The sequence below is a fragment of the Cetorhinus maximus genome, chromosome 1 (genome assembly GCF_964194155.1).
Source record: "Cetorhinus maximus chromosome 1, sCetMax3.hap1.1, whole genome shotgun sequence".
In the NCBI taxonomy this organism is placed as follows: domain Eukaryota; kingdom Metazoa; phylum Chordata; class Chondrichthyes; order Lamniformes; family Cetorhinidae; genus Cetorhinus; species Cetorhinus maximus.
Genome location: NC_135879.1, coordinates 130759215 through 131590038, shown reverse-complemented (window position 1 = coordinate 131590038; position 830824 = coordinate 130759215). Strand labels below are relative to the sequence as shown.

At 42.6% G+C, this 830824-nt stretch overlaps 5 protein-coding genes and 2 long non-coding RNA genes across 17 annotated transcripts in view; 2 read left to right on the top strand and 5 right to left on the bottom strand.

Annotated features, from left to right (window-relative positions):
* Positions 1 to 99951: 99951 nt before the first annotated feature.
* On the bottom strand, positions 99952 to 120172 carry rhoh (ras homolog family member H). 3 transcript variants are annotated; one of them, XM_078546788.1, is made up of 3 exons: positions 119896 to 120172; positions 115503 to 115741; positions 99952 to 101284 (listed from the first exon to the last, which is right to left on the bottom strand). In XM_078546788.1, the coding sequence occupies exon 3, from the start codon at positions 101108 to 101110 to the stop codon at positions 100544 to 100546; it is 567 nt and encodes a 188-aa protein (XP_078402914.1). In that variant the 5' UTR covers positions 101111 to 101284; positions 115503 to 115741; positions 119896 to 120172; the 3' UTR covers positions 99952 to 100543. The 3 variants fall into 3 exon arrangements, with proteins under 3 accessions (XP_078402914.1, XP_078402897.1, XP_078402906.1); XM_078546771.1 differs by lacking the exon at positions 115503 to 115741; XM_078546780.1 differs by lacking the exons at positions 115503 to 115741; positions 119896 to 120172 and adding an exon at positions 101793 to 101933.
* Positions 120173 to 171510: 51338 nt separating this feature from the next.
* n4bp2 (NEDD4 binding protein 2) lies at positions 171511 to 269221 on the bottom strand. The gene is made up of 16 exons (XM_078546540.1): positions 268843 to 269221; positions 251911 to 253417; positions 247114 to 247238; positions 233751 to 233839; positions 216682 to 216758; positions 210346 to 210501; positions 206919 to 209218; positions 204563 to 204648; positions 201021 to 201066; positions 199417 to 199682; positions 195935 to 196056; positions 187727 to 187856; positions 186637 to 186825; positions 182559 to 182727; positions 178020 to 178143; positions 171511 to 176383 (listed from the first exon to the last, which is right to left on the bottom strand). The coding sequence occupies exons 1-16, from the start codon at positions 269126 to 269128 to the stop codon at positions 176338 to 176340; spliced, it is 5718 nt and encodes a 1905-aa protein (XP_078402666.1). The 5' UTR covers positions 269129 to 269221; the 3' UTR covers positions 171511 to 176337.
* On the bottom strand, positions 171511 to 730522 carry LOC144683608 (uncharacterized). The gene is made up of 2 exons (XR_013577301.1): positions 730350 to 730522; positions 171511 to 173278 (listed from the first exon to the last, which is right to left on the bottom strand). It is a non-coding gene; the product is annotated as an uncharacterized LOC144683608 (long non-coding RNA).
* On the top strand, positions 305146 to 550131 carry pds5a (PDS5 cohesin associated factor A). Of its 6 annotated transcripts, none has more exons than XM_078546568.1 (34): positions 305146 to 305298; positions 306183 to 306331; positions 347918 to 348121; positions 366748 to 366834; positions 372226 to 372323; positions 373768 to 373894; positions 382972 to 383052; positions 391610 to 391750; positions 403864 to 403979; positions 423344 to 423438; positions 437253 to 437398; positions 441938 to 442089; positions 452918 to 453031; positions 463454 to 463535; positions 464458 to 464506; positions 471795 to 471934; positions 474474 to 474589; positions 476122 to 476227; positions 476602 to 476762; positions 486951 to 487074; positions 488895 to 489053; positions 496184 to 496252; positions 496544 to 496680; positions 510080 to 510203; positions 512613 to 512817; positions 521554 to 521668; positions 521830 to 521962; positions 532422 to 532541; positions 533596 to 533658; positions 535139 to 535284; positions 541016 to 541133; positions 544260 to 544594; positions 544797 to 544947; positions 548275 to 550131. In XM_078546568.1, the coding sequence occupies exons 2-34, from the start codon at positions 306221 to 306223 to the stop codon at positions 548317 to 548319; spliced, it is 4170 nt and encodes a 1389-aa protein (XP_078402694.1). In that variant the 5' UTR covers positions 305146 to 305298; positions 306183 to 306220; the 3' UTR covers positions 548320 to 550131. The 6 variants fall into 6 exon arrangements, with proteins under 6 accessions (XP_078402694.1, XP_078402678.1, XP_078402685.1 ...); XM_078546552.1 differs by having other exon boundaries at positions 544242 to 544594; XM_078546559.1 differs by having other exon boundaries at positions 306180 to 306331; positions 544242 to 544594.
* On the bottom strand, positions 585434 to 690915 carry ube2kb (ubiquitin-conjugating enzyme E2Kb (UBC1 homolog, yeast)). 4 transcript variants are annotated; one of them, XM_078546739.1, is made up of 7 exons: positions 690874 to 690915; positions 673358 to 673451; positions 625023 to 625081; positions 619572 to 619654; positions 605771 to 605870; positions 603447 to 603575; positions 585434 to 586484 (listed from the first exon to the last, which is right to left on the bottom strand). In XM_078546739.1, exons 1-7 carry the CDS (start codon positions 690892 to 690894, stop codon positions 586410 to 586412), a joined length of 561 nt encoding a protein of 186 aa, XP_078402865.1. In that variant the 5' UTR covers positions 690895 to 690915; the 3' UTR covers positions 585434 to 586409. The 4 variants fall into 4 exon arrangements, with proteins under 4 accessions (XP_078402865.1, XP_078402856.1, XP_078402884.1 ...); XM_078546730.1 differs by lacking the exon at positions 690874 to 690915 and adding an exon at positions 690609 to 690837; XM_078546758.1 differs by lacking the exon at positions 690874 to 690915 and adding an exon at positions 690312 to 690328.
* A 54875-nt stretch (positions 730523 to 785397) lies between the features above and the next one.
* LOC144683477 (uncharacterized) lies at positions 785398 to 789020 on the bottom strand. Its single transcript, XR_013577268.1, has 3 exons — positions 788429 to 789020; positions 785894 to 786209; positions 785398 to 785662 (listed from the first exon to the last, which is right to left on the bottom strand). It is a non-coding gene; the product is annotated as an uncharacterized LOC144683477 (long non-coding RNA).
* Positions 789021 to 789283: 263 nt separating this feature from the next.
* The window catches only part of smim14 (small integral membrane protein 14), a 56027-nt gene continuing 14486 nt past the window's right edge, over positions 789284 to 830824 (top strand). Inside the window, exons 1-3 of the mRNA XM_078546522.1 lie at positions 789284 to 789418; positions 800374 to 800476; positions 818312 to 818360. Of these exons, the coding sequence (XP_078402648.1) occupies positions 800402 to 800476; positions 818312 to 818360 (124 nt within the window). The 5' untranslated portion in view covers positions 789284 to 789418; positions 800374 to 800401. The remainder of the gene's footprint in view (positions 789419 to 800373; positions 800477 to 818311; positions 818361 to 830824) is intronic.

The following is an 830824-nucleotide window of genomic DNA, read 5'->3' as shown; positions in this document are numbered from 1 at the left end:
AAGTTAGAGAGCCATATAGTCAAATATAGCATTAAGAATAGCATCTTGCTAATATGAATTATCCATATGTAGCTGTTCAGAGCTTGAGTTTAAAAATAATATGGCAGTACTGGTCACAAAGGCTGTTTTTTATTCATTCATGGGATGTGGGTGTCGCTGGTTGGGCCAGCATTTATTGCCCATCCCTAATTGCCCTTGAGAAGGTGGTGGTGAGCTGACTTCTTGAACTGCTGCAGTCCATGTGGTGTAGGTATGCACACAGTGTTGTTTGGGAGGGAGTTTCAAGAACTTGACCCAGCGACAATGAAGGAACGGCAATATATTTCCAAGTCAGGATGGGGAGGGGCTTGGAGGGGAACTTCCAGGTGGTGGTGTTTCCATGTGTCTGCTGCCCTTGTCCTTCTAAATGGTAGCAGTCATGGGTTTGGAAGGTGCTGTCTGAGGAGTGTTGGTGAGTTCCTGCAATGCATCTTGTACTAGCACCATGCTTTGGTGATAGAGGGAGTGAATGTTTGTGGATGTGGTGCCAATCAAGTGGGCTGCTTTGTCCTGGATGGTGTCAGGCTTCTTAAGTGTTGTTGGAGCTGCACTCATCCAGGCAAGTGGAAAGTATTCCATCACACTCCTGACTTGTAGATGGTGGACAGGCTTTGACAGATCACTAGCCTCCGACACCAGTAGCCACTGCATTTATATGGCTAGTGTAGTTCAGTTTCATGTTGGGGATTCAACAATGATAATGCCATTCTCTCTTGTTGGGGATGGTCATTGCCTGCCACTTGTGTGGCACAAATGTTACTTGCCAGCCTAAGCCTGGATATAGCAGGTCTTGCTGCAGTTGGAAATGACTGCTTCAGTATCTGGGGAGTCATGAATGATGCTCAGCAATCATCATTTGTGATGGAAGGAAGGTCTTTGAGGACACAGCTGAAGGTGGTTGTGCCGAGGACACTACCCTAAGGAGCTCCTACAGTGATGTCCTGGAACTCAGGTGATTGACCTCCAATAAGCACAACCATCTTCCTTTGTGCTAGGTATGACTTTTTTTAAAATTTATTCATGGATTTGGCATCACTGGCTAGGTCAGCTTTTATTGTCCATCCCTAATTGCCCAGAGGGCATTTAAGAATCAACCACATTGCTATGTGGTCTGGAGTCACATGTAAGCCAGGCAGCAGATTTCCTTCTCTAAAGGGCATTCATGAACCAGATGGGTTTTTACAAGAGTTGATAACAGTTTCACGGTCAACATAGCTTTAATCCTGGTTTTTTCATTGAATTCAAATTCCACCATCTGCTGTCGTGGGATGCGAACCCAGTCCCCAGAGCATTACCCTGGCTTTCAGGATTACCAGTCCTGTGACAGGACCACTACACCACCACCTCCCTGATCACCATTGACTCCAGTTTTGCTAGGGCTCCTTAATGCCGCTTTCGGTCAAATGCTGCCTTGGTAGCAAGGACAGTCACTCTCACCTCACCTCTGGAGTTCTGCTCTTTTGTCCATGTTTGAAGCAAGGCTGTAATGAGGTTAGGAGCTGAGTGGCCCAGGCGGAACCAAAACTGAGCATCAGTGAGCAGGTTATTGCTAAGCAAGTGCCACTTGATATCACTGTTGATGATCTCTTCCATCACTGTACTGATGATGGAGAGTAGACTGATGGGGCGGTAATTGGTTGGGTTGGATTTGTCCTGCTTTTTGTGTACAGGACATACCTGGGCAATTTTCCACATAGCCAGGCAGATGCTAGCGTTGTAGCTGTACTGGAACAACATGGCTAGGGGCACGGCAAGTTCTGGAGCACAAGTAATTAGTACTATTGCCAGAATATTGTCCAGGCCCTTAGACTTTGCAGTATCCAGTGCCTTCAGCCACTTCTTGATATCAAGTGGACTGAATCAAATTGGCTGAAGACTGGCAACTGTGATGCTGGGGACTTCTGGAGGAGGCTGAAATGGATCATCCACTCAACACTTCAGGCTGAAGATTGTAGCAAGTGCTTCAGCCTTATCTTTTGCACTGATGTGCTGGGCTCCTCCATCATTGAAGATGGGGACATTTGTGGAGACTCCTCCTCCAGTGAGTTGTTTAATTGTCCACCACCATTCATGACTGAATGTAGCAGGACAGCAGAGCTTAGTCAGTTGGTTGTGGAATCGCTTAACTCTGTCTATCACTTGGTGCTTATGCAGTTTGACACGCAAGTAGTCCTGTGTTGTAGCTTCACCAGGTTGACGCTTCATTTTCAGGTATGCCTGATGCTGCTCTTGGCATGCTCTCCTGCATTTTTCATTGAACCAGCGTTGATCTGCTGGCTTGGTGGGAGATTTTTTTTTTTGATCATGGGTGTCACTCTTATTGCCCATCCCTATGTGACCTTGTTCAGAGGGCAATTTATGAGTCACATGTAGGCCAGACCAGCAGATTTCCTTCCCAAAACGGCATTAGTGCACCATATGGGTTTTTAAGACAATCGACAATGGTTTCATTTTTAATTTTTGAATTCAAATTCCACTATCTGCCATGGTGGGATTTGAATCCAGGTCCCAAAAGCGTTACCCTGGATTGCTGATCTAGTGACAATACTCCTATGCCACTACCTACAGGAGGGTACAGATTGTGGTTGAGTAGAATTCTTCTGCTGCTGATGGCCCACAGTGCCTCATGATTGCCCAGTCTTGAGTTGCTAGATCTGTTTGAAATCTATCCCACTTAGCACAATGTTAGTGCCACACAACACAACGGACCATATCCTCAATGTGAAGATGGAGTGTGGTGGCCACTCCTACCGATACTGTCATGGATAGATGCATCTGCGGCAGACAGGTTGGTGAGGGTGAGGGTGAGGTTGAGTATGTTTTTCCCCCTTGTTGGTTCCCTCACTACCTGCTGCAGACCCAGCCTAGCAGGTATGTCCTTTAGGACTCGGCCAGCAATGGTGCTACCAAGCCATTCTTTGTGATGGACATTGAAGTCCCACACCCAGAGTACATTCTACTCCCGTGCCACTCTCAGTGCTTCCTCCAAGTGGTGTTCAACATGGAGGGGCACTGATTCATCAGCTAAAGGGGGTGGTGGGGACAGTACATGGTAATCAGCAGAAGGTTTCCTTGCTCATGTTTGATCTGATGCCATGAAACTTCATGGGTTCTGGAATCAATGTTGAGGACTCCCAGGGCAACTCCCTCCTGACTGTGTACCACTGTGCCACCACCTCTGCTGGGTCTGTCCTGCCGGTGGAACAGGAGATACCAAGGGTTGGTGATGATGGTGTCTGGGACATTATCTATCAGGTATGATTCTGTGACTATGACTATTGTCCATAAGACCATAAGACATAGGAGCAGAAATTAGGCCATTCGGCCCATCGAGTCTGCTCTGCCATTCAATCATGGCTGATAAGTTTCTCAACCCCATTCTCCCGCCTTCTCCCCGTAACCTTTGATCCCCTTACCAATCGAGAACCTATCTATCTCGGTCTTAAATACATTCAGTGACCTAGCCTCCACAGCCTTCTGTGGCAATGAATTCCATAGATTCACCACTCTCTGGCTAAAGAAGTTTCTTCTCATCTCTGTTCTAAAAGGTCTCCCCTTTACTCTGAGGCTGTGCCCTTGGGACCTAGTCTCTCCTACTAATGGAAACATCTTCCCCACGTCCACTCTATCCAGGCCTTTCAGTATTCTGTAAGTTTCAATCAGATCCCCCCTCATCCTTCTAAACTCCATCGAGTATAGACCCAGAGTCCTCAAATGTTCCTCATATGTTAAGCCTTTCATTCCTGGGATCATTCTCGTGAACCTCCTCTGGACCCTCTCCACGGCCAGCACATCCTTCCTGAGATACGGGGCCCAAAATTGCTCACAATATTCTAAATGTGGTCTGACCAGAGCCTTATAAAGCCTCAGCAGCACATCCCTGCTTTTATATTCTAGTCCTCTCGAAATAAATGCCAACATTGCATTTGCCTTCCTAACTACAGCGTCAACCTGCAAGTTAACCTTAAGAGAATCCTGGACTAGGACTCCCAAGTCCCTTTGCACTCCAGATTTCTGAATTCTCTCCCCATTTAGAAAATAGTCTATGCCTCTATTCTTCCTACCAAAGTGCATGACCTCACACTTCCCCACGTTGTATTCCATCTGCCATTTCTTTGCCCATTCTCCTAACCTGTTCAAATCCTTCTGCAGCCTCCCCGCCTCCTCAATACTACCTGTCCCTCCACCTATCTTTGTATCATCTGCAAACTTAGCCAGGATGCCCTCAGTTCCTTCATCTAGATCATTAATGTATAAAGTGAAAAATTATGGTCCCAACACTGACCCCTGCAGAACTCCACTAGTCACCAGCCGCCATCCTGAGAAGGATCCCCTTATCCCCACTCTCTGCCTCCTGCCAGATTGCCAATCTTCTATCCATGCTAGTACCTTGCCTCTAACACCATGGGCTCTTATCTTACTGAGCAGCCTCCTGTGCAGCACCTTGTCAAAGGCCTTCTGGAGTCCAAGTAGATAACATCCATTCGCTCTCCTTTGTCTAACCTACTCGTTACCTCCTCAAAGAATTCTAACAGATTTGTCAGGCATGACCTCCCTTTGATGAAACCATGCTGACTTTGCGCGATTTTACCATGCACTTCCAAGTATTCTGAAATCTCATCCTTAATAATGGATTCTAAAATCTTACCAACAACCGAGGTTAGGCTAATCGGCCTGTAATTTCCCGTCTTTTGCCTCACTCCCTTCTTAAGCAGGGGGGTTACATTAGCGATTTTCCAGTCCTCTGGCACCCTCCCTGACTCCAGTGATTCCTGAAAGATCACCACTAACGCCTCCACTATCTCTTCAGCTATCTCTTTCAGAACTCTGGGGTGTAATCCATCTGGTCCAGGTGATTTATCCACCTTCAGACCTTTCAGTTTTCCTAGCACCTTCTCCTTGGTAATGGCCACCATACTCACCTCTGCCCCCCGACTCTCTTGCACTTTGGGGATGTCACTCGTGTCTTCGTGAAGACTGACGCAAAGTACCTATTCAGTTCCTCCACCATTTCTTTGTTCCCCACTACTACTTCTCCAGCGTCATTTTCCAGCGGCCCAATGTCCACTTTTGCCTCTCTCTTACCTTTTATATATCTAAAAAAACTCTTGCAATCTTCTTTTATATTACTGACTAGTTTACCCTCATATTTAATCTTCTTCCTCCTTATTTCTTTTTTAGTTGTCCTCTGTTGGTCTTTGTATGCTTCCCAATCCCCTGGTTTCCCACTGCTCTTCGCCACAGGCTGTTGTCAGGCTGTTTCTTGTCTAGTCTGTGAGACACTCACCCAATTTTGGCACAAACCCCTAGATGTTAGTAAGGAGGATTTTGCAGGGTCGATGCGGCTGACTTTGCTGTTGTCATTTCCAATGCCTCAGTCGATGCCCAGTGGTCCATCTGGTTTCATTCCTATTAGACTTTTTAGTGGTTTGACACAACTGAGTGGCTTGGCTAGGCCATTTCAGAGGGCATTTAAGAATCAACCACATTGCTCTGGATCTGGAGTCACATGTAGGTCAGACCCAGGTAAGGACTGCAATTTTCCTTCCCTAAAGGGCATGAGGGTTTTTACGACAGTCAACAATGATTTCATGGCCACTATTAGACTTTTAATTCCAGATTTTCATTGAATTTAAATTTCACCATTTGCCATGGTGAGATTTGACCCAGGTCGCCAGAACATTACCCTGCGTCTCTGGATTATTAGTCCAGTAACAATTAACATTGTCACTGATATAGCCATCTTCCAGGAGCTATACTCCTCTGTGAGAATATATGTTAAATAAGCATTGCTTTCATGGGAACAGGAGAAGGCCATTCAGCCCGTCAAGCCTGCTCCACCATTCAATACGATCATGGCTGATCGAACACTTCAATGCCTTTTACCCACACAATCCCCATAAACCTTTACATTATTGTTAATCAGAAATCTACCAATCTCTACCTTGAACATACTCAATGACTGAGCTTCCAGGGTCCTCTGAGGTAGAGAATTCCAAAGATTCACAACCATGTGAGTGAAGAAATTTCTCCTCATCTCGGTCCTAACTGGCTTCCCCCTTATTTTGAAATTGTGTCCCCTGGTTCTAGACTCCAAGTTATCTGGCACTGTTAGCATCTGAACACCAAACAATCTTGTGGGAAGAATTAGAGGAGATAACCAAAGATGGGGTATACGAGAGAGATTTCAAAGGGGCTTTTGAATGTGGGGAGAGAGGTAGCAAGCTGGCAGGAAAGGTTCCTAAAGGTACAGCCCAAAAGGCACCATGTTTCTAGTAGTAGAACAGGAGATACAATGAATGCCAGAGTCAGAAGAGCTGAGGATGCCCACTGCCATATTAGGCTAGAGCAGCTTTCAGATGTAGGAGTGGGTATGGAGGGGTTTTAATGCATGCAATGATTCTGAATTCAACAGGGTTGATTTTAACTAGATCTGCCAGGTGGGAATGGGGCAGTAAAATTAAAGCGCTGCATTTACTGGCCCATTCCCACTATGATTCCGCCTGCCACCATTTTGTCCAGTATCTTTCCAAGGGCATCCCAGGCATTTGCCTGATTCAGGTGGGAGCACTCTGTACCATACATGGTATCCTGATTGCCATATCAAGATATAAATGGGCAGATTGTTCACAAGCTCTGTCCAAAATCCTCCCACTTGTTACCAGGTGGTGAGCTGGTTAACCAGTGCTCCTTAAAGGTTCCAAACAATGCAGACAAATCACAAAATGGTAAATTTCTTTTTTTTTTTGCGAGGCTAGGAGTAGCAGAAGTGCTCGTCCTGGTCCCACAAAAAATGTGGACCACTGCTGGCCCATCTGAGGTGCTTCTAGGATCGCCCTCCTATCCCCCAAGCTCTGATTCCCATCCAGCTTGGCCAAAACAGACAAGCTATAGAGTCATAGAGGTATACAGCACAGAAAAAGGCCCTTCAGCCCATTGAGTCTGCGCCAGTCAAACAAGTACCTAACTATTCTAATCCCATTTTCCAGCACTAGGCCCATAGTCTTGTATGCCATGGCATCGCAAGTGCACATCCAAATATTTCTTAAATGTTATGAGGGTTTCTGCCTTTACCACACTTTCAGGCAGTGCATTCCCCATTCCCACCACCCTCTGGGTGAAAAAATTCTTCCTCACATCCCCTCTAAACCTCCTGCCCCTTACCTTAAATCTATGCCCCCTGGTTATTGATTCCTCCACCAAGGGGAAAAGTTCCTTCCAGTCTACCCTTCCCTATCTATGCCCCTCATAATTCTATACACCTCAATCATGTCCCCCCTCAATCTCCTCTGCTCCAAGGAAAATAACCCCAGTCTATCCAGCCTCTCCTCATAACTAAAACTCTCCAGCCCAGGCAACATCCTGGTAAATCTCCTCTGCACTCTGTCTAGTGCAATTACATCCTCCCTATTAATGCAGTTTCCAAAACTGCATGCAATACTCTAGCTGTGGCCTAACCAGCAATTTATACAGTTCCATCATAACCTCCCCGTTCTTATATTCTATGCCTCGGCTAATAAAGGCAAGTATCCCATATGCCTTCTTAACCACCTTATCTACCTGTCCCGCTACCTTAAGGGACTGGTGGACATGCACACCAAGATCCCTCTGATCCTCAGTACTTCCAGGGTCCTACCATTCATCATGTATTCCGGTGCCTTGTTTGTCCTGCCCAAGAGCATCACCTCACACTTATCTGGATTAAATTCCATTTGCCACTGATCAGCCCATCTGACCAGCCCGTCTATATCCTCCTGTAATCTAAAGCTATCCTCCTCACTATTTACCACCCCACCAATTTTCATGTCATCCGCAAACCTCCTGATCAACCCACCTACATTCAAGTCTAAATCGTTTATATATACCACAAACAGCAAGGGACCCAACACCAAACCCTGTGGAATCCCCTGGACACAGGCATCCAATCACAAAAACACTCCTCAACCATCACCCTCTGCTTCCTGCCACTCAGCCAATTCTGGACCCAATTTGCCATATTGGCTTGGATGCCATGGGCTCTTACCTTCGTTATCAGTCTCCCATGCGGGACCTTACCAAAAGCCTTGCTGAAGTACAAGTAGACTACGTCAAATGTATTGCCCTTATCTACACATCTGCAGCAGGCCGACTATTTGGCACCTCCAGCTTATCCACAAAATTAAATAGAGGCCAAGGTTGCTAAATTACTCATGGCTCCAAGCCAGCAAGAATAGGCAGATGGAGACTGTGTTTCGCCCACCGTCCACCAATCCTTCACTGATAGTTGAAATTGGCCATAATGTTGTCTAGGGTGGACTGTGAAGAGCTGACATGCAGTGTTGGAGAAGTAAAACCTGGCTGTGATGATGGCATGGGTGAGATTTTCAGCTGTGGTGGGGGTGAGATATTGACAGAGCTGGCAATAGGTGAGATTACTTTTATTTATTCATTCAGGGGATGTGGGCATTGCTGGCTGGGCCAACATTTATTGCCCATCAATAATTGCCCTTGAGAAGGTAGTGGTAAGCTGCCTTCTGTAATCACTGCAGTCCATGTGGTGTAGACATATCCACAGTGCTGTTAGGGAGGGAGTTCCAGGATTTTGACCAGCAACAGCGAAGGAATGGTGATATATCTCCAAGTCAGGATGTTGTGTGGCTCGATGGGGAACTTGCAGGCAGTGGTTTTCCCATGCATCTGCTGCCTTGTCCATCTAGGTGGTAGAGGTCTGGGAAGAGTGTCCTCTGCAATCACCGTCGTTGGGAAGCAGCCCGGGAAGAGTGTCCTCTGCAGTCACTGTCGCCATGAAGCAGTTTGGGAAGAGTGTCCTCTGCAGTCACCGTCGCCGTGAAGCAGTCTGGGAAGAGATTCCTCTGCAGTCACTGTCGCTGAGTGAAAAAAAACAAAGAGTGACATCACAGGAAAGGCGTACGTTCATTGGTTTGTAAGTAACTACTAGTTTGAACTACCTATTCCAAGTTGATTTCAGATTAAAGGTGACTACTGGGGCCCAGGATTGGAGGCCGAATACTTCAGCTTCAACTCAGCAGAGAGAGCGAGTTCCAGTTGATTTTAAAAAGTGTATTTTGAATCTCTATTCTAACTTGCTTTCAGATTAAAGGTAAGTAGGAGAAATATTCTCCTCCGTCTGGCTGAACTTGTTCTCACACTGAACAATTTCTCCTTTAACTCCTCTCACTTCCTCCAAATAAAAGGTGTGGCTATGGGTACCCGCATGGGCCCCAGCTATGCCTGTCTCTTTATGGGGTATGTGGAACATTCCTTGTTCCAGTCCTACTCTGGCCCCCTCCCACAACTCTTTCTCCGGTACATCGATGATTACTTCGGTGCTGCTTCATGCTCTCGTCGGGACCTGGAAAAATTTATTAATTTTGCTTCCAATCTCCACCTCTCCATCATTTTCACATGGTCCATCTCTGACACTTCCCTTCCCTTCCTTGACCTCGCTGTCTCAATTTCTGGTGATAGACTGTCCACCAATATCCATTACAAGCCTACCGACTCCCACAGCTACCTCGACTACAGCTCCTCACACCCCGCTTCCTGTAAGGACTCCATCCCATTCTCTCAGTTCCTTCGCCTCCGTCGCATCTGTTCTGATGATGCTACCTTCAAAAACAGTTCCTCTGACATGTCCTCTTTCTTCCTTAACCGAGGTTTTCTACCCACGGTCGTTGACAGGGCCCTCAACCGTGTCCGGCCCATCTCCCACGCATCTGCCCTCACGCCTTCTCCTCCTTCCCAGAAACATGATAGGGTCCCCCTTGTCCTCACTTATCACCCCACCAGCCTCCGCATTCAAAGGATCATCCTCCGCCATTTCCGCCAACTCCAGCATGATGCCACCACCAAACACATCTTCCCTTCACCCCCCCGGCGGCATTCCGTAGGGATCGTTCCCTCCGTGACACCCTGGTCCACTCCTCCATCACCCCCTACTCCTCAACCTCCACCTGTGGCACCTCCCCATGCCCACGCAGGAGATGCAACACCTGCCCCTTCACTTCCTCTCTCCTCACCATCCAAGGGCCCAAACACTCCTTTCAAGTGAAGCAGCATTTCACTTGCATTTCCCCTAACTTAGTCTACTGCATTCGTTGCTCCCAATGCGGTCTCCTCTACATTGGAGAGACCAAACGCAAACTGGGCGACCGCTTTGCAGAATACCTTCGGTCTGTCCACAAGAAAGACCCAAACCTCCCTGTCGCTTGCCATTTTAACACTCCACCCTGCTCTCTTGCCCACATGTCAGTCCTTGGCTTGCTGCATTGTTCCAGTGAAGCCCAACGCAAACTGGAGGAACAGCACCTCATCTTCCGACTAGGCACTTTACAATCTTCCGGACTGAATATTGAATTCAACAACTTTAGATCTTAAACTCCCTCCCCCATCCCCACCCCCTTTCCGTTTCTTCCCCCTCCCTTTTGTTTTTTCCAATAATTTATATAGATTTTTCTTTTCCCACCTATTTCCATTATTTTTAAATCTCTAACTGTAATCCCCTGTCAGTCTTTCCACCCCACCCCTACTAGAGCTGTACCTTGAGTGTCCTGCCATCCATTCTTAATTAGCACATTTTCTTCGATAATATCACCACTTTCAACACCTTTGTCCCTTTGTCTGTGACATCTTTTGATTATCTGCTCCTATCACTGCCTGTTTGTCCCTACAACCACGTCCCCACCCCCAACTTCTTCCCCCCCCCACCCCCCCCCCCCCCATACAACCTTAAACCAGTTTATATTTCACCCCTCTCCTAACTTTACTCAGTTCTGCTGAAGGGTCATGAGGACTTGAAACGTCAACTCTTTTCTTCTCCGCCAATGCTGCCAGACCTGCTGAGTTTTTCCAGGTAATTCTGTTTTTGTTGTGAAATATTTACAGATTGATAAACTAAAGACCAGTAGGAAATTTAAAAACAAATTGAAAAAGTAAGTAAATAAAATAGAGATGCAGGGCCAGGCGATGTGTTGTAGCTGTATGATATGGGAGCTGGTGGACCCCATTGTGGTTCCTAGTGACCACATCTGTAGCAAATGTTGGTTGCTCGAGGAACTCCGGATCAGAGTTGATGAGCTGGAGTCTGAGCTTCAGAAACTGCGACACATCAGGGAGGGGGAGAGTTACCTGGATGCTGTGTTTCAGGAGACAGTCACACCCCTTAGTTTAACTACCTTAAATTTGGCCAGTGGTCAAGGACAGGAGAGTGTGACTATGAGTGAGGCCGGTAGAGGGATCCAGGAAGTAGCACTGCAGGAGGCTCAGCCCTTGCCCTTATCCAACAGGTTCAAGATTTTTGCTCCCTGTTTGGATGAGAGCGGGGACTGGAGGGAGGATGAGCAAACTGACCATGGTACAGGGAGCCATCCAAGTGGGGGGAGAAAAGAGAAATGTGGTTGTAATCGGGGATATTTTAGTTAGGGGAATAGATACTGTTCCCTGTAGCCAGGATCGAGAGTCCCGAAGACTGTGTTGCCTACCTGGTGCCAGGGTTAAGGATATCTCATCTGGGCTGCAGAAGAACTTGGAGTGAGAGGGGAAAGATCCAGGTGTCGTGGTCCAAGTAGGTACCCACAATATAGGTAGAACGAGGAAAGAGGTTCTGCTGAGGGAATATGAGCAGCTAGGGGCTAAATTAAAACGTAGAACCAAAAAGGTAATAATCTCCGGATTACTACCTGAGCCACGAGCTAATTGGCACAGGGTCAATAAGATTAAAGAGGTAAATGCGTGGTTCAAAGATTGGTGTGGGAGAAATGGGTTTGAATTCATGGGACATTGGCACCAGTGCTGGGGAAAGAGGGAGCTATTCTGTTCGGACGGGCTCCACTTGAATCATGCTGGGACCAGTGTCCTGGCGAATCGCATAACATCACATAAGGTTGTAGATAGGGCTTCAAACTAAATAGTAGGGGGAGGGTTCAGTTGCATGGAAGTATAAAAAAATCAAAGTTTAAGAGGAGGGTAAGAGTGCAGGTTAGTGACGAGGCTGATAGTTCCCAAAAAGTGAAAGGAAGGGACAGAGTGTGTGAACGCCATATTGCACCAAAGAATCATATAAGAGTAGGGAAAATTGACAATAGGGCAAACTTAAAGGCTTTGTATCTGAATGCGCGTAGCATTCGGAATAAAACTAGTGAGTTAACAGCGCAAATAGAGATAAATAAGTATGATTTGGTGGTGATTACTGAGATGTGGTTACAGGGAGAACAGGTTTGGGAGTTGAATATCCAAGGGTATTCAGTGTTTCGGAAGGATAGGCAGGAAGGAAAAGGAGGTGGTGTAGCTTTGTTGGTAAAGGAAGAGATCAGTGCTATAGCGAGGAATGATATAGGCACTGGAGAGCAAGACGTAGAGTCAGCCTGGGTAGAAATAAGAAATAGCAAGGGAAAGAAATCCCTGGTGGGAGTAATCTATAGGTCCCCAAACAGTAGTTCAGCAGTAGGGCACAGTATAAACCAAGAAATACTGGGGGCATGTAAGAAAGGCACGGCAATAATCATGGGTGATTTTAATATGCATATAGACTGGACTAATCAAATTGGCAAGGGTAGCCTCAAGGGACAGCTCATAGAGTGTATTAGAGATTGTTTCTTGGAGCAGTATGTTGTGGAACCAACCAGGGAGCAGGCTATTATGGATTTGGTTTTGTGTTATGAGATGTGATTAATTAATGATCTCATAGTAAATGATCCTCTAGGGAAGAGTGATCATAGCATGCTAGAATTTCAACTTCAGTTTGAGAGCGAGAAACTTGAGTCCCACACTAGTGTTCTGGAGTTAAACAAAGGTAACTACATAGGCATGAGGGCAGATTTGGCGCTAGTGGACTGGGCATGAAGACGACAAGATAGGACAGTTGATGAACAGTGGCAGATATTTAAGAAGATATTCAATTCCTCCCAAGTAAAATATATTCCAAAGAGGAAGAAAGATGATAAGAGGGGGAAAAAGCATCCATGGCTAAGCAAGGAAGTTAAAGATAACATAAAGACAAAATCTAAGGCATATCAAATTGCAAAGGTTAGTGGCAGGCTGGAAGATTGGGAAACTTTTAAAGATCAACAAAAGGTTACCAAAAAAATACTAAAAAGAGCAAAGGTAAATTATGAAGGAAAACTAGGGCAAAATGTAAAAACTGATAGCAGAAGCTTCTACAAGTATATAAAAGGAAAGAGAGTAGCTAAAGTGAATGTTTGTCCCTTGGAGGATGAGAGTTAATAGTGGGGAATGCAGAAAGGGCAGAGACGCTTAATCAATATTTTGCCTCAACTTTCACGGTTAAGGCCACTAGTGCCACCCCAATAGTAACAGATGGTGCAGAGGGTATTGAGAAGGAGGAACTTAGAACAATCACCATCACTAGAGAAAAATTATTGAGCAAATTATTGGGATTAAAGGGTGACAAGTCTCCAGGACCTGATGGCCTACATCCCAGGTCTTGAAGGAAGTGGCAGCAGAGATAGTGGATGCATTGACTATAACATCCCAAAGTTCCCTGGATTTTGGAAAGGTTCCAGTGGATTGTAAAAATGCTAATATAATGCCTTTATTCAAAAAGGTTGAGTGGTGGGGGGGGGCAGAATGTAGGAAACTAGAGACCAGTTAGTTTAACGTCTGTCGTTGGGAAATTGTTGGAATCCATTATTAAGGAAGTAGTAATGGGGCATCTGGAAAGTCAAAATGCAATCCATCAGAGTCAGCATGGTTTTGTGAAGATTAAATCATGTTTGACTAATTTGCTAGAGCTCTTTGAAGATGTGACAAGCAAAGTGGATAATGGGGATCCTGTAATATATTTAGACTTTCAGAAGGCCTTTGATAAGGTGCAGCACAAAAGATTAATACACAAGATAAGATCACACGGAGTTAGAATTAATATGTTAGCTTGGATAGAGGATTGGCTAACCAACAGAAAGCAGAGAGTCAGGATAAATGTTTTTTTTTCTGGATGGCAAGCTGTAACTAGTGGGGTGCCACAGGATTCAGTCCTTGGGCCCCAACTATTTGTAATCTATATTAATGACTTGGATTCAGGGATAGAAGGTACTATAGCTAAATTTGCAGATGACACCAAAATAGGTGGGAAAGTAAGTTGCAATGAAGAAATAAGAAATTTACAAATGGATATGGACAGGTTAGGTGAATGGGCCAAAATTTGGCAGATGGAGTTTAACGTGGATAAGTGTGAGGTTATCCATTTTGGTTGGAAGAATAAAAAGGCAACTTATTACTTAAATGGAGAGAAACTTTGGAATGCTTCAGTGCAGAGGGATCTGGGTGTCCTCGTGCATGAATCGCTGAAAGCTAATATGCAGATACAGCAGGTAATAAGGAAGGCAAGTGGAATTTTGGCATTTATTGCTAAAGGAATAGAGTATAAAAATAGGGAAGTGTTGTTGCAACTGAACAAGGCATTGGTGAGACCGCACCTGGAGTACGGTGCACAGTTTTGGTCCTCTTACTTGAGGAAGGATGTAATTGCATTGGAGACAGTTCAGAGGAGGTTCACTAGATTGATTCCAGAGATGCAGGGCTTGTCTTATGAGGAGAGATTGAGCAGTTTAGGCTTCTACTCCCTAGTGTTTAGAAGGATGAGAGGAAATCTCATTGAGGTATATAAGATGCTAAAGGGGATAGACAAAGTAGACATGGAGCGGATGTTTCTCCTTGTGGGGCATTCTAGAACGAGAGGTCATAGTTTTAGGCTAAGGGGTGGTAGATTTAAATCAGAGATGAGGAGGAATTACTTTTGTCAAAGGTCTGTGGAATTCACTACCTCAGAGTGCAGTAGATGCCGGGACGCTGAATAAATTTAAGGAGGAGATAGACAGATTTTTAATTAGTAATGGGTTGAAAGGTTATGGGGAGAGGGCGGGAAATTGGATTTGAGGCCAAAATAAGATCAGCCATGATTGTATTGAATGGCGGGGCGGGCTCGAAGGGCTGAATTGCCTACTCCTGCTCCTAGTTCTTATGTTCTTATGTTTGGAAGGATTGTTTGAAGGAAGGGTTTGCAGCCTTGGTGAGTTCCTGCAGTGCATCTTGTAGATGATACACACTGCTGCCATTGTGCGTCGATGGTGAATGTTTAAGGTGGTGGATGGAGTGCCAATCAAGTGGGTTGCTTTGTTCTGGATGGTGTCAAGCTTCTTAAGTATTGCTGGAGCTGCATTCATCCAGGCAAGTGGAGAGTATTCCATCACACTCCTGACTTTTGCCTTGTAGATGGTGGGCAGGCTTTGTGGAGTCACGGGGCGAGTTGCTGTCTGCAGGATTCCCAGCCTCTCACCTGCTCTTGTAGCCACAGTATTTATATGGCTGGTCCAGTTCAGTTTTTGGTCAATGGTGACCACCAGGATGTTGATAATTGGGGATTCAGCGATGGTAATGCTATTGAATGTTAAGGGGAGATGGTTAGTTTCTCTTTAGTTGGAGCTGGTCATTGCCTGGCACTTGTGCGGCATGAATGTTATTTGCCATTTATCAGCCCAAACCTGAAGATTGCTGCACATGGACATGGACTGCTTCCCTGAGGAGTCAGGATTGGTGCTAAATATTGTGCAATCATCTGTGAATATCCCCACATCTGACCTTGTGATAGACGGAACTTGCTAAAGACTTGCTATTAATTTGCTCAAGAGTACGAAGCCTACTTCATGGTGTCCAAAGCAAGATCCTTCAGGAATCATACCTAACACAAAGGAAGATGGTTGTGGTTGTTGGAAGTCAATCATCTCAATTCCAGGGCATCCCTGCAGGAGTTCCTCAGGGTGGTGTTCTCGGCCCAACCACCTTCAGCTGCTTCATCAATGACCTTCCTTCCATCATTAAGCTAGAACTGGGGATCTTCACGGATGATTGCACAATGTTCAGCACCATTCTTGACTCCTCAGATACCGAAGCAGTCCATGTCCAAATGCAGCAAGACCTGGACAATATCCAGGTTTGGGCTGTCAAGCAGCATGTATCATTCGCGCCACACAATTGCCAGGCAATGACCATCTCCAACAAGAAAGAATCTAACCATCGCCCATTGACATTCAATGGCATCACCATCGCTGAATCCCCCACTATCAAATTCCTGGTGGTTACCATTGACTGGAAAATGAACTGGACTAGCCAAATAAATACTGTGGCTTCAAGAGCAGGTTAGAGGCTAGGAATCCTGTGGCGAGTAACTCACATCCTGACTCTCCAAAGTCTGTCCACTATCTAGAAGGCACAAGCCAGGAGTGTGATGGAAACTCTCCACTTGCCTGAATGAGTGCAGCTCTAACAGCACTGAAGAAGCTTGACATCATCCAGGACAAAGCAGCCCGCTTGATTGGCACCACATCCACAAACATTCACTCTGAGCACCATTAACGCACAGTGGCAGCGGTGTGTATCATCTACAAAATGCACTGCAGAAACACACCAAGCTTCCTTAGACAGCACCTTCCAAAGCTACAACTGCTACCATCTAGAAGGACAAAGGCAGCAGAAGCATTGGGAACACCACCACCTGCAAGTTCCCCTCCAAGCCACTCAGCATCCTCACTTGGAAAAATATCGCCATTCCTTCACTGTCGCTGGGTCAAAACCCTTCCTAACAGCACTGCGGGTATACCTACACAACATGTACTGCAGCGGTTCAAGAAGGCAGCTCACCACTACCTGCTCGAGGGCAATTAGGGTTGGGCAATAAAAGCTGACTTTGCCAGCAACGCCACATCTCATGAATGAATGCAAAAAACATGACCCAGAGCCAGGGTCAGTCTAGAGATGGATAGAGATGTGTAAAGACCTAGGATGGAGTCAGCTCCATACTTGTACCCTCTACTGTAAATCAGTTGCTGTTAAAGACTTTTTGTTAATATACTCAAGACTCCAAAGCCTACTGCATGGTGTTCGAAACAGGATTCTTCAAGGTGGCAGCATCTGGATCAAAGTCCTTCATCCTCACAAGAGTGCAGAAAAACTAAGAAAAGGACACCTTCAACAGATCCTGAACTGAAACAAACTCCCAACTGAAGCTACAGACATGGAGATAATTCACCAGAAAGAAAAAGCTCCAGACAGAGAAGAGCCTCAAAACAAATTGGTAAAAGTTTTACTCCAGCATAAGACTCCATTGAATTTCCCTTGGAAGTCCACCTTCAGCAAACAGAAATCACAGCCTGGAAGGTTGAGATAAATTTTTTTTTAAATTCCAGGTCAGTCGCTCCTGAGAAATTCCTTTTCATTTGTTCAGTCATCTTTTGAAAGAAATCCATCACAAATCCCAATCGTCAACTATGAATCTCAGCACATGGCTCCCGAGTTTGACAAGGAAAAAAAAAGTTAATAATTAATTTTGTCTATTTTGGGTGCCTCATGACCACCCGACTTCCTAAACAGCAAGCCTGTGGTTCTTCTTACGCGTTCCAACTCGCAACGCTATGCCGTTGATTAAATTGTCGTCAGCTGACCGACCCATACAGCCATTGTGGACTCTTCTTCAGACAGAAGTACACCACTGTCATTTTGGAAAGCCCGTGAAAACCGGCAAGCACGGGAGGAGCTATTATTTGGCATATATGGCGCCGCCATCTTGAAAGCCTGTAATCTCTTTAAAGCTGTACCCACACTCTTAAAATCTTCAAACTGGATCACAATTCCACAGTTCCAGCTCCACTGGGATTCACCCATGGCCCAGACCAGTCACAGAATTGGACTCTTTGGAGGAAAAGATTTTTAAGATACAGCATTGCTACAGGTCTAAATAAAAAATCAGAAGTAGAACAAGTCAATACATTTCTTTACTCGACTGGGGCAATTGCAGATGACATCATTGCATGACAAGCTATCAATGAGTTACCTGCCAAATTTTATGATGCTTTAAAATCCTTCGACATTTATTTCAAGCTGAGATCCAATAAAATATTGGAGAGTCCAACTGTCCGGGGAACCTGACAATTCCTACATACACCTACAGGCTGGCAGAGTGATGTGAATATAGGAATTTAAAGTCTGAGCTCATCCGAGACAGAATCGTTGTGGTTGTTGCAGACTTTTTGACCTCCTACAAGCTAAAGATGATCTTACCCTAAACAAGGCCACCCGGCTAGTTAGACCACCTGAGCTATGTGAACAACACAGGACCATTCTAAGGAGAGAAAACACTACTTGGGACAGAAACCAACCCTTGGAGTGGAATTTTTGTGCCCATTGGCATCAGGTGTCATGGTGGGCGTGAGCAGACAATATGGTGGGAAGACCAAAAATGGGTTTCACGATGTCCTCTCCTCTCATCAATGGTGGACCATGATTCCCGCTGCTGCACATCGGGAACTCCATTTTAATACATCTGCATATCATTATAAACCCAGCTCGCATGAATCATCCCCCCATGCTGGATCATCCAAGCACATCGGCGTCATTGCCCACCAATATATTTCACAACAACATTTGTCAGGCGTGCACCTGGCCAGCTGCACTTCGAGGGGAACTCGGAGATGAATACACAGTAATGCTGCACAGCGCTCGTGAGGGTTGCCTGTTGGACCTCAAGATTGAGGCGCCACGCATTCAGGTGAGGCCACAGGCAAGTTGCTTTTTCCTGGCTTGCTGACAGTGCGGTGCCAGGGCAAGGACTGCACTGTGGTTGAGGTGAGTTGAGGTGGGGGGGAGGGCAAGCATTACACTGCGATTGAGGCAAGTTGGGGGGTCAAGGGCTGCACTACGGTTGATGGTAGTGCACAAGCATGTGCGGGAGTGGAGGTGGGGAGGGAAGCAGCCATGCATTAGGGAAACCTTGTATAAAGTGACCATTCCACCACAGCTGAGACAGTTCAGGCACAGCCACGTTGACATGCTTGGAGTGGGGCCTCCAGCTTATCTGCCCACTCAAACAACACAGAGGCCTTAAAATGCCACCAAATGCTCATGAGCTTTTCAACCCATGGGCACAGGCTGAAAGTTAATGAGTGTTTTAGTTGGACTGCAGAACAACTGGACAACTGGGCACATTGCACAATCTCCTTGCGGAAGCTGGCCCTGGAGCAGACACTGGTGGACACGCTCACAGCCCCTTGCAATGTCATCATCTCAGTTTGAACCATTCTCCCCCATATTTCAAGTTAACAGTGCAGCCTTGCATTGTGGGTTAGGAGAATGCCTGCGCCTGAGCTGAGAGCACAGCATGCATCCAGTGGGCAAAGCTGCCACCAATCTCTCCGCCAACCCCTCCAGCCCCACACTCCCCCATACCCACCCACACCCCCTCACCACCCCCACACACCCACAGCTCCCCCACATCCCCACACCACCTTCATGCTCACAACCACCCCACCCCCCCCACGCTCATACCCCATATCTAAGGAGGACATGTGACGAAAAATAGAGAGGCATTGGTGCACCCCAAAGATGACCATGTGAGTGTGGAAGGGGAAGCCACTATAGCAAATGTGCTAACCACACTGGGACTAGGAGAACCAAGTGAAGATGATGCCGTGTTGATGGAGGAGGATACAATGGTCAAGCACGTGAAATGGTGAACAGGTTGAGGTAGAAATGGCAGGGATGACATGTGATGTTCGCAGGCACAAGAGATTTCACTGATGACTTTAGCCAGGGAATTATTGGTGCTGTGAGCAGATTAGAAACTGGGCTGAAAGGATTCAGACAGAGATTGTTGGGAGAGGTAAACATGGAACATATCTGACCACGACGGCTAAAGTACCTCATGCTTTGATGTTAAAGGAAGGCTAGGATTAGTATTTGGAAAGCATGGAAGGCTGAAGGATGGGCTGTTTCTAGCAGGGAGCAGTAAAAGTAGTTTTCAGTATTCAACGCTTGCTGAAAGGGAACTGTTGGTCAACTGACTTCTGTGGCTGGATTTTCAGGCCTTTCCAGAGTGTGAACAAAGGCAGAAGGGGCCTGAAAATGCTGGTGCGGACATTTTACAGTCAACCTCCAGATTCCTATAGGCGGTGGGAGACACTTTAAGCACCTGGAGGCAGGCACCTGGTCACAGACCAAGGAGCCAGCATTACAGACAGGCCTAGAGCCCCTCCCTACCTGCCAGGGTGCTGGTGCAGCTATGCTGTCCTGTAGAGAGACTCATCCCCATCCCCACTCTACAGCGGTGGCCTGGTTGCAAGAACCAGATCTTAAATAAAGCTTTTAAAAGGTTGGTGAGAGAGCATCTCGAAGTTGAAACACCTTCTCGATGACTTACTTGCCTTCACAGCCTGCTCCTCCTCTCAGCTGAAGGACCTCCAGGTTTGTGAGCCCCTCCACTGCCCTTAATGAGCAAGGACCTATCTCCGTGGCAAATAAGGGAAAGCCTCTGTTTAAATCTCATTGGGTGACTGTTTTCCCCTGGGGGTGGGCTCAAGACCCAGAAACAGCTCCAATTTCCATTTCCTACCCTGGAGGGAAAATTCAGGTCCAGGGGCAGAATTTTTCACTGAGTGGGCGGGTGTGCGCCCAACCCGCTCAAGCAAAAAATAGCACGTGATGACATCGGGCAAGCATCCCAACGTCATCGCGCACTTGCGCGATATTTCAGTCGGTGGGTACACATGGAAGTCTGAGCCGCACCTGCCATCAAATACAAGGCCAGTTAAGGCTATTAAAAAGACAAATAAGCTAGATTTTACTAAGATAAAAGCAAAAAACTGCAGATGCTAGAAATCCTAAACAAAAACAAAAATACCTGGAAAAACTCAGCAGGTCTGGCAGCATCTGTGGAGAGGAGCACAGTTAATGTTTTGAGTCCGTATGACTCTTCAACAGAACTAAGGAAAAATAGAAAAGGGGTGAAATATAAGCTGGTTTAAGGGGGGTGGGCCAAGAAGAGCTGGATAAAAGGCCAGTGATAGATGGAGATAACCAAAAGATGTCATAGCCAAAGGACAAAGAGGTGTTGAAGGTGGTGATATTATCTAAAGGAATGTGCTAATTAAGGGTAGAAAGCAGGACGAGCAAGGTACAGATAGCCCTAGTGGGGGTGGGGTGGGGTGAAGGAATCGAAAAAGGCTAAAAGGTAGAGATAAAACAATGGATGGAAATGCATTTAAAAATAATGGAAATAGGTGGGAAAAGAAAAATATATATAAATTATTGGAAAAAACAAAAAGGAGGGGGAAAATCAGAAAGGGGGTGGGGATGGAGGAGAGAGTTCATGACCTAAAATTGTTGAACTCAATATTCAGTCCGGAAGGCAGTAAAGTGCCTAGTCGGAAGATGAGGTGCTGTTCCTCAAGTTTGCGCTGAGCTTCACTGGAACAATGCAGCAAGCCAAGGACGGACATGTGGGCATGAAAGCAGGTTGGAGTGTTGAAATGGCAAGTGACAGGGAGGTCTGGGTAATGCTTGCGGACAGACCGAAGGTGTTCTGCAAAGCGGTCACCCAGTCTGCGTTTTGTCTCTCCAATGTAGAGGAAACCGTATTATTTTAGGTTGCACGTGCGATTTGCACTCATTGCACAGGCAAAACAGGCAGGCGGGCAGCCAACAGTTTGCTAAACCTCATCCAAGGGTGGGATAAAAAATGCCCACAGCATAGCCAATGTGAGTAATGAGGAGTTTTGGAGATAGTTTGTTGCTGGTTGCTTGTTGGTACTTGGCAGCTTCACCTCTGTTCTGGGCTTTATTATTAACATTCCCAAGCTTCATTTCAGGACTTATTGGTGTCTCCAAGGTCCCCAGAGGATTCAGACCGTGTGGACCATTCCAGGTATCAGACAGCCTTCCGTTACCCTGGTAATAGGGATTGTGGTCTCCGCTGGTGGCGTCTCCTACTCTGAGGAAGAAAGGGGCAGAAGGGAGTGGAGGCCAGGTGTCTCAATGCAGCTTCCAGGGTAGGGACCTGTGGGAGGAAAGGCACAGGCACAAGGGACGCAGGGCCAGTAGGAAGTCCAAGGTGGAAGGACCCGCAGAAGATGCCACTATCCTGCTGCCAGGGTTTGCAGGCGGTGATGCAGCTACCTCAAAATGTCCAAGGTGCAATGCCAAAGGAGGGTCTATCTCTCAAGGGAGACAGCGACATCTATTTGTCATATGATTGGGCCTGAGATCACCTCCGCCTATGTGGGTGGACACCCATGCCAGTGGCTCTGAAGGTCACAGTGGCCCTTAACTTCTATGCATCTGGCTCTTTCCAGGGGTTAGTGGGTGATCTGTGTGGAGTGTCCCAATCAGCTGTCCACAGTTGTGTCAAGCTGGTGACAGAAGTTCTGTTCAGGCGGGTACTGACCTTTATTCTTTACTGTACCGACGAGGCCAGCCAGGGTGAGCGAGCCAGAGGCTTTGCAGCAATTGAAGGGTTCCCCCGTGTCCAGGGTGCCATCGACTGCACACATGTGGCCATCAAGGCGCCAGCAGATCAGCCGGGTGCCTTCGTCAACAGGAAGAGATTCCACTCCATGAATGTGCAGATAGTGTGTGACCACAGAATGCATATTCTGCAAGTTTGTGCAAGGTACCCTGGCAGCTCCCATGACATTTACATCCTGAGACACTCCCAGGTGTTGAGGCTTCAGTGCTCCAGCCCAAATGGATGGATGGCTGCTGGGTGACAAGAGCTATCCATTGAAAAGGTGGCTTATGACGCCTCTCCGCCACCCAAGAACAGAGGCAGAGCAGCGTTACAACAGGAGCCATGCCTCCACAAGGGCGGGTGGTAGGGAGGACCCCAGGTCTTCTGATCATGTGCTTCCGGTGCCTGGACCGTTCAAGGGAGCACTACAACACCTGCCAGAGCGGGTGCCACCGATAGTGGTTGCATGCTGTGCTCTCTACAATCTGGCACTGACAAGGGGGGACCCACTGGAGGAAGAGGATCTTGACGCAGCTGCACAGGCCACAGCGGATGAATCCAGTCAGAAGAGGAGCACAGTGAGGAAAACACTGGTGGCGTGAAGGCAGACCTCGGTATCCTCCAGGGAGGTAGGGACACCTTGATCCAACACTCCTTCAGCTAGGCTGCCAAAGATCTGCTTCCACCTCATGCCAGGGCTGCCGCCTCCATCCCAGATGTCTGAGATGATTCTTACATTTGAATCCAAAGTCCACTCAATGCCAGTGCAATAAAGTATCGAGCCACTCATGCCCAACATTACATACTGACATACATTGCACCAGAAAAAAAAAATGTGAAGCATACTCAGGCCATCAGAACAAAAGCAAATTTAATGCTATTGTCACATTGAAAGCATAATGACATTGTTGATGTCCACACCAGCAGACATATAAACATAAATGAACAGAAAATCACTCGTGAACTGTCCCTCTTGTGCTCATGGTGCCTTTAACTTTCCGAGTGCTACATCTTTGTGCGCCCCCCCACCCCCGGCCACTCGCTGGCACTGGCATTGGAGACAACCTGCTGATTCTGCTGTCTTGTTGGCCTTGATGACCTTGGCGGTTGTCCTCTGATCAGTGTCGCCTGTGCTGATCCGCCCTTGGAGGGAGCAGCTAGTGCCACGGCTGCCATCTCCCCAGTCATCGCAGCCTCACCAGAAACCACAGTCACTGGCAGAGGAGCAGAGGAGTTGCTGCCATCATCCAGAGCGCCCTGAGAGAAGCCCGCAGAGACAACAAGCAGCTCATGCACCAACATAAGGTCGCTCTGGACCTCCCTGCTCACCATTGATAGACGAGCACCTAGCTGAGATACTGGGTGCCTTATCCATCTCCCACACTGGCACTGAACAATTCATATCATTGCCTGTGTGAGGGCTTGCAGGTCCGAGCGCAACCCCAGGAACCCCTCATTCTGTTCCTGGAGCTAACTTTCCATGAGAGTCGCCCACTCTCTCAATGGAGGAGGCAGTGTACTCAGCCATGAGGGTCAACTCAATGCTCATGCTCCGCATGGACACCTCCACAACTGAGACCACGGCATGCAAACCCTCATGGGTCTCCACCAGATACTCCCGCACATCCCACTGGACATTCAACATCTGCTGCCTAATGTACAACTCCGGACGCTCAGCATCTGCCTTCGACTCAGCATCATCCTGGTCTCCACCAGCCCTCTGACTGCCAGTGCCCTGGGCACTCTCTGCCTCCGCCTGCTGCTCAAGCAAGTGTGAAGTGCCCTCACCAATGTGCACCGACACTCTAGCCACCAATCTAACGCCCACCAAGGTGCTGGTATCTGCGCTGGTGCCTGTTTCTGAGAGTGGGTGTGATGCAGGTGCAAATGAAGCCCGGTGGTCCCCCGGCATCAGGTGTGGCCCTTCGGGGTCCAGAGAGTGACTGTGTGCTGGCAAATCTAAGTGGGAACAAGGTCATGTCATTAGTTAAGGTCATCACACTGTCACTGTCCGTGCCAGGCACCCTGGTGAGACAATGGAGATCTGTATCACGGTGCCATCGTCTTTCAATGATCAATGGGGACTCCAGGTTTGAGGCTCCCATCAACGAAGAGACTACACTAGAATGGTTGCACAATCTGAAACTCTCACCTCTGTGCACTGCACTCTTACCTACGTCCGGCACTCCCACCTCTCCACGCCCGGTTTCATGTGGAGCATGCTGGCTCTCTAGCTCTAGGGCGTCCTGCTCGAACCCGGTCAGCAGCAGCAGTTTGGCCAGGCCTCCGCCTGTATGTGACCTCCCTGATTGGTTATGGCTCGTCTTCTCCTGAAAGGACAGAGGAGCATTGATTATTGATTAGTCCATTCTCTATCTGCAGCGCCATTGTAGCCTGGCCAACCCCAGCTGAGAACACCCCGCAGGTGAGTCGTGCCCCTTGAGCTGCAAAGCACTCAGTCTAAGCGGCCAAGGCTCATCCCCTTGGCCAGCTCTAGCATTACTGACAGTTGGAATTCAGACTCTAACACCGCTGATGTCCATAAGGGGACGGCCACACCTTAACACTTCTACACACTGATCCATGCCAACATGGTACTCACCCTTCCTGAGTGCAGCAGGTCATTGAACCTCTTCTTGCACTGCGCCCATTAGCTCCATGCCACAACATGGCTGCTGACCTGCGCTGCAGCCTCTTCCTATGACGTCTTTGTGAGGTGCGATGGCCTCCTCCTCCCATTTCTGGGGGCAAGGGTGTCCCTCCTGGCAACCATCTCCTCCAGGAGGACTGCAAGGCACTCATCTGAAAAGCGGGTGGGGTACGCCGAGTGCCCACCTCACCTGCCCTCCAGCCGCACTTGACTCCATAACTTGAGTGTTGAAGATGCAGAAGAGATGTTCTTCCATGGCAGCCTTCAAGGGGCTGCCTGTGCTGCTTCTAAACCAGCCACCCCTGCCCAGCCCTTCCCAAACAGTGGGAGCCGTGTTTCATGATGGGCAGGCCTTAATTGGCCTGCCAGGGTGAAATTGCGGTCAGGGCCGATTGTAGGCATTGGCCCGTTACCTGGCCGATCCTAGGGCCTCCAACCACGCCCTCCTGCCGAACTGAAAAATGTGCCCTAGGATCTGTTCCACATATTCACTATTCTGTGGGGGCAGGTTTTTCCTAAATTCTCAAATTACTCCAGGCTTGTAATGCTTGCATTCGTGTCTCCTAGCCCCATGTTCAGTACTTCCAGTGTTTTTCCTTTTCGCATCTCTGCTAATGGATTGCAGGTTCCCTGGACTCCTTTCTTACCTAGTGGACACCATGGCTTGTTTCCCATTATTTCTGCTCATCTTACCATATTAATTTAAATATCTGGGCTGGATTTTACATACTTTGGCAGTTGGCAGGAGCCATTGAAAAATGCCACATAACATGCAAATCAACCAATTAGCGGGTGGGTTTTCGGCCAACAGCATTTGAGGATGGTGGCCTCCATGCCCAATGAACTGATGAGAGCAGGGCATCTGGGCATAGAGATCACAGGCAGTGACCCAGAAAGAGATCACGGCCACTCATTTAAGGCATGGCACTGTGGCAAGAGGTGAGTGATTTTTTTTTTCAATAATTATGACCGTTTCAACTGTTGGGAAGCTTTCAGGACTATTGGTAGGGAACAAATAGTTTAGGAATGCAGCTAAACCATAACCCTGATGAATATGATCTGTGTATGGAGACATAGAGCATCAATCTACTAACTCTGTCTACAGATCACCGAAAGTAGAGAGCCAAGGGAAGGAAAAAGGTCCAGAACAGCCCCAAGGTTAGATGATGACTCCCTGCGAGCCCTTCTCTAGGCTGTACCTGACAGGTCAGAGGCCCAGAAAATGTGACCTCCCAGTCTGACTAAAGCAGCTTTATAGAGGTTGCAGTGGAGGTCAGCAGCTTTTGAGTCATCCAAAGAACCTGGATTCAATGCTGAATGACCTTCTAAGATCTGCAAGGGTGAGTGTGTCCCCATTACGGATACGTGCATGCATGGAAGGTTTTGTGAAGGCTCCATTAGGAGATTGTCTTATGTGCTCCCCAAAGGTGTGAGGCAATATGATACACAAATGCCACTCTACATTGCAATGAGAACTTTGTGGGTATGGGGGGGGTGGTGAAAGTGTAAAAGGCTCATTGGTTGGTGTGCGAAAGTAATTGCGCCAATTTTTCGTCCTTCAGAGTTCTCATAGGCCAAATGTGAAAAGGATTGATTGAATCATTAAAATGTTGCACTTTAATTGCAGGGGAAGAGGGTGTATAATGCCAGGAAGAGAAGCAAGACCGGAGGCGGTGTGTCAAAACTGGCAATCCTCACACCCATAGAAGGGGTGGTGCTGGAGCTTGCTGCAAATGAGTGGAGCTGGTCCATTGGAAGAGGCGAGACAAGAGGAAGACCCCAGGGTGGTGAGATTGCAAGAGGAATTATTTACAATTGGAAAACAGATGTGTTAAGAGGGCTGGGGATGGGACGCTGCACGATGTCTGGTTTGCTTTTAGGAAAGAGGTTTTGATGGTTTGTAATTTTGGAGGCTCTAATGCTTTGGGGAGTAAAGTGTGACAGCATGTTGAAAGTTGTAAAACGCAAGCAATGAATAACATCTCACAATGCTTGCAGTGATGCCAATGAGGAAGTTTGTCTCTGCATACACACCTCAAACGTAGAGCATGACCTTAACCATTCCTATTTTTGTCTCCTGCTTAGAAGCAAAATTGACTTCTGCTGAAGCAAGCCCCAAGGGTCTCACATTGATCTCTGAGGAGGAAGAGGAAAGCCTCAGAGAATGCACTGTCACATGCCTACTCTGCACCTTGCACCAGCGCAGATATTAGCACCTCGGTGGGCACATGCGCCTTGGAACTAAGAGAACCACAAACTGGTGAAGGCACACCACAGTCACATGTGCAGCTGCCAGAGACTGAGATGGTGCAAGCTTCTGGGAGTCAGGGATATATCAGAGGCAAGCAAGATGGAGCCCCAGTCCAATGATGAGCCTCAGGAATCATCCATTAGGCTGCAACTGACAGCGAGGAGGGAGCACCACACCAGAGCACCCAGAAAAGATTCAAGAAAATGCCACAGTAGTCACACTTGGGTGCACATGCGTGAATTTATGATCTGTATAATTTGCACATATTAGACAGTTTCTGTGTAAATATATGAATCAACATCTTCCAAAAGATCACTGGTTTATTCACTGTGTGAGAGTGCTTGGAGATGGATTCTAATGTTGGCGCTAATTGAATATGTAATAACATGCATTCAACTGAGTGACATGAGTATTTGAAAGTGTCCAGGATGACGATTTGGTTTCCTTCTGAAGAAGGAAGGCAAGGAGGAAACACTAGGGCAGATGATGACATATTTGTGTAGACTCAACTATTAGAATCTTCTCAGGATTAGAACCTCCCTTGTCTCACACCCTTCAAGACACTCCCTGGGAGGGCCATGAACATCTAGATTCTAATGTTCCCCCTCCTCCTCCTCTAACCCCTCATCAGAGGAACAGTTGGACTCCCATGACTCATCCTCCGAAAGGTGATCCCTGTTTTGTAGCGCCAGGTTGTGGAGTGCACAGCAAACAACAACCATGATGGACACTCTCGATGGTGCAGAATGGAGAGATCCGACAGATGAGTCGAGATATCTAGATCTCATTTGGAGCATAGCAATAGCCTACTCAATGATGGACCTGGTTGTGCTGTGGCTCTTGTTATATCTGTGCTCAGCTTCAGTTCTAGGACCTCTAACAGGTGTCATAAACCACTTATTCAAAGATACCCTTTGTTACCCAGCAGCCATCCTTCCAATGCATTCAGTCCAAAAAACATTCCTGGCACCTGGGAATGCCCGAGTATATAAGAGTCATAGCTGCTTCCAGGTACCGTGCACATACCTGCATGATACACTGCTGGTCATCACAATCTATCTGGACATTGATTGAGTGTAACCCTTTCTGTTAATAAAGGCCCCTGGCTGCCCTGCTGGTGCCTTGGTGGTGACATGGGTGCAATCATTGATGCCTTGCACCCTTGGAAAACTTGCCATGACTCCAAAGCGTCTGGCTCTTTCCACCTGGCTAATGTTGTCTAGAGTGAAGGAAATTAAATACATGGCATCTGTAAAGACTTTAACACAGTGGTGTGCTGCAGACTGTGTTATGCCAGCAGGCAGACCTTTCCAGTATCAATGAAAAAAATAGGTTTCCACCTGGCTTGTTTCAAATGCGGGCAATGTATTATGTCTTTGGGGATGTATTATTGCAGTCAATTGGACTGCTATTAAGCTTAAATGAGCATTAATTAGAAAAATCAAAATGGTTGGCTGGCTGCTGATTTCAGAGCCACCTGCCTGCTGTTTTATCGTCAGCTGGCGTGATGACATTGGGAACGCGATCCAATGTCATCACGCTGAATATGACGCTTCCACGGGACTTACAACTGTCCCATTTTAGGAGCATAAATTCAGCCCTATAGGTGTGGAAATGTGGAACAATGAGAAAGGACAAAATCAGGAACCAACACATCAAGGGGATTGTGGGAACATCAGAGAAATTAGCCAAGAAGAGATTGAAATGGTATAATCATCCGCTGTGGAGAGAGAGGAAACATGGTAAGGCTAGTGATGGAGATGGAAATGCCAGGAAGAAGGAAGGCCTAAGACCAGATGGAAAGATACAGTGGCAAAAGACTTAAACATGGCAGCAATGGATGAGAAATGGGTGACTGACAGGAGGAGGCAGAGAAGGGTGATCAGCCAGTGGTGTGGAGACCTCAAGTAAAATGGGAGAAGCTGAAAGGAGGAAAAGAAGATACATGTGTAAAAAAACATTTATTTAGTTTCCTGTGCTCAGGATGAGGGGTGACACTGAAAAGGCCACATTAATTATCCACCTGCGATTGCCCTGGGAAGGTGGTGATGGGCCCTCTCCTTGACATGCAGCAGTCCTTATGGTATTGTAGTCTTAGTGATGTCCTCCCTGTCTTTAATGATATATCTCCATGGCAGCAGGCTTCATCCAATTCCACATTCAAAGGAACATAGAAGCAGGAGTAGGCCATTCGGCCCATTGGGCCTGCTTTGCCATTTAACTAGATCATGGCTGATTTTCTGTCTCAACACCATCTTCCCACACAATTTCTGTATCCCTTGATGTCATTGGTATCTAGAAATCTATCAACATCTGCTTTGAACATACTCAATGACTGAGCTTCCATAACCCTCTGGGGTAGAGCATTCCAAAGTTTCATAAACCACTTTCTGAAGAAATTCCTCCTCATCTCAGTCCTAACTGGTCTACCTCTTATTCTGAGACTGTGTCCCCAAGTTCTAGACTCCCCCAACCCAGGGAAACATCCTTCCTGTATCTATCCTGTTGAGCCCTGTAAGAATTTTGTACACTTCAATGAGATCACCTCTCATTCTTCTCAACTCTAGAGAATATAGGCCCAGTCTCCTCAATCTCACCTCATAGGACAATCCCACCATCCCAGGGATTAGTCTGGTGAACCTTTGTTGCACTTCCTCTATGGCCAGTATATCTTTCCTTAGGTAAGAAGACCAAAACTGAACACAACACACCAGGCGTGGTTTCACCAAGGCTCTATACAACTGCAGCAAGACTTCCTTATTCTTGTAGCCAAATCTCATTGCAATAAAAGTTAATGTATAATTTGCCTTCCTAATTGCTTGTTGCACCTCCATGTTAGCTTTCAATGACCTATGAATAAGAATACCCAGGTCCTTTTGGACATCAACACTTCTCAATCTCTCCCCATTTAAGAAATACTCTGCATTTCTGTTTTTCCTGCCAAAGTGATAACTTCACATTTTTCCACATTATAATCCATTTGCCATGTTCTTGACCACTCACTTAGCCTTTCTAAATCTTCTTGAAGCCTCTTTTCATCCTCCTCACAACTCATATTCTCATATATCATATATCAATCATTGACGTAGATTGGGAATTCCTGGGGCCCAAGCACTGATCCTTGCGGTGCCCCACTCGTCACAGTCTGCTAACCCGAGAATGATTCATTTATCATTCCAGAGGAACAGAATCTCGGGAGACAGGTTGAAACTGTACCATTGGATCCTCCCCCTCCCACTGCAAGTTCCTCTCCAGCCCAGGGCAGATGTCCCGAACCCTGGCAACGGGCAGGCAACATAGCCGTCTGGACTCTTGCTCTCGGCTGCAGAAGACGGTATCTATAACCATCACTATACTGTCCCCTCCTTGTACTACATTCCTGATAGCTCCCCATGCTTGAATGGCTTACTGTACACTGGTGACATGGTCAATTTGCTCATCTACCCTTCAGTCCCCCGGTCTCGTCAGTACAGGTCGCAAGCACCTTGAACCTGTTGGACAATTGCAAGGGCTGAGGCTCCTCCACTTTTACCTTCTCGGACTTCTTAACTGCCTCACTTGCAATCAGACCCTCCTGTCTTTGACCATTGACCAAAATAGACAACCCTATCCAAAGAGGTGTGACTGCCTCCTGGAACAAATGTGTCCAGGTAACATTCCCCCTTCCTGATGTGTCGCAGTGTCTGCAGCTCAGCCTCCAGCTCAGTGACTCTGAGCCAAAGCATCTTAAGCCACAGATACTTACTGCAGACATGTTTGCGCTGGATCACACTGTCATCCAGGAGCTTCCACGTCCTGCAGTCGCTGCATATCACCTGCCCTGCCATCCTTATTGCATCTTAATTAAATAACTAATTAATTATTTTCTTAATTTTGAATTAAATTAATTCTTCCTCTCACCAGTACTCACTGTACTAACTTAAACCATAGTAATCCAATAATCCATCAGTTAAAAATAAAAAGTAATGGACTCATTAGTTTCTTACTTCCCTTCTGCTAGTGTCTCCAAATTAATTATAACACTGGTATTTAAGGCTTATAAAAAGTTTACTTTTTTCGAAATTCCAACTCTTTACAGACACACCCTAACAGCAGTTAACCACCAACCAATCAACTTATGGTTTTCCTATGAGGTCACTATTTGATTTATTTTCTCTCTTTTCAAACTCATACGCACTGGAGCTGAAGTGCCATCTTTGCACTGCTCTCAAGTAGGTCCGCCTCTCTGCCACAGCTTCTCCCAGCTCTCGCTGAATAAGTATATTCCATCAACCATTGCAAAGAAGAAGCTTGTCCAGTTATACAAATGGTTGTATAAAAGTGCCAAATTTTTCTGAAACCTCTAAGTTCTCCAAATTTGAAAACCATGGGGATAATTTTAATCTAATCCTCCCAACATTAACCAGGCTGGTTCAGGTCGAAGCCCAGTTTTACAATGGAACATAAAATTGGACAGAACATAAAATGGGGATTTCCGGGTTGAGCCCACTCCATACTCACTGGGCAGGTTAGGTTAAAATTACCCCTCATAGCTTAGATAATTCATAACTATTCTAAATAGCAAGGGATCAGAACAAATCCCAATGGAACATCAATGGCTGCTATTTATCAGGCCGAGAATTCTCCATTTAGTACAATTGTCTGTTGATCCCATCTAGACAATAGCAAGATTTTGTAATGTGGTACGACAGGTAGAGAGAGAGAACTGGTCATTCAAGGGGAGAGTCAAGACAGGAGAGCAAAATAGTGATATGAGAATGAAGGTCAGAGAATGGCAGGGCGGGACAAAGAGAAAAAACCTAAGAATACATCAGTAGTCAAGACTAGATGTTACAAAGGTGACAAAACTGAAGGCTCTGCAGCTGAATGCGCGTAGCATTCATAACAAAGTAAATTAATTGATGGCCCACATTGAAGTAAATAAATATGATCTGATAGCAATTACAGAGTTGTGGCTGCATGGCGACAAGGATTGGGTCCTGAATATTGAGGGGTACATGACGTTCAAGAAGATTAGGAAGCTAGGTAAAGGTGTAGGGGTAGCATTGTTAATCAAAGAGGGCAATGGTGCAATAGTTAGAGATGACCATGGTTCAGATCAGGATACAGAAATGGTTTGGGTGGAGTTGAGGAATAGTATGGAAAAAAGTCACTAGTGAGAGTGGCCTACAGACCCCCTAACAGTCACAGTGTAGGACAAAGCACTCAAAAGGAAATACTGTGTGCTTGTGATAAAGAGACTGCAATAATCATGGGTGATATTATTCTACATATAAACTGCAAAAATCAGATTGGCAGTAGTATCCTGTGTCATGACTCTCTGGAGATAGTGCGCTGTAATATCAAGCCCCACTGTTCCCCGAGCCGTGACAAATGTGAAGAAGTTTGATCTAACCACCAGATTACCCCAATTCTACCTAAATGTTTAATTTAGGTTAACAGAATACAAGCACCAGGATTGTAAGCTTAATAAGTGAATAACTGTTCATTGAAGAAACTGTTGTTAACCAGTGGCAAAAGAAAGAAATATGAACTGCTCATTTCTAACTCTATAACCTAACTTCTACCCCTTCTTAAATCCCTATACATACACATACAAGGCACATAAAAATATGGATTATAAGGGTAGGATAAAATAGTTCAATAGCACCAATTCTGGAGTACAGGATTTGATGGGTTGATTTTGATTGATGTCTCCCAAATTCCTTTCAGTTCTTATTGATGACACAAGGTCGTCTTCCAGCACTTTCAGTGTTTAGTTCACTGGATGAGGACTTGCCTTTCAATGTCTCTAACAGTGATTTTCCCCTTTTGCCTCTTGACAGGCGTTTTCAGAGAGACAACAGGTTAAAGAGATATGGGGAAAAAATGCCAGCTAGCTATTATGGTGGAATTACTGGAATCTTCCACACACAGGAGAAAGAGGTTTTAGGTCTTGTTCCTTTCAGGTTAGGAGTTAATTTGCTGCCCTGCTGTCACACAAAACCTGGTCACTTGGTCAGGAGCCAATTAAAATGTTGTTTCTAGGCAGCTCCCTCGGTCCAGGACTCCTTTCTGGCACCATTCTGTCTTTCATGGCACACATTGTTCCAGGACTGGAACATCGTATATATATCTCATCCTGTTCCAGTGGACTTGATTGTCAGACTGCAGCCATTGTGATTTTACTCCACAGTCCAACAGAAATAAAAAGACTTGTTCCTTACACCTCTACGAGGAGTTCTCAGAATGCTATCGAGATAGTTTCTTAGAGCAGCATGTTCTGGAACCAACTAGAGAGCAGGTTGCATTGGTCTTGGTATTGTGTAATGTGACAGGATTAATTAATGACCTCAGAGTAATGGCACCCCTAGGTAACTGCGACCACAATATGATTGAATTTTGCATCCAGTCTAAAAGGGGGAAGAGTGCGTCTAAGACTAGTATCTTAAACTTAAATAAGGGCACTTATGTGAGCATGAAAGCTGAGTTAGCTGAAATGAACTGGGATACTAGGCTAGAGGATAGATCAATAGAGAAGCAGTGGCAGACATTTAAGAGGATATTTCAGAATATGTACATTCCTACTGTAAAGAAAAATTCTAAGGGGAGGACCCATTATCCGTGGTTAACTAAAGAAGTTAAGGAAAGCATCAAACTTAAGGAAAAAGCATATAACTGCACAAAGATGAGTGGCAGGACAGACGATTGGACAGAATATAAATAGCAGCTAAAAATTACTAGAAGGTTAATCGGGAAATAAATTATCATATGAGAGGAAGCTAGCTAGAAGTGTAAAAGCAAATAACAAGAGTATCTAAAGGTATTTAAAAAGGAAAAGAGTAAGTAAAGTGAGTGTTGATCCTCTAGAGAGTGACAGTGGGGAGTTAACAGTAGATGATAAGGAAATGACAGAAGAAATGAATAAATATTTTGCTTCTGTGTTCACTATAGAAGATACAAAAACATTCCAGTATTAGCTGCAAATCAGGAGATGAAAGGGAGAGAGGAACCTGGTGAAATTGAAATCACTAGGGAAATGTTACTGAGTAAACATAATGGAGCTGTGGGCTGACAAGTCTCCGGGTCCAGATGGATTACATCCTAGGGTCTTAAAAGAGGTGGCTAATGAGGTAGTAGATGCACTGGTGTTAATTTTCTAAAATTCGCTAGATTCTGGAAAGGTTCCAGCAGACTGGAAAGTAGCAAATATAACCCCTCTATTCAAGGGCGGAGGGAGGCAGAAAACAGGAAACCATAGGCCAGTTAGCTTGACGTCTGTCTTGGGGAAGTTGTTAGAATCGATCATTAAGGAGGTTATAGCTGGGCACTTAGAAAAGCTCAAGGTAATCGGGAAGAGCCAACATGGCTTTTGAAAAGAAGATCATGTTTAACCAATTTATTGGAGCTTTTTGAAGGAGTAACATGCTCTATGGATAAAGGGGAGGCTGTAGACATAGGGAAGAATTTTTCGCTCGACATGAAGGCACGTGCCTGACATCGTTCAAGCGTGAAATAACACTGGATGATGTTGGGCAAGTGTGCTGACATCATCGTGCACTCACGCAATATTTTAGTTGGAGAACGCACATGAGAGTCGGCAACTATTGAGGGTTATTAAGCCTATTAACGGCACAATTAACTGGGATTTTGCGCTGCCCATCTAACATTACGGTTGGCAGGCAGTTGAATCGGCCAGGTAGCCTTTGTATTTTTCAGGAAACCTCATCCAAGGGAGGGGTGAGGTTTCCATTATTAAATAATAAAAAACAAGAAATCTATGCATAGAATTTTTATAATGTCTATGCTTAGGTGACTGCTTGTATAGTGTGGACATTTCTTTCTGAATTTAAAAATCTTTATTTGATACTTTTGAAGTCTTCAGCTCCCTGGGGCAGCTCTCTGCCTTCAGGGAGCTTTCTGTGAGCGCTCCCCTGTGCCTGCGCTGACTTCAGTGCTTGCCCTCCTTAATTGGCCAATCAGCGTGAAATCGCAGCCAGGGGCTGATCGCAGGCAACGACCCGTTTCCCGGCTGTTCCCGGGCCCGCTGACCATGCCCGCATGCCAAACTCAAAATCCTGCCCCTACTGTACTTGTGTTCCAGAAGGCATTTGATAAGCTTCCACATCAAAGGTTATTGCATAAAATAAAAGTTCATGGTGTAGGGGGTAACATATTAGCCTGGACAGAAGATTAGCTGGTTGGCAGAAGACAGAGAGTATGCATAAATGGGTCTTTTTTGGATTGGCAGGATGTGATGAGTGGAGTCCCACAGGGGTCCGTGCTGGGGCCTCAACTTTTTACAATTTACATCAAGGAATTAGATGAAGGGAGCAAAGGCATGGTAGCTAAATTTGCAGATGACACAAAGATAGGTAGGAAAGTATGTTGTGAAGAGGACATGAGGAGGTTGCAGACAGATATAGATAGGTTGAGTGAGTGGGCAAAGATCCTGCAAATGGAGTTTAATATCAGAAAATTTGAAGTTGTTCACTTTGGCAGGAAGAATAAAAAAGCAGAGTATTACTTAAATGGAGAACAGCTGAGGTGTAGAAGGATCTAGGTGTTCTAGCACATGAGTCACATAAGTTAGTATGCAGGTACAACAAGTAATTAAGAAGGCTAATGGAATGCTATCCTGTATTACAAGAGGAATTGAACATAAAAATAATGATGTTATACTTCAGATATACAGAGCATTGGTGAGACTGCATCTCAAATATTGTGTGCAGTTTTAGTCTCCTTGTTTAAGGAAGGATGTAAATGTTTTGGAGGCAGTTCAGAGGAGGTTTAGTAGATTGATACCTGGAATGAATGGGTTCTCTTATAAGGAAAGGTTGGACAGACTGGGCTTGTTTCCATTAGAGTCTACAAGTGTGAGAGGTGATTTGATTGAAGTATACAAGTTCCCAAATGGCCTTGACAAGGGGACATGAAAAGGGTGTTTCCTCTTATGGGTGAGTCTGGAACTAGGGCGCACTGTTCTAAAATTAGGACAGCGACGAGAATTTTTTTCTGTCATAGTTGTGTGATTTTGGAGCTCCCTGCCTCAGAAGGCGGTGGAGGTGGGACATTGAATATTTTTAAGGTAGAGGTAGGTAGATACTTGTTAGACAAGGGAATCAAAGGATATTGGAGGTAGATGGGAATGTGGAATTCGAAAAACAAGCAGATCAATCATGATCTTATTGAATGGCAGAGCAGGCTTGAGGGGCCAAATGGTCTACTGCTGTCCCTATTTCTTACGACTGAAGCCTCATCCACACACAGAACACGTGTACAGTTTCTCTCCACTATAAACGGTGCTTTTTCCTTCCATGTTCAAAGTCCAATGGTAATCAGGTTATGATAAATTAGGCAACTTCATCAGAAGTCTTATCTTAAGTCTTATATGTTGCACTCATGCAACATGGACTCTCATATTTATTCAAAATAAACATTTTATCTTAAAACAAAATGGAAAATGGACAGTATGGCCCAGATTTTCATCCTGGGGTCAGGTGCACAGAGTTGGGGGATTTACATGAACCGATGTAATTATCTGGAAATTCTGTGTAAGGATAGGTTGCCACTGTGCATGCTGTGAAATATAAAATAATACTCAATGCCCTTATTTTTCATTATAATAAGAATAACTTTCAGTATATTATAGCACAGTGTAAGCAATTGTAACTTGTAGAAAATGTTGGGACTGAAAAGACCATTTAAAAGCCTGCCAATTATTGGGTACATACATGAATACATCACATGCTCTATTGCAGATTTGCAGGAGTCTCAAGATACTGTAAAGGAAATTTTATTTTTTTTCCTAATATTACTGTGGGAAACTTTAAAGCAGGCTTGTGGGGGCTGTGTGTGTAGGTTTGTGTGTGTGTGTGTGTGTGTGTGTGTGTGTGTATGTGACTAATTTAATTAAACTGAAGACAGTCAGACTGCAAGGTTTAAATCATCAAGGGGATTAAGTATAAAAGCAGGCATTTTGAAATATAAACGGATGAGCGAAGTAAGACAAGTAAACAGATTAGAACTAACATTTGCATTTGTAGATAAGTTGAGAGCTGTTTGAATTTCAAAGAGGCATGGTAGGATGTTTTACAACTGATCAAATTGTAGGTAAATAAGACAAAGTTATTTGGTTTATTTTTCCTGAAAGTGCTGGCCATAAGGACAACATGAAAGATTTTTATGTTTTGGGAAAAGTAACTTCCAGGGAGAAAATATATTTAATGGAGGATTGAAAGCTGTCTGAGGTGAGTGGCCATGTGAGATCTTGAAGAGTGTACTGTGAAGTAGCAGCTTCTAGCCACCCAAGATAAGTGTTTGCTTGTTCTAGAAAACAAGGTTTTGTTAAAAGCCTTAGATTCCAGTGTTGAGTGAGAGGGAGAGAGATGCTGTGAAATACCTCCTGTATAGCAACAGTGAGTGCCTTGCGGTAATATTACTGAATGTTTTATAGATTAAGAATGTATTGAGACTGTTGCCTTGAAAAGGGTGTTTATTTGGAGTCTACTTAAGTAGAAATCCTTTGGGAAATGTTGTAAGACTAAATTTAACTGTGTAACTGTAATCTTGTGTGTTTAAGTTTTCTTTTCTTTTGTTAATAAATGTATTAATTAATTCTTTAAAATCTCCAAAAGTGGTAGTGGACTTTTTCTTCTGACCTCAGTGCACATACTTTCTCATAATAAAAATTACAAATTGCAAATCGTTGTGGTAGCTTGGCCAAGTTTCCCTATGGGAGTTGGTCAGCCCCGCAATTACCACCTGCCATATCATAACAGTACAAAGTTCAGAAGTAATACATTGCAAATAAACCATGGGTATTCAGTGCACACATGTGATCTGATGGTACTTATTTTTATTCAGGAAGTTTTTATTTATCTCTGCAGAGACCACAGTCGATTGTTTTAAAATCTTTCTCACATCAAGTTTTTTTTATCCATCGTTCACTTTATGTCAAAGCGGCAGTTTGCGCTCGGACCAGCAAGCCCTGACATCGGCATTGACCTCAGCTGGTCAGTGCCAGTGTGGGAATTGATCTGGGCATCAGGTTTCCCAGCTCGGTGCCCATCCATCTACGGTGAGCAGGGAGGTCCGAAGTGACCTCACATCGGCGCAGCAGCTGCCTGTCGTCTCTGCAGGCTCCTCTCAGGACACTCCGGATGAGAGCGGCAGCTCCTCTGCCCCTCTCCCAGTGACTGTTGCATCCGGTGAGGTGCCTGCTGTGGAACTGGCCGCTCCCTCCCAGGCGGGGCTAGAACAGGCTTCACGGGCCAGTGGACGGCCGCCAATGTCATTGAGGCCAACAGGACAGCACAGTGAGCAGGCTGTCTCAGATGCCATTGCCAGCGAGGACACAGCAGCACCTAGACGTAGCACCCAAAAGTGTAAATTTAAGGCACCTTCGGCACACCACGGGTTTCTCACTGGTACTTTTTGCATTGCCCCACAATGAGGTCATGATTAGTTGGTGTGCTGTTTAACATCTTTGTCATTTTGTTTTTTTAAGTTCATTTTGTTGTATCATTAAATTTAGACATGTGACCATGGCTGAGGGTGACTCTTTTCCTCTGCAGGTGGATGGTTACCCATGATGTTATGAGTGAGTTGTATCACATTGAGCTTTATTAACAAGGCCCTTAGTTAATGTTCCTATCCAGGAAGATTCAGCACTCAGGTATCGAGTATTGAGCCTGCAGCACAGGCTTTTGTTGGAGGTCCATCTGTGGTGTTCTAGCTGAAGGTCCGTTGGATTAAAGCCTCCTGGGTGTCCCTGCCTCCCTGGAGATGCCCGGGTCAGCGGCTACCCCCTCAGCATTTCCCTGTGCGTATTCATCCTCGGACTCACTGCTGGACTCATCGTGTGCAGCCACAGACACTGTCCCTACGTTTTCTTTGTCCACAGCGTCGCCCCTTTCCAGCGCAAGATTGTGGAGAGTGCAGCATGCAACTACTATCAGTGACACATGATCTGGGGGGTACTGGAGTGCACCCCCTGAACGGTCCAGGCATTGGAAGCGCATCTTGAGAAGACCGATGGTTCTCTCCACCACAGCCCTTGTGGAGGCGTGGCTCCTATTGTACCGCTGCTCAGCTTCTGTTCTTGGATGGCAGAGAGGTGTCATGAGCCACCTGCTGAGGGAATAGCCCTTGTCACCCAGCGGCCATCCATCAAGCCGGGCTGGAGCACTGAAGAGCCCCGGCATCTGGGAGTGTCTGAGGATGTAGGCGCTGTGGGAGCTGCCTGGGTACCTTACACAGACTTGCAGGATCTGCAGCTTGTGATCACACACTATCTGCAGATTAAAGGAGTAGAATCCCTTATTGTTGACCAAGGCAATGGGCTCACCTGTTGGTGCCTTGATGGCCACATGTGTCTAGTCTATTGCACCCTGGATGCGGGGGAAGCCAGCAATTGCCAGTCAATGCACACCTGAACAGAGTGCCTGTCACCTGCTTGACACAAGTGTGGATAGCTGATTGGGAGACACCACAAAGATCACCCACTGCAACCCTGGAAAGAGCCAGAAGCATAGAAGTTGAGGGCAGCTGTGACCTTTAGAGCCACTGGCATGGAGTGTCCACCCACACAGTTAGCGGAGATCTCAGGGCCTATCATCTGACAGATAGAGTTGACTGTCTCCCTTGAGAGATGGAGCCTGCTTTGGCACTGCACCTCTGACATATTGAGGTAGCTGCTTCACCGCCTGTATACCATGGCAGCAGGATAATGGCGTCTTCTGTGGCCCCTTCTGCCTTGGACTTCCTGTTGGCCCTGCATGCCTTGAGCCTGCACCTCTCCTCCCAAAGGTGGCTCCCCTGGAGGCTGAATGTGCACTCCTGGCCTCCTCGCTCTTCTGGCCCTCCCTTCCTCCTCAGAGGAGGTGCCTCTAGTGGAGAGCACAACTCCCATTCCCGGGCTAAGGGAAGGCTTCCTGAAACCTGCAGGCTCCAAAAAGGATCTTCATTGCAGAGTGCTGACCTGAAGGTTTTGAATCCAGTCCAAGCAGCTGGTATGAGTTTTGAAGTATTTCTGCTCAACCAGGCAAGTATCAGTAACTTTCCAAATTAAATATCTGACTGAGCACATTCGCAACCCCACTGACCCTCTTATCCCACCCGTGGATGAGATTTGTCCTACCCACCTGCCCATTGTGCCCGTGCGATGACCCGAAGATCGCACGAGCCCTGAAAAATCGCCATCAATTGGTGCCTCAAGGGCCTTAAGTGGCCCATTAATTAATGGCGGGCACGCATCAGAGATCATCGCCCGCCCACCAAATTATCACAATGGCGCGCGGTGACATCAGGACACTCGCCCGACGTCACCATGTGTCATTTTACGCGTCGGTGTGCAGGCCCCGCCCCCGCACGCCAACGGGGAAATTCTGCCCTAGGGAATACAGACTCAGTCTCCCCAACCTCCCCTCATAATACAATCCCACCATACTAGGGATTAATCTGGTGAACCTCTGTTGCACTCCCTCCAAGGCAAGTAAATCCCTCCTTACATAAGGGGACCAAAACTGTGAACAATACACCAAATGAGATCTTGCCAAGGCTCTACATAACTGCAGCAAGACATCGTTACTGCTGTACTAAAATCCCCTCGTGATGAAGGCCAATATGCCATTTGCCTTCCTAATTGCTTGCTGCACCTGCATGCTAGCTTTAAGTGACTCATCCAGGTCCCTTTGGACACCCGCACTTCCCAACCTCCCCCATTTAAGAAATACTCTGCCACCTTGTTTTTTTCTACCAAAGTGAATAACTTCACACTTATTCACAAAAGAGCGCACTCTCGATTTTAGGGATTTCCCCCCTCCACCACCCGCGGCCGCATAGGGATCCCTGCAGATGTCACGCTGGGCAGGCTTTAATTGGCCCACCCACGTAAAATGGCGGTGCGGCCCGTGATTGGGTCAGACCCGCCCGCCCGCTGAGCGGAAGATTCAGACCATGAAATTCTTTCATGTTATGGTCACCCTGAGGAGTTTCCATTCTCCTCTTGGATCACCTCCTGGAGGATGGCTGAAGGACCTGTGAGAGATGAAAGACAAGAATTAGAACTGACAAGGCACTACTGTGGCCGTCAACGTGACTCCAGGATGGTGTGTTGCCTCCCTGGTGCCAGGGTCCGGGATGTCACTAAACGGCTGCAGGGCATCCTGAAGGGGGAGGATGATAAGGCAGAGGTCAGGGTACATGTTGGTACCAATGACATAGGTAGAAAGAGGGATGAGGTCTTCTATCAAGAATTCAGGGAGTTAGGCAGTAGACTAAAAAGCAAGACCTCTTGGGTTGTAATCTCTGGATTACTCCCAGTGCCACATGCTAACGAGCTCAGAAATAGGAGAATAGCACAGATAAATGCGTGGCTTAAGGGTTGGTGCAGGAGGGAGGGTTTTAGATTCCTGGATCACTGGGAACGTTTCTGGGGAAAGTGGGACCTGTACAATCGGGACGGTCTACATCTGAATCAGAGTGGGACTAACATCCTTGCAGGCGGGTTTGCTAGTGCTGTTGGGAGGAGTTTAAACTAATTCGGCAAGGGGAGGGGACACAGAATGTTAGCAGAATAGGGACACATCAAAATACAGTATACAATCAAGTCAGAGGGAGTACAGCTGCATTAAGTTTCAAGGGAGTAAGGCAAGCCTGGATGGCCTCTACTTCAACGCCAAGAGTATTACAGGTAAAACGGATGAGTTAAGGGTGAGGATTGAGACATGGAATTGCGATATAGTAGCCATCACTGAGACGTGATTGAGGGAGGGGCAGGATTGGCAGCTCAACATTCCGGGCTACAGAATCTTCAGGCGAGACAGGGGAGGGGGTAAAAGAGGAGGAGGCTTTGCATTATTAGTTAAGGAGTCAGTTGCTGCAGTAAGGAGAGATGATATCTTGGAGGGGGCATCGAATGAAGCTTTGTGGGTAGAGTTTAGGAATAAAAAAGGGGCAGCCACATTGTTAGGTGTTTATTATAGACTCACAGATAGTCAGTGGGAAATTGAGGACCAAATATATGCACAATTTGCGGAGGTGTGTAAAAACAATAATAGGGTAATTATATTAGGTGATTTCAACTTTCCCAACATTAATTGGGATAAACATAGTGTTAAGGGCTTGGATGGAGTGGAGTTCTTGAAATGTGTACAGGAGAACTTTTTAGGTCAATATGTAGAGGGCCCAACAAGGGACGGCACAGTGCTGGACCTAATTCTGGGGAATGAAGCCAGACAGTTGGCTGAGGAGGTGGTGGGGGAGCAGTTTAGTGATAGCGACCACAACATGGTATAATTTATCTTGTTATGGACAAAGAAATAGACAAGTTGCTAAAAAATGTTTTGGATTGGGGGAGAGCAGATTTTAGTAAAATAAGGCAGGATCTGGCCAAGGTAGACTGTGAACAGCTACTTGTGGGGAAATCTACAGAGGACCAGTGGGGGGAGTTCAAAAAGAAAATGGGGAGGGTACAGGCTCAACATGTTCCCTCTAGGGTGATAGGAAGGAGTAACAAGCCCAGAGAATCATGGATGACCAGAGATATTCAGGATACGATGAAAAGGAAAAGAGAGGCTTTTAGCAGGTACAAGGGAAGCAAATTAGCAGAGGCATTAGTGGAGTACAGAAAGTGCAGGGTGGAGCTTCAGAAAGCAATTAGGAGAGCAAAGAGGGGAAAATGAGAAAGCTCTGGCTGGTAAGAGTAGGGAAAATCCCAAGGTATGCTATAGGTATATCAATGGGAAGAGGATAACCAGGGAAAGAGTAGGGCCTAATTGGGACCAAGAGGGCAAAGTTTGGGTGGAGCCAGAGGACATTGGTAGAGTGTTGAACGAATACTTCACATCCGTCTTCAACCAAGAGAATGAGGATGAAGATATCGAACTCGGGGAGAGAGACTGCGAGGTTCTTCAGCAAATTGATATAGGGAGTGACAAGGTTTTGGAGGTGTTGGCAGGCTTAAAAGTGGACAAATCTCCAGGTCCAGTTGATTTGTGTTCCAGACTGCTGAGGGAGGCAAGGGAGGAGATCACAGGGGCTTTGACCCAAATTTTTAATTCCTTTCTGGCCACGGGGGAGGTGCCAGAGGACTGGAGAACAGCTAATGTGGTTCCGCTATTTAAGAAGGGTTGTAGAGATAAGCCAGGGAACTACAGACCAGTGAGTCTCACGTCAATGGTAGTGAAACTATTGCAGAAAATTCTGAAGGAGAGAACCTGTCTCCACTTGGAGAGGCAAGATTTGATCAGGGATAGTTAGCATGGCTTTGTCAGAGGGAGGTCATGCCTAACAAATTTGATTGAATTTTTTGAGGAGGTGTCCAGGTATGTAGATGAGGGTAGTGCAGTTGATGTAGTTTATATGGATTTCAGCAAAGCCTTTGACAAGGTCCCACATGGGAGACTTATAAAGAAGGCAAAGTCACAAGGGATACAGGGTATTTTGATAAGGTGGATTCAAAATTGGCTTAGTTGTAGGAGACAGAGGGTGATGACAGAAGGATGCTTTAGTGACTGGCAGCCAGTGTCCAGTGGCGTACCACAGGGATCTGTGCTGGGTCCCCTATTATTTGTCATTTATATAAACGACATGGATGACTATGTGGGGGGTAGGATTAGTAAGTTTGCAGATGACACAAAGATTGGCCGGGTGGTTAACAGTGAGGTTGAGTGTCTTGGGCTACAGGAAGATATAGACGGGATGGTCAAATGGGCAGATAAGTGGCAGATGGAATTTAACCCTGAAAAGTATTCAGTGATACACTTTGGAAGGAGAGATTTGACAAGGAAGAATTCAATGAACGGCATAACACTATGAAGCTCTGAGGAACAAAGGGACCTTCGCATGTGTGTCCATGGATCTCTGAAGGCGGAGGGGCATGTTAGTGAGGTGGTGAAAAAGGTATATGGGACACTAGCCTTTATCAATCGAGGCATAGATTACAAAAGTAGGGAGGTCATGTTGGAGTTGTATAGAACCTTGGTGAGGCCACAGCTGAAATACCGTGTGCAGTTCTGATCGCTACATTACAGGAAGGATGTGATTGCACTGGAGGGGGTGCAGAGGAGATTCACTAGGATGTTGCCTGGGATGAAACATTTAAGTTATGAAGAGAGGTTGGATAAACTTGGGTTGTTCTCGTTGGAGCAGAGAAGACTCGGGGCGACCTGATCGAGGTGTACAAGATTATGAGGGGCATGGACAGGATGAATAGGGAGCAGCTGTTCTCCTTAGTTGAAGGGTCAGTCACGAGGGGGCATAAGTTCAAGGTGAGGGGCAAGAGATTTAGGGGGGATGTGAGGAAAAACATTTTTAACCAGAGGTCTGGAATGCGCTGCCCGGGAAGGTGGTGGGGGCGGGTTGTCTCACATCCTTTAAAAAGTACCTGGTTGAGCACTTGGCACGTCATAGCATTCAAGGCTATGGGCCAAGTGCTGGTAAATGGGATTAGGTAGGTAGGCCAGGTGTTTCTCACCAAAGAGCCAAAGGGCCTCTTCTGCACTGTGTGATTCTGTGATTCTGTGAGAGGATTCTAAGTCATCATTGTCCGGATTATCATATTTTGCTGGCTGCTGACATCAAGTCAACATGAGTGGATATTGTACGTCATGTAGCTGTGTTATATTCAATCCTGTAACCAGGTAGCTGGGAGACCTCTGACTCTCTGACTCTCAATGGCCAGGCATGCCAAGTCACTGCTAATGTCCATCGCCACCTCCTCTGCATCTGCTATCATGGCAATGACAGAGGGACCACATCTGGTTTACTGCCTCTCCCTGGTTTTCTGCACTCCCTTCTCCTGCAAAGAAAGAAAGAAAGATGAAACCTGTAAGTAAAAATTGGAAAATTGGTTTTGAGAGGATGGAAAGACAAAATTTGTGGAGGGTCATTGTGAGGGTTGGGTGTGACGTTGCTATAAGATGAGGCTGTTGTCAGTGTGGTTGTTCAGATGGGGATGTGAAGAGATGCCTCGATAGAGAGGGATGAGTACACCTATTGTTGGTGTGAGGAATAATGTGCAGGACCCTGCTGGACTGACCTAAAGAAAAGGACTGTAATTCTTTTACTAAATATTTGGTTATAGCTCCTTTAGAAAGGTGCAACAAAATTCTAACCAAGCTGGGAAGAAATGCAACTCCAAACAGGGGTAGGAATAGGGTCCAGGCTAGATCAAGATTTGTACCCATGCAGACAAACTGCCTTTTAAAGATATTTTCCAAAGTGGCCCCCTTAAGTGGACCACTGGAGGCAGACTTTGAAGGAGGTGGACCCAGCATCCCTCAGTCCTCCAGCACCATCACCGCCTCCCCATCGTTACCCCAGCACGGACATTCTTTGGGCAGGCATTCCAGGCTCTTCAGCTGGTTGGTGTCCTAGGTATGTTCTTAGTGGTGAGGTGCCCACCATTGACAGGTTAATTAGCTCCAGACTTACAAAATCCCCCAGGGTCAACATTAGATCTTTCCAATGCAAATGGGATATTTTATCCAGAAATGGAAAGAGATGATTCTAAATTTGAAAAGCTGTTGCTAAACGCTCAGATTGTTATATAAGTGATAACGGATGCAAGTCAGAAAAATGGAAAGTCAATGTGAATTTTACTGGAATGCGTGTGCAGCTCAGAGGAAAACATATACCCAAAACAATATAAAGTATTTTACCATCGGAGAGCGGGGTCGGGGGCGGGGCCTGCTCGCCGACACGTAAAATGACACGGGATGACATCGGGCAGAACCCCGGAACTCACCCAGCCTCATTTAAATTTTCAGGAAGGCGGGGGTGCAGCAAAATCAGCTGCGGGCCCGCCGACCTGTCAATGGCCACTTGAGGCCATTGACAGGATCAATTAAGCAATTAAACGACCTGCCCGTCCAACATTAAGGTTGACGGGCAGGTCAGGAGCCCCGGCGACAACTAGAAAAAACATGAAACCTCATCCAGCGGCGGGATGAGGTTTCATGTTGGGTTTTAAAAATTGTAATAAAGTTGTTATGGAAATTATGAACATGTCCTAACTCATGTGACATTGTCACATGAGGGGACATGTAAGGGATTTTTCTTTTCCCTATTTTTAATATTTTTAAAAGTCGAGGTGATCTCCCTGAGGCTGCACTTAGCCTCAGGGAGATGAGTGTGCTCTTTCGTGCGCGTGCACGAAAGTGCTCACTCTCAATTTTAGGGCATCCCCCCCGCCTGCACAGGGAGCGCATAGCGCTTCCCTGCGGACGTCACGCTGGGCGGGCCTTAATTGGCCCGCCCACTTAAAATGGCAGTGCAGCCCCGCCTACAATTGGGTCAGCTCCACCCGTCCGACGAATGGAAAATTCAGCCCATAGTTTCTATCTTCGATTACTGTCCCAGATATACGAATGTACAAACATACAAATTAGGAGCAGGAGTCGGCCACTTGAGCCTGCTCCACCATTCAATAAGATCATGGCTGATCTGATTGTAACCTCAACTCCATATTCCCAACTACCCCCGATAACCTTTTACCACCTTGCTTATGAAGAATCTACCTAGCTCTGCCTTAAAAATGTTCAAAGACACTGCTTCCACTGCCTTTTGAGGGTCAGAGTTCCAAAGACTCATGACACTGAGAGAAAAAAATTCTCCTCGTGTCTGTCTTAAATTATTTTCAAGCATTGACCCCTAGATTCTCCCACAAGAGGAAACATCCTTTCTACATCTACCCTGTCAAGACCCCTCAGGATCTTATATGTTTCAATCAAGTTGCCTCTCACACTTCTAAACTCCAGCGGATAAAAGCCTAGCCTGCCCAGCCTTTCCTCATGAGATAACAAATAAGTGAAAATGGGGACTACCTGTACAGCTGCACAAACATGGAAAGTAATTGAACAGTTTTATCTACATCTGACAAATGATAAGCTTGCACACATAGTCAAGGACGTGCTTTTCATTATAATGATGCTGAGTGCTGGTGATGTATGCTCACTCTAATGAAGTGTTCACATTTTGTACCAAAAACAGAGATCAGATTTTCTGGCCATGTCATGGCGGACACCCCTGTGGGGGATGCAGCGGCCCAGCCAGACTTTTGGCAGGACCGGATGATCCCAGCAGTGGGCAGGACCAGAAAATTCCGCCCAGAGTCTATTTAGGTCTGAAAAGTCTAAGATGGTGGGTAGGTCTAGGTTCTCTGCTCCCATTGAATTATTTATAAAGCAAACTCAGTAGGTAGGAAAGTCAGTGGTGAAGAAGCTGCAAAAATACTCCTTTCAGTTTTCTCTCACGCCATCCAATTAAATTAGATGAAATTAAAAATGAAATAGTTTGAATTAAATCAATGGATCATCTATATCAAATTCCATTTCATATCAGCTGACAAGAACAAATTTAGAAATTAGAATTTAGAACTATTTCTTAACTCTGGAGGGTTTCTGAAATCCCATTGTTATATTAATGGGTTATATTGATTAGAAATGTAGTGGAAGTTGTGTAAATGGGTTTTTAAAAAGCATTTTGATAAGGTTACTTATAGGATGACTGCTGATAATATGTAGGTGTGCAGTATTAAAGTGAATGTAGCAACATGGTTAGGAAATTGCCAAAATGATAAAACAGAGCTATGGTCAATGGATTTTTTTTTCTGAACTCAATGTGGGACTATTGTTCTTATTGATTATGTATAAAAATAATCAGGAATTGGGTGTAGGAACATAATATTGTTAGGAACTAAAGATGGTTTAAGTAAGTTATATTTGTATTTGTGGGAATGAGTTTTCGCTTTAAGTTTAAGTTTCATTTTTTTTCTGTATTTGTGTGTTAAAATGGGAATGTGGAAATCGAAACACAAGAAGATCAGTCATGATCTTATTGAATGGCGGAGCAGGCTTGAGGGGCCAAATGGTCTACTCCTGTTCCTATTTCTTATGTTCTTATGAAAGGGGGGAACTTGAATTTTGGTTTCACTTTAAAAGATTCCTGCATTTTAATGAGGTTTTAAATGACGTTAAAGCAGAGTGGAGTTAAAACAAACACAAGGTAGAAAAACTGTGCTGTTGCCTAGCAACAAGAGGCCCACAGAGACAGACAGAAACAGAAAAGTAGTTTCAGTTCAGTTGGAAGCAGCTTCCAGGAGAAGCTGGACACAGGAGAGGGAACTGCAGGAAGTAGGTTCCAAAAACTAAAGAAGTCCCCAAAGCCAGGGAGTGGAACAGGAAAGGTCCCAAGAGGACAATTAAAGGATAAGGACTGGAATCTAGAAAAGGTCCTGTTGATGCAGTTAAGAGTGAGGAGCAGAGGAAAGCTCCAAGCTTAAAGGGAAAAAGCTGCAGGATGCAGATTTAAAGCAAAATAGACTTGCAAGAAGCCAGAAGATCAGAGGAGGCAATCAAGGTTGGTGACTTTTTACTATGGGTATGTGAAGCAGTAGTGTTCAGTTGGCACAGCTGAGTATCTGAGAGAGTGTGCATGGAAGGCAAAGCTTGAATGCATCTAGCGATCCAGGGGAGAAGAACATCAGAAGGAGAGTTTGAAACCCTAGAGATGGACACTTGTGAAAGGCGTCCAAGAGAAAGCAGCATTGAGGAGAAGATCCCAAAGCAGGTTCTTCGAGAGTAGAGATTAAAAACCCTCATGTCAAAGACGGAGTGCAGTGAGACTGGTTGGTTCACAGTATGATAAGCGTCTGGGGGGATTTGATGAGAGATCCATAGCATCGGTTTGGGGTGGCATCTGTCACTTGGTTTCACAGTGTGGTGTGCCTGACCACAGGTCACCTATTGGTTCACATGGACTGTGTACTTACTGTGAACATGATAGTATAAGGTAGCTTTTCTAACTTGTGTTATCCTTACGAATCTGTATATATCTGTAAAGGTATAGTTGTGGGTGAAGGAATATTGTAATATAGTTCATCTTTTCTTGTTTAAGAAATGATTTATTCTTTTATTAAAAGTTCATCTGCTGACTCCTGTGATTCTGTTCAGTAGCCACTCTCCACGTATCTAAACAAAAAATAAAAGTTAAGATCTATCAAGCCGGGTTCCACCCTGTGATATGGCTTGTCCCGTAGCAACATCAGCTGGGATCATAACAATGTCAAATTTGCAGATAATACCAGTAAAGGAAACGTGGTTAACTGTGAAGAGGTCTGTAAGTGATTTCAGCATGACACATTTGAGTTGGTAAATTCAACACAAGGGAGAAAAGAGACTTGAGGCGAAGAATTTAATGTTCCTGACGCAGATCCTGCAGACTGGTTGGAGAACGCATGTTGCTTCTGTGGGGGAGGCCTGACAAAGTTAAATGCCTCTCAGGCACTTTACTGGCCAGAGTTGACCTTTCCCGTGATTTAGGAACACAGTAGCAAAAATCCCGTCCACCGAGAGCTGGCCACCAATTAGGGGCCGGCAGCTCTCCATTGCCAGCAGCTTCACCAGGAGCAGTGGCATTTGCCAGTAATGCTACAGGGACTTCATCATCGCTGGGTCCTTGGACTCAGGCGAATAAGGGCGGGATGGGGGTCGAGTCACAGGAGAGGGGTGACAGGAGGGTCAGAGGCAAGGGCAGAGGGGTGACTTTCAACTGCCTCCTGCTTCCCAATGCCAGGTCCCTCAATTGGACACAGAGTGCCTGACAACAAGGGACCCACCCAGGTAGGCCACTGGCAAACCTGACAGGGTTTACTGGGTAACTTTCAGGAGGCAGAGGAGACACGAAGGAGCTGAAGATACTCTCCTCCCATGAGGAGCAGGCTGCAGATCTGGCTAGTGAGGACGGAGATCATTTCTGCACTGAAGGTGAGATCAGCCTCACCTAACAAGCTTGTGAGGGTCCATCCAGTATATATAGGCCATATGCAGACAATGACTGTGAGTGACTTATAGTGTAGGAGCCTGCCTAGTCAATCACTAATTATCTCTTTTGTCTATTGCAATAAAAGGTGGAGAAATAGTTCAAACAAGTGCTTCAGCCCCAGCCCCAGACCACCTCAAGTGAGGATACCAAAGAGCCATTCGATGAAGACCAGTCACCTGCATTCACCTGCACCCTCCACCAGCGCAGATACATGCACCCCGGCAGGACCTAGTTTTAGAGTAGGCTAGGGGTCAAAATCTGGTGATCACCTCATGGACACGTGTCCACAGCAGGCAGAGGCAGTGACAGCCAAGGTCTCTGACACTCAGAGAACTGTTGGAGACCAGGCCCCTGCAGAGTCCAAGTCTGATGATAAGCCTCTGGAATCGTCCCCGAGAGAAATGTTGGAGATGGAAAAAAATGCAGAGAAACATCAGGAGAGTTGCCAGAGGTTTTCACCTGGCTGGAACAAAGGATGGAGGAGTCCGTCCATATTTTGTCTGATGTTGTGACTCCGGCATGTGAGTGCATCGAAGTCTCTATGGGAAGGGTGGCAGCCGCCCTGTAGACCCAGATCCAGCAATTTCTGCGGGATTTATGCTTGGACCTGCACACTATCACTCTAGCCATGAGTGCGTTCCAGCAGTGGCTAGGCGAGAGGGAGATGGGGCACCTCAACCTCCCTCTAGATGCTCCTTCTGCTCAAGGAGTCACATAAGGGCCCTCAGGCACCCAAAGGGAGGAGGAGCATCAGCCAAACACCAGGACAATCCAAGGGTATTCTGTCACTCCAAATTCCCTCTGCCTGTGATCACATCAACTCCAACAGGTCAGGCTGAGGAGGGTGCACCTGCTCCAGAGCAGGATACCCTTAGCAGGCCTGGGCCATCCAGAGGATGCCCACCAAAGTGAGCTCGGAGAACAGGGCATGGCAGTCAGCAGGCTGCCTCCACCTCTGTAGATCACAGAATCACAGAATCTTAACGGCACAGAAGGAGGCCATTCGGCCCATCATGTCTGCATTATATTTCACCCCTCTCCTAACTACACTCAGTTCTGTTGAAGGGTCATTGGACTCAAAACGTCAACTCTTTTCTTCTCCACCGATGCTGCAGACCTGCTGAGTTTTTCCAGGTAATTCTGTTTTTGTTTTTGTTTTGGATTTCCAGCATCCGCAGTAGTTTTTTGTTTGTATGTCTGCATTGGTTCTCCAAATGAGCATTATTGCCTCGTGCTATTTTCCCTGTATCCTTGCACATTGTTTCTATTCAAGTAATCATCTAATGTCCAATTGAATGCCTCGACTGAACCTGCCTCCACTACACTTCCAGGCAATGCATTCCAGACCAGAACCTGCTGTTGTGTGAAAAAAGTTCTTTCTCACATCACATTTACTTCACTTGCAAATCACTTTAAATCTGTGCCCTCTCGTTCTTGATCCTTTTACGAGTGGGAACAGCTTCTCTCTATCTATTCTGTCCAGCCCCCTCATGATTTTGAACATCTGTATCAAATCTCCTCTCAGCTGTCCCCTCTTCAAGGAGAAGAGTCCCAACCTCTCCAATCGATCCTCATCGCTGAAGTTTCTCATCCCTGGAAGAATTCTTGTAACCCTCTTCTGCACGCTCTCCAATGTGTTCACATTCTTCCCATAATATGGTGCCCAGAACTGTACACAATATTCCAGCTGAGGTCTAACAAGTGTCTTATATATATTCAGCATATCCTCCCTGCTCTTGTACTCTATGCCCCTATTAATAAAACCCAGGATACTATTTGCTTTAATAACTGCTCTCTCCACCTGCCCTGCCACCTTCAATGATCTATGCACATATACACCCAGATCTTTCTGCTCCTGCAACCCCTTCAAAATTTCACCCCTTATTTTATATTGTCTGTCCATTTTCTTCCTACCAAAATGCATCACCTCACACTTCTCTGAACTTCATCTGCCAACTATCTGCCCACTCCACCAACTTGTCTATGTTCTTTTGAAGTTCCACACCATCCTCTTCGCAGTTCACAACACTCCCAAGCTTTGTATCATCCGCAAACTTTGAAATTGCCCCCTGCACACCAAGGTCTAGATCAGTAATATATATCAGGAAAAGCAAGGGTCCCAATACCAACCCCTGGGGAACTGCACTACAAACCTTCCTCCAGCTTGAAAAATATCCATTGACCATTACTCTCTGCTTCCTATTTTTCGGCCAATTTTGTATCTATGTTGCTACTGTCCCTTTTATTCCATGAGCAATAGCTTTACTCACAAGTCAGTTGTGTGGCGCTGTGTCAAATGCCTTTTCAAAGTCCATGTACACCACATCAACAGCATTACCCTCATCGACCTTTTCCGTTACCTCTTAAAAAAACTCCAGCAAGTTAGTTAAACACGATTTCCCCATTAGAAATCCATGCTGGCTCTTCCTTATCAACCCATATTTTTCCATGTGACTACTAATTCTATCCCAAATAATTGTTTCTAGAATCTTGCCCACCACTGAAGTTAACCTGACTACTCTGTAGTCACTGAGCTTATCCTTACAACCTTTCTTGAACAAGAGTGTAATGTTTTCAATTCTTCAGTACTCTGGCACCAGCCCTGAGTCTAGGGAAGACTGAAATATTATAGCCAGTGCCCCTGCAATTTCTACTTTCACTTCCTTCAATACCCTTGGATGCATCTCATCCAGTCCTGGTGCCTTGTCAACTTTAAATACCAACAGTCTATTCAACACGTCCTCCTTATTAATTTTGAACCCTCTAGTGACAGAGTTTCCTCATCTGTAACCATGGCATCTACCTCCTTGGTAAAGGCGGATGCAAAGTATTCATTTAATACCTCAGCCATGGCCCCTTCGTCCATGTGTAAATTCTCTTTTAGGTCCCTAATCGGCCCTACTCCTCCTTTCACCACCTTTTTACTATTTATATGCCTATAGAAAACTTTAGGATTCCCCTTTGTTGGCTTCCAGTCTTTTCTCATAATCCCTCTTCGCTTCTCTAATATGCTTTTCCACCTCCCCTCTGAACCTTCTGTATTCCTTTTGGTTCTCAATTGTATTTTCTGCCTGACACCTGTCATAAGTGCAATTTTTCTTCTTTATCTTAATTTCAATCTCTTTTTTCATCCAGGGAGCTCTGGATTTGTTTGTCCTACCTTACCCTTTTGATGGAATCTACCACGACTGTGCCCGAACCAATTCTTTTTTGAAGGTAGTCCATAGACAGTTTTTCCTGCCAATCTTTCGTTCCAGTCTATCTGGCCCAGCTCCGTTCTTGCCCCATCGAAGTCGGCTCTTGTCCAGTTAATCATTTTTACTCTGGATTACCTATCATCCTTTTCTATCATCATCCTAAAACATATAATACTTGGTTCCCACGCCCCTGCTGAGTTAGTTTAAAGCTGTCTAATAACACTAGCAAAACGCCCCTCAAGGAACTCATTCCTAGCTCTGTTCAGGTGCAACCCGTCCGGCTTGTACAGGCCATCTCCCCTACAGCCTGTCCCAGGAATCTAAAGCCCTTCCTCCTGCACCATCTTTCCAGCCACACATTCATCTCCGTTATCCTCCTATTTCTGTACTCACTGGCACATGGCACTGGGAGCAATCTGGAGATTACTACGTTATTGGTGCTGCTTGCTAATTTTCTACCTAGATCCCTAAATTCCGATTGCAGGACCACATCCCCCTTCCTACCTAAGTCATTGGTACCGATGAGGGCCACAACCTTTGGCTGATCACCCTCCCCCAGAAGAATTCCTGCAGTTGCTCTGTGACAACCTTGACCCTGGCACCAGGGGGGGCAACATACCATCCTGGAGTCACATCTACAGCCACAGAAACACCTCTCTGTTCCACTAACCAATGAATCCCCTATCGCTATAGCTTTTCCTTTCTTTTTCCTCCCTCCTGTACAGCCAAGCTGCTTGTAGTGCCATAAACTTGGCTGTGACTGCACTCCTCTGAGGAACCAGCACCTACCACCAGCTTCCAAAATAGAAAACCAATTTGTGAGTGGGACCCCGGGGGCCTCCTGCACTACCTGCCTACTCTAACTCTATCTCTGCATCTAGGTGCAGCCCCGAAATCTGGTCTGCACTGGAGTGCTGTTTTTGGCTGCAGTAGAGAGCTTCAGTTGGAGTTTGGTGACTGAGGGGGTTTAAGCATTAAAATAAGGGTTAAATTCTATCTAAAGTCTAGTCTTTCTTTAATTTAACAATTAACTAAAAGTTGCTGTTAGGGTTGGAAGAAGGTGAGTTTTAGTCCAGCCTTAAAACAGGGCTCATATAGGCTCAGCTTACAGCTGCAACTAGTTAATTAGATAATTGGCTTAATCAGGTTTTCAGAGGGTAGGTTCAGAGAGTATAAAAGTAGGCTATCTTATAGTGCTGACTTGGCTGCACCAGAGTGCTATGTTTGGCTGCAGTAGAGTGCTTCAGTTGAAGTTTGGTGACTGAGGGAGTTGAGGGAGGAGGTGCGCCTTTCCTTTTCTACCTTTGCTCAGAAAGAAGAACAGCCATCTTGGTAAGTAGGAGCTGGTGAGTAAATTTAAAAAGTGTAATATTTTTAAAGTTCCTATACTTGGATTTAACTGCAAATTGCCAGGAATAAGGGAAATTTAAAACCAATATAATAAAGTAATATAAATAATCTAAAATGGAATAAAGTTAATATAAGGGAAGTAGAGCTAAGACATGGCAGGGCAGCTCAGTTAAGTGGAATGCGTGACCTGTAATATGTGCAAAATCATGGATGCTGCAAGTGTCCTAGCTGACCACATATGCAGGAAGTGCTGTCAGCTGCAGGAACTTGAGCTCTGGTTTTCAGAGCTTGAGCAGTGGTTAGACTCACTGTGGTGCATCCGAGAGGCTGAGAGCTATGTGGATAGCTCATTCAGAGAGGTGGTCACCCCGCAGCTTAACAGTCTGGAGGCAGAGAGGGAATGGGTGACCACCAGGCAGGTATCCCTCTCAAAGTCACAGGCATTGAATGGTTATTCACTGTGAAGCAAGGTCCCACATTCATTCTTTGGCAATTTCTTCTTGGCCTCCACCTATCACTGGCCCCCTATCTATCTCTACCTGTCCCATCCCCCTCTACCAGCTTATATTTCATCTCATTTCTCTATTTCCTTAGTTCTGATGAAAAGTCATACGGACTTGAAATGTTAACTGTGTTCCTCTCCGCAGATGCTGTCAGACCTGCTGAGTTTTTCCAGGTATTTTTGTTTTTGTTTCAGATTTCCAGCATCCGCAGTATTTTGCTTTTACCCACATTCATTCAAGTGGGCAAAATGAAACCCCCCCCTCCCCACCCCCTCTGCCCCACCAAATTATCTCCCATCTTGTTCCTTCATTTGATTCAGTCTCACTTAGTCTCATGACAGTTGTTCACCTTCAGTTCTACATCAGTGACATGAACAAAGGCACTTCCTATATGAAAATGATGGCTGGACATGACACTTGTAACTCTTGCATTTTAGGAAGATATTATGTGACCTGAGAGTTGGTCATCAAGGTGACTGATTATCTTGATGCTGTCGCACTGAATGCGGATGTAATAAGTATTTGTTGTGACCAACGTTGGAGTCTTTTCACCCAAATCCAATTTGTAATGGCATTTATTTTATTATTGTAAAATTTTGTTAAAATTGTATTCTTCGTCAAGCACCATAGCCTTTCATGCTTCTGTGCAGCGTAATTTATTCTCAGTGTTTAAGACTGAACGTTATTCCTTTATTCGTCCCCACTCTCCCCATGCTTGACACTGAGCAATGGAAGCAGGTTCCACTCGGTGACATTTGAAATGTCTGCTAGAGGAGAATGAGTGTGTGTCCATCTGAATCACAGAATGCAAATCAATATGTAAATTATGACATGACTGTGCACTCATTGACTTGGGGTTTGTAGAAATGATTGGCCTTTATGAGATGGACAATATCGAGGACTGTAATGGTATGAAAGTGATGTTCCGGCACATCTCCTGATGAGTGCTCAGCAGCATCTGTGAAGGGTATAAGTTATCATTAACTGCCGTGTCAATGCTGACTGAGCCATGTCTCTCCCAAATGTCAAGGCAATGCAGAATGTAAACTTGGTGTGCTTCCAGCGAATGCAGGGTTATGAGTACTTATCAATTATCACATGATGATCCAGCTGAGACAGTCTCTGTGAGGACAATGCAAACTTAACTCCCAGCTTTGGGGGCATGCTGTCATATTACAGATCAATGTGTTCTAATGTCCAATGGCATTTTGGGGCTGTGTAGCATTTTGGAGTTGAGATGCGGCCTCTGCATTAATCATGCTTGAGAGCTGGCAGTTGGAGAGACGGTGCTATCCAGATGTAGCTCCCTCTTCAAACGGTTCAGCACTAACCATTGACAAATGTTTTTCCTCTTAGAGCCGCTTTAGTACATTGCTGGAATGCATGCATGAGTGCATCTACATGTGCAACAGCATTTCAGCCTCTTGAAGGCTGCCATGGTCACTGACTTGCTATGGTTGAAAGGACTGCACTGTGTGCTGTTGCTTGAGGATGTGTGCTTGTGGAGTACTAAGCACATTCCACAGTGGCCACTTGGTCCCTAGGTTTCCGCAACTTCCAAGGATGACCCGATCATTAGGTTTGAAGGTGACTTATGCTTTCTCAGTGTTAATTGTGAGATTGCTGACATTTCATGACATGGTGAGGATGACAACAAAGGTATTGTAGTGTCCCCTATTTCAAAGTATGAAGACAACTGCGCTCATAACTTGTCTTCACCTTATTCCTCCTGGGATCTTGTCACTATCTGGTTGTTACGGGCATGTCTTCCGCATCATGCCCATACAATAGCATCCTCATGTGGCTCGACTGAATCCTCGACCTCTTCAGATTCATCCCCTTCAACTTCTTCCAAGGAGACGTCTAGCTCATCCATGTCTCCCTGTGGCAAAACACCCTTTGCAGTGCGATGTTGTGCAGGGCACAGCAAACAACGATGATGTGGGACACTTTGTGTTGAGTATTGGAGAGCCCCACCTGATCAGCCCAAATACCTGAAACACATTTTTAAGAGGCCAATAATCTGTTATATTCAGGACTTTGTAGCTGAATGTGCAGCATTATATCTCTCCTCAAATGCACTCTGTGAACAATGGATGGGCATCATTTGCCATGTCTTTAGGGAGTACCCCTTATCACTGAAGAGCCAACCCTCTAAGCGCCAAGATCCCTCAAATATCTTTGGCACCTGGGAATGACTCAAAATGTATGAGTCTTGTGATCTCCCTGGGTACCTAGGACAAATATGCTGGATCTGCTTTCTGTGACCACAAATTAGCTGGACGTTCAGAGAGTGAAGCCGATTTCTATTAATAATTGTCGCAGGCTGCTGCCAGGGAGTTCTCAAGGCTGCATATGTGCAGTCGATACCGCCCTGCACTTGTGGAAAGCCTGAGATCATAGTGAATCCCACAGCTCTGGCAGCCTGGCTTGCTTCATCCATGCAGAACTGTACGTAATGGTGAGCTCTATTGAAAAGAGCATTGGTCGCCTCTCTTATGCACTTGTGCGTCGCCCATTGAGAGATTCCAAAAGTTCCCCAGTGGAGCCTGGAAGGAACTGCAGGTAAAAGAAGTTGAGATGGCGGTGACCTTCAGAGCAACTGGCATTGGATGCTCTCGAAGTCCGTGCAGTGTCGGTTGCTCATGGAGAATGTGGCAAATATGAGCTATTACATCCCTTGACAAATGAAGGCATCTGTGGCACTGTCTCGCTCATTTCCATGTATGAGCTGTATCTTCTGTAGACCCTCGGTCATGCCAAACGTCTTCATGTATTTAGCCCCTCCTCGTCGGCATCTGGTTCTTACTGGTGCCCCGCTGGCTCTTGTTCCTCAGGGCGATGCCCTTCCCTGAGCTGGGCCAATCGGCAATGGGCCCTTCCCCTCCTCACTCTGATCAAAGCTTTCATGAAGGCAGTGTTGCCTGCAGCCTGCATTCTCCACTCCTCCTTGTTTCCGTGAACGGATACAATTGAGTAATCTATGGTAGTTCCCATTGAATGGTCTCCCTCCATATAAAAGGCAGCTATGCATTCTCCAGCCCTTGACTTTCCCTTAATCTGCACATCGCATACCAAGGCCACCCCTTGCAGGATGATATCATCCTGGAGGATGATGGGTGGCTGAGCTTTCCCCTCACATGTGACTGTACATTCACAACGGGGGTCTTCATTAGGGTCAAAAGATGCAAGTTCTTTAAATCACAGTCAGCCTTGTGTTGGTTGTCCTCCAGAATAGATACCCATTCCTTGCACTTATGTCCTACTGCAAGCATGATGTCTTGAATGCCTGACAAATGCTCTGGGAACATGGAGGCTTGTAGGGCTCATGCTGCCTCTGCGCAGCAGATATGGCCATTGATTCTTGGACTCAGCATCTATTCTCACATGCCTCTGTAAGAATCAGATGTCAATTAAGACTATATATGCCACAGATCCCAGTAATGGATTGTTGCCTGAATGCACACCATTAGTGACAAAGCCAGCTCATTCATTGTGCATTAGACCCAAGAGTGCAGCACTTGGCTGAACCATGCTCTCCATGGTTTGAACAGGACAGTTATAGGGTGCCCCTTCAATTGGCCAAGATTTGCTGTTCTGAACTCTTCTCACACGCCCTAAGTCCCCTACTGGAGTGATTTTTTCTAGATTGTTTTTTGAATTACATCATTGTAAATTGAGCTCAAAAATGGTTCTGCTGACCTTCATCTGGGAAACCAGCTTCCAACCTTCCCGTAACACCCATCGAGTCCCTCCCATTCTCCTCCATCCTCACCGCCTCCTAATTCCCCTTCCTGCTATCACTATCCATCCTCCCTCATTACCCTTGACCCCATCTTTATCCATGTTGATATTCCTGTCCTCACCCCAAACCTTTTAATGTTGATGTCCCATGTCCTTTGTCGACCTGACCCCTACCCTCCTTGAGGCCACATGCACCCTGATTTTTGAGGCCCCCCGCCATAAGACCATCCAATACCAGTCCCCTCCATGACTTTTCAGTTACTAATTTAAACAATGCAGACGCCTTCCCTGACTATAACTGTGCCATCTGCCTCTGACCACGCCCGGCACACCATGCTCTGCACAACTGTCACTGCCCAGAGAAGTCTACCCCTGCCCAAGACCAGAACCAAGCCATGTGTGCCATGTAGATCCCTCTAAAATGGTCCACACGAACCCAGGACAGCCTCTTCAACATGCCCTTGACAACATGGTGTCAGCCCCAGGACAGCCTCTTCAATATTCCCCCAATGGAGGGTCCTCAGCTCCAGGACAGCCTCTTCAATATTCCCCTAACAGCGTGGCTTGAGCCCCAAAACAGTCTCTTCAATGTGCCTCTAACAGCGTGGTCTCAGCCCCAAGGCAGTCTCTTACTCTAACTCAGACGGTCTTATAACTCTTGCCCCAGGACAGTTTATCGTTACTCAACTACTCAACTCTGTTCATTGACGACCCCCTGGTTCTGCCTCAGTCTTCCCCCCTTGCCTCCCTTGTTTACCCCCCCTATCCTGCTTTCTCCCTCCCCTCCTGTGTTCCATAGATTGCCCTCCCCAGTCCTGCCTCTGTCTCCCCAACCCCCAGCTGCTATTGCCTGCCGTGTCCAGCCTTGGAGCAGTTTGTGATACAGCCACCCGAAATCTCGCACCAACCATCTTGAGGATAGGTGAAAGCAGCATCTACATATCTCCAAAGTCATTGATGAACTGAAGCTCACCAGGTGTACGCCACTTATATACAGTTGGGAAGCAGACCGTTCTAATTATCCGCTGGTGGGGTGCTTAATTTGGAGAGGGAACATGATTCTGGTGAGTTGGCCTTTTAATAGCATTCATGAGATGCAAATGAATGCAGATGTGATTCCCGACATAGATCAGTGGGAAATTGGACCTGCCTTTAACCCAACATCAAAGTCGGGAGAACAAAATTCTAAGCCAATTTCCCACCGGCAAGAAACTGACTTTTTCCATCACGCCAAATTTAGTGCTCTCACCTGCCACGATTCCACCCATCATCTTAGTAAATCTCTTCTACACCAAGTCCTCTAAATGGCTTCAACATCTTCCTTTTCTTTTATATTAGTTCATGGGATGTGGATATTGAAGGCATGGCCAGCATTTGTTGGCGTAAATACGGTGGGGCTAACACCATTTTAAAGTGGCCTGCAGCTCTTAAAGGGAATGATCACTTTTCAAGGGTGATCAGGGAAACCACATTACTGAGACTGAAGTAAATAAACTTGGAATAAAAAGCTAGTAATAGTAATGCTGACCATGAAACTACTGGATTGTCAAAAAACCTAATCAGTTCACTATTGTTCTTTAGGGAAGGAACCTGCTGTCCTTACCCAGTCTGGCCTGTATATGACTCCAGACCCACTGAAATGTGGTTATCTCTTATCTGCCTTCCAAAATGGCTGAACAAGCCACTCATTTGTATCCAAACTGCTATGAAAAACTAGAAACCTACACAGACAACAACAGTTCAAAAAGGTAGTTTACCACCATTGTCTCAAGGGCAATTAGGGATGAGTAATAAATGCTGGCTTTGATACAGACACCCATATCCTGTGCATAAATAAAAAAAAAATCACCACCAGTGGTAGGATGTGGCAGGGGAAGTGAAAGCCAGAAGGGGGCCGTTCCACTCATCGTGTCTATGCCTGCCGAAAAAGTGCTAGTCTCACTTTCCAGCTCTTGGTTTGTAGCCCTGTAAGTTATAATATTTCAGCCTGAATTTTCAGGCCCTCCCGAGGATGGGAATGGAGGCAGACAGGGCCCAAAAGTACCAGCGCTGGCTGGTGTGTCAGTTTCCCCACGGCATTCTCAATATTGACCATTTTAATGAAGGCAGGTTCAAGGCAAGCAGCATTACTTGCCCCCACCAGGTGAGTAGCTAGTTAGGCTTATTAAGAGCCTTGTTATGCCCACTTAAAGGGAGCTAATTAGAATTTTCCAGTCAAGCTCCAGTTTCCTGTACTGATGGGGGGTGCAGTTTAATTGTCTGGTGGGAGGGGCACCCAGTGGCAGGCCAGGGGTTGGAAGGGGGTGGGGGGGGGCAACACTCCAGGCAGGTTTAGAGGCCCTCTCTGCCTGCCTGTGAATAGATGCAGCCAAAGAGCATCCTGTAGAGGGATTCTACCACATGTCACAGTGGTGTCCTGGCTGCTATATCTGTTTTTTTTATTTAAACTTGTAAAAATGATGGCGAGAGGGCACCTCCATTTTGAAGTGCTCTCTCAGTTACTTCCCCTCCATTGCAGGCTGCTGCCCTCTCAAACTGGAGGACCTCAGATTGACCCTCCACCTCTGAAAGCCTGGCCCCCACTCTTAATTGGATAGAAAATGTGTCACCATGCCAATTAAGGGGGCGCCTCCTTGAAGATCCGGAAGGGCCAACTGTTCCACAACTTGCAGGGGCAGGTTCCGAACCCAGAAACAGTCCCAAATCCTGTTTCCCACTGACAACATGAAAATCCCTCCATATCCAAGTTTACTATAAATGCTATGAGGGTTTCTGCCTCTGCCATCCTTATGAAGAGTGAGGTCCAGACTCCTGCCATCCTCTGGGTGAAAGAACTTCTGCTCAATTCCCCTCCAATCCTTCTGTCAATTATTTGAAATTCATGCTCTCTAATTATTAACTTCCCTGCTGAGGGAAATAGGTCTTTCCTGTCTACTCTAAGCCCCTCATAATTTTGCACACCTCAATAAAATCTCCTCTCAGCTTCCACTATTCTAATCAAAACAATCCCAGCCTATCCAATCTTTCTTTATAGCTAAAATTCTCCATTCCTGGTGATATCCTCATAAATCTCCTCTGTGCCATCTCTGGTGAACATATAAACATACGAATTTGGAGCAGGAGTAGGCTACTCGGCCCCTCTAGCCTGCTCCGCTATTCAATAAGGTCAAGGCCGATCTAATTTTAACCTCAACTCCACATTCCTCTCTACCCTGATAACATTTCACCCCCTTGCTTATCAACAATCTATCTACCTCTGCCTTCAATCACCTTTTGTGGAAGAGAATTTCAAAGTCTCTCAACACTCTGAGAAAAATCTTTTCCTCATCTATGTCTTAAATGGGCGACCCCTTATTTTTAAACAGTGACCCCTAGTTCTAAATTCTCCCACAAGATGAAACACTCTTTTTACATCCACCCTGTCAAGACCCCTCAGGATCTTATATGTTTCAATCAAGTCACCTCTTACTCTTCTAAACTCCAACGGATACAAGTCTAGTCTTTCCTCATAAGACAACCTGCCCTGTGGTGTTATCACATCCTTCCTGTAATGCGGTGACCAGAGCTGTACACAGCACTCTAGCTATGGTTTAGCTGGTGTTTTACACAGATCTAGCTTAACCTAACTGCTCTATACCTCATGCCTCAGCTAATGAAGAAAAATATCACGTATGTCTTCTTATTCACCTTTTCTATCAACATTTTTTAAGGTAATTGACAACAGAAGCAATGGCGACATGAGGAAATATTTTTTCACGCAGTGTGGATTTAGGATCCAGAATGCACTGCCTGAGAGTGTGGTGGAGGCATATTCAATCAAGGCATTCAAGAGGGAATTGGATTGTTATCTGAAAAGGAGGAATGTGCAGGACTGCAGAGAGAAGGTGGGGGAGTGGCACTAGGTAAATTGCTCCTACGGAGAGCCAATGCAGACATGACAGACCGAATGGCCTCCTTCTGTGCTGTAATAATTTTGTGATTCTCTCCTGTTACCTTCAGGGATCTGTGGACATGCACTCCAAGAACCCCCTGCACCTTTCCACTTCACAGTATCCTACCAAGCCTCTCCTCTAATTCACCATACCATCTTCTGCTTGCACCCACAGATTCGTTCCGTCTTCACAACTGCTTGACACACTTGACTCTTGCCCTCAGCACGCAAAATATGCTAAGCTACCCCATAAATCTTTATACCCTTTCAACAGGGAACATTCCTATTGTCTTTGTGCGAGAAGCTGGCAAACCATCTTCAAAAGAAGAAGATTTTGTAATATTGTAAACTATGACACCAATAGGGAACACAGGTGTCATCATCGGTGGCACTGATAAGGGACACAGCATTTGAGATTGCCAGACTGGAGGGGAGAAACCGCAAGATTTAGGGCATCTTCTTTTTCTTATCTCTTTCTACTTAATTGTCTCTGTCTCTGTCTCTGTCTCTGTCTCTGTCTCTGTCTCTGTCTCTGTCTCTGTCTCTGTCTCTGTCTCTGTCTCTGTCTCTGTCTCTGTCTCTCAATCTGGAACCTTTCATCCATTGCTCTGTGGGACTAATGTCGATTGATGTAATTTTTACCTATCTGAGCATAGCCAGGGTATTGCCTGAGGTGGTTTAGCATTCCACTTTGCAATCTTTTCAGTTGTCAATTCTGGTGACCTTGAAGGATATTTCTGTGCACTCTTGCTCCCCTCACTCTTCTACATGTAACACTTCAGTAAACTTGATCACAGCCATGGGATCAGCTTCCAAAAGCATGTTGACAAAATCCAGTTCAACATCTTCATCGCCACTAATGACCCCCTCACCATCTCTATAAAATCCAACATCCAGTCTAGGTTGAGCTGCAATTTCCTCCAACTGTTCGCAACTTCAGTATACTATTCAAACCCAAGTGGAACTTTCAAACCCAAATCCACTCCATCACAAAGACAACTTCCATCTCCATGGTTTCCTTCACTTTTCCTCTACCTCAGCTTCATCCAAGCTTTACCTCCACACTTGACTATTTCAATGCTCTCCTGGCCCACCTCCCATTTCCCACCCTCTATAAACCTGAGCTCATCCATCTCAATCCACACCAAGTCCTGTTCATCCATTGCTGTTGTGCTCACAGACCTTGGCTCCCATCCTGGTCTTGTTTGTAAAATTCTCATCCTCCTGTTCAAGTAACCCCAGGGCCATGTCCCTCCATATCTCTGTAACTTCTTCCAGCCTTACAACCCACCAAGCTCTGTGTTTTTACAATTCTGGCCTTTTGTCCAACCCTTATTCACTTTGTCCACCATTAATGGCTATGCCCTAAACTCTGCAATCCCCTTGCTAAACGTCTCTGGTTCTTCATGCACTCCCTTTTCTTTCAAGGCCCTTATTAAAGCCGACATCTTTGGCCAAATCTTATTCCCCCTCCTAATATTTCATTCTGGTTCTGCACTCATTTCTGTCTGATTACATCCCTGAAAATCACCTTGGGATTCTTGCAAATCACCTTGGGATTCCTGTCTACATTATATGTGCTATATAAATGTCAAATGTTGTTGAAAGCTTAACATTGCCTTACATAACCAATAACTCCAACACAAGCTAGCTAACGGTTTATGTTCCATTAGTAACACAAAACACAGGAAGCAGAAGACAGCAGGATAACACAGCTGCCCCAGAACATTTTCTTTTTCATTTATTCTTTCGCGGGGTGTGAGCCTTGCTGGCTAGGCCAGCATTTATAACCCATCCCTAAATGCCCTTGAAGGTATTGGTGAGCCTTCTTGAATCGTTGCAGTCCACCAACGGTGGTGTTAGTAAGGGAGGTCAGGGTGACTGGCCTTGACATCGTGGCAGCACTTGACCAAGTGCGGCATCAAAGAGCCCTGACAAAATTGAAATCAATGGGAGTCGGGGGGAAACTCTCCACTGGTTGGACTCATACATAGCACAAAGGAAGATGGTTGAGTTTGTTGGAGGCCAATCACTTCAGTTCCAGGACATCATCACTGGAATTCCTCAAGGTCGTGTCCTAGGCCCAAACATCATCGGCAATGACCTTCCCTCTACCATAAGGTCAGAAATGGGGATGTTCACTGATGATTGCACAATGCTCAGTACTATTTGCAACTTCTCAGATACTGAAGCAGTCCATTTCCATATGCAGGAAGACCTGGACAACGTTCAGACTTGGGCTTTTTTTTTCTAACTGTTTGTTCATAAGATGTGGGTGTCACTGGCTAGACCGGCATTTATTGCCGACCCCTAATTTCTCTTGAAGTTGGTGGTGAGCTGCAGTCCCTGTGGTGTAGGTACACCCACAGTGCTGGTAGGGAGAGAGTTCCAGGATTTCGACCCAGCGATAGTGAATAAGCGGCGACATATTTCCAAGTCAGGATGGTGAGTGCCTTGGCGGGGAACTTCCAGGTGGTGGTGTTCCCATATATCTGCTGCCTTTGTCCTTCTAGATGGTAGCAGTTGTGGGATTGGAAGGTGCTGCCTAAGGAGCCTTGGTGAGTTTCTGCAGCACATCTTGTAGATGGTACACACTGCTGCCACTTGACGTTGGTGGTGGAAGGAGTGAATGTTTGTGGATGTGGTGCCAATCAAGTGGGCTGCTTTGTCCTGGATGGTGTCAAGCTTCTTGTTGTGTTGTGTTGTTGGAGCTGCACCCATCCAGGCAAATGGAGAGTATTCCATCATACCCCTGACTTCCACCTTGAGATAGTGGACAGGCTTTGGGGAGTCAGGAGATGAGTTACTCACCACAGGATTCCTAGCTTCTAACCTGCTCTTGAAATCATAGTATTTATATGGCTAGTCCAGTTCAGTTTCTGGTCAATGGTAAACCCCAGGATGTTGATAATGGGGGATTCAGTGATGGTAATGCCATTGAATGTCAAGGGGCGATGGTCAGATGCTCTCTTGTTGGAGATGGTCATTGCCTGACACTTGAGTGGCCCGAATGTTACTTGCCACTTGTCAGCCCAAGCCTGGATATTGTCCAGGTCTTGTTGCATTTGGACATGGACTGCTTCAGTACCTGAGGAGTCGCAAACAGGGCTGAACATTGTGCAATCATCAGCGAACGTTCCCACTTCTGACCCTATGATGGAAGGAGGGTCATTGATGAAGCAGCTGAAGATGGTTGGGCCTAGGACACCACCCTGAGGAACTCCTGCCATGATGTCGTGGAACTGAGATGATTGACCTCCAACAACCATAACCATCTTCCTTTGAGCTAGGTATTACTCCAACCAGCGGAGAGTTTTCCCCCTGATCCCACTGATGTCAGCTTTGCTAGGGCTCCTTGATGCCACCCTCAGTCAATTGCTGCCTTGATATCAAGGGCAGTCATTCTCACCTCACCTCTGGAGCTCAGCTCTTTTGTCCATGTTTGAACCAAGGCTGTAACGAGGTCAGGAGCTGAGTGACCCTGGCAGAACCCAAACTGAACAGCAGTGAGCAGGTTATTGCTAAGCAAGTGTCACTTGATAGCATTGTTGATGACCCCTTCCATGATCGAGAGTAGGCTGATGGAGCGGTAATTGGCCAGCTTGGATTTGTCCGGCTTTTTCTGTACAGGATATACCTAGGCAATTTTCCACATTGCTGTGTAGATGCCAGTGTTGTAGCTGTACTGGATAAGCCTAGCTAGGGGCGCAGCAAGTAATATTCGTGCCACACAAATTACTATCTCTAACAAGAGAACCTAACCAACTCTCCTTGACATTCACTGACATTACTATCACTGAATCCCCCACCAGTAACATTCTGAGGGTTACCATTGACCAGAAATTGAACTGGACTAGCCATATAAATCAGAAATTGAACTGGTTTAGCCATATAAATACTGTGGCCACAAAAACAGATCAGAGGCTGGGAATTCTGTGGCAAATAGTTCACCTCCTGACTTCCCCCAACACCTGTGCACCATCTACAAAGCACAAGTCAGGTTTGTGATGGAATACTCTCCAGTTGCCTGGATGAGTGTGGCTCCAACAACACTCAAGCATTCAAGGCAAAGCAGCCAATCCACCAACTTAAATATGCAATTCCTCCACCACCCAATGCACAGTTGCAGCAATGTGTACCATGCACAAGATGCACTGCAGCAACTCACTATCGCTCCCTCAACAGCACCTCCCAACCCACCTACCAGCTAGAAGGACAAGGACAGTAGATGCATAGGAACACCATACTTGCAAGAACCCCCGCCCTGCCAAAACCACACACACTTTGACTTGGAACTATATTGCGATTCCTTCACTATTGTTGGATCAAAATTGTGGAAATCCTTTCCTAATGGCACTGTGCTTATACCTGCATCACATGGACTACAGCAGTTCAAGAAGGCAGCTCACCACCCCCTTCTCAAATGCAATTAGAGATGGGCAACACCAGCTAGCCTAGCCAGTGATGCCCACATCGCATGAAACAATAAAAAAAATTCATTTTGTCTTTAACATCTACTTTCAATAAGTGAAATCAACACTGAGTAAAGCTTTTACTCAAATCCTGTAAGGTGCGCAGAGCTCAATGTCAATGTATTCTTTTATATACAGTTAGCAGGCATAATCAAGCACGTCCTGCAACAGCATTATAAAAGTGATTCTCTGACTGGCGCATCAGTCAAATATATTGGAAATTCAGGTGTGCAATCATGTTTCTGATGAGAAGAGCTCCCTGCCAGAATTGCAAGGTAGGGAAGTGAATCCTTATACGCCAGTATAAAAGGCCGGCCAGAGAATTGTGTGGTGTATCTTCATAGTGGGTCCAGGCGAGGTCTTGCAGACAACACTTATAGTCTTCAGTCTTGCCAGCAGGGGTATACTATACTGTAACATCATTTCTAACTTCACATTATTTGAAAGCCGTTGACCTAGATTACTTATGTCATTATAGACAACCCAACAAACATGGTGCACAAAGTGAGCTGACTTAAAGGATTAACAAAGAAGAGCACATTCACTAAATAGTTGCAGAAAATAGCAGCTGCCCTGAACATTTTGGAAGTCATGTGACTTTGCAAACGGTATAACAATACATGAACCACTTGAATACTTATTCAATCTGTGTGGTTATCTCTATACAAGAGGATATTGATGGTATCTTTTATATTCATGATGCAGGTGTATAAGTCTGGGGAGACAGAAGAGGACATGTTTGGAGTGCACAGCTGAAATTATGACAATAGTGAAGCGAGATCTGTTTCAGATTCTACAACTATTTTCGTATTCCACATAATGAAATAAATATAACAACAGTTGGGAGAATTTTAACAAGAGACCCATGGACCAGATTTTTTCCGTCGACGAGTTGGGGACGGGACCCACTTGCCGACACGAAAACGACACGGGATGACGTGAAATCAGCTGTCTGCCTGCCGACCTGTCAATGGCCAATTGAGGCCATTGACAGGGTAGTTAACCCAATTAAAGGATCTGCCCGTCCAACCTTAAGGCTGGCAGGCAGGCCAGGAGCCCCAGCGGGCTTCTGAAAAAAACATGAAACCTCATCCACTGGCGGGATGAGGTTTCATGTCTGTTTTTAAAAAGTTTAATAAAAATCTAGTCATATTTATTAACATGTCCCATCTCATGTGACATGAGGGGGACATTTTAATCATGTTTAAATTTTTCTATTTTTGATGTTTATAAAGCTTTCACCGATCTCCCTGAGACAGCGCTTCGTCTCGGGGAGATGTGCGCTCTTTTGCATGCATGCGCAAAGGAGCGCACTTTGACAGTTGGGGAATCCCTCCCCCCCCCGCACAGGAAGCGCATAGCGCTTCCTGTCGGACAGCCTACTGGGCGGGCCTTAATTGGCCCGCCCACTCAAAATGGCGGCGGGGCCCGTTTCGGCGGTGGCGATTGGCTGCCTGCCTGCCGCCGAGCCGGTCGGGCCCACCCGCCCATCAAGGGAAAAATTCTGCCCATAGGGTCTGGGTAGAAGTGAAATGTAAGTTCACGCAACTCCAACAAATGCAACTCCAACCTGCTGACTTCCACATTTCACTCCTACGTATTAGGCTGCATGCACACAACCCCTTCAGGAGAAGAAAGTTATCAATTTCAATATGGTAATTGCTCAATTATAGCAATATTAAAGCTGGTTTTACAGTTTAACTTCAACTCCATGGGTTTCCCAGGCTTCCTAGAACTCACCAGTGAAGCAAACAGGCAGCAACAATTGACAGGGCTGAAGCCATTATAGGCAAATATTCAAATAAGTTGTCAGCACCCACAGCTGTTTTATTATGGCTTGTGTGAAAGTACTTGAAGTTACTTTATGCACTTTGGAGGTGTCATCTGCACTTTGGAGGTTTGGAGGTCTGATCTGCACTTTGGAGTTCTGATCAAACAGATCAGCATGGGTATCACTTATGCTGTTACTTTGGACCTCAGGTGAGGACAAGTCCCCAGCGGCACCAATAGCAGTGGGACATGCACCTATAATATCCTGCTATCAGACACGTCTAGCATTACAGGTGAGAGGGGATCAGCAAAGAGGTACAGCTCACAAGAGGCCATACTGAGAACACGTGTACAGGCAGAGGATGACTTGCCTTGACATATCTGAACACTAGTGCCTGGGGAGGCTCAGGGTGTCACCTCTGGTGGTTGCAGACATTTGCTGTCTGCTGGAGTGAAGCTGGACCAGGTGGCCAGGCCTTAGCAGTGACTGTCAAAGTCACCACTGCCCTCAATCAATTTTCCTCGAGATTCTTCCAGGGCTCTGACAGAGACATTTACAGGTTCTTGCAGTCAGCAGCATGCGAATGCATAAGACAGGTTATTGATTGCTTCTTAACTGCTTCCTGTATCTATGGGTGTGGCACCACCCTTTTGCTGCTGACCTGTTCACCTCCAACCATGCCTTAATGGTGACCCCAGCTTGCTTCTTCCTCTTCACATGAAGGAACAATATCTCCCTCTGAATCTTTACGCTCTAACAGCAGCACGTTCAGGGAGGCATCACTAAAACAAAGCAGAGCTTTTGACCATCTGGATTCCATTCTGACACTTCTTTCTCTTTGGCTCCCAACTGATGTTAATTGGCCTGGGCACTCAGAAATAATACAGTAATGCAGTAGCTGGGTGAACAAGCCACTGTCAGGTGAGCTGTGCTTACTTTGATGTTTCTCACACACTACTGAACCCCCTACTCCTACTACAGCACAAATTTAAAATCCTGCCTACTGAGTCTGTGACGTAACTATATGATTAAGCTTTTATTTTTATAAATGGAAACTAAATTCATAATTTTGGAATGTTTTTATGGGCTTATTATTAACATTAATTGAACATTTGGAACCATGTCAATAGTTGGAGTTCTAAAATATATAGTGAGCCAGATTTTTTTTATTCTTTCACAGGATGTGGGTATGACTGGCTAGGCCAGCATTTCTATTGCTCATCTCTAATTGCCCTTGAAGGTGAGGGTGAGCAACCTCTTGACCACTGCAGTCCATGTGCTCTAGGTACATATACAATGTACAACAAAAGAATCAGACAAAGTGCACTGGACATTATGATACCGAGCCCTATACATCAGGAAAGCTTGAGGTTAAATCCCTTGCCTGTTTCAAAGGACTGATCTTAGAGATGTGCAAGTGTCCTAATTAGTGTGTGAGGATGATGAATAGGAAAGAAAATCACATCCAGCAAATGCCTGAATCCCCAGTATGCTCTACTGATGTGGGTAGCCCTATGCTGGCTGATCTGAAGAGGAAAATTACTCAATGCATCTTTCAACATGTATAGCACATGTATACACATACACCTGCAAACATAGTGGATAGATGCCCATGTTTAATGATTAAGAAAGTTTTCTTCTTTCCATCAGTTATCAATGTTCTAATCTGGGTCCTGAATTTTTTAAGATGTAGTGAAGAGAGTATTAGCTTTGAACAAAAGTTAAAGGACTTTTATAGATGCAGTAAACTAAACAATAGTATGTAATTAGTTAAAATGCCTGAAATGTGTTTTTTCAGATTAAATGAAATGGCCCAAGCTTAGGAAGATGAAGAATCAGCAATGGATCTTGTTCCTTATTGCTAACCAGTGATCCTGATGGAAGTGCCAAGTGAAGAGAACTCAGCTCTGTTAATTCCAATAATTGTATGTTGAGGAAGAATAAGTCTGAAGCTAGCCTGCACCTTAAAACGGGTTTATTTCCAAGATGGCTAAACAAAGTCACAGACTTAAAAGCAGAAAATGTTGGAAAAACTCAGCAGGTCTGGCAGCATCTGTGGAGAGAGAAACAGAGTTCACATTTTGAGTCCATATGACTCTTCTTCAGAGCTAAAGAGAAGTAGAAAGTGATGGAATTTATAGTGTTTAAGAGGGGTGGAGCAGGTAATGCAATTAGAAGGTCAGAGATTGGTGGGGGCTAAGGAGAGATTGACAAAGATGTCATGGACAGAAGGCAAGGGGAGTGTTAATGGTAGTGGTGAAGACTAAAGAAGGTGCTGATAATGGCATAAAGGTAAGAGAGCAGAATGTGTTAATGGCAGAACAAGGGTCAGCACTCTGTGAAAGAACAACATAGGAACAAGTGAAAGATGGCCCAGTGGCAGGGGAGAGGTGGTTGGGGGAAAATGATAAAAATAAATTGGAAAAAGGATTTAAAAAGGGGTGAAGATAGAGGAGACAATTCATGGTCTGAAGTTGTTGAACTCAATGTTAAGTCCAGAAGGCTGTAGGCACAGACTCTCCCAGTTTCTCACAGACACTCAAACTCTTCCGAGTTATCAACAGTCACAGATTGCAACTCTTTCGAGTACAATCACAGTTCTTGGTTTCCGGGAGTGGGACATGAACCCACAACCCTCTGATTCAAAGGCGAGGGTTCACAGACACTCAGAGTGAACTGGTTTATATACTCTTATAATGATTCCCTAATCCTTCCCCAATTCGGGACAGCGGTGCTTAATTGCCAATGTAAAGCATGCATTTCATTGCAACACAAATTCAACATTAACAAGCTTTGTTGACCATCCTCCTTCTAGGTCAATTAACCAGTTGGTGTTCACTGGCCAAATAAATGAAGAAAGTTCATTTAGGTGGGCTACAGGAGGCTACCAGCACCTATAGAACTACCCCAACATGAGTCCCACCTTTAAGGAAAAAGAGATAAAGGGAAAAAAATGGAAAATAAAAATTAGGCAACAAAATTCAGGGAAAACAATTAAGAACAATGATTTTTTTTCCCTCTGTTCATGAAGTTTCTAAGGCAGAACGAAAACATAAACACGACTCTTACTGAAAAACTGGCAGAGATGGGTTAAATTGATTGTTAAGCAAAATGTGCTTCTTGCGGTTTCTCGAAGCTGCTCAGCAGAAGCGCTAGCACCATAGTAATTGGTACAATCGGAGCATACGTCAGAGGCGACTTATTAACCAATTTCCTGCCCAGAACAGCACAACAAGATTGAAACCTATGCTGAAAGCAGGTGGAGATGTGGTGAAGACTATACCACTTCACAACAGGTGAAAACATAGTAACAAAGGAACAAAAGATTTAATGCAATTTAATGATTGTGACTGTTTCAACATCCAAGATGAAAACTGAAGATAGATAACAAGACCAACTCAGTGGGAGTTTACACATGCTTTAAGAAACACAGTTGAAACCAAACTCTAATTTAAATGATATGGAAAGAAAATAAAGAGGAAAAAAAGAAAGGCTTGCATTTAAAAGTGCTTTTCACGACTTCAGGGTGCTCCAAAGAACCCAATGAAGTACTTTTGCAGTGTAGTCACTGTTGTAATGTTGGAAACAAGGCAGCCAATTTACACACAGCAAGCTCTGACATGTAACATGTAATAATGGCCAGAAAATCTGTTTTTTGTTAAACAAAAATACCCTGAAAAACTCATCAGGTCTGGCAGCATCTGCGGAGAGGAGCACAGTTAACGCTTCAAGTCCGAACGACCCTTCAACAGACTGTTTTTTGTTATGTTGATTTAAGCCAGGACAACAAGCATAACTGCCTTGCTTTTTTGAAATAGTGCCACAGGATCTTTTATCCCTATCTGAGAGAGTATATAGGGCCATTAATTTAATGTCAACATCTCACCAGAAAGAAAGCACCTCTGACCGTGCAGCATTCCCTCACTACTGCACTAAAATGTCAGCCTTGATTTTTGTGCTCAAGATTTTAGATGGAGACTTGAACATTCAACTTTACAACTGAGGGGAAAATTGCCAGCAACTGAGCCATAACAGTCACATGATAAGGCATCAAAGGTTATTACCTCCTGGGTTCTTTTATCAGCAGTGTGACATGTAATGGTAATGGAAGAAATTTGCACTGATATCTGATACATTTCAGAGCAAAAACAACAGACTAAAATAAAAACACAAATTGCTGGGGGATACATAACATAAGCATTTGAAAAGAAAAAAAGTTAATATACAGGTAGAGTGTCTCAAAGCTGGCAACCTCTGGATGGAGTCCGTGCCAGATTTTGGATCTTGCCAGTTTTCAGGAAAAGGTCCTGAGGCATTTCACAGTGCCTGCAGTGTTATTAGATAATGATTGACAATGATCAAGTCTAAGTCTAAGGCAGCCACATTGAAGCTGGATAGTGCTTTGTTAAGATCACAATTTAAAAGTTGTGTTCACTTCGTGTCATTGGAAAAACACTCAAGATGAGAGTTGTACAGAGAAGTGGAACTCCCCAAACTTTTTCGAGCTGGATCAGGTGGGGTCAACAGTCACTCGGACCACTCAGAGTGTAGGAAATGGCAGGCGTGCGATGTGGATAATTAATTGGCATGCCACTGCGCTGATGAGCAACTCTCTGAATAAGTTTTTTCACTCATTTAATTGCATTTAAAATTCTTGCATGGCCCGCTTAAAAAAAAATGTCCTGCTTACAGACACCGCTGGTTTTCAGATAGCTGAATTTGAGGTACTGTACCTGAATTGGATGTAAACCTTTGTCAAAACCAAAGACCTAGGGTGGAATTTTACGGCCCTGTTGCAGTGGGGGCGGGGGTGTAAAATGCAGCAGGCCGTTCAAAAGTCCATTGACTTCAGCAGGACCGTAAAATCCTGCCGACATATAATTCCACTCCTTAATGCAGTGAAGATTGCACTAACTTCATTGAAAAGGCATTGCACTCTTAAGTTCTGATAGGCCTGTTGTGTATTTACAGTTTTTTCTGTTTGCATTGCATTTCAGATTTCCAATGTGTCTATTTTTTTTTGTCTCAACAAATAAAATTGTCAATTTGACAAACAGCTATGAAGAGTAAAATTTTATCATTTAGCATGCCCAACACCAAACTTTGCACAATAGGGATAAAAGCAAAAAACTGCAGATGCTGGAAATCCAAAACAAAAACAGAAACAGAAATACCTGGAAAAACTCAGCAGGTCTGGCAGCATCGGCGGAGAAGAGCAGAGTTGACGTTTTGAGTCCTCATGACCCTTCAACAGAAGTTCTGTTGAAGGGCCATGAGGACTTGAAACATCAACTGTGCTCTTCTCCGCCGATGCTGCCAGACCTGCTGGGTTTTTCCAGGTATTTCTGTTTCTGTTTTTGTTTTGCACAATAGGGGATATACTAGGAATTCAACCACTAGAACTTATATTTCACTGCAGGTAATGAAATAAAATATCCCAAGTAGCGATATAGGACAAAATATGACAGCAAGGAACAAGAGGACATGTTAGGTCAGATGGCCAAAAGCTTGGTCAAAGATGTAGGTTTAAGGATTGTCTGAATGGAGGAAAGAGAGGTGGAGAGCAGAGGGAGCATATTCCAGAGCTTAGGGCCCAGGCAGCTTGCCACATGACCAACAATGGTGGAGCAATTAAACTAGGAGTTATTCAAGAGGCTAGAATTAGAGAATTGCAGATATCTCAGTGGACTGTGGGGCTGGAGGAGATGACAGAGATAAGGAAGGGTGAGGCCATGGAGGGATTTGAAAACAAGGAGGAGAATTTTAAAATGAAGATGTTGCTTGACCAAAAGCCAATGTAAGTCAGCATGCACAGGGGTGATAGGAGAAAGGGACTTGGTACACGTCAGGAAATGGGCCTCAGAACTTATGTTTATGGAGGGTAGAATGTTTTTTTTATTCATTCATGGGGTGTGGGTGTCATTGGCTAGGCCAGCATTTATTGCCCATCCCTATTTGTCCTTGTTCAGAAGGCATTTAAGAGTCAACTACATTACTGTGGGTCTGGAGACAGCAGATTTCCTTCCCTAAAGGACATTAGCAAACCAGCAATCAATAATGGTTTCATAAAAGCAAAAAACTGCAGATGCTGGAAATCCAAAACCAAAACAAAAATACCTGGAAAAACTCAGCAGCTCTGACAGCATCTGCAGAGAGGAACACAGTTAACGTTTCGAGTCCGTATGCCTCTTCAACAGAACTAAGGAAAAATAGAAACGAGGTGAAATATAAGCTGGTTTAAGGGGGGCTGGGACAGGTAGAGCTGGATAGAGGGCCAGTGATAGGTGGATTTAGCCAAAAGATGTCATAGACAAAAGAACAAAGAGGTGTTGAAGGTGGTGATATTATCTAAGGAATGTGATAATAGGTGACATTAAGGGTAGAAAGCAGGACGAGCAAGGTACAGATAGCCCTAGTGGGGGTGGGGTGGGGGGAAGGGATCAAAATAGGCTAAAAGGTAGAGATAAAATAATGAATGGAAATACATTTAAAAATAATGGAAATAGGTGGGAAAAGAAAAATATATATAAATTATTGGAAAAAAGGGAGTGGGGATGGAGGAGAGAGTTCATGATCTAAAATTGTTGAACTCAATATTCAGTCCAGAAGGCTGTAAAGTGCCTAATCAGAAGATGAGGTGCTGTTCCTCCAGTTTGCGTTGAGCTTCACTGAAACATTGCAGCAGGCCAAGGATGGACATGTGGGCATGAGAGCAGGGTGGAGTGTTGAAATGGCAAGCGACAGGGAGGTCTGGGTCATGCTTGCGGACAGACCGAAAGTGTTCCGCAAAGCAGTCACCCAGCCTGCGTTTGGTCTCTCCAATGTAGAGGAAACTGCATTGGGAGCAGCGAATGCAGTAGACTAAATTGAGGGAAGTGCAAGTGAAATGCTGCTTCACTTGAAAAGGGGTGTTTGGGCCCTTGGATGGTGAGGAAAGGGGAAGTAAAGGGGCAGGTGTTCCGCGGTTGCATGGGATGGTGCCGTGGGAGGGGGTTGAGGTGTAGCGGGTGATGGAGGAGTGGACCAGGGTGTCCCGGAGGGAACAATCCCTGTGGAATGCCACCAGTGGGGGTGAAGGGAAGATGTGTTTGGTGGTGGTATCATGCTGGAGTTGGCGGAAATGGCAGAGGATGATCCTTTGAATGCGGAGGCTGGTGGGGTGATAAGTGAGGACAAGGGGGACCCTATCACGGTTCTGGGAGGGAGAGGAAGGTGTGAGGGCGAATGTGCAGGAGATGGGCTGGACACGGTTGAGGGCCCTGTCAACCACCGCGGATGGAAAACCTCGGTTAAGGAAGAAGGAAGACGTGTCAGAGGAACTGTTTTTGAAAGTGGCATCATCAGAACAGATGCAACGGCGGCGAAGGAACTGAGAGAATGGGATGGAGACCTTACAGGAAGCAGGGTGTGAGGAGCTGTAGTCGAGGTAGCTGTGGGAGTCGGTAGGCTTGTAATGAATATTGGTGGACAGTCTATCACCAGAAATTGAGACAGAGAGGTCAAGGAAGGGAAGGGAAGTGTCAGAGATGGACCATGTGAAAATGATGGAGGGGTGGAAGTTGGAAGCAAAATTAATAAATTTTTCCTGGTCCAGACGAGAGCATGAAGCAGCACCGAAGCAATCATTGACGTACGGAGAAAGAGTTGTGGGAGGGGGTCGGAGTAGGACTGGAACAAGGAATGTTCTACATACCCCATAAAGAGACAAGCATAACTGGGACCCATAACAATGGTTTCATGATCATTAATAGACCATTGAATTTAAATTCCACCACCTGCTGTGGTGGGATTTGAACCCAGGTACTCAGCGCATTACCCTAGATTACTAGCCTAGTGACAATACTACTACACCATCACCAACTGAGAGTATTGGAATACTCAAGTCTAGAACTAGCAACGCATGAATGAGAGTTTTAGCAGCAGATGAGCTGAGGCAGGGGTGTTGTCGGGCGTTGTTATGGAGGTGGAAATAGTCATTCTTCATGATGGCGTAAATATGTGGTCAGAAACTCACCTTGGGATCAGATATGACATCAAGGCTGTGAATAAACTGGTTTAGTCACATACAGTTGCCAGGGAGGGGTTGAAGTCAGTAGCTAGGAAACTGAGATAAAAGCAAAAAACTGCGGATGCTGGAACTCCAAAACAAAAACAAAAATACCTGGAAAAACTCAGCAGATCTGGCAGCATCTGCGGAGAGGAACACAGTTAACGTTTCAAGTCCGTATGACTCTTCAACAGAACTAAGGAAAAATAGAAAAGAGGTGAAATATAAGCTGGTTTAAGGGGGTTGGGACAGGTAGAGCTGGATAGAGGGCCAGTGATAGGTGGAGATCGCCAAAAGATGGCATGGACAAAAGGACAAAGAGGTGTTGAAGGTGGTGATATTATCTAAGGAATGTGCTAATAAGTGACATCAAGAGTAGAAAGCAGGACAAGCAGATAGCCCTAGTGGGGTGGGGTTGGGGGAAGGGATCGAAATAGGCTAAAAGGTAGAGATAAAATGATGAATGGAAATACATTTAAAAATAATGGAAATAGGTGGGAAAAGAAAAATATATATAAATTATTGGAAAAAAGGGGGATCGAAAAAGGGGTGGGGATGGAGGAGAGAGTTCATGATCTAAAATTATTGAACTCAATATTCAGTCCGGAAGGCTGTAAAGTGCCTAGTCAGAAGATGAGGTGCTGTTGCTCCAGTTTGCGTTGAGCTTCACTGGAACAATGCAGCAGGCCAAGGACGGACATGTGGGCATGAGAGCAGGGTGGAGTGTTGAAATGGCAAGTGACAGGGAGGTCTGGGTCATGCTTGCGGACAGACCGAAGGTGTTCCGCAAAGCGGTCACCAAGTCTGCGTTTGGTCTCTCCAATGTAGAGGAAACCGCATTGGGAGCAGCGAATGCAGTAGACTAAATTGAGGGAAGTGCAAGTGAAATGCTGCTTCACTTATTAGGAAAGTGAGTTTGGAGTGAGGATTGAAAACAATGGTTTCAGTCTTCCCAATAATTAATTGGAGGAAATTTCTGCTCACATAGTACTGGATGTCATATAGATAGTCTGATAATTTAGCAACAATGCAGGAGTCGAGACAGCTGGTGTTGAGGTAGAGCTGGGTGTCTTCAGTGTACATGTGAAAACTAATGCTGTGCTTTCAGGTGATGTCACCTGGGGTAGCATGTAGATGAGAATTACGAGGGATCCAAGGATAGATCCTTGGGAGACACCAGGGGAAACAGTACAGGAGCAGGAAGAGGAGCAATGAATTCTCTAGCTACAATTAAATAGGTAAGAATGGAATCAGGAGAGTGCAGTGCCACCCAGTTGGATGACAGTGGAGAAACATTGGAGGAGGATGGTGTGGTCAACCATATCAAAGGCTGCAGACAGGTCAAGTAGAACGAGTTGGGATAGTTTCCCTTTGTCATAGTCAGGGGCAAAAATCAGCACTTCCAATATAAGGCTTACATAATTAATAACCAGAAAATCGTAAAATTGACAAATTGGACATGCTGACTGTCACAGCCAAATTCATAGCATTCATACCCACCATCTGAAACTCTGTACCAGGAGTGCTAACTCCTGGCATTTACCCTAATATGTTTAATAAATTATAACTTTATTATGTCCTAAATTTTCGTTTTAACTTTTAGACTGATAGAGACTGGAAAATACAAAAATATATAATAATTGACACAGCAAATATCAAAGTGATTCTGCAATTCACAACTTCCTGCTTGGAATTCCAGATAGTGGAATTTCCCTTTCTTGAAGACTTTTTAGGAGAAGGCTAAAAGAACTTTTACCAAATTTTGGCAGGCTTAAAAATTTCCTGGTATTATATTGTGGTAGTCATGTTTTTGTGGTTGTTAGCAAATATTAATGAGAAAAAGAACATTTGCCAAGCTCTAAACTTTCTTGGACTTGGAAAGCACCCCAACATCTCAGACTGTTTGAGGTATTAAAGTAGTTTGTAAGTTAGATCAGTTAGACTGAGGATAATGTCATAACCCGTTGTAGCTAGGCTATGTTCTGTGATACCTCCCTCGTTATCCCCAGCATTTATGAGTGACTTCCTTATAAATGACCTTTACTGGGTCATTTCCATATACACTCTATATGGTTTACATTACAGAATCTGTGGGTGTTATTGAGTTGTTCTAAAAGTAACATTAAGAACATTAATTTCAGGCTGAACATCTGTAACTCTTATATTTATCCTGTTCCACATTTGTAAAATTGTAAAAAGAAAAAAACTTGTATTTTGTAGCTCCTTATCATGTCTTCAGGGCTCAAAGAACTTCACAGCTAATGGATTACTTTTGAATTCACTGATACTGTAATGTTATAGAATTTTACAGTACAGTAGGTGGCCATTTAGTCATCATGCCTGTTTCAGCTCTTTGAAAGATCAATCCAATTAGTTCCTCTCCCTTACTTCCCAAATGCCCTGCAATTTTTTTTTCTTTTTGTATACCTATCCACTTCCATTTTGAAAGTTACTATTGAATCTGCTTCCATCACCCTTTCAGGCAGTACATTCCAGATTATAGCAATTCACTGCATTAAAAAATCTTCTTTCTGATTCTTTTGCCAATTATCCTAAATTAGTGTCTTCTGGTTACAGACCCGCCTGCCAGTGGAAGCAGATGCTACTTACTTTTATTACATCAAAACCCCTCATAACTCTATTAAATCTCCCCTCTAAAGATATTACCAGTTTATCTCGTCACTCTACGTAACTGGGGTCATTTATCCCTGGCACATCTCCTCTGCACCCTGTCTAAGCCCTTGACATCTTTATAAAGTGTGTGCCCAGATTAGACACAATACTCCAGCTAAGGCCTAGCCAGTGATTTATAAAGGTTTAGATTAATGAGATCCCATAAACAACTAATGGTAGTAGTGGTAGGGAAATCAATGCCTCAACCCTGCTCTTCTTCAAACAGTGCCATGATCTCTAGCACATCTACCTGAACTGGTCAGCAGGGTCTCAATTTAATGCCTCACTCAAAAGATGGCACCTCTAAAGATATAGCATTCCCTCATACTGCACTTAAGTGTCAGGCTTAATTATGTGGGTGAATTTATGTCACCCACCATGTGTTCAAACCTATAATGTGACTTGAATCCAGAAACTTTTGACTCAAAGACGTGTGCCATCTACAAAACCAAGCAAACACCTATAGCATAATGTTATCCTTAGAACTGCATACATACAGGGATGGATCTGCTTTTGATGATTCTCATGTGAATCTAGGTGAAGTTCACAGGCACGTTTAGGCTGACTGATTATTGATACATGAACTAAATGTCACAGAAATAGCACAGTGACCTTAAGGAGAGCAACTTTTTTAACTTCAATATGCATTGATGACTAATTAAAATATAAATAATTATTAGTTGGTATGGCATTTGCAACCAAGGAGGAATTGTAAACTGTAAGTCTAGGTTTTATCAGGAAGTGTAAATACTTCAAGATTTATACAGCAGGTGTTTATACTTTTTTCCCTATGTGTCATTATTAATTGCTTGTTCTACAGCATTGTCAAATGCTTGATTACAAAAAATTGACTTTTCATCTGTTACACTTTCATCTTATCCCAAACATTAAAAAAGGATGGATATTCTTTACTTTCCATTCTTTCTGTACTAATTGAAACCTTTCCCCACCCCATTAATTAACAACCAAACTGGCAAAATTACACATATTTTTTCCAGTCAAACAATCCTGAATTGATAAGTCTCCCCTCAACTCCCCTATCCCTTGCTTATTATGTTTTGCCCAAACTCCAAACAAGCCACTGAAATTATTTGTTATTATAAAAGCTTTAACAGCATTTACTGGTCCAAGTTGCCTGATTGAAAGGTGCTCCATTCCATTCATTGATGTACATTTTCCTGTGAGTTTCAACTGCAGTTACTACTTGATGTAATGTTTTATTCTGAGACCAAAATCTGCACAAGTGGATCTTCTGGTCTTACGGTCAGCTAAGAATTCCCGCCTGCAAACATAAAGTTCGGTCCTGGAACAGAGCTAGGACAATTGATAGGAGCTCTACCTGGGACTATCAAAGAGAAGAACATTGAGGAGGGAAAGTGTCTGCATGAACTGGAGAACATTAGAACATAGGAAAGAGGAGCAGGAGTAGTCCGCTTGGCTTTTCGAGCCTGCTCCACCATTCAATAAAATCATGGCTGATCTGTTTGTGTTTCAAGTTCCACATTCCCATCTAACCCCGATAACCTTTGATTCCCTTGCCTAACAAGAATCTATCTACCTCCACCTTAAAAATATTCAATGACCCCAACTCCTCTGCCTTCTGAGGCAAAGAGTTCCAAAGTCACATGACCCTCTGAGAGTAAAGAATTTCTCCTCATCTCTGTCCTAAAAGGGCGACCCCTAACTTTAAAACAGTGTCTCTGTGTTCTGGACTCACCCACAAGAGGAAACATCCTTTCCACCTTGTCAAGACCTTTGGAGGAAGAACTTACAAGAAGATAAAGGATGAAAAATTTATATAGTGTTGTGCAGAAAGAACTATGGTAACATAGTGCCCTCCTGGGACATGCGCTCCATCACCAGCTGTTTCTAACACAGCACCATGTAGAGAAGGGTGCCCACACATGTGTCCCTGCATGCGCTGGACACAACTGAACTGACCCTACCATGCTGTCGTAAGGCCCAACTAGCTGATGTGATGCGTAACTGTTAAATTTGGACCACGCAGATTCATTAAATAAATCTTCTTGTCACTTACCAAAGACTAAGCATTCAGCTGGAAAAGGGGTCCTGTACCAGCGCAATGGGCCACTCTGCAAGTTGTAGATGAGGTGCTTTTGACTTACTTATGCTGTGGCTGAGTTTGTGGACATGCTGTGTTGTGTTTTTGGAGTTGGTCTTTGAGAGCTGGTGCTTACAGTCACAGAGGACTGAGGAATACCTGACCCAGGTATGGGGGTTGTTATTGTAGTGCTTCTTGGTCTGCAACATGACCAGGAACTGGAGCTTAAGATGCAAAGAGGGGAAGCCTTGCAGGAGGGAAGGAAGAGGAGGGCTCTCCAGTGAAGCCCCTACCCATCATAGGCTTTCAGAGACTACTTCTCATACCGACATCTAACCCAGGAACAGTACATGAGGCAGCTCAGGTTCAACAAAGGAGTGGTCACTGAACTGAACCACAACCTGAAACCTGACCTGGAACCTTACATGACAGTGAGGACAGCCCTGCCAGTGACAGCAAAGGTCACCATCACCCTCAAATTTTATGCCTCTGCATCCTTCCACATGGGAATATGAGACATCATAAACATTTCCCAATACACTGTCTATTGCAGTATCCAGGAGGTGACAGAGGCCATCGACTCCAAACAATGGTGGTTCATTGCCTTTTCACTGAGGAGGGACAAACCAGTTAAGAGGGCATGTGGCTTCACCAGAATAGTAGGACTCCCAATGGTGTAGGGAGCCATCCGCTGCATGAGCGTGGTTCTGCTGACCCCCCCAATGGGGGAGAAAAGGAACTGCCAAACTTCTATTCCATAAATGTTCGGTTAGTGTGTGACCATACCAAGACCATCATTTTTTTGAATGCCCACTATCCTGGCGAGAACCATGAAGCATTTATCTTTTGCCAGTCAGCCCTACCCACCATTTTTGACTTCCTACCTAGAGGAACCAGATGTTGGCTGCTTGGGGACAGGGTTACCCACTTTGTACATTGGTGATGACCCCACCCCTCCTCCCCTACCACCATCTCACCATGAGAGTCGAGCGAGCCTACAATGAGAGCCACAGTGCCAAACAGAACACCACTGAGCAGGCACATTGCCTCCTAAGGCACAGTTCCGCTGCCTTGATTCATACATGAAAACACCGCAGTACATGCCAGAGTAAGTCTGGAAGTTCATGATGGTTTGCTGCATCCTCCAGAATCCCACCATCATGAGAACACAACCTTTATCTCCAGGGATCCAAAAGCCAACTCAGGAGGAAGAGGAGGAGGCATCCTGCCCCCTGTGTAACTGAGCAAGCTGAGAGACAACGGGTTATTGGGCTCTGATTTCAGTTAAACAGCTTTCCATATGAACATGGACCCAACATTCTCCCCCATTACATCCTTCTGAGACCCCCATCACAGCATCCCCTTGGCCACCAACAAAAATATTTCAATAACATTTTATTCAATAACACATCCAGTTATACAAACAAAATGAAATATTGACCCTTGTGCGTTCTCTTATTGCTCATCTTGCCCATCCTTATGCTCCTACACAGTGCTATCCCTGTGGTTGCTGCATGGCAGAGTGACAGTGATGAGAGCATGAACACTGTACATCCTGAGATAGAATAGCAGATTTTTGCACCATGAAGCCACTGCCTCCCCCAAGGCAACACCTCAACAATCCCAGAAATCCACTGAAGCACAGATTTCCGGACTGCCGTGACATCCTGCAAACCCCTTTGGGCACTGGTATCCAGAGCCATGATGGCAGCAGTCTGAGTCTGTATAGTAGCAAGCATGGATCTCATAGCCTCTGTCTGAGCTTCCACTGCAGCAATAAGACATTGTGTAACTTCTAACTGTGCTGTCATGAAGTTTGCTGCCAGTTCCATCATAGAAAGGATGGGCTCCAAGTTCTGTGCAATGCTTAATGCCACATTGGAGCTAGATTCTGCCATGCTCCTTGACAGTGACAGGAGACTTTGTAGCAGCCTGCCAATGCACCAGGCCTCCCTGTGTGCATATTCATCAGGCTTCTCCTGTACGCTAACCATTGAGGTCCTCATCTGAATCCTCAGCAGCAGAGCTCATCTGCAAGCTCATCCTGCCATGAACTGACACATGAGCCACCCTTTCCCCTTGCCTGGCTGCAACCCACTGATGTCCAGTGACTGACCACATGCAGATCCCAACTCTATACTAGCCTCTAAACAACGCGGGCTACAAGTGTCAGATCAGATGATGGTGTTTCCTCAGTGAGGTTGCTCTTTCTCTTCCTCACGTCGCTGGCAAGGTGACTGTTCTTGGATATCTGAGAGCATAAAAGCAGAAGGGAAGGGATGGGTTGAGGGAGAGGTGGGGGGGAGGTGGTAGGAAGTAAATCAAGAAGTCACATGCAGCTTTCATTTCATACCTCAGGATGCAGGTGAGGTGGGAGTTAGGAAAGGGTATAAGGCAAGAACACTAGCCCTCGATGGTGTTGGTGACACCAAACGTCATGAACTTTGCTGTAACCAGACCCATGATTTGGAGTGTCATCTGCTCCTTAGACTGAGTGGATGGAGTTGTGGCAACCCTTGATTCTCTGTCCTATTATAGGTGGCTTTGCCCTACAAGAGAGGGCAGAATGTCAGTGATTGTGTAGCACTATGTTTGGGTGATATGCCTACTATAGCTGAATAACTCGAGGTATGTCAAGGCAGCAAGAGGTAGGTGTGTGGCTGTTATTAATGGAGGATGTGTGTGGATAATCTGGAATATGTGGATGTTAGGTGTGAGTCCTGAGTGCTACTGAGTGAGTGATGAGGTTGTGATGCATTGAGCGGTGTGAGAAGTTGGTGGTTTGACGGATGTGAGAGGTGATGTGAAGATTCACTGGCCTTGACCATGCATGTGAGGTCACCAAACTTCTTCTGGTACCGCTGCCAGATCCTTGGGGCCAGACTTCAGGCATTTCCCTCCCTTGCCAAGAGCTCCCGCTCCTTTCGGAGGGACTGGCGTGAGGGCCTCCTGGACCCACTCTGTGGCAACATTGCCGCATTCCTTGATTTCACCATAGGGACTAGTGCCTCTAGCATAGCTTCTAAGAATCTTGGGCTCCTCTCCTTGGCCTGGAGTTCCATGTTCCTTTACTTTCACCCAATCAGTATGAGTTCTTTGCCTTCTATTGTCCAATGCAAGTACCCTTTAAGAGGGACCAAATGTCTTTAGACTTACTGGAATGTGTGCTAGCTCCACACATTCTTAAATCCAGCCAGCCAGTGGTGTGGATCATGCTGGGCTGTGTGGCATAATCATTTAAATGTGGGAGCAGCTCAAGACTTAAGTACTGCCTACTTTCACCAGAACCGATGCAGGTAGGTCACAAATCAAAACCTCCATACCCCAAAACAATGCAAACCAATTTTTAGTCCACTGTCTCTGTGAATGGTGGGGGGCTGGGAGAATGAATGGCCCAGGAGCATCCATTCCTGGATATACAGCGGTGGTGCTGGGAAGGAATGGGAGTGGTGGGGGCCACACACAGGATACATTCCCTGCACCAGAATGGTGAGATCCAAGGTTCTCCAGAAATTGTGCTCAGGCTTCAATAATGGGTACGGCACATCAGCTCTGCTTAAGAGTAGTGAAAATTCACACCACTGCTATGGTCATGGTGGCTCTCAGGTAGGCAGGTCTGGGGGTCAGATGGGGGTGTGGCACGGATGAGACAAATCCCGTGGGCCAGGATTCTTTTCAGTAACAAATGTAATAAAAAAGAAAACCATTGTAAGACAAGTCTGGTAAGGGCCTTGGAGAAATTAAAGCTAAATAGCAAAGTCTTCTTATATCTGTAGAGTATCACAAAAATTGGACCAAATACTGTTTAAAAATAGTTATTTCTTTCTGTTTAAATGGTTTTCTATTAATGTTACCAAAAACAAAATGTTTCCATAACACTGCATAGGGGAGTCACAATTAAATGAGGTCTTCAGGTGAAGCAATGTTAGCAGACAGTAATAAATGCACCAGGGTGTGCTGGTCTCATTCAGCCTCCATTTTGGAGTCATGCATTATGTGCTTGTTTTATATTTGCATTTTAAATTTCAATAGCTACTTTGTTATGAAAGTGGGACTTCACAAGACGGTTATGTCTTAAGATGTCTCCTTTAACTTAAGTGAAACAGAATGTTCTGGATAGGTGGAATGGTGGCCATATTGAAGCTCTGTCTGGACACAGGCCTATGTGATCTGGTTGTCATGGAAAAGAAACCCAAACCCAAACCGATTTAAAATCAAGTGACAGTTTTCACACCTTGACATAGAAAAAGAATGGCAGCTTTTTGGATACAGAGAATCAGGGATACTGAGAGAAAGAGAGAGAGAGAGAGACAATGCAGCAATTGTGAAAGGCTGCTTTTTTAGTTGGCAATCAAACAGGATACTGGTGAGAGCTGGTATTCTGTTCAAAACGCAAAAGATGGAAGGAGTCGCTGAGATGGGCCTTGCTGCTGGAAGTCGGGTCTGAGAGACTCAGGCAGAGCGGACCATCTTTCAAAGGACACTGGAAGATTCAACCTGGTGCAGCAGGGAGCAGTGAGCCTGCTACAAGGCTGGGAATAACTTGGGAATGATCTTGAAATACTATACATCTGCCAGAAGTGCGATGCACAGTGAAAGGGGCTGTAAGATGTATCTCGGTTGAGTTCATTAGTTAATGCAGAAGTATTTTTTTAGTTCAATGTATTAGTTGCCTGGTAAGTAGTGTTTAATCTATGTTGATTTTAGCTTGTTACAGTAAAAGCTTTAAAAGGTGAAAACTTGTCCTTTGGATTTTTTTCTATCGGTTGCTGGGAATTCATTGATTTTTAAATGTTTCGGGCTCTACGGGGATTTTAACAAAATTTATTATGAAAATCTAAGAATAAGTACAGAACATATGACTAGTAAAAACTCTTGCCCAAGTTATTTACAACCACACTTTTAAACTCCCAACTACCGAAGCTTTGATCTTCCATTCACCACAATACTTCTGCTGTTATTGATTTGCTCAATTACACTCTCACCTTCACTCCATTGCCTTTGTCCCATTACTCTCAGAACCATTACACTCTCTCATTCCAATTGCTACCCTTAATATGGCCTGCTTCCTCACTCCTACAAGTCCAAGCATAGAGACTTGAGTGTATCTGGCACAGAACTGGCTAAGGCATCTGTCACCAGATCTGGCTAGACCACATCAAGTACCATCTTGATGGCAAAACCATTCACTACTCCAGAATCATCCTGGAGAGCAAAGATAACGCCCCCCAGTGTCCCTTTTAAAACTTTAATTGTCCACCCAAATTCCACCCCAAACTTCTCACTGCCCTCCTTTTATTTTTCAGCAAGATATCTGTCCTCGTTTTCTCTTTCAGCCTCTAGGCTCAGCAAATTCTTATCCTGTGTGATTTGAAATTCCATCTCAGCTCCCCTTGCTGAATTCATTGCCCTCCCTAACTCACTCTTTCCATATTTCAGACCTCCATATTTCAAGCCTTTCCTTGATCACCTGGACTTTGCTGCTTCCTGTGACATCACTACTGCTATAGTCATGAATTGCAGACAAGATCATATCCTATCACTTCCTTATATCACTCATCGCCCACATCCCCCTTCTAACCCCGCTTCCGTCTGCACCTGCCTCTAGAAAATAAACTTTTCCCCAATTCACTTGCAATTAACTTTCAAAATCCCAACTATCTGGTCAAGGACTTTCCATTCACCACATTACTTCTGCAACCCTCAATTTGCTCAATCATTCCCTCACCTTCATCTTTGATTCCTGTGTTGCTAGTAAATTTAACATGGTTGTTCCCCTTATCTTTACTCCCTAAAGTCCAAGATATGCAGACATGAATGTATCGGACATACAACTGGTAATCCCTCACTGAGAACTGCGCAGATTCATCAGAATGATACTGGAGCTTAAAGGGTGTTGGCCAGGGGCTGCAGCCGAACTGCTGACACAGACAAAAGCAACTTTTGACCTGAAGTAACCTGATTCCAGTCCATAAGACCATAAGACCATAAGACATAGGAGCAGAAATTAGGCCATTCGGCCCATCGAGTCTGCTCTGCCATTCAATCATGGCTGATAAGTTTCTCAACCCCATTCTCCCGCCTTCTTCCCGTAACCTTTGATCCCCTTACCAATCAAGAACCTATCTATCTCGGTCTTAAGTACGCTCAATGACCTGGCCTCCACAGCCTTCTGTGGCAATGAATTCCATAGAATCACCACTCTCTGGCTAAAGAAGTTTCTCCTCATCTCTGTTCTAAAAGGTCTTCCCTTTACTCTGAGGCTGTGCTCTCGGGTCCTAGTCTCTCCTACTAATGGAAACATCTTCCCCACGTCCACTCTATCTAGGCCTTTCAGTATTCTGTAAGATTCAATCAGATCCCCCCTCATCCTTCTAAACTCCATCAAGTATAGACACAGAGTCCTCAAACGTTTCTCATATGTTAAGCCTTTCATTCCTGGGATCGTCTTCGTGAATCTCCTCTGGACCCACTGGCTTTAGCTGGCTGGAACCGGTTTGAAGTAGCTGAGTTTCTTGAAGAACAAAGGGAATGAGATAAGACACAAGTCCTTATTTAGGAAAGGAGTAACGAGGTAATGCTACCTAAGTTCTTGGGACAAAACCAATGAGAAGATGCCACAGACAAGGCAAGCGGGCCTAAACCAACAGGAGAGAGACAGCATAGCTTGGAGAGATAAGATTTCGGAATAAGAATGAAGAATTTCAGGCATGGAGCCTCCGAGAACTCCGGAGACCAACCATTGCAGAAGCAAAAGAACCTAAGCAACGTAGAGACGACATCAAAAGCGAGAGAGAACGGAATGCCTGGCCAGGGTCAGCTCTCCTTTTCGGGTATTAGCTTTTATATTCTGTGACCGCTCAGGGAGTGTCAGAGAAACCTAGTGGGTGTGCGTTTAGATCCTAGTTTTGGGTATAAAACTGTATAACCTGCTGTAAACTGCATGTCTATATTTAACCAGACGTATAAGCTATATATAGATGATCTAACGACGTGAATAAAGCGAATTTAGAGTTAAGAGAGAATTGACTCTTTTCCTCTTTGTACTAAGCCAACAACCGTTACCGGTGACCTCCAGCAACAAGGGTAAAATTATGAGGACAGGTTGCATAAGCTAGGTTTGTACTCCATTGAATTTAGAAAGTAAAGGGATGATCTAATTTAGGTCTTTAAAGTCATAAAAAGAGTCAATCAGGTAGATAGCGAGAAACAATTTTCTCTGGTGAGTGGATCCAGAACAAGGGGCCACAATCTTAAAATTAAAGCTAGGAGTGAAATCAGGAAGCATAGGGAAATCTGAAACTCTTAATTGTGTATGTTGGGTCAACTGAAATTTTTGAGACTTAATTTTTAACTAGGATGTCAAGCGAAATTAATCAAAAGCAAGTAACTGGAGTTGAGGTGCAGATCAGCCATGATCTGATTGAATGGTGGAATAGGCTCGAGAGCCTGGATAGCTTACCGTTGTTTTTATGTAGATCTTGTTGTACCACATCAAGCACTATTAAGTCTCACTCTCCTCTGCCAAAACCATCCAATATTCCATGGAGAAAAAAAAAACCCAGCTTTTTTGTTCACAACCAATCATCTCCCTAAACTCCTCTCCTATCTCCTTGACCTTTATCTCCAGCAAGTTCAATTTGTTACCGACTCATGGAACTCATCAGTAAAATTGAGGTAGTTGAATCAGATGCCGTTTCTACTCACCACCCCGCTTCCTCATCTTCCCTGATTTCTCTGTGCAGCCTTTGACAAGTTCAACCAACCTCCTCCAGTGTCTCCCCTTAATGTTCAGCTCAGTTGGACTGCCCTTGCTTGACTCCACTCTTACCTGTCTGATTGTTGCCAGAAACAGCTTCTCTTTTCACCTCCGCTCCATTAACTCCAAAGTCCACCAAGTCCAGCCTTGCACCACCCCACCTCCCCTTTCTCATCTGCATGCTCTCTCTAGGTGACATTATTCACAGACATGGGATCAGCTTCCACATGTACAATGAAAAAACACAACTTCATCTCTCCACCACTTTGCTCAACCATCCAATCTCTCTGTTGCTAGAGTGCTTGTCCAACACCCTGAATGAGACAGTTTGGTGCAACCAAATAATGGTAAGACCGAAGTCAACATCTTCAGCCACCTCCACAAATACTATACTTTCAGCATTAATTCCAACGCTCCCCTGACCACTGTCCCAGGCTGAACCAAGCTATTTGAAACCTCAGGATCCTATCTGACTCTGAGCTGAGTTTCCGGTGTCATATCCTCATCATAAAAAAACTGCCACCTTTCACTTCTATTGTATGGTTTGCTTACACCCTTAATTTAGCCCATCTGCTGTTGAAAACTCTATTCATGTCTCTGTTGCCTCCAGCTTTGACCATTCCAATCCTTTCCTTGCTGGCCATCACCATAAACTTCAGTTCAACCAAACTCATTTCTGTGATCAATTGGCTTTTGCTATCCCAACAGCTCAAATTTAAAATTATGATCCTTGTGGTTAAGCCCCTTCAAGGTCTCACCTCACCTTATCTCCCTACAACCTCCATATTGACTTCTCCGTTCTGCAGATTCTGATCTCTCATGCATCCAACACTTCATTTGCCCCCACTTATCAACACAAGTCCTTCAGCCACTTAGTGCCCATGCTGTGAAATTGCCTTGCTCAATTCATCTCTCTCTCCATCTTCTTTTTCTCCTTTAAGATCGTCTTTAAATCCCACTCCTCTGCCAAAGCTTTTGGTCACCACATCTCCTTCATTGATTCGATGTCCATTTTGTCTGATTAAGCCTCTGTGGAGTTCCTTGGGATGATTTTCTACATTAAAGGTGCTAAACAAATACAAGTTGTTGTTGCAAGTAACGGTTTGGAAAAAGAACCAAGCGTTTGGTGGCAAGAGTTTAAATGTTATTTTGAGAACAATGAAACTTAAGCTTCCCTTTTCTGCACTTGTGGCTTGATTGCCTTGTCATTTCTGAAATCCCTTTTCATAAGGAAAGCACAATCCATTGTAATTCATTGCCCTCCCATCGGTATGAAATTGTTGTGTACATGCTGACCTTTCTCTCATTTTACACCCGATTTCCTCGGGTATCTGGTTTATTTCTGTTTTAATAGTGGGGATTAGTTTAATGTTCTCAATTACTGCTTCGATACAATAAGTTGATCCTCCGCATTTGATTTACATTGCTCCAAAGCCAAAACATATTGCTTTATCTAGGCTAGAATCAATTTTGTTTAGATGTGCATCGTTAGTCCAACTTTTAGAAATTATTTTCCGCTTTAGCCATTATCTGCAGCTAAATAGCGGATTAAGATACAGACATGACATCACAGGAAAACCATAAGTTCATTGGTTGGTAAGTAACTACTAGTTTGAACTACCTATTCTAAGTTGATTTCAGATTAAAGGTGACTACTGGGGCCCAGGATCGGAGACCGAATACTTCAGCTTCAACTCAGCAGAGAGAGCGAGTTCCAGTTGATTTTAAAAAGTATATTTTGAATCTCCATTCTAACGTACATTCATATTAAAGGTAAGTAGGAGAAATATTTTACAGATTGATAAACTAAAGACCAGTAGGAAATTTAAAAACAAATTGAAAAACTAAGTAAATAAAATAGAGATGCAGGGCCAGGCGATGTGTTGTAGCTGTATGATATGGGAGCTGGTGGACCCCATTGTGGTTCCTAGTGACCACATCTGTAGCAAATGTTGGTTGCTCGAGGAATTCCGGATCAGAGTTGATGAGCTGGAGTCTGAGCTTCGGACACTGCTACACATCAGGGAGGGGGAGAGTTACCTGGACGCTGTGTTTCAGGAGACAGTCACACCCCTTAGATTAACTACCTTAAATTCGGTCAGTGGTCAGGGACAGGAGAGTGTGACTATGAGTGAGGCAGGCAGAGGGACCCAGGAAGTAGCACTGCAGGAGCCTCAACCTTTGCCCTTATCCAACAAGTTTGAGATTTTTGCTCCCTGTGTGGACGAGAGCGGGGACTGGAGGGAGGATGAGCAAACTGACCATAGCACCATGGAACGGGGAGCCATTCAAGTGGGGGAGAAAAGAGAAATGTAGTTGTAATCAGGGATAGTATAGTTAGGGGAATAGATACTGTTCCCTGTAGCCAGGATCGAGAGTCCTGAAGGCTGTGTTGCCTACCTGGTGCCAGTGTTAAGGATATCTCATCTGGGCTGCAGAAGAACTTGGAGTGGGAGGGGAAAGATCCGGTTGTCGTGGTCCACATCAGTACCAACGATATAGGTAGAATGAGGAAAGAGGTTCTGCTGAGGGAATACGAGCAGCAAGGGGCTAAATTAAAAAGCAGAACCAAAAAGGTAATAATCTCCAGATTACTACCTGAGCCACGAGTTAATTGGCACAGGGTCAATAAGATTAAAGAGGTAAATGCGTGGCTCAAAGATTGGTGTGGGAGAAATGGGTTTGAATTCATGGGACATTGGCACCAGTGCTGGGGAAAGAGGGAGATATTCCATTCGGATGGGCTCCACTTGAATCATGCTGGGACCAGTGTCCTGGCGAATCACATAACTAAAGTTATAGATAGGGCTTTAAACTAAAATGTAGGGGGAGGGTTCAGTTGCATGGAAATATAAAAAATCAAAGCTTAAGGAGAGAGTAAGAGTGCAGGTTAGTGACGAGGCTGATAGTTACCAAAAAGTGAAAGGAAGGGACAGCGTGTGTGGGCGCCATATTGCACCAAAGAATCATATAAGAGTAGGGAAAATTGACAATAGGGCAAACTTAAAGGCTTTGTATCTGAATGCGCGTAGCATTTGGAATAAAACTAGTGAGTTAACAGCGCAAATAGAGATAAATAAGTATGATTTGGTGGCGATTACTGAGATGTGGTTACAGGGAGAACAGGTTTGGGAGTTGAATATCCAAGGATACTCAGTGTTTCTGAAGGATAGGCAGGAAGGAAAAGGAGGTGGTGTAGCTTTGTTACTAAAGGAAGAGATCAATGCTATAGTGAGGAATGATGTACGCACTGGAGAGCAAGATGTAGATCAGTCTGGGTAGAAATAAGAAATAGCAAGGGAAAGAAGTCTCTGGTGGGAGTAATCTATAGGTCCCCAAACAGTAGTTCAGCAGTAGGGCACAGTATAAACCAAGAAATACTGGGGGCATGTAAGAAAGGCACGGCAATAATCATGGGTGATTTTAATATGCATATAGACTGGACTAATCAAATTGGCAAGGGTAGCCTCGAGGGACAGCTCATAGAGTGTATTAGAGATTGTTTCTTGGAGCAATATGTTGTGGAACCAACCAGGGAGCAAGCTATTCTGGATTTGGTTTTGTGTAATGAGATGGGATTAATTAATGATCTCATAGTAAATGATCCTCTAGGGAAGAGTGATCATAGCATGCTAGAATTTCAACTTCAGTTTGATAGCGAGAAACTTGAGTCCCACACTAATGTTCTGGAGTTAAACAAAGGTAACTACATAGGCATGAGGGCAGATTTGGCCCTAGTGGACTGGGCAGGAAGACTACAAGGTAGGACAGTTGATGAGCAGTGGCAGATATTTAAAGAGATATTCAATTCCTCCCAAGTAAAATATATTCCAAAGAGGAAGAAATATGGTCTTCTTCTTATCGTGTCCACGACAGTCTATACATGGCCCAGCCAGAACTGGACACATTTTTACGCCTTGTTGTTGAATTCGGCAAGATCTGCAACAGTGCAGGGTTGCTCTAGTGATAGGCATTGCAGGAGATGTTGCATAGTCTGTGGCTCAGTTCCACATTCACAAGTTGTCGGGCTGGTTGTATATCCCCATTTGCTTAGTGACACCTTTGAACGACCTACACCAGTCCTAAGTCTGATAAGGTACTTCCAGGTTGCCCAGTTGCAATTAGCTTCTGGGGGAAGGCTTTCATCCAGTAGAATTTCCATCGCTGGGGGTTGTTCGAGACTGGCGAGCCGGTCTTTCCACAAGGCAATGCAGGCTTCAGATGGGGTTGATTGTAATGGAACAACACTGTTCATGAAGCTCTTCCTTGACTTTAGGCAGCTGGGTGTAGGCGTATGACCATGTAGAAGGTGCCTCTCATCTGATGTTTGACGGAGTCACTCTTTCTTGCTGGCTACCGTTCTTCTTATATCAGGGGAAGCGATACCCGCCAGGATATATAGGCTGTTGGTGTTTGCTGGTTTTAAACAACCTGTGATAAGTCGGCAGCTTGCATTCAGAACGGTATCCATCTTCTTAGTATGAGTAGATCTTTCCCATGCAGAGCAGGCATTTAGCAGTGGAATAGCAAAGAGCAAGTGCACTGGTTAGCAATGGTAAGAGGGGGAAAAAGCATCCATGGCTAAGCAAGGAAGTTAAAGATAACATAAAGGCAAAAACTAAGGCACACCAAATTGCAAAGGTCAGTGGCAGGCTGGAGGATTGGGAAACTTTTAAAGATCAACAAAGGGTTATTAAAAAAATAATAAAAAGAGCAAAGGTAAATTATGAAAGAAAACTAGCGCAAAATGTAAAAACTGATAGCAAAAGCTTCTACAAATATCTAAAAGGAAAGAGAGTAGCTAAAGTGAATGTTGGTCCCTTGGAGGATGAGGCTGGGGAGTTAATAGTGGGGAACGCAGAAATGGCAGAGACGCTTAATCAATATTTTGCCTCAGTTTTCACAGTGGAGGACACTAATAGCACCCCAATAATAACGGGTAGTGCAGAGGGTATAGAGAAGGAGGAGCTTAGAACAATCACCATCACTAAAGAAAAAGTACTGAGCAAACTGTTGGGATTAAAGGGTGACAAATCCCCAGGACCTGATGGTCTACATCCCAGGGTCTTAAAGGAAGTGGCAGCGGAGATAGTGGATGCATTGGCAATAATATTCCAAAATTCCCTGGATTCCGAAAAGGTTCCAATGGATTGGAAAAATGCTAATATAACACCCTTATTCAAAAAGGGGGGAGGCAGAAAGTAGGAATCAATAGACCAGTTAGTTTAACGTCTGTCGTTGGGAAATTGTTGGAATCCATTATTAAGAAAGTAGTAATGGGGCATTTGTAAAGTCAAAATGCAATCCATCAGAGTCAACATGGTTTTATGAAGAGTAAATCATGTTTGACTAATTTGCTAGAGCTCTTTGAAGATGTGACAAGCTAAGTGGATAATGGGGATGTAGTATATCTGGACTTCCAGAAGGCCTTTGATAAGGTGCCACACAAAAGATTAATACACAAGATAAGATCACACAGAGTTAGGGGTAATATACTAGCTTGGATAGAGGATTGGCTAACCAACAGAAAGCAGAGAGTCGGGATAAATGGGTCTTTTATTGGATGGCAAGCTGTAACTAGTGGGGTGCCACAGGGTTCTGTCCTCGGGCCACAATTACTTACAATCTACATTAATGACTTGGATTCAGGGATAGAAGGTACAAGAGCTAAATTTGCAGATGACACCAAAATAGGTGGGAAAGTAAGTTGCAATAAAGAAATAAGAAATTTATAAATGGATATGGACAGGTTAGGTGAATGGGCCAAAATTTGGCAGATGGAGTTTAACGTGAATCAGTGTGAGGTTATCCATTTTGGGCAGAAGAATAAAAAGGCGACTTATTATTTAAACAGAGAGAAACTTCAGAATGTTTCAGTGCAGAGGGATCTGGGTGTCCTCGTGCATGAATCACTGAAAGCTAGCATGCAGGTACAGCAGGTAATAAGAAAGGCAGATGGAATTCTGGCATTTATTGCTAAAGCAATAGAGTATAAAAATAGGGAAGTGTTGTTGCAACTGTACAAGGCATTGGTGAGACCGCACCTGGAGTACTGTGCACAGTTTTGGTCCCCTTACTTGAGGAAGGATGTAGGTTCACGAGATTGATTCCAGAGATGCAGGGCTTGTCTTATGAGGAGAGATTGAGCAGTTTAGGCCTATACTCGCTAGAGTTTAGAAGGATGAGTGGAGATCTAATTGAGGTATATAAGATGCTAAAGGGAATAGACAAAGTAGACGTGGAGCAGATGTTTCCCCTTGTGGGGCATTCTAGAACGAGAAGCCAAAGTTTTAGGCTAAGGGGTGGTAGATTTAAATCAGAGATGAGGAGGAATTACTTTTCGCAAAGGATCGTGAATCTGTGGAATTCACTACCTCAGGATGCCGGGACGCTGAATAAATTTAAGGAGGAGATAGACAGATTTTTAATTAGTAACGGGTTGAAAGGTTATGGGGTGAGGGTGGGAAATTGGAGTTGAGGCCGAAATGAGCTCAGCCATGATTGTATTGAATGGCGGGGCAGGCTCGAGGGGCTGAATTGCCTACTCCTGCTCCTAGTTCTTACGTTCTTATATTATTATGACAGCTCTCCATGCGGGTGTGTATATTGGTGTTTTAAAAAATGAAGCTAACTCATTTTGCTATTTTGACAATCTCCACCCTTACCATGTCTCCAATCATGAAAACCTTTATCGTGCCTTCGCAAACTCTGGGCTCAAACTCTCCTGTCCTGCACCTTTCATAAGCTCCAAGTCTTATCAAATACTGCCACCCGCTTCCCAGCCAGCATTAAATCTTGCTCACCAAGCTACTCACTTTCACTGACTTACACAGGTTCCCTGCTCCCAGCCACATTGAATTCATAATACTAACCTCCAGCTCCTTCCACAATTTGCCCACCTCACTTCTGAAAATTTGCCAGCTCTACATACCTTTGCTTTCTCAGGCTCGTGTATATTCTATTCAGCGTTCCCCTTTGAGTGGCGGTGTACAGATTTGTTAGCCCTACTTTCTGAACTCTTTCCCTAAAACTCTCAGTTTTTCTACCTCTCATCTTCAAATGCTCCCTCAAAACCTACCTCTTTAAGCATAGCTGAATCTCAACTAAATGTTCGAGTATAGCTCAGCGCCAATTTTGTCTCTGTGAAGTAGTTCGGGACATTTCACTATATTAAAGGTTTTATTTTAATTTGCTTGTGATATGACAATACAATCCAGCATCCAATTTTCTTTGTTATTTTCATACTATTCAAACATATTGAGCAAAAGTCAACTAACACCCTAGATCCCTTTCAGCTTCCTACATGGATGACAAGTTACTCCTAGTTCTACTTCCAATATATGCAATATCTTATATTTCTTTATATAAAAGTTACTTTAATGCCAACCAGATAAAAAGCCAATTCCAACTTCCACCCCTCCATCATTTTCACATGGTCCATCTCTGACACTTCCCTTCCCTTCCTTGACCTCTCTGTTGCAATTTCTAATTATAAACTGTCCAACAATATTCATTACAAGCCTACCGACTCCCACAGCTACCTCGACTACAGCTCCTCACACCCCGCTTCCTGTAAGGATTCCATCCCATTCTGTCAGTTCCTTCGCCTCCGTCGCATCTGTTCCGATGATCCCACTCTCCGAAACAGTTCCGCTGACATGTCTTCCTTCTTCCTTAACCGAAGTTTTCCACCCACGGTGGTTGACAGGGCCCTCAACCGTGTCCACCCCATCTCTCGCGCATCCGCCGTCACACATTCCTCTCCCGCCCAGAACCACGATAGGTTCCCCCTTGTCCTCACTTATCACCCCACCAGCCTCCGCATACAAAGGATCATCCTCCGCCATTTCCGCCAACTCCACCATGATGCCACCACCAAACACATCTTCCCTTCACCCCCACTGGCGGCATTCCACAGGGATCATTCCCTCTGGGACACCCTGGTCCACTCCTCCATCACCCCCTACACCTCAACCCCCTCCCACAGCACCTTCCCATGCAACTGCAGAATGTGCAACACCTGCCCCTTTACTTCCCCCCTCCTCACCGTCCAAAGGCCCAAACACTCCGTTCAAGTGAAGCAGCACTTCACTCGCACTTCCCTCAATTTAGTCTACTGCATTCACTGCTCCTAATGCGGTCTCCTCTACATTGGAGAGACCAAATGCAGACTGGGTGACCACTTTGCAAAACACCTTCGGTCTGTCCGCAAGCATGACCCAGACCTTCCCGTTGCTTGCCATTTCAACACTCCACCCTGCTCTCATGCCCACATGTCCGTCCTTGGCCTGCTGCAATGTTCCAGCGAAGCTCAACGTAAACTGGAGGAACAGCACCTCATCTTCCGACTAGGCACTTTACAGCCTTCCGGACTTAACATTGAGTTCAACAACTTCAGATCATGAACTCTCCCCTCCATCCCCACCCCCTTTCCAATCCCCATTTTTCCAATAATTTATAATTTTTTTAATATATTTTTCTTTTCCCAACTATTTTTTAAAAAAATTTCAATCTATCATTTTATCTCCACCTTTCAGCCCATTTCGATCCATTCCCCCCACACCACCCCCACTAGGGCCATCTGTCACTTGCTTGTCCTGCTTTCTACCCTTAATGTCACCATTAGCACATTCCTTAGCTACTATCACCACCATCAACACCCCTTTGTCCTTTTGTCTATGACATCTTTGGCAATCTCCTCTTTGCCTCCACCTATCACTGGCCCTCTATCCAGCTCTACCTATCCCACCCCCCTCAACCAGCTTATATTTCACCTCATTTCTACATTTCCTTAGTTCTGATAAAGAGTCATACAGACTCGAAACGTTAACTGTATTCCTCCCCGCAGATGCTGTCAGACCTGCTGAGTTTTTCCAGCTATTTTTGTTTTTGTTTCCGATAAAAAGCCTGTTCTGCTCTGATTGTAAAATCATGGCTGCCAGCTGAATCTTGAATATCCTCCAACTTGGTGTCATAGATATCTGTGAATCTAGCTACTATATACACAATTTATTTACATATACCTGGAACAGAATGGATCTCAGCATAGACCTCTGGGCCACCATTCAGTAACTCCTACCATTGCAACCTGGCCCTTATTATGACTATTCTCTGCTTCCTCTCATATAGCCATTTACTAGTTCATATCCATGTTTTATCTCTGATATCCACTGACAGTTTGTAGATGAATCTCTCAAGGAGTCCCCTATAAGAAACCTTTTTGAGGTTTTATTTGAATAGTTATAACTTACTGTTAGGAAAACCGAAGGCATCATCTTTGGTCCCAGCCACAAACTCCATTCCCTAAACATCATCTCCGATCCTCTCCCTGACAAATGTCTAAGGCTGAACTAGCCTACTCGCAAATTTGGTGTCATATATGAACTTGAGATGAGCTGCAATAAACTTCACTAATACTACATATTTCTACCCCTGTAACATCGCCTGACTCCACCTTTGCCTCAGCTCATTTGCTGCTGAAACCCTCATTCTTGCCTTTAATATCTTTAGACAATTCCAATGCACTCTTGGCCAGTCTCCCACTTTAAACGTTCTGTAAACTTGAGGTTATCCAAAACTCTGTTGCCTGTGTCTTAACTTGCAACAAGTCCCATTTACCCATCACCCCCATGCTTGCTGACCAACATTGGTTCCCACTTAAATAATGCCTTGATTTTAAAATGTCCATCCTTATTTTCAAACCTCTCTATGACCTTGGGTCCCAGTGCTCCCCAACCCCCATCTCTGTAATCTCCTCCAGCCCTCAAAGATATTGCACTTCTCTAATTCTGGCCTCTTGAGCACCCCTGATTTTAATTGCTCCACCATTGGTGGTTGTGCCTTCAACCACCAAGGCCCTAAGCTCTGGAACTTCCTCCCTAACCCTCTCTGCCTCTCTATCTCTCCTTCATCCTTTAATGAACTCTTTAAAACCCATCCCTTTGGCCAAGCTTTTGGTCCTCTATCCTCACACGGTTCAGTGTCAAACTTCTATAGTCTAAGACTGTATATAAGTACAAATCATTGTTATTTCTCCAAGTTCAGTAAGGATGCTAGCTACCCTTCAAAACCTTATTCATTGGACATTCTTACATTGTGAGGGAAACAGAAAGTGCTGACAAGCTACATGATCATGTGGGGCATCACAAACAAGCCAGATCCTATCCTGATCTGACATCAACACACATGCACTTTCCAGCATGGGCCATTTGAATGTAAGCAGAAGTGGATTCCTATCTAATTTTCCAACTTTCTAATCTAGCAATTTTTCTGTCCTATGATATCCCTGATTGAGATCAACTAAATTTATTACAGGCCAGGAGTTCAATTTTCATCCTTGGTCTGTGTGGCTCAGTATCACGCCACACTAAATCCCACTTTCTAACATGGAAAACAGCAGAGCAAACTCTGATTGTTAAAACAATTAATTTATTGATGAGTACTCTGTAAACTGATAGAAAATTACTACAAAAACTACACTTTAAACCTTCTTATGATAGTATTTGTACATGATTCTCATCACAGGTCAGTGAAAACAAGATGAAAATAAGTATAAAATTATTAAATATTACAGCCATTAAAAGTGAGTTCTTGATGCACTTTACCAATGAGTACAAAAATACAGTTTTGTTTCATCTTTAAAGTATCTTGCATGGTGGTGTCATGCAGTTCAAATTAAATACACAAAATAAGATTGTCAGCCATCTTTCCATAATGTCAAAATATTTTGAACTCCTAAAAGTCTATGACAGTCAATGCTGAAATTAATTCCTCCTCCTCGGTCATATTTTCTGTTAGCGTTCCTGACCAGAATCCACTACTTCAGTAGAAATGAATCAAAGTCACACTGATATAGATACAGGAGCACGTGTGGACAAGGCCAAGAAACACCCATATGCTACGATCAACACGGCCAGGTTGAAAGCCATTTGGGCGACAACATCTTTAGTATTTGTTGAAGAATTGGAGATTTAAATTACCATACCAGGGTCGAATGGAGGTCAGACAATTACACATTTATTGAGGTCTATGATCTTCCTCCTGCTTTGTTTTTTTAAGTGTCTGACAGCAGTCCTCACTCCACATTCAAACACTTCTTGCACCCCTCTGTTAGTAATTGCTGAGCACTCCAGGTAAGCTTGTGCGCCAATATCTCTTGCCAGCCTCTTCCCATCAACAGATGTGATGGTGCGAAAAGTGCCTACATCACGCTGGTCTGTTTGTGTGGCAATGACCAAAACTGGAACCTTTGGTAAAATATTTCTGACTTCTGGCATCCATTTATTCCTAACGTTCAAGTAAGACATGGGGTTTGCTACAGAGTAGCAAATTAAAACCACATCAGCCTGTTGGTAAGAAAGAGGACGAATTCCTTGAAATGAGTCATTTCCTGATGTATCCCAGAGTCCCAGGCTGATCTGAGTTCCATCCATAAACACATCTACCCCAGTGTTGTCATACACTGTGGGCTTGTACATATCTGGGAAAGTCTCTGATGTAAACCTCACCAGTAATGATGTTTTCCCCACCTTTACATCACCCACGAGAACACATTTTATGGAGCTCATGATGCCTTCAAGTTTCTATGCAAAACAGAGCACTGATAGCTTCAACAAGTCTTTTCAATCACTCACAGCAGGAGTACAGATTCTTCAAAGAAATGCTTTTTCTTTTTCTTTTTGATACAGCAGTTCACTTTAAAAGGATGTCATGCAGGAAGTTCCACCAAAGCCTTCTTTCACCTGTGAAACAAGAAAGAAACATTTAATGATTAAAAAGTTCTAATAAAGTGGTAGACTCAGATGCTGATTCATCACTGTTTATTTACAATGCTTTACTTCAGAATTAACAATTGGTTGACACAAAGGTTTGGTTTTAATAGTCTGGGAATTGTAAGAGGAAAGGAAGACTTAGGATTCCCACTGTCCTGGGAAAGCATAATCAGAACAGAAGGCAAAGAAATGAATTTTGACTTCAAATACAGATGGAATGAAGGCAATAACATAATTAACACAAATCTGGAATGAAATATTCCTCTGTGGGCTAGATGTCACAAAGTTCTAACCCTATTTTTAAGAGAATGACCTTACAATTTCACACCACTAGTACACAGAGGAAATCTTCCCTGATGGAAGATTTCGTTATCTGGTCACTCTTTCAAGAAGCTCTACAGAAATTTGTTAAAGTTAAAAGAGAAGTCATAAGTTAGTATTTTAACATGTTTAAACTAGCTGTTGCTGCAGACTTTACCTCGAATAATTCATTCAGCATTGACACTAATTTCCACCACAGGCTTTGCGAATAGACTTGCATGTATTTAGTATTCTTCCGTTAATGATTTTTGCTTCTCACACTGCAGTTCTATCACTTCTCACTTCTATATATATTGCTCTTCCTTCCTGGTGGCCTTGGAAACAGACATGACAACAGAGCTCCCAGCAATTCTTGACACATTCTAGTGACGTACCCAATTCTAGGGAAATAAGAGTACTAACATACTTCCTTCTAAATTCAAAAAATATTTCTCCATTCCAATACATTTCACAGAAAAGATACATGACAAGCAGGATTTACTGCTGCCTTTTCCTGACAATGTACTGGAAATGGAAAATCAGGTGAAGTCCCATTGCAATGAAAAGGGGTCGTACCAGTTGTACCAAAAGGAATCCCCCTATTAGAGACATGGAAGAGGAGGAAGAGCTACAGAGGGTCACTGGCATGTCAAAGTCCACAAGAGATGCTTTGTGCCCACCCTCCGGTACCCCAACATCCATATCAACTGACAGAGGTGAAACGTCCTTACTTCTGCAGAGGTGCGGCTGGTGATTGCTTCTCTTTGAAAAGATATACCAGCAGATAAGATTCTGAGAGGGCTTTACAGGATAGATGTCAAGAGGCTGCTTCCCTGGCTGGAGAGTCTAGAACTAACTAGGGACATAGGGCTGAATTTCACGGGGAGAGGCACTCTGCTTGCCACCGCTCCCCCCTACCCCAAGCCCCCTGGGAACAAATGTCAGACACCAGCCAACCCATGTTAAACAAGGCTACCCAGCAGCAATAACATGCTGCAGGCAGCCTTATGTAGGTGTGAGTGGGAATTCCACCCCTCAGTGGGAGGAAGGCCCACCTGCTAGAGCTTCTGGCCAATCTGATTGGCTGGCAGCTCCAGCATTCGGAGCAGCACCAGAACTCAGTCGTGGGTGCTGCTGGGACTGCAAGTAGGCATCAGGATGAAGACAGCCATGGTGTCCAGACCCAGATAAGTCCTGGGTTTTGGATGGGGAGCCTAGGGAAGGAGGGGCGGGGGGCGAGGGGGGTGGGGTGGGGACGAAGGGGGTGGGGTGGGGGGGGTTTTGTTGGCCAGACAGGAAGTGACAAAGTGGGGGTAACTTCTTGGACAGGGTGCTCCTGTTGCACACAGGGCAACTCCCAAAGGACATAACCCCCCACTTCCTTCCTGTCTTTCAACCAGTCTGATAAAAAACGGCCTACCCACTTTGGCCCGCCTGTATTATAGTGTGGGCAGTGTAATATTTGAGTCAATTATCTTGTTAGCAATCTCAACTGCCCATTAGTTATCTTTTTTAAAATGGTGGCTGGGCTGCCGATGAGACTGGGTCTGTATTCCCTAAAGTTTTGAAGAATGAGGGATGACCTTGTTGAAACTTACAAAATTCTTACAGGGTGTGACAGGGTGGATCTCGATAAGATGGCTGGTGAGTCTAAACCCAGGGGACATATCTCAGGGAGTTGCCCTGTATGCAAATGGAGCGCCCTGTCCAAGATGTTACCCCCACTTTGTCACTTCCTGCCTGGACAACAAAACCCGCCTCCCTCCCTAGGCTCCCCATCCAAAGCCCCGGACTTAACTGGGTCCGGACGCCATGACTGTCTTCAACCTGGTGCCTACTTGCAGTCTCAGCAGCACCCACTACTGAGTTCTGGTACTGCTAAGAATGCTGGAGCTGCCAGTCAATCAGATTGGCCAGAAGCTCTCGAGGGCGGGACTTCCTTAATCCTGAAATTTTAAGCCTGAGATGAGGAGTAATTTCTTCACTCAGAGGGTGGTGAATCTTTGGAATTCTATACCCCAAAGGGCTACAGAAACTCAATCATGGAGTGTGTTCAAGAGAGGAATCGACAGACTTCTGGAGACTAATGACAGCAAGGGAGATAGTGCGGAAAAGTGGCATTGAGGTAGATGATCTAACTGAATGACAGAGCAGGCTCGACAGGCTGAATGGCCTACTCCTGTTCCTATGTTCCTCTGCAGTCCCTTCTCCAGTACAATCAATCAACATGACCATAAGTTTTTTTTTTAATTCATTCATGGGATGAGGGCCCTTGTTCAGGGTCAACTACACTGCTGTGGGTCTAGGTCTGGAGTCACATGTAGGCCAGACTGACAGATTTCCTTCCCCAAAGGGAATTTGTGAACCAGGTGAGTTTTTATGACAATCGGCAATGGTTTCATGGTAGTCACCAGACTTTTAATTCCAGGTTTTTATTGGATTCAAATTTCACTATCTGCCATAGTGGGATTCAAATCCAGGTCCCCAGAGCATTACCCTGAGTCTCTGGGGTACTAGTCCAGTGACAATACCACTATGCCACCACCTGGCTCAGAAAGCCCCCAGAAACTGAGATTAAACAAGTTATCTGAACCACTTGATTCACATTTCTCCCAGCACAAGCCCAGTCGAGGCAGGGAATCTGAATGCATGGATGCACTCTTCCTGCAATCACAACATACAATGATTTCATAAAATATTTAAGTGAATAGACACTTTTGAGAAAAAAAGTTTCTCGAGTCTATCACCAGGCTGTTGGAAGTGGTTGGGTTTTACTGTGGTTTTGTAGCTTGCATTGTGGCTCAGGGAGGGGCTCAGGAGAAGCATTCAAGATTTGCCTGAGAGCCTCAATTTTTTTAAGAAGAAAAATTAATTCAGTGCCTTTCCAACTTTCATGTATACAAGCATATTCCTTTTTCTCAGTCAGGAAATTAAGGCAGAAAGGTTGTGTGATCCTTAGATAGGGAGAACCAACTCAACACTCTTCCATTAAATGCTCCTAAGACAAGCCTGTTATATTCTGCAAGCACACTTTCTGCATTAAGACAATGTACATACAAGACTGAAAGTGCTAGCTCCTCCTACAAATTGTGAGATAAAGCAGCATTGCATATCTATTCCACAGCTGTCTTTTTTGATGAAAACATTACCAGTAAACAAAAGGAAGTTACAGTTAGTCAAATTCAGTTGATGCAAATTCTCCGAGTTTTTATGAACAGTTGTAACTCCAGCCACTAGAGGTAACCTGTGCAACTTTAAAGTATGACTAGAATAATAACAATCATTATATTTCCAATCAATGCATTTCAAGTGCAGCACTTTGAGACATTATTTAGATGTTATACATCAAATTAAGTCCTCCTTTTTTTCTTTTAAAGCAATTTGTAACTCTCATTTATTATATTTGTAATATTTTTACATAATTTATATTGTACCATTAACATAGTAAAGAGTTTGCTGATTTTGTACTTTTGACAGAAGATTGTTTAGCATCTGCCATGGTTTTATGGGTAAATGTAACACTCAGGTTGATTATTGAGCTATACAGAACAACAAAGTCCCAGGTTTGATCTTCAATTAATGCCGATGTTTGTGATAATGGTCAGGACAGCAATATACATGCTACAGTTGGGCTCAGCTCTTCTAGATTAAGGAAAAGAAAATCAGTAAGACTTTCTGTTCCTGATTGCTATCCAGTGACTCCTGCTAGATAGTGTGCAGGTGTATGGCCATCGAGTGAGGTTAAGATTGTAAGTTGCTGAGAAGAAGAGTCATACGGACTCGAAACATTAACTCTGTTTCTTTCTCCACAGATGCTGTCAGACCTCCTGAGGTTTTACAGCATTTTCTGTTTTTGTTTAGGATTGTATGTGTTTCTCATGTTCTCATTGATCAAACAGCCTGCTCACACTCAAGCCTATATGTTCAGATCCCTTAACACACACTAACTTTCCCCTGGTCTGCATTCTTGAGATTTTCTTTAGGTCATCCCTAATTGATTACTCAAGGGAAACTACTGTGTCTTGTTGGGCTTGGCATAAGGCCTTGGGAAAGATGATTGTCTTTAAATAGTTTCTGCAAAAATTCAAAGGCTATTGCAACAATGCACACTTATCAGATAAAATTGAACAATGGGACTCCTCCAAAGAAGAGGTGACTGAGTAGACAGATTCCAATGAGGATGAAAGGAAGGGCATCCAAAGCTAAAGCTCCTTGGCTTACGAAAGATACACAGGTTAAAAATGAGACAGAAAATGGAGGCTTCTGACAATTGTAAGATTCACAATACAGTAGAAAACTGAGCTGAATATAGAAAATACAGAGGATACTGAAAAAAAGGAATAAGAGGGGCAAATATGGAGCATGAAAATAGATTAGTTGCTAAAATAAAAAAGGAACTCTTAGACACATAAACAGTAGAAGGGCAGTTAAAGGAAGGGTTGGGTTGATTAGGGACCAAAAACAAGATCTTGAGTACATTGCATGTGTTCACTAAAAAAGAGAGAATGCTGCCAATGTAGCAGGAAAGGAGGGGGCAGTAGTAATATTGAATAGGATAAAAATAAAGATGTACTTAAAAGATTGGCAGGCTTCAAAGTAGAAATGTCACTCAACCCAGTTGGAATGCATCCTAGGTCACTGAGGGCAGAAGAGTGGAAGTTGCAGACGTTTTGGTCACAATCTTCCAATTTCCTTTAGAGGAGGTGCAACTGAGAATAGCAGAATCTAGACCCAACTTTTGATTCTTTACTAGTCCTATTATCATCCCCCTTTGCCTTACACCATCATCCCTTTTGTAGTTTACTCTCTCCTGCCTTCCACCCCATCACTGGTTGGCCCGTTGTTCTCCCACCCCTTTCCCTGCCTCATAGTCACTTAAAACCTGTTGCATCTCTAATTTCTTGCAAATCTGATTTCGACCTGAAATCTTAAAGTTGCTTTTCTCTCTCCACAGTTGGAGAAGAAACACACATGACCTACATGAGTATTTCCAGTATTTTCTGTTCTTATTTCCTACAGAGGTACCAGTGTTGAGGGACTTCAATTACATGGAGAGATTGGAGAAGCTTGGGTTGTTCTTCTTAAAGCAGAGAACGTTAAGAGGAGATTTGATAGAAATGCTCAAATTCATAAAAGCTTTTAATAAGAGTAACTAAGGAGAAACTATTTCCAGAGGTAGAAGGGTCAGTAACCAAAGGTCACAGATTTTGGTGATTATCAAAAGAACCAGGGGCAATATGTGGAAACATTATTTTTAACACAGTGAGTTGTTGTGATCTGGAATATGGCACCAGAAAGGATGGTGGAAGTAGATTCAATGATAACATTCTAAACAGAACTGGATAAATTCTTGAAGAAAAAACAACTACAGGGCTGTGGGGAAATTGGATAGCTCTACCAAAGAGCCAAGAGAGGCATGATGGGTTGAATGGCCTCCTTCCGTACTGTATCATTCCATGATTCTATAAATCAAAGAAGGCCCAAGTATGCATGTCACAAAATGTTGCCCCATTTACTGCTGGCCCATATTAAGCCTCCTTATGATCGTGAACTCATTCATCATGCCAATCCACATATTCAAGCTGCAACTCACATCTTCAAAAAAGGCTTCATACATAAAATCATTGTAACCCAACTAAGCTGTATGATGTATGGTCACTTATTAACACCCAAAATAGGTTTCAGTTTGGGCATGTCTGTCACTCTGTGTGTATGCTCCTAAACTTGCAGCATTTGAAGATTACCTCTGTCTGCTGCAAAGCAAAATAACACAAAAAAACTAATTTAACAAGTGCAAGCTGTGCGTAAATAGCCCCAACCACCAGCAACACACGTCAGAAATTTGAACAGCATACACCCAAATTTTCCAACTACCATCCCTACAGGCATGGTTTTGTAAAGCAACACCAGAATGACAAAGGAACAGACGCAAAGTGGAGGACAGCTCAGAAATGGGAATCTGGAGGAAACTACTCTGGTCTTTCTTGCATATAGAGTGTACACATAAGCAGTGGTTGAGGAGACGACTGGGCTTTTCCCCTCATTTTGGGTACAGCTGAGGAATGAATTTTATAAATTTAGAAATAACTATATGTGATTTTATAGGGTTCTTGTTTTTTGAAGAATACTAGTCCTTTTTTCAAAAAGTATAGATATACTTTTATAGGTAGTGTGCAATCATTGAAACAGGATAGTCCAAAAAAATCTTTATTCCTCCATAAAGAATGAAGCATGTATTACAAATTCAAAATAATTACTGTAGATTGCGGCATATAAATCAGCCCAGCATATACGACCTCTGTTTTTGGAAGTCAAAATGTATCTTTAGGCCCATATTCAGCATATGAGTTAACTATTATGTTTCAACTATTAAATGCATGTTTAGGGCTATACTCGCATTAGGAGTTGGGCTCAATTTTTCAGCTCAGAAATATATGTTTACAGTTACATTTGCCTTATAAGTCGGTACATGGGATCAAGCAAGTGATACAGACAGTGTTGCACAAAGGTGCACAGGAGTTTAAAATGCATCCACAAAGAGCAGACTGCGTGTGATGATCGATGAACAGAATATTTCCCACATTTCAAAATGGCGATTACCAACACTGACGGCTCACATTTTAAACATGGCGTATAAGTTGACCCCTGTTTTTGGAAGGATTTGTCAAAGCTTCAAAGGTTGATTTATACTCTGCAATCTAAGGTAAATCGCAAAGTTGAGCAATTTGTTTTTTGCTTCCAGATGCAATCACACATTACTTTCACCAGAACACTCCAACACAAGAATTTTATGCTGCAGTTATACTGGGCTATTAGTCTGAGCCTGATAGATGCAGAGTACAGTTCATTGTCTGTGCTTCACCTGTACATGCTTATATACAGCTCTACACCCAGCCACAAAAGCTCAGGTAGGACCATGAGCTTTTTAAAAATATTTAAAAAGCACTACTTTAGGTTTGAAAATACACAAGGTAATTCCTAAGCAGTATAAAATGTGCAGAATAAAACAGAAAATTCTAGAAATATTCAGCAGATCTGGCAGCATTTGGGGAAAGAGAAACAGAATTAAAGTTTCAGGTCGATGTCCTTTCATTGGAATCCAGGTTATCGACCTGAAACCTCATTTCATTTAAAAAGTACTTGAAGTGTCGTAACCTACAATGTTATGGACCACGAGCTGGAAATTGGGATTAGGCTGGATAGCTGTTTTACGGCTTGGTTTCCTTCTGTGCAGTAAATGCCTATGATTGTCTACAGTGAAGATAAAGTCCTGCCAGTATAACATTTGATTACACAATCACTGGCCAGCACATAATCGAAACATAACTATAATGTTTAGTAATGACATTAAGTAATGAAACTATAATCAATACCCTAAGCTTCATGTGACATCATACAAAAGGTGACTGTAAAATAAATGGAAACATGAATACCATTATGTAGCACCATGAAATGGAATAGAAAGGGAAATTCCCAGGCTATTCTCATGCATTCCTGCACATTTCCTCAAAACATCTTTGGTAGCAGCTCATTCAAATGCTCAAACCTCTCTGTTGCAAGATCCTAAATGAGGAATGAAAGGAAATGAAAGGGCTTTTTCCCTCACAAATGATAAGTAAAATATGAACACTGAAAAGGAAAAACTATTTTTGTTCACACCTTAAGATGCAATCAACACAATTAATTCTCTACAATAATGCTCACATAAAGCTGTATTTGTTAAATCTTCCCTACATTAAAGTATATTCTTCAAAAATATGCTAGAACCTAGTTGCCTAAAACTGGAAAATTTGGGTACAACAAAGTATCCTGATCAAATTGAAATGAACCATATCGTGACATCTTTACACAACTCTTGTCAAGTCCTTGCAGTTACATCAACTGCTTCCAATGATCACCACAATCTGCATTGGTCTTGCATATGAATAAAATCATTTCCAACAGAGTTGCCCATATTTAAGATGTCTTAAGATGATAGCCACATTTGAATTTGTACTCAAATAGTTTTAACATAAAAATCTGTCGTCGGGAATTAATTCATCTGTCTAAATCCTTCACTGCTTTGCATTGAAAATTTTACTGGGGGCTCATGCCTCCAGTCAGCACAGTTTCTGAGTTCCTGATAATCTGTGAATTTGAAATTACAACGTTGGAGAGGCAGAATACTGTTTTAATGAGAGGAAGCAAATTGCACTATTTTGGATAGTAAGGTATGTGTAAATAATTGTATCACAATCAATTATTTTCTAATATCATTAAAATACAGTAAGTGAGCATTTAGAAATGCATGGATTAATCCAGGAGAGCCAGCATGGATTTACTAAATGCAAAACAAAAATAAAAATACCTGGAAAAACTCAGCAGGTCTGACAGCATCTGCGGAGAGGAACACAGTTAACGTTTTGAGTCCGTATGACTCTTCAACAGAACTAAGGAAAAATAGAAAAGAGGTGAAATACAAGCTGGTTTAAGGGGGGGTGGGGCAAGTAGAGCTGGATAGAGGGCCAGTGATAGGTGGAGATTGCCAAAAGATGTGATAGACAAAAGGAAAAAGAGGTGTGCAAGTTGTTTTTAACGAGATACCTATTTAGATATATAATAGAAATGCAGTAGCGTTTGTACACACACATATATATATATATATATATATATAAAAATAGATTTTCAGAAGACATTCTTAAGATATCTCAGGATAGGCTTATTAGAAAAATTCAGCGTATTGTATAAAAAGAAACGCAGCTGCATGGACAGAAACATGATCATTGGGCCAGAAACATAGAGATAGGGTAAACAAGGGTTGCTCAGATTAGAGGACTAGTCTAATATTCAGTCTATTTTTATCCTCAGTATATTTGGATCATTAGGATTTGCACATAGCAAACACAATTGCAAAATTTGCTGAATACACAAAAGTGGCAAACAATAAGCAGAACTGTATAGACAGGTTAGCAGAATGTGGATTAATGTGAAGTAATACATTTTGGAAGGAGAAGCTAGGAATGGGACAATACAATCAATGAGATGACACTGAATGGTGCAGATGAACAGGGAAACAGAGCTTCAAATATACATATTCCAGGTATTTTTATTTTTGTTTTGGATTTCCAGCATCCACAGTTTTTTGCTTTTATCTTAGTGTTCAAATATACAAATCCTTGCATATGCAAGTATCAATAGATAAAGCCATTAAAAAAGATAATAAAATTGTGGGTTAATAGGGGTGTAGAGTACAAAAGTAAAGAAGTAATAATATATTTGTACGAAATATTGGTTAGGCTGAAGTTGTTGCACCTTGTGCAGTTTTGGGTGTTTCATTAATCAAAGGACATTAAAGCCACAGAAAACTTTGATTTGCCATAATGATGCCATGGATGGTAAATTACTATTATGGGGAGAGACTTAAGATATAGGAGCAGAGGCTGTTTAGTAGAAGTTCCTAAAATTACAACAATGTTTTGATAAAAGTCCAAAAAGAAAAACTGTTTCCCTCTGGTTGCTTAGACAGTGTCACTGAGAGTGAGGACAGAGGTTAGGAGAATAGTCTTTACACAGGGTTGTTGAAGCATGGAAAACAGTACCAGACTAATCTCTATCCCACTGTGTTATTAATAATACAATCATATGACACATTATACATCAACACAAAATTTCAGCTTTACATTTATCTAAATCATTTATTAGAGTCCATTCCCAAGGAATTCTGTGGTGTTTCTTTTTCTTTATATGTACAGGATTGATTACCTTGCTGCTGATACTTTGCTATGTTGCTTGTGATCACAGCTGTAAATGCAGGGAGATTAAATAGAAGTTACCCAGGCAAAACATAAACTACAAATTTTCAGTTGCTAGCCAGGATGTCCAATGGGAGGATATTGGGTCATTATGTATAAGATATCAAAGCAGCTGGGTTAATATAATTTTCATTCGGAGGAACACAGAGGTCTTGTTTGGTTGTAGTGATGGAGAAGTTTGTAGATAGGGAGGGGTGAGCTCCTGGACGGATTTGAACACAAGGGTGAGAATTTTAAAATGGAGGGACTGGGGGGCCAGAGGCCAATATAGGTCAATGAGCTCAGGGGTGATGATAAACAGATCTCGGTGCAGGTTAGACTACATGCAGTAAGGTTTTGGATGAAGTTTATAGAGGGTAGAAAATGAGATGCTGAATAGAAAAGCATTGGAATGGTTGAGTCTAGAGGTAACGAAAGCATAGATCAAGCTATGAAGTCAAATTTGGCTCTCCAATTTAGCCTGAGTGGATCTAAGAGGGGTCTGCACTTTCCGCTGTCAACTAAGTAATTTCATTCAGCCAATTGTTGCTCAGAAAGTACTATTACTGTTACAAAAACTATATTATGCCGGCACATCAAATGAACATAGTTTGTAAAAAAAACACATTATACTTATAAAATTTGGGGTAGAAATTCCGATTGTGTGCTCACCAGTCTATGGTTTTCCAACCATCACTGTTATTTGGAACCACATCACAGGTTAGACGGTGCAAAATGAGATTAATATCCTTTTGAATCATGAATAATTCAGCCACATTACAATCCAAATGTGCAATTAACTATGTTACTTTAAATAATAAGCTATGATTATGATCTTAAAACTGAAATAATGAACATGGTATTGTACAACTTTATATTTAAATTATTTTATATTATAACGTAGCCAATTTATGATCTGTGAACAACACATTTACAAAAAATATATTGTTAGCAACTCCACAGTGTGGAAATTATTGAGTGGAGAGCTCTTTGCCTCATCAAATAATGCTTTGTTCAAGGATGAGATCAGAACTTTAGGTTTCCAATCCTATGTGATAGTGTTGCTGAACTCTTCTTCCGCCGCCTTTGTCTCTATGCTCACTTCTTTGGGCAGGAGTCCTACCCCCGTTCAATGGATCCTTTTACCCGCCTCCAATATTCTCCCTCCACTGGACCCCTTCCTCTGGCCTCTTACCTGCTCTCGTCTTTTCATTGAGAACTGTCGACATGACATCAGCCGTCTCAATTTCTCTGCTCCTCTCACCCACTCTATCCTGTCTCCTTCTGAAATTGCCACATTCCGTTCTCTTAGGTCCAACCCTGACTTTGTTATCAAACCCGCTGACAAGGGTGGTGCTGTTGTTGTCTGGCGCACTGACCTCTACTTCGCAGTGGCTGAGCACCAACCCTCAGACACTTCCTCCTACCTCCCCCTGGACCATGACCCCCCCCACCGAACATCAAGCCATTGTTTCCAGGACTGCCACTGACCTCATCTCCTCTGGTGATCTGCCCTCCACAGCTTCCAACCTCATAGCCTCCCAACCCCGGGCAGCCCGCTTCTACCTCCTCCCCAAAATCCACAAACAGGACTGTCCTGGTAGACCGATCGTGTCAGCCTGTTCCTGCCGCATGGAATTCATTTCTTCCTATCTTGACTCCGTTCTCTCTCCCCTTGTCCAGACTCTTCCCACCTACAACCACGATTCCTCTAATGCCCGATGTCATATCAACAATTTCCAGTTCCCTAGCCATAATCACTTCCTCTTCACCATGGACGTCCAATCCCTCTACATCTCCATCCCCCACCAGGATGGTCTGAGGACTCTCCGCTACTTGCTTGAACAGAGGCCCAAACAGTCCCCATCTGCCACCACTCTCCTCCGTCTGACTGAAGTTGTTCTCTCACTGAAAAATTTCTCCTTAAATTTGTCTCACTTCCTCCAAATAAAAGGTGTGGCAATGGGTACCTGCATGAGTCCCAGTTATGCCTGTCTTTTTGTGGGGTATGTGGAACATTCCTTGTCTCAGGCCCCCTCCCACAACTCTTTTCTCGTTACATCGATGACTGTTTCGGTGCCACTTCATGCTCTCAACTGGACCTTCAAAAATTTATCAATTTTGCTTCCAATTTCTACCTCTCCATCACCTTCACATGGTCCATCTCCAACACTTACCTTCCCTTCCTTGAACTCTCTGTCGCAATTTCTAGTGATAGACTGTCCAACAATATTCATTACCTGCCCACCGACTCCCACAGCTACCTCGACTACAGCTCCTCACACCCTGCTTTCTGTAAGGACTCTATCCCATTCTCTCAGTTCCTTCACCTCCATGTCATCTGTTCCGATAATGCCACTTTCCAAAACAGCACTTCTGAGATGTCTTCCTTCTTTCTTCACCAAAGTTTCCCACCCACTGTAGTTGACAAGGCCCTCAACTATGTCTGACTCATTTCCCGCACCTCTGCCCTCACACCTTCCTCTCCCTCCCATGATATGGTCCCCCTTGTCCTCACTTTTCACCCCACCAGCCTCCACATTCAAAGGATCATCCTCCGCCATCTCCAGCATGATTCCACCACCAAACACATCTTCCCCTCACCCCCCCGTCAGCATTCCGTAGGAACCATTCCCTCCGGGACCCCCTGGTCCACTCCTCCATCACCCCCAACACCTCATCACCCTCCCATTCTGCTTTCTTTCCTTAATGCCACTATCAGCACCTCCTTTTGTCCTTACCACTACTATTAACACCCCCTTTGTCCTTTTGTTCATGACATCTTTGTCAATCTCTCCTTTGTCCCCATCTATCACTGGCCTTCTATTCAGCTTCACCTGCTCCACCCCCCTTAAACAGTATAAATTTCATCACATTTTTACTTCTCTTTAACTCTGAAGAAGTCATACGGAGTTGAAACGTTAACTCTGTTTTTCTCTCCACAGATGCCGTTAAACCTGCTGAGTTTTTCCAGCATTTTCTGTTTTTGTTGTCTATGCAAAAGTGCATTTTTATTAGGCCATTATATGACACCAACATGCATCAACACAAAGTAATTTTGGTTTTACATTTATGCAAACAGTTTACTGTTCTTCTGATGTGAAACGACTCAAATTTCATTGATGTGGGACATTAACACAATGAGGTAGTATACTGCTTAAGTTTCACTGTAGCTGGAGGGTAACTATAGCCAAAATCCTACAGCTGCAGTCTGAAGAAAGCTGATGAAGCATGCACTAGGATTTTTGATAGGAGCCTGAATGGATTAGGTAGAGTCACTACCAGGTTGGTCTGTACATGGTCTATGGGAAAGTCAGACTTAATGTAGCAAATAGCATTTTCTTGCTTCGTGTTATCATGTATTGCAACATGTTTAGTAAAAAAATCAAAGTCAAACTAAAATGATCTTAAGAGAGGCAAGAGATAATAACAACAACTTGCACTTATATAGTATCTTTAATGTAGTAAAACATCCCAAGGTGCTTCACAGGACCATAATCAAACAAAAGTTGACGCCAAGCCCTCGGAGGAGACATTAGGATAGGTTACCAGAAACTTGGTCAAAAAGGTGGGCTTTGAGGAGATTCCTAAAACAGCAGAGAGAGATGGAGAAGTGGAGAGACTTAAGGAGGAATTCCAGAACTTAGAGGCTAGACAGCTAAAGGCACAGCCACCAATGGTGAGACCAGGAAATCTCTATCACTGAGCTCTTTATAAGCAATAATTATTGTAAAATCACAATGGACTAAGATGTGAAACAAAAGTTATTTACATACAGCATCAGTTATCAATGGAAGTTTCTTCCTTCAGTCATGAAATTCAAGATGACATGACCTCTAACGTGTTATCCTTGCACCACGCAGTATGACTGTTGATTCACATCATAATTCTGACAGGCACTCATATCTAACTGCCACAAGTTCCTCCTAGCTAAGCCAATAAATGAGATACCTTTATGCCTTGTATGCTGGGATATTGCTGCACAGGGTGTCAAAGATGGAACTATTTATATAACAGTTATTTTTTGAAAGGATACCTTTATGTAATTCCGCCGAAAGGATACCGATAAAAAAATTCCAAAGACCAAAGTAAGAAAACTTTCACAAAATTATACCCACCTGTGATGGACAGTGAACTATAGCAGTGGTCTGAAGCTATGTAGGTCGGGAAATTTCAACTTCTGATGACTATTCGTCACTCCTACTGGAAGTGTTCATGTGTAGAATTTGGGTGAGGTCTGCATCAAGATGTGCCACGGTACCATAATAGCTAATTGACCCTTATCCTCCTCACTCATACAGAGAACATGAGTTCAAATCCCACCATGACAATTTAAGAATTTGAATTCAGTTTAAACCTGAAAATAAAAAGCTGTTAATAGTAAAAACGACCATGAATTTATCGAATTGTCATAAAAACCCAACTGTTTCCTAATGTTTTTTAAGGAACCATGGCAATTCTGATATTTACTGCTCATCTCCAGTTGCCTGAGAAGGTGTTGATAGGCCTTCTTCATGATCTACCGCAATTGGTGTTTGTAAAAGTTTGAAACAACTGAATGGTTTAGGCCACTTCAAAAGGCAGTCAGCCACATTGGTGCGTGCCTGGAGACCAGGTTAGATAAGAATGGCAGGCTTCTTTCCCTAAAGGGCATTAAAAACCAGTTTTTAACAGCAATCTGAGAGCTTCATGGTCACTTTTGCTGGTACCAGCCTTTTATTTCCAGGTTTATAAAACCTAATTCAAATTTTCAAACTACCATAGTGAGATTAAATTTACACTCTCTAGATTGTTAGTCCAGTGCCTCTGTATTACTAGTCCAGGAATATAACGACTACAGTACCATACTCACTGCCATTATGATATTAATTCAGTACGGTTGATTATTGGCATTAAATTAATTTGCACTTAACAAACTTACTTGTGGTATTAATGAGAATTTACTAAACTGCAATAATTAAAGAAAAGATAATGATTCTTCCAGTTTATTTTTTTCATTCGTTCACGGAATGTGGGCTTTGCTGGCTGGGCCAGCATTTATTGCCCATCCCTAGTTGCCCTTGAGAAGGTGGTGATGAGCTGCCTTCTTGAACCACTGCAGTCTATGTGGTGTAGGTACATCAGACAGTGCTGTTAGGAAGGGAGTTCCAGGATTCTGACCCAGTGACAGTGAAGGAACAGTGATATATTTCCAAGTCAGGACAATGAGTGACTTGGAGGGGAACTTCCAGGTGGGGGTGTTCCCATCTATCTGCTGCCCTTGTCCTTCTAGATGGGAGTGGGCGGGGGTTTGGAAAGTACTGTCTAAGGAGCCTTACTAAAGCAAAATTAAAGTTTATTGCTTCTGATCATGTTAGTTTACTACATTGATCTACTGGGCAGTTTTCTGTTATTTGGATGTTGAGCTGGGGTTGTTTCCAACTGTGAATCCTGATATGGCAAAGACATGAATTATTCCGAAGCTAAATATTCCAAAAGTTACATGACAACGTCCTAAAAGACTCCGCCTGCAACAATTCAGTTTTGCAATTTGACCCCTACTCTGCGTGTTAACTGATCTCAACCAGAGAAGCAGATGAGGGACACTTGGCTTAAACACCACTGGGCTAGAATGTTGGTGGGGGTGATGGGGGTGGTGGGGGAATAGGAAATTAGCCAGGGTTTCCCTGTGTTTCCTGCAGTGAAGTGCCACATTTGATTTGGGCAAGGGCAACATCATGCTCAGATGGTCATGTAGCCTACTAACGCTCGCTGTGTAGGCTCACATGCAAAGAATGATTACTGATCAGAGGCGGCTAATGTTCATGGAACTATACTTTAGCACGAGTCAAGCTTTCCACTGAGGAATGCAGAAAAAAGGGAGAAAATTAGAAGAAAAATCAGAATTGCTGAAGAAAATTAACATCATATTTTGTTTCCTAGCCTACAAGTAAATGTTAGCTAATAAGACAGTAAAACAAAAGGAGCAAGATAAATGATATTGACCCAATATATGTGGGGGAGATAGACTATTGAAAAAAATGAAAGAAATCAAATAAACAGAAAACAGGAACTGTTTGAAGAATTTGTCCGCCCCACCCCCACCACCCATCTCCCCACCCCCACTCCAAAATGGTGACATTTTGATGTCACCATACATTCAAAAAGTAATCCATGAACAAAATGGAAGTTCTACCCTAACCAACAGTCATGAGCTTCCATTCATTTACTCTGGACATTGAAGCATTCTTAGAATGGATCTCACAATAAACATTGAAAGAAAATGGAGGTCCAAAATGATGTCCCTATCACTAGTTATCTTCAACAAAACCAATTTCCTGACAATATCAATTTGCCTGAAACAGGCAAATTGATATTTTTGTTTTGTTTTGTTACCCTGAATATCGATCAGTTGATACATTTTAACCCAATCTTTCTTTCAGCTGTATGGAAAAAAATATTTATTTGAGACAATAGAACTGAGTGCCACCCACATGCCTTTGTATGTGTGCGGCCCATGGAATATTATACATAACAAACCACCTCCACTGTACAATCAAGTTCCTAACAAATAAGGTAAACATATCAAACTTCCTTGCAGTACCAAACACATTCTCCTCAAAGAGTTACCTGAAAATTATTTCCAGATTAATGTCTTCCTATCGTACTTGTCACTCTAAATATCATGGATTTTGGTGAATCAAAAAGCTTTAAAGTAATTTAAACCCTCCAGTAAAATAATAAACATGTATTGTTGAAGTCTTAAAACTAAACACCAAAAATTGTAATTCCTCTTTTCAATTACTAATTTGTTTGTGTTACCTTTGCTTGGCCTCAAATTTACACATAAAAGTAACCTGGTCTAGAATTAATTTGAGGTATCACTACACTCTTTAAAAATGTTACCAACTTAATTAAATATTGAAAAAAATCTAATTGCTGAAAGTTAAATCTGTTGCATTGTTAAATTTATATTTTTTTATTACTGCACAATCCATACTTCACATCTAAAAGATTTTTTGTCCAATTGTCTAATAAAGTGTATCTTGCTGCAGAACATCAAACCTTATCGTGCAAGGCCTTTTGGCGGAATGCTGCTGTGTACAACTCACTTCCAGTAACTGGCTGAATATTTTAATGCTTTCGTCTAAATCATGATTCGGTAGAAATTGAAAATGATACATTATTTGTATTCCTATCCGAATTGCCGCACGGCATCGTATATGTTGAGATCAATTCTGGCATTTTATCGACCTTAGTACTCAAATTTCATATAAAATTATCAAGGCAAAGATGCCGACTTCTCTCCGCCGAGAAAGACTGGCACTTTTTGTTGTGCCTCTATTGTACTGAGTTAACTAATGTTCATTTTTTTTCTGACCAAATTAGACTACTTCAACAAAATTACCAACACAGCGATAAATATAATCACTTTTGAAACCCAAACTTTCTGGGATGTTGACAAAGCTTATTCAGTGCTTTCAGTTAAAATGTCAGTCCGTTCAGACATTTTGAAGATATTCTAATAAGTGTTGCTTTGAACTGAGGTTCTCGGTGTTACTCAGGCGTCTTTTTGTCATACTTGTGTACACTAGAAACAAATTGTGTGGTTGATGTACAAATGTACCTGGAGAGTGCTGCAAAATATAGGGATACATTACTCCCTACTGCTCATTATTGCTGGTTAGCACATTTGGGCATTATTCTCATGGCATTTATTCCCCCACTTCTCCAACATCACGGTACAGCTCATGACCACGTTCATTTTCTTACCAAGGTTTATTTGCTGCTCATTTCCGCCAAATTTACTCCTTTTTAAACACGATGAATCCCCTCTGCAGTTGATATTTTAAATTTTAGTTTGTTTCTTGTTCTCATTTCGCCTGGAATGCGAGAGAAAACCTGCCACCCCTCTTGCGATTAAATTCAATAAAAATAATCGCTGGCTGCCTTTAAATAACGAGGAAAATAAGGTCCAGATCCAGAAACCAGGATTTGGATTAAGATAAAAGCAAAAAAAACTGCGGATGCTGGAAATCCAAAACAAAAACAGAAACAGAAATATCTGGAAAAACTCAGCAGGTCTGGCAGCATCGGTGGAGAAGAGCACAGTTAACGCCTCGAGTCCTCATGGTCCTAAGATCTTGGTTTTGGATTAAAATCTTTCTATTTACACAGCGAGTATTCAGCAGCAGCTCGAAGTGAGGAGAGCGACAAGATCCTCTTCAAACTCACCAAAAGCCTCCAGAATCTGGGCAATTGTTCATCATTTGCCAAACACTTCGACAAATCGGAACGTGAAATCAAATGGATATTTTCCATTTTTGGGTGTTAAATAATTCAGGAAAGCTTTTCACTGAGATTTTCTCTAATTTTTTTTTATTTTCATGTTTTATTAAATTAGGTCTGTGTTTCGGATGAAATCAGCCCATATTTAGAACCCGCGGATACAATGAGTTAAGATGTCTCGGTTATTTTTTTTCTTGAATAACCCCCCACCCCGGTTTTTAGCTGCTTTATGCGCCGACCTACCTCAGGGTCCGTTCCCCTCCCTCGGCTCTTTCTGACTGGCGCAGGACAGCGCTGGCTCTGCGCTGTCGAATCGCTATCAAACCGGCGGTGACTGCTCACAAATTCAATTAGTCTTTTCTTTTATATATGAAGCTGTCCATTCCTCACGCCGAAAAACATCTTTTTCAGTTTAAGCATTAGTTCTCACGGTTCCCTGACATATCCACACCAACAATGGGCATCAAAAGGAGCACCAGGAGCCAGGTTGTGTGAGTGACTCAGCCGATGGTTGACTGACTGACTGCAAGCCTCCACAAAGGACATCCTGTGCGACAAGCAACAAATCGAAAAAGCTGTCGGTTGCAGTTTCACCTACCCTCTTGTGGTTTGTGCATCACAGCAACGTTAAAGGACAGCAGAAGTACAGGGGTGGGTGGCATCCTGATTCAAAAGAAGGCGAGAAACCCCCTAAAGAATAATGGCTCGCCGTTTTGATTTGGCTCCTCATGGAATATAACTCTGATATGGTATCAAACCTGGTTTGGAAGCGCACAGCAGCTTCTGCCCATGCATATTCAGGACATTTAAAATTTAATAGTGGCGAGCACACCTGCTCAAAGTTCTCTCTTGGTCTTGAGAAAGTAGACCTTTTCCTGGCCAGCATTTTCAGCACATTTGTATGACTTACTGTACATAGAAATTACAACTCACAGAATGATGCCATTTGCCCACACATCCATGTCAGTGTTTATGTTCCACACAAGCCTCCTCTCACTTTACTTCATCTAACCTGATCAGCAGAACCTTCTGTTCCTTTCTCCCTAGTGTTTAATTGGCTTTCCCTTTTATGCTTCTATGCTATTTGTTTCAACTGCTCCTTCTGGTAGCGACTTTCACACTTTTGCCTCTCTCCAGGAATTTATTAGTGACTATTTTACATTTATGATCCTTTGCTTTGGATTTCCCCACAAGTGGAAATTGCAAGAGGGCTTAACAAGATCAATAGGGGAGGCTGTGGCGCTAGTGGTATTGTCACTGACTAGTATTCCAGAGACCCAGGGTAATGCTCTGTGGATGCAGGTTTGAATCACGCCATGATAGATGGTGAAATTTGAATTCAATAAAAATCTGGAATTAAAAGTCTGATGATGACCATGAAACCATTGTCGATTGTTGTAAAAACGCATCCAGTTCACTAATGCCCTTTAGGGAAGGAAATCTGCTATCCTTACCTGGCCTGGCCTACATGTGACTCCAGACCCACAGCAATGTGGTTGACTCTGAACAAGGGCAATTAGGGCTGGGCAATAAATGCTAGCCAGTGATGCCTGCATCCCATGAATGAATAAAAAAATTGAGAGATTGTTTCTACTGGAGAGTCTGGAACTTTAAAAAAATTCTTTCACAGGATGTGGGCATTGCTGGCTAGGCCAGTATTTGTTGACCATTGCTAATTATCCTTAAGAAGGTGGTGGTGAACCTTCTTGAACCACTGCAGTCCATGTGGTGTAGGTACATGCAAGGTGCAAGGGGGTATAGTCTCAGGATAAGGGGTTGATCATTTAGAACTGAGATGAGGAGAAATTTCTTCACTCAGAGGATTCTGAATGTTTGGAATTCTGTACCCCAGCGGGATTTGGTGCTCAATCATTAAATATATTCAAGGCTGAGATAGATATATTTTGGGACTCTAGGGGAATCAAGGGGTAGGGGATCAGATGAGAAAATAGATTTGAGGTTCAAGATCAGCCATGATCATATTGAATGGCAGAGCAGGCTTGAAGAGCAGGGAAACAAGCCCCAGCCTGTCCAGCCCTCAAGGCAGAATTCAACTGAATGTGACACTGAGCAATAGTCATACTGAAGTCAATGTGGGTCCTCAAGAGAAACTGTCCAAAGGCTGGAATCAAATCTGGCACAAAGGGAGATGATTGTGGTTGTTGGAGGTCAATAATCACAGCCCCAGGATATCAGTTCTTCAAGGGAGCATCCTCATCTCATCCCTCTTCAGCTGCCTCATATGGCCTTCTCTCCTTCATAATGTCAGGAATGGGTTCATCCACAACCATTTCACAGTGTCAAAGTCCACTTACAACTCCTCTGATAATGAAGGAGCCCATGCCAGCCTACGGGAGGACTGGAATAACATTCAGACTTGGGCTGACAAGTGGCACATAGCATTCATACCACATAGGTGCCAAGTAATGACCACCTTGAACAAGAGAAAGTAAAACTATCTCCCTTGACTTTCAGCTGTGCCACCATTGCTGAGTGCCCTGCCATGCCTACCTTGGGAGTCACCACAAACTTAACCCAACTAGCCCTTATCAAAATCATGGCAACAAGACATTAGGTAAGGGGCAAACTTCCTAACACCTCAAAGCTTCTCCGCAAACTGCAACAGCAACTTGCATTTATATAGCACCTCTAAAGTAGTAAAACATCCCAAAGTGCTTCACAGGGACATTATCAAAAATCTACTAGGCTGAAGTTAGGAATGTGATAGAATACTCTGCGCTCACTTGAATGGTTGAAGCTGCACAAGCACACAGGCAGCTCAGAACGGTCCAGGACAGACCAGCTCATTTGATCGGTAATCCTGTCACCAGACTTAATATCTACCTGATCACCATCAATGACCATCAAAATTTTATTGGATTTTTGCACAGTTTCATATCACAATCAAAAGAATGGGAGACTTCCTGATTTATTGACATGATTTATGGCCTACACAGGGCTCCCAGTCTGAGACCATTAGAGCTGTGGAGCCTCATCCCTGCAGTCTGGAAATGATTCTGTTTTGCCATCCAGCAAAGTGCCTGAAGTGTAATGTATAGCCTGTATGTGCTTATTAAAGATATTTTCCAGTTTGGAAAAGCTAAGTCTACCTGCACACATTTTCAACAGGCCAAGAAGCCCTTGATGAGATGTAATAGCTATTGCTGTCCCACAATAGCCAGGCAAACAAGCAAAGAGTGACAAGCTCAAGGGAAAGTCCTTAATTCGAGCCAGCAAGCTATCAATCTCCCACAATAGCTAAGCTAAAACTAAAATGGACCAGATAAGGCAAGAAATAAAACAGTACAAGAAGTTCCACATGAGAAAGTAGAGAGGAAGGGTCCTTACATCAGCATTCCTATTAGCAGAACTAGTAGTAGTGTTTCTAGTAGTGTTAGTATTAATAATAATTTGTGTTTTGCGAGTGAGTCAGCTTGCTAATTCTGTGACTGCAATATGGTCTTTTAAATCTAATAAAATATACCTGCCATATGTCGATATTGGTTTAGTCTCCTTTGAAACCTATTTCACAAGGCAATTACTTTCAGGTTTCCATCTCCTGCAATACATTAAGGAGGTGAAAACATAAAGGCAAGTAACTGTCCACTGTCCAACCGACCTCCCTAACCAAGCCCCTTCCCATTGACCACCCGACCCCCACCCCCTAACTGATCAACCGAACCTGCCTGACTGATCCCCCTGTCCAACCAACCCCACACAACCTACCACCCACCACTGACCACCCGAACCCCACCCCTTAACTGATCAACTGAACCCCTTCGACCAAAAACCCCATGTCCTTGCGACTGACCCCTCCCACCAGCCAACCAACCCCCCGACTAACCAACCGACACCCCCCCGACAAAACCACCCTCCCACTGACCACACAAACCCCACGTCCACCTGACACCATCCCCCCCAACCAACAGGCCCACCCCTGCCCCCCCCCACCACAAATCCACACCCCCCAATCCTACCCACTTACTTTCTCCCTGGCTTCTGAAAGTAGCTGGACCTTTAAGCTTACCTGCTTTACTACAGCTAGTACCGTGAAAAAGGGCGCGTGGCATCCTTCCTTCTGACACTCCGGCCCTCGACTGTAGGCCTCAGGAATGCACACCTATACAGTTCTTGCCCAGCCTGAGTCAGAAGGTTGGGAGAAAAAGGAACGGCTGGATTTCCAGATAAGAAACTAGGAGCGGAGTGCTAATCAGACTCTGATTGCCACTCCACAGAAGTTCAGGCTCAATAGTCCCTGGGCTCATAGATGGTGGCCTCCAGGTGACAGCAGGCAGGGTGGTCAGAGAGTGTGGTGGCCTAGACAACTATAGGGAACCCATTTAGTGCTAAAAGGGTTAATGGAGAAGTTGAATTATATGCCTAGGCCTAAGAGAAAAATACTGCAACCTTGAGAACAATACCATCTTGTCTGACCACAGTTGTAGGACGAGCCCTGATACATTCTATTTTGTTCTTTCTCAGGCCAATGTAATCAGGATTGTGATAAGCATTTGTGTAAGTGCAACATCTGTTGTGCTGGGAACGAGAAGTTACTACTATGTGGATTGGTCAGTTAACTTATGCAAATAAGCGAATAGGTTTGTGCAAAATTTACTGATTGGCTGTAAAAATGCCATATGTGTTTGTTTGTGTGCAGGTCTGTGTGTATTCTGCTATGAGACTGTACAGTAGCTCTTTTGTGTGCTGTCTCCCTTGTGCACAAGTAATAAATGGGGTTTCTACGTATTAATGATGCCTTGGTGTGATTAATCTCCAGCAGTTTCCTGGAGGTTCCACCGAGATTACTAACCTCAAGGGTTGGGTCACGGAGCGCCAGTGTTAGGACCTCGCGGTTCAAGGACTCCTTAGTCCGCAGCAGCCCGATTTGGGCTTCTGGGATTCGTTGACCCGCGATCTGCCTTCACCTGCCTGTGGCTGACCACTCGGGGTCGCAGCCCCTGGAGTTGGTACAAGTGTGTGGGTGCGTGTTTGCGGCTCGGGGTCCGGGACCCCTTGAGCATGTGAGTGGACTGATAGGTGAAAGTACCTTAGTAGTAGATTGGGGGTCGAAGACCCTCCAAGGACTGGCTTTTTTTAGTTATTAGATAAAGAATGGGTAATATGGCATCAAAGAAACCCCATTTATTTGGTTCCCCCTCCAAAGGGAACCCCAAATGCTTATATGTATGTCCATTATGGACCTGAAAGGTCCGCTACTGAATTTTCTGTAACTTAAAAAAAAACGAATTGATCTAAGTTACAAGAGCTGTTTATGCTGAAGAGAGAGAGAGGGTACCCCTAGGGGGTTAATGAGCAATTGACAAGCAGCAGCAGAGAAAATGTGAGCTTTCGTCAGTTTGAAGGTCCCTACAGGTGGAGCCTTCAAGATCCCTTTATTCCCCCCACTGCTACTTGAAGCTTTGTTTAGAGTTAAGTTCAATATTATAGGAATATAAATACATACCTTTATATATGTGTTTGTTTGTGTGCAAGGAAGCATTTGTATGTGAGCCTTAATGTGTTTTCTTCCCTGAATTGTCTTTTGTGTGTGTAGTTGAGCATGTTAGAGTCAAAAGCCCCATATTAGATTAAAGGAAAAGTTTATTCAAACATTCCAAAGTTTTGAGTATAAGGTCTGAGTTGAGATTTCTTCAAAAATCGTAATTTGAGGGTAGTGTGAAGATAAAACCAGGCTTGCCTTTGTTTGAGATGAACCAACCCTTGTACCACCCCTTTGCAGACTAGTAAGAAATAACCCTCATCATCAGCTTCCAAGCTGATTGGGATTAATCCATGCGAGTTAGTATTCTAAAATTCTGAGGGAAAAAATTACTTGAAATTCAGAAGGATTCTAGGAAAACCAAAAGACATAAACACACGGTCTAGGTGGTTCCAATGGTTAAAAAGGTGTTTCTTTTGATGAGATGAATTAAATATTAATTAATGGAAATCTGCATCCCAACAGCACTGTAATTTGAATTTGGGACAATCTTGAGATGTAAAGTGCAGTGCAATTTAACAGGTTATTTTGAATAACGAGGATGCTATCTAAGATAAAGAATGTGTTGATAAACATACGGAAAGTATAACTTGGATACAAATCATTACACATGAAAAAGAGGTTGTTTTAATTTTGATAGTGTAAATTACATTTCTTACAAAGTTTAAAAATTTGAGGTTTGGTTTTTGATAAAGTTCTCAAAAGGGAATTTTCATTTTAAAAGGTTTGACAACAATTGGCACTAATTCAAATGCTGCAAGCTTTTGTATTTGTAAAGTCTGTTCTCAAAATATGAAGCTAAGCTCAAGACCTTGACGAAGTTTGGCAGAAATCCAATTTTTGGCGAAGTTAATTCTAAATTCTAAATTTAATTCTAAAAGAAACGGGTCAGACACAATTTAGTGGGTTACTTTTGAGACAATAAAATGTTTGAGAAGAAGATAAGGAAGCAAAACATGTCAATACCTGATTTCTGTTTTTAAAACTGTTATGAGAATATTTTATTTATTTTAAAGTCTCTCCAGGCAACCTGAACAAGATAAGATGGTAGCTGTTACATGTATAAAATAGTATGAGGCAAGTAGGAGAATGAGTTAGGGAAAGAGGACATAATGTACAAACTGTTTCAAGGGAAATGAATTTGATAATCTGGCTATCAACTGAGGCATTGGAACTGCCTAAACAGTAAGGAAACATTTTAAACAATCAAGACAATAGAGAAACTGACTTCAAGAGAATCAAGATAATCGTGGTCAGGAAAAAAAAAACTTAAGAGGTAAAACTATGTGGAATCTGTAGTTCAGGAATTGAAATGTAAGGAGAAATAATACTTAACATCACAAGGTGGATACAGGTAAAGGGAAAGCTGGAAAAAGGCTAAATAGATGTATTACTGATTATATTAATGTGCCTGCGAGCTACAAAAAGTAAAACCACAGGATTAACACCTTGATGACAGGCAGAGTTAAGTGGTTCCCAGAGAGAACCATCACTGGAAGTAAAGATACTGAGCCATTGAAAGATAGGATAAGAAGGTGCATTGTAGAGTTGTTTAAGGAATTGAGGTCTGACATGAGACAGCAGCAGGAGAGAGTAAACTGGAAGGGGTGGGGGTGCCTACCCAGATGGATTCAGATCAGGGAACTCATTTCACAGGGAGAGTATTTAAAGAAGTGTGTAATCTTATGGAGATTAAACAGAAATTCCATATTCTTTACCACCCCCAGAGTCCAGGGATGGTGGAAAGGATGAACTGAACTTTAAAAACATCTATAGCCTAAGCAATTCAGGAGACAGGCAACAGCTGGGCCATGGTATTGTCCAGCATTCTGATATGCCTTAGGGCTACACCAAATAGGACTACCAGGTTCACCGCATTGAATTGATAATGGGAAGGGCCATGCAATTACCTGAAGGCATTTTAGTGGGAGGAGGAGATGTAGGGCCACTGAAAGGAAAAAAACGGACTATGTAAGGGAATTAAGTAAGCAATTGCATGAGTTAAGGAAGGAAGTCAGAGACCGACAGGTGATTAGGGTATGGAAACAGACAAATCCAAAGAGCAACAATGGACCAAGTGGGGAATAAGGTGATGGTCAAGGTGAGCTCGGAGAGAACAGGCATGGACCATACGAGGTAATTATGACAGGTGATACATGCGCACTTGTAGATATGAGAACGGGAGCCGATGTTAATGTCTCCACAGATCTACTATCCTGGTCGTGGGCGTATCAGTACTGGCAACAAGGTCGGGGATCATCACTGCTCATCCCACACCGCAGGAGGAACTTTGGTACAGCACGGACAATGCCAAATGCGACACGCAATGGGGAATGATAAATGTAACAGTAGGAGAACAGGTGCTTTCGAATTGTAGTAAGGGTTTGCTTCACATCGGGCGTGGGAGGTCCGCCACTACCCAGCCACCTTCCACATCTACTTCCACAGTCCGAGTAGAGATAATTGAAGCCTCTCAAACAATAACGACTGACACATCTTGTCCAACTATGCATCCAGGACCAACGAATGGTTTGGTACTGGTTAATCAGAAGTTTTGTATGATAATGTACACCATGAGCTGGTACCCGTAGTCTTAAATGTATCCGGTGTCGTCCTGCCCCAGTGGTGCTCAACCCACACCCAAGCACTCTATACGGCTCTGACGCGCCAATTGATGACTGAAGCAGTTCAGTTCAATGGCGAGATGCAATCAGGCTTGGGAGGGAACCGCGTTAAGCGCAGCCTGATAAATGATGCCGCTACGATATTCAATATAGGGACATCAGTGGTTAATTCAGAACCTGGCAACTGTTGACCAGAAGGTCTGTACCCTGAGCTTTAAGCTTAAGAGATTCTAGAGCGGGGACAGGGGATCCAGGATACCCAATTAGATATGGACCAGGACGTCACACGGTTAATCCAAAGCCTGGCTTCCGTGCTCGAAAGTCACGCGGGGACTATCAATAAATTAATTGAAATAGGGAAAGATATTTCAGATGAAGCAAGCAGAAATGCAGCACCTATGGATCTTGGGCGCTGGAACAAGCCTGAGAAAATTTAAGACAGGTTATGGGTAACTAATGAGCATTTATTGAATCTCTCATGACATAAGAATCATGACTCGACCAGTTGCCAGCTCAGAGGTTTGACACACATATATAGAATGAATGTTGAATGTATAGTGAATAGTAATATGCTAATAGGCATTGTATTAGTAATACCTGTCATACCTATGTCAACACCCAGAAGGACATTATATAGAGTAGAAAATTGGGGCAAAGGGGGGATGAACAGAATGGCACAACAGATGTGGTTACGTCTGGGTTTTTTGCCATGGCAGCTAAAATAGCTTCACAATGTCTGCTTTGTCAACGACATAACCCAGGCAAGACGCCCAAAGTGACTGCTGGTACGGGACCCCAGCCATGGGGCCCGTTTGTACACCTACAAATGGACTTTATACAAATGCCTAAATGTATGGGATATAATTATGTTTTAGTTGTAGTGTATTTGTTCGCGCAATGGGTGGAGGCGTATCCCACCCGACGAAATTATGCTGTTATTGTTGCAAAATTGTTGTTACGTGAATACATACCCAGGTTTGGGATACCAGAGATTTTATCAAGCGATAATGGATCTCATTTTATTGCTTAAGTGATAAAGGAACTGTTGAAGGCCTTACAATGCAACCATCACCTTTCCTGCCCATACCACCCCCAGTCCACTGGGGCGGTGGAAAGACAAAACAGTATTCTGAAAAACAAATTAGCTAAATTATGAGGAAACCGGTTTGAAATGGCCTGAAGCTCTACCCCTGGCGCTCATGACCATGTGCTCTCACCCTAACCGTACCACCTCCCTTTCCCCTTATGAAGTTGTAGTGGGACATCCTATGCCCCTCCCAGTGGCACCACCTTTGTCTGCTAGGGAAATGGACATCCACGCTATGGATGAGGGAATGATTACATACTATATAAGCACTTACTAATTCTCTCAAAAGCTTGCATACGCAGGTAGTAGAAGCTCAGAAAAAAGCCCACCATTGAAGACTGCCATCAATTACAGCCTGGGGATCTAGTCCTGGTAAAGACCTTCAGAAGAAAGAACTGTTTGGAACCTCGATGGGAGGGGCCTTTCCAAGTCCTGCTTACTACCCATACGGCCGTGAAGGTTGAAGGACGTCCCTTGTGGATCCACGTATCACACGTCAAGCGGACACTGACCTCGGACAGAAGTGATTGTGCAGGAACTTTAACTGAGCCGTCAGAATGCTGACTCTGGTTTGGATCCTGTCCTATGTGGTCCTTGAGGGGGCACGGACTGCCAATTCTGCGGTTCAATGAATGCAGGCCGTAGCCTTGCAAGTTAATCAGACTAAATGTTGGATTTGTACTCATTTTCCTGCTAACCCCTCCTCCTCAGAGATGCATTTTTTGGTGTTCCCTTCAGGTTCTACATGGTCCACAGGTAATACAGGGGCCCTCATTCATCGAGAGCCCATTTGGAGATGGGAGCCCACCTTTGTAGTCGTTACGGGGCCGGCCTGACTATGCGTCAGGAGAAATTATACCAAGGGTAGTACTCGGGTGGGTGAGTTGCCATTGGGTTCCTGTGCCTACCTTGCTGATTCAAGCTAGCTACCCATTCCTTCCCTCTCCTCAGGAATCAGGACCCCACTGAGGATGAAGCCCAGTGACTAGGATACATAGATCTTGCCTAAGGGTGGTGGATTGCCCTTTTAGGACAAAAGGGGGGGAAGTGTGGTGGCCTAGACAACTATAGGGAACCCATTTAGTGCTAAAAGGGTTAATGGAGAAGTTGAATTATATACCTAGGCCTAAGAGAAAAATACTGCAACCTTGAGAACAATACCATCATGTCTGACCACAGTTGTATGATGAGCCCGGAGACATTCTATTTTGTTCTTTCTCAGGCCAATATAATCAGGATTGTGATAAGCATTTGTGTAAGTGCAACATCTGTTGTGCTGGGAACGAAAATTTACTACTATTTGGGTTGGTCAGTTAACTTATGCAAATAAGCGGATAGGTTTGTGCAAAATTTACTGATTGGCTGTAAAAATGCTTTTAACAGGACTGTGTGTATTCTGCTGTGAGACTGTACAGTAGCTCTTTTGTGTGCTGTCTCCCTTGTGCGCAAGTAATAAATGGGGTTTCTATGTATTAATGATGCCTTGGTGTGATTAATCTCCGACAAGTGCAGCAAGTAGTTTAGCTGTTTGGACAATGATAACACCACCCAGCCACACCCATACCCCCCCACCCTCCACACCCACCACTCACCCCCCACCACCCCTGCCCACCAACTCACACTAATGAATGGAGTGACTTCAGAAAGTCAGGAAAAACCTTGACTTGAATAATGCCCAACCATCTTCAGGTGCTTCATCAATGACCTTTCTTCCATCAAAAGGTCATAAGTGGGGATTTTCACTGATGATGGCACAATGTTCAGCACCATTTGTGACTCCTCAAATACTGAAGCTGTCCATGTCTAAATGCAGCAAGACCTGAAGAACATTCAGGCTTGGGCTGACGAGTGGTAAGTGTTCTGAGATGGGTCCTTTTTCCTTATACTTTAGGTGTGGGAATTGGTTCTTAGACAGACCGTAGACATACTCTGGTATCTATTTCTTACTTGTTTATTAGTACTACATCTAAACTGGTTTCAGAGTAGGCATGTTGCACCCAGACAAGATTTTAACTTCTTTCTTGAGAGTCTAACACATGACTGATTAATGTCAGTAGCACATCATCATCTACATCATACATTAGCATATTCCATCTGTTAACCCTTTATATTACACCTCCCCACAAATATATTCTCTTATTTTTTAACAATATGAAACTATGTCTTTAACTATCTACATTACATTTCTGTAACTCCCCTTTTACAACTACAGAATCTAGTCAACTCCAACTACTACTCTTCCCCTCCCTAAGTCACAATGCTGGGGGTTTCAATCTCCTTCATTATTTTCAGCCATGAGGAAGACATCTTGGAGGCATGAGAGCTTTCCTCTGCAATTGGTAGGACATCATCATCTGCAGAATAGGACAACACTTTAGTATCACTGCTGTTGGCATTGCTGGGAAGCAGATTTGAGGTTGCAAGATGACTGAACTGCAAGGGTAATGAAGATTTTTCAATGAAAGACTAATTCAAAAGAGAAGACTGAAAGAATCGATCTTTGGACATTCTGGGACTAGAAGGGAAGAACTCAGGATGCTCTGAGGAACTTGTTACTCTCTGAGGACTCTGGAAAGAAGCTTCAGTAGAGGAATGATCTTCAATCCAGTGAAAACTATCACGGCTGTATCTTCCACTGCTGTATCAAAGACTGAAAGGCATTGAAGATCTGAGATTTAAATTAACTTAAATGATGAAGGAAAAAACTAACTTCCTGTCAGGAGAAGAAAAAATGATTTCCCAGTGATATTTCAGGAGGACCATCTACTTTCTGTAGACAGTGGAAACAGAGCCACACCTCCCTGTACAATGGGCAATGGGAAGAATTGCTACAAATATGGAGACAAGACAGCCTCACTTCTGTAATGAGACTAATTTCTTATAGACAATCAACTCGGGGACAAGATTGCTGTACAGGATTCTGCAGTTTCAGAAGCACTAAAGCTTCTGTACTGATTTCCAGTTCTAGGGGGAAGAAGCCTCACAGTTGAGACTGAAGTATGGGTGTCAATTGACTTTCACCCTGGGAAGGTACCAGCTCTTTAGCAGTGTGATCCCCTATGGACTCTAATCTGGACTCAGGCAAAGCATTCCCTCTGGAAGACTCTTCATGGACAACAGGAGATAAAGTAGGCAATACTTTGGTAGATTCAGTGGAACTAAGATCTGAATGTAACTTAGCCACTGAAAGCACAGCTGATTCTTCTAAAAGGGCAACAGAGATGTCAAAAGGTGCATCCATCAATGGGAAAGGCGAATTATTCTCTAAGACCTCAGTCTCTAAGAGATCACTCAGTACTGCAAGGGATTCTTCCTCATCAATCTTTAGGAAGAGCCAGTTCAGGTCCAGCAGGTCTCCATAGTCATGGTCACCATCTGCTGCAGCGCCTTCTGTATCCACCACCTCTGGCCTTACATTGTGAAGAACTGAGAGATTCACAACTTCAATCTCCACCTGTACAATGGAAGGTGTCTCTATGAAAGAAAGGAACTTACTGCTGAGTGTATGAACTTCCCCAGCTTCACAAGGCTGAATTTCCTCAGCTTCGAAATAAAAGGTTGAAGATTGTTGCATGAAAGACAGTGAATCGTTCAAATGATGAGCATCATCTGTTTTTTGTAGAAGTATGTCAACATCACTACTCAATAAGAATGTACATTGATTGTGAAGAACATGGAGAGAATCAACAAAGCGATCATGGATTAGCTCATTCCACAGCACCCCATTTATTCAAGAACTAGCTAGGCAATAGAAATCGGTTAAAAATAATTCAATTGATTCCCCAGGTCTTTGCAAGCACTGGTTAAAATGTACTCATTCAATTAATAGATTTTGCTTCAGGCTAAAAAACGTCTCAATGGCTTTTAAGAATGGACTCATTCGATAAGGTGCCACATAAAAGGTAATTGCACAAGATAGAGGCTCACGGTATTGGGGTAATGTATTAGTATGGATTGAGGATTGGTTACCACACAGGAGACAGAGAGTCAGGATTAATGGGTCTTTTTCAGGTTGGAAAGACGTAACTAATGGAGTGTCACAAGGATCAGTCCTAGGGCCTCAATTATTTACTATCTATATTAATGACTTGGAGGAGAGAGCAGAGTGTAATGTATCCAAATTTGCAGACAATACAAAAATAGGTGGGAAGGCATGTTGTGATGAGGACAGAAGGAATCTGCAAGGAGATTTAGACAGGTTGAGTGAGTGGGCAAAAACCTGGCAGATGGAGTTTAATGTAGGAAAGTGTGAGGTCAAGTGCTTTGGTAGGAAGATTCAAAAGGCAGGCTATTATTTAAATGGAGGGACACGCCAAAAAAGTGCAGCACAGATGGATCTGGGTGTTCATGTGCATGAAACACAAAAACACATGCAAATGTGGCAAGTAATTGAGAAGGTGAATGGAATTTTGGCCTGTATTGCTAGGGGGTTGAGTTTAAAAATAGGAAAGTCTTGTTACAGCTGTACAGGGTGTTTATGAGGCCGCATCTTGAGTACTGTGTACAGTTTTGGTCCCCGCATTTTTGGTCCCCGCCAGGATATACTGGCAATGGAGGCAGTTCAAAAGAGATTCACTAGGCAGATTCCTGGGATGAAGGGGTTGATTTATCAAGAACGGCTGAACAGGTTAGGCCTTTATTCATTGGAGTTTAGAAGAATGAGGGTGATCTTATTGAAACACACAAGATTCTGAGGGGGCTTGACAGGGTAGATGTTGAGAAGATGTTTCCACCAGTGAGGAAATCGCGAACTAGGGGACATAGTTACAGAATAAGGGGACACTCATTTGAAACTGAGATGCGAAGGAATTTCTTCTCTCTACCCCAGAGAGTTGCGGAGGCTAGATCACTGAAAGTATTTAAAGAGGAGGTAGATAGATTTTTGAAATATTGGGGAGTTGAGAGGCTATGAGGAGCTGATACGAAAGAGGAGTTGAGGCCTGGGGCAGATCAGCCATGATCGTATTGAGGGGCCAAATGGCCTACTCCTGCTCCTATTTCTTATATTCTTATGTTCAAAGTCTATGATGGTTCCTGCACACCCTGCCTTATGAGAATGCTGTCTGCTACATAGTACTGGACCTACCAGTACTGGACATGCTGCATAAAGAAAGGAACTGACTTGGAGCTTTGGCACCTTCTCGTGAAGACCTGAACACTGATTAGTACCTGAGAAAATGGCTTTTCCATAACTCCTACTGCTGGCCTCGCTGCAAGCCCTTGAGGCATACAAATGGGCAGGGCAAGGGCAGGGACTGCTCACCAGGTACAGTCATCATTACCTCTCTGCAATGTACCTCCTTCGTCCACTGAATCTTTTAGGGGCTGCTTTTAAAGGTTTCTTCACTCTGTGGTTCCTTCGATAACAATGATGTCTCTTTTACATTAATGTCTCCAGGATTGCCACCGTGTTCAGTAGTCCTTCTAGCTTAAGGTTTGGGACTTAGTTCTTAGACAGATTGTAGACATACCCTGGTATCTGTTTAACAATTGTTTATTAAAGCTACATCAAAACAGGTAACAGAGGTGCACCTAGGCATAATTCCAATCTCTCTCTCTCTCTCGAGACAGACAGAGAGAGAGAGCGAGAGTCTAACACGTGACTGATTGATGTCAGTAGTACATCATGACCTATGTCATACATTAGCATATCCCATCTGTTAACCTTTTATAATACAGTAAGTAACATTTGTGCCACAAAAACACTGGTCAGTGACCATCTCCAACAATAGAGAATCTAACTATCTCCCCTTAACATTCAATGGCATTACCCTTGCTGAATACCCCACTATCACCACTCTGGAGGTTACCATTGATCAAAAACTAAACTGGACTAGCCATATAAATATTGTGGCTGCAAGGACAGGACAGAAGCTAGGAATTCTGAATACCTCATCTCCTGATTCCCCAGAGCTTGTCGACCACCTGTTTCTATTAAGTAATAGAGAGAAATAATCAGAAGCAGTCTGTCTTAGTAACAGTTTTTTTATATAAACAAAAGGCTTGAACTGTTAAGAAGTTGTCCTTTTTAATTCAGTGCTTAATGGGAGTGGAGCAGAATAAGTTGCTTTCAGGCAGAAATGTGTTTGTTTCCTCAGGGCTGAATCCAAAAACAATGTAAAGTCATAATTTTTCAATCTGCATTGCTAATGGATTTGACAGCTTCAAATTTCTGCTGAAATAAACACTGCAAAGCCCTCGCTTTGGCACAAATCAGCAGTATGATTAAATATTCTCCACTTGCCTGGATGAGTGCAGCTCATTTTCCAGGATGGTGTTGAGTTTCTTGAGTATTGATGGAGCCACAGTCATCCAGGCAAGTGGAGTGTATTTCATCACACTCCTTGGGACAGGCTCTGGTGAATCAGAAGTTGAGTTACGCACTGCACTTGTAGTCACAATATTTATATGGCTAGTCCAGTTCAGCTTCTGGTTAATGATAAGCCCCCAGGATGTTGATAGTGGGGGATTCAGCAATGGTAATGCCGTTGAATGTTCAGGGGGAGATGGTTAGATTCTCTCTTTTGGAGATGGTCATTGCCTGGCATTTGTGTGGCATGAATGTTACTTGCCATTTATCAGCCCAAGCCTGAATGTTGACCAGGTGTTGCTGCATGCAGGAATTAACTGTTTCAGTATCTGAGGAGCTGCAAATTGTACTGGATATCTGCAATATACTGCAATCATCAGCAAACTTCCCCACATCTGACATTACGATATAGGGAAGGCCATTGATGAAGGAGCTGAATTACTGCAGTCCATATGGTGTCGGTACTCCCACAGTTTGGTACAACTAAGTGGCTGGTTAGGCCATTTCAGAAGGCAGCTAAGAGTCAACTATACTGCTGTGGGTCTGGAGTCACATGTAGGCCAGCATGAAGGACAGCAGATTTCCTTCCCTGGAGGATTCATGGTGAACCAGATGGGTTTTTTTATGACAGTCAATGATAGTTTCACAGCACCATTACTGAGAAGAGCTTACAATTCCAGATTTTTATGAAATTCAAATTCCACCAGCTGCCCAGGGTATTAGCCAGGGCTGCTGGAGTACTGGCATATGAACTCAAAATGTTAGCTCTGTCTTCCTCTCCACAGATGCTGTCAGACCTGCTGAGTTTTTCCAGCAATTTTTGTTTTTGTTTCTGCTGGAGTCCTGATCCAGTGACAATATCACTATGCCACTGTCTCCTGAAAAATCTGCCCAAATCTCTTGGTGAGTGAAAGATGAGGTGTCAAAGTGAGGGAGGGCTTTGCAGTGTTTATTTCAGCAGAAATTTAAAGCTGTCAAATCCATTAGCAATGCAGATTGAAGAAACTGCTTAATCGGGTAATAGACTTTTATGACTTTATATTGTTTTTGGATTCAGCCCTGAAGAAACAAACACATTTCTGCCTGAAAGCATCTTATCCTGCTCCACTCCCATTAAGCACTGAATTAAAATGGACAACTTCTTTACAGTTAAAACGTTTTCTTTATATAAAAAAACTGTTACTAAGACAGACTGCTTCTGATTATTTTTCTCCATTGCTGAATAGAATATTGAGCTCCGAATTATCCAGTAATGCCGGCCCCACCATCTTAAATCAGACGATAAACTCTTCAATATCAAGAGATTTGTTATAAAACTCATGGATTGCTATTTTTTTACAAACAAAAACTAACCTAGATTGAAAGTTGGTTTATAAAGGTCATTAAAGGCTTATTAATCTCTAATAGATCAGAGAGCTTTACAAAATTATATTACTACGTCTGAAAATGTTTTTCTGAATAAATTGCAAAAATGCTACCGGCTATCCCCACATGTGTTAAAAAAGGATCCACCTTCTCACCACAGAACAATGATACAGCACAGAAGGCTATTCAACTCATTTTGCCTGAGCTGGCTCTTTGCCAGAACTATCTAATTAGTCACAGTCCCCTGCTTTATCCCCATAGTCTTATATATTTGTCCCTTCAAGTATATATCCAATTCCCTTTTGAAGGCTACCATTGAATCTGCTTCCACAACCCTTTCAGCACATTCCAGATCATAATGATAATTCATGGTGGAGAATTGAATAAAAGGATTTGCTGAAAGGGTTAGATGAAATAAGGCTTGTGTGGTGCAAGTAGAATTACAAGTCAGAGCAGTGGAATCCAATTTATGCTTTTCAATTATAACTTCCTAAGATCATTTGAGGGATTATTTTCCATAACATACTCTTCTTATATTTAACACATCTTTTTGAACAGCGCATAAGGCAACCTTTAAAAAACTGTTTCCGTACCACAATGCTCTGATTCTACAGATAAAAATCTCTCTGGCAGTTGCAAAAACCTTTTGTTCGCAATTATTATCTTCAGTTCACAAACATAAAACTCAAGAAGCTAATAGTAAAATACTGCAACAAAACAGTTTAAACTTGTAATACAGCAAAATAGCCTGAAACACAAAAATAGACTCAGCCAAAGGGATTTTTTTTATGGTCTGGTATCTAACTACATTACTAAACATCGGTTAAATCCAGATAAAATACAAATCACCAAAAAAGAATAGAGTAATGCAAATGACCAAAACTAGGCGGCAGAACTAGAAGATTAATTCCTCTCCCTGTATGGTTCACATTGTGCGGCTCAATAAGAAGTCCAAAATAAAATGAGAAAATAGGTGCTTAAATGCTTTGTTGCTCCTTTTCCTCGAGGTGGGCATGAAAATTATGTGACATATTATTTGGTATTGGTTTAATTTCTAAACATGTGATCGATAATATAGTGCCATTAATCATGCAAAGTGTGCAAAAGATTGCCTGCATTCTTCCCTCACTTTTCTCCCCATGTTGACCTTGTGCTGAAAAAGGATAGGTCGGAGTACAACTACACACTGTATCACAGCAACCAGCCACCACTCTCCCTTCCAGCCATTCACCCAACTATGCATGCTAACAGAGTCCAAGTGCCTTTCTCAAAATGTATCCTTTTCCATTGCATTCTTGACAAGTGCTTCCTACTACCTCTAAAAGCCGAACAAATCATTTCTGTCTCATTCTGATTTAACACCGCATTAACATGTTCCCCGGGCCAATTATGCCTTGGATAGCACTCACCGAGAGAGAGAGCCACCAGCCATGCTTGGGCCTCTACAGTCAGCATATTCATCCAACCGCTGGTCACATTATGTTTCAGTGGCTGGTGGTTCTGATCCCGATACCTTTGGGGATAGTCTGTGAAAATATTGACCATCATAGCAAAAATAAATTCCATAAGCCACTTCTGCATGCTAAAAAATAATACAATTTGCATCATTCACAAAGACACCCTTTAAATATAGGATAATGGGGCTGAATTTCCCCCCCATTGGGGGGGGGTTGTGTGGTGGCAAGCAGGCGGGAGCAAGTGCAAACTCAATCAACGCCCGGTCTGCGCCGCCATTTTACGTGGGCGGGCCAATTAAGGGCCACCCAGCGTGATGCACACCCTGAAGCGCTAAGTGCTCCCTGTGCGGGTGGCGGGATTCCCTGAGTCAGGGCCTGCGCTCTTTCGCGTATGCGCGCAAAAAAGCGCAGAAATTTCCCTGAAGCACCTCCGTGTCTCAGGGAGATCAGTTTAAGTTCTGGAATATTTAATAAAGGTGAAAAAAAAATTTAAGGACATGTCCCCTCATGTGAAATTGTCACATGAGCTGGGACATGTCCGTTAATTTTTTCGAAAATTTTTATTTAAATAATAAACCCTTCATGAAACCTCATCCTGCCCATGGATGAGGTTTCATGAAAAATGCGAAGGTCGTCTGGGCTCTTCGCCTGCCCGCCAACCATAAGATTGGACGGGCAGCATTCTTAGCAACTTTAATTACTTTGTTAATGACCTTAATAGGCCCTTGATAGTTCGGCAGGCGCCCAGACAACGCGGCTGCGCGCCTGCCAAACTGACAGTCTAAATGACACGCGGTGATGTCGGGATGCCCGCCTGACGTCACCGCACGTCATTTTATGCGTCGGCGAGCAGGCCCCACCCCCGCTCGCCGATGAGAAAATTCTTCCCATGGTCTACTTTTACCACAAGACCATAAGACGTAGGAGCAGAAGTAGGCCATTTGGCCCATTGAGTCTGCTCCACCATTCAATGAGGTCAAGGTTGATCTGATAATCCTCAACTCCACTTTCCTGCCTTTTTCTCATAACCCTTGATTCCCTTACTGATTAAAAATCTGTCTATCTCGGCCTTGAATATACTTAACGACCCAGCCTCTACAGCCCTCTGCAGTACAGAATTCCACAGATTCACTACCCTCTGAGAGAAGAAATTCCTCCTCATCTCTGTTTTAATTGTGCGCCCCCTTACACTGAAATTATGCCCTCTGGTCCTGGACTCTCCCACAAGGGGAAACAACCTCTCAGCATCTACCCTGTCAAGACCCCTAAGAATCTTATATGTTTCAATAAGGTCATCTCTCATTCTTCTAAACTCCGATGAGTACAGGCCCAACTTACTCAACCTCTCCTCATAAGAAAATCCCTCCATCCCCAGGATCAACCTAGTGAACCTTCTCTGGACTGCCCCTATTGCCAGATAAGGGGCCAAAATTGTTCACAGTTTTCTAGGTCTGGTCTAAATAGTGCCTTGCATAGTTTTAGCAAGACTTCCCTATTTTTGTACTCCATTCCCTTTGAAATAAAGGCCAACATTTCATTTGCCTTTCCTATTACCTGCTGAACTTGTACGCTCGCCTTTTGGGATTCATGCATGAGGAACCCCAAATCCCTCTGTGCTGCAGCTTTCTTCAGTCTTTCTCCATTTAAATAATATTCAGCTCCTCTATTCTTCCTGCATAACCTCACACTTTCCCACATTATATTCCATCTACCACGTTTTTTCCCATTCACTTACTTAGGTCATCCTTACCACTTGCCTTCCCACCTATTTTTGTGTCATCCGCAAACTTGCCGATAGTATATCCATTTCCCTCATCCGAATCATTAATATATATTGTAAATAATTGGTGCCCCAGCGCTGATCACTGTGGCACTCCATTAGTTACAGGTTGCCATCCTGAAAATGCCCCCCGTATCCCAACTCTTTATCTTCTATTAATTAATTTTGCTTCCAATTTCCACCCCTCCATCATTTTCACATGGTCCTTCTCTGACCCTTCCCTTCCTTGATCTCTCTGTCTCAATTTCTGGTGATAGACTGTCCACCAATATTCATTACAAGCCTACCGACTCCCACAGCTACCTCGACTACAGCTCCTCACACCCCGCTTCCTGTAAGGACTCCATCCCATTCTCTCAGTTCCTTTGCCTCCGTCGCATCTGTTCTGATGATGCCACTTTCAAAAACAGTTCCTTTGACATGTCTTCCTTCTTCCTTAACTGAGGTTTTCCACCCATGGTGGTTGACAGGGCCCTCAACTGTGTCCGGCCCATCTCCTGCGCATCCGTCCTCACACCTTCCTCTCCCTCCCAGAACCATGTCCTCACTTATCACCCCACTAGCCTCCGCACTCAAAGGATCATCCTCCTCCATTTCCGCCAACTCCAGCATGATGCCATCACTAAACACATCTTCCCTTCACCCCCCTCTGGCGGCATTCCACAGGGATCGTTCCCTCCAGGACACCCTGGTCCACTCCTCCATCACCTGCTACACCTCAACCCCCTCCCACGGCACCTTCCCATGCAACCGCAGAAGGTGCAACACCTGCCCCTTTACTTCCTCCCTCCTCACCATCCAAGGGCCCAAACACTCCTTTCAAGTGAAGCAGCACTTCACTTGCATTTCCCTCAATTTAGTCTACTGCATTCGCTGCTCCTAATGCGGTTTCCTCTACATTAGAGAGACCAAACGCAGACTGGGTGACCGCCTTGCGGAACACCTTCGGTCTGTCCGCAAGCATGACCCAGACCTCCCTGTGGCTTGCCATTTCAACACTCCACCCTGCTCTCATGCCCACATGTCCGTCCTTGGCCTGCTGCAATGTTCCAGTGAAGCTCAACGCAAACTGGAGGAACAGCACCTCATCTTCCGACTAGGCACTTTACAGCCTTCCAGACTGAATATTGAGTTCAACAATTTTAGATCATGAACTCTCTCCTCCATCCCCACCCCCTTTCCGATCCCACTTTTTTCCAATAATTTATATAGATTTTTCTTTTCCCACCTATTTCCATTATTTTTAAATGTGTTTCCATCCATTGTTTTATCTCTACCTTTTAGCCTAGTTCGATCCTTTCCGCCCACCCCACCCCCACTAGGGCCATCTGTACCTTGCTCGTCCTGCTTTCTACCCTTAATGTCACCTATTAGCACATTCCTTAGATAATATCACCACCTTCAACACCTCTTTGTTGTCTATGACATCTTTTGGCTATCTCCACCTATCACTGGCCATCTATCCAGCTCTACTTGTCCCACCCCGCCCCCCCTTAAACCAGCTTATATTTCACCTCTCTTCTATTTTTCCTTAGTTCTGTTGAAGAGTCATACGGACTTGAAACATTAACTGTGTTCCTCTCCGCAGATGCTGTCAGGCCTGTTGAGTTTTTCCAGGTATTTTTATTTTTGTTTTTGCTCTGTCTTCTATTAGTTAGCCAGTCCTCTATCCATGCTAATATACTACCCCCCAATACCATGGGCTTATCTTATTAAGTAGACTTATGTGTGGTACCTTATTGAATGCCTTTTGGAAATCCAAATATATTATATCTACTAGTTCCCCTTTATCTATCCTGCTTGTTACCTCCTCAAACAATTCTAATAAATTTGTCAGTCATGATTTCCCCTTCAAGAAGCCATGCTAACTTTGCTTGATTAGATTATGCTTTTCTAAATGCTCTGCTATTACATCCTTTATACATCCTTCAACATTTTCCCAATGACAGATGTTAAGATAACTGGCCTACAGTTACCTGTTTTTTTGTCTCCCCCCCTCTTTTTGAATACGGGTGTTACATTGGCAGTTGTCCTCTGGGACTTTTCCAGAATCTAAGGACTCTTGGAAGATTACTACCAGTGCATCCACTATCTCTGCAGCTATTTCCTTTAATATCCTAGGATGCAACCCATCAGGTCCAGGTGACTTATCAGCCTTCAGCCCCATTAGTTTCCCTAGTGCTTTTTCTCTAGTGACAGTTATTGTATTTATTTCCTCCTCCCCTTTTGCCCCATGATTATTTAGTATTTTTGGAATGCTATTAGTATCTTCTACTGTGAAGAATGATGCAAAGTTTTTATTCAACTCCTCTGCCATTTCCTGGTTCCCCATTATTATTTCCCCAGCCTCATTCTCTAAGGGGCCTATATTGACTTTGGCCTCTTTCTTCCTTTTTATATATTTAAAAAAGCTCTTACTGTCCGTTTTTATATTACTTGCTAGTTTGCACTCAAAGTTTATTTTCTCCCTCTTTATTATTTTTCTGGTCATCTTCTGTTGGTTTTTAAAACTTTCCCAATCCTCTGGCTTACCACGAATCTTTGCCACATTGTATTATTGCTACTTATTACATTGCCACTTTCGTTTATCAAAAGCACATAGCACCTTTCAAAAATCCCAAGACTTTAGAGCTCTTTTACTAGATCGCTGAAGGGGCTTCATTTTTACCATGAAATCACACTTTTTGTGGTAAAGTCCTGGAAGTTGGCATGTCTGCTGACGTGGCATGGTCATGTCATTGTACTCCTCTCAGCACTGGTTACCCAAGAGTGATACTATCGACACGGTGCTCTGGGCCATCTCTCTTCAAATCACCTGACTCTCTTTGCCAGGGAGTTCTCACTCTTAATGTCCCCAGTAGCCAGTTTCGCCAAAACTCCTCATCCTCTAAGTTTTGGGTTTGTTTCTTTTCATTTTCTAGCAACATCCCTGTAGAAAAGGGGATGTGTAGAGGCTCAAAAGTAATTTCTATAGGGCTTTACAATTTATTTTAAACAGAAATCAACTTTTTAAAATTAAGTAATGATGATTTCAAATCATGCAACTCACCTATTTCCTAGCGCCTGGTCTCTGAGTCTTTTTATAGTGCCATGTGATTTGTCTGTGAAGTAAGATATTGGCTGAGCCATGAATGATGTCCCTAATTCATAATAAAGCTTGCTGCACTTTAGTAGCATCAATTTCCCAGCAAAGTTTGGCATAAATATATTGCAACATGAACAGAGAGTAAAATAATAGCATAGGTCACTAATCACATCATTCATCAAATTTTGGCCCAGTTATGTTTGCTTTGAATTATATAAATTCCATTTTCATAATCAAATTACATTTATCTGTCTTCAGATGAGATGTTAAATGAACTTTTCAGAATCCTATGAAAAGGCAGCCATAGCTAGAATACCTTTTTCATGAGATATGTGGAACATTTTTTGTTCCAGTCTTATTCAGGGCCCTTCACTCACTTCTTTTTCCAGTTAATTGATGACTGCATCAGTGCTATTTTCTGCTCTCGCCCTGAACCGGAAAATTTCATCAACTTTGATTTAAATTTCCATCCTTAATTTGTCTTCACGTGGTCTATCTCTGACCCTTCCTTTCCTTTCGTCAACTTTTCTGTCTCCATTTCTGGAGGTGGGCTATGGATCAATATTCCCGATAAGCCCACTGACTACCATGGCTACCTTGGCTACACTTTCTCACACCATTCCATTTTCCCAGTTTCTCCATTGCATCTGTTCTGATGATGCAACCTCCCATACCAGTGCTTCTGATATGTCTTCCTTTTTCCTCACCCAGGGACTCCACCTGGATGGTTGAAAGGACCTTCTGCCATGTCTGATCCATTTCCCACACATCTGCTCTCACATTCCTGTCCTCCCAGAGCCATGATAGGGTTCCACTTGCCCTTACCTTCCATCCCACCAGCCTCCTCATTCAATGCATTATCCTCCGTTATTTTCCACAAGCTCCAGCATGACATCACCACCAAGCATATTTGTCCTCACTCACTTTAGCCTTCCGAAGGGACCATTCCCTTTGCAACACCCTGGTCCACTACTCAGTTGTCCCCTCCCTTCCGATTGCACTTTCCCATACAAGTGTAGGAGATGAAATACCTGCCCTTTTACCTCCACCTGTCACTATCAAAGGCCCCAAACACTCCTAACAAGTGAAACTTGCACTTCTTTCAGTTTAATATACTGTGCTTACAACCCGGTTTCCTCTACACTAGGGGGACCAAATGCAGATTGGGTGATTGCTTTGTGGAACACCTCCACCTGGTCTGCAAGCATGATTCGAATTTCTGGCTGCCTATTATTTTAATTCTCCACCCCTCTCCCATTTTTCTGTCCTCGTTCTAATGAAGCTCAATCTAAACTCCACGAACAGTACCTCATCTGTCCAGGCACTTTCTAGCCTTCTGAACCAACATTGAGTTCAACAATTTTAGATCACAATCCCTGTCCTTTTTTTTGGGACGGCTGCTGGTGGTGATTCCTTTTCTCATTTACAACTTCTCTGGACATATCTTTTGTTTCTTCACTTATCCCTTTACCATCACTTCTTGCTGTACATTATCATTCCTTTTTTAATTTAATCTCTCAGCCTTCTTCCCCATCACAGACCTTCTCACTTGTTCTTTCCCCCTCCCCCCTTTTCCCTATCTTCTTTAAAAACTGTTGCTTCTCTAATTTTTCTAGTTCTGACAAAAGCTCATCAACCTGAAACCTGACTGTTTCTCTATGGATGCTGCCAGATCTACTGAGTATTTCCAGCATTTTCTGTATTTTGTTTAAATAGCTGTCGTGTATTGATTCAATATAGCAGCCTGTGACCTTAAGAGTTAATCAACATGGGAGACACTCATCAAGGAATAAATCTAGCAAAAAAAATCCCTGGTCCTAGGACCCATTCCTGTGGATAGTTGATATCTACTGACCCTTGCTGAAAAGAGCACATCCAACAACATAAGGTGAGAACAAGACCAGACTCACCTGCAGTGTCTTCCACGGGAGCATAGTCTGACAGCATTCACTGGCCATGCTCATCCATGAAGTAATTTGTGATAAATTACTGAAGAGCTAATAATACACCGTGGAATATCAGCAATATATACAATTGAACTTTGCTATGGGGAGTCACATTGGTTCAGGGTGTTTTGATTCTCTTAAGTGACCAGTTATGTTAAGTGGACAAACCTTATTGCTAACTATACAGAGAGTTAATAACCCACTTACTCATTTATTCATTCTCTCCCCATTGAAAATCAGTAGGCAGGTGTAGCAATAATATGATGCATGAGAAAGGAGCTTCAGCAGTCAATTAGGAAGGCAAATGGTACGTTGGCCATTATTGCAAGGGGAAATATGTACAAGGAAAGGGAGTCTTGCTACAATTGTACAGGGCTTTACTGAGACCACACTTCGAGTAGTGTGCACAGTTTTCCATATCTAAGGAAAGATATAGTTGCCTTGGAGGTAACATTCTGCCACAGTTTTGCCCCACTTATTGAATCTATTGATGTCCCTTTGTAACTTTCTACACTACACTATTTACTGCACCACCCCACTTAGTGTCGCAGCTCTATTCCTTCATCCAAGTCATTTATAAATACAGTGAAAAACTGAGGCCCCAGTGTAGATCCCTGGGGGGCATCACAAGTCACATCCTGCCAATTAAAGTAAATACCCATTATCTCTGCTCTCTGTCTCCTACCTCCTAACCAATTGCTTAACTAAGCCAATAGGTTGCTTCGAATTCCATGTGCTCCCACGGATTGGGTTTTGTGTTTTCATTTTGATAAATAGAATAATTCCTTCATTATCAGTGCATCCAAACTACAGCTCATTTCCATATCAGGCCTTGAGCCTAGAAATCCTGCCTTTAAGCTTCAACGATTCAATCTATTTATACTTAGATGTTGTTCTTGCTTTTCTGACTTTTTTGAATATTTTGCTTGTTGAAGATTCAGAAGCCTTCTCAGTGTTGTTGCCTCATTCATGGATTAAACCTAAATCATAACACCTAGATGGGTTTACAATTGCAGTTTAAGATGCAAATGGGAAAATGAATTTAGATTTTGTGTTAAGTCTGTGAGGCACCACAGTAGGCATCTAAGCATCCCGGCATGGACATTCCAACTTAACCTTGCCTTATAATCAGATTGTGTTGTCCGTTCATAGAATGTTAGTCAGCATACAATTCCGAATACCTAAACAGCTCTTTTTCCAGTTTGAATCGGTGGAAATCTCATCTGAACCAGCCTATTATTTAAATGTTTACATTGTCTCATCAGCTAGATCATGGAAATTACCCAAGCAGGAAACCACTTTAAAGTGTTGAAACAACTGACGTAAATAGGCGTTTTGCGAAGATAAAGTTTAGCTCTCTGAAAATTGACTGCCACTCTTCCAACATTTCAACAGTGTCTAAACTTCAAACTTGGCTGTAAAGTTTATGAAATGTGCTATATAAAAGCATATAATTTTGTATTAGGGTACATTAGTAATGTGGTTATGTTACTGAACTAATAATCCAGGAAACTGAACTAATGATCTGGAGACATGGGGTTTGATTTTACCTCTGAAAATTGGGTGAGCTAGCCCCCACCCTACCCCCATCCCCCTCCAGCATGAACTTAAAATAGGGCCTGATGATATTGTGTTGACCAGCACATGATGAATTTAAACAAATTACACTGGTCGCAAAGAGTTTTAGTCCTGCAATGAATGTGTTCGACATGGATGCCTTTAACTGGGTAATACTGGATAGGGTGAGGTACCCCACCCTGGGGCTCACAGGCAACACCGCATGGGTTTGCTTGGCATGCTTCCTGCAAGGCAATCCCTGCCCGCTGCTGGGTTAATACTAGCAGTGGGGGGATGAGACTCTTAAGTATGTAGATTGGCCATTTAAGGCCCTCAATTGGTCATGGGGCAGGAAGGCAGGCAACAGGTCTTCCCACCGCGGACTTAATCTGAGTGGAGGTGGGAAGGGGGCAGGGTCCCCACCTGCCAGCCTAATTAAATGCCCCCACCGCCAAACCCGCCTCAGGGAGGACATTAAATTCTGCCCTTGGTGTGGGATAGGATAAAGGCAGCAGAGTTTGTATGGGCTGATGTTTATGGAGGGTTGTGGATATGACTGCTGCATTAGACTAGTCAAGACTGCAGATGAAGTTGTGGAAGAGGGACTTGCCAGCAGCTAGACTGAGGTAATGTCAGAAAAAGCCTTTACTGGAAAGGCGCAAATAAGAATGACTTGGGAAAGTACTAGTTACTATTGAGCAACTACACCAACAATGAGTCACTGCTTTCAAGAGGAGGTGGTAAACCTGAGGAGAAATAGATTAAATTATAAAAAGGAAAAAGGGGTTGAAATTTTAATTCTTTGTGTGTTTCCCTTATATTTTATCATTCCTGGTTGAAATGTTCTTCCTAACCAATGCCAATGGCACTTGATTTTTCTTCACATAAAGCAAAAAAACCCAGATAAGGGGCTGGATTTTACTTGCTTAAATCGGACGTGCTGCCACTGCCCACCACCCCTTCCACCACCACCCCCACCATCCTGGCAGTGACGAAAAATTTGGGATGGTGATGTCGAGTCGCCAACCTGACGTCATCACACTAGTTTCCAATAATACAGATGGTGGCACCAAATTGGCAGCCCACCCCCACCCCCAATTTTGAAATCATTAATTAACAAGCTATTAAGCTTGTTAACAACACAGTCGTCTGCAACTTTTCGTTGCTCGCTTTAAAATAATGGAAATAGGTGGGAAAAGAAAAATCTATATAAATTATTGAAAAAAACAAAAGGGAGGGGGAAGAAATGGGGTGGGGATGGTGGGAGAGAGTTTAAGATCTAAAGTTGTTAAATTCAATATTCAGCCCGGAAGGCTGTAAAGTGCCTAGTCGGAAGATGAGGTGCTGTTCCTCCAGTTTGCGTTGGGCTTCACTGGAACAATGCAGCAAGCCAAGGACAGACATGTGGGCAAGAGAGCAGGGTGGAGTGTTAAAATGGCAAACGACAGGGAGGTTTGGGTCTTTCTTGCGGACAGACCGCACCTATTTCCATTATTTTAAAATCTACAACTAATACCTTGTCAGTCTTTCCACCCCACCCCCACTAGAGCTGTACCTTGAGTGTCCTGCCATCCATTCTTAATTAGCACATTTTCTTAGATAATATCACCACCTTCAACACCTCTTTGATCCTTTTGTCTGTGACATCTTTTGATTATCTGCTCCTATCACTGCTTGCTTGTCTCTACAACCACCCCCCCTCAACTTCTCTCTCCCCCACCCCCCACCTTAAACCAGCTTATATTTCACCCCTCTCCTAACTATACTCAGTTCTGTTGAAGGGTCATGAGGACTCAAAACATCGACTCTTTTCTTCTCCACTGATGCTGCCAGACCTGCTGAGTTTTTCCAGGTAATTCTGTTGTGTTTCTTCCTCTGTTGTTTAAGCAAGTAAACATTCGGATTTTAGATTCAGGAACCTTAAATTACATGTATATCGGGACATAGTTTGGCAAGAGCAGTAGCAAAACTGCATATTTTACCCACCAATAGGGAAAATGTACAAACGCCATGGGCGGGAAATTCGTCAAATGCAGCACTACACACAAAGATCTTCCACAATAGTGCTTCTGACATGTCTTCCTTCAGCCAAGATTCCCCACCACCCACCCACCCCCACTATAGTTGACAGGGCCCTCAACAGTGTCCAGCCCATTTCCCGTACTTCTGCCCTCAACCTTTCCCCTCCCTTCCAGAACCATGATAGGTTTCCTCTTGTCCTCACTTTCCACCCCACCAGCCTCCGTATTCAAAGGATCATCCTCTGCCATTTCTGCCAACTTCAGCATAATGCCACCACCAAACACTTCCCCTCGCCTCCTTTGTCAGCATTCCAACAACACCCTATACTTCATCCACTGCCCATGGCACCTTCACATGCAGTTGCAAGAGGTGTAACACCTGTCTCTTTACCTCTTCCCTCCTCATGGTCCAAGACCCCAAACACTCCTTCCAGGTGAAGCAGCGATTTACTTGCACTTCTTTCAGTTTAGTCGACTGTATTCGCTGCTCACAATACGGCCTCCTCTGCTTTGGGGAAATCAAACGCAGACTGGGTGACCACTTGGTGGAACACCTTCGCTCAGTCCGCAAGCATGACTCTGACCTTTTGGTCGCTTGCGATTTTAATTCACCATCTTGCTCGTGTCCTCAGCCTGCTGCAATGTTCCAGTAAAGCCCAACGCAAGCTGCAGGAACAGCACCTCATCTTCCGATGAGGCACTTCACAGCCTCCTGTACTCAACATTGAGTTCAATAACTTCAGACCATGAAATCTGTATTCCATTTTGATTTTTCCCCCCCAGGTACCTGTATGTATCTTGTTCTCATGATTTTGCTTTCAGACAGAGCTGACCTTTATTCTATTATTAACATCTGCTCTGGACCAATGCTTTGTTTCTTTACTATTTCCATTACCACTCCCTTTGCCTTTTGTTCTATGACATCTAAATCATTTAATCTCCCCTCACCCAACCAACCCCTGACCTTCCCTTTTATTCCACCTGACCGTCCCTCCTTTCTCAACAGCATTAACCCCATCAAATTTCTACCTCTCTTCAATTCCGAAACAAAGTCATTTGGATTCAAAACATTAACCCTGTTTCTCTCTCCATGGATGCTGCCAGAGTTTTTCCAGCACTTTCTGTTTTTATTGCACACAAGGACTTCATTGATTCCTCGGGGATAGACAACACTGTGGGCGAATACTTATGCTGCCCGCACGGTTTTTCCCATTCATATCACTGAAGCGATACCACGTGAACAACCTCACCGCCTTTTAGGTAGTTAAAAAAAATACTTGCTATGACTAGTAGTTGAGTTTATTGTATAATCATTTATGGTTTCAAAATAGCTTTCTATGAAACCAGCATGTGAAGCAAGTCACGTTAGCCGATGTTTTAAATTTCCTAAATTTCATAAATTTGCAATGTTGAAAGAATTATCAGCATCAAGTCTTGTCACTGTCATTGCTAAACAATGTGCGCTGGTGCATGGCTTCAGAATTTGATTTAGTCGAAAATGAAACATCACACTATTTATGAGAAATGAAAATATGTTGACCATGTCTATTTTAGCCAATTAAAGCTCCATTCAGTTTAGGAATTTTTTTTATATTCGTTCATGGGATGTGTGCGTCTCTGGCTGGGCCAGCATATATTGCCCATCCCGAGTTGCCCTTGAGAAGGTGGTGGTGAGCTGCCTTCTTGAACCGCTGCAGTCCATCTGGTGTAAGTACACCCACAGTGCTGTTAGGAAGGGAGTTCCAGGATTTTGATGCAGCAGCAGTGAAGGAACGGTGATATCATTCCAAGTCAGGATAGTGTGTGGCTTGGAGGGGATCTAGCAGGTGGTGGTATTCCCACGCATCTGCTGGCTTTGTCTCATTTCCACTGATCGTTAAGCTTTGAAAAGATCAAATGATTATTTGTTTTTTCAGTGTGGAGACCATTATTGTAAGATTCATTTTTCCACAGAACTCCCCAAAAAGCTCAGCTTTCATAAATCACTTTGCACATAGGCAGATTTTCATGTTTTAATTATATATAATATTTAAACATTTTCAATATGTTTGGGAATACTCACATATTCTTTGTCTCAGCTTTTCTGGAAGGGAAAGACCATGAGGGCAATCTTCCTCAAACACAGCTAGGAAGAATAGGATTAATTTGAACATTATTTGTTCTTTTATGTTTCTATAGGTTTATTTAATATTGTGTTAAAATAGTGAGCACTGATGCATAATATGAGGAACTTACTGGCTGGATGTTTTTATTGCAAAAAGGGAAAGGAGCTCAATTAGCAGACATAGTTGAAAAGACACAATCACTAAAGGAATCAGTGTCATAATTATCTCTCTGTGCATATCAATTCAGGCTCTGCAATTATTGCTAGTCAGATCACCCAATTATGTCATCAGCATTTGTTTAAAAATAATGAAAACAACTGTTAGAAATAGAAACCAAAAGATAACCAACTTTCTGATAATTCATTTAAGCATTTTGGGGCATAATTTCTGTGAGCATTATGTCACTTCACTGGCGTTCCAATCAGCTGCCAAAGTTGCAGGAGATTAGGAGAATCCTCATTTTCCCTAATTTAGCACTCAACACCAACTATTCATTTGCATATTATATGTCCTTATTCATTTAAGGTGCTGCTTGCAATGTATTATAAACCAGAACCCCACAATTCCTCTGCTCTGCCACATTATTTGGCCTTACCCATTCAAGGTATAATTACTTTTATTTTTACCAAAATATACCACTGATCTCCATCCATCCCTGTATTGCCCATTTCATTACCTTACTGATACTCTCCCTTGCAGTTTCCTTTGGGCCTTAGTTATTTACCATGCTCCTATTTTAATATTGTCTACAAACTCCAGCACTATTTCCTCTAGGCCGATATCCAAATGATTAATGTACATAGTGAACTGAAGCGGTTCTAGCCAGAACTCTGTGGAACATCACTACCCATCCACTCTGCAAAACTGTCCTTAACTTTTAGTCTCTTCTACTCCAGTTAAGAGATACGAGTCAGAGCCAGAATGGAGGGGGTATTGGGAGTGTGTTTGGCAATGGGTGTAGCATAAAGAATGGATAACAGAATGGATAACCTAATCTATGGGGCACATGACAATGTGGCACTGATGTCAGGCAGTCTGATACTAGGTACTTTTGGGAGCACAAGGGCATTTCTGAGGGGCGTTGTGCCTTCCAGATAACACATTATGTACATACTGTAAGTAGTATAATTAACTAGTGTTCATATAGATATCCTTATTTCCCTGTGGCTCATTCTTGATAGAATCCTGGCCTAGTACCTTCTACAACAATGGGAAGTGGCAAAGCCATAGAATGGATGGTCTATATGTCATTGATTCAGAGTGTTATACAGCACAGTAACAGGTTCTTTGGCCCATCGTGTCCATGCTGGCCATCAAACACCTATCCATTCTAATCCCATTTTCCAGCACATGGCCTGTAGCCCTGTACGCTATGGCATTTCAAGGGCTCATCTAAATATTTCTTAAACATTGTGAGGATCTTCCCATTCCACCCCCTCAGGGTGGTGTGTTCCAGATTCCAAACACCCTCTGGGTGAAAAACATTTTCCTCAAATCCCCTCTAAACCTCTTGCCCCTTACCTTAAATCTATGCCCCTAGTTATTGACACCTCCGCTAAGGGGAAAAGTTTCTTACTATCTACCCACCTATGCCCCTCATAATTTTGTACACTTCTATCAATCCTCCCTCAGCCTTCTCTGATCTAAGGATAACAACCCTAGCCTATCCAGTCTCTCTTCATAGCTGAAACTCTCCAGCCCAGGCAACAACCTGGTGAAACTCCTCTGCACCGTCTCCAGTGTAATCGCATCCTTCCTATAATCTATCGACCAGAATTGCACACAGTATTCCAGCTGTGGCCTAACTAGCATTTTATACAGCGCCAACATCACCTCCCTGCTCTCATATTTTATGCCTCAGCTAATAATGGCAAGTATCCCATATGCCTTCTTAACTATCTTATCTACCTATGCTGCTGCCTTCAGGGATCTATGGACATGTACACCAAGGTCCCTCTGATCCTCTGCACTTTCTAGGGTCCTACCATTCATTGTGTATTCCCTTGCCATGTTAATCCTCCACAATATGCACCACCTTACACTTCTCAGGATTAAGTTCCATTTGCCACTGCTCTGCCCATTTTACCAGCCCATCTATATCGTCCTGTAATCCAAGGCTTTCCTCCTCACTATTTACGACACCACCAATTTTCATGTCATCTGCGAACTTACTGATCATGCCTCCTATATGCACGTCTAAATCATTTATGCACACTACAAACAGCAAGGATCTCAGCACTGATCCCTGTGGTGCACCACTCGTCACAGGCTTCCAATTGCAAAAACAACCTTCGACCATCAACCTTTGCCTCCTGCCACTAAGCCAATTTTGGATCCAATTTATCAAATTGCCCTGGATCCCATGGGCTCTTACCTTCTTGACCATTCCCCCATGCGGGGCCTTGTCAAAAGCCTTACTGAAGTCCATGTAGATTACATCAACTGCACTACGCTCATCTACAAAACTAGTCACTTCCTCGAAAAATTCAATCAAATTTGTTAGACATGATCTCCCCCTGATAAGGCCATGCTGACTATTCCTGATTAATCCCTGCCTCTCCAAGTGGAATTTAATCTTGACCCTCAGAATTTTTTCCAATAGTTTCCTTACCACTGATGTTAGACTCACTGGCCTGTAATTACCTGGTTTATCCCTACTACCCTTCTTGAATAATGGTACCACATTTGCTGTCCTCCAGTCCTCTGGAACCTCTCCTGTGGCCAGCGAGGATTTGAAAATTAATGTCAGAGCCCCTGCAATCTCCTCCCTTGCCTCACATAGCAGCCTGGGATACATCTCATCTGGGCCTGGGGATCTATCCACTTATAAGCCCCCTAATACTGCTAATACCTCCTCCCTTTCAATGCTAATTTTTTCAAGTATGTCACAGTCCCCCTCCCTGATTTCTACACCTACATCGTCCTTCTCCGTTTTGAACATGGATGAAAAGTAATCATTCACCTACGTCCTCCGTCTCCATGCACAGATTGCCACTTTGCTCCCTAATGGGCCCTACTCTTTATCTGGTTATTCTTTTGCCCTTGATATATTTATAAAATGCTTTGGGATTTTCCTTTATCTTGCCCGCCAGTGTTTTTTCATGCCCCCTCTTCGCTCTCCCAATTGCTTTTTTAAGTACCCCCCTACAATTTCTGTACTCCTCTAGGGCTTCCGCTGTTTTCAGCCCTCTGTATCTGCCATAAGCCTCTTTTTTTTTTGCCTTAGCCAACCCTCTATATCCCTTGACATCCAGGGTTCCTTGGACTTGTTGGTCCTGCCCTTCACCTTTACAGGAATATATTAGCACTGAACTCTCACTATTTCCTTTTTGAATAACTCCCGCTGGTCTGATTTAGACTTTCCTACAAGTAGCTGCTCCCAGTCCACTTTGGCCTGATCTTGTCTTATCATATTGAAATTGGCCTTCCCCCAATTAAGGACCTTTATTTCCGGTCCATCTTTGTCCTTTTCCATAACTACCTTAAATCTTACAGAGTTATGGTCACTATCCCCGAAATGCTCCCCCACTGACTACCACTTGCCCGGCTTCATTCCCTAAGCTTAGGTCCAGCACCTAAGATTAGGTCCAGTACTTAGTAGGACTTTCTATGTGCTAGCTCAAAAAGCTCTCCTGGATGCACATTAAGAATTCTGCCCCCTCTAAGCCTTTCACACTAAGACTACCCCAGTTAATATTGGGGAAGTTGAAATCCCCTACTATCATTACCCTATTATTTTTACACTTCTTGGAGATTTGTCTACATATCTGCTTGTCTATCTCCCCCTGACTGTGTGGAGGTCTATAGTACACTCCCAGCAAAGTGATTGCCCCATTTTTGATTTTAAGTTCTACCCATATGGCCTCATTTGAGGAACCTTCTAAGAAACCATCCCTCCTTACTGCAGTAAGTGACTCCTTGATCAATAGTGCAATGCCACCTCCTCATTTGCACCCCCCACCCCCTGTCATGCCTGAAGATTCTATACCCTGGAATATTGAGCTGTCAGTCCTGCCCTTCCCTCAACCATGTCTCTGTGATAGCAACAATATTATATTCCCACGTGTTAATCAATGCCCTCAATTCATTTGCCCTACTTGCAAGACTCCTTGCGTTAAAACAGATGCAATCCAGCCTTGCATTATTCCCTTGTGCCTTAAAAGGTCTATATTTGCTCTGCCTTCCAGGCTGGCTTAGTTTCTCTTCTATATTTGGCTGTGCATCACCCCCTACTGTACCTCCACTCTGTATCCCATCCCCTACCAAATTAGTTTAAACCACCCCCAACAGCTCTAGCAAACCTCCCCACAAGGATGTTGGTCCCATTCCGGTTCAGGTGCAACCCGCCCGACTTGTAAATGCCCCACCTTCGCCAGAAACAGATCCAGTGATCCAGGAAACTAAAACCCTCCCTCTTGCACCATCTCTTCAACCACACATTCATCCTCTCCATCCATCCCCCTATTCCTATACTCACTAGCTTGTGGCACAGGGAGTAATCCAGAGATTACAACCTTTGAGGCCCTGCTTTTTAATCTGCTATCTAGCTCCCTAAATTCTTGTTGCAGGACATCATCCCTCTTTCTACCTATGTCGTTGGTACCAATGTGAACCACAACCTCTGACTGTTCGCCCTCCCCCTTTAGAATGCCCTGCAGCCATTCTGACATTTTTGACCTTGGCACCAGGGAGGCAACACACCATCCTGGAGTCACGTCTACGGCTGCAAAAGTGCTTGTCTGCATCCTTCACTATTGAGTCTCCTACCACTATTGCTCTTGCACTCTAACTCCTCCCCCTTGCGCAGCTGAGGCACCCAAGTGCCGTGAACTCAGCTCTGGCTGCACTCTCCAGAGGAACCTTCACCCTCACTGTTTTCCAACACAGAGAAATGGTTCTTGAGTGGGATGCATTCTGGGGCTTTCCTGACTACCTACCTGCCTCCCTTCTTCTGACTGGTGGTCACCCATTCCCTCTCTGACTGCACTTCCTTAAGCTGCAGAGTGACCACATCTAAAAACGTGCTATCCACATACATAACCCTCAGACTCACGGAAACTCCGAAGCTGGTCAAGCCAGTGGTACTTCCTGCACATGTGGTCATCCAGACTGCATGGAGTGTCTAAGAATTCCCGCATGCAGCAGGCTGTACAACACATGGGACTGAGCTAGTCCTTGCCATACTTTTTGTTTGTTTTTAATTAAAAGACTATTTCCTTAAATTTAAGCCAAGCAGTAAACTATTTAGATTTTCTTAAAAAACACAAATGCTGAACATCTTACCTTCTGTAATGTCACTTTAAAGTGGAAAAAACAACTTACCCACTACCTACCAATCAGCTCTCTCCCTTGTCCTGACGTCACTCCTTTCAAATTCCAGCGCTGCCGAGTGTCTGGGTGAGAATGGTTCCCTCACAGGTAAACTCTGCTTCGCTCTTTATACAGCCACTCCGCTCCCACTCTTTTTTGTTGTTTTACCGTTATTATTTATTTAATTTCCCCCTATCCTTAAGTTACTAATTTAATAATAATCAACAAGTGATAGTTACTCAGCTGCTAAATTAAATCTAAAACAAAGCTAAAAGCCGGAATACTCAACAGCCTGCTCTCCTGTGATGTTATTCTTTGTTTCTTCAGTGTTAGTTTGAATCGCTGTTTAGGGGCCTCTGTCTCTCTCCCCCGCTCTTTATTCACTCTCTCTCCTCACTGTTTTCACCGAGGGCCATTCTCGCTCCTGCCACCGATAATGGCGGGTAATAGTTGACAAAAAAAATCAATGAGCTCCTTGCATTTTGCTGTTAGAAGTGTACATAGAGAGGGGTTTAAGAAAATAGTCGGCAATAGAGAAAAGGTGCCTCTGGTTGCCAGTATCCTCCAGAATGATCATATAGCACTGAATTGTTTGGCAGAGAGAAGTGAAGCCTGTTAGTGATTGAGGTGGTCAAACCACTTATGACTGTGGATAAGCAAAGCTGTGTGTTAAATGTGCTCATGCTCCTGCCCTTAGGCTTGAGTTAAAGGATATGGGGTGCTATACCAAAGGAAACAGCAGGGGTGGGAGACACCAAAAGGTTTTGCTGGGGATAAGGCTATCAAAATGAGAGGTAAGGGAATGGTTGAGTAAATCAACAGCTGCAGAGGCATTGTGGTGACTAGAGGGTCAAAGGCATAAGGAATGTGAAACTGCTTTGTAAGTGATTTGGGAAAGATGCTGAAGAAATGGTGTTGAACAGATGTAGGCAGATCTTGCAGTGAACTGGCACAGGCATGACGAGCTGAATGGCCTCCTTCTGTGTTGTAACCATTCTATGATTCTATGTGGGTGATGAAGTTGTGATCCTTGCTTATATACACTGGTTCCTGTCTCCCAGTGCATTATATCTAAAATCTACATCTTGTTTACAAATCCCTCCATGACATTGCTTCATCCTATATGTCCCATTCTTATTCTCATCTTCTGTTCATCCCTCTCTTCTTCTTGGGTAATGCACCTACCAGAACCTTCCACTCTTCTCACTGTTAAAAAAGCTTTTGACCAAGCTTTTGATTTCCCTTATTATTACCCCATTGGTTCAATATCTGTCTTCCTTACACCTATTTGTGATGTGCCTGGAAACTTTATATTAGAAGTGTTGCATAAATAAAAGTTCTTATAGTCACACTCATATGTTTATATTAATGCTTACGTTATCATTCCATTGATATTCTCTCATTAAATGTTAATTAGAAATGGAGCTGATTTTCTATATAGTTTACTTATAACATTTCCTGCAGATCAGTAAAGAAAATCTTGGGTTATTTTGTGTCATTACCTTCTCTTTTTTATATTCATGATTATTTTTTGCTCCTCATATTTTATAAACTGATTCCACAATAGCAGTGATTAGGCTTGTAAAATGAGAAATTGTTATTGTTATTTCCTTTATTTTGGTGTATGCTGAGCAACAGTGGAAAGGAATGGTAAAATCAATTAGATTTACCAGCCAATTACCCAGCTATAGCGGAAAAGCTTTTATGCACTTTCTGACAACCAACCACTTGGCCTCATAATAGTGTTGGACCTCTACTGTTAATGAGGCAATAATGTTCTATTGTCTGGTGTGGAAAGGAAATGAAATATTAATTATAATCTGGCATTCAGTGCAGCACCATCTGGTATACAAGCAAACATAAGATTAGTGGAAAAGCAAATATTGCAGTTTCTGGAAATCTGAAATAAAAACAGGAAATGCTGGAAATACTTAGCAGAAATAGAATTAATGGGGTGAATTTTATGAGGAGGGGGTGGGATGGGGGCTGATTGCTCACTACTCCTTGGTAGAAAAGTCAGTCGGCAGCTCTCCAACATTAAAAAGGGCTGCCCCGCCCTTATAATATGCTGGGGGCGGCCTTCACAAGCTGAGAGTGGGACTTCCACCCTTCAAGGACAGGAAGTCCCGTGCTTGTCAGCTGCTGGCCAATCTAATTCGGCTGGCAGCCAAGTAGTCCCAGCAGTGCCAGAACGCAGTAGTGGCCGCTGCTGGGGCTACAATGGAGTCCCCAGGAAGATAATCATGAATACTATACTTTAAGGTAAATCTGAGGGTCAAGAAGAGATCAGGGACCCTAGCGTGGCGGAGTATGTGGGTGGGTTCAAGAAGCCAGAGGAGGGGGGGGGGGTGAGGAGACACAAAGGTGGGGGGAGGCGCAAAGTGGGGGATACCATCTTGAGGACGGGAGGTGCCAATGGCACAGGGACCTCCAAAGGAGGTACCCTCCCTCTTCCTTCCTACCTTTTATCCCAAGTTGGGATAAAGTATTGGGCTGGCCACTTTTCTTCTGCCTTCTCCTGCCCACTGTATTATGGCAGTTAAGATATATAAAATAGTTATGAAGAAACTTTTCCTCTTAGCGGAGGTGTCAATAATCAAAGGGCATAGATTTAAGGTAAGGGCAGGAGGTTTAGAGGGGATTTAAGGAAAATATTTTTCACCCAGAGGGTGGTTGGAATCTGGGACACACTGCCTGAGGGGGTGGTAGAGGCAGGAGCCCTCACACATTTAAGAAGTATTTAGATGAGCACTTGAAACGCCATAGCATACAGGGCTACAGGCCAAGTGCTGGAAAATGGGATTAGAATAGATAGGTGTTTGATGGCTGGCATGGGCACAATGAGCCAAAGGGCCTGTTTCTGTGCTGTATAACTCTATAACTCTATGACTATGACTCTTAACTATCCTCTGAAATGGCCCAGCAAGCTACTCAGTTCAAGGACAGTCAGGGATGGGCAACAAATGCTGGCCTTGCCAGCAATATTCACATCTCATGAAAAAATATTTTTAAAAATTACGTGTTATGTTTTTTGAATTAAAGCATCATAGAATGGTAAGGAATAGGAAGACACTTTTGATCCATTATGTCAAGGTAGAGGGGCAGCTCTGTTAGTTAATGATGGCATTAGTATATTAGAGAGGGATGGCCTTAATTCTAAAGATCAAGTCATAGAATCAGTTCGAGTACAAATAAGAAATAGTAAAGGTAGGAAGTTACTTGTGGGAGTAGTTCACACAGTAGGCCCCCTAAAAGCAACCACACTGTAGGAATATACAAGAAGAAACAATGGGAGCTTGTGAGAAAGGTATGGCAATAATTATGGGTAATTTTAATCTACATATGGGCCAGAATCTTCCATTCGGCATGTGGGGGCAGGCCCTGCATGCCAACTGGCATCCCGATGATAGTTTGAAAACTATATTAGCTATGACACCAGTGTTGACAGTACCCAATTATAACAAGCAATTCAAGTTGGCCGTTGATGCAAGCAAAAAAGGCATTGGGGTGTACTGTTACAAGGAGCTGACACTGGAATTGAAAAACCGATAGGGTATTTTTCACGGAAGCTGAATGTGTGACAAATAAAATATTCAATGATCGAAAAAGAGACTGAGTTTGGTGTTAGCATTGCAGCATTTTGAAATTTATGTTGCAAACAATTAATCAGAAACAACTGTTTATACAGACCATAATCCTTTGAAGTTTTTGGACAAATTTCGAGACAAAAGTGCAAGGCTTTTCATATGGAGTCTATTATTACAATCATTTAATCTGCTTTTCATATGGAGTCTATTATTACAATCATTAAATCTAAGTATTATACATATTGCTGGAAGAGAAAATCTGTTCGCAGGTGTGTTATCAAGAGTTTGAAGCTTAAAGGAAATTGGGACATTTAAAAAAAAACCTGGACACTGACCTGGAGTGATTTCTGTTGATACCAAGGATTTGTATAAATATATATTGTTATGTAAATGTATGCATTTGGTAATATAATAGTGCAATGAGTATAGGAGATAGTGTAAGATGGGTTATTAAAATGAAGCCGTCTTTTAGGATTATGACGGTTCATTTTCTGATAAGGAGGGGGATGTCATGAAGCTATTAATGTATGTGATATTTTGGAAAATGTTTTTCTTTCAAAATAGAGGTTTAGTCTGCGGGTGTGTCTTAATTGGATTAAAGCCAGTTAGTCTGGGTGCTTCGATGTGTACTAGTTTTGATAAGTAAGAGAGATAAGTTGCATTTGCGTTTTTTGAATAGAGCATTTAAGAAGCGGGGTGAAAGCTAATGCCTTTCTAGCAGCTACCAAGCAATATGTTTATATTAATAAAGTTGGTACTATGAAAGGGGTTTTATTGTTAGAGAGGTTTAGTTCAGAGGTTGTTGATACAATGAGAATTAACATTTAATGGGACTGGTAGGTATAACTTCGGTAATTTTCGGGTGTGCAGGGCAGAGGCAACGTGAGATCAAAAGGCAACTGCAAGCATCCAATTAGCTCCACAGTGAAAAGAACCTAATTTTGAATACATAAGGTGAAAATGCTTTGCCTGGTGTTTGGTTAAGTCTATGGGTTGCTGTTGCCTTAATGGAGATTAGTTTGGGAATTTGTTAAAAGTTATGATAGTAAATTGTAGCCATGTGTATATATATATATATATATTTTAACCTGTGCAAATCAATAAAATGTTTCATTTAGTTTAATGTAAAACCTCAAGAATTGGTAGTCTGATTCCTGAATTTAGAGTTGCATCTCAAACATAACACTTAAAATTATAGGTTATGACAATTGTTTAAAGATTCCCTCTGGAATTTTTAAATAACTCCGCTTTACCAACTGCATCAGCCATAACAATGTCATTGTAAAGGAGCTGCTAGGTAGCAGTGATCAGTGATTGAATTTTGTATTCAGTTTCAGGGAGAGAAGAGTAGGTCTAAGACTAGTATTTTAAATTTAAATAATGGCAATTATTTGGATATGAAGACAGAACTGGCTAAAGAGAGTTTGGAAATTAGGTTAATTAATAGGTCAGTAGAGATGCAGTGGCAGACATTTAAGGAGATATTTCATAACACTCATCAAAGTTATTTCCCAGAGAGAAAGAAAGACTCTAGAGAAGGATGCACCAGCCGTGGCTAACCAAGCAAGTTAAATACAGTATCAAATTGAAAGAAAAAAATATACAATTCTGTGAAGATTAGTGGCAGATCAGAGATTGGACAGAATATAAAAAACAGCAAAGAATGGCTAAAAGAGTAATGAGGCAGAAATTAAAGTATGAGAGATAGCTAGCTAGAAATACAAAGAGAGATAGTAAGACTTTCTACAGGGATTTAAAAAGGAAATTAATTAAAGAGCATTGATCCTCTAGAGAGAGAGTCAGGGAAATTAATAATGGAAGATAAGGAACGGGTGGATGAATTGAACAGATATTTGCATCTGTCTTCACTGCAGACGATACAAATAACATCCCAGAAATATTTGTCAATCAAGGGGTGAAAGGAAAAGAATTCAAATTACCAGGGAAAGGGTAGTGAGAAAATTATTGGAACTAAAAGCTGACATGTTCCCAGATCCTGATGGACTTCATCCTAGGGTCTTAAAAGAAGTGGCTGCTGAGATAGTAAATGCATTAGTTTTAATTTTCCAAAATTACCTAGATTCTTGAAAGGTCCAAATAGATTGGAGAATAGTGAATCTAGCTCCTCTATTCAAGAAAGGAGGGAGGCAGAAAACAAGAAACTACAGGCCAGTTAGTTTAACATTTGCCATAAGGAAAATACTGGAATCTATGGCCAGAATTTTGACCTTGATGGGCGGGCGAGCACCACCTGCTCAGCAGTGAGTGGGCAGCTGAACTCCGCCGCCAAAACGGCGTCATTTTGAGTGGGTAGGCCAATTAAGGCCCGCCCAACGGGCCACCCATCAGGAAGTGCTATGCGCTTCCTGTGCGGGGGGTGGAGGGATTCCCCAACTGTCAAAGTGCGCTCGTTTGCGCATGCGCGTGAAAGAGCACACTGCTCCCTGATACTAAGTGCTGTCTCAGGGAGAGCGCTGAGTGTTTAAAAAACTTTAAAAATAGAGAAAGAAAAACATTATTAACATGTCCCCCTCAGGTGACACTGTCACACGAGATGGGACATGTTAATAAATATGAGTGAAACTTTAATAAACTTTTTAAAAACTGAGATGAAACCTCATCCCGCCAGTGGATGAGTTTTTATCTTTTTTCAGAAGCCCGCTTGGGCTCCTGGCCTGCCCGCCAGCTTTAAGGGGTCTTTCAATGAGCTTAATGATCCTGTCAATGGCTTCAATTGGCCATTGACAGGTCGGCAGGCGAACAGCTGATTTCGCTATCCGCCCGCCTTCTTAAAAATTTAAATGGACCGGGATGACATCGGGGGTTCCTCCCGACGTCATCCCGCGTCATTTTCCCGTCGGCGAGTGGGCCCCACCCCCAAATCGCCGACGGGAAAATTCTGGCCTATAGTTGGGCACTTAGAAAATCTCAATGTAATCAAGCAGAGCCAACGTGGTTTTGTGAAAGGGAAATCATGTTTGACTGAATTATTAGAGTTTGTTGAGGAAATAACTGGCAATGTGGATAAAGGGGAATCTGTGGGTGTGGTGTACTTAGATTTCCGGAAGGCATTTGACAACGTGCCACATCTCAGGTTACTACACAAAATAAGAGCTCATGGTGTAGGGGAAAACCTATTAGCATGGATAGAGGATTGGTTAGCTAACAGGGAACAGAAAATAGGCTTAAATTGGTCATTTTTGGGTTGGCAAGCTGTAACTATTGGAGTGCCACAGAAATCAGCGCTGGGGCTTCAACTATTTACAATCCACATCATTTGAGTGAAGGGACCAAATGTATATTTGCTAAACTTGCGGATTACACAAGATTGGTAGGAAAATAAGTTGTAAAGAGGACATAAGGGGTCTGCAAAGGGATATAGATAAGTTAATTAAGTGGGATAAAAATTTGGTCAATGAAGTATAATGTAAGAAAATGTGAACTTGTCTGCTTTGACAGGAAGATTAGAAAAGCAACATATTATCTAAATGGAGAGAGATTGCAGAACTCTGAGGTACAGTGGGTTCTGAGTGTTCTGGTACATGAATCACAAAAAGTTAACATACGGGTACAGCAAGTGATTAGGAAGGCAATTGGAATGTTATCATTTATTGCAAGGAGAATGCAATATAAAAGTAGGCATGTTTTGCTACAGTTGTACAGGGCTTTGATGAGATCACATCTAGAGTACTGTGTACAGTTTGGTCTCCTTTTTTAAGAAAGGATATAATTGCAGTAGAGGCAGTTCAGAGAAGGTTTACTCAGCTGATTCCTGGGAAGAGGGGGTTATCTTATGAGGAACAGTAGGACAGGTTGGATCTGTATTTATCGGGGTTTAGAAGAATGAGAGGTGATCTTATTAATACATGTAAGATCCTGAGGTGACTTGACGAGTGGATGCTGAAAGGATGTTCCCCTTGTGGGAGAGACCAGAACTAGGGAGCACAGTTTTAAAATGAGTCTCCCATTTAAGACGGAGATGAGAAGAAAGTTTTTCTCTCAGAGGGTCGTGAGTCTGTTAAACTCCCTTCCCCAAAGAGCAGTGGAGGCTGGGTCATTAAATATTTTTAAGGTGGAGGTAGATAGATTCTTGACAAACAAGGGAATCAAAGGGTATTGGGGGTAAGCAGGATAGTGGTGTTGAGATCACAAGCAGATTAACCATCACCTTATTGAATGGCGAAGCAGACTCGAAGGGCCGAATGGCCTATTCCTGCTCTTAATTCGTATGTTCGTATGTCTGTGCCAGCCAAGAAAGAGCCACCCAGCCTAATTCCACTTTCAAGCTCTTGGTCCATAGTCTTGAAGGTTACACCACTTTAAGTGCCTATCCGATTACTTTTTAAATGGGATGCGAAGTTCTGCCTCTACCAGCCTTTCAGGCAGAGTTCCAGACCCCAGTACCATCTCAGTGAAAAGATTTCTGCTCAACACCCCTCTATTCCTTCTACACAATAACTTCCTTGCCTCTATTTATAAAGCCCAGGATTCCCATCTGTCTTATCAATCGCTCTCTTAACCTGTCCTACCACCTTCAATGATTTATGCACATATACCTGCAGGAACCCTTGCTCCTGCCCCCTCATTAGAATTGTATCCTTTATTTTATATTGCCTCTCCTAGCTCTTCCTACCAAAATGTATTATTTCATACTTCTCTGTTAAATGTAATCTGCCACATATCTGCCCATTCCACTATCACTATCCTCCTCACAGTACACAATGCTTCCAAGTTTTGTAGTATCTGCAAATTTTGAAATTGTGCCCTGTTCACGCAAATTTAGATCATTAACATAGATCAAGAAAAGCAGTTGTACTAATACTAATCCCTGGGAACCCCAGTCCAGCAAACAATTGATCAGAACTACTATCTGTTTCCTGCCACTCAGCAAACTTCGTTTCCATGCTGCAATGTCCCTGTATTCCTCATCAAGCCTCTTGGTTACCTTATCAAAATGCTCAAGGAAATTAGTTAGACAATTTGCCCATGATAAATCTATGCTGGCTTTCCTTAATTAAGCCACATTTTTCTAAGTCACTGTTAATTTTGTCCCTGATTAGCATTTCTAAACATTTTCTCACAACGAGACTAAACTGACTGGCCTGTAGTCGCTGGGCTTATCCTTACACCCTTTTCTGAACAAGGATGTAACATTTGCAACAAAAACAAAAATAGCTGGAAAAACTCAGCAGGTCTGACAGCATCTGCAGGGAGGAATACAGTTAACGTTTCGAGTCCGTATGACTCTTCATCAGAACTAAGGAAAAATAGAAAAGAGGTGAAATATAAGCTGGTTGAGGGGGGTGGGACAGGTAGAGCTGGATAGAGGGCCAGTGATATGTGGAAGCAAAGAAGAGATTGCCAAAGATGTCATAGACAAAAGGACAAAGGGGTGTTGACGGTGGTGATATTAGCTAAGGAATGTGCTAATGGTGACATTAAGGGTAGAAAGCAGGACGAGCAAGTGACAGATAGCCCTAGTGGGGGTGGGGTGGGGGAAGGGATCGAAATAGGCTAAAAGGTAGAGATAAAACAATGGATGGGAATAAATTTTAAAATAATAGAAATAGGTGGGAAAAGAAAAATATATTAAAAATATATATATATTAAAAAAATATTTTTAATTATTGGAAAAAGGGGGGATCGGAAAGGGGGTGGGGATGGAGGAGAGTGTTCATGATCTGAAGTTGTTGAACTCAGTGTTAAGTCCGGAAGGTTGTAAAGTGCCGAATTGGAAGATGAGGTGCTGTTCCTCCAGTTTGCATTGAGCTTCACCGGAACATTGCAGCAGGCCAAGGACGGACATGTGGGCATGAGAGCAGGGTGGTGTGTTGAAATGACAAGTGACAGGGAGGTCTGGGTCATGCTTGCGGACAGACCGAAGGTCTGCAATTTTTGCAATTTTCCAGTCCTCTGAATCCACCTTATCCAAGGAGATTTGGAATATTATAGCCAATGCCTCTGCAATTCCCACCTTACTTCCCTCAGTATCCTCGGATGCATCTAATCGGGTCCTGATGTCTTATCAACTTTATGTACAGCCAGTTTTTCTAATACTCATTTCTGATGTATATAAATGACTTGCATATTAGAATACGGAGTAAAATTTCAAAACTTGCCAATGAAACTTGAAGGTATGGGAGGCAATGAGGGTGATATCAATTGACTGCAACAAGACATAGATAGGCTGGCAGAATGGGCAGACAAGTGGCAGGTGACATTTGCAGACAGAAGGAACATGTGCACACTTTGCACCTTTTTCATCTAAATAAAAGCTGTGGGTAGAGTCATTCTCTAGTTCGTTCCCCAGGGCAATGCTTTGACCAGAGTTGGCCTGCCCAGTTTGAATTTGACCAAAGCTGGACAGCTAACTTCTCTATGGCAACGCCTCTACTAATCAAAGTCCACTTGCTAACCAATCAGCACTCTCTTCTTATGCAGTGTAAATTGTTGCTCCCCCATTACAGTTTGGTCATTTCTTTTGAACTATCCTAATGAGTGCAAGATGAAAAGTTTAAATAACATTTCCCCTTTTTCAGCAATACTCAAGTTCTGTACAGCTAAATAACTAATTGGTAACTAGAATATTCAAATTTCCAGCATAAAAATAAGCTGGCAGATAAACCTCTGATCAATGATATCAATTAAGATTCCCTGTTCAGCTCAGATTGATATACATCCACTAGCTGAGAGGATAATGAAGTATGTGTTTTAACTTTGGATGAAGCTTAAGTGTTTCTCACGTGTCGGTGCAGACTCGATGGGCCGAAGGGCCTCTTCTGCACTGTGTGATTCTGTGATTCTGTGAAGTTGTAGCCATGTCCAAGGCTTTAGAATGTGAATGAGATGACAATTGATTTGAATTGTTAATCATTTAAAGCAGAATCTTGCATAGCCATTAGGCAGAATAAAGTGTGCAAATGTAGAATATCATTGGCTTCCTTCTATCAGAAATACACATGCATTGAGAAGATTCTAATAATAGTGGCAAAGGTGATTTCAGAAAGCAAAACTTTAACTTATGAAGACTCACAGCAACAATGTTTTGATTGAAGAAATTGAGTGCAGTAGATTCCATGTCTTTAAAATGTTGGGAGGTACATACAATGCAGGTGCAAACGTTGGGTGGAATTTAATGTCCCCCCATCCCCAGAAGTGATTTGAGAGGGGAGGCCGGGAGTCTGTTTCATCGGGTGTAAGAGTATGGCGTAGAGACCCTGCCACCTTCCAGACTCCCTACGATTAATTTCCAGACAGGAAAGGTGGAGGACGGTGTACCTGCCAGAGGCCAGACGAATTGGTATTCAATCAGCAACAGGTGGGGAACTCATCATCCTGGGAGACCGCCCAGCAAAATCCTTTGCTTTTGTCTGTGGCCTTGTAGTACAGGATCCCTAATTCTCAGGCACTGCGCCCCGTTGAGGGACCTAGCCTTGGAAGAGAGAGTCTGCAGAAACTCACCTCCTGCCCTTGTTTTTTCACCCCCTCACCTGTGCCCCTCATCCCGCCCACACTTGTCTCTCTCCAGGGATCCAGCATTGATCCCTATTGAAGGTCTGAATGTGATACTGGCAGTGGCCACCATGCCCGGTTGCATTGCCAGAACTAGAGAGGTGCCGGCTTCTGATTGGCCAGTAGCTCTTGGGGTGTGATTTCTGCCCTCATGACTTAATTCAACAGGAGGCCTGATGGTGTCCAGGTAAGTGGCTGAGGGTTCTCCCAGGGACAAATGAAGTAGGGTTCCACAAGTTTAAGATCTGCGAGTTATAGATTACTCAAAATAGGCAGTTGAGAACTCATGTGATCTTAAGGCGATGCGGGGTGGCCACCTCTCTAAACGTGCTATCCACGATGCTCTCAGACTCGCGGATGCTCCACAGTGTCCCCAGCCGCCATTCCAGCTCTGAAACCCGAGCTTCCAGGAGCTGCAGCTGGACAAACTTCCTGCACACATGCTGGTCCCGGGCACTGGAAATGTTCCTGGCTTCCCACATGGAGCACATCACAGCTTTGAGCAATCCTACCGTGACTTATCCCTTTAAATTAAACCTTTTAAATCAATTACCCTAGGGCCTTTCTTTCCTGATCCTCATTACTACAGAATATACAAACTATAAACCACAAAAAACCTTAAACTATAAGCGATAAAAGTAGTAAATACTTAACCGATCTTTCCCACTACTTACCAGTCATTTCTCTCCCTTGTAGCCTCTCCTGCTGAAGCAAGGCAAGACCACTCTCTGAAGATTTTAGAAGTTGGGTAGCAAAGAAAAAATGCAAAGAGCACCTCTTCCCCTCTGCACCAATTTCCACTGTGCACCAAATTGCCAATACCCACACTGACTCTGGCTGTCTCATATTCAGGATGAGGTCTCTCCCTGCAAGCTCACTGATTCGGCAGGGGGAGGGGACACAGAATGTTAGCAGAATAGGGACACATCATAATACAGTAAAACAATCAAGTCAGAGGGAATACAGCTGCATTAAGTTTCAAGAGAGTAAGGCAGGCTGGATGGCCTCTACTTTAATGCCAGGAGTATTACAGGTAAAACGTATGAGTTAAGGGTGAGGATTGACACGTGGAATTGTGATATAGTAGCCATCACTGAGATGTGGTTGAGCGAGGGGCAGGATTGGCAGCTCAACATTCCAGGGTATAGAATCTTCAGGCGAGACAGGGGAGGGGATAAAAGAGGCGGCGGCATTGCATTATTAGTTAAGGAGTCAGTTACTGTAGTAAGGAGAGATGATATCTTGGAGGGGGCATCGAATGAAGCTTTGTGGGTAGAGCTTAGGAATAAAAAAGGGGCAGCCACATTGTTAGGTGTTTATTATGGACCCCCAGATAGCAAGCAGGAAATTGAGGAGCAAATATGTGCACAATTTGTGGAGGTGTGTAAAAACAATAATAGGGTAATTATATTAAGTGATTTCAACTTTCCCAACATTAATTGGGACAGACATAGTGTTAAGGGCTTGGATGAAGTGGAGTTCTTGAAATGTGTACAGGAGAACATATTAGGTCTATATGTAGAGGGTTCAACAAGGGACGGTGCATTGCTGGACCGAATTCTGGGGAATGAAGCCAGACAGGTGGCTGAGGTGGTGGTGGAGAGCATTTTAGTGATAGCGACTACAACATGGTACAATTTAAGCTGGTTACAGACAAAGAAATAGACAAATTGCTAAAAAATGTTTTGGATTGGGGGAGAGCGGATTGTAGTAAAATAAGGCAGGATCTGGCCAAGGTAAACTGGGAACAGCTACTTGTGGGGAAATCTACAGAGGAGCAGTGGGGGGAGTTCAAAAAGGAAATGGGGAGGGTACAGGCTCAACATGTTCCCTCTAGGGTGATAGGAAGGAGTAACAAGCCCAGAGAACCATGGATGACCAGAGACATTCAGGATAAGATGAGGAAGAAAAGAGAGGCTTTTAGCAGGTACAAGGGGAGCAAATCAGCAGAGGCATTAATGGAGTACAGAAAGTGTAAGGTGGAGCTTAAGAAAGCAATTAGGAGAGCAAAGAGAGTATAAGAGAAAGCTCTGGCTGGTAAAAGTAGGGAAAATCCCACAATATTCTATAAGTATATCAATGGGAAGAGGATAACCAGGGAAAGAGTAGGGCCCATTAGGGACCAAGGGGGCAATCTATGGGTGGAGCCAGAGGACATGGGTAGAGTGTTGAACGAATACTTCACATTCGTCTTCACCCAAGAGAATGAGGATGAAGGTATGGAACTCAGGGAGAGAGACTGTGAGGTTCTTGAGCAAATTGATTAGGGAGTGACAAGGTATTGGAGGTGTTGGCAGGCTTAAAAGCGGACAAATCTCCAGGTCTGGATGATGAGTCCCAGACTGCTGAGGGAGGCAAGGGAGGAGATCTCAGGGGCTCTGACCCAAATTTTTAATTCCTCTCTGGCCACAGGGGAGGTGCCAGAGGACTGGAGAACAGCTAATGTTGTTCCACTATTTAAGAAGGGTTGTAGAGATAAGCCAGGGGACTACAGACCAGTGAGTCTCACATCAGTGGTAGGGAAACTATTGGAGAAAATTCTGAAGGAGAGAATTTATCTCCACTTGGAGAGGCAAGGTTTAATCAGGGATAGTCAGCATGGCTTTGTCAGAGGGAGGTCATGCCTAACAAATTTGATTGAATTTTTTGTGGAGGTGACCAGGTATGTAGATGAGGGTAGTGCAGTTGATGTAGTTTATATGGATTTCAGTAAAGCCTTTGACAAGGTCCCACATGGGAGACTTATAAAGAAGGCAAAGTCACATGGGATACAGGGTAATTTGATAAGGTGGATTCAAAATTGGCTTAGTTGTAGGAGACAGAGGTTGATGACAGAAGGCTGCTTTAGTGACTGGAAGCCAGTGTCCAGTGGCATACCACAGAGATCTGTACTGGATCCCCTATTATTCGTCATTTATATAAACGACATAGATGACTATATGGGCGGGAGGATTAGTAAATTTGCGGATGTCACAAAGGTTGGCCGGGTGGTTAACAGTGAGGTTGAGTGTTTTGGGCTACAGGAAGATATAGACAGGATGGTCAAATGGGCAGATAAGTGAAAAGTATTCGGTGATACACTTTGGAAGGAGAGATTTGACAAGAAGAGTTCAATGAACGGCATGACACTAGGAAGTTCTGAGGAACAAAGGGACCTTGGCGTGTATGTCCACACATCTCTGAAGGCGGAGGGGCATGTTAGTGGGGTGGTGAAAAAGGCATATGGGACACTTGCCTTTATCAATCGAGGCATAGATTACAAAAGTAGGGCGGTCATGTTGTGGAGTTGTATAGAACCTTGGTGAGGCCACAACTGGAGCACTGTGTGCAGTTCTGATCACCACATTATAGGAAGGATGTGATTGCACCGGAGGGGGTGCAAAGGAGATTCACCAGGACGTTGCCTGGAATGAAACACTTAAGTTACCAAGAGAGGTTGGATAGACTTGGGTTGTTTTCATTGGAGCAGAGAAGACTGAGGGGCGACCTGATCGAGGTGTACAAGATTATGAGGGGCATGGACAGGGTGGATAGGGAGCAGCCGTTCCCCTTAGTTGAAGGGTCAGTCAGGAGGTTTAGAGGGGGTTGTGAGGAAAAACTTTTTTACCCAGAGGGTGCTGACAGTCTGGAATGGCTGCCTGGGAGGGTGGTGAGGGCGGGTTGCCTCACATTCTTCAAAAAGTACCTGGATGAGCACTTGGCACATCATAACATTCAAGGCTATGGGCCAAGTGCTGGTAAATGGGATTAGGTAGGTAGGCCAGGTGTTTCTCACAATTCGGTGCAGACTCGATGGACCGAAGGGCCTCTTCTGCACTGTGTGATTCGCTGAAGGCAGTTTAAGTTTATTAAGCAGTAGCTTAGATATGATGCATAAGCTAAATAGATAGGAAAAGCATATGACCCACGACAGGTGAGAGCAGTTTACTGATCTCAGAGGGCAAATGGATAGCGCAAGGTGAATGCTAATCTCTGTAGGTTGTGGCAGCACATCTGCTCTCTAGCCGAAGTGTTAGGAAACTCTTCCCCCGTCTTCCTCCATCTGAAGAAAGCAGCTGCCTGACGAGGACTATCCCCTCAACCCTCGGTTAATATACTTTACTTTTAGGGGCTAAGTGTTTATCTACTGTTTGTCATTTGTTCGAATAGCTCTGGCTAATGGCCGCAGGATGGGTCCAAAGATGTCATTTCCCTATATCCATCACTTTGGCTGAGGTCATCTTTGAGCTTATTTCATGCTGTGTGCCATTTGGTAATCCTTACTAGGCATTTGTATAGATAAAAGGGTACAAGACAGCATTCTATCGATTTAGCAATGCCAACATGGAAGCCTGAACCAAGAGACCTCGACATTTCTAGGGACTGTTTGTGTTTTTCCAGAGAAGAGAAACAGCTTTTCTGCCAGGTGGCCTTATGCTATGCCTACTAATGCCATCATAGAATTCTATAATATTCTGAAAAATATCATTTCTTAATGTCGGACTTCCCGGAGAAAAGTAACATGGGGTTCCCATCAATTTTCCAGCAGGTGGTCAGGACCCCGTCGCCAACATTAAATTCCACCTGTTGACTGTTCTCAAAACTAAAAAGGATACAAGTACAAACTGTCAGGTAGTAAATAAACAAACATAAATATCTTTATTGAAAAGATCTTGTAAAATACATTACATCATATTCTGAAAAAATAAAATCCAACATAATTAGTTCAATTTAAACCACAAAATGTCAAATTTCAAACCATAAGGTAAATATTAAAAACATTTTAGAATTTATAAGCGTCCAGTATTTACTTTATTTATTGCTCAAAAAATACATTAATGTGTAAGTACTGAAATATTTGGTCCTTATGGCTCATGTGAAAAGTAAATGTGGCATGAACATTACATCCTCTGCTTCCAGTAACAAAATCACAAATTTGATTTTTATAAATTCAAATGAAATGAAAATAAGTCTTTCATCAGCAAATATCAGTAATCTTGTAAAAGAAAATTACACAGTAAAATTACCCAAAAAAATGAACATTAATTTCAAAGCACCTGCCATCAATTTTCAACATATAATTGATTAATAATTGGTAAAATTTTGCACATTATCTTTTAAAGTCAGCAATCATATTGGTTTGATCCCACCTCACAAACATATTCAAAATATTGCATTGGTATAGTATCTTGTCACATCTCAAATGTCCCAAAGCCTTATACCTTACAACACCCTTTAAGTTCACTATTAGCTAAGTTCAGTTACGCAAAATGTAACACGTTTTAATATTATCGCTTTTTTAACAACACAAATTTGTTTGCTGGCAAATCAAAAGTGATAGCAGAACCTAGGGTGCATATCCTGATCTGCTGCCTGAGCACATTAAAGCCAAGTTGTCCTAAGATCCCTTGTATTGAGTTTGCACAGGGTGCGGTATTACTCCATCACAGAGTAAGCGTGTATTTTAAAAGGACCCTCGTAATCTAGTGAACCACTTAAGCATGTCATAAATATATATTTTAATGTTTCTAATGCTAGGAGAAAGCTGATGCTCTTTTCCAACATTAAGAACTAACACTCCGAGGAGCGAAGCTCTCTTCATGAATCCAAGTTCCTTGGTGCTAATCTCAAATCCACAAATACCAATTTGAGGCTAGTAGCTGCACTATGGCTGTAGCTTTACTGGTTATATGGAGATCATCTTTTTAACTTCCTCTGGTTAACTCATGAAAAATGAGTTGATATTAAATTGTGCAACTGGATGGGAAGCACACACAAACTTTAGTTTGGAGTTGTACTGCCCTCAAGATATAAAACATACAGATTGAAAAACCAACAAAATAAAAATCACAATGGTTGTTTTTTCTTAATTATCTTTTAAAGAAGTGCCATTGAGAAAAAAACACTTACAATATTGCTTTGGATTAGGTGAAATATTTAAAAGGAGATTCATCTGCAATCATTCTTAATGAACATGCTAAGACTTTCAAAAGCATTATCCCATCACGGTGCATATTAGGCACAAAAAAAGAACATTTAAAACAAAAAAACTACAGATGCAGGAAATCAGAAATACAAAAGGTGTGCATTATGAATGATAACCCTCCCTCAATCCACAGATGCTGCCTCACCTGAGTATTTTCAGCATTTTCTGTATTAGTAAAACATCTATTTTATGAAAATACAACTTGTAATTAAAGGAAAAAGCAATTTGACAAGGAGGTATAATGCCTGATGGCTAATAATCAGCCAATACACATTCTTCCCAAAGGCTTCACAATAAATATGCTAAAAGGGATATACCCTGTTGTGGAAAATGAATATTTAGAATCACAGAATCACAGTGCAGAAGTGGCCCTTCGGCCCATCGAGTCTGCACCAACACGTGAGAAACACCTGACCTAATCCCATTTACCAGCACTTGGCCTATAGCCTTGAATGTTATGACATGCCAAGTGCTCATCCAGGTACTTTTTAAAGGATGTGAGGCAACCCGCCTCCACCACCCTCCCAGGCAGTGCATTCCAGACCGTCACCACCCTCTGGGTAAAAAAGTTTTTCTTCACATCCCCCCTAAACCTCCTGCCCCTCACCTTGAACTTATGCCCCCTTGTGACTGACCCTTCGACTAAGGGGAACAGATGTTCCCTATCCACCCTGTCCATGCCCCTCAATCTTGTACACCTCGATCAGGTCACCCCTCAGTTTTCTCTGCTCCAACGAAAACAACCCAAGTCCATCCAACTATTTAGTTTAAAACTTCTTTAATAACTCAAAGATTTACATTTTTTCTTTATATTCATTCATGGGATGTGGGCGTCGCTGGCTAGGTCAGCATTTATTGTCCATCCCTAATTGCCCTTGAGAAGATGGTGTGAGCTGCCTTCTTGCACTGCTCAGTCCACACGGTGGGCTAGGCCATTTCAACGGGCATTGAAGAGTCAACCATATTACTGTGGATCTGTAGTCACATGTAGGCCAAACCAGGTAAGAACAGCAATTTCCTTCCTTAAGGGGCATTAGGGAACCAGATGGGTTTTTATGACAATTGACAAATGGTTTCATGGTCATCATCAGACTTGAATTCAAATTCCATCATCTGCTCTGGTGGGATTCGAACATAGGTCCCAGAGCATTACCCTGGGTCTCTGGATTACTAGTCCAATGACTATACCACTATGCCACTACTACCTCCCCCAGTGGATAAAGAGTTGAGTAACTGAACTTGTCCATGGTGCCTTTCCCCTTTAAAAAAAACTACATTCTAGTATCTGCATCTAACTCTACAGAAATCCATTAAATAAACCTTCGTAATGGGTGCCTTTTAAAACCTTGTAAACATGACTGCTTCCCATGACTATTAAAATCACAAGTAGAGATCAATGGCGAATTTCTTCCTTCACATAATTAACCACTTGGTTGTGAGAGCACTTCCTATATATTTATTTGCTGTCTTGTTTATTATATCTGTGTATACAATGGAAATTTAGCACATTATGTAGGTACCAACTAACTGCTGCACAAATACAGTTTGTACCATACTTCAAATAATCTTTTGCCTAACAACCACTTTTGAAAGCTTAGTTATGACATGCAGAAGGACATTGGAGTGTCGAGGTTTTGGCCTCCACTTAATTCCTCACACCAATCTTAGCCATGCACTATGGGGATCTATGGGGGAGGAATGAGGGAGAGAATCTCTTAGATCACTTCAATGTGTGGCATAAAACTGCAGAACAGACTGAAGAGCAAAAGACAATGTGTATCTTGGGAAGAAGCCTAAAAAATATTAAAATTTTTAATTAACTGACGTGGCCATACATACACAGGATGCATGCATGTACCGTTTCCAGCATGTACTGTTCCAGTGAACAGTAAAGCAAACTGGTATTCTGAGGAACAGGTTGCTATACAACTGCAAACTCAGAGATAACTTCATGCTTAACTTTTAGATTGTCATCAAAACATTCTCCGTCCCAGTTCATTCCCAGCAATGCTCAGGATTTCACAACAAATTGTGGCCTCATTGCTTAGAGTGTGACTCTCACTGGAAAAGCCTTTCTTTCATATTTGAAAATATTTAAATTACACATTAAATGATCAATCTGAACTACTAAATATTTGACTATAATTGTATCATGGTGCACTATGTCAGCAATAATTAATATTCAAATCCATAATCACTTATTAATCACAATAAAATGTGCAGGTTTATATATTACATAAATACAAAAGAGCAAGTTTGAAAACAAAATAAACTGTTTTAAAGTGTTTGTAAGTTAAATAAAACTGCAAAAAAAAGAATAAACTTGATTTCTTTCTTGCATTATACGAACCTGGTTACTGAGCAGCATTAAAATTTTAAGCATGGTGTCTGTTACATGTTCTATGGTGGAAATGTACATAATTTCTATTCCAACAAAACGCAACCCTATACAATCACTACAGCATAAGATTTCTGCAAACTTGAATAATTAAAAATTTAATTGATCATAAGTTTTAAATAGTCTTTAGGGGTGATGGCGTTTTAAAAAGTGATAAATTTGCATGAAAAATGATGTACAAATCTCTTGGAAAGGTTTAGAATAGTAATTCATGGTAAAGTAGTGCTGAGCAATCAATATCTAACACTTGCTGCTCTTTCTCTCTGTCCCAACAGGGGTATTTTCAATCGGAAAATATTTTCTGCACTGGAACCTCACACTCCATAACAAAATAGTGCTAGGCACTAACAGCAGAGCAGCATTATATCCAATACAAATTCTTCTTCGAGTCAAAACTTTCCCCATCATTATTGCATCGAACTTAAAAATCTTGTATTTTTATTGCTTTAAAACAATAGCAAATATCAAGCAGAATGAAGAACTTTATTAGTTAAAACTTGGGTGTCATATTTGCAAACTCAATTTTGTGCAAAAAGGCTACAAAAGTTAAAATTTAGTTTTAATTTCTTTTAAAAAACCTTAATTTACCCACAATCTCACTTAAAGGTCTAGATCCTCTCAAGTCAAGTCACAAGATAAACATTTTGCAGTTGGAAAAAATAATCTTTTTCAACTGAAATGCATGTTAGAACAATAATGAAACAGCAAATTGCTCAAATTTCAGCAACTTCAAGACGTTTCAGAATGGACAATTCCTAACCTCTGTTCTGATATTTCAAAACACTACAAATATAAATTAAAGACTCAGGACAATTATACAAAACAAATTTTAAAAAGGTTGAATCTAATACGAAGAGTACATTTATCAGAACAACAGTGACAGGAGTCAAATAGGCACTCTTAATTATACCAGGATAAAAGTGTCACTGCATTCAATCTGCTCGATATCCCTGAGTGTTGCCATTTAAAAAAGCACTGCACACTTAAATGTTTGATATTGTGCAGTAACTTTGTAAACCCACATGAGATAGTTGCATACTCAGAATTAGGAAGGAATTTTCTCGTCAAATCATCCTTCAATTCAGTTTAATTTTCACAACACCTTGCTGTGGCTCCGTGAACCTATAACAAAGCAAATATGCATTAAGTCAATTCAATCATCAATTGTAGCACTGTTGCTTCAGAGTCAGAAGATTGCAGGTTCAAATCCTACTCCAAAGACTTGAGTATAAAGATCTCAGCTGACACTCCAGTGCAGTATAAAGGGAATATATTCACTGTCAAAAGTGCTATCTTACAGAGACGGCAAAACCAAGGCCCTGGCTGTTCTCTCAGGTGAATGTAAAGGATCATGTGACACTATTTTGAAGAAGAGTGGAAGAGCTTTCCTGTGTCATGATCAATGTCATAAAGAAACAGATTATCTAGTCATTGCTGCAATGCTGTTTGTGGAAGTTTGTTGTGCACACAGTGGCTGCCTGGTTTCTTACATTACTATGGTTTAACAAAAGGTGCTTTGGAATGTCCTGAGGGCATGAAATGTGTTATATAAATACAAGACTTTTATAGCACACCCATGCATCCAGTTGCATTTGTCTGAAAATGTTACACTTTATGCAGTTACTAATTAAATCAATTAAATACTAATTGATGCATTTGACAATATTAAGCACTTGGTAACAGTAGACATTATACCAACGACGCAAGCTGACTTATCTGAACATTTTAGATTAACCAGCTTTGCTGAAAGCTAAAGTGGTTTCTTTTTATTATCTGTATGGTAATCTATAGATTCCACTGCCCAAGATACATTTTCTCATCAGGAATGGTCAGTGCAAGATCAAGATCTGTCAACAGCCAAGAGTCAGAAGATCAGACTGTGGGAGTGGCTACAAGGTTGAGAATGTTACAAAGCTTTGGGGCAATTCCAAGAGGAGAATGAAAACTTAAAATGTTATGTGTTTGGGACAGGCAGCTAATGTAGTTAGTAAGGACAGGGTTAACAGGCAATTGGACTTAACATGGTACAGTATATGTACAGCTGCATTTTGGGCAAGTTGTAATTTTCGGAGGATGGAACATGGGAGGCCAGTGAGGAAAACATCGGAGAAATCAAACCTTGAGGTGCCAAAGCATGGTTAAGGATTTCAGTAACAGAGAGGCTGAGATAGAAGCAATGTTGCAGAGGTGAAAATAAGCTGTACTGATGAATCATAGGATGTGGGGTTTGAAGCATTGAGTATCAAGCTATCACATGGTCTTGTTCTGCCAGTAAGAGTGACTGGGAATGAGGAAGGGAAGAAGGTTCCTGGTAGAAGTCGAAAACAATGTCTTCCCATGATCAGTTCAAGGACACAGTGATTCCTGTATCCGACAATCCTTGTTCCAACTAACCAAAATGCAAGGACTTAGCATTGTATAATTCTCTTCAGTGCTTCATAAACAACCTATATGGATGTTTAAGAAATCAAGGCCATACCATTTTAAAAACTAAATTTTAAATATAATTACTTTAAAATCAGTATGATAGTTTCTGCACTTCATTTAGAAATGGGAATCTAATCCCAATAAATTTATGAGGAATGGTGAAAGCATGTTAAAATACAGATAAATTGCTACTCCATCCTACAGTAAAAAGAATCCTCTGGCATGGCAGAAGGCAGAAAACAAGATTTAAAACAATCAACAGTGTATCAACTAGAACATTACTCTTAGTTTCTTACACAACCAAAGTTATTGATGCACAGCCTAAGTGTACCTGAAGTTGTGGCTTTTGAGGTAGTCAATGACAGCTGGTTTGATACGTGCTACTCCCCCTTGGCTGTGGCTTCCCCTCCCAGTTATGACAGACAGGTAAGGTTTACCACCTTTTCGCTGGTATTCTGAAACAAAATTGTAAAAATTGAAGCGCATTTTGTCATTTTAAGAAATAAGAATGTATAAACTCAATTAAACAATAGTCTACAAGAGTTTTAATGGTCTATTAATTGTTTGCACAAGCTAGTTCATTTAGGCTCTCAATTAGATGGGTTCAGCTAAAATCTTAGTTATTATTCAGCTATTACTCAGCTCATTTGATAAAAGGTATTTTCAGAAACAACAATAAGACAACCATGAAGATATTCAGCTTAATCTACTTACTTTCATGATAATGCTTACTATTTCAATTTCCTTCATCAGCCTTAGTTCAACATTAGCACTCTCACCACTGGGTCAGGTCATGAGTTCAAACCCTATTCCAGAGATTTGAACACATAACAGGGTGACACTTCAGTGTAGCACTGAGGGAGTACTGTTTTGTAGGTGCCACCGTCTCTTGCAGGGGGTGTAAAACTGCTATCTTCAGTGGACGTAAAAGATCCCATGGCAGAAATCCAAGAAGTTCTCGCAAGGTCCTGGCAATCATTAATCCTCAATAAAATCACTAAAGCAAATTATCTGATCACTTATTTCTTTGCTGTATGTGAGACTTTGCTATGCACACATTAGCTGCATTACAACAGCAATAACAATTCAAAAGTAACTCACTGGCTGTGAAGTGCTTTGGAACAAAGTCAAATCATGAAAGATACTACAGAAATGCAAGTTATTTTCTTTCCTTTAATTCATCAGTAACTGTATCACCATTCTATCATCACAATGGCCTAGCTAATACTAATGAAAAATCAATATTTCTGCTCTAGTTGTTGTAGGACATTGGTAAAGTGAGGGTTGTGTTTTATTTTTGCAACCTTCTTTCGTATTATTTTGACTCCTGTTTCTTAGATGCATTAACCCTACATCCCCAAATCTTTGACAGATTACATTCATGTCCTGTACACAAAAAGCAGGACAAATCCAACCCGGCCAGTTACCACCCCATCAGTCTACTCTCCATCATCAGTAAAGCAATGGAAGGGGTCACAACAGTGCTATCAAGTGGCACTTGCTTAGCAATAACCTGCTCACTGATGCCCAGTTTGGGTTTCGCCAGGGCCACTCAGCCCTGACCTCATTACAGCCTTGGTTCAAACATGGACAGAAGAGCTGAACTCCTGAGGTGAGGTGAGAGTGACTGCCCTTGACATCAAGGTAGCATTTGACCAAGTGTGGCATCAAGGAGCCCTAGCAAAACTGGAGTTAATGGGAATCACAGGGAAAGCTGTCCGCTGGTTGGAGTCATAGCTAGCATAAAGAAAGATGGTTGCGGTTGTTGGAGGTCAGTCATCTCAGCTCCAGGACATCACTGCAGGAGCTCCTCAGGGAGGTGTCCTAGGCCCAAGCATCTTCAGCTGCTTCATCAATAACCTTCCTTCCATCATAAGGTCAGAAGTGGGGATGTTCGCTGATGATTGCACAATGTTCAGCACCATTCACGACTCCTCAGATACTGAAGCAGTCTGTGTCCAAATGCAGCAAGACCTGGATAATGTCCAGGCTTGGGCTGACAAGTGGCAAGTAATATTCGAGCCACACAAGTGTCAGGCAATGACCATATCCAACAAGAGAACCCAACCATCGCAATAAATGCTGGCCCAGCCAGTGAAGCCCACATCCTGGGAATGAATCAAAGAAAAGGAGCAGTAGGCTAATCAGCCCTTCAAGCATGCTTCACCATTCAATAATATTGTGGCTGATCTTTGCTTCAGTTCCATCATCCTGCACTACCCAGATAGCCCTTGATTCTCATATTATTTATTTATTTTTTTTATTCATTCACGGGTTGTGGGCTTCACTGGCTGGGCCAGCGTTTATTGCCCATCCCCAGTTGCCCTTGAGAAGGTGGTGGTGAGCTGCCTCCTTGCACCACTGCAGTCCATGTGACGTAGGTACATCCACAGTGCTGTTAGGGAGTTCCAGGATTTTGACCCAGCGACAGTGAAGGAGCGGAGATATATTTCCAAGTCAGGATGGTGAGTGACTTGGAGGAGGGCCTCCAGGTGGTGGTGTTCCCATCTATCTGCTGCCCTTGTCCTTCTAGGTGGTGGTGGTCATGGGTTCGGAAGGTGCTGTCTAAGGAACCTTGGTGAATTCCTGCATCTTGTAGATAGTACACACTGCTGCTACTGTGCGTTGGTGGTGGAGGGAGTGAATGTTTGTGGACGTGGTGCCAATCAAGCGGACTGTTTTGTCCTGGACAGTGTCCAACTTCTTCAGTGTTGTAGGAGCTGCACTCATCCAGGCAAGTGGGGAGCATTCCATCACATTCCTGGCTTGTGTCTTATAGATGGTGGACAGGCTTTGGGGAGTCAGGAGGTGAGTTACTCGTCGCACGATTCCTAGTCTCTGACCTGCTCTTGTAGCCACAGTATTTATATGGCTAGTCCAGTTCAGTTTCTGGTCAATAGTAACCCCCAGGACGTTGATAGTCAGGGATTCAGTGATGGTAATGCCATTGAACATCAAGGGGCGATGGTTGGATTCTCTCTTGTTGGAGATGGTCATTGCCTGACATTTGTGTGGTGTGAATGTTACTTGCCACTTGTCAGCCCAAGCCTGGATATCGTCCAGGTCTTGCTGCATTCGGACATGGGCTGCTTCAGTATCTGAGGAGTCGTGAATGGTGCTGAACATTGTGCAATCATCAGCGAACATCCCCACTTCTGACTTTATGATGAAAGGAAGGTTATTGATGAAGCAGCTGAAGATGCCTGGAGCTAGGACACTACTCTGAGGAACTCCTGGAGTGATGTCCTGGAGCTGAGATGACTGACCTCCAACAACCGCAACCATCTTTCTTTATGCTAGCTATGACTCCAACCAGCGGACAGCTTTCCCTGTGATTCCCATTAACTCCAGTTTTGCTAGGGCTCCTTGATGCCACACTTGGTCAAATGCTACCTTGATGTCAAGGGCAGTCACTCTCACTTCACCTCAGGAGTTCAGCTCTTCTGTCCATGTTTGAACCAAGGCTTTAATGAGGTCAGGAGCTGAGTGGCCCTGGCGGAACCCAAACTGGGCATCAGTGAGCAGGTTATTGCTAAGCAAGTGCAACTTGATAGTACTGTTGTGACCCCTTCCATTGCTTTACTGATGATGGAGAGTAGACTGATGGGGTGGTAAATGGCCGGGTTGGATTTGTCCTGCTTTTTGTGTACAGGACGTACCAGGGCAATTTTCCACATAGCCGGGTAGATACCAGTGTTGCAGCTGTACTGGAGCAGCTTGGCTAGGGGCGCAGCAAGTTCTGGAGCACAAGCCTTCAGTACTATTGCCGGAATATTGTCAGGGCCCATAGCCTTTGCAGTGTCCAGTGCCTTCAGCCGTTTCTTGATATCATGTGGAGTGAATTGAATTGGTTGAAGACTGGCATCAGTGATGCTGGGGACCTCTGGAGGAGGCCGAGATGGATCATCCACTCGGCACTTCCTGCTGAAGATTGTTGCAAATGCTTCAGCCTTATCTGTTGCACTTCTGTGCTGGGCACTTCCATCATTGAGGATGGGGATATTTGTGGAGTCACCTCCTCCAGTGAGTTGTTTAATTGTCCACCACCATTCACAATTGGATGTGGCAAGACTGCAGAGCTTAGATCTGATCCGTTGGTTGTGGGATCGCCTAGCTCTGTCTATCACTTGCTGCTTATGCTGTTTGGCACACAAATAGTCCTGTCTTATAGCTTCACCAGGTTGACACCTCATTTTTAGGTATGCCTGGTGCTGCTCCTGGCATGCCCTCCTGCACTTTTCATTGAACCAGGGTTGATCCCCTGGCTTGATTTTTTTAAAAACATCAACCTAGCAGCTGCTGCCTCTGGAAGAAAAGATACATCAACTGCCAACATCTTCAAACCCCTCAGGATTCGGCATCAAGGTGACCGCCAAACCAGCCTGGAACCAACCAAGTCATCAACTTACAAGTCCTGTATATCCGTAACTTTTATCGTACTCTAAAAAGCTGGTTTAATCTATTCTTCCACTCTGCAACTCAATGCGTATGTGAACATAGAATGTATGTGAGCGTGGAAGTTGGAGCTTTTTTTTTTAAATTACTTTACATAGACAGGGTTAAGTACCATAAATACTATCCTCTTTTCTTCTGAATAGACTTAAGAAAACCTGTGTCTTTTACAGTTACAGTACTTAAACAGTTAAACACTTACCAAATTGGTAAGCATGTCCTTTTAAAAAGAAATTATTGTGGTCAAATGAGGAATGGGAAAAGATAAAGGAGCCATCCTGCCTCTCCTCACCTGATCATAACAGAAGTCTGGAAAGAGCAGTGATAAATAAGCAGAGACAAGGGGTACAACAAATCTTCTTTCTCTTTCAGAAGTTGATTCTCTAATTTTTGACCATATGTATTACTAGTGACCTACCATTGATCTTCTCAAGCAGCACTTTTTCCAGATGGTATTGGGCTTCTTCCACATGAAGGCCATGCAGGTCTAAAACATTTTGCGGAAGCAAGGACACATTCACTCGCTTCAAAATTTTTGCAGCAGCTCTGTAGTTGGCTTCCTTCATCTTTTCTCCATGAAGGTGACCCTTGAAAAGTACTTGATTATATTAAAACTCAAAACACAACATTGCAGTCACAGTTAAATTCATAAATTTCTAACCAAGTAGAATAGTACTTTTAGTATCAAAGGATTTGTACAATTCCAGTAAATTGGAATTGGAAAACACAGCTTTCATAGACAGACTCTCACTACTCTGAACTTTCTGGATGCTCTTCAGAATTATGTAGGTAGGACAAGAGGTACATCAGTATGAACTTTATTTCTAGTTGCAGGCAACTTGCATATTATAATAATTTAACTTCAAACACACTGGGCTGAATTTTCATCTCGGGGGCAGGAAACAGGAGTCAGGACTGTTTCTGGGTCCCACAAACTGTCAACAAGCAGGCCTCTTCCAAGCAATCACCTGAGCTATATGGCACTTGAGATGGAGTTGCTTGTTTTGAACTGCAAAGAATATTAATTAATGAAAAGTCGGATGACAAAAAGGCAATCACATAGCAGAGGAAAAAACCTTAAGTTTGAACCCGTGGTTTTGCTTTCAAACTTGTTGAGGAAAGGCTGAGAACAGAAGGCCACCCTGAAGAGCTCATACTCCCTCCCTCTCTGCTTTGTGAAACCGTGTGTGGTTCTCAGCCTGTAGCTAGATAATCCTCATCTGAGTGTAGTTTGCATAATTTTGGACTTGCTAGCTGAGACAGGAAGAATTAGTCCAGCTATACTCTCCTCCACGCTGAAGCATTGTTGGTGAACTACCCAACATCTACTGGGTCCAGAGGCACGTTTTCACCCGAGGGGACTTTAGAACGCCAGCATCAAACCTCTGTGAACTTTAATTATTTTTCTTTCTAAGAAAGGTTTCTTCCCATCCGCCCAACTCTGCAGAGACTTTTGTTTGTCTGTGTATGTGTATCTGTGCGTGTGTGCTGGGGAAGTTTAAAAGGTTAGTTACACTTCCAGATTACAATTGCGTGTCAACTAGCTCTTGAAAGTCGTTTAAAAAGTTTTTTTTTGAAAATAAATTAATCATTCTGATTTTTTTGGAAGAAGCCTGGTCAGTCTCTTTTCTTCTGGGTACTAGAAGCATAGGTACTTAATTGGCCATTTTGGTGAGAAAATTTAAATTTAAATTAATGGTACGACATGCAGAATAGTGGGGCTTGATAATTTGTGCACTCCTTCCATCCTGGTCGAAACAGTACCCCCTCAACAACTTCTTTAAAAATTCAAATAAAAAATTGAGAAAGCAGCCACGCCAGCATTGTGCGGTTCAAGGGGGAAGTCCACTACAGGGTGGCCTTTGGCTACACCTGCACCAAGGCAGGGTTGACCTCCTTTAACTGTCCTTATGAAGGCTCTGAATGAGTTTAGCTGATTGCCCACCTCAAGGCAGCGGGCAGCCCTGCCAAGGCCTGAACCTACCTCTGCCAAAATGGCTGGTGCCAGGAATGGGATTGGGAAAGTATCATGTCAGCTGGCACTGGTATTTTCTGACCCCATCTGTGTCACTTTCCAACCTTGGCAAGGTCCGAAAATTTTGCCCATTTTGTTCAACAAGATGTTTGAATCCTTTCCTGATGCTTCTTTGGCAAATGGACTTTGTGATGATAAAACACTTAGACCAGGAAAGGCCCATGCTTCAATCCTTGGTCTGTGCTGTGGCAGCTGATACCAGCCATGATGGTGGTGGGCACTACAATTCAGCTCACATGGACACCATGAATGGTTTTGGAAACACCAAGGATGAAATTGAAAGTGATCCAAGAAACTTTGTCAGTTTGATGGTTAATATATCCAAGCAGTCCATCCAACCAATGCAGAGAAGCAATTAACACTCAACAGGTATAGTAACTGAACTACAAAAGAATGCAAATCAGCGGATGTCAAGATCAAGCTGTACAATGTATCCTGTGTCCTGAGTACCTTGTACTGTCCTAGTCACCAGGAAACAAAGAGACATTCAACTGTTGGAGGTAGTGCAGAGAGAAGCCACAAGCTGATCCATAGTTTAAAAGGTATGAGAAACGAAAGAAGACAGTAGAAACTGACTTCTGAGTCTGAACAGGGTGCCTGCAGAGTCATCTCATAGAAGCATACAAAATATATGAGTATGGAAAAGGTAAATCTAGAATATTACAAATTAAATTACAAATGTTGGATAAGGGAATGCAAGTTTAAAAATAGCAAAAGGTAAATCTGGGACAGTTGTCAGGAAATTTTCACAGAACAATCAAATAAACGTTAGATAAAAACAAAAAGCTAAAAGCTACTGCGGATGCTGGAAATCCAAAACAAAAACAGAATTACCTGGAAAAACTCAGCAGGTCTGGCAGCATCGGCGGAGAAGAAATCAGTTAACGTTTCGAGCCTTCATGGCCCTTCGGCAGAACGGACCATCTGCCGAAGGGCCATGAAGGCTCGAAACGTTAACTGATTTCTTCTCCGCCGATGCTGCCAGACCTGCTGAGTTTTTCCAGGTAAATAAACGTTAGAGTTGGCTCAGTGCAACATTTTTGTCTGAGTCAGTAGGTTCAAGCCACACTCCTGAGCACATTATCTAGGCTGACATTTCAGTGCAGTACTTTTGGACTGCTGCATTGGCACTGGTGCTTTCTTTCAGATCAGCTATTAAATCAAGGTCATCCCTCAACCAATATCACCAAAAAAAATCTGGTCACTTATCTCACTGCTGTTTGTGGGACTTTGTTATGTAGATTTCTGAATATTTCCAGAGTGATAACAATTCAAATGTATGTTATTGCCTATCAAGTGTTTTGGGATATCCTGAGGTCATGGATGGTGCTATGTAAGTGCAAGAATAATTTTCTTTTTCCTTTCAATACATGGAATGGACTTACCAATACAGTACTGGAGGCAAAAACCCTGGAATCAATTATGAAATAATCAGCTGCTGCAAGAAAGAAAATGTAGAGTCTTCCTAGCTGGATAAAGATGGACATAATTGGCCTTGCATGTTTTTAATTATCTTGTGGCCCTGTGGTCTTAACTGCTGCCAATGAATACCTACTGTAGTTTACATAGATGTAAACATCAAATGAGGACTGGATCAAGTTCAGCTGTGAAACCCAAATCAGGACTGGTAAGCTAATTGACTAATCCCAGGATATGAAAACCTGTACCAAACGTTTTATTCTACAGAATAGGAAAAAGAAACAAGTCTTCTTCATGCCTAACCTTTATACATTCTTTTCAGAAAATCGGATTATTTTTTAAGTCAATAAATTTGAGTGAGTTTTTAAATATTTTGACTACTACTCTTCCATCATTTCAAAGAAAATGAACCTAATGGGTTACTGTGAAAATAATTATTTACAAATGCAAATTTGTGTAGTAGCCCCTAAAAACAGTCAGTAATGCCAGGGGTCAAAATGATTATATTGATTATATATGTTAAACAATTTAATTAGTGACTAACATCAATAATGGTATCTGGCACATTAATTTCACAGCTTGAAGTGGCTCAGCCAGTGATGTAGTTTTCAAATCACCCACAGTGCAACAAGGTGAGAGTACATATTCAGCAGATGGCATAACCACAATGAACATTTATCATTTTTTTTGCTTGCAAGTACATAATTGGCAATACAGCATAAACAAAAAAAACCTGGAGGATTACTTTCAGAACAAATAGTCCAACACCTGTAAAATTTTTCTTGTTATCACAGTGCAACTCCAGCAAGATAAATCTTTTTTGTGGTTTTCCGTTTTCCCTCCAAGGATATCTGCCATTTGAGGTTAACACTCACCCAGAACCTCTCCAACAAGACAACATTTATGTGCTGAGACCGTTCAATTCGCTTGCACTAGAAGTTGGTGCTACTGTTTGGTTAAATTGCAGGTGCCCAAACTAGTAAAAGTCAGTATCAGCTACTTACTCGGCTCCTAGATCACTGTGGCTTTTTAGTATACTTACTTGCTGTGCATAAAATGTGGCCACTGGTTTCATGCCCCTTCGATGAGCTTCTGCTGCCTTACTGAAGCACTCCTGCTGCTTGCGACGATGCAGAACTGCTTCGGCCCGAAAGTCTTCATAATCTGGGAACTCTGCATCCTGGAACACATGCTCACTGCCCAACTCCTTAAAGTCCTTGTTCATCATGACCTAAAACAGAAACAATGGCTAAGAAAATTGCACTAGCCATATTGATAAATTTGAAAGCAGCATCAATTCCCCCAACTTTAAAGTAATACTGCCAAACATTCTTAGCAAAATTTACAGACGGAAGCTCCAGGATTCCGAATACTGCAAATAGAAATTTGCATGTTTATAGTTCCTCCAACAGCCCTTCGGAGTTGTTCCCACCACCAGTCTCTACAGGCCAGTAAAGAACACAAACCACAAACATCTGTTTTAATGAACATGACTACCAAAAAGGAACACCAACAGCTTTGGCCTATATGGCACTCATGCCAAATATCTACCCGTGTAATCCAGAATATTCGTAATCGTCTGCTGAAGGCAATCCAGACTGCAAAAGCTCCAGTATTGCCCTTGTTTTTGTAATCTACACTTATGGGATTGAATTCCAAGCATCGCAAGTGATATTGGTAATCCTGTGCAACTGAAATGGCCCTACATATCTTTGGTCTGTCCTTCACTGTTGCCTCCCAACTTAAAATAAGTTGTCCTGTTAAAAAGGTGAAAGGAATTTGGTGTTCAACAAGTGCTGCAGCAAAATAATGTAAAAACAGTGGTGAAGATAAAAGAAAACATTTTAAAAAAGAGCTAGAGAAATTGTATAAGTACGAAAGCTAAATGATGGAACTAAATATCAAGGCAGTATTCAGTCTTCATGTTCACCTTTATTTCATGTTCATTATATTTCTCTCCTATGGAAGCAATAGATGACACAAGGAACTTTGCAATAACTCCTACAGCTTTAAAGTTACAATACTCCGATTATTTCAAGACTTTTTTTGCTGAAACCAAAAAGTGAATAATGCACAGAAATAATAGTCTCCAGACACTACGCATTTTCAAGAAGTTTCATTTCAGGGTTTACCTTCTCCTTATTTCTGCCCACAACTGGTTCATTTTGGCAGACGCTTTCATGAACTTTAATGGTTTTTGTTGACTCTAGATCACAATCAAACACAGACTTCAAAAACTGTTCTGTCTGCTCAAAGGAATAGCTAAAATAAAAAAAAATTAAAATTAAAGAAAACCAACTGTATGAGAGCCACAGAAACAGCAATTTGCATTTATTCAGCACTCTTAATGTAGAAATATCTCGCAAAGCTTTTCACAAATGTGTCAACAAAAATGAAAATGGACACAAGGTCATCTAGGACAAGTGTGATGGGTGGGCGGGGTATGGTGTTGGATAGGATGCACGCAGTACAGATTTAGAAGAGTTGAAGTTTAGAGGGTTGAGAGAATGCCAGCCAGGAAAGCATTCAAATAATCAACTGTGAAGATAAAAAAGGCAGTAGCAGATGGGCTGACGTGGGTGGAGGCAGGTGGTAATAGTGGTACAATTAGGCAGCCTTTACGATGGAGAGGATATGAGGTCTGAAGCTCAACTCAGGATCAAATACAATGCCAATGTCTTCCAAATATTGATTTGGAGGAAATTGTGATTCACCTATGCCAGGATGTTGAACAAGCTGTCCTAAACACAGAGGCAGATGGGGGTATAGTATTAGAGCTGGATGTCATCAGTCTGCATTTAGAAACTGACCTCCTACCTGCAGATTATGTTACCAAAAAGCAGCATACAAATGAGGAAGAGGAGATCCCTGGGATCTAACAAGATATTGATGCAGAGGCAGAAAGAAAAGCTATTTCTGGAGCTGCTCTGGCTATGACCAGATACGCAAACATAGAACCAAGCAAGCTGGACAAGGGCTGGAAGGGGTTGGTATAATCAATCAATCATATCAAAGGCAACAGAGAGGTCAAAGATGAGGCGGAAGAACACAGGAGCAGGAGTAGGCCATTCGACCCATTGAGCCTCCTCCGCCATTTAATGTGATCATGGCTGATCATCCACTTCAATGCCTTTTTCCCACATTATCCTCATATCCCTTTAGGTCATTGGTATTTAGAAATCTGTCAATCTCTGCTTTAAACATTGTTATGGCACAGCCGATGGTAAATGCTGAGGGAAACTTGAAACAACTGCCACAACTCATTTTGTAGCTTGTATAAATTTCGAGATGCATGCCTTGAATTCAGTCGTAACAAGACCACCACGTCTTATAGGCTTTTACAAAACTAGATTAAAGATTTATTAGCAAGAGAAATAATTTTAAACACAGACATAGATCTACAAATTACTATGATAACTTCTAAATCCCTTTCTTAATCTGACTCCCAGTCACGCTTTTAAACACAGATTTTAAAAGGCCCAGCAAAGAAACATGATACCCTGAACAAGTGGAATTCAAAGTGAGTTTTCTTAACTTCAGTTCTTTGAAAACAGCAGCTTGAGGCATAGATGTTGTTGGCTTTACAAACTTGAAAAGATCTTAAACTGCCTACCCTTACACACAACTTTCGCTCCTTTATGCACATTTTCCCCTTTGAATGCAAATTCCCATTGCTTCATTAAGTCTTTGGACTTTATTTTCCTGATAATGAAAACCTCTCATAGCGCTAAGTTTTACCAGTAATCTTTGGGAAAAATAAACACTCTGGGAAGAATTTTTGGATAGGCAAGTGGGGGCGGGGGTGGGCGTCCCGACGTTGCAGTATATGATTTAGATTTTCAGTTCGGCAGGCGTGCAGCCGACTCGGCTGCGCATCTGCCAAACTGTCAAAGGCCTATTAAGGCCATTTAAATAGTCATTAAACCAATTAACTGGGCTGCCCGTCCAACTTTAAGGTTGGCGGGCAGGCGAAGAGCCCAGGCGGCCTTCGTATTTTCCATGAAACCTCATCCACGGGCGGGATGAGGTTGCATGAAGGGTTTATTAATTAAATAAAAAATCTTGAAAAAATTCACTGACATGTCCCAGCTCAGACATGAGGGGACATGTCTTAAAATATTTTCTTTCCTTTATTTAAATGTTTAAACCTTAAACTAATCTGCCTGAGGCACCTCTGTGCCACGGAGACTTCTGCACTCTTTCTCGCGCATGCACAAAAGAACGCAGGCCCCGATTCAGGGAATTCCCCCCACCCCACCACAGGGAGTGCTCAGCGCTTCCAGGCGCACGTCATGCTGGGTGGGCCTTAATTGGTTCGCCCACGTAAAATAGCAACGCGGTCCCGATCGGGGGCGCCGTTCGGGTTCGCACCCACCCCCGCAATTCCCCCGACAGGGGCAAATTTCTGCCCACTGTTTCTAAACTCCATCTGGCTAGGTGACATATTTCACCCCTCCTTTGAAAACAATCTGGTCTGGTTTATTTAAAAATGCAAATATCCTATCACCTTACATTTTAAACTTCCCCCGTGGAGAGAATTTTTCGCTGAGTGGGCAGGCGTAAAATGACGCGCTACTGGACGAGCACCCTGGCGTCATCGCACATTTGCTCAATATTTCACTTGGCAGGCACGCACAGGAGCCAGAGCTGCGCCCACTATTAATTAACAGGCCACTTAAGGCCCTTAACAACCCAATTGATGGCAATTTAACGTTGCCCGTGTGAATTTTTGCTCATCCTATGGGCAAAACGGACAGGCCACAATTTTCAAAACCTCATCCACAGACAGGATAAGAGTCAGCAGCATTGTCAATGTGCGTAGGGAGGAATTTTGGAGAGTTTGTTGCTGGTGGCGTATTGCGAATTGGCAGCTTATTCTCTGATCAGGGCTTCATTCTTAGCATTTCCAGGCTTCATTTCTGGACCCTTTGGTGTCTTCCAGGACCCCTGAGGATTCGGATCGAGCAGACCCTTCCAGGTATCAGGCAGCATTCCCTTACTCTAGTAATGGGGATTGTGGTCTCTGCTGCAGGCACCTCCTCTGGCCAGGAACAGAGGGCAGAAGGGAGAGGAGGCCAGGGGTCCTAATGCAGCTTCCAGGGGAGTGACCTCCAGGAGGAGAGGCGCAGGCACAAGGGGCGCAGGGCGCAAGGAAGTCCAAGGCAGAAGGGGCCGCAGAAGATGCCACTATCCTGCTGCCAGGGTTTATAGGCGGCGATGCAGCTCCCTCAATATGTCCGAGGTACAATGCAGGAGTAGGCTCCGCCTCTCATAGGAGACCATGACCTCCATTTGTCAGATGATCGGGCCTGAGATCAGCTCTGACTGTGTAGGTGGACGCCCGATGCCAGTGGCTCTGAAGGTCACAGTGGCCCTCAACTTCTATGCCTCTGGCTCTTTCCAAGAGTGAGTGGGGGATCTATATGGAGTCTCCCAATCAGCTGTCCATAGTTGCGTCAAGCTGGCGACAGAAGCTCTGTTCAGGCGGGCACTGACCTTTATCCATTAACGTACGGACAAGGCCAGCCAGGCTGAGCGAGCCAGAGGCTTTGCAGCGATTGCTGGCTTCCCCCACATCTAGGGTGCAATCAACTGCATACATGTGGCTATCAAGGTACCAGAGGGTCAGCCGCGTGCCTTCATCAACAGGAAAGGATTCCACTCCATGAACGTGCAGATAGCGTGTGACCACAGGATGCATATTCTGCAAGTCTGTGCAAGGTACCCTGGCAGCTCCCATGACACGTACATCCTCAGAAACTCCTAGGTGCCAAGGTTCTTCAGTGCTCTAACCCGACTGCTCTAACTTCTGGGGTGACTAGGGCTATCCCTTGAAAAGGTGGCTCACGACGCCTCTCCGCCGCCCAAGAACAGAGGCGAAACAGTGGTACAAAGGAGCCATGGCTCCACAAGGGCGGCGGTAGAGAAAACCAAAGGTCTTCTCAAGATGCGCTTCAGATGCGTGGACCGTTCAAGGGGGCGCACTGCAGTACCCCCCAGAGCAGGCGTCACTGATCGCTGTTGCCTTATGTGCTCTCCACAATCTGGCACAGGCAAGGGGGGAGACATACTGGAGGAAGAGGATCTTGACGCAGCTGCACAGGCCACAGAGGATGAATCCAGTAGTGAGTCAGAAGAGGAGCATGGTGAGAAGAACGCTGAGGGGCAGGGACACCAGGGTTGCCTTGATCCAACAGTCCTTCAGCTTGGCTGCCAAATAAGAACTACCACCTCATGCCAGGACTGCCGCATCCATCATGGATCGCACAAATGACCCTTTACTTGGCCCCCAAGATACACTCAGTGCCTGTGCAATAAAGGATTGAGCCACACATGTCCAGCATTACTTACTGGCCTACCCAGCACCTACAAAATAAATTAAGCATACTCAAGCCAATAACACAAAAGCAAATGTAATTGTATGTTTGAACTCTCACAGTCTTGAACAGAAAGAAACCGGTGTTAGTAGTAACACCATTAAAAAAGAAAAAAGGGAGAACAAAAGATCACCCGTGAGCAGTCCCTCTTGTGCTTAAGGTGCTTTAAATTTACATTTACAGGTGCTACATCTAGGTGTTCCCCCCTTGCTGGCATCAGCATTAGGGACAACCTGATGACTCTGCTGTCCTGTTCCTTTGATGACCTTGGCGGTCGTCCTCTGGCCAGTAGAGCTTGTGCTGGCCCCGTCAGGGAGGGACCGGCCAGTGTAACGGCTGGTATCTCCCCAGTCACTGCAGCCTCATCAGATGTGAGTCACTGGCAGAAGGGCAGAGGAACTGCTGCCGTCATCCGGAGCGTCCTGAGAAAAGCCGGCAGAGATGACAGGCAGCTCATGCGCCTACGAGAGGTTGCTCTGGACCTCCCTGCTCACCACTGATGAACGGGCACCTCGCTGGGATACTGGGTGCCCCATCCATCTCACACACTGACACTGACCAGCTGAGGTCAGTGCCTGTGTCAGGGCTTGTAGGTCCAAGCGCAACCCCAAGAACCCCCAATTCTGTTCCTGAAGCAGTTTCTCCATGAGAGTCACCACTCTCTCCATGGAGGAGGCATTGCGCTCGGCTGTGAAGGTTAACGCAGTGCTCATGCTCTGCAGGGACTCCTCCACAACAGAGAACATGGCACGCATACCCCCAAGGATCTCCACCAGATCCTCCCGCACACCCCACTGGATGTCCAGCAATCTGCTGCCTAATGGACGACTCCAGAGGCCCACCATCAGCCTTCGAACGAGCATCATCCTGGTCCCCAGCAGTCCTCCGACTTCCAGCACCCTGGGCACACTCTTGCCTCCACTTGCACCTCAAGTGAGTGTGAAGTGCCCTCACCAATGTGCCCCGAGATACTATCCGCCGAACTAATGCCCACCGAGGTGCTGGTATCTGCACTGGGTCCTGCTTCAGAGAGTGATTGTGACGCAGGTGCTTGGGGAGCATGGTGGTCCTCCAGTATAAGTGTGGCCCTTCAGGGTCCAGAGAGCGAACGCCTGCTGGTGAACCTAAAAGGGAGGAGGAGGACATGACATTAGTTAAAGTCATCACACTGTCACTGTGCATGCCAGGCAACCTGGTGAGGCAATGGAGATCTGCATCATGGTGTCTTTCAATGATCAATGGGGCCTCCAGGTTCAAGGCTCACATCATTGAAGAGACTGCACTAGTATGGTTGCACAAGCTGAAATTCTCACCTCAGTGCACTGCACTCTTACCTTTGTCTGGCAACCCAGCCTCACCGTGGCCACTTGACCAAGGTGCATGGCGCCTCTCGAGCTCCAAGACCTCCTGCTCATAGCAGGAGAGGATGAGGAGGTGTGGGGGTCCTCCGCCAGTCCGCGACCTCTCAATACTGTTATGGATGTCTTCTACTGAAAGGACGGAGGAGCATTGATTAGTCCACTCTGTACCAGCAGCGCCACTGCAGCCTGGCCAACCTCAGCTGAGGAGCATCTTGCAGGACAGATCAGAGTCCTGGCCCTCGAGGCACAAGGCACTCAGTAAAGCAGTCAGGGCTCACCCCTTGGCCAACTTGGCACTCACACTCTAACATCCTTGAGCTTCATGGGGGGATAGCCAGCCCAAAACAATTGAACACATTGGTCCTTGCTGACATGGTACTCACCCTTCCTGAGCGCAGCAGGTCATTGAAGCGCTTCTGGCTTCTTCTGGCTGCTCACCCAGGCTGCCACCTCCTCCCATGCCCTCTTGGTGAGATGCTGTGGCCTCCTCCTCCCATCGCTGGGGACAAGGGTGAGCCTTCTGGCAGCTACCTCCTCCAGGAGGGCAGAGCGGCGCTCGTTGGAAAAACCATGTTTGTATCAAAGCCTTCAGACCAGCTGCTTTTACTCCAATTAAGACACACAAACACAATCACATTCCACTATTACTCTATTTTACAATAAATTCCAATAACATTATGAGAATTATTATACTTAATGACTGAGTTTATATAGCCCTCTGGGGTAGAGAATTCCAAAGATTCACAGCCCTCAAAGCAAAAAATATTTCTCATTTCGGTCCAAGGTGGCTTCCCACTTACTTTGAAATTGTGTCCCCTGATTCTAGGCTCTCCAACCAGGGGAAAAACATCTTACCTGCATAAACCCGGTCTATTCCTTTAAGTATTTTATAGGTTTCAATGAGATCGCCTCTTATTCTTTAAAACTCTAGAGAATACAGGCCCAGTTTCCTCAAACTCTCTCCATAGGACAGTCCCGCCATCCCGGGAACAAGACTGGTGAACCTTCGCTGCACTCCCTCTATGGCAATAATATCCTTCCTAAGCTAAGGGGACCAAAACAGCAACAGTACTCCAGGCGCAGTCTAAGCAAGGTTCTATATAATTGAAGCAAGGCTTCACTACTCCTGTACCCCTTTGTCCTTTTGTTCCTAACATCATTGTCAATCTCTCCTTTGCCCCTACCCATCACTGGCCTTCTATCCAGCTTCGCCTGCTCCATCCCCCTTAAACAGCATAAATTTCATCACATTTTTACTTCTCTTTAGCTCTGAAGAAGAATCATACGGACTTGAAACGTTAACTCTGTTTTTCTCTCCACAGATGCTATTAGACCTACTGAGCTTTTCTAGCATTTTCTGTTTTTGTTTCAGATTTCCAGCATCCACGGTATTTTCCTTTTACCCTAACATTTACTATGTTAGCTAGCATGAAGGCTGGGCAGTGAATGAGTTTTGTCAGCAATGAAATGGCAACGGCTTCAAGGGAATTATAAGTGGGCTCAGTAAGCTGAAATAGTCCATTAAGGGAGCTAAGAGAGAAACGAGAAAATGAAGCAGGTTTGGTTTGTTAGGCAAGGGAAAGGGAAAGACAGTGGGGGAGCAGCCAAGGATGAATAAATAATCAAAATGGGGGAGCGGTTAAGCAAATCGAAAGCTACAGAATATTGTAGCGAACGGAGAACCAAAAATTAGGCAATTGGGATTTTGAAAGTACAGTTGTACGTGACCTGGGGAAGTTTTAATCTTCAGGATCTGATGTAGAAGGGGACTGTGAATCTTGAGGGATACAAGGAAGCAGTTGAGATAGACTGGTCGGTGATCAATACCATACAGTGGCAGGATATGGCAAAGCCAAGAGCACTGAGGAAAGTTTATATGAAAGGAGAGGTTTAGAGAGGACAGGGAATTAGGTCATTCAGAGGGGGTAGAGCAAAGGGAGTAGAGATAGAGCTTGAAATCACACTTGCCACACACTATTAAATCAAGTTCACTTTTTTAAAAAATAGCACTGGATGAAACTCTGAAGACGAATCCTCCACTCTTTAGATCACAAGCTCAAAAGTGAAGTTCCATTCAGAAAATCCACAACCAGTCAAACATTAATGGAAATTCTGAATTCAGTAGAAAGCTTTTCACATTTCACTTGAAATCTAAATTAAAAAGAGCCGAGTCAATTTAAGAGTAAAAGTCTGTTAATTATAGATTACAAGTAAATTGCAAGATAAACATAACAATTCACAAGGAATTTGTTCACATTGCAAGGCTAAAAAAAACTCTGAATTTGTGTGTTCCAATTTATTGTGGACCATGAGATTGGTACTAAGTATTTATATTAGGTTTGGGATTTCAGCACCATACAAATAGTTACAGATCCAACATTAGACTTTAAAACTTTGGTAACCTGTGTTTTGGACTAGACAAGGGAAATGGATTTGAAGTAACAGAAAGTGGAAACTAAAGAATGCTGAATAAATCACTGAAGTTTTGAATATTTAAGATCAAGATATCAAGATTCAAAATATCCTGAAGGCATGACCTAATAACACCTAAAACGAAATTAACAATTACAATAACCACTATGAAATTTTGAATGAAACTCACTTGTTGTCTTTATACATATCCATGATAAAGTGCTTATCAATACCCGGAAACATCTCCAGGAGGCATTTTTCCTTCAACTTAGTTGCACAGTCTTTTTTGGATAAGAGAGATCTCATAATGGACTACATGAGATAAAGCAAATCAAAAGGTTTAACAATTATTCATTTAGTACTCATTTGATACACATTGCCAATAATGTAAACTTTAATGAAAAGTGGAATCCCATAATATGTAGTACATTGAATGTCAAAAGGGTTGGTACAACTTGCCCTTCTTCCTTCGCAACATAATCAAATCTCTTTTCAACTATCGTGAATGCATGATCAATTACTGAGAGCAAATCACTCAGGACCTTACATCATGTTTTATGTTTCTACTCAGTACACAAAAATATTAATTGCTCATATACAGTTCTGGTAGGTCTGCACACCATCACTCAAACTTGGAGGGAGATTATTAAACAACAGATTTCTCCTGCTGTTTTTCATGATGAATCAAAGATTCTGCTACTGCAAGGGAACAATGTTGCTGAGATATGGGAGGGGTGGGGGCACTTGGCTATGGAAAGCATTTGGGGAAGAAATTTTTAAGAGATCCCAACAGAAACAGGAATGTTTTTTGTATATATGTTTAATCAAAAAGATTATGGTCATGGAGATATTTGGGAAAGAAGGAAATATCTAAATAAAAGGTTAAATTGAATAGTTTTTGCCCTTTATTATAAAAAGTGACATCATAAAAAGATATTAAAAAGAAAAACATTGCTCTCCCTCCCATATACACGGGGAGATTTAAATGTAATATGTGTAATAGGAAGCACAACCAATTTGGACTTCATTTAAATACAGGAGGTGAGCTGCCAATGCTAATCATACTGCTTATAGGTAACTGGTTGTTTCGGAGTGGGGAGTGACAGACTAAAGTGGGTCTGTAGCAGCACCTAAAAGGGGAGGACTGGAAAGATCAAGGAAAGAGATCACTTCACTCAATATTAAGAAGTGACTGAGTATACCAAAGACAGCAAAAGCTATGGGTGCTGGCAATGCCCTAGCTTCAGTTTTGAAGACCTGCATATCAAGTGCTAGGAAAATGAGTACTGCTGAAAAAAGATACACTTTTTGTCTTGCACTCATCAGGACAATTCACAAGGAAATACCAATGTCAGGAAAAACAACATATTTATACTGTATGAGAAGAAAGTGCTGGTTGGTTGGCAGGTGGGCTTTGATTGGTCGGGGCGTTGCCATGACGATTGCACCAGTTGCTGGTGACTGGCAGTTAATTGTCAAGCACTGTTTGAAATTTAAACCAGGCAGCTTGGCTCTGGTTGGTCAAGACATTGCCATGGCGAATGCACCTGCGAATATTTTGTTTAGCTGAAACATGTGCAATGTGTGTACATGCTCTGTCTGCAACACACGTAAATGCACCACACTGCGAGACCAACTGACAATCTTAAATTAGTTGTCAGCGTAATTCTTGGCACACTGAGAACTATTTAGCAAATGTTGTCCAATTGTGGAATCACATTTAATTTTGGTCACTGTGATTTGAGTTTTGCAAGCACAGGTTGGTTGGGTATGGCCCTTACCTTGCCCGTTCCAAAAAGCAGAAGGGACATGCTATTTTATAAAATCCGCCAGTCTTTAGGACGTAAGGCTTACATACCCAGCATCACACTGGCACTGAAAGTCATATACCACATTACTAATTTGAGCGATTGAACATCTTTTTGGCATGATGGCAGCATCCTGTTAGTAGCAAATACCGCTCGTGTTGCTACTGCATAGTAGCAGCGTGAAACAGTTAGCTTCCCCTGTTGCTCAAATATCTGAGATACCTTGCCCTTCTCTGTCTCAGAGATAGACTGGGCACTTTTTAACGGTTGAAAGTGACGGCCTTCGGCCTGTTCAGGAGTTTGTATGATGTACCGTGTGAAATGATTTGATCAGGACAGCCATTATCTCACAGGATGCTTCTAATGCACCCTATTTCAGCATCAAGCTTGCCCAGTGAGCAAATGGCTTGGACCCTATTTACAAGGTTGCCGATAAGGCCAATCTTATAACGCATGGAACTGAGAGAATTGCCAGAAAGGGCGTGCAGGGAAGGTTCACCAGACTGATACCTGGGAAGGCAGGGTGTCGTATGAGGAGAGATTGAGTTGACTAGGCCTGTATTCACTAGAGTTTAGAAGAATGAGAGGGGATCTCATTGAAATGTATAAAATTCTGACAGGGCTGGGCAGACTTGGTGGAGGATGATGTTTCCCTTGGCTGGGGTGGGGTTTTAGGGGTCACAGTCTCAGGATACGGTTAGACCTTTAAGGGCTGAGATGAGGAGAAATTTCTTCATTCAGACGGTGTTGAACATGTGGAATTTTCAACCACAGAAGGTTGTGCAGGCCAAGTCGCTGAATATATTTAAGGAGGAAATAGATTTCTAGACACTAAAGGAGCCAAGGGGTATGGGGAAAGAGCGGGAGTATGGTGTTGAGGTACCATGATCATACTGAATGGCGGAGCAGGATAAAAGTGCCAAATGGCCTACTCCTGCTCCTATTTTCTATGTTTCTATGTAATAATCCCAACGCGTACACTTACCAGTGAAGGTAGGCTTGCGGTAGACTGTGATGGTGAACCCCTTGGCAGATTTCTCAACTAGTATGTCAAGGAAAGGGAGTTCATATGACTGCTACATTTCAAAGGTGAATTTGAGCACAGGGTGGAGCACATTAAGATATGCAAGGAAAAGATTACATGTAGCTGCAGCTTTAAATATAACATACGTATCATCCACATATTGGAAATATGCAAGGGGTAGGAGGTTGGGTGTCATTCCATCAAAGACATGTTTCTCATGGAGGTTGGGTGTAGAATAAAATAGAAATGGTATAGAAACATCCCCCTCTTTCATACTCATGTCACTCCACAAATAAGTCTTCGAAAAGCTTCGACAAAAAGTCTGTTTTTCAGCAATACTCAAGTTCTGTATTACCAAAAGGCCACTTGCCAGAAAAATGTAAAGAGCATTACAAGCAGCCAGGAATTTAAATTAAAGGAGCTTTTAGAGCTTAAAAAGCTGAAAAATGAGTAGAGAAAGTAATTGCTGGACCTGGCCAATCTCCCATCTTTTGGGGTGGTTGCTATTGTCATAGTTATACCAGAACAACTTAGATTAGGTAGTGGCAAGCTTTAGTGTGCATTATACTTAACACCTTGTACCTCTGCAGTTTAGTAGTGCAGCTTTTACACATAATATCAACTGCTTATTTCTGAAGGCCAAAAAGGTGCTCTGACATGACAGAATCTGAAACTAAATTCAGACAACTTTAAAACAAGTCTCATATTCCTAAATCAATGTATAATATTAATCGAAGTTATAAACGCAGCTCTTCTCTGCTGCTCAATATCCCCAACTGTAAGTAGCAAAAAGAATAAACCTAATAAACTAACTAAATAAGAATGCAGACGTACACATACCTGGTTTTGTTTTGTCTGAAACTCCACCTCCTCAGACATGATATCCCTTAATGACACGCTAGTAACCCGAGCGTTCCAATGGTCCATAAACGGAAAGCCTTCCACCACATGTGTCTTGGCAGTCAACGCAGCAGATAAAGGGACAGGTTTCATACCATCCTTTTTCTTTGGCTTTTTCTCATCACATTTCAAACTAGAAACAACCTCCTCTTCCTCCTCCACGTCATGCTCAAGCTCCCACCTTAAATTCTCAGATAAATTGCCACCTAAAAGGGAAACGTCACAATTTTTGTAGCTTCTAATTCACATTAAACATACAATATAATATAGAATTCTGAAACTTATCACAAGGAATGTGACCTGGAACTGTCTCTCATGAAGTTTTGATGTGGGACAGAAGGTTCACACCCATGTCACTCCACAAATAAGTACCTAATCCTTGCTCTGCTGCTGTAAGGACAGCAAATTTGAAATCAGGCACCATCTCACAAGTGGAGGACATAGTCAGTCAGATGACACTTCCATCCAGTGTCATGCTTACTTTTCCTTCTAACCAATTTCACTGCAGGAGCCAAGTATCTACTCAAGTATGTGCCACAGGACAACCCAAAAATGAGGGAGTGAGTCACCAAGAACTTAAAAACATTGGGCAGGATTTCTTGGATGGCAGGGGCTTCCCACCCTGCCACCCAAAGAGTTGATGGGGACTGTTTCCCTGCCGATACCGGCTGACCACAACCATTTAATGTTCAGCATTAATTGGTTAAGGTCAAGACTTCCACCTACATCTGCATAGTTTCCCTTTGACTCTCACCATACTCAATTTTGCAAAGGCTGCTCGGTGCCAAACACAGTAGAATGCTGCCTTAATGTCAATAGCAGCTACTTTCTTCTATCCTCTCGCAATTAGGTCCTATATTCACATTTAGAATCAACTAGTCCAACCAGAACACGAAAAACCTTCCAAGTCTATTGGCACTCATCAAGCAGAGGCGATTTCACTGGCTTGGGCACGTTCGCAGGATAGAAGACAGATGGACACAAGGATTTTCTGTATGGCAAGGTAGCTGGAGCCAGACAACCAGTAGGACACCCAAAGCTGGTTACAGGAGCTTGGCAACAGCTGTCAAAACAAAAAAAAAACCCCAAACAACACTTGATAGCCAATGCATATACAGCACCTGAGGTAGAACCTGCCTCTCATGCTCGATCTCTTCAACCATCAATAAGTGCACCATATGAAACTACCCCATTCCCAATGGATTTGACTTGCTGCATGTCCATCACCTTATGCAGATGGAAGGATGACAACCAGGAGGAACAGCATATACATGCAATGCTAAGCGAGAGGAGTGGTGGGCTCCTGAAGGCATGAGTGAATTAGCTCCTACATCAATTCATGGTCATGTTTCTGGTGCTAATCCACAAATTACCAGATCTATTGAATAGAATTTCAATTTGCAATAATTAGATTTGAAGTACAATCCAAGTCGCTAGCCCAAGTATCAGAACCACTACAATATTCTTCCTCCTCTTCCTTACTTATGGTGTGTGACCTTCACTTTCACTGGGTTTTCAGTCAAGGCATTAACAATATTTATTACCTTCCAAAAGGAGCTGGTATGACAGAGATTCTTGTTTTTTTCGTTCCTGGAGAAGAAAATAGGATACATCCAAGAAAGATAAACTGATCAAATAATTATTTACAAGGTAACATAATACCTTTAAAATTACACATAACTGTACAACATTATATAAGCCTGAAATAAGAAAATAAAAACATAAGAAATAAGAGGAGTAGGCCATACAGCCTCTCTATATTTGTTTTGTTATTTAATAAGATCATGGTTGATCCTCAGCCACAGCTCCACTTCCCTGTGAAGCTGGGGCCACTGTGAAGTTACCTGTGGGAGTGGTGTACAGGCCCCTAATTGCAACTACATGGTAGGACAGAGTATAAAAAGAGATAATGGGAGTTTGTCAGAAAGGTACAGCAATAATCATGGGGGATTTCAATCTACATACAGACTAGAAAAATCAGATGGGCAAAAGTAGCGCAGATGAGGAATTCACAAAACGTTTTCGGGATAGTTTCTAAGAACAGCACGTTCTGGAGCCAACCAGAGAGCAGGCTATCCTAGACCTGGTATTGAGCAATGAGATAGGATTAATTGATAACCACATGTTGAAGGCACCCCTAGGTAGCTGCGATCATAATATGATTGAATTTTACATTCATTGAGGAAGAAACAAGTGCATCCAAGATTAGCATTTTAAACTTTAAAAAGCGCAATTATGAGTGCATGAAAGCAGAGTTAGCTGAAGTGAACTGGCAAATGAGGTTAAAATGATAGGTCAATAGAGGCTCAGTGGCAGACATTTAAAGGGGTATTTCAGAATACACAGAATATATACATTCCAATGAGAAAGAAAAATTCCAAGGGGAGGGCCCACCATCCGTGGTTAACTAAAAAAGTTAAAGACAGTATCAAGCTTAAAGAAAAAGCATATAACTATGCAGATCAGAAGTTTGGAAAGCATATGAAGAACAGCAAAGAATAACAAAAAGGCTAATAAGGAGGAAAAAATTAAAGTACGAGAGAAAGCTAGCTAGCAACATAAAGACGGATACTAAGAGTTTCTACACATATTTAAAAAAGGAGAGAGTTAACAAAGTGAGCGTTGGTCCTGTAGAAAGTGCATCTGGGGAATTGATAATGGAAAGTAGAGAAATGGTGGATGAATTAAACAGGTATTTTTGCCTTGTTCTTCACAATAGAAGGCAGAAGTGACGTCCCAGGAATAGCTGTAAATCATGAAATGGAAGTGAAGGAGGAATTTACAATCACCAGGAAAGTGATATTGAACAAATTGTTGGGGCTGTGGGCTGACAAATCCCCAGGTCCAGATGGACTTCACCCCAAGGTCTTGAAAGAAATGGCTAGGGAGATAGTTGATGCATTGATTTTAATTTTTCAAAATTCCCCAGATTCAGGGAAGGTTTCATTAGATTGGAAAATAGCAAAGGTTTATTCAAAAAGGGAGGGAGACAGAAAGCAGGAAATTACAGGCCAGTTAGCATATCATCTGTCATAGGGAAAATGTCAGAAGCTATTATTAAAGATATTATAGCAGGGCACTTAGAAAAATTCAAAGGCGATCAGGCAGAGTCAGCATGGTTTTGTGAAAGGGAAATCATGTTTAACCAATTTACTGGAGCTCTTTGAAGGAGTCACTTGTGCTGTGGGTAAAGGGATGTTCTGTATCAAATGCCTTCTGGAAATCTAAGTAAAGTGCCACATCAAAGGTTATTGCAGAAAATAAAAGCTCATGGTGTAGGGGGTAACATCGTGGTATAGATAGAAGGTTGGCTAGCTAACAGGCAGCAGGGAGTTGGCATAAATGGATCTTTTTCTGGTTGGCAGGATGTGATGAGTGGAGTGCCACAGGGATCTGTGCTGGGGCCTCAACTTTTTACAATTTATATAAATGACTTGGATGAAGGGACCAAATGGATGGTTGCTAAATTTGCTGACGACACAAAGATAGGTAGGAAAGTAAATTGTGAAGAGGACATAAGGAGGCTACATGGGGGCATAGATTGGTTAAGTGAGTGGGAAAAGATCTGGCAAATGGAGCATAATGTGGGCGAATGTGAAATTGCTCATTTTGGCAGGAAGAATAAAAAAGATTTTCTAAATGGTGAGAGATTGCAGAGCTCTGAGAATCAGACAAATCTGGGAGGCCTAGTGCATGAATCACAAAAGGCTAGTATGCAGATACAGCAAGTTATTAGGAAAGCTAATAGGATGTTATTACTTATTGTGAGGGGAATTGATTACAAAGATAGGGAAGTTATGCTTCAGTTGTACAGGGTACTGGTGAGACCACATCTGAAGTAGTGTGTACAGTACTGGTCTCCTTATTTAAGGAAAGATGTAAATACATTGAAAGCAGTTCAGAGAAGGTTTACTAGGCTAATACCAGGGATGGGAGGGTTGGCTTATGAGGAAAGATTGGATAGGTTAGCCATGCATCCATTGGAATTTAGAAGAGTAAGAGGCAACTTGATTGAAACCTTTAAAATCCTGAGGGCTCTTGACGGGGTGCATGTGGAGAGGATGTTTCTTCTTGTGGGAGAATCTAGAGCTAGGGGCCACTGTTTAAAAATAAGGGGGCGCTCAATTAAGAGAGAAATGAGGAGAAATTTTTTCTCTCATAGGGTTGAATATCTTTGGAACACTTCCTCAATAGGCGGCAGAAGCAGAGTCTTTGAATATTTTTAAGGAAGAGTTAGATAGATTCTTGATTAACAAGGAGGTGAAAGGTTATTAGGGGTAGGCCGGAATGTTTGTTCAGGTTACAATCAGATCAGCCATGGTCTTATTGAATGGCAGAGCAGGCTCGAGGGGCCAAGTGGCCTACTCTTGCTCCTAATTCGTATATTCGTATCCCCATATACCTTGATGTCGAATTATGCTTTCATTGTACAGCACTTAGTTTTATCAATTTTCTCACTGGCTTTCACAAATTATTTTAATTTTATGTTTAAAAGGAGGCTCTTTTTTTAAATAATTTTAGTTGCAGAATATTTTAAGAACTTCATGTTGAAAGCTGCATCTTTAAAGAAAGATCACAGAATGAGAAAGCAAAAAGATTTCCTAATTTACTGCCACTTCTCAACACCACTCTAAGTTACTTGAAGTGACAAAACATTGCAGCAAAATAGAATCCGTTCCGCTTACTGCATCCATCAGCAAAATAGTAACCCCTACAGCAGCTTAATGACTGTTAATATCTTATTCTTTAATTTATATTGCACATTATCTTTTGAAGATTGTTGGCAGTACAATCTTAATATTAATGAAAATAGTTTTGGAATGTGTAAATCAAATGGTTAAAAATTATATTGCTAAGATGCAAGGCTACTTAACAGAGGGTTCCCGATTACCATAATAAGAATAAAAAGTCGTTCATACTCTCAAACACAGATCCACTCTTCCTGTTAGCCTGCACCACCTGTTCACGCAAAATACACCACACTGAAATACCAATCACAATGAATAATCAACACATGCCTGAAGGGCTTCCAAACTCTGGAGTATAGACTCCAGGTAAGACTATGGTGAAGAAAAGTTGTACGAACCAATATGGTTTCCTTCCACTTCTGATGAATACTTTTTGCCAAATGTGGATCCATCTGGACAACACATTCCTCTGGAGTCAAATAATCTGAGGAAGCAGTCATGGTCATAGTTGGGTAAATGATAAAGAGCAACAAAATAACCAATGCCCATGACTACACATTTTGGGAAGAATAAAGAGCATTTGGAAAACAGGATATTTATTGTAGATAATTTTTAAAAGATGTTTTTAAAATTTCTACCCATTTCTTAAGTGAGTTCATGAAATTCAGGAAAACACTCAAGGAAATATTGCACAGATTACAACTCTGTTCAGGGGATTGCAACTAACCAGGTTGTTCTGCAATCTGCCACAACCTTCAAATATTTCTGATGATTTTCTTTAAATGCTGGATTGAAACTATTTACATAAAAATATCTGAGCAGTTTGTACAAATATATAATTTCCTTTATAAGGTAAAGTAGCTTTGAAAGACAATCGTGCTTAGAGTCCCCTTGAAAAGTTTCTACCTTCTGTTGTGAAAATTTAGTTCGTAATTCATATGCTTTAGAATAAAGCTTTAATTCCTAAAACTAAAAGTTATAACTGTAGAAAATGGGAGCATCTGGTTGAGTAACAGATAAGCATCTCTGAAGTAAATGCAATTCAAACAAGCTTGGATCTATTCACAGTTAAAAGCTAACTTGCATTGTCTTACAAGGTCAGAGTTGATAGTTGGAAAAAACTTGAACAATGAATGGTCCATCTCTAAGCTTATAATGGAGCCAGGGAATCTGGAGAGAGGGCAATTACATCAATTAAAAATATAAATTATTCATATGGGTTACATAATCAAAGAGCTATATTGAAGGTAAAATAATTTGTTTGCATTTCTGGTTGAATCATCCCACAGAGATGGTAATTCCAGGTGGAACCTTGGTTAGAAGGTTCTTTTAATTTATCTTTGTGCTTGTTGACAGAAGCAGGCAGTTCAGTTTGGATTTCGTGAAGGAAAGGCAACTGGTAGAGTTGCTCTAGCTTGCAGCTAATGGAAGAAATCTACAGTGGTCCTCACAGAACCTTGTGGCAGACAGTCAGCTTGAATAGTTAGCTTGAAAAGAGTTAGACAGAAGCTGTGGGAGCAGACTGGGGGGAAAATAGTCCATGTATGTCCAAAGCGAGGATAAGGAGTTGAAGAGTCCACAGTCGTAATGTCTTTAAAGAAAATTGGAGGATCGTTTAGCCAAAAGCTAACAGAAAGATCCCAATATAACTTGTACCTTGAGGAATAGCTGGAATACTAAAGAGATGTAAAGTAAATTCCGGAGGGCTGTGGGATACCTTTTAGGTTGGTCCTAGGAAAAATGAATGAGCCATCGGTATTTTGTAAAATAAGAGAACTCTTGGGCGGGGGAAGTAAACAGTAGAACTGAGTTTAGCTATCATATTAAGTTAATGGTGCTTACTTCGTTTAATTCTTTTTGATATACAATAAGTTTATTTTTGTTTAAAAACGTGAAATTTTGTGGTGTAGTCTTGTGGCGTAGTTCTGTCGGTTAATTGCTGGATGTTCAGATTTCTTCTTCAAACCTCAATAATCCCTAACAGGATTGTAACACTTATTAGAATTCTTTGGCCTGCCCATTATTGTCAATGGAGGGAACATAAAGATATAGGCGATGTACTAGAGAACAGTGAGAAGGATAAAAATAAGTGCTATAGAACAGAGTTATGTACAAAATGCAAATACATTTTTCTCGAGTTAGGATAAGTAGTAGCATTCGGTGAAGTTAGGTATCAAGAGGAAGGGGAGGGGCGGAAAAGGAACACAAGAGGAATCCAAGACCACACATGGACTCTGAATGATAGGCCAAGGGACTTCTTTAGTTCCAGCTATTATGCTCTTGTATTTAAGGCATGAAATTATTTGAAAACACGAACGGTCCCATTACTTATTTTATAAATAAGATTTTCAGTGAGACTAGTGGCAAAAACAGCTTGCACTTTGAAAACATTAGCATTTATATTTGCGAGTATCAAGAGAAAATAGATTAGAAACATGTTTGAATGTTACACAGCTTGTAAATCAGGACATATACTGCCAAAGAAAGTTAATTTAAGCACCAAGTTAGACAGAAAGTTGAAAATGTAATGTTTCATTAACTTTGGCAGAATATTTTCCAATAAGGTTCTGCTGTACTGTAAGATTTTTTTTTGGATGTTTGTTTAAAGATCATGCACAGCAGAACTGTCTTTGAACTCTACAGACACACATATGGATGTAGTCTTCAGAGTATTTGACTTCTTCCTTGAAGTCTAAATATAAACTAAAGTAAGTAAATTAATCAGCAGAAGAGTTAACTTAGACCCTCGCTTACCTGGATCAAGGCCGACTGATCCAAACAGGTCAATAAGTTGAATTGCCAGTTCTGGTGGCAAGTACAATTCCAAAGTTTGAATCTGCATTGGGTCAGAGTAAAATCCTAAACCGTCTTGATCTGTACTTTCACCTTGCCTGGTCTTCACTTCATTTTCATTTTCCTTCTGTGCTGAAATTTTTACTGTGTTGCAGCTGGACTGATTCTCATTTACATTTTCTGTAAAGGAATTAAGTTCTGGCTTCGATATTAAGGTGGTCTCATTTATGTCCGTATATTCAGACAAACCCACGTTTGTTTTTTTTAATATCTTGACATTTGAAGCATCAGATATGTCACCTTCTATGCACGTCGCATTATTATTTAACAAATTGTTTATAGGCATTGAATCATTGCATTCTCTTCCTACATCAAAATCCTTACTTGAATTAGTAAACTGTTCACAATCAATGTCACATGCTGGACTTGCATCACTTGTTTCTGTCATCTCTTCAGCCATAATTACAGGCTCTATAGCAATGTCAGGTGATGGCTTTATGTCTCCACGTTCAAGGTAAGACACCAGATGTTCCATTTCATCCTCTATTTTCCTCGCTGATGATTGACTATTTATCTCTGTTGTAGCTTTAATGGCACTAGACAACTGGTTTTCTACAGATGTAAATCTGTCATTTTGTGACTGTTCGCCTAAGTCTACTTTCTCCATTTGTGGTGTTTGGCTCACTTGTGCAGTACTGCTAGTTACAGGTTTATTGCATGCAACTGATGGTTGGTGCACTGGATCTTCATCTGAAAACTTCACGCCAGAGTCAAGCAGTAAATTGGTTGCCCATTCTACATCTTTGTTACATTTTTCATATAAATCGCTCAGATCTTCAAAAGGAACAGATTTAAAACAATCACTGAGTCTCTGCAAATTCTCCTCTTTATTAACAAAGGCATTTTCATTTACAAATGTGCTTTTATCATGCACAAGTCTATCGGGCACTGATTCCTTAGGAATTACAGATTTTGGTAATGCATCCGTTAGTTTAAATCCATCTATAGTTCCTGTCAATATTTTAAACTCAGTAAAACTAGCTTTTTGATTCTCGATTTTCCATAATAGAGCAAAATCTTCAGGTGCTGTTTGCGTTGAGTTATCCTGTCCTGAATTGTCTGGAACTATAATAGAGTTTTCTATCTGATCAGTGATCAAGGGGACAGGTTCCAGAAGTTCTGCAGAGATTGGGCTGCTACCATTGAATGTTAGTGCCAGTTTGCAGGATTTTCCTACTCTCCTGTTCTGCCAAGATTTTTTATTTATGGGCTTTTCAGATAATGCTTCTGAACTTTGCTCTTCAAAAGTTTCTAGACTTTTAAGTTGATCACAGTTTTCAGAATTTCTTTCTGAAATAGAGTTTTTAGCAGTTGAAGATGGTACATAAAGATCAGCAAAACTATCTTTAGAAGCTTCAGAGCTGTTTGTTTCTGGAGACATTTCTACATTATTCTGTTCAACAGAATAGCCAGCAGCTTCTATTAATGAATCACTTGGAATGGCAGGTTCCAAGATATTGGATTGATTTAGATTATCCTTATTTTTGATGCTTTGTTCTAATGTTTTTCTGGTTCTCCTTTTCCTCTGATCTTGAGGTTTCAATGTTTCTGCTACTGGCCAATCTCCAACAAAATTCAAGAATTCTGGTTCAACGTTCTGATTAGATTGTTCTACAGCTTGCAGGTCTTTTGTGATCAAAATGTTTTCTCCAGATTGGTCATCTTCAACTGTTAGTTTTGGAGTTTCTTCTTTTTCTAAAGCATTATTTGTAATATTGGCACCTTGCCGTTTTCCTCTCCTAATTCTCTGACCAATAGATGTACTAAATGCAGTTGGTAAATCATCACATAGCATTAAATCATTTTCTGTTGCTTCAACCTCAGATTCAATAGTTCTCATACTGATTACTTTCCTTGTCTCATCTTCAATTTCGGAGTGAGATGCTGAATTATAATTACTGGCATTTGACTCACAGTCAACAGTCTGATCTATTTTTTGTACATTTTCTCCATTTAGCAATTTTGAAAGTATAGCATTATTGCCAGTGTCATGTCCAGTTCCACATTTTCTGCTTTCACTGGAGAAATCTGAAGGTGGTCTGAAGCATTGCTCCAAGTTATCAGGGAATACTATGTTTGTTTTGATAATTGAAGGGTCTTCTGTACTTGGAGGCATCAGGGAGTAAGGTAAACCTTGGCCATCTGAAGAAGCGGATGGTCCTGCTGCCACAGTCACATGATGCATGTCTGCATTCATTGCTCTACACAAATCCAAAAACAAATATATGTTTGATCTTAAAGTAAGTTCAAAATGAGATATTCCAGGGTTTAAGTAAATGCTGTAAGCTGGTTAACAAATTTGGAACATGACTCATCATTAATGGTAATAAATTTATGAAGCCTATACTGTACATTTAACCTTTGGTGCTTAAAAACAATTTTCTAAAAGACAGATTACGTCCTTACTGACCAGTCTTTGCCATAACAGTCAGATTATGTCCCAGCAGCACAGAATTGTTTCCCAAAACCTACATGTATGCTATCTTTTAAAATCTTTTTACAGCTCATGGAATTTCCCCTTTTGCACAATAAGACCATGAAGCTGAAGGAAGGAAACAAAAGAATGCCGTCACCTCCCATTCAGCATCCTATCCCCCATCCAATCTACCTCTATCTCTTCTGAATTGGCAAGCAAAGATTTTGATGATTAAAAACAAGCACACAAAAATAGGTGAATTCTCATCTGAAGTGTACAAGTGAATAAGTGAGAACACAAACTAATACAGGTCTAACTCCTTGACACAGAACTGAATCCAACTGCCATTTGCAGCAAACCAGGAATGTCCAAAGCCAGATACCATGGCTGCAATAAACGTAGTCTCCTGCAATCTCACCATATTCCAAGGTATGGTGCTCATTACACCTACCTTGAAATAATCATAGGATTAAGGGCACCCTGCAGGGGTTGAATTTTGAAGCATGACACTAAATCAACTGACCTATTCAACAATATGCTGCCATAATTTCTTAGAAGGCAGCTTGCATTGGTAAGATTCTGCACTTATTCGAATAGAAGTCATTGTTCTGGATGCTTACCCAGATGCAATGTGCCCAGATCACCAATGGTAGCAAAAATAGCCTAAAGTTTTGACATATTAAAATTCCTCCTGCTCCATATAACTCAGATACTGAGGGATGTTTAAACCAAATTATCACCATCTACAAGAAAAAATTCCATTTTCCATTTTCTCATTTTTTTGCAGAATAGCTCAGTACACAAGATAGGAAGGAAAAAAACCCATCTCACTTGCTAATTCAGCATTCTCTAGAACATAAAAACTCAAATCATACTGATATATTTTAGTACATGTTACCTGAGAGCACTTACCCAATTTCTGCACGCTCAGCGGGATACAGTTCTACAGCTTTTGTTTCAGGGAATTTAGGTTCCGACGACCGCATTATAGTGCTGACTGTAACATGACGCTCATAATGCTCTAAAATTACTTTAATTTTCTCCTTTGACACGCCATGAATATTAAGTCTAAGGACAAATAAACAAAATTTCAAAAGTGTACTTTGGATAATAAAAGAAAAAACTGGTTAAAATTTCAGGTGAAATTCAACTTGGGCAGTAGTACAAAATGAGCAATAGCGAATTGGCAGTCCATTTTACATTCTGCCCGAATTTATTTTCCATTGTTGCCAAGGCAGCCTACTTAGGCTACAAACAACTTCCCAAATGAGACAGGAGCAGCACATCATAATTTTGGCAACAATTGAAAATGAAAATGAATAGCAAATGTCACCAATAACAATGGTGTAAATACAGAACAATGAATACTTAAATTATAAGACAAGGACCATATCAAGTTCAAATATTGTCATCAACTGTCTGCATGTTCCATGGATTCTATAATGTAATAAAAAACTAGTTACTCTCTCAACAAAATGCTTACAAACATAAAAAATAGTCCTGTAAGAGAGCGTTGGCTTCTTTCCCACTCACTAACTCTTCTGAAAACCTCTCGCAATACTTCTATTTGTTTTCCACTCAGTGTATGGTTCTCACACACTTATTGTGGGATCTCATTATTTGTCTCATGATTTGTACATTGCTGATTCCTCTCAGTGTGGCGAACTGAAGGAGGAGCAGACAGTATTTAAAAAGGAGTGGCAGTGAGGGAGAATCCCCAGACAGCGCGAAGAGCCAAGGAAGGAGGAAACACCATAGGATTCTTGGAAATCTGATAGAATGACATCAACATTAATATTGACAGTACCTGAGATCGAGGGAAGAAGCAGTTAGTGAATTGTAAACAGGTCACAAACTCTCGTTGTGGGGTCCCTTTGTAAAAGTAAGGCTGCAAGGTAAAGGGCTTTGGAAAAGTGGAATTGGCCTGTCAATATTTGAATGCTGTCTTGTTGGGGATAACTGACCAAAAAAGTGTGAACCTTTCTGATGCATGGATCATTCAGAAGCAGAGATTTTCTTTGTTTTAGATAAAAATAGCAATCTAAGTCTCTTTGTTGATCAGAATATTTTAGTTCTATTATTCTTCTACTATAAGAAGTTTAAACAAGTAGGTGCAAATGATATCCTCACTAGCGTAAGGAAGCTTTAAGGACAGAATATCAGAGATTACACTAATTGTGACACATGATCCCATGACAGAGAGAGCTAAGAATTGTAAATGTACATCCTCGGGTCTCTCTAGGGTTTCCTAGTGCAGTGGTTATAACAGGGGACTTGTAACTGACAAGTTGAATGTTCAAATCCCATCATTTAACCAACTTTAAGTTGTGTTTTGTAACCAATAAATAGGGTTTAGTGCTTGAATTGTGGTCCTAATTGTGGTCTGGCTTCTTCCTTGATGATTTAACAGAAACAGTTAATTCATTCAACAGCTTAAAGGTAACCTAATCAAGGGTTAGCAAATTAGACCCAAACTACTTAGTGTAAGACAGCTTGACAGGCTGTCATTTATTCTTAAACCTACATTAGGATGTTAAAATCCCAGATATTTCCTTCGCAAGGAGGGAATTAAGGATTTATCCGTTTCCTCAGCATATATCTGGAGACCAAAAGCCAACTTTCTCTTATATTCTTACAATATAGCACCTTTAATGTAGAAAAACCTCCCACGGATAATCAAAAACACAATGATGCTGAGCCAAACAAGACATTAAGGCGGGCGACTCAAGATTTGGTCAAAGAGGTGAAGTAGAGTCCTAATGGCGACGCACTGTGAGTGTACCTACACCACATGGACTGCAGCGGTTCAAGAAGGCAGTTCACCACCACCTTCTCAAGGGCAATCAGGGATGGGCAATAAACGCTGGCCCAGCCAACGAAGCCCCCATCCCGTGAATGAATTAAAAAAAGATACAGTGGGATTTGGGAATTCCAGAGTAAACAGCCTGGACAGCTGGAGATGCAACCATCAATTGTGGGGTTAAAGCAAGGGAATGCATAAAAGGCCAGAGTCAGAGGAACAGAATTTCAGGCCTGGGGGTTGTTTCAGAAATAGGGAGTAGTGAGGCCATGAAGACATTTAAAAATGAGAATGAGAGTTTTCAATCTGAGGGGTTTGCGGACCAAGAATCAAGGTAGGTCATTGAAAATAGGGATGATGGGCGAGTGGGACAGAATATGGGTGGGAGATTGCTGGATGTGTTGATATATGAAGAGTGGAAGATGAGAAGTCAGCCAGGTGGATTGGAAATGTCAGTTCTGAAATTGACAAAAGCGAGGAGGAGGGTTTCAGTGGTAGGTGCATTGGGATAGCTGCAGAAGCAGAGAATGTTAAAGGCGGAAGGAGGCAGTTTTGTAAATTGGAGCTCGGTTCAAGAAGGACCATGTAAATCCATGGTATGAGTGCAGACGAAGATGCTGGTTAACAGTAATAGAGATTCTAGGCACCAGTGAAGCAGACAAGCCCACCTGATCTTATCAGATGTCCGAAATATGACAAATGTATATTACAGGTCAACTCCTGTAGCATTTCTCATGGGCAGTCTGAAGCATAATTGTGAAAATTAGCTGTTAACTTGTTTTCCCTTCTAAGGCTTTTTGTTGGGAATGGGCACATCCCGAGGTCTTGTGGTAACATTCTTCTTGCTGGATGTTTATTTAAATAGGCAGCTCAGACTCCCCTTTTTGGGGAGGCCAGGTAATCACAAGGTCAGGAGAGAGACAGGAAATGATTAGCTGCTTTCCCTTTACTGTATTTTAAGATTATTCAGTTATAATTTGGTGTAACATACAAAGTAGCACCTGGAAAGTGTTGGACACGGACTTTCATGCATTTATTATCGATAGATGTTTGCAATATTACAAGATTATTGTCCTTTGTGAATTTTTGGCAACGCAGAAAGCTAGCAAAGCCGACACAGAAAAGTTAGCAGGTCGTAGAATCCAAAGTCATCTCTGTCACCAAAGTACCCCCTTTTCCTCATCTACCTGCTATCCATTGGCTACATTTTCAGCAGACACGGGGCCACAATCCACATGTGGGCCAGATGTGACACCCAGATTTGCCTCTCACCTCCGTGCTGTGAGATTGCTTGTCCAACCATCCAGTTTCAGACAAACCTCAACTTCTTACTGCTCATATTAAGAAAACTGTGGCAACCATCATTAGTTTTCACCAAAAGCATAGGAACTTAGAACTCAGGGGCAGGAGTAGGCCATTCAGCCCTTCAGGCCTGCTCTGCCATTCAATAAGATCATGGCTGATCTGGTTGTGGTTTCAACTGCTCTTTCCTGTCTGCTGCCCATCACCCTCGACTCCCTTGTCGATCAAAAATCTGTCTAACTCAACCTTGAATAAATTCAAAGACCCAGCCTCCAATGCTTTCTGGGGAAGAGAATTCCACATAATAACCACTCTATGCGAGAAAAAAATTCTCATCTCCGTCTTAAACGGTAGACCTCTTATCCTTAAACTGTGTCCTCAGGTTCTAGTCTCTCCCACAAGCGGAAACATTCTCCTGGTATCTACCCTATCAAATCCTCTCAGGCTCTTATATGTTTCAATGAGATCACCTCTCATTCTTCTAAACTCCAATGGGTATAGGCACAACCTGTTCAACCTTTCTTAATAAGGTAAGTCCTTCTTCCCAGGAATAAGTTCAGTGAACCTTCTCTGAGCTGCTTCTCATGCAATTATATCTTTTTTTCCCAAATAAGGAGACCAAAACTGTACACAATACTCTAGATGTGGTCTCATCAAGGTGCTATGCAACTGCAGTAAAACTTCCTTTCTTTGATATTCCATTCCCCTTGCAATTAATGTCAACATTCTATTTGAGTTCTAAATCACTTGCCGTACCTGCATACCAACTTCTTGTGATTTATGTACCAGGACACCCAGATCCCACTGAGCACCGAGTTCTGCAAAATAGTATAAACAATATACTGCTTTTCTATTCTTCCTGCCAAACTTGACAAGTTCACATTTTCCCACATTATACACCATTTGCCAAATTTTCTGCCCGCTCACTTAGCCTGTCTATACCTCTTTGCAGACTCTCTACCTCCTCTTGACAACTTACTTTCCTACCAATCTTGGTGCCGTCAGCAAATTTAGCTACCATAAATTTGGTCCTTTCATCCAAATCATTGATGTTGATTGTAAATAGTTGAGGCTGCAGCACTGATCCCTATGGCACTCCACTTGTTACAGCTTGCCAACCCGAAAAAGACCCATTTATCCCTACTCTCTGTTTCCTGTTAGCTAACCAATCCTTTATCCATGCCAACATGAAAACTACACTCCCTTGCTACGGATTCTGTTCCCTTTGCTCAGATCGAACCTTACTGTTAGCAAGCTCAGGATTCTGTTCAACCCAATGCAGAGCTTCAGGCTTCAGCTACTCTCCATTACTAAGATAATTTACTCCCAGCTGCAATATTAAATCTCTCTCTCTCTACTGCTGAAATCCTCTTTCATAGTCAAACTATACACTTGACAGTCCAAAACTCTCCTTGCTGGTGCACAAGTTCTTCAAATAGTGCAATTCTGCCATGCTTTGTCACAGAATTGATTTTTGCAAGACTTTAGACTTCTAAGCATTCCAAGCACATGATAACGTTTTTTGGATCAGCAAAAAAAAACAAATAACTTTGTGATTATTAGTGTTTGATACAAGCATACATACTAGGAGCAGGCCACTCGGCCCTTCGAGCCTGCTCCACCATTCAATAAGATCATGGCTGATCTGACTGCAACCTCCCGCCTACTTCCGGTAACCCTTCACCCCCTTGTTTATCAAGAATCTACCTCTGCCTTGAAAACATTCTGCTTTCACTGCCATTTGAGGATGGGATTTCAAAAGGCTCATGACCTTCAGAAAAAAAAATTCTTCTCATCTTTGTCTTAAATGGGCGACCTCTTATTTTTAAACAGTGATCCCTAGTTCTAGATTTTCCCACAAGAGGAAACATCCTCTCCCACATCGACCCTGTCAGGATCTTATGCTTCAATCAAGTTTCCTCTTACTCTTCTAAACTCCAGTGGATACATCAGACTGTTGGTAAAGAAGCATTAAGGATTACACTGAATTGAATATTATTGTTCAGGCACCAAAAATTACATTTGAAAAGATGCCTACGACTTCTGCTTGGCTCGGCTGATACCACTTTCACCTCAGTCAGAGGGCTATTGTGATTCAACTCCAGGATTTAGCTACACGCTATTAGGGGTGCCATCTTTCACAGGAGATTTTAAATCAAGGCACTCTCTCACTGGCGCAGATAAATGCAAAAACACCATTGCATCATTAAAATAGAACCGGGGAGTTCTCCCAGCATTCACCCCTCGGCCAACACCACCGTAAACAAATTGTCTAGTCATTTATTGATTTATTATTGGTGGAACGTCAGTGTGTGCATATTGGCTGCCGAATTTCCCAACATAGCAGCGACTGCTCTTTACAAATAGTTATTGGATGCTAAGCGTTAGAGGTCATCATGTGACAAGCTATTTATTTTCCTTAAGTCTTTATCAACCGTTCTAACATCTCCAGACTTCACCCCTGCCTCAGCTCATCTGCTGCTGAAACCCTCATTCGTGTCTTTGTTACCTCTCAATTTGACTATTCCAACATGTTCCTGCCTGGTATCCCACATTGTACCCCTTGTAAATTTGGTCTTCCAAAACTCTGCTGTCTATGTTTTAACTTGCATCAAGTCCAATTCACCTATCAACATTGTACCTACTGACCTACACCAACTTCCTGTCAAGTAGCGCATTGATTTTAAAATTCTCATCCTTGTTTTCAAATCCTTCCACGTTCTTGCTCCTATCTTTGTAATCTTCTCCAGCACAACAACTCTTCGAGATATCTGCGCTCAACTAATTTTGGCCTCTTGAGCATCCCATATTTTAATCACTCCTCTGTTGGTGGCCATGCTTCAGTTTCCTAGGCCTCAAGCTCTGGAATTCTCTCAGACAGCCTCTCTACCTCGCTTTCCTCTTTTAAGAGGCTCCTTAACATCTACCGATTTGACCAAGTTTTGGTCACCTCACCTAACATGTCCTTATGTACCTCAGTGTCATATTTTGTTTTATAATGTTCCTGTGAAATGCCTTGGGATGTTTTGTTACATTAAAGGTGCTATATAAATATATGTTCTTGCTGTGGTAGTAATGTATCTTGAGAAACTAACTAGATTTGCCATGATTTCACATCACCAAAACAGGAAAAAATGTAACCTCACCTTTCAAGCTCCCATGGCTTAAACTTCCACCAGGTATCTGGTTCACGAAATACAACATTATAGCTGTGTTTCAAAGCCTGTACAAAACAAGTAAAAGGCGTCAAAATCTGGGATAATATAAATTAACCTGGGACAAACAACTGTAGTTTTAACAGACACCTCACAGTCTTAAAATGTCTCAAGAACTCTTCCAGTTTTCAATAATGGTAGATATTGGTACATTCATGTAATATTTCTACATTATACACATCATAATGAATACATATTATTGTATTCTGAAAATCTTTCATACCATATGCTAAAAAAAAACCTCCCGTGTCACTGTTCATGGTAAATTGTATGTTATAGGGTATATAGGAACTCCAATGTGTTATCAGGATCTTAAATTTACAGGGAATAAATTTTATCCAGTTCTGTTTCTTATACATATTGGCCTTGGAGGGAGTGTAGCCTAGATTTCCAGAATGATACCTGGACTCCAAGGGTTAAGTTATGAGGAGAGATTACACAAATAAGGATTGCATTCCCTGGAATTTTGAAGGTGGTGGTGGGGGCGAGGAGTTATTCAATCAAAGTGTATTAAGGAGAACATATAATAGTCGACTGGTAGTACAGAACTTGAGTGTTGCTGAAAAAAAGATACTTCTTTGTCAAAGCTTGTCGTCTTGCACTCATCGAACAACTTGCAAGAAATTACCAATGTCAAGGGAAGCAACATATTTATACTTTGTGAGAAGAGAATGCTGATTGGTTAGCAAGTAGATTCTCCATGGCAACGCCTCTACCAATGCACCTGTTGATGGTGTCTGACCAAACACTGCATGGCAGTGAACTAACCTTAAACCAGGCAGCTTGACTCTGATTGGTCAAGACATTGCCCTGGGGAATGAACAAGCAAATGGCTGTCACTTATTTTGTTTAACTGAAACTGGCGCAATGTATGTTCATGTCCTTTCTGTCTGTAGAGTACAGGGCCAAGTGTATTAATATATGTAACTTCCAATACACATAAATACTCCACACTGCAAGCCTGACTGACAATCTTAAATTGGTTGCCTGTGTAATTCTTAGCACACTGAAGGTTATTTACCAAATGCTGTCCAATTGAGGAATCACATCCAATGTTGGATACTGTGTTTTGAGTTTTGCAAGCAGGGGCTGGTTGGGCACAGTCTGTACCATGCCCATTGCGAACAGCAGAAGGGACATGCTGTTTGATACGATCTGCCAGTCTTTGGGAGATACAGTCTACATACCTAGCATTACACCGGCACCAAAATTCACATACCACATTTCTCATTTGTGTGATAAGACAGATCGTTTTTTTGGCTTGACGGTAGCATCCTGTTAGTGGCAAATACCACTTGTGTTGCTACTGCATAGTAGCAGTGTGAAACTGCCAGCTTCACCTGTTGTTAACATTTTTGAGATACCTTGCCCTTCAAGGGTAATCTGAGGTAGACTGGGCACTTCTCAGGGTCAAAAAGTGACGGCCTTGGGTCCATTCATGAGTTTGCATGATATACAGCACAAAATGATCTGACCAGGGTAGCCATTATCGGCAGGATGTCTTTGATGCGCCCTATTTCAGCATCAAGTTTGCATGGTGAGCAAATGGCTCTGACCCTATTTACAAGGTTGCAGATAAGGGCAATCTTATAGCAAGTGGAACTGTAAGAATCCCGACGCATATACTGACCACTGAAGGTAGGCTTGCAGTAGACCATGGTAGAGAACTCCCGGCAGATTTCTCAACTATTACATGAAGGAAAGGGAGTTCATATGACTGTTCCATTTCAAAGGTGAATTTGAGCTCAGGATGGAGCCCATTAATACATGCAAGGAAATCATTACATGCAGCTGTGGCTTTAAACATAGCAAACATATCATCCACATATCGGAAATATGCAAGAGGTTAGGGGTTAGGTGTCATTCCATCGAAGACACAATTCTCATGGAACCCAACAAAGATGTTTGCAAGAGCTGGGCCCAGAGGGGATCCCACGGCAACGCCATCTATTTGGGCATACATGGTGTCATGAAAGCTGAACTCAACTGCGCAAGTTGCCCAGCTCATAAGCTCAATGAAAACTGATTCATGCAATGGTGGCGGGTCTTGATCACCATGAAATAGTGCTGAAGCACAAATATCTAAGGCTTCCGTAAGCCATAGTAAATAGGCCAGCAATGTCAAATGAGCAAATGGACACAGCATTGCTGTCAATTTGCAAATCCTGCATGGTATTTGCAAATGTGAAGGAATCCTTCACTTTGTATCTGGAAAATTTGCTCAAACTGGCTGTAATAATTTGCCCAACCATTTGGCCAATTCATGCTGTGCAGAATTGGTCATAGATAAGATAGGGCATACGATGATATGCCATTTGCTCACCATGCAAGCTTGATGTGGAAATAGGGTGAATCAAAGACAACCTGCAGGATAATGGCTACCCTGGTGAGATAATTTTGCGCTGTATACCGCACAAACTCATGAACGGGCCAAAGGCCGTCATATTCGGCTCTGAAAAGTGCCCAGCCTACCTCCGAGGGCCATGGAAGGACAAGGTATCCCAAAAATTTGAGCAACAGATGAAGCTACCGGTTTCACTCTGCTGCTATGCAGCACCAAGTGGTATTCGCCATTTAACAGAATGCCATTGCACGTCATTTTACGATCCGACATGTCGGGCGCGCACCCGCATGCCAAATGTAAAATTCTGCCCAGAGTCACACATCATCCTGGTTTGGATGTTTATTATTGATCTTTTAAAGTTGCCTGGTCAAAATCCTGATATTTTGGATTTAAAACCATGAGGAAGAATCGTCACCACAAAGACTGAGGTAGTTCAAGGAGAAAGTCCATCAGCACCTGTGCAGAACAACTAGAAATAGGCATAAACTGCAGCTTTGCCAGCAATGTCTACATCTCTCACAAGATGATATTTTAAAAAATGACTTTAGAAATAATTGATGCAAATAGAGAATGTATATTTTCCTAACAAACCTAACATGCATCTTGACGCTGTACATAATTGTTTTACCGAACAGTTTTAAAATTCCAGCGATACCCCTTCACTTCACACTGTGCTATCAAACCCTAGGGGACTTATCTCCCTCCTGCCAAACTTGATAACTTCCTGTCTGACTACTTCTAAATCCTGCAGAGCAAGTAAAACTTCACATTTCGCTCCCTAGGGTTATCAAACAATACAGCCATACATTCATGAACAGACTCTCCCAAATTCTACCTGTGTCCAGCAGTGCCCTAACTGCTGTTAATCTCCGCATAGCTACCTCCACTTTGCTATAAATTGTTGACCATTTTCCTTTTCAGGCCATAGAAAAGATTAGATAAGAAATTAGCTGAAGAATCAAGGCCATTTCACAGAAGAATAAAACATAGGACATGTTATGAAGGCCTGTAAGTTATAGTCCCCTGCCCACGTATCCTATAAAACAGAAGAATAAAGAATAAAACGAGCAGGATCTGAAATCAGATGATACATTAAAAATTCCAGAATACCAAGCAATAAAAACTGAACTGAACTTCACTGTAAATCATTGGTCCTGTGGCTGTGATAACATCTTGTGCATCACATGGCACATAATTCCAGTTTTAAAAGAGTATCCTGCAACTCACTGTGACCACGTTATCATACACACACACAGTTAACAAGTATGGGTTCTAAATCCAAGTGGGTTGACCTTGTAAAAGATCTGCTCCACAAGTGAAATATAAATGACATTATGTGGCTCCTATTGCTGTTTATACCACACATGGGTCATTTATTAACGTTACTAAAGTTAAAACATAAATTATTATAAATGGAAGCTAATTGATGTGATTGTATAATGTGCTCTCATCTCTTCAATCCACAGTACCATCTTCTCTAGTTATTTCCATAGCTGGGATACACCAAGACCAGAGTTAGAAAGGGCAATGGAACTTGGTCCAAAGACCAAATATGATTATGCTGACATGGATGTCCCCTGCCCACACTATACCAACTATCAATCCCATTTATGAAGGAGCATTTTCCCCCCTACTTCCCTGTAAAAAATTTAACAGCATTAATATCGCTGTAACTTACAGGCCTTCATAACATATCCAATTAAAGAATTTAATAAAGAGGTTAAACCATTTTTTAAAAATTCATTCACAGATCGTGGGCTTCTCTGGTTGGGCCAGCATTTATTGTGCATCCCTAGTTGCCTTTGAGACGGTGGCGGTGAGCTGCCTCCTTGAACCGCTGCAGTCCATGTGGTGTAGGCACACCCACATAGCTGTTAGGAATGTGTGGTACAAATTTTACTTGCCACTTAAGTGCCAGGCAATGACCATCTCCAACAAGAGAGAATCTAACCGTCGCCCCATAATGTTCAATGGCATTACCATCACTGAATCTCCCACTTTCAACATCCATTGACCAGAAACTGAACTGCACTAGCCATATAAATACTGTGGCTACAAAAGCAGGTCAGAGGCTAGGAATCGTGCGATGAGTAACTCGCCTCCTGACTCCCCAAAGCCTGTCCACCATCTACAAGGCACAGGTCAGGAGTGTGATGGAATACTCCCCAATTGCCTGGATGAATGCAGCTCCCACAACACTCAAGAAGCTTGACACTGTCCAGGACAAATCAGCCCACTTGATTGGCACCACATCCACATACATTCACTCCCTCCACCACTGTCGCACCGTAACGCAGTGTGTACCATCTACAAGGTGCACTGCAGGAATTCACCAAGGCTCCTTCGGCAACACCTCCAAACCCACGGCCACGACCGTCTACAAGGATGAAGGAAGCAGACTGATGGGAACACCACCACCTGGAAGTTTCCCCCCGCCCCAAGCCACTCACCACCCTGACTTGGAAATATATCGCCGTTCCTTCACTGTCGCTGGGTCAAAATCCTGGAACTCCTAACTACTCTAATATGAACTGGATACAAACAGTGTATTAGGCATAGAGGGCACACAAGTCTTGAACTGCATTCAAGGCGACTTTTTTTAGCCAGTACATAACAAGCCCAACGAGAGAGAGTGAAATTCTAGATTTAGTATTAGGAAATGAAGCTGGGCAAATGGATGGAGTAGCAGTGGGTGACCATTTTGGAGACAGTGACCATAACACAGTTAGATTTAATATAATTATTGAAAAGGATAAAGCTAGAACAGGAGTAAAAGTTCTAAATTGGGGAAAGACAAATTTTATGAAACCGAGGAGTGATCTGGCCAAAGTGGGTTGCAGGGAAATTGATGTTTAATAATTAGTTTTAATTTAGATCACACAATTGAACTATATTGATCAATTAACTTTATGGTATGTTATCCTTTTAACTGTAACCAATAGAGGACTTCAGCATTTAATATCATGTGACTCTGCTTAGCTTCATTTGACAGAAAAAGGCTTCACGGGATTTTAGACACGATAGAGGTAACATACTAGTGAGTTAATTACAGAACAAATGCTGAAGAGGCCCCTGATGTACTTAACTCCACATCACAGAGCCACATTGCGAGAACTTGCCTTTTTCAAGGTTGAGTGGGCAAGTTTACATCCCCCCACATCGTAAAACCTTATCAAAATCTGGTGTTATCAGCCAAGGAGAGTTAGAAGGTTTTCACCTCTTTTCTATTTTTCCTTAGTTCTGTTGAAGAGTCATACAGACTCGAAACGTTAACTGTGTTCCTCTCCGCAGATGCTGTCAGACCTGCTGAGTTTTTCCAGGTATTTTTGTTTTTGTTTTGGATTTCCAGCATCCACAATTTTTTGCTTTTATCTTAGAGTTAGAAGGAGCTTACCACAGAGAGGGGGGAAAGAATAATAATAGCTGTGTTCTACATCAAGTTAGTTTTAATTCATAGAGTTTTAGAAGAAAGCAGTTACATTTGGTTCAATGTATTTTTTGTATTGGAGTTGACTTCTGTAATAGTGGGTGACTAGTTTTGTAACTGTATAATCCTTTTAGACTTTTATCACTCAAGGCCAAGTATTAATCGAATGTATAAGGAGGCTTTACTACCTTACATTTTAAACACTGATTATTGCTAAGCACTTATATTTTATACACACTCTGTACAACTTTTAAGTATTACCTATTTTGTAATCTTCTGTATTAGTACTTTGTAATCTGTATCAGGCCTACATAGTTTTAAGTTATAAGCAACTTATCCATTCTATCCTTGGTTTTAAAAGTAAAGTAACTCATTCCAATTACCAACAGCCACAGAGAGAAAGACATCACCAAGCCAATGGCCTCTAAAAACAGTCACTGATAAAGGCTCTGATTTAGTGAGGAACCTGCACCAAGTAGGCAAAGTTTGAGACGATGAGTTCAAGGTGTCATTCATGAGGGCATGACAGAATACTTCCCCTATTCTAAACAAATGGGCAAAGATGATATCATAAAACACCCTCTTACCTTAGCAAAAAGTCATTAAAATAACAGAAACAAACTATAATGAGGATGATCCTACAAGGAATTGGCATTTTAAGAAACCAGTCAGAGGACAGTGGAAAGTGACATCAGTCAATGACCATCACCCTTGGGGGTCAATCACAAATTGATCATGCACCCCTTAAACCAATTAGAAAATAGCCTTGCCTCATTTAGGCCAATCAGAATGCAATACATTGATCACGCTGTGGGTTGTGGCTTAGAAAGAGTTAATAAGCAGCAGCTTTCACTGACCAAAGCACACAGCAAGTTTGAAACTGAAGTTTGGAGAGCCTGCTGTCCACGGGGAAGCAGAAGACCACAGAAGTGACAGAGAGGGAACAGAGGCCGAGTGTCGACTTGTGCCCACAGCTGAACTGGGATGCACGAACTGCGTTGAGCCAGTAAAATCACTGCCCTGGTGTACTAAGTATAAACTTATAACTTTCCTGAGTTACATGACTAAATTGTCTCATCCTGAATTTCTCAAACAAACAAAATTGGAATTTAAGTTCAAATAGTACCTAGAACTTACAGCTACTTGAAGTAACAGTGACAGACCAGTGGGAGGCATTCAAAAGTGAGATTCTACAGGCAGTGTATACATGTCCCCACAATGAAAAAGGGTGATGCTGCCAAATCTAGAGCTCCCTGGTTATCTAGAAGTAAAGGTAAGAGAAAGCAGAAAAAGAAAGCTTATGACAGTCACAAAAAACTTAATACTGTGGAAAGCCTAGAGGAGTATAGAAAGTACAGGTGTGAAGCGAGAGCTGTTAAAAGGAAGCCGGGGAGGAAATAGTGGGTGCTCTGAGGATTATTTTCCAACCTTCACGAGATACAGATGAGGTACCAGAGAATTGGAGGTCTGCGAACACTGTACCATTATTTAAAAAGGGTGCATATAGACCAAATAATTATAGGCCTGGCTTCGGTGGTGGGAAAATTATTAGCATCAATTCTGAGACACAGAATAAACTGTCACTTAGAAAGGAACAGATTAATCAGGGGTAATCAGCATGGTTTTGTTAGGGGAAGGTCATGTTTTATTAATTTAATAGAATTTTTTGAGGGAGTCACAAGGAGGATTAATGGGGTTAGTGCAGTGGATGTTGTCTACATGGATTTTAGTAAGGTATCTAACAAGGTCCCACATGGCGGACTGGTCAGAAAAGTAAATGCCCATGGGATACAGGGGAATGTGGCGAGTTGGATTCAAAATTGGCTCAGCGACAGGAAACAAAGGTTGATGGATGTTTTTGCGAATGGAAAACGATTTCCAGTGGCGTTCCACAGGGCTCAATGCTGGATCCCTTGCTGTTTGTTATTTGTTTAATGATCTGGACTTAAATGTGGATGGCATAATTGGGAAATTCGCAGATGACACAAAAACTGGCCATGTAGTTGATAGTGGAGAGGATAGCTGTTGTTTCCACAATGATATCAATGGTTTGATTGAGTGGGCAGAAAAGTGGCAGATGGAATTCAATCCAGACAAGAGTGAGGTAAGGAATTTGGGAAGGGCAAAAAAAGTAAGGGAATACATAATAAATGGGAGGGTATTGGAAAGGGTAGAGGAAGTGAGATACTTTGGTGCACAGGTCCACAGGTCCCTGAAGGTGGCAGGACAAGTGGATAAAGGTAGTAAAGAAAGCATATGGAATGCTTTCCTTTACTGGACGAGATACAGAATTCAGAAGCAGGGATGTAATGATGGAACTGTATAAAACGCTGGTTAGGCCACAGCTGGAATTGTGTACACAGTTCTGGTCGCCACATTACAGAAAGGACATAATTGCTCTGGAGAGAGTACAGAGGAGATTTGCAAGAATGTTGCCAGGATTGAAAATTGCAGCTACGAGGAAAGATTGAATAGGCTGGGGTTTTTTTCCTTGCAACTGAGGAGGCTGAGGGTTGACCTGATTGAGATGTACAAGATTATGAGGAGCCTAGCTAGACTAGACAGGGATGCCCTGTTTCCCCAAGCAGAGAGGTCAATTACCAGGGGACACAGATTTAAGGTGATTGGTAGGAGGATTTGAGGGGACATGAGGAAAAACTTCTTCACCCAGAGGGTGCTGGGTGTTTGGAATTCACTGCCTGGTTTGGTGGTGGAGGCAGAAGCCCTCAACTCATTTAAAAGGTACTTGGATCTGCACCTAAAGTGCTGTAACCCGCAAGGCTACAGACCAGGTGCTGGAAAGTGGGATTAAAACGGGCAGCTTGCTTTTTTTAATCTTTTATTTTTTGGCCAGCACAGACACGATGGGCTGAATGGCCTCTTTCTGTGCTGTAACTTTTCTATACTTCTAACATTCAATAGATATACTATCTTCAATACGTCCATGGTAAAATATTTTAAGTGAGTTTCTGTACAAATAGAATCCCATAATCTAATGCCTCCCCAAGAGTGAGTATTTTGGCGGCCAGAGTACTTTTGACAATTCTTTTTATTAGCTTCCCAAGTTAAAGGATACTTCCCATTCTCATAAGAAAAATTATGAAACCAGCTTCACTAGAAAAAAGTTAGCACGTGAAGCATCACTAAAAATAACTAGCTTCATGTTCTTTAGGTCACCCAAGGATGAGAACTTGAGTACACATTTATTAGATTTAATTTTTAAAAATATTTTATTTGCCCTTAAAATATTCTCCACTTTCGGGTCTTTCATTGTAATATTTAACTCCAGCATGTCAAAACCAGCATCAGGTATAGCCTGACTGCACAGCCGGTTCAACTGACTGATCAGGTTTCACAAATGCTCTGTTGCTTCATTAGCAATAATCACCTTTCTGTGATGCCCAAGTACTATTAAATGGGATGGGAGTAACATTCTCAAAATAGCATTGCTGAATTAAAATTATTCCAGACCTACATCCTCAGAAAAAAATTTCACTTCATTTCTGTCCTTAATGGGCAAGCCGTTATTTTTAAACGGTGACGCTTAGTTGCAGATTCGCCCACAAGAGGAAACATCCTTTCTACATCCACCCTATCAACAGCCTTTGGGGTCTTATATGTTTCAGTTAAGTTCCCTCTTACTCTTCTAAACTCCAGCAGATACAAGCCTAGCCTGCCCAACCTTTCCTCATAAGACAACCCACCAATTCCAGCTATTAGTCTAGTTAAGCTGCTCTGAACTGCTAACAAGGCATTTACATCCTTCCTTAAATAAGGAGACCAAATCAATACAATACAGTACCAACACAGGAACTCACCAAACCTTCCAAACCCACAACCACTACCGTCTAGAAGGACACGGGCAGCAGACACATGGGAACACCACCAGCTGGAAGTTCCCCTCCAAGCCACTCACCATCCTGGCTTGGAAATATATCACTGTTCCTTCACCATCACTGGGTCAAAATTCTGGAACTCCCTCCCTAACAGCACTGTGGGTGTACCTACAGCACATGGACTGCAGCAGTTCAAGGAGGCAGCTCACCACCACATTCTCAAGGACAATTAGAGATGGGCGATAAATGCTGGCCTAGCCAGCGATGTCCACATCCCATGAATGGATCAATAAAAAAAACGTACACAGTACTCCAGATGTGGTCTCAATGTCCTGCATAACTGAAGCATAACCTCCCTACTTTTGTATTCAATTCCCCTCGCAATGAAAGATAACATTCTATTAGCTTTCCTAATTACTTGCTGTATCTGTGTACAAACGTTTTGAAATTCATGCACTAGAACACCCAGATCCCTCTGCATCGCAGTGAACTGCAATCTCTCACCATTTAGATAATATACTTGTTCTTTATTTTTCCTACCAAAATGGACAATTTCACATTTTCCCACATTATACTCCATTTGCCAGGTCTTTGTAGCCACCTTATGTCCTCTTCACAGCTAACCTTGCAACCTATTTTTGTATCAACAAATTTAGCAACCATATCTTCTGTTCCTTCAACTAAATAGTTTATATAAAACTGTAGAAAGTTGAGACCACAGCACTGATCCCTGTGGCACGCCACTTGTTACATCTTGCCAACCAGAAAATGACCCATTTATGCCTACTGTTTCCTATTAGCTAGCCAATCTTCTATCCATACCAATATGTTACCCCCAACACCATGAACTTTTATTTTCAGCAATAACCTTTTATGTGGCACCTTATCAAATGCCTTCTTGAAATTCAAGTGCAGCAACATCCGCCGGTTCCCCCTTATCCACAGCACATGTTACTTTCTCAAAGAATTCCAACAAAGTGCTTAAATAAAACTTTCCCTTTCACAAAACCATGTTGACTCTGCCTGATTATCTTGAATTTATTTGAGTGCCCTGCTCTAACGTCTTTAATAATAGCTTCTATCATCTTACCTATGACAACGTTAAGCTAACTTACAATAGGATGTGGCCACACCCTCCATTTTTTTTTTTATATACAGATTTCACAATTTTCACTGATCTCTTCTAGTAATTAGTCTGATATACTCTTCATCAGCTAAACCTACATCTTTCAGCAAAATTTTTAAACTTTGACAAGAAGCGTGAGCAAAATATCTTGGTAACTTTAAGGCAATTTGCTTTATTTCTCTCTGATTCTCATCAACTAATGCCATTAAAACTTGTCCAATGTGATGAGAAACAGAAGGTTTTGTTAAGGGGGTACAATAGTAATCCAACTGGGTAAACTGGAGATCAACTGGCCTCCCAAAAAATAATTGCCTCACCATGCTCCCAATCAAGTTTAATTTGTGCCTTTTTCATAGGTTTGCTTGAGTGCATAGGTATCTTACTAGAGGCTACATGAGTACTTATACAATGGCTTACTTCAGTTATCTTGCATGGAATTACAACTCTCTTTAGTGATCTCAATGTGATGTTATCCCCAAGCCTAAAGCAAGTCGTGCTTTTCTATCCCTTAACTTCGCATCAATCGTGCCTACTCAGTGAATCAAGATAATATTTTAACACACTGTTGAAGTCCAAGCGTTATATCGTACAGTACTACACAGTTAAAGGAGTCATGACTGATGCATGCACCTCAGGACTAAAACTCCTTGTGGCCAGTATAATTTTTGCAGATTCATCATCACCTTGCCCCTCTTCCACAGAATTCTATGTTTCATTTCATGAACACTGCCTCTTGTCTTTGGACAGTTTAACGCACAATGATACTTCAAATCACACCTAAAGCACCTATTAACTTTTCCTTGGGCATTCCTGGGATTCATTTGCCCATCATTTTTGTTCCAATGTTGTCTTCTGTTGCAACAGCTAGATCTGCGAAAGGTGTTTTTATCATTCTGCCTGTCCTTAACCCTTCCATTGGAAGGTGCTGTCTAAGGAACCTTGGTGATTTCCTGCAGTGCATCTTGTAGATGGTACACTGTTGCTGTTGTGCATCGGTGGTGGAGGGAATGAATGTTTATGGATGTGGTGCCAATCAAGTGAACTACTTTGTCCTGGATGGTGTCCAGCTTCTTCAGTGTTGTAGGAGCTGCACTCATCCAGCCAAGTGGGGAGTATTCCATCACATTCCTGACTTGTGCCTTGCAGATGGTGGACAGGCTTTGGGGAGTCAGGTGGTAAGTTATTCGTCACACGATTCCTAGCCTCTGACCTGCTCTTGTAGCCACAGTATTTATGTGGCTAGTCCAGTTCTGTTTCTAGTCAATGGTAATCCCCAGCATGTTGATAGCAGGGGATCCAGTGATGGTAATGCCATTGAACATCAAGGGGCAATAGCTAGATTCTCTCTTTTTGGAGATGGTCATTGCCTCATACTTCTGTGGCGCGAATGTTACTTGCCACTTGTCAGCCCAAGCCTGGATATTGTCCAGGTCTTGCTGCATTTGGACATGGACTGCTTCAGTTTCTGAGAAGTCGTGAAAGGTGCTGAACATTGTGCAATTATCAGTGAACATCCCCACTTCTGACCTTATGATGGAATCAAGGTCATTGATGAAGCAGCTGAAGATGCTTGGGCCTAGGACACTACCCTGAGGAACTCCTGCAGTGATGTCCTGGAGCTGAGATGACTGACCTCCAACAACCACAACCATCTTCCTTTGTGCTAGCTATGACTCCAACCAGTGGAGAGTTTTTCCCCTGATTCCCATTGACTCCAGTTTTGCTAGAGCTCCTTGATGCCACACTCAGTCAAATGCTGCCTTGATGTCAAGGGCAGTCACTCTCACCTCACCTCAGGAGTTCAGCTCTTCTGTCCATGTTTGAACCAAGGCTGTAATGAGGTCAGGAGCTGAGTGGCTCTGGCAGAACCCAAACTGGGCAGGTTATTGCTAAGCAAGTGCCACTTGATAGCACTGTTGATAACACCTTCCATTACTTTACTGATGGAGAGTAGTCTGACAGGGTGATAATTGGCCTGGTTGGATTTGTCCTGCTTTTTGTGTACAGGACATAACTGAGCAATTTTCCACATAGTTGGGTAGATGCCAGTGTTGTAGCTGTACTGGAACAGCTTGGCTAGGAGCGTGGCAAGTTCTGGAGCACAATTCTTCAGAACTATTGTCAGAATGTTGTCAGGGTCTATAGCCTTTGCAGTGTCCAGTGCCTTCAGCCGTTTCTTGATATCACGTGGAATTAATCGAATTGGCTGAAGACTGGCATCTGTGATGCTGGGGACCTCTGGAGGAGGCTGAGATGGATCATCCACTCGGCACTTCTGGCTGAAGACTGTTGCGAATGCTTCAGCCTTATCTTTTGCACTGTTGTGCTGGACTTCTCCATCATTGAGGATGGGGATATTTGTGGAGCCTCCTCCTCCAGTGAGCTGTTTAATTGTCCACCACCGTTCAAGACTGGATGTGGCAGGACTGCAGAGCTTAGATCTGATCCATTGGTTGTGGGATCGCTTAGCCCTATCACTTGCTGCTTATGCTCTTTGGCACGTAAGTAGTCCTGTTTTATAGCTTCACCAGGTTGACACCTCATTTTTAGGTATGCCTGGTGCTGCACCTGACATGCCCTCCTGCACTCTTCATTGAACCATGGTTGATCCCCTGGCTTGATGGCAATGGTAGAGTGGGGGATATGCCGGGCCATGAAGTTACAGGTTGTGCTCGAGTACAATTCTGCTGCTGCTGCTGATGGCCCACAGCGCCTCATAGATGTCCAGTCTTGAGTTGCTAGATCTGTTCAAAATCCAGCCCATTTAGCACGGTGGTAGTGCCACACAACGCGATGGAGGGCAACCTCAATGTGAAGGCTGTGCAGTCACTCCTACCGACACTGTCACAGACAGATGCATCTGCAACAGGCAGGTTAGTGAGGATAAGGTCAAGTATGTTTTTCCCGATTGTTGGTTCCCTCACCACCTGCCGCAGACCCAGTCTAGCAGCTATGTCATTTAGGTCAATTCAGCTTGGTAAAGTAGTGGTGCTACCGAGCCACTCTTGGTGATGGACATTGAAATCCCCCACCCAAAGAACATTGTGCGCCCTTGCCACCCTCAGTGCTTCCTCCAAGTGATGTTCAACATGGAGGAGCACTGATTCATCAGCTGAGGGAGGCGGTACCTGGTAATCAGCAGAAGGTTTCCTTGCCCATGTTTGACCAGAGTCGATGTTGAGTACCCCCAGGGCAACTCCCTTCTGACTGTATACCACTATGCCGCCATCTCTGCTGGGCCTGTCCTGCCGGTGGGACAGGGCATACCCAGGGACGGTGATGGTGGTGTCTGGGACATTATCTGTAAGGTATGATTCCGTGAGGCTGGTTGTTGCTTGACTAGTCTGTGAGACAGCTCTCCCAATTTTGGCACGAGCCCCCAGGTGTTAGTAAGGAGGACTTTGCAGGGTCAACAGGGCTGCGATTGCCGTTGTCGTTTCCTAGGTCGATGCCGGGTGGTCCATCCGGTTTCATTCCTTTTTTGTGTCTTTGTAGCGGTTTGTTACAACTGAGTGGCTTGCTAAACCATTTCAGAGGGCATGTTTAAGAGTCAGCCACACTGCTTTGGGTCTGGAGTCACATGTAGGATGACATTAGTGAACCAGATGGGTTTTTTTTCACAATTGACAATGTTTTCATTGTCATCATTCAACTTTTAATTCCAGATTTTTATTGAATTCAAATTCCACCATTGCCATGGCAGGATTCAAACCCCAGTCCCCAAAGCATTACCGTGGGTCTCTGGATTACTAGTCCAGCAACAATACCACTACGCCATCACCTCCCCCCTCATTACATATTCCCCCCTAAATTACATTCTAAACGGCAGTTATTACTAAGACAGACTGGGTTCCGAAGAGTCATATTGGACTTCAAACATTAGCTCTGTTTCTCTCTCCACAGATGCTGCCAGACCTGCTGGGTTTTTCCAGCATTTTCTGTTTTTACCACTAAGACAGATCTGGCTTGGCAGTTCATTCAGCATATATGTCATCAATCTCAGTCGCAAAGTCCTTCTAAGCGCTGTCTTCCTCTCAAAACAATTTTAGCTCCTCTCCTTTTAGGATTTAGCCTGACCCCCAGCCAACAGCAGAGTACAACCAACCTGAGCTCCAAAGGTACAGTCTTCATCAAAAATGGCACAGGTCTGCAGAACCTCCTCAACTCAGGCTGGTGTAGATCCACTAGTGTTTTCTTCAAGTAATAGAAACAGCTGCAGCAAATGTATATTAGCCTATTCTTAGCTTCCAGATCTCACCTCCGTCTTTCTCAGCCTGCCTATACTGCACCACTGGAATCATCACCTTCATCTGGGCTCTGATAGTACTGTGTCCTTATTACAAAGTTTCAACCAGTTTGTCCTCCCAGAAGTTTTGGTTTCCAACCTCAGTTTCAATCTTAGAAACTGGGACAGTCAGTTTTCTTTCTGTTTCCCTTTTCAGTTTTCCTTTTTAATTAGCACCTGTCTCAAAAAATACAAGGTCCGCAACTTCCACAGAGTGGCAGAGCCGGATTGCCATTCCATTCCTACGTAATTAGCTGCTAACAAAGCCTCCCCTTTCTTGCCTGACCTTCCTGGCCTTTCAGGCCGGGTGAGAACACTGCAGCGCAGCAGGTTTCAGGAAGCCAGGCTCCCTTTTCACAGAAAGCCAGGTAGTGAAAGATAGAGCTGGAACCAATCTTTTCACGTTTTTATAATCTTTTATTTTCGAGATACCTATTTCAAATATGCACTTCCTAACGTAGCCAACAGAGTTTTAGCCAGCTCCTTAATTTTTTTTTTACATAAGAGCACATGTGAATAGCCAGTTAATGTCTACCACCTGCAAACAACTGAACACAATTAATATACAATTAACACACGAGGGCCTGTTAAAGTGCTGGATAACATTCATGGCCATCAGTTCCTCTGACTAAGGGTTGTTATGACCTAGGATTTAAACACTACGGAAAAACTCCTGGCTCATTGATTTTAATATTGATCAGGCTTCATACCCCACGATGCGAGTATTGCCATCACCCTTGCTCCCATCACCCCCATCAAGAGTCTCAACAGGTCAAATCAAAAATTATTTCAAGCTCCTTAAAGCTTTTTTGCACAGTATTGTTTTTGAAGTAATTTTTTTTCTCGATTTTTCTTCCACATATAGCTTTTACGTGACACAATTTTCTGTTGTAAATGTTGCTAGCAAATGGACATACAATTTCATACAAAGTATTGCAAAAGAACCAGCAGTGGGATATATGATTCTGCTCAGCCAAAACAGAAAACGCTAGAAACACTCAGCAGTTCCGGCAACATTTATGGAGAGAGGAAGGTAGGGGTAACATTGAGTTCCTTTGCAGGAGCCTTCAATGAAAATGAAGTGTTCACACTTCATTGGCTTTTAGGTGGCAAAAAAGCTATTAATCAAATCTACAGCAGAATGTTTAAACTTTGTCTAACAAAACATACAGAAGTAACTTGCATTTAAAGAATTAAAATTGAAAGAACTGCCATTTCTCATCACTTTTTCTTGTTTATGATGTGGTGTGTTGGATTTTAAAATTTTGCACTAATTTAACTTGGTTCTTGCATACATGTTTCCAGCTTTGTCAAACCTACTGTCCATGTTGAAATGTTGAGTTTTCTGCTTCATTCGCTGCGTTTCATTTTAATATGGGAGCACACCAAATTTTATACGAACAGTTAGATACTCACCTTTAATGTTGAGTGATATGTTGCATAAATAAGATGAGTAACACAAGCGTAAAAATAATTCAGAATAATTTTGCTTAAAAGCTTCAGTATTTGGTTTCAACACAATGTAGTGAGCTTTGCGACACCAGACAGGCTGCTTGCTCACCTTCTTGGCCAAGACTCCAATGAAAATGAGGTATATAACAAGTTTCTCCACCTCTGGTGGCAGATATGATGAGAAAAGTAACAATGAAATTTAGCCATGCATTTATTAAATTGCAGCACTTTTGTCACAAATGCATCTAACACTTGGGGTATTTTTTGTGCCAGAAAACACCAATTCCCTCTTCAAAGCACTATGCATTAAACAGCATCAGACAATCAAAAACTCAAGTGCTCCAAAGACGACTCAAGTTCCAAGGCATTGTTGAATTATTTCCAGGCCACCTTGTACTTACAAAAATTAAAAGTGACAAAAGATGAAGTTGCATTTCATATTTCAAAGAAACTGACATTCTTTACAAGATATTGAATGTTTAGGGAAAAATCCAGACTAGAGAAGGCATTTCCAAATAGCTTTCACTCACCATAACAATGTAAGGCTTCATCTCCCAGGCCTGTGTATTTGTGTTATCTATTATAACTGGGGAGTAGCCTTCCTCTATGGCCTCTTTGGCTGAAATAAAATATGATCAGAATTAAATTTTACTCAGAAAGGTTGACAATTAATGATGACAACAGCATGCAGATGACTTGAGACTCAAGTTTTAAGTTGTAAAGTTAAATAAACCTGGTTTATCTGCTCATATTTACTTTGAATCTATAAATGCTTAATGTAAACGTGATACAAGTATTTCAAAGATCAAACTTAGGAATATGTATAATATGCAAATCTTAGTGTAAACCAAGAGTCTGGTGCTGCTCCTGACATGCCCTCCTGCACTCTTCATTGAACCATGGTTGATCCCCTGGCTTGATGGTAATGGTAGAGTGGGGGTTATGCTGGGCCATGAAGTTACAGATTGTGTTCGAGTACAATTCTGCTGCTGCTGATGGCCCACAGCGCTTCATGGATGCACAGTCTTGAGTTGCTAGATCTGTTCGAAATCTATCCAATTTAGCACATTAGATTCTGCACTTTGCTGCAATTTTTCAGAGTTTCTTTAGCAAACAGCATTCATAAACAAGAGATATTTTCATCCAGTGGTCCAGCCAGGATTCAAAACTAGATCTTAAGGCGTGCAAGAATAATTGATAAACCAAATTTTGCTGCCAAGTTTACCCTTTCAATGAATAACATGTTTTGAACAAGCTGGGGTTATGGCAAGAGTGGCAATTAACTGTAATCAACTGTAAACTGTCTATGCTAATTATTGTGAACAGGAAACTGAATTAGCAGTTGCAACTTGGGTGTGACTCAGCCTATAAGTAAACGGTATCTACAATGTACAGAGTGGTTGTGAAAAGAGTGCAGCCTTAGAGTGCGAAAGTTGGGAATTCTGTGGTACAAGTGAGAATTTTGTGCAGAAGGGGCAAGAGGTGCTGCCTTTTTACTTAATCATGACCAATACTTGTAATGCAAACTTGAAGAAGCATTTAAAATTTTTGTCCTCTGCTTAGTGAAAATTAGCATGCTGCTAAAGAAAAATAACTTGCAACAGGCAATAAACTAGATATAAATAATGTAGATCGGAATATGACAAAGCAAGTTGCATGCCTGGACTGCAGTACATGGGAGTTCGTGGACAGTGAGGCTGTCACAAGCAATTTTCATAATTGTGTTGCGTTGAAATCTGTAGTTGGCAAGCCATTGTCTATACTGACCAGGGTTTCAAAGCTTGTGTTTCTTTGAGACAATCCCTGACTGCAACAGAAACCCAAATCTCCAGGTGTCTTTGGGGGTAACTGTAAATTCAAATTCCTAGCTGTGACATCAGACTTTTGAGAAATCAGTCTGTGGCTTCGGTTACTTGGGAAATGGAAGTGAATTGGGAAGAATAAGCAAAACTGAGAGGTCAAATTTCAGCCGGTGGTCAGAACAGACACAGAGCTCTTAGCTTAAGATTTTCAGCAGAAGGAACAGTTCTGTGGCAGTGGAAAATCAGAGTCTAAGACAGCTAAGGTGGAAAGTCATGGCACAGCTGAAGGAGACCAAAAAGGAGATTCATAAGATAATAAGAAATAACAGCAGAAGCAAGCCATTTGGCCAATCAAGCCCACTCCGCCATTTGAAAAAATCATGGTAGATCTGACTGTGACCTTAACTCCATTTTCCTGCCTGAACTCCCTTGTTAATCAAAATTCTGCCTAACTCAGTCTTGAATATATTCAACGATTCAGCCTCCACTGCTCGCTGGGGAAAAAATTGCCCAAGATTAACGACCCCCTCAGAGAAGAAATTCTTCCTCACCTTCAGCTTAATTGGATGACCACTTATTTTCAAACTGTGTCCCCAAGTTCTAGATTTACCCTCGAGAGGAAACATTCTCCAAGCATCTACCCTGTCAAGCCTCTTCAGAATCATTGATGTTTTAATATTATCTCTCATTCTTCCAAACCCCAGTGAGTACAGGATCAAACCTTTCCTCCTAGCCAACGCTTTCATCCCAGAAATCAGCCTAGTCAACTCTTTCTGAGCTGCTTCCAACGCAAGTATATCCCTCCTTTAGTAAGGAAACCAAAACTGTACATAGTACTCCAAGTGCAGTCTCACCAATGCCCCATGCAGCTGCAACAAGACTTCCCTACTTTTATTCTTCACCCTCTCACAATAAAGGTTAATTATTCCATTTGCCTTCCTAATTACTTGCTGTACCTGTATGCTATCTTTTTGTGATTCATGTACAAGGATACCGAGATCCCTCTGTACTACAACATTCTGCAGTCTCTCCCCATTATCTATTATTCTGCTTTTCTATTTTTCCTCCAAAGTGGACAACCTCTCATTTTTCCAACATCATACTCCATTTGCCAAAATTTTGCCCACTCCCTTAATCTATCTATATACCATTGCAGACTTTGTATCCTCCTCACAACCTGCTTTTCATCCTAACTTTTTATCAGCAGCAAATCTTGCTCCAGTAAAGTCAGCTCCTTCTTTCAAGTCATTTTGTAAATTGTTGAGGACCCAGGACTGAGCCTGTGGCACTCCATTAGTTAGTTTACCAACCTGAAAATGACCCATTCATCCAAATCCCTGTTTCCAGTTAGCCAATTCTCTATAAATATGTCACCCCCAACACCATGAGCCCTTATCTTGTGCAGTAACTTTTATGTGGCATCTTATCGAATGCTTTTTGGAACTCCAAATACACTACAACTACGAGTTCCCCTTTATCCACTCTTTGTTACATCCTCATTTGTCAAACACTATTTTCCTTTCACCATGTTGACTCTGCCTGATTGTATTATGATCTTCTAAATGCTACTACCTCCTCAATGAAGCATTCTAGCATTTTCCCAATGACTGATGTTAGGCGAACTGGACTATAGTTTCCTGCTTTCTGTCCCCCTCCATTCTTGAATAGCATTGTTACATTTGCGGCTTTCCAAACTGCTGGGACCTTTCCAGAATCTAAGGAACTTTGGAAGATTACAACCCAATGCATCCACTATCTCTGGAGGCACTTCCTTTAAGATGCTAGGATGCAGGCCATCAGGTCCAAGGGACTAGTCAGCCTTTTGGCCCATTAGCTTTCCTATGAGGAGGACCTGTTTCTACCTCTCAGAAAGGAAAACAGGTAGGTGATTGGTGTGTATCTCTTCCGTGTATCTCTTGATTGACCAAGTGGTTTAAATCATGAGACGGTATTACACCTGAAGGGTATATTAAGAAATTCACTTTTAAAATATTTAACATTCAAATTAATTAATTAAATAGAAGAGAGGTGGCTGGGCAGGCGATGCGTTGCAGTTGTAGTATGTGGGATCTGGTGGATGTCGGTGCAATCCATGGTGACCACATCTGCAGCAAGTATTGGCTGCTCGAGGAACTTCGGCTCAGAGTTGATGAGCTGGAGTCCGAGCTGCAGACACTGCAACACATCAGGGAGGCAGAGTGTTACCTGGACACTGTTTCAGGAGGCAGTCACACCCCTTAGATTAATTGCATCAAATTTAGACCATGGTAAGGGACAGCAGGTATGTGACTGCGAGTGAGGCAGGTATGTGACTGCGAGTGAGGCAGGTATGTGACTGCGAGTGAGGCAGGTATGTGACTGCGAGTGAGGCAGGTATGTGACTGCGAGTGAGGCAGGTATGTGACTGCGAGTGAGGCAGGTATGTGACTGCGAGTGAGGCAGGTATGTGACTGCGAGTGAGGCAGGTATGGTGGTGAGTAGTGATATAGGTGCAATAGATCGTGATGTGGAATCAGTTTGTGTGGAAATAAAGAACAGCAAGGGGAAGTCGTCACAGGTGGGAGTTGTTTATAGGATCTCCAAAGAGTTGCCTCATTGTAGGACAAAGCATAAATCAGGAAATAATGGCGGCATGTAAGAAGGGCACTATAATTGTCATGGTTGATTTTAATCTGCATGTTGACTAGACATATCAGATTGGCAGGGGTAACGTGGAAGACGAATTTGTAGAGTGAATCAGGGATTGTTTCCTAGAGCTATACGTTGCAGAATCTATCCGGAAATGGGCTATTTTAGATCTAGTGATGTGTAACGAGGTGGGATTAATAAGAGATATCGTTGTTAAGGATCTTCTAGGGGGTAGCGATCACAATTTGGGAGAATTTCAATCCAGTTTGAGGGTGAGCAACTCGGGCCAGTGTCCTCAACTTAAAAAAGGGCAATTACAGAGGTATGAAGAAAGAGTTGTCTAAAGCAGGCTGGGAAAGCATACTCAGGGGAAGGTCAGTGGTTGAGCAGTGGCAGACATTTAAGCAGGTATTTCATAACGCTCAGCAAATATTTACCCCAGTCAAAAAAGACTCGATGAGAAGGATGAACCACCTGTGGTTAACTAAGGTCGTCAAGGAGAGTATCCAATCAAGAGCTAAGGCATACAAGGCAGCAAAAACTAGTGGTAGGCCAGAGGATTGTTTTTTTTTTAGGAACCAGCAGCGGATGACTAAAAAGCTAATAAAGAGAGAGAAAACGGATTATGAAAGTAAATTGGCAGCAAATATAACAACAAGCAGCAAGAGCTTTTAAGGGTATATAAAAAGAGAGTGGCTAAAATGAATGTGGGACCCTTGGAGGATGTGACTGGAAAATTGATAACGGGGAACAGAGAAATGGCAGATAACTTAAACCAATATTTTGCATTGGTATTCACGGTGGAGGGCACCCCAAAGATAGCAGATAAGGAAGGAGCTAATGGGAGGAAAGATCTTGTAGCAGACTCTATCACGAGGGACAAAGTATTTGACAAACTAATGGAACTAAAGGCAGACAAGTCACCAAGACCTGATGGCCTGCATCCACAGGTTTTAAAGGAACTGGCTGCAGAGATAGTGGATGCATTGGTTGAAATATTCCAGGACTCACTGGATTCCAGGAGGGTCCCAGCAGATTGGAAAACCGCTAATGTGATGCCAGTGTACAGGAAGGGAGGGAGACAAAATGCAGGAAACCATAGGCCAGTCAGCCTAACATCTGTTGTTGGGAAAAAGAGTCCATTATTGAGGAAGAAATAGCAGGATATGTAGAAAAGCTTAACGCAATAAAAGAGAGTCAACATGGTTTTGTGAAAGGGAAATCATGTTTGACAAATTTGCTAGAGTTCTTTGAGGATATAATAAGCAGAGTTGATAAAGGGGTACAAGTAGATGTAGTGTATTTGGATTTCCAGAAGGCATTTGACAAGGTGCCACATAAAAGGTTATTGCACAAGATAGGAGCTCACGGTATTGGGGGTAATGTACTAGCATGGATTGAGGATCGGTTAACACACAAAAGATAGAGTCGGGATTAATGGGTCTTATTCAGATTGGAAAGACGTAACTAGTGGGGTGCCACAAGGATCAGTCCTAGGGCCTCAATTATTTACTATCTATCTTAATGATTTGGAGGAGGGGGTAGAGTGTAATGTATCCAAATTTGCTGACGATACAAAAAATAGATGGGAGGGCATGTTGTGATTTTAAAAAGTACCTGGCTCCGCATCTTAAGTGCTGTAAGCTGCAGGGCTATGGGCCGGATGCATGAAGGTGGGATTAGAAAGGGCACCTGGGTGTCCTTGGGCTGGCATGGACAAGATAGGCCGAATGGCCTCCTTCTGTGCTGTAACTTTTCTATGGTTCTATAAGGAATCTGCAAGGGGATATAGATAAGGTGAGTGAGTGGGCAAAAACTTGACAATGGAGTTTAATTAGGGCAAGTGTAAGGTATTGCACTTTTGTAGGAAGAATCAAAAGGCAGACTATTATTTAAATGGAGGGAGGCTACAAGAAAGTGCAGCACAGAGGGACCTGGGCGTTCTTGTGCATGAAACACAAAAAGTTAGCATGCAGGTGCAGCAAGTAATTAAGAAGGCAAATGGAATTTTGGCCTGTATTGCTAGGGGACTGGAGTTTAAAAATAGTAAAGTCTTGATACAACTATACAGGGTTTTGGTGAGGCCACACCAGTAGTTCTGTGTACAGTTTTGATCCCCGTATTTATGAAAGGATGGAGGCTGTTCAAAAGAGATTCACTAGGCGGATTCCTGGGATGAAATGGTTGACTTATCAAGAACGGCTAAACAGGTCAGGCCTTTATTCATTAGAGTTTAGAAGAATGAAGGGCAATCTTATTGAAATGTACAAGATTCTGAGGGGGCTTGACAGGGTAGATGTTGAGACGTTTCCACTAGTGGAGAAATCTTGAATTAGGGGACATAGTTACAGAATAAGGAGGCACTCATTTAAAACTGAGGCGTGAAGGAATTTCTTCTCTCAGAGGGTAGTGTATGTCTGGAATTCTCTACCCCAGAGAGTTGTGGAGGCTAGATCATTGAAAGTATTTAAAGATGATGTAGATAGATTTTTGAAATATCATGGAGTTGAGGGCTATGAGAAGCTGGCACAAAAGAGGAGTTGAGGCCTGGGGCAGATCAGACATGATCTTACTGAATGGCGGGGCAGGCTTGAGATGGCTGAATGGCCTACTCCTGCTCCTATTTCTCATGTTCTTATGTACATTTTCTCCAGCGATTGGGATTGTTTTATGTCTCACTCTCCCTTTTGCCCTCTTGATTGTCTACTATTCTTGGGATATTTCGTGTCTTCTTCTGTGAAGACAGATAGAAAATGCTTGTTCAAAGTCACAGCCATTTGCTTGTTTCGAATTATTAATTCCACAGCCTCATCCATTAAGGGATCAATGCTCATTCTTCCTTTTTATTTATTTGTAGAAGCTTTTGCTGTCTGGTTTTGTATTTCTTTCTAGTTTTCTCTAATACTCCAATTTCTCCCTCTATTTTTTTGAGTTATCCTTTGCTGGTTTCTAAAATTTTTTCCAATTTTCTGGTCTAGCACCAATCTTTGCAGACTTGTACATCTTTTCTTTAAATCTGACACCACCCTCAACTTCCTTAGTTAGCCACGTGATGGTGCATCCTTCTCGTAGTATCTATCTATCTCACTGGAAGATATCCTTGCTGAGAGTTATGAAACATAGTCCTAAATGTCTGCCATTGCATCTCTGCCACCTTCCCTTTTAAACTATTTCCTATTCCACTTTAGCTAAATGTCTTCATGTCTTTGTTGAATTTTAAAACACTAATTTCAGACCCAAATTTCTCACCCTCAATGTGAAATTCTATCTTATGATTACTCTTGGGGGCCAGTTAGCTCAGTTGGTTAAATGGCTAGCACGTGGTTCAGAATAATGCCAATAACCTGCCGCAGATGCATCTGTCCATGACACTATCAGTACACTGTACATTTCGTTGTGGAGACAATGTCCCGTCTTCACATTGAGGATACTCTCCATCGTGTTGTGTGGCATTACACCTGCTATAAATGGGATAGCTTTCAAACAGATCGAGCAACTCAAGACTGGGCATCCGTGAGGCACTGTGGGCCATCAGCAGCACAGGAATTGTACTCGAACACAATCTGTAACTTCATGGTCCGGCATATCCCCCACTCTACCATTACCATCAAGCCAGGGGATCAACCCTGGTTCAATGAAGAGTGCAGGAGGGCATGCCAGGAGTAGCACCAGGCATATCTTAAAATGAGGTGTCAACCTGGTGAAGCTATAAAACAGGACTACTTGTGTGCCAAACAGCATATGCAGCAAGTGATAGACAGGGCAAAGTGATCCCACAGCCAACGGATCAGATCTAAGCTCTGCAGTCCTGCCACATCCAGTCATGAATGGTGGTGGACGATTAAACAACTCACTGGAGGAGGAGCCTCCAACTCTGCCAATTAGCACCCCATCCCTACTCTAAATTATCAGTAGAGTGATGGAAAGGGTCATCAACAGTACTTTCAAGCAACACTTCATAGAAATAACTTGCACACGGACTCTCAGTTTGGGTTCTACCAGGATCACTCAGCTCCTGACCTCATTACAGCCTTGGTTCAAACATGGACAAAAGAGCTGAACTCCAGAGGTGAGATGAGAGTGACTGCCCTTGGTAGCATTTGACCGAGTGTGGCATCAAGGAGCTCTAGCAAAGCTGGAGTCAATGGGAATCACAAGGAAAACTCTCCGTTGGTTGCCTCACACAAAGGAAGATGGTCGTGGTTGTTGGAGGTCAATCATCTCAGTTCCAGGACATCACTGCAGGAGTTCCTCGGGGTAGTGTCCTAGGTGCAACAATCTTCAGCTGCTTCAATGACCTTCCTTCCATCCTAAGGTCAGAAGTGGGGATGTTCGCTGATGATTGCACAATGTTCAGTGCCATTTGCAACTCCTCATATATTGAAGCAGTCCATGTCCAAATGCAGCAGGACCTGGACAATATCCAGGCTTGGGCTGACAAGTGGCAAGTAACATTCGCGCCACACAAGTGCCAGGCAATGAACATCTCCAACAAGAGAGAATCTAACCATCGCCCCTTGACATTCAATGGCATTACCATCGCTGAATCCCCCACTATCAACATGCTGGGGGTTACCATTGATCAGAAACTGATCTGGACTAGCCATACAAATACTGTGGCTATAAGAGGTCAGGGGCTAGGAATCCTGCAATGAGTAACTCGCCCTCTGACTCTCCAAAGCCTGTCCACCATCTACAAGGCACAAGTCAGGAGTGTGATGGAATACTTCCACTTGCCTGGGTGAGTACAGCTCCAACAACACTCAAGCTCTGCACTATCCAGAACAGAGCAACCTGCTTGATTGGCACCCCTTCCACAAATATTCACTCCCTCCACCACCATCACATAGTGGCAGTAGTGTGTGCCATCTATAAGATGCACTGCAGGAACTCACCAAGGTTCCTTTGACAGCACCTTCCAAACCCACAACCGCTACCATCTAGAAAGGCAAGAGCAGTAGATGCATGGGAACATCTGGAAGTTCCCCTCCAAGCCACACAGCATCCTGACTTGGAAATATATCCCTCTTCCTTCACTGTCACTGGGTCAAAATCCTGGAACTCCCTCCCTAACAGCATTGTGGGTGTACCTATGCCACATGGACTGCAGCAGTTCATGAAGCCAGCTCATCACCACCTTCACAAGGGCAATTAGGGATGGGCAATAAATGCTGGCTTAGCCAGCGATGCCCACATCCCATGAATGAATAAAAAACAAGGTGATCTAAAGCATGCATACTTTAATAAGGAACATAAGGAGTCTAAGACATAGGGGTGGGAGTAGGCCATACGGCTCTTCGAGCCTGTTCTGTCATCTTCTCATCTTATATCTCAACTCCTACAGTAGCTCCATATCCGTTAATTCCTCTGGTATCCAAAAAAGTATCAACCTCTGTCTTAAATATGCTCAATGACTGAGTACCCATAGCTCTTTGGAGTCAGTTTCAAAGATTTATAAGCCTTCGAGTAAAGAAACTTTACCTTATCTCCAACCTATGGGTGACCTCTTATTCTGAGATAAGACCTGTCATTCTACACGACTTAACTGGGGGGAAACATTCACCGCTATCATAAAGGGGTGTAGCTGTTGGACCAAATGATATTTCTTATTTCTAAAAATCCTTGTGTTGCTTAAAAATATTACTAAGAAAGAAAAACATGTATATGCTTTTTCCCATCATGATAGAATACAGGCTACACAGTATTAGCAGGGTTAAAGCATAACAGAAGACAGACCATATCAGATTTAGCAAATTCTCTTCTAACCTCAAATTATTGATGTACTAGCCAAAATCATTTCAAACTCAAATTCTGAAGAAATTACATTCTCCGTAATTCATTTGTTACCATGTTAATGGAAGCATTACTAAGCTGCTTTATTGCCATTTTGTTTTTGTTGGCATCTGGGATCACATCAATTTTAAAGTGTTAAAATGGGGTCACATTGGAAAATAGTTTGGGAAGCAGTGCTACAGTAGGAGTTGTGTACAGGCCACCTTGCTAGTGGCTGTGAAGTGAAAGGTTTTATAAATGCTGAGATTAGAGAAGCATGAAGCAGAGGCAAAGTGCTTTTAATAGGGGATTTTAACTGTCAAATTAATTGGAATAAGCAGGCGGGCACAAGTCAGAGAGGTAGTGAATTTCTGCACTATGTCCCAGATAGTTTTTTGAAACAATTTACCCTGCAAGGGGCCATGTCACATTAGATTTAGTAATAAGCAATGAGCCAAATTTTGTTAACAGCCTAATGGTGCATAAACATCTAACCAACAGCAATTATGGTATGGTTGAGTTCAAGGTAGTGTTTTAAAGGGAGAAACATGAAACAACTGCAAAGATCCTAGCTTTAGGTAAGGCAGGCTTCAATGGGATCAGACAGAGACTGTCCACAGTAAACTGGACAAATCTGACGATCAGTAGGTGTTCAAAGAGAATTTAATGTGATTCATAACCAGTTTATACCGCTGAAAGGCAAGAATTCTACTTGCCAAAAAAAAGACAATCATGAAATCCATTAATCTGTCTCTCCCTGGGTGCTAAATTTACATACAGTCTGTGGAGATTGTAACATTTAAGGTACAGGATGTTCCAATGTTTGATATATTGGTTCCTGCCTAGTAACAAAGGTGAGACCCTCTGGGAGTGTTTTGATAGGTCGCAGATCAGTTCAAGGGTCAATGAATAACTCTTCTTGAGGCGGTCAGTTTCAGGGAGTCTGCCAGCCCACAAGTGTGGCAAAGGCAAAAGGGACAGAAACAGGTCCCAGTTAAGTTAGCCAAAGAGCTGTGGGGAGCAGACTTTAAGTATAAAGAGAGGCAAAGGTTGCGGCAAAGGTACCTGTTTGGAGCAGTGGTGTTCTGCTTGGCACAGCCATAGGTCTGAAAGTTTGCTACTGAGCTAATGTTTAAGTGTACTCGGGTATCCAGGGAGAAGGAATCTTGGAAGGTGAGATTGAAATCCTGAGAGGTGGGCCATTGTTAAAGCCATCCAAGTGGAACGGACTTTTGGAGAGAATTCCAAGGGGAGATCTTCGAAGGTGAAGCTGGGAACCCCTCGTGAGACAGAGTTTCAACGAGATTGTTCGGCTTGGTGTTTACCGACGTCTGTCTTGAATCTCAACATTTATCTACGTAATTGGTCCCTAACTGGATCTCTCCCCAACGTCCTGTGGTCTGGCCAAGGATCGTACTAAGAAAGCCGTGAGCAACTAAAGTAATGAGAAACAACATAAAGCTAAAAGAATAAGCATCCAAAAATGTAAAAAATAGCACAGAACCTGACGAATAGGAAAAATACAAAAGGTAACAAAACAGCATGAGCGACGAGAAGAGAATATGAAAAGAAACTTGTGAGGAATATCAAAAATCAACACAAAAAACTTTCACAATTACATTAGAAAAAAGAGGGTGGTCTTAAGTAATGTGGGTCCCTTGAAAACTGGTAACAGTGATGTTGTCAATGAAAACAAGGAAATAGCTGACATGCTAAATAATTACTGTGTCAGTGTTTATAGTCAAGGAAGAAGTGAACATGCCAGACAACCCTAGACAACTATTACTGAATTGGGGACAGGAGCTCAACAAAATTAACCAAAGAAAGATAACAGTAATGGGGAAATTAATGGCACTGAAGAGTGACAAATCCCCAGGATCAGATGGTTTTAAAAGAAATAGGCAAAACATTGGGAAGATAATAGGACATTTACAAATTTCTCATGATTTGCTAACTGTTCCATAGGTTGAAAAATCGCATATTTACTCTGTCATTTAAGAAAAGTGGCAGAGGGAATTATAGATCATTTAGCCGAACATCTGCTATCAGGAAACTGCTGAAGTCTATAAATAAGTGACTGAACAACTTGAATTTTTTCAGCTGATAAAGGAAGCCAGCATAGACTTGTAAAGGGTAGGTGAAAAAAGTGATTATATTGTTTGAAGAGATGAATGAAGTGTGGACAGGGAATGTCCATGGATGTTATTTAAATGGGCTTCCAGAAGATATCTGATAAAGTCCCTCATAAGAGATTGTTTGCTCAAGCTGAAAGTCATGTAATTGAAGACAAATCATTCACCTAGTGAGTAAACTGGCCAAGCAGAAGGAAACAGAGTGGGGATAATGGGTAGATACTCAAATTGTCAGAATATGACTAGTGGTGTCCTGCAAGGATCTGTATTGGTCATCAACTATTCATTGTATTCATTAATGACTTTGATGAAGGTTCAGAAAGGCGTGTATCCAAATTTTCCACTGACTTGTAAGGCAAGCTGCATTGTAAGCAGTGTTTGGACAGACAAAATTGCAAAAACATGCATAGGTTTAGCGAATAGGAGAAACCATGACAATTGGATTTCAATATAGGCAATTGTGAAGCCATCCACTTTGGACTTAAAAAGGATAGAATAGGGTACTTTCTAAATGGTGAAAATCTAGGAACTGTGGATGTCCAGAGGTGGGATCAAGGTAAACAGATCATTAAAATGTCATGAATGTGTTTAGAAAATTATCAACAAAGCTAATGGAATGCTGGCTTTTATATCTAGAGGGATAGAATACAAGTAGAAGTCACAGTTCAACTGTGCTAAGCCTTGGTTAGATCACACCAGGAGTACTGTGAGCAGTACTGCACATCACACCCATAGGAAATGATAAATGCAGTGTGGATATACTAGAATTATATCTGGATTTCAAGGGTAATCTTGAAGAGAGATCAAACAAATAAGATCGTAATCCCTGGAATTTAAAAGGTAAAAGGTTGATTAGATTGAATTATTCGAGATATTCAGGGGAACAGATAGGGTTGACTGGGAGAAACTTCTACTGATTGGGGAGTGTAAGACTGGGAGAATAGTCTTAAAACGAGAGCCAGACCTTTCAGGAGTGAAATTAGGAAGCAACGGGTGGTAGAAGTTTGGAACTCTCTAGCATCAATTGCCATTTGCAGAAGATCAAGTGTTAATTTTAAAACTGAGAATGATGGAATTTTAAGAATCAAAGGTATTAAGGTATATAGGACAAAGGCTGGTATATGGAGTTACTTTGCAAGTCATCCACGATCTCACTGAATGGCAGACCAGGGTCAAGGGATGAAATGGTCTACTTCTGTTTCTGTGCGAGAAAATAATTTGTCAAGCTGGCACTGCATACAATCATAAAACCATTACCACCCCACAACCTCAGTTTTGTTTTACTGGCTAAAAGAGAATCATAAGCCATCCCAGCTAACTCTTGTATGCCTTAAAAATTCAAAGATGACACTCAGCTTCTTAAAGACATTGTTAAACTTGTCCATTTTGAATAAGAATTGTACATTGAAAGCATAATGTTCAAGTAGTTTTTGAAATTACTCAGATGACAAGTTAAAGATGGTTCACCTAATTGTGCAGAAAGCACTGAAATAAACTCTTCCTCCAACACACTGCAATAATGTCTATAGTAACCAAGAACAGGTTGCAAAATTTCTCACCTCTTTTTTGGTTCCACTCATGAGCCTCTCCAATCAAACTAGGATCAAACTGGTAGTGCCCACTTCGACAAAAATATTCATCTGTGCTGAAAATCATTCCATTAGGCCCCTGTTGAACAAGCATTCTGTCCAAGTGCAATAGAAACTTATTAGTTATGAGTGAAATTTCAAGTTCTCAAGCTATGCAATAAGCTTGCATTAGAAGAATTGTTGTCTCGCAATTTGCAAATAGGTTTTGCTTGTTTCCACGATAACACAAATTTTGGCACAGGTGAGTGCCATTGGGTTCTTATTATCTTAACTAACAAAACTCACCTCATTTAGTGGAACTTGATCAATCTCTTCCACATCCATCTTTTCAGTTTGAAAGAATACAGTCCTAGCTGTTTAGTCTTCTTACCTTGTATCACAGACCCCTCAATTTTTGGTATCATCACAGATTGGCTTTGCATTGGCTCCAGAATTAGTGAGGAGCCCAAAGGTGCACAACCATCATTTTTCAGAGTTATCAAGGCTTCTTCCTTTTTGAATTCAATTCCTCAACCATAATAGGTGTAAAAAGAGAAGTGGATAAATATGTGGAAAGGAAAAGTTGCAAAGGATATAGAGGGAAAGGAGTTTTCAGAGAGCACAATGAGCCAAATTGCCACCTTCTATGTTGTGAAATAGTTTTATGTGATTAGCTCCATTATCCAAAAGCAAGTCAGTATTGCATCTTATTGCGTTTGCAGTACCGAGTCAAAAACAGACCCAAATGCATTCTACAAATTTCACCTCATTTAAAACTTCCAATCGAACAGAAAGATTACAGCACAGAAGGAAACCACTCAACTCATCATATCTGTGCCAGCTCACTAAAAGAGCAACTCAGTTAGTCCCACACCCTTATCCCATAACCCTGCAATTTTTCTCTCTACAGGTGTTTATCCAATCCCCTTTTGAAAGTCACAATTGAATCTGCTTCCACCACACTTTCAGGCAATGCATTCTACATGCTAACCACTCACTGCATAAAAAACTTTTGCCTCATGCCACTTTTGGTGCTTTTGACAATCACTTGAAATTGATGCCCTCTGATTCTCAACCCTTCTGCCAACAGGAACAATTTTTCTCTATCTACTCTGCCTAGGCCCCTCATGATCTTGAACACTATCAAATCTTGTCTCTCTCTAAGGAAAACAAACCAGCTTTTCTAATTTATTCATGTAACTGAAGCCCCTTATCCTGGGAACCATTCTCGTAAATCTTTTCTACACCATCTATAAAGCCTTCACATCCTTCCTAAGTGCAGTGCCCAGGATTGGAGTTGAGGCTGAATGAGTGCTTTATAAAGGTTTACCTTAGCTTCTTTGCTTTTATACTTTACACCTCTATTTATAAAGCACAGGATCCTGTATGCCTATTTAACCACCTTCAACCTGCCCAGCCACCTTCAACAATTTGTGAACAATATTAACAGGTTTCTCTGTTCCTGCACCCACTTTAGAATTGTGCCCTTCTTGTTATATTGCCTCTCCTGGTTCTTCTTACAAACATGTACCACTTCACACTTCTCTACATTAAATTTCATGTGCCATGTCCGCCCATTTCACCAGCCTGTCCATTTCCTTTTGAAGTCTATCACTATGCTTCTCACAGTGCACAATACTTCCATACTTTGTGTAATCTGCATAATTTGAATTTGTGCCCTATACACCCAAGTCCAGGTAATTGACATGTATGAAGAAAAGCAGTGGTCCTAATACAGACCACTGGTCATAGTACTGGCAACTGGTCCTACTATCGATCAATACATACCTTCCTCCAGTCCAAAAAACAACTGTTCACCAATACTTTGTTTCCTACCATTCAGCCAACTTTGTATCCATGCTATCACTGTCCTTTTTACTCCTTGGGCTTCAACTTTGCTTACAAGCCTATTATGTGGCATGTTATCAAACGCCCTTTGGAAGTGTGTGTAGACCAAATCAATCACATTACCCTCATCAATCCTCTGTTACCTCATCGAAAAACTCAAACAAATTAGACAAGCACAATTTACCATTAACAAAAAAACCTGAAGTCTTTCATCCCTGATAAATTCTAGCAAATTTCCTCTGCGCCCTCCTTATACAAATTATCTGCAGAACTCTCATCAGCCTTCTCTAATACCTCTTGTTGACAGCTTATTACTATCAACATTGTTGATATTACAACGATGGCCACTGACTAAAATAATCAAGATTCCATTTAACAATTGTTCTTATGCTTCTATTGTATGGAAAGGGCAATTTTTGTCAATGGGAGTTGGCCTGGGTTAAAAAGGCTGAATTACTATTCAGTAGGAAAGGTGGGGAATGGATAAGTGAAAGACAGAAGAAGTGCAGGAAGGGACAGAGGAGGGGTAAAATGGCTATCCTTCTCTCCCTTCTGGTAGGGAGAGGGAAAGTGGGTGGTTTAGTACACCTTCCTTTCACTGTCAGTACCAATTCTGCTTTCAGTGGGATGGTTGGGGCACCATAGATTAAAAGTATTAATTTTGCTCCAAATCTTGGGGAGGGAGGGTGATGTATTGAGTACAGGTCCTGTAGTTCACAAGTCATATTCCCAGTTCTCCTGGTTTAATGATGAGGGAGGGTCAGTTTGAATGTAAGGGACGATTTGATTTGATTACCAGCCTCACTTTTGTTTCCGTGGGTTGCAGAACTCTATCCTTCCTAGCCTTGCTTTTGTTCTCAAAAATTGAGAGGCCAATACAACTGTCCCACCTTAAAAAATCAAGCCAAGTTGTTTGGGACAGTGGGTGGCAGGGGATAGCGGCCAGAGGGCGCTGTCTTTGCTGATCCAGCCAGGCAGAATTACATTCCAGGAGCTGTCCATTTTCTTTAAGGTTGCTTTACAGGTTTCCAGAGGCTGCATTTCCTGATGCCTTGAGAGGAATCTTCTCTGTATTAACATTTATTATGTATTTGCATACCACATTTTGTTTTCAAAAAGAGCTGCACATTAAACAAAATATGACCAAGGACAAAAAACAGCTTCAGCATTTCTTGACAGGTATTTTAACTTTATAAATGCCATTCTATGACAAGTATAGACATAACATGTACTGCAGATAGATGTCATATAAAATGGATGTCTCCATTCACAAAGCCTACCTTGGGAGTATTCAATGCATTCTGAGTTGATTGTAACTTGTTGTATTATATAAAAAAATTACACTGGGGTGTTTACGGCAGGGAATTTACCTCGTTCCTCCCCTAACCCGATTGTAGCTCAGAAATGTAACACACCTGTGCTCCTTTCTTCCCTGGAAAATGATGGTCTTTGAGTGGAATTATATCAACAAAATGTTGATATAACTGGGATACTCAGTTAAAGTTTCAGGTTGATGACCCATCAGACTTGGAACATTAAGTCGCGTTTCTCTCCACAGATGCTGTCTGACCGGCTGAGTATTTTCAGCATTTTCATTTTTTTTCCAGATTTCCAACATCTACAACATTTTGCTTTTGTACTAGGATATTCTTCTGGTTTCTGTAACCTTCATTTCAAATTCAACTTTATACCCACACAACGTGTATTGTTAATTGTATACCCAAGATTTATAAACCAATTGCAGGGGAAACTAGTCTACATCTGTGTACCTGTATTATCCTATCAACATAACTCCAACAAACATTATTTTCAAATTTCTCCTAGCTGCTTCAAAACAATTGGCAGTAATATAACTTATTTAATGTAATAAATGCCCAAATTTTATCACATGGTAAACAATGGACAGCAAACAGTAATAGAAGGGCAGATAGATGAGCAAAGGCACAATTAATAAAGGCAGAAAGGACGAGGAGGGAAAAATAGCAAAGCAATGGGGCTTTGGAAAATAACATGAGAATACGACAACGATGGATGAAAGGCAGAGGCAGAAGACATCAGAATTGAAAGATCAAAAGACACTAACTGAGATATGTTGTTCAAGGAGGTTGCAAAGATAGTATGAGTTGAAGCCCTGTCGGGCTTGAAAATGCACTCAAAGACTTAGGATTCAGTGCAATATCAGACAGAGGTTGCTAAAGACCAAGATGAATGGCTGGGTGCAGCCAATGCGAATTTGGACAGCTTGCAGCTATGTAGAGTGAAGCTCAGGAGGTCAATAAAGAGAAACCATCCAAAGATGATCTGACACAATCAACAAAGTCAGTACAAACTTAACAGGTTAAAATGCGAATCAGTTAAAAAAATTCAACCAGCTGAAAGTTAGCATATACTGTAACACTTGTTAAAATATTATTCTCTTTTGTCAACGGAAGAAGAGTGATTGCTCTTCTAAAACAGAAGTTGCATTTACACAAGTGCCCTTCAAAGTGATTCCCAGCCAATCAAATGTTTCAAGTATAATCACTATTGTAATGTAAGGAAACTTAGGAGCCAATTTGCCAACAGCAGGATCCCACAAACAGCAATGCGATAAATGGTCTATTGATCTGTTTTAGGGATGTCAGTTGAGCCAGGGCACTTCAGTGAATAGTGCCATGGAATCCAACCGACCTCAGTATAGGATCTCATCTGAAAGCTGGCACCTGACAGTGTAGCATTTCCTTGATGCTACACTGAAGTGTCACCCTAGATGATGTGCGAGCCTGAAATGGGATTTGAAGCAGAAATCTTCTGGCTCAGAAGTTACATGATTGGAATCCACTGCTTGTAAAGTGCTCTGAGAACATGATACAGTACTGGATTAACACAAATTATTTTCTTCCCCCGCCCCGACCCATGTGCCTCCTAATTATGTAAAAAAAAATTATTGTTATGTCATACCTGGCTAGGGTACTTTTCCCAGATCCAGGTAGTCCCCTCATTAAAATAAGCGCTTTGGCTGTTCCCAGTGTCTTCCTATTCATATGCTGTGGAAATGAATACTCGCAAGTCTGTGACTGCTGAATGCCATGTTGATTTAACCATGGTTTTGGATGCAAGTTGTTGACACCCAGCCTCCTTGTCTGATGATGTGGATCAGGACTAGACACAGCTCCTACAGGTCTGCATGGTGAAACAACATGAGGCTTTGGTTTTACAGGACTCACTGCTATAGGGGTGACAAAAGTCTTTGGCACGCTCATAGGCTGGAATTCAGGAGCCCATAGATTCCACGAGATTGGAGGTATATTTGTGAAGAGCACACTGTTGGAATATTGAGGATAGTTTACTTCCCCACTGTTCATTAATTTAGGGAGTTTTTCACCACTAGTATCTTGCCCTACATCAAACCAGTAAGGAAAACAGGTTGTGTTTTGTTGCATATTGTTTGAATTACTCCCTTCATTTGCTAATGGTTTCGTTGGGAGAGTGCTGCTTTTTGGCTTTAATTCATCTGTTCCTTTATATTCTTGACACTCTTCAAATAATTCACAGTTTTCTACAGATGGATTTCTATTTGGTCTAAACCATGATATTTCTTTTCCACCTCTTCCAGAACATTTTCCTACTACTTCAGCAGAAATGTCACTACTTTGCAATAATCCAGTTTGCTGGTCCACTGTATCTGAATGTAGGTCATACTTCCGACTAGAATGCTCTGAACCACCATACTTGTTTGAGCCAATGTTCATAGAAATGGCTGCTGACAGACTGTTACTTGCACTTTGATTTGTCCAAATATCTGCATTACTTGTGCTTATACTGCTTGGAAAAGCAACTCCAGGCTCAATGGAGGACTTGTTGCTGCTGGGCCTTTCAACAGTTTCTGAAGCAAACATGCTATAATCTAACTGAACTTCTGATTTGTTCTCAAAGATGTTGTTTTCAGAATCAAAACATTGGCTCAAATTTTCTTCACAGTCTTTTGAATCCAAGGCAAACTGTGAGTATCTGAGACACATCCCATCATCTGCTACTGTTTGCTGTTGATTTGACATACAACTGAAGGAGTTCAAATTTGACTGAAGTAGCTGAGGCAACTTGTCACTAACACAGAGTCTAGAAAACTGATTGACGGGATAATTATATTGGTTCATAAATGGCTGGTACTGCTGATAAGTTATGCATTGTTCTGGGCCAGTTTCATAATTTGCATTTGTGCTATACTTCTCCAATTCATTTACAGCGAAAGTGTCCAATTGTTGAGTTAAGTGAAATCCAGATGCTCTAATGCTTTCAGAAACAACAATTGAATTATTTCCGTGGTCTTTCATTACTACTTTGGTCTCATTATTAACTTGACCATCACTCAGAGCAGCTGCCACATGATCAAATCCAGTGAAGCTGGAAGAGGCGACACCTTCAGCTGCATCAGACAGTACCAACAAAGAGTCCATTGCATCATCAGCTGGAAAAAAACAAAAAAGGAATCATCACATAAGTATGATAATCAAACAGGAAAGTTTTCTTACATTCTGAGCTATCATGCATGTAAAAATGTCTTTTGACATTAATTATGCACCAGGTAACCAGGTCATAAAAGTAGCAATTTTCAAACATTCCCTCTCCCATCCAGTCTGGGGAAGGTAGACAGGAAACAACAAATCAGGATTGTTACAAGAGACCAATTATGCAATTCAATAGTAGCTTGTATGTATCGGAAACATGCATATTGTTCATCTTTCACATAGTGCTGTATGGTGTATTAAAATTGGTACGTGGTCTCATAAAGGTAACAGAAATGTATCTGTGGATGGCGCCAAGAACACAACTTATTGATTGCTTAGGCCCCTAATCACATTGGAAACTTCTGAAATCAGACCCCAACAAGTCCAAAATGCAGACTTAACATCTACCTACAAATCCACAATTAGCGATGCAGAAGATATAAACCCAGATGCAAAAAGTTACACATTGTTTGTTCAGACAAGTCACCAGGTGAACATTTTCTGACTGATTGGAAATTAGCACATTCCTATCAAGTGGCCAAAGAATCATTTATCTTGTGTTTTGCTGCAACTCTGAACCAGTCCGGTAGCGTCCACAATTTTGCACAAAGCCAATGTTAAACCGGCCAAATTTTTGGAAGTCTAAGGTTAGCTTTGTAAAATATCCACTGCACACACAACAGCAGAAATTGAGTACAGGTACAGTGTCTCAAAACCAATAACCTCAGAGCTGAGTCTGTGCCAGATTTCGAATCATGCCGGTTTTCGGGTTGGGCACGTGGAGTGTTGAGGGTGTGTTTTTAAAGTAAGGATTGCAAAGAGCAGTTTTGAAAGAAACAGAGACAATGCTGCAAGATACGCCGGGAAATTCTTTGGAGCTGCCTCAGATCAGTCTGTGTTATTTTGCTGGATTTGAGGCACTGTACCTGTACCCGAGCACTAATCAGCAGGCCTTTAGATAAAGCACAACATTCACCCAACAAGCAAAGATTATGCAATATTCCCTGTTCTCAGTGGAAACTCCTCTCCCCACTAAGATCAGGCAACTGTACAAGACTGTGATGAAAATATAATAACTTTCATAATATTTTTCTGGTTTATTGTGAAGTAGGTTTATGGGGATAAGTACAGATGGCTCCGTCTGTGTGATTTACCGCCTTCCCATGTCACGCAATGACATTGCCATTACCAAATCCCCCACCATCCTAGGTGTCATCTTTAACTATTAACTTAACTGGGGTAGTCATATAAATGCTGTGGCTACTAGAGATGATTTGGTTATTCTCCAGCAATCAGTTCACCTTTTGATTCTGCAAAATGTTTCCACCTCCTACAAGACACATCAAAAGTGAGATGCAATACACTCCATTTGCTTCTATGGATGCAGCTGCCAAAACACAAAGAAACTCTACACCATCCACTCAATCAGCATCTAATCCATTACTTTAATCACTGTGATGGCAGTGTGTACTACTTGCTCACTCTGAAGGCTGTTGACATATTCATCAAAGCCTACAAGAGCATGGGACTTGTCCTGAACACCAGGAAGATCAAGTGCTCCACCAACCCATACCAAATGAATCAAATCCAACACCTTCACTTTCCATATCTTGGAAGCTATTTATCCCAAAAATCTGACAATGAAGAAGAGGTACACCACCTAATCCAATGTGCTAGCTCAGCCTATGGTAAATTACATCCAATAATTATTTGTAAAGAGCAGTCACGGCTATGTTGGGAAGTTCGGCAGCCAATATGCACACACCGAGGTTCCACCAATACGAAATCAATAATGATGAAACAATTTGTTTACAGTGGAGTTGGCGGAGGGATGAATGCTGGGAGAACTTCCCGGTTCTGTTTTAATGATGCAAAGACTGTTTTGCATTTATCTGAGCCTGTAAGATAGTGCCTTGGCTTAATGCCTCTTATGAAAGATGGCACCTCTAATAATTGTGGTTAAATCCTGAAATTGAATTCCCATAGCCTTCTGACTGAGGTGAAAGTGGTATCAGCTGAACATGCAGAAGACAAACATCTTTTAAAATGCCATTTTTGGTGCATGAACAACAATATTCAATTCAGTGGAATACTTAATGTTTCTTTACCAACAGTCAGATTAAACACTGTAATAATCTCAATGTTACTAATTTGTTTTTGCTAATCCAGCAAACGTTATCATGTGCTTGGAGTGCTTAGAAGTCTTCCAAGTTCTTCCAAAGATCAATGCTGTCACAAAGCATGACAGCATTGCACTATTTGAAGAGCAGGATGTGCTGCCAACAAGGAGAGTTTTGGATTGTCAAATATATAGTTGAAAGAGGATTTCAGCAGCAGAGAGAAACATATATTTAGTATTGCAACTGGATGTAAATGGTCTTAGTAATGGAGAGTACCTGAAGTCTGAAGCTCTGCATTGGGTTGAACAGAATGCTGAGCTTGCTAACAATAAGGTTCGATCAGAGAAAGGGGAATCAATAGCAAGGGAGTGCAGTTTTCATATTGGCATGGATAAAGGATTGGTTAGCTAACAGGAAGCAGAGAGTAGGAATAAATGGGTCTTTTTCAGGTTGGCTAGCTGTAACAAGTGGAGTGCCACAGGGATCAGTGCTGCAACCTCAACTATTTACAATCAACATCAGTGATTCAGACAAAGGGACCAAACGTATGGTAGCTAAATTTGCTGATGACATCATGATACATAGGAAAGTAAGTTGTCAAGAAGAGGTCTGCAAAGGGATATAGACAGATTCTGCAAAGTCTGCAACGGGATATAGACAGATTAAACGAGTGGGCAAAAATTTGGCAGATGGTGCATAATGTGAGAAAATGTGAACTTGTCCACTTTGGCAGGACGAATAGGAAAGTAGTATAGTATTTAAATGGAGAGAGATTGCAGAACTTGGTGGTAGAGGGGGTCTGGGTGTCCTGGTACATGAGTCACAAAAAGCTGGCATGCAGGTGTGGCAAGTGATTAGGAAGGCAAATAGAATAATGGTGTTTATTGCAAAGGGGGATGGAATATAAAAGTAGGGAAGTTTTACTGCAGCTGTACAGGGTCTTGGTGAGAACACATCTGGAATACAGTATATAGTTTTGGTCTCCTTATTTGAAAAAAGATACAACTGCGTTAGAAGCAGTTCAGAGAAAGTTCACTTGATTCATTCCTGGATGAAGAACTTATCTTATGATGAAAGGTCGAACAGGTTGGGCCTTAACCCACTGAAGTTTAGAAGAATGAGAGGTGATCTGATTGAAACATATAAGATCCTGAGAGGGTCTGATAGGGTAGATACCAGGAAGGTGTTTCCACTTTTGGGAGAGGCTAGAGCCAGAGGACACAATTTAAGGATAAGAGGTCTGCTGTTTAAGATGGAGATGAGGAGAATTTTTTTCTCTCAAAGGGTCATTAGTATGTGGAATTCTCTTTCCAAGAAAGCAGTGGAGGCTCGTTATTGAATTTATTCAAGGCCGAGTTAGACAGATTTTTGACCAACAAGGGAGCTGAGAACGATGGGGAGCAGGCAGAAAGTGGAGTTGAGACCACAACTAGATCAGCTATGAACTTATTGAATGGTGGAGCAGGCTCAAAGGGCTAAATGGCCTACTCCTGCCGCTAAGTCTTATGTTCCTACACACTTGAATTTGAGAATCATGATATCAGACCTGACACTAAACACAAAGTCTGTTGGGCAGAGATTCTCCCCAAAGTGCTCAATGGTGCTGAAGCTTGGACAACTTATAGATGACGTACCAAGGCCTGAGAACATCAATGCTGTCTTAGAAGGTCCTTGTGAATCAAGTGAGAAGACAAAAAAACAAACATGAGCTTCATCCAAAACACAGATATGCCCACTGTAGAGGCCACAATAATCCCACATCAGCTGGAGATGGGCAGGACAGGTCATCAGAATGCTCGACTTAAGACTGCCCAAACAGCTGCTCTACTCAGAGCTAAGCTAGGGAACCTATTCACACGGGAGTCAAAAGAAGTGTTTCAAAGATAATCACAAAGCTCTATTAACATCAACACATGGGAAGCAGATGACCGATTGCGGCCAAAATGACGATTCATCATCAAAAATGGTGTCAAGACCATCCAGGAAACAATAGCAGCCACTGAGAGAGAACAGCGAGAGGCAAGGAAAAAAAGAGGGCAGCTGCTGAAACTAACAATCCACCACCACCTCTACCAGCTGACAGCCGATGTCCTCACTGCGGGAGAGCCTGCAAGGCCAAGATAGGACTCAAAAGCCATCTGCAAACTCCCAATACTGACATCTCACTTCCACTCAGTCATCCACAAGAAAGAAGCATTCTTGACCTGAGGGATTGCTGATAGACTATTTACAAGATATACTGCAACAACACGTGAAGCCTTCTTTGGTACAAGATAGCAAGTGCATGGAAATACCATCACATCCAAGTTCCCCTCCAAGACACACACCAACCTGACTTGGTCGTATATTTCAATGTTCCATCATCATTCTTAGGGCAAATTCCAGGAACACTTTACCTAAGTGCATCTGGGTGCACCTTCACCACATCGATGACAGCAGTTCAGTGCAGCTCATTGCCACCTGAATGGGCAACAGATATTGGAGGTGCCAGGAACATACATACCCAAAGAATAAAAAAAATGATGCGCTCACTTCAAAACCAAATTTTAGCAAGACAAAAACTTTTTTGGGATTTTCCCTCAATGTATCAGTAGAACCTTGTTAAAAAACCATTTTATTCGTCCCTTAAACCGAATAACTACTATAAATAAAGGATCATTAAAGGAGGGAAGGGTGGCGGCTGCCACCGCACCGGAAGGGAATGGGGATGCTGGCCAGTCGGGGGGGGGGGCAGAGGCCATCTGTCCGGGGGATGGGGCGCAGGGGGGGTAGGGGTAGTGGCTGGCCATCGCGGTGGGGGGGTGGAGAGAGAGAGAGATGGACTGCAGCTGCAAGCCAGGGAGAAAGAGGTTGCATCAGCCAGCCAAGGAGCAAGGGACTGTGGCAGTCAACTTTAAGTTTAATGGAGGGGTAAGGTAAGATATTGGTGAATTTTTAAAATTCTGCTTCTGTGCGTATCCAAACACTCCATATGTCATCCAAGTATTTGTAGTAACACATAGGGAACCTGGGACCCATTTTAAATATAGTACCCTCTTTTCCTGCTCGGCCATGTAAACGTTTGCATATGCTGGGATAGATTTCTTATCCAAGCAGTGCCTTTGATTTGGAGATAAAATTTATCTGTGTATTCCACTGTGGTAGTGATTCTTCCTGCCAAAGTGAACAACTCATTTTCCCACATTATACTCTATCTGCCAGGTTTTTGCCCCATCATTCAACCTATCTATATCCGTCTGCAAATTTTACAACCATGCCTTCGCTCCCCTCATCGAAGTAATTGATGTAAATGTAAAATGTTGAGGCCCCAGCACAGACCCCTGCGGGACTCCACTTGTTACATCCTGCCAATCAGTTGAAGACTCAATTATGCATGCTCTGTTTTCTTCCAGCCAACCAATCTTCCACCCATGCTAATATATTACCACCTGCACCATGAGCTTTTATTTTCCGCAACATCCTTTGATGTAGCACCTGATCAAATGCCTTCTGGGAAATCATGTACAGCACGTCTACAGACTCCCCTTTATCCACGGTGTATGTTACTCCTTCAAAGAACTCTAATAAATTGGTTAAACACAATTTCCCTTTCACAAAATCATGCTGACTCTTCCCAATTACTTTGACTTTTTCTAAGTGTCCAGCTATAACTTCCTTAATGATCGATTCTGACACCTTCCCCATGACAGACGTCAAGCTAACTGGCCAAAACTTTCCTGTTTTCTACCTCCTTCCCTTCCTGAATAGAGGTTATATTTGCTACTTTCCAGTCCGATGGAACCTTCCCAGAATCTAGTGAATTTTGGAAAATTAACACCAACACATCTACTACCTCATTAGCCACCTCTTTTAAGACCCTAGGGTGTAGTCCATCAGGTCAGAGACTTGTCAGCTCACAGCTCCATCAGTTTATTCAATCCCAGTTCCCCAGTGATTATAATTTCACCAAGTTCCTCTCTCCCTTCCACCTCCTGATTTACAGCTATTATTGGAACGATTTTTGTATCTTCCATAGTGAAGACAGAAGCAAAACATTTGTTCATTTCATCCGCCAATTCCTTATTATCTACAATTAACTCCCCACTGTTACTCTCCAGCCGACCAACACTCGCTTTACTTACTCTTTTCCTTTTTAAATACCCGTAGAAACTCTTGCAATACATTTTTACATTTCTAGCTAGCTTCCTCTCATACTCTAATTTCTCCTGATTAACCTTATAGTCATTCCCTGCCATTCTTTACATTCTGACCAATCATCTAAACTGCCACTAATCTTTGCGGAGTTATATGTTTTTTTCCTTAAGTCGGTGCTTTCCTTAACTTCTTTAGTTAACCACGGATGGTGGGTCCACCTTTTAGAATTTTTCTTTATAGTAGGAATATACTCATTCTGAAATATCCCCTTAAATGTCTGCCACTGCTTCTCTATTGATCTATCCTCTAGCCTAGTATCACAATTCACTTTAGCTAGCTCAGCTTACATGCCCACATAGTTGCCCTTATTTAAGTTTAAAATACTAGTCTTAGACCTACTTTTCTCCCTTTCAAACTGGATGTAAAGTTCAATCATATTGTGGCCGCTGCTACCTAGGGGTACCTTTATTCTGAGGTCATTAATTAATCCCGTCACATTACACAGTACCTAGTCTAATATAACCTGTTCCCTAGTTCGTTCCAGAATGTGCTGCTCTAAGAATCTATCTCGAAAGCATTCTATCAACTCCTCATCCAGGATACCACTGCCAATCCAATTTATATGTAGATTAAAAACACCCATAATTATTGTCATCTCTTTATCACAAGCACCCAATGTTTCTTCTTATATACGTTGTCCTATATTGTGGTTACTGTTTGAGGGCCTATAGACCACTCACACTAGTGACTTCTTTCCCCTACTATTCCTCATCTCCACCCAAACCGATTCTACATCCTGATCTCCTGAACCAAGGTCATCTCTAACTATTGCGCCAATGCCATCCTTGATTAACAGTGCTACCCCTCCAGCTTTACCTAGCTTCCTATTCTTCTTGAATGTCATATACTTCTCAATATTCAGCACCCAAGCCTTGTCATCCTGCAACCACGTCTCTGTGATGGCTATCAGATCATATTTATTTACTTCAATGTGTGCTATCAATTAATTTACTTTGTTATGAATGCTATGTGCAGATACAGAGCCTTCAGTTTTTTTTTGTTATCTTTGTAACATCTAGTCTTGACTGCTAGTGTATTCATAGGTTCTTTTTTCTCTCTGTCCCTTCCTGCCACTCTCTGGCCCTCATTGCTATTTTTCTCTCCTGCCTTGACTGTACCCTTTGATTTGCTACATCTACACAAGCTTGATCCCTCACCCCCTTTGTTTACTTTGAAGCACTCTACTTCCTTATTTACGCAGCTCACTAAAACACTGGTCCCAGCATGGCTGACCGTCCCAACAATACAGCCCCCAACTTTCTCCAGTACTGGTGCCAGTGCCCCACGAACCAGAACCCATTTCTCCCGCACTAGTCTTTGAGCCACATATTCATTTCTCTAGTCTTATTTGCCCCATGCCAATTTGCATATGGCTCAAGCAATAATCTAGAGATTATTACCTTTGAGGTTCAGTTTCTTAATTTGGCGCCTAGCTCCTCATACTGACTATGCAGAACGTCATTCCTCGTCCTGCCCATGTCATTGGTACCTACATGGGCCATGACAACTGGATCCTTCCCGTTCCACTGTAAGTTCCTCTCCAGCCATGAGCAAATGTCCTGAACCCTGGCACCAGGCAGGCAACACTGACATTTGGACTCTTGCTCTTTGCTGCAGAGAACAGTGTCAATGCTCTGCACTATACTAACTCCCAGTACCACTACATTCCTGTTTGCTCTTCCTACTTGAATGGCTTCCTGTACCACAGTGTCATAGTCAATCAGCTCAACCACCCTGCAGTCCCCACTCTCATCCGAACAAGCTGAAAGAACCCCAAACCTGTTGGACAATTGCAGAGGCTGACACTCCTGCCCTCTGGGTCCCCTTACCTGCCTCAGCTGCAGTCACACCCTCCTGTCCCTGACCACCTGCTAAATCAGAAGTCCCTACCCTAATGCCGCCCGGTAACTTTCCACCTTCCCTGATGTGTCGCAGTATCTGCAGCTTGGCTTCAGCTCAATGACTCTGAGGCGAAGCTCCTCAAACCACAGTCAGCACTTTCCAAACCCACAACAACTACCATCTAGGAGGACAAGGGCAGCAAACACATGGGAACACTACCAACTGGGAGTTTCCCTCCAAGCCACTCACCACCCTGACTTGGTAATATATCGCCGTTTGTTAACTGTCGCTGGGTCAAAATCCTGGAACTCCCTCCCTAACAGCATGCTGGGCGTTCTACAACACATGGACTGCAGCGGTCCAAGAAGGCAGCTCACCATCACCTTCTCAAAAACAATTAGGCATGGGCAATAAATGCTGGTCTAGCTATTCTCTGCATCCCATTAATGAATTTTAAAAAGACACTTACTGCAGACACGTTTGCCTTGGATCACACTGGTATCCAGGAGCTCCCACATACTACAACCTTGACACATCACCTGTACCATAGAACACTACAGCACAGAAAACAGGCCATTCGGCCCTTCTAGTCTGTGTCGAAATATTATTCTGCTAGTCCCATTGACCTGCACCTAGTCCGTAACCCTCCAGACCTCTCCCATCCATGTATCTATCTAATTTATTCTTAAAACTTAAGAGTGAGCCCGCATTTACCATGTCAGATGGTAGCTCGTTCCACACTCTCACCACTCTCTGAGTGAAGAAGTTCCCCCTAATGTTCCCCCTAAACCTTTCCCCTTTCACCCTAAAGCCATGTCCTCTCGTGTTTATTTCTCCTAATCTAAGTGGAAAGAGCCTACTCGCATCTACTCTGTCTATACCCCTCACAATTTTGTAAACTTCTATCAAATCTCCCCTCATTCTTCTATGCTCCAAGGAATAAAGTCCTAATCTGTTTAATCTTTCCCTGTAACTCAACTCCTTAAGACCGGCAACATCCTAGTAAATCTTCTCTGCACTCTCTCAATCTTACTGATATTCTTCCTGTAGTCAGGCGACCAGAACTGCACACAATACTCCAAAGTTGGCCTCACCAATGTCTTATACAACCTCATCATAACATCCCAACTCCTATACTCAATGCTTTGATTTATGAAGGCCAGTATGCCAAAAGCTTTCTTTACAACCTTGTCTACCTGTGACGCCACTTTCAGGGAATTATGTATCTGAACTCCCAGATCCCTTTGGTCCTCCGCACTCCTCAGTGCCCTACCATTTACTGTGTATGTCCTACCTTGGTTTGACCTTCCAAAATGTAACACCTCACACTTTTCCGCATTAAATTCCATCTGCCATTTTCTGGCCCATTTTTCCAGTTGGTCCAGATCTCTCTGCAAGCTTTGAAAGCCTTCCTCGCTGTCCACAACGCCTCCAATCTTAGTGTCACCAGCAAACTTGCTGATCCAATTCACCACATTATCATCCAAATCATTGATATAAACAACAAACAACAATGGTCCCAGTACAGATCCCTGAGGCACACCACTAGTCACAGACCTCCAGTCTGAGAAGCAATCATCCACTACCACTCTCGGTCTTCTCCCACACAGCCAATTTCGAATCCAGTTTACAACCTCTCCATGGATACCAAGTGTCTGAACCTTCTGAACTAACCTCCCATGTGGGACCTTGTCAAAGGCCTTACTAAAGTCCATGTAGACAACATCCACAGCCTTTCCTTCATCTACTTTCTTGGTAAGCTCCTCGAAAAACTCTACAAGGTTCGTTAAACACGACCTACCACGCACAAAACCATGCTGACTATCCTTAATCAGCCCTTGGCTGTCCAAATAATTATATATCCGATCTCTCAGAACACCTTCCAATAATTTACCTACTACTGACGTCAGGCTCACTGGCCTGTAATTACCTGGTTTACTTTTGGAGCCTTTTTTAAACAACGGAACAACATGAGCTACCCTCCAATCCTCCGGCACCTCACCCGTGGCTAAGGAAATTTTAAATATTTCTGCCAGGGCCCCTGCAATTTCTACACTAGTCTCCCTCAAGGTCCGAGGGAATATCATGTCAGGCCCGGGGGATTTATCTACCTTTATTCGCTGTAAGGCAGCAAGCACCTCCTCCTCTTTAATCTCTATATGTTCCATGAAACGACTGCTTGTTTCCCTTCCTTCCTTATACACTATGCCAGTTTCCTGAGTAAATACTGATGTAAAAAAACTGTTTAAGATCTCCCCCATCTCGTGAGGCTCCACACATAGACGACCACTCTGATCTTCAAGGGGACCAATTGTGTCCCTTACTATCCTTTTACTCTTAATATACTTGTAGAAATCCTTCGAGTTTACCTTCACATTATCTGCCAAAGCAACCTCATGTCTTCTTTTTGCCTTCCTGATTTCCTTTTTTAGTATTTTCTTACATTTTCTATACTCTACAAGTACCTCATTTGCTTCTTGTTGCCTATACCTGCTATACACCTCTCTCTTCTTCTTAACCAGATCACCAATATCCCTTGAAAACCAAGGTTCCCTATGCCTGTTAACTTTGCCTTTAATCCTGACAGGAACATGCAAACTCTGTACCTCAAAATTTCGCCTTTGAATGCCTTCCACTTACTGAACACATCCTTGCCAGAAAACAACTTATGCCAATCCACTCTTCCTAGATCTTTTCTCATTTCCACAAAATTGGCCTTTCTCCAATTTAGAATCTCAACTCGAGGACCAGACCTACCCTTATCCATAATTAGCTTAAAACTAATGACATTGTGGTCACTGGACCCAAAATGTTCGCCTACACATACTTCTGTCACCTGACCTGTCTGGTTCCCTAATAGGAGATCAAGTATTGCATCCTCTCTCGTTGGTACCTCTATATATTGATTTAGAAAACTTTCCTGAACACATTTGACAAACTCCAAGCCATCCAGCCCTTTTACAGTATGGGAGTCCCAGTCAATATGTAGAAAGTTAAAATCTCCTACTATCACAACTTTCTGTTTCTTACATTGGTCTGCTATCTCTCTACAGATTTGCTCCTCCAATTCTCTCTGACTATTGGGCGATCTATAATACAACCCTATTAATGTGGTCACACCTTTCCCATTCCTCAGCTCCACCCATATGGCCTCTGTAGACGAGCCCTCCAGGCTGTCCTGCTTATGCACAGCTGTGATATTTTCCCTGACTAGTAATGCCACTCCTCCCCCTTTCATTCCTCCCCCTCTATCACGTCTGAAACAATGGAACCCCGGAACATTGAGCTGCCAGTCCTGCCCCACCTGCAACCAAGTCTCACTAATAGCAATAACCTGACCTGCCATCTTTGTGTGTTTTAATTAACTACTTAATTATTTTATTTAATTACTTGTCCATTTTTACAGGTTAGTGATGTAACCACCTCTATCAAGTGTTATGTATCTTGAATCTAACTAGGCGGTTTCTGTGCTAAGTGATTCCAGTCTATGACTCATTAAAACATGGATTAAAGCTTGGGGAAAAAAATCATTGAAATGTGAGTATATGTGAATTAAACCACTCGTTATCTGTTGGTTAGCACAGTGCTGCAGATTTAACTTGTGCGTATTCCCCTTGTGCACAGTTGAACCTTTGGAAGTCAGTATCCTAACACATTTGTCAGTACTTACTTTAAACAAAGTATTATGGGGAAATAAACTTGAAATTGGCAGAACAAAACCAAAGAATTCTGGAGAGTGCTGATTGCTTGCAATTACTTTTTAAAAAGGTGCTATAGATGTGAAATTCATTCCCAATAAGTTACCTTGTCCCAAGTAGTTAGAATTTTCATTTTGGCAACAGAATATAATGAATTAACAAAAACATTTATAGATTCACACACAGTCTTTGGTATTTGTGCTACCATATCTATCCAAAGAAAGAAACACTCAAAAAATTCAACACAACTACAGAAGGTAATGTTATTACATGACTGCATCACCTAATAAAGGAGTTGATGAGAATAAATTAGGAGCTCCTGAAAACAAAAAAAGTAGCCCTCAAGAAAATTTCAAGAAAAGCCTTCGGAAAAAAATATTTTGATCCCTGATTACAGCTAACTCCATTTTTAACCTTTTATTCACTTTTCATGCATAATAATCACAGATAGGACAGGGGGGCGGGGAAATCAGACTCTGCAGAATAACACGAGGTTCAAGGAAATCCTCCTTCAACCAAAATAAGCCCAGTTCTGCTTGAATATTACACATATTTGGAGCAATGGAAAAATGGTATCTGGAACAAAACAATACAATCCTAAATTAGTGTTAGGTTTCTATTAAATCATTTGATAATATTAATGCTGTTAAACCATTGCATTATATTCAATTTTTTTTTAATTCATTCACGGGATGTGGTCATTGTTGGCTGGGCCAGCATTTATTGCCCATCCCTAGTTGCCCTTGAGAAGGTGGTGGTGAGCTGCCTTCTTGAACCAGTGCAGTCCATGTGGTGTAGCTACACCCACAGTGCTGTTAGGAAGGGAGTTCCAGAATTTTGACCCAGCCACAGTGAAGGAAATGTGATATATTTTCAAGTCAAAGGGGCCTTGGTGAATTCCTGCAGTGCATCTTATAGATGGTGCACACTGCTGCTACTGTGCATTGGTGGTGGAGTGAATGAATGTTTGTGAATGTGGTGCCGACCAAGCGGGCTGCTTTGTCCTGGATGGTGTCAAGCTTCTTGAGTGTTGTGGGAGTTGCACTCATCCAGGCAAATGGGGAGTATTCCATCACACTCCTGACTTGTGCCTTGTAGATGGTGGACAGGCTTTGGGAGGGTCTGGAGGTGAGTTACTCATCGCAGGATTCCTAGCCTCTGACCTGCTCTTATATATATATGGCTAGTCCAGTTCAGCTTCTGGTCAACGGTAACCCCCAGGGTGTTGATAGTGGGAAATTCAGTGATGATAATTCCATTGAACATCAAGGGGCGATGGTTGGATTCTCTCCAGTTGGAGATGGTCATTACCTACACTTGTGTGGCATGAATGTTACTTGCCACTTGTCAGCCCAAGCCTGGATATTGTCCAGGTCTTGCTGCATTGGGACATGGAATGCTTCAGTATCTTAGGGGTCGCGAATGGTGCTGAGCATTGTGCAATCATCAGTGAACATCCCCACTTCTGACCTTATGATGGAAGGAAGATCATTGATGAAGCAGCTGAAGATGGTTGGGCCGAGGGCACTACCCTGAGGAACTCCTGCAGCAATGTCCTGGAGCTAAAATGACTGACCTCCAACAACCACAACCATCTTCCTTTGTACTAGGTATGACTCCAACTAGCGGAGAATTTTCCCTGATTCCCATTGACTCCAGTTTTGCTAGGGCTCCTTGATACCACACTTGGTCAAATGCTCCCTTCATGTCAAGGGCAGTTACTCTCACCTCAACTCAGAAGTTCAGCTCTTTTGTCCATGTTTGACAGAAGGCTTAATGAGGTCAGGAGTTATGGGGCTTTGGCGGAATCCAAACTGGGCGGCAGTGAGCAGGTTATTGCTAAGCAAGTGCCGCTTGATGGCACTGTTGATGTCCCCTTCCATTGCTTTACTGATGATCAAGAAGGCACTGATGGGGTGGTAATTGGCCAGGTTGGATTTTTAAAATTTATTCACAGGATGTGGGCATCGCTGGCTAAGCCAGCATTTATTGCCCATCCCTAATTGCCCTTGTTCAGAGGGCATTTTAAGAGTCAACCACATTTTTGTAGGTCTGGAGTCACATGTAGGCCAGACCAGGTAAGCATGGCAGATTTCCTTCCCTAAAGGACGTTTGTGAACCAGACGGGCTTTTACAACAATTGACAATGGTTTCATGGTGATCTTAGACTTTTAATTCCAGATTTTTATTGAATTCAAATCCCAACATCTGCCGTGGCGGGTCCCCAGAGCATTATCCTGGGTCTCTGGATTGGATACACACAACTGCAAATTCTAAACTGCCTCAAGTCTTCAAGAATTCTTACACCCTTGGAACAAACAATCTGGCACTGAAAGTCAGTCCAGAGATGGTTGTCTACTGCTCTGGTGACATCATCTCACATGTCACATACATCACAATGTGCACAATGAGTAGGACATGCATCTCAGGATTCAACTTTAATCACAAAAACAGAGAACTCAGGGTTTCTAATCTCAAAAATCAAGAAAAAAATTATTAATCCACAACCGTGGAACTTATATGAATTGGTAAATTGCAACACTAATGGCCCCTAGGAAGAGACATATAAGGGTGCCAAGATTTTCAAAAATTAAGTACTCAACCAGGCTTGTAAAACACCAACCATTTTTAACTCAAAAACAGAATTACCTGGAAAAACTCAGCAGGTCTGGCAGCATCGGTGGAGAAGAAAAGAGTCGATGTTTCAGGTCCACACGACCCTTCAACAGTTCTGTTATTTATAGTCTGATTCAAAGACAGGTTTGAACATTTTGGACCATTTAAACATTTAAAAACTTAAATATGAGCACTTATTAATATTTGGACAGAGCCAAATCTCTGCTGCTTCTCGCCTAACATTAATCAGCTGGCAATCAGTACACATCTCCTTTGTCCCTGGACAAAAAGAAATGCACACTCAGCACTAACTCAGTTCTGCAGAATACAAATTACGCTATCCCAGTAGGACAACATCCCTACACAAGGCTCACTGACAATTATCTCAATAAAGTGCTGGTCATTTGCTATTTAAGAAAGATAATAAGCTTCAAAATAAGGACTATAGCTTCTCTGCCAATGGAGCAGAAACAATCACCTCAACAACTGACACTTGGGTCTTCCCGTGATCATGCAAACACTCAAGTCACTGTAATAATTTAAAATTTTGTCCAGTTCAAAATACTTGTTAAAAGTTCTGAATCTATGTGCACGGGGTTTACATCATGAGATGGCAGAGTGCAAATTTTAAAAGATGCTTTCAAAATGACCACCTTTAACCTCGTGTCAACAGTTTTCTCAAAAAGGAAACGATCTGTTTTCAGGGTCAACTTGCAAAAACAACAGAACATGGAGGTTGGGGGGCGGTGGCGGGGTAAAGAGAGGGATAACGACAATTGAAATTCAAGAGGGAAACAAAGCAGAAATATTTGACAGTCCATCAGCCGAGTGCAGATGATCCAGGTGCAACCGAACAGTGAAAGACTGATGGGAAAGGGCGCTGATCCAAATGCAGCCCTGTAAGTTCTGGATTACCTTTAAAGTCACATTCGGACAGCACAACATATACCACGGTAGGGTCCAGGTGAGAGAACATCTCAGTCATCCTGTCCAGCAACTCCTCCTTGTTCACCCCGGCAGAGTCCACGGAAGCAGAAGACGCAACGACCGAACTGGAGCCCGAGGCCCGACTAGGAACTGGAGCCTGGACGCGATTGACTGTGGCCGGAGCCGGCACCGAAGTGCTGATCCTGGGCGGAGGCCCCATTCCAGACGGTCGAGCCGGACTAGATGCGGCGGGATTCCTCCTCTTTCTCGGCATTTTGCTGCTGCCTGTCTGTCAGCCGGAGCCAGGCCCGGGGAACGGCCGCAAGGCGAGCGGGAGGGGCGGGGTCAGAATCGACGTCACTCAGGGTCAGTGCGCGGGGGCGGGGCTGCGCGCCAAGTCACGTGGTTGAAGGGCCCGTCTAATGCTATCAATTGGCCCAATCAGATAGCTGCTTGACTCTGGTAACATTAACTCGAAAGAGATCAAAGGATAGCAGGAATCGGCCATTCGGCCCTTCGAACCTGCCCCGCCAATCGATAAGATAATGGCTGATCTGATTGTGGCCTCAACTTCACTTTCTTGTCGGCCCCCCCATAACTCCTGACTCCCTTGCCTATCAAAATTCTATCTAATTCAGCCTTGAATAAATTTAATGATCCAGCCTCCACTGCTTTCTGGGGCAGAGAATTCGCAAGAAAAATATTCTCCTATTCTTCCTGACCAAGGCTGGGAACTGATAATCCAACGGTACTCAATATTTAGGAAGGACGTGTGTAGTAATTATAGTTCTGGTAAATATAGGACTGTAGGTTTAAAAATAATCCTGTGCTTGTAAGATCATATGATCTGTGTAAACCGATGAGTTAGCAGCGTGGGGAACCTCTGGAGCAAGTTTTTCTTTGGTTATAGAGTTAGATGCACATGTGTAGCTGCTGCTGTCTTCTAAATAAAGTTCAATGTTTCCACCAAGAAAAGTTGCCTGGAAAATCAACTCTCTAACAAACTGGTGACGAGGATAAATCAGATTCGATGTTGTCCCTCGTCCAGTGATTCTGAGTATCTCAGATAATTAAAAAGAAAGGAAGGTTTACTCATCCAAGGTGCCATAGTTTGGCAGAGTCGATCCCTTTGAGTCAGCCACAGACGACTGGTCTCAATATATAGAATGTCTTGCATCCTACTTTCAAGTCAACAAAATCACAGGGGAGGAAAAGAGGAGAGCCATTCTCCTGAGTATTTGTAGAAGCAAAACCGACAGTTTAATTCAAAGCCTGACGGCCTCCAGTGCCCCTGATTCGAAGACCTTCAGCGAATTACTAGACCTCGTTAAGTGACATTTTCAACCCAAGCCCTCAGTCACAATGCAGAGGTTCAGGTTCAATTCACGGAACACAGCACTGGGGAAAACCATTGCTACCTACGTGGCAAAATTAAAACAACTAACAGAATATTGTGATTTTTGGTGAAACCCTGACTTATATGCACAGGGATCGTTTGGTCTGTGGCGTGCAAGAGGATGCTATTCAGCAAAGATTGCTGGCTGAAGCGGATCTTGATTTTAAGAAAGCGTTAGAAATAGCGCTTGCAATAGAAAGTGCTGAAAGGGATTCACAAGCAATTCAAGGTGCGCAAAATGGTGCCGTTTTCCTAGTTGGGCAGGAACGGTCAGCTGAAAGTGCTGTGAAAAGCCAGGACTCCGCCATGAAGTGGGAAACAGCCCCCGCTAACCAAACATTTTCTTAGCAGAAAATTCGAAAACTAATTTTTATTGACATGGAAATAATCATACTCCTAACGATTGCCAATTTAAAAAGGTGGAGTGTCATTTTTGTCACAAAAGAGGACATATATTGAAACATCGCAAAACAAGATTAAAACAGGCTTCCAGGCAACAAACAAAGTCCAATGAAGTATATAGTGTGGAAGATCCAGAAACAACCAGTTCTGACATTTATCCCTTATTCAACATGAAAGTTGGGAAGACAGAACCAATTACTGTCACATTGCAAGTGAATGGTAAACCCTTAAAAACAGGGAACATTTTGTAATCGGAAAACACACTTTCAGATATTTAAATAAAGATGCTCAAAAATTAAATTTTGAACAAACCTCTGCCAAGTTGAAAATGTTTACAGGCAAAGAAATCCAGGTAAAAGGTATCACCAGAGTACCTGTTTATTATAGACACCAAACAGCACCAGTGATGGCGGTGGAAGGTGAAGGACCAAGCCTTCTAGGTCGTGATTGGCTGAAGGAGATTAAACTGGTCCAAAATTTTCCAGTTATGAGCAGTAGGACTGCCAGAGCTGCCAAAAAAAATTGACACCGTCTTCAAGGATGAACTACAAAAAAATCAAAGGCCTACAGGCCAAGATTTATGTGGACCCACAAGCAGCTCTTGAAAGCAAGACTGGTGTCATATGTCCTGAGAGAGAACGTTGATGCTGACTTGAATCGGCTCGAGAGGCTGGGTGTCATAAAAGCGGTTCAGTTCTCAGAGCGGGCCGCACCCATAGTCCCCATCCTAAAACCGGATCAAACCATCTGGATCTGTGGGGACTATAAACTAACTGTCAACCAAGCAGCCAAACTGGACAGATACCCTATTCCCAAGATTGAAGACCTCTATACCAAACTATCAGGAAGGACAATTTATACAAAGCTTGATATGAGTCACTCATATCAGCAACGTTTTTAAAGATTCATTCATGGGATGTGGGTGTCGCTGGCTAGGCTAGCATTTATTGCCATCCCTAATTGCCCTTGTTCAGAGGGCATTTTTAAGAGTCAACTACATTGCTGTGGGTCTGGAGTCATGTGTAAGCCAGACCGGGTAAGGACAGCAGATTTCCTTCCCTAAAGGACATTAAACTGGAGCTGGATGATGCCTCCTGAGAATTTGTGACCACAAACACCCACAAAGCGTTATATAAATACACACGCCTGCCCTTCGGTGTTTCTTCGGCCTGTGCCATTTGTCAGAGGATGATGGAGAGCTTGCTACAGGGACTACCTCAAGTTGTGGTCTACCTGGACGATGTATTAATAACTGGATTCACAGAACAGGAACACTTGACTAATATAGAGGAAGTCCTAAAACGATTTTTAGAAGCAGGAGTGCGCCTAAAGAAGGAGAAATGCACTTTTCAGGCAAATGAAATCATTTATTTGGGCCACTGGGTAGAGGCCCAAGGGTTACACACTGTTGAAGAGAAGGTTAAAGCAATCAGAGCGGCGCCTGCACCTAAGAATGTCTCTGAACTTAAATCATTTTTAGGAATGGTAAATTATTATGGCCAATTTCTACCAAATTTATCAACGGTCCTGGCCCCTCTACATTCACTGCCAAAGAAAAACCAGCGTTGGGGTTGGAAGTCACCCCAAGAAAAATTCTTCATGAAAGTAAACCAGCTCTTGCATTCTTCAAATTTGTTAGTGCACTACAACCCGACAAAGGAATTGGTGCTAACCTGCAAGGCATCCCCCGGTGGAGTGGGAGCGGTACTATCTCACAAGATGGACGACAGTACGGAGAGGCCGATAGGCTATGTATCTAGGACACTTACCACAGCTAATAAAGGATAATCTCAGATCGAAAAGGAAGGGCTGTCAATTAGTTTTGGTGTAAAAAAATTCCACCAAATCGTGCATGGGCGACACTTCACGATAGTATCAGACCGCAAACCACTTTTGGGTCTGTTTAGCGAGGATAAGGCTATCCCTCTCAAAGCTTCTGCACAAATTCAAAGATGGGCCCTAATTTTAGCGGCATATGAATACGCCTTTGTGCATAGACCCAGGGATTCGTATAGCCAATGCCGATACCCTAAGTCGCTTTCCTTTGCAAGAGAACAATGACCATGTCCCAATTCCCCAAGATCTTATATTAGTGATGAATTTCCTGGATTCCTCACCAGTCTGTGTCAGACAGATAAGAAACTGGACGAATCGTGATCCAGTCCTGTCTCGAGTGACATACCAAGTATTACATGGATGGTCCCAGGAACCAGTCTCTGATGAATTGAAGCCATTTTTCAACCAAAGACACGAAATGACCAGTCAAGATGGCACGAGTAGTAGTTCCTTCACAAAGAAGGGTACCAGTCTTAGTAGAGTTGCACAGTGCCCATCCAGGAATCTCAAGAATGAAGACAATAACGTGAAGTTATCTTTGGCTGCCGGGAATGGACGGCGATATTGAGAAAGTGGTTAAACACTGTGTGCAATGCCAACAGCTGCAAAAGTTGCCGGTGGCAGCCCCATTACACCCAAGGTACCTGGTAGACCTTGGGTGAGATTTCACATAGATTACTTCAATCCTTTTCCTGGAACCATGTTTCTACTGATTAATTGATTATAGATGCTCATTCCAAGTGGTTAGACATTTATGAGGTTAATTCGCCAACGTCAGGTGTTACTATAGAAAAACTATGCCAAAGCTTTTCTATCCATGGACTGTCAGAAGTAATCATCTCAGTTAATGGTACTGCATTTATGAATGCTGAATTTCAAAGATTTGATTCAAAGCCTTAATTGTATCAACCACGTGAAGACTGCACCATACCATCTGTCATCTAACAGATTGGCAGAAAGAGCAGTACAACCTTTCAAGGAGGGAATGAAAAAGTTAACAGGTGAATCATTGGAAACTAAACTCACTCATTTCCTATTTCACTACAGAACAACCACCCACACTACAACAGGTGCAACACTGGCAGTGTTACTGACTGAGCCTGTTACTTCCCAATTTGGAGGGGAAGGTGGAGAAAAGTCAAGGAAACCAAAAAGTGACTCATGATTTGCATAATCATCAGCGCCAATTTACTGTTGGAGAAGCAATTTATGTAAGGAATTTCAGTGGAGGACCGAAGTGGTTACCTGGTAAAGTAAACCCTGTGACTGGACCATTGTCGTACCACGTGGAAGTGGAGGGCCGGATCACCCATAAGTATGTGGATCATTTAGGAAGAAGAGAGTTACCCCAACTAAATGATGTTACGCCTGTAACCATTGCTGAACCTGTGGTTCCTGTTGAAGTTGCTCAACCAAGGATAGACATGCCCGATGTCTTTGTCGGAGTGGACGACACTAAACTGCCTGTGCCTAATGAGGTACCTGATGTTAATGCAGTTCCAGAAAATGTGTTTCCTGCCAAAGATTCGGAAGTCATGGAACTACAATGTTCCACACAGATCAGGAAACCACCTGAAAGAATGAATTTGTAATTTCATGACCTGTGTAAATATTGTAATGTCATGAGATAAATATCCTTGTAAATACAAAATGTACAGAAACCTTAATGGGGGAGGAATGTAATAATTATAGTCCTGATAAACGTAGGACTGTAGCTTTAAGAATAATCCTATGTTGTAAGATCACATGATCTGTGTAAACCAGTGAGTTAGCAGCACGGGGAACCTCTAGGAGAGAGTTCTTCTTTAGATATAGAGTTAGATGCACACATATAGCTGTTGCTATCTTCTAAATAAAGTTCAATGTTTCCACCAAGAAATGTTCCCTAGAAAATCAATTCTATAACAATAGGCAAAAAAGGAAAAGGAGGTCGGGTGGCGTTGTTAGTTAAGGATGAAATCAGTGCAAGAATGGGAGGGTAAAAGCAAAATACTGCGGATGCTGGAAATCTGAAATAAAAACAGAAAATGCTGGAAAAGCTCGTCAGGTCCGATAGCATCTGCGGGGAGAGAAACAGAGTTAACGTTTCAAGTCTGTATGACTCTTCTTCAGCTCTGAAGGACTTGAAACGTTAACTCTGTTTCTCTCCCCGCAGATGCTGCCAGACCTGCTGAGATTTTCCAGCATTTTCTGTTTTTATTTTACAATAGTGAGAGGATATTGGCTCAGAGAATCTAAATGTAGAATCAGTCTGGGTGGAGCGAAGAAGCAATAGCGGGTGGAAAACATTAATGGGAGTTGTCTACAGGCCTCCAAACAGTAGTGGTAAAGGTAGGGGACGGCATTAAACAGGAAATTAGAGATGCATGTAACAAGGGCATGGCAGTAATCATGGGTGACTTTAGGCTGGGCAAACCAAATTAGCAATAATACTGTGGCGGATGAATTCCTGGAGGTTGTATGCAATGGTTTTTTAAACCAGTACATCGAGGAACCAACTAGGGAGCAGGCTATCCTAGATTTGGTTTTGTGCAATGAGAAGGAATTAATTAATAATCATGTTGTGCGGGGTCCTTTAGGGAACAGTGACCATAAAAGATAGAATTCTTCATTAGGATGGAAAGTGAAGTAGTCCAATCCGAAACTAGGATCCCAAATCTAAACAAAGGAAACTACGAAGGTATGAGGCGTGAGTTGGCTATGATCGATCAGGGAACTTCATTAAAAGGCATAATGGTGGATTGGCAATGGTTAATATTTAAGGAATGATTGTATGCATTGCAACAGTTATACATTCCTTTCTGGCACAAAAACATGACAGGAAAAGCGACCCAACCATGGCTAACAAAATAAATTAAGGATAGTATTAGATCCAAAGAGGAGTCATATAAAGTCGCTAGAAAAAGTAGCAAGCCTGAAGATTGGGAGCAGTTTAGAATTCAACAAAGAGAACCAACAAATTGATTAAGAGGGGAAAAATAGAGTCTGAAAATAAACTTGCAAGGAACATAAAAGCGGAATGTAAGAGCTTCTATAAGTATGTAAAAAGAGAAAGATTGGTGAACACAAATGTAGGTCCCTTACAGTCCAAAACAGGAGAACTTATCATAGAGAACAAGGAAATGACACAGCAGTCAAACAACTACTTTAGTTCTGTCTTCACAGAGGAAGGCGTAAATAACTTCCCAGAAATGCTAGGAAACCAAGGGTCTCGTGAAAAGGAGGAATTGAAGGAAATTAGTATTACTACAAATATAGTGCTAGAGAAATTAATGGAGCTGTAAAGGCCAATAAGTCCCCAGGGCCTGATAATCTACATCCCAGGATACTAAAGGAGGTGGCCATGGAAATAGTGGATGCCATTGGTCTAATATAAAGGATGTGATAACAGGGCACTTAGAAAATATCAACAGGATTAGACAAAGTCAATATGGATTTATGAAAGGGAAATCATGTTTGACAAACCTGCTGGAATTTTTTGAGATGTAACTAGCAGAATAGATAAGTGGGAACCAGTGGATGCGGTGTATTTGGATTTTCAGAAAACTTTTGATAAAGTCCCACATAAGAGGTTAGTGTGCAAAATTAAAGCTCATGGGGTTGGGATTAATATATTGGCTTGGATTGAGAATTGGTTAGCAGACAGGAAACAGGGAGTCAGAATAAGTGGGTCTTTTTCAGCTGTGACTAATGAGATACCACAGGGATCAGTGCTTGGGCCCCAGCTATTCACAATATACATCAGTGATTTGGATGAGGGAACCAATTGTAATATTTCCAAGTTTGCTGATGACACGAAACTCGGTGGGAATGTGACTGGTGAGGAGGATGTTAAGAGGCTTCAAGGTAATTTAGACAGGTTAAGTGAGTGGGAAAATACATGGTAGATGCAGTATAATGTAGATAATTGTGAAGTTACTCACTTTAGTATGAAAAACAGAATAGCAGAGTATTATTTAAATGGTGATAGATTGGGAAATGTTGCTATACACAGAGTGTGTACAAGGGTCCTTGTATACCAATCACTGAAAGCAAGCATACAGGTGCAGCATGGGGGAGGTAGTAGCATGGTTGTATTGTCACTGGACTAGTATTCCAGAAGATCCAGGGTAATTCTCTGGGGACATGGATTCAAATCCCACCATGGCAGATTCAATAAAAATCTGGAATTAATTGCTGATTGTTGTTAAAATCCATCTCCTATAGGAAAGGAAATCTGCTGCCTTACCCGGTCTGGCCTACATGTGACTCCAGACCCACAGCAATGTCGTTGACCCTGAACAGGACAATTAGGGATGGGTAATAAATGCTGGCCTAGCCAGTGACGCCCACATCCCATGAACAAATAAAAAAAATAGCAAATAAGAAGGTATGTTGGCCTTCATTGCAAGGACTTGAGTACAGGAGCAAGGATGTCATTGTGCAGGGCCTTGGTGAGACCACACCTGGCGTATTTACCTAACATACCTTATATACTTACCATAGAGGGAATGCTGTGAATGTTCACCAGACTGATTCCAGGGATGGTAGGATTGTCGTATGAGGGGAGATTGTTTTGACTAGGTCTGTACTCACTGGAGTTTAGAAGAATGAGAGGGGATCTCATTGAAACGTATAAAATTCTGACAGGTCTAGACAGACTGGGTGCAGGGATGGTGTTTTCTCTGACTGGGGGTCTAGAACAAGGAGTCACAGCCTCAGGATATGGCGGTAGACCATTTAGGACTGGGATGAGGAGAAACTTCTTCACTCAGAGGGTGGTGAACCTGTGGAATTCTCTACCACAGAAGGCTGTGGAGGCCAAGTCACTGAATATATTTAAGAAGGAAATAGATAGATTTCTGGACTCTAAGGGCATCAAAGGGTATAGGGAGAGAGCGGATGTATGGCGTTGAGATAGAATATCAGCCATGATCATATTGAATATCGGACCAGCCTTGAAGGGCCAAATGACCTACTCCTGTTCCTGTTTTCTGTGTTTCTAGTTCCCTTTTAAAAGGGAGACTTCTTATTCTTAAACTGTGTTGCTTAGTTCTAGTCTCCCCCACAAGGGGAAACATCCTCCAAGCACCTACCATGTCAAGTTCTCTCAGGATCCAATATATTTCAATAAGATCACTTCTCATTCTTCTAAACTCCAACGTCTATAGGCCCACCCTGTTCAACTATTCATCATAAGATAAGCTCTTCAACCTAGGAACGTGTCGAGTAAACCTTCTCTGAACTGCTTCTAACACAATTATATTCTTTTTCAAATAAGGAGACTAAAATTGTATCAGCTCTGTTCTTAGCTTAGCTTCAACAAATTTACTGAGACGTTTATGGATGTACAAATTGAAGTTTGGTTTGAACATGTTTTTCTCTGACACATAAATGAATAATTTTATAGGTTCTAAGTGAATAGTTGGGAACCCTCAGAATCAGAAATTTATGCTACAGAACAAAAACAGCTTATATTTATTTGGCATCTTTAATGTAATGAAATGTCCCACAGCGCTTCATGGGAGCATTATGAAATAAAGTATGACACCGAGCCACATAAGGAGATATTAGGTCAGATGACCAAAAGCTTGGTCAAAGGGGTAGGTTTTAAGAAGTGTCTTAAAGGAGGCAAGCGGAGTAGAGAGGCTTCGATGTAGGGAAAGTACTCCAGAGCTTGGGGCTCAGAACTGAAGGCACAACCACCAATGCAAATAAGATTGGCAAGAGGACAAAATTAGAGGAGTACAGATATCTTGGAGGTTGTGGGGATGGAAGTGATTACAGAGATAGGGAAGGATAGATAGGAAGTCTTCTGTTGAAGGGTCATGAGGACTCGAAACGTCAACTTTTTTCTTCTCCGCCGATGCTGCCAGACCTGCTGAGTTTTTCCAAGTAATTCTGTTTTTGTTATAGTCTAACTAGTGTTCTTTACAGTACTAAAAAATCTGCCCTGCTCTTATATTTTATGTTCAGCTAATAAAGGAAATCCTTTAACAAACTTATTTAAGCTATCTTGCTACTTTCATGGGTCCATAGATATTGTCACAAAAATGTTTCTTTCTTTTTGAAAAATTATGTTTAAAAAAACTTTCAACTGACTGGAAATTTAAGAAATGAGATAGCAAACTGCTTTAAAATGCAAGCCCATCTTCCAAGATGAAAGTGAGAAAAGCAAACTAGAACCCCCTCTGAAAGGAAGTGTGAAGAGGGAGACATTTCAAATGAAAAATCAAAAGCCAATACCTTAAGGAAGAGATTAAAAATGCGAAGTGCTGAATTTAATCGATAGTAAAGACAACGGGAACTGCAAACCAACCTGTTACACCCAACAACATTCAACCCCCCCCTGCCGTGGAGGATGAACTCACCCCATCTCAAAAACAGAATTACCTGGAAAAACTCAGCAGGTCTGGTAGCATTGGCGGAGAAGAAAAGAGTTGACGTTTCGAGTCCTCATGACCCTTCAACAGAACTGAGTAATATTAGGAGAGGGGTGAAATATAAGCTGGTTTAAGGTGGGGGGGTGGGGGGAGAGAAGTTGTGGGGGGTGGGGGGGGGGTGGTTGTAGGGACAAGCAAGCAGTGATAGGAGCAGATAATCAAAAGATGTCACAGACAAAGGAACAAAGAGGTGTTGAAGGTGGTGATATTATCTAAACAAATTTGCTAATTAAGAATGGATGGCAGGACACTCAAGGTACAGCTCTAGTGGGGGTGGGGTGGAAAGACTAACAGGGCATTAAAGGTATAGATTTAAAAATAATGGAAATAGGTGGGAAAAGAAAAATCTATATAAATTATTGGAAAAAACAAAAGGGAGGGGGAAGAAACAGAAAAGGGGTGGGGATGGAGGAGGGAGTTCAAGATCTAAAGTTGTTGAATTCAACGGAAGGCTGTAAAATACCTAGTCGGATGATGAGGTGCTGTTCCTCCAGTTTGCGTTGGGCTTCACTGGAACAATGCAGCAAGCCAAGGACAGACATGTGGGCAAGAGATCAGGGTGGAGTGTTAAAATGGCAAGCGACAGGGAGGTTTGGGTCTTTCTTGCGGACAGACCGCAGGTGTTCTGCAAAGCGGTCGCCCAGTTTACGTTTGGTCTCTCCAATGTAGAGGAGACCGCATTGGGAGCAACGAATGCAGTAGACTAAGTTAGGGGAAATGCAAGTGAAATGCTGCTTCACTTGAAAGGAGTGTTTGGGCCCTTGGACGGTGAGGAGAGAGGAAGTGAAGGGGCAGGTGTTGCATCTTCTGCGTGGGCATGGGGAGGTGCCATAGGTGGGGGTTGAGGAGTAGGGGGTGATGGAGGAGTGGACCAGGGTGTCCCGGAGGGAACGATCCCTACGGAATGCCACCAGTGGGGGTGAAGGGAAGATGTGTTTGGTGGTGGCATCATGCTGGAGTTGGCGGAAATGGCGGAGGATGATCCTTTGAATGCAGAGGCTGGTGGGGTGATAAGTGAGGACAAGGGGGACCCTATCATGTTTCTGGGAGGGAGGAGAAGGCGTGAGGGCGGATGCGCGGGAGATGGGCCGGACACTGTTGAGGGCCCTGTCAACCACCATGGGTGGAAAACCTCGGTTAAGGAAGAAGGAGGACATGTCAGAGGAACTGTTTTTGAAGGTAGCATCATCAGAACAGATGCGACGGAGGCAAAGGAACTGAGAGAATGGGATGGAGTTCTTACAGGAAGCGGGGTGTGAGGAGCTGAAGTCGAGGTAGCTGTGGGAGTCGGTAGGCTTGTAATGGATATTGGTGGACAGTCTATCACCAGAAATTGAGACAGAGAGGTCAAGGAAGGGAAGTGAAGTGTCAGAGTTGGTTTCTATTATCTTGAAATGTGTCAAAAGTTTCTGAGGTGAAAGATCAAAAAGTGATTACTTGTTCTACAACAATGACTGTAAGACATGGGCCAGGATTTTCCCCTCGGCGATTTGGGGGCGGGGCCCCGATGTCATCCCGGGCCATTTAAATCTTAAGGAAGGCGGGCGGACAGCGAAATCAGCACATGTGACATTGTCACGAGGGGGACATGTTAATAATTTTAAAATGTCTCTATTTTTTGACTTTACTTACCTTTCATTAAACTCCTCGAGACAGGACTTTGCCTCAGGGAGCAGTGTGCTCTTTCGTGTGCAAGAGCACACTTTGACAGTTGGGGATTCCCTCCCCACCCCGAAACAGGAAGCGCATAGCGCTTCCTGTCGGGCAGGCCGCTGGGTGGGCCTTAATTGGCCCGCCTACTCAAAATGGCGGCGGGCCCCATTTCGGCGGCGGGGTTCTGCTGCCCGCCCGCTACTGAGCCGGTGGGGACCGCCCGCCAGCCAAGGGCTAAATTCTGCCCATGGTAATCGAATTCCTTTTTGGGAATATACAGGCAGGAGGTTTTTAAGAACTTTTTTTTTTGCCAAGCCAGACCAGAGAGAAGTCATGGAAGTCATCTGGAAAAACTGCTGGAGGGAACAGTAAGGAATCTCTCTCTCTCTCTTAAGTTAAGAAATGCCCTATCTCTACAGTATAAAAATCCAGCCCAAGATATAGTGACTGTCCAATGGAAAGAACCTCAGGAGAAACCCATTGATTTCCAGGTGACGGATCACAGAATTAAAAGGGAGGAAATTGCTTCCAGCAAAGTGCAGTTACCTGGACTTAAATTGAACTCCAGGACCAGGATTTCCCAGTCGGCAAGCGGGGGGTGGGGCCCGCTTGCCGACACGTAAAATGCGGAACTCCCGACGTCACCCCAACCCATTTCAATTTTCAGGTAGGCAGGGGCTCAGCAGAATCAGCTGTGTGCCCGCTGACTTGTCAATGGCTAATTGAGGCCATTGTCAGAGTCATTAAAGCAATTAATGGACCTGCCCGTCCAACCTTAAGGTTGGCGGGCAGGCCAGGAGCCATGGCAGGCATTAGAAAAAGTATGAAACCTCATCCATGGGCGGGATGAGGTTTCATGTAGGTTTTGAAAAATGTAGTTAAACTGTATTTAAAAGTGATGGACATGTCCCAATTCATGTGACAGTGTCACATGAGGGGACATGTCAGGGAAATTTTTTTTCTCTATTTTTCAGATTTTTTACTGTACAGCTGATCTCCCTGAGGCAGCACTTAACATCAGGGAGATGAGTGCGCTCTTCTGTGCGCATGCGTAAAAGAGTGCACTCCCGGCTCAGGGAATCCCTCCTCCTGCACAAGGAACGCATAGTGCTTCGGTGCAGACGTCACGCTGGGCGGGCCTTAAAACGGGCCATGTAAAATGGCGGCACGCCCCAGATCGGGGGCGCCGATCAGAGGTGCACCTCCGTGTGCCCGATCTTAAACTTCCCCCCTGATGGGGGGTAAATTCTGCCCCAGGATTTTAAAGGGAACCAGCTAACTTCAAACAGCTGCAACATTCAAGAATCTATGCCTCAAGGACAAGCAAAGGACTTAATCGTATATTCTTTTAACTTTTCTTACTTCTGAGATCCGTGTATGTGTGTGTGTGAGATTGCATCTTTTATTATTTTCCTCGGGTTTAGTAGCAAATAAGCTTGCTCTTACTTTGACTCATGATTAGCTCCTTATTAAAAAATAAATATATTTAGATTGGAAAAGGCGTCTAAGAGGAAAAGAAATTTTAAAATTATTGCAACCTACTGAGGAGGCTGAATAAAGGGGTGCCAGTTCATCCCGCCTCACCTAGTCGTAATGATATGCACTCCAAGGACCCTTTGTTGCTCTACTCTTTTCAGTCTCTTACTATTTATTGTGTATTCCCTTGCCTTGTTTACCCTCCTCAAATGCATTACCTCACACTTCTCCAGACTGAGCAGCAAAATCAAGGCTGAAATGCCACAGATGTGCTGAAGGAGTGCTGCATTGTTGGAGGTGCTGTCTTTCAGATGAAATGTTATACCAAGACCCTGTCTGCCCTCTCAGGTGGACACAAAAATCCTATGGCGCTGTTTCAATTAAGAGTAGTTGAGTACTCCTGGTGTTCTAGGCAATAGTAATCCCTCAATGAACACCACAAAAACAGATTACCTACTCGTTATCACATTGGAGCTTGCTGTGTGCATATTGCCAGCTGTATTTCCTACATTACAAAATTGATTACACTTCAAAAGTACTTCATTGGCTATAAAGTACTTTGAGGCATCAACTGGTTGTGAAAAGCACCATATAAATGAAAGTCTTTCTTTCTTTTTGAATTCCATCTGCTACTTTTCTGCCCATCTAATCAATCCATTGATATCTTCCTGCAATCTTCAGCTTTCTTCTTCTCTAACAAACAAATTTCCAACTTTTGTTCCATCTGCAAACTTATTAATTGTGTACCCTATGTTTAAGTCTAAATGTTGCTATATACTAAGATAATTAGGGAAGCTAGTACTGATCCCTGAGGAACCTCTCTGGAATAAACCTTCCAGTACCAAAAGCATCTGTGACCAATCAGCCTTTGCTCCCTGTCATTCAGCCAATTTTGAATCCAACGTGCCACTTTCCCTTGGATTCCATGGGCTTTTACTTTTTTGACCCATTTATCAAGTGAGGACCTTGTCAAAAGCCTTGCTAAAATCCATGTAGACTACATCAAACATACAACCTCTTCACCAAGCCAATGCCTACAGCTAACTTAATGCCACAGGAACAGGAAAGCTTCACTGAAATGCCCAAATGATAAAGTTCGCAGAAGTTCATTCATTCCACTAATGACAATGAAAACTGTGCACAATTAATCAGATCTGTATTTGCGTTTTATGCCATTCAAATCCAGCATAGCAATTACTGTTTATATTTTTATTTTACCATTTTCTTTCTGTGATTTGCAGTTTAGCAAAAAAATTCATGTTTTTATACATTGCTTTTTCTGCTATGGTTGGTTTTACTTTTTTTGCTTTGGTGATTAACAGCTTGGAAGATTTCATGATTTTTCTCAGCTGGTTGAGTAGCCTCATCTTCTGAACTTGTGACTTATCAGGTATTGCCTGGAAGAGGTGCAATAAATGCTGCCTTGTCAGTAATGCCCATATCCCGCAAATGGAAAGAAAGAAAATGCTGCTATTCTGCACCAGCACAGTGTGGTAGTTTGCTGTGAGTCCTTGTCCTCTTCCATTAGGAGGTGATGTTTCCTTAAAAATGCATTGTATCTGCTTTGTCTTTGCCCTTCCTGCACATGGTTTTGCCACTTTCAAGCTTCCCTTGTTCTCTGCACCATTATTCCTGGAGGTGAAGCCATTTGATGAGATGGTGGGACAGTGGTAATGTTACTAAGATAATAATCTAGAGACCCAAGCTAATGCTTGGGGGATATGGCTTCAAATCCCAGCATGGCTGCTGGTAGAATTTAAATTAATTAATAAAAATCTGGAATTAGAAGCTAGTCACAATAATGGTGACCATGAAACTATTATTGATTGTTGTTATAAACCAATCTGGTTCACTGATGTCTTTTAGGGAAGGAAATCTGCCTTCCTTGTCTGGCCTACATGTGACTCCAGACCCACAGTAATGTGGTTGACTCTTAACTGCCCTCTGAAATAGCAAGCCACTCGGTTCAAGGGCCAATTAGTGATGGGCAACAAATGCAAAGGGCAAGAATAAAAGAAATCACTTTTATGGCATGTTGACCAGTCTCATCTTTTGGAGAAGCAACACATTCTTAAAAGAACTGTCACACTGTGCCACTACAGAATAGTATCATGATGTACAAGAGGAAGAAAGGCATGGCAGCAAGCCTCAGTGCACTGTTTCTCCACAAACCCCAACCCCAAACTCTCCTTTGATGTTACTATCCATGTGCACAAGTCTTTGCTCCTTTTCTGAAGGATTCCCTTGAAGCTAGTGATGCTCTGCCATCTCATACAAAGCCAATTTTCATTTCTTATAAGGCTTTCAAACAATGCTTCGCACTAAGAAGTTGGAACACATTGGGAGTATATGGTCAATTCTTGAATCTTATCTGGGATATGCACAGCAATTCCAAAAGCCATGTAAAGATAGCTTATTTTTCTCAAAACAGAAGTGAAGAAAAGTTGTACAATGTCACCTATCCTATTTGATGTCTTCATCAATTAATGGCATCATATACGACAACTTTGGAGTGTCTGTCTGGGCATTTTGGAAAGAGTTTCAGTGCTCCTCTTTACATATCTTTTGCAAACCATACTGGTTTCTGGAAATTCACTTGAAAATCTTTTGTGCTCTACTCACCATTAAGAAAAATGAGGTAATTAACGGTTTATTGTGTTGGCTTCAAAAGTGCCAGAGAAGATCTCTTGACTGGATGATAGAAGGGTATCAGTTGCAATTGTGACTCATTTGGTACTGTAAGTTCTGATGGATGTCAAACTTATTCTCATGACACTAAAATGTGGGTAAAAGGAATGTTGGACTTTCTCCAAAAACAGCAAAGTTCCAATGAAGGTCAAACTTCTATTTTATCCAAACAATTATCCTTCATGGTTCAAAATTCCTAGGCATGTAAAGGAGCAACTTCCTATGTTGGTCCATGTGTGAAGTTCAGTACCAGGTTGTGGCAAAAAGGGGAAATGATTGCAGAAGTGAGGAAGGGCTTTGACGAATGCTGATCAGTCACTGAATACTCATGGCAGGTACATCGGTTTGTCCAAGGCAGTTGGGTAAGGTATATTGAAAGCTCGGCACACAGTATTATATTTGGATTACATTTGGCACATTGCAAATTTTCCTATATAAGTCCTTCCGCCACACTGAAGCCTGCTACGTTGTAATTATACAGCTGGGCGCTTTCAATATTCAACCTGCAGGCTGCAGCTGCCCTTGATGTTCATGGTAACCAGATTTCACCTTGTTATGAACCCAGCTGATTTTACTACTGGACAAGTCAGATTGCAGGCTGGAAAACCGGCTTGATAGATCCTAACTTTTATTTTTTGTTTGGATACATGGAGAGTGGCTACTGAACAGAATCGCAGGAGTCAGCTAATGAACTTGTAACAAAAGAATAAATCATTTATTAAACAAGAAAAGATGAACTATATAACAATACTCCCTCACCCACACCTATACCTTTACAGATATGTACAGATTCTTAAGGATAACACATGTTGCTAAAGCTATCTTACACTCTCATGATCACATTAAGTATCCAGTCTATCTAAACCAATAGGTGACCTGTGGGCAGACACACCACATTCTGAAACTAAGTGACAGATGCCACCCCACACAGATGCTATGGATCTCTCACCAACTACCCCCAGACGCTTGTCACTGTGAGCCAACTTTTCCCACTGAACTCCATTGAGGGTTTCTAATCTCCACACCCGAAGAACTCGCTTTGGAATCTTCTCCCAAACTGAAGCTTTCTTACGGACGCCTTCTTCAAGGGTCCACCTCCAGGTTTCAAATTCTCTTTCCAATGTTCCTTTCCCCTGGATCGTCACACCCATTCAAGCTTCATTCTATGCACTCTCTCTCCGATACACAGCCATACCAATAGAACACCACTGCTTCACATGACCATAATAAAGAGTTACAGATCTTCGGCTGTCTCCTTGGATCTTCTGGCTTCTCACAAGCCTTTTTGCTTTAAGTCTGTTTCCTGCAGCTTTCTCCCTTTAAGCTGGAAGCCTTTCACTTAACTTCACTTAACAGGACCTTTTCCAGATTCCTGTTCTTTCCCTTTGACTAGGTCTTCTTGAGGCTTTCCTTCTTCTGTTCTTTGGGAAAACTTGCTTCCTCTGCAGTTCCCTCTGCTGTGTCCAGCCTCTCCTGGCACCTGCTTCCAACTGAACTCAAACTGCTTTTGGTTTGTGTGTGTGTGTGTGTGTGTGTGTATGCACGCGCACGCGGTGGGGGTCACTCTCTCTGGACCCCTGTTGCTAGGCAACAGCACAGTTTTTTTCTACTTTGTTTTAACTACCCTAAACCACCACCCCACTTGATAACACAGCTCTCCACTTCAAGGGCTATAAAACTCATTAAAAATGCGGCATATTTTAAAGTGAAACTGAAACTCAGGTTTCATCCTTTTAACCCACAAAATACAGAAATACAAATTAAACTTCATTCCTAACACCAACAAATACAAATATAACATTTAAATATCCCTAGTTCCTAACAACTCACCTAAAAATGTTAGGGGGGGCCCACACAGTGGGATCTGCCTCAGGCCCGGCACCCACCCAGGGAAGACTCTGGCCTGCTGTAAAACTAATGGGAAAATTCTGAAAATTAGTGCGGTAGCTGTTGAACTGAGAGGTATGAGGACACATTCTTACACATACTGGGCTTGATCCTTACCATGATTCAGTTGTAAAGAAGCAAGAAGGTACTACTGAAGCTTCACACCCCCACCAGTTAGAATCACTGTTTGATAAGGTATAATGTTCATCCAGACTGAATTATGGTTAGGGTGGTGGTTCACATATTTTATTGTGAATTATACTGGTCACTCTTTGGAGCGTATCTGCTAATGTGCTGTTTACTTAGTGTGAACTGTAACGTTTGGTTATCAGTTATCGAATGACCTCCTTCTTAGAACAAATAAACCTACAAACAAGGAGCAGGAGTAGGCCAGTTGGCCCCTCGAGCCTGCTCCGTCATTTAATAAGATCATGGCTGATCTGACAGTAACCTCAAATCTGCATCCTGTCTACCCTGAATAACCTATCATCCCCTTGCTTACCAAGAATATATCCACCTCTGCCTTAAGCATATTCAAAGGTTTGGCTTCCACCACCTTTTCAGGAAGAGAGTTCCAAAGACTCACAACCCTCTGAGAGAAAAAATTTCGTCTCACCTCAGGTTTAAATGGGCGACCCCTTATTTTTAAATAGTAACCCCTAATTCTAGATTCTCCCACAGAGGAAACATCTTATCCACATCCACCCTGTCAAATCCCCTCAGGATCTTATATGTTTCAATCAAATTGCCTCTTACTCTTCTAAACTCCAGCGGATATAAGCCGAGCCGGTCCAACCTTTCCTCATAAGACAACCCACCCATTCCGGATATTAGTCTGATAAACATTCTCTGAACTGCTTCCAACGAATTCACATCCTTCCTTAAATAAGGTGACCAATGCTGTACACAGTACTCTAGGGGGAGAATTTTCTCTTCGGCGTACAGAGACGGGCCCCAAATGCCAACATGTAAAATGACGCGTGGTGACGTTGGGCAAGCGTCCCGACGTCACCACGCGTCATTCCAATCTTCTGTTCTGTGGGCACGCACCAGAGTCGGCTGCACGCCCACCGACCTGTCAAAGGCCTGTTAAGACCATTAATAAACCAATTAAACAAATTGACAGGGCTGCCCATCTAACTTTAAGGTTGGCAGGCAGGCGAAGAGCCTGAGCTGCCTTTGTGTTTTGCACGAAACCTCACCCATGGGTGGGATGAGGTTTCATGAAAGTTTTATTAATAAAATAAAAATTTTAATGAAAATTCATAAACATGTCCCAGCTCATGTGACAGTGTCACATGAGGGAACATATCTGAATAATTTTTTTTTTCCAACTTTAAAACTGCACTTAATCTCCCTGAGGCAGCTCCGTGCCTCAGGGAGATTTCTGCGCTCTTTTGCGCGCATGCGCTAAAGAGCGCAGACCCCAATTCTCCCTCTGCCCGTACAGGTAGTGCTGAGCACTACTGGGCATGTGTCACGCTGGGTGGGCCTTAATTGGCCAGCCCATGTAAAATGGTGGTGCGCAGCCGATCACGGGCGGCGATTGGCTCCGCACCCACCTGTGCCTGCTCCTGACCGGCCCGCCTGACAGGTAGAAGATTCTGCTCCAGATATGGCCTCACTAGTGCCCTGCATAACTGAAGCATAACCTCCTTACTTTTGTATTCAATTACCCCCGCAATAAATGATAGCATTCTATTAAATTTCCTAACTACTTGCTGTACCTGCATACTAGCCTTTTGCGATTCATGCACTAAGACACCCAGGTCCCTCTGCATCTCAGAGCTCTGCAACCTCTCACCATTTAGATAATATGCCTCTCTTTTATTCTTGCTGCCAAAATGGACAATTTCACATTTTCCTACCTTATATTCCATTTGCCCACTCACTTAACCTATCTATATCTTTTTGTAGCCTCCTTATGTTTTCTTCACAAATTACTTTCCTACCTATATTTGTGTCATCAGCAAATTTAGCAACCATCACATCCGTCCCTTCGCTCAAGTCATTTATATGAATTGTAAACTATTGAGGTCCCAACACTGATCCCTGTGGCACACCATTCATTATATCTTGCCAACCTGAAAAAGACCCATTTATGCCTACTGTTTGCTCCCTGTTAGCCAGCCAATCTTCTATACCATGAGCTTTTATTTTCTACAATAATCTTTGATGTGGCACTTTATCAAATGCCTTCTGCCTTAGGATCAAAGTTGCAATGAAATGCCAAGGTGCAAGATTGGAACTAAGGTTTGGCTGACTCAGTAATCTAATACCTGAACCAAAAAGGTCTGCAGTACTCTGGTTCACTATTCATGCTTAACAAAAAATAAAGACTGGCATTTATATAGCACCTTTCATGACCTCAAGATGTCCCAACGTACTTCACAGTCAATGAGGTTCTTTTAAAATGCAGCCCCTGTATAACGTAAGAAACGTGATACCGAATTTGCACAAAGAAAGGCCCAGCAAACTAGTGTGATAAAGGCTAGATAATTTGTTTTTGTAATGTTGATTGAGAGACACTGAAGATAACTTCCCTGCATAATGTCATGGGATTTTTTATGTCCATCTAGGAGAACAGTTAGGATCTGAGTTTAACATCTCATTCAAAGGACAAAGGACACTCCAACAGTGCAGCACTAGAGTTTCAGCCTACATTGCTATGCCCAGGTCTCTGGAGCAGTACTTATATCCACAACCTACTGACTCAGAAGCAAGCGTGCTCCCAACTGAGCCACAACAACAAACCAGCCAGTTTATTAGTAAACCTGCACTGGGAATTGGGATTCAACTCACAGACCTCTATGTAACTCTGCCAGATATTGTCCTATCAGGCAGTCCTGGTTGTTTCGGCAATAAAACATTTACCAGTTATCTATGTTGGTATGTTGCATAGTTTCAGCTGGTTAAACTTCCAGCAGGATTCTGTGCACACTTGGGGTCCCTAAACCTTGACTGTTGTCAACCAGTCCAAAGCTCACTGAACTTAAACAGAGGTGTCTTTCAAGTAGATATGTCCAATTCCCTGTTGAGTTGCTTCTAACACCTCTTGCAGGAAGTGCTTTCCAGATTAGAACAATTCAAAGCATAAAAACATGCTCGTCATCTCCCCTCTGGTTCTTCTGCCAATTATTTTAACTCTGTGCCCTCTGGTTATTGACCCTCCTGCCAGAGGAAGCCCCTTCATCTTAATTAATCTATAAAAACCTTTCATAATTTTGAACACTTCCATTAAATCTTCCTTTAACCTTTCCTGTCTAAGAAGATCAATCCCAGATTCTCAAGTTTCTTCACATAACTCAAGTCCCTCATGCCTGGTATAATTCTAATAAATCTCCCCCGTACCTTTTTGAAGGCCATTGAATCCTTCCAAAAGTATGTTGTCCAGAATTGGAAACAGTGCTCCAGCTGAGCCCTAGCCAGTGATTTATAAGGGTTTAGATTTACTTCCTTGATTTATACTTTCTGTCTCTACTGATGATGCCAAGAATCCTGTATGTTAATGGGATTGGAAGGGATTCAGACCTGACAGCAATTGGTTGTGATAAATCTCTTGTTATCACATAGCAGGGATTATGTATTGCAGTGTTTACAGCATAGTTTACAGTTTGGAGTGTTTTAAAACTCCATCACCATCAAGAGACCATGATCGGGTCACCGATTTTTTTTTTGAAAGGTTCTAGTTCACATGCTAGGATCTCTGTTTCATTTGAGTGAGTGGCTGTGAGTGACTGGTCCTTTCCACTATACCACCTTGGCGATTGTACATTGACTGTGTAGTGAGGATGCAAACTGGCAGGTTGCTTGGCGAATCAAGGTAACCAGGGATTGTGATAGAATGCAGCCTCTCATCCTCAGTTGTCACAAGTTATCTTGTCATCAACCTCGTAAGTAAAAATTCCCTGGTAAACTCTGGTGGTGATGATCAACATCAGAGCTGCTTGTCTTCTCAATTTTCCTTTCAATTAATAGCTTGTTGGGTATCAGTTGTGGCTCAGTTGATAGCATCCTTGCCTCTAATTCAGAAGATTGTGGGTTCAAGTGCCCCGCCAAGACTTGAGCAGAATATCAATGCTGACAGTCCAGTGTAGTACTTGTACTGAGAGTGATGCACTGTTGGAGGTGCTGTCTTTTGGATGAGATGTTAAACCAAAGCCCCAGCTGCCTGGTCTATTTTGCACTATTTTAAAGAGAAGGAGAGTAATCCCCAGTGTCCTAGCCAATATCTATCCCTCAATCAGCATCACAAAAACAGGTTCTCCAGCATCAATCACTGTGGTTCCTGCGCTCACATTTGAGATGTGTTGCTGGTGAAGTGTGAAATTCAAATATTCATTACACTTTTCCTTATCCTTTAAGGATTTCTTCAGTTCCACAATTTATTTTTCCAAATTGCTGGCTGCACCATCACTTCGGGCACAAAATTGGGTGGCACAAACCAATAACTTATTCACATTATCTTCTTTAATTTCTTTATCATATACTTATCCTTGAATATAACTAGCTGTCTCCTTGTAGGATGACTCTTTATTAGTCAGGCAATTTGTCACCAACCCTTGAATATCAACACTATTTAATTAATTTACTTATTCTGCAATGTTTCTTTTACATTTCCCACCTTGGAAATTTCACAGTAACTTGTACGACTGGCAAGTGATTAGATCTCTTACACTCCCATCAGGTTGCCCTCTTACACATGAAGCTGACCAAGACTTAACAGATGCTCAGATCTACTGTGTAATCCAACAAAAGATCACTGTTTATCAAGTCCCTTTGTGGTTGCCATTCTGTCAGAATTGCAAAGGATTCAGATTTGACAACAACTCATTCCAATAAATTTCCTTTATTATCACACAGCAGAGATGAACACATTACAGTGTTTAGGCAATAATTTAAAGTTCCAAATAGATCATATTTCACTTGTTGGAATCTAGACACAGTGGTGAGTGTTCTTTAGCTAGATGAATGTTAGGCTCCTTCAGTCAGCATTCAGATGCACCTGCACAAGCCATGTATCTTTTCCATGTCTTCTACTGTATTTCTAACTGTTCATAAACCCTCTTCTTTATTCCACAAATTACTGGTCATCTGACTCAATGGCTGGAATTTTCCAGCCCCTCATGCTGTCGGGGTCTTCTGGTCCCGCCAGTACGAACAGAGATTTCAATGGCTCACTGACCCTGTCATGAAGGGGGGCTGGAAAATTCCGGCCAATAAGTCCAATCATTTTTTTCCACACTGGCTTAAACTCTGGTATTCTGCTTACTTGGCAAATTTATGTATTTTGAATTCAATTATACACAGGCACTTCCTGCTTCTATCCAACATCTTGCAGAGGGATCCTGTTTTTCTGCCTCTCTTTGGCTGTGGACCGCTCTTTGCATTGGAAAACTAGCAAGTGTCAGGCAGACCAAAGGGTTTCTTTCACTGAGTTGATAGTCATCCAGCAGTAGTTGATGTTTGTCTCGATTTGTGTCATTGGGAACAGCTCATAGAGCACAGAGCTCTGCAGTACAGAACTACTTGGAAGGAACATTGAAAAAAACCACTGCATCACTTTAGAGACCTTTTTTAGCAAAGATATATTCCAGTAGGAGGTGGGCAACGATTTCTACCCATCACAGCTGTCTTAAGGGGATGATGATGGTGAGAAGGGTACGGTGATGGTGAGACTCTGCTGTGCAAGAAGGGTCTGACAGGAAAGGCACTCACCAACAGCCAAACTGCATTTTGGTGCTTGTTTCAAATTCTGATGATGAGGCATTCTGTAAAATGATTTTGACAGTCTGCTCAGGGAACTATTCAATAGGATCCTTTTCCTGCAGAGCCTCAAGGACGTTGGATGCGGATCACTGCCTGATGGACTTGTGGTTAAAGCTGTTTTTCTGCACAAACTTTTCCACAAGGAGCAGGAGATAAGGCAATGTGGCCAGACCCATCCCTTGCAACACTGGGACAGATTGAACCTTGCAATAAGATAGTGACACATGGTGCTTTCACACTGAGTGTCTGCACGTAGCTTGATATAGTTGCACAAATAGGTGGCCATCAGGATGAGGGATGAGGGTGGTAGTGGGTATGTTTTGTCCCCTTTATCTAGAGATTTTTACATAGTGTCCCTGTAAATATGATGCCTTATTGATCTCTAGATAAATATAAGATGGCTCAGGTTCCCATTGTAATACAGGAGCAAGGTCTGGGCCAAAGTTGCATCACATACTGCAAAACCAGTTGCACCTTGCATCTGATGACCAGGCTCTTACCCGCACTGGAAATGAAGGATTGCTCCCACATGCCCAGTTTCTGTTTGACCTTAGATATACAACTCTCCCTGCTTTTGACATATGCCCTCCAAATGATATCCCCAGCACCTTCAGGTAGTGTGATCTAATGGTGATGGGGACAAAGGATTGGTTGGTCCAGTTCTCAAAGAACATGACCTTGCTGTTGCTGCAAATTAATCCAAAACTGTTGTTAGGGATGGTCTTCAAGTACCATCTCCAACAAGAGAGAATCTAACCGTCGCCCCTTGATGTTCAATGGCATTACCATCACTGAATCCCCCATTATCAACATCCTGGGGGTTACCATTGATCAGAAAGTGAACTGGACTAGCCATATAAAAATACTGTGGCTATAAGAGCAGGTCAGAGGCTAGGAGTCCTGTGACAAGTAACTCACCTCCTGATTCCCCAAAGCCTGTCCACCATCTACAAGGCACAATTAGGAGTGTAATGGAATACTCCCCACTTAGCTGGATGAGTGCAGCTCCCACAACACTCAAAAAGCTTGACACCATCCAGGACCAAGCAGCCCGTTTGATTGGCACCACATCCACAAACAGTCACTCCCTCCACCACCATCGCACAGTAGCAGCAGTGTGTACCATCTATAAGATGCACTGCAGGAATTCACCAAGGCTCCTCAGACAGCACTTTCCAAACCCACAACCACTACCATCTAGAAGGACAAGGTCAGCAGATAGATGGGAACACCACCTCCTGGAAGATCCCCTTCAAGTTACTAACCATCCTGACTTGGAAATATATCACCGTTCTTTCACTGTCGCAGGGTCAAAATCCTGGAACTCCCTCCCTAACAGCACTGTGGGTGTGCCTACACCATATGGACTGCAGCGGTTCAAGAAGGCTACTCACCCACCACCTTCTCAAGGGTAAAAACTGATGGGCAATAAATGCTGACCTAGCCAGCGAAGGCCACATCCCATGAATGAGTAAAAGAAAATGCTGAAAATTAGAAAATTCATCCTTTTAAAAAGGAGTTACTTAGATTTCAGTAAGAAACACAAGCAACAGGAAAGTAAAGTTAAGTCAAGGCCAAGTAAAATAGAGCAGTATAAATTAAGCAAAATAAAATAAAGTTAACATAAGGGAAGTAAATTGAAGCCATGGCAGGACAGCTTGGTCATGTGGAATGTGTGTCCTGTAATATATGGGAAGTCCTGGTGTCTGCAACTGCTGTCCTAGACAATCACCATGTGCAGGAAGTCTCAGCAGCTGCAGAACCTTGACCCCCAGGTTTTGGAACTTGAGCAGAGGCTGGAGTCACTGTGGTGCATTCACGAGACTGAGGGCTACATGGATAGCAGGTTCAGAGAGGTGGTCACACCGCAGCTTAGGAGCCTGGAGGCAGAAAGGGAATGGGTGACTGCCAGGCAGTCTAAGAGAATTAAGCAGGTATTGCAGGAGTCCCCTGGGGTCCCGCTCACCAATTGGTTTTTGTTTTGGATAATGGTGAGGGCATTGATTCCTTGGAGGAGTGCAGGCAGAGCCATGTTTGTGGCACCACAGGCAGCTCTGCTGTACAGGGGAGGAAGAAGACTAAGTCGAAGACTAATACTTTAAACATAAATAAGGGCAACTATGTGGCTATGAAAGCTAAGCTAGCTGAAGTTTACTGGTATACTAGGCTAGAGGATAGATCAATAGAGAAGCAGTAGCATATAATTAAAGGGATATTTCAGAATACACAGAATAAGTATATTATTACTATAAGGAAAAATTCTAAATGGAGGACCCACCATCCGTGGTTAACTAAAGAAGTTAGGGAAAGAATCAAGGCATCAAGTAAGGAAAAAGCATTTAACTGCGCAAAGATGAGCGGCAGGTCAGATGATTGGTCAGAGTATAAACAATGGCAGAGAATGACTGAAAAGTTAATCAGGAGAAAGAAATTAGAGTATGAGAAGAAGCTAGCTAGAAATGTAAAAACGGATAGCGAGAGTTTCTACAAGTATTTAAACAGGAAAAGTGTAGGCAAAGTCAGTGTTGGTCCTCTAGAGAGTGAGAAAGGAGAGTTGATAGTGGATTATAAGGAAATGGTCGATGAAATGAAATATTTTGCTTCTGTCTTCACTATAGAGGAAATTAAAAATGTTCCAGTAATAGCTGTAAATCAGGAGATGGAGGGGAGAGAGGAACTTGGTGAAATTACAATCAATAGGGAAGTGGTACTAAGCAAACTGATGGAGCTGCGGGCTGACAAGTCTTCGGGTCCAGATGGACTTCATCTTAGGGTCTTAAAAGAGGTGGTGAATGAGGTAATAGATGTGTTGGTGCTAATTTTCCAAAATTTGTTAGATTCTGGAAAGGTTCCATCAGACTGGAAAGTGGCAAATATAACTTCTCTGTTCAAGAAGGGGGGGAAGCAGAAAACAGGGATCGATAGACCAGTTTGCCTGATGTCTGTCATGGGTAAGGTGTTAGAATCGATCATTAAAGAGGTTATAGCTGGACACTTAGAAAAACACAAGGTAATTGGAAAGAGTCAGCATGGTTTTGTGAAAAGGAAATCATGTTTAACCAATTTATTAGAATTCTCTGAAGGAGTAACATGTGCTGTGGATAAAGGGGAGCCTGTAGACCTACTTAGATTTCCAGAAGGCATTTGATAAGGTCCCACATCAAAGTTTATTGCAGAAAATAAAAGTTCATGGTGTTGGGGGTAACATATTAGCTGGGATAGAAATTGGATGGCTGGCAGAAAACAGAGAGTATGCATAAATGGATCATTGTCTGATTGTGACTAGTGGAGTCCTGCAAGGGTCTGTGAGGGGGCCTCAACATTTTACAATTTACATCAATGATTTAGATGAGGGGAACAAAGGCATGGTAGCTAAATTTGCGGAACGACACAAAGATAGGTAGGGAAGTTTGTTGTGAAGAAGACATAAGGAGGTTGCAGACAGACATAGACAGACTGAATGAGTAGGCAAAAATCTGGCAGATGGGGTATAATGTGGGAAAATGTGAAGTTGTTCACTTTGGCAGGAAGAATAAAAAAGCAGAGTATCACTTAAACAGAGAACGACTGCAGAATTCCAAGCTGCAGAGGGATTTTGGTGTTCTTGTGCATGAGTCAGCACAGCAAGTAATTAAGAAGGCTATTAGATTGAAATCCATTATTACAAGAGGAATTGAACATAAAAGTAAGGATGTTATGCTTTGGTTATATAGGGCATTGGTGAGACCGCATCTCAAATATTGTGTGCAGTTTTGGTCTCCCTATTTAAGGAAAGATGTAGATGTGTTGGAGGTGGTTCAGGGGAGGTTTACTAGATTAATACCTGGAATGAATAGGTTGTCTTATGAAGAAAGGTTGAATAGGCTGGGCTTGTTTCCACTGGTGTTTAGAAGAGTGAGGGGTGATTAATTATATAAGATCCTGAATGGTCTTGACAAGGTGGACGTGGAAAGGATGTTTCCCCTTGTGGGTGAGTCCGGGGGTACTGTTTTAAAATTAGAGGTCGCCCTTTTAGGACAGAGATGAGGAGAATTTTTTTCTCTCAGAGGGTTGTGTGACTTCGCACTCCCTGCCTCAGAAGGCGGTAGAAGTGGAGTCACTGAATATTTTTAAGGCAGAAGTAGATAGATTCTTGCTAGGCAAGAGAATCAAATGTAACCAGGGGTAGATGGGAATGTAGATCTTGAAACGAAAACAGAACAACCATGATCTTATTGAATGGCAGAGCAGGCTCGAGCGGCGAATGGCCTACTTCTGCTCCTATTTCGTATGTCCGTATGCAACAGGGGGAGAGCTGTGATGATAGGGGGTTCGCTAGTTAGGGGAACAGACAGGTTGAGGTCATAGACATGATTCCAGGGTGATATGTTGCCTCCCTGGTGCCAGGGTCAAGGACATTCTTCTGGGGTAGGGTGATCAGCCAGAGGTCGTGGTCCACGTTGGTACCACTGACTTAGGTAGGAAAGGGGGTTAGGTCCTGAAAGCAGATTTCAGGAAGCTAGGAAGGAGATTGAAAAGCAGGACCTCTAAAGCAGTAATCTCGGGATTACTACCAGTCCCACGTGTAAGTGAGTATAGAAATGGGCGAATTGAGCGATTGAACATGTGGCTGGAAAGCTGGTGTAGGAGGGAGGGCATCAGATTTCTGAGGCATTGGTTTGGTTCTATAAGACCATAAGACATAGGAGCAGAAATTAGGCCTTTGGCCCATCGAGTCTGCTCCGCCATTCAATCATGGCTGATAAGTTTCTCAACCCAATTCTCCCGCCTTCTCCCCGTAACCTTTGATCCCCTTACCAATCAAGAACCTATCTATCTCGGTCTTAAATACACTCAATGACCTGGCCTCCACAGCCTTCTGTGGCAATGAATTCCATAGATTCACCACTCTCTGGCTAAAGAAGTTTCTCCTCATCTCTGTTCTAAAAGGTCTTCCCTTTACTCTGAGGCTGTGCCCTCGGGTCCTAGTCTCTCCTACTAATGGAAACATCTTCCCCATGTCCACTCTACCCAGGCCTTTCAGTATTCTGTAAGTTTCAATCAGATCCCCCCATATCCTTCTAAACTCCATCGAGTATAGACCCAGAGTCCTCAAATGTTCCTCATATGTTAAGCCTTTCATTCCTGGGATCATTCTCGTGAACCTCCTCTGGACCCTCTCCAGGGCCAGCACATCCTTCCTGAGATACGGGGCCCAAAATTGCTCACAATATTCTAAATGTGGTCTGACCAGAGCCTTATAAAGCCACAGCAGCACATTCCTGCTTTTATATTCTAGTCCTCTCGAAATAAATGCCAACATTGCATTTGCCTTCCTAACTACAGCGTCAACTTGCAATTTAACCTTAAGAGAATCCTGGACTAGGACTCCCAAGTCCCTTTGCACTCCAGATTTCTGAATTCTCTCCCCATTTAGAAAATAGTCTATGCCTCTATTCTTCCTACCAAAGTGCATGACCTCACACTTCCCCACGTTGTATTCCATCTGCCATTTCTTTGCCCATTCTCCTAACCTGTCCAAATCCTTCTGCAGCCTCCCCGCCTCCTCAATACTACCTGTCCCTCCACCTATCTTTGTATCATCTGCAAACTTAGCCAGAATGCACTTAGTTCCTTCATCTAGATCATTAATGTATAAAGTGAAAAGTTGTGGTCCCAACACTGATCCCTGCAGAACTCCACTAGTCACCGGCCGCCATCCTGAGAAGGACCCGCTTATCCCCACTTTCTGCCTCCTGCCAGACAGCCAATCTTCTGTCCATGCTAGTACCTTGCCTCTAACACCATGGGCTCTTATCTTACTGAGCAGCCTCCTTTGTGGCACCTTGTCAAAGGCCTTCTGGAAGTCCAAGTAGATAACATCCATTGGCTCTCCTTTGTTAACCTACTCATTACCTCCTCAAAGAATTCTAACAGATTTGTCAGGCATGACCTCCCTTTGATGAAACCATGCTGACTTTGCGCGATTTTACCATGCACTTCCAAGTATTCTGAAATCTCATCCTTAATAATGGACTCTAAAATCTTTCCAACGACCGAGGTCAGGCTAATCGGCCTGTAATTTCCCGTCTTTTGCCTCACTCCCTTCTTAAACAGGGGGGTTACATTAGCAATTTTCCAGTCCTCTGGGACCCTCCCTGACTCCAGTGATTTCTGAAAGATCACCACTAACGCCTCCACTATCTCTTCAGCTATCTCCTGGGGAAGGTGGAGAAGGTGGGGAAGAAGAGCAAATATGTAGGTAAATTTCTGAGTGCAAAACAATAGGGCAGTAATAGTTGGGGAAGGTGGGACCGTTATAAGCTGGATGGTACACACCTGAACAGGACTGGGACGAATATCCTTGCAGGTAGATTTGCTAGTGCTGTTGGTGGGGGTTTAAGCTAGATTGGCAGGGGCTGGGGGCAAATTCAGAACAGGGACCGGGAGATGGAGAATTCATGAGTTACTCAGAAAGACAGAAGAAGCACAGGTTGAAAAGTGTACAGCACAGGAATTTGGCAATGTTAAAAGGGGTATATGTAAATGTAAATAGCAAATAAAGTCAATGAGCTGAGGGCACAGACAGATACATGGCAGCATGATATCATTTCTATAACGGAAACTTGGCTTAAGATGGGCAAAAATGGCAGCTCAACATCCCTCGATATAGAGTTTTCAGGCAGGATAGAGGGGGATTAAAAAGGTGGGGGGGTGTAGCATTATTGGTTAAAGAAACAATTACAGCTGTGAGGAGAGATGATATACTAAATGAAGCATCAAATGAGGCCGTATATGGATTGAGCTGAGAAATAAAAAAGGGGCAGCCACATTGCTAAGAGAGTACTATAGACCCCCAAATAATGGAAGGGACTTAGAAGAGCAAATATGTAGGCAAATTTCTGAGTGCAAAACAATAGGGCAGTAATAGTTGGAGACTTTAACTACCCTAATATCAGTTGGGACATGAACAGTGTGAAGGGCACAGAGGGCACAACAATCTTGATCTGCATTGAATAGACCTTTTTCAGCCAGCACGTAACAAGCCCAATGGGGGGGGTGCAATTCTAGATTTGTCATAGGAAATGAAGCAAGTGGATGAAGTAGTAGTGGGTGACCATTTTGGAGATAGTGACCATTATACAGTTAGATTTAGCATCATTATGGAAAAGGACAAATATAGAACAGGAGTAAAAGTTTTAAATTGGGGGAAAACACATTTTACAAAGCTGAGAGGTGAACTGGTGTAAGTGGGCTGGATACAGCTACTAGAAGGGAAAATAGTGTCAAATCACTGGGAGGTATTCAAAAGCGAGATCCTGCAGACACAGTATAGACACGTCCCCACAAAGAAAAAGGGTGGTACTGCCAAAGAAGCATGCAGCGTACGATAAAGCAGTAAAAGATCGCTTAAGACAGTCACAAAAAGCTTAATATTGTGGAAAGCCTCGAGGAGTATTGAAAGTACAGGGGTGAAGTAAAAATGGAAATTAGGAAAGCAAAGGGAGGATACGAAAAAATATTGACAGGTAAGATCAAAGAAAACCCAAAGATGTTTTACCAGTACATTAAGAGCAAGAGAATAGCTAAGGAAAAGGCAGGGCCTATCAGAGATGTACATGGTAACTTGTGCGTTGATGTTGAAGATGTGGGCAGGTTTCTCAATAAGTACTTTGTCTCCGTCTTCACTAAGGAGAGGGATGATGCAGACATTCTAGTTAAGGAGGAGGAATGTAAAATTTAGATACAATAAACATCATGAGAGAGGGAATACTGGAGGAACTGGCATCCTCGAAAGGGGAAATCTCAAGGGCTGGATGGATTGTATCCCAGGATGTTAAAGGAAGCCAGGAAGGAAATAGCGGATGCTCTGAGGATCATTTTCCAATCTCCACTAAATACAGGCGAGGGAAGGGTGTGAGGGATAGACCAGAAAATCATAGGCTGCTCAGCCTGACTTCAGCGGTAGGCAAATTATTGGAATCAATTCTGAGAGAAAGGATAAACCGTCACTTAGAAAGGCACGGATTGATCAGGGATAATCAGCATGGTTTTATGAGGGGAAGATCATGCCTTACTAACTTAATAGAATTTTTTGAGGAAGTAACAAGGAAGATTGATGAGGGTAGTGCAGTGGATGCTGTCTACATGGATTTTAGTAAGGCACTTGACAAGCTCCCACATGGCAGACTGGTCAGAAAAGTGAGATCCCATGGGATACAGGTATAGGTGGCGAGTTGGATCCAAAATTGGCCCAGTGACAGGAAACAAAGCATAATGGTTGATGGATGTTTTTGTGAATGGAAAGCAGTTTCCAGTGGCGTTTCACAGGGCTCAGTGTTGGGCCCCTTGCTGTTTCTTGTATAGATTAACGATTTGGACTTAAATGTTGGAGTCACGATTGGGAAATTAGCAGATGACACAAAAATTGGCCGTATAGTTGATACTGAAGAGGATAGCTGTTGTCTCCAGAATGATATCAATGGTTTGGTCGAGTGAGCAGAAAAGTGCCAAATGGAACTCAGCCCAGGAAAGCGTGAGGTAATGTATTTGGGGAGGGCACACAAAGCAAGGGAATACTCAATAAACAGGAGGATATTGAGAGGGGCTGAGGAAGTGATGAGCCTTTGGAGTGCATGTCCACAGGTCCTTGAAGATGGCAGGGCAGGTGAATAAAGTGGTAAAAAAGCATATGGAATGCTTTCCTTTATTCAATGAGGTATTGAATACAAAAACAGGGATGTAATGCTGGAACTGTATAAAATGCTGGTTCGGCCCCAGCTGGAATTTTGTGTAGCATTCTGGTCAGACAGTAGATATGAGGTTTACAAGAATGTTGTTGGGCTTGAAAATTGCAGCTATGAGGAAACATTTTCCTCAGAACAGAGCAGGCTGAGGGGTGACCTAATTGAGGTGTACAAAATTATGAGGGGCCTAGATAGGGTAGACAGGAAAGACCTGTCAATTATCAGGGGGCATAGATTTAAGGCGATTGGTAGAAGGATTAGGGAGGACATTAGTAAAAACATTTTCACCCAGAGGGTGGTGGGTACCTGGAATTCATTGCTGAAGTTGTTGGCTGAGGCTGAAATGCTCAACTCATTTAAAAGGTACCTGGGTCTGAACCTGACGTGCTGTAACCTGCAAGGACCAGGTACTGGAAAGTGGGATTAAAAATGAATTAAAAATTTATTTTTCTTTTTTTGGCTGGTGCAGATAAAATGGGCTGAATGGCTCCTTTCTGTGCTGTAACTTTTCAATGGTTCTAACTCTTGTACTGAACTCAACTTATCAGCTGAAACACAAAAAGTGTTGGAAATACTCAGCAGGTCTGGTAGCATTTGTACCAGATAGACAGAGTCAAAGTTTCAACTCAAATATTGCTCTTCTTCCGAACTACCTGATATCCTTTGTAGGGGCTGGGGCGTATAGCAAAAACTGGGAGCAATGTATAGTCAAGGTCAAACAGAAACTGGGCATTTGGGAGCCACTCTATAAATACTTAGCAGGACTGGCAGTATTTGTGAAGATAGAGAAGCATTCACGTTGGTGACTTTTGGTCAGAGTTCTGAGAAAAGTCATTGACATGAGGCGTGAACTCTTTCTTTCTCCAGATGCCACCAGACCTGCCAAGCATTTTCTGTTTTCATTTTCAGTTTCATTTTATTCTTCGTCTCATCCGACGCCTCAACAAGAAAGTTTGTCTCTTTTCAGGTGCAAAGGAACACAAGCTCCAGCAACTCATCGACACCAACACCCATCCAGGATCCTCCACCCCTGCCTGTCCCTCTGTCCCCATCCCGTCTTCCAATCCCAGCCCCGGCCGTGTATTCACCATACCCCCTGACCTTCCCCTCTCCGACATTGAATGTTCAGTACTCAGCAAGGGACTTAGTTTCATACCCTTACGCCCTCATCTCAATGAATTTCGGGCTCGGCACGATGCTGAACTCTTCTACCGCCGCCTTCGTCTCCGTGCTCACTTCTTTGGGCAGGAGTCCTCTCCCCGTTCAACGGATCCTTTTACCCACCTCCAATATTCTCCCTCCACCTGGACCCCTCCCTCTGGATTCTTATCTTCTCTTGATCTTTTAATTGAGAACTGTCGGCGTGACATTAGTCGTCTCAATTTCTCTGCTCCTCTCACCCATTCTAACCTGTCTCTCTCTGAACTTGCTGCACTCCGTTCTCTCAGGTCCAACGCAGACATTGTCATCAAACCCTCTGACAAGGGTGGTGCTGTTGTTGTCTGGTGCACTGACCTCTACCTCGCAGAGGCTGAGCGTCAACTCGCAGACACCTCCTCCTACCTCTCCCTGAACCATGACCCCACCACTGAACATCAAGCCATTGTTTCCAGGACTGTTACTGACCTCATCTCCTCTGGAGATCTTCCTTCCACAGCTTACAACCTCATAGTCTCCCAACCTCGGACGGCCCACTTCTACCTCCTAGCCAAAATCCACAAACAGGACTGACCCGGCAGACCGATCGTGTCAGCCTGTTCCTGCCCCACGGAACTCATTTCTTGCTATCTTGACTCCATTCTCTCTCCCATTGTCCAGTCCCTTCCCACCTACATCCGTGATTCCTCTGACACCCTACATCATATCAACAATTTCCAGTTCCCTGGCCCCAACCGCCTCCTCTTCACCATGGACGTCCAATCCCTCTACAACTCCATCCCCCACCGGGATGATCTGATGGCTCTCCGCTTCTTCCTCGAACAGAGGCCCGAACAATCCCCATCCACCACTACTCTCCTCCGTCTGGCTGAACTTGTTCTCACACTGAACAATTTCTCCTTAAACTCCTCTCACTTCCTCCAAATAAAAGGTGTGGCTATGGGTACCCGCCTGGGCCCCAGCTATGCCTGTCTCTTTATGGGGTATGTGGAACGTTCCTTGTTCCACTCCTACTCTGGCCCCCTCCCACAACTCTTTCTCCGGTACATCGATGATTACTTCGGTGCTGCTTCATGCTCTCGTCTGGACCTGGAAAAATGTATTAATTTTGCTTCCAATTTCCACCCCTCCATCATTTTCACATGGTCCATCTCTGACACTTCCCTTCCCTTCCTTGACCTCTCTGTCTCAATTTCTGGTGATAGACTGTCCACCAATATCCATTACAAGCCTACCGACTCCCACAGCTACCTCGACTACAGCTCCTCACACCCCGCTTCCTGTAAGGACTCCAACCCACTCTCCCAGTTCCTTCGCCTCTGTCGCATCTGTTCTGATGATGCCACTTTCAAAAACTGTTCCTCTGACATGTCCTCCTTTTTCCTTAACCGAGGTTTTCCACCCACGGTGGTTAACAGGGCCCTCAACCGTGTCCGGCCCATCTCCCGCGCATCCGCCCTCACACCTTCTTCTCCCTCCCAGAACCATGATAGGGTCCCCCTTGTCCTCACTTATCACCCCACCAGCCTCCGCATTCAAAGAATCATCCTCCGCCATTTCTGCCAACTCCAGCATGATGCCACCACCAAACACATCTTCCCTTCACTCCCCCCCCGGTGGCATTCCATAGGGATCATTCCCTCCGTGACACCCTGGTCCACTCCTCCATCACCCCCTACACCTCAACCCCCTCCCACGGCACCTTCCCATACAACAGAAGGTGCAACACCTTCCCCTTTACTTCCCCCCTCCTCACCGTCCAAGGGCCCAAACACTCCTTTCAAGTGAAGCAGCATTTCACTTGCACTTTCCTCAACTTAGTCTACTGCATTCGTTGCTCCCAATGCGGTTTCCTCTACATTGGAGAGACCAAACGCAGACTGGATGACTGCTTTGCAGAACACCTTCAGTCTGTCTGCAAGCATTACCCAGACCTCCCTGTTGCTTGCCATTTCAACACTCCACCCTGCTCTCATGCCCACATGTCCGTCCTTGGCTTGCTGCAATGTTCCAGTGAAGCTCAACGCAAACTGGAGGAACAGTACCTCATCTTCCGACTAGGCACTTTACAGCCTTCCGGACTGAATATTGAATTCAACAATTTTAGATCACGAACTCTCTCCTCCATCCCCACCCCCTTTCCGATTTCCCCCCTCCTTTTTGTTTTTTCCAATAATTAATATAGATTTTTCTTTTCCCACCTATTTCCATTATTTTTAAATGTATTTCCATCCATTGTTTTATCTCTACCTTTTAGCCTTTTTCGATTCCTCCACCCCACCCCCACTCGGGCTATCTGTACCTTGCTCGTCCTGCTTTCTACCCTTAATTAGCACATTCCTTAGATAATATCACCACCTTCAACACCTCTTTGTTCTTTTGTCTGTGACATCTTTTGGTTATCTCCACCTATCACTGGCCTTCTATCCAGCTCTACTTGTCCCACCCCCCCTTAAACCAGTTTATAATTCACCTCTCATGCGGACTCGAAACGTTAACTGTGTTCCTCTCCGCAGATGCTGCCAGACCTGCTGAGTTTTTCCAGGTATTTTTGTTTTGGATTTCCAGCATTCGCAGTTTCTTGCTTTTATTTTCTGTTTTCATTTCAGATTTCCAGATTCCGCAATATTTTGCTCTTGAAACAATAACTCTACCTGTGCTGACTTTTAGTGGGTTGGTAAATCTTGTTCTCAAGACCCTTAAGCACCATTGGGGATTTTAAACCAGTGACACATCGAAGTGACGAAGAAATCCTCCTCCTGGGTAGGTGGCGCTGTGGTTGTCGCTGGCGCGCGTGCCTCTGCTCCTCCTGGTTAGGTGGCGCTGCCGCAAGCGCCCGCCGACCTAGGGGTCGCGCTGTCTCTCCGGTTCTCCTCCTCTCTAGGCGGCGCTGTCCCTCTCGGGTCCCTGTGGCGTGTTGTGGCCGCTCTGTCCGTTGTTCCTCGGCTCCGTCCTGCTGCCGCCGCTCGGTGCGACTCTGTGAAACTCCTGGTCCCTGGACACCTGAGCGAGAACCGGCGGGATTCATGAGGTGAGTGCCGCTGCCAGCGCCGGGAATGTAGCTGCCGCGGCCCGGCCGGTTGGCCGGCCCGCTTTCAGCCTCCCGCCCGTTGGCCGGGATATTTCAGAGCTCGAGCGGGACAGTGCGCGGAGCGGTGGGATGGCCGGACTGGGCCGAGCAGAACCCGCCATTCCTTTTTATTTTATTTAGAGAAGGAAAATTCCGTGGCGGTGATGCGAAGTTGTGGAAACAAAATAAGTCGATGAAGCGACAGCCGCGGTCTGAACTCGGCCGCGGCCTGTTCTCCGATTTGTTGTAATTTATGGCGGGATATTACAGAGTGTTTCCCGGATTCGCGCTCCCGCTCCTCCCGCGCCACCGCCAAGTTGTAAATAAACGGGCTGGGAATCTGCGGCTGCTGTAGATGTTGTTGCTGGTGCCGAGGCCTGAGTTTGTAGGCCCGAGGAGCCCGTGCGCCAGAACTTTTTGTGGCGGCGGCGCGAGGTTGGCGGGCGGGCGGCTCGAGCGGCTCCTGCCCGTTTGGGGAGGTGAGGGTGAGAGTGAGATGGGGGGGCGGCGGGTGAAGGAAAGTCACTCTCTTTAGATTCTCGCCCGGGTTCAGGTAAAACGCAGGCCGATTGAGAGGAGTTTTGGGACGTTTCTTCTCTTCCCCCACCCCCCACCTCTTCCCCAAGTCCAGAAAGTGACGGGGGAACATGTTGCGGCTGCAAGGCCGTGAGGCACCTTTTACTGAGTCTCCTGCCCAGTCCGGCCGCCAACATTCATTATCTTTATGAACGAAATCGGTCCACGCAGGTCTGTCGTGTTATTTATTCTGATTATTTAATTGAGGAAAGAATGGAGATGACGGAAAAAGCTTTGAGTAACATTTTAAACTTGTGTTTGACCAGCAGAGGCCGGTAGTGATCTACAGAAAGGGAAAACTGGAAGGATGGCTTTCCCACAACCCAAATCTGCAGATGGAAAGATCATCATCTACCCTCCTGGTGTTAAGGAAATTACTGACAAAATCTCCAACGATGAATTAGTCAAAAGGCTAAAGGTATGGTTAGACGTTTCTTGTTAAAGTCATTTTTCAAGATTCTTTGGGGGGGTGGGGTATATGCTTTGTTTTCTGAGATCCCCATCAGTTTGAGACAAAATGAAAACACGGTGCTGAACAACTCTCTCAGTGGGTCAAGGAGCATTTGTGGCGAAAGAGTTAACGTTTCAGGCCGATGACCTTTCAAGAGAACTCGACTCGTGCTTGGGTTTCCTTTCATTTTATGCTGAAGATTACCAATAAAGTATTTCTAATTTGTACAGCTCAGTTCATTGCAGTGTTTTGACCATATTGGTTATGACACAGCTTTTGGCAGTTTCTGATCTTATTTTGTGTTTCAGCTGACAATGTAAATATAATTGGTTTCAAGTTGGTGGAACAATTAAACAGTTTATTAATACTGCAATATGACCATTGTCTTTGTGCAATCCTTTACAATAGTCTACCTTGAAAGGCCATAAGGCTTTATTTGCTACATTTGAGAGTTTACTTCTTGGTGGATAGCCATGGTGTACGAGGGATCTACTCTGTCTCTTCCTTTCATCCTCTAACCCCATTACCCCAAATAAAGTTTAATGGTATTACTTTGGATAACTTTGTCTCAAACTGAGTGTAATGTTCTAATGCTACTTCAATGCAAAGTTGTATTATTTCTCTAAATTGGTGCAGTAATAGAATACTGACTTATTTTTCTAATATATGCAGGAGAGTGGAGTTTTTGCTTAGAATGCTAGGAAATCTTTGGAATTGCTGTAACTTGCTGATTTTTGATAATGGACGTTTTGCAGTGTTGGACTTCTGCCGGGCCATTTATTCATTCTGCCAGAGTTGAGATTGCGATATTTTATTTTCCTATTAACTTGAATTCTTATTTCTACGAATAATAGCTCAAAGCCATTAACTTCCACTGTTTTTGGTGTGTACACTGGGTTATATCCAGTGCTATACTTCACTACAAATCACTATATGATGCGCAGTGTGAAAATATATAAAATATTTATTTATTGCATTGTTGAAAGTTGTTCAAATTATGCACTTCTGCACTTGATATGATTTGTTGGATTGGAAAAAGGTGGAGAATTTTGTGATATGGTCTTTGCCTTGGTATGGCTGAAGGAGGTATCGTAAAGTTAAGAATCCTTTGCAATATAGATAGTTCTGTGAATGGAATATGGGGCATCTGGTTGGAAAGCTTTTGGCTTTTTTTTGGAGTCAGTGAGCAAATTCGTCAGTCAAAGGTTATTTCCTGTTTGGACACTGAAAACCATATCAGAAATTTACCATATTGGTCTTGAGATCTTTATAATATGGTGAGCAGAAATCAGTTTTTACCAATTAATTAAAAATGTATTCGATATTACTAGACCTTCAAATAGACAGTGGGAGCGAGAGGGCAAATAAGTTATTGCAAAATTCAAAAGGAAGAAAATGGTAGGATAAACTGCTCAATCTTAAAGGTAAAATAAATACAGGAAAGTGGCAATAACTGAATACAAGTAGTGTTTACCTTTAACCATTTCTTTTTGGAAAATAAAGATATTTTGGTATTTGTGCAGTCGGGGTCAAAATGTATTTTTTGAGGGCTCTTGAGATTTTTGCGAGGGCAATTTTTTTGTTGTCAGGGGCTCCTTTTTCATTCTCAGTTACTCCTTTTATTAGTGAATGTATCTCCTGTATTTGTTGAATTTTTTTAGGGTTTCCTTCTTTAGATATGATACGGTAGTACATATAGCAAAGACTATTAATATATATTTTAAATCTTTTTAACTTGGAACCTGCTCAAACCCTTCATTACCTATAGACTCGAATATTCCAAAACACCCCTGGTTTGTCTCCCACATTCTACCCTCCATGTTTGGACCAATGTTGTAATGAGGTGAGGAGCTGAATGGCCCTGGCGGAACAAAACTGAGCGTCAGTAAGCAGGTTATTGCTGAGTGAGTGCCTCTTGATAGCACTGACAACAACACCTTCCATCACTGCCAATGATAGTGTAGACTGATGTGGTGGTAATTAGCTGGGCTGGATTTGCCCTGCTTTCTGTGGACAGGACATAGCTGGGAAAATTTCCACATTGTTGGGTAGATGCTAGTATTGTAGCATCTAGCTTGGCTAGGGGCATGGCAAGTTCTGCAGTACAGGTCTTCAATACCGTTGCCGGAATGTTGTCAGCGCCCACAGCCTTTGTAGTATCCAGTGCCTTTAGCCATTTCTTGATACCGCGTGGAGTGAATCAAATTGGCTCAAGACTGGCATCTGTAATGCTGTGGACCTCCGGATGAGGCCAACATAAATCATCAACAATCTATCACCAATAAACTATTTCATATCTTTGTGATTCTGCCTTATAAATGCAAGTTCGTTCTATTTGTGCCTTTTGCAATAATACAAATTTGAAGCATAACATGCATTTGAGCGCAACTTGAAATGGTTCTAAATAGTGTAATTAAGAATCACATCAAAACATAGCATATTTCATAGTTGTTCTGCAGTTTTCTGTAGGAAACTGGAATTGTTTTATTCCATATCTGTTTTTTTTGCTAAGAACCTAGCTCAAAAGAATACATTGCAATCAGTGCATTATATATGAACAAATGCTATCCCAGTTGTTGAAAATGCTTTGATTTTTTAAGATCACTTATATTCGTCAGATTCTGTTGCACATTATGGAAAATGGGCCACCGGCAGAGTTGTTTAGCATATCAGTAAGATTGGAGTAAGAATAGGGCCCTGTGTATTAATATATGTAGTTTCCAGTACACGCAAATGTGCCACACAGACGAGCCCGACCGACAATCTTAAATTGGTTTTCAGCGTAATTCTTAGCACACTGAGGATTATTTAGCACATGTTGTCCAATTGTGGAATCACATCTAATGTTGGACACTGTTTTGAGTTTTGCATGCACGGTCTGGCTGGGTATGGTCTGTATCTCGATATGATCTGCCAGTCTTTGGGACGTATGGCCAACATACCTAGCATCACACTGGCACTGAAATTCATACACCACATTACTCATTTGTGTGATAGGCAGAACGTGTTTTGGTTTGATGGCAGCATCCAGTTAGTGGCGTGTTGCTGCTGCATAGTAGCAGCGTTAAACAGCTAGCTTCACCTGTTGCTCAAATTTTTGAGATACCTTGCTTTTCTAGGATAATTTGAGGTAGGTTGGGCACCTTTCAGGGCTGTAAGTGATTGCCTTAGGCCCATAATATACAGCGTAATATACAGCTTGTGTAATATACAGCACGAAATGATCTGATCAGGGTAACCATTCTCCTGCCGGATGCTTTTGATGTGCCCTCCTGGTGGGGGATGGGGTTGGAGCTGGACGGTCAGTGGCGCGGGGTCGGTGCTGGAAGCCTCGTGGAAGTCGGGGGCCAGTCGGGGGAGCCCTGTGGGGGTTGTCCCTTGAGGGGTGGGGGTCAGTACTCTTGTTACCCAGGAATTAGAAGTGGTTTTAATTCTTCTAACTTTCCCTGGGTAATTAAAACTGTAAGTTAGTTGGAACTATCCGAAGTTTGGATGGTTCCAGTTGCAGGGCAATTGCCCAACAGAAATTTGAACTTCCCAGGCAATTGCTGGGAAATCGTCTGAGTGAAGAGCACACAAGGAGGCTACAAAGGAGGATAGATAGGTTAAGTGATTGGGCAAAGATCTGGCAAATGGAGTATAATGTGGTAAAGTGTGAAATTGTCCATTTTGGCAGCAAAAATAAAAAGCATACTATTTAAACGGAGAGAGATTGCAGAATTGAGGTATGCAAGTACAGCAACTAATTAGGAAAGCTGTCATTTATTGCGAGGGGAATTGAATACAAAAGTAGGGAGGTTATGCTTCAGTAATGTAGGGCATTGGTGAGACCACATCTGCACTGTATTCATTTAAGGAAGGATATAAATGAGTTGGAAGCAGTTCAGACAAGGTTCACTCAACTAATACCTGGAATGGGTGGGTTGTCTTGGGAGAAAAGGTTGGACAGGCTAGGCTTGTATCAGCTGGAGTTTAGAAGAGTAAGAGGTGACTTGATTGAAACATATAAGATCCTGCGGGGACTTGACAGGGTGGATTTAGAGAGGATGTTTCCTCTTGTGGGAGAATCTAGTGCAAGGGGCCACTGGAAAATCCAAAAACACTACATCCACTGGTGGTTCCTCACTCACACTACTCGTTACAACCTCAGAATGGTAAAAAAAATCAAAAGGCAAAAGGGAGAGAGGAACTTTAAAACAATCATGATCATGAGAAAAAAAGTATTTGGCAAATAATGGAACCAAAGGCTGACAGGTCCACTGGACCTGATGGCCTGCATTCTAGGGTCAGAAAGGAAATGGATGCATTGGTTGTAATCTTCCAAAATTCCCTGGATTCTGAAGAAGCCCCAGCAGATGGAAAAACAAATGTAACACCACTGTTCAAGGAAAGAGGGAGACAGAAAGCAGCAAACAATAGGCCATTTAGCCTAACATCTATCATCGGCAAATGCTAGAATCTGTTATTAAGTAAGTAGTGGCAGGACATTTAGAAAATCATAAAACAATTAAGCAGAGTCAACATGATTTTATGAATGAGAAATTGTGTTTGACAAATGTGTTAGAGTTCTTTGAGGATGCAACTAGCAGGGTGGATAAAGGGAAACCAGATATAGTGCATTTGGATTTATGAAAGGCATAAGGTGCCATATAAAGATTTTTGCACAAGATAAGAGCTCATGGTTCTGTGGGTAGTATAATAGCATGGATAAAGGATTAGCTAACTAACAGGAAACAGAGTCAGGATAAATGGATTATTTTCAAGATGGCAAACTGTAGCTAGTAGGTGTGCCACAGGCATCAGTGCCGGGGCCTCAACTATTTACTATCTATGTTAATGACTTGGATGGAGGGACCAAGTGTAGTGTAACAAATTTGCCGATGATACAAAGATAGGTGGTAAAGAGGAGACAGTCTGCAAAGGAATATAGAAAGCGAATAGGCAAAAATTTGGCAGAAGGAATATGTAGGAAAATGAAGTTGTCCACTTTGGGAAGAATAGAAAAACACTATTATTCAAATGGAGAGATCTGCAGAATGCTGCGGTACAGAGGGATCTGGACGTCCTTGTATACAGAGTTATACAGCAGAGAAACAGGCCCTTTGGCCCATCATGTCCGTGCCGGCCATCAAGTACCTATCTAATTCTAATCCCATTTTCGAATGCTTCGCCCGTAGCCCTGTATGCTGCAGCGTTTCAAATGCTCATCTAAATACTTCTTAAATGTTGTGAGGGTTCCTGCCTCTACCACCCCCTCAGGCAGTGTGTTCCAGTTCCAACCATCCTCTGGGTGAAAAATTTTTTCCTCAACCCCCTCTAAACCTCCTGTCCCTTACCTGAAATCTATGCCTCCTGGTTATTGACACCTCCACTAAGGGGAAAAGTTTCTTCCTATCTACCCTATCCATGCCCCGTCATAATTTTATTTACCTCTATCAGGTTCCCCCTCAGCCTTCTCTGCCCTAAGGAAAACAACTCTAGCCTATCCAGTCTCACCATGGCTGAAACGCTCCAGCCCAGGCAACATCCTGGTGAATCTCCTCTGCACCCTCTCCAGTGCAATCACATCCTTCCTAGAGTGTGGGGACCAGAACTGTACACAGTACTCCAGCTGTGGCCTAATTAGCATTTTATACAGCTCCAACATAACCTCCCTGCTCTTATACTCTCTGCCTCAGCTAATAAAGGCAAGTATCCCATATGCCTTCTTAACCACCATATCTACCTGAGCTGCTGCTTTCAGGGATCTATGGACGTATACACCAAGGTCCCTCTGATCCTCTGTGCTTCCTAGGGTCCTACCATTCATTGTGTTTTTCCTTGCCGTGTTAGTCCTCCCAAAATGCATCACAAGCCAGCATGCAGGTACAAGTAATTAGGAAGGCAAATAGAATGGAATGTTTGCCTTGATTGAAAGGGCTGGAGTATAAAAGTAGGGAAATTTTGCAACAGTTGTACAGGGCATTGGTGAGGCCATATCTGTACACAGTTTTGGTCAGCTGACTTAAGGAGGAATCTGCTTGCATTGGAAAAAGTTCAGAGAAGCATTTGGAGCTTAGAAGAATGAGAGGTGATCTTTTTGAAACATATAAGATTCTGAGGGGGCTTGACTGACGCTTGGAGGATGTTTCACCTTGTGGGGGAATCTAGAACCGGGGGCACAGTTTAAAAATCAGTGGTCATTCATTTAAGATGGGGGTGAGGAAGACTTTCTTCTGACTGTTATTAGTCTTGGGAATTCTCTTCCCCAGCAAACATTGGAGGCTGGGTCATTGAATATATTCAAGGCTAAGTTGGACTGATTTTTGATTGAGGGAGTCGAGGTTTATGGGGGTGCAGACAGCCATGATCTTATTGAATGGCGGAGCAAGCTCAATGGGCCAAATGGTCTACTCATGCCCCTATTTCTTATGTTTTTATGCCCTTTATTTGAATAGAGGCATTAGATTTGTAGTTTTCCAATCTTCTGGGACCTTACCAGAATTCGGGGAAGTATGGAAGATCACAACCAGTGCATCTACTGTCTTTGCAGTTGCTTCTTTTAACACCATGGGATGCAGACAATCGGGTCCAGGGACTGTTAGCATTTGGTCGCCCAAATTTGCCTTGTGCTTTTTCTCTAGTGATTATAGTTTTAGTTTCTTCCTCCCTTTTGCCCCTGATTTTCTATTATTGGAATGCATTTACAAGTTGGCAGGCTGTGATGATACAAAGCTAGGTAGGACTTTAAACTGTGAGGAGGGCACAAAGAGGCTCCAGAGAGACACAGGTTAAGTGAGTGGGCAACAAGATGGTAGATGGAGTATAATGTGGGAAATGTGAAGTTATTCACTTTGGGCGTCAAAATAGGAAAGTAAAATATTTTGTACAAGCAGTGAACCTTGTAAATATTGATGTTCAGAGAGAGTTGGTTGTGCTCATACAAGGAATGTACAAAGATAGCATGCAGGTGCAGCAAGCAATTAGGAAAGCAAATGGCATGCTGGCTTTTATTGCAAGAGGAATGGAGTACAAGGATCAAAAAGTCTTGCTACAATTGTACAGGGCTTTGGTAAAACCATACCAGGAATACTATACGCTGTTTTGGCCTTCGTATTTAAGGAAGGATATACTTGCATTGGAGGCAGTACAGTATGAAGGGGCTTGACAGGGTAGATACTGAGATGTTGTTTCCCCTGACTTGGGGAATGTAGAACAGGGGGGCACAGTTTCAGGATAAGGGTTGTGAATCTTTAGCCTTGAATATACTTAAGAAAATAAGAAATAGGAGTAGGAGAAGGCCATTTGGCCCCTCAAGCCTTTCCCGCCATTCAAGAAGATCATGGCTGATGTGCCGCAGACCTTGACTCCTCTTTTGTGCCAGCTCCTCATGGCCCTCAACTCCCTGATATTTCAAAAATCTATCTATCTACCTCTTTAAATACTTTGTGATCTAGCCTCCACAACTCTTTCTGGTAGAGAATTCCAACATTCACTACCCTTTGAGAGAAGAAATTCCTTCGCATCTCAATTTTGAATGAGTGTCCCCTTATTCTGTAACTATGTCCCCAAGTTTGAGATTCCCCCACAAGTGGAAACATCTTCTCAACATCTACCCTGTCAAGCCCCCTCAGAATCTGTATGTTTCAATAAGATCACCCCTCATTCTTCTAAACTCTAATGAATAAAGGCCTAACCTGTTTAGCCATTCTTGATAAGTCAACCCCTTCATTCCAGGAATCAGCCTAGTGAATCTCCTTGTGAATCCCTTACTGTCAATATATCCTTTCTTAAAAATGGGGACCAAAACTGTACACAGTACTTCAGGTGTGGCCTCATAAACACCCTGTACAGTTGTAACAAGACTTCGCTATTTTTAAACTCCAACCCCTTAGCAATACAGGCCAAAATTCCATTTGCCTTCTTAATTACTTGCTGCACCTACATGCTAACTTGTTGTGTTTCATGCGCAAGAACACCCAGATTCCTCTGTGCTGTACTTTTTTGGAGTCTCCCTCCATTTAAATAATAGTCTGCCTTTTGATTCTTCTTACCAAAGTGCATGACCTCACACATTCCTACATTAAACTCCATCTGCCAAGTTTTTGCCCACTCACTCAGCAAATGTTGAAACATTACAGTCTACCCCCTCCTCCAAGTCATTAATATAGATAGTAAATAATTGAGGCCCTAGGACTGATCCTTGTGGCACTCGACTGGTTACGTCTTTCCAACCTGAAAAAGACGATTAATCTCAACTCTGTCTTCTGTGTGTTAGCCAATCATCAATCCATGCTAATACATTACCCCCAATACCATGAGTTCCTATCTTGAGCAACAACCTTTTATGTGGCACCTTATCGAATGCCGTCTAGAAATATAAATGTACTACATCTAGCGATTTCCCCTTTAATCAACTTTACTTGTTATATCCTCAAAGAACTCTAGCAAATTTGTCAAACATGATTTCCCGTTCACAAAACCATGTTGACTCTGTTTGATTGCATTAAGCTTTTCTAAATGTCCTGCTATTTTTTCCTTAATAATGGTCTCCAGCATTCCCAACGAGAGATGTTAGGCTGACTGGCCTATAGTTTCCTGCTTTTTGTCTCCCTCCCTTCTTGAACAGGGGCGTCATTTTAGCAGTTTTCCAATCTGCTGGGACCCTTCTGGAATCCAGAGAGTTCTAGAATATTTCGACCAATACCTCCACTATCTCTGCAGCCACTTCCTTTAAAACCCTTGGATGCAGGCCATCAGGTCCTGGCAACTTGTATGCCTTTAGACCCATGGGTTTGTCAAATACTTTGTCCCTTGTGATAGAGACTGTTCCAGGATCTCTCCTCCCATGAGCTCCTTGCTTATCTGATATCTTTGGGATGTTTATAGTGTCCTCCACCATGAAGACTGATGCAAAATATTGGTTTAAATTATCTGCCATTTTCCTGTTCCCCGTTATCAAATCTCCAGCTGCATCCTCCAAGGGTCCCACGCTCACTTTAGCCACTCTTTTTTTATGTACCTGTAGAAGACCTTGCTGTTTGTTTTTATATTTCTTGCCAATTTACTTTCATAATCAATTTTCTCCCTGTTTATTAGCTTTTTAGTCATCCGCTGCTGGTTCTGAAAAAATTCCCAATCCTCCGGCCTACCACTAGTTTTTACCGCCTTGTATGCCTTAGTTTTTGATTGGAAACTCTCCTTGACGACCTTAGTTGATCACGGGTGGTTCATCTTTCTCATTGAGTCCTTCCTTTTGACCGGGATATATTTTTGCTTAGCATTATGAAATATCTGCTTAAATGTCTTCCACTGCTCATTCACTGACTTTTCCCTTATTTTCCCATCCTGCTTTAGACAACTTGTTCTTCATACCTCTGTAATTGTCCCTTTTTAAGTTGAGGACATTGGCTTGAGACCCGAGTTGTTCCCCTCAAACTGAATTTGAAATTCTACCACATTGTGATCGCTACCCCCTGGAGGATCCTTAATTACGATATCTCTTATTAACCCACTTCATTACACATTACTAGATCTAAAGTAGCCTGTTCCCGGGTGGGTTCTGCAACGTGTTGCTCTAAGAAACAAAACCTGATTCATTCTACACGTTCATCATCCATGTTACCGCTGTTAATCTGATTTCTCCACTCAATATGCAGATTAAAATCACCTATGACAATTGTAGTGCCCTTTTTACGTGCCTCAGTTATTTCCTGATTTATACTTTGTCTTACAATGAGGCGACTCTTTGGGGGGGCCTATAGACGACTCCCACCTGTGACTTCTTCTCCTTGCTGTCCTTTATTTCCATCCAAACTGAATCCACATCACGATCTATTGAACCTATATCTCTACTCACCACCGCACTGATACCTTCCTTTATTAACAAAGCTACCCCACCACCTTTTTGCCTATTTTTCTGGAATGTCGAATACCCTTGAATATTGAATTCCCAGTCTTGGGCACTTTGCCACTACATCTCTGTAATAGCTATCAAGTCATATTCATTTATTTCTATTTGTGCTATTTGTTACAAATGCTGCGTGCATTCAGATAGAGATTTAAGCTTTGACTTCTTACCATTATTGCTCACTCTGGCTCTAATTTCTGCTGCACTCCTCTGCTTATATTATCTGCCCCTTCTTGTCACACTGATTATCGTTCGCCTCTTCACCATCCTGCACCTCTGCTCTCTCGTTTCTTTTTGATTTTTTAAACTTCCCTTCAATTGAACCTTCCCTTCCACTAAATAATTTAAAGTCGTGTCTGCAACCGGAGGTATACTATTTGCCAGGACACTGGTCCTAGTATGGCTCAAATGAAGCCCGCTCCAATGGAGCAGCTTTCTCCTTCCCCAGCACTGGTGCCAGTGCCGCATGCATCGGAACTCATTTCTCCCACACCAATCTTTGAGCCACGCATTTACCCCTCTGATCTTATTTACCCTACTCCATTTTGCACGTGGCTTAGGTAGTAATCTGGAGATTATTACCTTTGTGGTCCTTTTTAATTTAGCCCCGAGCTGCTTGTAGTCCCTCAGCAGAAGCTCTTTCTTAGTCCTGCCTATGTCGTTGCTACCTAGGTGGACCACGACAACTGGATCCTTCCCCTCCCACTCCAAGTTCCTCTCCAAGACCAGAAGAGGTGTCCTTAACCTTGGCACCAGGTAGGCAACACAGCCTTTGGTACTCTCTGCCTTTACTGCAGAGAACAGTACCTAGTCCCCTAACTGTGCTATCCCCTATTACTGCTACATTTCTCTTTTCTCCCCCCACTTGAATGGCGCTCTGTACCAGAGTGTTGTGGTCAATTCGCTCATCCTCCCTACAGTCTGTGCCCTCGTCCACATCGGGAGCAAGAACCTCATACCTATTGGTCAAGGGCCCTGGCTGAGGCTCCTCCAAAGCTAAATTTTGAACCTCCAGACCTGCCTCACTTGCAGTCAAACTCTTTCTCCCTCCCTGATGCGTCGCTGTGTACTCAGTTCAGACTCCAGCTCATCAACTTTGAGCCGAAGTTCCTCGAGCAGCCAACACTTGCTGCAGATGTGGTCAGCGTGGATCACACCAGCATCCACCAGCTCCCACATACTACAGCTGCAGCACGTCGCCTGCACAGCCATCGCTATTTTATTTAATTAGTAAATTTGGATGTTAAATATTTTAGAAGTGAATTTCTTAACTCTGCTCTTCAGCTGTAATAGCGTCTCCTGATTTAAACCACTTGGCCAATCAAAAAAGACAGGGAAGAGATATCCCGGCTCTCCTCGCTGTTTTAAACCGAACTGCTGGCTCCATTGCTGTTTTATACCAAACTCTCAGCTTTCTCCTTGCTGTTTTAAATTTAACTCCCGGCTCTCTCTTCGCTGTTTTAAGGCTGAGTTAAACAGATTTTTGGTGTCTCAGGAAATCGGGGATATGGTGACTCGGTGAGAAAGTTGAGTCGAATCCCATGATTAACCATGATTGGATTGAATGGCGGAGCAGGCCCGGCCAGCTATATGGGCTTTGGTTTTTAGTTCTTGCGTTCTTTTAATGTCTTCTACTGCGAAAGCATATGAAATATTTGGTCAAAGTCTGTACCATTTGCTTGTTTCCATTTATTAATTCTCTAGTTTCATCTTCTAAGGGACCAGCATTTGCTTTTGCTGCTCTTTTCCTTTTTATATACTCGTAGAAGGCCTTGCTGACTCTCTTTGTATTTCTTGCTAGTTTACTCTTCTTTTCTTCCTCTTTATTTTTTAGTCACCCTTGGTTTTATCTAAACTTCTCCCACTTTTCTCGCCTCCCACTAACCGTCATAATATTATATGCCTTTTCTTTCAATTTGATACCGTCCTTAACTTCCTTAGTCATGGATGGTTCATCCTTCTCTAATCTTTTTTTTCTAAATGGAATATGTCTTTGAGAATCATATATGGCCTTAAATGTCTACTGTCCTGCATTTTAATTTATTTTCTCAGTCCACTTAAGCCACCTCTGCCTTCATACAGTTGTAACTGCCTTTGTTTTTTTATATATTAATTCACGGGATGTGGGTTTCACTGGCTGAACCAGCATTTATTGCCCATCCCTGGTTGCCCTTGAGAAGGTGGTGGTGAGCTGCCTTGAATTGTTGCAGTCCATGTGGTGTAGCTACACCTGCAGTACTGTTAGGAAGGGAGTTCCAAGATTTTGACCCAGTGCCAGTGAAGGAACGGGGGTATATTTCCAAGTTAGGATGTTGAGTGACTTGGAGAGGAACTTCCAGGTGGTGGTGCCCCATCTATCTGCTGACCTTGTCCTTCCAGATGGTACTGGTCGTGTGATCGGAAGGTGCTGTCGAAGGAGCCTTGGAGAATTCCTGCAGTGCATCTTGTAGATGGTACACACTGCCGCTACTGTGTGTCGGTGGTGGAGAAGGTGAATGAATGTGGATGTGCCAATCAAGCGGGCTGCTTTGCCCTGGATGGTGTCCAGTTTCTTGAGTGATGTGGGAGCTGCACTCATCCAGGCAAGTGGAGAGTATTCCATCACACCCCTGACCTGTGCCTTGTAGATGGACAGGCTCTGGGGAGTTAGGAGATGAGTTAATCATCGCAGGATTCCTAGCCACCTTTGCTGTCCAACCGGCAGGGCAGACCCAGGGATGGTGATGGTGGTGTCTGGGACATCACTTGTAAGGTATGATTGTTTGATACAACTGAGTAGCTTGCTAGTCAATATTAGAATAGATAGGTGCTTGATGGCAGGCATGGACATGATGGGCTAAAGGGCCTGTTTCTGTGTTGTATAACTCTGACTCTATTTCAGAGGGCATTTAAGAGTCAACCACATTGCTGTGGGTCTGGAGTCACATGTAGGCCAGACCAGGTAAGCACGACAGATTTCTTTCCCTAAAGGGCATTAGTGAACCAGATGGGTTTTTACAACAGTCGACAATGGTTTCATGGTCATCATTCAACTTTTAATTCCAGATTTTTATTGAATTCAAATTCCACCATCTGTCATGGCGAGATTCGGACCCTGGTCCCCAGAGCATTACCCTGGGTCTCTAGATTACTAGCTCAGCTACAATACCACTCCGCTATCGCTCCCCTGTCCCCCCTCATTAACGATAACTGGTTTCAGATCCAAGTTTCTCACCCTCAATCTGTTTCTTTTTACACTGCTTTTCCTGTGGCCCAGGTGACAATCCAGAGATTATTATCTGTTGAGGTTCTACATTTTAATTTATACCTTAACTCTTTGAACTACTTTCCTAGCTCTTCTTACATGGGTCAGAACAACTGGATCCTTCCCCCTCCCACTCCAGGTTCTTCTCTAGCCGTGATGCCCTTAACCTTGGCACTGCACAGGCAACGCAATCTTTGGAACTCCTGGTCACAGTTGCAGAGAAACAGTATCTGTCTGCCTGGCTATCACCACCACATTTCTTTCCTCTCGCTCCACTTGAATGGCCTCCTGGACTATGGTGCCATGATCAGTTTGCTCATCCACACTGCAAATTTTGCCCTTATCTGCACAGGCATTAAGAAACTTGTACCTCTTGGTTTAGGACAAAGGCTGAGGGTTCTCCAGCACTGTGCCTGGAGCCCTCTTTCCTGATTTCCAGTCACACGCTCTTTCTGAATCCTAACCAGACTACCCAATCTAAGGGATGTGTCTGATCAAAGTGTCCAAGTAGCTCTCCCTTCCAGTTCTGTTGAAGGGTCATGAGGACTTGAAACGTCAACTCATTTCTTCTCCGCCGACGCTGCCAGACCTGCTGAGTTTTTCCAGGTAATTCTGTTATTGTTTTAGCTCTCCCTTTGTGCTTTATAAAGTCAACACTTCAGACTTGAGTTCAAAAACCCTGAGCTGAAGTTCCTTTAATATGCAAATGTCAGGGATCACTGTACTCTCCATATGCTGCAGTTGTGACACACCACCTGCTCTGTTGAATTGAAGTTTATATGCTTAATAAATTTGGCTTATTTTTTGGTTTTTAAACAAATTGCTCAATCTAATTTGAGTGATAGAGAATAAACACTGGTATAGACAGGTTGGACCAAATGGCCTGTTTCTGTTCTGCATAAGAACATATGAATTGAGGAGTAGGCCATTTGGCCCCTTGAGTCTGCTTCACCATTCGATAAGATCATGGTGATCTGATTGTAGCCTCAAATCCACATTCCACTTACTGCCGATAACCTTTGACTCCCTTGTTGGCCAAGAATCTATCTACGTCTGCCTTAAAAATATTCATTCACCCTGCCTCCACTGCTCCTTGGGGTAGAGAGACTTCCAAACATTCATGACCCTTTTGAGAGTCAAGAATTCTTCTCATCTCCACCTTAAATGGGAGACCTCTTATTTTTAAACTCTGTCCCCTAGTTCTAGTCTCTTCCACAAGGGGAAATATCCTTTCAGCATCCACCCTGTCAAGTTCCCTCAGGGCCTGATATGTATCAGCAAGATCATCCCTCAATCTTCTCAACTTCATTGGATACAGGCCCTGCCTGTCCAACTTTTCCTCATAAGATAACCCAACCCCACCCCACCCCCACAATCCCAGGCATCAGTGGAGTAAACCTTCTCTGAACTGCTTCTAATGCATTTATATCCTTTCTTAAATAAGGAGACCAAAACTGTCCACTGTACTCTAGATGTGTCTCGCCAAAATCTTGTACAGCTGTAGCAAAACATGCCTACTTCTATATTCCATTCCCCTTGCAATAAATGACAATGTTCCATTTGACTTCCTAATCACTTGTTTAACCTGCATACTAACTTTTCCTGATTCATGTACCAGGACACCCAGATCCTTCTGTACCCCACAGATCTGCATTCTCTCTCCATTTAAATAATATATTGCTTTTTCTATTCTTTCTGCCAAAGTAGGCAAGTCCACATCTTCCCACGTTTTCCTCCATCTGCCAAATTTTTCCCCACTCACTTAACCTATCTATATCCCCTTATACCCTCTTCACAACTTATTTTCCTATCAATCTGTGTGTCATCAGCAAATTTAGCAACCGTACATTGGGTCCCTTCATCTAAGTCATTGATCTAAATCAGGCTTGTCCAGCATTGGGCCCGCGGGCCGGATATGGCCTTTGAAGCTCCCCACTGGGTTCACTGAAGGATAGTTTTTTAAAATGCTGGTAAGTGCAGTGGATGATTCTTCAAGAAACTGTCCCTCTAATCACAGGCTGTTCCTCTCCCACATTAGCTGCTGATGGCTCATTTGTGAATGAGGGAGAGAAATGTGGGAGAGAAGCAGCTTGTGATTGGAGGAACAGCAACACTGATGGCAGCAAGTGGGCTCCAGAAACAGAGACTGGGGACAGAGAAAGATTCGCAGCCAGGCTGGGTGGGGGAAGGAGAAACTCACGGCTGGGCTGGGCTGGATCGGGTGGGGGAAGGAGAGAGACCCTCCGGGCTTGATGGGAGAAGGAGAGACTTGCTCTGGGCCATGACAGCCCAGGTGGCGGACGGAGAGACATGCTCCATGCTGGGTGAGGGAGCGTGAGACTCATTCCATGCCAGGCTGGGCCAGGTGGGGAAGACTCACCATTGGCCCAAGCGGGTAGTGGGGGGAGACACCCACTGCCAGGCCAAGCCGGGTGGGACGGGGGGTGTTGTGACTTGCTGCTGGATGGTAAGAAGCTGGATCTTATGGTGTGAGCCGGAGATGTGGATGCTTGGTGAGGATGAAAAGACTCATACCCAGGAGTTTGAGAGAGAGTGAGTGTGATTGAGCGAGCGTGTGCGTGAGAGCAGTCCTACAATGTGATTGCTGTTATGGGTTTGCACAAGTGACTTCTTACTTTTACTAGTTCTTATCTCTACCCAAACTGATTCTGCATCTCGATTTCCATAAGTAAGGTCATCCTTTCTATTGTACCAATGTCATCCTTAACTAACTGAGCTATCCCCCAGCTTTTCCTACCTTCCTAAATGTCATGTACCCTTGAATGTTCAGGTCCCAGTCTTTTGTCATCTTGCAGCCATGCCTCTAATTGCTATCAGATCATACACATTTATTTCTAATTGTGCTATTAGTTCATCTGTTTGTTACGAGCCTTTAGTTCTGTGTTTTCACTTTTTTTGTAACCTCTAACCTTATCTGCTGGTGCATTCTTGGATTTGTACACTCTGTCCCTGCCTGCCATGCTCTGATCATCATTTCCCTTACTCTTTTGCCTTGTATTCTCTATTTAGTTCATCACATCTTCCCAAACTTGATCCCTTGCCCCAACTATTTATTTTAAAGTCATATGAACTTGAAACATTACCTTTGTTTCTCTCTCCACAGGTGCTACCAGAGCTTCTGAGTTTTTCTAGCACTTTCTGTTTTTATTTCAGATTTCCAGCATCCGCAGTATTTTGCTTTTATTTTTAAAGCCCTTTCTACCACTCTAGTTATACAGCTTGCTAGAACACTCATTGCAGCATGATTCAGGTGAAGACCATCCCAACAGTACAGCTGCTACTGTCTCTAAATGACACAACTTGGAATCACTTTTGATCTGCAGGTGTGAGGACAGCATTAACATGTTGTCAGGCCTACACTATGGAACCACTGGTGTTCAGTGGCTGCCTATTCTTTCTGTGGATTCAAATGATCAGTTATCCAAACGAGAACTAGGAGCTGGAACATTGCAGTATTCAGTGATTAAAAATATAATTATGCATCAATATACAATATGTATGCATGGATTATTATAATGCTACAAAATCAGAAAATATTGTTTCAGATCTGTCGTTTTTAGGTATTGCTCTTGAGCACTTCAGTGAACCAATTGTCATTGTTTTGGGTGCCTATGAAGTATTTGATCGGGCCTGCCTTTGTGCACTTTTGCACAAGTGATATAAATTTCCACCAAAGCTGTTGTAATGGCTGTGAGATTTCCTCAAGTTGTAGTATCATCGCTGTAGTTAACAGTTTATTCTTTGATTTCAATAATTGGGGAGCAAATTGTTCAGGGAATTTTTGCCATAAATAGAAGCTTTTGTTTATTTTGGCTATTATGCTCCAGGTGTATAGTTCTTCCAAAAGTTTCTGACTGGTTTCATTTCCATGTTGGTCGAAAGGAACTGACAAATGAACATTTAACTTTTAATTGCCTACATTTTGCTGTTGCAAGACATCTTAGGGTGTTTGTTATTCGTTAGACCTGCCCTTGTATGCTTGGATTTACCATTTTTGTTTGGCAAATTGGTAAAAAGACAAGCTGGTAATGTTACATCAAGGGGAAGCAGTCATTTGGGACTTGAGTAAACATGCCAAGCTGTGTATCTCCTTAACCAATCCGACTGAAGTTTAGAGAAGGAAATGTATGTTTGTAATCTGTAAATTTTCATTGCCAGTGAGATCGATTGGTAGTAATTAATGCTATTGTGTCATTGAAAAGTACTCAGTTGCGTGACACATTTCAAGTCTAATAAATTTCATAATATTATTGTGGTTTATTGTAAAGTAGGTTTATGGGTATGAGTGTAGATGGTTCTGCCTGTGAGATTTAATTAAATTAGAGCCAGATAGGCTGTAAGCTTGAAATTATCAAAAGATGTTTGGGGTAAGAGGCATTTGAAATGACAATGAGTTAACATGGATGAGGTCTTCACATATAGGGTGTGAAGCAAATTTACATTTTTAGATAAGTGAAGGAGTTGTTTGGGTTTCAAAGGGATGGTAGGATGTTTACAAGTAACAAGATAAATAGGGAAAGGTTGTTATGTTTATTTTTCCCGAAAGGTACTGACCATATTGGCAACATGAAAAATTTTTATATTATGAGATAAGTATATTTCCAAAGACCGAGAACCTTGGAACTGACAGATTAAAGAGCGAGAAAATATATAAAGAAGGAAGGAAGGTGATGTTGTCGGGTCATATAAGAACTAAAAGAAATGTGTAAAGCAGCCTTGGGGAAGCCTCCAGCTAGGTTTGCAAAAGTCTGCTGTTGTCCAGTAACTAAAGTTGGAGAAAAGCCTTTGGAATTCCACTGCTGAGTGGGTGCTGTGGTAAATTTGCTGGCTTGCAATTTAAATTTAAAATCTATTTTGGACTGTTGCCTTAAAGGGGGTGTGTAGTTGGGAGTCAGTCTAATTAAGAATTTTAAGATTTGTTACAATAAGTAACTGTGATCTTATGTGTGTGCTTTAAATCTTTTATTTTGTTAATGTTTTCATTTCGTTTTTAAAATCGTTGAAGGTGTTAGTGGACTCATTACTTCTGAATTCAGTGCCCACATCTTCTCGTAATAAATACAAATTGCAAAACCGTTGTGATAGCTTAGCCAAGTTCTCCTTATGGATTTGGTCTGCCTGGCACACATCACCTGCCACGTCTTAACAAAAGACAAGACTTAACTTTCTTTGGCTAGTTAAATTACTACTTACCACACCATTCAATACATTTTAATGGTGAAGTATACAATGAGATGCTGTTTTTGCAGAGCTGACAGTAGAGCAGAGCAGCTAAGACAGCAACGTTGGACATTGGCATATTTAAATGAGATTTGTTCCTTGTGGATTTACTGCTTCATTTATGTATAAATAACAGCAGCCTTTATTAGCCTCACTGTTGGCTTGAGAGCAAAATATGGACGACGGTAATGTAACAGAAACTTGACGCCATTTTTTTGAAGTGTAGTCACTCTCTTTTCATTTGGAAATGTGACAGCCAATATGCAAACAGCAATGTGAAAATGACCAGATCTGTTTTCTTTGTGATGTTGATTGAGGGATAAATATAATTGAAGAGCCAGTGAGTTATCCCCAGTGTTTTTGAAATAGTGCCATGGGATCTATAGCCACCCGAGTGAAGGGTAATTCGGACTCGAAACGTTAACTGTGTTCCTCTCAGCAGATGCTGCCAGACTTGCTGAGTTTTTCCAGGTATTTTTGTTTTTGTAAGGCTTCAGTTTAATGTCCAATTCAAAATACAGTACTTTCTGATGATGCAAAGCTTCCTCAGTACTGCAATGAAGCATGAGCTTTGATTTTTGTACCCAAGCCCTGCAGTTGGCCTTGAACCCAGAACCTTATGATTCAGAGGCAACAGTGTTACTAACTGAGCCATGGTTGACACTCTAGTCAAATTGAAGTGGACAGCAGAGGTACAGCCATCGTGAGGAGAACAAAGACAGCACCATGAAATCCCAGTATGCTGAACTATATTTGACCTCTCACCGACTTGGGAATAATATATTATGTTAGAGATGCTGTTTCCTTTTACAATGTGTTCATGCACCGACAGTCAATGGAGAGCATTGGAGTATGTCCACATTCTATGGCATGGGCTGCCTTAATATCAATACCAAGTCCCATTAGAACCAAAAATACTGTTCCTTCTGTGCTTAAATCGTTCATTTAAAGTTGCGTTTCTACGGTGTAAATACCAAATGATTGACATGACAGTATAACTTGCACAGTAAACTTTACAGTATGAGTGTATCTATATAATTGTATAGCACATTTTTAACGAAGATATTAGTTAAAAAGTGTTCGCTCAGCATTGTCACCTCTGAGCCAGGAGGTTGTGGGCTCAAGCTGCACTCCAGGATGAGAAAGCATAATCAAAACTGACGTTTCATTGTACTTTAGGGAGAATGCTGCTTTTTGGAACATCTATCTTTTGGATGAAATGTTGAACTAAGGCCCAATCTGCTTGTTCAGGTGTACGTAAAAGATTGCATGGGATTTGTTTGAGGGAGAAAAGGAGTTCTCCTGTTTTGATCAATATTCATCCCTCAGTCAGTGCTACTAAAACAAATTAACTGATCATTTATCTGATTGCTCTTTCTGGAATGTTGCTGTACACAAATGGGTGTGAAACACTTTGCAGATCCTCAGGACATGAAAGGTGCTATACAAATGCAACTTACTTACAATTGGCTATTGTCCTGAATGTGATGGAATGCACACTGGGACACTCATGTAATTGGAAAGGCAAGTATTTATTTGACAGCTGGAAAAATCTTTGTTTATATATTTACTTGAGCTGACATTTTAACAGTTGTGTAGACTATAGTTTCCATTAATACAAAAATACCACAGTGGAATATGAAACATTATATTCTGTACACACGGTTTATCAGCCCCTCCCAGATTTTGAGTTTTAGTTGTGTAAGGAAAAGAATCAAGCTAGATTACTGTTGCTCGTGTCCTAATGATAAAATTCCATAATCAGCATTGTGTTGGGAATTAAGCTGGCCTCAAGCAGGGTTGAGGGTTGATTTCTACTCTTCCAGTGGTTATAAGGGGTTTTTTTCTACCTGAAATGATTAGGCATCACCCATCCAGTTCTTAATGGTCACAAACTACATTAATTTGTCAGTATTGTTAGAGAACCTGTAAAGATGGCTAGTGTGGGATATGGAAAAAGAAGTACTGGTGCTGTGTTCATTTTTGAGGTTGGGTTAAGAAATAATGATCTTGCTTTTACGTGGACCCTTTCACAGTCTCAGACTGTTGCAAGGTGCTTCATAATCGATGAAGCAATTTCAGTGTGCAGGCCTGCATATGAAGAGTGGCCCATGAGGATGGTGGAAGCAGAAATAATCAATGATTTAAAAAGGAAATTGGTTGGGCACTTAAAAAATGAACTTGCAGGCTTCGGGGAGCAAGCGGGGGAAGTGGGACTGACTGACTGGATTGCTCCAGGGGAGTTTGCATGGACTCAAAGTGCCGAATGGCCGCCTCCTGTTAAATGATGCTTTGTCTCAATATTGGCATTTTTGTTCTCAAACAAGTAATGTTGAGAGTTTTATATTTTACCATATTCTTAATGCCAGTTTGTTCTGTTGTACCAAAAACTTAATATATTGCTTTAAATAAGGCTTGAATTAACCTTTTTTTAATGGGAGTTTTAAAACCAAAATTTGATGAAAAATAATAAGAAAACCTGTTTGTAATCCATGTAAATGTAAAATGCAGTGAATATTCCACATTTACATTTTTTGTTTCTTTTAACGTTGGAAGTTGCAATATTCTGTGGAGCAAAGGGGGAGACGTTGGCATAGTGGTAATCCAGAGACCCAGGCTAATGATCTGGGGACAGTGGTTCAAATCCCACCAGGCAGCTGGTGGAATTTAAGTTCAGTTAATAAATCTAGAATTAAAGGCTAGTCTTAGTAGCGGTGACCATGAAACCACGGTTGATTGTCGTAAAAACCCATATGGTTCACTAATGTCCTTCAGGGAGGGAAATTTGCCATTTTTACCTGGCCTGGCCTACATGTGACTCCAGACCCACAGCAATGTTGTTGATTATTAGCTGAAATGGCCTAATAAGCCACTCAGTCGAAGGGCAGTTAGGGATGGACAACAGATGCTGGCTTTGCCAGCAAAGACCACATCCTATGAAGGAATAAAGAAATAAAAACGCAATATCCAGTTTTATCAAACAAGTAGTTCTTCAGTTCTCCAAAGTATAGCACAAATGGTGTCAATGGGAAAATTATGCATAGCCTGTTGCTGTCAGTTAGCCAAGTAATTATTGTTTTGACAATCATTCGAAAGGATGGGTGTATCTATATACAAGAGGGTGGTTCCTGTTAAGCTCAACGTTTATCCAATGCAGTAATTGCATTATAAAGGAATTATTTCATCTATTTTACATTAATACAAAATTTTGTAATAAACTGATGTGTGCATCATACTTCTAAAATCTGTAGATCTAGTTTCTATATAAAATGTATATTTCTATTATCCTCCTCATCCTAGGCAGTCCCTTGGGAACAACGATGACTTGTTTCCCCTCTTGTTCCAAGGGTTCTGAGATGGCTGATAAGCCCAAAGCATGATTTGCAGACTTTGCCATGTGCAGGGCAGGTGGTGTTTGGAGGTTTGTGCGCTCTATCTGACGCCCAGACTTTGCCTCCACGTGTTCCAAACAGTGTCTTGATGCATTTGGTGCCTTCCTGAATGAACCCCCTCCATTTGGCCGGTCACAAGACAGAGACTGCCATGAGTCGGTGGGGATATTTGCAGTATTTGTAGTGTTTCCACTGTCTTCCTGGCAGTCTTATGCTGTGATCAAGTTCCGAGTGGAGCAGTGCTTTGGGAGTCTGGTGTCAGGCATACGAACAGTACTTCTCGGCTTTGAGGTGCATATTGTGGGTTGTCCAAGTCTCTAAAGCATATAATAGTACAGGGGTCACCGCTGCCCAGTAAATCATGAGCTCAGTCTCGGGTTTGAAATCCTGATCCTCAAATATTCTTTCCCTCAGTCGGCTGAAGGCTGAGCTGGCATATGGAGGCAATGCAGAAGTTTGTCGCCCTTGTCTGCATATGTGGAGAGGAGGCTCCCAAGATGTGGAAAGTGATCCACATTTTCCAGGATTTCTTTGTTGATCTTAATTGTGAGGAGGTGGTGTTTTGCTGTGAGAGCTGGTTGGAAGAGGACCTCAAGTTTTCTTGGTTTTTAGTGAAAGGCTCAATTTCTCATATGCTTTGGAGAAGGAGTAGACAGTGACCTGGAGCTCAGTTTCTGAGTGAGCGTGCATGCAAACGTCACCTTTATATTAGAGCTCAATGACTGACGTTGGAGTGATTTTGGTTTTGGATTGAAGGCAGTGTAGGTTGAACAATTTCCCTTCTGTTCTGAAAATTATTTCCTCGCCTGTGGGTAGTTTTTTGGAGGTGAGGTGCAGTATTGCAACGTGGAAGATGGCGATGGCAACCTGTTTGACCTAGGCTTCACTGAGAGAGGGTCTGAGGTGCTTTTGTTAGTGAGAATTTGCATTAAACATTAAAAATGAATGTTAATATTCTAATATAAGTCTGCGTCACCTACTTGCACACGAGTAGGGGAGAGACCTCATCCTGAATGAGACACAGCCAGAGTGAGTGTGGGTATTGGCAATTTGGTGCACAGCGGGAATTCGGTGCATAGGGGAAGAGGTGCTCTTTGCATTTCTCTTTGCTATCCAACTTGTTAAATCTTCAGAGAGTAGTCTTGCCCTGCTACAGCAGTAGAGGCTAAAAGGGAAAGGAATCACTGCTAAGTATTGGGTAAGGTCGGGTAAGTATTTACTACATTTATCGCTTATAGTTTCAGGTGTTTTTGAGGTTTCTAGTTTGTATATTCTGTAGTAACGAGGACCAGGAAAGAAGGGCCCTAGAGTAATTGATTTAAAAGGTTTAATTTAAAGGGATAAATCATGGCAGGAGAGCTTTAAGCTGTGATGTGCTCCTCGTGCTCCATGTGGGAAGCTGGGAACATTTCCAGTGCCCGGGACCAGCATGTGTGCAGGAAGAGTGTCCAGCTGCAGCTCCTGGAAGCTCAGGTTTCAGAGCTGGAATGGCGACTGGGGATACTGTGGAACATCTGTGAGTCTGAGAGCATTGTGAATAGTACGTTTAGAAAAGTGGTCACACCGCAGCTGAAGGGACTTGAAGGAAGGGAATGGGTGACCACCAGGCAGTCCATGAGAAATAGGCAGGTAGTTCAGGAGTCCCCTGGGGACCCGCTCGCAAATCGGTATCCCATTTTGGAGGCTGATGAAGGCGCTGGTTCCTCCAGGGAGTGCAGACAGAGCCGAGCTTCTAACACCGTAAGCAGCCTGTCTGGACAGGAGGGGAGGAAGACCAATAGTAATAGGGGATTCTATAATCAGGGGAGCAGATAGGCACTACTGTGGCCGTCATCATGACTCCAGGATGGTGTGTTGCCTCCCTGGTGCCAGGGTCGGGGATGTCACTGAACGGCTGCAGGGCTTCCTGAAGGGGGAGGGTGATAAGGCAGAGGTCATGGTACATGTTGGTACCAATGACATAGGTAGAAAGAGGGATGAGGTCTTGCATCAAGAATTCAGGGAGTTAGGCAGTAGACTAAAAAGCAAGACCTCTCGGGTTATAATCTCTGGATTACTCCCAGTGCCACGTGCTAGCGAGCTCAGAAATTGGAGAATAGCGCAGATAAATACGTGGCTTGAGAGTTGGTGCAGGAGGGAGGGTTTTAGAATCCTGGATCACTGGGACCATTTCTGGGGAAGGTGGGACCTGTACAAGTGGGACGGTCTACATCTGAACCAGAGCGGGACTAACACCCTTGCGGGCGGGTTTGCTAGTGCTGTTGGGAGGAGTTTAAACTAATTCGGCAGGGGGTGGGGGAGACACAGAATGTAAGCAGAATAGGGACACATCATAATACAGTAAAGCCATCAAGTCAGAGGGAGTACAGCTGTATTAAGTTTCAAGGGAGTAAGGCAAGCCTGGATGACCTCTAATGCCAGGAGTATTACAGGTAAAACGTATGAGTTAAGGGTGAGGATTGACACGTGGAATTGTGATATAGTAGCCATCACTGAGATGTGGTTGGGGGAGGGGCAGGATTGGCAGCTCAACATTCCGAGATATAGAATCTTCAGGCGGGTCAGGGGAGGGGGTAAAAGAGGAGGAGGCTTTGCATTATTAGTTAAGGAGTCAGTTACTGTAGTAAGGAGAGATGATATCTTGGAGGGGGCATCGAATGAAGCTTTGTGGGTAGAGCTTAGAAATAAAAAAGGGGCAGTCACATTGTTAGGTGTTTATTATAGACCCCCAGATAGTCAGCGGGAAATTGAAGAGCAAATATGTGCACAATTTGCAGAGGTGTGTAAAAACAATAACAATAGGGTAATTATATTACGTGATTTCAACTTTCCCAACATTAATTGGGATAGACATAGTGTTAAGGGCTTGGATGGAGTGGAGTTCTTGAAATATGTACAGGAGAACCTTTTAATTCAATATGTGGAAGGCCCAACAAGGGACGGCGCAGTGCTGGACCTAATTCTGGGGAATGAAGCCAGACAGGTGGCTGAGGTGGTGATGGGGGAGCATTTTAGTGATAGCGACCACAACATGGTACAATTTAAGCTTGTTACAGACAAACAAATAGACAAGTTGCAAAAAAATGTTTTGGATTGGGGGAGAGTGGATTTTAGTAAAATAAGGCAGCATCTGGCCAAGGTAAACTGGGAACAGCTACTTGTAGGGAAATCTACAGAGGAGCAGTGGGGGGTGTTCAAAAAGAAAATGGGGAGGGTACAGGCTCAACATTTTCCCTCCTAGGGTGATAGGAAGGAGTAACAAGCCCAGAGAACCATGGATGACCAGGGATATTCAGAATAAGATGAGAAGGAAAAGAGAGGCTTTTAGCAGGTACAATGGGAGCAAATCAGCGGAGGCATTAGTGGCGTACAGAAAGTGCAGGGTGGAGCTTAAGAAAGCAATTAGGAGAGCAAAGAAAGGATATGAGAAAGCTCTGGCTGGTAAAAGGGAAAATCCCAAGATATTCTATAAGTATATCAATGGGAAGAGGATAACCAGGGAAAAGAGTAGGGCCCATTAGGGACCAAGGGGGCAATCTATGGGTGGAGCCAGAGGACATGGGTAGAGTGTTGAACGAATACTTCACATCCGTCCTCACCCAAGAGAATGAGGATGAAGGCTTGGAACTTGGGGAGAGAGACTGTGAGGTTCTTGAGCAAAATGATGTAGGGAGTGACAAGATATTGGAGGTGTTGGCAGGCTTAAAAGTGGACAAATCTCCAGGTCCGGAAGATTTGTGTCCCAGACTGCTGAGGGAGGCAAGGGAGGGGATCGCAGGGGCTCTGACCCAAATTTTTAATTCCTCTCTGGCCACGGGGGAGGTGCCAGAGGACTGGAGAACAGCTAATGTGGTTCTGCTATTTAAGAAGGGTTGTAGAGATAAGCCAGGGAACTACAGGCCAGTGAATCTCACGTCAGTGGTAGGGAAACTATTGGAGAAAATTCTGAAGGAGAGAATCTATCTACACTTGGAGAGGCAAGGTTTGATCAGGGATAGTCAGCATGGCTTTGTCAGAGGGAGGTCATGCCTAACAAATTTGATTGAATTTTTTGTGGAGGTGACCAGGTGTATAGATGAGGGTAGTGCAGTTGATGTAGTTTATATGGATTTCAGTAAAGCCTTTGACAAGGTCCCACATGGGAGACTTAGAAAGAAGGCAAATGCCCATGGGATACAGGGTAATTTGATAAGGTGGATTCAAAATTGGCTTAGTTGTAGGAGACAGAGGGTGATGACAGAAGGATGTTTTAGTGACTGGAAGCCAGTGTCCAGTGGCGAACCACAGGGATCTGTGCTGGGTCCCCTATTATTCGTCATTTATATATACAACATAGATGACTGTGGGCGAGAGGATTAGTAAATTTGCGGATGACGGAAAGATTGGCCGGGTGGTTAACAGTGAGGTTGAGTGTCTTGGGCTACAGGAAGATAAAGACGGGATGGTCAAATGGGCAGATAAGTGGCAGATGGAATTTAACCCTGAAAAGTGTGAGGTGATACATTTTGGAAAGGGCACTTTGACAAGGAAGTATTTAGTGAATGGCATGACACTAGGAAGTTCTGATGAAGAAAGGGACCTTGGCGTGTGTGTCCATAGATCTCTGAAGGTGGAGGGGCATGTTAGTGGGGTGGTGAAAAAAGCATATGGGAAACTTGCCTTTGTTAATCGAGGCATAGATTACAGAAGTAGGGAGGTCTCGTTGGAGCTGCATAGAACCTTGGTGAGGCCACAGCTGGAGGACTGTGTGCAGTTCTGGTCGCCACATTATAGGAAGGATGTGATTGCACTGGAGGGGGTGCAGAGGAGATTCACCAGGATGTTGCCTGGAATGAAACATTTAAGTTACCAAGAGAGGTTGGACAGACTTGGGTTGTTTTCGTTGGAGCAGAGAAAACTGAGGGGCGACCTGATCGAGGTGTACAAGATTGAGGGGCATGGACAGGGTAGATTTGGAGCAGCTGTTCCCCTTAGTTGAAGGGTCAGTCACGAGGGGCAGGAGGTTTAGGGGGGGAAGTGAGGAAATACTTTATTACCCAGAGGGTGGTGACGGCCTGGAACGTGTTGCCTAGGAGAGTAGTGGAGGCGGGTTGCCTCACATCCTTTAAAAAGTACCTGGGTGAGCATTTGGCATGTCAGAACATTCAAGGCTATGGGCCATGTGCTGGTAAATGGGATTAGGTAAGTCGGCCAGGTGTTTCTCATGTGTCGGTGCAGACTCGATGGGCCGAAGGGCCTCTTCTGCACTGAGATTCTGTGACCTAACGTTTCATGATTCAACTGATAGTTTTTTTACCAAACTATGGTGCTATATTTAACATTTGTCAAATGGTGGCACCGTAACAGTGCATTTTCTGGAGAATGGTGGATATAGTAAAGGAAAGAAAAGGTTAATGGTTTGCACACTCCTTGCATGTGTTCCTCAGCTTCTGTTTTTGCCAAGTAGCACGGGTACCACCCTGTGGGCTCTCCGTTTACTAGGATTATTGCTGCTGCTATATCCCCGCCACTGAGCAGTTCTGCCTGCTGTTGAGCTCCCTTTGCTGGATACTCAGTGGTCTGTTTGTCTTGAAGTACCCTGCTTCTGTCATTGCAGCTGCTGCTGATAGCCATGTAGTAACCAGATGGTTGTTACCCTTTAATTGCACTCCTGCTAGTTTTGTATTCAGTTAATTTTCTGTAGTAAAGCCTTAATCTTTAATTTTGTTGACTGAAGCCAGGCTAATTAATGCTGCTCGACCGAACAATTTATTGTATTTATTAGTATTTCCACTATTTATTTCTCAACTTATTAATTTATTCCCCATCCTCTGAAAGGCCACTTGATATTCACAAAGCACAAAATTGAAGTCAGTGGGCATCACTGGAAAAAATTCCCTCTTTTTTGGGTTACATCTAGCACAAAGGAAGATAGCTGTAGTTGTAGCTGGAAGTCAATTATGTCAGTCCCAGGACATCACTGCAGGAGTACCTCAGGGTCGTGTCTCAGGCCCAACCATCTTCAGCTGTTTAACCATTGACCTTCCCTCCATTTTACCGCATTGTAAGCTCAGATTTGGGGATGATCATCTATAACTGCACATTATTCAGTACCATGCACAAGTCCTCAGATCCTGAAGCAGCCCATGTCCAAATGCAGCAAGACCGCAACAATATTCAAGCCTGGGCTGTTAAGTACAAGTGCCAAGCAAAGACCATTTACAACAAAGAATCTAACTATCTCCCCATGACATTGAATGGCATTACGGTCTCTGAATTTCCCCCCACCATCAACGTTTGGGGGTTACCATTGACCAGATACTTAACTGGACCAGCCATTTAAATAAAAGCAAAATACTGTGGATGCTGGAAATCTGAAATAAAAATGAAGTGCTGGAAATATTCAGGTTTAGCGGCATCTGTGGCGAGAGAAAGTCATATTTGACTCAAAACGTTAACTGTTTCTCTCGCCATAGATGTTGCCTGACCTGCTGAGTAACACTATGGTTTTATTTCAGATGTAGAAGTACGATGGCGACAAGAGCAGGTCAGAGGCTGGGTATTCTGTAATGAATAACTCACTTTGTCTCTCCTGAAAGCCTGTCCATCATCTACAAGGCACAAGTCAGGAGTGTGATGGAGTACTCTTGCCTGTGTGAGTGCAGCTTCACCAACACTCAGGAAGCTCAACACCATCTAGGACACAAGTAGCCTACTTGATTTGCACCCCATTAACTGCTTTAAACATTCACTCCCTCCACCACAGGCACAAAGTGGCAGCAGTATGTAGCATCTACAAGATACAGCAACACTCCAAGGCTTATTTGATAGCACATTCCAAACCTGTGACCTCCATCACCCAGAAGTGGGATTGGCAACGTTCAAGGAGAGCTAATTTTTAAATTTAGTCAATAACACAATTAAGAACCGTGATGCTGTTACTCAAATGCCAATAATAATGAAAACAAGACAGAAGCACATTTATGGATTTCTATGCTGCAATTCTTCACTGACACTCAAGCATACATGTATGTTACATATCCATATTAATAAATATACATATTAATAAAGAGCATTTGATTATCAGCAACTTTTTCAAAGTTTTACAAATAATTTCTCACAAGTACAATGGTAATAAAAGTTTTTTTTTAAAAATAGGCCATCTAATGACCATCAACTCCTTCAAGTTTACTGAGATCACTAGCCAATATTTAATTTGGGCTCAGTAAATGGCTAGTCAGGTCCGGTCGGCCCACCCCTTCGCCCTCTTTCCTGGTATCGCCCCTACCAACTCCTGCGCATTACCCCCCACACCCAACTTTCCTCTCCTTCCCAGTTCTGCCTGCTCTCCACCCACTGCCCCCAGCCCCTTCTCACTTTTTGTTGAACCAGTCTGCATATCAAAAATTCTTGACTAATATCGCCAATTTGAGCAATTTCAGATTGGTGGGCAAGTTAATTTCTTAAATTTTACATAGTCTTTTTTTTAACAGGAGTTTTGGTTTAACTTCACAGGTCATGCACAGACTTTAAACATCATAATGGTACATTATAGGGTCAGTTTAAGATTTGTTCTGCCTTTCCTTTCTTTGGTCATTCCTTGAATAGGAAGATGTGGCTGGTTGGCCAGTTAGCAGGGCAACTGATTCACATGACTAGTGATTTTAAAAAATCCATTTCATGGTGAATCTGCATAGCATCACCAGGTCTTGATGTGTAGTCCATGTGATGTGCACGGGATACTGTTGTATTGGTACACCATTGATGAATGTCATATCCTTAAAGGAACTTCTGACTGTATTAATGCAAACAAAAGTTGGTTACTAGACAGCAAGTAATTAAGAAGGCTAATGGAGTGCTTTCTTTTATTATGGGAAGGATTGAACATAAAAGTAAGGATGTTATGCTTCAGTTATACAGGGTATTGGTGAGACTGCACCGCAAATACGGTGTGCAGTTTTGGTCTCCTTTATTTAAGGAAGGATGTAAATGCAATGGAGGTGGTTCAAATGAGGTTTACTGGATTGATACCTGGAGTGAGTGGGTTGTCATATGAGAAAAGATTGGACAGACTGGGCTTGTTTCCACTGGAGTTTCGAAGAGCGAGGGGTGATTTGATTGAAGTACACAAGATCCTGAATGGCCTTGACAAAGTGGAAGTCGAAAGGACGTTTCCTCTTGTGGGTGAGTCCAGAACTAGGGGGCACTGTTTAATTAGGGGTCGCCCTTTTAGGACAGAGATGAGGAGAAATTCTTTCTCTGAGGGTTGAGAGACTTTAGGATTCCCTGCCTCAGAAGTTGGTGGAGGCGGGGTCATTGAATATTTTTAAGGCAGAGCTAGATAAATTCCTGTTAGGCAAGGGAATCAAAGGTTATTGGAGTTAGTTGGGAATGTGGAAATCAAAACACAAAACGGCCAGCCATGATCTTATTGAATGGCAGAGCAGGCTCGAGGAGCCGATTGGTCTCCTAGTTTCTATTTCTTAGGTTCTTATATGTTCTTAGTGTATGAAATAATTCTAGGGCTTGAAAATATAACACTAGTATGTTAACAAAATACACAGGTCAGTCAATATCGATAAAAAGAGAAGGTGGGTTTTGATGTTTTAATTGTGCAACATTTTATTCAAACTGAAGACTCAAAGACCTGCAGTAGTAAGTTTGGAAGAATCAGAAGGTCGGAGTATGGAATCAATAGATGCACCAATCGCAGTTGAGGTAAAACAGAAAAACCCGTCAGGGGAAAGTGATTAAATTTGGGATGATGTGGCCATTCAAGATCAGAAAATGTACTTTGATAACACGAATTGGGATATTTTTATGGAGGATGAAGATGTAAATAAGAGCATAGATATCATAAATGTTTGTTATCTTCTGTGAGCAGCTTCATGACCAAACTCAAATGATTTAAGATGTATCCAAATGAGAAACCCTGGATTTCAAAGGACTTGAAAATAATAACGAAGGCAAGATGAATTGCATTCAGTGTAGGGGATCAAGACAAACTTGACGCAATAAAAAATCAAGGTGAGAAAGGAAAGTCAATGTGAAAGAAGCGTGTAGAGACACGCTGTCTAATTGTTAGACAAATAATTCCAGAGATGCATGAAAGTGTGTGCTTAAAATGTCAGGCTTAACAGAAAAGGAGAAATGACCCCCTTTGTCTTCAGATAATACTTGTGATGTTGTGAATGAATTGAACAGATTTTTTAGTTGGGTTTAAAATGATGAATTTAAGGAACATCAGATTCTGCAGCAGGCTTCACTGCATGAATTAGAAGGATCTCATGTTTCTGTCAACAAATGGGTGGTAGAGAAGCAATTCAAGTGAGTAAATCCACAGAAAGCATGTGGCCCAGACTCAAACTGAATGAAAACAAGATGTAAGAACTAGTTATAGATTTTAGGAAAAAACAGTTAACAACATTGTTCCTGTGAAGATTCATGATGTGGAATAGTTACTAACTACAAGCATCTTGGTATCAAAGTAGATAAGTTGTTGAATTGGAGGGAACAGTGTCGTAACGTGGCAGCCAAGGGACATAGACATATTGCCTCAGAAAAGTAAAATACTTTCGATTAGATCCTCTAATCATCAAACCTTCACATATGGCTGTAGTTGAGTGCTATCATTGAGTCATAGAGTTATACAGTACAGATTCCCTACGGACCGTCGTGTCCATGCTGGCCATCAAGCACCTATCTAATTCTAATCCCATTTCCCAGCACTTGGCCCGTAGCCCTGCATGCTATGGCGTTTCTAGTGCTCATCTAAATACTTCTTAAATGTTGAGGGTTCCTGTCTCTACCACCCCCTCAGGCATTGTATTCCAGATTCCAACCACCCTCTGGGTGAAAAAGTTTTTCCTCAAATCCCCTCTGAACCTCCTGCCCCATACCTTAAATCCATGCCCCCCTGGTTATTGACACCTCTGCTAAGGGGAAAAATTTCTTCCTATCTATGCCCCTCATAATTTTATATACCTCCTATCAGGTCCCCCCTCAACCTTCTCTGCTCTAAGGAAAACAACCCTGGTCTACCCAGTCTCTCTTCATAGCTGAAATGCTCCAGCCCAGGCAACATCCTGGTGAATCTCCTCTGCACCTCTCCAGCACAATCACATTCTTCCTATGGTGTGGTGACCAGAACTACACAGTACTCCAGCTGTGGCCTAAATAGCATTTTATACAACTCCAGCATAACCTCCCTGCTCTTATATTCTGTGCCTTGGCTAATAAAGGCAATATTACCTTCTTAACCACCTTATCTACCTGTGTTGCTGCCTTCAGGGACCTATGAATATGTCCACCAAGGTCTCTCTGATCCTCTTTACTTCCTAGGGTCCTACCATTCATTGTGTATTCCCATGCTATGTTAGTCCTCCCAAAATGCATCACCTCACACTTCTCAGGATTAAATTCCATTTACCACTGCTCTGCTCATCTTACCAGCCCATCTATATTGTCCTGTAATCTAAGGCTTTCCTCTTCTCTGTTTACAATACCACCAATTTTCATGTTACCTGCAAACTTATTGATCATACCTCTTATATTCCCATCTAAATCATTTATGTACACTACAAACAGCAAGGGTCCCTGCACCGATCCTTACGGTATACCACTCATCACAGGCTTCAAATCGCAAAAACAACCTTCGACCATCACTCTCTGCCTCCTGCCACTAAGCCAATTTTGGATCCAATTTGCCAAATTGCCCAGGATCCCATGGGCTCTTAGCTTCTTGACTATTTTCCCATGCAGGACCTTGTCAAAAGCCTTACTGAAATCTATGTAGACTACATCAACTATACTACTCTCATCTACACAACTGGTCACTTGGGCAAAAAATTCAGTCAAATTTGTTAGACACGATCTGCCCCTCACGAAGCCATGCTGACTGTCCCTGATTAATCCCTGCATCTCCAATTTAATTTAATCCTGTTCCTCAGAATTTTTTTCCAGTAGTTTCCCTACTACTAATTTTGGACTCACTGGCCTGTAATTACCTGGTTTATCCCTACTACCCTTGTTGAATAATGTTACCAGTCCTTCCAGGCTGTCTTCCAGTCCTCTGGCACCCCTCCTGTAGCCAGAGAGGATTTGAAGATTAGTGTCAGAGCCCCTGCAATCTCCTCCCTTGCCTCACATAGCAGCCTGGGATACATTTCATCTGGGCCTGGAGATTTATCCACTTTTAAGCCTGCTAAAACCGCAAATACCACCTCCCTTTCAATACTAATTTGTTCAAGTATATCACAATCCCCCTCCCTGATTTCTACATCCACATTGTCCTTCTCCATAGTGAACGCAAATGAAAAGTAACCATTAGAACCTCACCTACAACCTCCAGCCCCACTTTGGCTAGATCCTGTCTTATCATATTGAAATTGGTCTTCCCCCAAGTTCAAGATCTTTATTTCTGGTCCATCTTTGTTCTTTTCCATAACTACCTTAAATCTTAGAGTTATGATCACTATCCCCAAAATGCTCCCCCACTGACACTTCTACCACTTGTCCGGCTTCCAGTCCCTAAGATTAGGTCCAGTACCGCCCCTTCTCTTGTCGGATTTTCTACGTGCTGGCTCAGAAAGCTCTCCTGAATGCACATTCAGAGAATTCAGCCCCCTCCAAGCCTTTCACACTAAGACTATCCCAGTTAATATTGGGGAAGTTGAAATCCCCTACTATTATTACCCTATTATAGTTCTCTGAAATTTGGTTACATATCTGCTTCTCTATCTCTCCCTGACTTTGAAGGCCAATAGTACACTCCCAGCAAAGCGATTGCCTCTTTTTTGTTTTTAAGTTCTACCCATATGGCCTTATTTGAGGAACCTTCTAAGACACCATCCCTCTTTACTGTGGTAATTGACTCCTTGTTCAACAGTGCAATGCAACCTCCTCTTTTACACACCGTCCCCCCCAGTCATGCCTGAGGATTCGATACCCTGGAGCATTGAGCTGCCAGTCCTGCCCTTCCCTCAACCATGTCTCTGTGATAACAACAATATCATATTCCCTTGTGTTAATCAACACCCTCAATTCATCTGCCCTACTCGCAAGACTCCTTGCGTTAAAATAGATGCAACCCAGCCTTGCATTATTCCCTTGTGTCTTAACAGGTCTATATTGGCTCTGCCTTCCAGACTGACTTAGTTTCTCTTCTATATTTGGCTGTGCATCACCCCCTACTATACCTCCACTCTGTATCCTATCGCCCTGCCAAATTAGTTTAAACTCCAACCAACAGCTCTAGCAAACCTCCCCACAAGGATGTTGGTCCCATTCTGGTTCAAGTGCAACCCGCCCGAATTGTACAGGTCCCACCTTCGCCTGAAATGGACCCAGTGATCCAGGAAACTAAAGCCCTCCCGCCTGCACCATCTCTTCAGCCACGCATTCATCCTCTCTATCCATACCCCTATTCCTATACTCACTAGCTTGTGGCACAGGGAGTAACCCAGAGATTACAACCTTTGAGGTCCTGCTTTTTAATTTATTACCTAGCTCCCTAAATTCTTGTTACAGGACCTCATCCCTCTTTCTGCCTTTGTCATTGGTACCAATGTGCACCACGACCTCTGACTGTTCGCCCCCCTCCTTTAGAATGCCCTGCAGCCATTTTGACATTTTTGACCCTGGCACCAGGGAGGCAACACACCATCCTGGAGTCACGTCTACGGCTGCAAAAGTGCCTGTCTGCATCCTTCACTATTGAGTCTCCTACCACTGTTGCTCTTGCACTCTAACTCCTCCCCCTTGCGCAGCTGAGGCACCCACAGTGCCATGAACTCGGCTCTGGCTGCACTCTCCAGAGGAGCCTTCACCCTCACTGTTTTCCAACACAGAGAAACGGTTCTTGAGTGGGATGCATTCTGGGGCTTTCCTGACTACCTACCTGCCTCCCTTCTTCTGACTGGTGGTCACCCATTCCCTCTCTGACTGCACTTCCTTAAGCTGCAGAGTGACCACATCTAAAAACGTGCTATCCACATACATAACCCTCAGCCTCACGAGTGCACCGCTGTGTCTCCAGCTGACGCTCAAGCTCCGAAACCCGTTGCTCGATCTGGTCAAGCCGATGGTACTTCCTGCACATGTGGTCATCCAGACTGCATGGAGTGTCTAAGAATTCCCGCATGCAGCAGGCTGTACAACACATGGGACTGAGCTCCCTTGCCATTCTTCTTGTTTGCTTTTAATTAAAAAGTCTATTTCCTTAAATTTAAGTCCCGCTCTGCTCAATGAAGTCTTGCTCTTTACAGCCCCGCTCTGCCCACTGAAGCCTTGCTCTTTACAGCCCCATCTGTAATTTCTAGCTCTAATTCCCAAACAGAAAATGTCTTTTTAGATGTCTTGCCTGGTACTATTGTCTGAAGCTGATTCTTTAAGAGTGCAGAGATTATTGAATGAAGCAGGAAGGGTATTTGATGAGCAGATCTTTACGAAATTCGCTTTTGAAGAATTTTGATGAAAGTAAAGAGTGTCATGAACAATGAGAATCACCCCCTTGTCTCTGTATCACTGTTGGATGCATTCAGGGAAAACAATCTCTCAGGTGCAGGACAAATCAGTTCCTGAACTTCGCTTGTGCCCTTCTCTGCAAGAACTTTTGACAGGAGTTTGATGAGGATATGCATTTGCAGCGGGACTCACTGACTGATTATGTATTAAAACTTTCAAATTCATTAAAATTTTTAGAATTATGGTTAGATTTCTGTGATCGGATAATTTTCTTTTATTGGTGGTATTCATTTATATGTAACCTTTTAATGTACCAGCAATATGCCCAAAATGGATTTCCATATGAAATTGTATTATTTAAAACTGCCTGCTGCTGTATAAAGACTAATAGGTGATATTAAAAATCATTAGTGCAATGTTGCAGGGATATAAAAAGGATAAGGGAATGTGCAAATTTTGGTGGCGTAGGTGCAGGAGAATTTCATAGAAACAGAGGAAATTGAAAAAAGAAACGACAAAGGAAAGGGAGAAAAGATATACTCTTGGTGCAGCCAAACTGAAATTTTTAAAAATGCAATTATATATGGTGAACTATCCATTGTAAGAAGAGGATACAAAACAGGGTCACACCTTGGGTTCACATGCAGTCACCATGTGCTCTGGCAGAATCTCCATTCTGAATGGCAATAGTGGATTCATCTGATGCAGCATACCAACATAATGCTTGGACACTGCTCTATGCTGCTGAATGCAATGTATTTGTGTTAACCTGTAAGGACTGCTTGCATTGGTATAAGTAAAATGTACAATGAGTAAATTGTTACAATTCTTATATGTTGGTGGACATGAAATATATGGTCCTCACTCCTCATTCAACTGCCATTCATTGGTTCTGAAGGGTTAAGCTTGATTCCTTTGATAATATTTCCATGTTACTGCAAATCAATTTTTGAAAGTACAGAATGATCCAGGCTAGCAGTATGGACAAATAGCTTTAATTCAGAGCTAAACCATATTTATTCAGGAAGGCTGATTACTGGGGATGGAAAAGAGAGACATTAAACAAATGATTGTGAGCCAAATTGCCAACTCCCAAGTGGGAGGGAAGTTTCACAGAATTTGCAGGACGGAACTGCCATATTTGTTTGCTAATTAGTCAAGACTTGATTTAATACTTCTTGAAACTTTGCTGAATTTTGGACCTCAAAATTAAACTGAAGTTGGCCAGTAATTATACATTTATTGATCAGCAACTGCATGTAAGTTGGACTCCAAAGAAAAATTGCTATTAAAGCATTTAAATATGGGCAGGTTTGTACACGACTATCCCAATATACTGCTTGAGCTTTTAGGAAACCCCAACTTTGCATATTTCTGACCCTAACCAAAAATCTAAAAAAATGATTGGTTAGGTGATAATGCATCATTGTTTGAAAAAATATATACACATTACCATCCAGTTTATGAAACACTGAGGTAGGTCAAGGAATAAGACATGAAAAGCATAGGAGAGTAGCATTCAAAAAGGTGAATTAACCTTGCCTGAGCATGCAGCACAGAACAACCATAAAGTAAAAATTATTGGTTCTGAAAGTAAACATAGAGAATGCCTCAACAAGGATGCTGTCAAGCTTCATACTTGTCAGAATGTAATCCATAACAAAGATAGTTATCACTTCAGTGTAATTTGTGACCTGTGTTGAATAAAATTGTGCCCTTAAGATCAACATAAGTGGCATTGTTTTAAATAAAATGTTGGATTTTAATGTGCATTTAGATTGATTTTATTTTAGCTTAATTCAATGCTTTTTTTTATTCATTTACGGGATGTGGGTGTCACTGGCTAGGCCAGCATTTATTGTCCATCCTTAATTGCCCTTGAGAAAGTGGTGGTGAGCTGCAGTCCATATGGTGCAGGTACACCCACAGTGCTGTTGGCGGGGGGGTTCCAGGATTTTGACCCAGCGAGATTGTAACGCTGAGTGCAAATGTCCCAGGATTCCCCATTCATACAACGATCGAGAACGAGGGCGCACAGATTTAAAGTGGTTTGCAAAAGAAGCAAATGTGATGTGAGAAAAAGCGTTTTCGCACAGCGAGTGGTTCAGGTTTGGAATGCACTACCTGGAAGTGTGGTGGAGGCAGGTTCAATCAAGGCATTCAAGAGGGCATTAGATAATTACTTAAATAGAAACAATATGCAGGGTTACAGGGAAAAGGCAGGAGAATGGCACTGAGTCATAATGCACATTTGGAGAGCCGGTGCAGACATGATGGGCTGAATGGCTTCCTTCTGCAATTGAATGATTCTGTGATTGGTCAGCAACCAAGATTTTCAATGCCATCAAGAATTTGTGTTATGGACAAACCAGTGAGGGATGAAAGTTCTTGTTAATTGGTTCCTGTCTTTGAGAGATAATAGATTTTCTGTGTCAATGCATCTGTCTCAATGCTGAAAGCATATGTTGGGAAATCCTGCAACTCATCCCACTCTCAAAAATTTGAATTCTTCGCCAGAACAAGACTGGCTGGGTGTGTGGAATTCCAGTGTGTAGCAGGATTAGTGAAGCAGAATATCCTCCCTACATACATTGTTGGAATTTAATGCAATGAGTATTCCACTTAATCCATTCCTCTCAACCCCCATTTGTTTTTTTATTAACTGTGGGAAATTGTCAATTCTTTTCAAGGTGTGACACTATTTTGTAACATAGCTGGGAATTCTAGGTTATTTCAATGGTTATTTCTACTTCCTTTGCAAAAGAAGAGTTAATATCTAATTGTTGTGACTTGTGGACCTCACCATTTGAAGTGAAATATAGTTTAAATGTGAGTTAATTTTATCATTTAAAAAAAATAGAGGTAGAAGAATCTCATAACAATGCCTATGCTATTACAGCAACTAAACCTAGTCAAAAGGAGATCAAGGATGGACCCCTGGTGTTCTTGCCAATATTTACCCCTTGATAACCATCAAAAAATAATCTGATTATCATATTGCTGTGGGAGCTTGCTGTGTGCAAATTGGCTGCCAAGCTTCCTGCATTACAAGAGTGATTACATTTTAAAGTAGTACTTCATTGGCTCTGAAGTGCCTTAGGGCATCTGGTGGTCATGAAAGTTACTCTATAAATGCAAGCTTTCTTTCCTATTCTTCTGTTCCTAGTTTACAATTTAGCTCTCACCTCAGATTCTGTTCCCCGCCCCTTCAAAACTGCCATCATCAACTCCGCTCCTCAAAATGTCTACCCTTGACTCCTCCATTTTTGTGAACTACCACTCTACCTCCAACCTACATTTCCTCTCCAAAGTTGATGAGGGTGCCGTTGCCTCCAAAATTCATGCCCATTTTTCCTAGAACTCCAAGTTTGAATCCCTCTAATTAAGTTTCTACCCCTGCCACAGTCCTGAAGTGGCTCTCATCAAAGTTGCCAATAGCATCCCTTATGACTGTGACAAAGGGAAACCGCCCCTCTTCAGGAGGATGGTTAATAGACCAGGACTGTGATCCATATCAATGCCAATGACATAGGTAGAAAGAAGGATGTGCTTGTGCAGTCTGAATTTAGCGAACTAGAAAGAAAACTAGCAACCAGATCCTGAAGCACATCTTGGGTTGTAAGTCCGGCCTCCGACGATTGGAGACTGGAAGATCTCAGCCAAGGATTGGCAAGCAACTGCAATTGAACAAGAGGCTGCCTTTAAAGAGGGGGTTGTTAGATATAGCCAAGGTACGCTGCCATGAGGGGGAAAGGTAGAGCAAATAAACCCAGAGCTCCCTGGATGTCAAGAGGTATAAGTAAGATGAAGCAGATAAATGGTGCATATGACAGAAAGGAAGATGATACAATTGAGAACTGGGTTCAGTATAGATCAGAGAAGCCAGGAGGGAGTATGAGAAGATACTGGCGGTTAACATAAAAGGGGATCCAAGTCTCTTATATGCCTATAAATAGAAAAAAGGGTGGTAAAAGGAGTAGGGCTGATTATGTACCCAAAATGGGACTTTTCCATGGAGGCAGGGGGGCATGGCTGGGGCACTAAATGAGTCCTTTGCATCTGTCTCTACCAAGAAGATGCTGCCCAAGTCATGATGGAATAGATAGTTGAGTGACTGGATGGGTTTGAAATTGATAAGGAGGTAGCATTAGAGAGACTGGCTGTAAAGTTGATAAGATGAATACTGAGAGAGGTAAAGATGGAAATTGTGGAAACACTGCCCATAATTTTCGAATCCTCCTGAGATAGAGGGGTGGTGTCAGAGAACTGGAGAATTGCAGATGTTTGCGCCCTTGTTCAAAATAAGGATAAGCCCAAGACCCATCGGTTCAACTCGGTGGTGAAAAGTTTTTAAACATGATAATTTGGAACAACATTAATAGTCACTTGGCCAATATGGGTTAATTAAGGAAAGCCAGCGTGGATTTGTTAAGAACAAATCATGTTTCACTAACTTGAGTTTTTTGATGAGGTAGCAAAAAGAGTTGATGAGGGTAATGCAGTTGGCGTGATGTCCTTGGACTTCTAAAAGGCAGTTGATGAAGTGCCGCACAATAACTTTGTGAACACAGTTGGAGCTCATGGAATAAAACCCTGGTTCTACTGGAATATTGAGTCCAGTTCTGGGTACCACACTTTAGCAAGGATGCGAAGGCATTAGAGAATGTGCAGAAAAGATTAATGAGAATTGGTCCAAGGATGAGGAACTTTATTGGTTGGAGAAGTTGGGGCTGTTCTCCTTAGAGAATAAAAGATTGAGAGATTTGTTAGAGGTATTCAAAATCATGAGAGGTTTGGACAGAGTAGATGAGAACCTGTTACTGTTAGAAGGATAGAGAACAAGAGGACACTGATATAAGGTGCTTGGCAAAAGCAGTGGTGTCACAACGAACAACTTTTATGCAGAGAGTGGTTAGGATTTTGACTTCATTGCCCAAGAGTGTGGTGGAGGCAGATTAATCATAGCTTTCAGAAGATAATTGGATCATTATCTGAAGAGGAAAAAAATGCAGGGCTACAGGGAAAAGGTGGGGGAGTGGCACAAGATGAATTGCTTTAGCAGAGCTCAGGCACAGACAAGATGGGACAAATGGCTGCCTCCTGTGCTGTAATGAATCTATGATTCCAAGGTTGTTACTTGTGACATCAACCCAATATCTGTCATCTACAGCTCTTTCTGCTTCATCTCTATCTCAGTTGCCATCCAGAGAGCTTTTGCTTTGTTTAACCTACCTTTTTCCCTCATGGCAATGTACCTTGGCTGTACCTTAACTATTGCCTCTTTAAAGGCAGCAGCCCATTGTTTAATTACAGTTTTGCCTGCCAGTCTGAGCCAGATTTTTTTTTCACCCCATTGAAGTTGGCCCTACCCCAATTAGTTTTTACTCTGGATTGCTCCTTGTACTTTTTCATAACTAACCTAAATTTTATGATACAATGATAGTTTCCTTGCCGACACGATCTATTTGACCGCCCCCCCCGCCCCCCCCCCGGCCATTCCCAAGAACCAGATCTGGTACTACCTCCTTCCTCGTTGGACTGGAAACCTATTGATGTAAAAAAAAATCTATGATCTCACTTCAGAAACTCTCCTCCCTCTCTGCCTTTCACACTACTGCTATTCCAATCTATATTGGGATAATTAATATCCCCATTATAACTATGCAACAGGTTTCTCTCTCTAACCTCATTGCAGCCTTACACCTCTCTAAGATAACTGTGTTCCTCGAATTTGACCTCTTGACCACCTCCAAATTTAATTGCTCCATCATTGGTGGTCATGTCTTCAGCTGCTTGGGTCCTGTGCTTTGGAATTTCTTTCCTTAACCTCTCCACCTCTCTACCTTTGCTTTCTCCCTGCATCACACTCATTAAAACCTACCTTTTTGACTAAGCTTTTGGTCATCTGCCTTAGCATCTCTTAATGCGGCTTTGTGCCATATTTTGTTATATAATGACTCTGTGAAGCAACTTGGGGCATTTTATTTTGTTAATGATGCTGTATAAATGCAAGCTGTTGTTGATACAGGTAAGGCATGTAATGGATTATTATGTATTTAAAGTACAAAGTGTCCTAAAAGTCCAATTGAGATTGGGTCTTCACACATGTAGAAATTCTATTAGACATTCCATCAGAATGATTTTTCTGAGTAATCTCATTTGTTCTTTACTTGTATACATTCCTATATAAAGATTTAAAATTATATTCTGAAGATTAAGTTGTGTGCATTTAATCTTTCAGCATTCAGTCTGTTTTCCGTTTCTTTTTATGATTCCTTGTAGAAAAGAATTTAAAATTAATTTGGGAATGTGAGCTTGACAGTGTATTCAATGTTACTGTACAGATGGTGGTTAAAACATTCATGGATATGGACCAGGACTCTGAAGATGAAAAACAACAATACCTTCCATTGGCTTTGCATTTGGCTTCGGAATTCTTTCTCAGGAACCCCAATAAAGATGTTCGTCTGCTTGTGGCGTGCTGCCTGGCTGATATCTTCAGAATCTATGCCCCAGAAGCTCCATATACATCTCATGACAAACTTAAGGTAAATAGTGATTGTTGAAACAGGAAACAGCTCCACCTTCACTGTGAGCATAGAATTAAGTGTTCAACCATAGCTTGCATTATTTGTTTCACAGTTGTGTTTATTTCAATAAGCGGATTTCTGCATTCCCCATCACAGATGGTGACAGGGGACTTGGTGGTGTGGCGGTAATGTCACTGGACTAGTAATCCAGAAACCCAAACTAATGCTCTGGGAACATGGGTTCAAATCCCACAGCAGCTGGTGGAGTTTAAATTCAATCAGTAAATCTGGAATTGAAAGCTGTTCTCAGTAATGGTGACCATGGCAACTATCATCAATTGTCGTAAAAAACCCATCTGCTTCACTAATGCCATTTAAGGAGGGAAACCTTCTATCCTTTTCCGGCCTGGCCTACATGTGATTCCAGACCTTGAGCAATGTGGTTGACTCCTAACAGCCCTCTGAAGTAGCCTAGCAAGCTACTCGGTTCAAGGGCAACTAGGGATGGACAACAAATGCTGGCCTTGCCAGCGACGTCCATCCCATGAAAGAATTTTTTAAAAAGTGACCCACCCTGGCCTTTGCCCTTCTCCACCCAAGCAGTAAGAACCTCATTATGAGGACAAGGTTTGCAGGGTTAATGAGCAAATTAACCATGGTGCTGTGGTACAAAAGGCCATTTAAGTGGCCTCCTAAAGACCGAATAAGAATGTGGTCGTGGTAGGGTACATTCTTGCCTGGGGGTGGTCGGGGTTGGTGTGTGGATACTGTTGTCCCCAGCGTGACCAGGAATTCTGAAGACCATGTTACCTGCTGGGGTTAAGAACAAATTTGGAGTGGAGGTGAAAGATCAAGTTGTTGTGGTCCACGTAGGACCCATCACATAGGTTGGACTAGGAATAATCATCTGAGAGAGTTTGAGAAACTAGGGTTGCAATTAAATACAGAACTTCATGAGTAATAATCTCTGGATTGTTAGCTGAGCTATGTGCAAATTGGCATAGGGATGAATAGATGAGAAGGTTAACTGTGTGGCTGATAAAGTGGTGTGCGAGTCATGGATTTCATTTCATGGGGCACTGGCACCAGTACTGGGTAAAGAGAAAACTGGTTGGTGTGGTCTTCTCTTAAACTGGAATGGGACCATTGTTCTGTTGAATTGAATAACTAGGACAGTAGATAGGGCTTTAAACTCACGAGGTGGGGTTGTGGTGAGAGGATTCAGAAAAGGGTCAATTCAAAAACAGCGAGAAATGTCAAGGCAATAGAGCAGAGCAGAGATGCAAGTAGAAATAAGCAGAGTGTGCCAGGAAGGGACATAGAGCTTACCTAAAGTAATGGGACATAGGTAACTCAGGTGATGTCAGGGGAAAAATAGAAATAAATTAAAGCTAAAGGCACAAAAGCTGAATGCAATATATGCTTTGCACAAAGTAGATGAATTAATAACAAAGGTAGAAATCAATTAGTTCAATGTAACAGCTATTATGGAGACGTGGTTGCAGAGCGACCAAGGTTAGGAATTGCATATTCCAGAATATTTGACTTTGAGAAGAGGTAGGCAAATAGGAAAGGAGAAGTGATAATCCTGGTTAGAAAGGATGGGATAAAGACGATAGAGAGAAAGGAGCTTAGCTCAAGCGATGAACATGTAGAATCAATTTGGATGGAATGAAGAAATAGCAAGGGGCAGAAAACACTGCTGGGAATAGTCTATTGGCCTCTAACAATAGCTGTGGTGGTGTTCTTTATATGGCTAGTCCAGTTCAGTTTCTGGCCAATGGTAACCCCCAGGATGTTGGTGTGAAATTCAGTGTTAGTAATGCTGTTGAGCATCAAGGCGAGATGGTTACATTCTATCTTGTTGGGGATTGATCATTGCATGTTACTTGTGCAGTGCGAATGGCACTTGCCACTTATCAGCTCAAGACTGAATGTTGATCAGGTCTTTCAGCATATGGACACGGGCTGCTTCAGTATCTGAGGAGTCATGAATGGTGCAGAATATTGTGCAATCATCAGCAAACATCCCCACTTCTGACCTTATAATGGAGGGAAGATCATTGATGAAGCAGTGGTAAATAGTTGTGCCTAGAACACCGTCCTGAAGAACTCCTACAGCAATGTCCTAAGGTTGAGCTGATTGGCCTCCAACAACCGCAACCATCTTTCTCTGTTGGGCATGACTCCAACCAATGGAAAGCTTTCCCTCTGATTACCATTTACTTCAATTTTCCTGGGCTCCTTGATGCCACACGCAGTCATATGCTGTTTTGATGTCAAGGGCAGTCACTGTCACCTCTCTTCTTGATTCCAGCTCTTTTGCCCATGTTTGGATCAAGACTGCAATGAGGCCTGGACCTGAGTGGCACTGGCAGAACCCAAACTGAACATCAATGAGCAGAGTATTGCTGTTTAAGTGCTGTTTGATAGTGCTGTTGATGACATCTTCCATCACTTTGCTGATGATTGAAAGTGGACTGATGGGCTGTTAATTGGCTGGATTGGACTTGTCCTGCTTTTTGTTAACAGGACATAGTTGGGCAATTTTTCACTTTGCCGGGTAGGTGCTGGTATTGTAGCTTTACTGGAACCGCTTGACTTCAGAGTGTAGCTAGTTCTGAAGCACAAGTCTTCAGTGCTTCTGGAATGTTGTCAGGACCCATATCCTATTCTGGATCCAGTGCTATCTTGATATCACATGGAAAAAATTGAATTAGCTGAAGAATGTTATCTGTGGTAGTGAGGACCTCAGGAGGAGGCCAAGATGCATCATCCACTCAGCACTTCTGTCGACCCTTCCATCACTTTGCTAATGATCGAGAATAGACTGATGGGGCTGGTATGGATTTGCCCTGCTTTTTGTGGACCTGACGTGGCGATTTTCTACATTTCCAGGTAGATGCCAGTGTTGTGGCTGCACTGGAACAGCTTGGCTAGGGGTATGGCTAGTTCTGGAGCACATGTCTCCAGTACTACTGCTGGAATGTTGTCAGGGCCCATAGTCTTTGAGTATCTGGTGTCTTTAGCCTTTTCTTGATATCACGTAGAGCAAAATGAATTGGCTGAAGACTGGCATCTGTGATGCTGGGAACCTAGGGAGGAGGCGAAGATGGATCATTGGCTCGACACTTCTGGCTGAAGATGGTTGCAAATGCTTCAGGCTTGTATTTTGCACTGATGTGCTGGGCCCCTCCATTGAGGATGAGGATATTTGTGGAGCTGCCTCTGCCGATTACTTGTTTAATTGTCATGACTAGTTGAGGAAGGACTGCAGAATTTTTGTCTGATCCGTTGGTTGCTTAGCTCTATTTGTTGCAAGCCACCTCCCTTGTTTGGCATGCATGTAGTCCTGTGTTGTAGCTTCACCAGTTGGCACTTCATTTTTAGGTATGCTTGCTACTGCTCTTGACATGCTTTCCTCCACTGCTTATTGAACCAGAGTTGATCCCCTGGTTTGATGGTACCCCTGGTTTGATGGTAATGTTAGGGTGAGAGATGTGCCGGGTAATGAAGTTGTAGATTGTGGTTGAATGCAATTCTACTGCTGCCAGTGGGCCATCTTCAACACTAAAACCATCACTAGAATTGGCACTTGGAATGTCCAAACACTCCAAATGTGGGAAGGTGTCCCTGATGTTGCGAGAAATGAGAACTTATTGATTCGACATCTTAGGCATCAGTGTGATTTAGTGGATGGGTCAAGGATGAATCAGCAGTGAGGACATGACGGTTCTGTACTCTGGGCAAGAAGAACACCATGTCCATTGAGTTGGCTCACACTGAAGAGATGCTCAGCACAATCATTAGTTGGGTGGAAGCCAGCAAATTATTGCATCATCACCGCCAGATTCAACACAAGGCATGCCAAAGTCAGTGTCATGAAAGTTTGATGCACCAACAGAGGCAGACACAGAGGAGAAAGATGGCATCTACCGTCAATTGCTGGACATACGGAACGAGGCACACAGCTATGTTATCAAGGTACTGATCAGTGATTTCAATGCTAAGCTCGACGGCAATCGGCAAGGACTAAACAGTATAATCTATTATGATCCTTGCCCAAACTCCCAAGTTGTTGGTAGGGTCTTGTTCGGGACCAAATGTTTTATTTAATGTAGTCCAAGTTTGAGATTCAAGACGCTTGCTAATAGAATAAAGCCACAAGATTTCCTGGGTCTTGAACAAACAAAACCAAACTTTACTGTACAAGGTCAGAAACATAAACAATTTACAGTATCTATCTTATTAACCTTGAATGTTAGAGTATATGAGGTACAGGCAAACTATGGTCGCGCACACCACACTGCACAATAAATTATAGATACAGCCAAAGCGGATTCCATGGATTTCTCAACAACCCACCCAGACGCCAATAACACTGAGTCAACCAATCTTGCTGAAAAATGGTCACACGAGTGATTTCAATCTTCACCTTTGAAGATTGAGCCAAGTCATTCCAACTCTGATGGATTCAATGATGACCCACCTTGTGGAGTTTCAGCCTTGTTCCCCTGGATTCCTGAATATATACACAAGTACCAGCTTATAAGCACAATTTCAGACCTTCGACTGTGCTGAGCAGAACACCACTGTTCCAAAGGGATACTTTTGCCCCAGCGGCGCGCAGCACGGAGTCACCAACCTTCGACTGCGTTTGGATCTTCAGGGCGTCTCTTGAACCCTCTTCAATATCGAGGCTCACATGGCATCAACAATGGCCCACCTCACAGGGTTTCAGTCTTGTCTTCCGAGATTCCATTGCCTGAGATTCCAGAGTATACACCCAATCACCAGTTCACAAGCACAATTTCAGATCTTTGGCCATGCCGAGCAGAACACTACTGCTCCTGCAGCATGGTGGCAACAACCTTTGGCTGCCTTCTTCACCAAGCCCATTTTCTGTTTAGAACCTTTTTCTCTGCTCATCTCTTTTTCCTTAATTTTAACTGGGATCTGTTCCTGTCCTATGTCTTTGTCCCCTACCTGTGACTTGCTTTTGGGACCACTCCCTGCCCCATTTGCTTTGTGGGAATTCTCTCTGTTCCCTAACTGGGACGCTTGTCTTTCATGGCACTTCACCCCCAGTCACGTGACTTTGGTTTTCGCACCTTTTTTTGCTTTTTATGTGCAGGTGTGCTGGGCCTTAAGGACTTCAAAATTGCAGAGCTACTGAATTGCACCCGTGCAGCCCCCCCCCGCCTTAAGTCCGGAGTTTGTTGGGACTTGGATTTCCCTACCTCCGCTTTCAGCATTGAGTTAAGTTGACACCATGAGTCAGCAAGCAAACGATGAGTGTCTGTTGGCCATCTGCAACAGTAATGGGCTCAGCATTAGGCATACCTTCTTCAGGCACAAGGACATCCATAAAAAGACATGGAGATCTCCAGGTAGCACCATGAACGACATTGACTATGTATGCATCAGTGGCAGATAGAGGACTTCCCTAGAAAATGTCTGGACTTGTCATGATCAAATCTGTGGAACTCGACTAGACCTCCCATTGCTTAAATTTGGGCTGCGGTATTCAACCAATTTGGGGGACTGGGCTAGATTTGACCATATATTATGTTGAGTATTACTGATAAAAGGCATTTTGTCAAAGCTTTTCACCTTGAAGTCATCAGGACAATCACAAGAATACAAATGTTAGGGGAAACACCACTGTATGAGAAGAGAGTGCCGATTGGTTGGCAAGTGGACTCTGGCAGAGGCGTGTCATGGAGAATGCACCACTGATGGTGACTGACAATTAACTGCCAAACATTGTTTGAAATTTTAAAACAGGCAGCTTGACTCTGATTGGTCAAGGCATTGCCCCGAGGAATGAGCCAGCGAATGGCTATCGCTTATTTAGTTCAGCTGAAACAAGTGCAATGTGTGTACATGTTCTTTCTGTGCAAAGAACAGGGTTCTGTGTATTAATATATGTAGCTTCCAGGACAGGCACGTGCACCACACTGCGAGTCCAACTGACAATCTTAAATTGGTTGTCAGCGTAATTTTTAGCACATAGGATTGTTTAGCAAATATTATCCAATCGTGGAATCACATCTAATGTCGGACACGATGTTCTGAGCTTTGCAAGCAAGGGTCGGTTAGGTACGATCTGTACCTTGCATGTTGTGAACAGCAGAAATGTCATGCTGTTTGATACTATCCTTTGTATGTCTTTGGGGCATAGAAAATAAGAGCAGGAGTAGGCCTTTCGGCCCTTCGAGCCTGCTCCGCCATTCATTATGATCATGGCTGATCCATCCCCTCAATAGCCTGCTTTCTCCCCATATCCTTTGATTCCTTTCGCCCCAAGAGCTATATCTAAATCCTTCTTGAAAACATAGAATGTTTTGGCCTCATTTACTTCCTGTGGTAGTGAATTTCACAAGCTCACCACTCTCTGGGTGAAGAAATTTCTCCTCATCTCAGTCCTGAATGGTCTACCCCGTATCCTCAGACTGTGACCCCTGGTTCTGGACGCCCCCACCATCAGGAACATCTTTCCTGCCATCTACCCTGTCTTATCCTGTTAGAATTTTATAGGTTTCTATGAGATCCCCCCTCATTCTTCTGAACTCCAGTGAATATAATCCTAACTGACTCAATCTCTCCTCATATGTCAGTCCCGCCATCCCAGGAATCAGTCTGGTAAACCTTCGCTGGACTCCCTCGATAGCAAGAACACCCTTCCTCAGATAAGGAGACCAAAACTGCACACAATATTCCAAGTGTGATCTCACCAAGGCCTTGCATAATTGCAGCAAGACATCCCTGCTCCTGTACTCTAATCCTCTTGCTATGAAGGCCAACACACCATTTGCCTTCTTTACCGCCTGCTGCACCTGCATGCTTACCTTCAGCGACTGGTGTACGAGGACACCCTGGTCTCGTTGCACATTCCCCTCTCTCTCAATTTATAGCCATTCAGATAATCTGCCTTCCTGTTTTTGCTACCAAAGTTTTTGCTACCTCACATTTCTCCACATTATACTGCATTTGCCCACTCACTCAGCTTGTCCAAATCACACTGAAGCATCTCTGCATCCTCCTCATAGCTCACTCTCCCACCCAGCTTTGTGTCATCTGCAAATTTGGAGATATTAGATTTAGTTCCCTCATCTAAATCATTAATATATATTGTGAATAGCTGGCGTCCCAGCACCGATCCCTGCGGTACCCACTAGTCACTGCCTGCCATTCGGAAAAAGACCCATTTATTCCTATGCATTGTTCCCTGTCTGCCAACCAGTTTTCTATCCATCTCAATACACTTCCCCCAATCCCATGCACTTTAATTTTACACGCTAATTTCTTCTGTGGGACTTTGTCAAAAGCCTTCTGAAAGTCCAAATAAACCACATCCACTGGCTCCTCCTCATCAATTCTACTAGTTACATTTTCAAAAAATTCCAGTAGACTTATCAATCATGATTTCCCTTTCGTAAATCCATGCTGACTCTGTCCGATTCTGCCACTGTTTTCCAAGTGCTCAGCTATTAAATGTTTTACAATGGACTATAAAATTTTCCCCGCTACCGGCATCAGGCTGACTGGTCTATAATTCCCTGCATTCCCTCTAACTCCCTTTTTAAATAGTGGGGTTACATTAGCTACCCTCCAATCTGTAGGAACTGTTCCAGAGTCTATAGAATCTCGGAAGATGATCACCAATGCATCCACTATTTCTAGGGCCACTTCGTTAAGTACTCTGGGATGTAGATTATCAGGCCCTGGGGATTTATCGGCCTTCAATGCCATCAATTTCTCCAGCACCTTTTCCCTAATAATACTGATTTCTTTCAGTTCCTCCCTCTCACCAAACCCTGTGTTCCCCAACATTTCTGGTATGTTATTTGTGCCCTCCTTTGTGAAGACAGAACCAAAGTATGTATTTAGTTGGTCAGCCATTTCTTTGTTCCCCATTATAAATTCCCCTGTTTCTGACTGTAAGGGACCTACATTTGTCTTCAATCTTTTTCTCCTCACATACCTATAGAAACTTTTAGAAAGTTTTTATGTTCCCCGCAAGCTTACTCTCATACTCTATTTTCCCCTTCTTAATCAATCCCTTGGTCCTCTTTTACTGAATTCTAAATTGCTCCCAATCCTCAGGTCTGTTGCTTTTTCTGGCCAATTTGTATGTCTCTTCCTTGGATCTAATACTATGTCTAATTTCCCTTGTAAGCCATGGTTTGGCCACCTTTCCTATTTTACTTTTGTGCCAGACAGGAAGAAACAATTGTTGCAGTTCACCCATGCGCTCTTTGAACGTTTGCCATTGCCTATCCACTGTCATCCCTTTAAGTAACGTTTCCCAATCCATCATAGCCAACTTGTGCCTTATACCATCGTAGTTTCCTCCATTAAGATTCAGGACCTTAGTCTCAGAATCAACTACGTCACTCTCCATCTTGATGAAGAATTCTATCATATTATGGTCGCTCATCCCCAAGGGGCCTTGCACACCTAGATTGCCAATTATTCCTTTCTCATTACACAATACCCGGTCTAGGATGACCTGTTCTCTAGTTGGTTCCTCAACGTATTTGTCCAGAAAACCATCCCGTATACATTCCAGGAATTCCTCCTTTACGGTATTGTTACTAATTTGATTTGCCCAATCTATATGCAGATTAGTCACCCGTAATTACAGATGTTCCTTTATTGCATGCATCTCTAATTTCCTGTTTAATGCTGTTCCCAACATCACCACTACAGTTTGTGGGTCTATTTACAACCCCCACTGACGTTTTTTGCCCCTTAGTGTTTCTCAGCTCTACCCATACAGATTCCATATCGTTGGAGCTAATATCTTTCCTCACTCTTGTGTTAATTTCCTCTTTAACCAGCAATGCAACTACACCGCCTTTTCCTTTTTGTCTGCCCTTCCTAAATACTGAACACCCCTGGATGTTCAGTTCCCATCCCTGGTCACCCTGCAGCCATGTCTCCGTAATCCCGACTATATCATAACTGTTTACATCTATTTGCGCGGTTAATCCATCCACTTAATTGCGAATGCACCTTGCACAAAGCCTTCAGGCTTGTCTTTTTAACATTACTTGCCCTATTCCCACTATTTTTCACTGAGGCCCTGTTTGATTCTTGCCCTTGATTTCTCTGCCTATCACTTTTCTTACTCCCCTTTCTGTCTTTTGTTCTTGTCCTTGATTCCCCCTCCGCTGGCTCCTTGCATAGGTTCCCATCCCCCTGCCATTTTAGTTTAAACCCTCCCTAACCACTCTAGCAAATATTCCCCCTAGGACATCAGTCCTGTCCAGTTTGTACTGGTCCCAATGTCCCAGGAGTCTGAAACCCTCCACCTCACACCATCTCTTCAGCCACGTATTCATCCGATATATCCTGCGATTTCTACTCTGAGTAGCATGTGGCACTGGCAGTAATCCTGAGATCACTACCTTTGAGGTCCTACTTTTCAACTTACTTCCTAACTCCCTATGTTCTGCTTTTAAGACCATATCCCTTTTTTTTAACCTATATTGTTTGTACCACCAATATGTACCACGACCACTGGTTGTTCACCCTCCCCCTTCAGGATGTCCTGTAGCCGTTCTGAGACATCCTTCACCCTAGCGCCAGGGAGGCAACATACCATCCTGGAGCCTTATTTGCGGCCACAGAAATGCCTATCTATTCCCCTTACAATTGAATCCCCTATAACTATTGCATTCCCACACTTTTTACTCCTCCCCTGTGCAGCAGAGCCAATTGTGGTGCGATGAATTTGGCTGTTGCTGCTTCTCTCTCTCTCTCTCTCTCTCTCTCTCTCTCTCTCTCTCTCTCTCTCTCTCTCTCTCTCTCTTTCTCTCTCTTTCTCTCTCTTTCCCCCCCCCCCCCCCCCCCCCCACCCCCAACAGTATCCAAAGCGGTATATCTGTTTTGCGTTTTGCAGAGGAATAGCCACAGGAGATGCCTGCACTGCCTGCCTAGCCCTCTTGCTCTGCCTGGTGGTCACCCATTCCCTTCCTGCCTGTGGACTCTTAGCCGGCGGTGTGACCAGCTCTCTATACATGCTATCCACGATGCTCTCCGCCTCGTGGATGCTCCACAGTGTCCCTAGCCACCGCTCTAGCTCCGAAACCTGGGCTTCCAGGAGCGGCAGCTAGAGACACTTCCCGCACATATGCTGGCCCCGGGCACTGGAAATGTTCCCGGCTTCCCACATAAAGCAGGAGGAGCACACCACGGATTTGAGCTCTCCTGCCATGACTTACCCCTTTAAATTAAATTATACCTTTTGGAAGATACTTAATATTAAATAATATCAATTACTCTAGGGCCCTTCTTCCCTGTTCCTCGTTGTTACAGAATATAGCCCTTACAAACGATGAACCACAATATAAGAACTTAAGAACTATAAGTGATAAAAGAAGTAACTACTTACCCGACTGTACTCACAGCACTCAAAAGGATCACCTCATTCCCTCCTCATCGAAGTCCCTCAGCCACCTCTCCTCTCCCAGCTCCTTTTCAACTCCCGACTCTTCTCGCTCTCCTTTTCAACTCCCGACTCCTCTCACGCTCCGCTTCCTGCAGCCTGCATTCCTAACAACACTGGCACTGAAATTCATATAACACGTTACTTGTTTATGTGATAGCCAGAAAGCCTTTTAGGCTTGACGGCAGCATCCTGTTCATGGCAAAAACCACTTGTGCTACCATGCAGTAGCAAGACATGAAATAGCTAGCTTTACCTGTTGTTCAAATTTTTGAGTTACCTTGCCCTTCCAGGGTAATCTGAGGTAGACTGGGTACTTTTCAGAGCGGAAAGTTACAGCCTTAGGCCTGTTCATGAGTTTGCAAGATATACAGCGCAAAATAATCTGATTAGGGTAGTCATCCCATAGGATGTTTTTGATGCGCCCTATTTCAGCATCAAGCTTGCATGATGAGCAAATAGCTTGGAGCTTATTTATGAGGTTGCTGTTGAGACCAATCTTATAGCATGTGGAACTGTAAGAATCCCAGCACGGGTATTGACCAGTGAAAGTAGGCCTGTGGTAGACAGTGATAGAGAACCCCCTGGCAGATTGCTCAACTAGTGCATCAAAGAAGGGGAGTTCATTTGATTGCTCCATTTCAAAGGTGAATTTTAAGTGCAAAGTGGAACCCATGAAGGCATGCAAGGAAATTATTACATGCTGCTACAGATTTAAATGTAACAAACGTATCATCCACACATCGGAAATGCGCAAATGGCAGGAGGTTAGGTGTCATTTCATCAAAGACACGATTCTCATGGAACCCAACAAGGATGTTTATGAGAGCTGGGCCTCGAGGGGTCCCATGGCAACACCATCTATTTGGGCATACATGGTGTCATTAAAGCTGAACTCAACTGCGCGAGTTGCTAAGTTCATAAGCTCGATGAATACTGATTCCCGCAACGGTGGCTGAAATAGGGCACATCAAAGACATCCTGTGGGATAATGGCTGCCCTGATCAGATCATTTTGTACTGTATATTGTACAAACTCATGAACAGGCCTTAGGCTGTCACTTTTGGCCCTGAAAAGTGCCCAGTGTACCTCAGATCACCCTGGAAGGGCAAGGTATCTTGAAAATTTGAGCAACAGGTGAAGCTAGCTGTTTTACGCTGCTACTACACAATAGCAACACAAATACTTTTTGCCACTAACAGGATGCTGCCATCAAGCCAAAAAACGACCTGCCTATCACACAAATGAGCAATGTGGTCTATGAATTCAGTGCCAATGTGATGCTAGGAATGTAGGTCATATGTCCCAAAGACTGGCGGATTGTATCAAACAGCATGTTCCTTCCGCTGTTTGCAATGGGCAAGGTACAGACTGTACCCAACCAGCCCGTGCTTGCAAAACTCAAAACAGTGTCCAACATTAGATGTGCTTCTGTGATTGGACAAAATTTGCTAAATAATCCTCACTGTTATAAATATTTCACTGAGCCAATTTAAGATTGTCAGCCAGGCTTGCAGTGTGGTGCATTTGCATTTGCATGGAATGGAAGCTGCACATATTAATACACAGGGCCCTGTTCTTTGCAGACAGAAAGAACATGTACACCCATGCGCCTGATTCAGATAAACCAAATAAATGATAGCCATTTGCTGGTTCATTCTTTGGGCAATGACGTGACCAATCGGAGTCAAGCTGCCAGGTTTAAAATTGCGAACAATGCTTGGCACTTAATTGTCAGTCATCATGAATTTGTGTATTCTCCATGGCAACACCTCTACCAATCAGACTCCACTTACTAACCAATCAGTCTCTTCTCATTCAGCATATGGTTGTTGCTTCCCCTGACATTGGTACTTTTGTGATTGTCCTGATGAGTGCAAGATGAAAAGCTTTGACAAAATGTATTTTTTCAGCAATAGTCAAGCTCTATACTACCAAATGACTATTTATATATTATGTTACATTTAATCCAGTTGTGTATTTGTTTTCTGTTATGGTTTCCCTAGAGCCTTGGATGTAGGCTCTGGCTAATGCACTTTGAGAAAAATGTTATCAGGTAAAATATTTCAGGGTTTATTCTGTAACTGTTAACCGGATTGCAATTCTGAAAAATAAAAGCAAAATACTGCAAATGCTGGAAATTTGAAGGAAAAACAAAATGTTGGAAATACTTAGCAGGTCTGGCAACACCTGTGAAGAGAGAAACATTTAACGGTTCAGGTTCATTAGAACTGGGAAAAATTAGAAATGTAATAGGATTTGAGCAAGTGAAAGGGGGGGTGGGGTAGGGTGGCAAGCAGAACAAAGGTCTGTGATAGGGTGGAGGGCAGGAATGTGGCTGATGATATCTCTCCACTTAGACTGCCAGACCGGGTTCAAAATACACCCAGCTGGAGGGTGAATTCACCTTCCTTGTCAGTTAGCCCATGAGAAAGCAAACTGGGGTCTCCTCCTCGATCCAAATGGGGCTGAATAATTGCAGGTATAGACTTCCCGGGAGCAGGAAAACAGTGCAGAGTTTGATTGGAAGAACAGCAAGCGTGGGAGAGACAGAATCTTTAAGTCGCTGCTTCACTAATCACAGACTCTGTCTCTCCCATGCTCGCTGCTCCAGCTCCTCCAATCATAGGTTCCCTCTCTCCCACTCATGCTGTTCCTCCAGAGATAGAATCTGTGATTGGCATGAAATGGTGACTAGACCAGATGTAAGTATCACATAGAATTCTGCAGCACAGTGGAGGCCATTTGACCCATTTTGTCTATGCAAAGTCGTTATCCAAACAGTTCTTGTCCCTGGCTCTGTTCCATAGCTTTACAATTTTTTTTACCCATCAGATATTTATCTCATATCCTTCTGAAAGTTTCTTGTTGAAGCTGCTTCCAAGTGCAGGAGGAATAAACACACATACAGAAGATAAAGTTACTATGTGACAGCATCACCAATTAAAGATGTTAGTGAGAATGAAATAGGAGTCACTGAAAACCAGAAAGTAACCCTCGAGAAAAGGCCAAAAAGAGCCCTTGGAGAAAAATATATTTTGACCACTGCTGTCAGACCAGCTGAGCATTTCCAGCATTTTCTGTTTTTATTCCGAATTATAATATGTCGTAGTCTCTTACATGGAAAAATTCTCTCAGAATTCCTAAATAGCAGTGTCCATGTTTAACTGCAGTACATGATACCTGATGTCTTGATAGCACATGTTTTGACTTTTATGCAGTGGCAACTCTTGCCCTAATTTTGTACTGTTTGTTATATCACGCAGTGTGTGTGTAATGCAAAATGAGGAAGGCTGTTTGAGTTATCTGCAACTTTCATGCTATGCTTCCATACATTCATTTGCACAGGCCATTTGTGGGTACATTTTGGGGAAGAGGATAGTTCATTTAAGTGCTGGGCTTTTGAGTAACAGCATAAAGGATTTGGAGACTATATTCTATTAAATACTTGAATGGAAAAACTTGTAGGACTACGGGAAAAGAGCAGGGGAGTGGGACTAGGTGGATAGCTCTTTCAAAGAGCCAGTATAAGCCCGATGGGCTGAATGGCATCTTTTGTGCTGTATTATGTTGTGTTTCTTTTAATTATGTGCCCTAACCTATCTGCAACATGATATTTTCATGTAACTTTGTTATTTTGTTACCCCAAAACTTATCAAGATGAGTCATTCTGTGGTTTGTAGAGGGTGAATTTTACTCAGAAGACTTACGTTTCATAAGTACCTATTTCCCCCAGATTCTGAACATTAGGTTTTTATCTCTAATGCAACGGTAAATCAGCCACATGATAACTGTATTGACTTTTGACTTTCTACAAACAATTGTGGTAATTGAAATGAGTTTAAATCTGGCTCTGTTGATGACTGATTCAGGAGGTTGGAATCCAAACCTTATAATGCGCTTCCATAGATACTACATTACATGGAAACAATGATTCAAATTTTCCAACCCAATTTGATACTCAACACAAACCTCCCTCTGCTCCATACTTCATCCCACCCTGCTATTCTATTCATCCCACCCTGCTATTCTATTCATCCCACCCTGCTATTCTATTCATCCCACCCTGCTATTCTATTCATCCCACCCTGCTATTCTATTCATCCCACCCTGCTATTCTATTCATCCCACCCTGCTATTCTATTCATCCCACCCTGCTATTCTATTCATCCCACCCTGCTATTCTATTCATCCCACCCTGCTATTCTATTCATCCCACCCTGCTATTCTATTCATCCCACCCTGCTATTCTATTCATCCCACCCTGCTATTCTATTCATCCCACCCTGCTATTCTATTCATCCCACCCTGCTATTCTATTCATCTCACCCTGCTATTCTATTCATCCCACCCTGCTATTCTATTCATCCCACCCTGCTATTCTATTCATCCCACCCTGCTATTCTATTCATCCCACCCTGCTATTCTATTCATCCCACCCTGCTATTCTATTCATCCCACCCTGCTATTCTATTCATCCCACCCTGCTATTCTATTCATCCCACCCTGCTATTCTATTCCCCCCTTCTTGATACGTGTTCAGACAGAGTCACAGGCACTCGTTAAATGCATCAATGATGTATGTGTCAGCACTCCATGTGGCACCATGTTCCACATTGCTCTTATGTTCTTGATTTCATCTTCTGGTTATCATACATTTATGCCTCTTTTTCCTTGCCTCAGTCTGCCTGCACATTTACCATATTGAGCCCTTACATAACTTGAGAGATTGCTTGCAGGTTTACTATTAGCCTTTTCTTTTGTAGAGAAAAGAACTCCAGATGGTTCAATCTATTATTGATAGTCACATCCTCAATTCTGATAAAATTCATAATACATTTGTGTGGACAAATCTCCAGAGCTTCAGTATGGAGGCAAAACCTGCACACAATACTCCAGATATGACTTAACCTAGATCTGCTTTTTATTCCTGCTTGAGATGTGGGCGATGCTGTTGAGACTGATTGTCCATCCTTAGTTGCCCTACTACAGTCCATGTTGTTTTCCTTATGCTTTGATACACTTCACTGGCAGGGGGCAGCTAAGCATCAACTATATTGGTGTGAGACTGGAGCCACCTATAGGTTAGACTCGGTAAGGATGGCATGTTGCCTTCCTTGAAGGACATTTGTTGGGTTTTTACAAAAATCTGACAATTGCAGATTTCTCAAAACTATATTCAGATACTCAAATTGCCAAGATGGGATTAGAATTCAAATTATCCGGAGTAGTAGACTTGTAATATAACCACTGCATAACCGTATTCATAAAAGTAAGGGCAGTATGATGGGTGATTGGGACTTGATTTGGGTCAGCAGATGAGCAGTAGAGTTTTTATTTGTTCATGGGCTGTGGGTGTTGCTGGCAATGCCAGCATTTATTGCATAACCCTAATTGTCCTTGAGAAGGTAGTGGTGAAGCGCTGCCGTGAACCTATGTAGCCATGATGGTGTAGGCACATGCAGAATGCTATGAAGTAGGAAGTTCCAGGTCTACGACCCAGCAACAATGAAGAAATGGCAATATATTTCTAAGTCAGGATGTTGTGTGACTTGGAGGGGAAGTAGCAGGTGATGGTATTCCCATGTGTCTGGTGCCCTTATCCTTCTAGGTGGTAGAGGTCACAGGTTTGGGAGGTGTTGTTGAAAAAGCCTTGATGAGTTGCTGCAGTGCATCTTGTAGATGGGTATGCGCAGCATCCATGGTGTGCCAGTTCGGGAGGGAGAGAATGTTTAGCATGGCAGATTTTTTTATTCACAGCATGTGGGAAGGACTGTCTAAGCCAGCATTTATTGTTCATCCCTAACTGCCCTCGAGACAACTGCTCGACCATTTTACAAGGAGTTCTCAGAGTCAACCACATTGCTGTGGGTTTGGAGTCACGTTTAGGTTAGTCTGGATAAGGACAGCAGACTTCTTTGCCAAAAGATCACTACTGAATCATATGAATTTTTACAACAATTCTGTTGTTTCATAGTCAGCATTTCTGATATTGGCTTTTTAGCTCAGATTGATTTAAATAATTAGATTTAAATTCCTCAGCCATTGTCGTGGGATATGAACTCTGCTGATGGAGCAGAGATGGATTCTCAGTCTCTGCTGCTGGAATGGGAAGGATTCCTGAGCTGTCCTGATGGGATGGCCTCTCCCAGTGGGACAAATCTTTCTGTCCCTGTCCCCTTGCCTGGGCTGTTTGCCCGTGGCCACTCTGGGCTCTCCCAGTAGTAACTCTGGCCAAGCCAGGCTTGCTGTCTTCCCGGAACCCTGCCCACTAAGGACCAGTAAAGTTATTGGGACTCCAGACCTGATCCCGGACAGCGAACCTGGCATTCTCTCCTCATCCTCTCTGCGTCCGTGCTGCTGCCAGCCAGCAGCATGTTGCTGGGGTGAGGTAGAGGCCGAGACCTGGTAGCTTTTCTGCCATTTCCCATTTTGCACTACAGCAAATCAGTGTTGCTGACAGAAGGAGCAGCCAGAGTCAGCCAGCTCACACCCGGAGTCAGTTACCTCGCAGCTTAATTTAAAAATTATAGATCAGGAATGTAATCCATCCATATTTCCAATGTTCTTATGGGAAAAATATTTTCTTTTAGTGTGTTTTCATTTTGCACACAATTTTTAGGGAATATATTAGGCCTGCTAAATGAGGGATAGCTGTATGGTACTCTGTTTCGTTCTTCATATTGTGGCCACTTTTATGTACTCGAAATGTAGATTAGGTAACTGCTTTGCTGAACATCTCTGTCCATAAGTGCAATCCTGATCTCTATAATTTGCCACTTGAAATTTCCCTCCCATTGTCCAATCTTTGTCTTCAGCCTCCTGCCCTGTTCTCATCAACAACAGTCAGGAACAGTATCTAATAATAACCCTGGGTATTTCCCCCTTTATTTTTTAACAGCAGGATATTTATTGCTTTTGTGGTGTATGTGACTTGCGCCGGGAGGTGAGGGTTTTATGTTTTGAATGTGGATAGTTAGCAAGAGCATAGTTTGGAGTGCCTACTTTATTATTTTCTGTTTAGGATTTGGAAGTCTGTGTGCATTCAGCATATCTCTTTTTTCATTTCAGATCTGCATTTGGGTGGATTATTTCCTACTCTCATTTTCTTTCTTTTTCCTTGTGTGAATCATTGCCAAGCCATTTTTTGTTTACTGTCTTAGCTGTTTGACTTTTTAAATTCTTCTCTGTCTTTCTGTTGCCTCGCTGAAATAATTTTTTGTCATGCAAAAGTGTTCTGCTTTTTTATTAAGCAGTTTGCAAGTTGTTCAATCTGTTAATTTCTCCAATTAGGAGTATCTTGCTTATGGGATTTGTTTTTTGTTTTTGATTTGGGTGAGCACCTCTAACCAAAAAAGTAACTTGCCTTTTTTGGGAGACTGATTGGGCTGCTGTATATTTCCATTGTTTGCAGTTTTCTGTCTCCATATTTAATTATATTTTTATGATGTCTACTTTCAGCTCTCTTAATGCCAGTTATCATGCTTGGCTGAAGGTGTGGATAGGAGACTTGTTGCCACGATGTCAATTCAACTAGTAGGGGATCTGTGGGGGGGAAATTAGGGTGGATTCTCTTATTTCCCTGTGGCAAAGTCATTTATGTCTGTTTAATTTTCTTCATTGCGTGACTGATATCAGAAAATGTGGACAAGAAGCTATGTTGCATCGCACTGTAGATAAGCATGCGATGTTTCACTCTGCTGCACTGAGAAGCCATAGCTTTAAAGTATGAGATGTAATTTTTTGTTATTGTTTACTTTGTTCTCACGGTTACACATTGACATTATTTTGGGATCTCTTTAGCCCATAATAAAATGGAACCATCTTTGTACAGTTGTAATATGAAACTGCATGACCCAACAAATTTTAATAAGTTCCTGGAAGAAGCAGAGCCTTGCCATTAGTGGCCTTTTTATTTCTAAGTGTCTCACATTTGCACTTATTTTTAACAACATGATTTTGCATTGCAGTATTTATTACAAAAGTCTGTGCAATTTATAGCTCACTATTTTGACATTTTAGTTTGGATTTCTAAAAGTCTATATTTTATGCAGATATTACACCACAAATGCAACTTTCAGAGTGCTGCAAATTGGAATGTAACATTGTTTTACCATGGATCTTTCAGGAGTATTTTAAACTGCTTTTGCATAATTTGTTAAATTATGCTTTTTTTCTGTGTGGACAGGACATTTTCATGTTCATTACACGGCAGCTGAAAGGATTGGAAGATACCAAAAGTCCGCAGTTTAATAGATACTTTTATTTATTAGAGGTAAGCTACTTCAACCTGTGTTAACATTAATCAAGCATATATATCACACTTGAAAACAATTCACTGTTCACACAGTAAGAATTCTATTCTGAATGTAAATTCTAATTTTTTTAAATTGTAGCTGTAACTAAGTTGAAAGTGAGCTCTCTGAAAGAAATCAGTGAAAATTCAAAAAGCCCCTCATATTTAGTCATAGCTAATGGAATTCATGTGACTGTCTTCTGGAACCCCTTCATAGCATTGGAGAAGTTCAAGTCTACAGTCTAGAACGAGTGTTTGAGAGAGGACATCATTAACGAAAATCCTGAATATCACTTCAAAGTAAGTCTGGGAAGTATGACCAGAGGACACACATTTAGATATAGTGAAAGATGTACTTAAAGTTGACATCAGGAAGAAGCGTTCTAAGGACATTATAAACCTTTCAAATAAGCTACCAGGTGATTGTGAGGAAAAAACATTAAGACATCCAAAATGTAGCTGGTTACTGAGATGGGGGTGGTGGGGATCTTTAGGAATAAATTTTCATGGATCAAAATGCCTCTCTTTATACCCAATAAGTAGAAAAGACTTCTATAGAGTTTTGATCCAGATAAATTAGTCTTGATGAAAACAGGTGATTGAACTGTTTGTGTATCCGATCTTGAAAACTACAAGCAATACATGTGACCCAACATAATTCCTGAATTAAAACTGAGTTTTACCTTCACTACATAGAAGACCAAAGCAAATATTGTTGGCTGGTGGAAATCTGAAATAAAAGAGAATTCTGGAAATATTAGGACAGGTCAGGCAGCAATTGAGAGAGAAGCAGAGTTAATGTTTCAGATTGATTTTTCATCAGTATGTCAGATTTTAATTTAATAGAACTTAATACCATTGCATCGTGTATATGGAATAATAACATGAATTATGAGGTTTTATGGAAGCATTTATAAAGTCGTTGGGGGCTCTATTGCATTCAAACAAGAACAAATCCAGGAAAAATGCTCAAAGTAATTTCCAAATCTCTTTCTGACCATCTGAAGAAATAGAGGTACTTTTTTTTCCCTCGTAATCAATAAAGATTGTCAAAACAGACTCTCAGGCATATCTACTCATGTTAATTATATGTTAAATCTCATCTTAAAACTCATTGGTTACATTTTCTTCATAGATACATTCCTACATTGAGCTGTATATGCAAGTGACACACTACTAAATTCTACATATGAACATGGAGCAGGAGTAGGCTACTCAGCTCCTCAAACCTGCTCCGCCATTCAATAAGATTATGGCTGATCTGATAGCCTACCCCTGATAACCTTTCACCCCCTTGTTAATCAAGAATCTATCTTGCTCAGCCTTAAAAATATTCAAAGACCCTGCTACACTGCCATTTGAGGAAGGGAGTTCCAAAGGCACTCAACCCCCTGAGGGAAAAGAATTTCTCTTCATCTCTGTCTTAAATGAGCAACCCCTTATTTTTAAACTGTGACCCCTAGTTCTAGATTCTCCCACAAGAGGAAACATCCTCTCCACATCCACCCTGTCAAGACCCCTCAGGATCTTATATGTTTCAATCAGGCCGCCTCTTACTTTTCCAAACTCAAGCGGATACAAGTCTAGCCTGTCCAACCTTTCCTCCTAAGACAACCCGCCTGAGTTTTTTTATTCATCTTTCTGTTCTGTGAAAATATACAAACCACTCATTTTAACAGGATTCCAATTTTCTTCTTAATTGTCAGCTGTGGCTCAGTTGGTTGCACTTTTGCCTCTTCAGTCACAAGGTTCCACATTCAAGACCCACTTCGGGGATTGAGCATAAAAATCAAGATTGACACTCCGGTGCATTCTAAGAGAATGCTGCACTGTAAGAGGTGCCGTTTTTCAAATGAAACGTTAAGCCAAGGCCCCATCTGCCCGCTCAGGTGGATATAAAAGATACGATGGCACGATTTTGAAGAAGAGTAGGAAAGTTATTCCTGGTGTTCTGGCCAATATTTATCCCTCAATCAATATCACAAAAACAGATTGTCTGGTTATTATCACATTGCTGTTTTGTGGGAGTTTGCTGCCAGCAAATTGGCTGTCGGATTTCCTACATTGCACCACATTACGGTGGTGAGCAATTCAAAAGTACTTCATTGGCAGCAAAGTGATCGCTGCCACCTGGAAGGACAAAGACAGCAGATGCATGGGAACATCACCTGCAAATTCCATCCCCCAAGCCCCACACCATCCTGATTGGAACTAAATTGCCATTCCTACAGTGTCACTGGGTCAAAAACCTGGAACACCCGACCTAACTGCAGTGTGGGTGTACTTACACCAGATGAACTGCAGTTGTTAAAGAAAGTGGCTCATCAACACCTTTACCACCTTGAGGGCAATTGGGGTTGAGCAACAAATGCTGTCCTCGCCAGTGATTCTCTCACTCCATGAGAAAAAGTGCTTTGAGACTTGAAAAGTGAAAAATGAGTGCAAGTCTTTTTCATTATAGCCTCTCCTCCATCTGTCTTTAATGAGCACGCAATCTAATTTACTGCTCTCTTTTAATTATAAAACTTTTGCGATCAGCTTGATATCTCTTGGAGTGTTTTTCTATGTTTTCTATGCACCTTATTGTACTTTGCTTTTTATAGCTGTCCCAGTCTGCTGGATTTTCACTCTTACATTTGTGTAAGCGTTTCCTTTTAGCGCGACTTATTTGTTAATCATGGTTTCATCTCTGCATAAATGTAGCTATTGCATTGTACGGGTACTTCCCAGATTTGGATTGCACCAAATACTTCCCACTTATTGCCACTTTAACTAGCAACAGTGCAGCCTAGTTTACTTTTGTCAGTTTATTTCTCAACTCTTTGAAGTTTGCTATACTTATCATGAACTCATAGAAACCTGAAAATTTATGGCACAGAAGGCCAGTGTGTCCATGTCGGTTGGCAAGTAGCCATGCAGCCTAATCACACTTTGCAGTTCTTGATCTGCAGCTTTATAGGTGACAGCACTTCAAATGCACATCCAAGTACTTTTTAAATGTTATGAGTTTCTGCCTCTACCATAAGAACATAAGAAATAGGAATAGGCGTAGACCATTCAGCCCTTCGAGCCTGCTCCGCCATTCAATATGATCATGGCTGACCCGCTAACTCAGTGCCATATTCCCGCTTTCTCTCGATACCCCTCAATGCTCCTTATATCCAAAAATTTATCAATTCCTTTCTTGAATATGCTCAGTGCCCTGGCCTCCACAGCCTGCTGTGGTAGAGAATTCCACAGGTTGACCACCCTCTGAGTGAAGAAATTTTTCCTCATCTCAGTCCTCAATGGCCTGCCCTCAGTATCCTGAGACTGTGGCAACCTGGTTCTTGACTCCCCAACCAGGGGAAACATCCTCCCTGCATCTAGCCTGTCTAGCTCTGTTAGAATTTTATACGTTTCAATCAGATCCCCTCTCATTCTCCTAAACTCTAGTGAATACAGACCCAGTCGAACCAACCTCTCCTCATATGACAGTCCTGCCATTCCCAGTATCAGCCTAGTGAACCTTTGCTGCACGCTCTCTATGGCAAGTATATCCTTTCTTAGGTAGGGAGACCAAACCTGCACACAGTACTCCAGGTGCGGTCTCACCAAGGCCCTGTATAACTGCAGTAAGACATCTCTACTTCTGAACTCAAATCCTTTTGCAATGAATGCTAACATACCATTTGCCTTCCTAATTGCTTGCTGCACCTGCCTATTTACTTTCATTAACTGGTGTACAAGGACACCCCGATCCTTTTGTACGTCCACATTTCCCAATATACCATCATTTAAATAATACCCTGCCTTTGTTTTTCACGCCAAAGCATATAATTTCACATTTATCCACATTATACTGCATCTTGTTTGCCCACACACACAACTTGTCTAAATTGCCCTGAAGCCTCCTTGCTGCATCCTCACAACGCCGCCCAGTTTTGTGTCGTCAGCAAACTTGAAAATATTGCATTTGGTTCCCTCATCCAAGTCATTCATATATATCGTGCTGGGGCCCAAGCACTGATCCCTGCAGTATACCACTAATCACCGCCTGCCACCCGGAGAAAGAACTATTTATTCCCACACTCTGTTTCTGATCTGTCAACCAATTCTCAATCCATGCCAGTATATTACCCCCAGTGCTATGTGCTTTAACTTTGCCCACGAGCCTCTTACGTGGGACCTTATCAAAAGCCGTCTTGAAATCCAAATACATCACATCCACTAGTTCTCCCTTATCTATTCTACTAGTTACACCCTCAAAAAACTCCAGTAGATTAGTTAAGCATGATTTTCCTTTCATAAACCCATGCTGACTTTGTCTAATCCCGTTAATGCTTTCCAAGTGTTCTATCACCATGTCTTTTATAATAAACTCTAGCATTTTCCCCACTGTCCCTCAGAATTTTTTGCCAATAATTTTCCCTCTACCAAAGTTTGGCTGGTGAGCCTCTAATTACTCACTCTATCCCATTTTAAACAATGGTACAACGTTGGCAGTCCTCCAGTTGTCCACTGCCATATTCAGTAACTGGAGAGAATTGAAAAATGACTATCAGAGCCTTCGTGTATCTTCTTTTGCTTCCCTTAACAGCCAAGGTATGTTTTATCTGGGTCTGGACATCCATCCACTCTGCAAGGTTTTGGAACCCTTAATGCACCTCTCTCATTATGATAATTTAATTTAATATTCCATACTCCTCGCTGATTGCAGTATCTATATAGTCCCTCTGTTATGTGAAAGAACCATACCAACATCCTCCCCCTCCACACACAGGTTACCCTTATGGTTCTTAAGAGGCCCCACTCTTTCTTTAGTTATCCTCTGCTCTTTACGTATTTATAAAAAATCTTTTTTTTTATTGCCAATAGTTTTATTAAATTTCAGATTTTGGTTCAAGGATCAGCCAATGCTTTAGTTCACTTCAGTTCCGGTGAAGTTTGATGGATTGGAATCATACAATTCCCAATAACTATAGTTTTTGGGCACTTTGCTCTAGAATTATTCCCATCTCTAAACCGCTTCCATGTGACATTTCTTGGTTCACATGGTTTTATATACTAGTGTGCATTTAATCCATGAAAAAAAATTGAACACAATGGTATAGATTTGCTCACTGCTGCCCTGAGTTTCAAATCTCAGCCATACTGAGTAACATTCTGGGAGACTCATTTTTAAAATAGTGGATGATGTTGGTACCATGTTTGCATTACATACCCACTTAGAACTCTGAGGAGCACTAATATTTGTAGTTTATGCTGTTCAATTTGCAAATAATATTTTGACAATCTATTTTGGAGCTATGTATACTCCAGACACTGAATAATCTCTTTTAATTCTATACTTGATAATAGTAAACTTGCTAATGTTATTTTATTCCACAGAACCTGGCGTGGGTGAAGTCGTATAACATTTGTTTTGAGCTTGAAGATTGTAATGAGATTTTTATACAGCTGTTCAGGACCCTCTTCTCAGTCATTAAGTAAGAGTTTTAAGTGTATTAAGTGTTTCTTCATATTTCCTTTTGAAAATCAAATAAAAGCAGGAGCAAATTATTAGCTTTCTTTTGCTTGTAGCTGTATTAAGGGTGAACTCTGGATATGTGTTGGGCACACAACTTTTGTATAATTTGATAAATATCAGCCCAGCCAGATAAAAATTGGATTCGGGTTTTTTTGACCCATAATCGATGCTTGGATTTCTGTTGTCCTCAAGCTCAGTCCAGGCTCTCTCAGGGCAGACTGAGAATCAAAGTTGGCACCTTCTGACTTGTCTGGCTTTGCAGTACATTGGACAAATTTATTGGTTTATTGGGGCTGAGCCATATTTTTGTTATTCATTTGTGGGATGTGGGCTTCGCTGGCTGGGCCAGCGTTTATTGCCCATCCCCAGTTTCCCTTGAGAAGGCGGTGGTGAGCTGCCTTCTTGAACCGCTGCAATCCATGTGGTGTAGGTACACTCGCAGTGCTGATATTTTAGCAAGTGTATTTGTACGGTGAATGCTGAAATTCCAATACCATTTTTAAATTGCTTTTCATCTCAATGATTTTTCAGTTTCCCTCCATGTAACCATGATAGTTTCAGGAAATCGGTATTTCAAGTTAACAGAAGTATTTAAATAGTTCTTCCCCTTGAATACTGCGACATGATGTGTGTTGTTGTGATCATTGAATTGCTCACCTTTCTGATATGCCTTAAAACAGTCATGCCATTTATTCAGTTATTTTTCAAATATTCAGTCCAAATGAAGCTTAGTGACTGAAGAATTATTTTCCCCTCCAGTTTAATGGCTTCCATTAAATATTTCATGTGTGTTCAAAGGCAAAATAAAACTGAAAATTACTGAATAATGTTCTTTTTGGCAGTTTTGTCATCTAGAGCTGACGTCAAAGAGCAAGTTGGAGTTGTTAAATTATCCATGCCTGGCACAATTGATGGTGCAGGTTTTAGTTTAGGTTACTATTTTCTCTAAAAGATAATTTCTCAACTTCTAAATAAGTTTTTCTGCTAATTGTAAGTCAGTGTTAAATCATTTAATCCATTGAATAGATGTGCATATATACTTTTGATTTTATTTGTGCTAAAAGCATCAGGAATGCTGATCAAATATTTATCTCCAGTGATAATATAATAGGAACCCGACCTGTTCCAATCAATTAACAAGGTTTACTCGCAAGGTAAAATGCCACTCAATGAAAACAAAAATGATGAATTTGTGCAGCTTCTGAAATTTGTATTAAAAAATGTTCATATGTTCACCCTGAGGTTTTTTCAGATAATACTATTCCCAAATCTGACTGACTACAGGAGACAGTGTCTGCTATCATGCAATGCACTATTACCCCTATTTGCAGAATGAGGAATTCCACTTGAACTGTAGAGGTAGTTCTGCAGTCAGTAACCATTTGAACATATTTTTATCTCAGCAACAGCCACAATCAGAAGGTTCAGATGCACATGTTGGATTTGATGAGTTCTATCATCATGGAAGGAGATGGAGTAACTCAGGACCTACTGGACTCCATTCTTATCAACCTTATTCCTGCACATAAGGTATTTGTTCTTGAAGAGAATATTTTGATCATAAACCAAGTTATTTCAAAAAACTAGAAATAAACATCTAAGCAGTGTTTAAAGTAGCAGTTGCTTGATGTTTCCCAGCAATTTTACCTGTACATCATCTTTGTGTCTCCTGACACTCACCAGATTCTTCTGCTCTCTGTCTCCTAATGATTATGATGATTCTCAGAATCCCATATACTCTCTTGTGCCCTTTCATTAACAGCACTTTTGGAAGACATTGAGAAGCTTTCAGGGTGTTTAAAGCACATTTTAAGAATAAACAAAGAATTTTTTAAAACAAAGTTGGATATTTGTGAAACCATTTTTAGAATCATAGAAATGACAATGTAGATGAAGACCACTTGACCATGTACTGTTAATTTAATTTTGTCTTTTGCTTTTATTGTTTATAATCCTAATGCCTCATATCTGTATGCGAGGTTTCATGCTGAACTACACCTTCAGCTTAATTATTATTGTGGTTTTAGTACTTATTTTTAAAAAACTTATTTTTTGTGATTACCAATGCCATCATGTTGGAATGCTTCGGGGTTTTTTGTATCTCACTACTGTTCCACTGTGTTGCCCTAGAAACAGACCAAGTCACATTAGATCGTCTTTTATGTTTAATCAGAGCCACTTTTAGTTCGAAGATTTTTCATGAGAAACTAAGGTGATGCCCAGTGCTTATTTTGGAGGATGCCACCAAATTTAAAAACAGTAGATAATGGGTATATCAGAAAATAAAATTTAGATGATGCAAAGCTTGGGTTATAAAAGAGATGATTACAAGAGAAAGGGTAGGCTGAGGAAGGTAATGCATTCTACAGTTTTGAGGTTCTGAGAATTAAAAAGGCACAATAAACTTTGACCTCACATTGTGGATGCAGAGAGGAGGAACAATGTGTAAAAAGTGTCTTTGGAGCTTAGAAAAGGAGTAAGAGAAGAAATTCACAGAAGCACTGAGCATTGGAGGAACAATGAAAGGCAAAAAAAATGTTTTGACAAAGAGGGAGGTTGGAGGTGCAAGAGTGATCAGGAATTATAAAACAGATTCTATATCCCAGCATACCCATGGAGGAAGACAGTGGCATAGTGGTAATGTCACTGGATGAGTAATCCAGAGGCCTAGGCTAATGCTCTGGGGACATGGGTTCAAATCCCACGATGGCAGCTGGTGGAATTTAAATTCAATTAATAAATCTGGAATCGAAAGGTGACCATTGTCGATTGTTGTAAAAACCCATCTGGAAATCTACCATCCTTATCTGGTCTGGCCTACATGTGACTCCAGACCCACAGCAATGCATAAACAGTGGCTTGTGGTCAACCACATCAGTAATATGGTTGACTCTTAACTGCCCTCTGAAATGTCCATTCAGTTCAAGGGCAGTTAGGGATGGGTCCATTCAGTTCAAGGGCAGTTAGGGATGGGCAACAAGCACTGGCCTTACCAGCGACACCCACACACTATGAAATAATTAAAAATGTTACCCCTCTTGAAACTTGTTTATCCAATTATTTGATTCTGTTTTGATTCTATTCGATTCCCAACTAATAGTTTACCAACAACTGAAACAAGACCACCTGACCAATTATTCTAGTTCTCTAGCACAGTTTCCTTGGCACTAAATTTTGGAAATTTATAGTTCGATCTTCTGTAAACAATCAAATCCCTATAATTTGCCAGCCTGATGTTTGAGTAGTTTCTTCAGTACCATTTCTCTTTGAATAGTAACACCCTTTTTCTGCCTACCTTCATGTGGTTCCACAATCCCAATAAACACCTCTTGGCCATCTCTCACTCTGCTTCAAGTTTGCCTACTTCATTTCTTACTGGCCTCCCCACCATAACTACCTCTCACCACTAATGTGTCTCTAGAAAGCTTTTTTATTGATGTTTGTATTTGAGTATTTTTTGGGTACTCAGCCTTTGTAATTTTCCGTTTTGTACCTTTCCTATAGTCATTTTTGTCATGGCTTTCATTTTTCTAATGTGCCTGTTAAGTGCCAAATGCTTTTAAAATTTAAAAAAAGGACCTTGCTCTGTTCACCCATGAAATCCCAGCCTACATTGCACTATTTTTTCTTTACTAGAGTATACCTGATTTGTTTCCTTTGTATCTGCTGTTTAAATAATGCAATTTTTTGAATGCTGGTTCTTTTTGGTATTTTTATTTCCACAGAAAAGGGGAGGCTTATGGCAGTTACTGAGGGCTCAAAACAGCGGATGCCCTAGAGGAGTATAGAATGTGTAAGGGTGAACTTTAAAAGGAAATTAGGAGAGCAAAAAGGGGGCATGTAAAAACATTGGCAGGTCAAATAAAGGAAAATCCCAAGTTATTTTTACAAGTACATTAAGAGTAAGAGGATAACTAGGGAAAGAGTAGGGCCCACTGTAGTGGTAATTTGTGTGTGGAGCTGGAAGACGTAGGTAGGGTTCTAAATGAATACTTTGTGTCGGTGTTCACAAGTGAGAGGGATGATGTGGGTTTGGAAATCAGGCAGAAGGACTGTGATATAATTAAAAGAAATTAGCATAGAAAGGGAGGAGGTTCTAAGTGGTCTGGCAGGGTTAAAAGTAGATAAATCTCCAGGCCCAGATGAAATGTATCCCAGGCTGTTGAATGAGGCAATGGAGGAGATAGCAGGGGCACTGGCAATAATTTTTAATATTTCAATTTTCAAGAATTAATCTACACTTTGAGAGGCAGAGATTAATCAAGGGCAGTCAGCATGGTTTTGTTAAGGGGAGGTCATATCTGACCAATTTGATTGAATTTTTTGAAGAGGTGACCAGGTGTGTTGATGAGGGCAATGCATTTGATGTAGTCTACTTGGACATCAGCAAGGCTTTTGATAAGGTCCCGCATGGGAGACTGATAATGAAGGTAAGAGCCCATGGGATCCAAGGCAATTTGGCAAATTGGATCCAGAATTGGCTGAGTGGCAGGAAGCAGAGGGTGATGGTCGAGGGGTGTTTTTGTGACTGGATGCCTGTGTCCATTGGGGTTCCGCAGGGATCGGTGTTGGGTCCCTTGCTGTTTGTGGTATATATAAATGATTTTAGGCTTGAATGTAGGAGGGCTGATCAATAAGATCGCGGATGACACGAAAATTGGTGGGGTGGTAAATAGTGAGGAGGATGGCCTTAGCTGACGGCAGGATTTTGACGGACTGGTCAGATGGGCTGATCAGTGGCAAATGGAATTTAATCCGGTAAGTGTGAGGTGCTGCACTTGGACAGGACAAACAAGGCATGGGAATACACTATGAATGGTAGGACCCTGGGAAGCACCGAGGATCAGAGGGACCTTGATGTGCATGTCCACCCGTCCCTTAAGGTAGCAGGACAGGTAGATAATGTGGTTAAGAAGGCATATGGGATACTTGCCTTTATTAGCCGAGGCATAAGAATATAAGAACCGGGAGGTTATGCTGGAACTGTATAAAACGCTGGTTAGGCCACAGCTAGAGGATTGCGTGCAGTTCTGGAATCCGCATTATAGGAAGGATGTGATTGCACTAGAGAGAGTACTGAGGAGATTTACCAGGATGTTGCCTGGGCTGGAGAGTTTTAGTTATGAGGAGAGATTGGATTGACTGGGGTTATTTTCCTTGGAACAGAGGAGATTGAGGGGGAACATGATTGAGGTGTATAAAATTATGAGGGGCATAGATAGGGTAGACAGGAAGGACTTTTCCCCTTCGTGGAGGGATCAATAACCAGGGGATTTAAGGTAAGGGGCAGGAGGTTTAGGGGGGACGTGAGGAAGAATTTTTTTGCCCAGAGGGTGATGGGAATATGGAACTCACTGCCTGAAAGGGTGGTGAGGCAGAAACCCTCATAACATTTAACAAGTATTTGGATGTGCACTTGCGATGCCATGGCATACAAAGCTACGGGCCCAGTGCTGGAAAATGGGATTAGAATAGTTAGGTGCTCGTTTGACCGGTGCAGACCTGACAGGCCGAAGGGCCTTTTTCTGTGCTGTAGACCTCTATGACACTTAATGTAGACAAGTTCCTTTTCATCTTAGTTCAATCTCATTTTTTCCTTTTAGTATCCATAGTCTTGATGCTTTTCCTATTCCTACATTGAACTGCATTGAATATAACGTTTCCAGGTTTTTTTTACTTCTAGAATGCTAGTTCGTGTTGCTTCAGTGCCCAGAACCTGATCAAGTAGTGCTTCCTCCCTCTGTTGGAGTAGTTGCATGTTGATTGAGAATACAGTTCCAAACATCTTTCCACCTTTTCCATCATAAACATTTTCCATATCTGAGTCTGTTTTTGGTTAATTAATATCTAGAAGTATAATTATTAAATTACTTTCCTTTAATTTGTCTATAAATTTCCTCCATTTCCACCCCATTATTTGGTGGCACATGTATTCTGGAGAATGTGACTGACACCTTCATATTCTTCAATTCAGATGGATTCTGTTTACAAGATATTTCTCCTCTTTCTTATTCATTATGGGATGTGAGCAACACTGGCAACGCCAAATCACCCCCCATTGTCCTGGAAAAAGTGGTGGTGAACTGCTGCCTTGAACTGCTGCAGTCCTTGAGTGTTATTGGCACTGCACTCATCCAGGCAATTGTAGAGTATTCCATCACGTCCCTGGCCTTGTGCCTTGAAGGTGGTGGGCAGACGTTGGACTCCCCACCAAATTCCCAGCTGCTGACCTGGTCTTATAGCCATCGTATTTATATGGCTGGTCCAATTCAGTTTCTGGTCAACGGTGGCCCTCAGGGAGTTGATGGGGGTGGATTCAACGATTGTAAGGCGATTGAATGTCTTTGGAAGATGGTTGGATTCTCTCTTGTTGGAGATTGTGATTTCCTCGCAGTTTTGTGGTGTGAGTATTACTTGCCATTTATCAGCCCAAGCCAGAATGTTGTCCAGACCTTGCTGTATGTGGGAATGGACTGCTTCAGTATCTGAGTAGTTGCAAGTGATACTGAGCACTGTGCAATCATTAGCTAACACACCCCCAATTCTGACATGATGGAGAGAAGATCATTGATGAAAAACTGAAGATGGTTGGGTCAAGGACACTACCCTGAGGAACTCCTGCAGTGATGTCCCAGGACTGAGATGATTGAGCTCGATTGACCACAACCATCTTCCATTGTGCTAGATATGACTCCAACCAGCGAAGAGTTTTCCCCCTAATTCCCACTGAATTCAATTTTGGTAGGGCTGCTTGATACCACACTCAGCCGAGGGCAGCAAATCTCACCTCACCTTGAGTTCAGCTCTTTTGTCCATAGTTGAACCAAGGTTGTATCGAGGTCAGTAGCCAAGTGGGTGTTGCAGAGGCCAAACTGAGCTTCAGTGAGCAGCTTATTGCTGTTGTGAACCATGTATAATTTTTTAAGTCGACTTCTTGTGTTAAGAAAGGTAAAAGTGGCTTCAGTTTCATTTAGGTTTTTATGAACGTTGGCACCTCGGAGTCTGGATTGTCACTGAAAGGTTTCAGGTGTTTTAGGTTTAGAATTAAAAGAAGAGAAACCTGAAACTGGTATATCAGTTGGTGAGAAACTCACCAAGACTCCTCAGCTTCCAAACCGTGACCGCTGCAATCTAGAAGGACAAGGGTAGCAGATGCGTGGGAACACTATCACCTGCATGTTCCTCTCCAAGCCACACACCATCCTGACTTGGAAATATATCACCGTTCCTTCACTGTTGCTGGGTCAAAATCCTGGAACTCCGTCCCTAAAAGCACTGTGGGTGTACCTTTTGCAGTGGTTCAACAAGACAGCTCACCACCACCTTCTCAAGGGCAATTGGGGATGGGCAATAGATGCTGGCCAGTCAGCAATGTCCATATTCCATGGTTGAATATAAAAAAAGCTTAGCTGAAATTCACTTAAGAATGAAAGAGTTGGGAAAAGATAAAGCAATGAAAAAGCTTGAACTTGATAAAGGGAAAACGAAATGATGCAGCTTGAAATAGAGAAATGAAAAGACTTGAAATAGAAAAGGAAAGAGCAAAAGAAACGGAAATGCGAAAGCTTGAACTTGACCCCTAGAGAGATAAGTTAGCAAAGGAGGAAAGAGATAAGATAAGAGACAGGGAATTTCCAACAAACAACTTGGCATGAACTGCCTAGAGAAAAGCTTAGATTAAAGAAAGGAAGGAGAGATAGTGGTTTAGAGGATGACCCTGATTCCACTGAGGAATTTGATTTACCTAATGATCTTTGTTTAATGCCCAAGTTTACAGAGGATTGAGTTGAAAGATATTTCAGCTCATTTGAAAAGATAGCTGTGAAGTTGAAGTGGCTAAAAGATGCTTGGACCTTAATGTTACAAAGTAACAGGTAGAGCTATGAATGTGTACACTAGTCTGTCAGAAGAGAAATCTGCAGATTATGAAGTAGTTCAGAGGGCAATATTAAATGCTTGCAAGCTTGTCCCTTAAGTATATCATTTGAAATCTTGGACTTCTAAGGAAAGACTGAATGAAACGTTTATAGAATTTGCTGGGGGAAAGAAATGCTGTGGGACTGGTGGTTTTGATCACTGAAGTTAGAGAAAAATTTTGAGAATGTGAGGGTGGTGGTGCTGCTCCTGACATGCTCTTCTGCCCTCTTCATTGAATCAAGGGTAGTCCCCTGGCTTGATGATAATGGTAGAGTGAGGGATATGACAGCCATGAGATTATAGATTGTGGTTGAATACAATTCTGCTGCTGTTGATGGCTAAAATTACCTCTTGGATGCCCAGTTTTGAACTGCTAGGTCTGATCTGAGCCTATCCCGTTTAGAAGGTGATTATGTCACACAACACGATGACAGAGGATGGGATGGGACGATCTTGGATCTGCAGGCGGCAGAGATTGAACATGTTCCTGCTTGTTCTTTAGTTTAGCTCCACTCCAGCGGGAAGCTTGCTGAGGGTGAGATGTAGCATTGCGGCAAGGAAGATTGAGAAGAGCGTCTTTCTCTCGACACAGCTTTGTTTCACTCCGGTCTGAACGTGGATTGAGTCTGTGGTGGATCCGTTGGTCAGGATCACGGCTTGCATGTCATTGTGGAACATGCAGAGGATGGTGACAAACTTTTGGGGGCAGCCAAAACAGAGGAGGATGCTCCATAACCCTTCGTGGCTGGGAGTGTCGAAGGCATTTGTGAGGTCTGAGTGTCATGTACAAGGATTGGTGCTATTCCCTGCATTTCTCTTGCAGTTGTCACGTGGTGAAGATCACATCCGTGGTGCCCCTTATTGGGCGGAATCCGCATTGCAACTCTGGGAGGAGCTCTTCAGTCACAAGGAGAGGGCAATTGAGGATTCTTGTGATGACCTTCCCTGTGGCCAACGGGCAGGGAGATTTATCTATAATTACCGCAGCCAGACTTGTCACCATTTTTGAAATCGGTCATGATTACGGCATCTGAGATCTCCTGGCATGCTCTCCTGCTCCCAGATAAGGGAGATGAGGCCATGTATTCATGCCAATAGTGCTTCTCTGCTGTGCTTTAGTGCTTTGACAGGGATTCCCTCTACTCTTGATGCTTTGTTGTTCTTAAATGTTGAATGGCCTTTTCTGCCTCATGCCAGGTTGGGGTTGTACTGAGATGGCGGTGGGTCATATGCTGTGGGATGGAGTTGAGGACACTCGCACTGAAGACAGTCTTTGTTCAGAAGATCTTTCAAGTGCTCCTTCCAGCAGGCGCTGACCGCCTCTCTGTCCTTGATGAGCACCTCTCCATTCTTGGCCAGCAGTGGAGTGGGGCCTTGGGTGCTTGGATCATAGGTGGTCTTGACTGTGCTAAAGAAACCTCTCATGTCATGGCTGTCGGCTAACTGTTGGACCCCTTGCCCTTTCTCCACCCACTGTAAATGCATACGTTTCAATTTGGAGCATGTTGGTTTGATAACATTTCCTTTTCTATTACCTGTACACACTGATTTTTTAAATATATTAGTGGGTTCTGTTGACACCTTTCAACCTTTTTTCCTCCTTATTCCCTAAACAGCAAAAGCTCTGTTTCCTTTCAAATTCTGTTCTGGTCTGGCTATTCCCTCCCTCTATTAATTGATGCAATTATCGGGCATAATATTTATTTTTGTTCCCTGTTTTAAGAGTATAGAAATGAGAAAAGTTGTAATGTAAGCAGCTTGGGGGAAATAAAAACTGCATGTTGCATATTTGAAGGATCCTGAACTTGAGGTGATGGCCTGTTCTGAAGTGTTTTTGTATTAGGTGGCCTTGCATCGGTCCCCAGAGGACGCAACTGGACTAAGTTCAATTCCCTGTGGATATTAAAGAATTGCTTTGAATTCAAGAACCATTATTTTTGCATCAACTTACAAACCGAAGCAAATGCAGACAGTTGATTCCTAATGGGATCTAATTTTGTGTGATGATTCTGTCCAAGCAAGGATCGCTATGACGCCTCATATAACATTTTAAATAGGACCTTGACAGCATTGTTGAGGGAAAGGTCCAAGATCTACATTCTTCATTCCCCATTTTTCTTGCGTAGTATGCAGCTGCCCTTTAATGGTCCATTGGAAAGCTTTAATTAACATCGCCTCCTCTTGCAGCTCTCAGAACACATGAAATCCAGATTTTTGTCACCAACTGTGATCTGGAGTTCACCGTTGTAATATGCCATTGGGCCCACTTCTGTTTTGACTCAATTTTTCAGCAGGAATGAAAAAGCAATCAGCAGTGGGAACTCTTACCAACATACCCACAGGTCAGTACGACCCTGCCACAGCTCAGCTTGAGATCAGCTATCTCTACATACACCTGTCATCAACCAGGTATGTGTGACATAACTGCTTACTGGATACTGCACTGAGCAGTAGGGATAACTCTGCTTTGGACAGAACCCTTGCCCCAAAAGCATGGAGTGGAAAACTGCATATTTGAAGGGTCTTGTGAAAAGGAAAATACTGACACAACTTTTGCACTGCAGTCATTATCTTCAAAACCATTAATAGATTTATAATAATTGATATTAAGACGTACTGATTTTTCAGAGTATTGTGTATTCGCTATGATAAACCAGCACATATAGATGTTTGCTAATTTTCTGTTTCAGAACATGAACAAGCAAGCTTATGATTTAGCTAAAGTACTCCTGAAGAGGACAGCTCAAACAATTGAACCATGTATTGCCAGTGTAAGTATCTTGATAATCATTTTCTAATAAAAACAATTCTTCATCTTCCCACCAAGTCAAGTCTATGGCGTAAATCAGAAAATGCAGGAAAAATTCAGGTCTGGCAGCATCTGTGGAGAGAGAAACAGAGTTAATGTTTGGAGTGCATATGACTCTTTTCAGAGCTAAAGAGAAGTAGAAGTGTGATGCGATGGATTTTATACTGTTTAAGAGAGGATGGAGCAAGATAGGAGGTCAGTGATAGGTGACAGCTAAGGAGAGATTGACAAAGATGTCATCGACTCAAGACAAGTATTAATGGTAGTGGTAAAGAGTGAAGAAGTTGCTGATAGTGGTATAAAAGTAAGATAGCAGAAGGTGTTAATAGCAGAACAAGGGCCAGTGCTTTGTGAAAGCACAATATTGAAACAAGTGATAAATGGTGGGGGGTGGTGGCTGGGGAAAAAGGATTTTAAAAATGAACAAATAAGAGAATAAAATTTGAAAATAAATAAATAGATAAAAATTGAATTAAAAATGGGGCAAGATGGACAAGAGAGTTCATGGTCTGAAGTTGTTGAACTCGATGTTAAGTCCAGAAGGCTGTAAAGTGCTTAATCGGAAGATGAGGTGCTGTCCCTCCAGTTTGCATTGGGCTTCAGTGGAACATTGCAGCAGGCCAAGGACGGACATGTGAGCATTAGAGCAAGATGGTGTGTAGAAATGGCAAGCAACAGGAAAGTCTGGGTCATGCTTGCGGACTGAGCGAAGGTGTTCCACAAAGCCTTTCATGGGATGTGGGTGTTGCTAGCTCGGTCTGCATTTGTTGCCCATCCTGAGTTGCCCTTGAGAAGGTGGTGGTGAGCTGTCGTCTTGAACTGCTGCGGTACATGTGGTGTAGGTACACTAACAATGCTGTTAGGAAGTGAGTTCCAGGATTTTGACCCAGTGAAAGTGAAGGAACAGTGATATAGTTCCAAATCAGGATGGTGTGTGATTTTGAGGGGAACTTGCAGGTCATGGTGTTTCCATGTGTTGCCCTTCTGGGCGGTAGAGGTCACTGGTTTAGTAGGAGCTGTTGAAGAAGGCTTGACGAGTTGCTGCAATACATCTTGTACATGGTATACACTGCTGCCAGTATGCACCAGTGATGGAGCGAGTGAATGTTTAAGGTGGTAGATAGGGTACCAATCAGTAGGCTGCTTTTTCTTGTGTTGTTAGAGGTGCACTCATCCAGTCAAGTGGCGAGCATTCCATCACGCTCCTGACTTGTGCCTTGTAGATGATTGACAGTCTTGGGGAGTCAGGAGGTGAGGTAATTGCCGCAGAATTACCAGCCTCCAACCTGCTCTTCTAGTCACAGTATTTATATGGTTGGCCCAGTTCAGTTTCTGGTCAGTGGTAACCTCCAAGATGTTGATAGTGGGGGGATTCAGTGATGGTAATGCCATTGAATGTCATGGGGAGATGATTAGATTCTCTTGTTGGAGTTGTCATTTTCTGGCACTTTTGTGGCATGACTGTTACTTGCCACTTACCAGCCCAAGCCTAAATGTTATCCAGGTCTTGCTGCATATTGCCACAGACTGCTTCAGTATCTGAGGAGTCGCAAATGGTATTGAACTTTGTGCAATCATCAGCGAATATCCCCACTTTTGATCTTATGATGAAGGGAAGGTCATTGATGAAGCAACTGAAGATGGTGGTGCCAAGGACCTGCAGCGATGTCCCTGGGCTGAGATGATTGACCTCTAGCTGCCACAACCATCTTCCTTTGTGCTGGGTATGACTCCAACCAGTGGAGAGTTTTCTCCCTGAATCACATTGACACCTGTTATGTTAGGGCTCCTCGATGCCATGCTAGGACAAATGCTGCCTTGATGTCTTGGGCAGGCACTCTCACCTCTTGAGTTCAGCTTTTTTGCCCACATTTGCTGTGTAAGTTTTTCCAGCATTTGATGCATCAATGACACCTTCCTAGTCGGCCCAATCTCTCCTCATAAGACAGTCCTGCCATCCCAGAGTACACTCAGCTGAGTTGTTGTGAAGGGCTATTGCCTAAGCATATCCACTGCTCTCAGTCACTTAATGTTACATGGATTGAATCAGATTGGCTGAGCACTGACATCTATGATCGCGGGGACCTCAGGAGAATGAATGGGAAGATTTACACTTTTGGCTGAAAATGCTGCAAATGTTTTATTCTTGTCTAATGTTGAGGAAAGTAATGCTAAAGAAACCTTTTCCTGTTGGCTACCTGACTGCCCATCTTCATTCTCAAATGGGCAAGTAGGACTGACAGCTTTGCCCTGGTCTCTTGTAAAGCTTAATTCCATGGTCTCTGTTCCTTAGTGTTTAACATGCAGGTAGTCCTGTTTTATAACTATGTAGTATGATTCTCAATCTAAGGTATACCTGATGCTGCTCCTGCCATACACTTTCAAAGTCTATTGGATCAGGGTTGGGTTCTCCGCTTGATGGTATTAGACAAATAAGGGATGTGCCCAACCATGAATTGCATGGTTGGGTTGGTATACAACCCTGCTATTGATATTGGTCACCAGCACATGACAGATGACCCGTTTCAGAGATCGAGAGCTGCCTTTAATCTGTCCCACTCAGCACAGTGGTCATGGCAATTTACACGATGGAGAGTGACCATTCTTGAGATGAGACTTCATCTTGACAATGACGATGCGGTGGTCACTCCTAACACAGAGACACGCGCGCGCGCGCAGACTGAGAGGGGGGTGGGTGGTGGGGGGGCCTGTTGCAACAAGTTAAATTTGTATGACACCTCTAAAGTAATGATACATCCACAACAGGAATCTATTGCGTGAGGTCAATCATGTTACTTCCTTCTGTTGATTGCCTTGTCTTTTGATACACATTCCTAATGGCAACTATGTTCTTGGCCAACTTGATCAGCAGTGATACTACCAAGCCACTCTTTCTTGAGAATGTTCCCCTCAGAATGCAGCCTGTTTGTCCAATACCTTTACAACTACTTGAATAGGGTTATCCTTGGCAAGTATGAGTTCAGTCGTGTATGCTTATGTTACTGAACTAGAGGTTGAGACGAATAGCTGAGAAAAAAATTCAGTTTGAATCCCTTCATGGTGGCTTGAGAATTTAAAATTCTGATTAAAAGAAAATCTGGTGATAATAAACTGGTATCAGTAAAAGAGACAATAAACTCTGGCCCTTACCCAGTCTACGATATGTGACTGCTATTCTTCCTACCGTCAGGGGAGACTCTGAGCTGTCGGATCAAGTGGCCTAGCAAACTATTCAGTTAGATCAACCTGCTACAGACTATAGCTCTAGCAGGTAATCCACCATTACCTTTCAGGGCAACTAGGGATGAGCAAAAAATGCCAATCTTGACAGCAATGCCCACACCGCAAAAGTGTATAATAAAAATATCTGAGACACAGATTTCTCAACAGGGGCTCCAGTTCCCAGATGTTAACAAAGAGGACTTTGTAGGCTTGATTGTGCTGAGCTTGCCTGGGTCTTGTCCTGGACCATTGCTAAACCCATCTAACATTTTTCTTATTATTGTATTTCATTGGAATCTTTTACAGTTGAGTTGATTGACTTGGGAGGCAAGGCCAGGTAGAAGTGTTGCAGGTTGCATTTCATGGATAATTTTCATGAACCAGTTGTGTTTTTAACAATAATCTAGTAATTTCATCTGGTCCATAAATTACTAGATTAATTAAATTTGCTTTCACAATTTGCCATGGTGGTTTGAACTTTTGGATTCTAGGTTGCTGGTCCAGTAAGATAAATGAATGCATGACTGTCTCCTTCTTAAGCTAAATCTATCTTTGAAAAGTTGAACTTTCTCTTTTATGACAGATTTCTTTGTAAAGCTCTATAGCTGGGAAGGCTTTTCTCTCACCTCATGGGCACAATAAATAAAAACGTCTGATGGGCAGTTCTGTCTAAGCTCTGGAATTTTTTATGTCTACTTTAGAACTATGTTCACTGCATCCATTAGATCATCTTTTGACCATCTTAAATTATAAATGAGCCATCTTACACCCTTTTGCCTCTTTGCAATCTAATTGTATTATAATGACACAAAATTGAGCTCATGGGATTAGGTCTACCTGGCAGATTAGCATGGATTGAAGATTGGTTAATGAACAGAAAACACAGCTGGAATAAATGGGCCAATTTTGGTTTGGAAAGGCAAAATCACCTGTATTCACTACTTGGGTCTCAGCTTTTTACATTCTACAACAGTGACTAAGATGAGGATCCAAGCATAATGTATCCAAGCTTGTTACCAATACAAAGCTAGTTGGGGAAAGTAAGCTGTGAAGAAGATGCAAAGAGCTTCAAAAGGATTCGTGCCGATTGAGTCACCAGGCAAGAACGTGGCAAATGGAATGTAATGTTGGGAAATGTTAAATATTAACTTTGGGAAAAATAGAAAAGCAGAATATATTTTAAATGGTGAGAGACTGGGAACTGTTGATATTCAGTGGGGCCCAGGTTTCATTGTGAATGAATCACAAAGTTAATATACAGGTACAGCGAGCAGTTAGGAAAGCAAATTGTATGTTAGCTTTTGTTACAAGGGTCTTGGAATGTAAGAGTAAAAAGTCTTGTTGTAATTGCATGGCACATTGGTGAGCCTACTCCCTGGAGTACTGTGTGCAGCTTTGACTCCCCACCTAAGGAAGGATATAATTGCCTTAGAGTGGGTGCAGTAAAGGTTCACTAGATTGATCCTTGCATGAGTAGATTGTCCTATAATAAGAGTTTGAGCAGACTCGGCCGATATTACTGTAGATTGCGGCATATAAGTCTACCTGGTATATAAAATGGCCCCATTTTCTCGGTGCCAAAAACCATGTTTAAGCCAATGCTCGGCATATAAATTGACTCCCCTTTTCTATACTCGCATTAGGAGTCAGCCTCAATTTTTAACCTGAGAATTGCATGTTTTTGGCTCACTTTATAAGCTAGTGCATGGGATCACACAGGCAATACGGGTGGCAAAGAAGCAGCGCAGGTGCTTAAGATACGCCCACACAAAATAGACTGCACATGGGTAAACGATGTTCAGAAATGGACCTTGTGGCAAAAAGAATGGAGCACAAAGCTGGTTTCAAGCTATAAGTCGTAACATATGCTAACTCATTAAATAACTACAGCAAGAGAATTTGGTGTTGGTGAAAAAATGATGCAAGAATGGAAGGAGGAGGAATCCATGTTGAAGATACCCAAGACCAAATGAACCATGAGAACAGGGACCAGCCACTGACCTGATCTTGAAAAATGTGTATTGGAATAGGCCCTCAAATCATCAGAATGGTTACGTCGTTACCAGAAATGCAGTGTTTATACACTTAAGTGGGCCAAATCAAACCCCAAGTCCAGTAAAAATTTCAGAGCTGCAGCTAGTTGGTATAACTGCTTTATGTCTATGTCTATGAATATGTCTAGTGTTGTGGCAGAAGATAAGATTGCCCAGAGACAAACAATAGGCCTTGATGCCAAACAACCAGTTCCCAGTGATTCTTCATCAGACAGTGGCAAAACACGTGGACTCATTATGTCGCATCAGCAATATGGATGAAGCATGCATGAATTTCAATATGCCGAGCAGCCAAACTGTGGAGTGGGAAGGTTCAAAAACAGTTCCAATGAAAACCACAAGATCAGAAGACAAGATTCACGGTGATACTAGCCTGCAAGGCTGATGGAACAAAATTAAAGCCTGTGGTAATTTTCAAATGTAAAAGTTGAAAATGAAGTTCCCTGCAGGAATTTTTGTGCATGCCCTTGACAACAGTTGGATGGATAAGGCTGTAGTGAAGTTGTGGATTGATGGTACATGGCATAGGCCTAGGTTAAAAAAAAAACTAGTTTTTTAGTGTGGGACATGTTCAGATCCCACCTAATCGATGAGCTCAAGAAGTGCATGTGAAGAAATAACACCCAAATTACAGTTATACCTAGGGGTCTAATGTCGGTAGTTCAGCCTTTTGGATGTGTGCACCAACAAACCATCCACGACCTTGATCACGCCAAATGGAATAGGTGGACAGTTGATGAAGAAAAAACTTTGATGAAGAGTGAAAATATGTATGCTGCCCGATTTGATGTTTTGTGTGGTTTTGTCATTGTGTCATTAATGCAGAAACTTATCAGGTTATTCATAAGTGCAGAATAAATAGTTCAGTGGATGGGGAGGAAGATGATTTGGTGTGGGGATGATTCTGAAACTCAAAGTGCCAAATTTGATCCAGAGTGAGATGTGTATGATGAAGCCATAGCCAGATTGACTCGATGAATTTGATGAACTCGTTGCATTGGATGCTGAAGACAATGAATTTGATGATTTGTAAAATGTTTTGACATTGAAGGTATGCTTGTAGAATTAATTCATCCAATAAAACATGCTACGTTGATTTAATTTGAATCACTTTTTTTTCCACACTCCAAAATGGTGACCATCTGTAACAGTACTAGCAGTTTACATTTTATGCTTGACATATCAGTTGACCTCCATTTTTTGGACAGATTTTTTGAGGCTTCAAAGGTCAACTTCGACTCTGCAATTTATGGTACCTAGAATTTAGAAGAATGAGAAGTGATCCCATTGAAACATATAAATTCTTAAGGGGCTTGATTGGTGGATGCTGGGAGTCCAGAACTGGCCATCACAGTCTCAGAATAAGGCCATTTAATACTGTGATGAGTAATTTCTTCACTCAACAGTGTGAGAGTCTGAGATTCTTTACCTCAAAGGGCAAGCCCAGTCATTGAGTAGTTTCAAGTCAGAGATCAATAGATGCTTGAATCCCTTAGAGTTAAAACATATAGGGATAGTTTGGGTAGGTGTGGCTCAGGTAGGTCTGCCATGATCTTGTTGAATGGCAGACCAAACTTTGGGGTGGGGGTGGGGTTGGCAAACAGCAGACTTGCTCCTATTTCTTATGTTCTTATGTAAGTCAGATTGAGACGGGGAAAATCTGCATCCTTTCTCAGGATCTCCAAATTTGAACTGCTTATCCCCCAGGATCCTCCTTCAATATTCTGGCTTTTTAAACACAAGTTTGGTGTTCTTAAGTTACTTCATCCTAATTTTTCCTTTACCCTTTTTCAGCCTTCAAAGTGTTCTGAACAAAGGGCATTAGCCTTTAATCTTTGTTTCAGAATGTATTTTTTTGAAGAAACTTATTAACATTTGTTGATATACATGGTTTGAGATTTTGTATTTTTAAACCATATGCTGGATTATTGAAAAAGATCATTCTTAACCACTGAACTATGCCAACAGTGCCTACTAATGACATCTTGTAAATGAATACCAACTTATCATCATAATCATGTTACCTTTCTTGAAAATTTACCATTATCCTCTGGTGTCTTTCACCACTTGTCAAACTGGAAACCGCCCTTGTAGAAGTACATAGTTGCCACTCACTAGAATAGTTCATCTTAAATATATATTTGCAACCTTGCTCTTATCTGACATTCTGTTCATGAAATATTCGTTCAATCAAAGTTTTCTGTTCATGTTCATAAATTTCTTCCTAAATACATTTGACTTTTTGGGAGCAGACCATTGAAATATGGAAACAATTATGAGAGAAACCACACCACCCCAGTTCCAGATTACAGTTTGGTCAAGATGCTATTGTCATTACAACTGAAAAACTAGCCAAAAAATGCTTACTTTTAAACAATTTCTAATTTGTCAGAATACTTGGTACAAAACACACATTTAAAATTGCCCAGCATTTGTGCTAGAATAGCTTGGAAACCTAGCAATTTTTTTTGGCTGTTGCATGTTATTTTAGCAACTTTCAACACACTTTGGGCAGGATGTTGAGCTCCAATATGCTGTATCAAGAAAATAGCAGCACACTCACGGATCAGAATTTCCCAGCTAATGTGTTATTACTGTGGTAGTGAATGTTGTGAAACAGAAGTGTTTTTTTTTCAATGCTCCTTCTTGTACTGGTTGGCTTCAAACTTCAAAATTTGATGATTGCAATCTGGCCTAAGCAAACCAGTTCTAAACTAAAACTGGGTTTGAGCTGAATTTCAATCAGATGCCAGCAAATCCCATTACACCTTTGTTTTAGCCTAACTGCCCAAGTTCACAAAATAATTTCAGTTATGCTCATTATCTTTGGTTTCAGGTTTCCCAAAGTCCTGTATAAGTGGAGGAGAAAAATTCTAAAGGTTAAGAGTTTTGAACTAGGTGGCTATCTTAATTAGAAGTATTGTAGCAAATAGTACACAGGTTGGAAAAGTAATTGCATTTCTAGTTCAGAAACCTAAATTCACATTTTCTGTCAGCGAAAGCGTACCAGGAGAGGTAGAGCAGCACCCATTCAAAAGATGCAATTTTGTTATTTTTCTCTAGGTCGTTACTCTTGAAATAATACTCAGATTTTGAAGTCATCAATATGTTTAATGCCCCATGTATTGAATTAAGTGTTACTTGATTTTACTTTATGGTGATATTTATAAACATTATCATTTTGTTTCTAAGGTGCTCTGACTGATTTCAACACTTTATATTTACTAAAATTTGTTTCATCAGTTCTTTAATCAGGTCCTAGTTCTGGGAAAGTCTTCAGTCAGTGATTTGTCTGAGCACGTATTTGATCTTATTATGGAGCTTTTCGCTATTGATCCTCACCTGCTGCTTTCAGTTATGCCACAGCTCGAGTTTAAACTTAAGGTAAGTTTCAGTTATGTTGATCGATTGTTGACTGATAAGACATAACTCTCTCCATAATTGATGATTATCTTTTGGATTCTAATGTTGAAGTGATTTTGTTTTGATGTAAAGACTGGAAATGGGAATAAAAAGGGCTTTCAAAATGTGCAAGGAATTCAGTGGGCAGGAATATTTGATAAAGTCTGAGATTAGCAAAAGCAGGTGGGAAAAGTGAGAAGGTAAATACTGAATTTAAGATGGCTTATAAAAACTGAAATGACAACTAAGCAGTTTTCAAATTGGCTGCAGTAAGCAAAAATTAAAATATAAATCCAAATAAAATTGGCTGCAAGAGGCTGGAATCGAAGGACAGAGAGAAAGTTATTAAAAAGTTACAGTCTACTCCTGTTAATTTGAAGTTGCTTAATTCAAATTACTGGATAATTCAAATTGCATTTGTAAGGGCCAGTGTGCCAGTTACTTAATTCGAATTTCTGGATAATTTGAATATTGGGCAAAAACGACTTTGAATTATTACGAGTAAATTATATTGTCTTTACCTAGGAATAAGAGATTTGCTGAAGTGAAATATCCGATTTCCAGGAACCGCAGAGGAGGACCTAAACTAGGCAAATAGCAAAGGATATTCTGGCTATACCGAGGTTAGATACTCTTAAAAGAAACAGAATCCCAAGTCTGGACCATTTGCACCCAAGTTTCTTAAAGCAAATGAGGGTTGAAATTAGTGAAACTGACATTTTGTAAGTTTGATAAACTTTGGATGATGTTCCTGAGCTTTGCAAAGTGGCTAACATATCGCCATTGCTTTAAATAACTGTGGAGACATACCTGGAAATTGTAGATTAGTGATCGGAATATTTCGTGGGAAAATATTACAAACAATTTTCAAATTTCTAGTGTATGAGCACCAGAAAAAACATAACTTAACAAGTTATGTTAAGGACAGTGAATATGGACTCCGGGAAGGGAGCTTGTATATAACAAAGTACACTTGTTTTTTTTTCAAGATATTATTGAAGTAAAACGATGAAAATTAATTTCATATTATGTATTTGCTACTCCAAGAGCTTTTGTTACTGTTCCACTTAAATGATAATAGCTAACGCGCAGCGTCATAAAATAATGGGTCAGAAGTGGCACTGGCAAGAAAATTGATTTAAAACAGGATATGTTATAAATAGATATTGTCAAGCTAAAAATAGATCGAGTGGGGTAGCCCAGGGACCATGCTGGTGCCCCAGTTCTACACTTGTACATTTTTCTATAGGTCCTTATTTTAACTGATAAAAGACACTATTTCCCCATATGTCAGTTCTTGAAAGCGCACAGCCCACATAAGCTCTAAAATAACTCCTCATGAATTATTGGAACACTGGAAGGTGAATTTAGATATTTCAGGTTATTTTCTGCTTTTCTTATATTTAGGCTTCTGTATTTAAAATTGCATTCATTGGTGAGTCTTGGTTCCTTGTGGCCTCTAGCTTCCCCGGCTGTAATATCTAGCTAATATACTATCCAGCTTTATAAACAGAAACAAATTGTGACAATCAAATTCTAAGCTGCTATTTGGTAGCTAGCCTTTGTATATGCAGTACTTGTCTTGCTAACTGCAGAAACAAATTAACCTAACTTATCTTTTGGAAGGTTTAAACCAACTTAATGATTTAAACTTTTTAATCTGTTTCTGCTGGGGTTTGCTGAACTGGCATGGTTGTTAGCTCAAATGAGAAGAACGTGCCAGCTATATTCTTAGACAATTTGTACATATTTTTGTTTGATTGAGGCTTGGTTGCTCCCTTCCAGCTTTCTGTAGTTTTGGAGATGACTGATTAAATCAATGACATTTATATTAAGTTAAGCTGGGGACATATTTGTGTGAATAACTGTTTTTCAACCTTTTGTCTTGCGACTGAATTAAAGAAACTGCTTCGTAGCTATGAACAGACAAAAACTGCTTTTTTTTTTGGGCATGGTGCCCCATAAGAACATAAGAAACAGGAGGAGTGGGCTATTTGGTCTTTGGAACCTCCTCAGCCATTCAATAAGATCATGGCTGATCTGATTGCGGCCTCAAAGAAGCCTAATAAATTTGTCAAACACAATTTCCCTTTCAGAAAATCATGTTGATTCTTAATTGCATTTTGACTTTCTAAATGTCCTGTTACGACTTCCTGAACAATGGATTCCAGCATTTTCACAATCTCAGATGTAAGGCTAACTGCCGTTCTCTCTCTCCCCTTTGTTGAATTATATTTGTGTATTTCCAATCCGCTGGGAGCTTTTCAGAATCTACGGAATTTTGGTAGATTATAACCAATGTATCCACTAACACTGCAGCCACTTCTTTTAAGACCTTTAGATTCAGGCCATTAGGTCCAAGAGACTCGTCAACCTTTAGTTCCATTAGTTTTCCTCAACTTTTCTCCCTTGACTATGATTGTTTTAAGTTCCTCCTTCCCTATGTCCCTCGATTTTCTACTATTCATAGGATGCTTTTTGTATCTTGCACTGTGAGGACAGGTATAAAATATTTGTTCAAAGCCTCTATTTCCTTATTCCCATTATTAATTTTCCATTTTCATCTTTTAAAGGATCAATATTTACTTTAGCTACTTCCTTTTCATATACTTGTGGAAGCTTGCGCTGTGCCCTTTATTTTTTTTGAAAATATGATTTTTCAACTTTCAACTAACTGGAAATTTTGCAATTTGTACTGAGGGCAAACTGCTTAAAAATGCAAGGACACTCCCAAGATGAATGTGAGAAACAAACCAGTCACCCTCAGGGGAATGTGAAGAGAGGGACATTTCCAATAATCCAAACACACATCGAAATTCTTAACCTTCTAATGAAGAGGCATTAAAAATGCAAAGTACTGGATGTTGAAACAATGGCTGCCGCAGACAGACGCACCCAAAACCTCTTGGTAATACAGTGGGTTAAGTATTCCAAGGCAAGGCTGCCCAGCCGCTAGAGAGATTTCCAGCCGCTTGAGAGAGATTTCAAGTGACATAGGCGGTGTCAAGAAAGCCTTAAGCAGAGGAAATGGGCTGAAGGCTGCTCTCTCTCCCTCTCTCACTTTTGGAATAAGTGTGTTGTCCGGTTTGAGAAGCCAACTCTATCAGAACCCGACCAGTGAACTGAGATCTCGTAATAATTGCAATATCTTCTACATTTGACCACATCCAAGAAACCAACTATACTCACCCAAATTGGCCACAGCAATTAAGATCCACACCTCGAGAACAATCAAAGGACATTTAACTGTATATTCTTTTAGTTTTCTTTTATTGAGCTCTAACTTCCCTCATTTCTGATACCCGTGTGCCCTCGCCTGAATGACTGCATGAGGGCCAAATGCTTGATGTCACATTTTTATTACTTTTCTTGAGTTAAGTGGTTAATAAATTTTGCTCTTTCTTTGACTCAAGAAAACCTTTGTTTAGTTAGTTCCTTATTTTTTTCATTCATTCATGGGATTTGGGCGTCACTGGCTAGGCCAGCGTTTATTGCTCATCCCTAATTGCCCTTGTTCTGAGGGCATTTAAAAGTTAACCACATTGCTGTGGGTCTGGAGTCACATGTAGGTAAGGAATGCAGATTTCCTTCCCTAAAGGACATTAGTGAACCAGATTTTTTTTGTTTTACAACAATTGGCAATGGTTTAATGGCCATCATCAGACTTTTAAAATTCCAGATTTTTGATTAATTCAAATTACACAATCTGGTGGGATTTGAACCTGGGTCCCCAGAGCATTACCCTGGGTCTCTGTAATACTAGTTCCAGTGCCAATTCCACTATGCCACCACCTCCCCATGAGCTTATTGCTCAGAGCTTAAATAGTTAAATACATTCTGATTTGGAAAAGGCATACCCTCATAAAAAAAAACTTCAAACTTTGTTGTGACCAACTGAGGAGGTTGAATAGAGCGGAACCAGCTCGCCCCTTCTCACCTGGCCTTAAAGCCACTTCTTTGTTTCGTGCTAATTTATTCTTATATTTTACTTTCTCTTTCTTTTTCTCCCTCTTAGTTTTTTTAGCCATCCTTTGCTCATTTCTAATTTCTTAATTTTCTAGCTTACCACTAATCTTTGCAGCATTGTAAACCTTTTCTTTCAAGTTGATGCCATCCTTAACTTCCACAGTTAGCCACGAATGGTGCATCCTTTTCATACATCAAGTATTTCTTTTTGAATAAAGTATATCTTTGAGAGTTATGAAATATCTCCTTAAATGTCTGCCAGTGTTTATCTACTGTCTTAAGTTCTAATCTATTTCCCAGAAGACTCGAGCTTTAGATTCCAGTTTTGCACCCTGAAAATGAAATCATAATTTTATGATCACTCTTGCCTACTTATCCTGCCTCATTACACATTATTTCTTGATTTATACTCTGCCCTACACTGTAGCTACTGTTAGGGGGGAGCTATAAACTATTCCCACCAATGACTTTTTTCCCTCGCTATTTCTTATCCCCACCCAAACTGATTCTACATCTTGATTTTGCAAGCCAAGATCATTTTTCACTACTGTAATGATCTCATCCTTTATTAATGGAGCTAACCCTCCTTCGTGTCCTATCTTCCTATCCTTCCAAAATGTCAAATACCTTGAGTATTCAGTTCCCAGCCGTGGTCTCTTTGTAACCATGTCTCTGTATTGGCTATCATATCAGACCCAATTATTTCTATTTGTGCTATGAATTCATCCACCTTTTTTAATACCACTTTCATCCACCTTTTTTTATACAATTTTCCCAACTCTGTCCCTTTTTGCTGGTGCATTGTTATGTTTGCACGCTCTGTCCCTTCCTGTCACACTTTGGTTATCATTCCCCGTATTGCTACCCTGAACTATTGCCTTTTCCTTTCTCATTTACTTTCTAAATCTCCCCTCACGTGAACCCTTCCCCCTCCTCCTCTACCCCCTGAGCCACCCCCAACTCTATTTAAGTCAAAGCCCTCTCTACGCCCTAGTTGTGAATCGCCAGGGTACTGGTCTCAATACGGTTCAAATGAAGGTCATCTCAAAGATACAGTTCCCTCTTTTGCCCAGTACTGGTGAATCAAAACCCATTTCTCCCATACTATCTTTGAGACATGGCTCCAGCTCTCTGATCTCACATTCAGGACACTCATTCTCTGCTAAAGAGAATAGCATCTGTATCCCTAACTATATTGACCCCTACTACTAGTACATTCCTTTTTACCGCGCCCCTGCCCCCCACTTGAATGGCCCCGTACCATGGTGCTGTGGTCAGTTCACTAATCCTCCATGTAGGCTGCAAGAACCTCAAACTTGTTGGGCAAATGCAAGGACTGAGGATTAAAAGCTTAAAACTCACCAACCAATCATCTACCCGTTTACCCAATTAAAGCATCTTGATGACGCTCTCATGTCTCACTGTGACCTACTCCCTCTCTCAGACCACTCGATGTTCTGTAAAAGACCAGAACAGCACCTCTTCCAAAACTGCGCTGAATTCCCTCACACAAATTCCCATGTTTAGCACTCTTGCCGCATGTGTACTCCATTGAGCTTCATGCTAGTTAACTGCTAAATTGCTCATAATTCTTTGAATTGGTATTTGAGGGGTGATGGTGGTGTAGTGGTAATGTCATTAGACTAGTAATCCAGAGGCCCAGTCTAATGTTCTGGGGACATGGGTTCAAACCCCATCATAGCAGCAGGTGGAATTGAAATTCAATTAACCTGAAAATTAAATGCTGGTCTCAGTAATTGTCTTATAAACACCATATTCAATTGTTGTGAAAACCCATGTGGATAACTAATGTCCTTTTGAGGAAGGAAATCTGCTGCCCTTACCTGGTCACTTCTAGATGTGATTCCAGACCGACAGCAGTGTGGCTTGACTGTTAACTGCCCTCTGAAATGGACTAGCAAACCAGTTGGTTCTTGGGCAGTTATGAATGGGCAACAAATGCTGGCCTTGCCAGCAATTCCCGCATCCCATGAAAGAATAAATTAAGTTCAATGATGTTTCAGATGACTTTACTAACTTCCCCACTATTGATGTGAATGCCATTCCATTTGCATTCAAATTAATGAAAGCTGGCTAGTTCGCACAGTTGGCCCCCACATACTTTTCACCTGTCTCACCCACTTAATGAGACGAAGTTTACTTGTGGTTGACTGTAAAAGTCCCATTATAATTTGACTGTGTACTTTTGGCAAAATTAGTAGTAGCAAGGAATCTGCAGTACAAAATTGTTTCAGTTTAAGAATTGCAATAGTTTGCTGATCTTAATCAATAGCCATGGAGTTCCAAGATGAGGGAAGTGGAACATATGCCTGTCTGCTTGAAGCTGTGGTGCACGGTAAAGGGAGATTTATTTACCTTAACCATGATCCTGAGATTCCATATCAGAAATGGAAAAGTGTGCAATTTCCCAGTGATAATATCCTTTATCTTGATTGCGAAAAGTCTTCTTTTTGGACTTGAAAATTGTTTAGTCACTTATGCCTACTTAAGCTTTAAAGTTTATTCTTTCCGGATTTGTGTCTTGATTCAATTAAATTCATAGTGTGTGAGTAGATTTCTTAGTTGATGTGATCATGTTTTTCTGTTGATATTCAGAGCTAGTGAAATTATTTTTTGTTGCTTTGGATCTCAGTAAGACAAATCTAATTGCTAAAACTTATTAACTGCCGCAAACAGTGAATCACTTTGTTCTTTGTAAAATTTTTACGTTCAATGTAGATAAAATAATTGTTTTTCAGCAATGAGAATTTTTGATAACAAAATCCTGAATACACAATATGTCATCTCAACTTATCCATCTCTTTGGAGATCCCTGGAGCTGCCAGTTCTATTTAAGCTGGGGAACTCATTAATTGTTACGCCACAAGGTGAATTCTGTATGATGCCTCATATTATAATTTCGTGTCTTCCTTCTCTGCTAAGAATAGGAAATTGCTGTAATGGCATGGATTTTGCAGTTGGTGGCATAGCAACCTGCTTGCTGCTGACCTCTAAGAAAGCTACCCACAAAGATCTAGCATGGCATGCAGAACACTTCCCAAGAACCTCTGCCATCCAGCATCTGGCATTTTTTTATTCGTTCATGGGATGTGTCACTAGAAAGGCTAGCATTCATTGTCCATTGCTAATTGCCCTTGAGAAGGCAGTGGTGAGCTGCCTTTTTGAAACACCGCAGTTCTCGTGATGTCGCCACAATGCTGTTAGGAAGGGATTTTGGCACAGCAACAGTGAAGTACCAGCGATATAATTCCGAGTCACGATGCTGTGTGTCATCAAGCAGGTTACAGTTGGTCACATTGAAGAATTTTTACAGAAGGCAAATCAGGATGTAAAAAGCGCTGATTATCCTTCACTTTTTAATCACTTTACAGAGAATGAAATAAAGGTTGGGACATATTTATGGGATTAATGTAGAAGCTAAAGCATTGTCAACTTTACAAACAAGCATTTTTAAAATCTATGCATTTTTTACCATAATGGAGAAATTTAAAATTTTATAGACATAGAATTATTTTTTCAAGGCTGGAGAAGTTGTCCAGTAATTATGAACTTAGTATGACATTTAAAAACTCACTGACACTTCATTCAACAAGGTAGAAGCTGTTGCCACCAATTCCCTGTTCTTCCACATGCTGTGTTGTCTAACGTTAGAAATTACTTGAAATGACATGAACACAGTTTAAGAATATGAGGGCTCCGTTTAAGATGAAGATGTGGATAAATTTTTTCTCTCAAGAGGGTCGCAAGTATGGGGAATTATCTTCCCCGGAAAGCAGTGGAGGCTGGGTCATTGAATATTTTCATGTCAGACCTGCTGAGTTTTTCCAGGTATTTTTGTTTTTGTTTTAGAACTTTTGGGGTTTTTACAGTGAGCTAAACATGGGACTAAGGAGCAGGAGTAGACCATTTAGTCCTTCAAATTGTTGTCATTGAGTGAGATCATGGCTGAACTGGTTGTTGTCTCAACTCCATTTCGCCCCTCACCCCCATCACCCTTCACTCCCTTGTCTGTCAAAAATCTATCTAACTGCCTTGAAAATATTGAATGACCCAGCCTCCACTGCTTTCCGGGGAAGATAATTCCCCATACTTGCGATCCTCTTGAGAGAAAAAATTTCTCCACATCTGTTGTTCCATTGTTTAAGAAGGGTAGCAGGGATAATCCAGGAAATTACAGGCCAGTGAGCCTTACGTCAGTGGTAGGGATATTATTGGAGAAGATTCTTTGTGACAGGATTTACTACCATTTGGAAGCAAATGGGTGTATTAGTGAGAGGCAGCATGGTTTTGTGAAGGGGAGGTCGTGTCTCACTAACTTGATTGAGTTTTTTGAGGAAGTGACAAAGATGATCGACAATGGAAGGGCAATGGATGTTATATACATGGATTTCAGTAAGGCCTTTGACAAGGTCCCTCATGGCAGACTGGTACAGAAGGTAAAGTCGCACGGGATCAGTGGTGAGCTGGCAAGATGGATACAGAATTGGTTTGGTCATAGAAGACAGAGGGTAGCAGTGGAAGGGTGCTTTTCTGAATGGAGAGCTGTGACTAGTGGAGTTCCGCAGGGATCAGTGCTGGGACCTTTGCTGTTTGTAGTATACATAAATGATTTGGAGGAAAATGTAACTGGGCTAATTAGTAAGTTTGCAGACGACACTAAGGTTGGAGGAGTTGCAGATAGTGAAGAGGATTGTCAAAGGATACAACGGGATATAGATCGGTTGGAGACTTGGGCGCAGAAATGGCAAATGGAGTTTAATCCGGACAAATGCGAGGTAATGCATTTTGGAAGGTCTAATACAGGCAGGAATTATACAGTAAATGGCAGAACCCTTAAGTGCATCGACGGGCAGAGGGATCTGGGTGTACAGATCCACAGGTCAGTGAAAGTGGCAACGCAGGTGGATAAGGTAGTCAGGAAGGCATATGGCATGCTTGCCTTCATTGGCAGGGCTATTGAGTATAAAAGCTGGGAAGTCATGCTGCAGCTGTATAGAACCTTGGTTAGGCCACACTTGGAATATTGCGTGCAATTCTGGTCACCACATTACTAGAAGGATATGGAGGCGTTGGAGAGGGTGCAGAGGAGGTTTACCTGGTCAGGAGGTTATTAGCTATGAGGAGAGGTTGGAGAAACTCGGATTGTTCTCACTAGAGCTACGGAGATTGAGGGGCGACTTGATAGAAGTTTACAAAATTGAGTGGCATGGACAGAGTAGATAGTCAGAAGCTTTTTCCCAGGGTGGAAGAGTCAATTACTAGGGGACATAGATTTAAGGTGAGAGGAGAAAATTATAGAGGAGATGTGCGGGGCAAGTTTTTTACACAGAGGGTAGTGAGTATCTGGAATTTGCTGCCAGAGGAGGTGGTGGAAGCAGGTACGATAGTGGTGTTTAAGAGGCAGCTTGACAAATACATGAATAGGATGGGAATAGAGGGATACGGACTCTGGAAGTGCAAAATGTTTTAGTTGATGGGCAATATGATTGGCGCAGGCTTGGAGGGCCGAAGGACCTGTTCCTGTGCTGTACTTTTCTTTGTTCTCCATCTTAAACAGAGACCTTATATTCTTAAACTGTGTTCATGTCATTTCAAGTAATTTCTAAAGTTTGTATCTACAACAACACAGCATGTGGAAGAAGGGAATTGGTGGCAACAGTTTCTGGATTTCGGCTTTTAAATGCATATGTGTGGACGTCAAAAGTTGCTGTCAGTTTCATAGGGTAAAGATAGTGAATGCTGGCAGTTTGGCTGTCATTACAACTGCCAAATCTCAGCCATTACGTGGGCATGAGAATTTTCCATTTTGCTATCTCTTCACTCAGAGGTGTCTTTCTCACCCAGATGGTTTTGTCGCAAGATTAATCTGTTGAACTGCTCTGGCTTAGTGTCTTATTTTCCCAGTTGTATTAGCTAACATTTGTGCACTTAGAATTCATGTTTTCAGTGCATTGGACTGGGGCAGCAATTGTATTTCATGCCATTTACTGTAAATTCTGTTGGGATTGTGCTTAGCTCTTATTGCATATAAAACAATATTTGAGACCAACATTTAGCTGGAAGAGTAGCGGAGTGCATGTCATGAATTTGTCGATACAGAGTTAGCAATTGAGCATTGTTTTGCTCATAATGTGTCAATATGCAACTGAGCAGGTTCTAAGATTTGGCAGGGAGCTGGAGACTGAGACCCAAACTTATCTTGATATCTTTCATGCCATCTACCTCCGCCCAACCCACCTTCTGCATCCTGACTCATCAGCCATTTCTCATACTTTATGTGCACTTTAAGCCCCTTTTATGCTTGTAGGTGTCATCACACGTTGCTTCACCCATCAGTAGACAATTTCTGCCTTGGCAATTTTGTAAAAGGCATTTGATGCACAATTGGTGAATTTTGTACAGATTTTCATAGGCAGTCATAAATCTTGAGTTGCCAATGCAGTTTTTTCAGGTCTCTTTTTTAAAAGCCCCAAAAAGGTTCAGAAAACAAAGATTTTATAACTGAAAAATCAAACACTTCAAAATGAACATAAATTACCTCAAAAAACAAACTGAAAACCTCTTCAGCTAAAAAATATGTTCTTATTTTGGTAACTGTAGGTGCTTAAGCACAAGTGCTATTTAAGTCGGTGTTCATAACAGGAAAGGAGTTGTTAATATTTTAACTAGACTGGTCTAAGAGAAAGCTCAGATTTCATGAGCCCACATTTTCAGAAAGAACATGCCTTCAAAAAGAAATTCTCCAATCCACACAATATGAAAACCACACTAATTAGAAATCTTTTCTGGATAATGGAAATTTCCGCAAGCTGCACACGCACAGATATGATTGAAAACTTTCCAACTGTTTGAGGGCAAAATGTACAATTTAAGCCCAGTCTTCGAGGGCTGAGACCATGAAGTGAAACAGTTTAAGAAAGGCACTTCAAAACAAAATGCAATTCAATGGGCAAATTTAATCATGTTATTGTGAAATATGTAATATTTCAGAATTTTATAAATTTGCTTGAAACCTTATTTGCACATAAGAAATTTTAGCTCCTGAGGGAGAAAAAGCTGATGTTTCCTAAATGCGTGTAAGTGATTATGTTGGTTCATGTTTTAATACATTGGTAGATATTCAACTGCCTATTTGTAATCTGCTGTTTTCATGAGTCATTAGTAGCTTCTCATTGGCAGTTTCCTAGCTGCTTACTTTTAGATTCAGGCATTGCTCGTCCCTGGTTCTGATTTGTTGCTATTTAGCACTTTTTGATCTAATCAACAAAGTGTTGATGAAATGTTGACATTTCAATGATTGAGACACAGAAAATGAAAACAATGTGTAGCTGAAGTGCATGCTACATGCAAGAGTTATAATACATTTTGATAGTTTATTGGCAAATCTCCAGAGGCTCATGGTAAATCAGAATGTTTATACAGACATAGATGTTATATAGTATCAATCTTGAAGTAAATGTAGGTGTGTGTGTCCGCTAAAGCTATTAAAGCCTGTATGATGTGAAGTAAATACATGGATGAGTTTATAAAGAAGTCATTTTAAAATGCTGTAGATATACTGGTTGAAATATTGTGTGTTCTTGGACAATTCCCTCGTTCTGTGAAATGTGATGTAGATTTGACAAAGAGAAAATGCATTCTATGTTAACAGTTTTTAATTATAAAGATGAAAATATGATGCTGTATTATGAGATGGTCACTGACATGAGAATACTTTACTCTGGAGGTCAGTGTGGTAACGATGGTATTTAGTATTTTATTTAATACAACTCATGGTTGAGTGCTTCATAGTCAGTGAATTGTGCACTCTAGAGATTAAAAATCAGCATATCCTGGCCATGAGAATAATATCTTATCTCACTGACCTTCTGTTACCTCCCTTACATCTGCTTGTAAAAGCATCAATTGGTTCAGAAGGTAGCTTAGTGTATGGTCAAATTGAATTACTGTACATTTTTATCTTTGCCACATTTTAGGTTTTTTCCTAACTTTAACCATGCATTGTGAATGGAGTTTTAAAGGTTTGACACTTTGAGCAAGTTACTTGTTTGGTCCTCAGAAAACTGGTCATTCTTGTCTATTATACTCATGCCAGTTTGTTTTCCCAGAGTAATGATGGAGAAGAGCGACTGGCTGTTGTTCGACTCTTGGCTAAGCTATTTGGTGCAAAGGATTCAGAGCTCGCAACACAAAATCGTCCTCTGTGGCAGTGTTTCCTAGGACGGTAAGGGACTTTTTGTTAGTTAATGACTCGATGTGGAATTTTTCCTGTGCATAATTTGCTTTCATTAGAAGCATGAGATGTTTGTGGGAGCTTGCTGTGCACAAATTGGCTGCTGCATTTCCTGCATTACAGCAGTGATCACACTTGAAAAGAATTTCACTCACTGTAAAGCGCGACAGTAGTCATGATAAGTGTTGTATAACTATGTTTTTCTTTTTGTTAGTTTCAGATAAGCTCTTATTAAACTGCACAAGTACTCTTGAAACCTCATTTCTTAAAAGTGGTTAAAAATGCTTAGGTTTGGTTCTACAGAGAGAACAGCACCATCATACCTTGTCCAAATGATGATTCTGTGGTGATAATAAATGTTAGCCTGATATTCGCCATGATCTGAATGGCAGAGCAGCCTCGAGGAGCCTATTCCTGCTCCAAATTCGTATTTTGCAGCTCTTTCACCTCTACACCCATGGTTGCACCCTAGGATATTAAAGGAAGTAGCTACAGAGATATTGGATGCACTGGTAGTAATCTCTCAAGAATCCTTAGATTCTGAAAAAGTCCCAGAGAATTGGAAAACTGCCAATGTAACACCCTTATTCAAAAAGGGAGGGAGACAAAAAACAGCTAACTATATGCCAGTTAGTTTAACACCTGCCATTGGGAAAATGTTGGAGTCTATTTATAAAGGATGTTATAACAGAGCATTTAGAATTACATAATCTAATCAGGCAGAGACAGCATGTCTTCATGAAGGGGAAATCATGCCTGAAAAATTTATTAGAATTGTTTGAGGAAGTAACAAGCAGGATAGGGGAACCAGGAGATGTAATATATTTGGATTTGCAAAAGGCATTCGATAAGGTACCAAATGTAAGGCTACTTAATAAGAAAAGAGCCCATGATGTTGGGGGTAGTAGATTAGCATGGATAGAGTTGGGATAAGGGAGGCATTTTCAGGATGGCAACCTGTAACTAGTGGAGTGCCACAGTGATCAGTGCTGGGGCCACAATTATTTACAATATATATATTAATGACGGATGAGGGAAGTGAAAGAACTATCGCCAAATTTGCTGTTGATACAAAAATAGGTGAGAAGGTGAGTGGTGAAGATGACACAAGGAGTCTACAGGGGGATATAGACAGGTTAAAGGAGTGGGCAAAAAAGTGGCAGATGAAATATAATGTAGGAAAATGTGAAGTTATGCACTTTGGCAGGAAGAATGGAGGAGCCGAATATTATTTAAATGGAGAAAAACTGCACAAGGCTGCAGCACAGAAGGATTTGGGAGTCCTTGTGTATGAATCCCAAAAAGCTAACATAAAAGTTCAATAAATAGGGAAGGCAAATAGGATGTTGGCCTTGATTTCAAAGGGAATGGAGTATACAAGTAGGGAAGTCTTGCTAAAACTACACAAGGTGCTAGTTAGACCACACCTGGAATTCTGTGAACGGTTTTGGTTCCCCCATTGAAGGAAAGATATACTGGCATTGGAGGCAGTCCAGAGAAGGTTCACGAGGTTAATACTGAGTATGGAGAGATTTTCTTATGAGGAGAGATTGAGTAGGTTGGGCCTGTACTCATTGGAGTTTAGAAGAATGAGAGGCGACCTTATTGAAACATTTAAGATTCTTCAGGGGCTTGCCAGAGTAGTTGTTGAGAGGTTGTTTCCACTTGTGGGAGAGTCTAGGGCCAGAGGGCATAATCTCAGAGTAAGGGGTCACCCATTTCAAACAGATGAGGAATTTCTTCTCTGAGGGTAGTTAATCTGTAGAATTCTTTACCACAGAGGACTGTAGAAGCTGGATCGTTAAGTATATTCAAGGCGAAGATAGACAAATTTTTAATCAGTAAAGGAATCAAGAGTTATGGGGAGAAGGCAGGAAAGTGGGGGATTATCTGATCAGCCATGATCTCATTGAATGGTGGAGCAGACTCGATGGGCTGAATGGCCTACTTTTGCTGCTACATCTTATGGTCTAATTGGATTTTTTCCTTGCCAAATATCCATGTACGTACTTTGACACTAGTCAACACAAATTAGTAGATAGCAATTAATGAATGAGCAGTCTTCCCAGGTTTTCTTTTTGGTTCGCTCCAAAAAAGGGATGCTGAGGTCATTATATTGCCTTTTTTTAAATTCATTCACAGGATGAGGGCTCCATTGGCTGGGCCAGCACTTATTGCCTATCCCTAGTGGCCCTTGAGAAGGTGATGGTGAGCAGCCTTCTTGAAACGCTGCAGTCCATGTGGTGTAGGTACACCCACAGTGCTGTTAGAGAGGGAGTTGCAGGATTTTGACCTAGCGACAGTGAAGGAACGGCGATATATTTCCAAGTCAGGGTGGTGAGTGACTTCGAGGGGAACTTCCAGGTGGCTGTATTTCCATGTATCTGCTGCCCTTGTCCTTCTAGGTGGTCATAATTGTGGGTTTGGAAGGTGCTGTCTAAGGAGCCTTGGTGAATTCCTGCAGTGCACCTTGTAGATGGTACACCCTGCTGCTACTGTGCGTTGGCGGTGGAGGGAGTGAATGTTTGTGAATGTGGTGCCAATCAAGTGGACTGCTTTGTCCTTGGACGGTATCTAGCTTTTTGAGTGTTGTGGGAGCTGCACTCATCCAGGCAAGTGGGGAGCATTCCTTTACACTCCTGACTTGTGCCTTGTAGATGGTGGACAGGCTTTGGGGAGTCAGGTGGTGAATTACTTGTCGAAGGATTCCTAGCCTCTGACCTGCTCTTGTAGCCACAGTATTTATATGGTGAGTCCAGTTTGGTTTCTGGTCAGTGGTAACCCCCAGGATGTTGATAGTGGGAGATTCAGTGATGGTAATGCCATTGAACATCAAGGGGCGATGTTGGATTAGTGCTGGACATTAACTGAACAATCTACAATTTTCACATTACTGATATTAATATAGTTTTAATTTTGTGTTATTTCAATTCTTTCCTCTTGAAAGCACGCATATATGCAGCTTTTCACCAAAAGCTTATCCGCTGGTTGATTTATTTACTGAAACATCCGTTTTACAGAATTTGGGGATGGTCATTGCCTGACACTTGTGTGGCACGAATGTTACTTGCCACTTGTCAGCCCAAGCCTGGATATTGTCCAGATCTTGCTGTATTTAGACATGGACTGCTTCAGTATCTGAGGAGTTGCGAATGGTGCTGAACAATCATCCGTGAACATCCCCACTTCTGACCTTATGATGGAAAGAAGCCCATTGATGAAGCAGCTGAAGATGGTTGGGCCTAGGACACTACCCTGAGGAACTCCTGCAGTGATGCCCTGGAGCTGAGATGACTGACCTCCAACAACTACAACCATCTTCCTTTGTGCTAGGTATGACTTCAATCAGCAGAGAGTTTTCCCCCTGATTCCCAGGGATTCCAGTTTTGTTGGGGCTCCTTGATGCCACACTCGGTCAGATGCTGACTTGATGTCAAGGGCAGTCATTCTCACCTCACCTCGGGAGTTCAGCTCTTTTGTCCATGTTTGAACCACGGCTGTAAATGAGGTCAGGAGCTGAGTTGCCCTAGCAGAACCCAAACTGGGCATCAGTGAGCAGCTTATTGCTAAGCAAGTGCCGCTTGATAGCACTTTTGAAGACTCCTTCCATTACTTTACTGATGACTGAGAGTCATCAGATGGGACAGTAATTGGCCGGGTTGGATTTGACCTCGTTTTGTGTACAGGACATAGATGGACAATTTTCCACATAGCTGGACAGATGCCAGTGTTGTATCTGTACTGGAACAGCTTGGCTGGGGCTTGGCAAGTTCTGGAGTACAAGTCCTCAGTACTATTGCCGGAATATTGTCAAGGCCCATAGCCTTTGCAGTAAATAGTGCCCTCAACCATTTCTTGATATCACGTGGAGTGAATCGAATTGGCTGAAGACTGGCATCTGTGATGCTGGAGGCCTCTGGAGGAGGCCGAGATGGATCATCCACTTGGCACTTCTGGCTGAAGATTGTTGCGAATCCTTCAGCCTTACCTTTTGCACTGCTGTGCTGGGCTCCTCCATCATTTAAGGTTGAGGATATTTGTGGAGCCGCCTCCTCCAGTGAGCTGTTTAATTGTCCACCACCATTCGCGACTGGATGTAGTAGGACTGCAGAGCTTAGATCTGATCCGTTTGTTGTGGGATCTCTTAGCTCTGTCTATCACTTGCTGCTTATGCCGTTTGGCACGCAAGTAGTCCTGTGTTATAGCTTCACCAGGTTGACACCTCATTTTTGGGTATGCCTGGTGCTGCTCCTGGCATGGCCTCCTGCACACTCCTTTGAACCAGACTTGAGCCCCTGGCTTAATGGTAATGGTAGAGTGGGGGATATGCTGGGCCATGAGCTTACAGATTGTGTTCGAGTACAATTCTGCTGCTGCTGATGGCCCAAAGCACCTCATGGATGCCAAGTCTTGAGTTGCTAGATGTATTCGAAATCTATCCCATTTAGCACAAAGGTAGCACCACACAAAGGAGGGTATCCACAATGTGAAAGCGGGTCTTCGTCTCCACAATGACTGACTGTGTGGTGGTTATTCCTACTGATACTGTCATGGATGTCAGATGCATCTGCGGCAGGCAGGTTGGTGAGGGTGAGGTCAAGTATGTTTTTCCCTCTTGTTTCCTCACCACCTGCCGCAGACCCAGTCTAGCAGCTGTGTCATTTAGGACTCGGCCAGTAGTGGTGTTACCGAGCCACTCTTGATGATGGACTTTGATGTCCAAGTGATGAGGGCGGTACATGGTAATCAGCAGGAGGTTTCCTTGCCCATGTTTGAACTGATGCCATGAGGCTTCATGAGGTCCAGAGGCAATGCTGAGGACTCCCAAGGCAACACCCTCCCAGGTGTATATCACCTCTGCTGGGCCTGTCCTGCTGGTGGGACAGGACATACCCAGGGATGGTGATGGTGGGGTCTGGGACATTATCTGTAAGGTATTATTCTATGAGGATGACTAAGTCAGGCTGTTGCTTGACTAGTCTGTGAGACAGCTCTCCCAACTAGCCCCCCAGATGTTAGTTAGGAGGACTTTGCAGGATTGACAGGGATGCGATTGCCGTTGTTGTTTCCGGTGCCTAGGTCGATGCTGGGTGGTCCGTCTGGTTTCATTCCTTTTTTTTTGTGACTTTGTAGCTGTTTGTTACAACGGAGTGGCTTGCTAGGCCACTACAGAGGGCATTAAAGAGCCTGGAGTCACAAGGACAACAGATTTCCTTCCCTAAAGGACATTAATGAACCAGATGGGTTTTTACAACAATCAACAATGGTCATCATTAGACCTTTAATCCAGATTTTTATTGAATTCAAATTCCACCATCTGCTGTGACAGGATTTGAACCTGGGCATTACCCTGGGTCTCTAGATTACTAGTCCAGTGACAATACCACTACGCCATCGTCTCCCCATTGCTTGCATTGTCTTAAAGTGGGACTGGTTAGCTTAGCAGGGTGTTGATTACACAAGACTTGCTACATGAGACCTGAAAAATGCATGGAAGATTGTTCAAATGAAACGGCACAAAAACGGCAGTTGCTGGAAATCTGAAACAGATAATGCTGGAAGCATTCCACAGACCGGTTACCATTTCAAATAAGAAATAGCTTAGCATTTCAGGTGTGGACCTTCTCAAAATTGGAACATGTTCCAGATGAGTAACATTCAAAAATGGAACAGAACAATGGGAAGGGGAATTTTTTTTAAAAAAGTGCCATAGACCTGTAAAATGTTTAATTAGAAAACAGGTGATAGCTAAATGACAGAATTGATATTGATATGATAAGAGAACAATGAGAGAACATTAAAAAATGTGCAAGTCACTGACAGGATGAGGATAGCTGGTGATGGAAGGTTGTGGGAGGCAAGGAGAAATAAAAAACAGGTAAAATTGGCAAAGCAGAGTAGGCTCCAAGTGCCCAGAAGGGAATAATAATACAGGTTGACACCAAGGGCAGTAGCTGCCTGTCAGCGCAGAGTTCTGATGGAGCTCCCAACACCAAGCATGAGAGATTCCTCCTTTCTCCCCAACCAAGATGCTAACACATTGGACCCACATTGTTGGCACTTCCTGCCAAGGAGGAAATGGCAACTGTTACAGCTTGAAGTAATCCAAGTCAATATATTAAGGCCACTGAGCTACAGGAAGTACCTGGTAGAGATGTGGGGTGCTCTTTTTCGAAATTATGTTGAACTTCTTTGGAATAGTGTTGAAGGCCATAGAGAGTAGGTTGCACTTGTGGACAGATCAGAAGCATTTGTAGCATCAATCTTCTAACCTTCGTATAGTTTCCCCAATGTGGAGAGTGCAGAGGAGATTTACCAGAATAGTTTTAGGGATTAGGGATTTTAGGTACAAGGTTAGGTTGGAGAAGCTGGGGTTGTTTTCCTTGCAGCAAAGAAGACTGAGGGGAGTTTTGATAGATGTGTACAAGATTATGACATGTTTAGATAAGGTAGGCAAAGAAAAGCTGTACCTGTTAGCTGATGGTTCAAGAACTAGGGAAACACATTTAGGCTTTGAGCAAGAAACACAGAGGGTGTGTCAGGAAAACTTTTATATGCAATGTGTGATAATAGCATAGAACTCGATGCCAAGGAGGGCGGTCTAAGTGGAGAAGATTAATGATTTCAAAAAGAAGGAAGGTTAGATGGGGGAAATGGGACTGGCTGGATTTGGCTGATGGACTGAATGTCCCCCTGTGCCGGTATAATTCTGTGACATGGAGCATCACATACTGAAGATAGTCACTTTTGTATTGTGTCTGCAAATGTGACTCAAAGCTCCCTGTTAATACATTTGAAACTATTTGGTTCACTCTTACTCTGACCTCCATCTTTGCTCTTTTGTGTTGTTCTAGTTAAACTCAATGTGAACTGGAGAATCAGCGCCTTATCATTGTATTCCATTGATTTATTATTGGCTTGAATAATTTTAGAACTGCTCTGTAGGTCATGGTTGATGAACCAGATTGAAAGTTTAAGTGCTGACTAAAGTAGTGGACAGGGAATGCCAATGCATGTTACTTATCTGACTTCCAGAGGCATTTGGTAAATTCCCTGGTACAAGATTGTTAGCTAAAATTGAAGCTTATGGAATAGAAGGCAAATTATTGATCTAGTTAAGAAATTGGTTGAATGTTAGACCATAAGACATAGGAGTAGAAGTAGGCCATTTGGCCCATCGAGTCTGCTCCATCATTCAATGAGATTATCGCTGATCTGATAATCCTCAATCCCAGTTTCCTGCCTTTCCTCCATAACCCTTGATTCGCTTACTGATTAAAAATATGTCTATCTCAGCCTTGAATATACTTAATGACCCAGCCTCTACAGCCCTCTGCGGTAAAGAATTCCACAGATTGACTACCCTCTGAGTGAAGAAATTCCTCCTCATCTCTGTCTTAAATGGGTGACCCCTTACTCTGAGATTATGTCCTCTGACCCTAGACTCTCCCACAAAGGGAAGCTGCCTCTCAACATCTACCCTGTCAAGCCCCTGAAGAATCTTATGTTTCAATAAGGTTGCTTCTCATTCTTCTAAACTCCAATGAGTACAGGCCCAATCGACTCAACCTCTCCTCATAAGAAAATCCCTCCATACTAGGGATCAACTGAGTGAGCCTTCTCTGGACTGCCTCCAATGCCACTATATCTTTCCTTCAATAGGGGGACCAAAACTACTCAGCGTATTCTAGCTGTGGTCTAACTGGTGCCGTGTACAGTTTTAGCAGGACTTCCCTATTTTTATACTCCATTCCCTTTGAAATAAAGGCCAACATTCCATTTGCCTTCCCAATTACCTGCTGAACTTGTATGCTAGCTTTTTGTGATTCATACATGAGGACTCCCAAAGCCCTCTCTACAGCCCTAGTTATTCGATTCGCCAGGACATTGGCCCCAGCACGTGAAGCCTGTCCCACCGGAACAGCTCCCTTCTACCCCAGTACTGGTGCCTTTGCCCCATGAACTGAAACCCATTCTTCCCATGCCAATCTTTGAGCCACGCGTTTAACTCCTTGACTTTATTTATCCTATGCCAGTTTGCCCGTGGCTCAGGTAGTAATCGGGAGATTATTACCTTGAAGGTTCTGCTTTTTGATTTATCTCCTAACTGTTCAAATTCTTTCAGCAGAACGTCCTTCCTACCCCTATCAATGTGGACGACAAGTAGACCCCTCTCCTCCCACACCAAGCTCCTCTCCAGCCCTTAGGAGATGTCCTTAACCCTGGCACCAGGCAGGCAACACAGCCTTTGGGACTCACGCTCACGGCTGCAGAGAACAGGATCTATCCCCCTAATTATTCTCTCCCCTACCACTACGACGTTCCTATTTCCTCTCCCTGACTTGAATGGCTCCCTGTACCGCGGTGCCGTCGCTCATTTTCCCTGCAGTCCCTGCTCTCGTCCACACAGCTTGCAAGAACCTCGTAACTGTTGGGCAATTGTAAGGGCCGCGGCCCCTCGAACACTGTCCATTGGGTACCTGCATCACCTGCACTCACACCCTCCAGTCCCTGATGACAGACTAAATTTGAATGATCGAATCTGAGGGGTATGACCGCCTCCTGGAGCAAAGAGTCCAGGTAACTTTTCCCCCTCCCTGATGTGACGCAATGTCTACAGCTCGGAATCCAGCTTTTCAACTCAGATCTGAAGTTCTTTGAGTTGCAAACACTTCCGATAGATGTGTTCTCTCTGGATCACCTTGGTGTCCAGCAGGCTCCACATACTGCAGCAGCAACACATCACCTATCCTGCCATCACTATTGTATTGTATTTTATTTAATTTATCAATTAATTACTCTGGCATCCCCGCTCTTTACACTTTTATTGTAATTTTTTCTTTAACACCAGCATTGATCTTATACTTAACAAGCTATTTTTAAGAAAAAGAGAGAAAAAATAGACTGGAGACCGATACACAAACTAAAGACCTTACTTTTACTTCAAAGACTTGAAATACTCACCAATTCTACTTGCCAATCTGCTTTCCTTTCACTTGCGTCACATTGTGGTTCGTGATGTCACTCCACCACTGGCCTCAGTGCAGGCAGGCCTCACGATCCGTGCCTTTTATCCTCTCCTGCTCACACCTCGCTCAAAAACTTATTTTGAGCCTTAGGAATAGAATTTATTTTAATCACTTACCAGATACTCAACAATTAACCAGCTTCTCCTGTAACAGAACAAGAATCAATCCCTGCTGGCTGAAAAGTTTAGACAAAAGCAACCGAAAACCTTGTTCCCTTCCTCTGCTTAACTCTCTGAAGTACTCAATTTTATTGTAAAGTGCTAAGTCTCGCTAAATTGGTTACTTATATATGCTCCAAACACAAAATGCCTATCTTGAGTCACTTTAATGAGGATCAAGCTTTAACTGGTTCTTAATTAAGCTGTTAGGAGAAATGGGAGTTGGGATCGTGTGAAGGTACACTCATTGGCAGGATGTTTCTCATGGTGTCCCGCAAGGATCTATGCTGTGATCTCAACAATTCACCTTATTTATTTGTGACTTGATGATGGAGCAAAGGGCCACATGTCCACGTTTTGCATTAACACAAAGGTAGGCTGTATTGTAAGCAATGTAGATAGGAGCATAAAATTACAAAAAGATTTTTTAAATACATAAAATTTTTAATGTTTTTTGTGGTTTGGGTGCCACTGGCCAGGCCAGCATTTGTTGCCTCTCCTTCATTGCCCTTGAACTGAGTGGCTTGCTACTGAGGCCTTTTCAGAAGGCAGTTAAAAGTCAGCCGCATTGCTGTGGGCCTGGTGTCGCCTGTTGGCCAGATTTCCTTCCCTAAAGGACATTAGTGAACCAGATGGGTTTTACAACAATTAATTACGACACCATTACTAGCTTTCAGTTCCAGACTGTTTATTAATTGAATTTATATTTCACCAGCTGCTACGGTGGGATTTGAACCCATGCCCCCAGAGGATTAGGCTAGGTCTGTTGATTGCTAGTCCAGTGACATTACTACTATGCCACTGCCTCCCCATTAAGCAAATGGGCAAAACAGTAGCAAATGGATTTCATTGTAGGCAAATGTCAGACCATCCACTTGGAAGCTAAAAATGGTTGAACAGAATACTTCATAAATGGTGAAAAGATAGCAACACTGGAGGCCCAAAGATACTTGGATCCATGTACATAGATCATTAAACTGTTATAAACAGATATGGAAAAAAGCCAATGGAATGCTGGTCTTCAGTCCTGGAGGGTTAGGATACAACAGGATGAAAGTCATGCTTCAGCTGTACAAAGCCTTGGCCTCACCACACCTGGAGTACTGTGAGCAGTTCTGGGCACCATATCTTGGGTGAATGTATTGGCTGTGGAGGGAGTACAGTGTAGATGCACCAGAATGATATCTGGACCCCAAGGAAGTTTTCACGGTTTTAAGGGGGCAGAAAGTTGATAGAAACTACCTGGGGAGCTCTGCTGGGCAGATTTAATAATTTTGGGGACTTGAATCTTCATGTAGTCTGGACCAATCAAATTGGCAAGGCGGGGTGATGGCGTAATGGTATTGTCACTGGATTAGTAATCCAGAGACCCAGGGTAATGCTCTGGGGACCCAGGTTCGAATTTATTGAATTTGAATTCAATAAAAATCTAATTATGACCATGAAACTATTGTCGATTGTTGTAAAAACCCATCTGGTTCACTAAAGTCCTTTAGGGAAGGAAATATGTTGTCCTTACCATTGCCGTCCAAACCCACAGCACTGTGGTTGACTCTTAAATGCCCTCTGAACATGAAATGCTGCCCACGAATGAATAAAAAAAGTCGAGTAGATGGAGTTTGTAGGATGTTTTTGTGGCAGTTTCCTGGGACAATACGTTAGATCCATTACAGTGTAAGGAGGTAGGATTAATTAGTAATCTCATAGTAAAAGATCTGCTGGGAACGAGTGGTCATAATACGATGAATTCCATGTAAAGCTTGAAAGCAGCACTGTCCAATCACATACAAGCATTTTCAGCTATATTAAACATTGGTATGAGGGGAGAACTGGCTCCGGTTGATTGAGTACATAGACTAAAAGGTATGGCCGTAAATAAACAGTGGGCTAAACAGGATTGGGAGTATTTTAGAAACCAAAGGGCCATCAAAAAGTTGATAAAAAGGGAGAAAAAATGAGAATAGACTAGCTACGAATATAAAAAAAAACAAAATTGTAAGAGCTTTTGCAAGCATATAAAAAGGAAGAGAATAGCTAAAGTAAACATTGGTCCCTTAGAAGCAGAGACAGGAGAAATTATCGTGGGGAATGAGGAAGTGGTAGACATGGAACAAATGTTTTGTATTTCTCTTCACAATAGAAAACATAGTCGCAGAATCTCTATAGTGTAGAGGAGGCCATTTTGCCTCTAAGATTTTTGGATTCAGGCCCACAGATAGCTGAATAGGTAGTCCACTAGTCATAATTAATTTTAAGATGGTTTATTAAATTGATTAATAAGCAAAAGTTTAAATATAATGCATTAACTAAATAGACAGAAAAAGTATGCGCAACCAGTAGCTGTTGAGAGCAGCTTGTCGATCCTGGAGAACAAATGGATAGTTCACACAATGTGTTGATCTCAGTAGCTTGTGATAACAGCATTCTGCTGTATCATTGAAGTGTTAGTAGGAGCCCCTTCATCTTCCTCCTCCTCCTCCTCCGGTCCACCTTCCATCTGAAGAAGGCAGGTGCCCAAGGAGCACTGCTACCTCACCAGCACCTCAGGCCCCTACTACCAGTATGATGCCAATATACACACACACACCCTTTTTGGTGGGTGTGGGGGCTCGTAGCTTAACCAGTGTCAATTATCTATCTAACTATTCTGACAAATGGATACAGGACAGATACATAGAAGCATAGAAACTAGGGGCAGGAGTAGGCCATTTGGCCCTTCGAGCCTGCCAAGCCATTCAATATGATCATGGCTGAATCTCTATCTCAACGCCATATTCCCGCTTTCTTTCCATACTCCTTGATGTCCCTAATATCCAAAAAATTATTCGTTTCTTTCTGGAACATACTTAGTGACCCGGCCTCCACAGCCTTCTGTGGTAGAGAATTCCGCAGGTTGATCACCCACTGAGTGAAGAAATGTTTCCTCATCTCAGAGGTCAACATATTCAAAACATCAGATTGGTTACCACCCCCCCTTGTTCATCACCCTGCTCAAGGTCAGCTTTTCAGTTTACATCATGCTGAGGGTCATATCCTGGCCCTTTCTAAACACTTGCATAAATAAGGGGGTGCACAAGGCACCATCATTCCAGCTGAGGAATGTCAACATGGCAGTCTGAACTAAGTGACCTTGCAGTTTCTGAAGACTGTCTAGAGGTCAAGGTGTTTAGAAATTCTCTTTTTCAATAAAGAGAATCAATGCTGTTTAGCTAATCTCATAAAATGCAGAAAATACGTGTTTTTAAAGACCCCAATTTCTGACATGCTGATTGAGTCTGCACTGGCTCTCACTAGCCTGCCTTATCCCCATAACCTTGCATGTTCTTTCTTTTCAGATAGCAATTCAATTCCCTTTTGAATACCTCGATCGAACCTGCCTCTACTGCCCTCTCAGGAAGGTCATTCCAGACTCCAACCACCCTCTGGGTGAAAAATTTTTGCCTCACATCACTTTTACTCCTTTTGTCAATTATTTTGAATCTGCGCCCTCTGGTTCTTGATGCTCTCTTGAGTGGGAACAGTTTCTCACTATTTACCCTATCCATACCCCTCGGGATTTTGAATACCTCTACCAAGTCTCCTCTCAGCCTCCTTTTCTCCAAGGAAAACAGTCCCAATCTCTCCAATCGATCCTCATACCTACAATTCTTTATCCCTGGAATCATTCCTGTGAATCTTAACTGTACTCTCTCCAATGCGTTCACATCCTTCCTCAAGTATGGCACCCAGACTAGATGCAGTACTGCAGATGAGGCCTAACTAGTATCTTATACAAATTCAACATGGACCTCCTTACTCTTGTACTCAATGCCCCTAAGATACAATATGCTTTATTAACTGCCCTCTCAACATGCCCTGCCGTCTTCAATGACTTATGTACATATACACCGAGGTCCCTCTGTTTCTGCAGCTCCTTTGGAGTTTCTCCCTTTGTTATACTGACTTTCCATATTCTTCCTGCCAAAATGAATCACCTCACACTTCTCTTCATTGAACTTCATCTGCCGCTTGTCTGCCCAATCCACCAACATGTCTATGTTCTTTTGAAGTTCACGACTATCCTCATCACAGTTGATAGCGTTTCCAATCTTCGTATCATCTGCAAATTTTGAAATCATGCCCTGCACACCAAAGTCTAGGTCATTAATATATATCAAAAAGAGCCAGGGTCCCAACAATGATCCTTGGGGAACTCCCAGAGAGTTGCCACCCAACATTTGTTGTTGTAAAATATCCCTTGAAGAGTCCGACAGAGAGAAAAAAAGTAACTTTTCTTCTACTCCAGCCACCAGTGGGAGCCATCAGAAACTTTGGGCTGCACAGCAACCTGCAAGGAGACTTCTTTTGGCAGTTTCCCCTGAACAGGCTCCACTGAAGTTTGTTCTTGTTGGCCCTCCGTTGCTCGCACCCCTCTGACTGGCATGGTTACAGCTTGTCTATGGCGCTGACCCGTTCAGGATGCAGAGCGCCATAGCAGCCCTCTGCTTTGCGGAGTGCTCGGGCCGATATTTCCAGGGTACAAACCTTCCCTACAATCTGCAAAATAACCATTAACCATTACTCTCCGTTTCCTGTCACTCAGTCAATTTCTTATACCAGTGCCTACTTTCCTTTTTATTCCATGGACTAGAATTTTGCTCACAAGTCTGTTGTGTGGCACAGTATCAAATGCCTTTTGAAAATCCATGTACACCACATCAACAGCGTTGCCTTTATCAACCTTCTCTGTTACCTCCTCAAAAAAACTCTACAAGTTAGTTAAACATGATTTTCCTTTAATAATCCACGCTGGCTTTCCTTAATTATCCTGCACTTGTCTCAGTGACTATTGATTTTGTCCTGAACTATAGTTTCCAGAAGTTTTCCTACCACTGAAATCAGACTGACTGGCCTGTAGTTGCCAGCTTTATCCTTGCAACCCGTTTTGAACAAGGTTGTTACATTCCAATTCTCCAATTCACAAGTTGCATACCAGTAATAAAGGGCAACCTAGGTGCTAAAAAAAGTGAGGAAATATCAGCAGCGAAGTCATACTGGAGAAACTTGAGGGACTAAAACCTGACAAATCCCCCAGGACCTGATGGCTTACGGCCTAGGGTAAAAGAGAGAGCTGCAGAAAGTGTGGATACACTGGCTATGATATTCCAAAATTCCCTAGATCCTGGAAAGGTCCCAGCAGATTGGAAGTCAGCAAATGCTGTTTAAGAAAGGAGAGAGAGAGGAGAGAAAACGAGGAGCTACCAGCCAGTTAGCCTGACATCAATCATCAGGAAAGTACTGGAATCTATTATTAAGGAAGCCTTAACAATGCACTTAGAAAATCCAAGTATAATTAGACAGAGTGAACATGGTTTACGAAAGAGAAATCACATTTGACAAATTTATTAAGAGTTTTCTGAGGATGTAACTAGTAGGGTAGATAAAGGGGAATCAGAAGATGTAGTATATCTGGATTTCCAAAAGACATTTGGTAAGGTGCCACAAAGGTTAATAGGCAAGATAAGGGCTCGTGGAGTTGGGGGTAATATATTAACATGCATAGAGAATTGCTTATAGACAGGAAGCAAAGAACAGGCATAAATGGGGCATTTTCAAGTTGGCAGCCTGTGACTATTGGAGTGCTCCAAGGATCACTGCCCATGCCTCAGCTATTTACATCTATATTAATGACTCAAACAAAGAGTCAGTAATGTACCTATGTTTGCTGATGATACGTAGTTAAGTAGAAATATAAATTGTACGGAAGGTATAGAGGGACTGCAAAGAGGCATAGGCAGGTTAAGTGAGTGGGCAACAAGATGGCAGATAGCGTATAATGTGGGTAAGTGTGAGGTTATTCATTTTGGTTGTAAGAATAGAAAAGAATATTTTTGAAAAGCTAAACTTGCAAATGTTGATGTTCAGAAAGAATCGAGTATGCACATACAAGGAACAAAGTTAGTGTGCAGGTACATCAAGCAATTAATAATGCAAATGGCATCTTGGCCTTAATTGCAAGGGGATTGGAGTGCAAGACTAAGGAAATCTTGCTACTTTTGTGCAGGGCCTTGGTGAGACCACACCTGGAATGCTGTGTGCAGTTTTGGCCTCCTTATTTAAGAAGGGATATACTTGCGTTGGAGGCAGCACAGTGAAGGTTCACTGGATTGGTCCCTGGGATGGGAGGGTTGTCCTGTGATGAGAGGCTGAATACATCTGCGTTCTGTGGAGTTTAGAAGAATGAGAGGTGATCTCATTGCTGAGTGGTTGTTTCACCTGGCTGGAGAATTTAGAGCACAGGGACACAATCTCGGGGTAAAGGGGCAGTCATTCAGGGCTGTGATGAGAAGAAATTTCTTAAAGGGTGTGAATCTTGAATTTTCTATCCTAAAAGGCTCCATTGTTGACTATATTTAAGGCTGGAATAGACAGATTTTGGGTGTCTCAGAATCAAGGAATATGGGGAGTACGTGGAAAGTAGAGTTGAAGCCCAAGCTCTGCCGTGATTGTATTGAATGGCGGAGCAGGCTCGACGGGTAGTATGGTTTACTCCTCCTATTTTGTGTGTTCTTGTGAGACTAAGGCCAGGGGAGATGATCTAAAAATTAGAGCCACATCTTTTAGGAGTGAAATTAGGAAAATCATTTGCGTACAAAGGTTGACCAGAGTCCGGATGCTTTCTACAAATGGCAATTGTTGCCAGGTCTATTATTTTTAAATCTGAGGTTGATAGATTTTTGTTAACCAAAGATATTAAGAGATATGAAGTAAGCTTGCTTTATGGAGTTAGATTGTTGGTGACCCATGGTCTCGTTGAATGGCAGAACAGGCTTGAGGGGCTAAATGGCCGACTTCTTTTCCTATGTTCTGTTTCCTTTATCAGTATGTGCTGCTGATATGAGATACAATGGGAAAGATGGACTGAGGCTTGACAGGTGGGGATCCTGAGTTGAAATGTTTTTCTGGCAATGCCACCTGTAGAGCTTAAAGTCGTGCTTTTGCTTTCTCCCAAGTGCCTGGTTTGCTGGGTCAGCTTTTCCAGTTTTTTTGCACTCATTTCTATCACCCACCTTCTCAGCTGTTCACATTCTATTTGTCTTATAAATGTCTTTATTTCTTGATTTTTTTTAATCATATGCTTGTTGTTGCCTCATGCCAGAGAATTATCTCCTGTTTACCACATTGCAAGGGGATTGGAGTGCAAGACTCATACAAACATAAGATGCTTTGTGCTTATGTTTCCCTTGCTGTCCCCCCCATTCCTTTTCAAATGCTGCTCATCTGTACCACTTTACAGTTATGATTTAGAGTCCATAGCCAAATAATCACAACTGTTTAGCCCACAGATACTGCCTGACTGTATTTCCAGAATTTTTGCTTTTAAGTCTTGCTGCAGTAACGCAGAAGTTGTAGTGTTAAGTTGTTGCACTATTTAACAGTAAATGCTGGAAATACTCAGATCCGACAGCATTTGTTGAGGGAGAAACAGTTAACATTCCAGGCCTGTGACCTTTGATTATGGATTATCATGTGGGGATATTCATAGCGATCGGGCGGAAAAAAAATGGAATATTTTGAAATGGTGGTAAACAAGTTCACAGATGGTGGATTAACCATGTGATTAAAAAGGTTTATTTTTTGTGAAAAATCCATATTGTTGCTTGTTAGGAATTTTAGTGCAATGAAAATTTAGTTTGTATAGTTTTGATGTCATGCCCAATTGCACAGGTGAATGACAGATTTTGTAATCAGCAATATGCAAATAAGTTTGGGGAGAAATTATTCAACTATCAAGCCTTTGACCCTTTCTTCGCCACAACATGATTTACTTAACCTCACCTCCACCTTTGATGTCCTAGTCCCCAATAAAACTATTGCTCTCTCTCACCTTGGCCATTCCTCCTGACATGGCCCCCATCTTGGCTCCCTTAATTCCAACGGATGCAGACTTGATAGGATATAGCAGATAACTGGTTTAGCCACCTGCTGTCAGATCTGGATGCACCACCTAAACACTCTCGGACACCGCTCTCGCCTGCTAAAACTGCTTACTATTCCAGGATGACCCTGGAATGCAAAGATAATTCCCCCCCCTCCCCAGTTCAACAGCAAGTGCTGGCTGTTCATAGATTTTTATGTTACTAAGATCGAGACAGTCGATTAGCTGCCTGTGCTGTGTTCCTCTCTTCCATAAGCCCACCTGGCCAAGCTTCCTTTAATACTCCCCCTGACCCTACCCCTGAATTCACAACTTTCTCTCCTATTCCCCTTGACCCTGACCCCACCATCCTTACAAACTGCCATCCCATCTCCAACCTTCCTTTCCTTTCCAGAAGCCTTGAACATGCTGTTGCCTCCCAAATTTGTTCCTAACTTTCCCAGACTCCCAGGTTTGAATCCCTTGAATCAGGCTTCTACCTCTGCAGAGTAGTGCAGAGAACCGAAACAGTTCTTAGCAAAGTTACAAATGTGATTCTATGTGACTGATATATGTAAACTTTCCCTTCTTGTCCTTCTCAATCTGTCTGCAGTCTTTGACACGGTTAGCCACATCATCCTCCTCTTAAAGCCTCTGCACTGGCATTCAGCTGGGTGGAACGGTTCTCACCAGGTTCCATTTTTATCTACCTAATCATAGCCAAAGAATCACTTGCAACAGCTTCTCTTTCCCCTGCACCATATTTCTGGTGTCCCCCCAGGATCTATTGTTGACCCAGTTCTATTTCTCATGTACATGCTGCCCCTTGGCAACATCATCCAAAGCCACAGAATTAGTTCTCCCACATACGCTGATGGCACCCAGCTCTACCTCACCACCTCTTGACTCCTCCCCTGTTGCTAACTTGTCAAAACTGCTTATCTGGCATTCAGTACTGGATGAGCAGAAATTTCCTCCAGCTGAATATTGGGAAAACTGAAGCTATTGTTTTCGATCCCCATTCCAAACTCTGTTCCCTAGCAACCAACTCCATTCCTTTTCTTGGCAACAGTCTGATATTCAGCCAGTCTGTTTGGAGCCTTGTTGTCATGTTTGAACATGACATGAGCTTCTGACCTCATATTTGTGCCATTACTAAGACTGCCTATTTCCACCTCCCTAACATCATCCGATTTTGCCCTTTTCAGCTAATCTGATGCAAAAAACCCTGTATTCATGGCTTTGTTACCAATATACTCGACTGTTCCAGTGCACTGCTGCCTGGCCTCCCACATTTTACCCTCTACAAACTTGAGGTCATCCAAAATTTCCCATGTCTTAACTTGCAGCAAGTCCCATTCCCTGATATCCCTGTCCTCACTGATCTACGTTGGCTCCCGGTCAAGCAACCGCTTGAATTTAAAACTCTTATCCTAGTTTTCAAATCCATCCATGGCCGAACCCCTCCCTATTTTTATAATCTCTTCCAGCCCACAACTCTCAGTTATCTGCACTCCTTCAGTTCTGGCCTGTGTGCTTCCCCAGTTTTAATAGCTGCACCATTGGTGGCCATGCCTTCAGTCGCCTCAGACACAAGCTCTGGAGTTCCATCCAAACACCTCTCCGCATCTCTACCTCACTTTCCCCCTTTAAGATGCTCCTTCAAACTGATCTCCTCCTCCAACCGTTTGGTCATCTGACCTAATATCGACTAATGTGATTCGGTAAAATAATTTCCTTCACAAGGCCCCCATGAAGTGCCTTGGGACATTGCATTGTACTGAAGGCGCTGTGTAAATATAAGTTGTTGAAAAATCACTTCTGATAGCACAATTTTGGCTGCAATTAGCCCCTGATTCCAAATACCACCCAAAGCAGATATTATTTCCCCCAGTGCCTTTTAATGAATCTAGACACATTGAGCAAAAATGGCTGTTATATGGTGTCATGATTATATGGTGTTATATAGTTAAAGGTTACTGCCCTTGCTATGTCCTCCTTGCAGTCATTTGATAGCAGTGCATTTCAGCATTCCATTGTATGTGGAGTGTGAGCTGCAGTCAAAGAACAGGAAAACAGAACCTGCAGTCAATAGTCAACATACATCTTAGTTTTTAATCGCCTGTATTATTGTATAGCTTATTCAATGAACAAGTCATATTTTGGCTCTTTATTCATCAGTTTTGAATAAATTATTTTGTGCAAATGAGGAAATAAGTTGTATGTATTTGCAGAATGAAATATCAAAAATATGATTTTTTTTTTATATAGATTTAACGACATACATGTTCCTGTGAGACTAGAATGTGTGAAGTTTGCAAGTCATTGTCTGATGAATCATCCTGATTTAGCCAAAGATCTTACAGGTGAGATGTTAACCTACAGAGTTGTGTAAATTTGCTTTCAGGGCTAGCAGTTGAGGCTTAAACTACGTCAATGTTCAAGGCTAGATGGGTAAGCACTCAAAGGGATATTAGAACCTGATGGCTCAAGGAGTTTAGCACTAAATGTAGATACAGACTGGTTGGCCAAATTCCACACTATAACTTTTATGAATTTCTATATCATGATCTGATTTTGTCACAGTTGCAATTTTGCTAATTCTTCTAGCGACATTTTTTGCCAAAAAATCTGGTGATAATAAGCACATTGTATCATGGTCCTTTTATCACTAATAGCTGTATGTGATCTCAACTTCAGTGGTTTTATTAGTTGTTTTCACAAAATCCAGTATTTTGATTGGGCCATCAATTTTTAAATCATCTTACTGCAATATGCAGGCTATTGGAAATTAGGGGATGTAAATAGTCAAGTTACAGAAAACTAACTAGAAGTGCCACTACTGCATTTAATGTTACTGTGTTTTTTTTGTTCCTCAACTGTTTATTCCTCAACTGGCACAATCAATACCCATGTTCAACGTTTGTTTCACCGTGTGTGTTTTATACCTAATGTCACTATGAACTTGTTTCCTTGCATACTCTGCTCCATGGCATTACTTAATTGCATGCTTAACTCCAACTGAAAGGAAATGCACTGTTAAAGGGAAAACTAAGTGAATAACATAATGATAAGAGCTGGATTAGTAACAAATGAGAGTCATGTTGATAGTGAAACCTTCATTTTTTGCTGAGTTTAAATGGAGATACTGTTGGCAGCCAGTGGCAGGAATGTATATTTACTGGTTCAACAAGGCATTTTTTTGTTAATCGTTTATCACCATTTCTCCCTTCCTTTTATGGAGGTGCTCATCCAAAATTCTGCTACCCATATCCTATCCTGCACCCTCCCTGTTTGCCCATCACCTTGTTATTGCAAGTTTACATTAGACCATGGCCCAACAATGCTTCAGATTTTAAATTTTTATGTTTAATCCTAAAGTGACTTTGCCCTTTCTTCCTCTTTTAAATTCCCCCAGTTCTATAACCAAGTTCACAAAGCTCTACATTCCCCTGGTCTAATTGTCTCATTTAATCACTGGTGATTCTTGAGACTTGGAAGTTTAACAGCCTACTGAGTTATTAAATGCCTCGGTCAAAATTGATTTTACTTTTAACCTGCTACATGTCAATTTGTGCAATCAGCTTAAATTCATTACTGATATTTGACTTCTGAATTGTCATTTGCTGTGTTGGATTTTGCAGTACGCATGAGATGCTTCTTTGTGATGGTTGACAGAAATGCAGACCTGTTAAGAAAATTGGTGAAAAGTTTTTGAGTTTATAGTTTTTAAGGCATTTCTGCAAATATCAAGTAACAGGATTAGAGTTTTTTATTCTTTTACAGGATGTGCCATTGCTGGCTAGGCCACCATTTATTGCCCATCCTTAATTGCCCTTGAGAAGGTGGTGGTGAGCCACATTCTTGAGCTGCTGCAATTCATGCAGATACACCCACAGTGCTGTTAGGAAGGGAGTTCCAGGATTTTGAACTAGCAACAATGAAGGAACGGCGATATATTTCTAAGTCAGGATGGTGTGTGGCTTGAAGGGGAATTTGCAGGTGGTGGTGTTCCCATTCATCTGTTGTCCTTGTCCTCCTTGATGCTGGAGGTCACATGTTTGGAAAGTGCTATTGTTGGAGTATTGGTGAGTTTAAATTGAGATACTGTTGGCAGCCAGTAGCAGGAATGTATATTTACTGGTTCAACAAGGCATTTTTTTGTTAATCGTTTATCACCATTTCTCCCTTTTATGGAGGTGCTCATCCAAAATTCTGCCACCCATATCTTATCCTGCACCCTCCCTGTGCAGTGCGTATTGTAGATGGTACAAACTGCTGCTACTGTGTGTCGGTGGTGGAGGGAGTAAATGTTGAAAGTGATGGATGAGCTGCCAATCAAGTGGGCTGCCTTGTGCTGGATGATGTCAAGCTTCTTGAGTGTTGTTGGAGCCGCAATCATCCAGGGAAGTGGATAGTATTCCATCGCACTCCTGACTTGTGCCTTGCAGATGGTGGGCAGGCTTTGGGTAATCGGGAGGTGGGTTACTTGCTACAGAATTCCCAGCCTCTGCTCTGCTCTTGTAGTCACAGTATTTATGTGGCTGGTCCAGTTCATTTTCTTGTCAATGGTAACCTGCAGGATGTTGTCAGTGAGAGATTCAGCGATGGCAATGCCCCATTGAATGTCACGGGAATATGGTTGGATTCTCTCTTGTTGGAGATGATCATTGTCTGGCACTTGTGTGGTGCAATTGTGACTTGCCACTCATCAACCCAAGCCTGAATGTTGTCCAGGCCTTGCTGCATATGGACATGGACTGCTTTGGTATCGAGAAGTTGAGAAGTCCCTTTGACTTAAATTTTGCTAGGGCTCCTTGATGCCATACTCGATCAAATGCTGCCTTGATGTTGAAGCCAAACGCTCTCACCTCACCTCTTGAGTTAAGCCCTTTTGTCACATTTGGACCAAGATTGTAATGAGGTCAGGGGCAGAGGTGGCCCTGGCAGAACCCAAACTGAATGTCACTGAACAGTTCGCTTCTGAATAAGTGCCACTTGATAGTACTGTCAACGACCCCCTCTATCACTTTACTCATGATCGAGAGTAGACTGATGGGATGGTAATTGGCCAAGTTGGATTTATCCTGCTTTTTGTGTACAGGACATACTCGGGCAATTTTCCACATTGCCGGGTGGTTGCCAATGTTGTAGCTGTACTGGAACAGCTTGACTAGGGGCACAGCTAGTTCTGGAGCACAAGCCTTCAGTACTGTTGCTGGAATGTTGTCAGGGCCCATAACCGTTGCAGTGTCCAATGGGTTTGTTGATATCACGTGGAATAAATTGAATTGGCTGAAGACTGGCATCTGTGATTTGGAGACCTCAGGAGGAGGTGGAGTTGGATCATCAACTTGGCACTTCTGGCTGAAGTTGGATGCAAATGCTTTAGCCTTCTCTTTTGTACTGGTGTGCTGGGCTCCCCATCTTTGAGGATAGGGATATTTGTGGAGCCTGCTCCACCAGTTAGCTGTTTAATTGTCCACCACCATTCATGCCTGCATGTGGTAGGACTGCAGAGCTTAGATCTAATCCATTGATTGTGGGGTCACTTAGCTATGTCTTTAGCATGCTGCTTTTGCTGTTTGGCATGCAAGTAGTCCTGTGTTGTAGCTTCATCTCATTTTCAGTTATGCCTGGTTCTGCTCCTGGCATGCCAACCTGCCACTCTTCATTAAACCAAGGTTGACCCCCTGACTTGGTGATAATGGTAGAATGGGGATATGTCTGGCTATGAGATTACAGATTGTAGTTGTATACAATTTTGTTGCTGCTGATGGCCTACTGTGCCTCATGGCTGCCCAGTATTGAGTTGCTAGATTTGTTCGAAATCTATCCCATTTCCTATGGTGGTAGTGCCACACAACAATGGAGTAAATGTTGAAAGTGATGGATGAGCTGCCAATCAAGTGGGCTGCTTTGTGCTGGATGATGTCGAGCTTCTTGAGTGTTGTTGGAGCCCCCATCTTTGAGGATAGGGATATTTGTGGAGCCTGCTCCACCAGTTAGCTGTTTAATTGTCCACCACCATTCATGCCTGCATGTGGTAGGACTGCAGAGCTTAGATCTAATCCATTGATTGTGGGGTCACTTAGCTATGTCTTTAGCATGCTGCTTTTGCTGTTTGGCATGCAAGTAGTCCTGTGTTGTAGCTTCATCTCATTTTCAGTTATGCCTGGTTCTGCTCCTGGCATGCCAACCTGCCACTCTTCATTAAACCAAGGTTGACCCCCTGACTTGGTGATAATGGTAGAATGGGGATATGTCTGGCTATGAGATTACAGATTGTAGTTGTATACAATTTTGTTGCTGCTGATGGCCTACTGTGCCTCATGGCTGCCCAGTATTGAGTTGCTAGATCTGTTCGAAATCTATCCCATTTCCTATGGTGGTAGTGCCACACAACAATGGAGGGGTATCCTCAATGAGAAGACAGGACTTTGTGTCTGCAAATACTGAGTGGTGGCCACTCCTACCAATAATGTCATGGGCAGACGCATCTGCAACATGTGGATTGGTGAGGAAGAGGTCAATTAGGTTTTCCCTCTTGTTGGCTCCCTCACCACCTGCCACAGACCCAGTCTACCATCTATGTCCTATAGGACTCGTCAGCTCAGTCAGTAGTGGTGCTCGGAGCCATTATTGGTGATGGGCATTGAAGTCCCCACCCAGAGTATATTCTGCGCCCTTGCCACACTCAGTGCTTCTTCCAAGTGGCGTTCAACTTGGAGGAGTACTGATTCATCAGCTGAGGGGGTCAATAGGTGGTAACTAGCAGGAGGTTTTCTTACCCACGTTTGACCTGATGCCATGAGACATCATGGGTCTAATGCTGAGGTCTCTGACAGCTACTCCTTCCCGACTATATACCACTGTGCCACCATCGGTTGTAGATCTGTCCTGTTGGTGGGACAGGACATAACCAGGGAACATTAGAACATAAGAAATAGGAGCAGGAATAGGCCATTCAGCCTTTCGAGCCCTCTCCACCATTCAGTGATATCATGGCTGATCTACCTCAACACCATTTTCCCACACTATTCCTGCACCCCTTGATGTTTGAAGTATGTAGAAATCTATCGGTCTCGATCTTGAACTTTCTCAACGATTGAGCATCCACAGCCCTCCGAGGCAGAGAATTTCAAAGACTGACCACCCTTTGAGTTTAGAAATTCCTCATCACAGTCCTAAATGGCCTGCCCCTTACTCTGAGACTGTCTCCCCCCACCCCTTGTTCTAGACAACTATCGACCCCCCCCCCGCCACACAAAGGGAAACATTCTTCCTGCATCTACCCTGTTGTGCCCTGTAAACATTTTATATGTTTGAATGAGATCACTTCTCATTCTTCTAAATTCCAGAGAATAAAGGCCCAGTCTAATTAACCCTTCCTCATTGGACAATCCCTCCATTGCTGGAATTAATTTAGTGAACCTTCGTTGCACTCCCTCTATGGCAGGTATATCTTTCCTTAGGTAGGGAGACGAGAACTGCACTCACTACTCCAGATGCTGTCTCACCAAGGCTCTCTATAATTGCAGTAAGACATCTTTACTCCTATACTCAGATCCTGTTATGACAAAGGCCAACATACCCTTTGCTGCCTTAATTGCTTGCTGGAAATTCATGTTAGCTTTCAGTGACTCATGAACAAGGGCACCCAAGTCCCTTTTAAGTTCAACACTTCCCAGCCCCTCTCCATTTAAGAAATACCTCATTTCTCCACATTATATTCCATCTGCCAAATTTTTGCCCACTCATTTAGCCTCTCCAAAACCCTTGACGTGTCTTTGCATCCTCCACACAACTCACACTTCCACTTGGTTTTGTCATCTGCAAATTTGGAATATTACCATTAATCCCCACATCCAAATCATTAATATAGATTCTAAATAGCTGGGGCCCAAGCACTGATCCTTTTGGTACCCAACTAGTCAAAGACTGTCAACCTGAAAATGACCCATTTATTCCTACTCTCTTTCCTGCCTGCTAACCAATTCTCAATCTGTGCCAATATATTACCCCCAATCCCATGTGCTCTAATTTTGTTTACTAACCTTCTGTGTGGGACCTTATCAAAAGCTTTCTGAAAATCTAAATATACCACATTCACCAGTTCTCCCTTATCTATTCTGCTAGTTACATGCTCAAAAAACTTCAACAGGTTTGTCAAGTATGACTTCCCTTTCATAAATCCATGTTGGTTCTACCAATCCTACCATTATTTTTTTAAATGTCCTATTATCACATCCTTTATTACAGTTGCTAGCATTTTCCCTACTACTGATGTCAGGCTAACAGGTCTGTAGTTCTGCATTTTCTCCCTCCTTCCCTTCTTAAATACTGGGGTTACGTTTCCAACTTTCCAATCTGCAGGAACTGTTTTAGAACCTATAGAATTTTGAAAGATGACCACCAATGCATCTACTATTTCTGCAGCCACCTCTTTCAGTGCTCTGGGATGTGTAGATCATCAGGTGCAGGGGATTTATCTACTTTAAGTCCCATTAATTTCTTTGGTACTATTTTTTTATTAATATTAATACCTTGCTGTTCCTCGTATACACGAGTCCCTTGATTTCCTCATTATTTAGTGGAGGTTTTTAGTATTTTCCTCTGTGAAGACAGACACAAAGTATTTAATTTCTCTACCATTTCCTTACTCCCCATTATAAATTCTCCTGACTCCACTTGTAATGGCCCCACATTTGTTTTTGCTTTATCTTTTCCTTTTTACATACATATGGAAGTTTTTATAAACCGTTTTTATGTTTCTCACTTGTTTACACTCATGTTCTATTTTCCCTTCCTTAATCTTTTTCTTGGTTCTCCCTTGCAGAATTCTAAATGCTCCCAATTCTTAGGCTCACCTTTTTTATGGCAACTTTATATGCTTCTTCCTTTGATCTTGATTTCTTTCGTTCGCCATGGTTGGAACTTTCCTTGCTGGGCTTTTGTGCATTAAAGGAATGTAGTTTTGTTGTAAGCTATGTATTAGTTCTTTAAAAGTTAGCCATTGCTTGTCTACCGGCATACCTTTTAACATTGTTCCCTAATCCACCGTAGCCACTTTCTTACCCCAGACCTTCATAGTTTCCTTTCTTTTAGATTTAAGACCCTGGTCTCTGAATTTCAAACTTAATGTAAAATTCTGTCATATTTTAGCCACACAACAAGATTATCAATTAACCCTTCTTCATTGCACAATACTAGATCTAAAAAAGCCCATTCCCTAGTTGGTTCCTCAACGTATTGCACTAGAAAATGATCTTGCATACATTCCAAGAATTCGTCCTCCACATTAGTACTGATTAGGCTTACTCAGTCTTTATGTAGATTGAAATCCCCACGATTACTGTATTACCATTTTTACACGCACACTCCATATTTTCTGTAAGGTATGATTCGCTGAGAATGACTATGTTGCTTGGGTGGTCTGTGGGACAGCCCTCCCAATTTTGGCACAAGCCCCCAGATGTTAGTAAGGAGGACTTCGCAGGGTCAACAGGGCTAGGAGTGCCGTTTTCGTTTCTGGTGCTGAGATTGATGCTTTCTTCCCAGTTTTATTCCTTTTTTTAGACTTTGTAGCGGTTTGATACAACTGACTGACTTGCTAGGCCATTTCAGAGGGCATCTAAGATTCAGCCGTATTGCTGTAGGTATGGAGTTGCGTGTGGGCCTGGCAGACCAGGCGAGGACAGCGCATTTCCTTCCCAAAGGACAACTGTGAACCAGATCGGTTTTAAACAACAATGGATAATGGCTTCATAGTCACTATAACTGTGACTAGCTGCTTTTAAAATTCCAGATTTATCAGTTGAATTCACGTTCCACCAGCTGCCATGTTGGAATTTGAACCTCTGTCCCAAAGCATTCGCCTGGCCTCTGCATTACTAGACCAGCGTCTTTACCAGAACACTGCTGCACCCCAACAATTGTTCATAAAATTCTCGATGAGGAAGGGCTTAGATTGTAACAAAAGGCTTGAAATGTGTGATGCTACAGTTACATTGGAAAAAAAAAAAATTTAGGAATATGTTCATAGTTGCAAAAGCCAGAATTTATTGCCTATCCCTAATTGTCCATGAGAATGTGTTGGTGAGCCGCCCCCCTTAAGCCGCTGGAAGCACATCTGGTGCTGTTACACCCACAGTGCCATTCGGTTTGGAGTTCCAGGATTTTGACACAGCGACAATGAAGGAACAGTGATATATTTACCTATCAGGATGGTGCATTGGATGGTTTGTCATGGCTTGGAGAGAAACTTGTAGGTAGTGGTGTTCCCATGCATCTGCTCTTTTAGGTGATAGAGGTCACGGGTTTTGGAGATGCTACTGAAGAAGCCTTGGTGAGTTGCTGTAGTACACCTTGTAGGTGGTACAAACCATATTGGTGGCAGATGGGGTGCCAATTACCGGGCTTCTTTGCCCAGGATGATTTTGAGCTTCTTGAGTGTTATTGGAGCTGCACTCATTCAGACAAGTGGAGAGTATTCCATCATGTTGCTATTTATGCCTTTTAGATGATGGAAATACTTTGCGGAGTCAAGAGGTCAGTGACTTAGCACAGAACATACAGCCTCAGAGTCACGGAATTTTAACGGCACAGAAGGAGGCCATTCGGCCCATTGTGTCTGCACCGGCCTTCCAAATGAGCTTTACGATCTAGTGCCATTGCCCTGCCTTTTCCCCATACCCCTGCACATTGTTTATATTCAGATAGTCATCTAATGCCCTCTTGAATACTTTGATTGAACCTGCTTCCACCACACTTCCAAGCAGTGCATTCCAGACCTGAACCACTTGTTGTGTGAAAAAGTTTTTTCTCACGTCATATTTGCTTCTTTTGCAAATCACTTTAAATCTGTGCCCTCTCATTCTTGATCCTTTTACGAGCGGAACAGTTTCTCCCTATCTATTCTGTCTAGCCCCCTCATGATTTTGAACACCTCTATCAAATCTCCTCTTAGCTGCTGCCTTTCCAAGGAGAACGGTCCCAACCTCTCCAATCTGTCCTCGTAGCTGAAGTTTTTCATCCCTGGAACCATTCTTGTAAACCTCTTCTGCACTCTCCAATGTGTTCACATTCTTCCTGTAGTGTGGCGCCTAGAACTGTACACACTACTCCAGCTGAGGTGTAACGAGTGTCTTATGTAAATTAAGCATAACCTCCCTGCTCTTGTACACTGCCCCTATTGATAAAGCCGAGGATACTATATGCTTTATTAACAGCTCTCTCCACCTGACCTGCCGCCTTCAATGATCTATGCACATATACACCCAGGTCTTTCTGCTCCTGCACCCCCTTCAAGATTTCACCTCTTATTTTATATGTAAATGTTCTTCCTACCAAAATGCATCACCTCACACTTTGCATTGAACTTCACCTGCTACCTATCTGCACATTCCATCAACTTGTCTATGTCCTCTTGAAGTTCCACACTGCCCTCCTCGCCATTCACAACACTCCCAAGCTTCATATCTTCCACAAAATTTGAAATTGTCTCCTGCACACCAAGATCTAGATCATTAATATATATCAGGAAAAGCAAGTTTCCCAACACTAACCCCTAGGGAACTCCACTACAAACCTTCCTCCATTGCCCATTACTCTCTGCTTCCTATTTTTCGGCCAATTTTGTATCCACGTTGCGACTGTCCCTTTTATTCCATGAGCAATAACTTTTCTCTCAAGTCTGTTGAGGCACTGTATCAAATGCCTTTTGAAAGTCCATGTACACCACATCAACAGCATTACCCTCATCGACCTTTTCTGTTACCTCTTCAAAACAAGTTAATTAAACACGATTTCCCCTCTAGAAATCCATGCTGGGTCTTCCTTATCAACCCATATTTTTCCATGTGACTACTAATTCTATCCTGAATAATTGTTTCTAGAATCTTGCCCACCACTGAAGTTAGCCTGACTAGTCTGTAGTCGCTGAGCTTATCCTTACAACCTTTCTTGAACAAGGGTGTAATGTTTTCAATTCTCCAGTACTCTGGCTCCAGCCCTGAGTCTAGGGAAGACTGAAAGATTATGGCCAGTGCCCCTGCAATTTCTACTCTCACTTCCTTCAGTATCCTTGGATGCATCTCATCCGGCCCTGGTGCCTTGTCAACTTTAAGTACCAACAGCCTATTCAACACTTCCTCCTTTTCAATTTTGAACCCTTCCAGTAACAGAGTTTCCTCATCTGTCACCATGGCCTGGGTAGCATCTACCTCCTTGGTAAAGACAGATGCAAAGTATTCATTTAACACCTCAGCCCTGGCCCCTTTGTCCATGTGTAAATTCCCTTTGAGGTCCCTAATTGGCCCTACTCCTTCTCCTTACCACCTTTTTACCATTTATATGCCTGTGGAAGACTTTGGGATTCCCCTTTATGTTGACTGCCAGTCTTTTCTCATAATCCCTCTTTGCTTCTCTAACATGTTTTTTCACTTCCCCTCTGAACCTTCTGTATTCCTCTTGGTTCTCAGTTGTATTTTCTACCTGGCATCTGTCATAAGCGCACTTTTTCTTCTTTATCTTAATTTTATCTTTTTTATCCAGGGAACTCTACCTTCCACTTTTCATGGAATATATCTTGACTGTGCCCGAACCAATTCTTTTTTGAAGGTAGCCTATTGTTCAGCTACGGTTTTTCCTGCGAAACTTTCATTCCAGTCTATCTGGCCCAGTTCCGTTCTTGCCCCATTGATGTCGGTTCTTATCCAGTTAATTATTCTTACTCTGAATTGCCTATCGTCCTTTTCTATCATCATCCTAAAACATACAGTACAATGATCACTGTCTCCTAAATGTTCCCCCACTGACACTTGATCTACTTGGCCCATCTCATTTCCAAGAACCAAGTCCAACAGTGCGTCTTGTTGGATTGGACACATATTGCTGTAGAAAATTCTTCTGAACACAATCTAGGACCTTTTGCCCCTCTCTGCCCTTTACGCCACCGCTGTCCCAGTCTACATTCGGGTAATTAAAGTCACCCATTATAACTATTCTATAATGCTTGCATTTCTCTGTAACTTCCCTGCAGATTTGTTCTTCTACGTCCTTCTCACTATTGGCCGTCTATAGACTATACTGAGCAATGTGATTGCACCTTTTTTGTTGCTTAGCTCGAGCCAAATTGATTCTGTCCTTGAATTTTCTGGGACATCCTCTTTTCTCCAGCATTGTCCTTTCCTACCTTTTCTGAACACCTTGTACCTGGAAATATTTAATACGCAGTTCTGCCCTTCCTTGAGCCAGGTCTCTGTTATCGCCACAGCATCACATTTCCACATGCCTCTGACCTGATCTTGGAGTCATGGCATCAAAGTGGCTCATTCAGTTAAGTTTCTAGTCATTAGTAAACTGCCCCCTCCCAGGATGTTGTTAATGAGACATTCAAAGATTGCTATTCCGTTGAATTTCAGGGAGACTCACTTGTTGACTTCAGACAGCACCTAACACTTGTGCACCTTTTACTTGCCACTTATCAGCCCAAGCTTGAGTGTTGTCCTGGTTGTGCCACATATGAATACAGACTGTTTCGTTATCTTCGGAGTTGCAAATGGCACTGAACACTAAACGTGTCAGCAAACATCCCTGCTCCTGACCTAATGGCAGAGGGAAGGTCATTGATGAAGCAACTAGTCAAATGCTGCCTTAATGTCAAGAATAGTCACTCTCAATCAAGCCTGGAATTCAGCTCTCTTGCGTGCTTGGATTGAGGCTTTAATGAAGTCTGAAGCTGACTGGACCTGGCGAAATCCAAACTCGGCACCAGTGAACAGGTTATTGGTGAGTAGGTGCTGCTTGATAGCACTGTTAGTGACACCTTCTATCACTTTGCAGGTGATTGAGAGTAGACTGATGGGGCAGTAATTGGCTACATCGGATTTCTCTTTTTTGTGAAATGGGACATAACTGGACAAATCCCAACATTGTTCGGTAGGTGCCAGTGTTGTAGCTGTACTGGAACAACTTGGCCCAAGGTGCAGCTAGTTCAGGAGCACAGGTCTTTAACATTATAGCTGGGATGCTGTTGGGCCCACAAGTTTTCTGTATCAAAGGGCCTTCAGCTGACTCTTCATCTCATGGAGTGAATTGAATTTGCTGACGTCTGGCATCTGTGATATGTTGGACCTCAGGTGGAAATGGATCATCCAGGTGGAACTTATTGCTGAAAATGGTTGCAAATGCTTCAGTCTTATCTTTTGCACTGACATGCTGGGCTCCCCCATCATTGAGGATAGGAATATTTGTGGAGCCTCGTCCTCCCGTTGGTTCTTTCATGTGCGCCATCATTCACACCTGCATGTGGCAGGGCATGCAAAGCTTTGTTCTGGTGGCTCGTTTGTGTGATCGCAAGCCTATCGCATAGTGCTTCTGCTGTTTAGCACGCATATAGCCCTGTGTTCTTGCTTCACCGGGTTGGTACTTCATTTTTAGGTATGCCTGGTGCTGCTCCTGGCATACTCTCCTAGACCCCTGATTGAACCAAGGTTGATCCCCTTGCTTGATGGTAATGGTACAGGGAGGGATATGCTGGGCGATGAGGTTACAGATTGTGGTGGAATACAATTGTGTTGCTGCTGATGGCCCATAGTGCCTGATGGATTCTCAGTTTTGAGCTGCTAAGTCTGTTCTAAACCTATCCCATTTTGCACAGTGGCAGTGCCACACAACATGATGGAGGGTACCTTCAATGTGAAGATGGGACTTCATCTCCACACAGACTGTATGGTGGTCATTCTCACAAATATTGGATAGAATCACCTGCCACAGGTAGGTTAGTGTTGACAATGCAAAGTCGGTTTGTTGATTCTCTCGCCACTTACTTCAGGCTCAGAATGACAGATACTGTCCTTCAGGACTCTTGTCAGCTTGGTCAGTATAGGATCTGCTGGGCCATGCTTGGTGATGGACATTAAATTCACCCACCCAGAATAAATTCTGTGCCCTTGCTGTTCTCAGTGCTTCTTCCAAATAGTGTTCAGCCATGAGGAGGTACTGATTTATCAACTGAAGGATGATGGTAGGTGGTAATCAGCAGGAGATTTCCTTGCCCATGTGTGAGCTGATGCAATGATAGTTTGTGGTCTGGTCTCAATGGGCCACTCCCTCCTGTCTGTATACCACTGCCCTACCACCTCGATGAGTGTCTCTTACTGGTGGGGCAGGACTAATCAGGGTTGGTGTTGGAGGAGTCTGGGGCATTGGATGAAAGGTATGATCCTGAGAGTATGACTGTGATGCCTTGGCTTGAATAGCCTGTGGGACAATTGGCACAAATCCGCAGGTGTTTGTGAGGTCGACTTCACAGGGTCGACTGGTCTGGGTGTGACGTTGTGTCTGGTGCCAGGTGGTACATCATGTGAGTTTAACATACTAGCTAATCGTGTGGTTCATTGACATCCATGTTCTTTACCCTTCTTAGACAGTAAATTCCAGCACCGATTGTACTACTGCAGTGCGCTCCTCTGTTAAAAGCGGGCAGGTAATGGTCAGTGTTTTGCAATGATGACTATGGCAAAACAATCAGCATTCACCATCATTACTCCAAAAAAACTGACAGCAACTTCTGGGGATGTGCAAAATACCATGGAATTCCAGAAGTGGCTGTCAGTGAATCTACACTTCTCTGGAGAGTATGTTATTGAGGTACTCCCAGATTACCATCAATGAGATATATCAATTGGATTGACAAGAATGTCTACTATTGCTGAAAAAAGAGACATGTCTAAGCTTTTCATCTTGCACTCATCAGGACACTTGCAAGAATATCAATATGAGGGGGAAAGCAACAATTTATATTGCATATGGAGAGAGTGCTGATTGGCTGGCATGCGGCGTTGCTGTGGAGAATGCACCGCTGATGGTGACTGACAGTTAACTGCCAGTCATTATTTGAAATTTGAACCAGGCAGCTTGACCCTGATTGGTCAAGACATTACCCTAAGAAATTACGCTGACAACCAATTTAAGATTGTCAGTCGGGCTCATGGTGTGGTGCATTTGGGGTTGAAAGAATAGCACTAACTAGTTCTGTTGACTTGTTAGCTATTTTGAAAAAGGTTATGATCTTCAGGTACAGGCAGCAGAATTGTTCACTATAGTGCATGTCTCTCTCCCAAAGAGTTTGTAGTAATCCTGAATTTTGTAGTTTAAATAAGTCCTTTTTTAATAGACTACTTGAAGGTCCGATCACATGATCCAGAAGAGGCGATCCGGCATGATGTCATTGTTACGATAATAACAGCGGGAAAGAAAGATCTATCACTAGTGAATGACCAACTGCTTGGGTTTGTGAGGGAGAGAACACTGGACAAAAGGGTAAGATTTTGAATTTGCAAACATGTTACACATAACTTATCTGTGCAGAAGTGCTGTGTTCCATTTCTTTGCTTTACAAGAATAAACTGTTCACTTCAAAATGAAGTCTTAAGTGCTAAAACTAAATTCATGAAAAACTGCTACACTGCCACCCTGTGGTCGCCAAGTCTGAAGTGTTAGTTTTATTTTGCAGTATTTCTGTGATTGACAATTCACGGCAGCGGCAACCACACTGGAAAATAACCGTGTAGTTAAAATATGTTGCTCTCCTGAAATAACTATTCCCGTAACCAATTCATATCGGTCACAGATTTCTCAAAATCATTACATTAAGCTTGGGATTGTAGAATGTTTAGAAGTTTCTCTTCATTTGCAAAACTTTGAATCGATATCTTTAGAAGTATCTTAACTCTTTGATCTCTGAGGAGTTAAAGTGAAACACCTGTTCCTATGGCCAGCATGCTTGTTACTTGTTCATTAACTGTAAAACTGAAATAAAAATCATTACAACAAATTTAGCCAAACATCAGGAATAACTATTATGGTGATAAGAAGTAAAAACTATTAAACACCTAAATATCAGGATAAAAATCTTCACCTGTACTTAGCTGGTTGCTGAAGTTTTCCCTTCACTGTTATCTACTTTCCTATTCTCTTGTCCTGTTCATTGACTTTCACAATAATGTGCTGTTTTCTAACTACTCAAACTGTTTTTATTAACAATTTAACATAACTTATCCTTTTCGCAATGTTCACTTTGGAACTGGTGAACTTAAAACCAGACCTACTTGACCAGATTAATCTCGGACATGAAAACTGCATTAGCCTTTGATGTACAAACCTCGAACTAAACTGCCAACTCAGATAAGTAAATTCATTTGAAGGTGTGGGGATGATGGACTGTTAATTTGTAACAGATCAAAAATCACCATGTTTTAAAATTCCGTTTCTATGTTTCATACAAACTTTGTGTGTTTGTGGTACATTTTAAAAAAAAGTTCAATCCCTCTGCCGCCATATACATTTTATCTCTTCAGAAAAAGCAGACAGAGGAAGGTGTAACGAATGGTATGCCACAGGGATCAGTGCTGTGGCCTCAACTTTTTACAATTTATATATATGACTTGGATGAAGGGACCAAAGGTATGGTTGCTAAATTTGCTTAAGACACAAAGATAGGTAGGAAAGTAAGATATGAAGAGGACGTAGAGGCTACAAAGGGATATAGAAAGGTTAAGTGAGCGTGCAAAGATCTGGCAAATGGAGTATAATGTGGGAAATGTGAAATTACCCATTTGGGCAGGAAAAATAAAAAGCGTATTATCTAAATGGTGAGAGATTGCAGAGCTCTGAGATGCAGAGGAATCTGGGTGGCCTAGCGCATCAATCACAAAAAGTTAGTGTGCATCTACAGCAAGTAATTAGGAAAGCTAATGGAATGTTATGTTTGTTGTGAGGGGAGTTGAATACAAAAGTAGGGAGGTTACGCTTCAGTTATATAGGGCATTGGTGAGACCACATCTGGAGTATTGTGTACAGTATTGGTCTATTTATTTAAGGAAGGATATAAACACATTGGAAGCAATTCAGAGAAGGTTTACTGGACTAATACCTGGAATAGGCGGGTTGCCTTATGAGGAAAGGTTGGACAGACTGGACTTGTATCCATTTGGAGTTTAGAAGAGCAAGAAACAACTTGGTTGAAACATAAGAGGGGCCTTGACAAAGTGGATGTGAAGAGGATGTTTCCCCAGTGGGAGAATCTAGAACTCGGGGTCAGTGTTTAAAAATAAGGGATTGCCCATTTAAGACAGAGATGAGGAAAAAGTTTTTTCTCAGTGTTGAGAGTCTTTGGAACTCTCTTCCTCAAAAGGGAGTGGAAGCAGAGTCTTTGAAATATTTTCAAGGCAGAGGTAGGTAGATTCTTGATAAGCAAGGGGGTGGAAGATTACCGGGGGTGGGGGGGGTAGGTGAGAATGTGGAGTTGAGTTTACAGCCAGATCAGCCATGATCTTATTAAATGATGGAGCAGGCTTGAGGGGCCGAATGGCCTACTCCTCTTAATTCTTTAGTTCGTATGAAGCATCACAGCGGTTTCATTCTGTTCAATGACTGAAATGCAGTTCCAATTTGTCACAACTTTAATTCCTTCTCACTAATTCAATCATTGAGTAAAAATGAATGGATAGTTATTTATGAAGAACAGATAGTGGTAAATTAATGGTTAATTTTTTTGTCGTGTAATTTTGCATAGCTGAAATAACCCAGTAAGCCATTCAGCTCAAGGGCAACTAGGGATGGGCAACAAATGCTGACCTTGCCAGTGATGCCCACATCCCATGAAAGTAGAAGTTTTGCTATGCCACAGTCATTGGCTTTGACTCTCGGTTTTTGAATGTGGGTACTCTAGATAAGTTGTTAGCTTCAGCAGACTGATGGCCGTATCAAGGACGACTTTCCATTTTCTTTTTCCGGTGACCAGTTCCCAGCTTCAAATAAGATCCTTAAGTTGGGACTCTGACTGCCCTCTCAGGTTGATAAAGAAAATCCATCTTGGCTGGGCCTATTATCACAAGTGTGTGTCTAGCTATGTGGGCAAGGTATCGTGTTGTTTTCCCAATTGAGTATCCTTGACTTAGTTTTCATTTTTCGATTTTTATATTGAAGCTAATTATTTTGTAGTCATTGCTTCCCGATTGTCACCTGTTTCACCCATGTTATTACTTGAACCAGGTCAAGTAATTCATCCTCCCTTGTTGCAGTAAAAAGAAAAAGTGTTGTATTAATATTGCCTTTCGTGATCTCAGGACATCGTAAAATGTTCTTTGGCCAATGAAGTGTAGTCGCTGTTGTAATTTAGGAAAAGCAATATATTGATTGAGAAAACAGCTCTGAATGCATGACAAAAGCACCCCTTTCTCAAAACAAACATTGCGTTCCTTTTTGTTTTGGATAATTAAAATCTCAAATTAATTGTCAATATCCTCATTTTCAATTTGTCTAATATTTCATGCAGTCTCCTTTTTGATCATTGGGCAACTTGTAATATAATGTAATATAACTGACTTCTTGCTATGGTTCAGTCTTTCCAAATGGGTCCTCTTTGCACTACTTCCATTTTAAATCCTTATCCTCCAGTGTTTTATATTCTCTATGCTATTATAGTGTTAAGTGCTGAAACCAATTGTTGGTTGTAGGATTTGGGATTTAACCTTTCTGGTGGCATAATCCAGTGCCTTTTTATTTGATATTTTTGCTCTTGGGGACTGATAAGTTTAGCAAAAATTCTTGTTGCAACTATTACCACCTATGGTGAAGCTTCTGTAGAGAACAATCAGTAGGCATCAAGTAGGTACGACACCAGGACGTCTGAATATGTGGATTGAGTCAATTACTTTTCAGTAGGTTGAAGCCATTTTAACTTGAGTTTGTGTAATCTTAAACTGGTTCAATATATGCTTTCTGGTGAGATTTCTATTTTGAAGAATATGTTATGATCTGCAGTTTCATTTAATATTTAGTTTAACCAAACATTTAATGAAATATCTCAGCTGGTTGAAAAGCCTTATTCTGTTCATGCAGTGACTAGCTCCTCGATTAAGGTACAAAGGATCTTTGTTGTTGTGATTTTTGAGACGTTACATAAAACCCAGAAAGCATCTCCAGTCTGTCTCAAAGCAACCACAGGGCAGCACTGCTCACATATATTAAAGCATTATAATAGCTTAAGACAAGTATTTTGTTGCTAGTACTAGAGGTGAGTTCTACAGCTTACCATCTTTTCTGTATAAATTTGCCTTCAGTTTGCACGCATAGGCTCAACAAATGAGGATGTTGGTGCTAGGGAATGGAAATTATTAAGCAATCTCACTTTGCCCCAGTACAACCACAGTAAAGTATTACCTTGTTACACTAGTCAAAAAATGAGGAAAATGCTCTGTTGTCTAACCTGCAGAATGGTCTTCCCATTTCATTAAGTGTAATTGAACTGCCGTTTATTCTCTCCTCCTCTCTGATATGGTACTTAACATTTAATTGAATGTAATTCTGATTGTGCTGCTACCTTTCTCAAAGGAACTGAGTTATATTGATGCCAAGCCTGCGTGCAGGAAGAAGAGAGCACAAGTCTACTAAATGATGTTGCAATGCCAGTGTCAAAAACAAACAATAGTCCTTTCTTTTGGGCAACTAGTTAATCTCTGTAGCGGTTAGGTTACAACAGTAGAACTTGGTCAGACTGTGTGTATGTACCACAGATTTACCTCCATAGAGAAGTTAGATAGGCTTATTTGTTCTGTTCCTACCAACTTCAGCCATTCTGCATAGGTATGAAAGGGTAGCAGGAGAGCCTTCACCAGGCTGCTATCATACATTTTCTCGCTGTCAATAGAATGGCACCAGAGACTTGGCAGAGTCACATTTCCAGCGGAGTCAACAGTGAGGATAAAGTTGGCATAAATTAGAGGAGAAAAAGTCATAACAGAAATATTTAATATTTTATCCGACTGATGGCTTTCATTTATCTTTTGTATTTTTAAGTGGCGAGTACGGAAAGAAGCAATGATGGGCTTGGCCCAGCTATACAAAAAGTACTGTCTTCATGCTGAGGCTGGGAAAGAGGCTGCTCAAAAAGTGAACTGGATCAAGGACAAACTCCTGCATATCTATTATCAGAACAGCATTGATGACAAGTAGGTTGAGTTGCACATTTTGAATTGCAAAATAAAAACTGTGCAACAGATCTGAGATCATGGTTGATTTCAAAATGTATAAAATTTAGAAAAAGGGTTGTTATATAAAAATATTGTAATTGATGATATGACTGAAACAAGACCTGGATTGTTGTACAGTGTTATTTGGTCAATGTTTCTTAGCTCAGCACTTTATCCTAAGGGCCATCTAAGCCTTGGGGCTTAGTCTTCTTCATGTTCACTTTTTTTTTTCCATCCAACTCCTCAAATTGCTTGCATAGATTAAAAATAATTACTTATGTCTGGATTAGCAGACCTTTCCTCCTTTCATGGGATGAGGGCATTGCTGGCTAGGCCAGCATTTTTATTGACTATCCCTGAATGCCCTTGAGAAGGTGGTGGTGAGCTGCCTCTTTGAACTGCTGCAGTACATGTGGTGTAGGCACGCCCACATTGCTGTTAGAGGCAATTCCAGGAATTTAACCCAGTGACAGTGAAGGAACTGCAATATAGCCCCAAGTCAGGATAATGTGAGACTTGGAGGCGAACTTGCAGGTGGTGAGGTTCCCATGTATTTGTTGCCCTTGTCCTTCTTGGTGGTAGAGGTCGTGGGTTGAAATGTGCTGTTGAAGGAGCCTTGGTGAGTTGCTGCAGTGCATCTTATAGATGGTTTACACTGCTGCCACAGCATTGGTGGTGGAAGGAATGGATGTTGAATGTGGTGGGTGGGGTGCCAATCAGACAGGCTGGTTTGCCCTGGTTAGTGTCGAGCTTCTTGAGTGTTGTTGGAGCTGCACTCAGCCAGGCAAGTGAAGTTCCATCATACTCCTGACTTGTGCTTTGTAGATGGTGGGGACAGGCTTTGGGTAGTCAGGAGATGAGTTACTCTCTGCAAAATTTCCAGCCTTTGACCTGGTCTTGTAGCCACAGTATTTATATGGCTGGTCCAGTTCCTTTTCTGGTCAATGGTAACCCCCAGAGTGGTGTTAGTGGGGGATCCAGCAATGGTAATGACATTGAGTGTCATGGGGAGATGTTTGGATTCTCTCTTGTTGGAGATGATCATTGCCTGACACTTGTGTGGCGTGAATGTTACTTGCCACTTCAGCCCAAGCCTGAATATTGTCCAGATCTTGCTGCATACAGGCGTGGGCTGCTTCAGTACTGAGGAGCTGTGAATAGTGCTGAACATTGTGCAATCATCAGCGAACATCCCCACTTCTGACCTTAGGATGGAGAGAAGGTCACTGATGAAGCAGCTGAAGATGGTTGGGCCTAGGACACTACCCTGAGGAACTCGTGCAATGATGTCCTGGGACTGAAATGACAGACTTACAACAACCACAACCATCTTTCTTTGTGCCAAATCTGACTCCAACCAGTGGAGAGTTTACCCCCTGATTCCCATTGATTCCAGTTTTGCTAGGGGTCCTTGATGGCACACCCGGTCAAATGCTCCCTTGGTGTCGAGGGCAGCCAATCTCACCTCACCCCTTGAGTTCAACTCTTTTGTCCATGTTTGGACTCAGGCTATAATGAGGCCAGGAGCTGAGTGGCCCTGGCACAGTCCAAACTGAGCATCAGTGAGCAGGTTATTGCTGAGTCAGTGCTGCTTGATAGCACTGTCAACAACCCCTTCCATGTAGCTGATGGGTTTATTGAAACCTTTTCTTTCACGAGTACTTTTTTTCTGTATTTTATTTAATTATTTCCCCAGATTGACTCTTCATTGTTCAGATTTTTTTAGCAATTGCTAACACTACATTGAATCACTTACCCTCTCTGCTTGAGCAGCAACAAGTTACATTTAGATAGTGCCATGATGTGGCACACACCCCCAAGGTATTTCATGGGGCTGAATTTTATATGGTGCTGCGGTCTCCACACCCCCATCTTTAAAATCAGCATGCAGAGGCAAGTGTGGGAGCCTGCCCCCAATCCTGAGTGCTGCCATGCAAAAATTTAACATTGGCAGCAGCATTAGTTGCTTTAAGGTGAAACTTCCACCCGGCGTAGAGAACTGCAGGTCAATTGCCTGGCTGGCACCACTGTAGCTCCAGCGGCTCCAACTTGGAGTGGTGGCTGCTGCTGGGGCTACGGGAAGTCCCACCATGTCAAAGAGCCCAAGTAAGCCCTGGCTCAGGGTTCTTGGCAAAGAGTTTGTGGGGCTGGGTTCAAGAGGTCGGGGAAGGGAGGGTTAAGGGGGTTGACATGAGTGGATGGGGATTACCTCCGATGTGCCCAGGAGGCTGGCAAAGGATGACCCCTCACCATTTCCCAATACCAGCTAAAGTTGCCGGGCCTCCCTCTCTCCCGCCCTGTAAAATAGTGGCAGGGGTGGAATGAAGCCATTAATTGGCCACTTAAGGGTCCCAATAGGCCCAAGTGGCAGGCTCCCTGACAACTCCCCCAGCCCCTGTAAAATTTCACAGGTCAGGTGTGAATGGGTAGGTGGCAGGAAGGCCAGGTGCGGGATTTTAGGTACTTCCCCCGCCGCCTTCAAACCCACCAGTGGAGCAATGTAAAATCCAGCTCATGGGAACAGAATCAGATATTGAGAAGGATTGAAATGAGTGCGAAGACATAGCAAAATGGACTTTAAAGAGGCTATTTAAGGCGAAAGAGAGGTAGTTAAGTAGCGGAGTTTATTGAGAGGCCAATGGAGGGGTTTCTAAATCAATTTTGTATTTGATGCATTGGATTCAGGCATATCAGCAAAGGCAGAGGTCAGGGCAATGGAACATAGGAACAATGGAAATAGGAGCATGAGTAGGTCCCTCAAGCCTGCTCTGCCATTCAATTGGATCATGGCTGATCTTATACCTCAATGCCATTTTCCCACACTATCCCCACATCCCTAGATGGCTTTACTATCTAGAAATCTATCGAGCTCTGTCTTGAGCATAATCAATGACTGAGCCTTCTGGGGTAAGAATTCCAAAGATTTACCACCCTTCCACATCTTAGCCCTAAATGGCCTACTTCTTATTCTGAGACTGAGTCCCCTGGTCTAGGCACCCCAGCCAGCGGAAGCATCCCCCCTGCATCTACCTTATCGAACCCTGTACTGAATTTTGTATGTTTCAATGAGAATCACCTCTCATTGTTCTAAACTCTAGAGAAAGTCGGCCCAGCCTGCTCAATCTCTCCTCATAGGTCAATTCTGTCATCCCAAAAATCAGCCTAATGAACCTTTGTTGCATTCCCACCGTAGCAAGTAGATCTTTTCTTGGGTAAGACCAAGATTGTACACAATACTCCGGGTGTGGTCTCACCAAAGGCTCCATATGATTGCAGCAAAACATCTTTACTCCTTTACTCCAATTCCCTTGCAAAAAAGGACAACATAATATTTGCCTTCCAAATTGCTTGCTGCACCTGCATCATAGCTTTCAATGACTCATGAACAAGAACACCCAGGTTCCTTTGGACATCAACACTTTCAATCTCACCATTTAAAAACACTCTGCATTTCTGTTTTTCCTACCAAAGTGGATAACTTCGCATTTTTCCAGATAATATTCTATCTGCCATGTTCTTGCCCACTCACTTAGCCTGTCGAAATCCTCTTGAAACCTCTTTGCATCCTCATCGCAACTCTCGTTCCCACCTAGTTTTGTGTCATCCGCAAACTTGGAAATATTACAGTAAAATCAAAACCAAATATTACATTTGGTCCCCACATCCAGTGGCTCACGTTCTTGATTGCAGAAAACTCACTGTCAACCCCCCTGACTATGCTGTCACATACTACCACTGCTTTCCTATTAACTCCCCTCACCCCCCCCCCCCCCCCCCCACACATATGAATGGTTTCCTGTACCATGGAACAGTGGTCAGTTCGCTCATTCATCCTGCAACCCCTGCTAGAACCTCAAACCTGTTGGACAATAACCAGGACCGAGGTTCCTCCACTTGTACCTTCTCGATCCCCTTACCTGCCTCACTCGCATTCGCACCCTCCTGTCCCTGACGACAGACCAAATCAGAAGACCCTAACCTAAGGGGTGTGACCGCCTCCTGGAGCAAAGTGTCCAGTTAACTTTCCCCCTCCCTCATACATTGCAGTATCTGCAACTTGGCCTCCAGCTTGAGTGGAAACTCCTCAAGCTACTTAGGACAGCCATATTTGCTATGGATCACAATGAAGTCCAAGAACACTCACATTTTGCAGTCACAACACATCACTTGTCCTGCCACCTTTATTTAACTTTTTATTTCAATTTATAATTAAACCCTGCTACTCCCAATGAGCTTTACTATTACTAGGAAATCTTACTACTACTATTAATAAAACTTTACAATTACTGCTAAATGATGTGAGTTTTACAAGATAAATTAGTCAAATATTCACTAACCAATCAATTACCTGCTTTGCTCAGTGCACCAAATTCCCTTACTCACCAAATTACCATACTTACCCAAATTCCCAAGTCCACTCTTTGTGATAAGCTGCACTCAGTGATGAGCTGCTGTCTTTATGATGACTTATTTTCTCTTTCTTTATCAGTTTCTTGGTCCTCCTTTGCTGAATTTTAAAAAGCTCCCAATCCTCAGGCTTGCTACTTTTTTTGGCAATTTCATAAGCCTCTTGCTTTGATCCAATACAATCCTTAACTTCTCTTGTTAGCCATGCTTGGATCACTTTTCCTGTAGGGCTTTGTTATAAACCATGTATTCATTAAATGCTAGCTATTACCTGTCTACTGTGATACCTTTTAATGTAGTTTCCCAATCTACCACAGGTAACTTGCCCTTCATACCTTTGTAGTTTCCTTTGTTTAGATTTAAGACACGTTTTTCGGATTGAACTACATCACTTTGAAACTGAATGCAAAATTCTACATGATCTCTCTTTCCTAAAGGCTCCTTTACAACCAGATTATTAATTTGCTGTTTTTCATTGCACAATATTAGATCTAAGATAGCCCATTCCCTAGTTGGTTCCTCAACAAGCTGTTCTAGAAAATCATATTGTAGACATTCCAAGAATTTGTCTTCAACAGCATGAGTGCTAATTTGGTTTACCAGTCTATATGTCGATTGAAGTCTCCCATGATTGCTGTATTACCCTTGTTACATATATCTCTAATTTCCTGATTTATACTATGCCCTGTATTACCGCTACTGTTTGGTGGCCTATAAATAACTCCCACCAATGGTTGCTCCCCCTTGCTATTTCTTAGCTCCACCCAAACTGATTCTACACTTGATTTTCCAATCTAAGATCCCCACTCATTGATGTACTGATCTCACCCTTTATTAACAGTGTAACCCCACTTCCTTTTCCTTTTTACCTATCCTTCCTAAATGTTAAATACCCTTCAGTTCCCATTCAGTTCCCAGCCTTGGTCACCCTGCAGCCATGTCTCTGTAATGGCAATTAGATCATATCTGTTTATTTCTATCTGTGCCATCAATTCATCTACCTTGTGAATGCTGTTTGCATTCAGATAGTGCTTTTAATTGCCTTTTTAATATTTTTCTGTATTTTGACCATATTTGATGCTGGCTTTTGTTTCCACTGCCTTCCAATTTTGCACACTACTTTTCTTCCTACCATTACCACCATTGTTCTCCTATCTGAATTCCCTCTCTGGTTCCCATCCCCCTGACAAGCTGGTTTAAATCCTCCCCAATAGCACTAGCAAATCTACCAACGAGAATATTGGTTGGGGTCTTGCTAAGGTGTGACCTTAGTGAACAAGAAAATGCAGGCAGCAAAATTTGAATTTTTTATTTGTTCATGGCATGTGGGCATCACTGGCTAGGCCAGCATTTATTGCCCATCCCTAATTGCCCTTGTTCAGAGGGCACTTAAGAGTCAACCACATTGCTGTGGGTCTGGAGTCACATGTAGGCCCAGACCAGGTAAGGACAGTAGATTTCCTTCCCTAAAGGACAGTAGTGAACCAGATGGGTTATTATGACAATCGGCAATGGTTTCATGGTCATCATCAGAAGATTGAGCACGGGGGGACAGCAAGACACAGTTGTTTAAGTCAAGCCCGCAGGTGATAGATTTTTGATGAGTTGTAGCAATCTCACCTCATTGTTAGAGGTGTTGCTACTTGGATCAAAACTGTGGTCCAGCCTACCTTTTTAAGTGGCTATTCGGCACAGATAGGTAGGACTAAAGCCATGTTAATTGAGTCTCGGTTTTGGTCATCCCAGAAGTCCTGGTGCCTGAATTCGGACCAGTTGTTGTTAGTATTTACAGTTTTTTTTCCCTCTCTCATTTGAATTCCCTGATATAATCTAAGATGTCCTTGGTTCTACCGATCCCGAGTCGCATTGCCGTCCCATCAGCTGATTCCTCTCTGTTCAGCAACGAATTCTGCTCTAGCTTATGTAAAACTTAAGAGACTGGCACAAACTCAGTGAAATATTAACTGATTTCCAGTGCCAGTTTGAGCAAAGAAGTTTTCCAAAATCCTCCTATCTCAGCCTTCAAATCCCCCTCCCCTTGGTCATTCCATATGATTGCTGGGGAAGTATGTGCCAAAATGCCCTCCATTTTTAATGCAGAACAAAGGCATGGCACCAAAGCTGCTGAGAAGGCAGCAGACGAAAATATCACAGACAATGAAACTGCGCATGGCTGGAAAGTTCGCCTCCTACAGTTAACGGTGTCAATGAACACATCCTTGTGTTTATAGGACCTTGGTGTGATCAAAATGGCTTCCTGATTTGCCAAATAACAACATTGACTACACTTCAAAAGCAGTTCATTGGTTGTGAAGTGTTTTGGGATGCCCTAAGATATGAAAGGTGCTTTAAAGTGTTTATGTGCTTTTGATTTCTTCATAAAAGCACAATGTTTGCTGCAATGAATTGTTTAAAATCAATTCTCACCAATAAATTAATGTGATATTTTTGGATGGTAATCAGCAGAGAAAACGTGAATATTTTCAATTTTTCTCTTACCAAAAACAAGTCCTATTATGGAGAGAGGCCGTTTTTTAAAATCAATTTCTGTCCATTACATTCCCAAATTCATTGTGGTTGAGGAATCAGTAGAAAGCTATTTCTTCTCAACTGTGCCCTGCAAAAGGAGGAATTTTCCCTGCTTTTAACAGATTCTGAGATTTGTCTAATTGCAATGCATATATCTCTAATTTCCTGATTTATACTATGCCACTTCATTGCAAGAAATAGAAGCAGGAGTCAGCCCTTCAGCCCATTGAAGTTGGTCCGTCATTCAATGAGATAATAGCTGACCTGATTATGGCCTCAACTCCACTTTCCTGTTGGCCCCCCCATAACTATTAACTGCTTTGTCGATCAAAAATCTATCTAGTTCAGCCCTTGAATATGTTTGATGACCCAGTCTTCGCTGCTCTCTGTGAAAGAGAATTCCTAAGACTGATGAACCTCTGAGAGAATCACAGAATTGTTGCAGTGCAGAAGAAGGCCATTCGGCCCATCATGTCTACACCGGCTCTTGAATGAGCATTATGATTTGGTAGCATTCTCCTGCCTTTTCCCCATTACTCTGCACATTGTTTCTATTCAAATAATCACCCAATGCCCTTCTGAATGCCTCGAATGAACCTGCTTCCACCGCACGTCCAGGCAGTGCATTCCAGACCCTAACCACTCGCTGTGTGAAAAAGTGTTTTCTCACATCGCATTTGCTGCTTTTGAAAATCGCTTTAAATCTGTGCCCTCACATTCTCGATCCTTTTACGAGCAGGAACAGTTTCTCCCTATCTACTCTGTCCAGCCCCCTCATGATTTTGAACATCTCTATCAAATCTCCTCTTAGTTTTCTCCTTTCCAAGGAGAACTTTTCCATCTTCTCCAATCTATCCTTGTAACTAAAGTTTCTCATCCCTGGAACCATTCTTGTAAACCTCTTCTGCACTCTCTCCAATGTGTTCATATCCTTCCTAAAGTGTGGTGCCCAGAACTGTACACACTACTCCATGTGGGGTCTAACTAGTGTCTTGTACAGGTTCAACATAATTTTGCTCTTGTACTCAATGCCACTATTAATAAAGCCGAGGATATTGTATGCTTTATTAACTCCTCTCTCCATCTGTCCTGCCACCTTTAATGATTTATGTACAGATATACCCAAGTCCCTCTGCTCCTGCACACGCTTCAGAGTTGTACCCCTTATATATTGTCTCTCCATGTTCTTCTTACCAAAATTAACCGCCTCACACTTCTTGTGTTGAACTTCATCTGCCACCTACCTGTCCATTCCATCAACTTGCCTATGTCCTTTTGAAGTTCTATACCATCCTCCTCACAGTTTACAATGCTTCCAAGTTTTGTATCATCTGCAAACTTTGGATTTGTCCCCGATGCACCAAGATCTAGATCATTAATATATTCAGGAAAAGCAGGGCTCCAATACCTACTTCTGAGGAGCTCCACTGCAAACCTTCCTCCAGCCTGAAAAATATCCATTAACTATACTTGCTTAGCCAATTCTGTATCCACACTCCTATTGTCCCTTTCATCTCTTCTATCCTATGAGCAAATGGGAGACCCCTTATCTTTAAACTCTGCCCCTCAGTTCTAGATTCCCTCATGAGAGGAAACATCCCCTCAGCCTCTACCTTGTCAAGCCCCCCCCTCAGAATTTTATGTTTCAATAAGATCACCCCTCATTCTTTGAGACTCCAATGAATATAAGCCCAAACTGTCCAACCTTTCCTCATGAGACAGTCCCTTCATGCCTGGAATCAGTCCAGCGAACCTTCTCTTTCTTACTTCCAATGCATGTATATCTATCCCTCCTTAAGTAAGGAGACCAAACCTGTATGCAGTCCTCCAGTTTTGACCTCACCAATGCCTTGTTGCAGCTGCAGCAAGACTTCCCTATTTTTATACTCTGTCCCCCTTGCAATAAAGGCCAACATTCTATTTGCCTTCCTAATTGCTTGCTGTACCTGCATGTCAACTTTTTATGATTCATGTACAAGGACACCCAGATCCCTCCGCACTGCAGCATTCTGCAGCCTCTCTCCAGTTAAAAATGTGATTTTCTGTTCTTCCTGCCAAAGTGGACAAACTCACATTTTTCCACATTATACTCCATCTGCCAAATTTTGTCCACTCACTTGAACCATCTACGTTCTTTTACAGACTTTGTATGTGCCTCACGACTTGCTTTCCTCCCTGTGTTTATATCATTGGCTAATTTGGCTACAATGCAGTTAGTCCCTTCATTCAAGTCATTAATATAGATTGTAAATAGCTCAGGCCCTGACACCGATCCCTGTGGCGCTCCACAATTTACAGTTGCCGACCTGAAAATGACCCATTAATCCCGACTCTGTTTCCTGTTAGTTAGCTAATCCCCTATCCATACTAATATATCACCACCAGAACCATCACCTCTTAACTTGTACAGTAACCTTTTTGTGCTGCACCTTATCAAATGCCATTTGGAAATCCAAATACACTACATCTACTGGTTCCCCTTTATCCACCCTGCTTGTTACGTCCTCAAAGAACTTGAATAAATTTGTCAAACATGCTTTTCCTTTCACAAAACCATGCTGACTCTGACAGTTGTATTATAATTTTCTAAATGTCTTGCTCATACCTCCTTAATAATGGTAACTAGAATTTTCTGTAGTTGCTCCCTTAGTAACTTGTGTATTGACTTCACCAATGCACATTCCAAGACTTGACTTTCAGTTTAAATTCTGGAAGGAAGGCAGCTTGAGGCAAGTTATTTCAAGCTGTGAAAGCAGCTTGTGGAAGATTGCAGCCTCTAGAGTCAAATATGCTGCATGCACATAGGCATGCCACGTTAATTACCTATCATTGCCACTCACCACTTCTGGATTCTTACATTTCAAGTGGAAACTCTCCATTAATTATCCAAAAACAATCCTCGACAGGTAAATAGCATCCAAAAAAATCTTTCAGACATTTGCTGTTGCCTTTGGATATGAGCATATTCCAACAAAAGCACAGATTTTAATGAAGATAGACAGTGATGATAAGACTGAAACAAACTTTAAAAAGATTAGATATTGAAATTGGCAATTAAAACTTAGTTTGAAGGTCCTTACGGGAATATATTTATGGATCTTGGGTGACATTGTTTAGTGAGTCAGAAGTTAAATAAGAACTGAGGTCTAGCATTATATTGTGGAGGTTTGCAGATACGTAGAGCAGTGGAAATAGTTTCTAGGAATACCGTCTTCCTAGAACTGCTCTCTCTCTCTCTCTCCAGTCCTCCTTGAAAATACTGCTAGACCCTCAAGATCCGACCACAGGAAAGGCCACCTTCCAGGTGCTTCCAAATTCTAGAACCACCTCAGTGATGGTAAGTGATGTCCCTTGTAATGCTGCCTGGCATTACACTTTTGTCCTTATTAAATGTCTGACACTGTAGACAGCATGGGTGATATATCTGATTTGATCATATATTTCCCTGAGAAGCTTCTAAGCCAGGTTCTCAGATTACTGAAATAAAAACAGAAATTGCCAGAAAAGTTCACCAGATCTGGCAGCATCTGTGGAGAGAGAAACAGAGTTAATGTTTCAAGTCCGTATGGCTCCTTCAGAGCTGAAATTACTGAGATGTCTAAGGATTTGGTAGGATTACGAGTGATTCTACAATGAGGGTGCAATCTGGGAGCCTGGGGAAGGGGGTTCAGATTTCAGATTTGGCGGCTAGGGCGCAGTGCGGCAGTGGTAGATTGGGAGTTGCACGTGTACGGCAATGTTGGGAGATGAACAAGAACAGAGGCCTTGTTTAGGTCATGCGCAGCATTTTAATGTTCTATAAACTATCCATATGTATATCTAACATGAAGCAACTTTGTGCCTGATAATGCAACTGTTCCTTCTCGGATAGGTTGTTGGTGGAAAAAATCTTCGCTCAGTATCTTGTTCCACACAATCTGGAGACAGAAGAAAGAATGAAGTGTCTCTATTACCTTTATGCTTCCTTGGACCCAAATGCAGTAAAGTGAGTACTATTTAAAATTAAGTTTTATGCTGTACAGAATGATGAAAATTGCAGGATAAGAGAATCCCTGGTCTTCCATCTTCTTAATAGGCCTCTTGTGTGGCACTTTATTAAATGCCTTCCTGAAGTCCATAATATATTTACCTCTCTACTTTGATCAATCTTTTCTGTTGTCTCATCAAAGAATTCAATCAAGATAACCTCATAATTTTCCTTTAAATCCATACTGATTCTCCTTGATTAACCCAGCCTTCCCAAATGCAAGTTTATTTTGCCCCTGATGATGGTTTCTAATAACTTCCTCATCACCAATGTTAGGTTGACTGACCTGTAGTTTGCTATTTATCTTCTCTTCCCTTTCTTGAATAATGATCAAACATTTAGCAGCCTTCCTGTTCTCTGGTACTGCTGCTGTATCCAATGAGGATTGAAAGATTGTGACCAATGCCTTTGATATTTCTAATGTTGCTTTTCTCACCAACCTGGGATGCATTCTGTTTGGACCATGTGACTTACTGACTTTCAGTAATGGTAATCTTTTTAGTACATCTTCTCTATCTATTACTATCCTGTCCATAAGCTACTTCCCTCTCCTCTTCTCAAGTAACTTTCACATCATTTTCTTTTTGTGAAGATAGCTATAAAGTGCATATTTCACATTTTAGCCATGGCTTTGACCCTCACATGAAGATTTCCCTTTGTCATTAATAGGCTCAAGTTATTTCCTAGCTAACTGTCTACAGTTTATATGTTTGTTAAAATATTTTAATGTTCAATTTACTGTTTCCTGCTATTTTCTTCTCAGAACCACCCTGCCTGCTGTATTACCCTTTTCAATTCCCTCCTATACTTAGTATCTTTGTAGTTATTAACTGGATCTTGCTCCTGACATTAACTGAATCTAGATCTTTTTTCCTTTTTCTCTTTTTGATTTTTATTTTCTTTGTCAAATAGCTTTTGATGCTCTACCTTTTCCCTTCAAAGGAGTATGCCCAGTTTGTACATAAACAATCTCTTCCTTTAATGTCCTCCATTGTTCCACTTTGCTGCTTTACCCTGCAACCACCTTTTCCACTCTACCTGTGCTAGGTCCCTCTACATGACCCTCAGTTCATCTGATGCTGAAACCATCAGCCATTCCTTTGTTGCTATTAGACTTGAATATTCCATGCACCTCCTGGTTGTTCTCCCATGTCCTGCCCTCCCTAAACTTAGCGTGATCCAAAACTGCTGCTTGTGCCCTAACTTGATTAGCATCACCCCTGTGCTCACTGACCTACATTGGCTAAACAGCACTTCAGTTTTAAAAGTCTCATTCTTTTGTTCAAATCCCTCCATAGTCTTGCGACCCCCCGCCCATTTCTGTCATGTCCTCCAGCCCCACAACCCGATGAGGTCTGCACTTTGCTAATTGTGGCTTCTGGAGCATTCCTTATTTTAATTGCTCCACTATTGATGGCTGTGCCTTCAGCTGCCTGGGCTTAAGCTCTGCAGTATTTTGTAATGCTCTTGAAAGCGCCTTGGGATATTCAATATGTTGAAGGCACTACATAAATGCAAGCTATTGTTAAATTACTGAAATTAGTTCTTCTCCATTTGAGCATTTTTATCTTGGATATTTCCTGATCTCTTTGCAGAAATACTTCAAACTGAATTATGTTGTGATTTTAGTTGGCTAAATGATCTTCTGTTGTAATACACTCCCCTTACCCTACTTCATTACCTAGAACTCGATCCAGCACTGCTTGCTTCTTTGTTGGACTGGAGACGTATAGATTAAAGAAATTCTCCTGTACACCTCTCAAACATTCCTTTTCTTCTTTAAACCATGTTTTTTCCAATCTATATTAGGGTCATTACTCATGTTTACACACCTTTTAAATTTTCTGTCATGTTTGCTCATCTTCCTACCTTGCTGTTTGGAGCTGTTAGTTTCTTGACTCGAGCCAAATAAATTCAGTCCTAGAACCATAAATATATCCTTTTGATTTTAGAGCTGTAATATCATCCTGAATTAATACTGCCACAATATCCTCTCTTTCCCCCCCCCCCCCCACCACCATCACCCTCTTTTTACTCTGTCACTCCTGGATGCAGTACTTGGTAACCAACCACTGCCAAATTAGTTTAATTTTCCCCCAACAATACTAGTTTACTTCTCTGCAGGAATATTGGTACTGGCTTTGTTCAGGTGCAACATGTCCTTGTTGCGCAAGTGCCCATTCTGCTAGAATTGGTCCCAATGCACCCAAGAGTCTGAAAACCCTCTTGCACCACTACTCCAATTATGCATCAACCTGCGCTGTATTCCTTTTCTGGACTCAATAGTACATGGCACTGCAAGCAATCCTGGGATTGTTATCTTTGTGGTTCTGTTTTATTATCTTTTTCCTAGTTCCTGAAACTCTGTCTGAAGGAGCTCAACACTTTTTCAACATATGTTATTGGCCCCAACATGGGCCACAACTTCTAGCTGATCCTCTTCCCATTGCAGACCATCCACTTGGTGATATCCCTTACCTTGGCACCAGGGAGGTAACATACCATTCAGGAATCATGCGGTTACAATAACGTCTGTCTCTGCCACTAGCCAACAAATCCCTTATGTCTACTGCATGTGCAGTCAAATCTCTCGTAATGGTTGAAGTTTGGTTCTTACTGCATTCCTTCAAGGAGCCATCACACTCCCCTCCCTGTATTCAAAACTGAAAACTGGTTAACAAATGCCATTGGCTTGCAAGATTGCTGCAGTACTTGTGTTTTCCTCCTGCCCTGTCTGGTGGTCATGATTCACTCACCACCTACACACTGCTAGTTTCCCAGATGCACTGCAGTGACTTCAGCCACTCCTCAAGCTTTGAACCTCTGAGTTACCTGAAACAATGGGAGGTACTTCCTGCACACTTAACTATCCAGAACTCATGAAGTGTCTTGGAATTCTGACACAAAACAGGAAGTTTATGAAAAGGTTGCCCTGGCGGTCAATCTATTGACCCTGACCACAAAACACTTGACATTAAATTCAGAGTTTAAGGCACTGATGTCGTAAGATGATGAAACTCTTAAGAAACTAATCTCTGAAAGACTTATGTAGTAGTAAGTTAACTAAAAATACTGGAAGTTATATCTATAAATATTAAACACAATGGAAACTACCATCAAGTGAATTTCAACAATGCTAAAGCAATTTAATAGAACAATTTAACACTAAGCTATTATCCACCAATCTGCCCCCTACACAGCAGTTCTTTCTCAGTTTTCCACATTAAGCTTGCATACAAACTGACTTTGACTTTATCTTCTCGCACTCTCTCCTCTTAGGATTGCTCTCTCTGCTTTCACTCAATAAATTCCATTTAAAATTGTTTTGTGGTCTCTGCTTTAAAAGCCACTTGTGGTAGAGCATTTCTGTGTTGTAAAGTAACTCTGAAAAGTGTTTCTAGTTTTCCTTCTCGTATTTGCAGTGAATATGTGCACATGGCAGTAAAGTGATCTTGAGTTCAAATTTCTGTCCCCCTGTGGCATGTTTTGAAATTGAGCTCAGTATATATTTGTTAGATTGTCGTCGAGCTTAACCATGCAAGTTGCTATTGTAAAAACCGAATCCAGCGAAGGGGCCTGTCATATGTGACAGGTTGACTCCATGTAGCTGACTTATAATGGCCTCTGAAATGGGCCAGCAAGCCATTCACTTGTGCAAAAAAATCACTGATGCACGATCACCTTCTGAGGGAAACTAGGGATGGCCAATAATGCTACCTTAGAGGTCTTGCCGACAGTGGAAAACAATTATTATATTTTTTTAAAATGCGAAGGTCCCTTGCTACTTATTTTCCAACGAGTAAAAATCATATTTTTCTACTCACTTGGTTACCCATAGCTGTTTTCATATTTAGGGTGCAAAGATTGAAATTTATTGAAACTCTCTGCTGGCTGGAGTCATACCTAGCACAAAGGAAGATGGTTGTGGTTGTTGGAGATCTGTCACCTCGGCTCCAGGACATCACTGCAGGAGTTCCTCAAGATAGTGTCCTAGGCCCAAGCTGCTTCATCAATGACCTTCCCTTCCATCATAAGGTCAGAAGTGGGGATGTTCACTGATCATTGCACAATGTTCAGCACCATTTACAACTCCTCAGATACTGAAGCAGTCCATGTCTAAATGCAACAAGACCTGGACAACGTCCAGGCTTGGGCTGATAAGTGGCAAGTAACATTCGCCCCACACAAGTGTCAGGCAGTGACCATCTCCAACAAGAGAGAATCCAACCATCGCCCCTTGACGTTCAATGGCATTACCATCACTGAATCCCCGACTATCAACATCCTGGGGGTTACCATTGATCAGAAACAGAACTGGACTAGCCATATAAGTACTGTGGCTACAAGAGCAGGTCAGAGTCTAGAAATCGTGCGACGAGTAACTCACCTCCTGATTCCCCATAGCCTGTCCACCATCCACAAGGCACAAGTTAGGAGTGTGACGGAATACTCCCCACTTGCCTGGGTGAGTACAGCTCTCACAACACTCAAGAAGCTGGACACTGTCCAGGACAGAGCAGTCCACTTGATTGGCACCACACCCACAAACGTTCACTCTCTCCACCACTGACACGCAGTAACAGCAATATGTACCATTTATAAGATGCACTGCAGGAATTCACCAAGGCTCCCTCAACAGCACCTTCCAAGCCCACAACCACTGCCATCTAGAAGGACAAGAGCAGCGAATAGATGGGAACACTACCACCTGGAAGTTCCCCTCCAAGTCACTCGCCACCCTGACTTGAAAATATATCGCAGTTCCTTCACTGTCATTGGGTCAAAATCCTGGAACGCCCTTCCTAATGGCACTGTGAGTGTACCTACATCACATGGACTGCAGTGGTTCAAGAAGGCAGTTCACCACCACCTTCTGAAGGATAAGCATGGCAAGTTTCAGGAACCTTGGAACGAAGGATAAGCATGGCAAGTTTCAGGAACCTTGGATAACGAAGGATATTGTGAGGTTAGTCAAAAAGAAAAGGGAAGCATTCGTAAGGGCTAGAAGGCTGGGAACAGCTGGGAAACAGTCCGTAGAGAATACAAAGAAAGTAGGAAGAAACTTAAGCAAGGAGTCAGGAGGGCTAAAAGGGGTCATGAAAAGTCACTGGCAACCAGGATTAAGGAAAATCCCAAGGCCTTTTATACATATGTAAAGGGCAAGAGGGTAGCCAGGAAAAGGGTAGGCCCACTCAGGGACCGAGGTGGGAATCTGTGTGTGGAGCCAGAAGAAATGGGAGAGATACTGAATGAATACTTCTCATCAGTATTCACCAAAGAGAAGGACTTAGCAGTCGATTTGTCCAGGGAAGAGTATGTAGATGGCCTGGATCATGTTGAGATCAAAAAAGAGGTGTTAGGCGCCTTGAAGAATATTAAGGTGAATAAGTCCCCAGGGCCAGCTGGGATCTACCCCAGAGTACTGAGGGAGGCAAGGGAGGAGATTGCCGGGGTCTTGACAGAAATCTTTGCATCCTCGATGGCTAAGGGTAAGGTCCCAGAGGACTGGAGAATGGCCAATGTTGTTCCATTGTTTAAGAAGGGTAGCAGGGATAATCCAGGAAATTACAGGCCGGTGAGCCTTACGTCAGTGGTAGGGAAATTATTGGAGAAGATTCTTCGTGACAGGATTTACTACCATTTGGAAGCAAATGGGTGTATTAGTGAGAGGCAGCATGGTTTTGTGAAGGGGAGGTCGTGTCTCACTAACTTGATCGAGTTTTTCGAGGAAATGACAAAGATGATCGACGATGGAAGGGCAGTGGATGTTATCTACATGGATTTCAGTAAGGCCTTTGACAAGGTCCCTCATGGCAGACTGGTAAAGTCGCATGGGATCAGATGTGAGCTGGCAGGATGGATACAGAATTGGCTTGGTCATAGAAGACAGAGGGTAGCAGTGGAAGGGTGCTTTTCTGAATGGAGAGCTGTGACTAATGGAGCTCCGCAGGGATCAGTGCTGGGACCTTTGCTGTTTGTGGTATACGTAAATGATTTGGAGGAAAATGTAACTGGGCTAATTAGTAAGTTTGCAGACGACACTAAGGTTGGAGGAGTTGCAGATAGTGAAGAGGATTGTCAAAGGATACAATGGGATATAGATCGGTTGGAGACTTGGGTGGAGAAATGGCAGATGGAGTTTAATCCGGACAAATGCGAGGTAATGCATTTTGGAAGGTCTAATACAGGCAGGAATTATACAGTAAATGGCAGAACCCTTAAGTGCATCGACAGAGGGATCTAGGAGTACAGGTCCACAGGTCAGTGAAAGTGGCAACGCAGGTGGATAAAGTAGTCAGGAAGGCATATGGCATGCTTGCCTTCATTGGCAGGGCTATTGAGTATAAAAGCTGGGAAGTCATGCTGCAGCTGTATAGAACCTTGGTTAGGCACACTTGGAATATTGCGTGCAATTCTGGTCACCACATTACCAGAAGGATATGGAGGTGTTGGAGAGGGTGCAGAGGAAGTTTACCAGGATGTTGCCTGGTCTGGAGGTTATTAGCTATGAAGAGAGGTTGGAGAAACTCGGATTGTTCTCACTAGAGCGACAGAGATTGAGGGGCGACTTGATAGAAGTTTACAAAATTGAGTGGCACGGACAGAGTAGATAGTCAGAAGCTTTTTCCCAGGGTGGAAGAGTCAATTACTAGGGGACATAGATTTAAGGTGAGAGGAGAAAACTATAGAGGAGATGTGCGGGGCAAGTTTTTTACGCAGAGGGTAGTGAGTGTCTGGAATTTGCTGCCAGAGGAGGTGGTGGAAGCAGGTACAATAGTGGTGTTTAAGAGGCAGCTTGACAAATACATGAATAGGATGGGAATAGAGGGATACGGACCCTGGAAGTGCAAAATGTTTTAGTTGATGGGCAATATGATTGGCGCAGGCTTGGAGGGCCGAAGGGCCTGTTCCTGTGCTGTACTTTTCTTTGTTCTTTGTTCTCAAGGGCAACTAGGGATGGGCAATAAATGCTGGCCTAGCCAGCGAAGCCCACATCCTGTGAATGAATAAAAAAAAATCTTTCAATGAGATCATCTCTCATTTTTCTAAACTTTAGAATATGGACCGTTCTGCTCAATCTCTCCTCATGGGTCAACCACTCACCCCAGAAATCAATCTAGGGAACCTTTGTTGTGCCCCTCTATGGCAATTATATCCTCCCTTGGGCGCGGAGACCAAAAGCTGTACATACACAGTATACCATGTATGGTCTCACCAAAGCTCTATAAAAATACAGAAAAACTTGCTTATTGTACTCCAACCCCCTTGCAATAAAGGGCGACATGGTCAGTTAGCTCAGTTGGCTAGATGGTTGCAGAATGGTGCCAACGCCACGGATCAATCCCCATACTGGCTGTTGTAGCTCACGGAGGCCTGTCTTCTTGCCTTGCCCTATGTTTGCAGAGTGGTGCCCTTCAGGCTACACACAACCAATTGTGTCTCTGCAGCAGATGTTAGAGACCATGCATGTTAACTTTGTTTCATGTTCAAGGATACCAAATCGCTCTGAACAGCAACATTTAATAGTTTCTCGCTATTTAAAAAATATTCACTTTTTTACTCTTCCTACCAAATAACCTTACATTTTCTCACACTATATTCCATTTACATAAGAATATACAAATTAGGAGCAGTAGGAGTCCATTTGGTCCCTTTAGCTTGCTCCAACATTCGATAAGATCAAGGCTGATCTGATTGTAGCCCTTGTGGCCTCAACTCCACTTTCCTGCTTACTTCTGATACCCTTGTTAGTCAAGAATCTATCTACCTCTGCCTTAAAACTATCCAATGACCCTGCCTCCACAGCTCCCTGGGGAAGAGAGTTCCAGAGACTTAGCCCTCTGAGGGAAAAAAAATTCTCCCCATCTCTTGTCTTAAATGGGAGACCCCTTATTTTTAAACGGTGTCCCTTAGTTCTCATCTCTCCCACAAGAGGAAGCATCTTTCAGCATCCACCTTGTGAAGTCCCCTTAGGATCTTATGCTTCAGTAAGATCGCCTCTCATTCTTGTAAACTCCAATGGATACAGGCTCAACGAGCCCAAACTTTCCCCATAAGATAACCTGCTCATCCCAGGAATTAGTCGAAGGCCTCTGAACTACTTCTAGTGCAATTATGTCTTAAATAAGGAGACCAAAACTGCACGTAATATTATGGTCTCACCAATGCCCTGTACAACTGTAGCAAAACATCCTTGCTTTCATTAAAGGCAAAATACTGTGGATGCTGGAAATCTGAAACAAAAACAAAAAATGTTGGAAAAACTCAGCAGGCCTGACAGCATCTGAGGAGAGAAAGACAGAGTTAACGTTTCGAGTCCGCATGACTCTGAAGAAGAGTCATACGGACTCAAAATGCTAACTCTGCCTTTCTCTCCACAGATGCTGTCAGACCTGCTGAGTTTTTCCAGCATTTTTTGTTTTTATCCCTGTTTTCATATTCTACTCCCCTTGCAATAGGCAACAACTTTCCATTTGCCTTCCTAATCACTTGTTGTACCTGCGTACTAACTTGGTGTAATTCATGTACCAGGACACCCAGATCATCCTGTACCTCAAGAGTGCTGCAATCTCTCTCCATTTAAATAATCTGTTGCTTTTCTATTCTTCCCGCCAAAGTGGACAAGTTCACAGTTTCCCAAATAATACTCCATCTGCCAAATTTTTGCCCACTCTCTTAACCTACGCCCCTTTGCAGAATCCTTACGTCCTCTTCACAACTTACTCTCCTGCCTATCTGTGTGTCATCAGCAAATTTAACAACCATACATTTGGTCCCTTCATCCAAGTCATTGATATAGACTGTAAATAGTTGAGGCCCCAGAACTGATCCCTGTGGTACTCCACTCGCGACATCTTGCCAACCTGAAAGTGACCCATAGTTGCCTACTGTTTCCTGTTAGCTAACCAATCTTCTATCCATGCTAATATGTTACTCCCTACACCATGAACTCTTATTTTAAGTAGTAACCTTTCATTTGGCACCTTGTCAAATGTCTTCTGGAAATTAAGTACAGCACATCCACAGGTTCCTGTTTATCCATGTTGTCTGTTACTTCCTGAATGAACTCCAATAAATTAGTCAAACATGGTTTCCCTTCCATGAAACTATGTTGACTCTGCTTAATTGTATTGAGATTTTCTAAGTGACCTAATTTAACCTCCTTATTAAATTTCAGCATTTTTCAGAAGTAATACTGTTGAAGTTCTAGTGTCTTTATTTTTGTCTCCACTATTGGAAAAAGAAGCATCCTGCAGTTAAAAGATCATTAGCTTAGTTTTTTTTCTGGCATAAAAATTGTCATGTCTGTTCTCGTATCACATGTTTTCAGATATGTATATGTCTAACATTATCTGTTCTAATTTTAGCTTTTTTTAGCATTGTTGAGATCAAAAGCTCACTGTCAGCCTAAATAACTATTTATTCCCTCTATGGAAAATTCCTGGTTAAACACATCTCAAAACAAATTGGCTTGCTATATGCCTCATCAGTGATCCCTTAGTTGCTGCAACTTCCAAAAACTTGAGTATGCATAGTTGTTACGTTACTGGACAGGGAATCCAGGGGTTTGGGTTAATGATCAAACTGCATAAATAAATATGAAATAAAAAGCTGGTATCAGTCATGGTGATGATGAAACCACCAGCTTGTTACAAAAAGCCATCTAGTTCAGTAAGGTCCTTCAGGGAAGAAAATCTGCCATCCTTACTAGCTCTGTGCTGTATGCGACTCTAGACCCACAGCAATTCCCTCTTAAGTGCCCTCTGAAATGGCGTAGCAAGCTACTCAATTGCATCGGGATAAGCAATAACTGCCCACACCTCGTGAGGTGATGATCCCTCAAAGCTGGTAACTTTTACTTTCACTATAAAAGTATTGCCTTCATCTGAGAGTGTAGAATAATCATGTTCAGCACTGCAGTGACATGAATATGGAGACAGTCAGTGCAAATTGAAAGCTTATGTCTGGCGTGGAGTAATGTTACAGTGGGAGAGAGGGAGATAAATTGCATGACTGAACTTGCATAATGGCATGTATTTCTGCAAGGGATATTATGTGCCAGTGCATCGTATCACCCACCACCCTCCCTCTCCAGAATCCAATTAGGAGCATTCGAACAGGAGTAGGTCATTTAGCCCTTCGAGCCTGGTCTGCCATTCAATGAGATCATGACTGATCTGCGACCTAACTCCATGTTCTCCAATTATGTATGAAGATTAAACCACTATTGAAGAATATAGGAATCAGCTAGGATAGCTATTCTCTAATGCAGCAATCAGCACAAGTAGGGGAAGTGGTTGCTTGTTGTGTATATGTGTGCCTGTGTGAGACAATAGAATTAAACTATGATACAGCTCCAAATCTTGATTTTGCCCACAGAGCATTGAATGAAATGTGGAAGTGCCAAAACATGTTACGGAGTCATGTCCGGGAGTTATTAGACCTGCACAAACAGCCTGCTGTAAGTTTTACTAACATTATAATAACATTCGATGAGAATGTCATCTTGATTGATCAAAATGGGGAATGTTCCCCATTGTTCTATAATTTATTTTAGTTTAAAGTACAGTATGGATAACAAAACTTGAAAGAGAACTTTTCAACCCCCTCCAACTTGTCCCCAAAATTTGGAAAGTTGTGGGTTCAAATCCCACTCATGATTTGATCATATAATTTAGACTGATGCTGCATCACAGAACTGAGGGAATGCTGCACTGTCAGAGGTGACGTTTTTCCAATGAGACGCTAAGCAGGAATCCTGTTTGCCACGTGAGTTGACGTAAAGGTCATGTGGCAGTATTCAGAAAGAACAGGGGAATTCTTCTGGTATTCTATTCAATATTTAAGTGACAACCAAATTACTGGAACAGCCTATTATCTCATGGTTTGTTGGGCCTGCTATGTGTAAATTGGCTGCTGCACACTTGCTAACATCATAATGGTGACTACACTTCAAAAGTACATAATGGTGACTACACTTCATAAGACATCTGTGGCATCCTGAGGTGGAAAGCATATGATAAACGCAAGTTATTTTACTCTTATGATTTGTAATTGATTATATCTGTAATATTGAATAATTGATTATAATTTATTCCTCTAATTTCAAGGTACCTTTCTGATTTTGATTCTGTGATTATTGATTTTTTTGATTCTTGGTTATTGGAATGATGGCAAAGTTGGAGGAACTCCTGTCTCCTAAGTGACTAGTTTTTACATTTTCATCACTAACATTAATATTGAAAATGCTAATATTGCAGTAATAAAGCTAACCAAGCAACATAAATAGCTGCACCTGGAATGGTCTGCACACTATGCCTGCTATTCTTTTAAACAGAAGGAAAATTTTGTTTCTCTAATTTTAAACATTTATTTTCTTGCAGTCAGAGGCGAACAATACTGCAATGTTTGCCAAGCTAATGGCTATAGCAAGTAAGTACTTGGTTTTTCTCATTATAGTTTTTTGGGATCAAAGTATAGCATTTGATATTGATTCTAAAAGGATTTCCAAAAGTTGCTTATTTGTCATTTGACTCCAATGCAAATAAGCAGGTCACACAACTAAATAGTATAAGGTCACTAGGCTATCTTGTTCTCATTTCATAGATGTGATGATCTTGATAGAATAGGTGAATAATCCTGTACCATAATTTTTGTAGTCCGATGTGTTCAAGCCTGTCAAAATATCGTCATAGGTGGCTTTACCTTTTCACTTGAGCTTTTCCCAATTTAAGCAATGCAAATAAGAAGTAAGGTTTTAAGGATTTCACAGCATTCTTCTGTTTTTGACCATTTACTTCTGAAACAGACAGATGCCATCATGATCATCATACTGTCCCCTGCTACTACAACATTCCTTTTTGCTCCCCTCACTTGAATGGCCTCCTGCAGTCTCTGCTCTCGTCCGCCCAAGCTGCAAGAATGTTGAACCTGTTGGACAATTGCAAGGGATGAGGCTCCTCCTTCTGGGGTCCCATACTTGCCTCTTAAGTTACATGCTCCTGTTCCTGACCACAGACCAAATTTGAAATACATAGCCTAAGGGGTGTGACTGCCTTCTGCAACCAAGTATCCAGGCAACATTCCCCCTCCCGATGCAACACAATGTCTGAAGCTCGGACTCCAGTTCACCAACTTGGAACCGAAGTTCGTCAAGTTGCAGACACTGAATGAAGATATGGTTGCCATGGATCTCACGGGTATCCAGCAGCACCCACATGCAACAACTGCAATACATCATCTGCCCTGCCATCTTTATTTTGTTGTATGTAACTAATTAGGTTTCAAGTTAGATTATCACTCAATGATTATCCAGTTATATTGTGGAGTTTAACTAATTATGCTATAAATTTAATATAAATCTTATATCTCCCCAGTACTAGTTTAAATTACAGTACTGCCCCAGTTTAGAGGGGGGGAAAAACACTTATAACTCACCAATTACCTACTTGTACACCTAATCAATGCTTCCAGGCTTCACCTCTCAGGTCTCACTGTCTCCTGCTCCCTCTGTTGGATCCTTTTGTAAAAGGCTAGAACAGCACCTCCCTCGCTGCGCCAAATGCCCTCACTGAACAGTCTCGCTGCAATTGGACTTGAGTTGCTACCTTAGTGCGACTTTATGCGTGTGCTGCGATTTCATGCATCTGCTAAACCTCTTGTGTTTATAGTATCTCATTCCAATGAAATGAGTCAGCGACTGCTGGCTAGAGAACCAGTTCTAAGCAGTTACTAATTAACTATCCTTTAGGTGCCTCAAGGCAGGGACCTTGTTTATCACTGAGTAAGACTGACAAAAACTACAATTTTCAATTACAGTTAAGTTAAATGCTAAATGCAAACTTGACTAGATTTTAGAACGAGATCAACCCTTAAAACCCCCTTACCAAATTCCTGGATTAAAGCACTCAATCTCGCTGAATTCAGTTTCCAGTTGCCACTAAGATAACTGGAGTAAAAAGAGAAAATCATTTTGACCTTGTATTATTTGGCCTCGTATTTCTTCAGATTGTGGCAATAAAATTGAACTTCTATAAATTCAAAACCTACAGAACTAGAAATTAGATTTGAGCAAAATTACATCACCATTAAGGAAGCTTTTTGATCCTGTGCATGATTATTGACAATTTCTTATCCTTTAAATGTAGCCAGTGAAGTTTTTATTCCATTTCTTTCCTTTCCACTCCTCTCTTCCATCTTTTCTATATTCCTTTCCCACTCCCTACCCCAAAAAGTGCCATGTTTTTTGCAGAGCATGATCCAACAGTACAGATTTTATGACCTCAACAGATATTGCCTTGCAATCTAACAATAGGCACATTTTGGGAAGGTGGCGAAGTTAGATAATATCCTTGCCAAGATAAAATACTTCTCTCCTGTGAGGTGCTCCGCTAGGCTGACAACAGCACACATGAATGAATATAAATAGGATTGGTTCTTCATTATTCATTATTAATTCTTCTATTATGTTTCACATACCATGGATAACATAAGTTTAGTTATCTTTTCAGGAAAACCTGAGGAATGTTTTTATGTAACCTTCCATGGCTGTACATTATTGTTAGCATTAGTTGTCATTGCAAAAATAATGCATCATAAATTTACTTTATTGTGATCTGCGAGAAATGGTAAGAACTCTGGGGGCTTAACAATATAAAGCAGAGTGATAAATTCAATATCAGAAGAATAAAGAACCCGATTTAGCATTATGGCCAATACATTAAACTATGTAACAGCCGGATATGCCCACAACTATGCATGCAATCCTGTTCTCTTTTTGGTGGTTTGATTAGGTTTTTCCTCAAAGAGAAGCAATGGAAGATTTGATAGAGTTAGATCTGCTTGCTTTTCCTTCTCTTAAATGCTTGCTGTCGAATGGCAAAGACAAGAGCAAGTGCCTGTTGTCTTGGTGGGGGAGCAGTACCTCTGTGAGAATACCTAAAGAATTGTTCAAAGTTCTCTGGTTTTCACACGGAAGTAAATGAACAAGCAGGAGTAGGGCGGATGGTCGTCACCTTAATGCCTTGGCATAATATGCATCTGTCTCATTTCATTGTCTGAATACGCAACTGACAGAATAGTTTTTTTAAAAAGCTGGTCTGTCCCATCGTTCCTGGAGATTATTTTCAACATCATCACTGGTAATCCCCTCCCCACATCTTGGTATTGGGAAAGCAGAAATATGGGCTTACTCTCTGAGCAGCTTGCTATATTTACCAGAAATAATAAGTTGAAGGGTAAATTTTTACAAGCCCACTGATGTCCAGCTATGGATCATTAAATTTCCACGTTCTTAACCTAAGTTACTGAAGAAGAAAATTTGCAAGCTGTTTGTTGTAAAACAGCTTGAAGTTCTGATGCCACAGCATTGTTGACTGTAGATTGGAAATTGGTAAACTTTATTATCCAATAATCTGGACAATATTATCACATTATGAAGCATTCAAAGTTCCACGCTGTTCATTAACCACCTATGAAGTCTTACAGGCACAAGACCAGTGATTTTGCCTTGACTGTCAGTATGGATACCAAATCATACTTGTTTGGATTTGTTAATTTACTGTTTGGGTAACAAAAACAACCAAGTAGACAAGTCAATGAGTTTCTCAGCAGAGAATATAATCTGTATCTGCAATCATTGTTCTGAATAGAATACAAAAGGCTAGCATGAATATAATTTTATGTAGCAAGAAGATCCTAGGAATTGCCATTCTGAGTAAGTTTAAAAGAAAATGTTCAAGTTCCAGGCTTTCATGACAATCTCAATCTGTCCGCCTCTGCTTCTCAATGTAACCAATCATGCCCGTGCTTCAAACATAAGCTTTGCTAACCCTGTGTAAGACTGTCGTGTTGAATTTTCAATTTGGTGGCATGAAATCCCTCCATTTTAGCAAGCTGCATCGCCTTACAAAGTTTTTACAATGTTGAGTACAACAGGGCTGTTCTTTCCCAATTTTTAAACTTGAGTGATTGCTCTAATCACTTCTTGCCTGTTACGAAAACATATCTGGTCTGGGCATCTTGAGAACTGTTTTCTGGCTCCTGTATACCTTTTGGAAGCTAGCTGCTCACCATAGGACTAAAGATCCGCTTCACATCAGAATTATCGGTCAGCTTGAAAATACGAATATTTCCCTTCAGATTGCCTTTGGCAGCAGCAAAAATATAGCTGATAACCATCTATCAACACCACAAGAAGGTGTAGGCCCATCTTTAAATGGCTGCCTGGCAGAATGAGATCTTCTTTGAGATGCTGTCCTTAGTAACCTGGAAAAACATACTTTCCAAGATTTTGCTTTGGTAGGATTTGGATTGCAAGTCTCACTGTTCTGCCTTATACCTGTTGGAGAGATTTTTAAGCATTAGGTGATCTGCTGGTTAGCCCAGTGAAAATTGTCACGCCACAGTTACGCTTTGTGTCTGAAACCACACAACAGTCAGCTTTTATTTTCCCACGATAACACTTCATAAGGTCCTGGAGTGCAACTTGGCTGTCTTTAAATGTTCTTCTTGAATGATGCGAGTACTCTGAACCCATGAAGGCGGCATTGAGACTATGTCATTTGTCCACTGTCAGCTCTGATCCTATGATTTGATTGTCTGTCTTGCTCCAAAACAAATGCAGAAGGCCTGTAGATTTTGTATTTTAGAAAGTATTTCTCTTTCTGAGAGAGAACACTGGCTGCTCTGCCTCATTACTTCTTAGATGTGGTCGAGAGCCTCTTTTGAGGAATTGTTCTTTGGGACGTAGTTCTGGCATTGAGATTTCAGAATACTTGGAAGTGCATGGTAAAATAGGGCAAAATCAGCATGGTTTCATCAAGGGGAGGTCAAGCCTGACAAATCTATTAGAATTCTTTGAGGAGGTAACGAGTAGGTTAGACAAAGGAGAGCCAATGGATGTTATCTACTTGGACTTCCAAAAGGCCTTTGACAAGGTGCCGCACAGGAGACTGCTCAGCAAGATAAGAGCCCATGGTGTTAGAGGCAAGGTGCTAGCATGGATAGAAGATTGGCTGTCTGGCAGGAGGCAGAGAGTGGGGATAACGGGGCCCTTCTCAGGATGGCGGCAGGTGACTAGTGGAGTTCTGCAGGGGTCAGTGTTGGGACCACAACTTTTCACTTTATACATTAATGATCTAGATGAAGGAACTGAGGGCATCCTGGCTAAGTTTGCAGATGATACAAAGATAGGTGGAGGGACAGGTAGTATTGAGGAGGCGGGGAGGCTGCAGAAGGATTTGGACAGGTTAGGAGAATGGGCAAAGAAGTGGCAAATGGAATACAATGTGGGGAAGTGTGAGGTCATGCACTTTGGTAGGAAGAATAGAGGCATAGACTATTTTCTAAATGGGGAGAGAATTCAGAAATCTGTAGTGCAAAGGGACTTGGGAGTCCTAGTCCAGGATTCTCTTAAGGTTAACTTGCAGGTTGAGTCGGTAGTCAGGAAGGCAAATGCAATGTTGGCATTTATTTCGAGAAGACTAGAATATAAAAGCAGGGATGTGCTGCTGAGGCTTTATAAGGCTCTGGTCAGACCACATTTAGAATATTGTGAGCAATTTTGGGCCCCGTATCTCAGGAAGGATGTGCTGGCCCTGGAGAGGGTCCAGAGGAGGTTCACGAGAATGATCCCAGGAGTGAAAGGCTTAACATATGAAGAACGTTTGAGGACTCTGGGTCTATACTCGATGGAGTTTAGAAGGATGAGGGGGATCTGATTGAAACTTACAGAATACTGAAAGGCCTGGATAGAGTGGACGTGGGGAAGATGTTTCCATTAGTAGGAGAGACTAGTACCCGAGGGCACAGCCTCAGAGTAAGGGGAAGACCTTTTAGAACAGAGATGAGGAGACACTTCTTTAGCCAGAGAGTGGTGAATCTATGGAATTCATTGCCACAGAAGGCTGTGGAGGCCAGGTCATTGAGTGTATTTAAGAGCGAGATAGATAGGTTTTTGACTGGTAAGGGGATCAAATGTTATGGGGAGAAGGCGGGAGAATGGGGTTGAGAAACTTATCAGCCATGATTGAATGGCAGAGCAGACTCGATGGGCCGAAGGCCTAATTTCTGCTCCTATGTCTTATGGTCTTATGGCATACCTGTTACCAACTGACTGTCTACTCCATCTATATTGTACATTGAGAGCCCACTGGTGTGAATCGTTCCAGTAGACAATTTGCTTCCATTTGTGAAGCTTTAAAAGAGTGCCTTGGCTGATAGTTTGGTGGAGTAGCAAGAACATAAGAAAAAGGAACAGAGGTAGACCATTCAGCCCCTCGAACCTGCTCCACCATTCAATATAATCATGGCTGATCTGTTTGTGTTTCTATTTCCACATTCCCATCTATCCCCGATAATCTTAGATTCTTGTTCGGCAAGGGAATCAATCTACCTCTGCCTTAAAAATATTCAATGAACCCACCTCCACCGCCTTCTGAGGCAGAGTGTTCCAAAGTTGCACAACCCTCATAGAAAATATTTCTCCTCATCTCTGTCATAAAAGAGTGACCCCTAATTTTAAAATATTGTCTCCTAGTTCTGGACTTGCCCACAAGAGGAAACATCCTTTCGTCATCCACCTTGTCGAAGCTGTTCAGGACCTTGTATACTTAAATCAAATCACCCCTCACTCTTCTAACTCCAGTGGAAATAAGCCCAGTCTAACCAACTTTTCCTCATAAAACAATCCGCTTAATTCAGGTATCAATCTACTAAACCTCTGAACTGCCTCCAATGCATTTATATCCTTCCTTAAATAAGGAGACTAGAACTGTATGCAGTATTCAAGGTGCATTCTCACCAATGCCCTGTATAACTGAAGCATAACATCTTACTTTTATGCTCAAACCCTCTCGTAATAAAGGATAGCATTCTACAACACCAGTTTTACAAAGCTTTTACCTCTGCTTAAGATCATAGTCAGATATGGTATTCCCTTCTAGAGAGATTATTTTAGGGCAGATATAATCCCTTCTAGAGAGAGACTGTTAGGGGAGTTAGCTATGATATGTGGAGGATGATAACAAAGAACAAAGGTAGATTCTCTTCCTTTAGGTCTAGCAATCAATCTTCCAATTGTTATCTTCCAAATATATATCTGCCACCTACTTTCTCTTTGGACCTTGTCTGGAGGCTACATCTAAATTCCTCAATTTATTTGTTGATGGTGTACATGCTTGCTTTGTTTCCATTCTAATTCTAGAACTACTGAAACTTCTCAGTGGTGAGAAGCATATGTTGTTGTGGTTAATTAACCTTGTTACTGACTTCTTTACTAACAATCTGCTTTTTCAACAAAGCAAAAAAATCCGTAAAAATGAATCCTCTTGCTTGGGTGAAATGCAGCTTTGTGGTCACATTGCTTAACCTTGTGCTACTTACCAACTGGCTGATAAAAAATGAAGATACTGACATGAGGGCAGCACTGTTGTAGGGCACGGGCAGGGGAGGTCACGGGTTTCATTTGAAAAGTTTCTTAAAGGGACAGGCACCCCTGTGATTTCCCTAGCACGTCGAAGATAACTTAATTGGGAAAGCAAAGGTGACTCGCTTAAGGGTAAGTAAACTACCACTTAGAAATTTATGGGTGCAGAGATTAGATATTGACAAATTAAATTGGATTTTGGAAATGTTCAATAACCAGCTTTAGAAATAAAAATTCTAGCAACTGTAAGCAGTGAGCATTGTTTACTTTAAAATCTGTTATGTCTGCGAGCAGAAAATTTGCCTGACCCAGGAAAAGCACAAGATTTCATGAAGAAGTTTAACCAGGTCCTGGGTGATGATGAGAGGCTACGGGCTCAGTTGGAGCTGCTGATTAGTCCAGCATGTTCATGTAAACAAGCAGAAGTCTGTGTGGTAAGGTGACATTATTTCTGTATGTGGCTTTTGCCTGTTATTAATTACACTGATCAGATACTATTTCATCAATGATGCGATGTTTTAAGGGGAAGTTGGTTAAGTACATGAGGGGGTAAAGGATAGAAGGATATCTTGATGGGGTGAGATGAAGGAAAGTGGGAGGGGGCTTGTGTGGAACATGAACACTGACATAGACCTGTTGCACCAAATATCCTATTTCAATGCTGTAAATCTTGTAGCACCATGGGCTAGATTTTCCTGTAGCAGGGCACGTAACATGATCTGCCATTCGTTAGATTTGCTCCTACATCCTTTAGCTGAAAAACTTTTTGCCCACAAAGTTGCTGGAAGTATAAACTGATAATGGTGCAGTGAGGAAAATGTCATTTGGGATCTGAGTGAACAGGGCAACTAACAGGACATTCCCATAACCAATGAGATTTAAGGATTGGAAAATAAACGGCTGAAGAACTGAGAAAGGTGAATTCAATGCTAGATCAAACGCGGGGCAACGAAAGATTTGATTGCCAGAGAAAAGAAATGCAGGAAGGTAAAATACAAAGAAATATAAAATTATAACTTTGACATTTTAAATTTCTAGAATTAAAATGAAAAATCTCCTAAAAGAATTCATAATCTGAAGGAATGAGACTTCACATCGGTAATCGTTAATTTCCAGTGCCAGGGGGATTGATTGGCAGTTACAAACTTAGCGCATCATTAAAAGGGTACTTCTTATAATTAGTAGCCACAAGTATTTATGGCGAATTTGGTTCATATCTACTACTCAAATACGGTATTGCATTCAATACATGAGAATGGTGAGGCAGACAGTGAAATGCCATTTTTACAAAACTAATGATGGAGTGGTGCAACTCGGACACCAACGTTTAGATATTCACGTTTATCCACATACCTGTCCTTTGCCTGAAATTGCTGTGCCATATAGATACAAATAACAGCAATAGCTATTAGCCTCACTTTATTTTGATGGCAAAATTTGGCCATGAGTATTCCCTCACCAACCCTTATACTGCACCCAAATCTGTGGCTCCCCACCCCAAAAAATGTTGATTTTGTATATTTATCAGAAGTTAGATTTATTGCTATTGAGTGCGAAGTTCAGTGTCATTTTTGTTTAAAATTAACAAAAATTTAGACTCTCTTCAACCCTACTCACCATTTTATTTCCAAACCTTGGTGATTCCACAGCACAGTGACCAGAAAGCTCAAATATATATAGTTCTGCTTTCACACTAGAAAATATACACCCTTGGCATCGCAAAAAAAAAAGTCAAATGCCGTCGGTCGTAAAGAAAATAAGCCTTCACATAAAATAATGGTTAGGCATGTTTCAAAGTTCCCTTAAGAAATGTCTAAATTTTGAAAGGAACTTATTTCATTTTCAACACCAATGTATTAAATACATCAATTGATTCTCAAAAACTTCATATTTTTTCCACTTTGTGCACAACAGTGGATTAAGGGAAGGTCTAATTGATGGTTCCTGACTCTATAAACCCCATTTCTCTCCCTCGCTCCTCCATGACCTCACATTTCACCATTCTGTGCTGATATTCTCAAGACTTGTCTTGAAAAAATATGATTGGTCCAGAACTGCCCACCAGTTGATCAAATTAGTTCAAATAGATCAGGCTTATCCAACCTTTTTGCATGAGGGACCGTGTTTCACGCCCCGAGTCTCAGGGTGTTCACTTACTCAAAGTACCAAGACGACTCCTCCCTGCATTGGTCCCACTGTTGCTGCAACCGCCACTCTGCCATCTTGACTCATGTAGTTGTTTGATTGTCCACCATATTTCATGACTGAATGATACAGGATTGCAGAGTTTTGACCTAATCTGTTGGTTGTGGGATCACTTTGCTCTGTCATATCCAGTCTCAACTGTTTGGCATGCATGTAGTCCTGTGTTGTAGCTTCACCAAGCTGGCACCTCCTTTTTAGATATGCCTGGTGTGCCCCTGGCATGCTCTTCTGCACTCTGCATGGGTCCTGACTGGAATGGTAGAGTGAAGGAAATGCCAGGCCATGAGATTACAGTGGTGGAATACTACTCTTCTAGTACTTATGGAACACAGTGCCTCATTGATGCCTAGTTTTGAGGTGTTACATCTTGTCTGAATCTATCCCATTTAACTTGGTGGTACACAACACAATGGAGGGTGCTCTCAGTGTAAAGACAGGACTTTTCTCTACAAGGACTGTGCAGTGGTCATTTCACAGGGCAAATAAGTGTTAACTATATTGTTGTAGTTTGGAGTTATATATAGACCAGACTTGTTAAGTACAGCAGATTTCTTCCCTAATGGATATTAGTGAATGAATAGGTTTTTACGACAATCCAGCAGTTTGATAGTCACCATTACTGAAACTAGCTTTTTTACTTCAAGTTTATTAGTTAATTAAATTTAAATTCCACCAGCTGCTGTGCTCTCTAGAGCATTGTCCAGGCCTCTGGATTACTAGTAACAATACCACTACACCATTAAACAATACTTTTTATTTATTTATTAGAGAGAAATTACACGTAAACTAGCAAATCCTAAACAGCCTACTAATCCCTTCCTCGAAATGGTGAAATTCTTACTGGAGAGGATTGCACCAGTACACATCGATTCAGAAGCTATTAGGTATGCTTTTCAAAATATTTGTTATTAAGTAAAACAGTGTTTTGCAAAATTTGTTAATGCTGAGTGTATGACTGGAATATTGGTTGTGTGAATTTAATAACTAACACTTGAAAAAGGATTTAAGTCTTTTTTATCTCAGAATAAATATAAAGTAATTCAAATAATACTATAAATTTAATTATTTTATCAGTGTTAAGTCATACTTGGTTTTGTACCTTTGTAGATCAGGGATGCCTGCTCTACCTTTTAAATACCTCTGGGACAGTATTGCTGATTTCTTTTTTGTCTCATGAGTAGATGTTAGAATTGCACTTATTTTTACACTTGCTGACCAATTTGCATGCATGCCTTTCTCATTCCTGCATTCTGCTTGCCTATTGTTTCTTGATACTTGTCTGTATAGTTGTAAGAACTCAACATAATGCAGTCAAGAGGAGCTTGCTAGCCTATAGGAGCAAAGCGCACATTGCTGAATTGAATAAAATTGTACAAAATATTAACTGAATTTAATCGTTTTAGAAATTAAGTTTTGTCCTGCAGCAATTTAATTTCAGCAACTAGCTGTAATATTTTTCAGAAGAAGCTTTTAACTGCTAAGGAGATAGTGAGAGATATAATTTAGCTAACATGTTAATTTTAACTTATTTTCCCCTTCCATTGAAGTATAACAATAATTGAACGTTCACTATATTACTGGTTCTGTAATTGTGTTTTTTCATGGTTAAACTGATTAATGTACAATGTTTCTGAGTTTTATTTATACTGCAACTTTAGTGTCAGTACAAAACCATTTCGCTTTACACTAGCATCATAATGTAAATGCAGCATTGAGCCCAGAATCTCATGTGACCTAGCAGTAAAATGAAGTAGAGTGAAGCTCCCTGAAGCAACTGTGTTCCTAAACTTTTGATATTCTCATCAGCTATATAATGGAGAGCTACCTTCATTGTGGTGGAGAGATCTATTTTGGGCACTTATCACTACAGCTCCATTGGTGGCAAACAGGAGTACCTACTTTGTGGATGACCACTCCTTATAGGATACAAAGTGTCAGATTGATGAAGCTAGGGATGACCATCCCTGCAACTGATATTTAAGGAATAGGGCATATTCTCAGAGTGGTGTTCCTGCCATGCCTATTTGCAAGAAAATTGGACACAGACTTAGCTGTCAGCTGTAGCCTGACAAGTCTGAAAATTGGAATTTGGAGCAGTTTTTTTCATTCCCCAGAATTCCTGAAATATCAGACACATTACTAGTCTGCCCATCTTTGAACATACAGCATGATAAAATGGGATTCTGGGTTATCTAATCCAACACCCTGCAAATCAATCTCTGGTACTTAAAAACAATTTGCATTTGCATCGCTCCATTAACACAAAAAAACCACAGATGTTCACAGGTAGAAGGAAAATAGGGAAATTGCTTCCTGAGTTGCACAGTTCAAAGAAAAATCTGCATTTTTAAAATTCACTTGTTTTCACTCAAATAGCCTTAACTGTTAAACTACAGATGTTTTGTGCATTTTGCAGCTCTTTAGTGAAACTAATGAACAAATCCATAGAAGGGACTGCAGATGATGAAGAGGAAGGTGTGACACCCGATTCTGCAATCAGGGCAGGCTTGGAGCTGCTTAAGGTATTCGCCTGTTAAAATTTCTGATCGTAAAGCTCTAAACTTCATACCAGTTTAAATTTTGAGTTTCAGTACTTTGTGTAGGACTTCCAAGAAGGGTGAAGACCTTGTCTTTGTAATTGTAATTTGTATTTGTATTTTGGATTGCTGACCTAATTTCACTTTGCCGTCTAATTCAATCGTTATTTCATGAAACTTTCAAAAATTTGTAGCCATAATGAATCAGCTTCTAGGTTTTGTTTTAATATGTAAGTCCCTGTTGAAGACAGAATTATTTTGGCAAGATGGTTTATTCAAAATAATTAGGGCATTATGTTAAAGAAGAAAAAGTTAATTGAAAAATCTTTCATTATCTTTTCCCAATCACTGTCCTACAGGTTTTATCATTCACACACCCCACCTCCTTCCACTCTTCAGAGACATATGAATCGCTCTTGCAATGTCTAAAGATGGAGGATGATAAAGTAGCTGAAGCTGCCATTCAAATCTTCAGAAACACTGGACACAAAATAGAGACAGACCTTCTGCAGATTCGTTCGTAAGTCCCTTATTTGGAAGAAAGCATTCTTTACAAGAGAAAATTTGCGAAGTTGTATGTGTTCCAAGTAGTCAATTATAGATAATGCAATTGTAGAAAAATTTATCTATGTGCATGGTTAGATGTCTAGTAACATTACCCTTGATAAGTCATTGGGTATGCCATCTGTCTTCTGAGACTTAATTTTTTGGGCCTGACTGGACTGCTCCACTTTGCATTTTGTATCTGCATCATATAGTTTTTGTTCTCCCTTTTTTGTGTTTTGTCTGGCTTTTATTTGTTTTCCATGTTTCTATTCTTTTGTATGTGGGCCGTATGGTCAAAAACTGGGTGAGTGATACAGGTAAGATGGAAGGAGGTTGAGTGGAAGGATCTGGCGAAGATGTTGGCAACAGAACAAAGCCATGTGAAACAGGTGGTTCTTTAGCCACCTTGTCTCATGTTGTCTTCAATCATACAGCTCATTTTGTGCTGTCCACTTCGCTCTGTCCTCCCATCACACACACTAACTCACTCAACTGTATATACTCGTGTTGCCCATTATATGTACCATTGTGGACCATCACTCTTGTCATCTTTTATGGTGCGCTTTTTGCAACTTTTGTTCATTCCCCAAAGTCCATCTTACTATTTGTTTGCTTCCCTTCTCAGCCAGTACTGGACTTCTTGGTGCTCTTTTCCAGTTTACTGGCTATATTTAAAACCTACACAGGTTTATACAATTTATCTGCTAACTGGGTGAGATATTGACCATGAAACAGAGCTCCCTGCAAATTCAGTAATGAGGGAAAAAATTAGGTTTTGGAGAAAAAATGCATGTTTTTCTTAAGGACCCAGTGACATCAAATCATGGCAAAGGATTCAGTAATTCAATCCATTGATCACACCAAAGCTTTTTGTACTCAGATTGGGCCAAACACTACCCAATGGCAGCCACTAGCAGTGAAGTTTCTCTGCATGCATGTGAAACTAAACAGAATGACAACCAGTTAACTGCGGGTTGAGTATATAAGAATGGTCAGGTCCATCCAACCAGTCCTGTGGAATTTAGTTGCCTTGGGCATCATTCAGCACTGCACCCAAAAGCCATGCGATCTCCAGGCAGAGGCGGAATACCCAAAGAACAGGAAGAGGCTACTAACACATCGAGTGTTGCAATATTCAGTGAAATCATGGCTAACCTGTGACCTGACTCCATATGTATGCCTTTACTCCAGATTTCCACCTCTGTCGTACAACCTTAAAATCTTTTGGGTAGCAAAAATCTATCACTCATTTTTAAATTGACCTTGCATCAATCAGTGTTTCACAAAAGAGTTCCAGACTTTTACCACCCTTTGCACATAGAACTGTTTCCTAATTTCATGCCTGAAAGGTCTGGCACTAATTTTTATACTACGCCTCCAAGTCACTTCAGCCAGCAGAAATAGTTTCTCTCTACCCTGTTTGTTCACTTGAATATTTTGGAAACTTTTGATTAAATGACAACTTAGTATTCTAAAATCCAGGGAATGTAATTATAGTTTGTGAAAGCTCTCGGAATTTAACTGTGGGCGAGATCATTCTTGTAAATCTGTGCTGCGTGTCCTTCAAGGCCAATCTTCTTCCTCTGATGTGGCATCTGAAACTGCTCACATTACTCCAGGTGTGGTGTAACAAGGGCTTTTTAAAAAAATCCTTCGCGTGATTTGGGAGTCGCTGGCATTTATTACCTATCCCTAATTCCTCTTAAGGTGATCATGAGTCGCCTTCTTGAACCACTGCAGCCCTTGTGGTGTAGGTGCATCCACGGTGATGTTAGGAAGGAGTTCCAGGCTCTTGACCCAGCGATAGTGAAGGAACAGTGATATAGTTCCAAGTCAGGATGGTGTGTGGCTTGGAGGGGTGCTTGCAGATGGTGGTATTCCCGTGCATCAGCTCCCCTTGGGCTTCTAGGTGATAGAGGTCGTGGGTTTGGATGGTGCTGTCAAAGAAGCCTTGCTGAGTTGCTGTAGTGCTTCTTGTAGATGGTACGCACTGCTGCCACTGTGCGTTGATGGTGGAGAGGGTGAATGTTTAAGGTGGTGGATGGGGTGCCAATCAAGCGGGTTGCTTTTTCCTAGGTGGTGTCGAGATTCTTGAGTGTTGTTGGAGGTGCACTCATCCAGGCAAGTGGAGAGTATTCCATCATAACCCTACCTTGTGCCTTGTAGATGGTGGAAACACTTTGGGGAGTCAGGAGGTGAGTTACTTGTGGCAGAATTCCCAGTCTCTGACCTGCTCTTGTAGCCACAGTACTCATATGGCTGATCCAGTTCAGTTTCTGCTGAATGGTCATGCCCACGATGTTGATAGAGGAGGAATTCAGCAATGGTAATGCCATTTATTGTCATGGGGAAATGATTGGATTCTCTCTTGTTGGATATGGTCATTATCTGGCACTTGAGTGGTACAATTGTAACTTGCCACTTATCAGCCCAAGCCTGAATGTTATCTGGGTTTTGCTCCATGTGAGCATGGGTTGCTTCAATATTTGAGGAGTCGTGAATGGTGCGGAACATTTGTGCAACGATCTGTGAACATCCCCACCTCTGTCCTTGTATGGAGGGAACATCATTGCTGAAGATGGTTGGGCTTAGGACACTACCCTGAGGTACTCATGCAGTGACATCATGCGACTGAGATGATTGACCTCCTACAACCACAACCATCTTCCTTTGTACTCAGTATGACTGCAACCAATGAAGCGTTTTCCTCCTGATTCCCATTGACTCCAGTTTTGCTAGGGCTCCTTGACGCCACAAGATGCTACCTTGATGTTAAAGGCAGCCACTCTCTCCTCACCTCTGGAGTAAATCTCTTTTATCCATCTTTGAACCAAGGCTGTAATGGGGCCAGGAGCTGACTGGCCCTGGCAGAACCCAAACTGAGCATCTGTGAGCAGGTTATTGCTGTGCAAGTGCCGCTTGATAGCACTGTTGATTAGCCCTTCCCTCACTTTGCTGATGATTGAAAGTAGACTGTTGGGGCTGTAATTGACCGGTTGGATTTGTCCTTTTTGTGGACAGGACATACCTTTTCAAGTTTCCACATTGTTGGCGGGTAGATGCCAGTGTTGTAGCTGTACTGAAACAGCTTGACTTGGGGCGTGGCTAGTTCTGAAACACAAATCTTCAGTACTATTGCTGGAAGGTTATCAGGCCCATAGCCTTTGCAAAGTCCAGTACCTTCAGCTTTCTGTTGATATCACAGGGAGTGAATCGAATTGGATGAAGACTGGCATCTGTGGTTCTGGGGACTGTGGGAGGAGGCCAAGATGGATCATCCACACAGCACTTCTGTCTGAAACTGGTTGCAAATGCTTCAGCCTTGTCTTTTGCTCTGAGGTACTTTGTCTCAACAAGGAGTACTTTTTTTATTAATTCATGGGATGTGGGCATTGCTGGCTTGACCAATATTTATTGCCCATCCCAAATTGCCCTTGAGAAGATGGTGATGAGCTGCCTTCTTGAAGCGCTGCAGTTCATACCATGGATTCAAAATCGGCTTAGTTGTAGGAGGCAGAGGGCGATGACAGAAGGATGCTTTAGTGACTGAAAGCCAGTGTCCAGTGACGTACCACAGGGATCTGTGCTCGGTCCCCTATTATTTGTCATTTATATAAACGACATAGATGACTATGTAGCGGGTAGGATTAGTAAGTTTGTGGATGACACAAAGATTGGCAGGATGGTTAACAGTGAGGTTGAGTGTCTTGGGCTACAGGAAGATATAGACGGGATGCTCAAATAGGCAGATAAGTGGCAGACGGAATTTAACCCTGAAAAGTGTGAGGTGATACACTTTGGAAGGAATAATTTGACAAGGAAGTATTCAATAAACGGCATGGCACTAGGAAGTTCTGAGGAACAAAGGGACCTTGGCGTGTATGTCCATAGATCTCTGAAGTTGGAGGGGCATGTTAGTGGGGTGTGAAAAAGGCATATGGGACACTTGCCTTTATCAATCGAGGCATAGATTACAAAAGTAGAGAGGTCATGTTGGAGTTGTATGGAACCTTGGTGAGGCCACAGCTGGAGTACTGTGTGCAGTTCTGATCGCCACATTATAGGAAGGATGTGATTGCACTGGAGGGGGTGCAGAGGAGATTCACCAGGATGTTGCCTGGGATGAAATATTTAAGTTATGAAGAGAGGTTGGATAGACTTAGGTTGTTTTCGTAGGAGCAGAGAAGACTGAGGGGTGACCTGATTGAGGTGTACAAGATTATGAGGGGCATGGACAGAGTGGATAGGGAGCAGCTGTTCCCCTTAGTTGAAGGGTTAGTCACAAGGAGGCATAAGTTCAAGGTGAGGGGCAGGAGGTTTAGGGGGGATGTGAGGAAAAACTTTTTTTACCCAGAGGGTGGTGACAGTCTGGAATGTACTGCCTGGGAGGGTGGTGGAGGCAGGTTGCCTCACATCCTTTAAAAAGCACCTGGATGAGCACTTGGCACGTCATAACATTCAAGGCTATGGGCCAAGTGCTAGTAAGTGGGATTAGGTAGATAGGTCAGGTGTTTCTCACATGTCGGTGCAGACTCGATGGGCCAAAGGGCCTCTTCTGCACTGTGATTCTGTGATAGGTACACTCAAAGCGCTGTTAGAGAGATGGTTCCAGGATTTTGACTTGGCGACAGTGAAGGAACAGCGATATATTTCTTTCCAGGTGGTGGTGTTCCCAACTTTCTGCTGCCCTTGTCCTTCTAGATGCTAGCAGTTGTGGGTTTGGAAGGTGCTGTCTAAGGAGGCTTGCTGAGTTCCTCCAGTGCATCTTGTGGAGATGCACTGCTGCCATTGTGCGTTAGTGGTAGAGCGGGTGAATGTTAGTGGACCTGGTGCCAATCAAGTGGGCTGTTTTGTCCTGGATGGTGTCGAGCTTTTTGTGTTGTTGGAGCTGCACTAATCCAGGCAAATGGAGAGTATTCCACAACACTCTTGACTTGTGCCTTGTAGGTGGTGGACAGGCTTTGGGGAGTCAGGAGGTGAGTTACCCGCTGCAGGATTGCTAGCCTCTGACCTGCTCTTGTAGTCACACTATTTATATGGCTAGTCCAGTTCAGTTTCTGGTCAGTGATAACCCCCAGGATGGTGATAGTGAGGGATTCAGCGATGGTAATGCCATTGAATGTCATGGGGTGATTGTTAGATTTTCTCTTGTTGGAGATCGTCATTGCCTGGCACTTGTGTAGCGTGAATGTTATTTGCCACTTATCAACCCAAGCCTGGATATTGTTCGAGACTTGGTGCATTTGAACATGGACTGCTTCAGTTTCTGAGGAGTCACAAATGGTGCTGAATTTTGTGCAATTGTCAGCAAGCATCCCCACTTCTGACCTTCTGATGGAAGGGAGGTCATTGATGAAGCAGATGAAGGTGGTTGGGCCTAGGGCGCTACATTGAGGAACTCCTGCAGAGATGTCCTGGAACTGAGATGATTGACCACCAACAACCACAATCATCTTCCTTTGTGCTCAACAGGACTGTCCAACCAGCAAAGAGTTTTCCCTCTAGTTCCCATTTACTCCGGTTTTGCTGGGGCACCTTGATGCCACACCCGGCCAGATACTGCCTTGATGTCAAGAGGCATCACTCTCAGCTCACCTCTGGAGTTCAGCTTTTTTGTCCATGTTTGGACCAAGGCTGCAATGAGGTCAGGAGCTGAGTGGCCCTGGCGGAACCCAAACTGAGCGAGCGTGAGCAGGTTATTGCTGAGTCAGTGCCACTTGATACTACTGTTGATGACTCCTTCCATCATTTTATTCATGATGCAGAGTAGACTGATGGAGTGTTAATTGGCTGGGTTGGATTTTGTGTACAGGACATACCTGGGCAATTTTCCACATAGCCTGGTAGATGTACTGGAACAGCTTGGCAAGGGGGATGGCAAGTTCTGGAGCACAAGCCTTCAGGACTATTGCCGGAGTATTGTCAGGGCCTATAGTCTTTGCAGTATCCAGTGCCTTCAGCCGTTTCTTGCTATCACGAGGAGTGAATTGAATTGGCTGAAGAATGGCATCTGTGATGCTGGGGACCTACAGAGGAGGTGAGATGGATCATCCACTCGGCACTTCTGGCTGAAGATTGTTGCAAATGCTTCAGCCTTACCTTTTGCACTGATGGGCTGGGCTCCCCCATCATTGAGGATGGGGATATTTGTGGAACAGCCTCCTCCAGTAAATTTTTAATTGTCCACCACCATTCATGACTGAATGTAGCAGGACTGCAGAACTTAGGCCTGAGTCGCTTAGCTCTGTTTGTCACTTGCTGCTTGGCAAGCAAGTAGTCTTGTGCTATAGCTTCACCAGGTTGACACCTCATTTTTAGGTGTGCCTGGTGCAACTCTTGGCATGCCCTCCTGCACTTTTTAATGAACCAGGATTGATCCCCTGCCTTGGTGGCAATAGAGTGGAGGATATGCTGTGCTGTAAGATTACAGATTGTGGTTGAGCGCAATTCTGCTTCTGCTGATGATCATTAGAGCCTCATGGATAATAAGACAATAGGTTGTGTTTGTGTAGACTGTTTGCTTCAACTAAATAAATTGAGGACCAGGCTCATAAACTCACTTATCTAAGGGCAGAAATATGTTCGATGTTACGATGTAGTTGTTTTCCCAGCGAATTATGGATCTGTGGAACAGGCTGCCAGCTCATTTGGTGGACACCGATTCACTGAATTCTTTCAAATGAGAGCTGTACCTGTTTTGGATTGATGCTCGCACCACCGTGCGGTGGCCACTCCAACCAATACCAACAGATGTACCTGCAACATGTAGATTGGTGAGGATGAAGCCAAGTAGGTTTTTCCCTCTTGTTGGCTCCCCCCCGCACCCCTCCGCACCGGCCAAGGATCCAGTCTAGCAGCTGTGTCCTTTAGGACTCTGCCAGCTTGGTCAGTAATGGTGCTACCAAGCCACTCTTGGTGCTGGACATTGAAGTCCCCCATCCAGCGTACATTCTGGGTGGGGGACTTCAGTGCTGCTTCCAAGTGGTGCTCAACATGGAGGAGTACTGTTTCATCACTTTTGTATCACTGAAACATGACTTCAACCTCCTTATATTCTATTCCCCAGATAGATGGATCAACATTCCATTAGCCTTTTTGACTATTTTCTGTATTTGTTGATAAAAATTTAATGTTCGATGTGCTAGGACCCACCCACACCAAACTCCCTTTGGACTAATGATGTTCCTCATATTTCACCATTGAGAAAGTACCCTGTTCTGACCTCTAAAGTAGATGATGTCACATTTGACGACATTGAAGTTAATTTGCCATAATTTTGTGCATTCACTTAATCTATCAAATCTCTTTGTAATTTTATGCTTCCATCCACACTGTTCAAAATACCTATCTTTGTGTCATCAGATTTGGATATGTGACTTTCTATTCCATCATCTGAGTCATTAGTAAATATTGTGAATAGTTGAGGCGTAACACAGATTCTTGCAGGGCATTAGTAGTCACATCCTACAATTGGAGTATCTGCCCATTATCCCTACTCTCTGCCTCCTTCCACTTTCCTAACCAGGTCAATAATTTGTCTTCAGTTCCACGTTTGCAACACCTAATAGAAACCCAGGTCAATTAGGAGGAAAAATGTCTGGAAAATTATTCACTGACCCACTTAGGCAATCAGAACAACTCCAGGAGACCCGCCCTGTTGCTGGTTAATGTTATACGGTTACACACACCTCTTGAAAGGTGATATTTTGCTTAGTGTTCGAGATTGATAAAGTCTACATGTTTAGTTTAGAGTAAACTCCATGAATAGTGTCAAGTTAGTAGCCTTGAATAACAGTCCATTGGTTTATTAGCAATTTAGTTAGGCCGACTTACAGATTTGCCAAAGATTTTTGGAGGTTTCCTGAGTTTGTCCTATGAGTTGGTGCAGGCTAATGGAATGCTGGCCTTTATATCTAGACAAATAGCATACAATAGGGTAGAAGTCGTGCCTCAGTTGTCCAAAAGCCCAGGTTCAACCACACCTGGAGCACTGCAAGCACTTACATTAATAAGAGTATATTGATATATTGACCTTGGAGGCAGTGCAACATAGATTTCCTAGAATGACACCTAGCCTTCAAGGCTTAAGCTACAAGGAGAAGGTTGTGTTCCCTGGAATTTAAGAAGTTAAAAGGTGATTTGATTAAAGTTTTCAAGAAATGAAGTGGAGCAGATAGGTTATTTTGGGAGGAACTATTTCTGCTAGTTTAGGAGACTAGGACTAGAGGGCATAATCTTAAAAAATAGAGCCAGACTTTCTAGGAGATAAATTAGGAAACTCTTCGCGCAAAGCCTGGTTGCAGTTTGGAACTCTCGTCCGCAAGTGATGCAATCAATTGCTAATTTTAAAAGTGAGATTGATAGATTTTTGTTAGCCAAAGGTATTAAAGGATATGAGGCAAAGGCGGATATGGAGTTAGAACATCTGGGTCTCATTGAATGTCAAAACAGACTTGACGGACTAAATGGCCCACTTCTGTTCCTAAGTTTCTATGTTCCAGTAGGTATGACTGCCTCCCCACCAACTGAGATGCTTAAGTTTTTTTGCTTGTATGTTACCATAATGGCCCTCAGTCTGTCGTCATAATCTTTCTCCCTCCTATTTCTGATCTCTCTTTCTCAGTATAACTAAGCTTGTTTCTCTTACATATGTGTGAAGTGATGTGTTTTGGTAGAAACACTGAGTAGAGTCAATGTAAACTAAATGGTCCAATTTTAAAGAGGAGAATAAGAACAGAGAGGCTGAGTGGTATGCATACACAATTTTTTGTTGGTGACAGTGTAAGTTGAGACAGCTGATACTGGATTCTTGACTTCCAGAAGCATAGAGTACAAATACAAGGAAGATATGTTGAACTTTTATAAATCACTGTTTAGTCCCCAGATGTGTCATTTCCAACTCTGAACAACAGACCTTAGAGAGGATGTCAGGCTTTTTTGATGGTTCAGATGGGATTTACTGGAACAATATATTTTTTTATATTCGGTCATGGCATGTGGATGTCGCTGGCTAGGCCAGTGTTTATTGCCTGCCCTTAATTTCTCTTGTTCAGAGAGCATTTAAGAGTCAACCACATTGCTGTGGGTCACATGTAGGCCAGACCAGGTAAAGAAGGCAGATTTCCTTCCCTGAAGGGCATTAGTGAACCAGATGGGTTTTTATGACAGTCAGCAATAGTTTCGTGGTCATCATCAGACTTTCAATTCCAGCTTTTTATTGAATTCAAATTTCACCATCTGCCAAGGTGGGATTTGAACCCGTGTCCCCAGAGCATTACCCTAGGTCTCTGGAATACCAATGCAGTGTCAATTCCACAATACCACCAATATTATGGATGTGGATCTTTAGTTACATGTAGAGACTAGAGAAAGCGAAATACTGCAGATGCTGGAAACCTGAAATAAGAACAAAAAATGTTGGAAAAACACAGCAGGTCATCTGTGGAGAGAGAAACAAAGTTAACATTACAAGTCCGTATGACTTCTTCACAGCTAAAGAGAAGTAGAAATGTGATGGATTTTATACTGTTTAAGACGGGGTGGAGCAAGTGGAGAAAGATCGACGGTCAGGAATAGGTGGGAGCTAAGACAAGATTTGAGAAAGGTGTCATGGACACAAGACAAAAAGAGTGTTAACGGTAGTGGTAAAGACTAAAAAAGGTGCTGACAATGGCATAAAGCTAAGAGCAGAATGTGTTAATAGCAGAACAAGGGTCAGCACTCTCTGAAAGCACAACATAGAAACCAGTGACAGATGGCCCTGTGGGGATGAGTTGGGGTAAAAAGGATTCAATAAATAAATAAAAAGTAAAATTAAAATGAAAAAAAAAAACAGTTGGATTAAAAAAGGGGTAAAGACGGAGAAGAGAGTTCATGGTCTGAAATTGTTGAACTCAATGTTAAGTCCGGAAAGCTGTAAAGTGCCTATCTGAGCAAGATCTTCCGATTACTCTCGCCACTGTCTTTACCCCTTTTTTGATCCCACCCCCCTCCCCCAATTGAAAGAATGAGGTAGATCATTCTGAATTTATATAAACTTAACATTACTGGGAAGTTGAGTGATCGAAGTAAAGGAAACTTAAATGCGAACTTAGAAATTTGCAATACAGATAGTCACCTTACAAACTGTTATTAATAAAGTAATTGATTATTCTTGTTGCAGCACACTCATTCCCATCCTGCATCAGAAAGCAAAGAGAGGCACCCCTCGCCAGGCTAAGCAAGCTGTACACTGCATTCATGCTATCTTCACAAACAAAGAAGTACAATTGGCACAGATCTTTGAGGTATCTAAACTCAGTTTTTTGTTGGTTATAGTTAATTCTTTGCTCATACTGTGCGTAAGTTATTGGCGTGATTAGACAAGAGCATTAATAGTATGGCAAACCGTCTTGAAGTATATTCATTAGAACATTATGTTGAAAGTTCAGGCAGGGTGATGACCTTCAGTTCTTCTTTGGCAGTCCTTTGGGATTGAGGATGACTTGCTTCTACCCCGATTCAATGGGTTCCGAGGTGGCTGATAAGTCCAATGCGTGATCTGCAGACTCTGCTACATGTGGGGCAGGTGGCACTTGAAGGGTTGGGTAGGTGTTTTGTTTGGAGGTTTGTGTGCTCCCTCCAACTCCTTGACTTCACCTCTGTGCATTCCCAACAAGTCTCTTGATGTGTTCAGTGCAGTCCTGAATGAGCCGCCTTGATTTCAGTTGGCTACAAGCCAAGGAGTTCCTTGAGTCAGTGGGGGTGTTTGACCTCTTTAGGGATGCTTTGAGGGCATCCCTAAAGCATATTTGCTGTCCCCCTGGGAGCCTGCTGCTGCAACAGAGTTTCAAGTAGAGCAGTTACTTTGGGAGTCTGGTGTCAAGGACTGCAGCGCAGCTGATTTTGAGTGATTAGTGCCTCGATGCTGGGCAAGTTGGCATGGGAGAGGATCCTGCTGTTGGACTGCCTTTCTTGCCACTGGATTTGTAGGATCTTGTAAAGGCACCGGTACTGCTGGTGGTGCTTCTCCAGTGCTTTGAGGTGCCTGCTGTAGGTTGTCCTAAGTCTCCAAAGCACATAGGTGCATGGGGAACACTGCTGCCCGGTAAACCATGACCTTGGTCTTGGGTTTGAGATCCTGATCCTGAAATACTCTTTCCCTCAGTCGACCGCAGGCTGAGCTGGCACACTGGGAGGTGATGAAGTATTTTATCATCTCCGTCTACTTTCACCAAGGCTCCCAAGATATTGAAAGTGGTCCATGTTTTCCAGGATTTCGCTGTTGATCTTAATTGACTGGGTGGTGTTGGGAGCTGGCTAGAAGAGGACTTTAGTTTTCTGGGTGTTCAGGTGAAAGGTATGTTTTCTCATATGCTTTGGAGGAGGAGTCAACAGTGACCTAGAGCTCAGTTTTTGAGTTAGAGGCATACAAGCGTCATCTGCAAACTGAAGCTCTGTGATTGAGGTTGGAGTGGTTTTAGTTTTGGAATGAAGGCGGAGTAGGTTGAACAGTTCCCCATCTGTTCAGATCATCTCTATGCCTGTGGGTAATTTGCTGGAGTTGAGGTACAGTATTCCAGCGAGTAAAATTAAGTAATTGGTGCAATCACAGCCTTTGACTCCAGTCTTCACTGGAATAGGACTTGTGGTGATTCCATTGATGAGATTCATGCAGGGTGATGGTCGTCAGTTCACCAAGACTAAAATATAATTTTTATATGATTATTTAAAAATCTGAGTGATAATTTTGCATATAGATCACTCCTTCATGAGCTACTGATGTGAGCAATAATGAGACAGATATGTTGAAAGATCCAAGTTGGGGTTTAGATTCATGTTTGACTTAAACATTCAATGTTGAATTGATAATAGTTTCGACATGAAATAGAAAGCCATCTGGCTTAGCCTGAATTTGTACGTTATTTGAAAATGAGCCCTAAGTTAACATGCATAATTTTGGGCTCAGTTAAGGTCTGAACTGCTTAGATTAATGCATAAATTTTGCGGCCTTATTAAGCATTTAAAACTAGGGACAAGTACATTTTCAATGGGGTGTTGAGATCATTGATTTCTGAAGTTTACCATTTTGTAAATTCTGTGTATGTACACTTTGTGTTTTTTCCAGCCACTAAGCAAAAGTCTAAATGCTGACACCCCAGAACAACTGATAACACCGCTCGTCTCCTTGGGACACATTGCCATGTTGGCACCAGATCAGTTTGCATCTCCGATGAAGTCAGTGGTTGCAAATTTTATTGTCAAAGATTTACTTATGAATGACAGGGTATGTTAAATTTGCATTTGGTTTAGAAAATTTTTATGATATTGCTGAAGTGCAAGTTTTATTTCTTGTATATGATGATCATGATGGCTTTCATTACTTTGTTCTTGTACTAAAATTACTGATGTTTAAATTACGAAATCTGTGAATATCACCAGTTAGGTTAAAAATGTTCCATCGCATAAACTCAGACTCACTTCCCTTGTCCCCTTGGTTTCTGTTGAAATTGGCTTATTCAGAATTATTGGTTTAATCTTGTTAATTGGTCTGCCAGACCTCAGACTTTCTGCCATTACATGGCGTTAACTTTGTTGTGGTACTGACAATGTTTATAGATGCTGCTGCATTTCCAACAGAGTAAAAGCAGCATACTAGCAGGAAGTTTGAGGAACCTTGGGGCCCAACATGTGAATTACTTTACTGTTGCTGAGAAAATTTGCCAGATTTTTACAAATTTCATAGAATCATGGAATGGTTGCAGCACAGAAGAAGATCATTGTGCCGTTGCGGCCTCTCAGAAGGAGTAATTCTCCTAGTGCCACTCCCCTGCCTTCTCACCCCCGTCAGTTTAGTGTTTAAACTTTCATTCCATTGGCATCAACTCCCTTCCTATGACAGCACTCTGAGTGTACCTATGCCATTTGGACTGCAGCAGCTCTCAATGGCGGGTGACCACCACCTTCTCGAGGGCAATTAAATATGGACTTCTCGAGGGCAATTAAATTTAGACTTTTGTTTGCTAGCGATGCTTGCATCCTATGAAAGAATAAATAGAACCTTTGCTAGCAAGCCTGTTGTGTGGAATTTATGGTAAGCTGCTTAAGAAATGTCCTAGGGAATTGCTTAGAAATTCAAAAATTAAGCATATATTTAGTACTATTAGTAACTCTATGTTTGCTATATCAACCTTCACTGAGTTATTATCCAGTTTTAAATTTGTAAAGCTTATAGGCTCTTTACATGAATGCAGATTCCTACCTCTCTATAGGTGATATGTCATGGTGTTACTCAGTAATCTTGCTGGTATAAGCATAAAAACAATGGAAATAAATAACTTTACCTGAGCCATTGATAGATCAGGAGTGATCTACCATTGGTAGATGAAAAGAGCATTATTAATTAATTTGTTAGTATTCTCCCTGACCATTTAAGCCAAGGATTAAATCTATTCCTACAATCTAAGGTTTACGGTGCACTTAGGTAAACACACAGCATAGCAAAAAAGTTTAGTGAGCTGCGTGTGCCACATAGGAATATGAAGTTAAGGTGACAACGGAGATCCAGCTACTAAATATTCCTGTGTGTTAAGAGATAGGGAAAGCAAAAAAGGGAGGATAGCAGTGGTATTGATAAAGGAGAACTTGACAGTGCTGGAGAGAGGGGATTTCCTGGAGAGGCAAGGATAGAATCTGTGTTATTAAAGTTATGAAACAATAGCGGTGCCATTATACTACTGGTGTATTCTGTAGGCCACCAACTAGCCGGAAAGATATAGAGGACCAAATTTGCATGGAAATTAAAAAAGTGCAAGTCGACAGCGTGGTGATAATATTCAATTCTCATAACATAGACTGGGATAGTAATAGTATCAGGGGCAGAGAGGGGCAAGAGGCTCTAAAGTACGTTCAGGAGAATTTTCTACATCAGTACGCTTTCAGCCCAACAAGCCTTTGGTGGATTTGGTTTTGGGAAATGGGTCAAGTGGATCAAATATCAGTAGAGGAGCATTTGGGGAACAATGGCCATAGAATCATAAGGTTTAGATTAGCTATAAAAAAGGACAAGGAGCAATGTCGAATAAAAACAATTAATTGGAGTGGGGCTAATTTCAGCAGGTTGAGATTGGCCTGGCCTCTTTAAAGAGATAATTTGGGTATTTCAGTGAGGGGTACAGATAGGGCAACCAAAACCAGAGCTCCCTGGATGATGAAAAAGATAGAGAATAGGATGAAGCAGAGAAAGAGGGTATATGGCAGATGTCAGGTAAATAATACAAGTGAGAGCCAGGGTGAATATATTAAGTTCAGAGGGGAAGTGCAAAACGAAAGTACAAGATGAAGAGAGATGAGAAGAAACTAGTAGCTAAAATGAAAGGGAATTTAAAGTTTTCTATGGGCATTTAATTGTAAAGGGGTAGTAAGAGGAGGGCTACTGGCGATTAGGGACCAAAAAGACGACCTAGATGTAGAGGCACAGGGCATGGTGCTGAATAAGTACTTTGCAACTGTCTTTACCAAGGAAGAAGATGCTACCGAAGTCATGCTGAAAAAGGAGATAGTTGAGATAGCGGATGGACTAAAATCTGATAAGGATCACATAGCAGAAAGGCTGGCTATATTAAAATGATGCTTTGTCATCAGACAGGATGCATTCTAAAGCGCTAAAGTAAGGGTGGAAATTGAAGTGGTACTGGCCATAACCTTCTGATCCTCCTTACTACCTTGTAAAGATAAACTCAGCAACTACCAGTTTAACCACTGTGATGAGAGGAATTTTAGAAACGATAATCTGGAACAAAATTAACAGTTACTTAGACAAGTGTGGATTAATTAAGGAAAGCAAGCTCGGACTTCTTAAAGCCAAATTGTGTTTAATTGACTTGATTAGTTTTGTTAATGAGGTAAGATGGTGGATGAGGGTAATGTGGCTTCTGTCATGTACATGAACTTCCAAAAGTGTCACATGATAGGCAAAGTTGAAGCTCGTGGATATGATGTTGGCTGAGTTACAGGGAACAGAGAATAAAGGCGAACGGTTATTTTTCAGACTGAAGGAGAGTATCTAGAGATGATCCCTAGGGATTGATATTAGGACCGCTGCTTCCCTTGATCTATATTAATGACTTAGACAGGAGTGTACATGGCACAATTTCAAAATTTGCAGATCACATAAAACTTTGAAGTATAGTCAACTGTGAGGAAGGTAGTGCTAGACTTCAAGAGGATAGACAGGATGCTGGAATGGACGAACTCATGGTAGAGGAAATTCAATGCAGGGAAGTGCAAAGTGGTGCATTTTGGTGGGACGAATGAGGAGAGACAATATAAACTAAAGAATTGTAAAGGATGTGCTGAAACAGACTTGGAGGTATATGTACGCAAGTAGTTCAAAGCAGTAGGCCATGTTGAGAAAGTGGTTTAAAAGGCAAATCCTGGACTTTGTAAATAGAGACATAGAATACAAAAGCAAGGTGGTTATGGTGAACCTTTGTAAAACGCTGGTTCAGCCTCAACTGGAGTATTGTGTCCTATTCTGGGCACCACATTTTAGGATGAATGTGAAGGCTTTAGAGAAGGTACAGAAAAGATTCATGGGAATGGTTCCAGGGATGAGGAACTTCAGTTACATAGATTGGAAAAACTTGGATAGTTCTTGGAGAAGAAGCGGTTTAAAGGAGATTTGATTGAGGTGTTCAAAATTGTGAGGGGTCTAGACAGAGTAGATAGGGAGAAACTACCCATTGACAAGAATCAAAAGCAGCATAAGGAAGAACTTTTTTGATGCAGTACCTTTTAAGATCTGGAATGCACTATCTGAAAGGGTGATGGAGGCTTTTCCGGTGGTGGCTTCTGTTAAAAGATCCGACTTGCCACCTTGTCGAGCAGGAGGTTGGAGCTCAAGGCCTAACAGGCTTTGAGTGTGCAGGCGCCATATGCGCAATCCGGTGTTTTGAAGTTTTTTGGCCAAGAACACGGGCTCAGTGCACCTGTGTAAAAAAGAAACTGAAAAATATCCTGATCATGTGACCCAGAAGCGGGGCACCATTATCAAGAAGAGTCTTAAGCAGGCGACAGGGAGAGGTCCCAGTTAAAAAGAGAGATTAGCAGAGAGAGTGTCCCAAGTAGATAAGGGGCTGCAATTGGCAGACCTTTAAGTAATGGGGGCTCAGGGGAAGCCCTGAAGATCTAAGAAGGTTGGTGACTCCATGCTATGGGCCGTTGGGCCGGACAAACCCTTTGAAGCAGTAGTGTTCTTGGCGCAGCCAAAGAGCTGAAGTTCACTTGAGTTGGCGCTGGAGTGCAATCCCGGGAATCCAGGACAGTGGAGTTTCAGGAGACGAGATTGATACCCCCCGAAGTGGGCCGTCATTGAGGCCGTTCAAGTTAGAGCGACTTTTGGAGAGAATTCCAAGGCAAGATCGTCGCAGATGAAGACTGGAACTCCTTGAGAGAGAGAGAGTATTTCACTGAGATTGGCTGACTCACAGTATTTACTGACATCTGGGTGGGTTGCTGAGAAATCCGTGGGACCTGCCTTAGTTGCATTTGCTATTTAATGTGTAGTGTGGGTGTTAGACCACAGTTTGCCTGTTAATTCACATTTATCTCATTAACCCTGAATGTTGGAATGTAAGCTGGATATTGTAGATTGTTTTATCTTTCTGAGCTTGTATAGTAAAGTTTATTTTGGTTTGTTCAAAACCCATGGAATCTTGTGGCTTTATTCTCTTAGCAAGTGTCTTGAATATCAAACTTAATCTACTTTAAACAAAGTTACTGGTCCCTAACCAGATTGTACCAAACATTTAGGGGTCTGGCCCAGCATCATAACACTTTAAAAGGGGAATTGGATAAGCACCTGAAGGGAAAAGAAAATCTGGGCTATGGGGAAAGGGTGGGAGAGTGGGACTAGTTAACTGCTCTTGCAGAGAGCTGAAATGGGCTTGATAGAACGAACAACCTCCTTCTGTGCTGCAACCATTCTATGATGAGATGATCTTCTGAACCAAATGGGTGCATTCAATCTTGGAACACACTTGCTACAATCTCTTGCTTTATAAGAATGTTTATATTTATATTCTTTTGTTTGGAGCAAATGATCAAACCTAGCTGTTAGTTCTTAGTATATTCTATTTAATTCTATGTTTTCAAAATTTAAAAATGTTGTTTGATATGCTATCAATCTATATAAACAAAGAAGCTTCTGAACCCCTCCTGACTGATCTCATTCGGGGTAGCTGTTGGGAGATATTTGGCCTTCGTGTCCCTGAAAGAAAATCGGTCGGGGGTCCTACTTCTGGGTACCTAACCTATTCTCTTTGCTGGAAGTGTATGTGTGTGGCTATGAGAACAAGATCAGGCCCAATTGTAATGATACTCATGATCTTGACTTACAATGGAATAATGGCCACTTGGGTAAGAGACTACACCTGGAAGCATGCCCCACCGTAAATTAGTATCTTTGGAAGTGATTGCTATGGTGTGATTGCTGTAATGGGGCTGCTTGCAGTTAATAATATAAAAACAGAAAAAGCTGTAAAAACTCAGCAGGCCTGGTAGCATCTGTGGAGAGAGAAACAGAGTTAACGTTTCCTGTCCGTATGACTCTCCTTTAGAGCTAAAGAGTAGAAATATGATGGATTTTATACTGTTTAAGGGAGGATGGAGCAGGTGGATAGGTGACAGCTGAGGAGAGATTGACAAAGATGTCATGGACACAAGACAAAGGGAGTGTTAATGGTAGTGGTGAAATGTAAAGAAGGTGCTGACAGTGACATAAATGTAAGATAGTAGAGGGTGTTAATACTGGAACAAGGGTCAGCACTCGTGTAAGCAAGACATAAAAAAAGTGACAGATGGCCATGTGTGGGAAGGGGGTCTTTGGGGAAAATGATTTGAAAAAAATGAGCAAATCATAAAATAGAAAAATAAATAAAATAAAAATAGGATTTAAAAAGGAGTCAAGAGGGAAGAGAGAGTTCATGGTCTGAAGTTGATGAACTCAATGTTAAGTCCAGAAGGCCTAATCGGAAGATGAAGTGCTGTTCCTCCAGTTTGCGTTGGGCTTCACTGGAACATTGCAGCAGGGCCAAGGTCAGACATGTGGGCATGAGAGTAGGATGGTGTGTTGAAATGGCAAGTAACGGGAAGATCTGGGTCATGCTTCCAGACTGAGTGAAGGTGTTCCACAAAGCAGTTGCCCAGCCTGCGTTTAGTCTCCGCAGCGTAGAGGAGACTGCATTGGGAGCAGCAAATGCAGTAGACCAAATTGAAGGAGATGCAAGCAAGCAAAGCGTTGCTTCACCTGAAAGGAGTGTTTGGGGGCCTTAGAGGGTGAGGAGGGAGGAGATAAAGGGGGCAGGTGTTGCACCTTTTGCGATTGCATGGGAAGGTGCCGTGGGAAGTGGATGAGATGTTGGGGGTGATGGAGGAGTGGATCAGGGTGTCATGGAGGGAAATGGCGGAGGATGATCCTTTGAATGCGGAGGCTGGTGGGGTGAAAAGTGAGGACACGGGGGACCCTATCATGGTTCTGCGAGTGAGGGGAATAGGTGAGGGCAGAGATGCAGGAAATGGGTTGGACACGGCTGAGGGCCCTGTCAACCACAGTGGGGTGGGGGGGACGGAGGGGGGGCACCATGGTTAAGGGGAAAAAAGACATGTCAGAAGTACCGTTTTGGAAGGCGGCATCATCGGAACAGATGTGACGGAGGTGGAGGAACTGAGAGAATGGGATGGAGTCCTTACAGAAAGCAGGGTGTGAGGAGCTGTAGTGGAGGTTGGAGCCGGTGGTCTTGTAATGAATATTGGTGGACAGTCTATCACCAGAAATTGAGGCAAAGAGGTCAAGGAAAGGAAGGGAAGTGTTGGAGATGGTCCATGTGAAAGTGAGAGAGGGGTGGAAATTGGAAGCAAAATCGATAAATTTTTCCAGGTCCAGACGAGAGCATGAAGTGGCACCGATAGTCATCGATGTACTGAAAGAAGAGTTGTGGGAGGGGGTCTGAGTAGGACTGGAACAAGGAATGTTCCACAATACCCCACAAAAAAACAGGCATAAACAGGTACCCATAACCACACCTTTTAGATGGAGGAAGTGAGACAAGTTAAAGGAGAAATTGTTCAGAGAGAGAACAAGTTCAGCCAGGCGGAAGGGACTGATATTTCAGATTTCCAGTATCTGCAGCATTTTGCTTTTATTTACTTGTAATTCATGTAGTTACTTATCAATTTTTTAAAAATGAATTATTAGCAAAAGTTGCAGAATAATATAATGAGTCTTTTTCAGGGATATGAAAACCCATGATGATTATACCACCAGCTGACAAGGAGTGTTATTTATTGAAAAGTTTCTTTTTTTATTAATTCATATTCTTTTTTGTATAAATAAATGTTCATATCTTATTTCTCTAGTTCCCTGGAGGGAAAAATGGTAAATTGTGGACACCAAATGAAGAAGTCTCTCCAGAAGTGCTTGCTAAGGTACTGTAGGCTGAGACAATAAGTTGTAGCCATACTACCTATTACTAGCTAAAACTTTTGGAAAGCCTAATATTGTTAAGATATGCATGTCTGCACATTCATGTGTAACAGCAAAAACATTAGTCAGAAGATGTTATTTTCTACATTGATAGTTTTGATCACACAAGAACAATAAGACCTATTTTTGCAAGGATCCTTTTGCCAAGTTGCTTGTGTTATTTTGAAACTGTGTTCATTCAGAGAAAAAATTCTGTGTGCACATATTGCAGTAATTTCAACGTTTTTCAATAGGTTCAAGCCATTAAACTATTGGTACGGTGGTTGTTGGGGATGAAGAACAACCAATCCAAATCTGCGAATTCTACACTTCGGCTGCTGTCAGCCATGCTGGTCAGTGAGGGTGACTTAACTGAACAGAAAAAGATAAGGTAATTTTGCTCAGAATAGTTTTAATTTTCCACTTGTACAGAATCATGAACTTATTGTATAAATAGAATATAATTAAGTTATATGATTCAGTCGACATAGTTAAACTGAAGAAAAACCACAGTACAGGAACAGCAACTTGTACTTTAAACATAATAAAAAGGCCTAGAGGACTTCGCAGAAGTGTTATAAAGCGAAACTTGACACTAGGCCGCATAAGGTGATATTAGGGCAAATGACCAAAAAGCTGGTCAAAGAAGGAGGTTTAAGGAGTGCCTTAAAGGAGGAAAGAGGGGTAGAGAAGTGGAACGATTTAGAGGGGGAATTCCAGAGCTTAGGGCCTAGGCAGCTGAAGGTATGGCCACCAATCTTGGAGCAGTTAAAACTGGGATGCCCAAGAGGCCAGAATTATGTGAGCATAGATATTTCAATGGATGGGAGGGGGCACTGTGACTGGAAAAGATTATAGAGATAGGGAAGGGGCAGGAGATCATGGAGGAATTTGAAAACAAAGATAAGAATTTATAAATTGAGGTGTTGCTAGATTGGGAGAAAGTATAGGTCAGCATGCACAGGGGTGATGGGTGAACAAGACTCTGTTGCCTGTGTCCTTACTTGCACCAAGTTGTGGACAATCTCAAGTTTACTGGTGGTGAGAAATGGGTGACCAGCATTGGAGTTATCAAGTCTAGAGGTAACAAAGGCAAGTATGAGGGTTTCAGCAACAAATGAGCTGAGGCAGAGGCACAGCCAGACGATGTTATATGTTATGGAGGTGGAAACAGGGCAGCCTAAGTCAGGGATAATTTATCTTTGTCACAGTCAGATAAGATATCATGAAACAAAGGATAGCAGGATTTTTCTGTTTAACCTCTGCACACAAATAGTACACTTAGTCAGTTCTGTCTCATCGCAATTATATAAAAGGACATACTCTTTGATTGAAGTTCTGACTTCTCTGGCAACAGGCACAGTTATTTACATACATAAAAAGACAAGTTACTATGTTTTAAGTAAATCAGGATCCTTTTGCCAAGTTGCTTGTGTAATTTTGAAAATATATGTTAATTGTGGTTTTACACTAATGATTATATGAAACAATCTGATGCTGCAGGTTGTTAATATTTTAGTGCTGTGAACTAAATCAACTAATAACAACAAGCTGTATTTATATGGCGTATTCAATATAATGCATTCCAAGGCACTCCACAGGAATGTAATAAAGCAAAATTTGAGATCAAGACATCTAAGGATACATTAGGGCAGATAACCAAAGAGATTTCAAGGAGTGTCTTATAGGAGGGCAGAGACGTTTAGAGAGGGAATTCAAGAGTTCAAACTCTGTTTAAATTGCTGCTAGCATTGGCTGATGCCTGCATTTAGATTCAAGGTGTGTCAGAGATCCTTCTAAGCAACATGCTCACTATCAGTAAGATAAAAGCAAAAAACTGCGGATGCTGGAAATCCAAAACAAAAACAAAAATATCTGGAAAAACTCAGCAGGTCCGACAGCATCTGTGGAGAGGAATACAGTTAACGTTTCGAGTCCATATGACTCTTCAACAGAACTAAGGAAAAATGGAAAAGAGGTGAAATATAAGCTGGTTTAAGGGGGGTGGGACAGGTAGAGCTGGATAGAGGGCCAGTGATAGGTGGAGATTGCCAAAAGATGTCATAGACAAAAGTCCTCACTTATCACCCCGCCAGGCTCCGCATTCAAAGGATCATCCTCTGCCATTTCCGCCAACTCCAACATGATACCACCACCAAACACATCTTCTCTTCACCTCCCCTGGTGGCATTCCGCAGGGATCATTCCCTCCGGGACACCCTGGTCCACTCCTCCATCACCCCCCTACACCTCTACCCCCTCCCACGGCACCTTCCCATGCAACCGCAGAAGGTACAACACCTGCCCCTTTACTTCCCCCCTCCTCACTGTCCAAGGGCCCAACACTCCTTTCAAGTGAAGCAGCATTTCACTTGCACTTCTCTTAATTTAGTCTACTGCATTCGTTGCTCCCAATGTGGTTTCCTCTACATTGGAGAGACCAAACGCAAACTGGGTGACCGCTTTGCGGAACACCTTCGGTCTGTCCACAAACATGACCCCCCCTTAAACCAGCTTATATTTCACCTCTTTTCTATTTTTCTTTAGTTCTGTTGAAGAGTCATGCGGACTCGAAACGTTAACTGTATTCCTCTCCGCAGATGCTGTCAGACCTGCTGAGTTTTTCCAGGTATTTTTGGTTTTGCTCACTATCAGTGCTTGGTGCATGAGCTACTTTCCAGATTACCCCACAGATTTCTGAAGTGCATGGTTTGCTTCACATTCTAGAGTTATGAATGCTTTAAACAGCAGTAAATGAAGGACAGCACCAGTGCAGCCTTAGAGATCATAAGACGTAGGAGCAGAAGTAGGCCATTCGGCCCCTCAAGCCTGCTCTGTCATTGAATGAGACCATGGCTGATCTGACAATCCTCAATTCCGCTTTCCTGCCTTTTCCCCATAAACCTTGATTCCCTTACTGATCAAGTTACTCTATAGGTCACGGCATGAAGAACGTGGACTATTGAAGCTAATCCAAAGTGTTGCCCTTTTCTGAAGGACTGTCTGATTCATAGTTAGGAATTAGCGTTTGCACAGTCTGTTTTAGCACATGCATCAAAACTTTGCACTTGAAGTGCAAGCTAATCTCCATTTTCTGTAAGTGATGTATTAATCTGGATCACTCCATTTCAAGTGCATGAGTTGAATCTTAGATACTTTTTCTTCATTCCTCCCATTCACTCACATTGGTGAGGCCAAATGCAGACTGAGTAATTGCTTTGTGGAGCACCTCCGCTCAGTTCGAGAGCATGACTCCAACCTTTCACAACAAAAATATCTGGAAAAACTCAGCAGGTCTGACAGCATCTGCGGAGAGGAACACAGTTAACATTTCGAGTCCGTATGACTCTTCAACAGAACTAAGGAAAAATACAACCTTTTGTTTGCTTGCCACTTCAGTTCACCATGTTGCTCTCATGCTCCCATTACTGTACTTGGCCCACAGCAATGTTCCAGTAAGCCTGACACAAGCTGGAGGAACAGCACCTTATCTTCTGATTCGGCACTTTACAGCTTTCTGGACTCAGCATTGAGTTCAACAACTTCAGACCATGAACTCTGTCCTCCATTTTGTTTTTGTTCCCTCAGGTGCCAGACTGTATCATCTTCTGTATTTGCTTTCAGACAGCTGACCTTTATTCTGCTATTAACACCTACTCTGGACCAGTAGCAGGTGTTTCTTTACTACTGCCATTACCACTCCCTTTGCCTTTTATTTTATTATGTCTCTTGTCATTTAATCTCCCCCGCCCTCTAACCTATCCCTGACCTTCCTTTTTTGTTTCACCTGATCCTCCCCCCTTTTTGCACAGCATAAAACACATCACATTTCTACCTCTCTCCAATTCCAAAGAAGAGTCTTATTGAGCTCAAAAAGTTGGCCCCGTTTCTTTCTTCACAGATGCTGCCATACTGGCTGAATTTTTCCAGCACTTTTGTTTTCATTCAGGCATTAGCTTCTTTTGGTACAAATTCAAAAATAGAAATGGAATGGATCAAGATTCTCTCCAAGCGACTTCCTAGAATTAAGATCTCACTCCTGAGAGTCTTCCTGACTGCTATGAAAAATAGAAGCAGGAGTAAACCATTCAATTAGATCAGGTCTGAACTGTACTTAAACGCCTTTGTTCTGTATCTCTTGATACCTGTGCCTTATTAAGATCAATTTATTTCAGTCTTGACTGTTTCAATCAACGTAACATCCACAGCCTTTTGGGGGAGAAAGTTTAGATTGCCATTACCCTTTTTGTGAAAAGTGTTTCCTGATTTCACTCCTAAAGGATCTTGTGCAATTTTAAGATTACTGTCTCTTGTTCTGGATCTCCCCATTGCAGGATTAAGGTACTCTGTACCTGACCTATTGAATCCCATGATCATCGCTCAGCTTTCTGAACTCAAAGGAATACATCTGGGTTATGCAACTTGTCCTCATTAAACCTTTTAACTCCTGGTATCATTCTGGTAAACCTGCACTGTATGCCCTTCAAGGCCATCATATCTTTCCTGAGGTGTGGTATGCCCAAAATAAAATGCAGTACTCCAGGTTGGGCCTAACCAAGGCTCTATATGATGGAAGCATTACTGCCTCAGTTTTGAATTTCCAAGAGATGAAGTCCAGTGTTTCATTAACCATTTTAATTACTTTTTGTACCTGTACACCAACTGGAGAGAGAAACAGTGTTAACATTTAAGGTCGGTGACCTTCTGCAAGAATTGAAAAAAGAGCTCTAATAGGTTTTAAGCAAATACTGAGGCAGGGAAAGGAGTGGAGGTGGTGCAGTGAAGTACAAAAGGGAAGACCTGTGATTGACTGGAAAGCAGGAGGGATTAAATGATAAAAAGGATGACAGTACAAGGCAAAAGGAGATGGTGACAGGAAAAGTAAAGAAACAAAAGTTGGGTCTAGAGGAGCTGTAAATGGGAATATAAGAATAATTACCAACAGCTGCTATCTGGAAAAAAATGGGTTAGAGGTTATAATCTGAAATTTTTGAACTCGGGCCTCTCATTTTTGTGCTTTACCCAACTTCCACTCTGACCGTTTCTGCCTTCGACTTCCTACACTGTTCTCATAAAGCTCAATGTAAGCTTGAGAAGCACATTGCAACTTTTAATCAGGCACTTGGCAGCCTTCCAGATGCCTGGATCAAGGCTCTACATTTGAGCCCTTCTGGTCAAACCCAAGCTACTTTTTAGTGAACAAGTTATTGGTGAGTAGTGGCTTCGTGACACTGTTGTTGACAACTTAAATTACTTAGCTGCTGATTTATGAGGTGGTTGAAAGGCAAAAATTGACTGGGTTAGATTTTCCTGCCTTTTGTAGATATATGCAGCGGCAATATTTCACATCTTTAGATAGATGCCAGTTTCAGGCAGGTTGAAATAGCTTGGCTGGTGCACAAGTCTTCAGTACTGCAGCAGTGATGCCAGGAAGCATGGCCCTTGTGTCAGCCATATCTCAGTGTCACATGATGTGAACTAAATTGGCTGGACACTGGTATTTATGCTAATTGAACCTCAGAAAGCAGCTAAGCAGTTCTGTGAGCTGAACATTCTGCACACACTTCAGCTTTGTCTTCTTGCACTTGTGCTGTGCTTCTCCATGTGGAAGACAAGCATATTCATCAAACTTCATTTTGCCATGATTGTCCACGACCACATTCAACTGGATGTCAGAAGGCTCCAGGGCCTTGCTTGTGTCTGTGAATTGTGGAACTGCTCGTTCTGTCTGTAGCCTGTCAATCCTGGTGTTTACCACATAGGTAATACTGTATTGCAATTAGGTAATCCTGTATCACAATTTCACAAGGCTGGCACCTCATTCTGAGTTATATCTAGTGCTGCTCCCAACATGCCCTTCTGCACACTTAGTCCTTCTAAATACCTTCTTGAACCAGGCTAGATCACCCAACTTGATAGAGGAATTGGGACATCTTGAGTCATGAAGTTAGAGTGTGGTGATATACAGTTCTTCACAGCGCTTCATGGGCTGCCAAATTTGTCCTTGGGTATGTGCAGCACAGAAAAAGGCCATATGGTCCAACAGATCCATGCTGGCTTTTATGCTCCACACAAGCCTCCTCCCACCCTACCTCTCGAGCCCCATCAATATGTTCTCTGTTCCTTCCTCTCTTGTGTGTTTATCCAGCTTCCCCTTGAACACATCAATGCCATTTGCCTCAACTACCCCAAGTGATGGCAAGTTCTATATTCTAACCCCTCTCTGGGTAAAGAAATTTTTCCTGAATTCTGTGTTCGTATTATTAGTGACTATCTTATATTTATGACCTTTGGGTTAGGTCACCCCCACAGGTGCAAACTGTTGTAAGGTGTTGGGTGTAGTTTGGTTGGCCACCTTAAGGTATTCGTAGCCCTGGGTAGTTCAACAGTATTTATTAGGCCTTCCAAAATGGCCAACATTGTACATTGAAATATTTCTGTGCCAAGGTGCTTCCAAAAGCAAGGCGGTTGAAGCAGAATCTGTCAAAGAAGGTAATGAATGTGGTCAGCAACATGGACTCTTCGTCTAGAGGAAGTTGCCAACAGCTACTATTGGCGTTGACTTTTTGAAAACAGTGAGTTTAGTCAGGCTTTCGTCCACTGAGGACATTGGGTGTACTTCTCTGGCAACGGCTTTACTGAGCTGTGTCAAGTCAATGCAAATACAACTGGGCCATTCATGACTGGGACCATCACAGAACACCGTGCGGTTGGTTGTGTGACTGGGGAGATGATCTCCATCTTTGTCATCTCATCCAGCAGCTTCTGCACTTGCTTCATGAGTGGGTGGGAAATCTTTAATGTTGTGAATAGGCATATGGGTTTAGCATCCACCCTCAGTGTGACCTGGTGTGCATTCTTCAGTTGCCCCAATCCTGTAAAGAGCTTCAGGAACTCCTTTTTGTACTTGGAGCCAGGCCCTTGTTGGTTGACCTTGTCAATTTTTCATAAAAGGTTAAGGACGATGCAGGCTTTATGGCTGAGCAGTGAATAGTCCTGATTGTGGACCACGAATAGGGCCTTGGATTCTTTTGTCTTTGGAACGGAGTGTCACCTGCAGAGTACCTTTCACAAGGAGTTTGATGCCTCCTGCTCTTTACAGGTGCATTATAGGTGGCATCAACTGTTGGGTCACCAGCCATGGTTCTCTGTCCGATAGGACCGTAACAGTGGTGCCTGTGTCCAATTTAAAGTTTGTGAGATGGTCATTAATCGAGATGCCTGCATTCCAAAATGAAAATCCAGTACCTTTGACCTCACCCAAGAAGCACGGTTGTGCTATTTGGTTACATTGAAAGCATTGGGCTGAAATTGCCAGACGTTGATCATGCCAGTGGGAATGCTTTGCTCCAGAGCTCCGGCATGGTTGCTCTGCTGTTCGGTTCGGGTATTGCTTCCCTGGGCCTGGAGTGTCCCTGTTTCTGTGCTGTTTCGCTCACTGGTTAGTGGGGTTTACTTTGTACCACAGTTTGTTTTCTCCCCTTAATATGGATCTGTGATGCAAGTGGATTTCAAATTGCCTGACAATCTGGATGACTTTCTCAATAGTTAGATCTTCCATCGTCTGAAACATATCTGAGTATGCGTCGTCCGTTGCTCCTACAACTATTCTATCCCTTATTAGCTCAGATGTCGGGTCACTGTAATGGCAGCCTTCAGCCATTCTGTACTGGTCATTAATGAAACAATCGACAGATTCTCCTAGCTGCTGGATACTTTTATTAAATTTAGACCTTTTGAGAATTTTGTTACCTCTGAGATTAAAATAAGTGTCACATGATCTTAAAACTCCATTAAATTGTGATTTGTTCATTCCTTGTCTAGCTATTATTATCACCGGCTATTGGGCCTACTGAGTAAAGTAACTTGTTCAATGTCTGTCTTTTTAGCCAGACCTGAAGCAATCATGTATTTAAGGTATCTCTTCCTCCAAAGTCCCCGGTTTTGAGATTGACTGGGGTTTTGGATAAGTCCAAGGAAGAGTGGATTTCTGGTCCATGGTTAAAATTTTTAAATTGCAGGTTCAGCTTTAAGGGGTTTAGAAATATCCATGATGGTGCCGCTGTACGCTTCTTCACAAAGGATTTTCCCACACTTGCCAGTTTTGGTAGGCTCCCGCAGTAATGGCATTCGCAATTTTGGCACTTAACAGTGGCTGCCTGGATTGACTGGATGGAGTCTTCCCCGCTTTTGCTGGGTTTTTAAAGCTGCCTACTCAATTGCTATTAATTTGTAATTGATTCTTTTTTCCTTTGTTAGGAACTCGGCTGCCACATGTTCAGGCGCAGACTCTGGAATTTGTTTTCTCAGGCTGCGATTTAAAAGGCAATTTCTGACCACTGCCGTAATTAACTTTCTTTAGGGCTTGTGTTGTCCAGGAATTTTCAATTTTTAGCTCACCCCTGTTAGGTCTTCTGACTCTACCCACTGAGTATTGAAGCTGGACATCCATGGGATTCATTGGCGTCTTCTGCTGCAGTGAGGCATATAATTTCTCCCTTCAGCTTCAAAGCCTTTCTTTGGAGCTTTTCTCTAGCAATTTTCTTCTGAGCCTTTGATCTTGAGTTTTTCTTCAGGCCAGGATGCTTCTTTAATTTTTCCTTCAGTTTTCCAGGATTTTAATTTCCTTCTGCAGTCTGCGAGATTTTGAATTGTTCCATTTACTGCCACCATGTTGCAAGGTGTTGGGCATAATTCAGTAGGTCTTAAGGTATTTGTAGTCTTACGTAGTTCAACAGTCAGTATTTATTAATTGCTAGAAACTATATACATAGGTACAATGCTGGTCCAAGCTAGGAGCTGCCCCCATGGTTACTTCTACACATGGCTCTGTCCAACACTACATTGACCCCTAGGTGCAGGTCATGTGTTCTCTTAGATCACTCGTGGGTGATCCTCTAATTAGTCCGATGTTAACCCTTTTAATGCCAGACCCTTATACTACAGAAACATCTCTACCTTTACTGTACCAAACCCTGTCGTAATCTGACCTGTATTAGTCACTCCTGTCATTTTCTAACCTCAATCTTTCCTGATATAGCCTTTCAATTCTGGTTTCATTTTAGTAAATCTACTTTGCATCTTCTGCAGTGCTCCTACACCCCTTTTATAATATGGAGATCAGAACTGTTCTCAGTAATCCCATGTGTGGTCTAACCAAGGTTCCATGCATACCATCTCCGACTCCCTTCTCTCCCTCGTCTTCAGGTTATCCCAGAAGTGGAGACAATTAACAAATAGTCATTATAAGCCTACTGACTTCCACAGATACTGTGGCAACACTTCCTCATACCCTGCTTCCTATGAGGACTACATTCCATTCTACCAGTTTCCCTGTTACTGTCACATCTGTTCTGATGATGCAACCTTCTACACCACTTCTAATATGCCTTCCTTTTTCCTGAACTGAGGATATTCCGCTGCCCCATCTCCCCCACTGTGATTGGCAGGGCCCTCAACCGTGTCCAGCCCATTTCCAATATTTTTGCTCTCACCCCTTCCCCTCCCTCCCAGAACTACACAGCAGCGTGCCCCGGTTCTCACCTCCCACCCCATCAGTGTCCGTATTCAAGGGACCATCCTTTGCCATTTCCAGCATCTCCATGATCCAAAGGAACTGTTCCCTTCGCAACACCCTCGGTTCATTCCTCGGTCTCCCTGAGCACCTTGTCCCCTTTCTACGGCACCTTTTCATGCAAGCATGAATTGTAACACCTGTCCTCTTCGCTCCTCTCTCCCCACCATCCAAGGCCTCAAACACTCCTTCCAGGTGAGAAAATGATTTATATGTACTACTTCCAATTTAATGCATTGTATTCACTGCCCACCATGTGTTCTGCTCTACACTGGGAAGACAAAACTTAGATTGGGTGACAGCTTTATGGAACACCTCTGTTCAGTCTGGAAACATGATGGCCTGCGATTTTAATTATTCACCTTGCTCTCACATTGACCTCTCCCTCCTTAGCCGATTGCATTGTCCCAGTGAAGTTTAGCGCAAGCTCAAGGAACAATACCTCCTCTTTCAATTACAGCCTTCTGGACTCAACGTTGAGTTCAACAATTTCAGACCGTAATACCTGTCCTATCTTGTTTCCTTTTCTTTGCATGTTTCAGTTGTTATCTCTTGTTTTTTGCTTTTGGACAGCAACTGTTCATTATTTGGCCATTCACATCTTTTCTGGATACGTTTTTTTTTTCACTTGTCCCATTACTACTTCCTTTGGCTTTGCCCCACCAATCCTTTAGTCATTTAATGTCCCCCATCTTCTGCCCTCTCTCAGATCTTCCCTTTGTTCTTTTTCCACCCTCCCCTATTTTGCCTACTTAAAGCCTATTGCATTTCTAACTTCCCAGATCTGATGAAAGGTCATCGACCTGAAAAGTTAACTTTGCTTCTCTCTCCACAGATGCTTCCAGACCTGTTGAGCATTTCCACCATTATCTGTTTTTATTTCAGGTTTCCAACATCTGCAGTGTTTTACTTTTGTATTAAGGTTCAGTGCATGTTAACATAATACCTTTACTTTTCATTGCTATTCCTCTATAAACATCCCACTTAGTCTGTTGGTGGTGTGACACTGTTATACTGTTCTCATGGCAAAGATGAGGCTTTTGCCGTAATGGTTTAGTTTGTGGTTGGTGGAAAATACGGATAATGCTGAACTACTGAAGTTAATGGCAAGACCTCATTTGAATTATTTATCTCTCTATTCCTTGGCTGGCAGCCAGCTACCTGTTGGTAGGAAGGTCGCAACTGTCTTGCCAGAGGTTTGGATGGGAGTTCAGGGAAGGGGGAGTGGGTGCATGCTGAGGAGCGAGGCTGATTCTATGGAGAAAAGCAGGTTAGTTTGGTTGGGAGACGGTGGGGGGTGGGGTGCACTTCTCCTCCTGGCCTGCAAGCTGTGTTAGACACATGCATTTCTTTCTTTTCTCCTCTCCATGAAGCTGCCGGGTTACCCAAGCCCTGGAAAATCTGACCAGTTAAATATGTTAAACTTGAGGCATGAAGCCTCTTTAGCATTTAAATGACTGGTCTGCCCCCCCTACTTTGTCTCCACAGGGATTATATGTTGGGCACCTCTGCCAATTCTAAACAGATGGGCCTGCAATAGGAGCAGTAGTTTCAAAGAACAAGATCAAGTTGATTATTCCTTTTTGATTCCTTCACCCATTATCCCATCTGGCAGCAACTATCTTTCAGGACTCAACAACTCAGTCATATATTTCTGCAGAAATGTTTTTGGTTTACTTTTCCATGTAAATGTGGTTGCATTTGTATAAATCTTGGGTCACAAACGCAGGCACACCTCATGATGTGGGCATTTAGCAATATCTGTAACTACACTACTTGGCTGCATTTTATGGTTTTTAACCCTTAAAAAAAAAGTCAGATTTGCCACTAAAAGGAAGTTTGTGTCATATTTCTAATCTTCCAGTCTGGTTCCTCGGCATTTATAATTTTTTAGTGTATCTTTGAGGATCCAATTCACCCACATTTGACACTGGTTGGAAAACACAAGATATCCACCACAAGGCAAAGTTTTCCCTTCTGATGTGGGACTTAAATATAATTAAGTGAAAAAATATTTCTATTCTACAGTTGTTCATGAATTAATTACTTTAGAAGATTGGCCTTCTGATTACTCTGAGAATGAACTTGTATTTCAGTAGTTTGATGATGGGGCAGATGATGTGTGCCAGGCGGACCAAATCCACAAGGAAATCCTGGTCTCGCTATCACAATGGTTTTGTGATTTGTATTTATTTCGAGATGCGTGCAATGAATTCAGAAGTAATAAGTCCACCAGGACTTTTAGAGATTTAAAAAAATTAAATTAAATATTTATTAGCAAAATAAGAGATTCAAGCACATACATAAAACTACAATTACTACTGTAATAACTCCTAAAATTCCTAATTAACCTGGCTCCCGATTACACCCCCTTTAGGCAACAGTTCAAAAATAGATTTTTGATTTTAAACAGACCCTGGACTGTGGAATTTCAAGTGGCTTTTCTCCAGTTTCAGATTCAGTAGACAGCAGGTTTATGCACAAATGTTGGCTACTTCATTCATGCTATTTCACACATTTCTGTTAGATCTCACAGGGCTTTCTCCTGACACACAGCATCATCCTCCTTTGTGTGTTTCTCTCTTAATATGTAAATTATATTGTTTCGTATGTCTTTGAAACTGTAACCTCCTGACAATATAAAACTTGCATGTTGCTACTATTTATTGTCAATAACTTTTGAGAAAAACAAACACATTCCTTAGATTTGCTTACCCAGCTCGTTGTAAACAGACTGAGATCTCTTTGAAATCCAAATCTCCCTTCACTTATCTAAAAATGCAAATTCCCATAACATGGTAAGCCAGCATCCATGTTTACTCATCAAAAGAAGCTAGGTGCTTGACATGTTAATGAGTTAAAGCTTGCAGTCTACTTGATTCCAAATATAATTGAATCTCACACAGACAGACCCAACTATTCTTACCCCCGTAAGCCTACCCCTCAATAAACAAGAAAAATATTATGAAAATGATTACTTTCATGCCAATAGCACCTAATTACATTTTTTTTAAGCACGCGAAGAAGTACTTCTGAACTGCAGTGACTGTTCTCATAAACGAATTTTGCAGCTATTTTGAGTATAGGCAAGGTCCCCGAAACAACAATGTGATGAAGAACCAATTTGTGGTACTATTGTCTGAAGGAGCTAGAAAGCTGGAAAAACATTCTCATCTTCATATAGTGCCATGCTATCTTTACTGTCCACTCAAACCAGCAGGTGGAGATTCAGTTTTAAATAGGAGGATAGCATATCCAACAATTCAACGCTGTAAGTGGAATGGAAGTATTAACCTTGAATATGACCTGTAGTTTTAATTATTTTCTTTCTGCCCCTACCACTGAGCAGATTGTGACCAACACAGATGAAAATCTATGAATCCAGTGTTTGTACTTAGAGAAGATTTGGACTGCCACAGATAATGGTTCCTCCTTAAATTCTATTATAACTTAGTTTATGGCTCGACCATCTCTAAGTAGAGATTAGCAAAGTTTGTGCAAATATATCAGTCTGCTTTTATATTGTAACTGCCTTCACTGTACTTGATAATTCCACTAGAATAATCTAGACTTCCGAGAGAGACTTAATACATGTGTTCACTTTACCACCAATACACACTAAGTTGTCTTCAGTGTGATCTGTACATTTTGGAACAATTTTACTGCCAGCCATCATTGCTTCTGGCTTTGGAAATTTGACATTTCCTTTTTGCAGGAACTGTCCTTTGGTAGAGTTGCTGGTACATGTGTGAAAGAAATTTGAAAAGGATAGAAGGAAAGTAAACTACTTGGTTTGCAATGATTTTTCAAATAAAATGTCTCCTCCACACACAAGCACACACCTCTGCTTCTCCTGAAAATGTATTTGTTTATTGGAGATTGTCAGAATTGAATTAAGGACCTCTTATTTATCGTATATGAACAAGAATTCAATGGGAACATGATCTGAGGAATGTAAAGAGGAACTGAAAGACCTGATTTCCTCTCTTTGAAATGTTCAGACATGCAGCATGCACCAATTTCCATGTGTGCAGGAGACCTTTTATTTGAAGAATAAAGATTATCAAGTAAGTAATTCATTTTTCTGGTTTGCACTTATTGGTATTAGTCTCTTGCAGGTTGTCAATATTCCAGTTGAGAACTATTTTTATAATTCATAAATATTGTGCGTGGAACTTTGCTATGAATAGTTGACCTTGTTTTTCCTGTCTTGCAGTAAATCTGATATGTCTCGATTACGGTTGGCTGCAGGATGTGCCATACTAAAACTTGCACAAGAACCTTGTTATCATGAGATTATCACCCCAGAGCAGTTCCAGCTCTGTGCACTTGTTATTAATGTAAGTGCTGTTGTTTTGTTTTAATTCCTTATGTCATATCCCTGTACTGCAGTATGCTAAATACTTTTATAATAGTTGTGACAAAAATCTCTGGCTAGAAAGTCATCAACCAAAAAGGTGCCTCAGGTGAAGAAAAATACCTACAGGAAATTTTTGCAAGTCAATCTTGTGTACAGCTTGAACTTCATGGAACCTAATGGTGTCACTAGATCTTTAAATAAGTCCAGATCGTCCTTTTAAAAATTAATTAAAAGAACACCTGTTCAGGAAGTCAGATTCAATTTTTGTAAATATTTAATTCTTTTAAAAAGAGGTATAGGAGAAGTTATCTCCAGAAGCCTTTCTTTAATGACAACAATTTATATCGTGCCTTTAATGTAATAAAATGTTCCATGGCCCTCAAAGGAGCATTATAAAACCAAGTATGACACCAGGCCACACGAGGTATTAGGTTAGATGATCAAAAACTTGGTCATAGAGGTAGGTTCTAAGGAATGTCTTAAAGGAGGTAGACAGACAGATGTAGAGAGGATGTTCCAGAGCTTCGGGTGTAGGTAACTTAAGGCACGGCCCCAATGGTGGAGCAATTAAAATAGGGGATGCAAAAGCAGCCAGAATTGGAGGAATGCAGATATCTTGGAGGGTTGTGGGGCTGGAGGCGATTATGCTGTGATAGGGAGAGGTGAAACCATTGAAGGTTTTGAAAACAAGGATGAGAATTTTAAAATTAAGACGTTGCTTGACTGGGAATCAGTATAGGTCAATAAACAGGAGGTAGAGGAACAGGACTTTGATTTATTAGGATTTAAGACCTGGGCAACAGACATTTTGAAAACTTCAAGTTTTGAGGCGACAAAGGCATAAATGGGGGTTTCAGCAGCAGATGAGCTGAGATGAGCGAAATCGGGCTACGTTGCAGAGTTGAAAATAGGTGGTCTGAGTGATGACACAGATATAAGGTTGGAAACTCATCTCGGCGACAAATATGACACTCGGGTTGTGAATAGACTGGATCACACTTGCCAGGGAGAGGGATGGACCCAGTAGCAAGAGAATCATGCTTGGAGTGGAGACTGAAAACAATGGCTTCAATCTTCTCAATACTTAATTGGAGGAAATTTCTGCTCCTCGAGTAATGGATGTCAGATAAGCAGCCTGATAACTTTGCAATAGCGGAGTCCAGAGAGTTGGTGGTTAGGTGGAGCTGGGCATAGTAAGTGTACGCATGAAAACTGGCACTCCGCTTTTGGATGATGTTGCTGAGGGGCAACATGTATATAGTGGTGGGGGGTGGGGGGGTGGACGGTGGGAGTTGGGTGGGGGCTGCTGGTAGCATAGATAGATCCTCGGGGGGCTTCAGAGATACGGGTCCGGGAGCAGGAAGAGAGGTGATTCTCTGGCAATGCTTGGGTAGATCACAATGGCACCAGAAGACAGCAGCCCCACCCTGCTGGAAGACAGTGGTGAGGCGTTGGAGGAGGGTGGTGTGATCAACCATGTCAAAGGCTACAGACAGGTTGAGAAGGATGAGGAGGGAAAGTTTACCTTTGTCACAGTCGCATAGGATGACATTTGTGACTTTGGTAAGAGCTGTTTCGGTTCTGTGGCAGGGGTGGAAACCTGATTGGAAGAATTCAAACATGGAGTTCCTGGAAAGCTGAAAACAGATCTGGCAGGCAACCACGCCCTTCAAGGATTTGGAGAGGAAAGAGGTTGGAGGTGGGATGGTAGTTTGCCAAGACAGTGGGGTCATGGGTTGGCTTTTTGAGGAGTTACAATAATTAAGTAGTCAGTTGTTATAATTATAAATTTGAAACAGATATGGAGTAGTTCGCAAATTTGAGTTATTGTAAGACTGGCAATTTTTTACTTAGCATTTTTCAAGATGACAACCAATGTTAATATTCTTCAAATTTAATGGAATGCATTTTTTTGTTATCAAAGGCAATACTGAGTGGGAAAATGGTTGCAGTAATAGTAGTGGCTCGTCAGTATTCAGAACAAGGTCAGGAGACTTGCCAAAACTATGCCTGATAAATGAAATTTAGTATAACTTCTTTTGCCCCATGAAATTACCAAGTGAAAGAGACTGAAAAAAATTTGGCTTGCTGATAAAGCACCCATAATTAATTGGGTTAATGCTGCAAGCATGCACTTGCTTGTATAGAATCTGTTATTGTACTTTGTTTACTAAACAGCACAGGTGTAATGGAATAAAATTATTTTCTGAAATTCAAACTATCCAAGGATTAAGGAACATCATGCAGAAGTTTCAGTTGCTCACATGGTGCATAACTTGTGAAGATTTACTATGCTTTATTCTACATTTTATATATCTCAAAAATAGTGCTGTACACTGAAATTTTGCCCAGTACAATGTTTGCTTATTTTGTAATTTTGTTGTTGAAGGATGAGTGTTACCAGGTGAGGCAGATATTTGCTCTGAAACTCCACAAGGCCCTCGGGAAATTGCTGCTTCCATTGGAGTACATGGCAGTGTTTGCACTCTGTGCCAAGGACCCTGTGAAAGAGCGAAGAGCTCACGCCAGACAGTGCCTCCTTAAAAACATAAGTATACGGAGGGAGTATATCAAACAGAACCCAATGGCTCATGGTTAGTATTATCATTTTGCAGTAAGTGATCATGAAAGATTTTCCACAAATTGTAAAGCAATATATTAGACAGTTTTTTTGGCACGTCCAGCACTATGCGTGCATTGTCAATTCCATTGACAATTGTGCCTTCAGCTGCCTAGGCATTAAGCCTTGGAATTCCTTCCCTAAACTCTCCACCTCTCTATCACTCCTCCTTTAAGAAACTCTTCAAAGCCTTCCTCTGAGATTTTGGTCACCTGCCCTAATATCTCCCCTTGTACCTTGGTGTCAAACTTTGAGAACTCAATCTTTGAGAACTCTCCTGTGAATTGTCTTGGGATGTTTTATTACTTTAAAATGCTATATAAATGCAAAATTGTTGTTTGCTGTGCATGCCACTCCTGCACTCTCACAAGAGAAAGCTATTTAGCTTTTTCATTTGTCACGGACAGAATTTGTGTGTTTTCTTAGTGTCTGTGAGCAATGTATTTTATATGTGAGATGTGTGTATTTTCTTACCATCAGCATGATTGTCCCCATTTAAATAATTCCACTTGCAAGCTTTTTGAGAGTTCTAAATTAAATAAGTTTATTCATTATCTCTCACTTGCCCAGGAGGTTTAAAAATAAGGCAGCTCACTCACTGGACATGTACACTGTATCACTAAAACTAGATAAGATGAAGGGGGGGGGAAAAAAAGCAATACAATTACAATGGATAATTGTCTCAGTCTCTCTTTTGTGGCAGACTTTAGTTTCTTAAATGATCTGATGCTTTTATTTGGGGTGAAGCTCTGCTAACCAGAGATTTCTCAATAAGCTGCGAGACTTCCTGTAGTTGAATTTCCAGGAGGTTGGTTCCCAGGTGAACTTGAAGTTGGAACAGGTTGGGGTGAGTCCTCCCACTTTCAGGGTATTGCTGTTTAATATCTTGGCTGCTTAGTTGATTGCAGCTGGATTGATGACTCTTTGGTGGTGTCTCTGTCTCTGCAGGGCTGATTTTTGCACTTTAAAAGCAGGCACCAAACGTGGATGACTCACGCATGTGGCCTGTTACAAGTCCAAAGCCTTTTTACAAATAAGGTGGCTGGCCAGGTTGATAAACATTTGCGTTTGTCACTCGACACTTTGAAATTTGTCCAGTCTGGGTTTAGACAAGGGACCATCATAATAGAATTGAAGGTAAATGGGGATCCATTCACATTTGTCTAACATATTGAGTTTCGATGTGCCATTTAACCATGGTGAACCGGAAAGATGAGTCATCCCCAATAATCATTTTTGGTTGTCAAACTATTCTCTGCCTTGTAGTTAATTTTGTACAGCAGACTTTGCATACATTTTGAAGGGATATTAAGCAGTTTTCTTAAATGAGAAGGTACCAATTGGGTGTCAATACCTATAAATTTGTTACTGCAGTAACACTGCAACTTAGATCTATCTAAAGCACCATGTCACTGCACAAAATATATGCCTGTACTCTTCATGTTGATCTTTTCCAAGCCGAGACCACAAAATGCAAACATACATAGGAACATATGAAATAAGAGCAGGAGTAGGCCATTTGGCCCCTCTAGCCTGCTCTGCCATTCAATAAGATCATGGCTGATCTGTTTGTGTTTCGCTTTCCACATTCCCATCCACCCCTAACAAGAATCTATCCATCCCTGCCTTAAAAATATGTAATGATCCCGCTTCTACTGTCTTTTGAGGCAGAGTTGGCCACTGCCAATCGTGTATCTTTGGCAGGATTAGTTCGAGTCAGTCCTGAGACTCAAGCAAATACCTAATTACATATGGACATTCATAACCATCTGGGAAATTCACACGTTAATTTATTTAAGTATGGAATGTCAACAAAAGGATAATAGCATTTCTGCCGACTCATCATTCTGGCTCACCATGGATAAAAGGAGCATTCAAACTCAATACGTGTTAGGCAAATGTGAATAGATCCCCATTGACCTTCCATTGTATTATGATGGTCGCTCAACCCTCAGAGAGAAAATTTCTCCTCACCTCTGTCCTATGAGGGTGACCCCTAATTTAAAACAGTGCCCCCGTGTTCTGGACTCACCCACAGGAGTCCACCTTGTCAAGATCTTATATACTTTAGCCAAGTTACCCCTCACTCTTCTAAACTCCAGTGGAAACAAGCCCAGCCTGTCCACCCTATCCTCATAAGACAACTTCATTCCAGTTATCAATCTAGTAAACCACCTGCAACACATTTACATCCTTAGATGTAAAATTTTTCTTACTACTAATTGATGCACAGGAACCAGTTTAATTTTTGATTTCGCCTCAGCCTCCCTTCCAGATCAGTTGCAACAGATGCTAACTTAAGATAAACAGTCTGCATTGGTTATTTTGTACTTAGTCTCCTGGCTTTACTCTTCACTCTGGCTTGGTCTTGGCTTCTAACTTTGATTCCTCTTCCACTGTAGTTTTCCAAATTTGGTGGTCTCCACTGTTAATTCCTGAAACCAGCCTGCACTTTTGCTGGACCACTGTCAACCTGGTTCCTGCTAGTTTCCCCACTCCTCTTTCAACTTCCAGAATCCAGAGAAATTTCTGCTTTCAGTCGCTACCCAGCACCTCAAACAATGCTGTGCATCTCTGAGTGCTCCTGGCTGTAGTACTTTCCTGTCCTTGCTCTAAACATGGCCCTTTCTCCTTCACTGATTTGTGGTTGCTCCAGTTTCGTTACTGTAGACCCCAACCTCCTCATCTGCATGTGGACTTAACCTCATCATTGCCTCTTAACATAGAAACTAGAAGCAGGAGTAGGCCATTCGGCCCTTCAAGCCCGCTCCGCCATTCAATATGATCATGGCTGATCCTCTATCTCAATGCCATATTCACACTTTCTCTCCATGCCCCTAATATCCAAAAATGTATCAGTTTCTTTCTTGAATATACTCAGTAACCCGGCCTCCACAGCCACCTTGTGGTAGAGAATTCCACAGGCTGACAACCCTCCGAGTGAAGAACTTTTTCCTCATCTCAGTGCTAAATGGCCTGCCCCCTATCCTGAGGCTGTGGCCCCTGGTTCTAGACACTCCAACCAGGGGAAACATCCTCCCTGCATCTCGTCTGTCTGGCCCTGTTAGAATTTTATACATTTCAATCCCCTCTCATTCTTCTAAACTCTAGTGAATACAGTCGAACCAATTCCTCCTCATACGACAGTCCTGCCATCCCCAGTATCAGCTTAGTGAACTTTTGCTGCACTCCCTCTATGGCAAGTAAATCCTTTCTTAGGTGTGGAGACCAAAACTGCACACACTACTCCAGGTGTGGTCTCACCAAGGCCTCATATAAATGCAGTAAGACATCCCTACTTCTGAACTCAAATCCTCTTGCAATGAATGCCAACATAACATTTTTCCTTCCTAATTGCTTGCTGCACCTGTCTATTTACTTTCCTCGACTGGTGTACAAGGATCCCTTTGTATAACCACATTTCCTAATATATCACCATTTAAATAATACTCTGCCTTTCTGTTTATCACACCAAAGCGTATAACTTCACATTTATCCACGTTATACTGCATCTTTTTTTAATTCGTTCATGGGATGTGGGTGTCGCTGGCCAGGCCAACATTTATTACCCATTCCTAGTTGCCCTAGTTCATGGGGCATTTAAGAGCCAACCACATTGCTGTGGGTCTGGAGTCACATATAGGCCACACCAGGTAAGGACAGCAAATTTCCTTCCCTGAAGGACATTAGTGAACCAGATGGGTTTTTACAACAATCGACAATGGTTTCATGACTTTTAATTCCAGATTTTTTATTGAATTCAAATTCCACCATCTGCTGTGGCGAGATTCGAACCCAGGTCCCCAGAGCATTATCCTGGGCCTCTGGATTACTAGGCCAGCGACAATACCACTACACCATCGCCTCCCCCTCTGCCATGTGTTTGTCCACACACACAACTTGTCTAAATCGCCCTGAAGCCTCCTTGCACCCTCTTCACCCCACCCAGTTTTGTGTCAACAGCAAACTTGGAAATATTGCATTTGGTTTCCTCATCCAAGTTATTTATATATATCGTGAATAACTGGGGCCCAAGCACTGATCCCTGCAGTACACCTCTAGTCACCGCCTGCCACCTGGAAAAAGACTAATTTATTCCCATTCTGTTTCCGGTCTGTCAACCAATTCTCAATCCATGCCAGTATATTACCCCCAATGCCATGTGCTTTAATTTTGCCCACTAGCCTCTTATGTGGGACCTTATCAAAAGTCTTCTTGAAACCCAAATACACCACATCTACTGGTTCTCCCTTATCTATTCTACTAGTTACATCCTCAAAAAATTCCAGTAGATTAGTTAAGCATGATTTCCCTTTCATAATTCCTTGCTGACTTTGTCTAATCTCGTTAATGCTTTCCAAGTGTTCTGTTACCACGTCTTTTATAATAGACTGTAACATTTTCCCCACCACTGATGTTAGGCTAACTGGTCTGTAATTCTCTGTTTTTTCTCTCCCTCCTTTTTTAAATAGTGGGGTTACATTTGCCACCCTCAGGAACTGCTCCAGAGTCTATAGAATTTTGGAAGATGACCACCAATGCATCCAATATTTCCAGGGCCACTTCCTTTAGTACTCTGGGATGTAGATTATCAGGCCTTGGGGATTTTCAACCTTTAACCTCGTTAATTTCTTTAGCACCATTTTTTTTTTTACTAATACTGATTTTCTTCAATTCCTCCCTCTGACTAGACCCTTGGTTCCCTAACATTTCTGGGAAATTATTTGTGTCCTCTTTTGTGAAGACAGAACCAAAATATGTGTTCAATTCTCCTGCCATTTCTTTGTCCCCCATTATAATTTCTGCTGTTTCTGACTGTAAGGGACCTACATCTGTCTTCGCTATTTATAGAAGCTTTTACAGTCAGCTTTTATGTTCCTTGCAAGTTTACTCTCATACTTCATTTTCCCCTTCTTAATCAATCTTTTTGTCCACTTTTACTGAATTCTAAACTGCTCCGAATCCTCAGGCTTGTGTTTTTTTTGGCAATTTTATATGTCTCCTCTTTGGATCTAATACTATCCCTAATTTGTAAGCCATGGTTGAGCAGCCTTTCCTGTTTTATTTTTGCACCAGACAGGAATGAGTAATTGTTGTAATTCATGCATACGTTCCTTAAATATTAGCCATTGCCTATCCACTGTCAGCCCTTTTAGTAAGGTTCTCCAATCCATCATTGCCAACTCGTGCCTCATACCCTCTTAATTCCCTTTATTTAGATTCAAGACCCTAATTTCGGATTCAACTTCCTCACTCTCCATTCTAATGAACAATTCAACCTCTTCACTCTCCATCCTAATGAACAATTCTATAATTTTATGGTTGCTCTACCCCAAGACACCCCGCACAACAAGATTGTTAATTAATCATTTCCCATTGCACAATACCCAGTCTAGGATAGCCTGCTCTCTAGTTGGTTCCTCAGCGTATTGGTTTAAAAAACCATCACATGCACACTCCAGGAAATCCTTCTCCACAGTATTATTGCTAGTTTGGTTTGTCCAGTCTATCTGTAGATTAATGTCATCAATGATTACAGTTGTACTCTTATTGCATGCGTCTCTAATTTCCTGCTTGATGCCTTCCCTTACATCTCCATTACTGTTTGGGGGCCTATGGACAATCCCCACCAACATTTTCTGTCCCTTGGTGTTTATTATCTCCACCCAAACACATTCCACGTCTTGATTTTCCAAGCCAATATCCTTCCTCACTATTGCATTGATTTCCTCCTTTACTAACAATGCTACCCCACGTCCTTTCCCTATTTGTCTGTCCTTCCTAAATATTGAATACCCCTGGATGTTCAGTTCCCATCCTTGGTCACCCTGCAGCCATGTCTCCATAATTGTAACTATATCATGACCGTTTATATCTATTTGTGCTGTTAATTCATCTACCTTATTGCGAATGCTCCACACATTAAGATTCAATGCCTTTAGACTTGTCTTTTTAACTTTGTTAGTCAGCTTTATTTTGCACTATGACCCCATTTGTTTCTTGCCCTTGTTTTTCTGCCTTCCACTTTTGCTTCTTTTCTGTCTTTTGTTTCTACCCTTGTTCTTCACCCCACCGTCTCCCTGCTCAGGTTCCCATCCCCTGCTGTTCTAGTTTAAACCCTCCCCGACCGCACCAGCAAACACCCCTCCCGAGACGTTGATCCCCATCCTGCTCAGGTGCAACCCGTCCTGTTTGCGCTGGTCCCACTTTCCCCAGAACCGGCCTCAACATCCCAGGAATCTGAATCCCTCCATCCTACACCATTTCTTCAGCCACGTGTTTATCTGACATATCCTGTTATTTCTACTCTCGTTAGCATGTGGCACTGGCGGTAATCCTGAGATTACTACCTTTGAGGCCCTACTTTTTAATTTACATCCTAATTACATCTAAATTCAACTTTTAGGACCTCATCCCTCTTTTTACCTATGTCGTTGGTACCAATATATACCACGACCACTGGCTGTTCATCCTCCCCCTTCAGAATGCGCTGCAGCCTCTCGGACACATCCTTGACCCTGGTACCAGGGGGATAACGTACCATCCTGGAGTCTCATTTGCGGCCGCAGAAACGCCTGTCTGTGTTCCCCTTACTATTGAATCCCCTATCACTATAGCCCTTCCTCTCACCTTCCTCCCCTCTTGTGCAGCAGAGCCACCCATGGTGCCATGGACTTGGCTGCTGCTGCTTTCCTCTGAGAAGTCGTCTCCCCCAACAGTATCCAAAACTGTATATCTCTTAGAGAGGGGGACAGCCACAGGGGACTCCTGTACTATCTGCTTTCTTCTACTCTGTCTGATGGCCACCCATCCTCTTTCTGCCTGTTCAGTCTTTACCTGCGGTGTGACCACCTCACTGAATGTGCTGTCCACTATAATCTCAGCATCATGGATGCTCCACAGTGAATCCGCCCGCAGCTGCAGCTCTGAAATGCGGTTAGCCAATAGCTGTAGCTGGGCATACTTCCTGCATTCATGGTTGCTGGGGACACTGAAAGTGCCCATGACTTCCCACATAGTGCAGGAGGAGCATATGACTTCCCTTTAGATTAAGCTCGTTGGTTACTCCCTTTAAAGAATACTAATTACGCTAGGGGCCTTATTCCTCTCCAAACACTCCCACTACAATCCAAAGAGCTCACATTACTTTGTTTAAGCTAATGGACTGCAGCAGTTTAATTAGTAGAAAAAATAGAAGTAGAAGTGCTCACTTGACCCTATTTACCTATCAGCTGCTTCCCCTGCGTCGCATCACTCTTTGAGCACTTGCCATGTCATAACATTCAAGGCTATGGGCCAAGTGCCGGTAAATAGGATTAGGTAAGTAGGTCAGGTGTTTCTCACGTGTCCGTGCAGACTCGATGGGCCAAAGGGCCTCTTCTGCACTGTGAGATTCTGTGATTCTATGACGTCCTCGGGCTGCTTTCAGCCCCGAGTCTCCTCGGAACTCTCTTGGTCTTCAGGCTGATTGAAATTCTCTCCTCCCTCTCATTAGTTTAAGTCTGTTATCAGTTTTGCCAAATACTTGATGTCCTTATCTAACTCAGGCTCCTTTTGCATCTGGTTCTTGGTTGCTACTTTGGACTTCAGCCTACTACCTCTCAGATCCTGATCTGCTGCCCTGAACACCCAGCCATGCCACTTTCAGCTTTCCCCCGTCCAGTATTTTGACCCCTATCTCTACCTCAAATTACCTCAGTAATTTGTAACTGACAGTGTGCAGGCATTCCAAGCTCAAATCCCCTTTGATCAAGTCAGCACCTATCCTCTGTGTCCCCGTCTCCCCCCCCCCCCACCTCAAGGATGCCTAAGCAGGCTGACATGGTGCCCTTCACTTCCTCTTTGAGTAGTTACATCAACCCACCCCATCACTTGCTCTCACCAACTACTTTGCCCAGCACACTCCCCGGAGAAAAACTTTTCTCTCCATTCCTCCACAATCTCTTCATCTGTCTTATAAATTATTTTTTAAAATTATTATAAAAATGCACTAAATTTTTTAAAACTTTCTTAGGCACCTGCCCATATATCCCTCTGAAAAATTAATCTTGCGCTTAATTGCATTGAGTGCAAAAAAAACTCAGGAATGATCTGGTTGCGATATTTAAAATGTTAAAAAGATTTGAAAGGATAGAGACAAAGAAACTCTATATTCTGGTGAAGGAGTCAAAAACAAGGGAAATAATCTTAAAATTAGGGCTAAACTACTCAGGAGCAAAATCAGGAAGCACATTTTAACATTGATAGTCAAAATCTGAAACACACTTTCCAAAAGGATGAATGCTAGATTGGTTGGAACTTCCAAGACTGAGATTTTTGTTTGCTAAGGATATGGAGCAAAGGTGAATAAAATGGTGTTGAGTGCTGTGATTGAATTCAATACCAGAGCAGGCTTCAGAGTCTGAAAGATGACCTGCTGTTCTTAATATACCTTTCTTATGTTCATTGCTCACCTCCCTTATAAAAAAAATTCGGCAGTTTGTTTGTTAATGTTTAACCCCTGCGATGTGATAAATTGTTGAGTATATCTTAAGTTTAAGTAATAACACAATCCTACTTACTAACTCATTGTTTTTATTAGCATAATGCCTATATTCAGAGCTGTTTTGAAATTGTTTGTTAGTTTTTGCCATTTTCTAACTTGACATGCATGTATCCAGCACTTAAACCTTTAAAAAAACGTTTTAAAGATATTTTCTATTTTCTTCAGAGAAGCTGTTGTCTCTATTACCGGAATATGTAGTTCCATACACTGTTCACTTGCTTGCCCACGATCCGGACTTTACCAAAACACAGGATATTGAGCAGCTGCGTGATATCAAAGAGTAAGTAATGATAAACTGCTGAAATTTGACTTTGGAGCATCAATTTTTAAATTGTGTTCCATACAGTGGAAGGTGCCATTTATAGCATTCTTCTTTGTCTTGTATGCCTTATGTTTGATTTTTTAATGTAGCTAAGGCTTCTTCTAATTGTACTTGATAAGGTGCCTGTGGTTCATGTTGGAAGTTTTAATGACAAAAAATGAAAACAATAGCCATGCTTTTATAAGAAAAATGGTGGAGAACATCAAGCAAACAAAGGATGCCCAAGCACCAGATGATGGCAAAATGAATGAGGTGAGAAATACATATCTTGTAGCACACAACAGAGATGCTTTAGGAAAATAAAAACATAGTGTAGTCTGTACTACTTAAACTGAGGTAAATTGTCCTGTAAAAAAATTGTTCTCAATTTCAAAGTTTATAAATTAAGTGCTAAAATTGCAGAAGAACATAATTATAAACTGTTTAATATGTATAGTGGAATTAATACTTAACTTATGCAACTTTATTTTCAAACAGAATTGAGCCTTACCATCTAAATCTTCCAACTTTCCAATTCGAAAACAAATATTACAAGATCTGAGATTCATGCTGAACTATGAACTGGTTCTTATGTTCTACTTATGTGATATAAAGTGGGCTCAGAGTAATCATTGTAGCTTGGTTGCCAGGATTAGCAGATGGGCAATTAAAATTTCCATGTGACATTTGTTTGCTACTTGGAACATAGACGTTAGCCTGTTTGCTGTAAATGAGTTACACTATACAGTTCATCATCGTCATTATCATCATTATGTGTGCTCTGCCCAAAGGCAGGCCCCCTGGCTCATAGTCTTCTCCGTGTCTCTGTCCTGTGCCAGTCTTTTCATTTTCCACTCACTTCCTTCAATTTTCAAGCCTTCCAGTATTGATACTCTCTTCTTTCCTCTTCCTCTTTTAAATTGAAATCTTCTCCCCATAACATCCCTTATAGTCCATTTCCTCTTAAGATGCACCCTGTCCAGGGTCTCTGCCTTTTCCTAATTATGTTTGACAAATTTCTTTTTTTGTTCACGTTGCTCAGTACTTCATTATTTTTTCTTCTTCTGTCCAGCTGACCTTTTCCACTCTCCACCAAACCCACATTTCCAAGCTATTTAGCAATTTGGTCTCCCCGTTCCATAAAGTCCAAGTCTCTCATCCATACAAAACTTGTACACTTAACCTTATAATAATGAACAAAGAAATGCCATGCAATCACTTAAACCATTTGTCTGCTTAATACCACAAAAAATAATATTTATGGTTCTGTTTAACAGTCTCTTAGGCTATATCACTACAAATTCATTTGGCAAGTACGATTGAGGCATGATTTTCTACTTTTTAAATTTATTTTATATTCTTTCATGGGATGTGGGTGTCACTGGCTAGACCAGCATTTATTGCCCATCCCTAATTGCCCTTGAGAAGTTGTTGGTGAGCTGCCACCTTGAACCGCTGCAGTCCATGTGGCGTAAGTACACCCATAGTGCTGTTAGAAAGGCTGTTCCAGAATTTTGACCCAGTGACAACGAAAGTTCCAAGTCAGGATGGAATGTGGCTTGGAGAGGTACTTGAAGGTGAAATGTTCGCATGCATCTGCTGCCCTTGTCTTTCTAGGTGGTAGAGGTCGCGGGTTCAGAAGGTGCTGCCAAAGGAGCCTTGGTGAGTTCCTACAGTGCGCCTTGTGGAGGGTACACACTGCTGCCACTGTGGAGGGTGGTGGAGAGAGTGAGTGGACAATACTCTGGTTGGGGTGCCAGTCAAGCGGGCTGCATTGTCCTGGATGATGTCGAGCTTCTTGAATGTTGTTGGAGCTGCACCCATCCAGGCAAGTGGAGAGTATCCCACCATACTCCTGACTTGTGCCTTGTAGTTGGTGGCCAGGCTTTGTGGAGTCAGGAGGTAAGTTACTTGCCACAGAATTCCCAGCCTCTGGCTTGCTCTTGTAGCCACAGTATTTATATGGCTGGTCCAGTGCAATTTCTGGTCAATGGTAACCCTCCCAGGATGTTGATAATGGGGGATCAGCAATGGTTATGCCATTGAATGTCATGGGGAGATGGTTGGATTCTCTATTGTGGGAGATGGTTGGATTCTCTATTGTGGGAGATGGTTGGATTCTCTATTGTGGGAGATGGTTGGATTCTCTATTGTGGGAGATGGTAATTGTCTGGCACTTGTAGTGGTGTGATGTTACTTGCCACTTATCAGCCCAAACCTGAATGTTGTCCTGGTCTTGCTGCGTGTGGGCACGGACTGCTTCAGTACCTTGAGGAGTCGCAACTGCTGCTTAAATTTGTGCAATCATCCATGAACAACCCCATTTGTGACCTTATGATGACGGGAAGGTCACTGATGAAACAGCTGAAGATGGTTGGTTCCAGGACGCTACCCTGAGGAACTCCTGCAGTGATGTCCTGGGACTGAGATGATTAACCTCCAATAACCACAATCATTTTCCTTTCTGATGGGTATGACTCCAACCAGTGGAGAGTTTTCCCCCTGTCCCATTGACTTCATTTTATTTAGGGCTTCTTGTTGCCACATTCAGTCAAATGCTGCCTTGATGTCAAAGAAATGTCAATTCAGTATCCTACATTGAATAAATATCCTGGGAAAAATATTCCATGGAGCTGCTCAGGGATAGATGATCAGTCAAGTAGTGATCCTTGAACTTAATAAGAAATCAATTTTGAACTTGCCTAACTCTTCCGGTTGACTGTTTAGTTTCCCTTTGTGATTTGCTGTTTAGAGATAATGTGTTGTGACATGTTATAGCTGTAGTCTCCTTAATAAAACAAAGTACTGCTGAAATATGCATTTCATTACTAGTTAAGTTTAATGGCCCAGAATTTATTACAAGATATTCTTGTAATATTTAAACATTTCATCATTTTACCCAGGTCTTTGTTCCTTAATTTAAAACAAATGAAATATAGCAATATAAATTAATGCAACTAACAGGTCACTGTATGTAACATTCACTGGGTGCTTTGTCCATTCAAAGTACTGTTGCCGACCATGCCTGGAAATTGATTTGGGCTACATGCTATGTTGTTTGATGACAGAAATTGATTGGCATTGAATTGCTGCAGTCACCCATGGACAAGTACAGAATTAGAGTTTTTTCCTACTAGTTTAAAGTAAATTCACCTGATCCACTGCTTCCCTACAGTTCAAGACAGGTTTCTGAACATGAGTGTGTTGTTAAGGCTGATGTTTTTGTAAAATTGGGAGTTAGTGATGTAAATAAAACGCAAAACAATGTTACAGCTATGAATTTAAATAAAAGGTATTAAGAAGTTTATTGGGCTCCTGGTAGTATTTAGAAGTGTAAAAGCTGTGTTACCCTTGCCTGTGACAGCTGGTACAAGCGGAAATCTACAGTGAGCTGTTTTGAACTCCAGCCATCAGATATTGTAAACACCGACCAACACAGGTCACTTCTTTGTTTTTATGGTCAGATCTTCTGCTGTGAAAAGTAATTGATTTTTTTTTTTTTGAAGCAGTTTGGCATTTAGGTTTGAAGTGTACCGTTACCTGTCCAATGTCAAGGTAAATGTAGTGAAATACAGGGTCGAACAGAGAACAGCTATCACTATACTATGGCTTACTAGATGCATAACACACAGTCACATAATCGCCACTTCATTAGATGGAAGAACAACACTATCACACACTCCTGGCTCAAATTGATGATATTCATCCAAAGCACTGAGACAGAAGGGATGAGATATTTGTGGCATTGACTGCTGTCACAAGGGAACATAACAGGACAGGTACCAGTGGATTGAAAAGGCGAATGTGCTCTTTTACAAAATGATAAGAAATTAGATGCACACAATCACAGACTTGTTGGTCTGCTTTCAATGTTGAGTAAAATAGGTAGGGTGGTAAGTTGTCAAGTGGAGGTAAAGAGTCTGCAAAAGGAACAAGATAAGCGAATATTATGTGGGAAAATGTGAACTTGTCCGCTTGAGCAGGAAGAAGAGAAATGCAGCATACTAATGAAATTGAGAGAGATTGCAGAATTTGGTGGTACAGAGGGATCTGGATGTCCTGGTACATGAAATACAAAACGTTAGTATGCAGGTGCAGCAAGTGATTAGGAAGGCAAATGGAATGTTGGCATTCATTGCAAGGGGAATGGAATATAAAAGTAGGGGAGTTTTACTGCAACTGTATAGGGCCTTATGAGACCACATATGGAGTACTGTGTACAGTTTTGGTCTCCTTATTTGAAAACGGATATAATTGCGTTGAAAGCAGTTCAGAGAAGGTTTACTAGACTCATTCCTGGGATGAAGGGCATATCTTATGAAGAAAGGTTGAACAGTTTAAGCCTATACCCATTGGAATTTAGAAGAATGAGAACTGATCTTATTGAAACATAAGATCCTGAGGAGGCTTCACAGGGTGGATACAGGACGGATCCTTCCTTTTTGTGGGAGAGACTAGAACTAGGGGACACAGTTAAAAATAAGAGATCTCCCTTTTAAACGGAGTTGAGGAAATAATTAACAAAAACAAAATTACCTGGAAAAACTCAGCAGGTCTGGCAGCATCGGCGGAGAAGAAAAGAGTTGACGTTTCGAGTCCTCATGACCCTTTTCTTCTCTGCCGATACTGCCAGACCTGAGTTTTTCCAGGTAATTTTGTTTTTGTTTTGGATTTCCAGCATCCGCAGTAGTTTTTTGTTTTTATCTTTTGAGGAAATAATTTTTCTCTGAGGGTAGTTAGCCTGTGTAATTCTTTTCCCCAGAAAGCAGTGGAGGTCGGCTCATTGAATTTATTCAAGGCTGAGTTAGATTTTTGATAGACAAAGGAGTTGAGGGTTATGGGGGGTTGACAGGAAACTCTTTCGAGTTATCAACAGTCACAGATTGCAACTCTTTCGAGTACAATCACAGTTCTTGGTTTTCCGGGAGTGGGACATGAACCCACAACCCTCTGATTCAAAGGCGAGGGTGCTATGAACTGAGCCACAGCTGAAGGTGGAGTTCAGAGCACTAACAGATCAGCTGTGATCTTATCAAATTGTGGAGCAGGCTTGAAGGACTAAATGTCCTGCTCCTGCTCCCAGGTCCCATGTTCCTAAAATAGTAGGATTGATTGTCAGGAGTTAATTGGTTATTGTTCTAATAAGCAATCAAGCAGCAGTAAACAAAATCAGAAAGTGAAGAATCTGCCTGACCAATTTCTTAATTTTTGAGGAAGTAGTGCCCCCAGGTAATTTGTGGACAGCTCTAAAATGTGCTATTCCTTGCCTTCTAAATAGTATTGATGGCATTCTACACTGAAGACTGCTGTATCTATTTAAAAAGTGGTGGGGATTCAGGGTAAATTTAGGTGATTAATAACAAATTGACTAAGGAAGAAAACCATAGATGCTGTTTGGAAGAGTTATGTCTGGTTGGAGGATAAAAGTTGAGTGCCCCAGAAATCAGTATTTTAGCTCCTTACTGTTGCTAATTTAAGTCAGTAGCTTGTGTTAATTGTAAATTCATTAAGTTCAATTGTATGCAGGCAATGGGCATTAACTTGGGATTCACTTGAGCCCCTATAAACAGACACACTAAAACTGGTTGTTGGGCTAGAATGTATATGCTTGTAATGACTAACTCTATAAATATAAAAGCGTGTAGAGATTGGAACCAGTTCTAAACATCATCAGTTGGCTTTTTGGAGTAGAAAATGGTAGCAGGGAATGATCACCTAAAGATGAAGGTTGGAAGCGAAGAGAAAAATCTTCATACTGAAAACTACAATCCTGGTAGCCATTGTGGAAAATGGTAGAATGCGTGTGTATTGTCAGGATACAGTTACTCTCTGATGTTCTCGGGGTCTCTTTATTTGTTCGTGGGATGTAGGCGTCACTGGCTTTATTGGTCATCCCTAATTGCCCTAAAGAAGATGGCAATGGGAAAATGGTGGAATTTCTGCAGTACATGTGTTGTCGGAACACCTACAGTGCTGTTAGGGAGAGAGTTCCAGGATTTTGACCCAGTGAAGGAATGACTATATGATTCCAAGTCAGAATGGTGTATGGCTTGGAGGGGAACTTCCAAGGTGGTGGTTTTCCCATGCACCTGCTGCCCTTGTCCTTCTAAGTGCGAGGAGTCTATTCGGCCCATCAAGTCTGTGCTGGCTGCCTATGGAGCAATATGGTCAACCCCATTTCCCCATTCTAACCCTGATAGGGAGGTGAAGACGATGATGAAACCAAACAGATTATACAGATCGTGCTTCTTAGTTAAAAGCAAAATATTGTGGATGCTGGAAATCTGAAATAAAAACAGAAAATGCTGGCAAAGCTCAGCAGGTCTGGCAGCATCTGTGGAGAGAAAGAGTTAAGGTTTCGAGTCCGGGATAGGTGGGAACCGAGGAGACATTTGACAAAGATGCCATGGACAAAGGACAAAGGGATGTAAATGGTGATGTTAAAGACTAAGGAAGGTGCTGATAGTGGCATAAAGGTAAGATAGCAGAATGTGTTAATAGCAGAATAAGGGTTAGCACTCCGTGAAAGCATAACATAAGAACAAGTGACAGATGGCCCTGTGGGGAGGGGTTGGGGAAAATAATTGGATTAAAAAAGGGGTCAGTAGGAGTAGTGTGTTTATGGCCTGAAGTTGTTGAACTGGACCCAGACCATGAGCTGTCGACTTCATTTTGACCCCATTTTTAATCCAATTTTTTCCCTGAGCAACTTCCATCCCCGACAGGGCCATCTGTCACTTGTTCTTATATTTTGCCTTCACAGAGCACTGACCTTTGCTCTGCTGTTAATTCATTCTACTACCGCCTTTTAATCTTTAACACTTTCTTGTGTCCATGATATCTTTGTCAAATCCCTCCTTAGCCCCTACCTATCCCTGACCTTTTTCTCCACCCCCTCTTAAACAGTATAAAATCAATCACATTTCTACCTCTCTCTAGCTCTGAAGAAAAGTCATACAGACTTGAAATGTTAACTCTGTTTCCCTCTCCACAGATGCTGCCAGACCTGTTGAGATTTTCCAGCATTTTCTGTTTTTATTTCATGTTTCTTGATCCTGCATTGAATGTGTAAGTCATGGATTCATTCAAATGTGCAGTGCTAGATGGTGCTTGCACTTCGCAGCAGGTTATACGAATTGGTTCAAATGTTATCTTGGACAAGCACAAGAGACCAGAATTGGAGAGGTACAGAGATCCTGAAAGCTGTAGCTCTGGGGGAGGTTACAGAGAAAGGGATGGGTGAGGACATAGATGGATTTTTTTTTTTATTCATTCACGGGATGTGGGCTTTGCTGACTGGGCCAGCATTCCAGAGTTGCCCTTGAGGAGGTGGTGGTGAACTGACTTGTTGAACCGCTGCAGTCCATGTGGCAAAGGTAGACCCACAGTGCTGTAGGGGAGGGAGTTCCAGGATTTTGACCCAGCGACAGTGAAGGAACGGTGATACATTTCCAAGTCAGGATGGTGAGTGACTTGGAGGGGAACTTCCAGGTGGTGGTGTTCCCATCTATCTGCTGCCCTTGTCCTTCTAGATGGTAGTGGTATTGGGTTTGGGAGGTGCTGTCTAAGGAGCCTTGGTGAATTTCTGCAATGTAGTTAGTAGATGGTACACTCCGCTGCTACTGTGTGTCGGTGGTGGAGGAGTGAATGTTTGTGGATGTGGCGCCAATCAAGCGGACTGCTTTGTCCTGGACGGTGTCAAGCTTTTTGAGTGTTGTGGGAGCTGCACTCAACCTTGCAAGTGGGTGGTATGGGAGTATTCCATCACACTCCTGACTTGTGCCCTGTAAATGGTGGACAGGCTTTGGGGAGTCAGGAGGTAAGGTACCCGTCGCAGGATTTGAAAACAAGGATATGGATAAACCGGTGAAAGCAAAATCATCATCTGTGAGTCAAGTTTCAAACTGTGTTTACCGGTCGACTGATTGTACACAGTTTCAGTTGTTTGTTTAGATGTTGAAACAGGAATAGTCTTCCTCAATGATGCCATTATTTACAATATGAAGTAAGTGCCGTCCTTGGATGACCCCCCATATTGGTTGAGGAAAGTTTGGATTTCAAAGCCTCCTTTATATGTTTCTGGACCCTTTTAGTTCGAAGACTGGCCAGTTAAAATGAATGGAGGGCCTAATATGCTGCTGTTGCCAATAGAACTTTTAACTGATGGCTTGTTATCGTACCTGTATGTTATAATGTTATCCTCATCTATTTGATGCTTTCATGTTTCTGGTTTTATTGGCCATTTTTTAATCCAAAGGGTTTGTGTCAAGGAGAAATCGTTGGATTCTCTTTTGTTGTATCATTGCCTGGCATGTGTGCCAATTAGCAGCTCAAGAATGAATGTTGTCCAGGTCTAGCTGCAAATAGACACAGAAGACAAATGGAACTGGACACTTACCAACTGATGCAACCCAAAAATAAATAAAAATTTAATTTAATCTCAGTGTTCTAGAAATCATACATAGTTTTTCGACTCAAAAATATTTTAGGCTGGGTATGCTGCAATGAATGACTCACCACCTGACTCCCCAAAGCCTTTTGAGCATCCGCAGGGCACGAGTCAGAAGTGTGCTGGAATATTCTTCACTTGCTTGGATGAGTACAACTCTCAAGAGTTCTGCAACCTCTCTAAGACCCTCACATCCTCCTCAAAGTGTGGTGAGCAGAACTGGAAGTAATACTTGAGTTTAACCTAATCGAAGCTTTATAAAGGTTCAGGATAACCTCCCTGCACTTGGACATCATGAAGAGGTATTGAATACAAGATCCCATCTGCTTAGCTACTACTGTCTTACCATCTGCAAAGATATATGCACATGAACCATCCCCCCCCACCCCTCTCCGTGCCTCGTCCCTTCCATATATCTGTGTCATTAGGTTTGTATTGTGCCCCAATCCCATCTGCCCTGGTACAGCACCTCGCACTTCCCAGTATTAAATTCCACCTGCTAGTTGTCTGTCCACTCTGTTAGTGTATCTATGCCCTGTTCCATGCAGTTCTAACTGCTGAAAATTTGACCTTCGGACCTCAATATCTGATCTCTATGGTGTTGACAACAACATGTACCACAACTTCTGGTTCACTCCCCTATTCTTCATTCTTTCATGGGATTTGAGTGTCACAGGCAAAGTCAGCATTTGTTGCCCACCCTGATTTGTGTTTGAGAAGTTCATGGTGAGTTGCCTTCTTGAAATTTTGTAGTCCATCTGGTGTAGGTACACTCAGTGCTGTTAGGAAGGGGGTTCCAGGTTTTTGGCCCAGTGACCTTGGAGGAACACCAATATAGTTCCAAGTCAGAATGATGTGTGCCTTGCAGGGAAACTTGCAGCAAATTCCCATGCGCCTGCTGCCCTTGTCACTCTATATGGTAGCGGTTATGGGTTTGGAAGGCACTGTCAAAAGAGACTTGGTGAGTTGTTGCAGTGCATCTTGTATATGATGCACACTGCTGCCCACTGTATACTGGTGGTGGAGAGAGTGAATGCTTAAAGTGGTGGATGGGATGCCAATCAAGCGGGTTGCTTTGTCCTGGATGGTTTCGAGCTTCTTGAATATTGTTGGAGCTGCACTCATCAGGCATGTGGAGAGTAATGCATGACACTCCTGACTTTGCGTTGTAGATGGTGGACAGGTTTTGTGGAGCCGGGAGGTGTTAACACAGAATTTCCAACCCTGACCTGCCCTTGTACTTATATGGCTGGAGCAACTCAGGTTTTGGTCAACAGTAATCACCACAACTTTCCTTCCTGCCCCCTCCAAACAACCACTGGAAGGATGTTGATGCTTGGGGATTCAGCAATGGTAAAGCTGCTAAGTGTCATGGGGAGATGTTTCAATTTTCTATTATTGGAGATGGTCATTGCCTGGCACTTGTGTGGCGCAAATGTTACATGGCACATTTGCTGATCCCTTCCTAAGAGCACTCTGGGTGTTCCTACACCACATGGATTGCATCGGTTCAAGAAGGCAGCTCACCACCGGCTTCTCAAGGGCAACTAGGGAGGGCAATAAATGCTGACCCAGCCAGAGAAGTCCACAGCCAGTGAATGAATAAAAATGTTGTCCAGATCTTGCTGCACATGGACACCAATTGCTTCATTGTCTTTGAGGAGTGGCAAATGGTATTAATCATTGTGCAATGATAAGCAAACGTCCTACTTCTGACCTTATAATGGAGGGAATGTCATTGATGAAGCAGCAGAAGATGGTTGGGCTGAGGACGCGACCCGAAGGAACTCCTGCAACGATGACATGGGACTGAGATGAATGGCCTCCAATATCCAACAGCCACAACCCCCAGTAAAATATTATGTAATGTTTGAGATGGATTCTCCATTCAGATCCCACACTTGGTCAAATATTCAGTTTCCATGTCCAAAAAAGGACAAAAGTTTAGTCATTTCCTGTTAGTTTCTTCTGATGTTGGGTAGAGATAGCAATTTAAAAGTTGCCACCAATCTAGAAACAGTTTGCCCTCTAAGTGATTTCAGGTGGCCTCTCTTTATAGAATTTAGATCATGTGACATTCAAAAGGCAAATCAGTTTCCATAAAATTTCACATTAGCACCAGAGTAATGGTATATTGCTGCCATTATAAAACAACATATCCTCCGACTTGCCGTGGACAATCCCATGGGAGATCTGATAGTGTTGGAATACTGCAACTTATTTTAAATTTGGAATACATGACACATTTTGTTACTGATTGTGCTTTCCTGTTTATATTTACAGAAACTCTACATAGTATGTGATGTAGCTCTAATTGTCATCACTAGCAAAAGTACTACATATAACCTGGACTCTCCAAAGGATCCTGTACTGCCGACCAAGTTCTTCACCCCACCTGACAAAGTAACTTTAGTTATTTTGTCTTTTAAAGTAGGGCTTTAAATATTCTTGTAATGGAAAGGTATGGGGATGGCAGGCGGGAGCAAAGCTGAGTATGTCTCTTTGTGGAGGGTTGAGATTGGATAGGTTTTCAGCAGGAAAGTTGAAAATGTTAACAGTGGGTGGGGAAGACACAGCAAGGATGTGGGAAACATTCCCAGCAATAGCAAGGAATTCTACTTGCAAGTTCAGCTGGTTGAGGGATAGGTGGTGGTTGGGCAATTACAGGTTAACAAGAGTGATTATTGCAATAATTGGTCAGTGGTGGATTTCATTAAATTTTCTCCCCCTTTCACTGTTTTTCATAAATTCGTTACCCAGTAGTAACTTATTCAGATGTTCATTCTTCTTATCCAAGATGCACTATGCAAGTCTTGCGTTACCTGAACTCAAGCATAATTCTTTTAAAGTAAATAGAATGTTCACTGCTGACAACCATGTGCAAGTTCTGGAATTTTAAGGATACCCAATATTCCAGTAATTGTTCTGAGCGATTAATTAAATTTAGTACCTTTGGGTGGTCTTAAATTTGTGAATAAGACCATGGCAATTTACCTGTGACACCCATGGAAGAATATTAATAACTCTGTTTTCAGGTTTCTCAATTTTGGTAAAGATGTAAAATACAAACTGATGAGGCACCTGGTGATACACTGTTGATGTACCAAAAGTGCCACACTGTGGAGTGGTAAGAGGCAAAACTTGGTTTCTTGTAGTTCATCACAGTGAAAGACAATTAGAAAATGGTCAGCTGTATCAGCTATGCATCACTTCATGATCAGAGAATAGAGTTCTAAGAATAGTTTAACTCTACAAGCAAGGTGATGGAGTAGTATACAGAATTAAGAGTTTTGACGGCAGGAGGAGGAAATAATTTAAAATAGTATAGCAAAATTAAAAGGTTATAAGGGAGTGCAAGTCTGTTTTACCTGTCCTCCATTGTAGCATTGATTCTAAAAAAAAAATTTTGTGCCTCAATTGCAAATATATTATTTTTGATAAATGTTTCTTTGCTTAGGATTCCGGCAATAATAAATGCTACTTGTCAGATGAATCAAAGACGTTATTACTCACTGGGAAGGTAAGTCTCAACCTAACCCTCATTGCTGCAGGTCAACATTATAAAACTGCTCATAATTTGATGCAAATTGGCATTATTTATGGAAAATATTAATACTGGTTCTTGGATTGTTCCTCTGAGGATAAGATTAGTCTTAGCAGAAAACATAGAAAGCTTTGCTCTGCATATGGCCCGTGATTTACCTGACCCGCAAGTTTTGATACTTGGGAACCATAATTGTGAAATGTTTCATTTTACAAGTGACATCTGAGAAAATAAAAATTCAGCAATAAGAAAAATTACCGACAAAAAAATAGAATACTTTTCTATTTTTTAATTATTTTGTTTGTTTTTAAAACAAATGGCTCAGAAGATGGAGAGGCTTCTATCATTGTTTGTGTAATTACATGTTGGAATATGCATGGAGATTCTGTTGCACAAGTTCTCTCGTGCTCTCCTTCCACCCCCATGGTCTCCTACTTTTCAGATTCACCAGGGGACTCCAAGTTGCATCAAGCACAGATTCAATTTCCATGTGTGGGGAGTTTGTGTCTAAAGAATTTGGAAAAAGAACAGACCACCTTGAATTTTATACCAATCTGAAAGGATTGTTATCAATTTCTTGGTGGTTAGGCTGCTGACATTTCAATCCTACTGTAACTTTTTAAATGGGATTAGTTTGCTGACTTGTCCCAGAGCCAAGCCTTCGTTCTTGGAACTGAACCAGTGATGGGTGCTGAAGCTGCAAGTTCACACCCTGTGCTGTTTGATTGAGTTTTTGGTAGTAAAGTGTTGGTACTAGGACAAACAGCATGAGGTTAATAGAGTTGCTGTTGTATTTGACCCTTGAACTGTTCAAAGGTACCAAATCTGCCTGGAGTTAATAAAGGACCTCTGTCAGAGGCTTGCAGGTAGAGTTTCCGAAAAGTATCAATTTAAGGTCAAATTTCAAAGATGATTTTTTTTTTTTAGTTTTGTGTTAAAGTTAATATAAGGGCATAGCAATAGGAGTAGATCATGTTCCTGTTTTGTACCAAGAAATTGTGTTTAGATCATATAAATTGACATCATATTGCTGCTTTCATTGGTCACAAAAGCATTGTTCTCTTTTCTGGAATAGGAGCTTCCAATTCTGTATTTGGAAAATATGATGAACTTTGTCAAATCTTGATCCATCACAAAAGAGGTTGTCATATGCAGTGCATTGTGACTACCTATTTCTAAATATGTAGTTAAAATGTTATGTCATGCATTTGTAGTAGCTTTGCAGTAGTTTGTTAAAATTTGATTTCAGTGTTGGTGGAAAAGCACCAGCTGGAAAATGTTGCAGATAATTATTTCAGCAATTCCCTTCAATTAAAAAGAACTTGGGCCACACTGAAGGATTACAGTACATGATCAACCTTTTCTACAAAATGTATAAAATGTGTTGGTTTATTTGAAAGAAGTTTAATTTTTGTGTTGATTTACACATATGTTATCATAACACTATTATTCTCAGCCCAAACCAGCTACTGTACTGGGTGCAGTAAACAAACCTTTGTCAGCTACTGGTAGAAGACCACAAGACAGAACTCCGGGGTTAGAGACAGGAAGTAATATGAGTGGAAATTCCGAGCCAAGCTCACCAGCTGCAAACAGGGGAAGGTAGGCATTACTCTACTATGTATAACAAAAGATTTGACTGGGTGTTAAATTACTGAACGTCTGATTCTCTTGTGATCGAGATTCCACGTACGGGAAAGATATGAAGAATAGCAAAAGGATTTTTTTTTATTAGTTCATGGGCTGAGCGCGTTGCTGGCAAGGCCAGCATTTGTTGCCCATCTCTAATTGCCCGTGAAAAGTTGGTGGTGAGCCACTCCTGGAACCGCTGAAGTCCATGTGGTGTAAGTACACTCATAGTGCTGTTAGAAATGGAGTTTTGGGTTTTTGACCCAGTGACAGTGGAGGAACAGCATTATAGTTCCAAGTCGGGGTGGTGTGTGGGTTGGAGGGAACTTGCAGATGGTGGTGTTCCCATGCGTTGTTGCTCTTGTCCTTTGAGGTGATAAGAGGTTGTAGTTCTGGAAGATTGCTGTTGATGCCTTAGTGAGTTGCTGCAGTACAGCTTAATAGATGGTACACACTGCTGCCACTGAGCATAGGTGGTTGATAGGAGTGCCAATCAAGTGGGCTGCCTTGTTCAGGATGGAGTTGAGCTTCTTGAATGTTGTTGGAGTTGCACTCATCTAGTCAAGTGGCGAGCATTCCATCACATTCCTGATTTGTGCCATGTAGATGGGTGGACAGGCTTTGGGGATCCAGGAGGTGAGTTACTCTCCACAGAATTACCAGCCTCTAACCAGCTTTTGCAGCCACAGTATTTATTTGGCAGGTCCAGTTCAGTTTCTGGTTTCACCCCAATGATGTTCATGGCAGGGTATTCAGCGATAGTATTGCTGTTGAATGTCAAGGTAAAATGGTTAAGATTCTTTCATGTTGGAGATGATTGTGGCTGGCACTTGGTACGAATGTTGCTTGTGACTTGTCAGCCCAACCTGAATGCTGTCCAGGTCTTTCTGCACATGGACATGGTTTGTATGGTATCTGACGAGTTGTGAATGATGCAATCATCAATGAACATCCCCACTTCTAACCATATGATGAAGGAAAGATCATTAATGAAGCAGCTGGAGATGGTTGGGCCTACAGCACTGCTTTGAAGAACACCTCCCATGTTACCCTGGAGTTGAGATGGTTGGCCTTCAACAACCACAAACCTCTTCCTTTGTGCTAGATAGGACTCCAACCAGTGGAGAGCTTTCTCTCTGATTCCCATTGACTCAATTTTGCCAGGGCTGCTTGATGTCACACTTAGTCAAATGCTGCCTTAATGTCAAGGGCTGTCACTCCCAACTTACCTCGAGAATGCAACTCTTTTGTCCATGTTTGTACCAAAGCTGTAATGAGGTCCTGAGCCGAGTTTCCACATTGTCAGATAGATGCCTGTGTTGTAGCTGTACTGGAACAGCTTGGCTGAGGGCAAGTTCCAGACCACAAGTCTTCAGTACGGCCAGTAGGATATTGTCTGTGCCCATAGCCTTCACTGTATCCAGTGCCTTCAACCGTTTCTTCATCTATCACGTGGAGTGAATTGGATTGGCAGAAAGCAGGCACCTATGATGGTGAGGACCTCAGGAAGAGACAAGAGATGGATTATCCTATCAGCACTTCTGGTTACAGATATTTGTAGTTGCTTCAGCCTTGTCTTTTGGACTGATGTGCTGGGCTTCCTTATCATTGAGGATGGGGATATTTGTGGAGCCTCCTTCTCCAGTTAGTTGTTTAACTGTCACTACCATTCATGAGGGGATGTAGCAGGACTGAAGAGCCTTGTCTTGATTCATTGGTTGTGGGTTCGTTTAGCACTTTCAGTGGCATGCTGCTTCCTCTGTTGACCATGTGTGTAGTCCCAGGTTGTTCCCTCATATTTTTAAGTATGCCTGCTGTTGCTCCTGGCATGTTCTCCTGCACTGCTTGTTGAATCAGGATGAATCCCCTGAGTTGATTGGAATGGTAGAGTGAGTGATATGTCAGATATTAAGGTTACAGATTGAGATTGAATACAATTCTGCTGTTGCTTCTTAAACTGGATGCATTCTGAACCTATCTCATTTAGTGCAGTGGTAGTGCCACACAATACAATGGAGAAGGTCCTCAGTCAAAGTCCACAAGGACACTGTGGTGGTCACCCCTACCAATACTGTCATCTGTATCTGCAACAAGTAGATTGGTGAGGATGAGGTCAAGTAGGTTCTTCCCTCTTGTTTGTGCTCGCACCCCCTGCCATAGGCCCAGAATGGCAAATGTGCCGTTCAGAATTTGGACAGCTCAGTCAGTAGTGGTGCTACCCAACCATTCTTGGAGATGGACATTGAAATTAAAATACGCAAAGTACATTCTCTGACCTCACTATCCTTAGTGCTTCTTCAAAGTATTGTTCGACATGGAGGATTACTCCCTCATCAGCTGAGGGAGGACAGCAGGTGATAATCAGCAGGAAGTTTCCTTGCCCATGTTTGACCTGATGCCACAAGGATTGCCAGGGCCACTCCCTCCCGACTGTATACCACTGTGTCGTGACCTCTTGGGGATCTGTCCTGCCAGTGGAAGAGGGCATGCACAAGGATATCTTAAGTCTAAAAGGATGGCAAAGAGTAATGTGGGTCCCTTAATGACAGACACAGGTGATATTATAATTGGAAATCAAGAAATGGCAGACTAAATAGCTGCTTTGTATCTGCCTTAACTGAGGATAAGGATAAGGTACCAGAGGGGCAAGGAAAAATAAAAATTAATCATGGGCAGGAACTGACTAGATTCAGTATAGATATATTTAAAATAAATGGTAATGGAGAAACTATTGAAGATATACAAATACCCAGGGCCTGATGAAGTAAGTGTATTTGCATGTTAGTCATGATCTTTCAAAAGTTTAGGAATTGTCCTTTTGGATTGGAAAATTACCCATGTCATTCCATTATTTAAGAGGAGAAATAAACTAGGAAATTACAGACATATCAGGATAACACCAGTTGTGGGGAAGTTACTAGAATCTATTACTAGGTTCAGTGTGGCTAAACATTTGGACAAATATGAGCCGGTCCGAGAGGGCCAGCATGGATTTGTAAAGAATGAGTCTTGTCTAAAGAATCTGGTTGAAATTTTTTGAGAAGCTAACTAGATAGATGAGAGGGTGCCTATAGATATTACTTATATAGAGAACCAGAAGGCATTTATCAAGATTCCACATAAAAAGAGTTAACAAAACTGAGTGTGCATAGACTGGGAGGCAACCTGTTGTCTTAGTTAAGGAATTGATTAGGAAATAGGGGATGGAATATAGTTATGTACTCAAATAGAATGTGACTAGTGGTGTCGCCCAGGGATCTGTGCTAGGTCTCAACTTTTCACACTATTTATAAATGACTTCAGTGAAGGAATAGAGAATATGTAGAGTTAGGCCATGCAGTAAGTAGTGTAATGGGAACAGAAAGTTGCAAAAGGACATTGATAGTGCGTGGGAAAAACTGTGGCAGATGGAGTTCAGTGTCTGGCAGATAGCATTCAATGTTGGAGAATGTAAGGTCATCCACTTTAGCCTTACGAAAGATATGTCAGAGTATTTTCTAAATGCAAGAAGCTGGGAACTATCGAGGGGCAGGGAGATTTAAGCTTCTAAGTACAGAGATCACTGATGGAGAGGTACAAAAAAATATAAAAACCTAATTTAAAAGTTAGCTTTTATCTCAAAGATGCAGGAATACAAAGGGGTGGAAGTTATATTTCAGCTGTTCTGAACTCAGGTTAGATCCGATCAGGATTTTCAAAAGTCACTTGATAGATGCCACACAAAGGATGTTGCACAAGATGAGGGACCATAACATCCAAGTTCAAGAGTGTTGTATTGGGAAGGTACTCCAAAGATGTGCTGGGAATCCCCTTTGAACATTCACAGGTAAGGTTTGCACGGCAGTTGCCCAGAAGAGCAAACTTTCCTTGGGCAATTGCCCTGCACTGGAAAACATCTGAAAAAACGGTTTAAATTATAGACTTCGGATGGTTCCGACTGGGTTACATCAATATTTACCCAGAAGAAGTTAAAATAATTAAAACCTCTTATAACTTCTTGGTAGCTGTTGCACAGACCCAGACTGACCCCCGAAGGGACTCCTGACCCCCCACCCCCCAGCTTTTTCCCCAAAAGGGATTCCTCAAATCCACAGGGGACTCCCCCACCCATCCCTCTTTAGTTATGAGGAGAGATTGGATAGACTGGGGTTATTTTTCCTGGAGCAGAGGAGATTGAGGGGGGACATGATTGAGGTGTATAAAATTATGAGGGGCATAGATAGGGGAGACAGGAAGGAACTTTTCCCATTGGTGGAGGGATCAATAACCAGGGGGCATAGATTTAAGGTATGGGGCAGGAGGTTTGGAGGGGATGTGAGGAAGAATTTTTTTCACCCAGAGGGTGGTGGGATTCTGGAACTCACTGCCTGAAAGGGTGGTAGGGGCAGAAACCCTCATAACATTTTAAGAAGTATTTGGATGTGCACTTGCGATGCCATGGCATACAAGGCTACGGGCCTAGTGCTGGAAAGTGGGATTAGAATAGTTAGGTACTTGTTTGACCGGCACAAACTCGATGGGCCGAAGGGCCTTTATCTGTGCTGTAGACCTCTATGACTCCGGAACCCCCCCCGACTACCCCACCCACCCATGGAAAGACCCTGCTAACCCCAAGGAATTACCCCAACCCCAGGAACTCCCCATACATGGGATTCCCCCTACTCCCCTGGCCCAACCCAAAGCCTGACTCTCTCTCTCTGCCCCCCCCTCCCTGCTCTGACCACTCCTCGATCTCTGACCCCCACCACCCAAACCCTACTCACTTACCTTGTAAACTTATCTTCCTGGCCTGTCAAGGACCTTTGAACTTCAATGGACAATTAACTTAGCTGTTTTGCAGCAGCTAGTGCTGTAAAAAAGGAGGCATGGCCTCCTTCCTTCTGACAGAGCTGCACTTCGATGCGAGGCCCCGGGGATGCGCTGCACTGCCGAGATCTCATCCGGCTTGAGCTGGAAGGTCAGGTGAGACAGGTTAAAGAAAAACCTACGAGGAAGTTCAGGCCCATTGACTCTTGAGTTGGGTAATGCATTGGCATGGATAGAAGATTGATTAAAGAACAGAAAACAGGCAGTTGGAATAAACGGGTCATTTTCATTTTGGCAAGCTCTTTCTTGGGGTAGGGGGATATCCTGCAGGAATCTGTGCTAGGGTCTCAGCTATTTTCAACCTGTGTTAATGGTTTAAATGAAGATACTGAGTTTCTTTGTTTGTTTTGTACCTTTGCACAATTTTTTCCCTTGGGGAATAATGGGGTAGCGTTGGAAGGATTAGAAGGCTGATTATGAATCTGTTGAACTGCATAATAAACACTCCTCCTGTGGCCAACAAGTCCTGGAGTGAGACTTGAACCCAAAGCTTCTGATATAGATGCAGGTGTGCTCCCTGCAAAGAACTCCCAAGGGGAGAGGGTACTTCCCATCAGTTCCAAAGAAGAGTTATATTGGACTTGGAACCTTGACTCCGTTTCTCTCTCCACTGATCCTGCCAGACCTGCTGAGTTTTTCCAGCACTTTGTGTTTTTATTTCAGATTTCCAACATTTGCAGCATTTTGCTTTTATATTTTAATATTGCTAATTCCAGTTGAAAGTATGATTATGGTGACATTTGTAGACCATTTGAATGAAAAAATCCTAAGTTCATTCTGATATACTGCTAATGATTTCAGAAAGAATATTTCAGTGTTTTTATTTACTTTATCACAGGGAACAGAATTCAGAAGTTCCGGAAACCGAAGTTAGTGAAAATGAGGAAAATCCAGTAATATTACTTACAGTCATACCAGCTAAAACAGAGAAGAAAGATGAACCAGTCAGAAATAAGGTGCAGTACACACTCTGTTTGGGTCCTGGACTCTTAAGGGTCAGTGTAGCAGTCTCATATCCTGATCTTAGAAGGGAAAATACATTTTGATGAGGATGGGAAATAAATTTGATATAAAGTGTATTTTTCTCTATTTGCTCCTTCCCCTTGCCTCTGGCAACTGTGCACCCCCCCCAGCCCCACACACACAGACACAAGAAAAAATTATAAAATAGCCCCTACCTAAGAAGGAAAAATCTCTGCTGTGCTGGTTTGAAGCAGAGTTGTGGAAACCGTATACTTAAGTTTTCCAGTTTGAAAAGAAACATTTATGGCCAATTACTTGGGTAAGGCTTGGCCATAATTTCAGCTTACTAATATTTGACCTCGAGGCTGATTATTTTTTTTAAATTATTTGTTATTGGGATGTGGGCATCGCTGGCTAGGCCACCATTTATTGCCCGGTTCAGAGGGCATTTTAAGAGTCAACCACATTGCTGTAGGTTTGGAGTCACATGTAGGCCAGACCAGGTATGGGCAGCAGATCTCCTTCCCTATAGGACATTAGTGGAGCAGATGGGTTTTTACAACAATCGGCAATGGTCATCATCAGATTTTTAATGAATTCATATTTCACCATCTGCCGTGGTGGGAATAGAACCCGGGTGGCCAGATGATTACTCTGGGTCTTCTGGGATACTAGTCCAGTGACAATACCACTATACCACCACCTCCTCCCTGACACAGAAGGTGGCTATTCAACCCAGTGAGTCCATGTCAGCTCTCTGTAGAGCAATCCAGCCAGTCCCACTCCAAGCTCTATCCCTGTTGCCCTGCAAGCTTATTTCCTTAAAATGCCTATCCAATTTCCTTTGAAATCATTCACACCTGATAGGCAGCAAGTTTCAGGCCATTTGCACTCGCATATATATATTTTTTTTTTAAAAAGTCCTTCCTCACATCCATGCTGCATCTCTTGCCAAAAACCTTAAATTTGTGTCCCCTAGTCCTGGAACCATTAGCTAATGGGAAGAGTTTTTCTTTGTCTACCTTATCTGGACCTGCCATAATTTCATACATCTTGATCAAATCTCTCCTCAATTTTCCAAGGAGAACAACCCCAACTTTCTCCAACCTGACTTTGTTGCTAAAATTCCCCCATCCCTTGAACCATTCTGGTAAATCTCCTCTGCACTCTCTAAAGGACCCTCACATCCTTCCTAAAGTGTGGTGACCAGAACTAGACGCAGTACTCTAGTTCTGATCTAACCATAGTTTAAAAAAGTTCAGCATAACTTCCTTCCTTTTATACTCAGTACTTCTATTTATGAAACCCAAGGTCCCATATGCTTTGTTAACTACTCTCAATTTGTCATGGAATCATAATGGCACAGAAGGAGGCCATTCAGCCCTTCAAGCCCATGTCCGTTCTCAGAGCAATCCAGTCAGTCCCATTGCTCCACTCTAACCCTGTGGCCCTGCAACTTTATTTCTCTCAAGTGCCCTTACAATTTCCATTTGAAATAATTGATCGCCTCCCCTTTACCACCCTCTTGGGCAGCGAGTTTCAATTCATTACCACTCGCTGCATTAAAAAGTTCTTCCTTGCAGCCCCCTGCATCTCTTGCCCAAAATTTTAATTTTGTGAACCCTGGTCCTTGAACCATTGGCTAATGGGAACAGCTTTTCTTTGTCTACCTATCTAAACCTGTTATAATCTTTTTACATCTTTATGAAATCTACCCTTAATCTCCTTTGCTCCAAGGAGAACAGCCCCAGCTTCTCCAGCTTAACCTGGTCGCTGAAATTCCTCATCCCTGGAACCATTCTGGTTAAATCACCTATACACCCGTGACATCCTTCCAAAAGTGTGGTGACCGTACCCTAGTTGTGGCCTAACAAGAGCTTTATAAACATTCAGTATAGTTTACCTGTTTTTGTACTCAATGCCTTTATTTATGAAGCCCAATATCCCATATGCTTTGCTAACCACTCTCAATATATCCTGCCACCTTCAAGATCTATGCATATGAACTCCAAGGGCCCTCTGTCCCTACATGTATTTAGGGGTCCTGCCACCTTCAAAGATTATTGCATAGGAATCCCCCAGGCACCTCTGTCCCTGAACACTCTTTAGAACTGTGCTATGAATTGTGTGTTGCCTCTCTTAATCCCTTCTGCCAAAATGCAACACCTCACACTTCTCTGTATCACCCTCACTATTTGGCAGACCTTCAAGTTTGGTGTCTTAGGCAAATTTTGCTTTGTATTCTTATGTCTAAGTCGTTTATACTTATTAAAAAAAAGCCAGTGGTCCTAGCACTGAACTTTGGGAACACCTCTGTCTACCATCCTCCAGTCTGAACAACAGCCATTTACCACAACTCACTGTTCTCTGTCCTTAAACCGTTTTTCATTCAAGCTGACACTGACCCTCTTATTCCATCAACTTCAATTTTGTTAACCAGCCTTTTATGCAGTGCTTTGTCAAATGCTTTCTTAAAATCCATGCAGACAGCATCCATTGCTTTCTGTTCATCAACCTTCTCTGTTACTTCGTCAAAAATATTCAATTAGATTAGTCAAAAAAGCATGATCTGCCTTTTACAAATCTCTTCTTGCTCTCCTTAATTAACTCAAATGTCTCCAGGTGCCTGTTGACTGTTTTTTCCCTGATATTGTTTCTTAAACCTTACCTACCATTGATGTTAAATTGATTAGCTTGTAGTTACTAGGAATGTCCATACGCCCTTTCTTGAATAAGGTGTCGCGTTTACCATTCTCCAGTCCTCTGGATAAGCCACGTCAGTGAATTTTTCTATACTTGCAAGATATGAGACTCTGGGCTGATGAAGTTAAAAACTGTTCATCCTTTCTTCAGCTTTATTTTGAAACCTTAGAGACGGACTACTGTGCATTAAAATTATTGTGCCTCATGGTAAGATTTTCTTTAGTATGCATAGATGACACATTGCATTCTACCATCCAGGTGTTATTTTAAAGTAACTTTTCAGTGAATTTTGTAACCTAAAACAAAATTGCATCAAATTAAAATCATGAGTAATTTCTGTAATTATCTACTACAGTATTATGCATTGCTTTGTGTACGTTCTGTCCTCCTTATAACAGGAGATGTCCTCTGAACAGTCTTTACCACCACAGACTAGCGCAGAACGTGGAAAGAAAAGGACAGCACCTGCAGCTGGTTCAGAGAATATTCAGATACCAGATGAGAAAAAATCTGAAGAGTCAGCAGCACCAGTTCCACCCAAAGCCAGACGAGGTCGTCCTCCCAAAGCTGCATCTGAAAGTAACACTGCAAAAAATGCAGACCAAAACAAAGCTGCAGGAAGAGGCAGAAAAAGAGTTGCAGCCAGTCAGGAAGGCCCTGCAGAACCAGAAGCAACAAATGTTAAAGTACCAAAACAGCAAGAAACAAATGTCAAGCGAGCACCAGCACAGAGACAAATGGATCTACAAAGGTAGTTTTTTTTGGGAGGGGAGCTTTTTGATGAATATGTTTGTTTCCCTTTCTTGTCTGATGATGTTTTTATCTTCATAAGTTGTTTTTGCCCTCTCTTGACAGAATTTATCTAGTGGATAACTAGATAAGTATAACACGTCAGTTTAAGGGAATGGAGTGGATTTTCCTGCTACTGACTTCTAGCCCTCCTTATTTTTCAGAATCCAGGTTTTGGACAGTGATGGATATTCAGTGATGGAACTAGAATCTACTCCAGAAAGTTCAGCTGAGGAACTGGATTTGTTTAAATCCTGTGAGAGCAGCCAGAATGAGGTTGATAACACAAAACTAGCAGAGGGAGGCTTCCTTAAGGTGCAGTAGTATTAACGACCAATTTTAAAATCTTATTAGAAGAGACAACATGAAAGTATTAAGGATGGCCTAATCAGGGTTAGCTGGAAGAATCCAAATGGAACTGATTTAGTTTTAGTCTGCCGATCAAGGTCAACTCTGTTACTACTATCTCATTTGGACAACTCAAAACCTGGAATAAGTTTCTGACTGAGTGAAATAGCCAAGCCTCAATCAAGACAAAATCAGTTTTGTTACCTAACTTGTAATCAATGATGATGGAAGATTTACTCTCTGTGGAGCTTCTATTAAAAAAACACAACCACCTTATTTTTCAGCAAGTAGTTACCATTAATGTTGTCTCAAGGGAGTGAGTCTTGTTTTGAGTCACTGGCCGACTGGACTCTGTTTTGGGTGTCTCTACCTCACACTACCTACTTTTGAGTTTTCCACAAATTAAATAGAAAGCGCTCAGCACTGGCAAGATTCTGCCGGTATAATGAAATCATCTTCTGAAAAGGAATCCAATATTTGGATTTAGAGGGATGTGAAGGAATACTAGGTGGACTGTCTTTAAATTGTCAGAGATCAAGTTTGCTGAGCCCGATTCATTTGCCAGTAATTGTGACCAAATCAATAGATAACTGTGAAACTGTCTGAGAGTCACTAGCTGTAATGTAGTTGCAGTACCTGCTTGTGCTATCAGGAGAATGTCAAGGCCACCTCATGCAAAGGCCAAATATTTCTCCTAATCCTCCCAGTCAAAAAAGAAGTCAGATTTGTTTGCAGGTTGTAAGAATTACTTCAGTAATCTTATCTTCTGGGAGCCAAACTTAAAAGAATTCAAGCTCTACAGATCAGTTGCAGAGTAACTGGAGAAATTTGACTCCACTTTGAATTATTTTTTGGAAAAATGTCTTTTACCTTTTGTGTGACTCTTGTACGTCTTCAAGACCTGTCATTTGTTTAGTGTTGGAGTAGAGTCCTAGAAGAGAAATCCAGAATATGGAGTCAAAAGTAATATACTGCGGTTGCTGGAAATCTAAAATAAAAGTAGAAAATGCTGAAAATTTTCAGCAGGTCAGGCAGCACCTGTGGAGAGAGAAACAGAATTAACATTTCAGGTTGGTGACCTATCATCTCTTCGGATGAAACATTATTGACCTGAACAAGTAACTCCTTTTCTGCCTCCACTGATGTTGCCAGATCTGCTTAGTATTTCTAGCATCTGCTTTTAGTTCACAATCTCCTCTTCCAGTGAGTTTGCCTGGAGATGAGCTAGATACTGTAAACTTAAAATTTGCACTGAGATGAACTGGTGGAAAGGGTGCTTGGGGGTCGCTTCACACTAAGTTCTTGGTCTCAGAAGCATCATTGGAAGGTGCAACAAAACACAGTCATCCCTTATTCCAATAAAGGACAGGAAAAACAAAGATGAGTTATCATGAGAATTTTAGCTTTGAATATGTTCTTTCCAAAATTATTTATAAGTTTTTGTTTGGGTTTTACTTTGTGATGGATAATCTTCCAATCAAAGATGTGTTTTTTTTCATAGTTTCTGAGGTAGGATATTAAGATATAGCATTTCAAAACTTGCTGTCAACTTCTTAGCCCTCTTTAGTGTTTCACTTTGAGCTGTTCAGTAAAGGGCAGTTTTTATGTGCCTATACCTAATAATTTGAAGTTGCTGCAGAAAATATAGGTTTAATGTTAAGAATTTTGTGATCCCTTCAAAATATTTCACATTCTATAACATAAAAGAACACAGCCATATAGGCTATTGACAGACTGAACATTTAATCACCTGTGGATGGACACTGAAACCTGAAGTGAAATACGGCACCTTTGAATCTGACAAGATCCAAAACTTTCAATTTTTCTAAATTAAAATAATCTGTCATTTTTTAAAGAAATGCTCACAAACTATTATTGCCACTCCTTCTGAACTTTTCACCTATGTTTAGTTTTGGAAGCTGTCATCTTGACCATATTGATCTCAGCAAGAAAGTATGTATGATGTGATTAGCCAAATATGTATGAACAGAAATCCACACAAACCATCAAGTATTTTCTTTGTCCTGCCCTCTTCAGTTTATTCAGCTATTCCCTCCCTCAGAAGACTACGGTAAAACTATGAAGAAGATAAAACTTGTGAAATTTCATCCTGGCCTGAGAGAATATTAAATAAAAGCATTTACATTCTCCCTGAATTGCACCATTTTTTACATGTATAGGACATTTCCCAATGAGAACAGCTTCACTGTCAATTGTGTAGCATATGTTGAGCTTTCCCCTCTAGCGCTTTGGTTCAAATATACACAGACTAATAGATTGCAGATTTCCTTTGGCTGTAAGAATTCAAGATTTCATATTTGGGTTAACGTAGAATATTTGAGTGACAGCTGATGTGCTATGTTTGAGACTAATGCTTGATGCTGACATTGGGTGAAAGAATGCAAAGTGTTCCCTTTTGACATTTTTTATGATCACCAAATTCACTCAAAAATAGAACAAAAAAACTACAGTTCTGAGACTCTTACATGAGTACAGGAAGGAGTCCAAAAATAGATCTTATCCCTTAAATGAACCTACTTTATTTGACATGAGAACAAAGTTGAGCTTCAAACCCACACATCTAGGCTGCCTTCCAAATCTGCAACATTGCCTCTCTCCACCCCATCTTACCTTTAACGCTGCTGAAACTGAGTACCTCTAGACTTGGCTGCTCCTGCAGCCTCTTTGCCAATCTCCACCCTCCGCAAACTCCAAGTCAGTCTAAGTTCTGTCATTCATACTGATGTGCAGTAATCTGCCCTGGCTCTCCACCCTCGAAAGGATCAAATTTAAAATCCTCATCAATAAATCTTCTGACACCCTCTCTGTACCTTTTTCTGCAACCCTGTCTAGCCTCACATTCCTTCCCATTACCCCTGGTCCTCCGACTCTGGCCTCCTGTGTGTTCCTAACACTGTCTTTCACCTTTAGTGCCAGAATCTTCTGTTATCTCAGCCCTATCCTCTGGATCTCTCTTCTTAAACCCTTTTTGTTCTCTACCCATCCTTAAAAGATTTCTCCAACCCAAGCCCCAAAATAAAACTATCAGCCACCTCTCCTAAGCCTTCCACAAACCATACACATGTTCTCCTCTCTGGAGCACCTTGGTACATGTTTCTACATTAACAAATATAAATGCATGTTGTTATTTCCACAAATATTTTTAAGCATTCCTTTATATTTGATCTCATATAGGACACTTTGATTCACAAAGCAGTCTATATATGTGCCTGTTCAGTAAGACAGCTTCTTTTGTTTTGCTTTCTTCAACTTTTCATAATTTTTTTTGTGTAGGTAAGAAGAAAGTCCATGCCAAAGGGAAGGAGACAAAGGCTGTAGAAAAGAAGTATTCCTTGCCACTGAGGGAAATGTACCACATAAAAGGATTGAGATACTATACAAAAACTTAAATTAGTTTACACAACTCACCCTCAAAACATCAGGACAACACTGCATCAGAGTTTGGGTTAAGATATTATTGAACTCCTTCATTTAAATTTTAACTGAGCATTTAACTTTTGCAACGTTGGAGGGGCAGCATTGTAATTCCCTGGGATTATTTTTATGCAGCATCTTTATATGTTAAGATTGCTTAACAACTACTGATTCTCATAAAAATAATCGCTAGACTAAGATTTTGTTACAAGATGTCTTATTTAGCCATTTTAATTATGTATTAGTAATTTACTGCAGCAGTTTTACCTTCCAAAGTAAATTATTACACTGACTTGTGAAGTCGGCAGTGGTGCATTATAGTCACATGTTACTATTAATTTTTGCAGGCAGAAGCATTTGTTTTATTTAAAATAGTCCCAATTTGAATAGAATTTGATTTTGGTGAGTGAAAGAATAAAACTGTGGCTAAAAGAGCAGTTGAATATGTGCTTATAATATTTGAAGCTACTGCCATAAATGTTGTAGTAAAGATTTAAAAAAGGTGTAATACTAAAGTCTGCCGTTAAAAGTTGGGGATATTTTTGACACTGTTCTCTAAAACTTTGCACTGAGTCCACATTGTTTATCCTTTTTAAAAAGAAACCTCAGCAAGGTATATCTGTAGACTATCCAGGGTCTGTGTTTACAAAAACAACATTTTTTGTGTAATTATATTGTCAGTTAATAGAATTTGCACAGGGAAATTTGGGTCTTTTGTGAATACAGACTGAAGTCTCGCGATGGCAATGGTGTTGGAATTGCTGCCTTTGATTTTTCCCTCAATGTATCCGAATTTTTTTCTGCCTACCTTCCTTTACCCAGCAAAGTGGGGGTTGACCTGAGATATGGATTTCTCCACAGTTGCCAAATGGCCAATAGGCAACACACTTTTTAGGGTGGGATAGGTCTGCTTGTTTCTCTGTGTACCACTTCCCTACATGGTTGAGCATTCTTACCACAAAACTCTACCATCAGGCAACCTGGCTGAGAACTGGTCAAGCTCAACCTTTATAGCTAGCTAAGTTCAAATGTTTGTTTAAGCTAGTGTTTGAATTTAGGGTTCTGAGGGCCACTTATGTGGGAGTTCAGTGGTCTACTTAATGGGTTGTTCTTGAATTCCAATTTTTAATGTTGAATATTGGAAAGAGTAAAATTAGAACAGGATGTTTAAAAAAAATTCCTCTATCCTAACATTACCTTTTAAATCCTGCTTTTAGTACTTTTAATTTATGAAATTTTATCAGAGGCCTTTTATGTTCTACTTTCTTATAAAACTATATTGCTCTGAAAGGTAAATGGAAACGTTTGAGTTTCAGATTTTTGTATCAGATCTTGAAGTAAATGAGGTACTTTTGAAAGACCAGTTTTATGATGAGATGTTCAAGTTACCAGGCTCTGTAACCAATGATGTAAAAAAATGAAGTGTTTTAGAAAAAATTGGATTTTGGCAGCTTGTGAAGACAGTTCAAAAAGTTCAAATTGTTAATGCATTTAACAGTGTTTTTATTGATATGTTTGAATTTTTTTAAAACATATTTTTCACCAGTTTGTCTCCCAGTTCACGCTCATCTTTGTTTATTTTAGTGAAATTCGTTACAGTTGCATCAATGTTGTGAATCCAAACATTGTTCATTGTAGTTATTGTGTACATTTTGATGTACACATGATCATATTTAAATTTTTGTTGCATAAAAAAATAAATGCTTCTTAGGTGTCTCCTGGTTTCTGTTTCTCTCTCTCAAAACCTGTACTCCTGAATAAGCAAAACAGGATAGATTAACAGCGAGAGATGGACATTTAAAATAATTCAGACTAAGTTAAAAATTTTAAATGGTCTGGAGTCAGGAGCGGGGAAGGAGAAACTGTCCAGAGAAGATGAACCTTCCTAGACTACTGGGAAACTTACTCCATCTCCACCACACGTCATGAACTGAATCCTCTTGCTCTTTCCTCCACCCCTGAAAAATGCATAATTTGATGGGAATTTTGGGGTCAATGCTTACTTTTCTACCTAAACCATAACGGTTTAGGTCTGCCTATAACGGTTATTATCAACAAGGTTAGTTCAAAAAAAGACAATTTGTTGACCAAGGAGCTGCCTTTGATTCCATATAAATTTAAAAGGATTGAACAGTCCCAAGCCATAGCAGTAGCATGTAAGTGAACATTTCACCAGCTTCAATATTGAATCTCGTCAATTCAGTATACATCGGCCATGGCTTGTGGATTATACATTTCCAAGGTAGCCAATCTTGAATTTCTGGCAGCTGAATTTCTCGTGTGCTTTCATTATGCCTTGGGCCCTAGTGTCATTTCAATTGATGACTGTAGTGCCAATGTCACTTAAGTTTCGTCTTTATTTCCTGCATCCTGTATCTGTAAAGGACTCCTGTAACTCTTCATTTTTGCAGGTTTTCTTCTCCCATTACTGAATCAAACTGTTACTTGGAGTGCATGGCAGAACTGAAGCTTTATTAACAGGCTTGACAAGTTATACAGACAGTAACCAACCATCTGTTTGGATTTCACAGCTACAAACAAAACACAAGTTGTCACCAGGACAAGGCAGATGCTGAAACAGAATCTGCTAAAACAAATTCAGCAGCTGGCTTTCTGCCAAATGTGAATTGTGCCTTACCAGACATGGCAATTAACCACAGCAGTCACTTCAGTTAAGTACTCATGATTATTTGGAGTGCCATCTTCAAATGTTGCATGACTTTAAGCAGTGTGAGGCTTGCTTCAAACTCCGCAAAAGACTTCAATGCAGCTGGCTTGTTTACTAGAAGACTAGCTTGATAAGCACGTCCCATTTCGCACGTCCCATCTAAATTGCTCCAAGTCAAAAATTTCACAGTTGAGTTTGAGGTATTTGAGTATTACAGGAAAACAAAGCTGAGGAATGCTTTTCAGAAGTTTATGCCCAGGATGAAGGTGTTTTGAGTCTTCTGGGCTTGTTACAGCCCCTGGAACAGGACTTCTCAGAATCACGGTTCTCTAACCAGAAGATAGATAAACACAAGTGGAAGAGTGCCTTAGTGTTGCAGGGAATTTAATTTTAGATCTAGTTGAAAAAATATCAATACACAGTGTTTGGGTTTCAACTCGCATGAAAAGTCAACCTGGACGATTGTATAGGAAAAACAAAGATGGATATAAGCCGTGTTCTATAAAATGACAGAATGTGGAAGGTGTCCAAAGCTGCTATTCCACCCAAGAAAAGGCAAAGGGAATTCAGTGCTTGAGAAGGAAATTGTATTCAGCAGTGACGCTGCAAATGTGCATTGACTCCTCCCTGGTGTGCCAGATGAATTTTAAATGTATGTTCTCTAGGTTATTATTGCTACTTCCCAAAATACCTCTGCAGTTATGAATGATGTACATGAAAATATGGATAACATTTAGAAGGATCAGTGTTTTAGTAATCAACTATGAATGGCCTTAACCCAAGAGCTGGAACGTACCACATTGTATGCATGCCTGAGGATCTCTAAAAAAGAAGTTACATTTCTGGAGAATATACTTTTTGAACAATCCTAACCCATGACTGTTTCAAGAAGTACCAACAGAGTTTGAAATCTTTTCTAGACAATGACACTTTACAGTGCACAGCAGCAGTGAATGACCACTGCCACAATAGAAGCTAGCAGAAATTGCAGTGAACTGCATCCAACAGTTTTCAAGCAAATGACATCTTATCAAGGATTCAAGAGGAACGATCAGAGAAAGATACAAGCTTTGGGTGGAGGGGTGGGGTTACTCCAGAATTGAGGGCTAGGTTTTCCCAAAACAGAAGCATTCAAACCTTTTGGACATCGCAGAAAAAAATAGCTATTTATAATGGCTAGAGGAAGGTGCCATTAAATAAAGAAAATTCAGGCTTTTGTTCCCTTTGTAATCTCAAAATGAAGAAGGATTTTTATTTTCACTTTGGATTCATGCACAATATTCATGATGCTGTGTTGAAGAGGGAAAAAACAAATGAGAGCATAATATGCAGACTTTGGGATCAGTCCTCGAAGTAACCATACTCGTGTTACTTGGTGATCCTGACCTGTCCCAGGAAGTTAACAAAGCGCAGTGATTGTTTTAAAATGCATATAGCAAATTAAATATTAACAATTATCAATGTCAATTCACTTGATTAAACCTACTTTTCCAACTTTCCCAATGGCTCAGCAGGTTATTCTAGTGAGTAACTGAAACATATAGACCAAGAAAGATCCCAGATTGGTTCCTGGTCTGTGCAGAATTACCTGCCAGGGCAGAGATATAATGTTACAACTGACTTAAGTGCTACTGAACTGGGGAGGAGAAATTAGGTAAAAGCAAAAGGAGAAGTTACGTCAGTGTTGCCTCTCATCACTAGCCTGTGCTGCAGAGGGGTCGTCTTATTTTTGGGTCCAGACTTTACACCGCACAACCCTGAACCTAAAATTGAGTCAAAGGAAATTGGCCCTCTGGCCTCTTCTGCAATCTGCCATCCTGGTCATTCCTCCATAACCTTGTTTAAAATGGCCCTCAGGTAAGTGTCAGGTTGAGGGACTGTGGAGTGGAATTGATTGCAACCCCTGTGGAGTAGGGGGAGCACTTGAGCTGTTCAAATTAGCACTTGCCTTTTGTTGGCAGTTGCCCAGGGTCCCCTTAAAACTTCTGAGAGGCTGTTAAATTTTGTTATGGAGCCCTTTACCATGCACTAGGTTTGGAATTTACATATCAAAGGTGTCTATCGCCTGTTCAGGGATACCCTGGAAAAAATGGCACCACAAGTTTAGCGCAAGCCATCCCAATATCAAATTGGGATGCTGTGTGCCCACTTTAAACCCAAAAACTAGAACAAGACATACCAATTTCTTCCTATGTGTCCAATGTCAGGCGAGGACATGATGGGGCTTGTGATGATCTCTGCTTAAGTACCGTGCCAACACTCATGGTCAAGGTTTGCATGTGGTCAGGGTATGGAATGAATGGTGCTCATAGCAGTAACTCTACAAGAGGTGAATGTCTATGGGAGGGGAGGAATAAAATTACATCTGTTTTCCAATTACACCCATATTAAAGCTGTGTTAATTTGTGACAGTAAACTGGTTTGCCACATGATTTTCATTGTTACTTGCTACAATATTTTTCCTGCTGCTGTTCTTTGGAACTCTATTAGCCAGTTGATCACTTTTAAACTGCTGAACTTAACTATTCCAACATTCTCCTCTCCATAAACTTGAAGTCATCCAAAACTCTGGCTGTGTCCTTTCTCGCACCAAATCCCATTCATCTATCACCCCTGTACTCACTGACCTGCGTTGGCTCCTGTATAAGCTACACCTTGATTATACAATTCTCATCCTTTTTTTTTCAAATCCTTCTATGGCCTCACTTTTCCCTACCTCTGTAATTTCTTCCAGCCCCACAACCCTCCAAGCTATGGGCCCTGACAATATTCCGGCAATAGTACTGAAGACTTGTGCTTCAGAACTTGCTGCGCCCCTAGCCAAGCTACAGTATTGGCATCTACCCGGCTATGTGAAAAATTGCCCAGGTACATCCTGTACACAAAAATATCCAACCCAGCCAAATACTGCCCCATCAGTCTACTTTGATCATCAGTAAGGTAATGGAAAGGGTAATCAACAGTGCTATTAAACGGCACTTGCTTAGCAATAACCTGCTCACTGATGCACAGTTTAGGTTTTGCCAGGGTCACTCAGCCCCTGACCTCATTACAGCTTTGGCTCAAACTTGGACAAGAGCTGAACTCCCAAGGTGAGGTGAGAGTGCCCTTGACATCAAGGCCACGCTTGACCGAATGTGGCATCAAGGAGCCCTAACAAAACTGGAGTCAATGGGACTCGGAGAAAACTCTCCACTGGTTGGAGTCATACCTAGCAGAAAAGAAAATGGTTGTGGTTGTTGGAGGTCAGTCATCTCAGCTCCAGGACATCACTTCAGGAGTTCCTCAGGGTAATGTCCTGGGCCCAACCATCTTCAGCTGCTTCATCAATGACCTTCCTTCTATCATAAGGTCAGAAGTGGGGATGTTCACTGATGGTTGCACAATGTTCAGCACCATTCGCAACTCCTCCGATACTGAAGCATTCCATGTCCAAATGCAACAAGACCTGGACAATATCCAGGCTTGGGCTGACAAGCGGCAAGTAACATTCACGCAAGTGTCAGGCAATGACCATCTCCAACAAGAGAGAATCCAGCTATCGCCCCTTGATGTTCAATGGCATTACCATCACTGAATCCTCCGCTATCAACATCCTGGGTTTACCATTGACCAGAAACCGAACTGGATTAGCCATATAAATACTGTGGCTACAAGTATTTACAAGAGCAGGTCAGAGGCTAGGAATTGTGCGACGAGTAACTCACCACCTGACTCCCCAAAGCTTGTCCACTATCTACAAGGCACAAGTCAGGAGAATGATGGAATACTCCCCACTTGCCTGGATGAGTGCAGCTCCCACAACACTCAAGAAGCTTGACACCATCCAAGGCAAAGTAGCCTGCATGACTGGCACCACATCCACATACATTCACTCCCTCCACCACCAACATACAGTAGAAGCAGTGTGTGCCATCTACAAAATGCACTGCAGGAATTCACCAAGGCTCCTTCGAAAGCACCTTCCAAACCCAGAGGACAAGATCAGCAGATAGATGGGAACACCAATACCTGGAAGTTCCCCTCCAAGCCACTCACCATTTTGACTTGAAAATATATCGCTGTTCCTTCACTGTCACTGGGTCAAAATCCTGGAACTCCCTAATAGCATTGTGGGTGTACCTACACCACATGGACCGCAGCAGTTCAAGAAGGCAGCTCACCACCACCTTCTCAAGGGTAACTAGGGATGGGCAATAAATGCTGGCCCAGCCAGCAAAGCCCACATCCCATGAATGAATTTTTTTAAAATCTGGGCTTATCTAACTCTGGCCTCTTGCGCGTTGCTGATTTTAAATGCTGTGTACTTGCAGCCAGCCGTTCTGCTGCCAAGGTCCTAAGCTATGTAATTTCCTCCCTACCCTACTTTCCACGCTTAAAACCTCCGCCTTTGACCGAGCTTTGGACATCTACCCTAATGTTGCTTTATGTAACCTGGTGTCTGATATTGCTTTCTAACTCACCTTGGAGTGATTTATTATTATAGAAAAGTTGTTGCCGCTGAAACTCAGGCTAACCAACATGCTCTCAGTTTGTCACACTGTTACTGATTGCAGGAACATTCATTTTATTGAAGTGCAGAGCAGAATTGTTAGTAGTAGAATTAACTTCTGTACAGAGAAATCAAATTTGAAATGTCCAGTTTTATTGAAGCTGATGGGGGTCATAGAGAGTCTATAACCCATAAGAACATAAGAAATAGGAGTAGGAGTAAGCCATTACTGATCTACCCCAGGCCTCAACACTTGTGCCAGCTCCTCATAGTCCCCAACTCACTGAAATTGTACACAGTACTCCAGGTGCGGCCTCACAAACGCCCTGTATGGTTGTAACAAGACTTACTTATTTTTAAACTCCAACCCCCTAGCAATACAGGCCAAAATTCCATTTGCCACCTTAATTACTTGCTATACCTGCATGCTAACTTTGTGTTTCATGCACAAGAACACCCAGATCCTTCTGTGCTGCACTTTTTTGGAGTGTCTCTCCATTTAAATAATAGTCTGCCTTTTGATTCTTCCTATCAAAGTGTATGACCTCACACTTTCCTACATTAAACTCCATCTGCCAAGTTTTTGCCCACTCACTCAACCTAACTATATCCCCTTGCAGAGTCATTATGCCCTCATCACAACATGCCTTCCCACCTATTTTTGTATCGTCAGCAAATTTGGGAACATTACACTCTGCCCCCTTCAAGTCATTAATATAGATAGTAAATAACTGAGGTCCTAGGACTGATCCTTGTGGCACTCCACTAGTTATGCCTTTCCAACCTGAAAGCGACCCACTAATCCTGACGCTCTCTCTTCTGCGTGTTAACCAATCCTCAATCCATGTTAATAAGTTACCCCCGATACTGTGAGTTCCTATCTTGTGTAATAATCTTTTATGTGGCACCTTATCATGGGTGATTTTAATCTACACAAACTAGAAAAAACAGATTGGCAGTAGTAGCCTGGATGAGTTCTTAGAATGCTTTTGAGAGTTTCTTTGAGCAGCATGTTCTTGAACCAACCAGCGAGCAGGTAAAATTAGGGCAACAACGTGGGGATGATAGCTGAAATGAACTGGGAAACTAGGCTAGAGGCTAGATCAATAGATAAGCAGTGACAAACATTTAAGGGGATATTTCAGAGTATTCAGAATAAGTACATTCCTATTATAAAGAAAAATTCTAAGGGGAGGACCCACCATCCATGGTTAATTAAAGAAGTTAAGGAAAGCATCAAACTTATGGAATAAGCATACAACTGCGCAGAGTTGAGTGGCAAGACAGATGATTGGACAGAATAGAAAGAACAGAGAATGACTAAAAGGTTAATCAGGAGAACTTAGAGTATGAGAGGCAGCTGGCTAGAACTGTAAAAACAGACAGCAAGAGTTTCTACAGGTATTTAAAAGGAAAAGAGTGGAGAGTTAATAGTAGATAATAAGGAAATGGTGGAAGAAATGAACAAATATTTTGCTTCTGTGTTCATTCCAGAGGATACAAAAACATTCCAGTAATAGCTGGAAATCAGGAGGTGAAAGGGAGAGAGGAACACTGTGAAATTGAAATCACTAGGGAAACGGTACTGAGCAAATTGATGGAGTTGCGGGCTGGCAAGTCTCTGGGTCCTGATGGACTGCATCCTAGGGTCTTAAAAGAGGTGACTAATGAGGTAGTCGATGCGCTGGTGTTAATTTTACAAAATTCACTAGATTCTGGAAAGGTTCCATCAGACTGGAAAGTAGCAAATAGAATCCCTCTATTCAAGAAGGGATGGGGAGGGAGGCAGAAAACGGGAAACTATCAGCCAGTTAGCTTGACGTCTCGTGGTGGGAAGTTGTTAGAATCAATTATTAAGTAAGTTATAGCTGGGCACTTAGAATAGCCCAAGGCAAACAGGAAGAGTCAGCATGGTTTTGTGAAAGGAAAATCATGTTTAACCAATTTATTGGAGTTTTTTGAAGGAGCAACATGTGCAGTGGATAAAAGGGAGCCTGTAGACGTACTGTACTTGGATTTCCAGAAGGCATTTGATAAGGTGCCACATCAAAGGTTATTACAGAAAATAAAAGCGCACGGTGTAAGGGGTAACAGAATGGATAGAAGATTGGCTTCTAAAAGTTAGTATGCGAGGTACAGCAAGTAATTAAGGCTAATGGAATGCTATCCTTTATTACGAGAGGGATTAAACCTAAAAGTAAGTTTGTTATGTTTCAGTCATGCAGGGTATTGGTGAGATCGCACTTCGAATATTGTGTGCAGTTTTGGTCTCCTTATTTATGGAAGGATGTAAATGCATTGGAGGCAGTTCAAAGGAGGTTTATTAGATACTGGAATGAGTGGGTTGTCTTATGAGGAAAGGTTGGACAGACTGGGCTTGTTTCTGCCGGAGTTAAGAAGAGTGAGGGTGATTTGATTGAAGTATCCAAGATCCTGAACGGCCTTGACAAGGTGGACGTCAGAAGGATACTTCCTCTTGTGGGTGAGTCCAGAACTAGGGGGCACTGTTTTACAATTCGGGGTCACCCTTTTAGGACAGAGATGAGGAGAAATTTTTTCTCTGAGGGTTGTGATACTTTGGAACTCTCTGCCTCAGCGGCGGTGGATGCAGGGTCATTGAATATTTTTAAGGCAGAGGTAGATAGATCTTTGTTAGGCAAGGGAATCGAAGGATATCAAGGTTAGATTGCAATGTAGAAATTGAAACACAAGATCAGCCATAATCTTATTGAATGGCAGAGCAGGCTTGAGGGGACGAATGGTCTACTCCTGTTCCTATTTCTTATGTGCTTTTCAAATGCCTTCTGGAAATCCAAATGCACTACATCTATCAGTTCCCCTTCATCAACTTTCCTGGTTGTATCCTCAAAGAACGCAAACAAATTTGTCAAACATGATTTCCCTTTCACAAAACCCTGCTGACTCTGATTGTGTTAAGCTTTTCTAAATGTCCTGCTATTTCTTCCTTAATAATGGACTTTAGCATTTTCCCAACGACAGATGTTAGGCTGACTGACCTATAGATTCCTGCTTTTTGCCTCCCTCCCTCCCTTCTTGAACAGAGGTGTCATATTAGTGGTTTTCCAATCCAATGGGACCCTCCTGGAATCCAGTGAATTCTGGAATATTGCGACTGATGCCTCCACTATCTCTGCAGCCACTTCCTTTAAAACCCTTGGATACAGGCCATCAGGCCCTGGTGACTTGTCTGCCTTTAGTCCCATTAGTTTGTCAAATACTTTGTCCCTCGTGATAGAGACTGTTACAAGATCTTTCTTCCCATTAGCTCCTTGCTTATCTGCGCTATCTTTGGGATGTTTATAGTGTCCTCCACTGTGAAGACCAGTGCAAAATATTGGTTTAAATTATCTGTCCTTTCCCTGTTCCCCGTTTTTAATTCTCCAGTCGCATCCTCCAAGGATCCCACGCTCACTTTAACCACTCTCTTTTAATATACCTGTAGAAGCTCTTGCTGTTTGTTTTTATATTTCTTGCCAATTTACTTTCATAATCAATTTTCTCCCTCTTTATTAGCTTTTTAGTCATCCGCTGCTGGTTCCTAAAAAATTCCCGATCCTCTGGCCTACCACTAGTTTTCACCACTTTGTATGCTCTAGTTTTTGATTGACCTCCTTTGATTGGACCTCCTTGACCACCTTTATTAACCATGGATGGTTCATCTTCTCATCGAGTTCTTCATTTTGACCAGGGTAAATTTTTGCTGAGCGTTATGAAATATCTGCTTAAATGCCTGCCACTGCTCATCCACTGACCTTCCCCTTAGCCTATTTTCCCAGCCTGTTTTAGACAACTCTTTCTCTGTAATTGCCCTTTTTTAAGTTGAGGACACTGGCTTGAGATCCGAGTTGGTCATCCTGAAACTGAATTTGAAATTTTACCATGTTGTGATCGCTACCTCCCTAGAAGATCCTTAACTAGGATATCTCTCATTAATCCCACCTCATAACACATCACTAGATCTAAAACAACCTGTTCCCGGGTAGGTTCTGCAATGTATTGCTCTAAGAAACAATCCCTGATGCACTCTACAAATTCGTCTTCCATGTTAGCCCTGCCAATCTGATCTGTCCAGTCAACATGTAGATTAAAACCACCCGAGACAATTATAGTGCCCTTCTTACACACCTCCATTATTTCCCAATTTATACTTTGTCCTACAGTGAGGCAACTCTTCAGGGGCCTATAGACGACTCCCACCCATGACTTCTTCCCCTTGTTATTCCTTATTTCCACCCAAACTGAGTCCCCATCACGATCTGTGTGCCTATATCACTACTCACCACCGCACTGATACCTTCCTTTATTAACAAAATAACCCTACCTCCTTTTCCTTTTTGCCTATTTTTCCAGAACGTCGAATACCCTTAAATATTGAGTTCCCAGCCTTGGTCACTCTGCAACCACATCTCTGTTAATAGCTGTCAAGTCATATTCATTTATTTCTATTTGTGCCGTCAGCTCATCTATCTTGTTATAAATTCTGCGTGCGTTCAGATTAAGAGCCTTAAACTTTCACTTTCTAACATTGTTACTCATTCTGGTTCTAATTTCTGCTGCACTCCTCTGCTTATATTTTCTGGTCCTTCCTGTCACACTGATTATTGTTTGCCTCTTCACTACCCTGCACCCCTGCTCTCTTGTTTCTTTTTGATTTTTTAAACTTCCTTTCAATTGAACCCTGCCCCCCTCCCTCCCTCCCCATTCCCAATATTAGTTTAAAGTCCAGTCTGCAACCCTAGTTATACTATTTGCCAGGACACTGTTCCCAGCATGGTTCAAATGAAGCCCGTCCCAACGGAACAGCTCTCTCCTCCAGTAGTGGTGGTGCCATGAATCAGAACCCATTTCTCCCACACCAATCTTTGAGCTATGCATTTACACCTCTAATCTCATTTACCCTACGCCAATCTGCACGTGGCTCAGGTAGTAATCCAGAGATTATTAGCTTTGTGGTTCCAGCTTTTTCATTTAGCCCCGAGGTGCTCGTAGCCCCTCAGCAGAACCTCTTTCCTGGTCCTACCTATGTTTTTGGTACCTACATGGACCACGACAACTGGATCCTTCTCCCGCTCCAAGTTCCTCTGCAGCCCAGAAGCGGTGTCCTTAATCTTGGCACGAGGTAGGCAACACAGTCTTCGGTACGTGTCTTCGCTGCAGAGAACAGTATCTATTCCTCTAACTATGCTAACCCCTATTACTGCTCCATTTCTCTTTTCTCCCCCCACTTGAATGTACCACAGTACTGTGGTCAGTTCGCTCATCCTCCCTGCAGTCTGTGCCCTCGTCCACACTGGGAGCAAGAACCTCATACCTAATGGACTGTGGCACTGGCTGAGGCTCCTCCAAAGCTAAATTCTGGATCCATACCTGCCTCTCTCGCAGTCACACCCTTCTGTCCCTGACCATGGGCCGAATTTGATGTAATTAATCGAAGGGGTGTGCCTGTCTCCTGAAACAGTGTCCAGGTAACTCTCCCCCTCCCTGATGTGTCGCAGTGTCCGCAGCTTGGACTCCAGCTCATCAACTCTGAGCCGAAACTCCTCGAGCAGCCAACAATTGCTGCAGATGTGGTCACCGTGGATCACACCAGCTACCACATACTACAGCTGCAAAACATAGCCTGCCCAGCCATCTCTATTCTATTTAATTAATTAATTTGGATGTTAAATATTTTAAAAGTGAATTTCTTAACTATTCTTCAACTAATAATGTCTCCTGATTTAAACCACTTGACCAATCATAAGAGACACCAATCACGTACCTGTTTTCCTTTGATGTCACACTTTGGCTTTGACAGGTAGAAACAGATTGAAGGGGCTTTTTATCTCCCGCCATTGCTGCCCTTCTCACGCAGGTCCATTCTGTGTGCTGGGCCTCCCTCTCTGCCGCCGGTTTTTATCTCCCACCATCGCTGCCCTTTTCACGCAGGTCCACTCACTGTGTGCTGCAGATTGCCCTGTCCTCTAAATGGAGTGTGACAATCCAAAGCAAAACTGGCCATTTGCAACTTTATTACTGTCAACGCTCTACAAGAAACAATGTGATGCTGTTAAGTGATTCACGCACCCTCTGTGGCCTAGCTGTCCAAAGCAATGAGTACCTGAGCCATACAAACCAGGAAAATTAGTTTCATTCCCTGATCTGTGCTAAATTATTTGATAATTTGGGGGCGCGGGATGGTGGTGTGAGTGGAGAGAAAATCAACTGTGGTTTCTGCTCCGAGTCAACATCTGCTGCAAGTTCAGGTTAGTCTGTGGAGGCCAAGAATTGGGTAAGGGAGGAAATAGCAGGAAGCTAGAATGGCCAAAACGAAGCAGCTAATAGATGAAAGGTTCCTGTTATCACTCAAGTTAATTGTTTTGTGGTGTATTCTGCTAGTCCATTGGATTTTTATTTTGCTTTTGTTGGGGTGTCATTCAGATTGTCTGGTTTTAGTACAATTCACAATCTGATCAGAGTAGTTTCACTGCAATACAATGAGACAAAGCCAGTAACAATGCTTGTGCTGCTCTGTCTGTGCACGCATCTGTCTTAGTCTTCCATCACAGCATTTTCAACCAGGCATGCTTTGTTCTTCATTCCTACCCTGTACTTTTATTTAAACATTATGTTCACAAAGGAAATGAAAATATGTAAAATTGCTGTCTTATCAAGGCTTTTGAGCTAAAGTGGGATTAGTTAGACAAATTATCAGTAACAGCATTTTCTTTTACTTGTGGAACAAATACCGTTATAGTCCCTAAGATGATTATTGTTATATTTATGTTTTGGAAATAGTTTTGATTTAAAGCTTTCACATACCAGTGCTCAGCCATTAGAAGGGACTGGTGCAAAGCTTTACTTGACATTCTATTACCATTTACAGAAAATGCAAATATACCAGCAAATCATAAATGAGTATTACTGATTGTTGCAAGTGTATCTTCTACATTATGCATGTACCGTTTTAGAATAGTCTCAAAATGGAGAGCACAGGAAGGAAAGACGGATTCAAATGTGCATCATCTTTTAATGTGCTCAGATTAATTGTGGCACCAGTTAATCTCCACCCCAGGACGTTGCTGTAGGAGTTCTTGGTGCAGCGTTCTAGACTCCACAGTGATCTCTCCATCGTAAGGTCGAAAGTTCACTGCCATTCGTAATTCCTCATAATAAAGCAGACCATGCCCACACGCAGCAAGAACTGGACAACATTTAGAGTTGGGCTGATGTGTTATGTGAATATTACCACTTAAGTGCCAGGCAATGACCATCTCCAACAAGAGAGTCTAACCATTTCCTCTTGACACTCAGTGCTATTGTCATTGTTGAATACATCCATCAACATTCTGGGGGGTCACTATTAACCAGAAACTTAACTGAACCAGCCATGTAAATACTGTGGCTGCAAGAACAGGTCAGAGGCTGGATATTCTGTAGTGAGTGACTCATCTGACTCCCTTATGCCTTTCCACCACTTGCAATCAGGAGTGTGATGAAATGCTTGCCTGGATGAGTGCAGCCCCAACAACACTGAAGAAGCTTGACACCATCCAGGACTGACACCCATCCAAGCAACCTTAAACATTTACTGCCCTCCACTGCTGGTGAACCATAGTTGCAGTGGGTACCACCTACCAGATGCACTGTAGCAAGTTGGCAAAGGTCTTTGATACCATCTCCCATCCTGCAACCTCTACCATTAGAAGGATGAGAGCTACAGGCACACAAGGACACCATAACCTGGAAGTTCCCTTCACATCCTTCTGACTTGGAAATATATCGCTGTTCCTTCATCTTCACCACACAGACTGCATTGTTTCAAGGAGGCTGCTCACCACCACTTTCTCAAGGGTACTTTGTGATGGCTATTTAGTAAATGCTGGCCTTGCCAGCAACACCATATCCCACGAATAAATAAATAAAGGCATTACAGAGGTGTCAAGGTGATGCACATTCCAAAAGAATTTCAGATAAAGGTTCATAATACTTCCAATAAAGCAACCATTTGCATATCGTTGGTGTCTGCTTATGTGCAGTTACGATAGAAAATGTTTGAATGGAACAAAAGCAAATGGTTGTTCGCGTTGGGACTGTTTGTTTTGCTCCAATGGGATTTTTCATGCATGCAAAATATATGCAATGTTCAAATTTACAACTTGATCTACCTATGTTACATTTATTTTTTAGTAAATTGGAGAACATTGAGCAGATAAAAGTTGTAATATTTGGTCATTTATCCTATGATTATTGCTTCGATATTCAGGATGGAAACGAGTTTCAAAAAGCACATCTGCTATAGGAGGTCTACTGTACCATGTTTTTTATAATTTCCACACTTGTGGACTGATTTTAGGCATCCAATAAAGTTTTTAAGTATGGAGATGATTTCAACCTTTGACAAAACTATGTACAGACCTGTTATGTAACAACTATTGATCAACATATTAGCAGTTTTTTTTATGTTTAATAATCAAAAAGGTGACAGCTGCTTTATTTCACCTGTTGCAGAATATCCAGCCTCTGACCTGTTTTTGTTCCACCTTCTCCAAAGTAAAGTTATTATATTTAAGGCTGTTCCATCAAAATTAATCCATTAGACAGGAACTAAGTTGTCTCCAAGTTTTGTTTGTGTCCTTTTTAATTGTACCTTTCAAAACTACATCATTTCAGAAAGGCTATTTATGGGATATTTTTCATCAAGAACATGTAATTTTGTAAAGATTTATGGCAGCTGTGTAACAACAAATCCAAAATGTTGCATGCTAATTTTGAGCTCAAGTGTGCCTCCTCCTGAATTGGCAAATCAGGATTGAAACCAACTGTCAACATGTTTCCTCGCTGGACTGTCTCACCCTCCCAAACCAAAAGGTTCAGCAGTGGCAGAGCCAATTTTGAAAACTGCTATTTTTTAAAATCCAGACTTGCTCTTTATTTCAGTTAACACCAATGTTACCATTGAGATGGTTCAGTACCAACAGGGAACCAGAGAGTAAATATCTGTCCCCAAAAGTGGAGAAGATAGCACATTTCCAACAAGGTCTTCTATGAGGTAGTGCATAGTAGCATGTGCAGTCAGAGGAGTAGCAGAGTTTGTAGCAAGCTGGCTACAAAACAGACAACAGAGTAGGGGGTTAGAGCTATTTACTCAGACTATTGGGAAGTGGTGTGCCAGTGATCAGTGCCAAGACTGTTGTTGTTAAAACCACATAAATAAACAATTTAGACCCTAGAATCAGAAGTACAATTTCAAAATTTGTGGTTTTATCGCTGACGGGAGGCGGCGGGAGGGGGGGTGGGTGCAGGGGTATAATTAATACTGAGGAAAACCGTGAAAAAATACAAAATTTACAGATTGGGAGTCTGGCAAATGAATTTCAAAAGAATTTGACTTGCATTTTGGTTAGAGGGAAAAAGAGGCCACGTATTCCTTGGAAAATAAGCACCAAGGGTTACAGATACAAAGTAGTAATGAAGGTCAATAAGGCCCAAAAATGTGAAGTATAGAGTACATTTCTAGAAGAAGAATTGAAAAGCGGAGAATCTACGTTGAACTTGCATAGAACCTTGGTTTGGGAGTACTATGCACAGTTCTGGCCTCCATATTACAAAAAAGGATATAGAGGCACTGGAGAAGGTGCAAAAAAGGTTACAAGACTCATACCAGAACTCAGGAAAGATTGAACAGGTGAGAGCCGTTTTCTCTAGAAGAGAACAGGTAAGGGGTTACCTAATGTAGGTCTTTAAAATTATGGTTTAATTCAATAGGATAGACATAGCAAAGATGTTTCCACTTATGGGGAAATTCAAAACTAGTGACCATAAATATAAGATGGCACTAATAAATCCATTACAGCATTCAGGAGAAACGAGTGGTTGTAACTTGGAACTGCTACTTGTGTGGAGTATAAATGCTGGCATAGATCTGCTGGCTTTGTGGAATGGCTTATTTCTGTGCTATAAATTCTATGTAAAAATCAGGTGAAGGAAATTTTATTCTCACTAAGTAAGCATGTTTTTCTTGGTCAATGGGGATTACAAAACCCACACCACATGTGAATCCAAGCCTTCTCTGATACTAAGACTTCCTTGCATTCACTTGGTCAATCTGAGCAGTGTAGCGTACTGTTTCAGTAAGGAGAAGATGCTCACCTACAGTAATAGCGATCATGAGCAGGCCATAGCACAGATTGGTGCAAAGTCAATTGAGAAGGGGCAGTTGCTAGTATTTATTTTTGATTAAATAATCTTGTAATTCTAGCTGTATACGTTGAAGCTGTCACAGTATGTTTATACCAGGACACTGTTGCTCTACTTTCTTAGTTGCTGAATCGAATTCACTGGTTACAAATCCTAAGGGTATTCAGTACTCAGCTAGATCTGTGTAATACCTGATCTGATGTTAGATGAAACAAAGTAGAAATGTAAAATATTTTAACAAACCTTAATTTATTATATTCCAAATCTCAGGGAAAAATGAGTAGCAACATTTTACTGGATGTTTTAACTTGCACACAACTCTATAAGGATACTGAATATCTGGTACAATATAAGAAAGCAGATTATCGGTTTTAAAGATGGAAAATCTGTGCCTGGATAAATGTTCCTCATGCTATGTTATCTTTGTTACCAAAATTAAAGGATACAACATGTATGAGACAGAAATGCTGACTCTCTTTCATTTGAAGATTGAGTTTTACAGTAAAGTTCTTGGTTTGTTTTGCAGTTTGCCCTAATTTCAAGAGAAGTTTCCCAATTTGTCCCTCCAGTTCTCCTGTTTAGACATCCAAAAGGCTTGAGTCTCCATTGCATTGAGGCAGGTTCCACCAAGGTACAAGCCTCATCACCACTCCCTTGAGTCTGATGAACACAAACTTTAAACCAGTTATCCAGCCTATGCTTTAACTATCCACTGCCAGATCTGGCTGGAGCACAAAGTACTATTGGGTCATGCTCTTGTCTGATAAAACTGCTCACTATTCCAGGACATCCTGGAACGCAAAGACGACTTTTCTTCACTGTAAATTGTCACCTTAAACCCCTCTCCCCTCCACTCACCTCCAACAATAAGTAGAAGGAGCTCAGACTTCAACTGCTTCTGTCATGTTTTTCCCTTCCACTAGCTCACTAGGCCAAACTTCCACTAAATATCCCCCCTGCCATAGTCCTGAACATTCATATTCTCCAGTTTTTAAAATTCATTTACAGGACATGGGCATCACTGTCCAGGCCAGCATTTATTGCCCATCCCTAATTGCCCTTGAGAAGGTAGTGGTGAGCACTTTCTTGAACAGCTGCAGTCCATGTGGTGTAGGTACACCCACAGTGCTGTTAGGGAGGGAGTTCCAGGAATATGACCCAGCGACAGTGGAGGAATGGTGATACCGTGCCAAGTCAGAAGAGGAACTTACAGGTGGTGGTGTTCCCATGCATCTGCTGCTCCTGTCCTTCTAGGTGGTAGAGGTCGCGGGTTTGGAAGGTGCTATCAAAGGAGCCTTGATGAGTTTCTGCTATGCATCTTGTAGATGGTGCACACAGCTGCCACTGTTGGAGATGGATGGAGTGGATGTCGAAGGTTGTGGATGGGGTGCAATCAAGAGGGCTGCTTTGTCCTGGATGGTGTCAAGCTTCTTGAGTGTTGCTGGAGCTGTACTCATCCAGGCAAGTGGAGAGTATTCCATCACACTCCTGATTTGTGCCTTGTAGATGGTGGACAGGCTCTGGGGAGTCAGGAGGTGAATTACTCTCTGCAGAATTCCCAACCTCTGACCTGCTCTTGTAGCTATAGTATTTATATGGCTAGTCCAGTTCAGTTTCTGGTCAATGCTAACGCCCAGGGTGTTGATAGTGGGGGGTTCAGAGATGGTAATGCCATTGAATATTAAGGGGAGATGGTTGGATTCTTTCTTTTGGGGATGGTCATTACCCGCTATTTGTGTGGCGTGAATGTTACTTGTCAACAGTCGCGAATGATGCTGAACATTGCACAATCAGCGAACATCCCCACTTCTGACCTTATGATGGAAGGAAGGTCATTGATGAAGCAACTGAAGATGTTTGGGCCTAGGACACTACCCTGAGGAACTCCTGCAGTGATGTCCTGGGACTGAGATGATTGACCTCCAATGACCACAACCATCTTCCTTTGTGTTAGATATGACTCCAACCAGTGGAGATTCCCATTTACTCCAGTTTTGCTAGGGTTCTTTCATGCCACCTTCAGTCAAATGCTACCTTGATGTCAAGGGCAGTTACTCTCACCTCACCTCACCTCGGGAGTTCAGCTCTTTTGTCGATGTTTGGACCAAGGCTGTAATGAGGTCAGGAGCTGAGGGGCCCTGGCAGAACCCAAACTGAGCGTCAGTGAGCAAGTTATTACTGAATACGTGCAGCTTGCTAGCACTGTTGATGACACTTTTCACCACTTTGCTGATGAGACTGAGATGGATCATCCACTTGGTACTTCTGGCTAAAGATTGTTGCAAATGTTTCAGTCTCATCTTTTGCACTGATGTGCTGGCTCCCCATTCATTGAGGATGGGGATATTTTGTGGAACCTCCTCCTCCAGTGCATTGTTTAATTGTCCTCCACCGTTCACAACTGGATGTGGCAGGACTGCAGAGCTTAGATTTGATCCACTGGTTGTAGAATTGCTTAGCTCATGCTGCTTATGCTGTTTGGCACACAAGTAGTCCTGCATTGTAACTTCACCAACTTGACATCATTTTTAGGTATGCCTGATGCTGCTCCTGGCATGCCCTCCTGCACTCTTCATTGAACTAGAGTTGATTCCCCTGGCTTGATGGTAATGGGTAGAGTGGGGGATATGCCGGGCCATGAGGTTACACTTTGTACAATTCTGCTGCTGCTGATGGCCCACTGTGCCTCATGGATGCCCAGTCTTGAGTTGCTGGATCTGTTTGAAGTCTATCCAATTTAGCACGGTGGTAGTGCCACACAACACGATGGAGGGTATCCTCAATGTGAAGACTCATCACCACAAGGACTGTGCGGTAGTCACTCCTACCTATACTGTCATGGACAAATGCACCTGTGAAAGGTAGATCAGTGAAGACAAGGTCAAGTAGGTTTTTCCCTCTTGTTGCTGCCCTCACCACCTGCCACAGACCCCAGTCTTGTATCTATATTCTTCAGGACTCGGTCCGTAGTAGCACTGAGCCACTCTTGGTGGTGGACATTGAAGTCCGCCACTCAGAGTACATTCTGTCCCACGCTCATTGCTTCCTCCAAGTGGTGTTCAACATGGAGAAGTATCGATTCATCAGCTGCAGGGGAGGTTGGGGGGCAGTGGCGGTACTGGTACATGGTAATCAGTAGGAGGTTTCCTTGCCCATGTTTGAACTGATGCCATGAGACTTCATGGGATCCAATGTCAATGTTGACTCTGTCCTGTCTTTATACCACCGTGCCGCCACCTATGGTAGGACAGTGATGATGGTGTTTAGGGCATTGCCTGTATGATATGATTCTGTGAGGATGACTATGTCAGGCTTTTGCTTGACTAGTCTGTGGGACAGCTGTCCCAATTTTGGCACAAGCCCCCAGATGTTAGTAAAGAGAACTTTGCAGGGTCAACAGGACTGGGTTTGCTGTTGTTGCTTCCGGTGCCTGGGTCAATGCCGGGTGATTGGTCCAGTTCCATCCCTTTTTTTAAGGCTTTTAGTGGTTTTTAGATCATTTCAGAGGGTGTTTACCACATTGCTGTGGGTCTGGAGACACATGTAGGCCAGACCAGGTAAGGTGTTCTGTGAGGGTCTATCCTTGTTCTCCCACCTTCATTTCTCATCTACATACTGCCCCTCATCCACATCATCCAAAAGAAAAGCATCAGTTTTCATGTGTACATTGAGGACATCCCGTTTTACCTCACCATTGCCTCTTTTGACTCCGACATTTGCTAAATTAACAAGCTGTTTATCCAATGTCCAATACTGGATGAGCAGAAATTTCCTCCAATTAAGTATTGGAAAGACCGAAGCCATTGTCTTCAGGCCCGTTTCAACTGTTCCCTAGCTCTTGACACAATCCTTCTTGGTAACAGTATGAGACTAAACCAGTCTGTTTGCAACCTTGCTGTCATATTTGACCCCAAGGTAAGCTGGCATTGTAATAATCAGAGGTAACAGGCATGAATGAGGGTTCCAGCAGCAGAACTGCTAAAATGGGAGCGAAGTCAAGACATGTTCTGAAGGTGGTAATAGGCAGTGTGGTTGGAAGCTCATCTCACTGACCCATATAGCTTGAACGGGAACCTGCACCTTGATTTTAAAATTCTCACCCTTGTTGTGAAACTGACTTACCTTTCTCTTGGGGGTGGGGGAAGGTGTGTTCCCAGGTGGAGGCAGAGGACTACGATCCCCAGCAAGCCATGGGTTTCGGAGCATGCGCAGTGTGCAGCAGCATGCCTGACCGTGCATGCTCTGTTATCGGTTTCTCCTGCAGCTTAAAGGGCTTAGCCATCCTGACAGTAGGGTGTTTGTGTGGAAAAAACAGCACGAAAGTTTGATCATGGGACCTAGTATGAGACAGTGGAAAGGAACCATCAGAGGAATAGGGAGAAGTCCCCATGAAGAGCCCCAGGCAAGGGACAAGGAGGTGTGGGTGTTAGACCTTAGTTTGTTTGTTAAGTCACATTTACCTCATATTCAAGATGGATATTGTAAATTGTTTTATCTTTCTGACCTTGTATAGTAAAGTTAATTTATGTTTGTTCAAAAGCTGTGTAATCTCATGGCTTTGATCTCTTAGCAAGTGCTTTGAATCTCGAACTTTGTCGACTTTAAACAAAACAAAATTGGTCCATAATTGGATCTTACCAAAAATGTGGTCGAGGATCATAACATAAATTTCTTACTCTTCTGTTATTGGAAACATGCCTTCAATGGGTCCTTTAAGTTTGCTACAGAAAGCGTGCTTGTCTGATTGCCAACCAGCTTCAAAATTATCTTTTTCACTCACTTCTTCCATCACAGATTCTGTCATTTCATTGTTTTGATCAAGACCAGATGAATAAACCTACACTGAGCGAGTTTTCCTCTCTTTGCTCAAGTCATTTTCTAGCTTATCCACAAGATGTGTCACAGCTTTCTGCACACATCCATATTCTTCTCATTGACATTTCAAAAACGTAACCTTCATCTCTGCTTCTTTCATAATTTCATGCAAATATTTGTTTACTCTAATTTTCCAATTCTTTTCCAAGCTTCTGATTAATCTTTTCATTCAGCTCAGCAACTGCTGTGGGAAGTTCAGTTGTATTTGTTTCAGAGCCATCTGCGGAACCCTTATACAAGCTTAACAACTTCACAAGAGCATTCTGTTCATTTTGGAATCTTTCTTCCATGGCCTCTGACTGCTCCTCGAGGCTTTTTTAATTCACCTGTTAGATCCTCGATCTGTTTCTTAAAATTTTCCTCATCTGTTTTTAAAGCCTGGATCTGCTCTTCCATACTGTACATCTCATCCTTTTTGTTCTCAAGATTGCATCAGAGTTCAAGAATTTCATTGCTCTTTTCACAATGAAGTTCCAACAGTTAATCAGTATTGGTTTTTAATTCTCATTCAACCAACTGTTCTGATTCATCAGCAATTCCCTTTCCTATTCAAGGTATTTTTCAGGGAACTTAATAGGGACTTCTGATATTTGAAGTTCAAGTTTTGATTAAAAATCCACCTTTGTTGAATTTGCTTCTACAAGTTTATCATTTAGATGTTGCAAGTCCTCATTCAAGTGTTCTACCTGTGACTGATAGTCCAATGTTTTCATAAGTTCTTGTTTGTCATTAGCAAACTAATTTTTTTTGTTGAAGTTTGTAATCTACACAGATCAGCCTTTCCTTCCATTGTTCATTATCAGTGAAAAGGTTTGGCCACAGTAATTTTGGGGAATTTGGCAAGATCAGCTGCAAAATAGTTGTTGCCATGTTACCATCTACACTGGCCAAATCATTTTTTAAATATAAAATCTTTTCCATCAATAGGTAAACAAGGAACAATTGCCACAGTAACATTAAGCCACTTCATAAATTGACTACACAAGGGAACAGGTTAATAAATCCCATTGATAACCCCCTTAATACGTTTTCCTTCATCAAACCATTTGGAACACAAATTGTATCATCAGCCAACATCAATAACTGATCTGACCCAGTATCTCTCAAAATATTAATTTGTTCATTTGTTTTGTTGGAGGAGTAACAGAACACTTCACCCTTCAAGACTGAACCTGCCTCCCTTTAGCAGTATTCAAGGAAGAATCACCTTGACTATCCTAAGCTATATCCCCCTTTCTTGTAGGTAATGAGGGAACACTTTTCACTTATACAACTGCAACACTTTTACCTCCCTTTATAGGTACAGCCTTTCCCGAAGACTCCTTAGGCGTCCTTATTACTGACACCAGTTTGCCATTCAACTTTCAACAATTTGCTTTTATGTGCCCTATCTTACGGCAATGAAAACATACTAGTTTCTTTTACATCACTTTTATCCTCTACACTATACATTCCAACGAGAAAAAAATTCCAAGCAGAGGGCCCACCGTCCGCGGTTAACTAATAAAGTTAAAGACAGTATCAAACTTAAAGAAAAAGCATATAATTACACAAAGACGGGTGACAGGTCAGAAGATTGTCATTCTTTGCTGTTCTTTATATTATTTTCAAAAAGATTAAGGAGGGAAAATTTAGAGTACGAGAGAACGCTAGCTAGTAATATAAAGTTGGATAGTAAGAGTTTCTATAGATATTTAAATAAGAAAGGAGTTAACAAAGTGAGTGTTGGCCCTATAGAGAGTGCGTCTGGGGAACTGACAATGGAAAGTAGGGAGCTGGCAGATTCATAAACAGATATTTCACTTCGGTCTTCACTATGGAGGACACAAGTAACATCCCAGAAATAGCTGTAAATCAGGAAATGGAAGGGAGGGAGGAACTCAGGAAAATTACAATCACCAAGGAAGTCGTATTGAGCAAATTGTAGGGGCTGTGGGATGACAAATCCCCAGGGCCAGGTGGACTTCACTCTAAAGTCTTGAAAGAAGTGACTAGTGTGATAGTTGATGCACTGGTTTTAATTTTCCAAAATTCACTAGATTCAGGGAAGGTTCCATTTGATTGGAAAATAACAAATATAACTCTTTTATTCAAAAGGGATGGTGAAAGAAAGCAGGAAACTACATGCCAGTTAGCCTAACATCTGTCATAGGGAAAATATCGGAAGCTATTATTAAAGATGTTATAGCAGGGCACTTAGAAAAATTCAAAGCAATCAGGCAGAGTCAACATGGTTTTGTAAAAGAGAAATCATGTTTAACCAGTTAATTGGAGTTCTTTGAAGGACTTGCATGTGCTGTGGATAAAGAACTGGTGGATGTACTATACTTAAATTTCCAGAAGGCATCTGATAAAGTGCCACATCAAAGGTTATTGCAGAAAATAAAAGCTCATGGTGTAGGGGGTAACCTACTGGCATGGATAGAAGATTGGCTGGCTAACAGGAAGCAGAGAGTTGGCATAAAGTGGTCTTTTTCTGGTTGGCAGGATGTGACGAGTGGTGTGCTACAGGGATCAGTGCTGGGGCCTTAACTTTTTACAATTTATATAAATGACTTGGATGAAGGGACCAAAGGAATTGTAGCTAAATTTGCTGAGGACACAAAGATAGGTAGAAAGTAAATTGTGAAGAGGATGTAAGGAGGCTACAAAGTGAGATAGATAGGTTAAGTGAGTGGGCAAAGATCTGGCAAATAATGTGGGCAAAGTGAAATCATTCATTTTTGGCAGGAAGAATAAAAAAGCTTATTATCTAAATGATGAAAGATTACAGAACTCTGAGATTCAGAGGGATCTGGGTATCCTAGTGCATGAATCACAAAAGATTAGTGTGCAGGTACAGCAGGTAATTAGGAAAGTTAATAGAATGTTATCATTTAATGTGAGGGGAATTGATTACAAAAGTAGGGAGGTTATGCTTCAGTTGTATATGGAATTGGTGAGGCCACATCTGGAGTATTGTGTACAGTACTAGTCTCCTTATTTAAAGATAGATGTAAATGCTTTAGAAGCAATTTGGAGAAGGTTTACTAGACTAATACCAGGAATGGGTGGGTTGTCTTATGAGGAAAGGCTGGACAGGTTAGGCTTGTATCCACTGGAATTTAGAAGAGTAACAGGCAACTTGATTGAAACCTTTAAGATCCTGAGGGGTGTTGACAGGGTCGATGTGGAGAGGATGTTTCCTCTTGTGGGAGAATGTAGAATTAGGAGTCACTGTTTAAAAATAAGGGGTCACTCATTTAAAACAGAGATGAGAATTTTTTTCTTTCAGAGGGTTGAGTCTTTGGAAGTCTGTTCCTTAAAGGCGGTGGAAGTAGGGTCCTTGAATATTCTTAAGTCAGAGTTAGATAGATTCTTGATTAACAAGGGGGTGAAAGGCTACAGGGGGGCTGGTGTTGGCAGGAATGTGGGGTTGAGATTACATTTGCACCAGCCATGGTCTTATTGAATGGCAGGGCAGGCTTGAGGTGTCGAGTGCCCTACTCCTGCTCCGAATTTGTATGAATGTTCGTATTTCTATTGACTGGAACAGCTTCTGCCTTCTCCCTAAAACTGGACTCTTTTCTATTCCTCCAGCTTTCCTGTGAGTTTACAAATGGAAATCTACTGTCCCCTAGCTGCCTATGTGATTTTTATACCCATCTGCCAGAACCGCTGCTTCCCATACATTAGAAACTCTAAGGTCTTCTAGGTATGATCTAATGGCTATTGGGATGCTGTTTCCAAATTCTTCCAGTATCATTAGTTCTCTCACATCCTCAAAATTCTGTTTGAGTTTGTGCCCAAAACCACCAGTCCCATAAACTTTGTTTCTCCTTAGCAAGTTGTACAAAAAAACTGAATGAAACATTTGTAAATCCAAAGTTACAACTGATATGCTCCAGGGACAAGCTTGTAAGCATTACGTACCCCATTTTTAACTTTCATAATCTGAGGATTGTTCTTTCAAAAAGCTAGAATACACATCCACAGCCTTCCTGACCAAAATGCTCCGCAAAATGAGAGGCCGTGTGTCTTTTGGCCACTTTAACTTTGTTATATCTCTCAACTCCGTCTTCAGTGAATTTAGCCACTATGCGAACACTTTTTGTTATATCAAAGCTCAGGCCAGATCTCGATTCCTCACCCAAACTACTAGACTCTCACCCTGTAACCTAAGCTTTTCTCTAGCTAGTTTATGCTATTTGATTTCTTTCTCTCTTTGAAACTCAAGCTTTCGCATTCCTTTCAATTGTTCCTTTTCCTCCTCTTCCAGTTTGAGCTTTTTCATCTACAACTGGGTTCTAGTTAATTCAAGCTGGGTCATGGTCTTCTTCAAATTCCAAAATGCTGTGCTATTACTTCAACTATGTCTGTTTTCTGAGCCCCTACTTTCAATTCCAACTTCTTTGCTAATGCTATTAACCTAGCTTTGGTTAATTGTTACAAATCACTTGGGGATAAATCTTCCCTCTACAGAAAAGTCATAGGAATTGAAAAAGCCATTCTGCTTTTCAATCAGTATAGCAAAATTCACTGTGGAAATCATTTCAACATTAACCTCAGCAAGTACCAGCACTTGTATTTGTCTGTGGATTCAAAATGCCACAAGAGCCCCCAATTTATGTTATGATCTGTAACCAGACCCCAGGTTTTTGGTAAGGTCCATTTCGGGACCAATAATTTTTTGTGTAAAGTAGACCAAGTTTGATATTCAAGACACTTGCTAAGAGAATAATGCCACAAGATTCCATGGGTTTTGAATAAACAAAAATACACGGCCATACAAGGTCAGAAATTTACAACATCTATTATCTTGTACTCTTAACCGTTCCTCTGGTAGTTTCTCTCCATTATCTCAGGACTCTCCCTTTTATGGCACCATACCAGATCCCGTGATCGAATTCTCGCACTGTTTTTCCATGCAGGCACTCTGCTGTCAAGGTGGCCGAGCCCTTTAACTACAGGAGAAACCCAGAACAGAGCATGCACAGCCATATACGCTGCCACACTCTGTGCATGTGCTGAAATCTGCAGCCTCCACACAGAAACAACCCGCCCACCCACCCACCCAGAGAAAGATGTCAGTTTCACAACATCCTCGATTTCAAACCCTTCCATTGCATTACACTTCCCCATCTGTGCAATCTCCTCCAGGACCACAATCCTCCAAGATAGCTTTGCTGCTCTAATTCTGGCATCTCGAGCATCCCCGATTTTAATTGCTCCACCATTGGTAGCTGGCTTAAGCACTGGAATACCCTGTCTATACTCCACTGCCTCATTTTCCTCCTTTAAGACACTCCAGTTCCTGTTTGACCAAGCTTTTTGTTATCTGACCCGTTGTCTCCTTTTGTTGCTCCATGTCATTTTGTTTTATGATGCTCCTTTGAAGTCCTTAGAGTACCTTTAATATAAAATGTCCCAAAGTATAGATTGTTGTTGATAAAAGCTTTGTCTGCCAGTGATTTACTTTGCAAAGTACCAATTTGCATGAAACGATGATTAGTACCATTGCCAAAAATAAAATAAGCAGCCCCTTGAGGTTTAATACAGAATCGGGAATCCCTACATTGAGTCAAGATACCACAGAAGAGCTTGAGAGTCAACTATCAGTAGAATGTTTTTACACTATCTACATGTTACACACACAACTTAGTACCAATTGGCAATTGCAGAAGAGAAACAGCATCTTTCAATGGTCTGCACAAAGACCTGAAAATTTTGGTTAAGAAAGGCAATTGAAACTTAACCAATGAATAAAAGAAACTCATTTAATAAAGTGGCAGTTTGTTGACTATCACTTGCCTTTGCTGTTATAAAGCATGATTCTCCGAAGGTTCACTGCATATCTGAAAAGTTCTATTATTTAGTAATAGTGCAAAGAAGGAAAATATCACAATATTATCAACTTATCAATATCACAAAAAAAAGCTGGTCCCTGTACAGAACCAACATGTTTTCCAAAGGTGTTTTAGTTAATGTGGCACCCACAAAACTGAGCAAGAGACTCTAATGCTCCTGAAATGTATGGATTTTTAAATTTTCTCATCTCTGGCCTTATTTGTTTGTCTAACAATATTCTTTAATCTAAGCTAACTGCCACACTGTTGAATGTTATTTTAAATCAAGAATGAGTATAATTGTGTCAAAAAGACTTGCACACAAGATTGGGAAACCAAATAAAAACAAATTGGAAACAGTGATATGGAAATAATTTAATTGTTGAAAAAATGAAATGTGGATTTTCCATTAGGAAAAAAGGAAAAAGAAACAAGTCAGATTTTGAAAAGAGTAGATTGATTTTTCTTTCTGGGTTGACCCAGTTTGCTTAATAAAGAATCTCTTACTATCCCAGGATTCTGAAAAATAAATTTAAAGAGCAATAATATAATAAAAATATTAATTGCAGTCTTCAGACAAAATTCATTCATCACGTCGCATTCTAATAGACAATTCTACAACCCAAATGTGTGTGTAAAACTAGTAAATAAAGATGGCAGCAAAATACTTTTGTAAGAGCCATTTTATCATGTTTTATAATAACAAGCTGGAAAAAATGACCCAAATGTATTTTATACCACTAAATGTAATATCTAGATCTACAACAATTTCAAAGTGTGCCAAACATATCCAGCAGTACTTAAAGACCATTTTTCTCACTTGTTGAATTAAATAGCCCAATTAATTATCAACTAACATCCATTATGTAAACAAGTTTTTTTCAATTCAAGGATCAGTTCTAAATGTTACGGTAAAATTGCAAGATACATTAAGTATAACTGTGATTTTAAACTTAAATGTAGGAAGCATGATTAGAGTTTTCAAATGATGCAAAAATTCATTGTGTTGTTGATCGTAAGGAGGAAAGCTCTAGCCTATTGGAAGTTATCGATGGATTAGTCAGGTAAGCAGAAAGGTTGGAAACGGAATTAAATCTTAAGAACTCTGAAGTAATGCATATTGGGAGGGCAAACAAAGCAAGGGGATACACAATAACTGGTGGGATACTGAAGTGTAGTGGAACAGAGGAAACTTAAGAGTGCATGTCCAATGCGTCAGGACAGATAGATAGGTGGCTAAGACAGGATACATTACTAGCTAAGACATACAAGAGCAGACATGTTATGCTACAACTGTATAAAACATTAGTTACACCACAGCACATAATTCTGCTCACTGCAATGAGAAGGATGTGATTGCATTAGCAGGGTCCAGAGATTTACGAGGATTTTGTCATGAATAGAGAATTTCAGTTATGAGGAAAGATTGTATGGGCTGTGCTTGTTTTCTTTGGAACTTGGGTGAGAGGAGATTTAATTAAGATACAAAATTATCAGGGGACTGAGAAACACTGGACAGGAAGGACCTATTTCCCTTAGCAGAGTGATCAATAACTAATGGGCATAGATTTAAAGTAATTGGTAGAAAGATTAGAGGGGAGTTGAGAGATTTTTTCAGAGGGTAGTGGAGTTTGGAACTCTCAAAAGGGTGGTAGAAGTAGGAACCTTGTTGCAATAAAGAGATACTTGGATATGGACTTGAAATTCTGTAACCTATTGAGCTACGGCCCAAACAAGATTAGATGGGATCACTCTGAGCTGGGACAGACATGATAGGCCGAAGTGTCTCCTTCTGTGCCATAAGTTTTCAGTTTTATTACTTAATTGTTTCCTGGCAGAAATAAAAGTGACCTTAAATTATTATAAATTGGCATAAGAATTCTTCAGTAAATTTTACACAAGATTTCAAAAGAAATCTTTTAATTTTAAATGGAAATAGAAGTATGCTTACCTTAACTGTCATACACTTGGAACTAGTGAAGAAACAGGATATATTATGAAGACCCATGTGATAGGATTTAGGCTATGATAAGATTGCTGGAACTCTGAAAATTATCACATTTATTAATTTCAGAGCCTGGATGGCAACTCAGATCAATTGCATATATATCCATTGATTGATATAAGCAACTCTAATTTTCTCACAATGGAGCTTCTCATCTGCCTGGGAAAACCCTCTTCTTGCACTGCAGGAGTGAGCTTGGCTTGTGGTGATCAGTACAATTTTACTAATGGCTACCATTATACCAACACTGTACTTCTGATAACACTGGGGGAAATTAGTTGGCTTTCTATTGGAAGAGATGGTACTGATTGAATTTATTAGTGAACTTAATGGTGTTATTCGCATGGAAGCTAACCTAATACTTAATGCCATAAATGTATATAAAGTATTGTTTATTCCACTATTCAGTTTAGAAAAATGGGCTAATGGTTCACGTTTCTCTCATTTAGATCCAGTGCAGTTGGAAAGAGTGCAAATGCTGAGTTGTGTTTATACTTGAGTATAATGAACATAAAACTGTTATAGTTAGAAAGATCTGTCTTTGAAATGTTTCACATGCATCATTTTTTTTTATTTCATTCACATTCAACAACAATTTGCATTTATATAGCTCCTTTAAAGGTAATCCTAAGCTGCTTCTTGAAGGCAGTATAAAATAAAATACACCACTAAGCCACAAAAGGAGATATTAGGGATGACCAAAAGTGTGATCAGAGGTAGATTTTGAAGAAAGCAAGGTGGGGAAGCAGAGAGGTTTGGGAAGGGCATTCCAGAGCTTAGGGTCTAGAAAGAAGGTACAGCCAACAATGGTGCATCAATTAAAATGGGGGATAATCAAGAGGCTGGAATTCAAGGGGCACAACTATCTTGGAGGACTGTACGCCTGGGAGATTTCAGAGGTATGATTTTTTTTTTAATTGAGTTGGTTAAATGGGATCCAGCGTAAGTCAGCAAGCATTGGATTGACGGGTGATGCCTTTGGTGCATATCAGGCTGCGGACAGGGTTTTGGACGACATCAAGTTTATGAAGGAATGTGGGATGCCAGCCAGGAGTACGTTAACAGAAGAGCTGAGGGAGAGGGCAGTGGAGGAGATGGAAGTAAGTAGTCTTAGTCACGGCACGCATATATGATTGAAAATTCATTTCAGGATCAAACATGACACCAAGATTGCGAACAGTCTAGTTCAGCTTCTTTAGAATGGGAGAGGGGTGGGAACAGTGGTGAAGGAGCAGAGTTCGAGGCAGGGATCCAAAACAATGGCTTCACTCTTCCCAATACTTAACTGAAGGAAATTCCTGCTCATCCAGTACTGGATGTCAGATGAGAAGAAAAGGGACACATTTTGCAATAATAGTGCATGGACATAATATAGGAGATGCAATATTTAGTGATGAGACAAACTTCCCATTTAGCTAGAAAAGGAATATTATTTCAGTAACAATTATATCTGCAGTGTTGGTAAAGGATTTCTCCAGGATGCACTTCTACAGCTTAAACAGAGGATTTTCTGTTCATTGGAGCATTAACAAGGCAGCACATAAAAAGGCAGGGGTAAAAACTCGTCTACTTCTAATCTCAACAGCACTTATCAATGGCACTGGTGCTGGCTGGGTAAGTTTTATCGGCAGTGGTTAGCGATCCAACCACCAGCTTAATACTGTAAACTGTAGTGTAGCTTGAAGAACCTGCAATGTTTATTGATTTTTACTAGTATATCATTGGTGTTGTATGGCATTGCATAGATTTGTAATATGTCTAACTTTTTTGAGGTAACTAAGCTAAGTATGTGTATATGGATTTTATTTATATGGACTTCCAGTAGGCATTCAATAAAGTTCCACACAAGAGACAGAAAAAATGGAGCATATGCATTTTACTTTCAACCTCGGTAGGGAATTGGTCCGAAGAGCCATTGTAGGGAGAATTGGTATGTGACAACAGGTCTACCTGAAGAATCTGTACAGCTAAGTTTGCTTGCAATGCTAAATTATACTGCAGTTTGCAACTTTCTGCCATCATCTACTTTGCTAAGGGAAATTGATATCTAAGTGAGTGACCAAAACTGGCATATGGAATTCAACATGGAAAAGTGGTTGGATCTTAAAAAAAAACCAAGCATTTTCTAAATGGCGGGAAGCTAGAAGCAGAGATTTTGGGATCCAGATACAGAAATCACTAAAATCTAGTGAAGAAGTACAAAAAATAAAAATGGCTCTGAAGGGGCAGGAATACAAAGACATTATGCCAAAATCATAATAAAGCTTTGGTTAGATGGCATCTGAAGTACTACATTCAACTGGAGGCACCACACCTCAGGATATATTAGTCTTGGAGGAGGTGAATAGATTCACCAGAATACTGCAGTTAAAAGGGTTAAGTTACAAAAAAAGATTGCCTAGAGAGAAGCACAGAAAAAGGAGTAGACCATGTATCCCATAAGCCTGTTCTGCTATACAATAATTTGATTTCAATAAATCAATATACCCAAGCTTGACAACTTAATATCTTTGGTTAACCAAATTCTCAAATTTAAAAACTTAAATGATCAAGCATCAACTTCTGCTTGCAAAAGGGAGTTCCAAACTTCTACACCATTTCTCAACTTCACTGCTGAAAGGTTTGGCTCTATTTTTTAGATTATGTGCCTTAGGTCCTAGACTCTCCAAACATAAGAAATGAGGTAGAGAGAAACTATTGTTACGAATGTGGACTTCACAAGACAGTTGTGTTTTAAAATGCCTCCTTTAACTTAAGGTGAAACAATGTTCTGGATAGACAGGATAATGGTTACACTAAACCTCTGCCTGGTGACAAACCCGTGTGACCTGGTTTTCATGGGAAAAGAAACCCAAACCAAAATCTATTGAAAATCAGATGACATCTTCACACCTTGACAGAGAAGGGACAGCCGCTTTTTGGACATGGGGTCAGAAACAGAGAAAGAGAGAGAATGAGAATGCAGACTGTTTTTGGGTTAGCAACCATGCAGGTTGCTCGTGAGAGCTAGTTCTCTGTTCAAAAGGACAACAGAACAGATGGGAGTTTTGGAGATTTAACGAAAAAGGAGTCGCCAAAGTGAGCCTTACTGGTAGAGGTCGGTTCTGGAATACTAAGGCTGAGTGGAACGATTTTTGAAGGACAATGGAAGATTCAGCTTGGTATGAGAAGTGAGTCTACTGGAAATCTGGGAGTTACTTGGGACTTGATCTTATAATGTTATATATCTGCCAGAAGTGTGGTGCACAGTGAAAGGAGTTGTAAGATGTATCTCAGTTAGTTAGCGCAAAAGTACCTTTAGTTTGATGTATTAGTTGCTTATTAAGTAATGTTTGATTCATGTTGATTTGAGTTTGTTACACTAAAAGACTTAAAATGTAATATCTTGGGAAATTCATCTCCTTTTAAAAGTTATCGGTCTCTACGGAGATCGCAACGCTATCAGTTACCGTAATATCTTTAAAAAGTCCGTCAAATCACCCGTTAATCTTCTAAATTTGCGGAAATACAACTCTAATTTGTGTACTCCCTCCTCGTAATTTAACCATTAATAGATGGAAGCAAAAAATTACAAATATTCCCTCCAAGGCCAATATATCCCTCTTACAGTGCAGTACTCAGATATTTCTTTTATTCATTTTTTACAGGATGTGGGCATTGCTGGTTAGGCCTGAATTTACTACCCATTCCCAATTGCCTTTGAAGTGGTGGTGGTAAACTGCCTGCTTGAATGGGTGCAGTCTATGGTGTAGGTACACGCACAGTACTGTTAGGGAGGCCCAGGATTTTGACCCAGTGACAGTGAAGGAACAGCAATATATTTCCAAGTCAGGATGGTGAGAGGCTTGAAGGGGAACTTACAGGTGGTGGTGTTCCCATGTGTCTGTTGCCCTTGTCCTTCTAAATGGCAGCAGCCATGAGTTTAGAAGGTGCTGTCTAGGGAGCCTTGGTGAGTTTCTGCAGTGCATCTTGTAGATGGTACATACTGCTGCCACCATTTGTTGGTGGTGAATGTTTGTGGAAGGGGTGTCAATCAAATAGGCTGCTTTGTCTTGGAAGGTGTCGAGCTTCTTGAGTGTTGCGGGTGCAGACAGGCAAGCAGAGAGTATTCGGTCACACTCCTGACTTGTGCCTTTTAGATGGTGGACAGGTTTTGGGGAGTCAGGTGGTGAGCTACTTGTCACAGGATTCCTAGCCTCTGACCTGCTCTTGCAGCCACAGTATTTATATGACAAGTCCAGTTCAGTTTCTAGTCAATGGTAACCCCCAGGATGTTGTTAGTGGGGGATTCATAAATAGTAATACCATTGAATGTCAGAGGGCGATGGTTAGATTATCTCTTGTTGGAGATGGTCATTGCCTGGCTCTTGTGTGGCACAGATGTTACTTGCCACTTGTCAGCCCAAGCCGGGATATTGTCCAGGTCTTGCTGCATTTGGACACGGACTGCTTCAGTACCTGAGTCGGCGTGAATGGTGCTGAACATTGTGCAATCATCAGCGAACATCCCCACTTCTGATCTTATGATGGAAGGAAGATCATTGATGAAGCAGCTGAAGATGGTTGGGCCGAGGACAACTGTGTACAGTACTCCAAGTGTGGTCTAACCAGGGCTTTGTATAGATGCAGCATGGTCTTTATATCCTTGTATTCTAATTCTCTGGATATAAAGGTCAGAGTTCAATAGGCTTTTAAATCATCTTCATGACTTGTCAGTGGCAGACTGTTCACAGGAGATCGCAGGAAACACTTCTCTATATAAAGGGTAATGGAAATCTGGAATTCTCTCCCCAAAAAGCCATTGAGGCTATGTTAATTGAAAATTTCAAAACTCATTGTTAGATCTGTTAGGCAAGAGTATCATGGGATATGGAACCAAGGCAGGTAAATTAAGATACAGATCTGTCAAGGTCTAATTGAATTGCAGAACTGGATCAATGAACTGAGGGGCTTTTACACCTGTCCCAGTGAATTCAAATACACATTTACTACCGTGACAAGATTGGAGGTCCTCGGAGGTGTTCCAGAATATATAGGGATCCAGAGGAATGTGTCAATATTTACACAAATGACTGATACTCAATGTTTTAATACAAAATAGCCATAAAGTGGAGATGGGGCGAGTCCAATCACAAGAGCATAAGAAATAGGAAGAGTAGGCCATTCAGCATGCTCCACTATTCAATAGGATCATGACTGTTCTGATTGTGGCCTTATCAGCACTTTCTTGCCTGTCCACCATAACCCTTGACTCCCTTGTTAATCAAAAATCTGTCTATCTCAGCCTTAAATATATTCAAGGACCCAGTCTCCACTGCTTGCTGGGGAAGAGAATTCCAAAGACTAATGGATCGACCCTTTGAGAGAAATTCCTCATCTCAGATTCAAATGGGAGACTTCTTCCCAAGAGAAAATATCCTCTCAGCATCCCCCTGTATAGCCCCCTCAGAATCTTGTTTCAATCTACTAATGTCCAAGGAATTTCAGCCCAACCTTTCCTCATAAGACAAACTCCTCATCCCAACAATCAGCCCAAGGAACTTTTCTCTGAAATGGCTCCAATGCAAGTATATCCCTCAAGTAAGGTGACCAAAACTACACAGTACTCCAGATGCAATCTCACCAATGTCATGTACAGTTGTAGCAAGACTTCCCTACTATTGAGAATAGAAATATCTATTCAAAATATTTAATACTACAATACAAATTTAAGATGAGAATGTGGCTAGGGTAAAAAATTTAAGATATCTTGATCATCTTGCAAAAGAGATTTAACAGCAATCAGATTTATTGAAGGAAGGCTAGAGAGGAGTTCTGACTAACTTACCTAGGTTGCTGAAATTTCTCATTTCTATACAGTGACACATGCAACTTTTTCTTTATCTTTGGTCATCCCCTCAATAGCTCAGCGAGTAAATAGGATACCTACAGTTAAGCAGGTGTGTAGTCTGTGATGAATCAGCTAATTGCGCCATCATATTCAGGAAGGCACAACCAACAATTCCTGCTCCTGTTCACTACCCAGCATCTGACTAAATATGATGCCCCTTACCCTGGCCTTGCATGAAAAATGGCCATTTGAACCACCACCTATAGAACTATACACTAGCATCAATTGACACATTTAGGTGAAGATATTGTAAAGAAATCAAGAAAGAAAAACAACTAACTCCCCATCAGGGTCATTGGTTCATATGTCTTTTTCCCACAGTGCAAGTACATAATCAAGGCTGAGTTATGAGTAAAGATTGTAGAGGTGCTGCTCTTCAAGGAGAGGGGAGAAAAAATAGAATTACCACAGGATGCTTTAACAAATCTTTTAGCAGTTAATTGCAGCTTAAGAACTGCATGTGGGACTTTGCACAAGGGCGAGTATTTGTACGACAATATAAGAGTTGCAGTTTAAATGTAATACAAGATTTTCACAGTTGGAGTTGCAATTCTAGAGTATAAATTTAAGCCAGTCACAATGCACCAGCCTATGCATAGAACAAAACTGATGGGCTGAAAAGCTGTTCCTTATCTCAAACCTTTGAGCCCAAGGATGGAAAGCTGAAAGCGTTTAAATCACAGTTCCATGGTGACAAAGCTTTAAAAGGGTGAACTGCATCTCAGTTAAATAAAAGATGTAGGCATTTTCTAAATATATAAAGCTACATTGACTCCTGTTCTATTTCCCAACAAGCACTCGCCAGCAAAGGAGCAAACTCTTCTGAAGATATAGACAAATATACCTTTAAAAAATTCACAATTATGAAATTTTAGAAATCACGGTTTCTAATATGCATATTATACTTTCAAAAGGGCACATTTTATCAGCCAATAACTGTCCATCTGTTAGTCATCACAAATAAAAATCACCTTTTTGTTCAATTCAGCAAAGGCAAAATCAATACGTCTCAAATTTTGAGAAATCAACTATCATATTAAATGACCCCAAGGTTAGTGGAAACTTTTAGGATGAAATACCATTTTAATACGAATAGAAAGCTTGGCTGTATATACAGGAAATATCCCATTATTTGGAATTTTCAGAGATACTGGACAGAGTGCAGACAATCTGATCAATAACACACCTCTATTTCTACGTGAACTTTAAATTATATACAGCAAGGAAAGAGCCACCACAGCCTCCAAAGTAGATTATAGAAATTGTGAATCATAAGCAGGGGGTGAATACTCAAGCACCTGTTAAGTAATTCAAAATAGTGATTACATTACTTAACAGCTACAATCATTTAAGAAAATCTAGCCTGTCAAACGCTTTTTGATTGTGTCATAGCAAAGACCTTTGGAGAACAATGTAACCATAGGATGATAATCAAGTAATCTAGTCATGATCAGGCACACGCTTCAACCTTTGATTTGATACCTATGAAAACTTAACATTTGAAAATGTCATCACATTAACTTGTGCATTAATGCCATGATTAAAGAGTGAAGCAGCCTCTCACTAAATACCAAACTAAATAGAAACTTTGATCAGAAGTATTACCACAAGTAATGGCTACATAAGCCATGACACATTCAAAAAATAGAAAACAACCATTTTCTAAGATGCAGGCCACATTACATGTTTTTATTATCAAAAACAAGTTGATGCAATTGAAAGCCTTGGACACTTGATAAACTATACTAAAGCAGGTGTATTTGTCATCTTCAGGGATGAATGCAACTCAAACTCAGGATCCTTACAATGGAGAGTAGGAAAAAAAATTAAAAAGTATTTCACGTTTCCCCTTTGTTTTAATTTACACAGATCTTTTGAGAGCTTTATTTACAGAGCATCGAATCCAGTCTCGTTTATAGCGATTATCACATATTACAGTGATGTTTAAAATGGAATCTATGCAGAACCCAGAAAGAACAAAGGGCAGAGGTGTTTGTCAATGAAAGGGCATCTGGGCTATAGAAGTGATTCCAAATTCCTCAGTTACTGAGCAGTCGTTCTGTTGCACACTCCACGTCCCAGGATTGTGAAGACAAGGCCACTATTACTGCATTCTGTAGAAGAAAAAGAAAAGTTAAAATCTGCAGCAGCCAGCATTAAGATGACATTTTCTAATTCTAAATTAGTTATAATAGGTCTACCACAAATGGTTGATTATTCCATGATCTGCATTTGGCCAATGATGTACAAAGTCAGCCAACAGTGCATAAAATTAGTTGAGTCCATAATTAAGCAACTTGCATATAAAGTCTAGTTAAATTTAGCTTGTTACCATAAACAGATCAATACAAACTCTCTTAAAGCAACATGAAAATGTATGATGCAGAGAGAAAAAATCAAAACTGTAAGAAATCAGATGTACTACAGCAGCATAACTCCATGCTACCTTAAAATTACAATGAGTCTATTTCTGGATTGCATCAATTTAAATACCACAGTGTTATAATACACACATTGGTAAGAGTAGAAGCTCACTTGCTGTACAATCCCTCAAATCTTAATTACAACATTTATTGAAGTCAAAGATTGACGGTTAAGTATAAACGGAAGCCATTTATGGACAGTCAGGTGGTGCAATTCTGACAATGATAAGAACATTGGAATAGGAGGGCACTATTTTTCCCCTTGTGCCTGTTTCATCATTCAATAAAATAATCTGTGGCCCAACTCCATATACCTACCTTTATCCACGTCCCTCAATATTCACAGTTAAGGGAAACCTATCAATCTCAAAGATTTAAAATTAACAACTGAACCAGCATCAATTGTCATTTTGTAGAAGAGAGTTCCAAACTTCTACTACCCTTTGTGTGTAGAAGCGTCTCCTAAACTCACTCCTGAAAGACCTGATTCTAATTTTTGTGCGATGTCCCCTAGTCCTAGACCAGCGAAAATAGTTTCCCTTTGTCTACCCTTTCAGTTCAGAGTCCAGGTATTCTAGCTAATCTATGCTTCGCTTCCTCTGAGGCCATTATATCCTACCTAAGGTGAGGTGGCCCAGAACTACTCATAGTATTCCAGCTGTCATCTAACTAGAGCCTTGTATAGCTGAAATATGACTTTTACCCCTGATATTCCAGTCCTCTACATAAAGGCCAGCATTCCATAAGCCATTTGATTATTTTTGCGCCTGCTTATGGCATTTAATGGTCTATGTACACAGACCCCAAAGTCTCTTTTGGTCTCAACTACTTCTAGTTTAGAAAGTAGTCTGATCTGTCCTTTTTGGTCTAAAGTGAGCGTCCTCATACTTCTCTATAATGAAATCCATTTGCCACAGTTTTGTCTATTCACTTAATCTATTAATATCTCTTCCTTGGATTTTTGGCAATCTATCCCATCTTTGTGGTATAAACTGGCTCTGAAACATGTTAAATTCCTTTTGATCACCTCCCACTGACCTTCTGTCATTCCAGCCATTAACAGATTTGCCCAGTTGACTGTGGACAGTCTCTGTCTCATCCTGTTCAAGCTAGCCTTATCTAAATCTAGAATCTTAGTATCTGTTCTGCGTTTCTCCTATTAAGCACAACTTTGAACTTCATCGTTTTATGATTGCTATTAGATAAATATTCATGCACCCTAAAATCTGGCTCATTAACCATTATTAAATCTAATGTACCCTGCCTCCCCACACTGCAGAATCACTGCTACAGCTGTAGGCACTTCCTTTATTTCAGTTCTTCCGAAAATTAAATCAGGCAATGTTAATTCAGGCAGAGCTCATATAAAGCCTGGTGGTCCATTAGCACAATCTTTGGAGCAGATTCCCTCATAACTACTGACAAGTATTTGTTTTGTACAGCCTCTTTAAGCTAATAAAATATCCCATGGTATTTCACAGAGCCAATATAAAATCAAATATGACACTGAGCCACATAAAGAGATACTAGGGCAGATGACCAAAAGCTTGGTCCAAGAGGTTGGTTTTAAGTAGCGTCTCTAAAGGAGGAAACAAGGTACAGAGGCGAAGAGGTTTAGGGAGGGAATTCCAGAGCTTAAGGCCCAGCAGCTGAAGGCCCAGCAGCTGAAGGCACAGCCCACCAATGGTGGAGCAATTATCAGAGATGTTCAAGAGGCTAGAATTAAAGGAGTGAGGAGACTGCAGGAGATTAGAGATAGGGAGGGATGAGGCCATGGAGCAATTTGAAAACAAGAATGCGAATTTTAAAATCAAAGCATTGCTTGACTGGGAACTAAAACTCAAAATTCCAGTACATTTTTTCTTCACAGCCCAATCAACTTGAAGTGGTGCCTTTAGCATTCTGTTAGCCTGCAGCCCCAAATCCCTCTATTCCTACAGTAGAGTCTACTCCATTTAGAGTATAATCAAAATACATTGCCTCACAATTAATTCATGTGCCAATTTTTAGCCCAGTACTACCAATCTCTAGCTTTGTTGGATTGCTAAGTATCAAATCCAACAAGCTTCTGCTCTTGCACTTCAAATGTTGAAGAAACAATTCCTGACTTTCAGTAAATTTTTCTGTACTCTCAACCACCCCTCTTTTTATCCCTGATTTGTCCATTCAACCTCAAATATTAAAATCATCCACAATTGGATTTCCCAGTCCTCTTACATGCTGACTCAACCTGTGCTGCAGTGGTTACCAATTAGCATTTCCCATCCTTGTATCATGGAATTACATAAAATATACAGCACAGAAACAGGCCATTAAGCCCAACCAATCTATGCCAGCATTTATATTCCACTCAAACCTCCTCCCATTCTTCCTCATTTAAGTATCAGCACAATCCTGTATTTCCTTCTCCGTCATATGCTTATCTAGAGGTATTTGCAGAGAGTAACTCATCTCCCAATTCCCCAAAACCATCTACAAGACACAATTCAGGAATGTGATGGAATGCTCTCCACTTGCCTGGATGAGACCAGCTCCAACAACAATCAAAAAGCTCAATACCATCCAGGAAAAAAGTATCCTACTTGATTGGCACCTCACCCACCACATTAAACATTCACTCTCTCCACCATCAATGCACAGTGGCCACAGAGTATGCCATCTACAAGATGCACTGCAGCAACTTGCCAACAGCACCTTCCCTCAACTGCCTAGGACAGCAGATGTGTGGCAACACCACCTCCTGCAAGTTCCCCTCCAAGTACATACACATCATCCTGACTTGGAAGTATATTGCTGCTCCTTCGTTGTCGCTTGGTAAAAATTCTGAAACTTCCTAGTTAACAGCACTGTGGGTATATCTACACCTTAAATACTGTAGTTCAAGGAGGCAGCACATAACCACATTCTCAAGGGTAATAAGGATAAGCATTAAATGCTGGCCTTGTCAGTGACACCCGAGTTCAATTAATTTTTTAAAAATAACTGGCTATTAAAGTCTTCCATAATTTTCAAGACCTTTAAGTCAGTCCTTATGTTTTCTATTTTCAAGAGACCACAACCTGTTCTTCATTTCCTGATGGGCACAACCTTGCATTTCTGGTAGCATCCTTGCAAAACATTTTTGCACCCTCTCCAGTGGCTCTATATCTTTTTATAATGTGGCGACCAGAATTGTCTAACAAAAGTTTGATACAAGTTTAGCTTAACTTCTCGACTTTTTAATTCTGACCCTCTAGTGCTTGGTTTGACTTTTTTATGGCACTATTCAGTATTACTCAGTTCTATCTACATTATTTATCCTTCACTCATCCTTTCTATAACTGTAACCATATAATCATATAATAACCATACATAACCATATAATAATCTCTCAATTAGCTCCTCCAATTGTCTGTTGTGTACCCTTGTGAAGTATTTAATAAATGTCAGTTGCAGCTCTGGGCTATAGTTCTGAGAGGCCAACAATATTCAAATTTTTGCTAGTAGCTGCGTATACCTTAATTTCTGAAGTATTTCGCTTCAGAACACTGTTAATACCTTAAATAACAACATTGTTACTAAATTGTAGCTTATTTGGCCTGAAATTTTGCTTTCTAATAAAGCCTTAATGTTCCTTGAACAGTTAAATGCTGATAAAACCATCTTTCACAAGGAAAGCTGATGTGGCTTTGTCAGAGGGAGGTCATGCCTAACAAATTTGATTGAATTTTTTGAGGAGGTGACCAGGTATGTAGACGAGGGTAGTGCTGTTGATATAGTTTATATGGATTTCAGCAAAGCCTTTGACAAAGTCCCACATGGGGCTTATAAAGAAGGCAAATGCACATGGGATACAGGGTAATTTGATAAGGTGGATTCAAAATTGGCTTAGTTGGAGGCAGAGGGTGATGACAGAAGGATGCTTTAGTGACTGGAAGCTAGTGTCCGCTGGCGTACCACAGGAATCTGTGCTTGGTCCCCTATTATTCGTCATTTATATAAACGACGTAGATGACTATGTAGGGGGTAGGATTAGTAAGTTTGCGGATGACACAAAGATTGGCCGAGTGGTTAACAGTGAGGTTGAGTGTCTTGGGCTACAGGAAGGTGTAGACGGGATGGTCAAATGGGTAGATAAGTGGCAGATGGAATTTAACCCTGAAAAGTGAGAGGTGATAAACTTTGGAAGGAGTAATTTGACAAGGAAGTATTCAATGAACGGCATGACACTAGGAAGTTCTGAGGAACAAAGGGACCTTGGCGTGTGTGTCCATAGATCTCTGAAGGTGGAGGGGCATGTTAGTGGGGTGGTGAAAAAGGCATATGGGACACTTGCCTTTATCAATCGAGGCATAGATTATAAAAGTAGGGAGGTCACGTTGGAGTTGTATAGAACCTTGGTGAGGCCACAGCTGAAGTACTGTGTGCAGTTCTGGTCGCCACATTATAGAAAGGATGTGATTGCAATGGAGGGGGTGCAGAGGAGATTCACCAGGATGTTGCCTGCGATGAAACATTTAAGTTATGAAGAGAGGTTGGATAGACTTGGGTTGTTTTCGTTGGAGCAGAGAAGATTGAGGGGCGACCTGATCGAGGTGTACAAGATTATGAGGGGCATGGACAGGGTGGATAGGTAGCAGCTGTTCCCCTTAGCTGAAGGGTCAGTCACAAGGGGACATAAGTTCAAGGTGAAGAGCAGGAGGTTTAGGGGGGCTGTGAGGAAAAACCTTTTTACCCAGAGGGTGGTGACTGTCTGAAATGCACTGCCTGGGAGGGTGGTAGAGGTGGGTTGCCTCACATCCTTGAAAAAGTACCTGGATGCGCACTTGGCACGTCATAACATTCAAGGCTATGGGCCAAGTGCTGGTAAATGGGATTAGGTAGGTAGGTCAGGTGTTTCTCACATGTCGGTGCAGACTCGATGGGCCGAAGGGCCTCTTCTGCATTATGATATTCTGTGAAAGCCCCCAGCAGCTTTCAAGTTTGTGCCTAAAGAAAACAAAAGTAATGTGAATTCGTTCACCAATGAGTAAGAATTTTACGTAATGGCAAATCGGTAGTACACAGAGGTATACTTAGGATATATAAGCCAATTCACAAGGCAAAACAAAAAAGGCAGTTATCTTGTATACCAATGACTGTAGCTAAACACCCGAGGCACAAATGCAGCAGTGGGTTTTCTACTCACCATCTAGCTGCTGGATTGTTTATAAACTCATTGCAACTGAAAGCCTAATACTGTTATCACATCAAATCTTCACAAAATTCCAACAACAAATACCACATCCATTTCCTAAATCAGGACAAGTCATTCTCATTCATACCATCATCAGAAGATTCCACCATCCCTGATATTGCCAGCACAATAAATAGATGCAATTGATTTAAATAACAAATTCTAGTTCAAATTTCCAGCTTAAATCCATCCATGGGTTTACACCTATGCATCAACAGAATGGGGATGCAGATGGAAAAGGAAATTTCAATGAGGAGCTCTGGAGGGCATGCGAGGAGCAGCACCAGACATACCTAAAAATGAGGTGTCAGCCTGGTTAAGATACAACACAGCACTACTAGCATGCCAAATGGCAGAAGCAGCAAGCGATAGACAGGGCTAAGCGATCCCACAACCAACGGGCCAGGTCAAAGCTTTGCGGTCCTGCCATATCCAGTTGTGAATAGTAGTGGGCAATTAAACAACTAACTGGAGGAGCAGGCACCACAAACATCCACATCCTCTGATGGGAAAGCCCAGCACATCAGTGTAAACAGGAAGACGGAAGCATCTGCAACAAACTTAAGCCATAAATGCCAAGTGGATGATCCATCTCGGCCTCCTCCGGAAGTCCCCAGCATCAGAGATGCCAGACTTCAGCTAATTTGATTCACTCCATGTTATATCAAGAAGCAGCTGAAGGCACTGGATACTGCAACGGTTACGGGCCCTGACAACAATCCTGCAATAGTATTGAAGACTTGTGCTCCAGAACTTGCCGCACCCCTAGCCAAGCTATTCCAGTACAGCTCAACACTGACATCTACCCAGCATTGTGGAAAATTGCCCAGGTATGTCCTGTACACAAAAAGGACAAATCCAACCCAGCCAATTACCGTCCCATCAGTCTACTCTTGATCATCAGCAAAGCAATGGAAAGTGTCGTCCAAAGTGCTATCAGGCAGCACTTACTCAGCAATAACCTGTTCACTGATGCTCAGTTTGGGTTCCGCCAGGGCAACTCAGTTCCTGACTTCATGACAGCCTTGGTTCAAACATGGGCAAAAGAGCTATGGTGGACTGACTGCCCGTGACATCAAGGCAGCATTTAACTGACAGTGGCATCAAGGAGCCCTAGCAAAACTGGAGCCAATGGGAATCAGGGAGAAAACTCTCCACTGGTTGGAGTCCTACCTGGCACAAAGGAAGATGGCTGCGGTTAGTTGGAGGTCAATCATCTCAGTCCCAGGACGTCACTGCAGGAGTTCCTGAGGGTAGTGTCCTAGCCCCAACCATCTTCAGCGGTTACATCAATGGCCTTCTTTCCATCATAAGGCCAGAAGTGGGGATGTTCGCTGATGAGTGCACAACATTCAATACTATTCACAACTCTTCAGATACTGAAGCAGTCCATGTCCAAATGCAGCAAGGCTTGGACAACATTCAGGCTGGGGCTGAGAAGTGGCAAGTAAAATTCACACCACGCAAGTGCCAGGCAATGACCATCTCCAACAAGATGGAATCTAACTATCTCCCCTTGACACTCAATGGCCTTGCCATCACTGAATTCCACCTCTTTCAACATCCTGGGGGGTTACACCACTGCCTAGAAACGGAACCAACTACCTAAACACTGTGGCTAGGTCAGAGGCTGGGAATTCTGTGGCGAGTAACTCACCTCCCAACTCCCCAAAGCCTGCCTCCATCTACAAGGCACAGTCAGGAGTGTGATGGAATAGTGTCCATTTGCCTGGATGGGTGCAGCTCCAACAAACCTCAAGAAGCTCGACACCATCCAGGACAAAGCGGCCCACTTGATTGGCACCATACCCGCCACCTACAACATTCACTCCTGTCACCACCAATGCACAGTGACAGCAGTGAAACTATCTACAAGATGCACTGCAATAATTCACCAAGGCTCCTTTGACAGCACCTTCCAAACCCTCGACCTCTACTACCTAGGACAAGGGCAGCAGATGTATGGGAACACCACCACCTGCAAGTTTCCCTCCAAGCCATTCACCATTCTGACTTGGAACTACATCATTCCTGCACTGTCGCTGGGTCAAAATCTTAGAACTCCCTCCTTAACAGCACTGTGAGTATACCTACACAATATGGAATGCAGCGGTTCAAAGAGGCGGCTCACCACCACCTTTACAAGGACAATAAGGGATGGGAAATGAATGCTGGCCTAGCCAGTTACACCCACGTCCCACGAACAAAAAAAAAATTTTAGCCTCTGGTTCGTCAATTAGCCAAACTAAACTTTGATCACCATCATTTTCAGCACTTAGGTGCAAAGTAAAGCAAGTTTTGACAGAAGTTCATCACGTCCAAAATACAACCTCCCATCCAGCCCTGCTCATAGCTACTCCTACCAGATCTGCTGTCATGGAATGTCACGTTCATCTGTCTTGCACCATCCTCACACAGCCACTGTAGCCTGTCTGCAACTACTCTGTGACACCCATCATCCAACTATACGTAGATCAACCCCTCTTTCTGCTGCCTTCCACTTTGCCCTCTTGAAGTGATCAGTGTAGCTTGTCAGTTCTGAACAAAAGGCCGAAATATGACATTTCCTTTTCTGGATATCACTTAAGCTCTTTTTGCTCCAGCTATTTCAAGCCCCTCTTCATTTTCCTTATGATCTGTATATGGAATTTTAAGCATACATCTTAGCATCCACGTTTTGAAAACCTCTATTTTCTTTTATAGGTCTTTATTTACTGTCCAGGTTTCTGAGGCATAATAGGAAAATGGATAGAAAGTAGCATCTTCTGAGTTTTTATCCTTGTTTTAAACTCGTTTCCTTGTTGTTAACAAATGCTTCACCTTCACAATATTACTTCTGGCTATCTCTAGCCTTTTTCTGGCTTCGGCATAGTATCTACCATCTTCCATTATCATTTGTCCCAAGGATAAGTCCAAACTTATCTACTTGTTCCAGTGTGGCACCATCCACTTTAATTTTCACCGTAGTTTTCTCTAATGTATTCCTTCTGGTTACCATTGTTTTTGTCTCTGGAGTTCATACTCAGTCCATATTCTAAAAAAAAAGTATGAATGTCTCAGGATTGAGGAAGTAGAACAGAGGTGTCAGTCAGATGAAATGGAAAGTAAATGGAAAAAATGAAGGAGGGTAAACGACTCTCCAAAATGGAAAAAGGGAGATAAGGAGTGGAAGACAGATGATGTACTAGCAATGATGATAAAAATGGGAAAAAGAAACACCAAAGTATGATGAAATTGAAAATAAAATAAAGAACACATGCAGGAAGGCTAAAGAGAAATGGTACAATGGAATGTGTGAAGTACTGGAGCTGGAAAGAAATCACAAAATGAGAGTCATGCACCAGAAGATGAAATCTTTGACAGATAGAAATAAAGGGATAACAACACATAGCAGGTGCATAAAAGACAAAGTTGGCAAAATATTGTTTGAAAGGGATGCAGTAGCAAAAAGATGTACAGAATATAACCAAATCATGAGACCCCTCAAGATGGAGGCAAACAATGTACCAAGAATTATGATGTCAAAGATAAAGAATGGTTTGAAATTGATGACTAAAGGAGGAGCACCGGGCATTGAAGAGCATCTAAAAGAGCTTTGAGAAACAGAAATAGAAGTGATAAGAGAAGTCTATGATCAAACATATATGAAAGGGTAAATTCCAAGTGACTTGAGACATTCATTATTACCTAAGAAACCTAAAGCAATAGAGTGCAATCATTTTAGAACTATAAGATTAATGAGTCATCTCATTAAAGTGATCTTGAAAATTATAATAGAAAGAAATAATAAGGCATTTGAAGCAGCAATTGATGTAACCCAGTCTGGATTCAGACCTGGAGTAGGAACAAGGGAAGGAATATTTAATCTAAGAACAATCTTCGATAAATATATAGAAGTAAACAAGAACATTTACACATGCCTCATTGAACACTTTTTCATTGTTTATCATGTTTATCACCAAAAGCTGATAAACATGCTGCTGAAGATGACATGAGATTTATCCACAGCCTATATCAGGACCAAATAGCAAACATCGGCTAGAAAATGGACATCAGATATTTTTCAAGTGATAGGTGGAGTAGAACAAGGTTGTGTACTGTTGCCAAAATTATTCAATCTGTATACAGAACAAATATTCAGAGTCAGAGGTGCTTCCAGGGGTAAAATTTGGAGACATAAACATAGGCTTGTGATATGCTGATGACACAGCTCTACTTGCAGAATCAGAAGAGGCCCTACAAAATATCACAGATCAAGTAAAATCTGGAAACTGAGAATATGGACTGAGTATGAGTACAAAATACAAAAACAATCCCATTTCCATTCCTATAAAATCACTCCTCCAACCATTAAGCCTATGGAGGATTTTCTCTGCGACTTGTGATCAACACTAATCCCTGCCACAATTGGACACAACTATATAATGCCTAGAAATACCAATTTTATATGTTGTTGCTCTAGAAACATCTGATTAGTTCAGAGCACTCAGCAGATTTGCCAGAGCTCATCCCATCTTTCATATTTAAAGGCTAGAGTTTTAGAAAAAGGGCATTTTTAAAAATAAACTAGTTCTCTCCTCTCTGCACACTAGAACCCAGCCTATGGACAACCTCGTTCAAGAGCACATCAATACAAGTGAAAGGAAAAGGACCTAACAAAGGCTAACAAACTTCACCTGAACTTGAAACAGATAAGGATGCTGATTTTCTGTCTTTTCTTTTTATTAACTGGAAGCAGTGTTCAAACTTTGTGTTGAGATTTTTAGGCATTCCATCCTTGTTATTTCAGTCTCTGTTCTGTGTGACCTGAACTGAGCATTTCCAAGTGTATTGTTAGGAAATAGATAGTTGTGTCTAAGTAATGTGTGTATTTGGGTGTGTTAAGAATAAGGCTTTTCCTTAAGTTTAATTTGTGTTTCTGTATTGGTGTGTTAAGAAAGGGAGAATTTAAGTTTTAGTTTCACTTTAAAAGATGCCTGTATTTCAATTAGATTTTACGTCTCTTGAAGGGAAGGTAAAACAAACACAGGGTAGAAAAAACACTGCCGTTGCCTAGCAACAGAGGTCCAGAGAAGGAGGCCCCACACACACACAGGCAAAGAAACTGATAGTTTGAGTTCAGTTGGTCAGTGTGCTCTAAAGTTGAAAGGAGTTGCCAGCAGAAGCAGCATGGGAGGCAGGGACAGATAGCAAGTCCCAAGCTAAAGTTGAAACCAGCTGCCAGGAGAAGCTGGACAGGAAGGAGCTGCAAAGAACAGAAGGGGATCCTGAGAAGACCTTCTAGCCAAAGGAAATGAACAGGAATCTGGAAAAGGTCCTGTTAAGCGAAGTTAAGAGTGAGGAGCCGAGAAAGGCTCCAAGCTTAAAAGGACAAGCTGCAGGACACAGATTTATAGCAATATAGGCTTGCAAGAAGTCATAAGATCCAACGTGACAGGTGAAGCTCTGTAACTCTTTACAAAGGCATGTGAAGCAGTGATGTTCTGTTGGCACGGCTGAGCATTTGAGAGACAGTGCGTAGGAGGAAGCTTGCATGCACGTGGCAATCCAGGGGAGAGGGACATCAGAAGAAGAGTTCAAAACTTTGCAGGTGGACCCTTGTGGAAGGCGTCTGAGAGAAAGCATCGTTTGGGAGAATTTTCTAAAGCAAGTTCTTCGAGAGTGGAGATTCGAAACCCTCATGTGAAAGACAGAGTTCAGTGAGACCAGTTGGCTCACCGTGTGACAAGCATCTAGGGGGCGTTGATGAGAGAGTCATAGCATCTGTCTGGAGTGGCATCTGTAACTTGGTTTCAGAGTGTGGTGTGCCTGACCACAGGTCGCCTATTGGTTTACATGGACTGTGTACTTACTCTGTACATGAGAGTATAAGATAGTTTTTGCAACTTGTTATCCTTACGAATCTGTATATATCTGCAAAGGTATAGTTGTGGGTGGAAGAGTATTGGAATATAGTTCATCTTTTCTTGTTTAATAAATGCTTTATTCTTTTGTTAAAAGTGCATCAGCTGATTCCTGTGACTCTGTTCAGCCTCCAGGTATCTAAACAAAAAATAAATGTTAGGATCTATCAAGCTGAGTTCCACCCTGGGATCAGACTTGTCTAGTATCAGCTGGGATCATAACAGTATCTTCTTTTCTGTATCAACATTTATATATTTAACTTTCAGCCAATTCCCTAAAGTGTTCTTGATGGATACAGGCAGCATACAAATAACATTAAAAAAGAAGAAATATTGAAGTTGTAGTTCAAGTCTCACTCCAGCAACTTGGAACTTTAACCTCCAAGAACCAGTGGAATTGGAGTGGGTGAGAAGTAAACACTTTAAGGTAAAAATAAACAGGAAGTGCTTAAAAGTCCTCAGAGCTCCGGGTGGGATGCATCCTTGGTTACTGAGGGAAAAGTGGAAATTGCAGAGGCTCTAATCACAATCTTCCAATTTTCCTTGGATATGGGGTGGTGCCAGAGAACTAGAGAATTGCAAATATTACACCCATTGTAAAAAAAAAAGTAGGATAAACCAGGCAACTACATGCCAGTCAGCATACCATTGATTGTGGAAAAACTTTTAGGGACAATAATCTGGGACAAATATTAATTGGTGTTTGTAAAAGTATAAGCTAACAAAGGAAAGCATTTGTTAAAGGCAAATCGTGGTTGACTAAGTTGAACAAGTAATTATCAGAGGTTAATGAAGATAGTACAGTTGATGTTAAGTATGTGGACTTTTAAAAGGCATTTGACTAAGTACCACATGATAGGCTTGTCAGCAAAATTAAATCCCTTGGGATTAAAGAGAAAGTGGCAGCATGGCTACAAAATCGGTTAAGGGAAAGCAAGCAGAGTGGTGGTAAGTAACTGTTTTCCAGACTGGAGGGAGGTATACAATGGTGTTCTCCCCAGTGGCGAGTATTAGGACTTTTTGATAATTGCCTGGATTTGGGTACATGGCATAATTAAAAGGTTTGTAGATGATACAAAATTCGGAAATATAATAACAATGAGTAGGATAGTAACAAACTTCAGGAGGATGCAGGCTCATGAAATGGGAAGACATATAGCAGATGAAATTTAATGCAGAGTCAAGAAGTGGCTGTAAAGAGTTTGATTTGAAGTGTTGATTTGTATAGATGTGAGACTTGAACCTTATTGAAAGAGGAGTCCAATTTGCTTAATAGCTTTAAAATGTGACTTTGGAAGAGAATGGAAGGAACCAGTTAGACAGAAAAAGTAATAAATTATGAAGTGTTGTGGAAAGGGAAGAACAAAGAAATTTGCTGAATGTAATTAGGAACGTAGAATCTGGGTAGGGCACATCTCAAGAGGAAATGGATTTGTAAGAGACATTATGGAGGGAAGATTTCCAGGAAAACTGGGAAGAGGAAAGATGAGAATATCAATGCTGAATGACTTGAAAATTCAAGGACGTTATTGGTAAATGAAAAGATGAGACAGGATAGAGAGACATTTAAAGGCTAATAATGAGCCAGGGATCTGCCTTCAGGTAGAGCACACATGATGAAGGGCATGATGAGTGTGAAGTGATACATTTTGGTAAGAAGGATGGGAAAAAGACAATATAAACTAAATGGTACAATTTTAAAGGGCGTAAAGGAACAAAGAAACTTGGGATGTATCTACACAAACCTTTGAAGGTGCAGGATAAATAAAGGCTTTTAAAAATGCGTATGGAATCCTTGGATTTATTAACAGAGGAGTGCGAAAGCAAGGAAGTTATGCTACCCTTTTATAAATCAGTGGTATGGCGTCAGCTGGAGTATTTGGTCAATTCGGGGCTTTATACTTTAGGTGGGATCTCAAGATCTTGGAGAGAGTGCTGAGGAGACTTACTAGAATGGTACTAAGGATGGGGGGCAAGTTATGTCGTGAGACTAGGAAAGCTGCAGTTGTTTTCCTTAGAGCTTAGAGCAGAGAAAGTTAGAGGAGATTTGATGGAGGCGCTCAAAAGCTTGAAGGGTTTTGATAGTTTCTCTGAAGTTGTTTCCAGTGGCCGAAGAGTTGGTAACCAGAGGACACAAATTGGCAAAAGAACCAGAAGCGACATGAGGAAAAGTTATTTATTTCTAAACAGCAATTTATGATGATCTGGAATGCACAATGTGAAAATGTGGTTTAAGCAGATTCAATAGCAACATTCAAAGAAGAGAAGTGGATGGATAAGTACTCAAAAGGAAAAAATTTACAGGGCTATGAGAAAAGAACAGGGGGCTAATCAAACAACTCTAGCAGTTTCCAAATTTGTGGAGTTTGAATCCAAAGAGCTGGCTGAGGCACAATGGGCAAAGTAGCCTCCCTCTGTGCTGTTATCATTCTATTATTTTAAGTAGGCATAATGAAGCAGGAAGCGATTAGTAGGGATGATGGTAGCCTGGGTCAAAGAAATAGGATCTGAAGTACAGGAAAAGGTGCAGATGGAGGGAAGAAATTCCAAAGAATAAGACTGAGACAGCTAAAGGGTCTGCTACCAATAGTGGGGCAAGGGTACAGATGCACAGTTAGAGTTACAGGAATAGTGTTCCTGAGGAGATTAAAAGCTGGAGGAAACTGCAGTTAGTGTGGAGAAAGGCTAAAGAGGAACATAGTCAAGGATGTGTGTTGCAGGACAGGAAATTAGTGTTAATTAGCGAGGACAAGGATGATTGATGCATGTGTAGAACAGAATACCTGTGGCAGAATTTTAAACAATCTAGAGTTATGGAAGGCCAACAAGGAGAGGGTTAGAATAGTTCAGCTGGAAGTGAAAGAGGCATGCATCAAGATTTCACAAGTGGGGGTGGAAAATGCTGAAGAGGTAGAAGCAAGCAGAATTAGTGATGGTTACAATATGGAGTTGGAGTTGAAGTTCAGTTCAGGGCAAACAAGATATCTAGATCATGAATTACCTGGTTAAACCTGAGTAGCAGAGATGGAGTCAATGGCAAAGCTCAATAAAGATAGCTTTTGTGCTTCCCAATGCTGAATGGGAGTAACCTGTGATTCATTCAGGATTTTTCAGTTGAATAAGCAGCCTGACAGCACAAGATGCTAAGGGTTGAGAGAAGAGGCACCGCTAAATATCAACATGCAATTGAAAGCTGATCTCATGACTTCTTATAATTTCATCAAGAGGTAGCACGTAGATTAGGGGAAAGGGGCTGACGATAGATCCTTAGAGAACCCTGGAGGGGAATATTGCAGGTAGGGAAAGAGGAAGGGTAGCCATTTGTGGAGCTGTAATAATGACACTTGGATTGGTAGAAATGGAATCAGGTAAACACAGCCCCATAGAGCTAACAATGGAGAAAAAGCAAAACAGGAGAATGGCATGACCTACCACAATTGTACACTGGCAATAATCTTTCAATGTTCCCTGATTTGGGGGAGGTGCCGGAGGACTGGAGAATTGCAAACATTACGCTCTTGTTCAAAAAGGTTGCAAAGATCTGCCCTGCAATTACAGATCGGTGGTGGGGAAACTTCTAGAAACAATTATTCAGGATAGAATTAATAATCACATCGAGAAATGTGGATTGATTCGGAAGAGTAAGCATGGATTTGTGAAAGAAAAATTGTGTCCAACTAACGAAGTTTTTTTGAAGAGGTAACAGAAATGGTTGATGAGGGCAAGGCCGTTGATGCGGTGTATATGGACTTCCAAAAGGTGTTCGATACAGTGCCACACAACAGACTTGAGAGGAAAATTATAGGTCATGGAATAAAAGGGACAGTAGCAACATGAATGGACAGTGTAGAACTTTAAAAGAACATTGACACATTGGTGGAGTGGGCAGATAGGTGGCTGAAGAAGTTCAATGTGGAGAAGTGTGAGGTGATACACTTAGATATGAGAACATGGAGAGACGGTATTTGGAGGATCAGACAGACCAGGGTGTATATGTATGTAAGTCATTAAAGGTGGCAGGACAGGTAGAGAGAGCTGTTTCTGAAGCATATAGTATTCTAGGCTTCATTAATAGGGGCACAGAGTACAAGAGCAAGGAGGTTATGATGGACTTATATGGGACACTGGTTAGACCTCAGCTGTAGTATTGTGTACAGTTCTGGGCACCACACTATAGGAAGAATGTGAATGCATTGGAGAGAGTACAGAAGAGGTTTACAAGCATGGTTCCAGGGGTGAGACACTTCAGTTATGAAGAAAGATTAGAGAAGATGGGGCTGTTTTGCTTAGAGAGGAGAAGGCTGAGAGGGGACTTGATAGCAAGTTTTCAAAAACATGAGAGGTCTGGACAAAGTAGATAGGGAGAAAGTGTTCCTGCTCGTAAACGGATCGAAAACCAGAGGGCACAGTTTTAAAGTGTTTTGCAAAAGAAACAAATGCGAGGTGAGAAAAAACTTTTTCACACGGCGAGTCGTTAGGTTTGGAATGCACTGCCTGGAAGTGTGGAGGAGGCAGGTTCAATTGAGGCATTGAAGAGGGCATTGGATGATCATTTAAATAGAAACAGTGTGCAGGGTTACGTGGAAAAGGCAGGAGATTGGCACTAAGTTAAAATGCTCAGAGCGCTGGTGTGGACACGATGGGCCGAATGGCCTCCTTCTACACTATAACAATTCTGTGAATTGTACACTGCAGAGTACAGTGCACCACGGTCATTGTGAACAAAACTTTATCAGCATTGCAAACAATTTAATTAATTGGATATATATAAAATCAGAGGGCACAGTTTTAAATATTGCCAGTGGTAGACCATTTTAATTTCTCTCCCTCACTAACAGAAAGATATTAAATGGATTTTATTTTCTGAAATTGGTCAGAGAAATGTATCACATTTTAGATAAAGGAAGAAATATTCACATTCTTTTTTCTCTATTGAACCTCTGCCTTCTTAGAACTCAGTGTTCTAATAAATGAAGTAGGTACCTGCAGCTTTAAAAAAAAAAATTGGATTTCAATTTGGCCCCTTCCCAGGAAAGGAACATATAATCCATAGGTTTGCCCAAGCAATTCAACAGCCTTTGCCCATTTAAAATTAGATTTTCTAAGCCTACCCTTTCATTTGGATGAGACATTAAACTGAGCTCGCTTCTCCTTGTACCATTTATTCAGATGGGTGTTGAAGATCCTGTGGCACTATTCAAAGAAGCCAAGAGTTCTCCTATTGTCTTGACCAACATTTATTCTCCCAACAGATATCAAAACAAAAAGTACAGATTAAGTGATCTTATATTTCACATTTGTTTGCGGGACACCAATGATACGGATAGCTGCAATTTTTTCCATAATAGTTATTGCATTTCAAATGCAATTCATTGTCAAGCAATTTGAGGCATTTCAACACAATGAGGAGCCATATATAGCAAACATACAAAAATGCAAAGAGTGAGATTGCATTAAAAGTAAGTTTTAAGTGCAAAGCTGGCTATGAGCAAACATTTACTGCATGTGCTAGATAAAATTGCTTTCAATACTTACTTTATCAAAGCCCATAGCACACAGTTTGTCTACCTTTCTAGTGTACTCGGGGCTAGGAACCGGTGCTCCAGCATACACGTGCGCCCAGAGTCGGGCCGTCTGTTTAAACATCTCTGGATTTTGCTTGTACTGCAGAAAGAACAGACTCCATAAGTACACTGCTCAAATAGAGGCTATAAGAAATTACATTAACTTTCTGTGATGAATTAATACTTTAAAAAAGACAATTTTAGAATCTGAATATGATGAATTAAATGTTGTAAAAATGTTTTAACATGTATAAAGGGGATTAGTAAAATTGAAGGTCTAGAGTGTGGCAGAGATCTGGGGCCAGGCATGCATCTCCTCAGCCTCTGAAAACACGGCTCAGTTTTTGAGGCAATAAGGGCAAGGGGAGAAAACAAAAGGAATCAGATCAGGATAAACAGAGTTACCAAAGAAACAATTACACAATTTGTTAACTACAAATTAACATTCAAGTCACTGCAGACTCATTACCTGACAATCCTAACATTCATTCTGATCATTAATTATAAATTCCTGGCAGGCTGGAGCTCTCCTCCATCTTTGTAATCTAAATTAATGAAAATTCCCCCTATCAAATAGTCTTTAAAAAAAAAAGAAACATGGCAAAAATGTAACACTTTTTGAGAACTGAAGACTGGAGATGACTTCACACAGCTTCCAAACTTAGTGACAGATTGATAGTCAACTTTTGGATGAGACATTAAACTGGGACAGCATTTGCCCTCTCAGGTTGGTGTATAAGATCCAATGGCACCATTACAAAGAAAAGCAGGAGTTCTCCCTGGTGTCCTGCCTGATATTTACCCCTCAACCAACAGCAATGAAAGAGATGGTCTGGTCATTTATTCCATTGACGTTTGTGGGATTTTGCTATGCTTTAATTGGCTGTCACCTTTCCTGCAAAACAGTGACTAAAACCAGTGAAGTACTTGCAAAGTGTAAAGTGCTTTGGGATGCCTGAAGATCATGAGAAGTGATATATAAGTGGAATTTCTTCCTTATTTGCCATCAGGTATTCACACCTATAAAGGAATGCATTTACAATGTTGTTATATCGGGAATCTGCCAGATCCACTATCATAGTCTCCTGTTTATGAAATCAATTTGCTTACTTTCACATGTCCTGTTGTTACACTGGCCTATAAGAAATTTCATGCCATCATTTTTTTCTTATTCTCTTCTATTAAAGACAAGCCATGTTCAGTATTCACAAGTGGAAATGGCCCTTTGGCAATCTGATTTGGCGATTCTCCAAATCAGAGTATGGTTGGGGAAGAGGTGGCAGGAAGGAGGGGTAAAAGAATAAACAAGAATTATGCTCAATTATGTCCTCACATCCACAATTTACTGAATGAGAGCTCTTGGATTCTGATCAGGAAGAAATATTGGTCAATTTCAACCCCCACCACTCCTTAACAATAAAGTCAACTGCAACAGCCCCCCTGCTTCCCTATGCTTTTAGCTCATCTCAGTCAGGTCAGGGATTTTCTTGTTCTGTACAGCTCAGTGTCACTTCGTAGGGCACATTTATCCAGGAATCAGAGAAACTACTATAAATAAATGTTACAATTATTTAAGGCAAAGAAAATAATTTCTGGATGCTACATTTTATTTCCATTTTCTTTTTATAAAGAATCACCAATCGCCCATTTTATCACAAAAAGATCAGTTAGAGTTTACATTGGCAAACAAACAAATTCATGACAACTTTAAGAATCAGCATAGAAATTTAATCTTGATCATAATTTTTTTCAGAATTTAAATAAAATTTAGACCAATAAATTATTGGTACAATAATTTCTCCTCTGCATCCAGACAAGGCCTCGTTTTTTTTAAATTAAACTTCATTCAAGACACATGTAAGTATGGCCACTTTGGTGAGGTAAATTAAACTTCTTTTCATGCAAACACTAGAGTCCATTAAAACATCAACTATTGAAATTAAGTATAAGCCAGTATCTCACATTAAGTTAATAATTGTGTATTAGTAGAGCTCAATGTCAGTTTGAACAATTGCAGGATTTGTCCTGCAGAGATTGCTTACAAAAGTAATGCTGAACTACAATTCAATGTTTAACAGGAGTCTCTTAATTTTTTTAAAAATAAAACTTGTCACTTCTTGGATAATTCCTGGGAAAGGACACCCTGTGATGTAGCACTGAATGGTACAGGTCAGGAAGATTCTCAGTTGCTCTGGTAACTGATCCCTCCCATTATTTGGGTTTATGGTCAATTTAAAAAGATCCAAGAATGTAGTCTTTCTGCATTGTTCTGGCTGCTGCCAAGCCTTTGCTAACCTGTTGTGCCACGACTGCATCTTGTGGGTCATCTGGTTCAGCTGCTGCCAGTAAGGCTTGTAATGATAATAAAACTGTTCTTAAAGTCATAGCAGCTGCCCTAAAAATAGAATTGAGCAAAGTCAGTCACTGAACAGAGTACAAAATTCCAGATAGTTCATGTTCAACAAATCCCCATTCTTGTACAACTCACCCCTGACAACTCCTGAACAATTCAATTTTTTTAATTGTGAGAAGCAAGAAAGCATCAAATAAAAGTGTTGTCAGGCTCCCTCCTAGTGGAGGATTACAGAGTACCAAAGGCAGATGCCTGGGAAGAGATCCTTTATCAACTGTGTTCAGGATATAGCACTCTAATGTGACCTAGAGTGAGGGAGAATGAACAGTGTTATTCAGACAATAACTTAATGCTGTTGCTGAGACACTGGTGGTTAAACAGAAAAATGTAAATTGTTGAAAACACATTTTGTTTGCACGACGGGTTATAAAATCTCATACTAGGTATCATTCATCTTTCAGATATCTGAACTCCCAGTTTCCTTTGAACATTGGTTTCTGCATGAGGATTGGGAAACAATAGTAACTTCACATTAAACAGGGATATTCAGGTCAGAATTTTGTAAAACCACATTAAAAAAATACAGGAAATTCTAGTGCGGCCAAACTATGGTAACTCCACTATATTCAATGCTGTCCCCATCTGACATTTTTAATGGTGCACAACTCTCAGCTATTAATCCAGCTCGTGGGTTTAAAATGAATATGGTTACTATAAAAGCTACAAGTTAGTTAGCAACTTTATACAAATTTTGAATACAACTTAATAAACATTTAGTTAATAGCCACTTAGTCCAAAGCAAAATCCAAAAAGGGCCTGATGAAAACGTGAAAGATCATATTCCCTTTAGCGTATTCTTAAAATTTTTCACTTGTGCACAAAGTGCTGGTCAGAAGATAATGAAGACAGAACAACGGGACAGTTTTAGTTTTGATCAGCACTTTAAGAAAAAATTTGGCAAAATATTTTTAAAAACAGTGTGCTAAACTTTAGGTCACACAACAACTAAAGGAAATGGAAGGAAAGGAATGGAATCCCCTATAATTAAATGCCAATTCAAACCATCTCCGAAATATCTCACAGGTCAAATTTCAACACAGCTGTTGTCTGTTGCAGCATAGCCAAATAGAGCGAAATTTACTCTACACAGCCCCAATATCCTAGCTCCAATCCCATACATTTCAAGTGTTCCACAACATTCTTTTCTGTTCCTTCTCCACTCCATTCGCCCCCACCCCTCTCCCCATCGTCACTATCGAAGTACAACTGAGTGATTCACAGCACCTACAGAAATGTGTAGTCAGCCCATTGTGTATATATTCAGCACTTGCGCCAATTCTATTCAAAAAGAAAACTGAAGATAGGCTATTAACAGGTGGCAAACAATCGTAGCCCTTAAAAATTGTCCAAATTCTGAATAGCAACAGGCCTGAAAATATCTGATTAAAAAAACTTCTGTGCTTCACTTGGTTAAGATAAAAAATGGCCTCTCCAGTGGCTGCAGATTTTTCCAGCGAATATCTGAGCAATGCAGTTATGTATCAATGCAGTTGTTATGAACTTCCCAAGTTCAATCCTGTCTCCGCTAGTTTACTGCAGGAGGCACATTTCACAAATTGAGAAAAGGGAAAATTATCCAGGGGTCCATTCCATTCTGAGGTGGGAGAAGAAAAGGGGGCTAGCAGATGCAAGAGTAATGGTAATGGGTGAAGCTTGCCAAGGAGAGAAAACAAAACATAGCAATTGAAAAAGAAATGTCGACAACCATTGGCAGATATCCAGGCAAAGATTTTCTTGAGTCATGAGAGCCATGTATCTGTTTTCTCTACCTGCGAACTCAAATTCTAGCTCCTTTCTTTGGATTTTGGACAATGAATTTATTAATTAATTAGTAATCTACACAATATATGGGACTACAAATCCGCAACAAGGCTTACACTTAACTGCCCTCTGAAGTGGCCTAACAAACCACTCAATTGTATCAAAACCGCTATGAAAATTACAACAGAAATAAAACCGGAGGAACCAAACATCAACCACCTGCGGACCAGATTCCGACACATCAAAGGCACATCCAGTAGTCGACCCTGCAAGGGCCCCCTCACTAACACCTTGGAACTTGTGCCAAAATTTGGGAGAGCTAACCCAGACTCGTCAACAAACTGTCTGGAACTCTCAGTCACAGCCAACATCCCAGACTCTGCCATCACCATCCCTAGTTATGTCCTGTTCCACCATCAGGACAGACTGACCAGAGGTGGCAGCACAGTGGTATACAATCAGGACAGAGTGGCCCTGGGAGTCCTCAGCAATTATTCCAAAGCTCATGAAGACTCATGGCATTAGATCAAGCATGGCCATGGAGATTTCCTTTTGATTGCACCTACGACCCTCCCTCAGCTGCTGCATCACCACTATTCCATGTCAAACATCTCTTGGAAGAAGCACTGATTGTAGCATGGGCACACAATGTACTCTGGATGGGGACTTCAAAGTCCACCACCAAGAGTGGCTTAGTAGCACAAGTACTAACTGAGCTGGCTGAGGCCCAAAGGACATGGTTGCCAACTGAGCCTGTGACAAATGGTGAGAGAAACAGCATAAGTGAAGGAACTTAGTTGACCACATCCTCAATCTACGTGGCGTAAATGCAATTATCCATGACAGTTTTGTTAGAAGTGACCACCACACAGTCCTTGATGACAAGTCCCTTCTTCACACTGACAATATCCTTCATCGTTTAGTGTGTTATTACCATATTGCTAAATGGAACAGATCTAGCAGCTCAAAGCTGGGCATCCATGAGGGAGGCATTACAGACCATCAGCAGCAGCTCAACTGTATTCCACCACAATCTGGAAATGGTTGGGTCAAGGACACAGGCCCGAGGAACTCCTGCAGCAGTGACCTATGGCTGAGATGATTGGCCTCCAAATATAACTACCATCTTCCTGTGGGCTAGGTATGACTCCAGCCAGTGAAGAGTTGTTCCCTGTTGACTCTCATTTACTTCAATTTTACTTGCCACATTGGGTCAAATGCTGCCTTGATGTCAAGGGCAGTCACATTCACCTCACCTCATGCAGCAGCATGTACCATCTACAAGATGCACTGCAACAATTTGCCAAGGTTCCTTTGATAGCATCTTCCAACCCCACGACCTTGAAGGGCAAGAGCATGGGGACACCACTACCTGCAAGCTCCCCTCCAAGCCACACACAGACTTGGAAATATAATCACCATTTCTTCACTGTTGGATCAAAATCCTGGAAATCCCTCTCCAACAGCACCGTGGGATTACTTTCACCACGAAGACTGCAACAGTTCAGGAAGGTAGCTCATTACCACCTTCTCAAGTGCAATTAGGGATGAATAATAAATGCTAGTCTTGCCAGCAGTTCCCACATTTCATAAATGAATGAAAAAAGTTGTCCTAAAAGTCTAAAAGGGAAGAATTAATATTAACTTCACAAATTAGGACACCCAGATCAAAAAATGCATAATAATATGAAGGCTTTAAAGCATTCAATCACATCTGCGAACCAAAACTTGCACCATGTTGTACCAGCACATTATGTTCATTTCCTACGTTACCTGATGTTGTGCCTGGATTATGGTTACAATCTCGAGTTGATATGTACCAAACTGTGGGCAGTTATATGCTATGGGCCCAGGCCTACTACAAGGAACAGATGTGAGACAGCCCATATTGATTTCATATATCCGTACAACTGGTTGAGAGAAACTTATCCCATCAGTTTAATAACATGCTAACAGAAGATAGAATATAGTGAATAGAATGTACAACACAACTTTAATTTCAAAACATAATCAGAAGGAATAGGTACTTACATTTTGATGTGTAAACTTATTCTGGATTTAAAAAAAACCAGCAACATGCAATTGAGGGGTACAACTGTGTCCAACTGTGCCCAACAAGCAAGCTACAGAATGGACAGTGAGGAGGACTACCCACATCTGATCAAGGCAGCAAGATTCAGCAAACCGATGATATCAAATTGCGATGAGGAGGAGTTGGTGGGGGGGTGGGCATGAGGTTTGGGCAGGATTGCAGGTGGAAAAATAATAGTGGTGGCAGAGAAAAATCTGACTACAGGGAAAAGGGCCGATGGGCAGAAAACACTTCAGTTAAGAAGATCAGTGTTCTTTCTGATGAACGAAAAGAGATCAGTACCTGTAGGGAATACATCAGGTACAGGGATTGCAGACTGAACTGAAATCTAATCAACCAGACCCACTGAACCCAGGGCACCTGTATTTGGCTGGAGATTACAGTACTATAGGCTATAGTTCACCAGCTGGCTGTCAACAAGAAAACATCTAAAGGGGCAGATTTTACAAAATATGAATTTATTTATTTTTTCCCGCTCTTCATTGTCCTTCCTCAGTGATGGCAGAAGGCAACAAAAAATTGAAGATAGTCAAAGAATCATAATGGTAGAGGAGGCCATTTGGTCCATCAAGTCCATGTTGGTTCTCTGTAGAGCAATCCAGCCAGTGCCATCCCTCCGCTCTATCCCTGTAGCCCTGCAAGTTTATTTCCCTCAAGTGCCCTTATAATTTCCATTACTCATCTTCCCTCTACCACCCTCATAGCGACAAGTTTCAAGTCATTACCACTCGCCACATAAAAAAATTCTTCCTCTCACCCCTCTGCATCTCTTGCCCAAAATCTTAAATTTGTGTCCACTAATCCTTGAACCATCAGCTAATGGGACAGCTTTTCTTTGTCTACCTATCTAAACCTGTCATAATCTTGTACACCTCTATCAAATCTACCCTTAATCTCCTTTGTTCCAAGGGGAGCAACTCCAGCTCCTCTAACTTAACCTTGTAGCCAAAATTGCTCATCCCTGGAACCATTCTGGTTAAATCACTTCTGCACCCTTGACATCCTTCCTCAAGGTGGTGACCAGAACCGGACACAATACCCTAGTTGCGGCCTAACAAGAGCTTTATAATCATTCAACATAACTTCCTTGCTTTTGTACTCAATACCTTTATTTATGAAGCCCAATATACCATATGCTTTGCTAACCACTCTCTCAATATATACCGCCACCTTCAAAGATCTATGCATATGAACTCCAAGGACCCACTGTCTGTGCACATGTTTGGAATGGTGCCATTTAGTCTATACTGCTTCCCCTTAATTGTTCTGTCAAAATGCATTACCTCACGCTTCCCTATTGAATTCCACCTGCCACTTGTCTGCCCATTCTGCTAGCCTACATCAATTGGTATCATCCTCACTGTTTGCCACACCTCAAAGTTTGATACCAAGAGCAAATTATGTGCTACTCTGTCAAATGCTTTCTTAAAATCCACATGGACAACATCCCATTCCCTTCATTGACCTTCTGTTACTTCATAGTACGGTTACAGCACAGGAAGCCATTCACCCGATTGTGTCCATACCAGGGCTCTGCAAGAGCAACTCACTCAGTCCCCCTTGCTCCAACTTTTCCCTATAGCCCTGCAAATTAAATTAGTCAAGCATGGTCTGCCTTTTATAAAATTGTACTGGTTCAGCTTAATTGACTCAAACCTCTCCAACAGCCTACTTTTTATTCCCCTTGTAATGCAGGATTTAAGCACAAAAATGCATGAAAATTCCAACACAATTCCACTGGCATCAACCCTATGAATACATTTGTGTAAAAGCACTATCTTAAAGAACTGAACATTACTTTTATACAATGAACGACCACTCAAGGCTACAAAACACAGAAAAATCATTGAGAGCTCAACTCCTTGTCTCGAATCAGCAGTGTTGCGGACTTGCTTGTTAAACAAAGGGAACTGGCATGTCTTGAGTTCAGCAGGAGTGCCAAATCATGATCCCAAACCTTTTTCCTTTAATCCCTGTCCCCAATTTTGACAAACTGGGCTTGGGCTTAGAAGTGGACTCAATGTGCAATGGAAAAACAAAGTTGAGAGCTGGTGCATTTGTTGTAATCCACTTGCTAGTTCCCCTTAACCATGTGAGCCAGATTACATTACCATCCAGGCCACCAACGATATCTTCAGGTTCTTGGGGCTCCTCAAATGCAGGGGGATTCAGTGTTACCCAGACTGACCTGCTGGGCCCCTTACAACTGGATGCCCACTCCAATTCCCCTTCACCTGGTCTCAAGGCCCCAACATAGGCCTCAGGCTGATTGCTGCAGCTCCTGCTTTAGCCCATTCCTCATGGCCTCTGGTTCTGTGCCGTCCAGCCTGCCAAAGGCACTGTTCCTTGTATCGGAGGGGGTCACAGGGGCCAAACAATTCCCCTGCCCAGCACTCTCCCCTGCCATTGCCACCTGTTGGCGGAGGCCCAGCCAACAGAACTTCCCAGTCGTCACAGGGAACGTCCCACAGAAAATTCCCGGCAGAAGGCGGAAGCCAGGACCCAGTACAATTCCCCCACTAAACCCTGATGATTATTTCTAAAACCTTACCCACCATTGCTGAGTAAATTGGGCCTATATTCTCTGGAGTTTAGAAAAATGAGGAGTAATTTCATTTGAAACATACAAGATTCTGAAGGGACTTCAGAGGCTAGAGACACAGATTGTGTCTTAACACGGGCACAGTCTCAGGATAACGGGTCGATCATTTAGGACCAAGATGAGGAGAAATTATTTCATCCAAAGGATTGTACGGTTAAATACGTTCAAGGCTGAGACAGGCAGCTTTTTGGTGTCTCAGGAAATCAAGGGATATGGGGAACTGGCAGGAAAGTGGAGTTGAAGCCTGAAATCGTACTGAATGGTGAAGCATGCTCAACGAGCCGTATGGTCTACTCCAGCTCCATTTCTTGTGTCTAACTAACCAGCCTGTTGTTACTAGGAATGTCCTTACACTCTATCTTGAATAAGGGCGTCACATTTGCCTCTCTCCAATCCTCTGGCACTGCCTCATTTCTTGAAAAGATGTCAGATGATGATATTTTGGGTCCTTCTCATCTTAATTATAGGGTGAGGCGGTGACATTGTAGTAACGTCACCAGACTAGTAATCCAGAGGTCCAGGCTAATAGTCTGGGGACACAGATTCAAATCCAACTAGGGCAGCTGATGGAATTTATATTCAGTTAATAAATCCAGAATTAAAAAGCTAGTCTCGGTAACAGTGCCTATGAAACCATTGTTGGTTGTCGTAAAACCCCACCTGGTTCACTAACGTACTTTAGGGAAGGAAATCTGCTGTCTGGCTGTCCAGAGAAGGTTCACTAGGTTGATCCTAGGGATGGAGGGATTTTCTTATGAGGAAAGGTTGAGTCGGTTGGGCCTGTACTCATTGGAGTTTAGAAGAATGAGAGGTGGCCTTATTGAAACATATAAGATTCTTAGGGGGCTTGACAGGGTAGATGCTGAGAGGTTGTCTCTCCTTGTGAGAGAGTCTAGGACCAGAGGACATGTTCTCAAAGGGGTGACCCACTTAAAACAGAGATGAGGAGGAATTTCTTCTCTCAGAGGGTGGTGAATCTGTGGAATTCTTTACCGCAGAGGGCTGTAGAGGCTGGGTGGTTAAGTACATTCAAGGCTGTGTAGACAGATTTATAATCAGTAAGGGAATCAAGAGTTATGTGGAAAAGGCAGGAAATTGGAGTTGAGGATTATCAGATCAGCCATGATCTCACTGAATGGCAGAACAGACTCGATGGGCCGGATGACCTACTTCTGCTCCTACGTCTTATGGTCTTATCTGGCCTATATGCGGCTCCAGACCCACAGCAATGTGGTTGATTCTTAAATACCCTCTGAAATAGCCTAGGAAGCCACTCAATTGCATCAAACCAATACAAAGTCTACAAAAAGAAATAGATCACCCAGCATGACCTAGGCACCGGAAACAACAACAGCAAACCCAGCCCTGTTGACCCTGCTAAGTCCTCCTTACAAACATCTGGGGTCTTGTGCCAAAATTAGGACAGCTGTCCCACAGGCTAGTGAAGCGGTAGCGTGACAGTCATCCTCATGGAATCATACCTTACAGACAATTCAGGGGAGGCGGTGGCAAAATGGTATTCTCACTGGACTGGTGATCCACAGACCCAGGGTAATGCTCTGAGGACCTGAGTTCAGCAAATGGTAGAATTTGAATTCAATAAAAAAAACTGAAATCAAAAGTCCAATGATGACCATGAAAGCATTGTCGATTGCCATAAAAATCCATCACTAATGTCCTTTGGGGAAGGAAATCCGCTGTTCTTACCTGGTCTGGCCTACATGTGACTCCAGACCCACAGCAATGTGGTTGGCTCTTAAATGCACTCTGAACGAGGGCAACTAGGGATGGGCAATAAATGCTGGCCTAGCCAACGACGCCCACATCCCATGAATGAATAAAAAATGTCCCAAACACCACCATCAATCAGTATGTCCTGTCCCACAAGATAGGATAGACTCACAAAAGATGACAGCACAGTGGTATTCAGTCAGGAGGGAGTTGCCCTGAGAGTTCTCAACATCAACTATGGAAACCATGAAATCTCATGGCATTAGGTCAAACTTGGGACAGGAAACCTCCTGCTGATTACCACCTACCAACACCCCACTCACCCCCCCAACCTCTGCTGATAAATCAGTACTCCTCCATGTTAAACACCACTTGGAGGAAGCACTGAGGGTGACTAGGGCACAGAATGTACTCTGGGCGGCAGACTTCAATGCCACTCACTCACTGGACTTCACTCATGAAGAGTGGTTCAGTAGCACCACCATCGGCTGAACTGGTACAGTCCTAATGGACACAGCCGCTAGACTGGTTCTGTGGCAGGTGGTGAAGGAACCAACGAGAGGAAAAAACTTACTTGATCTCATCCTCACCAACCTACTTGTCACAGATGTGTCTGTTCATTAACAGTCCTTGTGAAGACAAAGACCCACCTTCACATTGAGGATATCCTCCAACATGTTGTGTAGCACTACCACCATATTGGGATAAATTTCAAACAGATCTAGCAACTCAAAATTGGGCAGCCATGAGGTACATCAGCAGCAGCAGATTTGTATACAACCACAATCTATTACCTCATGGCCCAGCATATCACCCACTCTACTTTTACCATCAAGCCGGGGGATCAACTCTGGTTCAAAGACAAATGCAGGAGGACATGCCAGGAGAGGCATCAAGCATGCCTAAACATGAGGTGTAAACCTAGTGAAGCTACAACACAGGATTACTTGCAAGCCAAACAATGGAAGCAATATTCGATAGACAGAGCTAAGCAATCCCACAACCAACAGATCAGATCTAAGCTCTGCAGTCCTGCTGCATCCAGTTGTGAATGGTGGTGGAGAATTAAACAACTAACAGGAGAAGGCTCCACAAATATCCCCATCCTCAAATGATGGAGGAGCCCAGCACATCAGTGCAAAAGACAAGGCTGCCACATCTCCAACAATCTTCAGCCAGAAATGCTGACTGGATGATCCATCTCTGCCTCCTCCGGAGGTCCCCAGCATGACAGATGCCAGTCTTCAGCCAATTCAATTCACTCCACGTAATATCAAGAAACAGCTGAAGGCACTGGATATTGCAAAGGCTATGAGCCCTAACAACATTCCAGGCTTGTGCTCGAGAACTAGCTGCGCCCTTAGCCAAACTGTTCCAGTACAGCTACAACACTGGCATCTACCCAGCAATGTGGAAAATTGCCTAGGTGTGTCCTGTACACAACAAGCAGGAGAAATCCAAGCTGGCAAATTACCACCCCATTAGTCTACTCTCAATCATCAGCAAAGTGAGGGAGGAGGTTGTCGACAGTGCTATCAAGCGGCACTTAGCGATAACTTGCTCACTGATGCTCAGATTGTGTTCTGCCAGGGCCACTCAGCTCCTGACCTCATTACAGCCTTGGTCCAAACATGGACAAAAGAGCTGAACTGCAGAGATGAGGTGCAAGTAACTGCCCTTGACATCGAGACAGCATTTGACCAAGTGTGGCATCAAGGAGCCCTAGCAAAACTGGAGTCAATGGGAATCAGAGGCAAAACTCTCCACTGGTTGGTGTCATACCTGGCACAAAGGAAGATGGTTGTGGCTGTTGGAGGTCAACCATCTCAGTCCCAGGACATCACTGTAGGAGTTCCTCAACCTTATTCAGCTGCTTCATTAATGACCTTTCCTCCATTATACAGACAGAAGTGGGAACATTCGCTGATTGCATAATGTTCAGCACCATTCGCTGCAAGTCAGACTGAAGGAGTCCATTCGCATATGCAGCAAGACCTGGGCAACATTGAGGCTAGGGTTGACAAGTGGCAAGTAAATTTCACACCGCACAAGTGCCAGGCAATGACCATCCCCAACAATAGAGAATTCAACCATCTCTTGACATTCAATGGCATTACCATTGCTGAATCCCCCACTATTAACAAACCTGCGGGCTACCATTGACCAGAAACTGAACTGGACCAGCCATATAAATACTGTGACTACAAGAGCAGGTCAGCGGCTGAGAATTCTGTAGGGAGTAACTCACCTCCTGACTCCTCAAAGCCTATCCATCAACTACAAGGCACAAGTCAGGAGTGTGATGCAAAACTCTCCACTTGCCTGGATGAATGCAGCACCCACAACATTCAAGAAGCTTGACACCATCCAGGATAAAGCAACGTGCTTGATTGGCACGCCATCCCCTTCAACATCCACAGTGACAGCGGTGTACCATCTGCAAAATGCACAGCAGGAACTCACCAAAGCACCTTCCAAACCCATGACCTCTATGACGTGAAAGGACAAGGGCAGCAGCTGCAAGGGAACACCACCACCTCATGTTCTCCTCCAAGCCACACACCATCCTGATGTGGAACTATATCACCGTTCCTTCATTGTTGCTGGGTCAAAAGCCTGGAACTCCCTCCCTGATAGCACTATGGGTATACCTGCACCACATGGACTGCAGAAGTTCAAGAAGGCAGCTCACCACCTCCTTCTCAAGGAGGATTAGGAATGGGCAACAAAAATTCTGGCCTAGCCAGCAACACTCTGTCCTGTGAAAGAAGAAAAAAAAATGCCATTTATCATATTTTTTCCTTTGTCCATCTTGATTTCCTCTTTATTTCCCCTGTCAACTTAATGCATTTGGCCTGACTCTCGCTTGAAGAATTCAGATAAAAACACATTTGGAAGAGAAAATAAGTGAACTATATACTAAAAAGGACCACAGGAGAAAGAAAAATCTTATGCTGACTGGTTCCTTTAGGAACCATGTAACGTTCCTTTTCATGATTTCTACACAATTGCTACTTTCACCATTTGAGGTATTCAGGTCTGCACTTCATACGCCACACTTCTAAATGCTGAAAAATGCAAAAATGGTTAAATATTTAGGAAATTAGAAATACACTATTGCTTAATATACTGTATAGCCCTAAAATTGCATGATTTCTGTGAAGTACATTTCATAACTGCTTCAATTATTTCTCAGATTTAAAACACTCAAAGTTTTTGTACAATATAAAAATCACACTTAGTCAATCATAAAAGCTTTCAAACTTCAGATTATACTATAATGTTAAAAGTGATCAGCATTATAAAAGAGAATGTGGAATTCAGGCACCTACAGAAGCATGCTTCATTTTGATGCAAAATGGTTCAAACCCATGTTAAGTTGTAATATAAACATCGAGATATGATGCAGCCCAACCTAAGTTGTGGAAAGAGGTGCTGCGAAAGGGTAGTCTCACATTGCTTCAAATTGATACTGCATGGAATGCAATTTCTGTGTCATGACAAGCTGTTTTTAAAAAAGTATTCATGCTTTACAGCCTCTTGGACAATTTAAAAGTTTAGACAATGCAGGCATGAGTTTCTGGAAACACTTAAAATTTGTGATTACCAGTGAGGGGAATTCCATGCATACATGTAATGGTATAGGAGCAGAGCTCTCTGCTGGGCATCAGAGTTCCGCCCAAGCTATGAGAACTACTACATACTGCACCTACTAGTTTCAGATTGGCAGCTGGAACAAATTCTAACCAGTCAGAATAGCTAATCCGTCCACTTCTAGCAGGTTATGCATCAGCATAAACATCACAATAGAACAGAAAATCCAGGGACAGCAAAATTGATCTGCAGAATATTCTACACAAATATCGTGCATTTTGTTCTATGGAAGTACAGCAGTGACTACAGTACAACAAGCACAATAGAAAGTTATTGCAGCAACATTACATAAAGGACTGTAGTTGATTCAGAGAGATTTTTAATGCCAGAAGAGAAAGGGACAAAAATAGCAATGAAAAGCTATTTGGTTGTCAAGGCCTGAAAAAGATGCAGAGGAGCTACACTAGAATAATATCAGGAATAAAGGATGAGAGACTAGAGAATCTGGCATTGTTCTCCTTAGAGCAGAGAAGGTTAAAGAGACTTAACAAAATTGTTCAAAATTATGGAAGGTTTTGCTGAAGTAGGTAGGGAGAAAATGTTTCCACTGGTAGGAGGATTGGTAACCAGAAAACAGATATAACATAAATAGCAAAAAAAAAAAACCAGGGGTGCAAATAAGCAGAATTTTCTCTTAATAAATGCAGCCAGTTATTATGATCTGGAGTGTGCTACATGAAAAGATAATGAACAAAGATTCAATAGTAACTTTAAAAGGTTGTAGAGGAAAAAGCAGGGGGGTGGGACTAATTGAATAAGCTTTGTCAAAGAGTTGACACAGACAAGATGAACCCGATAGCCTCCACGTTGTTGAATAATTAGCCTTTGCGTTGTTGTATAATTCTATGAAGGGAAATCCTCAAAGACTACAATAAAAGTCAGTGCACTTTTTTAAAATATGAATGCCTTAAATGTGTAGCAGAATTTTTTTAGTGATATAATTGCATACTGTTCATCTGTAGTCAATCATACAAAGATTCAACTTAGAAAAATAATGTAACTCATTAAAGACTTAAAAACTAAAATACCGCAAGCTCTTGCTTAACTTTGTAGTTGTGTTGCTGAAAAGAGCAACTTTAAATGAAATAACGCTAAGCAAATCAGATTTTCCTATTACAACCAATGTAAAAGCTGAAGGGCCTCTCATCAGAAAAAAATTCATTAAAACATTATACCCTGTAAATGAAAATACTTTTATTCCTAAATTCCTACATTTGTAAATGAAATAACATGAAAATATGAAAGAAAAAATGCTAACTTTTTCTACTTACCCCTGGCTCACTGCCTCTCCCACTCTGATCCTCCTGGCCACCGCACCTCCCCCTTGCCACATTCTGCTCCCTGACCCTCCCCTCTCATCTGGTCACTGCTGAACCCTCTCTCACTCCAACCCTCCCTCTTGCCAAACCTCCTGCCACCCCACCTCACCCACTCGTCACTTCTCTCTTCCAACCACTTGCTGGAACATGAGCAGCGAAAGGCAAGAAGAGCAGCTTCGAGTTGCATGGTTCCAGAGGTAAGCTGCAAGCTGAAGAGGTGGCGAGAGGGAGGGCCAAGAGTGGGAGTGGCTGCTCCAAAATTGCACCAATTGGGTCATGCGACCCCACATCAGACCCAGGGTGAAACAACAAAACTCCTGATGCTAAACACAAATACTGGCCCCATTAATTACACAACATTGAAGTGGGTTGACTTAAAACAGAGCAACTCACAATGGGGACTTACTGTACAGTTCCATAAAATGGGGATCAAAAAAATCTCCCACTCTATACAGACTACTAACTAATAATCAAAAAAACGATAAGATTGCATGCAATACAAGAACAAAGGCAGAGGAACTTACCATTGATCTTTCAGGATATCCAAACAAATGGCTCCTGTTACTGAACTAATATTTGGATGCCAGATTTTTGTAATAAACCGAACCTGAAAGATAGAATCATTTTCCATTAAGGTTTAATAGAAAATGGGGAAACAAAAGCTGATTCCCACAAGCATCACAAATAATACAAAATAATTTTCTGAACACAACTGAGCTGAACCTAGCTAGACTAGTTAATATTGTTATGACCACAGTCAATGTTAATTGCTGCACAAACCAAATTCCAGAAGGAAACTTGGTTTACAGGCCATATCCTTTTTTTGTATTCTGAAAATGAGAAGAAGGTGTACTGATCTCAGCAGCAAGTAGTCCAGTAACACTTTTGGGATTTTAAAAATTAAAAGATTAAGAATAAAAGAAAACTTAAGTACACAAGATTACAGTTGCACAATTAAGGTTAGTCTTACAACACATTCCCCTAAAAAGACACTCTACTTGGTCAGACCCACAAGTAAACACCTTCCAGGCAACACTCCCTTACATAGAATTAACTATAAAAATCCAGTAATATTACCCAAGGCAAACTGCTGTAGCTTTAATGAAGCCATACCACATGACCCCTTTAAGTCTCTTCCACTCTACCATGGAAATCCAAGACTTTAGAACAGACTGCTTGTTGCAGCCCAAGAATTTTCTGGCTTGACTTTTTAGCTGATTCAAATTGCATCTTCTCCCAGCCTAGAGCTCCAGCTCACAGCTATAGCTACCCTATGCTCTCCATAGTAATTCTATAATACCTTTTTACCCCTTTCATCTCAAGTTCCATTGTTCTCACAATTCTTTGAAACTCCTTCCAAATATATTTTGTCTTTGCTTTCAGGTCAATAAAATATAATATGCCCAATCTGTTTACCTATGGAACATCTGCAAGATACAAATATGTTTTTGTCACCGCTCACTTCCCTTTGATCTTCAAATTCCCTTTGATATTCATCTTCAGCTACTTCATCAATGGCCTTCCTTCCATCACAAGGTCAGAAGTGGGGATGTTCGCTGATGATTGCACAATGTTCAGCACCATTCACGACTCCTCAGATGCTGAAGCAGTCCATGTCTAAATGCAGCAACACACGGACAATATCCAGACGTAGGCTGACAAGTGGCAAGTAATATTCGTGCCACACAAGCGCCAGGCAATGACCATCTCAAGAGAGAATCTAACCATCACCCTTTGATGTTCAATGGCATTACCATCACTGAATCCCCCACTTTCAACATCCTGGGGATTACCATTGACCAGAATTTGAACTGGACTCCAGTGGTTCAAGAAGACAGCTCACCGCCACCTTCTCAAGGGCAACTAGGGATGGGTAATAAATGTTGGCCCAGCCAGAAAAGACCACATCCCATGAATGAATTAAAAAAATGTTTTAAAAAAATGTTTTTAAATGTCAACTTATATAAAAAAGCATATGTTAAATCCAACTTATTCACTTGTGCCTCAAACCTAACACCTCTATCCTATTCATGTTTTAAACCTCCCAGACAACCTGTCTCCTACACACACATAGCCTTCTTCACAGAATAAAACAATGTTCTCCAAAAATATTCAGAAATAACCTCCATTTTTCACAAAATCCACTTTTTGCAAAGAAAAAGGTGCTACCTACAGTGTTTGCAATTATCAAAAATGATCCTAACAGTATGTCAAGTACAGTAAAAGCTTTGTTATCTGGCATGCTTGGGGAATGGGCGGTGCTGGTTAATCAAAATGCCAGTTAATGGGGAGTCACATTACTCTGGACACAAGACAAGTTGCGGCATATCTTTGTTTAGGCACAATGGCCAAAATTGATCAATTAATTTAATAGCTTCAATTTAAAACTTAAGAACAACTTTGCAGATTTACAGTCTTTTGTTATTATGTGTGTTTTTTAAAGGATGCATTAACTGAACACAAAGTGATCGGCTTTTGAAAAAATTTGAGCTGTCAGAAATTCCGGTTACTAGAGAATTCCAGTGGGTAGAGTGCCAGATAATACAAAATCTACTGTAATTCGTCTATATGCTAAGCCTTCTGATTATCAAAAAGTTTATGAAGTCCTCGAATAGTAATTATTTGTTCCGAGTGGGTGAAAATTCTTGTTACCCAAGGGTTATTTCACATTGTTAAATACAACAGACTACTTGATAAAGTTTTACACTCTACACCTGGTGACTCAACTTGCCTATGATACTCAAGTTAAAATGTCAAAAATTTATCATGTACCAACCGTTCTTTAGGCTTTCAGATTACCAAAAAAGCCTGGATTGTATTGGCACTTTGGGGGTAATGAACTCAAGATTCAAAATTCAAAGACGTTGGTCTGGATTTTCCCCACAGTCTTCAGAACCCCGATGTCAGGACCAAATGGGGGTCCTAAGCCCACACTTGGAGGCAGTGAGGAGGCAGTCAACAAATTGCCCACCTCTGCATTTGCCAGCAGGCTCCCAGTGGGCAACCCCACTGGGTGAGCAGGGCACAGCTGAGGCAGGTCACAGGCTGTGAGGGGACCTAAACATGAAAACATCCTTGCTGGTTGGCACAGAATACAGAAAATGAAGATTTCTGAAGCCAGTAGAGCGATTGTGATGGAGGGGGAACACACTGCAGGATTGAGGATTGGATGAGGCCACAATTGCAGTCCTTCATCCACACCGCACCGTCAGTGGGGCATGATGCCTTGGACTCCAATGTCCTGGAGGCCAGCACATGGAAGCCGCCTCCAAAGAGCTGGCAGTTCCTGCATATAGTAGGCAGTAGTTCCACCAGTGAGGAAAGTTCCAGCAATGCTGCAAGTTCAAACACCCTAATTAGCTTATATAATATAAAAACAAAATACTGCTGGAAATCTGAAATAAAAACAGAAAACTTTAATTAGCTGCTTGTCTCCTTGGAGCGGGGAGCAGGCAGCCAATTCTGTTACCAGTACGATCCTCAGCTCCCCGGTGGTAGCAATACATGGGGTTGCTGTCCCTGTTTTTCAGGCCTTACAATCCCCACCGTAGGGAACATTCAAACAGATGTTATCATAGTTGTTAAATCACACTGGTGATAAAAGGAATAATTTTTCAAAACAAAACTTATTGTGCTTGTATAGCAAGCATATATGAAAATAAATCACAACCCAAAAACCTTACTTCACTACTGATGCAGAATTTTCTTTTGCTTGTTACAAATTAGAGCAAAAATATAAATTCTTGACTGGTCAACTCAACAGCTTACGTAATCCTATTCAAATCCATTCAGCACTCAACTTTGCTTATGCCAAACTGGATATTTTAAGGCTGCTAAATCCCTTTTATTAAACTAAAAGATTTCACCAACTCAATAACATGATAGCAGCTGTCTGTATCTGTATCTGGCACAACTTACACATCTCTTAATCAGCTAGAGATATGGATTGTACACTTGCCATGTCAAAACCCTGATGTGTACCTCACAGTTGACTGTAAAGCTAATGGGAAGATGTACTGCATCTCTATTTCACAGATCCAAAAAAAAAACAACTGACAGGGTTGTGGGGAATCGTGAATTTGCAAATTACACCATCCTGGTTAACCTCAAAATATGCAGCAATATTTTTTTTAACCAAAAACTACTATCCTTGAGGATCACATGTTGATTTTTCTATCAGAACAAAGAGCAAAGAGAAATAATCCAAAATAACAAATTAGCAAGTTAGAGAAAACAAGGAATCTTAAAAGATATACCATTTATACTTATTTTGATATATACTCCCACAAACCGGGCACAAGGTCACTCAGTATCACTAGACAGAAAATTACTTCTCAAATTCAAAATTTGCAGACACTACTGCACCTGCCTATCAGGAGTTATTCTGGTCACCAAATACCACACACAAGGACTTGGAAAAGAATATAGGACATACAGAATACATGGTACAATGCTTGCACAAGATATGCAATAAAAGTTCTAACTATTTTCAACATACAAATGCACCTCCCAGCAACAAAAGCAGACTGAACTTCCATCCCTAAGATCACAACCACGTTTCTTAAATGTACTTGTACAATTTTCCATTACAAAAGCCCCGTAATTGGAATATGTCAAATTCCTCTCAATATGGTTTACATATTTTTATTGACATTGCAGCATGCCCTAAAACACCTTGCCATTGAGATAAACGACAGTAAGAGTGAATATGGAACAAAACAGAAGCATGTTTTTTTAAAAACTCGCTGAAACAAAATTATGCAACTTCACTAACAAGAAAAGGGTGAAATGCACTCCGGAAAAAGAAAAATAGAACGACGAGCATTTATATAGTGCCTTTCCTGACCTCAAGATGTCCAAAAGCACTTTACAATTAATGAAGTACAAGCGACAATCAATTTGCGCACTGTAAGAACTCTCAAACACCAATGAAATAAATAATCAAATAATCTGTTTTCCATTATTCTTTCACAGGACATGGGAATTGCTAGCAAGGCCAGCATATGTTGCCCATCCCTAAATGCCCTTGGCTTCATAGGACATTTCAGAAGGCAGTTAAGAGTTAATCACATTGCTGTGGGTCTAGAGTCACCTGTAGGACAGACCAGGTAAGAATGGCAGATTTTCTTTCCTAAAGTCATTTGTGAACCAGATGGGTTTTTACAACAATTGATGATAGTTATCATGGTTACCATTACTAATACTAGCTTGATACTCCAGGTTTATTACTGGAATTTAAATTCCACCAGCTGCCATGGTGGGATTTGAACCCACATCCCAGAGCACTAGACAGGGTCTCTGGATTATTAGTCCAGTGATATTACCACTATGTCACCATCTACCCCTTTTAGCGATATTGGTATGTTTGTGGGATTAATATTGGCCAAGACACTGAAAGAATGCCATAGCTCTTTGTCAAATAGTGGCACAAACCTTTTACATCCAACTGAGGGGCCAGACAGAGTTAGTGTCTGGTGTACCATCTCAGTTGAAAGCAGCACCCTCCAAAAAGAATGCAACACCTCTCAGTACTGAAATGAAGTGTCACTTTAATAAAGTATGCTTAAGTCTCAGCGTCAGACTTCAATCAATACACTGTTGACAAGAGGTGAGAATGCCACCACTGAGTCAAGGCTGACACCAAGGAGAAAAGAACACAACAAATGAGGCTTATAAGTTCATGAATAACTTTTTGCTAAAGAGAAAAAAAAAGGAAAAAAAAAAACTGTTTTGAAGACTTCTCTCAAAATTTAAAATAACTATGAATTCTATTTGAAGATGCAACAATAGTTCAAACATTGACAGTGTTTAACTGATAGCTACAATAGTTCAAAAGATAATATTTCATTAAAAGTTTAACTGCCAACAAGTATCAAGCTGCGAGTCACTCATTCCTAGTTCGAATACTGCTAGTAAATTTAACAGTCATTGCCTGCTATTTTATCCAGAAACACATGTATACAGACATGTCTCACCTTTGGAGGATTAAATGGATATGTTTCTGGAATTTTAATTTCTAGTTGATACCGCCCTCCTGCATAAATACAAAGCAGATACATTAGAAAGTCATTTAACAGAGTACCATTTTCATTTTGTGTTTGAAACATACACTACAATTAAAATACTGGAAATTGTACAAGTTTTTACACTGCAATGTCAAATTTAAGCTTCAGTTTTTCCAAATTTGAAATACTACTGGCCTGTGACCATAGAATCCTATGAACTTTATACAATATAATTTCCTCAAAGCAGTAAGTTAACACAGAAATCTAAGAAAAGCAAAGAACTAAAAACTGGCCACTGAACCTGCAACATACCTTCCTCCAAATAATCAATTAGCATCTTTGGGAAATATGGGGTGACCTAGCTATTAATTTCAAAGTTGAATCTGCTGTTAAGATAATTTTGAGACTAAACTTCATTCCTGCATCACAGCCCAGATGATTGTGAACAATAAACATGATCTGAATTTCTTTACAATGTTATTAAATTTAACATTGCAGACTTCACTCATGTATTACCTAAGTTTGTGTATGTACATGGACAAGGGTTGAAATATTCCACCCCAGCACCCCCACCTTCCCCACCAAGAGCTCTTTTTGAGGGCTACTTTGAATTTTTGGGCTATATTTTGGTTTTCGGGGGCTCCTTTTTTTCCCTTTTCACATGAGGCATTCAGGATACTATTCTTCCTTAGTTCCCATGGTATTTTCCCTCAAATTTGGATTCTAAATACAATTCCCAATTTACAATAATAAACTAAGATCAGATTCATCTCAAATTTCAACTATTTGATGGAATGAAAGAGAAACTGCAGGGCGAATTTAACCATCACCCTCATGTATTTTGAGCTCTGATTTGGTACAGGCAAGCGTGAAATTAATATTCATGTTGCAGGACTATAACTCATTGCAACATGGTCCCAAGCGACTAAAATGGTGATCCACACTTATTGACTGCATACCCTTTATGGTGTTACCATAGACTATCATAAATTTTAAATACAGTAACTTAACCCTTGTTTTTTTTAAAATCTTTTTAATTTAACATGAAAATTGTCATTTCAGCAATTATTCAACAGCAGAATCTATTTCTGTAGTTGCGTTATAAATGTTAATATAAAGATTACTACGGCAATGCAAAAATTCATGCTGGGATAATTTGTTTTGGTCTCATTTCAAGAATTGATTTAGCTTTCAGGATGTAATTTGGTTAATAAAACAATGCAAGTTCATGTTATTGCTTTTACTTGTACACATTGCTTCCATTGCTACTAAACATGCTGATACTGGACAATTTTATGATGAGTTCCATCACTAGCTATTGTGGCAGCATGCAGATTTTTCCCAGTAAATAGAACTTTTTCCATACAATGTCACATCAATGTATTACAAGTCCATTAACTTATGAAATCAGGCAATACCACTGCTGTCACCAAACAACTTTGATCTTAATTCTATTTAGTCTTGCGGAACAGTAGTCACCTTTATTTATTTATTCCCTATAGCACAGCTTGTAAATCAGAGTACAACAATAACTTGCATTTAAGTAACAGTTTTAACATAGCAAAGTACCCAAGGTGCGTCACAAAAACATTAACAAAACTTGACAAGTCACATAAGGATACGTTCAAGGAATATATTCGTTCAAGGAATGTTGGTATCACAGTGTTTTTAACTCATCCCCAATTGCTTACAAAGTGGTGGTGGAGTGTCACTTTCTTGAACACTATATCCATGAAGTGTAAGTACTCCCACAGTACTGTTCAGGAGGGTGCTCCATGACTTTGATCCAATAACAATGCAAGAACAGCAATATATTTCCAAGTCAGGATGGTGTATGACTCAGAGGGGAACTTGCAGGAGGGGTGTTCCCATCATCCTGTTGCTCTCGTCGTTTTAGGCAGAAGTCACGGATTTGGGAGATGCTTTTAGAAGCCTTGGCAAATCGCTGCAGTGCACCTTGTAGATTGTACACACCGCAGACATGGTTGCAAAGGGAGTGCCAATCAAGAGGGCTTTCGTCCTGGATTGCGCATAGTTTCTTGGGTATTGTTGGAGCAGTCTTCCAGACAAGTTGTGAGCATTCCATCACACTCTTCACATGTGCCTTGTAGATGGTGAAAGGTTTTGGAAAGTCAGAAGGTGAGTCATTCACCAGAGAATACCCAACATCTGACCCCCCTCTTGTAGCCACAGTATTTATGCCTGATCCAGTTAAGTTTATTACTGATGGTTATCCCTAGAATGTTTATGGTGAGGGGTTCGGTGATAGTAATCCCATTGAATCTCATGGGAAGATGGTTAGACTCTTGTTGGGAGATCACTGCCTACTCCTTGTGTGGCACAACTGTCACTTGACAATTATCATCCTAAGTCTGAATGTTGTCCAGGTGTTGCTGCATACAGGCATGGACTGCCTCAGTATTTGAGAAATTACAAATGAAACTGAACATTGTGCAGAGAACACCCCCACTCTAAACTTATAATGGCGGGAAGGGCATTGATGAGCAGCTGAAGACAGTTAGGCCTGCAACACTGCCCTGCAGCAATGTCCTGTGGCTTTGGTGATCAGCCTTCAACAACCACAACCATTTTCCTTTTCGACTCCAGCCAGTGAAGAGCTTACTCCCAATTGCCACTGACTTCAATTTTATGAGGGTTACTTGATGCCGCACTCAGTCAAAAGTTGTTTTGAGGTCAAGGGTAGTCACTCTCATCTGACCTCTGGGATTCGGCTCTACTGTTCATGTTTGGACCAAAACTGTAATGAGATTTGAAGCTGAGTGTTCCGAGTGGAACCCAAACTGAGCATCAGTGAGCAGGTGACTGGTAAGTGCTGCCGACAACACCTTCCACCACTTTACCGATGATTAAAAGTAGGTGGATAGGGCAGTAATTTGTTGGATTGGATTTATCCTGCTTTTTGTGGGTCTGACATACTCAGGTAATTTTCCACCTAGTAGCATAGATGCCAATGTTGTAGCTATATTAGAACAGCTTGGCTAGGGGGGCAGCTACTTCTGGCACACATGTTTTCAGTACTACAGTCCAAATGCTGTCGGAGCACATTGCCTTTGCTGTATCCAGTGCACTTAGCCGTTTCTTGATATCAGGTGAAGTAGAGTTGACTGAAGACTGGCTTCTCTGTTGGTGGGCACCTCAAGAGAAGGCAGAGAAAGATTCATCTATTTGACACTTCTTGCTAATGGTATTTGAAGTTGGCTCAGCCTTGTATTTTACACTCATGCTGGGCTCCACCATCAAGGATGAGAACATACATGGAACTTCCTCCTCCCATTAGTTATTTAACTGCCCAACCCCATCCACAACTGGATGTGACAGGACTGCACAGCTTTGCTCTGAGCAGTTTGTTGTAGGATCTCTTAAGCTCACTAGGTTAAGATACTTAATCAAAACTTGGTCAAAGAAGGTTTCAGACAGCATCTTAAAGAAAGAGCGAGCAAGCTACAGAATTTTAGGGAGAGAATCCCAGAACTTGGAACCTAGACAGTAGAAAGCATGGCCGCCACAGGTCGGGTCAAAAATGGAAGAACACAGAGTACTTCGAGGGCTGTACAGGATTACAGTGACAGGAGGGATAAGGCCATGGAGGAAGTTTAACACAAGGGTAATAATTATAAATTTGAGGAATTGTTAGACTGGACAGCAACGTAAATCAGCAAGCAAAGAGGTACGAAGCACATAAGAGTTTGTGCAACATACATTTGGGGAAGGTGGTGGCTTAGTGATTTTGTCACTGGACTAGTGACAAAACCACTGGGGACCCGGGTTCGAATTCCACCAGGGCAAATGGTGAAATGTGAATTCAATGAAAATCTGGAATTAAAAGTCTAACAATGACAACAAAACCATTGTTGATCGTCATAAGAACCCATCTGGTTCACCGATGTCCTTTAGGGAAAGAAATCTGCTGTCCTTAGCTGGTCTGCCTACATGTGGCTCCAGATCCAGAGCAATGTGCTTGACTTTGAAATGACCAAGCAAGCCACTCAGTTGTATCAAACTGCCAAAAAGTCTAGAAGAAATGGAACCAGATGGACACCCGGCATCGACCTAGGCACCGGAAACGACAACGGCAAACTCAGCCCTATCAACCCTGCAAAGCCCTCCTTACTAACATCTGGGGGCTAATGCCAAAATCGGGAGAGCTGTCTCACAGATTAGTCAAGTGACAGTCTTACATAGTCATACTCACGGAATCATACCCTACAATGTCCCAGGCACCATCATCACTATCCTTGGGCATGTCCTGTCCCACTAGCAGGACAAACCCAGCAGAGGTGGCGACACAGTGGCATATAGTCAGAAGGGAGTTGCCCTGAGAGTCCTCAACATCGACTCCAGACCCCATGAAATCTCTCTACATCAGATCAAACATGGACAAGAAAACCTCCTACTGATTACCACGTACCGCTAGCACCCCCCAATCAGCTGATGAACCAATACTCCTCCATGTTGAACACCACTTGAAGGAAATACTGCAGGTGGGGAACTTCAATGCCCATCACTGAGAATGGCTCGGTAGCACCACTACAGACTAAGCCCTAAAGGACATAGCTGCCAGACCGGGTCTGCAGCAGGTGGTGAGGGAACTAACAAGGGGAAAAAACATACTTGACCTCATCCTCCAACCTGCCTGCCGCAGAGGCAACTGTCCATGACAGTATCACTGGTGTGACCAATGCATAGTCCTTGCGGAGATGAAGTCCCATCTTCACATTGAGGATACCCTGCATCGCGTTGTGTGGGGCTACCACTATGATAAATAGGATAGATTTCAAACAGATCCACCAACTCAAGACTGGGTAACCATTAGGTGCTGTGGGCCATAAGCATCAGCAGCGACAGAATTGTACTCAACCACAATCTGTAACCTCATGGCCTGGCATTTCCCCACTCTACCTTTACCATCTAGCCAGGGAATCAACCTTGGTTCAATGAAGAATGCAGGAGGGCATGCCAAAAGTAGCACACCAGGCATACCTAAAAATGAGGTTTCAACCTGGTGAAGCTACAACACAGCACTATTTGCATGCCAAACGGCATAAGCAGCAAGTGATAGAGCTAAGCAATTCACAACCAAAGGATCGGATCTAAGCTTTGAAAGGTGGTGCACAATTAAACAACTCAGTGGGGGAGGATGCTCCACAAATATCCCCATCCTTAATGATGGGAGAGCCCAGCACATCAGTGCAAAAGATAAGGCTGAAGCATTTGCAACAATCTTCAGCCAGAAGTGCCTCCGGAGGTCCCCAGCATCATGGATGCCAGTCTTCAGCCAATTTGATTCACTCCACGTGATATTAAGAAACCGCCGAAGGCACTGGATACTGCAAAGGATAAGGGCCCTAACAATATTCTAACAATAGTACTGAAGGCTTATGCTTCACAACTTGCCGTGCCACTAGCCAAGCTGTCCCAGTACAGCTACAACACTGGCATCTACCCAGCAATGTGGAAAATTGCCCAGGCATATCCTGTACACAAAATGCAAGACAAATCCGACCTGGGCTAATTACCACCACATCAGTCTACTCTCTATCATCAGTAAAGTGATGGAAGGGGTCATCAATAGTGCTATCAAGCGGCACTTGTTTAGCAATAACCTGCTCACTGATGCTCAGTTTGGGTTCCACCAGGGCTCTTGACTTCATTACAGCCTTAGTTCAAACATGGACGAAAGAGCTGAACTCCAGAGGTGAGGTGAGAGTGACTGCCCTTGACACCAAGGCAGAGTTTGACAGTGCGTGGCGTCAAAGAGCCCTGGCAAGACGGGGGTTAATGGGAATCGGGAGGAACACTCTCCGCTGGTTGGAGTCATACCTAACACAAAGGATGGTTGTGGTTGCTGGAGGTTCAATCATCTCAGTTTCAGGGCATCACAGCAGGAGTTCCTCAGGGTAGTGTCCTGGCCCAACCATCTTCAGCTGCTTCATCAATGACCTTCTTTCCATCATAAGGTCAGAAGTGAGGATGTTCACTGACGATTGCACAATGTCCAGCACCATTTGCGATTCCACAGATAATGAAGCAGTCCATGTACAAATGCAGCAAAACCTGGACAATATCTAGGCTTGGGCTGAGAAGTAGAAAGTAACAGCGCCACACAAGTGGAAGGCAATGACCATCTCCAACAAGAGGGGATCTAACCTTCACCCCTTGACATTCAATGGCATTACCATCACTGAAACCCTCACTATCAACATCCTGGGGGGGTGGGGGGGGGTTTAACCATTGACCAGAAACTGAACTGGACCAGCCATATAAATACTGTGGCTACAAGAGCAGGTCAGAGACTAGGAATCCTGCTGCGAGTAACTCACCTCCTGACTCCCAAAGTCTGTCCACCATCTACAAGGCACAAGTCAGGAGTGTGACGCAATACTCTTCACTTGCCTGGGTGAGTGCAGCTCCAGCAACACTCAAGAAGCTTGACATTCAAGACAAAGCAGCCCGCTTGATCGGCACCCCACCCACATTCACTCCATCCACCACTGACACACAGAGGCAGCAGTGTGCATCATCAACAAGATGCACTGCAGGAACTCACCAAACCTCCTTAGACAGCACCTTCCAAACCCACGAGCACTACCATCTAGAAGGAGAAGGGCAGCAGACACATGGGAACACCACCACCTGCAGGTTTCCCTCCAAGCCACTTACTATCTTAACTTGGAAATATATCACCGTTCCTTCACTGTCGCTGGGTCAAAATTCTGGGACTCCCTCCCTAACAGCACTGTACTCTACAACGACTGCAGCAGTTCAAGAAGGCAGCTCACCACCACCTTCTTAAGGGCAATTAGGGGATGGGTAATAAATGCTGGCCTAGCCAGCAATGAATAATGAATAAAAAAAACATTTATTTCCTTTACCAATGCACTTAGTTTTCCTCGCTTAACTTTAATTAAAGCAGAGGATAAACAGCAAATTAGTAGGCAGGATAAACTTAACTGGAAGTAATTATTTGACATTAAACAGCATTTGAAGTGGGATTCATGGAGATTTTAGAGCTCTACAGTAGGCGAACCTCAGGACTTGTGAGCACTACAGAGGTGGTCCTGAAGTTTGGCTCACTGCAGGAGGGATCCTCGGGTTTATCATTTGGGTGGGAAAAGGAAGATCCTTGAATCTGCAGCATGAGGGAAAGGAAGGTTTTAAAGGTAAATCTGGATGATATCTCTCCATAAGCAATGAACTAAATGCTTTTTTGGATTGAATATAAACATTTTCAGTCATGACTGTTAAAGTTGCTAAGTATTTTATCTACTATCTATCTTTTATCTATTAATTCATAAAAGTATAAAGATATCAAATACACCACTTTTCATGTCAAAGGATTTCTTCAAACATTCAAAAGTTCATGCTTCAATGCTATTTTCACGAGTGCTTTGAAGAGAAGATGGCATCACTCTGGTGAAAGAACTTGTAAAGAAGTCCTTTAGGGTGCATTTAGGCTGCAACAACATCAGTGACAAGCAATTTTTCTTTGCACTGACACAACTTTTAATGCAAGTGAACCCAGTGCCTGAGCCTGACCTGATGCCTGAATGAAGCAGAATGAGATTTCTTGGAGAACTGTATCACTCTGCCTTAGAGGTAGTTTAGATTATACTCTTGACGGTTAGCTTTTGCACAAAGCAGCTTTGGCTTTGCATAAATGTTCGCCAGAAGTTGCCTCAAGTCTTCTACTCAGGGGCAGTGAAACAAGTCTTTTTATTTTTTAAAAAGAGTTAAGTATTCAAAATTCTATTTTTTAATGGGCCAATCAAAAAGGTATAATGCCAGGAAACAAAAACAAAAGTTGTGACAGATACAAAATACACAGCAGTGTACATTTAAAATGTCATTAGGAAATCTCCTGTAGATTTGCTAATGAAAAGTCGGATGATATGGCGTTCAGAAATGAACTGATCTGTTATTCTGTTGCGAAAGTGAAAAGCTGTATACCTTGAGACGACTTTGAGACTATAAAGTCTAAGTGTTTTTAATTGAACAACAGTCGGGTTTAAAGTTTGAATGATGTTCACGTAACAAGTCAGAACTCAAGCTTTCTTTCACTTTTTCCAAACAAATGTGATTAGTAAACTCCAACAGAATTGTGACATGCTAAAGCCTATCAGTTGAGGTATTTCCAGCTATTATGGTTTTCTCTGTATATATTAAAACTTACTGCCTTTATTTTTTTAAAATTCTTTTTGATACAGAAGTTTAAGTATGACACAAATCATGATGAACAGGAAAAATATGTTAAAATGCAACACTTGGCATGTTATAGAAACAATGCTGACATGAAGATGTGTTTTATGCCAAACAATGATTTTCATACACTGGCTGAAAACCTGAAAAACAGCCTTTTTAAAAAACAGACTAAAGTGACTGAACTCTCAGTCCAAGACAGCCAACCCTAATTTGAATTACTATACATTCCACATTCCAATTAATTGGAGTGGTGTCAATCTGTCTAAAAAAACCAAACACAATGACTTCAGGGGAGTGTGAAACTCCTGTCTCATTAGCAAGGCATCAATAACAGTCACCTGTTGTTGTCTAGCGCACTGACCTCTAACTCGCGGAGGCTGAGAGTCAACTCGCAGACACTTCGTCCTACCTCTCCCTGGACCATGACCCCACCACTGAACATCAAGCCATTGTTTCCAGGACTGTCACTGACCTCATCTCCTCTGGAGATCTTCCTCCCACAGCTTCCAACCTGATAGTTGCCCAACCTCGGACGGCCCGCTTCTACGTCCTACCCAAAATCCACAAACAGAACTGTCCCAGCAGACCGATCGTGTCAGCCTGTTCCTGCCCCATGGAACTCATTTCTTGTTATCTTGACTCCCTTCTCTCTCCCCTTGTCCAGTCCCTTCCCACCTACATCCGTGATTCCTCTGACACCTTACGTCACATCAACAATTTCCAGTTCCCTGGCCCCAACTGCTTCCTCTTCACCATGGACGTCCAATCCCTCTACACCTCCATCCCCCACCGGGATGGTCTGAGGGCCCTTAGCTTCTTCCTTGAACAGAGGCCCCAACAATCCCCATCCACCACTACTCTCCTCCGTCTAGCTGAACTTGTTCTCACACTGAACAATTTCTCCTTTAATTCCTCTCACTTCCTCCAAAGAAAAGGTGTGGCTATAGGTACCCGCATGGGCCCCAGCTATGCCTGTCTCTTTATGGGGTATGTGGAACATTCCTTGTTCCAGTCCTACTCTGGCCCCCTCCCACAACTCTTTCTCCGGTACATCGATGATTACTTCGGTGCTGCTTCATGCTCTCATCGGGACCTGGAAAAATTTATTGATTTTGCTTCCAATCTCCACCCCTCCATCATTTTCACATGGTCCATCTCTGACACTTCCCTTCCCTTCCTTGACCTCTCTGTTCAATTTCTGGTGATAGACTGTCTACCAATATCCATTACAAGCCTACCGACTCCCGCAGCTACCTCGACTACAGCTCCTCACACCCCGCTTCCTGTAAGGACTTCTTCCCATTCTCTCAGTTCCTTCGCCTCCGTCGCATCTGTTCTGATGATGCTACCTTCAAAAACAGTTCCTCTGACGTCCTCCTTCTTCCTTAACCGAGGTTTTCCACCCACGGTGGTTGACAGGGCCCTCAACAGTGTCCGGCCCATCTCCCGCGCATCCGCCCTCACGCCTTCTCCTCCCTCCCAGAAACATGATAGGGTCCCCCTTGTCCTCACTTATCACCCCACCAGCCTCCGCATTCAAAGGATCATCCTCCGCCATTTCCGCCAACTCCAGCATGATGCCACCACCAACACATCTTCCCTTCACCCCCCCTGGCGGCATTCCGCAGGGATCGTTCCCTCCGGGACACCCTGGTCCACTCCTCCATCACCCCCTACTCCTCAACCCCCACCTATGGAACCTCCCCATGCCCACGCAAAAGATGCAACACCTGCCCCTTCACTTCCTCTCTCCTCATTGTCCAAGGGCCCAAACACTCCTTTCAAGTGAAGCAGCATTTCACTTGCATTTCCCCTAACTTAGTCTACTGCATTCGTTGCTCCCAATGCGGTCTCCTCTACATTGGAGAGACCAAACGTAAACTGGGCGACCGCTTTGCTGTACACCTGCGGTCTGTCCGCAAGAAAGACCCAAACCTCCCTGTCGCTTGCCATTTTAACACACCACCCTGCTCTCTTGCCCACATGTCTGTCCTTGGCTTGCTGCATTGTTCCAGTGAAGCCCAACGCAAACTGGAGGAACAGCACCTCATCTTCCGACTAGGCACTTTACAGCCTTCCGGACTGAATATTGAATTCAACAACTTTAGATCTTGAACTCCCTCCTCCATCCCCACTCCCTTTCCGTTTCTTCCCCCTCCCTTTTGTTTTTTCCAATAATTTATATAGATTTTTCTTTTCCCACCTATTTCCATTATTTTTAAATCTATACCTTTAATGCCCTGTTAGTCTTTCCACCCCACCCCCACTCGAGCTGTACCTTGAGTGTCCTGCCATCCATTCTTAATTAGCACATTTGTTTAGATAATATCACCACCTTCAACACCTCTTTGTTCCTTTGTCTGTGACATCTTTTGATTATCTGCTCCTATCACTGCTTGCTTGTCCCTACAACCACCCCCCACCCCACTTCTCTCCACCCCCCCCACCCCCCAACCTTAAACCAGCTTATATTTCACCCCTCTCCTAATATTACTCAGTTCTGTTGAAGGGTCATGAGGACTCGAAAGATCAACTCTTTTCTTCTCCGCCGATGCTGCCAGACCTGCTGAGTTTTTCCAGGTAATTCTGTTTTTGTTTTGGATTTCCAGCATCCGCAGTTTTTTGTTTTTATACCTGAGGTATTCAACTATTGGAGATGGGCCATTAAGACTAATCGCATGGACAATAGGACTCTGGCTAAGTTAACTTCCAGACATAAGCAAATCAAATCACCTTTAGAATACACAATGTCATTTTTAAAATCCCCCTAGCAGTTGGAGAAGGAAGGTCATATGACAAGCCAGCCCTTTGTATGCTCTAAGCACGTTTTCTCAGCAGACCTGAGAACAAACAACTTAGGGAGACCTTAGAGGGGCTCCTCCTTTCTTTTCTCCAACCCACCTCATTAGCTTTGAGCCTAGTTTGCTGAGAGTGATCACCCAAGGACACCCTGTTGCAGACAGATTTCTTAAAAGAATCCAACACAGCACAACCTACTCAATTACCTACATACTAAAATCGGAAGTATCAAGACCATCAAATTCAGCCAGAGGTCAGCCAAGTCACCAAACTACAGACTGTATACTCTTACTTTCTTATATGGACTCTAATTTGGCCAATCTATCCTTCCCCACTCTGTAATCTGCATTTGTGTCTGTGTGAACTTCAACTATGTGCACGCATGAAAGTCAGTGCATATTTTATTTACTTAGATCGGTTTAAGGATAATAAAACCTCTGTTTGTTAACATAGAGACTAGGAGAAGGAGTAGGCCATTCGACCCCTTGAGCCTGCTCCGCCATTCATTATGATCATGGCTGATCATCCAACTCAATAGCCTGCTCCTGCTTTCTCCCCATACCCTTTGATCCCTTTCGCCCCAAGAGCTATATCCAACTCCTTCTTGAAAACCTACAATGTTTTGGTCTCAACTACTTTCTGTGGTAACGAATTCCACAAGCTCACCACTCTCTGGATGAAGAAATTTCTCCTCATCTCAGTCCTAAATGGTCTACCCCATATCCTCAGACTGTGACCCCTGGTTCTGGACTCCCCCACCAAGGAAGAACATCCTTCCTGCATCTACCCTGTCTAGTCCTGTTAGAATTTTATAGATTTCTATGAGATCCCCCCCTCATTCTTCTGAACCCCAGCGAATATAATCCTAATCGACTCAATCTCTCCTCATATGTCAGTCCCGCCATCCCAGGAATCAGTCGGGTAAACCTTCGCTGCACTCCCTCTATAGCAAGTACATCCTTCCTCAGATAAGGAGACCAAAACGCACACAATATTCCAGGTGTGGTCTCACCAAGGCCCTGTACAATTGCAGCAAGACATCCCTGTTCCTGTACTCGAATCCTCTGGCTTATGAAGGCCAACATACCATTTGCCTTCTTTACCACCTGCTGCACCTGCATGCTTACCTTCAGCGACTGGTGTACAAGGACACCCAGGTCTCGTTGCACGTTCCCCTCTCTCAATTTATAGCCATTCAGATAATAATCTGCCTTCCTGTTTTTGCTACCAAAATGGATAACCTCACATTTATCCACATTATACTGCATCTGCCATGCATTTGCCCACTCACTCAGCTTGTCCAAATCCAATTGTTAAACTGAAGAAAACCTGTACCTATTGGTTCTTTTATGATGACAGCACGTAAAGAGTTGAGTGCTCACTGAATTGGAAAGTATACCAATTTTTTTTTAAAAACTGTCAAATGAGGAGAGGGCAAAGACAATTTGACCCGTCCTCCCCTGGTTGTAACAATGCTTAGGAATTTATTTCACAATTGGCATACATTAACAAGCACAACTCCTCTAATAACGTGTAACAGCAGCACAAAAAGATATGAGATTGCATCTGCTGATTCCCCAGGTGGTCAATTTCCCAATCTTAGCTGTGTCCTTTTGAAATGTAAATCAGGCAAAACACCAATCAGAAGACACCTATAAGAAAGCTATTACATGTCACCCATAGAAATGCACTGTGGTTGGATAAAGAGTTGCAAGGATGGAAGCAAGTCTCCACCTCACTCTCTGTTATGAAAACCACATTACACAGGGAGGTAAAAAGGAAAAAGAAACAAATTATGTTTAGGAGATTCAAAAAAGTTGAATCTTCATTTGTATATTCTAGTAGTATTTTGCTGCCTTGTAATAACTTGCTCATGTATGAATTTCCCATGGCAGTTGTATAAGTTACAGCTACTGCAGCAGTTCTATGCCCTATAGTACAAGAATGAGTTATTCTATAAGATCGTGATTAACAGGGTCCTTCAACTCACTTGCTCCATATTCCTGGGCATCTTGACAAACATCTATAGAACCAGTTTTGAAAATTGCAATTGATCCAGCATCCACAGCCTTTATGAAACTATTTCCATTACCCTTTAGCAAAAAAATGTTTTGTGCTTTCACTCGAGTGGCCTAGTGCTAATTTTAAGAAAATGCCCCCTGTTCTGGATTTCCCCCCACAGAGGAAATACTTTGTGTGCCTATTGTATCCAATCCCTTTAAACACCTCAATTAGATCGCTCAACTGTCTAAGCTCAAGGGAATACAAACCAAGTTTATATAACCTGTCCTCATAATTTAACCCTTTAAGACCTAACATCATTCTGCTGAATCGGTAACCTCCAAGGACAATATAACTTCCTTGAAGTGCAGTGCCCAAAATTAATCGCAACACAACAGATGAGGTCTGATCAGGGTTCTGCCTAACTGAAGCATCACTTCCTTACTTTTGTATTCTAAGCCACTTGAGATAAAGTTCAAAATTCCATTAGCCCTTGATTTTTTTCTAAGCTGCATCTGTGCACCTGAACCCCTAAATCACTTTGCTCCTCTGTAGCTTCTAGTCTCTCACCATTAAGAAAATATTCCAATTTGTATTTTTTGATACAAAGTGGATGAGCTCACACTTCTTGACACTAAACTCTATCTGCCACAGCTCTGCAAACTTGGATAAACAACTCTCTATTCCTTCATCCAACAGTGTGGTGAAGAGCCGAGGCCCCAACACAGACCTCTGTGGAACCTGAACCATTACCTGTCAACTGGAGAACATTCCCTTTGCCCTGACGCATTGTCCCCAAACTAAATATTGACCCACATCACAAAATTATTTCAAGTTGATAGGCTGTGACTAGTGGAGTGCTGTGAGGATCAGTGCTGGGACCTCATTTATTTACAATCTATATTAATGACTAACAAAAAGACAGAGGGACACTGGGCCAAATGTAATATTTCCAAGTTTGCTGACAACACAAAACTAGGTGGGAACGAGTGGTGAGGAGGACGTTAAGAGGCTTCAAAGTAATTCACACAAGTTGAAGAGTAGGCAACTATATGGCAGATGCCGTATAACTTTGATAAGTGTGAAGTTATCCACTTTGATAGGAAAAACAGAACAGCAAAGTATTATTTAAATGATGACAGATTGGGAATTGTTGATATACAAAGGGACCTGGGTGTCCTTAGAACCATAGAAAAGTTATAGCACAGAAGGAGGCCATTTGGCCCATCTTGTCCATACCAGTCCTTGTACACCAGTCACTGAAAGAAAGCAAGCATGCAGATGCAGCAAGCAGTTAAAAAGGCAAATGGCATGTTGGCCTTCATTGCAAGGGTTTTTGAGTACAGGAGCAAGGGTACCTTACTGCAGCTGCACCAGGCCTTGGAGAGACCACAGCTGGAGTAGTGTGCACAGTTTTGGTCTCCTTACCTAAGAAAGGATATACTTGCTATAGAGGGATTGCAGTGAAGGCTCACCAGACTGATTCCTGGGATGGCAGGATTGTCGTAAGGGTTGAGATTGGGTCAACTTGGCCTGTATTCACTGAAATTTAGAAGAACAAGAGGGGATCCCATTGATACGTATAAAATTCCGACAGGGCTGGACAGGCCGGATGTAGGGATGACGTTTCCTCTGGCTGGGGGGTCTAGAACATGGGGTTGCAATCTCAGGATAGGGGGTAGGCCATTTAGGACTGAGATGAAGATAAGTTTCTTCACTTGGAGGGTGATGAACCTGTGGAATTCTCTGCCACAGAAAATTGTGGAGGCCAAGTCACTAAATATATTTAAGAAAGAAACATAGATTTCTAGACTCTAAAGGCATCAAGGGGTCTGGGGACAGCACAGGAGTATGACGCTGAGATAGAGAATCAGCTATAATCATATTGAATGAAGAAGCAGGCTCCAAGGACTGAATGATCTACTCCTGCTCCTATTTTCTATGTTTGCTGATGATGCAATGCTAGGTGGGAATGCCAGCTTTGAGGGGGACACAAAGACTGCAAAGAGAAGTAAACAAGTTACATGAGTGGGTAGCAGATGGAGTATGAGGGGAAGTGAGAGGTTGTTCACTTTGGTCATAAGAATGGAAAAGCAGAATATTTTTTAAAAAGCCATGAAGCTTGTAAATGTTCATTTTCAGAGGGACTTGGGTTTACTCCTAAAAGAATGTTTGCATGCTGGCACAGTAAGCAATTAAGGCAGCAAATGGCATGTTAACCTTTGTTGCTAGGGAACTGGAAGACAAGAATAAACAAGACTTGCTACAATATTTCAGGGCTTTGGTGAGACCACACCTGGAATACTGTATGTAGTTTGGGTCTCCATATTTAAGGAAGGATAGATTTACTTACACTGGAGGTAGTACAGTGAAGTTTCACTAGATTGGTCCCTGGGTTGAGAGGGATGTCCTATTGTGAGAGGCTAAGTAAAGTGGGTCCACATCCTCTGGAGTTTAGAAGAATGAGAGGTGATCTCATTGAAACATACAAGATTCCGAAGGGGCTTGACTGGGTAGACATAGAAAACCTTGTGTGGGTTGAGTGTACAGTACTGTAGTGCATTCACTGGTCCTTCAAACCATGTTGCAGTTTATAAGCAAGCTTTGCTTTCCAAGTTGTAAATACTTTGAAAATTGCCATGGTGCATGATTTTGCTTTTTTTGCCCATGTGTATGAACATACTGCACTCTGAAGTTTTTGTATAGGGAGGAGGGAGGAGATATCGCATTTTCTTTTGGCAATGTTTTGGTTGCTTCACCTGGCTGGGGAAGCTAGAATATGAGGGCGTAGGCTCAGGATAAAGGGGTGATCATTTAGTATTGAGGTGAGGAAAAATTTCTTCACTCAAAGGATTTTGAATCTTTGGAATTCTCTACCCCAAAAGGTTGCGGATGCTCCATCTTTGAGTATATTTAAGGCTGTAATAGACAGATTTTTGTTCTCTCAGGGAATCAGGGGATAAAGGAAGTAGGCAGGAAAGCGGAGTTGAAGCCAAAGGCCATCAAGGATCATTTTGAATGGCAAAGCAGCCTCAAGCATAGTCTTCTCCTGCCCCTATATTTTAATGTTATGAAACCATTAGGTCCTGGAGATTTGTCTAGCACATTATTTTCTCCATTACCAGATTTTAGAAAGTAACCTAAATTCACTAAGTTCCTCCCAGTGATTTATTTTTAAATACCCTTGCAGCACTGGTATTTTGTCCTTTTCCTCCACTGGGTGTTAAATAATATTACACAAGTCTGCAATTTCATTACCCATTATTGTTTTGCCTGTATCTATTTTCGAAAGGCCAACATTTCCCTTTCCCACGCTCTCAATACATTTATTAAACTTTGTTTTTAGCTTCGATAAATTAGATAAATAAAAGATAATTTAAAACATGAAATTTTCAGATTTATATCAAAAGGGAACTAGATTTCTTAACTGTTGTGACTGTCGAAAATTAACCAGCAGTATCAACCAGGTCCCAATGTGAAAACGGAAATAGCCAGAGCAAAGCATTGCATGCATTGAGTCTGGTCAGTTCCATTCATTGCATAAAATGAGGTGAGTCAATGCATAGGCAGCACTTTGTGGTACACGAGAAAGGGTGAAGCAACACAATGTGCGAGTTTTTAAAATAATATTTCACAAGTTAAATTATGATCTGCTTGTCTAATGTGATTATTTGTTCTGATTCTCATGTTTAACAAAATGAGATTTTGGTTGTTGAGTTCAAAAATTGTTCCAGTAGGAACTTACACATATGATGTAGTAATATAGCTGGAGTTTAATTAAAACACAGCATCCCACTACTTAAAAGATTTCAGCAATTATACAAAGTCTTCCTGATAACTAGAATAAATGTGGCATTCAACTGAAAGGAAAACAACTACTTACATTTCTATAATGTCTGGTTACATTTGTCAAACATTTCAAAGCAGTGTCATTTGTGTAAGCAATAAAACAGCCATTTTTACAGAGCAAGATTCCACAAACAGTAATGATGTAAATAGCCAATTTTAGCAATATTAATTTATCAAGGATGGACATTATGAACTCACTGCTTTCCTTCAAATGTACCGCAGGGGTCTATTAGCATCCACGTGAACTCCAGAACAGTCAGTTAATGGAGCAGTCTGTATCACATTCAAGCTTGGGCTGATAAGCGAAAAATAATACCTGCGCCATAGTGACTATCTCTGAAAGAGAGAGTTTAACACATCCCTTGATATATATCAGCATTACCAACACAAATTCTCCACCATCAACATCCTGGGGATCACCACTGAGCAGAAACTTAACTGCAACAGTCACATTCATCTTCAGGAGCAAGACAGAGGCTGAATATTCTGTGGCAGGTGGTTCACTTCTCAACTAAGGCACAAGTCAGGGGTGTGATGGAATACTTTCCACTTGCCTGGTGAATGCAGCTCCAACTCTCAAAGCTCAACACCATCAAGGGCAGCCCACTAGATTGGCACCCAAACCACCATCTTAAATATTCACTCTCTTTACCACCAGCGCAATGTGGCTGCAATGCATACAATCTTCAAGATGCACTTCAGCAACTGACTGTCTTCTCAGGCAACATGTTCCCAAGCCTGCAGCCACTACCTGCAAACTTGGATCTTCCAACTCTAGATTCGCAGAGCAGATGGTGCATGAGGGTGCCACTACCTGCACATTTCCTTCTAAGTTATACATCATCCTGACTTGGAAATATATCGCCGTTCTTTGATCAAAGGGTCAAAACCCTGACTCCCTCTCTGTGGGAGTACCTGCGCCAGGTGGAATGTGGTGGTTCAAGCTCACCACCACCTTCTCAAGGGCAATAAGAGATGGGCAATAAAAGCTGGCCTTGTGAATGATGCCTACACCCTGTGAATGAATTTTTAAAAACTGCCTTAATCAGCAAGACCAAAACTCTGCTCTTTCACCACTGAATCCACCACCCTCTCCAGGCCCCTGTTCAGTCTGAACCAGGTGGCTGAAAACTTGGTATCATCCCAGAGCTGAACTTCAAACCCTACATCCTATCCATTACCAAGGTTGGTTCCTTGTACCACCACAATACTGCCCACTTTAACCTCACCTCAATCGAAGTTCCATGCACTCTATGTCACCTCTAGACTCTACTTATCCAATGTCGTTCTTCATAGTCTCCTATTTCCCATAAAATCCAACTTGTTCAAATTTAAGTGTTTGGATCCTGTTCCACGCTTACCTATGTTAGTTCCCTGCCTTCTTGTGCACCGAATGCACAATCCCTGTTCTAGATATCAACACCTTCTACAACCTCATCCCTTTCCAATGCTACAATCTCTCCACTACAATGTCAGCCTGCATAATTTTATTCTCCCACTCTAAGTTCATCTCTCCTTTTTCCAACTACTGGTGGCATAGACTCCAGCTGTCTTAACAACTATTGTCAGGAATTTCTCCCCATTATCACATTAGTTCTTTATCTTAGGAAACCTTAGTGTACTTCATTCTTCAAACAAGCTTCGAGTAATCTCTCCTAGGTCTCCTACTCTGACCTGTTGTCAATTCCTTTAATATTTTAATCTATTTTGTCTCCTCTCTGTAAAACACCTTAGGATTGTACATTAAAGACTTTAGTTGTTGCTATTAATATAGAATTGCCTCTGAAGGACAACACCCTAAACAACATAGCAGTTCAGAACTTGAGTACTGCTGAAAAAAGGCAAGCTGTCGAAGCTTTTCATCTTGCACTCAGCAGTGCAGGCACAAAAATGTCAAATTTCAAACTCTTTCGAGTTATCAACAGTCACAGATTGCAACTCCTTCGAGTACAATCACAGTTCTTGGTTTTTCCGGGAGTGGGACATGAACTCACAACCCTCTGATTCAAAGGCGAGGGTGCTATGAACTGAGCCACAGCTGACACCTCATGTCAAATTTCAAAGAGAACAACAATTTATACTGCTTGAGAAAAGGGGTGATTGGTTGGCAAGTCGGCTCTGATTGGTTGAGACATTGCCATGGCGAATGCACCGGGGAGCTATTGTCCCCAATGCTTTTGTTTATTCCAAAAAAGTTCAATGTCTGGACATATTCCTTTTGCCTGCAGAGGACAGGTCCCTGCATAGCTTCTCTGTGACATCTACCAAGTGTAAGTGAGCTACATTGCGAGCCCGGCTGAAAATCTTAAATTGGTTGTTAGCATAACTCATCACACTCAAGGTTGTTCAGAAAGTGCTGCCCAATCATGGAATCACATCTAATGTTAGACATTATGTTCTGAGTTTTGCAAGCAAGGGTTGGTTGGTACAGGCCTTTTCAAATTAAACATAAGCATGGAGGAGAATAGACCCTTGGTGTATTCACCATGGCAACACCTCGACGATAGTCAATGGCAACCAATCAGCACCCCTTTTCTCATGCAGTATAAATTGCCAAATTTCAAATGGAACAGCATTCTTGCATCGGCCCTGATGAGTATAAGACGAAAAGTTTCAACGGCATCTCTCTTTTTTTTCACCAAAACGTAGGTTCTTGAGTACTGCATTTGAATGCTCACCTACATCTGTTCAAGTGCTGGAAGAAAGCCTCAATGCACAACCTTCCAATTTAGAGTAAAGAGATTATTTTTATTCATTCATGGGGTGTGGGCATCACTGGCGAGGCCAGCATTTATAGCCCATTCCTAATTGCCCTCGAGAAGGTAGTGGTAAGCTGCTTTCTTGTGGTGTAGCTACACCCACAGTGATATTGGGGCAGGGTGGTAGGAAATTCCAAGATTTTGACCCTGCGACAGTGAAGTACTACCAAATGAGGTACGAGATTGCATATCCCAGTCGTTTACCTGACCAACAGTGAAGTAAACGTGAACTTGTATTAAATGAGTAATTTTCATTGCAAAAATTTAATTATTAATAGTAACTTAGCAGTATTAATTCCAGTAACTCAGCAGTATTAATTCCAGCAACTCTTGCAATATCAAAGATAAGATAGGATAGTTACTACTGTGAAAAAAATATCTCCCACAAGTCACTTCTACACTTGGAAGTTTCAGTCTAATCCTTCCTTGTGATACAGGTCATTGACTTTCAAAATTCTCTAGGTAAAGGACTACTGCAGATGCTGGAAATTTGAAATAAAAACAGAAAATGCTGGACTGATGAAAGATCATCAACCCAAAACGTTAACCATTTCCCCACAGACACTGCCAGACCTGCAGAGAGTTTCGAGCATTGTGTTTTTATTTCTGATGACTTTTCAGCTCTCTGAAGAAGTTAAAGACCCCAAATTGGAAATCTGTCATAAGTTTTAAAGAGCACATCTAAGGATAGGTTTAACCAACACACTACACCTGTTTAAAAATTGGATGCTGATTCAGCTGAGCTATTTGCAAAACAGCAAGTACAAGAAACATGCTTCTGCACAGGGAGAGAGAAAAAAATATTGGTACTTTATTTCAGTGAAGGTGTGCCAACTTGCACTCTATAAAATTGCTCTAATATTGAAGGAAAAGTGCCTGAGGTGAGGATAGGGCAGCTTTCAGTTTCAAACAGGAAATGGCACATCAAACTCCTGCGGTGGAGGAGACTGTGCCTTTAAAAACGGTTTGAAAGTAAAATTTAAATCAAAAATTCTCAACTATCCTTTCCCAGGTTTTGGTCACCTTCCTTTTCCTATCAGTCTGCTTTTTTGTCTATTTTCATATCCTTTCATTATCTCCCAGAATCTTAATATCCACTTATTTATGCTTGCAAATTACAATAACACACTTTTTCAAACATCAAGTTGACTTATTTTGACAGTTTAGGTTATGCACCAGGACCACGTCAGCTGTTTTATACTGTCAACCAAAGTAGTAATGCAAGTTCAGATACTGATTAATGTTGGAGATTCCTCACATAGCTAAAGGTAAAAAAAAATCCATTGAATGTTCCCTTTATATAGCCAGCAACTTCAAATGAAAGCTATACATTTCTCGTGGTGTTGAAGCTACTTTACGTATCAACTGGAGAACAGGGTATTTTAGGTTTAGCATTGTGCAATGAGACGGGGTTAACTAATAACCTTGTACCAAAGAAGGTGTGGGGAAAGAGTGCTCATAATTTGATGAAATTTTATCGTGTTTGAGTGTGATTTAGTAAAGTCCAAAAGTAGGGTCCAAGTCTCAATAAACCAAACTAATAGATATAAGGGGAGACAAAAACAGAAAATGCTGGAAAAGCTCAGCAGGTCTAACAGCATCAGTGGAGAGAAAAAAAACCAAGAATTAACGTTTCGAGTCCGTATGACTCTAAGAGCATTTGCTGCTTTTATTTCAGATTTCCAGCACCTGCGGTACTTGGCTTTTATTCAAACAGTGCTTAACTGTCAAGGCTCACAGCAATGCGATTGACTCTTAAATGCCCTCTGAAATGGCCTAGCAAGCCTCTCAACTGCATCAAACTGTTAGAAAATCTATCAGGAATGAAACTGGACAAACCATCTGGCATTGACTTAGGCACCGGAAACAGCAATTGCAAATTTAGCTCTATCGACCCTGCAAAGTCCTCCTTACTAACATCTGAGGGCTTGTGCCAAAATTGGGAGCTACCAACAGACTAGTCAAGCAACAGCCTGACATAGTCATACTCACGATACTTACCTTACAGATAATGTCCCAGACACCACCATCACCATCTCTGGGTATATCCCAATCCACTAGCATGACAGACCCAGCAGGGATGGCGGCATAGTGGTATACAGTCGGGAGGGAGTTGCCATGGGAGTCCTCAACATCAGTGCCAGGCCGCATGAAGTCTCATGGCATCAGGTCAAGCATGGGCAAGAAAACCTCCTGCTGATTACCACCAACCGCACCAGCCCCCACCTCAGCTGGTAAATGATTACTTCATGTTGAACACCACTTGGAGGAAATGCGCAGAGGGTGGCTATGGCACAGAACGTATTCTGGGTAGGGACTTCAATGTCTAACACCAAGAGTGGCTTGGTAGCACCACTACTGACTGAGCTGGCCGAGTCCTAAAGGACATTGTTGCTAGACTGGGTCTTCAGCAGGTGGTGAGGGAACCAACAAGGAGGGAAGAATATACTTGACCTCATCCTCACCAACCTGCCTGCCGCAGATGCATCTGTCCATTGCAGTATCGGTTGGAGTGACCACCGTACAGTCCTCGTGGAGACAAAGTCCCACCTTCACATTGAGAATACCCTCCATCGTGTTGTATGGCACTACTACCATGCTAAACGGGATAGATTTCAAACAGATCTATTAACTCAAAACTGGGCATCCATGAGGCGCTGTGGGCCACCAGCAACAGCAGAATTGTATACAACCACAATTTGTAACCTCATGGCCTGGCATATCCCCCACTCTACCATTACCATCAAGCCAGGGGGCTAATCTGGTGAAGCTACAACACAGGACTACTTGGGTGCCAAACAGTGTAAGCAGCACACGATAGAGAGAGCCAAGCGATCCACAACCAACAGATCAGATTTAAGCTCCGCAGTCCTGCCACATCCAGTCGTTAATGGTAGTGGATAATGAAACAACTCACTGGAGGAGATGGCTCCACAAACACCCAGCATGTTAATACAAAAGATACCGCTGATGCACCGAGTGGATGGTCATCACAGCCTCCTTCTCAGGTCCCCAGCATCTGATGCCTTCAGCCAATTCGATTCACTCCACACAATATCAAGAAACAGCTGAAGGTGCTGGACACTGCAAAGACTGTGGACCCTGACAACATTTCAGCAATTGCACTGAATACTTGTTCTCCAGAACCAGCCACACCTCTAGCCAAGTTGGTCCAGTACAGCTACAACACTGGCATCTAACTGGCAATGTGGAAAATTGCCCAAGTATGTCCTATACACAAAAAGCAGGACAAATGCAACCCAGCCAATTACCACCCCATCAGTCTACTCTCTATCATCAGCAAAGTGATGGAAGGTGTCATTGACAGTGCTATCAAGCGGCAACTACAAAGCAATAGCCTGCTCAAGTATTGCTGAAAAAAGAGACATGCCTAAGCTTTTTGTCTTGTATTCATCAGGACACGTGCAAGAATATTAGTTGAGAAATCTGTCAGGGGATTCTCTACCAAGGTATACCGCATGCCTGCCTTCACTGGTCAATGTACACATTGGAATTCTTACAGTTCCACATACTATAAAATTGGTCTTATTGGTAACCTTGTAAATAGGGCCCAAGCCATTTGCTCACCATGCAAGCTTGATGCTGAAACAGGGCACATCAAAGGCATTCTGCAGGATAATGGCTACCCTGATCAGATCACTTTGTGCTGTATATCACGCAAACTCATGAACGGGCCTAAGGCTGTCATTTTCAGCCCCGAAAAGTGCCCAGTCTACTTTAGATTACCCTGGAAGGGCAAGGTATCTCAAAAATTTGAGCAACAGGTGAAGCTATGCAGTAGCAACACAAGTGGTATTTGCCACTAAACAGGATGCTGCCGTCAAACCAAAAAGATGCTCTGCTTATCACACAATGAATAATGTGGTATATGAGTTTCAGAGCTAGTGTAATGCTAGGTATGTAGGCCATACGTCCCAAAGACTGGCGGATCATATCAAACAGCATGTCCCAGCCAATGTTCACAACGGGCAGCGTACAGGCCATACCCAACCAGCCCGTGCTTGCAAAGCTCAAAACAGTGTCCAACATTAGATGTGATTCCATGGTTGGACAACATTAGTTAAATAATCTTCAGTGTGCTAAAAATTACACTGACAACCAATTTAAGATTGTCAGTCGGGCTCGCAATGTGGCACTTTTGCGTGGAAGCTGCATATATTAATACACAGAGTCCTGCTCTTTGCAGACAAAAAGCACAAGTACATACATTGTCCCTGTTTCAGCTAAACAAAAACAGCCATTTGCTGACTCATTCCTCAGGGCAATACCTTGACCAATCAGGGTCAAGCTGCCTGGTTTAAATTTCAAACAATGCTTGGCAGTGATGCATTCTTCATGGCAATTTCACTTGCCAACCAATCAGCACTCTCTTCACATACAGTATAAATTTGTTGTTTCTCCCTTATTCTTGCAAGTGTCCTGATGAGTGCAAGACGAAAAGTGTAGACACGTCTCTTTTTTTCAGCAATACTCAAGTTCTGTACTACCAAAGGACTATTTAATAACCTGCTCACCGATGCTCACTATTTAATAACCTGTTCACTGGGTTCCACCAGGACCATTCATCTCGAGGTCATTACGGCCTTGGCCCAAACATGGACAAAAGAGCTGAACCCAAGAGGTAAGAGTGACTGCCCTTAGCACCAAGGCAGCATTTGGCCAAGTGTGGCATCAAGAAACCCTAGCAAAACTGGAGTCAACGGGAACTCCTTAGGTACTGAAGCAGACTGTGTCCATTTACAAGACCTGGCCAACATTCAGGCTTGGGCGAATAGGTGGCAAGTAGCATTTACACCACACAAGTGCCAGGCAATGACCATCTCCAAGATGAGAGAATCCAGCCATCTGCCCATGACATTCAAAGGCATTGCCATCGCTGAATCTCCCTATGTCAACATCCTGGAGCGTTACCATTGATCAGAAAGTGAACAGGACCAGCCATATAAATACTGTGGCTACAAGAGCAGGTCAGAGACTGGGAATTCTGTGGTGAGTAATTTACTTCCTGATTCACCAAAGCTTGTCCATCATCTACAAGAAACAAGTCAGGAGTGTGATGGAATACTCTCCTCTTGCCCGGATGAGTCTAGCTCCAACAACACAAGAAGCTTGACACCATCCAGGACAAAGCAGCCCACTTGATCGGTACCCCATTCACCAACTTAAACATTGACTCCCTCCACCACCTGTGTACAATGACAGCAGTGCTTACCGTACAAGATGTACTGCAGCAACTCACCAAGTCTCCTTTGGCAGCACATTCCAACCCCGCAACCTATACCACCTATAAGGATAAGGGCAGCAGATGTGTGGGAGCACCAACACCTGCAAGTTCCCCTCCAAGCCACACACCACCCTGACTTGGAACTGTATCACTGTTCCTTCAGTGTCGCTGGGTCAAAATCCTGGAACTCCCTCTCTAAAGGGCCTGTGGGTGTAGATATGACATGGCCTCAGCAGTTCAAGTCAACTCATTACCACCTTCTCAGGGCAATTAGGGAAGGGCAATAAATGCTGGCCTAACCAACGATGTCCACAACCCGTGAAAGAATAAAAGACATCTTTTCAAGTCAGTTCAAGAAGTCCTCGTCACCAGGTAGGTAACAAATCACGTGGGATTCTCCACCCTGCTTTGAACGTGTGCCAGCTGTCCCCCTAATTAATAAATCCCCAAAACTACCACATTATGCTTTGCCGCCTCCCTATTTGCACAACATTCAACTCCAAGATGCTGTGGTCTGCATTCTAGTTGTCCTTCCGACAGTTTATCCTTATCCTCACAGGTAGCAAGTACGCTTATCTGTTGGAGAGCTTCTGCAGATCCTTGTTCTCTTTCTTACCTGGGTTCCCCTTATTCTGTACAATATCAATTACACCAACGTCATTTTGATCCTGCACATATTGTGGCTGAGGACTGGAGAAATTTGTTCCAGATATTCTTGTGTTGGAGTGTCTCCTACTCCTGCTCAGTTCAGAGATGGAGAGTAGAGGTGGAGACATCTACTGCAGATGTATCTTCTTGGTACAGTCTCACTGTGCACAAACTCTTGCATATTGCAGTCCAGACATACAACTTAGTCTATATATTAATAGCTGCTTCTTAATCTGTTCTAAATTTTTCTTATATACACTAACTTGCACCAAGCTTTAAGACACTGGATGGGGTTTTAAATACTTTCTGTTTCCAGCTTACACAAACCATCTATTTCTATGAAATTAAGTAAAGAAAGTAGATAGCATGTGGGGTGGCACGGTGGCGCAGCGGTTAATGCTGCTGCCTCTCAGCTCCAGGGACCGGGTTCGATTCTGACCTCAGGTGCCTGTGTGGAGTTTGTACATTCTCCTCATGTCGGCGTGGGTTTACGCCGGGCCCTCCAGTTTCCTCCCACCCTCCAAAGACATGCTAGTTAGGTGGGTTGGCTAAGGTTAAATTGCCCCTTTGTATGTGTGGGTGGCACCTGTAATGGATCTACCCCACCTAGTGCCCATTGCTTGTCGGGATAGGCTCTGACTCCCCACGACTTAATAAAGCGGTTCTGGAAAAGTGAGTTTTAGCATAATGGTATGAAAACATCTGGAAATTAGTGACCAAAACATAGTAAAATTGATAAAAGAACCTTCTTTAAAAAAAAGGAAACAACAGCATAGGAAGGGAACAAACCCAGGTACATATGTAAGCTTGATCAATGATAAGACACCGTCTCAAATAGAAGACAGTTAAGTACATGAGGGAATGAGGAACAGGATATTTTGATAGGGTGAAATAAAGTCAGGCGGAAGTGACTCATGTGAAGTATAAACCTGTAGGCACAAAAGGCCTACAGTAAATGTGCGGTAAATATTGTGTAATGTAATCATAGTGATACTAAAATATTTTGCAACAGTTCACTGGAGAGGTTGGTTCTTAAATTGAAAAGGTACAAGAGTAGGAGGTGGAGCAATCAGAGATTGAATAAGGAAGTGGCACTAATTAAATCAGTGGAGTTCAAGGTGAAAACATACCGTGTCCCAGTGGCATGCAACCTGGAACATTCAGGAAAGACGGGGAAATAGTGTTTCTGATCATAATCTAACAAAAAATGCTTTGATATGGTAATTGTACTAGAGCACTGGAGGGCTGCTAATGCTCAAGATGAATGAAAAGGATAAGTTAGGTAACCCATTGTTGTGATCCCAGCTGAAGTTACCACTGGATAAGCCTGATCCCAGGGTGGACCTCAACTTGATAGATTCTAACTTTTATTTATTTGTATAGCTATGTGGAGAGGGTCACCTGAATCAACTAATGAACTTTTAACAAAAGCATGAAACATTTATTAAACAAGAAAAGATGAACTATATTATAATATTCCTTCACCCACAGCTATACCTTTACAGATATATACAGATTTGTACGGTTAACACAAGTTACAAAAGCTATCTTATGCTCTAATGTTCACAGTAAGTACACACTAAATACATCAACAGGCGACCTATGGTCAGACACACCACACTCTGAAACCAAGTGACAAGATGCCACCCCAGACAGAGGCTATGGATCTCTCAACTCCCCCCAGACGCTGGTTGGCTCACGGTGTAACAAGTCTCACTGAACTTCGTCTTTCACACGAGGGCTTCCAATCTACACTTTCCAAGCACTCACCTTGGAATCTTCTCCCAAACTGACGCTTTCTCTCACACTCTTTCCACAAGGATTCACCTCCAGGGTTTCAAACCCTCCTTCCGATGTTCTCCCCTGGATCACCATCTCGGCCTCCACTGGAGGCCCCCAGCGTGATTGATGCCAGTCTTCAGCCAATTTGATTCACTCCATGTGATATCAAGAAACGGCTGAAGGCACTGGATACTGCAAAAGCTATGGGGCCTGACAATATTCTGGCAATAGTGCTGAAGACTTGTGCTCCAGAACTTTCCGCGTCCCTAGCCAGCTAGTCCAGTACAGCTACAACACTAGCATCTACCTGGCTATGTGGAAAATTGTCCAGGTATATCCTGTACACAAAAAGCAGGACAAATCCAACCGAGCTAACTGCTGTCCCATTAGCCTCCTTTCGATCATAAGTAAAGTAATGGAAGGGGTAATCAACAGTGCTAGCAAGTGGCACTTGCTTAGGAATAACCTGCTCACCAGTTTGAGTTGTGCCAAGGGCACTCAGCTCATGACCTCATTAAAATCTTGGTTCAGACATGGACAAAAGAGCTGAACTCCCAAGGTGAGGTGAAAGTGACTTGCCCTAGACATCAAGGCCGCATTTGACCGAGTGTGGCATCAAGGAGCCCCAGCAAAACTGGAGTCAATGAGAATCAGGAGGAAAACTCTCCATTGGCCGGAGTCATGCCTGGCACAAAGGAACACAGTTGTGGTTGTTGGAGATCAGTCATCTCAGCTCCAGGACATCACCGCAGGAGTTCCTCAGGGTAGTGTCCTCGGCCCAACAATCTTCAGCTACTTCATCAATGACCTTCCTTCCATAAGGTCAGAAGTGGGGATGTTCGCTGATGATTGCACAATGTTCAGCATCATTCGTGACTCCTCAGATTCTGAAGCAGTCCATGTCCAAATGCAGTAAGACTTGGACAATATCAAGGCTTGGACTGACAAGTGGCAAGTAACGTTCACGCCACACAAGTGCCAGGCAATGACCATCTCCAACAAGAGAGAATCTAACCATCGCCCCTTGACATTCAATGGCATTACCATCACTGAATCCCACACTATCAACATCCTGGGGATTACAATTGACCAGAATCTGAACTAGACTAGCCATATGATTACTGTGGCTACAAGGGCAGCTCCGAGGCTAGGAATCCCGCGACAGGTGACTCACCTCCTGGCTCCCCACCAGCTACAAGGCACAAGTCAGGAGTGTGATGGAATACTCCCCACTTGCCTAGGTAAGTGCAGCACCCACAACAAGTAGCTTGACACCGTCCAGGACAAAGCAGTCCACTCAATTGGCACCACATCCACAAACAATCACTCCTTCCAACACCAACGCATTGTAGCCACAGGGTGTACCATCTATAAGATGGACTGCAGGAATTCACCAAGGCTCCTTAGACAGCATCTGCCAAACTCACAACCACTACCATCTAGAAGGACAAGAGCAGCAGATAGATGGGAACACCACCACCTGGAAGTTCCCCTCCAAGTCACTCACCATCCTGACTTGGAAATATATCGCTGTTCCTTCAGTGTCGCTGGGTTAAAAACCGAGAACTCCCTTCCTAACAGCACTGTGGGTGTACCTACACCACATGGACTACAGCGGTTTAAAAAGGCAGCTCACCATCACCTTCTCAAGGGCAACTAGGGACGGGCGATAAATGCTGGCCTAGCCAGCTTTCCTCCATTCACTCTCTCTCACTGACTCAGCTGTCAACCGTACACCGCTGCTTCACATGTCCATAGCAAAGAGTTACAGACCTTCAGTTGTCTCTTTGGACCTTCTGGCCTCTCACAAGCCTTTATCTCTAAGCTTGAAGCCTGGAGCCTTTCTCTGCTCCTCACTCTTAACTCCACTTAACAGGGCCTTTTTCCACGTTCCTGTCCTTCCTTTGACTTGAAGGTCTGCTTGGGACTTTCTCCTGTTCCACTCCCCTGGATTTTGGGGAACTTCTTCTCTAGCTTGGGACTTGCTATTTGTCCCTTTTGCTCAGTCTCTCTCCGGCAGCTACTTTCAACCAACTTTACTTGGGGACTGGTTATCTGCTCCTTCTAGGCTGCTTCTGCCTGGCAGCTCTCTTCAAAATCAACTGAACTGAAAAACTGCTGTTTCTAGTTTCTTGTGTGTGTCTCTGGGAGGGGCCTGCCTCTCTGAAACATAGTCAACTACATCACTCTCCATCTCGATGGAGAATTCTATCATATTATGGTCGCTCATCCCCAAGGGGCCTTGCACAACTAGATTGCCAATTATTCCTTTCTCATTATACAATACCCAGTCTAGGATGGCCTGTTCTCTAGTTGGTTCCGCAATGTATTGATCCAAAAAATCCCGTACACACTCCAGGAACTCTTCTTCTACAGTATTGTTACTAATTTGATTTGCCCAATCTATATGCAGATTAAAGTCACCCATAATTACAGATGTTCCTTTATTTCCTTTTTAATGCCATTCCCAACATCACCACTACAGTTTGGGGGTCTATATACAACCCCCACTAACGTTCTTTTACCCCTTAGTGTTTCTCAGCTCTACCCATACAGATTCCACATTGTCAGAGCTAATATCTTTCCTCACTATTGCATTAATTTCCTCTTTAACCAGTAATGCAACTCCACCACCTTTTCCTTTTTGTCTGTCCTTCCTAAATACTGAATACTCCTGGATGTTCAGTTCCCATCCCTGGTCACCCTGCAGCCATGTCTCCGTAAACCCGGCTATATCATACCTGTTTACATCTATTCGCGTGGTTAATTCATCCACTTTATTGCGAATGCTCCTCGCATTAAGGCACAAAGCCTTAAGGCTTGTCTTTTTAACATTATTTGTTCCGTTCCCAACATTTTTTACTGAGGCCGTTTGATTCTTGCCCTTGATTTCTCTGCCTATCACTTTTCTTATTCCCCTTTCTGTCTTTTGTTCTTGTCCTTGATGCCCCTTCCTCTGAGCCCTTGCATAGGTTCCCATCCCCCTGCCATTTTAGTTTAAACACTCCCCAACCACTCTAGCAAATATTCCCCCGAGGACATCAGTCCCAGTCCTGCCCAGGTGTAGCCCGTCCAGTTTATACTAGTCCCACTTTCCCCAGAACCGGTCCCAATGTCCCAGGAACCTGAAACCCTCCCCCTCACACCATCTCTTCAGCCAAGTATTCATCCGATATATCCTATTTCTACTCTGACTAGTAGGTGGCACTGGTAGTGTTCCTGATAACACTACCTTTGAGGTCCTACTTTTCAACTTACTTCCTAACTCCCTATGTTCTGCTTTTAGGACCTCATCCCTTTTTTTACCTATGTCATTTGTGCCAGTGTGTACCACGACCACTGGCTGTTCACCACCCTCCCCCTTCTGGATGTCCTGTAGCCGCTCTGAGACATCCTTGACCCTAGCACCAGGGAGGAAACATACCATCCTGGAGTCTCGTTTGCGGCCATAGAAACTCCTATCTATTCCCCTTACAATTGAATCCCTTATAACTATTGCATTCCCACACTTTTTACTCCTCCCCTGTGCAGCAGAGCCGACTTTGGTGCAACAAATTTGACTGTTGCTGCTTCCCCCCCACCAACCAACCGAGAGGCCATTCCCTGCAACAGTATCGAAAGCAGTATATCTGTTTTGCAGGGGAATTGCCACAGGAGATTCCTGCACTGCCTGCCTAGTCCTCTTGCTCTACCTGGTGGTCACCCATTCCCTTCCTGCCTGTGGACTCTTAGCCTGCAGTGTGACCACCTCGCTATACATGCTATCCACGATACTTTCCGCCTTGCGAATGCTCCACAGTGTCCAGAGCCGGTCCAGCTCTGAAACCCAGGCTTCCAGGAGCTGCAGCTGGAGACACTTCCCACACACATGCTGGCCCCAAGCACTAGAAATGTTCCCAGCTACCCACATAGAGCAGGAAAAGCACACCGTGACTTTGAGCTCTCCTGCCACGACTTACCCCTTTAAATTAAATTAAACCTTTTGGAAGATACTTAATATCAAATAATATCTATTACTCTAGGGCCCTTCCTCCCTGCTCTTTGTTGTCACAGAATATAGCCCTTACAAACAATAAACCACAAAATAAGACCTTAAAAACTATAAATGATAAAAGTAGTAAATACTTACCCAACCGTACTCACAGCACTCAAAAAAAAAAAATTCTTTCGAGTTATCAACAGTCACAGATTGCAACTCTTTTGAGTACAATCACAGTTCTTGGTTTCCGGGAGTGGGACATGAACCCACAACCTTCTGATTCAAAGGCGAGGGTGCTATGGACTGAGCCACAGCTGAAACTCTTTCGAGTTATCAACAGTCACAGGTTGCAACTCTTTCAAGTACAATCACAGTTCTTGGCTTTCCGGGAGTGGGACATGAACCCACAACCCTCTGATTCAAAGGCGAGGGTGCTATGAACTGAGCCACAGCTGAAGGATCACCTCGTTCCCTCCTCACCAAATTATCTAATTAACTAGTTATAGCTGCAAGCAGAGCCTGTATAAACCCTGTTTTAAAGCTGGCCTAAAACTCACCTTCTTCCAATCCAAACAGCAACTTTTAGTTAATTACTAAATTAAAGAAAGACTAGGTTTTAGATAGAAATTAACCCTTAAATTCCCTCAGTCACCAAACTCCAACTCTGGATCCCTGTCGCTAGGCAACAGCCCAGTTATTCTACTCTTGTGTTTGCTTAACTTTTCTACAATCGTAAACTCTCATTAGAAATGCAGGCACCTTTTAACATGAAACTAAAACTCAGCTTGATCTTTTCTTAACATAGATACAGAAATACAAATCAAACTTAAACATTATAGCGAAAACTCATTCTTAACACCCACAAATACCCACAAATACCAATATAACTTACTTAAACGATCCCTATTTCCTAACACTATACACCTGTCAATGCAACATTAGCACAAAGTTTCAATATCATTACTCACTTTGAGAGACATTTAATTAAAGACAGCCAGCACTAACAAACTTTAGTGTTCTTACAGGAAATATTACTTTAAATGGTAATACTTTAAAAGGAGTAAAAGAGCAGTGAAAGTCTGAAGATCATCTACATGAAAAGTGAGAAAAAAGCTATACAAAAACACAGTTGAGGTTCTGGGATTTACAAATAGGCGATAAAGAGAACAAGGGCAAAGGAAGTAATCTAAATCTATACAAATAATTAGTTGGCCACAATTGGAACATTGTGCCCTGTTTTGTATGCCCTACTTCAGGAATAATATCACTGGCATGAAAACATTGCAGAAAAATATTAAGATGATAGCACAGATCAGAGTTTAGTTTAGGAGAAGCCAAATAAAACTGAGGCTCGCTCCACTGGAACAGAGGAAGTTAAGAGGGGGTTTGATACAGATAAATATTGATTATGAGTAGTTAACTACATGGAGAAAATATATTTCCACTGGTTGCCATTTGCTCTGTTCCAGTGGAGCGAGCCTCAGTTTTATTTGGCTTCTCCTAAACAATAATATAGCTGCTACTGGTGAACACAGAGTGAGAAGATAGTGCTTTTGCCTTTTCTAGCTTGCTCTTCAAGGATGGAAGATAGCAATCCAATTGACCAGTTCAGGTCACAGCACAAAAAGGACAGAACTTTCAACTGTTTCAATACAGCAAAATGACGTGATTAAGTACCTGCCTGCGCAACCCCCACCCTGGAAGGTGTAACCTGTAGAACGCTGAGCATGATATGCTGCTGAAAGTGTAACAGTCTTCTGTTAATTTCAAGTAATTGTTTTGCACTAAAAACTTCAAATTACTGAGTAATTCAAATTAAGTGGCCCTGAATTAACAAGAATAGAGTGTACTGATACTGAGAAATGCTATCCAGAGTATAGCTACACATATAAGTATTTCTTCGCCAGTTAAATCTGTATTTTCCTATGTGAATCTGACTAGATAGGCCAAATTTACTAGTGTTTTAGAATCAACATCAGAAGAGCCACTTGTCACGACAATGATCTTTACTTTGACTTCCGTGTGACACTGAACAATAGTTCAGCAGCTTCACTGTTCCACTTTCGTAGACAGAGCTTTCCAGCAGCACCTTGGATACATCAGAGAACTTATCAGAAAAAAATCGCAGACGTTTTGCCCACAATTTTCTATTTATGATCGTTATTGGGAAGAAAATGCACCCACAATTTTCCAGTAAGCCTTCCACTGTAACTGATTATCTATGGTGTCTATCGGAAAGATCCATAATGTAAACTAGTTGTGTTTATACAGCAAGGCTTGAAAGAGCAGTGGAATCATGATGCTTTTTTAGTTAAGGGATTCCCCTTTCTTTCTCCTCTCTGACTGATGTTGCTCTCTACCCTCCATCACAACTCAAAGCCATAATTCCCATGTCTAGTAAGAAAACGCATCATGCAAAAGTAGTCCAGTAGATACTTAGCATTCAAATCTCTTACTACATAGAACCTGCAGAACCACAGTTACAATTGGGAACTCAATTGTAAAGCAATGAACACTAATTTTAAAAGAACAAAGTAGAACCTTCCCACATGAACTTGCACACCCAGTTGTTTATTCTCAAAATATCTTAAATGTTCCTCCACCTAGAGATGGAGCACTTGACAAAAGCAGTTGTGCTCAATATAATAGGGCCAGGCATGAATAAAATGTTCCCAGTTAAAGGTAAAATCGAATGCCAGTCAATCCTGAGATTTGAACTACAGCCCTTTGTTAGGTAGGGTTATTAAGATATACGGAACCAAGGCAGGTAAATGGAGTTAAGGTACAGATCAGCCATAATCTTGATAGCAGAGGCCCATGGATATGAATGGCCAATTCATGTTCGATGTTTCTTTGGCCGGCAGTTCAAATCCTAGCTGCTACAGTTATCAGAAGAATATGCTAATTATTATTAAATTTGAAACAAAACAAAGGAATAAGTGTCTAGCACCCTATACACTGAAGTTAGTAAAATTTCTACATAAGGTTCCATTGCAAGATTTTTCCACTATCCTACAGTGGGTGTCCATCACAAAGATATATCTTTTTCAGGTGTTTGTAGTGGCGGGGGGCAGGGGGGGGGGGGGGTGCAAGACATTTATTCCTTTATTTGCCTAATCAAAGGATGAGGTGCTATTCCTAGAACTTCATTAGAACAGTGCAAGGGGCTGAGGTCAGAGGTGGAGAAATACGACAAGTCACCAGAAGCTCAGAGTCATACATGCAGACTGAATGGAGGTGTTCAACAAAGCAGTCACCCAACCTGCATATGGCCTCCCTAATGTTCAGTAGACTATATAGAAATAGTATACTAAATGAAAAATTCAGTAAATCTTCATTTCACCTGGAAGCAGTGTAGCACACTGGGCAGTGGGAAAGGAGAAAGCGAAAAGGCAGGTGTTCAATCCACTGCAATGGAAAGGTGAACAGATGTTGGGGGTGGAGAAAGATTGTACTATGGTATCATGAGGGAACAGTCCCTTCGGAATGCTGAAGGGGCGGTGGGGGGGAGAGAGGAAGGTGGGTTTGGTGATGGCAAAAAAAAATGGCAGATGATGAACTGTGAAATATGGAGGCTGTTAACCCTATTGTGGTTCTGGGAGGGAAGGGTAGCTAGCAAAAGTGCAGGAAATGAGACAGACAAGGTTGAGGGCTGAGTCAACAATGATGGAGGGAAATCCTCAATTTAGGAAAAAGACAGATGTAGCTGAAGCACTGGTATGGATGGTGGCACCAGAAGACACAATGTGGGGGTGATCAGCAGGGAGCTGTTGAACATCTCTAGAGGAGAATTAAAATGACAGAGTATCATGGTGAAGTATGGTATGAAGTATGGCTCTAGCCCACGAAGAGATGGTATGTTTGGTCCCCCACTCCACAGCATTACCAGGCTCAACTGTTACTATGGGGAGATGCCAGGCAACTATTTATGGGTCAAGAGTCATTAAAAGGCTTTGCTGAGCCCTTTTAGCAGCCAGCTAAAAAGCAGCACTAACAGAGAACAGTACTTAGAAGCACATCCCCCAACCGCCCACCAACCCAAACCGGATGCCTGATCAAAAGAGAAAACACAGAATTCATACCTTTAAGGTAAATAGAAATAAAACACAATCTTTACATAGTCTTATGCTGTGTCATGGAAGAGCCTGCTACAACATGGAGTAGTTGAAGTGAATAACATAGATATGCATTTAAAGGGGAGTTACGTAAGTACACGGGAGATCAAGGAACAGAAGATTATGTTGTTGGGTGAAATGAACTGAGTTGAGAGGAGACTCGTGTCGCACAGATTTGTTGAGCTGAATGGCCAATTTTGTGCTGTACATTCTATGCAATGACATGATATTCAAATAAAAGGGTAAGAGCAACACAATTAAAGCTTGGCAGTTCTCACAGGCAATGAATTCATAGAATTACAATTTATATTTATATAATGCTTTAAATGTAATAAAATATCCCAAAGCACTTCATAATGGCATTACAAAACAAAATATGACACTAAGCCACATGCAGGGTATTAGGGTATACATCCAAAAGCTACCAAAGAGATAGGTTTTAAGGAGTATCTTAAAAGGAGGGCAATGAGGTAAAATGTTTAAGAAGGAAATTCCAGAGCTCAGGGCCCAAGCAGTTTAAGGCACAGCCACTAATGATGAAGCAATTAAAACCCAGGATGCTCAAGAAGCCAGAATCAGAGGAACACAGATATTTCAAGAAGCGGCTTTGTGGCACAATGGGTTCCCTGCCTCTGAGTCAGGAGCGCCAGGTTTGAACCCATCCCAGAACTTGATGGTCAAGGAAAGTGTGTTCATAGCAGCCAAACAGGTTAATTATCAACCTGCAAATCCTTCCAACACCAGCCAATGGCAGGCAGTAAGAGCAGGAGAAATCCCTGGTCAGCCATGTGATGGAAAGAAAGTTCAAGCCCCTACCATCACTATACATAGCTCCAGACTACAGCATGCATGTAAAAGTGCATGTTGCCACAGCAGCTCAGACTCCATGAGCGATCTGTAGGACACCACCATCAGGGTTGTGTGGCTGGAGTCAATTACAGAGAAAAGGAGGGGAGAGGCTATGAAAGAATTTGAAAAAAAAACTAATTGAAAGATTAGCTCCACCCTGTTCTCTTGCCCACATGTCTGTCCTTGGCTTGCTGCATTGTTCCAGTGAAGCCCAACGCAAACTGGAGGAACAGCACCTCATCTTCCGACTAGGCACTTTACAGCCTTCCGGGCTGAATATTGAATTCAACAACTTTAGATCTTAAACTCCCCCTCCCCCCATTCCCACCCCGTTTCCCACCCCCCCCCCCCCCCCCCAACCGCTTTTTTTTTCAATAATTTATATAGATTCTTCTTTCCCCACCTATTTCCATCATTTTTAAATCTAAAACTAAAACCTTGTTAGTCTTTCCACCCCACCCCCCACTAGAGCTGTACTTTGGATATCCTGTCTTCCATTCTTAATTTGCACTTTTCTTAGACAAATATCACCACCTTCAACACCTCTTTGACCCTTTTGTCTGTGACATCTTTTGATTATCTGCTCATCTCCACAATCACCACACCCTCAATGTCTCTCTCTCTCCTCCCCACCCCACCCCCCCACCACCTTAAACCAGTTTATATTTCTCCCTTCTTCTAACTATGCTTCAGTTCTGCCGAAGGGCCATGAAGGCTCGAAACGTTAACTGATTTCTTCTCCACCGATGCTGCCAGACCTGCTGAGTTTTTCCAGGTAATTCTGTTTTTGTATAGAAAGTGACAGATAGCCCTATGCGGGGGAGGGGGGTTGTGGAAAAAGGATTTAAAAATTAACAAATAAAGGGATAAAATAAAATCAAATAAAAATAAATAAATAAGATTTAAAAAGGGGGTCAAGATGGAGGAGAGTTCATGGTCTGAAGTTGTTGAACTCAATGTTAAGTTCGAAAAGCTGTAAAGAACCTAACTGAAAGAGATGCTGTTCCTCCAGTCTGCATTGGGCTCCACTGAAGCACTGCAGCAGGCCAACGACAGACATGTGTGCATGAGAGCAAGATGGTGCGGTGAAATGGCAAGCGACAGGAAGGTCTAGGTCATGCTTGCAGACTGAGCAAAGGTGTTCCGCAAAGTGGTCACCCAGTCTACATTTAGTCTCCCCACTGTAGAGGTGACTACATTGGAAAAAGCAAATACAGTAGACCAAATTGGAGGAGGTGCAAGTGAAGCACTCTCTAAAAGGAACGTTTGGGGCCTTGGACAGTGAAGAGGGAGGAGGTAAAGGGGCAGGTCTTGCACCTTCTGTGATTGCATGGGAAGGCGCCATGTAAAGGGCATGAGGACTTGGGGGTGATGGAGGAGTGCACCAGGGTGTCACAGGGAGAACGGTCCCTATAGAATGCTGACAGTGGGGGTGAAGGTAAGACGCGTTTGGTGGTGGCATCATGCTGGAGGATGATCTTTTAAATGCGGAGACTGGTGGGGTGAAACGTGAGGACAAGAGGGACCCCATCGCGCTTCTGGGGAGGGAGGGGAAGGGGTGAGGGCAGAGGTGCGGGACAAGGGTCGGACACAGTTGAGGGCCCTGTCAACCACCGTAACGGCAGGGGGGGGGACCTCGTTTAAGGAAAAAGGAAGAGATGTCAGAAGCGCCATTTTGGAAGGTGGCATCAACAGAACAAGTGCGATGGAGGCGAAGGAACTGAGAGAATGGGATGGAGTCCTTACAGGAAGCAGGGTGTGAGGAGCTGTAGTCGAGGTAGCTGTGGGAGTCGGTGGGCTTGTAATGAATATTGGTGGACAGTCTATCACCAGAAATGGAGACAGAGGTCAAGGAAGGGAAGGGAAGAGTCGGAGATGGTGAGGGTGAGAGAGGGGTGGAAATTGGAAGCAAAATCGATAAATTTTTCCAAGTCTAGACGAGAGCAAGAAGCGGCATCGATACAGTCATCTGTACCGAAGAAAGGGTTGTGGGAGGGGGCCTGAGTGGGACTGGAACAAGGAATGTTCCACATATCCCACACAAAAATAGGCATAACTGGGGCCCGTGTGGGTACCCATAGCCACACCTTTTATTTGGAGGAAATGAGACAAATTAAAGGACAAATTGTTCAACGACAGAACAAGTTCAGCCAGGCGGAGGAAAGTGGTGGTAGCTGGGGATTGTTCAGGCCTCTGTTCAAGGAAGAAGTGGAGAGCCCTCAGACCATCCTGGTGGGAACAGGTGCAGAGGGATTGGATGTCCAAGGTGAAGAGGCAGCGGTTAGAGCCAGGAAACTGGAAACTTTTGATTGGCATAGGGCATCAAAGGAATCATGAATGTAGGTGGGAAGAGACTGGATAAGGGGAGAGAGAATGGAGTCAAGATAGGAAGAAATGATAAAAGCAAAATACTACAGATGCTGGAAATCTGAAACAAAAATAAAAATTGCTGGAAAAACTCAGCAGGTCTGACAGCACCTGTGAAGAGAAAGACAGAGTTAATGTTTCGAGTCCGTATAACTGTTCTTCAGAACTGGAAGAAATTAGTTCTGTGGGGCAGGAACAGGCTAACACGATGGGTCTATCAGGACAATCTTTTTTGTGGATTTTTGGAAGGTGGTGGAAGTGGGCTGTGCAGGGCTGGGTGACTATGAAGTTGGAAGCTGCGGGGGTGGGGAGGGAAGATCTCCATGGGAGATGAAGTCAGTGACAGTTCTAGAAACAATGGCTTGATGTCAACTCTTGATGTTAACTCTGTTTCTCTCTGCACAGATCCTGCCAGACCTGCTAGGTTTTTCCATAATTTTTTGTTTTTATTTCAGATTTCCAGCATCCGCAGTATTTTGTTTTTAAATTAATCCCTACACCCTGCTTCCTGTAAGTTAACCAATCCTTTATCCACGCTAACATGTTACACCCTGCGCCATGTGCTCTTACTTTGCTTAGTAAACTTTGATGTGGCACCTTATCAAATGCATTTTGGAAATCCTAATACACTTGTACAGGTTCTCCTTTATCCACCTTGTTTGTTACTTCCTCAAATTACACATTTTCCCTTTCACAAAACCATGTTGAATCTGCCTGATCCCATTATGATCTTCTAAATAGTCTGCTATAACCTCCTTAATAATGGATTCTAGCAATTTTCCTTTGACAGAGTTAGGCTAACTGTCCTGATTTCTGTCTCCCTCCTTTTTTAAATAAAAGTGTTACATTTGCTATTTTCCAATCCACTGGGACCCTTCCAGAATCCAGGGAATTTTGGACGATTAAAACTCTCACCACCCTTTGTCAGTACAGTCCAGATCATCAAAACACGCTGTGTAAAAAATTCTCATCTTGCCTGTTTGCCTTAAATCTGTGCCTGCTGGCTCTGACCCTTTCTGCCATTATAAACTGTTTTATCCTTATTTATTCTATCAAAACCATTTAGGATTTTGAACACCTCTATCAAATCTTCTCTTAACCTCTGCTCTAAAGAGAGCAGCCCCAGCTTCCTTAGTCTTTCTACGTAACTGAAATCTCTCATCCATGCACCACTTCAGTAAATATCCTCTGCACTCTCTCAGAAGCCTTAACATCCTTCTTAAATTGATTTGGACACAATATTCCAGATGTGGTCCAGTGATTTATGGAGGTTTAGCATAATTTCCTTGTTCTAACAAGTGTGAAAAGTCTTCAGCATCTATGCCTCAAGCTGCTGTTTTCAAAGGACTGAAGTTAAGAAAACTCACTTTGAATTTGACTTGTTCAGGGTGTCATGTTTCTTTGCCTGGGTCTTTTAAAATCTGTGTCTTACTGTTACCTTAACAAAAGTGTAACTGGGAGTTAGATTGATTAGGGAATTTAGAAGTTATCATAGTAGTAATTTGTAGATCTACGTATGTATTTAAAAATCATTTCTCATATTAATAAATGTTTAATCTAGTTTTGTAAAACCTATAAGACTTGGTCTTATGACTACTGAATTCAAGGCACGCATCTTGAAATTTATACAAACTGCAAAACAAGTTGTGGTAGTTGTTTCAAGTTTCCCTTTGGGATTTGAACAACTCAGCATTTACCATTGGCTGTTCCATAACACGTGTTCACAATAGAGGATACAAAAAATATTCCAGCAATAGCTGCAAATCAGGAGGTGAAAGGGAGAGGGGAACTTGGTGAAATTGAAATCACTAGAGAAACGGTACTGAGCAAATTGATGGAGCTGCAGGCTGGCGAGTCTCCGGGTCCCGATGGACTACACCCTAGGGTTTTAAAAGAGGTGGCTAATGAGGTAGTCGATGCGCTGGTGTTAATTTTCCAAAATTTGCTAGATTCTGAAAAGGTTCCATCAGACTGGAAATTAGCAAATATAACCTCTCCATTCAAGGAGGGAGGTAGAAAACAGGAAATTATAGGTCAGTTAGCTTGGCGTCTGTCATGGGGAAGTTGTTAGAATCAATCAATAAGGTGGTTATATCTGGGCACTTAGAAGAGCTCAAGGCAATCGAGAAGAGTCAGCATGGTTTTGCGAAAGGAAAATCATGTTTAACCAATTTATTGGAGTTTTTTGAAGCTGAGTAGGATTGGTGAGTATTTCTAGTCTTTAAAGTAAAAGTAAGGTCTTCAGTTTGTGTTTAGGTCTCTCGTCTTTTTTTCTCAAAAATAGCTTAAGTATAAGATCGATACTGGTGCAAAAAAAATTACAATAAAGTGTGAAGAGGGGGTATTCTTCAAGTGTAAAGAGCAGGAATACTAGAGTAATTAATTAATTAAATTAAATATAATGGTGCTGGCAAGACGGGTGATGTGTTGCTGCTGCAGCATGTGGGACCTGCTGGACACCAAGGTGATCCAGAACGAACACATCTGTAGGAAATGTTTGCAGCTCAAGGAACTTCAGATCCGAGTTCAGCAGCTGGAATCCAAACTGCAGACATTGCACCACATCAGGGAGGGGGAAAGTTATCTAGACACTTTGTTTCCGGAGGCGATCGCACCCCTCAGATTAGGTGATTCAAATTTGGTCTGTGATCGGGGCAGGAGAACGTGACTGCAGGGGAGGCAGCTATGGGGATCCAGCAGGTACCATTCGAGGAGCTTCAGTCCCTGCAATTGTCCAGTAGTTACGAGGTTCTTGCAAGCTGTGTGGACGAGAGCAGGGATTGCAAGGAGGATGAGCGAACCACCACGGCACCGTGGTACAGTGAGCCATTTAAGTGGTGTGGGGAGGAAGGAAATAGGAACATAGCGGTGGTAGGGGACAGTATAATTAGGGGGATAGATACTGTTCACTGCAGCCGTGAGCGTCAGTCCCGAAGGCTGTGTTGCCTGCCCGGTGCCAGGGTTAAGGACATCTCCTCAGGGCTGGAGAGGAACTTGTGTGGAAGAGGAGGGGTCCAGCTGTTGTCATCCACTTTGGTACAACAACATTGATAGGACTAGAAAGGAGGTTCTGTTGAAAGAATTTGAACAGTTAGGGGCTAAATTAAAAAACAGAACCTCCAAGGTAATAATCTCAGGATTACTATGAGCAAATGGGCATAAGGTAAATAAAGTCAAGGAGTTAAAAGCGTGGCTCAAAGATTGGTGTGGGAGGAATGGGTTTCATTTCATGGGGCATGAGCACCAGTATTGGGGTAGAAGAGAGCTGTTCCAGTGGGATGGGCTTCACTTGAACCGTGCTGGGACCAATGTCCTGGCGAATCAAATAACTAGGGCTTTAGAGAGGGCTTTAAACTAAATGGTGGTGGGGGATTCTGGAGAGGGGATACGTATGCTTACAAAGCTATGGCAGCTTGTCAGGGCAGCTATTTAGGTAATGATTCCCAGAGTGTGACAGGAAGGGACAGAGTGTGCAAACATAAAAAACAAAGCAGCAAATAGGGTCAAAGGGCAAAATTAATGGCTCTTTACATAACTGGACATAGCATTTGGATCAAAATAAATGAATTAATGGCACAAATAGAGGTTAATGGGTATGATCTTATAGCCATTACGGAGACATGGTTACAAGGAAATCAAAGCTGGGAACTAAATATTCAGGGGTATGTGACTTTTCAAAAGGGCAGGCAGGAAGAAAAGGGTGGTGGGGTAGCTTTGTTAGTACGAGATGGAATAAGTACGATAGCAAAAAATGATCTTGGATCAAAGATGTAGAATCCATATGGGCGAAGGTGAGAAATATCGAGAGGAAGACAACACTGGTGGGAGTAGTCCATGGGCCCCCTAACGGTAGCTATACTGTAGGGCAGAGAATAAATCAGGAGATAATGAGGGCATGTAAAAAAGGCAGTACATTAATCATTGATGACATTAATCTTCATGTAGATTGGGAAAATCAAATTGGCAGAGGTAACCATGAGCAAGAATTCATAGTGTGCATTCGGGACAGTTTCCTAGAACAATATGTTGTGGATCCAACCAGGGATCAAGCTATTTTGGACCTGGTAATGTGTAATGAGCAGGTTTAATAAATGACCTCAGAGCAAAAGATCCCCTAGGAAATAGTGACCATAGTGAATTTAGCATTCAGTTTGTGTGAGAGAAACTTGGGTCGAAAACAACTGTACTAAACTTAAATAAGGGTAATTACAAAGGAATGAGGGCAGAGTTAGCTGGAGTGGACTGGGAAAGGAGGTTAGCAGAAAAGACAGTTGATGAACAATGGCAGGTGTTTAAGAAAATAGTTCATGACTCACACCAAAGACATATCCCAGTGAGGACGGAGGATTCAAGGAAGGGGATAAACCAACCATGATTAATCAAAGAACAGAAGGAAGGTATCAAATTGAAAGAAAAAACATACAATATGGCAAAGTTTAGTGCTAAGCCAGAGGATTGGGTAAATTTTAAAAACCAACGAAAGGTGACCAAAAAATAATAAACATGGAGAAAATAAACTTTGAGAGTAAACTAGCAAGTAATATAAAAACTGACAGTAAGAGCTTCTTTAAATATATAAAAAGGAAGAGAGAAGCCAAAATGAACATAGGCCCCTTAGAGAATGAGGCTGGAGAAATAATAATGGGGAACCAGGAAATGGCAGAGGTGTTCAATAACTACTTTGCATCAGTCTTCACGGTAGAAGGCACAAATAGCATTCCAAAAATGCTAAATAATCAAGGAGCAAAAGAGGGGGAGGAACTACATGCATGCCTATCACTAGAGAAAAAGTACTAGGGAAACTAATGGGGCTAAAGGCCGATATGTCACCTGGACCTGATAGTTTGCATCCTAGGATATTAAAGGAAGTAGCTACACAGTGAATGCACTGGCAGTAATCTTCCAAGAATCCTTAGATTCTGGACAAGTCCCAGAAGAGTGGAAAACTGCCAATTTAACAACCTTATTCAAAAAGGGAGAGTCACAAAAAACAGATAACTATAGGCCAGTTATCTTAACATCTGTCATTGGGAAAATGTTAAGAATCTATTATAAGGGATGTAATAGCAGAGCATTTATAAATGCATAATATAATCAAGCAGAGTCAGCATGGCTTCATGAAGGAGAAATCATGCCCGACAAACTTACTAGAATTCTTTGAGGTAACAAGCACGATAAAGGGGAACCAGTAGATGTAATATATTTGGATTTCCAAAAGACGTTTGACAAGGTGCTGCACATAAAGCTACTTAATAAGATAGGAGCCCATGGTGTTGTAGGGTAGTATATTAGCATGGATAGAGGATTGGCTAACTAATAGAAGACAGAGTTAGGATAAGGGGGGCATTTTCAGGGTGACAACCTGTAACTAGCGGAGTGCCAAAGGAATCAGCGCTGGGGCCACGATTATTTACAATATATATTAATGGCTTGACTGAGGGAAGTGAATGTACTATTGCCAAGTTTGCAGATGACACAAAAATAGGTGGGGAGACAAGTGGTGAGGATGACAGAGTCTACAGTGGGGTATAGACAGGTAAAGCGGGTGGGCAAAAACTTGGCAGATGGAATGTAATGTGGGAAAATGTGAGGTTAGACACTTTGGCAGGAAAAATAGAGGAGTTGAATATTATTTAAATGGAGAAAGACTGCAGAAAGCTAAAGCACAGAGGTATTTGGGGGTCCTCGTGCATGAATCACAAATAGCTAGCATACAAGTTCAGCAGATAACAGGGATGGGAAATGGAATGTTGGTCTTGCTAAAACTATACAAGGCACTAGTTAGACCACACCTGTGAAGAGTTTTGGTCCTCTGTCTAAGGAAAGATATACTGGCATCAGAGGCAGTCCAGAGAAGCTTCACTAGGTTGATCCTGGGTATGTAGAGATTTTCTTATGAAGAGAGGTTGAGTAGATTGGGCCTGTACTCATTGGAGTTTAGAAGAATAAGAGGTGACCTTATTGAAACATATATGATTCTTAGGGGGCTTGACAGGGTAGATGCTGGGAGCTTATTTCCCCTTGTGAAAAGTCTAGAACCAGAGGGCATAATCTCAGAGTAAGGGGTTGCCCATTTAAGACAGAGGTAAGGAGGAATTTCTTCTCTGAGGGTGGTGAAACTGTGGAATTCTTTACCTCAGAGGGCTGGAGAGGCTTGGTTGTTAAGTATATTCAAGGCTGAGGTAGACAGATTTTTAATCAGCAAGGAAATATGGGTTATGTGGAAAAGGCAGGAAAGTGAAGTTAAGGATTATCAGATCAGCCATGATCTCATTGAATGGTGGAGCAGACTCAATGGGCCGAACGGCCTACTTCTGCTCCTACCGTCTTATGAGTAACACGCGCGGTGGATAAAGGGGAGCCTTTGCTCCCCTTTACCCAACTCGCATGTAGACGTACTGTACATGGATTTCCAGAAGGCATTTGATAAGGTGCCACATCAAAGGTTATACAGAACATAAAAGCACAGGGTGCAGTGGGTAACATATTAGCATGGACAGCAGATTGGCTGGCTGGCAGAAAGTATGCATAAATGGGTCTTTTTCAGATTGGCAGGATGTGACGAGTGGAGTCCCACAGGGGTCTGTGCTGGGGCCTCGAACAAAAAAGCAGAGTATTGCTTAAATGGAGAATGGCTGCATAATTCTGAGGTGCAAAGGGGTCTGGGTGTTCTAGTACACGAGTCACAAAAAGTTAGTATACAGGGACAGCAAGTAATTAAGAAGGCTAATGGATGCTATCCTTTATTACAAGAAGGATTGAACATAAAAGTAAGGGTGTTATGCTTCAGTTATACAGGGCATTTGTGAAACCGCACCTCGAATAGTGTGTGCAGTTTTGATCTTATTTAAGGAAGGATGTAAATGCATTGGAGGCGGTTCAGAGGAGGTTTACTAGATTGATACCTGGAATGAATGGGTTGTCTTATGAGGAAAGATTGGGCAGACAGGGCTTGCTTCTACTGGAGTTTAGAAGAAAGAGGGGTGATTTGATTGAATTATATAAGATCCTGAATGGCCTTAACAAGGTGGACATCAAAAGGATGTTTCCTCTTTTGGGTGAGTCCAGAACTAGGGGGCACTGTTTTAAAATTAGGGGCTGCCCTTTTAGGACAGCAATGAGGAGAAATTTTTTCCTCAGAGGGTTGTGCGACTTTGGAACTCTCTGCCTCAGAAGGCAGTAGAGACGGGGTCATTGAATATTTTTACGGCAGAGGTAAATATTCTTGTTCGGCAAGGGAATCAAAGGTTATCAGGGGTAGATGGGAATGTGGAAATTGAAACACAAGATGATCAGCCATGATCTTATTGAATGGCGGAGCAGATTTGAGGGGTCAAATGGTCCACTCCTGTTCCTATTTCTTACGTTATTATGCTATTATGTTCTAAGTTTTATGCACCATGTGTTCACCACAACTCTCTCCTTTCTGTCTCTTAGCCAATTTTGTATCCATGCTGCCACAAGCTTCACGATCAGCAGATTAAGTGCAGGCAGGGTTGGAACCCGAGCCTTTCCTCCTGTGTAGGCTCTCTACACCAGCATCCGAGATCAGCTAACTCTGCTGAGGCTGAAAATGGAATCTGGCCCTTCCTCCAACCTGTATGACTCAGTGCCCCACCAGGTAAGAACAGCTGGTTCAGCACAAGCAAAGGATGGAACCAAGCACCACCGTGCTCTTTGTGGAGCTCAGTACCACACCTGAAATCAGATAACACAACAAGCTGGTGATGGAATCTGGGCCATTTGTTAACTATGGGCTTCAGTACTGCAACTGGTAAGAACAATTAACTCAACACAAGCAGAGGATTTAAGCCTGGGGTTTTTCTGTTCTTTGTGTGGCACAGTATCCATCCCAGTGAGATGAACTTACATACCTAAGGCAGGGAAAGGAGCGTTGGCCCACCCTGCTCAGCTCAGTATTACACCGGATGAGATCGGCTACCTCAGCACAGGCCAGCGATGGAACGAGTCCTTTATGGCGTGTTTGTGGTCAATGTCACATCATGCAAGATAAATTAAACAAATGCTGTGGATGAAATATGAGCCCTTCCTTCTCTTTAGTTCCTTTCAATTGACTGTACTTACAGTACACCAACTGATCAGGCTTAGCGCTTTACCTAGTTTTCTCCCCCCTGCCATTTGAGAAAAAAATGGACTTAACTTTCCATGCTAAGCATTCAATAAGTATTTGGATGTTTACTAAGTAGGTAAGCTACATGTTCATTCTGCATGTCCATATAATTAGCGTGGAGAAGAGGAGGAACATGAGAATTTAATCTTAAAAGTCAAACTCAAGCTCAAATTCAATGGTGGCATTAACCCAATCTCTCTCCAAAAAGGACATATATCAACTGCTCCTAGTTTCTATGTTCCCTGCTCCTAGTTTCTATGTTTCTATAGCTCTTGGGGCAAAAGGGATCAAAGGGTATGGGGAGAAAGCGGGAGCAGGCTATTGAGTTATCAGCCATCATGGCCATAATGGATGGCGGAGCAAGCTCGAAGGGCCGAATGGCCTACTCCTACTCCTAGTTTCTATGTTAACTGCAATCATAGAATTTACAGTGCAAGAAATAGCCCTTTGACTCATCATGCATGCCCATGCCATCTCTTCAGGTGGAGCTATCTACTCTCGTCCTAATTCCTTTCTCTGTTTTCATATTTTTGTTCTTTCTTTTCAAATGATTTACAAGGTCCTCTGTAAATGATGCTGCAATTTAATTATTAGCTGCTGGTGAAAGTGTTTCATGTTGTAATAATCTATTTTTTTTTAAATTTCCAGCTTCCCTTTCCACTCTTCCACCGAAGGCTTTGAACCATTCTCAATATAATTCAACAACCAGCGGAAATAACCCTTCAGCCATCTCTTCATTATTGAATTAACTAAATAATTTAATGAGATAAATGACCAGATAATCTATTTTTGGTGATGTGGATTGAGAAATAAATGTTGGCCAGGACACGGAGAATTCCCTTGCTCTTCTTTGACTAGTGCCAGAGGATCTTTTACCTACACCCAAGAGGACACATAATGCCTTGGTTTAATGTCACATCAAAAAGTCAGTGCAATATTTCTTCAGGGTTACACAGAAAAGTCAGTCTACATTAAATGCTGTTCCCAATGATCATATATACATATTCACTTTATCTATACATTTCCTCAAAAAATTGAACTGAAGCACAACTTGCCTTTTACAAATTCATGCTGTTTCCGATTAAGGTGTGTATCTTTCAAGGTGTGTATAAATTTCCTTGTGTGTTATGGACTGTAGACACTCACCCACAATAGAAAATTAGATTAAGTGGTCAATGGCTTGCAGGATTATTTTTTCTCCCATTTTTTAATAGGGATCTAACATTTGCCATCCTCCAGCCCTTTAGATCACTTCAGATTTTTAGTGACTGCCATTAGCACCCCCCACCACCAAATATCTTTGGACATTTACTTTTTAAGTGCACGTGAGCTGCTACTAGGTCTTCCCAAAAAAGCTGCAGCTAGTTTAAGATTAATTTCCGATAGTTTAACAAACCTTTCTTCTACAAAGGCGAATTGTTGAAGAATTAACTTTTATTTCTATTAACCTTAAGGAAAGTATTTTGGTATTCTTCGCTTATATAAGAATAACGTACAAATATATTTAAATTACTCTTTAGTGTCCATAGTTAACATTTCACAGAATATCACTGCCATTTACCTTCATATGGTGTGTCAGGAGGCCCTGCAATCTCTCCCCTCAATTCTGTGAAGTTTTCATCTACGAGTTCTACTTTTATTTGATTCTTGCTGGTCTTAAAAAGAAAAAAAAGCACAGGATAAGTTCCAAAATATTACAGTAATAGTTATATTTTATAATTTTTTTCATCTCTATTCATACTGCTATCACATTGGTCAGAGTATGTTAGCTGCAGACAGCTCATGCCAACATAACCTAACTATTCATAAATCAAAATGAAATGCAACATGATTTCAGAAACTACAGCTAACTGAAGAGTACTGCAGCGGGTTTCTCAGACTTACTGTTGGGTAACATTAAAATAAGGTTTCACTGTTTTAGGATGGAAATTTACTCTGAAATATTCAAAAAGTAACTTTAAAAAAAACATACTTGGGAGTTGCATTGCTTTGGCATTATGTTGGCCAGGGGTTTTGTGGAGACTTGGATTACATTAAATTGAGCTAAAAAAAATTACTCAGTGCATTAGAAAAACAGTAAAAAGAGTACAAAATCAAAGATTCCCTGACCATTTGACCTATAGGGATATTTTAGCCATGTTAAAAAACAGGTTTTACCATCAACATTTACCAGGCTTTAAAAAAATTCTGCTTTTCTACTCTTACAACCAAAGTGAATAACCTCATACACATTATATTCCATCCACAGCCTTGTTGCCCACTCATTTAACCTGACTATATCTCTTTGCCAGTGTCTTTCTGTCCTCCTCGCAACATTCCCACCTAGCTTTATATCATCAGTAAACTTAGATACATTACATGTCTCTTTGTCTTAGTTATAAATATACATTGTAAATACCTGAAGCCCAAGTTGATCTTTGCTGCATTCAACAAGGCTGCCAACTTGAAAATGCCTTATTTATCCCTCGTCTTTACTGTCTGTCAATTAATCCTCTATCCATTCTATTATATTACCCAAAACTCTAGGAGCCCTTATATTGCATATTAACCTTTTATGTGACACCTTATCAAATGACTTTTGGAAATTCAAGGATACGTCTGCTATATCTATACCCCTACCCTACTAGTTACATCCTCTCAAATATCTAATAAATTTGTCAAGCATGATTTCCCTTTCGTCAAACCATGCTGACTTTGTCTGATCATACTATGATCCAAGTGTTAAGGCTTCTTTAATAACAGGTTCTAGCATTTTCCTCAATGACTGATTTTAGACTAACTGGCCTGTAGTCCCCCGTTTATTCTTGCCCTCCTTTCTTGAGTAGCAAGGATACGATCATACTTGGTTAAGTTGCGAGCCCTTATGCATCCCTGTTTAATGCCTAACAACAGTTATGGCCTCATCTTTCACATGGGAATATACTGAACACTGATGACACCTCTACAACCAGCAACTATTCATTAGTGAAGATAATTATGGCACAGCCAGTGGTATGGGCTGAGTTGTTCAAATCCCAGAAGGAAACTTGAAACAACTGTCATAATCCATTTTTTCAATTTGTATGTTTCAAGATCCAGGCTTTGAATTCAATAGTAATCAGACCGAGTCTCGAGGTTTTTTATAAAACTAAATTAAACATTTATTATTACAAGAAAAATTGTAAGCACGTACATATGTCTACAAAATTACTACTATAATAACTACAAAAACCCCCTAATTAATCTGACACTCAGTTACACCCCTGTTAAGCAACATAGTAAAACTCAGATTTAAAAAGACCCCAGGCAAAGCACATTGGACCGTACAAATTCAAAATGAGGTTCTTTGCAGATACAGTTGCAGGCGTACAGGCTGGTTAGATCTTAAATGCCTCTGCCCCACACACACACACACACACACAAACTCGTTTCTGTTTATACCTAGCTTTTCCTTTGAATGTAAATTTTCCATTGTATTACTAGGTTTTTAACGTCACATCTTCTAACAATAACATTTTCATTCCACTAATTTTATTCGTGATATAAACACATTGCTTGGCATCTCCCAGCTAGGTGCAAGATTTCACCTATTCTTTTGAATGGTTATTCAACAAATGCAAATGTACACTTTACCTTTTAACTTCCTTACTGTTGCCTCAATTAACATCTCAAAACTACTATGCATCAAAGCACCCAGACTAGCTGGTTTTAGTCCAATTAAGACACGCATACAGACACCACTAAATTCTATTTTTTAAAAATAATTTCCAATAACATTATAAGCATTAATCTCTTCATGACATCTTTTTTTTTATACATTCATTCGTGGGATGTGGGCTTTGCTGGCTGGGCCAGCATTTATTGCCCATCCCTCGTTGCCCTTGAGAAGGTGGTGGTGAGCTGCCTTCTTGAACCGCTGCAGTCCATGCTCCTTATTGAAAAATGAACCGTCCCCCTGCTTATTGAAAAATGAAACGTCATAATTCTAAAAGACGGCTTAATTTTTTATTAACCCATCTTACACTATCTCCTATGCTTATCTATGTACTTGTGCTATTACATTACCAGATGCATGCATTAACAAAACAATACATGCACATACACATTCCAGTTCAGTGTCCAGGTTTTAAAATGTCCAATTTTTACTCTAAGCTTCAAACTCCTGATAATGCATTTGCAATCAGATTCTTGCATCCAGCGACATGTATTATCGATAGATTAAATGATTGCAGTAATAAACTCCAGCTGAATAGCCTTGCACTTTTGTCTCGAAATTTGTCCAGAAACTTTGAAGGATTGCAGTCTGTATAAACAATTGTTTCTGACAAGTTGTTTGCCACATAAATGTCAAAATGCTGCAATGCCAACACCAAACCCAACATCTCCTTTTCAATTGTTGAATATCTTCTCTGTTGTGCATTCAAATTCCATGAAAACTACCCTATTGGTTTTTCAATTCCAGTGTCATCTTCTTGTAACAGTACAGCCCCAATACTTATATCACTTGCGTCAACGGCCAACTTAAATTGCTTTGCATAATTGGGTACTACCAAAACTGGTGTCTTAGTTAGTACAGTTTTCAAACTATCAAATGCCTTCTGACACGCTTGTGTCCATTGAAGCTTCTTCTTTTTTAATAGTTCAGTCAGTGGAGCAACCACACTGCTAAATTTTGGTACAAATTTCCAGTAAAGCTCACTCATGCCCAGAAATTTTAAAACCTCTTGTCGCGTTGTAGGCACTGGGAAATCCACAATAACCTTGACTTTCACATCTCTTGGAACTACCTTACCATGTCCAATGGTATGGCCTAGATATTCACTCTTAGCCAAGTTCACCACCAAATTAGTTCTTGTAATCAAGAAAATAATTCTTCCAGGTGCTGTAAATGCTCATTCCACATCTGACTGAAAACTATCAGATCATCAATATAAACAGCACAATTGCTTAGACCTGCAATTCCTTTGTCAGTCTTTGACGTGTCGCAGATGCATTCTTTATACCAAATGGTATGACTTTAAAATGATATAGTCCATCTGGTGCCACAAAAGTCAATATCTCCCTTGCTCTCTCCGACAACGGTACTTGCCAATAACCTGTTAGCAAGTCAAGCTTTGTGATAAATTTCGATTGTCCCACTTTCTCAATGCAATCTTCTGACGGTGGTATAGGATACGAATCCGCTTTTGTCACTGCATTCAATAGTCCACACGCAGTCGTTATGTTCCATCCGGTTTTGGTATCAGCACAATAGGCAAACTCCAGTTACTGCAACTAGACTCAATGATATCATTTTGAAACATGAAGTCAATTTCTTTTTGTACTTGTGATAACTTTGCCGGATTTACTCTATGAGGATGTTGCCTTATCGAAGATGAAACTGTTACAGGCATATCATGTATAGTTAAATCTGTCTTCCCCAACTTATTCCCACAAATAGGTTTGTGTGATTGCATAGCTTTTGCAAATCACTTTGACACTTGTGTGAAAGGTAACTCAATATTACATTTAAGTTTTCAAGTAACCCCTCATTATCTAATTTAATTAGAGGAAAATCAATTTCAGAGTCTTGCATTTCTACCTCTTTCTCATTATCTACCAACACTAACACCCCCTTTTGGTCCTCTTCTCTGTAAAAGTACTTTTAAAGCATATTTACATGGCACCCTCTGCTTCTTCCTTCTATCTGGAGTATTTATTAAATAATTTACTTCACTCAAATTCTTTTCAATCGTGCAAGGCCCACTAAACCTTTTCCACTACTCCAACAGTAACTTCACCTGTCTTCCACTTACTCTTTAAATTTACCTTCCACAATGAAATAGGTTTATCATTTCCATGAATCCCACTTATTATCAGCTGTTCCTGCAATACTCCTTCTGAACAATAAGTATCACTATCCCACAACATTAAGGATTGACTAGCCCGTATCTCAAAATTTTAACATCTTTACCTACTCCACCCTATACGCATGGAAAGACTTCTCCTTCACATACAAAATCTTTGAACATTTCTGCAACCAGCACCTCAGAATTCTCTTGCTAAATTGTGAACACATTCCCACTTCTTTACATTTCACTGATTCTCCCTGGTTACTTGTACACAAACCACTGGTTTCTCCTGTGCCTGAACCTCAGAACCCACAGTACATTTACCACAGAACTTTTCTGCACCCCAATAATTCCAACAGATTTTCCCTGCAATTTCCAACACACTGACTTTGTGTGCCCCACTTTATTACAGTGAAAACACCTCAACTCTTGAATGTCACTTCTACCCTCAGCACTTTCCCTTTTATTCTGAAAAAACTCATTGGGAATTTTCAGCTACTACTCCTTTTCCCTGACTACCTACCTTCCTTTCACCTTCCTGGATTTAAAAGGGTGATGAAAAAAAGGTTTAGCTCTATGCACTAACTCAATCATCAGCTATCTCTGCTGCTTGCCTTACAGACTCAACCCTCTATTCCTCCAAATGAGTTCTCAATACTGAAGGGATTGAATCTTTAAATTCTTCCAAAAGAATTACTTCTCTAAGAGCTGCATATGTTGTCTCTATTTTTAATGTCCATATCCACCAGTCAAAATTACTTTGTCTTACTCTCTCAAACTCAATATAAGTTTTCCCAGGCTGTTTTCTCACATTCCTAAATTTCTGTCTACATGATTCAGGAACCAACTCATATGCACTCAAAATAGCCCCTTTCACCACATCATAATTCACCGATACTGCTTCAGACAGAGAAGCATATACCTCATTCGGTCTACCCACCAACTTAGACTGTACCAAGAATGTCCAGTTTTCCTGCGGCCATTTCATTTGTTTAGCTATCTTCTCAAGTGAAATAAAGAATGCTTCAATATCTTTTTCCTAAAACTTTGGAAGAGCTGGTAAAATTTAAAATCTCCCCGCTGGGCTCTACACTGGAGATAAGCCCTTCCCCACCTATCTATGGGTGGAGCCAGGGGAGATCGGTAGAGTGTTGAACGAACACTTCACATCCGTCTTCATCCAAGAGAATGAGAATGAAGGTATGGAACTCGGGGAGAGAGACTGCGAAGTTCTTGAGCAAATTGATATAGGGAGTGACAAGGTATTGGAGGTGTTGGCAGGCTTAAAAGTGGACAAATCTCCAGGTCCGGATGATTTGTGTCCCAGACTGTTGAGGGAGGCAAGGGAGGAGATTGCAGGGGCTCTGACCCAAATTTTTAATTCCTCTCTGGCCACGGGGGAGATGCCAGAGGACTGGAAAACAGCTAATATGGTTCCGCTATTTAAGAAGGGTTGTAGAGATAAGCCAGGGAACTACAGACCAGTCTCACGTCAGTGGTAGGGAAACTATTGGAGAAAATTCTGAAGGAGAGAATATATCTCCACTTGGAAAGGCAAGGTTTGATCAGGGATAGTCAGCATGGCTTTGTCAGAAGGAGGTCATGCCTAACAAATTTGATTGAATTTTTTGAGGAGGTGACCAGGTATGTAGATGACGGTAGTGCAGTTGATGTAGTTTATATGGATTTCAGCAAAGCCTTTGACAAGGTCCAACATGGGAGACTTATAAAGAAGGAAAATGCACATGGGATACAGTGTAATTTGATAAGGTGGATTCAAAATTGGCTTAGTTGTAGGAGACAGAGGGTGATGACAGAAGGCTGCTTTAGTGACTATAAGCCCGTGTCCAGTGGTGTACCACAGGGATCTGTGCTGGGTCCCCTATTATTCGTCATTTATATAAACAACATGGATGACTATGTGGGGGGTAGGATTAGTAAGTTTGCGGATGACACAAAGATTGGCTGGGTGGTTAACAGTGAGGTTGAGTGTCTTGGGCTACAGGAAGATATAGACAGGGTGGTCAAATGGGCAGATAGGTGACAGATGAAATTTAACCCTGAAAAGTGTGAGGTGATAAACTTTGGAAGGAGTAATTTGACAAGGAAGTATTCAATGAATGGCATGACACTAGGAAGTTCTGAGGAACAAAGGGACCTTGGCGTGTGTGTCCATAGATCTCTGAAGGTGGAGGGGCATGTTAGTGGGGTGGTGAAAAAGGCATATGGGACACTTGCCTTTATCAATCGAGGCATAGATTACAAAAGTAGGGAGGTCATGCTGGAGTTGTATAGAACCTTGGTGAGGCCACAGCTGGAGTACTGTGCGCAGTTCTGGTCACCACATTATAGGAAGGATGTTTTTGCATTGGAGGAGGTGCAGAGGAGATTTACCAGGATGTTGCCCGGGATGAAACATTTAAGTTATGAAGAGAGGTTGGATAGACTTGGGTTGTTTTCGTTGGAGCAGAGAAGACTGAGGGGCGAGGTGTACAAGATTATGAGGGGCATGGACAGGATGGATAGGGAACAGCTGTTCCCCTTAGTTGAAGGGTCAGTCAGGAGGGGACACAAGTTCACGGTGAGGAGCAGGAGGTTTAGGGGGGCTGTGAGGAAAAATTTTTTTACCCAGAGGGTGGTGACGGTCTGGAATGCGCTGCCTGGGAGGGTGGAGTACCTGGATGGGTACTTGGCATGTCATAACATTCAAGGCTATGGGCCAAGTGCTGGTAAATGGGATTAGGTAGGTAGGTCAGGTGTTTCTCACGTGTCGGTGCAGACTCAATGGGCCAAAGGGCCTCTTCTGCACTGTGATTTTCTGTGATCCTGGCATCTCTTTTTTAACTGCCAACATTTTCAGTTGGAATTCTCTCCCCCTTCTCTATCTTCACAATTTCTAACTCCCTTTCCCGTTTTCTTTCTTCTTCCTGGCTTTCTGTCTGTTCCCTTTGGAATGCCCTGTCTCTTTCCTTTGCTTCCAGTTCAATCATTTTCATATGCAACCAGAATTGAGCCTATTCCAATGACCCACCCCTTGGAAAACTCTGTCTCTCAGGTATCCCTTCCAACTTCAAATACTGTGCTATCACTTCAATTATGTCTGATACCCCCGCAGGTAACCCCAATTGTAATTTATTCGCCAACTCTGTCAACTGACTCCTGGATACTTTTTGTAACTCAAAGTTATATCTACTACTTCCAAAAAATATTTAGCCATGGATACAGCCATTTCAGCAGCCTCACCACTTCAAAAATACCTCACACCCACTCCTGAACTCAAGAGCTTCTCGTACTTAAGATTCACCAATCAAGGAATTTCAAATATATCCCACCAAGAGCCCCCAATTATAATGGCACAGCCAATGGTAAAGGCTTAATTGTTCAAATCCCAGAAGGAAACTTGAAACAACTGTCATAATCCATTTTTTCAATTTGTATGTTTCAAGATCCAGGCTTTGAATTCAGTAGTAATCAAACTGAGTCTCGAGGTTCTTTTTATAAAACTAAATTAAACATTTATTATTACAAGAAAAATTGTAAGCTCATACATGTCTACAAAATTACTACTATAATAACTACAAAAACCCCCTAATTAATCTGACACTCAGTTAAACCCCTGTTAAGGCAACATAGTAAAACTCAGATTTAAAAAGACCCCAGGCAAAGCACATTTGACTGTACAAATTCAAAATGAGGTTCTTTGCAGATACAGTTGCAGGCGTACAGGCTGGTTAGATCTTAAATGCCTCTACCCCACACACACACAAACTCCTTTCTGTTTATACCTAACTTTTCCTTTGAATGTAAATTTTCCATTGTATTACTAGGTTTTTAACGTCACATCTTCTAACAATAACATTTTCATTCCACTAATTTTATTAGTGATATAAACACGTTGCTTGGCATCTCCCAGCTAGGTGCAAGATTTCACCTATTCTTTTGAATGGTTTATTCAACAAATGCAAATGTACACTTTACCTTTTAACTTCCTTACTGTTTCCTCAATTAACATCTCAAAACTACTACGCATCAAAGCACCCAGACTAGCTGGCTTTAATCCAATTAAGGCACGCGCACGCGCGCGCGCGCGCACACACACACACACACACACACACACACACACAAACTAAAGTCTATTTTAAAAAATAATTTCTAATAACATTATAAACATTAACCTCTTCATGACAGGACAGGGAAACAGTACATCTGATCTTCCAGCAATTTATTAAGCCATTAAAAACCTTCTGAAAGGTTGTAGAAAACAGGTAGACTGCTTTTGATGATTGGTTAGTTTTAGAGTGCATCCATGCGACATTGATGGAAATTGGGGCAAACTATCAAGTTCACCTCGGATTTGGAGGCCTCACTTGCATTGCCATCTGGAAAACTAAACTGGACTCTCAGGGATAAAGTTGGTAGCGTGCACATTGTGATGTCACAAATAGCTAGGTTAATTTTGGGGAATTCAAATTGTTCTTAACAGGAGGCAGGGAAATGAACAGGACTACAATATTCAGGATTCATAAAAATAGTTGCTCACTTGCCTTGTGAGCAAAGGTCTTTGATTTAAATCTGAAACTGCCAGATACTGTTTAGGCAATCAGGTCTGCAGATCAACTCCCATCTGCCACTGGTCCTCTTTCCACACTTCCTTTAACATTGTGACAAGGCAAAGTAGTAATGCTGAAGATGGCATATGAATGCAGTTTAAAACAAAAATGGGGAAAAATGAAATTACGGGGCTCTTGTTTAAGGTTTTTTTCAAATATATTTTGCATAGGGTTCATCTAACACATGTTGAAAATATCAAATCACAGCTAAGAAAACCAGCCATTGTTCTGCTGATTATTCTGACCTTGAGGATAACTTCATCTCTTCTGAAGAGATGGCAAGCACTTGCCAATTTATGGAAACTCCAAACATCAATTAGCCACTAATGGACTTGATGTGCTTAATCGACCACTTCCAACAGGGTTTACCTGAGAGGTATTAAAACAACCGGCCAGGTTAGCAACTAAACGTCAGAATTGTGTTCCACCCAGTTTACGCAATGCCAGGGGAGATCAGCTAATAATGATGCCCTCAGTCAATTATAGATAGTGTTAAAATATTTTTTAAATCCTGTTACATATTGAATGTTACTACACAATAACAGGTAAACTGTGTCCTTGAATTGCATTTTAAGCAACAAGATGAAGGAAATTGTGGAATATAGCTGAAATTTTTAACCAAATGCTTGAGCTAACTTGCAGTTTAGATAAACTGAAAAATAAATCAGTTTGGTCTGCAAATGTGAATTTGGTGTTTTTTTCTTGTGAATTCCATAAACACTGAAGTACCAGCAACAATTTTTGAATGAAATGTATCTATGCAAAATTATACAAGTTGTCAGAATAACTACATTAAAAGACAGAAAATAAATTGGGGCCCTGAAAATAATTGGGACTCCAAAATTATAGGAATTAGAATTCATGCAACAGGCTACATTTGAAAACACCAATGCATCAAATTCAGTAAAGTGAACAGGCAGATAACCAGCATTCAATGCGACAGCAGAAAATGCTGGAAAAACTGAGCAGGTCTAGCAGCATCTGTGGCGAAACAGAGTTAAACTTTGAGCCTGTATGGTCCTATCACTAGCCTTCTATCCAGCTCGACCTGCTCCATCCCCCCTTAAACAGTATGAATTTAATCACATTTCTACTTCTCTTTAGCTCTGAAGAAGGGTCATATGGACTCGAAACGTTAACTCTGTTTCTCTCTCCACAGATGCTGCTAGACCTGCTGAGTTTTTCCAGCCTTTGCTGTTGTTGCTTCAGATTTCCACCATCTGCAGTATTTTGCTTTTATCTTAGTGTACAATACAACAGCTACAGTTTAGTTACTATACAATAATATTTGCCAAAAAAATTAGTTCCAAGATATCAGACTGTAACATAGCCTTTCTTTAAGAAGTTTATCTTCCAACAGTTTATCTATCATACAACTTACACTTCCATAGGTATTCTCACAAAAAGGTTGGAGTGCTTTACATGATGACAAACCTCAAGCAGGAGGGAGATGGGGAAATTGGAGGAATATAAGAAAAATGAACAAGAATATGGCCTGCAACATTCCGGGTGAGCTGATGTTTAAGCAGGTTGGAAACAGAGAACATTACAAAAATCCAACCATAGTCACTTCTAAAAAGCTGCTAGAAGGTCAGTATGTTACAGTGTACAAATTAGTTTTGCAATATGAAATGGAATTTGTTCATCATTTTCCGGTTAAAACTTAACCTTAAATTCTGGGCAGCAAATGCATCGTTAACAAACGCAAAAGAGAATATAGTCTACACACGTTTCTGGAAAAAACTATGACTTTAGAAGTAAAATAAAAGGTACGGTGCAGTACTTTCAAACAGCATTTCCTTTTCATCTGTTGACTTTCAACAGAATCTAAACTTTCGGCAATGGTTTTCCCTATGAAAATGAGACCACTAGTGTGCAAAGATGAGAAATAGTAAAAGATAAGTCACTTGTGGGATTGACATATAGGCCCCCTAACAGTAACGACACTGTAGGACGAGGTATATAGGAAGAAATAATGGGGGCTCGTGAGGAAAGTACAGCGACAATCATGGCCGGTTTTATTCTACATATAGATTGCCAAGCGTAGCCTGGAACACAAGCTCATAGAGAGTCTTCAGGACGGTTTCTTACAGCAGCGCGTTCCACAGCCAACCAGAGGGCAAGTTATTCTGGATCTGGTAATGTGCAATGAGACAGAGTTAATTACCTCATAATGAAGGCACCCCTTGGTAGCTGTGATCATAATATATGATTGAATTTCACATTCAGTTGAGGGAGAGAGGAGTGGATCTGAGACTAGTGTTTTAAACTTAAGGGTAATTATGATGGCAAGACGACAGAGCTGGCTAAAGTGAACTGGAAAATTAGGTTAAGCGATAGGTCAGTAGAGATGCAATGGCAGACATTTGAGGAGATATTTCAGAATGCTCAGAAAGATACGTGTCAGAGAGAAAGAAAGGCTCTAAGAGAAAGACACTCTGTCTGTCTGTGGCTACTGAAGTTAAAGAAAGTATCAAATTGAAAATGAAGGTGTATAATTCCACAAAGATGAGTGGCAGGTCAGAAGATTGGACAGAATATAAACAATAGCAAAGAATGACTAAAAATTAATATGGAGAGAGAAATTAGAGTATGAGGGAAAGCTAGCTAGAAATATAAATACAGATAGCAAGAGTTTCTACAGGTATCTTAAAAGGAAGAGAGCATGTAAAGTGAGCCTTGGTCCTCCAAAGAGTAAGAATGGGGAATAGTGGAAAATAAGGAAATGGCAGATGAATTGAACAGATATTTTGCATCTGTCTTCACTGGAGAGGATACAAATAACATGCCAGAAACAACTGTGAATCAAGAGGTGAAAGGGAGGGAGGAACTTAAAACAATTACAATCACCAGGAATGGAGAAAATTATTAGAACTAAAAGCTGACAAGTCCCCAGGTCCTGATGGGCTTCATCCTAAGGTCTTAAAAGAAGTGACTGCTGAGATAATAGATGCATTGGTTTTAATTTTCCAGAATTCCCCAGATTCTAGAAAGGTCCCATCAGATTGGAAAATAGCAAATGTGACTCCACTATTCAAGTAAAGGGGGAGACAAAGCTGGAAATTACAGATCACTTAGCTTAACATCTGTCATAGGGAAATGACTGGAATCTATTATTAAGCAGATTATGGCAAAGTCTCAATGGAATCAAGCAGAGTCAACATAGTTTTATGAAAGGGAAATCGTGTTTGATTAATTAATTAGAGATTCTTGAGGAAGTAACAAGCAATGTGGAAAAAGGGAAACCTGCTGATGTGCTGTACTTAGATTTTCAGAAGGCATCTGACAAGGTACCACATCAAAGGTTATTATGCAAAATAAGAGCTCATGGTGTAAGGGGTAACATGTTAGTGTGGATTGAGGATTGGTTAGCTAACAGGAAGCAGAGTAGGGATAAATGGGTCTTTTTTGAGTTGGCAAGATGTGACGAGTGGAGTGCCACAGGGATCAGTGCTGGGCCTCAACTATTTTCAATTTATATCAATGACTTGGATGAAGGGACCGAATGTATGGTTGCTAAATTTGCTGATGACACAAAGATGGGTAGGAAAGTAAGTTGAGAAGACGACATAAGGAGTCTGCAAAGGGACAGAGATAGGTTAAGTGAGTGGGCAAAAATTTGGCAGATTGCGTTTAATGTGGGAAAATGTGAACTTGTCCATTTTGACCGGAAAAACGGAAAAAGGAACGTATGGTTTAAATGGAGAAAGACTGCAGAACTATACAGTACAGAGGGATCTGGGTGCTCTGGTCCACAGGTCAGGAAAAGTTAGTTTGCAAGTGCAGCAAGTGATTAGGAAGGCAAATGGAATGTTGTAATTTATTGCAATGGGAATGTAAAAGTAGGGGAGGTTTGCTACAGTTGTACAGGGCATTGGTGAAACCACATCTACAGTACTGTGTACAGTTTTGGTCTCCTTATTTAAGAGAGCATATAAATGTGTTAGAAGTAGTTCAAAGAAGATTCACTCGACTGATGCCTCAGATTGGGGGGTTATCTTACAAGGACAGGCTGGGCCTATATCTATCGAAGTTGAGGGACACAGTTTAAAAATAAGGGGTCTCCCATTTGACAGCATGTGTTTGTCCATGACGGTATTGAGAGAAGTGACAGAGTTCTTGTGGAGACAAACTCCTGTCTTCAAACTGAGGACAATCTCCATTCTGTTGTGTGGTGCTACCACGTTAAATGGGATAGACTCAGAACAGGTCTAGCAACTCAAAGCTGGGCATCCATGAGATACTGCAGGCTAAATGGCAGCAGCAGAATTGTATTCAACCACTATCTGTAACCTCATATCCCAGCATATCCACAGTCTACCACTACCATCAGTCAAGGGGACCAACCCAGGTTCAATGAGAAGTGCAAGAGGGCATGGCAAGAGCATCATCAGGCATGCCTAAAAATGAGATGCTAACCTGGTGAAGCTACAACACAGGACGATATGCATGCTAAATAGCAGAAGCAACATGCTAACGAAGAGCTAAGTGATCCCACGTCCAACCGATCAGAATAAAGCTGTGCAGCCCTGCCATCTCCAGTCTTGAATGATGGTGGACAATTAAACAATTCATTGGAGGTGAAGATTCCACAAAACTCTCCATCCTCAATGATGGGGGAGCCCAGCACTTCAATGCAAAAGACAAGGCTGAAGCATTTGCAACCAACTTCCACCAAAGTACCATGGATGATCCATTTAAGCTTTCTCCCAAGTTTCCCACAGATGATATCAAGAGGTGACTGAAGGCGCTGGATACAGCCAAGGCTATGGGCCCTGATAACATCCCAACTGTAGTTCTGAAGACTTGTGCTCCAGAACTAGCCGCTGTTTCAGTACAGCTACAACACTGGCATCTACTCAGCAATGAGGAAAATTGTCCAGGTGTGCATCCTGCCCACAGAAACAAGACAAATCCAATCAGGCCAATTGCCACCCCATCAGGCTACTCTCAATCATCAACAAAAACAAATGGAAGGCGTCACTGAGTGTGCTGTCAAGCAACACTTACTCAGCAATAACCAGCTCACCAATGCTCAGTTTAGGCTCCACCAAGGCCATTCAACTCCAGACCTCATTACAGTCCTGGTCTAAACATGGACAAAAGAGCTGAATTGCAAAAGTACAAGTGATGGCCCTGGAGATTAAGGCAGCATTTGATCAAATGTAGCATCAAGAAGCCCTAGCAAAATTGAAAGTCAATGGGATTTGGGGGGGAAAACTCTCCACAGGCTGAAGTTGTACCCACATGGTATGACATAAGGGAGGCGGTAGCATAGTGGTATTGTCACTGGGCTGGTAATCCAGAGACCCGGGTATGAATCCCACCACAGCAGATAGTGGAATTTGAATTCAATAAAACATCTGGAATTAAAAGTCTAATGATGACCATGAAATCATTGTCGATTGTCATAAAAACCCATCTGGTTCACTAATGTTCTTTAGGGGAGGAAACCTGCCAACCTCAACTGGTCTGGCCTACATATGACTCCAGACCCACAGCAAGATGGTTGACTCTCAAAAATGTCCTCTGAACAAGGGATGGGCAATAAATGCTGGCCTAGTCAGCGACGCCCACATCCCACGAGCAAATAAAAACCTAAAAAGATGGTTGTGCTAGTTGAAGTCAATCATCTCAGTCCCAGTGCAGGAGTTCCTCCAGGATAGTGTCTTAGGTTCAATCATCTTCAGCTGGTAACCTTCCCTCTATTCTAAAGGTCAGAAGATGGATGTTCACTGATTGCACAATGTTCAGTTCCATTCTCAACTCCTCAGATACTGAAGCAGTCTGTGCCTGCATATAGCAAGACCTGGACAACATTCTAGCATGGACTAATAAGTGGCAAATGACATTCGCGCCACACAAGTGGCGGGCAATGACCATCTCCAAAAAAGAGAAAAACCAGCCATCGCTGAATTCCCCACAATCAACATTCTGGGAGATTACCATTGACCAGAAGCTTAAATGGACCAGCCACATAAATCCTGTGAATACAAGAGCAGGTTGGAGGCGGGGAATTCTGTGGAATACTCTTGCCTGGATGAGTGCAGCTCCAACAAATCTCAAGACACAATCTAGGACAAAGCAACCCTCTTGATCGTTACCCCATCAACTACCATAGAGTGGCAGCAGTACCATCTACAAATTGCACTGCAGAAACCCACCAAGGCTCCTTTGACTTCCAAACCCATGACCACTACCATCTTGAAGGACAAGATACATGGGAACACCACCACCTACAAGTTCCTCTCCAAGCCACACATGATCCTGGCTTGGAACTATATCACCATTCAAACACCACATAGGCTGCAGCAGTTCAAGAAGGCAGCTCGCCACTTCCTTCTCAAGGGCACTTAGGTAATAAATGGCTGGCCTTGCCAGTAATGTGCATGTCCCAAGAATGAATAGAAAAAGGAATATCTGATCAGATCATAAGGGATGTATTTAGAACAAAGTGTCAAGAGATTAAAATCCCACTGTGCAAAATAACTGTCAAATGTTTTATTAATAAATATAACTGTAGATACTTGACCACTTTTATCAATAACGTATACAATTTATCAATTTAAGTGCACAAACTACTATTCAGATCATACAAACAATCATAAGAACAAGGAGCAGTAGGCCATTCAGCCCCTCGAGCTTGCTCCGCCATTTAATAAGGTCATAGCTGATCTGATAGGAACCTGAAACCTGCATCCCACCTACCCCCGATAACCTATCACTCCCTTGCTTACCAAGAATCTATCCACCTCTGCCTTAAAATATTCAAAGACTCTGCTGCCACCACCTTTTCATATGAAAAGCCTCCACATCACACCGCTGGAGAAATGTTTCAAAGCACTGGGTATACAATAAATGATTTTTGTTGTGTGCTGTGCTTCTTTTGATGTAGGCAATGCCAAACCTGTGCACCTATGGTAAAGGTACTCCCAGAAACTATTCACAAGATAGGGACTGTGCATCCTTGAAGTGCAAATCGTCCAAAACTCAAAGTACAACTCTTTAGAGGGAATGCAAATAGCTTGGTTTTAACAGAGAGAAAAATAATAAAAGTGTTAGTGCCTGGCTCACTCACATAGCACTCTTAATTTCAAGTCATAAAGTTTGAGTGCAAGCCCCATCCACAGCATGGGGACATAATGTGCAGAAATTCAACACAATACTGAGGGATGCTGTATCGTCTGAGGTACCATCTTTCAACCGAGGTCCTGTCTGGCTGTTCAGGTGAACATCAGGTAGCACTTGCAACATTCTGTCCAACATTGCTACCTCAGCAAACATCACTAAAACGCAGTTTAACGACCTACCTATTTGTATGCTGTTTGTGGGACCTTGTCGTGCACAACTGGTAAACATATTTCAAAAGTAATTAAGTTGGGAAACACTTTAGGATATCCTGAAGTTGTAACAGTGCAAATAAATGAAGCTCATGTTTTCTTTTAAGGATATATACTTATAATGATGTGCAGTGCTAAGTGGTAATGCAAGCAGAGCATAAATCATAAAACTATAAAAGATTCTATGTAGCATACTAAGTATTAGTGCTCCAAAAAGATAAATAGATCAATGTTACCAATGTTTTATAAATTGCTTACGATGAGAAACTGCTATATTTAGAAAGTAGTGTCAGTTGGAGCCTAAATATATGCGGAGGCAACTAAATTTTTAACTTGATTCAGAATGTCTACTGCAGAGTTTCAAATTCATAACTATCATAACTTTATACTGCAACTTTACTTAATGCTGTCCAATTGTATTAATGTTCTCTTTTCTATTAGAAAAGTTAGATATGGAGGAAATGTAATAATCCGAAAAACATGCGAACATAGCAAAATAATCAAATGTCAATTGTGAAACCAGATATCACCCAACCATACGATGTCATCTGATACTATTACAGTTCTAAACAAAGGAAAGTCTAAGAATGAACATTAGCAGAAAGACAAATAAGTTAAACAAAATTACACATCCCAATCCCACCCAACGCAGGAGCTCCACCACACAAAACGTGCCTATTTACCAAATCAATCAATGTGGAAGTGTCTCGTACGGTGGTGGAAGACTGTTACACGCCTACAACCCTAGCAACAACCTGAGTGCTCAAGGCATCACCCAGACCTCCCGAAATCCGGCATTTCAACCGCGATTCACTTCAACCAGGCCATCCGCACGGCGCTGTTTAACGGCAAATTCGACGTTTGGAGCATATTTTTAAAAATGACCTGTAGTGAGCCGCGCAACCGCTCCCCGGACTTTCCCGAAATCGCCTCTGGCGCCTGTCCATCACCATGAAACTCCCCATATTCTCCTCTCCCCTGTTGGAGGCCAATCAACCAAGGGAAGAAGGTATAAACGGATTAGAGGAGGGAAGGTTGGGGGCCAGTCTCACCTCTTCGCTCTTCAAGACCTCCTTGAACTCTCGTTTAATTCGCTGCACTGCGATATTGGCCATTTCGCGACGCGCTGCTCGGCCTCGGCTCAGCCTTCCTTACAACATCAGACTATCAGCACGGCCAAAATGGCGGCGCTTCCGCGCAGGCGCACTCCTGCAGCTCTGTCAGGCGAATGGGGTCGGCGAGAAGCGCGAGCGAGCGGGTGGTGGTGCCGGGCTCGCGACTCAGTCGCTGACTGGCAAATGTTGCAGCAGTGCAAACCTGCTCGGCTGTAATCTTCATTCAGTACACTTAGGCCGCCAGTACTACTGCCCCGTGTACACCTGGACAGGGCCAAACCTTCAGCCCTCACCCGTGTCAAATGACATCCACTGCAAGTCCACCTGTCATAATACTCACCCACTTATTCCCCCCCCACCCCCGACCTGTTGATGTATTATTGCGGCTCACTGAGGTGGATATGTTACGTATCGTGGGTGCCATATGCATCTGACGGTAGCCATTGCTTGCGTCCATCTTTGCACCCCCAAACCCTCGCTCGAGGGTGTTCGTGAAAAGAATGTAGTTTGTGAATCACAACACTCTGCTCGGAAGTACTATCAACCCATCTCGATCCCTTCCTTCATCGCTTATTCTGAATTGTACACAGCCTAATTGGTGGGATAAATTTGTTCCCAGGTGTAGAGTTATTGATCCTAAAGTAACGTTCCGGTAGAGTTGCATGTGCAACCATGCCCTGTGTTCAGTTGGACAACAGGACCAATTAAAGTGACCTTTCTTCTACTTCGGCCTCTTCTTCTGACTGGTCAGCCTGATATCCATTTGCCATCTGAACTTTTCTGGTTTTGATTTTAACATGGGACCCAGTGGTCATTTAAAAATAGGAAACATGACAAACATGCCACTTTACTGTTTGTAATGTGTATAGATGTTACAGCATTTGCAGAATTATTTAGGGAAAAATAATATATTTATATCATTTTATAAAATAAACTGATTTTTAATGGAGCATGTGATGTAATTTTATTGATAGAAATCATAAAATTGCTCTTAAAATAGTAATAAGAATGTTTTGTTTTACAATCCTCTTAAAAGTCAGGATAGTTGGTCACATCTTTATTGCTGTTTTCCTCTTTAGCTGTCTCTGGCAGAGTACAGTTATAACAGTATTTTATATTTATGAAGAACTAGGTTCTAATTGTAATGTGAGTATATATCCTGGGGTCCCACATTCACTGCTACACTGCAGTTATGTGCCACATAACACCATCAGCTACATGGAGAACTGAAAGAAATACACTCAAAGAAGATCCGCCTTTTTAAGTCTGAAGTGTGATTGTATGGGAACTAGAAGACATAATATGGTGGCAGTGGAGTGTCTGTGAGTTAAAAACCCAAACATTTTAAATGAATTTAATGCTGAATTTTTGTGGGCAGATGAGAAAAAGTTAAATTTGTTTAATAGCTGGTAGCTGAGTGAAGATGACAGCAGAAACACAGACAAAATTTTTGAAAAATCCTCCAGCCAAAGTCATACCATCAGAGCTATTGATATGAATTTCAAGCCCTAAGGCAGGAGCTTGTTGACAATTTCATAACAAAATTGAAAAATGCAGTCAGAAAATATAAACTTAAGGACACAGATGAAAGGCTGCTAGATCAACTCATTTGGGACTCTTCATAATCTGAAGTACAAAGGATTTAATTGAAAACAACAAGCTCACAATATCACTGGCTGTAGACACTGCCAGGGCACATGAAGCCACAGGTAGACAGATGAAGATGCTGACCACCCAAATGGCTAGCTTTCAGTTAGGTCACGAGAAAGGCAGCGGGGATGATGCAGTGAAACAGCAATACAAAAATGCATACCAGACAGAGAGAAAGATGTGCAAGAGATGTGGTCAACAACGAGTTCACAGACAGAAGGAAATGTCCTGCTTAGGGATCAAAGTGCAGAGCTTGTGGAAAGCCCAATCACTCAGAAAAGATGTGCAGAACAAACATAGAAACTAGGAGCAGGAGTAGGTCATTCGGCCCTTTGAGCCTGCTCCACCATTCAATATGATCATGGCTGATCCTCTATCTCAACGCCATACCCCTGCACTCTCCCCATACCCCTTGATGCCTTTAGAATCCAGAAATCTATCAATTTTCTTCTTAAATATATTCAGTGACATGGCCTCCACAGCCTTCTGTAGTAGAGAATCCCACAGGTTCACCACTCTCTGAGTGAAGAAGTTTCTCCTCATCCCGGTACTAAATAGTCTACCCCTTATCTTGAGACTATGACCCCTTGTTCTAGACCCCCCCCCCCCAGCCAGAGGAAATATCATCCCTGCATCTAGTCTGTCAGAATTTTATATGTTTCAGTGAGATCCCCTCTCATTCTTCTAAAGCCCAGTGAATACAGGCCTAGTTGGCCCAATTTCTTAAGATGCGCTTCCGATGCCTGGACCGCTCAGGGGATGCACTCCAGTACCCCCCAGATCGCGTCTCTGTGATAGTGGTAGCATGCTGCGCTCTGCACAATCTTGCGCTGGAAAGGGGGGACACAGTTGACGATGAAGACCTTGACGCAGGGGTTGCGGCTGCACATGATGTAATCCAGCGGTGGCTCAGAGGATGAGGAGGCACAGGGCAATGATGAGGGGCAGCACGCCGACCCGCTACTACACCAAGGAGGTAGGGGCATCCGGGACACTTTAATCCAACGAACCTTCAGCTAGCTTCACACAAATGGATCTGCAGGACCAGCATTATCTGGCATTGCATACCAGCATTGCATTCATACGCGGCACTTAAGTGCTACATCTTCCACCTCATCAGCTGCAACTAAAGGCTAAGTACATAAACATCAATGTCCACTCAAACACTCATTATATGTCTGTGAAACAGACAAATGCAGCACAAAGGAAACACCCTCAGCCATGGTCACAAATGTGGACTTTATTGCCACCAAAAACATGACAAAACGTAGCTCTGACGTTCACAAACAAAAATTCCCTAATCTAGGGCCAACAGAAAAGCGCCAATGACAAACCTGTGGAGTGCCTAACGTGCCTTATGCTTACGTTTGCGGGTGGTCTTGGTGCCGCCCCATCGGTCAGAGTGGCTTGTGAGACAGCCTGCTGATTCTGCTGTCCTGTTGGCCTTGATGACCTTGGCAGACGCCCTCTGGCCCGTGCAGCCTGTGCTGGCCCTGCCAGGGAGGGAGTGGCCAGTTCCAGAACTGGCACCTTCCCAGTTGTCACAGCCTCAATGGATGCAACGGTCACTGGCAGAGGGGCGGAGGAGCTGCTGCCCTCATCCAGAGCGCCCTGAGAGGAGCTCGCAGCGACGACGTGAGGTCACATTGGAACTCCCTGTTCACCGCAGATGGATGGGCACTGAGCTGGGACACTTGGTGCCCAGAACATCTCCCACATTGCCAATGACCACCTGTGGCCATTAGCGCTGTGAGAGCTTGCAGGTCAGAGCGTAACCCAATCAGATGATGATCAATCTGTTGGAAGCCCCTCTCCATGGGAGTCGCCAATCTCTCAAAGGAGGAAGCCTGGCGCTCTGTCCTGAGGTTCATGCCATCATTGACACTCTCCCTGGATTCCTCCACCACAGAGACCAAGTGACGCACACCCTCATGCAACCCTGCCAGATGTTCCCTCGCATCTGGCCGCTTGTCCTGCAGCTGCTGCATGGCTGACATCTCCAGAGGCACATCATCACTGCCCGACTCAGCATGTGCCTGGTTCCCTGCAGTCCTCCGGCTGATGGCGCCATCGGCATTCTCTGTCCATATCATCTCCTTCAGTGATTGAAGTGCCCTCTCCACTGTGCCCCAGGACACTAACCGATGTTATAATCCCCACCAATGTGGTAGTTGCTGCGCTGTTGCCTGGCTCACTGAAATGATGTGACGCAAATGCCAATTGACGCCCCTCAGGTGTGGAGGGGAGGCTCTGGACGTCGTCCTGGCGGCCATGCAGTGGTGATGCTGAAATTAACAACAAGGGCAGTGGATCAGTTAGCGTTCAGTCAGTAACACAATTCATCCCTTCCCCCCCCAGGCTCATAATGCGCTCAAACTTCAAGAACCTAAGGAGACGAACATTGGTGGGGTGGTAAATAGTCAAGAGGAGGGCCAAACATTACATGCGCATACAGACAGGTTGGTCAGATGGCCTAAGGAATGCCACATGGAATGTTATGTGGATAAGTGTGAGGTTAAGCACTTGGGCAAGACAAACAAGGTACGGGAATACACGAGAAATGGTAGGACCGTGGAAAGTAAGGACAATTACAGGGACCTTGCTGGGCAGACCCGTTAAGGTAGCAGAACAGGAACATAAGGTGTTTAACAAGGTAAAAGCCAGACTTGCCTTTATTAGCCGAGGAATAGAATGCAGGAAAAGGGAGGTCATGTTGCAAGTGCAGAAAACTCTGTCCAGGCCACAGCTACACATCTGCGTTCAGTTGTGACCTGCGCTTCATGGGAGGGATAGCATTGGAATGGAGATAGTGCAGAGGCTCCTGACCAGGATGCATGCTGGCCTGGAGAGTTGGAGTTATGAGGAAACATTGCTTACGCTTGCGACATTTGCTGTGGAGCACAGGAGACTGACAGGTCACGTTATTGACCTTCATACCATTATGAGGGGCATAGACCGGGTAGACAGAAGGCAACATTTCCCCTTGGCAGAGGGATGACTAACATGGTGGCATTTATTTAAGTTGAGTGCCATGACGTTGACAGGTGAGGTGCTGAGGACCTTTTGGACAGAGTAATGTGGAACGCACTGGCTGAAAGGGTAGTGGACGTACAAACCCTCCTAAGATGCAATAAGTATTTGGATGTGCAGCAGCGATGCCATGGCATGTCAGGCCATGGGGATAGTGGTCACAAATGGGATAAGGTGACTTTGGAAGGTGCTAGAGACACGCATCCTCAAGGAGCCGAGGGACCTTTGTGTATGACCCACACGTCTGACTGTATCAGTCTGTGAATAAGCAGTGTTGCCGCATTAACGATTGCAGCAATCATCAGTGCTTTGGACTGTGGGCCTCAAATACCTGGCTGCACACCAGCTTCACCAACACCTGCCGACCTGGCCGCTGGCCTTCTCCGCAACTCCGTGGCCTGTTCCTCGAAATGGGTGACGTTGTGCAGCAAATGCTCCTGTTTGTTGTGTTCGCTTTTTGCCTGCAGAACAGAGAAGACCATTTATTGGGGCTGATCACTCATTGTACTCTGCATGCGCATGCCGCACCCCAACCACAGTGGCCCATCTGAGGCCTCCAGCGGCTCCTGTCCACACTACTGGTGATCAGTCACCAGAAGATATTACGGCTGCTCCCAACCCCCTCCCCAAAGGCCACCTTGGACACATTCGGCGTCCATCACTTTCAATAACACATGGGTCTTAACACCCATGGCAATGAGGCGCAACTAGGCGCGGCGCCAAGGCCAGCAGATGGTTCTTGGCCACGACACCTTGAGGCTCCCCCTCCACCATCTCATCACCATCAATAAGACATGTGTTGGAGTTCTCAGTATGTGCCCAACTGCCTCTCCTGCAGGCTGCCCCCAGACTACTCAAAAGCAACAAACACCAACATATGCTGCGGGGAGAACCCATCTTCTCATCAACCATTAAGGCTGATGTAAGCATGGTCACTATCTGTTTGCCCACCCAGTGTGCCCCAAATGCCCAATGCAGTCACGACACTAAGACATGGGGAGGGGGGCCTCAAAGGCTAAGGCTACCTGCTGGGTTAAGTGGCCAAGGCCGACATGGTACTCACCCTTCCAGAGCGCAACAAATCATTGAAGCGCTTGCGGCACTGGGTCCCTGTGCGCCGGACAGCATCTTGGTAGCTGACGACCTCCGCCACCTCCTGCCAGGCCCGCTTTGTTACATGGGGGGCCCTCCTCCCATCCTAGGTAAACAAGACCTCCCGACGTTCTGCCACCTCTTCGAGGAGGGCAGCAAGGCAGGCATCAGAGAAGCGAGGGGCACATTGGTGCAGCCTGCCCTCCTCCTCTGGCCTGCCCTCCTCCGGAGCCCGCTGTGCAGACCCCCTGCACTGGTCGCTGGCCATGGTGAACAGCCTAAAGGAGGCTGCCTGGCCTTTCTTTATACAGACTGCCGGTTCCCCATTGGAACCGGCGATCTGTGCACACCCGCCACAAATTTGAAAATCCCGCTGTCCACGGGAGTGTGCAATGTGCTGGGCGGACCTTAATTGGCCGACCTGCGCAAAATGGCGGCGTGGCCCGCTTCGCTGGCGGCGATCAACTATGTGCCCGCAGGCGATTGGGTCGAGCCCGCCTGCCCGACAAATATAAACTTCTGCCCTCTGTTTCTCTCTTCACAGATGCTGCCAGACCTGCTGAGTTTTTCCAGCAATTTCTGTTTTTATTTCAGATTTCCAAAATTTTGGTTTTATCTGCCAAATTAGATACTCCCTCTGAGGGACCAGGAGGAAGTAAGACAACAAGGATGCACAGTTTTATGTCTTGGGTAAATGAGTTTGTTGGCCAACCGAACTCTAACTGCACGCCTTCCTACGTTGTCTTCAGTTGCTGCTTGCAATCAATAACAGGGAGAGACTGATGTAAGAATAAACAGCGATGGTTTATTGAGACATCGGGCAGAGCACCAGATCATACATGCTCACTCAGAAACCTCCAGAACTATAGTTCCCAGTTGTCCGTGCTGTACAATGATTTGTCAGTGCTACTACATGATCAGTACACTTGCATTCTCTTAAAGAGACACAGAGTACCTCACTTTACCACACACAAGTAGAAGGAGGTCAACACTTTAACAAGCATGCTAAATCCCTGCCTGAACTGTTGAAAGGATGAACTGTACATGTTCCAATCATGAAAACCTGGAACCCAGCAAAGCTTTTTGGTGAAGCTGGGATTCCAAGGTCATACTTCATTGAGATTGAAAATGGTAAATGAATGAGAAGGAACAGAGCCCATATTCGACATACACCTGAGCTGGAGGAGCAAGAAAAATCATCAACAAAACTAGTAAGATCACTAACCAGCTAGACAACATCATCAGCATTACCAACAAGTGGTGCAGCATCAACAACAAAATCAGCAATTGAAACAACATGAGCAACATCATGCATGGCTCCTGCAATGCCAGGAGCAGCACACACAACATTGCCTGTACAGTGTGTCAACTCACTACTGAGAGTACTGAATGCCATATTCACAAGATAGAGGCACAACATCCCACCACCTAAGCAATACCATGAATAATGTTTTTTCTGAGAGAAACAAACAAACTAAAAAAGACTCTTAAGGGGTTCAGTTTATTTATAAAAGTTGATTGTTAGTCTTCAGTTTAGAAAAAAAAGGTAATGATTGGAATAGTTATGTTGATATAGAGACACAAAATACATTGTTGTTATATTGTTATATTACTTGTAAAGAGGTAGGAACTAATTGTAATGTGAATATATATCCCAGGATGCCAAATTTACTGTTGCAATGCAGTCATGTGCTGAGTAACAATGTTAACCAGCCACGGAAGAGCTGAAAGAAATATATTCAATGAAGCTCTAGCATTTGAGTCTAAAATGTGATTATTTCTAAGTGATGGGAACCAGAAGACATAGCATACACACTTGCTGAGAAGCTACTACTATTATGTAGTCAGCTGCCCTTATTGAGAAATATTCAATATGGAGCCAACTTATATTTATATAGCTCCTTTAATGTACACTACAAGGTCGTACATTATTGAACAACAGAGGCCTCAAGGATGTGCACTGCTGCCTTAAAGGTGCTGAATGCTGGCCAGGCTTATTATGGCACAGCCGATGGTAAATGATGAGCTGCTCAAATCCCAAAGGGAAACTTGAAACAAATACCACAACTGTTTTGCAATTTGTATAAATTTCGAGATGCATACCTTGAATTCAGTAGTAATAAGACCACCGAGTCTTATAGGTTTTTAAAAAATTAAATTATACCTTTATTAATAGAAGGAATGATTTTAAGTACACACATAGATCTACAAATTTCTACTATGATAACTTCTAAATCCCCTAGTTAACCTAACTCCCAGTCAGATGTGGCAGGAACATTTACAATATCTGGAAGAATTATTTACTCAGTTAGAGGAAGCTAATTTAGTGACAACTGTAAGACACATTTTGTTAAGGCAACAGTAAGACACATAGATTTTAAAAGACCCAGGCAAAAAAACATGATACTCTGAAAATCTAATTCAAAGTGAGTTTTCTTAACTTTAGTTCTTTGTGGACAACAGCTTGAGGCGTAGATGCTGGAGACTTTTCACACTTGTTAGATCTTAGAATGCCTATCCTTACACACAGCCTTTGCTCCTTTATACACATTTTCCCCTTTGAATGCAAATTCGCATTGTTTCACTATGGGCAGGGTTTTATGCATCAGCGAGCAGGGGCGGGGCCCACTCACCAATGCATAAAATGACACGCGGTGACGTCGGGGGAACTCCCGACGCCACCATGCCCCATTTAAATTTTCAGGAAGGCAGGGGGCGCAGCGAAATCAGCTGCGCACCCGCCGACCTGTCAATGGCCAATTGAGGCCATTAACAGGGTCAATTATGTAATTGAAGGACCTGCCCGTCCAACCTTAAGGTTGGCAGGCAGGCTAGGAGCCCCGGCGCGAACTAGAAAAAGCATGAAACCTCATCCACAGGCGGGATGAGGTTTCATGTAGGTTTTTAAAAATTTGAATAAAGTTTTTGTGAAAATTATGGACATGTCCCAACTCATGTGACATTGCCACATGATGAGGCATGTTAGGGAAATTTTACTTTTCTATTTTTAGGGTTTTTACATTTTGAGCCAATCTCCTTGAGGCTGCACTTAGCCTCAGTTCTGCACTTAGCCTCAGGGAGATGAGTGCGTTCTTTCATGCGCATGCGCGAATGTTCTATTGCATCAAAGCCTTCAGACCAGCTGCCTTTCATTCAATTAAATGTATGAGACAACCTTTTGGTAAAGCTGAGTTATTTAAAAATTCCAGAGGGAAACTTTAAACAACTGTCATAACCTATATTTTAAGTGGTATGTTTGAGATACAACTCTAAATTCAGGAATCAGACCAGCAGTTCTCAAGAGGTTTTATATTAAACTAAATGAAACATTTTATTAATTTACATGAGTTAAATATATACACATGGGTACAAATTACTACTATCATAACTTTTAACAAATTCTCAAACTAATCTCCATTAAGGCAACAGCAACCCATAAGGGCCCGACCAACTCGGCCGTGGGCGGGCAGCCGATTGTCGCCACTGAAACAGGCCCCGCCGCCATTTTACATGGGCGGGCCAATTAAGGCCCACCCAGCGTGACGCCCAATGGGAAGCGCTATGCGCTTCCTGTGTGGGCGGGGGGCGGGGGAGGATTCCACAACTGTGAGAATGTGCTCTTGTGCGCATGTGCGCGGAATAGTCCACATCTCCCTGAGGCTAAGTGGTGCCTCAGGGAGATCGCTGAAAGGCTGTGAAAGATTAAAAATAGAACAATAAAAAAATCATTAACATGTCCCCCTCATGTGAAAATGTCACACGAGATGGGACATGTTAATAAAGTACACAAAAACATTATTAAACTTTTTTAACTCCGAAATCAAACCTCATCCCGCCAGTGGATGATGTTTGTTAAAACATCATTTACCCACCTGCCCGTTGGGCCTGTGCGCCGAGCCGAAGTTCGCACAGGCTCCTCAAAATCTTCGTCAATTGGTGACTTAATGGCCTTAACAAGATCTTTAATTAATGGCGGATGCGTGTTGCACTGCATCGCGTGCCCACTGACCTAAATATCGCGATTTTAAGTGCTGACGTGCGGCCTCCGCCACCTGCACATCAGCCAGAAAATTCAGCCCATAGACTTAACCAGACACCAGGCAAAGCATTTTCACCTTACAAATTCAAAATAAGGTTCCTTTCACATTGGTTCCTGTGGAGATGGTTGTAGGCTTATAGCTACTTTGATCTTATATTGCCTCTGCTCTGCATACACGAAAATTACTGAAGTTATACCTAGCACAGCTCATTGAATGTAAATTCTCATTGTATCACTAGCCTATTTGATCTTCGCCTTTCTAACAATAAAACCCCTTTCATACTACCAATTCTATTAGTAATATAAACATATTTCTTGCTCTTTGCTAGCTAGGTGCCAGATTTCACTCGCCTTCTTGAATTCTCTATTCAAAAAATGCAAATGCACTCTACCTCTCTTACATCTCAAAACTAGTACACATCAAAGCACCCAGACTAGCTGTCTTTAATCCAATTAAGACACATCCACAGACTAAACCTCTATTTTAAAAGAAAAATATTTTCCAATAATATTATATACATTAATAGCTTCATGACATCCCCCTCCCTATCGAAAAATGAACCGTCATAATTCTAAAAGACGGCTTCATTTTAATAACCCATCTCACACTATCTCCTATACTTATTACACTATTACATTACCAGATGCATGCATTAACATAACAATATATATATACACAAGTCCTTGGTATCAACAGAAATCACTCCAGTTAATTTCTAGGTTTTTTAAAAAATGTCCCATTTTCCTTTAAGCTTCAACCTCTTGATAACGCAACTGTGAACAGATTTTCTCTTCCAGCAATATGTATAATCCATGGATTAAATGGTTGCAATAATAGACTCCATCTTTTTGTCTTAAAATTTGTCCAAAAACTTCAAAGGATTATGGTCCGTATAAACAATTGTTTCTGATGAATTGTTTGCAACATAAGTTTCAAAATGCTGCAATGCTAACAGCAAACTCAAAGTCTCTTTCTCCATCGTTGAATAGCTTTTCTGTTGTACATTCAGCTTCCGTGAAAAATACCCTGTTGGGTTTTCAATTCCAGTGTCATCTTCTTGTAACAGTACAGCTCCAATGCCTATATCTCTTGCGTCAATGGCCAACTTGAATTGCTTGGCATAATTGGGTACTGCCAAAACTGGTGTCATAGTTAATACAGTTTTCAAACTATCGAATGACTTCTGACACTCCAGTGTCCATTGAAACTGCTTGCTCTTTTTTAACAGTGGAGCAACCACTTGGCTAAAATTTGGTACAAATTTCTGATAAAACCCACTCGTGCCCAGAAATCTCAAAACTTCTCGTTTTGTTGGAGGCACTGGGAAATCCACGATAGCCTTGACTTTCGCATCTCTCGGAGCCACCTTACCATGTCCAAAGCTCTAGATACGTAACTTGCGCTTTTGCAAATTCACTTTTAGCCAAGTTCATCACCAAATTAGCTTCTTATAGTTGAGTAAATAATTCTTCCAGATGCTGTAAATGCTCCTCCCACATCTGACTGAAAACGATTAGATCATCAATATAAACTGCACAATTGCGAAGGCCTGCAATTACTTTGTCAGTCATTGAAATGTCGCAGGTGCATTCTTCATACCAAATGGCATGACTTTAAACTGATATAGACCACTTGACATTACAAAAGCTGATATCTCCTTTGCTCTCTCCGACAGCAGTACCTGCCAATATCCTTTTGGCAAGTCAATCTTTCTGATAAATTTTGATTGTCCCACTTTCTCAATGCAATCTTCCAACTGTGGTGTGGGATATTAATCCACTTTTGTTACCGCGTTCACCTTTCGAAAGTCCACACACAATCTTTGTGTTCCATGGGGAGGCAATGGTGTAGTCACTGGACTAGTGATCCAGAGACGCAGGGTAATGCCCTGGGGGCCCGGGTTCAAATTCTGCAATGGCAGATGGTGGAATTTGAATTCAATAAAAAATTTGGAATTAAAAAGTCTAACGATGATCATGAAACCATTGTCGATTGTTATAAAAACCCATCTGGTTCACTAATGCCCTTTAGGGAAGGAAATCTGTTCTCCTCACCTGGTCTGGCTGACATGTGACTCCAGACCCACAGCATTGTGGTTGACTCTGAACAAGGGCAATTAGGAAATGGCAATAAATGCTGGCCTAGCCAGCATGTGGCATCCACATCCCATGAACAAATAAAAAAAATGCTTTTGGTACCAGTGCAATAAGCGAACTCCAATTACTGCAGCTAGACTCAATGATATCATTTTGAAGGATGAAATCAATTTCTTTTTGTACTTGTGATAACTTTACTCGATTTAATCTATAAGGATGTTGCCTTATTGGAGATGACATTTCTATACATTCATCATGTAAAGCTAAAAGCATCTTTCCCAACTTATTTCCACAAATAGGTTTGTGTGACTGCAATAGCTCTTCCAAATCACTTTGACACTTGCTTGGAAGTTAACTCAATATTTCATTTAAATTTTCAAGCACCCCCTCATTATCCAATTTGATTAGAGGAAAATCAATTTCAGAGTCCTGCACTTCTACCTCTTTCTCATCATCCACCATCACTAATATCTCTTTTTGTTCCTCTTCCCTGTAAAAGTACTTTTTAAGCATATTTACATGACACACCCTCTGCTTCTTTCTTCTATCTATTATTAAATAATTTACTTCACTCAACTTCTTTTCAACCCTGTAAGGCCCACTAAATCTTGCATTTAATGAATTACCTAGTACTGGTAAAAAAAACTAGTACTTTCTCCCCAGAAACAAAACTGCGAGTTTTAGCTTTCTTATCTGCCTTCACTTTCAAGATTTACTGTGATGTCTTTAAGTGTTCCCTAGCCAACTCACATGCTCTGGTTAATCTTATCCTGAAATTTGATACATAATCCAGGAGAATAGTTTCCCAATTTTGACCCACCAATTTCTCATGAATCAATTTCAATGGTCTCCTTACCTCATGACCATAAACTAGTTCAAAAGGGCTGAAACCAGTTGATGCATTAGGAGTGTCTCTAATAGCAAACAACAAAAATGGAATTCTTATATCCCAATCCTGTGCATAATCCTGACAGTATGCTCTTATCATAGTTTTTAAAGTTTGATGCCATCTTTCCTTGTGACTCCAGATGATAAGATGTTGACTTAAACTGTTTTATCCCTAAACTGTTCATTACTTCCTTACACAGCTATGACATGAAATTTGACCCCTGATCTGATTGTATTTCCTTAGGTAACCATGGGTGGAATTTTCCCAGGATTGCACTAAGTGCGATAGTGGGCGGGTAAAATGAAGTCCTACCTGCCGATTAAAATGGCAGGTCTTCCCAAGCATGCCTCATTATATATTCACTCCTGCGAAACACATCATTTCCACGGCAGGTAGGCTGTCATTCGCCCGCTCGTCATCACTCCACTGTTGCATCACACTGGCCGCCATCTTTAAAAGGCAGGTGCCAGCAAAGTGCTCATTGCCACCAGCTCACCACTGCTGCCTGGGAGATATGGCCAGCAGAGGCAAAAAGACTGTAGCCCCTCCGCTTCAATGAAAGGTCCCTTGAGCAACTGTTGGATGCCATGGAGGCCCGCCGGGATGTGCTCTACCCCTGCTCTAGCTGCAGGATGTGTAACAATATCACCAACTCAGCTTGGGAGGCGGTGGCAGCGGTGGTCAGTGCGAACGCCCTGCAGAGGAGGACAGTCACCCAGTGCTGCAAAAGGATAAATGATCTCCTCCGTTCCGCCAGGGTAAGTCACTCTTTTCACCACTCCCAACTCACACGCTCACAAACTCATCACTGATTGTCTCCCCTTGCTTTCGCAGGCACATCTGCCAAACAGCCAACAGAGTCCATGACCCAGAGCCTTCAATCAAGCTCCGAAGAAACCTCGGAAGAGGGATCTGAAGGCACCCTCCCTGAAGTCCCGTCACAGCGCTCACCCACACCCTCCACCAGGGCAGAGAAACACACCTCAGTGGGACCTAGCTTTAGAGTAGCCTCAGGGTCACAATCTGGTGAGCACATCGCACTTTCTGATCCACAGCAGGTGGAGGCAGGGAGTTTCCAGGTCCCCGGCACTTGGAGGACTGCTGGAGGCCAGAACGTTGCTGAGTCCGAGTCAGATGACGAGCCTCTGGACTCGGTCATGTCACAGTTGCTGGAGCTGCAAATGCAAGCTAGGGAACAACAGCAAGGGATGTCGGCTACACTTCTCAGATTGCAAGGCACAATGGAGGAGTCTGTCCATCTTCAGGCTGAGGTTATAGTACGAGCATTGCAACGCACCGAGGTCAACACTGTCAGGATGGCAGTCACCATGGAAACCTTGGTCCAGAACTCCTGCACTCCTGCACTGCTGCACGGGCTTAACTCTATCACTGATGCCATAGTTGGCCTCCAACAGTGTGTACGCGAGAGGGATGCTGGGCAGCTGAGCCTCCCTCCAGCTACCCCTTCCACTCACGAAGTCAGCCAGCGGCCCTCGGGCACCCATAGGGAGGAGGATCTGCAGGTGCATGCTATGGGGCATCCACCCAGGTGACTCTGGGAGTGACCGGCCCACCTGACTCCCCTCTTCCTGTGACCTCCGCAGATCCAGCTTCACAGGCCGAGGTGGGTGCCATTGCCACACAGCAGGACCCTGAAAGCAGGTCGGGATCCTTCAAGTCTCGGCCCTCCAGAGGGTGCCCACCAAAGTCAATCATTTTTCTGTAATTCCACTCTCTTTGAGTTAAACACTTCAACTGATTTTTCCTGTATTCCTTCCTCCTGAACAATGTCATCAAATACAGTGCCAGCTAACTGAATATGAACACCTTCTTCTTGCCTTTGAACTGCATTCTTATCTTATTTGTCTTGTTCTTCCTTATGAGCCTTTGATCTCATTACAACACAATCAGGAAACAATCCAGGATGTTCCTTCTGTAACACCTCTGTTGAAAACACTTCTACAGGCTGCTCACAAACCATAGGCATCACCCACATTTGCGATCCAGCTATATCATTACTCAGAATAAATTGAACCCCTGCAATGGGCAATTTTTCCACCGCTCCAACTATAACTTCACCAGACTTCCATTTGCACTTTAAATTTACCTTCCACAACGGAATAGATTTAGCATCTCCATGAACCCCACTTATTATTACCTGCTCCTGCAATACTCCCTTTGAACAACAAATATCACTATCCCACAACATTAAGGATTGACCAGCTCCTGTGTCTCTTAAAAATCTAATATATTTATCTTCTCCACCCTGTACACATGGAAAGACTTTCCCTTCAATACAAAATCTTCAAACATTTCTGCAACCTGCTCCTCAGAATTCTCTTGAGTAAATTGTGAACATATTCCAACTTCTTCACGTTTCACTGATTCTCCCTGTTTCACCTGTACACAAACCACTGGTTTCTCCTGTGCCTGAACATCAGAATCCAGAGCTTCCAGAGCTTTTCTGTACCAAAACAATTCCTACAGATTTTCTCTGCAATCTTCAACACACTGACTTCGTGTGCCCCACTTTATTACAATGAAAACACCTCCATTTTTGAATATCGCTTCTACCTTCAGCACCTTCCTTTTTATTCTGAGAAAAAACTTCCTGGGAACTTCCAGCTACTCCTTATCTTCCCTGACTACCTGCCTTCCTTTCACCTTCCCACTTTTTATCCTTTTCCAATTTGAAAGGATGATGAAAAAAAGGATTAGCTCTATGAGCTAACTCATAATCATCAGCTATCTCTGTTGCTTGCCTTACAAAATCAACCCTCTGTTCCTCCACAAGAGTTCTCACTACCGAAGGGACTGAATCTTCAAATTCTTCCAAAAGAATAACTTCCCTAAGAGCTGCATAGGTTGTTTCTATTTTTAATACCTGTATCCAATGGTCATAATTACTTTGCTTTACTCTTTCAAACTCACTATAAGTTTACCCAGGCTGTTTTCTCATATTCCTAAATTTCTGCCTGTATGCTTCAGGAACCAACTCATATGCACTTAAAATAGCTTTTTTCACCACATCATAATTCAACGACATTTCTTCTGATAGCAAAGGATATACCTCATGTGCCATACTGACTAATTTAGACTGTAATAATAATGTTCAGTTTTCCTGTGGCCATTTCATCTGTTCAGCTGTCTTCTCAAATTAAATTAAGAATGCTTCAATATCTTTTTCCTCAAACTTTGGAAGAGCTTGTACAAATTTAAACATCTCCCCACTGTGTTCCACTCTGGAGATAAATCCTTCCTCACCTATTGGCATCTCTTTTTTAACTGCCAACATTTTCAGCTGGAATTCTCTCTATATCTTTTTCTGTTTCCTCCTTCTCTATCTTCACAATTTCTAATTCCCTTTTAAAAAACATTTTCCTGTCCTTTGCTTATAATTCAAGCTTTTTAATTTGTAACTGAAGTCTCACTACCTCCAGCTGTGACTCACTAATGTCAGGTTTCACTTCCACCTGTAGATGCTGTGCTATACTTCTAATTATATCTGATTTCCTAGCACCCTCGGGTAAACCCAATTTTAACTTATCTGCCAACTCTGTTAACTTACTTTTGGTCATTTTTTCCAACCCTATCAGAGTTACCTCTTCTACTCCCAGACAAGTCTTAGCAATTGCCAAAGCCATCTTGCAGTCTCACCACTTCTAAAATACCTCACCATCTCCTGAATTCAAAGTGCTTGTTGTACTCGTAACCTTAAGATTCACCAATTCCAAACCAATCAAGGGATTAGAAACATTTTTATCCTGGACAAGCCCCCAGCTATTATGAGACAGTCTTTCAGTAAAGCCAAGTTATTTAAAAATCCCGGAAGGAAACTTTAAACAACTGTCATAACCTATATTTTTAAGTAGTATGTTTGAGATGCAATTCTAAATTCAGGAATCAGACCACCAGTTCTCGAGAGGTTTTGTATTGAACTAAATGAAACATTTTATTAATTTACACAAGTTAAATATATACACATGGCTACAAATTACTACTATCATAACTTTTAACAAATTCCCAAACTAATCTCCATTGAGGTAACAGCAACCCATAGACTTATTCAGACACCAGGTAAAGCATTTTCACCGTATGAATTCAAAATGAGGTTCCTTTCACTTTGGTTCCTGTGGAGATGGTTGTAGGCTTACAGCTACTTTGATCTTACATTGCCTCTGCTCTGCACACACAAAAACTGCTGAAATTATACCTAGCACAGCTCATTGAATGTAAATTCTCATTGTATCACTGGCCTCTTTGAGCTTCACCTTTCTAACAATAAAACCCTTTTCATACTACCAATTTTATTAGTAGTATAAACATATTTCTTGGTCTCTGCTAGCTAGGTGCCAAATTTCACTTGCCTTCTTAAATTCTCTATTCAAAAAATGCAAATGCACTCTACCTCTCTTACATCTCAAAATTAGTACACATCAAAGCACCCAGACTAGCTGTCTTTAATCCAATTAAGACACACCCGCAGACTAAACCTTTATTTTAAAAGAAAAATATTTTCCAATAATATTATATACATAAATAGCTTCATGACATCCCCCTCTCTATTGACATAAGGCACACACACACACAGACCCATAGACATAGACCCCACTATTACTCTACTTTATAACAAATTCCAATAACATTATGAAAATTATCATATCTTTCTGACATAACCCTCCTTATAGAAAATGAACCGTCATAATTTAAAAAGACGGCTTAATTTTCTAAACCCATTTTACCTCACCTCCTATATTTATTACATTATTATATTACCAGGTGCATGCAATAATAGAACAATATATACAAATCCTTGGTATCAACAGAAATCATTCTAGTCCAGTGTCCAGGTTTTAAATGTCCAATTTTCCCTTTAAGCTTCAACTCTTGACAATGCATCTGCAATCAGATTTTCTCATCCCGCTACATGTATAATCTATAATAGATTAAATGGTTTCAGTAATAAACTCCATCTGAGTAGCCTTGCACTTTTGTCTAGAAATTTGTCCAGAAACTTTAAAGGTTCGTGGTCTGTATAAACAATTGTTTCTGACAAATTGTTGGCAATGTAAATTTCAAAATGCTAACACTAAACCCAAAGTCTCCTTTTCGATAGTTGAATGTCTTCTCTGTTGTACATTCAACTTCTGTGAAAAATATGTATGAAGGTAAATATGTATGACCCCAATGCTTATATCACTTGTGTCAATGGCCAACCTAAATTGCTTGGAATAATTGGGTACTGCCAGAACTAGTATCATAGTTAGTACAGTTTTCAAACTGTCAAATGCCTTCTGACACTCCTGTGTCCATTGAAACGTCCTGTTCTTTTTTAATAGTTTAGTCAATAGAACAACTACACTACTAAAATTTGGCACTAATTTCCAATAAAACCCACTTATGCCCAGAAATCTCAAAACTTCTCATTTTGTTGTAGCTTGGGGAAATCCACAATAGCCATGACTTTCACACCTCTTAGAGTCACCTTACCATGTCCAGTGGTATGACTTAGATACATAACTTGCCCTTTTGCAAATTCATTTTTAGCTAAGTTCACCACCAAGTTAGCTTCCTGTTACCGAGTGAATAATTCTTCCAGATGTTGTAAATGCTCCTCCCATGTCCGACTGAAAGTCGTCAATATAAACAGCACAATTGCTCAGACCTGTAATTACTCTGCTTGTCAGTCTTTGAAATATTGCGGGTGCATTTTTCATACCAAATGGCATAACTTTAAACTGATATAGTCCATCTGGCATCACAAAAGCCGATATTTCCTTTGCTCTCTCCGATAATGGTGCTTGCCAATATCCTTTTAGCAAGTCGATCTTTGAGATAAATTTTGATTGTCCCACTTTCTCAATATAATCTTCCAACTATGGTATAGGATATGAATCCACTTTTGTCACCGCATTCACCTTTCGAAAGTCCATGCTCAGTCTTTGTGTTCCATCCGGTTTTGGAACCAGTACAATAGGCAAACTCCAGTTACTGTAACTAGACTCAATTATATAATTTTGAAGCATGAATTCGATTTTTTCTTGTACTTGAGATAACTTTGCCAGATTTAATCTATAAGGGTGTTGCCTTATTGAAGATGAAACTTCTACACATATATCATGTATAGCTAAATTTGTCCTCCCCAGCTTATTTCTATAAATAGATTTGTGTGACCGCCATAGCTTCCCCAAATCACTTTGACACTTGTCTGGAAGGTAACTCAATATTACATTTAAATTTTCAAGTACCCCCTCATTATCTAATTTGATTAGAGGAAAATCAATTTCAGAACCCTGCATTTCTACCTCTTTCTCATTATCTACCACCACTAACACCTTTTGGTCCTCTTCCCTGTCAAAGCACTTTTTAAACATATTTACATGCCACACCCTCTGTTTCTTTCTTCTATTTGGAGTATTTATTAAATAATTTACTTCACTCAATTTCTTTTCAACACCGTAAGGCCCACTAAACCTTGCCTTTAATGAGTCACCCAGTACTGATAACAGAACTAGCACTTTCCCCTCCAGCAACAAAATGATGAGCTGTAGCTTTCCTGTCTGCCTTCACTTTTATCACTTGCTGTGTTATCTTTAAATATTCTCTAGCTAACTCATGCTTTGTCCAATCTCTCTTTGAAATTTGAAACATAATCCAGGAGAGTAATTTCTGAATTTTGTTCCACCAATTCTCATGAATTAATTTCAGTGGTCCTCTCACCTTTTGACCATAAAGAGACTAAAACCAGTCAATGCATTAGGAGCATCCCTAATAGCAAATAACAGGAATAGAATTCTCCTATTCCAATCCCGTGGATAATTCTGACTATACGCCCTCATCATAGATTTTAGAGTTTGATGCCATCTTCCCAAAGCCCCTTGGAAGGTAAACTTTTGAATTAAACTGTTTTATTCCCAAACTGTTCATTACTTCCTTAAATAGCTGTGCCATGAAATTTGATCCCTGATCTGTACCATGTAAACAAAAGGGCAAAACTAAAGTCTCTGTATCTGAATGCATATAGCACTCATAACAAAGTAAATTAATTGATAGCGTAAATAAATATGACCTGATAGTCATTACAGAGATGTGGCTGCAGGATGACAAGAATTAGGTCCTGAATATTGAGGGGTATATGGCATTCAAGAAGAATAGGGAGTTAGTTAAAGGTGGAGGGTTAGCACTGTTAATCAAGGATGGCATTGGTGCAATAGTTAGAGATGACCTTGGTTCAGGAGATCAGGATGTAGAATCACTTTGGGTGGAGATGAGGAATCATAGGGGAAAGAAGTCACTAGTGGGAGTGATCTACAGGCCCCCTAACAATAACTACAGTGTAGGACAAAGTATACAAGAAGACACATTGGGTGCTTGTGATAAAGGGTCAGCAATAATGATGGGTAATTGTAATTTAAATATAAACTGGAAAAATCAGATTGGCGGAAGTATCCTGGAGAGGAGTTCATAGAATGCTTTCAAGATAGTTGCTTAGGGCAGCACATTCTGGTACCAAGCAGAGAGCAGGTTATATTAGACTTGGTATTGTGTAATGTGACAGGATTAATTAATGACCTCAGAGTAAAGGCACCCCTAGGTAGCAGTGATCACAATATGATTGAATTTTACATCCAGTTTTGGTCTAAGATGAGCATTTTAAATGTAAATAAGAGCAGCTATGTGGGTATGAAATCTGAGCTTGCTGACGTGAACTGTGATACAATATTAGGCTAGAGGATAGATCAATAGAGAAGCAGTGGCAGACATTTAAGGGGATATTTCAGACTATTCAGAATAAGTGTATTCCTACTATGAAGAAAAATTCTAAGGAGAGGACCCATCATCTGTGGTTAACCAAAGAAATTAAGGAAAGCATCAAACTTAAGGAAAAAAACATATAACTGTGCAAAGATGTGTGGCAGGTCAGATAATTGGTCAGAATATAAAGAATGGCAGAGAATGACTAAAAGGTTAATCAGAAGAAAGAAATTAGAGTAAGAGAGGAAGCTAGCTAGAAATGTAAAAACGGATAGCAAGAGTTTCCACAGGCATTTAAAAGGAAAAAAGTTGGTCCTCTAGAGAGTGACATGGGGAATTAATAGTCGATAATAAGGAAATGGCAGATGAGGTGAACAAATATTTTGCTTCTGTCTTCAATATAGAGGATACAAAAACTATTCCAGTAATATCTGTAAATCAGGAGGTGGAAGTGAAAGAGGAACTTGGTGAAATTACAATCACTAGGGAAGCACTACTGAGCAAGCAGATGGAACTGCAGCTGACAAGTCTCTGGGTCATGATGAACTTCATCCTAGGGTCTTAAAAGATATTGCTAATGAGGTAGTAGATGCGTTAGTGTTAATTTTCCAAAATTCGCTAGATTCTGGAAAGGTTCCATTAGCGTGGAAAATAGCAAATATAACCCCTCCATTCAAGGAGGGAGGGAGGCAGAAAACAGGAAACTATAGGCCAGTTCACTTGACGTGTGTCGTGGGGAAGGTGTTAGAATTGATCATTAAAGAGATAATAGCTGGGCAATTAGAAAAACTCAAGGTTATTGGGAAGAAGCAGCATGGTTCTGAGAAATCATGTTCAACCAATTTATTAGAGTTTTGTGAAGGAGTAACCTGCGCTGTGGACAGAGGGGAGCCTGTAAAGGTACTATATTTGGATTTCCTGAAGGCATTTGATAAGGCGCCACATCAAAAGTTATTGCAGAAAATAAAAGCTCATGGTGTAGGGGGTAACGTATTAGCATGGATAGAAGATTGGTTGGCTGGCAGAAAACAGAGAGTATGCATAAATTGGTCTTTTAATGATTAGCAGCATGTGGCGAGTGGAGTCCCGTAGGGATCTGTGCTGAGGTCTCAATATTTTGCCAATCTCAAAGTAAGTTGTACCCCACTACATGGGAAAAAAACAAAAAAAACCTTGAATAAATCCAAATGGAGAAGTCTCTGTCTTCAAGCAATCTAAACATTAGAGAAGAACAGAGTCAGATCCCTTCAAGACATACTACCATGCAGCAAAACCAGTGACTTCACCCACATCTCCAACAGTGACTTCATGTCTAATATTTGCAATCGGATCTGCTAATCAATATTTGGTTTAACATCACATATGAGGTGACGCCAACTTAGATGGTGAACAATTGGCTTCCTTGCTAAACACTCATTCATCGAAGTGATGGGAAAATACATCATCATAATCAATGTAAAAATACCCAAGGTGCTTTACAGGAGAGTTATAAAACAAAATTTGACACATAAGGCAATGTTAGGGAAGGTAGACAAAAGCTTGGTCGAAGCTGTAGGATTTAAAGAGAAGTAAGAGAGATAGAGAGTTGGAGGGGTTTCAAGAGGGAATTCCAGAATTTAGGGCCAAGGCAGCTTAAGGCATGGCCGCCAATGGTGGAGCAATTAAATTTGGGGATGCTCTACAGGCCAGAATTTGATGAGTGCAGATACCTTGGAGAGTTGTGAGGCTGGAGGAGATTACAGAGATAGAAAGGGGTGAAGCCATTGAAGACAAGGATGAGAATTTTAAAATCAAGTCATTGTTTGAGCCATAAAGTAAACACCAGCACAGAAACCAGAACTTGATACAAACAAGAATTGACTAATTGTACATAATTGTACACTAATTGTACATTGGTTCACTAATGTCCTTTAGGGAAGGAAATCTGTCGTTCTTACCTGGTCTGGCCTACACGTGACTCCAGGCCCACAGCAATGTGGTTGACTCTTAAGTGCCTTCTAAACAAGGGCAATTAGGGATGGGCAATAAATGCTGGCCTAGCCAGCGATGCCCACATCCCAAGAACGAATAAAAAAAAAGAAAACAACATATATATAAGTAATATGTTTGCAACCACGGCATCATATTTGACCTTGAGATGAGCTACAAATCCCATGTCCTTTCCATCACCAAGACCACCTACTTCCACTTTCATAATACCATCTGTATCTGCCCCTGCCTCAGCTCATCTGCTGCTAAAACTCTCAGCAATGCCAGTGTTACCTCTACATTCAACTATTCCAATACCCACCGGCCAGCCTCCCACCTTCTACCCTCCATAAACTCAAGCTCATCAAATCTCTGCAGGCCTTATAGTAACTAACATATGCTCACCCAGCACCCTTGTTCTCACTTTGGCTCCTGGTCTGGCAATACCTTAATTTTAAAATTCTCATTCTTATGTTCAAATCCCAGCATGGCCTCACCTCTCCATATCTCCATAATCTGCAGCTCTACAATTCCCCAAGATCTCTATCCTCCTTTAAATTTGGCCTCCCCTGATTTTCATTGTTCCACCATTCAGCTTCATTGAACCTTCAGCTGCCTAGGTCCTAAGTCTGGAATTCCTTCCTGAAACTTTTGCACTCCTTTACCTCTCCTCCTTTAAGACACTCCTTGAAATTTAACTCTTTGACAAAGCTTTTGGTTACCTGTCCTAATATATGGCTCAGTTTCAAGCTTTGTTTGATATCATCCCTGTGAAGTAGCTTGGGAAATTTTAATATGTTAAAGATGCTATATTGTACAAGTGGTTGTAATATGTTACGGACTGGAAGGGGTTTAATTTAGAACAGTCCTGATTTCTCACTCGCTACCAGTCTGTAAACAGAAAGGTGTTTTTTGATTTTTGATTTCCCCCTTTTATAAGTGTTATATGTTGCCCAACCCTTCAGTTTGGAGTGATCCAATCCTCTATTAATAACCCCACAGCAAACTCAAGATAAGGTAAAGTAAGAGTAAATTTTACACACACACAAACGCGCAGGAAAGAGGTTTCGCAATGGCCGACCCTTTTTGCATTCATACAATAAAAGAGTTTTAAAGCAAAGGAAGGTGTTCAAGGCAGAGACCATGATAAAAGTAAGAATTAAGGTTTCATGTGAGTCGAGTCCAAAATCAAAGTCCAATGAGAAATTCTTTTGCAGTGTTCGGTTGGCTGAAAACTGGTGGCGTGAGATTCATTTTTCCGGTTGTGTTGATGTCCCAAGATTAAGTAGGCAAGCAGAACTGAATCAGTTCTGTGGGCGGTAGTACAAAATCTTCCCAGCAGAGTCAGGTTAGATGGAGACCAGTGGTCCAACCTGGCAAGAGCTTGCTTCTGCGTGGCCTGCCAGTCAGATGTTAAACAGCAAACTAAAGAATGAATCTGAAAGCTGTATAATTAAAGCAATTCAAACAGATCAAGCCTCGGTCATGTGACAGGGTGGTTTCAGGTCAAGATATTCAGATATCAAGACCTCTTGTTAAAACCCATTGTGTTTTGAGGAGGTAACTGTCGAATCATTAGCACAATGTTGGAGATAAGTAGTCACCAATAGTTCTGCCTTTGTCCATAGCTGGCTGGTGCAGATGTTTTGTCTATTATCCTTTGTGTTGGCTTTGCTGGAATGTTTATACAACACAAGTAGTGTTACATTCCAGGGGTTTGATGTGTTAGCCTTTTTCCATCTTTAAACTACTCAGAAACTTGCAGAGCTACCATCATGTGGTCAATGGCAGCCATTTATCAGTCCAGGCATTTGTCCATTTTAAAAGAAAAATAATAATTTTATAAAGCAGCCAGGGTGATGTTTTTTTTCCTTCATGTCTTCTGATCATGCCAAATATAAACCATGGAATTTGCAGAGCTTTAAGCATTGTCATCTTATACTTCATAAGAACAGACCCATATTGCAGTACCAATTTGAAAAATGGCTCCATGATACATAATGGGTGAAAATATCTCACTGGGGCATGACACCCCACTCCAAAAAAATGGATTTTTGTCACTCTGTTTGGTGGATTTTACATTTTTTTTAAAAAGTTTACAGATAGGATACTGTACTGTAATGGTTATGGTAGAGGATTAGTAACTCAGAGGATAAGGGTTCAAATCCAATCATGACAAGTTGTGAAATTGCATTCAATATACCACCAAAATAAATAACCATGAAAACTGCTAGATTATCATAAAAAATCATCTGGTCAATTAGTGCTTTTCAGGGAAGAGGACTTGAAATGCTGTGACACTTATGGTTGGTAAAAGGGACTGCTGCCACCAAGCCGAAAAGTCGGGGTGGGGGGGGGGAGACCAAACCCACTTCGGCAGTAAGTGCAGCCTGGGGACACTTTTCAGTGGCAAACAATTAGCCCTTATTAAGGAAAGCCACCACCTCCTCCCCCACCCAAGAGGTGCTGGCCAGTCAGAGTGCCGGCAACTCAGCAGCTTCAGTAGAGCCACTTGGAGCGGTAGCCACTGCTGGTACTGCATCTGAGTAAGAACACACATCAATGTACGTGCATCCTCAAAACCGGCTGAGTGGGGCCAGGGGGCACTTGGGCCTGTAAAGCAGGCCTCAGAAGGGAGTGGGGAGGGTGTGGGTGGTTGGCGTTGGTAAGGGTACATAGGCACAGTTGGTATGGAGGTACCCATTGCCACCAGGGGGAGGGGTGTCTCCTCCATGGACCAAAAAGTGCCCAAAAAGAGTGCCCCCCCTACTTAGAGGCTGTGAGGGTTTACCTGGTGGTTGGCCCAAGCAGAGGAGCACCCTCTGCTGGTGAAATACCAGTGGAGTTAGAAAGAGACCCTTAATTGACCACTTGAGTGGCTTAATTGGGTTCTGAATGGGAGGGCCATCTGCCTCCTTCCCTGCTGTTGGAAGGATGGCGTGGTGGCAAGAATACGATGTGCATGTCACCCTACCCCACCACCACCACCTTCCTGCACCATTTTATGAGCCCTCATGCCTCCTAGCCTGTCCCCAAATGTTTGGTAAAATACAGCCTTAATGTTCCCTCAGGGAATGTAAAATTGTGCCAAAAATGCTGCTTTACCAGTCTCTAAAAATTCCAAGAACAAATAAAAGAAATGCATAAATACTTTATGATGTCACCAATATATTAAGACAATTTAAATGAAGATATTTCAATCTAAAGAGATTCTCCATAATAAGTATTCAACCATATAGGCCTAGAAGGCTCTTTACCACAAGCAATAAAAGCCTTCTGAAACTAGCTACCAATCAAAACCAGCTTGGCCAACCATTGTACAGTACATAGTGTGTACAAAAACAAAAAGCTAAAAGCTACTGCAGATGCTGGAAATCCAAAACAAAAACAGAATTACCTGGAAAAACTCAGCAGGTCTGGCAGCATCGGCGGAGAAGAAATCAGTTAACGTTTCGAGCCTTCATGGCCCTTCGGCAGAACTGAAGCATAGTTAGGAGAAGGGAGAAATATAAACTGGTTTAAGGTTGGGGGGGGTGGGGGGGGAAGAGAGAAGTTGAGGGTGTGGTGATTGTGGAGATAAGCAGTGATAGGAGTAGATAATCAAAAGATGTCACAGACAAAAGGATCAAAGAGGTGTTGAACGTGGTGATATTTGTCTAAGAAAAGTGCTAATTAAGAATGGAAGACAGGATACTCAAAGTACAGCTCTAGTGGGGGTGGGGTGGACAGACTAACAAGGTTTTAGTTTTAGATTTAAAAATAATGGAAATAGGTGGGGAAAGAAGAATCTATATAAATTATTGAAAAAAAAAGGGGGGGGGCGGGGGGGAGAAACGGGGTGGGGATGGGGGGAGGGGGAGTTTAAGATCTAAAGTTGTTGAATTCAATATTCAGCCTGGAAGGCTGTAAAGTGTCTAGTCGGAAGATGAGGTGCTGTTCCTCCAGTTTGCGTTGGGCTTCACTGGAACAATGCAAGCCAAGGACAGACATGTGGGCAAGAGAACAGGGTGGAGTGTTAAAATGTCAAGCGACAGGGAGGTTTGGGTCTTTCTTGCGGACAGACCGCAGGTGTTCCGCAAAACGGTCACCCAGTTTGCGTTTGGTCTCTCCAATGTAGAGGAGACCGCCTTGGGAGGTCCCCAGTTTCATTTTATTCTTCGCCTCATCCGTCGCCTCAACAAGAAACTTTTTCTCTTTCTCTCAAGTGCTAAGGAACGCAAGCTCCAACAACTCATCGACACCAACACCCATCTGGGACCCTCCACCCCTGCTTGTCCTTCCGTCCTCACCCCATCTTCCAATCCCAGCCCCAGCCGCGTATTCACTATACCCCCTGACCTTCCCCTCTCCGATGCTGAACGTTCAGTGCTCAGCAAAGGACTTAGTTTCATACCCTTACGCCCTCATCTCAATGAATTTCGGGCTCAGCATGATGCTGAACTCTTCTTCCGCCGTCTTCGTCTCCGTGCTCACTTCTTTGGGCAGGAGTCCTCACCCCGTTCAACGGATCCTTTTACCCACCTCCAATATTCTCCCTCCACTTGGACCCCTCCCTCTGGATTCTTACCTTCTCTTGATCTTTTCATTGAGAACTGTCGGCGTGACATTAGCCGTCTCAATTTCTCTGCTCCTCTCACCCATTCTAATCTGTCTCTCTCTGAACTCACTGCACTCCGTTCTCTCAGGTCCAACCCCAACATTGTCATCAAACCCGCTGACAAGGGTGGTACTGTTGTTCTCTGGCGCATTGACCTTTACCTCGCGGAGGCTGAGCGTCAACTCGCAGATATTTCCTCCTACCTCTCCCTGGACCATGACCCCACCACAGAACATCAAGCCATTGTTTCCAGGACTGTCACTGACCTCATCTCCTCTGGAGATCTTCCTCCCACAGCTTCCAACTTGATAGTCGCCCAACCTCGGACGGCCCGCTTCTACCTCCTACCCAAAATCCACAAACAGAACTGTCCTGGCAGACCGATCGTGTCAGCCTGTTCCTGCCCCACGGAACTCATTTCTCGTTATCTTGACTCCCTTCTCTCTCCCCTTGTCCAGTCCCTTCCCACCTACATCCGTGATTCCTCTGACACCTTACGTCACATCGACAATTTCCAGTTCCCTGGCCCCAACCGCTTCCTCTTCACCATGGATGTCTAATCCCTCTACACCTCCATCCCCCACCAGGATGGTCTGAGGGCCCTTAGCTTCTTCCTTGAACAGAGGCCCCAACAATCCCCATCCACCACTACTCTCCTCCGTCTGGCTGAACTTGTTCTCACACTGAACAATTTCTCCTTTAACTCCTCTCACTTCCTCCAAATAAAAGGTGTGGCTATGGGTACCCGCATGGGCCCCAGCTATGCCTGTCTCTTTATGGGGTATGTGGAACATTCCTTGTTCCAGTCCTACTCCGGCCCCCTCCCACAACTCTTTCTCCGGTACATCGATGATTACTTCGGTGCTGCTTCATGCTCTCGTCGGGACCTGGAAAAATTTATTAATTTTGCTTCCAATCTCCACCCCTCCATCATTTTCACATGGTCCATCTCTGACACTTCTCTTCCCTTCCTTGACCTCTCTGTCTCAATTTCTGATGATAGACTGTCCACCAATATCCATTACAAGCCTACCGACTCCCACAGCTACCTCGACTACAGCTCCTCACACCCCACTTCTTGTAAAGACTCCATCCCATTCTCTCAGTTCCTTCGCCTCCGTCGCATCTGTTCTGATGACGCTACCTTCAAAAACAGCTCCTCTGACATGTCCTCCTTCTTCCTTAACCGAGGTTTTCCATCCACGGTCGTTGACAGGGCCCTCAACTGTGTCCGGCCCATATCCCGCGTATCCTCCCTCACGCCTTCTCCTCCTTCCCAGAAACATGATAGGGTCCCCCTTGTCCTCACTTATCACCCCACCAGCCTCCGCATTCAAAGGATCATCCTCCGCCATTTCCGCCAACTCCAGCATGATGCCACCACCAAACACATCTTCCCTTCACCCCCCCTGACGGCATTCCGTAGGGATCGTTCCCTCCGGGACACCCTGGTCCACTCCTCCATCACCCCCTACTCCTCAACCCCCACTTATGGCACCTCCCCATGCCCACGCAGAAGATGCAACACCTGCCACTTCACTTCCTCTCTCCTCACCGTCCAAGGGCCCAAACACTCCTTTCAAGTGAAGCCGCATTTCACTTGCATTTCCCCTAACTTAGTCTAATGCATTCGTTGCTCCCAATGCGGTCTCCTCTACATTGGAGAGACCAAACACAAACTGGGCGACCGTTTTGCGGAACACCTGCGGTCTGTCCGCAAGAAAGACCCAAACCTCCCTGTCGCTTGCCATTTTAACACTCCACCCTGTTCTCTTGCCCACATGTGTGTCCTTGGCTTGCTGCATTGTTCCAGTGAAGCCCAACGCAAACTGGAGGAACAGCACCTCATCTTCCGACTAGGCACTTTACAGCCTTCCGGGCTGAATATTGAATTTAACAACTTTAGATCTTAAACTCCCCCTCCCCCCATCCCCACCCCGTTTCTCTCCCCCCCCCCCCCGCTTTTTTTTCAATAATTTATATAGATTCTTCTTTCCCCACCTATTTCCATTATTTTTAAATCTAAAACTAAAACCTTGTTAGTCTGTCCACCCCACCCCCACTAGAGCTGTACTTTGAGTATCCTGTCTTCCATTCTTAATTAGCACTTTTCTTAGACAAATATCACCACGTTCAACACCTCTTTGATCCTTTTGTCTGTGACATCTTTTGATTATCTACTCCTATCACTGCTTATCTCCACAATCACCACACCCTCAACTTCTCTCTTCCCCCCCCACCCCCCCCAACCTTAAACCAGTTTATATTTCTCCCTTCTCCTAACTATGCTTCAGTTCTGCCGAAGGGCCATGAAGGCTCGAAACGTTAACTGATTTCTTCTCCGCCGATGCTGCCAGACCTGCTGAGTTTTTCCAGGTAATTCTGTTTTTGACATAGTGTGTACAGTTGAATGTGTCCCAAGAGCCTGGAAAAAGGTACTTTAGAGCAAGGCTACAAGACACCAAAATTAACCAACCAAGTCCTCCTTCACTTACACCACAGTTCATGGCACTATGTCTCTCTCCCAAAATCGTTGTAGGCTTTCTTCCCTTTTGTGTTCATGTCAGTACATTCTCCTTTTCCCAGTCCAAACTGACTTTTTGTTACTCCCACTACCAGTCCCTGAAGGTAATGTTTCCTCCCCACCGCAATCCATGTTGGAAGTTTGTACTCTCTGACAGTTTGTTCCCAACCATTTCCAATGTGGCATGCTGTTTGTCCTCCAGTCCATGCTGATACACTAATTTTTCTGCCAAGACTAACGTGACATTCTGATGAAATGCAAATTTTGTTTCTTTTCCCACAGATGATGGCAGATCTGCTGAGTATTTCCAGCATTTTCTATTTTCATTCTGTTACCCCAAACCACTACCAGCAGTTCCTGAAGACACATACAGAAGTTTGCCACCATTTCTAGCTCCACAGAAATGAACATATACTTCTTAATATAAAATTATATTAGCATATACCCAGCCTGTACCCAACTATATTTCCATTAATATTTCCTCTAGCTTTTCTTCATTGTGGGCAACCTGTTTATTGCATTGCATGGTACATTTCAGATTGCTGTGCAGCCACACACCTGCACAGCTTGGAGGGAACATTGCCCCCCACATAAGCAGGTGTTTCAAATGAAGAAATAAAGAAGTAAAAGCAAAATACAGAAATACTGGAAGTTGGAAAAAAAAAAAATGCTGGAACTACTTAGCAAATAAGGCAGCATCAATGGAGAGAAAAACAAACTTTATGTTTCAGATCTCTGATCTTTCATTAGAACTGAGGAAAGTTAGAAATGTAATAGGTTTCGAACAGGTGAAAAAGGGTGAGGAGTAGAAGAAGAATAAAAGGGAAGGCCTGTGATAGGGTGGAGGGGAGGACAGATTAACTGACAAAAGGATTCATGATTCAAAAACCAAAGGGAGTGGTAATGGGTGAAGAAAAGAAGCAAAAGGTGTGTATAGATGAAGTGTGAATGGTTGGATAGCAGCCGGCTGAATTCAAAGTGATTAGGAAGGAAACAAGAGAGGAAGCAAACCAACAAGAAAAAACACATGTGACAAGATGGGGCAGAGGTTATGATCTAAAACTGTTGAACTCAATGTTGAGTGCAGATGGCTGTGGAGTGCTGAGTTGAAAGAAGAGGTTCTCTTCCTCAAGATAAAAGCAAAATACTGCGGATGCTGGAAATCTGAAACAAAAACAAAAATAGCTGGAAAAACTCAGTAGGTCTGACAGCATCTGTGGAGAGGAATACAGAGTTAGCATTTTAAGACCGTATGACTCTTCATCAGAACTGAAGAGAAATAGAAATGAGGTGAAATATAAGCTGTTTAAGGGGGTTGGGGCAGGTGGAGCTGGATAGAGGGCCAATGATAGGTGGAGGCAATGGAGAGATTACCAAAGATGTCATAGACAAAAGGACAAAGGGGTGTTGACGGTGGTGATATTAGCTAAAGGAATGTGCTAATGGTGACATTAAGGGTAGAAAGCAGGACAAGCAAGTGACAGATGGCCCTCGTGGGGATGGGGCAGGGGGAAGGGATTGAAATAGACTAAAAGGTGGAGATAAAACAATGGATGGAAATAAATTTAAGAATAATAATAGAAATAGGTGAGAAAAGAAAAATATATATCTTATTAAATTATAATAATTATTAGAAGAAAGGGGATTGGAAAGGGGATGGGGATGGAGGAGAGAGTTCATGATCTGAAGTTGTTGAACTCAATGTTAAGTCCGGCAGGCTGTAAAGTGCCTAATCAGAAGATGAGGTGCTGTTCCTCCAGTTTGCGTTGAGCTTCACTGGAACATTGCAGCAGGCCAACATGTGGGCATGAGAGCAGGGTGCTGTGTTAAAATGGCAAGCGACAGGGAGGTCTGGGTCATGCTTGTGGACAGACCGAAGATGTTCCGCAAAGTGGTCACCCAGTCTGCGTTTGGTCTCTCCAATGTAGAGGAGACTGCATTGGGAGTAGCGAATGCAGTAGACTAAATTGAGGGATGTGCAAGTGAAATGTTTCTGTTCCTCAAGCTTGTTTTGGACTTCATTGGAATACTGTAGCAGGTCAAGGACAGAAAGGTCAAAGTGGGAGCAAGGTGAAGAATTGAAATGACAAGCTATAGGAAGCTAAGGGTCATGCTTGCAGACCAAACGAGGTGTTCCATAAAGCAGCCACCCAGTCTGCGTTTGGTCTTCCGAGTGTAGAGGAGACCACATCGTGAGCAGCGAATACAGTATATTAAATTGAAACAAGCAAATCGCTGCTTCACTTCAAAGGAGTGTTTGGGGCCTTGGACAATGAAAAGGGAAGAGGTAAAAGGTCAGGTATAGAATCTCCTGCGCTTTCATGGAAAGGTGCGGTAAGAAAGGGTAGGAGTGTTGGGTGAACTGAGGAGTGCACAATTGCGTCATGGAGGGAATGGTCCCTTTGGAATACTGAGGGCAGAGGAAGATGTGTTTTCGGTGGCATAATGCTGGAAGTGGTGGAAATAACGAGGACAATCCATTGAATATAGAGGCTGATGAGGTGCAAGTTAAGAGCAAGGGGGATCCGATCTTGGTTCTGGAAAGGAGGGAAAGGGTGTGAGCAGAAATGTGCCAAATGGATCAAACAAGGTAGAGGACCCTGTCAACCACAGTTGCAGGGAATTCTTGGTTGACGGAAAAGGAAGCCATATCAGAAGCAGTAGTATGGAAGGTTGCATCATTTGAACGTATGTGTCAGAGACAGAAAAACTGGGAGAATGGAATACGTTTATAACTTTACTCTGTTCTGATGAAAGGTCACAAACCTAAAACATTGGGGAGAATTTTCAGCATGTCGGGAGGGCTGTGTGGGAGCAGGTGTGGGCGGGCGCGTGCCGATCGCCACCTGCGATCGGCTTCGAACCGCCATTTTACGCGAGCGGGCTAATTAAGGCCCACCCAGTGTGAATTGCGGCTCCCGAGAACAGCGGGAGGGGGTGACCCGGTGGCCTGTTTAAAAACTGCACAGGCAGTCTTCCAAAGGCTGGCAATGATGGTGCTCAGAAGGGTTCCCAAGAGCACTCTCGGAGATCAGGCCAGGCAGGAGGGCAGGTCGGCTGGGCACTGTGCCCTGAGATTCTTGGCTGAGTGCCATGCTGCCCTCCTCGAGAAGGTGACAGCACACCACGAAATCCTTGTGCCAAGGGACAGGAGGAGGAGGCCCCCCCACGTGACGAAATGTGCCTGGGAGGAGGTGACAGAAGCCGTCAGCGCACACGATGTGGTGAGACACACCTGGGTTCAGTGCCGCAAGCGGTTCAATGACCTCTTGCGATCGGGAAGGGTGAGTACCATTTTGGCATGGGTTACTTAGCACAGCAGTTAGGTTGGCCCCCCTGCACCCTCCCCCAACTTTGAATGTAGTAACTGCATTGAATCATTCACGGCATGTGGCCTTCGCTGAATGGGCCAGCATTTATTGCCCATGCCTAGTTGACCCTGAGAGGGTGGTTCTGAGCTGGCTTCTGTATTCACTGCATGTGATGCACTTACACTCACAGTGCTGTTTTGGGGGTGACCTAAGGATCTGCACCCAGGCGCAGTGCTGGAATGCCGAAACATTTCAAAGTCAAGCTGCTGACTGACTGGGACGGGAACTTCCATGTGGCGGGCCAGCCATCCATCTGCTGCCCTTGTCCTTCTAGGTGGTAGTACTTCCTTGCTTTGGAAGGTGATACAGTGTGAGTGGCAAATGTGATGGAGGCAGCATCTGGGCAAGGGGGTCAGCCCTGGCTGCTTGGAGTGATTGTATGGCGGCTCCAGGGTCACGATTCACATGAGCCCTGCAATGTTTCATTCAGGTGGGGGTGACAGGGCTGCAATGGCAATCCAGGTACAGGGTGGACTAATCAATGTTCCTCTCTCCTTTTCAGGAGAAGACCGCACACAATAACGCTGAACGGATATGGACTGGCGGAGGGCAGGCACGATTACTTATTCTCACCAGATACAACCAGGAAGCTCTCGAGCTGGAGAGGCGCCATGCGCCCAGGTCTACCGGCAACGGTGAGGTTGGGGTGCCAGGGGGGAGATAAGAGTGCCGTGCACTGAGGTTACAATGTCTGTCATTGCAACCATTCCACTGTTGACTGTTTATTGAATTCAGCATCCAACATGGGTTTCCCAATGATTATGGAAGGAGGAGCGCATCCTGATCTGGGGGCCAGGCATGCACATTAACAGTGTTACAACGTCAACTAATCACATGTCCTTGTTCTTCCTTTCAGCCTCACCAGAGTACGCCTGGGCTGAGGAGGCAGAGAGCCAGCCACTGAAACCTGAGGGCCCTGAAGAGATACACGCACCAGCGTCACACCATCTCAGCCAGGCAGGCACCAGCGCAGATACCAGCACCTCAGAGGGGATCAGATCGTCAGTTAGTGTCCCAGGGCACAGTAGTGAGGGCACTTCACACTTGCTTGAGGTGCAGGCGGAGACAGAGAGTGCCCATGGCGCCGGCAGTCAGAGGACTGCAGGGGACCAGGAGCATGCTCAGTCGGCTCCATGCCCACTCGCACCTGCTCCTGCAAAGCCCCCCCGACATGTTGAAAATTCTCCACAATATTTTAGGTCTGTGACCTTTCATCAGAACAGAGTAAAATTATAAAAGTATTCCAATCTCCCAATTTTTCTGTCTCCGGCACATATGTTCAGATGACGCAACCTTCCATACTACTGCTTCTGATATGTCTTCCTTTTTCCTCAACCGAGAATTCCCTGCAACTGTGGTTGACAGGGTCCTCTACTTTGTCCGATCCATTTGGCACATTTCTGCTCTCACCCTTTCTCTCCTTTCCAGAACCAAGATCAGATTCCCCTTGCTCTTAACTTGCACCCCATCAGCCTCTGCAGAGCATCAGTAATGCATTGACCTTCATGGCTGAGCGCAATGCTTCCTCCATGGAGAGAGTGGTGACTCTCATGGTGAGGCTCCTCCAGAAGAACAATCAGGGCTTCCTGGGGATGCACTCGGACCTGCAAACCCTCAGAGCGGCATTGATGTCAGCTGATCAGTGTCAGTGTGGGAGATAGATTGGGTACCCAGTGTCCCAGCTAGGTGCCCATCCATCAGTGGTGATCAGGGAGGTCTGAAGCGACCTCACATTGGCGCACGAGCTGCCTGTCATCTCTGCGAGCTCCTCTCAGGGTGCTCCGGATGTGGGCAGCAGCTCCTCCACCAATCTGCCAGTGACCGTGGCACCTGATGAGGCTGTGGCGACTGGGGAGATGCCAGCTGTGCCTCCAGCCGCTCCCTCCCAGGCGGGGCCATCATAGGCTCCAAGGGCCAGAGGACGCCCTCCAGGGTCATCAAGGCCAACAGGACAACAGAGTGTGCAGGCTGTCTCAGATACTGATGCCAGCGAGGAGGGAGCACCTAGATGTAGCACCCAAAAACGTAATCTGAAGGCACGTTAGGCACACCACGGGCTTTTCACTGGTGGTTTTCTGTTGCCCTGGTATTAGTTGCCTATTAGTCGGTGTGCTTTCATTTCTGTTTTGTTTTATGAAATCATTAAATGTTTTAGTTCTGAACAAGGCTCAGGGTGCTTCATTACTAATGCATATGTACGGGAACCTATGACGTTATGAGTGACTTGTTTGTCATTGAACTTTATTGACAAGGCACATAGTTAATGTTCCTAACCAGGCAGATGTTGCTGTCAGTTATCGAGTATGGAGCCTGCAGCCCTTGCATGTGTTGGAGGTCCATCTGTGGTAGGCTAGCTGAAGGTTTGTTGGATTAAAGCCTCCCGAGTGTCCCTATTATTTGCAAAGTTGCAGGGGTAAATAGAACGTTGAGATTTAATTTTCCAAATGAGAAGTATTTCAAATCTATTAGTCTTTTCATATTTCAATGAATGAAGGATTTTAACTGTTGCTCTTTCTGAACCCTTTACACTGCCTCTATCTTTTTTCAGAAGTATGAAGGCCAAAATTCCATATCATTTTTCCCAGATTTTATGAAGTGTCTGTAACTTCCTATGGAGATATCCATGCACCCTATTCTTCTCTATTTATCCTTGTGGCACTTCCCTACAGTGTGATTGTTCTTTCAATGTTTGGAGAACATAGCTTTAAGGTTGGGATTTATTTAAAGACCATGTTTGAAAAATAAATGGCTGCATTTTTTTCAAATCCGATGTACAGAAAAATAGTGTTCAGATGAAAAGCCCATTGACCTGAAATGTTAACTCTTTTTCTCGCCACACAAATGCTACCAGAGTATTTCTGGCATTTTCTGTTTTTATTTCAGAATACCAGCATCCACTATACTTCACTTTTGTACAGAAAATTATGTTATGTTATTAATGAGGTTAATAGCAACATTATTTTCCTCTACTCCCCACTTTGAAAAAAAAATACAGCTGTTTACTTTTTGAACATAGCATTGCACATTGACTTCAGTAATGACAAGAAAATACTGGTGAAGGCACAGTGATTGAATATCCCTCAAGCTTCCGAACTGGAAGTAAGATGATCGTCTCACCGAGAACTAAACCACCTCAGAGTGAATACAAAACACGTATTTTGACCCTTTTTGTAACACTTTTTTCTCCAAATGCTCAAAAATAAAGTCGCAGTGGGACCTATCACTAAGTATTCTTTAATAATATTTTGTTCACTTTGCAATCATATTTTGTATTTTTAGTATTACTTTACACTCAACGCTATCTATGTTTTTTCAGTCCACTTGATATGTTTCTGCAAATGTCCTTGAATTTAATCTCCTTCCTAAGAACATCCTGCATTCTCATACAATTTCGGAACAATCTGAGTCATTACCTCCTATTTCTATACATAAGTTTTTGAATATGGCCCTTAACATCTAGTGCCTGTAGGCAAAAAAAATTTGTAAAGTGTGGCAACGTTTTATCATGCCCATAAAGCACAAATCATGATAACTGTTTTAGGGCTTTAATCCATTTATCAATTTATATATTAAGCTCTTGAATCCTGTGTTTGTGTATCACAAACAACAAACATACAGATTAGGAGTAGGCCACTTGGCCCTTCGAGCCTGCTCCACCATTCAATCAGATCATGGCTGATCTGATTTTATCCTCAACTCCACATTCCTGCCTGCCCCCAATAGTCTTTCACCCCTTTGCTTAGCAAGAACCTATCTACCTCTGCCTTAAAGATAGTCAAGGACTTTGCCTCAACTACCATTTGAGGAAGAGAATTCCAAAGTCTCACAACCCTCCGAGAGAAAAAACCCCTCATCTCTGTCCTAAATGGGTGGCCCCTTATTTTGAAACAGTGACTCACAAGAGGAAACATCCTTTCCACATCCAGCCTGTCAAGTCCCCTCAGGATCTTATATGTTCTAATTAAGTCACCTCTTACTCTTATGAACTCCAGAAGATACAAGCCTAGCCTGTCCAGCCTTTCCTCATAAGCCAACCGGCCCATTCCTGGTATTACTCTAGTAAGCCTTCTCTGAACTGCTTCTAATGCATTTACATTTTTCCTTAAATAAGGAGACCAATACTGTACACAGTACTCTAGATATGGTCTCACCAATGCCCTGTATAACTGAAGCATAACCTCCCCACTCTTGTATTCAATTCCCCTTGCAATAAATGATAACATTCTATTAGCTTTGCTAATGACTTGCTGCACCTACTAAACTTCTGTGATTCATACACTAAGACACCCAGATTCCTCTGCATCTCAGAGCTCTGCAATCTCTCACCATTTAGATAATATGCCTCTTTTTTATTCATCCTGCCAAAATGGACAACCTCACATTTTCCCACATTATACTCCATTTGCCAGATCTTTGCACAGTTACCTAACCTATCTAAAGCTTTTTGTAGCTTCCTTATGTCCTCTTCACAACTTACTTTCCTACCTATCTTTGTGTCATTAGCAAATTTAGCCACCATACCCTTGATCCCTTCATCCAAATTATTTATATAAATTGTAAAGAGTTGAGGCCCCAGCACTGATCCCTCTTGCCAACCAGAAAATAAGCTATTTATGCCTACTCTCTGGGTGAAAGTTTTAGCTCAGCGGGCGGGCGCGCGCGCGCCTGATCTGACCAAGTGTAAAGTGACGCACGATGATGTCGGGCATGCGTCCCGACGTCATCGTGCAATCTCACAATATTTTGGTCAGTGGGCGCGCGCTGGAGTCAGCAGCACACCCGCTGACAATTAAAAGGCCTATTAAGGCCATTTGAAAGGTAATTTAAGTAAATTTTTCGCTGCCCGTCCAGCCTTACGGTTGGTGGGCAGGTGAAAAGGCCAAGTGGTCTTTGCACTTTTTTGGAAACCTCACCAACAAGCAGGATGAGGTTTCCAAAAGCAAATAAAAATTAGATAAAAACTTTAACTCTTCATAAATAACATGTCCCTGTTCATGTGACAGAGTCACATGAGAGGACATGTTTCATAACATTTATCAAATCTTTAATTTTTTTTTCAAATCAGTTCATATCCCTGAGGCAGCTCTCTGCTTCAGGGGGATTATGGCTTTAATTTTTCAGGTGGCGGGCAGGCTCGGTGGGAGTGGGCGGGAGTGCTCGTGGAGCCGATCGCTACACGCGATCGGCTCTGTGTTGTCATTTTACGCGGGAGGGCCAATTAAGGCCCACCCAGTGTAAGATGCAAGCAGTAGCGCTTAGCGCTACCTGTGCGGGTGGGGGGGGTGGGGGGGTGGGTGGGGTTGTGAGGAGGGAGAGTCGAGGCCAGCACTCTTTCATGCATGTGCACGGAAGATCGCTTCAATCTCCTTGAGGCACGGAGCTGCCTCAGGGAGATTGAATCGCTACTGAAATTATTAAATAAATGGTTTAAAAATTTAATTAAACATGTCCCTACATGTGACTATATCACATGAGATGGTACATGTTTTTATATTTTGGAAATTTAAAAAATTTAATTAATAAAAGCTTCAGTAAACCACATCCCGCTCGTGGATGAGGTTTCCTAAAAAACGTGAAGGTCGTTTGGTCTTTTCGCCTGCCCGCCAACCTTAAAGTTAGATGGGCAGCATTAACAATTCCCTTAATCACTTTCTTAATGGCCTTAATAGGCCATTTACACATCAGCGGGCATGCAGCCGACTCCGGCGCAGGCCCGCTGAACAGAACATCAGGAGACAACGCAATGACGTCAGGACTCATGCCTGACGTCATAGCGTGTCATTTACATGTTGGCGTGTTGGGCCCCATCCCCACACGCCGACTGAAAAATCCTGCCCCATGTAGTGCGCACTTGCGCACATGCGCAAAGGTCATGCTCGCCCAACTTGCACTACTCCCTCCGCCTGTACAGGCAGCATGCAGCACTGCCGCTCGTGTTACATGCTGGGTGGGCCTTAATTGGCCCACCAGCATGAAATTGCCTTCTATGCCCGATCGCATTCGATGGTCAGCTTCCCAACCGCCCCCGCCCCCACCAAGCTCTCACGCCAAGGACAAAATTCTGCCCTGTTTCCTGTTAGTTAGCTAATCTTCTATCCATGCTAATATGTTACCCCCTACACCATGAGCTTTTATTTTCTCCAATAACCTTTGATGGGGCACCTTATCAAATACTTTCTGAAAATCTAAGTACAGTAGATCCACTGGTTCCCCTTTATCCACAGCACCTGTTACTTCTTCAAAGAACTCCAGTAAATTGGTTAAACATAGTTTCCCTTTCACAACACCATATTGAATCTGCCTGATTACCATGAATTTATCTAAGTGCCCTGTTATAACGTCTTTAGTAATAACTTCTAACATTTTCCCTATGACAGATGGTAAGCTAACTGGCCTATATTTCCTGCTTTCTGTCTCCCTCCATTTTTGAATAATGAAGTTACATTTTCCAAAGCTATTTTCCAATGTAATGGAACCTTTGTATCAACTATCTCACTCGCCACTTCTTTTAAGACCCTAGAGTGAAATCCATCAAGACCCTGGGACTTGTCAACCCACAGTTCCAACAATTTGCTAAGTACCACTTCCCTTGTGATCATAGAATCACAGTGCAGAAGAGGCCCTTCGGCCCATTGAGTCTGCACCGACACGTGAGAAACACCTGACCTACCTACCTAATCCCATTCACCAGCACTTGGCCCATAGCCTTGAATGTTATGATGTGCCAAGTGCTCATCCAGGTACTTTTTAAAGGATGTGAGGCAACCCGCCTCCACCACCCTCCCAGGCAGCGCATTCCAGATCGTCACCACCCTCTGGTTAAAAAAGTTTTTCCTCACATCCCCACTAAAGCTCCTGCCCCTCACCTTGAAGTTATGTCCCCTTGTGACTGACCCTTCAACTAAGGGGAACAGCTGCTCCCTATCCATCCTGTCCATGCCCCTCATAATCTTGTACACCTCGATCAGGTCGCCCCTCAGTCTTCTCTGCTCCAGCGAAAACAACCCAAATCTATCCAACCTCTCTATAACTTAAATGTTTCATCCCGGGCAACATCCTGGTGAATCTCCTCTGCACCCCCTCCAGTGCAATCACATCCTTCCTATAATGTGGTGACCAGAACTGCACACAGTACTCCAGCTGTGGCCTTAATAAGGTTCTATACAACTCCAACATGACCTCCCTACTTTTGTAATCTATGCCTCGATTGATAAAGTCAAGTGTCCCATATGACTTTTTCACCACCCCCACTAACATGCTTCTCCACCTTCAGAGATCTATGGACACACACGCCAAAGTCCCTTTGTTCCTCAGAACTTGCTAGTGTCATGCCATTTATTGAATACTTCCTTGTCAAATTGCTCCTTCCAAAGTGTATCACCTCACATTTTTCAGGGTTCAATTCCATCTGCCACTTATCTGCCCATTTGACCATCCCGCCTATATCTTCCTGTAGCCCAAGACACTCAACCTCTCGTTGACGGCCACAGTAGCGCCTATCTGTTCCCCTGACTATAGAATCCCCTATTACTATTGCTCTTCCTCCCTTCCTCCCCTCCTGTACAGACAGGCTGGTGGTGGTGCCAGAAGTTTGGCTCTGTCTGCTCTCCCTGGAGGAACCAGCGCCCTCATCAGCCTCCAAAACAGAATACCGATTTGCGAGCGGGACCCCAGGGGACTCCTGAACTACCTGCCTGTTTCTCTTGGACTGCCTGGTGGTCACCCATTCCCTTCCTTCCTCAAGTCCCTTCATCTGCGGTGTGACCACCTCTCTAAACGTGCTATCCACGATGCTCTCAGACTTGCAGATGCTCCAGTGTCCCCAGCTGCCGCTCCAGCTCTGAAACCGAGCTTCCAGGAGCTGAAGCTGGACACACTTCCTGCACACATGCTGGTCCCAGGCACTGGAAATGTCCCCGGTTTCCCACATGGAGCACGAGGAGCACACCATGGCTTTGAGTGCTCCTGCCATGACTTATCCCTTTAAATTAAGCCTTTTAAGTCAATTTCTCTAGGGCCCTTCTTTCCTGATCCTCATTACAGTAGAATACACAAACTATAAGCCACAAAAAGACCTTAAACTATAAGCGATTAAAGTAGTAAATACCTTACCCACTACTAACCAGCGATTCCTTTCCCTTGTAGCCTCTACTGCTGCAGCAGGGCAAGACCCACGCTCAGTTCAATTCCCGCCTTGCACCAAATTGCCAATACCCACTCTGGCTGTGCCCCACTCAGGATGTGCTCTCTCCCCTGTTCATGTGCAATTATTGTAATTTTCTTGAGTTCTCTCCCTTCCAATTCCTGATTTACAGCAATTTCTGGGATATTACTTGTATCCTCTATAGTGAAGACCGATGCAAAATACCTATTCAATTCATCGGCCATCTCCTTATTTTCTATTATTAACTCCCCCAACTTACTTTCTGTAGGACCAGCTCTCACTTTGTTGACTCTTCTTTTTAAAATATCTATAGAAACTCTTTCTATCTGTCTTTATATTTCTAATTAGTTTTCTCTCATACTCTAATTTTTCCCTCCTTATTAATCTTTTAGTCATTCTTTGTTGTTTTTTTTATTCTGTCCAATCTTCTGACCTGCCACCCAATTTTGCACAATTGTATGCTTTTTCTTTAACTTTGATACCATCTTTAACCTTTTTAGCTAACCACAGATGGTGGATCCTCCGCTTGGAATTTTTCTTTCTTGTTGGAATGTATCTATTCTGTGTATTCTGAAATATCCCCTTGAATGTCTGACACTGCATCTCTATTGACCTATCCCTTAACGTAAATTGCCAGTTCACTTTCACTAGCCCTTCTTTCATGTCGTCATAATTGCCCTTATTTAAGTTTAAAATACTAGTCTTAGGCTCTCTCTTCTCTCCCTCAAACTGAATGTAAAATTCAATCACATTATAATCACTGCTACCTAGGGGCACCTTCGCTATAAGGTCCATAATGAATCCTATCTCATTGCACAATACCAGATCTGGTACAGCCTGCTCCCTGGTTGGTTCCACAGCGTGCTGGTCTAAAAAATTATCCCAGGAACATTCCATGAATTTGTCATCTATGCTACCTTTGCCCATCTGGTTGTTCTAGTCTATACGTAGATTAAAATCCCCCATGATAATCACCGTGCCTTTCTGAGAAGCTCCCACTATTTCTTCTTTGATACCCCATCCTACCATGAGATTATTGTTTCAGGGCCTGTACACCACTCCCACAAGTCACTTCTTGCCTTTACCATTCTTCATCTCTACCCACTTCTACATCGCGGTTTCCTGAATTTAGGTCATCCCTCGTTATTGCGCTAATGCTGTCCTTAATTAACGGAGCCACCCCTCCACCTTTTCCTAACTTCCTATGCTTCCTAAAAATCACCTACCCTTCAATATTCAGGCCCCAATCTATGTCATCCTGTAGCCATGTCTCTGTAATGGCTATTAGATTGTACTTATTTATCTCTATTTGCACTATAAGTTCATCTGTTTTGTTTCAAATGCTATGTGCAGTCAGTGCAAAGCCTTAAGTTTTGTCCTTTTGTTATTTTTGTAACCTCCAACATATCTGCTGATTTACTCTCAGACTTGTACTCTCTGTCTCTTCCTGTTATGTCCTGTTTATCATTTCCTATATTAATACCTTCCTTTCTCACCTTGTCTCCACTCTTCGATATACCACACCCTCGCACATTTCATTCCTTGCCCCCACTATTCAGTTTTAAACCCTTTCTACCTCCTTACTTGTGCAATTTGCAAGAACACTCGTCCCAGCATGGCTCAGATGTAGACCATCCAACAGTACAGCCCCCACTTTCCCCAGTGCTGGCGCCAGTGCCCCACAAATTGGAACCCACTTCTCCAACACCAGTCTGTGAGCCACGCATTCATCTCTCTAATCTTACTTGCCCTATGCCAATTTACGTGCGGATCAGGTAATACTCTACAGATTAGTACCTTTGAGGTTCTGCTTCTTAATTTGGTACCTAGATCCTCATACTGACTATGCAGAACCTTTTTTCTTGTCCTGCCTATATTGCTGGTACCTACATGGACCACGACAACTGGATCCTCCCTCTCCCACTGCAAGTTCCTCTCCATCTCTGAGTAGATGTCCTGAACCCTAGCACTGGGCAGGCAACACAGCTTTCTGGACTCAGGTTCTTTGCTGCAGAGCAGTGTCAATCCCCCTCACTATACTGTCCCCGGCTACCACTACATTCCTGTCTGCTCCCCCTGCTTGAACGGCTTCCTGTACCATAGCCAGCTTGTTCATCCATGTTGCAGACCTTATTTTTGTCCACACAGGTTGTGAGCACCTCAAACCTGTTTGGCAATTGCAAAGTCTGAGGTTCTTCCGCTCCTGTCAGCTCGGTCCCTTTACCTGCCTCACTCATGGGACAGGATTTTCCCGTCGGCGAGCAGGAGGCAGGGCTCGCTTGCCGACATGTAAAATGACACGCTGTGATGTCGGGCAGAACTCCCGACGTCACCGCGCCCCATTTAAATTTTCCGGTAGGCGGGGGCGCAGCAAAATCAGCTCTGCCCTCGCCGACCTGTCAATGGCCAATTGAGACCATTGACAGAGTAATTAAACTAATTAGTGGACCTGCCCGGGATGAGGTTTCATGTAGGTTTAAAAAAAATTTTAATAAAGTTTTTGTAAAAATTATGGACATGTCCCAACTCATGTGACAGTGTCACATGAGGGGACATGTTAGAGAAATGTTATTATTCTATTTTTAGCTTTTTCACATTTAGAGCCGATCTCCCTGAGGCAGCACTTAGCCTCAGGGAAATGAGTGCACTCTTTCGTGCGCATGTGCGTAAGAGCGCACTCTTGATTTTGGGAATCCCCCCCGCCCGCACAGGGAGTGCACAGTGCTTCTGTGCAGATGTCACGCTGAGCAAGCCTTAATTGGCCCACCTACGTAAAATGGCGCTGCGCCCCCAATTGGGGGCGTCGATCAGAAGCGCGCTCACCCTTCAACTTCGCCCCCGACAGGGTGATAATCCTGCCCATGGTCACATCTCCTGTCCCTCACTGCTGAACAAGACTAATCTAAGAGGCGTGACTGTCTGCTGGAACAAAGTGTCCAGGTATTTCTCTCCCTTCCTTATATTACGCAGTGTCTGCGGTTTGGTTTCCAGATCAATAATCCTGATCCGGAATTCCTCTAGCTGCTTACACTTTCTGCAGATGTGTTTGTCCTGGACGCCCTGGTGTCCAAAAGCCTCCATATTCCACAGCTACAACAAAACACCTGTCCTGCCATTGTTACTTATGTTATTTGGTTAATTTAGTTTAATTCCTTTCTTAATTAACTTAGAATAATTCCTATCTAAACTACAGTTTATTGTATTTCTTAAAGTCTAGTACCACCTATAACTAAAAGTTATACATTTCTTAGTTATGCGGGTTTTAGGTAATTATTTTATTTTGTATATTGTTTATTTTGTTTTAAAGTTTTACTTCTTTTTATTTATAGATCTACATTAACTCTGGTTTCCTAAGCTGCCTACACACTACCCTTTACACCAAGCATTTAGCGACCAATCACTCAGTTTCTTCAAGCTTCATGGGGTCTCTCTCTCTCTCCGAATTCCACTGCTTTATGGGCTCTCTCCCTCTCTGAACTCCCACTGCTTTATGGGCTCTCTCCCTCTCTGAACTCCCACTGCTTTATGGGCTTTCTCCCTCTCTGAACTCCCACTGCTTTATGGGCTCTCTCCCTCTCTGAACTCCCACTGCTTTATGGGCTCTCTCCCTCTCTGAACTCCCACTGCTTTATGGATTCTCTCTCTCTGAACTCCTGCTGCTTTATGGGCTTTCTCTCTCACCAAACTCCCACTGCTTCATGGGCTCTCTCTCCGAACTCCTGCTACTTTATGGGTAAAAGTTTTAGCTCAGCACAACCCGACCGAACGCAAAATGATGCGCGATGACATCAGGCGTGCTTCCCGACATCATCACGCACTCATGTGCTATTTCGGTCAGCTGACAATTAAAAGGTCTATTAAGGCCATTAACAAGTTAATTTAAAGAAATTTTTCGCTGCCCATCCAATTGTATGGTTGGCAGGCCAGGCAGCCTTTACACATTTTTGGAAACCTCATCCACAGGCGGGATGAGGTTTCCAAAAGCAAATAAAAATCAAATAAAAACTTTATTTTTTCATTATTAACATGTTCCTGCTCATGTGACAGAGTCACATGAGGGGACATGTTTCATTACATTTTAATTTTTTAAATTATTTCTTTCATGTATCTTCATCTCCCTGAAGCAACTCTCTGCCTCAGGGAGGCACGCACGCACTCGGGTCCATGCGCGAAGATTGCGCTTGACTGGCTCGCACTCCTCCCCCCGCCCACACAGGCAGTGCTCAGTGCTGCCGCTCATGTTTCATGCTGGGTGGGCATTAATTGGCCCGCCAGCTTGAAATTGCCTTCTGGGCCTGATCGCGGGCGGCGGTCTGCTTCCTGACCGCCCCGCCTGACCCCGCCGAACCCGCATGCCAAGGGTAAAATTCTACCCCATGCGCTCTCTCTATCCAAACTCTGTGTTGCTTTATGGATTCTCTCTCCAAACTTCACGCTGATTTATCATAATTCAGAAATTTTATTTCAAAATGCTGAAAGTATATTAAAAAAAGGAAATTATTCATTTCATGCTGGTTTCTTCTCAATTTAGAAGCATTGGTCAATTTACAATTTCCATTACCAACAACAATTAATCTTAAATTGACCTCTATATTTGCCGACTGGAAGTAATTAAATTTGTGACCTTAAAGGTTAAGTTCAGTTACATTCAGTTCCACTGTAACAGCAAAATAATACATTTCACATGAGATAGCAGAACACCTCTATTGGTATAAAACAATGGGCGGAATCATCCCAGATTTACACTAAGTGCAGTAGTGGGCGGGAAAAAGGACATTTTGCCTGCTGGCCACAATGGCAGCTTTTCACATCGTATCATCCCAATCCCGCCACCTTAATGATGCATTCTAGGGGAAAATGCTGTTTTGATGGTGGGCGGGCTCTCATTTGGCCGTCATGCCATCACCTTGCCGCTTCATCACACTGGGAGCCATATTTATAGTGCAGCTGCATGCACATCTCTCAGTGCTTCCAGGCCAGGACTGCTGCAAAGAAGACATGGGGTGGAGTTTTCCCAGATTTTCACTAAGTATGGTAGCAGGCAAGTAAAATGACTTTTTACCCGCCAGCCGCGATGATGGGTTTTCACGCCTTATCGTCCCAAACCTGCCTCATTATTTATGCACTTGCGGGAAACATGGCGTTTCCATGGCGGGCAGGCTCTCATTCACCCGCCAGCCATCACCCCGCCGCTGCATCACGCTGGGTGCCATATTTAAAGCCCAGCTGCATGCACAGCGCTCAATGTTTCCAGCTTAACACTGCTGCACGAAAGACATGGACAGCAAAGGAAAAAAGACCACAGGCCCCCCCACTTCAATGACGGGACCCTTGAGCGACTGCTGGATGCCGTGGAGGCCCACCGGGATGTCCTGTATCCCCACTCTGGCCGCAGGATAGGCAGCAATCCATCCAGTTTGGGAGGCGGTGGCAGCGGTGGTCAGCGTCAATGCCCTTCAGAAGAGGACAGCCACCCAGTGCCGCAAGAAAATGAATGATCTTCTCCATTCCGCCAGGATAAGTCACTCTTCTCATCACTCTCAACTCACACACTCACAAACCCATCGCACATCCACAGGGCCCTCACTCACTGCCAGTTCAAGGGACATCACCATTCACTCTCTCTCTCGCTATGTTATTATCCTCATCCCGTCCATGGGACCATTCACCACCCACACAGGCCAGGCATACTAATTATATGGCCTGGCAGGTGACCTGCTTACTCTTTTTCCATCTCTCTCCATGCAGGGCAAACTGGCACACAACAAGAGAGAGGTTGCAGACCAATAGCGGAGTGCCCAAAATCAAGGTCCTCATGGCCTTTGAAAACGGAGCCATCCAGCTGGCTGGCCACAATCTGGACCGGTCCTGTGCTGACGGTGAGATCGGCGCTGCTCTACCAGATGAGGATCCAGCAGTGCAACATCCACCAGACAACCATGCCATGAGTGATGTGTCCTCTTTCACAGACCACTGCCATACACTAATTATCTCTCCTTGCTTTTGCAGGCACCTCTGCCAAATAGCTGACAGAGACCATGACCCAGGACCTCCAGTTAAGGTCCGAAGAAACCTCTGGAGAGGAATCTGGAGGCACCCTCCCTGAAGTCCCATCACAGCGCTCACCCACACCCTCCATTGGCGCAGAGACACACACCTTGGTGGGACCTAGCTTTAGAGTAGCTCCGGGATCACAACCTGGTGAGCACATCGCACCTTCTGATCCACAGCAGGTGGAGGCAGGGACTTCTCAGGTCCCTGGCACTCGGAAAATTGCTGAAGGCCAGGACATTGCTGAGTCCGAGTCAGATGACGAGCCTCTAGACTCGGTCATGTCACAGTTGCTGGAGCTGCAAATGCAAGCTTGGGAACATCAGGAAGGGATGTCCGCTGCACACCTCAGATTGCAAGGCACGATGGAGGAGCCCTTCAGCCTTCAGGCTGAGGTGATAGCGGCAGCATGCCAATGCACTGAGGTCAAAACTGGTAGGTTGACGGCCGCCATGGAGACCTTGGTTCAGGTCATAGCTCCTGCAATGCTGCGTGTGCTCAACTCCATCACTGATGCCATAATTAACCTCCAACAGTGCATACGTGAGAGGGGTGCCGGGCAGCTCGATCTCACTCCAGCTACCCTTCCTCTTGAAGGAGACAGCATGGGGCCCCAGGGCACCCATAGGGAGGAGGATCAGCAGGAACACATGCCGAGCCCATCCATCCAGGTGACTCCAGAGAGTCGGGCCAACCCGGCTCCCTCCTTCCTGTGACCTCAGCAGCTCCAGCTCCACAGGTTGAGGAGGGTGCCACTGCCACACAGCAGGACCCCAAAAGCAGGCCGGGGCTCTCCAAGTCTCAGCCCTCCAGAGGGCGCCCGGCAAAGTCATCACAGACAGGGCGTCACAGTCAGAAGGCTGCCACCGCCTCTGCTGTGGATGTCCGGGGAGCAACAAGATGTAATGGCAGGTTTAGGAAAGTTAAGGAGAATTAGTTACACAGCCTAGGCACGGGTGTTAATCACTTGTACATAATGTTCACTATTGCCAATAAACTCCCAAGAATGTCTCCCTGTATATGGCTCCTTGTTCTGATGAGCAGTGTTCCTGTTACTCAGTTGTGAAACCTTGGTTCCTGCACAAGATAAAGGCTGGTGTCTCAGTCCAGGGCCTCTTCCCTGTTCTTTGTGCAGTCTTCAGACCAAAGTGATGGTCCGGCCTCACACTCCCTGGACACATTACTGATGCCTGCACCTCGACGGTGCTTGTTATTGCTGCCAGAATGTCGTGGGCAGACGTCACAGAATTCCATCATTCTCTTTGTGTGCTCTCAGCATCTTTAAGATGGGGCTGTCCCCCATCTCTTCAGCATCTGTGACCGGTGATGCTGTGCTCCTGATGGGGTCAGGTGCTGAAGGCTGACAAAGGATCAGGTGCATTTGAAGTGTCATGGCTGCATCTCCATGATATGACCCTGATCACAGGATGCAAGCGAGCTGCCCTCTGCCAGACAGGAGTCAGGCATTCACCATGTGAAGATCTATGGAGTGTCCTCACTGCATGTCATCATTATCCTCCTGGAATTGAGTGACTACTAGGGCCTCCACTGTGTTCCCATGACAGGAGCCTTATCACAGAGGGTATGTGCGCTGCCATCATCCAGACTGGAGTCAAACGTTCACAGATGCAATGTGAGGATGTGAGGATCAATGGAGTCTCCTCTCTGCGTGTCATCATTATTGACCACTAATCTAGTAGCTAAGAGGGCCTCCCGAGCATGTCTGCCTTGTCTGGCCAGTGCGATGGTCTCATCGCCATCATTGTTGCCTTCGATGACCTACTCACCATCATGTCCATCGATGTCCTCCTCATCGCAGGAGACCTCTAGCTCCTCCTTAGCCAGCTCCTCTTCCCATTGCAGCGCCAGGTTGTAAAGGGTGCAGCAGGTGTCAACGATGCATGACACCCTCTGTGAACTATATTGCAGGGCTCCACCAGGCTGGTCCAGGCACCTGAACCTCATTTTCAGCATCCCGATGGTTTGCTCCACCAAGGTATGAGTTGCAGCATGAGCCTTGTTATACCTTTGCTCTGCTGCAGGCTGCAGCCACTGCATAGGTGTCATCAGCAATGTCCTCTGCGGTAGCCCTTGTCCCCGAGGAGCCATCCCTGCAGCGTCTGTGGATCCTGGAAGATGTGAGTGATCTGTGACTGACTGAGAGTGTAGAAGTCATGGACACTCCCTGGAAACCAGCGAATGGAATCCCTTGCGATTGACACAGTTGACCGCTTGTTGCAACGGAGATCTGAGCGCCACTTGAGTGCAGTCAATGGTACCCTGTACCTGTGGGATTGGGTTTGCCTGAGATCTGGGCAAAACCAATCACTTTTGCATCCTAGCTCTCCTGGTCCTGGACGAAATGCACAAAGTTGTGTGCCCTCGTGAAGGTGGCATCTGTGACCTCATGGATGCATTTGTGGGCGGAGGCATGCAATATCCCACAGAGGTCATCTGCGGAGCCCTGAAAGGAGCCACTGGTGTAAAAATTGAGCATTGCTGTCACTTTCATGGCCAGGGGCAGTGGACGCCCTCCATGTCCCCGTGGCGCCAAATCCTGCATCAGCTGGCAGATGTGACCAACCAATTCCCTAGACATGGGCAGCCTTCGGTGACACTGGTTCTTGGTCATCTACAGGAATGAAAGGAGGTGTAAATAGACCCGAGGCCTAGCTAGACACCAACCAGCGACGGCTCTCTGTGGCTCTTCAGTGGAGTGTGCGGGAGCCCCAGCTGATCCTTCTTTCAAGGGTGCTGCTTCTTCCTCTGCGCAACCAGGCACCTCTGTCTCTCTCTTCTCCTTTGTCTCTGCTCTCTGTATGCCACAAGGCATATAGCTAGTTCACCAGGCTCCAGGCTCCTGATGTACTCCTCCTGCAGGATGAAATAGAGAGGCGCGTGGGTTAGCTTGGGTATGTTATGAGCCTTTCTTGGTTAAGTCTGAAGGCCCTTAACACATCCCGGAGAGTGCTGGCCACCATTTGGATGGTCCAAATTTAGTACACTGCATGGCCACCCAAAACGCCATCCTCCTCCACCTCACTCCACCTGACCACTTGTCAGCAGCTTTGCCCATTGGATGCTGTGCTCTCAGCTCAGGCACAGGCATTTTCCTAATCTGCACTGCAATGCTGCACAGTTAGCTTGAACCATAATGGATATTGGTCCAAACCTTAATAAAGATATTGCAAGGGGCTGTGAGCACCTCCGCCAGTGACTTCTATATGGCTGGCTTTCTCAAGGAGATTGTACAGCATGCCCAGTCATTCAATTGCTCTGCTGTCCACTAAAATGCTCATTTCACCCCAAGGGGTGAAAAGTTCTGGAGCACTTGGTGACAATTTCTTGTCTTTGCGTTGCATGAGTGGGCAGATATGCTAGAGGCCCATCTCCAAGCCAATCAATATAGCTGTGTCTGAACTGTCTCAGCTGCGGAAGAATGGTCACTTTATACAAGGTTTCCCTAAAGCGTGGCCGCTTCCCTCCCCAAACAACCTACTTGTCTTTGTGCACCATCATCAACCGCAATGTAGCCCTTGCACCACCACCCTCCCCCAACTCACCTCAACCACGGGGCAGCCTTTGCCTCCGCCCCTCCCCGACATGCCTCAAACGCAGGGCAGCCCTTGCCCCCGCTGCACAAAACGCCTCAACCTTGAAGTCCAACAGGCTCTCCTGGCAAGCACTGCATAACATTACTGTGCACTCACCTCCGAGTTCTCCTCGAAGTGCAGTTCACCAAGTGAGAGGATGATTCCATGGGCTGGGCTTATAATGATATGCATATGTATTACAATGAGGTTCCTGATGTCTGACAGTGGGAAACGTGGCCCGCCATTGACGGGCAGAGCAGACATTTGCAAACTGGTTTCAGAAACTGATTTTTGGCCCTTCTCACCATATTGTCCGCTCACGCCGCCAAACATGCCCGGCGCTAGCAGGCACGGAAAATTCCGCCCAATGTATCATCCAACTAACCAGCATCATGAGTGATCTGCTAATTTATTTAAAACATTACCTATTAAAGTAATTTTATCAATGTTTCCATTTTTCCCTTCAGCCAATGAAAAAAAACATCCAGTCAAATCACAGAATTTTAGCATAGTGGATAAAGAAATGTCCATGGGAATTTCCAGAAGGCATTTGATAAGGTTCCACTCAAGAGAGTGTTATAAAGACTATAAATACAAAGCACACAGGATTAGAGGTAATCAAGTGATGGGCTGATAACTGGGTTGGGAAGTTGGCCATGCCCCCCCCCCCCGGCAGATGCGGCAAGCCATTTAAATCTTCATTCAGTTTGGTGGGACCGTAATATCCCACTGGATGGGAGGTGCCGTACAAACCTTGGAGTTGGAGACTTTCTGTAGGGATAAAAGGTTTTTTCTCAGATTGGCGAGGTATGACAAATGATGTTTCCAGGGTATAGTACTGTGGCCTCCGATTTTCACAATATATATGAATGGAACGGATGTATATGCAAGTTTTCAGAAAACAAATTGAAGATCTGAGGTAGGCTGATTGGAATATTTTCCTAATGTTAAGAGGCTAGGAATTGCAGAGGAGCAAAGGGATTTTGGTATCTATATACATAAATAACTAAAAGATGGTGTACAGGTACAAAATGTAATCAAAAGCCTAATGGAATTTTGGCCTTTAATGGAAGAGGAATGGAATATGCAAGTGAAGTAGTGATGCTTCTATTGTACATATCTGGAGCACTGCATTCAGTTTTGGGTATTGAATCTCAGAAAAAATATATTGGCCTTGGAAAGGATTCAATACCGATTTGCCAGGATGATATGAAAAATTAAAAGTTAGATAATGAGAACAGGTGCATTAACTTGGTTTGTACTCCCTTGAGTTTAGAAGGTTGGGGGATGAGTAAATCAAGGTGTTTAACATTATTCAGTGATTCAATAGGATAGATACAGAGAAGCTATATCCTCTAGTGGGGAAATCCAAAAGAAGAGTGCATAATGATAAAGCTAGAGCTGGGCCATGTAAGAGTGAAATCAGGAAGCACTTTTTCAAACAAAGGGTAGTGGTAATCTGGGACTCGCTGCTCTAAAAGGCTGTGGATCCTCAGTCAATTTAAACCTTCACGAATGGGATCAATAGATTATCACAATCAAGCACCTGAAAGCACACTTCATAAAAATGCTGTCCCCAGATATTTCTTTTTATTTTATTTCCTAACAGAGATTTCATCCCGCCCTTGGATGAGGTTTCATCAAAATTGTAAAGGATGCCTGGCCGATTCGCCCGTCCGCCAACAGAAAGGTTGGACAGGCCATGGGAAAAAATCACAGACAATTACGCTGTTAGTGTGCTTAATTGCCCGCCTAATTGTCAGTGAGCACACTTCCAAGTTTTGCGCGCGGCCACTGAGCGAAATATCGCACAAATGCATGATGACGTTGGGGCGCTAGCCTGACATCATCTCGCACAATTTTACACCTGATCGTGTTGGTTGCGCGCCTGCCCACGGAACGTAAAATTCTGCCCATAAAATAATTCAATTTTTGGAAAAGAAAGCGCAAAACCTACCCAGAAAGTTATCCATTCTATGTTAGAAGATATCTCTCCACACAGTCCTCTTTGTCTCTCTGGTGCTTGCGTTTGAGTGCTATTCCATCCCCAGAGCTGTCATGCCTTATGTATTCTCTGAATGAAAAAAATTCATTCAGGCAGTAGTAATAACTCTCAGAATACAGCAATTTAACACTATACTTACTAAAACTTTCGGAGTGCACGTAAGGCTGCCATCTTCTGCTAAGTAAATTTTAGTTTCTTTAAGTGGAGTTTATAAACAAGAGGTTATAGCATGCTCTGCAAATGGCCAGTCTTGCTGTCAATCATTAAAATGTTCCAATGCTTTAATGATAACATTAATCAATACTTTCAACTTTTTTGAGGTAAGTTACCGCCAGGTGAGAAAGGGTGAACTGGCTCTCTTATATTCAACCTCCTTGGTTGGTCACAACAAAGGTTTAAGTTTCTTTTTCACAAGGATATGCCTTTTCCAAATCAGAATGTACTTAAGCTGTAAACAATAAGGAATCAATTAAACAAGATTTTCTTGAGTCAAAGTGTCATGAACACTTAAATCACAGAAAATGGCTCATCTTCAAGGACTTAGGACATTCTGGAAGAATTTGTGTTTTTAAAAGACACTGTCCGTTAAGGGGTTAATACATAACTCTGATTGCTATTCCTGGAAAAAGCATCCTTTTACAAGAAAGGGTAATCGTTAGGAAATAGAGATAGTCTAAGTAAGTTATATTGGTATTTGTAGGTGTTAGGAATGAGTTTTAGCTTTAAAGTTTAAGTTTGATTTGTATCTGTGTATTAAGAAAAGTCAAACTGAGTTTTAGTTTCACATTTAAAAACGTGCCTGCATTTCTAATGAGATTTTTAAGACTGTTGCTGCTAGTTTAAACAAACAAGAATAGAAGATTGGGCTGTCTCCCAGCAAGAGGGGTCCAGAGAGGCAAGTCCTTCCCACATTAAGTTACTTAGGACTGGTCAGGTATAGAACCCAGAATGACAGACTATTTCGATGGAGGTTATTATTACAGCCTTATCACTTAAAGATTGTCCACATTGCAGGGAAAAACAATGTAATTGCTGATGCTTTGTCTAGAATTTAAATTTGCCTTAAATTTGCTAAAGGTCAAAATGATACAAAGAGTATTCGCTATCTATTAAAATTGAATGGAGAGTGTGGGTGTATTTTAGTATTTGTTGTTTATGTTTTAGTACACTTTGTAATGACTCGCATATAAATATGGTATTTCATTTCTCCAAGGTGGGAAATGTCATGAACATTTTAATCACAGAAAATGGTTCATCTTCAAGGACTTAGGACATTCTGGAAGAGTTTGTGTTTTAGAAGACACTGTCCTGTAAAGGGTTAATGCAGGACCCTGATTCCCGTTCCTGGAAAAAGCTTCCTTTTGTGGGAATGGGTAATTAAGCAGTTGAAAAAAAAGTCAACCTCTTGACCCTGGTGAACTGTGTATAAAAGGGGTCACATAGGATTCATGACTCTGAAAAATAAACCATGCCTGGAGGACTGTGGGTGGAATCGGGCAGATAAAATGATGTTTAGCCTGCTGGCCGCAATGGTGGCTTTTCACACCGTATCATCCCAAATCCGCCTCATTAACTATGGATTCCCTGGAAACATGCTGTTTCCATGGTGGGTGGGCGGGCTCTCATTCGCCCACTTTGCCATCACCTCGCTGATTCATCATGCCAGGTGCCATATTTAAAGTCCAGCCATGCGCACACTTCTCAGTGCTTCCAGCCCATGATTGCTGCATGAAATACAGGATGACCCCGAAACGCAAAAAGACTGCAGCCCCCAGGATCAATGACGCATCCATCGAGCACCTTCTGAACATAGTGGAGGCCTGTCATGATGACATCTACCGCCGCTCTGGCCGTAGGAAGGGCAGAAACCTCACTAATCCAGCTTGGGAGGTGGTGACAGCGGTGGTCAGTGCCACCCAGTGTCACAAGAGGATGATCTCCTCCATTTCGCCAGGGTAAGTCACTCTTCTCATCACTCTTAACTTACAAACCCATCACACATCCACAGAGCACTCACTCACTGCCAGTTCAAGGGACATCACCATTCACTTTCTCATACACACCTTAATTGTCCTCATTCCATCCATGCGACCACTTGCCACCCACACAGGCCAGGCATACTTATCATCTGGCCTGGCAGGCATCCTGCTTACACTTTCTCCATCTCTATTCATACAGGACAAGCTGGCACACAACAAGAGGGAGAGGTTGCTTACCAGAGAAGGAATGCCTGAAATCAAGGTCTCACAGATGTTGAAAACAGAGCCATCCAGGTGGTCGGGGAGGATCTGGACCGTTCCTGCACTGATGGTGCTTTACCAAATGAAGATCCAGCAGTGCAACATCCTTCAGACAACCATGCTGTGAGTGATGTGTCCTGTTTCACAGGCCACTGTCATGCACTAATCATCTCTCCTTGCTTTTGCAGGCACATCTGCCAAACAGCCGACTGAGTCCAGAACCCAGGGTCTCCAAACGACCCTGAAGAAACTTCTGAAGAGGAACCTGAAGGCATCCCCCCACCCTTAAAATCCTGTCCCAGTGCTCACCCACACCCTCCACCAGCACAGAGACACACCTCGGTGGGACCCAGCTTTAGGGTAGCCTCAGGGTCACAATCTGGTGAGCACATCACACTTTCTGCAGGCAGTAGCAGGGATTTCCCAGTGTCCAGCACTTGGAGGACTGCTGGAAGCCAGAAATTTGCCGAGTCCGAGTTGGATGACGAACCTCTGGACTCGATCATGTCACAGTTGCTGGAGCTGCAAAGGCAAGCCTGGGAACAGCAGGAAGGGATGCGCTCCTCAGATTGCAAGGCACAATGGAGGACTCTGTCGGCCTTCAGGCTGAGGTGATAGCACCGACATGCCAATGCACCCAGATCAACACTGGTAGGATGGTGGCCACCATGGAGATCTTGATGCAGGGCATCGCTCCTGCACTGCTGCGCGGGCTGAAGTCCATCGCTGATGCCACAGTTGGCCTCCAGCAGTGTGTACGCGAGCCAAGCAGCTCGATCTCACTCCAGCTAACCATTTTCCTCAAGGAGTCAGTCTGGGGCCCTTGGGCACCCACAGGGAGGAGGATCAGCAGGTGCACACCCTGGGGCCATCCATCCAGGTGACTCCAGGAGTGTCCAGCCTATCCAAATCCCCTCTTCCTGTGACCCCAGCAGCCCCTGCTCCACAGGCTGAGGAGGGTGCCACAGCCACACAGCAGGACCCCGAAAGCAGGCCAGGGCCCTCCAGGTCTTGGCCCTCCAGCGGACACCCATCAAGGTCATCACAGACAGGATGGAGCAGGGACCAGGCTGACTCCACCTCTCCTGTGGATGTCTGGGGAGCACCAAGACGTAGTAGCAGGGTTAGGAGGGTTAAGAATATGTAACTCTTTTGTTACAGCACAAATAAACTAAATTAACAAAATCAGGTACAAAGTAAAAGGCAGCCGCTTAAAGGGACACTGCGAAAACAAAAGACAAATTATAAAGGAGACTTACAAACATTAAGCCAAAATGTGATTAAAGGGGTCAATAAAGCACCCCAGTCCTTGCAGTGCCCACTGAGCACAGAAGGCCTCGATGGTGCCAGCGGACACCGCATACTTTTTCTCCAGGGACACCCAACCGTGAATGTAGCCGTGGAAGAGGGGCAGACAGCCTGGGCATGGGTGATAATCACTTGTACATAATGTTCACTACTGTCAATAAGCTCCCCAGAATGTCTACCTGCCTATGGCTCCTTGTTCTGATGAGCAGTGTTTGTGTCACTCAGATGTGAAGCCTTGGTTCCTGCACAAGATAAAGGCAGGTGTCTCAGTCCAGGGCCTCTTCCATGTGCTTTATGCAGCCTTCGGACCAAAGTGATGGTCTGGTCTCACACTCCCTGGACACATTACTGATGCCTGCACCTCAATGGTGCTGGCCATTGCTGCCAAAATGTCATGGGCAGGCATCACAGAGTTCTGTCATTCTCTCTATGTGCTCTCAGCACCTTTAAGGTGGGCTGGCCCCCATCTCTTCAGCATCTGTGACCAGTGACACTGTGCTCCTGAAGGGGTTAGATGCCGAAGGCAGACAAAGGATCAGATGCATTTAAAGTTTCATGGGCTGCGTCTTCATGATATGACCCTGATCACAGAGCGCAAGCGAGCTGCCCTCGGCCAGACAGGAGTCAGACATTTTCAGAGGCTTTGTGAAGGTCTATGGAGTGTCCTCACTGCATATTGTCATCATCTTCCTGGATTGAGCGACTACTAGGGCCTTCACTGCACCTTCATGATAGGAGCATTATCACATAAGGTATGTGCGCTGCCATAAGCCAGACTGGAGTCAAACGTTCATAGATACAATGTGAGGATCATATGGTGTCTCCTCACTGCATGTCCTCATCATCCTTCAGAAATGTAGCAGCTATGAGGCCTTCTGAGCATGCCTGCCTCATCTGGCCAGTGCGAGGGCCTCATCACCATCACCGGTCCCTTCAAGGACCTCCTCACCCTCATCAACGTTGACATCCTCCTCATTGGAGGAGACCTGCATCCAGCTCCTCCATCTCCTCCTCAGCCAGCACCTCTCTCCATTGCAGCGCCAGGTTGTAAAGACCGCAGCAGGTGACAACATTGCATGATACCCTCTGTGGACCAGATTGCAGGGCTCCAACAGGCAGGTCCAGGCACCAGAACCTCATTTTCAGCATCCCGATGGTTTGCAAGTTGCAGCATTGGCCTTGTCATACCTTCACTCTGCTACAGTCTGAAGCCGCTGCATAGGTGTCATCAGCCATGTCCTCTGTGGGTAGCCCTTGTCCCCAAGGAACCATCCCTACAGCCTCTGTGGACCCTGGAAGATATCATGGGTCTGTGACCAACTGAAAATGTAGGAATCATGCACACTCCCTGGAAACCGTGCGCAGACCTGCAGGATGTATTGGTGGTGGTCGCACACCAGCTGCACATTCAGTGCATGGAATCCCTTGAGGTTGACATAGTTGACCGCGTGTTGCGATGGAGATGTGAACACCACGTGAGTGCAGCTGTTGGCACCTTGCACCTATGTGAAGCCCAGGGTCTGGGCAAATCCAATCATTCTTGCATCCTGGCCCTCCTGGTACTGGACGAAATGTACAAAGTTGTTGCCCTCATGAAGATGGCATCCATGGCCTCATGGATGCATTTGTGGGTGGAGGCTTGTGATATCCCACACAGGTCACCTGTGAAGCCCTGAAAGGAGTCACTGGTGTAGAAATTGAGTGCAGCTGTCACTTTCACAGCCACTGGCAGTGGACACCCTCCATGTCCATGTGGCGTCAAATCCTGCAGTGGCTGGCATATATGGCCGACAAGTTCCTTAGTCATCTTCGGTGACACTGGTTCTCGGTCATCTGCAGGAAGAAAGGTAGTGTCGATAGACCCTGGGTCAAGCTAGGCACCAACCAGGGACCGCTGTGGCTCTTTGGCGGCGTGTGTGGAAGCCCCAGCCGCCCTTCTTCTAGAAGATACTGCTCCTCCCTCTGTGCAGCCAAGCGCCTCAGTCGCTCTCTTCTCCATCGTCTTCGCTCTCCGTATGCCACGAGGCATACAACTAGTTCACCAGCCTCCATGATCTTGATGTGCTCCTCCTGCAGGATGAAAGAAAGAGAGACGTGTGGGTTAGTAAGGATGTACTAAGAACTTCTCTTGGTTAAGTCTGATGGCCCCTTAATGCATCCAGGAGAATGCTGGCCACCATTTGGATGGCCAGAGATTAGTGCGCTGCATGGCTGCCCGAAACCCCACCTTCCTCCGCATTACTCCACCTGACCGATTAGCGGCAGATTTGCCCATTGGACTGTCTGCTGTGCGCTCAGTTCAGGTGCAGGCATTCTCCTAACCCGTGCTGCAAACCTGCACTTTAGCTTGAACCATGGGGGAGACTGGTCCGAACAGGGATGATGACATTGCAAGGGGCTGTGAGCACCTCCACCAGTGACTGCTCCAATGCCAGCTTTAGCAAGAAGATTGTACAATGTGCCCAGTCGTCCAACTGTTCTAAGGTCCACTAAAATGCTCATTAGTTTGCAGTCTGTGCCTGAGGGGTGAAAACCTCTGGACCACTTGGTGACACAGCTGCTTGGACAGGAGTAACAGCCTTCAGGTCAGGTCTCTACAGTAAAGATCATTTCTGGGGCCTGCAGGTTTCAGGAACCCTTCCCTTAGCCTGGGGATGGGAGTTGTGCTATCCACTTGAGGCATCTCTTCTGAGGAGGAAGGGAGGGCCAGAAGGGGGAGGAGGCCAGGAGTCCACATTCAGCCTCCAGGGGAGCCACCTTTTGGAAGACAGGCACAGGCACAAGGGATGTAGGGCCAACAGGAAGTTCAAGGCAGAAGGAGCCGCAGAAGATGCCACTATCCTGCTGCCAGGATATACAGGTGGCAAAGCAGCTACCTCAATATGTCTGAGGTGCAGTGATGAAGGAGGATCCGTCTCTCAAGGGAGACAGTCACCTCCATCTGTCAGGTGATAGGCCCTGAGATCTGCGCCAACTATGTGGGTGGACACCCCATGCCAGTGGCGCTGAAGGTCACAGCAGCCCTCAACTTCTATGCCTCCGGCTCTTTCCAGGAGTCAGCGGGTGGTCTTTGCGGAGTCTCCCAGTCAGCTGTCCACACTTGTGTCAAGCAGGTGACAGGCGCTCTGTGCAGGTGTGCATTGACTTTCATCCACTACCACTGGGACAAGGCCAGCCGGACAGAGCGAGCCAGAGGCTTCGTTGTGATTGCTGGCTTCCCCCGCGTCCAGGGTGCAATCGACTGCACACATGTGGCCATCAAGGCGCCAGCGGGCGAGCCCGGTGCCTTTGTCAACAGGAAGGGCTTCCACTCCATGAACATGCAGATAGTGTGTGATCACAAAATGCAGATTCTGCAAGTCTGTGCAAGGAACCCAGGCAGCTCCCACGACGCTTACACACTCAGACACTCCCAGGTGCCGGGGCTCTTCAGTGCTCCAGCCCGGCTGGATGGATGGCTGCTGGGCGACAAGGGCTAACCCCTCAAAAGGTGGCTCATGACGCCTCTCCACCATCCAAGAACAGAGGGTGAGCAACGGTTCAATAGGAGCCACGCCTCCACAAGGGCTGTGGTCGAGAGAACCATTGGTCTTCTCAAGATGCACTTCCGATGTCGGACCGTTCAGAGGGCGCACTCCAGTACCCCCCAGATTGTGTGTCACTCATGGTGGTTGCATACTGCGCTCTCCACAATCTTGCGCTGGAAAGGGGCGACGCAGTGGATGAAGAAGATGTAGACGTAGTTGCTCCGGCTGCACACGATGAGTCCAGCAGTGAGTCCGAGGATGAGCATGCACAGGAGAACACTGAGGGGGCTGACCCAGGCATACTCCAGGGAGGGAGGGCCACCCGGGGGGGGCTTTAATCCAACGAACCTTTAGCTAGCCCACCACAAATGGACCTCCAACACACACCAGGGCTGAAGACTCCATACTGAGTGCTACATCTGCCTGGATAGGAACATTAACTAAGGGCCTTGTCAATAAAGCTCAATGTCTCACAACTCACTTTAACATCGTGGTTAACCGTCCACCTGCAGAAGGAAGGAGTCACCCTGAGCCATGCTTACATAGCAAAATTTAATGATATAACAAAATTAAGTTCAGAAAAAAAAATTGCAAAGATGTTGCACATCACACCAAGTGGTCAGGAACTTATAGCGGGGCAACATAAAAACACCAGTGAGAAACCTGTGGCGTGCCTAAGGTGCCTTAAATTTACGCTTACGGGTGCTACGTCTAGGTGACCCCCTTGCTGACACTGGCATCTAAGACAGTCTGCTCACTGTGCTGTCCTGTTGGCCTCAATGACCTTGGCAGCCATCCTGTGGCCTGTGGAGACTTTGATGGCCCCGCCTGGGAGGGAGCGGCCAGTTCCACAGCTGGCATCTTCCCAGCCACCGCAGCCTCATCGGATGCCATGGTCACTGGCAGAGGGGCGGAGGAGCTGCTGCCCTCATTCAGAGCGCCCTGAGAGGAGCCTGCAGAGAAGACAGGCAGCTGCTGCACTGACATGAGGTCACTTCGGACCTCCCTGCTCACCACAGATGGATGGGCACCGAGCTGTGATACTTGGTGCCCAAACAATCTCCCACACTGGCACTGACCACCTGAGGTCAATACCGCTGTGAAGGCTTGCAGCCCTAATTGGTCTTCTGGGGGAGCCTCTTCACGAGAGTCGCCACTCTCTCCATGAAGGAAGCATGGCGCTCAGCCATGAGGCTCATTTCATCGGTGATGCTCTGTGTGGACTCCTCCAGCATGGGCACCATTTCATGCATTGCTTCATGTATCTCCGCCAGATCCTCCCGCAGACCCTGCTGCACTTCTAGCGTTTGCTGCCTCACGGACGACTCCAGAGGCACATCATCAGCCATCGACCGAGCATGTGCCTGGTCCCCTGCAGTCCTCCAACTGCCAATGTCATGGGCACTCTCTGTCTCCGCCTGCACCACAAGCGAGTATGAAGTGCCCTCACCATTGTGCCCCGGCACACTAACTGATGATCTAATTCCCACCGAGGTGCTAGTATCTACACTGGTGCCTGCCTGGCAGAAATGGTGTGATGCTGGTGAGTCAAAATGTTCAGGGCCCTCAGGTGTGAGAGGTGGCCCCTCTGCCTCCTCCTCCCGGCCCTGCTCCAGTGATGCTGAAAGGAAGAACAAAGGCATTTGATTAGTTAAAGTGGAGACAATGTCATTGTGCATTCCTGTCCCCCGGATCATTATGCGCTCATCCTTCCATAATCAATGGTCAACCCATGTTGCAAACTTCATTCACTGAGCATTCAGCAGTGCCATGGCTGCTGGGACACACATGATGACTTCAGTGCTCGGCAAACATACCTCTCCGTTGCACCCCAGCCTTACCGCCACCGGTGGACCTGGGCGCATGACGCCTCTCCAGATCCATGGCCTGCTGCTTGAATTGAGTCACAATGGTCAACTGGGCTTGGCCTCCGCCAGTCCGCATCTGCTCAGCAGTATTGTGTGCCGTCTTCTCCTGAAAAGGAGAGAGGAGCATTGATTAGTCCAGCCTGTGTCTGCATTCCCATCGCATCCCTGCCACCCCAACAGAGTGGAGCATTGCAGGACTCCAGTGCTTTGTCACCCTACAACTGCTGCACACTCACACAAAGAAGCCAGGGCTGAACCCCCTTGCCAAAATGCTGCCTCCATCACATTTGGCACCACACAGTCTAACCTTGCAAAGCAAGGAGGCACAAGCACAAGGAACACAAAGGCCAGCAGGTGGATTTGTGCCCCGCCACCTGGAAGCTCCCCTTCCAGCATGTCAGCCTAACTTTCACATGCTTCGCAGTTTCAGCACTCTGCCTAGGTGCAAATTCTTGAGTTTGCCCCTGAATCTATACTCTGGGTGTCAGTGTCACACATGCTGCAGGTGCAGAACCCATCTCAGCACAACCATCTCAGGGTGAACTAGGCATGGGCAACATCTGCTGGCAAAACCTAGTGAGGGAAATATGCCGTGAAGGATTCAATGCTGTAACTGCACTCAGAGTTGTTTGGGGGGTCAGGTGGCGCCTTGTGGGGAAAGGCTGATGGCTGCATTAAGTAACCTCTGCCAATATGGTACTCACCCTTCCCCACCGCAGGAGGTCGTTGAATCTCTTGCGGCACTGGACCCATGTGCGTTGCACTACATCATGGGAGCTGACACTCTTGGCCACTTCCTCCCAGGCACGTTTGGTTAGATGGGGGGGCCTCCGCCTCCCGTCCCTCGGAAGCAGGACCTCCCACCGCGCTGCCACCTCCTCCAGGAGGGCAGCTAGGCACTCATCCGGAAACCAAGGGGCACACTGCCCTGCTGCCCTACCCTCCAGGCTGGCCTGCTCACCAGAAGCCCTCTGGTGAGCCCTTCTAAACAGGCCGCCGGGTTGCCATTGGACCAGGTGGTCATTGTACTCCCGCTGCTGCCCACCCACTCCCACTATCCTCGGAAGTCGCACATTATGCTGGCGGGCTTTAATTGGCCGGCCCACGTAAAATGGCAGTGCGGACCTGATCATGGGTGGCAATCGGGTCTGCACCCGCTCCCACTTGTCCCGCCCGACATGGGGAAAATTCTCCCCTTTGTCTTTGAACCATTGACTTTTGGCCAAATTCCTCCATTTCTATTTTATTTTCTGTGTGTGTGTGTGTGTCTTAGGGTATCTCAAAAGAGTAATTTGTATAATTTCATATTCCATACTGGATGTTGATAAGCTTTACCTTTCTATTTGACAAGACTGGTTTTATAATAAACTAATAGATTTGTTGTTTAATGAAAGAAGCCTGGTTAAAGTCCCTTTTATTCTGGTAGTGAAGGTAAACAATTGGCCACGTTGGTGAGTAAATTAAACTTTTAAACTAATGGTACGACCTGCGGAGTTGTGGGGCTAGATCAACTGCGCACTCCTCCCATCCCGGTCATAACATAAAGAAAAAGCAAATTTATTAACGACTAAACCAGAGAAAAATAATTTAAAAATGACATCAACCGTTTGGCCTTCATGCAGGCATTCAGACATGCACACACACACACACACACACACACACACACATACACACGCGCGCGCGCGCACACACACATACATGTGTCAGAAAAAAGGAGAATTAAAATCCAATAAATAAAGATAAAAGGATATACAGTTAAGTGTCCTTTGATTGTCCTTGAGGCGTAAATTTTAAATGCTGCGGTCGATTTAGATTAACTGGTTTCTTGGGTGTGATCAGATGTAGAAGATGTTACACTGGTCAGAATTTTGACATTGATGGGTGGGCGGGCCCCACCGGCTCAGTGGCGGGCAGGCAGCCGAACTTCACCGCCGAAACGGGGCCGGCCGGCATTTTGCGTGGGGGGGCCAATTAAGACCCGCCCAGCGGCCTGCCCGACAGGAAGCGCTATGCGCTATGCGCTTCCTGTGCAGGCGGTGGAGGGATTCCCCATCTGTCAAAGTGCGCTCTTTTGCGCATGCGTGCGAAAGAGCGCACTGCTCCCTGATACTAAGTGCTGTCTCAGGGAGAGCGCTGAATGTTTAAAAAACTTTAAAAATAGAGAAAGAAAAACATTATTAACATGTCCCCCTCATGTGACACTGTCACACGAGATGGGACATGTTAATAAATATGAGTGAAACTTTAATAAACTTTTTAAAAACTGAGATGAAACCTCATCCTGCCAGTAGATGAGGTTTTATCTTTTTTCAGAAGCCCGCTGGGGAGCCTGGCCTGCCCACCAGCCTTAAGGTTGGACGGGCAGGTCTTTCAATGAGCTTAATGATCCTGTCAATGGCCCCAATTGGCCACTGACAGGTCAGCAGGCAAACAGCTGATTTCGCTGTCCGCCCGCCTTCCTAAAAATTTAAATGGACCGGGATGACGTCGGGGGTTCCTCCTGACGTCATCCTGCATCATTTTCCCATCGGCGAGCGGGCCCCGCCCCCAAATCGCCGGTGGGAAAATTCTGGCCAATTATTGTGAGATCTCGGTTAGTTGGTAGGTTTCTGGTGGAGTTGGTTTCTCGAACTGGGTGACACATTTAGTCCAAAACAAATAGAGGAAGATATAGCAGCCTTCAGCCTGCTTCCTCTGCTGAAGACTTTCTTGACACTGCCTGTGTCCATTACAATCTCACTCTAGTGCCTGGGCAGCCTTGAAATACTTTACCCATTGTGTATTTCCACGAGGTTTAGAGTGTGCCTGTCTGTGGAAGCCATTGTTTCAATATTCAGCACTTTGCATTTTTAATGTCTCATCCATAGACAGTTACAAGTTTCAAAGGGTGTCTGGATTATAGGAAATGTTTCTTTCTTCACAATCCCCTGAGGGTGATTTGTTTGTTTCTCACTTTCACCTTGGAATATGGCCTTGCACTTTTAAGCAGTTTATTCTGTTTCAGTTCAAATTGCAAAATTTCCAAAAACAAAGGGGCATAATGTCATGAGAGTATAATAATTTTCATAATATGTTTCTGGTTTCTTGTAAAGTAGGTTTATTGGGGGTTGTGTTGTTCTGTCTGTATGTATGTGTGATTTAATTACATTTTGTAGTCAAGCAGACTGCAAGTTGTAGTTATCAAAAGAAGTAAGCAAGAACCTGTTCTCCATTCTTAATTAGCACTTTCCTCAGACAAAGACCACCACCTTCAACACCTCTTTGACCCTTTTGTCTGTGACATCTTTTGATTATTATCTGCTCACACCACACCCTCAATGTGTCTCTTCCCCCCCCTCCACCCACCTTAAACCAATTTATATTTCTCCCTTGTTGAAACTATGCTGCAGTTCTGCCGAAGGGCCATGAAGGCTCGAAACGTTGACTGATTTCTTCTCCGCCGATGCTGCCAGACTTGCTGAGTTTTTCCAGGTAATTCTGTTTTTGTTTTGTTTTGGATTTCCAGCATCCGCAGTAGCTTTTAGCTTTTTGTTTTTATAGAAGTGTCTTTAATATGCCAATGAGTAAACATGGTTGGAGTCTTAGCATGTAAGGTGTAACAGGAATTTGCATTTTTAGATAGATGAAGGGAGATTTGAATTTCAAAGAGGTCAATGAAAATAGTTGCAACATGAAAAGATTTATATTATAAGAAAGGTAAAAGTCCCAAAGACATATGGGGCATGTTTGTCAAGCAGATGGGCGCAACCCAACCGCTGGCGGGCGCGTAGCCAATCTCCGCTGGCGAAACGGGCCGCGCCGCCATTTTGCGCAGGTGGGCCAATTAAGGCCCGTCCAGCACGTTGCAGACTCCCGTGTACAGCGGGAATTTCAAATGTGCAGTGGGCGTGTACAGACCGCCGGTTCCAATGAGGAACCGGAAGTCTGTATAAAGAAAGGCCAGGCAGACTCCTTTAGGCTGTTCACCATGGCCAGTGACCAGTCTGCACAGTGGGCTCTAGAGGACAGCAGGGCAGAGGAGGAGGGGGGCAGGCTGCAGGGTAGGCCAGCGGGGGGCCAATGTGCCCCTTGGTTCTCTGATGCCTGCCTTGCTGCCCTCCTTGAAGAAGTGTCACATCGTCGGGAGGTATTGTTTCTGAGGATGGAAGGAGGAGGGCTCCCCACATTACCAAGCTGGCGTGGCAGGAGGTGGCGGAGGCAGTGAGCTCTCAAGATGCTGTGCGGCGCACAGGAACACAGTGCCACAAGCATTTCATTGATTTATTGCATTCTGGAAGGGTGAGTACCATGTCGGCCTTGGCCATTTAACCCAGCAGGTAGCCTTTGCATTTGAGGTCTCCCCCTCCAACGTCTTAGTGTCGTTACTTCATTGGGCATTTGGCACACGCTGGGTGGGCAAACAGATAATGACCATGCTTACATCAGCCTTAGTGGTTGAGGAGAAGATGGGTTCTCCCTGCAGCATATGTTGGTGTTTGTCGCCAACTTTGTTGAGTAGTCTGGGGGCACCTGCAGGGGAGGCAACTAGGCACTCAGAACTCCAACACATGTCTTATTGATGGTGATGAGATGGTGGAAGGGGAGCCTCAAGGTGTCGTGGCCAAGAGCCATCTCTGGCCTCAGTGCCACACCTAGTTGTGCCTCCTTGCCATGGGCGCTAAGACCTGTGTGTTATTCAAAGTGATGGACGCCTAATGTGTCCAAGGTGGCCTTTGGGGGAGGGGGTTGGGAGCAGCCGTACTATCTTCTGGTGACTGATCACCAGTAGTGTGGACAGGAGCCGCTGGAGGCCTCAGATGGGCCAGTGTGGTTGGGGTGCGGCATGCACATGCAGAGTACATGAGCGATCAGCCCTAATATATGCTCTTCTCTGTTCTGCAGGCAAAAACAGAACACAATAGCCGGGTGCATCAGCGGACTGGTGGTGGGCACGCCCTGCTGCAGCACATTTGAGGAGCAGGCCATGGAGCTGGGGAGGAGGCAAGCGGCCAGGTCGGCAGGTGTCGGTGAGGCTGGGGTGCAGTGGCCAAGTATTTGAGGCCCACAGTCCCATCCACTCTGTCTCCCCACCATCCAAAGCACTGATGATTGCTGCAATTGTTAATGCGACAACATTGATCATTCACAGACTGATACAGTCAGACGTGTGGGTCATACACAAAGGTCCCTTGGCTCCTTGAGGATGCGCGTCTCTAGCACCTTCCAAAGTCGCCTTATCCCATTTGTGACCACTGTCCCCATGGCCTAACATGCCATGGCATCGCTGCTGCACATCCAAAGACTTACTGCATCTTAGGAGGGTTTGTACCTCCACCACCCTTTCAGCCAGTGCGTCCCACATTATTCTGTCCAAAAGGTCCTCAGCACCTCACCTGTCAACCTCATGGCACTCAACATAAATAAATGCCACTACGTTAGTCATCCCTCTGCCAAGGGGAAATGTTGCCTTCTGTCCACCCATTCTATGCCCCTCATAACGGTATGACGGTCAATAATGTGACCTGTCAGTCTCCTGTGCTCCACGGCAAATGTTGCAAGTGTAAGCAATGTTTCCTCATAACTCCAACTCTCCAGGCCAGCACGCATCCTGGTCAAGAACCTCTGCACTCTCCCCACTCCAATGCCATCCCTCCCATGAAGCGCAGGTCACAACTGAACGCAGAAGTGTAGCTGTGGCCTGGACAGCGTTTTCTGCACTTGCAACATGACCTCCCTTTTCCTGCATTCTATTCCATGGCTAATAAAGGCAAGTCTGGCTTTGACCTTGTTAAACGCCTTATGTTCCTGTTCTGCTACCTTAACAGGTCTGCCCAGCAAGGTTCCTGTAATTGTTGTGACTTTCCACGGTCTTACCATTACTCATGTATTCCTGTACCTTGTTTGTCTTGCCCAAGTGCTTAACCTCACACTTATCCACATAACGTTCCATGTGGCATTCCTTAGGCCATCTGACCAGCCTGTCTCTATGCGTGTGTAATCTTTGGGCCTCCTCTTGACTATTTACCACCTCACCAATGTTGTCTCCTTAGGTTCTTGAAGTTTGAGCGCATTATGAGCCTGGGGGGGAAAGGGATGAATGGTGTTACTGACTGAACGCTAACTGATGCACTGTCCTTGTTAATTTCAGCATCACCACCGCATGGCCGCCAGCAACAAGTCCAGAGCCCCCCCTCCACACCTGAGGGGCGTCACTTGTGACTTGTGTCACATAATTTCAGCGAGCCAGGCAACAGCGCAGCGACTACCACATCGGTGGGGATTATAATGTCAGCTAGTGTCCCGGGGCACAGTGGAGAGGGCACTTCACAATCGCTGGAGGAGATGGCATGGACAGAGAGTGTCGATGGCACCAGCAGCCGGAGGACTGCAGGGGACCAGGCACATGCTGAGTTGGGCAGTGATGATATGCCTCTGGAGATGTCCGCCATGTAGCAGCTGCAGGACAAGCGGCAGGGTGCGCAGGAGCATCTGACAGGGTTGCATGAGAGAGTGGTTCACTTCGTCTCTGTGGTGGAGGAATCCCAGGCAGAGTGTCAGTGATGGCATGAACCTCAGGACAGAGCGTTAGGCTTCCTCCTTTGAGAGATTGGTGACTCTCATGGAGAGGGGCTGCCAACAGATTAATCATCATCTGATTGGGTTACGCGCTGATCTGCAAGCCCTTACAGTGCTAATGGCCACAGGTGGTCATTGGCAATGTGGGAGATGTTCTGGGCACCAAGTGTCGCAGCTCAGTGCCCATCCATTTGCGGTGAGCAGGGAGGTCCAATATGACCTCACGCCGGCGCAGCAGCTGCCTGTCGTCGCTTCGAGCTCCTCTCAGGGTGATCCAGATGAGGGCAGCAGCTCCTCCGCCCCTCTGCCAGTGACCGTTGCATCCATTGAGGCTGCGACAACTGGGAAGGTGCCAGTTCTGGAACTGGCCACTCCCTCCCTGGCAGGGCCATCACAGGCTCCACGGGCCAGAGGACGGCCGCCAAGGTCATCGAGGCCAACAGGATAGCAGAGTCAGCAGGCTGTCTCACAAGCCACTCTGAGTGGTGGGGCAGCACCAAGACGTAGCACCCGCAAACATAAGCATAAGGCACGTTAGGTTTGTCCATAGGTTTGTCGATGGCCCGAGATTAGTAATGTTTGATTCTCAATGTCAGAGCGACGTTTGTTCATTTTTTTGGTGGCAATAAAGTCCACATTTGTGACCATGGCTGAGGGTGTTTCCTTTGTGCTGCATATGTATGTTTCACAGACATATCACAAGTGTTTGAGTGGACATTGATGTTTATGTACTAAGCCCTTAGTTGCAGCTGATGAGGTGGAAGATGTAGCACCTTAGTGCCACGTGTGGAAGCACCAGGCAATGCTGGTCCTGCAGATCCATGTGTGTGGAGCTAGCTGAAGGTTCAATGGATTAAAAGTTCCTGGATGTCCCTGCCTCCTTGGTGTAGTAGCGGGTCGGCATGCTGCCCCTCATCATTGCCCTGTGCTTCCTCATCCTCTGAGCCACTGCTGGATTCATCATGTGCAGCCTCATCCACTGTGTCAAGGTCTTCGTCATCAACTGCATCCCCCCTTTCCAGCACAAGATTGTGCAGAGCACAGCATGCTACCACTATCAGAGAGACACAATCTGGGGGCTACTGGAGTGTGCTCCCTGAGTGGTCCAAGCATCAGAAGCGCATCTTGAGAAGACTGATGGCTCTCTCCACCACAGTCGTTGTGGTGCCGTGGCTCCTATTGTAGTGCTCCTCAGCTTCTGTTCTTGGATGGTGGAGAGGCGTCATGAGCCGCCTTCTGAGGGGATAGCCCTTGTCACCCAGCAGCTATCCATCCAGCCGAGCCAGAGCACTGAAGAGCCCAGGCATCTGGGAGTGTCTGAGGATGTATGTGTCGTGGGAGCTGCCTGGGTACCTTGCACAAACTTGCAGAATCTGCATCTTGTGATCACACACGATCTGCACGTTCATGGAGTGGAAGCAGGTGCAGCAAGCAGTTCAGAAGGCAAATGATATGTTGGCTTTCATTGCAAGAGGATTTGAGTGCAAGAGCAAGGATGTTTTACTGCAGCTGTACAGGGCTTTGTTGAGACCACACCTGGGGAATTGTGTGTAATTTTGGCCTCCTTACCTAAGAAAGCATATATACTTGCCATAGAGGGAGTGCAGCGAAGGCTCACCAGACTGATTCCTGGGATGGCAGGATTGTCGTAAGAGGTGAGATTGGGTCGACTGGGCCTTTATTCACTGATGCTTAGAAGAATGAGAGGGGGTCTCATTGAAACATATAAAATTCTGACAGGGCGAGAGAGACTGGATGCAGGGATGATGTTTCCTCCGGCATCTCTAGTACAAGGGCTCACAGATTCAGGATACAGGGTAGGCCATTCAGGACGGAGATGAGGGGAAATTTCTTCACTCCGAGGGTGGTGAACCTGTGGAATTCTCTACCACAGAAAGCTGTGGAGACCAAGTCACTGAATATATTTAAGAAGGAAACAGATTTCTAGACTCTAAAGGCTTCAAAGGAAATCAGAAGAGAGCGGGAGTATGGCATTGAGATAGAGGATCAGCCATGATCATATTGAATGGCGAAGCAGGCTTGAAGGGTCGGATGACTTACTCCTGTTCCTATTTTCTAAGTTTCTACGTTAACAAAACCACTTCCTTCCCATTTCAAAAAGTCTCTTCTGCCAGTTTGTGTCCTGGTCTCTATATTTTTTATCTTCTTTTGTTCACAAGCAGAAAAGATCAAAGATCTTTCCAACATAATGGCTGTGAATTGATCAGCTAGACAAGCTAATAATTATTTATTCTTTTGTCTCCTGGGAAAACAACTTCCATTTAGCATATTAACCACCTTTCGTCTAAGTAACTTATTAAAACATGTGACAGTACATATTCTTTAAAAAAATATTTTAAATAATTATTTTTTTCAAATCTCTCCTGGGGAACTGGGTAACTAATCTTGAAGCATGATATCTGCACACTCTTGCTATTTTAGTTTCTGAAGCAGATTGTAGCTCTAGGACTGAGCTGTGACTGCAAACAGAGGAGAACAGAGAAGCCACACCACATTACTATGACACCCAGGTCTACTCACAAATGCCCAAGGTTGTAGCTGTTGCCATCATTAAGGATTGGATCCTCTATGAAGCGTGAATCTTAAAACACTCAAATAGTTGCATTGCAGGACAATTATAATACAAATAAAGGAAATTTTTTTAAAACAAAAAAGAACACAATAGTTTAAAATGCAAATACAGCACATTATATTGAAATAAAAAAGCAGTGCATTAAACAATATTAATACAAGTACAGTACAATAAATTAAATACAAGGCCATGAATTGTAGTGCAAAGACAGTGCATTACATTATAATTCACCTGTACACCATAGTAATCTAGAAATAGCTGTTAGTAATATCAGCAGAAAACACATTAATGCACCCATATGACACTCTATTGTCTTCAATTTCAACACAGATCTAATCCATTTAAAATGAACATTTGCTCTAGCCTGTACCAAAATCTGTGATTAGTAAATCAAGTGAGCTGCTCAAGGAGATTCAAGTGCTATTAACACAATACTATGCAGGCAGATTCATACCAGTTCTCAATTTTGTTGGTACAATTTGCACCATATGAGGAAAAGTGGTCCCAATAAATTAGTGAAACAACATGGTTCAAAGATAACCAAAATATATAGAAGATAAGTAGAATAAAGAACAATCTGAAAGGAAAATAAAGACGGGAAAAGAGTCTGACATAAATGATGAGATGCAGAGATAATGAGAGAAAGTGTGCTAGGCAGTAAAAGATGCAAGTGACAGAGTAGAAAACAAACAGAAAGATTTAAGACAAAAAGGCAGAAAGAATTAGAGGGTGCCAGCAGGGACACAATTACAGGGAGACAGAGGCACAAGTTATTTTATGTTTGCCTCTTGAACAATCCTACAAGGATTATCCAACCAAAACTGTGAACAGTAGTTGTCTCACGATCAATGTGTGTATACTCCAACAGTTTCAATAGCTCCCATAGTATTGATCACTATCTTAAGTTTATTAACCATCCAATTTACAAATTTGTCTTGGAATTTTTAGTTCAGCTACAAATCTCTTGTAACGGAATTTACTGGATGATGATATATCTTGACTTTCTGAAACAATCATATTACACATCAATCTCTTGAAGTATCAACATATTCCAAGAGTGATCCATATTGTCAGTCTCTTTACTTTCATTAATTGTACTTTAAAACCTCTTTCCTAACAGACTCCACATTATCCTACTATATATGTTTGTTCCTTGGGCAAAAGGCAGAACACACCCTAGAATGTTGATCCTTAAAATTACTGTCAGCAGCAGGGTTACATTATTAACTCAGATAGGGGGATATATTGCACACTGGAATTCAAGATCAAATGCAGTGATGAAATGAAGTGGGGTTAACAGGCTTGCAGACAATTGGACCGGCGTGCATAGATGTAATTCAGTCTCCATTTTAAAGTCAGGTATTCTGTCCTTACTTTTATGTTGTTGCTATACATTTATATTTTGCATTGCAATTGAAGTGTTCCTGGCCTGTGTTCTCACTGTGTGTGTTGTGCTGAACATCAAAAACTCATTCCCACAATGCATTGCACATTACCCCCTCAGTGCTTGCACTGAAACATTATGAAATAATAAACTATACATTTTGTTGGTCTGTTTATTAGCAGATATGATCATCTAAATTTCTGAAATGTAAACTGCTTTTTGTTAGCACTTAGTTTTTCAGATGTTGCTGATGGATAAAGAAGTCACATGTAACTCACAACTCTAGAATCTAAAGAAGAATATTCCATCAGTACGCTAAATGGTACTGATGCATCTTGGGAAATGTAACAGCACATGCTTGAAACCATCCAAATTTAGGTCAGAGGTGCACAGCTTTAGGCAAAACTATTGTCCAAGCCCAGGATTTTGGAGAAGCTGAGGCCTTCAACTACAAGTCTTAATGGTAGTATTAAAAGCAACAAAAGACAATCCAAAACATTTAATCATGCAGCTTTGAAAAAAAGACCCAAATAGACAGAAAGACAAACAAGTTTAAAGAAGTTAAAATGTATGTGCAACATATGTAGAGTGTTGGAACTAAACTGGGGAAATTGGAAGCAATTGAAAAAAAATTGGAAGATATAGGCTTCATAGCTGTAGCATAAATTGGCTGCAAACTAGACAAAAATGAAAAAGGAACAGATTGGAATATAGAAGGCTGTGATTTGTTCAAAAAGTAATGGCATATGAACAACACTATTATTAATGTGCAAGTCTGCTGGTGACGTGTGGCAAGGAAGAGATACCCCATAAATTGTAAATTTCACAAGTTAATATTGTTGGCTTCATGAAAACACATTTCACCCTGAACCTCCCTATGAGTTGAACAAAGTTGCGGCATTTGCACATTATTTTCCCTTTAAACTCATCACAGAAGGTTAAGCCCAGTAATCAATAGTGCCATTATCCTTTTAACTACATAATCAACCTTTCTGACCCAGCAAGTGAACAATTAAAAATGTGGAGTCTTCGTTTTTCAGGTAATGAAGTGCTGTTGGAGATTTTAAAAATATCAAATTTTACATGTAAATTTTTCTTACTTTTCTGTCTCTCTTTTCTCCCTCTCCTAATCCAATCTTTCCCTCCTTCTGTGTATTTTTCTGTTCCTGATTTGACATTGAGTTCACTCTTTCAATTGACCCTCTTTGTCAGTACATCTACTGTTTTTTCCCCCAATTCTTAAATGTTATTGGTTAAGAAGATACACTGTTGACCATGATACACTAAGGACTGTTAGTGGGTTGCCCTGTTGCCCTTGTTGCGCAATTCTGAACTTGTACTTCCAGCAATTTCCAGTTGAAAAAAAAGGTGCAGGAAAATGTCAACTCATCTGGGCATGGCTTGAGATTCCCTGATCCAGTAAATTCCAGCCCAATATGTTCAGGAGGGGTAGTCAGGATAAGAAAGGACACCAAATAACAATAACGGTAGAAGAGGGAATTCATGCTATTGTGAGCGTTTATGGAAATAAGGAAGGGCAATTCAATGGGTGGGCCTCAAATTAAATATAGGTTTGTAACATTACAGATCTGCAAACTGTGAGTGAGAGAGATAGAGAGAGAAAACATTCAGCAGGCAGCTGTGAAGTGTGTAGCTTCAGCAGTTAAGGTAGACTGGAAGGCTATGGGTTGGAAAAGGTTTCACTAGAGTTGAAGTCTTAAAGCTACGAAAGGATGTGCATATGGTAGAGGTAAGTTGGCTTAGCTAAAATCTCGAAGGATGTCATGAGTCAAGAGACCAGGTTCAAAGAACAAAGAAGTGAAGACCTCTGAAGTCCTGGGTTCCACGGGAAAGACAGACCAACATGCATTGAACTTGTGTATTGTGCCATGCCTCAACGAATGAAATGTTAAGTATCAAGCTCCTTTTCTGTGTTGCTGCTAGTTAGGTGGTAAAATGGCAGACTAAGATTTTTCAGTACAGCAAGGCAACATTACTGGTTACACAAGCCAGAGGTCCATGTCACATGACTCCCGCATCTTCACAGCGTCTTTGACAAAGTGGGTGTATCCCTCATTTGGGTCCCCAAAATAATTAAATGTCTCAACCATTAAGAATTGAAGGGAAGGTGGCCGGGCCATAAGACCATAAGAAATTAGCCACTCGGCCCATCGAGTCTGCTCCGTCATTCAATCATGGCTGATAAGTTTGGCATTTATTTCGAGAGGACTAGAATATAAAAGCAGGAATGTGCTGCTGATGCTTTATAAGGCTCTGGTCAGACCACATTTAGAATATTGTGATAAGACCTTTGTCTTAGCAGATGATTAGACTCCGGTTGGCCAACTTGCGTTATGAAATGCAGGTGGCCTTTGTATAGCTCTCTTTGAATTTGGTCTGTGCAGCCCACAGTGTGTCATTACTGTCTCTTCAGAGGTAATAAGGTGTAAGTTTCTTCAAAACTGCCAGCTAGCTCCATTTGTTCAGGAGTCACAAACAGACATATCTTCAGCCATTTTAAAAGGTCTTTGTTCAGTTTTTAAAGTTTTAGAAATAGCTATGAGGATATCTATATGTATTTTCTAAAAATATATAGCGTGAGGTGTAGTCCCCTCACAGCATCTAATTGTAGCCAGAGGATCACTTGCAATAGCTTCTCTTCCTAATATTGCACCATTACCTCTGGTGTCTCTCTAGTATTTATCCTTGACCCCCTCCTATTTCTAATCTACATGATGCCCCTGGGCAATAATATCCAATAGCACAGCATTGTTTTCACATGAACACTGATGATACTCAGATCTACCTCACCACTATCTCTCTGAATTCCTTCACTGTTGCTAAATTATCAAACTGCTTATCTGACATCCAGTACTTGGAAGTGCAGAAATTTTCACAATTAAACATTGGAAGACTGAAGCCATTGTCTTTGGTCCCTGTCCAAACTCCTTCCCTTGCTACCAACTCCATCCCTCTCCCTGGCAACTGTCTGTGAATAAATTAGACTGTTTGCAACGTTGGTGTTATATTTGACCCGAATCTCAACTTCCAAACTTATGTCCGCACCATCAGTAAGACCACCTCTGTAACACCAACCAACTTTGCCCTGCCTCATCTCATCTGCTGCATAACCTCTCATTAATATCTTTGGTACCTCTAGACTTGACTATTCCAATGTACTTATTTATTTTTTATTCTTTCATGGAATGTGAGCATCACTGGCAAGGCCAGCATGTTGCCCATTCCTAATTGCCCTTGAACTGAGTGGCTTGCTAGGCCATTTCAGCTGGCAGTTAAGAGTCAACCACATTGCTGTGAGCCTGGAGGCACATATAGGCCAGAGTACAGATAAGAATGGTAGATTTCCTTCCCTGAAGGGCATTAGTGAACCAGATGGATTTTTATGACAATTGATGATAGTTTCATGATTACCATCAGTGAGACCAACTTTATATTCCAGCTAAATAAAAGCAAAATACTGCGAATGCTGGAAATCTGAAATAAAAACAGAAAATGCTGGAAAACTCAGCAGGTCTGGCAGTATCTGTGGAGAGAGAAACAGTTAATGTTTCGAGTATGTATGACTCTTCCTCAGAGCTAAAGAGTAGAAATGTGATGGATTCCATACTGACTGTTAAATAGGGGGTGGAGCAAAATAGAAGGTCAGAGATATGTGAGAGCAAAGGAGAGACTTGACAAAGATATCATGGCCACAAGACAAAGGGGGTGTTAATGGTAGTGTTAAAGACTAAGAAGCAGAATGTGTTAATAGCAAAACAAGGGCCAGTGCTCTGTGAAAGCAAAACATAAGAACATGGCAGGTGGCCCTGTGGGGGTTGGGGTTGGTTGGGGGAAAAAATTGGAATAAAAAAGGGGGTCAAGATGGAGGAGAGAGTTCATGGTCTGGTTCTAGTTCAACAACTTCAGACCAGGTAATGGTGCAAAGATGCTGTCAGATCTGCTGAGTTTTTCCAGTATTTTCTGTTTTTATTTATATTCCAGTTTCTTTTTTAATTAATTTAATTCAAATTCCACCAGTTGCCATGGTGGAATTTGAACCCCAGTCCCCAGAACATTAGGCTGGATTATTCATTCAGTGACATTGCCACTACACCACCATCTCCCCCATACTCCTGGCTGGTCTCCCACATTCTACCCTCTGTAAACTTGAGGTCATCAAAAACTCTGAAGTCTGTGTCCTTACTTGCATGATGTCCTGTTCACCTATCATCCCTGTTCTCACTGATCTACATTGGCTCTTGGCTGAGCAAAGCCTTGATTTTAAAACTCTTATTTTTTTCCAAGTCCCTCTATGAACTCACCCCTTCTTAGCACTCTAATTTTCTCTCAATTCTCTGAGATGTATATTGTCATTTAATTCTGGTCTCTTGAGCATCCTGATTTTAATCGCTCCACTTCTGGTCACTACGTCTTCAGCTGCCTAGGCCTTAAGGGCTGGAATTCCCTCCCTAAATTCCTGGCTTTCTGCCTCTCTTTCCTCCTTTAAGACACCCTTAAAACCTACCTCTTTGACTAAGCTTTTGGTCATCTGACTATATATACCTCCTAATGTGGCTCCATGTCACATTTATGTTAAATAGTGCTCCTATGAAGCACCTTGGGGTGTTTTATTCCATTAAAGGTGCAATATAAATGTAAATTGTTTTTTGAAGAAGTCCAGATTTCCACCCTTTGTGTGAAGGAGTGCTTCCTGACATCGCCTGAGCAGCCTATATCTTATTTTTAAGATTAATGTCCAGAAAATCAGCAGACAAGGCAGTTAAGTATCAAATGAACATAAATAAATGTGAGGTGATGCATTTTGGAAGGAAAAATAGAAACATTACTTCTATTTTTGCAAATAAGAATCCAAATTGGGTAGAAAGGTGTACACAAATCATTAAAAGCAGCACTGCAGGTCAGAAAAACAATTAAAACTGCTAATAGAGCGCATGAACTTATTTCTTGAGTACAGAACTCACTAGTGATAAAGTTAATTTAAACTTGTATTGGAACTTGCATAGAACTTGTATGTCTTATTAGGGATGTAATAGAAGGGTACTTAAAAAATCATAATATGATTGGGCAAAATCAACAAGGATTTATGAAAGGAAATCACCTTTAGCAAAGTAGAGTTTTTTGAGGCTAGAACTGGTAGGGTAGTGGAGGGGGAAAGCAAGTGGATATAGTGTAGATTTTCAAAAAGCTTTCAATAAAGTGCCACACACGTTTATTACTAAATTTGGGCTCATGGGATTGGAGATAATATCTTGAATTGATATTGATTAATTGACTGAAAACTGAGTAGGAATATATAGGTCAGTTTCAATTGGCCGGCTGTAACCAGTGCTTAGCCTCAACTATTTACAATCTGTATCAAGGACTTAGATAAGTTCAACATATCCAAGTTTGCTGACAATTCAAAGTTAGATGGGAAAGTAAGCAATGAGGAGAACACAAAGACGCTGTAAAGGGATTTAACAGGTTAAGTGAACGGGCAAGAAAGTGGCAGCTGGAGAACTGTGATGTTATCCACTTTGGTAAGAAAAATGGAAAAGCAGAATAATTTTAAATAGTGGGAGACTGAGAAATCCTGGTATTCAGTGGAACATGATTGGGGGGGAGGTGTTCTTTTACATGAATCATGCATCTACAGCAAGCAATTAGGTAAACAAATGATATGTTAGCTTTTGTTACAAAGGGATTGGAGTATTAGAATAAAAAAGTCTTATTGCAATTATATAGGCCTTAGTAAGACCACAACTGGAGTATTGTGTACAGTTTGATCTCCTTCCCTAATTTTCTTTAGAGGGAGTACAACAAAGGTTCAATAGACTGATTTCTGGGATAAAGGAATTGTCTTATGAGGAGAGACTAAGTAGGCAAGAAGAATGAGAGTTTATCCAATTAGAACATGTAAAATTCCTAATGAACTTGATAGGGTAGATGCCAGGAGGATATTTTCCTATTGCTGGGGAATCTAGAACTAAGGTATCAGATTGTCACGGGTCAGCCATTTAGGACAGATGAGAAGAAATGTCTTCAGGCAAAGAGTTTGGAATGCTCTACCTCAAGGAGCTGTGGATACTGAGTTGTTGAGTATATTCAAGTCAGATTTCAACAGATTTTTAGATATTAAGGGCATCAAGGGATATGGGGATAGTGCAGGAAGTTGGAGTTAGAAGATCAGTCATTATTTTATTAAATGGCAGAGCAGGTTCAAATGATTACTTTCACTCTTATTTCTTACATTGTTATGTTTATGACCCGGATAAGGCCTCACTTAGAACTGTGCATACCTCCATACTATGAAAAGGATATAGAAACAGTGGAGAAAATTTAAAAAAGGTCTACAAGGATGGTACCAGAAATGAAAGCTTACAGATTTCAGGGAAGATTGAATAGGATGGGGCTTTTTCCTTTAGAAAAGAGACTTAGAGGTGATATGTAGTGGTCTATGAATGGGTTGGACAGGGTAGATATAGAGAGAATGTTTCCACTTGTGGGTTAATTCTAAACTTGGGGCCATAAATACAAGATACTAATAAATCTAGAAAGCAAATAAGGAGAAATTTCTTTACTCAAAAAGTCATCCACAACTCTGTCCATGTTCTGCTTTGCACCAAATCCCATTCATCCATTACCCCTGTTCTCCTTGACCTACAATGTCTCTCAGTCAAGCAACATCTCGACATTTTATAAAATCCCTTATTCTTGTTTACAAATCCCTTCATGACCTCTTCCCTCCCTATCTTTGTAATCTCCTCCAGTCCTAAAACCCTCCAAGGTATCTACACTCATCCAATTCTGGCCTTTGAGTATCTGCTCTACCAGTCGTGACTAGGCCTTCAGCAGCCGAGACCCTGAGCTCTAGCATTTCCTCCCTAAATCTCTTCGACTCTCTGTTCTCCTTTAATAAGCCCCTTAAAACCCACTTCTTTGTACAAGCATCTTCCCTCATATTTTCTTCTGTGACTTGGTTTCAAATTTATTTTGATAAAGCTCCTGTAAAGTGCTTTTACTATGTTAAAGGGGTAATATAAATACAAATTGTTATTGTTAGAACATGGAACTTGCTAACACAGGAAGTAGTTGAGGTAAGTAACTCAGATGCTTTGAAAAGGAAACCAGATGAATACACGAGAGAAAAGGAATAGAAAGGTATGCTTTAAGGTTGGAAAAAGAAAGACTTGAAAGCCTTGCATTTGTGCAGTGACTTTCACAATCTCAGGATATCCCAAAGCACTCTACAGCTACTTTTGAAGTGATATCACTATTGTAATTTGGTAATGCTGAGATGAAGCAAATGGAAAGAGACTCAAGTGGAGTATAAACAACAGGAAAGTTGAGTTGGGCCAATTGCCTGTTACTGTGCTGTATATTCTATGCCATTCTATGCCCCCTTCTTCTGGAGTCTCCCACTTGAGTTCATCATTATCTACCAACAACACCTTTAATTGTTTTAAACGCCTGAGGGGGATTTTAAGGGGTACCGTGGTTCCCATCCACCCCTCAAGAGGGAACCTGCTCATGATCCTGATAGTTGCCCAGCAGTAACTTAATGCTAGCAGAAGACTTAATTGCTTTAAGGCGAAACGTCTGCCCCCATCCTGGTATGAAATACTGCCTTAAAGACTTTCTAGCCAATCAGTCCAAGAGCAGGCCGTCCAACCCTGTAAAATTTCATACGTGTCGGGGGTGGGTGAGTAGGCAGTGGGAAGGCTGCCCATTAGATTTTATGTGTACCCCCTTTCAAACCCATTAGAGGGGAAGCTTAAAATCCAGCCCCTCAATTAGATCAGATTTTCATCTTCTATACTAAAGGGAACACAAGCTTAGTCTATACAACTGGTCTTCATAATATACATACGAACATACAAAATTGGAGCAGAAGTAGGCTAACCCTTTTAGCTCTGATATCATTTGAAAACAATTAAAATTGAAGAAAAAGTCTTTCATTTGTATATGCACTTTACAGCCTTCAGATATCCCAAAGCATATTACAGCCAATGAGATACCTTTTTGAAGAGTAGTCACAGTTGTCATGCAGGAAATGCAGCAGCCAATTTGCACACAAAAGGATCCCACAAATGGTGATGTGAGGATGGCTAGATTTTGTGATCAAGTCCCTGGAGCGGGAATTGAACCCACAACCTTGCAACTCAGTGGCAAAAGCACCACCACTGAATCACAGCTTACACCAAATAGATGAAGAGATTATTTCTTTGCTATCAAATCATGTGTGAAGTGTCAGAACATAAGCATTATGGTATCTCTACATGCATCAAGATCATTCAAAATAAAACTATTGTAAGGGCGGACTATTGTAAGGGTGCAAGGGGAAAGGGATTTACTTGCATTGTCATTGGAAAGATATGATCTGGTATTGAAATGGCCAAGAGAAAATATCACTATGGAAACAGCCTGAGCTGTTTTATAGATAACTCACATGCACCAAGTGGGAAGCTGCAGGGTTTTTTCATATATCAAAGGCCCTTATCAAAGTCACAAATGGCAAAGATAAGCTATCCCTCATCATCTCTCCCAACCTGTCTGTAGTCTTTGACACAATTCATCACACCATTCTCTTTCTGTATCTCTCTACTGTCGCCAGCTGGGTGGAACTGCACTTGCCTGGTTTCATTCTTATATATTAATCGTAGCCAGAGAATCATCTGCAATGGTTTCTTTTCCTGCTTCTGTGGTTACCCCTGGTGTTACCCAAGGATCTATCTATCCATGGATCTCTCCAATTTCCAAAAATGCATCATTTTCCACTAGTACACTGACAATATCCAACTCAACCTCACCACTACCTCTCTTGACCCCTCCACTGGTTCTTATCCAATAGCCAGTACTGGATAAGTAGAAATTTCACCCAATTACATATTTGAAAACCAAAGCCATTGGCTGGAATTTTCCCTGAGTGCTGTTTTTATGCTCCACAGGCGGGCATGCGCCTGACCCAATTGGGCGCAAAATCGTGCGATAAGACGTCGGACGAGCATCCCGACGTCATTGTGCACTCGCGCGATATTTCGCTCAGCAGACGCATGCAAAAGTTGGAAACGCGCCCGAGGGCAAGTAAGCCCATTAATTGTCTCCAATTTTTCATGGCCCATCCAACTTTATCTTTGGCGACGGGCAAATTGGCCAGGTGGCCTTTGCATTTTTCATCAAACCTCATCCAAGGGTGGGATGAAATTTCTATAATGAAATAAAATAAAGATAAATATCTGTGGACAGCACTTTTATCAGCTTTATTTTCAGGTGATTGATTATGATGCATGGACGTTTTTTTGGAGATTTTTAAACCTTTATTTTAGCATTTTCAGGTCTGCAGCTCCCTGAGGCAGCTGTCTGCCTTCAGGGAGCTTTCTTGCAGCGCTCACCCACGCCCACAAAAACGTCACCACCCACCCTCTTCCAGCCCCCGTCCTGGACAAAAACAGAATTACCTGGAAAAACTCAGCAGGTCTGGTAGCATCAGTGGAGAAGAAAAGAGTCGACGTTTCAAGTCCTCACAACCCTTCAACAGAACTGAGTATAGTTAGGAGAGGGGTGAAATATAAGCTGGTTTAAGGTGGGGGCGGGAGAGAGAAGTTGAGGTGGGGGGGGCTGGTGTTGGTTGTAGGGACAAGCAAGCAGTGATAGGAGCAGATAATCAAAAGATGTCACAGATAAAAGGATCAAAGAGGTGTTGAAGGTGGTGATATTATCTAAGAAAATGTGCTAATTAAGAATGGATGGCAGGACACTCAAGGTACAGCTCTAGTGGGGATGGGGTGGAAAGACTGACAAGGTATTAGTTGTAGATTTTAAAATAATGGAAATAGGTGGGAAAAGAAAAATCTATATAAATTATTGAAAAAAACAAAAGGGAGGGGGAAGAAACGGGGTGGGGATGGGGGGAGGGAGTTTAAGATCTAAAGTTGCCGAATTCAATATTCAGCCCGGAAGGCTGTAAAGTGCCTAGTCGGAAGATGAGGTGCTGTTCCTCCAGCTTGCGTTGGGCTTCACTGGAACAATACAGCAAGCCAAGGACAGACATGTGGGCAAGAGAGCAGGGTGGAGTGTTAAAATGGCAAGTGACAGGGAGGTTTGGGTCTTTCTTGCAGACAGACTGTAGGTGTTCTGCATAGCGGTCGCCCAGTTTGCGTTTGGTCTCTCCAATGTAGAGGAGACCGCATTGGCAGCAGCGAATGCAGTAGACTAAATTGAGGGAAGTGCAAGTGAAGTGCTGCTTCACTTGAAAGGAGTGTTTGGGCCCTTGGACGGTGATGACGGGTGAAGTAAATGGGCAGGTGTAACACCTTCTGCGGTTGCATGGGAAGGTGCCATGGGAGGGGGTTGAGGTGTAGGGGATGATGAAGGAGTGGACCAGTGTGTCCCGGAGGGAATGATCCCTGCGGAATGCTGCCAGGGGGGGTGAAGGGAAGATGTGTTTGGTGGTGGCATCATGCTGGAGTTGGCGGAAATAGCGGAGGATGATCCTTTGAATGCGGAGGCTGGTGAGGTGATAAGTGAGGACAAGGGGGACCCTATCATGTTTCTGGGAGGGAGGAGAAGGCGTGAGGGCGGATGCGCAGGAGATGGGCCGGACACGGTTGAGGGCCCTGTCAACGACCGTGGGTGGAAAACCTCGGTTAAGGAAGAAGGAGGACATGTCAAAGGAACTGTTTTTGAAGGTAGCGTCATCAGAACAGATGCAACGGAAGCGAAGGAACTAAGAGAATGGGATGGAGTCCTTACAGGAAGCGGGGTGTGAGGAGCTGTAGTCAAGGTAGCTGTGGGAGTCGGTAGGCTTGTAATGGATATTGGTGGACAGTCTATCATCAGAAATTGAGACAGAGAGGTCAAGGAAGGGAAGGGAAGTGTCAGAGATGGATCATGTGAAAATGATGGAGGGGTGGAGATTGGAAGCAAAATTAATACATTTTTCCAGGTCCCGACAAGAGCATGAAGCCGCACCGAAGTAATCATCCCGTCCTGGCATTGCTGCGCTTTTCAACGCACGTTTCACTGGTTGTTAATTGGCCAGCCAGTGTGAAATCGCAGTTGGGGGGCCAATCGCGGTCGGGGGCCCATTTCCTGACCACTCCTGGGCCTGTCAATTGTGCACACCTGCCAAAGGTAAAATTCAGGCCTGAATTGCACTAATTGCAGTGGCAGGCATGAAAAAAGACATTTTTCCCACCAGCCACAAGGGTGGGTTTTTGCGCTTTATTGTCCGCTTCCTGCTTCATTAATTATGCAGGCACAGGGAACATGCTATATCACTGGTGGATGGCCTCTGAATTGCCTGCCACAATGTCACTTCAGCATTTCCTCGCTCCGGGTGCTATTTTGTTATGGTGTGGCAGATGATGTGTGCCAGGTGGACCAAATCCACAAGGAAAACTTGGCAATGTTATCACAATGGTTTTGTAATTTGTATTTATTATGAGAAGATGTGTGTACTGATTTCAGAAGTAATAAGTCCACTAAGACATTTAGAGATTTAAAAAATTAAATTAAAATATTTATTAACAAAAGAAAAGATTTCAAGCACATACCTAAGACTACAATTACTTAATTACAATTAACAAATCCTAAAATTCCTAATTAACCTGACTTCCAATCACAGACCCCCTTTAAGGCAACAGTCCAAAATAGATTTTAAATTAAAAAAACCAGCAAGTTAACACTGTACCCACTTGACATTGGAATTCCTAAAAGCTTGTCTCCAACTTTAGTTACTGGACACAGCAGATTTATGTGTAAATGACTGGAGGCTTCCCAAAGGCTGTTTCACACACTCCTGTTAGATCTTCCATGGCCTCCCAATAGAGCCTTTCATTCTCCTTTATATATGTTTCTCTCTCACTAATATGTAAATTCCATTGTTTCATATGTCTTTGGAACTTTACCTTTCCCATAATAGAAAAATCTTTCATGATGCCAATATTGTCAGTAACCTTTGGGAAAAAGAAACACATTGCTTAGCCTTGCTTATCTGGCTAGTTGTAAACATCTTAACATCCCTTTGAAATCCAAACAGACCCTTCCATTAATTAAAATGCAAATTCCCTTCACACCTTACATACTAAGACCCCATCCATGTTTACTCATTAGCATTTCAAGACCTAACTTATTTTAATAATTTCAAGCTTGCAGTCTACTTGACTCCAAACATAATTAAATCACACAGACAGAACCATCTACACTCACACCCATAAACCTACTTTACAATAAACCAGAATAACATTATGAAAATTATTATACTTTCGGAACCCCTCCATCTTTAAGGAAAAATGAACCATAATTTTAAAAGGCGGCTTCATTTTCTCAACCCATCTTACACTATTTACTATACTTATCTATATATCACAACAATTATGTTACCAGATCCATGCATTAACATTTTATATATATATATATATATATATATATATACAAATCCTTTATATCAACAGAGGTCATTTCATTCCAGTGTCCAGGTTTTAAATGTCCAATTTCCTTTGAGCTTTAAACTCACGACAATGTGTCTGCAATTAGATTTTCTCATCCAGCCACATGTATAATCTGTAAATTAAATGGCTGCAGGAATAAACTCCATCTGAATGGCCTTGCACTTCAGTCTCGAAATTTGTCCAGAAACTTTACTAGATTGTGGTCTGTATAAGCAATTGTTTCTGATGAATTGCTTGCAAAATAAACCTCGAAATGCTGCAATGCTAACACCAGATCCAGAGTCTCTTTTTTATGGTTAAATATCTTCTCTGTTGTACATTCAGCTTTCGTGAAAACTACCCTATCGATTTCTCAATTCTAGTTTCATCTTCTTGCAACAGGACAGCACCAATGGTTACCTCACTTGTGTCAGCTGCCAACTTAAACTGTTCAACGTAATTAGAAAATGTCAAAACTGGTGTTGTAGTCAATATAGTTTTTAAACTGTCAAATGCCTTCTGACATCCCTGTGTCCATTGAAACTTCTTGTTCTGTTCTAATATTTCAGTCAATGGAGCGGCAACACTGCTAAAATTTGGTACAAACTTCTGGTAAAACCCACTCATGCCCAGGAATCTAAAAACTTCGCGTTTTGTTGTGGGTATGGGGAAATTCACGATGGCTTTAACTTTCACATCTCTCGGAGCCACCTTACCATGTCCAATGGTATGGCCTAGATATGTAACTTTTGTAAACTCACTCTTAGCCAAGTTCATCACCAAATTAGCTTCTTGCAGTCAATTAAACAGCTCTTCCAGATGTCATAAATGCGCCTCCCACATCTGATTGAAAACTATCAAGTCATCAACATAAACAGCACAATTGCTCAGCCCTGCAACTACTTTGTTTGTCAGCCTTTGAAATGTTGCTGGTGCATTTTTCATACCAAATGACATAACTTTAAACTGATATAATCCATCTGGCATCACAAAAGCCGATAACCCTTTGCTCTCTCCGATGGCGGTACTTGCCAATATCCTCTCAGCAAGTCAATCTTTGTGATAAACTTTGATTGTCCCCCTTTCTCAATGTAATCTTCAAACTGTGGTGTAGGATATGAATCTGCTTTTATCACTGCATTCGCCTTTTGATAATCCACAAACAGGGTGGAATCATCCCAGATTTGCACTAAGTGCGGTAGCAGGTGGGTAAAACGACATTTTACCCTCAGGCCGCGGTGGCGGGTTTTCACGCCATATTGTCCAAACCCACCACATTATTTATGCACTCCCAGGAAACAAGCCATTTCCATGGCAGGTGAGCTCTCATTTGCCCGCCTGCCATCACCCCATTGCTGCATCATTCCGGGCGCCATATTTGAAGTCCAGCTGCAAGTACACATCTCAGTGTTTCCAGACCACCACTGCTGTATGGAAGACATAGCCCTGAAACTGAAGAAGACTGCAGCCCTCAGGTTCAGCAATATGTCCCTTGAGCACCTTTTGGATGCTGTGGAGGCCTGCCGGGATGTCCTCTATGCCCGCTCTGGCCGCATGATGGACAGCAACAGTACTAACCCGGCTTGGGAGGCAGCGGCAGCGGTGGTCAGCGTCAATGCCCTTCAAAAGAGGACGGCCACCCAGTATTGCAAGAGGATGAATGATCTCCTCCGTTCTGCCCAGGTAACTCAATCTCCTCATCACTCTCAACACACACACTCACAAACCCATCACACATCCAGAGGGCACTCACTCACTGCCGGTTCAAGGCATACGCCATTCACTCTCTCACACTCACCGTTATTGTCCTCATCCTGTCCATGGGACCACTCACCACCCACAAGGCCAGGCATACTTATCATCTGGCCTGGCAGGCATCTTGCTTACACTTTACTCTATTCATGCAGGCAAACTGGCACTCAACAACAGGGAGAGGTCGCAGACTGGTGGTGGAATGCCCGAAGTCAAGGTCCTCATGGACTTTGAAAGCAGAGCCATCCAGCTGGCCGGCCACAACTTGGACTGGTCCTGTGCTGACGGTGAGGTCGGTGGTGCTCTACCAAATGAGGGTCCAGCAGCCCAACATCCATCAGACAATCATGCAGTGAGTGATGTGTCCTGTTTCACAGGCCAGTACCATGTACTAATTATCTCTCCATTCTTTTGCAGACACATCTGCCGAACAGCTGACGGAGTCCATAACCCAGGACCTCCAATCAAGCCCCAAAGAATGATTCCTTTAAAGAGGAATCTGGAGGCACCCTCCCAGAAGTCCCGTCACAGCGCTCACCCACACTGTCCACTAGCGCAGAGACACACACTTTGGTGGGATCTAGCTTTAGAATAGCCTCGGGATCATAATCTGATGAGCACATTTCATATCCGATCCACAGCAGGCAGTGCAGGGACTTCCCAGGTTTCTCGCACCCGGGGGACTGCTGGAGGCCAGAACTTTGCTGAGTCTGAGTCAGATGACGAGCCCCTGGACTCGGTCATCTCACTGTTGCTGGAGCTGCAAAGGCAAGCTCGGGAACATCAGGAAGGAATGTCCGCTGCATTCCTCAGATTGCAAGGCACGATGGAGGAGTCCATCTGCCTTCACTCTGAGGTGATAGTGCTGGCATGCCAATGCACCAAGGCCAACACTGGTAGGATGGCGGTCACAATGGAGACCTTGGTCCAGGACTTCGCTCCTGCGCTGCTACGTGGGCTCAACTTCATCACTGATGTCATAGTTGGCCTGCAACGGTGTGTACGCGAGAGGGGTGCCGGGCAGCTTGGTCTCACTCCAGCTACCCCTGCTCCTGGAGTCAGCCTGGGGCACCCGAGCACCCATAGGGAGGAGGATCAGCAGGTGCACACTCTGGGCCCATCCATCCAGGTGACTCCGAGAGTATCCGGCCCATCCAACTCCCCTCTTCCCTCTGTGACTCCCCTCTCTCCCCTGTGACCCCAGCAGCTCCAGCTCCACAGGCCAAGGAGGGTGCCACTGCTACACAGCAGGACCCCGAAAGCAGGCCAGGGCCCTCCAAGTCTCAGCCCCCCAGAGGACGCCGACCAAGGTCATCACAGAACGGGCGTCACAGTCAGCATGCTGCCTCCACCTCCGCTGTGGATTTCCGAGGAGTACCAATCAGGGTTAGGAAAGTTAAGGAGAATTAGTTGCACAGCCTGGGTATGGGTGTTAATCACTTGTACATGCTGTTTACTATTGATAATAAACTCCCAAGAATGTTTCCCTGCCTATGGCTCCTTGTTCTGATGAGCAGTATTCTTGTCACTCAGATGTGAAACCTTTCTGCACAAGATAAAGACAGGTGACTCAGTCCAGGGCCTCTTCCTTGTGCTCTGTGCAGCCTTCAGGCCAAAGTGATGATCTGGCCTCACACTCCCTGGAAACATTACTGTTGCCTGCACCTCAGCGGTACTTGTCATTGCTGCTAGAATGTGGTGGGCAGGCGCCACAGAGTTCTTTCATTTTCTTGGTGTGCTCTTTGAGGAGGGGGCTGGCCCCCATCTCTTCAGCATCTGTGACCACTGATCCTGTGCTCCTGAAGGGCTCAGGTGCTGAAGGCAGGCAAAGGATCAGATGCTTTTAAAGTTTCATGGACCTCCTCACCCTCATTCCCATTGGCGTCCTCCTCATCGGAGGAGATGTGCAGCTCCTCCATCTCCTCCTCAGCCAGCTCATCTCCCCGTTTGAGCACCAAGTTGTAAAGGGCGCAGCAGATGACGACACTGTGAGACATCCTCTGCAGACTGTAATGCAGGACTCCACCAGAGTGGTCCAGGCACAGGATCCGCATCTTCAGCATCCCGCTGGTCTGCTCCACAAGCTCCAACATGAGCCTCATTATACTGTCGATCTGCTGCAGTCTGAGGCTGCCACAGGGCATCATTAGCCACGGCCTCTGCGGGTGGCCCTTGCCCCCAAGGACCCATCCTTGCAGCTTCTGTGAACCTTGGCGACTCCAGTATTCTGTGACCAACTGAGGATGTAGGCGTCATGCACACTCCCTGGAAGCCATGCGCACACCTGCAGGGTGCATTTCTGGCGGTCGCACACCAGCTGCACATTCAGCGAATGGAAGCCCTTGTGGTTGATGTAATCCGCCGTGTGTTGTGATGGAGATCTGAGGGCCACATGAGTACAGTCAATCACACCCTGCACCTGTGGGAAACCTGAGATCTGGGTAAATCCAATTGCTCTTGCAACCTGGCTGTCCTGGTCCCAGGCAAAATGCACAAAGTTGTGCGTCCTTGCAAAAATTGCATCCGTGACCTCATGGATACATTTGTGGGTGGAGGCTTGAGAGATCACACCCTCTGCTTCTTTCTTCTATCTGGAGTACTTATTAAATAATTTACTTCAATCAGTTTCTTTTCAATTCTGTAAGGCCCACTAAACCTTGCCTTTAATGATTCACCCAGTACTGGTAACAGAACTAATGCTTTTTCCCCAGCAACAAAACTATGAGCTTTGGATCTCTTATCTGCCTTTGCTTTCATGACTTGCTATGATATCTTTAAATTTCCCCTAGCTAACTCACTTGGTCTGTTCAATCTTTCTCTGAGGTTTGTCACATAACCCAGGAGAGTAGTTTCTGAATTTTAACCAGTTTCTCATGAATCAATTTAAGTGATCCCCTTACCTCATGACCATAGATTAATTCAAAAGGACTAAATCCTGTTGATGCATTTGGAGCATCCCTAATAGCAAATAACAAGAATAGAATTCCCCTATCCCAATCCTGTGGATAGTTTTGACTATAAGCCCTCATCATGGTTTTTAAAGTTTGATGCCATCTTTCCAAAACACCTTGTGATTCAGGATGGTAAGCTGTTGGCTTAAACAGTTTTATCCCAAGCTGATCATTACTTCCTTAAAGAGCTGTGACATGAAATTTGAACCTTGGTCTGATTGTATTTCTTTTGGCAAACCATATCTTGTAAAAAATTTAGTCAACTCTTCCACACTTCTCTTTGCTGTAATATTTTGCAAAGGTATCACTTCTAGAAACCTTGGAACACATCCATTATTGTCAGCAAGTACTGATTTCTGCTTTTAGTCTTAGGGAGGGACTCTAAACAATCAATCAGGACCCAGTAAAATGTTCCTCAAATGCGTAAATTGGAATTAAAGGTGCCAGTTTAATCACAGCATGAGGTTTCCCTATCACCTGACATGTGTGACATGTTCTGCAAAATTTGACTACATCTTTATGCAATCCAGGCCAATGGAAAGGTTTTTGTATTTTCGCCTGAGTCTTCCTAATTCCTAAATGTCCCCCAATTGGAATTTCATGAGCCACTCTCAATGTCTCATTTCTGTATCCAGATTGTACAATAATCTGATGCACTTCCATCCATTTTTCATCGGCTGAAACATGATACGGCATCCACTTCCTAAGGTAATAACATTCTGCAATACATTCTGCCACTGTTTCTGAGCAAGCTGTCTGATATAACTGCTTTATTTGTGGATTATTTTGCTGTAGCTCTACCCACTTAACTGAGCTAAACACTTCAGCTTCATGCTTCTCTTTTCTCTCTCCCTGAACAATCTTATCAAAGATAGAATCAGCCAATTGGATATCAGCACCTCTTCCCTGCCTTTTAAATTTCTTCTCTTCCTGTTTTAACCTGTGAGTTTGTGATCTCATTACTACACAATCTGGAAACAATCCAAGATGTTCTTTCTGCAAAACCTCTGTTGAATGCACCTCCACAGGCTGCTCGACTACTGTAGGCATCACCCACATCTGTGACCCAACTATATCATTACCTAAAATAAAATGAACCCCTGCAATGGGCAATTTTTCCACTACTCCAACAATCACCTCACCTGTTTTCCACTTATTCTTTAAATTTACCTTCCACAATGGAATAGGTTTAGCATCTCCATGAATCCTACTTATTTTTCCTGCAATATTCCCTCTGAACAACAAATATCACTATCCCATAATATTAAGGATTGACTAGCCCCTGTGTCTTGCTTCTTCATTTGTAACTGAAGTCTCACTACTTCCAGATATGACTCACTGGTGTCAGGTATCCCTTCCAATTTCAAATGCTGTGTTATCACTTCAACTACCTCTACTTTCTTTGCCCCTACAGTTAAACTCAACTGCAGCTTATCTGCCAATTCTGTTAACTTGCTCTTAGGTAACTTTTGTAACCCAGAGTTATATCTTCTACTCCCAGAAAAGTTTTAGCCATGGATAAAGTCATTTTTGCAGTCTCACCACTTTCAAGTCCCTCACACCAACTCCTGAGTTCAATGTGCTTCTTGTACTCGTAGCCTTAAGATTCACCAACTCCCAACCAATCAAGGGATTTCAAATATCCTGGTCAAGCACCCAATTTTGTTATGACGTGGCAGATGATGTGTGCCAGGCAGACCAAATCCACAAGGGAAACTTGGCCATGCTATCACAACTGTTTTGCAATTCGTGTTTATTATGAGATGTGTGCACTGATTTCAGAAATAATGAGTCTACTAAGGCCTTTAGAGATTTTAAAAATTAAATAAAAATATTTATTAAAAGATTCAAGTACATACATAAGACTACAATTACTTAATACTATAACAAATCCTAAAATTCCTAACTAACCTGACTCCCAATTTTACAGCCCCTTTAAGGCACAGTCCAAAATAGATTTTAAATTAAAAAAAAAACAAGCCATAAGTTATCACAGTACCCACTTGACTGTGGAATTCTCAAAAGTTTGTCTCCAACTTTAGTTATAAGACACAGCAGACTTATGCACAAACAGCCCGAAGGCTGTTTCACACACTCCTATTTGATCTTACATCCCCAATATAGCCTTTCATTCTCCTTTATATATGTTTCTCTCTCTTTAATATGTAAATTTCATTGTTTCATATGTCTTTGGAACTTTACCTTTCCCATAATAGGAAAATCTTTCATGTTGCCAATATTGTCAGTGGGAAAAATAAACATGCTGCTTAGCCTTGCTTATCTGGCTAGTTGTAAACATCCTAACATCCCTTTGAAATCCAAACAACCCTTTCACTTATCTAAAAATGCAAGCAGGGCTTATAATGTATTGAAATTAGCTTCCTGATGTGCAGTGGTAGGAAATGAGGCCCACCATTGACAGTTGGAGCGGACAATCACAAACTGGTTTTACAACGTGAAACCAATTTTTGTGATCTCCCGATATTTTCCACTCCCACCTACTGCAAACAGGAGTGGAAAATCCCAGCTATTGTCTTTGGCCCTCACCACAAACTCTGCTCCCTAAACATCCCTTTTTCTGGCAACTGTGAGGCTGAACTAAACCATTTGCAACCTTGATGTCACATTTGGCAACATGAGCTTCCGACCACATATCCATGACATCACTAGGACATTCTATTTCCACCTGTAACATCCTCTGCTGCCTCAGTTTACCTGCTGTGGAAACACTCATCCCTGCTTTTATTACTTTTAGATTTGGCTATTCCAATGCACAACTCACCAGCCTCCCCCCCATAAACCTGAGATCATTTGAAACTCTGCTGCCTGTGTCCTAATTTGCACCAAATCCAAATCAGCCATCACTCCATTGCTCACTCGCTGATCTACAATGGCTCCCAGTTAAGCCACACCTCTATTTTAACATTCTCATCTTTGTATTCAAATCCCTCCATGGCTTTACCCTGTCCCTATCCTAATCTTCTCCAGCCCACAATCCTCCAAGATATCTGCGCTCCTTTAATTCTGCCCTCTTCGGCAACCCGATTTTATTTGCTCCACCATTGGTGACCAGGCCTTCAACCGCCTGGGCCTGAAGCTCTGGAAATCCCTCCCTAATACTCTCTGCCTCTCTATCTTGTTTTCTCCTTAAAGATGCTCCTTTAAAACCTACCTCTTTGACTAAGATTTTGGTCGCCTGCCTATTATCTCTTTATGTGGCTTGTGTCATACTTTATAATTCTCCTGTGAAGCGCCTTGGGATGTTTTAAGTTAAAGGCACCATATAAACACAAGTTTTATTATGCTCTTCGACACTATCTGTAAAGCACTCTTAAGTATCAACAAGCTGCAAGATCATTTAATGAAAAATAAATTTTTGAACAAAGCAAAAACTCTGCATGAAGAACTATCCATGTATCTTACAACTACTAATTAAATATTAAGCATACCCAAAATGTTTGTGTTCAATTCTTCACTCTGTGCTCACATTGAAATGAAGCTCCACAGCAGAGTTAACTTAAATGAAAGCAGTTCACCCATGGTGTTTGGACAGCGCCTTCCAAACCTGCAACCTCTAGCACCAAGATGAACAAGGGCAGCAAACCACCACCTGCAAGTTCCCCTCTAAGTCACATACCATTTTGACTTGGAAATATATTGCCAATCCTTCACTGTTGCTGGGTTAAAATCCTGTCAGTCTCCAACAAGGGAGAGTCTAACCATTTCCCTTTGATATTCAATGGCAAATTTTACTTTGCTGTAAATAAGTGTCCATCTTCTGCTTGACTTCTACTCTGTACAGATAGCTTGAAGATTTTTTTAGACATTTGTGGTTTTTGGGCATTGCTGGCAATGCCAGCAATTATTGCTCTTGAGAAGGTGATTATTGGCCTTATTGAACCATGGTCCTCGTGATATAGATACATCCACAGTGCAGTTAAGGAGAGATTCCAGGATTTTAACCCAGCAACAGTGAAGGATTGGCAATATATTTCCAAGTCAAAATGGTATGTGACTTAGAGGGGAACTTGCAGGTGGTGGTTTGCTGCCCTTGTTCATCTTGGTGCTAGAGGTTGCAGGTTTGGAAGGCGCTGTCCAGACAAGTGGAGAGTATTCCATCACACTCCTGACTAGTGCCTTGTAGACGATGGACAAGCTTTGGGGAAATCAGGGAGGTGAGTTAACTACTCCAGACCTTGCAGTTTCTGAACCATTCTTGTGGCTGGTCCAGTTAAGTTTCTGGTCAATGGTGGCCTTCAGAAGATGTTGATGGTGGGAGCTCAGCAATGGTAATGCCATTGAATATCAAAGGGAAATGGTTAGACTCTCCCTTGTTGGAGACTGACATAGCCTGGCACTTATGTGGCACAAATGTTACTTGGCAAACCAACCTGAATGTTTTCCAGGTCCTGTTGCATGCATGCTTCATTATGTGGAATTATGAATGGGGCAGAATACAGTGTAATCATCAACAAACATCCACATTTCTGACCTTATGATGAAGGGAATGTCATTAATCAAGCAGGTGAAGATGGTTGGACCTAGGTCACTGTCCTGAGGAATACCTGCAGCAATCTCCTGGGGCTGAGATTAATGACCATCAATCACCGCCATCTTACTTTGTGCTAGGTATGACTCCAGCCACTGAAGAGGTTTTTCTCCCTACTTCCCATTGACTTCAATTTTACTAAGGGTGTCACCATTGGTCAAATGCTGTCTGGATGTCAAGGGCAGTTCCTCTCAACTCATGTTTGGAATTCAGCCCTTTTGTCCATGTGTGAACCTGTAATGAGGCCCAAAGTGGTCCTGGCAGAATCTAAACTGAACATCGGTGAGCGGCGTATCGGTAGTAAGCGCTGCTTGATACACTATTGACAACACCGTCCATCAATTTGCTGATGATCAAGAGTATATTGATGGGGTGATAATTGGCCAGACTTGGCTTTTCCTGCTTTTTTGTGGACAGGACATACTTGGGCAATTTTCCACATAGTTGGATAGATACCAATTTTGTAGCTGTACTGGAACAGCTTGGCAAGGTGTGTGGCTAGTTCTTGAGCACATGTCTTTAGCACTATAGCCTTAGGTGTGTCCAGTGTGTTCAGGCATTTCTTAATATTATGTGCAGTGAATCAAAGTGGCTGACCACAGGCATCTGATGGTGGTGAGGAACTCAGGATGAGGCCAAGATGGATAATCTACTTCACATTTCTGACTGAAGATGGTTGCAAATGCTACAGCTTTGTCCGTGCACTGTCATTCAGGATGGAGATATTTGTGGAACCTCGTCCTTCTATTGGTTATTTAATTGCCACCACCATTCACGACTGCGTTTGGTAGGGCTGCAGAGCTTTGATCTCATCTGTTTGTTCTGGGATTGCTTAATTTTTTCTATAGCATGCTACTTCTACTGTTTAGCATGATTGTAGTCCTGTGTTGTAGCTTCACTAGGTTAGTACCTCATTTTAAGGTATGCCTGGTGCTGCTCCTGCCATTCTTGTACAGTCCTCAGTGAGCCAGGGTTGGTTCATGAAAATGCTGGAAATACTCGGCAGATCTAGCAGCATCTGTGGAGAGAGAAACAGGGTTACCATTTCAAGTCAGTGACCTTTCATCAGAACCTGTTCCCTTGGCTTGATGGTAATGGTAGAATGAGGGATATGTTGGGCCATTAGGTACAGATTGTGGTTGAATACCATACAGTTGTTACTGGCCTACAATGCCTCATGGATGATTAAGCGGTTATATCTGTTCTGGATCTATCGCATTTAGGAATATAGAGAAACACACCACAATATCCTCGTCCTCAACGTGGAGGTGCGGCTTCATCTCCACAAAGACTGTGAGGATTCTTACCAATGCTATAGATAGATGTACCATCAACAGGTAGATTGATGAGGAAAAAGTCAACTAGAGTTCTTCCTTGCGTTGGTTCCTTTTCACCTGTCTTAAGCCCAGTCTGGCAGATATATATATCCTTTAGGATTCCATGAACTCAGTCAGTAGTGGTGTTATTGAGCCACTCTTGATAATGGATAAAGTTACCCATCCAGAGTACATTTTGTTCCCTAATACAAAAGCAAAGTACTGCGGATGCCAGAAATCTGAAAAAAAAATATGTTGGAAATACTCAGCAGGTCAGGCAGCATCTGTGAAGAGAATCAGAGTTAATGTTTCAAGTCAATGACTTTTCATCAGAACAGGACATTCTGTGCCTTTGCTGTCCTCAGTGCTTCCTGCAAGTGGTTTTCAATGTGGACAATTACTGAATCATGAGCTGACAGATTATGGTACGTTGTAATCAGCAGGTTGCATTGCCCATGTTTGACCTGATTCCATGAGATTTCATGGGGTCTGGAGTTGATGTTGAAAACTCCCAAAGCTACCCTCTCAATTGTACCCCGCTGTGCCATCACCTTAGGTCAGTCTGTCTTGCCAACGGGCAATGACATTCCCATGGATGGTGATGTCTGGGATATTGGCTGTAAGGTATGATTCTATGAGTATGACTGTTGCTTGACTGGTCAGTGGGAAGCTCTCCCAATTTTAGCAAAAGTCCCCAGGTACTGGTGAGGAGGACTTTTTGCAAGTCCGACTATGAAGGGTATGTTTTGTCGTATGCAATGCCTAGGTTGATGCTGGGTGGTCCATCTGTTGTATTCTTATTTAACATTTCCATAGCAGTTTAATGAAACTGAGTGCGTCGCTAGGCCATTTCAGAGGGCAGTTAGGAGTCAACCACACTGCTGCAGGTATGAAATCAAATGTAGGTCAGGCCAGTTAAGGACAGCAGATTTCCTTCCTTGAAGGACATTAGTGAACCAGATCTATTACAGTAATCTGTTACTGAGACTTGCTTTTTTTCATTCCAGTTTTATTTAATTAATTGAATTTAAATTTCCCAGCTGCTGTGGTGGGATTTCAACTAACGTCTCCAGAGCATGATATTACTCTAGCCTCTGGATTACTAGTCCAGTAACATTATCACTATGCTACCGTTCCCATGAGGACTTTTTTGCATGCAGAACTATGGACATAAATCTATGTCCCGCCATTCCTTGCTCAATTTGTTGTATCATGATACTGTCAGCTGTCTTGTGTTATTTTACGATTATTGAAGCAAAAAAGTGTCCATAAAGAAAACTAGAATACATTTGCAAGTTTCTGATGAGTTGTCAAGGAGAGGAACTCATTGGATTTAATACAAATAAAAAGAAAATCATGAAGAAAATATCAGGTCTTAAGGGAGACAAATCTCCATGAACTGAGGGTTTCTACTAAAAGGAAGTGAGGAAATTGTGGATGAATTGTTTCGAATTTTTAGATTTGTAAATTGTACCTTTGGGTTGGAAAATTCCAAGTGTGGCTCCATTATTTAAGAATTCAGAAGGGAAAGACTAGGAAATAACATATCTGCCAGTTTAACAAGCAGCTGTGGGGAAGTTACTGGAATATATCATTAGAGACAGCAACCAAGCACTTGGACAAGTATCAGTGTGGATTTGTGAAAGGTAGGTCACATCTGATTAACCCAGTATATTTTTTTTGAGGAGGTCATGAGCAACATTCCCCCTAATTTCTTTGTGGAATACATGGATAACTTATTTAAGTTTTCAGCCCTTTTGAATTTTTTGCACCACTGTGCACATACAATAATTTAAGGAGACCAACCTATGCAGAGTCTGGGGGCTTTTGGGTTGCTGCACAGCTTACAGGGAATAGTGGTCTTGAGTATTGTGTCTGTTGGTACTATCTTTATAAGATCTTCCAGAGACATTTGTAAAAGGTTCACACAAAAGATATTGGCAAAAATTACGCACATGGAATTGGAGGTAACCTTATGACAAGGGTTGGTAATTGGTTTGAAAGGAGGAACAGAGTAGAGATAAAGTGACATTCTGAAGAAAAACGAAGGCATCGGTTTTTCACCATATATATCCATGGCTCAGATGAAGTAATGGATTGTGGTTGACCTAAGTTTGCAGTTGACATTAACTGAAGACAGAGTAAGTGAATGGGAGCAGTAAATTACAGAGACATTGACAAATTAAGTGACATGAGTTCAATTTGGGAAGTGTGATGTTTTCTTTAAATCTCCACCTTATTAGAATATTCTATTGCTTTTCACCAAAAAAGCTTTGTATTTAAAAAATCGCATTCCACCTGTCTTGTGAATGCATTCAGGATTGTAATTATTTAATCTGAAGAGGCAATTTTGTCTTAAATTTAAAATACGCGCAAGGAAATTGAAAGCATCCCCTCACGATTTTCTTATCCCTTGAACTCACAGATCAAATACACCGTAGTTAATTTTTCTTCTTACATTGGCCTTTTTAATGGCTTGATCCACCTGCAGTTGCACTTACAGAGCACTGACTGGTCTTGCTGTTCTTCCATAAGTGTCAAGTCTTTCCACTGAGTGGACATATTCCCACTCCGGATTTCTTCTCCCAAAATGCAGGTATTACCTCACTCTAATCCACATTAAAATTGCTTCTTCCACGGGGCAGAATTCTTCAACCATATTAAACCATCTACCAACCACAGTAACCTGTGCTAGGACCGAGAAACGGTACAATAATCAAGGACGGAAAGTGCTGGCAGCTTACAGGAGAGGCGGCTCAAACCACAACGTTAGTCTTACTCCGCCCCTCCCCGAAAACACGAACGGCCAACTCTTCCATAAACTTCCGGCCAACACACCAACATTCCACACACTTCCTTTTTCAGCTTCAACTTCCCCAAATCGTCAACCACCCTCGCGCAGCCGCAGCTAGCTCCACCCAGCCATCATTCCCAACATGCCTTAGGCCACCATCTAACCAACCGAAAAGAGCCACGTGTCAGTCTCTCACCAGCGGAGCCTTTGGCCCCCTGCAGGCGTCTTCGGAATGTGCTTGTCAAGTGGCTTGTGGAATTTTCATATATTGAAATGACACCGCCGCAAATATTTTTTAAAAACAATTGTTTTGCTGTACGTTACATTCAAGTTCCATAGGCTACATTATAAAGTAATAATTTAGATTACGCTCCGACTCCTCTTGTGCTGACTCTGGTGAATCCTTCTCTCCCGGAGCGCGTGACCACTACCTGCACTCACCCACGTGGCGCGATATCGTGGCGCGTGTCCGATGACGCGCGCTGCGCGCGTCTCCCCGTACGAGCGCACAAGGACAGATGGCGTACATCCGGCTCCGGCTGTGGTACCTCCTCCTCCTTGTGACGTCCTTGTTGGTCTTGTATCAAAACAGTGGAGCAGAGGCGCAGCTGGGAAAGGGCTGGTTGTGGCGGAGATTTTGCGAACACGATCCCGGTAAGAGAATGTGAGCCTGCGGCGTTCTGAGAGATGTTGCAGCGTTAGCGTCTCATAAAGACATGAGGGACTGAGGGGTCCAGTTGGAAACCGGTCAACTCAGGGAAAGGAATGTCTGTAATCAGAGCTTTTAAAACAAATCCCAGTCACATTTGAAGGGATTCCAATTTATTGATGTCTCTGATGCGGATGTTATTATATCTGTTAATACCAACGTTATCATGTTTCGGGGATGTGATTAGGCAGTCCATAATGAGGCATTGAAGTTGATGTCTGGTTTTATTTATTTCTAACCGATTGTCTTAGTTTATTGTCATTAAATCTTAATGGCTTTCTCCGCACTTGGTGTTGTTTGTTGAAAGTGGGTGAAATAAGTTTTTTAAAGCTTGCCTCGTAGATTTCTCAGTTCGCAGTTTTTTTAAATTTAAAAACCTACGGATTGTTTACGTCGGGGCTGTGTTGCTCTATTGTAAATTGGTGGAAACTATCAGTGCACAATGTTTTTCTTCCGTTTTGGGGAGTGTTCCTGTGTGCACCAGTCAACACATTCCAATTCAGCATGTGCGAAGTCTAAATTATCATATTTCAAGATTTTGTATCATTATTTTAGGTCTGAATTGTCAATTATGTTTTTACATCGTTCCACGAACTTAAAACTCCGATCAAGCATAGGACGCAGGTGTAACATGGTTAAAGGAAATAGTAAAATCATAAGTACATTTAGAAAGTAGATTTGAAGTACTTCTAGTGAAAGTCATTTTCTATTCAAATTATACTTCCGATGGAGAAGTAAATTTATAAATAGATGCCCAAAAATTTGCATAACCGTGCAGCTGTTCTGAAAAGCTTTAGTGTACTGAGCTGACTTGTGTCTCTAATATGTCTAATGTTGAGATTAAACATCTACGTTTTACAGAAAATATAAAAATAACTTGCCTTTCATGGTATGTCACAAGGCATTTGCCGCCAGCAGAATACTTTTAAAGTGTAGTTGCATTACAGGGAAACATGGCAGGTAACTTGCACACAAGTTCCAAACTTAGAAAATTAAGTAAATATTAGATAATGTATTTTAGTGATATTGCTTGAGGAATAAAGGTTGGCCAGGGTACTGCTCTTTGAATAATGCCATTGGATCTCTTATGTGGATCTCAGAAGGCAGGGGCCTGAGTTTAATTTAGACATCCTAAACACTTACTTCATAATTGGAAATAGCTTACAAACAGCCAATGCTAAATCTGGGATCGATGACCAAAAGCCTGATCTAAAAGATGGCTTTTGATGAGGTTTTTATGGAGTAGAGAATTGTGGCAATGCTATGGTGTTCAGGGAGGGAATTTTAGAATTTTTATAATTCATTAGTAGAATGTGGGCTTTGCTGGCTGGGCCAGCATTTATTGCCCATCCCTAGTTGCCCTTGAGAAGGTAGTGGTGAGTTGCCTTCTTGAACTGCAGCAGTCTATGTGGTGTAGGTACACCCACAGTGCTGTTAAGAAGGGAGTTCCAGGATTTTGACCCAGGGACAGTGAAGTAACGGCGATATATTTCCAAGTCAGGATGGTGACTGACTTGGAGGGGAACATCCATATGGTGGTATTCTCATCCATCTGTTGCCCTTGTCCTTCTAGATGGTAGTGGTCGTGGGTTTGGAAGGGGCTATCTAAGGAGCCTTGGTGAATTCCTGCAGTGCATTTTGTAGATGTTACACACTGCTACTATTGTGTGTTGTTGGTGGATGTGGTGCCAATCAAGTGGGCTGCTTTGTTCTGGACAGCCATAGTCATAGAGGTCTACAGCACAGAAAAAGGCCCTTTGACCCATCGAGTCTACGCCAGTCAAACAAGCACCTAACTATTCTAATCCCATTTTCCAGCACTAGGCCCATAGCCTAGTGTCAAGCTTCTTGAGTGTTGTGGGAGCTGCACTCATCCAGGCAAGTGGAGAGTATGCCATCACACTCCTAACTTGTAGATGGGGAGTCAGGAGGTGAGTTTCTCGTCGCAGGATTCCTAGCCTCTGACTTGCTCTTGTAGCCATAGTATTTATATGGTTAGTCCAGTTCAGGTCAATGGTAACCCCCACAATCAACATCCTGGGGGGTTATCATTGAAATTGAACTGGACTAGCTATATAAATTGGGGTTGCAATAGTTAAAAACCCTGCACCAATAGTGAAGCACAGAGTGGGAGGGGACTTGAAAAGGCCAGCATCAATGGATGGAAGAGTTCAGTGAAGACCAGAGGAGGTTGCAGAGATATAATGAGTTTAAGATTAGGTCATGCAAGGGCTTGGAAGTTGAGGGGGAGGAGCTTAAATTTAATCTATTGCCAATGTAAGGAACATGGTTGTGCTTGTTGGAAACCAGTCATCTCAAACAGAACATTACTTGCAGGAGTTCCTTAGAGCAGCTTTTGAGGCCCAACCATCTTTAGCTTCATCTTCATCAATGACCTTCCCACCGATATAAGGTCAGAATTGGGGATGTATGCTGATGATTCAGTCAACTGAGTGTTCAGTTCCATGCACTTTTCTACCGATAATGAAGCAGTTCATGCCCACATGCAGCAAGCCCGGGGCAAGGCCCAGCCTCAGGCTGACAAGTGGTAATTAACATTTGTGCCAAACAATGACCAATTTTGACAAGAGAGAGCCTGACCACCTCCCCATTACAATCAATGGCATTATCATTGTTGAATCTGCCACCATCGACCTCCTTAGTGGGTGTGGGTGGGAGATGGGAGCAAGTTCACCATTGACTAGAATCTTAACAGGGCCAGCCACACACATACTGTATTTTGAGAGCAGATCTGAGGCTGGGTATTCTCTCATCTCCTGACTCCCCAAAGCCTTTCAGCACCAAAAGGAACAAGTCAGAGGTGAAATGGAATACACTCCACTCCCCTGGATGAAACTCCAATGACACTCAAGAAACTCCACATCATCTGGGAGACAGCCTACTTGATTGGCACCCCATGCAACATGTTAAGCATTCACTTCCTCCACCACAGATGCACTGTAATTGCAGTGTGTACCCCCCATCTATCAGGTGCACTGCAGCAACTTGCAAAAACTGCTTCCGCAATGCTTTACAAACCCACGACTTCTACCAATTAGAAGGGCAAGCAGGCATGTGGGAACACTGCCTCCTGAAAGTTCCTCTCCAAGTCGGAGCTACATCACTGATCCTTCACTGTCAGTGGGTTAACATTCCAGAATTCCATACTTTACAGCATTTTCACCAGACAGATTGCAGCGGTTCAAGAAGGCAGCTCAGCATGGCCTTCTCGAGGGCAATTTGCGATGGGCAATAATGCCAGTGACCCGCGTCCCATTAATGAGTAAAAAACGTTGACGTGGGCAAATGTCTTGGGAAAGTAGGACAGGATGTCAGCAGCTACATTTTGGGTGCTTATGCAAGATGACAGCAAGGAAAACATTAGTGTAATTGAGTCTGGCCTTAACAAGAATACAGATACAGGTTTCAGCAGAAAAGGTGCTGAGATAGGGACAGAGGTGGACAATATCCTGAAATAAAATTAGGTGTTCTTGGTGATGATTGAAGTTTCTTGGGCAAACAAACTAGCAGCCTTAACAGTTTGGTTCAGTCTGAATGAATGTTTGGGGAAGGGAATGGAGTCAGTGACAAGGGAGTAAATGTATGACAGGGATGTCAAAACAATGGCGTCCGTCTTCCTGATTTTGAGTTAGATGAAATTGAAATCTTCCAAGACTTGATATCAGAGAAGCTATCTGTCATCATCTGCCATCTGTGGAGTTGAGAGAGAAGGTAAGGAGTATAACTGTATATCAGTAGCATACTGTTGGAAGCTGGTTTGAGAATCTGGTAAACAAACCTAAAGTAATTGCAAATCAATGTTTGTTTAATCAGGTCATAGTGGGAAGTATTGGAAACTAAACAATGGGCTACCATTCAAACTTCATGGTGGAGACGGGAGGTTCTGTTTCCCCAGAACAAACTGGAGGTTTGAGAATTGGAGATAATTAGTTTAAATCGCTATCGGGGACATCCCAGGTACGCCACTTTGCCATGGGGATAGATTGCAGGAAGATTTTCTTTTTGGTTTTGGGTTCAATCTGGGTGATTTTTCTCACAGAAACAGGCAGCTGAAGACTGGGTCAGGAGATGTAAAGCAACTGGAACCAGTAGCAGAGGGCTATCAGGAACCAGAGTGTTTTTGATTTGGAGTCACTATGTAAGAATGCAGTGAAGCTTGAAATGGGGTGCCCACAATTGTGATGTGTTGAAGGAGAGTTAGAGAGTTTGCCTAGCTGGATGGTGGTGGAAGAACCCCAAGAAATCTCATACTTCGGAGAATAGTGGGAACACTGAGGAGAATCAAAGTGAATTCCTGAGAGCTGTGGCACACCTTGGTTTGGTTCCAGGAGATGTGAAGGAACCCTCAAAATCCTGTAAAGCATCGAACTCCTGATTCCTGAGTGGAAATAAAAGTAGAACGAGGAGTGTGCCGTTGACATTTTGAGGCTTAAACTATTAAGTGTTTACAAAATATAATGTTAATTTAGTAGCACTTGCTTTGTTTAACTCTTGTAAAAGTTTTTGTTTAAAATGTGAAATTTTGTGGTGTTATTCTTTCAATTAATAACTGGCCGTTCAGATTTCTTTTAAAATGTACTGGCCTACCAAAATCAGAACACCTCATTATAGAAATATTTGCCAGGATGCTATAAGGAATAAAAAAATATTGTTCGCTGAGGACAGGTTTTTTGCTTGAAAATCCTACTGGCAAAAGATTAGGCACTTAATTTGTGCATGATCAAATTTCACATTAAATTTATGATTAAGCTGTTGATTAATTCAGTATTTTTGAGCTATTAGTTTTTGGACCATTTAACTTGCCTTTGTCCTACATGTGTATAATTTACTAATCATAAGATACTTTATGCAGAAGAAGCATGGGCACGAGCTCCCACCATAAAAACCTGAAGGCGTGATTAAAATAAAATAACTTTCTAGAGTTGTTTTTCTCCTATTCTTAAAACACTGTCAAACATTAATGTAGCCAGAATTAAAGTCCATTTATATTATGGAAAACTTGTTTTTTTTTCTTTATGGAACTTAATGAGCACTTCCATGGGTTTTTCAATAGCCACCTGCTAGGAAGTCAGATGCTATTGTGGTTGATCTTTTGGAATATGTAATGCCATGAAACCCCATGGCTGCCCAAAAAGTCTTGGTTTGATCTGAATGTTTGGGGGATCATGTGGATGTAGGAAGAAGGGATGCACTGCATATCATTAATGGAAACAAACCTGTAACTAAAACTAGCATGATGGGCAGTGTGAGTGATCAAAATTTCACCTGATTGCAATAAGGTTCCTTTTAAGGTTGGATTGTTAGTTAAATATAGATAGAGTTTTATCCTTACTGAAATGAGAATGCTTAGTGCTGACATTAGGTGAAATTTTATGAAAATATTTTACCATAAAACACTGACATCCCCTTGTCCTCCTCTTTCTCTGCCCTCTCTTTCCCACCCCTCCACACACACGCACCCCCCCGCCAAACCCAAAGAGCCCCAAAACTTGTTCATTCCAAGCAGAGGAGAAACTTGAATGTTGGGGAAGGGGAGCTCAATTAAAACCGGCTCGAGAATTAGCAACCCATGATCTGTAAGCTTGTTTTGTGTGTTTAGACCAATTTTACCCCCAGATCTTTTATGAAACTTGGTTAATATGTTTGTATCAGTTCCAATATAAAACTAGAAGGACTTAGCGATCAATTTGTCTAGGGAGGAGTGTGTAGATAGCCTGGATCATGTTGAGATCAAAAAAGAGGTGTTAGGCATCTTGGAGAATATTAAGGTGGATAAGTCCCCAGGGCCAGATGGGATCTACCCCAGAGTACTGAGGGAGGCAAGGGAGGAGATGGCTGGGGCCTTGACAGAAATCTTTGTATCCTCACTGGCTACGGGTGAGGTCCCAGAGGACTGGAGAATGGCCAATGTAGTTCCATTGTTTAAGAAAGGTAGCAGGGATAATCCAGGAAATTACAGGCCGGTGAGCCTTACATCAGTGGTAGGGAAATTATTGGAGAAGATTCTTCGTGACAGGATTTACTACCATTTGGAAGCAAATGGGCGTATTAGTGAGAGGTAGCATGGTTTTGTGAAGGGGAGGTCGTGTCTCACCAACTTGATCGAGTTTTTTGAGGAAGTGACAAAGATGATCGACGATGGAAGGGCAGTGGATGTTATCTACATGGATTTCAGTAAGGCCTTTGACAAGGTCCCTCACGGCAGACTGGTACAGAAGGTAAAGTCGCACGGGATCAGAGGTGAACTGGCAAGATGGATACAGAATTGGCTTGGTCATAGAAGTCAGAGGGTAGCAGTGGAAGGGTGCTTTTCTGAATGGAGAGCTGTGACTAGTGGAGTTCTGCAGGGATCAGTGCTGGGACCTTTGCTGTTTGTAGTATACATAAATGATTTGGAGAAAAATGTAACTGGGCTAATTAGTAAGTTTGCAGACGACACTAAGGTTGGAGGAGTTGCAGATAGTGAAGAGGATTGTCAAAGGATACAATGGGATATAGATCGGTTGGAGACTTGGGCAGAGCAATGGCAGATGGAGTTTAATCCGGACAAATGCGAGGTAATGCGTTTTGGAAGGTCTAATACAGGTAGGAATTATACAGTAAATGACAGAACCCTTAAGTGCATCGACGGGCAGAGGGATCTGGGTGTACAGGTCCACAGGTCACTGAAAGTAACAACGCAGGTGGATAAGGTAGTCAGGAAGGCATATGGCATGCTTGCCTTCATCAGTAGGGTTATTGAGTAAAAAAGCTGGGAAGTCATGCTGCAGCTGTATAGAACCTTGGTTAGGCCACACTTGGAATATTGCGTGCAATTCTGGTCACCACATTACCAGAAGGATATGGAGGTGTTGGAGAGGGTGCAGAGGAGGTTTACCAGGATGCTGCCGGGTCTGGAGGTTATTAGCTATGAGGAGAGGTTGGAGAAACTCGGATTGTTCTCACTAGAGCGACAGAGATTGAGGGGCGACTTGATAGAAGTTTACAAAATTATGAGTGGCATGGACAGAGTAGATAGTCAGAAGCTTTTTCCCAGGGTGGAAGAGTCAATTATTAGGAGACATAGATTTAAGGTGAGAGGCGAAAACTTTAGAGGAGATATGCGGGGCAAGTTTTTTTACACAGAGGGTAGTGAGTGTCTGGAATTCGCTGCCAGAGGAGGTGGTGGAAGCAGGTACGATAATGGTGTTTAAGAGGCAGCTTGACAAATACATGAATAGGATGGGAATAGAGGGATACGGACCCCGGAAGTGCAAAATGTTTTAGTTTGACAGGCAATATGATCAGCGCAGGCTTGGAGGGCCGAAGGGCCTGTTCCTGTGCTGTACTTTTCTTTGTTCTTTGTACGTGTAATTTGCATATGCAAAGTAATGAGCGATGTAATTTTGCAAACCTTGGACTTGCACTATAGGACTTACACTTTAAAAAGACAGATAAGTAGCAATTTACAGAACATGGTTTGATAAATATACTTGTTACATTATCTGCTCAAACAGAAAAAAGCTAATTTAAAATTGCTATTAAATAAGCTGCTATGAATTTGCTTTGTGACTAATGAACAATTTTAACAAAAATTTTTTAAAAGGCAGATGCTGGAAATCTGAAGTTAAAAATGAAAAATGCTGGAAACACTCAGCGGGCCAGACAGCATCTGCGGAGAGGGAAATGGCATTAATATTTCAGGTTGATGAGCTTTCACCAGAACTGAAGGAATATCAGAGTAATCTTAATGTTGTCAACATTTTGGGTTTGTTGCTGCAAATTGGATGAATTTGTGTAAAGTGTTACACAGCACACTATGTAACTTTATTTAAAATTGAAGCTGCATTGTACTAATGCAAGTAAAAAAACAAATGTTTACATTAGTAGAGACTCTTGGATGATGTAAATATAATAATTATATTAATTATGTGAAATGATTAAATTTTTATACAAAGAACTTTATACGTAAGAACGTACAATTAGGAGCAAGGGTAGGCCATTCGGCCCTCGAGCCTGCTCTGCCAATCAATAAGATCACGACTAATCTGATTGTGGCCTGAACTCTACATTTCGCCTATCCCCGATAGCCTTTGACTCTTGTTAGTCAAGAGTCTGTCTACCTCTGCCTTGAAACTATTCAGTGACACTGCCCCCACTGCTCTCCGGGGTAGAGAGTTCCAAAGACTCAACCTTCTTGAGAGAAAAAATGTCTTTTCATTGCTGTCTTAAATGGGAGACCTCTTATTTGTAAACGGTCTCTCCTAGTTCTCGTCCTTGCCTTGTGGGGAAACATCCTTTCAGCATACCCTGTCAAGTCCCCTCAATTTTATATGTTTCAATAAGATCACTTCTCGTTCTTCTAAACTCTAATGGACACAGGCCTAGCCTGTCCTACCTTTCCTCATAAGATAAGCTGCCATTCCAGATATCAGTCGAGTGAAGAACCTCTGAACTGCTTCCAACGCATTTATATCCTTCCTTAAATAAAGAGACCAAAGTTGTACACAGTATTCCAAATGTAGTCTCACCAATGCTCTGTATAACTGTAACAAAACATCCCTTTTTTTATATCTCATTCCCCTTGCAATAAACAGCAACATTCCATTGTTTATCTAAAAAATCATTTTTAATTTCATTCATACTAGTAAGCAGGTGAATTTGTAGAACTACTGCCAATACTTTATAGCAAGAGTGCCCTGGGTTAACCAAGTTGACAATTTCCTTTTGGTAGCTTTCTTCCCAACCCATCCAGCAACTGGTAAGAAGTGATACACCAACATGCTGGAGATTTGGGACTTTTTTTTACAATGTTTAAATTGCAGAACTGTTCCTACTTCAGGTTAGTCCTTAATGTATTTCAGTCCTGGAATTTATCCTATTCAAGTTGCAGGATCTATTCAGGACAATTGGGGAAATAGCTAAACACAGACCATTGTTGAAAATTGAGAAATGTCATTCATGTTATTTTGACCATGATGTTGATCTTGATGTTAAGAGCAGAAGAGAGCATCACAATGTTTTTTTTTTAAAAAGCCTAAGCTCTGTGATTCCTTACGGGCAAATTGATGGTTCAGCCTACCTGCAGGCAAAAAAAGGTGGTGACTTGCAACATCAACGTGGCAATTTGGTTCAGGGAAAAACACCTCCTTCATGCAAATCTGTTGCTGAAATGTAGTCTGAGGTGATCTGCCTGCAGATTTATTTTGATTGTCTGTAAGCCATTTTGTTATTTCTTTTTAAAGTTAACAGATACTTGCCATGGTTTTGTGACTTCAGACAAGTTGTTAAGCATCCTGTTTAAGTCTGGTTCAAAGGTCCTGCAGAATAACAGTGCAGAATAATGGTGAAACTGCAGATGGGACATCTTTACTCAAAAAATGCCTGATCCTTTAACTTCAAAATTAAATCATTCATTTGTGTATTTAATATATCAAACTACACACTAGAGAAATGCATTTTGTTCCATAAGTGCTGCTTATTTTCTTTACGCTTGAATACATTGAGTATCCTGGTGATCTGGTTACGATGGCTTTAATAACAAAAATAAATCTCTTTGGATTCCAATGGTCATCCAAACCCGGTGATTAGATTATTTCCTTGAAATCAATCAACAGCACTTTCTTTACATTTTTAAAAACTTGTCCAATATATTCTTGATACCATATGTGTATGGAACATAGGACTTGGAAGCAGGAGTAGGCCATTCAGCCCTTTGAGCCTGCTCCGCCATCTGATAAGATCTGGTTGTGATCTCAACTCCACTTTCCTGTCTGCCACCAGTAATCCTTGATTCCCTTGTCTATCACAAATCTGTCTATCTCTGCCTTGAATAAATTCATTAACCCAACCTCTGCTGCTTTCAGGGGAAGAGAATTCCATGTAACTAATGACACTTTGAGAGAAAAAATAAATTCTCCCCACCTCCATCTTAAAGGGTACCCTTAAACTGTGACCCCCTAGGTCTAGTCTCTCTCTCAAGTGGAAACGACCTCCTGGTATCTACCCTATCAAATCCCCTCAGGATCTTATATGTTTCAATAAGGTCACCTCTCATTCTTCTAAACTCCAATGGGTATAGGCCCAACCTGTTTACCTTTCTTCATAAGATAAGCCTGCCATCCCAGGATTGAGTCAAATGAACCTTCTCTGAACTACTTCTAATGTAATTATATCTTCCTTCAAATAAGGAGACCAAAACTGTACACAGTAGTCCAGATGTGGTCTCACCAGGGCTGTATACAGCTTCAGTAAAACGTCCTTACTTCTATATTCCATTCTCCTTGCAATAAGTGCCAACATTCTATTTGCCTTCCTAATCACTTGCTGTACCTACAAACTAACTTTTTGTGATTCATGTTCCAGTTCACCCAGATCCCCCTCTGCCATCTCTATCTCAGTTGAAATAAAATGCTGCTTTTCTATACTTATGAATAGTATGAATAAACTATTTGCATCAGCAAGGAAAATACTGCGATGAATATTTTTTAAAAAGAAATCTCCATTCGCTAATTGTAAAATGAGAATTTTTAATGAAGATACAAAGATGGCATTACTGTTATATTGTTAATCACTAATTTGTGCAACAACCTAGCTTCTGATCAACATTTTACGTTAACCTTTATCACTTCCATCACCTTTAACTAATGGAAGTGGTGGACGCAAACTGAGTAAGATATTTGGTCTGCTTCACTTGTGGGTTAACAGGTTACCTAAAAGATCTTATTGTAGCTTTAATTTCCACATATATTTTGTATTTCAAGTATTCTGAAAGATTTGCTAATTAATAGGCTACAAATTTAAAAATTTTAAATTGTAAATGACTGCTTGGCTGAATTAGGGTCTTGAGTTGAGTCCCTATTGTTTCTATTATAATTGTTCTCATTGCCTTAATTACTAGACACTGGCTGGAGGAACCTTGCCCTGCCATGGCGGAAGGTGGTTATGACCCTTGTGAATGCATCTGTTCACATGAACATGCGATGAGAAGGCTGATAAACTTGGTAAGAAATTGCATCCTATAATTAAAATTTATGTAAATAAACTTCCTTAATTTAAAGGGATGGCAGAAAGATTTAAAATCGAAACTTAATAAAACTTTTCTTTTAAAAAAGAGGAAACAATGGCCTTTTATATAGCATCTTGTCACAATTTTTAAATTTTGAAGTGTACCCACTTATTATGGGGGTAAATGTGGTAGCAGGTGTTCAGAGAACATAGTATAAAGAGAAAATGATATGGAATCACAGAATGGTTACAGCACAGAAGGAGGCTATTTGGCCCATCATGTCTGCGCTGGCTCTCTGAAGGAACAATTCACCTAATGCCACTCCCCAGCCTTCTCCCTGTAGCCTTGCGCATTCTTTCTTGTCCAACATATGGCTGACAGCCGGATGCAGCCTATGCAGCCCCTTTTTCCGGCCCCCGGAGCCAGTTTTTGAAAATTCCGGTCAAACAGGTGAGTTTGAATGGAAGATTCGGCATGGAGCTGCTCCCCCAATCTCAGACTGTTTCTCTCCTCCATTTGAGGGAGAGAAATCGTCTCTGACTGGAGAAGCAGCGAACATCGGCATTGGTGTGCTGAGTGCTCCCGGGCTGAGGGAAGCTAAGGTGTGGCAGGGCTGGAGCCCGGCAAGCTGGTGAGGATTGGGGCGGGGGTGGGGGGGTGCAGTTAGGTTCTTCCTTGCACCCAGTTTCAGGCTTCTCACTCACTCTCATCACCACGCACCCACTCACTGAGTGAGTGAGTGAGCACCCTGAGACTGGGAGTGAGTTGGACATGCACTCTGACCCTCTCACACTCTGGTCATTTTTATTAATTATTATTTTTTAAAAATTAACAATTTATTGCCATGACATTGCTGTACTTTTGCTCTGCAACTGTTTCTTTCCTTAAAACCTCAACTTAAAAAAAAATTTAGTTTATTGTTGTGCCAAACCTTATCTTTCTGAAATTTGCTCATTAGCTCTTGAGTGAGAAAAATATGCAAATCTGCCCCCGCCGCACCCCCCCGAGCGGAAAGGTTGGACAAGCCTGTTTTAAATAATAAATTACCAATTATTTTTTGTTTTTGGTAATGTTGACTGAGATGAATATTGGCCAATATTTGGAGGAACTCCCTGTTCCTCTGCACATAGTACCTTGTATTTTTTTTAGTTGCCTATATCCAACTGATCAGGCAGATTGGTCTCATGAGAAAAGGTACCTCTGATTGCCTGAAATAAAAAAAACAAAAGTGCTAGAAAAACTCAGCAGGTTTAGCAGCATCTGTGGGGAGAGAGAAACAGAGTTAACTCCGAAGAAGAGTCTTATTGGACTCAAAACGTTAACTCAGTTTCTCACTCCACAGGTGCTGCCATACCTGCTGTTTTTTTCCAGCATTTTCTCTATTTATTTCCGATGTCCATTATTCGCAGTATTTTGCTTTTATCCCTGAGTGCCTGTCTGGTCTGCACTTAATTCCTGGAATGAGGCTTAGGCCCTCTCATAAGCTCCTAACTTGGAGTTGTAAGTATTACAAGTTGACACTGAATGCATGAACAAAAGTGGATATTTTATCCATATAAGGATGCCACAGACAAGCATTGGGGGGCAATAGATTTTTTAATATAATTGTCACTATCATGTAACATGCGGCACCTTTTTTTGGTTTAGGTTTCCTTTCCTTTCCCCTTTCACTACTTTTGCAAGTACCGCACTTATTGTTAAGCTAACTAGTCAAGAAGGACTCAAACCTTTCATGGCTGTTGTGAATGTAGTTATGAACGCCGAACTTGAAGCTTACTGCTGTAAGGTAGTCCTGCTAGTTTACCATTTTCTGAAGAAAGCTTCCACAAAAAATGCAAAGATATTCAAATTTCAGTAAAGGGTAAGATTTGGACCATAGGGATCTGGTGTAAATTCCTTTAGAAATATCTCCTCGGTGACAATATTATCTAATGGCTTCAATTTTAAAAAATTGCAGATCTTTAGTACTATCATTACCACTTCTGTTGCCTTCTATTCCATGAAATCTTTGTCATTTCTGCCCTCCAAACTATCCCTGACCTTCTATTCTGCTCCACCTGCCCCTCCTCCCTGTATTCACAGCATAAAACCCATTACATTCCTACTTCTGTCTAGTTCCGAAGAAGAGTCATATTGGCCTAATCGGAAGATGAGGTGCTTTTCCTCGAGCTGGCGTTGTTAATATGTTAATATCATGTAACTGGATATTGGATCTTGTCTTCTGTACAATCGTTGAACACAGAAGAGAAGGAAGAAGCCAAACAGATGGAGTTAATTAAATAATCATACCTCTGTCATGAAAGAATTTAACTCTCAGGAGATATATATATGCTTAAGCAAATGAGGAACTGAAACTTTAAATTAGTAGTTACTTTTTGTTTTTTTTGTCAGTTTGAAGTAGAAACTTTGTTATTCAATTCCTATGATTTATGTTCACACAAACCTGCAGTAAATTCTGGGGGATTACTCATAATTCAGAATAAAATTATATCAGTAGTTCTGGGAACTGTTAGTTAAGAGATCAACAGTAGGTCAGTACAAATGGCTGATCAAATGCTCTTGATTGTTAATATGATGAATAATGTGATCGAACCTGTCCAACATTTTGTCTCTCTGGGTTAGTATTCTGCATAATTTCTGGGGTGTCTCATCTGTGCCTGAATACTAGTGTTAGTGATGAGTTAAGGGAGGGAAGAGGTAAAGGAGCAGGTATTACACCACCTGCAATTGTATGGGAAGGTGCTGTGGAAAGGGATGAGATGCTGGGGGTGTTAGAGGAGTGGACCAGTATGTCACGGAGGGAACGGTCCCTTCGGAATGCTGATGGGGGAGGTGAGGGGAACATACAAACAAGGAGCAAGAGTAGGCTATTTGACCCTTTCAGCCTACTCCACCATTTAATAAGATCATGGCTGATCTGGAAAATGTGTTGAGTGGTGGCATTGTGCTGGAATTGGCAGAAATGGTGAATGATCCTTTGAATACGGAGATTTGGGAGGGTGGAAAATTAAGATAATGGGAATCCTATCATGATTCTGGGAGGGAGAGGAAGGAGTGAGGGCAGAAGTGCGGGAAATGGGTCGGGCATTGTTGAGGGCCTTGTCAAGCACAGTGGGGGTGGGAATCCTTGGTTGAGGAGAAAGGAAGACATGTCAGAAGCGCCAGTGTGAAAAGTGGAATCAGCAGAACAGATGCGATGGAGAATGGAATGGAGTCCTTAACAGGAAGCGGGGTGTGAAGAGGTGTAATCGAGGTAGCTGTGGGAGTCTGTGGACTTGTAATGAATATTGGTAGACCCTATAAATGCTACTGGGTTCCTAATGCAATTTTAAATGCCTTCTGAGCAGATATTCTGTCGGTGAAGCCTAGGGGACACCTAGCAGGGAGGCTGTTAAACTTAGTTTTGTTTTAAATGCTTGTCCATGCCCCACAAAAATAGTTTGGATCTCTGCCATCGTGGGCTCCCCCTCCCTATTGGAACTTCAAAGCCTTCTGAACCCTCACCCCATCATCCAGAAACATTTAACTTGATTCAAGAAATATTTAAAATGATGCAATAAGAGAAATTAAAGATTTTTTGATCGGGCTAAAGTAACTAAAACATGGAACCATGAAATTCTATGGGATTCTATTGGTTTTTCACCGTTATTCTGGTGGAAATCTTGAAAAAGCAACAGTAATGGGATGAATATGGCCTTTCACATTCCTTCCCTTTGGGTTCTGACAATCTCCTGTCAGAGTTACAAGAAGAGATCAGTAGAACCCTTATGAGGTTTCAGGTCAAAAATTTCCCATCTAAGCAATTAATAAAAACTTGTATTTATATAGGGCTGAATTTTCCGGCTGGGGGGTGGGGGGGTGCGGAGCAGGCAGGGGTGTGTGTGGACCCGATCGCTGCCTGCGATCGGGTCTGCGCCACCATTTTAGGTGGGTGGCCAATTAAGGCCCGCCCAGCGTGAATCATGGCTCCCGAGGTTTGCAATGATTGCCGGGTCCAATGGTGACCTGGAGGCTTGCTTTAAAATGTTGCTGCAGCCTTTCCAAGGCTGTGAATCATGGCCAGTGGAAGGGCTTCCCAGAGCGCTGCTGGTGAGCAGGCCAGGCAGGAGGGTAGGGCAGGGGGGGCACTGCGCCCTTCATTTTTCCAATTATTGCCTTGCTGCCCTCCTCGAGGAGATGGCGGGAGGTGCTGGTACCCCAGGACCGGAAGAGGAAGCCCCCCCACATGACCAAACGTGCCTGGGAGGAGGTGGCGGAGGTGGTGAGCTCCCGCGATGCGGCGCACCTGGATCCAGTGACGCAAGCGCTTCAACGACCTGTTGCGCTCAGGAAGGATGAGTACCGTGTTGGCATTGGACACTTTACCCAGCAGGTAGGCTTCCCCCCCTGGTGCACCCCCCTGCCAAGTCTGAGTTCAGTGACTGCATTGAATCATTGACGGCATATATCCTTTGCTGGGTGGGCCAGCAGATATTGCCCATGCCAAGTTCACCCTGGGAGGGTGGTGAAGAGATGGGTTCTGCACCCACAGCATGTGGAACACTGAGACCCACATTACTGGTTTGGGGGCAATCTGGAGGAGCTGCACCTAGGGGCTGTGCTTGAACTCCAGGACATGTCAAAGTCAGGATGATGACATGCTGGGAGAGGAACTTCAATGTAGCCAGGCACCGATCGATCTGCTGTCCTCTACGCTCCACGTGCTTGCACCTCCTTGCTATGGAATGTTAGACCGTGTGGTGCCAAATGTGATGTAGGCAGCATTTGGCCAAAGAGGTGGGGGTGCGGGGACAGATCTAGCATCTTTGTGTGAGTGTTCAACTCAACTCAACTCCAGTGAGAAGACACTGGAGGCCTGCAATGTCCCACTCTGGTTGGGATGGGCCATCCGCAAAGAGTGTTCAGGTACAATTAGCACTTTTCAGGAGAAGAATGCACAATGCCGCCGAATGGGTGAGGACTGGTGGCGGGCCAGCACAGTTAGCGATTCTCAGCCATTTCGAGCAGGAGGCCGTAAATTTGGAGAGGAGCCATGCACCCAGGTCCACTGGTGTCGGTGAGGCTGGGGTGCCATGACCAGGTATGTTTGCCCAGCATTGAGGTCACCATTGTTCTCCCAAAAGCCATGGCAGTGCTGAATGTTCAGTGATTGAAGTTTGCAACAAGACTTGACTATTGCTTATGGAAGGATGAGCGCATAATGATCTGGGAGACAGGGATACACATTGACATTGTCTCCACGTTAACTGATGCAATATCCTTGTTCTTCCTTTCAGTATCAGTGGAGCAGGGCTGGGAGGAGGAGCAGCAGAGGCCCCCACCTCACACCTGAGGGGCCTGAAGTCACACCAGCATCACACCATCTCTGCCAGGCAGGCATCAGTGCAGTTACTAGCACCTTGGTGGGAATTAGAACATTGACTGGTGTCCCGGGGCACAGCGGTGAGGGAACTTCACAGTTGCTGGAGGAGCTGGCAGAGACTGTGTGTGCCCATGGCGCCAGCAGTCGGAGGACTGCAGGGGACCAGGCACATGCTCAGTCGGTGCCTGATGATGTGTCTCTGGAGTCGTCCGCGAAGCAGCAAGCGCAGGAAATGCGGCCGTGTGTGCGGGAGAATCTTTGGGAGATACATGAGGCTATGCTTGGCTTGGTGCCCATGGTGGAGGAGTCTACACGGATTATCGCTGAAGCAATGAGCCTCATGTCCGAGCGCCATGCATCCCCCATGGAGAGAGTGGAGAGGCTCCTCCAGGAGACTCATCAGGGCTTCTTGGGGATGCGCTCGGACCAGCAAGACTTGACATCAGCATTGATCTCAGCTGGTCAGTGCCAGTGTGGGAAATGGTCTGGGCACCAAGTTCCCCAGCTCAGTGCCTATCCATCCACAGTGAGCAGGGAGGTCCAAAGCGACCTCACGTCGGCTCAGCAGCTGCCTGCCGTCTCTGTGGGCTCCTCTCAGAGCGCTCCGGATGAGGGCGGCAGCTCCTCCGCCCCTCTGCCAGTGACCACTACATCCAGTGAGGCTGTGACGACTGGGGAGACGCCAGCTGTGGAACTGGCCACTCCCTCCCAGGCCAGCACAAGCTCCACAGGCCAGAGGACAACCGCCAAGGTCATCGAGGCCAACAGGACAGCAGAGTCAGCAGGCTGTCTCAGATGCCACTCCCAGCAAGGGGACAGCACCAAGATGTAGCACCTGAAAACGTGAACATAAACCTGTGGTGTGCCTAAGGCACCTTATCTCTGGTGCTTTTGTGTTTGCCCCCAATGAGGTTTTTATGAGTTGGTGTGATTTTTAACACCTTTTTTCATTTTGTTTTATTAAGTTTCTTTGGTTGCAAAAATAAACTCAGACATATCGCCACGGCTGAGGATGCCTGTTTTGTTCTGCGGGTGGATGGTTTCCAATAATGTAATGAGTGCTTTGTGGGACATTGAACTTTATTAACAAGGACCTTAGTTAATGTTCCTAACCAGTCAGATTTTGCAGTTGGGTTTCAAATATGGAGCCTGCAGCCCAGGCTTGTCCTGGAGGTCAATATGTGGTGGGCTAGCTGAAGGTTCGTTGGATTAAAGCCTCCCAGGTGTCCCTGCCTCCCTGGAGTATGCCTGGGTCAGCGTCTACCCCCTCAGCATTTCCCTGTGTGCGCTCATCCTTGGACTAACTGCTGGACTCACCGTGTGCATCCGCGGCCAATGCATCTACGTCCACAGCGTCGCCCCTTTCCAACGCAAGATTGTAGAGAGTGCAGCATGCAACCACTATCAGCAACACACGATCTGGGGGGTACTGGAGTGCGCCCCCTGAGCGGTCCAGGCATTGGAAGCGCATCTTGAGAAGACCAATGGCTCCCTCCACCACAGCACTTATGGAGACGTGGCTCCTATTGTATTGTAGCTCAGCTTCTGTTCTTGGATGGCGCAGCGGCGTCATGAGCCACCTTCTGAGGGGATAGCCCTGGTCACCCAGCAGCCATCCATCCAGCCGGGCTGGAGCACTGAAGAACCTCGGCACCTGGGAGTGCCTGAGGATATAGGCGTCATGGGAGCTGCCTGGGTACCTTGCACAGACTTGAAGAATCACCATCAAACAGGAGGGATCTGTACCGTTGGGACGGTCTCCACCTGAACTGATCTGGGACCAATGTTCTAGCAAAAAGGGTAAATAGGGTGGTCAACAGGACTTTAAACTAGAAAGTCGGGGGGAAGGGAAGGGTAAAACTCCAAGAAGTATGACTAATGGGAAACAAAGCAGCAGGTTAGCATGTGGCGGAGTGGATTCAACTTCATGGAAAATTATGAAAAAACTGAAAAGAAAAGAGAGCCCAGGAGAGGCTATTAAAGTCTCCAGAACACAAAATAGGACAGAGTGTTTGGAAAGGGCTAGGAATCTAACTTCAAGCACATCAGATAAAGGGACGACAATGAGAAAGGGGACGGGAAATACAGGATTGAAGGTGTTGTATCTGAATGAACGCAGTATACGAAATAATGTAAATGAGCTTGTGGCGCAGATTGAAATTGGCAGGTATGATGTGGTGGGCATCACGGAGACATGGCTGCAAGGGGATCAGGACTGGGAGCTAAATATCCAAGGATATACATCCTATCGAAAAGATAGGCAGGTTGGCAGAGGAGGTGGGGTTGCTTTGTTAGTAAGAAATGAAGTAAAATCGATAGCAAGAAATGATGTAGGGTCAGATGATGTAGAATCTGTGTGGGTAGAGCTGAGGAACCGCAAAGGTAAAAAAACCATAATGGGAGTTATGTACAGGCCTCCAAATAGTAGTCAGGATGTGGGGCACAAGATACACCAGGAGATAGAAAAGGTGTGTAAGAAAGGCAAGGTTACAGTGATCATGGGGGATTTCAATACGCAGGTAGACTGGAAAAATCAGGTTGGTAGTGGATCCCAAGGAAATGAATTTGTGGAATGTCTACGAGATAGCTTTTTGGAGCAGCTTGTGGTGGAGCCCACTAGGGAACAGGCAATTCTAGATTTAGTGATGCGTAATGAGGCAGATTTGATAAGAGAGCTTAAGGTGAAGGAACCCTTAGGAGGAAGTGACCATAATATGATAGAATTTACCCTACAATTTGAGAGGAAAAAGCTGGAATCGGATTTAACGGTATTACAGTTGAATAAAGGCAACTACAGAGGCATGAGGGAGGAGCTGGCCAGAATTGACTGGGAGATGAGCCTAGCAGGAAAGACAGTGGAACAGCAATGGCAGGAGTTTCTGGGAGTAATTTGGGAGACACAGCAAAAATTCATCCCTAGGAAGAAGAAGCATACTAAAGGGAGGACGAGGCAACCATGGCTGACAAGGGAAGTCAGGGACAGCATAAAAGCTAAAGAGAAAGCACACAATGCAGTGAAAAGCAGTGGGAAGCCTACAAAGACCAACAGAGGACAACTAAAAAAGAAATAAGGAGGGAGAAGATTAAATATGAGGGTAAACTAGCCAGTAATGTAAAAGAAGATTGCATGAGTTTTTTTAGATATATAAAGGGGTAAGAGAGAGGCAAAAGTGGACATTGGGCCACTGGAAAATGACGCTGGAGAAGAAGTAGTGGGGAACAAAGAAATGGCGGAGGAACTGAATAGGTACTTTGCGTCAGTCTTCACGGCGGAAGACACGAGTAACATCCCCAAAGTTCAAGAGAGTTGGGGGGCAGAGGTGAGTATGGTGGCCATTACCAAGGAGAAGGTGCTAGGAAAACTGAAAGGTCTGAAGGTGGATAAATCACCTGGACCAGATGGATTACACCCCAGAGTTCTGAAGGAGATAGCTGAAGAGATAGTGGAGGTGTTAGTAGTGATCTTTCAGCAATCACTGGAGTCAGGGAGGGTCCCAGAGGACTGGAAAATCGCTAATGTAACCCCCCTGTTTAAGAAGGGAGTGAGGCAAAAGACGGGAAATTACAGGCCGATTAGCCTGACCTCAGTTGTTGGTAAGATTTTAGAGTCCATTATTAAGGATGAGATTTCAGAATACTTGGAAGTGCATGGTAAAATAGGGCAAAGTCAGCATGGTTTCATCAAGGGGAGGTCATGCCTGACAAATCTGTTAGAATTCTTTGAGGAGGTAATGAGCAGGTTAGACAAAGGAAAGCCAATGGATGTTATCTACTTGGACTTCCAGAAGGCCTTTGACAAGGTGCCGCACAGGAGGCTGCTCAGTAAGATAAGAGCCCATGGTATTAGAGGCAAGGTACTAGCATGGACAGAAGATTGGCTGTCTGGCAGGAGGCAGAGAGTGGGGATAAGGGGGTCCTTCTTAGGATGAACAGAGCGTCTGTGACCTGCTTGACACAAGTGTGGGCAGCTGATTGGGAGACATTGCAAAGATCACCCACCGAGCCTTGGAAGAAGCCATAGGCATAGAAATTGAGGGCAGCTGTGACCTTCAGAGCCACTGGCGTGGGTATCCACCCACACGGTTTGTGGAGATCTGGGCCCCAATCACCTGACAGATATAGTTGACTGTTTCCCTTGAGTTGGAGCCTCCTTTGGCACTGCACCTCAGACATATTGAGGTAGTTGCTTCGCTGCCTGTAAACCATGGCAGCAGGATAGTGGCGTCTTCTGCGGCCCCTTCTGCCTTGGACAACCTCTTGGCCCTGCACCCCTTGTGCCTGCGCCTCCCAAAGGTGGCTCCTCTGGAGGCCGAATGTGCACTCCTGGCCTCCTCCCCCTTCTAGCCCTCCCTTCCTCCTCAGAGGAGGTGCTTCCAGTGGAGAGTTCAGCTCTCATTCCCAGGCTAAGGGAAGGCTTCCTGAAACATGCAGGCCCAAAAAAGATTCCTCACTGCAGAGAGCTGACCCGAAGGCTAAGAGTCCAGACCAAGCAGCTGGTATGCGTTTTGAAGTATTGCAGCTCTCACAGGCAAGTATCAGTAACTTTGAAAAATCAATGTTTGACAGAGCACACTCGCGACCCCACTGAGCCCTCTTATCCCACCCATGGATGAGGTTTATACAAATGTATCCTACCCACCTGCCTGTTGCACGGGCGCTGAAAAATCGCCTTCGATTAGTGCCTCAAGGGCCTTAAGTGGCCAGTTAATTAATGGCGGGCGTGCGTCGGAGATCATCGCTTGCCCACCCAACTAAATATCTCTGGCGCACGGTGATGAAGGGACACTCGCCCGACATCACCGCGCATCATTTTACACGTGGGTGTGCGGGGCCCACCCCCGCACACCAACGGGAAAATTCTGCCCATAGTGTCTTTCATGACCTACGGATGTCCAAATGTCCTTTACAGCCAATTAAATACTATTAAAGTGTTGTCACTGTTGTAAGTTAGGAAATGCAGTCACCAAATGATGCACAGTGAGGTCCCGTAACAGTAATGTGATAATGACCAGTTGACGTGGTAACTTGTGCATTGGAAGGTGGTGTGAAGATTTTCTCTTTTTTTTAGCAGATTGTTTGCAAGGGCAGATTATGCTATTGGAGCCTTCTGTCTGACCTAACTACCAGGACATTACCTGTTTTGTGGTGAGGTGATAACTATCCTAGAGAGTTTATCACAAATTGAAGAACTTGGTAACTACTGCAAAATTGGTGCTGTTGTTACCAGACCAAAAATCTTTTAATTCCTGTGCAGTACAGCTTTTAGCTGGGAGAGCTTGAAGGCTGGCATGTTTCCACAATATGTGAAAGTAGATTTTCTCAGCCTCCACTTTTGCACTCTAGCCATATCAATATCTGTTAATTTGGGAAGTATCTGCAATTTACTGGGAAATACAATTGTCATTGAAGATTTTTATTGTCTCTCATTTTTCACAGATTTAATTGGGTGATTATTGGTTGCCAGGCAATTATTGTAACCTCTTATCTTCTGAGTTAGCATAAATTAGACTGGCTGCCAACTAAGTTTGCTGATGAAGAGCCAACCAGTTTAATAGATTGCACAGGACCTGAGGGGGGACCTGATCGAGGTATACAAAATTATGAGGGGCATAGATAGGAAGAAACTTTTCCCCTTAGCGGAGGTGTCAGTAACCAGGGGGCATAGATTTAAGGTAAAGGGCAAGAAGTTTATAGGGGATTTGAGGAAAAATGTTTTCACCCAAAGGGTGGTTGGAATCTGGAACACACTGCCTGAGGGGCTGGTAGAGGCAGGAACCATCACAACATTCAGAGGTGTTTAGATGAGCACTTTAAACACCATAGCATACAGGGCTACGGGCCATGTGCTGAGAAATGGGATTGGAATAGATAGGTGCTTGATGGATTGCACAGACACGATGGGTTGAAGGGCCTGTTTCTGTGCTGTATAACTCTATGACAATTTAACTCACTGAGTTGATCATATATATAATTTATTCTACATGTTGCAGATTGGAGTACTGCATGCAGTTCTAGATTCCACACTGCAGGAAGAATGTTGAGGCTGATTCACCAGGATGCTGCCTGGTATGAGGAAGTAAAAAAAAATTGCATTTATGTAGCTTTTCAAAGCTTGGGCCATTCCAAAGCACTTTACAGCCAATTAAGTACTTTTGAAGTGTGTTCACTAAATATGAAGAAAGACCAGGATTATTAGGCTGTGGAATGATAGCTGTGACTGAGGAAGTTACCTGTTTGAACAATTAATCAAACATGATTGAAACAGAGAGAGCACTTCAGCATTTATGAGTAGGTTAGATAGTTATTGCAGGAAAAGGAATAAATAGATTTGTGAACAAGATGGGAACTTGAGATTAGATTTATGCTTGGGTAGAGGGTAAATGCTAACCTGGACTGGTTGGGTTTGGTGGTTTGTTTCCATGTTGTAATTCCTTCAGGGGCACGTGGATGGGTTGTGGAGTGAGCAGATTCAGTTCAATGCACACAAATGAGAAGTCAAAAGCTTTGGGGGTGCAGGGGGGACCCAGAAATAAACGCTAAATGCTTAGAACGCTTAAGAGTTAAGAATTTTCGATACAGGTCTTGTCCTGGAAATCCAACACTGATCCTGTTTTGAAGACAACTCCTTTTTTGGCTGAGAGCCTAACATTTTATTTGTTAGGGAAATTACTCTTGTACCCATTCTGGTTTTCTAGATGTAATGAATACAAATGTCGTTGGATACAGACTACAATAAGCATCAGAAGCTGGCTGCTTTTCTCCCTGCAGAAACCACCCTACTGCCTATCAAAAGGCAGTAGGGTGCGAGATAGCTAGAGCAACTTGTATGATTGAGAACCAAAATTTTGTGACAGAAGAACGCTAGTTGATCCATCATGCCTGTACTAGCTCGGGTGTCTACTCTATTCATTTTCCTTACTTTGCCCTCACTTCTAAAATATCAGGTTCCCACTTCTAAATGTGCTTCACACTGCCTCAATAGCTACTTGTAGTAAATTATGTAATAAGTATTTGGGTGGAAAAACTCCTTTCTAAATTCTCCCTTTATGCTTCTATTCTCATCCCAAGTTTATGCCCTCTTGTTATTGACTTTTCAACCAGAGAAAATAATCATTCAAATTTTAAAAAGTTATTCACTTTGCTCGTAAGAATAAAAAAACAGAATTTATTTTAAAAGGTGAGGAACTTGTAAGTGTTGATGTTCAGAGAGACTTGTGTGCTCATACAAGGAACACAAAGTTAACATGCAGGTGCAGCAAGCAATTATGAAAGTAAATAGCATGCTGGCCTTTCTTGCAAGAGGATTGGAGTACAAGAATGAAGAAGTCTTGCTACAGTTGTAGGGTTTTGGTGAGACCACACCTGGAGTACTGTGTGCTGTTTTGGCCTCCATATTTAAGAAAGGACATTGGAGGTGGTACAGTGAAGGTTCACTAAATTGGTCCCTGGGATAAGGAGATTGCCTGTGATGAGAGGTTGAGAAAATTTGGCTAATATTCTCTGGAGTCTAGAAGAATAGGAGGTGATCTCATTGAAACCTGCAAAATTCTGAAGGGTGGACTATTTGCTATTGAAATACTTTGGGACATTTTATTACATTAAAGATGATATATAAATAGAAGTTGGTAAATCAATTTTTTGTCCAAGCTGACACTGACCCTCCTATTCCATGAGCCTCAATTTTGTTAACCAGGCTGTTATGTGGTATTTTGTCAAATGCTTTCTTAAAATCCATTGCATTCCCTTCATCAACCTTCTCTGTTACTTCATCAAAAAATTCAATTAGATTAGTCGAGCATGACCTGCCTTTTGCAAATCCATGCTAACTCTCTTTAGTTAACTCAACCCTCTCCAAGTGCCTGTTGATTTTAGAAACAATAACCAAGGGGAAAAAAACTTTACCCAACACTGATATTAAACTAACAGGCTTTGTAGCTGCTAGGACTGCCTTTAAACTCTTGGCATTTGCAACTTTCCTATCCTCTGGTTTCTCTCCTGATTTCAGGGAAGATTGGAAGATATGGCAAGGCTTTTTGCTATCTTCAACCCCACATGCTTTAGCAACCTGGATACAAACCATTTGGGACTTGGTGACTTATCCACCCTAAGCTTAGCCAGCCTTTCCAGTACACCCTGCATATCAATTTTCACTCCATCCATTACCTCTACCATCTCCGCTTCTATTGTAGATTGTTCTTTGCTCTTTTCTATTGCCAATCTAAATCTTATGATACAATGATCACTTTTACCTAAATGGTTCCCCCACAGACACTTGGCCCACTTGATCCACCTCATTCCCCAGCACCAGATCCAGCAATGCCTCCTTCCTAGTTGAATTGAGAACATTACTGGTCAACAAAGTTCTCCTGAACACATTTCAGAAATTCTTTCCCCTCCTTTCCCTTTATTCTATTTACCTAGATAGCGATTGGGATATTGTTCAAGTCCCACAATGTTACTGCTGTATAGTTCTTGCACATCTTTGTGATTTCCTGCAGATTTGCTCCTCTACCCCTCTTTCACTGTTTGGAAGCCATAAAATACCCCCAGTGGTGTGATCATACTTTTCTTGCTTCTCAACTTCAAGCAAATGGACTCTGTCCTTGAGGGGTCCAAGGACATCCTCTCTTTCCACAATGTAATGTCTCCACTAATCTGTAATGCCGTCGTACCTCCCTTTTTGCTTCCCTTTTTTTCCCCCATCCTTTCTAACAATTTGTATCCTTGAATATTTAGTGCCCAGTTCACACCATTTTTGTAGCTACCTTTCCGTTATTGCTACTACATCATAGTCCCATATGGCTATTTGTGCTTGTAGCTCACCAACCTTATTCAGCACACTTTGTGTGCTTACATACGTAAATTTAAGTAAGTAAGAAAGAAATTAAGTAATTTAATAATGGGTTTAGAGGCTCCTTTCTTGTGTATGCTTGTATGTCTGTTTTGCCCGGCACATTCCACAGGCCACAGGTGTGCTCCCACTGATCCTGTGGGGGAGACAGCTGCCGCAGCAGAGATCCCTGGCAGCACTGGGATGTGGCAGTTGCATGGTGGGAGTGTGTGCAGCACCAGGTGGATTGGACAGTTGAGCTCTGCCAGGACTCGTCCCTTGCCCAGCTGTGTTCTTGTTGCTGTCCGGGTGTGTGGAGCTTCGTGCCATGCACCAAGTGAGGATGACCCTGCAGGCAGTGGCAGGGACTTGGAGGTGGAGGCCACATCAAACGCTCTGTGTTGACTATTGTTGGGAACCACCCCGGATGCCATTTTGCCAGACAGCATTGGTGTGGAAACATTGTTAACATAACATTAAGCACGAATGGCCATTATCATCACCTGTGTCTATCTTCAATGCAGTTAATGTTTACGTGTTCATGAATTAGATGTAATTCATATATTTGCTTTGATTTAATACATTATTTTACTTGGCTGTTTCTTTTTTTGTGTGTTTTTGTATATTTTTTGAATTGATTTTAAAATTTGAGTCAGTTTGGCCCGTGGCTGTGACAGTAGTTGATTGCAAATAAACCTTTGATTGATAGAGGAATGTTTTTGGATGTAGTTTATATGGACTTTCAGAAGGCATTCAGTAAGATTCCAGTTAAGATTCTCATCAGCTAAAATGAAAACTCATGGAACTGAAGGCAGATTATTGACCTAGTTAGACGGCAAAAAAAAGAATTGAAATTGGAAGGAAGTGCTATGGGGTGTCCAACAATGATTTGTGCTGAGCTTCAACTATTCACTTATTAATGATGTAAATAACACCATAGAGAGCTATATATCCAAGTCTTTTACCGTCTTTTCTATTTACCAATCTTGTTTTTGTCTTATTAATGCGTTTCCCTATACCCATTCCAAGTCATTTATACATACCAAGAACAGTGACTTCTGACCTTTCTCTATAATTTTTTTCTTTTCCAGTAACTAACTTTAAATCCATGCTAATGTTTCTTTTCATACCAAATGCATGAATTCTTCTGACCACTTTCAAATGTGTCCTAAAAATTCTTCTGACTTGCATTACCTTTATCCAATTGATCAGTTATTCAACAAATATAACTAAGTTTGTGCTTCCATTTCGGGTCTACCCGACATACCTTTTTAGGTTGTCAATCAGTCAATCACACCCTTAAGCAGTCTGAGCGTTTTACTTTTACGAGTTGGCTTGGACAAAAGTATAACCTGAAAATGTAATAATGATATTGCCTGTAATTTGGACCAGATACTTGTGCCTGCTGCATGTGTATTTCTTCAAATTCTCTGGCATATTAAGTTATGATTAGCTGAGCCAATGTTTGATGAGAACCATCAGGCTGCTTTATTTCACAGTAAGGTGACCATACAGAGCAACAGTTATGACAGGTTCACTTTGTTCGATCATTTAAATTTGCATTTAAGCAATACAACAAAAATAAACTGGTATAGTGGTGAGCATAGCTACCTTCCAAGCAGTTGACCTGGGTTCAATTCCTGGCCATCGATGTGATGTCATCTGTCGTGTCTTATCACAGGTTTGTGCTAAATTCTGGCACCATTTACCAGCTTTCCCACCCAGGAACAAAACCATTCGTTATTTCCCTTCCTTTGAGGTTCTGTGCCACACAATCAAAATGAAACACTACCCCATCCAATTTTAGTGGGTCATCTTTCTTAATGCTGAGAAGTTATTCTATTTATGTCCTGCAGCCCAGGACAGAACTTTCTATCCATGTCACATGCTGTTTTTTTTTCTTTGCAGCACTTGGTGGCCTGTTTGTGGCTATGTTTACCCCTCAGTTCCTGACCCCTCTCCCTGACTGGGTTCTTCTGCCTAAAGAACTGTTAATCAAGCCTAATATTGTGCTGTTTCTTTTTAAAATGAGCTTTAGGTAAAGCTTAACAGGAAGGGATATTCTATTTCCCACTCCTATTGTGATGGCAGTTCCGGGATAGGATAATGGCTTCCCTACCCTTTGATTTCCATGGGTGATAATGTTGATGTCTGACTTGAATACATATTTGGCAAATAAATGAAGCCTGTGGCCTTCCTTTTTGAACCAGTTAGAAGTGTTTTCAAATCCCACCACTTTAAAATTTGCTGTTTTGTGTTTGATTAACTCTTGCATTAATACTGCTCAAAATATGGATTCTAAGGCATTTAACTGAATAAATTGTTGAAATATGTAAGTAAAGAACTCAAAAACATTAGATTGATGAAATGTTTTGTCCAATACAGGCTGTTGTTACCTTTTATAATGTACCTTGTAGGTTTCTATCTGCTTCAGTTGAAATGGCCATCAGTTTCACCAGGGGATATATAAATTAAGAATGAACCAGTTTAAAATACATCGTAGTACAAACATTGCATTTTGATAAAGTAAGATTTTACAAAAGGACTTCAACCAGAGGTTGTAGTAATTTTACTTTTAAAAACACAACCTTGTATATTTTAAATATGTTTTGTTTTATTGTCATTGATTTTATTAAAAAGATTTAACTCATTATGGCTGAAATCACCATTTAATTTCCCAAGTCTGGGAATGTGGGAGTGCTGAGACATATCCATCCAAATATGCTGTAACCTTCCCCACCCACTAAGTAAATTACTGGCAGCACGATGGGCTCATTTGGAACCAGTCTTATCAAAAAGCTGATTCACTAGTCATTCAACGAATTGCTTTTTGTGTACCATTTGTGGGGTGGCGTCTTGAGGTTGGCCAGCGTGGCTGTTGATAACCGGCACATTGCAAGGACAAAGACTGTGTGCTGAGGGATGCACTGGGGCATCAGCTGCAAAGGCTTAATGGGCAAAGGCCACTGCTTGGTATGCACAGTCACTGCTACTATGCAGTGGCTACGCGAGTCGTATTTTCCATCAACAGGATGTTCCCATTAGTCCAGAAAGACGTCTCCCTACCACATAATTGAGCAATGTCGTGAATGAATTTCAGTGCTAGTGCGATGTCAGGAATGTAGACTGTACATTCCAGTGTTTGGTTGATTGAATCGAACAGTATGTTCCTTTGGTTATTCATAATAGGCAGAGTACAGACCGAACTCAACTAACATGCACTTGTAAAACCCAAAACAAAATGTCTTCTGTTGGATGTGATTCTGTGATTGGGCAGCACTTGCTGCCCAATCCTGAGTGTGCGAATTGTTATACTAACAACCAATTTAAGATAATCAGTTGAGCTTGTAACATGGCTCATTTACACTCGCTAGAAGTGACATGCATTCATACGTAGGGACTCATCCTCTGCAAACAATGTTCAAGCCTTGCACCTTTTTTGATTACCCAGGTATTCAGCATCCTTTTGCCCTGTATTTTAAATTATTGAGATCATTGGAAATTTGGCATTCTTGTGTTTGACCTGATGAGTGCAAGATGAAAAGCTTCGGCAATATGTCTTTTTTTCAGCTATTTCTTTAATAACCTGTGGTTTACAAAAATATGACCCTTTATTTTTATTTTCTCTTGTATTTCAGCTGCGACAGTCACAATCTTACTGCACAGACAATGAGTGTCTGCAAGAACGTAAGTTCTGTTTTGGTTTAAATTCATTGAACAGTAATTTTGCGAAATACCAGTTTGCATAATATAAATTTTTGTTGCAGGTATGAAAGGTCATGGACCTTCAGTTAGTTACGTGAAGAAATTTCAAAATTTACCTGTCTGTGGGTTAGTAATTAATCCAGTGCTATCCGGCACTCTGGCAACCGGAATTCTCTAGTAACCAGAATTCTGGGGTTGGGTCTGTCGGGCCCGTTTTGTGACTGGAGATGTCTCTCATCCCTCAGAAATCTGTGATAACAACTTGTTTTTCGTCATTCCCACTCTCTCACAGCCACTAGTAATTGTCAAACTCACTGGTAGCTGTTATCAGTGGCCTGTCCTTGCTTCAGTCTCAGCCTCTGTTATGACCACAGCCGATGTTAATTGGTACGCAAACCAAATCCTAGAGGGAAACTTGGCTTATGGGCCATACCATTTCTTTTAATGTATTCTGAAAACGAGAAGAAGATGTACTGACCTCAGCAGCAATAAGTCCAGTAACACTTTTGAGATTTAAAAAGTTTTAAAGTAGAAGTGTTATTAACGAGAATAAAAGAAAACTTAAGCGCACAGGATTACAGTTACACAGTTAAACTGAGTCTTACAAACATTCCCCCAAAACCACGCTCTACTTGGTTAGACCCACAAATTAAACACCTTCCAGGCAGCACTCCCTTTATAGATGTTTAACTATAAAAATCCAGTAATATTACCCAAGGCAAACTGCCGTAGCTTTAATAGAGGCATACCACATGACCTGTAACCCTCTTCCACTCTGGAAATCCAAACTTCGGAACAAAACTGTTTGTTGCAGCCCAAGACTTTTCTGGCTTGACAGAATGGCTGACTCAGACGGCATCTTCTCCCAGCCCAGAGCTGCCGGCTCCAGCAGTTCTCAGCACAGCTCCAGCTCAACAACTATAGCTCACAGCTACAGTAATGCAAAATATCATTTTTCCCCTTTCATCTCGGATTCTATTGTTCTCACGCCTCTTTGAAACTCAAATCCTTCCAAATATAAAATCTTTCATGCCTGCATTTTGTCTTTGCTTTCAGGTCAATAAAATATAATATCCCCATTTCTGTTTACCTATGGAGCTCCTGCAAGATGTTTCTTGCTATCTCTTGACTTCCCTTTGAAATTCAAACAAACTCTCAACTTATCTAAAATTCAGATGTTAAATCCAACCTATTTATTTGTACCTCAAACCTAACGCCTCTATCCTTTTTCATGTTTTAAACCTACCCAGACAACCTGTCTCCTATAAATCTCTGCCCAGCTTAATTAAATCATCCACACGCACCCCCACCACACACACCCCCACAGCCTTTTTCACAGAATAACACAATATCCCCCAAAAATATTTAAAAAATAATATCAATTTCTCTCACCTCCCTCCTTGGCAAAGATTGAACCATCATAATTTCAAAAAGATGGTTTCAGTTTCCGAACCCAGTTCATATTCCTTACTACATTTAACTACACAAACAAAATTATTGCACTACAGTGTATATGCATTAACCATGAAAATATATACAAGTCTTTTGTAAAAATAGAGTTCATTCCAGTCCATTCTCCATTTGCCAATATCTGAGTTCTTTTGAATTTTCAACTCTTGACAACGCATCTGCAATTAAATTTTCTTATCCAGCTGCATGCATAATTTGTAAATTGAACAGTTGCAATAATAAACTCCACCGAAACAGTCTGGTGTTTCTGTTCCAAAGCTTGTCCAGAAACTTAAAAGGATTGTGGCCCGTATATATTACTGTCTCTGAAGAATTGCTTGCAACATACACTTCAAAATGCTGCAAAGCTAACATGAAACTTAAAGTCTATTTCTCTAAAGTTGAATGTACATCAGAGGAAATATTCAACTTCCGTGAAAAATATCCTACCGGCTTCTCAATTCCCAGTTCTTCTTCATGTCGCAATACAGCACCAACGCCCACATCACTGGCATCAATAGCCAACTTAAACTGCTTTGTAGAACAGGCATAGTAGTTAGTACAGCTTTCAAGCTGTATCCATTGGAATTTTCTGTTCCTTTTTAACAATCCAGTCAGTGGAGCAACTACACTCGTGCCTAGAAATCTCAAAACTCCCCGCTTTGCTGTAGGCGTTTGGAATTCCACAATAGATTTTATTTTTGCATCTCATGGGGCCACTTGACCATGTCTAAATATGTAACTTGCCCTTTTTCAAATTCACTTTTAGGCTAATTTACAATCAAATTGGCTTCCTGCAGGTGATCAAATAGTTCCTTTTAAATGTTGTAGATGTTCTCCCTCACATTTGACTGAATACTATTAAGTCACCCAATATAAACAGCACAACTGCTCACTTCCTCAATCACTTTGTTAGTTTCTGAAATGTTGCTGGTGCATTTTTCGTACCACAAGGCATTACCTTGCATTGATTATAGATCATCTGATGTTAGAAAAGCTGATATCTCTTTTGCCCTTTTCAATAAGGGTACTTGCCAATATTTTCACAGCAAGTCAATTTTTGTGACCATCGTTGACTGTCCTGCTTTCTCGATACAATCCTCCAATCGTGGAACAGGATATGCATCTGTCTTTTTTACTGCATCCACTTTTTGGTAATCAATACATAGTCTTTGTGATCCATCCGGTTTCGGCACCATTACAATGGGTGAACTCCAATTATTGTGACTGGGCTCTATGATGTCATGTTGAAGCATAAATTCAACCTCTTCCCTCACTTGAGCTAATTTTACTGGATTTAAATCTATATGGGCGTTGCCTTATTGAATCTGAATTCCCCACATCAACGTCAAGTATAGCTAAATCTGTTTTTCCCAGGTTTGTTTCCACAAATTGCTTTGTGTGACTGCAGTAGCCCTTTTAAATCACTCTGACACTTTTCTGGAAGGTAATCTTAACATTACATCTAGATTCTTAAGCACTTCCTCATTGTCCAATTTAATCATAGGAAGGTCAATTTCAGGATCCTTAATTTTTACCCCCATTTCCTTACTTACAACTACCAGTACCACCAACTGTTTATTTTCTCTGTTGACGTATTCTTTGAGCATATTTACATGGCACAATCGCTGACTCTTCCTTCCATCTGGGGTATTCAATACTTAGTTTACTTCACTCGGTCTCTTTTCAAGCTGATAAGATCCACTAAACCTTGCCTTCAACAATTCACTTGACACTGGCAACAAGACGAACACTTTTTCTCCCCAGTCACAAGACTAAAAGCCTTTCCCTCCTCGTCTACCTTTGCCTTCAGCACTTATTGAGATATCTTTAAATGTTTCCTAGCTAGCTCACATGCCTTACTTAATCTCTCTCTGAATTTCACCTAACAATCCAGGTGAGTCATTTCAGAACTTTGACTCACTAATTTCTCCTGCATCAGTTTAGACCATAATAGACCAAATGATGTAGTAACAGAAGTAAGCCATTCGGCCCATCGAGTCTGAACTGCTATTCAATGAGCAATGGGCTGATCCAATAATCCTCAACTCCACTTTCCTGCCTTTTCCCCATAACCCTTGATTCCCATACTGATTAAAAATCTGTCTATCTCAGCCTTGAATATACTTAACAACCCAGCCTCTACAGCCCTCTGTGGTAAAGAATTCCACAGATTCACTACCCTTTGAGAAAAGAAATTCCTCCTCATATCTGTCTTAAATGGGCGACTCCTTACTCTGAGATTATGCCCTCTGGTCCTAGACTCTCCGAGCGGAAACAACCTCTCAGTATCTACCCTGTCAAGCCCCCAAAGAATCTTATATGTTTCAATAAGGTCGCCTCTCGTTCTTCTAAACTCCAATGACTACAGGCCTAACCTACTCAACCTCTCCTCATAAGAAAATCCCTCCATACCTGGGATCAACCTAGTGAACCTTCTCTGGACTGCCTCCAATGCCAGTTTATCTTTCCTTGGATAAAGGGACCAAAACTGTTCATAGTATTCTAATACTATCTAATTAGTGTCTTGTATAGTTTTAGCAAGACTTTCCTATTTTTATACTCTATTCCTTTTGAAATAAAGGCCAACATTCCATTTGCCTTTTCTATTACCTGCTGAACTTGTATGCTAGCTTTTTGTGATTCATGCATGAAGACCCCCCAATCCCTCTGTGCTGCAGCTTTCTGCAGTCTTTCTCCATTTAAATAATATTCAGCTCTTCTACTCTTCCTGCCACACAACCTCACGTTTTCTGACATTATATTCCATCTGCCAAATTTTTGCCCACTCACTTAACCTGTCAGCATCCTCTGTAGACTCTGTGTCATCCTCACCACTTGCCTCCCCACCTATTTTTGTGTCATCCTCAAACTTGGTGATAGTTTTTTTTATTCATCCATGGAAGGTGGGCTTCGCTGGCTGGGCCAGCATTTATTGCCCATCCCTGATTGCCCTTGAGAAGGTGGTGGTGAGCTGCCTACTTGAACCGCTGCAGTCCATGTGGTGTAGGTAAACCCACAGTGCTGTTAGGAAGGGAGTTCCAGGATTTTGACCCAGTGACAGTGAAGGAACGGCGATACATTTCCAAGTCAGGGTGGTGAGTGACTTGGAGGGGAACTTCCAGGTGGTGGTGTTTCCATCTATCTGCTGCTCTTGTCCTTCTAGATGGTACTGGTCGTGGGTTTGGAAGGTGCTGTTGAAGGAGCCTTGGTGAATTCCTGCAGTGCATCTTATGGATGGTACATACTGCTGCTACAGTGTGTTGGTGGTGGGGGAGTGAATGTTTGTGGATGTGGTGCCAATCTAGTGGGCTGTTTTGTCCTGTTTTGTCCTGGAGGGTGTCCAGCTTCTTGAGTGTTGTGAGAGCTGCACTCATCCAGGCAAGTGGGGAGTATTCCATCACACTCCTGACTTGTGCCTTGTAGATGGTGGACAGGCTCTGGGGAGTCAGGAGGTGAGTTACTCGTCACACGATTTCTAGCCTCTGACCTGCTCTTGTAGCCACAGTATTTATATGGCTAGTCCAGTTCAGCTTCTGGTCAGTGGTAACCCCCAGGATGTTGATAGTGGGGGATTCCGTGATGGTAATGCCATTGAATATCAAGGGGCAATGGTTGGATTCTCCATTGTTGGAAATGGTCATTGCCTGACACTTATGTGCCGTGACTGTTACTTGCCACTTGTCAGCCCAAGCCTGGATATTGTCCAGGTCTTGCTGCATTTGGACATGGGCTGCTTCAGTATTTGAGGAGTTCAAATGGTGCTGAACATCATGTAATCATCAGCGAACTCCCCACTTCTGATCTTATGATGGAAGGAAGGCCGTTGATGAAGCAGCTGAAGATGGTTGGGCCTAGGACACTACCCTGAGGAACTCCTGCGGTCACGTCCTGGAGCTGAGACGATTGACAATATACAACAACAACCATCTTCCTTTGTGCTGGGTATGACTCCAACCAGAAGAGAGTTTTCCCCCTGATTCCCATTGACTCCAGTTTTGCTAGTGCTCCTTGATGCCACACACTGTCAAATGCTGCCTTGATGTCAAGGGCAGTCACTCTCAGCTCACCTCAGGAGTTCAGCTCTTTTGTCCAAATTTGAACCAAGGCTGTAATGAGGTCAGGAGCTGAGTGGCCCTGGTGGAACCCAAACTGGCTGTCAGTGAGCAGGTTATTGCTCAGCAAGTGCCACTTGATAGCACTGCTGATGACCCCTTCTATGACTTTATCGATGATGGAGAGTAGACTGATGGGGCGGTAATTGGCTGGGTTGGACCTGTCCTGCTTTTTGTGTATCGGACATACCTGGGCAGTTTTCCACATAGCTGGGTAGATGCCAGTGTTGTAGCTCTACTGGAACAGTTTGGCCAGGGGCACGGCAAGTTCTGAAGCACAAATCTTCAGTACTATTGCCGGAATATTGTCAGGGCCCATAGTACATTCACTTCCCTCATTCAAGTAACTAATATATATTGTAAAAAAATTGTGGCCCAACACTGATCCCTGTGGTACTCCAATAGTTACAGGTTGCCATCCTGAAAATGCCCCCTTATCCCAACTCTCTATCTCCTATTAGTTAGCCAATCCTCTATCCATGCTAATATACTACCCTCAGCACCATGGGCTCTTATTAAGTAGCCTTTTGTGCGGCACCTTATCAAATACCTTTTGGAAATCCAGATATATTACATCAACTGGTTCCCCTTTACCTACCCTGCTTGTTACCTCAAAGAATTCTAATAAATTTGTCAAGCATGATTTCCCCTTCATGAAGCCATGCTGACACTGCTTGATTTATATTATGCATTTCTAAATGCTCTACTGTTACATCCTTTATAACAGACTCTAATGACAGATATTAAGCTGCCTGGCCTATAGTTACCTATTTTTTTGTCTCCTTCCCCTTTTGAATAAGGGTGTTATATTGGCAGTTTTCCAACCCTCTGGAACTTCCTTAGAATCTAAGGATTTTTGGAAGATTACTACCAGTGCATCCACTATCTCTGTAGCTACTTCCTTTAATACCCTAGAATGCAACCCATCAGGTCCAGGGGACTTATTGACCTTTAGCCCCATTAGTTTCCCTAATACTTTTTCTCTAGTGATAGGTATTGTATTTATTTCCTCCCCCTCTTTTGCCCCTTGATTATTTAGTATTTTTGGACTGCTATTAGTGTATTCTTCCATGAAGACTGATGCAATGTATTTATTCAACTCCTCTGCCATTTCCTGGTTCCCCATTATTATTTCCCCAGCCTCATTCTGTAAGGGGCCTATGTTCACTTCGGTCTCTCTCTTCCTTTTTATATATTTAAAGAAGCTCTGACTGTTTGTTTTTATATTACTTGCTAGTTTACCCTCAAAGTTTATTTTCTCCCACTTCAGAATTTTTTGGTCATCTTTTGTTGCTTTTTAAAACTTTCCGAATCCTTTGGCTTAGCGCTAATCTTTGCCAAATTGTATGTTTTTTCTTTAAATTTGATATTATCCTTAACTTCCTTGGTTAACCATGGTTGGTTTATTCCCTTCCTAGAATCCTTCCTCACTGGGATATATCTTTGATTTGAGTCATGAACTATTTTCTTAAACAACTGCCATTATTCATCAATTGTCTTTTCTGCTAAGCCCCTTTCCCAGTCCACTCCAGCCAACTCTGCCCTCATTCCTTTGTAATTACCTTTATTTAAGTTTAGCACTGTTGTTTCCGACCCAAGTTTCTCGCTCTCAAGCTGAATGCTAAATTCTACCATGTTATGGTCACTGTTTCCTAGGGGATCTTTTACTCTGAGATCATTTATTAAACCTGCCTTTTACATATTACCAGATCCAAAATTACCTGATCCCTGGTTGGATCCACAACATATTGTTCAAGGGAACTGTCCCGAATACACTCTGAATTCTTGCTCGTGGCTACCTCTGCCAATTTGCATTTCCCAATCTACATGAAGACTAAAGTCACCCATGATTAATGTACAGCCTTTTTTACATGCCCTCATTATCTTCTGATTTACCTCTGTCCTACAGTATAGCTACTGCTAGGGGGCCTATAGACTTCTCGCACCAGTGTCTTCTTCCTCTTGTTATTTCTAACCTCCACCCATATGGATTTTACATCTTCCGATCCATGATTATTTCTTGCTATTGTGCTTATTCCATCTCGTAATAACAAAGCTACCCCACCACCCTTTCCTTCCTGCCTGTCCTTTCGAAAAGTTAACATATCACTGAATACTTAGTTCCCAACTTTGATCTCCTTGTAACCATGTCTCCGTAATGACTATAAGATCATACCCATTAACCCCTATTTGTGCCATTAATTATTTTATTTTGTTCCAAATACTACGCGCATTTAAATAAAGAGCCATTCATTTTGCCTTTTTACCATTTTTTCCTCCTTTTGACCCTATTTGATGCTGTTTTTTTAATGTTTGTACACTCTGTCCCTTCCTGTCACACTCTGGCCAGAATTTTTCCGTTGGCGAGTTGGGGGCGGGGGAGGAACCCCCGACATCATCCCGCCCCATTTAAATATTCAGGAAGGCGGGGGGACAGCGCGATCAGCTGTCCACCTGCCGCCAATTGAGGCCATTGACAGGATAATTAAGCCAATTAAAGGCCCTGCTCATCTAACCTTAAGGCTGGCGCGCAGGCCAGGAGCCCCAGCGGGCTTCTGAAAAAACATGGAACCTCATCCACTGGCGGGATGAGGTTTCATGTTTGTTTTAAAAAACTTTAATAAACTTTGTGATATTTATTAACATGTCCCATCTCGTGTGACATTGTCACATGAGGGAGACATGTTAATAATTTTTATTTTTCTATTTTTTAAGTTTATAAAACTTTCAGCGCTCTCCCTGAGACAGCACTTTGGCAGTTGGAGGATCCCTCCCTCCCCCCCGTACAGGAAGCGCATAGCGCTTCCCATCGGGTGGCCCGCCCACTGAAAATTGTGGCGGGGCCCGTTTCAGCGGCGGCAATTGGCTGCCCGCCCGCCGCCAAGCCAGTGGGGCCCACCTGTCCATCAAGGGTATCATTATCTAAATGCCCTGCAATGCTGCCATTTCCTTTTGCTTTGTAAGCACATCCCCTCTACAGCCCTCGTTATTCGATTCACCAGGACACTGGTCCCAGCATGGTTCAAGCGAAGCCCATCCCACTGGAACAGCTCCATTCTATCCCAATACTGGTGCCCGTGCCCCATGAACTGAAACCCATTCCTCCCACACCAATCTTTGAGCCATGCGTTTAACTCCTTGACTTTATTTACCCTATGCCAGTTTGCCCGTGGCCCAGGTAGCAATCCCGAGATTATTACCTTGGAGGTTCTGTTTTATAGAGTGTCCTCCTCACTTCATGACCATAAATTAACTCAAAAAGGACTGAACCCTGTTTACTCATTAAGGGCATCCCTAATAGCAAATAACAAGAATAGAATCCCACAATCACAGTCATGTAAATAGTATTGACTATATGCACTAGTCAGAGTTTAAAGTCTGATGCCACCTTTCTAAAGCAGCTTGTGATTCAGGGAGTTAGGCTGATGGCCTAAATTGCTTTATTCCTAAACAAAAACAAAAATAAAAATACCTGGAAAAACTCAGCAGGTCTGACAGCATCTGCGGAGAGGAACACAGTTAACGTTTTGAGTCCGTATGACTCTTCAACAGAACTAAGGAAAAATAGAAGAGAGGTGAAATATAAGCTGGTTTAAGGGGGGGGTGGGACAAGTCGAGCTGGATAGAGGGCCAGTGATAGGTGGAGATTGCCAAAAGATGTCATAGACAAAAGGACAAAGAGGTGTTGACGGTGGTGATATTAGCTAAGAAATGTGCTAATAGGTGACATTAAGGGTAAAAAGCAGGACGAGCAAGGTACAGATAGCCCTAGTGGGGGTGGGGTGGGGGGGAAGGGATCGAAATAGGCTAAAAGGTAGAGATAAAACAATGGATGGAAATATATTTAAAAGTAATGGAAATAGGTGGGAAAAGAAAATCTATATAAATTATTGGAAAAAAAGGGGATCGGAAAGGGGGTGGGGATCCAGGAGAGAGTTCATGATCTAAAATTGTTGAACTCAATATTCAGTCCGGAAGGCTTTATTCTTAGGCTGTTCATTACCTCTTTTAACAGCTGTGACATGAAAGTCGATCCCTGATCCGACTGAATTTCTTTTGGTAATCCACATTTGTAAAGAATTTGGTTAACTCCTCTACAATCACCTTTGCTGTAATGTTCCTCAAAGATATTGTTTCTGGAAATCTGGTGGACACATCCATGATTGTCAGTAAGTACGGATTCCCACTTTTAGTCTTGGAGGTGGTGGTGGGGGGTGGTCCTATGCAATCAATTAGGACCCTGTTAAAAAGTTCCTCAAATGCTGGAATTGGAATTAAAGGTGTAGGCTCAATTACTGCCTGAGGTTTTCCTATCACCTGATGTGTGACATGTTTGACAGAATTTGACTACATCTTTATGTAGTCCAAGCCATTAGAAATATTTTTGTATTTTAGCTTGAGTTTTTCTAATTCCCAAATGTCCAGCCATTGGAATTTCATTTGCCACACTCAAAATTTCATTCAGTTACCCAGATGATATAAATACTTGGTTCACTACCGCCCACTTCTCAGCTGCCAAAACATGAGGCGGTCTCCATTTTCTCATTAACACATTGTTCTTAATGTAATAACATTCTGGAATGTATTCTGCTTCTGTTTCAGAATAAGCTGTCTGGTATAATTGCTTCAAGTCTGGACCCTTCTGCAACTCCACTAGCTTCAATGAACTAAACACCTCAACCTCACCCTCTTTAATCTTCTCTTTTAAAAAATTGATCCAGCCAACTGAATTTCAGTGTTCTTCCCCTGAATTTTTCCTCTTCATGTTTAAACCTGTGTGTTTGTGACCTTATCACCACACAATCTGGACAAAATGCAGGATGCTCTTTCTGTGAAACCTCTGATTGTGTTTCAACAAGCTGCTCTACTACCGTGCAGGTGTATAGCTGAGTTATTTAAAAATCCCAGAGGGAAACTTTAAACAACTGTCATAACCTATAGTATTAAGTGTTATGTTTGAGATGCAACTCTAAATTCAGGAATCAGACCACTAGTTCTCGAGGTTTTACATTAAAGGAAACATTATATTAATTTACACAGGTTAAAATATATGGCTACTAATTACTACGATCATAACTTTTAACAAATTCCCAGAATAATCTCCATTAAGGCAACAGCTACCCATGGACTTAACCAAACACCAGGTAAAGCATTTTCACCTTATGAATTCAAAATGAGGTTCCTTTCACTTTGGTTCCTTGCAGACATGGGTAGGCTTGCAGGTTTTGATCTTACATTGCCTCTACCCTACACACACAAGTTGCTGAAGTTATACCTAGCACAACCCATTAAATGTAAATTCTCATTGTATCACCAGCCTCTTCTAACAATAAAACCCCTTTCAGAGTACCAATTTTATTAGTAATATAAACATATTGCTTGGTATCTGCTAAGTAGGTGTCAGTTTTCACCCCATTTCTTGAATGCTCTATTCAAAAAATGCAAATGCACTCTACCTCTCTTACATATCAAAGCATCCAGGCTAGCTGGCTTTAATCCATTTAAGACACACCCACAGACTAAACCTCTATTTTAAAAGAAAAATATTTTCCAATAATATATACATTAATAGCCTCATGACAAATAGGCATAGTCAATATCTGTGATCCAGATGTATCATTCCCTAGAATAAGCTGAACCCCTGCAATGGTTAATTTCTCTACTACCCCCACAATTGTGCCTCCTGTTTCCAAATCACCTTTTAACTTTACCTTACACAATGAAAAGGGTTTGACTCCGCCATGAATTCCCCTAATTAATACTTACACCTGCAATAACCCTTCTAGATGACACATTGCACTTAGATGACACATTGCACTATCCCATTACATTAAGGACTGGCTAGCCCCAGTATCCCTTAAAATTTTGACATCTCTTCCTGCTCTTCCCTGTACACAGGGATATACTTTCCCTTTGCATATAAAATCTTTAAACACCTCTGCAACTTGCCCTTCAAAACTCCCTTGGGTAAGTTGTGAACACATTCCCACTTCTCTAGCTACCTTTGATTCTTCCTGCTCCATCTGTATAAAAACCACTGTTTTTTCTTGCCTCTGGATCTCAGAGCCCACAGTACTCTTACTTCCAGAATTTTTATGAGTTCCTACCAATAACTTGATCTCATATATCCAGCCTTATTACAATGGTAACATATCAGCTTCCTTCATTCAGCTCTACTTTCCACCTTTCCATTTTTACTAGACCGGCATCCTTCACCTTGATCCTTATTACTAGTGTGCGCATGTGTATGCGTGATTTAATTAAGCTGGTTAATAGGAATCAGGCTGCAAACACAAAAAGGTTAAAGGTGTCAAGTTTGAGGTACAAGTGGACAGGTTAGATCTAACATTTGTATTTTTAGATAAGTTGGAAGGTTGTTGAATTTCAAGGGAAAGTCAGAGGTATCAAGGAAAATGTTTGCATCTTGCAGGAGTCCATAGGTAAATAGTCGTGGGGATTTTATATTGTTATTGACCGATCAGCAGCTTCCCTGATCTTTTTGCTTTGTCTTTCATCTAAATTTGTCCTGCTGTTTACTGGAATGCTATTTCTAAATTCTTCCATAATAATAACCTCTCTTACGTTTTCAAAAATCTTATCTAATTTAATGCCTTGAAATCATTGATCGCAGATAATTTATTTTTCTCTTGCAAACTCCACAAATGTCTGATGGGGTCTTTTCCTCAAAGTTCTGAACCTCAACTGATGAGCTTCAGGGACAAGCTCATAAGCATTTAACATTGCCTTCTTTACTATCTCGTAATCTGCAGACTGTTCCTCCCATAAAATTCTGACAGGAATATATAAAATTCTGACAGGGATGGACAGACTGGATGTAGGGATGATATTTCCTCTGGCTGGGGGTCTAGAACAAGGGGACCC

Excerpts from the sequence above, each read along its gene's own strand:
- rhoh (XM_078546788.1), bottom strand. The coding sequence starts at position 101,110 with ATGAGCTCCATAAAATGTGTTCTCGTGGGTGATGTAAAGGTGGGGAAA.
- n4bp2 (XM_078546540.1), bottom strand. The coding sequence starts at position 269,128 with ATGCCGAGAAAGAGGAGGAATCCCGCCGCATCTAGTCCGGCTCGACCG. Across the intron at positions 187,857-195,934 it reads GATATGTATAAAGACAACAA|CTATTCCTTTGAGCAGACAG; the intron begins GTGAGTTTCATT and ends TTTTTATTTTAG. Across the intron at positions 176,384-178,019 it reads CTCAAAAGCCACAACTTCAG|GTTCACGGAGCCACAGCAAG; the intron begins GTACACTTAGGC and ends GCTTTGTTATAG.
- pds5a (XM_078546552.1), top strand. The coding sequence starts at position 306,221 with ATGGCTTTCCCACAACCCAAATCTGCAGATGGAAAGATCATCATCTAC. Across the intron at positions 510,204-512,612 it reads TCTGTGCACTTGTTATTAAT|GATGAGTGTTACCAGGTGAG; the intron begins GTAAGTGCTGTT and ends TTGTTGTTGAAG. Across the intron at positions 532,542-533,595 it reads TCTTCACCCCACCTGACAAA|GATTCCGGCAATAATAAATG; the intron begins GTAACTTTAGTT and ends TTCTTTGCTTAG.
- ube2kb (XM_078546730.1), bottom strand. The coding sequence starts at position 690,671 with ATGGCCAATATCGCAGTGCAGCGAATTAAACGAGAGTTCAAGGAGGTC. Across the intron at positions 603,576-605,770 it reads ATGCAGTCGTGGCACAACAG|TACAAGCAAAATCCAGAGAT; the intron begins GTTAGCAAAGGC and ends TTCTTTCTGCAG. Across the intron at positions 586,485-603,446 it reads GTGCTATGGGCTTTGATAAA|AATGCAGTAATAGTGGCCTT; the intron begins GTAAGTATTGAA and ends TTTCTTCTACAG.